An 823,956-nucleotide genomic window follows, 5' to 3' on the forward strand; every position below is an offset into this window, starting at 1 on the left:
TAATCAAATTCCTACTAACCTGTCCTTTTGATCTAGTCTAACATCATTTACTGGAGTATTTATCTTCCAGCATATGTCTTCATCTAGTTTTGAACAGTTATAAATCGGAGTTTATGTAGTTCCTTCACAAGGCTATTGCATAGTCCAATATCAAGGACAGAAGCTCTTCCTTTTTTGCCAGCTCTCTACTGAAATTTGACGAAAATGGTTTTCTAAGTTTCTCATGTAACTCTGTGTTCATATGAAGTTGTACATTTGATTAATTCTCTCAGGACTGAACAATTTCCTCTGCCATGGAAAATTTTATTTTTACTTTCTCTTAATCATTTCTTATACATAGACTCTATTTCCACGAAAATGCACATATATTTTACTAAAAAAGGCTATTTTGTTTTCTTTTGCTAAAACTTACAGAGAAAGGTGTTTCACGTAAACCCTTTTCTGGTAATTCTGTATTGGATATTTAACATCAGGATGGAAATAGATTCCAAATAAAAAAAATCCCTCAGTCCTCAGCCTGCAAATGGCTAGAAACTACAATGTTTACATGCCTGTTATTGCCATTACTTTTACAACCTAATTCTACAGGGCTGGGACTACCACTCCATAAATATCAACTATACTATTAGCAATAACTCTTCAGTGCCGTAATTGGTACACTCACTTTATCTAATGGAGTATTTTTCCTCTAATTGACTTCAAATTTATCATATAAATGTCAAAGCCAATTTTTCCTATAATAACCTATTATCTCTGCTGTTCTAGCTCACCGCACTCACAAGAAACAGAGCAATAATAATGTTTTGGGATAATGAAGGACAGCAGCTTAATTCACAAAGTGCTGAAAAGAATGACAGCTACTTCTTACCTGTCAAAGCCAGAAACTTTTAATATATTTGCTTAATTAGACTACAGGTCCCATTCACATGATATTTTTCCTCTCACTATAATATAAGGATGAATCCAGCTTTTGCTAGATAATGAGAATATCTAGTGTTTAGATGATGGACTTCCTATGAACATGTTTTTAGACAAGTATTTCCATTATCAGAGGCTTTCAACTTTCTCTCCTTACTCTATCTAGTGTAAACAATTGTGGCATTAGAAATGGGCTATTATACCATGGCACACAAGTGGCACACACACAAAGGAAGAGGCTTTTTAATGTGCAAATGAATTTTTGAGAATAAATATGAGGGGGGTGGGAAATGATGCAAGTGTACTCATCAATCCCATAGATTTTTGCATAGGACCAGCTGAGATTGAATCACCACACCAAATTCCAGAAATGAAATTTACAGTTAATTAGTTGGGAAGTCTAGGCTGCTGTATAGAATGCCATAATAATGAACTTGAGATGGGTAATAAAATGGTAAACTTGGACTTGTATTTTTAAAAATTTTTTAACAGTTTGAAGACCGTTGAGGACGTTTTCTGAAAGATATGTGGCTTTGGTGGTTCTCCTCATTCTACCATGAGGCAGAAGGAATACAGTGCCAGGCACTGGGTCACAGCATCATGAGGCCAAAGAGTTGCCACAGCAGCAGTTTATGGGGTTACTGTGCTTCTGTCACCTTCGATTGCCGATATTATTCTCCATCTTAGTAAAGGACTTACCATTGGTGAGTTTGCCTACCCCTCCTCCCTTGAAAGAAGGTACCTGCAGAGAGTAGTTCCCTCTACTCCTTCTCCATGTTACCCTCTTGTGCATCTGAACAACACCTGGGTAAAAAATCTTTCTGCATTCATTCTTGGAAATGAATAGGTAAGGTGAAAACTCTCCCTCCTAAGAAATATGATTACATTATGATTAAAAACTTTTTTATTTTACATTTGTCAGGCAACACAGACAGAAGCTGAATTAAGTTCAGGTAAGAGGCTAAACATTAATGCTGAGATTTTATGTGACGTCTTCTCAACTTGCCCCTTAGGGATGCAATTGAGATTACCGCTTGTCTGTCTGTGATTTTTTTGGCCAGAAGTATCATACAAGAACAGCGTAGCAGCATTCAGCGTACCTCCAGACATGAGCTACACATGGAAAGTAGTCCTAAAATGTTACTTGGACAAAATTTCCAGCAAGAAATAAAAAAAGAGTACAATCATGTGAAATGGGAAGCTATGGTACCCTTCTGTATATGCCATATGGCAAACCTTTACATGGCTTTATCTGAAGAGTAGGAGTTTAACCTACATAAGTTGAACTTATTGCCTAAATATATTTTCTGCTTCTTCAGCTAATGAAAATGTGCTAGGTGAAAGCAGTGGATGTTATTTAAATTCTTCTGTGGAACAGGAGAAGGAGGAAAACGTTCCTGGAGTGGACTGGAAATGTGAAAAGGTTAATCCTGCAGGTGCAATCCTGATCATAGAAGCGCAATACCTAAAAAATGCAAGATTTTTCTTAAAAAAAGGCTAAGTGTAGTCCTGTTCTACAGAAGTGTGCTCCTGGCAGATTACACCACTCCATCCTAAGTGTGAGGAAAAAGATCTACCCAGAAAACACAAAGATAAAACCAATCATTAGATCGAGAGTTACAATTGCCTCAGATCCACCTCATTTTTTGCCACTCTTATTTTTTTAAAAGCTGGTCTAACAAGGAGAAATTTACAAGAAAAACACATATGCGAGTCTATCAAACCAGCGAAGTCCTCTTGGCACGGGTACAACATACCCTGATATAACATATCCTCCAAACTTAAAATAAAATAAGGTACACTTGTTTAGTTGCAGTTTTGCTACTATCCGTGTATCTATACGAGCAGCAGGGATGACGCTGCCTCTGCAAAGTAGTCTGCCTAGCAGCATTTAATAAGGACATAACCTTACAGTGAACTTTTTGAGAGTATGGAGCCAAGCATGGAATGCGTGTGGGATAACTGCTCCCTGAGGAATGTTGTCTAGGATTTGCACTTAGAGATGCAACGGTTTACATAATCTGTAGCCTCTTTTCTTTAAGTTTTAGCAGAGCAATTTGTTTAGTGACTTGTATCTTTAAACGTGTGTGGATACTAGAAGTGTTTCTTTCTTTTTATTGGTACCTGTACATAACATCTTTTCACCATTCGATCTCAGCAGAAATCAAAAGAAGCTGCAGAGGTACCATAACTCTGTTGAAGGCTTTGGTGGAAGTGACTAGTCACTGGACAGATTTCTCACTCCTTTGGCATATGGGTGGCTGAAAAACTGTATCTCCAGTGTTTTGAGCACCCTGACAGAAGCTACACCCTTACCCATGAGGCTGTCCTGAAATTTAACAGCTCAAGAATACTAAGTCTCTCTCGGTGTAGTGTGAGATCTTTATACATTGATTAATTTAGGCTACCTTGGACCAACAGCTTGTGACCTTTGGAGAATTTGCATTTAATGTAATCCCAGAAAGCCACTGTATCGATTGGAACCAAAGGGACAATACAAGTCCAAAGTACTGTTCATATGAAAATGTGCTGACAAGTGACTGTTCTATCTACCCAAGTATTTTCTTTGGCAAAACCTGTCAGAAGCAGAGAACAGTCCCTTTACTGAATACGTTGCACTAAATAACATATATCTTGAACAATTTGGGGTTTGCCTTTTATATTTTTTACTTCCAAAAGTGAATTTTTATATCCTAAGGAGGCACAATTAATTTTTAATATTCATTCTTCCCAAAAGGAAGTCCCAAATAAATGGCCCAAATGGCTTAGGTAGTTATGCACAAAAAAAACCAGTTAAGTTGATCCCCAGAAGATCTAAGAGTTACTGAGCCAGTTTCACATATTTTCAGGAGCTGGATTTTCCTATAACCCCATTATTTTGCTGCGTAATGCAACTACTGTCACTCTAATGATAGGTGATTATAATATATCTGCAGGATGTTGGCTGAAAAAACACATTAGACAATTTTCAGGGAAATGTTCATGAACTCAATTTCTTGGCATTATAAAGACCAAACTGAAGTGCACAGTCATTTTTAGAATGGTTAATATTGCTAATATTTTTCAAAGTGCTTGAAAATGCAGAAGGAACACATTGAATATACTCTATGCATAAACGTCTAAAAGTTCAGAGGTTTTATTCAATTTGGACTTGTCCAGATATATTAGATTGTGAATGGAAAGTTTTATGATCTTTTGAGGTTTCCTCCTTCACTTGTCCTTTTCAAAGCCTTGGCTGTCTTGCAACTTCATTGTTTCATTTTCTTTATGCAAACAAAAGGACAGGGGTGGGAGCTGTCCTAGAAGCTTTCTCTAGCAATATAAATGATTAGTGGAATTATTAAGGAGTTGGTGGTCAGGAAAAAAATTTTGGACATGAGAAATGGAAAAAAAGTTACAACAGGAGAGGATAGATGCAGAACATCAAAAACTTTGAAGAAAAAAATAATAGAAGACAGGTAGAAAAAGGCAAGGAGTGAGACATTCCTATGAATATAGTTTCTAGCTTCTCCAGTAAATCTCTGTGGTGGTTTATCAACCACTACTGAAGTCAGTTTGACAAGTGCAGAAAAATTTCTTAGATAAAAAGTGAGAAATTTAATTTGTTAAGAATTTAACTAAAGCAAAAGGACTGTTCAAAGCCTTGAGAAAGTATAGAGTGGCTGTACAGAATGAATGCATATACTACTTTATGGGTTGTGACAACCATACCCAAGCTAGCATGTAATTTGTCTCTGAGATAGGAATCCTGTCCCCACTGTGTCCTCCATCTTACTAGTTAAAAGTTGTTTAGTTACGACAAGGTCTCATTGCCATTATTGAGAATGAGTGACATAAAAATCATGAACTGGCCTTTTGATCATATGTTGATTTTTGCTGTTTCCTTTTGGATTACAACCAAAATATGATAATAGTTTGAGTATAACTATACACAAAATATAGAAATCATCCATGTTTTTCAAGGAACAGAAATAATGTTACCCAGTAGTAGCCTTACATTTCTCAAGTTCCAAGCATGTGACATAGCCCCAATATAATTTAACACCATGCTGGTAGCACAAGTTATTTACAACAGAATGAATCAGGGCTTGCTTGATCTTACAAATTCTTACATTCTTACAGATAGATATGTTTCAGTACGAGGTCTGCTCATAAGCATGTGCTATGCTGCAGTTTGCTGCAGGTTTTTAGCAATTCACATGTCTGGAGCTTCAGGTACATCAAGAGTAAAATGGAAATTGTATGCCTAAATCCATCATGCAGCTTTGGAAATATCAGTTGTCTTTTATTATTAATTGGCCAGAGGGCCAAGTGGCTTGCATCAGCAGGAAAATTATGGTTCCTCAATTGGTGTGAGTTGAAAAGACAATTTGAATTGACATCTACTTTCTTTAAAACTTCCACTATGTAAAATAATTATCCCTTTATGGAAAAAGTCCTGTCTCAAACCAGACAGAAATGAGAATCCCAATGTCCCACACTAAAATAAAAGAAACCCTAAACAAAACAAACTTAATCAAATTTAAAAAACCCACCCTCTAGAGAATAAATTAGAACTGTTGCAGCTGAGGCATTATGATTTTACATAAACTTGTTGTTCATGGCATAGTAAAGGGAATCACTGCTCGCCAGTATGAAACATCAGCAGCCTTGTCAGACTGGTTCAAATGACTTCAGCCTGTGGTTGCTGAATAGCTGCCTGTGCGAGTACTGCAATGAGTATCTAGTGTATGGTCACCAAACATACTTCTATCTTTTCCTGTCAGTGAGTTTCTCCAGATTGAAGAGACTATCTTACACTTCAATAAGCCACATACACATATGAGAGAAAATGAAAAATTCTCCATTTCTGTGCACTGAAGAGGGTGAATTAATTCTAGGCGATTAAAAAAGGAATCCATTAACCCATTTCCTGTCATTCTCGTTCCATATGAGTTATTAAATGGAAAACACACTTTTAGAAAGGATGGCTTACAGGTACCTCTTTATTGCAGAGTGAAATAGGGAAACATTTCTCCGGGAAGCTGTACCAGATAGGTACCAAACTGGCTCCTTTTTACAGTGCTGAAATGAAGCTAGATCAGAAAAGATATTACAGTTTCCTATGGAAAAATGGAAAATATACTTGGTCAGATGTCCAAAAACTAGCCATTACACACAGAGAATATAATCTAATTTGTGAAAATGTGTGTGAGCAGAGCTTTCTGAAGAGTGTTGGGCGTTTTGGATTATTTGGAAGATTTTTACCAGTTTTGGGGAGAGGGGTAAAACTGAAAGAGGCACGTGATCAAGACAGATCATTCAGTTGCATCCTGTCAGCAAAGGGCTTTTACTCCTGCCTCTTATTTTCCATCTTCATGCGCAGATGTTTTGACAGTCTGGTTTGCCATCAAAAGTGCTCGGTCAGATTCTCTGGTTCACTGGACATTGGCAGTGCTGGGCTGGTGTCCCTGTTCCTGGTACAGGACATTCCTGAATGGGTTTGGTTCCAGCTGTTGCTGTGCTGATCACCTTGTGGCCTCTCTGTGTTTCGGTGAGACGTTCAATACATGACAAAGACCTCAGGTTGCATTGAAAAGGCTCACTCCTCCCCCATTCTCCTTGCTCTCTTGGGTCCTGTACTCTGCAATCTTGTGCCTATGAATACACTTATGTATATAAGTATTTTTCTTTAGCAGTGTGAAGAAAATATACTCTTGTGTAAGTATTTGCCAGATTGAGCCTTAAATCTGCAGTGTAGTGTTTCCCTGTGCTGTTGAATATTTATCATGCTTTACCCCAGAGATGGTTGTATTCCAGTGAAGAGCTGGGTTGATATATCAAGGCTGTGAGTTTTGCCAGAATTTCACTGTATGTGTAGTCCTGCTGAAGGTAACAGGGCAGTAACGTAGCTAATCTTGCTCACTGGTGTAAGTTTTGACAGGATTAATTCCTGCTTCTACACATATTCAAGGAAGGAAAGAGTATTACTGAGTTGTAGAAAGAGTTGCAGAAGGAAAAAACCATGAAGTATATTAAAATACTTGTAAGAATTACTTTCCAACAAAATGCTACAGTAGTGCCTGAAAATTTTTTAAAACTGAAATAGTGTTTACTACCAAGTGCAGTGATGAGCAGTAAGAGGCATTGCTCAGATGTGCCAGCACCACGAAAATAACATTGGCACTGGACCATTTCTTCATCTGTGGTATTTATCACAGAGCAATATTCAGGATCTTGATTGTGAGTTCATGCTGTGAAATACAATGAATGTAATATCTAGAAAACAAGAGAACAGATGTAGTTTGGTTGTATAATCCAGTGCAACATTCATCACATTGTGAAAAGAATAATTGCTGATCTTGAAAGATAAGAATATATGGAGCAGAAATTGTCCAAATTTTTGCTGGATTTAAAAGAAATGCATCATTTCACAACCTGTGAAAAATCATGATGAACTAGGTTATAATTTTATTTGTTCTTAACAGACACAAAAGTCTGTTGCCATATGCTGTAAAACCTGTCCTATGTCTTGAGGTGTTTAATTCTACTGCAGTTTTTTCTTGCTGATGAATGATGAAAGATGGTAGGAAAAGCTGATAAAGGACTACTTTGTTAAAACAAATACTATATATAAATATATTCTGTTATTTTGAAAGCAAACAAAAACATGAGTGTCTTTATAGAAGGGTAAACCATAGCCGCTGTTTTATATTATTTGCATTGATGAAACGTTTATAAAATCATTTAAATCAGTGCAAATGACATTCAGATTTTAAAAAAAGAAAATGATTATGAGAGGTGTAGGTCAGCACTTTTCTTCCGTAAATATTTTGGGTTATACTCATATTGCTTACTGCAAGCAATACAAATAGATGTTGCAAAGAAACAGAACCACAACGTCACCTCCTTATGCTCAGCTTTATGTGTAACACTGTGTATCCCCAAATTCCCTGTGCAAGTGAGTGAGCGTGTACATTCACACTCGGTGATCTATTCAGGATGCAAATTCATAAAAAGCTTTTTTTAAAAAATAAATATAGTGTGATTGTTCAAGAAAATTATCAGTTCCTTGTATGTAGATATACAAACAAATGATGGCCTCTAGCTCGAAAGAGAGTTTGATATACAATTCCTGCAGTTCAATCAGATTTTGGTTTTAGTTTTGCCTTTTGAAGGCAAATATGTATGAGGAACATTCATAATAGGGTTTGTATCTATAGTCAAGGACGTATTTTCCTCAGGGTGGAGGAAAACAGAGCAGTCTCCGTCTTTTGGATCTCAAGATGGATGGAAGAGCTTTGTTTTAACAGGAAGGCTTTTGGTAGTCCTTTTGCAGTGATATTTTGCATTTTGTCAATGGGATTAACATACAATGAATTCTGCACCTCAACCCTTCTATGTATTCTCTTGATTTGGGGTGGCATTTCCCAATGTGAACAGATGTAATGGTGCACTGGACCTAGCTGGTTCCCCAAGCATCTGCTGCAGGTTGTTGTCAGACCTAGGGTGCTGGATGAACCCTTGCTCTTACATTATTTTTCTACTTGAAATCCTTTGATGCTTTTATTTTTGAAGTATTACTAAACAAAAGAATGAAGTGGTTTTCTCCTCATTGATTCTCACCTCCCTAATGAAAATGCTTCAAGGAGTGAGATCTTGAACTCATTAGAAAGCAGCAGCAAAACCTTCGCTGATGTTAATGGTGTTGAATCAAGTCTCAAATGGACAGGTGGGTGATATCACCCGTGGGAAAGGCAAACTTCACCGTACTGGGTTTTTGACTGCCTGAAGTAAGAAAAATGCTCAGTATTCTCTTCTCCTGTTGATTCCCCAAGTTCTTTATGGGCATTTCCAGATAATGAGAAGCAGGTTACAGATATGTATTTGAAATCTGTATGTTACTAAGTGTTTATTTAAAGTTTTATACTGATTGCATAGAAATCCAGGGAAGAGTCTCCAGATGTTGAATATGCTGCAGAAATTCAATGAAGTACTCGTGTATATTAGCATCACTGTCAATTGTTATGAGCCCGAACAAATTCAATCTTTCATTGCCCATTGTGCTTGAGTACTTTGACTTAATGATCCTCATACTAGAGAGAACTCTATTAGTGCTTGCAGATGTCACTATAAAAGTAGGGGTGAAAAAAGCTTTAGGATGTGAAATAATCAGGCTATATACTGCTAGTGTCTTGCTGTTAGTGGAGTATTTGAGATTCTCAGATTGGATTCTTTTGAATGGATACTGAATTTTAAACTCCTGCTTACAATTCTTTGTCACTTAGTTAATAAGGCATGCTTGAGGGTGGCTAAATTTCATCTTCAAGAAACTTACAGGTTTTAGAGATTCTAATTTACATCACATAATTAGAGTATCATGAGAGCTTTGAAAGGGTGCTAAACCTCTTACAATGCTTGATCAATAATATACTGCATCTTATGTAGAAGAGATTGTCCTTTGTTAGTCCAGGTGTTTTATGAACAGATTATCCTTTTTAGGATCTATACAAGTCATTAATTTTTTTTTCCTCTTTGATTACAAAAATCTGTTATACATTTTCACTGACCTCGTAACTATCTGTCTGCTGCACTGAATGTACTGTATTAATGCAACTGTGATGTTCAAGGTCAAAATGCTGTAAATAGTAATTCAGTACTCTGCAGAGTCCCAGATGATGTCTTTGTGTAATAAGGCACAAGAAAGCTCAAATGATGACGTTTTGCCCAAACAATCTGCTCACTTCTATTGCTGTATCAGGGACTTTTGATGTCTCTGCAATGTCATCTAAAGTTTCCCACATTGTTTTAGTGGGTTTTTTGTGCATTTCAATTATGGCTTTTATTCAGCAATACCATTTAATTCCTGACAGTTACTTCAGTTTGACAATCTCTGATTTAGCTGTTATCTATCTTGCAGCAATGTCAAGAGCGGCATGATAAAGTGGACTACTTTGATTGAATATAAACAGGATCTGGACAGTTCAATAAATGTTCCTTGCATGTTTAATTCCTAGCTGTCATGGTATCTGCAAAAAGCATAGAAGAAGATTTAAGATGATCTTGGTTCACTTCCTTTAGCTCACCTAAATGCAGTCCATTAATGGGTTTATGTTTTATGCATATTAATTGTGCTGCATGCTATTTTTATGTGGCAAATCATATTAGAATTGCATCGAAAAGAATTTCAGCTGTATTTTTGCATTGTAAGGGAATTTTCCCTGTATAGAAGGCCCAGACGAGCTTTGCATGTAACTGAAACGATAACTAAACTCTTCAAAACCAGGTCAGTTTGTTGAGATAGTAATTGTATTGATTATTTCATGTATATGTGGAGGATGCAAAATTAACTTGCTCTCTGTTTGTGTATCACACTATTTATAGTTATAACCTCTAAGCTGAGAACCTGGTGAGTCAGAAGTTCACATCTCCATTTGTACAATTTGAATTTACTTTCCACTAATAGAAGTAAAAAGAATATCCGTTCAGTATCTCTGAGAGTTACCCATGGATGGATTTTATTTTTTTGAGAAGATGCATATAAAATATGCAAAAATAGGTACTTTAAACTTCTCTGTTTGAGACCTCCAGCTCTAGAGACTTTTGAAGATATAGTCTGTGCTATTACTATTGTGTGTTTTGTTTCAAACTATATGTGGCACCATTTTTGAGTTACCTCTCAACAACAGCTGGTGATAACTTCTAGATCTTTGCACGGGTGTTTTTGCTTTATCCTTAGCGCGAGTCAGACTTGTGTTTGTTAAAATTTTCTATTTATTAACAGTAGGGAATGCTGGGATCAGTGAGCAAATTTACAGCCTCTCAAGTAACATGGACACAGTGACAATTCAAAACTTAACTATTCTGTGATTGCTGCTTAATGAGAGGTTACAGCTGCATGGAAAGGGGTTGAGTTAAATTACTGTGTTACTTTTTTCATTTCCTTGCGAGATGCACAGATCATACGCTATCTTTAACTTGTTATCCAGGCAGTAAGGAATGCAATGGATGCAAATATCAGTCCAGTATGAAGTAGTAAGTGGTACACTTGCAAGTAGTCTTGGAACACTGCTGGACCCTGAAACCAAATACATGAGCACCTATGTACTCTTATTTATCTATTAGTTTCATATCTGTTTCTCTAAGCTCCTGGGGCATATGCTATCATCAAGGAGAAATCTCCAAGGCACAGACAAATAAAATTTCTGCATCCTATTCTCATTTGATTTCTCCTTCACTAACAGGAAAAGATGGACACTTGCAAATCTGACTCTGTGATTCTAGAGTTGTATTTTAACCTGATAGAGTGACTCTTTCTAAGTGCTATATCAGGGCTTAGTTATAAAATAATTACAATGGGTGCACTGTTTGATCTGTCATGCAAACCATTTTCAGTATTTTTTGTCCTTTTGAGAGTTGAAGTACTTGATTCTGATGAAAATGAACAAAAGCAATAGGACCTGAAACACATTTTTATTCTCCTTTCCACTAAGCTCTTTTTTTAAGGCAACCAACAAAGTTCTCAGTTGATTAGAAGCACATTTGAAAAGCCAGTTTAAAGATAAATGGCCTTTTCTTCTTACCTTTAATTTTGGCTGAAACCAGTCCTTGTTGCAGATGAGCTGGCTGGAATAACAATGAGCATTTATTTTTTTGCCATTTTTTGGATAAAATGCTTCATTTATGCTGCAAAGTGGAAAGGATTGCATTTTTTACTAGGAAGAGTAGATCTTAAGAAATGGATAGTGAAGTCTTGAGACACAGTCGTCTAGGCATACAGTAGCTTAATAGCCAGAATATGTCACGGTAAGTAATGTGCCAGAGAAATATTCCTAATGGGAAAGAGTAAATCACCTCCAGCTTCAGCGAGGATTATCCAGTAAACAACAGCTATTCGTTATTAACTTCTACCAACTTTTACACAAAAAAATTAAGGACCTGATTCTAGTCTCATCGCTCTTTCGAGTAGCTAAGTCCATTGTCTATCATGGATGTTCTCTCTGATTTACATCAGAGAGTGAAGAGGACGAGGGCTCATAACCTCTGAGCACAGCGGTAGTATCACTATTGCCCACTGTGCGGTGACAAGTGACGCGTGGAAAGCTTGCAGGGTCACAGCTCAAACCTTGAGTGCTTGCCTTGACTCTGCACAGTGTTGAATCGCAGAACTGTGCAGTAAACTATGTCAGAAAGAAGTTCTTCTTTGTAATAATTCTCTCATTACTGAGTTGTAGGTTGGCTGCGAAGGAGGGGAAATAGCTATTCCTAGAGTATTTAGACCATTATTCCAGCTTTACTTGGACAGATAAAACTCTCTCTCCTGTCTCCCTCCAGACTCTCCATATGTCTTTGATATTGAACTGCTCAGTAAGAACCTTGGTGCCTGCCGGGTCATGTATCCTGGGGGTTGATGTAGCTCAGTATCCAGCTCCAGTGGAGGCAACAAAAGCTATTGTTTGAAGCCAACATGTAAGCCCGGCCACTTTCTGCAGACCACTCCCTTTGTGTGTCCTCAACATCCACAATTGTTGGGTCAAGGATGCTCTTTTATTATCTGGTTTAGGACTTACTGTCCATGAACTCACCTAATCTGTTCTTACACCTGCTGTTACTGTCTGCTTTGATAAACTCGTGTAAACAAATTCCGTTAGTTCACTACCAGCCATGTAAAAAAGTACCTGCTTTTATACGCGTATCTCATGCTAGTCTGAGTGCTTCTCATTCTACTCTTGGGGGGTTTGGTGAATAAAGGTTCTGCATTCACAGGTCAAAGGTGTTCATGACTTTGTAAACCTCAGTCCTACTCTTCCCCAGTGCAGTGAGTACGTTTTATTTACTTAATTGTTGTTACAGACAGTGATATCATGGTTCACTAGATGATAGATTTTGTGCTCTTCAGCAGCTTTTATTTTAATGCAGTATTTGGAAGCAAGAAGCTGGCAGAGGAGCCCACTGGGCAGCAGGATCAAAAACTTAAAACTGATATTGCAAGGTGACTTGTTTGTAAGAGAATTGTTCCTTGAGGGACAACCACAGCCAGGGAAAATTCAGCCTGGGCAGGGAACACTGGCAGCTTAGTGGCTTGTAAAAACTATTGCAAAGTTGTGTTGTGAAAATCGCTGTGCTGGTGTCAGATTAAGCTGTCAAAGGTATGCTTCTTCATTCATGCCTGTTCCCTTGCTCTTCTGATCTGTCACTGGCAGACGATGCTTCTCTTTGCAGAAGCCCCTTCTAGTCAGTATTTGGTGTGTGTGCGTAGTGCCAGCCAGGAACCAAGTTTCTCTGCAACAGCACAAATGACAAAAGGAAAGAGGGAAATTAATGAAATAGTTTGGTAGCAGTGCAAATATTGTTAGAAAATAAGAGAGCTTGTTATTTTTTAAAACCTTCCTGTAAGCTGAATGCAATTCTTCAGCATTCAGAAAGGCAGAGCATGTGAGGAAGTGGTGGAAACCAGTGTAACTAAAGGACGAATAAGGCTGGATTTTTTTTTTTTTCAAGTTTTTTTACACAGAAGTTCTCCATCTGCAGCTCACAAACCACCTGTGAAATGTAGGTGGTTTCTGCTGGGTTACAGCCAGAAGCTCTTGTATGCTGAACATGATGTCCAATACGCCTACTCCTAAAATTATCTCAAAATCAGCGTCACAAAAAATTCCAGAAAAATAGAAAAGCAGTGGTGCCTTCTGGGCTGCGTTTACCCCGTGACAAAATGCAATCAAAATGCGATTCCTCTCCTCAACAAGGCTTCCTCTCTCCCACAGGATGGGCAGTGTGGGACGGAGTCATCCCACTGAAATTCAAAGGGATGGGGCAGGGGTGAGGCCAGAGCAGCAGGGAGCATGGGAGCCGGGGAGCTCTCAGGCGGGAGTGGATATGAAGAGATCTGATGCTGGGTTGAGAGGATAGGGAGAAGTGAGAAGCCAAATTTTTGGCGCTGCACTGAAATCAGATGAGAGATTAGGGGGAAAGAGAGAAAACAAGTAGGTGAAGGGTTAAAGGACAGGTACTGATCTGGTAAGGGCTTGGGTACAGCAGAGGGAACTTGGAAGCGGCTGAGCTGAAGAGGGAAATGAGTAACTGCTGTGGGTAGAAACCTGGGGAAGGTGGTTGGGAAGTGAAGACAATTAAAGAGGAGGAACAGATCTAAACAGGATGTGAATTTGGGAATTAACACTATATGATAATGCCATTTGAGATAGGGTTGAAAATCCTAAAGAGAGCAAATGAGGACCAGGAAAATGCAGACATGAAAAGTGAGGCACAAAAAGGTCCTTCCAAAACTCTGAGGGAGCTCAAAGGAACCAAGTTTGTTGTTTCTTTTGTCTTCAAGTATCTGTGAAATATGAAAGCAAAGTTTGTGTCTCATCCCCTTTTTAGAATTACTTGCAAAGTGGGAAGCAAGCTGCCACTGTCACAACGATACTGTGAGCTCTATGGGAAAGGTCTGCGGCATGAGGCAGCAATCTGCACATAAGCCTCAGCTGGCTGTCACATCATAGTCAAAGGTCCATTTTCTTTAAAAAAAAATCCTAGAAGACAGGGTCAGAAGATGATCATTAGAGTCACAGAATGAAGCATGAAACATATTACAGAATACCAAAGTAATGCCCACCTTCATATGTATATTAGGATACTCCTATTAAAAAAATCAGTATTTTTTTCCTTTTTTTTTTTGTTTTGGTCTGGTCTTTTTCTAACACTCTATAAAAATTGCAGATGGCAGGCAATATCTTAGCCAAGGCCATATCCCTTAAAACTCGATTTTTGCTGAAACACAGTAGAAGATGCTCATTCCATCTCTGTCACCTTGTCCAGTAAAAGTACTGGCTCCTTAAGTATGTATGCAGTTGTGTGGAGTGTACATCCTGTCTGCTGGAGTTTGTACGACCGTATCTGCAGTCGGAAATGAACTTCCCATGGGATTTAACAACTACAGGTATTGAAGAGAAGCTGTTGGTTGCATTTATATGTCTTATGCATGTGTCACGTGCTTGCGCTAGTAAACGTAGAGGATCTTCCTTGTGCTGTCAGCTGCTATGTATGTGCGTTTATAAAGCTAAGCTACTCTTGATCTCCCCAGCAACCTGTTTACTGCAGAAGCGTGCTTTTTACCTTATGCAGAAAATTAGGTGGAGAAACACACAGAAAGCAACAGAAACTATCAAGTCTTTTAAAATGGATGCCTGTCATTTGGTGGTTTGTTTTGTGGGGTGTTTTTTGTTGTGGTTTTTTTTTTTTTACAGCCTTTATCTACTAGCTGTAGCTGTTGTGAACTAATGAAGGAGGTGTTCGTGGCTGAGCAAGGGATGTCACGAGGAAGAAGTCGCTGGGAGTCTGCCTGGGTGACAGATCCATCTGTTTTCTCCTCGAAGAGCATCACATACACTCTAATGAGCAAAAATGCCCATCAAACTCTGCAGCTCCACTTGGGCTTTGGAAATGAAATGAAGGTAGATTTAGAGAGGGAAAATACCAAGGTTGTTTAATCATTCTGTGATTTTTATTCTGTTTTGTTATTAACTGTATTAAGGCTTTTTCCCCCAGTTAGAATCATCATCTTCTGTGTGTTTCAGAGCATAACCATAAAACCTAGAAGGGGGAAAAAAAAAAATCCTCTGTGATAAAATATTGAAGTGGAGTGTTTTCAGAAGCCAGGGGGAGTAATGATGGGGGCAAGTGACGTCAAATTTCTTTTGACAAGAAGATGACAAGAGATGAGACTGAAGAGATTTATGCATACTTTGGGAGGAAAAACCTGAACAGATACATCTGATAGCTGACTTGGGATGAGTCATTCACTCTTTATTTGCAGTGAAAAGCTACTTTAATGATTTTAACATTTATCCACTAAATTTTTCTCCTTGATCTATAATTCAAAATGCTATATCAACTCCTGGAAGGTTAGGACACACGTTTATTTTAATGTGGAAGTGGATCACCAGGCTGTTGCATCACTGTGGTAATCTCAGCGCTGGGTGGAAGGTTTTAGTAAGTACCGAACTTCTGTGGAAAAAAGGCTCGTGCCAAGGCAGTTCTGGTGGAAGATATTTAAAATAATGATTTCTGATGCTGAGTCACAGTGTTGTCACAGTGCTATTAATAATAAACTGGGAGAACATTTGTCTTGCCATATGCGATGAGACGAAATAGTCCAACGTCTGCTGCTGGTATTGGATGGCATTATATAATGTTATTGCATGAGGCATATACATTTCCACTTCCCTCCTATCCCTCCTTAAATGTACAAGATAGATTTTTAACTATCTGAAGAAAAGGAGTGTTCTTAGAGAGAGTTCTCTTGTTTTCTTTTGGAGGCTGTGGCAATTGTTGAGGCTTCTTTCTATGCCTCAGTCAAGAAGATTTAGTTTAACTGTGTTACGTTTTGTGCACACACTCATATTCAGAAATAAAATGTCTTTAATTTGATTTTAACTTAAATTTCTTTGGAAGTCAGGTAAAGAAAATTGAATCAAGGCATTTTTAACTCTTAATACAAATGTCTGAATAATGATTTAATGCAATTTAGATAAACCACTTCATAAATTCATTAGGATTAACCCTTTTGCTCCCATGCTGACAAACTTAGAGAGTGCTCCATTCACACTTTGTAAGGCATTAATAACGGGGCAGTATTCGGGAAATCTGAAGAATTTTGGCACTAATTGTGAATCCTATATATATATTCAGGTGAAGGTATTTACCTGCATGCTGACCGGTAATGAATCCTTGCTGGATTTTGTCAGTGACATTTGCCACCGTTTCAAAGCATTCAGCTGCAATGCACTACACAACGGTGGAGATGACACAGAGATCTTAGATAAGACTCTCTCTTCCTCCGTGTTAAGATTTCAAACCATAGAAGACTTTGGAAAGCCAGAGAAGAGCGTGAAGCTAACCTCCTAGGATGGGCTTTATGAGGCAGCTAGAAGACAGTCCTGGTTTGACTGAGCCACACAAACCAGCCTAAGCCTCCCCATGTCAGCGGTGAGAAAACCGCTGCGCTCGCCGGCTCTTGGCAACTTGTAGCATGCATCTGCTTGGGTTTAAATTAGGTTTCAGTCCCCCTCAAAAGCTGAAGGGTACTTCAGTTTGGCCATTTAGGTTGTCTTTCCTGATAAATGCCTCTGCAGTACATCTTCCTGAGTTTATTATCTCCAGAAACGCTTTATATAGGAGAAAACAGAGTTCCTGTGTTGTTTTATATCATCTGAATTTGTCATCCTCATCTTCCAATAGGTAAGATTACCTTGCCTCTCACCTCCTTACATGTCTCTTTATGTTACCTTCTTCAGTGTGTCACCTGTCCCTGGAGGAAGACTTAGTCTCTCCCTTTTCTACTAAACTTTCTAAAATTGCCCTCCTCAGTAATACATTGGTGCCAAATATATTCCATAACTGTCCCACATAATTTGGCAGCTATTTTAAAAATAAGATTGCATAAGGATTAGCAAAGCCAACTATCTGTAAATATTAAAGATGGCTTAACTAATGGGTAAGATATAAGACAACACAGTGACTAAAGCAAATATTTAAAATAGAAAAGCAGTGTAGTAGAGTTGCTTTCTATCTCAATCAAATAAAAATCTTAAACAGCTATCCTGGTAATTTTTTTTTTTTTAAATCAGTTTATTCTTATGCTGAGATATGAAGGAGGAGTTAGATTTTAAGATGAGGGATTGGCTCTCATACTTTAAATGATAGCCCTGTCCTTTTCGCTAATATTGTAGATATCTTTGCACAGTATATTTCAGACACAGCATATTTAGCTTAGGACTATAGCATCACACTATTGCCAGAGAAGAATAAATCTAGCTTCCATGTCTGAAAACTGTACTGGGAAAACCCATTAAAATAAGGAAAACTGAATTAGGATTTTATGATGTTTGAGAAAGCTGCAAACCTGAGATAAAGAATTCACCTTTTTCTTCTGGTTAGGCACAACATGCCTCTCAGGACAAGCTTGCATTTACTTCAGTGAAATGTGGATCAAAAACAACGTGGGTGGGAAAAGGAAAATATCACCATTTCTAATCATGCTGCTGTCTCGTTAAGGATAGACAACATCCTGATTCTAACTGAGAAAATATTCTTTATCTGTTGCAGAAGTAAGAACCTCAGGCTGGCTGAATGAATTTTTCCTTGTAAGAGTACTACAGTGCTAATGACAATAACAATAAGGAAACCAGCAATTCAATACTGGAGGATGCTGCCGAGGAAGCACTGACATAAGGGCAGGTAATTAGTGCTGCTGCTTCCATTAAAATTAGGAGGAGAAAACCTGAAATGGAGTCACTGGAGCAAAGGGATTTTTAAATTGCGAAGAAATCTTATTTACACTGTGAATCCAGCTGAACTAAGTAAGGTAATCAATATAATGGGCAAATTCTATTAACAATACAAAAAAACCTGACCAAATAATTAAATTATAGCAAAGAAGAGTAAATATTTTGAGGAGAGGGAGAAGGCTGACAGAGCCTGAGTTGGTCAGTGAAGTGGAGTTACTGTTCTTCAGCTTTTTTCTGCCTCTCTAAAATAATCAAAGACGTAATGCTGCGTATCACTTCTAGCAGTACAGAACCTTTCACTATTGCCCAGATGAGACGGGGCATACAAGTGGGAAATGGGAAGAGAAAAATGAATCTGTTTGAACACCAAAAAGAATTTGATTCAGCTGAAGTTGGAAGAAAATTTCAGGTCAGGCTCGCAGATCCTTGATGAATTATTCTGATAGAAAATAGACCTGAGTGGACACAGTTTTCTTTTTGATGTAGCACCAGTGAAGCCCAGCAAGTTAGAACAATGATGAGTTTGGCACAGACTTGTCAATGAATATGTATAGAATTAGCCAACTGGTAGGAGTTTTTGCAAATTCCAAGTAGTGTTTTTTATTCAGAGAATGGTGATTTTGTTTTTTCCCTACCTTTGTTAGCAATAGACTTTTTTTTTCTTCCAACTTTGAATTATGTTGTTTGATTTAATGGAAAATTTTGAACCTCTTTTCAGGTCAGGGATGGGCTATTGCTCTTTTTATATAGTGCCTAGAATAATGGGTTCTTGATCTTGATTGGAGCCTTTCATGGCTTCAAATAAATTGAACTATTTTTCTTGCTTATACCTTTGCCCTTGTGTCTGGGGAATTGGGATAGGGAGGAAGGACTGCTTTGGGTACAGTGGCCTGCATGCTGGGCAGTAGAAGAAAAAGTGAATGAGAATTCACATATTTGGTAAAAACCAGATATTTTCCTTACAGCATTACCTGTTGCAGAAAAAAATTTATTTGGTTTAATCTGCCTTTTTTTTTTCCTTGTTGCAATCAGATTAAATGTAGGGTTTAGTTTTGTGTCAATATGAAAATTCATTAGCATAAATTGTAAACCCACTCTTTTTCTAAGAGTGCTAAGTTTTCTTGTTATTTCCCTTTTAAATGGAATCCTAAGGGGAAAAAATCAGACACCATGGCATAAATATTGCATTATACTTAACTGATTTATATTTATAAAGCTAATTCCACTTCTCAAAGCAATTCAAACAGGAAAAAGGCTTCTCTGTTAAGGCTGTTTTAGAAGTTGGATCAAGCATGCCAATGCAGTCAAAATGAACTGGGGTTTCTGGCTTAATTGTCTCATTTTTTACATGGCCTCTTCGCATTCTCTCATGTTATTTTTTTCAGTTTAGTAACATACTCCAGTGAATTTCTTCTTGGCTAAGAAAGTAACTCTGTGCAAAATACACATCTGAGGTGACAGCTGCTTCTGACCTTCATGCATATTATATTATGGACCTGGTCAACTTAGAGCTCTGGAATATTGGAAATTTAGCCCTTCACATTGTCCCTGTATTGAGATGAGGACACGTGAAAATTGAAGAGCTTTTCACAGCGTAATATAAATGGCTGGCACAACAAGGCTGATCCTTCATAGTCACTTTGGTACCAGATAATGTCATAGGAGGTCAGATGTATTTCCTGATGTAATGTGGAGTACATCAAGTTACAGCAGGGATTAATGAGGCCCTCAAAGAGCTTGGTTTTTCATGGTCTCTTTTATTGAGCAAGAGAGATAGATAGTTGTTAGTTTTCAGAGATTAAAATATGAGAATCTTTAATTGAGATATCTGGTATGTGCAGCTGTTGTTGAGTACGAGTTAGCTGTAACAGGGTATTAAGAGCTTTCATGAGCCATGAATTTGAAACTCTCACCAAGCAGGTGGGAGGTAGGAGCTATTTAGATGAACTTCATCTCAACTAGCTCAGAGGCAGGACAGGAAATCATAAATATGAAATATGACCTCTGAATAACTTCTAATTGATTGCAATTTGCAGCAGAGCAAGGGAATACAGGTGGGGTCTGACATCTGGCATAGAGACCTGTAGCAGTAACTTGGGGCTGTTTGTTCCACAGGATGGGTTCAGATGGCAGTTCCAGGTAGACAGACGAGTCACTCTTAGTTTCGTAAATGTAGATAATGTTGCTGTGTTGTGAAGGAGATGGATTAGAGTGAGAACTCTGGAAATAATCCTTACAAGACCTGCCTAAGGCTGAGTGTAGCTGCTCTTGTCTGGCACAGAGAAACAATGGTTCTTTTTGGTCTCTGGAACCACAATTCCTACATGTAAAACTGTGAAATCACCCACCTCAAAGCCTGCTGAGATGGGCGTTTGTAAAGAACTGATGTTGATTAGACAGAAAACTGTACAGTTATGCCATGTATTGCTACCAAAGAAAAATGGATAAGCCTTCCAAAATGAAGAAAGCGCATTCTTTTAGACTGTAGTCTATGGAGTCTTGCTGTAGCCTTTTCCTTCCACCTGCAGTCAGACATGTTCCACTGTCCCATCTGCTGCTGGTGTTTTCTTCTGTGATACGACTGCATCTTGTCCATTCATGATAAGGCAGGACCATGTAGTAGCTATGAACATCCAAACAGCCTGCATGAGAATTAGTTGTCATTATTTTTATCAAACTGCTATGTCTCTGAATGAGTGTAAATCATAAGTTTTAACCATGCCAGTATAGGTTCTCATGTGCTGGCTACGGAAGTGTACTTGGACGACTGTGTGGACGAACCTTTATTCCAGTGGAAGCTGTTTACATGAGAGCGTGCTGTGGTCATTAGGCAAAGAAGAAGGGAAAGTTGAGCACAAATTTCTCTCAGATTAATACTGCTAAAGATGTCAGAAGGCAGGCAGGAACCATCTGTTACAGAGCAGGTTCTGCTCCCCACTAAAATAAAGGTTTCCTTTGGCTCACTGCTTTTAGGCTCCCTAGGGTTTCTGTTTAGGACTGCCCATTTGCTCATCATCTGAGGGTGTCGTTGATTCCAGTAAAAGCAATGATGTTTAAAATATTTTTTTTCTCTCTTTAACTAGCCTCTCTCTCTCTTCAAGAATGCAGTTAGATACTATATAATTTTCCTAGACCAATTTTTTCAGTCCCTTATTTTATTTAACTATTCTGTGATATGGCTAATACAACATCTCGTGTTGGGTATTTTATTTCGTCTCTGGCATAGAAAACCATTAGCCTTAACTCAGTAACAATTTTGTACTATTTAATGGTGTCTAATCCATCTCTGGGATTAACAGTGTGAATGCTAACCAAGCTTTTGCAAGTTTTTTCCCAAAGGCCTGGTAGAAGTTCATATTTTATGTAAAATATAAATTGTAAGATATCATATATTTTGCAAATGTAATTCAGAGATATTCATCGCCTGCTCAAAACAGGCGTATTTCACAGCCTTGACTATTGCAATTTTACCATATTCCAGCCTAACTACCCAAGGTTACAGTGGTCAAAGCATCATTATTCTGCTTCCCCATGGTGACTTATAAGCAATTGAATTGGGAGCAGGGCAGAGGCAGCAATAGATTGGCAAGGACATCTCACTGCCTCTAATTCACTGGAATTGCGTGAGCTCCATGGACTTTACAAGATCCAGTCTGCACTAAATCATGGCAGTCAGCCTCAATAGGACAGATGCTTTTAATCAGAAGCTTAATATATCTGCTGGGTAGATCATAAAGTAATAGTCAGAGAAACCAGATTTTGGTAAAAAGTTGCACCCCTATACCTGCTAAATTGAACAGGTAATGTGTACCTAGTGCTTAGGACATTGCACATCAGAAAGGCTACGTAAAATAAATCCAACACCCCACACAAGCAGGGTCAGCAGGAGGCTGGAGTCATCTCTGCCGTTGGCTGAGCTGCTGGAAGCTGGCAGGGGGCTGGAGACGACAAGGTGTAGAGGAAAGCCGGCTGGCGCGGGGAGCAGTGCACGCAGTGGCATGGTAAGCAGTCCACACCAGAATCAGCCTCATTTTTCAAGACTTCTACTGAGTTGGTGCTGTACATAACCTGCCTTCCTGGTGTATGTCATTACAAAATATACAACAGACGTGTGCTCCTGCCCAGCCCCCTAAAGTTTGCTTCCAACCTCTCTCCCTCATCTCTGTTTCCAGGCTCATGTCAGCAACCCCTTCCTAACCTCACAGACCTGCCACTTCTCGTGTGGGAGGCCTCACCACTCTGGTGTCAATCCCCAGCCATGACCTCTGGATATTTTTCCACCTTATTAACTTCCTTGGAGGACTGAAGGTGTAAATATCTTTGCTGCCTTTTTTATAGCTCTGAATTTCACGTGCCCTACCCCTTCCCCCGTATTAAATCTGTTGACTTTATAACTGCCTTAACTTCTGTAAAGCATTTTGGCCTCTAGAATGTGTGAATGTATGGTCTTTCAGTAGCATTTTAAAAATTGAAATTGGAAAAATTTCTAAAGATCACAGAAGAGGGAAGGTAGCTTGGGGAAGGTGTGAGGGTAGACTTCTGGACACTTTGATGGGCATTGCTGTAGACACCCGTGTGATGTTCATTGTGTTGTTCTGAGCATCCGTTGAGCATGATTGTCCATCCCACGTAAGGGCACAATGAGAATTAGCTCTTCCAAGTGGGAAATTTTGATGAGGTAGAGGCGGCGGCTGTCTCTGAGTGAGTATTTTTGAGTGCCTACAACAGTGCAAACTAGAGCCTAGAGGATTTTAGCCCCTCTTTAATACATAATTCCTGCTTCTATAGCATAATGAAAAGTGTTGCAAAAATCAGAGAGTGCCATACAATGGCAAACAATAATTTTTAAAATGTTTTTCTTCTGAAAATAATTTCAAAATTCTGAGATGTATCATTCACAGAAATATACTCTGAGATGGAAGTTCATTCACAAATAATTGTTAGGCAACTGGTGATTCTTAAGCAGCATGTAAAGTGTAATTATTGCAATCAACACAAACCTGAAATCAAACTTTGTTTTCCAACAACATTCCTGGTAATAGGCGCTCGAGTTTTTAGGCAGGGCAATAAAATGGTCCTGAAAAGACTCAATGAGCATTCTCAAGACACTAATTTATTATTTTGTTTTTCACTGTTAATTTAGTAACAGCAGAGCCTTACTGAGGGAGAACAGCACTGCCACCCCCATATCCTCCAGCTATCACGACCTAGGCTACTACCATGGTTATCTAAGGATTCATACCTAGATAGCCACTTGCTGTTTATTGTGTCAGTAAGAAGGTGGTTACTGACAGTGTCCTTGTCAAAGCTGCTATAGTGACAAATCTCATCATCGCTGTAACTCCCAGAACTCCACACTGCAGAGGGATATTCTCCAAACAGATCTGTCAATTCTTGGCTGTGGCAGAGCTAAGAGTTTCTTCTGAATCGTTCTCTAAACCTGTAGTGTTATACCAGCTGCTTGCAACAATACAGAGTCAGATGGGGGAAACTAAGTGGCAGGTTAAGATATAAATTTGTGCCCTCCTCAACATCTTCAGTACTCTTACAGATGCTGTCTGTTCACAGCTCAGCTGCTGATGTCAAGTATTAACTGAGATCAACTCAATCTGCAAAGGCTCATAATGCTCTTAATATCTCAATACTGACAACCCCCTGCTAACAGCCTTATTACTATCCTTAAGTATGGAAGACAGCCAGTTTTGAAACAGAAATAAATCAGCATTTTTGTCATCTGTTTGGCTTAACTAAACCACTGTGAAGCTGCCAGAAGAAAAATCTGAAACCAGAATGTGCCTCTGCATGCAGGAAAATTACCCCTTCCTCCCCATTCTACTCCAGAAATGTCTCTGCTGGACGAAGAATGGCTAGCTGCACTTGTGAACATAATTGATTTTCTAGTTTGGCCACTGAACTGAAAAATGAAAATATGTTCATCTTGGGTCAATGTGATTTTTTTTTCTTTTTCCCAACTGGCTCTGGAGTTGTTTTCCTAGTTATAAATTAAGGATGCAAAATCAGTCCAGTGGTTTCCAACAACTAGAGACCCATCTTAGTGTACTAAAGTTTATGGCTTTTCTGCATATATAGAAAATGTCCATCTCAAATTTGAGATCTCTTGTCTGTATTTATGCTGCTGATTCTTTTCACCTCTGATTTACTTTTTTTCTTTGATTCTCAAAAATGATAACATCTTGCAGCATTCTGTTTTCCTTGAATTAAAGTCAATAACCACTTTTTCTGATATCGAAGATCACACTTTCAATCAGATTATTTCATTCAAGCTGCCTCTTATGACTTCTCCAGCTTTTCCTGAGTACTTATTGATTCACTATTTAATTCTGGTTTTCTTCCTTGTTGCACTAAAGGGATTTCAATGAAGCAGCCCTAATTCAGTGTGCCTCACCCCCATATGTGGGTTTTCTTGAGGTGCTTGGTCAGCTAACACAGCATTTGAGCCCTGAAAACTTTTTCTTTCATTAGAAGAATGCTAAATGTTGTGAAACCAGCTTCAGAGTTAATTCTAGAAGACTAAGATCTCTAAATGAATCGATGCCATCTTGAAAATCACAAATATTACATCTTTAGGACAGAGATTAAACAGCGGGGTTAAAATTAAGCAGCTGCCTAGAATTAAGCACTTGCATGTTTGCATTTTCAGCTCTCTGGACAGTATTTTTAGTACTTGTGAAGGGATATCCATAGTCTAGTGTGGTGAATAACAATTTGTGTTGCATAAATCCTTTTTCAAAGCTGAGAAAACAGACAGATGCTGAGAAAGACTTCTCTGAATCATCTGTAGCATAGAAAATTACAAAATTTTTGTATGAAAATATGAAAACATAACTTGTCAATTTCTGATGAGCAACTAAGTCAGAAGCTCCTGTACTTAATAATTATTTCTTTTTGTACTAATGCAAAATTCAGCTATATTAAAGGAAATCCCTCAGCTTTACAGCTTGCTAGACAATAGTTTAATATATTGCTTTTTTTGGTTAGCCATCTTATTACTGGATAATTTGTAAAATAGCAGTTTGTCAGGCTGATCAAACAGGGCTAATTTTAGACACATTTTCTACTTCAGTGGTTTCTATTCCTTCATTGTAATATTAGTCTTCACGTAACGGAGAGCATCTGTGCTGTAAGTCCTGTAGATGGCAATGTTACACTGGTATAAAAACGAGTGGAAGCCATACCTCTCAATAGCTTCACTCTCTGAATAGCTTCACTCTTTATTAATCAGTGAAGAAAGGCATTAATAGCAGTTCAAGATACAGACTCTGAAACTGCTGCAGAGGTAAATATCTATAAACACATCATTAGCAGTAAAATGTAAGCCTGATTGGATCGCTGTTGTTTGTTCTTATACGGACTTACTGAGGAATCATGCTTGCCAGGGTTTTTGACAGCAATTTTACATATAGTTCAACAACAGCCAATTTGACCAAATTCTCACCTGGATTAAACTGATGCCATTCATTCGAAGGGTTCATCAGCATCTAGGAGAGCTGTCATTGTTCCTGTTAGAAGTGTGGCATCCTGTTGGACCAACTCTGACCCTTTCCTGGCAAGAACAGTAAAATTTTTATCAGTTTTTGCTTAGTTCATGTACGTCTTTTGTTCCATTTGCTTGCTTTTTCTGAACGTTTTGTTGAGTCTTGTTTTGTTTTGTAGACAATTCAATCAGTTCCTTTGCATACAGGTTTTGATCCAGTCAAGTACTTTAGTATCTGTACATAAATGTCTGAATTTTCATAGCTTCAGAGATTGAAAGTTGCACACATATTTAAGAAGCTTTGTTTTAAACCAGACACTTTCACCCTCACTTTCTTAAAGATAGTCTGTGGTTTGGGAAAACATTTAGTTAGCTTACACAAAAAAAGAAGTGAGTTGGGAATCCAGTCCATGCACTCTGTGAGTTAAAAATCCAGTCACAGAGCCTGCATAGCAAGTATTCAAAGCACTATCCAGGACAGAGAGTTTATGAGCAATCATTAGGCAGAAATATATGTGAACAAACCATCTGCTCTGTAACTTCAAATAATGAACAAAGCAGCCACAGAAGTCAGCACAAAGGAATTTTGTAAACCAGTGATGACCCTAAATTAATCAAATAAATTATTCACTGTGAAATGCTCATCCAGCATACAACTGAAAATACATTTCTTGAGGCCAGGTCTTCATGTAAACAGGCCACTACTGTTCTGTAAGCATCATCATGTTGCAACTTTATTTGCCATCGTAAGTAATGCAGTTGTGGAATAGTGTTTTATTGGGAGGCCTGAGTAACAGTCTGCAAATGACAGAGTTGGATGCGGCTGTTTCGTTTACTGGGTGTAGAGGTGACTGCGCACAGAAAATTACAAGCATTATTTCAGAGCATGATTTATTGCTTTTCTCTGAAATACACACTATAGTGAAACCTGTATTCACCTGGGAACACCCTTTGTCTTAAGTGACCTTTTGCATGTATCTCCAGGGTTTTTGTTGCAATTTTGTTTGACCTTTTGTTAAAACCAAAGCTCTTCTAGAACTCTGATATTTGGCAGAGTGATTACTTAAGAGAAGATTCATTGGAAAAGAGTTTCGAAGGCACCGGCAGGAGCAGGTCACTGGGTAACCATCAGTAGCACACAGAGCTGTGCTATGTTGTGACTCAACACACATGCTGTACGTTACTGAGGTTTTTTTCTTGACGGACCAAAACAAGTCAGTTTAATGATCGGGAAGAGAAACTCAGCCACAAGCTAAGGTGAATGGATTAAAGAATTGCACACTCCCAGCTTTTCTGCTCAATCTGCACTAAGAAACTTAGCAAGTGTACATGAAATGGGGATATACACCATGTTCTCCTTTGGGGGAATGTGGATGCTATGCTGTGCTAGAGAAAATAACAGTTTATTCAAGAGATCAACACAAAGACGAATGGGAATGACGTCGTCCATCTCTCATTCCCCGCTTGGTTGCTGGCTGACATCACACTGTATGTGGAGGGGAATTGCATGTACATATGCATTTGGGAGAACAAAATTTGGGGAGGAAGCTGTAAAACAATTCAATGCAGGTGAGGCTTTACTTTGGAGGCTGGTATTTTATATAAATATTTTTTTGAACCTTCAGAGTGAACTCCCGTCTAACGGTAACAACAAGAATGCCTCTAAGGCTTCTGGCAAAGCTTGTACTTCTGTGACTACAAATCACATACCTGACACAATCACACCTCTTCTTTGGCACTGTGCTTTTCCTTAAAATGTGCACCAAACATTCAGGGTTTCTTTCAGTTCGCCAGCCTCCAGACCAATTCTCCTACAAAGGTGTCAAATTTTACATTTTTATAGCTCCAGTCACATCAATGACTTTACATGAACAGCAATCTGAAGAGAATTGTTTCCTTCTTTTTGTTTCTGTCTGAATGCGTTCTTGTATTCATGGAATTATGATATTTTTGGAAACACGGGATAATGATAAAGTAATGTTTCTGCTCAGGATAACTCTAGTTTCCTTGTCTGTCTTGACTTTATTCTAACCTCCAGTGGAGTGACTCATTAAAAACTAAAGCTTCCTTCCCAACTACATTTTTCTTCTCCGTTATGATCCTGGCTGTATGCAGGAGCAGTGCTCTGCTGAAGGCAGATCCACCACAGTGAAATGAGAACATTGAACGTAACTAGAGGGGAAGGGGGTTGTTCTGGACAAAGGAATGGTTGAAGATTTTTTCATTTCAAGCTCAAGTAAACCTGAACTTGTGGGTTAGCTACATTCTGATGAAAAAGTAAAAACTGAGTTGTGAGGGTTTTTTAATTATAATTACATTTTGTCTATATACTGAAACTTTTCCATTTCCTATGGATGTTATAGCATCAGTGAGTCTTTAAATGTATTTTGGGCCTAATCAGAAAATCTGTGTCTTCCCTTCAGCTCCAGGTGCCTGCCTCAGCAGTGAGCCCCTGACACCAGCACAGCAATGGTCTTCCGAGCCTCAGCCTCATTTCACCGAGCACATTTTTGTACCACTCTAAAACCATTAGTGTCAGTGATGTACAAAGATACAAAGGAAATGAGAAGCTAACTGGTCAGAGGATTAGATATTATGTGTTTATAATGTGTCTCAAGGCCAATTGAAGTAGGAGAAAGTCTTCAGTGAATATTAACTCAGGAAATTACTGTGAAACCAGGTAAAGATGAGAAGTTCGTAACTAAGAGTGTCTTGAATCTCTGTCTGAATTTTGAAATGACTCTTCTTATTTCCTTTCTAGAATAATTTGATTAATATATCTCTTGGAGCTGAGCCACTAATTCAAGGAACAAGTGGTGAATTTAGTTTCCTATTTATGGACGGTCCTTTGAGATGCGATAATACTTTCACACAGCTTATCAGTTGTTTTTCAAATGGGATTTTTTTTCAGTTGTTTCACTCTTTTCCTGGTGAATGGCTTGTTGTGATTATTTGTTAGACAATATTTAACATGCAAGTCTTGTGGGCTCATTGTGAACAGTCACACAATGCTGTAACTGTCTCTGTATTGAATAAACATAGTGCAGGAGAGGAGTCTGAAGCTGTCCCTGGGTCTGTGAAAGTCTCAAGGAGAAATAGCAACTTAGAAGAGAGAAAGGGACATTTGGAAAATGTATAAACTATTTTCTTGGCTTCACCAGGCAGGCCTTGCCTAAAGCAGAATTCCTTGAATACTTCCTACTGTAAGGTTTATTGGGAGGGTGCAGAGTTCATCTATAATTTTAGCTATCATATTCTGTGAGATACTCATGAATGTACAGCAGTCAGGTCTTAAACTGGATGTGATTTCTGGCATGGTGCTGGCACAAGCTCTTCGGAACACAACCTTTGCTGAAGCTCTGGAGATCATGCAGAGTACGTACAGTGACCATATCAAGTTCACTGCCCAGTTGCACCAGCCGTGTGTGTATGCAGTGTGTCCAGCCACCCCTGAAGAGTTGTTCTCATTCTGCATGCCCACAGACACTGATTGCTTGTAACAGTGCCTTTGACAAAAAAAAGAAAAAAAGAAAGCTCACAATGGATGCCTGTACTGCAGTGGTCTCAGTTGTGTGACCTTCTCTTATCTGGACCCTTCAAAGAAAGAGTGAGAAAGGAATAAATATGGATTTGTATGAAAACAGTGTTAACATTTAATAGATTCAATAGAAATCAGGTTCCTAAATGATTCTGGAAAATCTTCCCTTTCCTTTGTGAACGAATACTGTCATAATGAGCATTATGCCAAAAGGCAACCGTTAGACTATTTTATGCTTTGCAAAGCTAGAATGACTTGAATACTGTTATGATCTTTTCAATGAGAAGAACACTGCACAGTAATATTTAAACATGTCATTCCTAATTTTCTAGAAATGATTGAAGTATCCCTGTTCTGAAAGCATAAGTGTGTATCTTCTCCATTCTCATCCTGCCCAGAAATTAAGAAATGACCTCTGAATCACTGAAAGTGTTTTCAGCAGTGGGCCAATTTGTAGGTGCTGAGTTCATAAAGACTCCCTGACAAACCACAGAAATCATTTCAGAATACAAGGTGGCCTGAAAGTTGCAAACTGATGTGATAAAATTAAGTATAGTAAGACATGGTTTTATTGTGTGCCCTCTGTGACAAGTTAAGAAATACCAGATACCTGCTTGTAATTATAGACAGTATCCAAGTACATTTTAAAAGGAGTGGATGTTGGAGGCATTCAGATTTAATTACAGCCTTGTTTAAGAAAAAGCTCTAGTCTAATTGCAGTGTCATTGTTAGACTGTGGGGAAACTTCCACTGTGGTAGACAGCAGTGTTACACTTGTAAGTACAGGATATTTTTATTTTTCTTTCAAGGAATGTTAAGTGTGTAATATGGGAAAAAAAGGTAAGGAGGTATCTTTGCTGAATCATCTATTCATTTCCTATCTTCTTGAATTACCATTTCTTTTCAAACATACCAGCACCCTACAGGGGCAAACTTCTTTTCAGGAATGCTAAATGGAACAAAGGAAAAAAAAAAGATGTAATATTTTAAGACACACTGCCACGCTACCCATCATGTGATGTGATTTTTGGCACTGGAATAGAGGAATTAGAATAATGATAATTTTCAATTTGGTCAAAATCCAATAATCTTGGTAAATATGCTTAGTTAAATATGCTTAGTTAAATGGAACAAAAATTTGTTTCTTTTAAGCCAGCTCTTTGTGTTTACGTGTTATGTAAAAGTACAATGGCAAGTGTGATAATAATAGTGTAGAAAGCTCCACTGTATTGCATGATACAATTGACTGAATACTCATGATATGCAAACACATATTCATTTGGCCTGGTGTTAAGCATTAGCATTGCTTAAAAGAAGCATTTATTCCCTTAAAAAAAGACATGAGTTCTCTCATATTACCATGAAAAAACCCTATTCCATAAACATTTAAATGCTAGTCGTGTTTGTACGTCTCACTGCTCTGTGGTTTGTATAGCATCTTCTTCTCTTTGTCTATTTAAATTATAATCCCTCTGAAGGCTTATTTTTAGTCTTCTTTCTGAAAACAAAAACCCAAACATTTCCCTCCAACTTCTGACACTGCAGAAAAATAAATAATAATGGTACTCCTCTTTAGAAGACACCGTGGGTACAAAACTCCATGCCAAGGTTTCTCTGTTTACTTTCTCTCACAGGTTTAGGACATGAAGACTGCTCATTTGCAAGTTTGAGGCCAGATGTAATCCAGCATGAAGACCCTAGGACATAGGTAACTCTGTATTACTATGTGTATGCATGTATCTACAAATGTATATTAAAAGGTATCTATATATCATTTTATAAATGGCAAGGGTATGCAACTTCAGGAATGACACTTGAACAGTGTATGGGATTAATACCTCTCAGGTGATTTTGGCTTTATTAATGTTTCAACCTTTGAATGTCTTATTTCACAGCTTTGACTTTTTCTGTCCAAACCTTAGCTGCCTACTTAGGAAAGAATCTGCCTAATTTCATTTTAGATTTAAGTTTTTGACTCTTCTTTCCAAAAGCAAGGGGGGAGAGAATTTGAAAGGAGTTAGCATTGTTTGTGGTCTCTAATGGAAATGCATGTACATGTAGATTAATTTTTGCAAATTCTGTTAAATCATATATTTTAAGGCTGAATCTAATCTTTTTGCTTTCTTCCTATACTTATGAACACTTTGAGTTTCTTTTGAACACTTGACTTTTTGATCAAGTTTACAGTTATATGTAATTTATTAATTTCAGCTAAAGGTTTCAAAAGTTAGGTTTCTGTCCAAATCCACACTTTTATCGACTACTAAACAGATTTGCAGGATAAGATTACAGTCCTTTGAGGTCTACAGCTCTGAAGTGCCACAGATGGTTTTATTAGCTGTATGCATGGTAGGCTTTATGTGAAACGTTTGAATTTTTTTGATGATTCTCAGGTCTGCATTTCTCCCTGGTAATATACCGCTATGCCTTTTCAGTTAAAAATGGTAGTAAATTGTTTGTATGGGTATCTGGATTTGAATAATACTACTGGATTTATTTTGTTAACTACAATATGGACTAAAGAACTTGAAGAGCACCAAGTCATTTAATCACTTGGGGCTTGTGTACAAAGAGATTTGGGCACCTCTGAAATAATTTCTGTGGATCTAGACCTTAGTGGACAAAACCAGTCTCATGTCTGAAGAAGTACATTCAAGCAATTAGAACAGCATCTACATTAAAAGTGAGTTTTGTCTCGTAATAAGATGGGAGTGTTTAATATTCTCCCAGTAATCCAGGAGAATTCGTGATTGTGGGCAGAGTCCACTTTGTGTGAGACTGCTGAGGATTCAGGAGCATTTCTCACATGCTCCATCCTTTACCATTCTGAAGTAGTTGTGTGACTAATTAATATACTGTAGACTAGGCGTCATAAATAGTTTGCAACAAATAATTCATGAAAGAATTTTAGACTCTCTTCTGCTTCCTGAATCTCTGCAAAGAGATGGCCATTTAGTCACGTAGAAACTCATTGAATCTTTTGCACTTTTTTTTGGTTGTTGTTAATATTAGTGGCACAGTATATCTCGTAGGGCATGCTGGGCAAATTATTATTCTAATGCTAATACTCTGTAAGTTTCTTTATTGAATTTGACACAGTGACAGAATCATTAACTGCACTCAACTGTTGGTTTCAGTAGTTTACTGAAAGTAGTTTTTGCGGTTTACTCGTCTTCCATGACTTTCGAATAATACAGAGAATCATTTGGCATGCTTAATAATAATATTGCAATGCATTTCTGTAATGGCTGTGACTAAAATATGTGAATTGGCAACTTTCACTTGTACCTATCCTGTTCTCATCTCCCTGAAATAAAGTGTTTTATTTATTTGCAACACCTGGAGAGCTATGAGAATGATATTGTAAAAACCCATCTGGGCAAGTAAGCAGTAGAAATATAAATTATAGTGCTGAAGGGCCATATGCATGAAGTAAAACTGGAGGAGCTTTTGGGTATCTGGCCACATATTTTATAAAGACATCCTTTTGCCTGCCTTGAAACAATAATGTTGCTAGGTTGGTTATGAATGATATGTAGTTCAGAAACGTAGCTCCTGAAATATTTCATTTGTTGTTTCACTCCAATGTTTTGTCTGTAGGTGGCTTAGGCCTGCTGTTAACAAAAGAGAAGCACTGCTTCTTAAATTTTGATCGATGAGTTTGAATATCATTGGTAGAAATCTACCTACCCCATAAAAAGTCATTTAATATCTCTTCAGTCTCTTAGTCTTTGTGTTGTAAGTTCAGATCCACACCAGTGTGGTGAATGACAGCTGCCTTCTTCTCATCCCCTGCTTGTCTGCTGGCAGCACTGACTATGGTCTTTGGTCCTCAACTCAATGACAACACTTTTTCTGAGAATTCTGGTCTGAATCCAAATTGACTAGTTGGGTTTTATCCCCCAAATCCACATGGTTCTATAGCACCATTTTTTATTATATTTTTGCTTAGATTTTCATTTTTTTCTGAGGCTCCTTGGGATCTGAGGATGCTTTCTGGGTAATGCTGGCAAAGCTTTCTTCATGGTTCTGTTCAATCCATTTCCTCTCCTGTCTTTTCCTGTTTTCCAACTGGCAAACATTCTAAATCCTGGGTGAATACTGAAGGCAGGCATGATGATTGTGTTTACATTATTCTTAAAACATGGAATAATCTCAGAAATCACATTTTCAGGCTCTCTGCTTCTATGTGGAAAATGTACTTCAACAAAGGTCTGCAAAGACGTAGCAGTACAAGAAATGAAGGGTACTTCAAAACAGTCAAATCTTTATCAATACTTGAGTCCAAATAGACACAGGAATAATTAAGTATACCCAGCACAGCACTTGAAAGCATGGTAACTCAGGGAATTATAAACTCTAAAAGAAAAAAATTGGCAAAGAAAGTTACTGTCAGAAAAAAAGAAGAGAAAATTCTTTACGTGCCAGAAAAATCCTGTCTAAACCCTGTGATACACTTAAAATTCCTGCTTTTAACTACAGCTGTATCTTCCTGCTACACAGAAGAAAGGGTAATTTTTTTCTTTTGCAAGAAAAAAAATACTTTAAAAAGATCTCCCACAGGAGCTTTTTAATTTTATAATCCGCCTAAGAATATCTTGTTTCCTCCTGTAATTTTTCGGTTGATTGGAAGCTTGGCCACGTGCTCTTACCAGCACACAGGGTTTGTACTAATAGAAACAGCAGCAGATCTTGCTGTAATAAGGGAACACAGAGATGCAGAAATCTTTTTTGGGTCACTTAATTACTTTGAGAGTTGGAGGCGGGGGTTACTTTCATACATATGTAAAAGTTGCAGCCAAGGCCAACCACCACAAAAGTAGCACAGCCAATAAAATGTCACATCAGCACACCAACTTTCTTTAGCTACGCAACATCCCAAATTTCCATGCCAAAACAAACATTGTGTTCTCATTTCTGTCCCCTAGATAGTCTCATCTCCAGTGCTCCATTCTTGTCATTGCTCGAACAGATGCTGAATGTAGATCTGCTACTTTGGGTAGGTTTAAATAAGAATTTGCCTATTACTACTATCAGAGTATTTAAGACTTCCTGAAGACACAGCGAGTTCGTTTTTCCTTTGCATACTTTTCCTCTGTTCCTTCTGCAGTTTCCTGTTCTTTTGTGTGTATTTTGTCAAGGTTGTTGTGTTTCAGTTTCCCCAGCACCTGCATCTTAAAAAATAGTGGTGCTAAGAATCAGAAGCAGGTTGGTTTCTTACACTGGACTCTTTGGAGGCCTTTTGAGCCAAAAGGTTGCTGAAAGCCGTGAATAGTGGTTTTAGGAGGTGTATTCTTGATGTGTCTGTCCTAAACTAAGGACCTCATGTATTACCAGGACAGTAATTCTTTGCTTTGTTCTACTTTGTGTATCACTCAGAGTTCTGTCTTTATGTCTTTAACTCAAGAGCACACCCAATGTTTCAGGCAATTCTTGAACAGTCAAACAGAACATCTCTAAACAAAGCAGCTAAAGGATTTGTGAAATATAATGTCACTTGTGAGAGCTGACTTTAAGACCTACTGAATTTTACAAAGGATTTAGACAGTAACTTCCATTAGTTTTGGGCCTTCTACTTTTACATCGCTAACTGCTTAGTTAGATTTCTAAGAGATTTAACAGAAAATAAAAGCCTTTTTTTACTACCTTTACCTTTGGTGCCATTGAAAAGGTAAGGTTCTGCAATTTCTTTGATATGCTGGCTGCACACCTTCTCTTAGCAAATTGGCACAGATTCCTTTAGACTTTTTAATTCCCCGCTCCCCGATTGAGTGACCTCTGCCATCACTGCTTTTCTAGGTATTTGAAGATCAATGGTATGTGAACACTATATTGATAAGAGTTTTTAGTGTGTGATCACATTGAGTTGGCTTGGGCACTTTTAGCCGTAGCAGCGCTGATTGCAGTGCAAGGTAGCAAATTGAATATTTGCTCTGCTTTTCAGAAGGGTTCTGCAGTCCAGACTGAAGAGTTGTTTTCTTGCAGCTCTACTGGTCTCAGCTGCTTAGCTGAAGGCTGAGATGGGTACATCTAGCCGGGCTCCAGTCTCAGCAGAAACTGAGTGTAAGCAAGGCTGAGATTTGACTTTCAAAATGATGTTCATGAACTTGCAGTTGTGTCATTGGACCACCTTCAGGATTAAGTGCAATGCAGCAACCTCTAAACTGTGCTTTACTTAGAAGATGATGTTGAAAAAATCTTAGTGTCTTTTGGGAGGCTTTTCCACTTGCTTAGTAGCACAGTTTCTGAAAGGTCTTTTTAGTAGACTTTGAACAACAGTAACAAACTAGATGACACTTACCATCTTAACTTTTCCTTGAGTACATGACTGTTTGTTTTTTGACTGCAATGTCTTAGAACTCTCACGTTGCTCTGCTGCTTTCTGCATAGCCAGGGAAAGTGTCTGTAGAAGTGTTCAGCCTCAGAGAGCTCCATGACATGGTGTTTGCCATCCACAAAACATGGAACTGCGCAGAGACAGTCAAATTTGCAAAGTAGATTCACAAGCTAAATAAAGAAGGTTTGAGGAGTGGAGGGAATGGTAAAAAAACAGAGATCTTCATCCTTTTTTTAGCTTCTGGGTATGTCTGAAGTAATCAGAAGGAAATGAAATTTCAGGTTGACAATTTCCCTTTAAAGTTCCTTAAAATGCCCTGTGCATCAATGATGAACGTGAACAGCATTTTCTTTCTGTCTTTCTGTCTTTCTGTCTTTGTTTCTGAGCAATATCTATTAGTAGATCTCTGTAACAACAATTGCTTACCGGTTTATGCTTATGGCTTATCACAAAACCATTCAGGAGGACTTGTGGTAAACTTGTGAAGTTTATATAATTGCAGCTAGAGGCAAAGCTTTGCATCAGGGTCTGCTACACTATCAAACTCTGCAAGAGCAAAAAATAATGATGTAATTCAAATGACTTATTCTAAGGGGCTGGGTAATCTTGTTTTACCCGACAAGACACTCATTTTGGCAAGCAGAATAGCTTTGAATCAGAGCTCCTTGTGATTAATACAGTGCTCTCACTGGTCTATACTGCAGTGATCTCTGGATCTTAGTGATGTATTTTCTGTATTAAAATTAAATATTTTAACTTTTTTTTGCTGTGTGTGTGTTATCTGCAATTGTGTTTGTGCAAGTGTTCCAATGTAACATCACGGAAAATTAACAAGGTGACAAAACAGCAAACATCCCGTATTATTACCTTGTGCCATGGGATTTCAGGTAAACTAGACCACTTTACAGTTTAGGAGAGCTGCCAGTCCCTCTGAAATTACCATTTTAATTGGATTGATCATGAACACTTTGCTCTGGCTGTAATACTAGACTGAGGAGATTTAATCTATTTAGCCATAGTTGGGGGAAAGGGTGACCTTTCAGATAGTTTTGTTATAACGGGAAGATTACTTACTTTTCTGACTGGAGCTTGATGCATGGAGAAGTAATGTGAAATTGTAATATTAGAAATGATACTTTTGTTTAACTATCTAAATGTAGTTTTTAAATACACATTTATCTATTATTCTCACTATTATCATGAAACTATATAAATCTGAAATCATTATAATTTTTTAAAAATAAATCCATCTGGAATTTATTTTTTATTAATATTGGCGAAAGACAAATTGTCACTTTAAAGGAACAAAGTGCCATGTCTCAAAATAGCAAGTATCTTCCGGCCTTGAAATCCCAGAGCCAAGTCTCTTTTCTCTGAACTATTCTGTCTTAAACTTGCCAGCAGCCTAAACATTACATAAGGCCTTTTTGTCCTGTTGGCATGCCCATTGCTTCTTACTGTGCTCTATGCTGCCTGTGGTCTTTGTCAGCTCAAGCACAATGGAGAGCCCAAGCTGTTTCCTTCAGTCTGATTAACCCCTGACCATCACAGGTACATGTGGTGTCATACTAGCAACCTTTTCTTCATTTGTTATTTAAATGAATAACTTGATATCAGCATTTTTGTCATACTGGCTGTCTCAGATAACATGCTACTAGCCATTACAACAACGTGCTTTCGGATCTGTTCCCTTTTGTAGTTGACCTATTGTGAGAAGAATTCTGTACTATTTACCTACCTTTTTAAAAAGTTTAATCTGATAGCTTTTGCTTGGGTGGAAAGACAGTCATAGTTAAAATTAAGAATGCAGTTCTCTTTTCAGCATACTTTTAAGCACAAACCTAGCAGAATTTTAAGCAATTGAAAATAAGGAAAAAATTAGCGCTTTGCTACCTTACTCAACAGCTTTCTTAAGTCTGTTGATTTAACAGGTATACCTGCAAAGAGAAGAGGCAATGATTTGACAGTTCTAGACTAGTTTTCTCTTTGCTCCCATAAATGGCAATTCTGTACTTGGTGCCATTTTTTTTCATTTAAAAATATTTGTGATGGAAAACACAGATCTTCAAAGATTTCTAGTATTGACAGAGGTATATAACAGGAATAAAACATGCACAAAAATATCTAGGGTTTTCAAATTCGAGAAATGTTCTCCCATTCTTTTCAAATTTTCTTTTTTTCTTCTTCTAAAACACCACACAAGTCAGCTATACTTCATTGACATTGATGCTTAGACCATAACTTGGACTGTATGGGCATCATAACTGTGATTGATCATGAGTTGCAGCAAGCTTTCTTCTTGGACTGGAGTTCAGACATACAAAGAGTAAACAGAACTGTCTTTACTCAGCAAAACGTAGTGTAAAGATCTGGGAAGGAATGGAGAGTATCAGGCATGATGATCGCATTGCTCCCCAAATGTTTCTTTTACTCTTGTATACCACAACAAAAGGTCTTGGAACTCTGTGATGACTTTATGGATGATGAGGAGAGAAACTCTCCTTCTGGGTACAAAGCCTTCAGAATGGATTGCCATCAAGGCTTCAAGAAGTAATTAAATATTATGTCTCTAATGAGCAGACTGTAGGAGACAGGGTTAACTGTGTCTTCCATAAAGTTACGTGATATCTGGAAAAATTTATTGGATGAGTTCCCTCTAATTGTTCATTGCATACACTGTTAAGCCATAATTTTCTTTCGTTTCTTGTTTGCTCTATGCTTCAAGGTAAATGATGGAACACGGGATTATGACAAAGTCTCTTCTGGGATATATGTGGTGGGGCTTGACTTTGATCTTCCTTTTCTTCTGCCCTTGGAGACCAAATGAGTTTTTGCATAAGGCAAATGAACAGAACTGTGGGGCTCAAAACTGCTGTGCTGATCACAGATGTTCCCTGAAAAGTCTGTATTCTGCATTATTGAAACATTGAAAAGTGTACTGTAGGCTGTTTAGGGCTTGTAGTGGATGTGGCTTTGTGTCCTGGCCTGGAAGATAAGAGTCTGGCATGGGCTGAAAGGTTAGATGGCCCTCCAGTTCATATATGACCTGTGCTGCTGAGTCATGTGAGACAGCTAATTTCTTCACCCTTTTTTTGTGTCCTTTACCCACACATGAACTGGTGGCTAATATGGGAGTTCTCGGTAATTTTTGAAAGCTGCGCTTTCCTGATAACATTTCAGAGTGTCTGCTAGGGAATTAAGGCTATAGTGGGCACAGATTTCAAATAGATTTCTATTAGAGAAGCCAATCCTGTCAATCGGAAGGGGCTGATAGCTAAGTTTGCACATTGAAGACCCTAGCTTACAGTTACAGATTCTCACTAAAGCAAAGTCTGTATCAGGCATTGCTGGGTCAACAGTACAAAAAAGCAGTGTTGAGCTATGTGTGTTAGAGATAAAATGAAATTAGGGCTCTTCTGCAGTACAGTTAGCTTACTGAAACTACTGCATGCTAGGTTTCTTGGAGCTGTTAAATTTATCATATTCTCTGCGAGGTGTGTTAACCCTCCTTGAGATCTGTGCAATCATGGAAGAGCCTGGCAGGATGGCATTGAGCAAAATACAGAAATTGGGGGGGGGGGAGGTAACCAAGGGTGGACATCTCCTGTGCAAGGTGTGAACAATATAGGGTTTGTTCCACTACAAAGTGACCTGAAGATCTATTAATTATTTGTTTTGAAGGCTTTTTGTGCAATTGAGTGAAGTAGTGTATATTTGGGAAAGACAGGGCTTTGCTCTCAGCTGTAAACTTGCCCTGCGGGACAGTGCAATTTTCTTCATTTTCCTGAGCCAGTGTTCTTCCATAATTATTTTGTTTTCTTTTTGACTAGGGTAGAGGAAGGAAAAGGAGGATGCTTTTTATTATATGTATTACATCTAATCAATGATACCCTGCATTCACTGAAACTTGTGGGTGCTGTCATGGTGAAAATAAAACATACGTCTCATTTGTAATAGCCAACAAATAGATGGTTCTTAAAGTTTTTCAGTGTGCTTCTGAAGAAGGCCCAATGCTTGAACAGGCTTTGTTGTACAATACCTCTTTTGATCGATTTCTTTTTCATTTCCCATCTTTTTCTCTCTGCAACTTCCTTATTTTTTTCCCTTCTGTTACCTTCATTTTGGTGCTTGGAGTAGTAGTGTGTTTTTCCGAGAAGAATGGCTCTTACAATGATGAATATCATCTTTTGATACAGTTCAGATAGGCTGTCAGATGTAAAAATTTTTTCTTAGGCGGCAGTGGAAAAAATAAGTTGCTAAAAATAGCCTGTATTTGTCTAAAAAAGGACATGAACACACGAGTTCTCCTGCCAACCCAAAATACAAACATTTCCTATTAATATGTTAAGAAAATTCTTAGGCCAAAGATCTTCACAGGGACACATTTGCTTTTTGATGAATGTGTCACTCCCTGATCCAATTATTGCTGGAATTTTCAGAGGCAAAATTAATTAGCAGTCTGCCACAGTACTCCTGGCTCCCGGAGTTCCAGTAATGACTTGATTTTTGTAGAACTGAACTTATTACACACAATAGACAAGTCTGGACAAAACAACTTACACGGTGCAACTCCTGAAAACTTCTTACTATTATCAGCATCCTCTCTGAAACTGCAGAGATGCTAGATTTTAGGACTGTAAGTGTAGGATGCAGAATTCAGGACATTTTTCAGGTTAAAGAAAAAATAGTAATGAAGTCCACACTTGAAGCACACATAGTGTTAGAATTTAATTTTCAGATTTGGCAGCGTAGCTCTGCAGATGAGTGTTCAGCTTTTCATATGTTAAGAGAAATACCAAGAGGATTTTTACTTTCTTGTTATACAACAGCCTTATGTATGGGTTTAGTAGCGCACTCTCTAGCTAAATAATGGAGATTTTTCTCCTTTTCAGTACATATCAGTATCTGACATTTTTTCTGAGGTCAAAAAAAGTATGATTTCTCAGACTTGTCTCGTACTTCTGTCTTCCAGGGCCACATAATACAGCTGCCCCTTCAGCAAAGCTTAGAGCTCTCCATCTGTGGACTCCAGCCCTCTTCCAACTCTTTTCTCACCTCTTCAAAATACCATGTATTTTCCAGGACATGAGCACCTTTGGAAGACTTGTGACATGTGAGTCATCTGTAGGTATTTGTCTTAACCCGCATATTGCAGCACACTGGAAGCATTAGAGACAGACTCCTCTTTATCCAAGGTGTAGCACAGAGCAAATGTCTCAGCAGAAGTGGTGAGGTTAGTACGAAATCAAGAGCAGAAGACCAACAACCTCAAGCAAGAAGAAAATATTCATCATCCACCTCCCCTCACTGAGGATTCCCTGTTCAAATTCCTCCAGCCATACAGATAGCTTTCTATGCAACTGTCTAAGTAATGTCATCAAACACCTTTGGGAATCGGATACCTTTGATTTTCTGATGGGAATGGAATCCTTTGCAGAAATGATACACAAAGAATAATTTATACAAGAAGTTTTACCTTCTGGTTTTGTGATTTAGACCTTGTTTTTCTAGGTATTCAGTCATAATTAAGAGATTTGTTCTGTTTCCAAGCTGTAAATAATTTTTTGCAAAATACTGAAGTTGGGTAAACTGTGGGTAAATATTTGCAAAGGAAAACAAAATGTGAAAGTGTTACAGCATAAGGAAGTTTTTGCCACCTATTTACAACTTCTAGTAGTAAGTATAATTTGAAAAACAAGGAATTACTTAGAAATCCTTGGGGAAATAACTCTGATTAGTCATCTTGATATGAAATATAGGCTATTTTGGACATCGTATGCCAGATCTGCAGATCCCATAGTACTGACCGTTGCGAAATTGATACACACTTGCTGAGGCCCTAACTCAATTTTCTGAATGGTACATGATGCTCAAAAAGGCCTCCTTCCAAAGAGTATTAATCTGGGCTTCTCTGAGGAGTCTGTGTTCTGGTTTTTGCTGTGCTGAGCCCTGACACACTCATCCAAAGCATGAATTGGACATCTGTTTCAAAGGAGGACGCTTTCATCTTTAGTAGCATGAGGTATGTGCTGCATAAAACGATTGCAAAATGTTTGTAGCCCCACGAAACTTCCAGACACATTCAGTACATGCAAATAAATGAAAAAAATGCAAGAAAATAAAAATAATAAGTACTTTAACTTTGGCTAAATCTTTAGAGTCAAGATACAGCATGTTGTTAAGTGCTTCTTTGGATTAAAGTCTTATTTTTTAAGGCTTTATGCAGTAACCCAGGACTAAAATCTGTTATTTTTTCAGTGCTTGGTGAGAAATAACAATACACTATAGGCATATGATGACAAATACATATTGTTCCTTCTTAATTAAATTCATCAAAAGCAGTTATCACTGTGTCCATTGTCCAGTACAATTAGCAGCATGAATTTAGAAAAGTGAGTGGGTCTAAGAAGAAGTGTATTTCTGAGCTGTGGTTTATAAATTGGATCAATGTGGGTATATCCTAAGAAACCCCAATCTGTTAACGCACACTGTTATGTACTTTGTGTTCATCATAAATGCAGAGTTCATTTATCTGGAACACAGTATTTCATTTTCATATCACTTTGGGGGTGCATAGGCATACTTCAGTTAAAGCAGGACAACATATGGTTGTATTGTGTAGGTGTGGGATTAAAATTTTCTCCATAATAATCCTTTGAACTTTTAATGCCCTGGTACTTTTCTCAGTATTAAATATAGTGACACACACGTGTGATTTAGTCACTTAAAAAAAGACATCTAGTGCCTTTTTTAGTGATGCACTGTATCCCATAGGATCTTCTGCTGATGATCCAGGAGGGCAGAGGTCTGCTTGCAGACCTTGCATCACAACTGTTGGCTATGTGCAGATATTTCAGATACTCCACAGCACCTAAAATTACTCAGGATCCCTATCTTCAGACAATTTGAATCCCGTCCTACAAGCATGCACACACACACGTGCACATAGACACGCACAACCTGAAGAGTGAGACTGTACAATTGATTTTGAACAGTGCAGATTCAAATATTTTATTATGATTTACTCATTAATGCCTTGGCTATTACTGGAAGTCACCTGTATTGCATACAAGCTTTAGCAGTGGTTTCTAGTTTCTTACACCAGTGTGCTGCTGTTGCGCATTTGAGTTTTTCCAGTCCCACTGCAAAGGACACATTTGGGAAGCCAACTGTTTTGCTTGTTAACTTGATGGTGACTGCAGAGTCTTTCTTCCCCTGGCACAACAACAGCTCTCGGGGAAGGATGAAAGAAACCCTATTATGTCTTTCTGCTGTTACCTTAACAAGCTTGTCAGAAACTCTTTGCACAATAAAATCCACCTGTACTCACCCTGACACTTTCTAGGGATTCTTCTTTTCAGCATCTTGTTCTGGACTTGTGACCCTAATTTTCCAGTTCAGCTTACTTTAAGCTAAATTTTTTTGAAGATTATGATAAAATATAGAGAAGGGATATCCTCAAGCTCACAGTTAGGAAATTAGCTTTCTTTTATATTGCATTTCTGTGACATTGCTATAATTCTCTAGAAGTCTTTGGGTCCTGTCTTGTTAGAGCATTGCTATTTTAATAGGTGGCTTGAACTAAAAGGCTTTCCAGCATCCAAGGATGGTGGCCCAAATATTACTTTGCATCTTTATCGGAGTGACCAGTCTTCAATTTTCACGTCCTCCTGTGACATTTTTCACTCATTTTCTCACTGAATTTGTTACTCCAGAGGTGGTAATATTCCTAACAATTATGATTTTCTTTTTAAAAATACAAAGACCTACTTATCTTTGCCCTCTGATTTCTAATTCTTGCAGAATAGTTTGTATTTTCTGGCTTTCTTCTCTACTGAGGAGTGAGGAGGTGGATTATGAACTGTGTGAGAAAGTAATTGATGTTTGCTGCCATATTACAGGGCTGTGCTCTGTTAGTGGAACATGTTTTGGACAGAAGTCTTGGCAAATTGGTTATTTGATCTTAAAGCAGATATGAATGCATATTTTGCATGCATTTAGTGTTTGTAAGACATCCCTGTAGGCAAATATGGCAATGCCAAATCTGCAGTGGGAAAGGACTCTGTTGTGCTGTCTCTGTCCTAGAGGCAGTGACCGATATAAAGATCAACTTCCATTGACATGTCTCCAGTGATGCTAGACCTTATTGTCTGCTTTTCTGTACCTCCTGCTTTTACCCGTCTTGTCTCTTACATGTGACAGGAACTTACTTTAACTATACGTTCATTCTTCTTTTATTCTCGTCTTTCACTGGAGAGTTTGTTCTTTTTTTCAGGGGGAACCTGACTACTGAACTTATCCCTTTTGAAATAAAAAATAGATTACCGGATGCTCAGGTGTATCTAATGCAAAACTTTGTTTAAAGAATCTGAGAAGTTTGACATGACAAAAAATAATTGTAAACTTCCTTGACGATAATTTGAAACCATTAGGTAGTGGCTACCTAATCATTTTTTGGAGTGGTGTTGGAGTCAAAGCAAATTATCATATCTGTGGAAAGCAGATAGCAGTAACACTTGTTTACACTTTGGAAGCAGGCATTCCACACATCGAGTTATATCTAACCCCCTCCAGCATTCATCAAAAATAATATTCATCATTTTTCCATAAAAGATCAAAAATTACTTAATCAACTGAAGTTTGTCTCTGTTGTAAGTGCTTGCTCCTGTCTGAGGCAAGGAGAGGCTGTCTGCTGCTGCACAGTGGCACTGTACGTCTTCATTAAATAGATACTGAACTTTCCTGTTTGCCGTGTCTCCTTTTACATCGTATCATCTTCTTGCTTCCTCCCGACTCTCAATAAATAAAATAAGCTCAGACTAGACAAAGCTGATAAGTCATAGCCAGGCGGGGAGGGATGGAAGCTGTCTTTGGAGTCATGAACTGGGCCTTCCAGTGATGTGACAGTGCTGAAGGCAGTCAGACATAAGAAGCGATCAAATACTGATCATTTGAGGCCTCTTGCTTCACAAATATCGAAAACAAAAGTGTTGATGTGTTACCTGGAGTAAAAGCCAAGTCAACAATAAAAAGATAAAGTAAGTAATAGGGAGCGGAGAGATAGATGGACACAGCAGTTGCTCATCTTACATGTATATTTAATGCCAGCTGAAAGTGTGCGTGGGAACTAATGAATTGCAGGCATATGTATGTTGTGTGCCCAGTACAACGGAAGGGTTTAAATTATGCAGAACATGTCATCTTGTTGCCAAATATTTAACACCATTCCTACAGAAAAGAGACAGCTCAAGGGATCCTTATTTAAACATTAGTAATCAAATCCTTTTCTCATCATGGCAGGCTCTTTTGCATAATTTGTGCCTGCCACATCTAGAACTCGCACACAAACTAATTCGCAAAGAGGCGGCACGGTGTTGGTTGACAAAACTTCGTGCTTCAATAACAATTTATGTTGTACTATAACTGTGTGAGTAAAAATAGGTCTGTCTGGATCACCATTTGCTGATTATAATTGTTGTCTGTGTCTGTAGATTTTGCAGAGGCTTATGATTATTTCTTGTTCTTGTCCTGGGATTGAGAAAGAATATCTTTGCTACAGAAAATTACACATTCTGACTCAAAAAGAAAAATGTTGGAAATACAAATATTTTCCACAAGCTGCAAGACACCCAAAGCTCCCCATAGCTCTTCTGAAAGTAAAGTTTTTGGTGCAAACTGGCTGATCTGTCTAATGGGTATAAATTGTTCCTGCTTGAAATCAATTTTATTTCAAATTCAGTATCTTTCAAAATTTATGGTTACTAGTGTAGGTTTTTTTGCTTCTGTAAAATGCACAAAGAGAGCTAACCCAGTGCAATGTGCCCTCGTAAGGGTTGTTTGTTATTTTAGTCTTATTCTGGCCGCATTTTGATGTCCTAAAAGATGGTACATTGTGCTGTCCTCTCTAATTTTTGCCCAAAAGAGTGTATTTGGGTGCTGATAATTTAATAAGCATGGGGAAGGAAAGAAAGGATAAGGAACAGCCATGCAAACCTTAGGCAGCCAGCAGCTTTGATAGCAGCAGCAGAAGTTTCAATGGGAATTACAAATGAGAAGATAGAGCAGAATTTGTAATAAAGATCCATGGCACAGTGCAAGTAATTGAACTTCCACGTACATATTTCAAACTTATTTCCACAGTACTTGAAATTCCATAATGTTAGTGCTGACCTTTTATACAGGGGAACAGTAGGGGAAGGAAGTTGAGTCTTGCCGTATTGTGAGGGCACAAAATTTGATAGAACTTGAAAGTGTGATGGGAAGCTTTAGGAACTAGTGGGAAGGGATTAATTAGTCTCCTCTATAAAGTCTACTACATGTTTGATGTATGAGAAGATTGGATTCCAAGATTCAACCACTACGAAATATTACATGTTGTTATGCCATTTTGTTAAAATTTGGAATAGAAAGAGCTGAGATTACAACGGAAATGTCTAGGTAAAAAGTATTAGAGTAGTTCTATGTATCTTGCAGATTTTTAAACTTCTAAGTTCTGGAGAGGAGTTATGTAGCATACACAAAAAAGCACCTCAAGTTCCAAAAACATTATTGGAGGCAAATCTGTCTCTGAAGTAGTAAATCTAGACTCCCGTATCTGATAGTTTGTTTCAGTAGAGAGCTTCTAGTTTCTAGAAAAGCACAAGCTATTAGTTAACTTCATATTGGTTGCTGATACAGAGCATTATAGAGAATATAATGCTGTATATTGTACCGATCATTTTATAATGTTTAGAGAATATATCATTAAGATAAATATAGAGCTCTGTGTTCCCAGGATATAGCTTTCTGGCTTCTGACCATTCTGCTTCAGGGGTTACCTGAGCTAATGGCAGCAGCAGCAACTTGATGATGACTGTGTTTTTTCTCCATTAATTTGCATAAATTCTTTTTTGTTCTTTTAATGGTTTCCACTTTCTAATCATTAGTAACCTATTGGCACTTTAAAATTTAAAAGTTATTCCCATTTTCTTTTCCATTTTTAGTTTTAGGTCTCATGTTATGTTACTTTCCTTCCCCAGCGTTTCAGTCCTTTCCTTGATACTTGTTTTCTGAAGGGCATATATATATAAATGTAATGTTCTTTTTCAGCTTTGAAAAAATTGTATTTGGGTCAGTGACTAGACCTCCTCTCTCCCGTCATTTCTCCCATCTTGTCCTTCCCACACTGTGCCTGACCTATTACCCCTTCTTGTCTGCTTTCTGTACCTCATTCTTCGCAGCTGTTATTCCTTGCTCTCATTATTTCCCATTCTTTGCTTTGGCCTTGCATTTTCTCCTTTTCATGCTGTTCATTTTGACAACCTTACTCTTGTCTTGCCATAATTCCGCACTTAGTTAGTTCACTGCATGTTTGATAAAGAAGAATCAAGCCTGTTAAATCTTGTTTCCCAATACATTGACTCTAATTTGCTGCAGAAGCAGAGAGTGCTGTGGTTTTCCCCAGATCTTTCCTCTTTTATCCATCTGCTTGGCCATGCTTCCAGTTCTGCATGTTAAGGCTGATGTTTGCCCAAAAGCCTAGTGAACAAGGTGTAAGCTTGTCACCCAGCTACTTTTCATACCTTTGTGATGAAGACATAGATAAGGAATTTACTCAGTAACCAGCTGTGTACAAATCTGAAAAACAGTGGTTTCAGAAGTATCTTTTCCTACCACTAGTCGTTCCAGTTTTACAGGATTTATTCAAATTCTAGCTGTCAGGTGCCATCTATGATAAAGCTGCATGAAAAAAGGTGTGAGATCCAGCAGAAGGGCTTAGAGACCAAGAAACAAACAATTTCTCAAAGGACTTTTTCTTGTCCTGCATCCAGTTGAAAATCTGATCCAGTCACAGAATCACAGAATCACAGAATAGTAGGGGTTGGAAGGGACCTCTGTGGGTCATCTAGTCCAACCCCCCCGCCGAAGCAGGGTCACCTACAGCAGGCTGCACAGGACCTTGTCCAGGCGGGTCTTGAATATCTCCAGAGAAGGAGACTCCACAACCTCCCTGGGCAGCCTGTTCCAGTGCTCCGTCACCCTCAGAGAGAAGAAGTTCCTCCTCATGTTCAGACGGAACTTCCTGTGCCTCAGTTTGTGCCCATTACCCCTTGTCCTGTCACTGGGCACCACTGAAAAGAGCTTGGCCCCATCCTCCTGACACCCACCCTTCAGATATTTGTAGGCATTTATAAGGTCCCCTCGCAGCCTTCTCTTCTTCAGGCTGAACAAGCCCAGTTCCCTCAACCTCTCCTCGTAGTGGAGATGCTCCAGTCCCCTCACCATCCTTGTAGCCCTCCGCTGGACTCTCTCCAGTAGCTCTTCATCCTTCTTGAACTGGGGAGCCCAGAACTGGACACAGTACTCCAGATGAGGCCTCACCAGGGTAGTGTAGAGGGGAAGGAGAACCTCCCTTGTCCTGCTGGCCACACTCTTCTTGATGCACCCCAGGATCCCATTGGCTTTCTTGGCAGCCAGGGCACACTGCTGGCTCATAGTTAACCTGTCGTCCACCAGGACACCCAGGTCCCTCTCCGCAGAGCTGCTCTCCAGCGGGTCCACCCCAAGCCTGTACTGGTGCATGAGGTTGTTCCTCCCCAGGTGCAGGACCCTGCACTTGCCCTTGTTGAACCTCATCAGGTTCCTCTCTGCCCAGCTCTCCAGCCTATCCAGGTCACGCTGAATGGCAGCACAGCCTTCCGGTGTATCTACCACACCTCCCAGTTTGGTGTCGTCAGCAAACTTGCTGAGGGTACATTCTAACTCTTCATCCAGGTCGTTGATGAAGAAGTTAAACAAGACTGGGCCCAGTACTGACCCCTGAGGGACACCACTTGTCACCAGCCTCCAACTAGACTCAGCGCCCCTGATGACAACCCTCTGAGTTCTGCCATTCAGCCAGTTCTCTATCCACTTCACCGACCACTCGTCCAGCCCACACTTCCTCAGCTTCCCCAGGAGGATATCATGGGAGACTGTGTCGAAAGCCTTGCTGAAGTCAAGGTAGATAACATCCACAGCTCTCCCTTCGTCTACCCAGCCAGTCATGTCATCATAGAAAGCTATCAGATTGGTCAGGCATGATTTCCCCTTGGTGAATCCATGCTGACTACTCCTGATAACCTTCTTTTCTTCCACTTGCTTGATGATGGCCTCCAGGATAAGCTGCTCCATCACCTTTCCCGGGATGGAGGTGAGGCTGACCGGCCTGTAGTTCCCTGGGTCCTCCTTCTTGCCCTTTTTGAAGATTGGAGTGACATTGGCCTTTCTCCAGTCCTCGGGCACCTCTCCAGTCCTCCAGGACCTCTCAAAGATGATGGAGAGTGGCTCAGCAATGACATCCGCCAGCTCCCTCAGCACTCGTGGGTGCATTCCGTCGGGGCCCATGGATTTGTGGACATCCAGATCGCTTAAGCGATCCCTCACACAGTCCTCCTCGACCAAGGGAAAGTCGTCCTCTCTGTAGGCTTCTTCTCTTACCTCCGGGGCCTGGGATTCCTGAGGGCCAGTCTTAGCACTGAAGACTGAAGCAAAGAAGGCATTCAGTAGCTCTGCCTTCTCCGCATCCTCCGTCACCAGGACACCCGCCTCATTCAGCAGCGGCCCCACGTTGTCCCTAGCCTTCCTTTTGCTGCTGATGTAGTTGAAGAAGCCCTTCTTGTTGTTTTTGACATCCCTTGCCAGCTTCAATTCCAGGTGAGCCTTGGCCTTCCTCGTCGCATCCCTGCATGCTCTCACTACGTTTCTGTACTCTTCCCAAGTGGCCTGTCCCTCTTTCCACATGCCATGCACCTTTCTCTTCTGCCTGATCTCCGCTAGAAGCTCCTTGTTTAACCATGCAGGTCTCCTGCCTCCTTTGCTAAATTTCTTTCTCAGGGGGATGCATTGCTCCTGTGCATGGAAGAAGTGTTGTTTAAAAAGCGACCAGCACTCATGGACCCCCCTGCCTTCGAGAGCCCTGGCCCACGGGATTCCTCCCAGTAGCTCCTTGAAGAGGGCAAAGTCAGCCCTCCTGAGGTCCAGGGTTTTGATCCTGCTTATCGCCCTGCTTCCTCCATGCAGGATCCTGAACTCGACCATTTCATGGTCACTGCAGCCGAGTCTACCTCCAACCTTCACGTCCTCCACCAGTCCCTCCTTGTTTGTTAATACAAGGTCCAGCAGAGCGCCTTTCCTTGTTGGTTCCTCCACCACTTGCATCAGAAAGTTATCATCGATGCTCTGTAGGAACCTCCTGGATTGCGCCTGCCTAGCTGTATGGTCTTCCCAGCTGATGTCAGGGTGGTTGAAGTCCCCCATGAGAACCAGAGCCTGTGACTGTGAGGCTGCTTGCAGCTGCCTGTAGAAGGCTTCATCAACCTCCTCCTCCTGGTCAGGTGGCCTGTAGTATACACCCACCGTAATGTCACCCGTGTGAGCCTGTCCCTTAATTCTAACCCACAAGCTTTCAACTCCTTCTTCACTTGCCCCCAGGCCAAGCTCAATGCATTCCAGTTGCTCCCTCACATATAGAGCAACTCCCCCACCTCTCCTTGTTGACCTGTCTTTCCTAAAGAGTCTGTAGCCATCTATGACAGCATGCCAGTCATGCGAGTTGTCCCACCACGTTTCTGTGATGGCGACCAAGTCGTAGCCGTCCTGCTGTATAATGGCTTCCAGCTCCTCCTGTTTATTGGCCATACTATGTGCATTGGTGTAAACACACTTGAGCTGGGCTGTCAATCTCACCCCTGGCCTTGGCACTCCAAGCCTAGGCTCATCCCTAGTGAGCTGGGCAATATCCCCTTCCCCCTTCGAACCTAGTTTAAAGCCCTCTCAATGAGCCCCGCCAGCTCGTGGCCAAGAATTCTTTTCCCCCTTTGTGATAGCTGAGCTCCACTTGTTGCCAGCAGGCCCGGTGCTGTGTACACCTCCCCATGATCAAAAAAGCCAAAATTTGACCGATGGCACCAGTCCCTGAGCCACCTGTTAACCAGGTGAGTTTTCCTGCCCCTTTCAGTGCTGTCCCCTGCCACTGATGGGATGGAGGAAAACACCACCTGCGCCCCTGATCCCTCAACCAGTCGCCCTAGTGCCCTGAAGTCCCTTTTGATGGCCTTGGGACTTCTTTCTGCTACCTCGTCCCCACCAACCTGCATTACCAAGAGGGGGTAGTAATCAGAAGGCCGCACCAGACCAGGGAGTTTCTTCGCAACATCCCTAACCCGGGCCCCAGGGAGGCAGCAGACTTCCCTGTGGGATGGGTCCGGTCGGCAGATCGGGCCCTCTGTTCCCCTCAGAAGGGAATCGCCTATGACAATGACCCTTCTTTTTTTCTTAGTTGAGGCAGTTGTAATACGTAGGGCTGTCTGACTCGTTCTAGGCAACCCCCTGGATGGAGCCTCACCTTCACCCACATCCTCTGTGGCCGGTCCCTCACATTCCAGAGCCCCATACCTGTTGCTTAAGGGCAACCGGGCAGGTGAGGGAGGTCGGGGGGAAATTCGCTTGCCCCCCCGAGCAGGGACCTGTTTCCATTCCCCCCCATCTCTTAGGCCCCCTCTTTCTGCTCGGTGGCAAGAGGGTAGGGGGTTCTCTGCTTTCTGTGGAGCCGCCTCCTGCTGCCTCGGCCTCAGGGAGGGCAGGGTGCGGCTCCACCAGTCGATCTCCCTCTCACACTCCCGGATGCTCCTCAGCCTCTCCACTTCCTCCTTCAGTTCTGCCACCAGGCTGAGCAGGTCATTCACCTGCTCGCACCGAACACAGCCGTTGTCTCTGCTGTCCTCCGGTACGAGCGCCAGGCTCAGGCACTCCCTGCAGCCAGAGACCTGGACACCCGCGTTCTTGCGTGGGGCCTCCGTCTGGGTCCCCACACTCCTTCGAGCAACAGCTTTACCACGGGTGGTAACCATGGCTAGAGTATCTCCTGGAAGAGCGATGCCCACTACTTGAGTTGCCAGAAGGGGCGGCTGTACCCTGCCAGTCGCCTTCCCCGCTCGCCGTGCCCGCGCGAACTGCCGCGCAAACTGCTGCGCCGCTCCCGGGCTGCTGCGCCGCCTCTGTTTGCCGGCTCTGTTCGCTCGCGCTCCCTGGGGCTGCTCTTATCCGTGAGGGGGTTTGGCCGCTGTCACACTCGACTCCGCCCCCGCTGAGTCAGAGCTGCCGCTCGTTGGCACCTCCCGCTTTCCCGCTGAGGGGGGGGGGCTGGCGTCTCCTCTCTCTCTCGGCGCTTTTTGCCGCCTCGCCGCTGCGGTTTTGCCACCGGAGAAAGGGTCCCTCGGCGCGAGCCTCTGCTCCAGAACCCTTCACCTTCAGTAGCTTCGCCGAAAAAAATGTCAAATGAAGATATTTTAGATCTGCAACTTGCAATGACAATACAGCACCAGTGGCTGTCCTCCAATGGCAAAGCAGGGACAAAGTTTCTGATGGTTTGCACGTATTTCTTAATCTAACCTGAAGTACACCCAGTGATCTCTGGAATGCTTCCACATTCTTTCTTCAGGGACAGAAAGTATTACAGGATGAAGCCCGAGCTCCCACTGTGCAATAGAATAGTTTTGACTTACTGGTAATGACAGTAGAATTAAGCCCATTCTACCTAGTGGGTGCGAAATTAACTCATTTGGTGTGACGCTATTGCATTTCATAGAAAGCATAAGAAAATATTTAGTTGAGAGAGACTGTGAAGATAGAAATGGTCAACAGAAGGTTTCTTGAAACAAATAAGCTTGATTTCTATTTGAAAAATGCCCAGCACTTGACAATACTAACTGAAGTACCAAATAAATTGTTCTTTGGCTTGAAACTGAAGTGTTAATTGGTTACAATGTGGTGTTGATATAGAAGACTGAAGATGGGTGGAGAATTTTCGTTTTAATCAGCAGACATTTTACTTCTGCTCTTACCTTTAATAGAGTGAAGCTTTAGCTCTTTCAATACTTTTCAGCATCTCTCCTTTCACTTTTAAGTTGAAATACTTCTATGCTTGATGTGGAATGAGTTAAAGTAACTTCAGTAGTTGTACGTTGGTTACTTAATTCACGTGGCAAGTGAATAAGGGTGAAATTGAATGAAATGATGCCGTGAAAAGCCGTCACCTAAAACAAACAAACAAAAATGCAGATTGAAAAGAATATCTACTTTTATAAAGAGATTAAGCCATACAGAAATATAAATTTAAGGATGTTTCCACTCCATTTTTCCCCTGAAACATTTCATTTTTCTATACCTATACTCTGCTCCAGTGGCAAAGATCATGCTAAGAACAAACAGCATATTGTCTGTGTAGCAGCTTTGCTTGGTAACTCAGGAACAAGTGATATCAAATGGGACAAAAATCTTTGCAGAAGTCTTGACCGGCATATAAATTAACCCATATATAAATACTGTGTTACACAAGCTCTGAGGAAAAGCTGCTGATGCTGTCTGAGTTGTCTAACCACAAGGAGACATTCCTAGCAGAAGGGCAAAAAGTAAGACATTTATACTTGCAGAACTCTTGCACAGCCAAACAGCACTTCCCTCAAATGCTACAAGGCCTTCTGCGTCTCTAATATCGCTCTCTTTTCAGAACAATTCCGTATTTTTTCATGTCTGAAATATGCTCTGCTGTCCTCCCAAATGCTGTAGTATTTTGACACAAGACATTGTAACGGGTTCAATGACCCAGTCTTGAATGTAAGCTCAGACAAATGATCTGCACTTGAAGAGAAGCTGTAAGTCGTAAGAGTAAGCAAGACTGGTGACCACCTGGCTCCAACAACTCCATTTAAAGCAAAAAAGGAAGTGTGCAAGTGGATTGGTATCATTGGTATCTATGATTTTTTTGTTGTGTTCTGACATTCAGTCGTAAGTCAGATAATTTTCTGAACAGGTTTTTCTACCTTTTAGGCAAATAAGTATCTGTTCCTCAACCTGTCATACTTAGTTTTGAAATTACATATTATTGTTGCCTTGCCTGGGAGTGTAAGCAGCAGAAGATATTAAATTCTCTTTAATTATGTGCATACATACATATCGCATGTTTCACCCCAAACCTGGGCATGTATCAGACATCAGAAAAGGCAGGCATATCCATTTATCACAGACAGCACTGAGGCAAAAGTGCCTGTTAGATTTGATGAGTCACTTTACACTGATTTTAAAGAGCCTGTTGTGGGCCTTCCTGTGTTTGAACTTGGCTGTTTTTTTATTGTGGATGTATTTCCTCATTTCACAGGTGGTCTCAATTACTTTTGCTTTCTCTACATTGCTTAATGCAGCGAGATTTCTGGGACCTGTGACTGTAACTTGCAGTCTGCAATCGCCTTTTCACCAGAAAGACGTTGGAAACGTGAAATATTGTGCTAAATTTCTTTTGACCAGATATTGCACATTCAGCCAATAAATCAATTCTTTTGCATTTAGAAAGCAACCCCCAAAAATCCAGCCTATGAGGTACTGTGGAGTAAAAAGGCCACGGGTGTCTGACAGCCTGTACACTTCTACGTTGACAAGATGCTCTACCAAGGACACATAGAGTGAAGGACTCTAGGATGCTTAGGGGTGTGTTGCTAAGGAAACCTGTGCTTTTGGTGAAATGTACGGGGAAAAGCTGGCTTTGGAGATTTGTGTCTTTGCTGTCAGCACCACCAAAAGGGGAGCAGAAGCCCTAAGTAGCTGTTTTACGATTTTTACCTAACCACATATTTCTTTCTAATGTAAACAAAGGAAGAAAATGAAAAGCTTCCTTTAGAAGAACTGAAAGGAGAATGAGGGGAAGTAACCCAGTTTTGAGAGGACTATGTGTGTGTCAGGAACCTCTGGTGCCTGAAGAACCTGCCATGCACGCTTGCAGGGGGTTGTGCTCTTTTGGTGACAAAGCCCATAGTTCATATCCTCTCTAATTCTGTGCAAAAAATGTTCTGAGTTAAGAAAGAATAAGAAGAAATTTTGAATTTTGGGATAAAAATGCTTGTAGGATTTAATCTGACCTTTTTCTTAACTCGGGATTAAATGATTGCCTGAGTCTTAATCTGTTGAGAATATTCCCCTCAGATCTTGTTTTTTTCGTGTTGAGTATGCTGCTCTCAATGTGTAAGTGCATAAATGTGAAGAATGCTAGTGAAGCTCAGTGAATTCCAACAGAGTTTTCAAGGCAGAATATGTGTAGATTAGAAACATAAAGAATCTACTAAAAAGTCTGTAAGGTCTCCAAAGACCACAAATAGAAGATGTGCAAAATGGATGTTCTAGGGCAAAGTACCTTCAATCATACAGTGCCTTGCAGCTCTTATCATCATGTTATGGCTTATAAGTAACAGCTAAAGTCTTGGCTGACATAGCTGGATTTGAAATTGTTCTTCTAGAATTACACAGGTAAAGTGCAAAATGAGTCATGGCTAAGGTGTGCGCAGCAGTTGGATTCTTTCTTTGAAGTAAAAACTGTAGGGATTTTTGAGGCAGCATAGCTTCAAATCACAGCAAAGACATTTTATTATTGTACATCTGTGAACAGGATGTTTAATGTTTGACATGTTTATTAAAAAAACTGAACACAGCACATTATCCATCTGCCATGATTACTGTATATGTAGGCAGTTGGGACTTTGAATGTAAAAATCTATGGGCTTCTGTGCAGCCCATCACTGCTGCCTCCAAAAACTCTCAATAATATATCTCAACAGCAAGGCTTCTACTATACATCAAGGTGCCGTTGGCTTTTCCCTGCTTCCTAATTAAAAGGAAACATTTGACATCTTGGCCTGAACCTGTTTGATAAAGTCTCTTGTGTCTATCAAATTTGCTGTGTGCTTTGGAATATAAATTATCACAAAGATCTGTAGCTTGTGAGCTCATTTATGTAGGAAAACTGTAGCTGCCTTTCAGGATTAGGTGTGGATTTTAGCTGATGACAATTTTGGCTGCTGGTTCAGCCAAGTGTTTTCCTATTGGTGATCTTGAAGACTAAACTCTCTTAATTTCTAGAAGCATTAAATTTCAGAAAAAAAGTGCTCGATGTAAGTATTACCAGTCTTTGCCAGCCCAGTATTGATTCCATGATATGTGGTAAAGAACTGAACTCTACCACTTGCACTGAGCTGCTTCCTGCTTTCTTCTCATACCAGATGTGTTCTCTTGGTTCTCTGTCTTCAGAATTTTATTATAAAGCACAGCACAGAAATGGAAAACCATCTCATGGGTATTTCCTATTGTTTAGATTTTGTTTGAATTAAACACTGTATTTTTATCCTCTTATTGTGCACTAAAACTGCTTGTTAAAATCGTAGACCTAACATTGCACAGTCCCGTTGTAATTGTCTTCACTCCCATTGCATGCAACTAGTGTTATGCACTATCAAAGAATTCAGTAAAATCTATTCAAAATTCTCAGGTTTTATGTAGCTAAAGCAGTAGTAAAAGGTAAAAGCTGCAAGAAGATTAATGATATTACTTATTTAGTAGTCCAGAACGCACAGAGTATTCCTCAGACTGTCATCCATAATTTCTGTTGCCTTAGGCAAAGAGGATGCTTCAAGCTTGCTTCTAATTTTACTGAGTATATTCCGTTTCCTGTGTAGCTTAAGATCATTACTTGTTTCGTTAATTCATTGTGACTAAAAAGTAAAAATCATAAAAAAATCAAACTTTGTTTTCAGCTGCGGGGTTGCATCTCATAGCAGTTGAACTGTCATTCAAATCATTTTTCTGTGCTTTTTGGTCTTGTTCAGATGCAGTTGTGAAGAAAGTCAGCATTTTCTCCCAATTTGTATCTGCAACTTTTTGATTATCTTCAAATACTGTTACTTTTTCTTTGATCTTTCCTAGAGAAAAATGTTGTCCTATGATTTTTATGATCAACATTTATCTTCATTCTTCCTCTTTCCTGTATTTAAATTCTGTAGTAGGTTAAAATGTGGAAAGCAAGGTTAGTATCCCCATGTTGGTGTGCTGTAGCAGTCTTAACTTCATATTTCTCTTGGTTACACAGCAATAAATTAGATAGATGTTCTTTGTCACAACAAATATTGCAGGTGAGATCCCAAGATAGTCATGACAGTGTTGAGTACTTGCATTGAGCATCGTGGGAAAATGCGTGGGAATCAAGTGGAGAGTGGTGAGTGAATCAGACAAGTTTTTCATTTCAAATTGAAGTTATAGTACTGTTATAGCAGTGTAATAGAATCAAAGAGCGAAGCATTTGCTCTGGGGTTTTCATTGTTGTTGTTGTTGTTGTTGTGTTTTTTTGCTCTTAAATACAAGGAGTTCTGCATGTAGACAGAGTCAGGGCTTAATGATTTCCTCCCTTGGCTGCTGCAGTGCTAGGCTTTATTAAAATCCTGCATCAAACTCAAGAGACCTTTATTAAAGCAGAATATTCATTTTTCAGAGATCCTTAACAAGTTGCCTGTCTTCCCTCTGAAAATGTGGAAGGAAGTTAATGACATTGCTCTAATAGGAGAGCAAATATGCTTTGCTCAAACAGGAAAAATAAAATATCTTTATAAGTAAACTAACATAAAGCATTTGTAGATTCTGCAAGTCAAGTTTGAACTGAAAATTATATTGGTCAGCAGTTTTGTTAGGAAATCTGGATGAATGAAACTAAAGTCCTACTGCTGAGCTGCCTAAATATTTACTTACTGTACTTCAAAGAAGCTTTTTGTTAGAAATTGTGAAGAAATGCTTTTTGCTGCAATCTCCCAAGTGTCTTAACAGTAAAAGTAGAGTCTTCCTCTACTCGATGAATTACAGAAAGTGTCCTGGTTTTTTTTTTTTGGAACTCTAATGCCTGTTTCTATAAAAGTAGATTGAAATAGGGATCTGATGAAAGTAAGCTGGATGGGAATAAATAAGAGGGCAAAGCTGGCTTGTAAAAACTCCTTTTAGATTTTCAGCCAAACTATGCAGTTGACAGTTCTAACATGATTGTGCATAATTTATTTCTCTTTGCATTATTTTTAAGAAGTTCATCTAATACTCTTGATATCTTATCATAACAACACTAATACAATTAGTTCTTAGTAGAATTAAAAGATCAGTTTGATAGATCTTATCTTCTTTTAAACCTTCCTTTCTGCTCCTTCAGCATGTGCAATGAAACATTTTAATAGTAGCTAGTGTCATTGCCTCCAAAGAGAGGACTTTGACTGTATTTAAAATTCATTTGAACCTCATACAATTAAAAAGCTGTCTAGAATATTTGTAAAATAGTTTTTTTGTCATATACGAAATGATTTGGTGGATTAGCATGTCATAAAACCGGCTAGCTTCAGAAAACACCCACTTCTAATCAGTGCATTAACAAAGAATTTACATCTCTTGGACTTATACTTGGAAAGCTCTAATGTTATGGTGTATAAATTAGCATATATGTTTATATATGCTTATGCAGTTCTATGGTAAACTTGCATTTTGAAAGGCTGTTGCAGGTTGTGATATGTCCTCTCACTGTCTTACGGGGACATTCTGTGGAACCAGTAGATTCTTTCAAAATTGTCCCTTAATTTAATTCTACATGATAATAGCATTTGTTCATTATATTGTCTCTCCTTACATCCAAGTCTCTACAACAGATTTGCAAATGAAGTAGTATTATCTCATTTTCTGGACAGTGAAGCTAAGGTCCTGTAAAAGGGTAGTCAGAGATCACAAAGTGGGTGGGTGGCACAGTTGGCATATGTCACACTCTTGATATGGGTTACTCTGTTCCACCCATTAGATGTACTCCTTAAAAACTCACCATTCTGACAAAAAGAAAGGAATGTTACTGATGTAATAGCATTATATCACAAAAAGATCTCTCACGTGGAGGAGGATGCTTTTATAACTGAAATAACATAGACACTTCATATGTGACATGTTATTAATAGGTTTAGGTACAATTTAACTTCTCCTGTAGCAAAGACAAATTTTTCAGTTTTTCAATAGTTCTGTATAACCATAATAAATTTTAGACACTACGTCTATTAGTCCAGCATTATTTACATTCTCTCATACATGTCTTTACCTTAAGCCTGATTCTCTTGCCAGTTACACTTTTACTGAAGACAGTGAAATTATTTCCAAACTAGAACTGTATGGAGGCTATGTAAGAGTTTTATCCCTATTTCTCCTAAAGTACAGCCTATTAATGCTGCTATAACCCACGCAATTACGTGAATTGAAACAATGAATGAGAACATCTCACTGTTGGAACTACGAAGGTTGTCTTTGATTATTATTGAACTTCTGTGGCTGACAAGATGGAAGTCATAGTGTAAGAAATGTATTATCTGGAAATCATGCCACTGAATATTTTCTGTACTAGAATTGCACTGTAAAAGTACTGAATCTTTAATCAAGAATGATAAACAATATGGTTTTGGCTGTAATACATTAGGTAGTAAGGCTCAGAAGGTGCTACAATAAAGCAGCATGCTGCCTTGCAACAGACAGTAACCAGTTACTGAAATATACAGACTTCAACTATTTTTGTAAGTTATTTCCCCTCATCCATAAAACCCACCCCTTTTCATTAAAGCATGAAGAATTTGTTGTATGAAGCATGTTGGCTTATCCCTCTACAGGCAGCAAAAAACATTGTTTTTTGCATCTTAGATGATGTTAGCTTTTTATGCCACCTTTTGGAATCCCAGTCTCACATTATGTGAATACCAGACTCTTTGTTTCTCTCCCTTTCCTGGATAGCATTGGCAAGACACGCTGAAACGGGAAAGCTGAAATCCAGTTTAGAGCTATGGGTAAAATCATTGTTAATGCTTACCATGTGTTTTGCCAATGTACTGTAGTAAAGGGAAGAAATAATACATTTGCGAAACAGAAACAGAATCTCCTTTTTAAATCCTGTGTTATGTAAAGGCTAAGAATTACAAATCAGAACAAAACAAGATTTAAAAAGGAACATATCTTTGTAATGATGAGGACTGTCTGTGATCTTTAACAACTACCACCTCATGTTTTTCCACACTTTCTTTTTATAGCTGCAAATTCTAAGGATATGACATCTACAATTGAGGTTATAGAAATTATATACTCATATCAATATGAGACCAGAATTTGACCTGATTTGTCTGATGTTGTGTACTCTGTCTTCACAATGTTTTAGGTGGTGTCTTCCTGTTCTGTTCTTCTCGTCAGGATTATCTGTCCTATCTACTATTCCTTGTCCTTCCAACTTAATTGTTGCAACTTTCTCATGTTTTTTCAGAGTTGACAGGTAGACAATTTGTTATTAGTAGAAATAGTTTAAACAGCTGCCAATTATATTTGTAAGCATCTCTCATATTCTGATCGATGAAATCACCAAATAAAAATCCATGTATGGGAAACAGTAAGGTTGGTTTCCTGTGTTGCATTTACCAAATACTTGAGAATGACATATGAAAAAGCTTTCAACTTCTGCTGTGCTGACAGTTGCTTGCAGCGCAGGTCAGAGCCTTTCAGTGATCTGCCACTCTTCAATAACTGTTCAAAGTGCTGCAAAGGCTGCCAGTTGAGCGTCCATTTAGTAGTAAATGTTAGTCTTACTCTTGCTCCACTGAACTCAGTAAAAAAACATTCTTTAATGGAATAGGAGTAGGCTATGACCTCAATACCTGAATCAAAAATTGATCTTTCGGTGCATTTTTTTGCAGTCTGTTGCTTTAGATCATATCTATATATATCCCTTAATAAATTCACTACCCTAGTGTATAATCCGGACCTGACTGAAGAGCTGAATAAGAACTCGGTTTGCTTTAAGATGCTGGTGGTTTGAAATAGTCATTTCTCATACGTGCAAGCTTCCACAGCATGTTTCTGTAGCAAGGAAATCCAGGTGCATTATTCCTTTTATGTATTTGACTCTTCGCTCTGCGTTATGCCATGCAGCAAGGCATAGTGTGACACAGCCCAGTGCAGGGTAGAAACATAAAGCAATCACAGTCTGCAATTCAGGCCGAGAGGTCCTGTGGGTATTTATAGCAGATGTTAACCCCCTGACCTCCCAGCCTCTCTTCACTGTGGTGTTGCATGAAAACTGGTTTGCTCTCTGGAGCTCTTCACGCCAGCTGAGGGAGCTGACTCTTCAGACAAAGGAACAGGACAAAAGGAGCAGTATTCAGGCAGGCTGTACTCTGTGTAGTGCAGATCCTCACCGTGTATGTCATTGACTTAAATTTCCTAACTGCATTCAGATGTGGAAAGGCACAAAGAGATACCAGGCATTGGAGTGAAAGTAATTCAAAGGATTAGCTCTCAGAAACCTTTGGGGCTGTCTTTGACTCCTATGGTATGGCTTTTGAGATTTGGCTTTTAAATCTTAATTGTCCTGAGGTGGTAAGTCTAGATAAGTCTGGGTGATAATCGTAAGTTTTTAAAAAGTTGCTTTGTCATCACTTGTGTGACAGTCTAATCCAAAATACGTCAGTATTTCTCTGTGTTCTAAAGGTAGACCTTGACTTTATCCAAGCTTACAATTGCGAATGCTCATTTAGACTTAACAGAATACTACTATAAAGGAAGAGCTAGTGACCTTAAAGTTGTATACTCTAAGCATATGTAACAATCTGCCTCTATTTCTGTGTGATTTCTGTATATGAAAGTAACTGCACTCAGTGTCTCTTTCATTGCTTTTAGTAATTGATGATTGATAACCCTTACATATATTATGTAGTATTTCTCACTATCGTTACAGAAATTGCCTGACCATTTTTTGTGCTGTGCCTGATTTCTGAGGGCTGCCTGCACTGCTGAGGGCAATCTGTCAAGGAGTTGCATGATAGTGATGGGACTTTACAGTGGTGAACTGACATAATTCTAAAATCGCACCAGCTAAATATCTGTCTAGTCAGTTTTAGCACAGCAAGATCATTCCAGAGAACAATTTTTCAGTGGAGTGCGGAACTTGTGCTATTTAAGGAGGAATAAACTCAAAGCACAAGCAAGTTCAGTAATTACCTGCTCTTTGCACTTTTGCTGTTGCCTGTCCTTGGGTTTTTCCTACAGAAGAGTAGTGAGTGCTTGGAAGGTGGGGGCAGTTAGCAGTTGGTGTCCTGGAAGTCTGCACACAGAAAAAATTAGCCTTTGATTAAATCAGACCATGGACATTCAAACCTAAAGTTAAGGCCCATCGCTAGTTAAAAAAAAAAAAAAAGACTAACATTTCTGCATAATATAAGCCAGAATTCTGCTGGTTTTGGTGCAGAAAACATTGAAAGACTTTCTTTAGAAACAGAAATACTTTCTCTGAAGAATTGCTGACATCCGGAAATTAGTTTTCTTTGAAAGCAAATGAAAAGTTTTTAAATGTTACAAAGAAATAGGAAAAACAAATTCTTGGGCATAACAGAAAATAATTTCAATGGATGCTAACCTGTTATTTAAAGCTAACATATCTACTTTGAACTAGCACTTGAAACAATGGCTTTCATTTCAAACCTTCTTAATGAAAAATTTTAAAACCATCATTTACACTGTGGCTTACAGATTTTTTTTTTTGTATGGAAGATTTTCACACACAGCATTTCAAGATGCTTCACTGGAGACTGAAAAGCAACAGGATACTAGCCCCGGTTCCAGCTAAGCATGTAGCCTAGATTGTCTGGATGTGTATGTTTTTAGGCATGCAAATAGATACATCCAGGTAGAGACTGAGGTAGAGCTTTCCTTCATCTCCTAGTGTGACATACACCTCTGGAACTTTATTCCACAAATATGCATCTTCTTGAAAGAAAGTCATTATAGCCCTTGTCTTTAGATTAAATTCTAATGAACAAGACAGGCATGTGTGATTTGTCTTTCACATGCAAGTCAGACTGTACCTAGGAAAAAGAGGGTATCCTTGAAAGAGATGATTATAGAAAGTTAATCTCTTGATGTATTAATGGATTGTTTTGTAAGGGGAAGAATATCAAATTTTATAATTCTCTGACAACTTATTTCTGTGACAAAGAGTTTAATGAAGCCAGACAATGACACAAATGTATCATATACTTATGACAATATTTATATTGGGTTTGGGGTTTTTTTGACTTCTAACCCAAAAAATTTCTGCTTTATTCCAATGAAAGTTTATGGGAATTATCTTTTGTAACAGAAATACAGGAGTACCCATAGATCATTCATTTGATTTCAAAATAATTAAGAGCTTTCTTTTTCTGTGCTTTTCTTCTGGACAATGCAAAAAATTAAGAATTAAAAGATTATATGTGTTCAATTTTTGTAACTGATTGAAATCTGGGCAACAAATTCCCATTTGAAAGTGGTTATCATCACAAATAGAGTAGTAATATTTTTTTTTCTGGACTTCTTTACCTAATTAACCAAGTCCCTACCATTAAGAAAAAGATATCATTTTTGACTTGCACTTTATTTCTCTCTTTTGTCTTTATCAGATGATTAATGCTAAATATGCAGCTTATTCCTCCTTAGAGAAAAGCAATATTGATTTTATTCACAGCATAATTTAATTTCCCTCTGTATTTTAATTTCAACAGATTAAGAATTTTTCCCGAGGAATATAAAGAAATGCTACTTAAAGGAAATGAAGTTTTGCTATTGATGAATTGGGAAGTATGACACATTTCACTTTCATAGCAGAATTAACAGGAGTATCACAATGACTATGGATCAGACTTTAAATTCATGCCAGAATTTATAAGAAGCTGTGGTAATTAATGTATTAAAATTAGATGTCTTTTAAACATCGTAGTCTTTGTAGATATGTGGGAATACATTTTGGCTAGCTTTAAAATGTAAGAAACAGTAAACAGATTGTGGAGTAATAACATGTTAAGGTCTTCAGTGACTTTTTTGGTATAAAGAACTTCTAGCTGTTTCATTTCTGAAGTATATGCTACTGAAATCTTCAGCAGTAATCATTTCTTCCAGAAGATGACTTTTGCATGGATTATTGTAGATAATTATAGCTTTATTAGCAGCATGTTATAAAGACAGGTGAGCATAACACAGGCAGGATAATTGACAGTGTTAGTGTCTGCATTGCTGATGCAGCCTTCACAAAGGTGCATCTCTCTCATGAGACATTGCATGGCGGTCAATGTAGCCTAATAAATTTTGACCAGATGGAGTCCCGTCTGTAAAAGAGGGGGCACATGGTGTGAGAGACTTGAATTCTTGGAGCACAGCTCTGAAAAAGATTTCCTTTTACTTATAATTTTTCCTAAGTAAGTAGTTTTTACCTGTGAACTTCACATAGGTTTGCTACATTCCTGAGATCTTTTACCACATATTTTTTTTTTCCCCTTTGTAGCACAAAAAAGATTCCTTCTACCCTGGTGGTCTTATCCCAGAAAGAATGTTCCCTACCAATCAAAAGTCCCTAAATTGAAATCAACTAGACTGGAATTAGTATTTGTTTTTTATGAGAGCCACCTAATCTGAATAGAAAATGGTAAACAGTACCAAACAGAACGGACATCATGCTGCCAGGTTCATCATCATACCATCTTCTTTTGTGGAGCTGCACAATTTTGAAAAAAGTAAAACTCAGGGGAAATCTGAATTTGAAAAGTTATGTAATCTTGAGAGAAAGAGAAAAACCTCTTGTTTTCTAACAACTGTACAAAATCTCTGGTGTTATATTCTGGAAAATAAGTGGCTTTGTACAAGAATGAGGGAAGGGAACCAATTTTTACTCATCTACTCCAAAGATTCTGTGCCTGTAGATTAAAATATGATTGATTTCTTAATATTTCATTTGCCAGGATGTTTGACAGACATGCCCAGATTCACATCGTGTCTCCTTGAATGCTTTATTCCATGAGCACTTATCAGCAATTGCTGTCTGTCAAACGTATTAGGTAAGCCTGTTAATACTCTGACAGTTAATAAGTTCTCGGTTGGTTTAGGAACTGGAAGTATGTGTTCATGTTTGAAGATTAATAATAGGTTAAGTTTGTCATTTAAAAGAAGAAGAATCCTCCTTTCCCTCTCCAAACATAATTCACTCCTTGGTGTGTGATTGTTTTAAAGTTTTCCTTTAAAATGTGATTTTAGAGAGTGTTTAGGCTAGCAGCTCCGTATTTTGGGAATTTCTGCAAAGGTCTAATAACTGAATCAATTTGACCTAAATTTAGCAACTGATTCTGGTTCAGATGGTAGCTGCACACTGTGCTGCAGTACAGTGTTTGGAGAGGTGGCATACCTGTAACAGCCCCCAGAAAGTGGTGTAAGGCTTTACGTTAGGTGAATTGATCTGTGCGAACACCCTTGCTGCAGCGGCTGAAAGCCTGCTGGTACCTGAGCTAGGCTGCAGACAGCTGCATGGGTCCCTGACATTGCCTGGCTGCAGTGAGGGGTTTTGTAGCATCCGTCTGGCCTCAGGCCCGCATCATAAAAGTGATGGTGCTGATGGCTTTGGCTACCACATGCTGACTGTGTGACCGAGTTGTGGGTAGTGGAGGCTGTTGTTGGTCAGTCGTGGTCTGAGGCTGAGGAGCAGGGAAACACAGGCACCATTCTGTCCTTTGCTTGATCCCTGAGATAGTTTACAGGCACACGCTTTCTTCCCTCGTGGCACAGAGCTGGAGATCTGTGGCGTTGTTAAAATTCATTAATGCTTGTTAAAGGAGACTTGTAACCTGACAACACAAATATTAAGTGCTACTGGTAATATTAGGTAATGCCTTGAGCAAAAGGAGCTTACCTTTACTCCAGGAGCTACAAGAAAAAGCTATTGGTAGACTTTTTTTTATCTCTTACAAAAAATTCAGGATTTTATGCAATTCAGTGTGTTTTCAGCAAAAGCTGTGAAGAAGAGAGTTGGGAAAGAGTGACCTTCTAAAGCAGAGAGAGTTTCTAGGCTGTTAGCAGTAGGTCTATAGAGGTTTAGGTCTTCCTCCTCCTGACAGTTGTTTGTACCAAATGAATTGCTTGTCTACCCTTTTTGCTACAGAAAGAGGTGACATCTCAGGAAACAGTCTGAATTTGGTGGGGCAGGCAAGAAATTTGGAGATAAAGAAAGTAGAGAGAGGATATTTGACAATTAAAGGTTTAATTTATCTCTGTTTGTGAAAGTGGTCATTGATAAGGTTGCGGCTTGTCAAGCCAATTTAAAATGACGTGTTTCATTTTAAAATGGCAGCGTTCAAGGAGGGTAATTAGACATGAGTCTTGTTCTGATGTCAGTCTTTTGGATGACGAATCTGTTCTTCCTGTATCAATTTGCATATTTCATTTTAGTAAGCAATTAGCGTTATAAAAGCATTTTAATAAAAATCTGTGGACATGAGAGATTTGAACAAGTTGTGCAATGTAAATTAATTGTCAAGTGAACTGTTCCCAAAGACCAGACCTTATAATACTTCTGATAACAAACAAGTGTCTATCCGTAACTCATGACTCAAAAGCAGCTCCATGTCCCTCGAGGATTGGGGACTGTGAGCAGCCCCCTTGGGATATTTCTGAGCAGGTGAGATGGAGCAGCTCCTGAAATGGGGTGAAAGCATTCTGCTCTCTATATGCTGTCCATACACAAATGGAGGATCAGTGAGTTTAATGAAGTGTTTGATATGAATAAAAAGTAGCTAGATTCTTTCAGCCAGACATCTAATCCTCTTCAAAAATTTGCCACTTAACTTTTAATGTCATCTGCCTCCTCACCCACTGTGCTATATGATGAGATATCTCAACAGATTCACATTCTTTCTAAATGTCCATCTCCTGATTCCTGCGCTTTATGTCCTGTCCTCCTTTTTGTTTCATCTCTGCTCTGGCTCTTTTCATCTCTCTCTGCTGTCTTAGTTTTCAAAAGTGCTGTCATGCCTCTCTTATCAAATGCTGCTCCCATCTTCTGTCAGTTTTCTTGAACAAAACTAGTGGAAACTTAACTCTGTCTGTTAACAGCAACTGGCTCTGAAGTTAAGTTTACTCCATATTCATTGGCAGGGATAGATTGTTAAACATAATTATATAGAATTGCACTCCAGGAGACATACGTTTAATGCTATACTTGTGTATTTAATTATACTGCTCATCCCCAAATCAGTTTTCCTTTCTTCAGGTTGTAAGCCACTCATTTCATTCTCTTCTGTCCGTTTACCTAGGATTCCTCACTTCAGAAATCTGCTGTACTTAAAAAGAGTCACCAGTGTTCTAACATTGCCTGTTGCCTTGGTAATCCCTTTGCATGGGTACTTCATGTTTATTTGTGTTTGAGACTTGCATTGTTCATACTGTACCGCCTCTGCTATGTTTAATGGCAACCAGGAAATTTTCTTTCCTTCCCAGCTTTGCCATTTTCTTCAGAAGAGTTTTTGAGATCTTGACACCAAAAAAAAAAAAGAAATTCTGTGTTGGTATATTGCTGCTTTTCATCCCATTTCGCCCAAACTGAGTGACAAAGAGATGAATCCCCATTTAATTTTGCAGTGTAGGTTTAAAGTTTGAAATTAAAAGTATTGGGGTGGGCTTGCGCTGCTCATCCTGAGCTAATAGGAGAGACATTGTTGTGGGAAGGGATCTCATAAGGTAGGCAGCACCCTACAATTAACGTATTTAACACTTTATGTGCTGTAGATGTTGAATAGCTAGCAAAATTGTCTTTTTTCCACCAAAATAGCCTTCATCACCCTCAGTATACTTAAGTCAGAGAATATAAGTACATAGCTTTGAAAAGTTGTATCTGCATATTTATGTATTTAATTAATTTTTCAAATTTATATAGGCACTCTGCATATGCATAGATAAATAGGAAAGAAATAACCGCTTGACCCAACACCTGTGCCCTTAACCTCCTTTCCACACAGAGCATCAGCATGGTCTCAGCTAAGGTGGAGGTCCTGTAGCCTGTCTAAAGGTGGCTTCACGCTCTACACTGCACAGGTCTCTCCAGGATTACGCTGAACCTAGTGAATGCAAATTTATCATTCCAACACTGGTAGCATAAAAAAGAGGTTCTGAGAGAAGCCTGCATTGAAACAGTAGCTTTCTGGTCTTTCCTCTCTCTCAGCTTTTCTTGAAGTTGATGAATTCTTCCTTATTTGCCTCTAGGGAAACAAAGTATGGGTCTGGCAATATTCAAAATGATCTCAGTTTCTTAATTATTATGTCGCATTGTGCATGACATAGCTTACTGCTTTCTGGAATTGAAATTACCATCAGTAGACTTTCAAATAGATTGGGTCCTCCAGATGAGCTTATGTCCTGAATGAATTATATTGGATGTATATAGTTAGTGTAAGCAAAAGTAGTCATTGAACTTAATCTGCGGGAGAAAATGAAGGATATGAGTAAGGCTCGGAATTTGTCCAGTAATACAAATGATAGCAGTAGCCTTGTGTGACTCATAACAAAATGAGTTACGACTTTAGGAATTGACTAAAAGCTGTGGCTCAGTCCCAGGGGTAAAAGTTTTCCCATCTCTGCATATCCTCCCTTCAAGTCTTCTTTAATCTTTTAATAGAAGTGATGGAAGAGTAAACGGTGCAGTTCCATCATTTCAGAATGGAATGTACTTAATGATACCGCGACCTGTGACTCTGGGATGGAAAAAAAATTAGATTAACTATTTATTTATATGTTTTTTCTTGAGAATTGACAAAAAAAATCTCTTTACGTTGTTTGAATTATTTCCATTTGGTAATACAGCCAGTGTTAAATGAAAGAAAAAATTTGACCAACTGGTTTTCAATTTCTGATCAAAAGTAAATGTTAATGTGGATTGATTTTGGCTTATACAACACAGCATTCAAATATCTATGGAGCTTTTTTGATATGTTAGATTTGTTTCACCACGCAAGGTTGAGTAAACATTAAAGTTCATTTTTATAATTTTACATATAGTTTTTTTTTATCCACAACTTTACAACTATAGTTTGCAGCTTTATTTTTCTATTCACAGCCTGAAAGAGAATCAGACATAATGTAGTTTTCACACAGGCAAAGTAAGCCTACTTACTGCTTTTTATTAAGAGATTTTGAAAGTCTATCAAAACAGAAGCTCTACCTCCTTCTACAAATATTTCATTTTACTCAACAAAATATAAGGAACACTCGAGTTGAGAATAACCACAGAGGCTAAAACTAGAAAAAAACAGAGATATTGTGCAAGATTTTTAAGGTAGTATGACAGGTTAAAAAGACTTATTTTGCAACAAGAGAACATGCAAATATCAATGACAAAACCAAAACCTTAAAGTTGTTCTTTAAGAAAGTACTATAAGATAAGCATGTCATAGTTTTCAATTATGACAATGAATTACATTGTTATTTGATGAACTATTTTCAGACTATCGTTTTCTAGGATGGTCGTAGCTGAACAGAGGAGTGTAATAGCATTGTGACACACTAATATTTTGGGGAGGGGGGGTATTAATGTATTTCCTGACAACATCCTTGATTGACAGCGAACGATTACATACACTCCACATCATTAACTTTATCTTAGTAGGGAAGTGTGCTTATACGATATAATGGGCCTCTCAGCTAACCAGTCTTTACTGAGCAGATTGGGACTACCTGGGAACCACAGATATTTTGAATGTGAAATAACACAATGAGTAAACTATCCAGATTGTGGTGTAAATATTTTTCTTTCCCTTCTTGAAAAGGGCAATATTCTTCTTTTGATTTCTTTCCCTAATCTTTTGCTTCCCACTGTTGACCATTTAACACTTTTATGATGTTAGGAAGGCAATAGCCAACAGCATTTAACCAGACAGGTTTGGACTAGTGCAAATTTCTCCAAGAAATTCCAGATCAGTCTTACCGTCACAAAGGTGTGCTTATGGGTTTCCAATCAAAGCGCATCTCACCTTTTGTCATGAATTTTTATAATGCAATTTTTTTAATGAAAAGAAGTACTCTTTCTGGCAGGTAAATTTATGCATGGCATAGCACAGTCACGAAACAACATGGAGAACATTCCTCTACTCAGTCCCTTCCCTTCACCACGTTTCCCCTTCTCTGACCTATGCAGAGTCTGATTCTCCAGATCCTTTCCAGCTCTCTGGCAGTAAACCCCTTATGTCTGGTGTGTCTTGGTGAAGACATCAGGGTAAGGCTCTTATGACCATAAGAAGCATCTTGTGAGTCTCACACATAACCTACACAAGAACATGTCATAAGAGCCAGTGCACTGGCCAACACCATAGCCAGTGGCTTATGTAAACCAAAACAATAATACATGAAAACCTCCCTTTAGGAGCTGCTGTATATCATTTAACACACAAAGCCAATAGAAATTGCAGGCTGGCTGTGCAACTCATAAGCTTTGCTTGGGAGAGGAATTTTATCATTTCTGTCTTCTGTTCATGCCATGAGTAGCTTTTTAATTCCAGCTATGGGTAACTAAGAGTTTTCAACCTGTCTCATGTTCTGCCTTTGACAACTTAAGCTTCCTTGACCAGTAAGAGGGGGTAGAGGATCTCATCTGAGCTCACTGTGAGTATTTGCGGGTTTTTTGCTATCTCAGCTGCCAAAACTTTTGTTACCCACTTAAATTTAAGACAGGGGAGACTCATTCTTTCCTTTATTTTTGAAGACGTACATTGTCATGTCTCACTTCAGTGAAAAATCTGGCTGAATACTCCATACATTAGCAATGGTTGTGAGGAAGAAACATTTAGTCCCTTTTTTTCCTTTCCTGTATCCAAAATAGGCAAATCAAAATAGAAAACAGTCATAAAATGAAATGTGTGTTAGAGTCATAACTGTTGAACAAACAAGTGGTTTTTTCCTCTTGACAGTTGAAATATTGACTTTATTCAAATGAATATTCACGGATAAGTGGTGGTTGGTACTGGATTTTCAGTTCAGTTATGGCCCGAAAGCAGGACACCCAGAGGTAAGGTGAACTGGGCTTAATAGGTCATTGTTTTCATCCTTCCCTTACCTCATCAAGAATGCAAGATATCAGAGAATTGGGGCACTGCCTGACACATTTGTTTTGTAATTTAAGGTTTGTGTTTGTAAATTTTGAACAGCTCCTTTCTCGCTACACTTTATAATAAACTCAGAACAAAATTGAAACCTGTGCCTACACCTGATGCAGATCTGCCTAATATGTGATTTTTATCTGCTTTGATTTCTTTCTCAGAGCCAGCTTACACCTGTGATGACGTTTATCTCCTATTTAATTGAAAAATATGTTGGGGAAGGGAAAATGTAGCCCTGTGCTAACAGTCATTTTGAGAGGTCAACACTTTGTCGCCATGGAAAGGCATGTATCCTCCAGAGAAAAGGGTTGTTTGAGTTGGTGTTTTGGCACCTAGCAGAGTTATCTACGCTGAACAGATCAAAGGGTAGAAACTGAGCAAAGAGATTCTGCTATTGAGCAACTGATGGATGGCTTTGCTCACCTACATAAAAGCAGCCCTTCAGAGAGTGCGGCAGGGAAGTCATTCCAGTACAGTGTGAAAATCCGACAGCGTTATGGAATGAATGACCCTTTTACAGTTGTGGGATCTAAAACAAAACCTACAGCCGTGCAGCCAGGAACGTCACTGTATAGCAGTAAGGAACACAGGACAATTCAGGGCACCATTCCACACCAGGCTTAATCCAGTCTAACTGTGGACTCTCACCCCTATATCTCTCCTCCAAATAAATTAGTTTCCCATCGGATCAGTGAGTCATATTCCAGCAACACAGTGAATGACTAAATCTGAGGAAAGGGTGAGGAACACGTCAGTGGTGCTGAGAGGGGAAAGGAGACAGAATTAAACCATCACTTTTGGCAGTGACACAGGGTTTGATGAAATTAAGCACAACAGGAAACTGTGCCTTCAGAGAGCTTGGGTGAATTGGAGAGATTTTAGAAGAAAATAATTTGAAGCCTCGTGCTATAAGGTGTAAGTAGTACAATGTGGTTTTGAGGTATTTGTACCAAGGAGAGAAACATTTTAGAATGTTTCTGTGAAGGCTTAAGTCCCTAACCTGTATCAGGCTAGAAATTTTAATTTTCCTGTCGAATTTTTATAAATGCCTGACCTGTTCAAGCAGTTTTGCTCCATTTCCAATCAGTTTAGGCTGACCCTGGCATACATCTGCAACAGCTGTTTCTGAATTATCTCAAACTGAATTTACTAATGGTGAATATTAACTTGTTTCGGTTGTAAATAGGCTGAAACATCAGCTCGTACAATTTTTAACGTCCTGTCTGCAGTCCTTTTCTTCATCTTCCCCATTCATTGCTTTTTCCTGCAATTCTTGCTCTCTGACAGATCATCATGGTTTAATTCTTTTGCCATCTTTTTTTCATGGCAATGTAGGGTAGCAAGGTTTTTGTAATTCAGGGTTTTTTTCCTGCAGAGGGACAGTGCAATCCATTTGAGGCTCACATCCATCTGGTGCGGCGCACACAGTAGCTGACATTGGGGCAGGTTTGTAAGTAGAGCACTGAGAGCAATTAGCATTTGAATTAAAGCTACCTGTGGATAACAACAGGTGATTACCCTATTTAACAGCTGTTAAGTGGTGTTACTTGCCAGCTATAGACCACAGACTGAGTGAATTGTATGCATACAAATGCAAGTTACTGTGCATACAAATAGACGACATTAAATAAATACATTTTTTAAATTACAATTATGATATGTAGATGTCAGTTCGAAACTGGTAACCTATAGCAAAAGAAATATTTTTTGGGAGTGTTTTAGAATGCAGGACAGCAACATCCTAAAGGTTACAAAACTGTATGTTTTGGCGGTCCGTGTTTTGTTCTAGCAGCAGAAAAACAAAGCTTGCTATTTACACTGATTCAGCTTCTGGCAAAAAGAGAAAATAGTACGAACTAAAGCACATAAGATTATTTTCTCCTTCTGTTTTATCTCTGCGTTTCCAACAAGGCTTAATCAACCTCAGTGTTCTTTGGAAAGTACAACATTGTTCCTGCTGTACATGCCTCCTTGCCTCCTTGCATATGTGGGAGAAGCTGCTCTGCTAACTCGCTCCCTTCTGTGCTGGGGGCGGATGAATGTCTTTTTTGAACATTTGCTTAGCATATGGCTGTGCAACATCCTCTTAAATCCATGTGGGGTCTGTACCACGGTTCCGCTTCGCGTATTGCTACAGAATGTCTTACTGCGTCTGGCTGCACCTCCTTCAGCAGACATTCTCCTTTGCTGAAAAGTTTTTCCTGTGAACCTCTTTTCCAAGGACGTGGATTTTCAATGACCTTTTTTAAGATCTCCCATAGCATATGAAGGGAATCAATCCTCTGAGAAAGGCTGATTAGACTTCTGCTTTAAGTATTTGCTTGCACTCTAAAAACGAAATTATTTTATCAGTGATGATTGGTCTCATTGCTACTCCAGAGGTGCCTGAGTTTTGTGTAAGTGCAAGTGTCACAAATTACAAGATGAACTTAACTTTTCCTCTGTGGCATAATTATCCATTCAGTTAAAATGCTCCCATGATTTGTGCATGTGTGCATTTTCATTGAATTAGGATGAATAGAGATGTCCAATTCATATACATACAGATGTGGACATTCAGTGCTCACTTTCAAAGCGCTGCAATGCAGGGTAAATACTACACTCAGATGGATGGCTGTTGATTTTTATTAATGAGAGCTGCCTGATTAAAGTATTCACTGTATTATGTATTTTAACTGAAATCCAATGCCAATTAACCTTTTGATGCTAGCCAATCATATGGCACATCTGTCCAGAAAATTATTATACTGACAATCTTAGTTAACTGGAATTTTATGTGGGTTGGACCTGAATCTGTCTGCTGTTAAGAGACTCGTAATATCTTCAAGAAGTTTGAGTTAAAGCACCATACCCTTCATTCATAATTATATTGCAGGAGGCCTGGATTGTTCACAAATAAGCCCTATGCCATTGAAACGATTATAAGGATTGAATATGTAAACACCTTCAAGCATGTCTCTCCTGCAGGGTTACCTACCTATCATTATCTCAATAGCGGTAGCACTCACCTGTTCCTCTCATCCAACTTTAAGCCAGAGACAAATTCTGTATTTGTGGGCAGGTTCTCTTTATACAGTAGAATATACATTGCTTCTCTTTTCTTTATTATTCTGATGTCAAGCAGGAATTTATGTGTGGATATTTTCCCTGTCAGAAGTACTTTAAAATGTTGCTCCTCCTTCCAAACATAAATTTGCTGCCAACCAACCAGTATTTTGTAAAGCCACCAGCCGTAAAATAGTGCCATATTCTACATTGGTACAAGCCCCTGTTCAGGTTGTCCTAAGCTTGTGCACTAGCCAAGCTTAAATAGCTTGCTTTATTTTAAAACCACATGATACTTACCACTGTTTATGCAGCATCCTTGCTATTAGCGGCTCAGCATCTTCACTTGTTGCAAGGTTAGGATGATAAGCAAAGTGTATCTTTTTTCCTTTTGCATCCCGTGTAGGGTGATGAGTATCTTGGATGAACAGGAGGACTCCTGGTGTAGGAAGAGCAGTAGTATAATGAAAAGAGGTGGGTATGCAGCGCATATAGGCCAGCTGAATGAGTAAGAGTGCAAGACGCGATGGCCCCACACCTGAAAAAGAAAAGCCCCAGGAAGGCATTGCTAAAGCAGCTCTCTGTGGAGAGCACGGGGCACATGGCAGTGCCTCCCAACGGCACAGCGAGATCAGCTGAATCCACCTTGCCTTTCTGATGCCTCCTTCCTGCTAATCTGTATCTGACAGGATTATTTCACACAATACAAATCCAAATGTGTCTATTTAAAGATAACCGGCTAAAGTAAAAATATATAGAGAGATCTAGATTTTTTTTTTTAATTTAAAAAGAACAGTTTAAAGTGCAGAGAGGGTCAGGCAGAGAGGAGAACAGTGTGTTCTTGACCAGCGACAAGCTTTAACTTCAATATCTGGTGAATCACAGTGTCTGGAGTGAGAATTTGGTGTTTCGGTGTGGGCCTAAAGTTGTTCTCTATCCAGGACAAAAGTCATCAGTCTCTAAGTCATAAGACAAAGCAACCCTCAAATTCAGTTTCTTATGTAGCAGAATTATTTGAAAACTTTTTTTGGGATATAAGATTTTAACAGTGTGACTGATAATAGCTGTTACAAAGACTGTAGTTTATGTAAACCACACATCCACATGACCTGCAAACACACAAAATTGATTCATAAGCTTAGTTATTACTTAATTATGACATTAAGCTGCAAAGGAAATTATAGTATGTTGTAAATATTTTGATTTGCTCTCTGTTTTTGTGTTTGGTAATGACATAGCGATCTATCATGACCAAAATATAGAAAATGCAAATGCATGTTAACTAACAGATTACTAATATATGAAAGAAATACGACAATTGTGGTACTTTATTGGAGCTGCAAATCTTTTTTTTTATTATTGTGGCTGGAAAACCTAATAAATAAAGGATGAAAGAAACTTCATCTAATTAAGCCACTGCATTGTAATGCTACCACTATTGATAGAATAGTTATTTAACAACATTGTAATGAATGTTCAACTGTCACAGCTTTGGAAGGTGTTATGCTGTGGTTTAATATGTTTTTTCTTTTCTCATCATTGCTTTTAAACACTGCTTAATATCAGTCTTGTTTGTGTTCAGTTGTTTCCAATCATTACAGAAAAAAAGAATGCTACAACGTAGATTTTCATTGTTTAAAATTTACCACCCCGATTAGTTTCAAAAGTGAGTAAAATAAACCTTATTAAGGTACTCTTTTTTTCACAATGCTTATTAATTAATGATTCTTGCAATAAATAAACTAAACTTTATTAGTAAATAATAAAGCAAATGCATCAGGCTGAGAAGGATTATGTGTTCCTTTCAGAATAGAGACACATTTTTCAACATTCAGATGCCTGGGGTAATATATAATTAACCCACTCAGTTACAAATTCCTGCAGACTTTTCTTCATCATAATAACACCATAGTAGAAAATGCCTCAGAAATTATCCTCTCTCAGACACCAGCTAATATTAGTTTACCAATGGTTTAATCAGAAAACCATTCCAAATAGAGATGGTTAAGGGCTCAGGTGGCCCTTGGATATTTTTTATGTTCATTTGCTGCTGGTCTGTGTTATCAGGGACTTGTCAAACAAGTCATCATCTTGTCCCAACTCACAGATCAATTCCAGGTAGACATTAGTGCTCAAGTCACATCTGTAGTACAAGTCCTGATCTCCCTTCCTTTGGTCATTCTGCATGTGATGCCCTACACTTGCTCTGCCCATATGCCCCCGTTGGTGAGATATTTGCTATTGATACTCATACTAGATATGGACATCAGTGCAGGTCTTTGCCAAACAAGAGCAAATTGCACACATAAACTGGCTATGAAATAGGCTTGGCTGTTCAGTATATTTGTGACATGCAGGACTACACCAAAATCATTGCCATTGTTTATCCTTTGAATAATGTGAGTTAGTCATGTTCACATGATGTGTAACTCTTGACTCTGATTGTAGTGGGTTTATATGGGAATGTGGTAGACAGAAAAAGAGGATCTCTCTTGTCCAGCTATTACTTTCCTGAAATCCTCAGAGTTCACTCTTTAAATAAAATCTCATCCAAACTTGGCAAAGTGCACTTGGTGTTCCCTGTTGAAAGCTTTCAGACTCCTTAAACCATCAGCCTTTGTGGTTCACTGACTACCTGAATGAATTATTTTCAACTGATTTGGCACATGTTCAAAGGAACAGATGGTTCCATCTTTACTGCAAAAACAATAACTGCAGCAACAACAAAATAATCTGTGATTCTGCCTGGGAACACTTTAAATATAAGGAAGAGCACGTTGACCATCTTCACATTCCCGACAATTACCTCAAGGAAGAAATATATTTATTGAGAAAATCACATTATAATTTACTGAGCAAAGTATCGTATCCATGGAGCAGTTGTTGAGGTTGCGGGGAGACTAAACTGTTATGCATGAGTTTCTGGTAGGACCTCCCCAGCAATACAGCAACTGGAAAGACAGAGATTATGAAAATATGATGTTGAGAGATGTCTTTATCAAAGCTAAAAATAAACTAATATAGGTTACAAAGAAAATCATAGAAGAAGAAAATGGGAACTAAGCTCAGAGAAGCACAAATGATGTGATTAGGCATATGCAGCAAAAGCATGAGAGATTTCAAATTTCAAATAGCCAAAAATTGTTCTGATTACTTCCCAGTCTCTTTCAGATGAGGTTTTTTAACAGTCATGTTCTAGGAGTGCTTGTTATAAACCAGTATCCAGTGCATCTTTGGAATGGGATTCTCCTGAATTTACCTTTTAGTTTCTAATATTTCAGCATAGGAAAAGCAGTAGAATTGACACGGTAATTTTCTGCAATTATTGAAAAAGAAATAGTCAGATGTACAACACTAACATTAGGGACAAAGCAATAAATGGTGCTCATTGTATTAAATACATAGTGTTTTGCAAGTTTTAAGGGTAATATAAAGAGACATTCAGTAAAAAGAAAACTTTTCCCTGTACAGGTTAGCCATCAAATATTAATATAAAACCTGATTTTTCTTTTAAATTTCTATTTTTAAATTTCAAGTAAAATCTCCTGGGTTCTAGGGCATATTACAGAAGAGATACTCCCCTGCACATAAAACCTATGCCAGTGTCAGTTTTCTGTCTTTTACAGGCAATTCTAATTATTGGGAGTGTGCTACAGAAGAACTGTTTGGCGAGCTACTTTAGCTGAGGCAGGCCTTAAACATTTAGTTGCTGTGCCTTTGGCTTTTCAGCTGTTCTCAGCCTTTGCTGTCCCTTCTGTTCAGCTGGTGAACAGGGTGGGGAGAGGATCCTGCTTAAAATCAGTGCACTGCAGACTTAGTCTTCTGGTCATTTTCCAGCTAGATTTTCTTCCTGATCCAATTCATAGCATGGGTTCGATGATGAGACTGCTGCATGGGGGTAGGAATAAATCCTAATGAGCACAGACTCCGTAATCTCGCTGTGCTACCAAGTAAATGCACATCAGGCTATGGCTGGCATGAACAAATTTGTTTGTCTGCTCTGGAGTCAGGGAGAGCCAGACTCCGCAAAGGAGATCTCTGCTTGAGACCCGTAGATGTGCATTTGCATTGACGGGAGACCTTCAGGGGAAGTGGCCCAGATGTCGAGGTCGTTCCGGGGTAGATTATTCCTACAAGCAGGCTGACAGGTCAGGCAATTCCTGCAGCCTGGCAGTGTTCTCAGGTAAGTACTTTTGTGGTAATGTGGTCTATTCCCTCACGAAAGTGCAGCTGGTATTTAACTGATGGGTTCAAGGGCCCTGAACATCTGTCAGAGAGGGTGAACAGGTGGAATCCAGCTGTGGCTATGGTTGCTCTTACAATTCGTGCATTACACTAAATCCTACGAGACGCTCCTTAGATTCCCTATGAAAAGCTCTTTGCTTGTAGGTTAACATACTGCCCTCAGTCTGCAGCCTGGGTCCCTGCTCAGTGAGGGTTTCATTTGCTGTTTACACAGTACAAGAAATAACAAGGAAACATGGAAGCATCCTTACGTTCTAAATAATTATATTTGCTAAGTATACACAAAGAGCTTGACTGCACTCTCACCACCATTGATCTGACTGGTTTCTGGCAGCTGCTTTACCCTGATGCACTGAGATCACTGTTAGAGCGCTCACAGGAGATGTACATGGGTATTTCTTTTCCCTGTGCGATAAAAATGATGGTAACATTTAGCAATCAGCAAACAGTCTATGGCATGATTACTGACACAGATAGTTTTTTGAAATATTTTGGGTGTTGAACAGAGTAATTTTATTTTGCTTAAGTGTTACTTAAATATTCCTTACATTCAAACATTCCTAGGGGGGATAAAAGCCCTTATGTAAGAAAAAGGTTCAGAATGTTCTTAGTGAGATCGAAACATCTCATCTGTTTACACGATTCTAAATAGGAGATGTTGGGTAAAATACTTTAGGGAAAGGATATTGAATGATAGGACTTCTTTTTCATAATTAGTTCATATTTAATTACTATGTCGTAAGGCCTATATTTAAGCTTGCTTTAGGAATTTGTTTTTCTATGGATTATTAAAGACCAAAATTATTTAATGCACTTAACATTAGCAAAAAGGATTTTCCAGTAAATAAGGTGATGCAAAATATATTTTTATTTTCTCCTTTTACGTTCAGTGGTTGACAGTTCTTAGGGGTTTTATTCTGTATCTTCTATTTTCTGTCATTTTTCTCATGTCTCTAAATGAGTTGTAACTTTCAACCATTTTGTTGTCCATCAAAGTCAGAAAACAGAGAAATCTCACCAATTGAAAACTTTTGATTCTCAGTGCTGCCGTTCTGTCATTCTTAGTTCAGCCTCAAATTTAGGATCTCTCAGTGGGAGAAAATGGATCTTTGGTGGAAACTGACTTTGTCACAGCTTGACAGCACTTTACTATATGCCTTAGTTTTATAGGCTTTGATGTTTCATGTTTATTTAACTGAAAATTGAAAATAAGTTGAAAATTCAAAGCAAGTTGCAATCAGAGCTGTAGGGCAGCTTTGTTGTAGGCTGCTACACATTTTACAACCTTTTTGCTAAATAAACCTTATTTTAAAAAAAAGAAAAAAAGAACTTTGAACATTTGACCTAACTGATATTTATGGTGATGGACTTGAGGCTGTAACTGCTTTACTGAAAACACTGGAATAATGCACATGGACAGTCAAACTGAATGGCAAAATGAGTCTGCAGTCACTCTGTCTGTGGGATTTTGCTGAATCTCTGTGCAATCTGAATCTTCGCCTGTGCTCAAAGATATCTTCACAGTCACGTTCTTTGCGAAGAAGTTGCCTCTCTGAGAAGTTAGGCAATGAAGCGAGCGGTGCCTCTGAGCCAGGGGCTGGCAGCAGAAGCTACCAAGAATCAGCAGTGCAGGCACAAGGATTTTCCTTATTGCTTTGTATATAATCCATTCCCTTTGAAAAACTGTTGGGTTCAAGAGATACGATTCATAGCAAATGAGTATTGGAGGAAAGAATTATACCTAGAAAGGCTGTGCACCAGCAGCAGAGTGAAGGAGAAGGGATGTGTGCTGGTTTATGTCTTATGGCTGGAAAAGCTTATCTGTATAGATGTGAAAATTCCTGCTGTGTCTTTGGGTGATGCTGATACATGCATCGCTTCTGCATTTCGGTGGGATGGCATGACTCTTTACTTACTCTCAGTCTAGAAAGCTGTTCCCGAAGAGCTAGGAGAAGCTTAGGTTAAACTGCGTTTTCAGGCTGCTGTAGCCAGTGAGCTAGCTTTTTAATGAAAGTGGGGGTCAGTCGGTTAATGAGGGTGAATTCAATCAAACAGAGAAAGGTTGAAGAGAAACAGCCATGTAGAGCTCTGAAATCATAGAAAAGCATAAAATTTTTAAAGCAATCTTATGCAGTATCCTTTTTTTCTGTTTGAAAGTGGTGAGCTTACAGTTGTTTGGATCAGTGATATCTCAGCATGAAAAGAAAGGTCTAACATTTTTCTTCCTCTTTCTCTTACCTATCCCACTACTCATGTTCAAGTTGTACGGGCTTTTCCATGTTGAAGGTGCTTTCATTTCTTCAGCATGTTTCGGTTAAAGCATCATAATGTAGGATTATGTTTAGCTGATAACCTTGGACAACCTAATTTGTTGTTTAGGATTTTACCTAGACATAAATGGGACAATGATATGGCAGGTACATGCCAGGTACATTTTGAAGATTTGTTGTTAATTATCTGCAAGAAGAAGAACCTCATAGGAAGTTTATGTTTAATGTTTACTGTGTTGTAGATTGCTGAAGGAAATAGAGAGGACAAGACAGAACGGTAAGAAAGTGGGAATTTCTGTGATGGATACTGCTGCTGCATCTGTCTCTGCCTACTTTGTGTCTTGCCTAATTAGCTTGTATTTAATCTCTTGGAGCAAAGGGTTCCCTACTACATGTTTGACCACGACCAGCACAATGCGATCTTGCTAGAGGATGGAGGACTATTTCAAAAGTTATAACTGGTTTCAGTGTCACAAGCCTTTTTTTTTTGGGTGAAAATGAGCAAATTAAAGACCATAACTGAGATGTTTATAGTTTCAACATGGTGAACAAACAGATAAGGTAATTTTACCCCTTCTGCTAGTTACCAAAGCAACACTATAAAGATCCTTCTAATTTAGTTTAGTGCTGTAAAGATTAAAGCTTAATTAAAATGCTGATATTAAAAAAAATTAAAACCTGAAACAGCATAGGAAAAATAGAAAGAAATAATTATGGTCCAGTGAATACTTATCACTTGTTATGAAGCTTTGGAGAAGAGGTATTTTTTTCTCTCAATTGAGAGTAATTCTGATCATAAATTTGAATGACCAGAACAACCTAAGATCATAGCTGTTTATAAATTAATAAGAACAGTTGGAAGGAAAGTGTTATTCTGCTCATAAAATACAGGATAGTAAGATTTTCTTTGCTGGTCCATTTCCTCAAAAAGTTCTCTTGCATACCCATCAAGGAGAAAGACTTTATAAAGACAAAAAAAAAATTACTGTATTCCAGTATTTCATATGGCTTGTGTAGAAATTCAGCTATTTAATATTAAAAGATCTCTTACTTTCAAAATAATAAATATACCCTATTGTGAATTTGGAAGGGGTCAGATTTTCAAGTGGTACTAACTGGCATAGCTTCCTTTTGTCAACAGAGCTACACTAATTTTTACTGGGTGAAAAGAAATATGGAGGACTCTGTGTGATATAATTATTAGAAATTCCTCCAGGAATGAGACTTTCATCAGTTTTGGTGGCTACTTAAACATTTGTTCCTTTGCCAGATTCATGCTAATGAGTTTAAAATCATAGTGGAGAAAGCATATGTTTTCCCAGTAGAAAGCAAAGACAGACATGAGGGAATATGATTTTACAGCAAAAATCAAAGTCATAATCTCTGTCCATGACAAAGCAAGAGCACTAGAGAGAGTTCCTTTAGCTTGTTAGCTTTTTTGATAGCTGCCTTGCTAGTTTCTTCAAGAACTTAGCTGGCAAGATGCGATAGCTTTTACCCTATAGAAGTAACTCCAAAGAGCATTGGACTAAAAATGCCCTTTTGCTGACTTCCTTTGTCCATCTTGCTCCAGCACTTTAAAACTTTCTTTAACCATATATCACACGTTTATTCTGTGCACAGAATCATTATTGAATTAGGTATTTAGCCTTTCATCAAGGTAACATTACATTTATTACAATATTGTGATGACCACTGTTGATATAATTCAACCTGGCAACTTAACTGTGACTTCTTGCCCCAGGATGCTGTGGAAACTGAACGGTTGCTGGACTTCAAGAACAAACTCATGGAAATAAATATGCTGAGGTTGCTGAAACTGTGTCTGGCCCAGAATGTCTGCTAACTGCAAATGACTGGAGGATGGGAGAGCATATAGGTGAAGTATTTCATCAGTCTGCCCCGTTCTTAGACTCTTTCCTGACATCTTGTTTTACTCTTTGCTGGGGGCAGGATATTAAATTACCGGAGCTTTAGTCATGTCCCATACAACACTCTTCTGTTATCAAACAATTCTGGCAAGCAAAAATCTCAGCTTTAAAAATATTGCCTTTGTCTAATCAAGATAAGAATTACGTTCCTGGCTTCCAGGCTAGCACATATGTATGAGATCTCTACAGGCCTACAGCTCAGTTATTTCAGGATACAGTTCTGATTTTGTTGGCTAAGCAGTTAAGAAACCTCATGGTATAAATCTCTCTGGTGGTGCTCCTGCAAAACTTAAAAACAACCTTTTAACCAGGCTGTATTTTAGGAAACTCTCCCACACCCACTAGCTTGGATCACTGGCTTTGAGGAACCGTAGATTATGGGCACATGAAGGGCTATGTAATTTAGTATCATCCAGGAGCAAGTGCAGTTAAAAGTTATAATTGCCATGTGAAGAAGAGTGAAGTATTTTTGTTCACAAGGAATTATTAGTGTCTAATCTCTGCTTAGAGAAAAAAAGCCATGTAAATTTATTCTAGAATGCCATCATACAATTTGCCCTGCCAGAGGCTCAGGCTATTTATGTTTTTGACTGCATTGTCTCCTCTAAACTTAAAAAAAATATAAATTTCCATGGTAACCACTGCATCACACAACAAAGACATGTATACAGCACTTAGATCTTTAAAGAGGCAGAGTCTGAAATGAAATTGTAGCCTGCCTTTTTTTTACAAAATCATATCTTAGTAAATGCTTGTTCTGTTATTTTTTTCAATAAATTTTAATTTTACATTAAAAAGCAGCATATAAAATAGTGCATCTTAAAATAGCATAATTCCATCATAAAACCATTAAATTTGTGAGAGCCATTCATGCGGATGAGACCTCTGGGCTGTAAGAGAAGAGAGGGAATGCATATGAGATATAGTAGTATTCTTTAGTTCTGTCTCTCTGTTATTTCTCCTAGACATTATTTTTATATTTTTCAATTTATATTGCAGCACGATGATAAGGTCACAGGAAGGTCACAGTGGTCACATATATATCTATGGTTACTGTATATATGTGGTTACCTTTTCAAACTGATTTTTACAGGTGCTCTCCTCTGAAAAACAGTGGATGCCATTCCATTTGTCTCTAACTTTTGAAAGAAGCTCCATCTATTCACAAAAGAGCATATAGCCCTTTAACAGTGCTTCTCATGTTTCATCTTTCCGTTCCCATGCAGCATCCCAGATCGCAGATCTGCACTGTGATCCGTGCAGGTAGGCTGCTTGGAGGCAGAGCCCTTGCTGGCTTGCCCGGTTGCCACTTTGGGCTCCCTTTCCTGCCAGGGCTGTCAAACAGTGCCAGAATGTCAGAGCTGGATATTCGTATCCACTTATACAGCAGTGTCCATCAGCTGGAGGTCTATGCTGGGTAGCATCAGTGGGTTATAAAATTATTTTTGTTGTTCAAAATAGATCTAAAGCAAAATGCAAGTATCTTGTCTGAAGTCTGGGGAGAAGTCTGGCATTTTGATTTTGTCTCATGGATTCCAACGAAGTGGCTCAGGATGGAGGAGCTGTGGACTGTGCCCGTGACTTTAGCGTGTGGCTACAGGCCTTCTGGCATATTATGCAAAGTTTCTGGCAGAGGCTGCTTGTTGGTATAGCCCTGTTCATGTTGGAATCACTTTCCCACTGGAATAAGCAGAGTCTGAGACTCCCTTCCTCTCTCTGCACTCTGGAAATCCTTCATTTTTTTGGCACGCAGAGCTGCTTGATAATTTAGCCCTCAGCAATTTTTTATGATTGAGTTATAAAACCTGGAAATATGAGCTTATAATGAAAATGTCAGCACCACATTAAAACTAGCAGGAGCAGTGGGCACTGCTGTAATGATGTTCTTGCTTTGGTTTTAATCCCTTCTCCAAGCAAGCGCTGCTTCCTGCAGCACTGGAGGTAGGAGATGTTCTCAGCACCTGATGCACTGAACGCACCATGGGTGGGCGTGCGGCAAGCAGCCTGCCAGATGGGCTGCCTCAGCACACAGCCGAATTATGAGCTGTTCTACACCATTCCAAGAGGGAGAGGAGAGTCAATAAACAACGGGATGGGATACTCTTACCGTGGGATTAAGTGCTTGTTTTCTGTAATAGATCTTGTACCTAGGAAATTCCAATATTTTGACTTGAGTTCTTGCTTACATCCATATACCCAATCAAGTAAGGGAAGACTGGACTTCCATTTTCTAGGGAAAGGGAAAGAGCTTTCCCTTTGCTCCTGGTGCCAGCAGCCTTGGGATTATTCTGCATTTCTCTGCACTGCTGTTTGCCTCTTAGTGTCATCTAAGTATATCCCAGTTTCCATCTGTTGATGGAACCCTTTCAAACCTGATGGATATAGTATATTCTCCCACAACTTGAAATACTTCCAACTAACTAAAATTTTTGGACTTATGATAGTGGCATCTGGTTGAAGCTGAACAGCCTGAGACAGGGTGGAGGGTAGGTCAGCTACTAGTAATGGTGTCTCTGAGGGAGGGCACTTTGGAAATGCTGAGAGCTTTACTTCGTAGTTTGTTCTGCTTCTCCCTTTACACCTCCCATATCTCTCCTCCTTTCATCTGTGTGTGCCTTCCTTCTGTCAGGAGCTTATCTGACTGACTGCTGGAATGGAAGATTAGGAAATCAGTAAATTAATGCCATTTGAATATCTGTTATAATAGGGTGTCACATATACAAACACAGGGTTAAGATTTCATCACACTAGCCATTGATTCTGAACGTGCAGCAGCTCATCATATCCATCAAGGCAACCCTCTCTAATTAGTCATTCTTGTCCAAAAGTTATTATTAAGATGGCTGCTAATGAATTGCTTTTTGAAAGTCACTGTGGTGTCAAAGTTACGGGGAGTGCGAAAATAAAAGTGAAGTTTCCTGTAATGAAACTGGAAGAGAACAGTGGAGTCAGGGGAAATAAAATACCCATGGATTAAGCTGGATGATGAGTGGTAGTAAAAGTGAAATGAAGGAAGACTACAAACTGAAAAGAGTGTTGAAAAGTTGAGACATAAACAAAGAGAAGCTGTACGCTGAGGAAAAAGAGGTAGTTACATTTCTTCAGCAAAACTTCCTAAAACTTTCAAAGTGCGGTGGGAATGGAAGGACTTGTTTGCACAATACGCTGATGCTTAGAGCCTTGGCTATACAATTTCTCCCAGCATTAGAAATGTAGTTTAAATAACTGTTTACATTACCATGACAACTGTGTAGACTGGCCATTTCTTTGCTGTACACACAAAATAAAAGAGCATAGAAACCCAGAACATTTTACTGCATCTTGGGTAGCCCTGTAACCACTCTGTGAATTAGTTCATGATGGGTACAATTAAGAGTTTGTCTCACTGGCCCTTGCCACTTGTCTATTCTACTTCTGTTTCTTTGCACCTGAAATATGTCCTTCAGAGGCAGGATCTCATTAATCACTGTCTTTCCCAGTAGTATAACTCTACTGATTTTCAGAGATTACCTGTAACATGTAAGCAGCACATTGATGAATGAGCCCTTGAAATTCCATGTTTAATCTCTGTGGTAAAATACTTTTTGTTAATATTGCGGTTTCTTCACTTTAGATAATTGCATCTTTCTTGATTGTCAGATACTCAGTGAAATAAGTGGGAAGAGAAGAATGACTGTTACTGAATCATTTTTGAAATGACATCCCCTCTCTCCTCCTCCTCCTCCTCAATTACACCTTCTTTATGACACAACACAGAGAAAGGAATGCTCTCCTATCCAGGAGAGATGAGCAAATGGATTGGCATGGGGCTGGCATTTACAGCTTCAGTATCTGAATGCTGAACATGTTAGGTAGAGCAAGCCCCAATCCCTGCATGGGATTGTCTTGCACGTATTTTCAAAATAAACATGAAAATAATCCCAAGCAGTGGCTTTGGAACCAGCCAGGACATTTTCTTTTGCTCTGGACCATGTTTCCTCCGATCAGCCCATGCCCACAATAGTAACCGGTGAAGTTGAAATGATTTTTTTTATTATTGATATTATAACTTAAGAACAGTGTTACATGCCCATAGTTTTAAAAGATGGATCATTTTCTATAAATTACATGCTTATATTTACACAGCTGCTGAATCTTTTATGCACAATTTCTGTGAAAATAATGTCTCCATGACTGGTGGCCTGTCAGCTCCTATTGTGTGCAATTAAAAAAAGGCAGTGCAAGCAAGTAAAAGCACTCTGTTTTTTTTGAAATCTAGTCTTTGTAAGAAAAGGAATTTGAGATGTAAACAGTAATGCATTGTGGTACAGCAGTGCATAAGCAGTATTTTTGTTGTTGTTGTTCTTGTCTTGACTAATTACTTCCGTGGTGAGGTAACAGTTTAAAGAACTAACTCATTATATGGAACGACTGTCTGCTGTGATACTTAAAATCATCTTGTGACACTCTGGAGCTCAATGCATAAAATATTATCTTGCTAAGTAACTGTCCCACTGGATAGAGCCTTTTTCTTTCAGAAGTTAACCTAAGGATATGACAAATCCGTCCTTGCACATAGTGTCTGATCCAGTGCCAGTGCCCAAGGATGTCCTTGGAAAGATTCCCATCTTAAACACTGAATCAGGGTCCATGGCGCAGTGGCTGAAGTGCTGAGGTTTTGATTTGCAGCAATAAAATATGGCATTACTGTTTTAAAGTAGGAAAATGGCTATAAGAACATAGGTTGACAGTGAAATGCTGACAAGAAAAAGCAAGAGCTGTGTGAAGGCAGAAAAGGAAATTTATAAAGAAGAAAACTTGGGAATCATGAAGATGAAGGTAGTAGGTGTTTGTTCTGGTTTGTTCACATCTGTTACAACATCCATGCAAGGGAACAACAAAGCATTTTTCTTCACTCAGATGGGTAAATATTATACCTATTTCAAAGACGTGAAGGATGGGACACAGAAGTACATCATGCGGTGAAGTCAAGGGTGATTCTTGTGGAATAGCCAAGGTACAAATGTTGAGATGTCCTACACTAGCTCCCCAGGCTGGCATAATTAGGTGGCTGCAAGATCAGGTATCTTTTGCCCAGACTTAAGGAATATGGGGTGAACTAGCAAGTCTGCACATGATCTTGAACACACACTGAGCAGTGAAGGAGACGATCCCTACAGGGAGATGTAGTAGGTTTTTAAGGCTTTTGTCCTCGTATTTACAAGCCTGAAGACAACAGACTCATATCTAACTTACACTAATAGAAGAGTAAGCGAACTTGGAGCAGAGATTTAGGTGAAAAGCCCATGATCATGTGTACTATTTTGTTAACCCATCTGGTAAAAAGGCTTTTTGCTCTTGTATTTGCACAATGTTTTGCGCCATTAGCTTTTGATCCAGGTTTCGTTGTATTTCTGTAACTGTATTGCAACTGAACAACAGCATATTATTAAAGTTGACATCAGAATTTATGAAGCCCTAGTGCCCAGTCATTTGCTTTAAAGGATAAAGCATACATAAGCAAATTAACCTCTCTGGACATGCAGGAACCATGGTATTTTGCATTGTGTTGTAGCAATGCTAGAAGCCAGCAAAGGGACTGGTTTCTCTCCCAGAGCTACAGTGAATTTGATGGCATTGCGCAGACTTGGACATGTATTAAACAGGGCCATGTTTACTTGTGCTGCATAAGAATCACAGGGGGAAGCAAAATCAATGTTTTCCAAATGGAATAGAACGAAGCCGGGAGGAAAAGAAATGGTATTTTCAAGGTCCTTTGAAAGGTAACACAAACAATGCACAGACTAAAAAAATGCTTCAAAGAAAAAGCACTTGCCGATGTCTTCTTCACTCTATATTTACCTTGCTTTGGAGGATTAAGGCATGGTAGGTCCTTAGTATTATCTTAAGAGGGGGGTGCATGTGTGAATAAATAGGCTTTGAAATTGATGTTTTGAATGGGAAGCTGCACAATGCATCTGCACATCTTGACAGCAACAGAAGACACTCAGATTTTAGAGGGGCACTGAGATGACACTGAGAGTGCATGATGCAGTGGCGTAATGAAACAGAGATCAATGTTAAAACGAATGTAACACCGCTGAGGAGTACACACAGATCAATACTCTTGTAAGCCATAGAGTATAATCCTGCTATATAGGTCTTGTTAGGTAGTACACTCAATTCTATGAAGACACATTTTTCTGCATTTCTTGAATGTCCCTCTGACTTATCTGTCCTAAAGACTATATTAAAATGTTCTTATTTTGAAAAGTAAAAGCTTGAATCTTTGTCTTCCCACACATGTACGTTAAGGAAAATGTCCAGTGTTTAATAGTAAACTCCCAATCCTCAAAAATGTGGCATAGGAAGATAAGATGGACAGTCAGCAATCATCTGTGCTTCATTAAGTCTTTGAAACACTGTTTTATCCCTGTCTCCCCCTTACCGTCACCTCCCTTTCTTTAACGAATATATTTTAAGCACAATTACTGAAAATGGAGTCTCTAGTGAAAGGGAGAGGTCAGGCAGGCAGCCCTCACTTACACTGTGCAAAGAACTTGCTTACAGTTATTTTCCACCTCCTGATTTTTAGAGCTTAAAACTATTAAAAAAAGATCATAGAGTTTCCCTCATTTCTTGATGCATGGATAGCGCTGGAAATAGAACACAGTTACTACTGTAGGCTGAGGTGCTCTCTCATATATGTGTGTGAGTGTTTATGTATGTATATATATTCCTTAAAGATTTCAGGCTATCTGCGTTTCTTCTCATGCCACTGCAAACTTAATGCCTTTTAGAATGCCCATGCTTTCAGCTTTATATTTGGATGATTTGTAGGAACTGATGACAGTCAATCTGTGGTGAATGACTTCAGCATGCCAAGTCAAACTGGTCCCCATAAGGACATAGCCAACATAAGCATAAGAGAGTAGTCAAAGTTTAGTTCCTCTTTGACAGGAAATTTAACACTGGAAGAAGTGAAAATGATAGCAGCTTGAATCTGCCTTAAGCTGGTCCCCTTGTACTCTTTCCAACTTGTGCAAATAACAGACAAGCACTGTTCATCGAGGCACGTGCTGTCAGCTAGGCAGGGATCGGTAAGTGCATGAGCCTGCCCCAGCAGCAATTAATTGCAGCGTTTGTTACTCGTCCTGTATGCATTTGATACTCAGTGTCATTGAACCTTTTTTTTGTGTGTCTTAAGTTTGCCAGCCTTTGATAGCACCGCCCAGAATGTATATTGGTGGCTGGTTTGATATTGTGAAACAATTTTTCTCTAGAAAGGAGCTGATTAAAGAATGGACATTGCATGTAGAGTGACATCTAGCTCCGTGCCTTGGAAGACCACATGCTGTAGCAACACAAGCCAGTGCTTGTGACTATTGTTTCCATAATTAATCTTACATTTCACTGCCTGAAATGGTTTTGTAACTAATTCCAGTTATCATCGATATGTGTAGTATTGCCATACTTGCTACAGGTCAAAGACAGAGGGATGTTCCAGGTCTGGCAAATGTTTTAGAGCAACCTTGGCTGCCCAAACACTTTTGTAGGTTCAGACTTCCCCTGCACTCCAACTTTTGTCTTTTGATCCTGCAAGGGCATGGGAGGCAACAGACGCACATTCTGTCATGTCTCTTGTGGAAATCTGGTAGCTTATCACAGACAAAGCAGTGGGAACTGCATTCCTTCCCCATTTTTGTTCTAGCTTCTTCTAAGGCCAGGTTTCCTTGAGAGCCACATACTCTTCTCAGTTCCTTAGAATGAGCAGGTCCTTGATTTATTTTCAGCTGCAGACTTGACTGCCACTCTCTGTAGAAAGGATAATATATCTCAGCTTCTAATTTTCATGCCTTCCATTCCCTAGTACAGGCATTTATACTTTTCCTTGTAAATTCCAAAGGAAACTACTAGTTTTACCCTTCCTTTGTTAGAGCTCAGATGTTTTTACCCACTTCCTCACTGAGATGACTTTGTTTTGAATTTGTTTTTCATAGAAGTATGCCTATTTTTAAAGAGTGTAGAACAGCTAAAGCAAACAAAAATAAATTAATAAATACATAATTACTGTGTTGCTTCAGGGAAAAGTTTCTAAGCCTAATCTAATAATAATGACTGGAGATACCATTAACATTGTGCGCTCATTCCAGATCCCCTGGGATAGTCTAGTAATTAAGCTTGTGTTTTCCAGTCTCTTTTGGCCTTAATAGCTATTATGATCATTAAGTGTAACCTGCCATTGTCTCTGGTTTCTAAATGCCTTTGTGAGTCCAGGACCAAGTCTGTGTCCTCTTGTGAGGCAACTAGGTTGATAAGGAAAGAAAAAAGTATTCGCATTAGTTCCTCAAGAAGCTGTTCTCACTCTTGTTCCAAAGCTCTCCTTGCCTTCCCAGTATCTACAGCTGGCAACTTCGCGCAGCTCTTTCTGAGCTTCAGTTAATCTTTACTCTTTCTGACATTATGGCAGCTTTAAAATGCCATTACACTGCCTGCATTTATCGCCCTCTTTTTCAGTGTTTGTGACTGACCCTATCCGCTGCAGTCTTGGATATGCGGCTGGTGAGCTGAAAGAAACAAACTGAATTGTCACCGTGGCAAAGGACGCTCATGAGTAGATGCTTTTCATGATGCAGCTCTGGCTTCAGAAAGTTCAGTGTTATCAGAAAACCTTCAGCCCTAGTTTCTTCCAGAATATCTCAAACATTTCTTCTGCTTCCATGGGAAAAAGCAAAAAATTGTTAAAGGGGATGTTCCTCGTCATATTAATTGGCAATGTCAACAGTATACGCAGCTGTGAGTAAAGGAACTCTCTCTGTTGCAGAGAGAAGCATTGCAAAAGCAACACACAAACAAAGCAAGGCACAAGCCTTCGACTACTCTGTCACTCCTTGCTGAACTTGTCTGAATTTATTGCCAGTTAGACAGCATTTCTCTCTGTTTACCAATTTGATTGAAAGGATGATTTATCAAGGCTCAACATCACATTGAAAGCTGCACTCTGGTCCGAAGGGTAATGAATTGTAGACACTTCTCATTCTCCTTCCCCACGTGACTGAGACTGCAGGGCAAGGTGAGTGTTTGCAGGCACCGGCAGGATGCGCAGGCAGCTCTGCTGGGGAGGGGGCTGTTTGTGCCGGCTTCAGGATCAGCCCACTCCTTTCCCCTCCGAGCAGGAGAGGACGTAGATTGTTTATGAGGAAGTTTCAGGGAGCTGCACAAAGACAAAAAGAGAGCATAGATGAGAGAGAGGGAGTGGAATGGGAAATGACAATGGGAAGGACAACGAAAATGGTAAGAAAATACAAGGATTAAAAATACCAGAAATTGAAATGACAGCTTATTTTTGTGACTGCTGTTATCTCTACTGTCGCTCCATAGTGTGGCTTAACGCTGTTTTGACGTTGTCTTGGCTGGCTACCATAGCACCGTCCCATCACAATGCAGTGGAAACAAATGCCTTCGGTCTGAGTCTATATTTGTTTTGGTTATGGCGAGATTTTCTTAAGCAGCCTTGATATTTGTTTCGATCACAACAATACCCATCGTCTCACCTTAATTTACAGAGTCATAACTAGCAGTATTTCTTTTCGGCATAAAGAGTGCATTGGAAGAAATGCCACTATTTATCAACTGTAATGCAGTTCTTTATAAAGGTCTATGTGAGCAAAGAATAAAAATGCAATGATAGTCTCACAATAAATACCCTAAATCCTTTATTGCCTATTTATGGTGTAATCTCTCTGCAGTTGTACAATATATGACTGTTTAGAAAAAGCTCCAGAATACAGTTATATGGTTTATTTGCCAGGAGATGGCAATAGTGATCTACTGCAGTGTTAAGTTATATACAAGGCCCATATAATTCTTCCAAAACACCACAAACTTCAGTATGAATGAAACCAAAGTAATCCAATACTAGTTTTGCCTTCCTTATTTCTAACTTGTTTCAGTTGGTGCTATTTATTGTGAGGAAAGTTTTTTTTCCCTCTCATTTTTGATTGAAATTGCCGTCACTACATTATTTAAAGATGTCTAAATACAATCACACTGGTATTCTGGAAAACAGAATATTATTTTAAAACAGATCAGCCAATACTATTGAATTAGATACGCCACGTGTCAGAAAAATCGAGTGATTGATGAAAGTAAAAGCTTAAAAAATGCATTTGGTTTTACAGTATAAAAATTCAACTTGAGTAGTTAATGAAAAATAAATTATAGGTTGTGCTATTAAAAATCACGTTATAATCTTCTGTTAAGCTGCTTGAAGTATGGTCTTAAAGTATGTAGATGCCAACCGTTTTACAGAACCTGAAATTAACTGTGATCTGCAATGTTGTCTGAGTTGTCACGTTACCTGAGCCTACAGTAAGGCATGAATCACTCTTACAGGAATTAGCGCAGCATTGGTGTTCATGCGTAGAAGATCACTGCCTTAAGCGCTGGAAGTAAAAGTCTGGTTTCTTATAGGATTGTTCTATGTACTTTTATGTCCTTCACCTGACTGCCCATTTGTTGTTTTTCTCCCCAGAAAGCTTGTAGAAGTCAAGAAGTTGGTTTGTGCGTGTTTACTGGCTATCTGACAGTTTTCAGACAACAAATAACTGGTGAGTCTCTTGCATTTCACCAGTAGAGTAGTGTATATGATCACCCTCCTCTCCCCAGCTATACCCCTATCTGTAAGGAGTGAGCCGGGGACACTGCTGGCTAGCTAACCCTGCTGTGAAGGAGATCTGGGTCCGCATAAAGCAGTTACCACCTTTTAACAGGGAACTACTCCCATGGCTGGCTTTTGCTTTAGTATTCTGAGCTACACAGTCTATGTCTTACAACTGGCAGTTGGGAGGGTTATCCACCCTCAAGTTTAATAAATGCTTTAACTGCATCTACTCTTTGGTACATTAAATGCCAGCATTATCACCTCTGTTATTATTTGAGTATTCAAAAAAACAAACGCCAGCCAGGACAGTAGAAGTGTGAGGCTGTGAGAGGAGCATGAAGTAGGTAAGGAGCACTTGTCTGTAACAACAGATGATAGGAAGGAAAAAACCCATTGTTTTACTATGCGAAGGTCTCAATTTTCTACTGTTTCAAATGCATTTAGTTTTCTAAAACCCTTCTTCACCACAGTGTCTACCTTTCTACCACTGTAATATCTTGCCTTTCCTTCCTCTGTTCTGCATTAAGTGGTACTCAGTCAAACCCCATCTGTACAAGGAAGAAAAAGCAAATTTAGAAAATACACACCGTATTTCCCTTAATGCTGCTGTATCCCCACCTTTATATCAGACAACTTCTGTGTTGGGGTGTGCCCACTCAGCACTCATGATGTACTCTCTAGAGGAACAGCTGGCTCCCACCTAATCAGTAACAGGAGATACCAATGCACACAACAGCAATCACACCTCACACATCTTCAATATCTTTCCACTCACAGATCCCACAGCGTACAAAGGAAAGACAGAGATAAGAAAGACCTTTGTCAGTCTGTCTTTCCAGTAAGGAAGTTGATCCATGCAGCAAAAACGAACCGACCAAGTGAAAGCAGCAGAAGGAATAGGGAGTTGGGCTTAGAGTCTGTTGGCTGCTTGTGCCCTGCAGTATCAGCCAAACTGTCTTTCCCTTTCACATTTTTCTACCTCTTTACATTCCTGTAGAAAACAGCACAAAGTTAGTCAGCACATTCAACACCATCATCTTCCCTGGACACCGGGGCAGCCACATGTTTCGCCTTATGGTGAGGTTCTCCAGCAGCTTCGACATCTAGTAAGGCTGTGAATCGCTCTGGTGGCGTTCATGTCTCTTCAAAGGACAATTTTTCAGAAAGGGCAAAACGATGTTCAGACTGACAGTCGCTCACACAGAATGTCTTGTCTTCTCTGCTGGATTGCTTGCTGTGACTACCACATTCATGTCAGCCGTGCGGAGGAAGGAATTGTGAGTTTCCCTTTCCCTATCACTTGTTTAGCACCCACTCCCATCTCCCTTGTCTTACTGACTTAGATTGTGCCTGCACTGCAGTATGCAGCAGAGATATGAATCTTAGCTTGAAATGAATTAACTCAGCCATCTCTTTACTTGGTTAAAATCTGTCCTGTAAACTTACCAAACTGCAGGCTCTTGAGAGTGGGACTATTTACAGCCTTGTTTTTGCATTGTTTAGTACAACAGGGCCAGAGCAGAGAGGTTCCGGATGCCACCGTAGTGTAGATAATTTTCGCAGTGACCCAGAGGGAGAAGCAAGGCCAGACTCAGAGGTTAGCAGTTCATAGTCGGTAAAGAGAAGTTTAAATTTCTGAATTATAAAGTTGTAAAAAAGATTCAAAGGGAAGTAAGGGCATCATCAGCCCACTCTTTCATAGTACAATACATAAAAACCAGATTTCGTAGGAGTATAATAAAAGATTGTATAGGACTATAATAAAACCCAGACACAAGTCTGAAAAATTCATTAGTTTCTGCCATGACTAAAATAAGCACTGTCTATGAAAACTACTTTGCAATGGTAATGAAAAGCGAGTGGAAAAGCAAGTGTTAGCACCAGTGCTGTGACATGAAATAATTTCCGTATACTCAGATCCATCATTGTGAACAATGTTGTTGATTATAAACCACATCAAATTCCCAGGCCCCCAAAACATGTATTTTATTTTGCAGTTTTTCTAGTAATTATGAAATCAACAGAATACTATCAAGTTTTACCACAATTAAGCTAAGTATGTACTTAAATGATATAATGTACTCGGTAATTGTAATATATAGCAGTAACTTCCTTCCTAGGAACAATTGAAAGTGTTGTGCAAGCATTTTTCAGGGGTGGCATCTAATGATAAGGAAGGTACTCAGTGCTCTCATAATTTTACAACTTAAAAGGTACTTGGATGCAATTTGGAATCAAGATTTGACCTACAGAGATTCATTTATTGTAAGTAGATAAGAGGAGTGTCCTAGTTTTGAATGAATTTTATGGCCCCTTCAGTGTACGTGGGTTTGATGGAAGAGATGATGACATGGACTTACACCAGTGTGAGCAATTTTCTGAAAACAGGTCTATATCTAGTCACTTGTGAAATAGTGTTCACTTGTAAAGGTATTACCATGTCAATGTGCTGATGACCTTTGGGCTGAAGGAAATCAAAATGCTCCTTTTGGGCCCTCAGTGAGAGAATGGCTGCATGGCATTTTGCTTCAGGCAATTGCCACTTGCTCAGGGCTGAAGGTGTGGCCAGATTGTCTTGTCTGTGGTGGGCCTGGGAGGCAGGAGTTTAAATTCAGGTTTTTTACTCGAATGTTGTCAGACACATACGTAGGTCAAAGACAGCTCAAAATTCTCCACCAAACTGGGAATGTCTCTACTTTGGCAGATTTATAATCCTGCGTCTGGAGAGCCGATTGGTCACTGCCATTCTGGCCATCAGAACAGAGAACATACTCCAAACTTATGTGTACAGATACTGAAATAAGAGCCCTAACTCAATTTGGAAGAAAAGGTAAGACAAGCCCATTTGCACTTGTACCACTAACTTAACATTTATTTATAGATATTTGTTTAGAAAAAGAAAAAAACAAGTAGGAAACCGAAATCTTAATATTTAATACTTGGTAGCCAGCTACACATGACTCCAGAATTGCAAGTGGCCACTGATGTAATCATAAAACTGGTTCATAAATAACTTCTTGTCTAGAACGTCTTATATAAAGTGTTTGCATCCCTTTCCTATCCAATGTTAAACTAGATAAACCTTTTGCTGTACAATATGTTATTTATAGATGCACCATTTCAAATAATGAACACATGAATTAAAAAATGAGATAGATTGCTTAAACTTTTCTGTACTGCTCAGACTTGGATGCCAATTGTCAGTGGGAGCTTCCCACCAATTTCACTGGGGCTTTGGAAAATCTTATCCTTCACTGGTTATTTGTAGATAGAACTAAGGCTTCTTACCTGTTTTTGAATATCCTGTTTCATTTCCATTGACCCCGTTTACTCTGTATGATACCATTTGCCTGAGAGATAGCTTTCTGTCTAATTGAATACTAACTTTTTTATCATTAGGTTCAAGAATTGACTTTTTCAAGTCGATGAAAGGCAAAGATCAGACGAAGCAAAGACAGGTCACATCTATTTCAAATACTGTGTGGCTAACTATGGTTAGAAATGATGATTAATATTGCATAGAGAAACTATTATGACTGTATTTTAAATGGTGTTTCTTTAGAGAAATACATAGACTTGACAAGTAAATGAGTCTATATAAAAGAAGGTAAGGTATTTAAGGTTTCTAATTTTATGAATGTAATAAGCCAGATTTCTCTTTTAGTGTTAAGCAATATGCAAGCTGATATATTTTGGAGCATACAAGAACATGTTCTAATTCCTTCCAGAATATTAAATTATCACTGGAATTTTAAAAGCAGCTCTTGCAGGCTCAAAGCCATTGGAAAATAAAACTTTGGGGCAAGTGCACTAAAACAAAAACCAATGTTGCCTCAAAGATATTTAAGCAACTGTAAAGAAAAGCTAAAACATTTAATCTTTCACTTTTGTATGCAGTCTGAAAGCACAACAGCCCACTATCTATCTCCCAGTTTGTGGATATAGAGAGTATATTTGCCTTTTGCCTTTTCCTGCTAAAAGCAGCCAGTGCAATTAGATGGTGGGTGATACCTGGGCACGGTATGGTGAATATAGCTCTCAGAAACCTTTCGTTTTCTCTTCTCTCTAGGAAGGTTGTCTTTATAGAACTTTTCATGGGATAACTACGTTAAAGAAACAAGGACAACTAATAGGGAGAAAAGGTAATTACAAGAAAAAGTGAATTGTTAGTCATACACAGATAGATGTTTAATATAGTGGATGTGTATGTTTCATTCCCTACATGAGTTAAAATTTTCTCACCTGAAGTGCATGATAGGGACTGTTTTTATGCTTCTTGAAAGGTTTATATTTTCATTGGACTTTCTCCTTAGCCTGTTACCTTCTCTGGGTGACTAGTTACTAATGCTTTTCTATACTGAGAGCTCATCTGTCATTCCCTCTGCATGTCCAAGCACCTCTCCCTTCACCAAGGGTAGACAGTCTGTTTTTTGCTAATTACTGGCACACACAGTCAAAGCTGAGGATCAGTTCTTTGTGTCTTCACCATTACAAAACTTCCATGTAAACACAGCCTAGGTTTTAAAACAGACAGAGCAGCACTGAGTTCAGCATAGGTTAACCTCCTTGTTTTTTCAGCTTTCTGAATGTATTTTGCAGCTTGAACTGTGCTTTGTGCTTCTGAAGACAGACTTCTGCCTTTGCCCGATGTGACGGGTTTACATACCGTTCGGCTGCATCCCTGTTGCACCGCAGACACATGCTGCTGTACAGACACAGTCTAAGAATTGGCATACTCAGAGGACAAATACCCCTAATTATGACTAACAGCCTTTTTTAAGACTTAATGAGCAATTCTGGTGACTTTCTTGCAAAGACCTGTCTAAAACTAGTTTTGTGCTATACTTTCAAAAAACCCCCACCCAGAGCCACAGTACAATTCTCTTTCCTATCTACTTATCTCACTTTCCATTGTCACGGACTGAGAGCAGAAACCCAGGCCCTATTTCACACAGCTTAATAGACTTGATAGATAATATTGTTCAAGAAAAATCTTAACATATTGCATCTTTAGTAGAAACGATTTAGGAAGTCAGAACCTAGGACTTTTAAATCTTTCTTCCTTGAACATAATTAAACATTAACCAATTTTTCTAGTGCAACATAATTTTTATAGGCTGCTATAAAACCCTGATTTCTCTGCTAGGATGTATACTAGACAGAAGACTGCACTTTGCTTTGCGTGGAGAACCCAATCAATGTAAGCTGTGACTGTCCTAGACAAACTACATGAGTTTGTTCTGTGCTGTCCCTCATACGAGCATGTTTCAGTCATGGACCAAATTGTCTTTACTCTTTTATCCATTTATTTACAGTAGAGATTACTCTGTGTAAGCAACAAGTGAGCAAAGTGAGCCTCTTGCTTCACTGTCCTGCATGATATACAACTACCAATATACCTGCAAACTTTAAAATTATATCACTAGGGTAAAGAGGAATCTGGGGCTTTGTACTATCTTAGATGCACAGAGACATGTAGCTGACAATTTCTGGTGATGATTTCTGCTGGATTTATTTTCGTCTTTCTTGGGAATGTTAAACTAGCTACAGGTTGTTGAGAAACACTGAGCCACTCAGACAGGGGGTTTCTGCCTGTTGCATTCTATGTTTAGATACAGACTTGGCCTGCAAGAGCCTCCACACTATTTTCTGCTCTGCCTTTCTCAGAGCAGGATATTTCAATCCAAGGAGTAACCATTAATCAGGGCAGAGGCTAGGCTTGTCATATCCAACACCAGGGTCTTGATTGCCCCATGTGTATAGCTCCCATATTCCTCACAAGACTTTTTTAGAAACAGCAAAATAAGAGAAATATTTAGGGAAAAAGAATCTCAGTGGGAACAGTCCATCTACTTCAATTTTACTGACAGCTTAAACAAGTGTAAATCTCAATATGAGGTGTAAGTCAATAAAAAAATCAACCCTATGTGCTCTTAGTCAGCTGGGAGAAGCCAGGGGTAGGTCCTCAAAAATCAAAAGGACAAGATGAGTCCAATATATCTGCATTTAGCGTGACCGCATAACTGTAAAATAAAGAGAATTCCTAAAGGAAACATTTTTTGTCACACAAACACCAAGCCAGTGCAAACTACTCTGGCAAGGCTGAGGATCCAGCTCTCTGGACTGAACATGAGAATACTGTCAGTAAGGTCAAGAGGCAGCAATGGGGCTGTCAGCTACTGCTACTGTCTTTACCCTATTACCACAAATATCCATGAGTTTCACTAGTTTACAGAAACAATGGATATTTTAATCCATAAATGCAGGAAACATAACTATTTTACCATGTAATCATTGAAGCTAATCTCTCTTCAGCAGGGTCATTATTTACGCTACTTCCTTTGTAATCCCCCACATGCACATACAATATAAGGCTCTGAAGTTTAATCTTTCCAATGCTGAAAATGAGACTTCTATGCAAATTGATAGAAGTTCTTTGTTCGATTTATCTGTAAACCAAAATAGTCTGGTAGTTTGCCTTGAAGTTAAAAGAAAAAACATGCTCTGTCAAATCCTGTGTATTCCTTTTTATGTATTTTGTCATTTCCCCTCTATTAATTCTGTCCTAAGGTTGAAAAGAAGAGTGCACTCTAGCTTCCATTTACATACTGTACTTTAGCTTTGGCTTTTTTTTGTTGCAGCCTGTTAAATTTATTGACTATAAGCCCCTTGAGCTATTGAAGAGTATGTGGTTTACATTGTATATCTTTTGAAAGACACTACTGGTAGCCTGTTTTAATGTGTTTACTCTCTCCAGATACAATTTGTCTTACATATTCATTGGTTTTTAGTGCCAGGACCAGTTTCTTCGTTGCAGCTATTGTTTGGAAGTCTTGCACAGATATTACGGCTTAGTAATTTTTCAGTGCTGCTCAAGGGATCTGAGTGTCAAATGAAATAATGAGTGAGAATTTGGGCACTGAAAACCCCAGAGCAGCTGGCTTTGGAGATCTCAATTTAAAAAAAAAGAAAATAATTTGAGACAGCATGAAAGACACTTTGAGAAGTCTGGGATAATTTATATGTACAAATAGAGCTGGCCAAAAAGCAATGCTTTTCATTCATTGACAATTAAATTTCATTTTAATTTCAAGATTTCATACATCCTGAAAGTCAGTGAAAATTTCATTTGCAAAACACTAGCACATGGATCGAGGAAAACGAAGTATGTTCTCCTGCATACTGCAGCTGCTTTTTCTAGTGGTGGAGCTGACCAGAATACTGATTTCATAAGGCAAGGGCTTGGGATGGAAAGGATCACTTTTCGGATTAGAGTCAGGGTTTTCAGGTGCTCGATTTCACAGGAAAGGGTCTGAAAGCCTTGAGAGAGATGGGTGCTTATGTTTGCAGGCTCTGGGATCTCGCGATCTCTGGCTCCCAGAGCTCTGCCACCAGGCTGCTCTAGAGTGTGGGAACATGACGTTGTGTATCCCGTGGTGTTGGCTCTCACTCGCAGGAATCCCAGTCCTTCCTCGTGCCCTGATACAGCAGTGTGCTTCAGAATATATTCCATTCTGCAGCACAGCGGTTGGCATGTTGGCTACTGACGCTAATACGAAGGTAACCAGGTAGGATACCTACAGCAGCATAGATTTAAAACTACAGACAGAGTGCAGAATGCTTTCGATCGGGAATCCCACCCAGGTACTTTCAGATTTGTGCTGCTGTAGGTATCCCGCCTAGTTAGCTTAAAAGTTAGCCGGACTATATCTACATCAGTAGCCAACATGTTGTGCATCTGTGACAGAACTTGGGCTTCTGTTCAGATCATCCACATCTCACTCCAGATGCAATCACTCAATGGTTGATCCTGAGAGAGAAATCTGCAGTGTTGTATTTTCATCTCTAGAAAATTCACACCAAAAGTCATACTCCTTTCTCTCTGGGAAAGCCATGAAAGCAATCTTGAAACTCCAGGAGTTGAACTCTGCCACCAGCGAGGCACAGGTGGGATCTCTGCGCGCTGCAGTCCATGCTCCATGCTATTACCAGCTTAGTGCTAGGCTTCCAGTTATCCCACCTAGATGTTTATACCTTCAAAATCTATTTTTGCGAGGAACTTCTGTGGCCCCAACAAGTACAGAAAAAGAAAGATAATTGGGTCAATGTTTCACAAGCAATGTTTCACATTACTACTAATTGTATTTTGTCTTTCAGTGAAAAAAACATGGGAAGGTCATGGTGTCCTGAGCCCCAGTTACTGGCTAAGACCCTCTGGCCCCAGCATCAACATGGGGGTGATGTGTCCTTACAGGGAAGCCAGGAGAGCCTAAAATATTTCCATGTCATTGCTTCATAACACCTTAAACCTTTCACAGGCAGAGAAATAACAACTGTTACTGAAATAAATGTATTTTAAGTTACATTTCCTCTATATAGCGAGTATGTGTTGTGGAAGGGGGGTATAATTTTGGCTTGTAGTGTACATGTCAAACAAATACAATTATCTATTTCTGAATCTTTATAGCCCCCGTCATGATAATTAGCTTAAGTGAAGCTGTATTTAGCTTGCGTATAGCTTCAATTTGCTGCAAAGTAAATCACCAAATAAATCAATAATTTACAACCTAGCAAACAGCGCAGACTTCTCCAAAAGAAAAAAACAAACAACCCATTATGCCTGGGCATTTCTGAATGCATCACAGCTCCTTGCCTGGCTTCGCTGAGCTAGATGTGACGTTTTGCTACACCAGACATTTTCATTCAAGCAAGGAGGAAACATGTAAAACTAAACAAATAATGGCACATAATGAAGCTTTGATTAGGAGTCTGTGAATAATGATCCTTTTCACATATTCAGTGCCTAGGATGTTTAACATGTTTTATGTTTTGAATGTATCCAGCCAGTTCTTACGATTAGATTTTGGTATTGAGAGAAACACACTTTATTAGAGAGGGAGCTTGTCAGGGCTTGGTGCCAATCGGCTGCAACTAGTTATGTTGCAAACACATCCAACACCCTCATTTGGAGAACTGCAAGAGGGAACATGTTTCATATTTTCCTCTTTCCTGCTCTGTTCTCCTACAAATTCATAAAAGGCAGTTGCTAGTTCTCAGTCAGTTCCTACAGTAATAAAAAAAAGCCAAAAAACCTTTTCCATGGCATGAATAAATCACAGGTTTACATTGTTGAAAGTTACTGTTAGGTTTGGATGCTTTTGTACCTGTTATTACTATGAAGAATGTATTATTTGGCTGCATTTCTCAAGTTGTGGTAGGTAATATTAAAAGAATTCAAAAGGTGGAAAAATAATTCTTGTATGTGTTAAATTGGTTTGGATTTTTATTGCCAAGAATGTAACAGGGACCAAAAGCACAGAAGAAGTCTAAAACTTGGGGATATTTTGAATCAAGAGAACATCCACAGGTGAATTATTTAGAATGAGTTCATGGGCCATGGCCTGTTAATCCCAATTTCAGAAAGGGATAAAATTCCCTCATGTTTCACAGCATGAGCCGATTATTTTCCTGATGGATAGTGGAAAGGCATTTTAACTATAGCAATTTAATTCCACATTTTTCATGCAGATTTTGCATCTTGCTGTGGAACATCTGGTTCTGGCTTGCGACGGAGATTGTTTATTGGATGAGATGAACCACTACAGTGGTACGTCCCTTCCCTTGTAGGAAGGATATTATAGCAGCTTCTGCAAATTACCGGTTGGTATCCTTCGTGTAACCCAAAATTTTTGCTGCAGAAAACTACTTATCATATGTTTGGAATACTATTACATTTATCCCAAAGTCACACGTGGTATTAAAGTACTTACTGTGCTTTTAGCATATAATTATTTTACAGTGTATGAATGTAAAAATATATTGATATCTATGTGTATATAAGCAATGAAAAGGTATCCTTTAGAATACAACACATGGTTTAATTAATTGTTTTATGCACTAAATATGCAGGAAAATGGTAGTTGCATGCAGCCTCCCAAAGTCTGAAGTAGGAATATAACTGTAGATCAGAAGCTGAAAATGCTGCTCTAAGATTAAAATTGCACTTTATTTCTATAGCTAGAGATGTTCGTATTTCATTAAATAAAAAGGCTTTCTTGTTTCTCAGCACTTCAGATAAGAAATTACTATTGTGTTTGGTTTGGAATGAATGAATACAATCTCAAATCTTTTGTTTGCATCACTGCACAATGTGCCATTTTCTCAACTGAAAGCTAGGTGTATTTGCAGAGCAGATAGCAGAAGTATGTATGATTACCTCACTGTTTCTTTGTACCAAGCATAGATGGAGGAGAATTAGAACTCATCAGCAGGAGAGGTTTTTGTTTTCTTCCCAAAAAAACCATCAAAGAATCCCAGAGCACGGTTCAAACTATTCAGACTGAAAATAGACTGATTTTGTCTGCCTGATTCCAGTTAATACTTATGTATTACTTGTAGTGAGATTCTTTTAGGATAGATGCTGGGAACTGTAAACACCCATGTAGACAGTAATGCTCAGTAACCAGTCTCAAGCCTTTCATACAAGATTTACTGAGTAGGACTGTGAGAAAATAGCTCTGTTGACAAAAGCCCAGGTATAGATACTGTTACACAGGCAAAAAAATCTATTTACCAATACATTTTCTTTCTGTTTAGAGATCTACAATAACATGTATTTGCCAATATAGCTGCTTTCCATGCCACGTTTCCAGTGTGTGCCAGTGCAGCTCTACCTGCAGACAGAACATTTTGAACACAAATAAGGCGAGCAATGGCTAATTAATTAGATGGCATGTCTTGGAGTATTAAAGCTTGGTGTTCCTTGTCACTCCTGAGATGGAGGTTACTGATACTGAAAGATTTAGTTTCTGATTCTCCAATTTTAATTCATGTTATGCACATGACACTAAGCTGTATCATTTATGCTGGTTAGATTACACCATCTAAAGCTGACCAGAGCAAAGACAGCTTGAAGAAAATGGAAGGAAACAGATGGATCCCCCTTGGTGCTTGCAGCAGGCAGGGTAGAGCAAGTTGCTCTGAATTCTCAGTGAAACTAGAGTTAGGTACAGGCAGTGTTTGGCTTCACGTCTGCTTTGCAGCAGCCCCATGTTAGCCGGCGCCTGGGCCCCTGTGTGGCATTGCCTGCACGGGAGGCGGGCAGCAGACTCAGCCGTCGGTCATTCCTGGTTTCTGCTGATGGTTGTGGACAGCTTGATACTTCTAGTGTTTTATACCAGCAATCTGTTTCCTGGAAAAATTTTGGGCAGCTCTAATTAAAAAGTGATAGCTTACCACTTCACAAGACCCTGTTTTCAATTGCAGAGGTATTACCCCGCCTATGGCAACAGGCGCTCTTTTCAGGCACAGTTCACGGAAACACTCATTTCCAGTGGAAACATATTGGTTCAGACAACTTTTGCCAGAAAGCATTCCTCTCCTTTAGCATGCAATGTAAAGGGAGAGAGAGACGGGGATGTGAAAATAAACAAGAAAGTGGCTAGGGTTACTCTTCTAGAAAGACAAGCACTGGTTCAAGCCTTTGGTATGACTTGAACAGAGCAGGGAGGTGAGCCTCCAGCTCCCGCCTTCTGGTCATCTTCCTCTCTGCTGGACTCTTGGCTATTTTAGGATGGGTAATATCTTATTCTCCTTTTTTTTTTTTTTTTCTGAGACTTATTGGCAACTTCCTGATACAGGACACGAATATTTTTTTATCTTTAATAACTGTTGCTTGCAGAAAATTCGGTTGTCTCATCGTGGCACGCACATTCATGTATTTTATTAAAAATCTGCCTGTTCTCTGTGTCACGTCTGTACTGTAAGGGGTATTTCAATGTGCACATAACAAAATTTACTACTACTTTTTCCAGCTGTGTCTGCTGGAAGCTCCTGTTTGACGTATATTTCTGTGGAATTATCTGAATTGTGCTGCAAACAGGTTTCATGTTTCCACTCAGTGTAGCAGGGAAGGTAAAGGTTATCACCACCACAGGGCGCGGGGAGGAGTGGTCACTCCTCCGAGCTGCCTCTGTAGCTGTACTGATGGTGTTTGGTGAAGCAAATCTGCTGCAAATTACAGCGTGTGGTTATAGATCAATTTATGCTCCTGCCTGCTGCCAACAACGTGCTGTGCAGGAATGGAGCTAACTTGGTAAACATGCACCCTAGTAACAGAAAATAACCAAGTGCTGTTGCAAGGAATAATTAATTAATGTTTGTAAAGCACTTAGAAGCTGAAAAGTACCTTATTAGTGCTAAGTGTTCAGGGGCCTAGCTTTCTTGTCAGAAGTTAAAGTCGTTGTCTTTGTTAGTCTTTAACTGAACAAAACATTAAGGTTATAAAGGCTTTGTAACTGATGTCCTCAGTCAGGTGTTTTTGTGCCTGGAAGTCGTTAAGATGCAGTAAGTAAGAAGAAACTATAAATGGCATGAATCAGCTCATTTCCACTGATGCCAGCAGAATCAAGTTGATTTACATTAGCTGAAGATCAGCAGCAGAGAACCCAAAGCACAGCTCCTGTTCTTGCCTGTTTGACTCAGTCGGAGCCAGTGACCGGTTTATTCACTGCAGCTCCTACCTCTTTGAGCCCAGCTGCCAGGAATGAACACAAAACTGTATTAGGGTGCTGGCCTCCCTGCACAGCGAGGCGGACAAATTGGATGGCTCAGATTTGCTATCTGGGGCAGCCAGCACGCTGAAATGAACAGCCTCTTGGTGCTAGAGAGCAGGAATCCTATTTATCAGGTGTGCTATGTGGGGCTGAAAGGTGAAACCCATGTCTGACCCCGGTTCGAGCGCTCAAGAGCATGGAGAATAAACATCTGTGCCTTTACTTTCAAAGAGCCTCGGCTCCCTCGAAGAACCCACAAGTCTTCCTGATGCAGGGGTCACCAGCTGAAGTGTGGATTTACCTGGGAGGCTAAAAGAGCTGTGAGCCACCCAGAAGAGAACCATCTGGGGAGACGTGAATGATCCCGGCGATGTAATACAGCCCCGCAATCCCAGCCATCCTGCTCACAATACTGCGGTGTCTGGCATTGCACCGTCTCTGCAGTCGTCTAAAGGCTGAGCTGCTCCTCCAGGAAAACTGCAGTCCACAGTCGATATTCTTCTCTGCCTAAGAGGTGTTAATCCGTATGTCACTCTCTGTAAAAGGTACCTAAATCTTAGATGTTGCGGGAGCAGGAGAAAGGGGAGGAGAAGGGAGACAATCTTGTGGAAAACAGGGCACTGCAGCAAAGAATTTAAGACTAATTGGGCAGAAAGCACAAGAGAAAGCATCGCCCTGGCCTGTCCATCAGAGCACGCGCTTTTAAGATAATCACACGCTTTTACCAGACAAGTTCCTTCTCTTCAGCCAGAAATCTTGTCGGGCTAAATTTGATGATGTTGGGCATCTGTTCCATATTTATGAATGTCCAGCACCTCAGTAGCTCACGCTGATCTTCCAGATTAATTGAAATCCTGATGATCAGTCCAATTCAACAGTATGGTGCATGAGCAGTTTGCCTGAGTACACAGCCCATGTAGTCACTGGCAGTAGTGCTGGGAGAGCGAATCCAGTCTTTGATCTTTTAGGTGTTTCTTCTCACAGGAGATCAGTGGCTTTTTTTTCTTCTGCTGGATTAATTGGCAGAGCAAGAAAGGTTACCTGCCAAGCAAATCAAATTATTCAGCCCTTGCTGGTCTTGAATAAAGCTCCTTGGTTGATACAGGGTCACAGTTAGAGAGAATTAAAATAAGCCATCAGGACAACAGATACTCTGTTTTTTCAGTCTCTGCACCAGCCTAGGGCAGAGTATGTTTGGCTCACTTCAGTTGTAGTGCTGGAACACAGCGTGCCAGAATACTTCATGACATTTTTGGAAGAGCTAAGTGTTACTAAGATTGGTTAATAGTTATGTTTGTAATTAGCCATCTGTTATTGAATCTGAGAGGGGCCAGAACCCTTGCATGTCTTCCTTGCTCCTAACTTTGCTGGAGTTCACCATAGGGAGCTTTGTGTAAAATCCATAAAGAACAAAAAAAGTGTTTCTTTGAAAGAGCGGTTCTTTTTAAAAAAAAAAGTCATTGCACCATAAATGGCAAAAGTCACAATAATTTGTCTTTTCTTGACTTCATCAAGAGCACAGGCTTTGGAGCACTTGAAAATCTTATTGGAGGTTGGAGTAGGAAATTGAGAGGTCTCTCGGTGGTCCAGGCAAGACTCTGTGGAGCTGCTGACTTGAGACATGGAGTTGGTAGTACTCACTTGTAGACCCACTGCACCTGATGCTCTGATATTGTCTGATGCACCTTGTAAAGGTCATAAAAACTCTTACCAGAGACTTTTCAAACCAGCCAGAAATAGACTGAGCTTATGAAATGGGACAGTTAAATTGCAGTTGCTTTCTACTCCGTAGTTATTTGAATGCAAATCAGAAACTAGTAAAAGAAGTAGGCAAGTGTTTAAATTGTGCTAGATTCCTAAACGTTAGAAAAACATCATCCCCTAAACCTATTTGTAGGCAAACACAAACATTTTTGTCTTTGTGTGTAATCTCTTGTCCTCTCAAATTTACATGTATTACAGACATTGACATATAAGCACTCAGACATGCACATATGTATTTTATCACTTTATGTTTTCAGTCTTCTCTGTGATCACGTGAAAAATTGTTGTGATCTGTATAGATCCTAGTGACCTCCTGTCCTACATATCCGTAGCAGAGGGAAGGAAAAGTCCATGTCAAATCCTTAGATATCTTGTGCCTATTGTCAGCAAAATCAACGAAGCCAACAAATTCAAGGAAGCCAAAAGCCTGGTTTCTACAGGTTTCTGAATCCAGAGGTCAAAGCAGAAGTGAAATACTCAGAGAATCCAGCACAGGTAAATGACCCAACAGAAAGTTCCACAGGTGTCAAGGCAGAAGGTGAATGTATGATAATTAATTCTTTCTCCTGGAATATATGCTGCTAATTGAGTTGGCAGCAGTATCATTACCATGATTCATAGGCTCATAGATTTTAGATCAGAAGCAACGATTATGATAATCTAGTCCTACTGTCTGCATAGCAAAGACCACAGAACCTCACCCAGTGGTTGCTGCATCAGCCCTCCAATTTCTGCTTGAATTACAGTGTTTTTTTTCAAAGTCATCCAATGCTTATTAAAAGACAATGTGACAGAAAATCTACCTGGTACTTCAGAAAGTAGTTCGAAAGGCAATTTTTGCTTTGAAATTTGCAACTTATTTTTGGTATCATATTGACATTGATATTTCCATAGGATTATTTTTTGGTCTAAATGTACCCCAGAAACATTAAGAAAGATCTCAGACAAGATTTTTTTTTTTTTCTGGAGTTAAAGGTATGTGTAGAGTTTATGGTAATCTTGCTATTGTATTAGTAGTATCTTTAATGGATCATTGAAGCTTTATCTCCTTTTTTATATCCTCCCTCTCACATTTTTCTCCTTGCATCCCCCACAAAAAAAAAAAAAAAAAGGACAGCAAATAAAAAGGAGGAGAGGTGGCAGAGACAATTCACAAGTAAATAGAGGAATTTCGAAATACGCAGAACGCTCCTGGACTCATCTAATGGTAGGCATATACTGACATTTCTGCAGTCCTGGAAAAAAATGTGTGGGTTTTTTTTTTGTTTTATGATCCCACCTGTTCTCTCCAACACATCTCTCTCCTTGTTCCCTAATATTCCCCGTGAGTCTAATTTATATGATTTGTAGAATGTGTGAGGATTGCTTAGGTAGATCATATCAATGACAACACAGTGACAGAAAAAACTAGACAGTGCTTCATGCTGCTTTTTTGGAAGGGTAGAATTTGACTTTTTTACAGGCAATATGTCAACAAGTCAGCAGTGCTACAGGAGCTGTACTCGTTCCCCATTCCATAACCAACGTCACGTGTTCCGAGACAAACGCTTACCATTCATTGCTCCTCTGAGTATCCTTTTACCCTACAGAATAAATTCATTGATTTGAAAGAAGATTAAGGATCCAAAAATTAGCCAAAATCTGATACACTTTTCAGCATTGACCAAATCCTTATCCTGTGAAGTCTGTGTCAAAACATCCACTAATTGTACCTGAATAAATATCGTGGTGAAGTAAGTGATGCTGTCTGTGAAATTACCATTAATTACTCATATTTATAGTACTTCTAATAAATTTCATCAAAATCTGCGGCTTTTCAAACTAATCATAGGTAGACTCCGTGCATTACATGGAATAGTTTAGCTCTCAGGTATAGTTATGATACAGGTATCCAAATGATCCAGTAGTAATAAAGATGTTATTTCCTCATTATCTCATGATCATATCATGTCTAATCTGTGAAAGTATTTACTGCTGTGCATTTTCAGAAGCTGGGAGAAAACATGGTGAGTTCCCCAAGGTGCAAGTGGATTTGTTTGTAAGTCAACAACAAGCTGACATGATTAAATGCTTACTCCATCAATGACTTCGCCCTGTTCGTTTCTCCATCTGGTAGGTAGGCAGGCAGATTAAATTTATGCCATGTGTTTATTTTTCTTGTAACAAAATGAGTTGCATTTATATTTCTAGTCACTATGAGGTGGTAACAACCCTGTAAAGTATATTGATTCACGTTAAAGAATGAGGAGTTAGCAGGAACACAATGTCGTGCCAGCCAATGCACAGTATTTTATTTAAAGGAAATGGCAGTACACCATATTTTTTATTAAAAAAAGCTCAATTACAGACCTTAAAGAAAATTAAATTTATAGTTCAGCCTCAGAGTTTTGAATCTACCAGTTGTTTCCTGGAAGTGACTTTGAAATGAGTTTTGGGAAATCATTTTAGTATTGACTTGGGCCATAATGGTTGGCTGTTGCTTTTTTGTATAAGATTGATTAAATTACTCTGAACAAGCTCCCAAGTCCATGTCCTTCTCTGAGGCCAATTGTGAATATGATCATAATATACTCTCTAAAAAATATTTCAGAAAGTAAATAATTTCTAAACCTGGAAGCATGTCATTGCGCTCTTACAAGAATAAGCAAGTGAATTTGGTTCCTTGTCTCTGCACATATCACTTATTTCTTTTATACCACACATTTTCTCTGGTTTTAAAAGGCTGGGTCTATTTGCTAGGTTTCTTCTATACACTACAATAAGAGATATTTTTGACTATAACTTAAAGAAAGAACTAGCTAAGAAATAAGTGTATTGGCAGTAATAAGAATTGGTAGTTGTACTACTGATTTCAGCCTTTATCTGTGTCTCTGAAATGTAGGATCCTTCTTGCTATTTCTTCATATTTCAGTAAGCTCAAGTGAAATCAGGGCCAGATTATACTGAGCTCTATACAAGGACATGGAAATGAATGCTCTTAATCTAACAAAACTTTGAATATAAATGCCAGATATGCGGAGTCCATAAACAGAGAGGGGAAAGGACTTATCCACAGCTGCCGAATGTGTCTAAGCTGGAGACAGAAACAGGACCCAGGTCTTCAGAGATTCATGCCAGTGGACTATCCAGTGAGTTCTGGTGCTTCTTGGTTACCTGAGTTGAGATAGCTCTTAAAACACTGTCTGGCCTGAGTTTTTATCAAAAGTATGATACATACTGCAAAAGACAAAATTAAAAGCCAAGAAGACATATCCCCAGGAAGCCACTAAGAGATAACTGGTGCGTGTCTCCCACAAAGCCAGAAACAAAGCAGACAGCAAGAAACGGTGAAAGAATCAGAAGAGGAAGAAAACAGTGAAAGTTTTGGAAGGAATTTAGCATGAGCAGCTGCACAGAAATTGTCTTGAACAGTGACATGCACTCTGCAGTCATGATACAGAGAGAAATGAACACTTTGGGCTACAGCCTTCCAAAGGCCAACCCACTGCATTTCCCAAATCTCCCCAGTTCTCATCTGAGATGGAGTAGGTGAGTTAGGGAGCAAAATTCCCCTGATAAAGTCTGGTTCAGTAAGGGTAAACATTGCTAGGGAGCAAGACCCTATGATACTGTTAAGAAGGATATATGTTTCCTTGGCATTAGTTTCCATGCTAGAAGGTCTTGCACTGATTCTTTAGGCTGTAAGATCTGGGCAAGTCTTGGTTGACAGGCAGACGAGGTTGGCTTGCAAAGGTTGTGATTTTCTGTTCTTTCTGTTCTTAAGTGTGTGTAACTCCTGCTGACGAGGGTAACCTAGTTCCTCAGAGGTCTTCAGTAAACAGGAATCCTGCAGGGTACAGGTTAAACTAGCACTGAAAGAGTGAGCAGCTGCAACGTTCTGTAATTATTTCCACGAACTCTCTCTATACAGGCCTTTGTTGATCAAGGCAAAAATGTTTGGGCATCACCTCGTGGTGGGAAGTGCCAAAATATCTCCTACATTTCTTGCTCTACAGGTGGTCTTCCTTAGATCTTTAGGTTAGAAAGAAAACTAGTTTATTCCTAAAATTGATCAAAGCACAAAGGATGATTTAATTGAGTGAATGTGAAAAGAAGTGGCAGCCTGTGTCAGATTTTTGTAGTTTTTATTTATTTTTATTATTTGTGTTGAGTTTCTACCTTGGGTAGAGAGAAAAATTTACTGCCTCAAATCTGAGCTGTAATATGCTCTTTCATTACTTTTTTTTTTTTTCACTTTGCTTTCTGGTTTCTTTGAGATTCAGAAAAGACAAGAAATTTTCTCCTGGTAAATGTGCTGGTTCATTTTGTATTAATTTGAATACCTTACTGACAAACTGAATTTACTGCTGCCCCACAAACAAGGTAGATATGAATGATCCCTCTGGCACTTGCTTTCTTGATGAAATTTTAAATGTAGTTTATTATAAATGGAATCTTAGTTAAAGCGATAATTAGTATTTCAGCCTGTTTAAAACAACATTTTAATTATCTGTTGTAATTCTAGGATTGAATAGTATGCCTTCAGGTGTTACTGAGTTATTTTAGATTTTCTACTTAAATACCAAAATTCACATTATTCACTTATCTTCCCTCCTCACTGCGGTGCTGTTCAAGCTCTTGGTAGTGTTAACGTATTTTTTTAAACCACAGAAATGGAGAAGATACAAAATCAAAGAAAAGGAAGCAGTCATTTGAACTCTCAGTTTATCAGCCAACATCTCACTTCAGATCACTTGAATGGTCTTACAGCAAAGCATGTACCTAAAAAAGGACAGCACGTTCTCTGAAAAGCCAATGTCCCAAATGGTTAGGGTAGAAGCAGACATACAAGAAGAATCCTGGACGTAAGGCACTGAAGCTTCTTTTGACCGAGGGGAGGAAAATAAACACCATGCAAACACTGGGCCAAATACCACCACAGTCAAGTATACACTTGCTCCTGGACAGAGCTGAGGGCAGAATTAGTTCTAACCATGATGCAGGTCTTTCCTCCATCTTTTCACAGGACAGAGGTGGAAATGGCAAGCAGAACTTACCAGATTCAAGAAAGTCGCTTTGAAAATAATTCATAGTGAGTGAACATGCATTAAAGCACAAACAATTCTGTTGGCTTCAGGTGAGGCATGGGCAGTTTCACTGGCAGTGCTGAGGGTGATTTGTATTCAGAAAATAGCCTCCTCTTCTCTGCCTTGTGTCTTGGGCAGAGGCTGTCGCTGTATATGCGCTGTGAAGTTTATGGCTGTGGGGGTTTTCTAACTGTAAGCATCTCTGACACCCCAGTTGGGCTGTTGCTTTCTCTTGTTCAGCAGCAGATTTTTTTTCAGGAGGAGATGTGAAAAGAATGATTTACAATTCTTTTCGGCCTCACTTTCTTTCTGCAGATTCTGACTTAATTAGACTCATTAACAGGACCAAGTGACGTACGTTCTATATGAAAAGCTTTGAGATGAGACGAGTTTGTTATATCTTGTTCAAAACCTGCTGCCAGAAGAAGCTTGACCAACACAGGGTGGCTTCCAAGAAGGAGTTTGCTCTCCAAACTGTTTTTGCAAGGCATTTTCCTTTTGCAAAAAATACTATTGTGGTTTTGTTAAAAAATATCTGATTTGCTTTCTAAAATGTACTTTGCCCACAAATACTGCTGTGAAGAAACCCCTGTATTATGGTCAGGTCTACTCTACAGTGATCCAGATAGGAAAGACAGATGCTTCAATGACATTCTTTAGATGTATTTTTCGGTTACTAGGGAGCCACATAAATAGTCAGTGCTATATGCAGCATCCTTTGCTCAGAGCCTGTGCCTGCCGTGGGAGATCACCCAGCTCTGTGACTGTGGAGAGACAACAGAAAAGAAAAAGGAATAGAAAAAAAAGAGGAAGAAAGAGGATAAATGTAGGCGAGAAATGCTCAGGAGAGGCATTTCCAGTTCTTTAAGGGATTTCTAGCACGCAGTTTGTAGAAAATTTTCATCCACATGCAGACTGGGCAGAAACTCCTTTCAGTAACGTCGTGACTAACCTGTGAGCAGCCGGCATCAGCAGCACCCGCCAGGCTGCACCAGAGACTGGGATCAGACACTTAAATTACACGGTAACCCTTACTGTGAGGCAGGACCCACAGAAGGCTCCCGGGTAATATACTGAATACCTTGTCTTTTAGTGCATCTGGCAGTGCCCTGGTATATCACGCACATAGCATAAAATATCAGTATGTACAGCACAAATACTGCTTGGACCTCTCTCTCAATGCAAGAAGTATATAAATGATAGCAGTTTAACTTCTGGTTAAACTATAGCTTTTTCCTGGGCAGAAGCAGCAAGCAAGTGTATTTCAGATGGCAGTTGTGAATCTGTCCTACTCTTTTACTCTCTTTTGCCATGTAGTCATTTGTTCTTCGACCTTTCCCTATAATATCCTATTATTTTATTTCCCTAGGCAAAATTCTGTGATCCTAGCCAGAGTCACGCCCTGGCATTCTCTTTTGTCTTCATAATTTTCCTCTTTCTGGAGAAGTGCTTTGCAATCTCACTTTTTGTTTTATAACCAACAGCATGCCACTTGCTTGGAGTTGGAGGTGGGCAAAACCAAGGCCACCAAAAATACGAATTTCACATTGAGCTAGCTGATATGTTTGAAAAGATTAATTAACAAGGACCATGAAGCTGCTCGGCCCAGACAGCCACTGTATAAACCGCTGAGACACCCAGGAGAGGTTTTTCAAAAATTCTACCAAAAGCCAGGGATATCACCAAATGAATGGCGATTAGGTTGTCAACCAACAATTTTTCATTAAAGCTGAAACACTTAAATGCTATCTGTATCCTTTGAAGGCCTGCTGCCTTAGCACTCATTGGTTATGACAAGTATTAAAACAGAGCTGTGCTTAATGTTTTGCTCCAAAATCCACCTTAAACACCCAATTATGAGAGCGCATAGGAATTATGTTCTTTAATTTGCTTAGATCCAAAGATGGAGACCATTTTTGTTTCCACCACTGAGGGTACAGGCTTTCCAGTCTTTAGTCAGTGCCACTATTGAATACATGAATCAGACATTTTTGAAAAATGAAAAAAACCCCCGCCCTGTAATGTTAGCTCAAGCATTTTTTTAAATCTGGTACTGACTGCTTGGCTTTATTAACTGTGACTGCAAACCCCTTAAAATATGTCAGCAGAGTTACTTTGTTATTGCAGTTAACAGCATTACATGGGATTCAGCATCTAAAGCTCTCCGCCTATATTGTGTGTCAGAAAGAATGGCTGGAGAGAATCGTACAGAGCTTATCATTGTAGGAGGGTGTATGCAATCATAATTCTTGTGTCTTGTCCTCGGCAGGAACGGGAGAGGTTTAGTAGGCTGAGTCGTGAAAAAGAAAGAATAGGCTTTGTTTGACTACTATGGCAAGTGTCAAACCTGGTGAATAATGTAGATAATTCTTTGGACATTTGAAGTGGGGAATAATGTATGATTAATGTCAGTTCCACTGTTTAGCTTCCTTGTTGCTCTGTACAAGTGCCATGGCATTTTTCAGAAGTAAAAAATGGTACAGAACAGTGTCTTGAGTGAGGACTGGGTTACAGTTCTTAGCTTGCATTTGTTGCTGTTTGGTTTTAAATCTCATTTGAAGTACCTTCTAAGCAAAATAAAGAAGTCGTAATCTTTGGTCTTTTGGGGTAGGCCTGTCCTCAGTTACATCTTTAGATACTTAATGTAGTATAGATTAATAACATACATGGCTGTATACTCTCAGTATTGCAAGGGTCATTGTCCGTTAGAAATGTCTGTTGGCTTTACCTTACCTCTGAGTGATTACATTCACTGTTTTCACCTTCGGTTATAGGTTGCAAGGCAGGCGTTAATCTATGTATGTAATCACAGAATAATTGGAAAAGCCTCAAGAACAGAGAGAGTCCAATCATCTTGCATTGAGAAAGAACTCAGAATACTTTGATTAACCTCAACTGATGTTTGTTTAACCTTGGTAAGGAGTGAGGAGATGCGATCATGAGGCATCCGTACCTCCTTTGGGTGCTCTTATCTGCTGCTGTGGCAGCACAGACATCTTCCACCTTCCCAGCACAGCCTTACCTGGGAAGTGCTGGAGGTACCAGTGTTGAGGTGAGCAGGAGCTGCAAGGGCCAAAGCCTCTTCCCTTGGCTCCACTTGTTCTTCTCTGTGTACATGGAGAAATTACTTATAGTTTCTTCAAAGAAATATCTGTACAATCTCATCCAATTAAATCAAGATTAAAAATAACCTTTTGCGTCAGAATTCCACAGGCTCTTGCCTTGTTCTGGTCTGATATGGACACCAGGGAGCCAGCCCATCACTGCCACAGGCCTTTCCTGGACAGGGGAGCCTTCTAACTCATCATTCACACTTCATATTTCATCTGTCTGTTGATTCAATAGCCATGAAAATGTTTATAATTTCCAGCCATAAACTTTTCAAACACCATAGTGATATTGCCTTTTCTTTCCTCCAGTGCAGGTGGTGGAGCACAGATGACAGTGACTGATTTCAACAGTTTCCACATACCAGCAGGCACTGCTCTCGCCTGCGCCCCACACCAGCCCTCGTCTGTTTGCCTGTCTCTGTCTCCTCTTTTCTCTCCCTCTCTCTGTTTCTTTGTGTTTCTGTATGTCTGGCGCTCTTTTTTAAAAATTAAAAAGCTCCAATTTTTTCTATCTTTACTCAGAGGTGTTTGTTAAAACTCCTGTTATTCCTGGTGTCTCTCAAATCCTGCCCATTCGCCTGCCTTTTTTTTTTGTTTGCTTTTTTGTCAAGATACAATAGTCCTGAATGAAGTTCTCTGGATCAGACTTCAGTGGTGCCGAGTACCAAAGAATAATTACCTCCCATGTTTCATCTGTGACATTGCTGTTAACACATAGGCAGAAGAGATTTGCATTTCTGCCGCAGTCCCACACCACTGACAGGCACTTTAGCTCAGGTCTTCTCTTGTGATACTGTATATTGCCCACTTTGAGTGTCACCTCATCGAATCTTGACCATCTTTCCAATCTATCAGGATCATTTTGAATCTTCATTCTGGCTTCAAGAATGCTGTTACCCTTGATAGTTTAATGTACACTGCAAATTTTACATGAGTACAGTCTTCTATCTTTTAAGTTAATGAAGGCACTGACAGATCTCTGTCTGAAATACCTTCCTAGCTTTAGAGCAAAGTATTAAATCTTCTCGGAAAGTGTATTTTCAGCCACTTTGGTAGTACTGTTGATTAGTGTTAGTACATATTTTGTCACCTTGCTTCTATCCGTGCTGTACAGCTTTACTGAGGTAAATACAAGATTCTCCTCTTCTGCATCTCTTATCCACTAAGCAGTTATTCTTTCAAAGAATATTATTGAGGCTTTTGTGAGGTGTTTTTTTTTTCTGGTGCTCAAGGTTAAAATATTTTAACAAAATCACAGCATATTTTTATTCCAAAGTTTCCTCTCTAATTTCTGTACCATGGTTGTAGCAAATAAGATGGAAGGCTTGAGAATTTTTTTATTGTGTCATTGTAGGTAAAATTGTAGATACGAAAAAGAAAAATTTTCAAAGTGTCTGTATAACCATCCACAGAATAGGTTTAATGCATTCATTCACGCTGGTTTTCTGAGGATCAATTTACATTTTGTATATTTGAAAGTCTCACATGAAACAGTACTTTTATCATTATTTTTAATATAATAATTTGATGAGATCATAAGGATTTACTTTTGAAGAAATTATAATTAATTTCTATATATACAGAAAGTATCATCCCACAAGCCTAAAATTTATATTTGTTTGTCCTCATAAAGTTTCATGAAGGAGAGAGAATAATATGTGAAATCACATATTATATATGGATCATATTACATATAGGATCTTTTGGTCTCTTCTGGCCCTGCCTTGTGACTGCTAATAAAAAATTTTCAGTAGAAAAATTTGCGAAGAAGGGAAAAGAGCCTAGGTCTATTTAAGAAGCAAGAACTTAATTATGAAAAAATTCTGTATTCCATACACTGTGTTAAACTTCCTTTTGTCCTTTCCATGTTAATTTATATTCTACCCTGTCCTAGATATGAGATCTTTTCCTCAAACTGCCTTCAGTTATACAGAACATTGTTTGAGGGAAGACTTTTGTTCTTTGTTTCTGTTGAGTATATGATGAAAAAGTTGAATAACCCTCAAGAAAAATGCGTTTTAAGGAAAATCTTATGGGGGTGGGAGGAATAAGCACTGGAATGACTGCTGAGTCACTTCCTCCTACCATGCAAGGCATCTTCAGGACCGCAGAAAGCTTGTCAAAGTCAAAACCATGCTTCACTGGTATAGCACGGTTATCTGGGATATCATCAGAAGGCTTCCTGACAAATCTTTGGGGAGAAGACAAGATAATTAAGGAACTGACTTCAGAATGTGAGTTGTTAACTGGCGCACTGAGCTCACTGGAGCAGGCAACTTGTAAATGTCACCGTCAAACCAGATATTTATTAGTTTGAACTGACACACTCTAACTTCCCAGTAAGTAGTGAGAAAATATTCCCTATCACTTGAGACATTTAAAACTGCAGCAGATTGAACATAGCCTGAAAAAAATGTTCTCTTGGGCTGAATGCTCTTATAGCAGTGAGGGGAGTGATGAGATGAACAGTTTCAGTCTTACTTTCTGTTTTCGTCCCCCTACTTTCCTGCCACCACCTCCAACACACTGTTGTTTTTTTCTGCAATCAAAATTGTTTCCAGAGTGCTATAGGGTAGGTGGGCAACTTGGCTTATACATTAATCAGTACAAGCAGAACTGGATGACTTAGTGGCCAGGGTACAAATTATAGGGAACACTTTTTTAAAAAATTATTGACATTTTTGCCTCCTTGCTTACCAAGTGTAGACTGCACTGTGAGAGAAACCAATCACAGGCTCATTCCTAAACTGTCCAGATGAAAAAGACCTGTAGACTACTTTGCTTATTGCCATAACTCTCTGGAATTGCTTCCTGACATATATTTGAGTACTATATCCAGGCTAATTTGCCATAACTTTCCACTAGAAGCCTATTCCACACCCTGATAAATCTCATCTCTAGCTTTTCCCACAACTCCCGTCCCGAAAAAATCAGTCCATATTTTCCTTTGTCCATTTTCATTCTGAATCAGAGATACTGCCTGAAATATTTAAAGGCTAAGGACCTCAGCAGGCACTGGAGAATGCTGTCCAGGCTTTCCCTGTCATTTCCTTTGCTCTGTGAAGGATCTGGCATTGTAATATACATTCCAGACAGGCAAGGAAAAATGATTCATATGACAGGACTATCTCCTACCTTTACCTCCTGGAGATAAGGACCCTTTTAACTACAACTTGGGAAAGTATTATTTAAAAAGCATGAAAGCAGAAGTACCTTATAACACTGTTGATTTTACCATTCTGAATTAAAGAAATACCTTTCTAGAACAAAGAGAAGAAATAGAATTTTAAAATAACCACCTCAAAGGTATGAGCTATTCAGGCACTCATGCTTGGGCCAAGAAGATGTTGAAATGGATCAGGTTCCATTTTGCAACACAGAACCCAGCACAGGCTCATTCGAGACAGACGTGGACCTGTTGGAGTGGGTCCAGAGGAGGCCACAAAAGATGTTCCGAGGGCTGGAATACCTCTCCTATGAGGAAATGCTGAGAAAGTTGGGGCTGTTCAGCCTGGAGAAGAGAAGACTCTGGGGACACCTTATTGCAGCCTTTCAGTACCTGAAGTGGGCCTGCAAGAGAGCCAGAGAGGGACTTTTTACAAGGGTCTGTAGTGATAGGATAAGGGGTAATGGTTTTAAAATAAGAGGTCAGATTTAGACTCTGAGCTACGAAAGAGCTCTAAAAGAGGCTAGATTTAGATTAGATAGAAGAAAGAAATTCTTTACTATAAGAGTTGTGAGGCACTGGAATGGGTTGCCCAGAGAATCTGTGAGTGCCTCCTCCCTGGCAGTGTTCAAGTCCAGTTTGGATGGGGCTTGGAGCAGCCTGGTCTAGTGGAAGGTGTCCCTGCTCATGGCAGGGGGGTTGGAATGAGATGATCTATAAGGTCCCTTCCAACACAAACTGTTCTATGATTCTACGATTTACCCCACTTCTTGGGTGTTGCGCTTCTGTAATGTCATTTCACTATGCACTATCTTGATCCAGGGTAGTATGTAGAAAGCTGATGTGGGTGTATGTATACAATACGCTGTGATGACCTCAGAGGAGACAGTCCCAGCTGTAAAGTAGGACATGGCCTGATGAACATCGTTATCCAGGTGCTCAGCATTCCAGTGGGGTAGTATGTATTACCATACCATCCATTTGTGAATTGTCAATGCTCGTACCCAATTCTGTAAATGCTCACTCACCTGTTTGACCTTGCCCGTGACACCTCAGTTATCCCCCTTTGAAACCAACAGAAAGTTTTCTGTCATTTGCAGGGGAACTGAACTGAACAGACTCAACTGGAAGATGAAGTGGAATTCACATTCAAAGTTGTTCAGGGTAGCAGCATAGAAGTCCTAGGTTAGAAGCTAGTTGGAACTTCCTCTTCCATTTCAGCATTAATTCTGGATTGAAATTTTAATCTTTCGCCATTCTCATCCAGATCTTTGAGGCAGTGTTCGTGTAGTTCATCAGCTAATTTTCAAATACTGTAGCCTTAATATTTGTTGAATCCTGCCTTCACATCTTTTAGCAGAAAACTTTGTAAGTGTCTCTGAAATATAACAAAAGCACTATTTCCCTGAGTAAGTGGTGATGAAGGTGTGCTGTGTTGGAAAAATGGTACTCTGTGTGTGTGTATTATCACTTTTGAGCTCTCTTTTGGTTATCTCTATTCCACACAAGAAAGGTATTAATAGCCTGGAGCAATCTCTATGTGCCCTTTCAATCAGAAAAACCTCTTGATTTGTATACTTACATAGCACAGGCCAAGCTGAAGTGAGAATTTATTTCCTGAAGAAAACAGATTTAATGTGAAAGGTGATCCTTAAAAGTTTCACAGTTCCATTTGCCTTGGATAAGCACCAAGAAATGTAGTTCCTTTTTCAAGTGGTTCTACCATACATCTGAGAGCTGCAAAGCCGTGGATGGCAGGGATGCAAGGTTCTCTACACAAGCCCCTTTCTTCAAGGCCAGTGTACATATTAGAATTATTAGAGTAGGATTAATATTATAACCATCAAGCCCACATGTTCAGTACCTCACTCTGCATTGCTTTGTGGTCCAGAAGTCTACCCAGCTCAGAGCCTTCAGCTCCTTCCCCTCAATAGTTATGTGCCCCCTCCACCTACCTTAGACTTCGCAGTCCTTCAATTCGGATACCCCCAGATCCTTCTGAATTTCAGCTGGACACTTTGTTATGTGCAGAGAAAAAAGGAAGGAAGGAAGGAAGGAAGGAAGGAAGGAAGGAAGGAAGGAAGGAAGGAAGGAAGGAAGGAAGGAAGGAAGGAAGGAAGGAAGGAAGGAAGGAAGGAAGGAAGGAAGGAAGGAAGGAAGGAAGGAAGGAAGGAAGGAAGGAAGGAATAATGAAAGAGCCACCATTCTTTTACAATATTTAAAAAAAAAAATCTGGTAATAAAAATGTTTATTGCAAAAGTTAAGAGTAATTTTCAGTTTTCCTGGTTATGCTTTCATTCTTAATATAATTCCTGAACCTTGGAATGAGTGCAAAAATAGACAGAGGACACAACGAATAAGTGGCATGACCACCAGCTTATTGTTTGGAGTGCTGAGAGCTGCCTGGAAGGATGCTGTACGGGGCATACTCTCCAACGTGAAAAAGACACCCTCAGGAAAACAGCTATTATCTCCAGTAATCTTCAGCAAACAGGATGTGTCTATGAAATAACATTTGCAGACCTTTGTTAATTAGATGCCTCAACCTCTGGTCACCAAGCTACTAGATCAGAAAAGAAATGTTCATAAGCCCTTTTGAAATACCATTCTTCTGTAACAGCAGCGCACTAAAATGTATGGTATATGGCAAACGAAGGATGGATTAGTATGTGACCTAACGATTATATGAACAAAAGAGGGGAAAAACATTGCACCACCTTTCTGTAAGTTCCATTTATCCATGAAATAACAACTGCATTCATATTTGCATTTCCATTATACAGAATAGTCTACCTTGTGACTTACCAGCACAATGGTACTCTTTTATTTATTTAAGCTGGATGGTTTGCTTTTCACGGTGTGACCAGCTGGTAGAAAAATAGGATTCAATAATGTGAACATTTCACAGTAAATAAATTGCATTAATACAACAATATAAAAGCTGTGCTCAGCAGTTTCTCTAGGACAAGGTCTGTTCTAGAACTGTGCACACAGCTTTCTAAACACTCACTTGCAGAACTACGAAGGTTACATCTTGTTATGAGACACAATACAAAAATATGTTGTAGGAGTTCCATTTAGGATTTTGTTTACTCACTTCTCCCCATTGAAAAGTTACATGTTTAATTGGCTGCTTTTGAGCAGAATATTTCTGTGGCTCTATTTCCTGCTCATATTCACTATTGCAAGTTTCTGTGTAAAATCATGCAGTGACTAAGGGCTACACAAGGAATAGAAAAGCATAGCCATTAACTGAATTTCAAAGTCACTCCATGCAGAGATCACCCCACCACCCCCTAAAAGGATTCAGAAAGGTTCTATTCATATTAGATATTTTGACCGGTTGCCTGGCAGATTTAGCAGTCTCTGCAAAATTCCATCTCTTCTGTGGGTTGCTAGAGAGGATAAAAGTTCTTTGCTCCCTTTCTTTGAGCTGTCAGAGACAATGGGCCTCTCCTCCTTGTTCTTTGTTCTTCTCTGGTTATAGGATAACCTCAGTCTCTCTTCAGAAAAACCTTTTAGCAGTTTGCTATGGAAGCCACGAGCAAAACCTCTGCTTCTACATCCTAAGCAGATCCTGTTCAAAGAACGTGTGCTAAATCTCTATTCAATAGTCTGTCACCTTTCCTGCTGATGAACTGTTTACAAAGGAGCTACAAACACCTGAAAATAAACGAGGAGACACTCAACTGTTGTCATGACTGTTGTCCCTTATGTCAAGTGACATGAATTGACAACAACTGCTACCATATGGCTCTGAATTTTTTATAATAGAGTCAATGGCAGGGCCTTGTGGCAAGTGAGCATTTCCATAATGTGTTCCTTTGACTTTGTGTCTTCTCTGTCTCTCATGCAGTGCTTCCAATCCATCCAGTTTGACACCAGCCAGTCATTTCTGGTATTTTGATGGCAATAAATACCATCTGTACAAACCCTGTGGTAGTCAGCAACAATAATGTCCATCAGAGAAAACCAGTGCATTTTATTTCTGGCACTCAAACTTGCTTGGCCTTCACAAAACTACGAATTTTTTTATATATTGCTTAAAGAATTATTTTAGTATTTTCTCTGAGTTTCATAGAAACCCTGGATTCTTTCAGTATGAATGGAAAATCATTGTTGAAGGAAAGAATATAGTGAGGTCATGCCTTAGTTTGAAGGGTAACAAAACCAAAATGAAAATAAAAACACTTGCCTGCTTTTAATACTCCCAGATGTCTTCTTTCTCCTTGATGCCTTTGTAACAAGTGCAATCTTTTTATTTCTGATCCAATACCAAGGACAAAGAAAAGCCTTTTAAAAAAGTAGTGCTTGAGTATGGATAAGCACGCACTTTTCCTTGGAAATTGCCCAACTATTTGCGTGTTTATAAAAGTACCTCAAACACTTCAGCTGAAAAAAAAAAAAAAAGATTGTGTTTTTAACTCTTTGTATTATTCATTATTGCAGTGGGGTAGTTCAAGATGGTGAAACCAAGTGGCCTGAGTGCTCCAGGTCTGCAGGCGTATTCCTGGTTTGACATTTCTGGCATTTGTAGCTGTGGAGTGTGTGAGCAGTAATCGCGAGCATCGGACCTGGCCACCTACCCTAGGACTCGGAAGCAGTTCCTCCATTGTGAGAGTGGTCACCTTCTGCTCACATAGCCCTGAGGACTTCACATGCCTCTCCTTAACCATGTTTCTTCTGCAGTATTGCAGCCTGTGGCTCCATTAGGAATAAAATTACAGAAGGTTGCAAAATGAGTTCTCAGACCTTTATGGCCTTTGGTAGGGTCAGAAGTACCATGCAAATACGTTTACAGTTACATTTTTTCCTGTTTATCACTATTCTGCTTTCTGTGATATAGCTATAATGCATATGCACTGTCCCAAAAGAAGAGGTGTTCTAGAAACAACTTGATAGATTTATTCCATTTCATATGTTCCCCAGTTTCATGTCTAAACTTGTTATGTACTTCTATACATAAAATATTACCTATACTTAGGTGTAACAATATTTTATTACGAAGCATTCATCCTGACCTCTTTTTTTATAGATAATGCTTATAATGATTGAATCTGTAAAATAATTAACATTTAAGTCAAGCCACTTCTGTCTTTGTTGAGAATATATTTCTGCATAATTATTACATAAGCACTTGAAGTATGGAGTCATAACAAAAAATCTGTAGCAGAAAGTGATGCAAACACTTTTATATTTTGTAGCTAAATAAAAAAGCATACATACATTCTAAACACCCTAATTTCTACGGTGCATGCACACTGACAAGCTCCCATTGTTCATTCTTCAGCGATATGCTTGGTGCGGAGTACATCCAGGGTGAAATAAATAAATAGAATGAAAAATACTGTTGCTATATTTGTATTTATCATCAGCAAGACAACTAAGGCCTGCATTCTCTACTGATTACAATTAATATGAAAGGGTAGAAATTATAATAAACAAAAAATTTCTTGCACATTATGCGTGAGCATTGAGCTGATTTTATTCTAATATTCCATGACATCCACACAATAGTCAGAAAGCTTGAAAAAATTAAGCATAATAAAGATCTAAATAAATCATTTTTCTTTTTAAGCCACTGGTAAATTATAACCTTTAAAATGGTGGAATTTCATCAATGCCGTTTGTTGTTCATAAGAAACTGAGGAATTTATGTATCTAATTTTAATTATGCATGGTGTTTAATTCTATTTTTATGCATATTCATCACCTTTTCTGCAAGGGTAAAATGCAGAGTTTTCTCATGGTGTTGTCTTTAAACATCATTTAAGTCAAAGCTTGAGTAGACTCTTCACCTGTGCATAAGACCAGCACTCCCTGGGTTGGCCTGACTCAGTTTCCATTAAAGCTACTGGAATTGTTATATGTATCCCCAGGTGAGGATCTGGCCTCCAGTTTTTGAGAAAGAAGTAGCTACAACACAGAAAAAGTTTTAAAGCATTCACTTTGAAAATCTGAGACCTTCTGCAACAAATACTTTTTTTTCCCTGTCACAGTACCCTCCTGCCTGATGACTTTTCTGCTGACAGTAAACTAAATATTGAATACCCCTTCAAGGGATTTGCCTTTTACTTCTGAGCTTTTCAAAGAAACTGATAAAATGTCTAATTATTTGAATAATCAAGGCAATGAATATTTGATCACTAACATCAAAGATGCAGACATAATTCAATAGTTGAGGTATGAGCTTAATATTGCATTACTCATAACACAAAGAAAATTATAATTTCCCAGAAAATGTGTTTGTTAAAGGTATTTTTCCTCTGCTTTTTGAAACAGTGGAATGGAGAAATATTGGGGATTAATTTGGAAATATTTATTTAATTATCTAAAACTTGTTATTTGGCAAGCTGTCGGATGAAACAAATCGGTCGGTGATTAAGGAAAATAACCTAAAATTTGGACACACATCTTCACAGTGTCAGTATAAGTCTGAAGTCTGACTAGACATGGCAATTAATAGTAGTTGCTGCACAAACATGGAAGCTGCGTTATCCATTCAGTGTCAACGAAGTCATTTTTTTTTCAGCTTTGAGTGAGACAGATACACTGACAAGCGAGTATGGGACATTATCATTGCCACTCCCTAGGAGTTTCTGTTTGTCTTTCTCTTCCCGACACCTAGAAGATATGCCAATTTAGTCCTAATCCCCCTCTCCCATTTCACCTCTCAAGGCTGAACATCACAGCTAGCACTGATCATTAACAAATACACTTTGACTTTGGCACGACCTCAAGCTAAAGATGGAGCTAGCTAGAAAACAAAACAATCATTTCTTTTTCAATATTTCAAACACATTTTAATCAGTTCAGGGACCTTCCTTCAAGAGTAGTTGCTACCTAGGGAGATACTGTCAACTTTATAAAGCCCTGTACATTTACCTGCACTGACAAGTTTATTGTATCAAGATGCCATGTTGCAGATAACTAAAATTATTAACCCCTATCTATCAAGACATAGAGAACTGTAAAGGCAAAAAGGTCACTTAACTGAGCCTGAACAGATCTAGGACTGTAGGTTTGGACCCTTCATTCTCCTCCCCTCTGCAGTTCCCTGGAAAAGACCAAACACAGGCTCGCTCACTCAGTTACCTCTAAGCGCAGACGTGTTTCAGGACTGGGTTTGCCATGCAGATCCCTTTACTCTGGTAGAATAGTGCATAGCAAGCGTAACACAGCACAGAGATAGCCAAGAAACACCGTGAGGTCAAAAGACAGTTCACAATCCTCATTTCTATCCATTTAACTGGTTTCTCCTTCATTTTATTGTGTGTATTCCTACTGATTATATCTCCTCATGCCTCTCCCACTCACTTTTAATCTCCTTTGTTAATTAATTTAGGAATATACTGACCATGACTCCAAGCTTCATTTATTAGCAAAAATGTTATATATTTTTAGCTTTACAGTTGAACTTTTTCTGGTCTGAATATCCTCACTGTGCGGCATCTCAGGCGCCTGAGTGCTCGCCGATGAAGTTTAGTGGACTGCAGACGTCCTGCTCATTAATCTAAGTAACTGCTTACCAGTCATATTCTCAAGTACCCCATCACTTCTGGTGCACAGCAATAATATTTGGTCTTTCTACTTTCTTAAAGCAATACAGCAATATTTCAAATCATGTGCTAATCCAGATCTTCAGGCAGAAAAAATACATCTAGTCAGCTGCATTTATGTAAAAGTATTTATAGGGTATGTTATCACAATATTCTATTATTTAGTAGAGTTGGTTGTAAAATAAGAAAAATATAAAAAATGTACTATATTTTAAGTTACGACTCTGGAAGTTTTTTTTTTTAATGGTTACATATTATCTAAACCTCCTATTTGGATCTCCTGTATGCTGGCAAATCTGATTTATTTTTATTATTTTTAATCAGAGAGTGAAGAGTTTCATACGAAAGAAAAAACCTAACATATTTTTATTTAAAAGAAACTTGTATTCACTTTGTTAGAATAAATTTTAAATGAAATGGAAATTCATAGCCCCGCTGAGAAGGTGAATCTTCCCAAGGCTTCTACAAATGTACAGCTAGACAAAGAAAGCGAGCTAATGGTCTCAATGATCTTAGGGAAATTAGTAGAGTGGCCTGTGGCAGTGTCGTGTGGCCACCACACCCACTCACTGACCCTACCCAAAACTGAACGCGAAAGAAGGAAAAAGGTCACCTGTATTATGTTGACCTCATTGTCAACTAAAAGAGTGAAATATTGCAGGGGTTTCATCTCTATTATTTTATCCATACTGAATAAATGATCTAAGTGGAAGGATAAAGAGGTTAAAGGAGGATTATTTACCCGAAGAACTCTCCAATTTCTTGATGGAAGAATTCTTCATTGGAATAACAAAAACCCCTACCTCTGCAGAACAATAGCTCTGATTGCAGACATTCACTATCAGAGACAAAACTTACTTTAAAAAACACATCACAACTACTATTGTAATTTCAACTGCTAATAAATAATTGCAAATTGTACTTGTGCCTGGACCTCGACTTGGAGATCAAAGACCAACTGCAATAAGAAATTATCTCTTCAAAAGAAGAGGCTCCATTCTAAGGAATGCCGAAAATACAAATGGGCAGTGCAGACAAAAAGCGTGCATGCAGTCTTGCTGTTGTTGAGAGTAGGAGCAATGCTGTAGCTTCTTACAATAGCTGCTGTGGTTGCTCGTTTTTATCTTATCATGCTTTAAAGTAATTTTTTTTCCTGCCTATGCCAGTGCTGCCACAAGAGGAGCTCAGGGGAGTCCTTACAGGGAGATCCAGCAGCTGCCTTTGGACAGCACAGTGTCATGAGTCCACTGATGGCGGGAGGAAGGGCGGTGGTGGTGAGAGGGGTAACAAATTCTGGCATTAACAAAAGCCACAAAACTCCTAACCATAGAATTTGAAGCACTAACATGAGAAAAAAATAAGTTCAATATTGTTTAGATACAGCTCAGCTAAAACATGAGGCAGGGAAAGCAGCCAGCAGATATTTTAAGGGTGTGTTTGCATGGGAATACTTAGAACTGGAATGCAAAGTACTACGAAGCATTGCATAAATAGGAGAGATGAAATCAAGTGAAAAATTTAAAAAAAATTATTTGACAGCAAGTGCTGTGTGGTTGCTTTGTTATGGTTTCCCAAGGGTTGTTTTAAGCTGGACAAAAGCGCAAGAAAATGTGAGGAAGTCAGGGGTGGTGCATGAGAGCATTTCCATCCCTGTTTTCTGGCTGGTGTTTCACTGTGATTTCACCTTTTTTAGCCCTTGGGAACCAGTAACCTCTCACCACACAGCGATCCCAAGTGATGGTACACACTTCCAAAGACGTGCTTGGGAGATGGATGCCGCTGTAACCTACCCATCTGAGCCATTCAGCACTGACATTTGTGTGCAGGGTCCTGCCGCTGGCAACAGCCAGCAACTGGGGTTACATCCTGCTCCTGCTATAGCAAAAGAAATAGCCAGATATTAACTGCTCTATGAAAAGATATAAAAAAGTCATCCAATTTTGACAGTGTGTGATAATTTCCCTAGTCTATTTTTATAATTGAATGAAAAAATGTTCTTTAACATTTCACACAGAGTATTAAAGACCACTTAACTTATGCTGTTAAGTACTGCCTTAAAATACTTTTACTGGATTCTTCAAAATTACAAACACCTGTCTTATCATTCACACCAAGAATAAGTTTCTACCACAGACTATAATTACAAAATGATAATTTGTGAGGTTCTGAAAAAAGATGGGACTAGTAAAAATCATCACGTAATTGACTTTTTAATATCCCAAGACTAAGACTTTAAGAATAAAATCAAAGCATAAATCCCTGGAAGAGACTTTCATGAGCCTAACATGCAATTATTAGGTTAAAAAAAAATCAGCTTTAAGGTTCTAAATGCCTTCTGTAAACAGAAATGCAAGGAGAGAATGTAAGCACACATGATTAGAGACAAAAGCAGTTCAGCACTGGAGATGTCTAGGAAATCGAATTCTCTGGTAACGTTCAAGGTCCCAAATCATTCTATCCATCACTGAGGAAACATCCAGCTTTACAGAAAGGCCAAAATATTGCTGGTAGAACCAAATTCTGCTCCATGATGGTATGGAAGGAGTAAAACGTGTTTTTAAGTTGCTCTCCAAAACGCTGGGCAGCTCATTTGGACTTTGAATGAACTTCCTGGTGATTTCACACCTCTGCAGACCTGAGACGCCACAGCTGGCCCAGAAGAATGTCCAAGAAGTCTGTTGTGTTCCTGCATGTGTCTCTCAGGTTCTCAACACAAGGGAAACACTACTATGCAATAAAAATTGGTGATGTAAAAAAATTCTGAAACCTGAAAATATTGGTGAGAATTCCCCCCTGCCCATGCACGGCTGCACACAGAGGGTGGGGGGTCTGCCAGCCGCCGCTTGCGGAGGTGACCTGCAGGCAGGGCTGCCCACAGGCTCTAGAAAACTCCTGGCTGAGGTGCCTCAAGGAAGAAGCTGCCTCGGAGCCAGAAGAGCTTCAAAGCTTTTCTCAGGGCTAACAGGTTCTCCCCTTTGTAGCAGGCAGCCTAGATGCTTAATGAATCATAGTGCAGAGCTGTGTTTCAAGATGCAGGGATGTTTTTCATGAGATATTTCAATTCCTGGGAAATATCAGGGTGTTTTTCTCCAAAAGAAGGCTGTTTTGTCTGATGAGGTCTGACCAACATTTTTGCTGTCTCATTCCTATAAAAGTGAGCTTAACACTGGTGATTTATTTTTTTCTTATTTTTAGAAGTTAACGTAAACAAAAATTAAATGAAGCTTCTACCTAAAAAAAATAAGAAACTGCATAGCTGAAAATAATATGGTCAGTTGTGTAAAAATGTAAGAAATTTTCTGAGGGTAAGTGCCCTAGAAGTACCATGGCGTGGAAAGAGGCTCTCACTGCAGCCGCAGTGGCTCCAGCATGGCAAGACAGAGCTGCTGCAGCTTCAGCAGTTTACGTGCATAGCAAAACCTGGGCAGGAGACACACAATTGCTTGATGCCTCACTGTTGTGTTTGGCCTGGACTGCCAGTCCAACCCAGAGTAACCTGGATGTTACTGTACTGACTGGTAGGTCCAGATGTGCGAATTGCAGCAAAAGTGACACTGTCTGGAGAGATACAAAGCTATTTCTAGCCCAGACCTCTCTTCCTGCGATGGGCCACAAACACCTGCTCAGCAAGTGAACTCCTGCGGAGCTCACTGATGTCTCCAGGCTTTGGATTACATTTATGCGGCTGATAAGCAGAAGTTTGATCTCTAGATACTTGTCTGTTCAAACTACACAGATAAACCACAAGGTGACATGCCATAGTTTCGATTACTTTTCTTAAACTGCACATGTGTAATTGAGGGAGCAAATAAAACAGACAGTAACTGCTGTTATTCAGAAGACACCCTGAGAACCGGGAAGCTAGAGAAAGATTAAATGTGACAGGAGCTCTCTGGAGGGCTTTGCAGGAGTTGGGGAGAAAAAGAATTGTTTTTTTTTTTAACCAGAGCACATCTGAAACTGAGAACATGAGCTAACAAAGGAAGAGGAAATTGCTAGAGAAACTCCAATAATACTGTAGTCTTTTGTTGACTTTTTTAATAGTGACTACAAGGGTAGAACGGGCCTATGTGCTATGAATAGATGCTATGAATAAAATTCAGATACCCTGCTAGTCAATTTTTCTTACCAATAAATACAAACCTCAGAAAACATTCATCTGTGTGGCGAGCAGCATTTCATCCATCTACTTTGTACAGCTGATGGAAGTGCGATAGGGGTTCGTCATCGGTGCACTCACATGTGCGATGCAGCCTTTGGCACCCCCGGCCATCATTTGGCACCTAACATCAGCAGTCTGAAGGTGGGTCAGCCGGAGGAAGGCGAAGCCAAAGCCCCGGGGGAGAAGAGGTGTGTTGGCACGGGGGTGGCAGGAATCTGTGGTCTGAGCCCCACAGCTGGACAGCCGCTGATGACACAGATTTCCCTCTGAGTTTGGAAAAGCAGACTTGGAGCAGAATGACAGGTTTTAGTCTTTTCAAAATGAAATAGCGGAAGCAGAGTCTGTTTAACATCAGAAACAATACTTAGTGGCTTTTAGTGACAGATTTACATAATATTTACATGTTAATGCCGCATAAGAGTAGCTTCAGATGGCCTCAGCAACCTTCGGTTCAGCTGATAGATTGAGTAACCTTTCTGCTTAGTTGCTATCATACTGGCAGACCTTCATTCTTGCAAGAAACAACTGGGCAGTCTCTTATTGCACCGTACCCAAACAGCAGGGGAGACACACCGAGCTTTCTCAATGTGACTTGACAGTGAATTTATTTCGTTGTGTTGGATTCAGCCTACGTAACTATCTTTATGTCCTATCCAGCAGAGTTACTGGAAATCTGAGCTGAAATCTAAGAAACCAGTGGCGTGAGATAAGTGTTTGAAAAACATGATTTCAGAGGAGTTGTCTGACTGAAACGAACCACCTGCCTTGGTTTGGCAGTCACGTCTGGAGAACTGCCCTTCTTATCTAAGCTTTACCAGGAGGCGAGATGGAGCAGTTGCTGAATGTTGCTCCTTGGAAAACCACACAAGTATTTCAAATAGAATTTCTAGCAGTTGATAGCTTAAGGTAATGAACAGATTTTTGAAGAGCTTTTTTTTTTCTTTTTATATTTTTGCTTTTCTGAAAGTCCTTCCTTTTCTACAACAGTTTGTTAAAAATATATAGCAAGGTCCTCGGAATAAATCTGCATAGTTTAGCTGACTTCAGCGGGTTCCTAACAATTGCAGTGAGTTGAATTTCTAGCTTGGTAATTTAGAGCATGAGAAGAGCCATGTCAGTTCCAGTCTAGGCCATTAGCCACTCTCCAGTAGTGACCAGCAGTGTATGCCTAGGAAAAAATAAGGCAAAGACTTTGCAACTGAGGCAGAGATTATTTCTTCTAAGTCCTCAATTGATTTCTTTTCTTCCACTGAAAGAAAAGACTGCTGGCCTTTTTACCTCAAATATGTTTCTGGCTCATAGCCATGAATTCAACTAGATGTTTAACTAACTAGTTTAACTCAACTAACCTTTTCACTAGATGTTGGAAAATCATCTCCTGATTGTTTTGAACCTGTTACCTAATCAGTCCATTTGTTGTCCCCTAGTTCTATTGTGAGAAACAGCAAACAATTTTGTCTATTAATTTCTCCATTTATGATTGCATGGAACTGTGTCATATCAACTTCAGTTATCACTTTTCCAGCTCTAGGCTTGCTTTTTTTTTCTTGACAAAGAAGTTATTCAATATATTTGCTCATCCTTTTCCTTGACTTGAGTTCTTTTATTTCCTGTTTCAAGATGAGAACAGATCTAAATAAATACTACCCAGAGACCCCTTACTTTCTTTGAAGACTGCAGTGATTTTTTTCATAGTGCTGTGGAAAAATGACATATGTGAAATACAAAGAAACCTGCTGGAGATTTCTGACACTGAAGATTAAGTAAATAAGATTTTACTCTGTATACTATATCTGCTGATGAAGAAGCTAAGTTCTCATCAGTGGCAGCTACAGTAACTAGCTTGTCTACTTTTCTCATGCTGGGGATAATTCTGCCTTGCAGATGTTACTTGCTGATATCTTTTTTCCATGACAGATGTTTAAGCTGATACTTCCTTACATGACAAGAGTGAAAATAGACCGAACATCAGTTACATTTGATGGAAAGCCCCTAACATCAATAGAACTGGTACAGACCCCAAGTCCTCTATCTTACCTCTCAGACAGTAGTTTGGCAGCCCTATATCGATAATGTAAGAATAATTGCTTTTTGCATTTCTGCTGTAACATACAAGCATTGTGTAATTCAGCATTAATGTCTGACAACCCAGCTGTCATATTTCCAAAAATACTTGCTGTCTAACTACTGTAGCTGCTACTGCTTCTACTTCAAACCAAAGGAAAAGATTCTGCTCCAGGGCATTTTGACAGGGTGTTATCTTTTGAAAAGACAGATGTTTGTGCTGGAACTGTCTATGGTTTTAAGGCTTATGTGCATGATTCAATAAGAAAGCGCTAAATTACTTGCCAGGTCCTGAGTTAAAGTTCGAGCTGGGACGACTTCTAGAGAAATATGTCAGTGACACACAAAACTAAGAGCAGCATGTTCACAAAAAAAGTTTCAAATCACCTTTTCAACAACATGAAAAGCCAAGAAGCGCTGGCTTTAAGGCTTACGTATGTGAAAGGACACTGAGAATGTATGAAATGGAGTTGCCATTCTCTGCCCTTTTCCATTTCATTTCCCAAGAGAAATACTTCAGAGGGAGGGCAAATAATTCCTCACCTTATAAAGGATTTTATTATTTGAAGTAGTATGACAGTCCTTATTGACCCAACTTTGATTTGTAAGCTGATGATGAAATTAATTTGGCCTTTGGTATAACCACAATTAACTTCTCCGTAAGGGAGGTGATACGATGTCTTGCAGTAAAAATACCCATCTCTTTGCAAGGAGCAGCACGGGGCCTTACGTGTTGTCTGAGGCTTCAATAGACTTATGTCAGACTGAAGTGGTTCATCTGCCTTGGGCTGATCCTCATAGGGTGGAATTTCACCATAGAGGATAAATTATGGAAATATTTTCGCATCAGAATGACTGACTATTATCTGATGTGGGAGTTTAATTCCTCATTCAGATCCCAGATAATGGACCAAACAAAGAACTGTAGGATAACACTGATTGAACAGGGTTTAATATTCTTTGTTTAGAAAGTCTGGTTACCCATCACTGCTAAATGAATATGTGTTGTGTCTGTGTGTACTTTAGACTCTTCCCTGTATTAATAAATAGAAGTAGGATAAACTACTTGAGCTTTAAAACTACTTACAAGGGAATATACACAACAGTCCCCTCCCTCTTTTAACCTAGTAATTATTTATTGAATGAAAGGGTGGGGAGGAAGAAAGAGAAAAGCAAAATCAGGATCCTATTTTTTTTAATATATTGAGAGTCAGTCTGCTGCCATTAAATTACCAGAACACCAATTTGAGGACTCCAATTCTGGGAAACTTGCTTGGTAGACTCACTTTAAATCATTCTGGAATTATAGATAAGCAAACACGGGACAAACAATTCAGAAAATTAACATGAGATGTGGGGAGGCAGTTGAATAAAAGTACAACACCATTTATATAACTAAATAAATATATATGTGTGTATATATATGTATGCATATATATACAAAAAGCTTATGAAACTTCAAATTTGCAGGCTGTTTGGTACAAAGATTTTACATCTATATAATCTAGCTCTTGGGACAAAACCAGACCAGTTTAGGTGGAACAGCTTTGTAAGTTAGAACCTAAGAGTATTTCTCCTTATGCCAATCGGTCCATCTTGTTCAGTTAATCATATGCTTAATTTCAGGTTTGAACAATATGAAAATAAAATTAATGTAAAAAGCTCAGTTGTCTGGTGCTGGAGCTCTGATACTGTCTGATCCTGTCTGCCTTGTTAGGAGCTGGCGAGGGTCATGGGCATTCGCAGCTGCTTATTGTTTCCAGACACTGGAAGAAAATTTTGTTGGAACAATTTTGGAGTTTTCTGGCAAAATAAGACTTTTCCATATGAAAATTACCTTTCTCCTTCCTCTTTTTTTCTTTGAGTTATACCCCTCCTGCTGTATCTCCTACCCCAGCTGCAAAATCTGAAGCAAAGGTTCCATAGCTGCTGGCTTGGAGGCTCCTGCAAATGCCAACCTCTGTGCACACGCCAAGGGCTACGCGCTTCTTACATGCTGCTGCAGTTCATTTCATAATTGTTTGTGGCCCATATTTGCAAGTGAGCAAGGCAGCAGCAGCAGATAGTTAGCAGTACAGTAGAGTAGCTATCAGCAGATCAAGTTTTGAATTCCTCCTTTTTCTCTGACCAGCTATCAAAGCAGTATGAAAAGCTTTGCTTAGGGAAACTGCAGGTATTTCCTGCGGGGGGGGGGGGGGGGGGGGGAAGGGGAAGAAGAGGAAAAAGCTGCACCATGTCAACATTAAAACACTTTGACGTCTTTGTTAGCTAAAAAACAAAAATCATCTAAAAATGCTCTGTGTATTTTTTTCTCATACTGGCTTAAAGTAAAGGAAAAGAATGAAATAAAATGTATACATTTCATTTGGATTAGGTGGGCATCTCTGAAGCAATTATTATTAGTTTCCCCATGGACATGGGCTGGTTTGCAAAATTCTCCCTACGCGTGTGAAGCAGATTCCTTTTGTATGAGCCTGAACTGGAGGATGCTCACTGAGATCACTCAACACGCTCCACTCACTAAGGGCGTCTTCTGTCTACATGATCAGACCTGAGCTAAAGCAGAGTAAGCCCCAAACATGCAGGAAACATACCTCGGCATCAGCTGTTTTGCTCTGTAGATTCACTCCTATTGCAATACAATTCTTGGCCATGGAGACGAGCCAGGTCTCGCCTGTGCTGTCCTGTGGGCAGGGATAACCTCCAGCTATGTGTTTGCAGAGGCCGAGCATCTCAGTGGAAGCCGTGGAGGTACAGCTGCTGTACAAATGCGAACATTAAGGACATGATGCATTTGTTTATCTTTGAAATTTGAACAATAGTGACATTTTGAGAGAACAATGGTTTTTGAATTTCTGTAGGGCGATCTAGTAAAGTAGCTGTATGTCAAAGGATTTGCTAACAGCTGGAAATATTTGCAAATGTACCCTCTTACTTCTGTTGAGAAAGAATTGACCTATAGCCCCTGCACTATTGCAGAGCTTTGAGATAATCTTGGAGAAGACATGTGCTTGCTTTGCACATATGTTCTAAGTTCAGAATAAACTGCAACAGGTGATGCGCTCTCCCGATCCACTCCTCCTTTTTTTTTCCTGAAAATATGGCTTTCTTAGTGGGTATCAGATAGTACACTGAAGAAGGATGCCTGTCCTAGGAATGACAAGTACCAGCTGGCTTGTCCCAAGAAAGAGCTACACGCAGGTTGTGCATACACAGGGTTGCTGTTAAAATGACAGGCTCAAGAAGAATCAAGCACGGTGCCTGTAGGATTCAGACTCCTGCACTTGCCCTCCACTGCAACGCGGAGGATACGCAGACTTTCACTGCTGGTGAGGGAATTTCAGCTGAGCCAGGTGCTCCCAGAGGCTGCTTCCATAACTCTGCAGGCGGCTTACAGTGCGGGCTGTGTGTGCGCGCCGTTTCCCATCGCCTTCTCCTGGGACCCCTACAGCTCCTTCAGGGAGGATGAGAGACAGTGCCTCAACAGTAATTCTTAATTATTTTCCAACTTGGACAATTAATAACTAATAAGACCTATCTAATCAAATGAGATTTCAAGTCCATGGTCTAAACTCAATTCACTGTACTTTCATAACAGTAAATTTTCCCTTTTCCTTTCCCTGAAGGCACCCTCTTCCTTGAATTCTGAGAGGTGAAAATTAAGCTGACAGATGGTATCAGCAGAAGAATGATTATGAGTTTTAAAAACCCTGATATTTTGGCTTAGTACACCATTTTTCATGCAAACACTGACATGGATATTAGCATCCAATTAGGAAAGTATAAAACCACGCCATTTTGTTACAGTTTATGTTATAATCATTTAATGTTTCGTTAAAAATACTAAGAAAGACTTCTCTAAAAAGGATAAAAATCAATGATGTATATGTCACACCTGCTTCTTTGCTGTGCTGGTACTACATGCTAGTGAAAATGGGCTATATATCTCTTGAAATTGTTCTGTTAAGCTGACTGAGTTGCTGCTCCCTTTTTAGGGTCTTATCCTTACCAAAAGGGTCAATTTACTTCACAACACATTACCTGGTGTTAAAGTAGTGTTAGTAAGGTAGTTCAGCGTTAACTCTTCTGAAATTCCCCTCTACGTGTCTTCACAGAGTATTTCCATGTGGTTAAGGTTGAAAGGCTTGTGATGAACCCAACTGACTTATTTGTATAGGTTAGGTTATGTCTAAATGTATACCACATGTTAGTGGGACAAGGACTGTCAGTGATATGTGCTAGCCAGTGATTTAAACACCAAAACCAATCGATTATCTAGATGAAAATGTTTTTTTAAATGTCCTCTCTTAATTCCACTGCATCAGAGTAAGAAATTAAGGAAATAATGTCCACTCAGAGCTGAGGGTAAGTAGAAAGTAAATCAAAGCTAATCAGACATTTACTTCTGTTTGTGGTGGTGGATGTTGATGACATTTCTTGGTGGCACAATTTTCTTCACTTTTGTGAGATGTTTGTGCTATCTGTGGAGGGTGAAACAACTTTTAAATTAAAAAATTACTACTTAAAATCTTAAATTCTGATTTTTTGTCCAAAGAAAAGAGGCCACTCTGACTTCATGCTACCCTTCATCTACAAAAAGGAGATTTCCCTCCTCTTTTGTAGTATAGTTTTGTGATGCATAGCAGTGGCTGAGGAAAAGGAGAGAATGTGAAATATTGAGGGAACTGCAACCCAGGCAAGGAGTCCATAGGCAAGAACAAAGGCATTAATCACACTAACATAGACATACAGGTGACACTATTGCATCTTTTCTAAACTATTTGTGCTATCAACATTTTCAGAAAAGGCAAGATTAGCAAATATCAATGTTTGGGTTTTGTTTTCTTTTCCTTTCTTTTCCCTGGGAAAACCCATTTTCTCAGCACTTCCATTGAAAATGGCACTCTCTGGTATTAGCAGCAGTGCTCTGACTTATTTTAGTATCTCTACTTTCACATCACGTTTTAAATATAGGGAATAAATGAAAGGAAATATCCCAATTTCACACTGATATGAATTGAAATATGAAATAACCTATGTTTATCATAATAACTTCAAAATCTTTCATTTGATTTGAGTATTTCTCCCTGTAAACATCATTACCTATTTAGCTTAAAATTAAAATTAACTTCATGCTTTAGAATGTCTTTAAAAAGTTTTCTAATGAAATGTCTTGATAATTTTGAAATATTTTCCAAAGAGTTTTTGAGTCAGAAAAGGTTTTCAAACATCAGGTTTTTAATATGCTAGATTTTGTTATTTTAACCAAAAGGTGTAATTCAAAAGGTCTTGACCAGCTATAGCTACATTAATTTACCTCTTTCTCATAGACAGGTGAAAGGTATAAATCTCCTCCTTGTTATCACATATTATAAAACAAATATTATAAGGAGAATTATTCAAATCTCATTAAATGTTGTTTTCATGAGAAACTTTTAAAAGTTTGGACATGGAGCCGTATTATTTAGCAAATAAGTGTTACATGATGAAGCCAGGGGCAAGTTAAACGCAGACAATAAAATAATGCAACTTAACCTTCTCATCACAGGCTGCACTATTTCATGTTAGCTTACACGTTCCTCAGCTTGAGAGCAAGCACTCGGACCCAGGTGTGAGGGGCTGATTTACCAAGCTGTAACTTGATCAGCTCAACAAAGCCTGCAAATATCTAGGCTGTGAAATCTGAGACACCTCTTCGTCTTGCTTTCTTGTTTTTTTCCTTTCTATAAATGCAGACATTGATCCCCATTCCCTGTCTCCTGCAGCTTCTGAAGTACTGCAAAGCAACTGTTGGATACAGGAGTAACCTGTACATCTCTGCCTGTAAAAGCAGTAGTGGAGGTTACGAGTACTGAAAAAGAAATGACACTGCCATCCCAACAATGTTACACCATAAATAGCAATGGCTGGCTTGCAAGTATTACTTGCAGGTTGTCTTCTAAATTCAGAGATATCAAAACCTACAATGGGCAATTCGTCACCTCTCTAATCCTATTAGCAGTAATGGAAAAATGCCAAGCCATTTTCCACAAATCTTTATTAGCTCTCTTTAAATTCATATAGCATCCAAGATTAGATTGCAGCCTTAGTCAAAGAACAACGACTGGCTGTCATTCTACCAAAAAAATCAAACCCTGTGTTAGGGAGGCACTGTAAATTCCAGTTCTAAAGCACAAGGAAGACAGAATATCAAAGTTTATTATTTTGAAGCTTATTTGTTTTATTTTAGTTGCTCACAGGTTGGTAACATGCTTGTACTTGTTACATAGACCAACAAGTACACAGAGCCCATGCTACGAAGGCAAGCTTCACAGTGACTCCTAATAGCCATTAATTATGTCTCTGATATCAAAAGCTACTTGTAAATGCTTGAAGTTTTGAAACACTGGTATAATATCCTGTAGCCTGGCTGAATTTGCAAATGTCTTTGTAAAATTTTCAGACACTGATGTACGTTTTTATGGTTGGTACAGAGGGTAGGAAAAAGTGTAAATTCATGCAATGTCTAGAAGCTAATGCTAGACAAATTCAAAGGAGTATAATACAAATAGGTAGCCAGCAGGACAATTTACCTGGGGAAGCAACAGATGCTTACACGCCTTAAATCCCTATAGGTATTACTCATTTCATTCAAAGCGCAAATATTTTAAATCTCTTCTTCCAAAAAGTCAAAATACTGTATTCTCAAAATGAATAAAAAATGAGAAGATTTTTTCTTGAACGAAATAATTTTACACCTTTTTGCACCACTGCTTTGGGCTTTTTACCAGGTCCCATGATGGACCGTGCCCACATCATTCCAGGAGGAGCCATGTGGGAACATCGTGTGGACAATGTAAAACAATGTAAAACAGAGCAGTTGCCTACTCTGTAGAAAACAAAGAATTTTGGGATTCATGATGCAATGTTTACGGCCTCCTGTGGTTTTTATTCTTCGAACACAAGTCAGCAGTCTTACAATATCATTTAGTTCTAAGTGACCTGTTCTTTTCTGGAGGGATTCAGCCATACAGGTTACAGACGGCAGCTATTCGTCAGTTTGGAGACAAGGATGTAAGTGAATACTCTGCTGGATCACCCCAGTGCTGAGAGATAGAGGTGAGCAATGAATGAAAACTTCTGGTGTCTGTTCACTGATGTGCCTGCCATTTAGCTCACATTGTATTCTGGCAAACAAAACTCAGGGAAGTATATGTTAGAGAATAATCAGACTAATGAACTGCAGAGATTCTTAAGTTAATATTATCTCTTTATACTAAAAGTATGCTTTTAGCTAAATGTCTTTTCAGTTCCTTTCCTGGGCACCTAAATGAATGAGAGAATGATAGTGGCACTTTCATTATTTTAGGAACATATTTACACCTCAATGAAAGAGCTCTTGGGGGGCACAAAAGACAGGCATGCAAGTGTTTAAACTAATAGAAAAATGTTTTGTGGATTACGTGAGAAATGAAAACCTAAACTACTCACCACACTATCATCTTCATCCTAAAGAAAAAAAAAAATGGTAATGAGATTTATAAAACAGCAGTCAAACTTCATCCTATCATTGTACCATACAGTCTATTTCTGTAAGTTATGTGGAAGAAACCCACAGTAAAGTTTCTTGTACAACCAGGAACTGAGGAATTTGTTTCCATCCGTGAAATCACACTGTTTTCTTTTGTGACAAATATCATCTCCTAAAACAACGACTGATTAGTCTTCAAATACATATAGCCATCAACAACCTTGAGACACCAATGTCTTTAAAAATTCGAGTCTCTCTCTGATGTTAACTATTATAAAGGCATGCATTTCTAAGGAAAATTTAAAGTTTATCCTCTGTGATGTATTAAATTTACATACGAGTTTATGGAGTGGCCAAGTTCTGGTCTCATATTCTTTTGGACAGTTCTCAGGCCTAGGATAGTAACCAGCCAGATGCAACATCTAAAGTCTAACAGAGGAATACAGTAACATTTTTCGCTTCAGATGGTCCTTCTTAATTTGGCATTTGGTAATAGAAAAAATCATACAGAATAGGAAAACTGGGGATGAAATCTGAAGTCAAAATTTAAAGCAATGTAAAACACTGAAATATGCCAGCATTTGATCTAGGGAGCCTACAGAATTAGCACAGTGAGCATATGTTCATGTTCAAAGATAACAGACATTTTTGATAACCCTCCCTAAACTTAGTTCATCTCTGATTTACATATTTAAATGTTCTTTTTTTGAATGACTTAAATCAGGGTCACCTTCATCACGTGTACAGAAATATACACACAGCTTTCATCTATATAAATGTTTAACTACAAACACTGCACCTCAATCTTTATACAGTAAATCTGTATCAAATTGCTCATTTTTCTTATCCAGTAATTTTTGTAATGTATAATTATATTTTCTGTTCCTACGTATGTGTCAAAACTCTGCATAAATGATACTTGAATCTCTTTCCTCCACATCTGAGTTCACTAATTGTTGGATTTCTTTTCTCTCTCCTCCATAATCATAGAATCATAGAATGGTTTGGGTTTGGAACGAACCTTACAGATCATCTCGTTCCACCCCCTTGGCATGGGCAGGGACACCTTCCACCAGACCCGGTTGCTCAATGCCCTGTCCAACCTGGACTTGAACACTGCCAGGGAGGGGGCACCCACAGCTTCTCTGGGCAACCTGTGCCAGCACCTCACCACCCTCAGAGTGAAGTACTTCCTCCGTATATCGAATCTAAATCCACCTCCTTCTCTTTTAAGCTCCTCAGCAAAGTTCTTCCTGGACAGGAACTATCTAGCTGGTTTAAAGGTTTTCTCAGAACTTGTGTATTTCCATGAATGATTTGGGAACATCGTAATTCTTCTAGCACAAGCCATTTCTGCTAAACATTTCTGACTAGCTCAAGTGTTAGCCATGACTAAAGGCAGTTTGGGTCTGGACAGGCCTATCAGGCGATCTAACAGCATAAATCCCATAATTCCATTAAATGCATTGTTAAATGTCTAAAAATGCCCAGTCAGAAAATTATCTTCAAACACTGTGGAAGCTTCTTGAAAAATGCAGAAGTCTCTTTTTTTCTTGTTATATATGCTATTCACGGGATCCCTGATATTCAGGGGAATCACACAGGAACATGCACAATTCTACGCGTAAAGAACAAATCTGAAGTCATGTCTTCCTAAGCAGCTAATTGTGGTTAGCTATGATGAATAACCAAGGCCTAAGTACATTTTGCTAACTGTAACTTTTAAGCTGTGACCATTTCTGTCTGGTTTTTGGCTGAAACACAAACCTTATATTTCCAGGCTGGCCTTTGCTGTAGACACATTTCCATCCAGAAGTAGCTAGTCCTTCTGGCTCACTCACCCTTCCAACTGCACTACTGACTTGGAGGGTAACACCAGACTGCAAGTGGGACCTGACAGTGCTCTGTACGTATCTAAATGCTTCTTGTAATTGATGGGAAAAGTATCCTCTCCCTTTAGAGATTTTTTTCTTTGCTGAAGTGAGCCCTGATTAGGCTATTAAAGTAAAAATTTTACATTGAGATATCACAGACACGCTGATTAGGATGGATAGATCTCATGGCATTTTTATGAGAAAATGCTGGACATCTAATCAGGTCCAGTTTGGAGCTGTACTCGCGTTCTACATGTAATTATCCTCTGCAGGCCAGGGAAACTTGCCAAAGGCTCTACTATGGCTTTTTACAGCAGGTTACATACTTGTGTTTTATATATGAATCTCTAAAGATACTTCAGGGCAATACTAGAGAAGCAAAGTTCATTAGTTGCTGTGCCAGTGGATATGCAGCTTCCATGGCTTCAAACAATGTTTCCTCTTTATTGGGACATTTTAAAAATTCTGTATCCATTTTTACAGTTTGGCTACAATATTAAAAAGCAAACAAAATACTGCGCGCAGTGTTAGAAAGCATGCATTAACTCTGTTTTCGTTCATGCTATTGGTCAGCTAAATCCCTAAGGTCATTTGTCAGAGTTATGAAGCACCCACAGTGAGTGCAGCCAGCCATACCATTCAATGTGCCGAACGCTGTGTACGCCTGCGTTCCTAGCAAGGCTTGGGGCAGTGGATGAGCTCATTATGACTACAGGGTTAGATCAGCATTTTAGGGCTTTTTGCGATTTTCATACTCGGTCCTTTGCGCTGGCTGCTGGAGACACTTTCATCCTGCCAGGAGTGAACGGGGATTACTTTGATTCTTTCCCACTACGAATATTAGAAAATATACCAAAGTAACTCCAAGTACTGTGATAGTAACTGCAGCTTTTTTAGATGGAATAACTGGGTTTTCAGAAGAATAAAATGATGCCTCAATTCTGTTCCATTCACTATAGCTCCTGGTCCCCCAACTGGCAGAGCTATTGCCATTGAAGTTCTTCACCCCACAGTAAAAACTGCAGCAAAAGGTGCTTGCGAATTAGTAGCTTTCACTCCTGTAAGCTGTTCACTTCTCTGAGCCCCATCCCCTCACTCACTCCAATCTCGGGACTTTCTTCTCTTGCGCCTGCCCTTAGCACTGTGTTCTCTATTACCCACCTCGTTCCCTCCGAAATGTGGAACTCGCACATATGGCCGTTCTCACCCTGGGATGAGAGCAGAGGAGCTGTCCAGAGGAGAAACTGTGGACTTCACTCTCAGCAACAGGTGACCCAGGAGAAGCTGCTTTAGCTGCAGGGAGAGGGAGAAGCAGAGACAACGGCACATCAGTGTTGGCAGAGCACAAGGTCCATGCTGGATTGCCTGGGAAGGTGCATGCGCAGGTTCCAGGTTATATGGCACAACTACCAGATAGGGAATTTTTTTACATCAGGGTGTACTGAACAGCATTCTATATTCATCAGCTCTACAACCGATGGTTTGAGAAGACGACATCATTAAGAAAAGAGGTTTAGAGCCAAATGAATGCTGTAAATTCCACAAGAGGCACCAGCAAGATAGGCTCAAAAGTACTGCACAGAGAATGAGTTAAAATTTAACTGGTACAATAACGGTTAGGATTTCTAGGATGCATCAAGAGGAGTGTGGCCAGCAGGTCGAGGAAGGTTCTCTTTCCCCTCTACACTGCCCTAGTGAGGCCCCATCTGGAGTACTCTGTCCAGTTCTGGGCTCCCCAGTTCAAGAAAGATGAGGAGCTACTGGAGAGAGTCCAGCGGAGGGCTGCGAGGATGATGAGGGGAACATTCTGTGATTCTGTGATTCATCTGGCTCTGATCTTCTGCTATGAACTCCTTCTCTCTGTATATTTATCTTCTCAGTCCTTGAGAAAGGGACTACCAAATATTTGGGTTAAAATGACATAGAACCATTGTTTGGCTTTTACTATCGACACTGAAGAATGAATAGATTGAACTGAAGAATGAATAGATCCAAAAGGGAGTAAATATGCTCTTTCAAATGTAATATTTAGTTGATTTCTACCAAATGGAATAAATCATTTATCAATTGGGTGTTTTCAGTGCTAAAGAAAATACTTTGCTTTTATGAATTACAGAATGGTAGGGGTTGGAAGGGACCTCTGTGGGTCATGTAGTCCAACCCCCCTGCCGAAGCAAGGTCACCTACAGGAGGCTGCAGAGGACCTTGTCCAGGTGGGTCTTGAATATCTCCAGAGAAGGAGACTCCACAACCTCCCTTGGCAACCTGGTCCAGTGCTCCGTCACCCTTAGAGGGAAGAAGTTCTTCCTCGGGTTCAGCTGGAACTTCCTCTGCTTCCGTTTGTGCCCATTGTCCCTTGTTCTGTTGCTGGGCACCACTGAAAAGTCTGGCCACATCCTCCTGACGTCCACCCTTAGATATTTATAAGCATTTATTAGGCCCCCTCTCAGCCTTCTCTTCTTCAGGCTGAACAAGCCCAGCTCCCTCAGCCTTTCCTCATAGGAGAGATGCTCCAGTCCCCTCATCATCCTCGTAGCCCTCCGCTGGACTCTCTCCAGTAGCTCCTCATCTTTCTTGAATTGGGGAGCCCAGAACTGGACACAGTACAGAATGACATGTCACTCCGCAGATCACAAAAGCCCATTTGGCTGGCAGTGTGGATGAAGGCCAGACATAATTATATATATTTTTATGTACATATTTGTTTATTAACATTTGTGAGAAATAAAATGCTGCTACCCCAGATCTATATGTAATTGGAAAGTTTATTTTCTTATGATAACTATGCATTATTCGCAGCAAACAAATCATCCTATGCTTTCTATAAAACAAGCATTTCAAACTCTGTAAAGAGACAACTTCAAAAATAGCAAACTGCATGGTTTCCCATTACAAAATCTTCCTTCATAGTACACACATACAAAAACCCTCCAGCCCCCACGAATAAAAGAAATAAATCTGAAGTATTAAACTACTGCTAGGCTTAATTACCACTCTCAGTTTTTGACAAAGATTTTATCATACCATCACAGGTCATCGCTAGGTCTGAAACCACGAAGCCAACCTGCAGATGACTGTCTTCAGTTTTGTATGAAAAGGTTAATATGACATACATCATCAGTTGTGGGATGAATCTTTCTTTGCTATCTGGAAATGTGGTGAAGTGAAAGATCTTAGTAAATGATCACAATTCAGGCTTTTAGGACGGCTAAAGTTAATTACATGATTAAAGTTCTATAAACAAACTTGGTATATGCCCCAAGGAAAAGAAGTTTCATGTTTAATCCCTAATGAATTGACCTTTACTAAATCAATATTAAAATAAGTTAATCCTTTGTGATGCTGTTATTATGGAACTTGGTTTTCTGTCAGTTTTTCCATCAGATTGGGAAGGTCCTGCTTCCTGTAGCAGTAGTAATGGAGGAAGTCATATAAATATAGCTAAAATTGTGTGGATATGCCTGGAAAGCATTAGTCTAGCTGTGTCAATCATTTGCTTTGGTTTTTCCTAATATCAATATATTCAGAATTAAAACTGGGAAAACTGAAATTATATCTATAACTTAGACTTCCGAAAGCTCTCCTATGAAACCTTCTAGAGTTTTAGAATTTAAGGTAACAAATGTAATTGTGGATGTCATAATATAGCATGAATGAGAGGAATCTAGAAGCAAATATAAAAAGGATCCCTAGTAAAACCTTAGTGAAATGCATTCAGTGATTAAAAAAAATGCCAAGACCCCAACATAAAATGCTTAACAACTGTACTTGCATGCTGGATAATGGCCTTCTCAGATTGCTATCAAACTGGTATATGGCACAGGAATATGAAACATAATTTTATTTTTATAATCTCAAATATAATGAAAATGTAATATTCTCAAGTCTCCTATGTTCATATAAAAGAAAAACTTCATTTTTAAAACAAGGACATATATTTGAGTTCCACTTTTTCAGGAAGGCTTCAAATCTTAGCAGTGAAAAATAACAAAAAAATCTCACAACAAAAAGCACTGCCTTTTCTTTATTTCCTTATTCACTTATGTCCAAAAGCCTACTGATCTTTCATTCACCTGCATCAAATTAAATTCAGATGGGAGGCTGGGTTTATTTGCTTTCCTTTCTCCTAGGAAAGCTGACCTGGTTATTGAACTTGTTTCTGTGGTAAAAACCTAAAATATAACGTCCTTGGTGTTGTTATTTTCCCAAGGCATTCACAAATGGCACAGTTCTGCTTTCCCAGCTTATCAAAATCTGCTTATCTGAAAGCCTCATATGGAAAAATTAAGTTAAAGAAAAACTTCTCTATCATTCCTATGCTTTGAAGACTAATTTAACTTGTTGTTTAATCTGACAAATAAGCAAATATTTATCGAATAGTTAGTCATTAAATTGTCACATAATTATAAATTGGGCTAAACTACTTCAGTTGCTTTCACTTCTCCACAAGACTATATCATAGTCATCATCTTTTATCTTCCAAATATCAGACATTTTGATATTTGCCTGGTGCCACTGTATGTTCAGTATGTAGTTTTATTAGAGAAGGATGAAATGGGTTTTGCAAATATAAAATCTCCCAGGTTGCCTTCAGATAAGTATAATACTTAAATGCAAGAGTTATTATAATGAAACTGATAATTATACTCTGCACAAAAGAAAGCGTGGAGGATAGAAAAGGAGTGAACTGCACCAGAGTTGTATGCATTAGCCACAATGGGAGTAAAAGGTTAACTCTTGTCTCACTAAATTCATTGGCAGCCTTGCCACAGCAAGCTGAGGAACAGGCAGCTACTTTCCTGACATGCTGATTCCTCTATAAACGCTAACAGTTGGTCTAACTCCAAAGTTGGATTTTCTGAGCTTTAAATACATGTTCATGCAAACAGCCCCCATTTCCTGCACTAGGTGAGAAATGCTACAAATGTTGGTCTGCGGAAAAAACAGTGAAAGCTCTTGCAGTTGCCCCAGCAACAAAGACACTTTTCAGCAGGCATTTGATGTAGCTTTCACGTCTCATTGTTGCTATATTTCCACGTTTTGAGGTTCCAGCGAAATGATCAAAATATATGTATTTCCTTACTCAAAAACAAAAAAAAAAAGAGAAAGGACTAAATATATTGAATAATTTGCATTCACAGAGAATTACGATTCATGATATTCCTTGCTTCGTTTTGTTTGTTATCTGGCTTCTGAAAAGCAGGCATGCTGCTGCTTCGGTAATATTTACAGCACACGCTAAAATTGATTTCTCTGTGATCAAAGTCCTTCATTTTTTACTTGCTTGTTTGCTTTTAAGCACAGTATTTCTCTTCAGTTAGGCTGCATAATAGAAGTGTGTATGATAATAACAAGATCTTGGTTGTGTCCTTTATACCATTGACATTTACAAAAATGAATTGCAAATAGCATAATGGTTTCACAGACCGCTTTCAATAATAGTAGATCGTCACAGTTTCACTCCTAGATAGTATTTCTAGAGTGATTTTTTTTCTTCCTAGAAGGACTTTGTAAGGGTTAATTAGAGATACATTAATTAGAAAATTGTGTCAAATGGAATATGTGTTTAAATGGCTTGAAAGTAAGCAACCATTCCTTAAGAAGTGATTACTGTTTTTGTAGAGTAAGTCTCTTGATGGAGAAGAAATTTAAAGCTGGATATATGACAAGAGTAAAGTGGTTTATTTACAAATATATGTACCAGCCAAAGGCCGTGGGTGATCAGATGGATTATAGAGTACGTCTTTCTTTAAAAAGCCTCAGCCTACATCAAGGTTTTAGATGACAGAGAGAAATTTTGCCCTGACAATTGTTTCTGATCTTGAACCCTGACCAAGAAAAAACTCTCAGGCTGTTCACTTGGAATTCTGAATGACAAAATGAATTTAAAAAATATTTTTCGAAGGTTGTGCATTTTGCTCACTTGATCAGGAAAAATAACAGACTGTGTAAAAGTGATCATTTCTTGAAACACAGCATGAGTATTTTCATCATCTGTAAAAGGGGAGAGATCAATAGTTAATTACCTCATGAGGCAGCTGGTAGAACTGCCTGAGGACTCCATGTAAAGGGCTACTGATCAGTTAAAGAGAGACAAAACTCTGTTCTTATTTAAGATGTGCCAGCGCCTCAATATGAAGGTGTGACTTGTGCAGCCAAGCATGTTAGACACCTCCCCGGGGCACCGAAAACAGTGGTTCAGAAGTGACATTGCACACCTTCATGAAAGGTGTGAAGCAGGAGGCGCCTACGGGGGGTTAACCCTCACTCCAGTCTGCACTGCGGCGTCCGTGCCACCATTACACTGCCTGTCTGGGCTGCTGCTGAGAGAGCTGCCGTGAGTTCCTCAGACTACTGGTGTATTGTCATTCTGCTGCCAGGACTTGCCTTTAAATGACTTTTGGGTATTATTCCAGATACGTCATAGTGTAGTGCACATAAGAATTAGAAACAAAGCAATTATTGAACTACATGGTTTATATACTACTTTGTGTCCACAAACTAAGTGAATCATTACTTATCTGCTACAAAATGTTTAGTATGTCTTGGATGCTACACAGCAGAGTAAGACATTATTTGAAAAAATGAAGCTTGGGCTTCTAAAATATCACAGTATTTATATATATCATATTTAGATGCATTTTGAATTTCTTCTCTTCCTTCTTTGAAATTATGTTTTATATTTGCAGTTGAAAATATGTTAAATTCTCCTTGGTCCACAAACTCATATCTTTTTACAAGTCAGTTGGCTGCTTTATAGTGCATCACTGTATTTGGAAAACCACAGCTGGCGAGAACTGGCACATCACGGAAAAATACAAAGCTTATCAGATATTTTAAGTTCTGAAGTGGGCAGCTGAGGAAAGACAGTGGAGAACCCTTGTCAAACAAGAAACGCATATGCAGGAATTAATCTGTGCCAAGAAACTCTGGATACCTCAAGAAAGCCTTCTGCAGACAGTGTACTTTACACTCGCCCTAATAAAGCAGTCTGAAATACAGTCACATTCGAAGAAACGTCTGACCTTGGCATGCAGCGATTGTACTTCTGCCTTCTGTTCAAATAAAGTCACTTTGAAAGCTTCTGGGGACTTCTGAGGCCTGTGGCACACTTAGGGGCACATTCCATGACCACCGGTGGGCACTGATTGATAGTCTCCGTGCATTTCACAACAGATGGTAGCTGCAGCACATAACATCTAGCAAGAGATACAGTGGAGTTACATCGAAAACCTGAAACAAGCAACAAAGCAAAAATTGAGCCAAAATCTAGTCAGAAGCTTATAAGCTGAAACAAAGAAGGTAGGCAACAAGTCTGCATGGCAAGAAATCAGTTATCTCTGCTGCTATTTCTCAGTGTCAATTATCTGTTGAGCCACACTTGGAACAGAGGTCTAAAAATATAAGACATGGTGGAAAAAAGAAAATACCATCCATAGCAGTGGCTGTCAATACTCCTTGTCCTGTTCTTCCTACAGCCAGCAGTGACACTACCACCTCCAGATGGCAAAGGTCATGACTCCAGCAATGCAGTCTAGAAAGAATGGGTTGCTTGCATCTGTGAGTAGTATTATAAGACCAAGGGCTCAATTAATTTATAGTTTCTAGAGAAGACTGCTTCATTTGCACTACAACTGATAGTCACTCTGCAGATCCGCACAGGAATACGTTGTTGTAGCACCTGGAGGTCAGCCTCCTTCCCCAGCAAAGGTAAGGTTTGAAGCTACTAGGGTTTATGATGATGCCTCAATGAACTTTGGGTTGAGTTTAATAAAAAAAACAACCTCTTTGATATTGCTAAGAAGTAAAGCAGTAAAACTTCATTACTGTTAAAGGTAAATTGCAGTGTCCCAAGTGGCCAAGAAGGCCAATAGCATCCTGGCTTGTATCACAAGTAGTGTGGCCAGCTGGACTAGGGAAGTGATCATACCCCTGGACTCAGTAGTGATGAGACCGCACCTCAAACACTGTGTTCAGTTTTGGGCCCCTCACTGCAAGATGGACATTGAGGTGCTGGAGCGTGTCCAGAGAAGGGCAACAAAGCTGATGCAGGGTCTAGAGAACAAGGCTTATGAGGAGTGGCTGAGGGAAACTCAGGTTGTTTAGCCCAGAGAAAAGGAGGCTGAGGGGAGGCCTTACTGCTCCCTACAACTACCTGAAAGGAGGCTGTAGCTCTCTTCTCACAAGTAGCAAGTGACAGAACAAGAGGAAACGGCCTCAAGTTGCACCAGGAGAGGTTTGGATTGGATAGTAGGAAAAATTTCTTCACCGAAAGGGTTTTCAAGCATTGGAACAGGTTGCCCAGGGAAACTGTTGAGTCATCATCCCTGTGTACACATGGCACTTAGGGGCATGGTTTAGCTGTGGACTTCGTAATGCTAAGTTAATGGTTGAACTTGATGATCTTAAGGGTCTTTTCCAACCTAAATGATTCTATGACCTCATTTATATTTAGATGTTCAGAAAGTATACCTGCCTCCACCAGAACTAGTTTACTGGGTTCCTATTCTAGTCAACAGAAATCTGGCAGATTCATTCCATGGGCTCTAGGGTACAATTCATCTGCCCAAATGCAGGCACCTACTTTAGGATGATGTGAAGTATACTTAAATAGCAATGGCTATACTGTTTTTTATTTCATATTAAAAAGAACATAGAGCATCTAGATCACTTGCATATGCCTATGTTATATTCCTTATATAGTCACCTGAATCCCATCCCAATGGGCCAATACATTTCAAGTACAGATTAGAATACTTTATGGACGTCCACAGGTATAAAAAGACACTGTTTCACAGAACTTCATACTTAAGGTCATAAGCCAACCACCTTGGAAGCAAGTAACAGCCTCCAAAGAAGCAATATCCTTAACTGCCTCTGACAGAGCTTGTAACAGCTTTTTACAGACACCAGGGTAAGGACACTGGACCAGCTGTTTAGATATAGTCATGTTTTGTCCTGTTGACTGCGGAGAGCATTTTAATATGGAAAGCCAGTCCTTCAATGGAAAAGGCCCTGAAAATAGAAACATTCGTGTGGGCCATTCATTTTTAGAACAGTTAATCATAATTTATCCTTACACAATGAATACTAAATAAGAGTTATAATTAAAAATGAATAATAAGAATGAATTATAATGGTGTGTTTATTAGACTATTAATAATTAACAGGGATTTACCATTTATTGTAAATACTGTTGCTGTTTCTGTTGCAGCTTTGGATGGCACAATTTATATGGTAATTTTATATGAAGAAGCGCCAATTACAGCACGGCTATTACAACAGAGTAGAAGCAAATGATGACTTTATCAGTTTTGTTAACTTTTTCATTTTATTCATTGTTAGCACAGCCTGCAATGTAAACATGATGTAGTGAAAGGAATAAAGAAGTTTAGTGCAAGTCTAATAACTTTGGCTAGGAATCTAGCTTTCCCCAGGTGGTTGCATGGCAGAAACAAATACAATGGGGCAGAAATACAGGCAGGCAGGTCAGCACTCAGTGAAGCAGAAAAAAGGGTATCAGGGTTAGTTAACTGTAAATGCCCTCTGAAAGTGCCACTGAATCACAGAATGGTAGAGGTTGGAAGGGACCTCTGTGGGTCATCTAGTCCAACCCTCCTGCTGAAGCAGGGTTACCTACAGTAGGCTGTAGAGGACCTTGTCCAGGCGGGTCTTGAATATCTCCAGAGAAGGAGAATCCACAACCTCCCTGGGCAGCCTGTTCCAGGGCTCCATCACCCTCAGAGGGAAGAAGTTCTTCCTCATGTTCAGACGGAACTTCCTCTGCTTCCGTTTGTGCCCATTGCCCCTTGGCCTGTCTCCGGGCACTACTGAAAAGAGCTTAGCCCCATCCTCCTGACACCTACCCTTCAGATATTTGTAAGTATATATAAGGTCCCCTCTCAGTCTTCTCTTCTTCAGGCTGAACAAGCCCAGCTCCCTCAGCCTTTCCTCGTAGGAGAGATGCTCCAGTCCCCTCACCATCCTCGTAGCCCTCCGCTGGACTCTCTCCAGTAGCTCCTCATCTTTCTTGATCTGGGGAGCCCAGCACTGGACAGAGTACTCCAGATGAGGCCTCACCAGGGCAGTGTAGAGGGGAAGGACAACCTCCCTCGTCCTGCTGGCCACACTCCTCCTTATGCACCCCAGGATGCCATTGGCCTTCTTGGCAGCCAGGGCACACTGCTGGTTCATGGTTAACCTGTTGTCCACCAGGACACCCAGGTCCCTCTCCGCAGAGCTGCTCTCCAGCAGGTCCACCCCAAGCCTGTACTGATGCATGGGGTTGTTCCTCCCCAGGTGCAGGACCCTGCATTTGCCTTTCTTGAACCTCATCAGGTTCCTCTCTGCCCAACTTTCCAGCCTGTCCAGGTCACGCTGAATGGCAGCACAGCCTTCTGGTGTATCTACCACTCCTCCCAGTTTGGTGTCATCAGCAAACTTGCTGAGGGTACATTCTAACTCTTCATCCAGGTCGTTGATGAAAAAGTTAAACAAGGCTGGGCTTAGTACTGACCCCTGAGGGACACCACTAGTTACCGGCCTCCAACTAGACTCAGCGCCACTGATGACAACCCTCTGAGTTCTGCCATTCAGCCAGTTCTCAATCCACTTCACCGACCACTCATCAGCCCATACTTCCTGAGCTTCCGTAGGAGGATATTATGGGAGACTGTGTCGAAAGCCTTGCTGAAGTCAAGGTAGACAACATCCATGGCTCTTCCTTCATCTACCCAGCCAGTCATGTCATCATAGAAAGCTATCAGATTGGTCAGGCATGATTTCCCCTTGGTGAATCCATGCTGACTACTCCTGATAACCTTCTTTTCTTCCACTTGCTTGTTGATGACCTCCAGGATAAGCTGCTCCATCACCTTTCCCAGGATGCAGGTGAGACTGACCGGCCTGTAGTTCCCTGGGTCCTCCTTCTTGCCCTTTTTGAAGATTGGAGTGATATTTGCCTTTCTCCAGTCCTCGGGCACGTCTCCTGTCCTCCAGGACCTCTCAAAGATGATGGAGAGTGGCTCAGCAATGACATCCGCCAGCTCCCTCAGCACTCGTGGGTGCATTCCATCGGGGCCCATGGATTTGTGGACATCCAGATCACTTAAGCGATCCCTCACACAGTCCTCCTCAACCAAGGGAAAGTCATCCTCTCTGTAGGCTTCCTCTCTTACCTCCGGGGCCTGGGATTCCTGAGGGCCTGCCTTGGCACTGGAGACTGAAGCAAAGAAGGCATTCAGTAGCTCTGCCTTCTCTGCATCCTCCGTCTCTAGGACACCCGCCTCATTCAGCAGCGGCCCCACATTGTCCCTAGCCTTCCTTTTACTACTGATGTAGTTGAAGAAGCTCTTCTTGTTGTTATTGACATCCCTTGCCAGCTTCAATTCCAGGTGGGCTTTGGCCTTCCTTGTCGCATCCCTGCACGCTCTGACCACATTCCTGTACTCTTCCCAAGTGGCCTGCCCCTCTTTCCACATTCCATGGACCTTTCTCTTCCACCTGATCTCCGCTAGAAGCTCCTTGTTTAACCATGCAGGTCTTCTGCCTCTTTTGCTCGATTTCTTTCTCAGGGGGATGCACCGCTCCTGAGCATGGAGGAAGTGATGTTTAACGAGCAACCAGCACTCTTGGACCCCCCTGCCTTCGAGAGCCCTAGCCCATGGGATTCCTCCCAGTAAAAGGAGGCAGAGGCAGAGTAACATCACCACAGAGGATAACAGCAGCCTTGACAGTAGAGGGACAGAGCAGGGCAGGATCCCTCCCTATGATCCAATCATTTAGGTACTGCCAGGGCTGGATTTAACAGCGGTGTGGCTGGAGATACGCATGTACACTAGCCGAAGCCTCCTACAGCACGTGACCCGGGCAGGCCTGTCAGTGGGTGTAGGGCAGTGATAGCATGTATCTTTTAAGCTTGTTGATTCAGAGCCTATTTGAGCTTGTGTTATCAATAGAAATACAAAATTATCAGACTATGGGAAAAGCTAACCAGAAGGACACACATGACGACTTTCACAGCAGGACAATTCAGCATAACCACCTTGTATTGGAGTATAGCTTCTATTAAAGTCTAACTCTGCATTTTTCTGGAGAAATAGTCTGCAATATATGATGGTGACTGCTTTGGAAAAAAAATAGTTTTCCTCATAACAGTGAAGATCTTGCATTTCAACCATACCTATGAAAAGACAAAATATTGAATGGACACATACCGGAGTTATATTAACTGGCACAAAAAAAACATACAAAAATCCTGAAATAAGAATTAACAATAAAGAATTTGGAAATATTCAAACACTTTGAAAGTTGGGAAATTTGCCATATATATCAGTATTCTATCTGAAAGTTAACATTACAGACTGCAGCTAATTTAAAACAAAAAGTGTTTCCAATATGTTCTCCAAGCATAACAATTTGTGAATTAAACCAAAGATATATGATAGAGATAAGCAGGTAGAATACATATGATCTTGCCAAAAAAAAAAAAGGTTTTTATTTTTAATCATTGTATTACTTCAAGAGAATTGACATTAATCTGTCCATAACATTTAACAAAGTCTTGAAAATTTTAGGAAAAAAACCCCCATCTTTTAAAATATTTAAAATAGTTCTACAATCTTATCAGAACCTGTAACTTTAATATTAATAATCAGTGTTTTCAGAACTGCCATAGATGAACCTGCATGGCACAGAGATGGCAAGTCATTTACATGCGAAAAATGAGAACTGGCCCATCTATGGGTCCCTAGAGGGTGCCATGACCCATTAGCAGAGGAAAGACGACCTTTACTGAATAATAATTGAGAACTATTACTAAGATAATTACAAAACCAATTGACTGCCAGAAGGCCTAGACCTTGGATCCTCAATTTATATAGCAACTGCTTGTGATTTGCACAGGAAAAAAAAATGCGCCTAGGGTTCACAAACACCGTAACCTCAACATCTGCCTGCCATCTAAAGATAATGATCTGGTATTAATTAATTTGAACAATGCCATCATTGCAGAGGTAAACTGCATCACAAATCAGACACTTAACATAACCTGAAGTTACCATGTTTTTGTCCAGTCTGTATTAACAAGCAGAATATTATAAGGTAAATTAAACTGTTGCAGGTCACAACATGAAAATGAATTAACTTAATTTTGTTTAACAGGGAGCATGATTGCAACTCTGCATTGGTTGTTTTACTGGTAACCATGACTGATAAAAACTCTGCTTGCAGGGCCTTGCAAAATGCTCCTATTGCAACATTTTCTAACGCATACACCTTCAACAGGTTTTTCAGATTCCTGCCTCTACAGAAAGGAAAACATTTTCCAACATGGGGGTTTTTTTCTAGTTAGTTTTTTTTTTTTTTCAAAGAGGAGATCCTGGGAACAAAACTATTAAAGGCTATCTGTTGTAGGATACCACTATTCCTGTGTGGGTGAAATCCTGGACCACACTAAAAATCAATGAAATATTCCCCTGAGCTTCTCTCATGTCTTCTGTGGGGTTATGATGTATAACAAATACAGCTGGCATTCCATAGGTGTTGCTGATTGGATTTCCAAAATTATGCTTCCTTACATGTAAAGGGTGTTTTGAAGAAGATTTCAAACACAGAATGATTTAACAACTTACTGCCATGTTTCACCCCTGGTAACTGATATTTAGGAATGCAGAACGTTAGAAATACCTGATACTCTAATAAATCATAGCTAACCTTCCCTCTTAAGAAGGAAACAGCTGAAATTATGGTGAGAAAATGCTTTGGATAAAATGTTCTTTCACCTAAAACCTGCTTCTTGATTTTTAACTCCACGACTGAGTCCCATAGTTGGGAGTCTTTGAGGACTCCCCATTAAAAGGAGTGCTACAGGTAGTCATTCTTCAAGGGAAACAATTTAAGTCGCAGCATGAAATTTATGTAAAATTCAATTCACATTTGAGACCTGTAGTAAAACAAGGCTGCCAACACTGACAGAACACTTGTTCTGTATGACAGAAATGCTAATAGAGACAATTTCTTACCCAAGAAGTACTTATAGAATAGGACGTGGTGGAAAGAGAAGATAATGCATTCAATTTACAAGATGCACAAGCTAGGAATCAAATTCAAGATGAGTTAAAAAAATTAACTGCGCTCTCAGGTGAAGTATCTACCTCCAGAATCAAACGTGCAAGCCAGCTGGGAGCTGAGGACACTGACACTTGCACTGAATCTCAGTCATCCTTCCAGCTGGCAGGCCAAGCCCACAAAATGGATCGGGTTGGCCTTGAAGGTTTAGATCAGTCAGAATTGATAGGCTGATTTTTTTTGCAACTCTGCCTTCCAAGGGGAAGATTTTGAGGAAAATAAAAGCATTGCTGGCCTTTCTGTGGGAAATCCCTCCACTTCACCTTGTCCTGGCTATAACAAAATCTAGATCAGAAGCAATGAGAGCATGGAGGTGGGGCTGATAGCAATAGTGACCATGAAGAAGTCTTTACAGAGAGACGAGAGTTGGGAAAACCCAATTGTCAACAATCTGTTCAAGTTTGGAATAACCAAAGCATTGCATTCTCAACATGTCATAATAACTTCGACAGGAAAGTTTTATGCAGGTGTACTTCATTTGTTTAAAAGGACCACAGCTAAGAAGACAGCATAATTTCCTTAAAAATCTTTAACAATTTATTCCATTGAACAGTCTACAGTCATTTATTATGTTTTTCTCCTGACCTGATATTAATAAAATCTGAAAAAAAATACTGAATGAACATATCTTCTGGGAGAAAGGACTTAAGTGGCAACCAGAAATAGGAAGATAAATATCCAATGAGACAAAGAGAATCAAAACACAAAGTCTTTGAAAGAGTTGAATCACTTGCATTCTGGTAGTAAGAGCTGAGGAAGATGAATACAGCAAGGTATAACAAGGAACAGTGAGGATTAAGGCAGAGTAGGTACACGCATTCTTGTATTAAGTCAATGATGCAACAGTAGCTGACACCCCTCCCAGAAAATAATCCTCTAAATTCCTTGACAGGGCACTTTGGACGTGGCTGGTGTATGGCTTAACCCCATGCCACCAATTCTCCTGAACACTTTCGCTGTCATACATCTGATGCAACCTCAGTGCAATTTCAGACTTGCTCAGACAGAACATGGAGACTTTAAATCAAAATACGCACAGTATACTTGGAATCAAGGACAGACCTTGCTCCAGGAGTGAAGCTATTGCAACTGTTTGGTGGTACCTTCCACCCAGTGCTTTGTGAAAAATCCATCCATGGAGATTCGCACTAAAAACCCTCCTTTCTTTGTGGATTGCACCTTTGTGTTGTAACGCTTCCTACGAAGCTTTTATTTTTAAAATTTTCTGTCAATCATCTTATTTCCATCAATAATCCCTGAAATATAGCATTTTTTCAGTCTTTCCTCAAGAGATTCAAGCTGTAGGATGGCGCTTACGCAGCTTTTGACTGTTGTAATTGTAGTAGAGATCAACAAAACGCTGTTCTGTCATCCTTGGCTGGGCTCCTGGTGCTAATCAGGAGTTGGAAATTGCACATTCAGATGGATTTAGAGACATATAGTATGTGACAATTCAGCAAGCAGTAAAGAACATTGTTTTGAATTCTTAAAGCCTAGTGATGCAAGCTGCAGTGACTAAAATTTTTGAGCCCTGAAAGAAAACCAATTAGGTATAGGGAACAAACGCATTCCAGTAATGTAATCTATATCTTCATATATTTAAGGACAGGAGAAGAGATTAGTTCATCTACACTGAGTTTTTGTTTCACAGATACTTACATTCCATCCAATTACCTCTGATATCAAGCCCCCATAACTTGTATTCAGCCAAAAAATAACTTTCAGAAAGTAGATAGACTGTATCTGAAAGCCTCCAGAGATGATGTCTACCATTTTCTACTGCAATGTAGCCTGCCTCGAAGTTTAATTACCATCTCTGTGAAACAGGGAGAAAAGTGCAACAGCATGTACTTTATTTCTAATTTGAAATTGTCTTACTTTACCTTCCAGCTACTGGTTCTTGCTATGTGTTTCTTTGGTAGCTTAAAGAACCTTGTAGTATTTCATATTTTCTTTGCAGAAAGGTGTTTATACAGGCTTAACTTACTTTTTTATAAGCTCAATAGAAATCTCCCACTGGATTGCATTTTCTTTGCCCTCCAAAACCTTCTTGTACATATATTTTGTACATACACACTTTTTTTTCTGAAGCACAGATAGCAGGAACATTTCAATAACGTACTACTCCTCCGTAACAGTTAGAGACTCTAAAAATCACCTTACTACTTTAAATTCTGTTTCTATCCAGAACCTTAGTGGTATCTTTACCATGGTGAAAACTGAGGAAATTTTGACTTTGAAAACGTGAGGGAAAAGAGACGAGGCGTTAAATGCAAACAAATGTACTGAAGGAAGCAAAAGTAATAGGTCAGATTCAGAGCCCAATAGGCTAACCAGTAGAGTGTGAGAGTCAGCTGTATAAGCAACAAACACGTTAGAGCTTTTTCCCCATAGCACCAGAAAAAAAACATTGACTTCTTGCATAAAAAGCATGGGTAGATTTCCAACAAATGGTATTTTGGAAAGATCTAAAAAGAGAGGAGGAACAATACAACTCAGCTTAACTTGTTACAGCATGGATACAACTTTGGTTTTGCATTTGCTGTTACGGTAATGAGGGTATCTTTCTAGTAAACCAAGTGTTGAATGGATGACCAAACAAGTTCCCCAGCAACCTAGCATAGGCTTTGAAGGTGGCCATAGTACTGACAATCAATTAATCATTTATTAATACTGATTAAAAACATGAACAGTTCAGCTTTTCCTCCTAGTCACCATAAATGGTTATAATGTAAAATCACTGGGAGGAAAGGTAGGGAATTTATAGAAGTGGAACAAATTCAGAAGCTTATGAAATCACAGCTTAATTTTAATGGAATACAGCCAATTGAATAAACATCATACAAACACAAAAAACAATGCAGGTTACATGTTTTGGTAGCTATGAGTATGGCTACACATTTAAAATTACCTTGGCTTATATGACACAAACTGGTCACCAGACAGACAACAGCCTGAGGGAATTATTTTTTTCTGCCAAAGTACCAATATTCAAGCTAATTTTTATACTAACCTTATTGTATTCTTCCTATGAGTTTGCACTATCATAAGTTTTCCTTTATTTTTCATAACCACCTTTTTCCTTGAGCACGCTTATACTTCTTGGTTTGTTATATTGGTCTCTATCTGTGCAACGATCTATGTTTCCATGATTTCCATGGATTTATTATTCTTACAAGAATCAGCTTTAGTTCTGCAACTTCCATGCTTCCATTCTGTTAGAAATCTTAAATACCTATGTATATTTGTTATGGATTATCAGTCACAGTCCACAATTTTAATTCTGAACTTATAAAAAAATAATTTGATATACGACATGCAAATGTCTCACTTTTAAAAATATTTTTAAAAGATCACTAGTCTGTTTTTGTAACCTAGAATTGCACTTGTAGCTAAGCACAGCTGCCAGTCAAAGACTTCAATGCTTGGTTTTATTCCTAGCATGGCCAATAATAAAACTGTTTAAGTGAAAGCAAACTGGGCCTAGTCTGGTATCTCCCAAAATCTGACTCATTAAACAAACGCACACATGAGAATTAGGGACCACTTCAAGCTGTATTCAGAACACAATCAAAGTTCAAAAACATTACCTCACAGCTGGTCTGCTGCTATGACATGATTTATTTGGTGGAAATAATTTTTTGCACATCCAAATACACACAATCTATGTGAATGTAGCCCAAGACTCTTTTATAAGCTAGTAACAACTGGCAGAAGCTGAAGGTGAAGAAACGAAAACAATGAAATATACCCTTTCATTTAACATAATAAAATCATGTTCTGAAAAATTAGTGCTGAAAAAAGTGACTAAAAAGGCAACAGAAGCTCTGGCAATGTCAAATAATGTGCAAATTTTATTTGTTCATTTGTTCAGGTGTACAGTAAAAGAAAGGATCATCACCATGCCAACCCTAGGGCAACTGCCTCATTCTTCTCAGGGTGCTTTGGAAACCTGTTTCCATGAAGAAACTGTGACTCACTTTGTCCTTGGAATTTTTATGCCTTTGCTCTATAAAAATACTGATTTCAGTGATTGTTCATATGACAGCCTGAGCTTTTCGAAATCAATCTTTTCTTATGAAATCCAATAACAGCTTTCCCCAGTAGGCATATTTAATTTTACCAAATCCCACATCAGTTGAAGCTTACTTCTGTCCACATGCAAAGCCTAACAAAGACAAATTTCTTATTTTGTGTTCTGATCTGTGTATTGAGACAATGTTTTTCCTTTGACAAAAGAAGTGAAAACAGAAGGAAGGTATGTCAGCAAGTGCCTTTTTTAAAACTTTTTTTCTGCATTAAATTCACCCCAAAACTGCCTAAGCACTCTAACTGCTTGTAGAGATTCAGTCAATAAAACCTGAACTAAACAGTTAATTTCTATTACATATCAAGAAAAAAAATATACATTTCAAAAACACCGATACAAAACATCTGCAATCTCCTATGCTTTTGTTGTTTGTTTGCACATCCACAGAGTATTCAAGTGCTGACATGAGCTTCTGCACTTGCTCAGGGCAGAGCTCTCCTGCGTGCACTCCTGTTTCTCGAGAGCAAAGCACACATTCAGATAATGGTGGACTTGTCAAGGCTGAGTAACCTGCACTCAACAGTTGGAGGACCACGGCTCTGAACTATAAAGATGGAGAAGCCACTGGCAATTATTGTTTGTCTTTAGGCAACAGCCCAGGCAAATATAACCTTATATCATCGTACCTCACAGGTATTGTATCAGCAAAAGGAATCACCTACTGCCAGCTTACAGTGCAATAGGTTCCTACCTCTTTCTTCTTTCCCCTGCCTTCTGCACCACTGATTAGCCTTGAGTTAGGGCTGATCATGCGGGAGCTTGCTTTTTCCCCTAGGAGATCTCCAGATTAAAAACAAGGCAGCTAGTCTTTGTTTATGCCAAAGAGAGACATCTATAAGGTGATGCAATACCTCCAACAACTATAAAAAGTAATAATTAGATGGTTTTATTTGCATTTCAAATTGTATGTACTGGATCAGACTGTGGTATTGGTTACCATTTGGTTTCTGTAAGAAAGTAGTTGGAAGGTAGTTAATATTGACTGATTTTTTTTCAGTACCTTCTCATTTCACAGTTTCTGAGCATGAAATCAAGCCATTACAAAAAAGAAAATATCTGATTATAAAACTGACTTAAAACAGCCTCTGTCTTATATAGCAACAGTTGAAATTAATTAAAATAACACCCAGCTTTTGACAGAACAAGTCGGTGGCCTCTCTGATTCTGGTTCTAGCATACACAGTGAGAAATGGGTTTCAGAGACATGCTCTGCTACTTGGGTGCAGCAGTCAGTCCTTAGCACCAACGTGAGGTAGAAGGCACCAGGCTTGACACTCTTATGATGGGATTTAACATGAAAGGAAAGCTCTCAGTTACTTCTGGTTGCTATGAAACCATTGACATTTTCCGTTGGAAAGTAATTTGTCCTTAGTGTAGTACTAAATTAGAAAGTAAGTAAATGGTATGTCTGCAATATTGAGGACACTAATTACTTTTGAACGGAAGATAACACTACCTGGGCAGACCATTTTATGCTAGTCATGACTGGAAAACCTTAGTGTTGTGTCTCCTGTGGAGTCAGTGCCACTGTTAGACTAAGACAGCCATCCTGGAGCAGGAATTCCAGTTGCAGTAAAGTTGCCCACCTTGCATCCATGCCATTTTTCACCAAATGAGAATATGGTCCAGAAATGTTATTAAGCACCACCGTGTAAATTATGTGTTAGTGAAACAAATACTTCGACAAATTCCCAAGCACCCAGCTAGGTGAGATTGTGAGGTTTCTCAGAATCACTTTGAGTCCACTACTGCTCATTATTTCACCAGTGGGAAAGGAGCAGACTGACAGGTAAATAGGGGTAGGAAGCTGAGCAGCGCCTTTAGTTCAGACAGGAGCAGTTCTGGAGCTAAGGAAATTTTGTTCAAAGTCCATCCTAAAGACAATACCATCAATATAGAAATGTCTTTCAAAAAGAATCTTGAGAGTCCAGCATGAGGACAATCACTCACTTAACAAAGTATTATTTTATTTGCATATTCCTCTACAATAAGCTTAATAAGCTAATAACTTCCTTTACTACTAACAGTTCAGGTCACAGACCGGAGTGTAAGAATGATCCTCTCCCCAGATTAGTTATTGACTGCTTAGGTCTCAGAGTAAAATGAAGTGATAGAGGTAATTAGGATAAACAACTAGATACTAAAATTTCCTGTGAGCAACAGGTCAGCAAGATGTGTTTGGACATTAAGAACTGCACAGTTGAAGAATATTATTGGGTCATAAATATAACAGGACAGCATGATTTTGAAAGCTTTCTTGTTTTTATATGAATAATAATATAGTACATTCTTTTGTATTGCTTTCCTTTGTGCATTGAATTTGGTGTGTATACTTCAATATGAATAATGCAATATAGCAAAATTGATGGCACGGTTCTTTTGTTAAAGCAGTTATGAAATGAGAAAACAAGATCTACAAGGAAAAGTTATGAAAAAAACAACATTTCTCTAACAATAAAAAGATGAAGTTGCCTGGCCATTTACATTTGTCTCCTGTGCCATGAATATTAGATCAGATCCTTTTTATTAATCCATTGATAGTTCCATAAGGCAACTCATTTTTGATAAACTCTGTCAGGACTGCTGTAAACATAAAAAAGATTAATGAATTAATTTTCATACGTAAATGACAAAATCCTGCAATACATTTGGAATACCTGCCTTGCAGTTAAAATGGAGATACACATGCATGCATGCATACATATTAATTTAACATTCAGATCAAGCTGCACTTTTAGAACATAGCTTAAAGTCAACTGCCTTTTTCTGTAGAAAAGAACAGTAAACTACAAAGATAATTGTCATTGAGAGCATATTACAAATGAAAGAAATGGACAATCTGTGATCTGGGAAATGTGCTGGACTAAAGGTGTAGTGGGTTTTATTTCAAAAGCATTTTTGTTTTCAAGTATCGACGGCTTGCGTATATGCCAGTGTGCTGTAAAAACACAGATATCTGCAACTCATTACTATTATTACTTCAATTGTCTTTAGAGCTACAAGTCCCAGTCATGAACCTATTAGGCTAAACACAGCATAAAAAGCATAAGCTCTAAATAAGTCTGCATTTGAAGTGTATGTGGATAATTTACCACAGCCCTGAATATCTGTGTAAAGCAAAAAGTACCACTAAGCTCCACATTTTCTGGCAGCAGTAAGTCACAGAGCTGGTTCAACCCCTCCATTTCCTTTCCTTTGCCAGTGAGACAGGGACTGCAACTGGCCTGCCAGGACTGTCACTGCCAGATAGCCAGCACGTGCTGAAAGGCAATGAGCTGCAATCAAACTTTTCTTCCTTTCCCTTGTACCTCAGTGGCGACCCACATACCAAAATAATTTTTATTTTACAGACTGGAAAATCAAGGTAAAAAAACAGGCAGTGACTTTCTCCAGAAGGATAAATATCTATTCTTTTTTAATAGACCGTTAGCTAATATAACACAAGTTTGCATAGCCCCTTGACATGAGCATTTTTAGGTTCTACAAGTGAAAGACAGAATTAACCAGTTCATTGCTGGACAGAAAACAGGGCAAGTACTATACCTATAAGGTTTAGTTCTGGATTATCTTCTTCCATTCATTTTATCTGTTCAGCACTCTGTTGTATGCCCTGTTTATGGTGTACTATTGATGTAGTGTGCAAGCTCCCTGGAGCAGGGGCTGTGAAGTGTGATACCATCCATGGTAACTAGCGATTAATTCATAAAAAACACAGATTAGAAAAAATATGCAATATCCAGAAGAAATAAAACAGATAATCTGCTCTGTTCTTAATCCTCTATCTGGGACCTGAATAACTTCCAAAAGCACAGGAAGCAATTTAGCTGCCCTTTCTGATCTGTAGTTTGTCCTCACGTTCTCTACACAAAGACACACTTTGGGCTCTGAAGTATTTTGTTCTGTGTTTTGACTTAGTTTTAATATACCTATAACATGCTGCTTAGTGTAGAGGGGTCAGGTTGAAGGTATGGTAATGGGATTTGTAATTCTTAAACGATCTTATTGCATAGTATGAAACTAAGCTTCACAATGCTCCTGCTTAGCAATCTGCAGTCATATACTAGAAAGTCTAGTAATACCCAGGAGTGATGTAAACCAACTTGATCTGCACTAATTCTGGGGTTACACTTATTGATGTAATAGCTATTCTTTTAAATAACAGCATAACACCCCGGTTACGTTCTACTGAAGATCAGAAATACTCTTGTACATGAAGAGAAAGTGAAAGATACACCAAATGAAAAAGTCTTCTTAAATAAACAAGCCAAAACAAAAATAATAGCTCAGGTAAACTTTTTCCCATTCAAATACGAATTTTTAGTTACACTAATTAAATTCAAGTATACTTCTTTTCTATAGGAACTTGATATTTAATAGTAACTCGACTATAGCCTGAGGCCAGGCTAGAAATCTATCCAGAAATGCATTTGATGTGTTTACAAAATACACACCCCAAGCTTATTTGGATGACACGAATGTCTTTCAAATTTACACAGAAATGTGGCATGTGTAGGCAAACATATTGACAATTCATCTCTGGGAGCATTAAAAATAAGTAAGGGGAAAGATAAGTACAGAGAAAGATTTTTTTTTTTTACATCCAAGTTCATGCAGTGTGTCAGGGAGCTGAACTTTCCTCCACTATTCTGCATAGTGAACCACACATTATCTCTTAGTACTAACACCACAAACAAGTATATCATTAGAACTTCTTATTATAGTCTCAGAGAGGCTATGCCAACCATGTTATTACATTCTTTCAGTCTGAAATATATTAGCTTTACAACTAAAAGGAAGTAAGCATGCTTAATTGACATTATAGATCTGTTTATTTATCTCATTTTTCATTCACTTACATTACTATTTTTCTTGTTAGTTTGACTTACGTTAATAATTTTAGTACAAAATTGTTCAATCCCATTGTACTAAACCCTTCTTACTGTTGCAGATGGTTTTGAAAGCTGGGTAAGAAAATGTTTTTTCAAATCAAAAAACTCAATAATGCAAAAGACTTAAAAAACTACTAGAGTATATGTTAGCTTAATTGCTAGGCCAAGATGGTGAGGCTTGCAAAATCATAAACTCTTTACAGACAGTAATCGGGAAAACCACCAGTACATACAACAAATAATAAATTACATACCGATACATAAGTCACCTCGTGTTCTCAATAAAAGTGCTACAGGCTTATAAGGAAAAAGAATTTCTGAGAAAAAATAGAAAAGCTATATATAATTAAAAATAATTTGAAAAAAAAAAATCTTAGTTTCTTATATTCAAAATATTGAAATATTTCTATTATCATCTAACCAAGAAATCAGCCACATATTTTGTTGATGTAAATTAAACTGTTGGGTATATCTTCTGGTTTAGTCAACGTCAGAATGTGTCCCAGCATCAACTTCAGCAGGAAGTATTTCACAGGTGATTAAACTCAACATTTACAATTTCCTTAGGACATTATGTTACCTGCAAGCAATATCTAAGAGATGGAAGATGAAAAATTAAGGGCTCTAATAAGAGCTGAGTATTCACTACACCTCACTTAAGAAAGTAGTTTCGTTCTGTGTTTCACTACAATGTTAAGAAATACACAAAAAAGCACTTTGTTGCATTACAAAATGTATCTGTCCTCTGTTCATAACGTTATTTCTTTTGATGTTGACTGAGCTCTGTAAGAAGCACAGAGATAGAAGGGGCTGAGAGAACCAGAACACTTCTATTAACCTATTAACTCACAGCACCTGAGGGCTTGTTCATCATGGTGCCTATCAAAGTGTCAGTCTTTTCTATTACCTTTTTCTTCAGAAGATGTCTGTCTATCATTGTCATGCTCTTCTAGCAGGATTATCCATCATTTTGGGTGAAGCCAAATCATTCATTTTCACAGCTGTCTCTGTTAGTGAGTCAGGAAGCGAAAAAAGTGTTTTATTCAACAAAAGAAAAATGATGGAATCGCCCTCTTAATCATTTTCTTTTATTACTTAATCCAAAAGGTTGGGAGGAGGCTCTGCAGTTTATTATACCAGCAGTCACCGACACCATTATATTTCAGGGTGTAGCGATAAGTCCTGCTTTTCAGGAGCTTATAAAACTAGCTATAAACATTAACTCCAGGCAAGAGTTTGTCATACTGTACTCAGGGCTCTTGATTCAGAGCCCTGGTTGATTCATATGGTTCCTACTGTAGTACCCCTTCCAGATTTCCAGTTCACACTTGAGGTAGGCTGAGATAACCAGAAATCACAATAGGTTATTGTGATGAACTGCAGCCTTGCCCTCCTACAGCTGCGTGCTGCTGGATGAAGTGTGCACAGAGATACTGTAGGTTTTGCCAGGGAGTTTACAATTGCTAGTTTTGCTTAAATGTGAGGCTCAGAGCACCCTGATCCACGTTACTATGTAGATCATTATTATGATATCAATTATGTCTTGTGAGAAGCAAGACTACACAGGACACACTCTACATAGCAATAAAATTTGCAAAATCAAACACTTAAAGCAAAATAATTATGTTGTTAACCCTCATGATCTTCAGCCATAAAATAATGCGAATAGAACAATACTAGGTCAATCTTGTAGAAGTTTAGACACAATATAATTTTTTTTGACTGCTCACTGTCATAATACACTATTCATTATCCCCACAGCTACTTAAGTTACCAGAGGAATCTCCATAATGAAATACGTAGATGTTTCAGAAAATGTGTTAAATAAGGCAAAAAGCCCGAATTGCACTCCATTCCATGTTAATGTCCTGTAAAAGTCAGTCTCCAGCTCCTGAGAACTTTCAAAGTTAAGTGGCTTGGGTAAAGCAAAAAATTAAGAACTTTGCGGGTTTTTTTAATCTGTCTTTTTGGGTTACTTCAGGTTGAACAAATCCTCATCAGTCCTTTTTTTTTTTCTATGGGTGTCTTCATGTTGATGCTCTAATCACAAGAAACTGAGTTCTCATTGCCAGTATTCCTTCAATGACAAGCACTAAGTTTACATCTTCTTTTCCTTACCTCTACCTCGGCTGCTTACTTTCTTAAAAGCTTTTAGCAACTCAGCAACTTTGAGATCACCTCTCCCATGTTAGAGTTGGTAAAAACAGACAGCACATTCAGAATTTATTAGCCATAAGTAGGCAAGCATGTCAAAACAGATTAAAAATAATCATGGGTGAAATACATAAAGTGGGGTGACAGTTGCCATTGCTGTAATCACAGGGAAAAAATAAACTGTTATAGCAAGGAAGAAAACATCAGAAAAGTAAGGATAAACTCAGCCTAAACTTAGTCTTGAGAATGCCTTTCCACAGTCTTGTGAATGCCTAGAGTAGCAGCATACTCTTGTATTGGGGCAAATGCCTTCTATCACAGTCTGTTTGAAAGACTAATGAAGTAAATGGGAATCATTATTTTGATTTCACTAGGATTTGGATTAGGGTGTTGGGGAAAGAGAGTGATACTGGATAAGTCTACTAGATAAGTCTACGTTGTGTTTGAAGTAAACTCTCATCACGCTCCCAGCCAGCTGGGCAGAAGTCAGCTCCAGAGCAGAGCCAGTTAGCACAGCACAGAGCCCAAGCTAATAAGGCCTGTGGAAAGGCAGAGTATTTTATATCGAGCTCACAATTGTACTGATGCAGCCATAAGGCTGCTGGCCGGCTTGGCATTTCCACCAAATAAACAACACATCTGCCTGGCAAAGTGATCCAACATCTGCCTGAAAAATCACACATAAATAGACCCATTGCTGAGCAGTTACAATCATGGCATATTCCTTACGATCTAAAATGTGACTGCATTATGAAAGTCCCTAAATATTTGTACAGAACTAGAGCTCAAGAAATAATTAGTTGGCTAATTTTTGATAGTCTGGAGATAATGTCTTATTACTCTACAATGTCAGTTGCTCAAGTACTACTAAAGTAGACACTTCAGAAACACTGAGTGTCTTCTCACAATCACACTGCCAAAAGCCGTATTTGTCAGCGATGTCCATAAGTGGTTTCAGGATAATTGTGCTAACCTAATAAAACTATATGTCAGATTCCACAGAATCCCTGAAAATCAACTGGCACTTTTAAAATGCAAAATTTGGATCTTTGGATGGATTCTTATACTTTTCACCTTCAGAGGTTCCCTTCCCTGACCAAGAATGTCTATATTCAACATGATGGATGTTCATTCTATAGCATAATTAAAGTATCCATATTATTAAAGCATCCGTAATGATTCTTAATTTGAAGGTCCTGATTATATAGGCTGTGATCTCAGAGTCCTGGTCCCTTCACATTCCTCTCAGTGTATGCTAAGGAGGTCCCTTTTTGTACAGATATCCACTGGTAACTGAAGGATCCATCCTGTGCCTTTGAACCCAAAGAACACCATAAATCTGCAGTTTAGTACCAGGTGTTCTCCAGGAGGAAGACCATTGAAGTCTGTCTCACTTCTGGAGTATGCTTTTATTTTTAATTGCTCTATCAAGTGCAAACTTTTGTCTTGGTAATTGGACATTTAAACATCAATATGCTAATCCAGACTGTATCTTAGTTAATTTTTCTCTCCAGTGCGTAACCTGGTCTTCTAATATGAATTCAGTTACAGGATTCTGAGCTAATACACACATTCCAAAGCATCCCTAAATATTCAGGAGTCTATTGTAGAGTTTGTTCTCCATAATTCATTATCCAGTTTTGATATTACAATCAAAGACAGTAAGGCAAAACACTACAGAATTAGGTGAAATACACCTGCATTCATACCACAAGGGAACCATGCCCCTGACAAGCAGTAGAAAGTGAAGATTCACCTAAATTCTCCAAACTTATTGCAAGGTACTAGCATGTGGCCTGCTCTTAGCTGAATATGAGAAACTGGAAAAAAAAGTCCCTGATTTCATAGCAACAACTGAAAACATCAGTGCTATCAACATTCTTCTCGTACTAAATCCAAAACACAAAGCTACCGGATGGACAATTAACTCTATCCCATCCAAAACCAGAACACTAATTTAAATGATAGTTAAAAGAAGTCAAGGTTTACTTCCCCTAAATAGAAGAGAATTCTCTTCCTCTGTGATGCCCCTTATTCTAAGTGCAGATTCAGCCAAGTTCATGAACAACAGGTGGCTGAACTAGCAAACTTTTTCTTTAATTACAAGTACAAACTCAGTGCTTCGCTGACAAAAACATTAATTATAATTAGAGACATTAAACATCAGTGGAACATCATTTTTCTTTGGTTTTCTGAACAGATCTAACAGAGGAAACAGAATCTGTGTTTTACAAATATGCCTAAAGCTGAGTTTGCCCCTTAGGCTTGATGAAAACCTAAGGAGACTTGATCCTCTCTTTCACAACCATCTTACCCCATTCCTCAAAAGGGCTAGATTAGAAAATGGAAATCAGAGGAAACACTGCTCCAAGCCATAAGCTTCATTCTCTTATCCCCTACCTTAGGTCATGTATATGCCTCCTTTTTCAGGTCTGACCAAGCACAATGGCCTCTGTAGAAACTGATGTCCTCATGGATGGGTCCCTGAGGGAGGGAGAAGGGAACATTTTCTATTGCCTTAATTTATCAGCCCGAGAAGCAGCAATAAGGACACAGCACCAGCACAAGTAAATTTCTAGTGTTGATATAAATGAGAGGATGAATTATTGAACAGGGTGTGAAGAGTTTATAAAAGCACAATCAGAACAACTAAATGCCTGATCTGGCACGCAGGATGTGGTATCAGTACACACCCCTGCACACTTGAGCAGCCATGCTCCCGTCTTTGACAGATTACCCTTCACTAAGCACTGAATGTTTGACCTAGTCATGCTGACAACGGGGGCTGGAAAATCATGCCCCGGGGAGTGTCACCTTCTGAGGAGACTGTGAGAAATCTCTATAAAAATTAAGGGAAGGGACCTCTGCAAAAACTGTGTTCCTTCAGCTTCTCCAAAGCAAATCCTAGCTCTTGCTCCCCTCCTTCAAGGGAGTTTCGCTCTTCTGTTTCAAGTTCCTCTGTGTTGGTTTCAAAAGTGTAGTTCTTTGAAGAAGACTCTAAAACATTGCCCTTTTTAAAGTGAAAATATAAAGCTTTACATTAAATTATTTTCAACCAAAACCACCATCTTAGCATGGTCTTTTCCTCCTCACCATCACACTCTACTTTCTCCTTAACAGTATCTGTTTTTATTTCTTTTACTCTGCTTTAAACTATTTTATTTCTATAGTGTTGCCATACAAAAATCCTAGTTATAATTTTTATTTCATCGTATAACATTCTACAAAATCGTTTTCTGCAACACTTGGGTCTATTTACATACAATACTTAGACTGCGTTTTCCCTCTCATTTTGTATTCTGCCTTCAGCACTGCGCAATGCACTGTGATTGTCAGCAGGAGGATTTCCAGTGACTTAACTGAGAACTGGATAACGCCTTTTACTGCCGGGTATGAGCTTTACTTTGGTATTTTACCTAACTCTACAGAACCTAATTAAAAAAAAAAAAAAAAACAGCAAAACCAACAAACAAATTCCCTCTACTCTTCTAGTAAGGTGTAATTTTTCTTTTTTTAAAAGAATAGATTTACTTCCTCTTTTATTAGGGTTGTGCTGATGGCAAGGAAAAAAAAAATAATAGCCTCCTTTCCTCCTACCACTCTCCCACTCATTTTATAATCAGGTAACAACAATTGTAAATTTCTTTCATTTTTCAAGTAACAAAGGATAACATCCTAGAACAGCAAATTCTGGGAACCATTTAGCTAGCTCCAATTGCGATAGCTCTGGTTTTAATTTTGGAGACCTCCATATTAATAATAATTTACAAATAAGGCCTGGTCTTTTTGATCACTATGTAATACATGTCTGTAGAAAAATCGGTGTATCTGTATGTATGCACCGAAAGGTGCACGCATGCACTGACATATTTATATGCACGTCCATTTATACATTTTTATTCTAGTCTCACACAAATTTAAACTGTTTACATTGTGCTGTTATTTCTTTTCATTTGTTCAAAAATGCAGTAAAAAAAGTTTCCAAAATCATTTATAATAAAAGGAGAAATGCAATAACTACCATAATAACCTAAGCTGGGACCAGCTTTTTAACAGACAAAAGAGTAGACTTTTTTAAGACTTCTCCACTACTATGTTTTACAGCTAAGAACATTTTCTAGCTGTCAGGCTTCAACCTGTTATTTGCTACTGTGGAGAATTTTTCTGTCAGCCTCCCAGTGTGCTTTGCAGGTGTCTAGTAAAGGAAGGTGGAATGGGAGGCAAGACAGATATTTGCCTTTGTTAAATAAGTTATTTTTCATAATTCTACAATAAAAATTCACCCTAGGCTAGACATTTAATTGTCTCTGTCTCAACTGCAGTTGAAAATTACACAGCTGTGTGCCAGCAATACCCTAACATTGTAAGGTCTCTGTGAAAAACAGATTCATGGACTTGATATGAAAAGACTCACTAAAATCCTGATAAATGCAATTTTCTGGTGGTGACGGGCCAGCTGTCACTGCAGTGACAGAAGCAAATACAGCAGGGGGAGAGTAAGGGTAGTTCTGCTTCCTGTGATCAGAAGGACCAAGCCACTATCAGAGACAAAAAGCAGAAGAAAGAATGAGCTGCAGTCTAACCTCAGCATGTCACACCCTGTTGTACTAAGAGCATGTATTTGTACGGAAGAGTTGTATGTGACCTAGGAGTGGTGCGGGAAAAAAATCAACAAACTCCAGGATTTGACAACTCACAAGGGCATGGCAGGAGGGAGAGGATCAGTAACAGATGGTCTTTGCTGAGCTGGTGGTGGGACCAGCACTTAGGTGTGTTAGAGGTGAATTACAACTACTGCGCACAGAGAGACAAGAGAAAAAAAAAGCATGTGTAATGGTCTTTGCCTTATCATCATCTTCCGTTCAGCTTTGTATTTAACACATACTGTTCATAGCAGCACATCCTTCTGCTGTAGCTCAACAGGTAAAAGAAAAAAAACCCAACCTTTATAAACTAAAGAATAGAGGAGTAACACTGCCATGACTAGATGCCCATGTCACCAAAGAGCACACACACACACAGAGCCAGCGCACAGGAACATCTGTGTCTTTACACTGGGAGGGGCAAGAAGCAGCTCCACTAACAAAGCGGGGCTCCAGGCATGCTTAGGTTTTTACCTCTTGAAACAGGGGCCTCTCTGTAGCCATAAGAGAGCTCTCATTCTGGCTTGTAAGCATGCAGGGTCAGACGAGAAGAACTCACTCATATCCATTAGTACTCTCTTAACTCAAGGACTGCTAGAGAAAACAAGTGATCAAGTTGAAAGCAACATGATAGAGTGGGTCCTGCGCACCCATTGTGATTTAGCCTACAAACTAAATCCAAAGCACTGCACAGAGGAAAAACTAAGAAATAAAAATCAAAACCTTATGCCTTGAGAAAACCCTATAGATAAAAAACAGGCAACATTATTCTGGATAATAAAAAAACCCCATTCATTCATTAACCTTTATTCTTTTTTTATTAGCTGTCTTGCCACCATGACTCTGAGCTGAGCCCAGCATGCTGCCCAGGCAATGACATTTCAGAGACTGGCAAAGCAGCACAGTCCATGTCAGCTTAACACTATCTTGAGTTTTTGTCATTCACAGCAGGAAGAAAGCTGGCCAGTTCCTTTTGTACGTTTGAGAGGGAGCTGAACAAAAAAGGTAGTGGGGGGTGGGAAGGCAGCAGGGTAGTAGGGAATGCTTGATTAGAAAGAGAATATAGACTGAAAAAATATTGCATTCACATTTTGATAATCAGGGAAGCAGACATCACATCTTAGGCAAAACATTAGATTATACATATTTTCTCTCTAATCAGTCTCAGTGTGGAGACCATAGGAAAATAAGTTAGAAGTTTTTGGATGCTACATCTTCTTTTTATGATGAACATTAGAAAAGACTGACAGGTTAGACACTGACAGGCATAGGACAGAAAAGGACCACAAGAATTCTTTCAGTTCGTCCCTTTGCCCAAAGACTAAATTAATCCTTGAATGCCATCTTTTTACTAGTCTGTCTCTATAATGGTTGACTGTCACTGGTGAACCCACCATGAAGAATACTCAACTATCTTTGAAGTGTATATGCCAAACTACCGAGATCTCTGTATTCAGCAGGAGATAAATGCTCTATCAGAGGACTCTAGGAAGATCAAATGCATAATCTCTGGTTTGGGGTTTTGACTGTTCTGATAGAAATAACTTTACAGCAAAAATTATTAGTGTTGTGTTTCAGAAAGAAAAAGTTGATCCCAAGTGAGAACCACATACTGCAAATGAGACAATCCCCGGTGTTTGCAGTTTACAGTCAAGAGCAGGGAGAAAAGGCTGAGTGCAAAACAGGACTCTCTTCTTCACCAAAGGGCTCATCTCAGGTACATAAATTAAGAAACTTCACATGAATAAACAAGAAATACGTGGCAAAGTCAAGAGCTCAATTTAGATCTCACCAAGTTCCAGGACAATGACTTCCTTTATGCTATATATGAGTATAAACAAGTAAGAAAAAGCCCTGTGTAGGGACGTTTCATATAAAGATTACATCAGAGCTATTATGGCTAGAAATATATATATCAAGACAAGCTGTGGTGCCTGTTGTCTGCAACAGGAAAAGCGATAACTAAAATTAAGTTAATTTGGATGTCAATTATGTCCGACAAAGTCATTATTGTAAAGAGAATAAAAAGGGGTGGGGCAGAAAAGAGGAAAAGATTCTTGCAGTCAAATTCAGTCATAACAGAAAAAGACTGATGAAGCCAAAGTGGAAGCCACTGTTAATAGTAAGCTCATAATGATTAAGGGTGGTGAAAATGTAATATCAATGTTCTATAAGAATTTAGATAAAAAATTATTTTAATATCAACAGACACAAACTTGCAAGGTCAAATTTTAAAAACTCATTCATATAATACATCATTCAAAGACTGAGTAGTAGCCATGTCATTTTCCAAACAAATTTGCATTATGAATGGAATATTATTGCTTTTAATAGAATTAATTGTGTCGCTTTGCATGTTTTCTTTTCAATCAATAGTCCAGTAGTTTGGCTGGTTTTGCCCTTTCTTCCATAACAGAATTGCTTAAGAAGTCACAAGCTAAGCTCAGTTGTTCTGATTAGCAAAAAAGATTGCCGCCAGTCTTAACTAATTGTTTTTTTTTTAATGCTGAACAGGAAACATATCTCTTTGTATGTAAGTGTTCTAGCTTAATTAATGCTTTAAATTAATTTTTCATATGTTTTCAGAAAATACTATGGAAATAAGATATGTTACATCTATAGAATTTACACATATTTGATATATTATAAATGGTTTAGGACTAAGAATGATTTCTGTAGCATTGTTGACCTAGAACAGAGTGAATCCATGAAAGGGTTTTTTGCATGATATCACTCTCCAAAAGATCTCTGCAAGAAATGAGAGAAAACATAGGCCAAAACTTTTAAAAGGGAGTCTTCGTAAACTTAAATTTATATCCCTGTTACATAGATACTATTTTCCAAAGATTTTCAGCAGCTGCTGAAAGATAGCTGCAAGAGGCCTGTGAGTAAGATAAACAGAACTGTCCTTAACTGCTCTGACGGTGGGTACAATTAACTGCCTTGAGAAAAGGAAAGAGAATTGTTACTTCGATAACACTGTTTATTAAGGCTGGGTTGATGCAACCTCAGAAATTCCTGACTAGTATGTTGACTCAATGGCAGGGACTCAAGTCTGCATTTAATATGTTGGAGGAAAGGAAGAAGGGTAACATTGAATTATTCTCATTTCTTGTTTACTTCCCTGATGTTTCAATAGGAGTATTGTCCTGCATTAAAAATAATAGCCTCTAAAGTTAGATACGAACTTGTGGCCCTGGAAGCAAGCACCTCTAGGTTGAAGTGTCTGAACATACACCACAGCTACCACTGACTCAGTGCAAGATCCAATACTCCATCAGTCTTTGCTGTGCTTTATTTGGGGAGGGACAAATTCTGTATGTGAACCAGGATGGTCTTGAAATGAGCAGGTCACAATTCTGAACAACCTCAGTACCAGGACCGTAAAGTGTGCTGCAGCCTGCACCTATTTAATGTAGATGCAACACGACAGACAGCCTGGATTATTGCTGAGCGTTGGGTAAAGCACAGCCTATTGAGTCCACTGAATCTCAACCAGCATTTAGGTCACAGGGTGGAGCTGGCCAGAAGATTTTTTCCACTGTTTTTTCCTGCATAAGAAAGAAAAAATAAATGCACCACCTCATTGGTTAAAAGTTTTATATGCCAGCGTTAGAAGGAATTGTTCTTTCAGTGATTTTCATCTGCTTGAAGAGAAAAGCATGAGTCCATCCTAGACTCTTTAAGCTCTCTATTTTCTCCTATCCTTCAAAGCATATTTCTTAGTAAGGTTAAGGTTTATTTGCAGTTCACTAATAATTTTTCTTCGCATCAGAAAGGATGACTGCACTTCTACCAAAAGACAAACATTCTTCTCATGGAGATAAAAGATTTCATTCCCATCTTCGCCTTCAAAATTCAGAGACAGAAATGTAGAATTGCTTTTCCTGAGAGTTGTCTAACGATGTTGTAAGGAGTAAATGAAGAGCCACATCTCTTAATAGTCCTGAACATTTTCTACTCAAATTACACCCAAATTACAGCCTTCTAGAAGCCATGTTGTGATAACACCTCCTCCTTTCCTATGGGTTAAGCAAGATACACCATATACCATTAAACTGCTGGACCAGTGCTTCAGAGGTAAACAGAAAGGCTACCAAAAGATACTTTGTTCTGTTAGGCTATGCTGATAATGCCAACTATCAAGGTGCCCATAATTACTGTATTGCTTCTTTATACTGCCTTAATTTGTCTTATTATTGTATTTTTCTGTTTGTACTAGATCACGTATCCTCTACGATGAACGCCACCTCCTTGCTCCTGTCTCAGCAGGACAGAAGCTGGTCCCCAGTGAGGACTTCAGACTATGAAGCTTCAGGAAGCAGTGTATTTTTAGAGATAAATGCTTTAGAAAAGGCAATGGTTTCAGCATAAATGAAGAACTGACAGCTGATACAGGGAGAAAAGCCTGTAAAAATCAGAAGACACTTGAGAGGAATTCAAATGAAGAACCATAACCAGCACACAGACCTTGACCCAAACTCTTGTGTCATTGACAATGATAGCTCCTGTCATCACCAAGCTGTGGACAAAGAGTGCAGAAGACACAGCTGGAGTCAGTAAGGCTGTAAAGCCTCTTAGAAATACTTCTTATGGCAGGAAAGAAACAAAAAAATCAACACCATTAACAATTGATTAGGGGATGTAGGGTTTACACAGAAAGCCCACACACGTGGGCACATTTCTTACTGCTTGTCTTTGACACTTAATATTTCCTTTCATACATCAATAAGTCCCCCCTGTATACACATAAAAATCACTGAAATCATTACAAGAATCTTTAAATAGACTGAAACCTCTGCTGAGCTGTTAAGGCAGAAATAACAATGGAAGCTCTTCCTTTTGCTAGATAAAGCAAACCTTCCGTTTGTAGGAAAAGGCACCTTCACTCTATACGGAGAGGACAGTGAGAGAAAGGAGCAAATGCAACTTTTCTGATAGCCCAAAACACGTGCACAGGATGTGGTTAGCCCCATCTGAACACAAAATACTGCTTAGCAATGCAGTACACAGGGTCTTTTCTCAGTTTAAAACTAGAGGACAAACAGGCTGACTTGTTAGAGTCCACAGTGACAATACACCTGTTCTGCAATATAGAACAAATAGATGAGCATGAAATAAATATTTTGGTTGCTAAGAGAAGCAAAAGGCAGTCTGAACATATAAAGTTTCCTTAATCATTCTTCTTTGAGCAATTTTTGACTGAATTGCCTGCTTTTTAGTTAGAGCATGCTTTCCCTCAAGCTTCCTGTCTTTAGGAAGAAAGTTTTGTACTCAAATTCCAAAACCAAGATGACAGTTGCTTTCATTTCGCTTTGTTTCTAAACATGCCTGCTTTTGTAAATATTTCATGGTTAGGTTTGAATAAACCTGTCCTAACTGTAGGCCAGGTTCATGAGCTGCTGCAGTTCTGCAAATCTGCACCCCCGACACATTTGTTTTTTGCAAGGAAAACACTAACACCAAAGGCTTACACGTCACCAATTTCCACAAGAAAGATGAACATGTTTTGTCTTTTGTGTTGCTCCGTGTAACTAGAAGGTAGAGACCAGCTGTGACAGTTTTCAAATGACATCTGCTTGTTCTTCTCTACTGCTGATGGGGCTACAGGTCTGCTTTGTCAAGGCACACTGCCTCAGTTCCTCCAGCCTACGTCTCTGTCACTGCCTGCACTTCGCATTTGAGGTATTAAGTCAAATAAGTGTTGTTTTGCCATTTGTAAATCCTCTTGAAAGTGTTCAATCTGCAGCAGGAGCAAGGCATTTACCTGTCTTGATCTTGCATGGGATAGTCTCCAAGCTGACAGACGGTGCTGTCTCATCCATCTGCTCTGTCGACAGCTCCTGGGAGGATGGTGCGTGGATAGAGTACTTCAGCCCATTAAGTAGCCAGCAAAAAGCTGCATCAATTTATTTACTGCTTCAAGCATATAAAACCGAGATAGACAGGGTTTCTCTAAATGTTACCCCATGAAAATACGGGAAGAACAGGGTCAATGGGAACCCTTGGGAGCACTCTTCACACGCTGCTGTATGACCCACCTGTTTATCCACTAACGATCTGCGTGTTTCTATAGTAAGCACAACATCAATCTCTTTGTGGGGTGTAAAAGAAGAGGCTCCTCTGGTGCATCTACAGACTTGGCTACAGTCCACTTCTCTGTTTTCCAGAGATGCACGAGGCACAAAAGATGGATTCAGCACAAGGAGTATCAGCTGACAAAGAAAACTCTCTTTCCAGAAAGATTCTTGCAGATGAAATCCTGCTTATAAAAATCCAGTACAAACAATAGACTTTGTAGAAACTTTGTGTGTACTCAAGGCTACATATGTACTCTACCTTATGAAAACAATACTCCAGTTTCTGTATCTATTTGCATACATCAAGATGTGATATCCCAAAGCCCTTGAGTCAGGAGTTCTTGTTCCACCAAAAATAGCAAAAACAAAGATCCTTAGTAAATCTGTGGCTTCTAACTCATGTACACAGATGGTCTTGAAAATTCAATTTCCAAAACATATATAAAATGTATATAAAACAAGTGATAAAGGTTTGAAAGAGTTATCTCCAAATCAGAAGTCAACACTGTGCTACCCAAGACACAGCTGATGGTTATGGAAATCCGACTGCAAGCACTCAATTGGAGAGGAAAGGGAAGGGAAATACACTGGTTTGGTTCTGAAAGAACAATATTTATGTATGTAAATTTGCACTGCAGTTATTTTTAAATATTATCATACACTTGTACTGTATTTACTGCCACTTGCTCCCTTTAGAGATATCAGTAATTGAGTTCCTCCGGTAAAATATAGCTTTAACTTTTTTGCAAACTCTAAAATGAGTGAATGACAGAGGACTATGGTTATATTGGTAGAATACACTGTTGTTTGTTTCCCCAAAGCAACCATTTACAGTGCTAACAGAGACTAAATAAATGAGATGGAAGGATAGAGAGTGCTTACACCTGTTGTAACTAATTTCCGTGTAAGCTGAATTTTAGAAGCTGGGTTTCCAGGGAAATGAGTATCCTACCACAATACCAGTCATTTTTCTTGTTTCAGATGGAATGCTTACAACATATATATATATATTTCTAAATACAAATTATATAAGCTACATTATAAATATAAATACATTCTGTGCATATTGTTGTAGGAGCCAATGAAATTCAATAGCTCAGGTTATATTCAACACAGAGACTGTTAATATTTCAGTAAATAAAGTAAACTTAAATCTTCCTGTGTAGAAAACAGCTCTCGTCTAAAAATCACCCATTCCATAGAAAGACCATACAAGATAAGTTACGTCTGAAAAGATACTGCTGAGTATGTGGCAAATGCTCCTGCACAGCACTACATTTCAAAACAGAAGCAGTAAACATCCTATAAATATCTTGCAGGTATGCACAACCTCTCAGGTTGCCTTCCAGACCTATTTCCTTTACTGTCACAAAGGACCATATTGCAGGCAACCTGTCTATAGATATCTTCTATACAGAGTGAAAAGACAGCCTCAACCCATCATTTACTAAGACATTCCTCTCCTTGGAGAAGAGGAACAAGACAACAGCCACTCATAGGAGGAGGAAAATGCAACTGCCAAGGAAAGGAAATAAAGGCAGAGATTATACCTCTGGTAAGAAACTACCTAGCAGGACACTACTAGTAATAGAGAATGCAATGAAAGATAGTTAGTACAATCTAAACTGTGTAAATTCAGACTAAAATAATATTTACAAATATTTAACCAAACCCATAATCATTAGAAAATGGAACCGTGAATACGGTGGGTAACCCTATTTGCAGTTTCTGAGAAGTATTTGGATTACCAGGTACTGATGGACAAAGCTAGAAGCTCAACATCTCTGTAGAGCCTTTGGTGAGAGGGAAGAATTTCCAGGAGTGAGAAGGGAAGATTATACGGGACACACACACACACACACGGGGGGACGGACCCCAGCTTTTTAAAGCCAGACTTGGCTTATCTTCTCCTAAAAGACATCAGACATAATGTTTGCTTTCAGTCCATTATAAGTGTAAGATCCTGCGACCTTCAGTATTCAGGAGATCAGTACTCAGGAGATCTGACTAGCCTGTCCTATCAGCCTTCTCTGGCCTTAACATGTGTGTGTGCATTAATTTTCTGATTTAGCAGGAACAATAATTCTCCTTTAAAAAGTCTCTGTGGAACATTTTAATTAGTTTGGTCTTATGGCTTGTCTAAAATGCTTCTGATAGCACAGCATAAACAGAAGCAGTGCTATGAATGCCTAAAAATATAAAATCTAATTTTGGTAGCTGTGCAACTGGAGTAATGAGAAGTGAGCGTGACTGATAAGAAGGCAGGCTAACAAGCTGAACCTCTGTAGTTCAAAGGTCTAAATGAAACACCTGTGGTATTGCTTGGAGGAAGATATGTGGACTAGGAAATGCGAACATACAGCATTTAAAAAGATATGGTATGAACTGAATATACAGAAATGCTAATTATTAGAGCAGGCACTTAGCATGTGGATAAAATAAATAAAGCTGATAAGAATGTACAAGGCTGAAGGTGATTGCTAAGAAAAATACACCTGATAGTGAATAAGAAATTACCTGCTGTAGATAAGAGAAAGCTGTGTCTTCTTTGGATTCATGCTGTTGGACAGTCAGACCTCGCTGAATGCTACATGGTCACTACTACACAGGGTTGCTTCTAAGTAGTTGTTATTCTTGCCTGAGCAATTGTACTTGCAGCATGCTGAGTGGCCAGCGAGACAGAGCTGCCAATATCAAAGACAGGGAAAGAGAAGTCAAAGCAGACATCCTCTAGTATGGATGAGAAAGATGAACAGAGGGACACAACTGATGACTGCCTTCCTTTACTGTAAAGAACATACACTATCAAATCAGCTGATGCATCCACAGCTGCAGCACGCTGCCTGATAGACTGTCAGCAACTGACTTGACCCTTTGCAGAAAATCTTGCCACCAAACAAGACTATTGTCCACCGAAATACCAATGCATTCTCTGTGCTCCCCTGGACCTTCCCAAGATCATCAATTACTGACCACTTTATACTCTGTGAAAAACAATAAAATCATAATTTTTAGTAATAAATCTATGTTTCTACTGCAAACCTAAATTGCTGTAGAAGAAAGCAGTACTAGAAGCAGTACAGAAGACAGCAATAGCACAGCAATGCTCCCACCATACCGCTTCAACCAGCACATCACATCAAGTTGTATGAGAATGCATGTCTGGGCCTAAGTAAGACACCATACAGCTGTACCCTTCCTTCTGGCCTTGCATTGTTTCTGCGGGGTTATAATACGTAAGCGAGGGGAACTCTTTTCTACCTACATACAGCATACGGAGGGAGGGAATGAACGAAACGTGCATGAGCTATCATTTAATGCTTGATGAGATTTTCTCTGCTCAGTTTCTTCAAATTGAGTTAACAACAATGCTTTTCCCTGGTTTTACTGGCCTCTTTAAATATTTCTTACAGATTATATAATCAAGTAATAAACAGTCCATACATTTTTTTTAATTCTCAGTTTGTAATTCTGAAGATCTTAACCTTCTCAAATATCAAAGCTGTAGAGTAAGTCCTATTTAATAATATTCAGTAACTTTCTTACCCTGCTGCCTCCACGATAGTATTTTTAGCTCAGTGATGATTTTCCAATCTAAGCTGTCACCCAAGACATGGGGAATACCAGAAATGGTACATTTTTATTTGACAGTACCACAGACTGTTTTTTAAAAATAACCAAGGAAAAGACTCTACAGCATTGTTTGAAAATATTAAATTTCCATAAGAGTCAATAGAGGTGCTTCTCCTATGCAATTTATTCCCTAACAAGTTTCATGGGTTTTATGAGACCATCCACCTTCCTGGTTAATAGAAAATCTGTACTTACCATGGCAACCCCTGTATCAGATGGTTGTACAGTAACACTCTTGAAACATACCACCGATTTATTCAGTCTTCATAATCAATCTGGTCACAAATGTCACAGTAGCTTGTCATTAAACTTTCCCCTCTAGCAACTCTAGTAGTTGTTTGATTCCTCCTGCTTCTCTGTCAAACTCTTCCTCGTGCAGAGCCGCAGAGTTCTGCATGCAGTCTTTCCTCAAGTCAGTCACTGGCTGGGTGCAGCAATCCTCGGCGATACAGCACTCATAACAGGGGATCTGGTGACGAGTGGCTTCACACACACCTACTGGCAACAGCAACAGTGATCACTTTAAGAGAATGTTGATGACCAAGTTGAAGTCAGGATGAAGGGAAACGGAAAATCTTGATGTTTAATAGCAGGCTAAATTATTTGACTGTTTTTCTCACGTGAGTCCTTGGATTTGATTTCGGTTTCACTAGCTAACACAGAGATGTTGCCTCTCACATCAACAGCATATGAAAGGAATGCCCTCTGCAAAGTGAATTGACAAGATATGGTAGAATCCAGATACCAGCAACTCCTGCCTGTCACAAGACTCCCAGTATATGGTGGACCTAATTCTTGCTGCCTAGCTCCTTGCATTAGTAATCTGCATCCGTGCAATGTGGGTGTAAAATGTTATCACATAAAAATGAGTAATGTATTTACATCCACTGTGGAGAGGGAAAAATGCCAACAGAATGGGATACATTGGGACCTCGGAACTAGCACGTATTTGCAACGCATTTTTTGTAAGCTAGAGAAAGCAATGCATCCAGCCAGAGGTGACATTTTGTGAAGGGTGAAAGTTAAGTTGGTACAAAGGAGGGTGACAAAATATTTAAAATTACCTGAATGAATTAAGAGCATAATGAATAGTTTATGCAATTCACATAGGAAAAGATGTAAGGTAATGGGACTGGGGCAAAGCACACAAAAATGGAATATATTCTTCATAAGACCAAATGCTGCAAAACACTGAATAGTAAGATGAGGAGGTTTATGGTGGGTAGCACCCCAAAATCTTCCGAACTGTATATAGTACACTAAAACCTTCCAAATGTTGTGTAGCAGAAGAAAGACAGATTTCATCTGCATAACCAGGGGTAATAATTAAAGTCTAGACTACTAGAAGGATATAAGCTATTAGCAAAATCCCATCCAAAATATTAGATTCATCACATCTGATTCTCTTCTACATTATTTTAAATTTGCAACAGTGTCACTTTATCGACTGCAGCACAATTATACTGGAGCCAAGCCAGAGCAATTCAGGAGAGAATCAGGCTCATTGTTTGCACAGTACCCTTTCCACTGACAACTCAAAGCTAGCCTAGTGCATCAAGTTCTTATACTTACATTAACTTGTAGAAAGATTATTAAATATGCAATATTTTATATGTCCTTTCCTATATTTAGACTAGTAGTAGTGAAACCATCCTAAGTTCAGAGAATCTAAAAGAAAGACACTTTTCAATGACAGAAAAGAACAAAGTCCCCAGCTGCAGAGCCTTGTCTTTGTTTGGATCTTCTAATTTAAGGAATCATTTTCTAAAATTGCCTCTTGTACAGTAAAATGACAATGATTAGGCTTGCTATCTTCCAGTCTCCTGCTGTGCAAGACATTCACTCAGTGGGCCCGGGATACAAAAGTAGCTGCTTTACAAATAACAACACAGCTTAACTATCATTTAATAGCTTCAAAAACATCGTAGTACTTACGAACCCTTTGGAACGAGGACAACTAATTTCAGCATCTCAGTTGTTGTCATGTTTAATCACTTTCTAATGCTGGTGGCTGTTTTGGTTTATTTCTTTGTTTTTAATTGTTGGAAATTTTTAATTCCTCGTTCAAACAACTTAATTTCACAGTTTTTAGGTTAATCAGTGATCACTTGAGGGGAAACAAATGATTGAAGTTCATCAGGACGTAATGTGGAGAATCAATGTAATATTGCAGATAAGCATTTCAATTCCACTTTCCTGAACGATGTGACTTTAAACTGTAACACTTCAAGGTAATATCGGGAGAATTGTCTGGGTACGTGACTTTCAAGGATTCTTAGTTTAATCTACAGAGCTGATCTTCACTGCCAGAACTAAAGATATGTCAGCTCCAGGGCTGGTTTGCTTAAAGAAGTGGGGAAATGACTCCCTCTGCAGAACAAAAGACATCTACTGGCTTGAAGGTTCATTTACGCACTGGAGATACTTGCTTGCCCATCTCCTCCGAGTGCCTTGTGCAGTAAGGTCTCCTGCTGTAAATATTAAAATAAGGTATATATACATTATTTCGGTGAAGAAACTCTGAAAAAACTATCAGCAGGAATTCAAGTGCAATGTCAGAATGTGAGCTACTTTCAGAGAAAGAAAAAATGAAAAAAGAAATACGTGAAGAGATCTCATTCTGTTCCGTTTCCCACCAAGAATTTCTACTTGCACACACAGCTGCCATTACTTTGATGGTGACTCTGAGACCACTGATGCTATGAGATGCATTACCAGAGGGGTCTGCGGTACCCAGCCTGCCCAGGCACCCTGCAGCAGTGCAGCTGAGAGTGTGGGCGGCTGCAGATCTACCTGCACGGAAACGGAATGGGGAGCATCACTTACTGCTGCCACCAACACACCCCGCCCGTCCAGATTGATGAGAGCAATGTTGAGAGCTTTAGAATCTTCCATAAATAAAAACCCTAGGCTTCAGTAAGTCAGGCAGTCAAACCAATGGGGCTTCTTTCACCCCTATCTGAATGCAAATCAAGCGTTTGACCCAATAAATATTTGTGATTTCCCATTTCCCACACGCTGAGGAATCCTGTGCTTCCCACCCCATTAACTGAGGCTGTATCTAGCAAACACCATCTATCCAACAGCTAGAAAGGTGGATTTATCAGGATCATTCATTCATCTCCTTGGCATTTCTTCAATCACAACATCTTACCGCTGCCTTTTTATTTACTGGCTCCTTAAGTAAAGAAGAAAAATAAGTAAAATTTTCTTGTGATTTTAGAATGGTACTTTTTTTTTTTTTAAATACAATCTTACCTGGCAGGACCAGCTCTGAATTCAAGGCCTATCTAACCATTATTTGGATATTAGACAATAAATTCCCCATTCTAGACTTCTCTGTACTCGCAGGGCCTTTAAATTAGCTATAATTCAACCAGCAATAAAAATAATCATAAATCACTTCTGTGAACACAATACTGAGAATGTTTGGCAAGGTCCAGAAACTCACAGATCCAGTTCTCAGATTAAACCCTTCCAACACAGGTAGAGCATCCCTACTCCTGTAACTCAAAGATATTGAATGCCTACTTGTCTTACGCCATTAGTGCCCATCAGCATATCCACCAGCAGCGGTTCTTTTTCAATGTTTTAATACTGCTCTTAAATGCCATCTTTCTTCAAATCTCACCAAATACAGTAGCAGGTTCAGCAAGGCAGTAGTGCATATGAGACACTGACTCATTTTAAATTATACTTTGTTAGATAACTTAGCACAGAATCCTCAGCGGGCTCCTTTCCAAATAAATTTCTGCATTGAAATATACCTGGGGATGCTCAAACTCATAACCAGAGCATTCCATATAATAGAGAGAAGCACAAAGGTATTTAATGTTTTATTTAGTCTGAAATGAGTTGTATCAGATGCAGCTACAGTAACATTGGCATCTTCTATTCTCATCTCTCTTTCAATGGCTATAAAGTAGTTCATTTCTACCTATTTACTCTGATTTGATATTTATCGGATCCAGATCAGAATCTGGCCTAGGGGGATTACTTGAAAAGTAAAGCAGCCCAGAATTTGCACCTGACTAGTCTATCTCTCTGACACAATTGTAAATACCCTTATGTTTAGTCAATATATTTTATATTCCTGTAATTTTAATTCATAATTTTAGAGTTTGTAATTGTCTATTCTAGCAGATTCTCCCACAAAATGCCTTACCTGTTTTGACGCTATTATACTGTCATTGTCTTGATGCACTCTTGCACCTTATGCTATTGGTTTTCTAAAACATGAGACAATTTATTGTGACTTCACACTACAAAAAGCCTAAAAGCATCAAAACAAGTGCAAGGAATTAACTCTATCATGGAAAATAAAAGCTGTTACCCATTCCTCCAAAATGACCTGTATCTCTGAGCTAGAAAAATCCAGCATATCTAGCCCAGTAGGGGAAAAAAACAGCGGAGTACCTAGGGTGCAAGGCAGAATTCCGCATCTCTAGTTAGTTCTCAATTCACTTCTGAGCTTATGTGTGCTCAAGGGAGTATTTCAGTCTTAAAATATAATTCACTGAAGACACAGAAGATAAAAGAGGCTGAAAGAACATTTTGATGGAATATTTCTCAAAGGGAAAATTTGTTTTTGAAGGTTTCTTTTCAAGCTTTCTTTAAATCTTTAGGTCTTACACATTGTGCTTTCCTGTAATTTTTATCCCATTTGACTTTCATTCCTTTTTTTATAGGATGTGAACTCTCCTGAGCATTTCAGATCTGCCTCCTTCATTCTTTTTAACCCGAGGGCATCAAAACTCTAGAAAGTAAAAAATAAAAATAAAAAATCTGGAGATAGACAGAGGAACAAAAGAGGCTACAAGGTGTCTCAAGGAAAGTGGAAAAAAGATGACTACAGAAGAAAGAGAAAGGTGGTAATTCAAAGAGAAATGTGCAGTTATTCACCATCTTCATCGTCCAGAACCAAAGTACTTGAGCAAAATTCAGACAAACCATGATTCAAGCTGTTTGGATAGTGAATACATTTTTGTAGACACCTAAAGTTCTGATATTCCATCTTCTGTGCCTCCAAATCACAAGAATCTATACATACATCAAACAAAAACCCTAATCCTTTCATGTCATTCACATTTTTGCACTGACCTGTGGTAGTTTTTAGCTTTCCTGTTTACATCCCATGTTTCCACTGCATAAGCACTAAAAGAACTGTTTAAAATTGAACTGGTCTGAATGTAGTTCTCACAATACAAAGCAGGAGAGAGATATTTTTCCTACAGGTGGATAACAATGCAAAAACCACCATACCCACCTAGGTAGTTAGGAGACTAACCTGAACTGATCCCCACATCCCTGTGTGTTTGGCATCTGTCTCTCTGGGACTCAGTCTGGGTTTCCTGGCTCGCACTTCTCCATTTTAGTTGGAAATCCAGAAGCCCTAGTTTTACCCAGGCATTATATTTTGGCTCTCAGCTCCATGGTAAGAAGCTTGCAATCCAGAGAACTTTGGTACAAAAAGAAGCACTCCTGAAGCGCAGTCTCCATGCTATGCAGCCAAGAGCATGCCTTGAGGGTGTGTAGCACCTCTCTTCAGTTAGGGTTGCTGGATTTTCAGGCTAGCCTTTCCTCCATGGGTCAAGGACACCCATTTCATATAGAAACAAACAAACAAACCAGAAAAAGGAACAGGGTAATTTTGGTATTGCAGTATTTTTGAAATTTTGTTCCTAAATAGTGTTTTCAAAAACCTACTCCTTCTTATAGTAAAGAAGTTACAGTTTTTAGAAACAGTTAAAATTAAATAAAATTTAAAAAATTTAAGGTTCAAAAATAACTTGTTACACAGACATCAAGTCTTCCTGCTCTTCAGCAATCAGTTTCACGGCAGGTTACTGATACACTGGCTTGATTAAGCTAATGATGAATTGTAGATAGTTTCTTTTTTTGCCTGTATACTTAACTGTAGAAGGAACAGGTGATAGCTGTAAATTATTTATTATTTGGGGGGAAGGGGATGGCAATCAGTAACTGCAGTTTGTACAGATTATCCTCCTCTGCTTTGTTAAGGTCTGGTGAGGAATATTTGATTACTTTGTCACTGGCAAATGCTTTTCAAACCTGCCTGTGCAAAATCTATGCAAGACTCGTTAGGCTTGAAACAGTGCATAGGACCTAACACATGAGCTTTAGGACCACAGCATGAGTAAACAAACACAGGTCTTTCCTTGTAAGAGGAGAGCAGACTTTCAAAATAGGAATATTCTGCAGTAATAGCCAACAGTTTAACTGATATTCTCTTCTTGCAAACAGATGAATATCAAACAAGGCACAGATACAACAGGAACATAATGGTAGGAATTGTAGAAAACCTGTTTCTTTCTTCTTTACAAATTTTGACTCATCAGCAAATACCAGAAAAGCAAAGTTTTTGCAGGTTCCCTCACACTGATGCACCAACATCATTGCTTGTCCTTACAGGCTTCCACATCCCTCCATGCTTTATGACACTGAATGTTTGGACAGCTGTCCATCTGTTGAAATGTGGGACCACCTTGCCTCTTAGTACATCACAGCAGTGCAATACAGAAAAGGTTCCCTGGCTGAGGAAGATGGCAGTGAAAGCAGCAGCGCTTTGTCTGCAGTTCCCACGTAGCAGCTTTTAGATGTGAAATAGTTCTTCCTCTTCATCTCAGAATCAGTTTACTTCTTAGAAAACAGCCTATGTGGCATACCCAGTTTTAACGCCCAAGTTTTCTGATGAAACAGATAATGGAAAATTCTGGACTAATTCTGCTAAGAGGTTGTATAACTCAGTGGCCTACTTCCACACATTCATAAATAATGATTGCTAATGTCTTACTAACCCAAGAGGCAAAGGACAGATAAGTCACAAGGAGATCCAGGTTTATTTTCAAATTCTGCCAAAAATGTCTACACCTGCACTTGTGTGCCCATTAATGACTTATTCCAAATTACATTATTATATCCATTATTTTTGTTCAGTGCAGTACCTCTAAAAGAAAGCATTGTTTACTCAGAAGAATAGTTTTAAAAGTTTAATTGCCTACAGCAATTAAAAATTAGGTCTAGAAGTCTTTCAGATAGCATGTGACTTGCCTACTCAGACAACAGTGAATTTTTTCTCAAATAATGGAAAGCTATAAACCAAAATATTTCCTGTCACTGCCTGGAATAATACAAGTAAATTAGGGTTACAGTTCCAGATCATGTGCACAAGAATCCATGAATAAATAAATCTAGTAAAAAATTTCTAACTAATTTATTTTCAGTGAAAAACATTGCTTCAACACACTTTCACAGTTTAGCTACCAAGAATACTGCAGTTTTTAAGGAATATCAAGAGAGTGCTGAAGTTCATACATTTTCATTATTATATTTTCTAAATGGAAAACTCTTGGGTTCAAAACTGGTTTATTTCTTGAAATTTTAATAAATTTATCTTCCAAAATCAAAAAGAAAAGAGAAATATTCTGAATTATCTGGCACCCCACAATATTTTTGCATAAACAGTTTGGGAGAGGACTTAATTTTCATGAGAATTTCAGACTGAAATGATTGAACATCATAAACCTACAGAAATTAATCCTTTTTTGCAGCTAATTGTACCAGTGCATTTCAACAGAAATTAAAAATACATTTCAGTCTGAAAATATATGGAAGATTAAATGAGCAGATGAAAAGTGAAGCACAACAAGTACCATTCAGCTGTTTATTCCTGATGTACAGAGCAGGGCCATGAGACTGGTCAACATAGTTCTCAAGAGTTTCTCTTCCCATATCTGCTGGGAGCATTGCCTCACTGCAGAGCAGGAAGAGTCGCATGTTCTGTGCCTTCCTGACCCACTTTTTTTGACATAATGAAAATTTTTCAATGTAAAATACTGGAGGATGAGGGAAAGGGAAAGAAAACAAATCCTTCTACTTCCATGCAATGCTTTCAGGGAACTGTAGCATGAATATTTCATGCACACAGTCTCGTCTATGTGCTCAGCTTCCTAGCTGACACTATAGCTTCCATGACGTCCTTATAAAAAAAGCAAATGTAAAGCACAAACATCAAGCCTCATGGACTTACTTGGTCAAAGCACTGCATAAGAAAACCTACATGTGAATTAAGTTTACAAAAAGAAATTGAGATGAAGAATCTCAGTAACATTAAAAAAAAACACAACCCAAAACACAGCATATTCAGTTTTGGATGAAAACTTAGATTTTTAGAGATTCAATTTCTTAAAAGAAAAAATCATAAGAAAAAAATATATAAAACAGTTAACAAACAGGACTTTCAGTTTAACATTTCCGACAAACAGTGTCTTAAGTAGTGTCCCTACACATATTTTCTGCTCTAAGTAAAGATCGATTTTGGATAATATGGACAGACACAAACTCTGACACAACTGAATCAAATTTTATCTAGTATACACAAAAATTAATATATTCTATTGCATTAACAAGGAAATACAACTAGGTTAAATAATAAAAAAAATTAACCAAACACATCTATGTATATACTGCACAGCTCTGACCAAAATTGTAATATTAACTTCAATTTAATTAACACATACTAATACTTGCATCTGTCTCTGATTTTTCATAAGAAGCACTGCAGCATACCATTAATGTTCCAAAAATAGATGCAAGTTCAGAACACCATTATCTTGAAGAATTTAATTGGTCTAACTGTTCTATGAGGTATAGCAAAATGCCATTTTTTAAATAAGTTTAAGAATGAAAGACTCTCTTTCTAAATCTAATTATAGATATTTAAATGTGAAGCAAAGGAAAGCAGAGATAACACCTGTAATAGAATAAAATATCCCTATCGGTATATGCAACACCGTAATTATCAAACAAAATGAATTCTCAATAAATGGTTAATGCAAAGGAAAAGCTCCTTATAAATTTTGTAAGGAAAGTTGACCACTGTTACCGTACATTCTTCATCGTATCAATTTAACATGTCAGTCTGGATCTGACACTGAAGCTAGTGGGACAGATCCTTAAAACAAAGCTTGATGCCACTAAGATGAGCCATGCAAATGTAATCATATAATTTCCCACACTTCTGTCTGCTTTTGCCTCCGATGTGTCAGCAGAAGGGATTTGTGGTTTCTCCTGAGAAAATTATTGTACCTAACCCTGTCAAGTCTTGATCTTGCCAAGCCATACGCAACACTGGTGATTATTTCAAACCTGTCTGAAACAGTGTTTTGGCTTCAGTAGTGAAGCAGCAATAACTGCTTCAGAATTTCCCACAAGACATTTTATACTCCTCCTTTTTTAAAAAAATTTTAAACCTCTTAAGTGCCTGTAAAATGGATTGTCCTTGAGAGGTGAAACAGGATACGTAAGCATGGTGCAATAATGGAAATACAAAGGTACCACTGCATACTACAAGACAAAGACACTATTCCTGTAGCACTTTATCTGTCATATATAAATATTACTGACAAATTTGAAAAACTAAGAAAAGTTCTTCTGTAGTATTATATATAAGATATATGAGGAGTGGATTCCTGATCGTAAAAAGTTCTTTAGGCAAAGTCAGACCAATATTCAGATTTTGAAAACATAAGCCTTTTATATTTGGATGTAAAGAATACATATTTTTTGTGGTTAATTAACTATTAAATTAGCCTTACAGGGATGTTTCATCATGTGCTGTCTTGAAAATCTTATTTTCTAGCTCAATTAAAAATTAGAGGCTTGATACAAGAACCATTTATCAAATTCTGCTGGTTATTGCTAAGCAGGTTATCATGCCAGATTATTTTAGAAAGGCATCTGTAATTTGAGTCTATCAAAACCTCTGTGTCCACAACACGCATAATGAACACTGCTTCAGTGAAATGTTCTCATAATGCCATGTGGATTCTAGAAAGCACCCATTGCAGTGCCACATCTGACGCTTGACACCATAAATCCACATTCGGTTGACCTCAGGGTTTCATTTTGTCAAGAACAGGGTCTGGCTCACTGACGTGAAATAAGAGAAGTAACCGTCCTGAAAGTAAAAGCAGTATAGGTGCACCCTTTGCCTTGCCTCCCCCTCTACCCCCGCTGAATATAATTACCTTGAGACTTTCCAGATAACCTTACTAGACAGTAAAAAGAATAAGATGTCTTTAAAAAAACCCAACACTATCTTTCTGAATGGATCTATAAATCCCTGGGGCTTTTCAGCTTAAAAGTGTTTTGTTTTATTAAAAGTTAGACACATTTACTTGCAAAAATTCATATTACAGCTCCAAGTAAGCTTAGGTCAACCTGCTTTGGAAGAGATTTGGACTCGAGTGAACCAGCCTTTCAGCCTGCCAAATATGAAGATACTCAAGATTGTCATTTCCCCGGTGGGTCTGGGATCAGCAACGAGTGGAGAAGCAGTGCTATTCCTGCCTTAACAACTTTCGACAGCAACAATCAACTCAGCAGCTGAGAATTCCAGGTGCTAGGAAAGCTCTCTACAGTGAGTACATCTTTCTGAACAACTGCTTTCAGGAGGACAAGAGATAAAAGAAAACACAACCAACAATAAAATGTCCTAAACAAACAAAAAATCAACCCACAGGCTTCAGCAAGGCCAAAACATCCAAATCTCACCTGGATCGGTGCACATAAGAGCAGAAATGAAAAAACCAAGTCCTACACTTAGTGACTGCATAACTAGCACTATGCACTCTTACTGATTAAGAGTGAAGGACAGCTTTTGCTAACTATCATGAGAGCTTTTCAAAGAACTTAATTTTCACAAAAAGCATGCAGAAGGCTTGAGGGGAAAGGGAGAATGGGCACAGAAGGACCCAAAAAATTTACCGTACAAGCCCAGAAATCACAAAACCAGCCTCTGACCAATATGTTATCTTTAGAAAATTCAAAGAATCCCTTTAAAAGGATTATTATTTCTTCTGCTGATTGCTCAGGTCATTAGACAAATTACTGTGTGCCAGATAAAAGTGCCTTCCACACATCACTCCTACGAGATAAGAAGAGAAAAGGAAATGCCCAGAAAGGGAACTGCAGCATACTGTATGGCTTGAGAAACAAAGAAAACAGTCTTCAAAAGAGACAAAATTGAAACCGAGATTCAAGAAAAACTCAGTATTTCTTGTCTGAACTACCAGATCTTTAGTGACCATTTGACAAACTATTCTACCAGAAGAGGCAGGGAAGGTGAGGGTTATCACCTTTATTCAACAGGTGGTGAAGATGACACACAGCGAGGTGAAGGAATTTGTGTGCGTTTGCAGTGCAGGTCAATGGCAGGGTGAGGTACAGAACCTGGACTCCCACACTGCAGCACTTTTCAGGGACACTATGCACACTTTTGGCTAAAATGCTGATCCCATAAAACACTGATGACAACCAGGAGTTCCCCCGTGAACCACACCAGTTTATGTAATCATAGGGTATCTATGAAAGGTATTGCAGATAAAAATGTTTTTTCTGAAAAAGCTGAAGCTTCAATCTATAAGTTGCACCCAAAGAAAGAACATAGCGGTCAGCCAGTTTTCACTTTAGCTCAGTAAGTGCATTAGTATCACCCAAATTGCACCAATGTTTTTGTTAGATATGGTTTCAGCTCCATATTCAGATCTAAGCTGCTTAGTAATATTGTAAGATGATAACCCGCTGCTGTGTTACATACCACAACTCAGCATAAACAAAGCTTTAAAAATATCATAGTTACTCTAACTACAGTCTCGTAAGATAAGATGTTAGAGAACATAGAAGGAAAACATAGATGAAAGGACAGCACTTTTTGTTGTAAATTATCTGATTAGAGCTCCACAATAAATCTGGAGCTACACACACTTTTCCTGATAAATGTGCCTGGGAAGAGTCAGAAGAAAGCTGTACAGTGCCTTACATCATCTCTTACTATCAGTTCCTAAAACCAGGTGTCATTCTGACAATGAGCTGGGTGAAGCTGAGATACTGTAGCTCATTATCCCACAGAAGTCTCCCGACTTACCTTCAAGATGTACACAAAGTGTCACAGAGCCTGCTGGAAATGATTTGTGCCACAGCAGTGCCCCGTGTTTTACAAGGGACAGTCAAGTACTCAGGTAGAACACCAGCAAGAACTTGCCTTGATATGTTGTCAGTTTGGACGAAATTAAGAACACGTACAGGCTATTTAAAAAGTGCAATTATCCCATATGGATTTTATTCTACACTGCGAGGTGATGTGTAATTAGATTCTTGCTACGCCTGACTACACTTTTGGAACTTTCCAATTTAGGTTTGATTACCTGATGATTAACAAAATTTCAAATTTCAGTTCTGATCTTCCTCCATGTTTTGTAAGAAGGAACAATTTCCATGACCGTAGAAGAACCTCAGCTCTTCCTGAGAAGAGGCAATCACTCCACAGGAGTAGAACAGCAATGCTATTCATGCCCCACACTGAAAACTGTAGTACAGGAATTGCTGGGATCATACCTATCCCTGTTCATAACCTCTCTTTAGTCTGCAAATGGGCTAGACTACCTGGAGTTCTAAAATAGGCTTCTAGTATCATTCTGCTGGTGGATGCTTCTCCCTGCACTCCAGAGATGCTCAGGAGATACAAACCTTCCCTCAACATTTTCTTTCCACTACCCATGTCCCACCCTGTAACATAAATGCATACCTAAGAGCAAAGCAGCTGCAGCCTGGCATCCAGATGAGCCATAGACTTCAGAGAATGAGATCGCTGCTCTAAGTAGTGGCCTTCGGGGCACCCTTATGCATCCCACATCAGGAAAGTGATAAACTAGCCCAACAGCAGACAGTTGAAAAATCAGCCTAAGATAACTTACGACACCAACCACTACACAACCCTCATTAAATTCACACAGTCAAGGCTGGCTAGGGAGCTCCAAAGGATTTAATGTACAGCAAAGGACATATTCCAATCCATAAATACATAAGACAAATGAAAAAAAGACAGTCCAGTTAAGGCAGGATGTGCAGAGTGCTGGAGAAAAGATGGCAAGAAAAAACTAAATGAGTTTTCAGCAGAATTTGGAAGGGAAAATGGTAGATAAGCAGTAGGACAAGATAAATACTGAGAGATAATGATTAATATCAAGGCCTCAAAACCATAAGAAAGGCTCAAGGGAGCATAAAATGCAAATAGGTGGAATTTACCTGATGTTTGGCCCTCACTCTGTGTGAATCATGGAGAACAACAAGAATTTGACAGAGAGAGAAGCACGTTGTGCACTAGTACTTTAGATGGACAGTAAAAAGACTGGAGGCAAATCACTGTGCTTCTATCATCTAGCCAATGGGGATACACAGTTAACAATATGAGAAAAGAAGCATTTAGTACACTAGAATGAAAAAAGAGTTTAGATTTTCACCAGTACCAGAAAGCACTGGCAAGGCTGGGTGAAGTGCAGGGAGATAAAATGGTTTATCTTTCTTTAAAGAATGTACTGAATAGAACTGAGAACTTCCTGTCTCTTCTAATCTGTTGTTCTTCCAAAACGACTGAAACAGTTCATGAAACTTGGGTAAGCTGTGCTATTTGCTATGAATTTCCTTTATGCATCATATATACACGTACACTTCTATGCTCATAGGACACCCTCATCACAGCTACTTCTGCCCATTAAGAGTATTTTTATTTATATATAAGAAAGTCCAGTAGTTGCATGTAGCAGATGGTCTAAATCATGCATTGCTCTTCCGAAGTACGATGCTGCCATAATTGCAACTAACTTAGGCACTGGAATGGGCAGTTTGAAACGCCTGCTAAACAGCATCTACCAAAGCCTCAAACCGCCCCTTGTCACCCAGAGCCCGGCTGCAAGGCTCAATGCAGAATCAAGTGTATCTCCAGTCAAAGTCGAAGAAAATGAAGGCCTCACAGTGCTGTGAATGGCAAGAGATTATTCCATCTTTAAAAATGAACAAGCACTAAATGCTGGCTGCTGTTACTTTGTTTTAGAACTTGTTATCTGATCACTGCAGAAGAGGACAATATGAAAACGCTTCAACACAGAATACGGAGCACAAGAAAGAGCTTTTTGGTCATTACTACAGGTTAAATTTAGACTAACAAGAGACATCATTATTTTAGTCATATTATTATTTGCCCACATAATGTTTACAAAGCTCCTGCAAATGATGCCAGACTTCTGGCTAAGCCACCTACATCCCAACAGAGATTTAAAACGTGAAGAATGGGAATGGAGTATGACTGCAGCTTTTACTGTGTGTGTGGGGTAACTGGTGTGGAAGAAGCATGTAACAACGTAAGAATGATATTCTCACTTTACCAACTGTCAAAGTATTTGCTAAGGAACACACAGCTGAACATAAGTATCTAGCAATGTCTCTGAAACTCTCTATGTTTGGAATTGCAATGTAACAGAAGGTAAAAAAAAAAACCACAAAACCACTAAACCACAAAAGGCAAACTTTCCCCAGCACATTTCCTCTTTCAGAAGACTGGTACTCATTTCGTTGTGCCTTCTGTGCTCAAATGCAGAACCTTAAAGATGTATTTAATGTGTAAAGAAAGAAAAAGGGACTAAGTTTTTCAGCTTAAAGGTGCTGAATACATTATTTGTTATTAGAACTAATGAGGATTTCAGTTAGGTTTGACCCCTGTAGGATTTTCTAGAATTTGCCAAAACAAACAACAACATATATTGATCAACAACTCCAAAGTCTTGGAGAAGACGCATAGCTCAAATACACGTGGAGTAACACCATTGTAAATTGTACGTGTTGTGTATAATAGTTCTAGGTGGCCAACAGATGTGTTTTAATGCTGATTTAGCTGTGACCATGCCACAGTTGCACACTAAAAAAGCAGAAGCCTTTGGCCGAAGGACAGATCCTTGCACCTGCATCTCTTAAGGTCACTGTAGTGAGCACCCTACTGCTCCTCCCTGCAAGAGGAGCATGGCTGCAGCTTCCCTGGGCAGTGGGGGAGATACGGGCAAGGCATGGGGTGCCTTGGAGCTTTGTAATGCACAGGGTCCACAGTGCCCTGCGTATGGGTCTGTTAAGGGACCGCGGGCCATGCAGGTTACTCTGTGCCCAGTGCAAGGCAGTTCATCCCTTCTGACTGAACGTTTCCATCACCCGTGGATGGGCTGCAGGGTCGTGTAGTGAGTTCCATTGCATAAGGCAGAAGTAAAACACCCTTCAAATAACATAGCCTGCTTTCTACAATTTGCAAGACAACCCTATGACTGGATACGCTTTAAATTATACTTCCTGGGAATCAGTGAATGTAAAAGATACGAATATTACCTGTGTACATAGACATAAGAATACTCTTATAAAACAAGGTGTAACTCCGCAGTAGCGGTACCCACCCAAACTGAGGGCGTCTGGAGGGTTGTGGCTATTTTTCAATAGAGCTGAGTGATCCTGTATGCAAAGACAGAGCCAAGGGCCCGAGAGAGGAAAGCCAAAGGCATTGGAAAATGCAGCAGTTGGAATGTGGCCCTAAGCAAAATTCAGTGAGATGGTTCCCAGCATCAACACTACCTGTAAAGATGAACCACTAACAAAACCCCACCTCCTTCTGCAGTCAGAGAAACAATAATTTGCAAGAGTATCACCCCCTGTAGTAAACACATAGGATAACATCAGGGTATCCAGTTTCAGCATTAATTTCTCTAAAACAATCCTTTATGTCCTGACATCCTGACTTTACATTAACAGCTCAGTTTAAGAACGCAGAGCAATATCTTCTTCCATACCAATTAGTGCTCAGGTGTGAAGTACAGAACACATGTGCATGCAAGACAGTGAAACTTCCCAATGTCCCATCCTCTTGCATGGTGGGATGACCACTAGTTACAGTTTCTTTAGACTACAAACACTACATGTATCTTGCATCTAACCACCACCTAATTATGCCACATTCAAAATTCAATCCTACTAACAGTGTAATAAGATCAGCCACCTGAAAATGGGCAGTTATATGCCTAGCAGAGTAAAAGTCCATGATTTAAAACAGGTGAAATAAAGCTTTTATCCATAGAAACCAAATCCCTCCCCAATAAAGAAGAGAGGCAGAATTCTGATGTAATGACAGATCTACATTGCTCTTGCATTGAGTCCTCACATGGCAGGCAAACAGATAACTTGGAAGCAAATAATGGAAATCAAGCCCATGATACTCCCCTTTACAGATTTTTTTTTTAAAGACACTTATTTTGCATAATACCGTGGGTAAAATATTATGCCCCACTGCTCCCCCATTTTTTTCGTATGATCAACTACAGTTTTTTATTCCAGGGAGAACAGAAAGAGAATAAGGAAGCTGATGGGTTAGTAATTTACAGTTCTATATTTCTTCTATACTGTAACTATGTTCCATTTGTTCTGAAAATATGTAATGACCTAAAATGGGGACAATTTTAATGAATTGGGTTCATAATATTTCATATCTTGCTGCCAGAACTTTAGTCAATCAAGCTAATGTTATAAAGGAACAGCCAACAGCCAATTTTGACATCCTTTAAGCAGGTCAGTTATAAGCCAATTAGCTCTACCTACTTGGTCTCCAAAGTCTGAATAAAATATAGCTCATTTTGATTAGAAGCACTACTTCCACCAGTGTGCACATGTCTTAAAATAGACTGCAAAAATACTTAAAGCCCCATGGAATTGTTAAAGAAAGTCTCGATCCTACTGAAGTCAATTACCATAATACAATTTCTCCTGAATTCTTACAGATTACAAGAGCTCCTAGATTCACACAGTGTCATTCCAGTTTTGCTGGATAGCAGAAAAACCAAGCGCTGCATTCATCAGAGCCCTTCCATCTGCTAAATAGAACTTATCTGCAACATAAGATAAATTGAAAGCATCAATCCTGAATTCCAGCAAAATTCCTGGTGAACTCACTTCTACAGAAGGAAATCACTCAGAATTACATTTATATGTATTATACATCATTTCCTCCTGTTTATTTTAACACAAGTTTCACGGTATTAATAACTGTCAGATCCTCCTTGAATTTGGGCAGTTTGATGACAAATGCAGTTATTAAAACTAGGTAAAATAAGAATCAAATTATTTTGATAATAAATTTTCCATTAAACTAAACTTATTCATTAATATTTCTAATTAGTTAATAAATGTTTTCTCTTGTTAATAACGTAATTTTTAAGAGCTGAGAAAAATATGACAAAAAAAAATCATCAACGCAAAACCCAAAATCTCCATCAACGTGCAAAGAACATGTCTTCTTTTATTGGAGAAACTCCAGCTGGGCAAGATCCCTAGAAATCAAGACGCCTTTAAAATCTTACTTGTATCTTCCTTTTACTCTAATTCTAATACAGTAAAAAGACTTGGCATGCAACTTCTTTTCAGGACAACAGGCTCTCTCCCTGGCAATATTTGGCTACCCATCTCCTGCTATCAGGCTTACCTAACCCTGAAATCTGCAACAAATGGCTAGGAAGTAGTGTTATTTGTCTACAGATAACCATAACTCTACAAAGACAGTTCATAGCCTCCTCTCCATTGAACTAAAGGGGCAACTAGAAATGGTATCTTTCAAATCATCTAATAGGTCAGAAGCTGAGCTCGAAACTAGACTATCATCTCCTGTGTGCTTGCGCAAGCACCTTGTGCACAAGGCAGCACATCTGTCAATCTTCTTGATAAAGCCAGAATCAAAAGCTGATCAAATGCAATAGTGCTGCAAGGATCTTAAAGAAAGAAAATTTTACTAGAGTAGTGCTACTTTAAATATAGAAACCTATCATATAAAACTCATTAAGTCACAAATTAAGAAAACAAGATTTTTCTAAAACACTTTATATATTTCAAGACTTTGTGCACTTGGCCTAGCATGGCATTGGGAAGAATGAAACCTTGCATGAGCAGACTTTTTGGCAGCTTTTTGCACCAGTTCTGTATTCCACTACTCAACCAGAAAAAGCCAGTGAAACGCTCGACAGCAGAGCTCTATCTCCTCAGGTCTCGGTATGATTCACTTCAAAACTAAATGCACTCCCATTGCAAACTAAATGTAGTGGTTATCTTTTGTTTGTTTTGTGCATGCAACAAATAGGGAATAAATGAGAAATTTTTGCTTTTCTTTGTTTCTGTACAAGTCAAAAGGATTCTGTCAACTTTTTCTTAAAGGAAGAGTGGGAGGGCAGGAGGAAGAAGTCATTGCTGAGCAGGAAAAATATATTATCAAGACAAGTCCAAAAGAAAAAAAAATTATGGAAAAAATTTGGTTATTTGGAAAGAGATTGCAATACTTTTCACATATAGTATATACATGGATATCAGTTACACTCCTTTTATGATAACTTATAAAATAAAATTCTGTTTGTCTTGTTTAACAAACCATACCCATCCCACAGGATCTTTATTAAATGTAAGCAAGTGTGGAAAAAGAACTTTTTTCTCCCACCTCTTAAAATATTATATAATCTTCCTGCATCATGTGTCAAATTCGCAAAAACCATGTTCTTGCAACTACACAAGCAACCAAACCAACCTAGCACAATTCACCATGTTCGCCAAAAAAAAAGATGCACAACTGATAACCCAAGGACACAAGCAGCAGCAACTCCAGCATTCAGAACCATCTAGAACTGCCAAAAAACGTATTTAATAAGACTTCTGAAAAGACAGAGGGGGCCTGACACTCAGCTATTGTGAATGGCACAACTTACATGAAGCCAGATGCTTTCTAGCCAGGTTGGCCTGGCCAAATGCACTAAGATCTAACATAAAATCATAGAATGATTTGGGTTGGAAGGGACCATCTTGTTCCAACCCCCTGTCACGGGCAGGGACACCTTCCACTAGACCACGTTGCTCTAGTGACTGAACCCAGCCTAAGAGGATTTCATTGACAGAACCTGGAATGAAGATCATATGAAACCACAAGAATGTAATCCTGAGGGTTTCAAAATTTACACATGCATGGGAATGCAAATAAGCTCTACTAGAGTAATTTCAAACAAAGATATAGCTGCCTCGTACTGTGAATACAGAAATATTGAAACCTCTTACCAAGGAAACAAGACTACAGTGTCTTTGATATCATGGTTAATTATACTGCAGCTAATTATTAAAACTCCTGATAACTGATGCAGCAGAAGCAACTGTATCTGCCTTCTGAAAATGCAAATGCACCATAAACATTTTCTGTAATGTACTACTTTTTCAATTTTCAGATGATTGCCTGTCCTACGTCCATTACCCTTCTGCGTTTCCACTGAGCTTTAATTAGAGATGAAGTATGTCTTGATTTGCTGATTAAACATCATAAGCAATTTAAAAGAAATTTAAAATCATTTTAAATATGTGGGAAACCACATTTAACTTACTTCACAAAACGTAGCATTAAATCAAATAATGTATTTTTTTAAGAGAAAAGTTCTGATCATTTTAAAGTATAAATTAATTCTTTACTTAAGCCTGGAAAAAATCTGAGCTATTCTTGAAAATTAACCAAGGGAGCAAAGAGGATGTAGACTACAGGAGGGCATATATGTAATTTGCAGTCAAAGCTGCATGTAGTGTAATAGGTACATAATGGATGGAGTAGCTGGAACTTTTTCACACAGGGATGGTCATTACTTCCATTCCAGAAATACTTACTTCAGAAATGTATCCCGCCTGTCTACACCAGCACCTTTGGTCTATAGTACGTGTTCACCTTGAGGATAAAAACCAAATCATTTGCAAGATTATCTACACATATATAAAGGCATAAATATTTTAACCCCTCTTCCCTGCTATGGAAATGTAAGAAATGTCCACAGTGTTTTTTTCTTGGTCTGCAGGAGAGTTTTTTGACATCTCACCAAGTGCTTTTTGTTAGGGTGAGAGCAAGGGAGCTGTAGAGTTAGATACTTAACACAGGTGTCTTTTTTCCAAAATGTTATTCATTAAAGAGAAGTAGCTGCTGCCTAAATATTTATACATTTTTCTCTGAAGAATCTTTCAGAAGCCATTGTTTATTTTTTCTTACCAATAGCTGTCATGGCATCATTTCATTAGTTCATCAGCTTTCCTCTGCTCACACACACACACACTAGACATTGTAATTGCTGGTGACTGGGCTAATACAGAAAAAACAGCCTTTGTAGAATCAGATATGGTAGAAATGGAAATATATTACACACAATAAACCGACAAGCTTAGAGAATGACAGAGCATTCAAAATTTATTACTTCAAATTAGACACCTAATTCCCCTTCCTATTAAGAGTTACGCAAATGTTTAAGTGAACAGCACTAATTCGTGTAAAATCAGATATCCTTAGCTTTTGCAAAACTAGGATTGTACTCCATAGTTACACAAATAAATTACTTGCTTTTTGACAGTCCTCCAGTCACTTAAACAAGTATCTGAATGTAGCTACAGGCACATAAATTTGAAAGTGTGATAATATATTACCTAAGACCAGACAGTGAATCAATGTTTAAGCTAGAACAGGAAACCAGGAATCCCAAGTACCTGTTGAAAGACAAGGTGACACTGCTCAGTGTGGAAAAAAGTTATTCCATTTGCAACGTATACAAATACAAATCAGCTCTGCTCCCCAAACTGATTCTTCCCTTGAAATAATCTTAAACATGTTCTGCATTCCATTACCTTCATTCTTACAGCATAGATGTGGAGGGATTAAAAGCACAAAATCCCAAACCTAAAATTCAAAACATTCTTTACTAGGATTAAATCACTAATTGCTGGCACTCTTCTTATAGTTGTCCTAATTACATTGTAAATAAGACTATGTACAGTATCAGCTGAATTACTTAAACAGTTCAATTGCCCTAAAAAATGCTTGTAACTGAAACATTTATGGGAAGCTAACAAAGTCATTTTACAATTGGTGCAGGAAGTTAGAATCTAAAGTTGAGACAAAATTAATCCCCACATGGAAAACTTCACATTTAGAATAAATTGTGTGTAAAATTTCTTGGGTGTCAAGGTGAAGGCAGAATATGAACTACTTTTTAAAGAGCAGAACCACAGAAAAGCTATTTTTAAGAGTTCAGTCCCTCTATCCCCACCTCTGTAACAATTATTCCCCCAGCAAGCATCAATGGGACTAGGAAACCAGAGAGCTGGAAACTAGATGGCAGGGAATCTAACAGCTTCAAGAACCCTAAAATCTGCCTTCATATCATGCTGAAAAATTTGTCAAAGATTCAACAGGTTTCCACATGCTTCAGTTTCAACAAACCTTCATTTTAAATAGAGACACAGACCTTCAGAAAATTTCCAGCCAGTTTAACAGTAGCTGCTTCTGGCTTTTTAGGTAGAACATAAAGTCACTTTAAAACCAGGTAAAACTGCTGTGGGTCTTCATTACCAGCTGGTGCAATGTGAACTGTGAAGGGGTAAAACCTGGTCACCGCCTGAGTCCAAGCTGTGAAATACCATGAGAACTTGATGACTATTTCTTTTGGGGGATGAGGAAAAGGGAAAATGGGAAGAAATTATTTTCTGCTTCTGAATATCCCAAATGTTTCTATCGTCCTTCGGGTCTGAAATTACTCATTCTTAAGTCAGACGCATGAACCCACATTTTGGCACCTGTGATTCCTGACAGAGTCTCATCCACCCACTACCAGGAAAAATTTCTGGATGTGGAAATAAATAAGGCTTACATAAAATGCCAAAGGACCATTTTTGGCATTCAAAGAAAGTCTCAAAGTAAGTGGAACAACAGCGATTTTTACATAATGCTGAAACATATTTTCTTTTTTGTGTGTTATATTACATATTTTCATTGTTATCTGGTAATAGCAAGACATTGGTAAGCAAACTTAATATGAAGTCTTTAAAGAATTCAATAGGTTTTCTATATATCCCAGGAGAGATGTGGAAAATGATGCCTCACCTTCTAGAAAACTTCATGTAGTCTGTAAGGTAGGACATTTGAGGTACAACCTCTGCATTACAAAACAGCACATTTGCACATTAGGCGTCGCCTCTGGTACAGTGAGTAGCCTCAAGGTTAAACAACCCGCTGATACCGAGAGTTGAAGCAACGGTTATGAATTACAGCTAGAGATAAGCTGCACTTCCCTGGAAGTGAATTGATGACCTTCACAAACACAGAGCACCGAAATAAATCAATTACTGACTAATAATAATGTTTCTGCAATTCCTAACCTTCACCAAACCCATAATGGATACATTGTCATTCCATGAAATCAACGATCGAGGAAAGACCTTCTAAGCTTTCTTGGAAGTTATGTCTGTTACCACCTTTGGAAAGTCTACGCAGACTAATCAAAAAATCAGTGCACTGTGTTAATCAGTGCCTAACCAGGAGCAAAGACAACATTATCCTTCTTAGGTGGGAATAAAAATCCTGAAAGTCTAAGGTCGCAGAAGTGTAAACGCACACCAGAAACATCAATGTGACTTGCACATAAAAGGACTTAGAAAGATGTTAAAGTTGTATTAAATTAGGGATCGCGAGATAAACCATTGTAGTTTCACTGACTTCAGTGGAAGCAGAGGTCCACTTCAGCTGCCCTGTTGGCTCTTATCTCACTTCATTTCTTACCCGTAATTTAGTGCCAGCCATGACACAGTAATTGCAGGGGTGTTCTTCTCTGCTGCTTAGTAAAGCTGTACACACCTTAGAAGTGACTAATATGATACCTTAAAGGAAATAACAGACACACACTTCTTTCTCTCAGACACTCTACAAGTGATCAGCCTGGGCACTGTAACTGATCTTTTTAGTTAAGCACAATGGAAACACCAGTAACAGAAAACATGCACATGGTACTGAAGAATCCATACCAGCAGCCTGCGAGATCTACATGCACACTGAATTTAACCATTTTAAGTGTGCTAATTTCCAATTTAAAATGGTGCCAAACAAAATGGATGGTTCATTTTTGAACACTTTTTCCCTAATGAGATTTGTCAAGTTTGGACTATACATCATGCCTGCAGAATACACTGGGACTCCCACCAATCACAGAACCACATAATGGTAGGGAATGTAAGCTGCATGTGCAAACTGAAGGCAACTCACGGTCCTGCGAGATAAACCGCTTGCTCTTTTATATCCTACAGCATATAATTTGACAAGGCAATCTGCTTTGCTTACTAGAATTCAAAACTGCAGTGTCCATAACAAGTTGGATATTTAATCACATCTTGTTCCTCATCTTACTCATGTTCTGCATTATCAGAAGCCTTATTTAAATTATTCTACTTTGATAATAGCCAAGCTTCCTGACCTCAGATGTCAGATACTGAAGTCATCACATAGCTTAAAGCTCCAAGACATTTACCAGGTAGTTCAGAAAGCCCAGGGGAAAGGGAGATTTGAGTGATTATACTGGCTCATGTGGGAGCCCAGCATTTTCTAGAAAAATGCAGGCAGAGCTGGGCCTTAAGGCAAACCAGAGCATTTGCAATTCCTGTAAGCTCTTTTCCAAAAAAAAAAAAAAAAAACAAAAACAACCAAACAAAAAAAAATCCTCACTGCCATTCTGCCTTTAACATGATGTAGTTGCCAACAGAGGACTGTGCTAGATGCAGCCATCCAACTAACTGCACTGGAACTACCTGAGAGCAGTCACCTGCCCCACTCAGCAGGAGCACACATAGAAGATCTAGACAGTAAAGAAAATGAGGTATGAATACATCTTTCATCCTGTTAATTCCAGGAAATCCAAGGATAAATTTGATAATAATATAAAGACTACCTTCTATGTACCAGACAAAAATCTAAGGTCTTAACACATATGTTTGGGTTTTTTTTGGAAGCAGCTTTATGCGGTCTCAGGAGATTACAGCATTTAAATGTGGTACATTTAGCTTTACAACTAGAAGTCAGAACAGGTCATGTCCATAGAGCCCAGTTTTCAGAAAACCAGGTATTCAGCACCTTCAGTAAATGAGGCATAGTTCGAAGTACGAGATCCCAGCAATCAGTATTCATTTCAGGAAATTCTGGCCTAAATATTCATCTATGCAACTATGGGTCTGTTCCATTACGATTCCTTATCTGGTGCCTTTTCCATCCAGTATAAGGAGTGCTTAAAATCTCACCTAAGTCAAATAAGCTTCAAATGATTTAGGTACTGGGGGGAGAAAGTCGAGTGACTTGGAGGGGGATGGGTGGTGGTTTTTTTTAAATCAATGACTACATTTGCTGTTTATCCTCCCATTCAAATGCAAAGCCAGTCACACGATGGACTGCTGTTGGGTGGGCTCTGACCCACACATATCTTAAGTACCAGACACCACAAACCAGCAACATGATTCCATGAACAGCAAGAATGCAGATAAATTTACATTAACTTCAGATAAAATTCTCCTGTAAACCAAACACCAGTACTTATGGGATTTGTTCATCGCCATTGCCAGAATGTCCTGTAAGATGCACCCTGGCTCCGGCTGTGCAAACTAAATTTGCTGTGATTAGTAGGGCTGAAAGAAAAACGACTGCACTAATATTCAAGCTGTTTGAAGAGAGGTTTACTGCCCCCAAAAGAATCATTTAATTATAACACACCATTTTCTTTAGATCTACATATAAAAGAGTTAATTTGCCTAAGCATGCACCAATGGGGCTAATGGATAAAGGTTTTTATTAGGGATGTGCCAAATGGTTCAATAGTTGTTTGAATACTGTAGAGACCTCTCAAACATGTAGCTTTGGCGCGCAATAATTCTGTTCAATTAATGGGTTTATTTCCTTCACAGTCTTTTAGAAGTGCTCCATCATCCATGCAGTGCTGTTCAAAGACAAGTTGTAAATACTTTTGCTTTACTTCTATAGTTCTGTCGACATGATGCTGTTCTTTCACACTGCCGTACTTGATACAAGAAGAAACCTACAGAGAAATACATAAAAAATGCTGTACCAAATTGTCCTTGGATTCAAGTTAATTGGTGATAATCATTTTGTTGCAACCAATGGAATCACATCAGCTTTAAAGCAATCTCTAGCACTCTTCTCTCCTTTTCAGCATGAAGCTTTGCATGGCAGAATGTGGCACTTCCAGCATCCCTTCTAGCATTAGTTACCAGAGACAGCAATTAATATGACTCTAAATTTCTAAGAGTAAATACAGCTCGATATCTGTTCCCTATTGCTGAAACAGCAAACCTCTGCATACCTAGTAATTCGAATGTTTAATAACTGAGGAGGGGGGCAGTAAAGACCCTTGGCATCCGCCACAAAGGCTTTTACCAAGAGGCACCATGTCTGACGTAGCCAACAGAAGCACACAGACTGTAGCCCTACTGCAAGACATAAGTATAACCAGCAAAACTGCATTTTCATTCGTTACAGTTTACCCCGACTTATGGGCTAGGTTTTAAGACACTGTTTTTCACACAGCTATGTTGAAGCTGGGATCAGTTTTTATGGTGTAGTATCTCAAAAGTTGAAATCAAGCTTGATGAAGACATTGCCGCTAGCATAGACCAAGACATAACTGATTCATACGAGATTTTTCTCCAGAGCATTGTTGACATTATAACTGGCCAAGCTGAGCTAGCAATTCAATTAGTACGAAAATTTGAGGTTTGCATAATGTTTTTCATCATCAACAGCAGCACACCTTACTACACTGACAAAAAATTATATCCCCAGCAAAATTAATATCTGAAGGAACACTGCAGAGTTCAAGGGACCTGACATGTGAACAAAGGCAAAGTCAGGAGCAGCACCTCATCTCTTCCCAGGGCTCCCGCATAATTAAAAGGGCAGGATTTTCAGTGGGATACAAATGCACAAAGGATGCAGGAGATTTGCATTTAAATGTGTTAGACTTTAGAGTCAAATTTCAGTGACCAACTTTTCTAACCCTTGTATTCATTTTTCCCCTGAAGTTTCTGGATCAATTTCTGTTACCTGTTCAACTGAATTTTTCAGTATAATCTAGAACAAATTAGTCAAGTCTAAGCTGACAAAAGATGCAAATAGTTGGCTTGTGGGGGACATTTTTTCATAAACATTCTCTTAACTTCTCTTTTGAAGGCTGATCCAGAAATCCTTGGATTAACTAGAATCCGAATCAGATTATTCTCCTAGCAGTTTCATTTCTAATGTAGCCCTCCCAACCTGACCAGCTCCTTTAACTATGCTTCTTGAGGCTCCTGTAAAAACCAAGGAATCCTTTCAAACACTACTCAAATTACATAAGACTGCTCTCGTAAATCCATTTAGTCTCCTTTAAAATGTAGAAGCTTATACAAATGAAGAGAAAACAAAACAGCAGTCAACCACAGATAGGAGGGGAAAAAAGGCTATTCAGCAATTTCCACGATTAGTTTAGTGGTCCCAAGGCACATGCACTTTAGCCAGCCAGGAGAAAGCAAAACTACAAAAGTGAATACCCAACTGAATAAATTCCAAGAATTCTAAAAGAAAATAAGCATATTTTGATCCCATTTGTAAATTAGCTCTGTTCAATTGTCCTTAAAAGGACTTCTAGAGAATTTTATTCAATTATTTGCATACTTTCAAGACAGTATGATTACAATGTGACTTAAGACCTCCCAGAGACTTTCCAGCAGTGATGAGTCAGAGGACAGCACTCTCTCTATTGCTGTTGAAAATCCTGCCCTTCCATTAATCTTGAGTCCTCCTTGAAAGGGCAGAGGAACAAGAAGAAAAGCTGTTCTAATCACAAACAAAAAACTCTACAGTACGGAAACCGTTGCCCTCTCCCTTCATCCCTCTGGCTGTAACATGTTTACTGTGTCTGTGTTCAGAGATCTTTAGAAATCAAAGTGTCTTTCTTCACCAAAACCAGACAAGTTATAGCAAGGCACAGCAAAGTCCAACTCACACATTAACAGACATCTCTGAAGTAAAACAAACGTCCTCCTCCATGCTGCCTGTTGTTTGTGCCAATTGTTTCTGAACCCTCTTCCTTTAGTTCTTCTTTTCCTTCAACCTGATCTCTTTCTGCAATTCCACTGAAAGGTGTGGGGGAAAAAAAATTACAGACCTAATATGAGCATCTCCATCCAGCTGTTAGCTGTCCTTGAGCATGCTCTTTCTTTGCCCCTAACCTTTATCCAGATGGTTTATTTGAATGGTAGAAAGCAGCAAGTTTGTATAATGACTAGACCTTCTTACGTGGTCATAAGGTCCGCATCTTCAAAGGCATTTAAATGTCTATCATCTCACATTGGAAAAAAGGAATCTGGTAACTAATATTCCTGCAAAGCTGTCTCTAGGCGTTATGTATGAAACTGCTTTGCCTGTGTTACATTACAAAGACATATTAAACCTTTACGTAAAAACATTTTTCCTATTCATAGGGAGCTTAATTAAACTTATACTGATTGAGAATTATCAACTGGGAGTTTAACATTGTAAAGTTATCTTTGTAATGATTTTTCTTAGCCTTTATTAAATGGAAATAAATACATGAAATGCTGTATGAGTAGCCCAACATGTGTAACAGAGAATATGAACATCTGGATAACAGAAAGGCTTGAGGTTCTCTCCAGGAGAATTGTTGTAGCTCATTAGTCATATAGATCGTGACTCCACTATTATTGTCTTCAATTACAGGTTAAAGGTTGAAAAATCATAAACTTGAGTATAAATATTTCTAAAGTTCAAATCTATGGAGTCCCATATCTATACTCCTGTGAATTCCTTTGCCTTTCTGTTTTTTGGCTGTATGATCACCTAGCCAGCAAGTATCTCATTTACAGCAATGGACCACAGTTATTGCCATTGACGTAGATGGGATGTTATGTTATGGCATCCTGCTTACAGGGAGAGAACTCTGCATTTGCATGAGGCTCGACGCTGGCATTTTTCCCTCTGAAACACATAGGCAGCATTTTCTATATGATATTGTGGAGCACATTCATCATATTCTTCAGCAATTAACAACATAAAGGAGAAGATGTACACACCCCTAGCTAAAGTCAATACCTCCATTCTGGTGTTTTGGGTTTGTTTGTTTTTCCCCTCCTGTTATTTCTCACTTCTCCATTTCTGAGAGTTGGGATTTTTTCTGTTGCTACTAGCACAATAACAAAAAGTCGAGGGGACACAGGTCATGACTACAAAAGACCATAAACATTACAACATTTACATGGTGACATTTTTACAGTGGCCAAATGATTTACTTAATGACATCTCCAGAGGTTAGACCAGTCAGAGTCACAAGACAGTTTTTGCCTTCTATGGCTACCAGGGTAGAAAAGTTCCACAAGGGAGGCACCTTGTTCTTTTTCTGACAATGAACTTAGCAACTTGAGATGGAGGAAAAAGTACATAAGCTCCTGAGACTGAAAGTAATCATCAGTGTTTGATACTTCTGAAACTGTTTTCCTGAATTATGTGATAAGAAGTCATAGATATGGCTTTGTGCTGTTTACCCTTCCTAGTAAGGATGTCTTATTTCCTAAACAACAAGGGCATCATATTTAAACAGAGCAACACTTTCAGCAGTTGGAATTGAATACCATTGAATATATTGACCTTTACAAAGATTTAAAAATAACCTTGAATGTTGTCTTGCATTAGCTTTCATTATTATTCAATTGCATCTGATGAGCTGGCAGTAATTTCCACTTCTGGTTGCTATTGTTTCTTGTGGAACAAATACCTTCTTATATTGACAGGGTAAGGTATATATGGAAATGTGTACAAAAAGCTCCCTGATAAAATTCAGATAAAACATCTCAGTACAGTGGATGTCTAGGGCATTGGTCAGACCAGCATCTCATTCACCCAGCCTCAATACAATTTACACAAATTTCTGCTAGTTTTTCCTATTTTTCCTCATGCCACCCAATATTCTTAAGAGCATTTATTTAATTAGAGATGGATTTTCTACACACATCACAGAATACAAGCTATGTGATTCTGGAAAAAAAAATACAAAACAGATGAAAATTACTATAACTCAAATTCTTTTAAGAGTTATAATTTTCAGAGACCCATACAAAATAGGTTCACTCTTTGTCAACATTTGTATGGGCAAAACCTGTTTTCTCACCTTCCATTCTACTTAAACTTGCACCACAGAATGTCAAAGTAAGTTTACTCTGCAAATGACTGAAATATATTGCTCTGACCTACTTGTTAGCCACTTAAATACCTTCAAGGATCAAGGACCAAGCAAACTGACTATTTTTAAAAATACAACACAGAGCGTCGACACAATGTAACAATGTCTATTCTTCTCAGTCATCAATACTCACTGATCTACAAAACATAATGTATGCCTCAAATGAAAGGTAACTCCCCTCCAGTGGTAATTCCCACCCTGATATATCCCATCTCTCTGGACAGATGTTGAAATACATACGTGCCTGGAAGGCAGCATAGCTTGGCCCAGTTGAAATGCGATTAGCAGCAAGTAGTCTCAAACAAAGTCTTTCTTGAGAACCTTCACAGTGGCTACACATACCCATGGAGAAGCAGGACGGGGGCAGTGAAGACCCAGGGCTTTGCTACTTACAAGCCTTGCAATATAACACAGGGAAAGTTATAGACTTTTAATTAAATTTGGAACTGTTCTAACTTTATGAGGCACAGTCATCTCTTTTGAGTCAACTAGACTATTAGTGGAGAAATATGTGTCAGCAGAAAGTAGCTTCATGAATTTGAATCCATTCACTGCTGCATTTCATATCCTTGATGAAAGGTGTGATAAATGAATACACTTTAAAAAACCCAAACAAATTAAAGAGCACTGGCCTTTTTCCATTCCTTGTTTTTTGTTTGTAACTTTTAAGTAAGAGAAAAAGGCAGAAAGCACTGGTTTTGCTTGATCTGATAATACATGTTGCAAGGATGAGGGAAGAGAAGCAAAGATGGTTTCAAAGTTATAGTTACTTCCCTGCTGTAAACAAAGTAAAGTAAATGCAAGTAAATAGGTTCTCCTCTACCAACCGACAATCTGATATTATGTTCTGACTTCGGTAAGACTCTTGCAAACAACCCTAATGGTCTGCACTAAGACCTTAACAGTTCTCTCAGGTATTGACTAGTCTTGACACAGTAAAGATGTTTTCTCGTTTACCCACATTCTCAAAGAGGAAAACTTCAAATATAAGTAAAAATTCATTTTTATAAACTACTCAGTATTAATATTTCATTACACTGCCATCAGTGACCTAATAATTCTTTTCAAACTGCTATTGTGATGATGTGAAGCTAGTAATAAAAACTTTCTCCCTGCCAACAGTACTCAAAAATAATTATTCCTGTCTCATATCTCCTTTGTGGTTAGTACCCAAGTATTTGCTTCAATATGCCTTGTGGGGAGAAAACCACACCTTTTTGCTTTTATCTGGCCTGGAAGAGAACACACAACAGTCAGGTAGTAGAAGGCCTTTCTGAGAAAGCCCCTTTCCTATATTTGAATAACGATCACACTGGAGTGCAGAGCTGTTTTGTTCTTTGCAGCTACAAAATAAATTGGAAACTAAATGCTTCATTAGAGTATGAACTCTATACTGATGCCAGTTGCACTGAAGAGATGTTTTTGCCCCACTAGTTTTAGTGCTATGTCTAACATGCGTAGAGATACACACATTTCTCCTATGCTTCTCAAATTGCACAATCAAGACTAGTAGCAACCAGTAACAAAGCAAACAGGTCATATAACATCACTTAAATGGTTTGCCAGGTACAATTCAGGCTTATGCTATCCAAAGGACAAGCTACCACATTTAGCCCAATAGCCCCGTTTCTAGGTTCTGTCAGAAATTCAAGCCTATCGAATTCCAGACCGTATTATTTGTTTATTCTGCAAGCATAATATTACTGTTTTCAGAAACGGGTGTTCATGTTTCATTTATGTTTAATTTGAAGAGGTTTCTAGAATATTTTCCAGTTAGTATCCAGGCCCTAGTTTACTGGTATACAGAGTAATATTCCAGCTGAACACGTGGAAGTCACGTAAATAAGGACACTTGCAGTTCTACCAAAGTTTTAAAAAGATTACATTGTTCCTAATAGTTTCTATGTTAGGAAAGGTCAAATACTGTTCCATGTGATAGCAAAAGAAATTTAAGGTTACAAACCTGTCTTACTTAGAAAGTTTTTTTGTGTGATGTACAGTTGCAGATATATGTATCAAGACTGTTTTAATAGGGCATGGGAAGCATGGAAATACAGGTGAATGCCTTCCCTTGTGTCTGCTGCTGCCTTTTCCTCACTTTCTATGCAACATCTCAAAAATGTGTGTGTGTTAAGGTTCTGTTCACAAAGCTATATTTTGACAGAGGTAACATACAAGGCAGCATAATACTGGAAAACTCATCTAGGCTGTGCTTCATCTGAGGCTTCAGCTCATCTATATGCTAATTCGAACTGGATGCAAGTTGGATTCTTCTGAAGACTGTGCTCCTAATATCCTTTTAACACATAATTTAATATCATGATATGGGGACAGGCAGTAAAAGTTAGTGCGTTGTGTCATTCTGTAAATCTGTTGATTGCTTCTTTCAGGGATACTGCTTTAAGCATTGGCTTTTCAGCAAGGTCTGCCAGTCTGTTTTGGCTCTTTGTGACACTTGGCCACATATGCAACACTGAAGAGCATTAAATAACACTTCACAGATGCTAATATAGAATAATAAATTACATGATACAAAGGTATCAGGAAGTGTCTATTTTTATGCTGGCAACTGAAGCATTTATCACTGAAATGCCATTATCTGCATGTGAAACTTACCCTCTGATACTTGTTACAACTATTGACTTCCAAATCCCTGTAGCACAGGAAAAGAATAAAAACCCCAACACCAAAACGCAGATTTGTGAACTGAACTCTATTACCATTCGAAATGAGTCCAAAGCCAGGAAGTATTTTACTCCACATGAAAAAAAAAAAAAAGAAGGAAGAAGCTATTCGATTTTAAATCCACTTCATGATAGAAAGTTGGTACAAAGACACTCTTTAGGGCTTTATTTTTTTAGATTACATTTTCCTTGCAGAGATAACCTACACTGACTTTTATCCAGGGTTTCTTGTAGAGTTAAATTTTGTGGGGATTTTTTTATTATATTTGTGCTTTAAAGGCATAATTATTTACAGAACAACATTCATTACATGGTTCAGATTGAATTTTACTTGAAACACTTTTTTTAGTTAAAATTGCTAAAAATAATCCAAAAGCTTTATTATTTTTCAACAAAACCCTACTTCCCATGACACTAAATGGCAACTTGAGAAGTGCTAAAGGAGTCAGTCTGCATTTGTATATGTTTACAATAACATAAAGAATTTCACAACAACAACAAAAAAACCTGTTTACCGATACAAATACTTTGACTTATTTAATGGAAATTCTCAAAGTCAAATTTGGCCAACAAGTTGGTCACAACCAACTCTGTGTGGTTAGAAAATATTTTATTAAAAATCCTGAGCAGTGAATAATCTTAAACAACAGGAAAAAAAAAATTATTTTAAACCATCAGTATTCATACATCTCTTACCTTGAGGATTGCATCCTGTAATGAAATGCAAGATGGCCACAAGCAGCTACCCAGTACACCTGCCTCCCTTCTAGACAATCTTTTCAATAATCTTTAATTCCTTTGATCTGTTAACTCCCAGCACAGACCTTATAAGAAAAAACAAGTTTCATAACTTGGTTGGACTCTGGGCCTAGAATCGTCCCAACCAGTAGGTCAGAATCATCTCTGGCTGTACTGAAGTGTTCTCTCTGTGACAAATCGCGTGAGGCCATTATTTTCCCATATTGCCCAGCTGCTAGCAACTCCAGTGTTTCAACAGGTAAACATTCCAATAAGCATGCTGCACATAAATACTGTATTCATAAGTTATACAGAGTAGACACAGATACGTGTCTACACAGATATCTTACCTATATGCAACAATGTGGTTTATAAATGCTTGATCTATATTGGATGCTGGCACACACGCTAGGAAAAGAAGTCAGAACTGGTTCATGTGGACAGCACGGTGTTCCAAGTGACATGAAGCTCATGCAGGCTGATATCCTGAGAATCATAAACTTGAAACCTGGCATAAAATGCTCTCTAGGAGCACTGGTGTAAGAAATACAAACATAAATCGAGAGTAATCAAAAGGAGAGAAATGATTTTAAAACATTCAGGTCTCAAACTGATTTGAAAATAAACACATAAAATAAACTTACGAATTAATTTGTATCCTCAAATTCTTTCATAGGATCTCAATCTGCATTTAAATGTTTCAAATACAGAAAAAAATCAGCTGTTTTTATGAAAGTTTCTGATAGCATAATATCTCAAGTTCAACATGTATATCATAATAGCTTGTCATAAACGAAATCAAGCTTGAAATCGCTACATAATGAAAAGTGCAATAAATAACTCATTAAAAGGTGATAGACAATGGAATTTATACTTATTTTGACTCTTTTTATACTATCTAACAATCTGTATCTACTCTATACCTCAGGAAACTCAATTCAGTTAAGCTAAAATAAACAATTATATTACGATAACCTTTTTCTCCCTCCAGCAACAATAGAATAATGCACATAGCACATTGAAGGATCAGACCCTTTTTTGCACATAGCTTCAAATAATCCATAGCAAAACCAAAACTGTAGAAACTGTCAGCTGCCATCCCCACTGCTTGGGGCCAATGCTGATGGGTACCATCGATTAATAAACAATATTTCTAGGTGGTAAGCCAACATCAGTGCATCTGCATTTACATCCTGCAATGCTTGACAGAGATTCACCCACAGAACAAACTAATTACAAATTAAGAGTTCATGCAAGTTTGAGGATATCAAAGAAGAGATTTCGAATTACTTCAAAACCCTGCATGGATTTCTGTATCCAAGGAAATAGGTGGTTTGAAGTTAGTGAGTTAGTCTCTTGGTTGCTTAAATCCTAAAAGGGTGGTACAAAACATTTGAGAAAAACTCTTCAAAAGCACAGAACGTTACTGCACAAGTCAGACTTTCCTAAGAGGACCAATCAATAGCATTGATCCCTAATAACTAACTGTTGTCAATTGATAATAACAACACTCAGGTTTTGTTGTCAAAGCAAAAGTATCAAAAGAATATTCAGGCTCAAGTATGACACTGAGTTAAATGGCTGCTGGGGAAAAAAGTCAGCTTGTTCTTCCACGAAGCGGGGAAAGCCCTGTAGGCTAAACAGAGTAAACGCTACATTTTTTGACCTAAGGATAAAAATTAGCAGGCCTCAAATATGCATATTTGGTAGGGAGCTTTACTAGGCTGGAATCTGCATCCTTCAGTAGAAGCCTGAAGCTGGCTACTGCTACCATCAGGTTAAATCACTGTTGCAGAATACAGCACACGTGAGAGCTACCCATGAGGAATTTCAATGTGTGCCACAGTTTGCCAAAGGTCCACCTGATCAAGAAGTCTAAGCACCAAATCACAGACATTGACTAACTTCCAATATGCAAAATGCAGTAGTTACTGGCTAATGACCACTATACAATCAAGTTAAACACTATCTTCTCAGAAAAAGAAAATTCAAGAGTTTTCACATACTAGTTCTTTCATTCTCATGGCAATTTCTGTGAGCTTCACTTCATGAATGTAAATCTGAAAGATAAATTGTTGAAAATATCCGTGAAGGTTAAAATCCATACCCTGCTAGAAACAAAAAAAACACCAGCCAATATCAAAGACTAGATATACTAAATGAATTATACATAAGGAAAGTAATACGTTGGCTTCAATGCATGGACCAAGCCTTCAGGCCACTATAAACTCATACAGCAAAAGATTTTTTACAGAGAAAGGTAGATGTTTTTACAACTCTTTAAAATAATTTTACCATAGTTGTTGTAGCCAATCCATAAAACAAAAAAAAATTCAAGAAAATCATTCAACTACACTATTGCTCATGACTTGCTTACAGCAGAATGCACTTCAGATTAAGGAACAGTTAAAGGAATAAGACCATTCACAAACACAGTTAATCAGGAGAAAGAGAGATATTCTGGAACAGTTCCTTGCATAGAAAAATATCCTCTCTAATTGTTGATGGTGGATGTCTGCAGGACCAATCTCTCCCCATCTTATTTTCCTTTCGAAACCTCTATCAAACTAGTAGAGACACAGTGAGGCATTAAAGGTCCTAGTGTCAACAGCACACTCGTGTTACGTTGCTGACTACCTCATCATACAGAGCAGGGAGTACTCATCTGGGACAGCTGACATCCCAACAAAAATACTAGGTGGGAGGAAAAAATAAGTTCACACGAGAAGAGAAGTCTCCAGGGAAACCTTATAGCAGCGTTCCAGTACCTGAAGGGGCCTACAAGATAGCTGGAGAGGGACTTATTACAAGGGCATCTAGGGATAGGACAAGGGGTAATGGCTTTAAACTAAAAGAGGGTAGACTTATATTATGTATAAGAATGAAATTCTTTGGTATGAGGGTGGTGAGGCACTGGCACAGGTTGCCCAGAGAAGCTATGGGTGCCCCCTCCCTGGCAGTGTTCAAGGCCAGGTTGGATGGGGCTTTGAGCAACCTGAACTAGTGGGAAGCATCCCATCCCATGGCAGGGGGGTTGTAAATACATGACCTGTAAGGTCCCTTCCAACCCAAACCATTCTATGATTCTATGAAAGCAGTGGCTGATTAGATAAACAGATTAAAGGATTTTAAAAGGTCAGGGAGAAACAACTGCCACTAAAACCCTATGAAGGGATTGCCCCAAAATGAAGAGAGACAGGCATGTACTGCAGCATTTTTTGTTTTGGAACTTCAGCCGCTATTTGCAGAGTGGATCCGAGATATCTTCTTCTCTTTTCTCCAAATCCACCTACTTCCGTTACTCAAGATAACCCAAACCTGCCAAGCATGGAGATTCATGCCTTCTTCAGTTCCAAGACAAACTCCTAAACTACAGAGACAGGTCACATGTTGACTTCGTGTGGCCTGAGACATAGCGACTACGAACTAGTGAGAGAAAGCACTTCACACTGATCTCTCTTGCAAGGTTTTCCCGTGTGATACTGGATACAACACAATATCCATACCCATGTATGGAAGCTCAGTTAACTGGCACAAGTTAATATATAGCTTTAAACTGTTTTCTAGAAGACATCTTTCCAAATTCATTGCCCCTCCCCCCAGACAATTAACAGTTGCATATTCAGAAAATACGTGATCAATGTGTTTATACTTCCACCTAGGTACTTTATTCTGGAAGAGAATCTTCTCAGGATGGATGAAAGGGACTATCCACAGGCAGTAACAATAGAATTATTCACTCCCACATTTACTGTAGTGACATTATAGCAATTGGTGTAATCAATAAAAATTGTTAGCATCAGAGAAACATGAAGTGAATCAACGAAGCCAAAATAATCAAATCATGAAATAAATCCTGGCTAATGGATATAGGTTTACCAAATTGAAAAGCTCACAGAAGTTGCTATCAAAAATCTAATATATATACAAAGTTATAAAGTGACGATCCTGTGATATTTCCTTGTCAAAGCAGAAGGAAAAGAAGAAGCTTCCACTGTCTACATTACAAAGATTTATTTCTAAAGACACAGTAACACTTTACGTGCAAGCACTGTTCGAAGCTAGTCAAAGCACTACCTACATCTTGAAGGAAAATTCAAGAGTCAAACAGAATGCAGTAATACTGAAGCACAGACTATAAATAGAAGGATACTAACAAAAACTAGAAGGGCTTCCTATGGCAGAGAGTAATTTTTTCCCTAAGCCCTTCTCATCTCAGAGTTAAACTCAACCATACATTTGAGCAGATGATGACAGAGTTAGCAAAAGCAGATGCACTGCGTCTTCACAGGAATCTTGCAGAGTAGGCAACGTGGAGCTAGTAGACACATTAAAATGAAGAATAGATCTCAGCTTCAAAGGAAAGAGAATCACTCTCAGATTTACAATAATACTGTCATATAACATCCATATTTAAAGACGACAACATAAAAGGAATCAAAATGCATTTCTTCTAGTATAATGGGCTTTATTCCTTTAGCCTTGGATGTGGAGAAAAATGGAAATATAAGAGGCAAATGATATGAAGCTTTCACTAGGTTTGGGAAGGTGGTCCACCAGTTTTAAAAACTTTCTCTGGCTGAGAATATTTAAGCTATGCATTTATCAAAGTAACTCTGAACACAGCTTAGAGTCCATGGAGTTTGCTTCAAACAGAACAGACACTTTTAAGCTGCCAGTGGACCTTGTTGCTTATCTACACGAAGACTCACTACAAAGCCTAAGAGAGCACTGCTGTTACCGCCCACCTGAGTGCAGCTGATTAAGCATGTCCTTGACAGAAATTGTCTGTGTAAGTGACTTTTAGCTTCCAGGAACTTAGCCAAACTAAGAAGTCATCCTACAGGCAACAGGGTAGGACAAAGAAATGATAGTTCTTTGAATTTTCTTCAACTCTAACTCTTCAAGAGAGGTTTGGTAACCCCAGGGAACAAAAACATAAAGTCAAGTGAATGTACATTCCAGCACTCCTCACCTATGCTGCCCTTTTCATCTTGTTTCTTCTGGAGTCACAGGCTGAGATATAACCATACCATAAATATAGGAAGCATCCACTGGCATGTGGTTTATCCTTTTCTTCCCCCCTTTTAGCAAGTACATTGCAAGGTAGGCTGTGACATATTTTAGGAGAAACAGAGGATCGAGGACTATTATATTAAGATGTGAAGGGACTACAGGCACACAGGACCTCCTGTGACTATTGTAACAATGTCATGAGTGCCGCCTGTGTCTAAATGGCTCGGATAAGAGCTATTTTCAGAATTTTTTATTAGTATTGTGTTTTGTCCTGGATCACACTAGGAAGATGCCTATTTTAGGCATCTGATACTTTATTCAACCTGCTTTAAAGCGGTTATTTTGAATGTCTTTTTCTCCCACTTACTTTTTAATGATAAGCTACTTTCTTCACTCTATCCACACCCAAATCTAAGGGATATGTAGAAATGTGGGTCTCCCTGTTATCTGGGTATGAGTAGCTGCTTTGAACAGCCAAAGATCATGGACTCGTCAAAAGACATATTTTGACCACCACCCTGCATGTGACCACAGGCTGAAAAGTCTTTCAATTTGTGCAGCCTAACAGCCAATATATGAGATAAAACTCAAAACTGAACAAACCAGCAAGAAGTATGTCAAACCACTGAGGTGAATATTTTAATTAAAAAGCTGCACTGCTAATTGACTTGATCCGATCTTGAATATTTAGTTTGCCAGTTCATTCAGTAGGGACATTTGTAGATACTCTTACATATCTACTTGGGTTAGAAAACTGCTTTCTTAAATCATTAAGGCATCTGAGATATCAAATCTAATACAGGCCCAGCTCTGCTGCAAACCAATGTCAGAATGCAGTTTGGGGAACTGAAATTTGGTTAGCTGTTGTTTTCATCCTTTGAGTGCAAATTCCACTCACCAGATTTAAGCCATTTCAGTGGTGACTACTTTTACTACACTAGGCTCATTGTCACAGTTCTATGTAACAGATGTGCTGCAATTATCCCTAATGCCTAACGTGTGTCCCTTTATGTCCCAAGTGGTTTTCAATTTAGTGGAACAATTTTTAAAATCATGTTTAAGCTTGTGTCAATTTGAAAAACTTTTTTTTTTTTCTTAATAAAACACAGAATGGAGGCCACAGCTTCTCTGCAGACAATGGAGGTTTCACATAAAAATCTCATTAAAAAGAATTTGACTTTCTGTTGTGGGATTTTGCAATTTTTTTTTTCCCCTTAGTCTGCCCTTGTCAATGCCAGTTAATTTCTTCAAACTTAATTTTGATAAATTATTTGTATGGAAGTGAATGAAGTCTCCCTAGCTATGAGGGATTCATCCTTTTGCTGATAATTTCCAATTAAAATACTGCAGAACCTACACCAACGCAGTCAAATCAGATAAGTGCACTAGTAGAAGTGGGCAGTACATCAGCCTGGCAGTTTTTAAGTAAAAGATCATTTGAATTCAGTTGTGAAGTCTTAAACAGTAAAGTCTTGTTTATCCCCGATATAACAGAAATCGGGTTAAACTGTATTCTGAAACAAAAAAATAAGTGATACACAGACTGTTTTAATTATGAATAAAGTTTGTAATGCTAAGGAATTGTAATCTGATAAGGTTATGGACTTTTTCTAAACTGGAAAAGAAAAAAAAAAGTAATTTTTTTTGTCTTGTGTCTTTCAGGTTATTTGACAAACACATTAAATTAGAACGATGTTTTCTTTATCATCTCTTGTTTTTGGTGTACCAGAGTTTTATGATATTCAAATCTTTTGAGTCATACAGATTGGAGATAAATACACATAATGGAATAGTGTTAACATATCTGCTCAAGAAAAAAATAAGCATTTCTTTTCATTTTCCTTTTGGATCCACATTTTTTCTTCTTTAATCCAGTAAAGCAACTGAAGAAATATGTACGCTTCCTTAAATATCTTATTTGTCTATTCCCATTAGATGTCGTATAATCCTGAAACAAGAGCTACTTCTAGTAAGAAACAGAAGAACTAAAAAATTATAATAAACTTATGCAGTACCAGAAAACATGTTACATGATGTATTTGTTCCCTGGGTCCCCAGGGCTTTTCTCTTAAAAAGAAAAAAAAGAAAAAAGACAAAACACACACTAAAGAACCCTGTTTGTTTTGCAACCAAATGAAGAAAAAAAAAAATATCGAGCTACATGTTCAGTTGCTAAAATTAATAAAGCGCACTTAACAGCTGAGGATCTAAACTATCCTTAACAAAAACTCCAAAACCAAATTTCTGGGTAGCAAATGCATGTATCCACAATAATAATCATAGATGTGTCCTCTCACTTATTCAAAAAAATAAAAAAAGCTGAAGATCAATTTTCTTTTACTGGAAGATGTTAATGGTCACTGTCAAGGAAACCTTTAATCTATCTACATATTATTAGAGACAAGTTCCACGCAATTATGTGTGCTAAGGACTCCTTTCGAGCCCAGAGGAAAAATGAAGTCTCCTTACAGCGCAGAGACTAAAACAACCAAGCAGGCTAATTTTTTTCCCCTCCGTTTAGCACTCTGTATCCATGTTAAAATGTCTTTGGTACACCTTCAGATTCAATTTCTGCCCTGTGCAGAAATCTTGCTGCTCATTTAAGCAACTGCAGACTGAATTTAGGATCCGTTTTTGTTACATGGAAGTGCTTTAGCTGCTTTCATCTTGCTATGCAACCGCTTTGCAGCATGGCTACAGCTGTAGCATTGCTATGAGTAACAAGAAACAAAGACATGAACCCTCTATTCCCTGTTTCTGCCCTTTTTCCTCTCTTTTTTTGAAGCTTGTATCAGCTACTGCTGTCTCCTGAAACCTGCTCTGCAAGTTGTTAGAGAAACTTATATGCACTCCCCAAACCCAAGCATCATACAAAACCACCAGAAAAACACCTTAGACACAAGGGTAATTAGGGCCTGATGTACATCAAATGAAGCAGTACTCATGAGGAAAAGTGTTAAAGCGTAGATGAAACTTACAGACCATACAGGGTGCAAAAATCACCTGCCTAGACACATCTTAGGGTCAGAAACCAAGCAGACAGTAGGGGAAAAAAAGCTATCAAAGATAGCTCGAGGAAAGATAAACAGAGAAATTAACAGAGCAGCAGACCTGAAGCGATGAGCCTGGAAACCTCCCACAGTTGTTTCCCTGAGCATGAAGGGAACAAACATCACTCTGCAAGACGCCCAAAACTGGTCAACTCTCAGACTGTAACTGACTATTTCCTTACAAAGTAATAGCTGAACTTAATTAGTAGCAGCACTTTGCACTTCTCAACCTCCTGCTACCAAAGCATCTTCAAACAGCTCACAGATAATGATTCAGAACCGCAGCTCTTAATCCTGTGAAACAGTGGCAATAATTTTTATTATTACCCCCATTTTACAGATAAAGAAAAAAATGCATCAACAGACTGAAGTCAATTGAAATGACTTGCAAACATGCTTTACGTTGGCCATTATCTAACCTCTTTAATGATAAGCAGTCCGTCAGACAAGGAGAATCTAGTTCCGTTTTTCAATCACATCACGTGCTTGATATAAACAAAGTTAGAAGAAACCCTGCTCCATTGATTCATATTGCAGAGGTAATTCTTTGCCAAGCGAACATTTTCTCTCAACACAAATGGCACTTCTCGTACAACACTAAATAAACAGGTCTCCACCCGAGCAAGGCGTCCTCAGCTAAGCTGTAGTAAAGCAGCAAACCAATTTCCTGACAAAAGCTGTTTTCTGATTTATAAGATGAATCATTAAAGGACATCTGAGTTTGCAGATGGAAAAAGAATATCTACTTTTACTCTTGATTTTTCTTTGGTCAAGATCAAAATTTTCAAAAATCTCAAGGGTTTACATTATCATATATCAATACACATAAATCAAGGATTATGTGCAGTCATTTATATGTGAATTTCTGCATTTGTTTAATTAGCATGGAGCTATTCTGCTACTGCATTCCAGAAAGCAGTTATGTTTTCATGGAATATTTAGTGTTTCTTCAATGCAGTTCATTGCTGGAACTAAATTTACCAGAGTGGCATGCTTGTCCCCACAGTGCAAAACAAACACTGCAGCTTTCTACCTTCCCAGTGCTTAATACTCAATACCTAATTTTAGCCTTTATACTCCAGTTCATAGTCTGTGTGTCTACTAGAGCAACTGTGCAGCAAATCATTGAGAAAAAAATGTTTCTTCTTCTATATGCATAGTTTTTGCCATCAGAGGTCAACAATTAGTATACAGACCTATTATTAATTTTATTTAATTTCTAGAAATAATATTTGTGAATATGAGTATTCACAATTTATGAGCTGATATTTAAAATCTGTGAACTAGCTCATCCGACATACATCATAAATTACGTAGTACATTTCTAGCTCGTGAGTGGAAAAGCATATGACTTAGAATAGATTGTGTGAAATGCCATATATATTAATTTGCAATTCGCCCTCTATTAATATTCCCTAATTATTTAAAACTTGCTGGGTATGAATCTCCCTGCCAGAAAAATTATGGAACATATGCAAAAAGCAAAACCAAAGAAGGTGACAGCAGTTTCAAAGCAAAACCTTCTGAAATTCAAATCATTATTTGTGGAGAGACAAAAAAGATTAAAACCACAGTATGCAAGTTAAAAGGCAGGGAGGATGAAGACTTGCACTGTCTGAGGGACATGCCATGGCTTCTGAGCTGACACGTATTCAGTCACAAGTAGAAGTAAGTCTCTTTCCTAACGTCATACAATTGCTGTTTCTTCCTACTACATGCACACAGAACGCAGATATCCAATTATTGTTAACTGATTTTGGTTTTCCAGGTATACTTAATGCAACCTTATTTATACAAGGCAATCAATTACCTTCAAGTATGCCTAAAACTTCAGTAGCATTCATATTACATATCATTAATTTTAAGCCTATAAAATGTGTTGCAAATATCCTGGGACGACTTTAGAGTCAGCCAATCCAATGAAAAGTAAAAAAAAAAAAAAAAAAAATTATGTTTCTGTAAACATTTAAACACACATTTGCTATTTTCCACCAAAATAATTCCATTATGGATGCTTAGGATTGTGTGGACAGATGCATCAGCCAAAACTCATTGGAGAAACAAAACAGGCAGCGATAGTGCAGTGGCTTAAAACATGCCACAGAAATAAACTACCACAAACCATGACACACAGACTTTTTTTACACAAAATTATGTCTCTACTTGTATTCCCATTAATGTCTTGCATGAACACACACCTACGCCTTTACACTTGTCAAAAAGCATTTTTAGTAAGCGCAAGAGGCTACAAAGGGACCCAGCACATGGGGCGAAGGTAACGCGCAGCTGTGATCGCATTTGATTGCGACACGAGGTCTCCAGTCACCAGTGGGAAGGCCATAAGTGTGCTGGATTTATAACCAATTCTCACACAATTTCACTTGCACCTGCCCCTTACCCATTGCCTTCACTGTGCGGCAGAGAGGATAAGTGCAATCCGTCTCTCCGCGTTCGGAAGGGACAGTATAACTGCTTGAATGCACTTTCTATACTGCCCTGTACAAAACCTACTGAACACTTCTGTGCTACGTACGAGAGGCAGAGCTTCTCTGCACTACTCCCCTGCAGTACTTCAGAGCAAACTGGAAAACAGCATAGCTGACCAAAACATTTGGATTCAATTCCTGCATTTAGCAGCTAACATATTTTCTTTGGTCACTGTTTCTTCTTCTAATGTATACTTATTGATATACCCTCCAGGACTATTCCATTTGGCTGTTCCAGAAATCTAAATCAACTGGTAGCTATACTCATCCAACAGCACCAATGAGCACTAGGAATCCAGCGCTAGAGTTTCCGATAGCAGCATTTACCCAATTAGCTGTCAACTGACCATTTTGAATGAGACTAGAGAATGTGCTATTCCCTGCCTGTATTTGACTACTGCAATCTCTAGGAGAGTGCTGGGAGATTAAACGACAGTGTCAGCCTTTCACCATAGGTGGTGAAACCAAAACCAGGAGCAGCACAAAGCCAGTGTTGTTAAGCCACTGTGTGCTCCCCAGAACTGACCACCTTCCCTCCAGGTGGCTTCAGGGCACTGCTGTGTGACACCCAAACAAGCAGCTGCAGCTACTCCTTTCGCTTCCATGAGGACATCATTCAATACAGAAAACTCCAACCACTGGCAAGTCAAATCATGGTAAAACAAACCACCCCCTTCCCTCCTGGGCATGCAGCACCAGCTCCTCCTCTTGCAGTCTCACTTTCCCAGGAAGCTGTAGTCCCTGATGGGTGCCGCTGCCCACCCTGGGGCCCACCCTGTGCCCTGCCTGTCCAGCCCACTCTCGGCACCCCAGAGACTTCACCCCCCATTGCCCTTGGGAAAAGCTCCTTCCTGCTGCCCTGCAGAAAGGGCAGCCAAGACAACAGACTGCAGGGCAGCTTTTTTTGTGCCACCCAGCTTTATTTACTCTTTCTAACGTGCAACCCAATAGTCATATTAAACTGCAGAAAAACCAATTAGGTCCTCTGTCACATGACATAAATCAGAAGTCATGCCATATAAAGAAACGCTATGAAATCAGTAGAGAGGACAGAGGCAGAGGCAAACTCAAAGGTAGCAGCTGCGCTGACCACCTGAAAACATCATTTTAATTTTGTTTATGCTCAGCTATAGACTTGACTGACAAATGTTGGCTCAGTATGCAAATGTCAGTGTTCTCCACTCTCCAGTTCCTTTTGGTGTATGCTCTCCACATACAAAGAGGTACCTGTTCATTTAACTCACTTAATGCAAATTAGCCCTTGCAAGTGCTGTGGCTTCTTCAGAAAAAATACCAATTGAAAATGTAGTCCTATGCAGCCTGCAGATGCAAGCACAGTATATTTTTATTTTAATGTTCTTCAAGAGATGCATGATGGTTCACAGAATTATTCCTTTTTCCAGTTTGTAACCCACTGACATCATACTCAGAAAATACTTCCATCATAAAAGACCCCACATTTATTGCTTTCTGAAGGGAATATAATAGTTTGCCTGAAGAACAACAGTTTCTTAATCATTCCACCATTTATCACCTATGTAGCACAGTTCTCTCCCTTGTGGTCAATAGCGCTGTCACAGAGACCCAGCTTAATTGAGTAGACATTGACAGTTTTTTGTTTAAATTGAGGCATGTGGAAGTATTTCTTGAGTACTGTTGATGGCATTGGGGTGATTAACATTTCTGGGTGTCTTTCAAAATCCCATCATTATTTTCCCTACATGGCTTACTCTAACAGACTTCACTAGGATGAAATTGGGAGCTACACACCCTGCCTTCAGTTCTACTATTCCTTTGCTCATTTTCTCATGTACACTTATCCTTTGTTTCTTAAGTGTGAGGACATCTGAAAATGAATTAAAAAGTCAGAAACACAGGCCTACGGAAACCCTTACTACTAGAACCAATTGTTCATGCTGATTGCACAATACTACTACAAGAAGTACTGTTTTGAGTAGCCTGGTCTCCAGTGTACCAGACAAACTGTTTCTTTGTTTATCTACCATGAAACTTGTGTCCCCTCCAGACCACCCCATATTCCAGTTCTAGTATGAATTTTGTGAAGCCTTGCTTGCCAGTCTGTCCGGGCAATGTTGTGCTGTGTCGTGCATCCTGTCCTGTGCAACAAAACATCTGAGGTACAAGCATTAATCATTAATCACCCTTTTGGGCTTGAAAGAGGAGCCTGTGCCAAAGCACTTCAATGTTATCAGCTGTCTCAAACTTATTTTACTTTGATCCTTAGCAAAGAAAGATCAAATTATACATTTTAAAAAACAAAAAATATGGGTTTAGCTAAGAAAGTGTAAGACAGAGTCCATCTCCCCTTTGTGCTACTAAATACCCTTGGGGCTCCTGCCACCTACCTGCCTGAAACTTTATTCTGATCCTCTCTAGTTTCCCTACCTTGGTTTTCAGGGTTACTGTCATTGTGCAGTCTCTCACCTGTCAGTCCAATTGCCTTTTTGTTTTTGCACCCATGAGTTCCATATAAAAACTAGCATAAATGCCCCCCATGGGATTCTCTTTCTCATACCACATATCACCTCTCGCTCTAGCTGAAATCACTTTGTGGAGAGTGCCACCCCATTTCCATGTCATCCCTCCACCAGAGAGTTGGAAGGGAACTGTCAAGTTGTCTGCTGGAAGGCAATGAGCTCAGAAAAACTTCCTGCTGCATGTGCAGCATTAGAGGAAAGACAGCGAACCAGTGACAAGGTGAAAGGTGCAAGAGGCATACAGTCCCCCACTGCCCTCTGCTAACAGTCATGCATGCAGCTTTGCTTTGTGTCCTTGAAAGTGTCTGACATAGGTAGACAAGTACTAGCATGAGCTATTGCAGGCCTTAGACTCAACAATTAAATCAATACATCCTTAAAACTGTGTATCTCCCTCATTCCCACAAAGACAAATTAGAAACATGGTATGTCTGCTCAACGCTGCCTATTGAAAACCAAGCCACAGTGGAGCTGTTCCAGAGTTAAGCTGTCCTGACGAAGTAACATGAGCAAATAATTAGCCAGCTTTTACTAATCCAGGGTTTTTAGCATCATTTTCTACTCTCGTGAGGTCCTAATCAAGAGCCAGGGCAGCGAGCGTCAGTGAACCCCAGATTCCAGAGACCAGTTAGCATTTGAATGTGTGAAGCACACTCTGAATTTCCCAGTTTTACGTTCAGTGGCTCAGCTCCTTCTGAGGTGCAGTTCTATTGACTGCAGTGGTTCCTGTTGATTTACCCTGGGGATGTATTTTGCTCAAAAGGATTAACTCAGAAGGGAACTTTCCCCTGAAACAAGTGAAATAAAAGAAACAGTGACATGGAAATCCTATTAGTGGTTCCTGTCATTATTGATTAACAGAGTAAAGATAACCACTTTCCAATAATCTGTTTACTAAAACCTAATGGTTTCTTCTTTGCTAGTGCACATAAGCACTGATACTTGTGGTGAATGAGGAGCACATTTATCACCTCCAGGAGCAAGAGCTATTCCTAAGTGCTTTTTACTCTGCAGATTTCAGGTGGGTGAGATCAAAAATCCCAGGTAGTTCCAGGAGAAGGTGTCTAATTCACAGTACTGAATAGAAACTAAAAGTGAGCTATTGAAGCATGGAATCTGCTAACAGACTACCCCGTCTGTCGGCCCAACTGATACTGTAATTTCAAGAAGTTCAGTTTTCATTAACATATACAGTATTTTTCTGAAGTGGCATTTAGATTACAAAGCATCATCAGTAAAAATTAGCATAGGTAACTACAACCTTTTATGAAAAAGGGTGTTCTGCATTTTCAAAATGTCACAGAACAACCCTTTAAAAAACAAAAATAAAGCAAGTAATAATGACAGTAAGCTTCCTTCTTTATGCTGAAAATCAGCCTACAAATACTTAAAATATCTGCTTTGGTCTATTATATTTATTTTCTGAACAGATTTAGATATCAAAAAGGTTTCTCAAAGGTTTTCTGGAATACAAACCAGCAAAAAATAATGTTTTACAGGACTGAAAGCATAGACATGTGCATTTAATTATGTTATGCATGTTACGCACTTTAAAATATGCATTTTCAAACAGATCTTGGAACACTTCACATTGTTGATACTATTCAAAAATGAATATAAATGAAAATGTCACTATAAATAAAGGATTTTTGCCAGCTGCTATTAATATTTAAAAACAATGTGTGGGGCTTTATTAACTCGAATAAGGACGCTTTTTTAAAACTTCATTTACATAAATTAAACATTCCCTTGCTGTTATAGATACTTTTCCTTTTTCTGCTTCAGTTGTCTGATTATCAAAAAAAAAAAAAAAAAAGAAAGTAAGAAGGGGTTGAGAGGCTACAGGGCAGATAGATTTCATGCAGACGAATTCTAATAGACCTTCCAGATATATAGCATCTTTTTAAAAATTCATGCAGGCCAGAATACTAGAAGGTCAGAAAATGTCTTTGAAATTCTGCCAGAGCTCTTTTTGATAATTCATTCAGGTTTTAAAAGGGAAAATTCCTCATTAAAAAGGACCTATATGCTTATTAATTTATATTCCTAAGGCAGAGCCTGAATATTAAGCGGTGGACTCTGTTAATCCATTTATTAAATATCAAAGACCATATGTTTTCACCCTGTGTCCTTGCTTATTGATTAATTGCCTTAGGCCTATATGGGTAAAAGCAGAAAAAAATTGTTTCAAAGGTAAGTCTCTAGACACTTTCTTAACCAGGTGGAAACTGTCGCTCTTTTGTGTACTACGTATCTTAAAGAACTGAATCTCCTCTGCCTTCAGGTACAAGTCTGTAATCTACTGGATCTAGCTGAATAAAAATTCCCTTTACTGAAAGTTATCATTTTGTGACAAAGGGTAACTATAATAGCTCCTACAGCACTAATTTCTGGTTTTGTGGTGAACACATTCTTGGACATTAAGCAACAGCAAGGCTTCTCTGTGCCCCAGAAACAGACAATAGCTTCTCTGCTCTATGCCAGGACATAGCAAGGAACTGAGCATTTTTTTCCCACTCTCCACACTATTTTCAAGCTCCCTATTCAATTGCAGGGTTCCAGCTACAGTTCTAGATGGAGCCCAGGTTCTGCTCCACAATTTGAGCTATATATCCTGTAACTCAATTGTTTTTCACAGCTACCAAACAACCTCCACTTTGCCCAAAATTCACATATTACCCAAGCAGAAGGCAACTTAAAGCAACAGGAGCGCTGAAGTTTGTGGCAAAACTGTGTTTTACTAAAGTGTTATGTAAGGATAAGGTTTGGTACTTGTACATCTTCCACTTCATTATATCACTCTCAAACAACAGAAGAAAGGCAGGATCATGTCCTGCATTCAGTTTGTAGCGGTATAAAGGACAACTCAAGGTGCTACTGGTTCAAGAAGAGTCAAGCCCTAACTATGAACCTAGTGAAAGTAACAGTCAAGCATTGATATTCACTTCTTATGAATAACTTCTCCCCTTTCCCAAAATTGAGGATGAGAACTAACCAAGCAGAATCTCAGGTAAGTTAAGCAGGTCATATCAAGAATGATTACTGACATGGAGAAGTACAACATTACACAGCAGAATAGCCCTGCAAGTGATTGAAACTCTCTCCATGGAAAATGGGAAAGAAAAAAAACAAGCATGTGAGCAAAGACCCAAACAACAGACCACCATGAGCAATCGTAATTAATACCTTCAAGATCATCAAGTAATATACTGATGCACATTACCTTGTAGGTAACACAATTCCCACCAGGGAAAACACGAAAGCAGCAAACGCTGGCACCGACTTGCTTAGCAAACCTTTCTTCCTCTGACTGCAGAAGGCAAAAGCCCTTTGAGGAGTGGGTACCATCACTCTGCACATGTGACCATGTCAGCAAGCAAGCTTTCTAGCCAGAATTGCCTGGTAAACAGGAAAGTGATTAACCTTTTTGCCTTTTTAAAACCAGGTGATGCTCATCTTGCTGCTAATTTTCAATTGCCTGCTAACACAGCTTAGAAGTCTACAGAGACTTTTCTTTCTTTTTTCTTTTCTTAAGTGCTTCAGTAGTCAGCAGACAACTAACGAGATGGCAGATGAGTACTGGCAGAGCTGAACAACATGTTGTACGGGAAAAAAAAAAACTGTGTAGCAACAAAGTGAGAAAAATCCACAACAAAAAAAAGGCCTTTAACAGAGGGAGAAGGAGGGCACTTCAAATTGACACAGTATAGAGGACTTTAAGGTGTTTTTCTTCTTGTACAAGGGCTGCTGTGTGCAGTCACTGCTCCCTCTGCTAATTCTTGCTGCTCCCTCAGTTGTGCCAGTACAACTAGTTGTGTGACTGTGAAGTGAATCAGATCAGGGAATTGATCCAAGTTAAAAATAACATAGAAAAAAAAAAGAAAAAACTCAAAGCAGCTGCCACTGGTGCCAAAAAGAAATGTCAGGCAAGTCACAGCCTCACCAGGGTCTCTCCTGAGCTCACAGTTTTAGAACAGTTAGATTGGCATGGTGTTTGAGACCTACAGCCTGGACAGACAGCAGCACACAAGCCTGTCCTATCACAGGGACGTGATGGACATAGGCAACAGCAACTTTTGAAATCCGAGTCCAAAATACTGCTGTCAGGACCTGAGGATATAAAAGTGTGATCACAAGGTGTTAAACCATAAAATGAGATAGACGGAGCATGGGTGCAAGTGTTCTCATTGCTGCCACACTTCAACCATTCAGATAGTTAAGGTGGAGACCTCCTGTTTCAAGCAAGAGCTTCAGCCATCTCTGAATGGCCACCTCAGGGAGTTCTTCCCAAATGCAGAATTTTAAAAAACAGAAGCCAAAACACTGTTCTCCGTATGCACCAGGACATACCTGGTGTATTTTAGGTTAGCAGATGGAAGAAATTGTCTGCCTCAGAGAATACCTAGTAAGCATTCAGAAACTACAACAGAGAAGGACATGTCAAAGGCAGAATATTCGTCAGCAGAGTCTAACCTTCCTCCAGTAAAAATGAAACACAGATTCAGTTTCAATAAATGATTCTTGTATATGGAATGGCCTCACTTCTTACCAAGTTGAGGTCTACTTTACAGGTTAATAACATAATTCTCTGTGAACACGACAAAGCCTCTTCCTGCTTCATGATCTTCAGCATGGCATTCAGCAACAGTCACTTGATCATCACAGCAAAGATGAACTGTGGAATTTATTGCACATTTTCCAAGCCCAGTAGACAACGGTTTCCTGCTGGACAGTCTGCCAGAAATATCCAAACCAGTACTAGATCTATAACATAGGCTAAATGGTTTCCTTGTGAAAGGAAACTATTTATTAAAAGAGTATCTTATAGAATCTATTTTGGCATTTATATCTATGTTTTAGATAACAATTCCTGATGATAATAAGCTCAGCCTTAAATGCACACATGCCATGATCATGCTGTGTAAGTTTAAAAATGCTACTTGTCTGCCTGCCTGTTTAGCTGGCAGTTTTACTCACCAGGAAGACAAATGATTTAAAACCCAGATGCTGAGCAATTTGAGATGCAGAAGCACCCTACAGTGAAGCAATTATTGCCTTGGAGGGTCTTATTATCCTCATCATGCCATGAATTCTACACAAAGTAAACAGTCTTTCATTGTTATATATTTCCTGAACTACAGTATTGTACAAAGAAGTTTTGAAATACGTTTCTCATCCCTAAGTGTAAATCTTGCCATCTTTTCTCCTTGCTTAGAGAGGTAACGGATGCCCGCTGTTTTTCTGTCATACTATATTGGATTCCCACCAACCCATAAACGTAAGCAAGTAGTTGAGGCATGAGTTTTATATGCCACTGACCAGACAGCAGAAACACAAGGTAGTTTGCAGAAGTAAACACATCATGCCACTACACCCTGACCAGCACTTCTTACCCTTGATAGCCACAACAAAGTGTTGTAGCACATTTGGTCAGATGTGCGTTAGCCACAGAATCGTACAGGAAAGGCACTAACAGTTTGGTTTAAGAACAGTATAGCCAACTCATTTTAAATCAATAACGTTCATACCAACTGTCTTATGGAATAGATTTCAGAATCAAGAAATACGTTCTTTTCCCCATAGGACAATGCATTTGTATGACATTACTATCTTGCTGATGCACTATCCCTGCTACACTGAGACAAGTGGCCTGTTGACTTCACTGGACACCAACAATTGCAGCCTTGGGACGTATCTTTGGTGCCATCTGATCTTACCCAAGTCGCCTGAATATAAGGCAGCAATGTAGTTTTCAGGTATTTACAGCATGGCAACGACATAGATTAATAAAACGCTGCATGCATTGGGCAGGAACGTACAGACTGCCATGAAGAAAACTGCACTTCCCCATATGACTTCTTGAATGATATTCAAAACCTTTGCTGAGTCATCTAAGAACTTGCAAACTTAATAATTAATTGACAGCATTGTTTAATCTTTACATTGCTTACTTTGTGTCCTTCTGTGCAACAGAAAAGGACAGCCATATACTGTTGGACTGCAGTGCTTATTCTAGAATACAGCAAATGGTCAGTACAGGAAAATGCTAAAGTAACAGCTCTGTATGAGGCAGCACGTGTGAAAATCGCTTTGAATCGAGCTCTTCTCTTCTGCTTTCAGCAACTAGCTGCATCTACATTCTTAAGATCAAAACCGCACAGAATAAAAGAAAAAAATATTAAACACATTAGTTTGTATCTGAAGTGAATGGGCAGTACAACAGGTAATAATTACAGTAGTTAATGGTACATCTGCATTTTAGATTAAACTGAGGCATCCAAGGATATTTGCAGTTTTTTTGCTAAACTACACAATAAGGTTTGGAAAAGTCACAGGGAGCATTTTTTTTCTTGAGGGGACATAAACTTGCAAGGCCATTTTTGTACACACATGCCCCTAACCATAATGCTGTTACATATCTTGGTTACTGCAGATGTGGTGGGGTTGGTCTCAGTTCTTCATGTAGAAGTTCTTTCACCAAACATGGTAGTCACAAACAGGAGAGAAGACTGAATAACTATAAAGGCTACTTGCTACAAAGGTAGAAAATATGATTCCCAGTTTCTGACGCACAAGCTAACTCCATTACACAAAGTAGGACATGTTTAACTAAAGGAGAAAATTACTGCACCAAGAATGTGATACTACAGAGTCATTTAGTCATTTGGAAACTCTTCTGGGAAATAGGAGTTTAAATTCTGTCCTACAGAACAAGCAGACTAACTGATTATATTTTAATTAAATGGTATTCAACTTTGAATTCTCAAATAGCCTCAGATCAAACAAAAACATGTTTTTCACATATCAGCAATTCACAGAAATATTTGCTTATATGTACCTAAAATTCCAAGTTGTGATGCATCCATTAGCTAATGCTTTCCAGACACAGCAAGTGGGCTGTAGGTTTCACGCAGCACAAATGCAAGTGCTCGGAGTATGGCAGTGTATTGCCTTCTGGTGTGAACCAGTAATAGTTACAAAAGAACAACTCCTGTGCCTTAGGAAATTGAGACTGAAAAGTCAGTTCAACTATTTAAATGCCGATACAGCTCTTTATTACAAAGAACAGCAATAAATTTAAAATCATGCAATGTTTTAATCATTATAGTTGAATGTATGAAAGAATGTAGTTCATAATAAATTTCAAGTTTTAAAAATTTCCAGTTTCTTACCAGCTGAATCCCACGATCAGCCAAGTCTCTCACTTGATTAGAAGCAACAAGATGACTAAAAAGAAAGAGTGCACAGAACATTTTATTACTCAAGTGAAGCAAACGATCTAATCTCTTCCTGGTGCACATTGATCATCACCAGGGAAGGACAGATGGTAGGAGCACTCTCCAGCGTGCTTCACTTCTGCTGTTGAGTTGCAGCATATTCTGCTGTATCAAGATATTTAGCTCTTAACAAATTCCTGATAAGAACCAAATCAGTCCTGTAATTAAACTTAATGTTTTTTGTTGATGTCAGCAATGCCAATGCAGAGTAGAAATATTATTGTCATTAAATTTTGAAGAATTCAGAACTGAAATTCATGCTGGCTGCTTTGCAGCAGTCAAAAATCCATAACACCCGGCACTCCAAGATGTCCTACTGCATGCACATGTGGACATAACACAATGTAGGTTAAACAAGCAACAGTATACAACCCAAGAACCGTACAAGTTATTCATTAGCTAGATAATACTGACTAGTTTTTTTATGTCAGAAACCAGAACAACAACAAAAGATCTTGTAAAGGACCTTGTAACTTTTTCCTAAATGTCCTCTTTCCTGTTCAGCTGGAGCTGCCCGATGCCTGTCTCTAAGCTTAGGAGTAGCCAACAAAATATTTAGGGCTGTTGCTCAGGAAATTAATGCAAGAGAATGCTGTAGTGTGCTTACTGAATTCGTTTTTAAACACACAAAAATATCCTTCATCATTGTAAAAAGAAGGGTTGAAGCACAGAGTTACTCAGTAAATTCTCCCCAGTCACATCACAAATGAAATGACCTGACAGCCAGGGTATGGAGACCTAACTTTCTCCTCTTTTCATGCCCAGATGCCCATCTGCTGGACCTGGTGCTGGCATGTGCACAATCTGTGCTCAGCACAAGAGGGAAGTAAGACTCAAAGGCTTTACAAAGGTTTATAATATTTGCACAGGGACAGACCCTACTATCCTCAAGGTAAAAGCTACATATTATTTGTTTCTTTATGCTCCCACAGTCATTCACCATATCTCCTACCAGAGGCAGGACATAAATGTTAAATTCTTTTTGTACTGTGGTTCTGGTTCTTTTCTATAGTTACGTCACTCATGGTCAGCTGTGGAATTACTTAGCATTTGTAGACCCTTCTTAAACTAATTTATTCACACTTAACTTTCAACTGTTTGCATCTGTGATTAATTTGGTCCAATGCATCTTGCTGCTATGGCTGTTGATTTATTGTCAGGCCAGGTTTATAGGTATGGCAATTGATTTGTCTTAGCTCTTCTCTGTCTTTTATGCCCTAATTTTTAATTAATGCCTCTTCATTAGTGCTTTCTTCATGTTAAAAATCCACAGCCTTTTTTATTGGTGACTTTTATTGGCCTGCAACAAAGAAGGCTCTGCTTTTTGCATGTCAGACAGTCCTGATTTTGTATTACTACTGGCAGCAATAACTAAGCATCTGACACACCCTTTTTACTACTGATGGATGTCATATGACACTTGTAGGAGGCAGAGACGAAAGCGAAAAGTTAAACTGAGAGAAAGGGAGGTACTCTGTATTTAATACCTACACATAATAAAGAGTCACACAATGTAACAGAAAGAGTGGACTTCTGCACCTATCTACCATTATCTTTGGCAGAAGCTTTATTACAGGTCGACCATTTTTTTCCCTGGTTCCTGGTTCTGAATCACTTCAAACCTAGATATGTGTAGCACACTTGCCCGAGTACTATGTGGAGAATAAAAGCTAATAAAACCTAGATGAGAGAGCTCAAAAAATAGTGGAGACAAAAAATTGCATGATGGGAATAAAACTATCTGTTTAGAAAAAGGAAAAGCAAGAAATGCCAAAATGGCTCAATCTCATAGTCAAACTGATATACATTAGCACTTGTGCATTACTACTCATTGCAGCAAACATAAGGTAACGTATTTTTTTATTTTCTAACATTGATCTTTGGGACAGTTAAATGACATGATACTTTCTGCAGGCTAAGAAGACCTCTTCTGGACAGTTACTGTGCCTAAATGGATGCACAGTAACCTTTCAAACTATAGTAACATTATTTTGAGTCCGACCTGTTAAATTTACTCAATACAAAAAGTTTAAAACACTTTTCCTGCAGAAAAAATTCATTGCTCTATCCTGAAAGGAAAGAGGCCTAAGAGCTCTTCCAACAGGTCATCAGATGGAGCGGAGACTCTCTGAGCCAGGGCTGTGCAGCATTCTCAATAGGGTAACTGAAGGGGACAGCTAAATGATAGATGCCTTGGCTGAGCATCAAGATGAGCTGTTGCTCTCTCAGAAGATCAACAAAAGACCATCAGGCATTCCCTGTCAGTAGAAGCTACATGATCAAAATGCAGTTTAAGATGTTAATCAGAAAATGGAACAATAAACTGAAGGACAGCAGTTCCTTTCAGTCTTGCTGCCACTGCAACCTATAAGAGTTTTGCCACAGATTTCAACAAGAGCAAAATCAGGTAATTATAATGCTTGTGGCTTACAAAGCCCTCTACCTTGACTAACAAAGCTTCTCAAAGTGAAGCACTTCAGGGACTTCTCTACAGTGTCCTTCTACAAAAGAATTTATTTTACAGCTATGGCACATCTTTGATTAAAAAAAACATTAAAATGAAAGAGTTGAAAACAAACATTTCAAGGGCCTCAAATCATTTTGTACTGGTCTATAAAGCTGCTTCACAGTAACAACAGCGAAATTACCTATATTGAATTATAGCATTACTGTTATCTTACATACAGCCCTGCAGAAAGAAAGTGAATAAAAGATGGAAACACCTTTTTAATATTTTTGTTTTAATTATTATTCTACAAAGGACCTTACTCAGAGCAGCCTTTAAGTAGAAAAGATTCTTAAGATTAAGTGTCATTGACTTGAATGGAAACTAAAGAGATTCCTAAAGTTCACTGTGATCTTAAGCACTCCCTTAAAGAAGTGGGTTTTGAAGCACTGTCTCTGTTCAGTGATTTTCTTCTTTCTTCACGAGTGCTACCCCTGAGTCTACCAAGATGTATACAGGCACTTCAGTTTCAGCATGTACTTTAGCCACAACAGAGGTGGGGACATTCTAAAAGGTTAAAAAAAATCAGGGCAACTTAAAGAATCATAGAATCATTTAGGTTGGAAAAGACCCTTAACATCATTGAGTCCAACCGCAAACCTAACATTGGCAAGGCCACCACTAAACCATGCCCCTAACTGGCACATCTACACGTCTCTTAAACACCTCCAGGGATGGTGAACTCAACCACCTCCCTCGATAGCCTATTCCAATGCTTGAAAACCCTTTCAGTGAAGAAATTTTTCCTGCTATCCAATCTAAACCTCTCCTGGTGCAACTTAAGGCCATTTCCTCTTGTTCTGTCACTTGCTACTTGAGAGAAGAGAGTGACACCCACCTCGATACAGCCTCCTTTCAGGTAGTTGTGAGAGAGATAAGGTCTCCCCTCAGCCTCCTTTTCTCCAGGCTAAACAACCCCAGTTCCCTCAGTCGCTCCACACAGGACTTGTTCTCTAGACCCTCCACCAGCTTTGTTGCTCTTCTTTGGACATGCTCCAGCACCTCAATGTCCGTCTTGCAGTGAGCGGCCCAAAACTGAACACAGTATTCGAGGTGCGGTCTCATCAGTGCTGAGTACAGGTGGACAATCACTTCCCTAGTCCTGCTGGCCACACTATTCCTGATACAAGCCAGGGGCAAGTGTGTTTCTGATACAAGTAGGGGCAAAACGGTGCTATTGCCAGCACAACAACATGCTGTGGTTTCTTGTGATGGCTGTGGCCAAACGCACAATCTCAGACAAAGGCAAAAGTCAGTGTTTGAGATGATAAATCCAAGAAAATAAGCAAATGTGTTTTATTCATATTATTTATAGGTAGCCAATATGAGCATTTTATCTACCCAGGAACCACGCAGCACAGGCTGTAGTAATATGACCTTCCTTCAGTTTTCCTCTTTTGCCAAATAAGAAGGGATCAGAAAGGAAAGACTGAATAGAGCTACAACAAAAATTCTGTTAAACCATAAGAAAAGCAGATAATTGTCTCACAGTACTGCAACAATTTTGTAATGTGGGCTCTATGAAACAGAGAAACAGACTCCTTGGCCCTTTAGCCACTACTGTAGTCAGTTATATGGACCTGGGTAAAAAGTGAATGTCCACAGAGATTGTATGTCTTATCTGTGAGCTTCAGTGCAGATCTTTTGTTACAGCCCACCCACAAAGAGAAGAGAGCATATGGACAGACACGTAATGGGTATGTTGCAGCTTCACACTGTCCCAAAACACAAATACACACACCTGCCAGAAGCAGTGTAAAATCCTGATTACTTAGACCCTTAAAAAGGACTAGCTGGTGGGCTACACTGTAACAGATGACTAAGACACAGCCCTTAGGATGGGTTCAGCATCTGAAAGTGCCAACTAAGGGGTTTTAATTAGGTGGCTATTTTTGACATTTCCAGAAATGTGATGTGTTACCCTAAGTAGGAAAAAAAATCCTGCAAAAATCTAGCATTCTTGTGGTGCACTTCTCATGAAGCACTTCTCATATTTTCCACTCCTTTGTGTCTAACATCAAATAACTTTAAATACCTAGGTGTCCAAGAAAAAAAATACCCACAAAACTTTCTGGCTCTGTGAACATATCTGGGTAGTACATATGCTTAGAAGTAGAAAAAAAACACAAACCAGAGACACCTCACCGGGAGGCTGAATTTAGGACTGAATTTACAAAGTCGAGTGAAGACAGCAGAACAATTTCCAGGTTCAATGCCGTGTTGTATGTGGATACATCCAAAATCCTTCATTAGCTATAAAATGTATGTCAGAATAACCTGTGCAAAATTATGGCTCTAGTAGAAAGGGATGAAGCATGGGTAAGTGTTCGTAAATGAGATGTAAAAATGAATATTAGAATTGTAAATTTTAACCTGGCACATTCTAGATTTACAAAAGCTATCAAAATACAGTCATCTCTTCTCACTGGGCTGGTTTAACTTTGTACTTTTAAAGAAAGCAGGAAATGATGCAAGTACATTTCCCTTTAGCATTTGTTTAAGTTAATATAGCTACCTCTATATCTACATCTTAATATTCACAATTTACTAAAAATTCCTAAATTTCTCATTACTACAAGTATGAACGTGAAAATAAATAATATTACAAACAGCATTTCAAACCTTATGTAATGATTCCTATGGAGCCATTAAGTTTCATCTTTTCCATAAATTCAGCCTCCATGCAATGAGGTTTTCATGAAAGGGCATTTAATTGCCTGATAGGATATAATGGCTCCTTTGCATCAATAATAAAGTCAATACTCTGCATTTTTTTAAACCTCTTTAAATATCCATTGACACAATAGGTTGTTGCAGTCCTAAGTCCTTCGGGCCCATTGGACCACTAATATAAAAGGTTTGAAGCTATTAAACATACATTCAACATGATAGAATGTTATGAGTCTATTGGAGGTCAATGCTGTAAAATTATGCCTCTAAAAATCCTTCTCAGAAAGTAATTTATGGCATAGAATATGTTTATTAAAAGTCCCTGACTACAGATTTATGTGATTTTATGTGAAGACTGCAATTGAAAATGCTTGGGGACCAGTCCTGTGAACACCTTCCATGAAGTTCAGAGCTTATTATCCTACATAATCCCTCCTGGAGTCAATTGAAATACTCCCAAGAGTAAAGTTACTCATAGTCATAAGTATTCGTAGCTTCATGCCCTTAAACGTGTTTCCACAGTCCTGCCTCTGATTCACTGTGTAATCTAGCAAGTCACTTGATTAGCTGTGCTTATCTGAGAAAGGGAACCATTTAATGGGTAAACAGCAAGATAAACTCTGTGTTTGCTATGTACTTAGACGCACAGTGTTATTGGCACTAATTTTCACTACTTCTGCAGCTCTGCTTTTATTAATCAGCTATGTCGGTGATGGTGACCAATTAAAGCAAGAAAAACATTCTCAGATCAAACAAGATATTGAAATCCCTTTGGGACATACCTCAAAAAAATTAAAAGCTCCTCCTACCCTATGCCCTAAAACCCTTCTGAAAGTTAAAAAAATTTTTAGAAAATTTAAAAAAATCAGCTGTGCACGGCTATTTATAGACTATTTGCAGTGCCATGCACATTTATGAAAAAGTATTGCTTTTCTGCTGAAAATAATTATGTTATAAAAAAATTATCCACTCCCCTACCCTCCCATCCACATATCCCTGGAAAGAATTTCCAAAAAGTCACTCCCTGTGTGCCACTGGAGTGGTTGGTTAGCACTGTAGGAAAGGGCAAGAGCCGTTAATGAACTGTATAATGCTGTTTTCATTTCTATGCTTGTATAAACTTTGGAAGGGATAATATTTTACATTAATTTCAGATATAGTTTTGAGCATAAGCTAAGGGATATGCTATACATTCCCACCAACCTGGCACGAGAGAAAGTTTACCTCACAGTAAGTTAATGAAGAGCTTATCATCAGCTAAGCTTAAAAGCTTGGTTAACCAGGTGCTGTTTGCTACCCAAGCCAGGAACAGTCCCACTTCATCACACATGAAATACATCGCTGTCTAAACATTAGGAAGGATGACCAACAGTCCTCACAGACGAATGCTAATCTCCTAATCTCATTTCCATTTGTATCTCAAGAAAAACATTTAAGGGTGAAGTATTGGAGAGAAGAATGAAGAAATAAATCAGGCCAGATCTCCCCACTGTAACAGAGGATTTACATACGTATGTAGGTTTTCGCTCATTCTGACACTTCTGTGGTACAGGAATTTGCTTAAGTACTGAGGCCCATCTACATGCCTGTGCCACTGCGTTAGCTGGATGATACAAGGATAAAGGGATTTTGGAGCTCACTTAAAGCACATAAAAACATACACATGTTTTTCTTATATGTCTATATAACTGTCTTGAACTTTGTTACTATGCTGTGAGTACTTAGGTGATAATTAATGAAAGTCTGCCAAAGCAAAACAAGACAAAAATGCAATAGAGTACCAGTACTACACATTTTAGTAGAAAGCTTTTTAACATTGAAGAAAAGAAGCAGTGAATCTTGCTCATTCCGGACTCCTTACTATGTCATTTAATTTCCCACATTTTTTGGGGGTGTTGTCAGCCACCAGGCAACACCAACAAAAATATCATACCCACTAGATGGAGTTGAGCCAAGTCTTGGTTAGAACATAAAACTGTGGTTTTGATAACAATCTCCTTACAAACATTTTTAACTTCTATTGGGAAATTTCCTTTCTAAATTAATATGACTTTTCCCCATTAGTAACTTGCTAATAAATCAGCGATTTTGGAAGACTAATGCTGCAGACATTAAGAATAGACTTTCATATAGAAAAAAACCTTCAGGTGTGGTACCTAGTCAATAGAGTCAACTCTATTGACTTCAGCTGATTTATAGTGAAGAACAGTGTCTAGACCGTTCTGTCCTGCGCTGACATCCCTACAGTAGAGCTGGGATAAATATTATCACTGAAAGAAGTGCTGTCATGTAGTCCAATCTGCACACAACGGGTATACCTCCCAGACCTCCACTGAGCCTATTCTACCATGAATTTTATGGGACACCCATCTATTCTCTGGCCCCCACAAAATCTCCAGTTTGTCTATATTCATAGCTTGTCTATCCCCTCAAAGCCGTTCGCAAAGCCCTGAGTGGATTCATCATGAAAAGTAACATATTACCATAAGGTAGGAAAGGATTTTAGAAGAATTGTGCTACCAGCTGACAAAGGATTTGGGAGGCTGTAAATCTTGCATTATTTATCTAATACACTGTACACGAGAAGCTCGGTTAAAATACAGTTCAGCATGAGCATATACCATAATGAAATCTTTGCCTTTAGGTAAAGGCAGGAACTGAAGGGAGACATTCAGGGATTAAATTGCTCCAGTCACAAGCCAATATCGATTAGGGCTAGCAGTACAAATCTCACAACCAAAAAAAAATTTTTAAATTATGATTTGTTTTTAAATGAAAGCTAAAATGGCAAATGAGTTTGTTAGCAATGTAGGAATGACTTTCTAGATGTAAAGACATTGCTGTGGATGACAGCAGAAGTTACTGGGCTTACTTCCATTCCCAAAATTCCCTTTTGCCTCTGGTTTGAGGAGTGAAGCTGTTGTGGAGAGGGGTTTGCAGTTACTGAAGACTTATCGTGTGGTTGGCCAGCAATTAGAATAACCTTGGATCCATAACCACTGTGCTAGTGACTACATCCAAACCAGAAATATGTCCCAGACCTTAGACATCCGGCACATTACTGACTGCACATTCAAAAAAATAAGGGGACCCCAGAGCACTTGTTAAGGAGGCACTTACTGTAAAGCTCCCGTAAATTTATCCATAAACTTCATTGCGCTATGTACAGAGACTTCAGTAGATCCATGTGCAGGATTGAACCCTGGTCTTCGACACATGAGCCTTGGAATACGTTTGGTGCCAGATGTGATGAGCTTTCTGGTAACCAGATTTACTGCAGTGACTATGAGAAAAAGCACAGTATGATTGGCTCATATTTCATATCTTATTTTTCCTACTAATACCTGTGCTATTTTTCAGAAGTGAGAAATTTTACAATAAGAATGAATAAAATTTATATATTGTATACCTGGCTTTACATTATACTATTTATCTGTGAAATTTACCAATTCTTACATTAAAGCTGCAAAGCTACATTTACTTTCAGAAGTCTCAGGCATAGTGTCTTTGAAATGAGGTGAGGGGTTTTTTTGTTTGCCTTTTTTTTTCTTTTTTAAACTCTCGCCAGTGAAAACAACTGGGAAAAAATAATTCCCCCAGTGACCCATTTTTGTATGATAAACTGAGAACTTACTGCAGATGACTTCTTAGTAAGAAAGAGAAACTAAAATCTTAATCCCGTGATTAAATTAGTGTAGGATGAGTCTCAGACCTATGAAAATCTTCAGTGTTAATGTTAAAGCTGGGCAAAAGGGTCTACTCATGTGTATCGTATTTAATGCTAGGGTCCTGAGTTAAATTCAGCGCATGCGGGACTCCAGTGAAATAGTACGTTTTGAACTGGACTGAACAGCAGGATGAATTCCATCTTGGCTGTAATTTCATTAATTGCTTTAGGGACTTCACCTCCTGGATTGAGTTTCACAAACAAGCAAACAAACAAAGTCTGGAATATGTACATAAGAGTACTGATTTTTTAATTAGAAAGAGATAGAGAGTGGGACAGGTGGGGGGTGGGGGTGTGTATGTAGAGGAACTCTTTGAAACTGAGCAGTGTTCAAAAGCAGGGTTCAGCCTCCCAAATCACATTGTAATTGCCCTGAATCTTCACGTTCATGTCACAGGCTTTGGGAGGTGGGAGTGGGAGCAGGTGGTGTACTTTATTTGATTGAGTTGTTGTTGGTTTTTGTTTTTTGTTTTTTTAAAGTATTTTAGGAACTTCACAAGTACTTGATGTTTGTGGGGCACAGGTGTACTGATCAGTCTGTCTCAGATTTTGTGACATTACTTTACAGCAAAGGCCATTTAGGATTTCAGAGGAAACACCCAGGTAATGCACTCCTGTAATGCAAGCCTGGAAGTAGGTTGTTTTCCTACAGGCATGGAAACCTCTATTTATCTGCCTAAAGGGAAAAAGAAGCAAGTACTTGATGGAGAGACGAAAGGAATGTCTATTTATACAGATAAGAAATGTTTTCAAACAGAGGCTTCCCTTAGTCATCAGCTACTGGGACAGTATACAAAAGGAAACATTTCGTACATTATCAGGATCTTTGATCATGATTTGAAGAAATTTTTACTGGAAATTTAGGAACACTTTAAAGTACTAGTTGAAGACCCAGGCTCCCCCCTGCCACAAACCTTTGAACTTAGAGGGGTCACACCTTCCAGAAACTGAAAACAGGAGCAGGTAATAGCTTCCTTAATATGATCCTCTTGAAATTCAAAGAAATTCCTCCAATGGAATGGAACCCTCCTTTAGGAAAAAGGGGATGTATGCCTGCACCAGTTAGTAGAAATGAAGAGCACCACTAAACAACAGAAGAAAAAGCAGCTCACAGCACTGCAGGGGCTCTTAAAATTTCTGAACTTTCATGCATTTTTGGCAGCAGAAATTGTTTGTTTGTGAAAACAGGGCACAGCAAATAGCACAGTACAACACCAATTGCTTGGCACTGCTTACGCATTCCCTGGGTAGAGCTCTCTTCTTTCGTATCTTTCTAGAGGCCTGTACTAATGTCATATGTACACTAAGCTACAAAGAAACTAAGAAAGAAATCTATATTTTGCTGCTGTCTTGTATGTTGGAAATGTTGAGGCATGGATTTTCTTTTTATGGTATTTACTGCACCTAGAACTTTGCTGAAAGCGAAGACAGGAATAAAACAAATATGGGGCTCGATTCTCCTTTTTTGCTTACATTGATAAAACAAGAAATGTAATTCCTTTGACTTCAGACAAGTTGTTGCTTATTTATATTGGCATAAAAGGAAGTGAACTACTATTCTTGAGATCAGAAGGATCTGTATTGACAGCTAGTGTATAAAAGAACTCAGTAGTGCAAGGACAATCATATCTTACCGAACTGAAGAAATGCAGTACTTGGGAATGCGTCAGATTTTGCTTTCTTTCATAGCCAGGATGTTGGAGTCCAGCAAAGCTGCAGATCAGCACTGATAGCATAGCAGTGACAGAGCCAGCCTTACTGCTTGTGATGTCCCCAAAGTGGGATCGTTCACCTGGTGTGCAATACGCCAATATACACACAGAGCAGAGGTATCGTATTTATTGCGTATTTGCACAGACATGGGTGCTAGGTGCTAATTCCACAAAGCTAGCACACCCCTTAGCAGAGTCACAAAGACTATACACTCTTACAAAAACACAGAAATTACTCATTATATTCTGATAGATTCATCACATTATACACTGATCTTAAGTGTATTTTCCTTCTTTATTTACCTAAGCGTGCTCACAAGCTGGGGGGTGGATGCAGTCTTTCTGGTTCTGAGTGGAGTCGGTGGTCGCAATCTCCCCCTGCCGCCTTTACCTTTTCCCAGTTACCCTAGATTTTTCTTACCTTCATGCTTCTTCAGCAATCGCCCAGCTTTCAGTGCCTTCTGGGCAGGATGTACCCTTTTTATCAGTCTGTTAGGCATGGGTCCTTAGCCAAGTCCCAGGCCTTGTTTAAGCAGTCTGGCCTAAACAATGTCACTACGACCTAAGCCTCTTTGTCTGATATCAATGTGAGCACCTCCTTTCTCTGTCCACAGCTCCTCTGTTCCCTGAAAACAAAGATATTGTAGTGTCACAGTCTGCTGTGATGTAAATTACAATTTACATAAATTTATTATCTAGCAGTTGGTTGCAAAAATGTTTAGTGTGATGAGAAGCAGAATGAGATTGGAAAACATTTTCCACGCAGCAGAGTTTTGTCAGGAAATGCCATTCACTAAACCCAAAATGTTTTGCCCAACATTTCTGTCTCTCTCTGAGATTCACACATACTGCCGATCGAATTCCTGACAGGCTGTTGGAGAGCCCAGTACTTCCACACTGTGTAATGCCAGAGAACGAGCTAAGCACGCGCTCGCACATTCCCTGCGGTAGAGTTGACAGATTCAGGTTATACACACCACAGTGCCAAATTTCATGTCAGGAACCTCTAAAGAGGGCCTAGGACCTTTAGCCTTACAGTAGATAAGTTAAAAATATAGACATTCATACATACGTAAATTATTAAAAGTACATTATATAACTTCTTAGACCCTATAAATAAATCCACGTTACTATGCTCATGTTATGGTGCACATATGCTAAGATATTTATATAGCAAAATCCTAAAGTAAGACATAGCAGAACTGAGAAACAAGCTGAGACAGTAATCCCATGTGCACATAACAAAAGTCTGGTTTAAGATCAATAATGAGGTGTCAGAATGCTCCCCCTCAAACAGATTATTTTTTTTTAAATGGTTAAGCAATTCTGAAAATTTTCAAGTATTCCTTAAACAACATCATGTTTCTGATACGAAATAAGCTTCCTGGGATCCACAGGATGTGGGTTCTGTACAGCATCTTTTGGGGCTTCTAGGATACTCAGCAAGTATTTTCCCAGGTTCCGGGGTCAAACACAGCAATGGAAGAAACTGCATGGAACAGTTACATACGGTGAGAGCTGGTCTCAGATGAGCCAGCGCCTGAGTGTCAGCTGTGTCCATAAACCTTGAATGCTGTAGCTGTGGCCAAGGCTTTAATGCTTAGGTTTAAAGGCACAAGACTGGAAGTCCCATCCTGAGAGCTTGCCTTGGAAAAAATGGAACATCAAAGCCCAGATGTTGATACCTGAGTATTAACGGTGTGCATGAAGTAAGCCCTATGGATGCATCACGTTACAGCAGGTGGCCCAAGGAGGATCTAAGCCACATAACTGGATAGTCTTAAAAACCTAATTGTGCAAAATCAGGGAGGGAGGAGAAGCGATCTTGTCTCTTCAGCTCCACGGTTATATTCAGACTGTTCTAAATGTTTGTTCTTTAAACAAGAAGAATGAAAGATAAAGAATAATAATCAAACCCTTTCAAGCTGTCTGTGCAGAGAACTTTCAACAATTTTCTACAAATGCTAGCTGATTTTATTGGAAGGCTTCTGAATGAATTGCCCATAGCTTGGAGCTTTTATGGCTGCTCAGTCATCTCACCATCAGCTGCACATCCGTCATCCTAGCAGAAGGGAATAGCGGCACCTCAGAATCTGCCCAACATTCATATGGACAACTAACATCAGCTCACTTTCAAAATGTATCCAGGGTTCAGCCACACTTATTTTACTGTAGGATTTATAAATAATTTCAGGTATAAAATACTTTTATATTCATACAATTATATTCATTATATAATGAATATAATTGTCTTTTTATAACTGTGGCCACTTCATTAACAGTAGGCTGCATCATGCTTACAGGTTTCATCTTAATTTAATACAGCTGGAATATCAGGCACTCTTATTTTGTCAAGTGCTCATCTCCTTGCAAAGTTTAGGGTTTTACAAATCACTTTTTCCCCTTTACTGTTTGTACTTTTTGATATACTCTTAGTCTAACTCCATTTGCTTCCCTATTGGAAACCCTTTGAGACTAAAATAACTGAAAGTATTATCTCTTGTAAAAGCACATTTTAGCTGACAATGAAAAAAAAAAATCTTATTTAGAGACTCTACATTTCCTTATTCTTTTTTCTTAGAGGCAAATCTTGATAAAGGACTTTTGTTAAAAATGCCATTTCTACTACAGGCTGGAAATACAGTTATTCCTGTTCAAAAATGTAAAATGTTCTAGCAAAAGCAGGAACTTGAGAAAGTATCTTTCCTGAACCCAGTTTTAGAGAATAGCTACTCAGATGAAAATCTCCAGCATTTAAATTATACAGACATCCATCAGGGTGCAGTGTTCAGATTATATTAACTGTAGTCCATCAGTTCTCATTTTATGCGCACTACATCACTGTGAGCTTACTGCATCAGCATGGCAGCATGGGACCCTCCCGATTTATAAGATAAAGATTAATTGTTAAAAACAAGTGTTAATTCTGCTTTCTGTGCTCTACAGCCATGTAAAGACTTAAATATTTTATTTTGATCCTAAAAAGGTCGATTTAGTAGCATTTTCATTCTCTTTGACCAGTTACTGTGGGAATATATTCAGAGATAGTAATAAACTCAGCAAAATCCTGCTCCTCATCAGCAGTTTCTACTAGGCGCCACTGATTTGGCCCTCCACCCAAAGTCCCTCATATTCCATGCGAGCTAACATACCAGGTGGCCCCAGACAGCCTGTGCTTTAGATCTGCCCTTGCCTGAAGCCATCTCCAGTGCTCATCCTTCGTGCATACTCTCTGTAAGGAAACAAGCAACTAACTCTGAAGAAGCCAAACTTTCAGTCCGATTCCTCAGAGTGCATGCCAAGTCATACACACACAGTGTTGCTGGACTTCCATGTACACGTATCAATATACGATCAGTGCTACCTACTGTGACACAAAAACATGCAGCTCTGTAAATACATAGTGCAGGTGAAAAGTATTGCTGTGTTCCGCAGGTTTCTTGCCTGCACAGCTCTTTATGTGAGCTTGTGTTCATACCGCCAGAATGGGGTCAGTTACTTGCTCAATAAGAACCAACCAGCAGAAGTTGCAAAAGTGAGTTATCAAATTCTCAGAGAACCCAACTGAGAGAAAGAGAAATAAATAATATTTTTTAAAAAATAATAGGTATGTATCTCTTTATGGGTGTTCTGCAAAATATAGGATTTGGAAGCATTTTGCTTGGAGCTAATGTTAATATTAAAAGCTCAGATACAGAGGTGAGAATGTGGTGTTGCTACCACGATTGCATCAAGGACTACTGAGGACACTGTGGTGTAGTAGAACACACGACAGCTGGGATTACCCATGAATTGTTCTAAAACAATCCTAGAGCAAGGCATTTCATCAGAGTATCTCTTTATCAATGTCTGAAAACTTAATCACACTGCTACTCTCTGTAGAGAACTTCCATAGGTAAGAATAAATGCACTGCCAAATCCACAACTTGGCCACCTATGTCATGTACAAAACTCTCTATTTTTTTCATTCATAAAAGTGTATGTTATATATCTATAACGATAACACTTGAGCATGTAACAGGTTGTACTTTAATGCTTTTACATCAGTCAGAGTTCTCTTAAGATGGTTTTCTGTGCATGATTGCATTTTTTTATTATTATTTTTGATTCTATTACCCATATAAGTGGAACTGGGGGTGAGAGGCAGCACAGAACAGACCTCTGGTATTTGAACTAATGACACTCCTGGTAACAACAGTTGTTCTCTAAAATGATCAGTGCTACCAGGGAATGATGCTTTGCCAATGGGCAAGTGGTTATGGGGAGAAAAACACGGGAGTAGGAACACAGTCATTTTGCAACCTAGGCGATTCTCCTCTGCCTTCGTTCCAGCCACACTTCCACCCGTTCTGCTCTTTTTCTGCAGAGGATCTTACTGCCATACTCTGTCCCTTGCCTTACCTCTTTTCCCTGTTTCACTCCATACATTTCTTATACTCAGCCCTTGTTTCGCTTATCTACCTTCTCCAGAATTACCGCTTCCCTCCAAGTCGCAGTCCACCCAAAGTGCCTGCCCAGCACTTATTTTTACCTTAGGCCTTTCTGGATCTCTAGGTCCGGTCTGTTCATTCAAATCACAGAGGATATACAACAGCCATCAGCTTCTAGTCCAGTTCCTAATCCAGTTTCCTACCTGTTCGCTTCTGTGCTTTAAACAAAAGTCTTGCCTCAAGTACCAGCTCTGGTTCAGTGATTTTGCCTCTGCAATGCAAGGACACTGGAGCAATGCATTACAATTAAAAACGTACAGTTTTAAATTACTTGTAACTGTTGATATTTCACTGACTGAGAAAACAACCTTAGAGACTGCCACATAATCTGAAATACTGGTTATAACATCCTATCAGCTGCTCTCATAATTTCTACATTTTTAAACCCATTTTTTCCTGATAAACCCCTGTGAATCATTTGGGAAGCTGAGTTCTATATCCCATAATTAATTCCAATTTATGCAAGAAACATTCTGATATCAACAGGAACAGTTCTTGATCAGAATGAAGTTCTGTTAGACCGAAAAGACACTGGATATTCAAATTACTGTAAAATACAATAACAATCCAACTTCCATTTCAGCTTGGCAGTAACACTAATGCTGGAAAGTCCCAACATACGATAACTTCTCTTTTGAACCTTACCAGACTACTTAATTTCAGAAGTTCAAATTATGAATATATCACTACCTGTAATAAATACTATGTACAACTCAGAATATTTCTGCTCTGTAGTTGTATGACACATTAGTGGCTGTAATTGATTTGGTATTAGTCTTGCATATTTTACTTTAACAGGTTGCACTGAACATCATAAGTACCTGTAAGTGGGTACGTAGGCTTCTTTCGAACGCTGATGTGAGCTGGCTCTGCATGAGATAATTATTACATTCCTTTATTACATTGTTTTCTTGGAATATTTATTCTCTATATACAAGTTCCAATTTTTGATGAACAGTTTAATTTTAGTTTTTCCAGTATCATGAATTTTACTGAAATATGTTCATATGTTCATTTATTCCAGAGAGTGACAAAGATATAGGAACCAACATATCTTTAATAATAACGGATTGGAACTAACATGAGGTCAACTCAGGTGAAGTGTGTAAAACAAACTCTCATGAAACTGATGTAAAATAAAAGTTAAGGATGAAATTTGTCTCTGTAGACAGAAAAATATGTGGGGCAAGACTGGGTATAACGGGCAGAGGTCCCTCACAAAAGCACCTTTCCTCTTTCTTGCAATACCAATGTTTTCCATGAAGGTCAAAACGGGCTAGAGTGGAAGTAAAAATTGGGAGAATCAATACAAACCCTGTGTGGCCAGATTTCAGAGGTACTGAATGGCTGTGGCTCCAACTTCTAGGATGCACCAGTGGATTGGGCTGCCCTTTATAGCCACTAGTTTACTTGCTGGTCTAATAGATTCCTAAAAATAAAGCTAGAGTTTCTCCAGGTTATGAGATTTTTTTTCCATGTTATTGCAAGTTCTTCCTTTTTTTTAGGACAAAATACAAGATTACAAGACCATCTGTGTTTCTGTTGTACTTCTTGCCCTATTTAGATTTAAATCAGGAAATTAAAATAATGATTAAAAAATGCATGTCATGCCTGAAACCACAGAACATTATCAAGAGACTACAAAGGCTGACACAACGAAGGGATGAGCTAAAAAAATCCTGAGAAGTCAAAACTGGCTATGAATGAAGTTCTCGGAGCAAGGAAATAAAAACAATAAAGTCTCCTTCAGGTGTATAAAGTGGAGTGAGGCTGACAAAAGAAGACATTACACCATGGCAGGATATTTGAAGAAACTTAATAAAGAAGGAGGATAATATAGCCCCAGAATATAATGAGGTCCCTGTAGTGTTTGCAAGAGGAACTGGAGTTGGAAAGCAAGCAATAAACAGCACAATTCAGTTTTTCAGAAAGTATTGTTCCTAAAGGCCGTCAGGTTAATGTTCAGATTTAATGAAAAAAATGTACATACACCAGAGGGTTTAAGCACACATCAGATCTCTTCACACTGACTTAAATCTCTGCTGGGGGGCAAGGAGCAAAGTGGAACTCCCTCAAATATAAAACTACTTCAAACACAGCAGGACAAGATGAGATGGAAGAAAGTGTAAATAATTTCTTCTCTTACTTGAAGTAAGAGTACTTTGATTTTTTTGGCGAGTTGAGCTGATTGAGAAAAAAACAAACAATCCCTTTCCAGGAAGTTCCAATATTCTGAAGAAAATTAGTTGGAGCATAAAAAAATAGATATTTATATTAATGATTTTTTATGCTGTGTCTGGGCCCAGCCTTCCAGGTTCACCCTCAGAGAAGTCAGCCTCAGCAAAAGGAACACAAGGCTCCTGCAGGCTGTAACCCCGGAGATGACACTGCAGCCCCCCAGGAGCACAGGGCTTTCCTCTCCAGGGCTGCAGGGATGCTGAGGGAATGGGAGCAGCTGGGTAGGTGAGCTGGAAAGAGGATTGCTTTCTCAGACAGAGGCTAATTAAAGAGGCATGCTACTGCAAAATATTTAGATTCACGGGACATTCGGGGCTTCATCTGACAAAGTAAATGCCACCAGAATATTTCTGTCTGGCTTCAACAGGCAGTGCTATTTCCTCATATCTTACTACTCCTGAATTTACTAAGCCAACATCACATATTGTGGAATAAACACCTAGATCCACAGTCCCCGAAATCAATGGATGTTCCATTGACAACTGTGCGCTTTAGATTATAGACCCTTAAGGAGACATTACCTATTTCAAATGACCTCTTACTATGCAGTGAAAAGCAACCAGAGATAAGACACTTTTTGAGCTGATAAAAAGCCTCCAGAGCAGTGGTTCTCAAAATTAGAGTTGCAGCCTCCAGTTGAGGTGTGAAGAGGTTTTTCTGCAGGGTCACAACGTATTCTACAAACTTAAGATCTCATTGTAAAGGAAATTACTTCTAGCTCTTCTGGCAACAAAGATAACCTTCAGAATGCAAATATCTGAAGCAGTTTAGTTTATTGAATATACAATAGTGGGGAATATCCAGTTCAGGATGCTTTCTACAAGGACAGGGAAATTATTCTATTGTGGTGTTATAAATACAAAATAACAAATTTCTAAGTGTCAAATATAGGTACTATCCAACCAATCACGATGTGGTAAGCTATTTCAGTTGGGTTTCTGTTGCTGAAACAGCACCAAAGTTTCTGACACAACTCAGAGTGCACATAAACTGTGAAAGGCTATAGGATGGGAAAGCCCTGAATTTAGATTTGCCTACTGATTACTGAGAAGATTACTGAGTGCAAGTTTCAAATATCGTGGTTGATTAAACTAGAAAAGTTTAAGGTATGGGAGACTAGAAACTGCCATTGTTTAAAAGTTGCAATACAAACAAGCATTAAAATAGTCACACGGAAGTTTCATGAGAAATTGTGTGTTCACTGAAGATGGAAGGGCAAAAACTACAAATAATCCTTGACCAAGAACAAGTGTGTGTTCTTCCGTGAATATCCTGCTCTTCAGGATAAAATTTCACTACACATAAGAAGACATCCTTTAAGGTAACTGGTAATATACTTCACAGGCTGAACTGCATAATCACTTATCACCCTGTATAGCTAAAACTGAAGAACTATAGTTCTAACTCAAAAGCACTGGTCACATACAAGAGCCATCAGACGATACAGTCCTTGTTCTCCTCAACAAAAGCACAATCTGATGCCTATTGAAGTTAACAGGTATTCTTCATCCGGTGCTTTTGCACAGGAAGAAAAAATAGTACTTTTTTTTTTTTTTACTAAAGACCTGAATATACAGTGCTCCAAAGGAAATTAATACACCTAATATTTTCAGAGGTCTAGAATTTCTTCTGCTGTAGTCCAAAACACTTGTTGCTAAAAAGGTCTTTGATCCCTGGTTTGTAGGGGAATAATCTATGGGGAAATGGAACTGGCATTAAATGGGAAAAAGAGATGAATTTTAGAGGAAAAGCTATTCTACAGGGAAAAGAAAATAAATATACGTGGAGAAACAAGCAGACCAAATCAGTGCCCAAAGCAGTGAATAACATGCTCTGGTTTCAGTAATTCACATCAGTCAAGCATTCTGTCCAAGTATCACCAAACCGACTTGTTGTCATAAAACATATAAAGGAATTCAAGAGAAACCTAGGGAGGGCTGTAGAGAAACAAGGGGAGTAAAGAGACAAACAGTTCTGAGAAAAGGCAAAGGGAATGACCTGACAGAAAAAGTGGCCTTTCCCTGCTCTGTAGATTTTCCAAGAATAAACCTATTTAAAGAATAAAATTATTGCAAATCTGTCCCTACAGTTACTGTAGTGATAACGAAACCCATTAAAATGAATATTTGATAAATGAATAAATGAATAAAAATGAAGAGAATAAATGAATGGTAAATGAATATAAATACTAAACGGTGAAAATTAAATTAATAATTCTCTTAAATGAATAAATCCGCTGTGCTTCAGTTTGTTAGAGCTCTATACAGACTAAATTCCTCTTAAATGGCATCTTGAAAGGAGTTTACATTGTACCACAAGGAGGTATATACTGGGGGTTACCAGGACAACGGAAAGTAAACATCTGCATGTGTGCCATTTCTCAGTTTCTTTAGCACACACTAAATATGACAATTTAGTTATTAGTTAGATTTTACAGTTAGTATAGTCAGTGGCTGTTGCAGAGGCAGCAGTATCTCAGTTTTTGCCTGAGCTGTTTAATCCCGTTATAGCAACTGTACATTTTCTGTACTGTTATTTATTAAACACTGGTATTCTTGGCATTGTACAAGACATAAATACCAGTATGTTCAGACAGCACACAGTCTAGAAGTCAAAGAGGAAGACAAGAGTTGAAGAGCGGCAGATAGAAAGATTGTTCAACACAGCAGTATCTCTTCAGAGAAAGGGGAAAAAATGAAGAATTGACAGAGCAATTATTGAATGTGCAAGGGAAGAAATATTCTGAACAGGAGGTCAGAACTATACAGATTGCAGACAGGAGCAAAGGAACAGACAGATATGCAGAGCTAGTTGAGTAACTGAAAGATGGAGTGACATGGTCAGAAAAAAGAAATATTTGTCAGCAGTCAATACAATTAAGCTAGAAAAGAGTTCCCTAATTCACATCACTATTACCGAGAGGGTTAACCTGTGGAAGGCCCAACTGTCAGCCCTTATCCAACCGAGACCTTCTGTCACTCTGGACAGAATTGGCAACAATAAACCTGTAGCCCATGACCTTTGTCATCCCATTAGCATCAGTATTTGTGCGCAACTGTCTCCTTATTTCCTTATTTAAGCATTTCTAGCACAACTTACTTCTAGGACTAGAAAGCAAAAGTTTGACTAGGGACCTTGTAGAATCTACTGGGAGAAACTTTTTTTGTTGTTTGAAAGATAAATGCAGGTCAGCTCCACTGGGAGTTTTTATCATTCTTAGCTGTGGAAAATTAAACTGTCCTTATGCTGTACAAAACGTTCCCCTTCTTCCACTCCCCCAGTGTTAAATTCTGAGTGCTCTGCAGAAGCACAGGTCCCAGTAATTGAGGAACATGACAGTCAATACAAACAAACCCCCACAGTATGCATTAGTATACATGCCCTGAACCTCCTAACCGATGAAATAAAGCATTGCCTCAATACCTCAAATTTAAGCACCAGATTTAGTCTATCTGTGATACAAAATTTTATCTCTCTGTAAACCAAACAATTTAAATTCTGCTCCAGAGTCACAAGAATCTCAAAATAATACTGCATACCTGGAACCCTGAAAAAAAGTGAAACATCAGTCCCATTTTGAACTGTTGCTGCATATTTTACTTCGCTTCAATTCTCCTCTCATCTACTGGAGGAGACACAGTAAACAAAGATACCCGGAAAATAGCCAAAACCATCGTGTGCTTCGGATATAACTGCACCTGGCTTTGGGATTAGCTCTGCACAGGTGCAGTTGTTTGGTCACTAATGCCATTGTTTCTTAAGTAGGTCTCACTGGGAAATTAGGTCTGTTTTTTTGGTAGCTACTAAATTAAACCTGTAACTTTCGGTCAGTAACAAGTCTCAAGATGAGGTCCCCTGTATTTTGAACCAGTGCTTCTCATTCCAGAATGTGGTTCTTTGCTTGGCTGTTTCTTTGATAGAGCTTAAGGTCTGTAACCCAACAGAGTCTTTTACTTATCAGCTGATAACTCCTTCCTATTTGATATCTTGTGTAGTTTCTGTACCCCAGTTCTGAAAACAATTATTACAATATATATTCTATACATCAAAACAACGAAAATCTCAAATACAACAGTTTGCACAAAAATGGCTAGGCAATCTCAGGATTGGTTCATATCCCCTTTTTGCCACGGAAGGAACCACAACCTGCATCCCAGTACTCCTAGCCTTGATATCTAAAATAAAATTACTAGGTTAAAACAAGCAGACATCATTTAAGCCAGAAAAATGAGCAGGATGCTCACAATCCATTAAGCACGATACGATTTGCCCTGTTACCTCTGTTTCCTTTTTCAGACTCTTTAAGAGTAGGACCTGGCCAGTAAATACTTGGTATCTAGCTGTCTGTTCCCCCCTCTCCCTGTTTATCAGTACATGTGTCATCTTGGTAAATTTACAGAACTAAAGCCTCACAGCAGCAGGTTTTTTTGACAGGTTAACTTGGCTTTGAAGCAATAAATGGGAACGGCATTTTAATAGTTTTAATTCTCTGCATCACATTCTAAAACATTATTTTCATTATCTTTGTTACCATTCTGCTGTTTTCGAGGCCCCAAACCTGTTGATATCCCTCAAACACTTCAACTCTTTAAGTTAAAACAAGATTGATTAGCAAAAAATCCTGAAATATGAAGCTCCATGCAATCTTATTTACTTTTTAAATGCCAAAAAACCATTTTGTGCTCCTCATTCCTTTCATAGCTATTGACTGAAATGTTGCATCAGTATCAATTACAGGGATTTGAAATGGTGAGAATGGTGGGAAAGCAGAGAATGAGATTTCATGATCACATCAAAGCCATAAATATTGTCATTGCTACTGTTCCTATGTCCCTTAAGTTTTATTTAATGGTTAATTGATTGCTAAAAAATGTTTCAGATTTATTTAATTTTCAAAAATGTGGCCTTGTTAGTATGCTGCAAGGGCTTTTATTTTTTTTTTAACAGCAAAGTTATATATTATGTGGCATGAATTATAAAGCAGTTGTCATGGAGATGTTGCTAATGCAGGAGCCTATATGCTGCGTACTTTGAAAACTGTGGAGCGTATCTGTTTACAAGCACCTTTTCTGAATGCCTTGCAACTGGTGGTTAGGATATTACCTGGGTAGTTTATTGCACTATGCCTGAGTATTATGCTAGCACAGTGCTATGTCCAGGTACGCTGTACTCTCACCGTGCACCTGCCTAGACATTCCACTGGAAATTTCAGCAGTATTCAAAGACTGTAATGAGGCAGTGACTTGAAATACATTGAATTGCTCTGGAGCTTACGTCTTCTCACAGAAATGTAGAAATTACACAGGACTGAAACAGGTAATATTAAGAGCTTGAGATTTAGGACTTCTTTTGTTCCTTTGATATATCGATATTAATTAGTTCAGCTAAAAAACAGTAGGCATACAAAAGCGATCTTAATGAACCAGTGCTTGCAATCTGGTGGCTCAAGATTTGCTTACCTCTATAAGATTTTGGTAAGTAGGTTACAGAACAGTTTCCCTCTGTTTGCACAGCTGTGAAATGGGGACATTTATGCCTAATTATCTTTATAAACTGCTTTAGAGCTCTCGAGATTGAAAACACCATTTAGATGCTAGAAAAAGCACCTCTGCCTCAAAAGTGTTTCAAAAGATAATATTCACCCATCTTTCTTAATAGTCGTACTTTACTGTGTGTGTATACAGTGATATTAATCTTAAGTAACTTGTATTCTTGAAGCATCATATTCCATCCTTAACAGTCAGTTTGACAATGTTTTTGCTTGCATGTTACCAAACTGAACAAGCTCACATGTAGACTTGTTTTGTAAGACAAATGGTTTTGAAGGAAGTTTTGCAGTATTACAGAATCTCATAAAGGCAAAGTATCATTATCTTTCTATCTTTTCTGGTACTGCCTGTAGAAGAAACTGGGTTTTCTGACAGAGAAAACAAGGTACAGCCTTACTGAAAATTGCTAAGTAGGTTTTTCATTAAGCATCGAGTTCACCATTTCATATTTTCATAAATATGTAGCAAATCATGATGCCTTGCAAAATGAAACTTAAGAGACCAATTCATGAAAAAATTATATACTCCATTTACTCCAACCTCCTCTGTACTTTATTTTTTATTAACTCACTTATCCTTTATATGCAGGAGACCATCTCTCTAATATGTAACCCAGAAGGGTGGACTGCAGAATGGGGAGGGAGTAAACCAAAATGGACATTTGCATTTCCAGCACAGAAAGTGCATTCAGAAATTCACCCCACATTAAAAAATAAATGAACCACACCGAGTTCTGTTGTTGTTTTGAATGTTTTTTAGCCTAGATAAATGAACAAAGCTAAAAAAAAGGGGGGGGGGGGGAAACACATACAATTCTTCTAATGGCTTTTGTGGACTGCAACATGTGATTTACACACCCCAAAACACTTCTTTTATTGTAGAAGGGACACTGTACCTCCCAGCTATTTTTTCTTCTCTCAGTTATTCCATGATTTTCCTCCATTTCTGCTCCTGGGGACAACTTCCTTCTCAATTATACTAGCAGCTAATCATGATATTACTGTCCTGGTGGGATTCAATGGGCAGAAAAAAATTCAGCTGGAAAATGCCTTCTCACTTGTTCCACAAGCAGGGAGATTTTGCTTTTCACACCAGGTGAGGAAGAGTTAGTTATCTTTCTGGGATTTTCTTACAGATGATAACCGATGTCAGCTACAGCTCTGCCGCAGAAAATGAAGTTTGTAATATTTCTGTAAATTATCCAAATTTGTTAATACAGGTGAAAACAGCAAATGCCTCACTCTTGCTAGACTTCTACCTTCTATTAGCCCATGCTAACTACAGTGGATAAGACTGCCTTTTTTTGCCTACTGACCACTATTGAGCCTTATTGTTGGGGTTTTTCCTACTGCTGTCAGTTTGTCTTCTGCGGTTTTGTCACTGACTTCAATGGACTGGGAACTCGACACATTACTACAGCTTCTCATGCAGATGTACAGAGAAAGATGTTACTCATCTGCTGAAAAATTCTACTCTCTAACACGTGACATAGGTACTAGCAAAGTAACAAAAACCTTCTTAAAAGTTGTATGCAACCATTTTTCCCTCATTTTGCTGCTAAGTTTGTTATATTTTAAGAGAAAAGCTAAGGAGGGATCTTGGAAGATAAAAATACAATTCAACATTAAACAAGATGAAGCTAATCACAGTCTTTTCTCTCGTAAAAAAACAGATTGCATTAGAAATGGACCTGGTAAGGAAGGCAGCACAATATAAATTAACAGAATGCTGTCAATTTACCACGAAGGATGATGAAGGAAAAGTCAACAAATACTGTAAGAACCCAGATTATTTTTTTGTCTCTAATTTTTTATACTACAAAATTATACTTGGAAGTCATCAGTATTCTTTCTGTACTTTATCATTTACAGCACAAGAAAATAATCCTCACAGCAAACCATGAGGTCATATCATTGACAGCTGCAGTCCTGAAGGTATTATTTCATTTCTGTATTGATATGAGCTGGGTTTTAGGATTAGAGGGCAGGACTGGATGTTAAAATACCTGAGTTCTAATCCTAATCGTGGGACATCAATTATTTCAATGATCTTAAATAAAGTTTAATGTCCTTGGTTCAGGTTTGCTGTTTGCTGATTTCAGAAGATGTTGAAGACTCCACATGCCAAAACAAATAAGAAGAATCCTTCTCCCTTCTCTCCTCTGCTCCTAATGAAAGCCAACAGATTATGGCTCAGAACTGTCAGGAAGCTTAGTAGCAACTTCATGTGTTCTGCAATATTCACAGTCTCAAACTGAAAGCTAGTCACAGAACGGCAAAGTATATTCTTATCAGAGAATATTAAATTTCAGTTTTGCACTTCAGTGCAATCTTCATATTCATCCTGATAAAACATGGGTTACAATTTCATTGCACAGCTATAATGGATATTTTGTTCTCTAGGTGTGAGAGCAAGAACTGGACGAAATCAGAGAAAGACACAGGAAACAGTGTGGCCTGATGAACCCTGATAATTACTACAGTTTGATGTGTTGGACTGGCATAGACTCTGTTAATAGCAGAGCAAGAACGACACAAATTTTCATAAATTTCATTACATTAGTAGTGTCACATGCAGATTACGATGCAATGCTTTGGCAACAGCAGTTAGGAACTAGGTAAATTTTTAGGCAAAGCTAACCACTGAGGGCGGGTCCTAGTCTTCATCCTGTAAGGCACTGTTTATGCCCCTGTGTCACTTCAGAACCGGAAAGACATTAAAGTCATTCCTACCATGTGACAGCAAGAGTGCATCATGATAGTTGTTCCTATTGTGGAGTAGAAAATAGCAATGTGTGAATCTGTAGAGACATTAAGTAATCATTAATTCTTTTCTACTTGTCATTCAAAAATGTTGTACTCTTGGGGTGAGAATATGTTTGGCTGAGAACAAGCTTTTAGTAAAACAGACTTGGCAGATGCATATTTGCAGATGCTCACGAAAGATGAATCATGACATTTCCTGACAACAAACACACCAAAATGTCTGTTTTGCTACTCTGCTTCCCTTTGGGTATAGCATCAGCCATATATATTGTATATGTATGTGTTTGTGTCTAAATCATTCAAGCACTAATGAATAAAATTCTCTGCTGTCTACATCAGAACACAACACTACCTTAGCAATATCTTGGTCACAAGAAAAACAGTGAAAAACATCTGAAACAATTGAATAGGTTCTTCAGAAAGGCTATCCATTGTGTTCATTACAATGGCGTAGATACATTCTCTAATTATCTATGATCGTTATATTCTCATAGAAGATTTTCATTTTTATCACTCAACCTCATCAAGGAAGATTAAATAGCTAAAGACAGTTTATGTGAGATCAGTAAACACCTCCAGTGTGGAACACATTAAAGGAAAAGGTGATTTTATCCTACATTTGAGTAAAGAATGGGAAATGATTGGCAAAAAGAATGAATAAATAAATAAATAAACGGAAAAATAAATAAATGAATGAATTGAAATTGTCTCAGAGTTCAGTATTGCTCAACATTCCAATTTTACGTTATTTAATAATTAAGAGATTTGTATGAAAACCAAATCAAGCCAGCAAAAGGAAAACGAAGCTAACAAAAAAGTACGAGTAAGACAAAGAACACAGGAGAACACTAGTGAAGATGTCAGATGGGTTTGAGCTGATGCTCAGAACCACATCAGATGCCATGTAAAATGTACCTAACCTCAGAGCAGCCTTTGGCTAGCTGAAGATAAACTTTCAACACCCACTATTAAAGATACAGGTACTCGCTCGCTTCAGTATCGTGTATTTTTAATCTGTGAAAAAAGTTACAACTTCAAAATCACGTTGACTACTATACAAAATCGCAGGAAAAACACACTAGTAATGAACTCAATTTGTAGATTGATTAATCCCCATTCATTCCTTTGTATTTTTTTTTAAGTGTTTTTGTTTTGTTATGTGTGTTCTGTTTTTTTTTCGGTACTGTTTTCCTTCAAATGAATTGCTTTTGTAAGGAGGAAGAATCTAGCTACTCCATAAAAACTTGCTATTGTAATATATACGCATTAAAATTCTAGTATGCATCTGAAGTTGAATGCTGGTACATGTACTGTAGAAGCTGTGACCTCCCAGGTGATATCTACTAGAGATCCATCTAGCCTGACCTGTTGCAGATCCAGAGCATCAAATCAATATAAGTGAGAATCACACAGGGCCTCAAAACACAGAGGCTACTAATGTAACAAAAGTACAAATAAATCTGTCATCAAAGGCTTCAGTCTGATGTGCTAAGCTTTATAATACCTTTGTTCATTCTTAATGATTTTTCCCTAAATTTAGAAGTATCAATTAGTTCTTTAAAAAGGATTTAAAAGCAAATGACAGCAATGTATCACAGTGGCTTTTCACTCGCATTCATTCTGCTTGAGCACTATAGTTACATTTGACCAAACAGTATCACCCAGACAGTGTCCAGCCTTGACACGCAGAAATCCACAAAGGCTATTTCTCATGACTGCATGTTCCAGTAACCTTTTATGAAGACGTTTTGCCTCATTTTTCCTTTGAAATGTTCAGCTGTGTTTTGCAGAGGAACCTGCCACTACATTCACTATCTCCCCAACTAGGGAAAGACTAGGAACAATTGCCACGATCAATGGGAAGCACACAACATCTTAGAATAATGATAAACCCTTGGTTTGTGGATTTAAGGTATTTCACCAGTATGGCTTTAAACAGATTGCGTTTGCTCACCATCGCTCACTGTTTTTGTATTCAAATAGTCAGGGCAATCACTGTTCTTTGCAGACGTAATCAAGCTGCAGTGCAGTATTCTGTTTCTGGCTAAGGAAGTTTATTTGTTATTAAGTATAATCTATTGAAAGTCATAACAATGCTGATGGGTCAGCACAGTTGCCTTCCATCACGAGTTACTGAGAAGCATTTCTTCAAAAAACCTCATAGATGAAATGCTTTCAGCTAGTAGAGGTTAATAAAGATAGCTCCTTCATCATCTCAAGGAATGGAGCCAATAACAAGTAACAGAAATAACATCATAAATCTTTCTCTATAAAGTAGGACTGACTATTATTTGCTAAACTGCCTTTCATGGTGAATTTGCATACTCTTACTTGTTGAATGACAATAAGAAAGCAAAGAGGAAAGGCCACGTGGGACACGAGAAGGTAAAATACTGCTATGTATTACTGTATTTGATAATTTGGATTGATTTACAGAATGAACTACCAAACAATCCCACCTACAAGTTCAAGGGATATGACTAGTATAGCAGTCTATTAATATAAGGAAACAATCAAAATTCCTGGCATTTTGAACAGGTTGCTGCTCAGAAAGACCTCGATACTCCTGAAATGAAACAGCATATATACATATATATATACACCCATATATATATATACAAATATATATATATGTGTTTTATTACTGACTCCCTCTTACCATAATTCTTGTATTCATATGTAGGGGTAGGTTTTGCTCACACGATGGCAGTGTTGATTATTACACACTGCTTCACTGTGCCTTCTGCTAGTAAAAGGTCTCTGTGCTGCTACCTTGGAAAAACCACACAGGGTGGAATTCCCTAGAGGGCTGCACCTCCACACCTGCCTACCCAAAAAGCAGATCATCTGGCCCATCACGCTGCATATTTGCTACCACTAACCCTCAGGATTAAATACACAACACTTATCTAAATCTCTGAACATCATAACATCCAAACAATGTGGATTCTGGTTTTCCAGTTCTTATTAATTTTAACGTCAACAGAAAGCGTTTTTTTCCATCCATACAGATGGCTTTTCCACTGTAGAGAGCATGGATGGTCTGTAAACTGGTAGGATTCCAAGTTTCCAACCTCTGTTAAGACATTTTCTTTAGCAGCCAAAGGTTCCACATGATTAATGCAAACTATTATCAATGGCTATTTGCAATGCAGATATGCTCAAGTAGTTTTGGAGACCCTGTATTGAGTAACATTCAAACCGTATAAGGCTTTTTTTCTAGACCGAAGAGACTGCATCCTACCAAATGCACTCACAACAGACAAGAACTGAGGTATTTTCTATTCAAACTCCGCAGTGCTTCTTCACCTACCAGTGGCACTGGTAGTAATCAAACGGTTTCAGAGGACATTCATCCCGCTCTTCTTCAGAGGCTGAGAAGCAAGACACTTCTCATTGCCACTGAACATTGTGGCGTGTTTTGGAGAATTGCTTAAAGTGCAAGAAAGCAAAAGGGCCAGGAATTCACTAACATTTATCCAAATCCAGAATAAGAGTCAAGGATTTCCCACGAAGATCAACAACTAAGGGAGATTTTTGTCAGTAAATGAGAAAAAAAAGAATTCAGAAAAAGGGAATTGCACATTTTTTTTAGCAGTGAGCCTAAGTTAACTGCAAAGACGTAGCAGAATGAACAACCATGCCAGAAACAGCAAACATATGAACCAGATTTGCCAAAACAAGTTAACAGAGCTCCTGGCTGTGGGTGTTGTTCTGACCAACGGCAGCCATCAGGGCATGGAGAACAACCCCATATAAACTGAGGCAAAACTGACAGATTCCCATTATGTGAAAAATGAACCACAGGAACAATGTTTCTTTGAAAACAAGAGCATTAAAGATTCTTTCCTTTACCTGCTGTAAAACTGAAAAATGCTTACTTATGCATTCCCACTGATCTATCGCCAATAATGAAAGTGATTTTTAAGTAAATTAAATCTGCAGTGTTTACTCTTGAGCATCACATGCAAGATGAAGCTTTTCTTAAGGAGCTGTTGTGCATGCAATGAGACAACCTTCGCTTTGAACACTGTAACAAAACCATTTAACATTATAATGATAGTAAGGCTTCCACTTCAATCCCAACCGCAAGAAAATTCAAAGTCCTGGCTGACCTGTCATGCAACCAGTTCTCCTTACACATGGCAGCACTGACTGCACCTAGAACTTAGCTCACTCATGTTGGGTGTCGCTTGTAACCTAACACAACATACTGAAAATAGAGTTATAGTCCTCAACTTGCAATTTCCTGCCTTGCATGGGTAGTTACATATTTACTGCTAACTTCAGTAAAGAGTTTCTATTAAATTAATTTGTCACCTACATGATACATATTTTGGAGACATGCTGGATTTTTGAAGGGCAGGCGAGCTATTTGAATCCTAAATCTTCTCAACTACTGTGGTGATCACAGAATCACAGAATGGTAGGGGTTGGAAGGAACCTCTGTGGGTCATCTAGTCCAACCCTCCTGCTGAAGCAGGGTTACCTACAGTAGGCTGTAGAGGACCTTGTCCAGGTGGGTCTTGAATATCTCCAGAGAAGGAGACTCCACAACCTCCCTGGGCAGCCTGTTCCAGGGCTCCATCACCCTCAGAGGGAAGAAGTTCTTCCTCATGTTCAGACGGAACTTCCTCTGCTTCCGTTTGTGCCCATTTCCCCTTGTCCTGTTGCTGGGCACTACTGAAAAGAGCTTGGCCCCATCCTCCTGACACCCACCCTTCAGATATTTGTAAGTATGTATTAGGTCCCCTCGCAGCCTTCTCTTCTTCAGGCTGAACAAGCCCAGCTCGCTCAGCCTCTCCTCGCAGGAGAGATGCTCCAGTCCCCTCACCATCCTCCTAGCCCTCCGCTGGACTCTCTCCAGTAGCTCCTCATCTTTCTTCAACTGGGGAGCCCAGCACTGGACAGAGTACTCCAGATGAGGCCTCACCAGGGCAGTGTAGAGGGGAAGGACAACCTCCCTCGACCTGCTGTCCACACTCCTCCTAATGCACCCCAGGATGCCATTGGCCTTCTTGGCAGCCAGGGCACACTGCTGGTTCATGGTTAACCTGTCGTCCACCAGGACACCCAGGTCCATCTCCGCAGAGCTGCTCTCCAGCAGGTCCACCCCAAGCCTGTACTGATGCATGGGGTTGTTCCTCCCCAGGTGCAGGACCCTGCATTTGCCTTTCTTGAACCTCATCAGGTTCCTCTCTGCCCAGCTTTCCAGCCTGTCCAGGTCACGCTGAATGGCAGCACAGCCTTCTGGTGTATCTACCACACCTCCCAGTTTGGTGTCATCAGCAAACTTGCTGAGGGTACATTCTAACTCTTCATCCAGGTCATTGATGAAGAAGTTAAACAAGGCTGGGCCTAGTACTGACCCCTGAGCGACACCACTAGTTACCGGCCTCCAACTAGACTCAGCACCGCTGACGACAACCCTCAGAGTTCTGCCATTCAGCCAGTTCTCAATCCACTTCACCGACCACTCATCCAGCCCCTACTTCCTGAGCTTCCGTAGGAGGATATTATGGGAGACTGTGTCGAAAGCCTTGCTGAAGTCTAGTTAGACAACATCCATGGCTCTCCCTTCATCTACCCAGCCAGTCATGTCGTCATAGAAAGCTATCAGATTGGTCAGGCATGATTTCCCCTTGGTGAATCCATGCTGACTACTCCTGATAACCTTCTTTTCCTCCACTTGATCAGATGGCTGAAGCTATCACAGCTATACAAAGGCACTGATTTGTTCCTTCCTACTGACGAAGGGGAGCTCAGGGAGGAAAAAGTATTTCTCATTCATGGACAGACCTCAACACTGCTGTTGCTCAACTGCAAGGGCACTTTTTCTCCCCTCCATTGCCCTCCATGTAGTTATTTCTCTGACACTTCCTTTCATGAAATGATTTTCAACAGAGCAGTGTGCTCTGAATCCATGTGAGCCAAGGGCCCTGGCTTGGTTTTTGTCATCTCTGTTTTTCTTCCACCTTTTCAGTTGTCAAGGCTGCCAGAGCATCCGCTATGCCCTTCCCCTGTGAGAATGCCAATGGATTTTGACCTTGCTTTCCTTTCCTCTATTGTTCCTCTTACAGCATCTGCACAGGTATCTCTAGCCAAAACCACAGATTTGACTGGTGCCTTAGAAACATTTTTCTACTCCAGACCAGTCTCATCAGGCCAAATGAAAATATCAGGTGAGAAACATTCTGCGATGAGAAGGACATTTTTTGTGTATGTGGGATGATGCATTGCATGAGTTCTGGCTCCTCACGTAATTAATAATGTTCACTGATGCTAATAAATGCAACTTTAACAGAACATGAATTTGGTGTTCTAGTATGCTGGAACAGGCTAGCCTCTCTTTAATAACTTGCTATCCTCTCATTTTAATCCCTGTTCCTTTCCCACTTCCCAGCTGATTGTCCAATTCCTTCCCTGCACAATTTATACCTACAGCATAGGCTGAGTTCCTACTGACATCAATGGGGAGTCTGAATTTAGACTCTGCAATGGTGGGGAGAAACTTGCCCTTGGCTGCTGCATGCATGACTCATTACAACTGATATTTCAGATGTCCCAGATTATGACCTATTTTACCGTGTATTACTCACAGAGAATGAGTAAGACATTTCTGAGGCTGATACAAAACCAGTATTTTCAGTGATAGCAAGAAAGAAATGCTTTCTTACACATTAGATCAATTTTGGAATTCTTGTATCAATGATTAAAATTCCCTAGGGTCACCGTGCAGCCTCCCGAAGAACCGAATTGATTTTCATAGGCTACAAATCAGATCTACGGTCTTTACCTGAAATGCAAGGTGCACTTTTCCATACATAAGGGATCATCTAGCTGATGAAAGACCAAACAGGCCTCCATAAATAGATTTACTGTTTGGCAAAATTACAGGACTTTGGGTAATTCGTTCAGTACTGGCACAAGAAGTACTGTTTCCAGGCTATTCTGCAAACCTTGCGTGGAACAGGCCTTAGAGTCAAACAATCATTTAAGCATGTCCCTAAGTGCTTTGCTGATATAATATCATAGATCCATTGAAGTCACTGGAAGCCTTACCACGACTTTTATGGGCTTTTCATAACATCTTCTATGACTCAGTTTTCCAGGTATAAAATGTGAATATGGATAACAGCTCTTTCCTCCTATTATTTGTCAGGTCTATTTAGACTAGAAACTCTTCAGGGCAGATGTGTCTTCTATATGCAGGTCCTGTGCATGGAACAACGGTCCCCCAGCTCTGGAGGGGAACTAAGCACTACCATGACATTATGCTCCAGGTCAAACCAGTCTTAATTTACGGAAGCTCAAAAGCCCATGCTCTGCAGAAGGCCAGGCTAAATCACCAAACTGGTTACTCTTCTCACTCTGGAATTTAATAAGAGTAACTGGGAAACAGCTAGCGAAATGCCAAGACCTGCTCGGCTTTTCTGCTGCTACTGGAATTTCTCTGGCTCTGTGTACATGTGTGGATTTATATACCCCTTTAGATCAAACTTGCCACTAAGCCACTTGCCAATAAGCAAGTCTTGAGAGAGCTGTGGCTCAGATTTTGAAAAAATTTTGAAAAATGAAGTAAATACTTCAGTGTGTGGTTATGCTGAAATCAGTGCAAATATATCAGCTTTTCCAGGATCTGCATGGCAACTTTGTGAACACCTTTAAATAGGTCTTAACCACTGAATTAATCTTAGAAGAGACCTGAAAGAGCTTAAAGACATTTCTTCTTATTCTCTTTAACACTGTAATATACCTGTGTTGGCCTCTTTTTAACCATATGCTGCAGTATAATATGAACATAAATATGGAGGAATTCATAAAACATCAGCATTTTGATTTGCATTGTGCTTGGGCAAAAAAACTAATAAAACTAAAAAAAAAATATACAGGAAAAAAATCCCATGTTCACTTGCCTGTTTAATCTGCAAATGAAAGGCTGAGATAAGACACCGAGAAAGGAAAACACAAAATAAGAATGTTTACCATGCACACGAGCTTCATTAATACAGAAGCTCCTTATCTGGATCAGTCAAAAGATTCCATGTGGGTGAATTTTTCTACTGTGAAAAATAAAATTTTCTTTTGCAATCAGCATTATATAAAGCCATCAGTGTCTCCTGGATCATTTATCAATGTAAGTGTAAAATGAAAATTAGATATAAAGATTAAAAGATTTAACCTATTTTAATTATGTTAAGATTTAAAATATGGAATTTTTAAAAACTATGTTCAGGCTACCTCATGAACCCAAAATGATAGGTAGACTCCTAAGTATGTATGTTTTCAGTATTTTGTACTAATTAAATGGCCTCACCTAACCTGTATTTTATATCTATTATTTTAAATTTTGACTGATAGTAGGAATACTGTACTCTAATTCGATAATAAAAGTTCTAATGAGTTAGAATATTCAATCAAAGAAGGATGACGACTCTGAATAGAAATTAGGTATTTTCTATTATAACTCACTACCAAACAATTCCACCTAAAAACTGGATATAGCTTTATCCTAGAGGTTTGTACTAATGCCTTCAACAACCTCAGAAAGTGACAGTCATATTTCTGCTAAAATATCTTCATTATTTTAAGTGCTTATTTAATTTCGTTGTAAAATTCTGCTCTGGGCCAAGTGTAAGGGACTTACAACAGCTACAGGGAAGAAAACACACTGTAGCAATTACTTACATCTTCAATATTTCTGCAAAATTTTAGCACCAGTCTTTTCACGACTTGCTTGTTCAACGGGAAATTTAACCTCAAAAGTGCAAGAAGCAAGAGTTTTGTCTAAACCTCACTGAAGTAACAGAAAGACTTAGAGTGATTGCAATAAGCTTTTCAGCAGACAGAAAACATACAGTATCTTGGATACAGAATTTGTTCCAGAAAACATTCATCTGGCATACCACACCTTTCTTAGTTATGTTCATTTATGGTATTTTTAGAAGAGGATTTTCACAGCACAGATACATAAAAATGACTTATCAGTTATGCAATAAGAAATACCATAAATTTAAGACGAAAACCAGACCTCCAGTGCCATACTACTATTACTATTGCTGCTGCTGCTGCGGTGGCATGGGGTAGTTTCTAGACTATTCCAGCAAATATCCAGCTGGATGGAACTTCCTCTACTGACATAACACATACTTGAAAAGCAGAAAAAAAATTCTGATTCATACGCTCAGATTTTCAAAAGCCCATGCCATTTTTATGTTGAAAATACATTAGAAAGTAAGGACTTATGACGAACTCAGTCTAAAGGGCTGATCTCACTACTCTATATAGAAACAAAATATGCACACAGAATCACTTCACTGCCACTGATGTGACTGCAGCTGCCCACCTCAGATCCTTTCTTCCTCAATATCACTGCAGAAAGTACTCTCCTGTAATGTACTCTTTAAAAATTACACCATTAAATAGACACATACACAGGAATGATACATAGATTTTTTGTATTTCATTATGTGTCCTATGTGCAGTCTAACTTAGAAAGAAAGAATCTAAAACAGTATAAAACTTAACAGGATGGGGTTTTTTTCACTCTACTTTCATTTAGCATATGCAATAGATCTCTTACAGTAATTGTTACTAATTTCTTTTTCCTGTACACAGATACTTTAATACTTACAAATGAGGCAACAAAGAAAGTCAATTTGACATTTAATGTTCTGCACAGAAATCACAGACACTCTGCCAAGGAATTAATTAAAATTACAGTCACATAATAATGACACCAACAATAAATACTCATATACAGGTAATAAATTAACTCAATAATTCAGCCAGAACACAGGTGTAAATAACTACATGAAAATAAGAAACATTTTATAATAGTGCTTTAAATGCTAGTCCTGTTTTCAATACTGTATTTCCTTCCTTGGTTGTTCAAAATAATTATGCTTTAATGGGATGTTAAGATTTAAATTTATTAAAGAATCTGGAATAAATTGGTTGGAAACTTCTTAAAAACACTGCAGAAAGATTTACAGACTTCTTCAAGTTCTGCCTTACTCATGAAACCCAAAAATCACAGAATAAAAGCACTGGATGTGTGTGTTTACATATATATATGTGTGTGTATATGTGTGTGTATTTGTGTGTACTTCTACATATTGTATATACTCACAAACATATGGACACACACACACAAAATGCATACATGTATACCTGCAGGCTCAAACATCTTTCTTCCAAATACATTTCATTCAGAGATGCAAGATCATTCCTTCAAAACACTTTTATGAAAAAATATGATCCATATGTGAACTGCTTTGATTCTGATTAGCAGCAAGTCTTCAGCTTCTATCTGCTAAATTGTAGTAGTGTGTTGCAGTCCTGCATAAGCAAAACCCCTGTCACAAGGAAGCAGCAGATCGCTGATGCCACCTTGCCACAGGGAGGACATCCCAAGAGGACCTGATGTCCTTTTGGGCTGCTGTGTGTGTTTGTGCCAGAAAGAAACCTCATCAACCCATCCTTACAAGGAAAGAAGTCAGAAAGGCCACGTACATCTACCCTTTATACAGTGGCTTATATAAATACCTTATTTTGTCCCTCTTACAGATGTTTCTGAGACATAATTTGGAAAATAATTGGAGTCATTCTCACTTCAGAACCTCGGCCTTGTCTGCACTAGCTGCTGCAGGTAACCTTGCTGCTAAATCTGGTGACAACACATGTTGCTGACACAGGAATATCACCCACAAGTCCACACAACACCTGGACAATGTATTAACTGACTATTGCAATCCTCCAGAGCTTTCCTTAAAATGGATTTTGTAAGCACTGAGTTACCAGGTGCTTTTGATTTGCTGGCACAATATTTGGTAGAGAACTTGATCAGAGGTTGATCGACAGGATACTGCAGGATCACAACTGTATTGGCAAAAACCACAGCATACTCCCAAGTTACCAAGAGGTAAGAACCAAGTTACCAAGGCAAGAATGGTTTTACTCACATCACATTTATTGCAAATGATTTCCTGGATAATTAAAATAGTATCTAAAATAAAATAGAATGTCACTAACCCATATAAGGGAGATTCAGATTGTCCTGTATCTTTCACTGTAGAGAACACATTTCTTTAAACAACTTGGCCTAATTTACACTTAATGTTAAAATAGGCCTTTTAAAGCAATGCTTTTGAGTATCTTCAAAATTTAATATTTGGTCCACAGTTTTCTTTCCTACATTGTCGTAAGAATGTGCTACTTCTTAGTAGGACTCAGAGATTCTTAATTTAAACTCTAATCAACATTTTTCAGTTGTCATTAATCCATAAATTGTCCAGCATATGCCTTCCCCATAATAAAATATATTTTAGACACGTTAGCTATCTCATGCTGAAAAAATATGAACTAGTTTATTGTCATTTCTATTGTAAGTATAGAAATCAGTTTGGTACTTATCAGTTTGGTAGAATAGGTTCATTACGACAGTAGTAAAGTGTATAAAAAGTAATGACATACCAGTCTTCCCCTGGGCCTTGGTCTGAAGAAACCTTGTACTGTATGGTCACAAAATACACTAAGGGCCTTCAAAGACAAATAAAAATTAAGTCCTGCTTAAAACTGCAGTTACTTTCGCTGCCTTGACTGTATCTTTATAAAATAAAAAAAATCTCAGTAATAATCTTAGAACGTTTTTAATACTAAGATCATAATTTCATTGGTGTGCATGAAAAGACCATACCAGCTATTCATTAATATATATATATCCTGTGTCCAACAATGGCCATATTCTTTACAGAAAAGTGCAAAGATCTCAAAGCTATCAATTTCAGAGGAATTAGTATATAGCATTTTTTTTTCCTAAGCATCTTGGTCAGTAGCTACTGACCAAGATGCTTAGGAAAAGCATCAGCTCAGATGATGCTTTTCCTAAGCATCATCAGCTCAGACATAAAATACATTTCTTTACTGCAATTGTTATCCCATCTAACAGGCCTTTGTACCACTGATACTGATACTATATGTGTGTGCAATAGAACCAGAAATTATGGTTACAGGCATGATTTTTTGCCATTTGCCTGAAAAAAAATATTCTAAAACTAATGTATTGCCAGCAAAAAAAACCTGTATCAGAGAGGATAAAGGACAATTTTCAAATTACGTGATTAATTTTCTGTTGGTCAATAAGGCTAAAACAACTTGTGCAAGTTGAGGAATTTGTCAGTAAGTTCTCTTTAAGTACTCTCCAGATGGAGATGATGTAAATTTAAGAACGTAGCTGTCTTGTTTCCATAGCAGGGGAAGGGAATCAGCGAGCCAAGACAGGCTGATAGGCTTTCTCATAATTTGTTATTTCAGGGGAAGGGAACCAATGAGCTGGGATAGGCCTTAACACAATATTGTACCACCGCAGCAGAAAGGGGATCATTAAAGCCAAGATGGGCCGTGGTACAATTTTTGCTAACCCTGCGAAAATACATTTGGCATTTCTTGTGGTGAGACAAGAACTAACCAAACTGCTGATTTAGCATAACTATAAGGCCTAGAACATCTATAAACTGCGGCGGAACTGCTGAACTAAAAAATGGTTGATTTAACACAATAAATAGCACATAGGAAATATAACGCAGTAACTTCATGGTTAAAACAGCTGCAGAATGAGGGGAAAAGGAACTATTTGAAAGGAACATTGCCTTTGGAATATGGAATTTAAAATTCAGTATGGGCTATTGAAAAGGGAAAATATGAGAGTTGGTTTCAGGAAACCAGTTTCCCAGAGAAACTGGGAAACTGACTCAGCAGAAACAATGAACAATGAATCTGTCTGGGAAACCGAGGAAGTGAAGAACAGGCGGCCATAGGTTAGAGACTCTTGATAAAAGACAACTCAGAAAACTGCCAAGGTGGGATCAGCAGAAGCAGATTGGCATTAAAAACCTCGGCTGCTAAGAATCAGGTGCTATGGAAGAAAACACCTACTCCAGGAAGCCTTGGGATGCGAGGTGGGATGCCGCTGGGAGCCCCGTGCTGTGAGTGCGAGTTCTCAGGACCAACAGCGGTGCCTGATGGGCTACAGCAGGTTGGGAGAGCGCGAGGATTTAGGAATGCTTGTTGTAACCATGACACGGTGCCTTTAATATTTCTGTGGCTGCATGCCAAGTAGTTTGCTATAGCTTTCCATGACCACTATCGTCATTAGCGTTATCTTGTAAGACTGTTAGAGCCATTTACCATCTACTGCTATTCTTGTAATTACCTCAGTATCCTAAATTGTCTATTGTTATTGATTACTTGTGGCTATCAGTCTCACAGTTAAATATTGATAAATCACAGTTGCATTTGGTACTGCTATGCTTAAATTTATACAAGCTATTAATCAACGTAAGTTTTTAAAAGCTGTCCTATAAACTTCAGGTAGCCACAGGCCCTTTATTCACTTGATGTGGTCCACTCCCACCTTTCCCCACTTACAGATCAAATGAGGCAAAATTATTTGCCACTGTGTATGGAAAATGCCCCAGTCAGATGCTCTTTGGACAAAAAGTTAAATTCCTAGCTAAACAGGTTGTGATCAAAATCAGAGCTAACACAGGAGATGGGTACAGCAATACAAAGGAAGAGCATAACACAAGAGTTGTAAGAGCCACTATGCACTTCTCAAAACTCTGGTCCCACTGACTGCTGAGTGAAGATTTCAGCCAACGTAAGTCACACTATGTAAAACACGGGTCTCATCTATTTTAACATCAGTCTGCAAGGCTGGCAGAGGCCAGGCTCAAATCAAGGGGCAGCATGAAGAGGAAAGCAGCGTATGCTGAGGACACGCTGAGGAGCAGCAGGAAAGCCGAAGAGGAAGATTGCTCTTTCCACAGGGAGCAGCTACTGGAAGGGACACACCGAAAGGAGCCACCTCTGGAAGGCTGGTGGATACACAGGTTGGCTTAATCAGAAATATAAATATATATTGCTATATTATTTTCATTCCTCACTCAAAGATTATAACAAACTCTGCACAGAAGACTAGCAAATAAGATTTCACCATGGTTTTGGACAACTGACTTTCTCTTTTTCTCGCTACGGTGGTAAGTCCTCTGTCCGTCCTTCTTTCTTCAGAAAGACATGACTTCAGCCATGTAAAAGAAAGGCAACCGTTGATTTAAGTATCTTACAACATTGGGTATGTCAGCCACTGTACTGGGTGTTGGTGGCGAGGCACTGCAGGGACGCCTGTGAGGAGAGGTCGGGGCTGCCCCGTGCCGGACACCGCCGGTTCCAGCCAGTTCCAGCCAGCTTGGCAATGGCCCCACTGAAAGGCACAGCCGCAGCTTGTAACTGATGCCGGTGGCACCTCTGGGAAAGCGTGTCTAAGAAAGGGCAAACCGCTGCCTAGCAGTAAGGGAAAATGTGTGAGAGCCCCAGGAGTCCCCAGGTCAGGGAGGACGGAGGTGCTGTGGGCGCTGATGGATTCTCCACAGCAGCCCGTGGGGAGACGCGGGTGGAGCAGCTATGCAGTGGAGCAGGTAAGCACGCCACAGAAGGTGAAGAATCCCATGGCAGGGCAGGGGAGAAGTGTGAGGAGGAAAGAGCAGCAGAGAGGAGCTGTTACAGAGTGACCGCAGCCCCCATTCCCCAACCCCCAACACTGCTCCGGGGGGAGGTTAGAAGAGGGGAGCGGGGCTGAGCCTGGGAAAAAGGAACAAGAGGAAGGTGCTGTTTTAAATTTTGTCTTTGTCTCTCACTATCCAATTCTATTTTAACTGGTAATATACAGATTTTCCCCAAGTCGAGTCCGTTTTGCCTGTGATAGTAATAAGTGATCTCCTTGTCTTTATCTTGACCTACCGCTTTCCCACCTCGTCCTCTCGCCCTGCCCTGTTGTGGAGGGGGAGTGAGAGGGCTGAAGAAGAGAAGGCTGAGAGGGGACCTTATAAATGCTTATAAATATGTCAAGGGTGGGTGTCAGGAGGATGGGGCCAGACTCTTTTCAGTGGTGCCCAACGACAGGACAAGGGGCAATGGGCACAAATGGAAGCACAGGAAGTTCCAGCTGACCATGAGGAAGAACTTCTTCCCTCTGAGGGTGATGGAGCACTGGGATTCTGGCTGCGTGGGAACCTGGCCACAGTTGAACGCCAACCCACCACCACCACTACAAAAACTGCAGACGTGTTAAGAGTGTGTCTTGGCACAGTGACTTGTGCAGGCAAGGTTTGCGTGAGACTTAGATACCACTTAGAGTCAGATAACCTACCTCATTGTAAAAACTAGCTTTCACGCACTGGTATACAATGAAGTCATCAAATATTTTAACTAATAGAACCAAGTATTTTACTTCCACCCACAGGAAACTATATTGTAAAAGTGTGACTAACTTTTCTGGAATAAATCCTTTGAACTGTTATATTACTTTTTCCACATTTTCACTCACACCAATTTTCTTCAGGATAGGAAATTTTGGAACTAACATAAAGACAAATCAGAGGCTTTTTTCAATAGTCTGGCACTTAGAATAGCTTTTTAACATTAAGCACAATGGTCACAAAGCATGTCTTGAAAGCAGCTGAAAACACCGCGCAGAGAAAATACCACTTTTCTGCCATGGCTTGGTCTCTTTCGTCAGATCTGTTTTCAGTCTGCAAGGATGAACTAACAAGAAAAAAGTAGAGGAAACTACCTGATTTGTTGGGGTTTTTTTGTTTGTTTGTTTTTTTTATTTTTAAAAATTTGTCATATACTTGCGTTATTTCACCAGCCAGTGCTGAAGCCTTGCCTTGAAGTGGCTCACTTAGGACAAAATCCTCTCAGTAAGCAGTATGGTAGTCGTCGTAACTGGCAAGCCATGCTTGCAACCATGGTGACAGAGGGCATCAGTTGAAGCTTCCAGGAAACTAACACTTTTTTAGTCCATGTTTAACTAAATTCATCCCCACCCTGATTGTTACTGGTGAGAAACTACAGGTGAGGCACAAGGTAGTGTATTCTCATCCACAGCAGAAGTACTATCATTAAGGGCCACTGGAATCAGTCCATTGATTCCTTACTTGCAGAGCACCAAGTGAGAAGCTGAAGTTCATTAAAACAGTAGTTCTGACTAGCTTGGCTGGAAATTGCAATGCTGGGTTTATTACATAACGTATTCCTCTGGTGTATATTTTACTTACCATAGATTATGAATTAATAGAGGCATGATTTTAGATAAAGGGATAGAAGGTAAATGTCAGTAGATGATAATATTCTCTGTATCAACATAACTTCTCATGTTGACTCTGTAGAGCCTTCCCTTGAGGCCGTATCTGGCAGGCTGTGATTTATGAAACAGTTTAAGGTGTATATTTGATAACCAACTATTCTAATTAGGTCCATCATTATCAGTCTTATTGATAATTTTGGTTTCATTCCAGTATCTATTCATGTCTATGAGAAGGCTCTGTATTTATCAAGGGAAAGTAGGTCATATTTCAGTCTAACTGGCTTTCAGTAGCTGTCATTAGATCATCTTAAAGAAGTGGAAAGTTCTCAGCTCTAGAAAAAACAAGGACGCTGACTTTGGCCTCTGTTTTGTTTTTTGGGTGGTTTTGGTTTTTTTTTCCCCTCCTGACAGCCCCAGGTGAACCAAATTTGGCATATCTAACAAGCTTTCTGGCATCTGACTATTTATCATGGCACTGGAACTTGAGGATGGTAGTAGGATAGGCTTGAATTCAAGTTAGTAATGTTTCCTCAACCTGACAATTTTATTCTAGTTTCTGTAAATAAAACCAACACATTTTATATTCTATTTCATTCCCACATAATTTACTATTACTGTTAGGCTTCTTTGTGTCTTTACTACTTCAAAAAAAAAAATCTGTGTCTTTTCATATCTCTCTTATTTTTATATTAACAATCTATTCTCTCACCAGATGCAAACCATTTGATGTTGCTAAGCTCACACACAGCCATTGTTATTGTTATCAGTATTAGTAATGGAATCATTATCATTCTCATCACTAAAAGCTAGCTCATTATCTGATAAGTCAAAATTTCCTCCCAAAGATTTTGAGGTATTTGATTTTCCTCATTTGTATTCTCAGAAGTCACTTCTTTCTCACTTGCTGGAGATGAAAATGCACCTTCCATAAGTAAGCTGCCATTCTGCTCATTATGCAGCTTTGATTATTAATTTTTTTCTCCTTTGTAGCACAAGAATGATTGCATTTTTAACTGGTTTGTGGCTCCCAAGGGATGTCTTTTGAAAAACAGCTATTAGGGGTTAAGATGTGATTATGTGGGCTTGAGACAACTACTGATTCAACTACTAAATCCATGGGAGCTGGTTAGACTGACAGTTGAACTATAGCATCAGCTGGTGGGCGGGTTCTTGCGGAATAAACTTTGGAAAGAGTTTGAAAGAATGATACTGGTGACAAGCTGGCCTTTCACTAGGGCAAAAGGTGAAAGAATATTTCCCTTCTTTCTCACCCCAGTTTCTCACACATGTTGACTTGTCCACAACTTAGTCCAAACTCCTATTAGCCAAGTGATTTGCAACAGCTCAGACAAGCTTCTCAGTGCTTGCTTTCACTTTGTGATTGGGTGGCTATTTCCTCTTCTGTTAAGTTCCAATTCTGCAGATGTATATGCTGAATTTTCTCCCTCTGTAGATTGGCAACTCCATGGCTGCTCTTGATCATAACTAATCAACTGTTCTGCTGTAGAATATTGACTGTCTTCACAGCTACCTACAGGATAAGGTTATAGTTTGCCCAACTTTCTGACATCAGGTTTTGTTTAGTCCCTCTCTGATTTCCCCTTGACAATATACAAAGGGTGAGATTTTCTTTCCAGAAAGGCTTGTTTGATATGGGAATCCTTTTCTGATCTTTCACACTCATAGTACTCCTCTTACAAAATGCTACTTCATTATGTAATTGGCGTCAGGAACAGACTTCTTTGACGAGAAATGCCAATGCATCAAGTGTGCAGGGTATTTGGGAAGAAAACGCAATCAGTCTGGGGCAGAGGGTGAGTTGTTTCGGTTCTGTTACTCTGTTTTTGTTCTGCTTTTCTCTCACAAAGAAATATTTCTGATGATGTGGTATACAAAAACTACCTGATGTGTGAGCTGTAAGTGGCCTTTTAAAATTCAATTAACTTTATTTAATGGGATTCATGCGTTTGTAATATCAAGAACTCACATTACTGAAAATTAGTTTCAGTAATGTTCTTCTAATATTACTGCACAGCTATTTGTTGCCAAATGGAAAGAAAGCTAATTACTGGACTTTGTTTCTCACACAGCTGACGCTGCTTTACCCATCTTCCCTCATATGACATGAGATTATGCATGCATGCTACTAAATCATATTTTAAATCTGAGATAGCCGATCCCTTTACAAAACTCAGCACTTCTCTTTGTTTAGCCAGAGACATTCGTAGCCAGAGAAAGAATTTAGATTCTTGATTTCCATTTGTTTCTCAGACTTTAAATTCTCCACTTTAACACAAATTATGCCTAGAGAAAAGTCTTTGCATGTGCCGTCCTGGCATCAGCCAGCTAGCCAGGTCACAGCACTAGGCAGATCTCTCTAAGAGCTCTACATATGGAACTCACCATTTTTTCCCAATGTACTGAGAAAAGACTACTTAGTATTGAATTCAGCCAGCCTTTCGGAGGAGAAATCCAGAGTGGAGACATGTTTGAAAGCTTTAAACTTTGCTTCTTCCCAGAAAACAACACAAATATTTTAAGGATCTCGAATATTTTCACAGGTCTAATAGCTCATTTCTCAATTTGGAAAAATTGTGGCTTTAAAATGTCACGCAAGTATTTTGCCTACAACAGAAATGTCAGTATTATAAAGTAAACCTGTTAAAAATAAATTTAATGTATGGGAACAAAATTAATCCATTTCAAAGCCACTGGAGTCACAGTCTGAGTGGAAAGATGGAAACCAATGAGTGATAATTTTTAAAGACACATGACAAAACATATTTCTTTATCACTACATCGACTGCATGGAACCTGAAAATGGCATTGGATTTTGTTTAATGGGAATTCATATTTTCTTTGCATTTTGCTGTAAATTGCAGGCTAATCAAGGTTAAAAATGCAATACTAAATGTGGCCCAAACTATGGCAATTTAATATCAAATTTATACCTGCTTTAAGAAGATGCAAGACAGACTGCATGCAGAATGTTGTGCATATTGGTTCATTTCGGACCTGTAACAGATTACAGGTTTTTCACAAAAAAAAAAATCATACTTAGTAGACACATATAACTTCTCTATTTTTCAGTACTGATCAACCTACAGAGTATACTATGTTGGCTAAATTAAATACGTTGGATAAAAAAAATGAGAAACAGAAAAAAAATTAATACAAACCATACAGTAAGGTGTTTTCTTCCATTCCTTCTCTCGTCTTACTGTTTTGGCTGTTCTGTTAAAGGGCAGAGAAAGTGGATGGTAATTACAAAAAACTCCAACCAATAAACATATAACAACTTGCATTTACACATTTTAATGCCTTTCATGGGAAAAAGATATCAAGGACTTAAAAACTTTACATGGACTGTATACATATTTGTCACAGGAAGGAACTACCATACCACATCCATGTTTAACTGTGCATTTTAGAGGAAATTTGATTTATTTCAAAGTTTTCCCAAAAGACCTACAGAAAGGAGACTGGTACACTGACCTGAAGGACACCATCTACAGAAGCAGAATGCTGGGTTCCCTGGGATCTCTTGGGCACCTGCCACCGGAGCATTGGTTGGTTGCCTGAGAGCTAACCATTCAACAGAGAATGCACTTAGCTGCAGACCACAAGTCAGTTGTTCACTGGAGCTTGGCGATGACTAATTGATCGCTAGTCAGCTGATAAAGTACTTCCCAGTGACATTCATCGCACACCTCAGTTCTTGCAAGGTCAGCAAATATTTAATGTGACAAAGCAGTTTCAACATGAAATTAAGCACAGAGAAAGCAATGTAATTGTTTATTACTTACCCAAAATGATGGGGGATTTAACTAAAACAGTTAATTTTGCCTTTTATTTTATCTGAGCTAGACTAAGACACGTTGTCAGTGTTTCTGCTTATATTGTGATTACGGAATGCAGAAAGTTCTTACCTGCATACACTCACAGCATTGATCAAGAAACACAAAAATGCTTCATTTGTTATTGACTGGATCCCCTACAGATGACTGAAAAGTTCTTTAAAATACTGAATTTTAAGATGTTTAAGACTGGTATCTTTCCAATAAAAAACATATTTTTGTTAAATCTTTTCAATAAAGAAACAATGTTAGAAAATGACAACCGTTCTTCTTCCTCTAACAGTGGCAATATGGCTTTAGATTTACAAGGATTTTAGTTGTCTGTTCTTCTTTATTCTGCAACATGAAAGATTTTTGATTTAGATATTTCAGTTAGATATTGTAAGGAACACTTATTCAAAAAAAACAAACAGATGGAGGCTTTGTTAGTTTTCTTGAACTTACCACAGGGAACACTAACAGCAAACATAAGACAAAAACTCTGAAGTAGACACAGAAGACTTTGCTCTATTTCATTGGGTATAAACATATCATGGATATGAGTCTATAGCCTTTTTGGAGAAATGTTGAAAAATATTATACCTTCATGGAGAAAGATCATAAATTATATAGAAAAGGGTCTCCTGACTGTTTGTAGTGAGTGAGGGGATCTCACGCTGACTTTTGGGTTAACTGCATGTCAAAACATACAGTCAACTAGAAAAAAAGGTAAACAACAAATGTTTATGTCATTCAAAAAAATAAATTGTAAGAGTTAATATTTTTAGCTTCAAGACAGACGTACAGAAGTACAACCATGGCAAGCATGGCAGAGGAACCTCAGCATAGAAAAATGTAGTATTTTCCCTAGGGAAGAACCATAGCAACAAAGTTTGTGAGTATTCCCACACTGAAATAGGATCATAAGTAATTTTTGGGCACCACCACCTGTTACCTTCCTTGGGCTCCTTCGACAGGGCACTGTGAAGTTTCACGCCACCCTGCCGGGCAGTGGCATTGGCAACCTGCAGCTGTCCCCGTTTGACACCCGCTTAAGATGGGCACCTGTGGTGGCACTCACGCCACGCTGCCCTTGCTGGGTGCTCTGCCTTTGATGGCAGAATGCCGTGGGCACCTTCCTGCCAACTTACACATTTCTCTGTGTTGCACAGGCCACCCTGTGGTATGCAAAAAAGCACTGTTTTCTAGTGAATACAGCAGTGGACTGGAGATCATGGAGGTTTTTTCTGAGTTCTCATGAACAGGTCTGGGCATTGCATTTATGCTTAATTTCCCCATACATATAATGGAACAATCACACTTACTGCATATGATAAAGCACTTACCCAACCTGAAAGCCAGAACAGATCTCTGTAGCCTTCAAGCTGCTCCAGATATTGTCCCTCTGTGCTCTTCCCATTCTGCTTCGACATAATGCTGCACAAGTGTCAGACTTTCAAGTACCCTTTATAGATTCAACCACTTTTAGTTTTAAAATGGCTTTTCTGTTCTTCATTTAGAGGGAAAAAAATCATGTAACACTGAACACGTGCTAGAACTACCGGGAGATAAATGGCCTTTGATTTTCAAATGTGTATTAATGGGTCAATATTCTCCTTTCCTGCCATATACAGATCTCTCATTAATTATAATGTCACTATAGGCTGCAGAATGAATCTGACCTTACCCATTGAGCACCATGTTTTAGCATTAATAGTTTTTGTTCTTAACACCAATTGGGAAATACAGCCAGACACGCTGAATGATATATTTCTATCTTTACAGCATAGCTTTACTCACTCAAAAAATGCCTTATGAAAAAGGGTGTTAATAACACAATTTATTTCTTTAATTTTTTTAAACAATGAATAGATGTGCTTAGTGCTGCGATTACATAAATTTAATATTGACCTGTAAAACTGCTTTCCTCTATGCGTCTAATACTGTAGAAAAGGCTTGATTAGGAATCATTCTGCATCTCTGGACCAAGGTTATTAGCACAGCAATTTGTTCAACTCGGCATCTCTTTTTATAAAGATAAAGCAAATACATAGCTGAGTGAGTCCAAATAAGACAATGTATCAAGTTAAAGGGTAGTGTATGGGTATCTTTTCAGAACGTGAAATGTCTTCAATTCTAAGCAAACAGAGCTTTGGTCTAAAATTCTAGTGTTATAAAATACTGCAAATTAACTAAGCAAGAGTGTGACTATATACAGTGTTTATACCAGGAAGAAAGGGAGCTGTAGTGGTATTCTACAATGGATAAAACGGGAATGAACTGGAACGTAGGAACACATCTGCTAAGGTAACACAGCAGTGGTTCACCAAGAAATTCCCAGGCATTGACAAGAAGACCACAAGGAAAGGCTTTATGCTGGAGAAATCGATCATAAGGTAATAGTAAAGTTTAACTGGACAATATTACAGAAATGTTTTATTCAGCCATAACCAGTGGAGTTTTATCAGGAATTTCATTCACGCTGTTTAACAACATCAGTGTAACTCTTCATTTGAATGGGTGAGAAACAGAAAAGCAATAATGGAAGGTGTCACCAGAACAGTGTCAAGCCACAATGTCCTTGAAAGCAGGAATTTAAATAACACCAGAACAGAAATCCATGCATAAGGAGTTACAAAGAAAAGAAGCAGAGAAACAAACAGGCTAGCTTTGAACAAATGATTATGTCTCTCTCACTTAAAATCGAGCAGACTTCAGGATAAGTTTAGGATCGACACAAAATGACAGTTATGCAGGATGAGATACAGTATTCAAATCCAAATCTAAAGGCTTCAGAGAAAGTCCTTTCTCTTCAAGAGTGAATCCTTCTGGCTAATTCCTGCTGTGGCAAAACCAGTGTATTGCCCTGTTACCCCACATTGGTAAGGAATCACTAAGTGGTCATGTTAGCACCGTGAGCCACTGCCCTCCTCTTCCTTTAGGGTCATTACGTGTATAGGTGATCATGATTGGCAGGGCAAAAGAATTTATATGGAACAAAAATGCAGTATTTTTAACAAGGAAGAAAACTCTACCTTTCCAATTCAGTTCTGGTTCATTTCCCAGTTTTTCCCAATGACAAAGGGCCCCTAGACCCCCTCTTTGCTCAGCCTGAGGAGCTGGGTAGGGTCCCTATCTCTGTTCTTCTCTTCCCCCTGACCAGCAGCTCACAGCGATACACCGGGATTTTGTACAGTTCATTCACATGACTTTTGGTAATCGCTGCCTTGCATGGAAGTATTTTCAGAAGTGAATTACTGCATTGCAGACAAGATCAGTCTTTTGACACCATGAAGAGACTAATATTAGCCATGTCATGAGAAGTTAAATTCTAACAAAAAAAAAAAAGTTTTAATGTCAATGTTTTTATATTATCAAAGAAACATGATGGTTTTGCTAGGTTTGGATATGTCATGAATGTTCTATATGATTATTTATTAAAGAGTTGTTGCTGCAAGTTCACAAAGTAAATGGGTTTAGTAAGAGTGGACTCACAATTCTTGCTTTACTTGTCATGTTCTGTTCTTTCATTTTTTTGTGTGCATGATACTGTACTTATATTAGCTGCCTAAGTTAAATTTACTTTCAAACTTAATAAATTCATTAAAATGTTTATTCATTTTTAAAAAGTACAGCTGGTGTTCCTTGTGAGAACTGTGATATAAGAAAATACCATTACATGCCTTGAGCTGATACATTTCTATATTTTATGCTCCTGCCTAAAGCACAATCACAGAGCAGAGAAATGAGAAATTTTAAAGGCTACTGAACACTGGAGATGTGAAATCAACACTTAGGTTATTTAGCACAGGTTTTTGGAATGATATGTAGGGGAAATACACTGCTCAAGGACTCTCCAGCTCACACTCATAATTGTAACTTTTGGTGGACTACTCTGTAGTCTGAAACATAAAAAGCCAAAAAGAAAGTAAAGCTCTCCAAAATCCCTCTGCAAACAACCCCTCATCAGCTACCTTACAGTCTATTTCTTTTCTAATGAATAATTGTCTTTTGCTTGTATCTGTTTCCAGGTTCACTGATATAAAATGCTGATTCCAGCTATTTTCACAATTACGCATTTCCATCTCTGTTTCTTAAAACCAAACAGAAGAATTCCAAAGGGTTCAATGTATTAAGTACCCTCCATTTCTATCAGTTTCACTTGTTAAAGAAAGGCATTCAATCACTCTGAGAACTGGAAATAAGTTGAGATTTCTACCAAATAGAATGAAGCTCAATTTTGACACATTGCTTAATTTTAGTTTAAATGCATAGATGCTTATTTGAATATTACTGTACCCTCTAGACACTTAAGCACATGGGCAAGTTTAAATTAGTTTGAAGGATCTGCCTTACGTGAAGCATGGTATTATTTCCTCTTAAAATAATTATTCCACAACAAAAGCTACCAGTGCTGCCCGAGAACACAGGGAAGATTTTGCCCTTTTCTATGAAAAAAGGCTTGGCAAACGTGCTAGGACCATGGATACACTGCAGGGAAATGACATACTCATGCACCTTGTGTTATTTAACAGAATAGCGATCTGTTCTAAGGATGCTGCTCTCAAGGACACTCCAGGAGGGAGTAGGTTCATTGAAATGAAATTCCAGTAGTAACACAGGCAAAACCGTTAACTGTAAATCAAAGAGGCTGTTTAGTTCAGCTTGCCAGAAGGCTCAGACTAGTCTGAAATTTCATGTAATATTGCCAAATTTATAACGGTATGACTGGGTACAGGGTCTGACTTGCCATCTTTGATCCAATAAAATATTCAGGCACATTATATTCAACTTTAAAAGTCCAAGTCCCCTCTTTCAGAGTCAAATTCTTCCCTGATGGTACGAACTCCAGAGTGATTCCACTGACTTGTACAGGCTTTTCCCATTTAGTCTATAGTCAGTGGAGTGACTGTGGATTTAAAGTAGTGTAATTGGGAGTAAAAGTTGGCTTTTTAAGTCTACTTCTATTTTTAAAATCTCTGTCAAGTTTCATGAGGTCAGATGTGAAGATGAATTTGTTGTTTAAGTTTCCTCCTGCAGGCAAAAAGCTTAATCATTTTTTTCTACTGACCTTGTCTTGTCTAAAGATGAGTCAATGAATCAAGTTATGAATGATATATCATGAATAAATGATTTATGCCTGGTCATATCAAATATGATGCATTACTTAGGTCCTTGAGAATTATTGCATATAAAGATTTATCCAAAGTGTCATACAATTGGTCAGGGAGAGAATTCTTAAGTCTTTGTACGTCCTCTTGGAAAAAAAAGTATATAACTATCCTCTGACTAGAGAAATCTGTCTTTGCAAAAAATCTCTTTGACAAAGGCGTAAGGACAGTCCAGCAGTTACGCTTCTCTGTTGGAATGCAGGAGGTCCCAGGTACACCTGTCTTTCTCTTTCTTTGCCAACTCCCTTCACCTTAATCCCACTATCTATAAAAGAGGAAAATAAAAAACCTCTTTCGGTCATAACGGTGTTATGACACTGACCACGTTCGAGACCCTGAGGTGATCATACAAGATAGCAATTTATTTTTATGTAAGATTTAAAGAGTAATTTTTTTCCTAATAAATTTATTTGCTGGTGCAGTATAACTTTCTCTTTTAGCCTTAATCATATGGATTACTTATTATTGAGTCCTAACAGTGCTGGAACGCAAACACCTTCTCTGATAGAAGTTTTCCAAAAAGAATTGCATTGCAGCAGTAACCAGTGCCCGCTCTTATGACATTTCATTAAATCAATAACAAACTTGTGAAGTAGTTCCTCAGGTGGGCTACATTAGAGGTCTCTGAAGTGTGCCAGCTGAGGCCTGGCCGTAACTCTGAATGATCTCCGGAAAGAGAATTGGTACACAAAAGTTATTAAAATAATCTACTTAAATATTCTGGGGGGAAAAAAAAAAAACAAAAAAAAAAAGAGTAAAAGAGTTGTGCTAGCCCTTTCAATTTCATGCTATTCCCAACCTTCCTCTGTAAATCTGACGGTTTGTCGTTACTCTCACCCAATGGACTGAACTCTCCTTCCCAGTTACTGCTAACAACGCCAACCATGCCATACTGTGCAGGATCTTCACCAACCAGATCACTCCTTCTTCTGCAACATGTTTTATGTCTACTTAAAGAGTTGCCTGTTATGGCTGAACACTCATTTTCATTTATTCTGGATTTATAAAATGATGGGCATCAACACATGTAATCTGAAGTAAACTACAGTATTCTGAAAAGGTTGTTTCCTTAGAAATATTAAGAGATTACAGAAAAGTTGGGTAAATATAACTATTCTGAAAAGAAAGAGTTCCTCTTATCCTGAAAAGACAGTACTACCAGCAGGAGCTAAATGAACAGTTGCTTGTTGCATACGGATGGTGAAGGCCTCATGGAAATAACAGCAAAAACCATGAGAAGACCAATCATCTGTCAAATATTTTGCATCATATTGTGACCAGAATGAAGTATCTGCAGTCAGTTTACAAAGCTCCACCAAACTGCACAGCCTAGAGTCAATTCCTTGGACAGCCAGCAAAGTAACTGAGGCATTCCACCAATCTCAAAACGTGCAGTAGGAGGTGCATAGCTGGTTGAAAAACCCCCACGACGCTGCAACCAGGCACTACAAATTTTTCTCTCAAAACCTAATGACGAAGCATCAGCGCAGTATACCATAGAACATCAAGTTAAATTCTTCATAGATTAATAAAAACGTTACATGCCACAAATTTATGGATTGGATTTTCATACTGTAAAAAGAATTATTTAAAAAGCTGCCTTTTTATTTCAACTGCTACTTTCCCTGCTATTTTATAATAGTGAATGATAATGAAGTTGTCATTTTACATATAGGATAATAAATTGCCTGCTATGAATACAAGGCTGTTAATCACTCGTAGGGCCCTGATTATGTTGTGGTAGGAGAGCGTGACAAGCACTTTATGAATGGCACAGTCCTGAAAGTGAACTCAGTCTGTGTTCATTATAGGGTCATCCTCCTGGAAATCGAAAATGTGAACTTCATGTGTGGGGGTATGATCTGATTTTTCTTGCTCACTGTAAAAGTAACACCTGCATATCAAGGTCTCCCATCATAGTTCTGCATCTTCATTTTTAGATAACGCAGTGATCTTTCACTTTAGGAAATGCAGTGACACATGACATATGTGGAAACTTGCTCAGCTAATTTGACCATCTTTCATATATAGTCCCACGCTGACAAACACCTGCCTGTCACCCAGGCTAGAGACAAATCCATCTTTATGAATTCTTACACGGAGCTCTATTATTATCCAGAGGAAAAACACAGAAATACAGTTAGAAATGTTAACCTGTTGTGGTAGATGCAGATGGCAGTCTCTTTTCTTCCTTGTTTCTCTGGATGCCACATTCCAGTTTGGAATATAACAGTTCCTTTTTGATAGACATTAGACATTTCAACGTCTGACTAGTCATATGGCAGTACACCTTCTCTCACGTTACAACTTATATATATCCACGTAACTTGGACTTAGACCAGTTTCTAACCCTAAGGTTTTCCACGCACATTCTGTAACAACCTTGACAGGTTTGTACTATGAAAGCAAAGGCATTTCTCAGCCATTTTTTCTCTTCAATACTGACACAATATTTACCCATTTTGTTTCACTTTAGATACTAGTACTTTAAGTTTCATTCTAAATTCCATAACCAACACCATGTGAACACTTCTACTGTTTTCAGTTTTATATTTTGTATTTCTCTATTTTCAGCCTTTATAGTACATCTCTGCCCATTATTTTCACTTCTTCCTGTAGAAGACACAGTGACACAGTTCTGATAGGGCACTGTGCTCATCATCTTCCTCTCTGATCACAGCTAAGGGATACAGAAGGATAGTGTATGAAATTGGTTTGTATTATACAGTATAAAAGCAGCTTATTCTTACAGGATGACAGCTAACTTTGTGTGAGAGGTCCAATTTTAAGTACAATATTTGCTATTAAACCAACAACACATGTTAAAAGGAAGTAAATATTGGCATGGTATTAGTTCAATGTGTGTTCTCTTGTGTGCAGGAAAATTCACCTGGGATAATTCATCTCTGGCATAGCACCGACCTCAGCTAAAATCTACCAAAGATGAACTGGAGGCATTGACTACAAACCTTACTAGATTTCTCTTGAAATGAGATAGTCAAGCAATGTCAGAAAATGCTTCCATTTGTTTGAGGCTGAGCTACAAACAGCAGATCAGATCTTCACTTGATGTGAGCTGACAGCCTCAAAGGAGTGATCTTGGTTTGCAACACTTGAGATACAGCCCTGAGCCCCTGCAGCTGAGAGGAGGACTATAAGCAGAAAGAGATTGAAGTTTGTTAGAAATAAGGTCAATGGACTGTTCAAGGTCACTGTACTGAAAGAAATTGTTGCTTTGGTGACTTTGTGTATTTGCCTCAACAAAGGCTTTAAGGCTTTTTAAACTCAGATATTTGGACCCAGCTTATCTTATCCAGTCCTAGGATCACTCATTCTACTTCTTGCCTGTCTGGGAGAAAATGGTGATCCAGCTGGTATTACTAAGTACCTCAAAATTGATTCAGCTCACAGCACCACTCTCAGTCACTTCTCTATTCTCTTCTGATGGAATACTGAAACTAACTCACAAAGCCCTAAGTTTCTCTCTCAAAGACAGGGTTTGCTACTGTATCTAGTGTTAAAAGTCTTCGCTATTTCATCCCTTGCCCTTTCCAAAACACACAGATCAGCGTGGGGCTGAACTGCTCCTGCTGGTCTGCAGCGCATTCAGAACAGATCGCGAGGTGGTTAAACTGGCATCCCGGCTCAACAGAATCATCTTACCAGCACCTGCCTCTCCTAGTGCCCACTTCTGCCACTTGTAGGACTTTCATCCCACGGTTGGCCCCATCAGGCAGCTACTGTTGGCCAGAATCTGTTTATACTCCCTTCCTGTTCATCGGCCCAGTATATAAACACTTCACTGTGACAGTGTCAAATGATTCATTACTTCACTTACATGGTTACCATACCTGCACTTCATATCGAAAGCAAATGCCTTCATAATTACATGATCCTATAGACTCCAATCCCACATGGATCTCTACGCTACAGTAAGAAATACAGATGCAAGAAATGCCATAGCAATCTCAAGGTTAAATAAAACAGTGGAGAGGATTGGTTATATTCCCATTCTCTTGGGCAAATCAGTTCTATATCAAGCCTGGCTACCTGGAACACTTCAATATGTTAAATATACAGGCTTTTTTCTTTAATTTATTGCTCAGACATATAGCCAGTGAAAGAGGATAACAGTCCAATCTCCTAAGCAGAGCCACAGAAGATGATTTTGATACCCAGGCAAAGAACATTTAGTGTCAACAACATATTTCAGTAATAATGACTTCCACAGATCTACCAGCAGGAATTGAAAATGAGATACTTGTATAAAACTGTTGATATATGGTTGGCTTTTATTTTCATGGCACAAGTTTACATGGCTTAAAGGAAACATATTCTGAAGGAATATGTCTCACAAATAAGTCTTTAACATTACATGAGATACTCTAGTCAGAGCTGCACTTTGTATGGAGCTAATGTATCAAACCAAGTCAATGATTTAGCCATGATTAAAAACATTAACAAGGTATCGCTTTTATTTTTCCTTTTAATCTGGTGAACGGGAAAGCAGTTTCAAAAAAACCTACACAAAATGGAAATAAAATTTGGAAGTACATATTCATTTACAATGAAACTATTTCATTACACCTCTCAAGTGCTTCATAAGCACAGAAAAGTCTCCAAGTTCTCATACACTATAAGCAAACCATGGAATTCATATATTCACTACCTTATAATTTTGGGACCTCTGAACTACAGGAAAAAGCCTGATCATCTGAATTTTGTATTATCTGAATAGTACATATCAAGATTTCCAGAACTGACTGGTCTCTTTCTTCACACAGCATTAAGGTTGTTCCTGAATGCCTGAGGTTTGAACCAAAGTCTCTACCTACTTTTCAAATTCTTGATTCTGAAAAACATACAAGGACAATTTCTTTCCACCTGAAAGAAACTGTCTGAATAGCTTGGCTTTCTATATACCAGCACCTAAAAAAGTGGATAATCCAAAATTTACCTGTCAGTAAACTATTGCATCCCAGGTTCTGAGGTTCTGTCTAGCTACTTATGTTCTTCCTTGCATTCTTCCTTCTTCACATTACGTTTCAATGCCCTGGGATCCAAGTTACTGAATCAGCAGCTTGAGAGGCATACGTTACAGCTCACCAGCAGAACCAATTAAAAACAGAAAGCAAAACCATCAAAGAACGAATGAATATAATTGCAAATCATTCAGTGCAATGTACATTATACACATCTTCATATTCCAGTTTCATTTCTAGCAAAAACGTAGCTATGGAAAAAAAAAACTGTATCTAATTCACAACCACTTTCACAAAATGTATATTACCGAATTCCAGTCCACTGTGCCTTCTGCATAAACACTCTCACGGACTGAAAAAAATCATATTCATAGCACAAACAAGGAAAATGTGCTTCTTAATCAAAGTACGTAGAATCTACTTACATTAATGGCCAATGTTACCTTTTTATTACACTATGTTATAAAACTTCAAATTGACACAAAGTAAACTAATTTTGCAAATAAGCTGTTTTATTCAGACTCAACATTCTATAACGTGTTATAAAAATCAACCTTTCATTGCACATTTCCACATAACATGATATTTATTGGTTTCCAGGAATCACCGCATCAAGTTTATATTACTGCATGGTCAAAAAACCTAGTTACTTAATATTCTGAATTGACTAGCTATCAATTGTGGCAACTTGATTTTACTACATGAAAATTTAGAAGTAGATGGAATGAAGGGGCCATCATTCAGGCATCTCACATTCTATGTCAAAGCTCGACAAAGATAACACAACTTGATAGCTGCTCTTTTGCACACAAAAGGCAGAAATAGTTGCATATTCCATCCAATTAGGTAAACTCTGTAAGTTATGTGACATAAAAATAATAGTTCATATTGAGACTAACATGAACACTGATAACAGCATTTGAGCATTAATCCTGAGGTACAGCAGTGAGGACATGCAATACATCACCACGCAGCTAGGTATGAATGCAGTGCTAAAATCTGACCTTACACAGAAGAATATTATTTTCCAGACGTGTACTAAAACCCCCTAAAGTATCTGTTCCAAGTATCTTCACCTGTGCTTTTTCTCAGTGTATGCAAATGGCCGAGATACTTGCATGTGAAGCATTCCCTGAATCACTATACTTCCTCTGGATATGGAATCACATTCATTTTCCATTTGTCTCAGAATACCAAATCATAATATATGTGATATGAGTATGTTGCTTATTAACTTGCATAAACTGCAAATGGAAAACAAGGAGAATTTGTATTCAACTTATCTCCTTTAAGTATGAAATATTAAGCATCTTCTTATTTCTCCTCTAGTGGATTCACAGACTAGAAGATGTTTCAGCTGCTGAGAACAGCAAATGAGACTGCATGAAAAAAAGCGTTCAGCATCCTCAGTGTACAGACTGAAAACACCAAAGCTTTGAGAAGCACTTAACAATTATTATGTCTGATTTTTTAAGCATAGGGGGGAACAGCAATTTCTGTAGCAAGCTAACGCATCAGTCAGACCTATCCATCTCACCTTGGTGTCATTCAGACCAGTATCAGGACTGTGCTGCATAAAAGCTGAGTGGGGCTACAAGAGACAATAATTAAAAACTGCAAATACACTGACAGCTCAGACAACCCCCTAAAATGCCACCTGTAGTAAGAGCTTGTAGCAGGTGCTAAGAGAACTTCGTACTACATTGCTATGTTACCAGTATGCTCAGGAGAGGACAGTTTCAAGTGGGGGAAAATTAGCAGGTCTCTGCAGTACTATTAAAAAAAAAAAAAAAAAAAGAAATTGTTCTCTTAAATTAGTGCCTCAAAGCACCATATTGCATATCTAGACCACTGCATGGTAAAGGCAGCCACTCAAGCATATAATATCATATATATAAACCGGTCAGTAAAGGACCTTCTTCCAAAGACCATGCTTTGAAATACCACTTTTAATTCTACCATACAATCCAGGAATGACCAGACAAGATGATGTTACGCTGTCTTAACACATAAGCTTTCCACAAACACTAAAGATAGCACACAATTAAAAGAAAAATAAAGAACAAGACTTCATCTTCAAAGGCTTGTTGGAAAACAAATCAGAGAAAAGTAGCTTAAACAAAACCCTAATCTTTTTTAACCAAATGGATTAGGCAGATGAGTAAGTATATATTACCTTCACACAAAAGAAAAAGTTGTTCCATGCCTATATTCCGATTACATTTTTTAAATTAAGCCCCTGTATTAATTCCAATCTGTGAAACTCACAAGAGAATGTGTGCATTAATCATGTCAACATTTATAATAACTATGAAGTTAATACTAGATTATAATACAACACTTGTACATAGACATTTATATTCTGCCCTGTGGGTTTACTTAACATTGACCAAGAGACTCCTGCCAATTTTTCAAAAAATATACTCTTCCTTGTAACAAGCTATGTTGAGAGAATAAAGAGAATAGACTAAACACAAATAAACAATATCCTGATACCAAAACTTCTAGGAAATTCCATAAATAGCGGTCAAACTCTGCTGACCTAACTCATGTGGAACAGTGCCCTGATAAGCAGTCATGGTACAGTCAACCTTGCTGAAAAAACAGACCAAGCCAGTAAGACTGAGGGGGAACATAATCTTTCAGTAAATCTAAATCTGCAGGTGTACATATTCTCCAGTTATGATGAGTGCGTATGAGCAACAGCAGAAACAATCAGCAGCAATGGGATTAAAATGAGGAAAAAAAGATGTTAGTCCTGATAGCACCACAGTTTTAGTAAACATACAGTCTAATTTAGATACTGTTAAATTCTTTGCTTCCCAGATGAGTATTGATTATTCTTGGGCACTTCCTAGGTTCAAGCGTGCATGTTCAAGTACAGGTTTGTGCATATGGCTTGAGTCCCTATCACCCTTAATCATTTAAAACACTGCAATATACAGCAAACAAGTTTTGTTCCTGCTCTAACCATCTTCTCTTACTCAGAAATTTACACACATAACTTTCGTGTATAGCCACCACATAATGCAAGGTACTGGATGGCAAGCACAAGGTCAGAAAAATATATGTGCTTACATAATGCTTATTTTATTTTGTAGGCAGGTAGTAGGTAGTACCAACTCTGGTTAAGCTTGCCTATCATTTCCTATTCTTCCAACTTCAATAAGTTTATTTCAAAAATTTGAAGGTTATTACCTGCCTACACTGATATTTTTGAGGGAAATTCCTGGTCCAAACATTAGAGAGAAAAAAAGCTATGAAAAAATACTTTGCAGGCCCAGAGAAAATCTGCTTCCATTCAATCAAAAAAAAATTGCTGTTTACACATACTCAGAAGAGACTACATTGAGTTTAACAGATAAAGTCTCCTTATATTTCATCCATTTGGATCTGAGCAGGATTTTTCCATCACTTTCAGCTCGTTATTATGGTCAGCTGTACCACAAATAAGAATCTAAACTTGAGGGAGGTGAGTTGATCTACCACTCTGCTATTTTCCAACATGCCCAAGCAGAACAGGCAAAGGAGCTGAACAGATTCAAACACACAGGGCAAAGTCTAGAGGTGGAGAGATGAAGTACATTGGGACTAAGCCTCCTAGCTACAGGAAAGGTGGCAGAACATCAGGGAACTGATGTAACAGGAAAATTGAAACAACTGCCTACGTAAAATGGAACCACATGGGGAACAAAAGGCATGACTGAGTTCACAGGGAGAAAAGAGGGGGGAAAGAGGGGGGGGTAACTTGGTGGTTGGTGAATTAAAGAGGAGGCTAAGAAGTGATAGTTGGTAGATTATTGGGATGACTAAAAAGTGATAAGGAACCAGAATGGAGACAGAAAACTAGCAGCAATGACCAAGAAAAAGGTGGTGAGGAACGGGGAAAGTCATCACGCGGCATGGGGACGTGAGATAAGTTGAATGCAGGGAATGCAGGGGGTTGGAGAAGATGGTGGCAGAGGGAGAAAGACAGTCTGCTGGTTAAAGCCACCAAAAACTATCCGGGATGATGAAATCCTGTCCCCGCATTGGTGGGCAAGTAATTTTTACCATTAATAGAACCTTTAACAGACAGTAACTAACTGTGTATTGTATATTTCTGAGACATTTACTTGTCGTGCTGGAGTATCTATCCCAAATTTTGTAGACTCAGAGCTCCAACAGAAGACACCTTACTATGTCTTGAACTTTTATAGTGCTAAATGCTTTCAAAATTCAGGTCCCAGGCATCTTAAAATGAGATTTGTCCTACCACTCACCTTTCTGTGACTGGCAAAATACTGCTAAAATGTTATAGAGTGCTAAAGGGAAAGAACACCTTCCACACTATGCTTGCTTCCTGAGATAGCAACTGTAATCTATGTCAGATGTACGCATTTCTGAGTAACACAGATAACAGCTTGCAACACAAGGCTTTGGAGGAAACTCTTAACTGCTCCCTTGAGAATACAGGCCCAGACATAACTATTTTTATAATATTTAACAGATTTTAAAGCCAGAATGACCCATACAATTATCTTGCCTGACTTTCTGCACAACACAAGCCATAGAATTGCACTGAGCTCCCAAAGTTTGGTTAAAATAGATACATTCATAGCACATAGCTATGCATATGCTGATGGGTGTTTTTCCTCCCTGCATTTTCTAATGCACCTTCTGTTTTCAGTCACTCTCTTCATGAAGATAGAAATCCTGTGACTGGGAAGCAGGGACCATACAAAGGATCTCAAAAGGCGAAGACATTAGTCTCTCAAACTTAAAGATAAACCCCATGGCTTGAAGGACAAATCTCCTTACACAAATTTTCCAACATATTAACTGTGAAATCTTAGAGACCCTGGCCAAGAGTTTTCACTGAATGAAATTATGGTTATCTTTTGAATGTTTGCAATTAAACCAATTACAATAATTTGACAACTAAGAAATATTGGGAGAGATTTGGAGAAACTATTATCTACAGAAGAAGGAAACACTTCGTGAGGGTGACCAAGAACTGGTACAGGTTGCCCAGAGATGTTGTGGAATCTCCATCCTTGGAAGATATTCAAAAGTAATCTGAAAACAGTCCCTCCTGGACAACGGGGTCTAGGTGACCCTGCTTGAGCAGGGAGGTTGGAGTAGATGACCTCCAAAGGTCCCTTCTGTAATACCCGAGAGACTTAACCTTTCCCCACCTATGGCTGCAAGAACTGAGTACAGCTGAAGTACCTTCTTTTACACCCCTAGACGGAAATACTTTCCCAAAAGGTAAGTGAAGCAGCGCAGTGTTTACTAATTTTCTCATGTAGTTGTTATTTACATCTATGTTTATGTAGATGTATCATATAACTGCACGTAAATTAGTGTTTGTACGATGTTTTGAAGATACAAGGCATTTGTGTGTTTGTGTATTCACACAGATGCTGTCTATCAAAATAGTCTTGTTTTTCTTGGATGATAAAAGCAATTCACTGCCTTTTTTAAGGTTAGTACTCAAAATCCAGCTCCCATGTACTTATTATTCATCTCACTTGATTGTACTTTAGCTTCTGTAAGCTAAGCTCTCTTTAAAATATGCACTAATAAAATCTTCTTAGACTTCTACTATCAAATTTCTCAACACACAAATATTGTAAGCTGCAGGGATTTTTTGGTCAGTGTGAGCATGACTCTCGATTACTCAGCAATCAATGCATTTGTTATACTGTCTGTGGCAGTTGATGTTTCTGAATAGGTAACAAGTTTTTAGTATCATTCAGGCAATTTGCAAACATACTTCTGCCTTTAAGGTGCTCTGTTTATTTCAACACAATATTGGAATGAACTAAATCTGGATACGCTCCTATGATTTACCAACACCTTCCTTTAGCTGATGTACAGCTGGCTGGGCAAGAACTCTATGTTAGAAACACACCAGGTACTTAGGACCTTAACTTGCTATAAATTCTTTAAAATCAATATGCAGGTTTTAAAAATCAATGGAAGGATAAGGCTCAAAAGCTATAATGGCGCAAATATTATCACTGAGCACTCACTTATACATAAGATCTGAACATTTGAAATAAAAGCCTAGAGATCTAGAAGTGTGAGATGACACTGAAATCAATGCATTTCAGTCCCTAAACAGCTCGTCTGATTCATCTCACCAACAAGAATATATGATTGTCTCTAGAATAGACAGGCGTTTATAGTAGCAGATTTTTTGTGGTGAAGTACTTTGAAGATTGCTATTTTAGAAGTGGTTATAGAAGGACATTAGTGAGCAAACAAGATAAATGTTTTAGTGAGGAATTACATGGTTGAGAAATCATACATGAGGGATACTCCTCCCAACAGATCTCACCGATTTTGCATGCATAGACTTTGGTTACATTAGAGGTGGTTTTGGTGGAACATACATAGTAAGACTGAGGAAGCAGTTATTAAATTCACCTGGCAGAGTTAAATGAAATGCTAATCTCTATTTTCAGTCTCTTAATGGCACCTGACCCTCTATCATTTAAGACCACAGATGCTGGCTCCACAGCGAGTCAGCGCTCTAAAGAAAGTATGTTACTAAAAAAACTGTTAGAAGAGTGCTCCCTCACAGAAAACACAATTCAAATGTCGTGTGCACAGCACATCCCCAAATACTACCACAAAATAAACACAGAACTCAAATGTGGCTATTCCAACCTTTTAAGCATTACAATAACAAAAACTATGGAAACAAGGGGATGAACAAACGTTGAAGTATCAGAAAAAATGTTACACTTCAGAAGCCAAAGTCTCTCTGCAGTCTACAGAATTGGTACCAGCATTAGCAAAAGAATAATTGTATACTCTTGCTTATCAGATGCCAAGTAAAGAATGGAGATAATCACGTCTAAGTTCATGCAGTCACTCTGACTGGTGTTGAACATATTCCCACTTCAGTTGCAGCTGTACAATAGCATAGCCCCGCCTCTGGTCAGACTTGGGGTGCGTTTGCCCCTGTTGTTATCATAACTTGCAAAAAACCATAGCAACAGCATAGCTGTGTGCACCTAGTCCCGGGTAGTTCCTAATAGAGGCCCATTTGCCAAGGACTTTTGGAAACAGAAACCCAGATCTGTAAACAACTCTCATTTTTTTCTATGTGAACACGCACTTCAAAAAGCCTTTCACCAAATTGTGCACTTTGAGATTTTCCAGAAACCAAATTTTTACAGATACTTTTTCCATTTTTATTGTAACCAGAAATGTTTCTGTAATACTTCCATGGCAAACTGGGTAACAACACATTTGATGTTTCCATCAAATAAATTATATTTCAATTCTAAGTATCTATATAAAATTCTTTTTTTAAGCTCTAACCCCAGAATCATGAGATTGTGAAACTCTAAACCCAACAGGGCTTAACAATTTCAACTGTTTATATTATTAAGTCCTGCAGTTCTCAAGTGTGCATATTATCCCCTTAGAGGTTAGGACACTGAACCTCCCGATCTTTTCATTCATAGATTACTTCAGGCCAACAAGGCAATGGTGTGATTACAGCCTTTGTACAGGGCTTCCACCAATGCAAAACAGATGTGAGTTTTAGCCCTGCAATATGCTTCACCAGCTTGTGCCTTCAGTGGTGAATTCCTGGTTCTGCGGTAGGAAAAGAATTTGTTTTCCTTGTGCTTTTTTGACAACGGTTCAGGTCCTATATGCCAGGCACCACCGATGAAATGATCCAGCCTGGAACCATGGGTTGTGCAGCTGAGTGGTGGAACCCCCAAAATGTCCCCAGAACTTTCAGGTCTCATTTAATTTACTGCTCTCTGGAAATTTAGGAAGACTTTGAAGTAGGCTGGTTTGGTAATGTATAAGCTTATAAGGCCTGTAGCCTTAAAACACTACTCAGTTATTTTACTTGACATAAAGAATAAAAGTATTTTTGTGTTACAAGTGTAACTACTGATTCAAACTTATCAAATCATTTGAAATCAACTCAAAAATTTTCTCTCCCAGAATTATTACAGAAAACAACTTTCTCTCACACAGAAATGGGATAATCAAAGTTTATTTCTGTTCTCAGAACTGAGGTAATTATTGTTCCACAGGAGTAAAGATGTTGGATTGCACTGGTAAGGGTGTTTTGTGCATTTCCTGATTCACTCCGGCGCTGGATACCAAAGGAAATACTGCATCCTTCATTTACTTACTCTGAAGGGAGTAAGGAAGAGGATGAGTTTGCTGAGGAAGTTAAGAAACACAAGAGTATACTGAAGTCACATTTTTCTGACAGAGTAGGCATGGAGAGCTCAACTGGGTATACAACTGGGGTGCCTCAGAACCAGGTCTCCAGCATATTGCAGGACATGCTCAGTACTTTGCAAGATTGAGCTCTCAGTCATAAAAATATATTTTACGTACAAAAATACAGCAGATGTCCTTCTAAAAATCATAAGTGTTATTCCCTCTCGTTATGTTTTATACATTCAGAAATAGACATTTGAGATATACCATGAACAGTGCAAAAGACTGTTTAATATTTATAAAAACACACACTGCAGTACCTTTAAGCGCCACCTGAAAGAAAAGTTGAGAAAGGTTTCATCCTCAGAGAAATTCTGGTCCAAGTCGAACTTTTGTTTAGCGAGTTGCAAACAAATGTCTTAGAATGCAGAGAATCTTCTCATTTCTTCCCAGCTAAGGCAGTCTCAAACACATCAAGTCCTGCTTTGAAGTAAACCTGAGCTGAATTGATGCTGCTCAGCACCTCTGACAAGGCTGCTTGAATGGTCTCATTTGACTGATGTAGTTTGCAGTGCTCCAGTGCCTCTAGCAGTACTGAAAACTGGCTCGTCCTTTCATCTAGTCTGTAAAGAATATTTCTAAAAGAGAACAATGGAGAATGGTAAACTTTTTAGTCAAAACAATTCATCAGAAATCATCAAGAAACACTGCAAGTATCGGGCACACTTTACAGACGATATGTATTATGTGCAGTAAAGCTGACCTGTGGCAAACGGAAAGACAATGGCATAATTATTACGGCTTTGTGAACTGCGTCTGTTCATTGATCTACGTGTGTGTGCACTGAAACATCCACAAAACGCGTCAAAGAAATCTCACATTCCTCTTTGATCATTCCAGATTTTATTCAAAATCATGAGCCTAGACCTATCACAACCCTCATGAAATATTTCACGTCTCAGATGGATTCCATTTAGTCCCCCCCTAAAAAAAAATTTGGTTATTACCGTAGACCCTAGGCATGGATTTTTATTTTTTTTTCCTATCTGCTCCTGTTATTTATTTCACACTGCAGAGATGAAATTCTAGCTCTGTTGAAGTCAATGGTAAAACTCCCATCGCCTTCAGCAGAGCCTTTATTTCATCAATAATCCTTTGTGGCACCAGAACAAGAGCAACCCATCTTTAATGTCACATACTTGAGGAAGGAAACAAATGGAATGTACAGCTAAACCCTTACGAAAAAAACCCTGTATTCTCCTCTAACATCTGCAAGACTTTTTAATGGCTCGTACAAAAACACATGAAAGGTAATGCCTAATTCCTTGGAAATGTTATCTGTATGAGGTGTTGAAGGCTCAGAATTCAAAGCTAGTCAGTGATTTCAATGAGACTCTCTGAAGCAGGCTTTAAATGTTATCTAAAAGGAAGTGTAATCATTATCCTAATTAGAAAGCATGTAAATATCATAAATCTCCACCCAGGAGCTCCTTTGACTGTAAACAGAAATGAGTGAAATTTGAAACAGGAAAGCTACACGTGACTTGGTGCAGGACCTTATCCTTAAATACAACGCGGGGAGAAGCTGTTCTACAGGATGAAACCAGCAAGAAAACAGAACAACTCAGATGCTCTGCTAGCAACCTAACTGCATGGCAGAACAGGCCCAATGGCAACTCCAAATTCATAATAAAACTGCCAAGTTCCTACAACACAGATGACCGCAAAAGTGTATCTTCTTATAGGAGTCATCTAATTGCCAGTCTGCAAGGGAGAATGGTAATGAAGTTGCCCAATAAATGACAGCACATCTACAATATTCCACCATGTTTTCCAGCTTGAAAAAATGCTTTGAATGAAGGACAATGTTTTTGAAAGATATGAAATAACTCCTATCCTCATAACATAATTTTTTAGTCTTTATGTTTTCACTTTCCTCTGTTTGGTATACACCCAAAACCAGCACCATGCAATAGGAATGGTAAGCGTTTTCTCCCCCCACAGCAGAACTTCTAGCTATTTGAAGTATTCTGCAATGCAATACACGGTAGTTTTAAACAGAGAAGGGAAACGTTTCAAATCCAACCCTGCAGCAGAAGGATAGCTTACACGGTTTAAATAGTAGGTCATAACTGACCTTGATCATTTAGACGGAAACAGGTTAGGAGCACTTGCAGGAACAGCTCAGTGGGGACAGAAACCTCACGCAAGAGGACAATAACACGCAGAAGTGGCAACAGCTTCCTCAGCTTGCGCTGCAGCAGCCAGGGGAGGCAACTGCCTGCTTCCTCAGCTCCGAGCTGATGCTGCTGTTCCTCGAGACCGCGACGCAGCTTACGCTCCAAGGTGACTAAAGTTATATTAGGGACTGTCCCTAAAGTGTCTCTGTGATACAGTAAATGAAAACTGTGTATATTGAGAACCAGGTAAATTCTGGGTTGGTTGGGTTTTAAGGATAGGCTGTGCTGTGGGAAATACTGTAGTTTTCAAAGTCGGGATTGATTTTACTCCTTCTGAATTCAATTCAGGGACTCCTGCTGAGATCAGTGCAAGCAGAACCAGGCTTCTGAAGAACTCCCCTCTACAGTTCCCATAGTTCACAGTGAGACAGAAGCCTGTTCACAACCCGTCAAAGCCCTTGAACAGAAGAAGCAATGCTAGTGATAATCATACTACTTTCTGCTCTCAGGAGGCATGTGACAGCCCTATCTGGTTGCTGGTGGCCGGGAGGGTTCGACTGAGCTAGAATTCTGCTCCAAATGCCTACATTGCTGGCATCTTGGTCTATATTAGGATCCCTCTATGCCTTTATTGGAGGTAATGTCAACTAATAAAGATGTCATAAGACAATAACCATCAGCAGAGCAACACTAACTTAGACTGCTGGAAATCAGGCTCTAAAGACTGGATGACCTGAAGACTGGAACATTTGGTGACTGCTGAGAAAAGGCTTGTGGTGAACAGGGACAGATCCTCTCCTACCCCATCTGCACATGTGCTCTAAACAAGGCACTCAGGCTACAAAGATGCTTTGCCTTGACATACCAGGATGTTAATGGAGTTTAACTCTACTGCTGTGATTTTGGAATCACAGGAGATTCTGCAGTAAATCCACAGGTGATCCACTGTAAAAGACAAGTATTCCTAGCCATTCCCACCTGGCTACAGAACAAACAAGTGTCTAATGAGCACAGCTTAGGTGTTTGATGAATGAAAGAGACAAAGCAGTGTGATATCACAATTTAGAAGGATATCTTAACTTTTGCAACAGTAATATGACTTTGGCATAGCTGATTGCACAGTATGACAGAACCTATTTTTTAATTTTTATGTATGCAAATAATAATAAGTAACATTATATGGCATCTGTTTTTTCAGATTTTCTGCTAGGAATTCTCACCAGGATCTTATATTTTCCAATTACTTATCTTTGCTTGGCAAGCCATGCCACCCCTTTGTTGCATAAAATGATTTCTCTCTTTATGCATGCTCATGAGAGTCAATTGATACAATTTTACTTCTTATCTCGGTCCAAGCTTCATCAAATGACAAAAATGGCTAGTCCAGTTTATTACTTCCAAGCCTTTACAAGTCAGAAAAGTGTTTTCATTAAAGATTACACACGGACTGAAAAATAAAACACAGCCATTTCATTGGCACAAGATATCGCTATGTAACTTCAACATGCACACTGACACCAAGAGACTTTAATTTATACTATGAAATTCAATTACTTAAACATTCCTTAATACAAATTGGTTTTGTAGCCTACACCTCTAAAACAACACATGCAGCCTCTGGCTTAAGTATTTACCTTCATCTTTAACTATTCTGATCTTATAAATAAAAATCACACAGTCAGCCTGACCCACACAAAACAAAGAGACTCCTGAATGGAAAAGTGCAATACATTATTGATAACACTAATAAAATTACAACACACATCATTCCTCTTCACGGGCTTGTTTCAAAGACACACCACAGTGACCCAAAAAGTGTAACACTGAAGTAGGAACCCTAACTAATAACTTCAGGCAGTACCATTGAAAAAGGTAAAATGGCTCCAAACAAAAGAACCAGCCTTCGCAAACTAAAGCGAAGAAATTATAAAAACAAATTGTAAAAGAACCTCTTCTATAACTTTTATGAGCCCTTTGCAGGCCTAGGAACATAAGCATTATTCATCAAAATAATGCCATTAGAGTTAATGCTGTTTTACGTTATCACAAATAAGGATGTAATGCCACCTCCACTAGACCAAAATGAATTTGACAAATTCTTGAATGATAGATCACACTAAAAATATATTGACTTTAACACAACTTCAAACTATTTTGGAGTTTATATTAGAACAACTGGACAATACAAGGTAAAACTAGATTACTACATTATTCTTGTCACGAAAAAGGATTTTTTAGCTTATAAGCAGACTTCATTTGTAGGTAATGTACAACACAAGCTGAATTATTCAGGTACTTACAAACAGGCTCCTACCTAAGAGCTTACATTTGAGATTTTGAAAAGGAATTATTAAATCATTAGGACATGATAGCAAGGATACTGTCCCACATGAAACGAGTGCAGGTTTTCTCTGTGAAATCACATTAGATTTGTTTACAGACAAATGGTATGGGCAGCCTCTGTCTATTCCACTTATAACACAATGTGCTGTGACTAGAGCTGCTTCATTATCCTTACAAATTCAATTTTATAATTCCCTGAATTATTTTTTCTTTTACTTTCCAAGAAAAGAGCACACCAGAACAGGGATTCTCTGCATTTAACTTTCTCTTGATAATGTTCTGTTTTGAATACACTTTTCTTACATCTAGGAGTTTCTTTTCATTAATGTTTGTAAATCATAAAATGTTTATAACTTGGCAAATCATTACATGCATTCTAATAATAATATTTACATGTTTGGACTTCCAGTTCCACAGGGTGTTTATTTACTGTAGGACATAAAAATATTACAAATTCTTCTTCCCTGAAAACCACATGGGCTTATTTATACTAGTTTATTTACACCAGTTTGTACCTCAGAAAATTTAATAGTGAAGGTACAGAAAGTGTCCCTTCTTCTTTTGGGTCCCTATCCTTTTGATCTCCAACAGTGCTTCTCTTATCTTTTTATTTTTTAAACTTTTTACACACCCACATGCAGTTATTTTACCTAAGCTACATTATTTCACAACACTACTGTGGTAGAAGGTTTATAATTATAAAATCACAGCTTCTAGCCATGTAAGACTGACTTCTCTCAGGACAAAATTTATGCAGTGGTGAACTGTCATTACATGCCATTATAGCTGATCCAGAGGAAAAACTCTGTTCTACAATGCTCATTTCTTGCTGGGTCATATGGTGGAAGTCACTGGCTCTGGGGCCACGTGGTCGAACAACATGCAGGTGACCAAGGAAGATGGGGATACGGCAGCCAACCTTTCAGGGCAACTTGGCAGTAAATGTCAGTCTATTCCTTCACTGTCCTAAGACCCCTCAAACTCAGCATGTCATATTTAAGCATCCTTTATTTGTAATGCGTTGTTCCTAACTTTTGTTTGCTACACATCCTATCCTTTTTTAGGAGCCATCAACTGCCTTCATTCAGTGCTCTCATTTATAGGACTGCAAATTGTACTACCAGTTTATATTACAGAAAGTGATATATTTAAATCACGTACACTCAAAGGTGGAAGTCTGCCAGAAAGATACGTATCGCATAGTCAGCAGTTGATAAGCTACAGGTAATCTAGGCATCAAACCTAAATAAAGTCAAACCAACTGAAAGGCATTTCAAAGGCATGTTATGTGACAGCGGTAAACCAGATAAATTCTGTCCCTGCCAGACAGAAATTTACCTTGCATAAGAGACAGCAGTTAGGACACCTCTAATTGAGTCAATTCTGGGAAACGGAGGTTATGGTAAGTCTGTATTTAACAAAATCCTGTTGGGACATGGGACTACACGGAAGTAATCATTCCAAATCTGAATTCCTTTCTGAGAGGCCACTTTAGACTAGGGCTTGTTAAAAAAATAAATCCCGATTTTGGCAGCTCCGTGAAGTGTCCTGAGGCTTGGTTTGGCTTGATTGCCTGCCAATTAAACAAAAGAAATGAGAAGCCAAACTGGAATAATAGCTGGTTACAAGATACATTATCTTTTATTTCTGAACAGTTATCTTTGATAACAGTACTTTTTAAAAAGTAACGAATGCATTGTTGTAAGCCACAGAATCTCTTGCTGAATATCACCGCTAAAGCCTAACCCTAACTCTAGCATAAGTTTCAGCTTGATGACCCTTGCCAGCCTTAGACCTTTGCCAAGGCCTTGAGCACACTTGCACATCTCACCGGCCCCGGCCAGCCTTGGCCCCCACACTTGCATCGCTTGGGCACCGCAGGCCGGGCTGGAGCGGCCACTGCCCAGCTGGTCATGGAGTCGTGCCGGGCTGCCCACCCTTCAGGGAGCAGCCAGCCCTCACCACCCCCACAGTCTGCATGCGAACCGGTGGCCCTATCGGACCTGACCCCACCAGCTCCCATCCCAACCTTCCCACCTTTGAACCCATCCTGGTGATCCCTGCAGATTCATCTACTAGATTCCAATTCACATGTACAAGCATTCAGAACCCTGAAGAGAAAGGGAAAGATCTGCTAAAGAAATCAAGCCGAGTAAAGGTTGCTTAAGGTTTTTTTTAATGACCAAAACTCAGCATTCACAGAAAAGATTCACTTTCACTTCTGTTCTGAAACATGTAAGAAAACGACTCTTTTGATAGCTGAATAATTACTGTCAACAGAAAAGACTGACAAAAAATAAAGCTAACTGAATGTTAATCTTGATTTTCTGATAATAGGACACTACTCTGTGACAGCTTGGAAAAGATTTCAAATGAGACACTATCTATGACAACCTACAGCTAAACTTTTCACTTTCATTAAATAAACAATAATTAATCCATTTCTTTCTGTAATTTTTTATACTTTTGTGGCTCATGATAGCAAAACAGCTTCTAGTACAATATAAAATAACCATGAACAAATGGAAGCTGGAAGCTTGATGCAAGTTGCTAAGCATAAGAGGACTGATGTTCAGGAGCAGCCTCATATAAGAATAATGGAGCGAAGAAGTCTGACTAGTTTAATGACTGAGTTTGAGTCAAGTCAGGCTTCAGTCAAACACCTGTTTGCAAGGGCTGAACATCAACATTACCTTGTACTCACAGTTTTTCCCTTGTTGAAAACTTGCTGCGTTTAGGAACCTTTTTTCCTTCTTACTTTGGAGTAAATAAGATCAGCAAGAAGAATCAATTCTACAGCTTCAACAGTACAGAATGACTACATAGAACAGAAGTGGGAAGAAGAAGAAAAATTAGGATGCATTTGTTCTTCAGAAGTTGGAAGCAATTATTTATCACTGGTAAAGAGCAGTCCTCTAATTAATTAGGCATGATTTTTTCTAGGGTTTTATAGAAATTAATTAAGCGACTTTTCTAGAAATTCCTGAAGAAGCCACAAAACACACTATAAGACTCTTTGCCACAGAGCTTTCAAACCCTACATGCAGCTGATGAGAGAATGATATATACTCCGTGGAAATGTAAAAATTCCTTGAAAAGCCTTCAATATGTTTTCTGTAACTTTTTAGAACACAGACTTGCATCTATACTTAAGAGTGATGATGCATTAAACAAAATTATTATAACTGTATTTTAAAACGCTACTTGCTGGCAGCAACTGGTATGAAATATACTTTGTTAATTTTCAAATAATGTAGCTGTTGGTAACAAATGTAGACATGGTGTTCTTTGATTGATTTATGCTACACTTGCTTTTCCAATGAAAGAAACATACGCTTATGCTGAATAATTTGGAGGAAACTATTTTTCTTTTAAGGATGTCTCAGTCTGAAATAGTCCAATTCAAAGCAGATGTGCTACTATTTTGAAGGACTTGAGGGAAGTGAGCTAATAAAATTATTTCCAAATGGCTCACAGCTGATGTTCTGAAGGCTTCATACGGATTTTTATTTAGAAATCATGTAAAACATCTGATTCATAAGCAGGAACGCCATTTCTAAACAAAGCAGTAAGCAGTGTCCAGTGTTTGATGCAGAACACTAGCTTGACCTCAATCTCCTGCTCTGATCCTGACTAGGTTTATCACCTTCAGTGACTCCATACCATAGACGCGAGACCATTGCCAACATCCCCAAAATCAGAAAGGTCATTATCGTAAGAGTTAACTATGGATAAAAAATTAACCATGTCATAAGATGTTCTTTAAAGAAATGCCTAAAGTTGTATTTTTATTACCTTCAATACATACACATAAAGTTAACACTTTTATTAATCACAGTTAAGGTAATTTTCCTGTCCATGATCTCACAATCAGATTTCTAAGCCCTATGGCCTGGGTAATATGTTAGTGGGGGGAGTATTACATATTAACTATGCTTCAAATGAATTCCACTTATTTTTGTGCTATATTTGAGAAATGTTCCTGGCTAATCTTTGAAACATACATGAATGGTCTTCATCTGTCATGACCAAAAATGTGGAACCATTTATATCTTGCATCTAAAAAATGTTCTTGACCCTACTGTTTATAAGAAAAATGAAATAAAGCATAAAATATTAAGTCTTTGTCATATTTAATAAATTCAAAATCTAACACTTTGTATAATTTTCTGAGACTATAGGCTATTTTTCTCTTTTACCAAATATTCTTGGCCTAATTAGCACCCTAAGCACAGATCTGAGCAAGATGTGCCAACAAGGGAAACTGAACGGAAACTAAGGGAAACTGAACGGAAACTGTATCCGAATCGAAGGACTTGCTAGGGGTTGGCGTGATAGCTCTGCACTGAGCTCACGGAACAGCCTTCTGTGAAAGGGTTTTTACACTTAGCAGAACAACCGCTGTGAAATGGGCTAAAACATCTAATAAGGCATATTATTCAAATAAACGTCATTATACAAAAAACCCAGGTTCTTTGAAAGGTCAAGACCTTGCACATTCCTGGAAAGCATGAGGAACTGTATGTCCTGGATAAAGTCTTGTCTTCAGGGCCACCAATGCTGTGTTAAATTACAACATACATAATAGTATTTACTGTATCTAAACCATAATGGGTCTGACACATACTACAGACAGAACTCTACAAGCGTACAAAGCAATCTAATTAGAAGGATGGAAGAAAATTATTGAGAAGTACATACAGGAAAAATTAAGGTATGTACACCCAGGTTTAGCATTTGTATCAGGGAAGTGAGAAAGCTGGTTTCCAGTCATGACATAATCCCTAATTATAGTGGTTTTCTGCTTTTGCAGGTGTAATGAAAAGATTTTCATGTTCCCTGTTTAAATAAGCTTTAAAGTCAACCATAATTACCCCTCTGCAGAGAGCTAATTCAGTAGTATTTATGCAGCAAATGCTCTTTAAATAGTAAAAATTTACAAGACAACAAATATAGTCATTACTTCATGGTCATTACATGTAACAGTGACTCCAAAGGAAAAATCATTTGAATTGCCACTCAGATGGATCAGGTGTTTTGCGTGAGTTACACTCACTGTATTGCATCTTCTCAGTATTAAGAAAGGGCATAAATCAGCATGATTATCAGTCAGGAGAAAAATAATAACCATAGCAGGAATATGTAAGAGTATTATCAAACTAGTTATTCCTATCGATATACGCTAGGATAAATGCGCTGCTCCACACACGGATGAACATTAAGGAGTCAATATCCCAGCGGCTTAAATCCTATCTCTCTGGCCTAGAGGAGGAATAACCACAGTGCGTTCAATCCCCCCCGCAGGGCTGGGAGGACCAGGTCAGAACGCTTCCCAAAGCCGCCCAGTGCACAGAGAATGCTCGTGCTGCTAGAACATTCTTCCTGCAGGTCCATCACGAGACAAACAGTTCTTACACTTTCCCAGCTATGCCTGTGCTGGGGAGTTGCACTGGTGGCAAAAGGTATCCCGGGGAAAGCTTCTTGTGCTATTCAGAGTTACAGCTTAATTACAGTATTGCGTTACGTTGATCCACTGAATGAGCGGATTCATGGCTGTACCTTCTTCCCAGTTCCTCAGATCCCTTTCTGAGTACCTGCACCATCTAAGTGAATAGGAAGTGATCTTCATTACATCTGGCTTCTGGCAGCTGCTCAAGAGAGAAGTTAGTTCCTTTTGCCGTCCCACCCATGCTATACCCCCACGTAACAGCTGGGTACCGTGTTTAAAAGGAATACAGTGAATCAAATACTTTCAGTCCATCTTATATCAAGGTTGTTACTCCATATTCCGCTAGTGACTTGGATGTACGATTTTGACTCAAATTATGATTTTAAACTGAATTCAGTGTGACAAACAAGTTATTGCATTGTTTTAAAGATAGAGATAGCTATGTAAGTGCTATTAGAATCTTGTGTTCAAGATTTAATTGGAAATATTTCTCAGTTTGTACCAACCTAGTTAAATTTACATCATTGCTTGTCATGCCATTAACTAACTGGTTTGTCTCTGATTTTAGGGTTAGAAAAAATAACCTGACAGTTAAGAATTGCAATTATATTCTTATAAATTATTTTCTAATCAGGGGTGACCTGCAGACATGACTCATTCTACTCAGTTCTATGATAAAAACCACCTCTGACTATGCTGTAGAAACTCTGGATACCAACTCCTGATTCTTGCCACTTTTATAAATCCTAGTCACTAGACACACAGCATCTCTTTAGACAAGCATCTAAACCGAGAACCTCATCCTGTCATTCAATGTCTACTACCAAAGACTGGGAGAAAAATCATCTTCCAAGTAAGCATTAACTAAAGATTTACCAAGCACTGCACAGCATCTCAGATGTTCTGACAGTGCATAGCTGCCACTGTTCACTTACCTTGTGAAACTTCTTTTTGCCTCTCCACGTTCTTGGGAAGAACATAAAACCATCCTTGGAATATTTCCTGTCATTTTTTGCCATTAGCAGTAAATGAAAGGAGCTACAATGAAGCAAGTCTTACTGAAACTGTGTTTCACTACTTCTGTCCTGAATATCTGAGCGCGTCATCTTTAATTTCTACTTGCACAAACCACAGTCAGACCGCAAAACCACTGTGGAATTTGAAGGAAGAAGGTAGAAGAAAATGGGAAGATATTTTAGGTGTAGAAAATACTTTTGAACAAATATGTGTCAGAGAGAAAGGAGCTGCAGAGCCAAGAAACACCAGTGAAGGATCAGAAAGTGAAACAAGTAACACCACTAATTGTAACTCCATTTATAAGATGTAGAACAATTTTTTATTGGAGATGCAAATTTTGAAAGATACAAAATACTAGGGTGAAAAGTCAGATGGAAAATCACTACTGTGCAGTTCAGACAAAAATTCATTTATTCTGACTGAACAGCAAAACCTGAGGTATGCTAAAGCCAGTACGCAATTCTTTCCTTCTCCCTCAACATCTTTTTAGTATTCTATTTACATATTGCACGTGGCAGATAATATGAGACAGAACATTATCTACTACTGCCAGTGCAACGTGAATTGTTGCAGTGTTTCCCACACTAAGGATCACCAGCAACATGTCCAATCACTCTCTGCTCCACATAATACAACGCAGAAAAAAAAATATTCCACGTGTTTGGCTCAGGTCAGTCAAAAATGTCTCAAACATAACAACAAACTACACAGAAGCCACAAATGAAGAGTTCAAAATGAAAAAAAACAAATCTGCAAAGAGTCTATCCAACGAGACAGAACGATTGCCTTCTCTAGAAACTCTTGGCTAGGGTGGGTTTTTCTTCATTGCACTACATGTTTACCCACGTCACTGTTTAAGATTAGCAGGGTATTTGCATCTTTAATGTTTGTCCTCTGTAAATCCAGTGAGCAGCTTGTTTACACAAGGAGATTTAATAAGGACTTTAATTTTGCTACTAAATGTATCTCTAGATAGAGTCTTAGGGCACGTGAATTTTGACACCTGAGAATCTGCTGCAGTTTATCAGCAAAACAGAACTAAATCCAGCAGACTCTGTAGATATGTCAAGAATGTATGTAACAAACCTCAAGCCCAAAGGAAAATGTTTGTTCTGGTGAACTACAAACACTTGAGCGGCATGAGATTAGCAGTCATGCAAATTACCTTTTTGTGTGGTGCTAAAAGAGTCTTTTGATTGTTCTTTCATTTCATTACAGCAAATTCAAGGTGTACAACCTATCATTGGTAACAGTATTTTATTCAGTGCACCATAATGTACCGAGTTGTAATTTTTCAGCCTAATGAAGTGTTAATGTCACACCTGGGTATCCATGATAAAAAGAAGCAAAAGGAAGAAGTCTAACTTGCACAAATGAGCAATAAAAGCTGCTGGAGGTCTTTCTTGGAAACAGAGTGTTTTCAAAATCCTTACTTTTCACCTACTTCTTACTCAATTCACTCATTTACATCTACTACACATCATACAATGGCCCTTGCAACTATTCCATAAATAGGGGTGACAGATGCATAGAGCCTTAATAGACAGGATAAACTTGGCAAGCTAAGGTGGAACTCTTAAATGAAAGATTTTACACAAGTTGACTTTGATTCTTTTATAAAATTTTTAAAAGAGCTGTCAGTCTGGACATAACTGATCATTAAGCAATGGCCTATCAAGAATAAACGCCACCTAACCAGAGCAGAAATGACAGCCTGAGCCCCTGTGTGCCTTTTTTGGACTTTACTTTTAAAGACCGAAGATACAAACTCTGGTTTCAGTGTCTCCTACAGATTTGGAAATCTTGGTGGGAGCATCATAGAGCGTTCTAGGAAACCCCTGCACCTGGGAAACTACTGGATCCATCAAATATGAAGATTAGACAAGGACCTGAAGAAATCAAACACTTTCAGTAAGAGAGGACATCTTACTGCACTGAGTGTCCTGTGCCTGATACTCCATGGAGTTTTCTTGATTATCGCATTTGTTTGCAGTATTATTATTCATAGTTCCAATGCCATTGAAGTGCTACGCCTTTCAGCAAAAAGACACAAGCTCTCTGTGTGAATATCTAAGGAGTGCACAGACAGACTTGACAGATATATTAGGCTGACAGGTTGTCAGAGGCTGTGGTGATCAGCAAATATAAGAAATACAATAACATATACAAGGAACTGGGGGAATGGTCTTACTTGGTCTCGGCAAACATCAGATTCAAGCTCAATATTTATAAACACCAGGAAGATACACGCTGTCTTGTTACCCGTGACATTGCTGGTGTCAGTGTTTTGGTAGGTATTTTCATAGAGAGAAAAGCATGCAAAAGCATGACAGCAGACTTCCAGAGTCTGAGAGTTTTAAGGATTAGCTGATGCACGACAGACTAAGATGTTCAGGAAAAGAGACAAAGAGGACACACACTAATCAGCATGGACATGTTTGCCCAATTACCTAACTTGCAAACATTCATTTACAGAAATTAATTTTGTTCTCTCTCAGAAGCCATGTAGGGATGTGGTTAATCATCGTCAGAACAGGGGTCAGCGAGCACCTCCTTGACCTTATCAGACAAGCTGCTGTCACTGTAGGGACGCTGCCCCAGGTCTTTGCTTCTATCTATGTTTATTTATTGCTGAAGCACCCTTTGTTTAGAATACAGACATAAAGCATCTTCTCCTGTCCCTAGAAGGCAAACACATGTGCTTTATTCAATGCTGGTAAGGGTTTTCTTATTATGTTTCGGTATTTATAGAATGATCTTATATCTCTGCTGAGGCTGACCATCTCATTGAGAGGACAATATGCTTGAGATCTTCTCTTTTTTTTGCTGTCTATGCAAAGTGCCTAAAGTAACAGAACCTCTGTTCTTAAATTAGCTTTGTACGTGCCACTGCAGTGTAATCCATAGTTATCAGCACTAGTACCAAAATATGAGCATCAGAAAATACACAGTAATGTTCAGTGCAAGAATACATTATAAAAATGGAGAGCAAGAATTGGCTACAGGAAAGAAACAAACATGTACAGGTTTCTACTGATTATTCCATTAAAGCAATGACAAAATATAAATCATACAAACATGAATATTATGATTGTGTTATGAAAAGCAAAGGCAGATGAATGAAAAATACCAATAGCTATCGTATTTTTTTCCTAAACATTTATTTTGGAAGTAGAAAGTCTACCTGGGGTTACCACTGGGAATCACAGAAATACTTCTGGTACAATAAACCTCAGAGATTTTGTCCTAACCCCAAGTCAAGCCCCAGGGTAACATTTGCAAAGTAGGATAACATTTCTCAACCTATTATTTTTCATTCTGCCTCAATTTCTGGATAAGACTATAAAATACCCTGATGAAAGCTGTACTTGTATATTTCCAGCTCAGCTGGAAACAGAATATCATGGGGAAAGTACGCTATTCTAAAATTTTAAGTTCAATGTCATGAAGTTCAGGTAAGAAGGATAATCACCTAAACTACAGTGTTTACTTACACTGTATTGAACAACCTGCCAATGTCAAGCATCATTACTTAAATTTAGTCAGGATATCCTAATATAATTATCTAAAATCAAAGTAGTTTGAATTCTATTAGTAACTTCGAATAATTTTCTTGCTCATTATAGCAATTATGGCCAAATACGGCCCTATGACATTGACTGAGAGGATGCTTCTATTTTTTTAAATACACATACACAGTAAGAGGCTACAACTGTGGCAATGAATGTACAAACCATACAAAAAAAAGATATAGAAAAGATGTATTAGTTCCCCTGTAGTATACAAACAGAAGCAGGTTGCAACCCACCTCCTGCAATACAGAAAAAAACCCCCAACCTTTCTTTTTAACTCAAGTTCTAGAAGAGAAAACATAGTACAGATCCAGAGAGCTGTGAATTAGAACAAACGCAGGCGTAAAAATGATGCCTAAACTTCAGCAAATTTGTCAAGTAGTTTGACTGAGGTTGGGAATATGAGTCCAAATGGGTATACAGGAAGCAATCATTTTTTCATGAAGAATACGTGCTTTACTGTGCACAAAAATTCTTCCTTCAGAAGGCTGTAAATTACAGTATTTATGGAATCTTAATGATCTAAACACAGTTGGAGCCTGAAGGTCAAGGCTGCAAACTGCATCCTAAATTTCTGTTTACAGATGAAGCATAGTATTTATTGCAGCGCTGCTCGCACTGCTATAGTTAAAGGGCTGCCAGCATTTCCATTATAAACCACTATTTCAGGGGCTTATAACTTGCCCATCAATCTTCCGACTGGGATGAAACATGGCATACAAGGTCCTGGCTGTGAGATGGATTCTTTTGTTTGTTTTCTTCACCAAATTACAAAAAGAAAAGCTTAAAGTTATACAAACAAACACACAAACAAGTACATCAGGATTTTCAAGTATTTCTAGTGCTCCTGTGACACAACTGTAACTTCAGAACACCAAATGGCTTCATATAACTGCATCAATTAATAGAGGGACATTCAATCCCTACAACTGAAAAATAACCCAAATAAAGACATATTGTTAGATGCTTTTTTGAAAAGAAACTGTACTGCAGATTCTTAATGGCAGGAAAAGAAATCAGAAATCTAGCTCTGTCCTCGATTCTGTTTGCATTAAACTGCACTACTCTACAATTACACACCTTGGCACAGTACAAAGAATGCATTCTTTTTTGATAAGTATCTAAATGATGATTCACCAGGAGTACTTTACTGACATATACTTTAGATGACGTTAGGTAAAATAGTTCAGAGTAAAGTCAAATACAGAGTTTTCCCAAACTCTGAAGTAACCTTATCCACTGTTAAATCTTGTATCAGATTTAATGAAATCAGGAAGGCAAAAAATTACAAAATTTTCACTTCCACACTATTTACTTTGCCAGTGTGAATACTGCTGAGAGCAGGAAGGTGAAAAATTCAATTCACATTATACTTGCATATCTATCAACTACATCCTGATGAATAACAAACTTCATGCTGCAAGCACCGCAATAATTTAAATATTAGAAGACCTCAAAAAACCCTTTTACTGGAATCCTAAGTTTTGGTAGAATTTATTTTTACAGAGAACTGGGAGAGATTCAACAATGTGCCACTGTGATGCAACACAGACACATTACATTACATTAAGTAGTTTTATGGCTCCTTTGCAACACCATACCAGCTCAGACAAGAAAGACAGCAGTGCTAAAACTGGAATATTAGACTTTATTTAATCACATTTTGGTTTATTTCTTTATATTATAAATCTAGTCACGGCAGGAATGAAATAAATTAGTCCCTCCCCAAATATCACTATCATATTTTCTTTATTATAGCTGTAGGGATTTTACTCACTGACACTGCTGAGTTCACCACAATTGCCTTCCTTTCTTTTCCTTTTGTTTTTGCTAAAAGATGACTGTATTTGCTTTCTGTCATTCCCAATGCTTGGAAGAATCTCTTCCTCCTGCTGCTGCACCTTTCTGCTTTGCTTCCAGATTCTACCTCTACCATCTGTCTGTTTTGTGCCCACTTGAAACAAACACTTGCACAAGGCATTTGACAAGTTTTCCCATCAACTGCAACGAAGCACTGTGTTATTACTTTTGTTAGTTCTGGTTGTGAGTACATTTATATTCCTAAATAACCTCAATGCCTCATTCCCTTCTGTGTCCTGGCCCCTCTCTGTCTCCTGTGTATGTCTGTCAGTTCACTCCTGACCTCTCTTTTTTGAGTATGCACACCAGTTTCCCCCAAAGTGAAACCTGGGTATGGCTTTAGGGACACTTTCACTTGAGGAAGGCTCGTAATGGGCAGTATGGACGAGCCATCGACTATCGTCAGCCACAGAGTCCTTCCAAACAACCCCAGCAGAGCTGCTGAAGTCAAACAGCCCACGTATGCCCTCACTCTACAGCCCAGGGCATTCGAAACATATCCTTGGGTTGAGGCTACGTAACGCTACAGTGATGGGCTGCAACACGGTGCTTCAGACAGCCTGGGCTGCAGCACATGCGCACACTCCATCACTTCTCCTGAACAGCCAGAGGGCCAGGCACTACTCAGGGCAGGCTCGGTCAGTTCTTGCTTTTCAAACTTTTTTCCAGCTACTGTTTGCTTAAGTGGTTTGCGGGTTTTTTGTTTTGTTTTGTTTTTTTTGTTTGTTTTTGTTTTTTGTAGAGCAGTCTACGGTGAGAGACACAGACTTTGTACACTTTTTTCTTAGAAAGTGAAAGATGGAATGATTATGACATCTTAAAATCAGCCTGGGTAGTGCAGCTGAATACATGTTTGAGGATAATTCTAACCAGAGACAAGATGTTATGAATGGTGACTGACTATAAGGCCCTCTCATTCACTCCCCTGTACTGCCTTTGAGTGGTTGAAATGCACCCAAGAACACGGCTACATAATTAAATATGCTAAATAATGCTACACAGTATCTTGTATAATTCTAAATCTTCAATGAACTGTAAAAAGTTTTAAATAAAATATAGGTGGAGCTTGTCAAGCAGTATTAGACTTCAAAATAATTTCTTCTTCTGAAAGCTCATTGTACCGTCTAACACAAGCATCTGTCACGCTGCCTGAGTTGCCATCACACCGTACATCTTGTTAGCAGTGATGTCATGACAGAAATGCTACAGTGCTGCACTCTAATCACCTCTTGTATGGTAATGAATTGTTTTCTGCATAAGGGATGAGATAGGAAAAAAACAGCTTTAATCTTGGATACTCACTGAGACTTTTTTTATAAGAGCGTGACAGTTTTGAAACCCAGGCAATGCGAGATTATCCTTTGAGCTCAGATGAAGAACGTGTTGAACACCATACCTGTAAAGTCCTGGAGGAGCTCGATGAACCAGGAAGCTTTTTTCCAAGCTTTGTAGCACATCATTGAGCATCCTGACCCTGAGAGGAGCTCGCTCCTTGGGGTCGTTAGCTGGGCGCATCTCATCCGATTGGAACAACTCTGCGGTGTCCCTCAGACGTGATGCCACTGCAAGCAACTGAGGAATGCCTACTTCATCACCTAGGAACAGTAAGAGAAAGACAGTTGCTAGTGATTCAGAGAACATCACTTCTCGCTCTTGCTTACAGGTCAAAATTAATAGTCCAATTAACACCTGAGCCTCTTTGTCCTTGTGAGAATTACGTAATGGATCAAGGAAAGCCACAGATCATTGTGCATAAGCTCTGATCTATTTTTCAGAGAGGATCAATTTGGACTGTGATGTTTCCAGATCTAATAAGCTATGAGGAATGATGTTAGGGTACAGCTTGAAATACACCATTGGAAAAACAGGCAAGCAGGAAGCAATGGTTATAAATCGGTAACTATAATATTTCCTTCTGAGGCAGAATTTGTCCAATGCCATTTGATGCTACTGCTCTCAAGTCTGAAAGCTTGTGCTTGGATTGGATTCCATAATGACTGCTGTACAGAAAATCGTACTATGCAGAGTTTAATTGAATTTTCTTCAACATTTTAGAATCTTAGAGGTTAACAACAGTTGTAGAGGGGATATGAAATTGTTCCTCTTAATCACTTAAATCATATGCCAATGAGCCAACTAACACTTTAATTGATATTCAAATGTATATTCTAATCCAGTCAATATTTTCAAAACGTTTTAAACTCAGAGTGTTAACTGTTAGTTTGTTTGCAGTCCTGCACAGACACCAAAAGAATACAGCACTCTGGAGCACACCACAATTTCAGTACTTCCCTGTCCGTAGTCCAGAAAGAAGAATGTGACACGTGAATTGGAGCACTGGGAATGTGCAGTCTCTCCCCACCCACAATGCAGGTGAAGAGCATGTCCTCCTTTCCCAGTGCATGCATGGACTGCGTTAATTCTTACAAACACATGGAGAGAGAAAGCAGTCTGTACCTGATACAAAGTCAAAAGCAACATCGGTCAGCAAAAAACATTTCCAGAATGCAGAAATGATCTTTAAGGCCAAGATTCACTTTGACTATTAAGGACAAGAAAATCAACTATCTTTAGATCTTTCAAGTGACGATTTAATCAAAACAAACATTCAGCTTTAGCAGCTGTCTCGTCTTTAGCTGTCTGTACAAACCTCAGTGAGTTCAGTATCTTAGTGACTGAGATGATTCATTCTTCAAAGTGGTTCAAGACAGAAGTTAAATGAATACTAAAGTTCCTTGTCCAGTAGATGTATGCAGAGATCGCAAATAGTAAATGAAGAACATCAACCCATTTCTCAGACTACTTATGGATGGAGTCTGAAAGGTGAGCATGTAACAGGAACAGAAAAGCAAATAGGTACAACTAAGAAATTCAAGGAAATGCCCGAATACGATATGTTCTTCCTCTTGAATGGAAAAAGAGATTTGCTATTGAGTACATTTCAGCAAAGGAAAAGGAGTCCATAGATCTTCATGCACTCCTATCATTCAGCTGCCTAACGCAATCCAATCTAGCAAAACATGAAATGATCCAAAATACATGAAGAGACAGATGCTGGTGTGAGAGAAACTGCCAGATTTCCTGAGCTATCAAGATGAATTTGAGCAATGAACAGAAGCTCCCCACCGGAACAGGAGTGAGAGAAGATGGTTTAAGTCTGTCTTGGTTTGGGACAAGGTTGATTTGCTAATGGCTCTTGACCAATCCAGCTTTCCCTAATGAGAATGGATAACAGGCACTGTAATACCTTGATGTGCAGGATTGGTATCTTTCTGACTGAGTCTGGAGTAATTTAAAGTCTGATTAAGTTAGGTGCCTCAGAAAAATATTCTCCAACCATATAACCTTGGTACATTTGGGATATTTTGCAAAGTATCAGTATCCTCAATTTTCAAATCTTAGGCAAACATCCTGTGCAGCTGAAGAACTTGTGATTTCCACGCATATAATCCAGGCGCTATGCCTACCTTACCCCAGGACTTGTGTCAGTATGGAAAGAATTAAATTCACTCTGTTAGAAAGAATCCCTTGGTTTCAGCAAAGCATTTCATATGCCAAGTAACATACAACATTTATACTTTTTATTCTGAATATTATGTAAACAATTATAAATGTCAGCCCTGTTTTTTCAATAGGGAAGATGAGATAAAGTGAAAATATGTCATTCTATATTTGGAAATGAAGCCAACCAGACCACATTTTTAAACATAAAAATCCTGTAAATGTTTTCACTGCTTCTCCACAGCACGCATTTTACCCCTAAACCAACTGCATTTCACTTCACAGCCATGAGTAGAAAGCACTGTTTACATCACACTCTAAACCAGCACTTGTTCTAAAACAACCACCCAAGTCCTCCTTTAATACTGAAGTACAAAACCAGGCAGGATCTGCGGCTTGTGGTACCACAGAAAACTAAGGACATAGCTTTAAGGGCATCAGTAGTTTTTACCACAACACGTTGAACTTCACTGCCATGGGAAACTGAGATTTACGCTTTTCTCAACTTGAGAAGCTGGGAGTGGAAGGGCAAATGATTCTTTAAGAAAAGGATGCATTAACTAATAATGTCTTGAACATCTTGTGATGCTTCTACAGAAAAAATAAAAAAACAAACCTTGCAAGCGTTACTTCACTCAAGAGAAAACAACGCCACACTATTATATTTTGTATTCTTTGTCCTTTTGTCTCCAGTATGAGTCATGATGAATCATCTAAGCTAGTTGTTTAGTTGTTAAATAAATAAAATTGCAAGTACAAGAGAGTGACTCAAGAGTATGTGTACTCTTGATCAGAGAATTACACTGTTGAATTTCATTACACTTGCTAAATGTAACTGGATTTTATTCAGAAAGAGGTTATACCAAATAGATATTTATTTTTACTGACATTGAATACAGTAGTCTTTCCCTGTGTAACTGATTGCTCTTATGAAAAGTATTGTTAGAGAATTAACATTTTGAAATTGTGTTTGTGCCCTCCAGTATGAAGGCACTTGCTTACGAGTACCTACAGGAGAATGAGCACAGACAAATCAGCAGCTTAAGGCATGACGCTCGCTCTCCATGCATGTGAACATGTGTTTGCATGTAAGACAGAGGGGAAATTGCTTGAGGTTTTGATTAGCTTGCACATTCCCAATCAGCTATGGTTTGTTGTTGTATTCACTAGGAAGATTTTTCATGCTGTGCACAATTGGATGATCAGACCTGGCAGTGGAAATCTGAATGGGAAAGCTTTGTAGAAAGTGCTCTAAAGGGGGCAGAAACACAAATCCATGGACATGCTCAGTGCAAAGAATACATTGCCATGAGCATTTTGCTACCATGACTGCTACTGCCCAAGCAAACTAATCTGATCTTGCTACAAGTCTCTTTTCACAGAGGCCATCATTCAAATGTATGTTGTGACATATTCTTATGCATGTCAATACAGAGGAAGTTATCAATGACTTCATACAGAGCTGCTGAAACATATATGGCCTACTAATACTGAACAGATTCTCATTCCTTCCCTTCAGTACCAAACACTTTGTCTGTGGAAAATGCATTTTTCCATGATTTTTTTTTTTAAAGGCTGATGAAAGGTTTGCCAGCACTAATGACAATATCCTTGAAAGGATACTGAAGATGAGATGTCAGTGTCTCATGGCAAAGAAGTTATTTCTATCATATATACAGATAACTAACTGTTGCACTTTTCACCTCTGTAGCAGTCAAGACTAAGAGTGGGAACAGTAAAGAGCCAAACTTTCTGAGCATTACGGACAGATGGAGAAAATAACTCTGAAAAGGACCCTAAATTATCAGGGAAATACGGTCAAAAAGGTAAAATGATGCCAAGCTGAAGACTAGCAGATAGCTGTAGGCAATGAGTATGCAGCAATGAAGTAAATGACAGAGATATGTTTCTCTATTGATTTTTCTAAGGACAGAGAGTTTAGACTGATGTTTTGAAATGTATGGGTTGAGCCAGGGCCGTGAAAAGTCATGCAGACCTTGCTGGAAATTGCTTATCATAAACCAGATTATTTTTAAACTTCTGCTAGCACTGCCTGCTATTATCACCCCAAGTATTTCTGTTGCTGTAACATCTGTAAAATATCCATGCTGGGGAGAAGAAAGGGCCTAACTGATAGGAAGCAACACACAACTGACACTGCGTCAGACGAAGAACTTTAAATCACAGCCCTTGCCCTCCCTATACAGGGAAAACCAGAAAATCTCACCCCTGCTTAATTTGTCTTCATGGGCCTCTCAGCCAGTACCCACCAGAGATGGTGTACGCATTGTCCGATTTGCTCACCAGCTTCAGCAGCCGGCGATGCGAGCCCCAGCTAGGGAATCTTGGTGTGTGTGCCCAGGGCGACTCAGCCACCATCTAAGGCTGGGGGAACAGAGACCAATTTCTGCAAGGTCTGTGGGAGTCTAGATGAGCCCAGTGACCTGCCACAACGAAACGGTATCAGCTTTGACAGCCAACAGCACCCAAGCGAGAGACATGGCTAGCATCAAACCTGGCTGCCTGTATTGTTGTAAACTGTGCGATTGAACTTGTGATTGCTGAGTCAGTCAGGTGCAAAGGTACAGAAAGGCTTTTGATCCTAATGAGACACTTTTAACACCTCCACCATCAGTCCCTGAAGCTTGCTGTAATATGTACTAAGTTTCAAAGAGGCTCAAATTCAGTGCCAGATAGGCTACAAGGAGCAAGCCCAGACCGCACAGTGCTAAAGCATTCAGTCAACGAAACAAATATGTTTTGAATAAAAATGCTATGCACATACAAAATACAAGTGCATATACATTTGTACTTGCATATACAAACAAAACACTTCCACAGAAGTGCTTAAAAGAACCATTTGTACCATTCACACACCAGATTTGACATCTTGTCTGAGCCTTACCTCAAAAGATAAATTGGGTTTTCACAACGTGCAAGGCCTAGAGAGATATTCTTGTATTTGATTCCAGTTGCAGTGGGTCTTGATTTTAAATGTATGAAAGGCCCAAACACCACACAACTGCAATGTGTTGTTAATGAGAATATTTTAAACTGTCATCTATTTATGAATTTCTCTAAAATATCACATCTGTGATCAGATAGGTAACAGCCTGAATAGCCCCGGGGACCTGGATTTCAGTCTCCGAACCCATCTCATATAATTTATGACCACAAGGTTTCCTGTTAAACATCAGACCATCAGCAGATGCACAAAAGGAAATGTCTCTCTAGTCACAAGCCTTCCTTTCAGCTAAACCCCAAAGCAGTAGCTTGCTTCCAACAGTTCAGGTGTGTGTAAGCGGAGAGAACACATGTCGCTTAACAGCCATTTCCCATCTTTCTGAGGAATAAGCCTCAAGCCAGATGTAAACATGCTGTGGATGACATTTCCCTATAACCTGCCACCCAGCCTACCCTGAATGTAAAAAACGGTTTATAAAGTGCTGAGTAACACCCCATTGAATTTAACAGAGCAAACAGTACGGACAGTCAGCACGTTACAGAATTTAATCCTTTGGAAACATAAATAAAAGCAGTATTAACAAATCATAAGACATGTACAACCTTTTGTGAGGACATCCGGGAGATTGCAAAACTGCGACTCAAGTCTTTACACATATGACTTAACTTCAAGAACGTGAGAAAGTCCAACAGGCAATAAGATGTGTGTTTAAAGGATTGGCTGAACCAGAACCCAGAGGCGCAAACTTGAGCCTAATGAACAAATCTTCTAGCATGTCATGCAGATTTCCCTGCACCTTTTCTACATTTACAGTTTGCATGAAGTTGGAGAAGTTTACTAAGACAATGCTCCTTTGAACTGGAAATCTAAGACAACACAAAATCTTTTGAAGAATGGAAACATCCATGAGCCATGTTAAAAAGTACAACTTCTCATTTAAGGAGCCAGAAAAGAGACCATAGTCTTATTGTTTTCCAAAATAAAAATAAACCATTATTTGACACAAGTCTGAGATAGACAAGACATGAAAATAATGAGAAAAGTCATTAAACAAAAATTCAAAGTGAACAACCAGGAGAAAATTTAACCTGCTGGCCCTACAGCCTAGAAAATAATTTTCCCTCCCCGTAGTGGTTGAGATAAATGGTCTTACTGAAGTTAGAGGAAAAAAAGTCAGTTTAAATCAAAATTTCCTTTTACTCAAAATAAAGAAAAAAGGAAAAACAATACCAGACATCCTATGTTCAGTTGAAGGAATACCACCTGAGCCACACTTTTTAACGGGTGATTCTTTCCTGCTGTGTTTAGGCTGAACTAAACCAACATTTATATAGCACAACAGAGCTAAAATTACTTGTCTTTTTGGATGCTCACTGATTCCAGACCAACGCCAGCCTACTGACTCCTAGGTCTTGACAATGATGGATGGTGAAGATTAAAGAAAAGGTATCATACGTCTATGAATGTGTATTACAGAAAAGTGATAGTTTATACTGTAGGGAGTGAATGAAATGTAGGGGAAACACCTCAAGATAGCAAAAAATCTTTAAGCTTGAGATAAGATTCTACTAAACTATATGTAAAGATTTGGCGTGATTTTATAGAATATACATCTTTATTTAACTGGAGAATTCCATAAATGTAGAAATAGAAAAATTATTTTTGAAAGGCCTTAGCACACTACAAGTAATCTGTATCAGAGACATAATTGGAGAAGAGGAAATAAAAACATGGTTTTACCTATCTCACATTTTTCCCCTCTGACATCCTAACAAGGGCATGGTTTGGAGGAGCCTTTCAAATTTCACAGGGGTTCTTGTCAGGGATGTACCTTTTACCATTGCTTTCAAGTTCACTGAATTCTGACCAGAACACCAGCTTCTGAAATGTCTCAGTTTGTACACAATTATGTTAGAGTTTGGCAGCTAAATTATCAAAAGATTTAATCTCCAAGAACTAAGCCTCTTCGGTGCTCTCCACATCCAGTCTACTTTCAACTAGTCACTTAGAAAAGGAAGGAGAGTTGGATCTCATTTGAATACAAGATATGAGGAAACTACAAGGGAAAAGGGACAGAATGGGAGGAGGAAGACAGATGGTACTGAAGGAGAAAGCTTATACGGAGGAGTGACATTGGACAGCATCAGAACCTAGACTTCCTCTCCCTCCTCAGTGCCCAAGACTGGAGCTAAGACAGATATTCTTTTCTTAATTGATAAGAAGAACGTTTATTGTTCTTCTGTAGTCTAGATAGTAGCAGAGAACATCTCAGTAACATACAATGGGTTCAGTTCCTTATAACACATCAACAGTTTTCTGCCAACGGTAGAGAAGAAAAAAAAAGAAAACAACAGCCCCCAGTAGCAAATGGAATGAGGGAATGCACAGCTGCACCCTTTAACTGTGTTATCTCCATAAGCCCAAGCCAAGGGCTATTGGCTTCATTGGGTTCTGCTATCAACAAAGGACAAAAAGACTGCAGAATGCTTGTTCTTTTATCTAGCCCTACAAGACCACAAGACAACAGAATGAGCCAGAAATGAGAGGGCCACACTGGAATATTAGTAACGGCTCCACGCCCTTGATGAAGCAGTCGCGTATCAAGGCATTCATCCTACACCTAACAGTGCCAAATTCAGAGTCTATGAGAATTATATTCGCTTCATTTCCAAGTTACCAGTCACTTCTGTTTACTTTCTCACTAGGAACTGTCTTGTCCATCTCCCTAACCCCAAACCGTTGTCCCCAACACACCAAGATCAGTTTCACATACTGAGTGTCCAGGGTCTCAGTGCTTAATCAACGCAAACAATACGTATTGGTAAATTACCGTGCTTTGTCACGCCTGAAAAAGGAGAAAAGTCAGCATGCTCCGCCAACAAGGCAAGTTGGTGGAGTAACGAAACAAGGAAGATGATTGTGAAAATTAAGGAGCCAAACGGCAACTGGATTAGAAGCTCTCTCTTTCTTGTACTGAACAAAGCCCTGAAGGGAATTAAAATCAAGTTCAGTCACAGAGGTTGTTATCTTTGACTGTAATTATGAGATTTTAATACTACTTATTCCGTAGATGACATAATAACATCAGAAGAAATACAAACTTTTTATGGCTTTAGTTAGCAACAAAACCTGTGTTTTATTTAGCATTATATAATAACACTGTTTAACCAGTAAAATCACTGGCTATCATTCAAGTGGAAATTAAAAATCTGTACCAGGGAATAGATGATCCTTTTTTTTTTTCTCTGTATTAATGAAGAATAATATTCCTCTGACAAAAAATTACCTTTAAGACTGTTCTGAACTTCTAACGCGATGTCAAGGGCATTAAACGGCAAAACTGGTTCACTGGCAATTTGCAAAGTCACTTGTCCTGTTAGCTGAAAAATACAAAAAAACCCACAAAACAGTCAAATGGTTTCTAATAGATTTAATAGCCAGCACTTGTTTTGAAATAGCACATACTTTCATTACATCGGATTTTAAGGGAAAAATTAATAAAAACGTCATAAACACGTTTGTGAAAAGGAATATGACCTAGAACATTGCCTTTCTAATACAACATTAAAAAATGTTAAGAGATTACATTTTATGACCACACACAAGAATTCTGTGCAGTATTTTTTCTGCGGACCTACGATACTGCAGGAGTCTCTGAAGGGCCTTAGTTTTGCTTCGTTTTCAAACAAAACGTCTCCACATTCTAAAAGTAAGAATGAGGTTTATTGTTTTACTTAGTTCTCTGGTTTTAGCTATTGGATTTTTAAGAGTTCACATAAGTTAAATAAAAAAAAAGATAAAAAATTACAGACGTTAATGAGCTTCAGATCAAGCCCATGGCTAAATGCAAGCTGACCTGAAAGCCTACTGCCTTTTGAAGAGACAAGCAACAACATGCTGCACACAGACATACAACTTCCAAACTGGACAGAACACTACATTCTCGCAGTAACTTACAGAAAGAAATTCCCAAACGAGTGAAAGAGAATTCTCAGTCCACTTCAGACTAGACATTAGCACCTGTCATGAAACTCAGTGGCATGAATGTTTCTTTTCGACCGTTCCAGAGATGAGGCCAGGGACCGACTGACCTGAGTGCTTCTTTTCAGTTACACAAGATAGGCTCTCCAGCTCAGGGCTTAGACATGCTACGGGGGCTGTGTATAGAAATATGTTATTCTGCTGAACTACACCGAGCCTGTGATTAAACAGAGGATTTCAGTCTCTAGCCGCCAAGTCCGCCACTGTTCGTGGGAGCTATAAAAACACGCTGACAGAAACATGAAAGCAACTTTCATTCATCTTCTTCATATCCTGATATTGCAAAAAGGGAAAAAAATACCTGCAGGGCTGTGCTCTAAAATGGCACGATGGCTGCAGGTGATGGCAATCGTGATGATAAAAATGTGGACTGAATAGACTCATATTGTACAATGCTTCCAGGGTGTTGGGGGGGTTAGAATAATATCTATCCTTCAAAAGCAATATGATAGCTGCTGTGCAGAAAGTAGCATTTTAATTCCACAAAACAAAGTAGTAGGAAAAGACAACAATGCTAAGTAATATTGAAAACAATAGTACAGCAACTGAAAAGGCAAACCATCTCCCAGGAAAGTGGATGAAAAGAGGGTAGATCAGAAACAAGTTTCCTGGAGAAAGGTTAATCGAACCCCAACAACATTTCTAAGAAAGCATTAAAGAAATACTGGTCTTTGACCTGGCCACAGACTGGTTTGGGTACAGAGACTGAGGGAACATGCTGTATATCAGGCTGCAACCTCCAAATGAGCAGAGATGTACTTATGAAGCTATTCAGATTTACCTCTAGAGAACACAATATTGCAAAAGACACGAAGGAAAAAAACCACCACATATACAGTGAGAAAAAAATAGGGAGGAATAATGTCAGGCCATTACCAGAAAAACTAAAGAACTAACAGTGAACTTGAAGGAAGATGAAAAATACTGCGTTTGGGCATCTATGTTAAAAAATTACACAGTAACCTCTCATGAAACTTTTCTCCAAACTTCCCAACTGCACGGGCCATTACTGCTTGAAGGCAGTAATGTTTTCTACCAGTGATCATACACAAAAGTCTTTGGGTTGAAAAGCACTAGAAAACATTGGTCTTAGGCATATCAGAGAGGTACTGCGGAAATAACAAAAAAAAATATTGTTATGGCAAACCGAAATCTGTACAAAACTGTATCCCAATGAGGTTCATGTAATCCAGCCATAAGCAACTGTAAAAATCTGCTTCCAAATGTCCAAATGCCATGCAAAATCCCTCCCTGTCCTGCACAGAACTCTTTCAAGACACAGCTGCCCAAAACAACTAACCTGTAAGCTGCTATGGAAAAGCAACTGTGGCAATGAAATAACATTCTATTAAAGAGGAGAAATTCTATATGGAGCCCAAAGCCATTGAATCCTAAACAGTACTACATCACACTAAACATTTGAATTCTTCCCTGACACCCCGTTTCTGCAAAAACCTTCCTTAAACGGTAATGCAAGATACATATTCATAGGTATATTTCAGGGAGGGACATGAACAGTTACAGAATTCTACTGATACTTTTCAATTTGTTATCACAACGTTTAAGAACATAAAAATATGGAAAAAATGCTTCTTTTCTGAAGCGTAAAAGCGGCATTAAAAAGGACAATACCCACGTAAGCATCTCTCCTTTTCACCGTTGTCTCCTACAGAATCTGGCTTGATTTTTAGAAGTTCTTGCGTTCTTTCCATCTCCTACAAGCAATTTTATTTTGCTTTTGACTACATAAGACCAGAATGGTTTTCTTTCCTATTCAAAGTTATACCATCAAAATCCGATGATTGACTGAAACATTTTGGAAACTTTATAGTATCTCTGTATGCAATACTACAGACATTTGTGTGTTAGTAAACAGGCAACAAAGGTATTTATTAAATCACATACTTTGTAGGCTAATCTGGAAAAAATCAATCACAGAAAGGAAAGCTCAGAGCATTGATTTGAACAGAGTAAGTAATAATGCTGCAGAGGCATATATCAAACCCACATAATGCAGCAAGACAGAAAAAGCCACTGATTTCTTATTTATAGTCTTATTTTTGGATATACCATTCCCTCGAGTACAACACTGCATATACATGGAAAATAAAGACAAGCTTCTGCTCCCTTGTCCCTGTTGAAAAATGCTTCAGACTGACTATTGAATTATTAAATGCAAGAATAACTTAGCAAAGAGTAAAGACAACAATTTTCTCATAAAGTGAAATGCTAAAGCAGCATAATTGATTCTATTCTTATACTGAACTGGTTATAATACTAATGACAACTTCTCAGTTAACATTTATATATAATAATATACACACAATACACACACAAATTGATGTAACATTTGCACAATTATCATCTCTAAAGAAAAAAATTTTAGTTCAAATGCTAATTGATTCTGAAATGCTTTTCTTATATAATTTAAAATGAAAAAATAATAACATTTCCACCACACTTGGCTTTGGGAAAGGTATTCTTCAGTAAACTAAAATGTATTTAACGAACTTCCAATTACTTTAGAGATAAATATGAATATAAAACATAACAATAATTGTAGCATTATACTGTATATTGCAAAATAAATCTGAATATTCATATTAGGTTTTTACCAAGGTAACATTTTTTCAACGTCTTTTATCTTCCAGTGTAAACATCTTTGTAGGAAGGAAATAACTACTGTCCCTGTCTTTATCTCTCTGACACTGTGCAAATCGCAAAAAGCTAAAAAACCCCACAAACTTCCAAAAATGCTAGTGTTAAAGACGATTCAGTATCACATGATACCTCCTAAATGAAGTCGTAGGTTCTTCTCTCTTCCAAAGTGTTATAACCTACTCATCTAGGAACTATGTCGTCTTGCCATCCTAATTTCACTATAAAAGTCAGCTCTTGGGGACATCAGGTGGATCTGCACCTCGCTCCAAAAGACTGTGACAATAAATAATAATTGGATTAAATACACGCAATATGTTAATCTACGTAAATTATAAACATCCTTTATATTTTCATCTGTTTTACAATCTAAATAACGAAACTAAATAAAATGGAGTTGGGCAGGGTTCATCACAAATTTTTTTTCGGTGAGTACGTCACAGCTGGTTTTTCAGTGAGTTAAAATCTGCTTTCGAGGCATCTTGCTCTCTCAAACATCCAAGCTGCCTACTAACAACTCAAAGCACATCCACTGGCATGCAAAAAAACATTTTAAAAAATGAATACTTAAAATCCAGGCTACAAAAATGTGAAAGACTCCACTCAGTCTTTTTTTACACAGATTCAGTTTTGCTTTTGCAGCATGCTGTTATTGATCATGTCTTGCAGGGACACGTCTTAAATGTTCTCTGGTTTTACATACAACGCAGGCATGGCAACCCATCTTCCATTCTGTCACACGATGAGAAACTTGTAAGATGAGTAAAACGAAAACATATTTAGTGGATATGAAGATACGAAAATATTGTGCATGACAGAGATCGATCTGCTAGAACAAATATCAGCATACAGTGTGCAGGCAGTTTCTTTAACTCAGAGGTTCACATGCCAGTCTTGGTTGGTTTTGGGTTTTTTTTGTGAAATTTAAAACTGTGTGCTATATCTAGCCGGTGCGCTGTGTAAATCCCAGTGGGTGCAAGTGCTGAGCCTTTAGGACATTTTTAGTTACATTAAGAGTGCTAAAATCTAAACAGACATCTCGGATCTCTTCATATGCCAACTTACATACAACATAAAAAAAATCAGGTAAACTGCCATGTTTATTCTTTTGTGAACACTGCTCTTCAGTGGTGCTGTACTCCAATTTTACCTGCTGGAATGAATTAGACACAGCTACTTGAAACCTGAATTGTGCAGTGGTAACTCCTTTAGTTTTCCAGCCATATACCTCTGCAACATATTTTTTTTCTTCTTTCCTGCATCCTACAATTTTCAGGTTTTTATTAGATATTTTTTAATTAAGCATGAGAAATTGAGTCTATTTAAATGAAATCTCTGATTCCCTGGCAATAACATAATTTCAGCACATAGTATTACTGGATGAATGGCAGTAATCGTGAGACTCATGATAAATTATTGAGCGTTTTTAATACTGGGATCTCAATATACTGTAGAAAAATTTCCTGTATAATCAGTCTACACAGTTGTTTTCCTTTATTCATCACCTCTCACAAAAGTTAACTGACTCGTACAAGAAAAGTCAGAGGCAGGAGCATGAGAAAACAACCATTTCTTTAACCCTCTATTTTTCTGATGAACCACATTCACTTGATTAGAGAAAAAAAAAAAAGAAATCTGGTCACAAATACGTTTGCTTTGCACTAGAGCTGTCAGCTTTTGACAATCCAGAACTCAAAACTTCAGTAGTACCATATGTGGTTTTGTTCTTACTGAAATCTGCCTTGGCACCAGGGCCTGTATTTACGCTACAGGTCAAACAATATTTTGGGGTCTCTGACATTCAGTTCAACATACTGCATTTTAGGTCAGTAGAGGGCTCTCTGAGAAAAGAGGACGATGAGTCTATGGCTATGGTAGGTGAACTAGGGCATACTAATTTGTAACAGACAGCTGTTTCTCACCAAGGAACGTATGAGGTCTTACAAATATCAAAAATTTTATTTCAGCACCCCCCCTCTATAATTTAATATTGTTTGATTAACTCTTAGTATAGAAAATACTGAGTAGGAAGTAAAAGTGATAGTGAGCAAAACATGAATTCTCCCTCTTTGCAGGTATGTTGTACACAGCAAACAACAACTAAGTAATGACGGTATCATGGTGGCACACAGCACCAGGCATCCCGAAAGTTACAGACTAAGATAGGCCAGAATTATGGTAGCTTGAGCTCCTTACTCTTTACTGATTTACAATTACTTAATAATCATACGCTACGTCTTCTACATGACTTATGATAGGATGCTGAGGCACTGAGAACTTAAAGTCAGAAGTACTCTCTTAAGTTGATTTGCTTAAAATCTAATTTGTTGGCCAACTTGGTAATATACAGCACTTAGAGCAGTGAAAGTGCATTTTCTGTAGATTTCACTCACAGCTGGGAGGGATCATTCATCCCACTGCTTTCAATTACTTGCACAAAAAAGAAACTCATACTTATCTCTGCTTTGTTTTCTGTGTACATGTTGAAATTCCTACATTTTAAATTATACTTATATGAAGTACATGGATATATATATATTGGTGCATATTTAAATGCATTTATGTGAATCTTCTAACACATGTATATTAAAAATATATTTTAATTGTATTAATTTCTAGCAAGTCATTATACGCCATGCCCTGGGTTATACCTCCATAAGGTTATACTCACTTCTACCTTCTCTCCAGATCACCAGCGAAAGGGCTGTGAGTGAGGACACGCAGGGGTGATCACGTCGCTCCTCACGCAGCGGCCGAGAGCGATCCTCCTCTCCTCACCCAGCACAGAGCGGGCAGAGGCGCCTCGGGACCTGCGAGACATCCCTGTGCTCTGGAGCTCGCTGACAGGGCACATGCCGGACAGCAAGAGCACAAACAGGCTTCAGAGAGGACCAGACGGGGCAGTGCACTGCGCACTACTAAAACTGGTGCTCTGGATTCAAAGGAATGAACTGCTACTCAGCCTGGCTTCTTTGGAACTGTGGCAGAGCAACTTTACGTCTGTGCAGGATAGGCAGGGTTAACGCTGACACAGAAAGCCTTGAAGTTCACTGTAAAGGACAGTTCCTTATGTGGGCAGTCTGGCAGTGTAGAAGCTAGCTAGAAAGGGAGAGTTTCTCCAGTGCTTTACTCACATTTTTTCTGCACAGAAACAGAAATTGCATGCCTTTGAAGTGTGCAGGTAAGTAGCAATAATCTCCAGTAGAGTTCCTAATCATGTATTTCATATTCATGTATGTCAAATTCTAGTGGCATCTAGGTGCAAAGAGTGTCGAATTAACTTCTAGAAGGGCCACTAGATTCAAGCCTCTTGTTAAAAAAAAGTCAGTCACTTCGACTTTTCCCTAGTGCGGGTAGTTATGAGCATGCAAAAGGACCTAACAGAATGCTCCTCTGCACTGAGAGCTTCATGAGCTCTGGGTGAAGAGGTCACACTATGACAATACAAATCCTTACCTCATTACAAACCCTCGCGGTAGATTTCCTAAAGAGAATTTTAAAGTTTCTTCTAGTGTTAATTTTTTTTTATCTCCAACTTTAAAGCCAGGTTGCTCTGGTTACCAATTGCAGACTTTGAGAGTGACAAATATAGAAAATTTTGCTTTAAAGCTGAGTAATTTGCATATAGCATTCCTATAAACTAAGATGCCATCATTGCAAAGAAAACCACCTTTTAAATGCCTTTATTCTCTGATCCTCTTCAGACATAGCAGGAGGAGGGGGAAACTAGTGCTAGATCCTTTTTAAAGAAGCAATGTTAACTGCCTGAAGCTGGTTACAGGCAGTCCTGTGGAAACAGGTTGAGCTATTGTTGTGGTAGAAAGAGAAGCATGTAATACAATGTGAAGCAAATTTTATTTCCACACATCAGAGGCAAAGATCTCTAATGACAACAATCACGTATAGAAATTGCATCTTGGATAGATCTTTAGCACCTTAAACCAAAATTATATAGCTTCTTTTTTTCTTCATTTGCATGTGTAATTCAGACATTCGAAGGATAAAACATGCAGCTAAAAGTGCACACTGCATTACAGTTTTGGACAAACAATGTTAAGTATTTTTTCAGGTTTCAGCCATAAAGGAAAGTCTAAAGTTAAAGAAAGTAACCGTCATCTCCAAACTAACAGACAAGATACATCAGTGAGGACTCCTGTGTGCTGGTAGGAAGAGAGGGCGCTGTGATTAACTGCTTGGACTTACAGTACGCAGCTCCAGAAATCATCATGCTCTTCCACGCTACCAAATGTCTCCAGTGTATTTGCTACCAGTTAATGAACATCAGTACCTTTCCCTGACTTCTGCATGTGTTCAAGACTCCAATCGGGATGTTAGCACCACCAGCCCTCCTTACTCACGATACGGGATAATCAAAGCATAAGATGATAAGACTCAGCAAGGTAGAAGATAGTTTAGTTAACAGTTGCCAGACAGTTGGCTGGATCCTGCCAGTCTATGAGCCTTACAAGTCAGACAGTAATGACCAGCAGATAAAACAAGCAGCAGTGCAAGTCTGCATTTAACCATCCAGGTTCACAAGCACTCTACAGAAATATAGATCAGCTTAGCAAACAGTATGTTGTCTTACAGTCCTAATTTATCAAAGTATCTTCTCATATGCTTCAAGATACACGCCTGAAGCAAGAATCTTCCTAAATTAGGACCAATCCCAGAATCATACATTCAAGGACATCCAAGTACTTGCTAAGCTTCTGCTTGATCTGTAAAGCCAGTTGTTACGCTGAATCTGCAGGACTCAGTCTGAAACTTGTGGCATTGTTAGCAACTAGATAATAGTCTTCAGAGGACTGCAGTAATGAAGAAACCAGCAATAGGAAGCTTCAACCACAGCTTTCAGTTTAGTCTTGATATCATCTTTTTAATCACTCCCCTTTTACAGAAATGGATTTGATTTAATTGAACTCCTAAAAAAAAGGCTCTAATCACACTTCATCAGCATGCAATTATTATTCAGAGGAAACCATATGTACTATTAGGCACTCTTAATTAAAAGAATGCATATAATCTGCCTCAGTACCTAACAGTCATTCTCCCTGATGTTCATTATTCTTTTTCTTCCATTATTGTGACAAAATTTTTTTTTTCTATTTTTCCTCATCTATCCCCATTTTACTTCTACACTTTTTCAACGTTAACGAACATTATATCAGGACGCTGAGATGCATTAATACGCTGCCATCCTTAAAAACTCACTACATAGCATGACCTTCAAAATGAGTCAGATCTGACTATGGAGATTTGTGAAAAGAGGCTGAGGAAATTTTGTAACAGGACCCTTAAAGTATACTCTGTTTTGCCTGAATTTTATTTGCAATCATGACATATTCTAAGTAATGATGCAGAAAGAAAAACGTACGATAGGCAGCAGCCAGTCCTCAGAGACAGACAGGATTTGGGGAGAACCGGGGACAATGGATGGAAGAAAGTGGAGTTGAAGAACCTGAAGAAAAGCATCAATGAGGAGTTGAGGCAGTGACTCCTTGAGGAACTTGGAAAACTTGGACAGTCAATTCAGCATAGGCTCAACAGAATAAGCATTATGAAAAGATTAATGAGAACATTACATATTAAAGTCTCCCCATACTCTCAAACTCAAGAAAGCTAAGATATTTAATGGTTATAGAGAGAAAAGCTTGGTGTTTTCTCTCTTGCCACCTCTTGATGTAAAGGTACCTCAAATTTTTCCACTCAGGTCACCCTAATCAGTGAGGACTGGAGCACTGACAGTTCATTAAACATGACAGACTAGCCCTGAGGGTGAGACACTAGTGAACCACAGTGCTGAGAGGATTCAAGGGAAGCTGAAAATACACAGTTATGTAGTATATAGCTCAAAGAAGAGACCCACACACATTAACAGACATGTTCCACTTCAGGGGGGAACTGGATGGAAAAGACACTGAGTCTACCCCCAGACAGCCGGGTACGCAGCAGTACCCACAAAGATGCTCAGTTTTCTTGTTAGGCAATTACTTCAATTAGGGTTACATTCTGCTCTTGCATATACTTGCATGCTAGTTAGCAAGCCAGAAAGGTATTGAAGCTTCTTACTGGTACCATAATTCAAAGCTGCAACTTCCATGCATTTTTCACAGTAGTTTTCAAATCAGAATATTCAATCTTCAATGTATACTGTGCAAGACACATAGAATAAGTAGTAATCAGTTGACTTGTATTAATAATTTGAAATTTAAATCTCAGTAGGAGATCTCATACCTCCTCCTGTAATTAAATAGTACAACTTAAGAAATAAAGGTGGGGGAAGATTGGTTGGTTTATTTTAAAAAGAAAACATTAATTAAAGATGAATATGTTTGGGACTGAGCAAGCTCCCCTCAGGCTTGGGGAAAATGCCAAGTCTGACAAACTCTTTGAGCCTTAGGGAATCCCAGGTCAGTTTGATGAACTTACTGAAGTATTTTATAATTAGTTGGCATGCTCCTGAGGCTACCAATTTACCTGAAAAAGGAACTCCCTCGCCTTTCAAATTTGTCCCTGAACAACAATGAATAAAGACCTAACAAATAATGTTTCTTATCACAGAATATTTATATAAGTAGAGAAAGAAAAGTCAGAAGAATGTCCTGTGCTATAGGATGGCCCTTGAAATTCATAAGGAACCCTTGCAGTAAAACTCGAACTATCTGAAGGTAGAACTGAGATTTATTACCACATCTGGGGCTGTAACACTACACTTGTTATTAAGATAGTTAGATTATGATGGCCATTTCATTCAGCTGCACCCTATCTTTATGCGGGCTCTGCATTAAAATGATAAAGGCAGCATGATACAATGGCAACAACAAAGATTAAACAGAGAAGCACATTAAAAAGCATATGATCTTAAAACTGCAGGAAATGTTACTACTTGCTCAAATCACAGCAATTACTGTTAATAAAAAAGAAAAATCAATGTTTACCTACTGTACTGCACCTTGGCTGCTCCAGGTACTACTTATTTTAAATATCTTATTATTTATAATCATCATTAGTGTCTAAGCACCAAAAGTACATTACCTGTCTCAGAAAATAATGCAAAATACATCTACTTTAAAGGCTTGTCACCTATCTTAACCTTATCTCATAGAATCCAACAACAAAGTGTCGGTACGGCATATGAAAGGCACAGGTTACTTTAGACTATCTGACAAGCGTTGTCCTAAGAACAGCTCGAAGGCCAGGACTCACCTTGTTGGTAAGCATCCTATTTTTGTTAGCTTCTGGTCTTGCTATTGATTCCTTTTCTTTTGGCTTAGCTGAATGCTATTTGTCTCCAGTTTTAGATTAACTTTCTGGAACAAATGCATTCATCGTAAGAGATCTCAATATGGGCAAAGAGACAAGGAGACATATTTTGAATACTCAGGCAAAACCTGAGTACAACAAGGATGAAGATTTGATGACTGTACTGAAATAAGTTGAAAGAGCTGTTGTTGAAGAGACTGGAGAGTGGAAGAGATGGGGCTTGAAAAAGGCAAAAGATTTAGAAAGAAAAACAAGTTGGAATTTGCTGCACAACAGCAACAGGAGCCTGGGGAATTTCTGAAAGAGAAGATGGCAAGATTAAAAGGACAGCTGAGGAAGATCATTTTGGCAACAGCACTATAGATGTATTGCAGGGGAAAAAAACACTTGCAAGGCAAATATATCAAGACAAGAGAAGATTACAATGCAGACAAGTGGTTTGATCATGAGGCCAGGGAGAAAAAGATAGATTTTTAGAAATACTATAGAATGAAGATGTATCAGAGGAAAATACTTAACAACGTCCTTCAGCATACTGTAATCAGTGTATACTCAGGATGATTTCTCCATATTATATAAAACTCCAAATAAATTGTCCCACAAACTGAAAAAGTACTGCACAATTAGTGGGAGTGCTGATAGCATCCAAAGTGATATATGCATGCATGTGCGTAAGTGTACTTGCATACACAGATTAGAGAAAAACTCATCTCAAAATTCCTCTATATGTTAAAATTGAAGACAGATGCTGTTACAGATAAAATTCGATGTTCAGGCCTAAAAATGAAGACTTTGTAGACTCTAAGCATTTTCTTCTTCCCCCTGCACTAGAAAGGCAATGTGTATAGGTATTTGTTGTACCCTGCATAGCTTTAAATGAAATGTAAATAATCTTCAAAAGAGTTTTGATATCAGAGTGAGCTTTCTAGAACATTTTGCACTATGTCTACACAGTAAATCAAAAATACAAAACACATTTTGAAGTTGTTTGTTTGTAGATTCAGAGAAACTAAAAGCCCTACAGAAACTGTTCTGATCTCTTGCGTATACCATAATGCTGTAACAGCTTCTGAACCCTAATTAACAGTATTTTCATCTAAGCCTCATCCAGTAATAAGGGTATGGGGCATTTCTGTAGTGAAGAACTGATCAGAATGCACGCTTCATACTGGACTTAAAAAAAAAAAGAATAGTTTTCGTTTATGCGCCTAATGAAAAACACAGATTTTGGAATTCACTCAGTAGCCAAAAGCAGTAGGTAACAAGTAACAAACTAAGTTTTTCAACACCTTTTAAACTCCATTTCACATTATGAATACTGACCTCTTAAAATATTTGAAACAAGAAAAATGAAACGACACTGAATCTTGTGGTTTCTAGGAGCTGCTAACTGCGTACTGTCCAGTGGTCACAGTCCACCCTCGGAAGGATTGCCCCAAGAGACAGACCGTAGGCATCTCCACGTCTGTCCATTCCCAAACATTTAAAATTCCCATACTGAGACCAGCAGACACTAGACATGGTATTAGACTAGACTACTATGCTGGTTTTGTTAATATTTATTTTACCTCCACTCCTCCAGCATTCCCCTGCACAAAAACCACATAACCCTGAGACAGAGGTTGAACTACACATCTTCGGTTCATTTTATTGCCTTTTCTGCTTATTCTGCTCAAGTAACAACTGACATTTGCAAAAGAGGGGATGAAGGGGGTGGCTAGTACCATCTAAGCAGAGGGTTTTATTTGTGCAGAATATTACATTAAAAGAGCCCAGTAGCTATTAGCAATTATTAATCTTCAATTACAATAATAGTCATATTTAACAAAAAAACAGAATAGGCTATGCTGCAAGTCATAAAAAAAGCCTTTTTGATTGTCAGCCCTGTGAGGCTGAAAGACTCTTCATTCTATTCACTCAGTTATCATTCTGTAGTTTATAATTAAAGTGCTAATGTATATCAGAATTCTTTGATCTCAAAATAAAGGATTCTTTTACCAAAGAAATTAAGAACACATTAGTTACAAGAAATTCAAGTTTCCGAGTAAAAAATAAAAGAAAAAACCAAAAGTAAAGTAATGTAATTAAGGAAAAACTGTTTTTGTCGAATAAGAGAATGAAAAAACTTTGTGAGTAGTCATTCGGGATTGTGAAACAGTTTATCAAGTGCAAAAGGCCTTTCTCTTTGATAGCTACACACAATCTAGGAAGAAAGGAAGTAAGTGTACTGTACTGTCAGGAATGGACTAAATGGCCTCAAAGCTCTTTATCTTAAGCTAATGGGTAGAGGTAATTCATATATCCTGAAATCTAACTTCACTTAGCATGAGTTATCATAACAATTCGCAGTTATCTCATCCATGACTTTATATTTCCATTCTGATTTCATATTTTAGGGAAAAGATAGTCAGCAGCATATTATGTCACAAGGTACACCTACATTAACACAAATAAAAAGAACTACGTGTAGTCATCTACGCTATATACAAGCGTCACCTTAAACACTCAAGGTCAGCAGCACTCTTAACGTATAGTATCATCTCTTGTGTATTACTGATTAAAGACAGTGTGACTGAAATCTGACTTTAAAATCCAAGGGAAAAAATTTCCAGAACTAATTTTGGCTTTTAGTCTGTTAAGAAGAATCTCTTTGGGTCATTAGAGATGTTAACTGCAGTACATTGTTTCCCCCACCCAGGTTAAATGATAGTCACTAAAAAAAAGCTGGTAACTAAAAGGGATAAAGTCAGCAAGCCGGTAAGATCCCACACTGCTTGTCTGCCAGTACCACCGGTCACTTCTGAAAATGGAACCTGAGCTTTCGATAAATCTTTCAAAAGTAACTACTGGCTCAAACACGCGACTGGACACCAGGCAACCTTAGCTCTGATCTCAGCTCTGATATTGTATCCCTTCACATGCAATCTACTTCTCTAGGAAAGTGATCTTTACCTCAGTGGGGTTTAAAAAAAAGTCAGCAAAGCCTAATTATATACTATTGCTAACAATCTGCATTCAATTTCAATGAGTTTTGGATTAGGCAGTTCAACAGATTTTAAAAACAATATAAACATATCACTGTTGCTGTTCAGCAGCGTAAAGGATGTGTTTTGCAATTTTCTCTTCATCACTTTCTTTGAATTAAAACCACTAAGCCATCCAAAAAACGCAACGCAATTCAGTCTTAGTGGACTAAAAGAGCCAAACTGAAAGTGAGCAAAAGCGTCTTCCTTAACATTAAAAATGTTTCTGTTAAAACCACATGACTTGAGATCATCTTAAGTATTTCCTACATGACCTCTAAAAGCCAGATTTATAGTTCTGCTGACTTTTGAGACACTATGAAAGCTATGATTATTGAAACCGACAGTAATTTTAAATTTATTAGTTTCTCATTCTCGAAGTCACAGTTTAATAATTTTTAAGATCCAACTAGTTGTATAAGAATAGAAGCTTGAAAGCCTACCACAGCTATGGAAAACACGCTAAAAATAGTCCAGGAAACACAGTTTCGGATCAGAGGAGACTGCAGAATTTGATTACAGTATAGACTTCTCAATGGCTTTGCTTTGCTCTGTTCTTCATAAAATACAGGCAAATCATACAACCCAAAAATGAAAAGTTTGGGCATGTAGCACTTAACTAATGAGTTGGTTAGCTTAAGTTTAAGTAGTTTGGAAAAGCTCAGGCAAAGACTGCGGAGAATAAATGGCCACTGAATGTTTTTCTAATAAAGAAAGATTCCACTGAATTAAAGAGGACTCTGAAAGTCAGGCTAGAAAAAAAATATTTTCTTCTGTCAATATTAAACTTCAGTTATCTTCTCTCCAAACAGTCAGAATTGCTTCATGCGTTCAAATAAAACTCAAAAGCTGGTAGAAAGACTTAGCTTAACATCAAGGATGTACTTTCTACAGTTTCTGTGAAAATTCAAGGAATTATCCAAGCTGAGAATATAAACTTTAAAACAGTAGTGTCTTCAACTCTAACGTCCTTTGGAATTTCACTGTTTTCTTTATCTTCTCATGAAAATGGCAAGTGTGAACCTGTCAATCAAATGACTATATTTCTTCCTGTTTACTTTCCAGTTTTTTATGACTGCTTCCATGTTTCTCCTATGCCTTACATGAGTGACACAAAAGACCTATCTTCTTATAGAGGAAAAGCCAAGTTCTAAAGCAGAGTGCTCCTCAGGTTAATACCCTGTCAACAGCCTCCAGCAAGCAATGCACGAAGTACATGAAAAGAACTATGGACAGACATGTCCCAAATAAAAAAAATAAAAGCAGAAGTAAACTTGCACCTTAAGCTGTTAACACAGAAATGAAAGTAAAATAATCTCTCATAACAGAGAGATTGTGGAGGTGGGTTCTCTACATGTATGTCCCTTTTAAATTGTTGTTTAAATATTTAGGGGACCCTACTAACTGATCTGCTGTTATGTATGTGTCTGGAACATGACTTGCAAGTCATGTAACGGAGAGAAACACATGATTATGCAAGGTAGCATAGATTTCAATCCTCTGTTTAAAATTCATTTACACAACTTTAACAGATTACATTATACAATATGAACACATGAAAAAGTAAATGGGAACTAGGTTATGGAAACTGGTTGTTAGCAGCTTCTTGATTACAAAAGTATTGTGCTTATAAAGCATCCTTCAGCACATCCAAGGAGTCCTACTTAAGTACTGTCAATTAAAGCATTTTGCAGTGCCCTAGAAGATTTATAGTCAGCACGAGATGCTGCAGCTAAGCAAATTAAGAAGACAGTACAACCGGGTTGTAATATCCGAAGTGCCGTGTTGCTGGATTCCTCAAACATGAATCGAGTCTGGAGACTCATCTTAGTCTCATGAAATCAGTGTACTGATTTCAGTCTAATTCACATGTAATAGTGAATTACCTTTTCTAGTTTGTACAGGCTGTGTATTTAGCAAATGATCACTGTCAAGGATTACAGACTAATGCTTTACAGCAGCGAGGACTGTGATGGCGTTACTTTGCTCAGTTATGTCCTTGCCTTCCAAAAGTACTAAAGCTCTAAGATGTTTCACTAAAATTCCTTACGTACACTAAAAGGCACGATGATCTGAATAGCTTTAAATGAGGTATTGCAAAGTCGTGACAAGTAAAGGGTGCATTTTGAAGCAAACAGGTGTTCTTTGTCGTTCCTACAATATTCTCAGAAGACCAGTTCTATTTCTACTATCTGCATCTGTGAACCAATTCAAGCAGGAAACTACAAAACTTGAAGGTTTTTCATGAAATTAAACATATTTCAGCAGCATATGTCACAGGTTTTCTAAGTGATACACTAAGCAGGTGTACATTCTCCACTGAACAGAAGTAAGCTTTTCATTTCATGTATGCTTATAATTATCTCAAACTTACATGTAAGTCTTAACAGTAACTGAGATAAAGAAAGCACAAACAGCAAACAGAATCATACTGCTTTCAATATGATGACAGTGAAAATTACAGAATATGAAGAAAGACACTATGGGCCTTTAAAAAATGTTTGTTGACAGCTTCTGAAAAGTAACAAAAACCCATAACCTACCCAACCACATGCCTACTACTTTTATCAAATAGTATCTTACTGTGTAGCAAAATTATCCCTAAACAAGAACTAGGCCACTGGATAAAATATCTCCACAGAAACAGGACAACTGAATTCTCAATTTAGTGCAGGACCATAATGAATTTTTTGTTATCATTTGTGATTCTTTTGTCCTCTCCAAATGCTAGAATAGAATAAAAATACATAGAGTGAACTACAAGCAGAAATAAAGTTTTAAAATTGAATGCATTGAGCAAAACCACACGTTTCCATTTTTGTGTTCCTCACCAAGATTCTCACTGCCTTGCTTTGGCTTCTAATCCAATTTCGAAGCACCTCTGTGACTACAATAATCGTTACGAGCGAAGTCAGAACTTACTCATGGGCAAAATATACAATAATCTTCACAAAAATGCAATAATATGCCAAAAAAATCAAAGCTTCCAGATTTGCTGCTACTGCAAATCATACGGGTTTTCACAATGGTTTGGTATAAATAGTGCAGCTAGGATGGCTGACATCTTCAAGTAGCCAGCACCCACAGTCCAACTAATAGTATGCTCACCTAAACCAGTGGCTAGCTGTGGAAAAAAAATTGGACATATACTACCCATCACTATACAGAAAGCATCATATGCCTTTCAGCTTTAGAAATTTAGTAAAATAACTTGTGTACCATATATAAGCTCACTTCAGTTCAGTGTCTTAGGTCTGGCCATCTGGGGATATTAGGCCTGTGCTCACGACTAGAATCGGGCAGTCAGCACAGCTCCACGAACATAAAACAAAAGAAAATTATTATTTTCAAGTCCTGAGGAGAAAGTGCTCCTTGTCTTCAGCTTCGCTTTCCCCTATAGACCTGGGACAGGCAGAGTGGCAGAGAGAAAAGCCCGTAAACAGCATCACTTCACTACTAGCGAACATATTGGGAAAAACCTTTATGCACTCCAATATTTTCTAAGGGCCTAGTATTTTAAAAACTTTTTATGCATTTGTAAGTACTGATCTCTTTTGCTTTTAAAAGTCCATCAGGAAAACTTACCAGTAACTGATTGTGAATATAAATGGAAGACGAAAAGTAGGACGTTAACACTAACATATCATCTATTCTGGACAGGCTGAATGCATAAGATATTAAATGGGACACAGATTTATAGCTCTTTATTTTGGAACCAGAGCTCACTCCTTAAAAACATGCCCATGTAGCTACTGCCTTCTGTTCTACAGCTGCAACACAACTCTCCAAAGCTTGTCAGAATTTGGGTGTTTCTGCCGATGTTAGAACCCGTTTCCTCCAGCAAGCAAGAAAATAATTTCTCCTGTCAGTAGACGAGTGTTGAGTAAGTCAAAAGCCAAGGCCTTCCAACTCACAGGACACGTCTCTTCCAGCGGCGCACTTGCACGGGTGAAGTGCATCAGCCAAGTACCTTTTAAAAAGTCCTTCACTCTCCTGCAGTGTGGTCTGGAGAACCAGGGACAGCAGAGCCCAGCAGGAGGCACGCGAAGGAGAAAAATTACATGTTCCAGCATGAGTGGAGTTTTGCTTTGAAAAGAAGATGCTGAATCTCTTCTCTGACAGCTAGTCAATGAGACTGATGGTATAATAACCCTAACAGTATGATGAGACAAAAGCATTTGCTGTAGATTCAGATGCTGACTGTACCCATATATCTTAAGATTTATCTTTTGCTTACTTTTGTTTCACTAAGAAAAGCAAATGACTCTAGAGTATCCTTGCCCTTCCTCAGCAAACACAGATTAATTAAAAAATGTGTCAGTTAAACAGAAACAAGATTTTAAATGGAATTCTTTCATTAAAAATTCATCTTATCAGTTAACCACATATTGTCATTTGGAAAAAATAAGCTCTCTGAGGTAGACTGTAATCAAATATATTACAGAGTAATACTGTCATATTTGATATGGCAGCATCCACAGAAACATGGTCCACACTACAAAAATAGAGGTTATGAACTTATCACACTGTTTCCCATCCTGTATCTTTTCACAGGTGTGATGAGAAGGTGCTGTGATAGGTAATTTGTGTAGAGCAGGTCACAAACTATCTCATTTTGGATACACTCTGCACAGATGTAGGCATTTTCATGGAGCTGGATATTAAAGCTTAGAAGTAGATGGGAAGTTCATAATCAAGGCATAAATACTATCATATTCTTGTTCTCTTCTTTCCTGCCCTGACTGCGTTTTGTGAGTTTGTTTACTTGCAATACAGCAAAGAAGAACGCAGTTGTATTTCTGCATGGAGTTACATCCCTTCACATCTCTAGACATAAACAGGAGTGACACAACTTTCAACAGAAAATCAGTGGAACAAGAGTCTTTCAAAGAATTATCACAATATTCTTAATGGAGTAACCAACAATCATCTCAACACTGCATTGCCAGTTAAATACCATAAGACATAATGGGAAAATTTGAAAAAAAAAAAAAAATCTATAATTTCTGCTGTTTTTTTAAAAAACATTAAAACATCAAAATCCTTCCAAAGAAGGATGTTTCAAAGTTTGGAAGTACATTAAATTCTTAATTTTGATTTTTTAATTGGTTCCTTTAACAAAATCTACTTAATACTTAATTTACTTAACTTTTTTCACATTTAGCTATTTTTATGTGTGTTTTATTGACATAGCAGTGCTGCTTGGAACAGCAAATAACTTACTAATTTAGGATAATGCTCTATTTCAAATGCAGTGATGTAAATGAAGCATTTAGAACACAGAGTTTCTAAGATAAGCTGGTTCAGAAAAGCACTTGAACTAATATCTGTAACACACTTTATCTGGAGAAAAAATGTTGCTCCGAAAACAATTAGAAAAATTTCCATATGACAAATACTTGTTTCTCCCTATCTGTGAGATTTTACTGTGGACAGAGATTTTTGCCTGCAAGAGAAAGGGAACGCATATGAAAGATTCCCAGCTTGGTGTGGAAAACAGAAAGGAGACAGAAAAGTTTTGATTAACTCATCTCCTCAACATTCAGCATTCAGTCCTCCACAGTGTGCAAAATATCTATTGAGTTACAACCAAGTTTTTGTATTTTTGTTCTTTTTTGGAAACCATGATACAATGTCCTCATGGTTTAGATACTTCAGCATAAAAAGAAATGTTTCTTTCTCTTTGCCTCATTAGAATCTTATGTGAGGCTCCTGTCAGCTGCAAGTTTGTTCAGTTTATTTCAAGAAAAAATGAAGAAAAAAGCTTAAAATCTCCCTTAGATATGTCAATCAAAAGGATTGCACTGGCTGGAACATCAAGTTCAGAAGAATATCATTCATGTCAGTTAAGACAGAATCTTTCTGTGGCCCCATTTTCTTCATCACTTTTAGACAAGACAATATTTATGGCAAGGCCCAACCTCACCCTGCAATTATCCCAAAAATCAAACAGCGCTACATAAAGATGTTCAGTCTATGATTCCAACATGCATTTCTCTTTATGTGCTATTTTCTTAGCTGAGAAGTACTTTCTTCAGGATCACAGTTTCACAAAAGATAAATAGTATTCAAATTTGAATTGGCCAGGGAGAGCAGGCCTGGCATTTAATCTTAAAGCATTTCCTTGGCTGTGTGAAAACTATTAAAATTCCAAAATTCTGGTGATTTATCTCAGGTTCTTCTGCAGGCTATGTTCATTTGTATTCAAAATTTCCAGTCATGTAGTAAAGATATACTCTCCTTATTTACTTTCTTTCATGTAACAATGTTTTTATTGTATTTGCAATAGTCGCTAAACTAAACAGCACACGGTATTAGGTCTTTGATTCTAAGGAACATACCTGTTTTAATGTGCTCATATAATTTTACAATCTCTTATTCATTATCATGTTGTCTTTTTTTATTACAATACAGCTGTTAGGAATGGCACCTATTAATATTTGAGACTGTATGAGATTTTTGTTGTATGCCAAAATAAAAGTATTGATCGTTTGAGATCAGAGCCTTGCTCTAGGATCACGGCTCTTTCTTTAAGAAGGTAGTTCACACGCATGATCTTAAGAGGAACACAGCCATTTCAAGGAACTTCTAAGCACTGTGTATCGTGGTTACAATGAACATCGTGCCACCTCATGCAATGGGATGTTTGAGGTGGCAAACAAACTATATTTCATTTTGCTGCCCTTTCAAATAAAAGCTAGTGATAGAGATACAATGTGTGTTTCTCACAAAGAGGTTAGCTCTCTTGCTTTGTGAAAGCTCATTAATGTTTATGTTTGGATGAAGCAAATTTCTAGAGCCAATTATTAAACATGTTAAGTGTGCTGCTGGGGTACCCAGCTTATAAATCATGAGACTTCATAAAGCTGGTTTAAAACTCATTGTCACTTGACTTATGAATAGTCTTAGAAAAAAAGCACAGCAGAAGGCACCCACATAGGAAAGAATAGACTAATTCAGTTGGAAGGGACCTACAATAATCATCCAGTCCAACTGCCTGACCAGTTCAGGGCTGACCAAGCTAAAGCATGCCATTAAGGGCATTGTCCAAATTCCATTTAAACACTGACAGGCTTGGGGCATCAACGACCTCTCTAAGAAACCTATTCCAGTGTTTGACCACCATCTCAGTAAAGGAATGCTTCTTCTTGTCCAGTCTGAACCTCCCTGGCATAGCTTTGAGCCATTCTTACACCTCATATCACTGGGTACCAGGGAGAAGAGCTCAGCACCTCCCTCTCCACGTCCCCTCCTCAGGAAGCTGTGGAGAGCGAAGAGGTTGCCCCTCAGCCTCCTTTCCTCCAAACCAGACAAGCCCAAAGTCCTCAGCTGCTCCTCACAGGTCGTGCCTTCCAGACCTTGCACCAGCTTTGTCCTTCGGGTTACAGCCCTCCTCTTGGCTACCCAAAATAGGAAAGGGAAAAACTCTAAATAGCTATATAGGAGAATCTCTTCTTTGTACCTGACAAACTGGCTCCGCAAAATGATTAGTTGATAGTGCCGTTCAAGCCAAAACAATACACCTTTCAGCAGACAGCTTTCCGTTAAAAACCTGATATTCATTTGTCTTTCATTTATTTATGTAATTTCCCCAATTACACAAACTGTGATCATTTAACTACAGCTTGTGGTAAGCAACACAGTTTGCAAATAAATGAATAGCACAACAAAAACACCAGAGTCTGAGTTAACTAAACCAGTCTACAATTCAAGTCTGACCAGACACGTGGTTTGATTAACTCTGAAAGAGAGCTTTCTTGAATGTAGAGCACAGGAACTAATTTTTCTTTAGGTACTGAGCAACATATAAAGCTGCATTATGAAACAAGCTTATTAATGGTAAATAAAAAAGTGGTTACCTAATAAAAACTGGGAGATGCAAATCTGCCTTCTCAGAGTTGGCTTTTCATTAACTCACCATAAATATTGCCACCACTAAAAAGGGAAAGCGTTTTTAGGAATTTCATTAAAATGTATACTTCCTTAACAGTCAAGTAATGCATATCCCTTAGATTTTCAACAAATATTGTCCAAATAGATTTACTAATCCTAAAGCATATTTACAAACTCTGCAACAGATTTATAAAATCCATAACAGATATGCAAATCTTACAAATAAATCCTAAATAAAGTTTGGATTTAGACATTTTTCCTGCGCACTTTACGGGTACAAGCAATAGATTTATTCCAAAATCACAATTTTGAGGTTCAGCTGTCAGCACCAAAATTACAAATACAACCCTTACACATTAACTCTTAATTCGATTTTACAAATTCCAACCAGAACTTCCACAATGAGTTCCCGAAGTCCAGATGTAATAATGAGTTTCATAAAGGGCTTTGTAATCTGTTTCTCGTGTCCTCCTTCAAAGTTCAGAATAAATCACACTCCAGCTACAAAGCGCCCTGGTTTTTTTGAAAAGTAGCAATTTGTTACTATTTGTCAGGTTTAGCCATGATGCTTCTACAATTCCACTGAAGTAACAACCACAACAAACACGGAAAGGACTTTTTAAATTTAAGGCATATATTTAAGCAGATGTGAGAATCAACTTGCAATAGCGTACATAAAGAACTAATCTTCCTCAGGCCAATTTCAACACCCTTTCAGTTCAAATTTCAAAGCCTATCAAAAATTATGCTGTTGCTGAAGTAAATGCTTCCGTGCTCCTCTCTGCATGCACTTCTCGCTGTCATCCTTACACAGGCACTAACACTTGTACGGCAAATCAGATCCGAGAGCTGAAAACAAAACAAACCCCTACAGCAAAACCAACAGCAACACCAAATGATTACTTTTCAGTCAGATCGAACTTAATCCTGCTCACTCTGGGGCAGCATTCAGACTGGTTTAGGGGAACTGTGAAACTAGACAGTCAGCAACATTCAGGTAATGGATACTTCTGATGATATCAATTATTACATTAGTTTCAAAGTCCTTCGAAAATCCAATTCCAATAGCAGGTGATCAGAAGTTGACATGCAGCTCAGAATTTGACGGAATATAGGTGACAGGAAGCGAAGAGGTAGTAAATCAGCAGTGATGTATCAAAGACAGAGGGAAGCAAGTAGTTCTTGTTATTTTAAGAATTTTTTGCTTTTCCTGAGGTATTTCTAAAAATAGGAAAAAAGTTGAACTGAAAACTTTAATTCCAATAGTATTCTTCTACAGTAAGGTAAATAAATGGTATTAAAACGCAGTTGTGTAACAGTAAAACTTTTCAGGTTACTACATCTTTCTTTAAGTACTTCTATAAATTAAGTTTTACTTCCATTATATTTATATAATTCCTTATATTACATATGGACTTTCCATTGAAAAACTCATTTGCCAAATGCTCTCGCCATAGAACAAAATCCAAAAATCAAAGGTTATAGCGTGCTGTGCTCATACAAGGGAATGTTCTCCATATTTCAAGTGAAAATAAAGAAGAAAAAAAGGAACCTTTTCTCCTTTTATGTTGATTTAACCAATTTTGCTTTTTTACAACACCTAAAACGTCTGTACCAGAGCATTTATTCCACCGAGCCTAATCAAGTTTTTCAGTTGCATAAATAGAAGTACTCAGTCTTTTGTCTTCGGAGTGCTCCTCTGCTTGCTCTTAAGCTTTGGGGCTGAATTCCGCTCCCACGTTCAGCAATGTCAACACGGCACAGTACTGGATGATTACTGACGGGATGCAGAATATGGCTTAAAATTTAATTCCCAAATAGGTCTTCTATTCACAAAGCAGAACAAAACTACACATTTTATTCTGAAATATAATGAATCGTATTTGCAGCTGCTGCCTTTCATTTTGCACCTGGAAGTCTGAGAGTGCATCTGCACTTATGGGCTCGAAGACTTTGTGAGCAGCTAAAAAGCTGCTTACTATTTTCTTTATATGGGCACTTCATGTAGACCATTGGCTCCTATGCTGGTAGAAACCTGAGTGAACTCCAGTAAAGTATACTGAACTAGTACTAACACAGAAATTAGTCCTGGGCTCATCTGTTTACATCACACTCCTTTATCTGACAGAGAGCACTTATCATGAGTTTTAAAAAGTGAAATCTGAATGTTTACCACAGGCTGTCACCTTGACAGATGCAACACTGTTATGTGAAAAATTTAAAAAAATACCCAACCTTCATCTTTGTGTTCTAAACCTATTTTTTTAAAAAAATAAGCAATAAACACCATAGAATCATGAAGCAGTGCAACAATGAGCTAATGTGAGCACAATCCAATGAATTTTTGTTTGGTTTTTATGCCTTGGATATTTTGGAAGTCTGAGACAAAAAGTCTGCCAGTTTGTATACTGTGTAACTCTAAGTAAGCTGGGCTAGAATGCTGAGCTTTTGTGGATTTGAGTATTATTAAAAAACCCCCAAAAACTAAAACTTGTGTTACATTTAAACTATCTTATAAAAATACAGTAAAGTAGACAATCTCTAGTAACAATCTCTTTTTTCTGTCAAAGTATTTGGATTTTGTGAAGAGAGAATGTGTGTGTGTGTGTACATAGCTCAATTAAGCCAGTAAAACCATGACTTGCCAACTAAGCGCTTTAATTAAAAAAACCCCACATTTAAAAACTCATTAAGAAAACCAAACCCAGCAATTATATTTTTACGTCTGTCATGTTAAAAAAAGGGGGGAATTTTGATTGATGAGCCACGCTATTCTCCCTGTCCAGGCAAGTTTGAGATAAATGGCTGGACAGGTTATGATCTTTGGGCAAATTACTCTCCTGGACTACAATATATATTGATGAACAGTGTCAGTATTCATTTGCATATTTGTCAGTTTCATTACCCAAATAATAAAACCCACACATTCCCGGCCCCATCAGAAAGAAAGGAAGATATCATAAATTACTAACAAAAGGCAATCACAAAGGTCACTTAAATTTGATCAGAAAAAACTTAATCATGTAATTCAAAGTAGTCTTAACGTAATCCACATCAGTCAGACACAAAAGTATTGCTTTTTATTTGACCATTTAAAAATCAGAACTATTTTGTCACAGGAAAGTAAATGTTCTCCCTTCAGAGTTTCATTCTTTTAAAGATGTAAGCACATAAATGCTGACGGATCACATCTGATGGTAGCAAAATAGAGATTATTTTATTACTTATCTGTAATAATTTTAAAAAAATTAAGTAAACTTTACAATTATCTCTGGATACCCACATGCATTATCCATGTAAACCTACTACTGATACATCCAAGCAACAAAATAAAAGACATGAACTCTCTGAGATGCTAGAATTACCACGTAACTATAAGAAAACACTACTTTTTCACGAATGATTCCTCAAAGGAAGTATCGTTCAGGACACATATTTCTTCAAAATAAAGTTAACAATAAAACTTTATTTCTACATAATTGTATTAATCTTAGATGAGGAAAAGGCTGCAGCATACTAGAATATAATACTCCATTACTCTAGAAGAATTTCTGTCGTTTCTTTCTTTCCTTCTGAAATTTTGCTTTTCATTTACTGATTACCGGACTCTTTTCTTAAACCACTTTTAGGTCCAAATTCTATATTTTGTAATATTAATTTTTGAACTAAAATTATTTCAATAGACAATATAGATGCCGTATCTTTGAAAATCAATGATCTATGTGCATGGCTGGAATCAGGCTGCAGTTTACAAAACTCCTGGCCATCAGTCTTACAAGAAAGCATACAATAAAAAATAGCTTCACAGCCAGTAAACGATCTCTGTTTATGAAACAGAAATATAATTTCCACTGTAGGAAAGTATATCTTTTACATCACTTTGGCTTTATGGTTAGATTGCTACAGATTACACTTAGCCCTTGGTCGAAGGAACTGCTGGTGGATGGGGTGATCACTGCTGCTGGTTGACTACATCTCACATGCATTATGTTAACACATGGGCTTGAATCTTTTCTGTTGGACTCAAATGGAAATGGAAGAAGGATCATACCTAAGCTTGTAAGTCCTGAAGGCAAAACTGACGAGTAGAAGTCCAAGCTTATTTGCCTCTGCCCCTTCTTGCTGTCCCAATGGGAATACGCTTATATACCATGTGACTCTGGCAGCCAGAAAGCCCGACTCGGTCATTAAAGAGTGACCTTTCTTCCGTAGGAATGCACTCAACAAGGTGAGTTTTGCTTTCCTGAACTACATGCTTAGACCAAACTCTTTCACTGTGGTTATCACTTATTTTCTGGGGCAGAGAATTAACAGCTTTTATAACACAATTGAACTAAGACCTGGTTTCAGGCTCACAGAGGTGGAACAGTGAGACAGGCAGTATTCCCTACTCATAACCATGGCTTAACAGAACCTTTCTCTTCTCATAGGTGCCGAACGGATCATAAAACCAAACTCCAGTATTATTCCAAGACGATCTCTTCCCTTGTACATACTGAAATATGAACAACCAGTTAGTTTAACGATCCCCACCGTTTCTGACCTACGATCACCAGTCCACAGTTCTCTGAAAGACACTTCTACTAATTTTATAATTCTAGCTTAAGGCTAATCACCTATTCTTAGTCCAATGTTAAGCAGTCTAATCTTAGCTGCTTTAATGCTAGAGTGTCTCAGCAAACTGGCAGTACTTTTTATTATTACTGACCACGCTTATAATGAAAACAGACCAATAAACAAGTCATTATTCCTGGGATTTTTTAATAACTTTACCTTCTTTTTTGACTCATCATAATTTTTTTTTTAAGTATTCAGTATTTTTTTCCCACAACTTTTATACTTTACAAAATTTCTTCACATTGTCCAATTGTATTTGAAAAGATAGTCCTCATTCATGCTAATTTTGCTGTCCTTTTAGGAGATCTATTAGAAAATATGTAATTGTACTTTTTAAGTTATATCTGATTTAAAGACCTGCATGTCAACGTATAAGAAGACAGATTAAAAGATTACAAAGGACTAAAGCAAACTACAGTTTCATAGACCGGAGAACGTTAAAAAAACATCTTTAAGATTTTTAGCACTGAGACTACATCAGGTTTCTCAAATACAACCAGTTACAAAACAATTCAGAACAAGAATTTCAAATAAAGATTATCTGCCACTCGAATCAGATTTTCACAGCACAACTGCAATGAAGGCATCACAGAGTTTGGCTTTTGAAACAGGCCCAGTCACTCCTATTACTGCCATATTGACTATATAACGCAAGTAGAAAATTTCATGCTGCAGCATACCGAAATCTGAAATTTTGGCTGTTTATTTTGGCTCTTGACCAGTAATTAAGGGCTAACTTTCCAAAAATGTAACAAGTCTTTTTAACGGAAATTCTACACCTAACCTGATAAGTATTTAGAAGGATTTATAGAAGCACCTTTATCTGTATATTCAAGCTTCTATAACCTTTGGACCAGATTCTTTCCTTTTATGGGTTGAAGAACTCAAATCTGCATCTTCCATTACCCCAAAGTATACCGTAGTGTGTCTAGGCTACAGGCCATTCTAGATGCATGTATCACACATCTCTAACAGTGAAAATGCACCAGAATCCACTGATTCTGGAAACAGAACAATGAGAAAAGAGGAGCGTGTTTTTGTATCTCACTGATTAGTGTGATAAGTGGCAGTCCTAGCTTCCACAATGTATAAGGTTTTTATGTTAAACAGGGTTGATGTAGAACAAAGGTAATTCTTACAGGATCTGCATTTTGCAGAATAGTTAGAGCTCCACATTACAAAAAGACTGCTCTAGTAAACAGCCCTTGTTCAGGCCCCATGCTCAAGAAAAGAGTACAATTTTTATTCAGACATAAGTTTGTGCTTGATTTTTACTATTGGGTTCCTGCAGGTACCCCCCAACTCAGAGCATAACAGGTTTGTTCTCAGGAGCTTTTTCTCCAGGACACGCATTTCTTCTTATCCACTGTACAGACATTTAATTTTAGTCTTATGCTCTCCTCTCTAGATGGCCACAATCCCAAGAAATGCTGAGTACCAAAAGGATAGTTCCAGCAGAGTTCAGCTATCAGTTTGATGCTAAAATAGGTGCCGACATTTAAAGACAAGATTTAGAACACTGTGGATTGGGCTAAGCTTCCTGGAAAAAATCTGACATTTTGAAATTCCTTAAGGGAAACCAAACTCTTGAAAGTCTGGTTTTGAATTCAGAACTGAGCTCATGAAGGAAACTCCAGCAACTGTAAAGCTCTGATGTGCTTGTAGCTATATCATGGAATAAAAGAAAAAGAAGACAAAACATGTCAATAATGCATTGTACAACTTTACACCAAAGGAAGTTATAAGTATGGTCTAAAAAAAAAAAATGAACAAATAAACATATATCTTAGCAGCCGTATTTCCCCAGGTATTTCTGCAAGTTGTTTGCAAAACCAATCAATTCATTCATAGTACTAAAGCAGCTATTTCCATCTCTTGTTAAAAAGCACTTAAGCAGATGCTTAAGTTCCACTGACTTGACCTTATATTCACTCATATGCAAATTGGATTATGTTAAATTAAAAAAAAAAAAAACAAACCCAAAAAGAGTTATTACTATATTATAGTTAGTAGAAACTTAGTGTTTTAAGAGGTGCACTCTGGGGAAAGGATTGTCTGATTTGACATCTATGACAAAAGACCTGAAGACAGAAAAGAGCTAATAGAGTGAGCTAATACAACAGACAAGATACTTCTAGAGTACCTGAAGGAACTATTCCTCTAGAATGCTAGTGTCGTGTTTAAAGAAAAAACATCTTAACCACTAACAAATGCCTACAGTAGAACTGATGCTAAAGAATGGATTATTAAAATTATACACTGATAAATTCAGTAACTAAGTGTGTGAAGAACAGCATAGTGGGAAACATAGGGGAAAATTCAAATAATCCCAGCATATTCCTACCTATTAGAGTAGCAAGCTTCAGATTTGGTTTTTTCTGTTGTTGGATTTCAGTGGTTGAATATAAATGTATGTGTTGACATTCCTTAAAAAACGCATGCATATGTCCAACTATAACAAACGTACGTTCCTGAAATAAAAGCAATGGATATAAAATAAATTGTCCTGTCACTCAGTACAAAACCACTACTGAACAAATTGGAAACAACCATTTGACTTACGCAATAAATATGCAGTGGCTTCTTTGTACAGTCATGATCATCAACCGCGAGGAAAAAACAAAAAAAAGAAGACATCCGTCATGAACATCTCTGCTGAGAGTCTGTCACCAACGCAGCACTCAGTAACCAGCTAGAGACAAATCCAGACTGAAAATCTCAACATAACCAAAATAAGGCACTGTAAATGAACGCACTGCTGTAGGTAACGTAACTCCTTTCCAAGCCAGGTAAGTCCCACTAACACAGGCACTCACGTGGCTTGAGTGCATAGCAGAAAACTGCCCAGCTGGTCACAGCCAGTAGTTGAAATTCCAGCAAATCCTAAACAAGTGCTAAATTCCAACATCAGAAATCTAGCTTCAGCTTTGAAATACGCCCCAGTCTTTGCCTACAGTGTCAGACAAATCACCAGATTCTGCAAGTTAATGCTGAATTCAGGTGAGGAGATGAAGCAGTTACTCAGTTGTAAGTATCATATGTGACCCGTAGCATTTCATTTTCTCATATATAAAATAAGGATTGAACAATGCTTCCTCTTATTCCTACCTTATCTTCCTTTGCTTAGTCAGATTGCTGTAATTTGGAGTAAAAAATGCTTCCATAAGATACATAAACTACACTAATGCTGGGTTTCTCGCATAAGATCTAAACTGATACATTATGTATGAGCTTATATGTTTATCCTGTGTTTGTTTGGATCAGACAGAGTTGACATGTATTTGCTTCCTTCACTTAAATTGCATTTCTAGCTTGAAAAACGATGCAATGATTTTTTTCCTTTTTCACTGACAATTGACAGACATATCTTTAGCGAAACTGAGTAAAATTTAGGTCTAAAAGAGGAATTCCAGAACTGCGTGGTTCTAAACAACAATCTGGTTAAGAAACATTCCAACAGAAGCCAATGCTAACTTTTTTAGAAGAACATGTAGTCTTGCAGCAATACCAAAAAGATTTAAGGAGTACAGAATTAATTCTCTCCTGACAGTCAGAGAATTGCACAGTTAGGACTGTACAGAGACAATCCATGGGCACAGTTTCTACACAGACCTTCATACTAATGATCACCATGCTTTCTTGTCCATTCAGCTTCTCTTGTTTATTGGAGCCACAGTTTCCTGATTATTTTGATATTTTTGTAGTTTTCAGAGTTCTCTAACGTGAAACCATTCAATTTCAGCCACTCCAAAAGAAGCCAAGAAACAACCTTGGAATACTGAAGTCTTGACATCTTTCCACAACTTCATGAATAAATGGCACAGGGGGAAACAGAGTTAGTTCTGTCCCATAACAGTTCTTCCATTTTGAAGGATATATTAGCAGGAAAGGCATGGAAGAATTCAGGGGCATAGTGGAATGGAGTTTTTAATATCTGACTGAACCAAGTGAAATTGTGTTGGACAGTGCAGCTGGTTCATCAAATTTTTACCAGGCTTTCTGCAATTTCAACTTGTTTTTATTACCTAGTCTTTATCCATCGCAGTTCAAGTATAAAGTGCAAGAGTCCTTGAGGCTACTTGCTTTTAGGAACAAAGAACTACTGAAAAATTCCAAGCATTATCTACCCTAACTGGGCCAGAGCAGATAGAGAATATGCTGTCTGGCCAAACATAGTATGACTGTCTGTCAGAACACCTCATGTCTTTAGCAGCAAAGTCACCTCTTTCACATCTAATACTGAGAAAATCCCTCGACAGGTTTTTTTTTTTCTTTGAATGCTGTTACTTCCCTGTTCACCACAATTCATACAGCATCCCCAAAGTTACTGTGCCAGTCTATATCACCAGATTTGCTCGTTTTTATTGTTGCTGACAACAGCTACAGAACAAAAGAAACATTGTCAGAAGGGAGTTTTCAGCAGGTTTGCATTCACCCTCTGCTTGAACTGGATTATATGTTCTTTCATGCAAGAAAGCTAAAGGTAAAACAAAAACTCTCACTTGCGTGCTTGAGAGAACGTGCTAAATCAAATCATTTCTGTGAAATATGCCAGTGCTTCTTTACAGAAAAACTTGGACAAGTTTGTTTTTGTGCAAATTCAGCCAGACTGTCACCACAGACAACACAGTTCTGCTTAGCACATCTCAAATTCCATTAAGCCATAAATACCAGTAAGATGGTCAGAATCAGTATATGAGAGGCTGATGAGCAACGCAAGTCATTTAAGTTACGGAAAGACTATGGGTGCATGATGCTGCACCTATGCTGCCACATCACCTTACAGCAGATGAGAGCTGCTGAAACACCATGAATTGCTGCCAGCTGTGGGAGGACAGCGAAATGAAGAGATGCTCCAAGTCATCCTACAATTTCTCAGGCAAAAAACCCCTGTGCAGGTGCTTTTATGTGTGACAGCATCCAAAAGATACTGCAGACAATTCTGACACCTTCAAATCAAGGTCAATTTCTGCATCTAAAAATTCAGTATCAACAGCAGATTGTCTCCAATATGGCTACTAATCAGGTCCCCCAGCCTGATTCTCACTTCATATACCGAGAATGGTGCTTATGGTACGTTAACTTTATTCTGCAACTCTTGTCACCTACCCCTGGTCCATATTCCTGTTTGTTGGCTGGAGGCTTAGATAATTTGTTTTGCAAGTACAAAATCATAACAGAATTTGTCTTTAAAAAGACATGAGACTTCTGTTGGTTTGTGCAGAATTCACATCTTTGGAGGTATGATGATGCAGAGACTGAGAAATAACGTGAAAGTCTGACATATGCAACTGAAGAGAGGAATTTTAAAAATTACATGAAAAGGAATACATCACTGAAGAAAGTTAACTGGAGAAATTACCTGTGAAAATTGGCACTCCAAAGTGTCACATTTGCATGATGGAAATCATGGCATGCAGCAAAAATTTCCAGTTAGCAAACCACACAGTAATGCAGGGGAAGGCTGCCACAGATTTGCCTGGACCTTTCAACGATAAAGCGTTTTCTGGGCTTGGCTTGGATATGCGATATATTTGGGTGCATTAGATTTCTGCTTTCTGAATATTTCAAATTTCTTCTGCATGCGCCACACCAGCACTGCAACACGTTAAGTGCTGTAACTCTGACTGGAGTAATAGTCTGTCTCTACTGTTTGGAAATTTTAAATAATTCTGCCAAATCCTTTAGTTCTCCCACAGAGGAAATTTTTCAATGAAAAAGGAAGATGCATCAATAGAAATCCAGATGTACAGCTGCCTCGATGCAGAGGCCATTGGGATGCCTAAGCACAATGTCTCACAGCTTTTTCAAGAACATTCTGATACCAAAAAAGGCATGTTGTAGCGGGAACGATACACAAATGTAAATGTACTCTGCTGAAACATCCATGCCAGTAATAATACACTGGCAGCAATGTTTCTGGTAAAACTTTGGACCACAGACGTGCTGTACATGGTTTGTGAAAGCGTTTCCACTTGATACTATGGAGATTGCATCCCTGCCAAAATTACAACAGATGCTTCAATGCAATGCAAACTAACTTCAAGCTGGTTGATGACAATGAGAATTTGTTTTGATTTTGAAGTCTGGCAGGAAACAGCATTAATACTGTTCTTCACAGTATTATTCTATTGATTCAAAACTGTACTCTCAGTCTTTAGGATTGTAAGGGTGTGCCACTTTACTGTTAATTTAGATATGCCATATTATCTTACATGTGTCATAAATTCCGTATTTCAATCATCTATGGCAATCTCGTGTATCAGTTTTACATACCTATATATCCGTAGTTATTTTTAGCTTTTTTCAGTACAGAAGCATACAAAAAAAGAGCTGATTTGCAGATACCATATAGGAAGATGAAAATATTTAGCAGAGGTAGCATGCACCGAACCACAGATTTTGATTTTTAGGGAGATTACAGAGAAAGAACTACCAAAGTTATGGATATCATTGCATTGTCAAGATGAATGGGTATTCCCTATGCTTGTGTTAGAGGATTAATGCAACTAGACGATGGATAAGTGGGAATATATATCTCTCCCATGCTTCGAAAGAACATAACAGTATGATCCTCTTCAAGAATTCCTCAAAACAACATACTCTTGCTGTACCTTGTCTGTGGTCAAAATGTGAATTTCATTTACCAACAGTCCTGCAGTCCAGTACTTTTCCTTTCACTTTCTCCAAGCAAGGAATCTGCCTCTCATCTTCTTGGAGTGTTTATATTAGAAACAAAATGGAAATACTACAGTATGTTACACACAAAAAAACTATTTCCCTTAGAAATGGAAACACTCCTTCCTATTGCTCTTTTATTTAACGTTTAGAAGTTAATTGCATTACGGTAGTTAGTTCTACTTTATGGAGCTCCATAACTGAACCGTAGAATAATGAGGATCACTAATAATTTTCTCAAGAGTTATCTGTCAGCACCCATAAGTCATCACAAAACCAATCATGTCACTTCTGGCATACCTTTCAACACTTTGGTGCCTGCCAAAGTGAAAATCAATAAAAGATTATTATTATTCCATGGCTGATATCGGGTAAGTGGCTCCAGCAGCACTCCCTGTTGGGGGACTGCCATTAAAGCTTTTAGAAGTGCATAATCCAAGACTTATTAAGCTACTCTAGTGAGGATACCGCATAACACAAAAATATTTTTGAACTTGTTAATAATGCCAATTGACTAGTTCCCATGAAACGCTGTGCTGAGTAACACTGATGAAACTTACTGAAAAATAGCACATATTTTTTTGAGTATGCATTTGATAACAATAGAGTTTCACCTGACTTCTTCTGGACTGATGGGAAAATCCATTCTCTGCTACACAGGCAACATTTCTCCATTTTAATGCCTGCTATATGTATTATAAACCACACTTGAAATAACAAAGTCTGCAAATCTCACTTAAGATACCACTAAATTTTGTACTGCAACATGCTGCTGTAATGAATGTCTTGGTTATTCACCACTAGGAAACCTACATATTTCTGTTTGTTCTCTGAATCTTTCAGATCAGGCTGAGCCTTGCAACAATCTACCCTAAACCCACTTCTACAGTGCCAAGATCTAAGATAAATTGATCTGACAAGCATTCTGACAAATTAGATCTTCTAAGCACTCAGATTACAGATCTATCTCCTTAATAGCTGCAGATTTCTCATTCATTTCGCCTGCCACATTCAGCAGTCTCCTCCTTTTCAGAGTGTTCATGAAATTAAGGTAACTAACTGTCCTTCAGAGAGCACAAGCCGCAGTTCGCTGATTATTTGTTCTTACACCGAACCTGATGTAAAAATTTATGTTGAAATTCTTCCATTGTTACACAGTATCAAGCCATTCACATAGAAAAAATTCATTAAAGCCCTATTTCCCTCAGAGAGATGAAGGGCCTCAAATAATTTCCTGCCAAAAGCAGCATAAGCTTTTCCACCAGCTTCGGTGGCCACAGAAGCAAAGCACACTGCGAGTGACAAGCAGTGACCAATGAGTCATTCTTTCTGTCCTTCTTGACCTTCCTCCCACAATATTTGAGCAGTGGGCTGAAAAATGGCAGGCTTATTGCTGGAAAATATGAAGTGATGCACACAAGAGAACACAACCTATGAGTATACATTAACAATTGGGATGCACGTATTAGCTCCTATCACTGAAGAAAGAAATCAACTCATCATGAATAGTTAACAGATAACAGCAGTCTAAAAGACCAAAGCATGCTGAAGATTATTGAGGAAGGGTTAGAGAAGAAAATATCATAGAGAGTCTATATATCCACAGTGATACAACATGTTGAATATGGTACATAGTGTTAATTACCTTAAAGCAAAAGAGATGCCACAGAACTGTGTAAGTACAGAGGTAATGTATTACTAGGCAGGAATGACTTACCTATCAGGACAGCTCAAACTGGTTGCTACACTTGGACACAACACAGTTTAGAAGGGAAAGCAACTGGTATTGAACAGTAACCAGAGCACGTTTGTTTCTTATTTCTCATACCAAAGGCAGAAAAACCCTAGTGAGACAAACAAGTAGCAAGTTTAAAGTAAGAGGCGGGGGGGAGGGGTGTGTGTGTGGAATTAAATTGTGGGAAATGTTGCTATGGGATGTTACGGAACTGAGAATGCAAATGAATTCAAAAAAGGCATTGATAACTATAGAAGAAATATTTTACGCTGAAGGTGGTGAAACCCTGGCACGGGTTGCTCAGCGAGGTGGCAGGTGCCCCATCCCTGGAAACATTCAAGGTAAGGCTGGACGGGGCTCTGAGCAACCTGACTGAGTGGTAGATGTCCCTGCTTACTGCAGGATGGTTGGACTGGATGGCCTTTAAAGGTCCCTTCCAGCCCAAACTATTCTCTGATTCTACGTAACCACGCTGGAAATTGATGTAGAGGTGTGACTGTGAACCTAAGAAATATTGCACTGCCAACTGACAGTAAGTGGGAAAGTATACCAGAGGAAGTATCATGCTATGATTCCGATTTTACATATTTATTCCCAAAGAATCTACTACTTTTTACTACTAGTCATAGACTTCTGTACCAAATGGAATTTTGTTCTTCTCTACCAAGGCTATTCCTACTCAGGAGACTATGCGTCAACCAAGAAGTAACATCTGAAAACAATCAGCTTGGATAAATTGGTTTGTCCATATCTAATACTCCTGAATATACAAAAAAGACCCAAACCCTGCCAAACCCTCCTTCATTACAAAACCATCAATATACAAGAAATCCGGTAATAGATACTACTTCTTAACACTTGCTTTTTTCAGGTATTTCATCTTTTTCTCCAGATGTATCAACTCTACAACATCTTCACTGCTAGGTCTGAATGTATAAATCTCAATTTAGTACGGTAAATATTCCTTTTACAATAATTACCATCCAGTACCAGTATGCTTTCTGGCATTGAATTCAACTTTTTCTCAATTTCCAAATCTCCATTCGATATGATAAAGTAAGTACAGCTTCAAGAAATATATACCAACTGTGTCTCCAAAATACCAATTGCTGTGCATGTTCCAGTAGATATAGAGTCATTCAGATAAGGTCTCAGCTGGTTGCTAAAGGAACTGAGACTGTAATTTTAAACACAAAGTCTCTCACATAAGCAGCTGTGAAATACATGCTTCTACACATGGAAAACAGATGTTCGGTGCTATGAAACTTAACAATTTTTGGCCTTTTTAAGCAGTCTTTATTTGTCCATAAAGATTTGCCAAAGGAAACAAAATACAAGGATTATTAAGGGAAGCAAAAATTATTGTTAAAAATTAATTATTTATTGAACATGGATACTAACGTCAAATTAGCAGTCATTGAAATAGAAAGAATTACATTAGCATACAAACATAGCATTTTATTTCCTGGGTCTAGGCCTTAGCTTGTACCAGGCCTCTAAAGATCACAAAATCTTTAGTTCAGATATGTCAGAATGCTTACCTTCAGCTATAAGCTTTCATCTACAGACCTACAATATTTGGGATTTATTTTCCAAGAGTTGTATCTCCCAAACCTCACAGGTCTTTCCTCAACTTGAACTTCCTACATTTTGAACTCCTATAATCTAACATGATGGAAAACTTTTTTCAGTCTTCAGGGCTATTATAGCTGGTAACAGTGTTTTGTACTACTCTTGTTCTGTGAAGAGAGATTTTAATTTTTGATATCTGGATAAATAGTGGTAAAATAACAGATGTATCTGAATAAAGCAGGTATCTTCATTGTGTGAAAAAATTAAAGATTAATAAAAATATGTTTCTACTAGCTCAAAGACAACCATCAGGCATATACAGCAACTGATAAATGCAAAAAAATATTTTTAATAATCCATTTTTTACTAGAACCAAAAAATGTGCACAGTATAATAGGCAGAATTCTGCTAGCATTCCTACATTGACCATGGATAACTGATCAACAACGGAATGGTGTAGAATAGGTGTTGTTTCAAACATTTGTATCTCCACGTGACTCGAATTTCCTTTCTTTTAGTAATTATAGATGTTTTCATGAAAGCTAAACTGATACATGTTTTGTTTTCAAAGAAATAAAGCTTCATTAAGCTTCATCCCCCTTAAGTGACTCACACTGAGAATCGATATGTATGCAGTATAAAGAGGACATATTTAGAGTTTCAGTAAAGGAGACAGGAAAAACCACTACCAACAACAAAGCCTCAGCAACCTTCCAGGCTGCCCAAAGCATGCAAACCAGTGTCAGTTTAAAAAAAAAAATTTCTAAGATAAGATGACTCTTTAGAATTCAGACTACATATGGAGCAGCTTCTCTGCACTAACATGCAGCCACAAGAATCAAGTATAGGTCTGAAAGATCTTACCAAGGCAAGGGTGATACGACCTCAGGTATGCAGCCAGATAAATGTTGCCACACAAAGCCATACTAAGGCCTTATATAAAATATTGCATACATTTCTGGACACTCACTCAAAGAAAATGCTTTCAAATTGGAACAGATGACAAACACTAGGCTAAAGGAGAGGCAAAGGAAAGCCCATCTGACAGGAGAAGGGAAAGATAATGGTTGGCTTAGCTCCTCTGAGAACAAGGTGGAGATGGGAAGAGGAGGGAACCGAGAGATAACAGCACCGTTATCTAACTATAAAGAAAAGTAAAAAATAGATGAAATTTAGAAAACTTTTGCTGTTCAAGCTATTCAGAAACTACTTTAAGATCAATTAAGCTAAGCTAAAAATGACAAAATCACCAGCTGAGGATCTCACTCCACTACAACACATATTATTCATCTTTATAAAAGCATCCTGGAATTCAGTCTGAAAAGCAAAATGGAAATGTAGTCATATCCTAGTGCAATCTTCACCAAGTTTTATCAAAGAAAATTGTAATGCTCAATGAACCTACTTAAATTAATTTGTAACGATGTAGACAGTATCAAAATGCTTCAAGTCAACTAATACATATTTTTCTGTGTTAGACAACATTATAGAGCAAATGTTAAAATACAGATTATTCAGATTACACATGGCCCATTACACACTAATTAGTCAATCATAAATAAATTATGCAGTAAATAATCACATGCCTACTTCCCTCAGTCTTTGGAAAGAAATTTGGTGAATCTTTTCAGTCACTTTGGTATCAAGGATGGCTTAAAAACCATCAGTTCCATTAGAAGGGCTTCAGAGAAGACTCCTGTCTTATGATTGTTCCTGAACTGTCAGACTCTGCCAAGCTTCTAAAAAATGTCTAGGAATATGTACTTCTGTTCCGAAAAAAACCCAAACAAAAAACCACCACCAAAACCCCAAATGAACAAACAAACCAACCCCTAAAACCCTCAAGATCAGTCACGTCTGTTTTGCCAAAGACGCTGATCCGCCCACATGGTAAATCTGCACATTGCTGATCTTTGTGAGTTTATTTTTGTTGCCAAAAGAAATGTTTCAACAGCAGCTGCTTTTCCGAAAGAAGCAGCTCCGAATAAACAAAGAAATCTGTTTGTGAGGTCTACATAGCTCTGGTTTATAACAAATCCAATTACAAGAAGTGAACAAATGCATTAAGTTGGACTCATTAGTAGTCCTGTCTCTTTGCAGAAATAGGGCTTGCTGAGTGGACAGAGTGAAGAAAGAGCACTTTAGAGCAAGGACTAATTTTGATTGTATTAATAAATAACATGAAGGGAGTATTATATTGGAGCGACAAGAAGGGAGTCAGAACACATTAACTTTGGGAGCATCCCCTCTGTAGAGCACTCTCCAGAATCATGGGATGGCCACCCCTTCCTCCCACCTGAGCATACTGTGACAGCTCGTAAAACCAAGGATCTGCACATGTGAAGGTGCCCTCAGAGAGCCCTCTTCACTTGACAAAGTTGACAGCACCAAACCTGCTACTTCTTGCCACCTAGTGGGGCTCAATGCCCTGCACTACTGCCAATAAGTTGAACATGAACCAAGCAAAATGCAACTGAATCACACAAAATTAAGCATTTGCACATAGAAGTGTTTTGATCACACAGGTCGAACAACATAACAGTAAAGACTATTCCAAAGGTGAATCTCAATGAAAAAAACTCCAAGACTTTTAACTACATTCAAAGTATTCACGGAGAAAAAAAAAAATTATCTTTCAGAAGTATTAACAAATTCATATTTGGCCATGTGAAAGAAAGTATGTGTAAATGAGATCTCCATTTCTGTTACCTTTGCAATGGTCTCGTGCAGACTAAAGGAGGGATCCATCTCTTCAGTTTTTGTTGTATGTACAGGAAAAAGAGCTTCATAGAGAAAGCTGGAATTCTGTGAGAAAGAAATAAGAAGCCTTTTAGGATTCCACATTGATTTCCTCCTTCAAATGCTTATTGGATTTTGTTCAGAGATTGAAAAACCCTTCAAAATGTTCTTTAGTTTTGCCAATTATTAGAACTTCTTTCACTGATCTAATTAACTGATTCCAAGTCCCCAAAAGAGGCAAAAAACCCTAAGTCATATGACTTTATTTCTGGAATGGCAGTTGTCTTTGTAATTGTGCTTCCCAAAGCAGCTAAAATTTTGTCTAGAGGGAGAAAAAATACCCACACAGATATCATTCTGGGCTAGGTAGCAATCAGACATTTTATTACATACATCACGATTTAGTCTTCAGAAGAAAGGTAAACACAATAATAAAAGAATATACTTTTCTCTTCTGCAGCCATCCTACTTCTGTATAGAGTAATACCATCTACATAATATGGGGTTCTGGTCAGTTCCCTAGAACTATATCCTTTAGGCTGACCACTCTTTCTAACACCAGGCAATTTTCATATATTATTTTTACAATATGTTCGTCTCTTCTTGTACTGTAAGAAAGCAAGAAGTTAGGTTGCATATTTGCTGTCACAAGGAAATAACAAACTGATACCCAGGTGTGGAGTGAAAAAAAGCAGAACAATACAAAACAAAACCCCAAGCCTCCAAGACACAGAGATGCCTAAAACAGGAATTATGTTAAAACCTATGTTCCTGAACTTGGTATAATAATCCAGAAACTAACCTGAGAAGAAAAATCTTTCTGTACATCCCCATAGCTCCTGTGACATACATCCTAAAATTATCCTTGCTTCTGTGGAGCATCTCTAGTTCTGCTTTTTAGGCATGACCTACAGTGCCCTCTCATAAGAGCTAGGAAGCTAATCCCCACCTGGTATAAAAACAGAAAAATAGGTGTAGAGGTGCACCTTGATGGGCTGAGGCATATGCTCGATTTGGTAAGCATACTTTGAAGACACTCACTGCTCACGAAGGCAATGAGTTCAGCACAAAAGCACAGAAACTATGGCCAAAGTTATTTCAGAGATCAGCAGGAGGATGTGACCGTGCATGAGGATCATGACATTCTAAAATCTACTAGCTACGGGAAATGCTTTTAAACATACTCTTCAAAGTAAACTCTAACATATTCACTGCATTTACTTCTGTCCTGAAGAGAAGCAAGCCCTCTGCCAAACTCTGGTTAGCTTGAGGCAACTAACTTCAGCATCACAGTATTGTGTATCTCGTTTTGGAAGGCCTAAATCTTTCCTTGCTCATGAATATTATTCCAGGTTTTGATCTTAATTTTGGAAGTCGGCACCTAAATGTGGTATTGTGTTTAGCCAGAATATCCTAAAGTCCTTTATTGTATTTCGTATTTAGTGTACAATGCACTGCGTGCCACGAAGAAGCAGATACAGGCTTACCAGAGGGACTGATGGGGCCTGCAGAGGGACTACAAGCCTCTCCTTAACATACTTCCTTGTAGGTTGAATTCACGTCTGATTGCTGGGAAACTGGTCTTGTCCCTTGTCTGACAGCCCTGGCAGAATCTCTAGGGAAGTATTTAGTTTCAGATTAAGTTAGGCTAGTCCTAGAACTAACATTCTGCATGTGTCTTTAATGCTGCTAAGTTCTTTTTTCTGGAGAGAGACACTAAAAAGAATATAAGAAAATGTATCCATTAGGAAAGGTTAAGCAGAGCAGGAGTGTGACTCATGAAATGAATATATTTTGCCAGATTCATAATCGTAACTTTTTATATATGCTAGTTCTGGAGCTTTACATAGGACCCAGTAAGAGAGTACCCCAATTCTGAGTCCAATTTTTTTGTTCTATAAATTTACATACAAAACAGTACTAGTAGCAATAAGAAGCTGGCAATATCCCTGGCTCTGAAATGCCTGAAACATCATGAGATTATAATATTATTGCATCTCTATGAAAACAATTTTGAAAAATGTCTAGAGTCTTTTCAATTGAATTCCAAATAAAATTCACAGAAGCCCATGGTCCTGTATTTAGGATGAATAATTTTTCTGGTTTAGATTATTTCCCAGACTGTGAGGGAATACTGACACTGTTCTGGAAGCACGTCCTTTTCAAATACCAGCTTCCCATATCTACTAGACTAACGTTTCTTCTGTTTCCTCCTCTTGATATACACTGATCTTCAATAGTTTCTGTCCTTGAAGTCCAAGAAAACCTCATACTCTTCACTCCCCCTTTTTAGGGGCATAAATCCGGGAAATAACGCCCAACACATTCTTCAACAGCTATTAAGTTATTTGCATTCAGAGATTGCATGCTGAGCAGTGACCAAATACAGCCTTGGTTAAAAAATATTAAAACTGATCTGAGCTTTAACAGGATGGATTCGTAAGGCTGGCTAAAAACATCCTGTAGGGTTAATTCTTTTAAGCATCAGGAAGTGAGCAAATGAGAGAGACAAACAATTTAGAGAGACACAAACAATTCAGAGGCTTTGCTGTGGCTTGTACAACCTCTTTTTATGTGACTGAGCTTTGCTCTTTCACATGCTGGGTTCTAAGCCATACAAAGACTGAATACAAATACCACTTGAGCTAAAAGAGCTGTTAACTTCAATTCAAACAAAAGAAGTTAAAAAGAAGCAGAGAAAAAAACCCTACCCTACTCCTCAAAACAAACAATATAAAGTATCTTACTTATATTCCCCTGGGGGATAAAATGGTGGTATCTGACATATGCCTGCTGAATAGGAATTACGCTTGTACTACACAACGCAGTACCTCGCATGGATCCAAGAGCTAGTTCTTAATAGGGCATGGCGCTCTTACCTCTCTTCTAGAACAAGCGCGGGACACAAATGCATTATAATCCTGGCAGTGATGTGATATGCCAGCATGCTCTGCTCAAAACTACTCAGCTTAGGTGGAGTTCCCTACAGATGTTCAATCCACCTCCTGACCTAGTACACTCATGGCTAAATTAAGCTTCTTTGAGCAGTGGGACATGTCTCATGGACATGTTCAAGAAAACACAGTGAAAGGTATGTCTCAAAAAGGCATGTTACATCACTTATGCTTTTTAATTTTTTCTACATTTTGCTTTTTCATTTTTTCTACAAATTAATACCTCCATGATCAATATTCTAGCAGTATTTCCATACATTTTTAGAAGATTATTTCTGGTAGTAAGCTCCCACCCCTTTCTTAAAAAAATAAAAATAAAAAAAATAATTAGCACCAACTTACACAAATTTTTGTGTTCAGTGATGCACTTGTGTGTTGAATAATTTGTCACAGAAGTATCAGAATAATAAATGAAGTCATTCTTCCCTTCAGAAAACTATCGTTCTTTATTTTTAGATCTCAGGGAAAAGAGGCACAAGGTCATTTATTATAAAGATAAAATATATACTTCAAGATTAATTCATAACATCTATTCAGCTCTGTTTTACTTTTGAGCACTAGTTTCCAGAGCAATGTCATTTGACTGGGGGAAGTTGAGGAACGCTGTCGTTCTGCTACTGTGGTGCTAATGCTGTTCATCATCATTCACATAATTGCAATCAATAACTTAGAAAGGATTACATTATTTATATTCATTCTTGAGTACCTTACTGAGAGTCAGTGAAGGGAATGATTACTGAATTAGATTTGCTACACAAGATCAGGTTATTGCTCCATCTAGACAAATGTTCTTTCTCTGGAATCTAAAACTTGATGGATCAGATGCCTATAAAGCAGGGACACACCACTTCACCAGCTCCTATCCCACCCTACTCTAGACACAGACCTGCAGAGCACAGGTTAGGATTCTAGTCATCCTGCACTCCATGGTGAGAGATAGAAACACTGAAAGTACACATTCCTACCCATTCTCTTAATCTAGGTGCCTTCATGGAGCAGAAGGTCTTACACAACTTGAAAGAAATACTAGGTTGTAGGGGTTTGAATTACACAAACGAGTGGTGTCACTGAACCCCAAGTCAGCTGGAGCTCTGATGTGTATCAGTCCTGGTATCTTCCTGGAGGCAAACACCTGAAAAACAAACTTTATTTTTCTTTACAAGTAGGGTTTATGAGAACAGAATCCAAGACGACAGCCTTTGTTAAAAAGCAAAAATACAACAAAATAAAAACCACTTTGTAAATAACTTTTGCCTGTTGTTTCTTTGCGCAAGGAGTCATTATCTTTATGTTCTTCCTCAGTCCAGCAATCCTTCAGTGTCCTTCCACTTTCCAACACACTCAGCACAGCCCCTACCAGGATCCCCAGGAAAACAGTTTTTTGGATTTTTTTTTCTACTTCTCTCGTGGTCAGACTACAAATGCTATTCTCATTAGTCCTTTCTGTACTGAAAGGTTTGCGGGTCTTTTTGATTTTCATTACTGTCCCACTCTCACATCAGCCCAGCTGCTCTCTCTTTTGTTTGCCACATCTATGTTCTGGAAAACTCTCCCAGATTAAATGTTCCTTCTCTGAAAGCCCCTGAGCAATCCACCCTCCTTCCAAAGGCTTCCAACCTAGTGGAGACCACAGCAGCTAGACAAGGTAAACAGGTAGCCTCGGCTGCTGCCTCAGCTGCTGTCTTTTGAAGGAACACAACATAAGTAAGCAACCATCAACAAATAAATCAGAACACATTTTGACATCACAAGTGGCAAGTCAATTTGCTCATGCTGGAATCAAGACCCTGCTTGCTAAGATCTTGAAAAGGAGTCATACAGAATCACTGCTTTAAGAGGCTTGACTATTTTCACACGATTTCTGCCCAGAAAACACAACCTTTCCTATGGAGTGCACATGAAATAAAAAATTACTACAATTTCATGTATTTGTACATATTTATAGATAACATTTATTATTCTCTGTGTGTGTATAGACAGATAATACTTGTAAATAGTTAATCGAAGATTACTATCTGAAATAACTTGCTGCCATTTGAAATATCTTGCTCTGCACTTACAAAGGGAAATGTTTAAAACCGTTGTTGTTCCTTTTTTTTTTTCATAAAAGACACCTCCATAAAGAACTACTAGAAAGCCAAACATCTTCTGTTTCGCTTGCCTTTTATTGTCTTTCAAGCACTACGCTGATCAGAGAAAGCCACGTGAACCTCCCAAGTAACAGAAGCCCACTCTTTATCCCAGGGAGCGCATGGCAGAGATATGTGTCTAGGTGATGTTCCAAGAGCACCTTGCAGCATTTCACAGCAAGAGCAACACTTCCCAACAGCAAGAAACTGGATCAGGCTCCTCATTTATTCTTTCAGCAAGCTCGCAATAACAAGTGGGTCTTGAGGTTTCTTTTTCACAGCAATTTGCTATGCAAATTTCTACTAAATACACAGTAAGAAAAAGACATGCTAATCCAAAGAGCACTAGAACCAACTATATTATTCCTTTCTGTTTTTCACCCACAGCGGGAGTTACAGCTACAGTTGCTGTCCTCGTACTCTCCCACACTCACTTCCAGAACAAAATTCTTCTGTCTTCACTTCTAGTCAGGCACCAGCATCACCCTCACTTTGTACAACGGCCAGAGGGGTTCTATGGATTGTGCAGCGGAATGCTCTTGAGATGATACCAATTTATGGAAAAACTTTTTCAAGGTCAGACCACTGTGAGACACCCTAAAATTCAGGAGGCCCAGCTTCCAGTCTTGCCTTTGCAAATTTTCTCCTTGCTGTTTATAGCCTTTTGTAAATTGTTCTTTAGGTACGTAGCTATCCAAATGGATTAAGAACATTCGCTTTTCTGACATGAAGCTGTATTTTTATCATACAATCTCTATCATCTAGAAAGCACCATGCCAATAATCCTTGAATTCCCAGTGTAATGACTTGGTTTCTATACGAAACTCTTCTACTTCAGACGACAAATGAACAAGCATAACATGTATTTGGAAGTGGGTTTCCAAACTCCCTCTTTATCTCATCTTCCTTTCGGAATGATCAGTTAACCTGATCTTTTCAACACTCATTTAATGAAGCATTCTGTGAAATTAGAAAGACATTGATGTTCCACTTTTCAAATAACGGGTCACTTCTGATTAAACTTTGATTGAACATTCAACTTTCAATCTTAAATTGCCTCCTTTTCTTTTTAATTTGAACCCAATTTCCTGCTGCCTCTGCGTCTTCTGACAGTAATTAATTGACTCATGAATTGATCAAATGAGGATCAAAAATGCAGGAAAAAGAACCCTTAAAACCCTAAACCTGGCTTACTCTTGCTTATTTATGATGGACACTCGCACTAAAAATCACTTCTGATTTACTAGACTCACTTTTCTAACTTCTCTTATCCTTCCGCAACTAATTAAGTGAGCTGAATGCTTCACCTTCTAAAGGTACTAAATTTGCCATCCCTTGTGTACTGTCTTACAGCATACCTTCAATTTATATGCCAACTTTCAACCAATGCATTTTAAATCATGAATAAAATCCCATAGCACTACTGGTGATTTAATGTAAAACAGAATAAACACCAAAACATACTTTAGAGACCTATTTTGCTGTCATTAAAAAAAAAAACAACACACAACAAAATTTTACCACACTCTGTCTTCGAATCGGAAATAGTTCTGTGGTACACACAACAAACAATGTTCTTTACTAGGCCAGGACAATGCTGCATCCACAACAAAGATCCCTGTTTTCTCGACCATTACTTTAGAAACAGTGAAATTATCAGTAGGAAACTCCAATTATGTGACTAATAGTTCCTCAATATGCTCTCATTTCACACCTGAACAGATTTTTCATGCCTGCTGAATATTCCCCAGCATTAACAAGAAAACATCCTTCTATCCTTAACCAGGTGAATAACATACAAATGCCTCCAGAACGTTTTTTTGTTTTGTTTTGGGTGGTTTTTTTTTTTCTGAAAGTAACATACAATGGAGGTTTCTCCACCCAGCAATAATGCTCAATCTGGAAAAACACAGTCTTTAAAGTTCTTTAATGAGTTTGACTTCACCCTTGTTAGTATCTGTCTGCATTGTCCGTATTTGTGCCAGCTTTGCCCTTCAGCACTTCACAATATTTGTGCCACCAGCTGGGGCAATCCCAAGCACAAACACAGACTGGGAGAAGAATGGACTGAGAGCAGCCCAGAGGAGGAGGATCTTGGGGTGCTGGTTGACAAGAAGCTCAACGTGACCCAGCAGTGTGCGTCCCCAGCCCAGAAGGTCAATGGTACCCTGGGCTGCATCCCCAGCAGCGTGGGTAGCAGGAAAGGGAGGGGATTCTGCCTCTCTGCTCCGCTCTGGTGAGACCCCCCCCAGGAGTCCTGTGTCCAGCTCTGAAGCCCTCAGCACAGGACAGTCCTGGACCTGTTGGAGCAGGGCCAGAGAAGGCCCCAGCAATGATCCGAGGGCTGGAACCCCTCTGCTGTGAGGAAAGGCTGAGAGAGCTGGGTCTGTTCAGCCTGGGGAAGAGAATCACAGAATCACAGAATGTTAGGGGTTGGAAGGGACCTCTGTGGGTCATCCAGTCCAACCCCCCCTGCCGAAGCAGGGTCGCCTACAGCAGGCTGCACAGGACCTTGTAGAGGCGGGTCTTGAATATCTCCAGAGAAGGAGACTCCACAACCTCCCTGGGCAGCCTGTTCCAGGGCTCCATCCCCTTCAGAGTGAAGAAGTTCTTCCTCATGTTCAGACGGAACTTCCTGTGCTTAAGTTTGTGCCCATTGCCCCTTGTCCTGTCGCTGGGCACCACTGAAAAGAGTTTGGCCCCATCCTCCTGACACCCACCCTTGAGATATTTATAAGGTCCCCTCGCAGCCTTCTCTTCTTCAGGCTGAACAAGCCCAGCTCCCTCAGCCTCTCCTTGTAGAAGAGATGCTCCAGTCCCCTCATAATTCTCGTAGCCTGGGAGACCTTACTGCGGCCTTCCAGTACCTGAAGGGGGCTACATGAAAGCTGGAGAGGGAGTTTTTACAAACACATGTAGTGATAGGACAAGGGGTGATGGTTTTCAGTTAAAAGAGGGTACATTTACATTAGATAAGGAAGAAATTCTTTACAATGAGGGTGGTGAGGCACTGGAACAGGTTGCCCAGAGGAGCTGTGGCTGCCCCCTCCCTGGCAGTGTTCAAGGCCAGGTTGGATGGGGCTTTGAGCAACCTGGTCTAGTGGCAGGTGTCCCTGCCCATAGCAGGGGGGTTGGAACGAGATGATCTGTGAAGTCCCTTTCAACCCAAACAATTCCATGATTATTTTATGATCTTGTAGTGCACGAAAGTAGAAGACTCTTAGGAAGGTACAACAGAGGGAAAGCAACAAGAGCAAAAATCCTTCTGAAATTTTTACAGGTAGGCCAAACCATATAAGCATGCTAATCTAACAGTGATAAAGTCTGCAAAGTGAATACACAAAAGAAGGATGAAAGAGAAATCTGTTTATTTTCTTCACATAGACCGAAGAATAACATCCAGCAGACGAGAATTTAGGGGTATAAAACTTCTGCTGCATCAGGACTGAGAATATATAATTTGTTACCTGTCCACATATATATATATATATGCTGTCTGCTCTATGAGCTATTAACCTGTTTCACTCTTTCTGCCTTTTTGTTAACACAACAGCGTGAAGAATAGAATTGCAGCAATGTGAGGGACACACACAAACATGCACCGTCTGGTCATTAAAACACAAAGCAATTAGTCAGTGCTTACCTTCAGAATCAACCTGGGAAACAAGTTTAGTTGGGAGGTTGAATTCAGCCACAGAGCACACACTACAAAGTTATGCTGGTGCCCAAAACTTTTACCCAGAACTCCAGAGGCTTACAATTGCATGAGGACTTGTCTGCATTTGTATTCAAAACCATAGCCAAAAATTTGTCATAGCATAAAGGAGAAAGCCCCGTCAGAAGCAAAGATAAAGAGGGAGCAGTGAGAATAAAAACACCTTTGAAATCTGCACTGCAGGCTCTCACTAATTCCTTCTTCCATTTTACCCTAAGTTAAGCAATTGGCATATGGCATCTTGGCAGCAAATATACAACTGTATTCCTTTGTGAAACAGGTGTTTCTCAACAGCTCGGCTAAAAGACCATCCCTTCTCCATTTTCCTTTTTTTTCCTGCCAGGGTGTAAGGGATTGAACCAGAGGTTTGACTGGAAGAAGGATCAAAAAAGACTAATGGAAAAGGGTATCTCAAAGCAAAATACAGCTTATCACCAGCTTTCTGGAATACTTTGAGTTTGGGAGGGTGTTGCAGACTGAAGCAGGTTTTTAAAAAGATTTACTGAATTTTCTAGCATAGAACATACTGAAGCCAAGGTGTAGTTCTCTATGTGTGGGTTAAACTGAATCAATGGAATAACATCAAGCATTAATGTATGGCACATAGGATGTCTCACTAATAAAGGCCCTTAAAGTTGCCAGTATATCACAGAAGAGAACACTTTCCTCTCCATCTCACTAGTAGGCTGGCTTTTCCCTTTCTAGCAAATGCTCTTGATATCTAATTAAATATTCCCCCCCAAAATCCACAAAGGATTGTAAAGTGATATAAAAGCTGGTTTTCATTGGTTACTACTTAAATGAAACTGAAGACATAGAAGGTGTATGCTTTTAAACTATTTTTAGAAAGTTTTGCGGTTGCCACAGCCTAAAGTGTGTCAAAAATCTCTTCAAAGACAGAATGACTCCACTCTGTGAAAACAGGCATGTCAGAAGGAGTTTCTGACAGGAGACTTTCCTTTGGTATTTTTACTCTTTCAGTTTACTGAAGAATGTTTGGAAAATAAACAAAACCAAACCCACTTTCTGTTTTTAATGTTCTGGTAAAGATGTGCACTGACCTTGTGATGTCACCAGATGCTGTACAAAATAAGCAAGGCCTGCCAAATCAGACTACACAGAAAACAGAACAGGCAGAACTGGAATCATTGCTGTGCAATTTATTTTATTATTCAACTCAATTGTGGCCAGAAAAACTCACGCCAACAATCATCAGACAGGAAAAGAATATAAGCACATTCCTCTCATCTTTTTAAATTTAATGTTTCCTTCCTTGCATTAGTAAGTGAATTGAAATAATCACTGTAAAGCTGTAAATTCACAGACCACAGCACAAAGAAAGCAACTTCTAAGACACCAGGATACTTGCAGAGCTTTATTCCTCTTTAGAATTTTCCCTTGATGCTTTTTAAACTGAAGGCAGAATCAGCAGCTTAAGTAGGGGGAAGCAGCCCAAGCCAGAAATCTGGAACCTCACAGAGGATCTTCCCAAAGCTTCAGGAGGTTAGAAATAGGAGGCTCAGTTCAGATTCACTACATGTAAGAGAGAACACCCTCTCCTGGATGTGTGGTGTGAAGGACACAAGAACGTTTTGTAACGTTTTATGATCAATTATGAGCATTCAGATTATGCGGAAAACATGCAGTGCCAGTAAGATCATCCTAACGATGTCCTGCTGCAAGCCATGAAGCCCAGTGACAACATCTTTCATAATCACAAATATTGTAAAGTACAATGCTTTTATTTCCTGATTCGATGCTTATTTGTCATTTTTTAGTGCTTTACAAAAAATATTTAAGTTATTACGCTGAATGAAGAAATCTGATTTTATCTATCAGACAGGTATTATGTAGGTGGGAGGCTCAACATTTTGCAGTAAGAATCAGAATTAGCTTTTGCTAAGAAAAGCAATAATGTCTTCAAAGACAATATTTGTTTATCAAAAGCCTTATTAAACATTTCTTCAGTGTCCATGATAAGACATACCAAACACTGCAAATTTTGAGAGAATGTATCAACTCAAATCACAGCTGTTTGACAGTCCAGTGATCTTGATTTTTTTTTTCAAAGTATAAAAAGACAAAGCTGAGTGCCACACTACTAATATCGGCTGACACAAAACAAGTTCTGATACTTATTCCAGATGCTCTGCCAGAAGATTTTTAGTTGGTCTACTGAATTCAGCCACTCAGAACAACAATGGTAAAATGTTATCTTGAATGCAGCACACCATTTACTTCTTCAGGGAGGACAGATAATTCAGTGCCTTCTATCCTTAGATAATACGTGTTTCAGTAACTAGATGCTTCAGTAGGCTACCAAACAGAAGCAATGATTGGCATCTAAGCAAATTTCTCACAAGTTTTCCCACATCCCATTGACTTGGGAAACATCCAAGCTATCTTTCTTCCATTGACTTTCAACAGCCCCCAGTACACTCCAAGAAAATGAGAGAGAGAATCTGCAAGGACAGAGTTTACAGCAACAACATGCACTCACACAGTGTGAATGCTAAAGAAGCTGTGCATTTTTGTTACTGTATGGCAGGTTTATGAAGAGAATTTTCACCTCCTGGATGCACTGTGGAATGTTTGGGACATCAAAGCACTAGGATTTGTGAGACCAAACAGATTCTTTTAGAGCAAAGTGATGTATCCAACTGATGAGGATGTCATCAGTTTCACTAACATCAGTGGAATAAGAAAGATGCTCTTCCATGAAATTAAGTAGCTAAATATTCATATTATTCAATAAAACAACTCATGCAATCAACTGAACATCAAATGCATTTTGTCTTGTAAAACACTGAGTCATTAACCTTAACAATTTCAGCATGCTCTCACTACCAAATTCAACTAAATTAGCGTCAAAGTGAACAGATGCACTGATGTATTAATGTAGTACTGGTGAGTACTACACTGAGTAACCCCTGAACGTACTGAGAAACTAAAAAGCACTAATTTATGCTAACGATGGACAGAAAAAAAATGTTGTTCAGAAAAAAATATAGTATGAATAAACAAAAGCACAGCTATTATAAACACAGTATAGCCCATGAGCGAGAAAGGCAAGACGCACAAGCAGCCGTGGTGTGGACCTACCTTCAGAAGTAGTCGCAAGACAATCTACTGGGGACTGTTCGAACTATATTTTGTTACACACTGGCAGTTCATTATTTGTCTACGAAAAAAATGAAGCCTCTCTCTTCACGTCGACACATCTAACTGCCATTGCTACACCTTGTTGACCATGAAGTTCTACTACAAAGTTCACAAAATCTCCCAGCAGCAAATGCAACAGCACCAAACTCTCCAGAGACAGTTTAGAAAAAGGAAATCCTGGGTTCCCAAGCACCCTGTCATTCTGAAGCTGATATACATTTGCTTCTTTGCAAGAATTTCTGGTATTCTCTGGTATTCTAAGCATACTAGTATTTTGATTCTTTCATACATGCATGAAACATCTCTCGTAACTCCCCATGAGCAGCTACCAACTGTGTATTTCCTTAAAAAAATTTAACATATACCAGGGAGAAAGGGGAAGAGGAGTAAAACAGGGAAGGAGGGGAGCGATGCACAGCCGTATTTTTAGATTGCAAAGCTACCAAATTGCAATTCATCTGCTGTGGTTTAACTCAGCAGTCAGCAACTCGGCACTACACAGCTCCTCGCTCACCCGTCCCCTTCCCCCACAGTGGGATGGGGAGGAGAAATGGACAAAAAGTAAAACTCGTAGTTTTAGGTAAAGACAGTTTAATAAGACAAGAAAATACTACTACTACTAACAATAATAATGATAATCATGAATATGTAAAACAAACTATATACAACACAATTTTTCTCACCACCCGATGACTGATTCACAGCCAGTCCCTGAGGAGCGCTTGCGGAACCCGGAAAATCACAATTTTCATGAATTTCATAAAACTCCCAAAAAAGACTGAACTCCCGGAAAAGTTCAAACTCCTGGCCAAGAGAGGATTCAATCTCATGGAAACGAGAAAGAACGATTCCTGCCCCCTGGCCAACCCCCATTCAAAATCTGAGCATGATGTTTATGGTACGGAGTATTTACAACAGCAACACACTGCTGTTCTGCAAACTCCCTATTAGTCTAGATTCAAAAGGGGAAATATGGCTTCTGTTTAGGTTAGGAATCTAGCTGGAATACCAGGGTCAAACAACTGGTGCTAATTCTCTTCTAAGGAAATGCACACACATGCCACAGGCCTGGAAGTTGTGTTCTGAGCAGCTACGGCTGAAGTAAGTACACCATGTCTTCGTATACGGTCTACCCTGATCCTTCAAAGAAAATGATGCCATGATGCTTCTAATTAAAGTTCTTGATAAATATACTTGCAACTGATAAATTAATTAGTACTAGGTGAAACTTAATCCAGGAGAACATAAACAGTAACATAAAAAAAAACCAATGTAAAATTTACCAGAAGAGCCTGGTCAGCTGTAGACCTTCCAAGTAGTTAGTCAGAAGAAATCTCAAGACAGTAACTAACTCTCTCCTGTCTGGAAAGGGACTGGAGGACATACTGGAAGTAAAGAAGAAAATGATCTGGATACAGAGTAACAAGAAGATTGATGATGTGACGCAAAATGTTGAGGTAACTGCATTAGGAATATAGAGATCTGAAAATTCACAACACAAAAACTGATTGACTTTAAGCACTGCAACTGTTTGACCAGTGAACTATGTAAGTGATACAAAAATGCCTCTCAATACAGGGTATCACAGATCAGAAAACTCCTGTTTGCTTTAGAGATATGCAGACAGGTACAGGGCTGTGTTTGTGGAGTTGCAGTTCTCTCTTTACCCCAGGATTTGCTGACAAAACTACACCACAGACTTTGCTACCTTCCATAATGCCACCTGGATTATACATATCTATAAACATATGCATACAAAAATAAAGTGTGTGTTTATGTATATATTATCTATATAAACAATCCTTGACAAGAACCTTGCTAAGAGAGAATCTAAGAGACCACTGGTCACAAATTTACAGTGACTGTTAGAATTTGTTCACACTACATCCAGCCGCTTCCCATTCCAATGCATGTTACATTCCTAGGTAAACTGCAGCTCAGACATTGCAGCTAGAAGACAGACGTGTCTGTTGCTGGGGATTATCTGTCCTTCTCCAGTTTGCAAACTGTTTACTGGTTGTTTTCAGCCTTCTTGACATATGCAGTTCATTCTTTATCAGAGACACAGAGAACCGTTCTTTCAAAGAAACAGTAGCTTTTAATAAATTCTGGCAGCCAGAGAAATGGTAGCAACTCACTGGTAGGCAGAAATTAACTTTATTTTCATTGCTTGTTTTGTGAAATCTAAGAAAGAGTATGCTGGAGGTTATAATGATAATGGATTTAGCTATTCATGTGGTAATGCAGCCAGTGGCCATCAACTACACTACTGAATTGCCTACACTGTGATGATTGATAAGGCGATTGCAAATTTGTAAATTAAAAAACTCTCCAAATGCTTCCTACAAATTCCACTTAAATTTAATTAAACTTCTCAGAGTCTAATTACTTAGATACTTAGATATTAAATAATATAAACCTAATGTCAAGGTCATAACTGGAATCAACTCAGTACATCAGTGACTCAATAATTACAGGCAACAGAATGTCCCACTGATGGTTGAGAGGAACACCTTTGTGGTAAGGTCCCAGCGTGGTCAGCTGGGCTGACTGGACAGAGTCCTGACCCTTTACACACAGCCAACACCCAGAACTTCCAAATGCAACCCTGATGTCTATGAATTTGCATGTTCGGTTCAAAACTTTCTCTCGACACAAAAAAGCCCTAGAAATTAAACAGTAACAGAAGGTCCCCATAACTCAGGATTAAACTGGTGCTCCTAATCACTGACACCAGAAGGCCGCAACTTCCATTCAGTACTGTTCCCACACAGACAAAAATCGGTACAAACACCAGTCTCCCATTCACTTCTGAAAAGTGACACGAGCCAGACACACTGAAGGGCACTCCATACTGCCTAAGGCTTCCTCTACTCCAACACAAGCACATGGCAGAGAGAAAAGCAGCATGCAACACGTGAGTTGTTTTTCGGTAAACTACACCCTAAGTTCTCTCCATCAAGGACAGCTCCTCTACTTCCTTTCTCATAACAAAGAAAACTGGGAAAGCTTTTCATTTCTTTTTAAAACAAGTGCATGATGTGTCAGTCTAAGCATGTAAATACTGAAATCAAGAAACTGCAGTATGTTTCCCCAAAGAGTGATAAAAGAAAAGAAAAAAGGGCAGGATGGGGGGGAAGGGAAGAAGCGGAGGCAGATGGTAAAAGTAACTCCGAAGCCACATTCATTCAAGAGTTAAGATTTAGTGGCCTCCGTTTTACACCAGTGTGGGCGATAATCACTTTTACAGGGCTCTAATGAAAGTTGAAAGTTACCTTCAAAAAGTTATGCATATTTCAACAGAAATAAAAATCATTATGCATTCTCTCTAAAGAGGATACAATCTCAAACTGTCAAAATTCTAAACTCTTCTACATATATTACATACAAATGCCTTCTATAAAGAAACCTCTTTTCATTTTTCTTCTAAATTAGCTTAGTGGTCCATGGTATTACACTGTCTTGGTCTAGCCTGTGAATAATGTGACAGGTAATTTTTATACTTGTTGCCGTACTTAAGTTTGAGTGAAGATACGGAAAACAGCTTTTATGGTCTAGGTGTAAAAGTATGTGTTCTGTAAGCCCTGCATACCCAAACTTGGACAGCCACCATAAAATATTTCATGCTAAATATGTGTCCATCAGTAAATAACAAAAAGAGAGGGTAGGCTTTTTTTTTTTTTAATGATGTGCAGTAACATGTTTTTTCTCAAAACAAAATGATAATGCTAATATTGATGTAGCCAACAACACTACCACAAAAGGGATTTAAGTTTCTGTGTTATTAGATAGGCATCATTATGTAACAGGATGCACTGAGAAGGATGAATAATAATGCAAGATAACATAGCAAATCATCTAGCTATAATTTAAAAAATTGGATTCCTCATGAAACTGCTGACTACAGTGACAGAAACTGATAGTAACAGTCTATTTCCGTCTTGAAAAAAGCTCAAAATACTCCTGTACCAGCTTAAGTTTGCAACTGACTGGAACGGCGTCAAAATGCTGAGCAGTTTAACGTTGTTTGATTTACAATGCTGAAGAAACAATCAAATCTCTAACTGATACCATGGCAAATCCAGCTTACGTTTTCTCTTGTACCCAAACATTAGGCAGCCACAGTAAGGCTATTTTTCTCAGTCTCTCTGATTTGCTTACGTTCCAGTACTTCAGCAACTACGCTATAAACTGTGCCAAGACAGACAAATCAAAATGAATTAACTTGCAACTATGGGGTTAGTTCTTTTCTCTTCAGTGAGGAAGTCCACTACTACACTTCCAAATACAGGTCTTTTAAAAACGACTTTCCTCTGTCCCATTTCGTGAAGGAAAAAAGGCTAGGGTGGCCATCAGATTAACATGTTGAATCCAGCAGAGCAAACTGCATTTTTAAGGTGCTCCACCATGAAAAGGGAAAATTATATGGGATGATGCTCATATAGAAATAAAAACAAGGCAAAGCTTAAACAAATGAAGGAGAGAGAGAAGAGAAACAGAAGAATGTTAAAAGAGGAGGCATGGATACACATCTAAAGTTCTGAGTCTCTCTGACAGAAAAAACTATGGCTAGAGACAGGAAAACAACACAAAATTTTCCAGACCACGCTGTTGGTCCTGGTATTATATTTTTATATAATATGTTATTTCAGTGGAAAAATGAAAGGAAGGATTTATGCCAAACAACTTTCTGGAGAAGGCTGGAAATACCCTTGACACCCTACTGCAAAAGCTGTGTTATATCTTAAGACATACATGTGGTACATTTTCAGACTTAAAATTAACATTAATCTGTTTTAAGTAAATCAGCAGAAAGTTCTTTGAAACAGTGAGCTCACTCAGCAGTTACAACACTATGCAAGACTCATGTGTCCTCTCTCCATATACCCCAAGTACTGACACACATATTCTTGGCATAGCAAAATTTGTCTTCTCCTTTCCATGTTTGATGAGGCCACTAAAGCAGTAGGATTAGAAAATAGCCCTTACATTTGCCTCAGAGTTTCGGTGGTCCTGTGGAATCCGTGTCTCCTCCTCCATAAATAATACCCTATTTGAGTACACCAGCCTTAAACAATAGGTACCATCAGCATGCGTTAGCAGCCCTTATCAAAATATATCTTGGCACATTTAGCTCTTCTCAGTATATACAGCCTGAAATCACTATCTCTATAACCAACACCTGTGTAAACACCTTACATTTTAAATTACACCTTTTCCTTAACAGGTGATGCTTCTATTGCAGCTGAAAAGTAATGGGGCAAAAACCCCCTCAAATCCCTTGAATTTATTTTACTCTGCCTCTGTAGTAGAGGTAATCTATACCGCTGAATAAAGCTGCAACTCCAGTATTAGCTCACTGTGATCACTTTAATATTCCAAAGAACCTTTTGAAATGTTCATAGACAAAATTCCGAAACTGGACCACAAGTTGAAACTTCCACACATTTTAATAAAATGATTACCACTTGAATACCTTGCTCTTTTAGATTCTTTCTCATGTTTACGCTTCAAGTCTTTCATCAAGAGGTAACATCATTCCATTACACAAATGTGTGAAAAAAACCAGTAAGGAAAGGGAAAAGCTAAACTGAGAAAAGAACCTAAACTTTTGGAGTGCAGTGGTTTGCCCAGAAGTACAAGCTATTTCTCAGAAACATCACTCTGATTATGAAAGATGCTTTACAGATTTAGATGAAGTGTGCCTCAGTACCACCGCTAAACCCTGTTCTACAGCGACAGAAAAATTAAGGATTTGTTTTGAATATGTGAAAAAGTTTGTTTTGGTTCTCTGAACATGAAATAATTTCCAAACGAGTTTCAGAAGTATTAAATGCTCACAGATTCAACTGACATTTCTTAGAATTGTGAGAACTCAGCTGATTTAATGGCTGAAACACCTCAACATGGTCAGCTGGAACACGTGTCGAACAAAATTTTGAAGGATTTTAGTTTCAAGTGACTGATTAAAAGAAACGAACCTAGGAATCTGAGCAACAAGTTCTCTGTCTCCATACAGGCTTTCCACCCATTGCCTCAAAACCGCACAGATTCTATCCGCTTTCTGAAATAAATCATTCTATGATCACAAAAAAAAACTTCCCCAGACATGTGAAACAGGATAGCCCAGACTATTTTGGATTCATGTGTCTTTTCCATTCATGTCTCCAGTTACAGGAAATTTCACATTCGTTAACAAGTAAACATTCACTGTGACTAAAACTACTAATACAACTACTACCAACTAAAAAAATACACACAAGGGAAGAGAAACAGGGTATACTTTTAAGTGATAACACAGTATTTTCTATTACACAGGCACACAATCACTGTATATCCATTCAGAAATAAGAACGAAGAATTCAAATAGAAAGTGAATGCATGCTCTTCAGATCATACACCACCATACCCAGTGTTTTCAGAGTTATTCCTAATTTACAATCAAGAGCTGAGCTTAAATCATGCTGTTTACAATGTAAAACACTACAGGTGAAGAATTTACATCTAAGACACTAAGCAGAATCATAATCAACAGTGATGCATCCAAAACCACAGTTTTGTCTGTTGTATGCATGTATTTTCTGTCATTATTGAGGATATTTATGTTACACCATTTATTGGCTGGAACATACATTGTCATACAAACACGACTAATATTTTCAAGGCCATACACACACAAAAAAAAATCAGAATTTCCTCACTTGCTCCAATTTGTTCTTCCTGATCATGTGACAAAGTACTTCTGTCGATAACTAGCTCTTATTGCAGTACAGAAAGTAACAAAGACAGGTCTGTGATCTAAGACCTCTTTTACTTTATGTTGCTATTTCTTGTTGATGTAGCGGCAAACACCATTCTCCACTGAGGTGAGGACTAATAGCCTTATAATCATGGGCTTTCAGTAGTAGAGAAACTCAGATGTGAAATCAACATTACTTCTCTCTCTGGAGGCTCTGCACAGCCACTGGGATGTACATTAACGATTAACTTGAATAGCATGACTCCTCCTCGAAGGAAGGAATCTGTAGTATTAGGAAAAGCTGATCAGCCTTTCTTCTAATACATTACAAATCAGAATGTGACCCTCGCACGTGGAGGTAAAGGCAGAGGTTAGGAGGAGAGGAAGGCTTTCTTCAGCAACTGCAAGAGAATCTTGGAAATTGGGTTAATACTGGTTTTTTCCACTTGAGAAATTCTTCCAAGTTTACTTCTTACTTGCAGACTAAAATGCTACATATTTGCTGCTAGTAAATAAATGAGCTGCATTTCACTCAGTGCATTTTTATACCAGTGGCTGAATACTTAGAATGCACTTTACTAGCTCCTAGGTCTGACCACAGGCACTTGCAATGCAGATTTAACCTCCCTGAGGCTGTCGCTCGCTATACTAGGTAATTTCAGGCAAGACAGTTTTACTTACTCTTCTGGTCTGAATGTTTCCTCTTACAACTTTTATTTCCTCTTATTTATTCCTCAGGTTCCTGCCAATGAAAAGCTTTTATGACGTCCTCTCTGAGGACTAGCATTACATTTACTGTATAAGACATGCATTTCTAAAGCTGACCTATAACTGTTGCTCTGTAACCAGACTACAAGGCACAGGTCTTGGGCTTTTTTACTTTAAAGCAGGGTGTTTTGAGTGTGGAATAGCATCAGTTTTATGCAACACCGCATGCTGTCTGGCAGGTGGATAAAATAAACAACTGCTGTATGTTCCCAAAGAAGCGAATTTCCTGAGTAGGTCACAGCAGTAAGACAGCAGAGGAAACCAACCTGGTAAAATGATAGTCTACAAAAGCACGCCAAAATATCCCATTTCTGAAATCTGTTCTCCCAAATCCAAATCTTATTTTGCAATGAAGCTGACAAAGCTGAGGAATAATTTAAAAAGCTGAATGGCTTGGAAACAAACAAGCAAAAATCCCTCCCTGCAACTGAACAGATTACTTTCAGTCACTAACCTGCACAAAATGTTTATTAATACGGCTGTAAACCCAGAATAATTTCTGTCTTGATTCATCTGCCTTATAATAGTAGTATCCCTGTTTGATACAATAAACAGAATCCCAATAAACAACTGCAATAAACAGTAAACAATAAACATGCTGTTGTTCTGGCAGAATATAACCAACTAGGAGAGACGACGAGCCTATGTTTTGAAGGACTGTTAAAAAAAAGTATAGCAAAGAATTAAAATGTAATCATTCTGTATAATTTTGTTTTTAGGAAAAAAATCCATCCTCTTGCCGACAGAAATTTACACATTTTGCTAAGCAGATTTATTTCTCACATGAAAGAGGGGTCATGGGGTCAAGATCTCCTATGGTCTGAGAGGTGCAGTACATCAACTTCAAGACTGCAGATTACACTTGTCACAAGTTTATTTCTAGGGAATGATTTTGCAAGAAGGACAAGAGCTGAGTTTTTAACAGAGAATAAATTTTGCTGTGTCATATTTAAGCAAATACAAAAATATTGTCTTCTATGATTTTAATTACACTGCTGAGTCATTTCCAGCACTGTGCTGAGACAAAAATGCACATCTGCAAAGTTAAGTGAACATGAAGAACAACTCTGGTAGGACTGAAATAGACATTAGCCAAGGGAACCTTCAGTGTTCATATTGTAAATGTTGCTGGGAAATACATATTATTTTGATATCTGAAGTCTGCAGATTCTTTCTTATGCTTTATAGATCCTGTTTACACAGATCTAAACGAAAACTATGTGGAATAGCTGCTAAGTGACAATAAAAATTTGCACTGGACCACAAGCCTGTCATAAACATTGCACTCATAGATCCGCCTTCACATTTTCCTTACAGCCTTTGCCTTGTGTTTAATCTGAAATAGAATACTTTGCCTTAGATGTGATGTTTAGAAACAGAAGACTCCTTATTTATATCAATTCTTGACTTAATCTATTTTAATTTACACAACACCACTCTAATATTTGGTATATTTCTGTTTTGATTTGCATTTGTGAAATAGAAGCATATTAGCATGCAGTGCCAAGAAGCATTCCAGTTCAACTCAGCTTCAGCTTTGTTCTTGGACATGGAAAGATGTGTGCATATGTAAGCACAGTGCAAGAAGAGAAAGGAGGGGAATACGAAGTCAACGCCTTGTTACATTTACTAGAAAACACACACCTTTTCTCATGACCACTGTATCTTGAAGTAACTAATGCCAGGCTTCCTGCTCCTCAGCTGACCAACTGAGGGTAAGACTCAGCTGTCCAGGTGCAAATATAACCTATAGTAGTGAAGGCTGAGGAAGGACAAACTTTCCTGACAGTTTATCTGTGTCCAATAACAACCTGGTCTCCAAACAGCGTAACAGGCGTCTTCCTTCCACTTACCTTGCAGGGGACAATGAACTGAAAACGAGCATGGTGTTTTGAAGACTCCAATCAAGCACACAGATCTTTACAACCAACATATATACTAGAGTCATATTTTTCCCACAGTATGAAAATGGATATAAAATTCATTTTGAAGGCTGTCTCATCCTACTGTGCAGGAAAAAAATACACATCAAAACTCATTTCCTCTAGGTTGAAACCAGCCTGAAAATTGGGTTAGATAGTATGTAACCTATAATACTACCAGCAACATTAAAATTTTTAATGTAATGACCTCCATTTTTAAATTTTGCTTTTTCACTTGTTCTAAACATTTATCTCTTTAATTTGAATGCCGTACCCCTATAAAATCGGTCACTTTTAAGCTCTGTGGTAATCCTCTGAAGATATAAAAAATGCACTTACAGGAGATAACTTTCCACTACAACACGCTTGTCATGTAAGGATATAACCTGAGAAAATCTAATTCTATCTTTTTTGCTATTTTCAGTTTGTCCATTTTTATTCGTAACTACCTCTGATGTTTTGATGTCCTCGTAAGAAAACTGCGTGGCAGGTACTCCAAGATGGTTGATGAAATAATCTGAATCTCCTTGTATCTGCACAGAACTCACATTAGATCCTGGACATTTAGTCTTTTCCACACAGTTGAAGCTCTGGCTCTGAAAAACAACACAAATCAAAATTCTACTTACTTCTGTTTGCAACCACACTCTTAATAACTCGTACCAATATCTCATTTACTCAGCATTCTCTGGGTTGAAGCATTTTAAAAACAGGCTGGAACGTACACTGATGCAAGCAGCCATTAGCTAATTCACTCTTAGTAGCGAGTCAGTCTACAAACCTCTCACCATCTATTGATATATATGGCAGTCTTTGGGATTGGACATAGCAGAGAAGCAAGAGTGTGGTGCAACATGGCCGAGTCTTTCAAAGGACAATGAAAGTCATACCTAATCAAAATGGTAGGAAGGGCAAGAGAAGCAGCCTTGGTAGGCATATGAAATGTCCCATACTGGGCAGGTGATTATACGTCATCATGGGTACCTTTTGGAAGCAGTTTCTGAGCTCTTTAATGGATACCAAGGAATCAATTCTTTATTGAGTCAATAGCATGCTCTCTAACAGCAATAAGCTGAATCAGATCATCTTATTCAAGGCATCTATGGTCTATGAAATGATGGCAACGTAAAGAATTTGCTGCATTTGCAGAGTAGGAGTTAAGAGAAAAACAGTTAAAAGGCTAAAAATACAAAAATACACATTTTCTGGGTAAATTTCTTAAAACAAGTGTAGTCAGTGACGTGTCTGTATTTCTTTCACATAAGTATTTAATGGTGAAATCTTAGCAACACAATTGCAATAAATATAAGACGAAAACCAGAAAACAAGCCCAAGACTGAGTGCCACATACTGATGTAGCTTTCAAATACATTCGATAATCAAACACTTAATAAACAATAGGCACTAAGGCTTTCAACATCTATTATAGCAAATAAACTACTTAGGTTTCTTTTTCAGACTGTTAAGAAGTTGAAGTACTAGAGATTATTTACATTTAGCTAACAGTTTATATAGTATAACATAACTTCCTCAGACCTACCTACTATATTACTAGCTTGCTACAGGAACAGTGTAAAGATTAGTTTTCCTTTAATACTAAAATACACCAGATTGTGTATATTGAAGTTACTGAGGTTAGCAGGAAAATGCTTTAAGAGCTACAAAGAGACAAATCTTGGTATTTTTTCATTTTTAAATTAGCATAATTACTGCTTCAGTTTCACTTCCGTGCTATGAAGAATGCAACTGCATGTTACCCACTATAAATAAGGGCTACAGATTCTCACAGAAAACTATTTTAAAATATCTTCAAGAAAGTGTTTTTGAAAGGTGGCTATATCACTCTTTTTTTTGTTAAACATTTCTGCTCCCACCACTCTTACACACATTCACAGTTGTGCAAGGTCCATTCAAAAAGACAGTCACAGTCAAAACAGAAACAAAAGATCACTTCTGCATGTGCAGTTCACCTCTAGTAAGTATTACCCTCTCTAAAGATATCCGTGGAGAAACACGATTCACAGCAGCCAAAATTCTGTGTCTCAATGGCATAGTAAGAAAAAAGAATAATAAACATTAACATAGCATTAATCTTAGGTGTCAGTTGTAAGTCACAGTTGTTAAAACATTGCAGACAAAAGCTTAAAACAGGGCTTCTTGGGGATTTTTTATATTTAGATTTAAGAGATTTTTTAAAAGTTTTTAAACCCGAAAGCATCTCTTTAATTACAACTTTTGCTCCTGTGCTTCACTCCCCCTTTACACCATTCCTGAGCATGTTTCAATCACACTGAGAAGACATTTAGCACCACCACAGCATGACTGTTCAAAGACATACAAATACACCTGCTATCTAAACAGTCTCAATAAAGTCAGTAACCTTGTTTTTATAAACCAAAGCTACAACAGAAACAGCAGAAGGCCAAACCACATACCCATTTCAAAAGAGGATTTTAAATAACCACATTTTATCTTCTACAATCTTTCCCAGTCAAAACACTGTATAGTACACATCCACATATAAAGGTATGTTTATAATTTTATGCATATATATGCACACAAGATCCATTCTTAAGTGATTGCTCCTTTCAGGAATTATAAGACGTTTTAGTATCACACAGTGTACTATACTACAGTGCAGATTAGAATAATTTCCTCATACTGTCCCATCACATTTAGTCAAGTTTCATAAATGATGAGTAATCTGTTCTTCCTTTAATGTTTACAAGTTTACTGAATTATGTGAAATACAGCTTTTGGGTTCAACACGAAAACATCTTAAATAAGCAAAAAAACCCAGAGTTACCTACCAATGGAAATCGCAAAGTTAAATAACCATATTATTCCTAAGAAAACTGTTGGGCAAAACAATTCAGTATCAGAAATGACAAACAGTTGAAGAGTCAACGATCCATAAGGAAGCCACATACCACACAGAAGGATCTTGTTTTTCTGCAAAGACCTGATCCTATGTCTCAGTAAACACAATGGCAGCAAAGCTCTTCAAGGCTAATGCTACTCGCACCTTCTCAGGTTAAGACTTTATGTAACTATCGTGACTATCCAGAACTAATTTGCAAGAAGTAATCAGCAGCAGGGGTATCTTGAAACATGGTAAGGATCAGCAAAATCTTAATGCATACCTCACAGAGGTAAGGAAATGGAGCAGACGAATGTACATTTTTGTCCTTGTAAATCTAAATATAACCTTTCACTCTACTTCGCAAACATTAACCTTTCACCATCACCTATGTATTTACATCTAAAATTTGTTATGAGATTTTCAGAAAAGGAATACCGTAAGCTGTTGAGTGGAGGTACAAGTCTAGAATTCCCAACTGGAGAGGGGGTAACAGAGGGTTAACAGAAAAGGAAAACAAAGTTTCATACAATGAATAGAGCAAAAAATTTCACGCAGCAAAAAATGCCAGGAATTTTTGATCTAATATGTGAGAAGTCAATTAGTGTAACTGTACAAATGAAGTTCTAAGGCATTTTCCACTAGAGTCATCTCACCTACACCCCAAAATTGTTCGCCCAGTATCAAGAACACTAGAAAGCTGGATCACTATTGTCAACTACTAAGCAGATTAGGTTTCACAAAAAAACAATCAATGTTATAGATACTGCAGGGACACATTTAATTAACAGACTATGTTGGTATTGTTCCCTTTTCTGTATTATTTCTGAGGTAAAAATGATGGTAGAGTCAGTTAATTCTGAATATACACCAACCCCCACTTCTGCTAGCATATCAGGAACCGAAGAGAGATGTCTTCCTTTTTCAGAAACCCAAGCCTGAATTTTAGCCAGAAATCTGCCTCTCAGAAAACACTTCACTACATTCCTTTTCAACTATCCAAAAAGAATCAGTTACATCTTTCCTCACTATAGCAACAATGAAATAATTTTTACATATGAAAATTTACATACAAAATGTTTACAGATTCAGTTAAGAGTACAGTAAGATACAGTACTGTTTGTTCTTTATATCACCATCCTTCATGGTATAGGATTTAAATTTTTATAACAGCAATGTTCTGTTAGATAGTGCTAGCATCTTAAGAGTTTAACTACTTGGTTCAACTTTTACTGTTCTGACACACAAGCCCCTGCTAATATATGTGATATATACGATAATATACTATGTGGGTCACAGAACTGACAGGGTGGAGGACAAGATTACACCAATGCCAATATCCAGAAACACAGGATTTAAAAGCAATTCAAAGTTCTTCAAGGCCAAATAATTTGTCATTCATCATGTAATAGCAACTGTGGATCACTGTGGAATTCTGCTTTCCCCTTCTTTTTTTTTTCCTCACCAACTAATCTGCTATTTTTTCATGTTTAAAATTGTGTAATTTACAAAAAAAAACTCTTTATAACTTAATAATTTGATTAATAAGAATTCTGATAATCCACAGAATCTTTCCTTTCCTACATGCAGAAAACAATGTACAGGTTCTCAGTTCAGAAAAAAAGCTTAATTGTTATGCATTACTTCACCAGTTGCAGTCAGGTCCTACTTAATGATCCTTTAAATGTTAGCTTTTATGTAGGAAAAAAAAATTAAGATCTTTAAAAATGCATCGAATAAATAATCAGCACCACGCTCTGTAAGAACCGACTCCCTGTTAGAGAGCAGGCAAACTACATTTCTTCACCTGGTTAGTCTTAGAGCAAAACACATATAATAGCACTATTAAGACCACTCAGTTGCTCAGGCTGGTCTCCACCATGCCAGTCAAGCCCTCCCTTTCGAATGGAAGGAAATCAAGCCATGTGGTCACACAGTAACCAACGAGTGGTTCATGTCAGTGCAAGGACACACGTGCTATTTCTAATTGAATAATTTTATTTCTCTGGAGTTCATTTTGGTTTTCAGCATCATGTTACAGGTTTATACTACAAATTTAAGAAAATGAAGAGTACCATATGGTCCATCAAATACATTTAAATTGGATTAATGTTATAAAATAGACCTGACACATCTAAAGTATAATCGAGTGGTACTTCACTGCAGGCCTTATTCTACCACTAATTAGAGCTAAGCATTCATAGGTGCCTTTTGCTGCAGTCTTAAGATCCTGGTATAAATAAAAGTCCATATTTAAAAAAAAATGTTATTGGCCATTTCTACGGTTCACATTCCACCTAGAGGTATGTACCTGTCAGTTAGTTCTGGTTACCTTTGTCCCTTTATGTGCCTCCAGCTGAAGTTGCAACCCTAGCAGCTTTTGAAAACAGATTGAAATGTCTAAGTAGGTTTCAACAGGACAAATAAAGAAGGACCAATTATTCTTACAATGTGTCAGTGATCCCAGATTCAGAACTACAGCAAGGAAGCTTATTCTTCACGAATAATCAATCTTTATTCCTTGAGCTGAATCACCACCTGTGATAGGAACTGGTGCAAGGCAAACGCATTTAAGAAGAGAAGCACGGTAACACCGTTTAGATGAAGTAAAATGATCTAAACAAAGAGCTACAGAATTTTTTAAATTAATCACAAACCATGTAAAAATGCAGAAAGCAACAGATTAGCATCTTTATTACTGCAAATGTGTTATGCTACATCATCATCAACAGGTAGGAAAGGCCAGAGAAGCTACGTAGCACAGGATTCACAAGTATGTGTCTCTCATCCATAAAAACCTGTTACACTCTGACAAACAAATCATTAGAGGAAGAAGGTTTGACAGCTCTTTAAAAATATTATTAGCTGTTTGCTTGCCCTTACTACCAAAATCTACTGAAAAAAATAATGAAGTTTCTAGGAATTGTATTAAGTCTATGGCAAGCATACTCCTTTGTTGTTTCCCATCTGATTATCTGGTTTGACTATAAACATCCTGCTTTGCTCTCTGTCTTTGCTGCTGGATCATATATTTTGCTATTAATTCAAATCAGCTGTTTATAAAATTATTAGGGAGATTTAATACAGCACTTTCCCCTACAGACCTCAAACTACTTTTGAAATCAACTAAAGGCAAGCAAGGTATCAAATATATCAGTCTTAGCCAACATCACAGCGCAAAACAACTGAACAGATATTAAATGCATGACATTTCCCAAATTCTGAGCCTTATCAAACTGTCATGACTCAAGTATGTACATAAAAATAATTCTAAATTATATCCACTTGTTTGTTCTCTGCATGAGAAAAAGGAAATAATATCTAAATGTGCTGATAATAATTAATATGCTATATACAGAGAATAGTTGTGGTTTCAATAGCCCAAATACTACACACCACAACTGTGATGTGTTTGGCTATTTACACAATGCAATCATCTGATTACCTCCACTATTTTAGGAACATAATAAAAATATTAAAAAAGGGATGGGCCGACTACAGTGTTCTACTATAGACAGTAAAATTGTAAAAAGCTGTCACTTCAATGCTTGTGCATGTCTGTTAAATCTATTTTGGCCATGACAGCAAAGTTCAAAAAGCATGTACAACCCAGTTACACAATGATCTTTGACTTCTTGATGCTGTATGAGACATCGAAACACAACTCAACAGCTTCATCTGATGATACTTATTCTACCTGTCACACATTTTAGTCAACATTTACAACAAAGTGAAGTACAAACAGTGAAAAAAATGATCACTCTCTAGACCAAGTGTTCAGAGTAAGAGAAATACGCTTAAAACCACACCACGAAATCTGCTGAGGTAGACTCACTAAAACCTGCTGCTTTTACTTATATATATATAAGTATATATATATATACTTTTTATATTTAGAATAAAGTAATTAAAAATGAATAAAAAGTTGGATCTTTACTTTCTCAGCAATTATTTCCATCCAACTTATGCATATTTTCATTTAAACATGTATGAAGCATTACTGAAAATATCTAAAATCTGAACGTTATTAATTGACCTTTAAGGGTAACATGAAGATTCCTAGTGAAATAGCTCTTTAGCGCTGCAAAATCAGTCACAGAAAAGATGCATTTAACTCTCAGAAATTTTTCCTAATTTTGCTTCTTCAGTATTTATATCACAGTAAAACGAGAGAGGTTCCTTGTACACATACATCTCACTGAGAGGACTAGTTTGTCACTAGGGAAAAACAACTCCCACAAGAACTAGTGTTTATTTAAAGACATCAGGGACTAAGAATTTAGCATCATCTTAAACTCTCCTGATACCCATCACAGTTGAGGTCATTCTCAAACAGGTCACTACCGCTCCCAGAATCACCATTAGCTCCTTAGAACTTCCCCCCCAATGTACTCTGTGCTTTCTTACACAAGAAATGCCAAGAGTAAACTGTTAGCCGGTGTGGGAAGAGAATATTGTATTTTCACAAGCAAAAACTGCCTCTCAGATAAACCACATGGCTTTAAGAGAATTTTTCTTTGAAAATGCACGCAGGTATCCTGCCTGACAGAGAAGACCTTTTTCACCCAGGGAGGCAAAGGCAACTGAAAATTGTGACAACTACAAGGCTTATAAAAGGACAAACTGAGATCACCCAAGACCCAGTTCTGATACTGTCTTCAGATTTCTACTGAACCAAAGAAAATTCAGTTTAACTATGCAACACAAGGTGCCATGTTTAAAACTACAGTTTCAGCTTTCAAAAAAGTGTACAATAATTTTGGCCTTTTAATGGTGACTTCCTAACAAAATTGGGAAACTATAATACCAGCAGTTATGTATGCTCTGAGTGAAGTATTTAAATATATTGTTATATGTTGCACTATTTTACAAACTTAAATTATTTTCTATTTAGTTTACAGCTACAAAAGATGAGACAAACACAAACCTGTATTGCATGTTCAGGGCTTTGTTTTCTATTAAGCAGCATTTGCACATTCTGGGATCATTGTCTTATTTTTTAAAAAATATGATCATCAGTGTAAGGTCTTTATAATAAATGGGACCTCACAAGACTGAACCACATTTTAGATGCAAAGTTTACATCAAACTGGTAATAAATACAAAAGCAAGGTAGTAAAAAATTATATAGTGTAAATTTAATTTCCTTTATTGGACTTTTTTGTCATTTAACTTTATCTACTGACAGTCTCTCTCTGATTCCTGATGCTTTTTATATGGTACTGAATTACATTTATCCTTCCTATACCTAAATTGAAGTCATATGCCTCATTAACTCAGATATACTTGTTGCCAACATCCAGTACAAACTGCTAGGAATTTTAATGGCTTTTTTAAGGGAGGTAAAAATCAAGCAGGTATGGTCCCATTGGATAAGAGAATTTCAGAGCAATTGAATATTTAGAGATAAAATTACATAACATAAATTATATAAGTGGAAAGACTGCAACTGGAATGCCATCAGCAGTTCCAAACATCTCAGTACCTTAAAAATATAGAGTTACAAGGTTTAACAAAAGTAATTAAGGAATTACAGAACATAGCTATGGTAGCTGTGTTTCTCCGAAGTATCCACTTACCCCAGACTCCCACGCTCACCAACCAGCAAAGCATTGCATTAAAACTTCTGCCATAATTTTTCATCAGTACAGATAAAGGCAAGCTCTCCAGCACCTCGCGTAAAGTAACTTTAAAGACTGATTTGCCATGACCACAGGCTCAGTGTACTACTTTTATTTATGGTAAAGTTCAGAAAACAGCTTAAGATTGTACTACATTATGACAAACACCCAGCAAAGAAAATACTCTATTAACAGAGTGAATCTGTCTCCACACCCAACTCTGAATACAAACGGAAAGCATTGGGTGCTTTTTTCTTTCAGAGCTTATATTTTTAAATCTAGTTTTTAATTAAAACTATTTTTGAGTGTGGAACCGTTCCATCTGTGATTAAAGGATGAAGTCAAACCATTTTTTGGTTAGGTAAAAAGTAGTACTTTCCTGGACTTTATGGCGTTCCAGATTTTTATTCCAGGTATTAAGTAGCAGCAACACTGGTCAGTGTTAGTTGTCACATACATACTCAGATACTGTGAAACCTAGGTTTAACAAAATGCAAATTAATCAGTTTTAGCATAAAAAACTGATAAATTGGGACTTGATAAGAACTGCATGACTTCCTTAATGTTTTGTGCTGTAGTAGCATTTGTTGCTAATACAAAAACACTGCTTAAGTAGGTAAGAGGATTAGGATTTGACAAGAAGACCTCATTTTCAGATGGTTGATATTTTATACTCCACGGAAATAGCTGGTGCTTGTAAATCATTTTAAATGCCTAACGGCATTCTCATTCTATAACATGTAGAGACATAAAGATTGTGAACCCATTTCAGTGTAGTCTAACTCTGTGATGATCAGGTTTTGCCATGGTACTCATTTTGGGATGCATCAGTCAAACCCTCCAAATGGATATTAAATAATTCATGCCAGTGAGATTATAGTCTTGCTTCTCCATACCCCACAGGAAGAAAAAGAAGAGAGAAGTTACTTGTCCCTCTAAAGGGGAAAGGTATGTCCACTGACTGTATTATTTGAAGAGTTATACTATATGATATCTCAAGATCTTGTAAGCATCCCAGACAGGACAATCATTGTGAGGCTGGATGTCAGATGAATATGCAGTAAGCATACTGTTCGCTGCTCTTCAATATAGTTGCACAAAAACAAAAGAATCAACAGAGGAAGCTTGCGCTACATACTTTCCACTACAAGTGAATTAAGGCTTACCTACAAAAGTAAACTATGACAGTAAATGTATGAATTTTTTTAAAGATCAACACCAGTCCTATTAGTATGCACAGTAGACACCTGCAGGAGCTGTGTTTCTCAGTTAGCTGCCCAGATGGCTCAGATTACCTCATCACTCTATCCTACATTAAAAAAAAAAAATCAACAACAAAATCACATGCAGAGGAAAATTTGTATTTGTATTGCTTCACCTAATGTTAAAAGTTAGGCCCACAGTTAGTTGTAATGTGGATACTACAGTTTGTAACTACTCTAATTTCTATTTACTCCAACTAGAAAGCATTCACACGTCACTCTTCCTCTTTCTGAACTACACAGCACTCATGATCTGTAGGATTTCGACCTAGAAATGCTTGCTAGCACTATCTCCCCAAAAAATACTTGTCAAAGTGCAAATCAGCTCACCAAAGACATCCTTCTGAGCCTTTTCATAAAGCTGACCCAGAAAGATGCATCAGATCTTAGGGGAAAGTCAACCTGCCACCCTCTGCCCACGCGGTGGATTGTTTCAAAGTGCCGAGATCTAGAATCTGCTGCTTATGAACACAACATAATCTAAACTATATTACTAGACAAAAAAAATATGTAATTTATCTGTCACACATGTGAACATATTCCCTACCCCTCCACACACACTCCCAACATCCAATACCACGTCAACTCTTCTCCAAAACCTAAGAAGCCAACTGAACCATACTGCACAGCTCTAACAATACACACAGAGGAGCGACAGGCCCGTAACAACACATTATCCAAGTAAGAGGGCACACATACACAAATAAACATGGTATAACAAGTGGAACAGCCAGGTTTTTAAAGCAGAGGAGAAATTTGCAGTCAAAATTTCTGTTTTGTTACTGTAATCAAAGATCAGAGTAAGTTCAATGGAAATATACACGAATGAAGAAACTTTTTTGGAACGGAACACAGAAAATCACGTGTAATACTCTGGAGGAACTCTCTTGCCACGTTGGTAAATTACTGCAAATCTTCCCTCATGGCACCACCCTGGAATAAGGCCAAAGTAATTTACTGCTGGCAAAGCTTTACCTTGCCCTGAAACCTCCGGCCTGACATTTAAACTTCTGGATAGCAACTATGCACGAACAAATCACTCCCTTCCCAGCCACACACAAAAAATATTTTTCATTCTTTGAAACGGAAAGTCACTCCTATTAGTCCATACAGAGCATGAAGGTCAATAAACTACCATCACATTTTCCATAAAAAAACCTCTTCTGAAGTTCAGTGGGAATTGAGCAGCAGGAATAATAACAGTACTTGCACTTATGATCTCAAGTATCTGTATCAACTGCATTTTTCAGAAAGATCATCACAGATTTATTAAACTGTGTCAGACAGCACCACAAATACTGGTCTCCAGGCTCCACTGGGAGATAAATATAATGATCCAAAAGATGTTAGATGATTTTATTTTCTGCAGCAGTGGTGCAAAAAAACTTTCGGACAAGCAGACCACTGTAAACCCTCACTTGGATGGTGTGATGGTGTAATGCTGTAACGCTTTCCCTGACTGGATTCTCCCAAATTCTTCCTGTTTACACCATAAGTAAGTATCCTTGGTATTGCCTCTGTACTGGGCAGGAAAAAAATAACATCAGGAAAGCAGAAGAATAAAAGCTAGAACAGGGAAAGCAGTAGTGCCACTACAGCCAAAGGAGTTTTTCTTTCTGGTTTCCATAGAAGTTCACTTGACCTTGGCTTCAAGTGCTATAAAATATTAAGGCTTAGGAAAATAACTTCAACTAATTGAATAAAATGTGATTTTACCCAGAGACATGAAACTGATCTAGTCCAAGTAACTTTGAAAAGATTTTCACCAAAAGAGACAGGAGTCAACTATTACCCAAAACTCATCATACACCCAAAACGAGGTGTTCCTTTGCACCCTGAAATACTAAGATCATTTTCAGAGATATTTCCAAAACCTATGTTTACTATTGAACAGGAATATTGTAATTTCTATGTAACGTCGGGTACTGGAGGACTAAAATCAAATTTTAATTTTGACAAAAAAATGTGGAGTTTTATTGTTTACAAGGTTCCAGGGATATGTCACTGCTTTTTCGTAACAAGTACGCAAATCCCAAACTGGCTGATAATGTATTTATTTCAGAATTTAATAGCACAAATCGATAAGACTGAAAACCGATAGCTCCTAACTACTGCACAATATAATCTAGGAAAGATATGTATTACATTATATCTCAGGTTTAATCCTCCAGATTCTGATCTTCGAAAGTTAATTCTGCTGCAATGAAACCAAACTTTCTGAAACAATGCATGCACAGTATGTGAAAGAGAAATGTTTACACTGCACATATTGAGAAAACAAATTGACAAGTCCAGTAGAGTGCAATCTACAGCTATTCACTCTTAACAGGTAAGGAAGATTAATGAAAGCTAGATAGACGTATTTTTGCAAATACTAAATAATACAGTATCTACATGAACTTTCAAAGGTGTAGATTCTAGTCAGCAGTGTGGAAAAAATTTACTTCACAGCCCAATATTTTTTAATGGACTAAAGCTATTGAACCACATAAACATGAGCTCATTTTTTCCTATATATTAGATCTTTCTCTGTGCACTCCATCTTCCACAGTTTGCATCTCTGGCCTCACCACTATAATTGTATATGCAAATAATTTTATGGATATGAACAGTTCCCCTAAGCTCAGAAGTATTATTCATAGATATAAACTCAAGCATGCATATACACACACACATTTTTGAAATATAAACAGACTGGAAGTTCCAGAACATGATTTTCATTGTACTAGTTGTTGGTATGGTTGGTACTTAATAAAAAACACATGTAAGAACATAGCTGTATTTAATAATATCCTTTCTGTAACAATTTAGAGTTGTGAGTCTGAAGCCAAACACAATTATGTTGTCTACCTTATACTTTTATTTTTAACGGAATATTCTTTTACTGAGATCAGTTACTTTCATGTGAGTAAAGAATACCATGTACAAAAAAGCTAACCTATATCTAAAAATACTGAGATGAAATAATCCATCTTTTCTAAAGTAATCTGTTCTAACATTTCATTGTCCTCATTCTCAAAAGAATGCTTTTTAATTCACATGTGAATTTGTGTGGTTTTATTCCAGTTTTTTGATTCTCATGCCATCCTTTATGTTTTAACAGTCACAGACTTCAAGCGTAGCACTTTTCTATCCAATAAATACTGAAAGATGTTGGTAGAAAAATGTCCATTCAACGATGATCTAACAGTCAGTGTGTATAAATTTTAAATTCATGTGATTAACTACTATTCTAAAGCACTGTTTTTCTTATGAATTTCAGAGTACCATACAAGATGTTCCACAAAAGTCTATGCTGCTACCTTTATAAAATAAACACATCATTCCTTCAAAATATTAACAAAAAAGTCTCATGACAGAGAGATGTGTTCCATGTAACCTTTCTGACTGGCATTAATTACCCTCCTCCTTCTAAATCTTGTTTAAATCAGTTATCAATTTCCTTTATTTTACCTTGGGTTGTTAACGGGGGGGTTGGAACTAGATGATCTTTAAGGACTCTTCCAACCCTTACCGTTCTATGATTCTATGATTATTAAAATCAATCTACAGCTACACGGGTCATTGCAATTCTCCTATGGAATGCTGATTCAACTTTCGCACTCTTTTAGCTTCTAGAACACCCTTAGTGTCCATATTTCAGTGGACATAGCTCATTTAGTCTACGGTTCAGTTTTGGTCCTTTGGGCTCCGTTGCCTTCTAGGCTCCAGAGCCTCAAGAGAACAATTAGTTTGGTTTTCCTCTTCTTCAGTCCCCTCACAGGATACCATAGCTCTTCAGTAACTTCCAATTATAGAATTTGTGCAAACTTAAAAACTTAATGTTTATGTAGCAAGACTGACAAAATTACCTATATTGTCTTCTCTAATTTTTCTGATTTCCTGTTAGTTAACTTGAAAAATGCTAGTCATGTGGTAAAAACTAATGCAAACTTCAGCTGTTCCTTTAGACTGACTGAATTTTTTTCAGAATATTATTCCGAGACTCATTTTATGAGGCAAATCACCAAAGTATCAAATTCTTAACATAGTTAACACTGAGTAAGATCAAAAGTTTCTAGTGTCTCTTTCTTCCTGTATGTCTTTAGAAGAGCTACAATTAAAAAAAAAAAATAATCAGCTGCTAATTTCCACTAACTACTTCCCAGTTCTATGCAAGAAAAATCACCTTACTACCAGATTTCAATCTGGTATTAATCATAGTTCACTAAAACCTAATTAATTAGGAGGTTCTATCTAGAAAATGCATTTGAAAGTATGTTTTGGAGCTAAACCTCACACACACAAAGAAACAGTAACGAGTTCTAGTGGTCTGAAGGCGATTTTTACTTTCAAAAGATGTGTGAAGTACTGGCTCAGAAAATAGGTAGATATCCACTACTTAAAAACACACATGAAATTACTACCGACAGAGCTAAGATGCATGTGCATTGAAGCAAATCTTATGTACTTGTCATTCTCAAGACTACATAAAGAATGATCAATGTATTTATAACTTCTCTACAATAAATGATCCTTTTACTTCAGTACTTAGATCAGACTGAACAGGCAACACATTTCACCGTTTGCCCCAATTTCAAAATATCAATGACCAGAGTAAATGTATCCACTGAAAAATATGTCCCCAAACAGTTCTGTGGATATTCGAACTCTGTACTCTGACTAAAGATACCAGATACTCAAACCCCAACCTGTCCTAATTAGCTATACAGGCCAAAATTGGTCAGCCTTTAACATCCACAATCTATCCAGTCATGTTATCAAACACCTAATTTACAAATGAACTAGGGTCCTCGAGTCTCTCCCTGACTACTGATGTGTCGGTATCGCTGAGAATCAGCCTGCACAGAAGTTCAGAGCTCTCCCAGTGCCACCAGTCTAGAAGCCCAGGTTTCACAGCTGACCTGGCTTCCTCAAATCCAGGCCTGCTGGTTCTAGGCCATTTCTTTATTTCATAAGCTGTTTTCTTAATTTTCCCCAGGCTGAGGGAGGAGACACTCGGACCTCTCCCATCCTGAAGTCACAAACAACTCAGAGCCTGACAACAGCTTTCTGAATCTAAGTATCTATTCAAGCCCTAATACCGTAACAGAAACCTAGAGTGAAAGATATTACAACAATGTATTGAAGGAGGAGGCAAAAGATGTTGCATGAGTCTGCTTTACACAGACTCATAGTTAAAACCTCTTCCATTTTCTGGCTTACTATCTTGATCATATTTGGTGGGTGTCAGATTATAACTATGGCCTAAATAGCTGAACAAATAAAATCACGGCTCCATGAACAAATTAAACACCATTTAGTAGTTGACCTAAGAAGCTAAAGAAGCATGCTAAGGGCCATGTACATGCCTGTTACACTATGATATACTTACACTACGATGTATTTCACACTCTATGAATTGAAATATGATGAAAAAAAATATATATCTCCCTGCCTATTTTTATGCTGAGAACATCTGTTACCTGTATTCTGACTGTGGAATAACAATAGTAGAAAAAAATTACTAGAATGGACTTATGGCCATATCATTTCTTCTATAAATTAACATGAGGAAATGTCCTTTACAGCTTCTGCAGTGCACTCACTCCCCATACAATAAAGATTCAATATTCACCTACTGTTGTTTTACTGTGTAAGAAAGCATTAGTGGAACAATACCAAATTCTTCTATCTATGGCTATCCCTAGTATACACTCCTTCTTACCATTCAGTTCACATATTTGATTTGGCCTTCTAAAATAAAAGACAAAGATCTTCAGAAGTGCTGAGTGATCATTAGTTACACTGACATTCTTGAAAACAGCAGATATTCTTGTGAATAGTAGTTTGAAAAACTATGAAAACAAAGCAAATTGAATAAATATGGAGATCTATTATTCTTTGATACGTCTATCAACAAATACAACGATAGTTGAAAAGTCACAAGATAGATTAGAATGACTTGTTCTTGTATGAGCAGTATATTTGTAAAAAATGTAAAACATTCATTATATAGTTACAGCTCCAATTCTGCAATTTCAAAGAAAAAAAAAAAGCTGGAACCAAAGATGAACCTTTATTTAAAAGGTAGGAAATGTAACAAATTACTCACGTATCTTTCCTTAAACTGCATTTTTCTCTTAATCTCCATGCTACTTAGACATTAAGTAGCAATGGAACTTTCACAAAGACACTCCTTTGTAAGCAAATACTCTAAGTACCTGCATATTGACGCAATACGGGAATACTAACAATTATCACCCAGTATACTAATATTTGTCGCTTTCTTGAATGGCATTAGGTGACACACCTAGTTTGAATGTTAGTACTTTATTTTCTCTGAGAATACTATTTATAAGGTTTTTTAAGGACTGTGATCAACAATAGCAATGCAGATAAGTTCCAGATCTGTAAATTTCAAGTGCTTCATTTTAACACATTTGAGCACAGTCTGATTGACTTACCAAAACACTGAAAAACATGTTACAATTTGACCCACTCATGCTGAACTAAAAGGAGCTACGAAAAAAAAACCCCAACCTTTCCAGTGTGGAGCTCAATACAGAGACTGGAGATAAACAGTATTAAGGGGGCTAAGGATTTCCATCTAAAAGCATTAAAGAAACTTTTATGTCAGGATTTATTTTCAACTTAGTTGTCACACAGTACATACTAAAATCAAGAAAAAAAACAAACAAAAAACAAACAACCCCCCCCAAAACCTTTCTCATTGATCTGCATAGCAAACCTGAAAGAAACAGTACCTCAGCATTTCTTAGCCGAGTCTCCCTACTGGTATTTCATCCTCTTCCTCCCTTCTGCCAGCCCTGAGTCCTGCTGCTGCTTTGGCCCTCATCTTTCACCCCAGCATACCATACCCAGCAGCTTCACCTACTGATCCTAACGCAACCAGGGCAGACAGCTTCAGAGCGTAATGTGTGTTCCTCAAAGAACATCAGTGTGGAACACATACATTGTGAAAGTCTGTAGACTGAAAAAAAAAAAACAAGCAAGAAAGAAGTGTAGTGAAGCCTCTGGACCAAAACTTCGTTTGAACTCAAATGGTTTTAAAAAAAGAACGCTGACACCTCACTTCAGTAACAGATACTTAAATGAATTTCAAGCTCTCTCAGAGAGCTCAGCATTCACTGACTTTCAGGGTGAATCCTTATTTAAGTGGTTATTAGCAATTACCAATGGTAATTTTCAGTAAAAAAAAAAAAGGCAAAATTGAATTCAAGCTTTTGAACTAACACCACTGCCTGCCAGGAAGGTACTGCAGCAAGTGCTGCAAAAAAATTTGGAGACAGCTACCTGACTAAAGAAGAAAGTAATTTATAAAAATGAAGCAAACATGATCCTAAAGCACTAGCAAGCTCACTCAATCAGGGATCAAAAAGAATTTTAATTCCACATTAACCAACTTAAATCTGGAATGTTGGATACGTGCGTACTGCTTTCAGATCACCTACAGATCCATAAGAGGTTTGATGCAGAAAAGATTTCGAAAACAATTTCAAACAACAAATGAACTTGAGAAAATAAGGGTTAGAAGTAACACATGAACAGAAAAATTTCCTGCATTCAGGAAATTACAATGAACATTAATCAGTCATTTACAGAATGAAACACATTAAAATATTCTCAGTATTATACCTGAATTTTGTATTAACCACTTACATCATGCAATTTTAACTGATTCCAGCTGCTACTTCATAAGCACTTTTAAGATTAATGAGTGAACTTAACACCAAATGTTTTAAGAGTACCCAAATCTAGTACAGAAGCTTGAGAACTCACATCCCTTTAGTCATTTGCCAGGAGATCTGGATTAAATTCCCTCCTTTGCAACTCTGTGAAGTTTTATTCATCTCCCCATACTTCACTTCAGTAAAAAAAGAGATCATTTTTGTTTTCCCCTGCTGTTGGATTATCTTGCCTCTCTGGGTAGAATTTTCAAAGGCACAAAGGCCAATCAGGAAAAGCACCTTCAACAGAAATGCAGTTAACACCTTTCTGTACCTGTACCTTTGAAAATCTCCTTCATGTTTGAAGTGCTGTATAATCAGACTCAGAATTCGCACTAATCTGAAACCATTATATCATCATCAATACTAAATTATGCAAGTCATCCGTTTGTTTTAAAATTAAATACTCTGATGGAGGAGACCCAAGATAGTCTTAAAATGTTAATTCATGATGCAAAAGCAACGATCCAGAGGATGCTCTGGCTAATTAACAAGCTCTAGTCTCAGAACTGGAATGATAATACTAATGAAAACACTGACACAGATTTCATGAAATTCCAAAGATCCTTGCTCAGCTTGTGGTCCGTAGGAAACAGAGGGGGAAGGAACAAAATATATCTAGTGAAAAAAATCATAAACAACTGAGTTAATACAGTTAGAAATGTTGATACAGGCAAATATTTTACAGGTCAATACAAGTAAACATGCCGGTATAGTGACATAGCTAGTTCCTCAACTCAAAAGAGGGATATCCAAGGCAGCGTGTCTCACAGAGAAGTGAGGGGCATATCGCTACTCTCTTCAGAAAGCAACACACGGCCCTGTTGCCACAAGCAAGTGCTTGCTAACAGCTTCCGCCACGACGGACATAGTGCAATTCTTCCAGGACAACATGAGAACAACACGGACGTGACAAATTACCACATAAGGTTTTCAGGATTTCCAGAAGAGCCTAGGATCTGTGATCATGCTGTCTCAGATTTAGAGACTACCTAAATATTTCTGCATTTTGCTTGGTAGTCCTTCAGCACAATTAGAATAATTGGAGGGTATTTTACTCAATAACAATGGGATTCAGTTAACTTACCTCAGCAGTTAATTACCAAGGACCACGCAGTACTCACTGAAGTAAAAAATACTTTAAAAAATAGGCTCTATGTCAGAGAGTGTTTGGGGGCAAAAAAGCACACTCTGTCGGAAATCCAGACTTTTGTAGTGACACAATAACCCCAAATCTCTCTCTCGTTTTATGCCCATCAGTGAGGCTCCACTGCTCCTCATATAATTCGTCTCCATGTGCACTAGTTTACAGGAAATCAGAATAAGGACCAAAATATTTAAACTAAAGACTAAGGCAGAGTGTGTTCTTTGTGGAGCATAAACACATTGCCCCAATTAAAGGTCATGTACGAGCTCTCCTCCTTTCACTCAGTGCTATAGCTCTCTTTTTAAAAGGTCACAGGTAGGCTGTAAGTTAAGTTCTAAGAATATTTTGCCTTGAGCTACAGCATTACTTAATATAAGCAGCGCTGCACAAGTGTCTAACTGTAAATCTGCATGAAAGAATGCTGCACAGTACTTGTGCCTGCTTTGATGGGGAAGTACAGGATGTCAGAAAGAAGAAATCATCATAGAAGTTACGATTATTTGTTTATCACTTTCTTTAAAAAAGGTATTAAACACTACAGCATCAAGCTCAGATGTCAGCAGGCCTACAAACTACTTCAGGAACCCTAGAACGAGCAGATGCTGCCAGAACAAGAGCAAGACATCCCAGCAAAGTAGGCAAAGGTGAATTTTGCCACCTTAATGAGTCTCTCTTCACCCTTAGGGCTGCAAAACTGAATTCATGGAGTACATAAGAAATTACAAAGTAAGGATGAGCTCTCCAGGTCACCCCTCTGATTAAAACAAATAATCTGTGTGTTAGGGGAGAACAATTAACTTCCCCCATGTACCAAGGGAAGCACTGGCAAAGGGCCACCCCAACATTATCTCGCCAACCATCTGCCTTCTTCCTTTGTGCCTTAAGACAGCCTTATATCTTCCTTCATCTTCAGGACAAACATGTTTCACTCCATAGCAACAGCAATGAAGTAGTGAAACACTCTGCCCTGCATTCCCAGACACTATGTAGACAAATCAACTTCTACCAACAAGCACTGTGCTTGCATTCATTTAGCCTGACCCTGTCAGATAATAACAATGCTATTATTCTGTTTCATTTTGCAAGAATCAGATTTTGAGACTTGTAAAAAGAAAAGAAAGAAAAGAAAAAGAAAATAGACAAAGAAATCGGGTGTTCATATGGATACCTCTCCTACCTGACACTTGCAGAAACAGTTAAAAGAAAAAAAAATAGGGAAGTGTGTAGGTGGTGCCAGTCAGCAATACACATGTGTATGGCATCAATACAAAGGTCAAGAATGAACAACATGTAAGACTATATGCTAATATTCTCTTTCCAGCAAAAAATGCTGCCACATGCACTTGTCAGAACTGTTGAACTGATCAATTCTGCACATAATCATTTAAGTCATTAAAATATGCCTGATAGCCCTAACTGGACTGCCCTGCTATGATTTTAAAATTGTGTGTGTTGATTATCTACCACTTAGGATTCTCCATACCACTTTTCTAAAAGAGATGCTATTACACTTGTTTCCACCATGATAGTTCTTCTTAAGTCAACAAATTTGCCCACATCATTGACCTTCTCTGACTTCTGTCTCAACCATTCATGAAAAAAACAATAAAACATAATCACGAAGAAAAATTAAAACTAAGCATTTATGTACACCATTAGCAGGGTAAAAAGAAAGATGATTAGTATTGCAATTAATTCTAACATAGTGTAGATGATACTCATTTTAGCCGTCTCTTGAAACAAATGGATTTCTTTCATTACTCACAAGATAACTAGTGTCACCTGTCTCTGCTTAGCTGATACCAAAGACAACCAGTTTTTGATGAGCAGTATCAGATGCCTTCAGTAGCTCTGTCAACACAAATGTAATGCTCTTTTCACGGAGAATAGAAGCCGTACTTTTTAGTGCTGAAGTAGAAAACTCTGTCGTTCTTAGAGGGAAATAAATCAGAAGTCAAGACCCAATTCTCTTCTGTCTTATAACAGTATAAATCAGGGAAAATATACTTAAATCACTAGGGTTACAGGCTTTTATAGAAATACAAGTGAAACTAGAATACCATCCTCAACCTTTTCTCCATTATCAGAACAATAAGATTGAAAACACCCACAACTGCAAACACAAAGGCATTTTGCAGAATAAGTGAGATATGCCCCACGATTGTGAAACTAACATCTTGGGACTAGTATTTTCAAAAAGATCTAAGGAGTATCAAAAGGAAAACTGAGATTTACACATGGGTGAGAATTAAAAAAAAAGTTTTACAAAGAAATTCAAATTAAGAGAGAAGGCATTTGGATGAGATGTGCTGTTCTCAGATTAATTAAGCTCAGTTTATTAAACTGTCTGTGGTTCCAGGTTCACTCACTAATCAGCTACTTTGATTTACACAGGTAAATTCCAAATACCCTTTGCTCTGAAGAGGCATTAAATCACTGGACAACCACTCAGGATGCCGTTTTTAACAGCAATACAAGCACACAATAAACAAAAGTGAAATACATATTTGTATTGTTTTTTTTTTCTGATTAGACTCTCTGTAGACTCATTTTGACTCTACATATAATTTTCAGCCATTTTAGCTCATTGTAAAATATTAGTTGAAGTGCAACGTGCCTGAAGTGGTAATCTTTGGCAAAACCAGTATTTAACAGAGACTTCGCTTGCTTGTCTGAGACACATCAATTAATCACACAGAATTTCACACTAACGTTGAGCAAGACGTATCAATTCTCTGAAACTGATATTCATTCTATAAAGTGTATAATTTTCTTTCGTGCATAATGATCACTTTTGTTCAATACATAAAAGGGGTGTTGCAAAAAAGAATAAAGATCACCAGTGGAAGAAAGGGAAAAGAAAGATTAATCTTCAATCATGATGACTTCAATAGATGAAAAATACTTTCCAAATATTACTGTGATAGAAGACAAGCAGAGATCACCTGAGAAAGTGGCAGAATCTTGTAGACTGGAAGCTGAAACACATCAGAGAGCCTTATTTCTGCAGCAGGATGAGGAGATAGATCAAGTGATTGCTTGAAGTCCTTACCAGATCTTGGTTCTGTATCATCAAAGGTGCTTTACATATTCATTTGTATCTACATTTTACGTAATCACACCTTATGTTTGGAATCTGTAAAGTAAAATTCTAATTTCCTTTACAGAAAAAACAACAACAAACCAAGAAAACTACACCTTTGTGTTTCATATACAACAACTATCCATTAATTTACAAGGAGAAAAAGATTTCATGTGATTTTTTTCCTCCTACTCCCCAGAGCCCCAAAGAAGTGCCTACTGCAATATAATTGGTTCCAAAGCACCCTTGATTCTGAGCATTCAGTTCCATTTCAGCTGTGCAGGCAACTGTTTTACAAGCTTACTTGAAGATACTTTGTAAGTAAGATTTATGATACTTTTGTGGTGTTTGTAGTTAATTAAATGCTTTGAGTGACAACTGGAAATAACTACGGCTACTTGTTTTAAATAAAAATCTAATCATTACACAAAACTTGCTAAGTAGCAGCAAACAAAATGCAAATAATAAAAAACCCCATCCAAGACAATCTTTTTTTAAATAATAAATCTAAGATCAAATACGATGTTTTGTAATTAGCATGAAAGACATAAGTTTAAAAACATGATACTACGGTGGAGTTTGTGCACACTAGTTACCACGTCAGCCTATTCTATATAACATTATAGTCTCTTCTGTTCATAAATTATTACTTGGTAGACTACAGCTTTATCGTTTCAGAGTTAAAATGACCTTAAACAAATTTTCCTCTCATCCTAGTGCCAAGTTGAAAGAACAAAACAACTTTAAGTATTTTTATATTAATTTCTGTATGTTGCCTAATAGCATAAATTACTACTTTTCTAGTGAATTTCAACCTCCTTAATTTTTTGACAGAAGTATGAAATAAAAATGTGATAAACTTAAAGTATTTAAAAAAGTACACTTGACATTTGTCCACTTCATGACATAAACTTTAAAAGCAATTTGAGTATTCCTGAGATTTCAGAACAGATATTTATTCAATAACTATTAGTGCTAGAAAATCTAGATAAACTAAGGATCACTTTGCCACCAATGTTTAGACAACTATTTGGACTTCAGATCTCATTAACCACAATTAGTAGGTGATCTTGAAAAGTCTAGGTAGCCAGAATGTAGCAAATCCCTTCCTTGACCGTCACAGACACTGGTAACACATGAAACAGCAGGAGGACCACCTAAATCTCTATTCACGCTTGAGTTCTTTATTAATCTTAATAACAAACAATGTTTTCCATTCAGACACCAAGTGCAACTGTTTTCTAGGAGTGCTGAAAAGCCTACAGAAAAAAAAAATCAACACCAATAAATTAGAACGTGATCTACAGCTTTTAAAAAATCTTTACAACTAAAATTAAATGTGATCATTCTCACGTTAGAGGAAAAAAAATGAACATGTTAAAACTGAGAAGCAGCTAGTTTCCAGCTTGACTTTTTTCTTTGGTGTTTATTTTTAGAAGAAAAACCCTCCTTCTAAGAAGGGTTACTATGACTGTTTCCCAGTCGGGCTCAGGTCAATGCTTTCACGTCAGTTACTGTCTTAAGTGTTCTACAGATATATTTTTACTCTTCCTGGGAGAAACAGCTTAACAAAAAAATCCCAGTAAAACCTCATATCTTCCCAGACTTCTACAAATCCATTGCTCTTTCCACTCCTCTGACTTCTCAATATGTGACCTGGTTAGGATCACATGAAATAGCATATAATTTTACTATACAAAATACTGGTAAATCTCTAAAAGTCACAGTGCTTCATAAAATAAACATATTCCTGCTTGTCTAAAGAATAATCACAGCTAGAAGACATACTGAGATGGAGTTAGTAATGGTCTGTCAAAAAACACTTTAAAGCTTCCCATGCTCAGAACATGAGGTTAGCACACTTAAAAAGGTCGTATCTTACTACCAAATAACAACGGCATCTAATATTTTCGGCCAGGTTAATTATCTATCACATTACTTAAAATATTTCACCTTTTTTGTTATATTACTAATAAATGGTCTGCTTTCACTATTCAGATGCATTTTTTTCCACATTGATTTGCAAACTAGAAAGTGTGTTGTGCTGCACAGAATTTTTATTATTTTTGTGTCACATGCAAAAGTAAGGAACATGTGGCTGTAACCATTAAGAGCCAAATGACACAACATAGTCTTAATTCTCATTTCATTTTATACTAATCTCTTGTAGACTCTGATTTAAAGATACCTGCTTTTTTTTTCTGGTTATTTTACCACACACTTCATTTTTGCACAGGCATTTGTGCTATTTGTGTTGAATAGCTTATAGCTATTAAGTCCATTTCATTCAACAACATGGTTAATAATGACTCAAAAAAACCCAGTGAGAATCTTTTCAATGATTTGTGTTTAGGAAAAAAAATTAAAATATCCAGAGCTGTCAATCTATTATCTTTCATAAGAACTAGAAACTTACTTTTAAACTTTCTAAATGAAAGGTTTTGTATCACTAAGAAAACATCTTTCTGTAATCACAAAAAAGTCAGTTCTGAAGGGAAATACCTAGGAGCAACAAAGATTAAAAGAAGCAAAGGAATATTTAGACAGAACTGAAGTGATCTTTTCTAACACTGTAGTCTGAATAAAGTCTCCGGAAGAAAAAAAATCATTCCATTATGTAGTACAGCTTATTACATTAGACAGTTTTAATCAGATAGGACAACAGAAGCCTAGAACCAAAGTCCGTTCTACAGCAGGTAAGAAATTACTGAAATCTTCCATGCTCTAGCACTACATTTAAAGATAAAAAAATGTAAAGATTTCTTCAATTTTATCTACAAAGGCTATCAAAGTTCACAATTAGATTTCAAAACAAAACTGAAGAAAATATATATCATTTATGCTTCTAGCCGAAGAACTTAATATCTTAATTTTGTAAAGACAGGAAGGACACGGAAGCAGAAAGCTTGATCCATTAGAAACAAAGGACTTTGGGCAGATCTCCAGGAAGATCACAGCACACAAACTAGTTCACTTGCATTCTTCCTTGCTAACCAACCTTTTTCCTCACGGTTAACAATAATAGCATTTTCATAACATAAAAATGTATCAGTAGGTTTAAATGATTCCCCACTGTCTGAATCAGTATTTATCTATTAAAATTGTTTCATTTGGAGGAAGAGTGAAGAAATAAGCAAGAGTGGACAAAGCAATATTTTATCAAAATAAAAGCATCGTTAGCATATGCAAAGTACCTGCTGCAACTCCAAAATCAAATCCGTCACTAAATGAAACTTTGCTTTTCACACTGAAGAAGCAGCATCTTAATGAATTTAATAGAGCTGGCAATGAAGTATTGTCTGTATTAACAGCATCCTTTTAATGTAACTTACGAACTCCTGAGACAGGAGTTCACAGCATAAACTTGTGATCCTCAAGAGATTTTTTTGATTTTCAACACAAATATTAAAAGTAACACCAGCAATCAATTATAACACTAAAAGCAGTAATAGGTAAAGACTAAAAATTCATGGGGAAGCTATAATCTTGTGTTATATGGCATACGACAAGCAATTCAAACAGTATTTTAATGCTTTTTCTCTTCTTTACAACCTACTGATATATGAGGCTTGGAGATCCATTATTAAATGCTGAGAGTAAAACAAAACAAATGAGAAACACAGAAGTTGGAAGAAGCGAATCAATGCTGACATTAAGGTAACAGTAAGCATCTATACAGAAGTTTATCTCTGGTTCTACTTCAAAAAGAAAAAATAGTTTTATGTCAGAAACACCACCTTTAAATGTAAAGATGTTTTATTCTTTTTACTCTATTAACAGAAACAAATACTGATAGCATGGAACAGTACTTGGTGCAGTCATTTTTAATGCTCAGCTCCTTCTCCAATAGCTTTAAATGGCTCTTTTCCTTAGGAGAAAGGAGCAGTAAATTTTCTCGAGTTCAACAATAACAGCAGACCTGGAGTCTGATAAGTGATGGCCATACAATCAGTTAAAAGAAAACAGCAATTAATTTATGTTTCATAATAACTTTTTTCCTTGTGAAATGTTAATTATAGAAAAATTCATTAATGGCCTTATTTAGAGAGAATGAATGCCAGCATCAAACAAACCCAATTTACCAATGACACTCCGCCAACAAATCATGATTCACTAACTGAGCAAGTGAATTAACAATCATTTTCCTTACAAAATAATACTAGGCAAAAATATAACTTGGCAGTATTTCCCTCTTGTTAATGTGGACACTAATTAGCATAGTTATATAAAAAAGATTTGAATTAAACGTGTCAAGGTCTCAGAATTGTTTGAATTCCTCTTTGCTTAATTAATCCAAATATTTAAATTAGTTTCTTCAAGTAATTTGGTGTTTCAACCTGAATCCCACTGAATCCCACTGACAGGCACATAAAATTATTATTTGCAGACTGCTTATGTAGCTTCCTTTTAAAACCTGCAACTAAAATAAAGATGTAATCCCTTTACATAAAACATCTTTAAGAAATCATGGTCTCTGTTAATTAGCCAAGCACATATCCTATTCTCTAACTGACCACCAAACCTCACGTAGCAGACAACTCATCAGATTTGTGATTTTTCTTTTTACTGGTAAGTCTACAATATTCATACAAACTACATTTCAGCTAAAACTTCTTCCCTACTTTTCCCACAGTTTCCAGAAATTACGAAAAAATGTGTTTTGGAAGCTGCAGTGATTAGCAGGTGTCCAAAATTTTATTTTAGAAAAGCCAAATATTTACAGCACAGAAGGTAAATGTTGCATGCATTTTCCCTATCTTAGTTTGCCATTTCTCCACAGTTCTCTTTAAGCTATGGTCCTTGTAGCATTCATGGAGTGCTCCATATTTAGTGTGCTTTTTACTCGAGTTTTCTGTCACGGGACGAACTACAGATTTTCATTGTTTTCCCTAGAATCCTAACATTTAACCTTTGTAGGCATTTGCAACAAATGTTAATTGTCCCTAGTAAAACATCCTTCCTCTGTTTTGCTGAGATGGAGTGTCCACAATGTTAGCACAACAGTGAGCACTGAACAAAACCCAACTCTGTCCTTAGTGCAAATGGTGAGCAGATCTGTCTCCCTCTCCTCAAAACAGTGTTTCAACACCATTTAGCAATAGGAAGAAATTATGCAAGCCAGTCTCTTTTGTTATGGTCTAAAAATGGAAGTTTGACGCGGTATCTTTCACGTATCCATAAATTCCTGAAAGTTTTTACCTAACTAAACAAGACTGGCTATTTTCTCTTTTCGTTTTAAAGCAGATTGATGTTATTAACTCTAAATTCCTGTTTCACCTTCTTTTCTGTTCTAACAAACCTAATTTCAGAAAATGTGATTCAGAGAAAATAGGTGATTCTTAGAAATTAAAATGATCCTTGTCTCTCACTGGACTTATTAAGCACTTCTTTGCAACCCGCACCTGTTAACATAACCTCCTGTGAACGGACTCACTCTTGAAGACGAGATGAGCTCCAAAAAGTCACACCTTCGCCCATTTGCACTATCATAATTTCTAGGTAATCTGTAGTTACATTGTCTTCTTGGCCAAGTGTTGGAGGTAATATCAATTTTCTTTCTAAGCAGATCAGTCCCAGAGAAAATCTTCCTAGACACACGGCAAATTGTGAGTACCCATGGGAACAAATGAAGGTCTGTGCTGGGCTGTTCCATCACTGTCAACATACTTGACATGAATTCAGATATCTAGCCAGCATTTGGAAGCAATAACTGCTATAAATCCTTTTAACGTCACAAACCTTATGACAGTTGCATTAATTATAAATAATACTATCCTACAAAAAATAAAACTATACAGATTACCTCGCATGCATTTTGTTCTTTTCTTTTTAAACCGGTCTTCAGGGTAAACATGCAGAATGGATACAATGTCAATAATAAAGCCTTAGCCACTAAAGAATCTGAGGTGAGATGGAGGGTGCTTACTGGAAGAAAAAAAAAATGAAGTTCTAGTCCTGTTTTACTGGCTGTTAACTAATTAACTGATGCAAGGCAGGACTGCTAAGAGAGGCTATATCTGTACTACTGGATGGGATACAATTGCTATTACAACAAAACTACAAAATATTACATCACACCCAAATACACCACAGAAATAAAGCAGAAGCGAAAAAGAGACTTTCTTTGCTTTCTCTCCAAAATAGAAGGCATGACTGTAACACTCTTAGTAATGGTGTTTATTAGATTAAAAGAATCAAACCTTATTAAAGTGATAAACAGATAATAAAGAAAGTGTCTTCTGCACAGCTCCAGACAGTTTACAGACCACTGCCACTGGTCATATTGTGAAGTCAAAGAAACAGAACTAGAAAAAACCAAATAGCTCAAGGACCTAGTGTAATAAATTTATTCCTTTCAATGGAAAATACCTGTTTTCATGGAGCTAGGACTTCAGACACCAATAGGCTAGTAATAGGCTAGCAACCTATCAGAATAGTATTTTTTACAAATACTGTAGCTAAAACTTACAATAAAATTTTAATCGACGTATCCATAACACCTGTAGACTCATATATAGCAACATAAATAACCTTCCATAAATAACAGCCTTTTTTTTCCCTGAAAAGAAATTATTTTGCATTTTATTTTTCACATTATTTACACAGAATAAACCAGATCCTTTCCATGAGAAAATTACCACCTGATCACTGAACAGAAGTTGGTAGAACATTGCTAAGAAGCAATTTGACTGACACAATTTTACTTAGCTGGATAACAATTGCCAAGCAAGATCAGATTTAAACGCCATTTAATTCAAGATGCTACTTTGAGCAGTGTTCAGTACCAAATGCTTTAAAGGCAATGCAAAGAAACATCAGAATATCCTAATGAGTATTAGCTTGGCAAATTTATGGAAAAAATCACATCTAAAAAGCATATTTTAAGAAAGACAGATTGAACTCCATTTTATACATATAGCTTTAAACTGTTTTTATCATTTAGAATGTGCCTTATAATATTTTCAATTCATTTTAAATATTAATAGATTCAGTAACCTCAGAAACAGTAGTAAGGTCATTAGTTTAAAGCCTACGCGCACTTACACCAGCATGACTACAGAACATTCTGACTGTAGGCCAGTTACAAAGGCGAAGCTGAGCACTGAACCTGATATAGCTATTTTAGACAGTATTTATTATAGTCAGAGTAATACTCTCTCTGTGTGTCACGTCTGGTAAATATACAGGTTTAAATGCAAATTGAGAAACAGTCTGGAAAGATCAGATTAGGAAGAGAAAAATGTGCTTTGTGCTAAAGAATAATAAACATATGACTTTAAAGATGCCAAAAGGTGAAAAAGCTGCAGGGCATGTAAGTATAGTGAGACTTGGTATAATGAGCTGTTGAGATAAGTTCTCCTTTCCAACCTCTTTAATACACCTTGCAATTTTTTAAATAAAAAAATTAACCTCCTTACTTAGTAAAAACAGTTCCTGTATATTTGCGAGGTCAAAATGCTTAAACAAAGCAACCTTCACCTATAGTTATGTAAAACCAATCAGCATCAAGGGGGTTAACCACATAACCTCATAAACCACAGGTGAAAGAAAATATTTTATTTCTAACCTCAGCTGCCAGTTCCTGAAGAGAAGGGGATGCAACAGGGTGTAAAGTTGAGTTGCCTCTGACTGGGTTATGGAGGCTAACATAAGCCACAACATTTCTTTGAAGAACTCTCTTGAGATCCTACAACACAAGCAGAGCAATGGTTATTACTACGCAACATTATAATAAAGACTTGTTTTGTTCTTTCAGTTCCTTCTAGGGAAAAACTGCACCCTACGTTTTTGTCCTCTGATTTTCTAAGTATTACTTAACTACTGCTTCTTACAATATGCTGTTAAGAACTTCAAAGGGTATTTCACACGTCATCTCAACAAAATGCAAACAGGCCTGGGAGGAATTAAAAATGACTACACTTGTAAGGCCAAAAATGAAAACATTACATACTGTGAAACAACGTGATGGCCTTTTAAACTTAATGCCTGACAGAAGACAAACTTTAAAAGCAATCATTATCAATAGTTAAACATACTCAAATTTTTAGAGACCAAATTCAGATTTGAATTGCATTGATTTGAATTACCCAGTGTTTTCATTTTATTATTTTTAAACTACAAAAATAGTACGTACATAGTGTTTCAATTATTATCTCTTTTTGAAAAAGATCCCTTTTGCCTTCTCAATAATGAGTTACTCTTTACATGAAGTGCTCTTTATATCGAACAGAAGAGGTGTAATGCAATTACACCTGATGTAAAGCTGTCTTGAAGTGGAACTAAACAAATTTTGCTTCCAGCCCGGATCTTTTCAATTTGATTTTTTCACCCCTTCTTGTTTTTGAAGAATAATCATGTTGGAAGTGTGAAACTTCAATGAGAGCTAGCCACTTCTCACACATGATAAAAAACAATTAACTCTTCATTTTGTCTACTGGTTTAATTCAGCAGCCATGAACCTCTCTGCTAGCTATGCCTTTAATTTGTCAACTGAAGTCCACTATAACCATACATGGTCAACAATACTTGGATGAGGTATTTTCTTTCAATAAGCTGATTTCTATTCTGTTGAAAGTAAGAGCCCAAGGAATTGTCTGTGACATATTGTATCTAACTCCTTAGTACAAATACGTGAAAAGTGAATCAGCACTAGCCATGGAGACATTGAAATGTTTATGTAATTAATATAAACCATAGTGCAGTTCTCTTTTTCTCATTCAGTGTGCTCCTCATTCAGTTCTCCCCTCACTAAATCTATTCAATTAAAAATTAGTAACTGTTGAACCCCCAAGAAGGAGAAAAAGCCCTCTAGAGCTACTCCTGCGCCTAGGTCTTTATTGAGGTTTCCCACCCCTCCACCAAACTCTGGCAATGTCCTCTTTTACAGCCCACTGCTGAATTAGGGAGGGGAATCGGCTCAAAAAGGTGCTGTATATGCAGCCTCCACAGCTACGGAAACAACTTGCCATCACATTATTGCACATGCGCTGTTCCACAGGAACTGCCTCTATAGATGTTTTCACTGCGTTTGCTAGAGAGTACATGAATGTACACAGACAGATATCACAGACCAGTTAACGAACCACAATTTCAATGTGGTAATTTCATATTGTTTTCATGCTTTCAACAAAAGTAATTATAACTGCAATAAGTCCTTCTAAAATAATTTTACCTCCGCCCATTCATATGAACCAATATTCCCAAAAGATGTTCCTCCCCATGAGCAGAACACAATGGTCCGCTCAGGTCTCCAGCCTCTCTTAACCTTCAACATCAAGGCTTGTATAAACGCTGTGATGATAGCAGTGCTACTGGCCCATTCTTGTCCGCCATAACTATTCAGACTGTTGTGATGACTACCAATGATGACGTATCTGTCTGAAATGTGAAAAAAAAGACAGACAACCAAATCTTATTTCTTCTGGATACTATCATTAAAAGAATTTAAAAAAACCCGAAAAGATTAACAGTATTAGTAGTCTGTAATGTCATTAATACAACACAACGCCGTCAACAAAAATTTATATGATCATGTGCAAGACGACCATAAATACATAAAACTGTGAATACTACTTAAAAGTGAACTAACAAATAAATACATGTCATTTAACCCCTGTGTCCTTGCCTTCATTGTTTGCTTATTATTTTCCCTTCTTACAAATCTGACATATACCATTTTTACAGTCAGGACTTTGTCATATAGATAATCTAATAAAGTTCCATGCTCACATTAGAGTGTTATGACAACCCATCAATGAATAAGCAGGAAACTCTACCTTCAATACATATTAGTGTCCAAAAAAGAAAATAAAAGATGTGGTAGTACAATGAGAAACATAGAGAAAATACACAAAATATTAGTACTCCCTCACCTGGAAGCCTGTGTTCAGTGCACCACCCTATCTCAAAAAAGACATTGCAGAAACAGCAGTTGAGAAGCTGGTGACCAGAACGGTTATATATCAGGACTTGGACTTCCATGTAAGGAGACATTGAAAAGACCTGGGTTGCAGGTTTAGAGAGGAGACATGACAGAGGAACAGAGATAACGAATGATACAGAAATGGTTAAGTCAGACCTAGTAATTTTGATGATAGTGGAAGAAAGTATTTTATAAAATGAAAAGCAAGAAGTTTCAACCTGAAATAACATGCCTATGGTTATTGAGAAAAAAACTCACATTTTTTTTTTCAGAGAAATTAAATGAAATCTCCATTTCTTGAAGCTTAATATATAATCTAAATACTAACTCACTAGTGTAAAGAACCTTACGTTATTCCAAAAGGATGATGTGGTATGAAACAACATGAATGACTAATGTGAGTGATGGGTGTCAAGAAGTCTAAGCAGAGTTACGCCAAATGACTTATTAAACTATTACACCTTCTGTGTGAGATGAATTCACAACTGAAGCCTCTTTGAAGGATTGCTTACTGGTTGTGTTCTGATACTTAGTGAAGCCTCTTTCTGGTCCTGATCTAGACTTTTAAAAGTGCTCTTTCTGTACTTCAGGATATAAATACAGAACAGCAGAATAGTTATCAAGTGATGCCAAATCCACAAAAATCTCTGGGCGTCGTTTGGGTTCCAAAAACTGGAAAAAGTTCTGGTTTTCTGGCAGTATTCTTTCTGCATCCAAGGGGATTCATTCTTCACTGTTGTCAGTACACTGGAGTGTAGCAACTCATAGGTGGCAAAATGCCCACATTTTATATCACTTATAAAATTAAGTATCTACTCCTTTGTAGTATTTTTTTGTATTGACCGCTGCCTAGAAACAATTTTAACTGAACACTAACGTACTTTGATTACAAACCCATTCTCTATCAAACTGGACTTTTACCCGTTTTGTCCACAAAAATACATGGCACTGTTATTTTATAAGGAATCAAAAATTCTTTACAGAGGATCTCTTATGTACCTGTAACACAACATTTTCAATCAACTGCTTGAGGGGTGTCTAGGTATGTAGATTAAAATTTCTTTCTAAAAGCAGATATGCAAAATGTAAATTTAAGTGTACACAGTAATTTAACAAAATCTAAATCACATAATTTTGCAGCTTGTGCGTTGCATCATGAGATGTTTAATTATAGGTTGCACTGACAGTGAAAAATCATAGGATTTTCAACTCACTCAATGTTAGGAACTAGGAACAGAAATGAATGGCCTTACAGGCTCCTAGGTTCCTAGAGGAAGTGCCACTAACACAGGGTGATCAGACAAGATCAGTGTTTGCTCGGAATTATCATCTCTGTTCAGTCTGTGAACAGTGTATGTGAAGTGGAGTGGAAAGAGACCTTATGTAAAATAGTATAGGATATTTTGATGGAGAAGACAGCTACAAGCAGCAACTTATCGTAGGAGATGCCAGCTGAATAAACAGGGGTAAAACATAACAGCTGGTGCCTCCTTTGAAGTTCTTCATCTTCGCACATCTCTCCCTCTTGAACAGAGGCAATACTTTGAAGCAAATGACTACAGGAAAAGCATAGGAGAAAGGATGGTCATGCTTACAGAGGCAGCAGCTGTCCTTTCTCATAGTCATTTGCTGAAGCATGTAGAGAAAGAGATCACATGGTAAGAAAAAAGAGAGAGGACAGACTACAGATAGAGAAAAAAATATCCATCAGATATTTTTGAAAATGATAATATGGGATAGTGTTCAGGGTACTGATGGGCTGGACAACAATTTATACTGTCTTCTCTTGTTATATGTCCCATTGTCAACCATATCCAATAGAGAGAAAATCAGTGTTCTGGTTTCCAGGTTTTAAAAGGCTACCATCATATTTCCTCTGCTTCTAGGTCTTATAATATCTTGGTTGGATTTCAGACGCTCAGTGTTATTCCTCAGGTCAAATGTCAGATAAGATCACCATTACATAGATGTGGTTGTCTGTGTATGTGCTCGGAGGCCTTTAAGAAAAAAATAAAAAAATCCACCCTTGGTGATGCTCTGCAGTCTTTCATTAAGCACTGAAGATAAGTTTTGCTTTCTTCCTGCATTTCTGGGAACATAAAGGTGAATATTTCAGGTGTACGAAACTAGCAAAACTCCATCAAAACAACAGAGAATGAATGCCATGAAAACATCAAGTATTCATATTAGTTGACAGGGCATGGCTGGGCATGGCTGTAGTATCAACCAAGAAGAGTAGAGAAACAAATGAGGGTTTACCACTGACTGTACAAAATTTTATCCATGGTGCACTACATGCTGAACTTGTGCCTACACTAGAAGACAGTTGCTAGGGCCCTTGTTCAGCAAGACATTTACAGGACAAACTGTTGGCACCTGGGTAGTGCTATTGACTTCACTTGATTATATATCCTTAAAATCTTAAAGTTAAGCATATACTGACATACTCCTAAAAAGTAGCTTCTTACTAAGAATGCAATAATAAGATGGAAGATTCAGGTGCAGAGAAGATAAAGAATTTAATAAACAGAAACTGATGCATGCTTTTTATTATTTGTCTTGCTTCTGTCTCGCAATTCAGTAGTCAAGTATGTCTAAACATGGCAGTTTCTACCTTTCAAATTCCACAACAGCTATTTGCAAAACATTAGCAATAGCAGACTAATAACTTCAAATGAAATCCTTTACTGAAATTAAATTCACTGTGCTAATTGTTTTCCGTCTTGTTTAAAAAAAAAAAAATGTTCTGGTGAAAAGTACAGCATTCAGCACACACCAAACTGAGTAATTATTTCGCTAACGGGAATACACTCAAGTCTTCTCCACCTCCTTCGTTCCACCACTTAATATATGAAGTGACTGGCCCACCTCCTAAGGGACTGTAGACAAATTTGCAGCCTTTCTCCTGAACCTAATAAAAGAGTATTCATCAAGGCAAATGTGATGATGTTTTGATGATGATGCCACCTATACATTAGGAACTGGTCTGCTGCACTAGGTAAGCAACCAGCAATAGTGTTCATTCTTGTTGCAGAAATCCTTCAGCTTTCAGGCAAATTCACTTGGAGCCAGAGTAAGCTCAAAACCATCTTCCTTCCTATGCTGTCCTGATTATTGTATTATCTACATCCAGCATCAAAGGAGGGAGGGGGTTTGTGGTTTATGTCACAGTTGCACTTAGCATCTCATTGTTTAATTCTTAGACATACAGAACAGTAATTATTATTCATAGACTTGTATAAAACTAGCTTAAGGCATGATTGTAACACAAAATAAGGTTGCGGCAAGTGTGATTAAGAACTTAGTCACAGGTTTTTGTACACTATAATCACATTTGATATTAGATTCTTAACTAAGCCAGAGACCACGCTGCCCTAACTCCTTGGTCTCAGTGAGACACTTGAATTATGCAGGGAAGATCTGGACTTGAAGCATAGAGTTTTATTTATCTCAAAAGTCTGCTAACACTAGAAAAAAAAAATCAAAACGTTTTTTAAAGTTGTATAGACAGCTTGCATATTAATTCAAATAATGCAGTACAGTACATCTTGAAATTAAAACCACCAACGTAGATAACTGGTCTAAAATAACAATATTCTCGATGGTCTATGTGTAATTCCTGCTTGTGGTGTAAAAATACGCTTAGTGTTAACTATAATATTCCCTTGGGCTTATTCTCTGTTTAACCCTTATGTTCTCTTTTGTCATTAATCATATCACAAAATGACTACAACAAAGGTGTTCTGCTTCCTCCACATTAGTGCATTATCTGGCAAAAAAGAACCCTGATTCCAGCTATCACTCCCAGCCATCATGAAACAAATAATCGATACAAACGATAACGGGTTACTTACCAGGAAATACAGTTCCTTTTAAATATCCAATAACATTAGAAATTGTCTTGTAAGTTGCGACTGACTGAATACTCAGACTGATTATTTTTTTTCCTGTTATAAAAAGAAAAAAAAGAAAAAGAAAAATAAAATGTTAAACTTATTTGTTCAGCCAAGAAATCTACAAGCTGCAGATATAAATTCCCCACACATAAAAAAAAACCAACAAAAAAAACAAAGGAAAAAAAATGTACTGAAGAGTGATCAGAGATTAAAACATGAAATTCTACATTATTTTCTTAGTCCCATTTTAGTAGTGGCGTTCAAAGCCAGAATCTCAAAAGAGATCTCTAATCCTTGAGTTAAAAGATCATTCAATTTGCCCAATAAATGCTGCCAGAATATAACAGAACAAAAAAATTTAGAAGAGTAGGATTTACATAATTCTATGATAAGAAATTTTTGCTTTTACAGGTTTTTCTCATGAAATCCTTCGCCCAGGTCAATCTTCCGGTAACATTCACAAAATTATACCTGGTTTATAATATACTATTCCTCTGGAGAAAAACCCCTACGCTAAATCAGATGGGAAAAGATAGACCTCTGCATCACTAATCACTTCGCCAGCACAGCCTTTGGTGAAACACTTGTGAACTTCTGCCAACGGAAAACAGCTTTTGTTGCCTTAGCTGGTATCAGCTGAGGAAATGATGTAATACAAAGGCAGAAAAATTCCAAAACCTGGCAATATAGAATGGACTTGCTAGTATTGTTATGTCAGTTGAGACTGTAACACAGAATAAAGCCAAAGAAAAGTAAATGTCTGTGTTAAGAAAGCTTAAAAAATTAACCGTCCTTTGCTGAAAATTACTGCCATTGCCTTCATCCCCCAGCTGGGACACACCAACCCCACAGGCTCCCGCGGACACACCAACCCCACCGGCTCCCGCGGACACACCAACCCCACCGGCTTCCATGGACACACCAACCCCACTGACTCCTGCGGACACACCAACCCCACTGGCTCCCGCGGACACACCAACCCCACAGATTCCTGCGGACACACCAACCCTACCGGCTCCCACGGACACACCAACCCCACCGACTCCCGCAGACACACCAACCACACAGGCTCCTGCAGACACATGAACCCCACTGGCTCCCGCGGACACACCAACCACACCGGCTTCCATGGACACACCAACCCCACTGACTCCTGCGGACACACCAACCCCACCGGCTCCCGCGGACACATCAACCCCACGGGCTCCTGCGGACACACCAACCACACGGGCTCCCGCAGACACACCAACCCCACGGGCTCCTGCGGACACACCAACCCCACCGGCTCCCGCGGACACACCAACCCCACGGGCTCCTGCGGACACACCAACCACACCGGCTCCCGCGGACACACCAACCCCACGGGCTCCTGCGGACACACCAACCACACGGGCTCCCGCAGACACACCAACCCCACGGGCTCCTGAGGACACACCAACCACACCGGCACCCGCGGACACACCAACCACACGGGCTCCCACGGACACACCAACCCCAAAGGCTCCCGCGGACACACCAACCACACCGGCTCCTGCAGTTTGTGGCAATGGAAGCAAAACAACTAACTACAGGGAGCTGCTGATACCTTTAAAATGTTTCGTTTGCATTATAATAGACTCTATTAATATTCATCTCCTCTGAAAGGTCACAACTTCTATCTGAGAAAAGTGAAAATGCCTTAAACTGCTCTAACTTAAATGCTAGCAACTGCCTGACAATAACCAGTGCGTCATTCCCGACCTTCAGGGCGGCTCTGTTACACCTGGAGTACTGCTTCCCCCCCTCAGCAGACCTGTGTTTAAAGGCATCTTTGAGTCAGAATTCCTTCCGTGTCCATATCCCAACTGTCACAGGCCAAAATTAAAATATTCCAGAGATCATTTTGCTCTCCAGCCCCTAGCCTATTGTCCTCCCACAGATGTGCTTCTAACAGTTTGTTTCCTGGCTTTGTTTCCCGAGATGTGCAGAATAAGCAAGTGAGGAGTTTACTGCAACATGTAAAATAAAAAGAATAATCTCTATGATACTGTTCTTCAAGGTTAATTTGCTGGTACTTCACCTGGTAAATTTGCTTTAAAATTCTCTTGAAACAAAATGCAATGTAATTTCATTCACTAGTCTTCACTGATATTTGAAAAAAAGCAAACCAACTGCTAGGATATTTCTTTGTTTTAAAAAGATGTACTAGCAATATTTATTCTACTTGTTACTCAGACAAAGCCTCCTCTGTTATCGATAGATGTGTTCTCTATGTGACAACTCTGGTTTTGCTAGAACAACAACAGTAAAGAGAATGCAAGTCAAGCAGAGTTAATAAAAAATAAACCACACCACCATTTTGCAATAACCAATCATAGCAACCTAATAGTTTGATCTATCGTGCATCTGTTGGGGTTTGGGTCGTAATTAACTTTGTCCTTCTGATGTAATTTACTGTAAGGTTTATTAACATGTGATGAAGAATTGTGTTTGTTTCTATAAATCTACAGATATTATTCTAGAATTTAAAAATGTATTTCATTAAAAAAAAAAATCCAAAGGGTTCCCAGCACTGTACTGTCACGTATGTGTTTTTTTTTTCTTTTAAAACAGTGTGAAAACAGCTCGTGGCATCTATGTTGACTAAGCACTTCAAATTTAATCCATATTACGCAAGTTACTGGTTTCTTACCTACAGCCATTCAAGAGTCAATTTACTCTGCTTAAAAAAGATTTTCAAGCCAAAGCTTATTTCCTTTCCTTTGCTAACCCTACAACACTTCAGGTATATGTTTCTTCAGGCCCCATGTCAGACAAAAAGAAGATAAATCCTTTTGAAGACAACTGACTTCACTGTTTTTCCTTAATCAACATCAGCTATCCAGTTTTCAACCGACAATAAAGAAATAGAAAATTAACTGCTGGCAATACACATATTCTTGAATCAGATATTCGAGTTAACAGCCATGTAACACAGTAGTCAGCTTAAAAGTGACTTGGGCTTAAAGGCTTAGTACACCAGATGAAAAGGCTAAAAGTACTCTTTGGAGTATACAACAGAAGTGAAAATTAATCCCCTTTAAACAGTTCTGACAACAAACCTCTCTTCCTCATGTTATATTTTAAAGATCTTGACAACTTCCTCTTTTTTTCTATATTGTCTGGAAAACTATGAGGACAGTTTAGCTTAACATTATTTGGGATACACTCTGAGTTTCTGTAAGCCAAAAGCTACTTCTGACACAGAGGAACAGAAGCATATTTATTGTCAATATTATTTATTTAATATATTTTTTTTTTCTGCTTTTAACCTCATCCCAAGTTCATACCAATGTAGAGGAGTATAAGTTTGAGCCTGAGTTTCAAACATGTTGGTCAAATTCTTGAATCCTGATCACACTAAACACCCATAGTCAAACAGTTTTATGAGCATTCCTTTGAGTACTGGATTTTAAAAAGTATTATTAGGGACTCGAGTTTTAAAATTGAATCCATTTGACAAGATTTTTGCTACTTGTATAAAAAAATTTCCCTACACGCACATTTAATTCCAGTATAGAAGCATCAAGGGTTAACTGAACTCCTGCATTTCGATAACATAGTTCTTGGATCATAAAACCAGAAGTTATTTCAGAAGATTGCAGAAACTAGGTACATAAAACAACTTCAAGTAACTCTGTTTTTAACATGAATATAATTCCTGCTGAAGTCAATACAAACCACACCCGAATAAAAATAGATCAGTTTGAAATCACAACTAAAGCAAAGCTTTCAAACATCCTCAAAAATCCATGGCCGTGTTGCTTAGGGGGCACTAATTCACCTGAGGTAGTCAGGATAAAATGACATTCAACAGATTTGTTGTTCCACTAATTTAAAAACATTAGGCTCTAACAACTCAACTCCTAACTCTTTGAGCACACACTACCAAGCTATTCAGACATCCCTTGAAGGTTAACAATTCTTTTATTAATGAAAGATACAGTTTTCATAGTTATTTGCCCCAAGACCTGAGGCTTGAAAGTAATATCAAATACCACAGAACATGATACAATAAGAAGTAACTGCACTCAATGTAGAAACACCATAGGCTATTTACACGTAATGAATAATTAAACATGCCATAGATTTCTTATATTCTATTGGTGATACTGTATGGAATAATACAGACTGGTACATAACATTTGTAAGACCCTGTTAAATACACTGATACGATAAGTATACATTAAAACAGTTATAACAGCAGATTTTACTGTAACTTGAAACAAAAGCTTCATTTTCTGTAGACATTTTCTAGAATAACTGAGTAAAATTCCAAACTACTACCACCATATCAGCCTGCCTAGTTAATGGGCTTTTGAAATCTTACTGAATTGTGAAAAATATTTTTCAGTTACATCTCTATAATTCATCATGCCAATTTGAGTGCAAAACCTTATGTACTCCATATTTTCAGTTTTCAATTAAGTTCAAACATAATACTTTAAACGAAGAAATGTAATCGTCCTAAGCATTTATGTAACAATATAACTTACACACCAAAAATACTGTATGCAACTACAAACCTATAAAGACAAATAAACTTGTAAAAGAGTATGTACTTAATAATTTACATATTATCTCTGAAAAAAATTGTGCGGCACTATCAAATTGCATATGCAAAAATCAATACTGAATCTATAATAATGTACAGTATTGCTGAATTACAAAATTATTTGTGCAGGAATATGTGAAAACTCCTAGATAGATGTGCCTGTAATAAAAAGCCTTTACTGTTTTTTTTTTTAATGTAAGCAATACTTCATCTAGATTCAGTCTCTTTGAAATCTAGTATCCCTTATTTTTTTCCCTACTAGATTTTTATTTGATTAACCAACTACGTTGTCTGCTAACAATATATTCTCCTTTTTAAATGGATATTCATAGCCCTTGAGTCCCCAAACCCAGTCTTGGTCTGAAGAGCTTAATGGATAAACTTCTTGCTATTTGATCATATTTTCTGACTTACTATAAAGAATCCAACAATAAATCTATTCAGACGAAAACATTTTGAAAGTAAGTGATGCCTAGAATAAAGTTCTTTAAGGAGGGTCTAAACTGGGATGGCCTGATGTGATAAACAATAAATGTGTCACACTCAATATCAAAGATAATTATCAATTTTGAGAATGCTTCATACTGTATAGCTGAATTTCATACTCTCATGCTACTTTGAGAGATTCTTTACCTGCTTTACTGCAATCAAAACACATTACACAGAAAAATAATGGTACAAAACAGATTTCTGAAAAATACATCTTGATGAGTGACAAATCTGGTAGAAAACCTCTTGAGGATTCAGGTAGGAGTAGACAGGAGATATATAAAAACTGCATCACACTGTTTACGTTTAATTCTTTTCATGAACTTCTATTCAAAAAGAGAACAGACTTTAAAGCAATCACAAAAAGAAAATCCAAGAGTATTAGTATAAATGTTTGTAAGTTTTCATATACAGTATGTCTGTATTACATCCAACTTCCCTATTTAACATATGTTTCTTTGAAATGCCAGTAAGCAACATCTGCAGAATATCGTAATATTTCTACTGTTAAGTGCAATGAATTCAAATTTGGTAGACACTGTAACATGCACTGCCCTATAGTATGCTGGCATCTTTCTCTATTTGCTTTATTGGATTTATGTTTAGCATAGTGCAAATACCTAGAAATTATGGGATTGTGTGCATATTGATATAGTGCATGATGGCACAGCCAGAGTTTATTAAATATGGTACTTTCTTTTCTCTGACAGGTAGCAAGCGACAAAGGAGAAACACATATAACAACATCACAAGGCTGTAGCCTAATAGGAGGATATATATCCTTTACCTTTTCATGCCCTTCCTCCAGCTGAAGACAGGCTTGATTTGCACTACTGCAGCACTTGGCAGAGGGCTTTATTTGTCTTGGATGATGACCATATAATATGGAAACTAAAGGACTCTTCCAATTATTCCTTTTGTATAATTAATGACCCAAATTTCACATGATCACAGCTGACTATAAATCTCAGTATAACGACCATCTGACATGTGGAGCTGCATAGAATAGATGTTCCAAGTCTTACAAAAATTCTTCTTTATGTTATACTACAAATTTTTCCAGTAACAGTCACTTCTGGTTATCTGCTCCACCCTCACCTTTTTTGGTAGAGGATGTGGACTTGTTTGCAGCCTACTATGAACATTTGTATCACAGTCATTAAGATGATTCAGTATTGATCAATTACTGTATTCTGTAGGCTAAAAAAGGTTACAAAAAATCAAATTATTCTACCTAAAGAGCTTTTTGATCTGAGTCATTTTACTGGCTAAAGCACAATGCTGTCAGTCTTTGTATACCTGGCTCTATTATTCACACAGTGTTTGATATCATTGAAATTACTTAAACTATACATGCTTTGGTTTCATTATTTTCTAAGTTCTAATATAAATAACTACACCTACTTCACAGCAAAAGGCATTAAGAGCTCATAAGAAATGGGATCATCTTCCGTGTATGTTAACTCCACTGTTACACCCTCAATGATCTTAGTTGATCCAGACAAAGAGAGAAACAGTTGGATGTAAACATCAATTGGCTAAAGACACTTAGAAGCCCTGAAGTGAGATCAATGTATGAATGCTTGAATGATACTTCCTGTAAATTGAGTCACACTGCTGAGGCATACTAGGTGAGAACAAGAGGCCATCTAGCCCTTATCTCCAAGAGTGACCAACAACATATATGTGGAGAACATATGAACAGGATGAGTGTATAGCGATTCTTTTCTAAGACATTATTGCGCCCTCCAGTGACCTGAAAGTTACTTTGCCAAGGGGTGAATGGGGGCTCTGTGTATGTTTAGACTCTTCTGTTTGTTTTATTTTTCCTCTGTGAATTTTTAAACTCCTGTAAATTTTTGACTCATGTAAATTATTAGCATGCACAATATCCTACGGCTGAAGAGGAAGGAGAGAAAGGGACCTTTATTAACAGCCATTTATGAATAACTTGCCTGCCTCCCAGCACACAGCCCTGTCTCTGTTGGTGACTGCCTCTTCACTGTTAAAAAGAATTCTCATTTTACTTATTGATTCCTATAATTTTAAACAGCTACTTAGCCATGTAAACACATTTCCTCATATACTATGTTATCTAATTTTTCCTAACTTCTAGAGAGGATCTCTGCTGAGAACTTTTTAGACAATATCCCTTTCATCTGCCTATTTACCAGTCTGGCAACTCAGATTCCTCAGGGATCCATTCGTCCTCTGAAAAACACAGCACCTTTTTCCTTATGTACCACATGATGATCAAAGCTATTTAATCATGCAAGTTGATCTGTGAAATCCTCAGGTCTGCCCTTCTGCTACAGAGAGCTGGAGACTGATCACTAGTGAAATCCTTGATCTTTCTCATCTTCTGTCTTCTCAGATGTGAATCATATGAGTACGAAAATTCAGAGTAAAATTAGACATGTATCTACAGGATTTCCAAGCTACCAGACTTCCATTTAACACCTGAGTACATGGTCATTAGTGATGAAATTTTGTAAATTAAGTTCCACTAGATAGAATTACTTTAAACACTCAAGAGATTAACTGAAAAGGGGTGAGTTGCACCTCACCGAAATCAACCAACTGGCAGATAACTTAACATACAACAAAGAAAGTTTACGGCAACATAGAAAGACTTTCTAGGCCTTATGTTTATAGGAACGCTTTAGTTTTCAGCAATCTTCACAACGTTCCAGCAAATGTCCTAGTAATACTCTGTTAAAAAACAAAGGTTCAAAAGCGTACAGCTTCTCTATAAAACTTCACTCTTAAAATCCTCCTGATTGCCTACTTTTTGGAAAAAGTTCATGGGAGCACAGAAATTCAGATTAATGAGGATTAACAACAATGCACCCTACTAAACAAAAAGCACCTCTAATTACTAACTGCAGCTAACACAAAACTAATAACTAACTTCAATTCTCACTATTTGCTTTGTAGGTTCTAAGCATCCGATATATCTCAGATGTTTCTCTCCATATCCTCCCACTCCTTCTGTCACATTATGTCTCTTCAAAACTGCAAGGCTAAGGGAAAAAAGAGGCAATGTGAGAAAACTATATATAAATGTTTAATCATTACTGATGAATCTGCTGTTCAGCTTTTTGAAACATACTGATGAGGGAACGATGATCGTTTTATTCTAACAAATTTTAAGCCAACCAATCATCTGAATTGCTCATTCGCCTCTTTTGACAGATAAGTGATGAGTTCTACGTCAGAAGTGAAATCGCTCTCTTAAGCTTCTTCAGAACAACAGGAAGACTGCAAATTCAGCCCTCACTGTTTTCATATGCATTGCTCTGTTCAGCATTTACTCTTTAGCTATTACTTTTATTAAATAGTTACACAAGATTTCTTATAACAAGACCAGTCTTTTTTCTCTTCCATTAAGGCTGCTACTGAACACATCTGCACACTATGTGCTTCGGCACATCTATAGTTTCACCGTTATTTCAAGGCAAAATATATCATAATGCATTATAGAATTATGCAAGGCTCTTATTCTAGAGCCTACTTCGTCAATAAATTAAGTTTCTTTAAAAAAAATCCCAGATGGATTACTGTGGTTCAGAAACTTTACATAAAATCAAACACAGGCTGCTGTGTTCACCCGGAGTAAGCCAGACATGAACTGGCTCTTAATAGACCGCCAGCTTGGAATATTCTTTCTTTCCAGAAATTTTCCACCACACAAAATTCCTGCCTTCTCAGGGAAATAAAGCAGACGTGCCACACCTGTCACAGCAAAAGCAGAATAAGCCACCCTTTAAGTGATTCTGTCCTGCAGCCTCCACACAAAGCTTTCTGAGAAACAGAGAGAGTGCAGCCTTTTATCTTTCTAAAATAAGTGTCACCTGCCAGCCCAAATTTATGCTTTCCTCTCGGCACCTTAGTTGTTGAAAATTCCTACAATACTAGCAAGCTTCACGCATCCGACCTGCAATGCATAAGCATTTGTTCGTTCCAAAATGACCTCTCCCTGATTATACAGTCTTTCTCTAGTCAGTCATGCATGGAGAGCAATAGTCCTGCCTAAACACAACAGCTTAAGCCATGAAGCATGGGGCCTTTCTGTCCATCTTTTTAGTATGTATAACTACAAATGCTAACATAAGTCATAAAATCAATCAACCTGTTTTATGACTTGTTGTATTGTATTTCTATTCCGCAATAACTTTCCAAAACCAACAAAACAAGTGATATAGCACATACATGACAGTACAATGGTTGCCCTTAAAATCTGCTTTTACTGTTCTCCTCACTGTGTTTAGCACAGGCTACAGTGGCTAACCTAATTTGCCTCCCCCTTCCAAGACCACTGCTTCAAATCAATTAATTTAAATAGGTATTATAATAAAATTCTGCATTTTTTTCTGGTGAAAGATAGACTAGTACAAAACAAAAATCAAGACAGAATTACTGTTTAAACATGCATCTCATCTGGAACATTATCTGGAAGGTGCTCCTTCCTTCATCAAAACACTGTGCACTACCTTTGCTAGAAGACTGTATTCTCACTTTTCTCCCCCACACCAGCAATAAGTTTGTTCAAGCAATAATCTGTGTGACATTGCTAACGGCTTTATCTCTGAAGAGATACTCTGAATGCATTTTTTCATTACATCTAGCTCTACTCAAGGTACTTTGTTTTTATCATGATGACCGTTTTCCTGGTGAAACTTGGAGGAAAAGGTGCCTGAAGGTTCAGACAAGAAGACATTGCTTATTCTATAGCAGATTCAAATTAAGGAACACAGAATGACATATCACTGTTCGGAATTGTAGCATTATTATGCCATAGGCAGTAAAAAGAGACAGAATAACTTTAATACTGCTACTGGTGCCTTAATGTTAAAATCACAGTCTTAGTAGTACAACAGGCCTAACAAACCATGCTGCAGCACTAACAAAATCTCCTTAGTGATGGTATCTAGATAGAGGTTTTTTTAAGTCAATATTAAGAATTATAGCTTTTTTTTAAATCAAAACTTCCATCTACCAGATTTTGGGAGAATAATTTTTAGATCTTTCATAGTCTCTTCTAGAAAGCAGCCAAGCAAAAATACTCATAATCAGCTATACCTCTGAGTTATATACAGTTACAGAAAATGGATTTGGAGTCCCTGAAAAACATTTCATAGTTATCAGAAAAAAAATAGTTTAAAAAGCATTACCTGTAGTTGGCATTTGGAGGGGTATACACTTATCTGTTTGGACAGTGTCCTCAGGCAAGGAAACGAGTTTTTTGGCAAGCACTGCAGAAATTGGTTGTACTAACAGTGTTGTGAGGTTCAGTCGATTCTGTCTGTAGCTTCCATCTTACATGATAGAAAGAGAACAGCAATTTAGTAAGTGAAAATTAGAAGATTCTTCTTCTGCATCAACAAAACAAAACAAGCAAATATCTACAATGCAGCTTAAAACCATGGATTTAGATAAGTGGTTCCTGTTTTGCACTTACCTTACTGGGGAAATAAAACCAAAAACAAACCTTCAAGAACATGCACCACAAAATTACATGTAGAAATTATAGTATTTGGGGAACAGTTCCACAAGAAAGAAACTATCAAGAGTCCAAGCAGATACTAGATTGCGTATGACTTATAACACAACAATTAAATTGATGTGTAGTTAAAGGAATCGGCGAAAAGCAGAATTACTGATCAGCAATAAATTTCATATTCAAGTAAGAACTGAACACAGCCTTAGAGGGAAGAGCAGACATTTAAACAGCCTGAAATCACGCATAAGTATCTGTCTGCACTGAACGACGCTACTACTCACAAGGCTGGCTATTTTGCTATGGATGCCAAAATGTTTAAATTCTACAGAAGTTGTGCTACTTAGCAATAAAACTGTTTAAGGGGCGAGCTATCACACAAACAAGCTTTTGTGAGAACCTTGACAGGAAACACATCAGAGATGATGCATGTTGAAGATACACTGGCAACTTCATAAGACGTGCTATCTTACACAAAACAAAAAGCCTGAAAATTTTAATATGCATCTTCCTCTTTTAAAGGGAAAAATCTGATCATCTCATTGACTCAAAGTGGGTTCGATCCAGCTAAGGTAACTATAACTTATTTTACAAATGCAGGGGTGTTTCTGTAATGGAAGGCTGAAGGCTCAGCTGAAGGAGGTCTGGAATAAGAGCGTACTAAACAGACAGACAGGTCAAGTAGAGGAAGGTACAGGTCAAAAAGCATCCGAGTACGTCATTTACAGCTTTAGGATCTTCAGAAGCCACCACACAAACCTCCCAGTATCAGCAGATTCATGCAGATAGTTAAATCTCCCTTTAATTGAAAAAACGTGAGTTCCAATACACATGACTGTCCAACATTTAAGCATGGGAAGGCTTCTGATGAGATAATGAGATTTTTTGGGAGACCAACTGACAGAACTGTAAAAAAAGGTAAACTCTGCACATGGAAATGCTCTGCAGCACTTCAGGACAAAATGTTCAGCTGTTTTTCTCAACTATTTCAACTGACCTAATACAGGCATCATGTCTTCCCATGGAAAGCAAGAATAATCTTGCAGGTGAAAAGCCCCCCATGGAAAAGGAGGTTCATAGCATAGGGCAGAAAACAGCTCTAGATCTAAAAGCCTTCCCATATACCTGCCCATACAGCATAATTTCCAAACTTCCAACTAGATATTAGAATACAAGGTCTCTCTCCGAGACCTCTATGAAACAAATACCGCATTTTGTGTTGACATGGAGTTCTTTAGAACCAGAAGGCATCCTTTACATTCTGTGTGACTACAATCACAAAAAGAAGCAGCTATCAGAAATCAGCAGTACACGTTCTAATAAATTTATACAAAATTACTATCAGGAGTGTTGTTACTGAACAACAATATAAAAAAAAAATCCACACACATCCTCCTTTTTTTATTTTTGCGCTAGAAGCTCCTAAGACTTCTTACAGCATGCCCTTAATCATAACACAAAAGTCAACCAAGGCTATAACATTTAATTATGGGAAAAAATGTGCTGTTCAGCTTTAATACACAGGAGAAATGTTATCAGTGTTCACTTTGAAAGAATCGGACAGATTTTTAACTGGAAAGGTGAAACTGGTTCAAAACATGATAATTTAGAAAAAGTTTTGTCTTATCGAAGTTGGGCAGGGTTGAAAATCCCTCGAAGTTATTACTTCAGTAAATTGATGGTAAAATCAGTTTGCTCAAGCTTTGAGAGCCTGTTGCTGGAATCAAAAAGAATCCTAAGATGTCCATCAGAGATATGTACCTGAGACATCATTTTCTGTCTATTCTTTGTCAATCCGCAGACTATATTACAGGAGCAATGAAGCTCAAAACGTTGCAGATGAGAAGCATCTCTCCTTTCTCCATTTACCCACAACTTGAGCTTCACACCTGAATAAATTGTGAAAGATACACTTTTGAGAACAACTTCTAGGAGAAAACCTCCAATGTTTACAAATGAATTGTTTCACAATATAAGAAGGCATTTGAAGTATGGGATAAAAGAAAGAAAGAAAATATGTAAAATATAGAAAGGAACATTTAAGTTATCTGGAAGAAAAACTTTCTAATAAAAGGAATTCATAACGAGTGCCGGGGCAGGTGGTAAAACTCTCTGTAACTGAAAAATTTATAAATAAAAGACTAAACAAACATCTGTCAGGAATGACGTAGATATGACCAATCCCCTCCCTGAGGAAAGGTGGCAGATTAGATGACCTCTTGACATCTTTTTGCCAAGCCTGATCTCTACACGATTCTCTAGTAACTGAACTTCCTGAACTATTCACAATTAAGCAGTACTGGAATCAATATTAAAAAAAATTTAACGGAAAAGTAAGGGTTCTTTTCCCTCTGCCAGCCATTTATTAGTTGCCATGAGAGTACCTTATTTAGGACACTGAGGAAAGCTACCTGCATCATGATCAGGATTCAAAAGTGAAAGATTCAAGACCAATCTCCCCAGTAAAACACAGTGCACACTGAAAGATCTGGAGATGTCCAGGGCTACTAGTTAAAGCACTATCATTGACTTGTTAAATGCTCATGGGCTTGGTGCTGTACGAACTGCAAAACTGTGCAGTGCAACTTCATAATGAAACCAACACATGGAAAGAACTTTGCGAGATTCTTGCTTGCCCTTTCCCTGCTGGATGCCAAACTCCTTGGAGCACATAGTGCTTTCAGGATCTGTGAGCACAACAAATGCTTTGAGAACAATTTAATTTTGAGATTTTGCTTGTAATGAAATTTAGTTTTATAGCATGAACATCTTCCAAGAAACAGAATTCCTTCTTCTATGCAAGTCTTAACAATCTAACCATGCCAGGCCCAAAATGCTATTAATTTAGGAAAGACTCTAGAAAACATACTGGAATGCAAGAAAAAAAATATGCTAATCAATTTTTAAGTCACAAAAAGGGGTAATCTTTAGAAAGTTTCTGCACAGAAAGTGAGGACTACATTTCTACTTTTGCAATGACTGTGTTCTGCGTTTTCTCTTTCAATGCAAGCACAACCCTAGAGCATCAGTCTCCATACTGCTCAGTCTGGGATACACACTTGTAACCTAGCATTTCATCGTGTTCCACCACTTAGCTTACTGGTATTTGGAACATATTCTGAGATTTCTGAAAAGTTTTTACAGGGAGAATTTAACAGTAATACTTGTGTACCTTATGCCACTCATTTCTGGATTAAGGTGCAATTTTACCATCATTTCAATGACTTCTGTCAAGGCTGAAAAATCAGAGCACATGAAACAGAAGAGACTTAGTCACCATGTCATACTTCTCTAGTGAAAAGAATATTGCCTTACCCACAGCTTCTTCAATGTTATGCAATTAGGCTTTTATATATTTTTCTCTAAAAAGTTTGTGCTATAAAAATCAACTCTCCGTTCATTTTTATTTAAATTCCAGATTCAGAGAAAGAGTGGAAAGAATATCGCATTTTATCATTATCTGTTTATTAAAGTCTGTCAGGATCTGATAAAACAAAAAGTTAATAAATAAAACTGACTAAAAAGTTTATTGATAACCTTTAAACCACTAGATCATTAAAATAATTCCTTCTATACCTGAAACACTGTTTTAATGATGTCCCTGTCAAAATATGGAAAACAGTACAGTTTGACTGAACACTGAACCATAATTGTCCATACCCACATCTTCTGCTGCATTAATAATAGAGCAGTATTAGTTTTGAAATATCTGAAGTGAACGGCTCATTAATTTTTCACCTTAAGCTTAATAGAAATTTGACAAACAGTTCTATGCTGAGAATAGATACTCCAAGCAGGACTTCACAACACAGACAAGAATAAATTAGAGCATAAAAGACAGAATAAAGTGTTTCGGGGCAAATAAGATGGTTCTGTCATTCAATTGCCTGAAGTGAGCAGTTAGTTCAATGTATTTCTGTAAAAGCTGTATTCTTCCACTTTCTGCACTGCCCTTTGTCAACACTTGATCTTGTATTAACCACGGCAAAAACAAAGATGCGTAAACTGACACATCCTAGACATTTATATTATTTGCGCTTTGAACTCATATACAGCTTCCCCTCAACTTTGTTGATGCATTCAACAGCTGTTAGGCTTCCCCTGGCTCTCATGTAGCTAGTCACAATTATTTCTTCATACTTCCCTGCAAAATCAGTTTATCTGTGGTTGTCCTGACTCACAGCTAACCATGTGGCCAGGCTGAAAGGGACTGTGAAGTGCCTACTACAGGGAGACTCCACCAGACCATTGGTGGTTCTAGGTACCAAAACCATATCACTGCTGTTAATGTTAATAATTCTGCTACGCAGCAGCTATTTTGTTACATCTTCAGCTACGACTGCTTACAATACTGTCCACGAGCAGCATTTTTAAGACAGACATGACTCTTCCTACTCAAAAAGTAGCCTTCAATTAAGCCTTCACACTATCAATTAATACTGCTACACAACACTTGCACTGTCACATTGGTGCATTATCAATCAAGATTTGAGGGGGTTTTGTTGCTGCTCTTTTTGCACATTGCTCTTCCAACAAATAGTTCCACAAAGTAACACCTTTTCCTAAGACAAATCCTATTGACTTCCTACATACTTTTCAACGGCACTATTTGGTTGAAGCAGATCCTTAGCATACAGATCCCATCTAACCTCTGATATAAAATGTATACATCTGCTACACCTCACAAAGTCACTGACATATTTTTTTCCTTCCTAAATTCTCTCTTTGAACATGGGAAGAAAAATAAAGTGATTCTGGCTGTCACTTCTTGCTGTAATTGGATACAGTGAGAATATTCATCCAAAAAACCTGACGCTGTTCTCCAAGCGCTTACAAGCAGGAAATTCTGGGAAAAGCCCAGATCTGCTGAGTGTTTGGACTTTGAAAGTCGGATACATGTTTTTCTGCATATGAAGTCAAATGGAGAGCTCTTCCTCCTCCCTAAAGCAAAGAAAATGGTGCTGATCACCCTATGGTGCTTAAAATGGAAATCAGAATGGATATCATTAATGAGAAGGAGAAGATCATAGCTTTGGACTTAGAGAGTATCTTGAGAGGTATAAGCTAAAAATATGAGCAAAGATAAGAAAAATAACTGGTACAGAAAAATGTTACTCAAGAGAAGAGGAGAACCTGGAGCAGATGCCTATGGAGTAAAAGTGGTAACAAGCAGTTTCCTGCTATGTCTTTATTCAGTTCTCTATGAATTAGCCACTAGAATTACAGTGTGGAACATAACGTCGGTTTTGAAGTACTTTGCTTCACTAGCCACTGGTAGTAACATGGAGGAAGAGAAAAACATTTGCTTCTCGTTTGTAAAAAGGAACTTTCAAACTCTGCAACCAGAGATTTTAACAGCAGCCCCAACTAAGGAATTTCAAAGCAGCTTTACAAGCAATGAAGCATGAGATGATGAACTGTTCTGCCAATTACAACAGCACTGTGGCAGCTTGCAGTTCAGGATGCATGATTCACAAATGGACAAGGGATGCTTAGAACTATGTACTGATTTGAGATGCAGGCGAGAAAGACTGCCGTACCTCTAAAAGGTTTATGCACATGTACAGAAAATACAGAACTCTGAGGCAGTGAGGATCACTTAGAAGTGAAATAAGTTACGAAGAGTATTCAGAAAGTATCTGAAAAACATTTTCATATTTTTCTTTGCATTGGTGATGAATAAAGACACTTGCTTAAAAACACTTTTTTAAAAATTCCACATTCTCATAACATCAAGAGTTAACGAAAAGAGTTTAGAAGAAAAACAAAGATACCACACCACCTGTGATAAACTCCCAAGACTTAACAAGACCATGCATTCATTTATACAAAGGCTGAGCGAGTTGGGGCTGTTCAGCCTGGAGAACAGAAGACTGCGGGGGGACCTTCTTGCAGCCTTTCAGTACCTGAAGGGGACCTACAGGAAAGACGGGGAAAATCTTTTCAGCAGGCCTTGTTGCGATAGGAGAAGGAGCAATAGCTTTAAACTAAGGGAGGGTAGACTTAGACTGGATATAAGGAGGAAATTTTATACCACGAGGGTGGTGGAACACTGGAACAGATTGCCCAGAGAGGCAGTGGAGGCCCCATCCCTGGAAACATTCAAGGCGAGTTTGGACTGGGCTCTGAGCAACCTGGTCTAGTTGAAGATATTCCTGCTCACTGCAGCGAGGCTGGGCTAGATGACCTCTAATGCTCCCTTCCAACCCAAAGCATTCTATGATTCTATATATACAAAAATAGGTAACGCTATAGAGATACTGTTTTGCTTTACAAAGTGTATTCACTGTATTCTGTTTACATCACATTTTATCAATAGAGTGGATGCAAATCTGGGTATGTATCACCCAAGACTGTCTCTTTAAACAGATTTCTGTTGTCCTTAAAAATAAAACTAGAAATTCTATAGCTGATATGAGAAGAAAATATACCTCTAGAACGCGCTGTTGTCTTTTTTCCTCCCTCCCAAGGAAATGTGACTAACCAATATGAAAGAGAAAAAAAATGTCACTCCCCTGTCTCTTAGTGCAAATCACTCTTGTCTTCATGCCTACTTAGTGTACTTTAAAAATACTGTCAGTCTTGTTTCTTTTTAAAATAAATAGAATAAGAAGCAACACATTTATTTTGTAAAAGCAAAACTGCTTTGACACACTGACGCAAAAGCATCTCATTAACCTCCCTGTTCCCTTCTAAAAATATTTAATAAAATAGCAAAAATAAAATAAAAAAACAAACCAATAAACTTTTCACAATACTCTCACCATTCTGAATTCCTCTTTCCACTTAGCTTGCTACAGTGGCTAATCATTAAAATGACATAGAAGTGGCCAAAATAGAGCAAAATTACTTAACACTTCTACACCAACTGACATGGAAGTAAATTTTTTCCTCTTTACGTATCCTACAATTGTGTAAACATTAATTCATAAAAAGGGAAAGAGCAATTCTTCCACATATTACAAATAGCTAAAACATATTCTTATGTCCTAGTAACAGTGGAATGTAGCAGGGGAGAAAGAAGAAGGTAATTCTCAGTTCCTCCTGTGTTAGCAAATGCTCATCTCATTGCTGAACTGAAAGGAACCATCCACTGACAGACAGCAGTTTGGGCCATGTGACGTACAAACTACTATCCGTCCTTTTGACAGTGATGGGAGATATTCAAAAGGTTTGACAGAAGTCGTATGAGTTACAAGACAAAAAATAAACAGCCCTCAATACTTTAAGCTTATTTTAAAAACCCAACAATCATAAATTTCATTTTCTACAAAATTTGTTCCTTGCATGCATGGTTAATTCAAACCAGCATCTTCAAAACTTCAATACATAATTTTGGATCCTACCTGAGGTATTCTTGATACCAAAATATCTGCTTAGCATTTCTACCTTCATTAAATTTAAGAACATAGGCATTTCACACCGTAAGGGCGTGTGGGGGGGAATAACCAGTGCTTAAAACACTGGAAAGACTCAAAAACACTAGCCACATGAAAAATTGGCCACAAACTGCTGCAACCGTGTTATCTGAGTCTTCAATTGGATAATAAGTATCATTAAGAACCGCAAAAATAAACACCACAAGTTTTACTTCAACTTTAAATCATTGCACCGTATTAGTGATTTAAACATAACATGATAAAATAATTCTACACCAAATTTGTTGTTAACTGATATTTTCCATTTTCCTAAAATATCTAGAGGTATCAAATGGAATCCTTGCTTGAAGCTACTTCAGCAAGGCTTTTGACACAGTCTCCCATAATATCCTCCTACGGAAGCTCAGGAAGTAGGGGCTGGATGAGTGGTCGGTGAAGTGGATTGAGAACTGGCTGAATGGCAGAACTCTGAGGGTTGTCGTCAGCGGCGCTGAGTCTAGTTGGAGGCCGGTAACTAGTGGTGTCCCCCAGGGGTCAGTACTGGGCCCAGCCTTGTTCAACTTCTTCATCAACGACCTGGATGAAGAGTTAGAATGTACCCTCAGCAAGTTTGCTGATGACACCAAACTGGGAGGTGTGGTAGATACACCAGAAGGCTGTGCTGCCATTCAGCATGACCTGGACAGGCTGGAAAGCTGGGCAGAGAGGAACCTGATGAGGTTCAAGAAAGGCAAATGCAGGGTCCTGCACCTGGGGAGGAACAACCCCATGCATCAGTACAGGCTTGGGGTGGACCTGCTGGAGAGTAGCTCTGCGGAGAGGGACCTGGGTGTCCTGGTGGACGACAGGTTAACCATGAGCCAGCAGTGTGCCCTGGCTGTCAAGAAGGCCAATGGCATTCTGGGATGCATCAAGAGGAGTGTGGCCAGCAGGACGAGGGAGGTTGTCCTTCCCCTCTACACTGCCCTAGTGAGGCCCCGTCTGGAGTACTGTGTCCAGTTCTGGGCTCCCCAGTTCAAGAAAGATGAGGGGCTACTGGAGAGAGTCCAGTGGAGGGCTACAAGGATGGTGAGGGGACTGGAGCATCTCTCCTACGAGGAGAGGCTGAGGAAGCTGGGCTTGTTCAGCCTGAAGAAGAGAAGACTGAGAGGGGACCTTATAAATGCCTACAAATATCTGAAGGGTGGGTGTCAGGAGGATGGGGCCAGACTCTTTTCAGTGGTGCCCAGCAACAGGACAAGGAGCAACGGGCGCAAACTGAAGCAGAGGAAGTTCCGTCTGAACATGAGGAAGAATTTCTTCCCTCTGAGGGTGACAGAGCCCTGGAACAGGCTGCCCAGGGAGGTTGTGGATTCTCCTTCTCTGGAGATATTTAAGACCCACCTGGACAAGGTCCTCTAGAACCTACTGTAGGTGACCCTGCTTCGGCAGGAGGGTTGGACTACATGACCCACAGAGGTCCCTTCCAACCCCTACCATTCTGTGATTCTGTGACTGCTCTGATGTTCAGAATTACTGCATAACCCAACATACTAAGTATCAGACACATATTCGCACTTTTTAAAAAAAATCTTTCTATTAAACTACTTTATGAATCCTGTATCTGCAAACCTATGTTTGAAATGTATCTATTTGTTGCTCCCAAAAAATATATTTCCCAGACTATAAACTGTACGATGTTATTGAACCAGAATCTGGAGGGAAGCGTGTATGTGTCTGTGTGTGCGTGAGGGAACACAAATCAAACAGATGTACGAAGCTTGACAGAGGTGGCTTTTAAAATTGAAATATTATAGAACATTTTGAATTCAGGTGACAAACACATTACGGAATTTGTTATCAGTTTCATTGAAAAAATGTACTTTGGTCTGTGTCTGAGAGTAACTTGGGTCCATCCCTTCTGCCTATACACCCTGGATCAGGGGGTACAGCCCTAGCTCAAGTTTACTCCCTTGACTGTGGTTGTGCTACGGATGAATTTGGCCTGGTCTATTCAAATGGACAGAGAAAACATCACTGGATCCCACATTCTGCTAATGCAAGGTTGGTTCATTCCCTTAAATATATTCAAAAGTAAGACTCTTGAAAACATCAAATTATATAAACGTCAGGTACTATGTAAGTGACACGAAACGTATTCCATACTGCATATTTTATAATATAGTTCATAGATACATATTTAGTCTTGAACATAAGCACTTTACATTCCATAATGCTTTTTACCTCCAAGGTAAGTAAATGACATTTCTTTTAAAAAATAAAGTTATAATACTCAGATTTTATAACTGCCTTTTTTAATCTGCAGTGCCATATTCCAGTCAGACCTTATGTAGTTTCTGATACTGGTCTCCTTTTCCTGTCTGGTAGGAGCCCACCGTGAGAAAAACAGCACTGATGATAAAGCAGCAGCTCTTGTATTCCGAGTGGGCAAGTAGCTTTTCTCTAATTTATGGCTAGTTGTAGTAACTGGCTGGTTATTATTTCTCCCATGCTTTTTGACGAAGACGCAAGGATGAGGATAGGGAATAACTGGTATTGGGCAGTTTAGCTTATGTTTGCCCATCAGAACTGATTTCTCTCCCTCTGGCAAAAAGGATCCAGGCAGCCACCGAGCGTGGGTATCTCGCTCAGTAGTGGGACCACTAAGTCACATCAGCAGATACGGCACAACGCACCTGCTGTATGAATTATGTTTCCTGTTAACCACTTCAAGAAATAAGCAACTTCTGGCACATTCAAGAATTAATGGGCTGGTCTTATAGCTTGTTCCCTCACAAAATAAACCTTGGTTTTCTACACTGGTGATGGCCGCTATACACGAAACAAACAACAAACCTGGAAATGAGACACTGATACAGAGTCCGTTCTCTTCAGTGACAACCAAGACTACAAATAGCAAAATAATTGTCTTGCTTTAGGTGACATGTTTGCAGTGGCCACAGTATACATCAGGTTCCATACGCCATCATTGTCCTGGTTACAAACAAGTGTGGAGTCCTGTTTACCCCCAATAATGAGATTTATTGTTATTAAAAATAATAAAAGCCCTATAACACTCTACAAGGAATGGAATGGAAATAGAAAATCTCTAAGAAAACACTGAAAGTGACAGGTTTAGGATACCAATTATTTTGTTTATACCATGTAGTGAACACTGCAATGACTCAGAATCATTTGCTGTCTGTATATATTTCGTGGACAACATGAAATAAAATCGCATATGTTATCTGTGGTACACTATGCTTTCCTTACAATAATATATATCTCTGATTTATTCTTCCGTATTTGTTTGAAATCATAGAAAGTTACATTTTGGCTGCAGTTTGATGACATATGAGGTCATCCAAGGGTTTGAAGTCTCCCCCTTTTCCCACAGCTTGTTACTTTTTCCTCCCCCCACACTGCAGTGCCATTAATTGTGCCAGCAGAACTGTTTCAGTGGTCATACAATGAACCAGATCAGCAAACTTTCTTGAAGTTCTTTAAAGATAGATCATTTACCCAACCCACATCACAGCAGTGCTCTTAATAGATAAATCAGCAGAGGTAAGCTGGGATAAGGAGGTAGATGGGCTGGCAGGAATTCCTCCCAAAGCCCTGTATTGTCAAACCACAATTAGAGAGGATACTCTTGTCCTCTAGGACACAAAGTGACTGTTCCTTGGCACAGAATGACGATTAAATACGCACGTTAATTCAAAAGCTACGTACAGCTTTTTTTTAAAAAAAAATCTTTATAGTTTCCATTTGGTCTACAGCTGTTATTTTTAAAACAGTTTGTATTTTTATTTGTAAGGGAGCACCACCTCATCTTAAATTTTAAAAATCAGAGCCTGACACTACAATCACCACACAGAAAAAAATAAAATCAATACTGTGTTAGGGTCTGGTTTACAGAGGAACTGGTAAATCTATCATAACCATACAATAGTGGAGTAATGACTGTTCAGAAATGAGACGTTAATCACAGGTCAGATCCCAATGGACAGATGCCTGCATACGCACAACTATGTAATTGGAATCAACAGCAACAAGAAACCCCTTGTCAGCCCAAAGACTATTTTAAATACTGAATCACAGCACATACATTGAATCAGCCTTCTGCATATATTTTTGTTTCTTTCCTGCAAGAATTGTAGCAAACCAACAGTGTGTCTTCACTGCCTGTCCACTTGTAAAAAATGCTGGTTTACATATGCTCTGTTGACTCAGACCTCAATAATGATTACCATTCACTTAATATTTTGGAACATTTCTGGACTAGTGTATGAGGCATTTACTTTAATTCTATATGAATATTCTGATTTCACGCAATAATTCTATGCGTGCCGCCTTCCGGTATTGAGGTACACAATTGGGGTATTTTTTTTTCTCCTTTTTGTCTCTATACTATGTTAATGAATGTCAAATCAGGATGGCCTAGATTGCTTTCTCTTCTCATTCTGCACAGCTCTGTGGCTTCCCCTTGCCACATTTGTTTTCTTATCAGCAAAATATTTCTGAAGTTCTTTGTTCATAACTGTACATATTTAGCTAGCATTTCACTCGTAAAAAAAAAAATATACAACCCTTTACTTTCTCTTTTGACTGCCATCTGCTAAGCTCCTCCTCAGAGAAATTAGCAAGTTTCCATCCTGGATCTCTGAACTGCAAATATGCCATCATCTGCAAAACTTCTGGCAATAATCCCTGTTGGAAAAGACAACAGTCTCATATAAAATTACCAGAGAAAACTGAAACATAAACAGAGGGCACTGTCCAGATATTATATTGACAGAAGGCATCAATATGAAGCCTGCTCATGGTCCCTAAGCAAACAGAGCAGTCTGGACAATGTCAGAACTACAAAATAGTCAAACTTACAAGGGACCTGTGGAAATTGTTGAAGGACAAGCCATCAGCTCAAAGCAAAGTCAACTAGAGCAGGTTGCCCAGGACATTGTCCAGTTGGGTTTTGAGCATCTCCAAGCATGGAAATGTCACAGCCTCTCTAGGCAACCTCTTCCAGTGTTTGGCCACCCCCAACATAAAATAGCTTTCCTTATGCTTAAGGGGAATTTCCTGTATTTCAGATTCTGGTAAATCGAGCTCAAATGACTGCTCTAAAATGAAAATACAGGTGTTCTCAAGATCCTTAATCAATCCTGCTTATAGAGGAGAGTGGAGAAAGAGCTATGCTCTGAAAATCCTAAAATTCTGAATCCATGGAAATCCTTGTAACACATATTGGTTCATTTCTGGGATTACAAAACAGAGACAAATAAACTCTAATCTATTTGCAGTGCTCCTCACAGATATAAACACTGCTATTTAATTTACTTAATAACTTCCTCATGTATTTGCAGTGTTTTATTATGTTCATGCTGACTACCATAACTGCTGTATACAGCTTCAGAAGGCTATCACAAACACCCATGAGAATTGGATTTTATTTTGCGTACAAGAGCACACTGTACGTGAATATTAATTCAAAACTCTGAACAGAATCCTTGGCCCTAAATGATTCCTGAACCACCTCTTGTAAGAAGCTTTGCATCCTCACTGAGGTAACGTACACAACTGAGCTTATGTCACCTGAGAAGAGCATGCAAAATAAATAATTTTGTAGAAATAACAGAGTTGAGGAGCCAGCTAATGTTCAGGCTAAATGCCCTGAAATTCAAGGACAATTTGACTTAGGAAGATAAGAAACAAAGAAAATTAGAAACAAAAAAAGAAAATGAGGTAATACTTATAAAAATAAAATCTTGTTAAAGAAGGGTAGAGTGGCAGCATAATTTCAGAATATTATATTTAAGCTCATGTTTTAAACTGTCAGTGATAAATATAATTTCCTAAATGTATTTTTGCAAAAGATTACTGAGGACTGTTTTCAAACTAAATACTTATGAACAAGAGTTCCACAAATATAATGGAGATTATTGCCAAATATAGCTATTAAAATTCTGCAGAAAATAAGAATATTAACCTGAATTATTACTTCAATTTACATGGAAAGTGTCCCTTTCGATAATTCAATGTTTTGAAATTTATTTCAAATGCCAGACATGATCTGATGCTTGCCTTCTCTGAATTACAGTAACTCCTTATTGATGAATGTTATACTTCTCTCTAAAACAGATGTCCTACTCAATTCAAAGGAGCCTTCACATGTATACAACAATGTGTACCCAAATCTCCCATACCATGCTACTTCCAGTTACAGCTTATATTTCCACTGCTGTAAATTATTGCATTGTATCTTTGCTCTGTAGAAAAAAGTTTTTTGTCTTGAAATAAGCTTTGTTCCCCCCAAAGTTAAGCAGTCACTGTTGTTGTGTCTGGGTTTTTTTTATATTTTTGGCTAGTTTATACTCACACGTAATCTAATGTATTCACTGGCAGTAATGTGTTAGTAGAGTTTTGTGATCCCAGGTTCTACAAAAGAGAATGATCTGAAAAAGACCAAACACTGTAACACAATAAAACAACTTGGAAAGACAAGAAGAAAATATAGTGCTAGAGCAAGGAAAAATGAATGTGAAAACCAGAAGAAACTTTGCAGAACAAAACTAAAATATTGAAAAATAGATATCTGCCTCATTATCTAAGGAAAGGCACAGACCATATTCTTCCAATGGCCCCTCAAACCTCCAGGAGAATGAACTTAATAATGCATATACAGCTATCATTACATATTCTTCCCTGTTCCATCGTTAAGTTTAGAAAATTAGCTGGCAATATTTTTTATTTTTTTAAACATTAAAATTGGTGATCTTGAAAAGCAATTTCTAAAAATTCTTTACAGTTAAAAATATTTTCAGTCCTTCATTGAGTATTTTAATATTACATATTTTACCTGCTTTGATGCAAAATAAAATTATTAAATTGGTGAGCCCAAAAGTTATTAACCTCAGTTGCTTGGATTTTGAAAGGCATTAGTGTAACCGTATTACTGTAAAGGAGCTTTTAGTTGCCCATTTTCCCCACAGAATCTCAATGTATAAATAACTACATTATCCCTTTATTCCTCCCATTAAGTAATCACCATGGCATACCACAGAAGTCCCATAGTGGACTAAGAACATTAAAGCTTCCACGTGCAGAAGATGATATCGATACCAGATACTGCAATATTTAAGCTAGCAGACACATTTGTTCACCTGATTAAATATAACAACAAAATCCCCATTATCTTTTCTTCAAAGGATTTAAAAACTTTTTTTAATTTAGCTTTCATTGTGTTCTAAAATTTTCTGCCTATACACGTGGTATTTTGTTGAAACGCTACATTTCAGAAGCAAAATATAAGCAAAGAAGTACCATACATTTTTCCTGTTCCTTTAGGCAGACTTCCAGCATTGTTTATAATTAGTATATACATGTTATCCTTATTCACTTTCAGTCCTTTCTCCTTTTAAAAGACTAAAAAGGCAAGACTCTCTACACCTCTCACAGAACATACTCTTCCTAGCTCATTTCCAACTCCAAGATTAGAAGGACACTGCAGCATTGAACTGCCTTTTGTTCCTTTCCATAGTGTCAAATGTGGAGAGCTTGCTGGGGTCATGGGCAAATCAGGAAATCTATTCTTCTTTTCTTTTTTTTTTTTTCCTATTTTTACAGCAAAGAACGTAGGTTAGAAGAATCCCAAAAGAGCAGAGGGGGAGAAGAAATCAATACATATCGAGTTTCATTTTGACTGTTACCCTGAAGTTTAATGAATTTTAAATGATACTAGGAAGCATACAGAAGGTACACAGACTGACAGAAATGCCTATGCAAATCTTACTCATCACAGCAGTTGCACCTCAGCTAAGCCACTGAACACATGGCAGCCCTCTTTTTTTTTTTGTTGTTATAAAAAGAGTGGTACTGGAAGAGAATACAATAATACACTACTGAAGATCCTCCAGATTCAACACTACTTTCCTATAGGTACTAGCAAAGAGCTTGCAACAAGCAAATTGTTTTCACAAGCTGAAACTGCAATGCACCAGACTGTTCTCTTCTTTAAAAACATGCAGGTCCATGGAAGAAACATTAATCAAACTACCTACAAAAACTGTACGAAAAAGAGGAACTGTTTATGCTACAGGTCCATACCAGGCACAACATTCCTTATTTCAATTTTTTATCAACATTACAGATATTTTCAATAGTGGTATCTTGAAAACTTCATAAATGTGGGCAGTGCTATTAACATTCTCCCTTTCATTGGGTTACTGTTAAAATTTATTCTCCTGTGGTATCAGAACTATCCCTGTCTCTCAAGATGGGAACTCAGGGTTTCAAAGATCCACCAGCATCCGCATGTATCAAGACTACTCTTGAAAAGTCTAAAGTTAGATATACAGAAAGACACATGAATTCTAAAAGCACTTGGGACTCAACTGGTGTGTGTTTCGATCTTACAGTAAAATCCCCTCATACAGGTTCAGTTCCCTTCTGGTTCTGTACCTAAGACAGAGTGATGGCACAGCTATCTAATTAAATTTTATTATGGCCTACAAATACATGCACATGCACGGGCACCCCCCCCACAAACCCCATGTCATGTGAAATTGAGAACCCTCCAGCAGCTGTTGACAGTGACTGCTCCAGAACCAGAGGCAGCATAGACACGTTTCTGGAGAGCATAGTCTGGGCAAATAAATCTTACCTGTAAGTAGAGTTAACAAGCTCTGGCGTGCTGTTGTACTAACACAAGCCTCACCCAGGATTTTTTCAACGGGAAAAACACAGTGTTAGACTCCAACATCACTTAATATTGTAAAGTTCATTCAGCACTTATTTCAAAATATCTTTGATAATCTAACCCTCAATGTTACTGCTATTTTGATTCTACTACGTCACTGCTACAACTCAGTTCCATGGATTTTTTTGCCTGAAGTTACACAAGTTGCACAAAGCTGCTAAGATATCACCACAACTTCACAGTAGAAAACAGATGCTCTTGACTCCATCATATTGATAGGCAAAAGCACAAACAAATATACAGGAATATGGTTCACTGAAAGAAACTAAGAAATACAAATAAAAAGCACACATGGACTATTACAAAATGATGGGTTAAAGCAGTTATTTTCATAAAAAGAATGTGTCACAAGTAATGATCACTTCCATGTTATTCCATCTCCTTCTCAGTACTGGTAGAAATAAATAGATGCCACATTTGTAAATTCCATTGGCACTGTTCCATTACAGTGACACTTGATGTATTACATGATTGCCTCTACAATATGTAACATCATTCCTTATTGTCACAGGTAGTGTATTTCATGCAAGTGTGCAAACTAGCATTTGTAGTTTTATAATAAACTATTTCCTGCCAATAGTGTTGAAAAAAAGTTGCAATTTGTCCTCAAGTATGTTTTCTGCTCAGAAAAAATATTTATAGCCACTCAAAGATCAAATATTATTTTCCCATGCACTTGCTGCAGACATTTCATTCTCAAACACGGTATGCTGTACGAGAGCACTTCAGCCAGCGAGACAGAAATGACTGAACTGACTGAACAGTTTAGGTGTCCTTCACCATTCACTATAAGGCCAAAATTCAAGTATTCCTTAACATGATTTCAGGTTACCGATTCATAATTTCATTTTACTGGCTGCAGTTCAACTGCAGTAAAAAAGTCCAACATTTAAGTAATAACAGATCAGAAGGCAAAAATACTGCTTCAGTCCATAGACAGAGCTGCTCTTTTTTATTGTGCTTTTACTTCATGTGTGGCTTTTGCACAAACATCAATACAATAATTAGGTGGAAAAGATATTTAATGCTGCGAAAGAAGCAAAAATGTACTACATGAAAAAGAACAAGCTATTACTTTTGTTACAACTCTATTCTAACTAAAATTAAATTTTATTCAATTTTGGTTTAATCTGGTTAAGCAACTCTAAGTCCTGTTAACCTCTAAAAAAAGAACTGAAAATGTAGCTCAGGACTAAGCATGGAGAGGGCATTTGAAAGCTGTTGTATTACTTTCTCAACAGCCACAGTCATCTTGGTCATCAGTGTTGAGTACATAGTCACAAAGTTAGCTGCTGCGAAGATGCTAAATGCATTTTAATTAAGTAGATGTAAATATTAAAAGACTGTGCATTATACTTGCGCTGATTTGATAGCAAACACAGAAACAAAGTAAACAAGTCCTTTTTAAAAAATCTGGCCCCTTACTTGATTCAGTTCTCACAAAAAATCCAATCTTACTCATGAGTGGCAGTTGAAGAACTGGCACTGACTCTTGAGAAGTATTACAGGGCTAAGAGGAAACACAGAAAAAGGAAACCCGAAACAACTTATCACCCGAATTATTTAATATATTAATATGAATTTGCTACAGGCTATTATTTGTCTTCCTTACAGAAAGGACGTATAATTAGATAGTACAGGACCTGTATTGATGAAACTTCAAGTATCTACAAACCTACATAACTTCATCACAAAATTACACTTTGAGTTATGTATGCAAACTTGTTTAAATAATAATTCTCCCATTAGACCTTATTGAGCAGAATAAGGTATTGCCTTAGATTAACTGGGCTGATTAATACTTCCTTTAAAATCTGTTCAATAATTTTCTGTCTCCTACTGTAAGTAAATATTTCAAATTTTGTTTGTTAATCTCTAGCTTAAGTCCTAAGATGAAAAGCCAGAAATCTATCTACTTAAAATCTTATGAAAAATGGTGTATTTTTCTACCACTGGTTGGAAGTGTGCTCTTTAGTGTTGGTTCCCTATATTCTGGCTACTGAAATTTAAAATGAAATTATTTTCTTCTGTTTCTAGAAAGTCTTTGTCAACACAATAGAAACCTCTACAAAAAAACACAAATATGAACTTCTTTACTACTGTGTTGTTTTCTGTCCTTCACCCAACTTGAAGTCCTTCATAATGACGTGCTCTTTGGACTCTGCAGGTAAATGTATTTTTCAAGCTGTAACTAAAACTATGTTCTCTTAAGAATATATATCTCATGTCCAGGGTTGACATTATAAAGTCATTCCATTTACACAAAAGCTTCTTAAAATCATCCTTATACTGTTTCTCACAGGTTTAGGAAAAGGTGGGGGTTTTTTTTAGAGAAATTTTGGGCATATTCAGTGTGTGTGGAATTTGCATTAGGCACCTTGGTACCCAGAAGTTTTTGTTTTTCATGAAGTATTTCCAAAAGGTCTTCATCAGGCCAAAGAATGAAGGAAATGAAACTGTGCTGTTACACACTCTTATTCAACTCTATACTCAGCGCAGCTTCTGAAAGACATGACTGACATGAAAGAAATCCTGCATGGAAAGGACAAAGGCTATACCGCATCGCCCTTAACCCATTTCTTAACCATGTACTCACTGAGATACACAAGGGTACATACGGTACCTTTTGCACAAGCTGCCGCAAACTTGTATTTTCCCTACAGGGGAAACTAATTTTATTATGATCAGCTAACTTGACACTTTCAGCAATGGCCAACTACCTGAATTAGAGCTGGCAACCTATGGCTGCAAATTTCCTCAGATCAGAAAAGTAAATAGTCCACCGAATAATTAAGAGACTGAAATAATTCAGACTAATTTCCAAAACTATGAGTGCCTCTCCAGAGCAGCTTTTATAAAGCCTTCATTAGCTTTAGTGTTGTTCCAGGAAGTTCTACACCAAGGGTACTTTCATTTGTGCTGCTGCCCATATACAATTTAAAAAATAGTGAGGGCTGTATCAGAAGTTTGCTTTGGGTTGGCAGGTGCAGCCTTTCTATATGCAACACACCTGCAATTAATAACCTGACAGTACTTGTTTAAAATGCAAAATACTAGAAGAACTCATTCAGGGGCACTGCAGAAGCACTAACAATATAAAGATTTAATGCATTTCCAACGTATACACTAAAATTAATTACGAGCTTCATGGCACAATTATTTGGCTTGGATTATGTGCAAAGTCAGTCTTGCAAGAACAACTGGATTTTTCTGCCCTAAAATTTCATGGAAATATTTCTGATAAACACTGTACTTGTATCTTGAAATCGCAGTAGGAAATTAAACTACAACTACAGTATGGATTAGCTATTGTGACATTAGCCTTCTTCAGAATACTCTGGCAGATCTTTGAAAATGCTTTTTTTTTTAAATTAAGACTAATACACAATATTATATTAAAGCCTTAAGTCACACTTTAGCTTTGCAAAAGTATGGATGTTTCTTCTGGGACAAGTACTTGACATTAAAGAAGTTCAGAGAACTTGTTTGTCAAATCATAGGTTGATAAAATGACTCTACCTCAACTTAGTAATTATTGGTAACTTAGAATACAAATCACAAGTTTAGTCAAACTCTCAAGCAATATGATTACAATAACATTTCTGACAGCTACCAACGATGATCTATGTGTGATAAGATTAAAGCTATACCAACTTGCATTGGAATACTGCTCATTTACGTAACCTACCCATAATTGTGACAGTTACTTAAAGAACATAAAGTGATAAAAGAAAAAAATGTAACTGCAAACTTTTCAATTTTTCTGAAAATATGCAAGAGCTTGAATTTAGGAAAACAATCTTGCAAATCCCCAATTCAATAAAAAGCAGTATATATCTATTTACTGCTCTGCTAAGGTTCATTACGTGTAAGTGATTACTGTTAAAAACTGCACAAAATGTGCAGGATTCAGACTAAAATCCAGAAAAATGCTTAATCTGGTCAAATGAGTACATAAGTTTCTGTTTGGGTTTTATTCAGCAGCTGTGAAATTAATGGCAACCCTCAGCGAAGGCCTTCATGCAGAATCAGACTTCAACCTCTGATTTTTTTCAGATCCTATGACAAAGCAGTATAATATTTATTTCATTGTTCATTACTTACTATTGCTAATTACACACTATTATTACTATCAAGAACTTTGAGATCTTCCAAAGGAGGAAACAGAACAAATGTTAACAACCTATATTAAAAAATCCTGTATGTTTAAGTGTTTATACACAGTAAGATACTTTTCACCACGAGGGTTTTGAAAATCTTTTGTAATTTTGAATAGACCTATCCAGACCAAAACAGGAATTTTGGTACCCACCAATCCAGCACTTCTAGCTTGTAAAGGGAAACAACACATTCTAATTTCTAAAGTAACCAAACCAACAAAAGGCACACAGTGAATTCTGTAGTCATTGAACTACATGACATGCATCAAACTATACACCAATTCTGATCAAAAGAGAATAAAAAAGCTGATGTCAATTTAAGTTAAAATGCAGGGGAAATCAGACTGGCCAAGGATTACTTCTCTGGAAAGTGGTCAGGAAAAAGATTTACATACACTAAACAAAAATGTCTCTTCACTAATGGTCAAATAGATGGATATTAACATAAAATCTTAATTTCAGATCACAGTGTGGGCATTTGTAGTACCTGACAAATGGAATGTCCCTGGCAACACACAAAAAAAAAAAAAAAGTGAGTTCTTACATATTCTACAGCAATCTTCACCTTGTTCTTGAAAACAAAATAGGGAAATAACCTCAAAACCCAAAAAATCGCACAAGACCAACATCCCCCCCCAATCCATCCATAACAAGGCCAAGACAAAATATTTAATCACAATGACTATTTTAACTAAACTGTACTTCAAAAACAACGTCAAGAAGATATCTATTGGTTAACTGTCATCAGAAGGCAAAGCTGGAACTTGGCACTTAACCCAATTCGTGTGTGGTCTGTTCCTGCCATGGCTATATTACAAAGCTATGCAAGTGGAAAGAGAATCCCAATTTACTTCTGGCAACGTTTTCATCAATAATACTCCAGCAACTAGGGAGCTCAGATTTCAACAGAGCTCTGCATTTAGAATCTAGTTCCAAGGATTAGTATGCAGGTCACCTATATTCATTTGTAAAATAAGTTCTAGAATGTGTCTGTAACTATACTTAGGACAGTCAGATAAAGAAATCAGGTACGCCATGTACGCTGTCACATTTAGTGAATAAGGATTAGAAATGCACTGTTGGAAGAGGGAGTTCTGTGTTCCTTGGATCTGTAGATAGAACTTGTATTAACATAAATGGATTGTCACACTCTACACTCACATGAATGAGTTCTTAAGTAAAATCCAGAGTTGAGTCAAGCTTAGTTATTTGACAGACGGGCTAATAGAAAACATACTGACAACGGAGACTTTTCTACACATTTCTGCCTTTTCCAGTTCAAAGTCTAATCTAAAAGCTCTCTTAAAAGCAATTTCTTCAAGTAGAGAGGGTGAAAATTGTTGCCAGAGCTTTTACGGTGGTAAATATCTGTAGGAACGGAATTCAAGATTTCAAAAGTGGTGCAGGTTTTCAGTTCCTTTCACTTCAAAGACGAATCACCCAGACCTACCTTAAATTGTGTAATAACCATCTTCCTCTTTGGAATGGTTTCAATTCAGAAGGAACTTCTCTTCAAATAAATAAATAAAAACCAGAGATCACTTGTATTATGTAACCTCCCTGTAATATTTAAGACTTCTTACGTGTCACTTAAGAAGTGCTTTCCTAAGTTACCTCATAGTAGGATTTCCCTCCCTGTGCCTCCCTTTCATAGCGGAATGCTGTCAAGACCTCACAATTTCAACCCAAATCTCTCAATAATCCACAGTTCCTTGCTTACTTTTGGAGGACTCAAAGGCACATAAATTTAAAACCTAGCTTTTACTGAGCATCTGACCCCAAACATAAATATTCTGTTACGCATTAAGACAGTTAATCTTTATGTTCCAGGTAATGCTATAGAACTTTGTGTTACAGGAGCTATGTAATCTGAATGTATGTTCACAGTCACCAGATCAGATCATTTACTAGTATAAACTACCACACTTGTACTGCTTTACACCTGCTTATGACCGACTGCATAAATATGCGTATTAACATTCTCAGGTCAAGATTCTGAAAATGCAACTGCAAGTGTAGTATTTAGCCTAAAATATTTTGAGGAATGTTCATTTTCAACAAGTATTTTAACCTTCAACTAAACAAGGACTTAAAAAATGAATTTCTGAAAATGATGCTGAATCATTAATTGTATTTCAAAATCTTGAGTTAAATATCTATACGTGGTGCTCAGTGTGTAGGTAATTACTCTGAGGCTGACATTCAGACATGAACTTCAATATATTTTCAAAATAATTAACTCCACGGCACTATAATAAAATAGTAAATACTTTTCATATTTCCAAAGCCCAACTGCTTCTCAGGCTGTTTTCAAATGGCAGGCTAACGGAGTAAAGCTGGATTTGTTAATTATTTTGCAATACTGTGCATAGTGGCATATTGGTATTACCTACACTAAATATACGTGGGTTTTTTAAGCAGGATTTCAAACAATCAAGTGCTTACCTGCAATACTAAAATGGTATCTCCTACATTATTTGCGCTTCTTATTAGAATGAATTACAACAAATTTTCAGTGTTCTGTTTTTTCCATGGTAATGTTACTGAAACATCAGGACTTGAAGAAATTCTAATTTAGTTACATACATCATTTCATGTTCAAAATTTCTTAAAGATCTTCATGAGACAATGTGTTCTAAAGATCAAACACTCAGAAGACGCTGAAGCATCCATTATGCACTTATTAATTAATGCACTCAATTATTAATTAATAGAAAACAACAAATGCTGCTAATACTGAAATTATTTCTTTTTGTTCTTAAGAGAAAATAAATAATGTTTCTCAGATACCAAAATTATTACATACTAACACCCTCACAGCTCCATTTGTGGTCAAGAGCTATAATACATTTTTCATCAAATGGCAGGGTTACTTAGTGAATAGTTTACAGATAACAAACAGTTGCAATGGCTAAACGGGAACACGACAAGCTCAGGTGTTTAAATATATCCCAAGATAACCCAGCAATGTTAATCTCTAACAGGTGTTCCTTCCTAAAGTAAGGGGTTCAGGTCATCTTGCACCAGCACAGCGCCACTACCAGCTGCAATATAACGCTAACTTGGCCACAGTATTCCTGGCTACATGTACCTCAAAAGGCAGAGGTGATTCCTTTTGCTCCGTTACCTTAGTTCACCATTTCAGAATACAGACACACAATTTACTAAAAACCAACTCACAGATATTTTCTGCATTTAATAAAGAAATCAGAAGCATAAAACACAAGATGCATGAAGATTAACAGAAGAATTACTGGTCTTGCATTAGAAAAACACCAAGTTATATAAAAATGATCCTTTCATGCAAAAAGATATATGTATTTGGAAAATACTCCACCTCTAGAATGGCATCAAGCATCACTTCAAAACAGCAATAATACTCATTGAGTATAAAAGTACATGTAGATTAAAGTAGCAGATGTAGCAGGGAAAACTTGCTAGTTCTGCAGAGATTGCTCCTATTGACAACAGAAGATTCTCTTTCAAATAACTGTGGGGCTTAGTCTACAGTAAATAACAAGTAATGCACAATAAATAGCAAAATGTCGTTCACAATGACAAACTAAAATGAGCCTTTCTTTGCTAATGTCTTCAGATTGCTTACTGGAAAAAGTTTTAAACACAAACAAGCAAGCAGTATACGGAAGAGCACAATTCATCTGAAATTCTGCCTACTCAAACAGAGACTAATTCAGACAGCAGTTTTGCTATTCACAAAACCAAAGGAGTTTAGCCAGGTCTTACACATTACTACTCCTTTTTGAAGTAATATGGCCGACCCCACCATGGAGTGGATGGATGGATAAATAGAGTCTGAAATATTTTATATTACTAGCGGTGAAATATGCCTGCATCAAAAAGAAGCATCAACTATAGCCAAAATAGTGTTTGAATATTAGACTAAAAAATAAAATCAGATATACTGCAACAGCTATATTTATTAACAACTTTTTCAAAGGGGAAAGAATGAGTTCCCCCTGTATTACAGTGGGATTTTACTAAAACTTACCAGTTAGTATGAAAAAAGGAAATAGTAACTAATCCAAAGGCAAGACTCTGTATGATAATAGAGAAAAAAAATATAAGTAGAGGTAATGACAGCAGAGAAGGATGTGCGGACATGCATTGACAAATTGAATTAATTCCCAAACAATCAACTTCAAAACATTTGCTGAAATGCTGTTGCACCAGCTACACAGATGTGACATTTTTTATCTCTATTAACTTGACCTTGCAGTAACTCAGAGTTGGAAAATTCTGACTGAATTCTGATCCTAAAGTCAACTGAAAACACCTAAAAACTTTAAAATGGCCAGACTTTAGACTGTATCTCCAGTCCTAGGCACCTCTCCATTATTTTTATCCTATAAAAAGGAATGACAGGTGTCTATTGAAATTTTTACTCTACAGAATAATTTTCATTGACTAAGAAATTAAAATCCTTTTCATTCTTCATTACATACAACAACATAATCTTTGCAAATACTGTCTATATGTAAGACAGTTTTTTTTCCAGCCATAATTTGGAAGAAGGGCCACATAGTCTCATGTCTATTTGGAACATAAGACCACTCTTCAGTATGTATTTCGGCTATTATAAAGCGCAAAACAGTTTTCCAGTGAGAACCTAAGGAATTTAACATATTAGACAAATTAAAGGAACTTCTGGTAAACATCTCACTCTTCCTGAAGTGGAAATTTTTGCCTTAAACAACATTTAACAGAAGGTAAGAAAAATCAGTGTATAAAACTAACATACTCTTGATCTGGATTCCTGGATAGAATTTGTAGAGATTTGAAGCAGTCTGTTCTGTTATCTATCGAGTGAAGTAGTAACGAACATCAAAGATTACGGCGTGGAACAAAAGAACTCTGAGTTGTCAATACTATGTTAGTACAAACATATGGAAATACACATGCCACTGACATGCTATAACATTTATCTCAACCATTACAGGCAACCAGATAGGACTGAACCTATTTTAGATAAGTAAAAGATAAAGTACTTTGACAATGAAGAGATAAATTTTATTGCTGCCTAGATGTTTCCTAACACATATAACTCAAAGATTGTCTAATTATCCATTCATTTCAAACATCATATGTAACAATGTTGACACATTGATACCGTAAAGAATCCTGTTGAGTAATCTACGCGGTGTACAATAGAGACATGCTATTTTGTCCTCAAAAAGGCATTTTTAATTTTCGAAGCAAAATTTTCATCATAAACAATGACTGCCAGATGGGAAAGGTCAAAACTGGTAAGATAAATTCTTTTTAAGCTTCTAAGAATATATAATAAGCAACTGAGAACTACAGAGAGGGAGAAAGGTAGGTTATTTAAACAAAGTGCTGCACTGTTCTTAGAGTATGAATACGTTTAGCAATCAGTGCAAAACAAAGCAAGTACTTAAACCTTGCAGCTTTGAAGAACAGGCCTGATGCTCTAGGCAGGTGTGGATTTCTATACCTGTTTTCTGTTACACCACAGTCAATTAAAACATTCCCAGTGTACAGTTCGAAAGTGTGAGAGAAAGAAAATACGCTTCCCAGAAGAATATCTGAGTCAAAGTATCACCTTTCATCTGAAGACACTTGAATATCTACTTATGAAGATCTGTATTTATTCCTTGTGGTCACTAAAGCCTTAACCCAAGAAATATCCAAAATTTCTACTTACAGTTTATCACCAAAGAGTTGAAAGGGAAATAACACACTGATTTCTTTTTTAAGATCACTGTAATTGGAAAATGAGTATTTCATGTATGTGCAGAACCCTGGCAGTATATCTTTGTTTTCAGTTCATTTTGGGAGACAACATTATATCCATAAATTAACTGAAAATAGTATTACTTATTAACTACATGCTATGCTGTAAAGTTCACAGTATTGCATACTGCAGAAAAGTACATTATAATGAAGTCTAGATTTTTATCTTGAAGTTTTTCTGAGATTTTTCAACTGTCTTTCTCCACTTGCTCTTTAAGAGTATATATTTCATTTTGAATACCTAGAATTATTAAGTATCCCCATAAACTGCTTAGCTGTATTGTCTGCAGTTACAAATATTTCAATGCATTTTCAACCTACTAAAAGCATCTTTTGTACATGAGGTAAGGGTAGTCCAATTTTACAATCCAAAATTAACCACAACACAATTAAGGAGACGCATATCTGGGGCACTGATAACACTACTTTCTTAAATGTTATTTCAGACGCTTATAATACCCTTCTAAGGTTAGAGGAATGTGGGCTGATAGGTGACACTTAACAGCATACCAATATCCACCATCAACAAAAATCTGTTGACAGACTATAGAATCACAAATGTAATTATTTAATTATTTATAAACCATGTAAGGGCAAAGCAGAAATCTTAGAAAGGGATTTCATTTAATGAGCCAAAGTGCATGGGTTCAGATTTTGACTTCAACAAAACAAATCTCACTTATGATAATTCAGCTTTTTTCTCTGGAAAGAAAAACGTAACCTTTTTAGAGCACCATAGTCATTATTATATGGGTGAAAGTCTACAAGATGGAATATGAACTGTTTTATCAGTAATATCATATATTGTGAGTTTCAGTGAGTCTCTGCAAACATTTCAGGCTTGCTTTAAGAAACTTGTCAAATTGTAATTTTCCCATTAGAATTTTACTTTTGTTTTATTATTTCAACTTTAAATACAGAAGTGCAAGGAACACCGCCTTTGTGAGAACTGTCTTGGACACACTAAGAAACCTGCTCAGAACTGCTGTTAAGCTTAAGTTTTAAGAAACATTTAATTTAAAATGTACATACAAAGGGTTTTAAGGAATGAATTTCAAAATATGTAGTGAAGTACAGTAAAAATGATATTTTAAGTAACAGATTAGTTTCTGTATTTGTCATTTTAGGACTGTTAAAATACATACTTGAAAAAAAGTATGTGCCATGCTAGTAAAAACAGCTTTTGCTCTTTGCTTTTATCTTGGAAGATTAACTATGGATAAAACAGTAGAGGAAAGCCCACAAGATATTTGCAAGACTTTCAAAGATCTGTAAACCAGCACAGAAGAAGGAATCGTTGATGGGATGATGAGGCAGACAAAGCAATGCACAGCCAAGGGGATAAACCAGACGAAAATTAAATACCACAGACCATCTCCACACTGAGGCCATAAGAAACATGTAAGGTTGGTCATGGGATAAGTTAACTAGTGAAACTAAGTAGAACTCTGGTATTGAAAAATGTTACCTAAAAAATCCAAACATTCAAATAAATTAGTCAGCGGTGATGGAGTTTCCTCTAATTTTAAATGATTTAAAGTATTCTTAGATTAATTGCAACTCAGTACATCAACTAGTCACAGATTTTACAGCTGATTCTGAAATGAGTTCTCCAGATTTAATATCAGAAATATAATCAAAATGATCTTAACCCTAAACTATCTTTCATCATTGTCACAACTGATTTGTAAATACATTTAAAAGCACTTCTTAATTGTCAAGCTTTTCAGTACAGTAAACTGAGACAGGACTTCCAGTACTCTAATAATACCCTGTGCAATAACATCCTGAAGAACTAGTACATCCAAAAGCTCTAGTCTTATATTAAATCTAAGCACAAACAAAAATACGCAGACATGTTTTTGAAGGACATCTTTAAAACAGCATTAATAAGACAAGTATCCAAGTATACATAAACCCAATGTTTTCTAACAGAATTTGCAACTGTACCCTCACATGTACACAAATAAGTTTTTATCCTGAAAGCAACTATGCAGTGTCAATCACCTACATGGGGAACGCTCACAGCTCAGTTATCCAAGCACACAAAGTCTCAGCTGGAGTAGGATTCTAATTGTTAGCTCCACCACTAAAAAAATAGCAGTTGAAAAAAATGTAACCGTCAAAGGAATTGAAAAACATGAGGAGGATGTAATCCATAGCAAGCGTTTAACATACTAAAGTTTTCTTTACCAACACAAAAGACTTTAGATGATAATTCAAAGAAAAATACTGATGGAAGCATAAGAAAAACATACCACCAGTAGAACATACAAATCACTGGCCTGATATTCTCAGCCCTGACATTTTGCCCGACATTTCTGAAAGAAGTGAAGCTTTCCTTCCATAGGAGTCTGGCACTTCCTTCTTCTCTTTAGTCAAAGTAAGCAGCAGAGATGCCTTATCAATTGACCTTTCCTGGATGAGCGCAGTCAGTCTTTGCAATTAGAATGTAACACTCTCTAGTTGAGAACAATTTACCCAGCAAACTTAGTTTCTGCATATTACACATGCAAGATGTTGAACAGCTGCCAACCTCAATCAGATGAACGGACTGAAGACTCATCAGCATTTTTTAGGAAGTGCTCCGTAACAATTAGAGCATCATTATCAATACTGGGAAGACAATGTTGAAAGGCATTATTAGAAGCTGCAACATACACTCCTGTCACAAGTGACTTCTCCTACAGAGTCTGATACAAAGCACTGTAACAAGGAAGGCAGAACATGAAACAGAAGCAGCTGAGTTTGCTATACACTACCTAAATAGGTCTGAGCTCTAATTACCCATTTGTGCTTCTAGCCATCTAATTGGTCTCACAGCCAAATCACCAGAGGCACCAGTACTCAAACTAGCACCCACATCCAGTAAGAGACACAATGTATGGGCACAGTTAGAGCCACAACAAGAAAGGAAATTCAACCGCAAAAGTGCTCCTTGAAGCCTTAAATCATACTGGATATTGCTTGGTAAATCCTACTAATGCAGTTTGGTACAAGCTCGCAATACACAATCCTTTCCCTCACTGAAATTTAAGACCATAGGCTCTTTCTTCTACCTTCTTCAAGAGTGGTTATATAAAAAAAATCCATCAGGTTCTAGCTAAAGGGTAATCCATGTTTTTCATATTTGGAACAGGAACAAGCTCACAGCAAAATCTAGTCCAGTACATATTAGTGCCTTAGGTCTGTATGTGGATGTTTTACAGATATTTATTTAAACATTCAATTTCTTTTATTTTCTCTCTTTTAGTCTGTTCCTTTTTCTTGCAGGTTAAGAATTTCAACTGAGTTTAAATTCAGCGTCACAAATGACAGGTACAACATATGTTTGAGTTTGAGGCAATTTCTGTTACAATGATTAATAAAATATTACACCACTTCAGTTTTGAAACTATATTTTCAGTAAGTAATAACCAGCAAACTTGCCATGATATCTGCATTATGAGGACATCTTTCAATCACCCTTTTTAACTTGCCTATTAGGTGCTCAAATCCATATTGTAAGACAAAGGAGACAATTCTTTAACTTGTTTTAATTAATCAGATAAAGCATTAATGTAATTTCCACAAAAAGTAAAATTTCCACTAAAAGTAAGAAACTCCAAACTTCAAAGACCATGTATAAGTCCCATCTTTGCGATTGCTTGGTGCATAGGCATCGCTATGAGACAGCTATACTATCACAATTGCCCACTCTTACTGTTCTTTATCATACTGGAACTTCCATGAAATGTAATTGGTATAAGAAGCAGATAAACAGAAAACAGACCTGTTCACGAACTAGGTGAAAAAATTATAAAACCCCACAAAATTCTCTTTAATGTAAGGAAGCAGAATGAAAAGAAGATTAAACAAGACTGAAAAAAGAAGACAATAACTTTGTTTTGGACATACATTAATCACAGTTCACCTGAATCAATAACAAACTAGTACAAAAGTGCCAGACTATGGTGTTGAGCAGCACAGCTCAACAATATTAAAAAAAATATCATTATTACAAACTCTGCTAATCCCATTTTCCATGACAGGTAACAAACAGGCAATACATTAAAACAAAAGGGATATCCTTTAGATAAAATAATGTGCATCTAGATTGTCCACATAATCAAACCTGCATTACTGTTAAAATAAGAAAACACCCACATTGTAGTAATGTTTAGATTTTTCTCCAGGAAGCAAGTATGAAATTCTTACCAGGACCAAAAATATCATGATTATTCCATTAAAATGTAATTACACCACAAATAATTTTAACACATCAAAAATTCAATGGGATGGCACACGAAAATACGTATAAGGTTATTTATAAAAATCTACATGTAAAGATATACATTTCTTTCAATAGCTTTTTAAAATAACTTATTTATAATGGGTCAAATCAGACTTTTTTAAAGCAACTTGTTCTGAACAATGCTCATCAAGAGTTTATCTCTGCTTTGGATACTGTATCATTCAGAATTATTACAGGGTTTTTTTTGCATAAACTATGTTTGCATCAGAGGCCAACAGATAAGTTACCTGGGTATAAAGCATGCTCATTTCAAGTTCTAAAACAAATTACATACTATAATATTGGTGTACTGTTGGCATTAAGTACATGCTTTCAGCAACATAAAACAAGGTTCACAAATTCATAAATTATGAACAACTGATGTCACTCATAAGAAAGTGGCAGTTTTGATAACATCCTTTATGAAAAGTTTGGCAGAGTAAAACTTACAAAAAACTGCAAAAGGAATAAACATTTTTGTAGGAATTGTTCTGCCCGTAAGAGAGAGAGCCAGGCCAGAAGACAACTGTTAACATTACAGAACAGCAGTTTCTTTGTCTTGGAAATGTGTTTTGAAGAGTTTCTGCAAAGCCTGAAGAGCCTCTGAATTGCATTTCCAGTCCCCGAAAATTTTTGAATGTGCCTGTAAGCCACTTTTTCTGCTCTGTCTTGTCAACCAGCCATCAAACATCACCACCAATTCCACTGCTGATCGGTAGATACTATACCTAGCTTCAGTGTGTCTTCCCCCCCATATATCTCGCTCACATCTTCTCAAAAAAAGACAGTCACAGCAAGAAAGGATTTCAAGAAATCCATTTGTCAGTCAACTTCATGTTTGTGTCCTTTTCCCCATATCCTGAATTTCTCCTACCATTCCTGTGCTACCGTAATATTAATGTCACTCTGTACCCTTGGAATGTAACATGGAAACGCTTAACTAATCTCCACTTTCATGTAAACTACTTTTCTTTCTTTACTTCAAATGTTTACAGCTTTCAAGATATCGGGGGGAGTAGTTTACTGGGATTTAAATTTCTAAATTATATTTGAGGACAACACTGCTGATATTATTGTGTTCTAGTACAGGTTTTTTTCCACACAAATAGAAAAGGGAGAAATCAAGAGATTAAATTAGTATATCAATTTTCTTCTTCTTCTAATGCCATAATGTATCTACATTCATGCAGGAAACTAAAAGGAATGCAAAAAAAAAGCATTATATTCCAATAGACAAAAAAGAATGAATCAAGGAATCAGTATGCGTCTCTTCGATTAACTTTATGGTCAGGAAGGACAAATCATTTTATCTCTGCACATTTCTCTGTGTAACTCATAAAACAGGAACAGCAAAATCCCTTTCTTCTCTTCGGGAACTCCGAATCTCAGTATTTGTTCTTTAAACATGCCACAACTAATAATTAAGCAGTGTTCTAACTTGTCAGAACAGTGATATTAGAAAGTCAGTAATTGTCCAAAATAGCTTTTTTTTTTTTTACTTTCAAGACTTCCTAGATAAACTCTGTGTGTAACACACATCAACTTGCTACTCAGATTATCTGTCAGCCATTTAAAGGTTTTTTTTTAAGGAACTAAGGAATAATAATTGTAACAACTTCATTCTTCAGTGATGATTCTTAAATATATTTGACTTTCAATATTTTACCTTTAATTTGATTCTTAGCATACAAATCAGAATACTGCAGTAATCAGCAGTTATGCTGACTTTTCAAAAATCGGTCTTGCAGAATCGTTATTTATTCATCTCTACAACTCCTTAATATCACAATGCTTCCTTTCAGTCTTTGTTGATTAACAACACACTGACGCACTTCATGCAAAACCTTGAGGAATAATGAAACTATATCTGCATAAGCAAATAAACTACATTTCCAGTACTATAAGGGAAAAATATGCAAATGCCAAAGGTAACACTTTTAGAAGTATTAGTAACTAATATATTGAGGAAGTTAAGAGAATGCTGGAGCGCTTCTGGACATCTTATCTCAAACAGAGCTATTCGGAATGTTCCCAGATGTGCTTTCTGTATACTTCCAACTGGATTTAGCCTACTTCCTCTGCAGATAGGATTTGCTGGTAGTAATGCATTTGTAGTTCTGCCTTGTGAAGTACTAGCCAAAACAAAACAGGTTTATTGGAACTTATTTTTGTCCTGCATTTTGGTTCTGATCTACAGAAAAGAACAGTGGATAAGTAATTTTGCAGAATACTGTCCCATAATACTAGTCTGGCAAAACAGTGGATTGTCCTCACATGTGATGAATGAAAGAATCAGATCATCTGAGTGGCCATCATACCCTTCTAAAAAAAGGAAAACTTGTTTTCTTTTAGCTGCTCGCTGTGACCTCTATTTTGACACCATGTATTTTCACTCTTCAGAAGAGTAAACCGATTACATACAGATAAATTACAGATATTAAAAACAAAGCATGTGGAATAAAGAAGCAGTATTAGAACATATAAAAAGCTTTCTTCTACTAGGAAAACACCCACAAATCCATCACTTGACAGAAGTCAGCAAAAAGAAAAAAGCCTGAAATACCAACATCATCCTGAAATATCTCAAAAAGCCAGAAATCTTAGTATAATTGTAAATATCAGTACTAGAGCTACTTGGAAACTTTTTTCAAAATACATCTTAGTAAAAATCATAGATTAATTGAAACACAAGAAAGGTAAACAAATAACTCTCCAAAAGAGCAAACAGCTCATGGGTTAACTCATTTTCAAAAAAACTATTTTCTGTGCAATTTCATGGGCTACAAAACTATGGGTTATTGGCTAGATGAAAGTCTCTTTTGATTTCCCATAAGCATTTTGAGAAACATTTTTCGTCACTAAATTAAATTATTTTTTAAATGTTTGGTATATTCTCATATTACCATTACAAGCTTAACTGTAATTACTGTATTGCCTCCTATATCCTTTCAATGATCACCTCGACTATTCAAATTTCATGTAAAAAGTATACAATATTAAAATAATGTGTATTTAAAAGTTGAAAAAAGATACAGTAACATCCTTTTAAAGGGAGACGAGCTCCACGCAATACTATTAATAGGCTGCATGCATGAATCATTTTTCTTAAACATTAGAGCTCTTAGAAATTCTCTTGTTGCCATGCCAATACGACCTGAACCCTATGTTGCTCAATTTTCTAAATCCACAAAAATTTAACCAATTTTAGAAGGAGTGATCAGGAGGGAGAAGCAGATGAGTTCTCTATTTAAACACCACTGTCCAAGTCTTCTGACATTTCTCCTTCCAATTATTTTTTTTTTCTCTCCGTTAAGCAGTAGCTGTCTAGAGCCTTACCAGAAGACAGGGAATCTGGGTATTGCAAAGTCACGTCTACAAAGCAAAGAACAGTTCATGTAAGAATAACTACCTTCTTATCACAACCAAGTATTATGGGGACACCAGTGCATTAGCACAGCTACTAATAACTCAGTTCAGCTTTACTGGGCTATCAGACATATACTAAGAAAAGCAGCTGTAAACATATGTGTATCTACATATTTTGAAATGCAGATCGTAGAACTGATACATAATGCTACACACACAATCCTGTATTTCAGAAAACCCAACTGATGAATCTGATTGTAAGACAACTACTTTACCACAAGAATTTGTCTTAGCTAGAGCAATAGTGGGGAAGGCAGAAGTTTCTGAGGCTCAGAACACGCTTCCTGTGCCCAATGTCTTAAGCAACAAAATTAACAATGCAAGCATTTCTTCAGGACTGACAACTTGCTTTCGTGTTGAAAAATTAGCTTTGAACACCATGCAATAACGGTAGCACCTACCGGAGTAGTGTGATGGTCACTTCAATTACCCTTCCAGCAAACCTCCACGTAGCTTTTCATGGACTCAGCTCCACAAAAGAATCATGAAGACTACTGCAATGTTGCAGCAGCTAACACAAACACTATTTGACCTCGAGGTTTCTTTTATCCTTTTCTTCATTATCATTTCTCCAACTACTGGATATATCTCCTATTCAGGCGGTATAATTCCTTTAGCACCCTCAAAAACTGTCTATGAACTACTAAGACCATTCCTCACATTCAGAGAAAAAACTAACATGATTAAGTGTTAGAGTATGTCATATAACTAACACACTTCTCACGTGTCAGAAATTCCTTAATAAAAATTCTGAAATAAATTTCATCCTGTCATCTTCCTCACTTCACAGCACCCACTATTGTCTGAGAAATCTTTAATGTCTGCAATCTACAGACTATAAGTACCCATGCTTCATCCATCTAATTCTCTCTTTAACTTATAGCTCTCAGAAAACATTCACTGATTCTTCCACTTCAGACAATTACTACTATTTTTATTCTTTTGATTGGGTCATGAACGAATATTTGCTATTGTGTTGAAATTGCATTAGATAGACTTGTTGAATCAGTTGGATCAGTCAGTTCTTCCTTTGTCTGCCAGTTACAATAGATGTCACAGAAGCCTTCCCTATTTTAATACCAGATCAAGATCAATTTTAATGGCTGCATACCACTAACACACACAGCATCTTGTTCTTTATCCTCAGAAAGATTGAAGTCCTTTGAACTACTGATCAAGAGTGAAGATCAAGAAATGAAACATACAACATAATAATAGTTGATACAAACACTAAAATAATTCCGTGGTAGTTGATTCAAAAAAGCTGAGTTCTAGTTAAAATGGAAAACCAAATTATACTCCTACCAAAAATCACATTTTATTCCCACATCTCATTTTATTTTGAGTCATAATTTAAACATGCAAAATCAAAAGACTATGCAGAACCTGTTCAAGTCCAATTTCTTATATTTAGCCCAGTATTTTGTTGCCCTTCCTATCATACAGACATGTTTTCCAAAAGTGATACAGCCAGCCAGCTCTTATCAGCTGGACTATAAAGGAGAACATTATAAGGTATACTCTGGGGCCTTCTGGCTTTGTGTCACAGTTCCTGGGTTCTTTTAGGCCATTCTGTCCCAGATCACTTATATTATTATTTTTTCTTAATATGAGTGTCAACAAAAACCTGTCTGTCAGACTGAATTTATTCTAAACTTTGTTACCTGCTCAGTGTCATAGAATAGTTGAGGAAGTACTTCTGGAGATCACCCAGTCCAACCTCACTGCTCAAAGCAGCCCCAGTTAGACCAAGACCATGTCCACCTGCATTTTGGGTATCTTCTCATATCATTCTTCTATGAATGGCAACTCCTCTCTCTGTTCAGAGGATAACATTTTTAATTTTTTTTGTTCTATGAAGTTGAGGGAGAAACTGAGACAAAGAAAAGCATTTTAATAAACATAAGTCCTGTAGAAACAAATCATAAAGAACCTGACCCAAAACAGAACAGACATTAATATTCAAGAATGATCTCTGCTAGGATCACAGAAATTTTAACTTAGAAATGACCATAGATTTGTATCACTAAAAATTACTTTATTAAGATTTATGTTACTATTTGTAAATCTCTTCTAGTATTTCTACATATGCTTTACGATTTTTAAATCTATTACAGGATTTGCAATTCAACTTTTCATCTTACAATGACAATAAGACATGTAACTAAAACCTATCTTAAAGCACTGATTCCTAAATCAGGGCTTCAGAGTTTAGATTTACAGGTCCATTGTATAAATTAAGAGGATAAACTCAGACTCTAGAAACATAGATGTGTTTTGTCTAACAAGATGAAATTGCCACAAACTCAAGAAATAAAACTGAACCTGTAAATTCTAGAAAACGTTGCTGACCAGCTTAAGACTACTGCTCCTGTCTAAGTGTTTTAAGCATGCTTCTTTTCTATGCTTTGATATGCTGTACTAACAAACAAATATAATTTAAAAAACATGAGTAATGCCTAATATGAAACCTACTTAAAATCCACAGATGTCTTCCTCATTTCCATTCAGTTCTGGGATTTTTTATTCTTTTTAATTAGACAGCAGTCAAGCTGCACTTCTAGGTTTCCTCGAGTATCCTAAAGCTCACAAAGTAATGCTTTCACTTAAAAAATAGACTGCTAATATTAAAGAAGTGATAAGAACATTGAATGATCTAAGGCTTACAAACCTAATATGACTAAAAAGTAAAATTAACCACACACAGTAGTAGCCATTTCATACCTACACTTTTGGTATTACTAAATTTCTTGCCTTCCCCCTCATCCTTTTTTTAAAAAATAAATACTTCTACAAAATTATCTATATGACCTTTACACAACTCCCCTTACACCTGAGTCACCTAATTTTAACTGAAGAAATATTCTACTCATACTATCTTCGCAAAGCCTATGTTCCCTCTTTCTGAGGAACTTTTAAAACATTCCTCAAGATAGTCCATGCAGGTGATCTATTTTTTCAATGGATTAGCAACACAATACTACTGCCCAGAGAGATATTTTGTCTCTAACCAGTAAAACTCAAAGTCACATCTAATACAACAATTTTGGAAGGGAGCAGAGGTAACTGACATGGGAATTAATTCTCAGTTTCATCTCACCTCTACACTTTATTTACTACTACAAAAAGCAAAATGGATTTTATACTATGCAAAAATTACTGCTGCTCAAGTTTTAACTGATGAAGGCTTGGCAATTTGTGGTTCAGTTCTCTTAGAGTATGCAAAATACTGCTGAAAAACCCTTGTAGTCCTGGATTAAACTAGGCTTGGCAGAAATCACACAGTGGACTAGTTGAAAGATTGCTGATGCTTGGAAATCAAGAAAAAAAAAAAAAAAGAAAAAACACTAGGCATTTTAAAACATGAGTAGGCCAGCTGTTCTAAAATTAGTCTTGTTGTTATGAGCATTATACCAGAAAGCAATAGATTGTCACCACATGTCAGCTTTAGCTGACATCTGCCATAAGAAAAAAAAATACCTCCCAAGTAGGCAGCACAAACATTTGTTCATTACATATTCTGTAAAGGGTGGTCCCTATAGCATAACATTTTAAATAAATATGCAAATCATTATATCACTATTCTAAAAGATCTATGACTTCTACGAGGTTTTAAATAACCCAAGAGGTTTCACTCTTTTTTCCAGTAACTCAACAGACCCACCTGTCAGCTATGCAAAATTAGCATATAAAAAGTATTGGAATTTACACACATTTTGTGCATATACTTGTTCTAATTGAAACTGAAACAGTTATCAAAGTTTCAAAGGTTTATTCAAATCATTCTCATAGCCTAGTTTTGCACATGAAAAACATGTCAGATAACAAAAGCATCTGGCAACAAACTGCGTGTTTCTCATTCTGGCATTGTACCCATCACACAGCAAATACTGAGTGGCATTACTGCATACAGGACTACCCCAAAAGCACTGAAGAAACAAGCTTTGTAAGCTGTGACTGCCTCACTGTTACAGAAATTCTCCCATATTTATGAAATTCTTTTGGATTGCACAGCTGGCCCCTGGCCATCTCTACCCCCAAATACTTTTTCCAGTACTACCCCTTTCCCAAAATGAAGCTCCATGCTTTCACAGAACGAACATCAGAGCATTTTAAACTGATTTAGTAGAGGAAAGAACAGCTTTGCATCAAAATTGATGCAGTCTCTTACATAAAGGAGCCTTGCAACTTTGCACCAGCAACAGAACATGAATCCAATGTCCCTTAATAGCAAGGAGTCACTGTGTCTACAGTCACATTGAGCGTACCTGGCAATATGTCTACAGTGGTTCACAACGTCACACCTAAAGACCATCTCAGTGGAGGTTAACCAGGCAGAGGAAGAAATAATGAGGTTTCTTAGGTATGGCAAAATGTAGCCCTACAAAGTGTTTTTGAAGCAGGGAAGTAGTGAGGCATCATGCCCAGTGCTGTTCTATGGATAAGAGGAGCTTCCTCTGCCTGCAAAGATGCAATACAGTCATGAAAGGGAAAAATAGCTTAAGAGTGTCCTAGCTAGAGGAAGATGTTAATTCAGCCATCAGGGCAAGCCCTGATATGCTGGGAACCCTGAGGGATGAGGGAGCTCACGGGTGTCATAGCAAGGCCATAAGAATCTTAGAAAGTTCATGGTGATGGGTCACGAGGACATCATGCAAGCAAGTATCACTCCTATCACCCTAAGAAGGAGGATCTGGGACCAGCTGTACTTTAGTCCCTGGGAAGGTGATGAAGCAAATACTTTTGGAAGTCATTTCAAAAAATATGAAGGACAAAAAGTCATTGGGAGTGGTACGAATGGATTTAACAAAGGGGAAATCACGTCTGAGCCACCTAATAGCCTTCTACAATGAGATGACTGGCAAGTTTGAAGAAGATACAAAACCGGGAGGAGTGGCTGATAGACCAGATCACTGTGCTGTCATTCAGTGGGACGTCAATAACCTGGAGTAACGGACTGCCAGAATCTCATGAAGTTCAGCAAAGGGAAAGGCAACATCCTGCACAGGAAAGGAATAAGCCCATGCACCAGTAACTGTTGGGGGATGACTGGCTGGAGCACAGCTTGGCAGAAGAGGACCTTCGTAGACAACAGTCGAGCATGAGCCAGCAATGTGCCCTGGCAGCAAAGTGGCCAGCAGCATCCTGGGCTGCACTAGGAACAGTGGGTCAGTGGGTCAAGGAAGGTGATTCTTCCCCTCCGTTCAGCACTGGTGAAATGACACCTGGACTGCTGGGCCCAGTTCTGGGCTCCCCGATACAGAACAGACATGGACATCATGGAGCAAGTGCAGCAAAGGGCCACGAAGACGACTAAGGGATTGGAGCATATGACATATGAGGAGAGGCTGAGAGACTTGGGATTGTTCATTCCTGAGCAGAGAAGACTTGTAGGGATCTTATCAATGTGTGTAAATATCTGATGGGAGCGTGGAACAGCATGGAGCCAGTTTCTTCTCCAGGGGTATTCAGGGAATGGAGAAGGGGCAATAGGCACGAACTGAAATACAGGAAATTGTCCTTAAGCATAAGGAAAGCTATTTTATGATGAGGCCGGTCAAGCACTGGAAGGGGTTGCCCAGTGAGGTTTTGGCATGTGGCTGGAGATGCTCAAAACCCAACTGGACAATGTCCTGGGCAACCTGCTCTAGTTGACTTTGCTTTGAGCTGACGGCTTGTCCTTCAACGATCTCCACAGGTCCCTTCCAAGCCCAACTACTCTGTGATTCTTTCCTCCTGTGCTAATGACTGTGATCCCTTTACTGACAGAGACATCCCAGCCACTCCACGATACACCATGCTCTGGAGTGCAGTCACTGACATCACACCCCCAACACATTCAGATGGTTTTGACCACATCTCACGTACACATACTGTTTACCCTGTCTTGACATAAGTGTTCCTCACCACTCATGGTAGCCAACCAACTAAACCATCAAAACAGCTTCTCTCTCGCTTCCTCCCCCGACCCTATTCTTCTCCCCCCGGGGTAGAACATTCTTCTGTCCCCAAAAGGAAGGAAAACAGTGCAAGTCTGAAAAAAACTCTGAAAAATACAAGCAAAATGCTTCTGAAAATTGGCACAACCCAAATTTTGATGAATTATTTATGTCTTTCAGTGTCCTGCAGAACAGTAGTATATAATATGATAGTACACATTCATGTAACAAAAAAGTATTTTCCACATCTCCATTTTAAGATGATTAGGTTTTCTTCTGGGGGAGTTTCTACCTGTCTGGAAGTAGGAAGAGGTACTATTATCTTTTTTATGCAGCTGCTGAATAAGGTAAGCAGTGGGCTGGAACAGAGATCAAGTAAAATTAAAGATGGTTTGGTTTATTCTGGTTTGCAGTATTCAAACTGCACTAGAAAAAAATTCAATTATAAAACTAATTACATCTTTAATTGCTTAAACAATCATCCAGCTGACTTTATGGTGCTCTTGATACTATGCAGGTGCACTTGCAGGTGTTAACTCTGCAATACATAGGAGTTACATTGTAGTATCCCAGCTTGTGCACAGGCGTGCTAGGAGGATAAAATACCCTTGTATTACACACATGCACAAATACATAGGAAAGTTAACCGAGCTTTATTAGCAAATACAATTCCTTTATTGATACACCTATAGCTACTATCTGCTCTGTCTTCCTGTGAGGCATACCTAAACTGCTTTACAATCATTCTGGTTGACATTTTTTCTTTTAGCTTCTATATGGCCAAAATTACTGGTTGAATCTGAGCAGAACTTGTACTTTGAGACAGCCATATTTCTGACAATTGCAGGAGCATTAATAACTAGCACCACCTACCAGAAATGCCTGCCTTTTACTCTGAGGTTTCATCTTAGCAGACTGGAGAACAGTCTTCTCCAAAATATGTATTTCCTCTGTACATGCAAAATAAACCAGGAAAAATGCATAACTAACAGTGAATTGGGCCCACTACATTAAAAATGTTCAATCACTAAACTCTTTTGTCTCTTCCTTATATTTTATCAACTTTTAAATAGGAGAGGAAAGTTCAATTTCCTAAAAATTGAGAAAGAAATGAATGGCTTTTTAAAATCCCCTTTCTGCACAGAGAACTAAATTCAGCTTAAATTCACAAACATATTCCGCTCCCAGCATTTCTTTTAAACTAATTTAACTCTTCATTGAGAAATTAATAGCCATTTTTAAATATAAGCTGCCTAAATAGTCATACTGAGAGAAACTTCTGAATTTTGACAAGCATAATTTTTCAGAATGTATAATACATCACCTGACACGGAAGATGGTGATAATTAGACTCAACTACTAGAAACACTGGAAGAACAGGTCTAGGACACTGAGGTTGTTTTACTGTAATATTATAACCAGAGTTTTGGAGCCTTCAAAAAGAAGTCCACTCAAAAGGTAATTACCTCCTCTTCTAAGCCCTTTCTGGATCCCCAAACACCAGCAACATGACTGCTGCTTGCTTGCAGTGGGGAGCTGTCATCACTAGCTTGATATTGGTCTAAGCAAGTGTTTCAGCTGCAGCAAACACATAAATATGTTTACATGTTGCAATTAGTACAAACCTAAAAGCAACTGTATTGATTTGCTATTTCTATGCATGTTTTTGCTGTAAACTCAGATTTCACGTGCAGACACTGCTAAACTTTCCTGTCTATCTGCTAGACACTGCTGGATGAAAAAATCTCAAGTAACATTAGCTTAATTGGGTTCTGAAAGAAAACTACCCCTGCTTGAAACACAATGAAGCCACTGGAACAGGCTGTGAAAGATACAGGATTAGAAGAAACCACAGTAATGCGCAGAGAAGGGTGGTAAGTAGCAAATGACTGGCAACAGAGCAAGCGGTCCATAAAATTGGCCTCTAGTTGACAGTCAGTTCAGAGCTTAGCTGGTTCTTAAAATGGATCATTATATATTGCTTACGTGAGCAAATGCACAATTATTCATCCCTCTACCTTTGCAAACAAAAGTAATTCCTTTCCTCAATTATTCATGCCTCTACCTTTGCAAACAAAAGTAATTTCTTTCCTCATCCATACACATAAATCTAGTAAAATATCTCCTCAATATCCTGTCTTGGGTCTCATCCTGTCATCATCAATATCCTGTCTCGGGTCTAAGGTCTCATCTTAACACCATTCCCATTTACAACCAGAAGCTGTATATGGGAGCGCAAGGGAGCACTCACAAAACTTCCTGACACTGTAAAAGCAGCCCCCTGTCCCGGATTCTCAGACCATACAAAGTCAATTGATTTCAACTAGATGCTGCAGGCACCCATGCCTTTGAAGTTGCAGATTCCAATATACCAGCTAGACTTACTGCCATACAGTAATGTTTGCTGTTTCAGGAGCACAAAATAAATTAGCTCACTCACACAAATTACATTGAGCTGAAATACCATGTCAGTAAAGCTATGGCAGGATTATTTAAAATTATGATTGCACAAAAGACTTAAAGATGCTAAACTCACTTGGGAGTTGAGTAGCTTCAAAAATTTAATCTGGACACCATTTAAAAATGTTATTTTTGCTGGATGAGAAACAGAGTGGCTTCACCCGAAAACATTCTGTAGGGAGTCAAGGCAGTTCAGTAGCTCGAAATTGCCTGAAATGTCAGAAATACTGAGAAGTCTTCTCCAACTTCTAAGGCGTTTCCTTTCTAAGGAAACATTTAGGCAGTATATTTTCCACTAAAATAATTCTGCAGCATAGGAAGTGCTGATTTGTTGTTTTTCAAATAATTTGGTGTTTACCACTTGTATATTCCACTACTCTTTTAAATTCACTTTTTCATAATTTTCTTTTTGAAATTTAAAAAAGTTTTGACCATGTGGTTCAGTATGGCGTTTGCAGAGGTCAAATGATACAAACATTGTTAGCAAGCTATTGCAGTACCATTGGCAGTAATTTCTCCCTTCCTCTTCTAATACTCTAATTGATAAAATCACTGCATTTTCACTTCAAATTTGGTTCCTCCCCCCAAGACAAAACTACAGGCAACTTAACAGAAGGTAACATGACATCTGACATACAGAGGTCCACACACTCAAACCTGTAAGCCTAAAATATCTTGATGTCCAACTGATTTTCTCAGTTTTACATACATGCAACACCAATTGAAAGCCAGACAGGAGGAGAAACTAAAAACCACAAAACCCAAAAACTCTGAGCATGTAATTTTGTACTTCAATACAAATATAGTTGCTTCACTGTATCCTGCAAAATCTGAAGAGGCAGGTCATGGATTCAGATAACTTTTGAACCCTTAGTGCAAGAGGTATTATTGAAAATCTACTGAAATTATTACTTACTGTGCTTACTATTTAAAAGCCAGCATATTATCTAAAGATTTAGCTCTCTATTGCATTAGCACAGATTTTTTTTCAGCATATCAGATAAAGTAGTGTAGCTGGTCATGACAGTGTGGGCTTTTTTTATGGCAACCACTAAATTTATGCCATAAGTAAAAAATAAAATGATCAAGAGTCTATGTAAACATATATACATACACACTCCTAAAATTAAAATATGGCACTCTCAACTTTTCTTTCTCCCCAGCTTCAGTCTGCCCATAAGGAAAATAAAACTGTCCTGGCTTTGGCTGGGATAGAGTTAATTTTCTTCCTGGTAGCTGGTGTAGTGCTGTGTTTTGGATTTGGGATGAAAATAATGTTGATAATATACTGGTGTTTTTAGTAATCACGGACTTTTCAGCTTATCATGCTGGCCTGCCAGGTGCACGGGAAGCTGGGAGGGGACACAGCTAGGGCAGCTGACCCAAACTGGCCAAAGGGATGTTCCATACCATATGACGTCACGCTCAATACATAAGCTGGAGGAGGTGGCTGGGGAGCATCAATCGCTGCTTTGGGAAGGGCTGCGTATCATTGATTTGGGGGTGAGCAATTGCATTGTGCATCACTTGTTTTGTATATTATTATCTCTTCCTTTGATTTCCTATTAAAGTGTCTTTATCTCAACCCACAAGCTTCAATTTTTTTTTTTTTTTCCTTTCCTCCTCTCCATCCCACTGAGGGTGCGGAAGAAGCGAACAAGTGGCTACGTGGTTCTAGTTGCTGGCTGGGGTTAAACCACAACAAAAACAAAACACAAAAGCCCATAAGTCTGAATGTAGACAGTCATTTTACACTAATTTATCATCATATTTCATTTATCTGATGTTATTAGCAAAATGTGAACACAAATTTAAAAAAAAAAAAAATTCAAAAAACATTTCCACGATCATTTCCACAGCTTCAAAGGCAAGAACAGAAAAACTATCTTTGAAACTCTGCTTTGTTCTTTAAAAGAACAGACAAACCAGGGTTGAGGACATCTTGTAAAAAGTCAAGATGATTTATAACAAAAGATTTTAGAACATATGTTGCATATGCATGGTTAAAACTGCTACACAACGTTCTATTTTCTAGTTAACTTCTGCTCAGCCGGTTGCTTCAGAGGAGTAAAATATCATGAAGCAAAGGACAGAAAGGACAAACTCCGGTAAGAGGCAGGAAGCACATAAACATAAAGAATCACAAGGGTAACTAAAAATAAAGTAGACACACATTTCCATCACTGCAAGTACTTGCTTACCCATATTCCAAGTAGTAGCAGTAGTTCCCTGTGTTCACTGCAGAAGAACTGGCTAAGCTCAATTAAAGAACGGCACATGGCGAAAAAGGTAAATGCCACGGGCTTTTTATGATGCATATTTGGTGTTTAACGTTTGCTGTAATTTATCGAAACATGGAGAACACCGTGTGGTGCGTTAACCTTGGCCAGCTTCCAGACACTTACCCAGCCATGCTCTCATCCCTCCTACTCAACAGGATAAGGGGAGAAAATAAGATGGAAAAGCTCATTGGTCAAGATAAGGACAGGGAGCTCACTTACCAGTTGCCACCCTGGGCAAAACAGTCAACTATTGCCAATTAAAACAGATTTGGATAGTGAAAAACAATACCAGAAAGATTAAAACAGCACCTTCACCCTGCCTTTTGCCAGGCTCAGCTTCACTCCCCTGCTTGTCCAGTATTCTTGTCTTTTCTCAACGATGTTTTCAGAGGCACCACCAACTTTGCTGATGGGCTCAGCTGTGGCCTGCAGTGGATCTGGATCAACACCTCATCAAATCCTCATCTTCCTTGTCCTTTCCTCTGGAATCAAATCCTATTAGCAACGTTTGAGGAATGCTCATGTCAATTCCTTTACCTGAATAATGTTCACTATTCACAATTCTAGGGACACTGTACATTTCCCCTGTGTTACTGATTTTTTTTATCCAAATCCCTGTATTATGGCTGACATGACTAGCTGTTAACACTGTCCTGAAGCATGGACTACTTCCAAATATACCACTTTGCCTGACTGCTATAACCTCTGTGTAACAATTCTCTAAAACAACATTACACTTCATACTCCAGCCGATAGCATAAGATTGTATTTTACAGCTGTTACATTTCAGCATTTTGAAGCTCACCGTATTTTCTATGATGCTGTCTGAATTCTTCATGAAATAACTTCTCTTCCACCACTGCACAGATAGGGCTTCTGCTATGAGGTACCTTATCTCAGAGGCAGGGTTCTTAATGCTTATCACAATGCCATTTTTCTATTTACATACTAGGATTGACGAATAGGTCCTATCCATATTTTTGTTTACTGAGGCATTTCTTCTGTGGAAACAAACTTGATTTAGAATGGCTCTGAAGTACAGCAACGGAGAAATTTAATGTGTCTGCCATATAAAGGTAGGTGAAGGGAAGTGCAGCATTCCAAAAGTTAAAATGGAAAAAAAAAGTGGATGGTGGAATTCACTCAAGTTTTTTGTTATTCTTCTAAACTTTATTTTTAGGATAATTTTTGCAACACAAGTCTCTTCTCTCCCTCTCAAGCTTCTTAATCCAGTATGTTTAATTCCTTCAGTCCCGCCCACTGGGTCTGCTTCATTTCAAAAGCAGGAAGATAGTAGAAAGATTTCTAAAAATGGAGGATATTAGTCTTTGGCAATCAGAATCGGGAAGACAGAACTGTTGCTCACAAAGGCTCATACGATTGTTTCAGGACTGATCTGACATAGGACTGGGAGACTCTTAAGAACAGAAGAATTAAATTATCAAAGCTGCAGAAACTTCTACATAAGTGTTGCTGACGTCCCTTTCCATACAATAGCTTTTTTCCCTGTATCAAACAGAGATCAAAAAAATCATTCCACTCATAGGCAGTAAGCATCTCAGACCCATGTTCAATCTATTTCTGTACACTCTAAAATAATTCATACACAGAAGTGCAGCATTTAATCTTCATGAAACAAAAAAAATTGAGCTAAAACCTCATGAGAACTCCAAAGTTCTCTCTGAACTATTACATAAACCCCATTTGAAAATGTTGTCATTTCCCAAAGATTATTTTCCTTAGGAAAAGACCTGAAGCAGCCCAACACACTGACGCCACAGAGAAATTTATTTTCAGACTAAAAGAACGTGAAAAACATAGGCAGCAGCATGCAAATACAAGTTTCCTACCTTTCATTCACCTAGTATGAGACTAACTTTGGATCACTCATCTTACTAGGAACTTCCTAGTAAAAGGGAGAATGGTTGTAGAGCAGTCCCTGAGATTGTAGTAGTAACAGTTCTTTTGGCAAACTGTGAAGTGCAGATGGTATCAAAGATATGCCAATAACTTAAGCAGGAGCTTCCAATAAAATCTCTTCCAGTGCATGTTATACTCTGTGAATCACAGTGATAGGGGCAACCCTAGGTATCCAGCACTTTTATTCTACATGTAGTCAGTTTAACTACCTTACATGTAAGCACATCCCTCAGGCAAAAGTCTGTGCTCCAGATGTATTTGTATTTATGCCAGGCATAAGTTATTTCTAAACACGTAGATTCATAGTCTACAGAAAAGAAAACCATCATCAGAAACACAGAAATTACTTCCATCTGATCTACCTTCCAGTGAGAGAACCACAAAACAAAGTTTCCTCAGGTGTTCCTTTGCTCTCTTTCCAGCTCCTAATTGCATTTAATGACAAATATACAAATGATTTTAGGAACATGATAGCCTATTCCTGCTTATGAATGTTGCTCAGAGATTTAAAGCCACACACAAGCCACCCTAAGGATTCTAGGAGAAACCATCAATGTACTTAGAAGGATATCACCATTTTCCATCTAATTAAGCTTCTTTTTCTCAAACTGGGGATTGGAATACACACTTCCAAGGAGATAATTTACTGACAGAAAACCAGCGCATAAGGTTTAGACACTGAAGTGGCATCTTAATATTGGTGGATCTGTTTTAATTAGCTTTACTTTTCATGTAGGGTAAATAAAACATTAAGGAGTCAGCCAGACAGATAAGCGACAAACTGTTTTTCAAATAGCTCCAAGAAATGAGCAAGAATAAAGCTTGAAGAGTGTTATATTTACCTCTGCAGCTCCCAGGGCAGTTTTAAGAACACTGGGTCAGGTACACTGAGACACTGAGAAAATGTGCAATTTTTTTCCCACCGAGCTGTCAAGGCATTCACGCTGTGAATAGCTAACACCCTGCTTTGACAACCAGGCAAATATTTCTATTTTCTGCCATTCTAGTCATGAAGTATCTCAGTGTTGCCTCAGTTGATTTAGTGCCAGTTCAAGTCAGACTTTAGATGTCTGAGCTAGTAACCAGACCAAATATTCTTGATGAAGCCTTGTCACAAACTCATACACTGCTGCTTAATACATTTCCAAATAGTTAGATAGCAAAAAAGGCTGTAAAGCTGAATAGGCAGCAGAGAAGCAGAACACATGTTCACTGAACTGCCAGGATGGAGATTTAAGTAGTACATCGAAGTCAAATATGCTGCTGCTTCTATTTATTGTTAACATTGCCTTAAAGAAACGCTTAAACTTGCTAAAGACTACATAGTTCCTTAAAATCAATTCTTTATTTCCCATACTTCGAAAATACACATATTTAGAGAAGCACAACTAACAATGAAGTCTGTCCAGGCAGAACTGAGACACGGTTAAATGAACATACCCTATTCAAGGGGTAACTGCACATAGATACTATAAAAATTAATTTTTCTTAAATCTTTAAAAATATTAATTTCTGACTGCATTGCACATGCATCTATTGACCAGAAGTTTCCATTAGCAATACCATGACAGTGGAAGACAGAATGAAGGGAACAATACTTTCAGTGGGGCCATATCCCATAGGATGTGCTCAGAAACCACTGGATCACTACTTCTCAGCTTTTTTTTTTTCATGGGATAAGAATAAGCAGGCAGGAATCATAGTTCAGTGTATGAATACACAAATAGAAAAAGCAACAAAATAAATTATTTGGAGTACAGACTTTGTGCCAAGAGCTTGGAGTAAAGCACTTTTGAGACTGGATTCCATCCTTGAGCCATGCTGCATTACACAGTGTTCCCTTACTCAGGGATTCTATTTCAGGCAGGATTTAGTTTAGCCTTTTAACTCCCATACTTGCAACCTACAGAGAATTACAATGTCCATTAACTGAATACGCCATGAACAGTACTTACCAATACTGGCATAACCAGGTGTTGATGGATCTCCTCCGCTGTTCAAGGAAACCATAAAAGCTTTATCAGCAAGATCTGTAGTCTTTGGTAAGTCACAAGGATCAATGTAAAGAAGAGCACCGCCAAACCCTGCATCTTCTAACAGAGAAAGCTGAGGAAACAAAATAATATAGATGACTATGAACAAAAACGATGTTAAAACACATTTTTATTATTTCAATTACTGTTGAGATAGAGGCTTTATCATGTGTCAGGCTCTCACCATACTATGCTCTGTACAAAAAGAATAAAGACAGGTGTAGTTCCAAACTGCTTGTCATATAAAACCAGCAGCTATTCTTTGAAAAGACAAAATCAAACCCCCCCAAAAGTAATTCAAAGTCTTGTTTCCAAATTCATGACAAAAGCTACTTTAAAAGCCTAACAACAAAAATAATTCTTACTTTTAAATTATATGGAGCATGTTGAGGAAACACAGCGCTAACACTCACTAAAACTGCATTTGAGATTTGCTAATGTTCCATCCTCACCTTTTTTATTGTGACAGTGAGACAAGGCCAGTGTATTTGAGATTATATTCAGATGAGGTACTGGCCATGATTCAGTAAGGTACACAAAGAGATATGAGCAGAGTCACCTTTCCCCCTACTCATTGGACACGTGCTAGACTTTTAACCCTAACACATTTTCATGTGATATAAATACCACCTTGAAAATGCCTTAGTTTTGAAACTAATCTCACTGAAACATCTTGAGCAGATCTTCCATATTTTCCATATTATCAGCAGTCTTAGTTTACCTCTTGAAGGATATGCATAAGTGTGTATAGACATACTGGATGTTTGCATACACTGGCATCAGTCTTGTACAGGATTTCTGGACATAGTTACTCTTCAGTTAAAGCCAGAAAACAGAGACAGTTTACAGATTATTAAAAAAAAAAAAAAAAAAGCAGTCTATCTTACCCAAACTCTGGAGTCTGCCTCCTGTCAGTCAGACAACTTTTGTTGTGTCTCATCTGTCTCATTAGAACATTACAGCTTGAGTTGGTAATGATAACCAGCCTTTCCAAAAATCTGTAGATCTGGGGCAGCAAATCAGGCAAACTTCCCCAAAGTCAAGGACAAAAACATCCAAGCACCATTACTTGCAGCAGCCTATAGATCAATTTTGACTGAAAAACTTCAGGTTTTCACTTTCACAGAGAACGGAGAAATAAAGGGATTTTATTCCAAACCAGATGAAATTGAATTGCAATGTGGGAAATACCGCCATGATATGACCTTACTGTGTAATGCTCTGCATATTTGGAATAGACTCAAGAGTATAAAACCATATTAATTTTTCAGACAGAAGTAATGTTGGTATTCATGGATTATCTTACTGTTCACTACGCTCTGCTGATGATTTTCCAAATGGCTCCAAACTGTCTGAGGAACAACAGCAAGCACATGATGTTTCCGGACTACACAACTTTGCTTCTATAGGAACTCAAGAACTTGTTACTATACCTCCGTTTCTCAGTTCAATTGTCCTTCTCTTGCCTCTCAGACCCTTCATTTTTTCTGTATATGTGTTTTTTTTTAAATTTATCTCCTAGCTGTTGGTTTTAAGGAATGTTTACGCATAGTTCTTTGTGACTTAACAAGTATGTAAATTACATGACTATACAGCATTCACTTTAAGACTCTAAAGCATTTGACGTTTAGTTCTGCTTTTCTTGTAAAGTGAAGACAGAAAAAATGTATAAAAATAGCACCCTACTATTTGACATTTCTATAAGTAAACGTGAATAATATTGTGATTCGCCAAGATTTTAACACCGTAGTTTGAATTCAGATAGAGATGCAAGTGAACCTGTGAATCACCTGTGTGATCCTACATCCCTTATTCAAACAAGCAATCCCTAGATGAAAAGGGGTAGTCTCTGAGAACTCTATTCAGATGAATATGAGTATGCAGAGTGAGAATGTAAGTGACTAGCACAGATGTTTAAAAATGTAAAATGTTAAAAATGTATTACAGACCTTTAATGTATTGCAGGAATAACAATTTCCAAAATGGTAGGTTCTTTTATTATTGTGTTGTTCTGTTTCCAACTCATGTTCATATTCAGCTATTCAGCCAGGATATGACTGCACAATAAAAGGGGTGGGGACACTACAGGAGAAGCAGGACACATCATAGCTAAATGATGTAACAGCCAGGATTTAAATAACAACCGTCTTTTCCTCCATCCATATCCATTATCTTTTTATTAATCTTTAGTCTTATTTAATAGCACAGAATACAGGAAACACAGATGTGGTCTTTTTTTCTTTAAGAGAGTTTAAAAAACTTTGTACTTAACAAAAATCACTATTAAATTCCTCTGTTTCAGTGAGAGAAGGTAAGTACACGGTTATTATTCACAAAGCGCAGCAACAACTGCTGCCATGGCTACAATCCCTAGGAAGAAGTTGTGTTGAACATGTGAAATTATAAAACAGCTTTCAGATTTCAGCTATAATTGCTGCTTTTTAACTTTTCAACAGTGACATCACAACTATGCCAACAATAAATGACTACTGCTGCTTCCATTTTCATCTTAAGTGAGTCAGCACCTCAAGAGCCATAAAATGCCCTAGCACAAAGCATCTGAGGAAGGTACTGAATATTTTTTTACATGGCCAATGATTGTAGATTAAGTCCTTCAGGTAAACTGGTACACACCTATTCAAATCAATGGATTATCTTAGATTGTAGAACCAACTAACAGCAGAATCTGCTCCTTATGGTTCTGGGTGTATGCCTCCTACCTCTCCCAAAGCCACAAACATCTCCAAATCAAACGGAAACAGCAGAACCCTTGACAGGAAAACAGGTGCTGGTGCCCACTGTTAACTCTTTTGTTGTTCAGGGCTGCTTAAATCCTCAGTTTTTAGAGTCACTTAAAAAACCCCCAGTAACTCTTTTAATCAAGTATATTAAATCACCCCATAAAACATTCTGGACTCAGTTTAATCTGAGACACTTGCTGCTTTATCAAAAGCTCTGTTGTGTAACTGGGGACAGATTAGCCTTGTAAACTCTACACACCATAAGATACCATTAAATTGCCTTCTAAAGATGATGTAGCTGAAGCAATGAAAAGACACCGCTTTCTTTTAAGTAGTGACTAGTGATTTTGGAAGCCTTTATTTTACTCAAGGAGGTTCTTATACAGTAAGGTAACACTTGAATGTACAGTGCAATAACTACAATACCAATAGCTTTAGATACATTAAGAGGGCACCCTAGTAACACATTCGAATTTCTGGACAGAAGATCAAGATAACTGATCTGGAAGAGTAAGCAAAACCAATTCTTTATACAGGCAGATTGCAATAGTCTAAAGAACTTGGTTTTGCTCTAACAGGAGAACTCAAAGCTACTTCTCCATTTTAACTACACCATCTCTGCACGTTGCAGAGGAAACATTTATCTTTTGTATTGGCATACAGGTAACAGAGATCAGGTCTGTACTCTACATTTGAGCGAGGATTTATTGTTGGTCTTTGGCCACAAACCTACTCGCAGATAGGAATTAGTACAAAAATAAGGAAGTTGAGCATGATTCTTTGCTGGAAAAAAGAAGCAACAAGAAGCAGGAGGCCACTACCTCTCACAGCTGACTTCTAATGTGTTTTATCACTCCTAAGGCTAACGTGTGCCTGAATGAATGCTTCATCATGAGGTTATGTTAGTGATCTGAATGCAGAAACAAACCTGTCAAAGAGAAGCGACTACAGCCTCTCTATATGAAACTCCAGCATAATGCGTAAGAGCTGTCCTTAAATGACCGGTTATAAACAGGGAAGCAATGCAGCAGGTACTGGCCTCAAGCAGTATTTGTTACCTTTCAGCTGAGAGCAAAGTCTGCCTCCCTGAAGATCTATTCCCTTGGTTTCCTCTTCCCAGCTGAGACTATGCTTGCACTCCTCAAGCACCAAAAAGCACACGAACAATCAGGTAATCAGGTTTCATTCTTGTCCAGAGATTGGACTGGTTACCTGCTAACCACAGAGCCCCAGAAAGATTAAAAACATGCACATTGAGGCACGTAGCTGCCTAAGAAGTACTCTCACTTTCCAGCTGAAAATAAAGTCTGACTGCATCAGCACTACTCTGATGTTCTGTTCATGGGAGCCACATCTGGGATGAGTTTCAGCCATCATTTACTGAGCAGAGAGCAGAAAAGCACATCACACTGTGGTCTCATCTGGATTACAGCAAGTAAGAATGTGGAGATAGCTAAGCAAGGGCTTCCTAAACTAATCTCTCAATGCACTGAAAATCCCATCTTCTCTGATCCAGAAAGACCCTCATGGCTTAAAGACAATTAAATGAGCATGTCATCTTTTCTCTCCATTTAGTTAATTCCCAGTAGTAGTTGTTTACAAATGATTTATAAAGTAGTAACGCCAGATCAACTGATGAGGTGCATCACAACATAGTATATTCCTAAAAGTGACAGTTAATGATGATTATGAATACGTCAGAAAAAAAAATGACGCAGGTAACTGTGGGTTATATCAACGTACAATTGCATATTAAAATAGCTTCTCATTATTAGCAATTCTTCCTGCCATATTTTCAAGTGATCCCAAAATACAACCAAACTTTCTGAGAACCTTGCTCTGCCACTCTCTAGACAGTTGTCCATCTTTGTGAAACCTCTTTTAAATCAGTCACGGCGTTAAATGCGCAGACAGGTACAGTATCAGCATTGTGGTTTGTCTTCCTCTCGTTCTCCTGGTGCAGGTCATCGCTTCTCTCTCCCCTTTGACCCTCCCCTAAAGTAATAACAGCTATGCTTTCTAAGGTGTAACACCAGCTCCTTTACTGATAAATACTGCCTCTGTTAGGCTTCTTTAGTCTACTTTCTAGGCTTGTCTATTTATGAGACTTGATCCACAGTAATGACCGAACCACTGACCATTTGGCAGAGAAGACTTCTTTCACAGGAGGAACTATCTCAGTATATTCCTGCAAGCTTACTGAAAAGTAAGATACTGAGCAGACATGAGGTAGATCCTGCTAATACACCACACTGAGAAGGCATCACTAAAATGTGGAATGCTTACCCCTTAATGGAAGGGGGAAAACCATGCAAGAAATCACAAGAGAGAGACTGTCAGATGGAAAAGAATGCAGAAGCTTGGATCACAAATTAGACATCGCAAAATCCAACCTTGAGAACCAAAGCTATGAAAAATCTGTTCGCTAACCCATGAAACAACCTGGTTTATTGAATCACAGAATTATAGAATCACAGGTTGGAAAAGACCTCTCAGATCATTAAGTCCAACCATCCACCCAACACCACCATGTCTGCTAAACCATATCCCTGAAGTGCCACATCTACACGTTTTTTGAACACTTCCAGGGATGGGGACTCCACCACCTCCCTGGGTAAACTGTTCCAATGCCTGACCACTCTTTCAGTAAAGAAAGTTTTCCTAATATCCAATCTAAACCTCCCTTGATGCAGCTTGAGGCCATTGCCTCTCATCCTATTGCTAGGTATCTGGCAGAAGAGGCCAACACCCACCTCACTACAACCTCCTTCCAGGTAGTGGTAGAGAGCAATAAGGTCCCCCTTCAGCCTCCTCTTCTCCAGACTAAACAGCCCCAGCTCCCTCAGCCACTCCTCGTAAGACTTGTTCTCCAGACCCTTCACGAGCCTCGTTGCCCTTCTCTAGAAACGCTCCAGCACCTCAGTGTCCTTCTTGTAGTAGAGGGGCTCAAAACTGAACACAGTACTCCAGCTGCGGCCTCACCAGCACCGAGCACAGGGGCACAATCACCTCCCTACTCCTGCTGGCCACACTATTCCTGATACCAGCCAGAATGCTGTTGGCCTTCTTGGCCACCTGGGCACACTGATGGCTCATGTTGAGCCGGCTGTTGACCAACACCCCAAGATCTTTTTCCGCTGGACAGCTTTCCAGCCACTCCTCCCCAAGCATTATGTAATGTAATGCAGTTCAGCACAGGACCCATTGGCTTACAACTCCACAGAATAATTGGAAGATTCTGTCCTTACTCAAAACAAGTAGCACTAATACTGTGTCTGGAGTAGTTTATTTAAAATACAGAAACTTTCAAATGTATTTCACCATTTGTATATACATTGACAAGAGTTTTTCAGCACATGATCAATCAAACTGTAGTGCTGGGAAAAAATGAACCAGATCTCTTCATTTTACTATAGGTTCCCTTCTGTTACATTTTACTTCTAATATTATATACTATGCTAATATACTTTAAAAGTCTACATTTCAAAAACACCTTTAGCACCCCATGCTGTCTTAAGCCCAAAGTGCCTCAGAATGTAGTTCTCATCTCCAGAAGGCATTCATATGCATGTACTTCACATTATTGAAAGTGCGTATCTTGGCTGTACCCTCAACTCCTGTGTATAGATACTTACATTAATTGACAGTATTAGGCTGTTCATTGAAACTACTCATGTTTTTGAAGGCCTTTCTACTGTATCACCACCATATGGCAGAAAGAGGCTCTTCTGCATATCAGGATCAAAGCAATTATGCCATACACTAAGAGCTTCTGACCGATGTCAGTACCACGAAGATTATACACCCAACATCTGTGAATTTATTTATATGAAAACCTGGAAATTTCAGTCACAACTGAAAGTCACAATAATTAAAAAGGAACTGAGAGTCTCTGGAGAGGGGCACCTTTGGTACACCAATCCACCGAAGCTTTAAGTAGTAGGTCAAACAAGTATTTCTCTTCTTTCTTACCGCTTATCACAGATTTTATTGTTTTAAAAAAAGAAATATATCAACATATGTCTGTGTCTGGCAAAGTAACAGAACCTTAAACAAACAGATTAAACATGCTTTGGCTACAGGCACTTACAGAATGCTTAAGCATGAGATTTTTTAAGCTTAACAGGGCAGTTTGCACTCCTTAAACCTCCACACAAAATAACAAAAAAGGTATTTTACCCAATGTCTGCATTAGTGTAAATCACAGTTCATTAGACAATAAAAGCCTTTAAGTGTCAGCTACTGACAGTACAGCAAAATTAATACTGGATCACGTTACTATTCTAGCATATGACCGCTTCCATATACGGTCAGGCCAAAAGCCCTCCTCACACCAGATTCACAATTGCACTGTTTATTGTAAGTCCATTCAGGTGCTAACACAGTAAAACCTGGATATTACACATGCATAAAATAAAAACTTTATGGATATTCCTGCTTATGTATTAATTGTCTATAATTGTCATGCCCTTTTCTCTGCCCCTTCTAGGTAATCCACACAAAAATGCATGCAGAATTTTATATTCAATGTCATAATACATATAAAACATTGAAACAAAAAAACATTTTAAAGAAGAAAATCTAATTTAGTAAAACCAACAACAGGATATATACCATAATATTTCAGAGGAAGAAAGAAAATATCTCAGATACATGAAAAAAACCCATACATGTACCTCTCACATTACTCTCTGTTTAAAATCAAATATATTCATAAAAATTTGTAGATACTTGTCTCCTATTGTCATCACACTTCCGTGCAATGATCGGCATTAATTAGACAAATAACAGCAACCAATTTTTAACTACTGCGTTCTTCAATTCGTAGTGCAACGTGCAAAAGACATGGTTCATTAATCTGAGACACAGCTCTACTAGCTGGACAGGCTACAAGTTATTAATTACTCTTTGCTACTGAAATTCAGATTAAAATCATGAAGCTCTGAAAAGAACTCCCATCTCATTTTACTAATTGGCAGTACGTAAAACTACCAAGGAAAGGGAAAGTGCCATTTAAACTGCTGGAAGACCTCACTGACATAACACCTTTTTATTTCTGAAACAGACTGCTTGAGCAGAAAAATAAGACTTTGTATACTGCAGATTTAATTAGATGCCACTGTCCTCTCAGTTACCTACTATAATACTTGGAAGGTGCAGTGGCACGACAAACAAGACTCAAGGCAGAAAAAGAAAAAACCCACCTAGATACACATACGTACATTTTTATACAACTCTTCCAAATTGCATATTTTTAAAAAGGTGGTAAATGTCCATTTTGGCTTCAGCTTAATTTTTCAACACTGCATTTAACATTTAATCATGCTTCTACATTTTCCATCACAGAGATCTAGGGACAGTTTGCAAAAGAAGAATTCTGTGGCAAAACACTGTCTGAAGAGGTTTTGGCTTTTGCTGATCAATCCTCAAGGTGCTGTGTTAAGAGTAAAAGAGATGGAGGACATCGCCAGATTAATGGCTGACTACATGGGGATGATGAGAAGTAGTACATCTTTCCTCTTCAGGTCAAACACCGTCTTTGTCTAAGGAATGACACTATTGCTGTATTGAACAAACAAGACTAGGAAAAGGATTAAGCTGCATAAATCTTCCAAAAGCTAGAAATGCAGACAATGGCAATCTCATAAATGACGGGCTATTCCCATAAAGGTTTTAGAAGGTGGAAAATACACTGCATTGGAATTGGACAAACTATTCCTGATAGGCAGAGCCATATATATGAACAACACAAAATCAAATACTTGCTCTGCATCATGGCAAGGCCTTAAAACTTTGAGGTATTTACTATCAGAGAAATTATAATATAAAGTTCATCATTTGTGGAAAGAACCTGACACGCACACATGAATTTAATCAAGACACTTTTACTAATCACTTTTCAAATTGAAATTGTCATTCCATATTTTCAATTTTCAGAATTTTATCCTTTTTATAACTAAATATAATTTCTAAGGAAAGATTTCCCTCTTGTATTTCTTAGATGTCCTATATGATGTGGGGGGAAAAGCAGGAGGGAAGGTTAAAATCTTAGAAAGTCAATCACAAAAAATCTGCATGTGAGCAATAGGGCTGTATGGCAGTGAGAAGTAAGAGCTACTTTGTACATAAATTTACCATCAGTTGTATTTTTAACCACATTCTTCTGTCAGATAAGTGCTATTCAAGGGCAGCAGACTTTTAAATTACAACTAACCACAAGAAAACTGATTTGTGAAGGTTCATGAACATCAGCTTTTACAAGTAAAAGAATAAAGTTGTTTTTCCTTACTGCGACTAACTTAAAAAGAAACTACTGGAGAGAAGTAAGATAGGCTTCAATTTAGCCGGAGACTTCCACGCTCCTAGCCCATCGATTTGGAGCAATATTAAATCTCCACACTAGTTCATTCCCTTTTTGCGCTAGATGCAGACATGAGAAGTCCTTGGAAGCTTTAAGCCCACCTAAAAGCGCTCTTGCAATAGGAGGAGTAACTAAGCTCTCATGAAATGAAACCTACACACCAAGCTTTCCCACAGACACATCTCATATACGAGCTACCCTTTACTGTATGCATAGTTGACCCTTTTCATCCTCTGAGGCAAACAAACAAATAACCAAAAACCCCCCAAACACAACAACAATATGTTCTAATGCTGTTGGCCTGAATCCCTGCTGGAAATTCTCTCCCATAGCCAGGGATGCCGTTTGTGTCAGTACCATATTTAAACTTCCCACGAGCTACACTATATTCAATAGCCGCAGAATGGCCACCTCGTCTAGAGTACCTGCATTTGGTAAAAGAGCCCAGTAGTGTTGTCTGAACATGGATAAGACGTGATATAGACACAAAACAAAAGACAAAGGAAAGCAAAGAAAATGCAAGACAGGCAATCAGCACTGGGAATCACAGTACATACACAAAGAGCAGCAGCTTCCAAGGTGCAAAACTGAGAGAAATTCACACCAACAAAAGGAATGAAGAGCTGAATAAATAAGAGGTACCATAAATTGGCAGAACTCAAACTGGATTAAGAGTTTTCAAGCACTTACACAGCATAATGCTGAACCTCAATTCAGCCTGTTGTCTACTAGTTTGACCAGAAATGTAGGCACTAGCCTCTGGACAGCCACAGTAGTTGAGTAAAAATCTGTTGAGACTTCCCCCCCCCCCCACCTCTAAACCAAAAAGCAGTCAAGTTTAATCCTGTAATCCTTGCACAGCAACATTTTTAACACCATGCTCCTGAATGTTGTATTAAACTTATAAGGAACTGGATGTTTTGTCCTGTACTTTCTCCTGTTTGCTGTCTGTTCATCTTCTATACAGTTTTATCAAAGAAAAGTAATTTGTTACACATCAGCAGTTTTTAAAAATGGAATTTTTCACAATAGGGTACTTGGACAATTAAACATAAGCCAGATATACTGCCAGTTCCCTGCACTAGATTTTAGGAACTTTTAATACAAATTGAGTGCATATTTTATTGCCAGATCTTGCTTACCACTGCTAAGAAACTCACAACATTCAATCTAATTAAAAATGAAATTGAACCACAATTCCCTAGAAACAAGGGTTGGTTGGACTCAATAAGCTTTACTTAATTTATTTCAGAAACAAAATAATTGAATTGCTTACAGTCCAGAAAAAAATGCTTCATTATTTGATGAGAATATAACACAAAGACTTGCATATTGCTATTGCATTCCTACATTTTCAGGAAATACTACTCACTTTTAAATAAGCATGTAGAGGAGCACTGTGTGTATAGTAAGTGTCATTAAATATTCAGGAAATATTAACAAGAAGCAGCAAACAGACTGGATGAACGTCCAGATGAGCAACCTCCAAAAAGCCAATAGCATTTTCTTGTTCACGCTGAAACTGTTGTTTCTGATTATGTTTATGGTTATTTCAGTCTATGTTTAGACTCTTACAGAGAGAATAGAGCTGAAGATCCGCCATACAAAAAACAACTACACAAAGATATAATTATAATCTTGGTAAATCATCAGGAATAAACTGATTAGACTCTTAGTTATATTTTATGCATTCTACCAAACTTTTAATCCAAACTCCACCAAACAGCCAATACAGTCACAGGCCTGAGTCAAATCTGCCAGTTTCCCCTTACTTCTTTTATTTTCCCCACTATTTATTTCTTTTCTTACCACTAGAAAGACGAGGTAACATCAGCAGATGCAACTTACAGACACTGTTCCCAGCACAGAGCACCTCTCACACAGAAAGCCACGGTGCCAGCTTTACACCCCCATCCCGCACCTCGCGCAGGGCACAAAGCCCACAGCACTTCTCTCTGGCGAGGAGGCTGCAGCTTCACCGTTCCAGCAGCCGTGTCGTTCGCCGCAACCATTTTGGGTGCCTCATCCCAGCTTCAGGGAGCTCCCAGATCTCCACAGCCCATTTCTCCTCGCCACCCTTGAGCCCAGCAGCGAGCTCCCAGCCAGGAGACGCCCCAACCATGACACAACTTACGGCAGGCCAACTTTTAACGTTGGCTTGGTTGCACCCTACAGTACCCGTCTCCACTTCGGATCTCTGCAATGGTGCTGCTGAACTACCCAGGGGCTCGCGCTCAGGGTAGGACGTGCGGCAGGCCATCGCTTCCTTTGCGCTTCGCCATCCTGGGTTTCCACAAGGAAAGCAAACGCGTTCAGACACCACAACCTCCCCACCGCAACCCCCAGCTCCGCAGAGCGCTGTGGCAAATGCGGTTTCCCTCGCGCTGAGCGAGCAGCACTGGCCCTGCGGATTTGCCACGAGGCAGCATGCGGCTGGCGGCGGCTCCTGCCCTAACACCCCCTCACAGGCCCCGCGTCCCCTTCTGGAAGCTTCTCAGTTGCCAGGCAGATTACCTGGGGCAGCACACTTGGCAGGGCTCAGCCAATCCCGCTCGTTCTGGGGGTGGAATGTTTCCTGATTGGTGCTCTCACGATCATCGGCTCCTCCTCCTCCCAGCCCGGGCCAGTAGCTGTAGGGTCTCCCTCAGCCCAGGGTCACCATATTCTTGCTTTAGGAAAATATATTTAGCCTGTGGTGGCTTTTCTCTCCTCGTTTTCTGCTAACCTTAGCAATAATGACACGCCAGCTCCATGCTGTTAAAGCGGGAGAGGTCAGACTGCAGCACCCTCAGCCTTGTGACAGACCGCAGAGCAGGCTCCCACCCCGCGTTAATACACAGGACAGGCCTCAAGCGCCCATCGCATGCAGCAGCAGCTCCTGGCTTTAGCTTTGTAGTTACAAATTGAACCCTGAAGTGTCATCCAAAAGAGAAGTGATTACATCCATGAGTCGTAACACCTTATACTCAGTAAACAGTACCGCAAATAAAGTACAAATAGGTGTACTTAAGGGATTTTACCTGTCGCTACAGTAAGAGCTATTCAATACATAATGTGTCAACTTAAAATTACTGGTGCCTGTCCATTTAACCTTTACCTTCCATCCAAGGCGAATTTGCATTTTTCGTTTTGGAGAATTCTCCATTTTTTAAGGACCAGGTATTCTGAGGAAAATCTCACAATTTCCATGTTTTTCCCTCAAAACATACTGCCAGCTACTCAAACTGAGCCTGACCTACAGCGAGTTAGAGAAGCCACTGTGGGTGGCAGCGGGGGAAATCTGCTCACGTTAGCTTTTCCTCCAGTGGGGAGCTGCTATCCCTTCCGTATCGACTGGGCATGTAACCCACTGCCAGTGGATCGGTATCTGCATCACAGAACAGTCACGTTAAAGCTGGTAACCTGACAGCATGCAGGAAAATTTAAAGATTAAAAATGAATAAACTATAATTTTGTTTTACTGAAACTATTTATTCATTTGTCGTAGATACATTCAACTGAAGTCATAAACCAGACACTCACCTAAATCTGAGTTCTGGCATACTTGTCTCTGATTAAGTAACTGAGTTATCCTCATACTCTGACATGAGTCAAATTTTTTGTTAAATTTAAGGCCATACTCACTACACTTAAGTGTTATCTTAAGTCAGTATCACAGCAGTCTTCGGAAAAAAAAAGAAAATTTAAAAATGCTGAAGTGTGTTACCTAAGTGCTGCCAGCAACCAAACATCAGTGAGGACACATCGGGTTTGTTTTCCCACCTTCAAGCTACAGAGTTGAGCACTCTATTTCTCAGTTACAGGCAGTTCAAATCAGTAACATGGGCATGTGTTTTCAAATGAAGGGAGAAGTAGCCCTTCTGACAGGGAGGGAACAGCTACGTCTCAGTTCACACTGCAAGCAGCAGCCTTCTGAATCCATTCAGGTTACCATAGCCACTGTCCTCTGCCCATAAAGGAAACCCTGACAGCTAAGTAGTGGTGTAAGTCATCTACTGAGAGTACAGGAGAGGATAGCAACTTGTATGTTAAACTCAGGATAGGGATCCTCAAATTCTTATGTTCTATCTGCTATAACATAGTGGCAGGTGGGCTGAAAGACTGAAGAATTAATACAAAACGTACCACACTGCTAGACACGGTAAACAGCAGAGGTCTGTGTGTTGCATGCACCTAAAAGCCAGGAATGTGTCCTCTTTTGTGCATTTGATTTACCTTAGCTGTTTGTTACAAGTCCTCCTGGGGATTCTGGGTGTCATTACCATTATTCATTCCACCTCTGCCTTAATTCCACATAATTGCCTGCATTTATGAATGGTTCCCACAAACAATTCTCCAAACAAGAAAGGCTTTGGAAATTTAACGGCCCCAGACCACCAACCAAAGCAAAAGTACACACAAAAAATGGAGACAACAATATGGAAAAAAAACTTATGTTGTTTCTAAAATTATCAATTAAATAATCATAAAGACTAAGCAAGTAAATAAGCAGAAAAAAAGGGAAATACCTGCTTGCGTATATCCCCCACATTATGCCTCATATGCAATGTAAACTCATAATCTTTGATTCTCTCAACAATCTCTTCTAAACTTACAGGTAGCCTGAATTTGGGATATCCTTGGAGTACCCCGAGTATATATTTTCCAGTACTGACAGTGAAAGTCAGTAATGTTGAAACACAAACAGCCCAAGTCCATCCTACCATCTCCAGGATAAAACTAGGCTTATGACTTTACTAACTCTGTGAGTGTAGATGTTGTATGATATCTATCAAGATATTAGCAGATGTTCTCACAACCCACATAACAATCAGTCATAGATTTTTAATCAAGGCACATTTGCTGCCTCAAATAGTTGCCTCTTAGGACGTCTGTTAAATTGGTAAAATACAACTGCCTTCATTAGACCTCCGCAAAGAAAAATCCTTTTCACTCTTATTATTGTTACAACTATTATCTTGGAAGATTCTATGAAAAGCTGGTCTATTTCTTCTGAAGTACAAAACATGTTCTCTGCTCAACTATTTTCCGAGGTATTACATTGCATCCAGGTTTCATGCTTTTAAAATAATGCCTTGAACATAATATAACAGTCTCTTTAGATATTGTATAACATCGTTATGTATTTTCAAATTTACATATGGTTTAATTTTATGTTTCCAAGTGGAACATGTAATGATAGAGTATGCTGTATGTAAGCCTCAGGCATATCTATATATCAACTAGGAAAACTGCATATTATTAATTGGTTGATAAATATTTTACTTTCATTTATGGAAAAGAGCAGTGTTTAACTACTTGGTTAGCATGTCTTTAAGTAAATCAATACTCACAATGAACTTATTTATCTTCCTTATTAGAAAAACAGTCACAAACCAGGAATGATAAAAGAAATGATCATAAAGAATGTACCCCAGCGTATACAGTTATTTCAAAAACCATAAATATTAAAGAAGTTATTAAAAACCTTAGCAATAAAAGTTCTTTTAAAATTATCAGTACTAGTTTCCACTCCTAAGCTCCTAGAAATCCCAAAATTAAAAATTTGGCTACTTTTCATTTTGTTTCACAACTGACTTTTCAGCAACTAGAATTTTTTCCACACGACCTTATTCATGAACTCTGCTACACAGACATGTCATGAGCGTATCTCCCATATTGAACATCAGGGTCTATAGTGGAATATGTAATAAATCACAGGACCACTTTATGTTTAATTCGGGTACAGAAAAACTGCAGGAAATATCCACAAAAGACACAACACCTGAAAAAGTTAACATTTGCAGCTTTTGTTTCTTCCTAGGTGTGTCCTTTTTTCACTGCTCTCCACTCAGCACATCAGTAAAACACAGCTTTGGCTCTTCCTGTGACCTACTAAATAGCCCATTTCACCAAAATGAAATAGTAGAAAGAGCTACACGAAGGACGTCCAAGGTTGAAGTACTTGATGAGAACAGGGATAGCAGTTGTATTAGTCTGGCAGTCACAAAGCACTACAATTCATTCATTCACCACCAGTTAAAAAAAAAAACAAACAAAAAACCAAACCCAACAACTCCCAGCTCTTCTTCAATAACACTAGTATACAATTAGTTCCAGAACATCAATCCAAAAATTATGTCCTTGCCTTGTCATAAAAAATGGAGTGAAAAACATAAAATGTGAAAAATGTCCGACTTACTGTCATAACGATGTTCTATGGTATGATTAGGAAAATAAGACCCCAATACCAAAACAAGGTCATACAAAAGGTGGCTAAGAAAGATGCGCTAGCAACATTATTGCTCCTTGTCACTCTTCTCAACTAGGTCATGGACAGCAGCCGCAGTAAAGTCGTTTTTGTCTTTCCCTGATAATTTCTGGGGGAAGGCAAGAGAAGACCAAAAGAAAATTGATTCTTTTGAAAAGGTTTTCTTTGAAAAGGTGATTCTGCCCCTCTACTGTGCTCTGAAGAGATCCCCTGGGAGTCCTGCATCTAGCTCTGAAGCCCTCAGCACATGAAGGACATGGACCTGTTGGAGCAGGGCCAGAGGAGGCCACAGCAATGATCCGAGGGCTGGAACCCCTCTGCTGTGAGGAAAGGCTGAGAGAGTCAGGGCTGTTCAGCCTGGAGAAGAGAAGGCTCCAGGGATACCTTACTGCGGCGTTCCAGTACTTAAATGGGGCCTACAAGAAAGATGGAGAAGGAGTTTTTACAAAGGCTTGTAGGGATAGGACAAGGGGTGATGGCTTTAAAATGAAGGAGGGTGGATACAGATTAGACATAAGGAAGAAATTCTTTGCTGTGATGGTGGTGAGGCTCTGGCACAGGTTGCCCAGAGAAGTTGTGGCTGCCCAGTCCCTGGCAGTGTTCAAGGCTAGGGTGGATGGGGCTTGGAGCAACCTGGTCTAGTGTAAGGTATCCCTGCCCTGGCAGGGGGTTTGGAACAAGATGATCTGTGAGGTCCCTTCCAACCCAAACCATGCTATGATTCTATGAAAATATAATTTGAAACCATGTATGTTAAAAGCAAACCGTTCCCTCTGATAGGCCCACTGAAAAGATTCAGCACCACTTACAGCTCCCAGAAGGCCAATGAACTGACTTCTAAATTACATAAACACAGAATGCTGTGGTTAGAAGATTAATAAAAAAGAAATACAATGAAACCCATGATCAACTGATTTCTGTTACATCAGTTTACCCTTGAGACAGAACTTTCAGTAAGTCTTTAAAACATACATAACTTTGCTTGACTTTTTATACAACTAAAACAAACAAAAAACCACCCCAAAATCCCAAATAAAAGCTCAAGCACAACACAATGTTCTGCTGCAAGGCCATGCAGCGAATGAGCAGCCTGACAGAGAAATGAAGACAACATTCATACCTCCCCTGGTGTTTCGCACAGCATAGGAATCTACAGAAAAGCAGGGAATAGTTCCAAGTTCAGACAAGAACTTTTTCATGCAACATCTTTCCAAATGAGGCAAGGAGTGAAAACAGCATAAATAGAAATTTCTGTTGTCACTCATTAATTCTTTTTCTCTGGAGACAAACTGGCAGTGATCACTGATCTTTGTAGTTACTGTTGCTTGCAACTGGTCAAAAAGGTGACAAGAAAACCAGTCCAGAGTTACACAGAAAGCTTGCTCTTGCATCACTTATTAATGCATCTACATCCATTATATTTAGAATATTAATAGTTCCTGAAATCATTACATGTAAGTTCGCATTTATTCTCACTAGCTTTACACCAACATAACACGCTCAATTTTGGTAAACTTAAACTGGTAAGAAACTAAAAGAGTCAGGCTTTGTAACCACTTACGTGTAGAAGAACCAAATTCTCTCAGGAAATGGAAAAATATTTAATGTACATATAAACTTTGTTATTTTCTTCAATAGTAAATGCTAAATATTAATCCTAAACCAGACAAAGTACATAAACAGTAGTCAATCGTAGAAGTAGCGACAACTCAGACCAACAGAGAAACAAATTAATTAATGTCCATCTTTCCAACATGAGCCTATATGCCAATAGGAAACACTGAACAGCTAAGTAGTTCTGTTAAAATACTTAAAGCAGGATGACAGGGGTTTGAAAATCTAATTAACATTCTGATTTTTTGCCAGCATCTACTAAACTGTCCTTTCAGACACAATTTCTGAAGCAAATGATCTGTTCATGTAACATTCCATGAAGATACTGAGTTTAGAAGGCAGCTCTGGCAGTAAAAACATTCTCATTCTGCTTAGCAGTGCGCACCCCATGAGATAATCTTTGATTATTAGAAATTAATTTATGACTTCGAAGTCTGCCTTACAAACATTTATATTAATTTCAGCTCATAGTTACTGATGTTAAGTTGCAGGCTAATCATCTAAGATCTCTGTATCTGAGTACAAGCATTTGTGTAACTTCTTCTGAGTCTTCCCATCTCCGTATAACCCTTCTTTCAGAAGCCATGTCAACAAGTTGGTGATGGACAAACACACCACAAAACAGTGTGCCAAGTCAACAGGTTCTTACTGGTTTCTGGAAAAGTGGATAGGCACAACTTGTTAGAATGAACTTCTTCTTTTACCCCAGCAGGAGAAAGAACTTCTATGACTGACTACAAAATGAGGGCAGAAAGTCTTGAGATAAAACCTTGAAGAGGTCTGCTTTCCAACAACAAGCCTGAATTTTTCTGTTCTTTGGTCCTGGCACCTTCTAAAACGCTTACTGCTGTGTTTTTTTTCTAAAGACCTGAGCAATTTTGATAGAGAACAAAATAGCTGTAATTTTCCAGAAGGCACTGTTAACTAATGATCAGTCTTCTTGGATTAACCTATTTACTCAGCTGGCCTTTCAACAACAAAGTAGTCAATAAAGTTATTTTTATTTCTCTGTTGTATGTAGATTTAATCTGGGGGGGGTGGTGGTGTTAATATTTTTAAGGGAATAAAAGCACTTAAGTCTTGTACGCTGCTTTGAAATGTTTTGATTCTGAAACACAACACTTCAAGAGAGGTATGTTGATATGCTGCTCTCCTAGCAACAGGAAGGCAGCAGAGGTACGCGCTTGAGATCAGAGATCAGCTGACAGTACGAAGGCTGAGAAACCCTCTGAAGCCATTTGCTCAGTTATGCTCACAGTTCTGAATTTACAGATCTGTGATGGAGTCTATCATTTACTCTTGTCTGTTCACATGTAGACTAAAGCTGGAATATTTTGAGGGTAGGTCGTTCTATCCATTTTTAGTCTGTAATAAGTAGTAAAGCATGGCCAGAGTTTTACATGATATCCCTAACGTGAAATTCTATATCAAGAAATCATAGGTATGTACAAAGTGGAACTCACCACCGCAAGATACTGTAGAGGTAAGTATGAACACCCTCAGAATTGGAATACACTAATTCATGGAATATTGATGACAATAATTAAACCAGCCTAGACACATTCTCCACTTCAGGAAGTCACAACACTAACAACTGCCATTTTTGGGAAGGTATATCAAAGAAAAAAATTTGTACTTGTTTTGTAACTCATACACTTGCCCTGAGCCTGAGCCACGTCAGGTAAGAATATCAGGCTGACAGAGGACAATTCGTATGTTATGTTCTGGTAAAAGATGGAGACTTTCTTCTGGTCAGTAAGAACTTCTGGACAGAAGTCTAAGCAGATGATCATTCTGGATGAGCAATTGTGCATGTCACCGTGACAGTTTACGGTAACAATATTTCAACAATAACAGCACTATGCTATGGCCATGACCTTATCATCATCCGAGAGTTTTACCTGAATAAACACCAGACACGGCCTCCTTTGCTAGCGGGAACTTGTTCCTGTCAAACACACTAAGCAACACACTTAAATATGTTCTTTATATTAAATAAAGGGAGTTTTAATGTGCTTAAGGATAAGGCTGTGCTTCTATATTCTTCTGGAACAAGAGTAGAATGCTAGAAACCTCACTGTAGCAAGCTTATCTCTCTAGCGGGAAATAAACTTTGTCATATTAACAATCAAATATTTTGGCATTAAAACATAGGTTTTCCCAAAATTAAATTATGTACTCTAAATTTTATTCTGCTTGTTTGCTGAACAGAAGAAGGGAGAAATAGCACATTTAAGCTATTTTTCCCGTTACCACTGCTATCACTAAGCACTGAACAATTCTGCACTTTGGTAGGTCAGAAGCAATCCTTATTTTCTGAATCTGTATGCCTTGAAAGGACTTCATTTTCAAAAGAAAATAAAGCACTTTGAGTGGGACCATCACATTTAGTCCTTGCAACATTCAATGAATCTGTACAGCACTCATCAAAATTCATCCCAGTCAGGTCTACTTGCAAACAATACAAATTGATAAATTATCATTTTAATAAAAATCTCATTTAAAAATGCAAAGTGTATTTGTGAGACCCACTTTACACTTGCAAAGGGTACAAGTTTTGCAGAATAAAGCACATGCAAAAATGTGCAGATGAAAATAAAACACTACAGGCATTTGCAAACAAAACATATTATATATACAACGTTCCACAGAAAATAAATTTCCTGGTATGATAGTCTCACACCCATTTTTTTAAATGCTAAGATCTCAGCCTCTCACAATTAGCTAATTTCTGATGAATTATATTACACTGAAAAGGAACAAAATGTAAATTAAATGCTCCGTAGTGAAAATTTCTGTACTTTTATCACACTCTGTATCACCCTTCCAACCTCATTTTGTTGGCTAGGGCAAAAGGCATTTTCTAAAGATGCTCCTCTTAATGCCAAGTGTGACGTACTGTGTAAATATGATACTTACACTATTTCTTAGATCTTTCAAAACAAGAAATGTATATACACTGTTCTGAATGGGACTGCTGCTATATGCAATTCGCATGCAGAAAAGGGAGGCTAGGACACAATTCCCCTAATGCGTTCCAAACGTCTTCCCTCTATCTCATTTTTGTGGTTCATGTACAGCACCTTACAGTGCAGACAGCTCGCACTGCCAGGCACAGCAAGAGCCCGTAAAGCCTGAGTAAGCCTCAAGATTGATCTGACAATGGAAACAGCAGATCCAATGTATCACACATTTACGTGATCAACTGCATTGGTAACAGAATCTGAAATTGAGATGCCACGCATTGTCACTGGAGATAGCAATGTCTACTGCAGTCAGATGCATAGGACTGATTAATTTATAATCTATCATAAAGATTTCTTAAACATGGAACTCAAGAATAGCCCGAACTAGCAGATTTGGACTTGTCTTCTTCTCTTGTACTTTATAATATGATAAATAGGAATGGGATATGGTCAGGCGGTTAAGTGGATTAAATGTTATCTTTTCTCCTCTGAGATCACAGTAGGAGGCCTGACTGAAATGAGTTGTCAGGTCAGTTCCCCAATGGGTATTTTATATCATAAAACCATCACTTATAACTGAATACTGATATAAAAGGCAATATAGTCTGTTCCCACTCTAGGGAAAACCAAGATTGACTTAGAAGTGAAAAATATGCTTCCTCCTTATTGAAAGGGTGGTCTCTCTAGGTCACCTCAAGGTCACTTCTGAGGCTGCGTGGTAAGAGTTCTTACGACAACTGAATAATAACTTACAGTCGAAAAACATAAATAACAAGTTCAACTGACAGTGCAGGCACTTCTCCAACCTTCACAAAATGCAAATACTCTGTTCTCTATCTAAAATATTACCTGTATCTAGACATAACTGTGCGCTGTGCTGACAAATCTCAGCCCATGCATATACTTTGATTATTTACAATTACAAGGCTATCATCAGCAACAATGTGGGGGTTTTGGTTTGGTTTTTAATCTGAAGAACCACCAGATTTTTAGAGAAATTTAAAATGTAAAAGTGATGTGAAACTTTGAATTATTAACGAAAAACGTCGCTAGTTATTATATGGCATCTTAAGTCAATTTAGGAAAGCAGATCCCATTAATTTTAACTTAAGTTTCCAGTGACTGATCTTACAACTTTTGTTTTCTCTCCCAATGAACTTCAGGAAGTTCAGGAATCTTTTTGTATGCAACATTCTTGATTGACCATCTGTATCAAAAAGCATCACAGCCAAAGCTTTTTTTTTTTTAAAAAAAAAAACAAAATAAAAAAATAAAAAAATAAAAATCAATCACCATGAATGATCACAACTCCAGCTCCAAGTATGGAGAATTAATTGCTCTCAGAAAACTGCTTACAATAAATTCAATACCAAAAAAAAATACCAACTCCAAAAAAACCCCCACAAAAAACCCAAATCCACTTGAAAACATAAGAAAATAGGCGGGAAACATATAAATTGCAGAAAGTTGCCATTTACTTAGAGCTGGATCTGGAGAAAACAAAAAAGATAGGTTTAACTTTGTTGCGCTTGTTGCTGTCTGTGAATTATTCACTCAGCCTAAATATGAAATCAAAATGCCTGAGTACTCATATTGAAATGCACAATCTTTTCCTGTTAAGTGAAAATATGTTTGCTGCGGAAGGATTGCCTTCTGCACAGAAGGTTAGTTTAATGTTTTGGCAATCGAAACGAAATCTTCCAAGTGGCTACTGCTTTACTTTCAAAGAGTGTGCCGATTATATTTGTAATGATGGACTTGGTGCTTTTCTTTCCACATTCATGTACCGGCATCAAGAGGCCCAAACGGCTAAGAGTGAAATTTTAACTTTGGTGTTCTACAGCTTCTTCAGCATTATGTAAAGAAAGAGAAAACGAAAAAATATAATGCTAAAAGCCACCCCCCTCATTCTACCCCAAAGACCTCCCAAAATCCTGAGGGCAGGCAGTTATGTATTTTATCCAGCTATGTTCCACAAAATCCAGCTACAGAAGATCTGAGTGCATCAAATAACCCTAAGGCAAATAATAAAGAACTTCCATAGGCTACAGAATGTAAAGTATAAAAACCTAGTGCCACTGATGCCAACAAAAAGGTTGACCATCAGCATTCAGCAAGAGCACATTTCTACTCAAAGTTTTGATACAATGCAAACTACAGGTATATTTGAAAGGGCAGAAGTTGTATTTTTATACATAAATGAGAAGTGCTGATTTTGCAAACCAGCTTCTCACAGACGAGTTTCTAAAGCCATCTAGAACAAATGCAAATCAAACTAAGGTCTGGATTGGGCTACGTTTCCTAAACCGTAGGACCAGCTTCACAGCTAGTTCTGTTCAGAGAACCCACTGGGCTACTGAACCATCTTTTTTCTTAACTGTGTTAACTTAGCTGCATTTTAAAGGACAGATGACAAAAAGAGAGCCACAACGCACAAAAAAAAAAAAAATTTCATTTCAGTTACCTGTGACATCCTGGTTTATCAGATAAAACGTTGGCTCTAGGAACAGAACTATTTATTTCTGCAATCTCTTAAAGTTTTAAATAAACACTTTGTTCAACAATAATGACTTCTGATACCTTTCAAATGAGTTCACAGGCTTGTAATTAAACTGATTATTAAGAAATAATTACTGTGAAACAAGAAAAGAGACGTAAAAGAGCATAAAAAGGCCAGAGAATAGTCATAACTACTTTTAATAAAATAATAGACCCGTAACTACTACAGAACATGCTGTACAATTCAAGCCCACTACTCTTTTGTGAAGTCCAAGCTCAACTAATCTGAAGGGCCAGCTCAATTAGCAGCTTGAGTAGAAAAAAATGCCTGTAATTCCCTAAATAAGCAGCAGGAAAAGTGCCAAGACCCTTGCAGAAGTACAGCTAGTGCATCTGCAGAAAGAGCAAATTTCAAAGGTTTAGATTTTATGATGGGAAGACAAAGCACATAAGTCTTTCCTACTGCCCTGCACATGTGTAGCTGATCAGCTGTGTGGATTTAGGGCTCAGGTACAAATCGAGGCAATGGATTTCTTTGCTCAGCTCTGCTTCACAACAATTGCCTCACAGCAAAGCCCCTTCCCCTGACTTTGCACCATTTATCAGGACATAGCACTCAGACAGTAAATTGGATGATTGCATTTACTACTTACTTTTTAAGGGCTTGATAAAACAGAAAATTTTGCTTGGGCTTCACACCTCTAAAACCCAACAAGAGCTTCAGAAGACCCCAAAATGAAATTTTTGAGTCAGCCATCCTCCATTTTTGAATGGAAGCCACTTACTGTCTCACTCAATTTAAGCCCATTGTACTAAAAGGGGGAGACCTGCTATATAACGGTCAGCCCTTTCCCTCAGGAGATAGTGATTCATAATGGGAGCTGGACTAATTTTTCAAAGGATGCATTTAATATATGCTGTGAATGTGCAATTAAACACCCAATTGAGTATATGAATATTTAGAGTTATTTTCCCAAGAGAAAATTAAGCCTTCAGTGTTACTGAAGATAACAGGACTACGTACCCAGTAAAATAGCTGAGAATTCACTGTTTCAGCAGTGGGAATTCAGAAACCTCTGTATCAATCCAGAAGAGAAAGACAGAATTGAACCTACAGCCAGGAATACAAGTATGTCTGCAAAATGGCAATGACTTCTCAAAACATTCAAGGGAAATTCTATGGCATCAGAAATGCAGAATAATCGATATCTGCTTTTGCTCATTAACTTACATGTCCCCTTTGTTTGCTCTGCTAATAGCACATTTCTTCTTCTGTTCAAACCAATCCAGGGTTTTGTAATGGAAAAGGAAATGAGTAATAACTAAAAGTCCTTTTACTGATGCAACCAAAACGTTAATTACTTGAGAATACTGACAAGCTGTGCTACAATTATGCTTCCTTCCAGACATCAATTGCTTTTCTCCTACCCCACCCCTTACATATTCTTCATACTGCTTGCAAAAATCAAATTACTTTCCCCCATTTATACTGTATATAGAAGGAATTCTCACTCTACTTTTATTTACAGCAGCACACTTGACTAAAGGGATAAGAGAGAAAGTCTTTGTCAACTATTTCATATTCATTAGGACAGATGTGGATTGGATTTATAAGATGGCAAAGCACTGGTATTGTTCCACTTTTCGGTGGTACAGGTCACAGTACATAATCCTTCAAACACTGGATTAAGTACAGGGTAAACTGAGATACTCAGTTTAAACTGTTCTGGGTAGTAACAGCCTTCTAGGAACTGAACAACAGAGCTCATCACTATTTGATTCCAATCTGCAATACAAAACTACCCTTCTGAGATTTTGTTTTTTAATCATCAACTATAGATCTCTCGAGTCAGTATCATTTCTCAGTGTTCTTTCCCCTAGTACCTCACAGAGAGGGGGAAAAAAATGTATTGCAATGGGTACTTTCATATTTTTAAATCTATACTTTAAACTAAGATTACTTATAGAAATTTAAAAAATTACTTCAGGATGAAGCATTAAGTGATAAATCTGTGGAGAGAGACTTGTTTTTTTTAACTCGGATATGCGTACTCAATGGAATAGGGGTGGATTTCTCAGTCACCCCAACAAAGACCAGAGTTATGATATCAAATCAAGGTGTCTCCAGGCTTCCCTAATTAGCTATTACGGCTTGCTCCTTCTGTTCAAAGACACAAGAAGCATTGTCACCAGTCAAAGCAGGAGGAATGTGAGAAGCTTGTCTACCAAACTCTTACATCTGATGCATTTTCAGATGAAGGAAGACCTATGGTCTTTCCTCAAAACAAACACAAATTTTCTCAGCAATCACTAAAGAGCAAAATAGCTTGTGCATCATTCCATGAATCATGAAATCAGGAAGAGGTAAACAGGTGACTGAAAGAATCATTCCAAGCACAGGGTTGATGGCAGTATGAAAGCCCAATCACATAAATAGCTTTTTGGTACAGACTATTGCCTAGCAAATTTTGTGAAGCCCTTAGTACAGAATTCTTTCATGTAGGAAGTAGAGAAAGCAGTTAAAAGAAAGCCTTCTTCAGACTGGATTATATCTATACAGATTAAAGAAACTGTTTGAGGAAGGGGAAGGTTGAGAAAACGAGTGAACTACACCTAATCTTTGGGGGGTGGCAGGAAAAGAAAAGGAATAGCAACAAGAGGAACTGCCTTGAAGGAGGACAGACACTCGGGACACAAGGGCTAAGGAAAAAGGACCACAAAGCAACTAGCAGTTCCTGGAAGATAAAGTAAGAACAAACCTATTTTGTAGGAATATAATTTGGCTAAATAGCAAACTCTGCATCAAAAAATCTGATCATTCTCAATCAATCAGAACTTCAGCTTCGATTACACAAGAGGAACTCTCAGAATTCTGGGAACTGAGATGAGATTTTAAAAGGATGGTAAATTAGAGAAAACCCGAGAAACAGGATGCTGTTCAAGTGGGTATTACTAGATGATCCCTTCAGATCCAAATCTCCAGGTCTAGTTTTACATGCTTCTATAACTTTTATCCATTACACCTATACGCGTGGCTCAAATTTTCAAGAACGGCTTTGGGAGGGGATATAATATCATTAAAAATCCCACAGCACTCAGGTGGGAAATGGGTATATAAAGACTTTAGACGCCTTGGAAAAAATTCATCTTACAAAAAAAACCCAAACCTCAGTAATGGTTTCGGTCCTTAATAATGAAATGTGGAAAAGGTGTTGAAGTTCCCTAAAAACCACTTTGTTCAATAGAGTTTATATAGATATATTCATATGCACACACGGTATCTATATATTCGTACGTATATACATATACACACACATATACATGTGTACATACAGAGAGGGAGGAAGGGATGGAAGGAGAGAGAGTCCTAGTTAAACGGAGATTTAAAATGTAATCTTCACAGTATAACTATGTGCTAGCCATAAAAAGTACCAGAGGAAAAGAAATAAACAATGTAGACAGTAGAAAAGTGAAATTACTTTTTCCAAAGTAAACTTATTTAAAACTAACACAGTGATTAAGGAGAAGCCTTTTTGCAAATTGCCTTTATTCTGGGAATCTATAATATTTTCCATTTAGTAAATCCTTACCCGTAAGTGCCTGCCAATAACCTCTGCACAAACATGCAAGCATCCACATTCCTAAACTTCATGACAGTTAAAAAGCAATTTTATGAATATTTATGAAGGCAGTAAATTATTAAAATAAATACAGATATTTACACATTAGAACAACATCTTCATTTAATGGATGTGGAAAAAATGTTAATATGTGAACATTTTAAAGATGAAGTGGTTTGGCCTTCGGGGCTTTTGTTACTCTATTAAAAGTTAATTTAGGACAGAAATTATGGCTTTTTCTTGAATCCCAACCCCAAGAGATTAAATCATGATCAAGACTCACAACATTTTTCAAAAAATAAATCTGGCGATGGTATTTCCAGAGGCTGGTTATTGAAACTACTGTGCAGTTCTCCCTGGAAAAGCAGCCTTCTCCGGCTTCTTTAATGTGCTCACAGTGGCGATGTATACTCAGATGAGTTTCCTGGCAGAGGAGCTGGGTGCTAGTGAGGTGGTTTCATAAACCTTTCTGTCACCACACATTTTATACTATTGGTTCTTGTCTACCAACCCAGCAGACAACTCAAGTTGCTCTTTCTCAAGAGGGTGTTCTACATCACAGAAGTGATTTGCTTAATCACTAGTAATAAATTTCATCATCTTTCCCCACGTTTATAGATCCTCCCGATTCAAGGACATCAGTGAGTCTCCTCTGACCTCCTGTATGTAACCGGCTACTGAAGTTCACCAGTGACCCCAACAACCCAAGTTCCACCAAAACACAAATTTTCCTTCTAGACAGAACACCAGGAGGCAGTCACTTTCAATCTGCAGGTGTGAGGAAGCAAGTGTTCTACCTTTTTTACAGTACTTAATTCCAGAAGTTCTGCTTCACTTCTGCTCTATATTTGTCTTGATTCAGTTTTCTCCTTAAGAAAGTTTTTCTTCTTCTTTAATCCGGTTCCCTCATTATTCAGAAACAATTCAGCTCTTAGAAGTGTCCCAAACTAGTCACAAGATCCCTTTAGGAGTAGCCATAGTAGTTTACAACTTTTCTTTCTGTCTGTTATTCACAGCACTGTGAATAATTCTTGCTAAAGAGAGGCAGAGATTGCTAGCATCGTGCCTATTCCCATCTACTGTGTCATGTGAGTACTCCCTGTACGCGTCACTCCTCGGGCCACTGCCTTAGTTTCTGTTGCTATAGGAAATTGTCACTCCAGGTGCTGGGAGTAGTAAATTCCTACACCTTTCAGCTGTGTGTGAAAACGACTCTGCCTTTGCCATGCTGTAACTTGCTCCAGCCCTTAAAGCACTGCTACCATTCTTTTCTCCCACTTTTAATATTGATTTTATAATAGACTACAGAGTCTTGCTCCGTTACTGATCTTAACATTGCCATATCAATGCTAAAGTCCTTTTCTAAACCTCCACTCCACTCTGATTTATACATACAATAATACATATCCTTTTTTTATCTATTCTTTTTATCACAGTAATGCAAGCTCTACCTGTTATTTTCCCCAAAAGTCAACGCTCTTTGTAAAACTTTGCCCTGCTGTAAAGGTAGGGTCCACGTTCTTTCTTTTTATATGTATAACTTACCATGTGGCTGTAGTAACCTACACTTTATTTCAAAAGGTCCAGCTTAAGGGATCGAGCTGTGTCTGTGTGGCTCTGCCGATACTCTAGGACATGTGCCCACCACCACAGCTGCTGCCCCTCTTGCCCTGATCAGAGACTACATTCTGTGTCAGTGGAACAGAAATACAACACTCCCAATAAAATCTGAAAATCAAATTCAATTACAAAAATAACTTAAGGTCAGATTTCTACAAATTGTTCTCACAAAGCAGCTTAAATTTACAAACCTTACCAAATTTAATCAGAATTATATTAAGGCTTCAACTGCACATTCTAACAGCACATTAACTTCAGGCTTTTCTGTATACTCCAAATTCCCTGCATATTCCAATTCCTTGTTACTGCAGGCTCTGAACCCGATCTGCTGTTTTCAGTGTGTCTGAAGACATAAGAAGTAGAAGCTCCAAATTACGTTCAACCTTGATCCTTCCCCAAATTTTATACCCTACCCAATCTCCATCAAAACACCAAATGAAACCTCTAAAGCAAAAATCTTGTCAGTAATACAATTATTTTTCCAAATTTTCAAATTTGTATCACTTGGGCTTAATTCTGTAAGTTATCCCATTGTACATCAAGCTGTTTTCTACCAGCATATATTTCTTTCTGTTAATGTGATGGAAAGACAAAGGAAATGCTGTTCAGTTTTCGTGGTGAGTTTTCTGCCAGAAGCAGTTTATCATTTCTTTCAGGCCTTTTCCAATGAACTCTAGATGGAGAGAAAGAACAGTCGAGATTTAAAAAAGAAAAGGCAAATTAAAAACAAAAAAGGGGAAAATCGGAAAAACACATGAAAAACAGCAGTTGATGATGGCAGTTAAAGAGAGAGAGAGGCAAAAAGCATAGCCATGTGAGGGAAAATGCAAAGCTGAGAAACAGAGACACGATTAGAAACTCTGTTATGAAGAAGAAACTTCAGCACAGGATCTATAAAAAACCAGACTGAGATATTCATATAATATAAAGTAATAATAATGAGAAATTACAGAACATTATCATGTGAAAAAATACAAGTTAAATACAGAAGTTAGAAAGAAAACAAGTAAGAAGAGATATATCTATAGCAACAGCTCTGGTATGAACTACCATTCTGTTTTAATGTTATGTAAAACCAAGCACGTGGAAGAGAGAGATAAGGAAAATACAGGCAGAGGGAAGTATCTGCCGAAACGGAAATGTGAGACTCGGTAAGTAGAGAAACATAAACATTAGGGGGGAAAAAGGATACAAAAAGTGGATTCAGTGGTGAGATACTGGGCCCATTTAAACCAGCAGGACTTGCTGTTTAAGGCAAGTCTCTTTCACTTTAAGTATTTCAAAGATGAAAGAAGAATCTATTTCTGGTATCTTCCCATGTATTTCCTCAAACTTCTAATAGCTTACAATTATTTCAGAGCCAAAGATACTCAATTTATATTCTAAAAAAAGACAGTTTACAACCTCAAAAAGAAGAAGCAACAAATAAAGGGCAAACCTCCTATCCACGTGAGCAGAACACAAAAAATAGGTCTGAGGAGCTGTATTTTTAGCTCAGATCCTGAGCGTGCATTCAAAGTCAACCTCCTGATCACACCACACTTTGGTCCATATTCTGTAACAGTCTCTGAATGCGCAAAACGAGTCCTTCTGGAATAGCAGATGGGCACCAGAAGTGCGGCTAACACACCTCAGCCACCGCTTCGCATCTGCTTCTTGGGACCAGAATACAGCCAACTCGGACTAAAAGTTCCTGAGCTGCGCCCTGTCCTCAGCACTAACTGTCCTGCCCTACTCCTTCAGGCTTCACTACTGGCTCATTTAGACCTAGTAAGTGCTTACAGGAACACCAACTAAACCGGTAAGAATTCCATCTCACAGACACTTCAGACAGTGCTGTTACAGCAAACTGCATCTTCACCAAATTCCTCTTTGTGAGCCCCTGTTGCTATTTCATTGCTTTCGCCAAGTCAGGGGTGCAACACAGCATAAGATCTCTTGGTGGAAAAGATGCACCACAGCCGAGCTCCAACAATGACAACTGACCTTTCACAGGCATGGTTAGATTGCATCTAAACAATTTAAATAAACAGCTAAAGCTTCCCAGTTGAAATGGCATTTTTATTGAGACAAATATTATTCTCCTACAGAAAAAATATTAAGAGGTTATTTTCTGAACCAGTGTTGAGGTCCCGATCGTGCTTTCTATGGCCAACAGAGCAGATCCTGATTCTATAAGTTCTGGAGTCACTGGTTTTTTTATAATTGCTTTTGTGAATTGGGAATGAATTGTTTAAATATTTATTGGGCTAGTGTATCTTCTGAAAGGCAAACCAGCATTTTTGTTTATAAAATATTTGCAACAGAAGACAGTTACTTGACATTTAGAGTTTAAGTGTGGTTTGTATGTTGAGTCTATTATGTCTAATGGGCAAGTGGACTAGAGAGCTCCATCTCTGAACTCTCTGCCAGCGCTGCAGTTGGAGGAGAACGAACAGACATGCACTTACCTACGTACACCCCTCCCCATGCACAACTGCAACCAAAGAAGAAGGAAGGAGGGAGTGGAAGAAAAACATGGTTCTGGTTCTGAACTGGTGGTAACCCACCCACTGACCAGTAAATCCCGGTGATTTTACAGGAGTGACCGATCACTGATGGCAGGGGGAATATATGCCTGCCTGCGCATCTCAGGGTAGTTTGCTCACACATTTTATGCAGCGGAAAACACCACAGAAGTTAACGCTCTTTTCCAACTCTCAGTCCTTTCTTCCCTCTGAGGTGGTAAGGACCACAGATGGAACCAAGGTGGCAAAGGCACCTTCTCCACAGAGCAATGCTGTATTGTGTCATGAGGAAATCAGGTCATAATGTCATTTCTTCAACAAATCTATTAACAGTAATGCTAGTCCTCCCATGGGTAACTACCTCGCACTCTGAGTGCTGGTGGCAGCAGCCCCACAGCAAGGCCCAAAGTGCTGACCTTCAGACAGAGCCCGGTGGGACTGGAAAGCCCCACAGAAGCCTGAGGTCAGGCGAGCACACGCCGTGCTCTGTCTCCACTCACAGCACGCTTCGACTGCAGCCAGCCGGCCAAGTACTGCATGTCATTGTGCAGAAACAAAAGATTTCAGTCCAGTGTTGTACGTACATTTTTAGCAGATGCAGATCCAACTATTCCTGATCTCAGTCGCCCCACCTCCCCCTGTGCTTTATTATTTCTTTTAGGGATTTCTTTATTTGCCAAAAGGCTTACAGTACATCCAGAGAAAATATGGCATACTACCAGGGCACTGTAAGATATGCAGCAAAATAAATAACACGTAAAAGCTGCCGCAGATTGAACTGGCTAGTATTAAGGAAGAATCTGAATGCCTGTAAATCCTGCCTTATTGGGACAGAATGAGAAAGTCCTTGTTTTGGTATTTTGGAACTGCAAAAAACACATACATAATTCAGCTAAAGTGCAACAAGCACTAACCTTATAAAGCAAAGGTGATTGTCCTAGCTTTAAAAGTGCAATTTTTTTGGTCACGTTTGTAATGGCTTGAATCCGGATCAAGTCTTCCACGGTCCCATACTGTACATCAACGAGTTCTGCCTGCAAAGAGAAGACAAAATTCAGAAACAACGCTGTCTGCATAAACGGAAGCACCTGAGTAGAGTGCTGCAATCACCTTACCCCCACCTCCGAATCAGGAGTAACTGGAATAACAAAGTGCTTGAGAATTCAGAGAGATAAATTTGTATCTTTGCAGTTTTCATTCATAATTCATCAGCTGTGACAAAAACCCAATGTTTTTTTGCCACTGGTCATAGTAAGCGGTGCTGATTCTGATGAGAATTTCCCCTCATTAGCTATGGAAACGTATTTAAAACCATGTAAGGGACACTAACTCACCTGTTAATTCTCTTAAACGGAACTAGAGTCTTGTAAAGCATTTCAGAAAACGAGTGAATGATTATGTAGGTCACTTATGAAAATATATAGGTAATACTTACTCTACCAATATATAGTTTCATTATGTGGTCTCCTATGGCTCCTGAGCAGCCCACTTAACTACTGAAGTATTTTCTTACAATCCATCAGTTATTCAAACATTATACTTTGATAACCATAGTGATAACAGACTACACCGCTCTGACACGTAAACATTTCTATTAATACATGTTTTAAAATTATTTAGAGTCACTTCCAACTAAACTAAAACTGGTCAGAGCATGAAGATCTTCAGCTCTTCAGTTAGGACATTTCAAGAATATGTAGTAAAGGTCTAAGTTATTATAATATGTCAAGCATTGGCAGTGATGGAAAAATACTGCAAGACATGTCTTCAAGGATTTTTTTTTCATATACGGATATATATAATTTAAGAATGACCAAGGGCATTTCTGTCACACATTTATAGCAATAAATTCTGGTGGAGATCAAGTACGAGGATAATCAGTCTTGTACATTATTATTTTAGAATGTTATGGAGCTCTCAAGACATGATCGAGGACATTCCGGAACCTCTAAATCCCTGCACAGTGTTCACATAAAACACAAATACAAGAAGACACAAGAATACTACATCAGTGTTTAAAAATTAAAATAAGAGGAGCTGTAGAAGATGGAAAAGTCTCTCTTTCAGTTCAGTTTTGGTAACTGAAGTATGGACTCCTTGCCAAAGGCAACAGTTCTGATTTGGGGCATCTCTACACAAACTGTTTACAGTCTAGCAACAGTTGGTGTGGATATCTAGGATGTGTGAAATCTTACTAGGTTCACGAACATGGGTATTTTAGTAAAATATCTACCCTTATACAACTGTACCTGAATATTCTGTCTGGGTTTGCAACTCAATATTTAAGTTGAAATCATACAAAAATTTTGCCACAGTTCCTGTCTTCTTAAAAGTATTCTTTTATATTTTCAAGTTAACACGTCATCAGTGCTGTATAAACCAAGTATTTGGAAAGGTCACCCAAAGTGACAACACTTCTGGAACAGGCAAACATCAGATTTAACACAAAATACTGATCTGTAGGAACAGAAAATCTTGCACTTCATACCGTTTCTTCTGAAATACGTGAGGTTTTTAGTACCTAAAGAACTTGAAAACTGTATCATAAGAAAATTCAAATGGTGGCTACAGGCTGAAATACAAAATAATTTTTTTCCTGTGTGATCATCATATTTGAAAAGTATGTTGAAATCAGTGAAGAAGTTTTTATAGTAGCAGAAGCTATTTTATATTTTACCTAATCTAATGCCTCTGGTTGTAGAGAGTTCACCCCAAATAAGCAAAGGGCATTAACCAGTGTACTTCCTTGAAGTTCACACTAATTTTACGTCATTCTGTAGATCTCAGCTTTATTTTAATGTGTACCTACAGACGTGTCAATAGATATGCTTTAGTGCAATGATTATTAGACTCTCAAAAGTCTTACGGCTTGAGAGGTTACTTCTAGGCCGATTTCTGGGGAGACGTCTAATCTATTTCCTTTGGACCCAATGCCTTTCCCACTCACCCTCAAGCAACAAAAATCAGAGCTTTCATCATTCGTATGAGGGAAACTACACTGAGTATTCCTGAGGTAAAATCAATACACAAGGACAGAACACAATGAAGTATCAAACCATTTACTTCTACGGTATGCCTGTGTGAAATTGAGATCCCTGCCCGTCTACATTAATGTGCTCCTTCGCTTCACATCATTTTCGCTAGCTGCTTCTTCAGGGTACTATCCACTGCTCTGTAAACAACAAAACTCCATGTTTGCACGATTATTAATGCATTTAGCAACTGTCCTTGGATGTTCGTAGTTAATTTATGGATGCAAACTGCATCTTCAAGGGCTGCTCACTGGTCTTTCCTAGGCAACATATGAGCTCAACGAGAGCTGGCTGAACAAAAAGCCCTACAAGAGCACAGCTCATTTTTTAATTATGTGAGAACCAGAACTTGACTCCCTGCTGCCCCAAACACTCCTCAAACCATGTTCTTTGCTCCAAATGTTAAAAGTAAGCCCCAATGGCAAAGCTATTAAACACATTCATACATTGAGAGTACATGTAAGAACTCATTACATAATGAAAAAGCAGCTGGGTAGAATATAACAAAGAGTTACATGTGCTTTCATTACACTTTTCCCACATGAAGGGTATGTCAAAGCTCAATATATTAGAAGTCTTTCTTTTGCACTTGCCTGAAAATAATTATGACCTAAGCCTCTTGCTACTGTCCAACTTTAGGGGTACTTGCACACTCATATTTCACTGTAACTTTGAAGTGGTTTTCTTCTCACCACAAATCTTTGACCCTTAATTTTACCTTTTTGGGAACCATGAGTAAAAACACTGCACATGTCTACCAAAGTAAGTTATCACATCCTGGTAACATCACATACAGCCTAGCAGCTGGAGGTTTGCACAGCTAATCTCAAATCTAACTTCAGTTAAAATGAAAAAAAACAGAACAAGATCTTCTCTTGAGTAAAGCTACACATGGCTTCTCCCCTCCTAAACAAAGTCAATAACTCACTGGAAGAGTTTGGAACAAAGTCTCAACATTTTTGCAGTACAGTCCAGAAACTAATGGGTAAATATTCAATTATAACAATAGTTTTAAAATTTATTCCTACACCTTTCTTTCTTCTATATTCGAATATTTTAGTAAAATTTGTAATAAAAAGAAAAATACTTTGCACTACTTAGTAACATCTAACCAAATAAAGTACAGCAACATGAGCTCAGAGTGGTCAGTTCTGTTTTTATTCACTACACTGGGGCTCAACTAACTGGACTCTTTACTTCTAGTCTAAAATAAAATACTGAAAAAATACACCTTTAAAATAATGTTAAAGACTTCTACTGAATCCAAAGAGTTCAATAATCCACTGAGAAATTAACATTCCATTTATGTTGCATGAAGTCCTCTTATTGTCACAACATTCCTAACACTTCCAAAAATGAATACAGACTAAATTTTCTTTTTTTACTTTTTTTTAGAAATGCTTACTACATGACATTATCCTCATTTCAAGCATTCCAGATTTTAAAAAAGCAAAATACCCCAACTCCAACTACCCATATTTGATAAACTACTTTCCTTTGGTAGGATAATACTGTTGCAAAACAAAAGAGAACTCATCCTTTTATGAGGTTCCGAAAAAGAGCAGTTGTGTAGTTGGTTTAGATATGCAAGGGTAAATCCTCTTACCCTAAAACTGGGAAACTGCTAAAGAATGCGTTGTTTTATCCATTTGAATTGGGTACTTACTCCTCGAATTGTTTCATGCTATGCTGTTTGAAAGATATGACTATTTAGGAACAAACTGCAATGTGCAATATGGAGTTCAGTAGTATTCCCCCATGCATGAAATGAAGTAGGGGTAGGTAATAAAACAAACATTTTTTAAAAAGGTAATTATTTTATGTTAGACTTCTTATTAGTTTCTAAGTCCCAAGATGATGCTCAATGAGTTGTAAACATTCCATCTTAAAAACTATGATAAAATCCCCCCGAAACAGAGAAGACAAGCACTTTGAAAACGCCATAATGAAGACAGTCAAGGATCTTTTCCCAATTTCTTCTACTTATCTCCAAAGTGAAAGAAAATAAAACAGCACACTTCATCCAGTCATGGATGAAAAAGAGTAAGATGGGTCTTGGAAAGGAAAAGTATGAAAAGTATGAAGCAGGTAGCAGCTGGGGTCTTGAAGATGCTGGATACTATTTTAAAACTTTGCTTTCTTTGCAAATGCGGAGTCAATTAAAAAAATGGGTAAGTTAAATAAGTAAAAAGTAATAACGGAAATACACTTACCATGTCATATTGTTATCATTCAGTCCACCTGAATGAGGAAAGGAATTTAATAACAGTATTATCCATCTGTATCCAACGCACTGAGGCAGATTGTGGCTGATTTGCCAAGGGCACACAAGAATGGAAAAAAAACTAAGGGAAAAACCCACAGAAAAAAACCCCTCCAAGCCAGCACACCCAGGAAGGGATGTTTCTCACAACCACCAAAATGCAGACGGAGTCAGCGCAGGTAAGAAGCTAGCTCTTGAATGCATCTGCCCTAGCTAGCAAGGCTGGGAATCACGGGGTAGAAAAACAGCACACCTAAGCAAATACTTCTACTATTACTTCTTGAGAGAATACGTTAAGGTCAGCAACCTCCAAGAAGTCTTATCTGCAAGGTGTAAACCTATACAGAAAACAAAACCAGAAGTAGCACACAGACTGGCTGTGGTGGAAAATCTCTTTGTAATGTTACCTGTTGTCAGCGCCACAGCTCAGTAACCTCAAATTATGAATATATTTTATCAAATACCAACCTGTTGACTAACACTAATGAACAACTTCTACATAAACTATTTGGGAGGTGGGGACCGTAGACACAGCAGCTATGAAAAGGACCGATACTCCATAGCACAGTCAAACTCCTATACCTGACAGTTCTGTCCTGCCCACCTAAAGAGTGTCAGAAACGGACGACCTAAAAAAACTCCAAGTACTGATGAAAACTAAATATTAAATGCTTTGTATACATTTAGGATTCCTTATTCCTCAGAATTAAGACAATTTCTCCAGAAAGCACATATCTAATCCTAGAAGTATCAAGCCCTCAGTTCTCTGACTGTTTAGATTACTACATGCCCTTCTTCCACTCAAGTCAATGCCCTTTATTTGTCCTTCAACATTCAGCTACTACTTTCAGGTTGTTCACAAAGAAAAAGGTAACAAACATCCAATACATGATCAATCACAAGTAAATAACCTTCAACTAGTCATCCTGCCTAAAGTAAAACTCCAAAACGTATTTGCAAATTGTATCTGAGAAAATGGCAGTCTGCAATCAGGACATGAGGCTAACTTTAATTAAACACTTCACTATAATTTATTTGCACAGTTCTGAAATTGAGGCTGAAGGCAGCATTCAGCAGAGCATGAAAGTAAACTGAAGCTGGCTGTAGATCAAAGCTGGACATCAACAAATGCGAAGAAAGCTGCAAATATAAAACTAGCTCGTCTCTAAAATCAGAGAAAAGGAAGGGGGGAAAAAATGGGAGATAACGGAGCTGTGCCCCAGTACGCCAAATCGTTTGTTGGTGTGCACTCTGCTACGCTTTCTGAGAGGAGCTGCTGCTCCCATTTCAGCCAAAAGCATCCCTCTGATAATCAGGGAATCACAGCTGTCTCCCTGTGATTGCTAACCACCCAAGCCTTCGTCGTGGTCCTATTGAGCATGTCAGAATCAAAATAAACAGCCATAGCCAACTGTCATATACTTACTGCATTTCTACATAAATGTTACTATTCAAAGTTATCCTTCAAACTTTGCCCTTCACTTGGTTCCAGGCAAGAAGAGGGACAGAGAGAGACCTTCTGTGTTTGTGGGTCTTGCGGCACCCATCCAATGACTGTCTCTAGTTCAGCTGCAGTGCTGAAGGTCGAACTAAGAAAATGAGTGCCTAACTATTGATTTCTTCTACAGTAATGACACACGATCTGTAGATGGTCAGTCTGTTCCTTCGTGGTTAGGACTCGCTGATGCCAAAGGCATCATGAAGTAAGTTTTACTTTATGTTGCTAGGCTCAGCATCACCAGCAGAGGAAGAGATCTGAGAAAGCACGACCAAGGGTATAATTCAACATTTAGTAAAATAAAGACAAGTCAGACATAAGACAAAAAAAAATCAGGAAAGAATCTGAGAGCAAATTTTAAGAGAGTTGTCAAGGGTTTTTTTGATATGAAAGAGTAATGTTTTTTAGAGTTGCTTTTGCTACAAGACAAAAATTCCTTTCTTTAGAACTTAGTTTTCATACAAACACCATAATCCATTGTTTACAATAATTTCAAAATAACACTATCTTTGAAATCCCCTGGTGAGCTTTCCACTCTCTATCTTCTTCTTGAAAAATTCGGTATAGGGCTTCAAAGTCCAGCCATGCCATTTTCTGACAGCAAGTATTACTTACTATGTTTTGTGTGTCCTGTGACACTTGGCCATTCCCAAACTGAGAAATCTTGTAGATAAATTCAGGGTAATCACAGAGAAATGCCTCTGTGATACCCTGCAAATCACTAAACTGCATATTTGAAAGTAAATTCCCCTATGTTCTTGGCCAAATTTGGACACTACTTAGCCAGACTCTATTTCTAGTAGCACACGATTCCCTATCCTTGAGCTTCTTTTTATGCCTTATTAGAAAACTGGAATGAGAAAAATAATCTCATGCCTTGAAAAATAATAACCTAATGCATTTCCAAGCAACTGTCTGAGGCCAGCCAAAAAGAGATGATTTATGCAATATGAATTTGAACATGCTACCTGAGCCCAAAAAAGCAAATCATTACCATATCTGCATTAACTGAAGCTGATTTTGCTCCTTACAATAGTAAGAGATTCACCTGACCGACAGTGTCTGAGCAGATTTAAATCACAGAGCTTCAATATTGCTCCACACAGCAAGATACATGTGTGCATGGTCATTAAATATGGAGTGTTTTTTACCGGCAAGCACTCCTCTCTTCAAACAGATCAATGACATTTTTTCTTCGTGGTTGTTAGCACCTTACTCTAGAAGTTTTCCTTTTTTACTTCAGTATTCTTACTCCTACAGTAAGATTCCAGAGTAACTCAATATGACTCACCGTGTCAGCTTAGAGTCAAAAAGGATTCTTCGTGTTGAGTTTTTATCACATAAAATTGCACACTGCATTGCAATGACAGCTAAAACTGTAATTTGTACCAAAACAGAAGGAAAAAAAGACTTTCCTTAACCCCAGTTTGATAGAGTTGGGCCTTGCAGACCGAACTCAGTCACAGACACATTTTACACCCTCTCTCTTCCCCCTCGGCCTTTCCGTCCAGCTAACATAGCTCCGTTCCCGGCACGGCTCTACTGAAGCTTCTCCTACAGGTTGCTTTTGCTGTTCCAGTGTCATTTTGGAAAGACACTGGGGTTTAACTTGCTTGCTTGCTTTTTACAGCTTATAGCAGTTTTTTTTCCTACCAGCTGCCAGGGAGACTGAATTCAGATTGAAGCCTTTTTACAGCCTACAGAAAAGAATCTGTTCTGTGTTTTATGGTTACAGAACCCCAGATAAATCTGGGCTGACATAGCTCAGTTCCCTGGTGATAACACTCATCCTGTAGACTCCTCCCTCTGTACCTATTTTCACATTTATTTTTCCTTCTTTTAATTCATTCATACTCCCACCCCCCCACCCTTCTCCATCCCAAATCACATTCTCTAAGTTTCCCTTTAGCAGAAGGCAAAACTCATACTTCACTATAACTTCTTAATTCATTATATACAGTGCGAGATCCAAACAACAAATCTTTTTTTTTAATCTTTTCTAATTAGATTTAAATGCAGATCTAGTTTTTAAAGTATTCTGAAATAAAACTTTCTTACTTCTGGTCATATTAAATTTATATTTGTTTATTTTAAAATCTCTAAGAACTTTGCTTCAGTTATAAAATATTGAAGGACTTGACATCATTTGATGCCGAAAACCCTATCAGAAGTTTTTATTATTTCAAACTTTCATCAAGCAGTACTGATTATTTGTCACCTCTCTAGCGACAAAATTTTAAATTCTAATAATTCTTTCTTTTATGCGTTTAATATTCTTTATCTCCCCTGCTTTTATAAGAGTTAACTGTGAAGATATTTAGTAGCATTAGTCCCTAAAGCATGAAGTCACATTGATCATACTTTCCTATGAAGAAACAGTAATCGGTATTTGCCAGCCTACTTGGTTTAGCTTATTCAGGGGTAATTATTCATACAAACATATATTTACAAATTACACAAACTAAGGATAAACTAAACAAAACAGAACTGTTCAGCTGTGATGTAGTATCTTAAAAAAATCAATCACAAGCTACATATGTACATTGTAAACTATAATGGTGTGATTTAAACCTGCCTTCAAAACATTCAGTGAAATGGCTTTCTGTCAGAATCCAGTCCCGTTATGTCAGAATTCAACAAATTCCCAAGGCCAGACTGCGGTGAGGCGGACGTTTTACTGGCTGCTCTCAGACACAAAGAATGAAAGGAAAACGTCCAAAGGCTGCAGACTGTCCTCCCTCAACAGCCTTTTTATCATATATCGAATAAAAAAACAGGCATTCCCTCCTACAGTAGCTACAACCATTAAGACATTAGAGAAGATGCTGGCACCTAGACCCGCCATACACCCAGACAGGTTCTGCAGGCTGCAGCAGGAACGGCCCGCTGGACAGCCATGGCAGGGCAGGTCCAGCCCAGCTGGGCACGGGAGGCCACCGCAGGGCTCTGGGCACTCTCCCCTTCTGCTCCTCATAGCCTCTAAGTGAAAAACAGCAAACCGTGAGTTCGCACCTACCCATCCAGAGAAGGAAAGTAATCTCCTGTCTGAAACGACAGGTCGTAAGAACAATGTCCTGTGAAGGCAAACGCTGTCTATCAAAGACAGAGTACGTGTGTCAACTGCAGTGAAAGGTTACATGGAAGTGCTTTTGAATCTAAGTAAAATTTAAATATTTCATTTTATAACTATAACACATTTGATATATTAATTTCCTAGAGAGTGGTGTTTCAACTTTGTTCCACTGTTTCACTTCTAGAGTTAGTCTGGCGGTGACAAACCAAAAATATCTAGAAAAGAGCCTTACAATTTTCAGGTTTCCAATTTTCGCTGCAATTCAGAACACATTTTGAAAAAGCGCAACTTTCATAGGATGAGAAGCCTGTTTCCCAACCAACTCGCAGACTACTGCATGCAGATTGCACTGAAATATATAGGCTAGCTGTGTTTCTATGCACACTTGCTATACAATGACATAAAACATATTTTGTTGTTACTGCAAGTACATAGATATATAAAGATAAAATAGACATCTACCTCAAAGATGCAGATAATCATGCACATGTACAAGAGGAGGTCATCCACTGCATCAAGAGAACACTCGAACTTTCAGAAATGTCAGTGAGAACTCTGTTATCCAGAGCATAATAAATGTTCTTTCACAGAGTACTTATGGCCCTTGCTTGGCCAAACATCGCGCACTTGAACACAATCAGAGAGATGCCCCACCACGCAGTGCTGTAAACACAAATCTGAGCGTTAAAGCAGCATTTTATCAAATCTGGAGAAGCAAACATGCAGTTGTTGAAAGGAAAATGACATCTTTCCCCTCTCATGTGAATTTTGTTGTTTTGAGTCATTACACAGATGTATAGGTCTCTAAATTACATCTGTAGAAAAGGGACTGGGGAAAAATAGGTTCTAAAATTACAAATACATCCAGATAACAGAAGAGGACTCCAATGAAAACAGGGAATACACTTGGGTGATAACAAATTCCAGTGGCACAAATCATTGACCAAGACAAATATAAACATAGCTCTATGTGAAAACAGCACAGCTCTACGTGATTAAACAAGTGTATATTTCCACTTTTCAGTCACTTAGCATTTGAGAAAGCAGACTTATCTTACAAGTGGAATGTAGCACGTGATTCAACTATCATACATAATAAAATTATACCAGGAAGAAAACCAAGTCCTTTGTTGTTTCAGGCTTTCAAATTTTGTTTTTAAAAATGCACTCCATATTTTCCAATTGTCATTTTGTCACTAAATATGATACTGTATCCTTCATTGCTTAGTCATCTACAGGTTTTTATGTGGCAGTACCATCTGTCTTTTCTTTCAGAAATAGCTAAACTTCATTTTCAAGATGTTTTAGTTTCATTAATACCAGCAAGGATTAATGAGAGTTCAGGATAGGCCACTTCCAGGTATCCTTGCTACAGTGTAATTAGTAGCTCACCTTTATCCTAAGTCTTTCCAAAGGTTAGGGTGAAGCTTTTCCTGAATTGTGCCAAATTTCAGAAGACACTTTGAGCACTCATCGCTGCCAAGTGTTGGCAGAAGCACCATGGGGAATTTGTGAACTTGGTTCCCGTGCTCTTAGCAGGGATGGAAAACCCAGGAGAAAAAGAGGAAATCCCATGCAAAGGACAGAAACTGCTTCTTTCTGGGAAAGGGCCCAGTGAACCATTCACCTTGTACAGCGGCGTCCCACTAAACTGCATCTCAAAAGAAAAGCTGGAAAAACGTTCACATGATCTAAAACATATGCGAAAGTCTGAAGAGATTCTGGAATCTGGACAACTTGACGGGAGCAAGGAGCAATCCGAGCGACATCATACAACCGACTTCACCGGCTAATGCAAAAGCTTTGCCGTCACCGCAGCCCGTCCGGACCTCTGGCGCTGGATCTGAACAGAGCTTCCCTCATCGTCCACGCAGCCTGGAATCCCGGTCAGCCTCTTTTACAGCAGTAGAGGAGGGCTCAGTATCACTATAATAACAGTACTTTACGGCACAGTTTTCAGTAAAAGCAGTGAGGGACACTATTACAGAACTATCCGTTACTACAGTAATCTGTACTCACTGCTTTCTCTTCACCTGTTACAATTCCTCCAGCCCAAGATGTTGAACGATCAACAAAAAGGAACTAGAAACAGGGAGCTCAGTATGCACTCTCATAAATTCTGATTCAACCATAAATTTCCCTAACATTCCATCTTCCAACATCAAGTGGTCCCTCTCCTGAATTCTAACACACACAAGGAACTAAATTCAACAGACGAGACAAAGAATGCACAATGGCTATCATTAAAAATATTCACCAGCTGTATCATCTACTGAAGAGGGTCCCTCTGCATTTCTTCACTTGTCTTTACATTTTTGGTACCCATATTATGAACACTATACATTGTGAAGAAATTATCTTCATTATCTGCAGAGAAAATTGAAAAATTACGGAAGTTTATTTCAGGCAGAGCAACTCCACAGGCATTACGACAACAGCAGTAAGATCACCAGGGACAGACGAGAACTGTAACAGTCAGTCTTACCCATCAGATCCTGAGCCTATCGCTGTCCATACTGACATAAATTCTCATTCTAGATTTTTAGTTTGTGTCATTACATGATGGTAATATTTTATTTTAGCCTTAAGACATAAGAGTTTTATAGGTAAAAGAACAACACAGACAAAGAGATCAGAAAATGTGTTGGAATAAAACTTTTGGTTAGAAGAATGATGCAGTGATTCTTTTATCAGTACCATAATTTCTAGCTTTTCATACTACTTCATCCTCTAAAATACTTCCCAAGTAAAGACTGTGCCTGGCAAGCATTGACCTGCAGTAGGAGGAACACCTCTCCTGGATGACAACGCAGCAGGAGCTTTCTTGCATATTTAAGCAGCTTTGCTCTCGAGTAGTTGAAGCCGCTGCCAGACCTCTTCTACCCTTCTTCACCTCTGCCTGTCCCTCGAAGACATCAGTGTGAAGCAGTGAATCTTACAGGAGACAAGACTAACTCTATACGGTAACATAATTCAGCGGAAGGAAGATAAATTCCTTGAAGCATCTTCTTTCTTGCACACACCTGCTCTTGAGCCAGTCACAGCCTGGTGATTGATTAGTCCCCTTCTCTTTGAACTGCAGAGCACAGGAACCTCAGAAATAGTTATGAGAATAGAACCGACATATTTCACGATTAATTCACATTCAGGCCATCTTCATGAATGAGATAAACACAGTAAGTAATATTCATTACACGAGGTGTATTTATTTGTATTTAGTGGAAGAAACAGCATATCACACAGAAAAAAGCAGGAATGCCTAATTCTAGAAAAAGGGAGGAGCAATGTATTTTCAGCTTTGTTTACTTTGCACTGATTTTTTTTATTATTTATAAGCGGATACTTCTCTCCTGGGATCGCAACTAGTGGGCACAGTCAGAGGTGCTGTATTTCCAACTGGCTTAAAAGCAAAATTCTGAACACAAGCTTTTTCTCAGGACATATTCGTCCAGCCAGTTAACAAGCTCTGGCATTCTGACAAGTCACACACACACCCAATGCTATTCTGCCAATTGCACCTGGATACCAAACCTAGACTTGCCTATGGTTAGTAACCGGGTCTGTTTTTTTAATTATTATTACTCTTTTTTACCTTTTGAAGAAGTCAGTTCTTACATGTTTTTTCAACCAGCTGTATCACAGCTGCACATTTTTTCATCCTGTTCTGAAAGGCTTTCAAAAGACACTTGCTTCAAAGGGTTTTCTCCAAGAGAGGCCTTCTTGACTTTTGGTCTTTCATACCATTAAGGCTCTGTGTCCAGGTTTATAGCATTCCTCAAAGCAGTCTCTAGAGAGGTTCATCCTTTGCTCTTTTATACCAAAATTCTTCAACAAAGAAGTCAGACAAGCCGTTAAAATCTGTCCTGACCAAATTATTCACATAATGGCAGCTTTATCCTCAACTAGTTTAGATTACATTTAAAACCGGTCATGTAGGCTTTTTTCGTTTTTTAGTAAGAACTTATTTCCACTCTTTCAAACTGATCATCTTAGAAGATATCTGGACTTCATACCACCACATCCTAACACAGGCAGGAAATCTTCAGACTTATTTTGGATTTTCAATGCTACTTTCATTTTGAAATATTAAAAAGATTTTAACAATGAGAAAAAAAAGAATCCTGTAGAAAAGCATTCAATAAGCTGATGTTATGACATTAGAAGAAAACAATTTTTAAGATTTTGACAAAATGTTGTCCAGTATCGACTGTAAAAGTTATACGGATAGATACAGATAAATCCTAAGATAAAACACATTGCTAAGGATTCAACCGATAAGATTCATTGCACTGCTCAGAAGATTAAAATAGCTGCTCCTGATTCTTATCAGCTACCAACTCTAATTCACAGGAGACACCACCATTGCTTAGATATTTTTTCTCTATTTTCAACAATAATTAAGTGCAGTAAGTCAGAAAAGTGTTTTGTTTGTTTGTTTAAATTTATTTTACTGCAGTGATTCTAACCCATATTCCCATGGATGTCTGACTGATGCCTGGGACTGCCAGGCTCCGAATCTCGTGGCCATGCTCCCAGGTACAGGACGTATATGCACTGTAAGATATAATCTGTCTTCAACTACAGATGCTTTTGTATTGCTAATGTTCCTTAAAAGGTTTTAGGATTTCTTTCTCTTCCTCAAAAATAAACTAAAAAATGAGAACAAGCAACAGTGTAATCAATATTGTATTTTCCAGTCACTCATAACTAGCACAAAGCTGAGTAGCATTTTAACCAGTTCATTATTGTTTATGCATGAAACCAGATTTTTTAAAACAATGCAAGGTCTGAGTACTATATAAATACAAAAAGGTTTTGTTAGCGTTCTCATTATATCAGTTGTAGTTGTTTCTTACGCTGTTTTTCTCATCCTAGCAATTTTTTAAAAGCTGATAATATTTGCTTTACAGTCTCCCATTAGAGGAAATTTTTGCTTTTGTTTTTAGTGTAAGCAAGATCCCTTCAAGGCAGTTTTAAACCTTAAAATTACTAGAGGAATTTAAAAGAACAAGATCACTAAAACGCAAACCAAATAGCTCTCAGCAGAAGCAGCTTTTCTCTTGGAATTCCTCCTCTGAGGAGGATATTGCCTTTGCAAACTTCAACAGAAAAAACACAGATTTGTTGTTTGTAGGCTCAAATTACCAAAGCAGATGTAAAAGAAATTACAGGGAGGCAAGAAGACAGCACTACGTAAGCAAAATGTGCCTTGTGATCTGGCAGAAAGATTTCCACTTGACTTGGAGTACTTTTGTACTCAGGTTTGCATCAAACACCATGAACAAAAAGTGGGCATGAAAGAAGAGTAACTAGGTATGTATCAACCCAGAACTGCAACTCGCCAGGTCTAAATTACACTATAAGATAATTAAAGAGAAAAATACTTCTTAGAGATCCATGCATTTACAGAAATTACTTCCCCTTGTACTCTCTCACAGTGACTACATTCAACTCTGGTTAAAAATTATGTAATTCCCATTGATTTCAATAGGAATTTTACTTGCACTAAAATCTGAATAAGCACCAAATCCATTTCACAAGTCCTCAGTGTTTGCACCCTTTTTACCATGCAAATGGAATATAAATAATGCTTATGGTTCAACATTGCTCCCTCTCAAATATCGTACAGAGGCCTTGCTGAAAAACGCCTTTAGCTGATTATGTGCAACGGCATGGAAGCACTCAGTGATCTGTTGTATCTGCAGATATCAAGACACCCCACCTTTTGCTTTTTTGCATTTAAAACCCATCATTTATTATTAATGACATTATTACTAAAATGTCATTACTAGTATTTTATTAGTAGTGCAGCACTGACTCGCAATTATAAACCAGCAAAAGGCGCTGCAGCAGCAGCCATCTGCATCTTTGAAACCCTGCGCTTCAGTGCTACACAAATCTCGCAGCAGTATGAACTGGGCTTTTGTGCATGATGAACTACTGTTATTTTTAGGGAACTGTACAACTTTATTTATGAATGGTTACATGATATATGCCAGAAAACTGACAGGCTGTTCTGCAGGACATCTCTCCAATGATCGTTTTTGCACTCCTTGACTGCAATTTTAAATTATATAACCTTCGCATTGCATTTCACAGCTTTCTATATGTGATTATAATGGAATGGCGGCTATGCTGCAGTTAATGTTGAATGCTGTTTTCTGTTTAAAGGTCAAGCCTATTCTAAAATCCGTATTCTTCGTGAGATTGTCTTGAAAATTTGCTGTGCCTACTTGGTATGCAAAGCAGTGGTCTAAATTATGATTATTTGTGGAAGAGGTTTCTGAGAGACTCTTCTATAAATAAAAGATAAATAAAGCTCCTCCAAAACATCTAAATGTTACAAAAATCACATGATTCTTCTCATCTCTGCCTATGTGTTATTCAACCTGTAGCCCTAACCATCTGCAAACTGATTTCAGTTGCTAGGGATTAATTTTAGCTAGTACATGTCTCTTCAGAGAAGAAATTTTAGAAAATGTTAATAAAGATAATAATGAACTAAATTGGTGTGCCTAAAAGAATTAAATGCACACATGTATCAAGATTCCCTCTAGCTCAATATTTAGCACCAATGTGCCATCAAAGATGACTGAAAGACTTCGGGTGGGATGCTGTGACTATTTAATCTGAATTATATGCACCCTCTGCCTTTGGAATTCAAGATGCGCAAGTGAGCATGCCGCAGAAGGCTCATTTGGAAATTTTGCCTAGGGATAAAAATAACCTGGGAAGATTTTAAAATTTTCTAAAACCAACCCGCTGACACCAATCTTAATTCAGAAATATTGTTAAGGAAATTACCACTGATTAGCTAGAGGGAAGATAAAAGATAATAAGCGTGCACTAGTCACATTTCCAGCACTATGAAACCGAATCAAACGAAAGCAAGCTGTTGGGTCAAGGATTTCCTGATGCGTTGTCCCTCCAGAGGAACTCATAACCTTTTGGTGCAGAGCTAAAGAGAGCTGCAAGGAGTGCAAGGGAACAGTGCTGCAGTCCTGCAAAGAGCTAGCAGAGAGGGCAGGGGACCACAGGGCACCCGCGCAGGGAGTCTGCAAGGAGTGGGAAGGCTGGGAGGAACCAAGCGCAGAGGAGAGGAAGACTCCCATCTTCCCGCAGAGTGAAGGACCTGGGAAAGAAGGGGATGGATGGATGGATGGGGAGAGGAGACATCTCAGCACAGCCGTAAGAAAATGGGGTATCTTGTAAGAAGTTAGCAAGTCCCCCTCCTCATGAAAGAGGCTCTGACAGCAATCCAAGTCCGGCTTCCTTTATTCCCCTCTTGCCAAGATTGAAGAATGGTGGGAAGATCACTGAGTGAGCTTAACAGATGGGTTTGTACTTCTCGTATTGCTTCAGGTTGCATTAATCTCTGTGGTGGGTTCTCATTTAGCTGAGAAAGTGTCACCAAAACAAATGAACCGGAGCAGGCTGATATGCTCTCAACAGATGTAGAGAATCTCTTTGGCATATTGCAGATAGAGGCAAGCAGTCGGCATTCTCACTTGCCTGCTCCCTGCAGCCCCTCCAAAACTAATCAAAGATATCACTGGCTGAGTTGGGAGCATAAATGCTTAAAAGCAGCAGACACTTCGAACAGAGAAATGGGTAGAATCAGTCAGGGAGTGTGGACAATGGCAGGGAATTGAAACGATGTAGCAGAGGAGTCCAAGCAGTCAGAGAACAGGGACAGAGGACTGGTCAAAGTACAAAGGAGACATGGCTGGGTGATGGGAGAACTGCCTTAAAGATGGGGATGACTCATTTCTGTCCATGAAACCATCAAATCCCTTGCCAGCATATGCATTCCCATTTCAAGAACTTGCCAGTACTTGTGCTGTTCTTGCATCCTCCCCTGGTTCCTGAACCAACATGGTCCTTGCAGTGCATGAGGTCCAGGAAAGGAGGGCAATGTTTTGCTGAGCTAGCTGACAGTGTCCGTGATGAAAAAAACGAAAGGATGGAGGAACAGCAAAGGAACCAACAGGGATCTGGTGCATTCAGCAGCCAGTTATTGCTAAAGAGGCAGAGGAGTGCAGAGTAGCACGGGGCAATGTCATATGATGGAAGACACTAAGTACCTCTGTTGAAAGCACTAAAGCAGATTTAGAACAGCCAGAAGTTCCTTAACACTTCCATAAAGCAAAGAGTGAATAAATTTAAGGTTAAAGGAAAGCGAGGAAAACCTCAGGTCATACAAAATTAACTGCAGAAAATCAAGGAATACGAAGTAAATACAATCTACGTTTTGCTTTAATTACTCTGTCCTTAGATGTTCCAACACACCAACCACTACACCTGCTAAGATTTTCTCTTCACAGTTGCTAAAGAAACAGGGAACAGAGCAGACAACTTTGCGAAACCAAAATTGAGCACGCTTCCTTCCCGCTGAAGTTCGTCGTACTCGGTGGGCCTGCTTTAAACCAACGGCCCAGACGACCCGAGCACCCGCCAGGCTCCTGCTGCGCTCCCAGCCAAGGCGTAGCCTTACTCACAGAATCACAGCATGGTAGGGGTTGGAAGGGACCTCTGGGGATCATCTAGTCCAACCCTCCTGCCGAAGCAGGGTCACCTACAGTAGGTTGCAGAGGACCTTGTCCAGGCGGGTCTTGAATATCTCCAGAGAAGGAGACTCCACAGCCTCCCTGGGCAGCCTGTTCCAGGGCTCCGTCACCCTCAGAGGGAAGAAGTTCTTCCTCATGTTCAGACGGAACTTCCTGTGCTTCAGTTTGTGCCCATTGCCCCTTGTCCTGTCGCTGGGCACCACTGGAAAGAGTCTGGCCCAATCCTCCTGACACCCACCCTTCAGATATTTGTAAGCATTGATAAGGTCCCCTCTTAGCCTTCTCTTCTTCAGGCTGAACAAGCCCAGATCCCTCAGCCTCTCCTCGTAGGAGAGATGTTCCAGTACCCTCACCATCCTCGTAGCCCTCCGCTGGACTCTCTCCAGTAAATCTTCATCTTTCTTTACTCACCCCTTGTGGCACTCGGGGGGCCACCGCTGCGCGTGTCAGCAGATGGGCTACAGCACACACCTACGCTGACACTGCCTACCAACACGGCACGGAGAGGAGGGGGGTCACGCACCCCCTCCGCGGCTCTTGCCGACAGCTCCCCCGCTCATCCCTCCACCGCTCCGCCGCTGGCAGCACACGCAGCCACCGCTCCCAGGTCACCACGCGCCGCGAGGCACATTCAGGGAGCAGCACATTCAGATTCACCGCACTACGCTCAGCCGGAGACTGGCTTGATACTGTCTGACAACGCATTTTGCTTTAACGCATAAATTTGATGCAACGTAATTTCCCTTTATATACATACTCTGCTGGGCAGAGCGGCTTTCCCGTTTTCATCCAGCAGACAAAAGGTTTAAACTCCATAAAAGATAGCTGATAAAATTTAAGTTTTAATAAAAATATAGTTCACGTATGTCTGTCTTTCCTTAGGCTGACCTAGTCTGCGATACATTATTTACATAACTGCTGCAATATCTATTTCAAAACCACCCAGACAGCTCTCTCCAGAACTGTAAGCTGCCCTGCCTGTCACCGTGATGGGTAAACAGTGTCACCTTTTCAGGGCCCAATGAATTACAGAGTAGTAGTAAAGTGCACCATCCATCACAGTGGCACTAAGTAGGTTTTTGAAGTAGATCTCAGACCACAAACGCTCACATTTTTACTCACAAATGCTGTTTAGACTGTTACCAGAAAGTAAAAATTGGAAGGCTCATATACAATGGCCGTGTGATGAATGGACATGACAGGTGGTCAAAGAAAATGAGTCTTGCTATTCTACAAATAACCTTGTCAACATGAAAGTAGAGCTGCAGCTCTGCTGGTAGCCAGACTGCAGAAATTTAATGGTTTTATTTGCTTGAACTCCTAGCAAACCCAATATACAAATGAGATACAATGAAGCAGCAGTACTGAAGCATTATTAGCAATTCAACCTGATTATGTGACACACAATAGAAATTTTCTACTAAGGATGTGTCACATTTGAAAGAAAATTATTCAGATTATTAGTAGCTGTTACAAGAATCCCTTTCCACAGGAAAACCCTCATGATTTTGCAATCACAGCCCACTGAAACGTACTTGAAATACATTACCTGTAGTCCCACCGCAAGCAATCAAGGCACCCTCTGATGGCTGAACACAGCAACAGCCACCACCTGCTACTTCTCATTTAAAGTTTGTCTACTTCCATTAGTTTAAATAGTAGAGAGCACCGTGCACGATTGGAAGTTGGGGAGGTTAGATCACTACCAATTTATCCATAGCCTACACAAAAAAGGAAATTTCCCTTTTAGGCAAAACTCTAGATCTAAGGACACTTTGGGTAGAGTTTCTGAAGAATAAACACACATCTGAAGTTTTGTGAGGGTGCTGCGTATCTCAAAGATCGGATTGTAAAACTGTGCACAGCGAGTCATTCTTCAGCTCAGGTACAAGCTTGTCAACACCAAGGTACACCCCTAGTGATGAGTACACACGCAGTGCGCGTGGTCCTCCATTTTACAGAACTCAATCACAGATAAAACTGCTTTGAAATATAACTGAAAGTGGTACATGCGTTGCTGGTAATAACATCAGTGATTCTTCCCAGAACATTGCGTTTCCTGTAATCCGATGAATTTGTTAGCAACATTTATTTTCATGAACTAAATCTCAAAGGCCACAACTGTATTTTTATCTCATTACAGTTACTCTTATTAAGTTACAATGAGAAAATAATATTACACATTGAGTTTCTAAGTGATAAATGTGAGAAGCCAAACCCATTCATTAATACTTTTTACTTGCTCGTGGAAAAGTTTAAGCCTACATCATGCAGGTTAGGATCTACCCTTGCCTACTTCATTTCACCTCCTAACAACAAACTTTAACCTGAAGTTGTTGGGCTGATGGAGCCCCAGAACAGAGGCTGTATGGAGATAACAACCATGAGACTCAATACAGAAAGCAGGCATGTAAGGCACAGAAAAACAGGAGATGGAGAGAATGCTCTCTCCGAAAGGAGAACAAGAACTCCATTCCTTCTCCTTTCTGGAATAAATCCCTCGGACTAAAAAGCTTCAGTGCTTTTAAGAAAGAGAAACCAAAGCTCGTGGACTTGACAATGAAAAACTTAAGGATCTGACTTTCTACCAGACCTTGCATTTCCTACAGTCCGAAGTTCGACATTACATTAATAGTCCATAAAACGGGTCAGTCAGCATCATGCAGCTTTCCCCCTTTTGACTCATCACAAGATTTCACAGTGCATTACATGTTAGCAACAATATTACGGGCAAACACTGTCACAAACAAAAGGAAATACACAACAGGTGCATTTTACTTTTAGAAATACAGTAACTGACATGCTGGAAATATTAAGACATTCACAAAGTGTACCAGTACTTTGGTAGAGGTATCCTCCAAACTCAGAGCCATTCACAATCGGTTCCTATATAGACTATTAGTGTTCTAAGTCACGACAACAAACATATCTTTTACACAATAAAGAAACCAAGACAGGAAAACCCCTGCATTATTGGAATAAGATACAGTATTTTAAAAACATGAAAGACAACACTAATGCAGTTAGCAGTGAAATAGCAATTTTTATATTTCAGAGATTTATAGTATCTCATCTAGGAAAGTAAACAGAAATGATGACCCCTTTGTGCACCTCCAATATATTTGGAAAGCAAATATAGGAAGGCAGCCAGTGAAGACGGTAAAGAGGATAAAATAAGATAATCCAAGATCTTATTTCACTTGGCAAGTAACAAACCCCAACAGGCAGGATCTTTTCACTGACAAAACTCCCGCACAAAAGCTACAGCAAGATAAAAATACAAATTGGGGTTTTCAAGAGGAAACAGAGCAGATGTGTCAAGCTGACCTGCCATAGAAGAAAGTATGCAAGATCCACAACCATAATTCAGGACCTCCAGGTATTAGCCCAGCACACCCGCCGGTCTTACTGCAGAAAGCCTCCTCTTACCCTTCCTACAGCCATCCCTCAAACCAGTAGCACTCACACATCAACAAGGATAAAACGTAGCTCTAGACACAGCTTTCAGATTTTCACACCCAAGCAAAAGATGCCAATTCACAAACTCAGATACTTTTTAACAATAAAAAAAATCATATGAAGCTTTCAGGTCTGACTAATTTTTAAGTTAGAATTGAGATTGGCCACATCGTATTTTACCTAAATATGTTTATTTTAAGGCTGGGCATTTCACCATGTGTACCTTCCCAGCCAAGTCCATCAAAAGCTGATGTTTCCTAACTCCATTTCACCACAAATGACGGGACAAATGGTTGTTTTACCTCAAGAGTTCCTTTGGCAGAGTAAGCTGCATACGAGTACAGGAGGTCTTGGCGATGAAGAGTTTTGGTTTCTCTGTTGCACTGTTGTCCACCAGGATAAAAGCACTCACCGCTGTTTTTCAGAGTTACTGTGTTTGAAGAAAAGCCCGGCAGGTCAAGTAAAACAGAGTAATTTACCAGCCGGACATCTTCAAGGCCTTGGGAACTCCACTGCACCAGAATTTTCACTGCAATGTCTACATCATCTTCTCTAGTGAACTGTAACAAATCTCTGGAAAAAAAAACCACAAATAAACACGGTTTTAGTTTATTTTCTACTAAGACACTTGTACCTTAATATGCATCAGCTCATAATTTTAGTCATAATGTACCAGCAAACATGCAAACAAAAAAAGTCACCCTGCAAACAAAAAAAGTCACCCTTCATCTTTGTACTAATAATTTCTCACCAATTGTGAGACAAAAGCAAATGCTTTTGGAGAAATAAAAATAAGGAAAAAAAATATTTATAGGAAACATATCAAATTAAAACATAAAGAAACCTGCAGAAATTATCACAATATTTGTTTCAAAATTCATCTCCGCTGCGGATCAAGTTTCCGATATAGCATCAGTTTAACCAACCACTGAATATGAAGAATGCAATCTGAAGTAACATTTCAGGGACTTCAGGGAAGGTGTGATGCTGAAAATTAGTTGTAATTATATGTTTGGCTTAAATTCATCAAGTAAAGCAAATTCGCTGAACAGAATGGAACTGTTCCCCCCAATATTGTGCTAGCTGTCAGAAAGTTTTCCTCAGATTTCCTACCTGCACTGAAGGATTACCTGAGCCAACAGCTTGGCAAGCATACGACACGAGCCTGGAAATTATTTTGGCAGTACCTACCAGACAGGCCAACTGAGAATCCAGAGGGCTTGGTCTGGGCTGGTATCACCGGGCTTGTATCGCTGTTCAACACCTGCTACCAGATGGGCCGCAGGATGAAAACGGTGACGGCGCTGAAGGACCACCCTCCTCCCCAGCAAAATGCCAAGAGATGCCAGATGTAGAGAGTATTTTAAAGATAACTTTAGAGCACAGACGTGCTGAAGGGGTGACCAAAGGCCTTCCCTACTTAGGTAGGCAAGCACTTACGCAAGCAAAGCAGGGCACAAACAAAAAGCACCATTATTCAAATAAAAAGCACTATCCAAATGCAGTACAAAAAGCTTACAGAATATTTGCTGAATTTTGTGATGGTTTTTCTTTTTTGGGTGTTTTGTTGTTTGTTTTTTTTTTCCTGTGAAGCTCTCAGGACTGAGAAACAAGACTAAGGATCAGAGGTATTGATTTCCAAGCGCAGAGATACTGACACTGCCTGAAACTCTTGTTCACAACCTTCTCTTCACAAAAAGGCCAATTATATTGAGATGCTTTAGGGTCCTCAACAGAGCCTTAAAGAATACCCAGGCTGTCTTGCACACATCAAAAGCAATGCTTGAATAATGCACAGACTTTTTAAAACCATTATTGCAAGCAATAGGTATTTGAGAATCCCACCAAGTGCTTTATGGGCACCCCTGCGCTATTCAGAGCCCAGCCGCGCAGCCGCAGGCAGGATGCTCCCAGCTGCAGGTTCCGTCCCGCACTGCTGCCGTCGGGATCTGCACCAACCCCAGGGAGAAGCCTGCCGGGAAAAGCTTAAGACCGAAAGCAAGCACAGCGATTCCCTTCTCCACCCCAACAGAACTATCTTGCGGTTCAACAGACCTCTAAGAAAAGAACACTTACTTGCCTAGATAACATCAAAACCTGAAAAAAGCAAAAATGCCTGTTATAAGTGGTTGTCTTTATGGCTCTAAAATAGTGTGCTGCGTTCAAACGTCTAACACCCATCATCACGTTACATGGGTAAAACAAGTATTCCAACATCCAAAGGATTTCAAAAATATACGAAAATTCTCTGTTTAAAGAAATATTTTGTATCCCAGCCTGCATTGCAACAGCAAGGTTATTCGCACACAACGTCCCAAATCTTTACAAGAACACTGGACTTCACGTTGAAAACTTCAGAGCTCCTGTCAGAAGCAATAACTGTCTTGCAGATTTAATCTTTTTAATTATCGAAAATAAGTCTTCGAGCAGTCTACACAAAACAGACGAGTTAATCCAATCTGTAGTATATTACAAGTTTCCAGTTTCATCTCCTGTGCCTGCTAATGCAATGACATAAACTCGAGCAGTGCAGAAATACAGAAAGTTGTTTGATTAACACAATCATTAACAGAATATTCTTACCTCCCCCAGGTGACAGAAACATTAATAGAGTAAATAATTGCAAGAAACTTCTCCCAGACCAATGAGGTCATGGTACATTGCAACAAGAAGTATTCAGTATCAATAAAAGGAATTAAGCATTAAAAGAAGAATTGCTCCCTTAGTAACAGAAGTAAAGTTACTTTGCACTTCATAATTAAATGAGCATGTCTTTGAAACTTTTGTGACAACATATCTGATTAAGTTAGAGGAATGAGCACACTCACTGTTTACTCCTTAATTTCTTTACAGCATGTTAAAATCAAATTGCAAATTATGAGCACACACCGTATTACAAGAAATCAGCACTTCTTATACTATTTTGATAAATCTTATGAGCGTCACCACCAAGAGTTTCTTTGCAGTTTCTTACAATGACTGACTTGCACTTAGTCTTTAATGTAATTCTGCTGACCACATGGACTTAAAGTCAGAGGTAATTTAATTCATTACTTTTATTACATACAAGTTGGATAATAAGTATAACATGTAAAAATAGTATTTCCTAAACCTGACCAAATTCGGAAAAGTGTAAAGTTTGGCAGTTTGTCCCAGGAAACTCCCAACACTTCACGTGCACTTCGGAGTCTTTCTCCACAAACTGTCAGGTAACTTGCTCCCTAAAACTGCTGGGGCGCTGACACCCACAGCAGTAAGCTTTAAGCAGTGGAAGGAAACAGGCCCCGGGGATGATTACGTTTCTCACTTTAGCAAGCAGCTGCATACTCGGTAAGAATCTACAGCAATGCGATTGTCAATTTCCATTTACAATACTGCCTTTAGTAGCATCAGACAAATTTGTGATTCCCTTACCCACATGAAAAAGATATGTTATTCAGGTACTTGTTCAGGTTCAGTCAACGTGAATAACCACGAGTTAATGGGCACATCTCATTTGCTGTGAATCTGCATAATTTATTGAAGTAGAGCCACCACAGACTTAAGATTTGGTCAAAAGTTAGAATCAGCATCAATAAATACAGCAGTAATACTCTAAATAATAGTGTGCCTTTATTGGATGCTCTCAAAGAGATTTCCACAAGTTACTTTAGTGTCTAATATAGATCAGATATTGAACTAATGTACATCAGGCCAGAATATAAACTTGTTTCATAAGTATTCTGCTCCATCTCAAATATGCTCGGTTCCTGAACTGAAACAAAACCAGATAAAATCATGCTTAAAACTCAGAAAGCGTACCCTACTTCACTTGAATAAGGTAAAGTTTTCCCACTTTGATATGATGACAAGATCAAGAAAATGTCTATGAAGACATGTTCCTCGACCTCCCGTGCAAACAAGAAGTCCGTGTCTCGTATTACTGCTTGATGAGCTGAATGTCCCGGCCAGTGAAGAGCAGCAGCCCATCACCATTGAACGTTCAAAGTTCTAAAGCCACAAAAACAATTCAAAATAAGCTGAAGAGACACCTGCCACAAAGCCAGGCTTTCTGCAGCCTTAAAAGACCAATCTTTAACAGATGATTACAGAAGATAAACGAACACATACATACACACACACACACAAATACAGAAATTCCATTTTCAAATTGGTAACCGTGGGGAACATGGAGCTGCAGCAGCTTAAGGGAGTGTCAGCTGCTCTAACGGCACTTTTTACAACACAGCTTGCTAAGGAAGGGAACAAGGTATTGCAAATAAGTCAGCTGCTCATCGTTCGTGGTACATCGGGACACTGCAGAACACTGCTCAAAGAATGCTGAAAAATTACAACAGGTCGCTCTAACAACCACGAGATGGAATAACTTCACTGCATGACACAATTCCTTAGCAGACACTGCTATTAAACTGCAGCACAACCTCCCAAAACAAACCTAAAACTGCCAGGGGATTCTGAAGATTTAATCTTTAAAATCTACAGGGACAAAATTTTCCCTCAAATATGAAGAACCTCAAGTGTGGTTTGTTTGGTTCTCTTTGACTTTAAAGACTTAATGCCTGTATTGCAGTGAGAGTGGGAAATGGCCTACACTTGCTGTCCTATTAGAAAAAATGACCCGAATTCTATTATTGCAGTTACATGTTTATCAAATTTTGACTGAAAATTTTTACTCTTTTTTTCCAGTTCATGGAAATTGTTGATAAAGCAATTACGGGAATTTTAGGTAAGAACCAAGAACAAATGTGATTTGGGAATTTTTATGGGTGAATTTTTCAGCTGAGTAGTAGTTTTCTAATTTTGCAAGTCACAATGTCACCAGACATTTTTTGTAAAGCTAAAGAAACACATCATATGAAGCTGTTATATTCATAGGTTTCCACGTATCTGTCTTTTTTCCCACCCACAAACTTTATCCAGGCTGAGTTTTAAAAACGTTTACATACGTTCAGGATTTCAGAACTCGTTTCAGTGCACTAAGAGAGGTGGTGTGGCAGTTCCAGCAGTGCCGGGCGAGTGCACAGCGCTTGCACAAACCAACTGCTCAGCACATGCCCGAGTTTTTTTTGCAGTTACAGATAAGAGTACTTATTTGTATCCATCACATACAGCGCATACACACGGCCAACTAAATGCGTTCAGGAAATACCACCTGCCCAAGCCACATCTGCTTAAATTTTAATTACATGTTCCTGGTAATTAGGGCACTCAGCTGGCTGGTCTCCAACCTGCCTGATCGGATTTCCTATGGTCTGAACTGACTGCCACAAACCTGCCGATTCCAAAATAAACTTAAAAAATCCAAGCCCAGGACAGGATAAATATTTCTCAGGAGGTTAGAATATGTAAGAACAACACTGTCATGGTGTAAGCAGCTGGCTACATGCAGCTTAGTGCGGGACAGGATCCAGAACCATTTCAGGCTCTTCAGCAAGGCCTCCAGCAACTGCTCCAGAAAGGAGAACTGTGACATGTCCTTTGTCACATCGCCCATCATTCTCTATACATTCTGGATATTCTAGGCATATTTTTAGCACTGATATTAATTAATGTTAATTATGCAGCAGTCATGGGTCACAAGAGATCTGGTACTGTGTCCATTCTTCTCACCCGATGACCATAGTAATGACGAAACCCAACAGGTAAGTTTATTCACATATTCTTCCTAAATCATAAACAAACAAAAAAATACTGGCCTACAGCATGAAAGCAATGGAAAACTCTGGTTAAACATAGCATCTGGACACTAGATACGGGTCAGCCACTGCGTGACATGATGCACTTTCTTGCATTTGTCTGGTTTTTGGGCAGCCAGTCTCACCACCACAGCAGCCTTGCCACTGGAGATGGAGCTCTCGTGGGAGGCAGGGCTCTTTGCCAGCCCTACGCTGTCACCCAGGTCTGCCCGACAGAAAAATGTATACATCGCTCATCAGAACACAATGATGAACATTGTCTGTCCAATGATAGGAAAGGTAAAAACCAGTTCATTCTTGGGTAACAACTTACTGCTTTTTCTGTCAAAGGGAGCACTTACAGACCTGCACCTGTGTATCTCTACGAATGCTATGTACTGCCTTCAATATAGATATAATACCATTAACAAAGGAGTATGGTTTATGACAACTTTTACTTTTCACAGACACAGAATAAATGTAATTCATGAAACCATGAAAAATACACAATATCAGATAATGGAACACCGGCTCTAGATTTGGTTGCACACTTCTGCAACAGCAAAATGCTTTTGAACTTTTTTTTTTTTTTTTAGGAAAAAACATTATGTGCACTGTGGCTTTTGGGTATTTTCGATAAAAAAGGATTTGAGTCTTCTATTTAGAAAATTATACCATGAGCACGCACAAAAGTACTTTTAAACAAAACTTCACAGCGTTTTTGTACTATTTTTAGGTCTACCTGGGTATTAAATTTTCACAGGGGTATGTGACAATACGTACCCCCTCCTGTCATGGTACAATTACATGCACAACTGCTTCAGGCCAAACCTCTCATTTTCCTGAGAAGTTCTTTGTCATGGGATTGAAGAACACCCTCAGATCTCAGCCCATGCTGGCTCCCAAGATTACCTATTTTGTACTCCCCCCCCCCCCAACTACAGGACTACTGAGCACATTGCTACTACCGACCACATCAGACAGTCAAATGCCTTTAATATTTTTTAAATAAAACTAATGGGGATAGTTCACATCTCACTTGCCAACATCAGGATGCAAGCCAAACTTGCATTCAAGGCAGATGGTGGAAGGCATTGAAAAATAACTGATTCTCTCACTCTGTGATTCCACAGTTTATTGGAAAACAAGCAATTCACTGTTCCTCTACATTAAACATTGCAAAGTCATAAATTTGCCATAGGTGAGCTTTCCAAAGCTTTCTAAGAGATTTGGATGTCAGTTATGCTGACATCTAGCCAGCATCCAAATCTTCCAAATGCTTCAGAACATCAGAATGCCAATATGAGTTCCAACAAGGGTCTATCGAATGATTGCCCAGAACAGGGTAAAAACAGGGCAAGCACACACAAAATCCCTCCACTATTCTTCTAATTTATTCCAAGCTTAGAAGATTTTTGAAAAAATCTATAGCTCTGATTATCTGTGACTTCTTAGAGAGTATTCACCTTGCTTTTCAGCAATAACATGCCATTCCAAACTGAAAAAAGCTCTTTCAGATTTATTTAATAAAAAATTTATTCCAGTTATGCAATCTTTCATTGTGGAAACAAACACCCACGATAAAACCCAGTGGCCTGCCTATTCTAGCATCAGACGCAGAAACAACATAACAGTATTTTAAAATAGTGTTAATGTAACAGTATGCTTTACGTGTTCACTCAAAGTTCAAGAGCCCATCACATTTTAACAGACTATTAATGGAAAACTACTGCTTACGTCTTATTATCGATGGGGAAGGAAAATTGTTGAAAAATGTTACTGAATGATGTAAGTGCAGCAACTGAAGCCACTGTATGACTTATGAGTTAAGCTAACGAGATCAACTCTGTCACAACACAGAGTATGTGGCCAGATCCATCGACAAATCATCATCTGACATTTGTAGAAATCACCTCACTGGACCCAAGGTATCCAAGTTTTGAATGGTAAATATGTGTCAACAAGCAAGCCATCTGCAAATAAATTACATCCAAAAAAGAAGTTCAGTATATGCTCACCATGTAGAAATTACGTGAGCTGATACCTGTTCTGAATCCTTTTACTCTGATTTTCAGTAATTCTTGATATTATAAGTCACAATTTCAGAAGCAACTGTAGGTATAAATTGCATCCCAGCACAAGGAAGGTTCTTGTTTCATTCTTCTGTGTACGGTCTCCTAACTCAACACAGTGAATCCCCTCAGTGTTTCATGAATCAGTAGCGTCTGCAAGTGCCAGTCATAAAAAGGTCCAAGAAGTGTTGCATATGTGCACTAGCATTTGAGTCAAGAAATTGCTGGGCAAAGAACTGAAGAGTTTAGTTAATTCAGCTCTTTTGCAAGCCAGCCAAAAAGACTTTGAACATAGGCAAAATATGTTATCTGCGTTGTAAATTTGATAGAAACTGTTTTGAATACATCAGATTTTCAAAAATAAAGACCTTCTTAATACAATTTTTAATTGCAGTATGGAAAATGGATGGGAAAAGATCAACATTACTACAGTAATTTATGAATGAACTGGCTTATCAACAGAGCACAGTACAGTAAAATGCATTGACCAAAGTGAAGTTTGTTTAAACATGTTAATTTGCAATGGACTTTGAGCATGCGTAATCAGCTGAAGTTCTGCTGTCATGCAATAACTTGTTAAACCACTGCTTTTGGATCACTTACAATCACGTAGGCAAAATCTGAAAGGCAGTTGACTTTGATATTAAACCAGCTACCCAAGAAATGAAAACCACGGAAGTTTTTGAAAACTAGTCTAGTATAAGCAAATCACTCCAGGGCAGACAGGCAGGCAATGACAGAGCTAGCAACAGAAACCAGACTGCCTGATCCACACTCAAGGGTTTCAGTTATCAAAGCATCTTACACTTTATTTAAAATCATCCTTAATCTTAATTTTTTTTTTGCACTCACTTTTCCATGACATACACCTTGCTTAATTATCCAGTGCAGACACAGATGAGAACGTCATTCAGCATTTCTCCCCCACCATTCTGGAGACACATTAAAAAAAGGATTGTAATCACTATCCATTTTCAGAGTAGTTAATGAACCACAGAAGCCTTAATACGGAGAACGACAGCTCCAGACACTCAAATAGGCTATTTTTCAAAATCCCAAAGACTATTAATTCCTGATGGAGAGGAGAGAGGAGACACCTTTTACATTGTATACTTCAGCGCAAAAGAAGTCACTGCTGCGATTCATTGTTCGTTTTGGTTACAAGAGGGTGTAGGTGAAAGGCTCTTGTTTTAGGAAAGCAAGCAAGTCTTGCTTCTTCCTAATACTGTGCTCTCAGTCTTCAAATGCTTACCACACACAGGACTGATCTACTCCTTCACACATTTCTGATTTTTAATACATTAAACTGATTGACAGATGAACTGTCTATAAAAAAATTATTTTGAAATATGTACAGAGGGGAGATACCTACACAAGAAGCGTCTTTTATTTTTGTTAAACAATCTCTTGTTTGCAAGAGGATCTCTCAAAATGATGTCACTTTCTTTCAAAATCAGTAAGACTACCACCACTATATTTTTTCTTATTAACTTCCATAGTTGCTAAGATTCAGTAGCAAGGGACAGGTTTTCCTCTATGGTATACAGGCTTGTGTGTGTGTATAACGTCACAATCTACACCTTTGCACAATTCCATCTAAAGTACTTTAAACAAACTTGTACTATGTACAAAGATATAACAGCGCTCTCTATGGCTTCACCTAAACTTTTCTTTTGGACGCATAAGGGTAGCTTAGCCTCTTATTAAAATACAGCAAAGGCAATATATTTTTCTACAAAGTTTATAGGTCTACTTGTTTAACAAAGGGATTTACTACTTTTTCTCCTAGTGCAAGAAAAGAACCAGGTCCCAAGCTCCAAACAACTGTGCCCGGCATTTTCCATCAGGTTACGATGCCGAGGGCAACGGGAGCCGCAGCCGAAGGAGGACAGTAAAAAGACAATCCCCCACCTTGAAAGTGTCTGCATACAACCCTGCATAAGAGGCTGAGCACCGACCCAGCAAAACCTCACAATGGTATAATCTTTTCTTCCCAGACCACAGGGAATATGCCAGTGTCTCAATAAAATGTGACCAGCTGCATAATCAAGTCCAAGTGGTTCCTTTTACTGTCAGAGACAGCTACGTTTACTTACAGCAAGAGACCATTTCTGTCTGTACGTGAACAGCAGTGCCTGTTTCACTAACACTTTTCTATACAGAAAACTTATTGATCAAAAAAACCTTGAAACCTTGCTTTTTCTACAGAAAATCTGCTGATCAAAAAAAAAAGTATCTCAATACTGCCCAACTGGCAGTATTTTATTCCTTTCAATTGCCAATCACTAGATTACACTGTGAACTGAACAGCAATTAGATTGCCTGGTGAGTGTTATTCTGAGAGCACTGGACATCTTTATTTGAACTGTGTGATTTAACTCTTGAATAATATCCCAGTTGCCAAAGGACAACGAGGAATTAAGAAGGCATGCTAACCTGAAATCCTAGAAAAACTTGGCAATGCTTAGAAAAGCCACCTACTTGAAGATTTAGGATTATTTTGAATTAGATAAATCCTCAAATAAATGTTTATTTTTTAAAATTAAAAAGAAGACAAATCCTTCATTTTACCTCATGAATCTGAAAAAGTTCACCCTGTATACAGGAAAGCCTAAGATATCCACATGACAATTCCATGTAACCTTTCTGTTACCAGTCTCATTTTCTTATTAGTATGTTAACTTACCAGTACGTTAACTTGTCAGTACAATTCTAATGGAACTGGAGAGATTTCCAGCTGATATGTCAGCCTAGAAATTTTATGAGAATATTTAGAAGTTCACTCAGGTGTATTAGCTAAACAGAAAATTGCAGAAAAAAAAATGGGGGAAAGGATACAATACCATTTCTACACATCCATGCAAGGAAAATGTTATCATGAATGTCATATCACATGGCTGAGTTCAGATAATCTCCATCTCACCAGCTGAACTGAATTTCATCTGAATTTGTTTTTATCTGAAAATACTGACATCTTTGAACTGACCCTTCCATTCTAATATACAGATGAGGAAATCAACACTGATAACCAAAAGAGTGTCCTGAAGTTGTTTATGCTGTACTGCAAATCAAATTGCTTGTGAACAGACAAAAAGCTCCCTCCAAAGGAGCAAGCATAAATTCTTATGAAGAGAGCCTTGGGAGAGAGCCCAGGAGATCAGTTGGTTCAAGGCAGGCTCAGCTCCCCGACTGCCACTCGAGGCAGATGCTTCCCTGCCCTGTTCCAAATACAGAAACTCCCTGTCTGCCCTAAATAATCACCCCACATACTGCTGCATCTGAGCACCCTTTATTTTCACAGAATTTCACAGAATGTTAGGGGTCGGAAGGGACCTCTGTAGGTCATCTAGTCCAACCCCCCTCCTTTCCACCACTAATGTTGAGAACAGACTAAACTTTTTCTCTTTGCCACAGCTTTTTTACATACTTAAGGCCACCCTCTTATTGCCTTCCCTCACCTGATCTTAAGCCAAACGTCCTCAGTCTTTTCACCTGTTTCCTCAGAGCTCCTGCTCCCAAAATCTGACTGCCCTCCCTGATCTCTGCTGGCCGTCTTCCAGCACGCCCCCACTCCTCCTGAAACTCAGTTCCAACAAACGGACACTGTGAATTTTCACTTGTGCTGAAAATGAATGATTAGTGTCCAATTATCCTTTGCCTGCTGAAAGTTCAATTATTATTCCTCTGCTGTCCCTTATTCTGATTCCACCTCCGTACCTCTCCAGTGAGTTCACCGAGTCCTTGAGCTCTGGTGACCTCAGAGGCCTCCTCATTTCATCGCTCATTTGCTGCAAGAAGGAATGGTCCTGAACACATCTTTAAGTACTGTAACAAATAATCTAGATTTTCAAAGTGCGGAGAATCCACTGTTAAGAATGAAAAAACCCCAAACAGCTCCCATATAAATAACAAAGCTTAAGTGCAAGACTTCCAGAGTTGTTGTGCTGCTGGTCTCACATCAGTCTTCATCGTACACCACCGCATGCAGACAGCAACCTGGCCTGGCCAGAGCTGCGCGTTCTCCTTGAAGCAAGTCCTCCCAGAACAGCAAGCGGGTTCTGATTCCAAAAGTAAATTTTACAAGGATTTAAACTAGACTGATAAACTTTGTAAAGCAGGCGAAACTCAAAGTATTTGCTTGCACACTTCCAAGCCTCTACCTGTCTCAAGTCTGGAGCTGATTTGAGATTTGGCTTCCAAAGTCATCGCTCTGTCTGCAAGGAGAGTCCTCTAAGTTTGCTCTTGGTCCAGCAAATTTCCAGTCACTCACTCTCTGTTGCAATGCCCTGCACAGCCCACTTCAGGTCCATACAAAAAAGTCCTTCTTTCTGTCGCTTCTACTGCTGATCTACCCACTGCCCCACCCCTCAGCAGTCTCTGCGCTACAAAACCCAAACCAGTTGCTCTAGAAAGTCCACACATCCCCAGGGAAGTGCATCCTCCAGGGGTACGTTCCAACGTCTCAGCGTGCAGAGCAAAACATAGGCACCACAGCATGGAACCTTCTAGAAAGGTCACAAGAAAGGGACCTTACCCACTCCTCCTCCACCCTCTCCTTTAAATTTTTGGGATACAACTTCCCCTCCTTTCACTTTGCAAACCCAGAAGTGTAACTCACTCTCCAAAACCATCTATTTACCCATATTTTCTCGCCTGTTCTAGACTTCCCTCGGACTTCTGGCCCTTCTTTACCTGAAAATAAACCCCACAAAGTGTCCCAGAAACAGCGGGTGGTGGTTTCATGGAGTAATCCTTAAATGATCTAACCCATTTTCAGCCTCTCTTACGATAAACTAAAATTTCAAAGCTCTTTTTTAAGCGAATAAAGCACAAATAAAAAGACAAAAACAACAGTAATAAGCAGATGTTCAGGAATTGGAATCAAGGCCGAGAAATGCCCCCTAGTATTGCACATACTTCAGCGTGCAATCACCTGAATCGCTTACTGCAAGTACAAATGGGCTCCTGCCGTACGGCGATGTTTCAGCCCGAAGGCCGGAGGGGGGTGGCTGTTGCTAGGCAGTAAAGAAGAAAGCGCTCTGTTCCAAAGCTGCAGTATCAATTAAATCTTTGGGAAAGAAAAAAATAAAAAGCAGAACCGTTACATATCAATGGTAAACTTCGGTACGTTTTCTTGTCTCTCTTCCTGCAAAGATATTACGATTGTGAGTCTGAGCTTGCTCTTAAAGTGGCGTCGAAGAAGGCACAAGACAGACACGAGGACACAAAACAGGATTCAGAACTACAGCAGCAGAGGAGCTTTTCACTGGGTATGCCTGTACAGAATGAAGTCACGTATCTACACTGCAGAAAATAAAAATATTGCCACGGTCATCCTGCACTGTTTCTTACATCTACTACAAAGACAAAGTCATCTATTAAACTACCTACTAGCTGGAGGACCTCTGGGAGGCAGATGGTCTGTCTGTTATCAACACGACACGGATATTCGCATTATCAGTAACAAACTACCTACATGGATTACGAAGACACAACACTTCATCCCAAGTTTCTTAAAAATCTGTGACATTAACACATATGAGGTATTCACTGACACATAAAAAGGATAAATCTCGAAACAGAAAAACTAATAAGGGTTGGAAGTCTACATTTAATCAAGCTGAACCACATAGGCCAGCCTCAGATTTTTTGATCAGAGTGAAAAAAAAAAAAAAAAAAAAGGTAAACCCACAGCTTTAGCAGTATAGCTACAGTCAAAATGTATAAACAGACAGAAAAGTAAAAATTGACAATTGTAACTATACCTGAAGCAACAGACACTAAAACACAGGTATCTGCAAAGCCTGTGGCTTTGGGAAAGCAAAGATAAACGAAATGGAGTTTTACTGGAAATCTTCAGAAAACAAATCTACCTTACTTAGTAAATACGGGAACATAGTAACGGTCTGACTGCAGTCTAATGTGCACCGTGCCCATTCTTCAGCTTCTTCCAACACCCACTCCAACTGGCGCAGCTCCACGGCCCACACTGCTGCGCGTTCACGGCCGCTCCCGCTGCAAACAGCATGCTGCCACAGAGAAACGCGCGGCACTGAAAGGCTCCACAGTTCACGTACATTTATTCCTCAGGGCAACACATCGGAATAGTAAGCTACAAATTTTGCACGCATCTGTTTTAATAAACTGATTTAAATTACACACGTGCAAATCTATACATAGATGTTATTTTAAAGTGGTTGTTCTGTTTTATGTGAAATCATCAGGGGCTTTCACTTTTCTGCATTTTCTGCTGGCTGAAAGCGTGCCTCCAAGCCATCTCCATGACTCCGCTGCCACAAAGTAGTGACACGTCACCCCAGTGCAAACTGAAAGCTCCCCCCCACCCCCAGTTAAAACTATACCTAAGAAAGCTCCTTTTAAACAAAAATATACAGATCAATTCCTTCAATGTCTTCCAGGGCAGAGACAAAGACAACTAGGATAACGTTTATTGACCTCTGAGTTTTGATTAGACGCTTAGTCAAGTTTCTTTTAATAAAAACTTCACTTTAAGTGTAAGCAACAATTATTATGAGACCTGAGCATTTCAGGGCATGTTAGAAAGAAAAGAGGAGTAGGAAAACTACACTATTGCGAGGCTTGCTACTGAAGAAAATAATGATCCAGAAATGCATGCGGTCCTGAATGAAACAAATTGTGGATTTTATTCAATGTGATTGCCAATTAAAACAAATATCACATGTGGTTAAGCTTAGAAATTCACTTCATTCGAAATAATTATAATACAGGACACAAGAGAAGAATGCTAAGCATATATTCAGTGAAGTTAATAGCTTTGTCAACAAAATACAATATTAGCTGTGATATTTATGTAAGCAGTATCTTCCAAAGTGCCTACAGGATTTAGGAAAGCAAAAAGACTTAAACGTCTATTTTGAATTGCATGTGGAAGCATCTTTTCTATATACTGTTTCAAACAGCAAATTTCCTTAGCTAACGGCAGTAATGCTGTGTAAATACAGAGCCTTGGTATCCATAGAGAGAGGGCAAAACGGCTACAGTCACCCAAATATCTGTCAGTCATGGTGAATTAAGATAAAGTTCTTAAAATGGTTATTCTGAAGAGAAAACTCTTTGCTTCTTTATCGTTCTCAGTGAACTCTGTACCGTCAAAACGGTCAAATCCTGCCTATACCTCCTCTTCTTTCTGAGGTGGTGTGATTTGCTTTGGGTTTGGATTGTGGTGGGGGGGGACGCATGCCTTTTTTTAGCATTCTTCATTGGAGTTTCTCTACCACCTCTCCTCACCGTTCTCCTCTTCCTACTACCAACTGCCCTTTGGTAAACTCAGCCTTCGACGGCCTCACATCTGCTCTGTTCCTTTACCCCATTCCACCTCTTGTCAACTCCAGCGAACTACTGCACCATAATGTGTTACTCTATGTACCAAGCTGATAGGACCAGCAAACAAATAACACAATGTATTTGAGCCTTGGGACTGAACAAATGACTGATGTAGCAAATACGTCTTGAGCCAGGAAAAATTCAGCTTGAATGGGGAGCTGGACCACCTACACTGCCCCAGCCCTTTGTCCCGTACATCATGAAAGAAAGCACTCGGAGGAAACACTCAGCAGCATGGGTTTATAAAAACAATTTACTCACAATATCCAGATGGTGAGCTGGGAGAGGAATAGACCAGCTGCTGCAAAGCGTCCTGCCACCTTGTACTCAGGTTTTAAAATTTTATCTAAAAGTGATGCCACCTGAGATGACTTGGCAGCCTGTGTCCACAGGTTTGCTCTCTAGGCTAGCACAAATCCTTACAAGAATCGGTAAAATACTTTTCCACCTTGATAATTAGGTTCCAAATTTTAGTTGACAATATTACTCATACACTTCATGAGTAATATGCCAGCTCTTTTTTGGAGGAACAAAAGAGCAGCTTATTTAACAGGTTTTCTAGGGGGTGTGGGAAGGAAATCATTATAAGTTTTTGCATCACTCTCTCATCCAGAGGCAGATGTGAACATTTACAGAGTTGAGAAACGGGATATGAGAATCATCTTGCTCTGCGTTATCTTATCTTCTGCTCACCTTGGCCACTGTATTAGGATACGCAGTTTAATGACACATTTATATGAAGAGAACAATAGCTTTATCGCTTACTGTACAGCATGTTGCTAGGATGCATTTCTTAAATCATCAACAAAACTACCCTTCCTAGGTATATATTTAGTATACCTATCAGCAGTTGGAAAAACTGAATTAATCAAATTACTCATGGCCAAGATTTCTTTTTTTTTTTAACAGATGATTAACATTAATCCCAGATCCATATTTAGACATATAATATCTTGAAATGAAAATGACGAGCACTAAAAATTAGGTCCCATATGTAGGAGTTTTATTGAAGAGTTAGGTAGCTGGTTTAGAAGCCTATTTACTCCTCCATTATAAAACCTGCCCACGGAAGACTGGCAAGCCAGCACCATCCATGTGTTTCTGACGACAAGATGTGTCACACCTTTCGGTACCCGAACGGTTTATCCTTTTCTACTCGCTCGGGCCTCAGCCCCAAGTCTCAAGAGACATACCAAATGCTCTGCCTAAAAATACGCTGCTACCTTATCAGTATGGGAAAGTCACCCAGCAAACTCCTGCATCTCCCGCTGCAGCCGTTCCTGCTCGAGGGATTGTTGTCCCAAGCCCTCCCCTACACCCTCTGCTCTCCATCTGAAAATTACTATTTATTCAGCTCTGATGGTAGAACAATGAACCCATCTCAATCAAAACAGGCTGGGTTTATTTATCCATTTTAAACACTATATATTTGTTAATCCAGCTCATCAATAAGCTAGCAAAATATTTTTCTGCAGCAAGTCCTCTCCCGAAGACTAATTACAACCTTCTAACAAGCCACCATCACACACGAGTCCACCTTCCTGTGACTCTAGCACCCACAGTAGGCACCGGCTATTCAGTTTCCTGAAATGAACTCACCATATCAAAATCTTCTACCTCAATGGGCCCGACCCTTTTAAAGGTGTGCTATTAATAAGATAAAACAAACCGCACGACTCCAGCAACCAGGTTAAAAATGCAGTAAGTAGCCAGGAGATGACATGAAATGAGACCAAGTGGCCTCTCCTTAACGAAGCAGACTATCTCCTACAACCAAAGCAGCTTTCAATAACCCACATAGGCTTTCACAATACAAATCTGCATTACAGAATCACACAGAATCACAGAATGTTAGGGGTTGGAAGGGAGCTCTGTGGGTCATCTAGTCCAACCCCCCTGCCGAAGCAGGGTCACCTACAGCAGGCTGCACAGGACCGCGTCCAGGCGGGTCTCGAACATCTCCAGAGAAGGAGACTCCACAACCTCCCTGGGCAGCCTGTTCCAGGGCTCCGTCACCCTCAGAGGGAAGAAGTTCTTCCTCATGTTCAGACGGAACTTCCTGTGCTTCAGTTTGTGCCCGTTGCCCCTTGTCCTGTCGCTGGGCACCACTGAAAAGAGTCTGGCCCCGTCCTCCTGACACCCACCCTTCAGATATTTATAAGCATTTATAAGGTCCCCTCGCAGCCTTCTCTTCTTCAGGCTGAACAAGCCCAGCTCGCTCAGCCTCTCCTCGCAGGAGAGATGCTCCAGTCCCCTCATCCTCGTAGCCCTCCTCTGGACTCTCTCCAGCAGCTCCTCATCTTTCTTGAACTGGGGAGCCCAGAAATGGACAGAGTACTCCAGGTGGGGCCTCACTAGGGCTGAGTAGAGGGGAAGGAGAACCTCCCTCGACCTGCTGGCTACACTCGATGCACCCCAGGATCCCATTGGCCTTCCTGGCAGCCAGGGCACACTGCTGGCTCATGGTTAACCTGTGGTCCACCAGGACGCCCAGGTCCCTCTCCACAGAGCACCTCTCCAGCAGGTCCACCCCAAGCCTGTACTGGTGCATTAGTGAGTGAATAGAAAAAAGCGTAGTTAAAGGCACTCAAAGGCACATTGTTTCTATCCGTCCGTATTTCCAGAACAATGATGCATGAAATAATAATACACAGGTTTCCACACGCTGCCAAATGAAGGATAAACCCCAAACCAGATATCCTGTAAGAGGAAAATACCTACTTTTCTTCCTATAAAAGTGCAGGTCTCTCATACAAACATGTAATTTTAAAGCATATTTTGAAGCAAATCTTAACAATTGTATTTTCTTTGTTCAAAACTCAGAAGATATACAGGATAAATACAAACCTACAGGCCCAATGGGTAAGCCATGCCCACGCGTGTGAGAGGGAGCGTGTGCACCCAGCATAAACTGCTGTGACTGGAAGCAGCCTGACAGCTGCTTAATCTGCAGCTGTTCTTTCCCAATTTCAGGCAGATTGCAGAAACACCAGCAGATTTCAGTGCAACTCCTGATGACAGCAAGCAAGCAAGCTGTTTGGAACACAACCTGCTTTCTCTACCCTTGGCCATGTCTAGCTACAGCTCAACTTGTCTCCTGCCAGATGAAGCACGAACCCCAGGAGACACAGCTACGCCGGGCTGCTCCTTCTACCCGGCAGAGCCTGGGAGAGAGCCCGGCAAAAGCTTTCAGCTGCTGTTAGTTGCCATTTTAAAGAGGGAAAAACACACATTAGGCTGTCCTGCTGCGTAAACACATTCACCTGTTTCTCCAGCTTTCTTTGTAAAATGCCCCTTTAACTCTGCAGTGTCACAGCCACCAAAAACATAAGAATGAAAGGGAGGAAAATGGACATTTTGTTACCAACTAAAAAGTTTACGTAAACAGAAGTAACACCTGTTTTTGCCATTTCCAAAGATTATTCTTCCGTGAGTGTTTGGATTTTAACACACCAAAGGATCTGTATTTTCCAAGACACAGATAAACGGCTGAGCCTACTGACGGTATTTAAGCTTACGGCTCCTTAGTTTCTTTTGGAAAGATGATGATTACAGGAGCATTTTCAGAGCCACAAAAAAAAAAAAAAAAAAAAATCCACTATCCAGCAAGGTCAAAAAATTAATGTAAACTCTTAAGATAAAAAAATTACAGGATCACCTCACACACACTGAACTCTGCCTAGCTGGGTTAATTACAGAGCAAAACTGTGCCCCTGTGTTCAAGCCCAGAAAGTTACGGTACCACACAAAGGGTAAAGTTTAAATTAATCAAAGCCTTTCTGGGTACTATCTTCATATTCATCAGATCCGCAATGTGACAAAGACACTCCTGTTACAAAATCCTATCAAACATGGGCACTTACGGAAAGTGTTATTTGCAATATGCTTCGAAAATCTCCTAGTGCTGAAAACCCGCAGTAATTCTCTCTTGCACTACTCCTAGAAAGTGGTCAATTCCAACAGAGACACCTGTTTATACCAGAAAATACACTTGTGAACCTTTATCGTACAAAACTATTTTAAGTACCCAAACCAGTGTTTTGCCCACCCTCCAAAAACAGGTGGACAATGACATACCAAGTACTTTCTTCTAGTAGCCTCCCTCAGTAGATAACTACTTAATTTTTATGTCTTCCCTATATAATGAAAACATACAAAGGCTACACCCCAAACCATAGAAGTCACTTACATAAAAAGCTTTAAAAAGCCAGAAATAGACAGAAAGATGAACATAATCTGATTACACACCTCCAAGCAAGTATTTCCAATTATTACAACTCAGATTATGGAATAATTCCTGCTAAGCATAGCATTAGAAACATTATTAAAATTAATGGTTGCAGTTGTCAGCTGATGAATGTATAATAAATACGGCATTATACACATGAGCATAAGGAGACAATATGTAATGAGTTATTTCTGAGAGTGGGAGACTATCAACAAGACATCAATTTTAACATTGTAATTTTTTCAATCTCTTAATACAGGCACACTCAGGAAGAAGTGGCAACTGAAGATTTCAGAAGGTTTTGGGTTTCTTGACTGTATTAATGCTATTATTACTCACAATACCCAGAATACGTTTGGCACATCCCCCAGAAAAGGTCCAGTCAGCGCTTCAAACATCTAAAATACAGCTTGAAGCAATTTCATAAACACAAGCTGGAGCGGAGGAGCAAAAGCGCAAGGCACACCAAGCTGCCAAGATACCATTGTCTATTAACAACTCTCATTTCAGGCACATCAGTGTAATGCGATAAACTATCAGCAAGATTTTTACAGCATAAAATTGCTATTACTGAGACAAGCAAATAGTACTTGAAGTGTCATGCATGGTTCACATAGGAGCCTTTCCCCCTAGTTTTATTCTCAAATTCCTACAGAAAAGCCTACAGCAACAAATAAAAAGTTTCTAGCCATGAAAACCTATTTTGCATTTATCTCAAGCCCTAGCTACTGGAATACTGTGATGATGTCAGATTTTCAGGTTTTATTAAAAAACTATTTCAGCTCTTAGGATTACAGAAGAGAATGTGACAGAATGACCCAAGAACACTCAGCAGTCAGACAAGAAATTAAAAAAGCATTCCTATTTTAATATAATTACTTTCATTGCTTGAGTAAGTAACAATAGAAAAGATGAATCATTTTGCTGCGTGGTGCTGGCAATTCTGCTTTCTGGGTCATTAAAAAAAAAGGAGGTAGTGAGACAGTCACACAGAGGGACAGCGGTCTCACCCTTCTTTGCTCCGATGCTGAGCAAGCTGCTGCGGTGTGACCCAGCCTTCCCCACAATGCCAGCAAAGGACGGGTCTGGGGCCAGTGCTGCAGGGCCCGGACAGAAATGTCACCTGCTGCTGGCCAGCTCTGCTGCCCTGGGGTCCCTTCTCTCATAGGAGAGTGCTAACAGCTCAGAGGCTTCGCAAGCACAGACCCACCAGAAGACATTCAATATACACCGGGCCTTGGATGCTGACAGGAGGCGCTGCACTCCTCTAGTCCAGGCATGAGATCACAGTTAAAATCAGTAAAAGCAGTATATGGAACAGAAATACCCTCCACCTCATGCTTGCTGCATGGCTGCTGTGTGCCACACCATAGGATCTGCGTTTCTGTATAGAGATGGAGAAAACCAAAGGCATCTGGAGTACTGTTAACACTGAGCCAAAGCCCACTTCTATTTACACTGATGAGAGGAAAAGGACATAATAAAACATGTTCAAGCCCCATTCACTTGCTATAATATAAAGAAAACTATTCTAAACAACAAGCAGCCTATTCTGGAAAAACCTCAGGCTAACAATTTAATTTCTGACTGCAGAGATATTACCTTTTCAAATCAACAGTCAGTGAAAGGCTTTTACTTCTTCCTGTAAATCTGTTCCTGCTCCTTTCCTTTTCCACTGTAACCCTGCCACCAGACAGAGGGCACTCTCAGGGAAAAGCAAAAGGAAAAGCCACAACCCCAGGTATGGATTTTGACTCATTCCAAACAAATAAATACAGTTTAAAGTTACTGCCTGCACTTAAGCTGAAGGGAGTATTTGGCATAGCCGTGTAAGGAAACAGCAAGTGGTCCCCCACGCACCGTTCTGTGACTGGTGAAAGAGACATACAGAAATGGTTTTAAGAGGAATAAAGCCATTCATTTGAAACTGTGCTGACAATATAACAGTAAATTATGTAGCTACCAGTTACATTCTTTGGATTATAAAATGATATCCCACTGATAGAAGATTTATTCTTTTAAACGGTATTTCCTTCTTGAAACACAGAGTAACCCAAGGAGGATACAGTTCTGTTGTAAGTATTGTATACGTTGTGAATAAATTTACTATAAAAAAAGGGAAAACAGTTTAACTCCTCAACCATCTGCTAGTGTGACCTTGATAATTTAAGACACAGTTGAGCAATTATGATGAAAGCAGAAATTACATCAACTTCAAGCGGGAATTCTGAAAATCAGCTGAACATAGGAGTGAGAAAACTCCTATTTAGCTCTGGAAAACTCCCCGTTATTCCTTATTCACCCAGACCTACAGCACTAAATACGGAAGTTTTCTTCCTCTGTTGCTTCTGAGAGATTAAGCAGTTCCAGAGTTGTCCGTAATTAATTTTGGCATGAAGGTAACTACCCTTGCACAATCTGGAAGACAAATGAAATGTCAGAGAAAGGCACCCCAGAGTAATTTGTTTCTTGCCTTATCTACACGAAACAGGTGCAATTTTTTAACAGGTTTGATAGGACAACGCAAGACAGTGGCTCACCACTAGTCACTTAATAAATGTAAACATAAAAGAAACACTTTCAGTACCAAGCAAAGGGTAGGGAGAAAAACAGAAATCGATTAGTAAAACAAAAAAACCTGACACCCCCACCCCCCAAATCCCAAACAGTCCTTAGGTGAGCATCACACATCCGAGCCATTCAGTAGGTTCAGCATCTGCCAAGCAGCAGCCAAGGCAATTTTCCTGCCAACAGAGCGGGAGATCAGCAACGACACGCGATCTGAGAGGCACCCTCATCCACGCCATAACTTCAGAGAAGTACTTGGAGCACAGGTGTCACATCTATCACTCTCCCATCTAGCCCTGCTTCACAGCTCAAATTATCAAATTGGTTACCAGGGCTGGTGATACAGTCTGAAGCAAGTCAGGATCAGATGAGTACATAGCGATGATGACGATGATTTTGTTTCTCTAACCATCATGATATGATAGCGCTTGATAAGGACAAGATCAGCAGCTTCATGTCTTCTGCTTGGGTGTCTAAGAAAAGGTAATGGAACCTCAGCAGAGACCCGACACCCAAGGTTAAGCAGCAGAGCAGCAGGGATCTCTGGCAGAGACACAGTGTGATGTACAATAGGGATGCCCAAAAGGCCCAACACTTGAGCAAACTCCGGTCTCCCTTCCCTGGAGATCGAGGTGGCAGGAGAACAAAAAGCCACCAACAGTGACAAAGCCACATGGACGCAGGCCGGGCTGCCAGGATGTCACAACAGGATTACCAGACACACGCTTTGCTGCGTTAGGTGGGATGTTAGTTATTAACACCAAAAGCACAAACCTGTCACCCCCAAGCCTGTCTTTCTTGTTTATCTCACCTCTCCCCTATCACCTTAAATCCTGCTATTCTCTCTCTTTTCTCAACTCAAGATTACTTTTAGTCGTCTTATCAGTCTCCTCCAGACTGATAGTTTCAAAAGCAGATATATCCTCGACGCGTGCGTCTGACAGATTTGGCCTCACTTTTTATGACACCTGTGCTGACAGCACGTCGCAAGCACAGGTACATACAACTGCGTCTGAATGCACCTGAGGACCCGGTATCCAGAGAAGTTTTCTTATTTTTACACAAAGGTTTCCACGTGACCTTTCCACTGGATATTTAGTTAGCAACCTAGTGAATCTTCTGTGGTCACAGAACATGAGTGAGTCAGTACAGATCCAAGAGGTGGGCAAAAGTCTTCATTTCAGTCAACAACTGAAGTGGAAAAAAAACCTGAGCATTACTAAAAAAGATATGTTGCCCTTTTTCATCTCCAAAATGTAAATTTTGAAAATTTCCATCAGCTCTTTCACCAGCAGCAAAATAAGGACAAACTGTTGTTTCCTCTCGCCCCTAAAATCTTATTCTTGGACTCAGTGAAATGAGTGTCTTCCCATCTGATGCTACAGCAAAATCCAGACTCTAACCTCAAAATACAGGAGATGAAAAAGGAGATGAACAATCAAACGTCTATTCCAATTTTAACTGCTGTGAGTTCGAGCTCCTCCAAACAAATTCATGTATAACTCGCAGTCATTTAAATTCACTATCACCTGAACACAAATGGTCTTAGGCGAAAAAAAAACAAAACCAAAAAAGCATTTAATTCGCATTCTATCAAAACTGTTAGTAACTCCTCCAGAGTAAACAAGTACTGATCTAAATTTCAGACAGCAGTTTGTCACCAAAAAGCTGTAAAAAGCACGGCTGCCTCTTATTGCCCACGGAATTCACAAGACCATCGGCCAAACTCAAGTCAACCATGAAGCACAGGCCAGGGGGGAACCAATATCTACCAAAAGCCTCCCAGTGACCAAAATTTCTTCCTCAGAAAAACAAGATGCATTACTTGAAATAAATATTTTCAGAGAATTTTGATAGAGGCTGTCATTTTCTAGGGCTGCCAATCTGATACGTTCAATATTACCAATTGGATATTGAAAACCAAAATGAAAGTGAAGTTTTAAATAAGTGTGCTACAAACTCTTTATTAAAACTAATACCAGAAGAAAATAATAATCTTACATACATACACAAAGAGGTTATTATTGAAACTGGAAGAGTGCATGCAACAACCTATCTACACTTTATCAATGCTGTGTCAATGTTAAATTTCCATATTAAAATGACAGCATATCAGCTGATTATTACATATGTGTTTCACATATAATTTTCCAAGTTATTCAGCTGACTACAGCTGATTCATTACACTAAGTGGGGTTTTGTTTTTTTAATAAATAACATAAATATTACTGAAGGCAGGAAAAGGAGGGAAAAGATTTCTGGTTTTCAGACTTAATGAGCACCAAAAGCAGTTTAGCAATTACATATACAAAATAAAATCAAATGTCTCTGAAATCCATAAATATCTAATTTATATTGATAAAAGTAAGCATGCTTAAATAGTTTAAAAGGAAATTTCAAAATAATATATAAAGATTGTTTGTGTCAAAACAAGGAGCCTCCTGGACTTTGCATGTACAAGGAAACACTTGAAAAAATCATGTTTGCCCTGAATAGGGATGCGGTCATACACTGAATATTCTCTATTTTTCAATAAAAAATTTTATGCCCTTATGCACCATGCGCCAGCGTACACATTGTGATAATGTAATCCAGCTTCAGACAGAACGAACAGGACTTCTGCTGCTGATCTCCCTAGCAAACACGAACTCAAAAACAGGCAACGCTCCTCAGCGCTCTATTGCATGAGCAGAATATGCAATAAATAATCTTTCATCTTCTTTATAAGCAATCTGTTTGAATTTAAGATGTAGCTGTATTTAAAAAGAATATGAAGATATATTTGCCGTCTTTTTAAAATCAGCAGTAATAAACTAATCACTACAAATTTAAAAGTGAGCAGCTACTTATTAAAGGAATAGCACAGTATAGGTCAGCAATAAAAAAGTTTGTTTTATTAAATAATGTTCTTTATTAAGTTATGATTCTACATGATCTGCAATTCAAGCTTCATTTGAAAAAGTAAAGGGAAATGGCAACACTAGTATCATTAATAAAGCCTGAAAATAAGGCTGATATAATGACTGAATAAGCCTGAACTAAGCTCTGGACAGAACTACTTGCGAGGACTCTCTGGGTTACATCTGTACAGAAGCCCGTCACTAGCGCTGGGGGGCTCCAGGAGGAACTCGCTGCTTCACCTGCTCCGACAGCGGGAAGCCGGAGTCTCTGCAGGCAGCCCAGCACCAGCGGCCCCGCACAGCCAACGCAAGAGCCCGGACTCATGCCTGTCCCTCCGAGCAACCAGTCGTCTTACTGGTTACATATCTCACCTTCTTCCCAGGTTTAGTGGGCCGGTTAAACACATCTTGATTTTAAGGTGACGTCAAAACCATTTCTAACTGTCATTGCAGACACAGCTCAACTCTTGGTGCTTCCAACACCACCCAGGCTGCATGCAAGTTAGGCTTTGTCTCTGAAACATTTGCGGAAAAAAAAGGCTTGGTGGCTGAAAAAAAATGATTGGATTATACAAGTGGCAAAACTTCCTTGTGACAGGAGGCCACGAGTTTCTCTGCAGGAAGCATCTCCAGGGCTTCCCGTACCACATCACGCGCCACTGCAGACAGTGCACAGGCCACTTCGAGGTGCTGAAGAGATGCCACACCTGCCGCCATGAGCGCTTGTATGTTCCTTCCCGCTCCACCCAACTGAACTCCTCTTGTATGCATGATTACCTCAAAAATGATGCATGAGAGCTTGGGTTTTGGTTTTGTTTTTTTTTTTTAAACAAAAATATCGTGAAGAGCAGCCAGGCACCATTTAGGAAGGAATGATGCATTTAGATGGTTCATGAAAACTTCCATTTGCCTTACAAAAAATAAAAATTTCTGCAGAAGAGTCAGAAACACTTTACCTCAAGGCATAATACAACCACTAACTGAACCATAATTATTGACTGTGAATTCTTACAATATGCTCTGATGCATTTGGCATTGGCACGGAACAGAAGGCAGTAAACTAATTCAATTACATGCCTGATCTGTGAATTTTATTGATCTTCAGAAGTGGGGCTACCTTGCACAGTCTTAGCTGTGAAAGTTAAGATGATGCTGAAAATGTCTACTCGTTATCTTCTTACTTTTTGTTGCTGTTGTTTTTAATTAATTGACAGGGTTATGGGTTGCTAAACTGGACTCCACACCTTTTTGTATTACCGGGCATAGTTAAACTATGAAAGACGTGTTTCAAATTTTATCACTCATTTTGTATTTTCTTCATTCGTCCTGTAAAAAAGTACAATATTTTAAAAGTGTTTGATACCGAGATAATTTAACCTTGTATTATATTTTAAGCTTTAAGATTCTTATCCCATCTTTGAAATCATAACATTCTTTAGGCAAGAAACGATTTAAAAATTGGCTTCAGGACAGCTTGCTCTACTATCGCACGCTCAGAACCCACCCTCCATATTTGAGATAGAAATTACAGGTATAATAATTAGTATTCTTATGTTTCTCTTAGATATTATACCAAGATTAACGTTCATTGGGCAGAATTTACCATGTTATCCAACATATGCTGTTGAAAATATAAGTTCACATACTCTCAAACAGAATATTTTGCACCCTCGGTGTGATATAAGTATGAAGTGTTGTGAGCATATAAGTAGGCAAAAAATCCGTCAGCATTTGGAAAACTTCATTTTTCTTCACCAGTTCTTATTTTTTTTTCATAGAAGACCACTGCAATAAAGATGTCTGTTGTGACCTGTTACAGCCACTGCATTTCTTAGTACTGACTATTAATAGAGTTTTTTTCCCCTATCTGAAGTAGCAGCATTACAGTCCACCTTTACAGATTTTATAAGGATGTTGATTTCGGTTTAATGAGCATCAGAGAACATCTGGCAACTATACCTCTGAGGGAGGCTAACTGATAAATTAGCAGACCCACTGCAGCAAGGCCGGCAAAACCTAGTCTGTAAAAACAGCTCTCAAATACTCTGGCATACATGAAAAAGCTTACAAAGAAGCAGCTCCTACTTTATTTTGAACAACGTTAGTAAGACAGCAAGTGCCATCCTAGAACAAAAACCCTGCCCAGTTTTGGCTCTTCTCTAAATCACTCTCCCAGTTGCACAGCTCCTCATATGGATCTGCAGACGTCCAGCAGGAAAGTCAGGATCACAAGTCATGATAAAATATATTCACACGAAGCCTCAAATTCATAAAGTATATCTCATAATACACCAGGGCTTTAATATCTTGGCTTCAGTGAAGAAGCAAAGATCAAAACAACCCAACAAGTAACCTGAACAACAGCCTCACGGCTCAGCTGCTTCTGATCCACCTACTCAGTAGCCTGTCCAGGGCAACAGGAACCACAGCCACGCAATGCCCAAGAAAGAGAGGCAGAGCCGTTCACTAGGGAGGTGGTTGCTGCACTGCTCCATTCTGATGCTTTCAACCCCACAGAAAGAACATTTCAAACACGAAGTCAGAAATTAAGACCAGATTTCAGAAGAAAGGAAAAAGGAATCAGGGAGATATATATCTGAATCGCGCTGTCACCAGCATGTTTCCAGTGTAATCAAATGGACCTGTAATTCACAGGACCACATCAGGAACAGTGTTCTGAGATCATCCACTTTTGAAGTGTAATTTTTCTGCTGCTATTACAACGCGAACACGTAATCATGCAAAAACATGTACATCATGTCAGGTATGTCTGAAATTGTGCAGTATTTTCAAATGCGGTAGAACAGGAATTATCTGCAGACTATTAATGTAGAAGCTTAGCAAATGTTGATTTTTTTTTTTTTATGGAAGGGAGTAAGAAAGAGCCACCTCACTTTACAGGAGAAAAAGCTGGTAGAAAATGTCAGGAATAGACTGGGGCAAGAAACCCGGCCCAGGAGGGTGTTGACATGTCAGCTAGGAAAGCGGCATGGGAACTTTTCTGGTTACCTGCAGTAATACAGTCCAGGGAAAAAGGGTCCAAGGAAGATGTAAAAATGGCCCAAGTTTTTGTCCAGGGTTAACTGATGGACTTATATCAGGGCAATCGAGAAGCACCTGAAACTAAAAACTGACCCCATGCACTGCAGAAGTACTGTTCAAAGACAAGATGCTAAACAAAAAAAGGAGAATAAAACTAAACAGACCTTTTCATCCAGCAGCAGTAAAACCAGAGAGCAGAAAACGATGTTAAATTGCTTAAGCTTGTTGCATCAACAAACCATATCAGAAAGTTACAAAATATGTGTCTCATGGTAGCCATTCCTATGCAACACATCGCAAAATAATAAAGCACTTGCATCAAAGTCAAGTTGAACCCACATAACGACTCACCCTGGGAAACTCGAGCAGTGGCAGCGTGCGAAGGAGGACATAGTTACGGGAGGAATGCAAAGCCGCTACAAAGCAAAACAAGGCACAGGCACTGCAGTGGAAATGCAAGAAACCACGGAGGGCTTGGAGCACTGATTAGGTGGTAAAGCAGGTAAGAAGCTGTGTTAACTAAATAAAAGTATCACCCCAGAAGATGGAGGGCATTCCATTACTGGAGTGATCGTGAAGCACAGCCAGCAGCTCCCCGAGTGCACCAGGCAGTAAGTGCAGCCTCAAATGTGAATGTAAGCAGAGGACAAACGCAAGTTAAAAGCACAGAGGTCTGGACAGCACAATCCGATACTTTGGGAAACAACCAAATAATGACCTGTTTGTGATTTCATTTTCCTCTCGGCCGCCTGAGCACTTGCAGAGCTACACGGATAGGAAAGCTGATGAGTTTGAAAAATACTAACACACTTGTTAGCAACTTCAGGCAAAGGGATTCAGCTGTTCAAATAAAGAATACTCATTTTTAGGAAGATACAATTAAAGTTGTGTTTTAAAGAAATAAAGCACCCATTTCTAATGCTGAATAAATACAGATTACTACAAAATTGTTCTTACCACTAATGCCAGATTTAGACTACGCAGAATAAGACATTAGGAGAACGTCATGGTATTTATATTTGTAGCTTGGGACTTCTACTCATATTTAGTCCCACTTACTCAAATTCTCTTTGTACCGATCATATGCAGGTGTTAGATTTAAAAACAAAAAAATGTCCTAGGTGGTGCAGAGATTTTTCAGTCCATCTGGGCTCCTACAGGCCTAGGGAGAAGGGAGATTACGCCAGTGCTTGCAGTTTGTTCCTAGCCATGTTAGAAATCTGTGTTGCGTAAGAAATTTTTAAATGTTATTATTGCAAACATAAGCTTTGGGAAAAAAAAAAAGTTAAAACTTTATCGTGCATCAGACTAGAGTTGAGAAATTTCACAAGATGCTCATTTCCACTTGTGCAGATGTCTAAATACAAATGTTTAATACGAAAACTTGGTATTTACTGTAAATAAATCACAACTTTTTCCTGTTTCAGTGAAAGGTGGGTCTTATAGAAATGGATGTTAATTCCTGATATCAAGTTGTCCAATTGGATTGAGATTTCTAGAATTATTCTATTAATAGAGTTTAAATCTCTTAGTAGAGATTCCAGTATTTGTTCTATAATACCTCTGCAAATACATAAATTCCCAACATCTTAGCTGTCTTATAACTTCCAATAATACTGCGCCTGCAAATGATTCAGGGAGTTTAAAATGCAAACAAACAAATCAAAAAAACACAACCCAAAGCAAAACCCAAACCCTAACTCACACCTGAGACGAGCAGAGCTAAGGCACTTCCCCTCCTCTGGTACAAAATCCAACACTTCTTTATGAGGGGCTGTGGGGCACAGCGTGAAGTATATCCTGGCAGCAATAGCAACTGCAATGGAACTGTTACTCGGAAGAAACAAAACACTTTGCATTTACAGTCTCTTTGCTCTTCTTTAACCTTCAAGTTGCTTTAAAAAAAGCACGGTAATTTTTAATCTGCATATTGCATGGCATCAAAATAGCACAACTCCAAAGCTGAGAAAACATATGCTGTCAGCAAAGAACAAAATGATCTCTTTGATTCTAATACCTGTGATAGTAGCATGATAATAACTACGTGTGACAACTTCTCCCTACTCTCAAAATAATTATGGCTCTCTAGAATTCAACATCTGCGTTGCCAGATGTTACTGTCAACCACGTAAGCAAAAGCACTGCAGAAACCTGGCCCGTCTCCAGACTTTCTGTCTCAATACCTCAGCAGATGCAGGTGGTTTTCAGCAGTCCAATATTTGGAGCACCAAGCCATGCAAATCCACTTCTGTAAACAAGAAAACAGCACCAGCAAATAATGCATCATACCCCAACAGGTTCAGCGTAGGATGCGACGGACGTTTCTGCCAACCTAATGAGAACTCAGATCAGTTTTAGCATGTCTGACACCAATAGGAACGTCACGACATGTTTCTGAAAACCCATTTCCATTAAGTCATTTTGACTTCGACATTCACTTTCATACACAGACATAATATGTGCCACACGGATGACACATGAGCTTTTAAAAAACAGGCATGCACAGCAGAATTTTAAAATACTATATCAAAACCATAAATCATTCACTCTACAGACATAACTTGTAACTTAGCACTGAACTCCTTGCCTGAACAGGATGATTTACATACAGCACAGCTTTTATGGAAGAACGTTTCCTCCATCTCTATGCCTCTAAACTGCTGCAATCTGAAATCAAATTATCTTCAACAGGGAAGCAATCCAAACTCTAGCTGAACTTTCTAAGTGAAAATAAACATATTTAAAATAGAATTAACTGTAGCCAAAGGGTAACAATCTTTCATAAACGTGCCTGAAGCACTTCTGATGCAGAACCTTTTTGAAGTCACACTCCTTATCTATTAAACCAACAGGTTTGATACAAAACCAAATAAGAACAAGTCTCTTCCTTCTATCGACTCCATCACCATTTTGTTTGCACAACCAGCCAGAGATGAGCCTGCCTGCCCTATTTGGCCGCACTCTCCTTTCTTTCTCAGGTCAACCTGGGACATCCCTTCCCCAGAGATGTCCCTTTGCCAGAAAAGGCACGTAGCACTCTGGAGGGCAACTCCAGCTGCTGCAGCATCTCTCCAGTCCCAGCACTGCTCTCCTGCCATGGAAGAGGGAGATACGTGGTTGAATGGTCCAGCTCCTCTCTCCCTCCCCAGTAATGCACTGTGGACCCCAGGGGTGCAGAAGCATTTTGGGAACCACTCAAATAACACACTGACAGGCACGCAGCAGGACATTGAGCGGGATGCAGAAGGGCTTATCCTAACAGTTGCCCCAAAGCATTACACACAGCCAGAAAATGAGGTCTAATAGGTTTACGTCATTTATTTATAAATGAAGAAGTGTGCTCAGTGGACTTAACTTCAATGTGAAATACCAACAAGAAGAGAATCCGTCCCCTAGGTCTTAGCAGAGCTGCGCAGCTGGAGAGGTAAAGCAGGTTTTGTAGCCAAAGAGTGCATCCAGTACTTGGTACTCAGACCTGAATTTCCAAAGGACAGGGAATGTGTATCAGCCTAAGTGTTCAGACATATAATTAAGTCAGAAATCATTAGAGCCTTTATGACAGCAGGACTCTAGCTCTACAATACTAAAAGTCAAGGCTTCCACTATAAAACTTCTTTTTCATGCACGTAAAAATTAGCTATCAGAATTATTTCTAGGTTCAAAAACGTCTTATAAGCTCTTCACCTTCAGGCAAATTAAACTGAAGTGCCCAATCATTTTTTAAATGGCATAAAGTAGTAAGTTTTAGGGGTTTTCAGTCTCTCATACAATTCTGAATATTCAGCCTTTAACTTGAACTTCAACAATTAAGGTTTCATTAGCAACAGTAGCTTTACCCTCCCCCCAATTCCATGCTTACAATTTTCTCATTTTATACAATTAAGGCTAAGTGCACATTCAAAATTTAAGTAGCATGAGCTACCCATGCAGGCACTAATGGTAGGAAAACAAAGGCAGTGTTACTATTGGTCATTGGCATTTTAGTGGCTCAAAACAGAGGGATTTGAGTTCAAGACTCCAGAACACTGGCCTTGCATATTCAGCCAATAAAAGCATTCACCACCCCAAACAGTTTCCAGCATACATAACTGACAAAACAGATTTTTAACATCTACACTTTCATGGTCTTAGTTCTTTTGGTCCTTCTACGCACAGGGGTATTTCCATTAAAACATTACAAAAAATAAGCACATACCAATGTTATAAGCAACTTAATTTGATCTTCCTGGGATCAATCTCAAAATTATGTATAGCCATGGCTAATTTTTTTTTTTTTTTTTAATAAAACAAAATAAATCTCGGTGTGTTACTCCATATTGCTCAGGTGTGCCAAGACACGCTAGACATCTCACCTAACAAAAAGAAAATATTAAAATGGTCACACTGTTAAACATAAATAGTTAAAATTTAAATCAAAGACTCTGAATTCAGTTACACAACTGCAAATTCAGAACAACTCTGGGAAATTCTGGAAAATAAGTGCATACTAAAAACCTGAAACTGGAATCAAGAACAAATGTTAAAAATCTACTTTGAAAAAGGACTAAGTTAAATTCATGCTACTTGGTTATATATTTAGACCATCTCAAAGGTAGCTGCAAACCAGGTCTCTACCCTTCAGTGACAACTTCAAGGGGAAATATTTCAGGAGCATTTAAAAAGAACACCAGTTGCCTTAGTTCATCACATGGCTTTCTGCTCCTCTCAGAACCACAGCTCCATTTCCATGATCTGCAGTATACTGCTTAAAATGATACTTATAATTCATTTTAACACATCTTTAAAATGTTTTTTAAGTTCTTTCTATCTATAACTGGAACCATAGTAATTTAAAACCCAGCCATGGCTGAATCCATACTTAGTCAACTACTCCCTTCTGCTCAGATCTGATGATGCAAGAAGAGGAGAAAAATTCTACATGACATTCGGGGGAAATGAACTGAAAGTAAAGTAACTGATTATTTCTTTAAAGAAGGGTCCAAACAGCATGAACTCACACTTTTCTGATTCCCAGTGCACAGTGATGCTCATGTAACAGTTCATGCCTGTGTTTTTTTTCTTTTTACAAATCAAATAAAGGTAATTAATTTAATTAAATCAGAACACTGTCATAGAATATGCATTATGAAAGGAATGCAAGTAGAGTACCATAAAGAAGCCCTTCTTGTCTTCATCCAATCTTCATCTTCCCTAAACAATTAAGCTTCCTCTGACAAGTCAAACTTTCATTTATAAAAAGAACTATTTTTATAAAGCTGTACTTGAAAATTTCCATGTATTCAAGGCTGGTAAGATACAATATTTCCAGTAGGTCTGATATTCTTCTGGTAAACAGGGAAAAGCAACTGAAAACTTTGTTGCGTTGCCTTCAAGATCAAACAAGGACTTCTCCACGGAGCTTTCCTCCATTACATACAGTCAGAGCCATATAATTACACGTAAGCAAATATTCACTTTAATTTTTCATGTCTAGTACATTATGTTCTCTCTCTCAAAAGTTTGTGCTTAAATAATACACTAAGTAAAAATAATTTGATTTTACTATGTATTCTTAAATATTCCTGGGGCAGTTTAAATACTGTCTCAAAAATGCACTAACAAAGATCAGTCACCTCCCTCTGAGCTATAATAGCAATGAACAAATCTTAAACACATTCTAATATTTCCATGAGTTGAAAAATTGGTGAGGGTAAAGAAAAAAAAGAAATTTTCTGGCAAACTTTAATAGCATTTACAATTGAAAGAGAAGCTAATATGTTGTTTGCAATATAAAAAGCATAAAGATGCATCTTCTAGCTGAAGGTGAATCTAGAAAAGAGCACTAATTTTCCATTACTATTAAGTCATCTATTTAAAGGATTACAAACAGGCAGTACTACAATATGCTTTTGTTGCTTCTGGAATAGCTGCCTGTCATTCTTGCTAAGGTCACACTTCTTCTCTGAAGTTATCTTTTTACTGTTTTTATGAGGCACTATTTATATGCTGTATCATAGTCTGGCGTAAGAAACCAGGAAAGTATTTGTACACGACCACAGTAAGCTTTATGACAATTATTACCATCCTTCTCTGTGTACAATTACTTTCCCCCTCATTCTAGAATAAGTAACAACTTTTTCTTTGGGGTAATATATCTCGACTTACTGGTGGAATATCACCATCCTCATCCCAAAGTCACTCTTCCCGAGTGGCACAATAGCACATAACAAATACTTAAGACTCATCTTTACATAAATCTGTTTTCTATCTCTGCTGAGCTAAGAGTCACATAATGCAGCCAGTAACCAGTGTTTAACATACAACAAAACAGGTGTTAAAATGTCTTTATGCACCAAACGATCCAGTATATAACCTAATCTTAAAGTTAACTCTTTTTGGGTAGACTGGATTATTTGGTAACCGCATTTCAAACACGAACATCCTGAATTCTTTGGAGGGTAAAGTAATTTCTGAGTAAGTGTGTAAAGAAATTTATCATCCTTTGCTGACAGGTGCTGTAGAAATATCAGGTCCTCATATCTGAGATGAAGCAAACAGGACCAGATCTCAAAGAGAGTCAGCTGTTTCAGAGAAACCAAACGTACATGAGTGAGGACGGCTCAAAGTCTCTCCAAAGTCAGCAGATGTTGGTAGCATCACACCCTTTGCTGAGAGGAGCATGTCCAGCTCAGCCCAGACACCCTGGAAGGACCCAGGGATTCCCCCAAGGCGATTCAGGAAAGGTAACCAAGGAAAGACATTCAGACTTGGTACATACAACTCTGCAGTCCTGCTAGAAAACTTTTGACACACACCCCCCACCAAAATAACCTGGGAAGTGACCAGTTCTGAAGATGCCAGGGAGGCAGCGTGTCCAGCTGGGTCTCCCTGCAACAAACCAAACTCACGAGCGCTGCTCCAGAGCTCTACCTGTGGGCTGATGGCCTTGCAGGACTTGTCAATGCCAAAGGAGGACATGCTCGGACTCATATATCAAGCACCAGAGTTAACAAAATGGAATGGTTTGATGTGACCAAGGAGCTTCGCTTCTCCTATCAGACAGAAGTAACAGGTGATGGCCCACCACTGTCAACTAAGTGACACCTGGCATGTGACGAAGGGTGCACAGCCAGACGTCACTGGAGTTAAAAAACAGAAGGCCCCCGTAAGCACAAAGTCAGCTCCGAGACCGAGGGTATGATGAACCGCTGAGTCCCGCTTCTAACAACACAACATGCTATGCCAAGAGCCAACCCACACATAACAACTGACTTCGTCCCACCTCGCCAAGATCTGCCAGAGATTTATCAAAAGTATGAAAACCGGCACTTGAAAATCTTCTTTTGGAGGAGGAGCCAAACAAAACTTTAACTGATGGAGCGGTTGACAGGGCTGAACCTCTCTTCCTCCCCCCCCTCAAGAAGAGATGCCTTTTTAGTAAGAGTCATGCCTCCAACTGTCGGACGTATCCCCAGGAAAATATTATTAACGAAAGCACTGAACTATTAACTTGCGCTCAACTGTTGTAGACAGTGCATTTATCAACGGCAGTGCCGAATCTGTGACACCTGTCACTGGAGTAAGTTACCTGTTGTTTCACCTTTGCAAAACTGTTTCAGTGGAAGTCCCTGGGAGGGCTCTGACGGGCAAACGTTGATTCCATAAGTGTCTACGTACTTCACCCCTTAGACGTGAACTGTTGACCAAGTCTGGGACTAGGAGTGGATCCAGCCACACCCAGGCTCCTCTCTGAGGAAGAGCTCAAAGCAAGGAGGGTCCACTCTGGACCTCATGACTCAACGGGAGGGCTTTGCCCCTTGCCACTTACCAGGCTCCTTGAAACCCTTTCAGGCGACGCTGCCCTGCAGCGGCGGCAGTGCACACCACGAACTCGGCCTGCTGCCCTCGGCACTCAGCAAACCCCTTGCTCCACACCTCCCCAGGCCACCAGCACAGCTTCTCTCGCACTCGCAAGGCAACGCCGCGGCCCTCCTCCCACCTGCGTCCCGGTGCCTGGGATGGGGCGGGAGAGGAGGCCACAGCTGCCCCGGCTCCCTGCGTGGCCAGCACCCTGGCGCAGAGCCCCAGGGCGCAGGCGGGAGCTGGGAGGACAGCCTGGTCCTCCATGGCACCATGGCTGGCGGGGCCCCACAGCCCCCTCAGCAAGGCAGGCATGGCAGGAACGTCCCCGAGGAGTTTCTCACTTACCTGAGGCCCCAATTTGGTAAGGGATAATTTGATCTTTAATGTCAGTCTTAATTACCTTAACTAAGGGGAAGGCATCCAATCGTACTGCCAGCGTGTAATCCTGGGGATGACTCACCCTGATCCAATTAACCGTTGCCCGAACAGTAAGACCTTTTTAACTTCGAGACATACTAAGTCAGGAGAAAATGAGCGAGATGGGAGAGAGACCTAAACCTCTGCCAGCCTTGCTCTTCCTCGGGGAGCCACCGACCATTGCTGCTGCGGAAATCTGTACACAATGCCTGCAGCGGCAACACTGTAAAGAGAGAGGCGGATTAACCCAGCCAGGATGTGATGAAGGCATGTAAAACTAATTTCCAAATCCGTAAGACTAAAGCAGGATTGGATTTATTTAGCTCTGCATTTCTAAAGTAACACCAAATGATTCTTGTTTTAGCAGTGTCTAAAAAAAAAAAAACCCAACCAAAAACCAAAGTTTGGCCAGTGGAGAGCTGCAAGTCCCAGAGGATGCCTGACCGCCTCGCAGCTCCGTGACAGCACCCGGCTCCACCTCGGCTCCTGCGACCACCAAAGCCCAAATTGTCTCTTCTAGTTCTGTTTATTAATCAAAAGATAATATTAGTATCAAACCCTCTCAGGCATCCTAGCTAAAAGAGCTCAATAATACAGGAAAAGAAGTAATAACAACTCTTCAAATTCAGGAGTTTAATGCTAGCATCCTCTGTCAGATAAAACTATCATCGCCTTTTTTAAGAAGTCAGTTGATGAAGAATTGCAGAACCCAAACTCATCTGACCATAGCTGACAAGTGGCAGAGGCCGTCAGTGCAGGCTCGAGCCTTTAAAGTGTATTTTAAGAACTGCTTTCTTCTCTGCCAGAAACCCACCTGGAGGCAGTGGAATGGTTTGCAGAATAGGGCCACACTGCCACCAGGACGATCGCCACTATGCAGTCTTTTCAATCTGCTGTTAAGAATTTTCTTACTTTACTTGTTAGTTTACTTGACCCACAACGTAACAAGGCTGGGCATATGCTGCTTTAATGCAGTCACTTTCATCTAAAAGACTTGTTACAAGTGCTGCAGAACACAGGCAGAAGCAGCTCCTGTGTTCCTCCAGCTGTTGTCTCCTGCCCCGGGTACTCAGAGGTACAGACACCAAAACACGCAGGCTGTAAGCCAACTCTTCAGTTCATAGATACCAATTGTAATTTCAAAATGTGGTCAAAAATTCAGAGTCAACTTTCTGGGTTTAAAAAAAAAAACTAATTAAAAAAAAAAATCCTATCCCTTTGAGGAATTCAAAAAAGAAGATCCATCCATATTCTGGGTTTATATCTGAAAGCAGGAAATATTTTCATATTGTCCTTGCACTATGATTAGGAAAAAGAATGAACAGCGCTACCTCCTGAGGAACTCATTCCACGTCCAAAGTACTCTTGGTTTTCAGACTTGCCCTCCAAGATCTCTCCTGTGCATGTAACAAATTTGACTGATCTCACTACGCTACAGTAAAACCTTTGAAAAGACTGATGAAACACAGAGACCAGAAAAAACATTAGACAGAAACCACTAAATCATCTCACCTTGCTTTTTCTGTGCCACAGACACAGATTTGCCTGTGTTGAACACTGTAATGACCATTTGTCTAAAGAACATCCAATAACACACCAAAGTCGTAATGAAGTTTGTTCCATTCATCACCTTATTTGTGTATATACTTTTATTTTTAATTTAATGCTTGATCTTTCAGCTATTGGTTCTTGTATGTTTTCTCACATCGGACTAAAATCCCAGGTATCCGTTTTCACGTGGAAATATTTCTGCACTGTGACTAACTTAATCTTTTATTTTACATAGTATTTATTTCAATATGAATAAGCCCCCCCAACTTACGTTTATTTCTCATCAAATGTTAAACAAATAACTTTCTTAGGAGTTGAGGCCCATCCTCCTGTGCAGAACTGTGACCTTAATTACCCTCTGGGCATTTGTAACAGTCATCAGAGCATTTCGAGTCTTACAGTTTCTTACCGAGTTCTTAGAGTTTCAAAGCAACTGTGAATACCAGAAGTACTTCTGGCCCTGGGATTAGAACAGCAATCAGGTGTCAGCTGTGACTGCAGGGAGAAGCGGTACTGAGCACTAGAATACACGGCAGATTTGAGATGTAGTATACATGACAAAACTTCAGCTGCTATGCAAAACCAGATCTATGTATTCACATAGGCACAAAACACCAAATATAAATGAATAGACAGCTACATAAATACATATATTTCTGTCTGTAGGAAACAGTCTTCACAAAACTTATTTGAATTAAAAAAAAAAAAAAAATTCCATCAGACCAAAAGCAATACCTGTATTAAGTTCCAAAACACGTCGTCTTATCTACCTTTTTAGCACATAGGCTGAATAATTTAGAAACAAGATTCCCCACAGGGTCTGTGCTAGGATTCTAAGGAGCTATGCAGACTTAACTCCTTTTTGTCACAGGGTTTAATTTTCTTAAATAGTTTTTAGAAGTATTAGCAAAGAAAAACAAGCGTGATAATACAGAAGGAAACCATTTGTATTTTTTAAGTCTCTATTTGCACTGCTAGCAACCCAGCAGCAGGTTCCATTTGCCTTGCACTAAGCATATCATGAATAATTCAGTTTCTTGCTTTATTCCCTAAATAGTTGACAGGGAATGGAAACTTTATTCATGACCGTATGGCCCTTTTCTAAGCTTGTCTATTTATTTAATAATGCACATCACAGGGCCCATCACCTAGCTCGGCATTTATTAAAAATAAAAGTATTCAATAACTATTACTAACAAATGGCCAAGAAACAAGCAACTTCCCAGAGCTACCACCTTTTGCTCGCAAACAGCAGTCAGCCAGCTATTTAAATAATTAAATGGTCTCAATCTGCACTGCATCCGTGCCGTCTCACGTTGCCTTCGACAGGAAACAGATTCCCGAACTGCTGGGAACATGTTCCTGCCTCGGCCACAATCATAACTGTAAATCTGTGAGCTCTCTCCTAAATCACAGCTGCTCTGTCGGAACAAAGAAAACAATTTCCATCAAAGGCCTACTGACATTTTCATGGACTCTTTATCCATTTGCAACTACCAATCGTTCTTCCCACCGTCTGCCCTCTTCACGTCCTGGAGAAGTCCTGGGCTTCGTCTATAGGCTCTTGTTGGCCGCTTGAGAGGAAGCAGAATGCGCTGTCGCTTAAAGCATAACACAAGTATTGGATTGTCAGGTCAAAGTGGCATAGATCAGAACTTTGGTCATTCTGTCAATTCTGTATTATACAGGATGATCACTGCATCAGTCTTCAGCCATACCCTAACTTCCAAAGGAAAAACATCTCAAATTATTTCCTTGCTTTAGACCCAGATCTCAGCAAAAATACTATAATTCATACAAACTCCTCTCTGAAGAGCTTTCTGAAATTTGCTGGAGAGCAGTCAATCTTTGATGGGGACCTAACCCCCACAGCAATAGCAACCTTTTTCCTTGAGCCACCCATAACGCACCTAACTAGCCTACCGGCTAATGAAGTTCAAGCACCCATTAAAAAAAGGTAAAATGAACAAAACCCTCAAATATTCTCTGCTCACTGAAAGTGTAAGACCTGAGAACTACTACATATACTGAGCTTTTATGATTCTGATAGCACTGGTACAAGGCAGTCTCTGTGAAACTATACAAAAGAAAGAAAACTGTCACAACAGCTGAAAAGATGAAAGTTGTTAAAATTTATTCATTCTGTTAAGTATCCAACTTTCACAAAAGATAAACAAAGACATCCAAGCTGGCTGAGGACCAGAGATTGCTGTGGCAGAAAATGTCAACACACACAAAATTCCCCAACTGGGAATACAAATCCTCAAGTTTCCAAGGAACTAGATTTCCAAACAATTTTACTTCTAAGCCATTCAAGCACTTTGTTTTGATAGCAGCCTTTCAATTCACTTTTCAATTTTTATATTTTACTAAAAGAAAAAATAACGGATAGAGAAAATTCCATCTAACTGTACTATTTCAACCTTTTCACCCTTGAACACATAAGATAAGCCGATTATGAGTCAGTATTTTAACTTGGATAGGAACAAGTTCATCAGGAATTCATAGGTATGTAAAATTGTGTCAATTACACATGTCCAAGGGAAACATCAGCTTATACGAAGGATGAGACTTACGACATTTTTAAAGATTATCCGTTACTGAGACTGAGAAAAATCAGACATACATACAGACCTCCTCCATTATTTAACTTCTTGTCCACAGAGTACTCTAGCAATTCAAAAAAGAAATCGAACTTGTTTAATTTTGAAAAGTCTAACACTGTACAAGTTCCAATATTACTGCAAAAAGCCCCAACTTTTCAATACATTTCATATCTATTTTAGTGTGGCAGCTACTACACTTTAGAAACTCATCAGCTTTCAAAGAGAATTGAACTGCGAATAGAAGCCCCTTAATGCAAGACTACTGTAGAGGACTATTATTAAAATTGATTATTATTCAGACAATATCAATTTCATTATCTCTGATCAATTCCTAGTAACGCTCCTTAGTAGCCTTCAGTTACGGAGGCTGCATGAGCAGTAAGTTAATACTGCACAACAAACTGCAGTCCTGCTGATCTCAGTAAATTTGGTAAGAGCCTGACTTATTAGCAGGCTTCTAGTAAATAGCTGTCATAGGTGCTGACTGTAGGGAACTGGATGTCAAAGAACCACCAAAGAGGGCTGAGAAAACTCTTTCCCCTCGAGGCTTTGTTAATTTGATTTATGTGTACAGGCAGGAAACTAATTGCTAATTGTTGCCATGCATACCATGGAATTGCAGCACTCCACTCAAACGCTGTATCTCAGGAGTACCAACAGACTTCAGTTTTACACTCTGCTGATGAGAGATGCATCCTAAACAGGAATTTGTGAGTGTTTAGTGCTTAAGAAATCTTACAAGAGAACTCGATGCAATGCCCCAGTGCCACCACCTCCTCGGAGAAAACAGCCACCCCCTGAGCACGTTGTATCGCTGAGGAGTTGAGAGCCAAGACAGTTAGCTCAGCAGGAGCAAACTCTTACAGTTGTTCAGGCAATTAGTAGATAGTCAGCGTATCTAGTGCCGCTAATTAAATTGTTAAGGGGTTTTGTTCTAGAAGGTTTGTTTCTCAGTATCTTTCTAAGTACATCCCTGGGACCATTAGCCAAAATTGCTGATTCTCCTTGTATTGAGTTGCATGGACCGGACAGTGAAGGACAGCTTTGTCCAATTTCTGTCTCCGCTGGTATTTCCCCATTGGAAGCAATTGGCCTAAAATGAAAACCATCTGCCATCTCAACAGGCCTCAGATTCTTTCTGTTAGAAGAAACATGGTTTGGTTACATTCATAAAACTGACGGATGGCAACGTAAATAAGTCTTTTACCTCTGAATACTGCCTTTTAGCCAGCCTTAGTGTCAGAATCACTCCAAAATGTCAAGTACTCCTCTTCTTCAGGTAAAGTCAAGTACAGAGCCTACCACTCACCAAAAGTTTTTAAAAAGCTACGGCTTTTTAAAATCCATAGACATTCTACCATCTGTTCCAGCCTGTCATACCGAAACAGAAATCATCCCCTGAAAACGTGAACTTCCCAAACAGCATCAGCTACGGGCAGAGGGGAGAGCGAGATGTCCCGGGGGCAGCCCAGCAAAGAGGAAGATTCAAGGTACCATCAGTCGCTCCCTGATCCCTCTGTTACCCCCAACAGGCAAGAATGAGGTACGCTAGACTTTTAAAAAGCAAATTACTGCCTCACCCATGCTGGCACAGTTCATTTCATTGTCTATTAGAAAAAGCAGTACTTGTCACCATTCAGAATTGCTGTTCTAATTGGCACTAAATTGCCCCACGCTTCTCAGCAGTCATGGTAAAGAGGCAGACAGCTAATGGCCATGGAAATCGATTCTCTCTAAACCCTAACCACACTGCTGCTATGATGCGTTTGAGGCAATTTCAACAAGGTAATCTCTAATTTGAAAAGAAGTAAGATTACGCAACACAAAAATAAGTAATCAGAGCAAAACTCATTCATACTCTAAAGCCTATCAAAAACTAGAGTTCCTTTTTCTTACAAAATGCGAGGCGCCGTACCAACAGGCAGGTGTGGTGCAGGAAAGCACTCCAACGCGAGAAGTTCAGGCATCAGGTCCTGCTCCAGCTGACACGGAACAGGACTGGGACCCTCCGTCCCCTGCGTCCTGTGCCACCTCACGGCAGTACCGAGCTGTCCCCATCTTCCCCTCTCAAATTTCCAGCCTGAGCCTGTGAATGTTGCATTGAAACAGACACTGCACCACAAAAAAAAAAAAAAAAGCAGATTTATGGAAAAAAACAAACAAATCTTAAAAAATTCCTACTTAGCTCATCTGTGCATTTTGTTATTCCACCACATACACATCCAAGAATGTCACACTTCTAATCAAATACTCAAAAGCATCAGTCTCAGTTTTTCACTTTGACAACATATGATGTCCATCCTCGGACATCGCATACAACACACAAATCCTCCTGATTCTCTTCTTTCCAGGAAAGGTCTCAGAGGTTCGGCAAGGTCTCTTTCATCTCCTTAAATCTCAAAGGCAAATTAAAATCCTTCTTTGTCTTTTAAAAGAGTTTCTGAACCAGTAAGTTGGCCCAATTGTGATTTTTCTTTCTATTCTCCCTCTCACAGAACTGTGTGTTTTTGAGAAAGGAGCAGTGAGATCGAAGCCATTCATGTAGGCTCTGACAGATAAGCAAATTTATCAAGGGACTTCTTACTTATTACACTGACGTGAATATACAGATTATCGGATCTAATTCAGTACTGCATCACTGGTGTATCGCTTAGAAAAATTATTTTAAGGCAACACTGTGTACTTCATTTGCAAAGCACATAGTTATAAAACAAAAAACAGACTTCACTGCAAATGCTTTCCCAAATCTAACATCCAGAAATCAATATAGTTTTATGGTTACCATTAAAAAAAATAATCAACCGAGAAGAAAAACTGTTCTCAGTGAACCACATGGTGGTCTTCAAACACAAAACTTGTCCTTATGACGTTAAGTAAACCATAAGTTAAGACATTTCTTCAAAAAGGAAGAGAAATTTTATAAGCATATGCTGTAACTGACCCTAAGAGGAACAAACTTACACCTTCTTGTCAAGCTTTATATCAACGTCATGCTTCCTTCTTTCATCTACAGAAAAACAAATGGAAGAGCTATGTTTGGAAAATCGGGGAAAAAAAAAAAAAAGAAAAAAAAAAGAAAAAAGAGACAAATTGAATGAAACCAAAGAAAACTATAAAATAGAGAGCCTTTCTATTAACACCTCTGAAGTACAGATATAACCTATTTTTTGGTTTAAAAAAAAAGTCATATTTGACGTAAGTGGGTATCTGGAGCCTAAATTTATCAAGTCGCTGTTCCACAGATACCGCTCGGGTCATGAGGGGCATCTTTCTTCCACAAAGGAAACTTCCCCACCTTCTCAGAGCCATTCTTCGCTGGGGAGGCAGCAGGAGGATAAGTGGGAACTTTGCCTTGTTTGACATTACTCTTATCTCATTTCAGAAGGGACTTTGTACTTATAAATACACATTCAAAATTATCATGTGAATAAAGAGAATCCCAAGTGATTACACAGAGCGCTGGAATGAAATAAATCTCGAGAGCTTGCTTAGCTGCCGGTTACCCTGGAACGTGCCAACATCCATTTCTGAAGAGGTAGCAGGCAGGACTTCAGACCCAGTCTAACTATATTTAATATTTGCATTTTTTACAGCAATACAGTAAACATCTGAGACTGATCTACAGGAGGGAATAGAACGAGTTCCCACTGAGATTTGCTTTTTCGCAATGCATTTTTCAACAGCTGGCATGACAAAATCCAGAATCTGCGTGTGTACCGGGGACACAAAGCCAACCGCTCAGACCACAAACAATGTGAGCGGTGGTCTAGGCCTGCAGACTGCTATCTTCAGCCATCAGCTGACTGCTGTCTTCAGCAATGTGGATGTCAGTATGTAGCTATCACCTAACAGTAGCTGTTAACAGGAGTAGGGACAGAACGGGTCTTTCCCAAGGGAAGCAGCCACCACAGCCGCCCTTTCTCTCCTCACACCCTTCCCTTAGCAGGGCAGGCTCTGCTCCTGCCATGACTTCTCCCATTCCTGGGACAGCAAAGGCCTTTTTGCCAAGCAGCCCCCTGTAAATTTAATTCAGTCCAAATCTCCAAAACCGAAATTTTCCAAGGAGTTCTGGGCTCTCTTTGCTTGCTAGGTCTGTGTTTCGCAGGCTATACCCCACCAAAAGGTGTGAAGCTCCAGGGTTTTAGCTGATTAGGGACACGAAACACTTGGGTATGGAAGTTTCTCACTTCACTTTCAGAAAAACCAAGTCAAGTCCTTTTCTCACTTTTGTTTCTTTGGCCATGACCGCACAGGAGAGCAGTTGCTGTCTGCTCTCCCAAAGCCCTTTGAAGAATTTAGCTCACGTTACAGATGGCACCAGGCACCAATGACAAATCAATTCTTGCCAGAGATGGATTTGTGAGATTCTGCAGGTGATATCGCCAGCTGGAAGAAGGAGCAGCTATGCCTCCAAAGGACAGTTAGTTACAACTAGATGTATTACGAAGGGATTTAAACCTCCCTATGGCTCGAGGTGGAAAAAAATGACAGTGAAGAAAGCATTTGAGTGAGAATATACAGGATGAAAAGCAGAGCTGAGATATAGGAGCTGCCCTATAGACTGGCTGAAGAGCAAAGCAAAGACTTCTCTGTCTGTGGCTCCCCAGCCTTAATCATGGAAAAATGTATCCAAGAGGACTGTGAATCTGATAGTAACCAAGATGTACGGTTGCTGACAAGAATTACACAGGATAAGGCTAGCAGAATTTTAAAAATAGTGTCTGAGAGAACTAACTATTCTGCTAAATAAGGTATAGCTAGAATTATCATTGACCTCAATGCATCTATTTTTTTTTACACTTTCTATTCAACATGAATCTATGTTTATCAGCTTAATTTACAGAAGTCAACACCTTCTAACGTGCTATAAAATAAATATTATAGTCCCACATTTTCGAAATACTTTGTTTCACTTTACCTGGTTTTGGAAAAACAAAACTGAAATAATTTCCTATTAAATAAAAATACTATCTTTCATATTTCCCTTGTTGAAATGCTCTGCACTGTTAAACAAGCAACACAACGTATTTTCTTTAAGACAGACGCCAAACTGGATAGCAGTAGTTATTACAATATTAGATGTCTTTGAAGAGACTGCATTTCTGCTACTTTTTGTGCTGTCATTACCTTGTCCCTTTAGATTTTGTTAATAATATTCAACTTAAACCTCAACTCAAAACACTCACTCAGTTTGCACAAAACTCAAATGTTTACCATGCTAAAATACAAAAGCTTAGCAACAAACACGATGATCAAAATCCTGGCAGCTAGTGACAGTAACCTTGAAGTCAGTGACAACGTTCCCTCTGACTCCACACCAGGGCATCTCAGATTTTTTCCCTTGTCTTCCTCCTGAAGGTAGGGTGAGAAAAGAATCATCCAGGAGTCAGAGGGGACACTACACAGCACAAATGGCAAACTCATCTTTGATGGGGAGGAGGATAAATCCACTCCTTATAAACACAAATCTGGTAAATAATTCAATTAGGTAGTAATGACCGTTGGATAGCTAACCTGCATCTGGCAGACGCACAAGAGAATAAAGATATACTTTTTAGCATCCCTCTTTTTATACACAGCGAGAAGGAAAAACAGCTGAATTTTTAAATGCACTGAAGTGATACTAGAGAGATTAATCCCATTTTAAGAAGTAGCTTAAAAGTGTCAGTTTTCATTGAAAATTGAGCTCATTTACTTTTGAGAATTCAACAGTCTGCTTAGCAAAATTGTTGGGTGTTTCCACATTTTTGAAAGTCTGCCTCATACGACCTTAAGCATTTATTACAAACTTCAGAGACGTCCACATCTAAACGCATTCATCACTTTTGAAAACAGGACTTTTCCTATTCTAACATCATATTTCGGAGCTGCAGACACGTTCCACAGGGAGCAAGACCGTGGACCCAAAGCACAGATGACTACTCTCCAGCTACACCCTCTCTACAAGGGCTTCGAGAATCCATTCTTGCCACAGAGTCTCAACCCAGCTGTCCTGGGAGATAGCCCACTTTCAGCCTATAAATTCTACCAGCTTTGTCCATCTGTGTTGTGCTGGCACTTTCTGCTGGTTACAGATAAAATTTTAAATGGTGCCCAAGGTGTCCCGTATCTCGACTTTTACCTGGTCTCTTCTGGATGTGAGACTTGTGCCCTTTTCATATTCACCCTGAAGACATGTTGGAGCTAAGTTACACCAAACCTGAACTAAAACCTCTCCATATATCTTCCAAAAGAAAATTGAAGAGAAGTCCTATTCATGGCACAAACAGATATAATACTACTGGATTCCTGTCAGCTCAGTGATGTTTGCAGAATTATCTGGTTCTACCAGTTCTGACTCTGCCCATGCCATGAAGCAGGTTATTTCTCTCAAATACTTATCTGAGAAAATATAGTATTCACACTCCTAAAATATTAGATTTACTAATTGAATACTATTAAAAATATTTGTTCTAATTTTTGTCAGCATGTAAAACACAGTGAGCAGGGTAAGGAAAACTCTTCAGACTTTTGTGACAAGTCCTTTCCCTCTTTTAGGCACCTCTGACACCTTCAGTCCTCTTGAAACCTCTGAAACATCAGGAGTAAACCAATTTCTACTTGTTATTATCAACATTGTAAGCACTTCCCTCCACAAGGTGGGGGGAGACATTCAAAAAGAATAATCTTTACTTAGGTTGTACCATTAATTAGGCAACTTGACCAAGGCCAGTAATTAGTGTGCTAAATTGCACTGAATTTCTGTAGCACTGATGTTCCACAGGAAACCAGGTATGCAGTTGGAGGAATAAAAGCCAACACTGTGACTTTTCTTTCCTAATGATTTCTAGTACGTCTGCTGGGAAAACTGCTTAATGCAGGCCTGGCTGCTGTAGATGGCCAGTATGGGGCCGAGTGAAAAGCGGCACGAGAGCTCCCACCTGGAGCCTCCAGTGGAGGAGCCGCACAGGAATGCCTGCATCTCCCATCTCAGCATCCCGTGAAGACACGCCGCTGTGATCCTATGTGACCCTCCATTCCTCAGACAGACAGGCAGAGAGGCTCCGTTCAGCTCGCACAGAATCCAGTCCAAATCCCAGTAAAACCTACAGAAGTACCCTGGTGAGCTACCGCAACCTCTTTAAAAGCCCAGAGGGTCCCAGTCCTCCCAGCTTCATCTAACTGCAGCTCATTCCATCCCATCAGGAAGTTCCCATCCCAGACCTCCAAGCACATCAAGGTGATGTCTCCTTAGGCAATATGATTGGCACTGCTGTATCTTTTATGCATTTTTTATCTCCTAACTCCTTTATCAGGACTGTTAGCAAAATTCCTTACCATTATTGAGTCCGATTTAAGTAGGAAGCTAAGAAAATTAAATTAACGTCATTCTCAGTAACATTTAGAAACTGCAAGCTAAGCAGCTGCCACTTACTCCTGGTAACTCAAAGTGCATTATATTGAAAGAAGTCTTACGACAACATACATTGATTTTGTCAGGTTTGTTTTTTTTTACCCCAAGCAACATATGTTGCGTGTTCTGTATTTGCAGGGCTACATATACGCAGGTTTCATTGCAGTAGCTCTGACTCCTGCTAAACAGATGTTGAGGGAAGGCAACTTAACCCAGCATGGGATAAAAGCTGTCTCCAATCCAAATGCTGGGTTAAGGAAAATATTGTGGGTAATGTGGTATACTGAAAGCATTGATTATATATTTATACATAGAATCGGTAAGTAGCTGAAGTAATGCTTGACTACATTTGTTGAAATCATGGTACTACGTAGAACAAAATTACCAAATGCCATGAATTATGTTAAAGAATAGCAACTGCATACGTTCTTTAAGTTCCGAAATATTCATATAATTTAACTAAAGTCCAGATTCTCACCAATATCCTAATAGCTAGCTTAAATATTTTGAAAAGTGCTGAAGAATTTGAAAAGGGGTATTTGAAATAATAAAATGGCAAGCGATTCCCAGTCCCCGAACACAAACTACTGGAGTATTCTCCTGAGAGTGACAGAGGTCTCCGCAATTTGCTGTGATTTGTGTAACACCCTATCAGTAGGGCTTAGCTTATTCCAATACTTTGTTCACGACTAAGCCTAATGACAGAATTCAGTTCAATTTACTCTCAGAAGACAAAGAGGTTAATTTTTTTACCATTCAGAATCAACATTTTCCATCACCTATATCATTTCTCATTATGAAAATAATTAGATCCATATAAAGCCGAATCAGTTCGGCACATGCAAACTGACAGAAAATCCTTCACACCTATTTTTCCCCTTGAATTTAGTGATGGTGTTGGCTCAAAACATGGTACCAACTGCATAAGGATTTTAGGCTTGATTTAGCAAATATAATAAAGAAAAATTATGTTAGAAGACTTTTGTGGTTACTTTAAATGTATTTGTGATCCACTCAGAACAACTCCTTGGATTTCCATGACAACAATCCTTTCTAACCTCAGGCATGTAAGTTCTGCCGTCTCTGTGCTAGTACTGAGTAAAAAATCTGCAACGCATTTCCTTTACCATGAAAAAGGAACTTGCAGTTCCAGAAGCCAGAAATAAGCTCATCTCCCCCCTCACACAGAAATAACTCTCAAACGTTGGCAGGAAAACCTAGTTTCTTCCATATTCACTGCTACAGAAAAGTGATTACACTCTGATACCAAGGTGCTATATACACTTCCAAAGCAGTGAAGATTCAACACGGAAAAAAAAAAAATTAAACCCAGTCAGTAGATATTTTACAACATTTATATTCTTAAAACAGGTACTAAAGAAAAAAAAAAAAAAATCAGTCTTTCCGAGGTCGGGGGTCAATTTTTCCCTCCTAAACCCATGCAGACTAAATGTTTACTTCACCATATAGATTGAAAAACAAAAGCCAGGATTCACTTATTTGCCAGAGATTAGATGGAGATTTCTTAAAGCACAGAACATTACAAAAAACCATCTCAGATCTTGCTCTTCGACAAAGTTATTCGACGATCAACCGGATCTGGACAGCTGGTTCATCGTCTATATTTCTATTCACTTTGAATTGTCTGTATTTTTCAATTCATGTACAGTAAAGCTAATATTAATATATTTAGCAATAGAACGTTATTAAAGGAAAAAATATAATGACTAATGCAAATCCATATTTTTAAAAATTACTCTAGTTTCATACATGTTTATGAAAGTTTCCCAAGCATCATAAGAAAACCGAACACTAAGAAAAAGTCAAGGTTTGTAATTAAGATTCCACATAAAACAAATCACAAGGAGTCTTAACATTGGCATCTGACAGCATTTAGACAAAATCACGTCAAGGTACATACCTGTAAATCTGTTGAATATTTTCAGCTTTGATTTCCTTGAGAATTTCATGGTAGATATGAAGGTTATTTGGTTCTTGAGATGCTGGGGCAGAAGGGCATTTCTTGCCTGCATAATATCCTATCACAATTCCAAAAATAAATAAAATCAAAGCAGTGCAAAATACTTTCAGTATCTGAAAAAAACTGCAGCGGTTGCTCTTTGGTGCCTGTCTTGTATAGTGCGAGACGTAGTCGGGGTCTTCCTGAAGTCGCTGGAATCGACCCTTAGGGGAAGACGAAGGCTGGATGGGCTCGAGATCAAGGTCGGGGCTCTGGGAGTTTCCCGGGTGATGCTGGACCGCACCATCCAGTCGGAAATGGTCAAAGCCAGGCTCCTCCAGTTCTTTTTCCATGTCCCATTCCAGTTCCAGTGCTGTGGCTTGGAGTTCATCGTTGTCAAGGTACGGAGAGTGCCCCTGTGCTCTCTGGTCTGCATTCACTTTGTGATAGGCCATCTTTTTATCTATTATAACAAGATTTAAAAAAAAACCTAAATGTTTGTTTCCTTAGGTCTAGATCAACAATTTGTTTATTCTTTGTAAACCCGGGAGATCTAAGCATATATAATGAAAAGCAAACACTGGCTTCTCAGTATTTCACTCTCCCTGTTTCCATTGTCCTCCCTCCTTTCGCGGGATCAGCGGTCCCACGAACATCATCAGAGGGGAAAGAAGATATTTAAAGGAATGTAATATATTGCAAAAATATGTATAAAGAGAATTTACAAGTGCCAATGGCAAAACACAAAAGTTGTCCTATTATTTCATCAGTCCTCAAGATAATATTAAAAAATGGAGTGAAGGCACAGAGTTTCCAGAACAATTATTTATTACCTGAAAGTAATTTTAAAGCTTAACAACTGTGTGGATCAATTTCATTTCACACACCGTACAAAATAATGCTGTTAAAATAAAGTTGAAAATGTGGAAATAATATAACTTGCCTGATCTAAACACAAGAAAATGTAAGTTGAAAAACAAATTTCAGTGTGACACTGTACTTACACATCAATAAAAGCCTTCCATTTAGATGGAGCATTCTATTATTTATAGGTATTTTAAATGCATAGTTCCTGAATGACTGATGAATTTACTTAGAAATTGTCCCAGCTGTTTTGCTCCACTTATTTTTCCCATTTTAATGAATCAAAAGCACTACCAGGTAAGTATTTATATCAAAATCATTCCTTTAATAGCAAGGCAGATCTGTGGCACTTCTAGATATTTCTATGGAAGTATGAGCCCTCTAAAGCGAACTCTGACCTCCACTATAAACATTCAAAGTCAATTTTCAACAAATCGTTTTTAACAGTCTGCAACAATAGGGTGCCATTTTCCTCCATACTTTGACAATAGCTATTCCATCACATAAGCATCTGTAATTTAGGGCTTTTCAAACATCAGACTCACTCATCAATTAGAATAAAGATATTAAACCTCTCACAGTGATGGGTATCGGACTGACACCTACAACACTACATTATCCCTCCATTTTTACGTTTTCAGGCATTTTCTTTCTCTAAGACTTACCTCCAGATAACATTATTGAGGCCACATAATAGATGAACCTACTCTAATGGCAAAGTAGAATTTAGCTTTTTGAAGCTCCCTGAAGAGAGCACACCATTAGAAAGCACTGAAACAGCCTATTGTCCACTGAAAGGCTATCTTCCTCTATACAATACCAATTTACAGATCCTATTTCCTTGTACAGTCATATAAATATCCCTCGCCTATAACTGTCAGGCAGCCTAGAAACAGTCAGAGCCCATACTTGAGGTACGCGTTTCAAGTGTAGCTATTGTACACACTTTGCAAACCAACACTCCACCTGCAGTTCAGATTCTTCTATATGCAGCGGAAGCAAGAGAGTTTAGAGTGAGCATGTAAAATTAATGTGAAAATACAGGTTACTTATTTAAGTAATGATAACAAACTTAGATTCTAAATTCCAGTTGAGTCAACAAATGATTTACATCCGCACAGCCACTCTGGCTGAACTTCACAGACTTTCTGCCAGCCCAGCCCTCAGGTTTGCGAAGGTCCCTCTAAGCTGCAGCATCACAACCCAGCAGGTCAACCTCTCCCCCCCTCCAGTTGTGCGTCACCTAACGATTTCCCAAGGGAACACACTGTCTCCTCATCCAGCTTGTTGAGGAAGGTATTGAAAAATGTCAGCCCCACAACTGATCCCAGTACCAACTGGTCATCAAGTGAATTATTAACATTCTTTGGAAAGCTGAGCTAACTGATTTTCAAACTATTTTTCTGCCCTTTCACTCTGTCCCTCCTGTTTCATTGGTGAAAGGATTAATTTGCAAATCATCAGCGACAGAGGTCACTACCAGATAACAACAACTGCCCAACAACCTCATCTCTCCATACTCACCTCTCTTTCATACTGCTTTTTATTAGAAATTAATTTACAGGCAAGCGTTCTGTCCTTTAAAAGCAAAACAAACCATTACTGTATTCCATAAATACATAATTCTGACTCTAGAATTATTAGTCATTTAACAAACTGTTTTAGCCATATGAATAAACCCTTAACAGATCACTACAATATTAGCCATAGAATAGGAATTAAGGCAAATTTTCAGAGGCAGTTGCACAGCAAATATTAATCTTGCTGAGCTTATAGATGGTGACCACTGCATATCCAAGGTAGTTAAGTTGTCTCTGCATTTATGACATTTTAAAAATGTATGTTACTGTTCAATGGACTGTATTAATAAAAGTTATTTAAGTCTACATATAAGTGTATAATAAAAAAATCCTATGAAATTTCTTTAAATGATTGTTAATGCAGATGAGTAGTAACCACATTCCCCAGCTTACTATCTTGGTAATTCAACTTTCATACAAAGCATCAAAACCAGTTACCTCACTCCCGAAAAAAACCCAAACAACTAAATGAACTAAAATAAAAATCAATATTCAATTCAGGTTTATATTTAAGACGAGTCTTCGGAGTACGGGATCATCTTACCAATGCACGCCCTTTAGTTAAAGAATGCAAAGAATGCAAGAGTAGCCCCAGTTAATACCTTCACTTTTTCTACTAATACTGCTAAGTTCTTTGATTCAGTGTAAGGACACAGCAGAACTTACCACGAAGTACCCGAGCTCAGGGCCTGCAGTGTATTTACCCATGCCAACACCAATTTTAGAGAGCAGTCTCCCGGTTCGCAAGGCACAAGGCATTTGTGCCATGGAATCTACACTGCCAGTTTTATTTAGCATTTGGCTGGTTAAGGAAGTAAACGTGACTTAAAGATCATGTATTAAATGCAATTTTAGGTACAAATTAGAAGGATAACGAGAACAACAAAAAAATAGACAATAGAAATATGAGGAAACTATGAAGTCCAGAAAAAACACTATGATACTCCAGTTCAGTCTTCTCTATAACAAAGACCATAAAATGAACATATTTTTGAAAGACACTTTTGAAAACTTCAGGAGATAGAAAATCCATTCCATCTGCCAGCAAGCTGTTTCCGCATTTAATTGTTGTTAAATACATGTTTTATTATAAAGATAAAAGAGCAACTGCAAAATGCCAGAAGTCTGAATGTGCATGAGTGAGCTTTAAAGCCGTTCTATAGGGACAGCAAAGAGGACCATAAACTCTGGAATACTGGACACAGCCAAGCTGATGTGCATTTCTGTACTACCACTTGTTTGAGGGGAGAATGTTTATAGACAGGTAGAATGTTTATAGACAGGTATCAATCAGCGCTAAACATCCTTTCAATGAACTGTACACAAGAAATCAGGAGAATCAGATTTATCAGAACGTTATTGCCTTAACGAGCCCATTTCAAAACTATCTACCTGTCGTTTGATCTTAAAAATACCACATTCACATCCTGATAGGTACATCTCATTACGAAACAAGCAGAAACTTTCTGTGTGATAACTTTCCTGATTGAACCCCTTATCAACGAAGCCTTTGAAAACTATGCAGTTAAGGTCTACATGCAAGGTGGTGCATCGGTATCACTGCCATGCTAATCTCCACAACAGAAAGGTCACCTTCTACAAACATTTTATGAAACCAGCAAGGAATGACCAACACGAGTATATTACAGAAAATTCTTTGGGACTGGTGCTGTAGTTGTTAAATCCAGTTCATCAATAGCCGAGACGATTACCAGGCTCATTCACAGCAGGAAAAGTGGCAAGTGTTAACATGCCGCCCACAGCGAGTGCCTTCTTGGGCCATTTAGTGTTCATTACTCAAAAGGCAAGTTTTACCCAGGAGTTGTAAATAAAGGCATTGCGGCTTCTTTGTATAGTCATAAAACCAGACACCCAGGGCTGTTGGCTAATCTCATTTTTGGAGGTTATTTCATTTTTATTTTCTTCTCGGCATCTTCTATATAGAGTGTGTTTGCTTTAAGTCCTTGTAATCTGTTCATGTCTAGGCAAACCCCCAAAGCAGATATAATGTCACCTGTTTGAAGGGCAAATAGTTGTACTTATCGTGGAAATCAACACCCTCCACACATACAAGTCTTCAAAGCGTGTATGACAACCATTTAGTACTTTGTTAAACAAGATGATGCCAAGTTTCAGGCCTAGACAAATTTCTTCAGAGTTGTAAATCCCTGACAAAAGTTGTTTGCAGAAGAGATTATGATGCCCTTGTCAACAGCAACATTACACTGTAATTAAAACAATAATGGGATATCTCCATTATCGCTTCCTTAATTTTCTGCATTAATGACTTCTCCCTTTCCTCACGTCTGTGATATGGGCTTGGCAACCAGGACAGTTACAGTAGGACACTTAAGTTCCTTATCACTCTGGACAACCACCGTATAAAACGACATGACAAAACTCACCAGTTGTTCATGTTTCACTAGTTGACTCAAGACAAACACAATGTGAAAAAATGTGCAGTGTCGTAGCAGAAGACATAACGGAGAGATCAGACTCGAGAAACAAAGGTGTGTAGAGCACAGATAATTGTTGAGTCCAAGTTGCTTCTTCATGTAACACTAATAAGTACTTTCTGGCATACGTGAGTGATGCAGAATATCTAACTTATTCAAAATCTCTCACCTATTTTATTATTCATGAACAGACGTGTGGACCACGATACTATTAGCATTAACACAAAGGATGATTACATGAGAAGAACAGGGTCCGTAATGCACCTCGATTGATGAGACTTATGCACGCTAATGTCCAGTTGGAAGCAAGAGTTAACTTGCCTGTCAAAGCAGTGACGAAATGTGTCAGTCACTTGAGCTATAATGTCCTGGGCCATCCAGAGGTGCATAGGTACACACGTATGTATTTGCCTGCTGCAAAACCTTTTTAGAACCTTTGAATTCCTGGGGCTCCGAGAAAGAAGAACTGCTGGGAAGCTCCTTCTCACCCAGCAGACAGCTATCACATAAAGGCGAGGCAGGCTCAGCTGGTCTCCAATATGCTGGGCAGGTATTACTAACATAGATCTTTTCTATCCTCAGACACGTTTAGTTTGCAAATACCTATTTGCCTGAAACAAAACTCAGAAATATTTACTGAACTTACAGCAGCTAACAGCATCCGTGATATACGCACAGCCTACCTAGGAGGTTTATTAAAACTGCAGTGTAATCAGATCGGTATAAATAGCTCTGTTAGGGAGTATGTGCATTTCTTGTGGTACGTGCTGTGCTGCAGTCTTCACTTTGCTGCCATTTTCAGAGCAGCTTTTCCCTCCAGCCCGGGTGGGTAACAGCTCAGTTTTCTAGCTGCTTATTCTTTACCACACACATTTGCAAACATCAGAACAGCCATCCCAAGCAAGGAGGGAGAAACAACCCCCATGCACACACACACCGGTTCCTTACTTCATTAATTAATCACTCATCTGATTCTATGATTCTCTGGTTCTATGATCTTTCCTTTGGGCTCCACACTCAGATCCAGCTGTCCTACTTGGGAAGGGCATTGGCTAGGATTGCAGTGCTTCTAACAGCAAAAAAGTGATGGAGAAACAGGACTCCCAGCACTCGGAGGGATGTGCTGTGTATGTGTGTTTATGGACTGTTCTTAAACCAGGTATAAGGGGAAGATATAATAGAATCATTAAGGTCGGAAAAGACCTCTAAAATCATCAAGTCCAACTGTCAACCCAACACCACCGTGCCTGCTAAACCATGTCCCAAAGTGCCACATCCACACATTTTTTGAAAGCCTCCAGGGATGGGGACTCCACCACTGCCCTGGGCAGCCTGTTCCAATGCCTGACCACTCTTGCAGCAAAAATATTTTTCCTAATATCCAATCTAAACCTCCCCTGACACAATCTGAGGACATTTCCTCTCATCCTATCGCTAGTTACCTGGGAGAAATGATGTCCTGCATCTCTGCTCATTTACACTAGGCCACAGCCCCACCACCTAACCCCTCCCGCCCCAACCACCTTCCCACACCTCTGCCTGAGCCCCTGTCCATGCCCATCCCCAGCACACCGGGCCCTGGTCCTCCAGAGCAACCCTCCCTGTCCCTTCCCCACCCCTTTCCAAACCCTTCGCTCCTCCCTTCCCTGCAGCCAGAGCTTCCACCCCCCTCCAGCATCTCTTCCTTGGCTTCCCAGGGAATCACGATAGCTGACGGGGTGGGGAAAGCCCACCTGACACCACGGGTCCCACAGGAAAAAGTGCTGGAGTTCTTACCCCTGTTCCGGGTTTCAGGGACTCGGAGACATTATACAACTACAACAAACAAAGTGCATTCAGAAGGGGTGCAGTTGCAAAAAGAAAGAATGTTTCATTTCAGACACCTGTTTCAGCCAGTCCTTGCCATAGTTTGGTTTAAACCCAGCATCGCTGGGTCTGGGTGAAGTCACCTCCTGGACTCCTCGGCCCTCTCACATCCAGTGGGATCTGGGACAGTGAGCACCAACCTCCTCTTCTTTCAGAGCAGTCAACCCACTCAGAACCGTTCCAGGAACACCTTAATTTTTCCCTTTTCCCATTTCTCCTCATACCATCTGCCTGTATGCTAACCTAATACTCCATTTGCCTGCGTACATATTTTTTTCCAAATTCAAGGTTTCATCAATAATATATTTTGCATTACATTTCCCCAGACATTATAATTGCCTCTGAAAGAAATAAAACACAAAGCTTCACCAAGACAAAAATCATTACTGGGGCATTTGCATTTAAGCTTATAGTTGAATTTAATGTGAAATAAAATTATTGTAAATGGTGTTTAACTTGAAAATGCTGACAGCGATAGCTGCAATAACAGGCCCTAGCAGTTCTTAAGAAAGTTAATTTTGTATGACTCATTTCTGCTTTGGAATTTTTTATGTTGCCAGTCTTTGGTTTGGGAACATTTCATTTCAATTTTTTTCAATCTCTTTTTGCTCATTGATTATAGTCAATCAGATTTTACATTATCATAAAAAAATATGTAATTTTAACTTTAAAAATTCGGAACCTGTACACTTGCAAGGTACTACACTCAAGAACCGTGAAACTGTGCTAATTCGGAGACTACGATACTTCAAAAGGTGCCAACCAACGTTACAAAATAGGATGCAATATCAACCCGTGTCTTTAAAAAAAAAAAATAAAAAACCAAAAACAAACCCAAAAACGTCACTTTTACAGCTGAGCTACAAAGAGCAATCTGGCCTCATAGTGAGCAGAGACTCCATTCCTGGTTTTTAACAATCACTGCCAACATCCAGCAATGAAAATACTAACACATTCCGCTGGGAGGGGTCGGGGGAAGGCAAAAACCAAACCGGTGACTCCGACGCAGCTGGAACACAAGACTGTCGAGCCTTAGCCTAGCCCAAACACAGGATGGACGTGAGTCAGCCCTGCCATTCAGTCCGTCCCCCGAAGGGATCTGCCGCCGGATAAAGGGACACAGCACACCTGAGACACGCTCAGGACCTAAGACTGAGCTTCAGTACAAACATAGACTGCAGAGAGTAAGTGGTGCTCACATCTCCTCTGAAAGGAAACCAGCTCTCAAGTGACTGAAACACTTTAGGACATGTCATCTCCAAGCAGAACGACCTCAGCTACATAAATGACTATACAGGAGATAAAGCCATTTAAAAACCGACAAAATTTCAAATGTGTTTTTAAAATGAAGAAGTCTACAGACAAAGGCTTCCTGTGTAATACCTGCACACCTGACTGACCTGGGCACCATTTCTGCTCCCGTAGAAGAGCCAGGGCTCAGCTGGAGATGGCAAGTACTCTCAAAGCCCTGTTCCTGGGGCTTCTGCTGAAGAGCCCAGAACTGACAGCGGCGTAGGGCAGAGCAGAACAGCCTTCATCTGCAAACTCCCTGCTGCTCCCGGTGACACACGGGATTCAAATGATCTAAGCCGGCTTTCAGAACTTAGGATGAATTTCACAAACTTCTCTGGTTACAGAAGACAAATCTTATTACTAAGATTTCACATGGAAGTCAGAGATACACAGGACATATGAAGCCCTCGTGTCTCATGTCAAGAGTAATTTTTTCAATAAAACCATATTTTAAATGATATATTTAAAATACTGATACACACAAGTAATACGTTTCTGTTGTCACCATCCTGTGGTCTTCTAACTTGACGTTGAAAAATAGGTCAGTACTTCTAACAAAAAAAAAATCCTTATTTCAGAGTACACTTGATAGAAGGGTTTTTTCCATTTCTTGCTGAGTGGGGTTTTATTGAGTTTTATCAATTTCAACAATGACATGGAGCCCTTAAAATAATATATTATGGAGCTGAAGATGGCAACATTTACAATTTAGCTTTATTGGAATTTGACTATATTTTGATAGATGACAGCTTTAATGATTCTGTGCATGGTTTATAGCAGGAAACAGAGTAAGGCAGTAACATAATTTTCTGCTTTTTTGAATGATCTGTATCCAAAGAATTCAGAAAACAAGCAAGTTTACTTCATAATCATGCCAAATTTATTTTCTGGGTGAACTCTCCAATGTTAAAGCTCAAGTACACAGAGTGATGTTGCCATAGCAACTGCTACTGCAACCCAAGACGGGAACATGTTTATGAAAGCACATTTATATACCCGTATACACATGCTGAGGCACACCGACGTTCCAGACTCTGTCAGCAGGCAAACGAGCAATCCACGCGATATCGGTCCCGACTCTGCTCCTGGCAAGGCAAGGCAACATTCGCTGAAGCCATTACGCTGCAGCAACCCCGCGTATAATGCAAACAGCGCAAGGTTGTTTCCGTTTATTGCAGTCACGAAGCCTTCGAGCCAATTACTCCTGTTTTGAGGATCTAAACGAGGAAACCTTAATTTGCCACAAGATGTAATATTAGAAAATTTAGTGTTGCTATAGCTATAGGCAAAGAGTGGATTAGTAATATGTTTGGTGTCCTTTGACCTTTTTTTCTAAATCTCCGCTGAAATAAGATGTTAAGTTTGAGAAATGTCAGAGTTTGGTCATTTGAGTCTGCCCAGAGGTGTAATTTTGCACGGTGTACAATTCCTGTGAATTTATCACGTTATTTCACACATAGTCAACATGGTGTGACATGCAGCATCCTGAATCCGCCAATGTCTACATGCTGAAATGAGTTTATGGTTTCTCTTTAAATGAAAATCCAAGGTGCGTTAGTTCAGGTCAAGAGGGGAATCCTCAGTGGATATCTGCAGATAAAAATCAGAGAAAGCATCCCTTCCTTCTGCTGCTTCGTCTGCATACCTATCTGTTAGGCAGTTCTGCTGCTCTCATCACTGCCTTGCCACACGGGCCAGCATTGAGTTCAGTGTGGAAGCATCTTAAATTACAAAAACAATTTGTTCCTTTAGTTGAGTATCACTCAACCTGCAAACACGTTTAAGAACTGCGATCAAGTAAATCTATACGTAAAGCTCTATGTATCAGTAATACATACGCTTTCAGTAGCTTTCCAGGTGAATTTTACACTTTGATGTTAGCCCTTCTGGAACTAAGCCATAAAAAGCAGCTAGATCAGATGCTGTTTTCAGCCAGGTCCTACAGCTGTGACCACTGTCTTGGGAGAAGAGGCACAGCTGCTCAGCCCATGGTTTTATCTTCAGTCTCTCTTTGGTGGACTTCCAGTCATTACTTACAGAAATCTCTCAGCCTTGCTGAGACGTGTGAAGATGAGGGTATTACATTAAATAAACTAGAGAAGTCCACTGTCCTAAAGACCACCTCAATTCTCAGTCATCCATCTCAGCCTGCTATAGCCACTCTTGACACCCACAAGTTGAGAGTTAAACTTCTATATATGCAGAATTTATCATAGACTGCTATTAGGCTGAACTCTGGGCAGTTCTTATTCATACTGTTAGTCCATACTAATTTCTTAAGCAACAATTTCTTACAAAGTAAATATATTACTTCTCATCCATGAATAGAGCAGCCTTAGAGAGAAGCACGATACGTACTTCACAATCTAAAATAAACAGATGAGCTGCTTTAGAGGAAGAACTTTTAATAAACCTTCTTGTTCATTTAGACTAGGCCAGGGTTTGTGCACAGCTATTAGAGCTTAAACTGTTTAGGCTGTAGCACTTTTTGCTTTAGAGACATTAGCAATTGAAGATAAGCAAAGTGTGCGTTATGACAAGAACAAAGAGGACATACTCAAGAAATATACAGCTTAGTACACTGACTTAAAGTAGACTATAAACTATATAGCCAATGCTTATAGGTATTTCAGCACTTCCCATCTAAAGCAGGAATTGTGCATGAACAGAAGGACTGACGGTTTGTGCTAATTCAGCTTTATACCATCAGCTAAATGTGTGTTGATGATCTTGTAAGGTGCTGGATACCCATGTTCAGGTACACATGCTTGTACAAGACAGCCAGTCATGTTTGGAAACTTTTCAACAAAGTAATAGTGATCAGCAAATGACAATCTGCTGACACCAAAATCCTTAAACAGCAAATGCCACAGAAGAGCAGCGGCAGATGACCGCTCGCTGAGCACACCCTGCATAGCAGCTAATGTGCGCTACTACTTCCTCCCTCCAATTTCCTTTAAAAAGCAACATTAATCCAAAAATACTCCAGGCAACAGCTCTGAGAGAAGACTAAGCCCTGCTTTCAGCTATTAAACAGAACAGTATTCATGTCACAGTAGAATATGTTATAGCTTCTTAAAAAGATGAGATGATACATCAATTACACTAATTCTTTTAACTCTGGAAAGTTATACCGAAAAGTTGACAACTCACAGAAGCAGAGAGCTGCTGGCTGGCAGGGACCTCGGGGGTCACCTCCTCCAGCCTCCCACTCGGAGCGGGACTGCTGCCAAGAGCAGAGCGAGTCCCCTCATCCTTACACGGAACTCATCAAGCATTCAATCACAGCTAAAGCATTCAATAGGAACACAAATGGATGCCATTTCTCTCCTCTTTTTTTTTCTGCTGCTGATACATCTGTTTCTTAGCAAAAATTACACCAGTATGCAAAAGTAAAACCCCTCAAACCTGTAATACACCCAGTTGTTAAAATCCATACAGGCATTTCTGCCTAAAAAACCACCCACAAAAAAAAAAACTCTTTACACACAGAAGACAGAAATGGAAAGAGAAACTGAAGTCTTAACACACAGACATAGCAGCCATAGCATGAAAAATTCATTTCCATTAATGAGACGTGGTAGTCCCCAGGCCAGCGCCCTTTGCATGTGAACCATGTTAATCAGATTGTATGAGCATTTGCCGGAAACTCCTGGGAGAGCAAGCAACTATAACCATATAGCAAGCATAGCAGATTAGCAGCTTGCTAAAAACTGCTTGACTTGTAACCCTTGAAGCACACGAATGGTGCAGATTTCCTGAATCACTGATAAATGAAGCATTTCATTTCTGTGGCTCATTTTTTGCAGTCTTTGACTCACTTTGCCCATCACCGAAATGTGTACCAAAGATCCTTCTCTGTGGCATCTTTATGTAAGAAAGTATTGAATAAATAAATAAGGGTTGTGTTATTTCAGATTTGGTCACAAGTAGTTCTTGTACAATGCCTTGCTATTGCTACCCTACATCTCAAAAAAACCCTTCAATAAATTCACTTGAGTTGGAGCAAGATGAAAGCACAAGCATTGCCACCAGGATTCACTCTAGGAGCAGGTCTAGATACAGAGGACATGCCAATTTCTTCAACGATGAAACAGGACAGCAGGATCTAGACTTGACCAAGCTAACTTTTCCTTTCTGATAGGCCCTATCATATGAACCCTTCAGGCAGGAGGAGGGGGAAAACAATCAGGATTTAGGCTTGCCTTCAGCTAGCAGTAATACATTTAATTGCTTCCTAGCTTGGGCTTTATCTACTGCTTTTTCCCAGTGACAGAAACAGATGGAAACTCTCACTACTCAAGACAACATTGTTTTAAAAACACTTGAGAGTTTCAAGGAAATTTCAAAGTTGTTGGATCTGTAAAGCTTTTTACTGACTTTATTCCCAACCTAATTCTAATCTCAATCACCACTTCTCAAATCGCTGTTTGTACAGAGCTAGGAACCATTAAGAAACCAATGTTCTCAAAAAGCAACTCACAAAATGAAGAGAACTGATAAGCTGATTTCCAAAGAACACAATTTCACAATGATCACAAAAATATTATCCATAACTGACTCTGAAAAGGACTCCAAGAAACACTATTAGTGACTCTGAATAATACAATAACCTACTAAACTCTGCAAATTCCTATCTGAGTATTCTTCACTTTGTATGAATATTTCTCATTGGAATATGAATTATAGTCCCATTGCCAGCCTTTTCTTCTACCACAACACTTCAGTGTCTCCTTGAAGGAAGAAGAAAAGACTTCATAAAGTAAATTAATTTATAACTGATCACCATCCAGGTGCTGCTTCTCACTCTGCAGGCCTCTGGGAAATTGCGTAGGTTGTTCTAGCAACTATCAGCGTGTTCCCGGTCTCCCCACCTTTCTTTCCTTTTTGAAATACCACTAAATGAACAAAAAGTATAGCAATAGGGATACAGATCTCCAACTCTATGCGTATTTTCTTCAACTTCAGAAATGGAAAAAACAATTTTTCACAGTTTCCCCAGAAACCTTCCCCAGAAACATCATTCAAAATTGAATATCCTGTATTTCACGTTAATTATTCCTCCTAGAAATAAACATTTCTCCACTAAAAATGTGCATTTTGATGAAAAATAGTTTTTTAGTGGGAATATTTCCCTCACAGAACAACTTAATCAGCTTTATTTATACATGACCTAATTTCAAGCTCAGGAAGGAAAAAGAAAAAAAAGAGAATTCAAAAGATGCCCATGAGCTTCCACAGGAAGAGGATCACGCCACGCACTTCAAAACAGCAGCAGTGCTTTCTTCATCTCTGCTGATTTGTACAGTGAAATGCCTTCCACTGAGCTTCACAGTGCAAAGTTGTTCATGATTACCAGCAAGGAAAGAGGCGCAAATCAGTCTCTAGTGAAAAGTCACCCAAACTCATGAAAAATTTAGAGTAACTAAATTTATAATTAAGATGAATCAAGAAATGACATTAGAAAACAGTCTGTACATTAACAGAAATGGAAAAAAAAAGAGTTCAAATTTTCAGTCTTCCAACAGCTAATGCACAGAATTCCCTGTATTTTTAGATACACATGCATACCTATAATTTCTGCATGTAGTAAAGGTATTTAGAAACACAGTGAACTATTTTAAGTACATCTCATAGCTTTCATAATTTATTTATGAACAGGGACATTATTAAAAATAAATGATCTTCAATGGCACTTAAAAGTAATGCTGTTTTGAGACTAAATGTCAAGGAAATGGCATGAAAAGGTAAAACTCGGTAAGTCATAAACCACTGTTTTACCACAGAATATTTATACCAGCAAAATACAGCCTGAAACAACTAAGTTTATTATAATAAACACAAATAAAATCATTATAATTGCCTTACATTTCTTGTGTAATCATGACATTACTTAAATACTCTATTTTGCATTCTCTTCTAGAAATTATCAACCTATGGCTCCGCTTCACAAGATACGAAGGCTTTAGCTGCACTGCTGCAGAGGATACGGTCTGAAGACGCATGATCAAAAGTAATCAGTTCCGTCACCTGTTTCCACAGTTTTGCCAAAAAAATCCCAAATACAACCATTACGAAGTCATGCTCAAAGCCTACCATACTGAACCTAAAGACAGTCACCTCAAAGTGACCATCATGTCACATCTCTGTGTAAGTAACGTGTAAACTCTCCATAAATCTGCTTGGACCTGTAATCCATTTCCATTTTCCCTTTACTTTTAGAGCCTGGAAATAATTCAGCTTACAGTTAAACCAATTAAATATTGTGTGCCATTACAAAACCGTACTGGATTTTTATCTTCCAGTGCTAAACTTAGTCCAAAATAATTGCAGTGAATACATTTATCTACCACAGTTACCATCTGGGACATGAAAGCAAACATTTTAATTATTGCCATTGTAATTTGGGACCCACAAAGACCAGTATTTGGGCTACATATGGAGTTTATTTTTATGGATTAATGTCAAAACAGGTGGATGCAACACTTCAAAAGACAATTGGCTAAATGCCCATCAACTTTGCTACCTAGTGCAGACTACTACAAAGAGACAGAGAACTGAATTTTATACTCAGGCTGGTTGTTAAGCTGCTGGGTGATCTCAAAAACAAAGTTGGGATAAAAGACCTTGACCTCCGTTCTAAAGCACTTTTATGTATCATTGAAGTAGTTGAAGTAAAGAAACGACTTTCTCATTAGAGATGTACATTATCAAAAATTCCTAGCAATTTTACTGACTGTATTGGGAACTTTGTATGCGGGGAAAGGACACTTTACTTCAGGCACTTTTATTTGAGTAGATACCTATGAGTATGCACGATTAGCATTAGGCATCAAAGTTAAAACCTATTTGTTCTGCGTAGCTATCTATCACCAAAGAGCAAAGGAGGACTGCAATCTAATTAAATTAATGAGAATCAGAAAAATAAATATATAGGGTATGAAACACAGAGATGATGTTAGCTTCAGAGTTTTTGAATGTAGCACTGAGAAAAGGTACTCAAATGCCTTTGAAGATGGTTTCAATCTGTTTTACCAAGGTCACAATGGCTGCAAAAAGAGTAAGAAATTGGAAAAGTTACATAACATTGGTAGTGAGCAAAAACTTCTTGCAGTGCTATCGCAACGTAGACTTCACACAGCTGAATAAAACCAGAATGAACTCTCATTTAATGATCCCGTTAACACTTCCAGTTTGTGACTAAGGTCTAAGATTATTAATGCCTTCACAACAGTCTATGAAATTCCTAGCCTATGGGTGTTTGAGAGGACCACTTCTCTCCAACACATAAAGAACTCCTCCTGTGAACTGCTGAGGCTCCTCAACCCTCGCCAGTATTAAAAGAAACGAGTTTTCTCAGTTTCACCAAACTACATGTTACATCCAGCCAAACTGAGCCAGCAGTAGTTTTCCATCGCGCATCGCAACTTCTCTTATTATCTAATTATGGTTGTTTTCTGGTTTGTTTCTTGGTTTGTTCAAACTAATAAGCCAATGATCACCAAGATGTCTCACTATTTACTTTCACTATTTTAATACAAGAGAAAGACTCATACTGGACTGAGATGAGATGTAACGCAAGATCAAAGCCAGTCTGTTGGAACAAGCTCTCCGTTTTGTAAGCAGTGAGCAGTACCACTTGTTCAATTAGCAAGGGATCCAGTTTCCCGGTAGCGTTGGCTGATATTAGAGCAATAACCCATAATTCACTCAGTATCAGATCTGGAACCAATGGATGTTTTCAAAGATCTCCATGACCTGTTATCCGTAAACACGAACCCTCCCACAGCCCCCGCCCTTATTGCGGCTGGGGAGGACGCTTTTCTATTACTTTATTAGGGCCATACTTTACTGTCCCTCTTCCATGCAGATTTCGTGTCTGTTGTTTCTTCTCTAAACTGAAATTATACACGGCTTTTTGGTGGATAACATTGTCAAACTTCAAGCCTCTGAATATTCTAATTGTTTTGAATGAGATGCTATAATGTCTGAAAATAAACACATATCTGAAGATTTAAGCATTGAAGTCTAAATTCCACTTTTTGGCAGGCCTACTACGAGCGTCTAGATCTATTTCTTCATTTTTAAGATTGACCTATGTCATACTGTAGTGCAAGAATTGAGTTGAAATACTATTTACCTAAAGATAACAATACATCAATTTAGCTAAATGCAATAGTGCATCACCTTACTAAGAAAATACGTAACGTTTATCTACAGGCATGATCTTAAGTAGGTCTTCATCCCAGAAGGAATATTTTACCATCACAACTATAAACATCTCTCCACCATGTTTTGAAACTAAATAATTAGATTTAGAGAAAATATGCTTAATTATACCCAGAACAATCAAGACTGACTGCTTGGTGGGTGTGCGTTGCTCAGTCCATCTGCTGAGTACGTTCATGGCTTTTTTGGCACTTCCTTGAAGTCATGAAGTGTACACACAGAGAGGTTAGAAACGTTTCAAAACCATGTAAGCAGATGGTGATACAGCAGGTAATAATTTAATTACATAAGTCCTAGAACATGTTTCCAAAAAAAAAAAAAAAGAAAGAAAGAGGAATGGAATAAACACTGTCCAGTCTGATCTTCTAATTGCAGTGTCACAGCTTTTGTTGAACTGGCAACGATTTTCCACCCATCTATTCTGCAGTTGGAAACAGTAATGAACAAAGAGTTCTACACCATGTTTTATTTTTAATGCAATGCTGAAGATACAAAAAAAAAATTAGGAACATAAACTACAAGTTGCCTAAGACAAGAAAATAGCTATAGTTATAGAACACTGAACAATAAAATTTAGCATTAGTTTCGCAGCTACAAGGAGGTCAGAAAGATGTACGCACAATATCTGCTCTTGCATCAGCACAGAACATCGATACTGCTAAAGTGTGAAAGCAATGAAGAAACGTTACTCTCCTTAATTCTTCATTTTATGCAGCCGCACAGAATCGCATGGTGGTAGAGAAGCATGATACAGGCATGATACCAGACGTAAACCAGAAACTGAGCGATTTTAATGAAAATGAGAATTAAAAAAAAAAAAAAAAAGTAAGATTGTGTTGGTCTGCTTAACATACCACATAGGCCAAGGCCAATGCAAGCTGGAGGAGCAAAGGATCTCTCCTGAATGCTGTTACTGCAACTTCACCATTTCAGAAAAGGAACTGCTACCTCCAAAGAAGTTGAAGATGCCGAGATAAATACTAAAGCACATAAGGCTTGACTGGCAGGCTGCTAAGTCAGTGGTAGAAATCTCAACCTCAGGAATCTGGAATTACCTCAGAGATGTATCACCCTTTGCATTACGTGCAGAAATTGAAGCACAAATATGTAAGGAAGCAAATGAAAATGAATTTGAAGAGTCGGCGAACTGTCGCTATGAGACTCAAGTCTCTCAGTTCCAGTCGCCACTGGCTTTGTGAAGTGTCTTCTAGCGAGACATTAAGATACAGGCAAAAAAAGGCAGAGTTGAGTGTAGGGTAGAATTAACTGCTGTGACTTGTTTATCCCACAATAACACAAGAGTACACATAATATTTCAATTTTGTCATAGAACAGTATATTTTTTCTTTATATAAAGGTCAAATAGCTTGAAGGGTCACTATATCTGAGACACAAAGTATAACTAGCATTTGTTTTTATATATACGCATATAGGCATATATAAAAGAAACATTATAAAAAACACTAGTTTAATCCATGGGGCTATTTTAATTCTGACTACAAACGCCATAACTGGTTGCCTAATTTGAACTAAAAATCCTAGTCTTATGATTTAAGCAGCTCACAATGAAAACTTCTATTGTATTATTTTTTGATTAGTTCCATTTCTCAGCAAACTCCAATACAGCAATGGATTATGGAAGTTGGGCTCTGGATTTTATGGCGCTATAAAATAACATGTGAAATATTTATTGTTTAATGTTAAATTTTATAAAGAAGATAACCTCTCTCCAAACCGTATAGCCAATCAGTTCCGACTTGGGATCGGCTTCTCTGTTTCCATGCACAGGAGAAGAAAAACAGCAGCCCAGCTGACTGGAGTGTCACCTTGTCTTTGTAATGGACTTACTTTCTCCTAGTTTTTATTGGGCAAGTAAATGGCATAAAAGTAGTGAGGTGAAATATTTACAACTGCTTCCTTTAATTTTATTTTTTGATTCTCACAATTTATTCCCCTATAAGTTAACAAAACACAAACAGAAACATCACAAAAGGTCACTTTGATGTAGAAGCATCAAAATCCCCAGCATTATTCCAAGCAGGTTTATGACTTGTAGCTTGAAATGCTAGATAAACTGAGAAAAATATACTAAAATAAACCTCATTATGAAAACAATATATAAATACCATATAATTCTGTGCTGTGCTTGTCACTTGAAAAGGAAGTGCAAATCAAATTTTAATAAATATGACATACTAGTTCAGAGTGTAATGGTGCATTTACCACATAAGACAATTAGGATTTTTTTTAATTGAATGATGTTTAATGAACCTTTAACTTACCTTTCAGTCTGCCTACAACAGCGTTGCGAAAAGACAGAGTCTGCAATCAGAATCTTATCAGAATCCTCTGCATGTCCTATTACATCTATGCTGTTGTTGCTTGGGGTTTTTTGAGTGTTTTTGGAATTTTTAAGGAATGGCTGATATTTTATATGTACTCAGTTTACTTAAATATACACAAATATATATACACACAACTTACATATGTGCATGCATTTCCTACAGCTATATACAGAATAAATGCAAATTATTATCTGGTATTTACTTACAAAGCTACACTACTGCTGAACTACTTTTGTGGCAACAAATACCTTATTCGAACATAGAAGTGACAGAAATAACTGTCAGGTTGAAATATTTAGCGCCAGGGTACTGGGCTTCGGACTATTTAAATGGCCCTGAACAGCCTTCAAGCTGCTGTCGCTGGCAGTTGAGGGGGGGGATAAGGGCAGCACTCGCTCGCGTCCAGCCAGCCAAGCCAGCTGAGAAGCCACCTCCTCCCGCCCTCCAGAGACAAGGCCGCAGGGTAAGCGGCCTACAGAACAGAGATGCCCGTATTTCTGCAGATATAAAGACAGTCACGGTGGATGCAGCTGTCTAGGAGGACGCTCCCCTCAGCAAGGGAGCAGCAAATAAACCACGAGTCAGCTCGTCTGCTCTGCCCGCCGTCAACAGGGGCAGACCTAACACACACGAAAGTGCTCTCGCTTCAGCCGCTGACGTCTTCTGATGAATTTCACCATCCAAAAGTTACTTCATAGGAGTGAATAATGGTAAGTAGGAATAAGACAGCCCAGGGGTTCAACTCTATCAGTGAACAAAATGGGAATGAAGTGATAATGCTACCCCCAAAAAAAGGAAACCAAAAAACCCTGAAGCAAATCCTACTACCCCAAGGTGTAAAGTTTTTAATTCTAATGGACCCACACACTGCTGCAAGATGACAAATGCTGTTCTTCAGCCTTCCAGTTTCCGCTCTCTCTCCCTAGCTGCACTAATCCAACTGGCCATTACCCCGACAAACGAGGTATCCGACACGTTTTGACTGCGCCCATCACTGTGGCGTCAGTCACTCCACGGGAAGGAAAGACCAGGCAGCCAACGGAGTGAATTAGAGCAGCACGGTGAGCATCCCACTGCCGCTCTGGGGTGGTTCTACGCTGAGTAATGCTGCAGGAGGACACCAGCTGGGCTTGTACTGGAGTCCCTGATGTAGCAGATCCTACCGTAGCCCTCAGGTTTCGCACACCCAACAAAATGGCATTGTCCAGGCTTTGAAAACTAGTTTGATAAAGCACTCTGGAGTCATGACTTTATTTCTCATGGTAAAATAATGAGAGATGCCAAGCTCACCATGGAAGCCACGCAGGAGAGGACTAGAACGTTTGACTGTTTGGGACAGCTAATGTCTGTTTTGTCTTAAAATACCACAGGGGAAAAAAATTGTGAATATATGAAAATACTAGAAAAAGTTTCCTTTTTTTTAAAAACAACCAAAACTACTTCTCCCTTTTAAACTCCCTTGAATGCTAAAGACCGCGACAAAGCGTAACGGGCCAGACCCGTGCCTGGCGTAGCTGCCCTTGGCTCAGCCCTGGCATGCCCGAGAAGAGCCTGGCTCCGTACTCCACTCCAACGGTGACTACAGTCCCAACCTCTAATTGGATTTTAAACGATGCCAGCTTGATCGATGCGTCCCTTCTGATTTACTATATACTTTTTTGGCTCAGTGAAGAGAAGTTAAACATGCAGAAGAGCATAATGTGTCAACTAGGAGATTAGTTATACAATCTACATGTTGAAGTGAATAAATTTCATTAACAGAAGTAGGCCATACGCCGAAAAAGTCATTGTATTCGCTTCACTGGTGAACTAGAGCAACAAACTACGATTAGAAAGCCTCAGCAGTTCAAAAGTCTTTAAAGGCAGGTCCAGTTCTTATACAATTAATTTTTAATGATATTGTTACCATCTGGGAGATTCACTTGAAGTGCCAAATGCGTTCCCTGAGCTAAAGTATTAGCTTTAAAAAATTCGACACATCTACAACGTGCCTCCTATCTGTTTAAAGCATTATTAAAAGGTTTATGAGAATAAGCTATCAATAGTTGTACTTATTTCTTCTCCAGCACTTTTTAAGGTCCTGCAATACATCCACAGCAGGAAACATTTGCAGCTACCTGATTTTTATTGCAGGTTTTGGAAGGGCCTTAAAGTTTGCCATTAGCAATAGTCATGTAAAAACACTTGGAAAAATTAAGATTTTTATTCCAACTGGACTACGTGATGGCACCTCCTTTCGGGGGGGGGGGGGGGGGGGGGAGAATAATCAAGGTTTCTGATTTCAGAAATCAAAAGCAACCAGTATCAAAAATTGTATCAAAATTAATCCCCGTAAGATTGACCTTTTTGTAAATTTTCACAGTTTTAAAATTTAAGGGGGCTTAGAAAGTAAATTCCTTTCACTCAGAATTCTTATGAAATACTGCCAGTAACTTTTTTCCCCCTTCCAAGTAACACCAGACTCAGACAGCTGCTGTCAAACACAGGATCCATCTCCCAAATTTTAAAGCACAAATAAAATAGAACAACATTTCCATCTTTGTCTCAAAAATGTCAATATATGTTACATTTTTCAAATTTCAGCACAAATTTTTATTCAGTTACCCAAGTGCAGTAACAATGCTGAGATTTTATACAAGGATTTAGGGATAAGTGAGAATAGTTTCTAAATTTATACTTTCAAATATTTGTAAGTATTTAAAACATATCTTTCATACAATGATAACAAAAAATTACTGTAACATTGCTCCATAAAAATATGGTTTTTTGAACACGCAGCTTATATTCTGAAAAAGCTTTTCTCTCCAGTGAAATGTCAACATTCCTTCAATTTTGTTTAAAAAAAAGTACATGTGAAACTACCGAGCTGTATTTTGTTATTATAGTTCCACTCCATTTGGACTTATATCATGACAGCAAAGTTGAAAAAGTAATCAAGCATACCTCCGGTTCCTATTCCGAGTAGCAGGATCTTTTTTCTATGACTACAGGCCTCAAGACATGAAAAACAGCGATTGCTGAACACCAGCACTCTCATCAGGTTAAGAACCCAGCGGGATAGAAAGCTTTCAGCTAAATCTTTTAGTAGTTTAAAAAAAAAAAAAAACCACACCAAAAAAAAAAACACCCCACCACACACACACAACAAACAAGCTTCATTTCTGAAACTGAAACATATTTATGGAAGCACAGAAGCCTGTTTTCTTGACCCAAAGCATATTGTATGACTCATATTTAACGGAGCAGCTCCAAGAGAGACAATGGGAAAGAGCCAAGCTGTACCTCTGACTCAGTGAGTGCTTAGTGAGGACTGTCTGATTGAGAAGTACAATTTTTGAAGTTGGGGCATCTCCTCAGAATAAAAAAAAGTTGGGAATTTAATGTAAAAAAAATACTAGCAGATAGTACTGTTAAACAGTCAAATTAATTCTGCATGTCTAAACTAGACTTGGTCTCATATTCTCCTTTTCTATAACTGTTGCTCCAGCACAGTGACTTTCTACTCTTTTGACAGACAGCCTTGCGCAAAGCTCACAGGGCAACATTTGTCCGTTTTTTTGCTCAAAAAAAGCCATTGGAAAGCTGTTGATACCCACTATTATATCAGTTTCTTTCCTTTATAAAATATGTAAACACTCACCAATTTACATTTTAGAACAGATGTACCTTTTACAGTCTGCAAACGGAAGTTTTTCATGGCCAAAATGACACCTGTACCATTTATGAAAAAAAACATCTTATCTAGCTGAAGGGAAATAACACAAATACTTCAATTTTGTGTTATTTCTACTTCATCAGAAAGTATTAAAAATTACAGTAGAGATTCACAGTACCACAGACAGAATAAAGGACTAAAAGATGATTCTTCTAAAGGTCACATTACCTTCACAAAGTGCCACTTTCTGACAGCGTGACACTGATACAGAAGTAATGTACTCCATTTACCAGAAACCACTCTCTGAGATTCCTGCCCTCTGCACTCTAAACAAAGAAATTAGTGATTTTCTTCAAAGGTCGCTGGGCAGTGTGTTATTTAAAATGAGGCATTCGCCAACGGCAGTAGCTATCTAAGCAACATCTGATCTCAGCCCTGAAGCAAGCCTTTAAAATGCCACCAGAACTGAAACAACCTCTGCCCAGACAGCACTTTTTTGTGCCACGGGACAAATTCTTGATCTCTTTCAGGGCAACAGGCTAAGGCATTTCAGTTCCACGTCTGGAATCTGGTATTCTTTCCAGAATATGTTTTGCTGGGAAAATTGCTACCTCCTTTTAGCATACACGCAAAGCTACAGCGTCCCCTTTCCATGTGCTGCTTCTATTATGTGCATTAAAAAAGGGACATAACAGCAGAAATAAAACCTCAGCTACGTCCCTGCCTGGCTCTGAATGGGAAATCCTGTACATCAGCCCAAAGACAAAAAAAAAAAGGTGCTGACATTTCTACGTAAGATGTGAAACTCTAACATGGAGATCAAAAGATGAATAGAAATGCATTCAAAAGAACTAGATGCATTTTTCGTGAACAAGAGGACTCTTCAGCAGTCATTCATTATTCTGACCTTATCAAGCTTTTCAGCTTCTCTGGATCTGTGAGAGCCACTGAACACCAAATGAACCAGCCAATGCACAACCGGGAAAGCAGAGCATCTCAAGGGAACTCCATCAGGCATTTGCCAGGAAACCTTCTTTGCACAAAACCAGTTTATTAAAATAACACTCACTTGAATACCTCCTCTTTCTAAGTTTATTGGGATATTTCTATCTGCATTATAACGAAGATCTTTAGGGGAAAAGAATCTCAACAGTTATTCAGAAATATTATTCTGGTGAAATGGTGTTAATCACGTCTGTATACAAAAAACTAACACTGCCGTAACATTGTGTTTGTATAACACAAACCACGATTTACTTGCTGTTCTGTCTTGGATCAAAATTTTACTGAGCTACGTTGACTGTTCCACAGGTAAACCATGAAAATGGGTGGAGGGGGAGAAAATAAATAAATCTGACCCTCGGGCGGGATTCCTGTACAAGATCTACTAAAGAGAAAACCAGGCTGTGCCAGATGTTGTATGGAAGAACTCTAGGACTGACAGAGAGATTGATCTCCCCTAGTCTGTCTGCTTCTGTCTTGACCTTAAGCACACGTCCACTAATTCCAACAATTTCTGCAGAGCCCCAGTTCCTCAGACGATTCAAACCCAAACTCATCTTTTAGAATAACGATGAGCTACTATATTGCAGCCTGTAATCGCAGTCTTGCTCCTTGCTCATATTCCTTCTCACTCACTCCTCTTCCACCCCCTTGTCACAGTCATTCAGCTTTCAACAGAGCACCTGAGTATCTGGGGGGCAAAAGGGAAAAAAGCCAAAATAAGTATTTCCCTGTGTCCTTGAAAGTATGGTCTCCCTCGGAGGGATGAGCCTCTGTTTCAAGGGCTGCATACATATTTTGCATTGAGTTGTCACCATACAAAATTGCAGACTGAAGTACCTAAACGCTACTTGAGGTGGGTGTCAGGCAACACCTAGCTCTACACCTTTCGTCGAGCTAGACAGCCTTGAGCATCTAAAATTAAAGCCCTTTTTAATGGATTCTGATTACTTATCTCAAAAGCCTCAGCTTCAATTTTTCTTTTTCAAAACTAAGCTAGTAATACTTCTGTGTCATTAAAATGAGGAGGACAAATTGATTAGCAGTTGTAAAGTACATTAATTTGAGATAATCAAATAGAACAGAGTAAGTAAATCCAAAAGTATGTAGACCTCACAGATGAGATACTGATAATATAAATGTATTCCCCTTTAATAAGTAGCACTAATATTGTTTTTCACAAAATCAAGAGGGTATTATTTTTTTTCTGATAAACTTTTACACCTTATTACTGCAATCACTTTCTTAATTTCATGCTTCCCTAACTTTATTACTGTTAATTTTATTCACTTAATTCTGGCTATTTTCTACCATTTACTGGGAAAACAAGACAGAACTTCATCTTTTTCTGATAAATAAAAGTTAAAAGGCTTTGTGAAAAAGGACATCCATCTGTACAGTATGTTTCTTTCCACCACTGGAAGCCCTCTGACATCCTATGATATTCTTTACCTATTTAACTAACTCCCATTAAAAATCCTGCAGCCTCAGAGCAGATGCCAAGGTAGAGCGAAAGCAGGAGCGTGCGACCCGAGATGCTTGAGCAGCTGTGCCCCCAGGAGCAGCCCCACCCGCTGCAACCAGGCTTTGCATCACAGCGGATAGATCGTGAGTCTGTATATTCTCTTAAGTCCCCTGTCACTGCTGATTGAACTCCAAGCAACGACTAACTTTGTATTAGCCACAGCTGATCAACATCTTGCACTTAATTATCTTTACTGAGAAAATGATTCTTCTCCTCCAATACCAGTTTTTAAGTGAGAAAAAGATCAACTTAGAATTATTCAAATACTTGTGTGATTTTGCAGTCAACTATTTTAAATGTACACTTGGTAAATGTGATTTCTGTTGTGTTTCGGTATATGTTTAGTGAGCCAAATGCTTCAAGATGTGTATTAAAATCTGCAACTCTATTCTTAAAGGCATTATATTAGAGAAGAATGATGTATCACACTACTACTTTTTTAGACAGGTAGGTTACAACTAAACAACAAATGTTGCAGTTATCCTTTACAACCAAAAAAAAAAAAAGAGTCCACATCAGCCAAATACATAGCACTCCTAAATGAAAGTTAAAGATAAATGTATTTATATAAAATTCTCAATATTCTTTCCCTTTACTTTTCCCTCAATATTTGCAAAGTGAGGGTACAGAAGAGCTGTAAATCAATACAATTTCAATAGCCTAATGTAGACAGCTTTCTCATATGTTTTATGCCTAACGGTGGGATATGCAGTGAAAACCTAATGTCTATAACTGAAAAGATATTTATATTCATAACGTAAAAGAAGTGGAGAATGAGTCTTTAGTATATTGTGGCTTTCAGTCATCTTGGCTTTAAGTCCTGAACTAGTGCTGGATTATTAGAAGAAAACAGTTGTATTTCCCTCTCTCATTCTGTATTAACATGACAGTGGAAATAATGCACCAAGGAACTTGAAATACGTTACTAAACTGTGAGTCCTTACGGGTGGATTGTGGTTTATATGTTAATCTTTTCAATATTTGCAACTCTATTTGATAGCATTTGCCAAACTTCTCCAGTAAAAGCATTTTTCTAAAATAGCCAAACTCACTGTTCAATATTATCTTGCACCGATTCCCAGTTCTAATTATGAATGATACTCCCCACAAGCAAGACAGATTAGAAGTATTTCAAATTAAATGGGTGTAATGAGACATCTTTCCAGTTTCATTTGTTCTTATACAATGAAATGAAAGTTAAATGCCGTAGCCACAGCTCTCTGAGGTTGCACGCACCAGGTTACACTCATTGTATTTGTTGTCTCCTTCAAAAATAAACACATTTAAAAAAGAGTCAACTGTTAAAAAAAACCAAAGGAGAATATTTTAAGGTTTATTTCTTTGAAACCGACAATTCCCTAGAAACAAGATGACTTTGTCAATCTTTTGCTGTGGGTGAAAATGCATCTTTGTGAAAGCACCCTGGCTGAATAATGCCATCCAGTGGAGTTGATTAGTTAGATTTAGTCTTGCTTTGAGTTCTTACCATATTCAAAAAGAAGCTCAGCTGTGTGAATCAGCATATTACCATGAATATTCGGAGCAACACAGCTGAATTTTTCAAAACCCTTTAAAACAGAGTGGAAAAGTAAAACCAGTTGTGTTCAGCTTTTCTTCGCAGAGATGCTTCAAACTTTTCAGCTCCTTTTTCCCGCTTCGTATCAAAAGCACATTTCGCTTTCAGTAATGCACCAAAACGACTTTCTGGACTAACCCACCACAACCCCGATCAACGCAAGCGATCAAAGGAACCGTCTCTCCGACCGCGGCTGGCTGATAACCTTGCACCCCGAGGCTGCACCTCCCAGCAGCCACCAGGCGCAGCCCTCGCTCGGCCCTCAACGCGCCGCGTGCTGCCCATCATTCCCGCACCCTGTGATGTCATTTTACCGTTCAATATTATTATATGATTCAACTTCCAGAAAAAAAGTCAGGTTTCAAACCTTATTTTCATACCACATAAATACGTGCGTGCTCTCCAAAATGAAGCAAGCCACCAAGTATAGCTGGCTAAGTCATGATAATATTTTAATTTGCTGGAAATGAAAGAAGTGGATGTGTAGACAGCATTACCTAAACCTACTAACTGTGACAGAAGGCGAAGGACCCTGTGTCCCTAAAGGCACACCACTGCATCGCAGACAAGCAGAGCAACAAACATCTTATTAAACAACAAGTGCGGGGAAGCAAAAGGCAGAAGCCTCCAGGGCCCTGTTAATTATCTCAGGGTCAAAGTGGCTCGGAAGGCTGTCTCACAGACTCCCAGGCAGTCAGCTGGCAGTGCCATGGCACTGAAGTCCCCAAGGTCCTGCAGTTATAGCACTGTCATATTTCAAATGACAGGTAATACTTACGAACATGCCGACACTAACCTCCTCAATTATATTCAATGTCAAGGTCCTCGTGCTGAAGGAAGTGCTAATTTTCAACATACACACTTGCTGACAAAAGGTACTTTATCAAAGAAGGGAGTTTAGCGTACCGGCTGCAAGACGCTGAAGATCCTTTTTGACACTCACGGTGGGAATAACGTCCTTCATGCAAGCTCTAGAATGATGAAATAAATATTGCCCTCAGCCAAGCACACACACACAAAAAAATAAAATCACAATATACTGTATTTGCTTTGCTGACAGATAGTGCCTTTGCACAGAAGTCTCACACTGTTATTAACTGCAGCATGGAGGAGCAAATATTCCCTTGGTGTTTATTTGAACTTCGTCTACAGAAAAAGGCCCAGGCGGGCGGGGGCCATCGCGCTGCCTCGGGTGCTCCAAGCAGCAAGACTAAAGAGACCGAGTGCCTTCCACCAGCCCCCCAGGAGCAGCCATGTGTGCCACACAGCAGTTCAAGTGCAATTACCAAGAAAAAAGTAAGCACTGAATTTAAAGAGAAAGACGTTTGAACATGCAAACATTATTCCTTATTTATTCTCCTATTCACTCTTTGCAGAATTTGACTGAAAATACAATTAAATGAACTCGATCCGGCAGTTAGTACAGAAAAGAGATTAGGTGGCACAGATATGGCGACGGGTGAAGGAACATGGTCTCATTACAGCCTTCTATCCGTTCAGGTGGCTTCTCCCAGTTGCAGTCATTAATATGAACTGGAGACAGATTCTGCTGTGAGTTGCACCAATTTAAACCCAGAGCAACTCTCATCTGGCCTCCAATTTGCATTAATGGTCAGAGATGGCACACTGAGATGAAGAACGATGAAGACAGACACCATGCTTGGAAGGAGAAGGAGCATTACATTAGAAGAAAGGCTCTGAATTTAAAGGGACACAGTGAAATGTAAAAGGACACTTGTTTGAAACAAAAAACCTGCAAAAATTAAAATAACATTTAAAAACTTTTTTAAAAAAGTCTTTCAGTTATTTGTTTTACTCTCTTTTTTTTTTTTGGTTGTATACACACAGTTTCAGTGCTTCCTTATTACTGTTTGTGTTACCATTCACAGTGTAGTAACACAAACATCCAAAAATGCCATATTCCTACAGAACATGCCTGGGTAGTATTTGACATCTTAGCAGTTACTTGTTCAGATGCTCAGATTAGAAAAGTATTGGCTCTCCCCAAGTTTTCCTTCTTACATTGCAGAAAATCAGGCAAATTTGTTTTTTAATAGATGAGTAGGAGAATCAGCAAGCCCATTTGTAACTGATGCAAATAAAAGTTGTGGCTGTAGTATGTAAGTGCTACAGGCTACTCTTACCGTCCCATGGTCATACAGCGATGTCTGCACAGCTTTGGGAGGAATGCTATGACTTTCCTGCATCTCATAATATAAGAATTCCTCTGTAACGATGCCTGTATCACCCATGTTAACACCGAACCAGCAAACAAAACATGCTGAGGTACTAAAATCAAAAGAGCTCACTAGTCTTCCACTTTATTAACTGGGAGTGGAAGAGTTAAAGAAAACACACCAAAACATGAGTTCTGTACACCTGCATGTGCCGTTCCAACTCTATACAGATGAGGACATTTTCCAATTGATCCAACTGACCTTCTTCAAAAGAGCTGCTGGAGTAATAAACCAATATCCACTTTCATGAAAGGGAATATTTCAGCAACAAGGGTAGCAATTTTTGGCAATATGTCTACACATCCAGAGCTAGAAACTTCTGCTGACCCAGCAGATGGATTTCATAAAGCACTATGCTCTTGTTTTAAAAAAAAAAACAAACCACAACAAGAAAACAAGAACATCCTCCCCTTCAAAGCCCAACATCATCCCTGTCACTAGTCTAAGAAGAAATTCAAGGGTCTGAGATTTCAGGAGGAAACAACACGCTCAAACTTACAACATTCAGTACTCTCACGGACTCCTGAGAGGTCCGAGATTATTTAATGTCTGACTAGTCAATCCTTTTTCAACACCTTTATTCAGAACATAAAAATTCTGCAAACGTTGTCCACGAACAACACCGGCTTCTAAAGCCACACTGTATAAACACGTATTAATAATCTGCTCTGCTTTCGCTGCTGACACTAAAGAACAGAACTATTTATGCCTCCACCTAAACCTACCAATACATCAACAGTTTCCTCTCAACATCAGCTTCTCCTGACAAATGTTCCAAGTAACTCACATGTACTGGGTTTCGTCGCAAGGTTTGGCAGCTGGGGGCTACAGGGGTGGCTGCTGTGAGGAGGTACTGGAAGCTTCCCCTGCATCCCATGGAGCTAATGCCACCAGCTCCAAGATGGACTTGTTGCTGGCCAAGGCTGAGCCCATCAGCGATGGTGGTAGCAGCTCTGTGATAACATAGTTAAGAAGCGGGGGGAAAGAACAAACCTGCACAACAGCAATTGCAGCTGGAGAGGAGTGAGATGATGTGAGAGCAACAACTCTGCAGACCCCAAGGTCAGCACAGAAGGAGGGAGAGGAGGTGCTCCAGGTGCTGGAGCAGAGGTTCCCCTGCAGCCCATGGAGCACACCATGGTGAGGCAGGTTGTCTCCCTGCAGTCCATGGAGGTCCACAGTGGAACAGATCTCCACCCGCAGCCTGGGGAGGACCCCACGCCGGAGCAGGGGGATGCCCAAAAGATGCTGTGACCCCATGGGGAGCCCGCGCTGGAGCAGGCTCCAGGCAGAACCTGTGGCCCTGTGGAGAGAGGAGCCCACACTGGAGCAGGTTTGCTGGCAGGGCTTGTGACCCCACAGGGTACCCATGCCAAAGCAGCCTGTTTCTCAAGGACTGCAGCCCCTGGGAAGGACCCATGCTGGGACAGTTTGTGGAGAACTGTCTCCCATGGGTGGGACCCCACGCTGGAGCAGGGGAAAAGTGTGAGGAGGAAGGAGCGGCAGAGACAACCTAGGATGAGCTGACTGCAGTCCCCATTCATTCCCTGTCCCCCCGCGCTGCCTGGGGGGAGGAAGGAGAAAAAAAATCAGGAGTGAAGTTGAGCCTGGGAAGAAGGGAGGGGTGGGGGGAAGATGCTCTTAACATTTGGTTTTATTTCTCGTTATCCTACTCTGATTTGATTGGTAATAAATGAAACTAATTTCCCCAAGCTGAGTCTGTTTTGCCCATGACAGTAACTGGTGAGCGATCTCTCCCTGTCCTTATCTCGACCCACGAGCCTTTCATTACATTTCTCTCCTCCTACCCAGTTGAGGAGGGAAGTGATAGAGCAGCTCTGGTGGGCACCTGACATGCAGACGGGGCAACCCACCACATCACAAGAATGAGTTAGACAAAATCAGTTCAGACCCTCCCCCTCCCCCCCCCCAAAAAAAATATCAGTGTATCTTTTCCATCTCCCATTTTGTTATTAAAATAATACTCTCTTGGTTCGATCTGGCATGAATCGAGAAGACATTTCATACAAATTTAGATATACAATAGTACTATAGAGTTGCTCACATCTTATATTAATAAGATAGCTATGCTGTAAAGAGAAGCAACAGAGAAAATATCTTCCTTCAATCTTTTAGCTTTGAATAAGACAGGGCATGTTCAAATCAGTAGTGGCTTTTTTTGTTGGTGGTGGTTTTTTTGGGAGCTGAGTAGATAATACCACTCTAACAAGTTCTAAGAAAATAAAGGTTACCTGGGCTTAGGGGAATTCAAATAAGCATCTTTTGTCACTTAAAAATCTAATTTTAAAACACGGCAAAACACAGAGGTCATTAATGAAAGTCCAACAAATCCCACAAACTTTGGTGAAGACACAAAAGTATCACATTTTTAAAAAACACACTTTTGACAGTTTAATATAACTTTCGTACTTTTATATTACTGAGTATGTATGCTGTTACAAATCTGGAACTGCTACACATCCACCTCTAGAGCTGGACTAAAAGCTGAGCATCCTGAACGGCACAAATTTCCCGGCAGACTTCATGTGCACCTACCATATCTCAGCAAAATACGTATGCGTAAGCTACTACTACAGGTAATTTTACACACTGGCAGACACTCGCACATACTTTTTCTGTATATATATGCAGGTTTTTCACTTTATGGGTGAAAACTACTTTTTTCAGCGTACACTAAAATTTCTAATTTTGACCCTATTAATCTTACTGTGTTCCTGATCTCTCTGTTTTTCAAGAGAATAAGGCTTAATGGCCCGAATTTAAGGAAGCCAGAGTTCAAGAGTAAGTATGGGAAAAAACAGCGTTTTTCTTTGTTCGCACCGCAGCACTGCTCAGCCCCTTACACCGCAACCATGGCTTGGTTTAGGTACTGTAAGGAAACAATAACATACAAGACTTAAGAACATCTTTATTCTTGATTTTTAAAATGCAGATAGTTCAGATATACAAAAGCTTGGGTGAAACGGAAGCACTGAACTTCAGGGCAAAATCTGGAAAGCAGCTTAGTGTTTTCTGCAGAGCATTACTGCTGTCCCTAGGGCTCAGCGGGGAGCTACAGCACCAAGGTCGTGGCTTGAGAGTCCACAGTGCGATGCTAAATCATGTTTTAAACAGCCATACACTGTGCTACTATACAGCTGCGCCAGAACATCTAGACAGGCAACGCTACGTTGGGCAATGCAGACAGGATCGTAAGAGCCTGGATATAGACGGGTGCACATGGTCGTGCTCACACAACCCGAACCGTATACGCACCATCAAAGATTTGCTAACTCTGCCATTCTTTACTCAGCATTTCTTAGCGTTCCCCACACAGATGACTTATCACTTCAGAAACATAGGAATAGACAAAAACTAGATTACCATCTAAAGACCCACCCCAAAGATTTATGAAAAGAGCAACTTTTCTAAAGGCTGAAGAAAAAAACAAGCCGCATTTCCAGAGCCAACTCTCAAATCAAAATTGCTTCCCCAAATGATGTTTCCCTACACATGACATGACTTAAGACTCGTTCAGTTCTTGGACCAGTAACAACCCCACTGAAGAGAGAAGCCTTGGAAAGACGGATGCGTTTTGCTCACGTTGCAGCTGAGGGTCGGCAGCCCAAGCTGTCCGGCAGCTCTGCACCACACTAAATGCTTTCAGGGCTATTGGTACAGCAAGTTCAAAGGGAACTTTCTAGAACATTCATAAAGTGTTTCCGCCCAAGTCAACAGTAGATGTTGAAAGAAAGAGCCTGGCATATGCAATGGGAATATTCCTAATGCTGTATGTTGGGATTTTTCTTTCAAAGGAAGAAGGTATTCAAATACAGGGAATTATACACAATCATCATTACTGGCTGAAGGAGAAAGCAAGCTAAAAACCAGTGTCCTGAAGCAATTTTTGAAATCCTGCTTCTAAAAACTCTTATAGCTTATATCATTTTAAAAGATAACGCATGCTGTTAGACAACTTCACTCTCCTTTCTCATGCCTTAATAAAGACATTAAAAAAAAAATTCCATAAAATCCATTTTTGTGTCCAGTGTGGGTGGCAATACAGGCTCGATTCTCATCTCTCTTATTGTTGTGTATCATTTAGAAGTCTCACTCGATCCACCCTACTACCCATTGCTCCAAAATACATAGGTTGCTCTGACAACCAAAAGCCTGTACTTTGTACTGTCATATATACAATTTTGTCAGCCTAGACAACCTGTTGGCAGCTATTACAAAACAAAACTGCAGAAAGCAAGAAAAAAAGGCACCTCTTTTCCATACTTACTTTCATTTCTTGAGCTAGTCAAGATTTTACAGTTCAGAAGAATATCCGAGACAGCTTTTGTTTCACCTTTCATATGCAGAACAATGACTTTCCTCACCTGATTAACTTTGTTCTTACATGCTATTGCTGTTTTGTTCTGGTTTATGAAAAATAAAAATTAATGAGATGGCTTAAAACTCTGCTTAACTGTAAAGCTACCTTTTTTGGTGGGTTTATTAACACATAGCACTGTTCCAACACACATGACAATTACCTCTATGCTGTCAGTGAACAAAATTAATCTTGAACTCTGTGACTCTTTAGAAAACTTCCTAGCAAGCCGTAGCTGCCCTTCAGAACAGCCTAGCCCTTGAAAGAAAATATGAGAGTGCATATATATTTGTATGATCCATAAAATCCAACAGAAAAATCTCACAAGTAGAATGAAGAATATGCACGCATGAAGGAAGACACCAAGGTCTCAGTCTCCACCATGCCTGAAGATGGGCAACAGAAGACCTTGCCCACTGCTGGAAATAACTGGCATGTATTACTTGGAATTGTCTGAAACTGTCTTAAAAGAAACCAAAGCCCTTTAAATATTGTAGTTCATTCAAACCATACGTGCTGTACCAGTGGTGCACTACAAGATAGGGGATTTCCCAAATCCTAACAAAAGCAATGGGCGAGTTCCCTCTCCACCCTTGTTCTTTGCATTACAGCAAACAGACTTGCTTTTTACTATCATCTGAGGTATTCAGTTTCCGTAGGAGCAAAAACAAACAAACAAAACAAAAAAAAAACAACCCTAAGAAACAAATATTTTTTCCTCCCAGTAACTGTTCCATAAATCAAATGACATTTAAAAATTTATAACTGTAAACACGCTTTTATTTTCCTTGACCTGCCAAGCAAAAACCCCAGTCTCCAGATTCAGCGGTGTGTGGCCCAATGCGAACAGGAAACCTGAGATCCTGAGGCCAATAACCTCATTTAATGGCACAGCAATAAACAGTTAAGCACACACACAAATATTATCTTCTCCCACCTTGACTCAGACATGCCCACATGAACTTAGATAATCAAATTTATAACTGAGGCTGTATTGTTTGGTCATTTTTCCAATGGCTATAATCATGATTCAATTAGCTTCCTCCGAGCATTGGCAGGTGCGCAGTCAATGTCCCGTGACATTTAAAGGATTGGTACCTGTCCAACCCTTCTCTCCTCCACGAGTTGCCTGAGGTCTCAAAGCAAAACACATCTGCAAGACGATGCACAGGAAAGGTATTCCAACCTGGGCTGCTTCCCTCTGCAGGAGCAGCATGCGGAGAAGGGAAGCTCCCAGATTTACGATTCCTCCAAAGCAGTCATTTGGGTTATGATTTCAGAAGCACAAAACCACCCTAATCACCTCTGTAAGAATCAATATTAAATGTATATAAATTTTATAAATATACATCAAAAATATATGTGTGGATATATACATATATAAATATTAAAAAAATTAAAATTTCATATATGCTTCCAGAAGTTAAATAAGCCAAGATGCTGCATCACCAGGCTTCAGCACGTTGGACACTGCCTATCCAGGACCTATTAGCGGGACGCCCAAGGTTTGTTCAGAGAGAAGTTTCTCTTAAGAAGGCAGCGATTTTATTCTTCAGCACTTTTGCCTGCCTATTACTATTACTAAAGTTCAGCACCACTCAGGTACTAAAACTGGAAATGTCTGTTTTCTCATAAGGTAATGGACTTAAATATTATTTAGGCGGAAATAGATTCTTTCCTCCGCAAATGTGATGGAAATAATCTGCAAGTACTTTCATTTAGAACCACTTATGATGTAAAATTATTTCAGACTGCGGCTTCACTCTAGCGTAGTATAAAAATTTATATTAAAGCTGACTCTCAAACATGTGCAAGCTGTAATACCATTCCAGTACCAAATTTTATGAAATCAAACCCACCGCAAAAGAGACTGTTAGCTGATTACTCACATAAGCTGCTATCTCACAAAGAGAGCTGTATAAAATACTCGGCAGCAGATGAAAAAGGATACCCTGCATGCAAACAGCTCTACCTTTCCTTATTAAAAAGTCACAAAGAAATTCTCCATATTCTACAGAGTTTTCCCTCTGACAAATATATCCCTTTTCCAGGAAGAAAACAAACAAACAAACAAACAAAACTAGAAGAGTCCTTTTGTGGAAAGCCTGGAGACAGTGAGTCCAGGCTGGTTCAACACCATCCCTTAAATGTTTACTATGCAGCCACTTAACTGAATACCCAAATATCTAATAGGCAAAAAAACATTTCAAGCATCACAATTACCAGTTTAATTCTTTCATGCCTTCAATCACATCGCCTTGTTAGTTAGTGAAGGCAACCTCAAAAACACTATGCCTTTAAATTTGCTTTTAATACAGAGTGTTTCGCACTTCACATGCCCTCAAGAAGTCACGTACTTTTGCCATTCAGAAAGTTCAAACAAAGGTGCTTTCAACCCACCACAACAGCAACACAGTTTGCACAAATCTTGTGGTCTGGCCTGTGCAGAAGACAGCAGTCCCTCCCTGAGGACATCAAAGGACAGAGATTTATACAGCTGGATCAGGCCCAAATGGGTTTATCTGCATTATACTCAGTAAATTATCTGGAAAATGCCCAAAACAGCCATGGAAGATGGGCAGTGCTATTGTAGTGGTGTGTGGGAAACAGGAGTGAGCAGCGACTACTATGAAGATGTCCTTAAAATCTGTCTCTTCAGCACATAAAGAAATGGGGGAAAATTGGATTCTCTAAAGGACTTCCATTGGCTTGGCTGGAAAATGGTAGGTATGTCCTCTTTTGGTTGTTTTTGGTTTTTTTTGTTTTTTTTTTAAATAAGCAAAGGAAATATTCAGCAAATTATTCCTTTGTGGCAACAGAGCTGAGGAGGCTTGAGGAGCACATTTCAGGTCCTTCAGAAGGCAGCACACCTGCAGGGACGAGCGAGTGGGAAGCAGGGTGATGGTGTCAGCAAGCCAGAGCAGAGCTGATGGAAAAGACGGCAGAAACATTGACCAGGACACCCAACGAGCAACTCTGCGTGAGCTGGAGCAGCTCCCAGCAGATCTGCCCACCGGGAACCAAGACATACCTGGCAGGTCAGCAGCCCCGAGCTGTGTTTGTGGAGAAGCCCCCTCCCAGTGCCCAGACAGGGCAGATGGGCCATGGAGCAACAGGCATCTTTCAGCCCATCAAATGGGCCCCAGATGATAAGACAGGAAGTTTTCTGTATAGGAGAAGAGCTGGTAGCTACCTCAAGCAGTCCTTCAGTGCTCTCTTCAGGGCTGGAAGTCTTGCTCACCTTCAAAGACCCCAAACTGAGATATTACCATCTTTCCTTTCATCCCTCTTGCCAGTCACATTAAGTCTATTTAACCGGTTGTTTGGGATTTGACACTTGACCTCACTGAGGACACAGCCATTATAATTTATTCTTCCTGGTTTCTAGGAAAAGGCTTAACTGGTGGAGGCTTTGCTTTTTTTTTTTAATTTATTTTGTTAGTAATTGACTCCTTGCTGCTAACTGGTGCCTGCAGAAGAGGTAGATTTGCAAGAGCAGCAGCAAGACATGTTCAAGCATGTGACAGGCATAGCATGCTGACAGGGTTTGGGAGATACAAGTCTTTCAAACACGCCAGAATTATGTTCCAGTAGAGAACTTAAACTTTTATATCTTCTAGCAATTTCTCAAAACGAGTAAAACTTCTACAAATGAAACAGCTGCCCACACAAAAATTAAAGCAGCAATTGCCAGCACATTTTACTTCATCTATAAAGGCACGCAAGGTAGCAAAAAGTTTTGCACATATTTTTCTCAGGGAAATAAACTCAGCCAGAAAGCAGCTTTCTGACTTCTGAAGACAGACAATCAGGCTTTACAGCTGTCGGAGGACGCCACACGTTTTGTCCCTGGAAGCCAACACCGTGTCAGACAAGCGATCCTGTGGGCTTCCTGGGGGAGTATAAGCACACAACAACAAAACTCCACTAACCAGGAGCACTGGATTTTGACAGCCACAGCACAACTTCCTCCCACTAGTGATGCTGATGGATGTTTTCCGGACCAAAACCGACAGTGACAAAAGAGGCTTTAACATGAAAGAGCCTTTCCAGTCCCTCTTCACGCGGCTGGGAAGGCTGGTACTGACTGACAAGCAAGTCGAAAATTACAAATGATTGACAGCCCTAAAACAACGACAGAGGTGGGGTGTCTTCAAAGAGCAACCACTCCCACTGCTGGTAGGAGTTTTTTACCATTTCTTGCAGTGACTGGTTTTGCTGCACACGGCCAAGAGGACAATTGTTTCTTCACCCGGTCTTCTTCACTGCTGGCACCCGCCCTGCCCTCGCTCATCAGCCCAAGACACCAAAACCAGTTATGCTGGGATCCCTGACGTAGTTTGATCTGGGATGTTGCTCACTACATCTACCAGTATTATGGAAAAGAAACTAGTTGGGAAAAGATAAAAACAGATGTGAAACTAAAGCAAGCAACAAATTGTAGCGGACTCATTATCCTTCTCATGTCCTGTTTCCATTACTGACTGCTAAAGGCACGCTTGTCATCTCCAGTGCCCCTTCTCCATCTTCTCAGCAACACTTGGCTTTGTCTTCTCAGGGGAAAACACACAAACAAGAGACGAGTTAAAATTATTTGACACCTTTTACATTCCTCACTATTCTGAATGATGGTCCAACATTGCTGGAGAAGTAACCTGCAGAACCCTAATCCCAGCTGTGGCACAGACAGCACCATCCCACAGCTGAGCTGCCAGCAGGAACGCGGGTTTTCCACATGACGTTTCTGTTCAGTCCAAGCTCAGGCTGGACAGGACTCTGAGCAACCTGACCAAGTTGAAGATGTCCCTGCTTACTGCAGGGAGGTTGGACTAGGTGACCTTTAAAGGTCCCTTCCAACCCAAATGATTCTAGGAACCTAGACATAGAGCCCATTTATTGCACAGTCAGCACAACATGGCTAAGTAACTTCAATTTCTTGGGAAAAAAGCCATAGTAAGGATGTGTAATTTGGGCAAGATTAGCACCTGCTGCAAATAAAAGTCAGATTTATACTTGCTAAGGATCTAGTCCACCAAGGAACAGAATAAATCTAATATTCAATTACAGAAACAAGAACTTAATTTTAGTACAGATGAGGATCATGACGTAAAACATAGCATCCTACAATCTATCATGGTTAGCATGATTTTAATGGATCATTAGAAACGCTTATGGAACCTGTGAGTTTCTGGGCACTACTTCGAGATCAGTAGTAAAAAAAATTCATTCTCTAGTTACCTGCTAAAGCAGCTTAGCATACTATACATGCTGAAGAATTATCGTCTACTTGAGAAAAGATACTTAACTCCTTACAATGCAGCAATAAAAGATGCCTGATTGGAGATGAAATCTGAAAGCTTTGAGAATACCGCTATGTAAAGTATTATATTTTATACTCTTTTTCTTCCTTCTCAAAATGATTGTTTTTCCACAGACTTTCTAATATGAGCATACAAACAGAAAAATTCCAGTATTTCTTGTCAGTTATGTCAAATTATAACCATTTATTACAGTGCAGAATCCTGGATAAAAATACGGTATAAATTACATACCTAGCTCTATCTGCACCTTAAGAATTTAAGTATGTCCAGAATCAGACATCAGGATGACTGCTCATGAAGAAATCTTTCTGGAGTCAACATGCAGCCCCTATGGTCACTTGTATCCAGACACATCCTCCTTGCAGAGTAGCCACCTCTCCTACTCTGCTGCTTTAACCTCTCTTCATATTTACTATGCTCTGAAGAATTTTAATAAATATTCCATGTGGTATCCATAAAGCAAATAAAAATGATTAACTAACAGTCAGCACAAATGCCTCTAAAGTAGCATGCACTCTTCTTTCATGCAGGATCATCAAGTTCAATACCAAGATAAAGGTTACGTTTATTAAGCATTAGAGATCTGAGTTCTCATCACTCAACCACCCACCTTTTTTTTTTTTTTTTTTTTTTTGAGAAAGTGTAATAAAAGAAGGTGCACAGTTCAATGGTGACCTTTAATAGTACTGTGTGTTCTTGTGGGAGGAAACGTGCTGTATTTGATTGTTAGTTTTTATAAGATTAATTAGTGTGGCATGCTAATTGATATTTTTTGGTAGATGAGAACTATGAAATAATTTGTTTCCCTTTAAAGGAATTCTGTTATAAATGCAATCCACAGATGAGTAATTGCAGTGCTTTATCACAGCAATACCCTTTTTTTTGGAGATACATTTTTTAAACATAAAACAAACCCATCCATTTGGGTAAGTTATCTGAAAGCGTTCTGTAGCACATTTCTTTCAGACAGCCAGTCCTTCATGGATTTAAATCACCAAACCAGATACATAATGAAGGTGCTCTGTTCAACAGGGTGACAGACGCCATCAACAGAAAGCCTTGGCATTAGCAAGCTAGCACTTCTCAGCGCAGGAATATTGCCTTTGTGCACAATTTCTACTGCAATGCAACTTGCACACAAACACAAAAGCAGTTAGTTTGCAAAAAGCCAGCATTGTTAAACTGCTGCTCATGTTGCTTACCCTTTACTTGTACTAGTATCTATGTACATAGGCATCATAATCTTTCACCAATGTGACCTTCAGAAATCGCACGTTAGCATGCCAGCAGGTACAGTGCACTGCACACACTAATGGAGACGGCTGGACAGCGCAGTCAGACCACAGACACACGATAAAGTTGTCACAGACTGACACGCTACCCACATCAACCAAGCCACGATAACTAACTCCGGTCACCTGCTTCAGCTCATGAAACGCAAGGTCACGCGCGCTACCGAAGCCCTCTTCCACGAAGCCCTCTTCCACTTCACCTTAGGCCAAGTCCAGCGAGCTTGCGTTTGTGCCAACACGGCCTGTCCCTGCCCCGCTGCTAATCCCCTGCAACCGGGCACAGTGCCCTGCGCACAGCCGCCCAGAGACACTGCTGCCACCCCGGGAGCCGCTCCGCACGCACCCCAGAGTAAGAGAGAGATGAATCGCGCAGTCGCTGCCTTCTCCCTACGGTACCAGTAGGGTCTTGCGCAGAATTTGGCCAGCCCTTTGAGAGACTACATCAAAACTTCTTTGCCTAGTAGCTAACTCAGCAGTGACACCCCAGCTCTCGCCACGTCTGTCACAACGCTATCACAGTATCGGACCTCTTCATTTTTACGCCTTTGGGGAAATACTTCAGCCTACACAAAACACCCCAGAACAGGCTTGTGTCTGAACACAAATTACGCGTTAGAAGGATCACATACCGCTCTAGTTAGATGATATAGCTTCTAACAGCCCCGTAGACACTATTTTTCTCAGCAGATCATCAATTTTTGTAACAACTGCAGGAAAATCAGCCTAGATGCACAGAAAGTGGCAGCGGCCATCTTCAGAGTAGCTGCTGAGTTGGGACTGGGGAGTGTAAACAGAACTGAGAAACCTGCCTACCTCTGTGAATCTGGCCTAAATGGAAGAAGCTTATCGTCCACTAACTACAAGCTGGGAAATGGGACCAACCAACCAGCCCAACGCCCCAGCCCTGACAAAAGGAGAAGCACATGAAGCACAAAGATTTAACTGTCCATTAAGCAACATTTGATCTTGCTGGTAGTAGGAAGTAGAAATTCAGTTTCATGAGCTTTATCAGACACTACACATCTCTTGGGACTTCTGCTAGAAAATGTCACTAGAAACTGTGGCTGGACTCTGTTAAGGTTCTTTAACAGACCCACTGGCAGAGGCCTGGGAAGGATGGTGTTGTATGAGCCTGCAGTTCCCATTTTGGTGTTGCACAATGAAGGAGGCAGTAACAGATTTTTAGTTCAGACTGAACTCATTTATTTATTGTTAGTTTTGGCAGCCAAAAATGTTTTTCTGCGAATCAAAAATGAATTTTTTGCAAAATGAGAGTGCCCTTCTGATCAAGTAAGTGCTTGATTCAATAGGCAATAGTCTTTCTCAAAAAAATAAAAATAATAAAAAACCAAACACAACCAAAACTAACAAAACAAAACCCCAAAATGTTTTAAAACAGTGCAATGAAGATTGCAGTAGCTGTACAACACACAAGAGTGTCAACAGCAGAGGCTCCCCATATAAGCCATCCTTCACCCATGGTTTAGGGAAATCAGCGGAAAAGAGACAAAGTGGAAAAGACACCCTGAGTTCAAGTCCGAACACTCTGAATGCCCACACCAGAATGCTGGCAGCAGCAGCAAACGACCCTGCACGGTTTGAGCTTTTTTGCCTTTCCTTCAGGGAACAGCTCCAAGACCACGGTTGCTCTGCCCTTCCTGCTCCAGCCTGCAGGTCCGCTGGGAGAGACACTTTTCTTTTTGGGGGGAAATTCTATTCCAAGCAGGCTTTTGACTGCTAGGGACCTCACTTCCTTGGCTTTGGGAAGCTAAATCTAGACTGTTTTGTTGGTAGGGAACAGCAGAAAGCAAGCTACGTGACAGGAGGAGGAGGACATTTCGTAAATGAGAAGCACACTTGCATCAGGTGTGAAGGAGAAAAAAAGTACATTGGCAGCTTTTACACTAGAATTATACTGACATTATTTCACCCTTCTCATAACTGCAAATGAGGAGTAAGATTAATTTTACAGCAGCAGATTTTCCCCATGACTTCAACAGAATTAGATTAAATTAATGTTTCAGTTGTATTTAATCTAAATTTCTGTCTTCTAAACTGGAGGCAAATGGTTTCTAATCACTATTTCTGTACCATCTGATGTTAAAGGTTCATCAATTTCGTTTCCCACCAATATGATTAAACTCTTATTCAGGCAAGAAAACATTGTTAGTAAGCAAATCAATTCCTTTTAAAACTCTCTCATGTACTACCAGTTAATAGCTTCTTCAGCCAAAACAGTAAAAATACACTGGTCTCGGACTAATTTTCTAGCTATATGTTGAGCTGTGAGTGTGTGGTGTTTCTCCCCTCCAATTCTGACTGTCCCAGACTAGCAACATATAGGACATAAATTTGAATTTCCCTCTACATAACTCTTTAAAAAGAACAGTTAGAATCATAAACTGCCAAACTGTGTGATTTTAACTTATTTAATGAAGGACAGAATGAATTTCCACTTTATAAAATGTACCTCCAATTAATACCAAGACTAAAACACCCTGTGCTATTATCAAAAAGTCATAAAACATCTGGGTTTAACAATAATCTGGCTGAAGAGTACCATACATAACAGAAATAAAATTCCTTATTGCCTCTCATCATCATCTATCTCTAAAATGATACTGCGCTCACACATTAATTGCAGATGTTAGATAAGCAGATTGTACCAGGAGGCCCTGAAAGGCTGGCACACCAACTGCTGGCAGCACATAAAGCCATTAAACCGGCGAGATCCTTCCTCCGCCAGGCCTGCCAGCAGCGCGATTTCACAGCGTAACACCTTGTCAGTCATTTACCTTCAGCTGTACTTGTGGAATATATCCCGCCATAAGCACTTTATGCATTACAGCTCGGTCTAATAGGGGGAAAAAGACTTTTCCAGGTGGGGCACGGGGAATTAAGGGGTTCCTGACACCGCTTCCAAACAAACGAGTAAATAACCTGCCAGCGGCACAACAAAGAGTGAACTCTGCCATTCTGAGATTATTTGTTTCGTTGTACAGGGATAACAAACATACTGGAGGGCAAAATTGGTCTGTTAATATATCTACTTAATTTGAGCAAGCTTCAGCATTTCAACAAGATGACAAGGCTCAAGCACCGCCACAGGTACCGAGGCACTGCCACTGCACAAGCTCTGTTGGGAAAAGCCCTTTTTCGGAAAAAAACAAACCACTACAGAATTTTGACCCCAGCTATCAGCCCCGACACAGTACCACAGCTTTCTGGACACTGACAGCTTTTGGGGACTTTCCCTCCTCCCAGCACCGCCCCACACCAGGCCCAGCTAAGTTTGGTTTGTGTAGCAAGGACAAGGGACATGCTCTCCCCTCTCCTCTGTCGCCCTTCATAGCTTACCTGCTTCATCATCACCCCATCAGGGACAAGGTGCAGAGGAGAGCAAGGAGGAGAAGGAGGAGAAGGAGGAGAAGGAGGAGAAGGAGGAGAAGGAGCTCTCTGCCAAGATGGGCACTGCTGGCAGCTCTGGGCAGCGGGAGCTCACCGGAGGCAGCTTCAGTGCAGCTGGTTCTTCAGCTGTCCCTGATTCTAGGTAGCCAGCTGAGCAGGAACGAGCGAGGAGCACACCTTTCCAGCCAGTACATTCACCCAGCGTCTCTTCCGCACCCCTGGGAGGGCAAGGACGAGGCCTCGGCGTCGCCCTGTGCTGCCCAGGGCGAGGAGAGCCCCTCTGCGCCTTGCACAAACACTTGCAAAGAAAAAGGCATTTATACTCCAAATGACAATCCACCCTGTCCTGCTTAGCAACGGTCTTCCTCCTCTGCAAAGAATTAATAGTATATTGTTACCTACTTTCAACACCACGCCTATATGATCAAATGTTTAACTCCTTAGAAAAATAAACTCTCCCTCTAGCTAGGGCAACTTCTGCAGCGTACCATCAGATGCAGGGCTTTGACAGCCGGCTTAGTCGTAAACAATCAAAGGTTTCAACAAAGACAAAATACTTGTGCGGGATACAATTTCCGCCAAGAAATCCAATGAAGAGTGAGGAACAGCAAGGAAAGAGGGTAAAATATCCTGGACTTGAAACGAAAGAAGCCTGCAGATGACACTGGCCTGGAAGGAAGGAAAAACTAACAGAACCTATCACTAGGCATAATTAACAGCTGTGTAAGAAAGAGCAGATTTCAGAGGAAATCCTTCTTCTGTAGAGGTTTAAGGGTGACAATAAAGCTTAAACTGTCACAAGCGTTTGATTAGCACATTACAGATGGAATTTAAAACTGGCAGGTTAATACTCCAGAAGTCCCCAGGGTATCAGACTCCCACCAATGCACCTCCTCCTTTGCCTGGGCCAATCAACCTACATTCATACTTTCCCACCACGTGACAAAATACATCTGCTGGTAAAAAAACCCAGCTTTTCCTGGAAATAGATTAAATATTTATGCCATTCTATTACTGATGTAAACACTTCTCCTACACAATTTTCTAGATATAGATCAGCAGCTTCATTGCAAAACTTAATCATGCACTGTTCCCTGAAAAGTGCTTAGCAGTATGTTTTAGAAACTGTTCACAGAAGGTAATAAAACATGCGTAAAGTCACATAAAACTTATAATCATTGTTCCAGCCATTTTAATACTGAAAAACAACTGTGTTCAGAGGTTGAACAGCCCTCGCTAACACTACATATGCCCTTCCAGTACCTAATTAGCTAATAATACTCTGGGTGCCCGTAATGCACAATTCAAATGCCTTGCTTACCAATGTGTTTAGTATTCTGCAAATAAGTCTTCGTACCAATTAAATCCCTTGTTATTATGAAAATGCTTCCATACTGTTGTAATAACACAGGATAACACAGTCAATGCTACTAATCATGAGGCTATTCTTTGAATAATTGCAGGATTTATGAGTAATCATTGCTAAGGATACGCTACTATTCAGTACAGAGTACACAAAATCTAATAATACCTTTCAAATAAATCTGATTAATGTTACAGTATCCTTTAAGTGAGGCATGTACATAAAAATCTTCCCAAACCACTGAGAAGCTGTATTTTACAGTGCAGTAATTTACTGTAGCAATTCCACAGTGATGTACATGCACAGTAATTTGCAAGTGTATGCAGATAGCAAAAATCTATTTTTCTTCTCAATATCTGAAAATATTGCTAAATATCAGGTCTAATCTGAAAGAACATTATTACTTCCATTTCCCCTAGAATAGGCAAATTAGACTTTTGCTCACAGAAAACTTTTGGGGCAAACTCAGGACTGAGCCCAGATTCCCTATCAAGTAGGCCAGCAAGTCCAGAACCTGCAGTATCTCCACAGAAATGTTTAATTGTACTGCCTTACAGTTTAGTCCAGTTCTAAAATTTTTTGCTGAAACCATATACAGTAGGAGAAATACTTCATTCATCATCAAAATAATCAAATACATTACTTATAAAATAACACATGAACTTTTCTTATTACTTAAAAAGTTATCCACCTTACAGCTACCTGAAAAAGAAAACTATGGGGCTGCAGAGCAAGGAACTCCTACCATAGCAGGAGATTACAGCACTAAGATGCAGAACTAGTAGGGACTTTAAGAAAATCAGTAATACTTTCAAGAAGTAACTGAACATGACAATTTATAAAGTACAATTAAAGAGTGAAATTAAAAAACTACTAAAAACCTCCAACACAGTATAAGAATAGAAACATTTCAGAGAATTATTTAATTAGTAACTTACACTTATGAAGACCTTTAAAATTATTTTCACACACAACTGGCCAAACCCACAGAAGTCAGTGTGACAGGGAAGAAATACAGAGATCAGATCACCTCTTCTTGGACAAACCAGTCCCAAACCTCCTTCACCGGTGCCTAACAGAACACCTGGACTAAAAGTGCCCCACCAACCCCAAATCCTTCCAACCTTCTACCACTGACTCCTGAAAACACCTGAGACAAAGGCCAGGCAGCTCCACGTGCGTGCAACCTCCTCACCTCCCAAGCGGGCACGCCAGGAGGACTGGCAAAGCTGGCCAATGGTGTGGTTATCAGCCATGCTTCCAGAGGGCCAATGGTATTGGCATTCGCTGGGGCACACAAGGAAAAACCCTAGGACCAAGTACCGAAATCAGCACCTCGAAGAACACCCCTTGCAGACTGGCTGTCTGTGGGACTTTCTGACACAGCGTCTCTCTGCAGCAGTAACTCTTGTGATACACGCAAGGGCTCCGCGTGCATTTTCATCACCTCTCAAAGTTCCAAGTTGCCCCTATTGCTTTATGAATACGGTATGTCGGACTACACACCCACATATTTTTTAAATGGCATCTGTCTGCGATGTTCATTCCAAATTCCAAAGGAGAATGTAAAGATGTCTGCTAAACAGTAAAACAGCATTTGGCCTAAAACTGGACACAGAAAACTTCAAGTTCATTAGAAACATTTATCTGTAAAAATTATTCTCCAAGATACCAATATTAATACATTGCATACAAAATATAATAAATGCAGAGAGAAGTAAGTGAAAAATCTCAACAACCTGCTACAGACAAAAAATCTGTTTATTTTTCCTTCAGAAGACATTGGTTACTCAGGCAAACCACCCTATTAGCAAATCCCTCCAAAAAGAGACGATAAACATTCCACAGAGACTGATTGCAGGTAAACTGTTGCTTCTGGTCTCCTGCCCAGTGAATGTTTTTCTAAAGGAACACAAATATTACTATGCCAACCACCACTACACAACACTGGACTCCACCTCTTCCTTTTTTAAAAAGCCAATTACCCACACACCAAAACAGAAACATTTACTGATTTTATTACATCTCGGTTAGATGCCAAAGCTCACCCAAAAGGCATCAGTATCACCAAGTCAAGCCAGGCAATTCCCCATTAACAACAGTATTCAGCAGCATCCTACACAAATTTCTCACAGGAAAGAAACAGGAATCTTTGCACACAGATACAGCACTTGACAATTGAAATAGTAAGATAAGAACAGATGTGAAAAGCTCTTCAGAAACATAGCTGTTGTCAACAAGTCTTTAACTGTAAAGGAAAAAAATTCAAACTCTTCTTTTAATGCACCCAAATCACATCACTAAATACATTTTACATGAATTTACACTGTGCTTCGGGGGCAGCAGGTTACTTCTAAATAACAACAAAGAGAGTTCTACCCAGGGCAAGGTTCTCAGACTATATATTAAGTATCAAATCACAGGTCTACCTTAATTCAAACTGGGGTCTCAGCGTGGGGAAAAAAAGAAAATCTTCATTTTCCTAGAATGCTGAAATTTTGTTTTTTGAATGCTGAAGATTTGCTTTCTGACTTTGATCAGAAGCTTTCCTAAAATTTTCTCACCTGTACACGTGCCACGCACTTGGCAATCCACCAGGTCATTACAGCATTCTTTCAAAATTATAGCATACTCAGTGATTTTTTTTTTTTCCCAAACATGTAAAATGTGTAAAATGGTATTTACCTAAATTGTACAAGTATCACAGAATCACAGAATCACAGAATAGTAGGGGTTGGAAGGGACCTCTGTGGGTCATCTAGTCCAACCCCCCCGCCGAAGCAGGGTCACCTACAGCAGGCTGCACAGGACCTTGTCCAGGCGGGTCTTGAATATCTCCAGAGAAGGAGACTCCACAACCTCCCTGGGCAGCCTGTTCCAGTGCTCCGTCACCCTCAGAGAGAAGAAGTTCCTCCTCATGTTCAGACGGAACTTCCTGTGCCTCAGTTTGTGCCCATTACCCCTTGTCCTGTCACTGGGCACCACTGAAAAGAGCTTGGCCCCATCCTCCTGACACCCACCCTTCAGATATTTGTAGGCATTTATAAGGTCCCCTCGCAGCCTTCTCTTCTTCAGGCTGAACAAGCCCAGTTCCCTCAACCTCTCCTCGTAGTGGAGATGCTCCAGTCCCCTCACCATCCTTGTAGCCCTCCGCTGGACTCTCTCCAGTAGCTCTTCATCCTTCTTGAACTGGGGAGCCCAGAACTGGACACAGTACTCCAGATGAGGCCTCACCAGGGTAGTGTAGAGGGGAAGGAGAACCTCCCTTGTCCTGCTGGCCACACTCTTCTTGATGCACCCCAGGATCCCATTGGCCTTCTTGGCAGCCAGGGCACACTGCTGGCTCATAGTTAACGTGTCGTCCACCAGGACACCCAGGTCCCTCTCCGCAGAGCTGCTCTCCAGCAGGTCCACCCCAAGCCTGTACTGGTGCATGAGGTTGTTCCTCCCCAGGTGCAGGACCCTGCACTTGCCCTTGTTGAACCTCATCAGGTTCCTCTCTGCCCAGCTCTCCAGCCTATCCAGGTCACGCTGAATGGCAGCACAGCCTTCCGGTGTATCTACCACACCTCCCAGTTTGGTGTCGTCAGCAAACTTGCTGAGGGTACATTCTAACTCTTCATCCAGGTCGTTGATGAAGAAGTTAAACAAGACTGGGCCCAGTACTGACCCCTGAGGGACACCACTTGTCACCAGCCTCCAACTAGACTCAGCGCCCCTGATGACAACCCTCTGAGTTCTGCCATTCAGCCAGTTCTCTATCCACTTCACCGACCACTCATCCAGCCCACACTTCCTCAGCTTCCCCAGGAGGATATCATGGGAGACTGTGTCGAAAGCCTTGCTGAAGTCAAGGTAGATAACATCCACAGCTCTCCCTTCGTCTACCCAGCCAGTCATGTCATCATAGAAAGCTATCAGATTGGTCAGGCATGATTTCCCCTTGGTGAATCCATGCTGACTACTCCTGATAACCTTCTTTTCTTCCACTTGCTTGATGATGGCCTCCAGGATAAGCTGCTCCATCACCTTTCCCGGGATGGAGGTGAGGCTGACCGGCCTGTAGTTCCCTGGGTCCTCCTTCTTGCCCTTTTTGAAGATTGGAGTGACATTGGCCTTTCTCCAGTCCTCGGGCACCTCTCCAGTCCTCCAGGACCTCTCAAAGATGATGGAGAGTGGCTCAGCAATGACATCCGCCAGCTCCCTCAGCACTCGTGGGTGCATTCCGTCGGGGCCCATGGATTTGTGGACATCCAGATCGCTTAAGCGATCCCTCACACAGTCCTCCTCGACCAAGGGAAAGTCGTCCTCTCTGTAGGCTTCTTCTCTTACCTCCGGGGCCTGGGATTCCTGAGGGCCAGTCTTAGCACTGAAGACTGAAGCAAAGAAGGCATTCAGTAGCTCTGCCTTCTCCGCATCCTCCGTCACCAGGACACCCGCCTCATTCAGCAGCGGCCCCACGTTGTCCCTAGCCTTCCTTTTGCTGCTGATGTAGTTGAAGAAGCCCTTCTTGTTGTTTTTGACATCCCTTGCCAGCTTCAATTCCAGGTGAGCCTTGGCCTTCCTCGTCGCATCCCTGCATGCTCTCACTATGTTTCTGTACTCTTCCCAAGTGGCCTGTCCCTCTTTCCACATGCCATGCACCTTTCTCTTCTGCCTGATCTCCGCTAGAAGCTCCTTGTTTAACCATGCAGGTCTCCTGCCTCCTTTGCTAAATTTCTTTCTCAGGGGGATGCATTGCTCCTGTGCATGGAAGAAGTGTTGTTTAAAAAGCGACCAGCACTCATGGACCCCCCTGCCTTCGAGAGCCCTGGCCCACGGGATTCCTCCCAGTAGCTCCTTGAAGAGGGCAAAGTCAGCCCTCCTGAGGTCCAGGGTTTTGATCCTGCTTATCGCCCTGCTTCCTCCATGCAGGATCCTGAACTCGACCATTTCATGGTCACTGCAGCCGAGTCTACCTCCAACCTTCACGTCCTCCACCAGTCCCTCCTTGTTTGTTAATACAAGGTCCAGCAGAGCGCCTTTCCTTGTTGGTTCCTCCACCACTTGCATCAGAAAGTTATCATCGATGCTCTGTAGGAACCTCCTGGATTGCGCCTGCCTAGCTGTATGGTCTTCCCAGCTGATGTCAGGGTGGTTGAAGTCCCCCATGAGAACCAGAGCCTGTGACTGTGAGGCTGCTTGCAGCTGCCTGTAGAAGGCTTCATCGACCTCCTCCTCCTGGTCAGGTGGCCTGTAGTATACACCCACCGTAATGTCACCCGTGTGAGCCTGTCCCTTAATTCTAACCCACAAGCTTTCAACTCCTTCTTCACTTGCCCCCAGGCCAAGCTCAATGCATTCCAGTTGCTCCCTCACATATAGAGCAACTCCCCCACCTCTCCTTGTTGACCTGTCTTTCCTAAAGAGTCTGTAGCCATCTATGACAGCATGCCAGTCATGCGAGTTGTCCCACCACGTTTCTGTGATGGCGACCAAGTCGTAGCCGTCCTGCTGTATAATGGCTTCCAGCTCCTCCTGTTTATTGGCCATACTACGTGCATTGGTGTAAACACACTTGAGCTGGGCTGTCAATCTCACCCCTGGCCTTGGCACTCCAAGCCTAGGCTCATCCCTAGTGAGCTGGGCAATATCCCCTTCCCCCTTCGAACCTAGTTTAAAGCCCTCTCAATGAGCCCCGCCAGCTCGTGGCCAAGAATTCTTTTCCCCCTTTGTGATAGCTGAGCTCCACTTGTTGCCAGCAGGCCCGGTGCTGTGTACACCTCCCCATGATCAAAAAAGCCAAAATTTGACCGATGGCACCAGTCCCTGAGCCACCTGTTAACCAGGTGAGTTTTCCTGCCCCTTTCAGTGCTGTCCCCTGCCACTGATGGGATGGAGGAAAACACCACCTGCGCCCCTGATCCCTCAACCAGTCGCCCTAGTGCCCTGAAGTCCCTTTTGATGGCCTTGGGACTTCTTTCTGCTACCTCGTCCCCGCCAACCTGCATTACCAAGAGGGGGTAGTAATCAGAAGGCCGCACCAGACCAGGGAGTTTCTTCGCAACATCCCTAACCCGGGCCCCAGGGAGGCAGCAGACTTCCCTGTGGGATGGGTCCGGTCGGCAGATCGGGCCCTCTGTTCCCCTCAGAAGGGAATCGCCTATGACAATGACCCTTCTTTTTTTCTTAGTTGAGGCAGTTGTAATACGTAGGGCTGTCTGACTCGTTCTAGGCAACCCCCTGGATGGAGCCTCACCTTCACCCACATCCTCTGTGGCCGGTCCCTCACATTCCAGAGCCCCATACCTGTTGCTTAAGGGCAACCGGGCAGGTGAGGGAGGTCGGGGGGAAATTCGCTTGCCCCCCCGAGCAGGGACCTGTTTCCATTCCCCCCCATCTCTTAGGCCCCCTCTTTCTGCTCGGTGGCAAGAGGGTAGGGGGTTCTCTGCTTTCTGTGGAGCCGCCTCCTGCTGCCTCGGCCTCAGGGAGGGCAGGGTGCGGCTCCACCAGTCAATCTCCCTCTCACACTCCCGGATGCTCCTCAGCCTCTCCACTTCCTCCTTCAGTTCTGCCACCAGGCTGAGCAGGTCATTCACCTGCTCGCACCGAACACAGCCGTTGTCTCTGCTGTCCTCCGGTACGAGCGCCAGGCTCAGGCACTCCCTGCAGCCAGAGACCTGGACACCCGCGTTCTTGCGTGGGGCCTCCGTCTGGGTCCCCACACTCCTTCGAGCCACAGCTTTACCACGGGTGTTAACCATGGCTAGAGTATCTCCTGGAAGAGCGATGCCCACTACTTGAGTTGCCAGAAGGGGTGGCTGTACCCTGCCAGTCGCCTTCCCCGCTCGCCCTGCCCGCGCGAACTGCTGCGCAAACTGCTGCGCCGCTCCCGGGCTGCTGCGCCGCCTCTGTTGCAAAAGTATGCAAAAGTACTTTGCATACATGGAAACATTTTGTTTTAGCAAAGCAAATAACTGAAAACATTAGATTCAAACCCATTTTACCGCATTCAGATAGCCATGGAATCATGTGAGGTTTTCCCTCTTTTCTATTATATTATTACCAAGATTCTTTAATATGTGAAGGAAGCAGGAACAATTTCATTAAACTAAACTACAAAAAAGAAAGGCAGATGCACCAAACTGGTGCAGTTAGAAGGCTCGGATTAATAATTTATGACAGCCAATCTAATCTTTTAGAAGTAAAGCAAGTAAAGAAGATTGTATGCCTGAATTTTTACCTATCTTTCGTTAATCTACTTGCATGCACATATGTAAAATCTGCTCTCAGCACGTGTCTCATCCCCAGGCTGGTGAATACGAAGCAGCTCTATCTTTGCATCCACAGAAGCAGTTCCACGGTATTCGAACATGATCTCTAGCAATGAAAAAATTCCTCAGGAGCGAATTTTACCAAGCACACACCGCTTGGCATCGCTGCCTGCACCTCTGCCTGTCCACACCTCTCCCTTCTCATCCTGAAGTTCAAAAATAAACAACCTTTCTCTGCCCTCAAAGCTGTCACTCAAAGCCACCCATGGGCAAAATTACAGCTACAGCAGGAAGTTGTTAAATAAATGACATGCATGCCTCAGCCCATCATTTGAATCAATGTATATAAACCATACGCAACAAATAATACAATTAATACAATGACACGTGTTAACAGCTTTCTCCTCACATTTATTTGTCCAGTGTTTAAATTATATTTTTTGAAGCACCTGGCAGTAATTGTAAATATTACCTTTAATTTGTATATGCATTACAGTATCATTCAGAAACACAAGGTGCAGGAGTCATAAGCCAAATACAACATCTTAAAAAATTTCAACATTAATTTAAGCGCACACGTTTTGGATGCCACGTAGACCTTTATTAGGTAGCCCTATGCAATCCACTTCAACGAACAACTTCGTACAAGAGCAACTTTATGCAGATAAAATACCCCTGCACAAAGACTGACGGAGAGTCTGAGAACACAGAAAATTCTCCTTTGGGTTTTGATTGGGTTTGCTTTAATCAATGCAGTTGATAATAATTAAGCCTCCAAACCTGCCTGCCTAAATGACGTACCACAATTTATTTTGATTACAGAGTTTGTTTTGCCACTCGGAGCTCTCCATTTACCAGGCAAACACAAAATCACACGTCTCCCTAGTAACGAACGGAGCCCAGTTTGACACCCGGAGGGGCCTCCCCAACCCCACGACGGGCAGGGGACCCCTCCTGTCCCCTGAGCAGGGCCGGCAGCCCAGGGGACCCCCACTCCCACCATCCGGCCGTTGCCTTTGGGAGGCAGGCAGCCGGCTCCGTTCAGGTGACAGTGGCAGTGAGGACTTCCCGGACAGGGTTATCAAACGCTTTTTGCAGTTGCGCCCGTAAACCTGCACCGATGGATCTGTGGTTTTGTTCAGCCCCAGTTCCCGTGGGTTGTGGCCCAACCCACAGCCCAGCCGCCCCTAGGCTTGCACAAAGGACAATTCCTGCTCTCTCACTTTATTCCCGATATGTCTGGTATTAGCTGTTTGTGCTCCTGTGTGGTGAGTGATAGCTGATGAATATCTCCCTAACTGCACCATGGAAGGAACCTGTTATTGATGGCACAATATGTTCTAACGGAATTTTATAGAGATCTTATGGATTTCTTCCCCCTTCACCTACCTGCATTATTTCAGAGAGAGGTTTAAGCAAGAGTCAACATGACTTTTGTTTTAATCTCTCAACTATGACAATATAATTAAGCCGTGAATGATATATCAAAGTGCCATACACAAAGACGAATTGACAGGAATAATTTTTACTACTCAAAAGCCTTCGGCTTCATATATCATAATATCCTGTAAAGCAAGCCCACTGACATCTGCTTGACTGTAAAAGCAATAGCTCGGTATAAACCTCAATTCATCCTTCACACGGGCATATGTGCTCCCTGCTCACTGCCAGCACCACATGCACTCCTACAGTTGGAACCTGCATCATTCATTATTTCGTTTCTTCATTAACTGCTTACCACAAATCGGACGGCAGAACATGCCATATTCTTGCATGACAGTGTTTCATATGAGTGCTCTGCTTACATTATTTTAAACATTTTATCATCTTGACAGATATTTTGCTTCTTTTGAAGGTGTTGAAGAACAGAATTTGGCATATCTGGTTGGGATCCAAATAGGTCTCCTCTTTTTTTTTTTTAAATGAAAAAAAAAATGAAGGGAGTATTTGTATTCAAGCTCTCATTGTTTCTCATTTTACTTCTAGTTTTGAAGCTTTTCAGGGCTGGAAAGGATCTTAGTTTTGTACCTACAAGAACGAGAGCCTTGTTTACAGCTAGGATCCTAAGGCACTACTTTAATGCAATTATTATTATCATCACCATCAGTATCAGCCCAATCAATCTGAGTATGTGCTCCTAATGAGTTCGTGTCTTGAGGCACTTAATGTTCAGATTGATTTGGGGGGGAGGGTGTGTTAAATAACCATTCTTTGCAGCAAATAAATTGAAAGCTTTATCAAACTAAAACTAGTATTTAGAAATCAACTATGAAAAATCTGATTATAGCAAAAAATTACCAAGAAGCAGATTAACCTAACTCATTTGAGGGGCGAATTATATTTGCTAGGTTAAGAGATACGGCTTGGCCAAGAGGCAATTTGCTTATATCTTTGGGTTCTTCTGTAGAGGAATAAAGTAATTTCCTTGAAATAAATAAATTATACAGAAAAGATTAAATACTCTCCCCGACAGATCGTGTGTAGAAGGAATGCATGCTATTTAAATGGCTGTTTTGGCAAAACAGAAACCCTGGAAGTCTGCTTTCTGCACATTGCTGTGCGATTCATCACAGTAAACCTCCATGTCTTCCTCCGAGAACACCAGGGACAATTCTTTCTTGGCCACCAGATCCATCAGATGCCAGAGAACTTCCAGCTGGGGGGGGTGAGGGGGGAGGAATCACCAGCTTCATTTGCTCTTGTCTGATACAATAATCTGCTCTAGAAGTCCCAATTGTGAATAACCACCATTCAATCATAGGAATCAGTTTTGTGCATATGACTGGATTCACAGTGATAGACTCATTTTCAGCTGCCTGTTTGCAAGTATTTGTATTAGAAAGCCACCATTCCCAAGGCAAGCATATAAAGAAAAGTGAAGGTGAAAACTTTTTCATTATCTGAGAAGACAGCCTATTGCCTACATCACTTTCTCAGATATCCAGCCATCCACACCTAATGACTCCTATGATTTAGTCACATTCATAAAAAATGATTCATAGTTGTTATGCAGCCACTTGATGTTAATAGCAAAGCTGACATCTTAAATCACAGCTGTTTCCCTATGATAGCCAAGGGGCAAAGCGACACTTTGGAAAAGAGAGGGAAGAATTTATTAGGGCAACTTTACGAAAGCAACATTTACAAGAAAAATGTGCAGCAAAACATCAGGGTCAAAAGTGCTATAATCAAATCACTAGAAAGTATTAGATACCATACAGTAATCTGCATAACTAAGAAGTTGGTAGTTATTGGTCCTCCTTCTGCCTATGTTAATATTGCCAAAAATTTACCTAAGTTAAAAACTTCTACATTTAATTTTATTTTTATCTATAATCTGTTCTTGGTGTTCTGTAGAGAAGCACACTAGCCTGTATATACTCAATATCAAGAGGCAAGTAAAGTGTCATTCTTTCCTACAGTAGTAAGCATTTAACCACAACTGAAAAGAGTAAATTTTAACAAAAAAAAAGTCTTATATTTAGCACTTGAAGATATTTGCTGCTTTTTAATTATATCGACTAAGGGACAGATAATACAATGTGTTAAGAGTACTAGTACTAAGCCAGTAACAAACAAATGACCCAGTGTCTTCAGGAAAACTGCTTCTATCCTTCAGTTTTAGCTCGTTACTAAGTTTTGCTGGATCACAGAGTACACAGGGCTTTACAGGGCTGAACTGTCTCTACACACACCCACTCAGATGCAACGTGATCCAGATACACTCAGTTCATGTAGACTGCAGACTCTGGAGCTTTAAAGAATATTGTAGCTTTATGGCCAGGAACGAAGAAACATGTGAGTAAATTTGGCATTAAACAAAAGATAATAATTAGGCACCAGATACGCATCGGCTCTTGGAAGTCTCTTAGTGGATTCACAGATAAAAAGACATTGCAGTGCCAAGCTTTGGTGAGAAACTGGTGTTGTTTTTCTAGAACCAACAATCCCTGACATTTCACTTGCTTTCAGCAGGACTCTGTTTGACTTACTCATCGCTATTAAAAACATACGAATTAATCCAAGAGCATTTCTGAGAAAGCAGGGAATGAGCAGTGATTTTGCAAAGCGATAGTCTGATTTCTGTCTCCATTCTTCTGGCCAGTCATTGTAACAACAGAAATAATGAACTGAAGTTCCCACTACCAACCATACGGTATTTTTAACAAGGAATGAAATGACTGCCAAACTGGAAAAAAGTATGGATATGAGAACAAGATGTGCATACACCCTAGCAAAGCGAATAATTGCATAGATTAAAGTAGGTCAACTACAGCTATAGATTTCTTTTAAGGTGATCCAAAAAGGTACAAAAAGTTGCATGCGAAGGCATGCTCCAAAAGAATTCACAACTGCCAACAGGCTTGTCTTACTCAAATCAAGGGAGGTAAAACCGAAACCACCTACCCTAAGGAGCTTCCACTGGAAAGCAGGTCTTCTTTCCCAACTTGCTCGCTGGAAAGCTGCTGTGGAATAACCGGAGTGACGGAAAAGCACATGTCGCACAACTGCTTCTTAATGGTATTTTTGTCAGGTGATTTATAAGCAGGAGCCTGGATTGGATAGGAAATTATCTTCTTTACAACTGCCTTCTAGCACTTTGCATTATAAGAAACTGCTATTCAAAATGTATGAATATGCCAATTGCTGCCTTCCTTGCACCTTTTTTTCTGAAGTTTTCTATTAGTATTTAGATTTCCAATGTGATTTTCAACACAGAGCTAAGCCCTGTGTATTCAAAATAAAAAGGTGAAAGGAGATCAAGCACCACCCTGCTAAAAAACAAGCCTTCCATTTCAGTGGGGGGAAGGGACGTTACTTTTAAAAGGAAAAAAATCTCTGAAGAGAACTTGCTGACGGCTCTTGAGGGTCTGTGGGTCGGTTCGGTTAGGGGGTTTTGGTGGACGACGCAGGAGAAGACATGCACACACATGCAGATTTCCTCCAGCTGCTAAACACACATGGAGATTTTTAATTTATAGATGTTTTGACTCTTCAAGTATCAGGAGTATTTTAATCCTGTGACTCGCATTATTTTCTTTCTAACTTTTAAAAAAGACTTTTGAAAGACAAAAGCTAGAACTGGAATCCATGAGGCTCAAGTGGGCCATCAGGAGAACCTCACGTTCCTGGAAGTGCTGAAACACTAAGTTTATAACGAGAAACTAATGATCCTAAAGAAATCTGAGGTTTCCCCCTAACGACACACATGGCTCAAAAAGAAAAGTGCTTCAGCACACAAGTCCAACACAGCCCCTGGAAATCTTGGTTTCCCACGCACAGGAGCACACGCAGACTCACAGCCCTCGTGTCAGATCCCCAGGGAACTGTCAGCAGCCATCCAGACACCAGGACATTTTGTTACGAGCAAGCGTTAATCACCCATGAGAACCCCAAAGTGGGAAAACCCAGACTCTCAAAGGCGACTGGCCTCAGGAAAGTAAAGACATGAAAAATTCAGAGCTGGGGAAAACAGCTCTCTCCTCTACACTACACTCCATCACACACCAGCTCCTCTCCGAAGTCAAGCTAGAGATAGATGCAGCTGTCACAGCTTTATCAGACTAAAAATTCACTCCCCCCTACCTGCGAGTAGCAGCAAGGAGACATCGCTGTACACAGTATTTCTTACTTAGACTTCTGCGTGGCCATGCTCATAGAAAAACCATTGCACCACACTGGGGTGGGAGTCTCCATACGCATGAAATCTTGCATGTGCTGGCAGTCCTGGCTCAGAGCCTCCAGACAAATGAAGAACATGATCTTACTGATAAGAATACGTATAAACTAAAAATGTACTACTTCCCATGGCTGGTAAATTCTCTACTCCCTTCTCCATCCAAATATCAAAATGTGTAGATGTTAAGTAACTGTAAACACAGGTAGAGAGCATTGCACACATTCTTCTCCTAGGCTGCTTATCCGCGCTGAACTGCAGCACTATTCGTGCAGGAGAAAAAAATTGACTGAAACAAAGCAAACTACTGAAGAACAACATCTCATTGTAAACTAATGGAGTTCTGGGAGGATCCGGGAAAGTTCATGAAGTTTTTTCCTCCTCTTTATAATGTCATGTTTCTAATTTACTTCATTTATATTAATAAACACCAGATTACACAACAATTAGTCTAGTTCAGAACTGCACTAAAGATCACTAAATCTGCCTCTAATTGTTATGATTAATGGTCCAAAACAAGCAGATTCTCAAATTAACAACCTAAAGCAACTGGTATAGAATAAAGGATACTTTTCTCGGTAAATAGGGTCTTCAGACTTTTTAGTTGATGAAATTTTGAGCAGTCCATGCAGTAACACCACATTCTAATTCACCACAACTACCTGTTTACATAGATATGCATCGACTCTGCTGCCACTGTGTGTTTATTTGAGATGAATTATTTTTAAACTGCACTTAAACTTACTCTCATGCTTATTTTACTCCTGCAGAAACGGATCTTCAAGTGCTGACTACCTTGGCCTTATTGTTTTTCTCACTGTTTCCAGAGCATGTACTAGATATGGGGTTTTGTATTACCACTCCTACTATTCACCAGTACTCATTTTTAAAGGACAAGTTCTCCATCCAATACCTGAGGTTTGTAGAGCAGACTCATAACACTTCAAAGATTTAGTGACAAAACAAGAAATATAACAGCTAAAATACCTATAGGAATTACAGTTTGGGATTACTTCTGTGATTAGTACTCCAATGTCTGTTATTTCACAGCGATTTTTAAAGAATATTAAATCAAGCTGATCACACAACTTAAGCTAATTATATAGTTTGCAAGTGAGAGAGACTGTAAGTAGAGTGTAATCAAACCCACATAGGAAGTAGCAAATACTTTCAGGTCTAATACCCTTACATTTGGGTTTCTAGATTTGCAGTTTTACCCAACAATGACTGAAGACAGTTGCAAGGTCTAAGACAAATGCAGCTCACAAACATAATTAGAGCAAAGTAGCTCAAAATAAGATCTCCCCCCATCTTTACCTTCCTCAGATTCTAAAAAAGCTTCTCCCACCGCTGAATGCAAGGCATCTAGTAAGGACCATATCTACTATGCTGATTTCCAAAGAGGAAGACAATATACCCCCAAGCATCGAGACTCAGTGATAGGGTCAAGAGGAAAAGAAGGCCCTTCAACACCATTCCAACGAATGGCAGTTTCCTTTGCCATCTAAGACACACTGAAAATTTAGTGTCTACTCTTCTAAACAAGCATCGATAGCTCTTGCTCAGTCTGTCTTTACCAGCAGTCTTTTCTCTCCAACATCTCTCATCAGTAACGCTTTTTTTTTCTTCACCCGTGAACTAAAAACATGAACAGCCCTGCACGGAAAACTAAGCCCTGCAGAACCTAACGAGAAACTTTCCCACAGCTGCAGGGAGCCCCAGGGATTGCTCATTAAGGATTACACTTCAAACTATATCGATATAGTCAATGCCACAGGGAAGAAGTATGTGTCTCAAGCGTGGAAAAGACCATTGACATTTCTGTTTTGTCCTTCCTCATCATGGCCCGTTCCTAGGACCGCTCAAATATTATTTAACAATGTGCTTCTATTGCAAATAACCAGCGTAATGGCCATGGCTTTTATTTCTCTTGCTCTTTTCTTATGGCATTATAATGTGCAATACAGTTGTGGCATTTGGTCTTCTACTCTAGGTCTCGTGTTTCTTTTGGGAGCTTTTTGTGGGCTATGATATATGGTGGTATGGGCAGTATTTATTCAGCAGATCATCCTGGACCCAGTCACCTACTGCATTCCTCCACACCATTGTCCCAAGGTAGATGTGACAGGTCCTGTTTCCCTATTTGTAGTACATTAAATGCAATAGTCTTTTAATTCAGAGAAGCCTCTCTCTGACACAGGATTGAAAAGAAAATATAGAAGTCCTACTTTCAAATATGGATTGAAAAGCTAACAGAATCTACAAGACTATTAGTGGAGAACTTGCTTCCACTTGAAGATTCGAGTTACAAATTTCAAATTATATACCCAGTTTAAACAAGTTTGTGTTCAGTACTTCTGTCATCATCCGAGTTAATAACATTCATTCTTTAGTACATGCGAATAACGAAGGCAGCAAAGATTAAAAGGGAAAGTCGATAGCTAAAACAACTGGTTTGGCAGCTGCACGGAAGAAACAGGAGTGGTTCAACCACTAAATTCTCACACATCAGTCTGGGAATGCCCTGCAGAGAACTACTGAGGATGCACTGCTGGCTGGTGTGTGGGAAACCTAAGTACAAGATTGCTTCAACATGAGAGGTACATTTGAACGCTCTTCAAAGCAATTGTGAAAGCTATGCAAAACCCACTCAATTCTATTTGGAAGGTTATTGGGAAATGGCAAATTACTCATAGCTGCGTGGTTTTGCTTCTGTTGCCATTGCTTGAAATGCCAGAGCTTGCAACTATCCTGGCAAATCTCAGAAACACTTTCGATACTTAAAAAACTTACCAAGTACATCCCAGACACTGTTGCACTGTGATCACCCCTCTGCATGACAAAATGTGAAGGCAAAAAGCGAAAAAAAAACCTTAAAGTGATAGGATTGCACTATCTCCATAACTAGGAAATATAACTACATGGAAAAATGACGTGATATTGTGTTTTGCAGGTTCCTGAGCTGCAGCAGTGGGAAGGGGGCACAGGGGACATTGCTGCTAAAGCTGGAAAGCATCCAATATATAATGCTGTAATTAAGCCTTGTATAACTAACTTTAACATTAAACTCTCTTTTTTCGACTTATTCATTCTACAGAATGCGACTCTAACATCTTTTCTGTGGGGAAAGAGGGAAAAAGGAAATTGCCACTTTTACCTAGAGGTAATTGGGCTTACTTTCCTCTTTCTAAAACTATGGTTTCCTTCCTTTTCTGTAGCAGCAGAACCTAGAAGAACATTTGAAACGCTTCTGTGATACTTCAACTAGTTCTTTTACTTACTTTCCCTGAACCTGTAAGAAATTCACATCATACTGAAGAGTAAAACCACCCGAATTTCATCTGCTTTCAAGCCTCAACAAGAAGTGTCATACAACTCTACCCATCTGAAGTGACCTTGCAAAGTCTAGAGCTTTACTGATGCATTTCTTAGCTCAGACTGAACTGGTAAGAATAGATCCACTCACAGATACCCTGAAGACTAAAAAAAAAATGTAATTTGCTCCTGTGCACGTACAAGATAAACATAATTTGTGAAAGCATTCATGTGTATAAGATTTCCCAAGGCTTCATGTGACACAAGTTCATAAAACATACTTGTGCCTGATAGTATATATTTTATATCACCACCACTCACCTCTCTTCTGTTACCATGAATTTTCATTAAGTGAAGAATGTATAAACACATAAGGAGAGTTTTAGTAGTAGCTGATAGGGTGAATGTGAACTTGAATTAGAAGTATGTTTGCCCCATTAAGACTATTGTACTAACGACACTACGAAAAGACAGCACTATCTGTACCACTTTTGGAATGGCATTCTTGCTAATGATAGCTGCTAAAAAATCCCCCAAGAGATAAATTTCACATTAATAATTCAATCAAAAGGATTTGGAATAGCAGTGTTTTGTTTTTTTTAAATAAGAAAAAACCTCACCTGAGAAACCCATTTAAGATAAATACACTTCACCGTTATTAATTTAGTAATAACAGAACCTCTTTCTTTCTATTTTGCAATCTTTTGTAAGGGGTTGTCCTTATTTAGGAGCCATGCTAAAACATATTAACAACAGACAAGGATATATTATAAAGGGATTGCTGCTGTTAGCACCAGTTTTTAATCCAACTCCTTAGTCTGTAATGCAAAGAATTCAGGGAAAATACTGCAAAGACCAAGTCATGCTGGGTTTTAGACCTCTGTGTGAATAGGAAATACACATCTACACTGGATTTCTGACACTCTCCATACGAAATTCTCACTGATTGTAAAAAGGAAGCCCTGATATAAAAAAGATACAGTCTGTAGGGTTCCCAACCAATACAGTCACACAATGTAATTGCTTATGTCTATGTTTTCTGCAGATCACTGAAAGAAGGGTCCATTTTGTTCTCACATCTGGGAGCCAATTAAGCCTCATTCAATAGACTACAAACTGCTGTGACATACAAAATCTAGGACCAACAAAACCTTGAAGATTTTGGCATCCATTCACATTAAGAAAAGTCAGTGTAAAGTTTCTTTTTAAAAAAAATATACTGCTAAATTTACATTATACAACTGTACCATGCGCCCACTGCTGAACAACGGGAACTGACAAATGCTCAGTACTTCTGCAAACTTCATCAATATGGATTTATTTTAAGATTTAAGAGACCATTCTTCTCATATGATTTCCTACTTTCAGCATCACACTCAATCCTACAGGTTTGGAACAGGCATCTTACCGTAACATGGGTATCCCTAAGTCAGGAGAGAAGGAAGTAACCCCAAACCAGACAAAAAACAAAGGTCTTTCAAATGGACAAAGTTTGCAATTCTTCATGCAGAGATGCTACTACAAAAGTGACAATCCTTCAGGTAGACAGTGGTTAGATACAGGAAGCAAGAAATGCAGGATTAAAAGGGCTGGTAAAGACTATCATCTTCAGGCAGCCCTGTTGGTGCTCATCACCTGCATTTCACAAAACCTCATGTCGTTCCTTGTACGAAGGGAACTGTTTCTTAGAGACATTCATCTTAAGAAGTCTCTCTCAAATGAGATTGCTCTCTTCAGAAACTAGATTAAAGATGAATGTAACGTATTTTAAAATAATAATGAATTGGATTTTTTAAAAAACAATCACATTATGGCAAAACTTACCTACTTGCAGGCAGCCCTCCCTCTCCACCACGCACAACTCTCTCCAGGTTCTCTATTTACAGAAGTAGCCTCACGACTTGAGATTAGATGGTGTGTTCCACCTTGCGCTGCTGGGGAAGATTACGGTACACCTGCAATGTAGTTCATAATGCAATTTCCCACCTAGTTAATGAGGAATAAAAATTGATCGAAAGAGGTAAATCATTCTTATTTTTAAAATAAGGCTTCCAGAGACTGCTGATAGAATAGAGTAGAAGTCCTGCTGCATCGTTACGGCCACACTTTATAATAATAGGTCTTCAAAACACTGAATAGGGCACTTAACATCCCCTTCACCACCACAAATAGTGGATTACTGAGATTTTCTGAGAAAAACTGTATTCCCATAGGAAGCACCAGTTCTTAAAAAGAAACAAACCAAGAAGTTTCACAGAAATGCAGAAAACCTCACTACAAGGTTTCATAATCTGGGGAAAACGCTGAAGTTTCTGATGCGAGCACTATAAGGCTTCTTGAGCATTGAGCTCTTCCGGTGGTGCGCTCTCCCTTCATTTTCTGTCATCTTGTGGGAGAAAATAAGGTGAGGAGTGGCAGGGAGCGAGAGGGAAACATTTCCTGAGCATCCCTAATTACAAGTACCACTATCCTCAAAGAGACATTTAATTGGCCTGATTCTTATTTTAGCCTAGTCAGGTCACTCATATTTAACAATTGCTGAAAGACATTATGCTGTTGGTCTTGAAATTATTTTTAGATGTCATTAGAAGCCTTGCCTTAGCACAAATTCTTAATTTAGTTTGTCATGAACAGAGTAATGAACATACTCAAATAAGAAAGGCTCAGCATTGACAGAGGGAAAAGTGAAAGGTTGTCAACTCACAGACCAAGAACCAAAAGCTCACACTAAACTCCCGACACTGAGAAGATCCTCGGTGAACGCTGGTCAGGCAGCTCAGATTTACTGTATCGCTCTTACAATATTTTAAAGCTACTGCATATCATCACGTTGGGAAGAAACTGCAAATCTGACCTCCCACTGACTATTTTGTGGTGTATTCCAATCCTGCTAGGCTCCTTCTCTACAATGCTGGATGAACCCAAAACAACAGTGCCGAGCTGTGATATTGTAAATTATTTTAAGAGAAATGATGTGGGGTTTGAAGCATCAGGTAGGGCCACAGCATGCATCCACTCTGTAGAAGATTACTATAACACACATACAAAAAAACTTCTCCTAAATACAACAAAACCAACCTTCTAGAAGTGAGGTACAAGTAAGCTGTTCTTTAAAAGTTGTGTCGGCTACAGAAAACTAGCTATGTACACAGAAGCCTTACCACCACCTGCATAAAGATGATAACCTCTATCATAACGGCTAAAGATGGAAGACTGCAGCAGAATATAGATATTGGAAAGCACAACGCTCCACAGAGTGTCCCAAAACGCTATACTTCACGTGAGCATTACGAAAATGCTTCTTTATAGTAAAAGCTTTGTGGGCTGCAAAATGCCGCTATAATGGACAAGGGTAGAACTGAACGTTATAACGCTGAAAAATTCTCACAGAGGCAGCCTTTTGGCTGAAATGGATTCAATACATTAGTAGAAATATTTGGGTTTAGTTTCCTGCTCTCAAATTCAGTACTGAAATATAGAGGCAAATGAAAAACATGTATATATGATCATTAGACAAAAGTTCTACCTTTATGATTCTGGAGGCTTCTGGTTTTTAATTTAGTTTTAAAAAGCCCACAGTACTCTAGAGCTACAAACAACATCCTGAATCAATTTTTAAAAAGTCAAACTTTCCAAAATATGACTAAGAGTTTTACAAATTGCTGAGAAATGCTTCACAACAAAAGTATCTATTAAATAAAAAAAGAATTGCATCATAGGAATTAACAATTTGAATTGGGGAGTTCTTTCAAAAGAAGAATTTAAATGAAAATACAAATACCAGAGGAAAAATATACCCAAAAACTTTTCCGTTCTCAGCTATTCAGTTTCCAGTTTTATTTTAATGTTGAGACAAAGTTCCACTGCAAATTTATAAACACTAGGCATTCATCACTTGTCCAAATATTCATGACATTCAGCGGCAAGGCAAGTTATAATCGAAGTCTAGAGTTCCTGTTGCATTTCACCAAGTCAATCTTGTCTCTCGAATGGCAGAAAAGTCACCTCTAAATCCTGAATTCACTGACTGTGTGGAAGTTGGACCGATTTCTTGGTGATGAGTGAATGAAAGATATAAATACAGTAAACTGGATTCAGGTCTGCGTGCAGTTACGGTATGACTCCTCTCCTGAAGCATCTTAGAATGAGCTCTTATGATGTAAAAAACACTGCAAAGTTTTTGAAGTGGGGTTTTACTTGGTAACACTGATTTTTTTTTTTTTTTTGAATCTGTAATTTTTCCGATGCTCCCCCTCCATATTGTTATCGTCAGCCTTTTTTTTCTATTTTATTTCATGTTTAGTTGCACTGATCAAATAATAAAGTTTTATTCCTTCCATTAATGATATTTCAGATGCTCCAAAATGAAAAATAAACCCCCTGACTTTTCTAAGCCTAGTGGTTGCTTTCAACATCCATGAACAGAAGAACCTAGAACACTGTGTGTTGTATTTTGCATGAAATTCCACTGGAGCTAACTGGGCGAGATGTTCACCCACCATACTTTATCACACATAGGGCAGCGTTTAGTCTCTTGTTGGACGGAGATAGCTGAAACGACAGCACTCTGCAAGTCCAGGGGACACATCTCCACCCCAAACACACCCGTCAGTGACATTAACTGTGGGAGCAAAGAGGCTGTCTTTGAGGGACATGTGCTCAAGGAAGAGGGGAGGAGAATGGGAAGGGAGGGCAGAAAGCCAAATCAAATACAGAGAAGCAAAGCGTCAAGGATACAGCCAGAATCAGCCCACAAAGAAAGTGCGTTCTGGTTAAGCACACTGAAGGAGGGTTTGAACTGAGAGCGCAAATAAATTCTGCTTAAACTCTCAAAAAAATCAAAAGAAATATTACGTATTATTTCATACACAAGACATCTCACAGGATAAAAAAATTACTCCCTCTAGAAAACTCTCAAGTTTTGGACAGATTTTTGATCAAACCAGATGAAAACACTTACTTGGCCTCTGCTACCAAGGCAGTTTCTGAAAAACTCCAATCAAATCAAAACTTCTAAATTAATTAACAGGCAAAGTTACCTGAATCTCTAAGCAAGACAAGCCAGAAACTGCATTATACAACATTACAATTAATCACTAATACAGAGTAACATTTAATATATTTCCTTTGAAGTTTGGAGGTATGGGAAAATACTAGTGATGGAAAGCCTCAGGTAATCGCAGCTAGCAGGTGGTTTAGCCCGAGGAGCTGGAATCAGGAAGACCTTTGTATTTTCATTATTATTTCTTTGTAAGAGATCAGAAGACAACGTCCTGAGTTAATGCAAAGTTACTTCAAAGTACAGGTACGGCTATGCCGAGAAGGAAAAACAGTGCGGAGAACCTCAGTGACTGACAGCAGAGACGGCAGCACCTTCGAAATGACGAGAGGCTGGAGTTGTCGGCCGGGAGGATGCTCCTACAGGAAAGCTCTCAGGAGGCATTCAAAGGCAGTTACGCCCCAAAACACAAGGTGATTAAATAAATTATTTTCTCACATGAATCATGCTACTTCTCTGTATGCGCCTGGAATATACTCCTAAGCTTTATACCATCTGAAGTGTTTTCTAAAACATGATGAGTGCTTATGAATACAAGTATTTTAAAAGTAAAATAGTACACATCCTAATACATGTATTTTAAAGTAATTCTAGAATTTGGGAATTGATTGAAGGAGTTATTCTTATAAAATGTGTTAGAGAAGACCATGTGACACACGACACAGAGATTTCTTGAAATTTTCATTGAAAAACATCGTTACCTTCCTCCAGAAGAATGAGCTAATGCATGAATGACAAAGGAGCTCTCAGCTAATGAGGGAAATGATCTGACTGAATTTCCAAGGAGGCTGTACCGTAGCTTATATGAACTATTTCATTAATATGTATCTCTTTGTCAAAACTCTGACAACCATTGTTATTTCCTCAGCTTCTAGCTACCAAGTAAATTCTTTCAAACAGTATCAAACTTACAAAAAAATCCCATATAGGCTGTGATGTGTCATAAATTAAATCAAATTATTGTATGTACTTTCATATATCATTTTCACATTTAAGGAGAAGTTCTTGTCTTTCACTAAGAGGAAATTCTCAGGAATTTCATGGTTCTTGGTACTCCAACCAACTTTTCTCCGGCAGAATTGCAGTCCATCCCCAGCACCAAGTGCGCAGTGCACATATCTAAGGGGCAACGTCAGAAGGTTAAGTAGAAAGTTTAAATATTTCATTAAATTAACTTCTCTCTGCTTGCAGGCATTTCTTTCAGCTATACAGTCACTGAAATTTAGAAACTAATAACAGCACTTATGCAATTTTAATTTGACTGATGCAATGGAGGAAAAAAGTATAACTTCTCATGCAACAGATTCCCTTTCACATAGCCATGTGGTCTGCTCTCTTCCCTTCATCCAAGCACCCTTCAGTTAAGGACCACTGTAATTCGGCCACCCTACTTGGAGCTGCTTCAGCGGTACCTGGTGAAGCACCGTTGCCAGAAGTGATGCCGGTGGGATTATGTCAAAAATTGAATAAGAGGTTGAACAGATGCTCTTTTTAGTGTCTGTCTTTTGGGCTGCAGCAACCCAGCAGCAGAGTCAACCACCTTAGACAGTTTTCATGCATGTAACAGCAAAAAAACCCAAACGGAGGAACAAAAAAATGACACACACAACCCACACCAAATAGTAAAGAGCTGGATTTCAAATAGCTACTTGCCATCTGGATTAAGACTGTCCTTTACCGGTGGCCCACTGCACATTGCTGGTGCTGCTCAGCACAACAAAAGACCAAACCAAAAAAGCACAGCATTTTCTGTAGACAGAAGATAACTTGGTATATCAGTTTGACCTCTACTGCCAACCACCAGGAAAATGCCTGTCAACCCACCAAAAAGTTAATATGCAGCTAGTTGATCCCATACAGTTCTTGATAGTTCAGTGATCTGCAAGTGCTGCAGTCTTCCTAGGAGGCAGGCTGCAGCAGTACTAAAATGTAGTCATATATGAGCTCCCAGTGTGAAATTCAAGAGAAATACCAGGACGTTTGCAGGAATAAATGTGACAGGTAATCTTTAAAAATAAATCCAGATTTCATCCAAAGAACAAAACAGCTCAAATACATGCAAGAAATTTCAACAATTAATCTCACAAGACAAACAAGCACAATACCAACGACAGAAAAGAACAAAAACCTGAACCACATCGATGGTGTATGATCCACAGAGAGCATCTGGAACACTTCAGGATTCCTCTGCAAGTGGATTAGGAACTATTATTTCGTGAAGTTCCCTACTAGTTCTACTATCCATCTCTTCTTTTGCTTCTTTATATTTTTCCTCTACTCTTTCTAGTAGAAGTAGCTATCTATCTACATACAGCTCTCAGTACACCAAATCACAAAAGCACTACGGTAGGCCAACAATGCTTTTTCCCCTATGTTGTGCATAAAAGCGAAGTCCCTTTTATTCACAATGGCATTACAAAGCAATCTAGCATTTAGTTACTCTCTTACCAGCACTTTTGTCATTATAACTTCAGACATGCTGGCCGATGCTATCGGCTTTAAAGATCCTATTCCCCAGGTTGTCTGCATGCGGTTTATAAATCTGCCATGGATTATATTGATTTACTAATTGACTAAAACACTGGATTATACACTCTGCTGGACACTTTACACATTAAACAAAGAAATTGATAAAGAGAGCGTGCCTATTGGGCTGATTTTTCTAGGATTTGGTCTTTTCTAGGAACGTTTATCGTTTCAAGTCAGTCCTTAATAGCACAAAGAAATAACATAAAAGAAAACACACAGGGGAAAACAGCCTTCAGCAACTGGTTATTTGCTACTGGAGGAAGGCTGGCAGAAGCAGCAGCAGGAGTAGGGACTTGACTGGCACCAGAGACCTGATCAATGCTTGCTATCGTGTAGTCAATGGAAATTCATTAGGTAACACCCTCTACAGCCTAACAGAGGTGCCCTGCAGTGTTCCCCAGGAGACTGGGAAGCAAGCACCCTATCCATCACAACCCTGGAAAGAGCAGTTTATCTTCCGTCCTGTTGAATATACATCTGTTATTAATCAATAGCTGTTAGAATTTGTGTCCCTTCTCCTCCCATTTTTACAAGAGCTGGCAACTTTCCTGTGACTGAAATAACCCAATTAATCTTCCAAACAGAAAGGCAACCTCTTTTTTTTTTTTTTTCTGGCAGACAGATGTTTGACAATTGATCCGAACAGCCTGAGGAAAACGAGACAGAGCAAGTACAAAATAGCAAAGCACATGCAGTATCAGAAAACAGCGATGTAAATATTTCATTGCTCCACCTGCTGTTGGGCTCCTTTTCCTCTACAAACTGCATGTTCTTTATCGCTAACGCTAAACACAAAACCGTGCACCCACAGCCAGCCTCGCCACACCAATCCATTTTATCACAAAGCCTGGACTAAAAATGCAGAAAGGCAAGTTGGAAGGAGACAGAATGCTGATTCACCTCTTAAGTCTCTTTTCACTGAGATCTAGAAGTACAAAAGACAAATGAGTAAGGATTGCCACACAGGCTTACGTGCACCTTTAAAGGAGATCTGTACTGTCCAGAAAATAATAAAAAAATAACAACAATGTATGCTACAACGCAACTATTTCTTATGTGGATCAGTATTTAAACAACGAATTGCTGTTCCTACCAGAATGTCACGTTCAGGTTACTCCTATACATTTTTTAGGTGAAAAACCAGTCTGACCTCGCTTTTCCTCTAAGCCCTTTACATTCTTTTTTGCAGCACGTGGGTTCACCTGACTAACACACGATCGTGTGCCGCAAGCCGGGCATTTCCCAAGCGTGCGTCAGCACAGTGCTGCTCTTTGACGCGAGCCTTCACCCGCAACTTGGTCCAAAGGGCCGCAGCAGAACGAGGGAAAGAACGGGTGTCACCAGGCAAGCGCTGCTCCCAGCCGGCACGCACAGAGCCACCCGACTCGGGATGCTCCCGTCCTCTGCATCAGCCAATTATCCCCTTTAAGCACTCTCAGAGATCAAACGCACTAAATTCCTGTGGTCAAAGGTGTGGGTTTAGGTGAGCAATAGCAGCGACTTCGACAGTCAAATTACATGTTCCACTGAGGCTAATAAAGTCTGCATTTCATTAATCTTTTCAGTAGGCCACCTGTAACCAAATGTTCGATTAGAAAGGAGCTGTGGTTCAGGCTGTGGTATGAAGGTATTAATATAAACAGGTGATGTACTGTAAAATGTACTCTAAAACTGCTTATGAATGTAATGCCTCAGCTACTGACAGCTGTTAAACAATGGAAGGTCAAAAGGGCTTCTCTGAATTTTCAGCAGTTAAAATAAGAGGAGGTCCTGAATTTAATAAAGCATTTGGGCATTTTAAATAATGAGATATCCTTTTATACTAAAATTTCTCCTTTAAATTATCATCCATAGTAATTTTTCTTTAAAAAAACCTATTCCCTTTGTAAAACCATATTGATAGTTTAGTAAGTGTATGTGCTAGATATCTCAACAGTTAATGCTCACAGCCCATCAAATTTCTTTCGATTATCAACCAAAACCTCTCTGAACTTGGTACACGCCCCTCAATATCAGCAATACAGACATTAACACGAGTAGCACCACTGTTACATCTTAAACCTGTCATCCTGTCCTCCCAAAGGCCTTGCAGTCCTGTTCTGCTCTATATTTATCTATTTTTTGCTTTTCCACTAGCGATTCAGAGGTATGAGAAGAGTTTTAAAATCCCAGGACTTTAAAATCCCAGCAAATAAAATCCCCTTAAGACAGTACGTTCATGACCCTTAGATCTATGTTATCTCAGTTTTTAGCCTTTTAGTCATCAGGTTGATACTAATCTCAACCCCACACTCCACATATTTGCATCACAAATCTTCAGCATACGCCCACAACAACGCTCAGGCTACAAGAGCTGCTTCTCCAGCACTCAACTCGTGCTCACAGCACACATTTACCCAAATTTAGGTTCAGATTCTTGGTTTCAAACTTGTCAGGCATGGTAAGCCAGAAGACTAACCCGTGCTTTCAAACATCTTCTAGACAATGGTGTCAGTTATGTCAGTTATTATAAGCACAAGTTATTCAGCTCTTTTGAAATATATCTCAGCAATGTATCTCTGACTGAGAATATCAGCTGGTAAATAAATCAATACTACCAAATAAATCCCATTTTCTTATTATTCAAGGGAATGCATTGTACTGATAATTATCACTCCAGAAACAGAACATGCCCTTGCCTTTCATGCCTGTGAACCTCCTTGTGAAGAGAAAAAGAGAAGGAGTTTATGAACTGTAACTGGAAACTGCCTAGCAGCCAATTCCGCCATCAGGAGTATCCCTTTTGCAGCGTATTATATTCAAACACAAATTCAATTTTTCCCATGCTTCACCCTTCAAAAACAGTATGGCTCTATCTGAAATAGTAATTCTGTCAGAAAATACTACTTCTACAGTTAAGTATGAAATTACACAGTTAACTGTTAAATCCTCTGAAATCCTGGCCACCTCCCATACTATAAAACACTTTTTCCTCCAGTTTTGCATTCTTAATTACAACCACCGCAGGATATAGCATACCAATCTTCTCTAAGCTTTTAAAGAATGAAAACTTCACTTTCTCACCATAACAATGTAATACACATTACAAGGACACATTTAAGTGACATCCGCAATATTCAACCAGAGGAACGCCCTGGTGAAACGTGTAAGATCCGCTGTACGTTTCTTGCTTCAGCAAAACCCCTCATAAATATAATCACTAACATAAATTTTTTGAAAGGGCAATATGGTTGTTTATTTCCTTCAGAATCTGGCAACACAAATTGTCCCTTAAATTTATTTTTCCCATTTGTCAAAACCAGCCCCAATTCTCATTGTGGTTTAAAACCACACTACTTGCCCGAATTCTCCTACAATTGATATCTTTTCCTTTTGTCACTACAATTATCATGTCTCTGGTTTTCAGGTTGATTTTTTTTTCTTTTTTTCTGTCTACAGGTGAAAAAATCTGCCCAATCCAAAGATCCTCGAGGTAGTTCAGGAGTTATGACCTGCCTTCCAAAGAGAAACTAACCGCACAGAGAGCCAACACTTTCTCGCAGCTGAAGGAACTGTGTGTAGTGTGGAGGGATACATACCCCTGTCACTCCTCCTTCTTATATTTGCTGTCACAGCCCCTTGTCACCAAGCATGGAAACACCTTCCCTTTCCATACATCCTACACCCATGTATTTTGTATTTATTACCACAGAAGATCATTCTGCCACACTTCCAGTGGCAATGGGTTTTCTCTACCTGCCATTTCTTCGATCCAATAAATTACTGAAATATCAATAACAAATGAAAAACACATTTTTTTTTTTCTTTTTAAGCTACTATGTCTAAATGTCAATGTTTGGTTAAATCCTCCACTTCTCCCACTGATAGATCACAAACAGACTCTACTATAAGGCTGAAATTAGAAAAGGAAATTCTTATTAGTTTTACCTTTTAGGTCACTCTTCTGAACAAATTTTGCCACCTGCAGAAAGGTTTTGGTTGTTTGGGGTTTTTTTAAATAAGTAAAATCATACATTCTGTTTAACAGGCCAAAAGTGTGTTTTCTGGATTGGCTCCAAACGCATTTCAGATTGACAGCTGTTAACAGTCTGGATCTTCCTCTTAGAGGCAAATAACAAGAACAGTTTTCCAATAAAGCTTTGATATTGTTCTTCTGAGAAATAATCACCGTTCACCCAAAAGATGGTAGAAATTATGCAGGTGTCAACATTTACCATGAACTGACAGGATTTATGCTCTCAAGAGACCTTGTTGGAATTGTAAAATAATTGAAGGCTCGTGGCTTTTAATTAAGAGATCTCCAGAAGGAAACTGAGGAATTCTTCATAGCAAAACAACCAGGGTGAGCCAAGTAGGGACGGAAAAGAAGGTAAACCATTGCTGTTGAAGGAGGCCTACAGAGGAGAAATCAATGTTCTCACTAGGAGAAGAGGGATGTCACGAAAGCAAATTCTCCAGACAAATGTGTTTTAAAAGAGAAAGCAAACAATGATATATTTATAAAGATCCATATTTTATGAATACGTTTATCTTCCCACTCTGATAACGCTATTTGGAAGTGCACACTACAAAGCGCAGAGATACGGGATGTGCAGTTTTGAAGTGTACATAATAAACATTTACCACCTAAAATAACAGAACACGAGCGCTGCAGGAAACTGGGTTTTCTTGCTTTATCTGCCTGTATTTTTAACACAGTGCCCAAAGTCCTGCCCTCCATGGAGAGCTCTCAGCATCTCCTCCTCTCGCTTTTGAGAAAGTGAGGATGAAAACCGATGGGGCTGCATTGGGCCCCACATTAGTAACATATTCCTTCTTATATGGTCTCAAAACTCACTGTACAAAGCAATTCTGATTGCAGCCAGCTTGAAGAGACACGAAAAGTTATTTGGGCAAAGTGGAAAACACCATGGGAATGGATGCAAGCAGTGTCAGACGACCCAACTGTCGCTTTTATAAAATCTTTAAGAATCCCATGGTCCAACTCAGAGCACAGGTGGTTGGATTTGAAAGTGTCTCCAAAATGAGATTCTAGTAATCACTGAGTTAGAAGGAACAAAATGGAGGAGATTTGTGAGCTGAGACAAATAGATTTCTTTCATTTGGACAGTCTGAACTTAAAGACCAAATATTCCTGTATAAAATGCTACCTGCCTAACTTTAAAATACATTTCTTCCTGTCTAGCAAGATGCACTCTGCAGAATATTTTACATCCTGTGTAGAGACCAGCAAACCCAAACCCCATGTAGTTCTCTCTATGCCTTATTTCACAATTTAAAATTCACTTCTATCCATCCTTAATTCCTACATTAACTAGGCAGATTCAACAAATAGTTTATTGTCCTACAGCACATAAGTCTTATTATTGAAGGTCAATATACACTATTAAATACAAAATCTAATAGTAAACATTATCACTTGCTTAAAAAAATAAATCATTAAAATTATTCAGTAACAGCAATAGCGGATGTTTCCTAGAAAAAAAAAATAAACTCTAGAAAATTAAAATTTGCCATTTATCTTTGCAACTGCAACTGAAAACTGTAACAAACCAAACCAAATTCTACAACTGGTTACTCATGGCTAATTGCTCAATACTGTCATGAACTTAAATGAACTTATTCTGCAGTCTTTTTTTTTTTTTTTTACTACAAATCTGGCCCGCTAGCTCTAAAACATTTGTAGCATCGCACACTGAAGATCTATTGAATAAAGAAATTGTGTGCTCCAGCTGGGCTAAATCTAACCTGAACTAGGTGCAGCTCTACTAGCACCCACTGGCCCCACAGTCAGGAACAATGCTGGCTCCCAAGAAGTTAAGCACGTGCCTCTCCCACAGAAGCCATTTCACACAAGGAGCCATGGGGCTGTGTTTGGTGCAGGAGCTACACCAGATCAGAAACCTGTAGTGGTGGGAGTCAGCTAGAGCTTCTAGTACTTGCATGTCTGAGCTGCCCTGAAATCTGGCTGGGTGACCTTCAGAGAACACCGTCTCGACAAAATCGCTTGCATCCCTGTATCTGTACTCTCTGCCTCTCCGTTCTTCCAAGGAGGAGATGTATGCTACGTGCCTATGGGGAACGTGTTAGAATGCGCCTTAAAGGATGAAGAAAACAGTTCACAGCACTTAGGTGTTTCCCCCACCCCCTCAATCCAGATAACAATGATGAATTTTATTCTTGTCAAGGACTAATATGGCAAACAAACCATACAAACTTTGCCTCCGCATTTCAAATCACCTTGACCTCATAACCTCTCTGCTCCTGTCTTACACAGAAACTGCTTATGCTGCTGGGCCGTGCCAAGCTCAGCTGATTTTGCAGTTTGGGCAACTAACCACAAGAGACTGAGATGGAAAAAGGCCTCATCCTTGTACTAATTATCTGCTTATGAACTGCTGGTTCTTCGCATTCAGGAGGACTCAAATGACTGCAGCTTACTTGCTTATCAAGACACCTTCGGTTCAACTTGTGGAAGTCAAAGCAGACATGTCAAGGGCAGAAAAAGATCTTTAAGCCCAGAGCTGGACGCTCAGAAATAAGGGCACAAAAAAGATCTACATGTATCTCGTCTTTTTGACTTTCCTCTGGAAAATAATCCCTGCTCTGAATGGCAATGAGGCCAATCATTTTCATTGTTAAAGGATTTGGAACCATTAAGGCATTTGCTGTTCTTAACTGCACTCATTTTTAGTCTTCAGCCTCTGATGTGCCAGAAGAAATTCAGTAAGCTTCTCTTCCCATATAAAATCATATCTACCACTCTGTAGATATGGGCCAGACTTTGACCAGAGTCCCAAACCATCACTCTTTAAAGTAATCACATAACAGAATCAGGCTTTCATCCTGCAAAATTTGTTTCAGACCTTTTCAAAACATCTCCTACCGGTGACCAGCAGCTGGCAAAGAGCTAGCTGGTTACGTCCAGCAAGCAGCTGACAGTAATGCCTAGGCTTCACCTCCTTCAATCTGTCAAAATGTGAGGTTAAGCAAAGGTAATTGCATATGCACTCAGCTACTGTGTGTTCTCAGAGGAGTACTGGATGTGCGGCGGTGGGAGACGCTCAGCCTCTACAGCTGACTCTCCTGGGGACCAAGCTGGTATTCCATTTTCAGGAGCGCACCCCATCAAGAACCAACCACCTCCAGTATAAGCTGAAAATGCAAACTGGCCAGCCCTGATGCCGGGCTTGGGGCACGCACCAGTCCTCACACAGCCAGGTATGGCAAAGACGCAGGGTCCCAGGGTCCCATCCTCCGGAGCAGGACCACTCAGCTCCTCTTTCCCCAGAACTACCCCCAGAGCCACAGCGCAGTCGCCAGAGGCAGGAGATAAGACTAACACCACAATGAATGCCACAGGCAAACCAGCCCATCCACTCCGGACCAAACAAATGTAGCCAGTTTTCAAGCTCACCCACAAGCCAGACCCATCCCTGCTCACAGGTCCTCTGAGGACCCACCATGGCCACCAGTGACCTCCACCTCCCGGGGACAGGCGACGGCATCCCCCAGAGGATGAGCTTTATGGAGAGCTGGGCGCGACCATTCGTCCTCCACATTCCTTGGCTTTGCCAGCAGGTCTGAAGAGGTTAATTTCTGCAGCTCAAGGGCAGCTCTAACTTACGTATTGACAATTTACAGATGTTTTGCTCACCTAATTTGTTCCACTATTCACAAAAACATGCAGTTACCTTAGCAACTACTACATTACGTTTTATCTCCAAGCTGCAGAGCTTTTTCTTTTCTAAAAACAAACCCCACAAGCCAACTGATACCACATGTAATCTTTGATATTAGTTCTAGCCATTTCAGGAAACACAAAAATAGGCACAAGCGTAATGAAAATAACAGTCTCTTCTAAAGTCTATTTAAGTTTCCCATTTCTGAACAGATTTTCTTTGTAGATTTATTTTATTTGACTCTTCTGTATGTTTGTTATTCTTCTATGGGTTACAATTTGCATAAAGGAAATTAAGAGGACAAAGAGGAAGACCGGTTTTGATATAAGGAGCCTGCTGGAATCTGGGTAGAAGATATATTAGAGAACGTGCATCTCAAAAAAAAGACAAAAAAGACTCAGGAATCAACGAAATGTCTGAAAATTGCTGCAAGAAGAAACAAATGCCTTTAGGCCACTGACTTCAAAGTGTCCTTGCTCTAACGGTCATCTAGGATGAAAACATATCTATTTTTAAATGGCAAATCAACAGAATACTGAAAGTTTTTCTGAAGTGAAAGACATCTTCCTCTATGAACATATCTAGAAGAAAGCATAATTATACTTGGAAAATATTTCCAGTTGGTTACGTGCCAGCACTGAGCCTAGGTGCCACCGCTTCCTGCACTACATAAATCTGCATTCTATTGAAATAAATTTGTTTTGAAAGGCATGTTGACATCATGTAATGTGAAATGAGGTGGAGACATGTAAACAAACATCGCCTAGCTTGGTATCTTCACAGTGCCTGCTGCAAGATGGCCTCAGATCTAGACATGGCTTCCACTTCTTGCAATGCACCTAAGGCTGCACTAGCCAGGATGGATAGGAGGGAAAGGAAAGGTTCTTCCTCAAAAGGAATACATTTTGGGACATATTTTTGTGTTACTTAAATCAACAGAGAATCACAGACTGGTATTTTCTCAGAGCTGTGAAAATTTATGGATGTTTATCTTCAGGGACTGACTGAAGTTAGTGGACTTGTTCAGTCTTCTGATTTCAGCGAGTTACTGATTTAAATCCATAGATCAGTGCTTAGATTCAATTTCCAATAAATTATTTCAACTACCTTTGAAATTAGGAATGATCTTAAATACTGTCTTGAGTTAATACCTTAATGAAATAACTTCTGAAGAGGTCTCGTACAACATCTGTGTGATAGCCTTTTATAGCTGTGACAAGCTGTTTGATTTTCAGCTACCTGCCCTACAGTGCCCATTTGTGCATATTTGAATACACTAGAGACTCTAGGTTCTGCTTTTTGCAAAATTTAAATACCTCTCAAAGGCTAATTTTCCCATTAAAGATGGCTAAAATAAAAAGCAGCTGGACAGTTAATTTTTTCTGGTCTTTCTTTTTACTAAGAAGTTAAATTTTTAATCAAAAAAGCACGGCATCTTCTAAAAGCAGTAAAACTTTTTCAGAAGCCATCAGTACAAAGCGCAATCCAAACTTTAAATTTTAATTGCAGCTAATTAAAGTGTTGGTAGGGAAGTAATCTAGTATCCAATCAGCTATTAGTAATTAATCTTCCAGCAAATCTAACTGAGGCTGGGTCTGGGCACTTAAGTTCTAATTCAGGGGCTTTCCAGTTTATTGACCCTTGCAGTTTTCTCCTGCCAGTCCAGACTCCTGTACAGTGAATTTAGGCCAGCTGACACCAGTTTTGCTTTTCTTCGTCACCCTCGCAGATCCTTAGAAGAATCCACTGACTCTTTGAGTCTGCAGCCGTCAGGCTGAAAACCCCTCTGCTAGCTCTAAGTCACTGCCTCATTTCTACTTCCACTCCTTTCTACCGTCTCCCCTACGAGCACCTATCTATCTGAAGCTCAGCGTGACTCTGCTTTGAACCGGCTTTTTCTATACTGCTAAAGAAAGCCACTGAAGCTGACCAGTAATAATTAACTCCGCAGTTCAGCACACAGGTCTTCCAGCAACCTCCTGACTATTTCTGAAACCACAGCTACACTTGAATGCTGGTTTATAAACATATGTTTACAGATACAGCGCTGACCATCTTAAATGCATGCCTGCCTATACCGACTGTCCTGTTCTGTCCTTGAACACCACAATTTGCTCTGATCATAGATTTTAGAGGAAGCAACAACATTCTTGTCCACTGGTGTCTCTTACAAATTGTGTGAGGCACTTTCTGTCATTGCCCATGAACTCTGCCCATGGCCACATACCATGCTCTATCCCTACCATCGATGTAAAATAAGTAATTATATAAAGCAATATCATCACTTTGTCAAATAATCTTTTACTCATGTCTCTTTCAACAAGGGAGATGCAGAATGAAATGTATACAGTTACTTGGTTACTTTCTACACAATGTTTATTTAACTTACTGAAAATTTTAATGTAGTTCAAAGGTAGTGGGAAACTACAGCAATGCCAATACAGCATTAAAATGCATCGGTATTTCTTGTTACATGCTTTCTCTTACATTGTCGCTAGTAGACAGAGCAAACCTCCTCAACCCCTGGAAACAGCACTATTGCTTTGATTCACACTATGTAAAATGCTCCCCTATTGCAGTTTGGTAACGGAGGAGCTTCAGCGTTGTGGGAAAAGATTCACAATGTGTGCGACAACATCTTGGCTAGGTTGCACACAGATATGACTAACACATATGAAATGAGTTACAGGAAAATGATATGAATTAATATTTTACTGTAATTTATGCCATTCATTTCCTTTGCATAACGCTGCACCATACCATCCATTAAAATTCATAAAAACAATTCATTGACTTCTAATTTCTACATATTTATGAGCACTCATTTGAAATGAAAATTGTTTTCTTATTGACACATTCTTCCAACTTAACAAAAAAAAGCAAAACTTTGAACACTAAAGGCTAATGACTTCAATATTTCTTGCTGGTATTAATCATCCTTGGATTGCCATGAAAATGAAGAGACATCTACCCAAATCAAAAATACAGCAATCAAGTAATTAAGACACCTAATCCAAAGCCAATAAATGATATTCCAAGCAGAAAATGTGGTGATGTAATAACTGCTTTAGTACCTTTGCCTATAAAGAATATTTGAACAGCAAAATAAAAATTAATAGCAGTCCCAGCTGTTATCATAAACAGAAACAGTACGTCCATTTTAAAAGAAAGCAGGTGTGTTTTCTTAGGGTTCAGAATGCACATAGCATTTTCTGTAATGGCCACAATTGCTCAGTTTAGAGCAGGCAACTTTCTTTATGCTACTGTATCGGAGACAGTTAGATGTGCCCGTTTAATGAAGAATTAAAATGACTGAACTTCACAAACCACTTCAACAGCCTGATGAACATAAAGTGAGAAACTCCCCTCTGCCTTGCAAAAGAAACACAAAGTTGCAACAGAAATTGTGAGAGATTCTCCATCTTCACAGCATGGGGGGAGACATGAATCACAAAATCGCAGAATCACAGCACAGCAGGGGTTGGAAGGGACCTCTGTGGGTCATCCAGTCCAACCCCCCTGCCGAAGCAGGGTCACCCAGAGCAGGCTGCACAGGACCGCGTCCAGGCGGGTCTTGAATATCTCCAGAGAAGGAGACTCCACAGCCTCCCTGGGCAGCCTGTTCCAGGGCTCCATCACCCTCAGAGGGAAGAAGTTCTTCCTCATGTTCAGATGGAGCTTCCTGTGCTTCAGTTTGTGCCCATTGCCCCTTGTCATGTCGCTGGGCACCACAGAAAAGAGTCTGGCCCCATCCTCCTGACACCCACCCTTCAGATATTTGTAAGCATTTATAAGGTCCCCTCTCAGCCTTCTCTTCTTCAGGCTAAACAAGCCAAGCTTGTTTAAGGTACAGGAGCACCCTGACAGGGTAAATTACTTGTGTTCATATTTATATTCCCCTAATGATATCCAGCACGATTCCAGGCTGCGTAGGGTATGTCTTTACAAATGTCACAAGAGGAGACGGATGCTGGGAATGCAGTTTTGAAGACAGCAAGCCAACCCTCACTCCTTTTTCCAGGGAGCTGGGATGGAAAGGGGAAAAAGGAAGGAAGAGAAGAGGCACCAGCAAACACTTGAAATATCAGATTAGTACTTCTGTAAATGTTGTAAAGAACAGAATAGTTAATTTCTCAACTTCCTTAGCGGAAATAGCAAGTCCAGCTTGCTCTCAAGATTTTAAAACATCCCTGGTGCTCATTAGCATTCCCCTCCAGCACCAGCTTTGCAACGGTATTTTGTTACAACGCACTAGAGAGAGCCTGGTAATCACAACAATCCAGAAAAACAGTCAAAATCTATCTCCCTTGCCCACAGCGCAGCAGAACATAGTAATCTGCAGGCCCCCGCCACGTTCTCACACCGGCAGCACGCTCCCGTTCGTTTCCAGCCCATCGGGCTGGCGAGCGGCGTTGCCGCACCAGCACCCTGCTGCGGGCGGCTGGAGACCGAGCCAAGGCACCCCGGGACCCCGTGCTTGCCCACCTACGCCTACGGGCTGCTGCTTCTCCACCCATTAGTTTGCACCATGTATACCTGACTCTGCTTTATTCTAAAGAAATACATATTTATTACACACCACCTATACCTGAATCTGCTTTATTCTACATAAATACATATTTATTATATACCACATATACCCGATTCTGCTTTATTCTAAATAAATACTTATTTAGAAAGGGCACTTACCAAAGCAAGGATTGCTTCCTATATAGTAGCAGCTTGTTGTCAAGAGGACTTGGCACATAATCTAAGTACGGATTCTAAAATGTGCTATTCCATAAATACAAGTGGCCAAGGTTTTCAAAATAAAGCATAGGATAAATCCTCAGTGAAGGTTTGGTAAAATACTGACATTTCCACCCCCAAAATTCCCACAGCACTTTGAAGTTTTCACAACCATTACGGAGTTAGTAAAAACCTGACAACAGCAAAAGCAGTGTTTGTTCCTTTTAATGGCTTCAAACTAGTGCATATATTGTCAGATTAAGTCCGAAATTTTAACCTCTGACCCACACCTTTAAAAAGTTCTCTGCGTAAGAAATAACTTAATGCCAAATAGCAAACCGAGTATTCAGAGGGGATTTTTTACACATAAAGTTATTGCTAGGATTGTCAGGAGAATAAATCTTTTATTTTTTTCTCAGAGTGATTACGCATGTTTCCCTTTACTTCGTGAAAAAGAGGATCATTAACATTTAAATTGAAGTAAATTAGACCAATTCCTACACTGAAGGGCCCACAAAGCAGGAAACATGATCTAGCATCAAGCAAACTGGCAAATCCAGTCTGTTATCAGCACCTCCTGAATAAAGCTCTGTGTAATGTTGTGTACCCAGCACACAAGGCATTTCTCCAGAGAGGAGCAACCCCCAGTGACCTTTGAACAGTCAGACAGAGAACAGCAACAGTGCAGAGATGCTGGAGCTTGGCACAACTTTGCATCCACAACGTGTCGGTCAGCGCTGACTATATTTCAGGAGTCTCAATAGATGACTGCATTGTTAAAGTAAGATAAAATGGTTGACTGTTTAGCAGTATACTTACAGAAGATGTAATAATCCTAAATCTGACTGAAAATATAACTCAAGGAAAAAAAAAAAATCAGAGAAGGGTGGAGAAAAAGAGATTTAACTTCCGCAGACTTGGTTTCGATAGAGAGCTGCAGACGTGCCAGGACCTGCGAGACGAGGCCACCGCCGGATTCCGCACCAACCCGACCCAACGGCGCACGGTTTCGGGGCCTTAACGCCCTGATGAATTACCAACGTGACAACCAGTTAGGCTCCAGGTATGCCACTTCAGGCTCCAGGTTTAGGAAAAAACCCTTTAGATCGCGTGCCTGTCCCTCCTACAGACACACGCCGCTTGGCTGCGATTCAGTGCTGCTTCCATCTATGGCATCCCATCAACACTGAGCTGTAACCGCAGGTTGAGTCCCTGTGGGGTAATTTCTTCCATGAGGTCTGACAAAAGTGTCTTGGGTAGGATTACCTTTCTGTCTCTTCACAGGAAGAGAGGAAAAAAAATATTGTGTTCTGGCAAAGGACTATAAAATACTGATTTTTTTTGTTGTTGTTGTTATTTTTGCTCTCAGGATCTTCCAGTTTCTAATTTGCACTTGTATTACTGCATCAAAGCAAAACAAGCAAGATAAAAGTTGTATGTCAACTACAGCCAGGTTCATAACAGCGACACTTCAAAGCCCTAATGAGGGTTTAACGCTTTCCTAATACAGGCAGCGTACAATAATCATTTTTATAATCGGGTTATGAAGTTTCTGGCTCTTCCTTAACAAAATCCCCTCTCTCTTCCCTCCCTATAACATGACACACAGCCAACCTGTCTTAAAAATTAGGAAAGAAAGGGCGCAGCAACATCCCTATCTCATAAATATAACACGTATATTTCAAACTTCAAATAATGTTGAGGATTTGTTACTAACACATCAAAAAATAAAAATTTCAAGAGCAAGACTGCAATATGCTTTCATATTTTTTACACCCCGATACTGCCAACAGCAAAATTAAACCGTAAAAAATAACAACAAGCTAAGGCTTAATTATTTGTGGAATATGTGCAACACTGCAAATACTAAAGGAGTTATTTTTCTTCCTATACCACCACTGTCTAAGAATTAGTTAAGAGGGTACTAACCAGATGGGTGTAACCACTCAAATTTCTTTCTTTATTGGTGGTGTGATAAGCAAAGATACCTGGTACAGGCAAAGAGGGACAGAGTTTATCATATCATTCAAACACTACAACCTTTTTTCCCCCCAAGTAGTCCTTTTTCCAATTGAAAATTGAAGATTTACTTGGGGATTAGAAGTAGTTCAAAGAAAAAAAAAACCAACAACCAAACAAACAAGGATTAGCTCCTCTTAGTAATTCTTCCTTGCTGTAGTATTGTATGACTCGGAAACTTCAGACTGTTCCAAATATTTGTAATTTAGCATAGTTCACAAATACAAGCGCTCAAATGGGCAGCAGATGACATGCAATCGCACAGAAATCACAGTTACCATCATTTTAAGAAGCAAATGAAGAATTATGAGCAAGGCTTATTTCCTCTCTTTTTTCCCCACATTCATTAAGCCTCCATCCTTTATCAGAAATGCATACAGAGGGTGGGAATCTCTGCTCTTGCAAAAATCATTTTATTGTTTCTTTTAGAACTTTTTAATTAGTTTTTCCAAAATTAATGATCAATTATTGTTTTAAATTTGGATTTAATTACTATGATCAGATGAAGATTAAATCATCCCTCTGACTGCAGTACAGTCTCTGGGCTTCTATTGAAAAAAAAGCTTTATCTTCATTCATATTTTATTTTTAGCGCATGAACCAACATTAATGTTAAAGCACCTCTGGCAGCATAAGCACAGCGAGGAAGTTGGGAGTATACAATTTCACCACTGATATTTTGCCTAATGTGTAACACCAAGTAACTGTCGGTGTTTTTCTGTAAGTAGCAAGTTCTCACCAAAGGAAGGAAGTGTCTGATTGCCGTTTGGGTTTTTTTCAGAACTCGCTGAAAACTTCTATTTTGCTGTTAACCATGCAAAGTAATTCAACTCAGCTCCTAGCCTTCTGTTAATATAGTAAATGTAAACCAACAACAATACAAAACCAGACATTTCTGTACACACTTAATATCAAAAGCAACCTATTTCTGCCGCTGGTAGACAGAAAAAGAACAGCATACTAATCCGGAGAGAAAGCAGGTGGTTTGCTAGATAAGCACAACGGCCCATACCAGAGCTGGGTTACTGCATCTTCTACTGGAAGATTCCAAGATGCCAGTCATCATGTTTCTGACGGGAGCCGACATCCCCAGCAGACCGAGCCCGTCATTTCCAGCAAATTTCCATACCCTGTCAGCAGGCGCAGCGCTGCATAGATACCCCTGACAGATTCCTGGGGATGGATTAACAGTTTACTCTTGCTGATTAAATGCAAGGCAGATAGATAACAATGCAAATTAGTAAGCAGGAAGAATCATTAGAAATTTGATTCATTATGGGAAAGAAGAATATAATTTCAAATAGGACTATTAAAATAGTTAAAAGCACATTTTCACTATGTCCTAATTTCAGTTAATTATAAAAAGACAACAAACTATTCAGAAATACTGAGGTTTTATTTGAGAAAGAAAAACTTTAATAATGGGTGAAGTCAAAATTTGCAGGAGCTTTTTGCAAAGACTGACGTGATTACAAAAAAATGTGTTCTAATTCACATGGAATTTAAGATCTGCCTTTAATGATTTAAGACTAAAAGCTAATGGGAACAAACTTGGGTATATAAAATACAATAATTACACAATTAGGATGATGTATAAAATGACTAATATGATAACACTCGGCTTTAATAACACAGTGTGGAATATACTGTTACAATGGCCTTAGTAAATCAACCGTATGTGCTTCAAAATTATTTATCTTTGATTTCTTCTCCCTTACCAACTAAAAGCTCTGCAGAAGCCACAGCATCACTGACTGCATCTGAAAACATCAGTTATTCTTGCATGAAATTGAACTTTATGAAGAATAGGAAGTAAATGATGATCTTCACATTTTGAAGCATAACAGAAATGTTTATCTTTATCCTTGGCATAATTTAAACATTTATACACTAGTAATTTAAAATGGCTGAAATGCCTCACGGTTACAGGGTTTACAAATGATAACTGAACAATTCAGTAACATTTAAAATGCTGCTTTTTCAAACACCCTATCTCAGCATTCTGCTCCTATTCTATTCCATGGAATACAGGATTTTAATTTTCCCCTATGACAGTAAGCAATCATGCCTCTATCAGATTTCCATCTTCACAACAGATGTGCATATTCAAAGACCTAAATGCTAACTTCCCGAAACAAACACCAAAATAAAACCAACTAACACAGAATGAAAGATATAGCCAATTATAACTTTTTAGCCCATAAATGACCTAAAAAAACAGAAAAGAAAAAATGTTTGCTAAAAACAGCCTGTCAAACAGAAGCATGCTAACAGGATAAATTTTAATTATTTTTTTCATACATGATCAACTATAATTTGCCTATTTCAGATGAATGTTCCAGACCTAAATTTAGTATTTATTGATTTATTTTTAGGATTGAAAGAGTCAGTACGTTACTTATTTCTTTTTTTGTTTCCCTGAAAAGCCAGACATGGGTCACCGGATGGACTGGGTGCTCCCTCTTCCAATGCTGAATAGGAAACATACACAAGATAAAGGGAATTAGATGAAATGCAGACAATTCTTCTGCAGTCCTTAAGAGGAAGAGTTCAAATCAACTACGATAGTTAGGACAAACTGGATAAACAGATGTAGTAAAAATGCAGGTATGCTTGTGCTTATGATGCCTATGCTTTGTTAAAGTACACGATTACAATTCACAAAAAGTTCTCATGCTTGGGTTCGGTTCAAAACATCAAACATTTGTGTTTGCTTATCAGGTGAGATTTTCTATACAGAAACCCAAGGTGACCACGATGAAATTTCAGTGGGCCTATTTCACATCTGGTCAAAAAGAATATGAAGATACTGGTTGTATCTCATCAGCCCCACTTCAGACCTGCCTGCACCCAGATGCAGCACGTACGAATCACAGAATGTTAGGGGTTGGAAGGGACCTCTGTGGGTCATCTAGTCCAACCTCTCTGCCGAAGCGACTGAACACAGCCAAGGCCACAGATTCCCACAGCGGAAAAAAAGAAAACAACACACAAATCACTTTCCTGAAGTCTGAGTTTTGAAGACTAAGATCTGATGTGGACCAGACTCGATTACTCAGACTGAACTGGAGATGTGCTGCAAAGTTACTGCATCTTTTAAACCCTGACTCATCTCCATATACATGAGCCTGCTTCATCAGCAATTTTATTTCTTTTCCTGGGATGCTTCACTCTGCATCTCATGCCCCATTCCAAGTCTTCAGTATATAGAAAACTTCTACTCACTTGCTCCTAAGGCCGTTCATTTACAAAATACTAGTACAAAATTAAACAATAACTTAAATCTGAGTACGAGCTCATGACTGGGTTTAAACCAACATCTGCCTCTGACACAACAGAAAACCTGTTTTATTTTTTTTTAAGTTACTTTTGAAATATTAAGGTAATTCTTCTTTCCTGCAACTTTTAGCTTTGCTGTAATTGCAATAAAAGATTCAACCCAGTTCAAATAGCTGCAGATGACACCAAACCAGGAAAAAAAACAACCCACAGAACACTCCAAGTTTCTTAAACCCAACGGCTGACATCACAAACAGACAGCAGCCAGGTTTTACTGAACCTTCTCCTCATTTACTGGAAGCACAGCAGTAACCGCACATGCTGCAGAACTAGGACACAAACAGTAAATTCAGTAAAATGTTTTATTTTGGTCTGCATTAAAGACAAAGCAATAAACAGAAATAAAGCTATAACAGACTCTCCTCATTACACAAATAAAATAACCCGAATAACACAATACCCTAAGGCTATGTACATCTTGACACCAAGATTACTTTTGTTTTTAGACTCGATTTGATTTTTTTTTCCCTTTTGAGTAGATCTCAAGCAGAAAACCCACCTCTTCCACCTTCACAGGATCTGTTCAGGAAAGATTTCTTGACAAAGCGAAATCACTGGAGAAATAATATGATTATTGCCTGTGAATGTATCACTGACTTCCCAGGTCATACTAAAAGGGAAGAAACCTAATCTCTAACTTTTTTAAAGCTGAATTCAGTAATAAGCTAAGCGTGTAAACAACCATGACCTTTAACCACTGCCCTGCTGTGTGTAACCACAGAACATGCACAACAAGTTATTGTACAACCTTCCCTTGCTGCTCTACCCACTTGTCTTCTCCATGCTCTGCGGCAAGGGCAGAATCTAACAAAATGAAATTACATATCCGAGGGAGGCGGACAACACACTTCGCATGCTATTGATTTATGAAAAATGTCTGTAGGCAAAACAAGATCACCGTATTGTGCCTGCATACACCCACCCACCGAAACACAGCCTCAAGTACGATGATTTACAGATACGTAACCTGTAATCTCTAATCTTCAGCTGGAGAGTGCAAGACTAAGAGAAAGGTTGGTTGATAGACCCTTGTGATGTTCCTCAAGGATCTGAAGAGCCACCTTTAGCAAAGCCAGAGTCAGGAAACAACAGGTACTGGCATTCTAAGCCATCCATGACAACAAAATTACAAAAGGCAGTAATATATCAGAATTAGCAAAAAAATACACTACATGTAAAGCCAAATCTCAATTTTCACATCTAAGAAAGACTGTATTTTGGATAATATAGGACCAATGTAAATTTAGGGGCTAGATTTTTTTTTAAGATGTTTGACATCTTAAAATACTTAGTGTTTCCATTAGTCAACCAAAAATCAAATCACTGTGCCAGATAAATCTCTATTTTCAATTATTTTAAAACAGGAAGAGATTTCTTTTCTGTAGCAAACTGGTTTTTTTCATTATAAAATTAGTTGGAAATGTTATAAAGCAGATGAAAAAACAACACTGAAATAACACACAAGGAACCCTTCACTTCTAGATCACCTCAGGGGAGTGCTTAGAGATGCTCGGTCTGACACAGAGCTTTATAGCACCAGAAACCAGGACAAGTGTTCACCTAACTGCTGTACACAGGGCACTGAAGCAACTAATCCCTCCTTCACCCAGAAACCCGTCCTGAATCTTCCACATGACATAGGAAGGCGGTAAGAGGAGTAATTACATCAAGACTCACATTTCAACCTGTTTTATAACCTGTTGTTAGCACAGTGCCCACAGCGATTCGCATGGACAGCCAGCTGGGTCTCTGCAAAGTCTGTCCTGAAGCAAGCCCCATCCTCGGGAAGGTGGCAGCCTGCTCCCTGACTGAGGTTCCCGTCAGCACAAAGGATGGGTGCCACCAGCCTCCATCCGTGACTGCAGCAGAAGCCGTTTCTGAACAAATGATGACATTCTTCATTTTGTTATCTTTCTCTCCCAACCTTTCAGTTCCCATCCCTCACGGCAACAGTTTTACTCTGCCACGTGATTTTTAATAGCTCAGCACGTTCTACCCTCCCATCTTAGGAAAGCTTCCTTTAGTATAGAAGACTTTGTTTTTTCCATTTCATTCAAACAGGCTCTTCTACTGTTAGAAATGAGCCAATTAAAACCACAAAGATACTTGTAAGTAGTCCTTGCCGATATCGTATTTACCTTGGCCAAGGTAAATGTACTGGAGAATTACTGACAGATGTTAACCCCGCAGTGCCTGCAGCGCTCAGGCAGCTACTCCCTGCCTATCTCCAGTGAGAGTCGAAGCTAAGAAGTGAAGCAAATGATTTGTGCAAAGCAAGACAAGGGGGCAACCCAAGCCCATACAGAAAATCCGTTACTGAATCAAAAACTGCAAAGTCCCTCTCCTGTCTGAGCGCACCTGTGGCGAGTCTTCAGAGCACAACTCAGCACTCAGCTTTAAGTGAAAGTTGCTGCTTTCTTCTCTCTCTTCCTACCGAAAAGGAGCCTGTCTCCCTACACGTAGACATCAGGAAATTTCGTGGCAGTCATCTATTCTTAGAGCAGACACATGTTATAGCAAACACAAATTCCCTCCAAAGCAAAAGCCAATTAATTGCATGTCTTACATAACCAATTTGTTAAGAAACAACAAAAAAAAATAGCACAAGGTAATTGCATTTTAATATAAAATCTTTACACCTTTTGCAGACGATTATGTTATTTCACAATTTATTATAAAACATTTTCTGTTATCACTAACTGAAAGTTAATAGTTTTCTAGAGTGGTGGCTTGAGGGTAGTAACTGCAGTGACACGCCAACATGAATTTTAAGTTGCTGCATATGGCAGCAGTACAAATCTGGCCTGCCAGCCAAAAATAATACATAAAAAGTAGAGTATATAAAAATTAGAGCTTGCATTTTTCAAGGTATTGAGCTTCCGTTTGTCACCAGAATAAATGGCTCAACACATGGATGGCAGAACTTTTCCGGAGTTCAAGGTCCAAATTAAATGGCTAAAGGATAACTGCAGAGGAGCAAAAAAAAAAAATCAAGGTAGGACTGGGTTCTGAAACTGTTCGAAGTTTTTAAGAGAAAGAACCGAGCACTTCCGTGGATTTTTTTTTTTACCCTGTGAAAAATGCATATATGTCACACATCAGACTTTTTTAATAAAAAAACAGAAGCAGACCAAAAATATTATTCAAGTAGTAGTACGGTTGTTCAGAGCAAGCAAAATTGGGGAAGATCAAGGTGGGGTTACCTTTACAGAGAGGGCTCGGCAGTGAGAGTTGCCACCTTAGTCCTGCTGCGTAAAGAGAATGCAGATACAAGTTTGATTTCAACATTTAGTCTTATATGAAAGTATTTAAGTCAGAAGCATCATCGCTCCATGTCCTTGAAAAGGCCACAGCTGTCTTTCTCACCGAGGTTCATCCCAACAAAACACTCGACGCTCACACGACACATTTCGTCTCTGTGTGTTCTTAATAGGCTGCCGTTTACCTGCTGGAGTGCAACCTGTCAGTTTGGCCACCTCAAATGCCTGCAAGCCTCAGTGATATTTTTTTCTACCCCTTTTGTTCAAGGCTGGGCAGAGTACAGTCAGCCAGAAGGGTTCAAGCATCGATACGCCACCGGCAGATACTCTTCCGAGGGAGCAATCTCCTGCCCGAGCGTTGGCAACAGCTACCACAAGCTGCCTCTCTCAAGTCATCTTTGTCCTACTTTGCTCAGTTTACTTCTTCAATAAGAGGTCACAGCGTTGCTGTAATGCGCACGAAGTTTGAGAAACTTTAGATGCTGCTTGGTATCAGTAGTCACTATGGGATGCATGAAGATAAAAAGAATCTTAGTAAAGCTAACAAGCAGAAAGAGATAGAGGTGCATTGACCTCTTGCTGAAACATGGAGAAAAGTACAGTATTTCTGAAAGGTGTTCTGGGAGTTTCCCTTACAGAGCAGCCTACCCACATGCTATAGCTTTACAAAAATCCTTCCTTTTAATACAGATGCCTCAGCTTAGAATTTCGTACTAAGATTAAGTTCAATATATCTTTTTATTGACCTGACTAAAATTTTGGCACAATTCTCAGGACCACAAAAACTACCTCCTTGCTTTATGCAGTGTAGACATCTGGATAGAAAGCAAGCACTTTTTGGTCCCACAGGCACCTACTCACAACTCAGAGTCTCCGTCGCTCTCCGTCATCGCAGCGAGTTATCGTCCTCCCAAGCTCCAGTCCCTTGGAGCTCTCCATCCCGTTTCTCTTACTGAGTTTTCTCTACACAGCTTCAGCTCTCCCAGCTAGGAAAGACCATCTTCCGCCAAAGGAGGGCACCAAGCAGCATCTCCTCAAAGACCATCCATTGTGGACAGGGGAAAAGCAAAGCAACTTTATCCTACTCTGCCTAGAAGGATCCTTGCAGACTGTCATGAGTGTAGCCTGTATTTCCAGTCACCTACCACGACTGTTTTAGGGATCACCTCAGTTCTCCCTCTTCTTTCACCTACAGTCAAACTTCATGAACCACAAGCAGAAATGCCATAAAACAACACATTTGGCTCTAGGCCTTTTTATGATTAGAACGGTAGTCTGCATTTCTAATGCTGCACTCGTTACAGGCTGTTCTGAAATTCAAACACATTAAAAAGCACTTCCTCCTACTCCGTAACACGTGAGGAAGAGCTCACTGTGCTGAAGAGCAACGCTAGCTTTGCCACTGATTTCATATCAGATCAGAATTTCACTTCTGCTATTTTAAGCCAGACTTGATTTTTTTACACTGACAGCCATCGTCTAACAGCCCAGGTTTAAGGCAAACAGTACAGAAATTAGGTTCCAGCCTTTGTCTTATCGGGCTCTGGGAATTATAATTTTTCCACAGCAGAGAAAACTCAATTGAATTGCAATTGCAATTGTAAATGTACCTCTAAGATAAGGAACTTACTACATACATTATAGCATCCCATGGTGAGAAAGGGTCTTTGACAGAATTAGAATTTGCTTTCTTGCATCTCAAATGCAAATTTCTCTGTAGATAGCTAAAAAAACTCTGGTAAGAAACAAAAACCTCTTCAGCAATAAAATATTTTTAGTACATAAACAAACCAAAATATTCTCATTTGCATATGGTACATCTTCATCTCCTCTGACATTTTTTATTTTTATCCTATATGACAATGCTATTCACAAACTAAATAACCAAAAAAAGCAGGCAACATTTCTGATGCCATATGCTGAAGATCAATAGCCATTTCCCAAAGTTTATGGCATAATTAAAATTTGTAACGGGAATAATTTTCTTTTCAACCCCTCAGGCTAAGCCTAGAATTATTGACTAAGTCATAGTTATGTAGTGTAGCATTTTTTATTATGTTTATGGATAATATAAAGGATTTTATGTTTTTTACATGTAATCTGGTAAGTATAGAAACAGTAAATAGGAAAAATTCTCTGTATCAGCAAAGCAACAGTTACAAATAGTTTGTTGTTTAGGTATGTAGAGGACATGGGTTTATATAATTGGCTGTTAGTTAACCGTCAGCTAGACTGCAGTTTACAGGTGGATGGCCAGAATGCCCATGAATTAACAGAGAGCTGAATTTACAGTCCCTTACAGCTTGGCTGCCACGAAGCCTTTGGTGCAGGGAGGCAGGGATGGTGTGCACAGCACCAGAGTCATCGACACTGCCAGAAGCCGGGGTAATACAGCATCTGTAATTTAATTGGAACGGGTTTATATTTATAACCTGAATAGTCCACCTAGGCTTTCTTCTACCCAAGGCATACTGAGAAGAGACTTGAAGAGCGAGAGGAGAGCAAACGAGAAGAGACCGCAGCTGATCGAGGGCAGCGACGCATTTCCTCTATGAGCAGAGAGAGAAAACAATTCTGCTGCACAACCAACATTGTCATGATTTGGGGTTACAGTAACTCTCAAGACTTTCAGGTTAAATACACTCAGTTTAGAAGTGAAAAGATGTGTATTTGTTTCCCGTCAGCCCTAAAAACTCAGCCTTGGGCAGCGGAAGTAGAACTGGATCATTTCTTGTCTCAATCAATGCTAACAACAACACAGGCCAAATGAAACCCTCTGATACCAGCGCAACCCCAGTACTTTCATCACGTTTTCACAAATAAAATATAACTAGAAAGTTGGTAAACATTTCTGCTGACGAAGCACAAGAACAAACACAGTCTGACTCAGCCCCTCTTTGCAGCGCTAGCAGGAATAAAATGCGGTAAACTTCATTGCATTATGAAGACACATAAAGCTGAGCTTACACAGACAGCAGAAATGTCACTTTTATACAAGCACTATTTGAAGAAAAAAGATGAATATCTATACAAATCGACAAAGCCAGCTATTACGAAACCATGCCTAGCACTATAGATTCACAGTAACGTTCAGGCTCAAAATCTTAGCTCTGCTCTCTAAACTGGAAAAAGGCAGGAGCAGCTGTGGCAGCACCACCAGAGCAGAGCCCAAGTACAGCACCAGTGCGGGTCCAAAGCCACCCCAGGGCTCTGCACCAGCCGAAACTCAAGCCCAAGTTAAACGTGACAGTGGACTCTAAAACAACAGACATTAAACATTTGAGCAAAAAGCTCCAGCACTAGTACTCTTTCTTGAGAGGGAAGAACACAAGTCTCCCTGAAGCTAACCATTGGTTTCCAGTGGTTTCTAGCTACTTTCCTGATGTAGATAAAGTAAATATTTCTTGCTTTTCTGACTGCTGACTAATTGCAAAAGGAACAGTTTTGCAGTTACTGTTCCCAGCTCTATATATTCCACAGCCAAGAGATTGTCAAAAATTGTCACAACTAAGACATGGACGTTAAATACAGCTGGGCTACATCCTTACAGAGTTCTTTTTTTCTCTGAAATAATGAGGGCTAGAAAATACCAAAACAGGTAATGAAATCAGAGTATTTCTGACAAACATGTGCTCTTCTTTAGCAAGCCAGGCAACATTTTGTTCTGTACGTGTCGACATGTCCACACTTCCTCAGGGTTGCACAGCTTTCTGCGTAATTAAAAATTAATCTTAGGATATGAAGAACTGAAGTCACTGAAAAGTAATTAAACTTGTTTGCTCCTTCTCCTCCATACCCAAGACATATCTTCAGCTACATTTACTGCTGCATAAATCAACTGATATCTGATAAAATCTTTTGCAAAAATATGCTTCCAGAAAAAATCCAAAATACCTGAAATTTGCCTGAACATTCTCAAGTTCATCCAACAGAGATAGCACAACTAGAGGAGCGTCGTTTCCTTAGCAATTAAGGCTAAAATAGTCCAAACATCCCCCCCCAACTTTTGTACATGTGCTAAATTTTAACTATGTGTCATGACTACAGAAGCTCGCAATAACTATTGAAACCAGCATGACAAAAGCAACACCAGTAAGAGTGTGCAAAAGTCCTTACGCAGTGCACTTCTCCACCTCCTTTCAAGGCACGCGCACACGATGCGACATAAAACGCTTTCTGTGTCTGTCATGTTTTGTCTGAACGCCTTCACAGTGTGCTCTTCATTTAAAAATTCATCGCTGCAGAAGGGTGAAGTCAAGCAGCATGTCCCCTCCCCCAAACAGCCTGCTTGGCCTTACGATTAGAAACATGTGAGAGAGATGGAAAATTACTTGAACACTCACTAAAATTTGCTTCTGCTAATACAGAGTTACTTCATACACCTCAGGATATATGATACTTCATAACATATACACCACGACAGTCTGGAAGTGCACAGATCACCCTGGACAACTAAGAACAGCAGGAGAACTAAGAAAACCAAGTCTCCAGATTTGGAACAAATCTACAACGACCCATTTCAAATTTTTCAAAATCCACTACATACCTCACAGGAAAGCATTATTGCGCAGGTGTTTTTGCCAGTACTCTTTTTATTTGGCCTAGATGTTCCAAGTAACTGATATTTCTCCTATTTGCTTGAATCCAACTTAAATAACAATGTATAGAAAAAAACAACCCAAGAGCAAAAAATACCCATACATCATCACCAAAAAGTAGAAATTCTTCCAGTAAAGTCTATTTTATCCTACTCTTTCATCATTACTAAAAGCATACTGTATTACAATGTAACATCACTACATTACAGTCAGACAATGTCTGTAAATCTAATAGAATATTAAGAATATCATAAATATGAAGGAGCTAATTAAGACACCAGGCCTCAAGGAGGGGCAGGGGGAGGGAACAAAAAACAAAACCAAACACTTAGAAAAAAAATTCTAAATACCTTGACCACGATACTGTTGCAATGAAGAAAACAACCTTGCTTGTCTTTATAAAGCACATCTCAACAACTCAGTGCAAGACAAAATGCTGTTTAGGATACCATCCCAGGATTATGCCACCTCATTTGTGCTGGAGATCAACGGAGATGACGTTTTTCAAGCAAAGGAAAAATACAAATAAAACAAAGCCCTTCACCACCGCTGCCTTTTCCAGCAGGACTACGGAATGCAATCCCTGTATAGAGGTGGAAAAAAAATCCAGCCACTTCCCAAAAATTTCCAGTTTCTTGAAGGAGGAGGGAAAAGAGACGTTCTCAGGACGTGCTATGAATGTAGAGCAATCTTTACATTATGAACTAGCGTCATATCTGCACAAGAAGTTTACATAAACCTTGGTTTCTTTTGCCTGTGCTGCTGAAATCACATTGATATTCCCTCTGTGTCAACCTCAGTTCTTTACTTTTCTCCAGTAAGTGCCATACTTTCAGAGAAAAGAGGTACAGAAGCAGCCAAAATAAATGTAATGCTTACCACACACACTGAAGAATGATGTATTGAGGGAAAAACCAACAACTTCCCTTGGATCACTTCCCTAAGTGGCAAACACTGAATCTGATAGACGCTACTGCTGACAAGAGCTTATTTCTACGTTTGGTAGAATTTCAAAGTTTGAAGCAGCTTTATGATCAAGATTATGAGGAAAAGTTTTCGGACACTTTGCAAACATCATCCTTTTACTACACATCTACTACACTTTCAATTTCAGTTCTATTTATTGCAGCAAGATGTTGCTATCTTGTTTCATTTGCAGGCATATATATTAGAATGCAATCATCTGCAACATACCTCTAAGAACTGGAAAGGATTATAACAGCAAAACAACAATAACAGAAAGCAGATTGGGAGCTGGAAGTCTTGGGTTTGATATCCAGCTCTGAAGCGGATTCTCACCATTGGAGAGACGTTTCAGTTCATGCAGTTTTCTCAGTTTTAATATGCTTATGTTAGTGAGGATATTTCTGTAGAACTGAAATCCCAAATCCTGATTCATGAGCACATATAAAATGGGAAACTAAACCAAAAAAAAAAAAAGTACACTTGTGATAAAAGAGTTAAAAGCACCCAGAAAATGTTAGAATGGCTTCAGCTGAAGTCTAAAGAGTGTGCTGTGCTGATCCAGCTGCTGATGGCTCTGCAGGACTATTTGAATCTCGTATTTTTCATAGCACCAGGATAGCGATCAGAACATACTTCTCCAGCTCTCTAGATTCACCACTTTGAAATGAAAGTCAAAAATCTACAGGAGGCAGCAATAAAAAGAATTATTTTAAATCACCCATTGTTACTGTACCTGGTTGGTGAATAGAGCCAATCTGTATAAGAAATGCTGTCACAGGAAACCCTCACTATTATCATTCGAAGAGAACCAAGAAGGGACCCAGTGATGTTCCGCTAATAACTGTCCAGAGAGCAAACAGGCACTCAGCTCTGATGACTGAGGTCATCGAACGCAAAGCAGGGAGGAAGTATTTTTACAATGGACCTTCAGAGTTACCACCTTTTGTTAGAGAACCCCATCGTTAATAACTGCAGCTGATTACAGCATTCATTAGCATTATTCAGAGCCCTGCTCAAATACACAAACCTGTTCATATAGCCTAGCAAGGACGGTAGACCTGGTGGCCAAGCAGCCCTCCATTAAGAAAGGGAAGCTTGAGCCTGAAAAGCCACCATTCTGAAATTCACTTTCTGGGACTTTCTCTTTTTAATTCCCAATGCCCCATGCAAGCATGCAGTGTTCTTTATGTAGGCTCTTGATATTTTCCCATCACCTTTCCCAGCCAAAAGTAGTAGCTGCTCCTTTTGGACCTCATCTGTAAATGTTTCATGAAACTACATATATATAGATCTAAAAATGAACATCAGAACACAAGAACAAACTGTAAGGAATGCATACTTCAGAGCCGATCCAAAGCCCAGATTAATTACAGAAGGAATCTGAACTTACTGGAAATTATTTTCATAAATATTATACTTATTTAATCATATGTTTATATTAAGGATATATATAACGAAGCCATTTATAAAAGTGTTTTAGATATGCTAATAAACAGCACATAAGGGAGCCATGAAAAAAACAGATTTTTCAGGATGGTATATTAGTAACGCTCATATGACTCCTCTCACTCTTGCTCACTTACTGTGCCTCCCAAGAACTGATAGAATAAGCTGCTTTTACTTGAACTTGTCAATTTGACTGTGTCCTCTGTGGGCCACAGAGGTAAGCATGTATTACACACACTTCCAAGCCAGCAAGACTACTATGATCATCTAGGAACAAAATACAGTGTAAAATCAATTACAATTCATGTACAATATCATAAAATTAAAATTTACAGTAATTACATCTTGTGGGGCTAATATTGTCACACTCTCCAGTAAACAGTACTTAATTCACAGGAAGACTGAAAACAACAACTCATGTGAAGGAATGCATCTGGATTCTGAAAGCAAAAAACCCAACAACAACAAACCAAAAAAAAAAAAAAAACCAACCACAAAAACACAACATATTCTCAGTTAGCTGCAGTGCGTTTCTGAAGGGCTCTCAGTGTACTCGCTTGAACGAGGCATCCATTTATGGCTGGCAGTCAAAGCTCTGCTGTTCCGGGCTTTGCTCTTTTCAGTTGTCACACCCAGGCTGCAAGCCTCCGCAGAAACGGAGCTCTGAAGAACAACCATGGAAGCGAACCACGAGCTAATTTATTCTCTGAGCTTACTGTACTTGGTGCAAAACAAAAACGCTGTGATGGCAGAGTGACCTTCTATTTACTGATTGACCAGATGGCGAGAATTACTGACTTCTGTAAGCCCCGAGCCTTCTTCACCATCTGACGGCTGTTTGGTGAAATCAAATAAAGGTCTCTGCATAGTCTTTAGTGCACAAACCCAATCATCACAGGACCATTCTGTTGTGTCCTTAGAAGAACACGCTGCAGGGAAAGGCAAGGAGTGAACAGGACTGAAACCTTCGGATCCTCAAAATGGGTTTTTTCCTAGCAGAACCGAGACATGTGGGTACAGCACAGCGAGCAGGTCTGTGCACCTGCTGCCCAGGCCGTATCTCTTTTGCTAATGAACAGGTGAAGCCAGCCTCCAGGGCTGTCAATCTGGCATCTTTCGTAATTCATACAAGTGTAAAGTTCTCTAAAAATAAATAACATGAAAAGAAATGCAAGTTGTCTCACTAACAGTGGTTTTGACAGGTAGCTTGAGTAATGTTAATTTTTCCATCTTTTTTCCCTTAAAAAATTCCAGTTGAATCACTAATTATTTTGGACAGTTTCTAAAAACAAACACACACAGAAATAACCCAGTACATCAGATTGATGGCAAGTGAAAAACTTATACTGGGGGTGTATGTGTGTGTTTGCATGCCTGTACACAAGGAACATTTTTATTTAAAACACAGTATTACTGTGCAGCCCTAATTCTTGTCCTATTTCCATTAATGCAAATCAAGAGAAATTCCAATTGACTAGGCTCATTTGCACTAACGAAGAAAAGGCACAAGTTAAGACAGAATCACAGTCACGGCTCTCAAGAGGCCTGTATAAAATACAACAGACCTGAAATCATTTTACATCAGTTTTATCAATATGATTTTATTAGCACTAGTGAAATAGCTCCTCACTTACAGCATGAAAATTAGGATCAGAATTAGGCTGGATATATTTCTGAACAGCATACCCCTGTAACCTCAAGTCAGACCCTGAATGAAGAAAGAGAAGAAAGAAACAATACAATTCTCTTATTACCACACCAGAAAGGGTGTTTAGACCTGTACATTACTGAATATTACTGTTGCTTTTTCAAAATTAAAATCTGGATCAAAACTGAATTTGCTAGTGTATGTTTTCTGTGTAGTATGTACATACTTACTAACACAACGAAAAGCAGTTGAAAGGGTACTCGTGAACAAAATTTGCTCTGGCATTGACGGAGTTACTCCCAATTAACATAGGTCTGAAACACACATCTGAATCCCAGTATAACACTCTTGTATCTATATATAAAGAATAACTTCAGGGGAAAAATACCAACACAGCTTCTCATTGACTAGAAAGTTACCTTTTCAGCTCTCAGAAAACAATTTGCAAATTTTACAATAGCTTGAAGATTCTTGCCAAACCCAAAACAGATACAAAGCTTTATCCCTTACTGGTATGCAAAGCGTGAGAAAGAGGCCAGGAAGAGACTGGTAGAGTCAAGCAAAAGCAAAGCATGGGTTGAATGTCAGGGGAAAAAAAACCACTGAATGCTAAAAAGATAAAATAATGGAATAATTCCTCAGGAAGATAATATTTCCTGGGATGTTTAAACTGTCCATTGGAAGAAAAAAGGGCTACCGGGAAAACATTCTTTCTCAAAGCAAAAACTTGACATTAATGTTGCAAAAGGAGGACTAAGCAAGATTTATGAACTGTTGTGTTCAGGCTTCTAGTGAAAATTTAAAACGCCTAGGACAGAATACTCTGTTCATACAGTTAGTCACTCAGGTGCTTACAAGGGCTATTTTGCATGCATGTGCTGGTGTTACCTTAGCACAGCCACAGAATGGAAAAAATCCAACAACCTGGAACAAGCCAGGGATGGAAAATGGAAAGAATATCCTTCATCTTTACACATCCACCATGCCCTGCTCACATGCAACAGGTACTCAGTTTGTGCAAAACAGTTCTGCAAAGAATTTCCTATGCAAAAACTACTTCCAGACGATTGAACTAAGCTACAGAACAGTAACCTCAACATCTACAGATCACCTTAAGTTTAACGCAACCGTGTTGACAACACAGTGCCAAAAGCTTACACGATCTTATCCTCCTAAATTCACGCATATTTTTTAAAAAAACAATGTATTGCAGAGATGAGGGATGAGGATCTCCTCCTTTCCCCGAAACACATGCGAAAACACGTCCCCTCGTGTGGACACGCAGCGCATGCTGCAACAGCCGACAGCAAAACAAGCTCCCACACGCAGAGCCTCACAGCGCTCCGAACTTCCAAGAAGCACAGCGTTTCGCAGGCTGCACGTGCTTACCTTGCTGGGACGGGCTCGGAACGCTAGATTCATTCTCTCCCATTCCTAGAAAATGATAAAGTCCCTCATAAGAAGCCAAGCTGTTTTAGCAAGTCAACTCGGTTGCCGTGTGAGTTTTGACCTGACTTTCGACTGTAGCACGTAACCGTATACCTGACTTTCTTCTGTGAATAATTAGCATCTTGCTTCCTGAGCTACCTGGGCTTGCCTGACCTGTTTCTCTATAAACTGACATCATGACCTTTGATCTCCTTTGATTAACGCGTGCTTCGGGCCAGGCTGCTTTGTCTCCTTTTGGACTCTCCTGCTCATTTGTTCCCCACCCTTTCCTTTCACTTTCACGCAGGCAGCGATCTCAAGAACATTTCTCTTTCGAGGCAGGTGTTTCAGTCAAAGTGCCAAAGCCCGCAGAAAGTTTGCAACTGATCTTAAAGATCCTCTGCATTTCCATTTCACAGGAAAACGAAAGGAGATCTATCCAGCCAGACTCTGTGGGATGGGAACTTTGCAGCCACAGCTCTCCACCACGGGGAACAACGATCGCCGCAGATGCAGTGCCCCTTGGCAGTCTTTGCAAAAATCCCAAAGCCTAAAAACCAAACCCACCCTTCCCCTGTCTTTCACAAAGCTTACCTCGAAGGAATGCGCTTTACTTGAACACTGTAATTTTGAGATTGTTTTGACTGTGTAACAGAAAGAGCTTATAAACAAAACAAAAGGTTATTTTGCTTGTCTTCCCCTCCTCCTCCAGCACAAGGACACAAACTTTTAAGACAATCTTATCTGCCTAGACTTCAAGTTGAGTTCCAAGAAAATATTTGCTCTTTTCTGCTGTGGAAATCAAATAACAGGTGTCTGATACCTTTGTGATCACTTTGTTGAACAAGCACACCTGTCTCTCTGCCTACAAACTTAGTTTTATTTTAACATTTACATTTACAACTGACAATGACAAAAATCAAAGAGAAGCCACAGCTCTATTTTAAAGGAACAAATAATGACAAATGAAGAGAGCCAAGTAGCTCTCGCAATGTTAACCTCTGTCAGAGTTACACTCAAAACGGTCCATTCAATAATGTTGCTTTTTTTTAAATCCAGTAGAAAATAAGTCTATTTTTAAAGCGAAACTGCATTATCTTTTTCTTCCCTTTTTTTAAAGTACTGAAATAATTATTTATTACAACAGAAATGGGTAGGGGGGTTTAAGATAACATTTTTTTGAGATAATTCACAAGGTAAATGAAGCAAACTATACTAATTGAAGCAAAAGTCTTCTTTAGGAATAAGAATATCCTCATAGACAGTAACACTTCTCAAACTAATCTTCAGACAGAAGTAACAAAATATTTCTATCCTTTAGTGATTTACTGTCAACTTTGTGGCAACTTAACACAAGCACGCTAAGCGGCTTCCTCATCGGCACACACAACTTGCTTTTAGCCATGCTTAAACATCTGACCACTGCTGGAGAAGGTCAGTCAGACGTCCCAAACCTGACTCATCCGAACCAAAAAGAACTTCTCACTTGGTTTACAAAAATGAAGACGTTTACAAGAAAAAGCTCACATTTCATTCTTGCCTGATTATCAAATTAGTCCGGTTAAACAGACTGTTCCACCATCAGAAAATCCTCTTTATAAGGAGAGCAATGGGAAAAGCAAAATCAACTTATGCTTGAAAAATCAGCCTTTAATTGTTTATTTCTGTTAGTTTAGCTGAGCTTTCTCTAGTTTTTTTCCCCCATAACCCTCTGTCTCAGCTCATGGCCCAAAATTTGCAGTCAGTGGCTCCTGCATTTCACCAGGCTCATCCCTCCAGAATCCCAGTTCACTGTCAGTGCGCTGAAGCTGCCCTTGGCCAGTTCAGAGCCAGCGCAGGAGGCAAGACTCCAGCAGACAGCAGGGAAATCTCCCTGACTGACCAGCAGACACCCAGCGACTTCCAGTTCCAATGCTGAACATCATCTCAAATTTATTTACTAAGATTCCACTTGAAAGTACGAGTGAAACATTCAACTGAAACATCCGTTTAGTGGACGGAGGTCTGTTCCAGCTCAGTTCCAGCGCAGCTTCCTCTGCTTAAGGACAGAGACTAAATTCAATTCCTTTTGTGTGCAAAGAAATGCATAAATGAGAACTTTGCTGGCTTTGTGTTTACTTCCAGAGTGACAAACCAAAGTGGCCTTTCCTGAAAGTGTCCAGTAGTACAGTTAATAAAATTATACTGAGACTTTATTAAAGGGTCTGACTATGTGTATTCCTGCTTTTCAAACAGGTCCCTAACACAAAAGGAGATCTGCACGATCTTCCTGAAGCTCAAAGCTGACAAAATGCACCTAAGACAGGAGAAGGAAAAATATTTGAGCACTGACCCTTCTTTATCTCAGCTCTCAAGCACAGCCACTAAAGCAAGTGCACCATTTACTATTAGTTTGATCTGGGAATCCATACCTAGGTTGCACGTATCGCTTCCTGGGGACAGTGGAGGAGCCCGCACAGAAACTCTCCCTTGAACACTGACTTCGAGAAGTCAAAAATTTGGTGATGAGTTTCTATATTCAAACAAGCTTGAGTTGCCCTATATTTAAATCACATAATTAAGAAAAACAAGTTTATTTATCAATGAAGTTCTGCAGTGCAATGCAAAACATATTCTGTAATGAGAATATTTTCTATTTGATGAGACAGAAAAATCTACAGCTTTTCTGCCCTCTCCAAACTGCCCATCTCATGAATGAAATCCTTAAAACAACCCACGTTATTGTAACTTCTAAACATGGGAGAAATTATAATGCTCAGTTTTTACCTTCAATACTGTATTCCGTGAGGTCCTCCCCCGTATAAAGAGAGCTACTAATTCCAAAGAAAACAGAAGGCTAAGGCTACAAAAGTAACTGTTGTTCTTAGCTACAGAGTACCAATACTTTCCTTAAAGCTTAAGATTCTGATCTCAGGCTTTTAGCACCTACAGAAGTATTTTGTAGTTTAACTTCTAGCACTTTATCACATCACCTTCTGTTAACTCTTGAATATTTTTAAGAATTCAAGAGAAGAGAGCAATAATACTGAAAATACTTCTTCCCTTGAAATGAAGCCTACAAGTGGGAATAGCCCAAAAAGGACTGAAAGGAAAGATCTTTCACACTCCCTCTTCCAACAATGACCGATGGTGAGAAATGGCTAGCCTGGTTTTATGTTCTCCTAAAACTGTTTGTTGTGCTCACTTGCACGCAATGATTTAAATGGAGTGCTTTCTGAAGGAGGAACTCTAAAGTCATCCACTCGCTCTAGAAAGACCCAAATGTGAAAATGCACTGGTTTTGCTCTGCTCCCAGAAGAAAAGGGAAAGTTATTCTGCATATTTACCATACAGGAACAACAATGTTTCTTGATTCTAAGGAGTGTCTTTGACAGACAATGAAGAGAAATATAATTTGATGATGACAGCAAGCAGGTCTAAAATGGAGAAAAGCTAGATCTTACGCTGTGCGCAGAGCCATGCCAAACAGATCACTGCACGATACTGCAGACACCATGGATGACTACAAACCCAAGTTCAATGTCATTTCGAACAGAGTACTGTCCACCAACAGTGACAAGGATTGCCAGAGGATACGAATATTGTCACAAGTTTTCTAGGGTAGCTCTGCACACCTGGAGAGAGGTCCTCAACCGAAAGCCTTCAGAAAAGCAAAGGTCTCCTGCAAGTGCTGGCCAAACTGCTTTCAGGACTCCCATTTCTACTCAAGAATCTAGGTATTCTATAGAATTAATGTAAACAAAGTAATGTCATCACCAGCTAACACAGCTGGTCTTTCTTTACTGGTAACACGTTTCAATCTCCCAGATGTATTATGCCACATACTCTACAAACGCAATAAAAAGACATGGGGGGTGATGGGGCCCCTAACGAATATAGTTTCAATGTTTCAAAAACATGACTAATGAGGCACTACTACCCGTGAACTTGCACACATAATACAAATCCTATCTAGAACTGAAACGTGAGCACCGGGAATACGCAGAGTTCTTTTACACAAATGGCTAAGATGACTCCGTGATCCAGTCTCTGCGAGAGCTTGATGGCTGATAACCAAGATTTTAAAGTCTATCACAGAAGAGAAGCAGTCCACAAAGCTTCTTGTAGTGACCACCTGTCTGGCACCAGAGACTGACATTTTTCACAGCAAAAAATAAAAAAGTATTTCACCTTTAACAATGGCAGGAGTGCTAGGAGAAAAGCGACAGTGCCAATCCTGTCTCCCTCATAAAAATAGACATGCACAGATACTGATGTTCAGGTTATTACATTGTTGGTATTTGGGTTTTTGTTGCTGGTGGTGGTTATTTGGTTGTTTGTTTTTGAAGAGCAACATGGCTGTTTTATTTATTCCATGGAAAATGTAAATTCTTAAGTAAATGTAAATATAATGTTCCATGGTACAGGAAAAGGAACAGCATTATTTGGCCAGCCTCCAAATTGCAAGCAGTAGTTTAGCCTACAACCTCAATTAAAATAGGAGATGGTAGGGGAAAAAAAAATATTTTCTTCCACAATTAAAACAGATTAAATACCAAGGCAAGGATAACCAGTCTCAAAAACCACAGTGAAATGGGTTTTCAGTGTTCATGCAAATGGTGCACGATAAAACAGAGCGACTGAGTGCCAGCAGGCAGAGACGGTGGGCAGAGGTCTGCAGCAAGCAAAACCCGAGAAAGACTTGCTCCATCACGGAGGAGATTTTCATCCCACATTCCTCTGGCTTGCCTGAGTTTCATTTCCAAGTCTAGCTATGGCAAACAGTTTCCCACCAGGAGGCTGTGGTATACAACTTCACACCGATGCCAACCTCCCAGCTTTGGGCCTTAGTGGGAAACAAAGTATATTTGTTCTCACTTCTTTCTAAGCGCTAATTACAGCTCACTGCAACTTTTGCTCAGAAAACTACTGCCCATCAGAAAAATATCACTTCGTTGAAACAACCATTTTCATGGTGAAAAAATCTAGTTTTAATGAGTCTTCCATTAAGAAAGTTTCCTAGGTTCAAAAATGCTTTGGGTTTTTTGTTTTGTGTTTTTGTTGGGTTTTTTTCTTTCTTTATTTTTTTTTTTTTAAGTGACCAGGAGAGGCTTCAAAACACCACTCTAACCTGCAATACACTGATGTGGACTGAACAGAGCTAAGATTTAGGTCTTCCAAACTCACCAGGAGGTGGTTTTTCCCTCTCGGACACTTTGCCGGAGGATGGTTGCACTGGGGAGCAACCTCCTTTTTCAAAAACACCTCCAGCAAAATGACTGACATGTAGCTCACGCTCTCTCTGATCCCTTGCTGAGTGGGAAAATCACATGCCAAGGGAATTTAGTAGTATGCAGAAGAAAACAGGGTTCAAAACATGCATGGAGATGTCACTAATTTTTGTTGTTTTGTTAATAATGCATACACCCCTTTCCGCAATACCTGAATTACGGATAATTGTTCTGCCTCTCCGAGACCTACCAGTCCTGACATGATTGACAAACGTAACATGGCAGAGGGGATCTAAGACTACAGTTCAATTTGTGACCCCATTTGATAGCTTTAGGACCGTAAGAAAACAACTGAATGTCTCTCTCTCCACTCAAAGTCCTGATTTGGAAAGCTGAAACGAGAACACTTTGACAGCTTTCCCCAGCAGAGGTATTTTTCCCTCCACAGAAAACAGGTGCTTTGTCAAAATGTCGCTTCTGAAGTTTCTTTAAATATCTTTTTCTAATCAGTTCCTGCTCCTCAGTTTTCAGTCACACAGCTTTAACAACCAAACCTCAAAAGCAAGTTAGCAATCAAAATCAGCAATGGCCTCCTGATTCACTTCTGGTGTTTTTAGACTTCCTACTTAACGAAAATATAGATGAGTCTGTAGAAAATAAATAACAACTCAAGCTGACTTCAGCAGCTGAAAGACGAGTGCACAGAAGCCAAAGCTACAGACACACTAGTACAAAGTCAGTTTGTAGAAGACAGAAAAAAGAAGAATTAGCTTCTCCTTTTTCTTTCTAATTTGGTCTTTTAGGTATTAAACATTATCAAATTATGCAAACAAGTATAAATATCTGATGCATAGAAGATGACACTTTATAATCTGGGCCTGCATATAAAAGTAATGCAGCACTTGTAAGATCTAGTATAACGGGTAACAATTTCACTGCCCTTCAAGCCCCTTGATTAGTTACAAAAAGCAGTGGAATTAAATGAGTGCTTTTTAAACGTGTTGTTTGTTTTGCATAAAATCTCTGCATGATTTCTTTCTGTCACCCGTACTTTTGATGAATCTTGCAGTTATAACTGAAAGCAAAGGACAAATTGAATGACAAAAGTAAGCAGCTTAAAAAAATTAAAGCAAAAGAGGGAATGAAAAATGTTTTTCTAATATTTGTTGGCAAGAGCTAATGCTACAAATGCTAACTAATACTGAACTCCATCTTGCACAACTAAGAAGTAAATCTTACTACTCTAAGATCACATTAGGAAGCACAGCCTGAAAACCTGATACAGGGAATCAAAAGCTGGTCGGCTTTAAAAAAAGTGTCACCATTTTATCCTTACTCTACCCTTTTAGAGAAAGCACTTCTTCAAAATACTAAAATGGTGACCTTGCATTTAGGTTTCAGCAAGATGAGCACTCATCTCTACTACATCTAGCACAGCTGGGAAGAGTTGTTTAAGTAGGCCAGCTTGCATTCCAGCCACATATGTAAGCTTTTATAACAAATATACTTAATAAAATACAGTGATTTAATATGGAGATGGATCTCATCTTCAGTGAGGATTTGGACTCTGAAGTATCTTCTACCCCAGCAAATACAGAAGAGCCAGGAAGAATCTTATGTGTGAATCTTCAATCACTAAAGATTGTTCCAACAGAAGTGCTGTAAAATGTATATAGAAAGATATATATATATACACATATGTATATATGTATAACTTCTAGAGAAGCAATAGTAAGCTAACAAATTACCTCACTTCGTGGGACTGCCACATACAGCAAGACAGCCATTTCATGAAACGCCACGAGTCGCAATGCGTACGCCCCACTGAGGGCTACGAGCTGGCCAACAGCTCGCCCCTGAATCAAGTGAAGCAACAAAACTCAGCTTTGTCACGTCCTCAACCAGGCTAACGGTGAGTCTCTGCAGGGGATGCATAACAAATGCTTTTGCTACATACACACCTATTGACAAATGTGGGGGCAAACTGACAAAAAGTTGTCACTACAATGAAATTCCTACACCCATTTATTGCTTTTACAGCCAGTAGACTTGCTGCCTCTTTGTGCCAGGTGTGGTCATCTTCTGAAGCCACAATAAGCCCATTCAGTTCACTCATTCTGCAGTTCTGCCAGCTGAAAGCTACCTACTTATGATTCATATAACTTCTTAGGTTTCTGATACTTAAAAAAAAAAAATTCTTAATCAGCCCATGAAGGAGCACAGAACAAGGTGCTGACAAGCTGCTAGGTGAGCCCAGCCTCTTTGATCTAGCTGCACCATGCAGTACGCACACACAGATCCAGCCCAAGTTCAGCACACCTGTAATTTACCACCTCCTCCTCTCCAGCGAGATACTTTCACTTCACATCTGCTTACAGCCCTCTGTAGATAAAGCACATCTCATTAGTCTGGAGTAAAGCACATCTCATTAGTTTTTAACAACTACTCTGCAAAATCAGATGGGTAGGTGACGCGGCACTTGGACTACACAAACTGCGGATCAAATTCTGGCCTGGCACACCTTCAGTATCACGCTTGAATTGTGCTTCAGACTGAATAAATCATTCCTTTTTTCCAAACTAGGTAGTTCAATTATTTATTATAAGTAACTCTCTATACAAAGCATTTATAGTATGGAATAACACTCTTCATTGTTGTTTGCATCTCTGAATTATCTAAGCAATACTCCTAAAAAACAGAATGAGCTATATTTTTCCAGAGAGAGTAAAGGCAGCAAAATCTTATTCTCCCCAACTGAGGGGAAAAAAGGAAAGAAAAAAAAAAAAAAGAGAAATTATTTTTAGATTAGCATTGTTTTCTATTTCTCCCCAAATCTGCAATAAAGTTTTATTTTTCCCAATTCCATTTGCGGTGAGGTACTCTTGGAAAACACAGCTGTTGGCTTTGTATTTACTAGTATGCAGTTATTGCACTGCTTAATATAGTTTCACATAGACTTTTTTTAATACAGAACCAGCATAGGAAATGAGACGTAAAATACATTACCCATGCCCTTTTTTCCCTGCTTACACACCATGCACTTGTTTCATATGCTTTAATCAATAAATTGTCTCCATATCTCAGACAAGGAATTATGTAAAGCAAATAAAACAGCACAGAAGCCAAAATGAAGGATGATCAGTTTATTCTGTGTCCATAATTACGAAAAGGAATCAGAATCTTGCTTTCAAACAATGCTCATGGTACACTGGAATAATGAAAATAAAAATCTTAACTCTTGTCTGCTCTGGGTTGATCTTTCCATGACTTTCTATACTTCAGTCCCGCTAGAAAAGCAAAAACACAACAGAAATCACTATGGTATGAGGCAGCAGAACACTAAAGAGAACCCTAAAACCCACACAGAAATATGTTGAAAGTCTCAAATCTGGTTGATTTAAAGCACCATTTTAAAACATAACTTAAATAGTTTCAGTTTTCTTCATCAACATTCCAATGTAACCACTGTGTTAATCTATCAGTAGCACTGAAATGTCATAAGACATCAGCAGGTATTCCAACAGACTGCTGAAAATGTTTGTAAGGAATGCAAGTGAATGTATTAAAAGCTCGCAAATGAGTATTTGCTGTTTAAAATGATTTAATGTGGTTGCAAATAAAAGCACATTTCTGGTAACTTTACAGAAGTTGGACAGATTTTTTTTCAACAGCATTGCATTGTACAGAGAAATGACTATATTTTTTTTTGAAAAATCTTATTGATCCTTACTCATTTTCTTGGCTCAATTATAATAATTTTTTAAGGCATTTTTCTGTCTTAGAACCTACTATAGGAGGGTAAATAGTGAACAACTTGGACATCTTGGACATGAAAACAGATTCATAACTCTTATATTTGTAATCTTTTCCTTCACTGATGCAGTAAAGCACAAGTTCAAACACTTGGATCCATGGTTTCTGTAATATGAGAGTAGTAGGCAGCTCCTTGAATCACACCAGTTACGTTTAAGTTAACACAATTGTACCAGCAGACACCCGTTAATGCAGATGATGGGAAAGAACAACCTTACCTACACCCCTTCGTTGCCCTTAAGAATACAAGTTACCACCACACACAGTCCAGAGCAGTTTACCCAAACTTCCCCCAAATCATCATAAGCTACAAAACATTTCTCAATACCCTGTAGCAAACTCAGGGCTTGCAATGTAAGTATAAACCATTAAAAAGATAAATAGCAAGTCAGAAGCTACCGTCTGCAACATGAAGAATGAATGAGAAAGACCATTTTGTTAATGACAATTGCCTTCAGGCTTTGGCTATACAAATTGAAACACTTCAAACCTCTCACCTGATCATCTCTGTATCTCCAGTCACAAGCAAATAATTCTACACAGTTGGCTGCTGCTGTCTCGCCTCTGCGTGTTTGCATGGGGACAGGCAGAGAGAGAATAGACTGTGCAGAAGAATTTCGACAAAAACACCAATTTTTGTCTAGATTATTCAAAGTCTGAGAATTACAAAGTATCCAGTAAACACAATGGATTTCTTTGCAGCTGCTCTCAAAACATATCCATACAAACACTTTATATTTAGACAGCTGGTCAGGTTTCATGGTTTGCCAAATGCTCTAAAAAGATTTATCCTTATCAACAATCACTAACAAAAACACTGAACCCAACAAGAAAAAAATGGAAGCAAGCATTTTGCAAAAGACAACTGCTCTTACTAGTAAAAGAGAGGTGAGGTTTTTTTGCTTTTAAGAACTCCCAAGGTAACACAATTGCAGATGTCTATGCATTAACCTCATTTTTGCCTGGTGGAAGAATGAAGCACAAAATGGCTAGGTAGATCTCCTGTCCAACCATTCAAAACAAGAACCCAACCTGTTTCCTACAGCTTTCCCCTTACCATTAGGCACCAAAGTTATTCTTGAGAGCTGAAAGTGGTAAAAAGATGACTCCTCTGGCAATACCAAAACTACACAGAGTATAGGATCATGCAACCTGAGTCTGAAAGCCAGGTGCAACTTTTTCCTTAATAAACACACCCATAGAAAAGAAAAAGGGTTACTGGTTCAATATTCACTTAACTATAACCACCTTCATGTGGTTATGCCAATCCACTTTTCCATAAAGGCCTTCTAGAGAACACCAAACTAATGCAGGCCATGCTCCATCTCCCTAATAAGGCACCGCCTGTGTACAATTACACCGTGGCAGACAGACCTACACTCAGACTGGCACCCATATTCAAAACTGATCTGAATTGTTGTAAGAACAACCTAGACCAGGTCAAGCACACACTGATTGCAGCCTGATAGTATACCCCAGTAAAAGGGGAAACAAAGCAGATGTGTCAATTCACAACTGTATTTCAACCACAAAAAAAAGCAATCTTCTCAAGATTGCAATTACAATACAAATCCCAGCTCATCATCTTTGAGCACTGACAGTCCTGACGGTCATTTTCAGAGGGCTTTCAGACTAAGAAAACATAACTTTACCTGGAATTAGACCTAAGAGCTTGCAATTTTAGGGAAATCTCTTGTCTTGAAAGCTCACAGCCCTTGTCTTGAAAGCATAATAACCGCACAGGACAGAATCCACAAGATCTTTTGTTCCTTTAGCTAAAACGCTTGATTCGCTTCCATTCTTCTTGTGTTTCTTTTTAAAAGAATGAAATGCATAGAGACAAAACATTTAATATAGAAATCTAACCCAGCGATGATACATATTGAGAGTAAACTATGCAAAAACGCAGAAGTCGGTCCTCACGAGCTCAAGACATGTGCCAATTGTCATCTCCCGTGTACTGACAAGGGACCTCAGCCCATCCTCCCCACGTTGCCAGGCAACCATGCCGGTATCCTTAGCTGTATTCATTAGCCATTAACCACCATCAGGCTTCCTTTCCCTTTCTCCCTCACACAGGCTCCCACTCTCATAGATGTATGAAGGGGAGGGGGAAGTCAAACAAGATGACTTCCTTTCTGATCAAAAGTAACATTCTGAGTTTTAATAGCTAATAGATTTCAGCCAATTCATACAATTCATACAACCTCTTTGTAGTGCAAGATACAGCATGATTATAAGGTACAGTTCTTTTAGTAAGATGGCTCTGTTAAAAGTCAACATTAATAGAAATCTTCTAAAATGCCTATTATTAGACAGCAATGATCTCATGCTGACAGTACTAAAGTGCCCTTTGAACTTGTAAAAAATAAAATAACAGATGACAGCTTTTTAACTCCAGAAGAATGGCATTCAACATGAGGAAGTGCTATTCTAAACCTTGTCGACATAAATAAAAATCAATTGATCTCAGAAGCAGAAATGTGTTATCTTTAATGTATTCCATGGAAACAAAGCAATACTTTAACCACTAGAGCTATCGATCCACTGTCGCTAATATGAACATAAATATGCACTACCTCCACAGCAGCATTTTCCCCGCCCACCCATCCTCAAGCTACAGGTTAGCTTCCACTTGCAGGCACCAGCAGGTAATCTCTGCAGCCAGAAACTGAGCTAGACAATCCGAAGGAAGAGGAAAACTCTTCCCCTCCCCAGCCCCAGGTTAGCTTCAGCCAGAGCAGCTCTCATCTAGCTCCTCACATCACAGCCCAAGCACCCATGGTGGCACAGCAGCAGTGGTAGGGTGGTGGCTGAGTACAGCTCTTTCAGCAGAAGTTCTTACTCGTATAACTTAACCACTACCATGAAATCACCCTGTAATGCATTCTTGGTATTTCAGTCTTGTAATCTTGTTAGTTTCCATGAGACTGAAGTTGTAATAGAACTCCTCAAGTGAAGAAAAATATTAAAATACTGAAAAACTTACTGCAAAGCACTAAAAAACAACATACATTGCAAAACCCACAATTCTACAAGAGGGAAACAGAAGCTTCCCAGTGTGATGCTGTGCAAAGCTCTCTCTTGAACATACAACTAAGAAGCTGCCTTGTGTTTTTATTTTTGAGGCTGCCACGCGAACATGTTTTCAGGTCTGTTAACCATCACTGGAGAAGGAGCTTGATTAGAGATTATTAGGCCAGAAACCATGAACAAGACCGAAAAACATCCTTACAAAGAAAAGGCTGAGAGCGCTTAATCTGATGTTTAGCAGAAGTTTCGGTGTGCTAAACTAGCAGTCCAAATAACTAAGCCAGGACCAGAAATGTGACAGCATCCGCTTGTGCAGGTGAGCAGGTAAAAAAAAGTGCTATTTTCAATGCTTCAAGATGGATTCAGAAAAATTCCAGAAATTAACAGTGCAAATGATTTCCAACAGTGTAATCTGTTGGGCAACTTCCCAAGAATCATGAGAGCTTTTCCATCAACAGAATCTTCAGGATTGGAGGCCTTTGCTTCAAATACAGCTACTGAACACACAGAAGTAATCTTTCCAAGGAAGCCCCATTGCCTCCAGACAGGACAACGACATCAGTCACTCCAGCTTTAAATTATTTCAGGGTCTGTATATAGCAACTGCCAGAGAAGAAAAGCCACACCACAACACCTTTACCTTTGACATGAAGAACTGATAAGAGATGCTATAGTGCTGTCACCCAAGGACTACTACTCGCCCACAGCTCCTTAATAAGGCTCCTGGACATTTTGTAAGATGCTTCATGAACCAAGACATCAAAATGAATTAAATTTAGCAAAGCACATGTAATGCACAGAAACAACTCTGGTGGCAAAAAAAACAGATGATGGAGACAACTCTACAGTGTGGAGGGAAACATCCTGACTACCACTGTTTGCTCCTTACAGCACAAAAGCATTTCTATAGACTCATGTTCTCCAAATTTTTCTTTTGGTTGTGTCCACACAGGTCAAAATTGAAGATTGTCCTCTCATTTCCAGATGAGACTTCCATAAAATTTGCATCCAAAATATACAGTGCAAGAAAAAGGACTTTACATTGCCCATTTTATAATTACTTTAGTATAACAAGCATAAGCACACCTATTCACCAATTAGACACATGCAATACTGACCAATCTCTACAGTGCCAGATTTCTTAAATCTTTCTCTCTGATGCCAGAGAAACCATCATGGTAAAACTGAAGGAACTGTCAAATTTGTTCAGTGGCACCAAACAGGGTAAAGAGAGAAAGCAGAAGAATCTAAAACGATTCTTGCTGTGTCCACAGGGCCCAGAGGCATCGAGAGAGATCCCATCTTCAGGGAGAGCAGCCCCTCCACCAGCCCAAACCTCCATCTGTTGTGCCAAGGCAACTGCTTGCAGGAAATATTTGAAGTATGGAGTGGAAATGGCTGTCCTGGACAGACAGAGCTGCCTCTCTGAACTACTGGGAAATGCAATTTTGCTTTTTCATTTATTGTGACTAAGTTCTACAAGCATATTTTTGCAAATTCTAGAGTCACATAATTTCATCATTGCAAGCCCTTCTGTCTTGATCCTGTAGCTTATTAAAGCTTCAGTTCATTAACACTGTATCAGTATCATAACAGTAATTTAGAGAGCTTCAATATTGGCTAAGAATAAGACATTCTGGCCACCTGTGAGTCCTTGGATGTTTCCCACATATCTCATATATTAAGTTTTAATACACACTTACCTGGAGTCTTACTATAGGGGTGTCTGCATTTAAATACTGTTCAAATCAGAAAATTATGAATAACAAATTCTTTAAATAACTCCACAGTCCTTAAGGAAAACTCCCAATTCCTATGAAGTCCTTAGAGAAGGATCACAATTTCCACCCTAAATGAGGTACAACCAAGCCCACAATACAGTGTCTTTAGATAGAACAACATCATAGAAACAAGAGAAAAACCTTATGTGGGCTGCAGTCCCACCGTGTGGGCAGCTGGAAAGGCTCACTGGAGGCCCAGCACTCCTTTTGAAAGCATTGCTGACAGCTTTACTTTGATCTCCTTTTACAAGCAAAATTACTGAATCTGATCTGGTTCTAGAAGTACCTGATGCTTAAGGGCAAAATTTGGGTTGTTAAACCAGATACACAACTGAACATGCTTGGACAGTGAATTTTTCAAATTTATTCTGCTGCCTGGAACTTGGTTTTACGGCATATGCCAGTATCACAACCCCTAATAGCAGGGATATGAAGCAGCATATGGTTTCCATTATGTCTAATAGCACTGGTTAAATTTGGAGAAAGCTTCACTTGAAGAGAAGGCTTTCCAAGTTCAGCCATCTCAACAGTCCCTTCATCCACAGACACAGGAGCTCAAGTAGATCCAAAAAGTTTCAAACACTGAAAGTTACCAATTTCGAGGGATTTCGGTGACTGCACAAGACACAGTAAACAGTCAAATGAAGTATGGCCATGATAAAGGAATATTTAGTGGAAATTAACAATACTTAGCTATACTTACAAGTAATTAGCTGCTCAGAAAGTTATTTTAATAATTATTTTCTGCAATGATTTTACAAACAAAACAAGCTTGCCACATCTTACCATGGAACACAGCAAGTTAAACAATTCTGGAGGAAAAAGACTAAAAATATGCAGCGCTAGAGGATATATTTTCCATATACATGAGAAATCAAAGCATATACATGTATAATGAAAGCTGCAGACTGCTGAAAATTAGTCTCTGGTTTGGCTCTTAATTTCCTACAGTTATTTAATTACCCCTTCGTCATTTTCACTGCCTTGCTCTCTATCCAGGAGTATGGTAGCATGGAAGTAAAATTAAGAGGAACAAAAATGTGAATTCCCATTTTAGCAATTTTGTTTGCAACTGAGCTCATGAAATACAGAAGCCGGAGTTGCAACCTGATTTTCAATTATTTATACTTTGCTGCCTTCACAATTTCACATTTGCCATTCAATTATAGTGATCTCTCCTTCATATGCATATTCAATTTTTATATAAAACCAGACATTTGCCAAGGCAGTTATGTAAGACACATAAGCATTCACGCCACTGTCATTTTGTTTAATTACTGAAGCCTATCCCAAATTATCAGCTCGTGCTTCCACTTTATTTTGACTAAATATTAAGTTTTGCAACTTCACTCCTCGAAATACTTTTTTCTCTTCTGAGCACATATCTTCACATTTCTTTCAAACAGAACAACTACGATGAGAAGTTAGAATAGGTGTTTGACACATTTTTTTTCATTTACCTTAAAGCCAAGATGGGATCAGTTTTGTTGAGACTTTTTCACGAAGGCATATTTTCAGTCTGGCCTCTATGTTAATTCTCTGCAAAAGAGGAACATATCACATCTTATAATACCATTCACGGAAACAGAAATCTAACCTTTTGCAATGATGCAACTTATAAATATATATAGAAATGCATTTTCCGGACACAACAGCAAAGTAGAATGTATTTTTAAACATGCTAGTACTTATGAAGTATTTTTTTCATTTAAAGAAACAAAGTGACTGCCTAAAACATCAAAACCAATGCCCCTGCATCCCGCAACATCTGGTTCATGAAGCAGCAGGTTCATATGCAGGGAGCACGTGGTTTTTTTTCTGCTCTACTACGAAACACTGGACAATAAACAGTTGCCTTGTTTATCCATCAGTAAAGTAGAACTGTTCTTATTTAAAAAAAAAACCACACCCTGCTATTCTGATCATTTCAACTTTTCACCTATTTCCCACTAGCAATCTGATTGTCATCCCCATAAATCTCCCTCCTTCTTTTAATGAAATGCAAAAGGTGCCAATGTGTTCCTTCCCCAAGCAAAACAAGGTAGCTCAGTATGTATTTCAACACTCCCTGTGTATATTGCTGCAGTTCAGTACTACTCAAAGCTGCTTACAAAGATTCTACAGATAACAGCACTAACAACCCTCCACCGCTGCACTACATAAATTATAAAACAAAGGCAAAAAAAGGATCAATAGTGACCAAGTTGTGCCACTGTAACTTTCTGTAAACACAATCATATCAGGGTAACGAAAAAGTGATCTTGGAAAAAAAAAAAAGAAACGAAAGCCACTGCAGCTGTTTTTCTGAGGCAGCCCGTCGACATCTACAATGCAGAACCCACTGAGCTCCTCCAATACTTCACCTCATTTTATAGGACTGCAGCCAGCACTAGTCCCAATAAACAGCTAAAGCACTGGACTAGCAGGAGAGCAGTTTCCATCTCCCAGACACCGGGTTTCCATATAAATTTTACTGATCCAACATAATGGCTGTAGCAGCCGTGTTGAAACACGCCTTCCCCTTGTGCAGACACGAAGGCTGGGAGATGGACCAGCTTCGGGTGAGGGGTGAACAGGCTTTTACGTCTTTTCCTAGGTATGCATTCAAAAGTCTGACAAAAGTTATCCTTTAAATAATGGGGAGAAAAAAAGCTGGAAAATAAAATTTTAAAATGCATGTTTGAATTTGTCACCTAGAGATAAATTATCTTAAAACAAAAAAAACCACAACTGATGGTACTATTCATACTTCAGTAGCTGCTGTTAATTGCCTTCAAGGTAACCCTGCAGAGTTCATAAAAATGCAAGAACAACAACAGGAAAATAGTGCCTTTCTCATCATAGATTTGAGCCCTGTCAGAGCCACATAAAGTAATTTGAGTTGGGAGAAGGCTAAGAAGTCAACTGGTTCAACACCCCCATTTAAAGCAGAAATAACATCAACATCAGACCAGGATGCTCAGAGCCTTGTACGGTCAAGTACAACTAAGAGGAAAATATCAGTCCTAAAGCAGATTCATGTTTTGCCCTTCATAGACTTGGTCTCCTTTTCACAAAGACAGTTGAAAATCAACTGCAGCAAAGCAGCAAAAATTCAAAATTAGGTAAGGATGGATTTACTGAGTTCCACAAAGTACATTTCCTTGACAGTCATAAACACAATATTGTACTACTTTTCTGCAAAACAGCACCTTTAAACTATACAAACCCATGTAAGCACACATTACAGTTATGGTCTTACTGGGCAAGATAAAAGAGGGAAGGGAGGGGGAGCAAAAAAAAATTAGATCAGTCCTTTCCCTGGACCAGGAAGACTTATTTGCTCACAGGTGTCAGATAAAAGCTTCACGTTAAAACATTTTATCTGTCTTACAGTTTTACTGCTCAAAAGATGAACTATGAGATTAAATCCAACTTTCTATTAAGCTCTAGAGGTAGCCACATGCCATGCAACTCATCAGACTTTAGGGTTTCGACATCAGTAGTAGATACTGAATATATGAGGGAAGCATTTCAAAAAGGCGTTAACACTAATAGGGCTTACATATGTGTACCAAGGGAAAAATAGCCGCTAAGTTATGATACTACTCAGTCATGATCCAGAGCTACAGAAAGAAGCGGACTGTATTATTCCAGAGACTTCTGAGAGGTTCTCCTAAATTCGCCCACTTAGAAGAATCTTTGATTTCTTGTAAGCATCTACTGAGAGGAAAGAAAGGGAGAGGGGAAAAAAATTAAAAAGTCAAATTATACACTAATCAAACTCACAAGATTTTTGGCGTTTCACCAGTTTGAAGAACAAGTACGGGGCAAATTTAGCAGACACAGAATGATATTTTTTTTTTTTTTTTAATTGAAAAGCAGAGGAAAAAAGAACACTGAACTTTTTCCACAAAAAGTCAACAGGTTACAGTTTTGTCCGTTCTTTTGCATTTAGGGAGTCACAGCATTATTTAAAACCTGCAGAAGATTTTAAGGTTTTTCTGTCACTATGACTAATAGTTGCAGGATCTCACACCTCTGCATCTTCTAGATATACAATTAAAAAGGGGACAATACGATTCATCCATTTACACAGTAACAACAAAGATTCAGGATCAGGGAACTGAAAAAAAAGTCACGTTTCAGTTTTCCCCTTTATCATAGAGACACTTCTTTCATTACTGACCACCTTCCTACGCAGGAATGTCTATGTTCATAATACACTGCAGTATATTTTTGTCCGTGCCACCCACATCTTTAATTTTTAAGCAGCTAGCAAAATTAGAGATGATGACTCTGAAGTAACTGAAGTAGGCAAGCATTAGCCCAAGGAAAAAAATCCTGTTCACAAATCCTGAAGAAATTATTCTCTCCTCAGCAAAGTTTATATTCGAGAACGTAAGTATTTTTGCTGGGTAGGAATGCTGCAAATTAGAACAGAAATCCCATTTGTCTTAAAATCCTAATTCCTGTGTTTCATAGGAGGCTCCGGGATCCATGAGCAGAGAGGGCGGGGAGAGGAGGGAGGAATACAACAGCTAACGGATTAGATGTTGTCACTTACGATCCATCATCACAGTTTCTCAGATTATGAAAATGAAATTTTCCCAGTACTACATTTTATGCTTGACAGATTACAGATCGGTTTACACATTCAAACTTGGAACACTCGGCTTTTACAAAAGTTCAGGTCTTCTAAGACCAGCATTTATCACATGGTTTGACATGAGCCAAGAGAAACATTCACCAAGACAACGCCAGAGACACTTTCAGGCCAGCGACATGGGTGAAGTCACAACTCCTTAACGATCACTTCAACAAGCCTGAATTTAACACTTTTTCCTTGACTATACAGCTGGCATAGAAAGGTCATTAGACTATTATATTCACTGTTATGCAGAGCAGCACTATACACATGCAAAGTTTCTATAGCAACACTTTCTTAATTCACTCTTTAAGCAAAACACCAATTAGCTTTTTATTATAGCCAATTAAAAAAATCTGCACACTAATTGACAACCTCTCTACTCAGAATTTAAGCTTATGCAAAAGAAAATTGCAGTGAAATTTTCTGTGGTAATAGCTTACTTCCTATTCTTCCTTCTTAACAGAATGGTAAATTATTCTTGATAGGGGCTGAACATTTATTTTCCATCTAAAACGTCTGGACACACCGAAGTAACCTATCCTGCTATGCCTTAAATCTTAGTAGAGCCCGCAAGATTACAGGTTTCAGAAAGGCAACAGCAATGTAATCAACTGACTTATTTCCTCATGGCAGGAAATTGGGCATAGGCCTGTGCACCTGGAGATCATGCAAGAGGCAGCCAGCAAAATGGTTCTCTTTCTGAGTATTTAAGTGCATTGAGCCAAAGGAGAAAGATGGCAAAAAACAGCACTAAAAGTCAAATTCAGGAGGGCAGCAGAGACATTTTCATTTTCTTCTTAATATTTATTGATGTTTTTTTCACGTCTTCTACAAAGCTGGTGATGACAGCTCCTTTGTATGTCACTTCAAGTAGCAAATATCAAGATATATTAGTCAGAAAACAGTCAGCGAGCACAATATAAAAAGAAACACATCATGATGCAGAGTATCAGGAGAAGTAATTAACAACGAAACCTAAACCGTCCTTCTCAGTAAGTGTTCTGCAAGAAGCTGAACAAAAAACACCGTTCCCCTTACAGTCCTTCCATGTGAGACGTCACGATTCATCTTACGAATACACACACACACAGAGAACAACGTGGCAGATGGGACAAGCCTGGCATGCCCCAGTCAAGAATTAATGGTACTTGAGGTATCAGTAGGTCTGCTAGTTCTTAAGGACAATCTACAGAAACTAGTATTCTAACCGTCTTCTACTTATTTACTCACACTGTTTTATACTGCAGTTATTTGTACAGAAACTTAAGGCACCTGACAAGTTCTGTGGGGACACAACAGCAATAACCAGAAGAGTTTCCCATCAAAGGCTGACGAAAGAAAAAGGGATTAGAGTGGTCTTTCAATCCTGCCAGTGTAGAGGAGAGAGCAAGGTATTCCCACATGTGGAAGAGACCACTACATATAACCTTGGAAATACAGAAGTGGCCGCAGCATGAGAAGCCCATCTGCTGCAAAGTCAACAGGGTCCGGAGCACCTCAGCGGGCTATGCAGTAAGTGAGGACACCAGAACTAAGGGACTAGGGTTAAGCCACGCATCTACAGCCTTTTACTCTGGGTTCTTTACAAAGGTAACATCCCAAACACAGCTCTCTGAATCACCAGAAAATGGTAGCACGTTCAAGCTCAAAGCCTTCCAAGTGCAAAGTCCCCACTACCAAATGCACAGCTCCACCTCCTATACAGAAATTGTGTTAGTCCAAAACACAATACTCCGTGTTACAGAGTAAGTACTAACTGAAACTAATGTCATCGTTTGTAGTCCAGAGACTTTGAAGATTTGTCCTGCATGAAACTCCTGTGACCAGCACCTCATCAGAAGATGTGACAGTTCACACGCCTCTCCAGCGCATGCATCTCCCTCCTCTGCCCTGGAAGGGAGCGCAGCAGCCCAGCTCCCAGCACATGATCTGTTAGCCACAGTAACGCAATAGTGAATACTTCAGAATACCACAGCAAACGAATAAGCTTTTATCTCCTTTTTTTTAAGCTTTCTGCAATGGCATTTCAAGCCATTTAATATTTCAGCAAAATATTTCAGCCGGGTCTACCCGGCCAGTTAAGCATCTGAAGAGAAGGTTTAGGGCAATGCTTAAAGGCAGCTGGTAATGGCAGAGCTACTTACTGGCAGGAGCCAGGATCACTTTCAGCTGCTCCCCATGAACCCACATTCCCTGCCTCAGAAAGGCTCCGGCAGGTGACAGCCAGTTTTCAAATACACCATCACCAGGTATCTCTTTCTTACTTTCTTCTCTGATTTGCCCTTTGTCCAGTCTGACTGCCCGGAACAGCCACGTCCATGTGGTTAGGCAGGCGGCGTGCGATGGAAAACCCCCGAGGGATTGAAACAACAGATAGGATTCCTGGCAGTCTCATCCCTGCCAAGAAAACACCTTCAACGGCCCAAAATAGGAACCCAAACCAGCTTGGCAGCCATCCCAGCCTTTGTAAAAGCAGACAGTGCACAAATCAATGCGATCAGGTAGTTGTACACTTCTGCTCTATGCTTCCTGTTCTTGTGATCGGCGTTCAAAGTATCTTCATTAAAAGAACAGTTTGCACATTCGGTTGCAGGTAAGAAACACAGAGCTACATTCCGCTTTCAGACGCCATAAGAAACATTTTCTTCTCTGATTGACTTTTTTTACTGTTTTGCAGAAGGGCTTATGGCAATTAAATTGTCTTTGTCTAAGTATAAAAGCTCAAAATATTCTGTTATTTCCAAGAAGTAATGGGATGGCTTTGTTGCATATCTAAATTACTCGCCACTGTTACGACACACCATACAACTAAAGCAGATTAGAACAATTGACTGGGCAGCATTGTGAGCATGGATTTTCAACAGTTTTGAAACATCCTTTTTGACATCATATACTTCTCTGATTCTGAAACACAAAAAAACCACAGAAGCATGATTGCAGTAAATTTTGATAACTACCATGGATTTCTCACACTCTTTCAATGAAGATAAGTATTTCAGAAAAACCTTCCATCCAAATCTATCTTTCCAATTTCTACACAATCCTGTGTAGGCACTAGTATGTACCCATACCCATGGATGATAAAAAGAAGAATTTAAAGAAAATCATAATTTTCCCACCACATTATCCAACCTCTGAAAAGAGCTGGTGTTCTCAACCCAAAGTTTGAACACAGAACCTGAAAGCAAAATGACTGTACAAAAGATACTTTTCTTCACACCTTGGTGAAGAAAGAAAAGTATCAACTTTGTGAACTACTGCACTTCAGTAATCTGAAGTTACTACCTCCAAACCTAAGAAATCTCACGTTTTATTACAATGTTTGAAGTAATTAAAATGTTATCCACATAATGCTATTTCAACACTCTTTTTAATTCTTGGTAGTTTATTAAAGATGTATGGCAAGATCTCTGACTTGCAACCAGATCAATTAGTTAATATCAAAAGGTTCTCCCTCCTTTATGCTGTCATTACTTTATTTACAAGAAGACTGAAAGCTAGGGGTAGATTCAATATTTCTTATGAAACTTCAACCTTGGAGTCACAGCTGCCACATCTGTAAGCTCGCAAATCAGAAAACTTGATCAAATACAAGTGAATGTTATGATCACTATCAAGTTCTGAGACCATGGCATGACAGAGAAATTATCACATCTTTTTGATTTTCGTAAGGTCTCCCAAAACTCAAGCTTTTTTGTCAGCCAAAATAAATAAAACAAATCTTTTTTGAAGACAGTCTTGCTACTGAAAATGACTGGCTCATACTTACAAGTGATGATAACAATTTTCCTATTTTATCATTTCAAAGTTAAGTTCAAAAACCTAAAGAAACGATAGATTAAGCCTGGAAAAGAAGCAAGTGTCTCCAAGTATCCCCTCATCTCAGAGTCAGGAAAACTTCGCCAATTAAAAAGAATCAAACGTTGAGGAAACCACAATTAGAAGTTCCTACGGGGGAATTACACCAGTAAAACTACAGAATCCATCTCCCTCTTCCAATTTCTTCCATCTAAAATTTCCAGAAAGCATCTAGTCATAGTATTTCTTACATCTTCTTATATTACAGGTAGAGCAGCATATATTTATATCATACACCTGAGAAAAATCAATACTTGCAATCCAGATCTCAGCAGCACATGCAGTTTGATGGATACACTGCTCTAGCTAGTGCCAGCTTGCAGCTGGGAATCAACAAGCAATTCCAGCGCTACCACCAACCCTTGCGGCACCTGACTGCTCCACTCTGCGTCTCTGGGCCTCCGCAAAGGACTGGAAGAAGGACTTCACCAAGTACAAGTCACCACATGAAGAGAAACAAGGAACCTATGTTGGCATTATGCTTTGAGATAAGAACTTCAACAGTTTGCCTTTATATATTCAGAGAAAAATTAAATTAAAGGACATATGTGGCTGCTTTGAACTAAAAGTGAAGGGCAAAAAAACTAGGTTTAGTTACAGAGTTCCCTAATAACAAGCAGCAGAATGCTGTATTTTTTGGGGGTGGAAAAAAACATTATCTATCTTCTCTGCTCCTAATGGGATTCCCTGGGGGCTCTTTCTACCCATTTCAAAAGGTCAGTCACTGTTTCCAAGAGCTTCTTTTCAATGTTAAAGCCACAGTCTAGTCTTTGATACTGAAATAAAAGAAATATTTGCTGGTTTAGCCCACCACAAACCAAGAACACAGCCCACTGTAGTATTTCACAGCAGCAAGCACAGCAGCAAGATGGGAGTGTGCAACACAAGATGACCAAGGTAGGGGAATATTCTGAAGAAGAACAAAATAACTTGTAACGGTACACTCAGTGACACATTTTGCTTCCAGCCTGGTCCAAAATGCACTGAAGTTTGTAGAATTTCTACCACTTTAACCAAGTTTTGGGATATGTCCTTTATGCCCTCTGAAATGGTATCGAGAAAGTGGTATCCATTTATCAGGTTTAGTGGGCACACACACCACATTTTATCTCTAAGCTTCTCTCCTTTAAGGAGAAGGAAGGTTCACACACTCAGTATATGCAGACACAAGAAATAAAGTAAATGAGAGCAAAGGCAAACTTCTTCGTGATAACACAAAGACAACAGGTTCATCACTAAAATGGTTTGTACTTTCTCCCTTGGCAAAAAAAAGTCAGATAATATAGATTATGTTTTTACTTGTATTCTCATCCAGATTCATTCCAGTTGTGAAAAGAAGGAATGTCTCTATATAAATAGATTAAATCATAAAAAATAGCAAAAAGTCAATTTCTAGACTTTACAACTATTTTAATCTAATAATTTGTTGTATTTTGCAACTGTTAAGTCATAAACTTCACCAAAACAGGGTTTATTATAGCATAAGTATAGATAATCATCTATCACCATTTTTATTAAATTCCTTGTATCAGCAGAGTCCATAAATTGGCAATAAAAAAACCATGTAGCTCCAGCAGAAACATACCATACTGGGTGTCCAGGTTGTTTTTAAGTGAGGAGAGCCCAAAAACCAGACCATACCTCTCCATCTTGCCCCAAACACACAGCCAGCCAAACTTTTAAAATGAAAACAATTCTTGGCTCACGAGCAAAGGCTGAGCTGCCGTTTTACATGTGCTCACCACTACAACATCTTCAGCCTGGATCCTCCGGTTCTGCTCCCTGCCGGGACACACAAAGCTCAGGGGCTTCAGCAGCAGCTGCAGGGGCTCTACGGGCAGAGGCCACTCGGGGCACTAGGCAAGTTTAAAATCTCCTCCTGTGCCCAGGGAACCTCTGAGGGCTTGTGAGCCCAGGAGAAGGAGATTCAGCCTCAGTGCTGATGGCTAGCAATACATTTTTATATAGTAAAATGTTTTGTGGTGTAGAGACGCACAAAGTAGTAATCGATGAGCTCGTTCAGGCATGTTACGTATACTACAGTAACTCAGAGCTGGGCGCTAATGAAACCCAACTGCACTCAAGCTAGCTTATCCTGAATTATGTGAGGTATTACTGCCCAGTCCTAAATTCTGCTACCTCATCTAATCCTTCAGAAGACACCACATTTAAGTCATCCCGTATTTTCGCAAAGGGGATGGGCAGGGAGAAGAGCCTCGTTCTTCTTCCTTGCTTTCACCACATCTGAGAGGCAGCCCTGATACCAGGGGACACCCTCCTCTTCATCACTACTAAGGAGCAGGAGCACTCCACGCCCCTGATTCAAAGGGAGGGTAGATGTGCATCTCCCACCTGACTGCCTGCAGTTTCGTGGCTGGGACGTGCCACGGCTGTGGGACCTGCACCTCAGATACCCCTTTCCCCTGCCCAGACAGGCACTCTGGACCGCTCAGCTTCAGTCCCTCGGCATCTTCTGGTTTTCACTTTCCTTGGACAACCCCGGCGTAGGGGTATCCACCTGGTGAACTGCAGCACTAGCGGCCTACCATCTGTCCAAGAGTAGAGGAAAAATAGGAGCTGATTCATTTTGAACAGTTCAGCCGCACAAGTTTTGCTGACTTATTATTGGTCAGCATATATATTATGCTAGATATAAATAAAACATTAAACATTTTACTCAAAATATCCAAACCAGCCTGCAATTCTCACACTTCCTGAGCAAATTTAAATGAGTTCTCTCCCCAATGGCTTTTTCTTTTTTTCTGTTATTAAAAAAACAGCACAAGGAAAAGCCATGAAAAGCTACACCTTTACTAGAAAAAGAAGGGGGGGGGGGGGCATGGAAGAAAAGCAATAGACAGGAGATAATAAAGACAGACGAACTTGTATCAGTGCTATAAGCCAAATTGTGTGCTAGTGTTGATATTGCATTATTTTGGTAGTCCAATTAACTTCTGATGTTGTCAAATGCAAAATCAGATAACTAAGAACTGGTTTGCACAGTAAGTGCTTCCACACAATACTGATAGTAACACAATTACATAAATTTCCATTAGCCTACGCTATCAATTAAATATTCTCAAAGACAAAGGATAAAATACCTATTTTACAGCAGGAATTATGAATTCCTGTAGTCCAGGAGACCAGTATCACACCTGGTGTCGAACAGCAATAACTAATCCTGAAATCTTGTTTGCTTGGTTTCTAATTAAACCCATTGTACTACTGCAATGTATGTTTGCAGTTAGCTGTTGACAGATTTAACTATGTCACCAGCAAGTACCAATAAAGATCATATTGATTTAAGAGCATACATTGCTAAAAATCAATGTTCCAATAGGTGGAACAGAGGTGACATCAGAATTGCAAAGTCCTGCTTAGTTCAGCATCTAAAATAAAAAACCATTCTAAACCATTCCTCAAAAAAGACTTACAAATGAGACTAAAGATGAAACAGGGCAGAACACACAACTCTGCTAATAATGCAAAACAAACATTCTTGCTCATGCTGGAAGAAAAAGAAATAATAATAAAAACATCTAGAGCTTGATCCTCCACTGGTTCTCCACCAGGTAAATCAGGAATAATCCCAGTGGAAATAAAAGTTACTCTAGTGTTGGTGGAGCGCAGGTCAGACACAACCACTAGCAGCACTGTGATTTAAGGCTCTCACTAATACTATGTCTGTGAAAAGACCAAGAAAGCTCTGATTGCCTATTACGCATTATTAAGAAACAGATCAATACAGAAACCTCCCAGGGCCACTAACATGCACTGCACGTAGGAGCTAACCCTCTGCAGACGCATGGGGTAAGCAACGAAAGCCGTTCTCCTGCAGTCCCGTGGTCAGGGTCTCTGCTGCGCGGTGCAGTTTCAGCCACGACGGAAGATGTTCCCCCAGGTAGGACATGCGTGGCATCTCTCCTCTTCTACCATCTTCTGTTGGATTTTTTTTTTTTTTTTTTTTTTTTTTTTTTTTTAATGTCTACTGGAGTTCAAGCCCTGGCTTTCTCTACTGGGATCACAAACTGTCTCTTTTTTACCCAGGTCCCTGTTTTCAGGAGATTTCTAGGACAGTGCTCACGTTCCCAACTTCAGCCAGCAGGAACGGGTCTGCTGCTGACACAACGGCAATTTACAGTGCTGACACAGTTTAAATTTGTTGATTTGGATGCACCACCTTTCAGCCAACATGTGCCTCTGCCTCACCCCACCACCGCTCACAAGCTAGCTAAAGATGGGAACGGAGCCGTACCCAAGTGCGCAGAAGATTGCCCCAAAAAGACTCCATTTCAGCTGTAATGCCCCATGAATGCCTGACAATAGATAAGCAGCTGTGACTCCTGCTCCCTTTGCCAGGCACAGCTATCTCACCTTAACTTGTGCTCCTCCAGGTACACCCGCTGCCATTAAATGTCATTTTAAGCTCTTTGCGGCAGAGGTTGGGTTGGGAAAGGGGGCTGTTTGCATGCAGCAGCCAAATGCAAGAGGTGCCAGACTCCAGCTGGAGCCTCTAAACATTACTTTAAATACCAAGAGTACCCAGTTATTTCTACATGTTTTTCAGCTGAGGGATTGATTTCAAGGATCAGAGAACAGAAACAGTTCATTTTTGAAAGATAAAAAGTAAAATATTAGGAACTCCAGATGCTCAGTAATTTTCTGCACAAGACAGGAATTCTGCTTAAAAGGCCCCTTTCCACCAAATAGTACTATTTTTCTTGAAAATGTGAAAATAAAGTTAATTTCTGAACAGTAGCATATGTCACATAAATATACGTACCAGCACCACTCTGTGAGCCTCACATCACTTTGCTAGCAGCACCAGGGAGATTTCTATTATTTACAGTAAGCATAGTTAATAACTTGCAATAATCATGTCTTGCATCAAGCTCAGAGTGAACTGCTGCCAAACTGATAAATGTGGCCATGAAAATTGATACCTTTGAAATTTGTTTCAAGGTTCATATACAGAAAGCTTCGCCAGCAGATACACAAAAATCAGAACACTTTATAGAACAAGAGCATTCTGCATATGGCTGAATTAATTAATCATTTCAAAATCACCCACTTAGAAGAAAAACTGTCTCTAGCTTTGGTGACTGACTGTTTATTTCCAACACAGAAATAACTTTATTCATTGTGGAAAAGGAGAATACCCTATTCTTTCCATCTTTTGAAGGGTAAAAATAAGCATACAGAGAAACGATAAAACATCACTCATTTAAAACAGGTCTTCAGGCCTTAAAACGTTTTCAGTTGCAATAGTAGTACAACTCCCATATGATTGTCCTCCTGCTCAAAGTTAAGTGATCCTTACTATTAATTCATACATTAACCTACTACAGAAAGGAGTTTGTGTTAGGAGTTTCTCCTCCATCCTCTTGGAGTTATTCTTCCAGACATAGAAGAATGTGCGTTATAAACAGTTAAGCTAATAATCATACCAGAAAAATAATAAAAATGATAAAGCAATGCAGGTTCTGAGCACTGGACACTAAAAGAAGAACTGTCAACAAGACAGAATGGAAAAGAGTGGAAAAAAGTAACCGCTGTTTTCACATAGATTACCTGGCTAGCAGCCACACTAGACAGTACTGTCTGTATGTTGGATTGCCGAACTTATCGCCACATGGCATCTGGTTCCATACACCTGTAACTGCCAGATTTTTATTCTGTGGGTTAAAATTCTGAATTTCTCAATCTGAGAGCTGATCTTTCTACATGTGACTGAAAAGATATTTCATTAATTCACTGATAATACGTGAACGACACTAACAAGCTGTGCATCCCTCATCCGTATCTGATGTTCACATGACAAACTACAAGCGGTCCTGCTCTTTCAAAGAGAAGAAGAAGGGTCTGTTTACAGATCTGCAGCTTCCAGGCCCACTGCCAGATGCTGGTCAACTCCGTGGGCACTACTACGATTCATCATCGCATGATTGACTAGAATTATTCAACCTGCCTAGAAAAGTAAATAACAAAAATGCATTAATATTGCAAAATCAAGCAATGAACAGCCATGAGTTTCAAACACAGATATATTTAGTATTAATTAAACCCTGCATCATTCTGTGTCTTAAATTGACATCACTGGGGTTAAAATGGAAGCTGCTGTGGCCTTGTATTTATCTTGTTAGCACTCTTTGGTGAGGCAGAAGAGACAGAAAACCTGATCCAACAGGAAAGCAGTTGAATGCAAGCTTGAAGAGAGCATACTGAACCAGAAGAAAAAAGCATACCATCTTGTATTTAACACACATATATACTACAGAAAGCTGAATCAATATCAAAGACAGATGAAGTGTTTCTGACTTGAGTAGCTGGTAATTGAAACTTCAAATGAAAACAACTCTTTGTTTTGAAACTCTTGGGATTTGAAACTATTCGAGGAGGAAGAGGAGTGTGGGTGAGGACATCGAGGAGAAAGGAAGTGGGAAGGACAGTAGGAAACAAAAACAACTTGGAAATTGAAATCCGCTACAGGAGAGACAGCGACGGCCAAGTACAGCAACCAGTCCCACGGAAAAAGTCTTCAACTGAAAATTCTCGTATGCTACAGGTAAGACAGACCCTGCACAGGAATGTTATGGGCAATAAGATGCACTAGAACAGCATCGCTACCATATGCTTGTGTAGGAACATACAGTAATACAATATCATCTTAAAACTCTAAATTCATATGTGAAACTTTCATACAAAGTTATTACTAAACAGTGCAATTTGTATCTGCCTTCTAGAGTTTGAAACTGCTGATGCTGTTTAACCAACTTCTGTCCTTTAAATATTACTCCATTTCTCCATAAAATATTTATATTAAGCTTCTAGCACGGGTTTCTGCTCAGGGTCCTATTAAGCTCTCATGAGGAGCTGAGTCAACATGTCTCGTGCTCAACCTTTTAAACTCACTGTTTCTTTCCGGTTACATAAAAATGGAAGAAAACTGGAAGACACGGTTGTATTTTTCAGTTCTCATTAATGAAAACATAACTGCAATTAAAGAATAACAAAAGTAGTAACATGTATGCATCAAAAAGTTATTTTAAAAATGCTGTTCATCTCCTCAACTAAATTAAGCTCCAGCAAATGGAAGGTATTACTCCAGTATGCTCTTCTCTATCTCCTACTTTTCTACACATTATCCAACTTCTGTGCCAAATGAGATCATTCTGCTATAGCCCACACCTGCTGAAAAATTGATTGTTTTGACATAAAATGTTCATGCGCAGCAGCATACATCAAATCATCTCTGCAACCAGAGGAATGTGATCTTTGAGTCCGCCAGGCTACCAAAATTTCCACAGAAGTCAACAGCGGTTGTGTTTACACAAAGGGTGCTGAGTGTTCGTGGGTTTAAGTTGATTTCACAATTTCACGGTCTTCAAAAAACATTCTCTGCAATCCTTCTTTAGGATCTTATTTGCCTTGAAGAAAGTATATCCAAGGACTTGCATGATTGAGATCACCTGAATATAACTTCATGTTTTTACTGACATTTGGCTATCCTCACCTCCAGGCAAAACAGTAAGGAAATTTGCATGTAAATTATTCAGTAGGTAGAAACCCCAGCTGCAATATGAGAAATATTTAGAGGATTACAGGTATCTTATTTATTAAATTATACTTCCTGGATGTTAGGCTAGTTATGAAGATTAAAACAGTCTTGCTGATTTTTTTGAGAGGAGGCAATTGAGATGTATTTGGTTTTAGGCTTCTTGAGTTTATATATATGTATACCTGTGATAGCAGTATTGCAATGCTGAGCAAAGAAATACACCTTTGTGGCTCAGGCCACCTAGGAGTACCCACATCAGAGCAAAGACTGGGTTGTTTTACCTTTTTTTTTCTCCCATCTTGCTTATTGCAGAAGTCTAGAGTGACTAAACTTCTGAGACTCAGTCTCCATTAATCAGCATCCTAACAAGCACGAATCATGCAGTTACTAAAATTCGATAAAGATGCTTCACAAAAAGAACCCTTCTTCCTTTACTAGCAGATGTTTAGAGGCTACACAAGTATCTCGCCCTACATCACATAATTATTGTTAGAAAAACTGCACCTTATTCCACAGCAAACTGGATGTTACCAGAAAAGTCACATGCTGCTCAAGCGCTGAAGATCACTCACTGTACCAAACAGAACTTCAAGATACACACAGTCGCACGTACCACATCCAGAGCCCTGCCGCTGTATCACACTGGAAACCCTGCTAAAATACATGGCATGACGAAAGAATAATAGATTAGAGAAATGGCAGTCTTAAATAAAATTTGTCAAAAATTTAGAACTGGTAGAGGATTCAATAAAATGGCTTACCACAAGAGAGCATACTTGCATGTATAAACTGCTCAACAGTTAGGTAGTTCCAGCACAGAAACTTAATTTTTTTTTTCTTAATTAAAAGATGTGGCTGACCTGCATATCATCATCGAAACCAAGGACTTTATCAAAGTGAAAAGCCCAATTAGCATTATTTCTCTCTGGATGTATAGGCTAACACTTCCCTCATCAGCTCAATAAAAACCCAAGGGTGCCTCTTCTCTCCAGAACTGCAAAACTAATAAACAATTTCATGTAATTTGAAACAGACTACATTGAAAACCAGTTTACCTCAAGAGTAAAAAAGTGAATTGCATGCTTTTCTCCAGGGCACGTGTGAAAACGTAAGTACAAAAAAGTGAATGCATGTAAAAGTACACTGAATAGACTTGTGTTTACAAACAGAGGAGGGTGAGTGCTGTATTTATCAAATTTGAAAATCATATGCTGCAAAATCCTTTATAAAATGCATTGAAAACATGCTTCCATAACACCCTTTGAAATAACTTTCAAAGCTAAATTAAAATGGTACCCAAATAGACCTTTTATTAATATTATTTATAAGAAGTTATGATAAAATAAGGTGCTTCCTCTGCTAACCAGTATTTTTATTCTGGTTGTTTCCATCAGACCTTTTATTACTAATATTATTTATCAGAAGTTATGATAAAATAAAGTGCTTCCTCTGCTAACCAGTATTTTATTCTGGTTGTTTCCATCACCACCAAAGGGACTGTTCAATGTGAAAAAAACCTACAAACTGGAAAGAGATTTCAGCATTTGTAGGGAAGTCTCTCATCACTGGAAAGAAAATGCCTTTCCAATTACAATGCTTTTTCTGTTGCTGTGCTTCAATCACCGTGCTATTACTATATAACACAATAAAGTATCTGTTCCACGTTAGTTCAACCAGATATATTTTTGATTTTTTGTTACATAAATCAAAATCCACACACTATTTTTCCTTCAAGAGAAAAAAGAAAGCAAAAAAGCCCATTGAAAACAAGCCCTAGAACCTCTCTCACTGTATGGCAGGAAAGCACCCAAATGTTATAGTAATGGGCAAGAATAAACAGAGTAAGAAACACGCTCTGGGTGCACTCTGCAACTCTTAGTCAGACTGACAGTCAAGTAAGTGGTAACAATACTGTTTTTCTCAACAGGTTAAAACCAATTCCTGCAGCCTTTAAAACTTTACTAACAACATTTTGCTACTACTGCCCAATAGGAAAATAACATTTCAAAATTTGGCCCTAAACAATTAATTCTCTTTAGATACCGTTAAATCCTAATACTTGAGTTCATGTTGATAAGTCAGGATCAGGACAAGCAGCGGGACACTGGGGCCAGGAACAACTGGAGAAATTAGGCTCTAACTCCACTGAGAAATTTTAAGACTTTCAAAAGTGAATGAAAATTAGGTGTCTCTTCCTATTCTCCACTAAAAACAAAACACCTACACAGGGCATAGAGCACCTACCCCACAACAGACACACCCATGGGAGCAAGGGAGGGAGAAGGGACTGCAAACCTGGCTTTGCAACAACCAAGCTGGGTCTGCCAACCACAAGAACATTTCTGAAGAGTAAACCTCATTCCAGGTCGCTCCCACATCATTTCTATCAATGTTTCCTCAGAGGTCTTCAGTCTCCCTGAAACATAAAAACCCAGCCACCACCAACCCGAGAAAAGAGTTTCACTGGACAGTTTCGACCAGCTCTCATTAAGATATCTACAACTCCTACAGTTGCACGCCAGTTTGGTGTTTATTTGAACAAATTAAGTATCTAATAGATACCTTCACATTTGATTATCATAAATGTCAAGAGCTTCCTGTAGGGTAAGAAGAGCTCCCCAAATGTTTCAATGATTTTTCAGCTTTATCTGAAGTGGTTAACTTTAGGATTTTGTAATGAAGGAAACCCTGCAACATTTCAAAAACTAACAACTTTCATGCCTACACATTTTCACCCTAAAACATATCCAAGGACTTTCACTGAATAATACTGCCTCTTCTTGCACTTGACATTTATTAGTCATGATTTTAAAGTGAGGAGTATTTAATTACAAATAAAGGATCCCTGCCTTTGATAACTCTCAAGGAACCGCTAAGCATGAAAAAATACGATGCTGGAGCCTCCCCTTCGACTTTGCCATGTGTATTTCTTTCTTTTGATAATTCTAATAAAATAGGCTAATTGTCAAAGTCTAATTTAAGACTTAATGAAGCAGTAAAGGTTGGGGTGATGAAAAAGAAGCTGGAACAATAACAGTAAAACACAGTCATAGACTATGACGATCCAAGAAAAATTTTCTGGCCAATTAGATTTGATTGTGTTAAACAATGACAAACTACAGAAGTAATTAGAAATCACATACAGTATTAGTAGGTGACTAAATGCTGGTGCTGGTTAACTGCATTTTATGCTTTCTGAAGACTGCCATATCCTTCTACCACATCTGTTTTAAACAAGAATCCAATTTAATCATTAGAATTGTACTTTTTCCTCCCATTTAATTGTGGCCAAATTGTTTCCTGAATTTTGTCTTCCTCATGCTTTTACTATTATAAACTCTATTAACATTAAAAGGATATTATGGAAATGTTGTTCACATATAGTCCAAATTGACAGTGACAAAAGAAATTAATCTGAAAGCTCAATGACCAAAGTCAGGCACATACTTTCGTAACAGACTTACATGCTTATTTTGTATATATATAAAGTTAAAAAAAAAATAAAAAATCATAGAACTCTTAAGGTCCATAGATACCCACTCCCAGAACTGAACCAGACAAGATTTTCACATCCCACTTTAGCAGGCCCAAACAACAGCAAAGCAAAACTGCTCTGCCAGTTCTGAATGGCTGAACGCCCAGTTGTTTTCACATTTTAAAATACAAAAAAGAAAAAAAGCTTTGAATCCACAAAAAAACATCACACACACAAAAAAGTGCTTTACGCCAGTGCTGAAGACTGAGGGTTATTCACAATGGCTCAGCTGAACACTATGCCAGGGAATCATTCTTGATGTGAAATTAAATACAGTCAGCCTTAACATTTCATAAGCATCTTTGTATTCACAAAGGGTGCATAATACCGTAGCAGTGAACACACCAAAAAACGTGAAGACAGAACTCTACTTCATATAAATGCTCACAGCCAATTTCCTTAGTGCCTCGAAATAACAAATAAATGTAAATCTGACAGTTAACACCACAAGCAAACCCAAATTACTATTGTGTTTTAAATCAGTACCCCCAATGTCAACGTGTCTGTGAAAATAAAGAGACAGGAGAAGGCACAAACATGAGTTTGCGGCTTAATGGACTTTCTACGTTTCAACCTTTGCTTCCAGGTGATGCAATGCTCATGAAGAATTCATCCTAAATCACACACTCAAGTTTTCAGACAATTAATTACCCGGAAAAATTAATTCACAGGAGATCCTTCAGCAACATTTCCAGTGGCACACTACTGAATACAAACAGAGTGCATCTGTCTGTACCACTGCATCTGATTAAAAAAATCAAACACTATAGATTTTTGTTGCGTACCTAGCAAGTCATATGTCAAGCTGTCTAGCAGAAAACCTGGTTTCAGCCATGATTCCCATTGTCAAGATGTAATAACGAGTGCCCATACAAAACGGTTCTTGTTGTACTGACAGCCGCATGGCACGTGGTAATGTCCCAAGGTTAGATCATTCTTCGCTTCATTCCGAGTCTTTCAAATTTAGATTCAGAGAAAACTCTTTATGTGGCAAGAGGTACAGTAAGCTTGTATCTACTGCTCATTTTGAGTTTTCAAGATCAAATTCCTTAAAGGCTTAAAAATGGGAAAAAAAAAAAGAAATTTTTTAAGTTGTCTTTTCACACAAGTACAATCATCGCATGTGAAGTAACCCAGTCAAGTTCACTCATCACGCAGCAAGGAAAATAAGAACAAAAAAAGCAGGACTACAGCTAGACTGCTCTTCTATAGAAGCTTCATGCAGTGTATGATCCTTCAAACCCTGGCACAGACGCAGTAATTACAGTTCAACAGTCCCTTTTAGTCTGCTCTCACCTTTAAGCAAATTTCTCTTTAACTGAGGGCTAGGTTCATCTTTTATCCCTCCCTTCCACACAATGCTCAGAGATAAGAGGGTTTATCAGACGGTAACAAAGATGCATTACGTTTAGTGTTTGCTCAGAGCAAGCTCTCTGAGTTTTTCTTTTCTCACCTTTGTCTTGGTCTAAATTGTACATTCATCCATAAAAAGGCTGCATTAATCCTGTCCCGTGACTCATTATTTTGGATAAGACTAGGATAAACTAAGGATGAGAAATTATTCCCTTTGCACAGACCAATTTCAATATTCAGAGTAAAATCTTAAAAGGATGAAAGCATAACAGGAATGTATTCAATCTAAAATATGGCTAGCCATTAAAGTAAAACTACAGCTAAATACCATGGCAAAACTGTTTTTCCATGTCACTACTAAGATGACCATGCTAAATACTGTCACTTATTAGAAGGCAGAGTTAGTTGCTTATAATTATGTTCAAGTGCTAGATACTGCCTGCAAGATCACAGTGCACCTTTGCTAAAGTGGGGCTGGTTGCTACAAACACTTAACTGACTTGTGTTCATAAGCACTACTCTAATAAGGAACAGAATCAATTTTCTGGCAAAAATCTAATACTGAAATTGAGTTTCTCTGAACAACACAGAGTATCACCACTTCTAGGCCTCCTCCTTTGCAGCCCTGCCCCTGACTCTGACAGGCTTCGGATTAAGGATTCTGGGAATCATGTTTGCCAAAACATTTTTTTCCCCTTTTTTTTTTTTCTTCACACAGTGGACAGTGAGCAAGTTCCCTTAAAATGCCAACAGTACAACTAATTTTTTGTTTGTTTCACTATACCAGTATTTGTTCAATTTAACCAAGTTGTAATACTACGCTGTAAAAGGAACAAGAGTGGAATCACCAGGTACCATGATTTAACTAAACAAATTAGAGCCAACAAATCTTGTCCCAGTTGTAGGAAAGTTTCTTCAACTTTTGTAAGCCTAAAATATCAACACGTACTTGCATGTACTCCGATGGATCGCCTAGAGAACAGCAGAAAGAGCAAGGGCAAGAAGTTAGCCGCTACCTGGTTTACAGGATCCACGAGTAACATCAGCAGTGTGGTTCCCCTTTGTCACCTTTGTGTATCACCATCTTAAAACTTCAGAAAGTAGAAGCACGGATCTCACATCCCAAAATTAAGAAAGCAATTATTTCACTGTATTTCATAATAACTGAGTGAGAATAATGGCTTAATACAGATGTCAAAAAGATCCAAGAACATGGATGTGGAGAGCAGCATCTTGAGCAGCGCTTACTTTCATAGGTAATTGTGAAATATCCTGGCTCTCTGATGGAGCTCGTTGGGAAGCGTTTTTGTCCATGGTAGGTTTGCATTCTGACAGTTGCTCAGACAGTTTGCCTGTGATAAGGAAAGGGAAATCAGCCAACAGCTGATTTAGCCCCAACTTCAATGGGAGATTCCATTCAGCCAGTAGTAAGACCCGAGTTGTCCTCGAAAGGCTTCTTCAACTACTTTTGACCAAGTCAGCCTTATTCTGTAAATCAGATCATTTCACTACTGCCTCGCTCTTGTTTCTGACTTCAAATATCAGTTGTGCTCCCTGCAGTGCAACTGCTTTGCATAAATATTGTGCAAGTTTTAAAAGTTAGATGTTATGACCACATCCTCTCAATGCTATTCTGAATCTTTAATTACTAACAAACATAAATCATCACTTGAAAATAACACTGTGTGTCTGGATGGTTAAATATTTAGCAATTATTTAAATTCAATACTTTCTAGTGTTGGAAACATTTAAATTAGTCAAGTAAAAAAATGGTTTTAAACTCAAGTGCTGGAAATGCACATTTTGTGCACTTCATTTGATTTTATAGTCTTCAAGAACTATTACAATTTTTAATAAACTTGTATCTGGGATTTGAAGCCAAACACTTATGCTCAAAAGCCACAAATTTATTAACTAAAATACACCCAAAGTGGTAATAAAATGTATTCCCCAGTGGTATATTGCAAATGGGCTGTAAAAAATACATTTTATTAATCCAGCTGCAATTAAAGAATAACAGCTGTACCATTTGCACTGCAATGCCCCACTTTCGGGGAGATGACAAATATTGTTCATTATTCATTATATACTGCTGATTGGCAAACATTTTTCTTAGTCCAGTAGAGTGATGTCTCTTGGGCATGACTGCTTCTCTTTATGATTGCAAACTGAGTTCTCCTGGTATCATGGGGTTTGCAAATGCTAAGAGTCTTTCTTTCTTTCCTCTAAGATGCTCCACATTTCAAAGAGAATGATAAATTTCTGCTGAAGCCAACAAAACTAAGCAATACATACATATAGACAAGTATCTGGCTAACAAGTTTTTAAAGCGTTGCTGACAGTTACTTACTTCTCTACGATTAATAAACCAGTATCACAGCCTCCATCTCTTTAACGAGATAACACAGTCAAATGTTGGGCAGGTGGAAAATGAGAAGCAAAGAAAAATGGCAGCTAAAACTTAGCTAAGATATGTACCTATTAACTTTTACAATCAAAAATAACAACTAAAGAAATCATCTTTTTTTGGAATGAATTAATACTGCATGCAGTAGACAAAACATGGGCATCGATCTTCCCCCCCAGTTTGCCAAACTCGTGACTTTAGAGTTGGAGTACATATACTGCTCTGTAAACATTAAGAGAGTTAGAGAAACATCACAGTAAGATAAAACTTGTGTGATTTCTGAAAACAGATACACAGCCACAGTAGGTCAAACAAGTACAGTATATAACAATCAAATATTGGCATTCTGCTACATACAACAGAAAAATCTTAACAAACTCAGCTTCGTTATGATCCTGATGGCTCTAGCTCCAACAAAACAGCTTTAGAATTCTCTAAAATTAATTTTAATTGAAACGTTATCTGCACCCCACAACATTTATTAATATTTACTCAATTTCTGATGGGTTTTCTAACCATACAGTAAAGATAGCACCAACCCCTACCCAAGATAAATATCATACTGAACTCTTCAGCCTTGTTTATGTTGCTGACTACAAAATAACTATTAGCTGCTTAACCATTTGCAAAACCAGTGATCCTAAGAGCACACAAGCACCAAGAAACCAATAACCTTTGTTTTCACACCCAGAGACTAACAAAGTAAAATATTTAGGCATATCTGACAACACAAACAGTATTTGAAAGTTACATTTAACAAAAAGCAAAGACCCAAAGTTTGTTGTAAATCCATCTCCCAACAGATAAGCACACAGAGCTTGGTTTATTATTGTTTGTACTTTAGGAAATCAGTTAGACGTATACAAGTTGTTGGCATTGAGAATGCTGGTGCATTGCAACTGCTTTGCCATGTTAAAAGCAACCGCACAAACAGCAGCAGAAAGTCAAGTTGAGGGCTACACAGCTCTCCACTGCACCAAATGTTTTTTGCTCCAGGCTTCTCTAACCAAGAACACAGCAAAACTTCTATTGACTTCACTAGACTACGAGAGCTGGAGCAATGGGGGTGAGGGTTTCATGGGATTTCACTGAGCCTACGGACACAGGCAGGATGCAGTTTGGTGAAAACCAGTTGCTCTGGGGTGAAAATCCTGCCATGTACCAGGCTTCATGTACAAAGATGCAACCATCCTCCCCCTTATCAAGGCCCATGTAGCCAAAAGTGGATTCCCAGTTCTTGGTACCAGGGTCCTAGTCTGGCCAGTCATTATCAAGGCTGGGTGCAAAGAACGAACAGGCTGGGAAATCCATTTCTTATGGCTTATTGCCCTTCCCTTATGACCCCCTTTTCCCCCTCCTTCCCTCCAAAGGAAAATAAAATAGTCTTCGGGAGAAAGTCAGCTAAGGTTGGCAAAGAAAACTGATGCCTACTAACTCAAAAGGTGGCAGCACAGGCTAGGTATCTCTGCATAATTATAGACTGAGAGCAATAAAAGATGACTTTACTAGATGAGCAGCAAAATGAAGATATTGTGGAATGTGAGCAAGGTTTCCTTACAAGCAAAAAAATCTCCCCCCTCCTTTACATCTTCCTAGATTAGGCAAACAAAAAGCAGCCCTGTCATTTCTCCCTGCTATTCACTGCATTTTTCTTGGCTTTCACAAATGGAGTCTCTCAAGTGCATCAACAACAACATCAACTTCCTGACTTACCTATATTGTCTCAGATATTCAATGATATTCACCGTTAAGTGGCAGAACATAAACATCTATTTTTAAAAAGCACATGGCAAGCTAGCAACATGGCAGGTTTTCTTCCCCTTGTTACAGGCTTACCGACAGAGTAGGAAGTATCATTCTTTCTGGAATAAAACCGCAATCTAAGTAGCTCTAATCGTATTGTTTACTTATAAAGTATTAGGAAGCCTTCTTTCCTGTCACATCACATTTTCTAGGTAACAATTTCAGACTGACAGTTTGTAATCACTACTACAGGGAATGACTTCAGAGTGTTTCTGCTACAGTAACGGGAATAAGCCTTGACTTGTAGACACAAGGACTGGGTTGTGAATATACTTTCATCCCAAAAAATCCAAACCCCACACTGAATCTGAAGATCTGTAAAAGTTTATATGTAGACCTGATCCAGGACCTTTTCTCCTTAGGAAACAAACATGTGTGTCTGCTGAAATCCCACTGAATCCATCAAAAGGTCTAAACAGATGTGACAGTCTCTATTAAGCTTGCCACTGTCTTCAAATCTCATGCACACTGTGGCATTTTCAAGATCTGAAATGCATGTTACGAAGGTCTCCTGTTGATCCAAAGCAGCTTCACAGCATGGTACATCTGAGAACTGGGAAGAGGACAGCACAGGCTGCCTGTTTGCAAAGCTTCTGAAGGAAAGAGCAGGAGACTTCACAGAAAGGTCTGTAAAGTCTGAATCATAAATAAAAGAGCAAGGAAAACGCATTTAAGAAGAAAAAAAAAATAAAGGCACAACATTGATTTTTATTCTTTTCAGTGAATTCATTAATCCATTGAAATAAAAATGGTCATCCAGGAACATCAGATGTATGCACATTACCAATTTTATCACCATTTGAGCTCCTCAGCACTGCCTTTACTACTTGCCATATGAGCTCCACTTCTTTATAATCTTACCTCTAATATGATCTAGTATGATCATAGCTTCTTAATAAGTAGAAGACTGGTAGTTGGGGTGGGGTGGTGGTGTTTGGTTTTACAGGGTTTTTTTAATACAGAAATATAACAGTAGTCCTGAACTGTCACTTCCAGGCCACAAGACTGAACTGACATACTTGAAGGATTTTTTTTTTTCCTTCTTTCTTTTCTTTTCTTTTCTTTTCCCCCTGGAGTTTTGTATTGAACCCTAACCTGATTTCTGGGCAGAGTACAATAAAGCTCCATAAACTTACTACGTAGAATCTATTAAAAAAAAGTTGTGTATGCTGAACTTGAAATCATACGAGGAGAATGAACAGAAAACCCACTTCTTGCACACTGCTGGCAGGCAGTAGGGGGCAAATTCGTGCATCTCTTCTCACCCGTAATTTTCCAAGAAATCAAAAATCTCTTTAAAATGGGAACCATCTTTGCATGAAGAAGTAGTTACAGCTTATGCAGACTATGAGTCCTGTCATCCTACCTTACAGTAGGAAGCACAGACACGCTGTCTATCAGGACAGTCTTCAAGCTCCCGTGCCAAGTACAATGCACCGCGTGTTGCTCCAGGCTATGCTGGAAAGCACAGACTACCCCCCAAGTATCTACTCTTTCCAAAACTGTTTGCTGCACAGAACTTTTATTTTCACCACATAAAGTTTAGCATTACCTTGGCTGCTGCTCAGTGAAATATTTTTAAAGGATCTGAAGCGTTACAGTCACTTTCCATTAAGCGAAACGTTTGGAAAGTTCAGATAAGCTCAGGAGAAAAAAAAATAATGTGTAGGGCCTAAATGTAAGAAAACCCAGCAGGCTCTCACACATTAGAGCAGTGTGGGTTCCTGAATTCAGCCCTCAAAGAACCCAAATACAACAATAATGATCTTGGCACAGGGCATTTCCTGCAGATTAATGACCAGCAGGGAGGAGCTGATGGCCCACCACGAAGCCAAGGGCCATTAACCCCAGCCAGCCATTAATCCCCAGGAAATGCCCTGTGCCAAGATCATTTTCTTATTGCAAAATGAAAAGCAGCGGAGACTATGTAGGGTCTTTTTATTTTGTTTTGTTTTAATGAATGATGCTATTCAACTGCTATCTCCAGGGTAGAACATCTATGTAAGTTAACTTGTTGTAGCTTAGCTAAGAGAATGCAATGGAAGAGGACCAACCCAAGCAGAAAACACTCACAATATGAGGCTGACAGCAATTAGGAGATGGCTGCAGCCCTATTCCTTACTCAGAAACATGAAGAAGTGCTGAATCACTGTATCATGAGCAAAGATGATGTTGTGAGTTGCATTTAATCATTCCCAACTGTGCTGCTGAGCACAGTCTCAGTAATAAGAGGCAAGTATCTGCCTCATCCATGCAAAAAACTAGCATGTTGCTCTAGAGCAGACTGTGCCACAGACTTTATACAGTACTTCATGGAAGAAAAAGGACAGTTATCATGTTCATTACCATTCCTGTCACTTACACCTGTGGTAACTCACGCTTCCCAAAAATCACACCCCCAGAAAAACCCTACCAAAATAATCTAGAACAATTTCCAATTTGTGTGGACAATTTCATAAAAGCTTTCAGTTTATAGCAAGTAGGTACAGATTTGCATAGACGCAGAATAAGACAGAAGAGAATATTGCTGTTTAAAAGCTGACCTGTCACCATACACTTCAGTCTTCCGTTAACAGGCAATTTGAGTGCTTCACTGTGGTGTTTCTCCAACACGGGTAACAAAACTGGAACGGTCTCACTGCAGCTCATGAGTGAAGCTGACCTGCATGGACTGCTGGGATTCGTGACAATAACCCTTGTGTACCTGGGGCTCCTGATGGACTTATTCACACAGTGTCCTCAAAGATAACCCTTCTGAAGGTAGGAAACTTGTCCAGAGAAGGATTTTTCAAAGGGCATCAGGTGAATAACCATCTTTGAGATGTTGAATTTATCAACATGCTGAAAATTCATACAGCCTATCGCAAAACTGGCTGGCAAAAAAGGAGCATACAAGGGCAAGCACCAAATCCTCCGAAATACATGCTTTTAGAAACATTTTTTCTTGTATTTCTTATGTATTTTCTTATACGTGGATGCAGAGAGGGGAAGTCTTATCTTTAAATTCAGAGTTTAGCATATCTCCAGGTTATCATGACTGCACGTTGGTGAGCCTGATTTTGTTGGTCTATAATCATGCAATTAAAGCTTCTTGCTAACAGCATTATCACTGCTTTAAATACTAATACATCACCAGACTTTGGGTGAAGAGATTTTTGTTCTATAAATATCATCTTAGTGTCTTACAAATTAAATGAGGTCTTGGCGGAAAAAAGACAAGGCAGTACAAAAGCCTTAAAAATTACTCTAAGCAACTAATCTCCCAGAAATTTCACCATCCCCTTATTTGTAAATTGTCTCAGCTCTAACTAAACTACACAAATAGTCCTAAAAAAATAAGAAGTTCTCTTTTCTCAGAAGCACGTCTTCTTTCTCCTCTACATTGGCAGTCATAAATTTACCAGCTGACTTCGTGCCTGTGAAAGACACCTGCTATTTCCCCTCGTTTTAAACTGAGCTTACTCTATGGATTATCTCCCCCACACAGTCCCTTCCTAACCTTCTGTAAAATGCTCTTTTCAAAGATCAGGCTATATGAAAATGGATTTTTTCCATACTAGGGAAGAACTTACATGTGTGCTTATTTAGCAGTAAACAACTGTGTGTGATTACTTGCTCTTACAGTCCCCCATCTTACAGAAGGCTAATAAGCATCCTCCCCACCCAAGGAAAGGTGCACATAGAGTACCCTGGAGCATCAGGCTCTCATCAAGACTTTATGTGAGCAAAGGGGAATGATTCTAGCACTCTTTAACAAGTGCTTGCTGTCCTCTGGTTATTTATAAATTTATTGCGAATAATTCACAAAAACGATTCAGGAGGGACGAAAACCAGTAATGCTTTTCAGGAATTTGTTGCCCAGCTGCTACAAAGGTCAACTGTTCTACCCTGTTGATTAATTTAATACATTTATTCCCACAATCAAAAGTAGAGCTGAAGAGTTTGTTTTGGTTTTTTTCTGCATTAAGTAGTAGAACTGTGTATCAAAAACCACACTGCATTGAGGACAGATCACCCACTGAATTTCTACAGAGTGGAGTAGAGTACGGGAAACCAAAACACAGGACTAATTCAGCTACTTGTCCAAAGATGTATTCAAATGTCACATGAAGTTGAACACACACTCCATAAAATGCAGCTTTTAGCCTCTTGCCCAAGCCTCCTATACAAGCTCTTCATGTTGGGAAAAGCAGTAGCGAAAACATCTTTACACAAACCTACCATAATAACCTTTTTCTTCAGAACAGATGTCCTAATAGCAAAGCAACTAGACCTCACTCTGAAAAATGGCATCTGTTGCAATGCGATCTGCACACTAGCAACCCCTTTCTGCAAAAGGGCAACGATCAGAAAGAGAAAGAAACTGCAGATCACTGACGGGGTCTGAACCTCCAGGTGCATCTTCACCACTGAAAGGTACAATATGTATCACACAGGACTGGATTTCAAAAGCAGTACAAAATACAGTACTGCAATACAGCAGATATTATACAGACAAGTGTTGTACAGTAACCAATTACTATTTAGTATGGACTTTTTCCCCTAGCTTTTTTTAATCAGTAATCTTATCCCTCAGTAGCAATGGATCTTTTTTAGAAAAATACTATGGTCCCAGGCAAGAACACTGTTATTACCTTGATACAGGAATTGGACACCCCCCTCTTGGTGTGCATCTGTGACATTTTAATTCTGTCAGCCCAATGTAATGAATTTTCTGGGTCAAAATTAGAGAACACATCAATAATCTCAACAGCCAACACAACAGTGGACAGAGCAAAGTTTAAATATTTATTCTTTCAGTGAAATCTTGGACTTAGTGCAAAACTCTTTTCAATAGAAAAACAATTCTTCCTTTGCTAACTGTGGTATCTTGGATTGCTAACAGTGTTTATTTGTGCTACAGTATTCCAGAGTACATCCAACATTTTAAAAATTTGTAAAAAAAGTTTTTAAAATGTGCTCAAGAATTTAGAAGCACTAGTTCCAGATTCAATTTACCAAGAATGATATATCCAAATTCCCCTGAAGTCCTTCTTACATCTCCTCTGATAGGATCTCAAATAAGAAGCATCCTAACAGTAGCAGAGCTCAGGGTCCACTTGACCTCTCTACTCGCTGCACTGACCTCTCTACTGAGCAGCCGCACAAGTCATCCTCAAGTTAATGAAAGGTTGCATATTTTTGCTAGTTGGCAAGTGCGCTTAAACACAGGTAAAAGCAAAGCCTGCAGTTGTTTGGGGTACATCCACCTCATGGACAGGTTTTCCATCTGCACATCTTACATGTTTTCCTTTAGCTGCAAGCTGAGAGGCAACAACAGAGGCTTTTTGCAGGAAATAAAAAAAAAATAATCACTATACATCTTACATAGGTAAGGAAAGAAACTTGATTCTCCATTATACAGCTCTGAAAAGGCTTTTAAGAATTACATGAGCTTTTCAACTAAAGACGTTTTCTTAAATATTACCTGTTCTCCACTATTGGTAACTTGGATCCAAGTCCAAATGGGACTAAGCAGTTCAACAAGAATCACTATAATTTATAGCAAAGTGAAAGAGATTATTCTCAAAACTAACAAGGAATACACACAAAAAAAACCCAACCTCTACACAACTGCTGTAAAGGCAAATTGTACTGCCTGCAGCTTTTACTTTGAAGGTCAAATATTCTCAGAGTCATCAAAGAAACTGCTCTTCAAAAGGTGAGAATAACAGTTCCTGTATACAGAAATCTTCTGCCCAGCTATTTCGTGCAGAGGGGACCAATGATAGCCTTTTTCATTCCCAGCTGGGAACTGCAGGCCAAACGTCATGCTAAGATAATAAGGGGCTGATTTCAGAATAATGAGAAGCACCTTGAAAGTGAAAAACAACTTCCACAAAATGAAGAACAGCAGCATTTCCGTACAACTGCCACCCGAGATGATTTAGGGGAGCAATCAAGTTAGTTTCAGCATCTTTGTTCCTCTAATTTATCAATCTGCAATTACTGTCATTGTCATAATAATTTGTATCAGTTGTAATTTACCCAATTAACAAAGAGGCAGACGCTAAAACTCAAATTACATAATTACAAGTAAGAACATTACTGATACTTTGTGTGCTCCAGTTAGCCATGGCCCTTAGAGTGGACAGCTTCTGTTCATCTCCATGGAGGCAGAACACCACATCCTTCTAATTTTTTCCCTATAAACAAACAATAATCAACATACGAAAAAGCTTCCAACTACAGACACTGCTCCATTGTTTCAATGTTAATAATTCTGAGTCTTAGTATGCAGTTGATTTTCTCGAGCAGTTAATAAAAAGTCAGATTCAGCTGGGGGGGGAGGGGGGCAGTCATTAAGACTATATCGACCTGTGCATTTCCACTAAGAGCACAGCTTTCCCAGAGCAATTTTCCTGACCAAACGTGGAACTTCCAGTTTTTACATGCCCTTTGAGCTGCTGGTGCTCAGCAATGGCTGCTGACAGAGGGCATCCCGACACCCAGGTGCAGGGTTTTGGTGGGAACACACCAAGAAGCTTAAAAGTTTGCTCCTCGATATTTTTCTCCCAAATCAGCACTGCCACCTTCCACTTACCAAAGAACTCACATCTCTTCGTTGATTAACATCCTCCATTTTGCATCTACACATATGGCTTTACTTAGCACAAATAAATAAATGCAATACTTGAGCTCTCCTTCATATTATACCACGGCTGACTTCAAGAGTACAAAATGCTGGTTATCTTTTCATCTTCCAACCCTTGTTATGAAAAGCAGCAAAGGTCAAAGATTATTTTGCCTCTCAGTCTCACCCTGATTACTCAGCACACAGAAAAATTCTGGAGCCACTCACTCTTGTTTACAACTTACAGTTCTCTAAAAACTATTAGAGCTGTTCTTTTCCTTTTTCCACCCACCATCAGGAGGGAGTCATTGCAATTTACCTCATTCGTCCCATATTTCCACAGTGAAATGACTCATTTGCGAACATAATTTTTCTCCAAATCAGATCATGTCGAAGAGGAATGCTGTTCTCCCAGTGCTGCTGTTAGAGATTGCAAAAGGACTGAAGGACTTGCCTGTGGCCATCGGGTTACAGAATGTTGTGATTTCTGCCATCCTTGGCTGTTTTTTCTAAACATTTTGTTTAAAATGTCACATCCCTCCCACCCCCCAAGCCCCCCTAATTAAGTTTAGAAACAACTCCATTCTACAAAACTGCAATGTAGATTTTTTGAAAATTCAGAAGCTCAGAGGCATTTGTAACTCATTGCATTGTGGTTTTTTTTTGTTTAATCCTTTGTAAACACACAGATACTTCCATGCCTTAATACTCCCTTTTCGCAGTGTAGGGCAAAGGTCATCAGAGATTTCGGCTTGGGATATTTTCATTACACATCCATTTTATTCCATTAGTAAAGCAATTAAAGAAACTTGCAGGAAGACCCCAGTGACTTTAGTTAGTTTCTTATTTATTCCGCAGCAGCCAAACACATGCCTGTTTGTACTCTTCCTGAGAGCTGTTAGTGCTAAAAGGTAATCTAACTGAGCCAGAGCCTTCAACACATCAAGCAGATGGCTATAAATAATGCAAAGCTGCTGAACTTAGTGGAGCTATCACAAAAAACATTCACACCAGTAAGTCCAACTTGCTAAAAAATCTTTAGGCCAAGTCACATTATACACATCTTTACAACTAACTGAGGAACTCAAGACTCGTTCGCCAGTGTATCAAATTCTTCTTTGTCCATTTGTAAAGCAAATAGCGCGTGCACTTGTAAATCCCCTTTAGTGTTTTATTACATTACAGATTATCACATGGATGTTCAGAGAATGAGAATTTTTCATTTATTGTTTTCTAAAGGGTAGCAAGCACAGAAGAGTATGATATGGGAAAAGGTTTGTTTGCTTCACTGCTAACTTCCCAATCTGCTGTCTCCATCAGCTGCATTGCTCAGCTTGGATTCTTGTGTTGAAATTCTGGTTTTAGGGGAAAAAATCTGAATAAAAAGGACAAAAATTGCAACTCGTTTTTCTGCTTTAGCTAATGAGAAGGCATGGAGATTTATATTAAAATTTTCTTTATCAGCCCCTTCTATTTGTGCGAGTGTGAGTGTGTCTCTGTAGTACACTCTTCTGAGAGGCAAACACTCCTAGAAAATTTAGCTAGCGTGTCAGAGTAACTTCTGCAATTTATCTTTAAATAGATTTCAATAGCAATCTTTTCATTTGAATAAAAGCTTGCTTAGCTATTTTGCAGATAGCCCAAAGACTCAAGCATTCGTCTCAACTTGCAAAAGATTTGATAAGCACAAAAGGATAGCTCATTTCTAAAAAAGAAACACTTTAAGAGTAATTTAAAACCATTTTGCCGCTTTTTAAAATGTATGTTTTCATAATCTGCTGCTTGTATAGAAAGCCCACCCTTAAAAGAAAGGGGAAATTCATGTCATAAACGTCAAGCCCTTCAGGTTTCCACCAGCTACTGAATAAAAATAGCCTTAAGTAGTTAACCACTACTCATCCCCAGTTGCTGGCTTCTGTTTTAAAGGAAGCCAGGGATTCATACTTTCAGTCAGCTCAAGCACTAATCATCTCGAAGAAAAACTTCAAGCATATACATTAAGCGGGCTCCATCTCTAACCTCTTCCCTCTAGCAGCAGCAAACAGTCCGAAGCATACCTCAGGGAGAAGGATATTAGTCTACCTCTCAGTTTCAAGCAAGCCTGGAAAAAACATGAGATTTAAGAGAGCTGGGAAAGCATTGACAGGAAAGATTAGCAGCAATGGCAAAACTGGGAAAAATAACAACAGCGATCAAGACAGCTGATGCAAGTCAGTCTCTTTTACGAAGTAAGAGAAGCTTCTCATCAGATCTCAGTTTTAGGATTTGAACAAATAAAAACTTTTATTTCTCAGCTTTATTTTTCTCTTTCCATTCCTATAATTATATAGCTGTTTGACACATCATATATTGTTCTACTTGGTGTTTCCTCTCTCTCAAAAATCAATATGTCACTTTCCCATTTTTTGGAAATTACCAACAGTATGTTGCCATTTGGGAACAGTACTAACATTATTTTACCATTTGGGAAATAACCCATTGAAATAATCAGCCAAAACACAGCTTCACATTAGCTAAATTCTCAAGCTGAAGGAAGCATCACCATGCTTGCCTTGTACTTTCACTACAAAGCATCCCAAAGTGCCACTCCAAGCAAGGTAAGGTGACAAATTTGACTACTGTTAACCGATATGCATTTATGTTTATTTATACATAGTGTATTACACATGTAAAAGAATTCAAAGGTGCCTTGGATTAAGTAGGAACATGGAATCTGATTAAAAAAGAGAAAAATTAAAAAATATATGACTGTCTCCAGAATGCTCATCAACTTTAGTAGTAGCAGAAATAATCCGCATATTAATTAAACCATGACTGAAGTTAAGCCCCTTAATTTTGTAGGAATGGAAACAGGCTGCCATAGGCGGCTTCCCCAGTAACCAATTTTGCACTTGTTTTCCCTGCCATTAACTATTTACCTACACTGCTGCAGTTAAATCACGACTAAACAAAAACCTACTCAAGGGCAAGAATGGCAAGTGCTTTGCTTTCAAGGAAAAAAGAAAAGCCTTGGAAAAAAACTTTCTATACTTCATTTTGCCCCTCAGTTTTCTTCTTCTGGAATGAAGCCATAAATTCAGATAATTTTAAACAAAGAACATTCATTTAACAATCATCTACAAAACATTTTTTCAATTCTTTCTAGTGGGTTTTATTGATTTGGTTTTGCACATTCTGTCTCGCACTGACTTTGCTCGTTCGTAAGGTCTCCTCTTCTCCAGTAAGAACACAGAATCACAGAATGGCAGGGGTTGGAAGGTACCTCTGTGGGTCATCTAGTCCAGCCCCCCTGCCGAAGCAGGGTAAACACCTCCACAAAAGATTTAGGAAATCAGCGTTTTCTAATGCATAAGAACAAAAGTTTTATAATGCACAGTTCTTTCAAATGCCTAAAACTGAACAGAGGCGTACACTAGAAAGCCATTTATTAAAGCTATAACACAACCAAAATTCCTACCTTCATGAACGCACGCTACAAAATGAAGAGCCACCACAGTTCAGCTGGTGCTATGACCTCTGCGTATGCCCGAACAGCCACAGCGCAGCAGAGAAGCACAGGAGAGAGCAAGCTGCACTAGAGGACAACTTCTAACTGCTATCAGAGTGCACAGGGCTTAATCACACTCCTAGAATTCATCATATGCTTCCCCAAACACGACAGTAGAGTTTCCACTAATTTACTCTGACAGTCAAACTTCTACAACACGTTTACTGAAAAGCTTGTGCATTTTATTTCCCACTGTTCTACATGAGCCTTCTCAAACTTTTTTCCTGAGATTTAACAAAAGTGCATCACAAGTGTTTTTGTCACAGCTTTCGCACATTACTGAGTTCTTGTAGTCATACAAATTCTGCTAATACTTAGCTATGAACTCACAACATAGAATTATTTCAGTATGAATCATACCTTAGCATTCTGTATAAACATCCCTGATGTTTCACACTTGCATCCTGTACTTACGACTCTCTAAGCTGCCAAGCAAATGGTTTCAGACAGGATTAGAGACAGATGAGAGAGATATGCACTACATCTATCTACACCACCTTACACTAGTATTAGTTAATACCATAGCTATTTAAGAAAAAAAATACACATCAGGTTTTAGCTAGAAAGGCAATATGCCTCTACTAGAGTCCTCAAGTTGTGTCAGGGGAGGTTTAGAATGAATATTAGGAAAAATTTCTTTACTGAAAGAGTGGTCAGGCACTGGACCAGGCTGCCCAGGGCGGTGGTGGAGTCACCATCCCTGGAGTTGTTCAAAAAAGCTGTAGATATGGCACTTCAGGACATGGTTTACCAGGCATGGTGGTGTTGGGTTGATGGTTGGACTTGATGATCTTAGAGGTCTTTTCCAACCTTAAAGATTCTATGGTTCTAGAGTACCTCCAGAGGACTACAGCCCTCATCACCAACCCCTCCGAGGTTGTTCTTGCATCCACAACTAGTGACGCACAAACTACCAGTAAGTAACACACGAGCAGAATGGGAGTCTGAACGGCCTCTCGAGGAGCTGCGCATGGCCCCGCACAGGACTGCAGCCCCTCGCACAACCCCACGTACAGGAGAAAGCTGTTCTGGGGACTGGCGCTTCCTCCCAAAAACTTGCCAGACGCGGCACAGAACCATGAACTGCTGTCCCCACCACTGTACAATCCAAGCCTTGCCCTCAACAGCAGCAAGTAGGTCAACTACGTTTGGGAATTTCCAACCTAGAGGAGGTTTTTTAACTGCACGCCCTGTCAGCAAACTACTGGGAAATGTACACAACACGGGACATGGAATAAATGAGACTTCAAGTAAATCTTTGCAAAAATCACAGGTCTACAGACCGCCTGGCATCTCCAGTCAATGCACCTTTTAAACATTTCAAAGGATACTGATTCTATTAACATACAAACCGAGTAACTCTCAGTTCCACGTAGCAAGTGGGAAAGGCTCTTCTCCAGCCACGACAAAACGCAGCTACAGCTTCTCCCGCTTGGGTCACACATCTGCCTGCCAGATGCTGAGCCGGCGGTCCGACACCGCACCTCCTCACCCTCCGCCTGGAGCAAGGCTCCTGAACGCAGCAGCACCGGCTCTGTTCTAACTTCGGGTAAGTCCTCAGGCAGCAGCTCCTCTAGGTGACCAATTGTCCCCCTAAAGCAAAGCTTGGGTTTCCTCCACAGATTTTGCCTGGTTTTCCCACAGAGCCAAGCAAACCTGGCAGTTATTTCAGTTGTTTCTTTCCCTGTGTACAAGTAGCACCAAAAATGCTCCAAGTTAATGATTATCTATAGTTGCAAAACCAATTACAGCTTCAGCAACACAAGCTGGAAGAAAAGGAGGAGGGTGTTCACACCATACATTACATATTATGTAAAGACAAGTTTACAAGAAAGACGTTTACAAATAACAATGTGCACGGTTCAAGCAGGCCATAATGTTCAACCTACCAACAGTTTTAACTTATTTAGACTTGAAAATCCGTATGTATTGACTTGCAGTTCTACTGACATCAGCAGCCATACTCCGACCACCCCCAGGCCGTATTTCCTTCCAGTGAGAGTCCTGTCCCCTGCTGCCCAGCCAAGCACATCTGGATTTTACAGCCCTGGGCAGGAAGGAGAGTGAAGTCATTGAAGCAGGCATTGAACCACTTACAGGCTAGAAGCCTAACAATTTGGAAGTTTCCAACAAATTATCACAAATTCAAATAACTTCAAAGTATGCAAAAAATATGGAACTACTGCAATGCAAAAATTAACAGTTATTTCGATGACCACACAGAAAGTAACAGTCACTAAACGGCGTCACCCAAAGTCCTCCTCATCCCTGCAAACAGGTGGCAGCATGTAACACAGTCACAGTGATCTGATTCAGCTCAGTTGTTTTTTTATTTCCCTTGAGGCTTCTCAGCAACAGTTCACCAGTGTTTAAGAGAGAGGACACACACAATTTCCAGAACACTACACTTTGAATCTGTCCTGAAATGAATAACTGCATAGAAGTTTAGAAAATGAAAAATATCAAGCTAGCCTCATAGATCTATAATTGAATGCCCCATCATGGCACAAGTTGGGCAAGTCAGCCATAAATTTTTACACCTTAAAGCTTTCAAGTGGCAGAATGGAGACTTGGGAGATATTTCTGGTTCCAGCTATCCATCATGCAGTTAAAATTTGCATTAGCATGTCTAACGCCAGACAAGATTCAGTCCAGCCAGACAGTAAATTGATGCTACTCTAAAACTTTGAAGCAAGCATCAGAATCAACATTGTATCATGCACAGTACCAACACTTCCCTTGCTCAATCTTGAGCTTTCAGCACTGCTCCTACCACAATAAGCATCTAATGAGCTGTCAGAGCACACAGAGCAGCACTCCCCGTGTGCAAAATAAAACATTTCATTAATCTACAACTCGAAATTTATGAAAATCAATGTCATAGTGTCACTGTAAAATGTCTTCTTAATTTCCCCTTTCCCTATTCCTGTATCCTCAGATACCACATTCAATTATTCACAGGGGTTTTTTCCTTTCTACATTGCCCAGCCTTTCAGGAGAGGCACATTGTACTTCACAGTATTCTCTTCTCCACAAGTCAGGAGTTTTCCTTTGTCATGGATCTCCTCACACTACCAACCAGAAAGCATTTACTTCTAGTAGTGATATTAATGACCAGACCAACTGTATCTCAATATTGATTTTCCTGACAACCTTAAATAATGTTGTCCTATTAATAACACACTCATGAGATAAGGCTAAACGCATCTTCTTTAGGCTAACGGTTACAATGATTACTACTATCTATGGATCTGCAGCCCAATGACACTTTGTTTAACCCAACAGGTTATTACACAAACAGCTGTGTCTAGAGAAAGAAAAAAAAACTACTTCACCTAATTTTTTTTAATACAAACTTATGTTTTCTTGTATGTAGTTTTTGTTTTTTATATATATATATATTCACACATATATATATTCGCTTACACACATACACACCCAGGAGCATAAGCACATCAGCTCAAGAAAGTCTGAAACTGAGTTAGTTTATAACAGAAAATTAGAATAAAAAAATGAAATGACGGGTCACTGGTGGCTTTTGGGACCCTGGTGTCACCAGCTTGCAAATGGCTTGCAAAATCTAAGCTAAATAAATTATTTCATAATTACATGAGGTACAAACTGTTCTGATCCTCTCCCCACACACCCCCCCCCCAGGAACTGATCACATTTTGCACAAGCACAGATGACGACGCTCACCAGGAGCACTTCCTTATCTGCTTTGACATTTTCACAGTCAACCTCATCCAAAAATCAAAATCCACGGACCACCTGAGCCCCATTGCAGAAAATGCTTAATGCTATGTTCTCCGATGTTTTAATGTGCTACTAATCAGGCACTTTGAGCTATGTACAGGTTGATTGCAGGTCTTTAACCAACATGAATTGCATTCCAGCTAACAGGAGGTAAGTTATTAAACTCCAGTACAGCTAGAACAGATCTGTCTTTCTGTAAGGACAGATGCCACAGTTTCTCCCCTTTACACTATGAATCTTCTAGATATTGTCACCTCTTAGGCAGCTATCTTTATGTACAATAGTACATAAAAGAGCCAAAACCAGTACCAGAAATCATCCAGAGTTTTATTAAATAATGCAATTTTACAAATGGCCTCTTTTTAAATCTCTGAAACACATTCCTCAATGATTATTTTTCCCTTTTGCTCTGAAGCAGACTCAATTATTACATCAAAGAGACAGCCAATGTGAAAATTAACACAGAAAAACTAATCTAAACAGAAAACTGGCAAAAAAAATTGTAGGTGGTAATGGATTATGTTCCGTTTGTTTCCTGCGAAAGGAGACGTGGAGACCTCAAATAAAAAAGGAGTATATACACTGAGCGGTTTATGGTAGTAGTAATCAACCTTTTGGTCTAATGCTCTGCTGAGAATCAGGAATGTTAGAAGCTCATTCAAACATCAGCTGCACTAAAAGAAAACGCTCTGCCACGTAGAGCTATAAACACCAATTTTATTCCCCCTGGAGTCAGCAGCACAATTTCCATGAGCACGCTCCACCCAGCCCCCAGTGCAACACCCAGACCGTTAGATAAGGAGCTCCAGAAAGGAGGAAGAACCAAGCACGCCTCCACCATTCCTCTGGCTGTGTATTTGCATCCTTATGTTTTTAATAATTGACTTTTTTTTGTTATTTTATTTTTGAAGGGCAGCATAGCAGTGGATTGACATTCACAGTTTTTCAAAAATAAGACAACTGCAATAGCTTTAAAAATGCTAAATAAAAAAATTATGGGAGACAAAATCGTGAAGGGTCAGTGGAGCATAATGCCTGTCATTCCCACCGCAGGTATGAAAACTGCCAGAGCCCAATCAGCTTAAACACTCCAGGATGTTACTGAGAATCTGTTCCTTTGACTTCTGTCATTTTCTGACTTATTCAGCATTGGTCAATAATTTTAATGAAAAGCTTCAGAAATTAGTATTACAGGCTCTGAAGTAAAAGAAAGGAAGAGGTACAGGCAAACTGCACACTCTGTGAATGCATCTTGCATTCTGAAAAGTATATAAACTTTTTACAATGCTTAAGTGTCAACTTCACATCAACAATAAACTAAATACAGAGCCATGGGTAACCTTTCTTTACCATGATGCACAAAATAGTGGCAAACTGCTCTGAAGAGACTGTGCTGCTTTGGTTTGTTTTTTTTAATGTATATAAAATATATGTATTAGTAGTATATCTATTAACATACATGGGTTATATATTTATATGTATATAAATATACATATATGTGATAAGCTTTTTTTGGACAAAGTCTTGGGGGTTTTTCCTTTTCTTTTTTTTTTTAATTGTTCTCTGGTCATTAAGACATGCAAAAATCATTTCCCTCTCCACAGCCCTTGAAAAACATTAGGCCCTTGAATAGAAAAAAAAATAGCAATATTTTATTACATTAGACAGAAAGCCAATCATAAACAGTAACTGAATCTGATAGATCAATTGTACAAATGTTTTGGTTCAGGCTAGTCATTAATCAGATGAATCTGCCCATTGTCATATTCATAGGATTCCAATAGAGATCAAAATAAAAAACAGGGTGTGTGAGGGTCCTGATTAATTATGGTTTTCACTGACAGTTGCTCCGACACAAATTCTGTCTGATCCCCTTCAACATAGCCCTTCATCAGCATGATAGCTCTTCCATTCTCCAAACTTTATGCAGTTCCTCAGTAAAAAGAGTATTCTGCCTTAAACTTGAATAGTTCTCCAGAGAACTGCACAGTAGCAGAGTGATGCACAGTGGCTTTAATACCATCACCACAATACAACTAAAACTCCTTTGGTGGGGTAAATAAACTTAACCAGACACTGCTGTCAAGGTAAAACTGTCTTTGGAAGCGATGCTGCACTGAACGCTGCCAAAGCTTCTGGTCATTGCTTGAGGAACACTCAGTTCTACTCTTTGAGCCTTCTCAGAACTGATTTGGTTTACGCATTGTTTTCTTAAAGATATTTTCCTTTGCAGCCAAAGATATTTTTGTAAGTTTCATGAAACTAATGTCAGCAAAAACCTCTATGAAGTACAAATACAACAACTAGGAATGGGCAAGAGTGATCCTGTTTGTATGCAATACTCTATTCAAATCAAAGATTAACAGGGGTTTTTTGTGGGTTTGTTTTGGGGTTTTCTGTTCTTTTTCAATTATTATTATAGTAGTAAATTATTATTAAAATTTAGAATCTCAGGAACAAGTAAAATCAATCTTTTTCTTACAGTTCCACAACAAATATTCAGCAGTTTTCTTAAGGCAATTAGTCCTATCAAGCAACACTTGTGTATAACTTAATGATATTTAGAGAGATTTTTATCATACTGACGGATTTTGTGCAAGTTACTTTGGCATAGGTCAGTTCTTCGAATTCCCTTTGACACTGGGCAATTAAAAATGTTTACCACATTCCACAGCAAGTTCTTCATCATTCAACAGCAAAATTAAGCACATTTTGTACGTACCAGTAGATCTGCAGCACTCAACCACGTAAGAGCTAAGGTCGTCTTTTTTTTTTTCGGACTGGCTTTATTTCAGCCACTAGACTTCAGCAAGTAATACCAATTACTGGATAATGAGTAATGAGGTGCTCCAACTACCTTCCCTAACCATTTGTCTGGGTCTGTTTCTTGCTGTTAGGACTTGAGCCAACAGGAGAGCAACTTCTGTGGGAAGGGTGGTCATGGTGATGGTCACGGTTTTGATACTGAAAAGTAGCACAAGTATTCACAAATACAACTGTCCTTCAGTTTAAAGTGAAGCAGTATATTGGTAACACCGCTAACAGAAGATCAGACAGTCCAAACAGCACAGCCAGAGCTCTAACTAGGTTAAACAAGACTCAGACAAGACACAAGCTGGATTCCCATACATTAAGGAAAGCAAAGCAAGATACTCTGGCATGGGAGTCCACTGAGTACAGAAGAGCAGATACTGCCTATAGATCCTGGGGTGGTTCTCATTCAGGCACTGATTCAATTTCTAAACTTACACTTCTGTACAGACTCAGTATTCCGCCTTGTCCTCCAAACCCTTATAAATCAACCAGCAAAACAGTCTCCTTTTCAACATACCGTCAAATTTGGTTTCAAGAAATAGAAAGAATGACCCAGATTAAGTTTGGTTTTGAGACAGAACCTCCTAATTAATGTGTATCATCCCAACACATGCAGAAAATCACCGCTCTCACATATTTCTAAACAAACCTACACAGGCTTTGCATATTTACAGCTATTATTTTTCCCCCCTTTTGTCCAATGCCCAGAGTTCAAATGACCACCCTTGCATTTTGCGGATGCAGAGAGATAAACGTCCACAAAATTAACACAAACTACTGGGATCAAGAGGGAACCATGATTTTAGCAAAACAGAGAGGATTTTAAGACGAGAAAAACTTTCCAATCTTCCTATTTTTAACATTAACTTTCACAGTTGTTTGCTCAGTCCTTAGACAACTACTTCTTCGCTCAAGTTTACCAGCTTGCTACATATCAGAAATTCTATTTTTAATATCCAATTACAGACGATGTGACAAGAAATATATAAAACTGTATGGAACTGGGTACAACATAACCCTTCACAAACAACACTCAAGGCGTACTGAGCATTAATCAGCAGAATAGTTTCACTGACAACAACAAAGATTATTGTGCTCGAAATTAAGCACTGCTTAAGAGCTCTTCTCATTTAAACTAAATGCAAGGTAGTATCATGACCAATAAGCATCCACAGCCTCCTAGTTCCCTCCTGACACAAGACTTCATTCAACAAATTAAATAAAATTGCTGTAATTTCACAGAAGTTTCACATGCTTAAAACTGGATTAATGTCACTGGGGAAAAAATTCAGAAAGCAAGTATTTCACACAGCCCTATGGTTCAGTAATATTTAGTATAACACCACTTTAGAAGCCTGTTGCTCTAACTTCAAGTGTACCACTGCACAAATAACTTGTTGAATAAAATACCCTTTTAAGCTGATCCACAAATCTTTTACTGTAGTTGGTAAAAGGGGCAGATGTAGCTCAGAGGTCTGCCTGAAGCTGACAGCTTTTGATACCAGTCACTCATCAATGTATACTCCCTTTTACCAGACTTCTTTTTTTGATGTAAAAAGTACAGGAAATTTTTCCCTTATTCCTAGGTAAACAGGTCATCGCTCCTAAGTGGTTTGCAAAAGAAATTCTGAATGCAACCATAAGCGCCAAGAATATTTTATTTAGGCAAAGAGTGGAACTGCCTGATAGAAGCTTGATGAAACAACCAACACAGATAACAGCAATGTTTTTTTGGTCAGTGGCATAAGTTCAAGGAAACTGTCAAACGAATTAATCAATCCAACATATTTATGGTAAGGGAGAACCATGCTGCATGCTTGTGTTCACACAGCTGCATTTGTAGTCTTTCATTTATTTCTTGAAGCAAGTTGCAGGCTAAAATTCCAGCTCGGTAAGAGGCCAAGACACTTCAGCTGGCACTGACGGGAAGACCACAAAGCCTTGGCTTCGGGAGCTCTGCCCCGAAGACTGCGGCCAGCATTTACGCCAGCTGTGCAAGGACCTGCACACGAGCCAAAAAAAACCCTTGCAGAGCTCAGATAACTTGATCGCTACACATAAAACATTCCTACACTCCTCTCTCCAGACTGCCAGGAACACGTCATGTCAGCAGCAATGCTGAATTTGGTGACAGAAATGTGTTGCATTGTGATTTCTATCGTGCTGCTAGTAAATACACAGGCAAGTACTAATTTCATGGCCTAATGACCAAAGCCCTGATTATCTCAATTGAGTTGCTCTCTATTTTCAAACACAGAACAATTCTGTTGGCTCCTTTCTGCAGGGCAGACGCACACTTCTCCTCCAGTCCAAGCCGAAGCGGAACGCTCCCATCCACGGGGATCCTTCAGAGGTCCCTTCTCAGCAGAGGAGACCTCTCTGCTCAGCTCTGCTCCACATGTCCTCAGGAGTGACACATACGGAGCTGCACTACCAGTAACCACCAAGCTTCTAGTGACAGCCACGTAACAGCACTATATTCAGAGGGAAAAAAACAGCTGCAAAAACACTGCTCTGATACAGGAAGGGCAAAATGATTTGTTCTCATAACAGAACTAGTCTCCATCCTACTCCCAGCACCCTCAAGTAATGCAGAGGACATTTTTTTTCCTCCCTGTAAGAATGATAGATGTACAATGTGCTAAGAACTGTTTTCTACTGTTGTAGCTGCATTTTTTTTTCTTACCTCGCACAACATTTCGTCTGACAGAGATGGATAAATATTTGACATGGCATCATTCCCAACTCTCTCCATAATACAAAAGTTGTTAAAAATTTAAATGTTTTGTTTTCCTGTGTAATAATTAATGACAACGGGGTTTTTTCTTGCTTTTGTATTCACTGTAATTACAAAACAAATTACATAATTTCACACAGATATAAAAAACCTCTGACATTATTTTACTGGTTCTGCCATCTAGGATTTGAATAAGAACAGGATCACAGCTAATGAAGTCAGCACTAAAACCCTCATATAATCTTTCTGAATACCCAAGAACTTCCATATGGAGTAAAAATCAATCATTTTTATGACTGCTTTCTGACAGTTAGGAGGGTTATAAAAGAAGACACGAACCAAAAAAAAAAATGTAAGAATTATGAAAATATGTCAAACGTGTGATATGACACTAGGATATGAAGCAGCCAGTAAGAGATGAATGCAGTGTAAAAACAGATCTTTGGGTTTGTTAGTAGCAGAGTTTGTACAGTGGACTTATAGATAGTTACAAAACTAAGAGGTACTGAAATAAAGATTTAAAATCTGGTGTGACTGCAGTCTCTTACAGGCTAAACTTAAGACCAAAGATTTCTAGGCGCTTTTTTTTGTTTTTCCTTTGTCAGTTCATTAGTAATATATCAAAGAATAAAAATGTCTAAGTGAAAAAAAATTTTTTTAAGCAAGTAATTCTATTGTGGTTTGGTATAATGCATTTCAATGCTTTCAATCTGTGGAAGGAAACAAGCAGATTCAGTTTAATGCATGTTTCATCTTGCAATGGAAACATTTAGGAGGCGCAGGACACCCCCCCCCCCCAAGACCCTATGGGTGCCTACTGCATACCCTGGGTGACAGCTATCACCAGAAGTCTCATCAACACCCTACAGCTGACAAAACACTATTCCGTCAAGAGCATGGTAATCATTTTACTATTAACCACTTCACTGATCTTACCATAATACTCACAAATAAATATAAATACCCTTAGAATTTATCCGTGGCCATAGTCTGTTCCACCCTCACGATTTGCATGAGAATTTGGTTCCAATACTAACAAATCTCTCATTTTAAAGATCAAACTCTTTGTATCGTAAGGACAACAAGAGGCAGTACTACATACGCTCTCTCTAAATTTTTTGAGAAGTGATGTCAGCTTTTTTTTGCACTGATTCTTTTCTTCCTCATTTGAAAGCAGACACGCGCACTGAAGTTCTTCCTGATCAGCAAAATCTGTTTTAAGAGGAACAAACAAAAAGAAAACTGCATCCCTTCCTCCTCCGAACTCCCTTTCATTTAGAAAGGGGAGACAACTTAGACCTCAGCCGGCTGCGTAACTTCCAGAGACCTCCAAGAAGCACACTGTGGTTCTGAAACACGTATCTAGAAGCAAAAGTAAAACTCACACTGCCAAGCGTATCACTAACTCAGACTTGCTATCATTTGACCACATTGCTGTCAATGAAACTATTCTACCGAGCTCACAGTCCGAAGAGCCAAAATGACAATTTATTATTAACAGAAGAAAAACCTCTCAAAAATCCTCTCCACCATTCAGGTTAAAAACAACAACCCGATCCATCATGGCAGTGACTGCAACCAGCACGTGCTGCGAGGGGAAGCGAAGCGCTGGGACGTGTTCCAGCAACCCTGCCAGCCAGCGCGGGAGCCTCGAGACCGATCCTGGGGGACTTCTCCGGGCTGCACACCCAGGAACAGCACGAATGCCGGCCACCACGTCACCTGGCTCTCACCTGCAGCTCCGGAGTATAGGGAACCGCTTGGACCTTGCAAACGTGGTGAGGACAAGACACCTCTGGGACAGCAAAAGGGTATTCTGTACCTTGCAAGCAGACCCCACAAAACTCAGTTCTTCTTCCAGGGGATCTAAGAAAGCAAAGCCATGGGCTGCCCCAGTCCCAACTCGCCCGTCCTCCCTCCCTCCCCACCCACGCACATACGACTGCTGTGACCGCTGTGCAGGGGCCCAGCTCCGTGGGATGGAGTGTGACAAGCCCCGAAGCCAGACTGCAGATTGTCACGGCATAAGGGACAAAGACTGCTGTCTCGCCCCACCCCAAAATGTATTAGAACTAGCTATAAAATTAGTAGATAATATTATATGTTCATGCTTCTTTTGCACACTATCCCTGTTCTTGTCAGTCATCTGAGGACAAAATTAGGATTTTTTTCTGAAATGATTTTAGGCTTTACCCTGGAATTAACTGTCTCTATAAAAAAGGAAGCATTAAAAAAACATTTAACAGCTGGATACAACATCTGCCTTTCCCAGGTCATTAGTACTTAAGAACAGTTAATTTATGAGACTATGAGATCACAGAGAGACTGTCAATTAAAAGAATCACACTTCGTTCTAGTTTAAGCCTTGTCTGCTGAGTGTTCCAGTTAAATAAATTGTCCTTTTTTCTTCTTCTTAAATGCAAGTTATGCCACAGGGAAAGAGCCACCAACACTTCAATATTTCAGTAATTTTTTCACAATAATGGGTCATTTTTCTTAGCACTCCATTTCATGGAGTCATGTGATTTTAAATACTACTTTCACATGTCAGATTCACGCTCATAAAGTTTAAAATATGAAGGTTGGGAGGTTAAAAAAAGTAAGAGAAGCACAGTAAAGAAAACTATCTCAGGTAATATACACATAGCTTCCTTCTTAAATACTAGAACTTCAGGCAATTATGGCACGTAATTTCTGAATATATATGTGAGACAGGCAGTACTTAGTCCCCTGCACTGGTTTTCTTGCTTTGCCCACCAAAACCCTGATCCCAAATTGACACCCAGCCTTCACGACCAGGGCCTAACACCTTTGCAGTATTTTTCTGTTTCACCTCTACTATGTAGTGGGTGAAAGAAGTACATGTACATGAAAGTAAGAACATTATTAAAAATACCCAAGCAAACAAAAAAAAAACCCACCCAACACCACAAACTACCTGGCAATTCAGGAACATGTTTAGAAGCGCAAGCTAATTTTAATTCACTAATAGAATTCCAATAGCCAGCAATTTTTTGTAAGATGAAAAATGCAATTATACTTCACGAGTCTGTATAAAAAGGGGATACAACACTTGCTTTCAAACACAAAAATAAACCTCTCTTCACAAAGAATGGGAAACCAAGCCTGAAAAGGGCAATTTAAAAATATAAGCAAGGAAATAAGTATTTTGAAGTTGTCCAATTATACACTCAATATGAAAGCACTGTTTCCAATTTATAATGAAGCACTCACACATCTCTGTTGTCAAACTCAGAATATTATACTACTGTTGAAATTCATTCCCTGCCAAAAGTAAGAAATTCAAGTCTTTTCATTTTGTGGTTTGAAATCAGAGTTTAAAAGCATCTTTTTTCATTCCCCTCCCCCCCTTCCCTAATCCCAGTTCTAATTGCACTGCTGTAGGGCTGTACCTCATGCAGGTATGCCACTGTTTCCGTTATCAGGTCTTGTTGAGAAAATATTCTTTCAAGAAAGATATTGGCATATGAGTATCTCTGCATGAACAAAAACAGATTTTACAAATCTGACATCAGAAGTTACTTCTGCAGAAAGCAAATGAGATCAAAACCCAACTTACACACCCACACTCATACAGACAGACACTTTCAACGTCAATGAAAGAACAAGGGCACAAAGCATGTAAAGGATAACTGACTACAAATTAATACTCAGAGGGTTATAGAGGAGACAGGAATCCAGATACGGCCTTCTTTGTTCACTCTCTGTCTTCATGGCTCGTGTCCCAAACTAAATGGCTCTAGGTGGAGTGAGCTTCCTCCTGCTCAGATTTCAGTGCAGAACTAGGACCTCCATCTGTTCTGAATTATGGCAAAAACTAACATTTGACATTACCATTACCCAAAGCAAAACGCTCCCGGTATCAGACAATAACAGCACATTATTACTATTACAGCAGTAACTGCTGGAGCAGCACAGCCCTTCGACAGCGTGCAGATGCACTGTAACAACTCTCAGATCAATATAATACTCTTCATGTAAGAAGCTATACTCATAAGTCCATTCTGGGGGCTGCAGGAATACATACTGGAACGAAAAGCAAAACGTAACCTGTCCCCAAACACGAGGCGTCTGGATCATTCACGTAGGCTGCAACAAAACTCATCCGTAACTGCAGGCAGGAAGTTTTGTTTCCGTTTTTCTAACCACTGGCAGGCTTTGAAGAATCAGGCTTCACTTCAGTGCCAGTCCTTCTCCTGAACCAGCTGCAACTTATCATACTGTAATCCCATCTTCAATTGCTCAATCCTGCCTTTCCAGTGCACATTTCCTTGTGTTAAACCAGTTTCTGGCCTGTGGCTCTCCCAAGACTTGCTCTTTTAATATTTCAGTACGTGTTTTTCCCACGCATAGCACATTAAGTAAAGTGGTTCCATCACTCCTAACATTTTAAAAATGCAAACACATACACGTGGCCTAAAATGCATGTTATAACCCCACACATTATACTGTAAGTCTGCCAAGTTCCATTTTGCAATCACCGAAGTGGAGAGGGAAAAACTGTTAAGTCAGATAAAAAAAAAAAATACTGTATATTCTACAGTGAGAAGTTTCATGCCAAGATTTAACACAGGCTGCACAAATTTTTACAGTTAAGTTGCACAGCTCTGAAAATAACATCCATCTTGATGGAGATACTGAAACACTTTAGGTGCAACAGCATCCTGAATTCCTCACAGCTGGTTTGTGTGAATCATGGCTAACAACAGTACCTTACACGGTAATACAAGTCATATCCTACATTAATGTATATAATATCAATATATGCTACATAGTTATGTAAGAATGAATGTATATTTATAAGGAAATAGAAAGAAGTCAGAACTTCCATTTGGACTCCCATCTTCTTGATTTCACCTCTATATTCCTGCTCCCCTCTTAACAAGCAGTACGCTCTAATTTCAAATGCTTGCAATGCCCACGTAGAACAGAACAGACAAGATGCAGTGAATAAAAAATACTGATTTAAGTCATATGTACAACTCAAACATCAAGTAGAATTTTTAAAGTTTCCAAATCCCTATTTCTGTTTTCTTATTTACATTTTATGGGGAAATTGTTTCAAAACCAAATGCAGGTTTCAGAAGTTATGTATCATCAATCCTAGTACAATATTCAGTAAACTGTTTAGTATAACTGGTGTGCTTGCAGGAGCGTGCACAAGTGCATATCTATATCCAGAAAATGACTTTTAAAATGTTTTCTTAACAGTGAATTTGCTTACAAATTCACTTTGGGAAGTCAACAGAAATTAAAATATCTCCAACAATGTCAGTGATAGACCCTAGTGAACTAACCCAGAGGTGAAATGTGCATAACATCTACTTCATGGAATAATAGAAAAGCAAATTCACTGTTAAGAAAACATTTTAAAAGTGCACATTTCACCTTTGGGAAGTGAACATCGTCTGCTACAGACAGAAGCTCAACCACAGCACCACTCAGTACCTCAACTCATTAGACATATCCAGGAAGGGAACCTCATTCTGCCATTTCTTCCATATATTTAATGAAGAATTCAATAATGGACCTTCAATTCTATTTATCATCAGGCTATAAAAGGCTACATTTGCAATTACAAATATAACTCGACTCTATCAGTATTTCTCTTCCATAAAAATCAAATTCCCAACTCCAAAAGTCATCGTATTTTCAAAGTTACTACAACAATGTAAGTGGTATACAGAGCAATAGCATCATGAGATTTAAGTGGTACACAGACTGCATCCCACATCTCCATACAGTGGTACCTTCCATTTATTTGCGTATGTCCATTGCCTGTGTATCAAAACCCAGTATTTTTTGGTCTACTTTCAATTCAGAGAAGTTGGTTGTCTTCCGCAATATACTTTCACCATCTTTTAAAACAATCGCTGTCAGTGGAATCCCATCATGGCTATCTAAGGAAACACTGCACTCCAAAGACTCCAGCAAAACCGTCCCGACTCGCTCCCTGCCAGGTGGCTGGAGGAGCTCGCTTGGGCAGCCTGCAGCTGGAGAGGATTACAGCTCACAAACGCTGCCAGGATCCGCGAGACAGCAAGTAGCAGACAGTTCATTTTACAAAAACTTAATGGAGTGTATGGCCCTGGCTGCTTAATACAAGCACTGTCAAGGCATCTAAGCAAAAAGTCTCAGCTGTCACTGCTGACAAGCTGAGCAGAATTATTTGTCACACTAGAATAGATAAGAGACCAGTAGAGTGGTGCACAGTGAGATTCCCATACATCTCCACGCCACAGTCTCAGACAGCAGGCATGTGGTTTCCTCCAACACACTGGCAGTATAACACAGTCTCACTACCAGGCAGTATAGTTAAAATCATCTTCTTTCATCTTCATATTTTAACTATATTATCCCCCTTTTTGTTCAGTGTTTTACACCTACTTAAGTGGTCTCTGACTTCCCCTTAGTATTTTCTGAAAAAGGCAACACGCAAACCCCTGAATAATCTCTAGGTGATTAGCTAGTGTAATCCATGTCATCAATATATCAAGTTATACCAGCTAAAGAAGTACCCTGATGCATCTGTTCCATAATATAAAAGCTTTCATCTGGATATTTCCTCTAACTCCATCAAAAAGGCTATCATTTATTACCTTTCAGAAGGTGTGCACTCATTAACAAATATTTCCAAAAACCTCTTTCCCCACTGGTGCTTACCCACCAAAGCATTTATTATTCAGAGTACTAGATGTACACAGTCTACTTTTTTAGGATAGATTGCCATCCTTCTACACACAGAAATGCGACCTTAAAACTCTACTATTCCTCACAATAGAAGAGAAATTAATGATTTTTATTCATCAGCATTTACCTTGCAAAACCACATATTAACACTGAACAACTGTAACCAGAAAGGTGCACATTATCATCATGAACTCATCAATTACCAGAAACTCAAATAAAAGTAGTTCAAAATCATCAGTCAATAACTATGAGAAAAACTACTTTGGACAGAAGCCAGGCAATTATATCTGATGCACAGGTGTTGATCTAGTCCTCGTATCTCTTATGCAATCTAAATAAATTTATTTAATTTATAACTCTACTACTATATTGCACTACCATAGCCTTCATAACATCATTTTCTGTTCCATCAGCCTGCTGTACCTCATCAAATCTAATATGTGAGTTATTTTGGGCAAATGTCTTTTCATGGAATGATTCTTGGCAATAAAGCACAGTAGAGATCAGGTCCTCGATAAAGGCCTCCCGATGTTGATATAATACATATAACAGCACCACTGCCCAACTCGTTCACATCCAGAAATCTGGGTTTTTTCAATGGCCTGCCAGACAAACACAGGTGGGTCTACATTCTCTGTGCTTCTGCTTCTGATCAGACCCTTCACCTGCCTTCAAAAATAAGCTCTACAGGTGATGGAATTTCTCTACTGTTTATATAATACCTTGTAAAAATCAGGGCCCAAACTGACTAAACCAAGTACTCTCAATTTTCCTGTAATACCTACAGATATTTAAGCCTTTAATAAGAAAGAATATACTGTCAAGGAGTGTTTTTCAGAATGTATAGAAGTAGGCTATAGATCTATAATCATTTAGGATTACTGCAATCAATTTTCTGATATGGAGGACAATGAAGTACCTCGAAATGTTACTAGTTTGGAATATGTCTTCTTTTTAATCATCTTAACACATTGAGTATATAAACAAAAATTAGGAAGCTATGCCCATCTGAACTTTACTGAAGGTTACTTACTAAGTTTGGAACATAATTTTACTTAGTATCATTTAAAAAACAAAAATGTTATCTCAAAAATCAAATTTCAAATGTCTGTAAATCTATCATCAATTTATGAGTTCTAGTCTCCACAACCAATAATCACACAAGAAAAATGCTTGCAAGACAGTATTTTGTATTCAGCAAAAGAGCTCATCCAGGACTAACAGTTATGTTGGTGCACCCAGAGGGTAACTAGTGACAAACACTTCGTTACTGTACCTCTGTTTTCAATCCATGCAGATTGCCTATGATGTCTGACTCAAGATTCAGGGGCAGGGGAATGAGCACTACTTAAACTGTTCTCCTTTTGGGATGAAGTATCTTAAGGCACTAGCACTACCGAGAGTTTATGCTAATAATACCATGCCAAAATTCTTTATGAACATTTTGTAAAAGTATTTCAAACCAGATATTGTCAAACATTGATATACATATGATTTTCCGCATGTGACATTAATGAGTAACCAATCTGTCATTTACAAAAGAGTGATGCCTAGTCTGAAAATAAGCACCAGTGAAGACTATTTTAAAGCATCTCTCTCAACCCATTCTTAACTTATTAACACTGGCAATCATTTTCACATGCAGATATGCAAACTGAAGATCTATGCAAATTGCAGAGCAACCATTCGACAGATTGGATCAGAAGAGCTTTGCAAAAGATACATAACGTTGTAAGTTTAAGTGCTAAATCTCCTCCTTATAGTCAATGCAAAACCCATATTTCCCTTCAGATAGATTTCTTACTCAAAGATTTAAGAAAAGAATCTTAAGGATGAATGAAGTAACAGCAAGAAAGGAAAATAATAATACAGACTGAGTCAAGTTCTAAAGGGTTGTCAGACAAGGATGAGGACTGTGTTAAGTGACAGAAAATAAGAGGATAGAGGCAAGGCTACCTGTGCTGTACAAATGCCAGCTCGGCTTGCTTGCTCCTGCCACCTCTTGCTGTCCGTCTCGGGCCCGCTGCTCAGCTGGCAGGTGGCATGACACGGTGCCACCTATTCAGCACAGTCCCTCACTTTGAAAAATGCTACTAGGTCACTGTGATACAAGTACTTTGCCACACTATTTCCTAGACCATGAAATGGTCCCAGCATTCTCTCTCACACTAGTTTTCAAGGAAAAACATACACATTTCCTGAAACGTTCTTGCTCACAAAAGCACTAGAAGCTACAATCATTGAAATGTTAGCAAGAAACAAAAAAGCCCAAATGAATAAAATTTGGCTAAAAGCATCATTACCTAGTCTTCTATTTGACATTTCTTAAATTTAGGAGTTTATGACTGTTACAACTAGAATTAAAGCCAGGACACTTCAGCAGGTCACCTTATCTCACAAAGACCTTCCAAGGGACATTTCTATGGTGTTTCCTGCACACTGCAGGAGAGCAACAAAGTTGTCACTTCGTCTACACTAAGGAGTCCACATGTTACAGAGATGAGGCCTGAGGAAATGATTACTATGTATTACTCTTCTACACACAAAAGTACACGTATCTACAAAACCAGGCCAAGAATCGCCCGAAAGAAGAAAAAAAAAAAAAAAAACACCTCACCCCTGGAGCTGAGAGTCGTTCCCCACGGCTGAAATTCACTCATGGGCAGGAGACCTGTACATCATTTAAATCCCACCCAACTCCCCAAAAGAAGGCCGCACACACACATGGACCCTGCGCAGAGCAAATTTCGCCTTCCAGCCAAGGCACCAAACTGCCGCAGCTCGGACACAGCCAGCTCCTTCCCCGCTGAGGGGCTTCCGCAGACAAGCTTTTAACTCATGAGGAAGAAAGCGCTGCATCGTCGATGCTGAGGCAAAGCCTAATGATGTGGGGATACTGTACTAAGCTGTGGCATCACAAAATTAATATCGTGAATCTGCAGAATCAAGACAGGCGGGGCAGGAGGAGATAAAGCTAATCATGAATTAAAATTACAATGAATATGAGAAATAGGTGCATACAGTAACAGCAGATCTGTGTTAATTCGCACTGTTGAAAGTGCTTAACAAGTGAGCAGCTAACCTACTTAATGGGTGCTCAAAGCACCTAAAAAGGCCAGCACAGATAGCATTAAATTTCATTAACTAACACTTCCAAAAAAGCTCTGTCACTGTACAAGCAGTAAATCATGTTTTTGAATGCAGTTAATCAGCCATACAACGCGAAAAGAGAGGGACAACCATAAAAATATATGCAAGTATTCCAAAAGTGTTTCTTTATAATCCTACTCTTGGAAAAGACCTATGCTTAAATTTTACTCACTGATAAGTGAACTCCTCCCTACCAATTTAGCCAATCAGTTAACAATGTTATATCATACTTCCTAAGAAGATATCATTAACTCAATCTCACAGGCCAAGAAACAAGAAGATTACAACATCCTAATTACACAGAAATGTGTACTATCAAATGGGCACAGATAATCACATAATTCAATAGAAAATTAAGAAGGTTAAACCACTACCAATTTAATCAAAGCCAAAGTAACAAAATACGCGTAAAGTTACAAATTACAAGACATTAATTCAACCTTTAAATATAAACACAAAGTTAAGACTTTTCTCTTGTACAAACACAAAAGACCATAAGACATGCTTTATCAGTAAGTAACCTCCATCAAGAATCAATGCACATTTATGAACTTTCTGGCCTATTCAGTTTTCTTTTTTTCCGTACAAGCTTCAAAGGGAGGATTTCGAGGCATCTATTCAGAACCACGTAGCAAGCCTGCACTGCAAGATTTCAAGAACTACATCTGTTGGCAGAAGTGAAGTGTGACATACTGACTGCATCATAAAAACGGCAAGACTGACATTCACAGTTGTAACATTTCATATAGATAGCACTGCAATATATCTTCACTTCGACGCGTAAATAAACGAGGTCTAAACATTACAAACTTGCTGCGTGCCAGTGAAACAGCTCCACGATTCCATTTATACAGTGAAAGGAGAACATTTAACCTTAAGAGCCTTCATGCCACGCCGGAACGTATACAATGCTTTGCTGGTTGCTTTGGAGTCACAAATGAAAAAGCCTCTTTTGACCAGGAGATAACATAAAACTGCAGCAGCAGGGCCATTTACATGGCTGCATCATCCATCCTAAAGATCCTGTCACCGACTCTGCTCAGCCTGAGATACACAAAAAGGAAGCGAGCCTGGAGTGAGTGCTCCTCATCACCTGCCTGACAGCTGGTGAAGGCCGCAAGATGATCTCCTGACAAACAGCACTAGAGAAAAGAGGTAAGCAGAACAGATCACCTGAAATCACTCCTCACTCTCCCATATCCCATCCCAAATCTCAGAAATTCATAATTACTAGAGCTTCAGGAGATGAGAGAAAGAAGAAAGTAGAATGGCTTACCTGGAAAATAAGAAAGCAGTAACTAAAGCAGATATTTTCTTCCGCTTTTCAACATTCTAGCTATTTCTGAGCTTTAATCAGGCTTCTCCTCCCCGAAAATCTCCCATGCAACGAAAGCCAGACCCCACAAAGAAATTGTTATTACTGGCTCCTTGTGGGACCAAACTGATACATTTTAGCCCATTTCTTTTTAATAAATGCAATGATTTTAATAAAATTTGTTCAGAGGACAGAAGATTAAAGAAGAGAAGTAAATGAAACATTAAATTAAGGTATCATTGGGAATTAAAAATGTAATTTTATGTTATTATCAGTGGTATATTATGAATAAAGAATATGCAATATGCAATTAATATGCAGCACAATATGAACAGCATTTGAGAAAAATGAATTTGATATGTAGGACAGAAAGGTCATGATTTCTTATACCCTATTCAATCTGTTTCACTCTGTTCAATGTTCCCATGGGTATCTGTTTAGATATTTCCAGGTATGGGAAAAGTCACTACTAAATTCTGACATATTTTAAGGCAATTAGGGTTCAGGACAGGCAACCCAGTATAATTCCTATTCTAATCCAGGCACTACTCCTGTAAGCTTGTTTTTATTTGAGCAGATAGCTGTTTCCCACATGGAGCTACATGGAAAGCAATCAGACAAAGACCAGCAGTTCATAAGTCAAACAGTAGAATTATGCTGCCTACTAAAAAAGGTAAAAATATTCTTAAATTTTAATATAAACTTCCAGCTTATCTAACGTTAAAATGTACTATTCAGAGTTACTAACCAGTGCACAAAAGTAACATTTTCCTAGGCCACTCACTGTTCTGTTTATGTGTATTTTGAGGGAGAAGATAGGAAGAAATGTCCTATCAGACTAGCAGTACATTTCACCTGTAAGCAACATCAAGGGAAACAGCAAAAATACCCAGAAAATATGACAAATATGCTGCATATCAAAGAATGCACATTTGATTTAAAAACATTTGCATTTATACTTACTGGAAATTACTTTTTCATGATCAAGACAATAGAGACACTGCCATTCTGCTTGACTTCAGCTTATTTTTGTGTAACAGTAATATCACTAAGGATTTAACTACGCTCTTTCTGAGCACTAAAAGTTTTTCTCTGCTCACTAAACTACACCCAAAGATTACCACATAAATTTTGAATTCGCAGGTATCTGACACTCCTCAGAAAACAAACAGCCAATACAAAGGTTTCCTTTATTGCCACTCGACTCCACTCAGGTGCAGCGGTGCATAAACCAAACTAAGTGCAGGTGTGTACACAGGCACGGGCACATTCACACTTCGTGGTATGCGTCTGGGAGCCTGTTTTCAGATTCCTCAACCTTCCCTTCCCTACCCTTTCCCTCTTCCCCTTCTCCAGGTGACCAGATTCTTTAAGCACACTGGAGCTCAAACAAAAACTGCATGCATGGAGTCCTGTTTCGTGAACTAAATATATATGGAAGCAAAGAGACAGTCCACTAGTTTTGCAGATCTCATAGTCATAATTACAAGACTCAATTCTATGCATGTGTTAAAGTTTGAGAAGATTTTGGAGGGCTTCAAAAAGTAAATCCATTTTACTTTCAAGCTTACATGAAACCAGCAATTTTTTCATCAGTTTCCTAAAGCCATTCATTTTATCCATCCAGTCTAATTGCAGTTTCACAATTATCTGCTTATTCCAACCCATGTCATCTATTGACATCTCATTTCTAATAAATATTGTTTCATGCTTCTTCAAATGCATTCAGCTGAATGTTTGTTTTTGAATAACAGCTTTACAGAGGGCAATTGCAATCACCCAGACTGACCTCCTCCATTGCACAGGCCAAAGAACTCAACTCACTAATGTCTGCATCAAGCCCACAAGCATCTAGCTAAGCTAGATCACATCTTTTGGAATAATACACAACCTTGATTTCAATATTTAAACCAACAGCAATACCATAATTTGGTTAATTTAGTGTTTTGAATTTTTCTGTCTATAGCTGTCACCCTCAGATTCACAAAACTAGTGGACTAAGTTCTTCTATACATTTAGTACATAGGTCAAATTTCCAACTTGAATCCTAAGGTTCAAGCATTTGATAAATCGTCTCAATTTCAAAAGACAATTACTACTTCCCGTCAGTTCTGAGGCCTGATATTAGACCCAAATTCTCCTTCTATGCAAAAGGAAACACAGTGAGGCACTTACAGCTATCAAAAGTTCCGCAAAGCCAGCTAATTTATCCACAAATAAAAAATGTACAGCAAAAGCAGTAAGCGTTGAATACTACTGACTACCAAACATATACGAGGAGACCCCTCCTCACAGTATTACTGCAGCTCAGAGATCAATAATACTTATGTTTAAGTTGTAACATTACATCTCACTCACGCACTGAATTTCTTCACTTACATATCAAGGCAGCAATTTCAAGAGTCTCATGAAGAGCCTTCCTGAAGGGGGGTTTTGAGAAGTACTTATTTCAGGGGTCAGCTCCAGTATACATTTAAGTACATCATTTTTTCTTAAAAAAGGAAACATCACTGATACATTTGTAAAATCACTGATACATTGGTAAAATCCCAAGTGCAAGAATTTGGTTTTATTTTAAGTTACAAATGCAGTTGCTAGTTCTGAAATAAAACTACAGGTGCCATAATATACACCACGCAACTGCGCAGCTGAGAAACAAAAGGCATTATGCTTAAAGGTCTGTCGTGCTTGGCAACAGGGACCAAGGTGACACTGCCCTCATAAGCCAGAATTACTGACGTGGTTCTGGTCATTAACTTCCAAGTACAGTAGCTTTGGACAATTATCTGTTTCATGGCTCTCATGAAGAGCACCACTATCATGTCTCATTTTGGATGTTTACTGAGCCATAAACCAAGTGGCCTCAGACATGCTGCCATGTACCTCCGTATGTTCTAGTCTTGCTCATGGTAAGAGATGATCTCATCAAGCACGAGAGCAAGAATTTAAGCTAATACTTAAATTATATTAGCAAACATGTTTCTGATCCAGGAAAGACTGAAGTTAACATTCACAGGAAGTCTTTGACAAGCAGAAATAAGAATACACCTGAAAAAACGTCCTTTCTTTTGTTGCTGCTAGCCTGATGTCTCCTACCAAAAAACAAACCCAAACACCCAACAATATAAAAAAAAAAAAAACCACCATCCCCAAAAAACCCCAAACAAGGTCTCCTCTTTTCCTTATGTTACAGGCATAAATATGTTTATGTATATAATCTCTGCTTTACATCTTTATTATTTCAATGCATTCTTGGTTAAATTATATATTCAGCCTACTCAGAAAAGCTAAGTTGTTGCTTTTTTCACAAAAAAAAAAAAAAACAACAGGGTGAGTGTGTGCTACAGATCTTCTTGAGGAAATTAGATGTCTGAACATTGTGAAAGCAAGTTTTAAGTCATAAAGCTTTTATTTTCCAAAGCATTTAGCTGTAATTTGCCTTTACCTTATCCTTCACTTCATTATTGCAATTACTTCAAATGATCAAGTTTAAGAGGAAAAAAAGCAGTACAGTAAAACTGCAAGTAAAAGGCAGCAAAACAGTTTCAGTGATTAAGCTTTGCCTTTGAAAATCATACTCACATATGATTTGGTAACCTTAGAGCAAACGGGAGATCTGCAGATTAAGACTATTTTTCTAGGTGAAGCCCACTTTAACGAACAATAGATATCTCTTGAGATATTTACTTACTGCTTGCCTTTTTTCATTCCGGACTCCTGTGGAGAGCTACAAAGAAGAGCCGTGTGTTTAACTGATTAAGACAGAGATACCTGCTTACTCAGCCTAAAGAGAGTTTAAAACTTTTGCTTAATCCAGCTCTTAGGATTCAAGGCCTGTCAGATCAAAACTAGTGAATATATTATGGTTTGAGAATAAGCTCATACATGGAGACTCTTTTAACTACTGAGAATAATATTAATTGGTGTTGCACTCACAATAGAGGTGTGCTACCGGAATGCAAACAAACACAGGTTATTCAGAATGGAGGACAGGCAAAGATTCTGAAATGTTAATTACAAACACAAGGGATATGAGAGTGGTAGGGAAAACAAAATAAATCTGCTGATTGTGAGAAAAAGAGAAATCTTTCAGAGCAAAGCATCCAGAATAACACTTCCAGTAAAAACAGAAACATGCTGTCGGCAGAATAAAGTCTGAACATCTGCACTACCTACAGAAAACCCTATTTTGTGCAATCCGGCAGCACACTGAACATGAAGCCATCTTTCCACAACACAGTACCTATACACTCGCCAGGTTTACTACAGGCCAACCGCATCTCCCACAGAAATCAGTCAGAGTTTTTTTATTGGACTGGGTGACCATGGAAAGTGACAGCAAATAAAACAATAGCTTTATTCAGATAAATTGTGCAACTCCCATTAAACTGGAAGAACAGTACATTAATTAACATTCAAAGCAGTAACAACACCACAAGTAGTTTTGGCTCTCTGGATTTTCGGAAAAGATGCAAGTCCACATTTTGATTTGAACTGTTTAAGATGCGAGAGATACTACTAAGTAACAGTTTGCCTCTATGGTTTGTTTCTATTGAACTTCAAAGCCACAAGAGCTTCAACACAAAACATCACTTTTTCTGCTGGTATCTTCAGTTGTGATGTCTGCTTTCAAGCTTCACTCAAACCATAAAACAAAAACAAAACAACAAAAAAGCCAGCCAAACTTAGAAATCAATCATAAAGCGAACCTGATTAACGCAGATTACCACAAATTGCAACATCAATTTAAACCCCCTAAGATTAATAAAATGCAACAGAAGAAGTATCACGCATCAGAAACTTCTGCTTGTGTCCTCATGCGGAGCTCCCTGCCAAAAGGCAGGTTGAGAGAAGGGTAAAATGAAATCTATCCCTTTTTCCATCGTGCCACAGTATAGACAGGTCTAAGAATTTTTTGTCATGTAAAGAACCAAGAGGAATAAAGAGCATACAGGGTTTGTTTTCCTATAAAACAGAAATTCAGAAACTCACATGCAGACAGGAAAGGTTATCAATTTAAAATTTTAAAACTGCTTTAGATAGCAGTACCAAAACACTGGAGCCACTATCACAACCCCAGTGCACATGCAGTTATGCCATCTACTTCTTCATTTTTGCTTTCCTGTCCTCCCTGAAATGGGGGAAAGAATTGGTCTCAGTTTGTCTCCTACCCGTGTGCAAGTCTGAGGGTGGAGGAGGAAAGATCCTACAGTTTAATTGCCATGGTTAATCAGAAATGATACCAAAATTAACGTGTATTTATTTCTTTAACAAAAAGAACCCGCTTAGGAACCTGATTTTACTTTGGGTTATACTGATCCAAGTTAGAAGTAAACTCATTAGAGGCGACCAGCTACGCTGTGAGTAAGAAAAGACTTCGACTAGTATCACAGTAATTCCTTGCTACTGCAGGGCGTAGCAGATTATTTCATTTAAATTCATATTGATTTGCTGCAACACAGTACACTAATGCAATATAGCGCCAACAAAAGGGGCTGTTCTGAAATCAAATCTTTACAATTAAACATGTATTAGATTTTATCAATACGTGTTTTTTAAAGACACTGGAATCACCAGTTTTGGTAGATTATCAAATAAGACAGTTTACGACCAGAACCTGAGGATTACACACTTACAGTTATTGCAAATAAAGTTAGTCTTTTAGAATTCAGCATGTAAGTTCCATTCATATCTAATTTCATCTATTATAATTAATGGATCATAGAAGAGCAGTTACTAAACATATTAATGATATTTTAATACAGTCATGAAAATTATATTGTCATAGGAGTCTTACATACAAAACTAATGGACCATAAAGCTTCATTGTTTCAATGGGTAATACTGGAATTGGAACATTTCTTTCCTAAATTAATCTTTGCAGACTGACCTTCACAGAAACAAAAAAGGTTTTTTTCCTATAGCTACAAAAACAATACATCTGTGTATACATACATATGCTCCTTACTGAAGCCATCCATATTTCTAGGAAGTGTTAGTTTCTTCTTTATTCAGGCACCATTCACTTCACTAGTTTTCTACTAGAAAAGGAATGAAAAGGCATCATATCAAATCTGATCCACATCTTCGGTCTTCAACTTCAGAGCTGGGTCTACATTCCGGGTGGTGCAATACAGAAGCTGTGGGTTTAGGCTGCAGCTTAGGAGTCACTAGCTAATGATGCCTACGTGGCTTGCTGAACAACCCAGCATTCTTTCAGCAGTCCGATCCCATTAAAGCCTAATCATAGAATCCTTAAGAAAAGACCTCTAAGCTCATCAAGTCCAACTGTCCACCCAACACCTGCTAAACCATATCCCGAAGTGCCACATCTACACTTTTTTTGAACCCCTCCAGAGATGGTGACTCCACCACCTCCCTGGGCAGCCTGTTCCAATGCCTGGCCACTGTTTCAATAAAGAAATTTTTACTAACATCCAGTGTAAACCTCCCCTGACAGAACTTGTCCTGTCGCTAGTTACTTGGGAGAAGAGACCACCACCCGCCTCACTACAACCTCTTTTCAGGTAGTTGTAGAGGGCAATAAGGTCTCCCCCTCAGCCTTCTCTTCTCCAGACTAAACAATTAAACCAATAATACTACTGACTCCGGCTTACCCCTTTTTGATCAGGAGACACTAGGTAAGAACAACCAACAGCCTTAAGAAAAATTATTCCTGTAAACTTACAAATTATTATTGTGCTGGCTGGAAAGAAAGCTGCAACTGAACACAGGCAAGCCTGCTCACTGTCTGCCCCTGAGCTCCTACCAAATCTACATGCCTCGATTGCCAGAAGAGGCAACATTTTTGTATTTAAGTTACCCGAGCTCCTTGTTGCACTCATTCACTATTTCTTTCATGTGCTTGGTGAAAAACGATGTACCTTAATGCCTTCAAGACAACTTCAGTTTTGAATAGTTACAAAAGCCAGACAATTTAAACTGACTGGAACCTGCATGCAACATTATCTTTTACACTGATACTCATCATGCTCTGTATTTTCCTCAGATGTTAGAACTGTTTCATTATGGTTGCTTTTTGTTTTGTTTTGTAGGGTTTTTTTTAACAAACATTATTATCAGATAATAATTGGACACCACCACACACGCATGCACATTAAGTAATTATGAAATCCTGTTTTCAAGGAGGCCATAGACCTGTGAAGACAGCTTTGTAGCCCTTTGCCTGTAATTTCTTGAGCCAAGACCAATAACACACTATTTTATAAAGGTGTATCTGATAACCTAAATATTTAACACAGCAAAGCATCTGGCAGCATCCCATTCTTGCATATACACACGTACAGACTACCACAGAAGATACCTAACCAGCACAGGTCCCCAGATCACAAAGGCACTTCAAACTAAGTTGTAGATACACCTTTTCTGACAAGCCAGAATTCCTTGTTTGTGGTAGGATCCCTACTGCATGTATGTGCAGCCCTGTGTATGAACTCCAACACTGCGATCAGCACGTCAGTGTGGGATGTTCTGTAACCCCTTCACAATGCTCCAATGAAAACACCAGGAAGTCTAGAAGTCAAAAGAAAATGTGCTTAATACTTTATAAAAAAAATAATTGTAATAAATACTAAAGAAAAAAAAAATCCGTTTTCTGAAGGAATTCTACAGTTCAATCAGAACTTCAAGCTTTGAAGGTTGGACTAGATGACCCACAGAGGTCCCTTCCAACCCCTACCATTCTGTGACTCTGTGACTTTGTGGACACTAGGTAATGCAGACCTATTCTTGCAAGTTAAAACTCTCACAATTCTTCAACAGGTAAGACACCAATAACCTGATCCCAGATTTTCAAATGTGTGTGAATGTACAAGAGTGGAGAAAGATATTCAATGGCGTTTCCCCAAAACTTGTAGAGTGGTCTGCTACCTAGCTCCAAAGGTTTACAACAATCAGGTTGTTCAATGGAAGTTTAGTATTTAAGCATGTTAACAATTCTGAAAAATGGCACTAGGCGCCTAGATAACACTGCAATTTGGGTCCTTGGAAGCTTTGCTCTTACTGAAAGTCAAACAGTAACCCATCCACTCACTCACTCCTGGCAAGACGACCCAGGCAGCTGCAAGAACCCTGCTCTCGAGGCTGCGCTCTGAGCCAGGCAGCTGTGAGCCAGCCCTGCCCAGGAACCAGCGTCGCATCAGCTCACGCTACTCCCACGCCGCTGCCTTAGCACACCCCTGAGGCAGAGGGCCACAAAATCATGCCATCCTGACTTCCAAACCAAATTTGCTCTGTCGCTCACTAACTCCGAGCAGAAATACGGTGAGGCTAGGTTTCTCAGAGCCGTGCTGAGCAGGCTCTCCCTGATGCTCTGCCATCCTGTCAGAGCACTCCGAGCACTGTGTACCGCTCAGTAAGCGAGCATGACGTACAGCTGCATACAGCAATAATCAACAGATCTGTCCCATGCTGCTTCAAAGCTGTTGTCCAAATCTGTATCACTGTGCTCCTTTTTGAGAATGCAATACAATAACACAGATTGAGGTCTCTGGATAATTCGATGAAGAGCTGCTTGCTTTCTTCATTAAGAGGATCTGCTTAGGGTATCATCTTCCAGAATCCACTGAAAGCCGGCAAAAGTAATCAGGTAAAACACCACTTTTTGTAAAACATCTATTTCCTCAAATTCAAGCACACTTTTCACCATGAACCTTGTATCAAGCTCCTCCTCAAAACAACAGACAAAAGAATTGCTACATTTCAATCTAAGTTTCAGAAGTAGAAAGAGAAGGGCTGTGACTCTGCATAGCCTTTACTACTGATCCTGTATCGGAAGGCGTTGACAAATTCTGGGAAAGGATTACAATAAAGCATATACTGCACAGATTAATAAGCAAAAAAGGAATAGGAAACATCTGAAACACCCAAGAATTACTATTTCCCCCTCCCCTTGCTTCACACCCTAGAAGGCCAGTAGTATGACTCCATCATGTACACACGTACATGCACGCGGGCAGGGAAAGCAAACCTCAGACCACGAGTGGCTTCAGTGGCTTAGTGAACCTCAACCTCCCATAAAATTAAGACCAAGAACATAACACCATTTGACTGCTGTTTCAGCTCAGTGGTCATTTTGCATTTAGCATGTCATAACCTAAGACAGACAGCCCAGAAAAGGCTCACAGGGCCCTTTCCACAGCAGGTAAAAGGATCTGGTTTCCATTCTGTAGAGTTTATAGCATAAACTGCTCTCAGCATCACAAGACATTGAAGATGATGCATTACAGACAAATGTAAGCTAAGCAGCTTTAGAGTTGTTTATGATGTTACCTATATTCCAGGTTAATATGAGATTTTTATACTGGTACATTACTGTGTCTGAGGCCACTGGAGTTATGCTGCAGCTTCTTTACCAGATTGCATTATATTTCTTCACAGTTCCTATCTACTTTCAAATTTAAGCAAACCCCAGGGAACGCAGCCATTCGGTATTTTGTTGATAGCTTAGCTGCTTTGCCGCCATCTCTCTCAAGAGAACTTGTTAGGTGTAACACCTCTACAAAAAGGTTTAAGTAACAGCTTGTTCCAAGTCCCAAGAAAAGTAAAAATAATTTTAATTATGTTCTCATTTCAATGCCAGGTCATCTTCTTTACTATGACAACCAACTACATTCTGTACTGAAACAGATTTTGAAAAACAAACAAAAAAACATCCCAGGTTCCTTAAGGTAGGAAGGCGGTTTTATTTATGCAGCAGTAGGTATCTGAAATGCCTATCATAAAGAAAGTATAAAAACATTTGAACAGATATTTCTTATCGCAAAGGGAGGTGAAAGAAAAATCTGAGGTATAGCTTGAGGACAAGTCATAAGAATAGCTGCACTTATCAAGCTTCAGCTGATTCTAAGGTATAGGAAAAACATGAATGAAAAACACTTGAAATAAGAAAGATAGCAGGCTTCTCACATTTCGTTGAAGGAACTAAGTCTCTATTAATGCTACAAAACAAGGCCCTCACACTTCTTATAAACATTGCAGAACCACCAAACTATTCAAAACTAAAATGCCAGGGGCCGCATCCCCTGTTTTCTGCTCTGCCTCTGCTAGCCACTTCAGTCCTGCCCCCACCATTTCCTTCATCTCTACTCAGCGTGTCTCAATGCAGATCTACGAGGCAGATTTTTTGTGTGCGTGTTAAGAGGAAGGGAACTAATGGATAACGGAAGAAGTGAGCATAGAAGTAGAAAAGCAAAGAAAATGGATTGAGTAAGTTTTAGGAGGTCCACAAAGGAATGGAAGGTGTTTATTACTTACGCTGTAGAAGAAAAAAAGCACATTTACTTATTTTTGGCACAGCACTTTGTAAATGGAAGAATGCAGAGAAGTGTCATCTTATGTTTTAAAGTTCTACAGTGATGCGCCAACAAAAATGTCTCTAAGAGGAGGTAAACTGAGCTCATGAAATGGTATTTCCAAAACCAAATCTATCATTTCTGAAAGATATTCATCATACTGCTGTTGACCAAAACCGTGATACTCCCATCTAGGATAAAGCATCCTATTAATCTGAGAAAGTCTATAAACATAACTGTTAATATAAAGCTTGTAATAAATGTTACTCAGTGAACTCTCAGAAAATCCATAAGGCCTGCAGTACCAAGTCAGTGACTCCCAGTATCACTGTGTTTTAAGACGACAGCAGGCATAGCTGGTTTTGATAGAAGGCACAAGTGGACTTGGAGGAGCAGAGGTGAAAACAACCGGAATACTTAACCCTCAAGCAGAAGCTTCCCAAAAAGCTAGACCTGCCCACTTTCACGTCGCTCAACCCTGTCTCTAAACAATGCACTGAAACCGCAGGCTTTTAAGTTCAATTTTCTGCAAGCCTCACATACTGGATATCCTCTTTGTTGAAGGTGAAACCTCAGTTACCTATATTACAATATTATTTATCTGCTGTGCAGGTGTTTTGTTGGGGGAGAGGAGCTGGAGTGATTTGGTTTTTTAATCAAAAACTGGGTCATCATTTCTTGGTTACGGCTTTAGCTTTTCGGCAAATAAAACCCCTGCAAAATATTTACCTCAGTGGAGATGAGCTCTTTTCCATAATGCACTGAGATGCCTTAGAGCAATGAAAGTGTTCATACTAGGACTGTGAAATATTTTGCTTTGAGCAGTACTGTATCTCTACACATAAACTGAATCTCCACCAGATAGATTCATAACGTTGCTGAAATCCATCAGAGCTTTGTCATCGACATCACCAGGATGAGGATGGTTTATTCATACAGGTATAGCCATATTCTAATAAAAAAAAAACCCACCAAATCTACAGAGGTGACAATAAGTTACATAAAGGAGTCTCTTTACCAAGCAGCTTGAACAGCTCAATTTACTGATTACTGGTCATTATTTTTGATCACTCTTAAACGTCATTCTTGCTAACGTAACATTTGTGCTTGATCCTGCTTCCGTTAAAACAAATTTCAAAACTCTTCCAAGAAGATTATCGCCATCATAGGGCTTATGGTATAGGAAACACTCACTTTTGAACTCAGATGTGCTATATTTAGAACAGCATAGTCTCAAAGAATAATTAAGTATACTGACAATGCCATGAGGCTGCTAAATATTACACCTCTTCCTTGAGCTACGGTATCTATTTAAGCTTCCATATTTTCTTTAATTTTTCATTATTCATGTGAGAAATAACAATCATACCTAGCTTGGCCGTTTTGAAAAATTGTTTGGCATATTACTCTGGATATTTATCAATGAACAAATAGCAATTACACTGCCTTGCTTGAAACCAAAGGCTGACTGCAGTGTCACACAGCAGGGTCATTAGCTCTAATTTGCATGAATGGAGCCACTCCTGCCCTTTACTCTGTGCTAAAGGCAAGTAACCCCCTACAAGATCATGGAGCAAGGTAGTCACAGCTGGTCTTAATCCAATGTTTCCTTAATTTCACTTCTAAATTTTTGTTGGACATTCCTAAAGCCTTTGCTGTAGCAAACTAGACCTTGAGATCTACTTTATTCTTCAAGAAAAGGGCCTTATTTTGGGACCTGACTAGCAAGGCCCTTGTTAACAACTTACTTCTACCACTGCTGCTGAAAGTACTAGTAAAGGAAGGGTTAATGTCTAAATTAATTAAAATGCTGAGTACAAACCGAAGCACAGCAGAAACACACAAGTCTGGTATGCTGGAAAGAACCTTTCAAGTGTGATACACTTCATAGCACGATCAGAAAGGTGTCCTACACGGGCACAATAAAGACAGTAAAATAATGTCCTTGTGGGTTTCAGAACTCCTGCTACGAGCAGAGGGCTTGCACACGGAACCTCTTCTGTTCAAACTCACTGAATAATATTTCCAGTCTTCCTTCGTGAGAGCTGCCCATGGGCAGCTTCCGCCCCCTTCCAGTCAACACAATCCTCTATTACAAATTCATGCTTAGAGCACTGGTCACTAAATTTAAAAAAAAATACATATCCAAGAAAGCCCCAATCAAGGCTCATTTCTAATACTGTCTCAACTAGATGAATCCAGCTCTCCATTCACTGCTGGGAAAAACACCACTCAAAGACCTCCTCCTTTAAATTTACAGTATGCAGCTATCGCTGTATTAGCTTATGCTAGCTGCAAAAAGTCACCATCATCTGTAACGGAAGAGATTCTTCTTTTGTTGCCACAGACTTTCTAACTATCTCCAGTCCTCACGGAGAACAAATGTTCTACATGTAGTTTCTTCAAGGCAAGGTACACAGTATTACATGTCGATTTTTAATTTTAAGACAAATACTTTCACTTCCAGTTTGCTGCAAGCATAAATCACTGGAAGTATGAGCTTTTTAGGAGTTTTGGAAAATAAATATGCTAGTCTAGAAAAACTATATTTTGTTTTATAGATTGTTTTACAGTTCTATAGTATTTTCATGGTCAGTTGTACACTATTGCAGTCAGAAAAGATTAATCCATTCCCCTACGGAATAAACACGCAATACTGAAGTATTATGTTATGGTCTTCCAATTACTTTATGGCACCCTACAGAGAGAATCAACTTTAAACAGCAACACATTTCTCTTGATGAAAACATTGCTCTATTTATGTGTCATTTTAGTATGGCATAGCAGGCTGTCATGATCTACCTCCTGCATGCAAGTCAAGTTTTTACAAATGCTAAAAATCTTAATTATGTCTCTATACTTAATTTGAGAACATTGAGCCAGATTCTTCCCCAAAACGGTGGAAAATAATGGCATACCCCTAACAACAGATGACGGGGGATCGAAGGCTCTATTTGCTTCCTTTATATGAAAACATTGTATGAAATCTTGGCTCTACTGAAGACCACTGGAATCAAGGACAAGTTTGCATAAACTGTTTCTAGAGCTACAGAAGAGTCGCAGGAGTTGTGTTCAGCCATCATTAATCACAGCTGTAATTTTCAAAGGAGCCCAAGGACATGCTTATCAAGTAGAGTCAATGCTATTAACTCAATGGCAATTCATTGATTTTCTTACAGTGATTCAAATCTATATGCAGGCATATGTACTCGGGAACCCATTCTGGAATTTCAAACAATTTTATTCTCGTAAATTAAAAAAAAAAACCCAGCTGCAATAATCATTATTTGTTGCTTAAACAAATACTATAATTTCATAAGGAAAAAAATTAAAATGCATTAGGTCCTACTAACGCTTTTGAGCATTGAAACTATTCCCAAGACGTTCTTGCTAAAATAATGACTTGAGGAAATGTAGTCAAAGACACTTCCCTCCGCTCTCAAATATACTATGCATAGCTGATCACGCTACATGCATTCGAGTCACTGTTTGGACTAAAGACTCTTTTGGAACCTAGGGGTCAGCATGTGAGCTTCCTCCCCTGCCTTTGCTCTGCTGATTAAGCAGCAGTTAAACTATTTCACCATTAAGCTACTTCATGGTATTTTCCTGTACAGTTTGGGAGATTTTCTCACGGTTAATCTCTCTGACCATCATTAACACATTACAGCTAGAGGCAACTGTGAGAGAATGATCAGTTAAGCAAGTGATTAGCCATTTCCTTTGCCCTGTTCAACCTCCTAAAATTAAGTGGTTCAGGCTTGACCACCATGCCACAACGAAAATGAGTAAAATGCATTTCACCTCATTATTCCTGCTTGAATAACAAATTACCTAAAACAACTCATCCAGCCATGGCAAAGAGGACCTGCAAATTGTTTGTTAGCATTGTCTTGTGGGCACGTCTTCTTCACATGTCCTTTCTGCTACAAGTTCTATTACACTACTTGAAGCAATGCTATTTGTAAACCACCTACACAAAACAGTTCAGAGCAAACCAGTTAGGTAATAATGTTTTATAACAGCTAAAAGTCAGCAGCAGCACAGAGCAGAGCCTCAGATACACAAGAGGAGAGGGACAGTTTCTTTATTCTGTGTGTGATCTCCCTGAAGTCACTGGAATAATACGGATACTCAAGGAATAACACAGTGCAAATCAGAAGAGGTGCTAGAAACTGGCCTGATTTTAATGAGAAAGGATCTTCAGGATTTTAAAATGGATCTTCCAAAATAGAAATTCTAACAACTTAATTGACAAACTTATGAATGATAACTCCCCCAAATCTTATCTTTCCCCACTTGACCAGACTACCCTCCCTTACTTCCCCCCCTCTTCAATTACTTTTTCTTTATATATTGAAAAGCCATCTTATGCCATGAAAAGTCATGTATTTGGGGATAGGGAAAGGTCTGTGATTCATCTTGCTGAAATACGAGATCAGCAAGTCCCCATGACCTAGAAATACAGTACCTTTATTAATTAAAATAGGAAGAGAGATATTTGCATATGAAAAAGGGTTGGCAGGAATATTCTTCGTTCAGGATCCAAACAAATAAATTACTCTCATCATGAATAACGAAGTCTAATTACGGGGCGGGGGAGAACAACCACAATCAGTTAAAGTGAAATTTTAGTAGTTTTAACATTTTTATTTACAGTTTAAGAACAGAAACTGATTCAGAAAGATAGAGCTCTCAGTTCAATTCCCTGGTTGAAACTAAGTTTACTGCAAACCTGTATTAGCAGCGCAGCACTGTCTCTGCCCACTACCAGGAAGGGTTCTCAGTGGAGCGAATGGTCTGTGTTTCCCTGAGGCTTTTCCTAGGCTCATTCCCTACTTGCAAGCTCCTTAGTCGATCTACAATAAGCAGTGGTGGTCACATGTTTCACTTTCTTTTTTTTACTGTTCTGTGTTTGCTATTTCATGGATGGAGATCTTAGACAACCTCCCATTAAAGTTATACTCTAACTCATGGTAACTTTGCCAATCAGTACATTTAATCTGTTGCTTGCAGGGACATCCAGGAGTTGAGAGAAATCTTATGATTCAGACTAATATATGGAAGTAACTCTCATACATGCAATCACCTGGTGCACAGAGATTTACATATACGTAATGATGCATCAGAGTGCGCCCAGCCCTATAGAAGGAGCTGGGACAAATCAATGTCACTAACCTTATGAAACTAAATATCACGTTTATACACAGAGATTTGGTGATCAAAAGTCTAAGCTTCTGCAAATCTGCCAAGTTACATTTAGCCAATACCTTGCTTTGTTTCAAGGCATCAGGGAAGTGTTCTAGATTTCCTTCTGCAGCACTGCTTCACTCGTAAGTTCATGCCCCGTTCAGATTTGAAATACTACAGGCTTCCGTTTAGATTTATCTCAAAACGATTTACTGTATTGTTAAAATCAAATGCGGGGAGTGGAGTTTGGGGGATGCACAGAGCTCACAAGGTTGAATTCTACTTCATTTTCATCTAAGTTTCCTGTCTTCCCTCTTTGTTTACCGTAACAACAATAATTCATTACATAAATACACCAGACTTGAACTGCCAGGTTTATTTATTGAAATTACATCATCAGTTTTCACAGAGCCAGAACTCATTTTCCATCTTTGTACTAGATTCACATCTCCGATTTTCTTCTGATACAAACAGAAGTAAAGCAAGGTTGGGTAGCCCACTGCTGATAACACAGGATTAGCGACTGCCTTAGAGAGCGTTGTCCCAATGTTTATACCAACACGTAAACAAAAGAGAGCGTCCAAAGGACAAGGTACAGGTGTTCTTTGGTAGCTTTAGTGAACAAGTTTTAATTTCTAGTTAAAAGAACAAAAAAAAAAAAATTCTAAACTTTCCTGAAAGTTAACAGTTCTTTTCAATACTAAAACAAATTCAACACATTTCAGAACTCTGAAATCTGGCTGTGAATTTAACACATTAAAAATGATCAAACAGCTGACAAATATGCATACTCTAATGCAAAGACATTTCTGCTGTGTTAAAAGTAGAGCAAATCAAGCTACACTACAATCCCAGACAAAAGAGGAATAGAAAAGAAATCTGTATATAGGGCAGGTGACATTGTAAACTGTTCTTGTTTTCCATTAAAGAGACCAAATCCTTCCTGGATTTCCTAGGAGTTTCCACAGCACAAAAATAACAGCAATGTGATTTTCTTCACTTCCTCTGTTTTTAAAAATCTGTTAGTAGCAATAGTGATAAAACGCAGCAACTTTTTAAAATATGCTATGAAAAAAACCAACGTGCACCGAAATAGACTTTGTGCTATTTGGCAGATTACAAAATGTGTGTGAATTTTTGCTGAAGAATCCCTTCAGAAATACTCACATAAAACATCACAAAACAACTCTTTTTATACAGTCCAAATTTGCTTCTTGAAGCTAGCGGAAAGCAGCAGACTCTTTTCTTACTAATTTTTGCAGGTTACACTTCTTGGACATCACAGAAAATGAAAAAAGGACAAGAATTTCTCATAAGTGTAGCACCAGATCTGTCATTAAAAACCTTCAACTCCTATTTAAAGGATCATGGGCATTTCTGTATGTGTTAATCAAGTTCTCTTTCGCAGCAGTGTAGTAAAACACTCCATGTATTTTTGATTGTTATCGCAAAACTGAAATTCAAGGAGAAAATAACAAAGACTTTTTTCATTGGAAGTGATAGTAGTTTAGATACTTCACTGTATCTAAACCATCTCACGTATTTCTTATAATGAAATTCCAACAGATATCCATTCTCATGCTAACACTTCTGCATTAAAATGGGTTTACTGATATTGCCCATTAGGTTCACTTACCCAGCCAGCAAATACATAAGAAAAACAGCTTACCTTTCTATACGTTTACAAGCAGCAATATGCATTATAATAACCATATAACGTACATGGAAAGAGAATGAAAAATTATAAATACCAAAGAAAAGAGCACTATGAATTTAGAAGTACATATTCTTTAGAAACAAATAAAAACCACAGCTATATATATTTTATGTGGCTAGCACTGCTGCATGCAACATTTGCAAAGTAATTACCATAATTCACAAATACTTATATAAAAGAAACCAAGTAACTCCATTATGTTGGTAGCATTCTCAAGTGTGGATTGTATTATGCAGCTTTCATATAAATTCATCAAGTAATTGGTAAGAATTTCTAGCACTTCATCCTTCACAAGCACTGAAAAGTCAGTATTACTTAACTGTTACACAAATGTTAATAAAAAGTCATAATCTGGGAAGCTCACCCTGGGTCAACAGAAAGAAGCCCAGAACCATCCAAAGTTATTTCCAACGTCCAGACAAGAGATCTGAAAAAGAGAATAACAAAGGGTTTGTGACAAAGCTGACACAGAGTACTCTGAAAGGAGCAAAATCAATTGTGACATTTTTCATTTATTTGTAAATGCCTCTTTGGCAGTATGCTCACTCAAAACGACAGCTAACTCTTACAGAATAGCGGAGGTGATGGCAAAATAGAGGAATCCTGACAGTTGCTTTAATGAGATTCTGCATTAGGACCACTCCACCACCTTCCCTCAACAAGGAGTATGCCCTTCACTTTCAATCTCATATCCTCCAATTTGGAAAGCATTAACCCTATGAAAAACTCTACTCAGCCTCCTCTAATCAGCATCACAGCTCTTCTTTCTACCTTCTTCACCATATCACTGACATGTACGTGTGGAGCTCACTCACAATTTTAAATACATATAAGTAGCATAGAGCAAATTAAACTTCAACTTGATAGTATTACTTTAATCAAAGTGCAGTTGCAGTGTGTGTGGTGAAGGGAGGACAAGAGTCTTGACACAGATCTTAGCTGGTATTAGCAGAGAGCACAAGCCCACAGAGCATCCCTTCCAGCTCTAGAAATTACGCTCCTGGAAGGGTTCAATGCAGGAACCTCAGATGCTCACCTTTTCTTTATTGAGAAAATAAAAAGTAAAAAAAAATTGTAACGTGACATGAAACTTGCCTTGCAAATATTGAGAATATAATCATTTTGGGAACAGAATCAGACAGGGAATTTTAATAACTATAACAACATGCAGTATTATACCAAATGTTTCACACGGAGGCCACTAGCTTGAGGATCTAATGCTTCCTCTGACATACCTCCAATCGAGCTATTTCAGTCTCAAGCCTTCCAACAGTAACACTTCTTTGTTGTTCAAACTTGTTTTCTAGTACTACATCACACATCTTTCAAACGAAATAGATGACATTACTGAATATATCACAGTAACCTCAGGCTGCACTAAAATTAGTATTTTATCCTCTATTAGCATCAGTAAAACATTCGTTATTATAATGGTAAGGTTGTTTTTTGGGAAAAACAAAAAAATCAAAACCTCTTCTACCGGCATTGCTAAGAAGAGCTTGAATCCTAGCTCTCTTCAACGAGGCAAGCAAGTTTCAGTTGAAAAAAACCAAAACATCCATAATAATTCCGCGCTGTCTGTGTTTCAGAAAACAATTCCATATTAAATCTGGCTAAGATACGTTTGGGGAGCTTGCAATAAACTCATCATACCACAATCTGCTATACAATCTGTCCACGTAAACTGTGAGTAAAGATCTGTCATTACTTGAAAAAACAGAACAGACAGTGGGACTGAGTGCACCCTCAGCAAGTTTGCCGATGACACCAAGTTGTGTGGTGTGGTTGACACGCTGGAGGGAAGGGATGCCATTCAGAGGGACCTTGACAGGCTGGAAAGGTGGGCCTGCGTGAACCGCGTGAAGTTCAACAAGGCCAAGTGCAACGTCCTGCACGTGGGTCAGGATAATCCCAAACACAAGTACAGGCTGGGCAGAGAGTGGTTCGACAGCAGCACAGAGGAGAAGTACTTGGGGGTACTGGTGGATGAGAAGTTCAACATGAGCCGGCAATGTGCACCTGCAGCCCAGAAAGCCAACTGTATCCTGGGCTGCATCAAGAGAAGCGTGGCCAGCAGGTCAAGAGAGGGGATTCTGCCCCTTTCCTCCGCTCTAAGACCCCACCTGGAGTACTGCATCCAGCTCTGGAGCCCCCAACATAAGAAGGACATGGATGTGTTGGAGTGGGTCCAGAGGAGGGCCATGAAGACGATCAGAGGGCTGGAGTACCTCTCCTACGAGGACAAGCTGAGGGAGTTGGGGCTGTTCAGCCTGGAGAAGAGAAGGCTCCGGGGTGACCTTAGAGCAGCTGCCAGTACCTGAAGGGGCCAACAGGAAGGATGGAGAGGGACTTTTCACAAGGGTGTGTAGTGATAGGACAAGGGGGAACGGCTGCAAACTAAAAGAGGGCAGATTTAGATTAGATATTAGGAAGAAATTCTTCCCCATGAGGGTGGTGAGGCACTGGCACAGGTTTCCCAGAGAAGCTGTGGCTGCCCCCTCCCTGGCAGTGTTCAAGGCCAGGCTGGATGGAGCTCTGAGCAACCTGGTCTGGTGGAAGATGTCCCTGCTCATGGCAGGGGGGTTGGAACCAGATGATCTTTAAGGTCCCTTCCAACCCAAACCACTTTTTGATTCTGTCTCCAGGAGTTACACAGCAGCAACAAGCAGTTTGCTTGACAACCTTCACAGAACCAGCACAGTAATCCACAGCTCAAGCAGAACTTCCATTTTCCATTTGATTCATCTGCTTCCAAAAAGCCCACAACTTTTCCGAGTATGGCAGAGCTTTCTAAAGGAAAGATTTCTGGCACCTTCACGTTGAGGATGCAGACTAAAGATGTAATTCTGAAGTCTTCTGCAAAACCCTTCCTGGTATATAAGGTCTTTTTAAAAGTCTCAATTGACAGAAACAAGAGCTGTGATTCACTCTCAGTATTAGCTCCTATTTGTCTCTTACTGAAGATTCACTTTTCACAGAAGTATTTTTGAAATTAGTGTAACAAAGCCTAGCACAACATTAAATCACCTACTGAGCATACCAATTTGAGTTCACACAAAAACTAGAGTACACTTCAAAACAAATTCTCTGGCAGTTTCTTCTGATTGGTATCAATTCTCGTAAGTTAAAAGACCCTTCATATTTCACTCTTAGAAATACACGGTTACTCCTAGCAACCTTTCATATTTGGATGGAAAGCAGAAAAGGCCAGATTCTGACCTCTGCTCCAGGATGGGAGCACCAATGAAAAATAATGAAGACAACACACATTTATTCCAGAAAGGAAAAAAAAATTTAGCTATTTAGCTCCAAGGAAGGCTGTTTTATAATTCAGACAGGTGATCTGGAGGCACAGCAGAGCAATAATGACTAACATCACATACTAGAGGGAGTATAAATTTTAATGATACCACTCATAAAACCCACATTTTAAAGGTTACAAAACAGAAACAACCTTACAAAGAAAACACATAAATCATTCAAGGTGTCAGGTTCCTACTCCTTAGCTATTTTAAGAATTAACAGCCTGTCCATCACTAAATAAACTAGAGTACGCTGTACTACTTTATGCAGGCCTGAAAATGAATGTACACCACAGTGCAGCAAGCACAGACCACTACAGTCTCTCTACTTAGCAAGACAATATCCATAATCATTTATGCCTTCGCTGATTTATTTATTATTCAATAAAATTAAACAAAAACACTTGGCCAAGTTAGCTTACATCTAGACAAGATCATAACAATGCATAATTAGCACTATACAGGCCAGGTAAGTTACATGGAATTTCTTATTCAGACACATGAATGCACTTAACTACTTGCTCGTCTGCATTTCATTGCACTCCCTTAAACATCTTTAATGGGGCATTCACATCAACAGACTAGATCACTCTAACGTTCAAAGACAGTTAAATACCAGGGAACAACAAAGTCCATTACAACTTTGGAGTGCTCACTGCATTTTGCTCGGGGTTTTTCAACCTTAACTTCAAAATTTTATTGCCTTCCACATAAAATTAAAGTTCACCTAATAAACTACTGTACCATTTATCAAGCAGCTCAGGCAGGCTTCTGAACAAATCACAACACATGAGCACTATGCTCCTGACTATCTGCACCACGCATTGACCTGAGCTATTACTAACACTGCCGGAAATATTAAGTATATTATAGTCCATATCCATCTGTTACTAGAAACTGCTAAATCAAGCATTAATTGTAGGTCCAATATGCAAATAGAAATAAATAACACCCTTCAAAATCAAAAACTCCTAGTTAACCATGCTACTGTCCCCCCCAACCCTATCTGTTCATAAACTCACTGATCATCATTCATGCCTATAGAACACCTTCCTTGTAATGTCAAGCACCGAGGTTTACCATCGTAACAGCCCAGTCAAGTTTTGTCTACTCTATACCCCAATCAACCTCCCCAAAACAACAAGGTGGCTTTGGGTGTAAATCAAGAGATGAACAGGCCTCTCTGGGTGCTGGGAATGAGCACTTTCAAGAGCAGGGAAACATCCTCTGCACATCCTCTGGTGGCCCTCAATGAGGCTGTCCAAACTGGGATTTTCACAGAAGAAATAGGGTCCAACATTGACACAGCATGCCAGCTATACCAATCCAGTGGTCTGAAGCACACACCATTTTTGCCTGTAGTAACAAGGAGGAAGAGGAAGGACATTCTGAAAATACAAACCTTTTCTTCATCTTGTCCTCCATACTCATGGACAAGAGTACTGCAAAGCAACTTTCTAGACTGCCTCCACTCACATCATGAGGATGAAACAGAAACAGGGCCTTATGTCCTCATTTTTATTACTTTCATTGGCCTGCAATTGCAACTGTATTTATTGTTGTCCCTATACGTAAGCTATCAATACAGGACATTTTAAATGGCTTGTCATTAAAATGGTGACTTAGGGCTAATAAGCCACTATTCATGTTGAACTTGGACACACTTGTCATTCAAATCCACAAACCATCTCTTGACCTGAGCTGGATTCTACAGAAATCACAGGCAGTTTTGCTCAGTGGTCATTTCTCTCATTCACAGAAACTGCCACCTCCATTTCGCTGCCTGTCCTACGATTCCGGTCCCTTGTCACCAGAGTTACAGCAGCAGCATGGGGTCCACAGGTGCAAACACCCACAGGAGGCAGCTGTATTCGGAGCTGCAAGAACTCCCACCTCCACGATGCGACCATGCGCCGGGCTCCCTTCTGGCAGCAGCAAGCTGAGGGCCAGGCTCACCACAAGAGCTTTCACTGCACAGGGCTTTCTGCACACTGGCTCAGAAATCAGGCCTTTTGTTTTCGGTTTTGAGAGGTAACTCAGCTTTAGTATTACTTTTCTTCTTAATACCCTTCTGTGTTTGAGCTGTTTAATGGATAACTCAAAATTGATTCATTTATTTTTTTGTAAGTGGACAAACATTAGAAGACACCTGAACAAGGTCATTTTGCCTTGCTCCAAAGTCCGACAAGACTATCAGATAAGGCCTCACCCAAAATCCTTCCATGTCAAAGGGAATATTTCTACTGGCTGGTCTTTAATACTGAACGTAGATTTGGGATCTAGTCTCACTCCAAAGAGTGCAGCAATCAACCACACAGCTACACAGCTCTCTCACTGGCAACACCCTTTGGATTTAAAACTGCAATCTTGCATTTGAAGTTTCTGCATCCAATTACCAGTTATCAGAGGCAACCAACCTCTGAAAACTGTAATGGTTAAAGAAACTCAGTATTTGGTTTACAATGACAATAAACACCTAAATATTTTCAGTAAGCTGTTTTCCTTATGCCAAGTTTTCAATTCTGGAATCTTTTCTTGTAATTCTGGAGGAACTTTATTTAAGTAAACTGCTAACATACTGTTTTTCCAATCTTTGTTTTCTTTTGGAAATTATTTAAGAAGAAAAACCTTGAACAGTGATCTCAGCATTCATACAGCAGTGAACTTCAGATACAGTAATCGCGTTGCTGTGAGCTATGACGACTTTCCCATGGGGGAGAAATGACCTGGTAATTCAAGAATGACAAAGTCAAAAGTAAGGTAAGCTGGGGGAGGGAAAGAATTTCCCCCTAGGATAAGATAAATATAATTTCTCACGGCAGTGTACATCTCTCAAGCCTCAGGTGGTTTTAAGTTAATGAGATTAGTTCCAGCAGGCAGTGAAATCCCTGGATATAGGATTTATATTTCAGCAGTTTTCACTTCATCCAGCAAGCACAGCGTAGTCAATCTTTATGTCATTTTGTTATTGTCCTGATTTGTGTCTCGTTCTCAGACTCAAGCCTGGCTAAAGCACCTTGTAACTTTGACTTGAAAGCTTAAGCATCATGTAAAGAGTGTGTTTAAATGTTTAAAAGGGAGCAGAAAGGCAGCAATCTTAATATGTAGGAAAGGATTTTCCTTTTAACTTTTCAGATGTACCTTTATGCAATGGAATTTGATCTTGTATTTTTTTTTAAACCAAGCTCACACACATTTTTTCCATGAACACACACAAAAACAGCAAGATGCGTTGTTGGAAGAAATGCAGCTTTTTTAAGTTTTGTCCCCAAAAAGACAGACATCAAAAATTTAGGAAGACCGGCTAGTTCAGTATCTTCTACAGGCCGAATGATTGCCACCCAGCTTGGTAACAACCAAAACGCGTTCCTCCCCAGCAACAACCCACTGGACATACAAACTGGAGTTTCGCTCCAGTCCCCAGTTCTGCTCATACTACAAAACCTTCACTCCTGTTATCAGTTCTAGCCATACCACACATTAAACTGGGGTAGCCTCATGCAGTGCTAGGAGAGGGCAGCATTTTGCTCATCTGAAGACAAGGCACAGCAGAAGGATTCAGAAGTGTACAGAATAAGTACCTGGAACTATCCAAAATATAAATCTTTACACACAGCTGTTAAGCAGAAAGCTTTTATAAGACAACATAACCGGAAAAAACTGAGGTCAGATGCTCACACTAACTTCCATGCACTAAGAATTCTTCCACACCTAGTCTGATTTTGTCTTACAATCACTGCATATTAATAACCTCTAATTTAACAACTGTTTCACACTCTGGACAGTAATTTTAGCTGTGAACTTGAGAAAAAAATCATTATGCTCAATAACATTACCAATGTAAAGAAAATGCAGAAAAATCTAGTGTTGACAACATGTTTGAGCTAGCTTTTTCCCACCCAGTAGGAGAATGACCCCAGCCCTTTCCTCTTCTTTTGTGAAACAAAATGTGTAGACATCACATCAAGAAAATGCTCACATTAGTCCAGGATTCTTTCCAAGACAGTTTGATTAAGCTACATATCCAGAAAGCACAAAGAAACTCTTTTCATCAGGGTAATTTAACGTCAAAAAACAAGACGAATTCAGTTCAAAAGACTTTCTAGACTGCTCAAGTCCATCACAGGAAAAGCTGTGTTTAATCTAGTTTTAACTTACAAGCCTGACTTTAATACACGTAGATTACACCCAACCAGACATCACTGTTTTAACTTCCTTGTTGATTTTTTAATTTTTACTCAGGAATCTGCATTCTCATTCTGTGTCAAATACAGCACCCCATTATCTTTATTCTTCATCCTCTACAGAGATGTCCTTCCTACTTCAGTTTTTGGCACTTCGTTAACCAGGTGTCTTCAGCTACAGATGAAAAGTTCACTCACCTCTTTATCATAGAATCATAGAATGGTTTGGGTTGAAAGGGACCTTACAGATCATTTAGTTCCAGCCCCCCTGCCATGGGCAGGGACACCTTCCACTAGGCCAAGTTGCTCAAAGCCCCACCCAACCTGGCCTTTGTCAAAGGAGAGAGTGTGTTTTTATCATAGTTCAGGGTTAAGAGTTGCAAAAGGGCAACTGTTCAAAGTTGTGAGATCTATTTCCCTTTTCCGTGGAAGTACTGAGCTAGAACCACACCTGGTACAAAAGCATGTGATTTAACTGCACAGAGGGAACACCAGCAAATAAAACTGTGGGCAGAGGCGAACGCCTGACCACAAATTAATTCGTAGCTCAATTCAAAACTTCACAACCATTGGATTCTGATATGCTGAATAAATACCTAAGCATTCAGTATCCACCACTACTTGGACTGGCTATAACTTGGAAAAATTTAGCTGTATAGGGATGTCGTATCACATACAAATGATATTAAAATGCATTCCCCTGTCAGGATAGCTAAACGTTTGCTTACCTGCGAAGTAAATACATATTTGCTCACAAGTTAAACCCAGTGACTTTTTCCAGATCTGCACAGAGCAAAGCACGCTGTTTTCAATTAAATATAACATGCAAGTATGATTTCCCACAATATGAAAATGAACTACCAGGGTAATTGTTCTGGAAGTGCTGCAATTATAAGTGTCATCAGAATGCATTATGCCTTCTGTTGGCAAAAGAGTATTTTGTAATGGGTCAGGGAACTCCTTCCAAACACTTTAATAATCAGCACACAAGCTTCAAAAAGGACATCTATTATAAATCTCTCCCACATTTCACTATCAGCCTCTGAAAGTAAAAGGCCTACCAGAAAAATACTTATAAAAGTATGATCACAGGGTGAGTTATCCTAAAAGAATGCTCTCAAAACAAAACCCCACTGATTTGCAAGTATTTACATTTGTTCTGAGGCCAGAAAGGTCAACTAAAATTAACAATTTGGATCCCTCGCCCAATTACAAGTCAAGAACCCTCATAGAGAAATACCTGCCACAAGAGAGAGGCTTTAAAAGAACTGCTCCTTAACAGATGTACAATGTTCTAGAAGATTTTTCTAGAAAGATGCTCTAAAAAGATTTGTCCAGATGTTCTGGAAGATGGTGGAATCATGTACACCCTCAGCAAGTTTGCAGATGACACCAAGCTGAGTGGGGCTGTCAACATGCCCGAGGGACGGGATGCCATCTGCAGGGACCTGGACAGGCAGGAGAGGTGGGCCCGTGTGAAGCTCATGAGGTTCAACAAGGCCAAGTGCAGGGTGCTGCATCTGGGTCAAGACAACCCCTGGTATCAACACAGGCTGGGGGATGAAGGGCTTAAGAGCAGCCCTGCTGAGGAGGATGTGGGAGTGCTGGTTGACAAGAAGCTGGACGTGACCTGGCAAGGTGCGCTGGCAGCCCAGAAGGCCAGCGGTACCCTGGGCTGCATCCCCAGCAGCGTGGGCAGCAGGCGAGGGAAGGGATTCTGCCCCTCTGCTCTGCTCTGGTGAGACCCCCCCAGGAGTCCCGTGTCCAGCTCTGGAGCCCTCAGCACAGGACAGACTTGGAGCTCTTGGAGCGGGGCCAGAGGAGGCCACAGCAATGATCCGACGGCTGGAGCACCTCTGCTGTGAGGAAAGGCTGAGACAGTTGGGGCTGTCCAGGCTGGGGAAGAGAAGGGTCCAGGGAGACCTTATTGCGGCCTTCCAGTACTTAAGGGGGGCCTGCAAGAAAGACAGGGACAGGCTTTTTAGCAAGGCCTGTTGTGATAGGACAAGGGGTGATGATTTTAAACTGAAAGAGGGGAGATTTAGACTGGACATATGGAAGAAATTTTTTACAGTGAGGGTAGTGAAACACCGGCACAGGTTGCCGAGAGAGGTGGTTGCTGCCCCATCCCTGGAAACATTCAAGGCCAGGTTGGACGGGGCTCTGGGCAACCTGATCCAGTTGAAGATGTCCCTGTTCATTGCAGGGGGCTTGGACTAAATGATCTTTAAAGGTCCCTTCCAACCCAAACTATTCTATGATTCTATGACTTTTGCAGGAAAGAAATGCAGCTTTGTGAATCTATTTCAAAGTGTTCATGTGTGTTCAGTTGCCTTACTCTACTCTGATTAGGTTTGAAAAAAAAAAAGTCTAAATACTTGCTTTAACTTTACCTTTCTCTTGGTCAAGTCCACTTTTGCTACATCCAATTTGATTGCTAAATGAATTATTGCACAAAAGTTCCCTTACAGAGCCTATTATCAGCATTTGGGTGAAGACAGTGCAAAAGCACTAGGCTTCCTGAAAAGCAAAAAGGAGAATCAAGCCCGCTCTTTTCACAGTAGCAAGAAAAAATGGCCTAATTTTGAGAAGAGCCTGTTGCATCCCCTCTCAGCTGGCAAAGAACAGCAATTTTATGACTGCAAGTCATAAGCTACGGATGCTATCTCCTCCATCCACAGAGTACATCCATATAGGTCATCTATCTAAGGAAGCACAAGAAAATTGTGCCCTGTCATTTCGTTCTCACGGAGAGGATGCAGAACAAAGCATCTAAAACAACACTACTGTCATAAACAGAAGAAAGGGACAATTAATCCAGTTCTGTTCTGGAAGGTAGGAAGAAAAACTCATGCCGAGCTGCATACAGATATGTATCTTCCCTATGCTTTATTTCTTCTTCTCAACTGTATGTTTCTATCTTAATATCTGCAACACTAAAAGGAAACTATTACCCTAGAAATCTGACTGAAGGTGTGTTTTACAGAAAAAGAGGAGAAATTTAATCTCCACTGAGACTCCTTTATACTGCCATAAAAATGGTGGAAAGAGTGTGTATATGAGAGCATATACACTTGGAAATATTACACACAAATACACACTTTCCTGCAAAAACAGAAAGCAGCCTTCGTATAAATGGGAAAAATATCACGTAGTTCAGCGAAGAGATTACACTTTGCCTGCGAACATAATCCAACTGCTGCTCTGTCTGGCCTGGGACAGAGCACACCCTGTCAGAGTCTGGATACGCGACATCACGTAACACTAGACGACAAGACTGAGCGATGCTAGAGAACGGCAACACTAAAGCTTCTTTGCTGTGCTTGCATTCCAGATGTTCTAAAGCAAGACTTCTTCTGAGGAAGAAAAATAACAAGGCAATAAAACATCAAGTTTGAAGTTTCATATTCCCTGAAATTTTTGCTCCTAGGTCCAGAGGCCTGCCTGCCATAGCTGCCTGGATATGCCAGGAAAGATTCGGCTTCCTTCTGCTGCAGGAATGCAGTATATTAACCTAATGCATTAGATGGAACCTTTTTTGGAAGAAGAGAGAGCTGCTGGCATCCGTCTGATGTATATGAAAGAAGACAGGCTACAAAGTTTAAGGAAATGTGGAAACTTTAAGACATTTTTGTGATAAAAAAATAGATAATGAAAAGGACAGAAGTTGTCAAAAGAATTTTCATTTTGCTTTATGTTTCCTGCAATAAGTATTAATATATTCACAGCTTCATTGCAGTAAGCATTAGATTAGGGCTATTGAACTAACTCAATATGATGCATTGCATGACAGTGAGAAAAATTAAACCTTTCAAGCTGTGATCTTGTCAGGTCTCAGAAGCCAGACAGGACATGAGTGATCTGACGGGGAACTTCCATGGAAAGCTGGGAACTCAGCTCCCGTTCCCACTGAGCAATCACCCAGCAGACTTGGTTCTAGAGGCTGAGACTTCAACCCAGGCTTCTGACCACTGTGTCTGTTAACGATCACCAGTAACACCTTTTGCAAGTTAATCCTCCTGTTCTAGAAAAGCACTCCAGTGACACTTTTGGCCATCTCAACACAAAAGAGCCCTAGCTTACACAGCTCACATATACAGGAATAAAAATGAATGCTTTTGGAGAGTCCTTGAATGGAACTGATCAAGTATTTTTATTATTGCAATGACAGAGAAGACCTATATGGTTAGAAAACAGGGCAGTTACAAATAGGGTACTCCATCAATCTTCTAGTAAGAAGTGCCCTTCACTTTCCACACCAGACAGAAGCACTGCACTCTTATGCACAGCAACTCAGTGGCTGAAAAACAACTACCCACAGACAAGATTTTTGAACCACCCAACCACAAAACCTCCCTAGAACCACTGTGTAGGCTCAGCATATCAGGATGTTGCATAACTTTCATTAAAAGAACCACAGAACCACATTAAAACAACAGCACACAGGGTTTCCCTTTGCACAGCCCTTGGCACCGCAAGCCGAGAGCCGGAGTTTCCACAAACTAACGACACATTCCATTTGTTGAAGAACCATCTATTTTAAATAGGTGACAGCATACCGATGCTTTGCAAACATAGCAAGGTTCGTTCTGTAATGTTACAAAGATTGTGCAGATCATGCTGGAGGAAATTAAGTGCTGCTACAGTTCACTAATGATTTTCACACCTTGGATTCCAGTAAAGTGCTTCAGTTATTTCACAGGACTCCACTTACAGCATGGCTCATGTATTAGCTTGCAACAGGTTCACAATCCTTAAAAACCCTCAAAAATGTGCAACATAATCTCTAAGACTATTATGTAAAAATCATCACAAGAACATTAGCAAGAGTCTGCTCCAGAAGAAACTCTGCCAAGTTTTAGTTTCTCTTACTTTCAACCCCTTCTTCAACCTCACTCCACTGTGAGTTTTCATGTTACGTTGACTTTTATCGCTGCCATAAAGAATAGCATAGACATCCCACTTCACTACAATGGAAGCAATTTCTGTGCCCAGTCTTAAGCAAATAAGCAGAGAACATGATATACTTTTGATCTGAAGAGATTGATAACCTTGAGTTTTAAACTGTACCTGGCATTTCCCCGATCTTGAGTTGCCATGAGAAAGGCAGAAAGTCCTCATCTGCAAATTACTAAAAATAATCAGCTGCAAGATGTGACCTTGGATAAAGCAATGTTAAATTGGCCAGCAAATTCTTCTGAGGCATCACTGTTATTAACTTGCAATTTTTTCATTTCAGTCTGCCACTGATGCTTGGCAGGTTGTAATTTTTCATTTTCTCACTTGGCTGATGCTCAGTCAAGTAGAGATTATGGAGATAGTGGGTGAGAATTTTTACAAATATATTTTTTCCACTTTCACTCTATCATATCAGGATACAAATACAAATCGTCTTTATGAGGTGGGTTACCTTCTAGGTATAATAGGATTACCATTAAAAAAGATCCTTTCACTACTCCAGCGGCAGGAACAGTTCTTGTCTTCTTTGGAACTCATGAGCTCTCCAGTGTGTTAACAGACAGTTGTACAACTACTACCTGCTCACCTCATTCCCATCATACATGATGTGGCTTAACCGCACTTCCATTTCACAGTTAATATACAATAAAAGTTTTACAACTCTAGTGTCCTTTCCCTTGAAGTGACCACTCCTCCCTCTTTTTTTTTTTTTTTATTTCTTTTTAGAAGCTGTTGATCACTTTCTACTGAAGGAGAGTATTCCCCACTCATGACAAAGTATGTTTGTCTCCACCTTCCTACTCTCTCATCATTTCTTTGCTGCTGATTTAATGCATAAAAGCTGTAATAAACAGCTCCTCCCAGTGATTCATTCTGGGACAACACTTCCTATTTCTCAAGTATTTGAGGGGATTTTTTTGCCTTTTTTTTTTTCCCCAAATGTTTCCTCTGTTCACAAATGTCCAGAATACAAATATCTAACTGAACACAAACAGATCCAAAAACGTGATTTCATTTAAGTTGTCCTGCCTCTGGTGATGAACCAAAGCATCCTTCTGCCAAAAGATCCATTTTGTGACATTATCTTTGACTAATACCTGTCCCACAAGCAACCCTGATGCAGGAACTGTACGTGATATGCTGTGAATCTTTGTAGAGCTTTCCTCATTATCAAAAATAGGATTGTTCTATTACTATTGTTCTAGTTGGAGCTTACGCGAGAAGATACAGGGAAGCTGAAGAACACATTAAACCCCGGTACATAAGAAGCATAAGTCACGGTGGAATGCATTATCATCAGTCAGAAACGATGGCTGACATGAAGCTGGAAACACTATGATGTTGTTACTACTAGATCAACATTAAGTTACAGCCCAAAGGATATCAACACAGCCTGACAAAAGACATCTTTGCCTCCATAATATCCATTTTCAGCCTTCCCATTCAAAACATGAATATTGAGTACACAGAAGCACAGGCCTGTTGCAACCTTTGACCTGAGTGCACAAAGAAACAAGGTCACATTTATTTATATTGCGTATGCTTTGGTTTTTTCAATTGTATTTTCAAGTATTTATTATCCTAGCAACTGTATTACCACATATTTCATTCTTAATACATTGACTACCATTGATAATAAGCTTCATTGTTCATTCAATGAGATTACAATTTTGGCTGATAACTAGAATGACATAATGAGGTTTCTAGAGTCATATGACTATACAAAACTGTAATTCTCAAATGTAACACACTGCTCTTTATTGCAATTTCTGAAATTTCTTTAGAAAGACAGCACAACACCATTCATTTGACAGACAGGGAGGTGGAAGCACAGGAAAGAAAAGCAGCCTTGGCCAAGGCCATACAGGGGAACAGTAGCTGCATTTGAATATTGACCAAGTCTTCCAAATTCAAGTTCATTCCCTCTTGTGCTTAGTTAGATATTCATATTCTGGACATTTTCCTTGTGAATAGATGATACTTACAAAAAAAAGAAAAAAACAAAAACACTTCTTTAAAAAAAGGGGTTGAGACAATTCTCTTAAAGTTCATGATGACACTTCCAACAACCATACAGTCTAGAGAACCACAGATCATGTCAGCTGAGGAGCTCCCCCCAAAAGCCTATCCCCAGCTCTGACAGAGCTATTAGCTTTCTGTTTCTTGGCTTACAAACCACAGAAAGCTGCTTTTAACATCTCCCAGTCCCATTAACACATCCAGCAATACCAAAAAATCAGCACACAGGGAGCACAGGGGAACTTCACACCTCTTGCAGCCTCAGAGCATCAAGCAGCCTCCTGGGTAGCGCCAGCAGGTAAGGAACAGCCACACGGCATCGATCCTGCTTTACTTTCTGTAGCTGTAAAGCTAGTTTGACCATACAGAATTTGCAGAATAATGTAACTTCTACTTGGATAAAATGTTAGCTCTGCTCTTCGTATTTTAATTCAGATTCTAGTGAAATATTTTTTTCAATTAACTTGGAACTAGGTTGCAGAAACTGTATTTCAGTAACATAAAAATACATTATTATAAACTATTTTATAAACAGGGATTTGGGGGTTTGGACTTTTACATTTTTCATTCACTTCTCAAAATTGGACTCATTCTATAAGCTGATTAACATTAATTTATCTCTGTTAGTGACCACTTATTTCAGTCAAAGCGTATCATGTGATGCAAGTGGCGGGGTGTGGGGGGGTGGAACAAAAAAAGGACACAACTGACTTGTATTAGTCAAGTCCGCTTTGGCCAAAACAACAGCACGAAACATTCAAAGTCTTTTCACACATTTCTTTCCAACAAATTAATCCTCTTCATGCTACCAAATTTGCAGCAGGTCTGACCTCAAGCCCACTGAAGTCTAATAACAGACATGTTTGGATGAGACCAGGCATGAACTACACATGCATGGAGCTGCAGCTCTCTAGCAATCTCTGTTAAGTAAGGTCTCTGCTTGTTAAAAGGAAACAAAATTTGATAGTACCACGCGCTGAATTTTAGAAAAAACTGTTTGAATCCTTATGGGCCTCTCTAAAGCTAATAAACTCACACACAGACCAGCAAAAAATCAAATTGAAATAAAATATTCATGAATCTTTGTTACTTATGCATAAAATTTTCACAAATTCTCCCTAGGAATCCAATTCAGAAAGTTACTCTTGAAATGAAGAATGCAACAAAAATGCATTCCAACTTCCTTAGCTCTAATTTTTTTTTTACTGAATCCCACCCTAGCTTCGCATGATGGCAATACGCTTCAGCAATTCAGACTTTTCTTAGGTGGTCGTTATTGTAGGCCAACCTTTACAATAGCCTGTTCTGTATATGATACTCCGTGTAACAAGAAAACAAAAACCCCACTCTCTCCTTCTCATAGCATCTTTTACTATTAACTGAAAAGATTCCTTTGATGCCTGCTGATGTAAGAAGATGCAAGTTTTGTACTCTCACATTAGTAGAGCAAGCTCACTTCAAGAATCCAAGTACTGCTCCTGTGTAAGTACTGCTCTTAGGCCAACCTACGTGTGTAAGGACTATGTACAGGAAGGGACCCTGCACGCACGAGAACTGGGGTTCTTCGCATTAGCTCCTGACCTTTGAGTAAGAAAAGTCAGACCAGACAGTTAAAGCATTCAGAGCACTAAATGGGCATCCCTGACTATCCCATATTTTGTTTCAGCCATTGGTGAAGCATTTACAGTCATCTGAGCTTGCCGCGACCGCAGATCTTTCTTCATGAAACAAGTTAATTGTCTCCTCACGAAGAAGTTAAGTCGGTGAGTTTTCAGCAAACGTTCCTCATTAATTTGTTGAGTTAGCAGAGGGAAGCATATAATCTCCAATATGAATGCTTTGCTGAGCAAGGGCCCTGAATTAAGCACTGGGTGGTCAATCTGTGAATCCAGAGATCAAAGTTTCATTGTCCCAAAACTGTCCTGACTAAAGCAGTCACTACAAAAGCCTAGCACCTCAGATACCAGACACCTCATGTTCATCTTGGATTGGCACATAACACAGGTAAAGTCTTTCACTTTGCCTAATACACCCACACATCCCCACCCAGGAAACTCGGGCTTAAAACATTGTCAGAAGAAGCCTGAAGAGAAATAAAGCTTAGTGGCTGGGGGGAGGAATAAATCTCATCCATATTTTCACATCTAAATAACAGAAAGACACTAGGTTGCTAACAAAAATAACTTAAAAGTTTACAAATGAAGGCATAGATTTAGTACTAGGCTATCTGAAAAAAAAACTTTTGCAGTATTAACCTATAATCCATTAAAGGAAGATCAATTTAAAAAAAACACACACACACACACCTTCTAACAGTTTAACTTCATTACATCTGATTGCAAAATCCTGCAAATTTTACGCTGTATTTATTTTGTTCAAGTCTGACCTGCCGTTCAGTCCACATGACACAGCCAAGGGAGCATGTAAAAAACCCACAAGTACTACAAACATGCTAACAGCCTTCAAAAATGCAGCCTGGAAAAGCTCCAGAAATCTCTCAACAGTATCTTACGCAAACACTGAATCCCTCTCCTTGGCATTGCTGTTCTTACCACGAAGCCCTGATAAACCAGGCTCTCAGTACTGAATCTGGAGAAAGTACTCCTATCAAACGAATTTTCATTGGCACTTCCTTCTAATTTTTAACCTGCTGCAATAACTAACAAAACACAGTGCTGACCTCTGAAGACCCTGACTAGTATACAACAACAGTGAGGATTAAAAAACGTTTTGAACCAAACAGGAATCACATACACACTACTGCATGTTATGGTACAGTCAATGCCTATAGGACTCTCAGAAACGAACTCTTAAGAAAAGCCCTTATTTAAATAAGATTACCATGAAAGACAGAGGTAACATTTACATTAGCTCCTGTAAATTAAGGAACTTCTTGGTGCATACAGAATGTTCCCAGGAAGAGTTATGCAGCTAAGCAAGACAAGGAGATTCCTATATCTACATTTCCATCAGTGAATTACTCAAGTTTCACCTACTTCCAGACTGCTGGCTTCCTTGTGTGTGTAAAGGATCTACCCAAGCTTCCACTCCAAGCAAATCAGGACACGGTTCAGTCTGCATCTTCAGCCAGTTTGAAAGGCACATCTCGCCTCACTGTAAGACAACCTCCTCTGCATAGTTTCAAAGAAAATTACTTGCTTTTTCACTTTTCTTCATAAACCAGTACAACTTCGTGTCAATGTGCACTTTAAAGAGAGGTACATTCACATCGTATGAGGTAACCGAGTAAAAGTTTCTAGATGGAATTCCTCCAAAGCAAGAGATAAACAATAAATGGATTAATATTATTACAATGCTCACTAGGGAATAATCTCTTAAGTTTACAGCTTTCAGTTAATTCATCCTGGAACCAATAGGGTAAACGCAAGCCTTCTAACAGAATAAAAACCAAATTTCTGATAATGTGGTTTTAAGATCTAAGTATCTTGACAGTTTCCCTTTAAATCACATTTATTTCAATTCTGAAAAACTGAATTACTTTGATATATCTTTTACATTGGCACTTTTATGCCTTCTCAGGACATCAGTGATTTTCAGACTTTTGAAATGGTACTAAAAATAATTATGCGCTAAAGGTCAAGAAAATTCTTTCCCCTCTTTTTTTGGTAACACTTCTATCTCATCTTTCTAGGAAGTGTCATTAATTAGCTCCTTTCAACCAAAAAAAGAAAAAGAAGTGTCTCTGTTAAATGGAGAAAGAATTGGACTTCAAAACTGAATCACACAAAGTATCCACTAGAAAAAGGAATAAATTATCAGGCTTTGCCACTTGGAACATGTAATACAACTAGAAACACATTTTATTTTATAAGAAAAAACCAAAATAAGCCAAACAAAGAGTAGAAAGTAGTCCTTACACATCAGTATTATTTTTGAAAAACATACTTGAGAAAGATGGAACAAGAGTGTTTTCAGATCTCATTTATGCTTGAATGACATATCAAACAAATACCCATTCTGCATTAAGCAGAAGCATCAAGCACAAGTATTATACTTAAATAATTTATCTATAATTTGATATTCACTAACACTTTTTTCCCTTCCCTTCATGTATTAGAGCACAGGTCTTCTACTGGAAGGAAGACCAAATAACAGCTCCCTTACACCTCACCCCACCCTTCCAAAGACAGTCAACACATCTTCTCTCAGACACTAATACACACAGACAGCTCTATTGAACCCCGATCTATTAGCAACCGGACAATAAACATGTTTCAATCTTAGCGTTATACATACAGTGTGTAAGAGAAACACTAATACCTGTTTCAGCAGGGAGATCATCTCAGGTTACTTTCACGTAATTTGAAGTAACAATTCATTAATTGTTCAAACTTTGTATTTCCTAAGAAACGCACATTTCCTTTAATACATCTCAGATTCCTCTTTGGATAGGAACTCAGAAAAATTCCTGTAAATATTCTCTGCAACCCTTCTGGAACTACTTTCAAATTCAGAATCCACACGTCCATCTGATCAAGATTATACATACATAAATAAACTCTTGTATGCTTATATACTTATTATTAACCACAACATATAAAAATGTGTATTTCATTTCAAGATGAAGACATGCCATTGCATACCAGTTCCCTATATTCAGAGGTACGCTGATGAGTTTTATATGCCAGAACCATCTGTACATTACTCAGCCAAACAAAACAGCAGCATTTTCCTTTTCACAAACAAAAAGGAACAGCAAAATAAATAACTCTACAAAAAAACCCACAGAAATAACCAAAAAAACAAACCCCACAGAAGCATCCTACATTTGAAGACACTTCCCAGGAAAATTTTTGCTCCTGGTACTTTCTGGTTCTAAAGTGCTGGACCTTTGAATACTCAGATAAATTAAAGAAGAAAAAAAAAATAAAATCACTTGAAATACATTCTTCTTTTTTCCTGCAAAGCATACCTTAGAGAACTGAAGTGTTCTTTAGAACTGGTTTAAAAACTGAAACCCATGTAAAACACACGTGCAAATGTAGTGAATTTAAACTTTCATAGTTTCAAAGTTAATTATCCACTCAACTTCAAAATCTAGACTTAAGTGCTGGCATAGAAAATACACCAAGAATGAAGTGTCTATGTAGAATCACTTCTTGTTATGGCAGAGTATCAACAGTGCAGAAAAGCCAGCTAGACAGCATGGGAAATGAGGTGGGGTTTTATTTTTTGCAGTGTTTTTATTTTTTTTTGGGGGGGGGGGGGTTAAGCACACACACTTATGAAAAACAGCTGTTATTAAACATGAGAAAAAAAAAAAACTTTTTTTGACAAAGGATGGAAGTGAGAAAGCATGTCCCAAAATATTCAAAGTGTTACAAGTAGGTGGATGAAGCTAAGTGAAAAGAAGCCACAACTCAGCAACCAAGAAAAGTTCTGTATTAAAATTGCAAAATCTAGTAATTGATCAGCACTAGAGATACAATTTTTTTTCCCCCTGAAAACCCCACTTTCTCCACAACCTCTTTATTCGCTATGTTTTTTGTTTTTTTTTTTTTTTTTTTTTTTTTTACTATTTCCATGAAGAGAAAAATCAAACCATGTGGCTCGTGCCAGACATACTTGCCCATGTTGTATCTGTTTTTCAAATAGCAGACACTCATCAAGCATCTAATACATGTCATTAGCTGGTAGGAAAACAAGAATTCAATCTGATTTAAAAATATCTTTGCATTTGTTCTCATTCCATCCCGGGAGAAAACTGGATACTTTTACATGCTCGTCTGCAGACTGAGAAAGAAGACTGAATAAACAGCAGTCAGCATGTTGAACATATGCTCACATATCAGCTCTGGGCCAATGCTTTGGCCTGAAAACAAGACCAGGCTTCTCCAAGTATTTCAGCAGATGCCTCTCTCATGTAAGCACTTATATAAACTATATTGTATAGGCTTTATTCTCAATTGATACAGTAAAAATATGCAGTAAGGCAGCACCTCACTACTAAAGCAAAAATTTCAGAAGCACATTTCTGACACCATGTAACTATCTTCTCTTTTTAATCAGAACTTTTTTTCTCCCCGCCCGCTGCTGCATGGTCCAAATGGCTGTTACCATCCCCTTGACAGAACGCAGAAGGCAGCACTGCGTCATAACTGTCTTCTCCAATAGTTAAGAGCAGCAGCTGCCCGATCTGTCAATTCTTTTCTTCCACAGGTATTCTCAGAGACCTCTAAACGAGTAAATCCACTAATATTTTAATAGGCTTCCATAATTCAGTCTCAGATGCAGGGGCACATTACATCTCTATATAGAGGTGATCCCTGAGGTCCCATTTCCCCCCCCGAGGTAGCTGCTTCATACTGTAGATGCTCTGCAATGGTTCCCACCGCCAGTATCTACCGGAAGATTACAAACTCTTGTACGTCCCCAGCATAATCCTTTATTTGTTGTAGATATAAGATGTGTATCTAGAGCAGTTCTACAGTCTTTACTCCCCTTTATTATGCTTTCAAATACCCATGCAAGAAATAATTTCTGTGCCAGAGTTCATATGGATTTTTTCCCACTAAAATAGTTCTAAAACCAAGTTATTTGAAGCAAATCACCACAAGGAAAGTATGTTTTTAAACATGCCCAACTATTGCCATTAAAATAAAAAACAAACAACAAACTAAGCATGGCAATAGTGAAAGACAATTAACTAATTTAGACAGCAATACAATGTAAATCCCTGCCCTTCATCTCATCCACGGTGATGTTTGTGATTCCTAGACATAAATCTCTTAGAACACCTTTATAAAATGACATGTTTAATAATCGAATGTCTCAATGCAGCCTGCAGTTCCCATCTACAAATTCCTCTGAGACTTTACCGCCAATTTCATTTTTTTCCACAATTGGCATGACCAGTGGATTTCAAATTTCACACTAAAAGGCAAACAGGAAAATTAATCACCTGCCAACTACCTTTCCTGGGGGTTTTTGTATCAAATTTAGTGCCCACAAAGTGTGTCAAAGGACTGTGAAAAACCAGCTCTGACAGTAGATGGGATGGGTCCAAAGATGTTAAAGGAGCTGGCTGATGTTACCAATATATAGCTCTCCATCAGCTTTGCAAAGCTGTGGCAACTGAAGGCAGTCATAACGACTGGAAGAGCCAAGTGCTATGTCCACCTCTAGAAAGGCACGGAGGAAGAATGCAGGAACTGGGGATCACTCGGCCCCACCTAAATCCTGTCTTGCCAAAGTCCGGCACACGAGAAATTTTAAGCAACTCTTGCCTGCACATGGACACCAATCCACATCACACAAAGAACACAGTGAAATAAAGCTACAGAGGGTCAATATAACTCCACGCCTTCGCTGACTTTAAAACATCCTGTTGTCAAGTGCAGTTATAACCTGGTATGCTCCGGAACAGCTAGAAACACTAATTTCACTTAGACAATCTGGAATAAAGCAGTAGCTTCAAAGTGTAAAACTTACTTGAAGCCCCACATACAAATACCATCTGCTCTTTTGCAAAAGGTATAACATTTGAAATAACATTCTTTTCTCTTCCTCTTACTACATGCCATCATGAAGAGAATAATTTTATTTATATGAAGAGCCCGCAAAACAAAGTTTCATAAAAACAGGAACATATGGCCAAATAATTCTGAATAGCACTTAGCATATTCATCCGTAAAATAAGAACTATAATGGGTAGATAAATACACCCAAGTCTACTTGGAAATTACCAGTATACACATGGTTTTCTGCAAAAAATAATTTGTTTTAAGAATTTCTCAGTCATCACTCTCCACAGATACTCCTTCTCATTATGATTTTGCCAAAGTTAATCTTTCCAAACCACAAACTTGGCCTATACCACCTGATATCGCACATATTAACAACAGACTTAGGCCTGAGTCAGTGCATTGAAAAAACATTCCTCTCATAAAAGTTAAACTTTTATCGCCATTACAAAGACAAAGCTTGAAACAAATTTAGGCAATCCCTAACACGAATGTAAATATAAAGTGAAAAAGGCAGAACCTGTGTGGATCTACTTAGAACATTAAATAAAAAGCTTAAATATAAACTTCAGACAAGAAATAATCATTTAAAAAGTAAAAACAGTCCTGAAAGAAAATATTTACACACCTGTTACTTCCTGTTATTAGTAAAGAGAAAAACAATGCACGGTCAAACACCTCTACCTTGCACATGCACTCACACCAGACTTTCTGTAATTACAGCATTTGGAATCCCTTTCTTTTTCTCAAGAACGATGATACTTCACGCAGCTATCATCCACTGGTTTCTAAGCCACTAAATACTTCTCTTTGCTGTTTCTTACTAGCAAGTGGCTTAGAATTTGTTAACTGACACCCCCCGCCCAAAAAAAAATAAATAATATAACCCACACTTTTACATACATCTCAACCTCTTGCATTGATCAACAGGACAACAAACATCTAGCTTTCTCTTCAGCATGTATCACGAAAGTTTCTGTATACTTGCAGACATTATCACTTGAGACAAGAGGCACAATCATCTTCAGACTCTCCAAACTCCTTCCAGCCACAGATTTTTCCTGCTCTAATTTGCTGCAGTATTATAGCCAGCTGGTCCTCACAGCATACATGACTCGGTTCACCACGCCACGCTCTTCTAATCAATCCTCTGATCATGCCTTCAGTATCTTCAAGGATTTAAGCAAAAAGACTGGTTTCACTGACTCATGGGTTGGCTTGGGTCCTTTTCATTTATTTTGATGATCCTCTTGTCATATTGAAGGCTGATTCCTGTGATCTTCTCCAAAAAGCTGAAAAGTTTATACAAGACAGTCATATCTTCTCTGACTTGCACTTCAGCTTGATTTCTGCTCTTCCTGTCAAACTTCAGTGTCAAAAGGAGACAATTCTTTTATTTCTCCCTATGCTGTCAAGAATTCCACTAAGCCTAAGACCCGAAAGCATTGCCTGCTAAAGGCATGTAAAACTGAGCACACTAAAAACCTCAGAACATTCCCGCTGGCTCTTCACCACAGGACATAACACATTATAACACAGATTTCCCTGAAATCTCCGCAGGATCTACAAATCCCTCCTTGCAAACCCTCCAATAATTCACACACACACACAGAGCAGGCTCTTCCGTTAACCAGCTCGCTGTACTCAGCGGTTTTCTGAAGCATCCCAAGTGCTCTCTTTCATTAAAGTTACTCAATGACAGTAGGAGTTCTTTATTATTTTTTTTTTAATTTCACTTTTCTTTCAGATTCTGGACTTCAACTGTCTTTACTTCCACAGCACTTTTCATGAAAGCTTGTAAGGAATCTTAGCAACCAGCATGTTAATCTAGCACTTACAGAAATGGCCAAGACCTGCTAACACAGAAATTGAGTGTAATTACATTTTTCTGTTGCTGAAGAATTTTGTTGCCAACATGACTTGGCGATCTTCAGCCTTCAGTACAGACTTCTAAAACAAGTCCATTGTTCCCAAGCATTTTAGACATCTTAAAAGTCTTAACTATCAGCTCTGTTCTAATTTCAATGGTACCCTGGGTTAAAGAACCATATTTTATTATTTTCTTTTTATGTAGATTTATGTACTTACATACAGAAAGAATACTATGATCATCTACTCTGACTTCTATAAAACATAGACATAGGCCTTCAATTTTTATTTAGGTAGGTCTTATAGGAAATATGTCGCATTTAAATTAATATTTTCCTCTGATGAACATCCTACCACAACCTACAACAAATCACCTTCATTGCTGAAGATGCATTTCTTATTTCAACTGCAAATGTGTCTGGCTCATATTTTAGCCAATGGATCCTGTTATACCATCATGTTCTGCTTCATCACAGAATTTCTGTTCACAATACACACATTTAAACACTGCAATCAAGTCCATCCTTGCCTTTCTCTTTGATAATATTTAACATATTAAGCTCTTGGAAGAGCTTCTTACAGTTCTTTCTCTGATTTCAACATCCTCCTCAAAGTATGAACACTCAACCTTGACAGAAGATCCTTGGAGTGATCTCATTAATGTCAAACAGAAAGATGGCGTACGTTTCTGCTCAGTCATATATAGATTAGAACATACTGAACCTTTTAGTCAAGATCTTCCACAAATTATTCCATATTTACATGGAAAATAGTTAACCAAGAAGCTCAGAAACAACAATGCAGAGAGAACAAGGGAACAGATGCAACGATACCACCAATTCAACCTCTCAAATAACTTTTACATATTTCCCTTCTCCCTACACACATGAGCTTGGGTGGCATTTCTCTCTGATTTTCAAGCAGAAACCACAGAAGAACTGTATGATGGCTGAATCTTTTGGCTCTGTATAAAGCAGGAATGCTGCACCTTCTGGTGTAGAGAGTTCCGAGTTCACCAGTCTGAGTTAAAAGTCCAGGTTTACAGAGGTCAGCAACGAATGTCAATAAAGTCAGGATATCCATCTTCAACACAAGTAATGCATCAATAATAAACAACAGCATATATTCTCACTTTTATTCAGCTCCTGTACGTATTCTGTACTTCTCAGATATTCGCACAGAACTGCAAGCACGTTTGTATAAGAAACCAGAACAAACGGTGTTCATAAACCTTCATTTGATTATTTCTTGACTACTTTTTCAGATGTCCAAGTCTTAGCAATATTTCCCGGCTAGACTCCAGCTGACTAACAGATCCCACAGTTAGTAGACGGCTCATAGAAAATAACTGCTCTTCCGTACTCAGCTTGGGCTGTAAGAGCTGTACTTCATTTTTGCTTTAGAGGAACCACAGAGCGACTCGAGAATGAACGATGACCTGTCCTACTCCCCTGCACAGTGATGTTCACCAAGCATACACAACTGATGGAACCAGTAGATGCATACTTAGGAGAAACAAAGTGCTTTAACGCACGTGTTGCTAAGGCTCCAAGAATAGAGTGCATTGTTTTCAAGTGATCATAACTCAGTCAGAACACTGAGTTACTTCTCAATGGAGGCAATTTCCGCGTCAAATTTCAACTCTCAACCACTTCAGCAATGCAGTTAAGGAACATGAAAATCTTAAAGAAAATTAGAGGGAAAAACAGCAAAGGAAAACGTTTCTTCTCCTCACTTCACTTTATGATTTAAGTGCATGGTGGGAGTGGGGGAGGAATCAGGGTTTTTTCGCTGTTAAATAGTATAGCTCTGTTGATGCAAGTTTTTATGCTGACATGCTCTGGAAATCTAAAATTTCTGAAACTAAAAACCTGTACTGAATTTAGAGGGAAAAAAAAAACCCACCCAAACACAAAAAAACAGAAACCACACACACACACAAAAAAGAAACACAGCCACAGAAGTCAGGAACAAAAACAAGTACTTACTTTACTGCTCTAGCAATCTTACCCAAGATTTTGGAAGAGAAACATAAGTGGACCAAGGGAGAGGAGGAGAGACATCACGCCTAGAAGATTTTGATTCAACAAAGTTTGGTTTGCAATCAAAAGAACACGTAAGTTTCAGAGATGTATAACACAGGAAGCCCAAACAAAAACACAAAATCTCAACGCAGCAGTTTTGCTGCAGAAACTGGCAGCCAACACAGCAGTCTTCTGAACTAAGCCATGGTGCACGTTCCATGGAAGTGCTAGTGCAAAACTTTATATTCATAGCAGTCCATTTCTTCACACCAACACGCAACCGGTTCTGCAATTCCTGCTATTGGCAGCCCATACACAGACCCAGCAGTTGCTGGATTGCCAACAACCTATAGAGAAGATAGAGAGTTGGTCCCCTCTGTACACGGCCACCTAACAGAAGGTTTCGGCATACAGTATAAGAACAAATACGACTGACATTCCTGGCACCAGTTACCAGTTTATGCTGAGACACATCAGGCAAGCACTCAAGCAAAACTAGTCCCAGAAACCTACTTCTTCCAACAGATCAAACACTCAACAAAAGTCAAAAGTGAAAAGAACAGCACCACTGTATCTCCACATGGCAGGAACAAGAAACAACTCCGCTTCACAAAAAAGAAAAAAAAAAGACATTCAGTATCTGTTCTGTATCTCACAGCTGGAGATAATGCCTACATTGCATAGTTGGATTAATTACAACTATCTTCAGGAAAGTGTTATGACCCTTGTTTTACAAATCAGTAAACTAAAGAGTTATCTGCACAGGAAGACAACTTAGAGGATCCCAGTTCTAAGTTTTATCACCAGTTCAGAGCCATATATTAATGATTTCCTCACCTTACGTTGCATACTCCTAATAAAGTCATTTATAAATATATATATATATATATTTACAGATGTATGTGCTTAAACACCAAAGCAAATGTCAGAGGGAAAAGAAAACACACACAACACTGCCTAAGCACTGATTCTATACAAAAGAAATGCATGGTACTGCAGGAATGCTATCGTGGCCAACAGAAGTACATTTAGAGTAGGAGCTCCAGAGTCAGTGAAAAAGTCTGCGGATGTAGATGATGTCTGTTTGACAGATTAACCATAATGAAGATCTACAGCACACGTTCCCTGGAGGGTTACATGCGCATCACTAAGAACTACTCTTCTGAAATAAATCTGTTTATTAAGGGGGAGAAAAAGCACTTTAAAGGTCTATTTTTGTCTGGTTTGTATTCGTACCCTGAGGTTATTTAAGGAGGGGAAAAAATAATGCAGGTATGTACCACAGTAAGCGACAAGCTAAGACTTCAGCTATGAAGATTAACAGAGCAGGAAGTCACATGCTGCAGCGTGACTATCGGGAGCCGCTACCACAAAAAAATCTGCAGTTTGTGACACTCAAATGAACCATGAGCATCTTTTCATCGACTTAGACAATTCTGACTTTTTTACCACTTAATCCCTTTTTGTGCTTTAGATAAATAACCTGGACCCAACTCTTCAAAGCAAACCAAACAGCCTCCCATTAGCAGAAACAGAACTATGGCTTCGTTATCGAGCAATTTGGCCTGTTAATATTGTATCAGCTGACATCTTCAACAATGTAAAACTGGTTTGACTTTAAGGATGTGAAAAAAATTGCAAAGTTTAGATAGACACTTCAAACAAGAAAAACCTGATGAAACTCTGAGAAAAGCAGTTTTCTGCAGGATTTTTTTCTTTTTTAAGAAAATATTGCGTGTATAACTCTACCACTCTTAATAAAAAAAAAAATCCAGCTGAAACAATTGCAAAAGGTCTGCTACAAAAGATCATTCTTTGGCTTGTTTCAGGTGATTAACTTATGGTAATGATACAGTTAAGGCATCTACCGGGAATGTGATCCAAGACCAAAATTCAGAAGATACTCTTTAGTCTTTTGACGATACTAGAGATAAATGCTGGATTACGGATGCACTGGGATTCATACAAGAGCTCTTTAGATTAGAATTCTAAAAATATATATAGCATTGCTTGATACTCTGGCATCGTTACAGCCTCAGTCATCTAATGCTTTCCATATGCTAACCACTGAACAAATAAATTTGCCTGTAAACCAACATGGAATGGGCTGTTCGTATTAGGGTAAAATCTAAACTCTTTATTTCTTCCCTGAATATTTCTGTCCAGATGACTCAGCAGCAGCGCTGCACATTTCAGCTGAAGTCAGCAAGATGCCTCAGCACTGTTTGCAAGTGTCAACTCCACGGCCTTTACGGAGCAGATATGAATTACAACGCTGAGGCCATCTCAGTTAAGGGAGACTTGCCACGCAGAAACCCAGTGAAGCCAAGGAGCTCTAAACGGATGGAGAAACCAAGGGCACGGAGCACCACCCAGCAGGGCTACGGCGTTACGGAAACCTGTGAAACTACTCTCCAGTGTTTCAGACATACAGAAAACGGGGGGGGAGCATGTTTTCATCCAGTTCATTGTTTTGATGGCTTCCAGAAAGTTTTCAAGATGTCACATATCAGGATGTTTTGGGGCTCCTTTACGATTTAAAAGCTTTAAGGAGCTAACACGCACATAATTCAGTTTCCCAACACAGCTAAACGAACAGAAAGCAAATACTACAACACCCCGAGCAGCCCGGCGCGGTAACTCTGCACCAAAGGAGAGCGGGCGGACGCAGCCAGCCCTGCCCGCGCCGGACGCCGCTGCGATGCGGGTTTACCTGTTGTCCCGCGCCCTCACGCCGGTTCCTCCTGCCCCGCCGGGAGAGCGAGCCCGCCCCGACCCTCGGCCCCGGCGGAGGGCAGCGCCCGGCAGCTCCCCCCCGCCTCACCACCGTGCCCGCCGCGGTGCCTCGCAGCTCTTTTTTTTTTTACCGAGTTCAGTTACTTTTAGAAAAAAACCCACCCACAAAAGTGCCGGGCTTTGACAAAGTTTTGCCCCGCTGCCTGCGGCGCTGGCATGAGGCGAGCCCCGGCCTCCCGCCGGGGGTAGGGGAGATGCCGGTACCGGGGGCCCGCCCGCCCCCGCCTTGCCCCCCGCGCCGCCGCGCCGTTACCTGCCCGCCCCGTGTGCCCCGGCGCCGTACGGCTGCCCCGCGCTCGCCGAGGGAGGTTTTCAGCAGCCGTAAAGCGGGGAGCGCGCTCCCCCCGAGGGGCGCGGCGCCGGCGGGCGTGCGGGGGCCACCCCGGGGAGCCGCCCTCGGGGCAGCGGGGCCGGCGGGCGCGGCCTCCTCTCGCGGCTCCATCGCCGGGGCTCGCACACCTCGGGGCCTGGGCCCGCCCCGCCCGAGAGCCCCCCTAACCCCCCCGGCCAGCCGGGGCCGGAGCAAGAGGCGGCGAGCCGGGCCCCGCTCCCGGGGAACGGCGAACTGCAGGAAGCTTTTGGCGGCCACAGGCTGTGGGGGTTCGGGGCGAGGCTGTCACCGGCCTTGAGGCCACAGAACCTGCAGCTCCTGCGGGGTGAGAGGGTTGTCCCTGCCTCACCATAACCCGAGGCAGGTGCCGTGGTGGTCAAGCCTTGTTTTAAGGCTTTCTGGCAATAGTTCGGGATCCACAGGAGTCTGGGCCTGTACAAGTAACACAGCTGATAGCAGGCATGGTGGTGATGGTTTGATGGTTGGACTCAACGATCTTGGAGGTTTTTTCCAGCCTCAGTGATTCTGTGATTCCATGGCCACAGCCCCAGCAGCTGGGCCGGGATGCGAGGAGCCCAGCGCACCCAGAGGCGGCCAGGACCTGCAGCTGTTCCCAGCACAGCTCTGCAGGAGTGAGCGTCCAAGCACCACAGCCACGCATCCAGCACGTGTCAGTGGTATCAAACAAAGTGAGTGCATGGTACAGGGCTCTGAACTGCTGTAACGATACCGCTTTCAGAGCCGCTTAGTGTCCGTGGGTAAACTTTGATCTTGAATGCAGTCCCATTACAATACTGTCTCCCTATTAAAAGGAATTTCCTCAATACGGATTAATGACTTAGTTCTGCTTGGAAGCATTTTGCTGTTCATTCTGTCCTAAATCTAGAATTTATCCTGTAATCCTGGGTGCTACCACACAAGCTACAGAGCTCAGCTGTCTTCAACAAAGGCGGGAGAAGTAGTAGCCTGTTGATTTTCACTGTCTGAAGTCAGGGTTAGTATTGTTTACCCTAAAAGATTTAGCAATAGAAATGTTTATTCTAAAACGGGGAAATGTGTCAAGAAGCATTTCCCAGAAGGGCATTTATGACATATCCCTCCCCATGGGAGTGGGAGGAAAAAAAAAAAAAGAAAAAAGAAAAATTAAGATATTTTCCCTACTGGATGATAAGAACTACTAATAAAAAGCATCTTAACCCAACAGCAACTGCAGAGAAGGCAGAAAACAAAGTCTTTTGAAAGTCTTCCATGCATATGGTATGCATGCTAACAGACAGAAAAGCAAATTTCAGGCATTTATAACAGAAGTAGCTTCTGCTAATAAAGAATTAATGGAAAACTCTGGTTGGACTGCTACAGCTCTGAAAGCAATTTCAGAAAGCACAGAGCAATACAATCACTGAAGAGCAGGTGAAATAATCTACAGTCCTCATTAATAAAGCAGTTTTTCCAATATTAAGCAGAATTAAAACAACTGCAGCTGGAGGCATACTTTTCTTGTCCAATGGAACAGAAATCTATGAGGCATTTAGGTGTACAAATAAATTTACTCAAAGAATGATTCGTCAGTTTTTCTTGACAATTTTCTCTTCTCCTGCAAGAAGATGTTACAACTCTGCTCCTTGCTACATCCTTCTCTTGTCTAGACCACCAACGGGTTAGAGCCATGGCTACATGCTGGTTTTGTTAGTCACACCGTAAGGACAGACTCGAGTGTTTGTGCCACGTAGCTTAAGCCAATCGCACCCACTCTGCGTGAAAGGCTAAGACTGAAGTTCAAAACAGATTTTCCAGAATTCTGCATTTCCTTGCTTTAGCTGTGAACCACTTTTAAATAGTCCAGAATATGGCAAAAGCGTGAGCTAGCACTTCAGAGAAGTCATCTCCAAGAGCAAATTAATGCACCAGCCATGACTCCGCACACTTTCACACGGGGCTCCGAATGCATTAGGTAGCCAGAAACCTGACAGCTTGGAGTTTCACACCTCTGCTGCATCTTAGTCAAATATTCCTGGACAGGCCTCTTAATTGCTCAGAGCAATAGCAAAAAGTCACTCAAATCTAAAATTGTTATCCTTTTGCTAAAACCAATTTGCTACCAAAACCCTTGTCTTTCTGCTGCCACTCCCCTAACGTTTTTGCCAGGGATCACCCCGACTCCAGGCAGTGGGAGAGCAAGCCTTCACTTTCCACAGTACAGAGGCTTAGCCAAAAGGAGAAGTTTGAGTCAACTGGCAAGGAAATGAAATTTTTTTCTATACTGAATCAGGATCACACACCCCAGAAGTGAGTCATAAAAAAGACAGTAATGCCCCAGAATTCAGGAAAACTGAAATAGATTTACACTATGAAGAAAAAAAAAACACGCCAAGCAATTACATTTTTCAAAAACTTAACATGACATGACTAGAAAAGAACATGCAAGACAATCAAATATAAACTTAAATCTTCCACAGAACTTTTCTGAAAGGAAGTAGTGCATAAAAGTAGTACATCCATAGAACACTTTAGTATTAATGTGCATCTTGCCTTATCAAAAATATCTCAGGTAGTTTGGAAATGTTCACAGAAACGTGGAAAAGCTGGATGTCAAGGTAAAAGAGACTTTACTGACATTAACTCAAGTCTTGAGATACCATTTCAGGCAGAAAGAGTTTCAGCTATATAAGAAGGCTAGGTTAAAAGGAATCTATTTGATGTTTTTCACTACTGACTTTAAATTACTGTTCACAAGAATAAGCTTACTTTTATTCTGTAGATTAAAGTCGGGTTTGTTTGGAGGTTTTTTGTTTTTGTAGCAGCCTGCTAAGTGCTGGAGCTGTAGTCGGTACGTGAAGCTGAAGGGCCATCTTGTGGCTCTATGAGCACTTGCTGGGTAAGACGCTGCCTGTTCGGGTCATACGAGAGGTACTAATATAAAATGGCATTTTTAAAACAGTTCAGCCTAGGAACAATAAAAAAATCCTACCTAGTTCACACGGTTATGGACTGACACTACGAAGGGTGGTGTTCTCAAGTCCTTGCTTGAGGACATGGATCACTGTAGTTGGCAGGACCACTTATTCCACTGGATGAGAAGGAGGGCATTCAGAAGTCTGAAAGGGACCGGCAGTTCTGTCCCTTATTGTCCACTCCCGTGGTATTTAATCAAGGAAGCTACTGAGACCAAGACAACATGTAGGCATGCCTGGAATGTCAAGTCTTCCTTGCTTACACAGGCTAAAGACACCACGCATTTAAGTATCAGAAGCCCCACCTGGGGAAACAAGAAATGAAATACCATTAAAAGCATCTGCCAAATGTAGTTTGAAGGTCTAAAATTCCTTTTTAATGAGTGGTCTCTGCTTTTTATACTGAAGAATTAATTGGTTATATGTATTTTACAGAACTAATCCATGATTCAGCAAGAACATTAATTAAATGAACAGACAGTTGGAACTGCTGCCAAGAGTGGTCATTTTAGACATAGTAACCTTGGAAAATGACCTTTTAAATAGTGAATTTGGAAAAGTGCACTAAAAACCAACAAAACGGAGTACTACCTACAAGGTCTGCTAAGAGCAATAGCTTCTAAAGAATGAAGACATTAAATGGATCATGTAAACTTGCTAGAGCTGCTGTTGATGTATCAAGCATCCTAAGCACTGAACATACGTGCCTCAATGAACCCCCAATGTAACTCCAGTTTTGCTCAGTATGTGTTTGTACCCACTATACGATGCAGTACTGTGATCCACTGAGGCCCACAGGAGCGTAGACCTGAATAGTGTTATGGAATTGAGAAGGTCGCAAAATTAAGCCTAGAAGGCAGCATGGCTTCCCTGAGTGCTTAGAATGGGATAACTAAACAAGAAGTAATGCAACATATTTTGAAAATACCATTGTTTATTATCCCATAAGCAGTGAAATACACCCTAAAAAAAGGCATTTAAGCACACCTGTCTACACAATTGGAAGAATGTCTAAGTCATGTTAAAATACTATTTGAGTAGTGCATAGTGATGCAAAAGCAAGTTGTGTGGTTCTGCAGTTAGCCTGAAGTTTATTTTTATTCCTTGATCTATGCCTTCCAAAGTAGACCAACTAGCAAAACCAGGTGATTCTGATTTTGTCCAAGCTTAAACTAGAGCAGGAATTTTTTTTAGGGCAATGACTCACTAAACAGAGGTATCACATTTTCTTTTAACTTTGAAATCTATCATGTTGAAATGAAGTCCACCATTTCTTACCAATGTATTCCTGCAGCGGACTTGCTCAGCCTTTTCCCTCCTGCTCAGGAAAACCATATTCTAAGCTGCAAAGCATAGTTCCCCAAAGTCTGCGTATAGTTGTGGGTTGTGTTTTTTTTTTTTTTTTTATAGTGTTCAAACCTTGTAGTTTTAGCAGACTACAGGACCCACTCGAAGTTTTTGGTGTCTGGTAGGTGCACAGTATAAGATAGCAGTTATGAGTACAAGGAAATACCTCCAGTATACGCAGCTTTTTCTAAAAAAAATTATTCCTATTAAAAAAATTATTTACAAATCAAGAAGTGAAAAACTTAAATAGTCTCCTCCTCATCCTGCCACCCCCTTCCAACTGTGTCCTCCTCCATTCTCCTTTCAGTTTATAAGAATATGGAAGAGAACAAGGTGATTTACTGAATAATCACTCCCACGCCCATGCTGGTGCCAGATACTGTCTTTCAAAAAAGTATTTTCTAATACAAAATGTACATAATGTTACTGTTAATCAAAAAAGTTGCAATTTTAGAACTATTAAGAAACAGGGGACGTATCACTGAGTGCCCCAAAGTCCCTGAGGCTGTTATGGACATTTTCATGCATTATTAGAAGCAAGCTGTTTTGTCACTGACTCGGTAAGACCAGGATTTGGGGTTCCTAACAGGCAATTTTAATTTATGAAAACAATTCAGGGTGTACATTTCAAGATGTTTGTAGACCAACTCAGAGAGATGTAAATGAGTGACTATAATCAACATCTCAAATAAGCAGGTCTCCACAACATTCAAAGTTGTTTCACAAAGGAAACCGTTCCTGTGATAAAGCTTAGAACCACAGATTATGGAGAAGAAAACCAGCCTCCCACTTTTTAAATTATTTAAAGAATAATCACATCAGTGGTGGGTTTTAGAAGGTGTTAGTGAATTGAAACAGAAAATGAGAGTGCAGAACCTAAGCCTTAATCCTCCCATTTAATTTCCTTTAATCTTGCTTATAGAATATAACCTCTCTTAGCTATCTAATTTTTCACCAAAGCCTGGCAGTTTTAGATCCTCTTATGCCTTTTTACCATGAGATACATGCGCTGCTATTCTCCAGACAGACTTCCCTCCCCCCTCTCCAGGTTTCTCCATCTCATGTTCAACACAGCATTCGGCTTTTGATCTAAAATGCCTAACACAATAAAATTAGAACAGGAGCAGAAGATAGAGCGTTGCAAGTGGTCATCTGGCAACCTGCAGGGCTCACACTTACAGCAAATACTCAGAGCACAGGTAGGGTGGCTAACACAACATTAAGAGTAAATAAAAAACAATTTCTATTCACCCCTATTGAGATTTGAAGCTGGGATAGGTAATTTGTACCAAATGGAGGAGGAACACTACAGGCTTTAGTGCTCCAGGCTTTTCTGGGTCTTGATCATTTAGCTCATCATGGGGTTTCTTCACATAACCTGACCTCCAGTTGTTTTTGATGAAACAAGGTAACTGCTGAAGGAGATTGTGAGGACAAGAGGAAGGAGACAACCCATAATTACTTCATTGGTTGATATCATCAGGAGCTGCATTATAGTCAGTACTTAGCAAGAAGAGATACTTAAAACAGCAGGTTTTAACCCCACACAAATATAAGAGGTTTTATTCTTTAATAAATCAAAACATTTTATTTAAAAGCAGCAGGCCTAGAAAAATAAGAGACAACCTAAAAAATCCCCAGTGGCTTAGACACATTCTATTTGGTGTGATAAAAGACAAAGAACCACATACCTTGCAACATATAATTTACCTCAAAGGACAGTAACTTACAGCCTATGATTTTAATGATTGTCCTACAACTGATCATTTTGTGAAGTACCAAATAAAGTGCAGTTAAACTAAATATTATCCTCTTACCCACCCAGAGAACAGTATTTCATTTAGGCCACTCAGATAGAGGCAGATCTGATGGTTAGTGGTAGAGTTGAAAGCTTATTTGTAGTTATTTGAGCTCCAAGACCTCAGCCTTGTTTAGGCTAGTTCACCACTTTTAAAACATCCCAGGAACTTTAAAATCTCCTATGTATTTCAAATGCGCAGCTTAAAATACCTAAACTTGCTACAGGAACCAGCTCTGATTTTGCATATACAAGTATTTTTGAATCAAGTAGAAGAAATAATCTTGAAATAATCTTGTTTCACCACTCAAAAACAGTTATATTGCCACTACTCATTAGGAGGAAAAGATAGATGGCCTGTACTCAAAGATGCTCTGATTTGCCCTTACAGAGTCAATTGGAGGACTGACATCTGAAAGAGCTCTGCATCTCACAGAGCTGATTTTCTCTTTACTCATACTGTACCAACTCAAAAAATAGAAACATTTAACAGGCTGGTCCCCAGACTTGCATTGTTTTTAGTAATATTTTCACACTGTGGTATAGCAGTCCTGCCCAAAACCTCACGGCAAGCATCATCTTGAACATAAAATATATACTGTGCTAGCAGAGGAAATTGTCTGTTTTGCACTTACCTCCTAGACGTATCAGTGGATACCAGGAAACAATGTCAGATATTCTCATCAGTCACAAGTAATTACAGATCTCTATCATCATTGTTTTTCCACACAATCACCTTATCTCTGACAAGACACAATAAAAAAGCCTGCAGGTTGTGGGAAGGATTCGTCTCAACAAGTCTGCTTGTCAGAAGAGTGAGAAAATAACGAATAAGAGTGTTGTCCAAATATTTTTACTGTTGCTTATAGACAGGAAGAAGTCTGGGGGTTTTTTTAATAATAAAATGTACGCCTAACTAGCTTCTAGAGACCTCCTTACACTTGCTTTTTTAAGGTTTTTGAGAAGATATCTAACACTGCTTTCTTAATGTAGTTTGTGATTATTTTTCATAACTATTTAAATAATTAAAACCACCTTCCAATCAACATCCTAAGAAGTGGAAGCTTTGCCTAGTGATCCATCAGGAGAGTCACTAGAGCCTATGGACAGTGCAGTGCTTCGCTATGAAGGAATCTAATTAAATGAGCTATATGAATGAAGTGACCATGTGGAACATCAGTGGTGGAAAGATACTATAATTTGGAAGCAAAATTATCACAAGAGGTTCTAAGACAAGGAAAGAAGGTGTAAGTTATAAGAAGGTACCTGCTGAATACTCAGAATTTTGGAACAGGACCTATGTTTCGAAGGGGACAATATCAAGAGATAGTCTATACAAAGAAATAATAACAAGTTATCATAATTCTGGGCCACTTTGATTGCAGAAACAAAGGAATTCAATTTCTTTCTATTTAATACCAACTGCAATGACCAGATGCTATTCTGTGTTTGCATTTATAGTGTGTTTTTGTTTGTGCCACCAGAATACAAGCTCTTCCAGGCAGGGCCCAGCTGTTTGTTTGGCACAAACTCCCCTGTTATACAATACTGGGTACACTTAAATAAGAGCTATACTTCCTGTGTTAATCCTCCCTGAAGCAGGCTAATTAAATCAAAACCTGATAAAATGGTGTAACAGTTTTCACATAAATCAACAGAATCAAGGACATTTCAATTTTAAGTCACCAGGGGACTGGTGTGGAAAAAAATGAAATATCATTTTAAAAAACTATAATTATAGGAAAACTGTACTCTAGGAGTAGCAACAGGGTTAGACTCAGACCCCTATGAACCTGTTGGGAAGCTGCAACTCAAGCCATCAGTTGCATCCTATTGATGTGACAGAACCTATCAGTGCTGTGCAGAGCACAGGCAGAGGACTCTACCTTATGGCTTGCATTTCAAGTCCTTGGTATAGTTTGGTTTCACTATAAAGCCAGGTGAAGATAACAGATCAACACCTAATTCCATTGCAGAACCTTGTAGCTTTTACAGATTGGCAGAGAGGCATTATCACAGCACAGCAAGCTTGTCACACCACACCAGGATTGTTTTCTTGCACCTGCTCTGAGTTCGGCTTGCAAGAGTTTGCATGTTCCTTATTCTGTTGCTGTCAGGAGGTCTGTGCCTGCCACAATTCAGACCTAAGCATCTAAAAAGCCTGGAGAATACCCAAATCCTGTACCTTCTTTGCTGTTTCTATAGTATTTTCTACCCCATCATATGCACTGTACCCACAGCAGAGCAGGTTCTGTTCTATAGAAGCCCTCCTCATAAGAGCATTCATGAAGCCTGCATTTAAATCAGTACCTAGTCTCATGATTAAAGTGAACCTTCTGTTAGCTCTAAAAAAAGAAACCCAGTATTTGAATGTATTTTATTTCCTTTGCATTGACATAAAAGACTACATAATGTACAAGAATGGAAGACAGCAGTGAACAGCCCAACGATTTCAAAGGCAGCTTCAAGTGGTTGGCATGGACCGGAGTATGTCTGGTAATACCCTGTCACAGTGTAGCTTTACAGGAAAAACGTTTACATGAGCTGGTATGAAATCCATGCGGTAAAGTTTGTTCTGTAATTTAGTAGCTTAATTCTTCATTGTTTTCCAGATACATACCCAAGCAAACGATAATAAAGGGAGTCAAATTGTACAAACACTAAAAGATAATTGGAAACCTAACAGGGCACTGGAATTTCATCAAAATCATATCTGCTTCTGTCAGGGCTACCCATTTGTTGCGTATAGAAAAAGTAAAGTCATGCCAATAAAAAAACACAACACAGATCAAAGTGGATAAATTGGGGTGGTGTTTGTCTGGGGCTTAGGTTTTCTTTAGAGCACAGTTTGTACCCGATTTACTTATTCAGACCAGTGTCAAGAATGTTATTAAACCTTTTAATTTCAAACACTTCTATGATTGCAATTTTAATGAAAACGCATGACTCAATCCCACTTGATCTCTCCACACTTGTTCTGGCAGTATATGGGCTTCAATTCTAATCAGGATAAACGAATCCATAGCTGAGACTGGTAAAGAGAAATACATGCCAATTTTGTAGGAAAATCTTGCTTTTTTTGTTAAATACAGGGCAAAAGGAGAAGTACTGAGCAGTAAATGGAGATGGCGGCCTGCATAAAATGAGAAAAAGAGCTGAAGTACAGGGAAGCAGAAGTGATCCAGAAAAGGCCATGTGAGAGGTAGCACTGCTTCAGTACCTTTTATCAGATGGTAGAAGGGGTGGTTTAGTGTTTTCATTGATTCTCATTTCAGTTGGTACCGCCTTGGGATATTAACAGTTTTACTCCCCGTGGTCAAAGCTTTTAAAACTGAAGGCGATTAAATTAGCTTTTAAGCAAAACGCAACGTGCAGACTGCTAACATAAGAACCTAAGTAGAATAAAAGACCTTTTCAAACTAACACAGGCCTGCAGATGCTATCATAAAATAAATAGCTTTTCATTGGTCTGATTTACTTTCATACAGGGCACCAGTGCATGGAGCAAGACAACAATCTGGCTCTGAATGGTGAGGTTTTTTTGAAGTGTGATGGTGTAGTTGGATACATCCAAGAAAAATGCTGTCAAACAGCATACAATTTAACATTTGTAAGTGAAAGAAAATGGAGAGTTCATCAACAAGAATGTCATTTCTAAGAATAAAGACAGATTTTTTTTTTTTTTTTCAAATGCTATTAATGACTCCAAGGGAAAAATTAGAGTCTCTTACAGAACTAGTAGGAGAAAGCAGCAAGGACAACAAATGTCAAGTTAAAGCAGATATATTTGCTGGTGGGTCATTTAAATTGTGCCTGAAGGATAATCCCAGCAAGATGGGTATTTCAACTTCGTTTAGCAGCATCCCTAGCTGGGATAAGGACATCTAATCACTGTTAGAACAACAGCAGCATTAGAGGAGAATTTGGGAAGAGAAAGCTTTTTTAACTTCTTAATTTTTATAAAATTTAGCAGGATAACTCTAGCAACTGACTTGAAGCTGTGGATATTTATGATTTTGGCAATTAGTCCGACTTTGTGGTATGCCAAAAGGCTGACTGTGCAACAAACTAAGAATTGCACTGTTATTGCCCATAAAAACACAAAAAATAAAATACATCTTTATTCATGGTTTTTAGCTCTTCTGTTTCAAGAATGGCAGAGTACAGCCCATTTTCTTTTGCCCTTTAAATGTTTTAGAGCAATACATTCTTTACCTCCAGACATCTTCATTCCTTTTCAAACAGTACCCAGAATTCAGATGACACAGTAAGATTCACGCAGTCTGACCTTCCTCACCTTTCATGCAGAGCTCCTGCAACTAACCAGCAGAGTGTGGGACATGGATAACTCCATTGCAGCTTAGTCACTTGTAGGGATAGAGCATTAGTGCTAAATGTTACAGATAGTTACACTAATTAACTCAAATTGAGTTTATATACTGTCCTTTAGCCTCTTCCCCCATCTAACCGCCTACATCTGTGACAGAGCAGACAGCATCACTGGCTTCCTCTGTAGTGCTACATTTTCATTACTTTTTCTATACTGTGAGGAAAAACTACTGATAAAAACAATGCAGCACTATTCCTGAACATTACACTGCAAACTGGAGACGCCTTCTAATTAAAAGCAACCAAGTGATCAGAGGACCCTTGAATCAGGAATTGGAATGTCAAAAAACTGTCTTTATTTTAAGCCAATTTTCATACTGAAGTGGTCCATAATGTCATTTCCAAGTATATGGTAAGCAGAGGTGCCCAGAGCCCCTTCCAGCTAAGGAACAACGTTCTTTGAGTATAAAACTTTAAGCAAGAAGTGCATAACATTTATAAACTGAGTAAAGATAACAGAGGTTTTTCTGGTCCTTGCTCCCTGCTGGACTCATACCACATATTTTTGTGTTTCCTTGCCATTTTTTGCAAAATCAGAATGCATTTAAGAATATACCCAGAGAAATAAGTCTTTTCTACAGCAGACAGGACTCACCAAAAAGTGAGACATTTGAGATGCCCAGTTTTAACTACTGGTGTAATACTGCTTAGCAGCCTAGAGTATGATTCTTAAGATGAAGATGGCACGTGGCCAAAGCCATTCTACGGACTGCTTGACTGCTTGGAAGAGTACGTTCTGGGCTGAAAGCATCATCATTGTTCTCAACAGTCTCTCACTTAAAATAGACTCACATCAGCAGACCCCCATTGACAGCTAGTAGCTGCTCCTTTGGGTTGCCCTCCTCTTGTTAATCATAGGCTTGAAAGAGAAACGTCCTTGGACAAACATTTTCATTTTGAAACATTTCCTACTCTAAAGTCATCTCCAGCATCAAAATGAACAACTGCAGCATGAATTAAACCTGTTAAGATAGGACTTGCGCCAAGTGTCACCACTTGGATATTTAAATCCACAAGATATGTTAGAGGGGCAAGTCCAGCACTTACATTTCAAGAGGTGGGAAATCAACCACTCTTCAGATGTATCTGCACTTATTGGTGAAGACAAGGTGTAAACTACACCAAGATACCAGCCAAGGTAAATCAATATCAAAGAGCCTGTTCATCTGGTCTCACTGTACTTAGCTGTGTGGAGACTGACCACTTACAAGCTCTTAAATACATAGTGTTAGCAATGATATGCACACACGTCTGAAAAGGAAAGAAACAAGTCTTCGCAGCCCATTGATTTTGCCTCCTCACACTTCTCTACCTGAAGCTAAAGGGTAGTTGAGAGGCAAACAGGTACAGTAAGCTGACTGGTTTCTAACTGTAGCATTAATGCAATGTGTGTGTGCATGGAGAAAAAGAGCTCAAGTCACAAGCAACTGCCCTTTTTCCATTAACGCTTTCCCCTGTGTTTACAGCTTACCTTACACACTTTGAAGGCACCCTCCAAACAACACTGCTCACCGCTGATACCAGACACTGTACCTCCACAGCAGCTGTGATCTGTGTTACAAAATATGCCTTATCTGGGTAGGGAAAAAAGGTGGTTTATTTGCCCTATTCCTAACCCTTTTTGTCAAAAATAAGTTCTCTGATTTACCTTCTGGCAGTCTAATGAGACCAGTACTCTGGAAATTCTCTGAAGTGTAGTTTATGTAAACTGAGTCTGATATTTAAGCAGTCAGGAAGTCTCCATGTGACATTGTACCTGCTACATGCCTGCTATAGACCTAATGTTAAGAACATCATCTTCACTGGAAAGTCCAGAGGAAAAAATCCCCCCAGGCTCCTGGGCTATAATTTGCTTTGTCTGCTACTGTACCTACGTATGTCAAAAGGAATCTTGTACAGGCGCACCACATTTTGACAAAAATTATTAGATTATGATCCAAAGCTGCTGCCTGTCTGCCATAGTTGCCCAGAGGTTTTTCCGTTTGGGCTTTGAAAAATCTCCAGATGGAGACTACACAATCTCTCTGGCCAAAATCTGCTTGACTAGCCTAACTGAAGGAAGGGGTTAAAAGGGATTTTAATAGAAGTGGCATTACCTAATAGCTGCTGTGTATTTAAAAAAAAAAATCTGATAGTGCTTATCTATTGTCTAAATGAACTGAAGCAGAGAGTCTTGCATCTCCATACAAAGGGGTTAGTTCCTGATAGGCGTTGGGAGTCACCTAGAACTGGTCAAGACCGACCCTGCTGCATGGATGGGAACCAGAAGAGAACCGAGTTTACGCAGAAACAAAGGTCTATCAGCAAACACTGTGATGAAGAGGATGAGCTTTCATCTTGGGACCCCCAACAACCACCACCAGGAGGAGACTATGGAAATTACTTCTTGGAACTAATTATAATATGGAAATTATTTCTCGGAACTGATTTGGATATGCAATAAGGATAGATGCATATGTATAGGTGTATTGGGAAAGGTATATGTAATATTTGATTGTATAAATTGAAGTGACAAGTTGCTGCTCGGAGCACACGACTGTGGTGGGACTACCCCTCGTGCTACCCGGCACCAAATAAACATACCTACTTTACAATCTTACAGATTGTGGAGGCTGCTTTCCACACATCATAATGATGAGAGAGGTTTTCCCTTATATCCAACCTAAACCTCTGTAATTCCAGTTTGCAACCATTGCCTCATCACTTCCTGCCACGCATTCCTGGCCCTGTCCTGAAAGGCACAGGAGGGCTGCTGGCCGGTCGCCCCCCGGAGCCAAATGTACCAGTTGCCCTGTACTCAGTCAATGCAGCGTACCACGGGAGCTACGGTTTATTCTGAGATGCAGCTCTTAATGCCCAAATTACAATTTCCAAGAGAAACTGTAACAGTTTTATCTAGAAACCAAAGAGCTTACATTTTACCAGCAGCAAAATGGAGGGGGAAAAAGAAAAAAAAAAAAAGAATCAGGCCCAAAAAAAACCCAGCTCTACTTGCCAAAAAACGTATTTTTTTAAAAAAAGAAAACCCCCAGTAAGGCAGCGCTAGAACTAGAACACCCACTTCCAGTTATCCCAGTATCACAGCCATAAGACTGTTCTTTAAGAACAGCCACATTCACAAATAGAACAGTAAAACCAATACCATTTATCCAAATATGGAAAAGACATATTCAATACAAAAGTTTAACAACAAAAACAGAGAAGGTCTGATTTAGTGAATCCAGTTTGCCTTACTTGTTATTTATCAAACACCTTCTACTAAAATCCTACAGTTTGTTGACAGCAATCTGAAATGTGCTAAAGTAGGATACACATACAGAATGTCTTATTTACTAAAGTGGAATTATTTTTGGAAAAGCTGAATGTAGAACAAGCTATATCTTGCTCTAATTTACAGCTGAGCATCCTGTTTACATGCTGATGTCCGTGTTTACTTTTTTGGTTACAGGAAGCAACGCTGAAAGACTTGAAATAATTTTGCCTCACACTGCCTGTCGAGTTATTCCACTTCCATAGGAAACAATGGCTTGGGGTCAAGTTAACTCATGCAGAGAAACACGAGAAAGCAGAGTTGTTTCACCGCCCTAAGACAATGCCATTTTAACAGCTTTGCTACAAGGATTTTTTTTGCCAGGCTGCTTTGCCCAATCTGTCTCTGAAATATGTATGACTTCCTGCTTGCTCTTTTGCTCAGAATATAGCTCAAATAATTTTTCCTTCTATCCAAACCTTATTCGTCCTTCCCCCCCACTTCACATGGCAAAGTACTAACATTTTCACAGGATTTGCTCTCTATCTTCAAGCTACAGTCTTAACACATCAGTCTCAGCTACAGAGCCATACACAGCACCAGTTTCTACATTATATTCTTGATTGTTTTTTTTTTATTTATATCTTAAAACATAGAATAGCTGGCCTTACAGAGGGTTAAGAGAAGGAAGCCAGGACAGTTTTCCATATGAATCTCTGTGCAAGTGCCAGCTGGATTTCGCAGCCTGGTGCTCAGTAAAGCACAGTGGAACAAGAACGCTGTTAGTATTCTTAGAGTGCTCTGAAGGGGAACAGGAAAAGGCAAGAAAATAATCTTACTCTGTACCAGAAAGAAGAGCTGGAAAGTCAAATAGGAGAATTCAAGCTCCATCCTCCCCACAGCACACAATCAACATCACTCACAGTCACTCTCATGCATCATGGTGACACTAAAGGTAATAAGCTGTACAGGAAAGAAGGGAAAAACTGAAGAGGTGTTGTTACAGCACATCCCCCTTTCCTCTTGCTCTCTGCGCCCTCCAAAACTGCACGTTGCTTCCAGGATGCTGAAAATACTGCTTGCTGAAGCTCTGCCCAGGACAGGACCCTCCACACACCTGTTCCTACCTCTTGTGATACATTTAGTTATTTGAAGTGGTGCACTGCTATAAATCACTAATAAAGCTGACTTAATCTCTCAAATTTTAATTTAATGGCTGATTTATCCTACCTTCAAATCACTGCTAAGGAACATAAGGCAGTCCTAACCACAGGCAGAACCCTAAAACACAGGCAATACTGGGCTGATATAGAAGTGTTGATGTCTCCCAAATACTTTAAACAGGATTTGCACAATGCTCAGGGCCTCTGGGTTGGTCCTGTGCACACAAAGAAGTTCATTCACACAGCACTGATTTTTATTAATCCTTTATCAAAAGCAATGAAAATTGCTAGAGGTCCAAAACAAACAATAAGGAGCCCTTTCTCCCGTTGCGAAGAGCAGCTACATGGGGAAGCAGGACTGGATAACAGTCCCATCCCGTCCCATCCCTGCTACCCTTACCTGCATAGCCCTGGAAACAGACACATATTTGCCCTCACCACTCTTGGCATATCCCGTGTCATTGCCTGTGTCAGAGACACTGTCATGTGGTACAGTAGTGCACGCAAGGAAAATCCTCCAGATTCCAGGGTTGTATAGAAGGGAAAAAAAATACAAGTTTCTTCGCCTCAGGGGCAGAATTCAACTTCACGTGTGTGATGGACTGAATAACGCTTCATCATAAGAGCCAATTTTCTTCCAACTCCCCTGCAGCTCTTAGAACACAGATTTTGGTTTTGTACCTGATTTGCTAAATGATTTTCCCCTCTATTATGCCTTTAAAAAAATAAAAGGGAATAATAAACACATAATTTCACAAAATACTGGGTTCAACAGAAGCTAGATATTTTAGGAAGGAGTACTGTTCTCCCTTAACAAATATACACTGATATAAAAGTAATAATAAAAACCCCACCTGTGTTACTCCCCACCTTCCACAAGGAGAGAAGGGGTATAATTTCCTCATGGAAAACAAAAGCCAGAAGAAAAAGCTAAGTATTTATAAACACAGAAGTCATCTTTAAAACAACTCCAAACAGTAACATATAACAAACATAAAGCCCTAGGACAGTTCTATCTCACATAGCTTAAATTTTAGTGCTAACTGTAGCAAAAACATGAGAGGTAAGGGAAAAAAAACAGAACAAAATACACATGCAGTACAAACCTTGAATCAATAAAGTAATTAAGATCATAGGTATCCTAAGAAAGTCAACACTTAGACATTTTCCTACTGTGTAGGACTTTGTTAGAAAGATATATGACTTTTTTTTTTAAAAAAATGACACTTTCCTCTCCAATACTGTATTCCTTTTTTGGACTTATTATATTGCATTGCTGCATGAAAAGCAAGGTAAGCAAGTGTAGCACCTTGGCTGTACTTCTGTTAACACCCTATCTCAAGACACATCCACTCAGGAGTGTCTGTAAAATAACAATTACAAATACTTCCCACCTTTCACCTTCAGAAGGTTAAACAACCCACTCCCCTCTGGGGACTGATAGTCTTCCCTGACTAAAGATAGTCTGGGTGTCTCACTCTTTTAAGCCTTTCCTTGAAACCTGCTTTGCACCTGTGGGAGATCTGGCCCCTCCTCCACCATCTGCCCAACTCTGCCCTTCTCACCCCACATCTCTGGTTGTGCCTCCTCTTTCTGGTAGTTTCTTTCCAGAAGACTCCCAGGGGGGCTGGCACATCCCTCCCCCCGCCTGCCAGGCTACAGCTGATGATGATCACGGGACTAAACCAAACCCTCCCACTTTGGTATCTATAAGTAGCTCCCAGATGCAGAGCACCTGGCTGTGATGACCTAACAGGAGCCTGCATCACCTGGGCTTGGCCTGCCTTTGGGCTCCCAAATGCCGTGTGCCTGGCCAGGAGTGAGGGAGTAGGACCCCATCACTGGCACTGGCCTGGGGCTGGCTTCTGCAAGGGGTGCAGGAGGCATTGGGTGGGTGCCGTGCTCCTTAGCATCCCACTGGGCCATGGAGCTTTGCAGCTGCAGCTCTGCAGAAAACACCCGAGGATCCGCCTGCAGAAATCCCTGCAGAAGCGCAGCAACAGTTCTTGTCACCACTGATATGTACTGCTCACCTCCATCCAACGTGTAGGATAGCCCTTTACAGAGAAGGGCTCTGTATTTGATGGTACAACAGCGGCTGTCCAATTACCCCTGGTAATGTCCAGTCCTCTCTGAAGCCACAAAGTTCCCAATGCCACTTTCTCATTTTCTGTGAAACGCAGGTTAGAGTTTATGTTCGGAAATCTGAAAAGCTTAGGTGTGTCTGGACAAGGCAGCGGAGAAAAGAAACGGCCTAGAGTTAAGATTGTGGATGTGGAAGCTAAAAATCAACCAGGAGATTTTAATTTCTTTGATATGAATATCATCACAGAAATTTTATTCATGGAATTCAGTGCCATGGGATAAAAGTTGATTTTAAAAATGCTTGATAGCTAGTGCAAAACTGACCACTCATAGGAGAGACTATGAACTAATTTGAAGAAAGGTGCTTAATTTATTTGCATTTGCTCTGTTTTAGTTTAATATTGTGGGAGCCTAAAAGTATCTGATTAGAAAAATGAAGCTGAGACAAAGATATAAGATGGGCCAAGTAAAGGTCCCCCACTGCTTTCAGCATCTTGCAAAATATATGATACCTTTTATAATAATGCAGCAAGAATAAATCAGCCTTTCACGATCGAGAGGAGACAGTATTACTTGTTCTGGTTCTTTCTGCCTTTCAGAGGCGAGCGTGCTCCGAAATATTGTCACTTTTGTTGCTTCCAATATGTCAGCTTGGAAAGGAGATCACAGAAGTGAGATCAGGCCAAGACAAACATTTTACTGCCATTTTTTCGCCCTTATTACAATTGCTTTCAGGTGGCTATCAGTGTAAATTTTAGTATCTCATACCAGCCAGATGAAGATTTTTACTGGGCTCTGTGTCCTTACAAGGTTCAAGTCAGAAGAAGTCGCATTTCATTTTTACCTATTGCCCAGCTACAATGTCTTTTAATTGAAAAATAGTCATTGTTTGGATATATGTTGTGACACATTCCGTGGTTCACACTCTGGAAGAAGTCTCTGGCAAATCACCGCATCCCAAACCACCTTCGTAGACCCAAACCGTAAGGTTTTATTCACACATCTGCTCGGTGTGATGGGAAGAAAGACCTAAACCAGGTGTGGCCGCGCAGACCTGCAGTGCAGCACCGGGGCTGGACGTGTGCTGGAACCAGCCCCGTGCTCCTGCCTCCAAGCCCCAGCCTGGCAGCCCCGCATGTACCCGGTGCTCTTGCCTTGTCCGGCTTCTTTTCAAGTGAATCTCACTCAGAGAGAAATAGTGATTTTCGTTAATGCTGCCTACAAAGAGCCTCTCAATTTTTAGCCCATTAACAAATCTTTCCTGGGATCTATTAACATGTCACTATGGAATGCCTTCTTCTTCAGAGTTTAATATGGCTTAACTCTGTCTTAATCATATTGGTCTACTACGCTTCATAGCCTGCAGCTTCAGGGAACCTTTGCCTTTTATTAGTACCCATATACAATCACGATGTCATTCCAAAAATCCAGTGCTGCGATGGGTTTCATAAATTCTTGCATCTTTTTGATTTACTTGGTGCATCTGCAGCTCTCTGAGAAAGAAGATGTGCAGGCAGGGCAAGGGATGAAATGTTCCAGTCCCGAGCTGTGCCAGCGCATTTCTTTGCAAGGAGGAGCCGTACCTACACAAGATAGCCGTACCTGCACTGCTTCCCTGCAACGATGCTCGTCAACGTTAACAGTAACACTGACTCTGTCAAACTTTTGGTACAGCCCAGGTGGGTCCTGTTCTGACAGTTGCTGAGAGGTGACAGACTCCCATGCTTGCAGCTTTGCTGTGGGCGACGGTTTCTGGCATGACGGTGCCCCGTGGGGAAGCTCTCTTGTGCCGCGGTGTGGGCAGAGTCGCAGCGTTTCTGCTGTGGCCCGGCTCAAGGCTCTGCTGACGGCCTGGTGCGGGAGGGTGGGAGCACCGGGCTGTCACCCATTGGGGGTCACTCGCACCTCCAGGTGAGGAAAAAGAAGTCAGGGACTGAAAATCCATCTTAGACATGCAGATTTGGATACACGTTTTATCTGTTGTTTGGGGTGATGTTTTGCACTTTATAATGAGGGGCGTAAGGAAGTTCCAGTGTGCTAACTCTATGGTCTCCATCTGATACATCTCTTATTTGTATCACTGACTTCATTACCGAAGATGACAAAACTAAGATTATGTGATTGTATAAAAGTGTCTGCTGACGATTCTGTTGTCTTTTCCAATTCCATTTCTACTGAGAAGCATATTTTAATGCAATTTAAGGTGCTATAGTCCTAGGAGCATGAACAAGATGGATTCACTAATTAAATGGAAACGAGGGCCAGCCTGCTATCTCTAAAATACAACAGATCCCATCATATCCACATGCTTGTCTCCCTGCTGTTAGAGATTTGTCATTTACAGGCGCTTGGGTTCCCTCTTAGCATCATGACAAAGAATCTGAAAAATATCTGGTCTATCTTCTAAAAAGACACCACCTGACTATTTTTTTTTTTTAAATAGCATCCAAGTAGGGATTATCTGGGTCTGCTAAGACCTTTGTTGCCTTTTCCCAGGTTCTTTACAAGAGTTTTTCGATTTTTTTTCCCCCAAGTTAGAGTTGCTGCAGTATGCTTGGTGTGGTGCAGCTGTTCAAAGGCATTGGGAATGTGCAGCTTCTACAGAATGCAGCTGCCCGGCTGTGGAATGGTGTTAGATACAGAGCATACAGTATATCGATTCTTTAGCATCTATATCAGCTTCCTGTTTGTTTCTGAGTATAATTTAAGTCCTAGTTTTTTACCTGGTTGGATCCTGAAAGGTTACTGCTTTTGTCTATATGAATTGCCATAGCAACTGTGGTGCTGGAGCAAACAGTCATGAGCTTTAACAGCCTGGGGTTCAGCAGCAGAACACTCTTAATTTAGAGACCTTCATCTCTGAAATCCGGGTTGTTTTACCAGCTTGATAGGGCTGTATTATCTGTACTTCAGCATGACTCACTTTGTGATCTGTGGGCTACGGAATCCTGATTTCCACGTGGAAGGGAGGGAAGAGATGTGAGTTTATGTTTGTTTATTTAGGAAGGATTATATTCTTTTTCCTACATTTAAAAAGTCTAGAAAGAAACCCAAAGTATATATTGGCTCGCATGTATGTCTTGATGTAAAGTCTATGTTCTTATACGTTATTGCAAGATCATGGCTCAAGTCTGAGGCCAAGGTGAGACACTGAGCACCATGACGTGGCATTTGCTTATGCTAGAAGTGAATTTGGCCTGTTGCACTGTGCCCTAGTGCCTCAGCCTTCGCAGTGCTCTTTGCAGCTCCGCCGTCTTTCACATCAGCCGCTGAGGCAGTGTTTTCCCATTGTTCTCATGTCTTTGTTTAATGTTCCCATGGCCTCGCACCTGCAAACTCCAATAATGTTATACAGCAGGCTCTCATGGGAAGCCATTACCGCTGGTGTGAAAACCAGCTCTTTCCCCCAACCTTCTCGTACTTCATTTCGTAGATGTTAATTTATATTAGAGACAACTAAAAAGTAGCCCACAACAAAGCAGTATTTGTATACTAAACACTAATAGTATTTTAAATACTAAAATATTATCCAGCAACACATGAGCACAGAAGGCTAACGACCAATGTGCAACACCTCTATCTAATTACCTCTATCTAATTACCACACTCAGCTATAATCATGCCACAAAGAGGAATGTTGAAGGGGGAGTTTGAGTTGATCCCATTAAAAAAAGCAAAAAGTGTTAAAGTGTTAAAGCCCTTGTTCTCCAGAGAAACAAAGACATCCAAGGCTGATGCCATAAGATGTTTCTGGTCGCATTTTTTGTTGTTCTGTAACACTCTAGTATGATTGTTTAGTGGTAATGCTGACCTAGCTGATGAAATTATGGAAATCATCAAAATGTATTCTACGGTTTGCAGGGGACTTGTATTTTTGTTTTCTGGGTACATCTTTTCCAATCTGATTGCTGCATGATGGCATCCCATGTGTTTTATCAGGACTTTGGGATTTAACCAATACTGAGTTCACAGCTGACAAACAGCTGGGTCCATCCCCAGAACTCTGAAGCCAAACTTCCCAAGTAAGCTGTGTGAGTACCAGAAGCAGACATCTGCCCTCTTGCCTTTTGACAGGTGTGGCTTTAGGTGACAATTTCTGTGAAATTAAATATTGTTGAAAATACTGCTTTACCCTTCACCTGCTTCATTTTTACCAATGAGACAGTTTTTAACGGGGAATAACATTCGCCTGTTCTTCAGATGAGTGATGGCTACCTATCTTCTTCCTAGAACAGAAAACATCAATTGTGAAAGGAGATAAAATGACCCCCAAAAAGCAAATTTCTGTGAATCTGGAATATCCAGAGATGCACTGAGCTTTTCACTCACATAAGATTTCCTTGACTACCATTGCTTGCAAGTAGAGGGAGGAGTTAAGCCCCCGAGAAGTCACTCAACTTCAGCCTTTTGGGCAATCCCCCCAGCACTTCTCCTTACTTAGAAAGCTTCAAAAGCCGCTATTTTCACAACTCAAGCGTTAGAAGAGTAGGATGCTGTGATACAGCAAGCGATACGGCTCCCTGGCCGGGTGGCTCTGTCAGAAACACCTTGGTCTCCTGTGCGAGAAGCATGGAACGGGGGAGGAAAAAGGAGAGAAAGTCGAAGACAACTGTAGTTCTGCGGTCTCCTCTTCCAGCTTGCAAATGGGAGATAAGAGCAGACAAGCTTTATGACGCTGCAAAGAAATCAATACATTTTTATTGATTCTTGTAGCTGCAGAACTCTCACCCACCACAAGTACAGGGGTCAAAGTATGAGTACATGACTGTCCTGCTACACTACAAGTGTGCTTCTCAGAAATCGTGCTATTTGATTCACCAAGGATGAAGTCTGCTCCATTACACGACTGCAACAACAGCAGCTGACCCAGGATCCCCTCTCAGCGGGGGAAGTTCGGTGCTGCAAATTATCTGCTGCACAGGCCAAAGCTGGTGACAGCTGCAGCTGAAGGCACAGCTTCACGTCAGGAAAATACTTTCTTTACAAAAGACTTTTTTGAAACAATTACACAGACACTATTGGAACAATGCATGTTATTCCAAAAAAAGAGGTCCACAAAGTTGCATGTGAAGAATGACACAGAAGCAGAAACACCCAAACAAAACAAATTGGAAAAGCAGCTGAGAAGTGGCATAGTCAAAACAGAATGAAATTAAGAACTTGGAACAAGCATCTAGTTCTGAAACAAAAGGAACTGGAAACAAAAAACCCAGTCAAAATTAAATGAAAATGAAATTAATGAACACTCAAATACGATAAATACTTGAAACAGACTTGTAAGGTTTAGATTTAGTCTACATTTTTGTAAATCCTCAAAATACATCAGTGAGAGTCTCTCAAAGATGTTTTGATTTTGCAGAAATATTAATTTCCTTAATTGGCATTTGCAAATTCTGTTGGAAAATTTCTGACCAGCTTTGACCCTGCTGAGAAGCTGTTCATCAGCGAAGCGTGAGGTTCTGTCACCATTTTCAGTTGCTGCAAAGCTGTCAAAAAGGTGTAAAACTTACTGGAAGGTCCTTTTAATATTATGGCCCACCTTTGCAGGTGACATTTCATAGTGGATTCAGTTGTGCAGAGATGGATCTGACCTTTGTGTCATGTCTTTCATTCCTCATTTCTTCAGCAGAGTCCATTATCACTTGTTCCAAATTCCTTCAACTCTTCTGTTTGACTTTGTATTACTTTCCAATTCATTCCCAGACTGCACCGCCTTACACTCTACACCTGCTTTTGATGTCACCAAACAGGGACAATGACTATAAAGTTGTTTCCCTTTACAAGTCAAATCTGGAAGGTCTCTCTGTTGTTGTTCGTTCTATTTCCATTGCAGATATAAGTGTCCTTGTTGTTTTCCCCACTAGTGAAGAAAGGGCAAATGTCATATTCACTGAAGCAAAGACTTTGCTTTGAAGCGGTATTGATTTTTTCCTTTTCCCTTCTGAAGCTTTGCTAGCCTCCATAAAAGCATGTCTCTTGTTCAGAAACTCTGTGGACTGAGAGACAACAGGGGCCGCAGAACCAGCAGGGCACAGTGGGTAGTTAGGGCATCTGGTGGGGAATGACAATTATGACAGCAGCTAGAAAAAGAAAGAGGTCATTTTATTTTTAACTGTACTGTGACAACAATTGTGGATCAGAACAAAGACAAATGGGAAACGCAGCTTTAATTCCAACTAACAATTCCTCCTTGTCTAAACCTGAATATGAACATTTTTCTAGGGTTTTGCTGTTGGCAGCAAGACACTGAGACCACCAGAAGCAACAGCTTGGCTAGAGGCTTAACCGCAAAAGTGACAGCAGCATGAATTTCTGGCAGAATGCTATAAAAATACAAGCCTTGCACTGCACTGTCTTGAAGGAGCAGCATCATATGGACCTGCAGAGAAATTCTGAAAGAAGGTCCAGTGCTATGACTCCTGTTTGAGATTGAATTACTTTGTTTAGAGCTAGCTTATGCAATGCAGAAATAGCCGATAGCATTTAGTAAGCTCACACCTTTTGCAAAGCACCAAAAGGTCTCTCTCTCTCCCCAAAATGTCCCTGTCTGTCATAGATTGCTTGAAGTCTATGACCACATACACATATATCATCTGTGCACTGGAGAGTTTCTCATTCCTAATTGGAAGATGGCGTTGAGCTTTATTTAAAGGTGGTGCCTCCCGGCACCTCCAATGCTCTTCCATGGCATTTTGTTCACGCTGACTTGGAGGAAAGAATTGGACTTATTGAAACATCAGTACCACTTTTTGCCATGCTCCTGTAGTTCTCAGAGCTGTCAGGCTGGGAGAGTAGGTCTTCCAAAGCTCATTAGATAAACAGCTGCTGCTGGAACTGCATCTAAAATTACAGCAGCTGCCTTTAGCAGAGTAGGTCAAGTAATAATTATAGTAGATTTACCCACAGTTCTTGTTTTATGTAAAATTAGTACCTACTACTAGGAATTAAATAACAGCAATAAGAATTATTCCTAATGCTACTGAGTGTGGTCTCACATTCACAAGAATTCAATCAATCTAGTGCCCCCCTCTTATTACCTTTTCCTATTCGGACCCATTTCCCAGTCAAAGTTCTTTAAAACCTAAAAATCCATAAAATGGCTTCCAAATTCTCAACTATTTTGAGAGCTGTGCATATGTGACAGGTGGAAATGAGACTTTTTTTTTTTTTAAACACCTGTGAAATAAACCTGCTATCAACAGCAACGAGAGGGTTCTGTTGATTAAAGGATGTTTTCTGCTACTCATTTGTAACGGAAGTGATTCATTAAGTGCTGTCTGAAAACCATCTTCATACCAAATAAAAGGAAAGTGTTTTGTGGTCACTAGGGCTTACAGGAATAGCTTGAACACCCACCACCTCTGCTGCTGACCTGCACTTTGCACATCAGCACTGCTCTCGCTGGCGATGGCTCTTGTCAGTGCCCCTCAGCCTCCCCCAGCACGGCCACCACCAGCTGCTGCTGCTGCTTCCCCCCACAACCAGCCATACCTTCCAGTGCAATTTTGCAGTCTCTTTCTCCAAGGATAGGAAGTATTTTAAAACTGTGACACCCCGCATAGGGGAAGAAAAGCATAACTGATACTGTTTGCCCCGTCAGGACCCGAGCACAGCAAGTAATAAAAGCACAGAAGCTCTTTCGGTGTCCTGGGTCAGCTTTGACTTCACAGAGTTTCCTGCAATACATTTCGGGGCACATCAGGCTGTTGACTTCTGCACCGATGTTACCTGTCCAGTTCTCCGTGTACATTTGTTTTCATTATTTGTGCCCCCCCTGCTGTTTTTTTCTGACAAGCTTGGGATCTGAAAGCTGCTTTCCCAGACCTTTAAGTAACAATCCACCATCAGCTGTGCTGCGTATGGAAGGCTGCGACTGGAATTTGTTTTCACAAAAGGCACATCACAGGACCTGCCTAATCAGCAGTTACCTAGTTTGCTCACACCAGACAGAGTCAATTTACAGACCATGCCTGCTGTTGACGCTGCTGTCTGCTCTGGATTATTCCAGTCTGCCTCCGCTTTCTAAAACTAAATGTTAGTATTTTTAATTGCTGGTTTTAACTCTTGGCTAATTGGGCACAAGCTCATGCTGTTATGGATCCCTCCAAGGCAAGCAAGAGGGATCACACATAAAGGAGATTGAGTGGGGTTGCTGGTAGTGACAAAATGGGTTTGTGCCATTCTGGTCCAGTCCCTCTTCCATAGATCGTTGAGTGGTGATGGAAAAGGTCAGGTACCACTGTCCCCTTGCTACACCTGCCCGGTCACGTTGCAGGGAGTCCAGCTCTTGGAACACGATGCCTCGCAGGACTGCCACCTTAATGTCAGGCAACTCTGAGGTTGCTGCTTGTTCATGTTGCAGCTGAATGAGCTTGTAGATGTTGGAGGATACATCTTGTGGGTAGGTGTCTCAGGCTTGCATATGGCAAATGGTGAGGTTACAGATCATGATATTTTATTGCTATTCATTCTTTTTGTTGTTGAAGATATATGAAATAAAAGTGATTCATTCAGAATAATAACTCCAATATAATTTTGCAATAATAGTGAAGAACATAGGCTGTCTCTCTATGTATTGCTTAGAGGTATTACTAAATTTGACCAAAAGAAATACGAAAATTGATTTTTTTTAAACCAAGAAACAAATGGCTGGTGAAATTGTTATGGGATTTCTTTCTCTGAGTTTTAATGAGATTTTTTTCCATACAACTATCTCTAGTTGAGCCCATCTTAAAAATAATTTCACATTATGGAAGAAATGCAGCCTATCCCGTGCATTTTGCTGTATAGGGTGCCAAAGATTTACAATCTGCAACTTCCCAGTTCAGCTCGTTATATCATGATCAGTTTTCTCTACTCCTGACCAGGCTCTGACTGTAGCAACATAGACCCAGGAAGAACATTCAGGAAACATAAGCTCAGCACCTACCTGAGGGATTACGGACCGCAGGAATGATGAGGCTGAAGAAGCAGCTACAGATGTGCTCTAGTTTGGAAACAGGCACCTGAATACTCCAGCCGCTGTCACCTGGTGTGCAGCAAAATCACAGCAGCTCTGCTGTAACATCTCTGAGTTAAGGTCATCAGCAAGCCAACAGTTCAGATTAAAATTTTAACCTCAGAAAATGTTTTCTTATTTTTTTTCTTAATATATTACCAAGATTTAAGTTGCTGTTTCTATTTCCTTAGCACATCAGACCACAGACCTAGACCCATTACTATCATAGTGATAAAAACCTGAAATAAGATCTTTGGTTGCTCCCTACTGCTGGATTTCAGTGTGATGGCTGCAGATACTGTGTGGAAGAGTCCCCAATGCACTCAGCTGGGCTACGACTACTTACACTTGCCAGCCTGCAGAAAGAGGTGCTTTCCAGTACCACTGCTGCCTTTTGACACCCTTTCTTGATTTTCCAGTGAGACTTTCACACTTCCAGGACAGCCAGTGGAGCTGTGGAGGCTGCAGTGTTTGTGGTCTAAAGATGAGTGGTTGTTCTGCAGTGTCCTTGTCCAGGACTGCTGTATTCCACTGTGACTTGCAATGGCGAACTTAAAGTGTATATGCGTAACAGCCTCATAACATCCTAGGGTTGTGTGTCGCTAACATCAACAAGGCAAAGACATTTTTAAACTCAAAAGCTGAACAAGACCATTCAAGACTTATTGTTTCATTAGTATATACCTATAAGAGTAGGGAGAGAAAAGAGAGTAGATATTAACGCCAATCTAACTGCAGAAACTCTCTGAACACCAGCAGGGAAATTCCTGCTCTCAGGGATGAAAGACAAGATATATCCCATTTCCTAGAAATGCTCTTCATTGCCTTTATGAAAAACCAAATAAAGCTATTATGCAGCTAAGCATGATGCACAAGCTCCTTACCTCTCCTCCTCAGAAAATGCCACATATAATACAAGACTGAAGCTAGGGACACTTAGGTAACAGTCACAGTATCAAAAAAGCTGCTTTTTGGCTGAACAGATGTGAACCATACATAATCATAGAACCTTTAACTCAAACAATTCTACTGTAAATCAAAATCTGCTGTGCCTGGTATCTAGGTTAACTGGATGACAACATCTTAGCAAATTCTTCAAATAAATAAAGAGTTCCTAGGGGATGTTAGAGTCAATGAGTCTCGTGAATGTTCACAGCTGTTCTCTGAAATTCAGAATTTTCTAACTTTGACCTCTGATCTGAGAGAACAGTTTTACAGAAGCCCTACAGATCAACAGGATGGATGTGCACTTGATGGTGATTGCACCACAGGTAGTGCCCATTAGCTGGTGCTTTTCATATTGATCTCTCCTCTAAATGGATAATTTTAGTAGTTTCATAGGCAATGAAGCCATCAATATCTGTGATATTTTCCACCTCTTTGACCTCAGTATGTGGCAAATATTGCTATCAGTTTTATCTGTTTTGTTCTGTTTGTTTTTAGTTTTTCAGTTAATCTGATTGCAACACACAGCATGAGGTTCAGGGGTTTGAAGAACTTCAGCCAAGGCTCTCTAAGATACAAGTGAGCACATTTTACATATTTGTCTTCATAACACTAAAGATTTACAAGACAATAATCAGTTCTCTCTCCAGTAAAGAAAATTTACAATGATTTAAATAAAGTATCACTCTAAAGCATATTTTTATAAATCTTGTGGTCTTAAGTGCTTGTCAAATAGATGTCAGAGACCACACGGAAGTCTAAAAATGCTCATGTAAACCCTTCTTCAAATGCTTGACATCAATCTGTGTATTGTACATCTTCATGCTCAACATAGGTTAAAATAGTGCAGCTCACTGACATTGTAACTAGAGGCCGCTAAGCTGACAGAAATAATTTGTTATGCTGCTTGCAACTAATAAACCCCCTTTTGCTTTTGGGCAGTTTTTGAAAATACAGCTCTCATCCTTTTCACATGTGAACTCTCGCTGTTCCTACCATCTCTTACAGTCCTTAGACAAAGGTTTGAAGCCTACAAACACTCAGAACAGGAGAAAGGAACGCCTGACTGCATAAAAAAGAACCCCACTGCACCAGAACAGGCAGCTAGTCTTTTCTGTTAAGTGTAGCTATTGTGTGTTAAACGCATCTAAACCCATACCAAGTTCTGAGAAGAATCAGCCTACTTGATCAAAGAAGCTAGACCTGGCAAAACACAGCAGTCTCACTGAGTGCTACAAGGAGCCTCCGTTCCTGCCGGTGTGCCAGGCTGCTTGGCAGTGGTTTGATCCCCAAAATTCACTCCTCTGGGCTGCTCTTTGTCCCTCATCTTGTCTTCCCTGCTTTCTCTCCCCTATGGCATTTCTCTGTTCTGCATTTGCACTTGCTAACTCACTCCTAACAAAGGTTACCCCTCACAAAGTAATATCACATAAGATAATGTTGTGGAACTAGCAATTCTCGTAAACTGCATAACTGTGTCTCACCTATTATGAATCTTGGAGTTATTTAGAGAGATGAAAGAAAGAAGAAGAAAACCTCCAGCCCATCTCACCAT

General features: G+C 39.0%; 1 protein-coding gene and 1 long non-coding RNA gene across 6 annotated transcripts; one reads left to right on the plus strand and one right to left on the minus strand.

The window, feature by feature from the left end:
- The first annotated feature begins 14,026 nt into the window (after positions 1–14,026).
- LOC142361136 (uncharacterized) lies at positions 14,027–44,219 on the plus strand. Of its 3 annotated transcripts, none has more exons than XR_012763673.1 (5): positions 14,027–15,350; positions 18,004–18,135; positions 28,104–28,360; positions 30,853–30,926; positions 40,528–44,219. It is a non-coding gene; the product is annotated as an uncharacterized LOC142361136 (long non-coding RNA). The 3 variants fall into 3 exon arrangements; XR_012763674.1 differs by having other exon boundaries at positions 28,104–28,325; XR_012763675.1 differs by having other exon boundaries at positions 14,027–14,836.
- A 245,761-nt stretch (positions 44,220–289,980) lies between these two features.
- On the minus strand, positions 289,981–795,483 carry NAALADL2 (N-acetylated alpha-linked acidic dipeptidase like 2). Of its 3 annotated transcripts, none has more exons than XM_075418303.1 (16): positions 795,398–795,483; positions 766,872–766,934; positions 694,961–695,039; positions 580,288–580,789; positions 531,010–531,280; positions 509,730–509,849; positions 478,560–478,710; positions 429,931–430,074; positions 419,653–419,745; positions 415,049–415,254; positions 413,444–413,563; positions 384,624–384,770; positions 362,756–362,851; positions 323,850–323,943; positions 315,494–315,692; positions 289,981–298,314 (listed from the first exon to the last, which is right to left on the minus strand). In XM_075418303.1, exons 4-16 carry the CDS (start codon positions 580,779–580,781, stop codon positions 298,116–298,118), a joined length of 2,334 nt encoding a protein of 777 aa, XP_075274418.1. In that variant the 5' UTR covers positions 580,782–580,789; positions 694,961–695,039; positions 766,872–766,934; positions 795,398–795,483; the 3' UTR covers positions 289,981–298,115. The 3 variants fall into 3 exon arrangements, with proteins under 3 accessions (XP_075274418.1, XP_075274419.1, XP_009938338.1); XM_075418304.1 differs by lacking the exon at positions 795,398–795,483 and adding an exon at positions 795,062–795,107; XM_009940036.2 differs by lacking the exons at positions 694,961–695,039; positions 766,872–766,934; positions 795,398–795,483 and adding an exon at positions 607,624–607,670.
- Between the last annotated feature and the right edge of the window lie 28,473 nt (positions 795,484–823,956).

Source organism: Opisthocomus hoazin, chromosome 4 (assembly GCF_030867145.1).
Source record: "Opisthocomus hoazin isolate bOpiHoa1 chromosome 4, bOpiHoa1.hap1, whole genome shotgun sequence".
In the NCBI taxonomy this organism is placed as follows: Eukaryota; Metazoa; Chordata; class Aves; order Opisthocomiformes; family Opisthocomidae; genus Opisthocomus; species Opisthocomus hoazin.

What these genes read in the sequence shown, in the direction of transcription:
- NAALADL2 (XM_075418303.1), bottom strand. Translation starts at nt 580,781, where the DNA reads ATGGCCTATCACAAAGTGAATGCAGACCAGAGAGCACAGGGGCACTCT. An exon ending in CTGCCAAAGGAACTCTTGAG is followed by an intron (nt 509,850 to 531,009) that starts GTAAAACAACCA and finishes TTCTCTTTGCAG; the next exon opens with GCAGAACTCGTTGATGTACA. An exon ending in GTTCATATGAATGGGCGGAG is followed by an intron (nt 413,564 to 415,048) that starts GTAAAATTATTT and finishes CTTGTGTTGTAG; the next exon opens with GATCTCAAGAGAGTTCTTCA.